Raw genomic sequence first — 1,153,433 nt, forward strand, 5'->3', positions numbered from 1 at the left:
GTGAGTGAAGCTGAGATGGCCGGCTGCCCACCTGATTCATATTCTATCCTTTTCCTTGCTAACAAGACCCCTGTCTTGTTCAGATTGTGATATGTCCAGCTAAAAAAGAACATTCCCAGACTCTTTTGCTAATGGGGCTGGCCAGTGATGTGTGAGCAGCAATGGAGGACAGGGGAGCTTCCAAGACAACCTTTTAGAGAAGGCCAATTCATCTGGCACAAACCCACCACCGGCCACCCAGGGTGTGTGTGTGTGTGTGTGTGTGTGTGTGTGTGTGTGTGTGTTGTACTCATTTTCATCTAAACTCAGGGCTGGTTGGTTAAGATTTGAAGTCCCTAATCAAGAATACACAACTCACAGGAAGCCTGGGTGGCTCAGCGGTTGAGCATGAGCTTTTGGCCCGGGGTGTGATCCTGGAGTCCCAGGATGGGGTCCCACCTCGGGCTCCCTGCATGGACCCTGCTTCTCCCTCTACCTGTGCCTCTGCCTCTCTCTGTGTGTCTCTCATGAATAAATAAATAAAATCTTAAAACACACACACACATACCTCAGGGCATGGTGGGTATGTTCGGAGGGTCCTAGTCAGCACTCTCCAAACATAGCCAAGACAACCACCCGCATCTTGGCTAGAGGGCCTGTTAATTAGCATAAGGATTTTTCCTGAATGAAAGGTGGATTGGCTGGAAATATCTTAAAGGCACCCATACCCTTGCGTTACTGTGGCATTAAGGCCAGCCCTCTAGTCTCACCTCCCTCGCACAGGGGCCAGGTGCTAACTCTGCCGTTGGAGTGCTGTCATTTCTACCTTCCTGGACTGAAGTCTCCACACAAGTGTCGTCAGTCATGTACACAGACTTCTGAATGAGACCTGCCCTCATTTTGGCACAGTGCCCAGGGAGGTGGCTGAGGAGGGGAACTGTAGTTCTCAAGTACTTCAGACCAGCGGGGATGGTGGTCACCATCGGCTGTAGACAAACAACCTGACCAGTGTGAACACCCAGATTGACTTAGGTCGGTTGTCAACACCCTGGCAGCCACGTTTGAATGGGTGACCCTCCCACTGGTAGTGGTTACCTGGAACAGAGCGAGACATTGGCCCAAGCCGTGCCAGTTGGGTCCTTTCTCTTGCACTTCTGCGATCAAGACTGAAAAATACTGTCGTCGGGCTCTACGTATTGCTAAAATTGAGGTAGTGTAAACGCAGACATGGTGGGGAGGCCATGTGGATGGGCAGGGAAGGGAGGAGATGGGCCAAGAGAAAAGGAGGGGCTGCATGTGAATGGAGACAGGGATTAGAGGCCATGTGGCCCCGCAGAGTGAGGATGGCAAGACTTTAGGAAGCTTCCTTGGTTCCCATCGGCTTGCTAGTTCTGGGTCTCGGTTCCTGGGGACTCTCTGACTGATCCTGCCCCAAGGTTTCTCTGAATCTTTATAGTAAATGACTCCTTATTATTGCTTAAGTGACTTTAAAGTGCTTTTTGTTGCTTTAACCAAAAGAACCTTGATGTAACTCAATATCATGCTGGAATGTATATAAATACCTTCTTAAAAGGTTTGTGTGTCTGTAGGCTCTATTAATATCCATTCCTCCCAACTCCATTAACATACATCATACATCTTGAACACACACACGCACTCTGCATTCATAAGCTCAGTCCAATTACCAGATTGAAATTCCCCCCATGCCTAGATGTCTTAGCAGCACATTTATTTCTCAGACTCCATAATACACCTGACTAGGTTTTAAGCAGATTGACTAGATCAATGAATAAAAATATATTGCTAAACTTCTCTTTGAGGTGAATCCTCCTCATCAGTAAATTAGGCTTCAAGGTGAGTGTACAGCAGACCTCACAGCACAGCTCTTGGGCTGATTCCCGTCCTTTCCCACACAAAGCATGAGAAAAGGAGTCACATGTGAAGAGCGGCTCCATTCGTTAGCCATTCCTTCATCTCACAGGCATTTCCTGAGCCTTCCATGTGCTCTGCTCTGCTCTAGTTGCCCTGAATCCAAAGGTGAGTGAGATTCAGACCTAGTGTGAACCATACCTGGGGCGATTTCTTGAAACTAAAACACTACTTTCATTTCTCAATTCTATTTTCTGGTTTTCCAGTTTTCCATTGCCACTCTCCTACCACTGCTACAAATTCTGTACCTCCAGGTTCTTCTTACTTTTTCATTCTTTCTTTCGTGAAGTTTAAATTTTTGGATCTGTCTGGAATTGGGGAATGGTAACCCTCCCTTACTTAGGATTCTTTCCCCAATATGTTACTCACCAGGAAGTGGTGTTACCTTGACTGACTACACACACATACTCCCCTTGGGAACTTCATCCTGGCTGTTCCCCCTCCTGGGAGAGCTCTTGCCCAGATATCTCCCTGGCTCATTCCATCCCCCTCTTCAAGTCTTCATGCAAACATTACCTTCTCCTGCCCACCTGCCTCAGCACTCCTGACCATCCATACCTTTAATTTTTCTTTTTCCATAGCATTTCTCACCTTCTAACAAGGGTAGAGGTCTTTGTTTTCTCATGCTATATCCCCAGAACAGTGTCTGGCATATAGTAGGCCTGCAGTGAACATTTGCTGAGTGTATGGCTGGTGATGTGGCAGCAAGTCTGTTTGGGCGAGACACAAAAGCAAACAATTGGAATATATTTGCAGTCAGGTGATCTGTACTTACTCAGGTGACCTTAACAAAGACAATGCTAAGATCAGAAAGCACAGAGATTAATTGGAGCTAGTTTTGTCAAGTTGAACAAAGTAGTCTGCAGGTACACAAAGCAGCTGGCACCCATGGGCAGAAAATATGCATATCTGTGACATGCTTTATGAGAACATGGATTGATGGAAATATTGATGGGAAGTAGTTTGGATTGTGTATTATATTAATCATGTAATATTTAAGGTTGTGGCTTTCCTCTTGATGTAATTAGTTGTTAGGTTTTTGTTAAACATTATTGAATTAAAAGAGTAGCATTTATAAAGGAAAGAGGAGTGCCGGGGTGGCTCAGTCAATTGAATGTCTGACTCTTGATTTCAGCCCAGGTCATAATCTCAGGGTCATGGGATGAAGTCCCACATCAGACTCCATGCTCAGGGAGTCTGCTTCTCCCTCTCCCTCTGCCGCTCTACCCTACTTGTGTTCTCTCTCGATCTCTCTTTCTCTATGTCAAATACAAATATATATTTTTATAATATATATAATATTTATTATTTATAATAATATTTATAAATATATTTATATAATATAATATATATAAATATAAATATATGTTTATATATATTTTGTCAATATTTATATATTGACAGCCTGATCTCTGTCAATGAAATTCACCAGCTGATAAGGCCTGCCCGCATACCTCAAAGCAAACCCACAAATCAGATTGTGTGAGTTTAGTCTTCAATATGAATGAACATCCAGGGGTTGTCTGATTCTGGAGGAAAGCCTTCAACATGAAACAGACCAAAATCATTCAAGTAGGAAAAAAGTTTAGGAGGAAACAGAAACAAAGCAGGGGAACAGAGTAAAAATTCTCACACACCAAACACATATTTAATATTCTTGGGGAGATAAGAGGCAAAAATGCTATGGGAAAACATTTCTGTTTCTTCAATGACTATTAACTTAAGAATGTATCATGAAGTATGAGACCATTTTAAGTTAAAAATGGAGACATTGGTCATCTAAGGAAAGAAAGATCATCTAAAATAAAGGGAAGGTAGAGACATGAAGAGAACTAGAATATCCCCTCCTGCAATGAACTGAATGTCGGTGTCTCCCCCTCCCAAAGTCCTATGTTGAAATCCTAAACCTTAATGTGATAATATATGGAAGTGGGGCCTTAATTCATGAGGGTGGGCCCTCATGAACTGGATCAGTACCCTTATAAGAGAAGCCCCAGAGAACTCTGTTGCCCCTTTCACCAAGAAAGGTGCAACCTGGAGAGAGCCATCACCAGAACCCAACCATGCTGGCATCCCAGTCTTAGATTTCTGGCCTCCAGAACTGAGAGAAATAAGTTTCTTTTGTTATGAGTCGCCTAATCCATGGTACTTTATTATAGCATCCTAAGTGGACTAAGATACCACCTCATGGTTATAAGCCTTAGTTTTCCTTCTATATTCCTAAAGATTATCACATAGAACTCTTTTGTTTCCCCCCCAAATCACCACATTTAACTTTTCAAGCTAAAAGAAAATGCCCCCCCTTTTTAAAAAAAGATTTTATTTACTTATTCATGAGAGACACAGAGAGAAACAGAGACATAGGCAGAGGGAGGAAAAGCAGGCTCCATCCATGCAGGGACCCCAATGTGGGACTTGATCCTAGGACCCTGGGATCATGCCCTGAGCCAAAGGCAGATGCTCAACCGCTGAGCCACCCAGGCATCCCCAAAAAGATGCCCTTTCAATGGAAAATATGGATTTCACATGGAAGATGAAACATAAGAAGAACTAAGTCACAAGGCACCAGCAAGTATTGCCCCTCATCTCCTACCAGGATCAAGGCTACTTTTTTGTAGAACTTACCTGAAAAAATGGAGATGCTGTATACCTACCCTACTTGGTTATTATGAATATGATCTTTAAGACAATGGGCAGTTTAGTTCTATGTTAATGATATTTTAACAATTAGCACCCCCCCAAAATTTTGTTAATACACAGAAGCCCTCCCCTATCCCTAATTTTTACAGGAGGAAATCAGGCGCAGGGAGGTGAATCACTTAACCCAAGAGCACACATCCAGTACCTCGTTGATCCAAGGTCAGAGTCTCTTACTTCAAGAAGCCCAGGGAGCTCTGCTGTGCTCTGTGGACTACAGGCAAGTAGGTTTCTGCAGAGCAAGTGTGAAATCTCAAGCATGAGAAAGCACTTTTGGTTAAGCATGGCAGATTGAAGACTTTCTCTTCCAAAATCCCAACTAAAGATTCCAGTAGAAGAATAAAAAAGGTATAAATGCATGAAAACAAATGCCCTGGAAGGGAACTATACAGACTTTGAAATGGCAAATGGAAAACAGTTTTGGCAGATGGAAAACAGATGGAGAGGTGGTGACCGGTTTAGCCAGCAGGGGGGCACTCCAAGAAATCCTGCAGAACCCCCAGAAAGGTGGGGGTTCTGTGACACCAGGTAAGCAGGAAGAAGGGAAGAGTTGAAGAATTGAATACAGAGGATCGTTGGGAAGTTTGGGTCTAGATCTCCAAGTATCCTCCTCTACCCAGGCAACCAGGCAATGCCTCCCTCCTACCTTCCCCTGCCACCTGCTCACATAGACTGAAAGGTTTTTTTTTTTTTTCCAGAAGTATGGAACCAAAAACACTCCAAATATAGCCACATTATGTACAGCACAGGACAGCAGTGAGGTTTGGGGCTGGTACTAGGGAAAGCGAAAATCAGTACTAAAGTCATCACTGAATTGGTATTTCTGCCTCCCAGACCCTTCTCCTGCTGGCAACCAGAATCTTCTTTTCCATCAGGACAGCAGGGGTTCTGTCCTGGGGGAACTGAGTGACAACAGAGAGAGAAAACCCCTGCAGAGAATGTCATTTGGGGTCCCACCCTGAAAAGGCGGGCTCACAGCCTGGTCTCTGTCAATGAAATTCACCAGCTGATAAGGCCTGCCCGCATACCTCAAAGCAAACCCACAAATCAGATGGTGTGAGTTTAGTCTTCAATATGAATGAACATCCAAGGGTTGTCTGATTCTGGAGGAAAGCCTTCAACATGAAACAGACCAAAATCATTCAAGTAGGAAAAAAGTTTAGGAGGAAGCGGAAACAAAGCAGGGGAGCAGAGTAAAACTTCTCAAACACACACCAAACGTATATTTAATATTCTTGGGGAGATAAGAGGCAGTGCTGCACCCATTAATCAGAAGCAGGATGCTTTAATTCAGGAATGATCAAAGAACAAGACAGAAGAGTTCTTAGAAATTAAAAATAGAAGAGCTAAAAAAAGAAGATTTGGCAGATGATAAAGTGGGAAAATCTCCCAGAAAGATGAACAAAAAACCAGAGATGGCCAAGAGGAAAGAAATGATAAGAGAATTAAAGGACTGGTCCAGGAGGACCAACGACATTCACCAAGTAGGAGTTTCAGAAAGAAGGAATAAAGAAAATGAAGTTGAAAGACTTGGGAAATCACACCAGAAAATTTCCTCGTGGATTTGAAAAGATCCCTACCAGGTGACACCACTCGGAGATTCCAGAAACTGTCAGTAAAGAGAAGACCCTCAACATGTCCTTAGAGGACTCATCTATACTGAGAGAATAGTGGGAGGCAACAGAGGGACGGGGGTGTAGTCATCTTCCGACATCATAGGAAGCCAATAAATGATGTCTCAAATGGATCAAATGATAGCTGATTAAGCTTATTATTTAGAAATCTGGGAGGAAAATATAAGAAATAGCTAAAAGGGGCATATGAAGGGGGACAGGAGACCTTTTTATATTATAGGGCTCACATTATTGGGCTTTCTCATCTACTTGTGTACTGATGATCAATTCCATGGGAGAATGTTGAAAAAAGATCCAATTTCCTTCTTCCCATTCCCGATCTCGGTGGCTTTGCCTTCTCGGAGGAGGCGGCCTGCCCCTGGCTATGTGATAACCCCTTCAACGTTAGGCGATCTGGGTTCCCCTTGCTTGGGTTTTGGGGGCTTGCCTTGTGGCACAGCGTTGTCCTGTCATGTGGACGGGGATGAAGTCTCCACTATGGCTTTGTGCCGAGCTCACAGGGGCAGATAAATACATGAACATTTTCCTTTGTTTTCATGGCGATATCTATGCAAAGTTCTTTTCCCTCTTGGTGTTTATCTTTTGGCCCGGGTTGCAAGGACGGGATGGACTCAGGTGGTGAGTAATGGCTGAGTCCCATTGTTCCCCCTCGTGGTGACCGCACCCTGTGCTGTCCAATGGGGGGACAGCCAGCCTCGCCTTTGATGTCCTCGGAGTTGAAAGGCCTTTTTGGCTTTGATATGAGCACGAACTTGGCTTTGCAAAAACCAACGCTGGGTAATTATGTCATGAAGAACCAAAGCTTAATAGTTACATGCAATGGAAATAAATCCTTGACAGGGTTGGTGTGAGAGGAGGAAGCTAGATTATGCAACAAACAACAGAGTCCCCCAGTTTAGATTTTTAACGGACAGACCCCTTGGAAGTGCTATAGCTCAGAGAAAACAAAGAATTAAAATATGTGCTGTGGAGCCTTATCTCTTTGGGGTTTCTGTTATCACATTGGGGGGAGTCTCCCTCTTACGAATCACAAATTCCTGGAGCGCCTTACCAAAGGGGCTGCTTCCCTGGCCCTTATATTTGGTGGGGAGGCTGTACTCAGTTGAGTGAGGCACTTGAGGGAGGGGAGGAGATGATGTCAGGAGGGGCTGCAGGAGATCAGTGCCCCTCGGGAACCAGCAGTGAGCCTGCAACCTCCCTGCAAGGGCAGTGAGAGGGGCCTTGGCCAGGACACAGTGCTTCCAGGCCTGTAGGGCTTCCTTCTCCCTTCAGGGCTTCAGGTCCATATTCACTCCACCAGGCCAGGGAGCCTGCACAAGAGAGTGTCCAGGCTACATCGCCTGCTCTGCGCTTCCGTTTCCATCCCCAGCCCTCTCTCCCTTCTCTCTCTTCTCTCCTTTTCTCATCCAAACTGATAAATTTTGGGGGTAAGTGTTGAACTCTTTGGACAAAATCTATAAGAGGGTGTGCCGTTGAGTTTGTTGGGACTGGGGGAGGTGAGGGGTTTATAGTGCCCGAATTGGTCTTAATTACAATCCTTCTGGTGACTTAAGAGAAAAGCACCAGGCCTGCCCTTGGATGAGATCCTCGCTGAGTGTAATCAAGTGCATGCCAGTGTAGCTCAGCCTCAAACCAGGGTATGTGAGCAGAAGTCATGGTGAAAGCCGCATTTATCTGATTAAGAATACTCATTAACATTTGAAAAGAAAACCCGTGCCTCTGCTCTGCTTCTACTTGTCTGATTTCAAGAAGCTTGTCCAGGCCCTGATTTTCTCTCCTAGAAGATTCCTCTCATGGCTTCTGTTTCACCTGTCAGTGAAATCAATCACCCTCATCTCTTGTACAACTGACAGTCTAGAAGATGCTAGTGTTTTTTGTAGTGTCTGCCACAGACAAAAGCCAATGCTTTCAGCAGTTGCCTAGCCAGAGGCCTTTGGAGGGAAGTTTCAACATGTCTACCCTAAATTGCTGACCACCCTCCCTGTCTGGGGCTTCCAGGGCTTCCCAGGAGTAGCCGCAGCCTCTGATATCAAAGAGGACCTTTCCTAACCTGTGTCCCAAAGTGAGTTTGCCTCCTTAAGAAAAAGGGAAGGATGTACCACTATCTTACTGAGGGGAAAAGAAACATTCAGTTTGCAGCGTGGGTAAATGGTGTGGTATTTAAAAGAAATCATACACAGTTTTATGTCACATTTCTATAGCATTGCCCACAGAATGCAAAAATTCCTTTGTTTTCTGTGCAAAGAAACCAAGAACAAGAGAAATTTGATTCCATTCAGTTCATAGAGTTTTCTTTTTTACAAAATTTATATTCAATTTAATGAACATAGAGTGTACCGTTAGTTTCAGAGGTAGAGGTCAGTGATTCATCAGTTGCATATAACACCCAGTGTCCGTCACATCACCTGCCCTCCTTAATGCCCATCACCCAGTTACCCCACCCGCTGACCCCCTCCCCTCCAGCAACCCTCAGTTTGTTTCCTAGAGTTAAGAGTCTCTTATGGTTTGTCTCTCTCTCTCTGTTTTCATCTTATTTTTCCTTCCCTCCCCCAACGTTCATCTGTTTTCTTTCTTAAATTTCACATATGAGTGAAATCATATGATATTTGTCTTTCTCCAACTTATTTCGCTTAGCGTAATACCCTCTAATTCTATCCATGTTCTTGCAAATGGCAAGATTTCATTCTTTTTGATGGCTGAGTAATATTCCATTTTATATATATCATGTCTTCTTTATTCATTCGTCTCACAGACAGTTTTCTTAAACATAACTGGCATCAGGATAACCTGGGGAACTGATAGAATGTATAGGTGGGACCACATTTTGAGAAATCCTAACCCTCAAAATTGTGACTTTGACGTGTCACAAAATTGGACAGGATCTTAAAGCTCCTAAGTTCCAACCCCTCATCTGACGGAGGGAAGACTGGTTCCAAGACCTGAAGAGACCCTGCCAGGCTCCTACAACTAGCTCATGTGGCTCCTCGGAGGCAGAAGTAGGGAGTGATCTTGGTCCTGGGCTCTCTGAGAACCCTGCCCTACCTGGAAGCCCCAACTATCCTGTGACCTCGTTTATCTTTCTCTGCCAGCCTCCCCAGTTCCTGCTTCCTCCCTTGTCTCTGTTCTCACTCAAACCAGAATCCTTAACTTTGGTCCTTTCTTTTCTCTGATTTTACCCTACCCCTGGCCCTGCCCTCCTTACCATCCTTCTTTACATTCTCCTACTGCAGTGATGGAGAGGACCTCTTTCCTCTACCTGACGAACTGCTACTCAGCCTTCAAGACCTGACTCAACTTTTATTTTCTGCCAACCTTTCTGAGGCCCCCATCAAGCTCAGGTAATTTCTCCTACCTCTTAAATTTCTGTATCATAATGGTATTTCTATAGACAGCACTCTTCCCCTTGTATTTTTTTAAAGATTTATTTTTACTTATTTATGATAGAGAGAGAGAGAGAGAGAGAGAGGCAGAGACACAGGCAGACGGAGAAACAGGCTCCATGCCGGGAGCCTGACATGGGACTCGATCCCGGGACTCCAGGATCAGGCCCTGGGCCAAAGGCAGGCGCGAAACCACTGAGCCACCCAGGGATCCCCTTCCCCTTGTATTTAATCTTTGTTGCTTATCTGCCTCTCCTATTGGAGCTTGAGCTCTTTGAAGGCAGGCACCCTAACTCATCTATCTGTGAATCCCCTGTACCTTGCCGTCTGGTTAACCCTTGTTGTGGAAAAAAAGTACCCCACAACATAGTGGCCTAAAACAGCAAACATGATTTAACTAGTTCATGAAGTATGAGCAGGGTTTAGCTGGTTTCCATTCCATGCACTGTCAGCTAACGTGGGTCCAGTTGACATTTGCAATACTGCTCACTCACATGGCTGGCAATTTGCAAACTGTCAGTTCCTCTCTACACAGGCTTCTTCACAGGGGAGCATCAGCTTTCTCACACAACAGTATCTAGGTTCCCAAAACAAATATCCCGGGAGAACCAAGTGGAAGAAGTTGTATTGCCTTTTTTGACCTGACCTTGGAGGCAAAATAATATCTATTGTGGTCAAAAGTTGGGGAGGGAGTGCTGATCCCACCCCTCCATGGGAGGAGTGCCAGAGTGACACTGAGAGAAGAGCTTGTGGGTGGGAAATGTTGGAAAATGCACCCATCACACTAGCACAGGGCCTAAGACCTGATAAAGGATCATTAGGTGATTAAAGAAATAAATGGCTAAATAAAACCGAAGTCCTAAGTCTTTGTAGCAACCAAAAGAGTGGTGGCTCTTGAGGGGTTCTAATAGGTATTAGGTCTCTTAGACTCTTTGGGGTACATAAAATTTTCTCAATTGTTTTGGATGTATGGAATTTTTATATAATTGGGAAAGAGAATGGGTTCAGAGAATCTCAAGATACATTTCTTTCTGAATTTTAAATTCTCATGCTGAGACATGGGGTGTCTAGGGCGTAGGGAAGGAAGGGAGATTAATTTTTAACTCCTATACCTTTTTGTTCACTTTGGATTTTGAGCCATGTTCAAATCATGTATAGATAGATAGATAGATAGATAGATAGATAGATAGATATCTTTGACTGTTAAATTCTAAAATAAAATTTTAAATTTATTGCAACGGACATCATCATCAATTTACTCTCAAATGATTCAGAAAAAAATATGTGTGTAAATATGGAGAGACAGAGAACAATAGAGCAAATGGGCAAAATGTTGACAACAGATACATCTGGGTAATGAATGTTCTTAACGTTACTATTCTTTTGTGCTCACAACTTTCCTGTAGATCTGATGTTTTCCAAATAAAAAGTTTTTGAAAATCCTCATGGGATGAACATGGCCCTAAACCGCTTCTTTTGGGGGAGGAAGAGTCTTCTCGGTTGTTTTGTTGTTTTTGTGGTTGCTTTCCTCAAGCAAATTTAGGTTTATATTCACAGAAGACCCTCTTTTAATAATTTTCCAGAATAAATCTTTTAGTGAGTCTAACAGCAACAAAAATTAGGAAATCATAGTTAATTGCAATAATGAATTCTTGAAAAATTGGTGGCATCAAGATTAGCAGGTGACATAACGGATGTCCTATAGGCTTCGTGTGTGTTGAACATGGTCTCCCTAATATTTAGATGGAGAATTTTGTACGAGAGAAAGAGGAAGGGAACCCGCACTTAGTACTGAGACAGTCACTGTGCAACGAGTTCTAAGTGTATTAGCTCATTAACTATCCTCAAAACCCTTCTAAGCAGATTTTACTATCCCTCTTCTGTAACTGAGGAAACAAGCTCAGCAGTGGTTGTGCTCATTCTTATGCCCTTGGCTTCAACTAAGAAAACTTGAACTTGACTGCCTCAAACAACAAGGACATTTATTCTCTCACATGCAAAGAGGCTGGGAGCAAGAAAAAAGGACTGATCGTATGCCAGGGATTGGGGCAGCCCTGACAATATGAAGACGAGAAAACCTAGCTCCTGCTTATGGGAACTTCGCAAGAGTCATAACACTGGAAAGGCAGGCCCAGGGGCTGTGGATTTGCTCGGTGTTTCTTGTCAGCCGGTGCTCTGTCTTTATGTTAATAGGCACATGTGATTATAATTAATGAGCATATGGCTTACTAAGTCATTGCTTTTTAAGAGAAATATTTGCATTTCAAACCAATGATGTATTTTCTCACCAAGACTAATATTATTTCTGTGTATCTACATATGATTTTATTGGCTTATATTTTGTGTAATCTTAGATCATTTTGCTTCTAATTTGCAAATAAAGCAGTTTTCTGGCCTGAAGAATCACTTTTATGTTAGGTCAAAAACAGTTGGAGGGGTGCCTGGGTGGCGCAGTTTGTCAAGTGTCCGACTCTAGATTTCAGCTCAGGTCATGATCCCAGGGTTGTGAGATCACGTCCTATGTCCAGCTCCATGTGGAGTCTGCTTGGGAGCCTCTCTCCCCCTCTGCCTCTGCCCCTCCCCCACTCGCACGCACTCTCTGTCTCTCTAAAATAAATAAATAAATCTTTAAAAACCCACCAGTGTGAGTAATCTTAACATTTTCATTATTAAAAATACAAAAAATAAGAATTCCACCAATTTTCTGGTAGATAATTCTTACCTTTGCATGAAAACTAGTATCAGTCCTATGGGAAAAAAAAGGTGTATTTAGAACCAGCACCACAACTCATCATTGGTATTCTTTATAAGTTCACAGCTGACATCTCATTTAAATCCTTTTTTTTTTCTTCCCCTCACGGTCTTCTACAAGCCTTTCTTTATTAAATTCTGGCTTTAGTCCCTTCCTACTCCAATTTTCTTGTTGTTGTTTTTTTTTAAGATTTATTTATGTATTTATTTATTCATGAGACACAGAGAGGCAGAGATACAGGCAGAAGGAGAAGCAGGCTCCCTGCAGGACACCCGATGCGGGACTCGATTCTAGGACCCCGGGATCACAGCCTGAACCAAAGGCAAATGCTCAACCACTGAGCCACCCAGGCACCTCCTACTCTAATTTTTTTAAACTTCTGTTGTGGAAAGCACATTGGGCTAGCAACCAGGAGACCTCAATACCAATTTTAAATTGCTCTAATTGGGCTGGCACTTGGGCCTCAGTTTTACTAAAAATTCAGCTGTTTGACCCGGGTCAGAGGTGCAAAGTAGATTGTATCTCAGGACCTCACTGTGATTGCTAGTGCTGCCTGGACCACTATGTGATTGACTGGCAATGTCCGCCACAGGCTGGGAGAATGCAGCGCTCCCACCATGTGTTCCTTTCACAGGCTGGAGAAGGTGTGTCTTCTTTGTCTTATTTTATTTTTATTTCATTTTTAACGATTTTATTTATTTATTCATGAGAGAAACAGAGAGAGAGAGAGAGAGAGAGAGGCAGAGACACAGGCAGAGGGAGAAGCAGGCCCCATGCAGGAGCCCAACATGGGACTCGATCCCAGGTCTCCAGGATCACACCCTGGGCTGAAGGCGGTGCTAAACTGCTGAGCCACCCGGGCTGCCCTATTTGTCTTCTTTTTAAAAAGAACAGCTTTATTGAAGTATAATTGACTTATAACAAACTACACATATTTAAAGTACAATTTGATAAGTTTTGACATCTGTATTGTGTTAGTCAGGGTTTTCCAGAGAAACAGAACCAATAATGTCTAACATATAAGTGCTAAACCAGGCATGCAGCCCTAGAATAAACCCCTATGTGGGCCATAATGTATTACCCTTCTTCTATATTATCAGATTCAATTTGCTAAAATTTTGTTAAGAATCCTTGCATTTTTGCATGAAGAATATAGGTCTATAGTTTTCATTTCTTGCAATATCTTTGTCCAGATTTTGGTGTCAGACCCATGGTAGCCTGATACTTTTCTTTAATTATCTGGGAGAGTTTGTATAAAATTGATATTATTTCTTTTCTAAACATTTGGTAAACTTACCAAGTGAAGGCATTTATGTCAGGAATTGTCTTCTGAGGAAGGGTTTTAACCTTTCTAATCTGGGGAAAGGTTTTAACCCTTTCTAATTTCTTTAATAGGACTATTCAGATGATCTATTCCTTCTTAATGGAACTTAGTGAGGTGGGACTGAGGCAGTAAGTGTAGAGTTCATTTCCCCTACTACTGAGTTGAGATCATTCTGAGGAGTCTACACTATTCCCTAGTCCTGGACAGTTGCCTCTCAGGCAGACCTAAACAATACTCAACTGAATTCTTTTTTTAAAAAAATATTTTATTTATTAATTTGACACACAGAGAGAGAAGACAAGCGGGGGGAGCTGCAGAAGGAAAAGAAGAAGCAGGCTCCCCACTGAGCAGGGAACCTGACATGGGGCTTGATCCCAGGACCCTGGGATCATGACTGGAGCTGAACACAGATGCTTAGCTGACTGAGCCACCAAGTGCCCCAACACTCAACTGAATTCTTTAGGAGGACCCTCTGCAGAACCCAGAGTCCTCTCTCTGTGCAGCTCTCCACTCCCACTTACCCCCCGCCCCGCCCCCTGCCACCACCATGTCTCCTGTGGATTCCAGTCACCTTGGCCTCTCCAGTTTTCTCTCCTTAAGGAGACAGCCAGACTCCATCTGGGTTCCCCCTCCTTGTGCAATGGCCTGGAAATTCTCTCTGTGCAAAAAGCTAGAGTGCTTTTAGGGCTCACCTGATCTGTTTCTCATCTTTCAGGGTTTATTGCCCTTCACTGCCTGATGTCCAATGTCTTGAGAGCTACTGTTTCATATATTTTGTCTGGTTTTCCTGTTGTTTTGGATAGAAGAATAAGTCTGGTTTTTGTTCCTCCAGCTTGGTCCACAGTGGAAGTCTCCAGGCTTGATAATTTTTGCAGGTTTATTTAACATCATGATTCCAGATCTCCAGTATCACTTTCTTGGGGTGATTTGGAACAGAGTTTGGTTGCTTTATCTTTTTTTATTTTATTTTATTTTTAGTTTTTTAGTTTGGTTGCTTAAACTCATGTTATGTTTGACAGTTTCTTCATTCTAGTATGCTCTCTCTGATAGACAAGTCTTGGCATTCTGCTTGGGCAGAATAAGTACACTTTTAAAGGACTACTAGAAAGTTCCCTTCCTCACTGATGCTTAAACTTTCTCCATTAGCCAGTCGTTTCTTTGGGTAACGAGTAACTCTTTGGGTAATCCTCTACTAAATTTCTCTTCCATAATCCAGATAACCTCCAGGAGAAAAAATATGTTAAGCCCTTAACATCTTAATGTTAATTAACTCATTACTTTTTCTCTTCTTAATTCTCTTAACTTTTTTCTTTTTATAATTATGAGAACCCTAATGTCAATAAATAAGGTCTAAAAGATGGAGAAAAGGATACAGAAATGGTGTGACTGGGAGGTCAGCTTTATTTTTAGACTGAATGCCAATAAGATTAAAATGTTCTTAATACTCAGAGACAACTTCATGTGGAATGAGTGTGGCTTGGTTTTCTAGCCCAAGGATCAAGTTATTTAATTAATTGCTAGAAGTCTGCTGTTACTTAAGTGCTCTACCTTGGACAAATACTCTTTTGGCCACAGAGGGATTCCTTATGAAATAGGGTGGATAACTGCCTTCCTACATGACAGAGGGCACACAGAAATAGGTAGAAGTGCTTTGAATTCTTCAGAGGCAAGACACTGACACGAAAGATGTGTAGGATGCATTGTCAACTTTGCGCATGGTTGGAACAAGGCTGAGGACCTAAGATGGATTCTTATCCTTCTGTCAACACATGGAGGGTCATTTTGGGCACAAAAATAAGATCTCATTTAGTTACCTTGGTATTTTGGCCAGCATTTGCCTTTTGAAGGGAGTAATGCCTTCTGTATTCCTGTGGACTTCTTTGTAAAAATTGAAATCCATTCTCAAAATCTTCACATTATCTCGTTTTCTAAACAGGTAAGATGGAGGTCAATGGGGGCAGAGACCTTGCTACACGAAAAGAAGTTCATAGATTTGTGCCCCCCGCCAAAATGGTCACTAAACTGTAAAATGGGTCTCATGGGATGGGAGAAGGGAGCTAAAAATTCTGTATAGAAATGGAGAGGGAAGGTGGTCCATGAGCTCCTGGTTTTTAGGTATCCTCCTTTGGCAATTATCCTACCTACTACTAGGACTTGATATGGTGAAGTCAGAGAGAAAGAAATGGACTCTTGCCTCCAAATATTAATAATTTAATCATGAAGTTGGCATTTGCAAAGTGTTTTTTTCTTTTCTTTTCTTTTCTTTTCTTTTCTTTTCTTTTCTTTTCTTTTCTTTTCTTTTTTACAGAAGTCTCATAAGAAGGGATCTGAAAAAAAAAAAAAAAAGAAAAGAAAAGATCTGGAGGTCCTAAGGGGCAAAACTACACCTTATTGCCAGATGTAATTGAGTCAGACCCACACTGGGTCTTACAACTTTAGTATACCTCACATTTACCTGGAGGGCCTCTTAACAAAACGGATTTCCAGGCTGTACTACTTTAAGAAATTCTAAATCAGAAAGCCTGGGATGGAGCCCTCTGCCTTTGTTTTTCACAAGCACCCATTTTATTTTATTTTATTTTATTTTATTTTATTTTATTTTATTTTTTTTTTTATTTATTTATTTAAGTAATCTCTATATTCAACATGGGGCTTAAACTCACGACCCTGAGATCAAAAGTCACATGCTTCTCCAACCCAGCGAGCCAGGCGCCCCAAGCACCTCATGTTTCTAGTATGGGCCTCAGTTTGGAAACATTGACCTAAATATTTTAAGCTATTCATTAATTTCTGCTGGACAGTTCAATTGTTTCCCAGGAAAGAAGCTTTTCAGGACATGGGCGAACTGTAATAATTAAAGCACAAAAGAAAAATTAAAGAGAGCCAACTGGCAGGAAATGCAGGAGGGTGATTCTTTTATGAATTTATGCATGTATGTATTTATTCGAGAGACAGCATGAGCGTGAGTGGGGGAAGGGGCAGAGGGAGAGGGAGAAGCAGCCTCCCCACTGAGTGCAGAGCCCCCCGAGGGGCTCCACCTGGGGCTTGATCCCAGGACCCTGAGATCATGGCTTGAGCCGAAATCGGATGGGTAACCGAATGAGTCACTCAGGGGCCCCCAGGAGGGTGATTCTTGAAGAGTACTGGTACTGGACACTGCAGCGTTGTCTTCTGAGCCCAGGTCTGAGTTCCCTTAGGCCCAGGTGTCAGAGTGTCAAGGTAGTGCAGGCTTGCAGAGAGTCAGGGCAGGAATGCTCGTGCCGTAGCAGTAGGATTTGGAACTTGACCGTGCTTATCAACCGAACAAAGGCAGGACCTGTGACTGAACGCGCCAGCAGCCAAGCTGGTACAGCTGTCCCACAAAGAGAGGTGGCAGCAGGGCCAGCCAGAAAGTCATGGGAGAACCCTGCCTGCAGATAATGAGCCAGGGTGGGGCCCGAGCTTGGCAACCTCTCTGCTGGACATTTGTGAGGGCTGTTGGCAAAACCTCATGTGCTAGGGCTGGAAGCCAGGCCAGGCTAGCCTGTCCTATTAGATTGGGAGACAAGGAATAGTCTAAGGTTAAGGAGGGGTGTCTTTGGACTAGGACCATTATTTGTAACTGCACCAAACCTTGGTTTCATCTGGAAATTGAGGGAATTACGTTGGAAGGGGGTTCCATGAAGTTCCCGCAAGCCTCCCTGTTTCATGAGCAAATGTCGCCACCTACAAAGTCCTTGTAACCTGGAAGCTGTTGCACATGTGCATATCTGTAAGATACCAGACATGATCCTTGGTTGCTGTGGGGTTTAGTAGGCGCACAAACTACTCAAGACGTTGGTGTTGGGTAGCAGTGAGGGGAACTCTGGGAACATGCCCTGGAACCTGGGGTACCGTGCACGTACCTGTGTGTCTGTGAGGGTGTGTGAGTGTGTATGAGAGAGTGTGAGTGTGTGTGCTAGGCTAATTTTACTCAAAGGGGACCTGCCAAGAGGAAAAGGAAAGGATTATTTTGCCCTGAGACCAGCTTGGGTTATACAAAGAAATTTATTCTAGTGTAATTGGTGGATTCTGTTTCCAGGAACACAGGCCCTACCCGGCCTTTGTAACTGCTGCTCCATTGTTCCCGCCACACCCACCCCCCTCCACCCCTCACCCCTGCTCAGCACACTCCTCCCCCAAAGGGGCATTCAAAGAGCTCTGAAGGAGACCTCTTCATGCTTGTCCCCTCCGCAGTTTTCATTCTGGGGGATCCTCAGTGTCCTTCCTACAGGGCTCTTCCATTAAATCTACTGAACCACTCTGGAAACCCTCGTTGGCTGGGAGGCAGCCACTCAAGTGGCCTTCTCTCACTTCTCCTTCGGGCATTATTTGTTTTATAAGTCATCAGAGATGTGGGGGTAAACTCGAAGAAGAATCTACTGGTCTCCTTACCTCTTCCATCGACTATTGTCCCAGGCTGACGTCTCTTTTGCTTGCTGCTATACCAGGAAAAGCCTTTTTAAAAATTACCTGTGTGTGGGGTGGGGAGATGTAGCACTCCAAACAGGACATAGTGGAGGTGGCTGTGGGCAGGCTGGGGAGTAAGGAGGGCGTGGGGGCCGTGTTTACATTTCCCACGAGGACCAGAGGGCAGAGGAGAACAGCCTCTGCCCGGACAAGGGAAGTGGACAGTCTTTGCCAGCCTTTTCCAATCAAGTTCCCATTGCTGTGGGCTTGTACTTTCATTCAAGGCATTATGAATTCCAGCAATCTAAGCATATTCATTTCACAATGTCCCCCAGAGCCAAAAATGCCTTTTGGATTATTAGCTTTTGGATTATCCATATCTTTTTTTTTTATAGGAGGAGGGGCATATTCATGCTCAAATCCTTGTCATGGCTGATGTGAGTGTAAGTTATGGCAAGCAGAGCCGATTCAAGGAGAGACAGGAGATTTCTCATAGGAAACAAGGATGTTTCAGGAAGACTAGAACGTCGCTGGGACCCCATGGGGGCCTGGAATCAGAAAGGGCAAAGCTGTTAGCAATTGGGGCAGCCATCCATCTTCTTTCCCAATCTCTGGAGATGAGGGCACACAGGGTCTGGGGGCTGCTGTTCTTGTTCTCTTTGGCCCCTTCTTCAGAGGATTGGCCACCTACGCCGAGTGTGGAGGTACTCTGGATCACGATTCCAAATTCCCAGGAGAGAGAATTTGGCTCAGCTTGGTCAGGTATCCTCTCCTGTTCCAAACAGCCGTGGTTGACATTGAAGGTGAGCGACGATGAGTAAACATGGCTGGGGTGCAGTATCTAAGGGAGGAGGCAGTTCTCAGAGAAAGCAGGTTATTGTGGGCTGGACAGATATCCCAGGTACATTTTCTGTAGCTGTTCTTATTTTCTGTGTAACCTATGGATCCCTTTTCCATTCTGTCTTAATATCTGTGTTAATCATTAGTGGAACTCGGTTCACCTCCAAGTTGAAAGTTCCTGGAGACCAGGAACATGGTCTACCCAGTTCTCTAAACCGGCGTTGCCTCATACCATGTCCTGTACCTTAAGAGGGTTACAGTAGAAAACATAAGTGGAATATGTAACATCTCAACTTGTGCTTCTCAAGATTAGACACACTTTGGTCTAAGACTTAGAATCAATAGACTTTTAAGAGATGCAATTAATAGAATGAGACTTGTTGTCCTTATTCCCAAGGTAAAATAATACTAAGGGGATTATTTTATTGATTTAATAAAATTAAAGAGTGTTTCTTTGACATTAACCTAAGGAAAAGGGGGCAGTTACTAGTAGAAAGGACTTTTTAAGATTTTAAGATTTCTCCGAGCGGCCAGTTTCACAGACCTCACATAAGAAGTTACACATGGAGGAATTAAACATTTATTTTTATTTTTTTTTATTTTATGATAGTCACAGAGAGAGAGAGAGAGAGAGAGAGAGGCAGAGACACAGGCAGAGGGAGAAGCAGGCTCCATGCACTGGGAGCCCAACGTGGGATTTGATCCCGGGTCTCCAGGATCGCTCCCTGGGCCAAAGGCAGGCGCCAAACCACTGCGCCACCCAGGGATCCCAACACATGGAGGAATTAAGTCATGGAGAAATTAAGAGATGTGCTTTTGGAGCAGTTGTTGGCAGAACTGAGACACAAGTGATCTCCTCTTCTCAGATCCCCTGCTCCCTGGGGATCCCTGGGTGGCTCAGCAGTTAGCGCCTGCCTTGGGCCCAGGGTGTGATCCTGGAGTCCCGGGATCGAGTCCCACATTGGGCTCCCTGCGTGGAGCCTGCTTCTCCCTCTGCCTGTGTCTCTGCCTCTCTCTCTCTCTCTCTCTTATGAATAAATAAATAAAATCTTCAAAAAAAAAAAAAAAAAAGATCCCCTGCTCCGGCTTTTGGTCTCTCCCTCATGAGCTGGTGGTACAGATGTCTGTGCTGTGTGGTGTTCTTGGTAGACACAATGCCCTCATAGGCAAGAAGACAGCCTTTGGGGTTGCTGATCATTGCAAAGTGTAGGGCTTTTCCAATTCCATGTAGCCAGCAAGCAACTGGAGCTCCATTTAAAAAAAAGAGACCAGATCATTACAGCTTTTCTTACTGGGTTGTTTTGTGTGTGGTGTTAGCAATATTGTATCACTAAATGATTTGACCTTAAAATATTCTTTTTCCTGGAACTGCTTAAAAGAGCAAGGTGCTGGAGGAATAAGCTAAGCTCCACATATCTGAGAATAAATTGGCAGAGTTGCTAAATGGCTATTTTTCTCTCATTGGTCATCTTGCAAGTTGCTTGTGCCTTTTAAAAAAAAAAGTGGTTTTGAATTCTAGCTTTTGAATTGTAGGCTGGGCATATGGACCCTATTGAAGAGAATGAGTACTTATTTCATGGGAGGTAGATTTAAATTCATTTAGATTCAGGTCTGACCACATCTCTTGAAACATAACTATTTATAGTGAAGGCTGACATCAAAGCCTTCACTGATAAGGCAGGTGTCTGTTCTGTCCCCGAACACCACTCCCGTGTCTGTGACCACCAAGCACACTGACCTCGGGAGATGATACTTCTCACTGCTTCCATTACCCCGCTCGCCTACATGACCCTCATGGTGCTTGCTGAGCAGTCGTAATGAAGATTCCTATCTCTTCTGTCCCCAGGGCACACTGGAAGGCCACGAATAGGCTTCAAAGCAGCAAGAGGCAGCAGAGGAGCATCACTGGAATGTTGTCATCAGCTTTTAGTGTCTTGGGTTGTCTCTATCCTTGGCCCCTTTGGCCTGGGCTTGGGTCCTTCACGTCAGTTCTTATGTTTGACCCCATTGATAGGAGCCAGAAGCATTGCTGTCTTTCTTCAGGCAATTTTAAAGCATGTTAAAGAGTGATTCAGACTGTTCTCGTTGACAGGAGAGAGGGAGAGCGATAGTGTAACAAGTGTGGGGGTGCTGACCTTGGGGGTATCCAGAACAGGAATGTCACCCAGCCTGTGGGCTCAGCAGCAGAATGGGAAGATGAAACAGAGAGGGCACAGTGCTCTTCCCTGCCTGGTCTCCATTTCTTTTACACCCTCTCATCTGTATCTTCAAGAGGTGGGGAAGGGCCTGAAACGTCATAGAGTCCACTACCGCGCCCCCCACCCCCAGCTGCGTCTCATCTATTTCATCCTTGTGGTGGAATACTTCCAAGAGTGGGACTCCCAAGGCAAAGCATTTTGTGTCTGGAGCTGATGGCTAGAAAGTTCTATTAACCTGGAAATAACATACATGTCCAAGAGTAGGGGGACAGTTGAATGTGAAACAGCATACAGGACGCTATGCAGTTACTAAAGATTCTATTTTGAAAGAATTTCAAAATGTTATGGAAAGATACTCAAAATATTAAGTCTGAAAAACAAGAAATAAAACTATTTTTACAATACATAAAAGTGAAAAGTTATATATGATCGTATGTGTTTATATATGAACATATGTAAAAAAGACTAAACCTATTCGTAGTCTATTATAGTGATTGTGTGTGTGTGTGTGTGTGTGTGTGGTAAATACTGTTGAGAGCTACTAAAATTCCATTTTCTTCTCCTTTTCCAGCCTCATACTATATAGGCTAGAAAACCTAGATATTCCTTTTCAGTCTCTCTTGTGGGTAGAATGGGCCATATGGCCTGGTATGGCCAATGAGATACTTGAGGTCATCTGAGAAATTATTAACTTTTCAACAAAAGGTGAGCACCAATAAGGAAAATGTCCTCTTTGTTTCATTCGCTACCCCTTTACCATCGCCCCACCCTCTTGCTTTGAATTCTGATTTGTGTTGTTAGAGCTTCAGCAGCCATCTTGTGACCACGAGGACACAGATAGGAGGGTGAGACCAACACTCTGAGGTTGGTGGAGAAGGTTGGTAAAAGCCTGGTATCTTAACTATGGGCTACTTCTAGGTTTTGACCTAAGTAATGGGAAAAAATTTTTTTGGTTAAGCTATTAGTAAGCAGGTTCTCTATTACTTCCAGTTAAATAAATCCTAATGGATACATTTGCTGTCTTTATTATATATTACTCTAGTTGCTCCCCAAAGCAGCCACCCACTGTTTTATTTCACTCCTCAGGGCTATATGTTACAAGCCCAATCCCTTTCACATGACACAATTTAGTTATTTTATTTTAGTTTATTAAAGATTTTATTTATTTATTCATGAGAGACACACAGAGAAAGGCAGAGACACAGGCAAAGGGAGAAGCAGGCTCCCTGTGGGGAGACCGATGCAGGACTCGATTCCAGGATCCTAGGATCCCAGGATCATTACCTGAGCCAAAGGCAGACACTCAACCACTGAGCCACCCAGGTGCCTCTCACATGGCACACTTTAGATACTTGTAAAGAATTCTTATTTTTCCCAGGATGCTTCATTTCTCCAGCAACAGCAGCACTGTTCCTATCTTATGTGGATTGGACTTCCCTGGTCCCATTGGTCATTCTTCCTCTGCAGTTTGCATCCTTCTCAATGTACAGTGGGCAGACCTGAAGTTGATATTACAGGGGTCTGACTAGGAAAAATGAACCTGATCGCTTACTCCTTCCTTCACATCCCATTTTTCTACTAGAATAGCTTCTGGTCCCTTCTGCTTTGGGGTGCCCCCCATGGGAGGCAAACCCCTGACCCTTTTCTATGTGCCTTATACAGATAGTTTGTTTTATTATTATTTTTTATCTCAAGTGCACGACATTCCCTTCGTCCTTATTAAGTTTCCTCTTATTAAATTCAGGCTGGCATTCTAGCTTGTTGAGACTTTTGTGGATTCTAATTATGTATTTGCTGTTCCTCTAAGCTTCCTGTCCTCTATAAATTTGATAAGCATGCCTCCTGTGTCTTCATTTCAACTCCTTGATAACAAGTATAACCCAGATGTCAGTTGACGTCACCCTGTCCCTTGAGATCTAAATAAAATTAGCTCAAGCCCCCTATCACACATCCTGTGGGAAGTCAGACGCCCTCCCAAAGATCTTTTGGAAACTCCCAGGGCTTTCGTGGTTACTTGTGGTTCCACATTCCTCCTCCTGCCGGCCTCTGGCTCACACACATCCCACTTCTGTGGCTGCTTTCTCCCTCAGGTTCGTGCGATCCAGGCCAATCCCTTGATTGCTTTAAAGAAACAGGGGTGTAGCAGATTCTGCTCAAGACTTACAGAGATGGTCTGTGTGTAGGGGTGGAGTCATGATAGCAGAACAGGTACTCAAATAGATTTAATAGGTCTCCTTGTTCTGTCCTTGAAAGTCCCTCAGTAACACTACCACTGGGACTTTCTCCCTGGCTTCCTTTCCCTACATGTTCCTCAAAACTAGCCAGAGAGCAAGGCCTTAGGTTTTCCTAGGAGCAGGCCTTGTTCTGGAGGGGAATAGGGGAGGGGGAGAAAGCCAACCCTGGGCAAATTTGTAAGGAGCCAAATTTTGTATTTCTAATACAACTCAATTCAGAGTAGCCAAGTGCATGCTGATTTACTTGGAAAATGATCCCAGACAGTTGGAGCGAGGGAAGGGATAGAGGAACAGGGAAGGGGGCCACGATGCCTTCTCAAGCCAGTCACCACTACAACCACCCTTCCTTTTGCATCTCACATTTGTATTTCCTGTGCCCATGATGGTCAGTACCTTCTGGTACAAGTTGACTCCCAGGGCTCCCACTGATGCTAGGATTCCCTTCCAGGACAGGGACTCTTTAATCCTCCTAGAAACTCTGAACGACCTGAGCAGCCTTTCTCAGGGTGCTGGTGCCCAAAGCTCAGCAGAATGTCTAGTACGCTGTGGAGCTTCTCTGTTGTGTTTGCATGTTACCCCTTCCCATCAGTAAGGAATCCACATCCATGCCTCCCCATAATTCTTTCCTTCTTTTTTTTTTAATTTTTATTTATTTATGATAGTCATACAGAGAGAGAGAGAGAGAGAGGCAGAGACACAGGCAGAGGGAGAAGCAGGCTCCATGCACCGGGAGCCCGATGTGGGATTCGATCCCGGGTCTCCAGGATCGTGCCCTGGGCCAAAGGCAGGCGCTAAACCGCTGCGCCACCCAGGGATCCCAATTCTTTCCTTCTTGTATGGTTTGCTAGGGCTTCCATAACAAAGTACCACAAACTGAGTGGCTTAAACATCAGAAATTTATTGTCTCCCAGTTCTGGAGTCTAGAATTCTGAAATCAAGATGTCAGCAGGGTTGCTTCCACCTGATGGCTATGAGGAGGACTCTGATCCAGGCTTCTCTCCTTGGCTTGTAGACGCCTGTCTTCTTCCCGTGTCTCTTCACATTGCCTTCCCTCTGGACACAGAGAGAAGATGTGCTTCTCTCTGTGTCCAAATTTCTCTTCTTTATAAGGACAGCATTCCTGTTGGATTAGGGTCCTATGTATGACCTCATGTTAACTTTTTTTTTTTTTAATTTTATTTATTTATTCATGAGACACACAGGGAGAGAGAGGCCGAGACACAGGCAGAGGGAGAAGCAGGCTCCACGCAGGGAGCCCAATGTGGGACTCGATCCCGGGTCTCCAGGATCACGCTCTGGGCCAAAGGCAGATGCTAAACTGCTGAGCCACCCAGACTGCCCGACCTCATGTTAGCTTGATGTCCTCTGGAAACAACTTATCTCTAAATAAGGTCATATTCCAAGGTATTGGGGGGGGGGTGAGGACTCCAACATATCTTTTGGCAGGAGGGTCACAACTGAAACCATAATAGATCCTTTCGAGTTTCACTTCATTAACTGGCCCAGTGTTCCTGGATATTATTTGACGTTTGTGGGTCACTGTATTTCTCTAAATCTAAGTTTGGTTTTCTCCTTTCTAACACATGAACAATAATATTTGTTTCAAACTATTACAAAGGGTAAATGTGATAAAAAATGGAACATGTCATACAATACGAGCTGGTGTTATTATTACCTCCCATCACCACCTCTGCCCTCCATATACCCTGGTCAAGCAGTGGAATGATGCCACTAAGTCCCTGGAATCTGTCACCAATGATAAAATAGCCCAGGATAGGCAATATGATATAAATCTAAGACAAATTTAGAAATGTTCAAAAGGAACTTTATTAAGGAACAAAATAAAACATAACAAAACACAAAATCATAGAAACAGATAAGTGTATAGAGCACCTATGATGAATTTAATATAACAAGAATGACCCTGGACTGGCTTGGCAGGATTATGGTTTATGACATGGCGCATGCCAGCTCTTTCCCCCTGCCTTGGTCCTATTGGCCTCATCACCCCCCACCCACCCACCACAGCAGGGGTCCTTCACTATGCTGATGGCTCAAGATAGATCCAGGTACCTAAACCCTTGAAGTGATTCCTGGCCTCCCCACTGAAGGGATTCACTTTAGTGTGGATTGGTGCTCCAACTTGGCTCATTTTTCACTTCCTTCCCTGGATCTGGGCAAGTTCCTTGGAAGCCTAATGGTCCAGCCCAGCGGAGTTTCAACACAGCCTGCTCTGTATGGACCTACTCTGTCTAGGATATTTTCTTGAGTGAATGGGAAAAATAAAATCTCAATTTCTTAGCCACTTGTAAGTTTTACTTCACCAGTTTCATTAGGAATATACTTTCATAAGCTCTCTGAAATGAGAGGATAAGAGACATGATTGAATATTAATAGATGTTTGTTGGACTATTTTCTAATGAAAGTAGTGGGCAGAGCTTACTGTCATGCTTTCGTGTTTTCATTTTTACTGAGATGAAATTCATAGCACATAAAACTCACCATTTTAAATTGAAAAATTCAGTGGCACTAGGACACACCCAATGTTGTACAGCTATCACCGCGGCCTTGTTTCAAAACATTTTCCACACCTCATTGAGAGGAGACCCTCTATTATTTAACAGTCACCCCCATTGTCTCCTCCCCCTGTCCCCCACCTGCCTCTGGTAGCCACCAATCTTCTTTCTGTCTCTATGGATCTTTCTACTCAAAATATTTCATATAAATGGTACCTTACGATATGTGACCATATGTATCTGGTTCCTTTCTCTTAGCATCATGTTTTCAAGAGTCATCCGCGTTGTAGCGGGTGTCAGCGTTTCATTCTTTTTTAAGGCTGGTAAGATTTCGTTGCATGGGTATGCCACCATGACCTTATTTTGCTAAGTGAGATAGGCAAACTGAGCACCAGAACGGACTTACCCTGGAGTTTCAGAAGCTGCGTAAGGAAAAGGAGGAAGGAAAGTGAAATGATGACCCACAGAGAAAAACGTTGAGAAAGATTATCGGAGGTTTTGTGTGGTATAAGATGAAAAATCTTTTTTTGCCTTCCTGTGAAATCTTCATTGAACTTGACATGACTAATGTTTTGTGACTTTAGATTTATTATTTTTGATATGATTTTAATATGACAAATTGCTAAGTATAACCTGAAGGTATAATCAAGGCAAAAATTGAAATTACTGATGTCAGTCCCAGATCATCTGCTTACATGGGTTCACAGCTTTGGGGTAGAACTGACTTTCTTCTGAAAGGTGACTGAAGGCTTAGCTTCCCAGCAGAGTGGGTACAGATGTTGATGCTGCCACAAGCTTCATTCAGCCTAAGTCCAATTTTGGCATATCAGGATATAATTTGGCTGCTAAATCAATAGACAAGCAAAATAGACCATGAAATAAGATTTAGATTTTTAGAGCTGAGCTCTAAATTGAATCTTCCTTTTAAAAAGAGAGAGAGAGCTGGGGGAGGGGCAGAGGGAGAGAGAGAGAATCTCAAGCAGACTCCACACTGAGCACAGAGCTGGAGGTGGGGCTCAATCTCATGATTCTGAGCTCATGACCTGAGCTGAAATCAAGAGTCAGATGCTTAACCAACTGAGCCACCCAGGCGCCTCGAATCTTCCTTTTAATCCTGTGTAATTAGGCCCATTCTCCTCATCCTCAGCCCCAATATAAATGACCAATGTGGTGTTGGGGGTATATCTGATAAAGCTTTTTTTTGAGGCGAGATCTCTGAAAGCGTTGAGTTGCTTTACTTTCTTCCCTGATATCGGTTAGAGAAGAAAGAACTGACTTTCCCATTCAGATTTGATCATGGGGAAATTCACTGTAGCACAAAAGCATAAACCTTTGGCTAACATGAAGGTTTTTGAAATCTGATTAGGTGCCTGGCATTCAGAATCATTTAGTGCCTATTGTACAAAATGAATAAAAATGTGCTGAACTTCAGCTGCTTAATAGAACAAATAAAATTAGAATTTACTAGGCAAATATATTATAAGAAACAAAGCTGTTTCCCCTTTGGGGAATCTAAAGACCTGTGATTCAGAGTGCTGAGCCTAGAGACTCATTCAAATTCTGAAGAACCCATAACAACAGACTACAAACAGGTCAGAATTCAGAAAACAGAGCACACCCTTTCCCAAATTCCTCCTCTGCTCCGGTGTTTACCACATCTGGAAAACACCAGTTTTGACAATATTTTTATAGGATTGGCTCAGAAGACAATAACCTTACAGCATTTGACTTTTGCCATTCAAACTATTCCATCTTGAATGTATAAAAAAGGCAGAGAAAGCTGCATTCAACTCCACCTTCCCATCTTTAATTTACTTCTTTTCTAGTCAGTTAATAGTCCCAAGAGGTTGCTTTAAGGCACCATGTTCAGAAGCTCCCAATTTTGTTGATTCTGCTTGAAATCTGTTCTCTGATTCGCAGTATCACCTTTCCACCAAACCCTCCCCCAAAAGAAACCTCCCCCCCACAACCACACACACATACACCTATTAATTAAAAAATGGCTATGGCTTTTCTTTAATAAGAAAGAGGAATGAAGTAGGAGCAAGGGTGGGCAGAGAAAGGCACATGGGCTTGGAACCTAAGTGAAGATCTGTGTGGCCGATAAGGATGAACACAGAGGCTGGGTAGGATCTACCCAATGCAATCCAGTGTCTCTGTCAGTGGCATCTGCCTCTGAGCAATAGTGAAGAGACGTGAATGCCTGAGAACTGTACGTAAAGGGCCATCTTGGACTTCATGTTGATTTTCCAGCATCACTCTTTAGAGAAGGAGTGTAGACAAATGAACCCAAGCATAGAAGTGGGTTTGAGCTCTAGTACCTGGCACACTACATTCATCAGTCACAAAGATACCGAGGCAAAGGTATACCATGTGCCACTCCAATAGTATGGATTTTGCAGCCTTACATCCATGGAAACCTGTTGTTTGGACATTTATTGACTAACCAGGCTGTAAGGACATCCATATGGTCAAACCTATTTGGCCATTTGATTTCTTCTTGGGTAGATACAAAATCAGAGGACATCTTCTACTACCCTCCCCTTGGGTGCTCTGCTCCAGCCACACTGGCATTCCCTGCTGTTCCTTGAACATACCAGGGAGGCTCCTACCCCAGGACCTTTATACTTAACTTTTTCTCCATCTACAAGCTCTCTCCCAGATAGCTATATATTTGCTCCATCACCTCCTTAGGTAGATCTTTGTTCAAATGTCATCCTCACATAGGGTTCCATCCCTCCCCATTCCTGGCACCTCGGCTTTATCTTTTACTCACTCATCTGTTTGTTATCTCTTTCTTTGTCTCTAAAAGGGCAGGGAGTTTTGTCTTTTTTGTTCATTACTGTATCCTCATTACCTAATTTGTACCTGATGTATAGTAAGCACTGAGAAAGAATGCGTGAATAAAGGTCCTCCTGAAGCCACTTTGCTTGGGAAGAACGGCATTTCTTTACATCATTAGCACCATTTGAAGGGGATTATCACCTAGGGCCTCGAATGTACTTTTGTTATTTCCATCACCACCCCAAGTAATGCTTTTTAAATATATTTATTTTCTGGATGAAAATCACAGACGTACAGGAAAGTCATCTAATCACTTCGCAAGTCTTCACTGAGCACTCACTTTATGATAGATCCTGTTCTAGGTGCTAGAAATTCCAAAATTAAGACACAGTTGTTGATTTAGAGATTCTTCTTCTTCTTCTTCTTCTTCTTCTTCTTCTTCTTCTTCTTCTTCTTCTTCTCTTCTCCTTCTTCTTCTTCTGTTGATTTCAAGAAACTTCTAATGGGGAAAGAAAAACAAGTAAACAGGGGCACCTGGGTGGCTCAATTGGTTAAGCACTTGCCTTCAGCTAAGGTCATGATCCCAGGGTCCTGGGATCAAGCCCTATGTCGGTCGCACTGCTCAGTGGGGAGCCTACTTCTCTCTCACCCTCTGCCTGCTGCTCCCCCTGCTTGTGCTTTCTCTCTGTCAAATAAATAAAGTCTTTAAAAAAGAAAGAAAAAAACAATAGAAGAAAAAAGCAGATACTACGGTACTATGTAAATGTTAAAATGGAGGATGTGCTATATTAGTCATGGTAAAAGGCTAAGCAGCTATAACAGACCCAACAATTCTGTGGCTTAAAGAAAAAAATGAATGGATCTATCTCACATGACAGTGGAAGTAGGCAGGCAAGATGCGCTGCTCTGCATTCTCTGAGAAATCCAGTTTCCTTTAGTATTGCTTCCCTTCCATCCTAGGACTTTATTCTGGTCTACATGGTTGAGTAGATTAGACTATTTCTCTCTAAACCTAAGTAGGAGGTGTGTTGTGCTCTCTTCCCCTTGAATTTGGACTCCATCATGTGACTCACTTTGGCTAAGTTTAGAAGGGTAGCAGGTGTGGCTCAAACAGAACTTTGAAATGTGTTTGTATGGGTAGGCTGGTTCCCGTGCACCTGTGCTGTAACAATGAGAGTAGCTGCTGCGCCTCCATCCTGGGCTGCAGAGTGAACTCTGTGGAGCAGATGGGACCTCAACCCCAGCAAGGAGTCAGGTCCTGCCAGACCTAACAGTTTAAAGTAGAATCACCTAGCCAACCCTTGGACAGATCAAATGATTATTGTTTTAAGTCTGAGCTTTGGGGTGATTTGTTATAGAGATAACCCACTGACACAACGGCCAAAGCTAGGTCATGGTGCATTCATAATCCAGCTCACATGAGAGGGATAGAGCATAGAGGAACAAAGCTTTAAAGCCTGGAAGGGGCATAAATCACATCAGCTCATGTTCTGTATGTCTGTCACACATAACTGAAAGCTAGGTGTGGGCTGGGAAAGTAAGTCCCTGGCTGGGTGGCCATATGTTACCACTCTGTGTTAAAGAAGGGAAGAATATGGGCACCTGGGTGGCTCCATCGGCTAAGTGTCTGCCTTCGGTTCAGTCATGATCTCAGGGTTCTGGGATCAAGCCCCACAGCAGGCTCTCTGCTCAACAAGGAGGGTGCTTGACCCCCTCCCTCTGCCCCTCCCCCTGCTCATGCTCTCTCTGCTTTGCACTGTCTCTAATAGACAAATAAAATATTTTTTTTAAAAAAAAGAAGGGAAGGGTGAATTTTAGGGGACAACTAGTAGTATCCACTATATGCAGACAATGAAAGAAATGCCTTACTCTGGAGAAGGGAGACAGATAAGTAGAAAAGATTCTCCAGAAAGGCAAAATACTGAGCTGAGGTTTTAGGGGATGAGTAGGAGTTTGCCAGACAGAAAAGGACTGGGAAAAGCATTCCAAGCAGGAAAACAAAAACAAAGCAGTGCAAACAAAAGGGAAAGATGTATGGGAAACCCTGGCTCGATCATGGGGCAGCAACAGGAGTGGTGTGATTTTAATGTCCTCAGTGCGGCCGGAAGAGGGACAAACATGGGCAGAGCATGACTGAGACACTTTAGAGCAGAAAGAGCACATCGTTTGTTTGATTTGACTTTCTATCTTGATAGATCTTTATGTTTCTTATATTGTTACAGAGAAAATGAGAATGGAGGTATAAGCTTTCCAATGGACAGGAGCTGTGCGCACTTTTTCCACTCTGATTCCCACCCCCGTGACCCCCTCCCCTGGCAAATGGGGAGCTGAGATGTGTCTCCCAAATGGGTGCCCCCAGGAAACCTTAACATGATCCTCACCCTGGGGCTTCAGGGAACCACAACACACCTTTTTCCAAACCTCTGCCTTCCCAGTTCAACCTTCCCCTCTTCCCTTCTCCAGATGCTGTCTGGGAAGCACACAGATTTCTCTTCCCACCTCTGTAGCTCCTGACTTCCATGCAGAAACTAAATGAAGCTGAAAGATTTTCCTTAAATCAAGAAACGGGGCTTGAAATTTTCAACACCTTAATCCCCGAATAGCACAAACACATTATAATACAGCGTGTTACGTGAGATTTGTTGTATGGGAACCAGGCCTCTAACAGCTGGAGGGACCAACACTATAGTCCATTTTCCAGATATTAGTCCTGTCTCCTGGTAAGTCCCTTAGAACGGGCTTCCTCTGTCTCGGGCTTTGTTTCTGCTTGCCCCCTCTCCCAGGCCTGGCTAACAGAAGCCGGAGCCCACATTTTATGTAGCTTCCTGATCTTTATTCCTTTTAAGTACTCTCCGGGGGAGGGCAGGGGGGAGAGCTTTATAGAGAGATGAAATTTATGTGGTGTCAGCAGAATCCAGCTCCAGATGCCCCAACGCTGAAAGAATTCTATCAGGCAGGTGCTGCTATGTGTCTGCTTCACTTAGGATCTGATAAACCACAGATGTCTTAACATCTGCAACCATCGCTACGAGGTCCGGGTACTACACTTACTCAGAATTCCTGTGCTCATCTTCCCAGCGACCTTATAAAACTGCCCGGCCTTTAGAACACTAAGCCAGCCAAATTAAGTAAATGGGGAAAATTAAGACTCCTTCTAGCCCATTATTTTCCACATGAAAGCTCATTCTGCTTGCGAATTTTTTGAAAAACTCCCCAGTGACATAAGAAGCCTGTGGCCCCCGCAGGAAGAGAAGGTAGGGAAACATTCTATGAGTTGTTCTGGAAGAAACTCTTGGAACCCGGCTTCCAGACAGCATTGTCAGCCAGCTGTCTTGACAATTCCGGGGCAGCTCCTGAGGAACCAGAACCAAGTCAATGGACTTTGGGAGCTGATGTTGCTGCAGTGAGGAGGCTAGACCTGTGTCCTGGAGATGTCCTTGATGGTCCTCCAGGGTGCTGGGTGGGGCAGCCCGCGGGGGTCCCCTGCTCCTCGCCGGCCACCTCGCAGCTGAGAGCTGGTCGCACGAGCAGAGGCCTCACCCCAACGGCTGCTGCTCTATAGGCTGGCCTGCCAACAGCGTGCGCCCAATGTGGACAATGATGGACACTAACTGGGCCAACCAGAGCCTTGTTCTACCAGGATTCCAATATAAAACACAGCCCAATCCTAGGGATCAGGCAAAGAAAAGAAACCTGAAGAGAAGAAGAGACCAGGTTGGGGGGGGGGGGGTGAACTTCATAACTGCTGGTGTCCTGGGGTAAGAACCAATTAACTTCCAGGTAAATCATCCGGTGTCCAGAGCTGCCTTACATTCTAGTCCACGGCTCTGTCCGCAAAATAAAAACCACAAATGCTTGCACAGCACTTGTGCCAGACCCTCTTCTGAGCCCTTTACATATATTTCCTCAGTCAGTCTTCACAAGAATCATGAGCTAGATGCTTCTATGGTTCTCTCCTTACAAGAGGGAACCCAAGGACACAGATTAGGCTTAGAAATTTTCCCAGGGGCACCAGGGTGGCTCAGTCAGTTGAGGGACCCACTCTTGATTTTTGGCTCAGGTCATGATCTCAGGGTTCTGGGATGAAGCCCCATGATGGGTTCCCTGCTGGGCAGGGAGTCTGCTTGTCTCCCTTTCCCTCTGCCCCTCCCCTCCTCCCCCCCTCTTAAATAAATAAATCTTAAAAAAGAAAGAAAGAAGGAAATTTGCCTAAAACTGCACAATTGGTAAGTGGTGGGAGGGAGATTTGAGGTTTGCCTTCTGGCTCTGGAGCCCATGCTTTTCACCATTCCACAGTTCTATCAGTCCCCATATGCTTTAGTCTAACAAGCAATGTCTTTTCTTATTGCAAATATACTACATACATGTTTCACAGACAACGTTCTTTGAATGCAAGCAAAGAAGCTGATTCTACCAACTTGAGTCAAAGGGAATGTTCTGAAGGGAATGAGGTAGCTCAGAGAATGTAAGGAAATTCTATTTGACCAAACCAAATAGACACTGCCACAGAGGGCGGAGGGAGCCCCGGCGCTCCTCTGTTCTTGCAAATCCCAGGGAGACAGCCCCGCTGCTCTGGCCTGAGTTCCGCATCCGTTCTTTGACTTCGGAGAGCAGGGTACTCAGTGGATGGTTCCTCCACGACCACACACCTTTGGGGAGCAGAAGTTTCCCAGAAGGGAACTGGGAAGGCTTTCCCTGGAAGGGGAAAGATGCTGAGTAGGCAAAACCAAACCATATTCACTACAAGATTCATTGTAGTGAAGAAGCTTGAAATTAAGGACATGAAAATCTCTTGAAATAGCACCATTCAGAGATAATCAGCTTGTCATGTTTGGGTCAGTACTTTCCAGTCTCCTAAGACCCGCATGAAATTGTATAAAATTAGTCATCACTCGTGCCCACCTTTCTCTCTTCCTCTCTTGTTCTCTCTGAGGTCAGGGCCTCACAAACACTGCTGACCTCTCCAGAGTCTTTCCTTATAGCTGCCCCTAGCTCTGTGTTTCTCTAAAATCTATGGTGAAGAGCCAGATGGATTTTTGAATTGTTTTTTTTTTTTTAATTTCCAATCTGTCCTAATACTTTTATAAAATACGATAAAATTAATTACCAGGGAAACTAAAATTTTAAAATCCGACAAATAAAGAATACTCCCCAATTTTTAAATTACTGGATCAACAGACATAAAATTACTTTGTTAAATTTATAAAATTTTCTAAATGTTTAATTCTCAATTTCCGTGCTTAACCAGGGAAGACTGTTCACAAAAGACTTAGCAGACACTTCTAAAAACTTTGCTTATTTCAAATATAATTAACATACAGTATCATATTAGTTTCAAGTGTATAATACAGTGATTCAACAATTGTATTCATTACTAAGTGTTCATCATAAGTGTACTCTTAACCCCCTTCACCTATTTCACCCATCTCTCTACCTATATCCACGCTGGTAATCATCTGTTTTTTTTTCTCCGTAGGTTAAGAGTCTATGTTTTGGTTTATCTCCTTTTTTTCTTTGTTCCTTTCTTTTGTTTCTTAAATTCCACATGAGTGAAATCATATGGTATTTGTCTTTCTCTGATTGACTTAATTCCCTTAGCATTATACCCTCCAGATCCATGCATGTTGTTGCAAATGACAAGATTTCTTTTTTTTTTCTTTCTTTTTTATAGCTAAGGATTATTCCATTGTATGGCTATACCACCTCTTCTTTAGCCATTCATCTCTTGATGGACGCTTGGCTTGTTTCCATATCATGGCTATTGTAAATAATGCTGCAATAAACATAGGAGTGCATATATCTTTTTGAATTAGCAATTTCGTTTTCTTTGGGTAAATATCAATAGTGAAACTACATATGGCAATTCTATTTTTAATCTTTCAAGGATTCTTCATACTGTTTTCCACAGTGACTGCACCAGGTTGCCCTCAGACCAACAGTGCACAAGGGTTCTTTTTTTCTCCACATCCTTTCCAACACTTCTTGTTTCTTATGTTTTTGATATTAGCTATTCTGACAAGTGTGAGGTGAGATCTCATTGTGGTTTTGATTTGCATTTCCCTGATGATGAGTGATGTTGAGCATCTTTTCAGGTGTCTGCTAACCATCTGTCTGTCTTTGGAGAAATGTCTATTCATATTTTCTGCCTATTTTTAATTGGATTACTTGGTTTTTCTGGTGTTGATTGTATAAATTCTTCATATATTTTGGATATCAACCCTTTATTGGATATATCATTTGCAAATGTATTCTTCCATTTGGTGGGTTGTCTTTTGTTTTGTTGATGATTTCTTTCACTGTTTAAAAGCTTTATAGCTTGATATAGTCCCAATAACTTAATTTTCCTTTTGTTTCCCTTGCCTGAGGAGACATATCTAGAAAAATGTCTCTACAGCTGATGTCAAAGAGATTACTGCTTATGCTCTCTTCTAGGAATTTTATGGTTTCAGGTCTTCCATTTAGATCTTGAATCCATTTTGAGTTTATCTTTGTGTATGTTATATGAAAGTGGTCCAGTTTCATTCTTCTGCATGTAGCTGTGCAGTTTTCCCAACACCATTTGTTGAAGAGACTATCATTTACCATTGCATATGCTTACCTTCTTTATCAAAGAATTAATTGACCATGTAATAGTGGGTTTATTTCTGAGATTTGTATTCTATTCCATTGATCTTTACGTCTATTTTTGTGCCAGTACCATACTGTTTTGATTACTACTGCCTTGTATTAGATCTTGAAACCTGGGATTGTGATACTTCCAGTTTTGTTCTTTTTCAAGATTGCTTTGGCTATTCGGGGTCTTTGTCTTTTGTGGTTCCATACAAAGTTTAGGATTATTTGTTCTGGTTCTGTGAAAAATGCTATTGGTATTCTGATAGAGATAGTATTATCGCTATAGATTGCTTTGGGGAGTATGGACATTTTAACAATATTTGTTCTCCCAGTCCATGAGCATGGAATATCTTTCCATGTGTTTGTGTCATCTTCAATTTCTTTCATCAGTGTCTATAGTTTTCAGAGTATAGGTCTTTCACCTCTTTGGTTAAGTTTATTCCTAGGTATTTTATTATTTTTGGTTCAGTCATAAATGGTATTGTTTTATTAATTCTCTTTCTGCTTCTTCATTATTAGTGTATAGAAATGTTACAGGTTTCTGTATATCAATTTGTATCCTGTGACTTTATTGAATTCATTTATCAGTTCTACTGCTTTTTTTTTTTTTTTTTTTTTTTGTGGAGTCTTTAAGGTTTTCTCTATGTAGGATCATGTCATCTGCAAATAGTGAAAGTTTTACTTCTTATTTACCAATTTGGATGCCTTAGTGGACACTTTGGGTAGAATCTTTCAATCCTAGATAACTTCAACCCTTTCTTTCAGTCTCAGCTTAGATATATCACTTCCTCCAGGAAGTCTTCCTCATGACCACCCCCCCCGCCCCTTCCAATCACATCTGGCTGGCTGGTCTCATAGAATTCTGTGAGTCCACCTGTCAGAGTACTCACTAATCAAGCTGTGTCTTAAATGAATTCGTCCTACTGGATTGAGTGTACTGCTGGTTACCTCTGAATGTAGCAATGCCTTGCAAAAGTTCAGGGCTCCAAAGCCAGCAGGGCACCACAATCCCTTCAGCAAGCCTACTGGTCGAAGGAGGTAAGTCTATGTAAACCTATTTGTTTAAAGGGAAAAAGAAACACCATCTATCGTTAGCTTTAGATGCCATAAATTGTAAGATACCTCCCTAGTTCAAAATTAAAATTTTAAGACACTTCCAGAATTCAGAAATGGTAAAATGCAGCAGTAAGAAGTGTCTTTGAACAAATGAAATGTGGTTGTTAAAATCTTAATTGTTTGTCTTTGGATAATAAAAGTCTCAATTGTCTCTGGAGAGAAGATTTCATAGGAATGAAGAGTATACATAGTAGAGCATATTTACGTTTCTGATTGTGAATATTCCTGCCCCAAAGAGGCTATTTGTGGCTACTTGTCATCCTTTGCAGATATTGTCACTAATCGCTATTCCATTCCTCCAAATTATGTCTGTATTGGGATTCTTATTTCCTCATCCTCATCCTATCCTTGGGTGGTTGGGTAAGTTACCCAAGACACTGCAGTGAATGACTCAGTGGGAAATGGAATTTCTGTTCTTCTCAGCCCCAGGTAACATTGCCTAGAGCTATGTATGCTTGGAAGATCACCCCGTAAGGCAATTCAGGAAATTTAATTAACCGGGCAGGTCTAATCCTGACTTCATTTTTTTCATCTCCATATGGATGACTGATGAGTAAGGGCTATGACAGAAGAATCTGTATTGCCTGTATGGCTCATAAATTGACCTATGACTATTAACAATGTTCCAGGACTAAACAAAAGCCACAGTGACAGACTCCAGTGATATATAAACATGACTCCATGTTAATTTGAATGTGAAAGTGCCCAGAAATGTCTTTGTGGCCAAATGTATATGTATTCTGTTTTGGCTCATCTGTGACAACTGATCTTACAGCTTCTTTTACCTCCAAGACATCATTAGTGTATTTCTGTAGATTAAAATGTCTGTTAACGGGATGTCTGGGTGGCTCAGTGGTTGAGCATCTGCTTTTGGCTCAGGGCGTGATCCCGGAGACCTGGGATCTAGTCCCACATCGGGCTCCCTGCATGGAGCCTGCTTCTCCCTCTGCCTGTCTCTGCCTCTCTCTGTGTGTCTTTCATGAATAAATAAATAAAATCTTTTTTAAAATAAATAAATAAAAATAACTATCTATGAACTAGAATGATTTGGAATTTACCCATCTTGATCCAAAATGTTTGACCAGAGCATGGGTAGCCCACACATACTAGGGATATCAGTATGTAACTAATTTATATTAATGTTTGAGAAATGTCAATGTCAGCAATGATGCCAAGTCTCCCAGGTCGAGTAGTGATACCAGAAGCGATGGAGGAGTTACAGCGGGGGAATATTTAGAAAATGGTGATCCAGAAAATGTACCAATTCCCTGGTACTAGAAAACAATATTGCCATAAAAACAACATTAGGGAGGAGATCCTTAGAGCTCCAGGCCTTCCCACAAACACCTGGGTAGTCAACAATGAAGCCACCCTCTTAATCTGGATAGTGCTAACCTGATTTCTGACAGCTGGGACACAGGGATAAAGAAGAAAGTGGAGAAACAAGACATTTGCCCCAGATCTTCCTTTATTCATGTCTTTCACTTCCTGGAGCCCCTCCTGGGTAGCAGTGCCCTTAGGCGACTTTATTGAGATCCACCCCAGACTTGCTTAATTTCCCCATGGGCTTCAAGCAGTTCGATTTACTTCCTTCTTTTTTGCTCAGGCAAGACTTTCATTCCCCTTTGGCAGCTGAAAACCAATCTGATTGAACTGACCAGCACCAGTCATCCCGATATTGGTCTCTTCTCCATGCCTGCATTACAAAAAAAATCTCCAAATTACATCCAGTGGGTGGACTTCAGGCACTGAAACAGACAGAAGTGAAAAATATTCAGTTGTGCAGAAGGACAATGTTTAACCACATACCCATAAATACAGCACGTAAATATATATTGACATTGTATATCAATTATGATTCTTAGGTGCCAAGCAAGAGAAAGAAATTCTGACTTACAAACGGGAAAGGCATTTACTTAATAGCTGTGGAGTAAGTCATAGAATCAAAAGGGAAGTTTGAGAAGTCAGCTTTGGACAGGCAGCAATTGTGAGGTTTAAGTGGAAGCACAAGGCACGTTCAAAGCAGCAGAATTGGTGGATGCTGTCCTATTAGGAGAAACTGAGTCCGACAGTCATGTTGTCACTTTGTTCAAAATTTCCGATTCCTGAGAGAGAGTATATAAGTAGTCTTGCTTGGATCTGGCTGGGTGTGGGCAAGGTGCCTTGACTGATGGTCCCAGCCAAGGAGAGAAGCTGGTCAGTAGGGTAAAATCAGAGTACTGCTTCTAGAAGAGTGGATGGACACTGGTGAGAAGAACCACTCTCTGCTAAGTGTTGTAGGTACCAGCCTCCTTCACTAACAATGCCTGGGAGTGCTTCTTTGGGTTCAGTTCCCTATTCTCTCATTTTCACAGCTTCTACCCTTTCTTATTTTAGAACTCACAGCTTCCTAAAAGATCCAAATCAGTTTACACAATAGCTCCTGCAATAATAGCAACTCAAATAAAGTGCCCAGTCAGCCCATCCTGCCTTGAGTTCCCAAGTTCTTAATACGTACAGGTCATTGGAAAGTCTGACACGTTCCTGTGAGCTTGGGCAGGAGGAGAGGGGGGTGGGCTAGTTTGGTTTCCAGGTGTAGCACTCTTCATGTTGCCCCCCTGGCCAGTGTTCCAGTTAAAATGAGAAAACTGGGAGTAAGTCCAGCGACATTCCCATAACCTGATACAACTACAGGGTCCTTTATCTGTGACTGCCAGGCATCTGGCCTTGGGATGTGAAGAAACCTTGCTTTGCTTAAGATAGTCTTCTTGGCAGGTGATTGTCGGAATTACTTATTTAAACAAACTCTAATTAATGCCCAAGGCAGGAACAGTGCCACGGATTAATATTTAACCAATTGGAGCGGGTAACTGAGTATATGGGGTTTAGTAACAGATTTGCAGCACAGGTTGACTTGGTCTCTGCCTCATCAGCACTCCTGGGGTCTCTGTTTCCTAGACTACATTCTTCCTTTGCCTTCTCACCCTCTTCCCTCATGAAGAACCCGGGAGGAAACATGGAGGGCAAAGCATCAAGCTGGTACTTGCTAACCAAAGGCGTAGGTGAATTTAAGTTTAATATTTACTCAGCCAGGAAATGCTCTAATTAAAACTAGCTCTTTCAATCTTAAAGCCCCACCCTGGAAGGACAGAAAAGAGCTCTCCCAAAGGGCTCTGCCCTCAGGGGTGAGTAATCCTTTTCTGCCCTACACCCAGATGTCTTAGAGATCTTCCTTCCAAACTCAAGTTAAGGGTGTAATGGGGCAAAAAAAAAAAAAAAAAAAGGTGTAATGGGGATTGTGGATTGAATTTTCATGGAATGTCCAATGGTTTCCAGGGTAGGAGCTGGCTGTCAATCTCTAATCCTAGATGGAAAAAAAGAAAGAAGAAAGAAAGAAAGAAAGAAAGAAAGAAAGAAAGAAAGAAAGAAAGAAAGAAAGAAAGAAAGAAAGAAAAGAAAAGAAAGAAAGAAAGAAATAGCTGAGTAACTGGGGCAAAAAGGAGATTTTCAATCTAGAATGCAGTTTCTTATAGGAGCGAGAGCAAGAGTCAGATGTCCTGGGTCAAATACTGGCTCTACCAGCATTTCCTGTGTGACCTTTGGGTGACTCAACTCTCTAAGCTTTGGTTTCCTCTTGGGTAAATTGCAGTAATAGTATCTACCTCATATGGTTCTGGGATGAATTAGACAAAATAATCCAGTCAAGTGCTTAATTCATAACAAGTGCATATAAATTTATGCTACCATTAATTTGATCATACGTGCAATCACTCATTCAAATAATATGCCAAATGTCCAAAATGTACCAAATAACGAGCCAGGTAATGGTAATGCAAGAAATTGTCCCTTTCCTGAAAGAGCTCACAGCTTAGTACGGAAATAAATGTATAAATTTTCCTCCTGTGTTGGCATAATTGCAATTGTGAAAGTATGAACTAAGGTGTTATTAATATGCAGGAAGGACATTCTTTCCATGGAGAATTTCAGGAAGGCTTCCTGGTGACATTTAAACTGGGTACTTAAGGAAGTTTAGGACTTTTTCAGGAAGAGAAAAGAGGAAAGGTTATCCTGGAAAGAAGGATATCACAATAGGAGCATGACGATGAGAAAAAGCCCGATGGGTTTGGGAAACAACAGAGAATTTGGCTGGAATGCTAGAGGACTGGGTATAAGGTGGGCATGGTGAGCAAGGAGGCTAGAAAGCCAGGATGTCATGGGCCTTACCAAAGCATTTAGACTTCATTTGCATGATCAGATCTCTATTTGGGAAGATAATTCACACAGTAATATAAAAACCAGACAGATAAAGAGATTAGAACCAACAAGAACAGAGAGGAGAGTATGGCCACAGTCTAGACAAGAGATAAAGAAGGCCCAAGTCAGGGCTGCGGCAAGAGGAAAGGTGGAGAAAGCGAATTAAGAGATATTTAGATGGGACACTTGTAATCCTATGAGCAAACCCCTTCCCCTTCTACTGCTCCTGGTTCCTTATATCCAAAACTTATGTTAAGAAAGAGTTTATTTTGGGATGTCTGAGTGGCTCAGTGGTTGAGTGCCTGCCTTTGGCTCCAGGTATGATCCCGAATTCCTGGGTTCGAGTCCCACATGGGGCTCCTTGCATGGAGCCTGCTTCTCCCTCTGCCTGTGTCTCTGCCTCTCTCTCTCTGTGTCTCATGAATAAATAAAATCTTTATTTAAAAAAAAAAAAAAAGAAAGAGTTTATATATGCATCATTCCCAATAAGAATTTCTTACCAAATATTTATCTACCTGCTTATTGGGGCAAGTAGATGAATATTACAAGACACCACAGTGCTTAGATTTCTCCTCAGTTCGCTTTAAGGAATTCCATAGTATGGGACACCTCACCCAAATGATTCCTCCACCTAATTTCTTAGACATGGCATTTTTTCCTCTAAGACCACATTTAAGAATACTGCTGGCACAAAACCACAAGTCTTTCCAACTTCCCAAGTACTTAAAAGAGTAATCACTCAGTAGCCAAGGGTAAATTTACATTGGAAGGCTCTTTTGGCTTTTCTCACTAACAGAAATACATTTATGAATTTAGTGGCTTCATTGTTGTATTATTTCCTTACTCTGTAAAATGAAGCCCAAGTGTAAGCTCACAATAGAAGCAGATCCTGAATAAATACTGTTTTAAGGTTGATGTAATTTTTTTTTCTTTTTTGCAAGCTGCAATTGAAAATAGGTATCTAACAGATCAGCCATATAGGAGGCCAGCCAATGCTTTCAACTTTTAATCGACTTAATGGATAAAGGTTAGGCATAATTAAATATCTTTGAGCTTGCATCTTTCAGTGCAATAAGCAAATGACTGAATTAAATCCATCCAGGGGATAAAATGAAAACATTCATCAAGCTAGCGATTTTGAAGGAATGACTCCTCCCGGTCCAGCTTAAAAGTGGCTTGGCATTTTGGCCAAATGCCTGAAAAGTACCTATCGATTTTAGCATGTTCACCAAAGGTGCTCATAAAGAGAGTGGATAGAAAGATGAATTCCCTCATCTCAGAGCCCCAGGATTTCCTCTCCCCGCCCTCTTTTTTTTTTTTTCTTTTGGTTTTTACATTGTCCTGTGAACTTTTTGGAAGAACGTTAGAGGCCCAGAAGCAGCAAATGTCTTGGAAGAGCAGACAATGTCTTGGAAGTCCAACATTCTAACTCCGACACACTGCAGATTTTCCTGGCTGATCACTAAAAGGCAGCACTGAGGACAGCAAGAGCCTGTTGCTAGAAGGAAGTAAGTGCTCAGCCCGTGAAATGGTGACGGATCCCCATGGTCAGCGAAGCAGAATTCCAGATGCTCCCAGGCATGACATCCTGCAGCCCTAGATTCTGTTTAGAACCACCGCCCCCAGATCTTGGTTCCAGCTGAGCATGGAACTCTGGGCCGGTGACACCTGACCTGTCATTCCTGTGTGCTACTTTGCCTGAGAAGATTGGTTGGAATGGGCACCTCCGCCAACATGGCTTTGCTTCCCAGCTCAACGCTGTGCTCTCCTGTTCTGTGGACCAGAAACTAACTCATCTATCTACCTGCTGTCCAACAGAACAAACCAGGCGGAGAGGATTCCCTGTGGATAATTCCCTACTAGGGGTGTAGTGTGTCTGCATAGAGACCTGCCCTGCTCTGGGCAATGATGTGAAGGCCGAGGAAGTGGGGGAGTGAGCTGAGGGGAAAAGAGGGGGCTGGGTGACCAGGGTCCCGTGTAAAGACAGGTCATGTGGTACCATGCGAATGTAAAATGATTTGCCATTAGCTGCACTGATGCCCTTGTCTCTAATGACCCAGGGGTCCCGTCTGACCTCAAGATTTAATCTCGAGGCCCATTTCTTGGCTGCTTAGAATTAGAGAATGGAGGAGGGGATGGTGGCCAGGAGATCTCTCCTCACTTCCACCTCCCTCTCTTCATCCATATGCACGTGTGTGTGTACATATGCACGTATACAAGTGCACATGCACACATAAACCTACCCTTGTGTGTCAATATATGTAAGTCCTGCTATCAGGGCTTGTTTCTGGCCATGTTTTGCATTTTAAGGTATTTTTCTGGATGTCTCCTTTAAGAACACTATTACACTTTTTTTCTTCTTTCTTTTTTTAAGATTTCATTTATTTATTTATGAGAGACAGAGAGAGAGAGAGAGAGAGAGAGAGAAGCAGAGACACAGGCAGAGGGAGAAGCAGGCTCCATGCAGGGAGCCGGATGTGGGACTTGATCCTGGGACTCCAGGATCCCGGGCCGAATGCAGGCGCCAAACCGCTGAGCCACTCAGGGATCCCCCACTTTTTTTTTTCTATTACACTTTCCAATTATGACCTATGCTTGGTGGCCTTTCACCGCCGTGTATTTTGAGCCACTGATCCTTGCCACTAAGTTTTTAATATTTTACATTTTGAATTCTGTCCGTGTGCTCTGTGTAATAGAACTTTTTGGGCCCAATACCCATGAAGAGAGTATGTGCTTAATAATCGAGGAGATCCTGTTTCCTGGTTGACTCACTTCAAGCCATAGAGAATGGAATGCCTGGGCCTCACAAGCTGCCTGATAAAGCCCAGAGTGGCCCTGTTTGACTAGGGGGAGGAGGAGTGGATGCAGGAAGACGCTGTGATGTGATGTGATGACCGGTCAAGCCCCTCCCTCAGCTCAAACTCTCCGCAGGGAAAATTGTCCCTGAGGAAATGCAAGGAGAGAAATTTTTCATGAGATCTAGAGGAAGAGGAGGCAGGTTCTTGACTGACAAATAAGAAGAGGGACAGAGAGACCTGCAGTTTGAGGGAACTGGGCCCAAGACCAGGGTTTGCTGGGTGAGGGCCAAAGATGCAACAGTTCCTTCTACCAGCTGGAGTGCCTAGGGCACTACTGTCTGCCCACTGCTGGATCGAGTACTTCCTGTGGCCAGCCCCCTGTGACAGCGCCATCTTTGAACCCCTAGAAGCCCTACTTCTGGGTTGTCTGCCCAGCTTTTTAAGGCTTTGAGCATGTCTTTTCCCGTGTTGAAGAGGTAACCAACCCAGTCACACTTTTCAGCAGTGTCTCTGAAGTCATGGAGATGAAAGTAGGACAAGGGTATGACCAACATGGTCCCAGAGGGTCTCTGCCCTATGGGTACCTTCGTCCAGACCGGTGGACACTGCTACTCCTCCCCTGAGGCCTGTGGTTCTCGGGAAGTCCTCACAGGTGGGACCTCTGAGAGATGGGCCTGGGGTCTGAGCTGCTGAGGGGAATTCAGGCGGTGACCCGCTGAGAACTTGGAGCTGGTTTGGAGCCTCTTTGCTACAGGCTGCTCATCCGCAGCTACGACTCTCACAGGGCCACCGTCCTTTAAAAAAATAGCAGAGGAAACTCCAGCAGCTGGGCTCTTTCACGCCAAACCTCTGAAACCTCGCCCTGCAGTTTTCCCCACCAGCAGGGCTCGGGCCTAAATAGGTGTCATCTCTGAGCTGGCCTCAGTGGCGATTTCTATTTAAAGGCAAATCCCAGACAGTGAAATATTTGCAGTAAATTATGACAGCAATGTGACACACGGCTTTTCTGCCATTAAGGTCACTCTGCCACAGGCCTCTCCCTTCCTCCTCAATTGCTGCTCGTTCCAGGAGGTTTCCTCGGCTTCAGTAACCAGAAGGGTTGTGATCACATCTCCGCACAATGATGGAGTTTGGGAAGGCTTCCTCAAGTCCCTGATCCCGGCCACCTGGGCCAGGGCCTCTCTTCCTTTCTCAGGGCAACAGATCGAGTTCAGATGCGGGGCTCCCCTGCTGCGTAGGAGCTGGTAGGTCACCGCGACGTCCAACGGGCTCATTAACATAGCAATCGAAGGGGAAAAAAGAAGGCCGGGTGATTGTAGTGAATGCCAAGCTTGTTCTAAATCCTCATATAGAATCTTGATAGGCCCACAGGCAGAGGATTTGAGGCACTGTTTTGCAAAAGAATTTCAGAGAGCCTGAAAGCTTGGGAATGGAGCCATGGGACGGAAAGCCAGGCCTTGCAAAGGCCTCCTGCAAACAAGCTCAGCTCTGGCGAGAGGTCTTACCTCAAGCAACTGCATGCAGTGGTCACCAGCTGCTCCGTTCCAGCAGGTGAAAGTATTCTTAAATGTTGCATGAAGGCAAGAATTCCTTTTCTCCCCATCAGTGGGTCCTGTTGCTTAATCGCTTAGGACACCATGCTGTCCTAAGAGACAGTCCTGTCTTTCAGAGCCAGAGGAGCTTCCTGCAACTTGCAGACACTTCCATAGTTTTTGCTGGGCCCACCCTGGCTTTGAGGGTGAGAGCAGGGTGTGGCAGTTAGATGCAAACTCCCAGGACACCCATTTCTTGAGGAAGTGGGCCTGAGTGTACCTACATCGATCCCAACTATTCCCCTTGGATTGCCTGTCTGTGAGCGGCCTTTTAGACAGGCAACCCTAGCTGGCTTGTGTGATGGCCTGTGAGGTTTTGCCTGTCAGGACCCAGGACTCTGGGGGTAATTCATAGCCAAGATAGAGCATCAGCCTGTAGGGTCTGAGCGATGAGGCATCTTGAACTCATAACTACATTTTGGGAACAAGAACTGTGCATGGAGATTTAAGGAATTCAGCATTCTGATAATAGAACAGTGCTGTGGGAAAGAAGGGGGCTGCGTTTTGCCCCACCTACTTTTCTTGGCCACAATTTCCAGAAAATTTTTGGAATTGCTTATAAAAATCTCAACTGGAAAAGAAGTTTGAAACATATCTCCAGTCGTATATATCTTCGCCAGCCACTTTCTCATACATGAACGTACTGTACAAGTAATAGACTTGGGCTTAAAGAATCCATAAACCCATCACCTTGCCTTACTTTGTGACTACTTCTAACCAAACACACTAATAAGTTGCAGTTTTGCTTTTGAAGCTGTCCTAGTTCTCTCCTTACACTTTATTTCAGTGATGAATGGCTGTAAAGGAATTTAGTGATTTTAGTGATAGACGTGCTTGCTCGGTGGGTCCTGGTCTTCCCTCCTTAGCAGCCCCGGCTTCTTTTCGTCACAGAGCAAACTGAATACCCCCATGGCTGCCCTGGTCCCTCGCGAGAGGATCCTGCATCCCATGCTCCTTACTCAGAAAGGGCAAGAGTTACCATTGGTCGGTGGCTAATAGTCACGGCTGCCTCAGGTCATTGTTCTGGGTCCCTCTTGTGTCACAGCAAAAGGGGCTGTCATGGGAGTGAAAAAGGAGGCAAGGAAAGATGACTTTGGTATTTGAAAATGATCAGGTTGGGGCCAGCTCTTGGAAGCCCAGCGAGATGGCACAGGTTGGAGGTAATGGGGTGTGGAGGGACAGGCTCAGAGGAGGACCATGCTCTCCTGCCCCTGGGCCTTCGAAAAGCTACCTGGCAGGGCTGCCTTGTACAACCCCAGGGCTCCCATTCACCCTGGAACTGTGTAATGCTGGCTCCGGAGTCTGTGGCTTCCCAAGCTTGTGCTGGAGGGGAAGGTGGGAAAGGAGTGGCCCACCGATGACTCCACACCCACTCCTCCTGCCTGTCCCAGCAGGCTTCCATTCAGACGCTGAGCCCATCTCTGAGGGCCAACATGGGCCCTGTGGGGGCGAGAGGCTCTTTTGGTCTTGCCACGGACTAAACACATGGCCAGTTATTCTATTCCCACTCCTGTTGTACAGATTCCCAGTTCTCCTCTGTACTAACTTCAACCAATTAGTTGAAATGTTTCCAGGGGTGCATACCAGTAGAGACCAATGACCAAAAGAAGACTCATGAACAAGTTTTTAGAACTTGTCCTTTTATTATTATCATTTTTTAAAATTCTATTTATTTATCTATTTGAGCAAGAGACAGAGAGAGAGAGAGAGAGCGAGCAGGGGAGGGGCAGGGGCAAAGAAAGGAGAAGAATCCCAAGCAGACTCTGCACTGAGCCCAACACAGGGCTCAATCTCACGACCCTGACATCATGACCTAAGGTGAAATCAAGAGCCCAATGCCCAACCGACTGAACCACCCAGTGCCCTTATCTTTTTTTTATGTTAAGGATTTCTGCGAGCCCCCAGCTCAGGGATATTCATGACTTCTGTTTACTTCTAACTTTGGTTCACTTGTGAACTCTCACTGCTCACTGCCAATCAGTGCTCTCATACCTTATATTCAAGCGTCTACAAGAGACAGAATGTGACTGGTCTGAGTTTGTCACCAACAATCAATCCTCTGGGCCACACACCAGTTTGTGGATTGCCTGCCTAGTCCTGTCTCCTAGCAGGAGGCTCAGACCAAATGTGAAAGGGAAGAAAACGAAATTTTCTATAATTGCACAGCAATCTGAGAGCACCCCTGATGTCAGGGCATCTTGGGCATCTGCTCTTTCTTAGTGAGGTCCCTATGAGGTACCTATTATATATAGGACATTTCTACCAAAGGCAGAGCCTGCAGGTTGCTGGCCTGAAAGCAAGAGCCAGCCATTATCTGCCTGCCATTTTGTAAAACAGCAACAACAAAAACCCCCAAACCTTTGCTCAAGGCTGTGAATACTAAAATTAGCCAAAGGAAGCGGTGGGAACTGCATTACTTAAATCCTTTCAAAATTGCCTGAATAAAGCACTTCACTCCGACATAAGGAGAATAGACTGGCGCTGACCCTGCAGGGCATCCATAAGATGACCTCAGAGTTTTTTTTTTTTTTTTTTTTTCTTGTGTCTGGTTTCTATGAAGGAGAAAGACTGGAGCTGAACCATGAAACAAAGAAGGAAGTTCATACCCTGCTCCCACCCCCATGCCCTTTAGTCTAGTTGGGTTCTGATTCCAGATCGTCTCCACCAAAGAAGTTTTAAAAGCATCCACACATACTGCCATTCTAAAATATTGTAAGATCATCCTTTCCACTTTAAAGAGAGAATTCATTTCAAAAAAACCTTTCGTGTTCCCATTTCTTCTTCCATAATTACTGCAGATGTCCTCATGAGTGGGCTCTGCATAATTCTCCCAGTTGGCTCCAGTGCCTCAACAGGCATCCACCTTCCAGCCACCAAAGAGAGTAAAATACCATTTTGCTCGGCCTTACCACATCTGTTATGAAGTAAGTGTTGTTTGCTCTTTGAGATCCAAATAATCACAGAACAGCATCTCAGACAGCAGCTGGAATCCAGAAAAGTGAAAGCAGAAGGATATGGACATCTTTTGCAGGAGATGTAGTTTTGCTTTCTCTTCTTTCATTCATTCTTTGGAAAGCAGATAAGGAGGCATTATTTATTGAGAAGGAACTGTGTGCATTAGCTACCATGGTAACTTATGTAACGATTGGCACTGTCCAGGCCAATTAAGGCCCTTTCATAAGGCTCATTTTTTTCTAGGGGCTGAGAAAGCCACTTAAGTAAGAGACAGATAAGTACTTTACAAGCTCTGAGCATCAGGCTTCAGATGTCCCTCTACTGACTTTCCTGGCAATCTGGGCACAATGCAGTTTCATTTAGTCCAAGCCTCTGGGAGGACCCTGGACCCTAAGAAGTGCCCACCTGTAGCTCTGAGCAGGAGTTAGTCTTGTCATGATACCCTTCCGCACCTGCTGCCAACTCACTCAACGGTTAGATTTCGAGCCTCACGTGGTTGGTGCTATGGAGATCCTCCTGCCTCAGCTCTTTGCCCAGGCCCTTGGTCCCTGCTGTCATGCCTCTTTGGTGCTCAAACTGTTGGTCTGCCATTATCTACACATCCATCCATCTATCCATTCACCCATCTATCCATTGATTACTTTCCTACTACGTAACAGGTTCTGCATTTGGTGCAGGGGATACTGAGATGAATAGGACATGGTTTCTGCCCTCAAGGAACTTAAAATTTAATGGACAAGGCAAAAAGACCAGAGATTTTATATATGAACTATAAAATTCACATCATATGAAAGATTTATAGTTGAAACATTTTATTCCCACTCCTGTTGTACAGATTCCCAGTTCTCCTCTGTACTAACTTCAACCAATTAGTTGAAGTGTTTCCAGGGGTGCATACGTAAGCACAGGCAGGTACCTGGCTGGGTGGCATACAGCAGATGCCTTCTGGACATGGGACCTCTGACTGAAGTGTACAGAGTCACTCTAGCGGTGTCCCCAGCCCTTGTACAGTGGCGAACATGCTTTCATTTTTTTCAACTCTCATTTGTGCAACTGTGGGTTAAACCTCCCAGGCTACTGTGATATCTGTGATATGTACTGATCCCTAATTGCCTACTGATCTTTATATGTAACTGTTTCCTTAGCCACTTGTTTACAGGTAGCATGAGTACCCTGAAATGTGTATTTCGAAATCCTACATTCCACATCACTTCCATTGCTTCTTGGGAGGCCCAACTCCATAATTTCACACCATATTGGCCATGATGGGTATTCACCATAATGTAAAATGATGGGCAGGGAGAAAGACCACATTGGGTTAAAAATACAGTTGTTAACTGAACAGAGTATTGCTGAGTGCTAGTGACTCATAGCCTAGAGAAAATACACACTAATAGAAGATTTCTAGTGGATGAATTTTGGATACTCAGTGGATATTCAGCTCTTACATTCATCTAGTATGCACTGGGGACAGCTACACTGGTTACTAATAACTGGTGTATTTTCTGATTAGTTGGTGTCATGCTATACAGATTGGAACTATTTTAGTGATTAATAGCATTAATATAAATAAATATTTCATGGGGCAGTTTTAAATGAAGAATGCCTGTATTTTATGTATAATCAATCACATATATTAGGCCTGGGATTTTAAAAGCATTTCTGAACCCCTTTCACCTTTCCTTGCATATTTCTCAAGGCAACCTCCTTGGGTAAGGAATGGGGCCAAGCAGGCAGGGTGGCATACAATCTCCCTCTTTCTCTTCCTTCCACATCCTCAGAGCACCTGCCCTTTTGCATTGAGTTCTGAGTAAGATTTCTCTTGAAGAGAATGCTCTGTTAATTAGACATAAGGTTGAAACCCTATTCTAATACTCAGGCAGTATTTCCATGGGGGCCATGGAGATACATGGGGAGGGACACTTAATCCCGTCTTGGAGGCCGGGCATGGATCAGGGAAAGCTTTCCATAAAAAGTAGTCCCTGAATGTGTGCGTAGGGTGGGGTGAGGAGATTGTATACCTTCTAGGCAGAGGTAGCAGTATGTGGAAAGTCCCAGAAGCAAGGCAAGGAAAGTTTAACTTCTTCAGGAAAGTTGTAAGGTGTTCAATATGGCTGGAGTGTTTGGTTTCAGATGAGACTGACGAGGTGAGCTGAGGTCAAACCTATGTTCCTGTCTATTCCACTTTGTCAGTTTCACATCTTTCAACCTATGCTGTGTCTAGATGATGTCTCTCAAACTCTTGACCTTCAAACCTAATGTGGGTACCATCTGTTCCTCCCTATCCTTTTGGCACTTTGACCCCAAACACATTCGCAGGCCACATGATCCAGCCTGAGAGACTGGTCATTGGATCCAGTCAGCTCACTCTTACATTTGCTTTTTTTGCAGTCTACACTAACCAATCAACTTTCCAGATTCCTAACATCAAGCCTAAGGCCTGATGTGTCTAAACCAAGTGCTGAACTTCCACTGGCCATGGCCTCACTTTCTGGCTCTCATTTGGTTTCTTAGTCAAGTCTTTGGACAAAAGTCTTGCAATGGGGTGACAGAATGACACCCCCCTCCCCCAAACACTCAACACCCTCAAGCAAGCAAGTGCAGTATCTTTTGGAAGCCAGTCTTTGGTTACCTACAGTTTCAGTCTGGCTAACCCTCAGGAATTACTGTGTTCTCCCTTACTAAGGGAGAAGCTTGCTAAGATATTTCTTGTACCAAATTGTAGTCCAGGCTATGACACTTTAGCTTAAAATCAAGTTTTTCATTTGTGGGAAATGTTCTATCCTTTTTTTTTTAAATCACACTGGACTTCTCTGAGCCAAAAGGGATCTCCAAGTTGTGAGAATTGAAAATGCCAGAAATTTCCTCCTGTTGAGCACTACCATGGCTGCCAGCAAGGGAACTTTGGGCTCATCAAAATCCAAGAGCTCAGCTGAAAGTCTTTAGGGAATGTCCTTTCTGGTGGAGAAACCATCAAGTTCTACACCACCTATTATGGTCTCCAAACTGTTGATTGTGACAAAGCAAGTTTTGTGTACAGGAAACAACCACTTCCCTTCTCCCTTTGGAGAACCTAAAAAAATTTGATCTTAGATAAGAAGCCATAAATAATTACATAAACAATTACTCAGCCTTTGCTTTTTTTCTTTTAATCCTATAATGGTACTTTAGCAATAACATCAAGCACTACTATTTTTCTTAAGTTTTCACAGTGAATAAAAATAGAAAGAAAATTTAAATATTATAAGTACATGGTTTTTAAGGCTTTCATTAGTTGTGAGAAGACACTGTTATTGATGCATTGCTGGCTCCTAATTTGCAAACCATGCATGACTATGAAACTGAATGTGGGTTTTTGTTTTCTGCAAGCAAGGTATAAGACCATTTTTACAGTATGTTATTGAGGACATAAAATTTCCAGATATATAAAGTGCTTAGATTAAAACTATGCTTTTAGATGTGAACCATAGCTCCAATATGCAGTTTTAACTATCAAAACTTTAGGTTCTTCCAAACCATAAAGAAGTTAAGAGCCAGGTCACTCTTTAAACAGAGGTTGGGCTTTCTAATATGCTGGTTTTTTTTTTTTTTTTTTTTTTTTTTTATGGGACAAAAAATGATGGCAATACTTCATAAATGTTAAGCTAGCTTATCCTACGTAGCATCTTATGGGAAGTTAGGAATAAAAATGTGACCCATCAGTGTGAGCAATAAATATTTGCCCTGTACTTAGTGATAGATTAGACATTTACTGTGTGGAGATGTTCTGGGAAAACGTTTTTAAAAAGGAAGGGCCATTTTCCATTTTACTATGGAGAATGTGACTCTCCATTAGCATGAGGAAGGGGTTTCCTGGACTTGAAGTGACATGCAAAAGTTGATTTAATGTTTAACATTAGTGTTATATACATTTTAAATATTTTATAACCACAAAAATACCTACTTATAATCAGAATGTTACAATGCTGGATAATACACCATGACTAGTAAAGCTTATTTCATAAAAATTGTCAAGGTGGAAGCTTCATTTAATGCTCTAAAGGAGTTGTGTAATTTTATCTTTTGTTCCCTTAAGCCTATTTACCTCATAGTAGCAAACTTAATCACATAAATACCCTTCTCCATGTCTCCCTATGTTCATTACCATTCACTTTACTTACTGCCTGTTGAGTATTTACAGGGGCCAACCCATTGTGTAAGGTAAGAGGATTCAGGATTCCAAGATGAGTAGGACCTGGTCTTTGCCCTCCAGGAGTAAAAAGCAAGTGGAATGGAGTGTTTGCTGTGCTCTGACATAAGGATGAAAAGAATGCAGAGGAACTATGGAGGAAGGGGCCTGGTCTACACAGACAGGGGCCTGGTCCACACAGTCCTTCTACAAGGTAGGATTTACTCACAACAGATGAGAAGGTGTCAGGAAAAGGGCCTTGCATTGGGGATTAAAAGGTTTGGGTTTGGCTCCTTGTTTAGCTACTTACTAGATTTGTGATCCTGGGTAATTTACTTCAACTCCCCAAGTTTTCTCATCTGCAAAATAGAAATAATAATAGTTGTTCCCTCATCTCACAGAATGTTGTTTCAAGGCTCAAATGAGCTAATGAAAATGAAAATCCTTTTTAAAGATTATATATATATACAGTTAGTTAGAACTAATAAATGAATTCAGTAAAGTAGCAGGATATAAAATTAATATGCAAAAATCTGTAGCATTTGTATACACATATAACAGAGAAATTAAGAAAGCAATCCCATTTGCAATCACATCAAAAAGAATAAAATACCTAGGAATAAATTTAACCAAGGCAGTGAAAGACTTGTACTCTGAAAACTATAAGACATGGTTAAAGCAATTGAAGAGGACATGTAAAAAAGGAAAGATATTCCATGTTCATAGTCTGGAAGAATCAATATTGTTAAAATGCCATACCACCCAAAGCAATCTACAGATTCAATGCAATCCCTCTCAAATACGAATGGCATTTTTCACAGAAATAAGGTAGTCCTAAAATCTGTATGGAACCACAAAAGACCCTGAATAGCCAAAACAATCTTGAGAAAAAAGAACAAATAAGGAGGCAGCAAGCTTCCTGATTTCCAACTATGTGATAAATCAGTAGTAGTCAGAACAGTGTGATATTGGCATAAAAACGGATACATAGATCAATAATATAGAATAGAGAACGCCCAAATAAATCCACGCATATATAGTCAATTCATTCATGATGGAGGAGGCAAGAATACACATTGGGTAAGGACAGTCTCTTCAATACATGGTGTTAGGAAAACCAAGCAGCCAGATGTAGAAGAAAGAAATTTGACCACTATCTTACACCATACACAAACCTTAACTCAAAATAGATTAGAGATATTAATGTAAGACCTGAAACCATAAATCTCCTAGAATAAAACAGGCAGTAAACACCTTGATGCCGATCTTGGTGATGATTTTTCGAATCTGACACCAACAGCAAAAATAAACAACTGGAATTGTATCATGCTCAGAAGCTTCTGCACAGCAAAAGAAACCATCAGTAGAATGAAAGTCAACTTACTGAATGTGAGAAAATATTTGCAAATCATATATTTGATAAGGAGCTAATATCCAAAATATGTAAAGAACTCATACAGCTCATCAGTAAAAAAACAATCTGATAAAAAACTGGACAAAAGATCTGAGTTGACATTTTTCCAAAGGAGACCTACAGATGGCCAGCAGGGACATGAAAAGATGGTCAAAATCAGGGGAAATAAAAAATCAAAGCCACAGTAAATTTCGCCTCGCACCTGTCACAATGACTATTATCAAAAAGACAAGAAAAAACAAGTGTTGGCAAGAATGTAAAGAAAAGGGAATCCTTGTACACTGTTGGTAGAAGCATAAATTGGTGTAGCCACTGGAAAAAATAGCATGGAGGTTCTTCAAAAAATTAAAAATAGAACTACCATGTTATCCAGCAACCCCCCTTTTAGGTATTTATCCAAAGAAAACAAAAACGCTAACTCAAAGAGATCTATTCACCTCCGTGTTCACTGCAGCATTATTCACAATAACTAAGATATGGAAACAACCTAAGTGTTCATCAATGGACACATGGATAAAGAAGATGTAGTGTATATATACACATGATGGAATATTAATCAGCTATAAAAAAGAATAAAATCTTGCCATTTGTGACAACATGGTTGGACCTCAAGGGCATTTTGCTAAGTGAAATAAGTCAAGGGAAGACAAATATTATATGATCTCTCTTACATGTGGAATCGAACCAAACAACAACAAACCAAGGAGATAGATACAGAAAACAGATTGCTGATTGCTAGTGGCTGATTGTGGGGGATGGAAGAAATGGATGAAGTGAGTTAAAAAAAATAAAAAACGATTATGTACATGCATATATACATATATAATTATTTTATCTGTTATTTACATCACATGAATTATGGACACTGGTGTCCAAATTCGGGTGTCGTGACCACTTCTGGAATTCCTACCAAGGATAGGAGATGAAGAATTTAGAGAGGACTAAGAAGAGATGGATAAGAAGACAGAAAAAGACTAAAATGGGAAGCCTGAGACAAAATGTACAACAGACACAGGAAGGGTGCCAGGTGTTTCCTATCTTTACCAAGACCCAAACAAGAGGAAATGGATTTACACAGCAGCATGAGGGATTCAGGTTAGGAATAAGGATGACTTTATTTTCTGTAAAGAGCTGTTAAAACACTATAAAGGCCAGTAAAGGGGGGGAGGGGGCTCTGGTTCTCCCCTGAAAGTCTTTAAAAATAGAAAGAATGGAGCCATCCTACAACAGTGGGTCACTGTTCGGTGCAGAGTTACATAAAGAGAGTTCAAGTGTAAGAAGTACACAGGTGATGCTTGGAACATGTTCAACCTTAAATTATTCCTTTGGCAGGGGGAGAATCAGTATTGGGAGAATTATATCAGAGACCCATTCACCTTCTGGACAAAGTGGGTGGAAAAGGTGTGCCTTCTCTTCTGCAGACCTCTGTAATTCTTGGTTTATTACTTGCAGTAACTTCAGGTGTTTTACGGCATACCTATATAGCCTAAGGTTCATAAGTCATTTGCTTAGGACCCATCAAATACACAACTACTTCCTCTTAAGCACTTGGGTTGATCCTCATTCTTGGTGGGTTCTACAAGTTCATCCCAGTGCCATAGAGAGTGTCGTACAGGCCTCGTGGACACTGGGCTAACTCAAGCCTCTGAGTCTCGGTGCCTAACCTCAGGGAGTGTATTTCAAGGATTCCTGGTATGCAGCTGGCAGGAAACCAGGTACATCAGGACCTAAAGACCTAACTTGCTTATTTTCCAGACTCTATAAAGTGAATAAAGTGAAACAATCTTTCAAGCAGCCAGGCACAGACCTAGTCTAGGCGGAAGGCAAAGGATAGTCCACAAAACCAGCCCAAACATACTTTGAAGAAACCGTTTGCACTGTTAGAATTGTTTTTGGAATATTCTTGAATCTACTGCATGGTTAAACCTGGCTTCCTTTACCCAAAGAGACGAGAGCCTGTAAATGAGCGGAGGCCTCTGGTGGGTTGGCCACTCTTACCGGGGCTTAGTCCTGCTGCTAGCCCTGCCTCGGCCCTTCTCCAGCTGTGGGAGGGAGAATTCGGGCCAGAGGATATGCCGATGGGTCCTCTACTGTCCAGGTGTGCTATTTAGGTCATACCTAGTCTTGCAACGACACTACTCTTCCTTATTTCCCATCTGATCACACCGTAGCTTGGAGCATGTGCTGCTCCCTCCAGCCTTCCCGGTTGGAATCCGCCTTCCTGGTTGGGTAGCCAACAAGGAAAATGGCAGAGGAAGGAGGGAGTTTCTGTTGTAACTGTCTATTTTTAGTGGCTCATAAACTTCTCCATATTCCTTTGGCCCCAAGCTGCATATGCTTGGTCGTAGCCCAAAGGGAAGTTATTTTGGAAAGTCTGAGCAAAATCCTCTCTACTGCTGCTTGGGTTGGCTAAAGGAGACAGAAAAAAATGGGCTTTTGGAAAATCAGGTCTGTAACTTGGGGCTGGTTGTGGAACTGGCCCTGGGAATCCTAGTTGGTCCATCTTCCACCAGCCCCCAGTGGAGGCGGCGCCACTGCGTGGCACATTTAGGGGCCCTCTCATAGGCTGTCTTCTAGTCACAGGATAGTGACAGCATGGTTGCCCCAAAGCTGAGGGCTGATAGCAGGGCCATCAGTAGGCTGCACCTAGATGTAAAAGGAGTAAGAACTGGATCCAAACTCGGGAAACCCGTCCTGGTTGTGTTGCCTTGGGCAGATCCAGTCCCTTCCTGGAGGCCAGTTACTCCTGTATGAGATGAAGCAGAGTCCCGAGGCCAGCTCTGGGTTCTAATCCTGCTCTGCAATGAGGCGGTAGAAATGTATCTTTTCTTGGGATGAAGACACTCAAATGATGGGGGTGAGGGGGGTGGGAATCATCCTCATCCCTATGGGCATGGCTGCTAAAAAGGCACTGAGACCAAAGGCAGGCTTCTCCTATAGCTCGAATGAGGAACAGTAAAAACTTGAGGGTCTCAAGCACAAATTCATAGAGGACTTCTCGTGTGTGGAGGATGGAGATGCAGGAGAGATATAAACAAAACAGAAGTGATGATTTTCATGTGGTTATTCTGGGTAGTTTCCCAGAACGGAAGCTATTTATCCATCAAAGCAGATGCGTTCACTTATTTATGTATTCATCTATTTATTTCTTCAACTAATGTTTATTGAGTGCCCCCTGATTTTCACCCTTGCCTCTGGCAACTGGGAAAGGAGATGGACCGGGAAAGGAAAAGGTAAGAGAAAAAATGGATTGACTGCCTGGACACAGAAGATGGGCTTGGAACTTCGGGAGCACACCCAAGGTGAAGATGATATCCCCCGGGGAGGACACAGAGCATCACTGAGCAAACAGAGTGACACCTCGATGATATGTTTGTGCTTCCCACGTGCTTCCAGGTTTTAGAGGCAAATCCCTCTTACTGATTAGCAGAGGTGCTGGGGCTCTGTACTCAGGACAACTGGCAGGGTGCCACCACACCTACATCAACCTTCTCATCCATTCCCATGGGAAGCTCAGAGTTCCCACACATCCTCAGCCAGGAAGGTCAGCATGGACACATCTGCGTGTATGATGGGGTGTGGCTGATAAGCACCAGCTGCTGGACCTCTTCCTCTTCCATATTGGCTTCTGCAGCAAACTACAGACCCCATCCCACAGGCCAGCAGAGCCAGCTTTTAAGAAGGGGAAAATGAAATAGCGCAAGGAACTCAGTTGGGTTTCTTGCCCACCGGGCAATACCCGGGGTTGGTACTGCTGCTGTCAGAAGCAGAGACGGGGGGAGTGGTGGCATCCTATTCCTGAGGCTTTGATGTGAAACCAAGAGAAAAGGATACCTATATTCTTGCTGACCTGAGAAATGATGCAGAGCGTAGAGTGGTCCTTCTCCGGCTTTTGTGTGCATGCAGATCACTTGGGGATCTCGCTGGAAGGCAGGTTCTGCATCAGCAGCTCTGGGATAGGTCTGAGAATTTTTATTTCTAACCGGTGCCTAGGTATTGCTTACACTGCTCGTCCATGGCCCTCCCTTTGAATAGCAAGGCTCTATTTTAGTTTCCTAGCACCCCTCCTCAGCGGTAGGAACTTGAACGTGAACCAGGGATAATATCTCAACACAAGTCTAGGGGTGCCACATGACCCCTGTGTGGCCAATCAGCGTTTTTGCTTTCTTTTAATTGGGGGTTTGGGAGGTTCAAAATGGAACTGGGAGAAGGAAACCCTGTCTTCTTTAGCTGCTAGAGTGTGAGTCAGAGCTGCTGCTAGTAGTGATTCCCATCTCACAGAGGAACTGGTCTGAGAAGATGCAGCAGATATGTGGGAGAATGAGCTGGGGAATAGAGAAGGTCTTCACAGTGCTCACTGTCCCGGTTCTGGTCATCCTGAAGGGCAGCGGCACCAGGCCTTTCCTCTGGTTTTCCTCTATGAGTCTGCAAATTACCCTCTCTTGCTTCAGTCGGTGGTTCTCGACCTGGCTGCCCATTAGAATCCGATGCTTGAACCCCTTTCCTGGGGACTCTGATTCAATCAGTCTGGGATAGGGCTTGGGCACAGGTAGTCTCTAAAGTTCCCTACATGATTCGAATGTGCTGCCAAGATGAAGGTCAACTGTTATGCTCTTTTGAATTGAATTGAATTATGCTCATTTGAATCCAGCAGCAACGGAGAGAGTCCTAAAATGGGTTCTTGGAAACCACCGAACTAGATGAGTTAGTTGAGTGAGAAGACAGGGACAGACACCTGAGAAGATGTTTCTAGAGAGGGCCTGAAGAAAGGGAGGCTGAGGACCACATCCAGCTCTCTTAGTGACCTGGCTGGTCCCTAAGCTCTATACGGGCCACAAGATACTACTATCTCTGAATTATGTGTAGAGCTCAGTCTTGTTTTGACCTTTTTGTCCAAGGGGTTAGCTCTCATTCCAGACTGTATGCTCCTTCAGGGCAGGGATGGTATCTGGTGCCTCTCCCATTTCTTTCAAGGCACTGGCCACCATACATGCACTTACTGGTGATTTCCCAAATATGATTAAGGGATATATGATATGGATATATAAAGTGTGTGCCATATGTGGTTGGTCTCATCTCTCAAAACCTAGTCTCCCCAACTTCCTCCAAGATTGTGAAGAATTCCTGAGGCTGTTTGCTATGTTCTCAGCATGTGCTTGGAGGTGGGAGAGAGAAGGTTCATCAAGGGCTTCTTTTATAGTCTTGACCCACATCTTAGTCTCAAGAGTGGATGGCACGTGCCAGAAGTGGGCGATTAAGGGGTTTGTGAACTCTCTTGTCACTTCAGATTCAACAACTTGTTCTCTTGAAATAGAAATAGCTGCTGGTTTTGTGGGGGTTTCCCCCCTCCCCTGCCCGGGTCAGGCCCTTTTCTCAGAAATGCAGTTGCCTATGGAAAACTGACACTCCCTAATGAGTCCTTACCAGCTGTCAGCCTCACAGCAATAGTCATTATTCTGCAGGCTTCTTGCTAAATTCCAATGATGGTCCCTGCCAGAGCCCAGGAACACAAGCACGCTGGAGGTGGCGGGAACTCCAGAGCTCTTTGGGTGGTATTCTCTCCCCTTCCCTCAGGAGGACTTGCCCTGGGAGGCTTCCAGGCAGCCCTTCCACAGCAGATGTGTGGAGACTGGGGAATGTGAATAGATGTCTTGGGCTGAGCTTTAGGGCTGTTCACCCAGATTCGAAGAACCTGAAGTGCAGTAAGGGACTGAGCTAATAGCTAGGAAGAGACACCAGCCTTGCCAAGAGAAAAAAAAGCACACAAAAGCTTGTTAATATGTAAAAAAAGCCTTCACAAATGTAAGCACTCCCATTCTTTCTTCTTCAGTATTATGATATGAGCGAGAGCCTTAACACACAAGACGCCTTCTGACCAAAGCCCTCAGCTGGGAGTCCAGAGCTCAGCTATGGTCTTCAACACTTTATTCTACTGCTAACATCCTGTGTGACACTTCAGTTCATTTGTCTGGGCCTCAGACTTCTCACAGCTGGATATTTACTTATGCTCACCACACTTCCACAGTTCAGCAAATTACTCCTTGTAGAACGTGTCAATAGTCAATAGCCTTCGAATAGCATGTATGGGAAACGAATTACAATTATTGGCAAGAGGAGAAGGGGCTATTTCCAAGTGACTTGAATCCACATGGATGTCAGTTCTTATTTTGTGGAAATGTGACCAAAATAAAAGGCCAACTGGGAAGAGATTATAACCCCCTCCCAGCCTCAGTCCATTTGGATCCTCTGGCATCACGAGATAGAGAATCCATTTTTCTAACTCATTTGAGAATTTTCCTTGTGCTCTGTTTCTCTCTCTCCTCCTTCTCCCAGACTCAATGACTTCAGGGGGTGGGGTTGACCAGGACACCTGGGAGATGCCTGGGGGTGTATGTGTATGTGTGTGGGGTGTCCTAGTACAGTCAGCTGCTGCCTACAGCTCAGGCCCAAAAGGGTTTAAGCAAATAGCATGAGATGCCTATCCCAGAGGGCTGCCCCTCCCAGGCCATTCCGTTGAGGTGGAATCTTGCCAGTTCTTCCCAGCTGGCTCCGAAATCCGATGCCTCAGTGATTGATTTCACCATCTGACTCCAAAAAACTTGCATACTGGGGTAAAACAGGCCAGCTCTCAAGAGTGTGATAATCCACACTTCCTGGTAAGGTTTCCAAATACCACTCTTCCTGGGTCTTTTTCTTACTTGGTTGTAGTAGATCTTTCTCTTGAGGCACCCTTCAGTGTTTGTTATGATGAAGTGGATTTTGTGCTTTTTCCCTTGGTGTGCCTGCAGCACCTCGTGCAGCACTTTGTCTGTTGTCACAAATCATGATGTATGATCATTCTTTGTGTACTTCTCCTTCATTTAACAATGATCTCCTGAAGGGTGGGAGTTGTGCCTCATTTTGTCCTGTATATTCACAGCGAACAACACAGAGTTCCTTAGCACATAGTAGGTGTTAACTAAATGTCATTCGGATGACTGCTTTGCATGAACTACATCAGGGCATTTGGGTGACTCTCCACGAAAAATGAGACCACCAAGAGTCAAATATATATATATATTTTTTTAGATTTTATTTTACTTATTAGAGACAGAGAGGGGCAGAGGGAGAAGCAGGCTCTATGCAGGGAGCCTCACACGGGACTCGATCCCTGGTCTTCAGGATCACACCCTGGGCTGAAGGCAGTGCTAAACCACTGGGCCACCAGGCCTGCCCGAGTCAAAATATTTTCAAAACTGTGTGGTCTCAAGGTAGCAGTAGAGGAAACACTATGAGTTCAGAGACCAAGTTAACTTTTGGTATTGGTATAATAAAATCGTTGGTTAAACTGGTTTCTTTCTTACAAATAAGACTCCAAACTCTCCTAAGATAACATGGAGTAATCCTTGGAGGCCTTAAGCATGTAGAAGGGAAAAACCTGTATGCTTATTTATCCATCCATAATTATTTGTCAAATGAGTAAATGAATGAAAAATGAATCTTTTAATAAACAGAAGATACATAAATTCCCTTTAACTTTCTTGGAGCTCCATTATTAAAAGAAATACCCTCCCTTTAAAGGCAATAATACATATAAACATAGTAGGGTGTATGGCACCTAAATGTTAGCTATTTTGATCATAGCAATGTAGATAACGAAGTGGCATGCTTCCTCATCCAGCGCAAATCACAGTTCATGCTAAGAACTCCCCTACCCTTTTGTCAAAAGCAAATAAAAAACAACTTGAAAAATTCTCTAGTTAAATACAGAGAGTGATTTGTTGTATCTGAAACCCATTTTGTTTTGTAGTCTTCATTCTTTGGGAACACCTCACACGGCAGGGTGAGAGACATTACCTTCAACTTAGAGATGAACAAATCGATGGTTTGGTAGAACTTGGCTCGATCTTAGGTCCCAGTCTCTTCAGACACCTAACCCTGAGTTGGCAGTCCATTAGTTTTTCCTTTTACGTCTGCCCCGTTCCCTTTGCTTTGCACGGAGCTTGATGAGGATGGTGCTACAACTGGCTTACTGAGCCCCAGGGTCTCCCAGAAGGTGGGGCTGGATGACGGGCTGGATGAGGGAGAAACGGGGGACATGGCCTGCTTTCATGATTCACTGTGCTCTTCAAAACTCCTCAGGCCATCTGGCTGGTCAGGGACCTGGAGAGGGTCCGACATTTCTCATGTTTTCAATAACCCTGGTGAGTCAGGCCAGTCCCCTTGCCCTTCTCTCAAGCAGTGAAGACAGAGGTCCATGATCTACACTAGTTTTCCTTCTCCTTCCAAGCCTAGATTGGGTACAGGGTGGGCCTCCCTGCCTGCCTCCCTAGGGAGGCATGGTTTCTAGGCAGTTTCTGGCTTCACATTATTTTGGTGGCCCCACGTGGGGGCACATGAGCCATGCCCACTTTAAGGATTGTTTTGCTACTTAGGGCAGGAAGACAGAGACAGACTGACAAACCTTACGGGGTGCAGAGAGCCACCATCTCCAGGGCAAGATGGGAACTGGAGTAAGGCAAGTGAGGACAAGCCACATCTGCACAGGGTCTGATCCCATCTTTATTTAAAATTTTGGTATTTCATTTATTTTTATTTTTTTGCATTAAAATCTTAATCATCTTGATTACTGACTTCTTTGGCAACCCCTTACATTTTGACCAGGGCAATCGTATTTGAGTGACCGTACCATAACATTAGTTAGCTGTTGAATTGTTGTTTAGATGCTCTCAGGACACGTCAAAGCCCTGGCATGTCTGTGTCACTGCAAACCATCTGTTTGGACTTAACGTAGATAAAGCAACTGTGCCCGGCACTGGCTACAGGCAATAAACCAGTCTAGGTGTCCTTTCTTCCACCTGAGCATGGAAATTTCTCCAAGCTTGAGGGATTCTTCTCCACCATGATGAGTACATTTAAAGTGAATGTGGTAGGTCAGCGAGTGGTGATCTCTTCTGCCCAAAGTGGAAGGGTTGATTTTCCTTCTGATGGAAGGAAGATGTTTGTATTCCCCTTTGGGCTCCCTCAGCACTTTGTCCCAGACTATAGCTCTTACTCTGCTTGTGTTCACACATCCAGCTTTCCAGACTGTAAGTTTCTCTATGCAAGGATGTCGTCTTACATTTCACATTTCACACTGTGCACCGTGCCTGGCCCCCCAACTTGCTCAGTAAGTGTTTAGGGAGTGAAGGTACAAATTAGGTAGGGTTTCTGACTTACTCAAAATGCTTTTTGTTGGCATGAACTTTTTGTACCAGAAATTCTTTTTTTTTTTTTTTCATGATCACAGAAAGCATTTATTTTAGGAATGAAAACAACTTCTCTCCTCTTTACTAAGGATCACACGGGTGGTGTTTCTCTATTTGCTTCTTCCCATCAGCTAACTTGCTGTGTAAGGCAATTCGTGGACGAGAGCAGGCCACGGGTGCCGGCGCCCATCCAGCCATGCAGTGGCTGGTTCCTAACAAAGCCGCCCACTTAACCTTTTTCTCATTTGATCGCATCCAAAGAATAAGTCAGAAGGATCAAGGTTACAAGGAGCCCCTGATCAAGGAACTGCTTTTACAGATCTCTCTGCAGTCCTGGTGCCGGTGACATGCTGCTGGACCAGGAACCCCTTCCCACCTGTGAGAGGTCTCTAGGGAACACGGGCTCCAAGGATCAGTTCAGGGTAGTGTAGATGCCCTAGCAGAGTGGGGCCAGACAGAGGGAAGTGCGGAGTACAAGAAAGAGCCAATAAATGAAATCCCGTAAGACATTCAGTTCACCAGAATATCATTCACATCAATCCCTTCCTATTCTACTTTCTGACGGGTTCCTGTCACTGCTTAGAAATTACAGTATTTTCATTCTCTTGCCTTCCCATTCCACAGTGTCCCTAATAGTCTGAAATCACTAGTCCCATGATCTCGGCCAGCATTTTCGAGTTCATCAAACAAAACCAGTGTCTGCTTAAGTTGGGCCTGCCTAATTTTTTGTTCCTCTAATTCTGCGAGAAGGGCCTGCTTAGCGCCTAATTCGGTCTTCTACTTCTCCTGTAACTGTTCAATTTCCTCCTGGAGGAGCCGGAACTCTTCCTCACTACAAGGATGCAGCTCCTGGGGTTTGTCTTCCGGAAGCAAAATGTTTGGGGGAATGCGCAGAATCAACTGCAAAAACAGCTGCTCCATTCTGTCAAAAAGGTTATGGAAACGTCCCTTCATGAAGCCGAGGAACTTCTCTGCGCATTTACAAACCTGGACGGGGCTGATCTCACAGCCTGGGAGGTCACCTAGCTTTTTCAGAATGACCTGTTCGACGGCCTGCATCCCTTCAAACAGGTAGTCTTGAGATGCAATGTAGATTCTCAGCATGCAGGTTTGCGGTGTGAAGCCGAAGAACTGGGCCTCGTAGGTCATCGGGTCCACAGACATCTTGGCTTATTTTGTTTGGTTAATTCTTTTTTTTTTTAATTTTTATTTATTTATGATAGTCACACACACAGAGAGAGAGAGAGAGAGAGGCAGAGACACAGGCAGAGGGAGAAGCAGGCTCCATGCACGGGGAGCCCGACGTGGGATTCGATCCCGGGTCTCCAGGATCGCGCCCTGGGCCAAAGGCAGGCGCTAACCGCTGCGCCACCCAGGGATCCCTGTTTGGTTTATTCTGACTATGAAAAATCCGAGCGGGCGCACCGGCTTCCCGCCACCGCCTTTAAACCAGCGCCTGCAGCTGCGGAGAGCCAGAAATTCTTTAATAAATCAGAACCAAGGGCTTGCTGTGAACCCTAGCTAACTCTTGTTTCCGATGCTTCCATTTGTGAGAGCTTGAGGTACATCAGGTCTCGCTGTTTAGGGGAGTCTCGGAATGCCTGTCACTTGCAAACATGATGTTAGTGACTAAGAGCCTTCGTGAATTAATCAGGACCTTTTGGCTTGTAAGCAACAGACTCCACTCAAATTAGCTCAAGCAAAAAAAGAGAACGAGCTCAAATAACAGAGAAACCCAGGGATGGACATCAGCTCCAGAGGCTGAAATGATGCCGTCAGGACCCCATCTCTCACTGCTGGTGGAGATGGTTTCCAGCATCCTGAGGCTCACCTGCAACCTGCTTTCTGCTCCCAGCGAAGAAGAGGTTCTTCATTAAACTCCACCAGAAAGGTCCTGGCAGAGACTGTCTGGTCAGGCTTTGGTCACTTGCATACTTGTGAACCCATCACTGGGGGCACAGCGAATGGGCCACAGACAGGCCTGGGTCACATTCCCACACGTGTGGTGGAGAAGGGGCTGGGAGGGTCTGCTTCCCTCGAGCCACGTGGCCCAGTGCCCTCACGGGAAGGGGAGGCTCCATGAGACACAGATGAGGGTGATTCCAAGCAGGCAGAAACAACAGATGCTCACTATACTTGTAACATTGGATTTATTCATTTTCCATTTAATTTTCATTTCTGCATTCATCTTGCCAACTTCTCTTTAAGTCTCAAATTAGGTTATTATTGGAGCAGTTTTTGGGTTGATCTTAACCTCTTTTTTCCCCCTTTGGGCAATTTTTTGTAGGCTTTTCTTGAGGTTTTCTTGTTTCCACCCTCCACCTGTAGTCTGCTTTGCTTTATTTACCAGTTTCTCCCTTTTTGTTCTTGGCTTAAGGGTTGGACTTCAACATCAGGGTGTATTTTGGGCTTATGGTTATTAATAGCGTGCACGTGTGTGTGTGTACTGTTGTTTCCGATCTTGACTATTGTCAAATGTCACCTCTGATGGCTTCTAGATGGTTCCTATAAGCAGGCTGCCTCACTTCATAGGGCTTACTCTGATAAGCCCCACTGGGTGGGTGCACATAGTCTGGGTGCTTATCAGGGGGTTTTGGTGAAGGCACACCGATTCTTCTGGATGCGCACTGTGCTCACCCCACCAAGCATTTGCATGTGCTGTTAGCTCTGTCTGAAGTGCTCTGGCCTGGTCAATTTCTACTTGTTCTTTGAGTGTCTAATCAGGCATTACTTCCTCCAGGAAACTTTCTGGCCATCCAGCCTGGGCTAGGGACAGGGATCTTTCATAATCAACTGGTTTAGCCATTTGTAAAGCCAATTGTTCACTTCTGGAGTCAGTTCTGGGTGTTCAGGTATCTACCTTGAGTACCTATGTTTAGCACCCCATCTCTGAGTTCCATTGTATCTCATGTTATCTCCCTAGTGTGCCCTGTGTCACATCGTTTAGTGTTCATCTGTTTACTTTGCTCTCTGCCATAGATAGTGAGCTTCTTGAAAACAGGAACTATGTTTTAACTCTATTCCTAGTTTCAGGAACACAGCAGGCCTTTGACAAAGGTTTGGAGAATGACCCATCCCTTCCAATCAGCGTGCTCAGTGCACACATCTATTAGAGCACCATTGCTCTTTGTGTGTCTTATTTCCCCTATTGCATTGCACAGTTCCTGTGGTAACTGACAATGTCTTTATTAATTCCTGTTATCTGTCACCTTGTCCAGTGGTATAGGAAGTAGGTGCTAAGTAAGCGTAAAAAAATATTTTAAACATAGATCTCTTAAATTAGGTTTCCAAGTGGCAGATTATTATGTACCCTTTTGTTTATATCTGCTGAAGTGCTTACTACTTTAATATGAACTAAACCATGTGACTTTGTCAATACTTGGTTTGGATATTCCTTAAATGTCCCCCGGTACCAGACTGTTAAGTAGCATGGCTAGACTTCTCTTACTCTTGATATTAGAATGAGAATGAGAACTCTGAGAGACAATGAATACAATCTGGGCAGTCTGTGTACCACACAGCCATAATGACTTATGTCCTGAGGTATGCCTTGCAGAAGGGGCCCAAGTCTCTTGGACTGAGCTGGGGTCTTAAGACCTCAGACCGGTGATGGAGGTATAGGGGGCTGGAGTCTGTGTCCAAAAATGAGTGTAGGGGTAAGGCTGGCATCAAGTCCACATGGAGAGCAAGAGCTGGATTCCAAGTAGAGAATCTAGAAGGGAGGGACACCTGGGTGGCTCAGCAGTTGGGCGCCTGCCTTTGGCCCAAGGTGTAATCCTGGAGTCCTGGGATTGAGTCCCACATCGGGCTTTCCTCAGGGAGCCTGCTTCTCCCTCTGCCTGTCTCCTTCATGAATAAATAAATAAAATCTTAAAAAAAAAAAAAGAGAGAGAGAGAATCTAGAAGGGAGAGGAAACGAGGGAGATGCCTGAAGGAGGGTACTGGAAAGACTCCCAGAAGCAACAGGATGCAGCAAGGACCTCATCACTGCAAACCTGCAATTGAGTCTGTGGGGGGAAAGGGATTATTTAGGGGGGTAACGAGTGAGCTCTGAAAGGGATGAGAAGGAGTTAGTCTGTTGGCTCCATACAGTGGCAAGCTGGAGGGCCACCACAAACCCAGCATGTGTGTCAGAGGACACTGTATAGACACATGTATCCTGGGCTAGTCGCCCCAATGCCTCCTTTTGGGCCTGAAGCAACCAGCAGTCACACTTGGGAAGACAAGCTATAGAATGGGATTATTGCTCTTCTGTAACTGTTCTGAGTAGCCCAGATTCGGACGGCAAAAGCTCCTCCCCATCCCAGAATGAGGCAGAATCAGCTGAAATAAATATGATGAATAATGGGCCCGAAGCAGTCCAGATAAAGGAGTGCAGATCCGGCCCGTTACGCAGCCCGTGGTTCATACTAGCTGAATGGTGGTGGATGCCCAGGGGTGGTGCTGGGTCAGTGATGGGAGGTGGAGACAAAATTCCAGGGAAGGGGGATCAGTAGCTCGATTCTACTTTTTTGTTTTTAACTGAGGTAAATTTGGTAGATAACATTATATTCGTTTCAAATGTACAACACAATGGTCTGATATTTGTATACACTACAGAGTGGTCAAACCAATCGAGTTTAGCAGGATAAGGTATGAAGAAAACAGACTTGATCCACTTTCCTCTTGGAAGGAGGCACTCTCTTTCCTAGCCAGCTTACGTCAGAGTAGAAGATGAGGATTTGATAAAACAATGTCTTTATTTCCTATGTATATTTCTTTGTTCCCAAAAGAACCCTGATGTTTTCATGTTGGGTTCAAAGAAGAGATTGTCCTGGAAAATCACGGCTCCTCTGGAAGGGCAACCAGGACGTGAAAACCTTCTGCTAAATCTTCATCCTGATAAGCTGAGAACTGAATTTCCTGGCTCAGGTGGTTTTTAATTAAAGCAATTTATATTCAAAGAATGTGCACACATGCAGGCTCACAGAAAATCAATGAAATCAAGAGGGTAAACAGAAAAAAGAGAACGAACGTGACCGACCAAGAAGCACTTACATGGAAGGGCAAAAAGACATCGTTTGTGTTTACTTTCTGTTGAAAATATTTGTATACATAGCCTCATTTCAGCCAAAATTCTAAATGTGTTCTGCACTGTTTCCTACCCTCTCCCCTCCCTGGCCGCCCTCCCCCTACGAAATAAGGCTGAGCTTCATCCCAGATTGAGCATGACTCCTTATTTTTCTTATACTTAAACAAGAACACAGTTTGAGGGCCTCTCGGGACACATGGAATCATTTGTGACCATATTCCCACAACCAACCCAGTGGGAATGCGGTATTAATGAGAATATCCCCTGAAACACGCTGCACAGTTTTGTCATTTCCATGAAGCTTGCTGGCGTATAAATATAACCCCACATTCTTTTATGAAACACATAAATGCAATAAAATAGTTGCTTTGGTTTTTTTCTGGAGGCAGGAGGAGAAAAATGTCAAACTCTCATTGTTCAGTGTTTCTAACAGACCCCTTTTTGTATGACTGCTATGACTTTCCAGCACAAAGTTCCAAACTGCAGATAATAACTTAAAAGGCTATCTGAACCCATTCTGTTATGTAGATGAAAGGAAGTCTTTAAAATTAATCTATGGCATCTCTGAATAAAAAAGGAGGGCACTCATCCAACTCATTTCCTTGGGCCAGAGCAGTGAGCAAGCAGAAGAAAAATGCCAAAATTCTGCTCGAAAACCAGAGTTTAACATGGCACAAGCACACAGCAGATTAGCAACCAGATTTTTGCTTCTGACCTGTCACTGTTTGGAAATATGAAACAGTGTGTTATTATCCAATGTTATCACTAAATTCGAAGTTAATGTAAGGCATCTGACTAGCGTGTAGTGTGAAGGTTGAGAACCTGTTACACTGCTGTTTTATGACAAACTATTTTATGAGAGATATATATTTAAAAGGAGGTAAAATCATCCTTTTTTTAAAAATTGAAAGGCTGTCTATTAGAAGACTGTCTAAACCAAGGGAAGAAACAGAAAAACAAATTATATTTGTCGCATTGGCGCAAATAGCCTGGGAACCATGTAGAACACATCATCCTCGAGAGTCAACTGTATTAATAAAATTGTATCACCAAACTTATCTCTATCACAACAAGCACTGTAGTGAGGAATCAGATGCAAATATGGGCAAAATACGAGACTGAAAGAAATGTTGAGTTAATAACATTAGTTAAAATGGCATCTGCCATTGGGGGAATTCAGGTAAAAAGACTTGAGAGTACTCAGTTATCGGAATGAATAAGCATTTAGGGGGATTAGTTATAAAATAATTATGTAGATCAAGACTGTTCCTTTGTGCAAGCAATAAATGGAAATATAATAAAAATACAGATATCTTTCACAGTAAGACATTGACACACACAAAACATAAACTATGTAGGGAGAGAAATGCACTAGACCTATCTGTAGAAATAACCAGTTTCCTTTGGAGACGTGTAAGAGAGGATTCGAATCCGTGAAGAAACATGTTCTATTTTCTACCAGTGTAGACATAATACCCTTTAATAAGTCAACCTCCTCCAATTAAGCTTCATTTTTAAACAAATTTGTAATGAGAATGCCAATGGGATTTTAGGGAGAACTTCACAAAAATGTTCTAATATTCATCTAACAAAGAAATCCATGTAAGAGTATCTAGGAAAATCCTGAAAAAGTAGAATAATGATGTAGGACTTGCCCAGGCTTAAAAATGTATCACAAAGTTATTTCGAGCAAAGCAGAATGGTATTATCACAGGTATAGATACCTAGGACAGGAATAAATAACATATTTGGTCACTCTACCAATTGAGTAGACATGCTCAAGAGTAAACATACATAGTTGGGGTTTTCCTCCCCAAAGGGGCTTCTCACCTCCCAGGCAAGTAGATTTCTACTGGGCATTTTTTTTTTTTCAGTTTATCAACCATGCTGTGGACCCTGAGGGTAAAAATACTATCATATTCTTCATTCTCATGCCTGCACAGTGCCTAGAGGTATTCAACGTTTGATGAGTGTATAAGTGACTATATGAATACATGTGCACTGGAAAGAAAACTTTGATTAATGTTAGGAAGATCCACCAGCTTTAAATCTCTGCCTGAGAGTTATTGACAAAACTCCTTTCTAAGAGTTGACATTAGAATGATACTTTTTAATTTAACAAACCAAATTGCAGTTAATGCCTTAGGCATTTTTCAAATTAAATTATAGACTGCTTTCATGGAAAAAAAATTCATATTAGCCCAAGTGAGTCTCAAATTATTTTTTTAATGTAAGATTACTGAACTGTAAGCACACACAAAACTAGGTATATACTTTTTTAGGTTTATGAACGTTAATTAAGCATGATACCAAAATGCATTTATCAATTAAGTATCCATACTTATAAAACCAGTAAAATCCAAATGAGCAATAGATGGTATTTTATGGAAACTAAATTGCTAATGTTGGGTTTAATCATAGATGTGTTTAGTTGTTTTACATTTCACCAGTTGACTCTTTTGATCTTGAAAATGAAGGACCATTATTTGAGGCTTCCTTATGGTCACTGCTGGTATTTTTAATTTTTACAGTTTCTGAAATTTTATCCATTGATCCATCATATTGGTTGTCCAATGAATTCAGTACATTTCCTTGTACACAATTCGTGCAGTGATGTATACAACACCGAAGTTCGGCACCAAGTCTGGAAGCACAAATGCAGGTGCTGAACTCAATATAGCGTTTGGTCACAGGTGGTCATCCCAATGGTTCAGAATGCTCTTGTATTACTTTTCTTAGATCATAATCTAAAAGAAAACGCCAAATTAAAAAATTCTTTTTTTTTTATTTATTTTTTATTTTTTTTTTAAATTAAAAAATTCTTTCAGGGCGCCTGGGTGACTCAGTCAGTTAAGTGTCCAACTCTTGATTTCAGCTCAGGTCGTGGTCTCAGGGTCATGAGATCGAGCTCGCATACTGGGCTCCACACTCAGCAGGGCATCTGCTAGAAACGCTGTCCCTCTCCCTTTGCCTCTCCTCCCGCTGGCACTCTCTCTCTCTAAAATAAATACATAGGGGATTCCTGGGTGGCTCAGAGGTTTAGTGCCCACCTTCGGCCCAGGGTGTGATCCTGGAGACCCGGGATCGAGTCCTGCATCGGGCTCCCTGCATGGAGCCTGCTTCTCCCTCTGCCTGTGTCTCTGCCTCTCTCTCTGTGTCTCTCATGAATAAATAAATAAATAAATAAATAAATAAATAAATAAATAAATAAAATCTTTTAAAAATTTAAAAAAATATATAAATCTTAAAAAAGAATTCTTTCAGAACTCTGAATCTTAGTTTGAGAAACATCACCCTCGCTTATTTCAAGTAGCAATTGATTTTTTTTTTTTTAAATTCCAGACTAACAGAGGCAACGGGGCAGCATTTTGCAATTGTTGTAAATACATTTTGTGACCATTGATCTATATTTTCAACACCCATCTCTGGCACAAACCAATCGATCCTCCTTTGGAGAGAGGCACTGCTCACCCTCCTCTGCAGAACAAGAAATTGAGGCAGCGATGGCACTCAGGAGCACAGAGAAAATTGTGGTGAAATTTAGATTAGAGGTCAGAGTTGTTTGTATCTCATTGAGAGGGAAAGCAAGTGGTAATCGCACAAATTGCTTAGCCTTTGGCTTGCTCTGACAATCACTTAGACTTTACGTTTTTTTCTGCTCTGGCTAAACAGGACTCCTTGGTATCACAGACCACAATGCATGGGCCTGGTCGAGCACTCGTGCTAAATACATGCTCCCTGCACCTTACCCCTGTGTGTCCTGTTGCAGCCAGAAAGGACTCAATGGAAGCTAATCGCTTGTCTGAGACCACGAGAGCCAGCAGTCAGCCTGAAAGGTGTTATCCACTAATTATAGCCCTGTGAGGGGTGAATGCTCACTATGGGGAGCGACTGTTCTTTCCCAAGTACAGGTGTCCCTTCTTTTTGAGCAGCTGCCAGGTGCTCGGCAGCCTGGGAGCCCTTCAGATAAACAATACCTCAGGTTACCTGGTCTCACCACTGCGTGTGCAGACACAGCCCTCAGGTACCTGGGCATAGACTTGCCTGAGTCACAGCGAGACTACAAGGAATGTGCCTTCAAATCAGACCAAGTCATAACCGCTTCCCCAAATATCAGGGGAACATCGCCTAGACATAGTGACTAGTGTAACCAAAAGAACTCACCAGAGAACATAGAATTCCAGAGAAACTGTGCCAAGAAGATTCCTAAATAATGTTAAATAAGCTACTGGTTAGTATTAAATAGAGTTTTCCTATGCTTGCAACCTTCCTGCCACTCAGCAGAAAAGCATTGGCAAATAACTTCGGTTCTGCAGTTCTTATGATTAACTTGAGTAAGAGCTGGAGTCCTATTTTTAAATGACCAGATTTGACTTATTTGCATGTTTGGAGAAACCTGCCTAAACTAGTCACAGCAAGCCAGGTTGCTCTCGTCCGTAACTTACATTATTATTATTGTTTTCAGGGTCCCCAAGGTAGGGCTTAATCCATTATTAAGAGGGAGTTTGACGTATGATCTTTAATAAGGAGTTCCTTAAATCATGCAAGGTTGGAAAGGCAAATATTTATAAACATGTTCCTACACGCATAAAAGGGAGGACGTAAACCCCACTGCTAACAATGATTATCTCAGGGGCGTGGCATTGGACGGGGTAGAAAATGTCACTTTCTGTTTTATACACTCCTATTGCCTAAGTTGCTTTCATACTGGGCATGTGAGTTGTAACTTCAGAAAAACATTGTTTTTATATAGAATAATTTCATTCCCTTATGAAAAAGGTTTTTTTTTTTAAGGGATTTTATTTATTTATTCAGAAGAGATGCAGAGAGAGAGGCAGAGACACAGGCAGAGGGAGAAGCAGGCTCCCTGCGGGGGGGTCTGATGTGGGACTCGATCCCAGGACCTCAGGGTCACAACCTGAGCCAAAGGCAGACGCTCAACCACTGAGCCACCCAGGTGTCCCCCTTATGAAAAATTAAACTGGATTCACACTCAGCCCAGAGCAAGTTTGATTTAAGGAACATTAGAATAAGTTGATTTGAATGGGGTGACTTTAGGAGGAACTCGTGGAGACAGACATGATCCGGGGTAGAGCCACTTCTACAAGGGGGAGGCATGTCTCCTCTTGGTTTCTTCTCAACAATTAGAAGTAGTATGAAACCAGGAAGATTACCAACCCTTGGGTGGAACCTGGGCAGTGGCAGACAAGATCCAACCTCTGTAGAATGTGATGCCGGGACACAGCCATGAAATCACCTCAGCCTCTGCCAAGTGTTTCTGTTTTATACTCATGCTCTATAACTTTAGCATTTGTGGGCAAATGGAACTTCCATGGTTACGTTCCACTGCAGAGCCCGATGAACTCTGTGTGTTGGGTTGTCATTGAGAAAAAGAACATGCCACCTCTGTGCTGACCTGGCCTGCTGGGGAAACTACTTGGTGAGATTAGACAGACTCATGGTCTAATCCTGATTCTGCCCCTAACCCTTTATGGGTCTCAGTTACCTCAACCCTGTACACATGAGAAGATTGAATGTTATATGACCCCTAAAGTCTCCTTTAGTACAAAACTTTATGACCTCTAGAATGGTCCATAAAGCAAGTATTTTGAGTAGTGAGTACCATAGTTTCTTTCTCATTTGTAAAAGCTCAACTTTCTTAAACAGCCCAACTTTAATTAAACCCAGCAACTCGGTCAGATATGTGTATGTCATAAGTAGCATGATATATTGTCAAAGAGAAGACAGCCTACCCTGTATTATAGGGATGGAAATGGAGTACTGCAAGAAGTGGCTTTTTCATGAAATAAACATGGATTTGGGATTAGGATTTAGTCCTCCATGCCTCAGTGGAGACAAAGCTGCCTTCACTTCTCTCTTCATCAGCAAGGTACCTTAGAAATGAGGGTCATGGCGCCCATTGTCCTTCAAATGACACCTTCGCCCAGAGGCAGAGCTGTGCACAGTGTGGACAGTGCAGAGTGGCACAATAGGTGATATTCCTGTCAAGGCATCCCTGCTCTCATGTGGGTTCCTGAAGGTAGCTGATGAGTCAGTCAGTCACAGGCTGTCAGGCATCTCCCTCAGGGAGGTCTTGGGGAGAGCGAGGCCGGGTGATTGCACACGAAGTGCCTAAACTCTTGGCCACTCTATATGTCGTGCTCGACTTGGGTCACTTCTAAACCCAATTATGGTTTGGTGATGGCCACCCTGTTACATACTATATTGTACAAAATAAGAGAGCAAAGTGATCTTAGGACATCATCTGAAAGGTGAATGCTAACTTGACCGCTTCCTCCGACATACGTTCCTATCTGCTTGTTTCTTCTTCTTCCTCTTTTTCTTCTATATTCTATTTCTTCCTTCTTATCTGACTCATGACTTCCCATGGCACTTCATGACAGCCATTGTGTATTTTTGTTGGCAGCTCAGACCCAGAGATGCTACTGAGTACTATTTGTCAACCATGCAAGACTTGCGTGTGTTTTCTAAATTTCTTCTTGAATATCTCTCCAGGACTAGGCGGTCCTTGGCCTTCTGTAGCCTATGTATGGACTCCTCATCCTGTCTGACAGAAGCACTTGTTCATTCCTACTTTTATGAATACAAGACATAATTGTGATTAAAAACCTTCCATATCTTTGAATAACCAGTCACTCCTTAACTTTATTCTCTCTAGACCAAAGAGCCCCCAGTTCCTTGCAGCTTCACTTATAAGTCATACAGTAGTAATTTTAATTATTCTTGGAACCCTTGCCAGGAGATCTGTATCTTTATATTTTCTTTGTTTTAAAGGGTGGCAAAAATAACACTGTGTGCCAAGTAAAATTTGGTTAAAAGAGAGAAGAAAGTTTTATTTTAAACCTCTCTTTTTAAAAAAAGATTTTATTTATTTATTCATGAGAGACACAGAGAGAGGCAGAGACATAGGCAGAGGGAGAAGCAGGCTCTCTATGAGGAGCCTGATGTGGGACTCAATCCCAGGACCCCGGGATCAGCCCTGAGCCAAAGGCAGATGCTCAACCACTGAGCCACCCAGGTGTCCCTAAAACCTACCTCTTAAAAAAAATCATTTTTTATATGATATATATGACCTGTTCATATAGGTCAGTGTTGTATTGTTTTTTTAAACCATGATTTCACTTAGGTAAATTATTCTTAATTTTAAGTCTTTTTTTTTTTTTTCTTTTTCTTTTTGTGTATCAGTAGTTCCCTAACCTATTTTGGAGTAGAGAGATTTTATCCAAAAGTGAATCGCTTTTCACTCATTTGACTTTCAGGTAAGATTTTTCTGTTTGCAAGGAACAAAGCCTGAGTTCTCAGGCCACCGGGGCTCCTAAGAGTGCCTGTGCACCACAGTGGAAACTGAGAACCTCCAGAATCTGCAGCAGCACCAGGCACAGCACACTCTGATTTCTCATGTTCATCTGTGTAGACACCCACCCTCTTCCTTTCTCTTCACTCTGTATTGCTTCATTCTCCTCTCTCAGTGGACCACCTTGTTCTGCTCCCCTCCTAGCTTTGGCTTGCCTGTGTGCACAAGGCCACAAGGGCCTCTCCTTTCCTCTCCCTACATCGTAGCTTTTCAGCTTAAGTTACTGTTGCCACTTGGTTCGCTCTGTTTTCCAGAGCAAACTCCCAAGAGTGAGGATCTGCTAGGCCCACTCCAGTCTCTGGATAGACTGTGACCCAAGGGCAGTCCAATACCTCCAGGTCAGGTGTTTGCCCCCATCCCATCACCTGTGCTGGGCACGTGAGGTGGTCAATCAGAGCACGTGCAGCATGGAGTGGCTGATTTGGCACTGTGATTAATAAACATCTCTGGGGCATCTAAAGTGATTGAATTATTTTCCCCATTTTCTGAGAGTTAGTTTGAATTTCTATTGTCTTCCAGGTTATTAACAATTTCACTAAAGTCATTAGCACATAAACATTGGGGAAATACATTCTCTTTTTGTCTACCAAATAAATACTGATATTGAATGAGATTTTTTTTTTTTTTACAAAGATTTATTTATTTGAGAGAGAGGGAGGGAGTGAGCAGAGGGAGAGAGAATCTCAAGCAGACTCCCTGCTGAGTGTGATGCAGGGCTCCATCTCACGACCTCACGATCACAACCTAAGCCGAAATCAAGAGTAGGGTGCTCAACTGACTGAGCCACCCAGGCGCCCCCTGAATGAGGTAGATTCTAAGAATAAACACAATCAGACTTTCTTCGGAACATCACAGGTGGACACTGTCGCAGTGATCACTACTGCCTTGTGATTTCAATCTGAAAGCCATGATCCCAACTGATACCAAAATAAAGTCAAAAGGTAATGCTTTTTCTTGATTGATAACTTCAAAAAGTCACATATTCTAGAAATTAGTTGGGGGTGGAGTCAGGCAGTCTAGAGCTGGCCTGCCTAGGATCAAAAGCTGGCTTGGACACCTCTGATCTGTATAACTTGGGGGACTTATGTGACCCTGCTACTCCTCAGTTTCCTCATGCATAAAATGGGATCGCTAAGAATATTTCTGATGCTCGTTATTGTGAAGATTAAATGAATGCATCAATGTAAAATGTTAGGAACTACCTATCACATGGTATAAATCCCATAAATTTTAGTTATTATTGTGATAATTCCCTAACCTTTGTTGAATACCAATTGTATAGCTTAAGCTAGTTTGAGGTGGGATTCTGTGATTTTTAAACCACTGTGGTCTTATTCAAGAAAATGCAAGTGGATCTCTAGACTGGTTTGTTATGCCAAGCGCTTTATAGAATCACATTGGCAATCTCCTGTCACCTTCATATATATAATTTCACAAGTCTTCTGTTGTTATGAATGTTTAAAACTGCCTGTGATCAAATTGAGGGCAGTTGCACAATTTTTATGGTCTTCCAGAATATTAGATATCTAATTTTCTTTATTCCAATTAAAGTTTCCTTAATTTAATATGACATATTTTTACAAAGCTAATTCTTTGAATCTTGTAGTGACATTTCATTGTTCTTGACATTTTTTCCTCTCTGCTACTTCTGGGTATGGTAACTTGAAACTCCCAATATGTTGGTGTGAGTCTGTAGTGAAAGAGACGCAGGAGGTACTCTTGAATTCAAGTTCATGAGCTGTGAAAGGCCTGATAAAGAAATGTGGTATTGCTAGTTGTCATCTGGACTAAGCTGCAAAAGTTCTGCTCCAAGGTTCTATCACACTAAATACACTTATCTTGCTAAGTATACATATCGGGTTCTATGCCTCCAAACAGGCAGCCTCTTCTAACCTAGTGGTAAACATTTTGATTAGTGAGAAGTGTTTTCACATCTGCTTATTTCAAGCTTAAGTGCTTTTCTCCTTCTCACAGAAAAATTGAGATAAAGCAAATATCATCATCTCCATTCATTTCCATTTGCAGTTTCAGCTCGTATGTAAATATGAGGCTCGGAGGACCAGAAAATGCCCTAAATTAGCACAGTATTATAACTGCATCGCCCAATGCTAGGGAGTGATGGGAAATTGGTATTCCTCATGGAGCTGTGGTGAATATTCATTTTTCCATCTGGAAACTAAGCATATGCTATTTAAGAGATTGAAAAGTGGTGTGACTTCAGCCTTGTGACTACTAAACTTTACAATCTTGAGGGTGTAATTCACATGAAAAACACGAATGTGTTGCCCTAGAAGTAGAGGAATGAGAAATAGAACTGAACTAGCTGCGGAGGCTGATTCAGTCTTTTTTTCCGGAGGTAACCTGGGGTACAAGCATGTTAAGAAGCAGTCTCGGGTGGGGACTCAGGACCACACTTTGATCACTTTTATGCGGGGCCGTGGGAACTTGGAGACATTCTCTGCTCATTTCTCCGCAGGATTCCAATTTCAACAAGAATTGCCGGGATTTCCTAAGAAATACGGAATATTGAGGAAATGGAAAGAAATTGAGTAACACGAAGACACACCTTATGCCTTAAATAAAATCTTGTAGTTAGAGTGTGGATTGAAAGCCTCCCGGGGACTGACAGCTCGTTTCTCTGCTCTCTGGAAATTAATGGGCTTGGCTTTGTATCTCCAACTGTTCTGCACAAATGAACCAAACTGGGAATCAGTTGGAGTCAGTGAAGCTTAACACAACTCCAGCTATTGTTTACATGGCTCCCATGAAACCCCTGTGCCAAACTGATTAGATTTACAGTTCATTCGATAAGCTTGTCTGCTCATGGCACATAAGGCAGTGAACCTTTTTACAAAATGAAACTGGAGCTGGAGAGGGGGGATAAGGCCTTTAATGAAGAGGGAGGCTGAGAGACATTGGTGGGAGATCTTCTAAGCTTTTAGACCGCCTCCCTTCTGCCGGGATTCTTATGCTCGTGTTGGAATGACACTTTGGGATTCACCCTCTGCAGTGCCATTTCAGAATATGTTCTAATAATGGATATATATATATAATCTATAATGGATATATATATATATATAACACTACTGGGAACTAGGGATGATAAAAGACTCTTGTAGGTAAAACTGGGTCAGGGAGCCCCATGTGGACCAGTGGAAGCTATTACCAACTGCACAATGCCAGACAGAGCTGCTTTTTGTTTTTCCCTATAGTCCATGCTAGACGCTGGGAGAAACTGTACAAAGCCTACCCTATTTGTACATGCTTTGGACCTATTATTGAGTGATTAAGAATTAGTCATGGAGCCATGAAATCATCACCCTCAAAACTCTATCTAGTTACCTTTCAGCAAGTATAAGTGATCTCATTTCTCTAAGAGCATCACCCAATAGTTTTGCCAACCATGGCCTACCACTGTGGACTTGCTCCCCCTGAGAAAGATTGGCAGAGGAGGAGTCAGCTGAATAGAAGTTGATGACCACCATCAGAGGAGTCCCACATGGGGACTTTATACTACATCTGTTTTGGCTAGCTATTGTTTGACATAAACTACCCTAAAACTTAGTGGCTTAAAACAATAGCCACTTTATTAATATCTTACAGTTCTGTGGGTCTGGAATCCAGGCAGAGATTGGCTGGGTGCTGCTTTTGCTCCACATGGTCTCAGCAGGGATTACTTGGTAGTATTCAGTTGGTGACTGGGCAGGTTTATAGGGTCTGAGATAGCTTTAGTCCCATACCTGGCACTTTGCCATGGACAGCTGAAGGCTGGACCATGTCCTCTCCACGTGGTCTCATGGTTGCTCCACTATAGAAGTCGAACTTCTTACCTGGCAGCTTAGAGTACAAGAAGGAGTGTTCCAAGAGTCCCAGGAATGGGCTATAAGGCTATTTATGCATCAGCCTGGAAAGTCCCAGAAGATCACATCTGCTAATTTTTATTAGTCAAGAAAATCTCTAAGGCCAGTTCAGATTCAAGGGTGAAGGAGTTAGACCCCACCTCTCAAGGAGAGGAAAATTAAAAAATCCATGGCCATCTTGAGTCTTCCTCAAACATTTTCTTGTGACCTTAGAACCCTAAAAAAGAATCCAATATTGTAACTCATTTCTCAAATCTCTTACCCAATGATATGAAAAAAATATGGAAGAAAACTCAAGAAACCCTTATGTATACACAGAGCATGCACTGAGTGTTTAGTACTATTTAGTAAACCCTGGTATGCACTGATTAATATTTAGTAACAATCGAGAGATCCATTAAATGGAATATATGATTGAGAGTAATTGCACAGGTTCCAAATAGGTAACTCTTGGCTGACAGTTTTACTATTAACCTTGAATAAATCCCAGGGAAAATGGATGTTTATATAAAACAATTTAGTCCGTAAGGATGAAACTCTGGGACTCACACATTGGATGCCTTTTCCCACTGTTTACCTCATGCTTTGTCTTTTTTTTTTTTCTTGCTATGACTATGCTGTCTCACCCACTGTGTCTCCAGATTTCCATCTAAACTATAGTTGTGGTTCTGAACCACAGCATATCATCCTTGCAGGTGCAAACAGAAGCCTATTTTCCCCAGTCTTTTGATTTTCATTGCAATAAAAACATCACATCAGTAGTATTGCTTCAAGCTCATGAGCCTCAGCTGGGTCTGCTTTGTATCCTCAATGCATGCTTTCTCCCAGAAATCTTTTCCTGAGAAGGCCTAGCTGGCATGGAGATTCCTCCCAGTTAGGCATATACAGCTGGAAGGGGGAGAGGGCAGGGTGTGTGCAGACTGCCTCAGGTATACACTGTTGGTTGGATTGGGTGGTGGAGCTGGGGGGAGGTTAGGGAAGCTTATCACCTGAACCCTCCCCACTTCATGGTGACTTCCCATTTGTCACCATGTCTTCTGTTTATTTGGTGACTAAAGGATGAGGCACAGTGATGCTGGCAGCATTGTGAGGACTTGGGGACAGCAGATCAAAGAGTGAAGCAAATATATTTTCCAATGTAGGAGATCTAGCCCTCCAAGGACCCTGCTGCTTTCTTAGTTCAAAGGACTTCTGGATTTTCAGCCTTCATGCTCCACTCTTCAAGCTCCGCCCAGCCTCCCCAGAATCCTTTGCTAAGAATTTCTACTCCAGATTCTGCAGTACACTTTCATTTATTTTCCTGCCTTTGAATTGTTGGTGGGATTAGAGCATCAGAGACCTTGAGTCCAGACCTTGTTAACTGGCTGACCTGACGCAGGGGTTTTACATTTCTATGAAAATTACTGATTTTTAGAGGAATCTGGGTAAGGAGGGGGGTATATGCCCTTTCAATAAAGTATACACTCTTGGGTATGCTCTATTTTAAGCATGTAATACAAGGGTGACATATTTTCTTTAAAAAACAAACAAACAAACAACAAAACCAAACACAAAACCCCTAAACTTCAAAGAAGAGTACTGGCATAAAAGTGAAAAACGTAGGTATTATAACCAGTCATTTTTTTAGTAGTTTCCATGAATAATTAGTTCCTAGTTATTGGTACCACGGATACAAGAATGAGTAAAGCTCGGCCTCCTCTTTGAAGGAACTAAGTTTAGTAGCACAGAGTTTTCTGTAAGCAGATGAATCGCAGTATCACTCAGTATGAAGTGGGAGAGAGGTGTATGCAGAGTGTTGAGGGAGTCTGAGAAGGGAGTGCGTGGGCCGACGGTCACGGTGTCTACTCAGTGCTCCTCTCCTCTTTGAATATTTATTGTAAGTGGTTAGTGGCTAGAATATATATATATATATATATATATATTTCCTTTTAATTAACACTTGAAAAGATTTCAACTTTGGGATATATTTTAAAAATACACATAACACTAAAACTATTCTTCCTGCAATTGAATTATTTAAAAAAATACAGATTGAAGTTATTTATAACCACGATAGCCATTGCTAGATGACTGGAGTCAGCACATGAAGAAAGTCTCAGAGGAATAAATGTATTTTGGTTATTTACAGAGTGTAAATTGGGAAATTCTAATAGCCCTTCAAAATCAAAGAGCTGACTGTCTCCTATACTCTGTTACCTTCTTTTCAACCAATGTGGCATTTACCCAAACTTTTCTGTAACCCATAGCAACTGGGGATGGGTTGGTTACTCCGGGAAAGTGAATTTCTGGAGCATTGGGGTGGAGCCTCTATTTGCTGGTAGGGTCCAAGGCTGAAAAAGTCCACCCTGGCAGGAATCCCCCTGGTTAGCTTTTGAGGCTTTCCACCCTTCTGTAGGCAGGAAGAACATGCAAATGTGTTTATGTCTGAACAGCCCAGCCTAGCTGATACAGTGTTCCTGGTGGTGTTTTCCTGCCAGAGAACCTTCCATCAAGCTCACTCTTGGTGAACTGCTACAGTTCCTGGTTTGGGGGGCAGGAAATTGGCGTTGGTGGGCCAAAGCTGAAGAAGCCTAAGAAGGTGTGGTCTTGGTTACCAAATCAGAAGTTGCGATATCCTGAGTCTTAATTTGATCAGAGACCCTGACATTCTCTCTTATAAAAGGTCTCCGCTTTGATGTCTCCGGATACAGAATTTGGACAATGTCTTTTGCCTTTTGAAAATGTACTTACGATGATTTTTTTTTGGATGTTTGATGATTTTTCAAAATGAAATGTGATATAAGTGTCACCAGGCCCATTTTTCTCCTTTTTCACCAGGAATGCCCAGAAATACGTTGTATAATGCAGAACTGTTCAACCCCTCACTTTTAATCCTGCGATCTGGAACAGCAAAGGCATTGTTTCAGGAACATTCTCAGCTATTAGGTGGTCCAAATTTCTGCATTCTTTTCCTGCTTTCTTTGTTTTTTGTTCTATATGGTGGTATGTTCACAGGGCAGAATTTATTACCTTGCCTTCAAGTGTCTTGTTAAATAGTGGGTACTGTTATTTGCATGCAAATGGCTTGCTTTCCACATTCAAAAATCTTGAAAAAAATTTGAAGTTCAGGGTCCAATTTTTCTAAGTTGCATGTTCCGCTAACTACCCTGCCAACTTATTTTCAGTGAGCAGGATGTAGTAGATGAGCTAAAGCTTCAAACACAGTAACAATGATTTGTAAGTTGGCCGTCATTTTGGATAACCCTTGCAGTAACTCTCCCGCTGGTTGAACAGATTGTGAAAAGAGGAAGATAAGAATGTGTTTGGGAACGTCCTTCAACTTTCATCTTATTCTCCCACCAGGCCTCCTAGCTGGCAAGTCCTCTGAGCTGTTTTTCTCTTTCCAGCTTATGGTGTCCAGTTTGCGGCCAGTTGTTGTCCCTGTGAACACTGCAAGAGATGCAAGCCACCTAGAGCCAGTGTCAAGTACCAACTTGCTTCCACCTCAATGTCAGGCACTGAGAAACTGCCATGACAGGGACTGTTTGCCGATCTCTAATGGGAAGGAATAGTTTATCCTGACCATTTACATGAAGTGAATGTGGGGTACAAATGACATCACATGTTCTCTCTCCCTGTATTTAAAGTCCATTACCTGAACCAGCTCTTGTATTATTTTCTAGTGTATTTTCTCCTCCTTCGTTTTCATCGCTACCATGTTGTTTGCTACATACTTAATAGAAGACACTGTGCTGTATACTTCATGTATATAATTCATTTAATCTGTATAATAACCTGGTGAGATCAGAATTCTGACCATTTTATGGATTGGAAAATTGAGTCCTAGAGAAGTAGAGGAACTTGTCCAGCCCCTCAGTTGGGAAGTGGGTGAGGCTAAGCTGCCTCCTTTGAGTCCTTACCTTGACCTGAATGGATGCACTCCAGAGATCACTGGTCTAACTCAGAATCAGCTTGTTTTTTTTTTTTTTTTTTTTCTTTTCTTTTCACTGACGCTTTTTACAGGAAGCAAGAAATTTTTTCCTTAAAGAAGTCAATTTAAAAAATATCTCCTCCAAGTGTGGCCTTTCAATATACAAAAAATTAAAATACAGAAATCCATTGCATTTCTATACACTACTAATGAAATAGCAGAAAGAGAAATTAAGAAAACAGTCCCATTTACGATTGCACCAAAAATAATAAAATACCTAGGAATAAACTTAACCAAAGAGGTGAAAGACCTATACTCTGAAAACCATATAAGACACTGATGAAAGAAATTGAAGATGACACAAACACATGGAAAGATATTCCATGCTCATGGACTGGAAGAACAAATATTGTTAAAAAGTCCATACTACCCAAAGCAATCTATAGAGGTAACAATCTCTATTAGAATACCAACAGCATTTTTCACAGAACCAGAACAAATAATCCTAAACTTTGTATGGAACGACAAAAGACCCTGAACAGTCAAAGCAATCTTGAAAAAGAACAAAACTGGAAGTATCACAATCCCAGATTTCAAGATCTACTCCAACCAGCAGTAATCAAAACGTATGGTACCGGCACAAAAATAGACCCAAAGATCAATGGAAAGAATATGAAGCTCAGAAATAAACCTACAAAAAAAAAAGAAATAAACCCACAGTTATATGGTCAATTAATTCTTTGATAAAGGAGGCAAGAATATGCAATGGTAAATGATAATCTCTTCAACAAGTGGTGTTGGGAAAACTGCACAGCTACAAAAGAATGAAACTGGACCACTTTCATATATCATACACAGAAAAAAACTCAAAATGGATTCAAGATCTAAATGGAAGACCTGAAACCATAAAATTCCTAGAAGAGAGCATAGGCAGTAATCTCTGACATTTTTCTCGATATGTCTCCTCAGGCAAGGGAAACAAAAGGAAAATTAAGTTATTGGGACTATATCAACACAAAAGCTTTTACACAGTGAAGGAAGCCATCAACAAAACAAAAGACAACCTACCAAATGTAAGAATACATTTGCAAATGATATATCCAATAAAGGGTTAATATTCAAACTATAGAAAGAACTTCTAAACTCAACACCAAAAAAGCCAAGTAATCCAGTTAAAAATGGACCAAAGGCATGAATAGACATTTCTCCAAAGAAGACATACAGATGGCCAACAGACATATGAAAAGATGCTCAACATCACTCATCATCAGGGTAATGCAAGTCAAATCCACAATATCACCTCACACCTGTCAGAATGGCTAATATCAAAAACACAAGAAACAACAAGTGTTGGAGAGGATGTGGGGAAAAAGGAACACTCTTGCACTGTTGGTGGGAATTCAAATTGGTGCAGCCACTGTGGAAAACAGTATGGAGCTTCCTCAAAAAATTAAATCATTAAAAAAATTTTAAATTAAAAATTATTTAAGAAATTATTATATTCTATTAAAAATAGAATTACCATATGTAATTCCACTACTGGGTATTTACCCAAGAAAATGAAATTGCTAATTCAAAAAGATATATACACTCCTATGTTTACTGCAGGATTGTTTCCGATAGTTAAGATATGGAAGCAAGCCAAGTGTCCATCAATAGATGAATGGCTATGGACATCCCTGGGTGGCTCAGTGGTTTAGCGCCCAGCTTCAGCCCAGCGCATGATCCCAGAGTCTCGGGATCGAGTTCCACATCAGGCTCCCTGCATGGAGCCTGCTTCTCTCTCTGCCTATCTCTCTGCCTCTCTCTGTGTGTCTCTCATGAATAAATAAAACAAAATCTTTTAAAAAAAATAGATGAATGGCTAAAGAAGATGTGGCATATACACACAATGGAATATTACTTAACTACAAAAAAGAATGAAATCTTGCCATTTACAACAACACGGATGGATCTAGAGGGTACAATGCCAAGTGAAAGAAGTCAGAGAAAGACAAATACCACGTAATTTCATCTCATGTGGAATTTACTATATATATGTATGTATCTAATCATTATATGCCTTAAATTTATACAATGCTATATGTCAATTATCTTTCAATGAAACCAGAAAAATAAATAAAATATATCTGGGTTTTAAACTAAGGTATAGCTGGCAATTTGAATTCTCCTGATTCTAGCCAACTTTATTGATCCTTAAGGTAAAGCAATTCTTTGGGGGTTGATGCTATCATTATCCCTACTTCCTAGCTAGGGAAACTGAGGCATAGAGAGATTACATGGTTTAAGGTCATCTGACCAGGCTAGAACAGAGAGAGAATTTGAAGCAAGGGTCTTGGGTTCCACGGACCATGTGCTCCAGGAAACATGCAAAACTGTCAGGATAATGCAACCACAAAATGAGAATAAGGAGAAATTTTCAATAGCTAGTTTCTATGCTGTCTCAAAAGCCACAAATAGGATATTCTCTGCTGTTGGTGATGATGAAGTCAGTACAACAGAGAACCTGATAGCAAAATGATTACAGTAGGTCCCAGGAAATGGAAAATATTTCAGGCATGACATGGGTTTCTCCGACTTCTCCACAGGTGACCAATAGTTTAAAATTACTTGAAAGCTCCCCTACCAAAGGCAGGATATAGAACAAATAATTTTTTTTGAAAAGTGTATTGGTAAAATATACTTCAAAAGCTCTCACCTGAGCAAATATCTATTCAGACTTCACTGACTTTTTATTTAAAATTTTGTTTGTAGGGGATCTCTGGGTGGCTCAGTGGTTTAGCGCCGCCTTCAGCCCAGGGCCTGATCCTGGAGTCCTGGGTTCAAGTCCCACGTCGGGCTCCCTGCATGAAGCCTGCTTCTCCCTCCTCCTGTGTCTCCGCCTCTCTCTCTCTCTCTATGTCTATCATAAGTAAATAAAAATCTTTAAAATTTTGTTTGTAGAAGTATCTACTGTGATTTTATATTCATATTCTTAGGCATTCCTGTCTGTCTTCTAATCAGCCTTTTTGGGAACATGACACGATTTTGTCATAACTGGATTTGTAGAGCCCTTCTTGCAATGTGCACACACATACACACACATGCCATGCCCTATGTGGTCAGCATGCCTTTATCATGAAGTTAACTCTCTCCATTTGCCTCCAGACAAGTGTCTTCTTATCTCAGATTTATTTTTTGCATTAAAACTATGCACCTCCCTCCCCAGGTCTCTACTTCATAATTTTTAGGTTTCTTGCTTCTTTCATTTCTTCTCCCCAGAAATGGACAATATCTTCAGCAGATCCCGAAAGACCTCTACATCTCCCGTCCGCAAGGTACTTCTCTCTTCTGTTAGCCTGACCTATTTCCATGGCAATGACAACTGATTCACAAAACGTGATTATTACAGTTAATCAGGAAAAGCTGACAGTCTTCAAAGAGATTCTTGTTAAGAGTCTGAGTTTTATTCCACTTCAAGTATGTTTGGCATCCTAGGCAGGAGATAGGTGAAAGGTAGGAGTGTGGTTGAAGGTTTTCCATCTGTGATGGGAACTCAAGACACTCCGGAACAAGTCTCTCATCCTTAGTTTTCTTTATCCTTTCCTTTTCCCAAACAAGCATCGTTGAATTCAGCAGCACTCTGTACTTAGTTGCTATTTTAAATTTAACATTATTTAAAATGTCAGTTTGAGCACAATCAATATTTGGGATCAAGGACGTAACTGGTTATTCAAATGTCATCTACTAAAGGGATCTGGGGAAGGGAGCAGCAAATGGTGCAGAGAATAACCCTTGGAGGAGAGGAGTGATATTCAGTATCATGAACAGCTGCTATGACACCCGCACACCCAACCTAGCAGCACAAAAGCTTAAACCTCTAGTTGCTGTATTGTGGGGAAGCTGGTGAGTCCTAGGAAAGTGGCCACGGTGGGGGAAGTTGAACCTGGGGAGCTCAGGACAGAGCTTTTATTAACCAGTTTAGAAGTATTTCAGTAACCATTACAGCCAGGTCAGTGGCTCCCACTGGGTACCAGCCTGCAGTGAGGGTCACTGTGATCTAACTGTAATAGCTTGGACCTGTTTCTCTGCCCATACTAGGTGTTCAACATGAAGAAAAAAGGCTATCTTGCTTGAAAAATCATAATACAGATGTTTCTTGGTTTACTCGATTAGTTTCACAATCTTATCAAGATTATTTTGCATTTGTTAAAAGACTGTGATCTCCAACATTGTCTACTGACTTTGAACTCACTGCACCCCACTTTTGACTATAGTTGAGTGGAGTTATTGACCGGCAGAGGAGTGGGACATGCCCCTCCTATGCTGAGGGACTTGCTCTGGCAGCTGTTCCACCCGAGGACCCTTGATGAGGCTTAGGCAGCAGTTTTGTGCAGTGTAGGCTGCTCCCTTGGTACAAATATTCCTTTAGGTGAAGGGCATCCCTATCCCTACACCACATGCACACACAGAACTCCAGGTCTTCCCTGGGACTGTACTCTGTTTCTGTTTTTTAAAAGATTTTATTTATTTGACAGAGAGAGAGAGAGCAAGCACAAACATGGAGAGCGGCAGGCTGGAGAGGGAGAAGCAGCCTTCCCCCTGGGACTCGATCCGGGGACCCTGAGACCATGACCTGAGCCAAAGGCAGATGCTCAACCAACTGAGCCACCCGGTGCCCTCTGCTTCTGTTTCCAATGCAGGGATATCAGATTGCAAGGCAGGCTCCTCAAGGCATTCCGGGAGCCTACAGACAGGCACTTCTTAAGCTTTTTTAATGCCATGGGACCCTTTTGTCAGGGTGCCAAAGACCATGAATCTCTTTTCAGAACAAGGTTTTTAAAAGCATAAAATACGTGGGATTACAAAGGAAACCAATTATCTTGAAATACAGTTAAAATGTAAAAAACAATTTGTATTGTAGCAGTATGTGTACTTTTTACTTTTTTATTTTTTATTTTTATTTATTTATTTTTAAATTTTTATTTATTTATGATAGTCACACAGAGAGAGAGGCAGAGACACAGGCAGAAGGAGAAGCAGGCTCCATGCACTGGGACCCCGACGTGGGACTCGATCCCGGGTCTCCAGGATCACGCCCTGGGCCAAAGGCAGGTGCCAAACCGCTGCGCCACCCAGGTATCCCTATTTTTTTTTTTTTTTTAAGATTTATTTATTCATGATAGACACACACAGAGGGAGAGAGAGAGGCAGAGACAGGCAGAGGGAGAAGTGGGTTCCATGCAGGGAGCCGGATGTGGGACACTCGATCCCAGGACTCCAGGATCACACCCTGGGCCCAAGGCAGGTGCTAAACTGCTGAGCCACCCAGGGATCCCCTATATATACTTTTTTTTTTTTTTACTTTTTAATTAACCTATTGCATAACAAGATCTAGCAGAGGGTCTACCTAATAACCACTGTAATCGAAGGTATTGTAACATCTATGATGTGATGTAAAAAAAACCCTGTGGTTTCTACTGGAGAAGAAGTCATAGGTCCTTACCCTACTGCCACTGTGTTGTGTTGCCTACATTCATAATGGAAGGAAATGCTAAATGTTAGAGGCTTAGTGAAATGAAAAATGTAAATTTTTTGTCACCGAAATCTCACAGTACCCCTGAATTCTCTCTCCCCTGCCCAAGAACTCTTGCCAATAGTTACCCCAGAGGTCAACACCTCACTGACCTCACTGGAGGCCACACCCCATGCTCTGGAGGCAGGAGGCTTTAGACCACCCACACAGAGCTCTGAGCTGCCTCCTGGCCAGGATCTAGTCCTGCGAATCTGGGGGCAGGAAAGAAGGGCCCCCGAGCCCATAGGTATCAACTTTTTTTTTTTAATATTTTATTTATTCATGAGAGACACAGAGAGGCAGAGACCCAGGCAGAGGGAGAAGCAGGCCCCATGCAGGGAGCCGACGCGGGACTCGATCCCAGGACCCCAGGATCACGCCCTGGGCTGACGGCAGATGCTCAACCGCTGAGCCACCAGGTGCCCGGAACCCTCTTAATCCCCCATATCCTTTACAGTCGAGGAGCTGCTCCTGAGCTTCGTTGCACCCAGAAACCAAGTTTTGAACTGCCGCGCCCCGTGTGACTCCCGCCCGGAGCTCTCCTCGCCGCCGGGCACATCCTGGGTGCTCGGGGTCAGGGCTGGGCTTGTTCTCTGACGTGCGAGGAGAAGAGCCCCCGCACCGGAGCGTTCCGCGGGCCGGGGTCACAGCCGCGCTCCGCTGCCTGCATCGTGCGCCCGGCGTCGGCGTGGACGGCTGCGGCCCGGGGGCTGGACCGCGCCTGCAGCCCCCCCGCCCCGGGGCCTCGTTGGCGGAGCCCTCCCCCCCCCCCCCCCCCCCCCCCCGGCCCGGGGCTCCCGCGGCCGCTGCGGGGCCAGGTGGGCGGCGGGGACGCGGCGGGCCGGGAAGGTGCGCGGCGGGCGGCGGCGGGAGGCGGGCGGCGGGCGGCGGCGGGGAGGGAGCGGAGGGCAGGGCCGGGGCGGGGCCGGCGGCCTCGTCACTTGATAAAACGCCGGCGAGTCTCCAGAGAACAACGGGCTCATTGAGCGGAGCGGCCGGGAGCTGCCCGCGAGGGGGAGCGGCCGGCGGCAGCGCGACTCGTCCCGGGGGTGGGGCCGGCGCGGTGGCCCGAGGAGCCCCAGGCGGAGGCGGCGGCGGCGGCGGCGGCGGCGGCCTCGAACCCGGCCCGAGCGCAGGGCGCCGCGGCTCCCGCCCGCTCCCCTCCGCTCCCCTCCGCTCCCCTCCGGGGCGCCGGCCCATGGCGGCCGCGGGGCGGCTGTGGCTGCTCTACCTGTCGGCGGGGCTCCTGCCCCGGCTCGGCGCCGCCTTCAACCTGGACACCCGCGAGGACCATGTGATCCGGAAAGCCGGGGAGCCCGGGAGCCTCTTCGGCTTCTCGCTCGCCATGCACCGGCAGCTGCAGCCCGAGGACCGGCGGCTGTAAGTTCCCGCCTCCCCCCCGGGCGCCGGCCCGCGCCGGCAGCGACCCGGGCGCGCCGCGTTCCCGCCCGGATCCCCGCCCCGCCCCGCCCCGCCCCGCCCGGATCCGCGCCCCGCGCCCCGCGCCCCGGGGAGCCCCGCCAGCAGCCCCGCCCGCCGCCGCGCCGCCCCCGATTCGGCCCTGGAAACCCGAGCCCCGCGGACCGCGGCCCCGCTGCCCGGCGGGACTGCCCTCGGCCCCGGGAGAGTTTACTTTTTTTTTCTTTTTGCTGCTTCTCTTTTAAACAAAGTGCTTCCCGGCGGTCCTTCCCCGCGGGCACGTTTGCCGGGACCCCGGCAGGTGGCACGCTCGGCTGAGCTTCCCGCGTGTGTCCGGGGCGGGGGCTGCCTGGGACCGCGGTGGAGAAGACCCGGGCCTGCCCCGGCCCCCGCGACACCGCGCGCCCCGCAGAAGTGGCACAGCCACTTTGCATCCTGCCCTGCGTGGGTTTCCGCGCACGGCGGGCGCTCCTGCGGGAGCTGCTCTTCATTCCTCCCCAACACCCCGTTTTCAAAAGATGGAATTGACCAAGCACCTGTTCGCACGACTAGATCAGCTGCAAAAACAAGACCCTCGGAGCGGGTCCCCGCCCCCCCCCCCCCGCCCCCCGTCAAGGCCCCGGAGCGCCCGGCGGTGCCCGAAGACCCTTCGGGCCTCTGCGTTTTGCAGGCCCGAGCCCAGGGGTTAAAGCAAAAAAATATCCGGTCTGGGCCCGGGCTTTGCAAACATAGTTTGGAAGACAACCCCCTCCCCCTCCCCTAGTGTAGCGGCGCTCCTCCCGGGAGAAAGTGGAGACTGGCATAGCTTAGCCTCTCTTTTTCTTTCTTTAGACAGTGTTTGGTTCCCACATGATCAAACTCTTTAGGCTGGAGAGGGGTTTGGGAGCTTAGTCCGCCTTGATCGCTGTGGGCCTTCATTCTTGATCTGTGCTACTGAAAAATAAACTCCGAGGAGTGCCCTCCTCCCCTGAGGCTTTGAGTTGAACCGAGGTCCTTCCAGGACCAACAGACCGGAGAAAGCAAAGTGCAGCCACCTAAAGAGAGGACTTTGTGTTTATGGGGGGCCAGTGGGACTTTAGAGCTGGGGGAAAGAAAAAAAAAAAAACCCTCTTGATTTCTGCAACTAAGAATTTTGAAATTGGTGAATCCTAAAGTCAGGTTTTTCTGATAACACCTGCTAGTGAAGCAAAGAAACGGGTGGGGGGTGGGGAGGCTGCGGGCTGGTGGTCTGCAGGGCTGGCCAGCTGCTTATCCTCTGCCTTCTCTCGGTAGAAATTGTTAAGCTATAAATCTGAAATGAAAGGTGGTTTCTGTTACCTCAGCTAATGGATGATGTTTAGTGTCTGAACACTTAGGAGTGTGTAAATGTGCATCCACCCATCTGGAGAGTTTGAACTGGTTAGTGCAGCGATGATGTGGGCCGGGAGAGGGAATACGTTCTGCTTGATGGTCCCTTGCCCCTGACGCCTACGGGGTGCGATGGCTTCCTTGGAATAGTTGTTCAAGCCAGCATTGTGAAGGGGATGTATTGGGGTAAGAAAATATCTTTGGGATGGAGACTTGCAAAATGTGATTTTAGCCAGGAACCTGTCACTAAGCAGCATACTTGCTAAAACCTGTTACTGCTCTTAGAGCTGCTGGAAGTCCTCCTGTGGGTAAGAATAAGCCTGTCAGCAGAGTCTGCCTCCTTCTAGAAATGCTCTGCTTAGGAGGCTGACAGAGGGGAGTGGCCGATCACACCCGGGAGTGTATCTTTCCCTAGAGCTTAGAGTGTGGCAGGAACCACCTTGTAGGAGGCTGTGGGGTATGTCAAATTCTGTCCCGTTCCCTTCTTTTGGTAAAGTTCCAGCTTCAGGAGCAGCCTTGGTCCTCCCAGGAGAGCCAGTGCATACAGGCCGCGATCACATCAGTTGTCACCGTTGTCTGTAACTAACGTGGGTGTAAGTAACAGTCAGTGAGGTTGAGAGTCTCACAACTTCTGGTCCAGTGTCCTCAACTCTGCACTCTATGGAAAAGTTCAGTAGGCCCTGCTGAGAGCAAGAGACCTGATCCTTCTGGTCCATGTAGCAGCTGTTAATTTATTTTAAGCCTTAGTTTCCTTATCTGTAAAATGGAGATATTACTGCTTAGTAAAGTTGTGAGGAGTTAAGAGACCGTATGCACAATGCTTACTTCCTGCCGAGCATGGGTATTTGCTGACTAAATGGTGGCTATTAATGGTGATGAATTGGGAAGCACTAATTGAATTCCTACTGTGTGCCAGCTACTGGACAGGTGTTATCCATTCCGATTCTGACTGCCAAAGAGCAAAGCCAAAGTTTGTTGTAGGTGGGGTAATTGATAATTTAAATTCTTAGTCACATTTATGAAACCCATGTTCAAAGCAATTTAACTTTAATTGGCCTTAATTGGACTGATAAAGTAAATTTGCTGAACAAGGGACTTTATTGAGGCAGGAGAAGTAAAGATGTGTGGGAATATCAGATGAGTGCACTATTATAGGAACTGCCATAGGTTTTCACCGGTTACGTTTTCTACAATGCTATTTAAGTATTTAAATACCATTTTGAACTCTAGTTAAGATTTTATGACAGAATAATATATCTGAGAGCCTTAGAACGAGTTGGGTGTTCCTAAAACTTTGGGGACTGTAAAACTGAACTAGAGACTGTAAAACTTCACTCAGGTTTTTAGACTGTGCATTAAGGAAGTTGAGACTCCAAATGATGATGAGATCATTTTCTGAGTTACAGAGGTCAGGGTCTGTGCCCCTTGGGATCTTTCATTTCATTTAGGTCAAGGTTGAGTTACCAGCCCTGCCAGGTAGACCGTGTGGAATGATGTCTGTGGGTATGTCCATTCTATGTATCATCACTCAGATGTTCTGGAAGGAGCTGAATCTGTGTTTGACTATTAGGCAGAACAGAACCTAGAAGGAAGAAATCTGTAAGATATTCTTAGAGAGCAATTCTGGGTTTTTTACCCTAGTCCGTTATCTTATTGGGGAACTTTCTGATCATCGTCTTCTAGAGGCTCTCCAGGCCCATTGTCCCTTCTTCTTTTTTAAGATTTATTTATTTGAGGGGGAGAGAGCGCGAGGGTGCACACGCAGGGAGAAGAGCAGAGGGAGAGGGACAAGCAGACTCCACGCTGAGCACAGAACCTGACAAGCTGGATCCCACAACCCTGAGATCATGAGAGGAAATGGAGTCAGACTCTAAACCGACTGAGACACCCAGGCGCCCTCCCCAACCATTGTCCCTTCTATTCTGACTCTGATATTTGCTTTTGACTTTTCTCAGACTTGTGATGCTCCTGCCTTTAAAATCATTAACTAGTTATCTAGTCATAAAAGTCATCTCTGTGGACTGGCTGCTTTTATAGTTGAGGAAACAAGCTGAAAGTTAGGAAATGCCTGAAGTCTCACAAGTGCTTCAGCAGAGTCTTAATAGAATCTGGATTTGAACTTGGTATTTCTGACTTGTGCTCATGCCATCTCCTAAAGGAAAAGTTAGAAATGTCCTTCAGTCTTGGAGAAATTGGCCAGCATCTGCATTTTGGAAATGTACTGTGTTATGTTGATTTATTAGACTGCTTCCCATGTAAATCAGGCCTGTTTAAATATCTCTGCCTGGACTCTCTTCCAGTTGACCCTTATTCCAGCTGGCCTTGGATTAGCTTCTGGGTCCTTCTTTCTTTGAGTCTTACTCCCTCCTCCCTCCCCTTCTGAAAAAGTCCAATGAGGGGTGAGTGGAGCCAGCCAGGGATCAGAGCCACATCCAAGATGTGTACCTAGGCACTTGCTTCCTTGCATTCATTCAGAGTGCCATGTGGCCCAGGGCCAGCATCCAGGGACTGGTGCTCGGTCACCTTGAGTCCTGAGAGTGGAGAAAGCACCAGAATGGGCAGGGAGATTTAAAGGAGATCTCAGGACTCCATGAGAAAGAGAAATAGACCAGCTTAATTTTAACACAGGCTGACGTGAGACCATCCAAGTACTGACTTAGGGTTTGAAGAAACGGATCAGAGTACTCAAACTTCTAATTTGTCAGGAAAGTCAGGTTAAATGCTCATGTAAGATTTTCCATCATTGTAAGGAAGCAATTCTCATGCTTTTCTTGGTTGTGTAGCACTTTTAACATAACAGTAATATTAAGATTTAGTTTAAGCTTTGGTAAGTAACCAAGTAGAACTCAAACTGTGGCACATGGTTATCCTAGGACCTTGGCTTATATTACCGAGGACAGGGTTGGCCAATGAATTATTTGGCACTGTCAAGAGGGAGAGTAGGGATATAGTAGAAAATACTATTGTATGCTTAGATGACCGGGTGTGTTTTGTGTGGAACACTGATTATGTTCGTTCTTAAGATGGGCTGACTGAGAACCAATCAGTTTCTCCAGAGCCAGTTTAAATTTCCCCATGAAAGCCTTTTGAACCCAGCCTACACTATAGCAATTTCTTCTTCCTTTGGATGTCTGTAGCACTTAGTATCACATGTTTGACAGTTCTGATGATTTCATGTTTAACTGTCATCTACCATTTTGAGAGGATGAGCCAATATCTTCCAACTGGGTTATATAGGTTACATGAGGGCAGGGGTTTTAGGTTCATTTCTTTGCCTGATAGCACCTAGCTTATGCCTTGCAAATACAACAGAGTCCTATCATACACTCAATTTAACTTGTAAAATCAACTCTTTCAGCTCAGGGTACAGGGAGAAAGAAATTCTTTGCCTTAAGCCTTTGCCATTCCCTGCTCATAGTAGCCCCTGGGCTCTGCTGCCCTGAGGGGAAGGGAAACTAAAGGCATAATCCAAATAGACACCCAAGATGTTAGTTCTTGGTTTTTGAGTTCTTGAGCACTCACCTCCCCAGCTAAGGGATTTTTCATGGGTGATTTTAAATTATGCTTGAGTTTTTGCTTAAAGGGGAACTTGAGAGCTTAACCTTAGGGATACAGGTTGCCCTGCCCTGCAGTGGGTGCTCAGGATTTGTTGGTAGTTAGAATGAGACTAGATGGAGAGGATAGCTGTAGAACAAGATCCTAAAAGCACTCGACAAGGGCGTGTAGGGGTTAAATGGGAGTAAGCATGTGAGTGTACTTGGGAATTGATTGCTAAAGCTTTAGTTCAAAGCTAGCAAGGGAATCCTGAATATGTGTAACTCTAGGGGAGTCTTGGGAAGCTGCTGGCCTCCTCCAGTGAGAGCTGTGGAATAGTGATCTGGTTGGGCCTTGTGTCAGAACCAGAGTTCTTGGGAAAGGGGTCAAGACCCAGCCCTGCTGTAATGGGCACCAGGGGCAGGGCCAGCCCCCCTGTTTCTTACCCTTCTGTGTTTGGATGCAACTTGAAAATCAAATAACTTTATATCTACAAGGAACCTTGGGGATTCTTCAACTTGCTTGGTTATCAGGGTAACTTGGGGAATTGCCTTATAAAAATATATATATATTTGTATATACTTCTAGGCTCAGCCCAGGTCTGCTGCACCAGTTTCCATAGATGAGATCCAAGAATCTGTTTCTTAAAGTTTTCTGGGTTTGAGCCAGATGAGTTCTCCTTTTTCACATGAAGGTAGCATAATGTAGTGGATAAGAGCAGACTCTAGAAGTAAAGTGTAGATCCCAGCTAGAGTTTAGAGTCCGCTCAATCAGATTCTGCTCTGCCACTTATTAGCCATGACATTGTGCAGAACATCTATTAATTCTACACCCAGTTCCAGTGTATAAGGGTTTTTCCCACATACCACCAGTTGCATACCTTCCAGTACCCAGTTGTGACGCTGTCTACCTGGAGATAGCATCAAACCTTATAGTCAGTCCTACAGGACTCTCTCTCACTTCAGATGCCAGTTGCAAGTCCAGGTTGTCCCTTGTGCTTGTGATGGATTGACTTTAGATTGGAGGTTTCTATGCATCCCCCCGCCCCCTCCCTTGGGTTCAATTAATTTGCTAGAGTGACTCACAGAACTCAGAGAAAGTTTTTGCTTGCTAGATTACTGGCTTGTTATAAAAAGGTACAACTCAGGAACAGCCAGATGGAAGGGGTGCACAGGGCGAGGATGGGGAGAGGACACTGAGCTTCTATGGCCTCTCCAGCTGTGCCACTTTTCCTAAATCTTTACATGTTCAACCCAGAAGTTCTCCAAACTCTATCCTTTCAGGTTTTTAAGGAGGCTTCATTACAGAGGCACGAACGATTGTCATTGGCCATTGGTGATTGACCTCAACCTCCAGCCTCTTTTCTTGCTGGGGGTGGGGTGAGGATGGGGGTGGGTGGGACTAGAAGTCCCCAATCTTCAATCAGCAGTGGGTTCTCTCTCGGCAGTCAGCCCCCATCATTAAAGTGTTGTCCTAACAGACCTCATTAGCATAACAAAAGGCACCTAAATTGTTTTCATCTCAATAAATTCCAAGGGTTTTAGGAGCTCTGTGCCAGAACAGTGGCACAAGACCAAATATATGTATTTCTTACTTCCAATCACAAAATCTAAACTTTCTAGGCTCTCTGCACAACTGTAAAGAGAGGATAAGTATATCTTAGACTAGTCCTGACCAAGAGTAAGCACTTTTTGTGTTTGTGAAATAAATGCCAAACCAATGCTGTAAGAGCTGATGTAGTCACGGTGTGTCTTTGGGCAAGTTGGTTCTCAGTCCACATCTTCCCTGCTTCCTGGACTGAACAGCATATAGTTTCTCTTTTTGGGTTTGATTCTGATCATGGTTAAGTGTACGTCTTCCCTTCCATTCTATAGTGACCATGGTTGGAAGGTACATCTCCAAGGAACCATGCCTTGTAGCCTACTGCTGCCAAGCAGTAGAGGAATACCAGTTGGGTTTCAGGGCAGGTGAGGTGCTGAGTGGGCAGTGACTTTGTACACAGGATACCCAGGAGGGTAGATTGTGAGGTTACAGGGTGGAGTTAATGAGGAATATCAATTTCCTGGTTTCCATTTCTTATCAGACCTTTATGACTTTGGAAGTATCCTCCTACCCTCATCCCTTGGAGACTGGGTAATTTGTGCTACACGCAGGGCAGGGTTGGTGATGATTTATTTTCCCGGTCCTTTGGCGTTAGTGTATGGTAGGTAGGTCTAGTTGTACAAAGCTGGGTCTGATTGTTCACAGCGAAGCTGCCTAAGGTTGAAGATGCACGGAGTGTGGAAGTAGTGTGGTCTAGCAGATTTTTGTTTGTTAAACCAGCACTTGGAATTGGAAACAGTGATCCCTTGGAACTAAATCAAGAGGCTAATTAATTGTTAATTAGCCCTGAACTGGGACAGGTAGATTGGCTCTTCACCAGTGTTGGTCCCTGGTAGCCTAATAACAGGGTGGAATGATCACCGTCTAATCTGCTGTTGTCTGGCATTTCTGTTTGGGTAAACAAAGCAAGACAGTTCCAAATCTGTTTATTCCACAGTTGGTGAGCTTGTAGAAAGACTGCTTGCTTTCGCAGGCCACAGTGTTGTCCCAGACCCTCCCCATATCTCTCTCTCTCTCTCTCTGACTCACATGCTGGATTCCAGTGTTGGATACTGCTATCACCTCACCTAATCCCAAATTGGCAGAAAGACTCTGGAAAACTTTTAAGACTCCTAAAACCAATGAAATAGCAAAGAAGGCTGTTCTGAAGTAGGGGGAATGGGGAAAGTATCACTAAAGCAACTGCAGAAGGCAAAGGCAAGTGACACGGAGCCATGTTTGCTTACATGTTTGCTAACCAGCTACGTGTATTTTGCATGTCACACAATCCAAAAATTACTTTACTTGAAGAGCCACCTCAGATACAGTATAAGAAAATGTTTTTTTATTTTTTATTTTTTTTTATTTTTATTTTTTTATTTATGATAGTCACAGAGAGAGAGAGAGGCAGAGACACAGGCAGAGGGAGAAGCAGGCTCCATGTACTGGGAGCCCGATGTGGGGCTCAATCCCGGGTCTCCAGGATCGCGCCCTGGGCCAAAGGCAGGTGCTAAACCGCTGCGCCACCCAGGGATCCCATAAGAAAATGTTTTAACAAGATATACTTCCTAAGCCTGGAAGTACAGAACTAAAAATAAACTTTGGAATCATGTGAAAGGGGCACATTGGTTAGTGATATGAAGAATAAACAGAGCACAGAGTAATGCCTATTTCTCCAAGGTCTATGTTTGCTTTGTTTGGTGATACCAGTGTCACTATAGTTTCTTCATTTTATAAAGGACATTGATTTGTACTGACGTTATGTTAAGTGTGGGTGTAGGGAGAAGTGTACAAAATGATGAACATTTCACACCCATAAGGGTTGGATGGCACTTAACTGTAGGTCTCCTGAGCCAAATAACCTCTTGCCTTTGCAGAGTTAGGGGCCTTTCTCTTCAGGACCTACTGCTGTTGATCAAGTGGTCACAGTGTTCTGTGGTCCTGCTGAAGCAACGTAATCCAAAATTAGAGGATCCTCATTGAGGTGAATCACAGCCAGAGGTGTGGGATGGTTCCTGGTGTGAACGGACCACTTGACAGCAGTAGGAGTTTGAAGTCCTATTTGCTAAGGAGAGTAAGCAGTGCTTCCTGGGTCCATTTCCCACTGAGACATCTATCAGATGATGACCTGACCCCCCCCCCACCCCACCCCCCAGCTGGCAGTGTAGAACTGTCCCTTGAGAACAAAGGTATTTTGAAGTGAAATGGAAATGTTTAGAATTGTGCAAGGCTTCGGTGAAATTGGAGATGGGTAGGAAAAGGTGTTTAAAATATGTGGGGCAAATGCAAGATGTTGAAAATCAGTTGTCTAGGGCTTAAGCAATCCTGCTTTGCTGTGACACAGATAAACCCAAGAGTTTTCAAACAAGGAAAAGCTTAAAGAGGTTCAGATGTGATTAGATGGGTAAGCAGAGACTTCATTCTAGGAGAATGACACTTGACCCCGAGGCCTCTGGCTGCTAATGAGACATGGCCCAGGTGCCAGCTTAGGATAATACTCAGAAAAAGTTGAGAGTTGGCTTTATGATCTGGGTGATGAAGCAGTCTCACATGAACCCACAAGTGCAAGAAGAGATGGGTTTGGACACTGTTGGGCTTTCTAGAGGCCCAAGGATAGAGGACCCAGAAAAGATGGTCCGAAGCTCAAGGGAGGACTTTGGGGGCCAGCTGGAAAGTGTTTTAATACTCAGCACATGGTAAAGCCGTATTAGACACCATATCCAAGCAGCCGGTTTAGAAAGAAAAGGATTTCCTAAATCTTATATTGTATTTAGAAAGGGTTCAGGACTGGTACAGAGATTAACTGAGGGTGTGGGTGTGTGTGGGGAGGCATCCTGGGGCCCCCACTCAGCACGATCCCAGGAGGTGAGGGCTGCAAGATGAGGATCCCTCAAGTTCAGCAGCACCACCAGCCAGAAGCCATCTGGGAAGCTTTGTCACTATCCTGGGGTAAGAAATTGATCTTTTGTAGGCTAATTTATTTCTATGTATGCACATTTATACATAGATGTGTATTTTATATTTCAGCCTAAAAGAAAGTAGGGATTTTTATCCTTACTCGAACATGAAGAATAGGTAAAAACTTGTTAAAAACAAAAAAAACATTCCCTTGAGGGGATGTTCTGGACCTCTAGAGAAACCATAACCAACTTTTTTAGGGGGTTTCCTATAGAAATAGGTTCAACAGATACTCACTGAGCATTTATTGCATATTAGGCACCCTTCTGGTGCTGAAGATAGGGCAGCAAACTAAACAGATAAAGTCCTCGTTTAGTTCTAATGGGGGAGACACAAAATAAATAGGGGGATTATGTTAGATGGTAGTAAGTGATACAGAGGTAAAGAAAGTGGAGAAAGAGACTGCAGAGTGGTTGGCAGTAGGTCAGCCAGGGAAGACATCACTGAAAAGGCGAAGCTCCAAGCCACATTAGTATTGGGAGGGGAATGAGTGTTTTTGGCAGCAATCACACGGAGCACAAAGGCCCTGGGGCAGAAGCATCCTAGCAAATTTAGAATAGCAAGGAAGCTATAGTCTCCTTGGAGGCAAATTTTGTAGAGCTTTATAAGTCATTGAAAGACTTTGGCTTTTACTCCTGATTGCCATGAGAAGCCTTGGAGAGTTCTGAGAAGAGTGATACGTTCTGATTTAGATCTTAGATAGTTCTCTCTAGCTGCTAGATTGAGCATAAACAAGGAGGAGGGCAAGGATAGATGTAGTAATATTAATTAGGAGGCTCCTATAATGATAGATAAGAGAGGATGGTAGTTTGGACCAAGGTAGTAGCAGTGAAGATATGTGTTTAGATTCTAGATATATTTTGAAAGTAGAGTCAGCAGGATGAGAGTAGAAAAGAATGTCTTTCAGGATTTTTGGCCTGAGCACCTGGAAGGATGAACTTATCCTATGATGGTTTAGGTCAGAGCATAAGAGGAATGGATTTTAAGGGATGAGTGGGAGTTTGATTTTAGACACGTTAGGTTTGAGACGCCTGGGCATCCCAGTGGAGGTGCTGAGTACGCAGTTGAGTGAGAGTCTGAAGGTCAGTGGGGAGGTCTGGGTGGGAGATACAAATAGTGGAGTCCTGAGCCTCTAGGACATATCTCCAGCAGGGGAGCCTGATGCTGAATGAGGTCACCGAGGGGGCAGGGGTAGAGACTAAGGGCAGAGCTGTAGGGCACTCCCATGCAGAGGTTAGAGAGATGAGGGGCCCTGCCAGTAAGTGGGGGAACTCTGTGTGCTAACCTGGAAGCCATGGGATGGAGGCAGTGATCCATGAGTTGTGTCCGTGACCCTGATAGCTGATCCCTGGGATAGCACCGTGGAGGCCACGAGCAGCCTGGTCAGAGCACTCGTAGAGCCATGCCTGGGAGCCATGCCTCGTGGATGGGTTAGTGAGAAGAGGAATTGGAGACAAAAAATAGGAACTTCGAGTTTTGTTGAAGGGAGCAGAGCAAGAGCTAGAGGAGAAAATGGGGTCAAAAGGGAATTTTATTTGTTTTTATGTGGAAGCAAGTGACAGTGAGCTGGGCTGTTGATGAGGGTGATTCAGTAGAGGAGGAAGCATGAATGCAGGCGAGGAGAGAGATGCTGGTGTGATGTGGGAGGGGTGTGCCAGCGGAGGGCTTAGCACCCTCACGGGAGCACAGGTGACTCCTCACCGTACAGAGTAAGGGGGCTCGGGTGTGGGCAGCTGGTGCTTGTCCTGGGGGGAGGCGGTGGGAAGTTTTTTCTGATTGCTTCTAATTTCTCATCAATAACCATTCTCCATAGCCCTCCTTACGTGTGTAGAAGTTTGCCTTGTGGGGGCAACTAGAACTCTATTCTAGAGATAGGGGGATGTGGGGTTTGAATCCCAGCTTCTTTACATTCCATGGATCGGACCTTGGGCAAGTTACTTCGCCAGGAAGGAGGAGGTGCTAACAGTACCTGCCCCCTGGGGCTGCGGGGAAGAATGGTGAGGATGAAGCACTTAGCCGAGCACCTCCAGAGAACCTCAGCCCCTTGAGGTGAATAGGTGTAGAATTTCCCCCCCTCCCGCGGAGCTTTTGTAGCTTTCCAGTCTGGAAGGTTGTGGACAGCAGGTGGTGCTCTTTGGGGGCAACAGGTGGAGCTGCCCCGTGGACTGGGTGGGGCCACAGCCGTACTGGGGACACATCAAAACCTTTAACCATCTCCAGTTCCTCCTGCCACGTTTGAGTTGCAGAGAGCTCAACATAAACAACATAAACAGCTTTTTATGTTGTTAAATTCTTACAAGGCTCATGTTAGGTGTTGAGAGAGCATTGCTCCCCCGGGAGTATATGCAGCTGCAGGATCGGGTACTGTCTAGGATGGCATAGTGTCTGTGTGTCCGTCATCGCCCGCCCCAGGTAGACCTCAGGACATTGACCGGTAGGTATGTGCTGTGCTGTGCAGGGTCCAGGAGCCCTGCGGCCTTGCTTCCTGCTCCTGGGGCCTGGTTGATTGTCTTGTAATCCCAGTCAACGTTATCTAGTGTGTCATGGTGTGTATTGAGTAAAAGTGATGCATGGCCCTGTTGAATTGTCAGGAATGTAGAAAACCAGGCCTTTGGGTTCCAAAATACTGCCAATTTTCAGTTTTTTTCTTTCAAGATAAGTGGTATAAGCTTGAGGTAAATCCGAATCTGAAAGGAAATAGAGTATCTCTGAAATTATGCAAGAGGATGACTCATTAGGACCTTAGCATCCATTGCCCTGGGGTGTGGCACAAATTAATTACAGCACATCTCCCTGAGGCAGCATGGTGGTGAGTGTTTTTTCTTTCTTTTCTTTCTTTCTTTTTTTTTTTTTTTTTTAGTTATCTCTTTGTAGTGCAGAATGGATATGTGTAAGTTTTTCATATAAAACCTGAGGCTTTAAAGACCATTCAAGCTTTTGGTGGGCATTTTGGGTTATGCCCCCCGTACACCTTTACCTTCCTCTGTCATTTAGTGCTTTTTGTGGAAATGGTTGAGAAACAACGACCAGCCCAAACTCTTCTCTAAAGAGGGACAGCTAGGATTTAGAACAGTCAAGTGACGCTTAGGTCATGGCAGCGTGGGCCCAGTCCACCCAATGCTGTACTTCTACATTTTGGTGAAGTAGCCTGCTCTTGGAATCAATCCTATGCCACACAATCTTGCCCTTAATAGAACAGTGTCTTACATTTTTAAAAGTCTCCCTGGAATAGTGATCGCAAATATATAGGTACTGTTGCCCTTGACCCGCGCTCATTGGGGACACTCCAAATGACCATAACACTTTTTTCATCCAAGTCTCAGAATTCTCCAGGTCAGCATAAGTTAGCCCCTGCTGCTGAATGGGTGTCTGCAGATAAGACAACACCTGTTTGCCTCCTTGGTCTGGCTAAATCCCCTGATATGGAAGACACTCACTCTATAAATGTCTTCCTGATGGATCTTATCCCCACTGGTCTGAGAGCTTCTCAAGAGCAAGGCTGACAGCTTGTCCATCTGGGGTTCAAATTTAATTGAAGTGGGTACCCAGCAGTACTGGTTGAGCTCTTTGAGTTGATTTAATTTCCCAGATACATTAAAGACTTCTAGAGAATAGGTGGTGGGATGATTTTTTTCTTTCTTTTTTAAAATTCTTTTTTCTTTTTTTAAGAATGATCTTTACACTTGGAGACTTTTTTTTTTTTTTAAGTTGTGGTAAAATACATAGAATGTAAAAATAGTTAAGATGGTGAATTTTAGGTGTGCAGTTAACAGTTCAGGAGTGTTCAATACGGTGTTCAACACGGTGGTGAACGCCTTGGCCCTTAAACATGTTTTGGGGTGTCCAGAAATCTGAATGTCCGTGTTAATGTGGCCATAAAATATTTATAAATTAGGGATGCCTGGGTGGCTCAGCAGTTGGATGCCTGCCTTGGGCCCAGGGCGTGGTCCTGGAGTCCTGGGATCAAGTCCCACATCGGGTTCCCTGCATGGAGCCTGCCTCTGTCTCTCTCTCCCTATCTTTCATGAATAAATAAAATCTTAAAAAATAAAATTAACAAAAGGATAGGAAATTCTTTGATTTATTAAAAAAATATTGATAAACTGAGCTTAAAATAAAATAACTAAATAGAGACTTGTGCTACGTCCTGTCCTCTGATAGGACATTCTAATGTCAGTTGGTTGCCACAGATTTAAACACGGAACACATTTAGGGTAGGCGTTAGAAGTCCCCTGTCCAGCTCACATGCGTTTCCCAGTTTGGGGAAGGACTGCTGCTGGCGGCTCCTCAGCACCTGTCCTTTGCAAAGCCAAAGTTCTTGCTGTCTTCAGCTTCTGACCCAGTGGAAGAGAAGATTGCAGCAGATACAAAATGCATTCGTTTGTTCCCCGCTTGGTCTTGCTGCTCTTGCTCCCTGACTCAGCAGCTTTAGAATGAAAGCTCTATCTCTGTGGCCACCGAGGTCCGGCTGGAGCTGAGGTTTGATCGGACCATGGCACGTTTCAGGTTGAAGTTTGAAAGGCAGTGGGTGTGTGCTCAGGGAACATCAGATTAGATTTAACAGCTGTCCCTAGTACTAAGGCCCTCTTTAGCTTGTCTTCCACATTCTTTCCCTGTTCGTGCCTCCTACCCCCCACCCCCCACCTCACCCCACCCCCAACATTCTTTCCTTGTTCCTGCACCCCATCCCCCCAAGCCTCCTTTGGAGCCACGTTCATCTGTTACCTGGGAGCAGCTTTATTTTCTTTCTCTGTTCCTCATCTCTTTGATTTCCTAATGACTAATTTCTCTATTGCCTGGATTCTATTTAGTTTATTAATAGACCTTTTATTCTTACTGATGTGTTTATTATGGAATTTCTTTTTATTTTATTTAGAGAGTAGGGAAAGGAGCAGAGGGAGGGAGGGAGAGAGAAGGAGAGCTAATTTCAAGCCATCCCGGGCGCTGAGCCCAGAACCCAACACGGAGCTCCACCTCACGGCCCTGAGATCATGACCTGAACCGAAAACAGGAGTTGGACACTTAACCCGACTGGGCCACCCAGGTGCCGCCTACCATGGAATTTCTAATAAGCTACTAGGGAACTGTCAGAAGCTCGCTGATGGTTCTGAATTGTGGGCCGCCTGAAGGCAGAGAGTTGGGTCTGATTTAGCTGTGCTGGCCTAGAGCTTTAATGTGGAGCCTGGCACATGGCAGTCCTCAAAAATAAAACAAAATGCTTTAAAAGAAATCTAGGCCCCTGCACCAGCCTTAGGTGTTTTCATCGCTACAGAGAGAGCAGATATACTCTAGTAATGTCATCCAGTAATGGTTTTGTGGATTTCTTCTGCATCGGAGCTATTCATCACCTACTGAAGTTGGGAAAGGAACCTAGTAGATGATCTAGAAAGATAGACTATCTTGCTCATTTTATAGATCAAGAGGTGGAGGCCTAGGATTTGTTGTAGGTCATGCAGCCAGCCGCTGAGAGAGCTGCTCCTACATCCCTCCTCCCTGCTCACTTCCTACACTTGAACCCCTGTCTTCTACCTCCACCCCCAGGTGCTTCTGTTTCTACAAAATGTCAGCAGAAGCTTAAGCAGATCTGTTCACATCCCACCAAGCTTCTCTGAAAAATCTTTTCTTATCAGAAAGAGCTGCCAACTCAGAAAGAGTTGCCGAGATAAGATTTCTTGATGAGGAACTGGGCCTGGATTTGCCTTTGACCACAAATTCAGGAGGAGTTGTGTGTTCCCTGCATGAATCCCTACCCCATCTAGTTGTTCCTGGACAAGGAGTCCTAGTTTGCTTCCCTCCTGTCATTCATGCTTTAGATTAGATGAAAGGTGAGGTGCCTGACTCAGGCCATGACTCACTCCCGCCCCGCCCTGTGGCCAGTGGCTCCTGCAGGGTGGATGGCCAGCGTCCATAGCACGGGAGCCAAGGCGTTGAAGCCCTGCGGCTGTTCATAAATCGTGCTGACCGCACTTTAGGTCTGTATGTTGGGATGCCCCTGAATGGGATGGATTCGATCCCTTCTAACGGAGGCCCTGAGGCGTGCGAATTTTGTGTCCATGTCCCCCCAGAGCTGAGCTGAGCTGTTGTCTGTGTCAGCAGGGCTGTGGGCTTCGAGGTGGATGCGCCTTCCTCTCTGGCGTCACTGCAGCTCACTCGGCAGCTCCCCGGACTGTAGGGTGGGAAGCTTGTCTACCCTCTCAGCTGCTTGGCTTTCTTCTCCTCCGTATCTTTCAACCTCTGCCCTCCGTGTGAACTTTGTTGTAATGCCCAGATGGCCAGCACAGGGCCTGGAGTGCCGGAGGTAGGGGTTATATGCTGCTTTATTGATGTGGCCTCATGCCTCTGGAATGGGCTGTAAAAATCAGCTTTGACTTTTGCCTGCCCGTAGCTGCAGACGTAAAGATAGCATGTGTGAGCTTGCCTTATGCAGTTACGAGGTTTGCTTTTTTCTTCATGACTTCTGGGCACGGATTTTAACCTCCCTGACTAACTCTGTCGTTTACTCTGCAAGACTTCCAACGACCCAGTGTCCCATTGACTGATGACGTTATTTAAATGATTACATTTAAGTTTCTTTTCAATAGGTAGTGTAGTCACATGGTACAAATATAAAAACTACAAAAAGATATGGAGTGGGGACGCCTGGGTGGCTCAACGGTTGGGCATCTGCCTTTAGCTCAGGTTGTGATCCTGGGATCTGGGATCGAGTCCCACATCGGGCTCCCCGCATGGAGCCTGCTTCTCCCTCTGCCTCTCTGTGCGTCTCATAAATAAATAAGTAAAATCTTAATAATAAAAAGATGTAGAGTGAAAATCCCCCTCCTACCCCTGGTCTTCAGTTGCCCTGTACTTGCTGACGTCAACAGTGGTTACCTAGTTTTTTGTCAACCCTTGCACAGGTACCTCTATGTTTATAAGCAAATATATACATTTTTTTTACACATATAATAGCACACCATATGTATTTTTTTGCACCTTGCTTCCCCCCCACACCCTTGGCATGTTCTAGAGTTTGTGTGAGGTTGTAAAATAAAGTGTCCTTAGTAGTAGTATTAATGTCTGCCTAGTATTCAGTTTTAATGATGAACCATGATTAATTTAACTAGTCTGGATTTCAGCAATTTCTAATTGTTTGCTGTTAAAAGCAATGCTGCAGTGAAGAACTTTGCAACCCTTTGCTTTAAGTCGAGGGCCCCTTCCTAGGGCAGTGGTTTGCCTAATGCTCTTAGAACGAACCAGGCTGATTCTCGAGGAATGACTGGCTGCTCTCCATGACTATCACAAACGATGTCCTACTGTCCGATACTGTCACAGGCTACTACTTTGGGGTTACTGGAATCTTCTCAACAACTATAATTGACAGTCTTACACTCAAGCTGTTAGATTCCTAATGGCTTCAGCGTGTGTGCCCCACTTGTACTGAGACTTGCTTAAAAAAAAAAAAACTTGAAAATTAGAGTGGCTCATTGGGATAAGTGTTAGCTGAACACCAGCAAGAGCACGTATGGTGCTTCATCACTACATCAAGGTTTATAGTGTTGTTTGATGTTCTTTCATTTGATCTTTGCAACACACTATGAGAAAATTTAGAACAGTTTTACAGATGACACCCGTAAGTGGTACAGCCAGGATTTGAACCCATCAGGTCTTCTAGTAACTCCCATGGTATTTCTAATGATGGTTTTGGCTTGCTAGTCTGTTATGGGGCAGATAAGGAGGCATGAGCTCTCTGGAGGTTGTAGCTGCTACAAGCACATACCATGTACCGTATTGTGCTGATAATGACAGATCCAAGCAGGACTGTCGTTCAGCCGGTGTATGCCAGTGAAGTAGTACTTGGTGTTAAGCTGTTGAAATACTTCTGTTTGAGAAGAAGTTTTGCCTCAGTCACCCTGAGTATCCATCAACACTGCACTGGCCATTCCTCCTATAGGACACCTGCTTTCCCCAATCCCATGTTGCCCCACAATCCAGCAACTAAAGGCGAAGTGTGTTAACACAAAGGGGCCTCTGGGATGCAGCTCCCGTGCTTTACCACCTTCTGTGATTAATTGGTTTCCAAGCCATACTGGTGCTAAATATTTTTCAAATATTTTTAAATGTAGGAGTGGAGTAGTAAACAGTATGAATACTTAGGAGTGTAGCTTCCATATATATATTTATATACATACACTTTTGAAAATTTTTTTTATTGTTCACAGTATCTGATTTCTAAATCTCTCTCTCTCTCTTTAAACCTGAACGGCTTCTTTTGGCTTAGCATTTAGTGTTTTTTGTTGTTTATTGGTTTGCTACTGTATATAAAAATCTGGGTAGCTGGTTTGAGGTGCCAGGGAACCAGAACTCCCTCTCCCTGTTGCTCCCCCCCCCCCCCCCATGTGTAGTCTCCACCTCCTAATCCAGGAGGGCAGCATCTCTGTTCTAGGTGGGATGAACAGTAGAGCCAAAGACACATGAGCAGCATGGTACTTTGTCATGTATTATCCCCTTTAGCTGGACCAAGTTCTAGGTCCTGTCCAGCTGGATAAGGAAGTTAGGATGAGCCATCTTTATTCAGGGTGGCCTTGTGCCTAGGTAATCCTTTCACTATGGAAAAAGGGGAGAACCAGTCCTGGGTCACAGCCAGCACTGTCTGGCACAGCTACTAAGCCTCTTGTTTCAGTTATCTCATTTAGAAAATAAACTCTGCGGTATTAATTTCCTTTTCCAAACATTGAAAAATTTGGATTTCCTAAGCTGTTGGAATAGTAAAATGGATATGGTGACTTACCAGGTGTGTGTTTTTTAAATATACTTTTTTATCTTCCTGGTTTTTAATAAAAATATGTTACTGAAGACTGATGGGAAATGAAAAGTCATTTTTTCCTTTGCAAATAAACTATTTGGTAACAGCTTTTAAGAAAGACTTTAAACATTTTTTTTTAAATTTAAGAATTAGCACTGATACTGAGGCTCAGCACACTTGGCATATAAAAGCCTGTTTGGTAATAACATATTCAAATTGAAAATTATTAAATATAATAAACTAATCATAAAATAAACTTCATTTAATTGTGTGCCCACTGTGTGCCAAGCAGTGTGTCAAGATTGAGGATGGGAGGCTGGGCTCAAGATCCAGCTCATATAGTTTCTTAGACTTGGTTTCTTGAAAGGTCAGGTCACTAGAAGGACAAATGTGATTCTGTTTGGCAGCTGGAAAGTCAGGTATCTGATAATTCAGAAACATGGGAAGTGATCAAATGGCACATTTGACAAGGTCAAGCAGCTGCCTTGTCAAACTGAAAGAACAGTTTTGCTTGGAGACCTTTCATTTTTCCTTTTCTTACTGCAGTAGATAACAGCATTTTTATTATAATTCTTTGAGTGGGGACTTACCAGTGATGAGTTGCTTGAGCAGTTGAAAAGTCCTTTCAGTTAATGATTTTATTTTTAAAACGAGCTGGTTATATATTGATAACCTATACTTCCTCAATTTTTGTTGAGGTGGAAATCTTGGACATTTTAAATATAGTCTTGTGATTTTTACCTTGTTGGACGCTAATTGTATTTTTCCTTGAGATTATTTAAATTCTTATTGTTGGGAGATTTGAAGCCAGCGTTGAACCCAAGTCACTCCAAAAAGTGATGGAACCAGAATTCCTTCTCCACACCCTCTCCCATTTGCTGGTCTGACCACTCTTGTACTCTTGTGAGCCATTTAAATAGTTGAAATTGGTGCCCTGTCTTCACTGTCCCCTGTCCCCATAGATGGTAGAAGTTTCTGAGCTGGAAGATGAGATGAATGTTGTGGATAATAAAAACACTTTCTGCTTTGAGTGTTTCTTTATTACATGAGCTCGCTTGTTCTTGGTCAGAGACACACCTATCATAAAATGTCCCCAGTCAGGTAAGTACGAGAACCTTCAGGTCCAAACGTCACAGGAGTTTCACAGTCCCTGGAAACTGGATTTAGTTCCAGCATGTTTCTTCAAGACAGGAAAAATGTCTTTTGTAAAATATTTGGATAGCCAGGATGAGATGACCGGTTTTGTGGCCCATGTAAATGTGGCAGGTACTCTTTGGCATGGAGCTCAACACACTTTATTGACCTTAATTGTAACTGGCCATGCTCTTGTAAAAATTTTTTTCTTTAGGGTCAATAAATGAAAGTGCTTTAGTGATGTTATGCAATCAAGCAGAAAGATTTGGGGTGTGGTGATTTAGAGCAAGATCAAGGAGTATGGGGCACAACTCCTCTTTGATCACTTACCAGCTCTGTGACACTAGATAAGTTACTTGTTCTCTCTGAACCTGCATCAACATTTGTAAAATAGGTGGTGATAATCATATCTGCTTCTTCATGAACTCAGTGCCTCCTATATAATAAGAGATGATAGCTGCCAGTGTATTCCTTAAAAAAAAAAAAATTAGCCGGAGAGAGCACAAGCAGGGGGAGGGCAGAAGGAGAAGGAGAAGCAGACTCCTTACTGAGCAGAAAGCCCCACGCAGGGCTTGATCCCAGGACCCCGGGATCATGACCTGAACTAAAGGCAGAGGCTTAACCTGCTGAGCCAGCCGGGCGCCCCACTACCAGTGTATTTTTAATAATAGCTGGTTTGCCTTAATTTGCAGGTCGGATATGTGTTTATGTGATTTCTTGGAAGGTTATTAGAAATTTAGTCTTTCGAAAGTGAGATTGTAGTTCAAAAGGAAACGCCAGCCTTTTAATCATCTTTCTGTGTAATCGTGAAAACCTGAGGCGAGGAGGTGAACAGATTTGTTCCACTGTGACTTTTAACTCGCACTTGACCAACTGGATCAGCCAGTTAGTGCAGTTTTAAGTAGAGTTTTAGTTTTTCTTGGCCAAACACTCTTAAGGTCACACACACACACACACAGAATTGGACCAAATTCCTGCCCTTGAGGAGTTTATAGCCTGATTAAAGCAGGGCTGGGAGATATCCTTGTCCAGGGAAGCTTACGATGGGGAGGGTGAAATATGAGTGCGGAGTCTTGAAGGAAAATTCATGTGTAAAGCCTGGAGCTGGAGTTTGGAAACTGTTGGTGAGGAGAGCTGTGGTGGAGCCGAGCAGGATGGCAGGAAGCTTGTGAGGGAGAGCACCCAGGCCTTTGTGCTGATGGCTAGGGGGTGGCTCCCAGTTGTGGCAGGCAGGGTATGGCGTGTAGGAAGGGTATTATCCTGCAGTGTCTTGAGCCTTGGTTTCTTCATCTCTAGGATGCAGACACCTGCCTGCCGATTACTGAAACATTTGAATAGAAGTATATGTGAGTAACTTCGTAATTATCGTGTCCTATCCATGCAAGCAGTCTCCCCCTACTCAGGTTCTGCTCGCTTGCTAAGAAAAGCATGTGAATGTGTGAGTAGTATCTACCTGGGGGTGGCAGTCCGTCTGTGTGTTGAATGCCAGGGGCCACCCCAGGTTCTGCTTCAGCTGTTGGATTCAGGGAGCAAGGAAGTCCTGAACCCATGGACCCGTAGCATTCTGGGGAAAAGATGGGGATTTGACAACAAAGAGTGGAATATCCGAATTGCAAGTACTATAAGGACTGCGGAGATGATGACCTAGGGCGAATGTAGGGAGTGGACCTAGGTAGAGTGCTGGCTGGGATGGTCAAGGTAGGGCCTCTCTGAGGTGGGGCCTGGTGTTGAGCACCAGGGATGCCTAAGATCTGGGGCAAGAATGTTCTGAGCCCAAGGAAGCAACTGCAGAGACCCTGAGATGGAAACCAGGTTGGTGTGTTCAAAGGACAGGAATCCGGCCAGTGCCGAGGGAGTGAGCTAGGGCAGGTGAAGGGCAGTTCTCAGAGAATCTTGTGGAGCACAGTGGTATTTGAATTTCTTGCCAGGGGCCATGGGAACTGATTGGAGGGTGGTCAGTAGAGGACTGATAGGCTGTGTCTTAAGGTGTAAAAAGAAGAGTGGTTGCTCTGTAGAAGATGGGCTGAGGTGGACAAGAGTGGAAAGAGGTAGACCAGTTGAAAGGATACTACACTTGTTCAGCTGTGACCAGATGGTGACCCCTAGAGCAGAGACAGGGGTCAGAGTGTGATGCGGAGGCAGAGCCAACCCATCCAAGGCTGGGGATGCCATGGATGTGGGATGGGAGGGAAAATGAGCCATCAGGGCTGGCTCCTAGGTGCCTGGCCTGAGCACCTGGGTAGAGAGTATACATTTCCCGAGATAGGGAAGGTTTTAGGGAGTGTGGTGGGAGTGAAGCTCTGCTTATTTTTATTTTTTTTATTTTTTTAAAGATTTTATTTATTTATTCATGAGAGACACAGAGAGGCAGAGACACAGGCAGAGGGAGAAGTAAGCTCTCTGGGAGGGGCCTGCTGAGGGACCCCCATCCCTGTATACCCCCCTGAGCTGAAGTCAAACGCTTAACCACTGAGCCACTCAGGTGTCCCTGGGGCTCTGTTTAGAACATAATGTGACGGGCAGCCTGGGTGGTCCAGTGGTTTAGCGCCGCCTTCAGCCCAGGGCCTGATCCTGGAGTCCTGGGTTCAAGTCCCACGTCGGGCTCCCTGCATGGAGCCTGCTTCTCCCTCTGCCTGTGTCTCTGCCTCTCTCTCTCTCTTTCTCCTTCTCTCTTTCTCTGTCTCTCATGAATAAATAAATAAAATCTTAAAAAAAAAAAAAACAATGTGAGATGCTAGTGGAGGTGTCCAGGAGGCAACTGGATATTAGAGTGTGGAGCTTAAGGGAGAAGTCTGAGCTGGAAAGAGCTGTTTTGAGGGTCCTCTGTTAATGGAAGGACTATCCAGCACTACACTGAGAGTATAGCTAGAGACTAGGGGAGGGTCAGAGATTTTATGGAGGAGGAGCAGCCAGTGAATGGAGTTAAGTCTGACAAATATTGACTGGCTGGTGCAGACTTGGCTGCCCTTTCTTCAGCCAGGCCAGTCTAGTTCGTATTTGGACAGGATTGAAGGGTCAAAATTGAACTAGACATGGGAAGTCACAGACTCTTATGTGTTTCCCCTCCTAAATAAGGGAAGTGAGCCCACAGCTCAAAGCTCTTGAGGAGCAAGATAGGATGGTTGTAGTGGACAACAGTTCCCAACTGTGAAGAATATGCAGGTAACAGACACTTTCCATTAAGCTGGGCAGAGAAGAGGTTAGAAGGGGCTCTGTCTACATGGTACCCTTCTAGAATTATCATTTAAAGCTCTAACAGTGAAGAGGAGTCCCTGGTGTTTAATCACACTGCCAAGATTGTGAAGGAATTTGACATTCTGGGGATTCCTCTCAAACAATGTAAAGAAATATGTTAGGGGTGCCTGGGTGGCTCAGTCCTTTGGATGTCCAACTCTTGGTTTTGGCTTAGATGGTCATCTCACGATTCCCGGGATCGAGCCCTGCATCTGGCTCTGCACTCAGTGGGGAGTCTGCTTGAGGGTTCTCGCCCTATGCCCCTCCCTCCACTTGTGCACTGGCATTCTCTCTCAAATAACTATATATTCACACACACAAAAAATGCAGTTTAGAATTTGATTCAGAAAGAGGCAGTCTGTTTCCTAGGCCTCCTTCCCTGGACACTCTAGTTTCTCTCTCCAGGTGGTTGATTGTTTTGACTCTTCAGGTCTTAAACGCAGGCTGTATAACTGACATTGGGACCTGGGCAGGTCCTCTGTTAACCTTTGTTCCTGTCTCCCTAAAGTTAGGGCATCCAGTGCGCTCAAGCTGGGCTCCTTGAGCTCCTCCCAGAAACCAAGGACTGGTGAGGGTCGGGTCGGCGGGCAGCGGCTTGGCCCAGGGAGAACCAGGGCTCAGTGAGCCTATGCATGGCAGCCAGCCCCGGAGGAGGCAGGAAGGGCTGGGCTTCTCTCATGAGGGGGACTCTTGAATGGAATGAAAATTTGTTGTGGGGAAGAGCTGGGGACAGGACAGACATTCTGCACGGAGTGGACAGCATCTGCAGAGCTTCTGCAGGGCATGGAAGTGCAGGCGAGGTGGTGGAAAGGGTGCATTCAGGGGGTTTGTCGGATTGGAATCTGGGTGTGGAGGGGCAGGTGACGAGGCTGCAGTGTCACAGGACCAGCTCAGGTGCTGACCTCATACACTGCAGTGCAGCTGCACTTCTTATTGGGGGGGACCCCCAGAGGCTGCCTGAAACTGCCGACAGTACCAAACCCTACATATGCTATGTGTTTTCCTATCCCTACCTCCCTGTGAGAAAGTTTCATTTATAAATCAGGCACTGTAGGAGATTCATACAATAATAAAATAGAACAATTAGAACAATATACTATAATGCAAGTTGTGAAGGTGTGCTCTCTCTTTCTCTCCAACTATCCTATTGTAGCATGCTCACCCTTTACGTGATGTGAGGTAACATGCCTGCATGATGAGGTGAAGCGAGGTGAGTGCTGCAGGCACTGGCATGCCCTTGACCTTTGACCCTCCGGCTGTTGTTGGAAGGAGGACAACCTGCTTGCGGACTGTGGCTGAGCGTGGCTAACTGGAGCTATGGGAAGAGAACCGTGGAGAAGGGGGGACTGTGGTTGGGAATAGGTGATTTCCCCTGTATGTTCTCCTCTGTCAGCGGCCCCATGGAGAAGCCAAAATCGGTTGACTCAGACCTTCAGAAACATTAGGGCTATGAATTCTGTAGGCTTAAAACCAGAAACAAAGCTCAAGCTTTGTTTGACAAGTCAAAGTTTTTAAAGCTCTCTCTCAAAACCCTCCAAGCGGGCTCATTTTGGTGTTTGCCTTGGAGTTGAGGGCATTTGCGTTACCTAAAGCTACCCTTGGATACCTTCTAGGCTTTCCAGATGCGGTGTGGGCCCTTGAGGCCAAGTGCGCTCTGGGTAAGGTTGTTGCTGTGTGTTCTGTTTTGAAAGACCAGTTTCCTCTGCAAATGCCTTAATCAGTAGGAATCGCTGGAGTTAGGACCAACTGACTCCTCTGATAGGTCCAGTTGAGGTGGGGAAGTGGGTCAGTCACAGCGTGGGACAGAGCACTCATGTACGAGGAGCTCAGGAAATACTTGCTGAATGAATGAAGGAGTGAACAGATGATCGAGAGGTTATGCTGTCAAACTGGCAGTCAGCATTTCCACGTTGTTTTACTCAGATTTATAGACAAAATGTTTTTGTTTAAGACTGTCGCGTTTTTATACTTTTATGTTTAAAAACTCACAGTGCAAACATTTTTTCAGAATAAGCTAGACCCCTCAGAGGAGTGTCTGGCTTGCTGGTGTTAGGATGAGCATCAGCAGGCAATGCTCCCCGTCGTCCTCTGCTTTTAGAAGGCTACTTGTAGAAATGGTTGAAGGTTAAAGCTTTCTCAGATTTTAGATCTGTGTTGAAATTGTTAAAAAATGAATTGTGTAAATTACTGTATGAACGTGGCTCATTTATTAGAAATACTTGGTGAGTGCCCTTTAAGTGCTAAGCGTTGAGCAGCAGGGAGCAGAACAGATGTGGCCTCCGCCCCCATGCACCTGGCCCCATGATAGGGAGATGTCACCTAATGAAGTCACCTAATGACTAACCATGGTTATTGCTATGAAGGAAAGTAAATGAGAACTTTTTATTTTTATTTTTTTAAGATTTTATTTATTAGAGACAGAGAGAGAGAGAGGCAGAGACACAGGCAGAGGGAGAAGCAGGCTCCATGCAGGGACCCCGATGGTGGGACTCGATCCCGGGTCTCCAGGATCACACCCTGGGCTGAAGGCTGCACTAAACCGCTAAGCCACCGGGCTGCCCAGTAAATGAGAACTTACAAGAAGTGACACCCGACCTAGGCTGGAAGTGTAGGAAGGTTTTTAAACAGACTTACGTCGAATAGGGTGATTCTAGGGAGAGTGGGACATGTACAAAGGTCCTGAGCCAGGAGAGAGCATGTGTGGTCGAGGGGTTTGAAAGCAGCCCAGTCTGGTTAAAGGGTCCAGAGTGAGGGAAAAGTTTAATTCAGACTGTGCTCTTCAGAAATAGCCTCAGCAAAAATATTTTAGGTTATCATCAAAATTGAAGCTCCTGGTGGCAGAGTACAATTTTTTTTTAATATTTATTTATTCATAGAAACACACACACACAGAGAGAGAGAGAGAGAGGCAGAGACACAGGCAGAGGGAGAAGCAGGCTCCATGCAGGGAGCCCGACGTGGGACTTGATCCCTGGTCTCCAGGATCACAACCCCAGGCTGCAGGTGGCTCTAAACCATTGCGCCACCGAAGCTGCCCGGTAAAGTACAATTTAATATGAATAAGGAAGAGACTGTTTAGACTTCTTGCCCTGGTAGAGAGCATATGCCTCTGAAGACGCCCATGACCTAACCCCCCAAACCTGTGAGTGTGTTAGGTGAAGTGGCACAGGGCACTCTAAGTTGCAGATTAAGGTTGCTCATCAGATGACTTTAAAATGAGGGAGATTATCCTGGATTACCCATGTGGGCCAGTGTAATTGGAGGGGTCCTCCTAATGTAGAAGAGGGAGGCAAAAGAGATTTGGAGCTGCATCAGCGTTGGCCTCGCAGAAGAAGAAGGGGCCCAGGGTCAAGGAATGCAGGCAGCCTTTGAAGCTAGCTAGGGTGAGGACACCGATTCTCCTGTAGATCCTTCAGAAAGCAACTGCCGACACCTGATTTTTTTTTTTTTTTTCACTTCTGAACTATGGAACTGTAAGATGCTAAGTAAGTGTGTATTGTTTTAAGCCATCAAGTTTGTGATAACTGTTACAGCAGCCATAGAAAACCACCAGTACACCTGCCCAGGTCAAGGTCTCATTGCAGAGATGGCTGTTGCCACCAAGTAACAGCTGTTGTCGTTTCTTGGTACAGTAACGACCTCTGAAAATTTGTGTGCTATTCACAGAGCAGTGGAGAGTGGCGCTTCTACATCCTATGTTGAAGCAGTTAGCTGTGATGATTCTTCAGTAAGTAGTGATTACCCACTGCGAAATGTCAGGCCTGCTCTCTAGGAGCTTGGGATGAGTCTGTGGGCTAAAGACCGAAAGATCTGTGCCCTCCTAGAGCTTCAGTCCATGTGCCTCACAGCTCTGACTTACACAGAGGGCTGGTGAGGGTAGAGATTTCTAGCTCAGTACTGCTGGATATAAATTTTTATGAGTGCAGGGTCCTCAGATGTATTTTTAAATCTCCAAATGACCAGTCACCAAAATAAGGAAAACAGTTTAAGGTTTCATAACTTTAATAACACACACACACACACACACACACACACACACACACACACAAGCACATCTTGACTGAAAGGCCTAACAGGAGATATTAGTCTGATGATTGATTTTTCTAATCAGGAGAGAGAAGCAGGTCCTTTCTCCCCTGAAGGAATCTGACTCAGGCAGAGTTGCAGGGCTTAGATAAAAGCACAACCATCTTTAATGCCTCCTTGCTTCTCTTTACCATGTAGAAGAGAGAGGGGAGGGAGGAGGATCTTTAAAGAGAGGGAAGAAAAAGACTCCTCAGCCATCTTGCCAGGCTACCTGGGATGCTGATGGTGACCAGGGCAGATGCAGGAGTATGGACCTGGTGACCACTAGTCCTTGGAAAGTGGAAGCACTCTCCTGCCTCTGGCGGGAGGGAAAAGTATCTATCAGCAGACACCTGGAGAGTCAGCCTGATTGGGGAAGAGGGGCTCTCCTAAGGCCAGTGGAGTTTTGGTGGCCAGATAAGGTGTCCTCAGGTAGCCTGGACATGTGAAGATTGACCGTAGGACCTCCCAGGCCAAAGCAACTCACCAGTGCTGTGAAACCATCGCCAGATCCAACCACATAGTTGGAATTTCAGGCACAGTGTGTTAAAATTCAAGCTGTTGCACCAGGCAAGTTCCATTGCTAGCTTTATATCTGAGGCTGGGGTGACTGTATAATTTGTCTTACCAAACTGGGATATTTGTGTGGGAGGAAGGAGGTCCAAGACAACAGGTGTGTACCAGGACTGTCCTGAGAAAACCTGGGTGTATGGTCAGCCAAGCTAGGTGCTGGGAGCTTTAACCACTCTGTGGATAGTCTGATGAGCAAAAATGACTCTGTACAAGGTGGCCTTTGTGTAGAAGGGGCTAGGCCTTCCAGGAGAGAAGGCGTGACCCAGGGGCCTTTCCTAAGATGCCTGTCCACAGCACGGGGTGCTCTCCGGCCAGGGCTCTTGAAGAGTTATTTTTTGTACACCCTTGAATATAATGCAAGATCTATTTTTTCACCCCCAAATTACTACACCTTATAACCCTCGTAAAGTTGTTCTCCTGTGAGAGTTGCCTTCTTTATTTTATTTTTAATTAAAAAAATTTTTTTGAGTTGCCTTCTTGATTATTTTGAACAACAGAGTTCTGTTTATTATAAACACATTAGCCTAAAAGGACCTCCATCAGTTATAATTGTGGATGCGGATAGAGGTTAACCTGGTTTTAAGATACTTTAAATAAAATAAATTGCTTTTAAAAAGGAGGCAAAGAAATATAGCTCCCATGTAGTAATAATTCCTCAGGATTTGACACCATAATTGCAAGTCTTGGATGTTGTTATAAACTTTAAACTGTCCTGGAAATGCTCCTGAAAACTGGTTTAGACCTGGGTTTCAGAAAGTAATGTCAAAGAAGCATATGGAGTTTGAATTAAATTGCTTCATGAAATATAAGTAAAACTACTTTTAAATACTTAATGTATTATTTAAGTGTTTGTATAAATAATCAGATGTCAGTTGACTATTTCATCTATATTCATAAAAGTTTATAATACAAATTGGCCAAAAAACCTGTTTTGGATTTCCCCCCCGCCCCAAGCAAGGAGTCTGATTGGTAGGCATACATAATATATGAGGGGTGGTATAATGATAAAAAGGTGTTATGGGAACAGTTGGGAGAAAGACCTCTTCAGACTGCAAGGTAACAAGGCTGGGATGAAGATTGAATTCCTTCAAGAAATGATTGGGTTTTGAATTAAGGTTGCAGATGGTGGACTAGGTGTACAGGTTTCCCTGAAGGCTCCATAATGGGGGAGATTGGGTTACTACAAGACAGGAGACAGATGGCTCTGGCTTATGACTGTTACAGGAGAGAGGCCACAGTCTGGAGCATGTCATATGGGGACTTGGGGCAAAGGTGAGAGAGGGTCTGCCCTGTGACACCTTGGGAACCGTCAGGTGAGGCGGGGGCTGGGGACTGAGGTATAGATCTGGAAGGGAGTTTGTGTGTGCAGGACCACAGATGCCAGATAACACAATTATTGCCCATGTCTGTACAGAGTGTAGGCTGCTGGCAGTAACATTCTGGCCAAAAACTAAACCAAACCCCAGAGCACTTTTTTGGGGGGGGGGAGGGGGATGGAAATGTCGAGGGGTTTTACAGAGCTAAAATTGATTACAGCTCAAAAATGATTCTTGTAGAAAAGGCAGTTATGTTATTTAAAAAACCCTAAAAGCTAGGGCTTCTAGTGTGAATGCTGGCACCCCAAGAATTTAAGGCTTCCTCTTCTAGGACTTAGTTGACGAGTGGTTTGCAGTCTGATGGCAGCTTCCTACCCATTCAGCCTAAAGTGAATCCTGCCATTGGCAGGTGCCACCCAGGGCCCCCTTCAGAATTCCCGCTCAGGGTGACACCCAGCCAAAAATGGACCTTTCTTAGACAACACCAACACAGGAGAACCAAGGATTGTGAGGCATGTGGTGAGAGCTTGCAGCATAGAAAGGGGATGGCAAAGTAAACCAAGAGAAACACTGGGAGAAGCAGATAATCCAGGAACAGAACTGAGGGGTGGGGGAGAAAACCTTTCAGGTAAAATGCTCAGAATAAGAACCTGTTGATCCACAAATGAAAAACAGAGTGTGCTATTATGTAAGAGGCATGATAGGAACCAAGACAGGACTTTTGGGGATTGCAAATATAACTGCTGAAATTTAAAATTTTCGGTAGAAATATTAGAAAATCAAGTTGGAAAACCTCAGAACCACAGAGAGGGGAGGCCAGAAGGCCCCATACCTGACTAGGTAAGGGGTTCCAGAAAAGGAGCACAAAATGGGGTGCGTGAAGTGATCAGTGTGCCTAAGTCCATAGATTGAAAGGGGCCATGCAGTCAGTGCACAGTAAGTGAATAAAGGTTCATGTGCAGAGACACGGTTGTGCTGTTCAGGATGCCTAGGGTAAGTGAAGAGCCTAACAGTTCAAAGAGATGAAAATTGGACTTTCAGTAGAATTTTTGTTGGGCTCACTGGATACTGGAATAAGAGCAGTAGCATCAAAGTTCTGAAGAAAATGTTTTTCAGCCTAGAGTCCTATATCCAAACTATCGATCAAGGGGAAGAGCAGAATAATGACATATATGGAAGGACTAAGTTGACCTGTCCTGTTACCTTAGGATGATTTCTAAGAAAATAATTAGAGTAAGAGGGAAACCTGCTTTCCAGAGCATATCAGCCCAGGAGGTCAGTGCTAGGATGACCCGACCCAGGACAACAGCCCTAGAACAGTTCGTGTAGTAACAGGAGGTCCAAAGCCTCTGAGGAGAAAACCCAGCAAGGAAGCAATCCTGATTTGATACAAAGCAGGGGGGCACCTGGGTGGCTCCGTGGTTGAGTGTCTGCCTTTGGCTCAGGTTGTGATTCCAGGGTCCTGGGATCAAGTCCTGCATCAGGCCCCCCACAGGAGCCTGCTTCTCCCTCTGCCTGTGTCTCTGCCTCTGTGTGTGTCTTATGAATAAATAAATAAAATCTTTAAAAATATATATATAAGGTATGATTGGGAGCTCAGAAATGATTGAGGCTAGGAAAAAAAATAGTGTAAGGAAAAAAGCAATGAGAAATGCCAAGAAAAGCCAAAGTCATGGTTCAAATGTGAAGTACACCAAGCAATTGATAGACTGTAAGAAATGTGTGTTTGACCTTGATGCTGGGAACAGTTTTCCGTTGAGGCCAAGGGCTCTGATACTGGTCCCAGATAGAGAGGATAAGTTCAATGTGGTTTGATTGAACACTGAACATTTACCTGGTTACATAAAAGAACAGGTGGCCAAATTGTGGTTACGCAAGACAAAATGTAAGTGGTAATATAGTCTGACTAATAGTGTAAAAGTTTAGCTAATGGATGATAGGAGTTGGAGGGAAACGTTTGGGAGAAAGGGTCAAAATGCTGACAGCCAGGTCTCACCAGTTAGGGAACGGAGAGATTTTGTTGCAAGTCGGTGAAGGGAAAACAGGCGGTTAAATATATTGTGTAAAACTTTAGGGGTAATAAATAGAAGAACTAAGGTAACATATACAGTTACTAAACACGAGAAAGTGAAGTAGCAAATAGAAGTTCTTCTGTTTTCAGGTTTGTGGGGCCAGCAGTTGCTGTCCAAAGCGGATAAATCAAGAAATAAAAGGATAAGCAGAGGTGATGGAGTTATGGAGAAGTAAATCCAGTATTTTCTTTCTTTTTTTTTTTTTAAAGAGGTTTTCCTAGAGTGGGGCTTGGGATGAGTTTGGAATCTGCTACCTTCCATTCGTAAGTTTTTTGTTTTTGGTTTCTTGTCATTGATTTGTATTTATTTAACAAAAGTTAAAAATTGAGTTTGAGGGCACCTGGTGGCTCAGCGGTTGAGCGTCTGCCTTGGGCTCAGGTCGTGATCCCAGAGTCCCGGGATCGAGTCCCACGTCAGGCTCCTTGCATGGAGCCTGCTTCTTCTCCCTCTGCCTGTGTCTCTGCCTCTCTCTCTTTGTCTCTCATGAATAAATAAATAAAATCTTTAATAAAAACTGAGTTTGAACATGGGTTAAATGTAGAGGTGACACAATGCCACGGTAATGCCATCTTCCAATTTTATAATGCATAATTTGGACAAACGAAGAAAGCTGTGTTTTATATTCAGCGATAATAGTGTCCTTGTTCTAATGAAGCAATAGTTCATGTTTCCTGGGACAAAGTTGCATGGCTGGAGGCAGAATCTTTAATCCTTGAGGAAATGAGTTATTGCCAAAAACAATGAAGCAAAGCTGCTATTGTCCTTAGAGTTTTAAAAGCGTTCCAGTGTGTAGATCTTTTTTGAAGTTTAGTTATACAAAAGTATACCCAGCTCTCTTTGGGGGAGAACTTGAGGATATGAGGTAGGAGTGTGGCTTACTTGAGGTTGAAATAACCTTGCCGTTAATAGCATGTGAGTGGGTCCTGAATCTTGGCCAGCAATTCTGATCTAGGCTCCAGAGACCTGAATTCATATCCTACCCTCAGTTTTATGTCTCGCTTATGTCATTATTAGCCTTTTATATTGTATTTTGTTATTTCATGTTGTTTCATCTTTAAAGATGATATGGTTTTGGGTTTTTTTAAGGTTTTAAGTAACCTTGACACCCAGTGTGTGGCCTGAACTCATGACCCTGAGATCAAGAGCTGCATACTCTCCCTACTGAGCCAGCCAGGTGCCCGGAATTTTGTATTTTATTTTATTTTTAAAGATTTTTGTTGGGCAGCCTGGGTGGCTCAGTGGTTTATTTATTTATTTTTTTTTTTGGCTTAGTGGTTTAGCACTGCCTCTGGTCCAGGGTGTGATCCTGGTGACCCAGGATCGGGTCCCGCGTCGGGCTCCCTGCATGGAGCCTGCTTCTCCCTCTGCCTGTGTGTCTGCCTCTCTCTCTCTCTCTATAAATAAATAAATAAATCTTTAAAAAATTTTTTTATTAATTCATTTTAAAGCGAGAGAGAGAGAGCACAATCTTAGGGAGGAGAAGAGGGAGTAGACCCTCCACTGAGCTGGGAGCCCGATGCAGGGATGAGGTACGAGATCCCAGGCCCCTGAGATCACAACCTGAGCCAAAGGCAGACACTTAACCCTCTGAGCCACCCAGGTACCCTGAGTTTTGTATTTTAAATGTGGCTTTTCAATATGTTGGAATCCCAGGGCAGTTTTTATGTCATTACAGCTCCAAAATCCCAGAGGTGATTGTTCACCTCCCCTGTGGAAAGCAATCTGGGAAGTCATTTTTCCCATTCCTTTTGGCGTCTAAAACAATCTTAGTTCAAACTTAGATTCTCACCTTTCCTTGACAGTTTTTCTTTTGCCCTGATAGGGGAATAGGCTTCTCAGATCCCGTTCTGTTAATTTCCATTATTTCCCTTTGAAGGCCATAACTTCTACCCCTGGTTCCTGTCACTCTGAATGTGAGTTGTTACTGAAATTTGAATTCCTCCATACATACTGGGTGGGTTAGTAATGACAGCAGCTGCTGTCACTGCTTAAGAGGAGATGAGTTGAGCAGCCTAGCAGCTGCTGCCCAAGTCCCAGGCGTTGCTGTGGGTATCCTGGCAGTGCCCAGAGAGTGGGTGCTGCTTGCACCGAGCCAGCATCAAAGGGCATTGGGGGGGGGGGGATCCCTGGGTGGCTCAGTGGTTTAGCGCCTGCCTTCGCCCAGGTGTGATCCTGGAGTACCGGGATCGAGTCCCACGTCGGGCTCCCTGCACAGAGCCTGCTTCTCCCTCTGCCTGTATCTCTGCCTCTCTGTGTGTGTCTCATGAATAAATAAAATCTTAAAACAAAGGGCATGAGGGGCAAAGTGGAGAAAGCTGGGATTTGAGCAGAAGCTGGAGTTCGGTGTGGCCTGTGCGTTCCTCTACGAGCAGACCCTCCCTTTTGGAGCTGTACTCAGGAGGCAGCTGTGTTTGAATGGCTTAGACCAGTGCCCATCCCGTAGGACTTTAGGTGGGTTACACTGGGGACGGTGCCATTGTTTGACTGGACACAGCTCTTTTTGATTACTTGTTCCCTCCAGACACAGCCTCTGCTCATGGGCTGTGATCTCCTGATTAAGGCTGGTTTCAAAGCTTAGTTTCCCCATCCAGAGAAAACTGCTTCTACCTTGAGGATTAAGACACCTGCCAATTGCTGAGCTTGGTTGGGGCTAGTTACTGGGTTCTTCCATCAAGGTGCTTCCTTCTGTTTTCTAGGATTCTGATTTTATCCAACTTAACTTCCACCTGCCCCTGGGTCATTGTTTTCCTGAACTTCCTATTCAGTGTGGTCCCCGGGAACCAGATGCAGCCAGGGCAGGGCAGGCCCCCTGGTGACTGCTGTGTGTCCTCCTCTGGCTGACTGGGGCCTGAGGCCCGAGACCAGGGCGGTCGGCCTCCATCTAGGGCACACTGTGCCCACTGTCCCGGGACCTGGGGGGAAGCACCGTCTGGAAACACAGCCGCAGAGCCCTCAGGAGGCACATTTCGCATGTTGGCTGGGTTCTCTTCTGGGTTTCCTGCCCCCCACCCCCACCCCCAAGCCTTCTTGCTGTTTCCATTCTTCTGTGCACTTGGCTTTCATCCGCGGTAGCTGCTACAAGTAAAATGTGTGGACTCCTCCTGTAAGAGCTGGGCATTTTTATTCTAAATAGCACCAGAGAGGCGTCTGGGTGGCTCAGTGGTTGAGAGTCCGCCTTTGGCTCAGGTCCTGGGATCGAGCCCCACGTCCGGTCCCCGCAGGGAGCCTCCCTCTCCCTCTGCCTGTGTCTCTGCTTCTCTGCGTGTCTCTCATGAATAAATAACTCTTAAAAAAAAAAAAAAACCAGATTAAATAGCACCATGATAAATTTTGTTAAACATAAAAGAAAAAAAAAAGTTTGGCATCTTCAGCGCAGGCAAAGACCCGCAGTTAGCCTCTCTGGAGGAGGAGGGCAGCGGAAGGTGGTGCGCGGAGGGGGGGCTGCTAGGCCGCGCCTGAGGGAGGGGGAGCCTGCCCCGAGGTGCCCTGGCCCCGGCTCCTCAGGTGTTGGAGCAGCAGGAGGCCCCTGTCGCCGCCTCAGCGCCGCGCCCCGACCCCTTCCTCACAGGCCGGGTCTGGCGCCCTCCTCGGGCCCAGCCTCGCCGCCTCGCCGCCCTCTGCCACCTGCGTGTGGGCCTGGCTCCCTCAGGGCCGAGCTGGGAGGGAGGGGCGGCCAACCCTTGCTCGTTCCAGAAGGCTCTGGAAGGTGTGTGGAAGGAAGACGTGAGCGAGGGAGACGGAGCAGGAAATAACAGGCCCAGCACCTGCCTCGGGTAGCTGGCCGGCCTCGGGCGTGGGTGAGGAGGAGAGGAAGCGCAGGGAAGACGCAGGAATAACCTTGGAACCCCGGGCGGCTCTTTATGGCCTTCCCGTTGGAGGTTGGAGCTGGTTCCCCGGGCAGGTCGCCTCCCCAGCCTCGCCCGCCGATTCCAGTAAGGCCTTCCCTCGCCCGCCCTCAGCCTCGTACGTAGCAGAGCAGCCGTTTGTCTCATTGGAGGTTCTGCCTCTCCAGCTAAGGTGATAGATGCCTTGAAATCTGGGGGTTTTATATTTTAGGAAGCATTTGACAGGAATGGGGGAAAAAAACATTGCTCCAAAGTAATTTTTTGTCCTGCCCCCCCCCTCCCCCCCCCCCGTATCTAGCTGGGAGAGCTCAGGGGCAGAGTAATTACCCTCCTTGCAATGCGAAGGCCTCTGTTTTCTTATCTGTAAAATTAGAGGGCTGGATGCTCTGCTGTTTCCAGGGCTCACATCCTGTGATTCAGTGCTCTGGCCCCCAGCACTTTGCTAATCCCGCCCGGTCCCGGGGTCAGGGTTGCATCCCCAGATCTGCCAGGTAATTGAGCTTTGCTCACTTACGGTCGAGGCCGGTTCTTGCTTCCCAGCTACTTGTCGGAGCTCCTGGGATCTGGGACCACATGGGTGGGATGTGTGTGTGGCGGTCCTGAGGAGACGCCCTGCGGCCTCGGCCTTGCCTGTACCCTCTGCCAAGAACTTCGAGGCACCCAGGGGCCCTGCCTTGTCCCTAAGTCTCCGTTCCACTTGTGTATCTTGGTGTGTGCGGCTCATCCCTTCAAATGTAGGAGGGATTTCGAGGTGGAAGCGGACCTGTGCCTGCCATCCAGGCATCTGGGAGGAAGGACAGTGCGAGGGACATGTGTTCCCCCAAGTGCTCCTTCTGTATCGCCTGCTTCACAGGCCTTCCCTGGAGAGAGTCGGGCCCCCTCCCTGTTTCTTGAGTGCATTTCCTTCTCTTGCACCTGCTGCATTGTATTGGCTTAAAAATAGTTTTGGTTAAATCCTTTATTGGGATCAGAGACAGGTAGTAGGGACAGTTTTGCTTGTAGGCAGGTTTTTTGTTTGTTTTTGCTTTAGCATCTGAGATTCGTGGGTTTCTTAAAGACCAGGAGTGGCTCATTTTCTGTTTGGGAAGTTGTTTGTTCACATTTGTGTGCCCTGCCCTTTCTCCCCCCAGCTCCGGTCTCCCTTCTCTCTGTCCAGTCAGGTGTGTTTCTTCTCTTTGTTTCTGTTCCCAGCTGATCCGTGAGTCAGCCAGGCCCAAAGATGGTGAGTACAGAAGGAACCCTGCAGAAAGATAGTGGATCTGTGAGGATGCCTCCTGGCTGTGAAACAGATTTTAAGGACTGTGGGTTGCGGTTAGGGCCCCTCTTAGTGGGATGGGAGGAAGAAGTACTGCTGTGATTCCCAGTACCCAGGTGGCACTGCCCGGACCTCCCTGCAGCCTCCGTGCCAGACTGCTAGGACGATCGTGGAGGAACCTGGCCGAGGCAAGAGTGCCCAAAGTAAGGCTGACACTGAAAGGCGGAGAAAGAAAGGGGCGGGGGGGGGGGGGGGGGGGGGAGGTGAGTAGAGGGAGAAAGATTCAGTTCACTTGTGTCTTGGGCAAGATTAGGTTCTAAATCAGTATTATTAAAAGATAAACTGAGGCATATTAAAAAGCTTTATGAATTTGAGCAAAAAATGGTTGGAATCTGGTAGCAGCAAGTTTGGAAGTGGTTAAGAGTGCTCTGCCAACAGGAACCAGGGAAAGCCTGGTAAGCAAAGAAAAATTATTTAATCAGCTGTAGCTTGACGCCTGGTTGGCTGTTGGTGATGTGTTGTCGCTAGGGTTTGATTTTATAACCTTGAGGCTTAGAGATTTTTGCTTACCTAGGCCGAATGGCCTCATTGTTTAATTAACAGTATGCGAACTGAAGATTCAGGGTATGGTCAAAATTACCTTTGAAAATTACCTCGGGAAGGCACAGAGTTAGACATTGACATATGATCGCTTGTTAAGTTTAATGGGGCCATTTCCCCTCCGGGGTGGGAGTGTCTGTGGAAGTCCATTTGTCCCGGGCCTAGGCTTAGGGGTCATGTTCTATGAAAAGTGTGTGTTTTAAAACACCAGGATCCTACCCCGAGAGGTGCTGATACCACGAGAGATGGCCTACTTTTTACCTTGTTTCAACAACCCCTCCACTCAGGCTTGACTCATCTAGTTGTGTGTGTGTGTGTGTGTGTGTGTGTGTGTGTGTGTGTGTGTAGCATGAGCCAGTCACAGGATTCCACCTTTACTGTCCCCAGCACCTGCGCTTGGGGGGTTTGGGGGTGGAATCTCTTGACCCAGGAGGAATAATCCTAATATCTCTCGGTTCTGATTTACTGAAATGTTAATTTTGTGTTAAACTCAAGTCTCCAAATTCTCTGTTTTGTCCACAGGTTGCTTGTGGGGGCCCCTCGGGCGGTGGCCCTTCCGCTGCAGAGGGCCAACAGAACTGGAGGCTTGTACAGCTGTGACATCACCTCCCCAGGGCCTTGCACACGGATTGAATTTGACAACGACGGTGTGTTCTTCTGTCTTCACTGTGTCCCCTTGGCCAGCTCGCCTGTACCCCAATTTGCCCTTTCCACGAGGAAGGAAAGGGGATCCAAGCGTTTGTTCTTGGAGGAGGCCTCTTTTAATGACATGTCTTGACTGTTTCTCTTTGCCCTGAAAACATCTACTTTTTCAGTGATGTTGGGATCCGCACAGAATTGCTGCCTTTCCTGATGTTGCTTTCTGAACGGATATGGTGTATTGATGTCGCCACCTAGTGATGGCTGAGGTCCTACAGGAGGTTGTTAAACTGAATTCAGAGCAGCGAAGAAGAAAATCTGCTTAGCTGCCAGAAGTTCTCACGTGCAAATATTTGCGAGAGAGACTCTTAAATATCCGATCTCTCAGAAGTGAGAGCTGACCATCATGGATAATTTTGCCCAACCGGCTCAACTAGAGGCTTGTGTTGGGAGGGATCTATGCTGAGCAGAGCAGTTAGTGTACTGAGAAGCTTCCAAGCAAGCCAGATTTGACATATCTGGTCTAAGTAGATTTGCAGATTCACGTTTATGTTCTTCTCTTGCTTTTTCATCTTTCAGAAATAACACTTGTGTGGTTTTTTTTCTCTTCACTGAATAGAAAATGATATGTTAATTGTGGGGAAACTTGTAAAAGATAACCAACCTATATAAGGGAAAAACCAAAAGCCCATGGGTAATCTAGACATAATCACTCTTCAACATTTTGGCTTCTCTCTATTTAAGGTTGTTTAGTTTTCACATTTTTGTAACGATTCAAGATTTTAAAAAAATCATGCCTGCCTTCTCATTGAGGAAGGCAAAAATTTGGATATAGGGTCATACAGTAGGTTCAGATTGATGCTGAAATGAACACATACATGATGATATTTATGGTTTCTCCCTTTTGGAGGGGAAGGGGGTAAAAACTAAATATATCGCTTTCCTTTTTCGGCATTGATAGAACAACTAAAGTGAGTCTGAGGCCTTGTCTTCCCATCTCCAAGAAACAAAAGAGTAATTCATGCTATTATGTAAATAACAAATTTGGGTCTGAGGAGAAATATCCACTTCTTGTGGATGGCAACTGGAGTTTGGAAACTGGATTTTTACATCTTTGCGTTAAGTCGCATTTGTGGGAAGGCTACTCCTGAGTCTTATAATTTTCAAATAGCTTTTTGTACTCAGGATCCTGGTTGTCAGTCAGAATGAGCATGGGGCCATCAAGTAAAGCTATATATTTTATGTAAAGAATTTTAAGAAGATTCTTACCAGTAAGCACTTACCCTATTTTCTTAAAAGGAGAAATAATTTTTCTGGATTGAGTAATTGAATTTGCTGAGGAGCAAGACTTGGAATCTAGACAGTTTAGAAACCATCTTGTATTTGTGTTCTCTTTTGCTTCATTGCCTGCTTCAGTCACTTTGAAGTCCTAACTATGTATATGTAACCTGTGCTGCTTTCCACAGCTGACCCTTCATCAGAAAGCAAAGAAGATCAATGGATGGGGGTCACCGTGCAGAGCCAAGGTCCAGGGGGCAAAGTTGTGGTAAGTGTGGAGAAGCAGGCTCATTCCACAATGTCGGAGTGCCTGTCATGTGCTAGCACCAGGCTGACAGCAGAGAACAAGACGGGCAGAGTCCTGCCCACACACAGGGGCATTCCAGAACACTCACTGCTTTAAAGCAGGAATTGATGTCAGGAAGAAATTGAGGCATTCTTTTTTTCTAAAGATTTTTATTTTTTTACTTTAGAGAGAGTGTGTGCAAGTAGAGGGAGGGGCAGAGGGAAAAGGAGAGAGAGAATCTCAAATAGACTCCATGCTGAGTGAGTGTGGAGCCCGACGTGGGCCTCAATCTCACGATCCTGAGATCATGACCTAAGCTGAAATCAAGAGTCGGATGAATAGCCAGCTGAGCCACCCAGGCGCCCCTCTGTGACTTCTGATACACTTTTTTTTGAAGACTTTATTTCTTCATGAGAGACACAGAAAGAGGCAGAGACATAGGCAGAGGGAGAAGCAGGCTCCCCGCAGAGAGCCCCTTGCGGGACTCAATCCCTGGACCCCAGGATCACGGCCTGAGCTGAAGGCAGATGTTCAACTGTTGAGCCACCAGACGTCTCTGATATATTTCTTTAGAATTTTCAGACTCAAGTTATTAATAAGCCTTCACTGAATACCCCTAAAGCACCAGATGGTCTTTAGAATGCAGAACACAACTAGATGATGGTTTGTGTCCCAGGTTTGTGTCCCCTTGTATGGCTTTTTGAGTTATAAAAAATATGGGAATGGTAATGGAAAGTAAGAGCAGGTAATTTAAAACTCTGGTTGGTTGTTCTCAACATCTTCAAATACAAGCAGTAGTGAAGGAAATACAAGCGGCAGTGAAGGAAAGGTTATCAGGTGGATTGCGGGAGGTGGCCTTCCAGGCTGGATTATGATGGTCTCTCTCTGTGTCTCTTTCAAAATCTGATTGCTCTTACAAATAGATATAGGATTTTGAAAAAAATGAGAATTTTACCGAACCCTGAATTTTGATAGTTAAGGGATTACAGGAAATCAACGTGGATATCATGAAGTCTGGTAGTCAGCCTATGGTACATGGAGGGTAACCATGAATACCTTGTAAATTATAGAGATTATTCCATCTTTTCTGGCAGTGTAATTCTCTCTGCCTTTTAAAATAAACTTAATCGGCATTTAGAGCATAAGTTAGTACTGGTTATAAGGAAATAGTGGTCTTTGTTTTAACTGTTGTTTGCCTGGTTCCTATGGAAATATGTCTGATTTCTCTCCTCTGGAATATAATTACATATTTTCATAAATATACTGATGTGAAAGCCTAATTAAGTTAAAATAAAATAAGTTAAGAAAATAAAATAAGATGTTTCCCATTGTTGATGTGACAAGTAAAATTACACATAAATTTCCTGTGGATTACAGATTGACATCCAGTATTTGGACCGGAGCATTATTCTTCGGGTGAGAATGAGACCAAAGTCCTAGTTCTTATATGCTAGCCAGTGGTCTCCATATGCCACTTTGGGGAGCAGTTGCTGGTTTTGGATCTGGTCCCATTTAGAATTAATCTCTTTATTACAAATTGATAAAATGGTCCAATAATAAACATGAGGTTTATAGAAATGAATAGGCTACTCTACTCCATCTGTTTGCAGACATGTGCTCACCGATATGAAAAAAGGCAACATGTCAATACAAAGCAGGAATCCCGAGATATCTTTGGAAGGTGTTACGTCCTGAGTCAGAATCTCAGGATTGAGGATGACATGGATGGAGGAGACTGGAGTTTTTGCGATGGCCGATTGAGAGGCCATGAAAAATTTGGTTCTTGCCAGCAAGGAGTAGCAGCTACTTTTACTAAAGACTTCCATTACATTGTGTTTGGAGCCCCGGGCACTTATAACTGGAAAGGTATGACATGTATTTGTAGCAATAGAGATTAGAATGACTACATAATTTCTCTTCTATGTACCATGATTGAGTATATTTTAGGTTAAACCAAAATGTATTATAAGGCACTTGTATATTATAGAAGTAAGGTAGGATATTCTCTCAATTACATGATTTCAAAAACAGTAGTGTGAATATATGTTTGAAGATAGTTTTCCCCTTTACCAGGAATTTATATTAATACAAGTAGTTAACTTTTTTCTCTAAGAATATAATAATTAACATTTGCAGTTTTTTCTGTTTCCGCATTTTCTTGAGGCTGAAAGTTTTTTCAGTTTTAATGTTAGTAAACATGTTAAGGTAGTGATCTGAAAACAAAATAATTGAGCGGTGTCATATACAAGTAACAGTGTTTTGATACAGACATTTCTTTCATTATATATTATCTTAAAAGGCAGTAGTTTGCTAATAAAGCAAAAAAGAAGGGTAGATGACAAATCAGGGAATTTTGAGATGATAGTTTTAGAAAATTTATAGGAAAGTTGTTTAATTAGGATTGTGATGTAGATAAAAGGAGACCCTGGGAGGGAGAAGGACTCTCAATTTGGGCAAATCTGGTCAGCTCCTGTAATAAAGTTTAACTTCTCTGAAGAAATGAGGCAGGCATAGAAAACCACTATGTTATCCAGGACAATTAATTTAACTCTAATGCATAATGAAGAGAAATGCATAGGATTTAGACATAAGACATTTTTTTGTGTGAAATTTATTAAAATAAATATTATAACATTTTTTCTCCTTAAGAAAAACTTAGGAATATTTTCCCTTCTGCATCAGAAAAATCTCTCAAGTTTGAATTCCTATTAGAAATCATCTTTGAGGACACCTTCCTCTTTCTGTCATCCATAGTAACCTTTGGGAGTAATTTCCTTTGGCCTCTGCACCCCCAACTTAACAGTATTTGTCAGGTTACATTGACCTAATCAAAATAACACATTGAATTTAGAAATAGTTTTATTGTAGCAAGAATAGATGCCATTTGGAGTAAAACAACAAAGACACCCACAGTTATGTATGTATATGTTTATGGGAAACCTGTCTTACCTGCTTTATAAACCCTGACTTAAAATATTACCATTTTTAAAAGTCCCATAGTGGGCTTATTCTAGGAAATCTTCTCTTTTTACCTGTTAATTGTGAAAATTTTAGAAGAAATCTTCGTTAAAGTGATTTGGAGAAAGGATCACAACATTTTTACATTATAGTAAAGTAGGTAAATTGATATAGGATCAGAAAATAGGATCTATATCTATTGATATAGATTACAGAAAATGTAAAACACACCAGGCTCATATAATTCTTAGAAAGTTACTTTCTAGAAGTAGATTTAACTAAGTAAACATTTCATTTTCCATCTGGTATTATGGCATTATAGAGAGAATTCCTAACAATGCATGGGGCATTGGCATTTTTTTTTAATTGCTAGAACAAATTTCTTTGTAAAAATTCACGTGAACTTGATTTTTTAACTTTAATAACCTCAAAAGTCTTCTCTTTCCTTTGTCCTTTTTCCCTTTGTCTAGACTTTTCTTCCTGTCCTTATGGTGATAACATGAGGCATGTTTATTAGGAAACATCTTTTATTTTATTCCATCTTCATGTGTTTTTTGTTTGTTTGTTTGTTTTTTTGCCATTTCATTTCTTTAGGCATTGTTCGTGTAGAGCAAAAGAATAACACTTTTTTTGACATGAACATCTTTGAAGATGGGCCTTATGAAGTTGGTGGAGAGACCGACCATGACGAAAGTCTAGTTCCTGTTCCCGCTAACAGTTACTTAGGTAGGATCGAGCGCAGCTGGCTTGCCCGCCTTTGCAGATGCCTCAGTGTGACACTGTCCTCCCAGGACCCTGGACTTGGAGGCTGAGAGTAGCCAGGCAAAGCCAGGGGCCTGTGGCTGCATTGGATTTAAGCTTTGGTGATCCTAAGGTCACCTGACTGATGCTTGGGACCCTTCCCTTCTGACCTGTGTTCCCCTGAAGCAGGTGGAAACCTACCCTCTCCTAAAATTGTCCCGCAGGGAAGTCTGTCTCTTGAGCTGGTGTCAGCCCCTGTAACCTGAAACAGGCTGTTCCTGCAGCCCAGGAGGGAAAATGATGGATCTCAGCAGAAAGCTGAGCTGCTGCGTCTCTCCAGTTAGTGCTTCCTTCTAGAGATACTCTTAAGAGCTACATTTATGAAGTTACTCTGAAGTGGCAGGTCAAGACCTCCAGGTCCTTCCCTTGTGACTTCTTCTCCAAGGGTCGGCCCTGCTTCTGGATTGGGGGCCCCATGTCACAGGGCCCCTGGCGGGTGGCACCATGGCTTTCCAGCTGAAGCTGAGTAAGACTGCTAGAGCAGCTTTGAGGACACCCAGATTGTGTCTAAGTGCCAATTCCCTAACTCCTAAGGCTCGTTTGCATTACTAATGGGTGTCCTAAATTATTCATGTGCATTATGGTAATTACACAAAGGCTTTTAAAAGCTTTAATTCTTGGTATGAGTTGACATAAAGAATAATTATTGTGCATTTCTTGGAAAAAAATGTAAAAAATCTCCTAATCCTAAATAATAACCTATTTTTTTTTTAAAGTATCCCTATGCTAGAGAGGTTACTGGAACAGTGGAAGGTGAAAGTAAAAACGTAAGAATAATTCTAAACAATGTGTTAGGAAGCATATTCTTAAACTGTTCTAATTATATAGATATGCATGAACGGTACTGTTAATTAAAAAAAAAAAAAAAAAAAGCCTTGCAGACACTCCCCCTTCCCTCCAAATTAAACATTTGGTTTGAAGGAATAGAAGAGGGCAAAGAAAAGTTAAACTTACCACTTATTAAGTGCCGACTATATGCTGTATTTGCCGCTATACAGGTGTTACTTGATTTTCCCATCAATATTATACAATAAATATGATTGTCCCTCTTTTGCTGATTGAAAAAAAAGTGTGACTTAGGGAGATTAATTTTGTAGTCCAAGGTCCCACATTTGCTGATCCCTCAGCCAGGGAAAGAAAGGCTGGTGACTAGGAGGCAGAGTGGGAAGCAGCTCGGTGTGTGAGTGCCAGCGAGGTCGGTGGCATTGCAGGACGGAGATGGGATACAGGCACCAGCAGTTTGCAGTCTCGGTTATTAAATATGATTTTTCAGGGTAAATATCATCAACAAACCTGGATCTTATTTGAATATGTTTTACTAGGCAGCCTCCCATCAAATGTGGTACTTAGGGATTATTTATGATCAGAAGTAATTTTAAATTACAATTTAACAGTCAAGAAACCTGGTCACGGTTTTCCAGTCAGGAAACCAGCACTTCCGTCTTTAAGATAGATGCCCTTGGATTTTTAGAAACATAGTTGCTCCTAGAGCATTCGAAAAGATTTTGCATAAAAAAAAAAAAAAAAGAAAAGATTTTGCATATTTTATTAAACACGTTTGCCACTTTGAAGAATGAATTCCCTCAAAAGTGGATGCCTGGAGGGGGACACAGTCAAGTTTGTATTGTTACGTTTTTGTTGTCCATGCTGTCTGTGCATCTGTCATTTCAAAAAATCAGTGGTTTGAGGAATAAAATGATCTGCTTGAGGTTTTGGAAGCTGGCAAAAAAGGGTGGCTTGCCAGATGTGGCGGCGGCCTCGTCGTCCAGCGGGAGCAGCAGTAGCTGCTGTGCCTCTTACGAAGCATAATTGCTTTCTCTTCAATCTCTTCCGTTCCATGCATGTGTCTAGGCCTGCTGTTTTTGACCAGCGTTTCCTATACAGATCCTGATCAGTTTGTTTATAAAACACAGCCTCCCAGGGAGAAGCCCAACACATCCCCTGATGTGATGATGAATAGCTACCTAGGTTTGTGACCTCTGAGATGACAAAAAAATTGTCTTGGTCATGGTCATTAAAAAAATTTTTTTTGATCCATACAGAGCATAAATCTTTTTATTTTCTATTTCATTTCAAGTGAAGCACACATGAAAAGCATGCCATGCTTGAGGCTCTGCTGCCCAGATGGTTTTCAGAGCTGGATTTGATTATATCACCCTGTTCTAAACTTGGAGCTCATCATATTTTTCAACTCACTTCAGTTTGAGAACCGTAACAGTAGTGGTGAAGCTTTTTTATAAATCACAATAAAAAGGGTGAGCCTGTATCTGCCTCACCTTAATATAGCAAGATTTGCTTAATTTGAGTGGTTTTGACGTAGACGTTTATATTCACTTGCTACCGGACCTCACTTAGTCTGTTATCTGACATCCTACCTGATGATTTGTGATTAGGAGTCTAGCATTTTCTACCCTCTGAACAAGTATGTAATTGTCACCAGTGACAACTAGCTCACCTCTATTGTTCATACTAGGTTCTCAAATACTTTATCTCACCAATCATGGTCTTGTTTGCATGTTTGTGTCTGAGAATTAAATTGGTCCACAATATTGAAATGCTGCCTTGTGGTATATGAATGATGCTAGCGTTTGTTCCTGCCTGATTACTAAGGAGATTGATGAATATGGAAGTTACTAACCATTACATTATAGCAGAACCCTATAGCATGCACCCAGGTATGTTGTGTCCTGTTGTATCCCTCTGTATACTTCCCCATGATAATTTAGTATCTAGCTTGATCTCCTTTTACCACAGTCCCAGTATTAAAATGGATTGCAAACAGCTTCTTAAGACGCACGAATGCTTTGTGATTCATTTTACACATATGCCAAATAGCATGGGTGCTTTCATTTAAAAGTCAATATATTTCCATAGGAAGCAATGAACTAGCCTACTACTTTGTACTTAGGTCAAACCTCTTAGCTCTTTAGCTCTTTCATGTTGTAAATCTGATCGCTGGGAGAGAGGCCCAGAAAGTAAGGGGTGGGAGGCCGGAGGAAAAGGCAGCGATGGGGTTACCAGTGTTAGATACCTCCTGAAATATAGGGTGATGTGAACTGTTATTTTGTTTTTTTCTAGGCTTTTCTTTGGACTCAGGAAAAGGTATTGTCTCTAAAGATGAGATCACTTTCGTGTCTGGTGCTCCAAGAGCCAATCACAGTGGAGCTGTGGTTTTGCTAAAAAGAGACATGAAGTCTGCACATCTTCTCCCTGAGTACATTTTTGACGGGGAAGGTCTGGCTTCATCATTTGGTTATGACGTGGCAGTGGCGGACCTTAACAAAGATGGGTAAGAGCGTCTTAGGTTATTTTATCTTTGCCAAGAAACCGTTGGTTCTTTGGCTTTTATAGGTCTTAAAAAAAGCCATCCTTTCAGGTTAGTTGATTCAAAGAATATTTTTGCTGCCAGATTTTTACCATCCTGCCACAACATCTTTATCACTTGTATTTTGGCAGCATTCATTACCCTCCCCAGGTAATTTAAAATTTCAGTTTTCAGTTTTTACTTATGTTTTGGGATCATGGGTCTGTGAGAATTAAAATTTTGGGGGAAAATCACTCAAAAAATGATACCCACGTGGTTCTTCTGTTCTGTGGCTTAGGGAGCTGTTGGAGCATCCAGAATGTCCTTTTGAAAATAGGGATGGGTGACAAAGTAATATTTATGTCTGGTGGTGCCAGCTTGGGTGGCGGGGGAGTGTAGAGTCTGTGCACTCTTGTTCTAACTTAAGGATTGTCTCTAGGTTCTTACCTTTGATGATGTTCTATGGGAATTTATTGCAGGCTCCTGTGCAAAATGTCTTACCTGAACATAACATAAACACTTACGTGCCTAAACATTACAGTATCTAAACATTACATAACCATACCTAAAAAAATGTTTTAATTGATGAGAAATCAATATCAGATTTGAGGTCCTTCCTACATCCTGTCTCTGTGTTCTTAGTACCTGGGATGGCGTTATTCTTTGTGAGCTCACTGGTATTTTAGCTGATGGTTCACTCATCTCTCATTATGTTTTTAGGTGGCAGGATATAGTTATTGGAGCCCCACAGTACTTTGATAGAGATGGAGAAGTTGGAGGTGCTGTGTATGTTTACATTAACCAGCAAGGGAGGTGGAATAATGTCAAGCCAATTCGTCTTAATGGAACCAAAGATTCCATGTTTGGCATTGCAGTAAAAAATATTGGTGATATTAATCAAGATGGCTACCCAGGTAGGTAATAGACTGTGAAATAGTTATGATGCTTCTAGATGGATTATTTGATCATCTAAAATAATTCTGTCGCATCTTATTTTGAATCATCATATTGGAACATTTTTAAAATGTAGTGTTTGTTGAAATGTGATGTTGTCAACAGATATTGCAGTTGGAGCTCCTTATGATGATATGGGGAAGGTTTTTATCTATCATGGATCCCCGAACGGCATAAATACCAAGCCAACACAGGTAACCAGACAGCCTGGATTTCTACGATAAGGGTCTCCGCTTTTTGCCTTCTAATAGGTTATTTGGGTTTGTGTGCATTTTCACACTACTCGTGTTTTATCTACGAATAGTATGAACTTTGTGGGGTTTTTAAAAATGTATTATTAGAAGATAGCTTGGAGAGAGATTTAAAATAAGCACATCATTGCATTTATTTGTCCAATTTCTTAGATAAACTAGGAATCAAAGTAATCCAAAGGAAAAGACAGTTTTACCCAGATAGCATAAATAGATGGAAATGTGAGCTCTTTCCTTTAGTAGCATACTACCTGGAGGTAAAATGGGGCAAATGAAATAGATGGTTGTGATTACATGGAGAATTGAGACTCCAAAAATTAAAAATTGCTCTTGAGAAAAATAAGACATTTGGAGGGCAGGTAAAGAAGCTCATCAAAAATTGGCTCTTTGATCCTTTGAGATATAATGTAAAGCAGATGACGTCTATGGAATAAAATGTATGAAGTGTTGGAGCACATATATACTTATAATTTATTTATCATTTAGTATAATATATTAGTGAACTTTTGACCTGCAGTTTACAAGGACACATGTGGCTTCTTCAAAGCATAGAAGAGCTCATTGTGGTATAGAAAAGTGCATTGTGGATCAGCCCACTGATCATTCTGATGCCCTGCTTATTTCAGATCCTTGAGGGTAAATCCCCTTATTTTGGATATTCAATTGCTGGAAATATGGACCTTGATAGAAATTCCTACCCTGATGTCGCTGTTGGCTCTCTCTCAGATTCAGTAACCGTGTTCAGGTATGTGATTGCCGACTTCAGTTTGCGTATGTTCAGTATTCAGATTCTCCTCAGATTTTGACCTTTTTAATTGAAAATCATAATACCTATATCTCAAGTCAAAGGCTTATGGATTTTGAAGATTTTTTTTCAACAGTGGCATAACCACGTGATAAAAACCTATTTTGTAATACCCTACTAATTTTGAATTGAGAAGAAAGTCACAACTGGTGAAAAATTTTTACTTCATAGGTACTTTTAAAACCTTATATTTTGATTAAAAGAAAACATAAAATTTGACAGTACAGAGAAAATAAGAAAGGAAATAAGAATCCCCTTTAACTATCTGTTATTAATAAACTCCAAAATTTTGGTTTCTAAGTCTTTTGTGTTCTGTGAATGTTCGTGTATATTTAACAAAACAGCTAGTAATGTACATATTGTTTTGCAATCTGCTTTTGTCAGTTTGTAATGCCCAGTGCATTTTCTCAATGTCAGTGAGTTTGTAGCGCATGGGGGGCTCTCCCCCTGCCCTTGAGCACTTTTCTGAGATGAAGTTAATGGCCACTTGTAAAGTGTCACAGGGTTAGGTCTAGTTTATTTAACAGTTGCCATGCTGTTGGATATTTATGCTGCTTTCTAGGTTTGTGGTTTTTCATGATACACAGGCTGGTAAACATCCTTGCTTTTGTAGCTTTTGTACATGTCCTGAATTATTTCCTCATGATAAATTCCTTAAAGGTAAATTTGCTGAGTGGGAGCTCATAGAGGTTTTCAGACTTTAGATTCAGATTCACCAAAATGACCTCCAGAAAGGCTGTATGGGTTTGCCTGTGAGCTTTGCTGGAGTCCTCTTTTTCCTAGTGGTCTCATCACTGCTGGGGACCACCATTAAAAGTCATTTATTTCATTTTTAATTTTAAAAGTAGCACATTCTTGTAAAAAAAAAAAAAGTTAATACATAACTTCAGAAATTGCAAGTTCCCCAATATTCCCATCTTCCACAAAATAACTTTGGATAATTTTGGGTATGTTTCTGCTTCTAGGGCATCATCTGAGGACCATTTTCAACTCCTGTTCTCTAATCTGGTTCTTAAAAACCTAATCTCTTTTGATTCTTAAAAATCTAATCTTGTCAGTATAGACACATCCATCTTTTTTTTTAACAAGTTAATATTATTTCATTCTATGCATTTAATTTTCAGTTGATGGAATTATTAGTCTCTGACCTGTAGCTAATATAAATAGTGTGCTACAGTATATTATACATCTCTATGTAATAGGGTGGTGGTTTTTTTCCTTAAGAAAAATTCCTGGAAATAGCATCTCTGGGATAAAAGTTAGCACATTTTTTGTATTAATACATATATCTGCAGAGAGATTGTGACAGTTTATGTTCGTGGTAGCAAGCTATGAGAAGCCTCGTTTCTCACACCTATAATAGGATTGAACATGATGAATCTATTTGATTTTTGCCCATGTGCTATGTAACCTCATCTTTTGGCTAAATTTGCATTTCTTGGATTGTTAGACCATTTGGGTTTTTCTTTCTTTTTTAACTATTTTACTTTATAGCTATTTTTCTTAAAGACATTTTATTTTTTAAAATATTTTATTTATTTGATAGCACAAGCAGGGGGAGTGGCAGAGAGAGAAGGAGAAGCAGCAGGCTCTTCACCGATCAGGGAGCCCAATGTGGGGCTTGCTCCCAGGACCCTGGGATCATGATCTGAGCCGAAGGCAGACTCTTAACCGACTAAGCCACCCAGGAACCCCTTTAAAGATGTTTCAAATGGGTGCTAATGTACAGTGAAACCCTAAAGGAAAAAAAAAACCTATCATTATCCTGTAGACTTCGAGAAAAGTGTCAGGTAGAGATGTAGTCTCATTATCTAAAATATAATCCTAAGCAAAACCTCTGGGGGTAAGAAACTGATGTCAAGAAGATGCTTCTGAAAAGACTATAAAAATATAGAATATAGTATATGTATATAGAATATCATAGAAAAATAGTTTTCTGATTAGATGGCAAGATCTGTGAAAGCCTTTCACGTGAAAACGAAGAACCACCACAGAAATTACAGATAGCAGGAGTAGGAGACCTGAAAAGAAGTGGAGAAGAATGTATCTGAGATGTTAGTGAGGACAAAGAAAGTTAAAAGGAAAAAAAGTTAACTAAATGAACGTGTGTACGTGATTGAGAAAAGCGAAGCCTTGGGGAAAACATCAATAGATCAGCAGTGGTTTGTGTTGTGGTGATACATATCTGTCCTAGGAACCCAGGGGGCCACCTAAGCTGTCACACTGGGGAGTGTGTGGTTCTGTGTGCCCTCTGAAGTTAAAGCATTTGGCCTCTGGTCTGTCCGCTGGTTCTCAAACACTGCCTTTATATTATGCCTGTTTCTCTTTGTTCATATAGGTATTAATCTTAAAATATTCAATGTTTTTTATTTTTTAACGATTTTTTTTTTTAGAGAGAGAGAGCGTGTACATAAGCAGGAGGGGCGCAGTGGGGAGGGCAAAGGAATCTCTAAGCAGACTCCATGCTTAGTGTGGAGCCTGACACAGGGCTTGATCCCACAACCCTGAGATCACGACTGGAGCCAAAACGAAGAGTCAGATGCTTGACAGATTGCGGCACCCAGGCACCCCTTAAAATATTCAATGTTTTTAAAAGGTAGAAGAGTATGTAACATGCAGCTAAGTGTGCATCAAAATGCAGTGTGCACTTCTAGTTGAGGTATAGCCCTCAGGTATCAAGACGCCTTGAGTTCCTATACCAAAATTTGGTTACCAAGTTTTCTCAGCACATAACCTATTTTTAGTTAAATATTTGCCGCTGAATATAGCTGGCATGTATTAAAGTATTCGTGTCCTAATAAGTAGGTTGACTATGAACCCTATGAACTTGTTCCTTCTTTGCTCAAACATAGCACAAAAGTAAATTTTAACATCTTTTCATATAAATAGGAGAACTTAATTCCCTTATTTTACAAATGGAGAACTGGAAGCCCAGAACTGCTTAATTTGAGGCTGGATCCTGGGAGCCTAGGATCACAACATCTATGCATTTTTCCCCCTGAAATCATAATAGTACTTCAAGGTAGTTCATAAATAAATGCCAAACAAACGAGAGGTAGCTGAACCAGAAAGATTTGCTTCATGTGTTAAGGCACAATTTTCCTGATTCATCATGTGTTGTGCATTCAAATTTTGTATATATTGTTGTGTTTAAAAAGGGGGGGGGGGCACCTGGCTAGCTCGGTCGGAAGAGCATGCAACACTGGATCTCAAGGTCTTGAGTTTGAATCCTAGGATGGGTATAGAGTTTACAAAAAAAAAAAAAAGTAAAAAGAATTTTAAATAGAAAACAGAAATAAAAATGTTTTAGGCAGAACTGTGTTAAAATATTTCCTTCTGATATTTATGTCACGTTAGGGCCTTAATCTATCATCTGTAAAACACTGTTGCTTCTGTAGCAATTGGATTTTCAATATTTGGATTTTTCCTTCTTAAAATATGCTTTCAAAACTTTAATTAGGAATATCTGGTTAGTATCTTAGAAAACTAACAGCTATCTAAAATAATAATAGAAAAGTCAACAGTTGAGGTAAAAGGAAATTTATAAACAGGAATGTGGGGACAGTATTTGTCCTTTTATAGACTCCCACTCTGCCCATGAATGTACTCGGGTCTTCTCTAGCCTACCGACAGATTGATTCCAGAAGTTTCAGCTCGCCATTTGGGATTTGGAATGCATTATCCTATCAAATATTCTTCCCCAGGATGGCTGGTTTACCAGAAGCCCAGGAAAGTCAGTCTAACTGGATCCATGTGGTAATGAGACCATGGATCCCATTCTGCGTTCTGGCTGGGGAGTGATGGAGATGAGCGGGGCCTACCTCCCCCATCCCACTTGCACCATATACTTGGATTTTGTGGCAGAGGTCAGAAATAGGCTGGTGGTGTTGACCCCTTTGGCTGTGGGAGGTAGGGGAGAAGATGTAAGGGACAGCAAGATGTTTTTATATGGTGAGAAGGGCCAAAGGTATGGGATTCCAGCTGCTTGAGTGTGTTTGTGAGGCTGGGGTTAGGCAGAGGAGAGATGGGAAAGGCTAAAGGCTTGAATTTTTGCTTATGGAGCTACTGTGGGGGTAGAAAAGTTGTAGCCCATTCTGGTGGCAGAAGGACAAAGACTTAAGGCTGGGGATGGGAAGGAAGCGCAAACGTTTGTAGGATGGAGACCTGTCAGCTTGGGATTGCCTGTATTACTACAATTCATGTGTATGTAGAAACCCTGATAGTGAGCATCTTGGGTACGAGGTGTATGTGGGTTTTGAGTTTTTTAAAGGGGGGGGGTATTTTGGCAAGATTGCTCATAAGTAATTAAACACGCACATACTCTTCAACTGAGGAATTCTGCTAGGAGTTCATCCTATAGCAGAATTCAAACATGTGCCTAGAAATATGTACAAGAAGGACGTTTGCCAGAGCTACAAGCCTAAAAGCAGCGTAAATGTCTACTCATATGAGGGGCTGGTTAAATCTCTGATGATGTGTGGGTGCAGAGCAGCACCACCAGCTTTGAGAAACCAGGAACTAGATCTGTGGATAGGCAGGAGAAGGCTGCTGAAATGTTAGAAAAGTAGCACTGATAGTGTCTGGAAGGACATACCAGGCCACTTGGAGGCTTGGGTGGCGGCAGAGCCATATGATTTGCCTGAAAGCTCTAGGACCTTTACAAATTTTACACGTGTTCCTTTCCATTGAAAAACTCTAATGTTAAAATTAGAAAACATTTTATAATTATAAATGAATGTTATATTTAAAAACCTTTGGTAAAAATGGTATAATCAAGTTTTAAATGATACCTGCTAACAATTTCTGTAGCAATAGGGGAACGATTTTCTCCCCCTGTGGTAAATTTTTAAGATGTAGTAGGCAGCTGATAGTATATGAATTCATTTTCCACTCAAGGTAGCCAAAGGCTGAGCCTGTGTTTTACTCCTTTGTTTTTAGGTCCCGGCCTGTGATCAATATTCAGAAAACGGTCACCATAACACCTGACACGATTGACCTCCGCCAGAAAACGTTATGTGGGGCGCCTAGCGGGATATGGTGAGAGCTTCCACCGTATGCATGTAACGCCCTCAGCTTCGTACTTCTGCTTTATGATGATCCTGTTGCTCTAAGGAGCCACAGACATCAGTAAGACAGAAATGGACAAGGGGACAGGGACTCGGTCAAGTGAACATAAAACCTTTTACTCATCCGTGGGCAGTGCAGGGACTTCAGAGCTGGGGACCATGGGGTGGTTTGTTTTGTTTTGTTTTGTTTTGTTTCCTACCGCAGTCATGCATCTTTAAAGAATATGTGTTTGATTTTATACAGCCTCAAGGTGAAGGCCTGTTTTGAATACACTGCCAAACCCACAGGTTACAATCCTTCGATATGTAAGTACCTTGTACATTTTAAAAATGATATATATGTTCTGTCTGCCATGTTGAAAGTTCTGCATATGTAACAGAAAAAAATAAAACTGCACTGGCCAAACTGGGTTCACAAAGTCTTGTTTAAGGAATTCCTTGCATCTGTCATTTTCTCTTTAATCAGGAGGGTGAAGCCCATGAGGGGATAACTCTCCATTTGGTCCTCATTTGAATTTTCCAGAGCGGATGGCTTAGGACAGCATGCCTTGGAAAAGTACTCATTTGCTACCACAACCATTTCCTCCATTTCTGCCTTTGAAGAGCAACGTGGAAAATTGGTTTTGTGGTTGTGAGGTGGTGGGTGGTGGTTGTAGAAGAGTGAGTGCCGGAGCCTAAGCATTACGCAGAATTGCTGGCTTAGTGTCTCTTCATTCCCTGGTCCCCTCTCGGAGGCCTCCCCGGCCTAGGACACCCACGGTGTGTCCCTTCATGCAGGCTCCTGGGGGACTGGAAGGCTGGTCTTGAGAAATCAGAGCCTTGGCCTCTGCTCTCGGTTGCAGCTCTGAGGCTGGTTGACCCTGTAGTGCTGAGCAAACCTCAACATTTGAGTTTTCATTTTCTTATCAGTAATAAAAATGCCTCTAATCGGAAATACTGCATAGGATTGTGGTGGAGAGCAAAGGAGATATTTTGGCTAAAGCCATCTGTCATTTATAAGGTATTATTCTGCTTCCTTTTCTTTATAGTCCAAACAGGATCTTATTTTTTTATTTTAAGATTTTTTTATTTTTTTAAGATTTTATTTATTCATAAGACACAGAGAGGCAGAGACATAGGCAGAAGGAGAAGCAGGCTCCCTGTGGGGAGCCCGATGTGGGACTCGATCCCAGGACCCCGGGATCACGACCTGAGTGAATGAGAAACACTCAGCCACTAAGCCACATACATGACCCCAAACAGGATTTTTTGCTCCACATTTAGACAAGGCTAACGACACCTTAGCAGTAGTGATCACCGCCAAAGCCTTCTGTGGTAGGTTTTAGTAATAGCCATATGTTTTCAGGTATAAGCTACTTGCTCTAGCTCCAGAGTGCAGATGGGGACAAGGGAATTTAAAGAAAAGCTTTCCCTCAAAGAGCAAGGTGATCTGCATCCTGGGTCAGGCGATCGTCCCAGCAGCCCGGTATGATGGCGTAGCATGCCACCAAGGGAAGCTTTCTAGAGGGAGAGGGTGGTTTGCTGTTTTTACTTTCCCTTGAGGTAATGAGTTTTCTTAAGTTTCCTTCTTGTTATGTAAAGTATTACTCTGTTTTCTTTATTAAAAAGATATCTCTTCTAATATCCCAGAATTTGGCAAATAAATCTGTCTTCCCCCAGTTCACATTGTCACAGGCCCACTTTCCCATTTCAGGCCTCCATCTTTCCATATTTGAAGCTGTCCTCAGGCAGCTGTCTCCTGCTTTAGCCTCTCTCCCAGGGATCTGCAGACCTCATGCGGAGCGTGCTTGGTGTTGCTGTATTGTGGTTTGTGCACAGGGTGGGGGTGGCCTTTCACTTGGCCTTTTGAGGTGGCCGGTATGTCACTGAGTATTGGAAACGATTCTTTGCATGACTTTCATGGAGAGGAAAGTGTCTCCTACAATTCCTCACACTCTGTCATCCTGTTAGTTATTGTTTGTGTTGTTCCCACCCAAACGCCAATACCTTATCTTGCCTGTTTGGTTAACAGGCGTGTTTGACCACTGTGTTTGGAGTAGCCTGGAGAGACAAGAAGTTGTGATTCTTTGAATAGATGAAGAGAGGAAATGGAGCAGTGTTTTTATTCTATTAGTCCTTTTCCCCACACCACTCTGACCATAGATGTGAGATCTCATCAGAGCACTCCTTGTCTTCCCCCATATCCATCAATCATTTCCCTAAAATTCCACACTTTGTTCTGGCTTTTAATGCAGCATTTGGTGTCCTGTGTATTAATCTCATATTCAATAACTACACCATTAACTAATTATTTATTAACAATTCTATTAGCCAAGTATTTTACTGATGGCGTATTACAGATAGAACTTTTTTTCTGTGAGGATGTTTAGAAGGGACTCTGCTTTTCGTTGCCTGTTCTTCCTCAGTATTGGGAAATTCTAAAATAAATAAAACTTCCAGGGATCCCTGGGTGGCTCAGCAGTTAAGCGTCTGCCTTCAGCTCAGGACCTGATCCTGGAGTCCCAGGATCGAGTCCCACATCGGGCTCCCTGCATTGAGCCTGCTTCTCCCTCTCCCTCTGCGTGTCTCTGCCTCTCTCTCTGTCTCCCATGAATAAATAAAATCTTTAAAAAACAAACAAACAAAAAAACAAATCAAACTTCCACAAGGCTGCATAAGTTAATACAGCTAAAACCTGTTCCCAGTGTCTGAGAATGTGAGCTTATTGTTTGATCCGGCTATTTTAACTGAGTAGGCCTCAGATGGGGTGTTCCATACATACAGATATTTATAATTGAGCCTTAATGAGTATTCTACTTGGCTTGCCCCTCAAAAGGTCAGCAAAGGTGGCCTGCAAGGATTTTAAGATGATGTGAACTGTCTGGCAGGTTAGAGAAGGTTAGAGTGGGCTTGGTAGATAAACGGTTTTAATGCACCCACACCCTCCCCTACTTTTGCTATGAGGGGCACTCAGCATGTGAGCCTTCATCTGGTTCATTGTGAAGTTAACAGGTCATTGATAAATGGATGATGTCAGGGCTACAAGGCTAAAATGGAAGCACATTCCATTTGGCAGAAATTACTATCGAAACTGTCAGTGTTTCTAAATTTTGGACTTCTCTTATCTCAATTGCTATTGTTCCGGCAGATGAATAACGTCCTGTTGTTTGCGTGCATGTCTGTATGTGCATTGGTGTGTATGCTGATGTGGTGCCAGTCACCCCCGCTTCCATTCATCTCTTCTAAAAATCCTATTTATACCGGGTGTTGTCCCGTTGCTGGAGACCGCAGCGGCCAGCAGACTGCTGTGGCCCCTGTCCACACTTCTGCCTGGGGAAGATGGCCAATCACAGCACAGTGGCTGATTGTAGAGACTGGGGAAACGGAATCCTGTCAGATCCCCCAGGAGAGGCCAGGAACGTCCTCCTGGAGGAAATGATGTCCACATTGAGATCTGAAGGAGGAGCAGAGTTAGCCAGGCAGTCAGGGGGAGGTGGAGTGAGCCGGGGCCAGCTGGCAGAGGACGATGGTGACTCAGGCAGAGGCCCGGGGGCAGTGGGAACCTGGACACCTAAGGGGCTTCATACAGCAGTTGTCTTGAGTGTTTGTGAGAGACTTCAAAGCTGACCCCGCCTCCGTCCCTCACTGTGTGATCCTGGGCCAGTCACCTAGGTCTGTGGGCCTCTGTTTCTTCATTTGCAAGAAGAGGGTGTTAAAGTATAAATGTTCTTTGAGGCCTCTTCTGAACTCCCAACATGAATATTAAGAACGTGGGTGGTTCATTTTCTGTGTTTTCTGGAAAAGATTTTTTTTCCTTGAGGCCGCCTTCTCTGGCCCTGTACACACTTTGGTTTGCTTCCCCTTCTGATGGGGAGTGAGTGACTGAGTGAGTAATGAATGAACGAAAATAATTTAAATATTGTCCCATAAAGAAACAGAGTAGCTACCTCCAGCAAACCAGCAAAGAATGCATTCTGAAGTTGAGAAATGAGATTTTGATCATCCAAATCCTGGCTTGCCTCTAAGCCCCGTTACTAGAGGTAATCAAGAACCGGATGTGCCTCCTAGGGCTTTGGAGGTTGGAAACTTTCATTGTGGGAGATACCACAGCGGACAAATGGGCCCTCTAGACTCCAGAGGAATAGGTTTTACCTTTTGTTTCTTTTTTTTTTTTTTAAGAATTTATTTATTCATGAGCGAGCAAGGGGAGGGGGGCGGGGGCAGAGACACAGGCAGAGGGAGAAGCAGGCTCCTTGCAGGGAGCCCGACCTGGGATCCATCCGAGGTCTCCAGGATCACACCCTGGGCTGAAGGTGGCGCTAAACCGCTGTGCCACCGGGGCTGCCCCCTTTCAGTTCTTTTAAGTGAAAAATCTCCTGTCGTCAAAAGACTTCTCTATCTCTAATATATATTATTCCCATTTTATATAACTGCTCTTTATCAGTGTTTTGTAAACTTTAATTTGTAAGAACCCCCTGATAATCCTGTTAAAATGCATGTTCTGCTTAAGTGGGTCTGGCTGGGGCTTGAGGTTCTGAACGCCCTGCAGACCCAAGGAGAAGCTGCTGTTGCTGAATATGCCTGTGAGGGGCCCTGCAAGGAACAGATGGGATGGGAGTCTGCGGGCCTTTACAGGGTGGGGGGTGGGGGGCATTATCTTTAGTTCTCCGAGTTCTTGAAGTTTAGCCAGAAATCCTCGGCTGCTGCTCAGAGGTTTTGACTTATTCTCGAGCTCCCCCAGGTGGCCCAGTGGAAATTTAACTTCAAAAACTGTTAACAGCGGGGGGGAGGACGGCTTGATTTGAAACACCATAAATCAGTCAAAATGTACATTCTCGGGGAATATGAAGAGCCACACATGCAGTGGGAAAAGTATTCTGAACGAGGAATTAAAATAATGTGACAGGGCACTCACTGTACTTCTAGCTCAACTGTACGTAGATACACTTTAAGTTCGTGTGATCTTTGTCCATTTTATCTAGCAATTTTGGGCACACTGGAGGCTGAAAAGGAGAGAAGAAAATCTGGGCTGTCATCAAGAGTTCAGTTTCGAAACCAAGGCTCTGAGCCCCGGTACACTCAGGAGCTGACTCTGAACAGACAGAAGCAGAAGGCCTGCATGGAGGAAACCCTGTGGCTCCAGGTGAGGCCCGCGGACGTCAAGGCAGTCGTTAGGACAGAAGTTGGGTGTTATGGTGGCACGTGTAGATTTCTGAAATTTATACCAGCAGCCTATTATTATCCCGGACAAAAGGAAGCATTGTCTGGAGTTCCCCAGTAGCATTGGTACCATGCTTGACTCTGCATACTTTTCAGGAAAACATCAGAGATAAACTGCGTCCCATTCCCATAACTGCTTCAGTAGAGATCCAAGAGCCAAACACGCGGAGGAGAGTGAATTCGCTTCCAGAAATTCTTCCAATTCTGAATTCAAACGAACCCAAGACAGTTCACAGAGATGTAAGTCTTCCTGACTTTGGTATTGCCAGAGCTTTTGCCATATTACTAGGCTACATCACACGTCTTTGAAGGCAGTGGGACTAGGGATTTGCTTTTTAAAGTCCATTCTCTTGTATTAAATAAGCTTTCTAATATATGCAGAGTTTGTTTGAGATCTGTTTCCCAAATTAACCATGAATATAGAAACATATGGAATACAATTTGGAGCCCAGAGAGTGTTCTTTTTGATCATTTTTGGCCACAGCAACTTACTACATACTCTCACATTAGGTTTCTCCTATGGCCATATATAGAAAGAAAAATAAATTGCATTTTACCATTGAGAACATTAATAGGTAGAAAATAAACTTGTTAGTCTGAACGCTAAAATCAAGGGAGATAAGGTTCAGCAAGGCAGAAAAGGATTAGCCATGAAATAGTCATTTAGTGGCTTTGTAGCCTATGTAATCTTAGGAAGACAATTTGTATTATATGGCTTGCTGTATGCCTCCTGGGACGTGGGGCCTATTGGCTAGGGTTCAGGGGGGCTGAGACACAAGAATAGGCTGGGGCGCGGTGGCATCCTGATTGGGCATTGTCCAGCTTCTGAATGTGGTGGCCCCCCGATGAAGCCTTTCAGAAGTGAGTCCTTGCTGCTTTAGGCTTAGGAGATGGTGGCTCAGTCCACACACTGTGTCTTCATTGTCAACCAAGTGTAGTTCCTGATGCTTTTATATTCCTTTTCCATAGAATTTGGATGTTTGTGATTATCACATGAATATTTATGCACGTTCCTAGCTCTGTAGTCCTGTTGAACATAACAAGCAACGAGACAGCTTTCCCGCTTGTCAGTGTGATTATTCAGCGCCCATTGGCACTGTGCCGTTTGTTTTCCTGACCTTAAACTCCGTTTCCTCGTGTGTACGATGGAGCCCACAATAGTGTCCTCATATGTCTGTTGTGAGCATTAAGGGAGTAAAGCTGTGGGGCTTTGGGCAAGTCACTTAACCTTTCAGAGTTTAAATGTTCTCATTGGTAATACGGAGATACCACAAGCCTACTTTATAGGGCTACTGTAAGAAGTACAGTAATAATAATGCTGCTACCCAAAGCCCATGGCCAAGTGGCAGAGCCAGGTTTGGAGTGTGGACCTGTGTGGCTGCCAGGTTCATGCTTTTTCCTACACCTCAGTGGCCTGGTCACTGTGTGTGTGTTTAAAGAGTCCTTTATTCCTGAGAGACACAGAGGGAGGCAGAGACACAGGCAGAGGGAGAAGCAGGCTCCCTGCAGGGAGCCCGATGTGGGACTCGATCCCGGGACCCCAGGATCACGCCCTGGGCCAAAGGCAGACACTGAACATACTGAGGGGCCCCCTCAGTGTGTGTTCTTAAAGCACCGCTCTGTTCAAGGACAGAGTTAGAAGACGGTTCAGTTAAAGGCCCTGGGTGCCAGGCAGGTACCCTGGAAGCTTTTGCCGTAGTAAATGTCGCAAAGGGAAAGGGCTGTACGAAACAGCCAGTCACTGTTGCTGGTCCCAAGTGGCATGCATTACGATAGTTTTGTTTCCCTACAGGTGCACTTCTTAAAAGAGGGATGCGGAGACGACAACATATGTAACAGCAACCTTAAACTGGAATATAAATTTTGTACCCGAGAAGGAAGTCAGGACAAATTTTCTTATTTACCAATGTAAGAATCGCCCTGCCATCCTAGTAAAAATGACCGGCTTTGCAGTGGGTCACTGGAAATGTACTGAGGATTTTGTCGCTTTTGTTTTATTTTTGTGTGTGTTATAGTCAAAAAGGTGTCCCAGAACTAGTTCTGAAAGACCAGAAGGACATTGCTTTAGAAATAACGGTGACAAACAGCCCTTCCAATCCAAGGGACCCCACGAAGGACGGAGATGACGCTCATGAAGCCAAACTCGTGGCAACCTTCCCGGACACTCTGACTTACTCGGCGTACAGAGAACTGAGGGCTTTCCCTGTAAGTGATTTTGGAGAGCAGCTAGGAGGGAAAACCCAGCACTGTGCGCAAGGGAACGCGTGGTGATTTCGTGTTTTTCTGTCACAGGAGAAGCAGCTGAGTTGTGTTGCCAACCAGAACGGCTCGCAAGTGGACTGTGAGCTTGGAAATCCTTTTAAAAGAAATTCCAGTGTAGGTGACGCCTTCACATACTGTGCTGTGCCCTGTGTCACGCCATCACTGGGTCGACCTGCTTGGTCTGGGCTAATGTCTATTTCTGTCTTTTTTTTTTTTTTTTTTTTTTTTAGGTGACTTTTTATTTGATTTTAAGTACAACTGAGGTCACCTTTGACACCACAGACCTGGATATTAATCTGAAGTTGGAAACGTAAGCGTTACTTCAACCTTTTCATTCAGAATTATTTCATGAAAACACAGCCAGTCCATGAATTGGCTCTGCTCTGACTCATAAAAGAAGCGTAATTGTAATGAGGAAACTGTTAAAATGAAACCCTATTGTTTCCTTTTCATTTTCAGAACAAGCAATCAAGATAATTTGGCTTCAATTACAGCTACGGCAAAAGTGGTTATCGAACTGCTTTTATCGGTCTCAGGGTAAGTGTTTGTGTTTAGCATAACAAATCAGTGTTTAAAAGAACCATTTATAGTCCTCGCTAAAACTGGTGTTTTTTAATTTAACAGAGTTGCTAAACCTTCCCAGGTGTACTTTGGAGGTACAGTTGTCGGTGAGCAAGCTATGAAATCTGAAGATGAGGTGGGAAGTTTGATAGAGTATGAGTTCAGGGTAAGTTGCAGCAGTTGGTCTTTCTATTACACCTACCAACAGCGAACATACACTGCATGTGGTAATATGTGTAATATGTACTGTGATTTTAATAAATGTAGATAGGCAACTTCAATATGCGATATCAACATTAATAAATACTACAAAATAAGCATGATAAATGCTTAGTTAGAAGTGAGTTCACCGATTTTTTTAAGCCACATGCTGGCTTACAGTAAAAGTTCTGTCCCCCGGAATGGAGAACACAGCTGTCATTCAACATAGGACTTTGTTCAAAATCCAGATCCATTTGATAATTTTCTTATTAGAGAGTTTTAATGTCTAAGTGGTGTAGGGACAAAGGAATACCCCGCCCCTCTCCAGAGTCTGTCTGTAAAACAAAGAAAAAAATCTCAAAGTAATTTATATCTGGCTTTAGAAAGTGTTGGGATTTATTTCCTCCTCCGTTGTAAGGTGATCTCTCTTACTGCGTGTGGTTAATGTGCCCTCACATTTTATAAGCCCCGTGCCAGGGAGGAACTCGAATGATTGCTCTGAAGCATTTCTAAGCAAGAATCACAGTGACTCTGTTTGAACCTAAGTAAGTGCTTGGTACAGAGGCGGCTCATAACTCATCTGTGGGTTTGGGTCTGCACGACTCCAAGCAGCCAAGAAAGCATAGTGACCGTGGTTGAGGTGAAAGTCTGAGATGGCAAGAACGTGCCCACCCCTGACCCCAGCAGGATGAAGGGCCTGAGTTCTGCTCTGTGTGTCTCAGCATTACAGACACAGCTGTGACAGGTGCTGGTGGCAGTGGTGCTGACACCTGCACAGGTGTGGCTGAAAGAGGCACCTCTGGGTTCCAGAGCAGTCCAGCACCCCCGCCCCCCACACCCACACACACAGCTCCTACATCGTTCGGCTTTTGCTGCAGGAAGCTGCCCTGTTCTGGGCTTGGACTCACGATCCATGGGTGTCCTAATGGTTTTACTCCGGCTCTCAGCTGCTACCCAAGCTCCCCACAGCCACCCTTGTAGTAGAAGACAGGCGGTGTCATTTTCACAGAAGGGGCTTCCCAGAGCAGGCTGTTGGTGCACCACCGTAGCAGAGGCTCTTGTCTGCCCTGCAGGGAGGTTCCAGAGCCACGCACGCACACTTGTGACCTCCCCGGAGCTGCGGATTCTGGTGCACACAGCAGTTCCTGGGCTGTATGAACAGTGGTTTCTCTTTTACCTTTTCTAGGCCTGAATCTCTATTTCGGGCACCCTTATTTATCTGTAGGCCATTTTTGGAGCCTATACTTTTCATTGTAGGATTATGCCAGGTATTTTGGCTTTTTTTCGTTGGCAACAGGAGCTGCTCCTTAATTTTGTGAAAGAATTACACTGAGATATAATACGTATTATTTTCTAACAGGTAATTAACTTGGGTAAACCTCTGAAAAACCTCGGCACAGCAACCTTGAATATCCAGTGGCCAAAAGAAATTAGCAATGGAAAATGGTTGCTCTATTTGGTGAAAGTCGAGTCCAAAGGATTGGAGAAGATAGCTTGTGAGCCACGGGGTGAGATAAACTTCCTGAAACTAAAGGTACGTTGCTTTACCCTGTGTCTCCATAGTGTAAATAAAGGAAGCTAACTTTTGTGAGAAAATCATTACTTTCCTTAGGAAGGCGACCGAGTGGCATGCCGGCTGCTGCTTTGGTGTCCGTTTCTCTTATAGTTGAATAAGGAGGTCAGGCTGAGGATTTCTGCTGATTCACTACCATTGGGGCACATTAGCCAGGGTGACTTGGTACTTGTGGAGGGAAATGACGTCTTCTGGAGCTTGAGGACCCAGTGTGACCTAGAAAGAGGACCGGGATGTGCTTCCGGGGTGATCCACTCAGTGTTAGCTCCCAGTAGAACCAAACTCATTGCAAAAGATACTGGCACCTCAGCTTTCATTCATGATTTTTTTTTTTTTTAAGATTTTATTTATTTATTCACGAGAGACACAGAGAGGCAGACACATAGGCAGAGGGAGAAGCAGGCTCCCTGCAGGGAGCCCTATGCGGTACTTGATCCCAGGACCCCAGGATCACGCCCTGAGCCGAAGGCAGACGCTCAACCCTGAGCCACCCAAGCGTCCCTCATTCCTAATTTCTAAAATAGTTATCCAGTATTGATGGTGTCTTGGGCACTGTGCCTTAAGCGTTTTATTTGCCTTTTCTCATTTCATTCTGAGGTCTTTTTCTTACCCCAACCATTTCACAGATGAGAACATTGAGATTTAGAGAGATTAACGTGCTAAGAATCACATGGCAGTCAAGACACAGATTTTGCATTCAGGCTCAGCCCTGCCTGTTTTCAAAGCCTCCATGCTTAACCGCTCTGTGCTGCTGCTGCACACTCCTATTACTGGTTTATCATTTAGGCTCCAGTTTGACCTGCTTTGTTATTGCATGTCTGTTTCTTTTTAGTTTTTTTAAACCCTTGTGTTAAGGGCTGATTATGAACAGATTGCAGTGAGGGGACTACTGTGTTTAGGTTCTGAGGTGACTGGGTATGATCAGCATTCACAGTTGGTAGCTTATAGAAGAATCCTCTGCTCATCAGCTTTGAGAAACAAGACAGTCCAGTATTAATTTTCCAAGGAAAATGCTATTGTACAACTTCTTATGCAGATTAGTTTTCAGTGCTCTACTTTGAATAAGTTACATACTAATCCTTTTGGCTTTTTTCTGTTCTTTAGTGTCATTTATTTATTCAAGATGTGCTGACTTTTTACCATGTGTCAGTTCTCGAGCTGGGTGCTAGGGATACAGGGATGAGATGTGATGCCTCGTCCCAGGATGCTCGGCTTAGTGAGGAGACAGAAGAACAAAGCAAGCCCCCTTTTTCTTCACCAGAGTTTTAAAGTCAGTGGAGGGCACTTGGGTGGCTCAGTGGTTTAGCGCTGCCTTCAGCCCAGGGCCTGATCCTGGAGTCCTGGGATCGAGTCCCACGTCGGGCTCCCTGCATGGAGCCTGCTTCTCCCTCTGCCTGTGTCTCTGCCTCTCTGTGTCTCTCATGAATAAATAAGGAAAGCCTTAAAAAAACATAAAGTCAGAGTAGTATTTTACACTTCACTTATTTATGTGCTTTGGGTGACAGGAGATAGGTGAATGTTAATTGCTGATTGTGTGAATTTGGCATCACTTGGGAGGGAGTTCTCAGGAGGTCTGTGCAATAGTGACAAAGAATTACATTAAGTAGAACTATTTTGGATATAATTTCTTTTCAGGAGTCTCACAACTCAAGAAGGAAACGGGAAATTGCTGAAAAACAGATAGAGGATAGCAGAAAGTTTTCCTTATTTGCTGAAAGAAAATATCAGACCCTTGTAAGTATTTTTCAATGGCTGTATTTGCCAGACGGCGGCAGGAAGGCCCTCCCCATACCGTTGGGTTTTGACTCTCACTGTCTTCTCCCCAGAACTGCAGCACGAATGTGCGCTGTGTGAACATCAGCTGCCCGCTGCGAGGGCTGGACAGCAAGGCCTCTGTTGTTCTGCGCTCGAGGTTATGGAACAGCACGTTTCTAGAGGTTTGGCCCTGCCCAAGGCTGTCCCCTGGAAGTCACTTGCTATTTCTGAGGACATTTCTCACTTCCTTAACCCACTTGCCAACTTTGTGTCCAAACAGGAATATTCCAAAATGAACTACTTGGACATTCTCGTGCGGGCTTCCATTGACGTAGCCGCCGCTGCCGAGAATATCAAGCTGCCGAATGCTGGCACTCAGGTGAGCGGTTCCTCAGCCTTCACGGAGTTCAGAGCACATCTCTCCTTTTCCACCCCATGCCCACAGCATGAGGACGTGCTATCTTGGTACTCTGTCCCCTCACAACACCATTACCCCCATCAAGGAGAAGTCAGATGATGCTTTAAGGCACTTGCACTCCAAACTGTATTTTAATAGAATCATTGGAAAAAGAACTACATCCAGGGTCCTTCCTCTAGTTCTGCAGTACTCACGGTAGATTTGAGGGCCACTGGCCCACTGAAAGAATGGGTGTGTCTCCCACCTTTATAGAAACCCCAGGTCTGGGCCTGGGTGGCTCAGCGGTTTAGCGCCGCCTTTTGCCCAGGGTATGATCCTGGAGACCCAGGATTGAGTCCCATGTCGGTCTCTCCCTGCTTGGAGCCTTCTTCTCCCTCTGCCTGTGTCTCTGCCCCTGTCTCTCTGTCTCTCTCATGAATAAATAAATAAATTCTTAAAAAAAGAAACCCCAGGTCTGATACTGTCCCCAGTGACGGCAACCACCATGTTATGGAGTAGCTCATGGCATGGGTGGCCAGCTGTAGTTATTAGAAAAAGATCTCTTTATATATGAATCCAGACTTGAGTCTTACAAAGTCAGTCCTTGGTTACGCCCCTTGGAACAAGCCCTTTGGAACATGTCTCTCTCTCTCTCTCTCTCTCTCAGCCACGTAGCAGTCTTTGGAATAACTGAAGGAAACTGGCATGCCCCTTGGACAGGTCTCTCACTGTTCAGAGCAAAGCCTCCAGCTCTTCAGTTACCTGTCATGCCAGGCCCTCTCCTTCGTGGGCTGGCCCTAGTCAGGCGGGGTGACTCCTGGATGGGTAGTGTGGGGGTGTGTCCTCTGCCTCGTTCGGCACACCCTGAGGCCCTGACTCCCAACACTGTGGCTACTATTGGTCGGTCTAAAACTTGGCTTTTCAGTGTACATAGAAGATTCTGTTTGCACTTCTAGCAGCTACTGTTTTTATTTATACTTATACTTTCTTAACAGAAACTTCTAGCAGTTTCTGTTCTGTTGAAACTTCCAGGTGTTTTCAACAGAACATGTTATCAAGCTGTAGCTCCCATATTCCATTCATGAGAAATTTTTAAAAATCTAAATGCCTGCTTTTATTTTTTATTTTTTTATTTTATCTTTTAAAGATTTTATTTACTTATTCATTCATGAGAGACAGAGAGAGGCAGAGGGAGAAGCAGGCTCCATGCAGGGAGCCCCACGTGGGACCCGATCCCAAGTCTCCAGGATCACACCCTGGGCTGAAGGTGGTGCTAAACCACTAAGCCACCCGGGCTGCCCCTAAATGCATGCTTTTAAATGTATGCTCACGTTTCGTGTGATTTTTCTTGAGGTCCATTGTTTCAGTTCACAAAGTATTTCTGAGTCTCCACCATTGCCCCCTCTTAGCTTTCCATCCCTGCATGCTTTGTCCTTTTCAAAGCTGAGGAGCATGCCTTCTGTGTCCTCCTCCGGGCAACTGAGAAAAGTACTGAACAGAACTGGCAGCAGTGGCAGTGGGGGCACACTGGGAAGGGCTCCCTGTGGGGTGGAGCCCATGGAGGCTTGTAGCGTGCTCTTGAGATAGAATGCATGTCATGGACCACAGTGTTTTGCAAAAAGAGACTGGATGGAGAAAGATTATGAGTACCTTGTCCCCAAGGTAGTCTTAGGAAGTGCTTTGGCTTCAGTCCTGTGAGTAAGCTCAAAGTGCAGTGAGCCGCCCTGGGCCCTGGTTTCTGAATACAGTGACCCTTAGCTGTCACAGCCTGGGTGGCTCAGTTGGTTAAGCGTCTGCCTTCAGCTTAGATCATGATCCCGGGGTCCTGGGATCGAGCCCGTCAGGCTCCGTGCTCAACAAGTCTGCTTCTCCCTCTCCCTCTGCCCACCCCCCAACTGCCACTCGTTTTCTCAATCTCTCTCTCTCAAATAAATAAAATCTAAAAAAAAAAAAAAATTCTGTCATCCAAACTAGAAGACATCTGTCTGAGGCATATGCTAAACTGGGCAGGATGCTGGGACAAGGGTTATAAATCAGGACTGTTCCGGGCTCACCAGGACATGGTCCCCGGCCGTAGATTATCTTTGCATGCCCACTGTAGCCCACCCTTCTGCCTCTTACCAGTAAGGCATCATAAGGGACTGTCAACTGAGCCAGAACCTCCGTGAGATCCCTTCTCTGCCCCTCTGACTGGAGGCAGCTGCTCTTGCTTTCTGTAACTTTAAATCAGTAACTGGGAGAATCATGGAGTTTTTAGAGCTGGAAAAAGAACACACACTTTAGAGGAAGGGGACAAACATTAATAATGCATTAATAAAATGTCCACAGTTTACTAGGCGTTTTATCTGTGTGTAGTCCCGTAAACCTCAGAAGGACAAGGTAGATGCTGTACTCCTAAAAAAGGAAGCAGGCACAGCAGGGGGATGCCAGTTGGGGTCCTGAATTGAAACCTGGAAGACTGGTTGGTTTCAGGGCTCCTGTTCATTTTGGTTCTGTAATACGTACTCCCTGTCAAGTCCCCAGATCTCAAATACAGATGAGAAAACAATCCAAGGGAGGTTGTCTCTCTCTCAGGGTCACAGGACCTGTAGACATGTGGAGGGGAGACCAGATGTTGGGCTCACACGCCCTCATCAAGTGCTCTTCTTTCCTGGAAGGTGATGGAACCAGGATGCTGGTACTCAGTCTTGTGGCTGGTCACACATGCAAGTCAAGTTCTCTTGGGCATTTCATGTGAGGGCGTGGAGAACTCGTGTATGCTGATGGAAATTGGAATCTCTGCTGTGATCCTATTGGCTTGTTTAATACTTGGTAGATATATGAACGGATTCCTAGCTTATGTCTAGAATGCATTTCTTTTGAAAACAGGGACATTTTCTTACCTCTAGTCTTCTGGTACCTCTTCTACTGACTTGTGTTTTTGAGCGACAACAGCTCCAATGTCCTATCTACAGATTTCTTTAGCAATTTAAGGCATACTTTTTCTGGGCCTAAAGATTTGAGCTTAATTCAAGTGTCAGGATGCTTTTCCTTTTTTTTTTTCTCTCCCATATTATGGGTTTCAGTTTCATCTTTATCTTGGTGCATCTGTCCTTCCCGGCCTGAAAATCCATTTTCTTTGGAAACAGAAGCCGAAGAGGTGGGGGTAATTCAGTCTTGTCTTTCCATCTTCATATTAAAAGTTCTCCTTGTAAGAAGAAAGAAAAAAAAAAAAAAAAAACCCTTTTAGTTTCCTTATAACCCAACCAATTTTAAGAGCTGTGTGTTTACTTCTCAATACAACACTTTTAACACATTGTTATAACAGAGCTGGTCACCTAATTGAGCCAGAAAAAAGGGTTACATTTTAGCATCAGTTAAATCCATCCAGTTTACAAGCACTTATTAAGGATACACAGCCTTCCCTGCACAAATTCTAAGGAAGCGAAAGTTCAATAAGACACTGTGAACTGTTAAGAATTTCATGGTCTAGGGAATGGTGAACCAAGAGATAATTGTTGAATTGAGCAGAGGAAGGAAGAGATTGTTTATTGGGTATATTTAGATAGCCCCCACTTCGTTCCTAAGGAAGTTGGAAAAGAGTATCTGCTTCCTGGCTGCCAGACATAAAAGAAAAGGCACATGATTTTTCAGGGGAAGGTGATTTTTCAGCTTCTTTCTTCTTTCAGAGAATTTGAGATGCGGATCCTTTTATAAGATGGGTTTCTGATAGGAGGAACACTCACTAAGGGAATGAGGTCTTTAATAGAGAGTTTTGTGAAAGATGGGAAAATACCTTCGTGGAGTGATTTCTTGCGCTGATGTTCAGTAAGAGTAGAGGGTATTTATTACGTTACAGAGTGATTCGGGGAAACCATTTTGGCTGTGAGTAAGTGAATGAGGTTTAAGCTCTGCTCATGTGTGATGGAATTTGATGTGTCAGCAGAGCTTAAGCCCCAGTTCCCCTTCAGGGACACATAATGGATGAGGTTCACAGGCATAGGTCATCCCCATGGAAATGCCTGAATTTTAAAGAACCCACCCACCCACCCCGAAATTGTTTTTGGAGTTGGAGTAATTTCTACTCACCTTAACCTGTCTCTGTCAATAACAGCTGCTGTGGCAAGATGTGACCAGAGCTCTAGGAAGCTGGTCACAGTTGGTCACCCCCCACCCCCTGCCCGATTCTGAGGCTAGCTTCCCCTTTATTCCCAGTCCCAGCTGGAGAACGACTATCCTACAGAAACAAAACTTTAGCTGACAATTTAAGGAAACAAAATCTTGGCGGATTGGCCTCATTCACCTTCCTGGACTGCAGTGTAGCCTTGCACACAGCCTGGATTTGCAGAGCACGTCAGCCCTTTAAAAGTGTGGCTCTGCCCCTGGCTTCAGCCCTGTCTTTGATGCCCAGTGAGTTGTTTTACAGTTTCTAAAAGACTCCAAAATCTGGCAGAAACGGTAGCCAGACTTGGGGCTAGACGTCTGTCTCAGCTGTATTTCTGTGTACACCCCACCCCCACCCAATCAAAAAAATGACCTTGTGCAGCTCTCATACTGTCAGGCTGCTGCCATTTATAGAAGGGGCTTCCCCTTTTTATCAGCCATTTAAAAGGCTCCAGTACGTGGTCTGTTGATGAGGCCAATTCCCCTGCCAGGGACCAGTCTTCACTGTCCACTTCCAGATTTATCAGAGCTTATATTCTTAAAAATAAGGATGGCCCTTCCAGGTTGTCCCCTTGCCCCTGGGGACGTACTGTATGCTCCCCATGCTAGATAGGGAAGCAGAGTGAAGTGACACAGCATAGGCTAATTACTTGTTTTGGTTCAGAGTAGGCAGGCCTACGGGTCACGGCACGTGCACTATTTTATCATGAGTCTCTCAACATTCCTTTAATTTTTGTTTTTATTTGAGAGAGCATGAGTGGGGTAAAGGACAGAGGAAGAAGCAGACACCCCGCTGAGCAGGGAGCCAGATGGATGCAGGGGACCCCCAGGATCGTGACCTGAGCCGAAGGCAGACGCATAAGGGGCTGAGCCACCCAGGCGCCCCAAAGATTGGTTGATTTTGAGAGAGAGAATGAGTGGGGGAGGGAAGGGAAGAGGCAGAGCGGAGCTTGGGGCTTGATGTGGGGCTTAATCCCAGGACCCTGAGATCATGACCTGAGCTGAAATCAAGAGTCAGACGCCTAACGGACTGGGCCCCCCAGGTGCCCTCTCCCCATGCTTGCTTCCCACCTTGTGGATACGCCCCTGTGCTAGACCCAGTAGTCTCAACCCTTTCTTGGGTTGGTTTAGCTTAAAGCTGGGGTGCCTGTCAGGGGAAGGCAGGCGAGGGGAAGTGAACCATGAGGCCCCCCTGGGGGCTGGCTGGCAGTTTGAGGGAAACCTCACTGAAAGCACAACAGGAAACACAGTAGCTGATAAAGGTGTTACAGGCCGTGCTGTGGAGAACACTGACTTCTTTCTTCTTAAGTGTTCAGAAAAAGGCAGTTCTCTTGCTTTTAAAATACATTCTAGAAGTCAAATGAGGTTGAGAAGCTGTTTTCTAGTAGAAGTAGAAAGGGAAGTATTTTAGTGCAGAGACCCTTTTTTTATTGAAGTAGAGCGACATGGAAGCATTTTTAGGCAGCATCCGGGCTTCAATACTAAGAGTACTTGACTGAAAACACTTCTCAGAACTTGAGCGCTCACACTTTTTGTTTACCTTTCACTTTACATTCTCTTACTTTAGAAATATCTGAAACTTCAAACTGGAAGCTCCCTAATCTGTTTACAAAATCATATTCAGAGCAATCATCAGGTCTTTACAAGCTTTGAAAAAGTCTCCTGGCATCACGGAAATCCACTTGAATTCTAAATGCACGTAACCAAGTTATTGCAAATTGCCATAAACAACTTTTTAGATTTCTGAGTAAACACTACTTCTGTTTAATTAGTATGTGCCAACTATCCAATATTTAGAGCTTAGGTTTTTCATTAGCTGCTGCTTTCAGCTCTGAGGCACCTCTGAACAAATTGAGCGTCTACTTTGTCTAAATACATTGTAGAACGTGCATCAGGCCATTTCAGGGAATTTTTTTATGCATGAGGGTCCTTAGACATCCTAGGGAAAAGTTAAAATGGTGTCAGCAATGCAGCTCTGTCTCTATTTTTATATTTGACAACATCTTTAAAATCCAAGTGAGGAATACAGGCTAATTGTACATAAAATGGCCCTTTTATTTCCATTACTGAAAACAAAAAAGGAACATGATCATCCTCAACAAGATACTGGTTATACAAATGAAACAAGACTGGCTGTGTCCTGACGACTGTTGAAACTCGGTGATGAAAAATGATGTTTTATTATATAATTCTCTCTACTTTGATTCAGCATGTTTCAAAAAGATGAGTTAGCCAAAACAAAAAAATACCAAAAAACAAAACACTTTGTCAAAACACAGTCCAGTATTTTCCAGGTTCTGCGAAAAGATCTCCCATCAAAAAGGCATCTCTTTCATCCATAGGCTGCATTGCTCAAAGTGTGTCTGGAAGCAGAATTAGGAGTATAAACTCCTGGTATTAATCCTCACTCCAACCCCCTTATAATGAATGGTGCTTTCTTTTATGCCCTTAGATTCGTGTGACTGTGTTTCCCTCAAAGACCGTAGCTCAGTATTCAGGAGTACCTTGGTGGATCATCCTAGTGGCTATACTTGCTGGGATTTTGATGCTTGCTCTCTTGGTGTTTATACTATGGAAGGTAAGTCCTATTTGGCATTTGAGTTCTAATGACTTAAACTTTATTTGACCTTTTTTAAGAGTGAATTTATTACACTGATAATCTGCACATTCCTTTGTAATGCTTCCCTTTTCCCAACATTATGAAACCAGGCCAACTATAACAAACTTGAGAATTTTACAGTGAACACCTGTATATCTAACTCTAGTACCTTATAGTTAAAAGTGTATTATTTGTACATTATAAGGAGTTTCTTAAATAGAAAAAATTTGGTGTTTTTCGCATAATCTAGCATGTTTGGCAAATAATTTTAAAATTTTTTACGACTTTAGTATTTATCTAAAATTCTGAATCTGAGCCAAATTGTTAAATAGCACTTTAATCTGAACCTGTATCTGTGTTAATTTCAATTTCTGTAAAGAAACACTCATGGTAGCCACTGGGGCTTGTGACAGTTGCAGCTAGATTAGGGATAGAAAACCATGAAATTAATAATTCCATTGCAAGGGGATCCTCATAGCCTCTCTCAAACATGAGGAAGACCCGGGTTTAATATGTTTTTCATTAGAATTTGGTCCTGCAAGTAAAATTAGTATCTTCTCCTTGATTTCTGCCAGTAAAGAGTCTACATTATAAAAATGTGTGTATGAGGTGGATCCATACTTTTGTTGCCAAAGATTATTGCCTGTAGAGTTTGGATTATTCCAAGTGAGTAATGGAGGTTCACAGTTCCTTCTCAGTTACAAATTGCAGAAAACTCTGAAAGTTTATAATGACTTACTTGGCAGCAAAGCTTGACATGTGAAGAGAAGCTATATTTTTTTTTATCCTTTATTTAATGGTTCTGTGAAACTAACAATGTTTTGATTAGAGTGGCATTATGTATGCAGCATATTACTTTTCTAAAATGCCAAAATTCTAGATTGATCCAGAGGATTTTGGATTAAATGATCATGAACCTCTACAATCAATCTCTAGGGTAACACTATCTTTATCCTTTCCCTTGGATCCAGTAGTACAGTTGACAAGGATTCAGGATATTGTCACTTTCAAATATTGGACATTTCTTTTTTGTTATTTTCCCAAGTAACTTCCTTTTGCCAGTCTGAGAAAATTTTCTGGTGTGTGATATGCAACTTGGTGACTGCTCATGCCCAGACTTCTCCCTGCATTGGGTATTAGCCAGTCCTACCTCTGATGTTCATTTCAGGCCCCAGGTTTCTCTGGCCAGCACAGGAAATGCTCTGAAAATTATTTTGGTATCAAAAACTGAATTTGAAGTTTGATATTTGAGGATGTGCTTTCTAGAGGAGGTCACAAGGACAGTCTTTTTCAGAGCAGGTCTTATTGGCAGTCCTTAATGAGAGCATAGCAATGGGTTGAGAATTAAGAAACCCAAGTTCTGTAATTTTAGGTGATTCATCTCCGTGGGCATGGTTTGCTTTAGCTCTTTAGGTAATGGATTGAACTGTATGATCTCCTGGGTTGTTTGTAGCTCTAAAGTGTCCAGAACTCACAAGGGAACTGCAAAGTATTAGACAACCTTAATAACCCCTACATGAAGACCATTTTCATTACTTTACTAATACTCTTCTTTCTGAAAGTGAACTATTTGTTTTCATGTTTTAAAATCATAGAACATAAGGGCCAGAAAGGACTCCAGTTCAGTGACCTTTAAACTGGGTTTTGCACATCCACTTAGGTGCCAAGATTAAGCTAGGTGGTGGAACTAGGGCCAATATCCTCACTTCAACCAGAGAAGTTCTAATGTTATCTGCTTTAAATACTAGGATATTGCATAGGGTTTTGTTTGGAGGTAGAAAAGTCCTTCGGGCTGGTTAAGTCACCTTCATTTTGCAAACAAGGATGCTCATGCCTATGGATATTAAGAATGTTGCCAAGCTGGAAGCATTCCTACACACTCAACTCTTATTTACTGCATGTGTTATTGAAAGTTGGCTGGGTGTGTTCAAAGAGTCACAAGTAGATATCAAGATAAAAGGTTTAAACCAATGCTGCCCAATAAAACTTTTTTGATAGTGGAGATGTTCTGAAGCTGCACTGTCCAGTGAGGCACAGGTGGCTACTGAGCATTTGGAATGTTGCAACCAAGGCATTTTTAATTTAAATTTGAATGCTAGCATGTACTTAGTAGTTAGCCATACTGTACAAAATAGATCTAGATTTTTACCTTAATGAGTTGCCAAACTAGGAAGCAGAATTTTCCAGGAGGGAAGATTTATTTGACCAAGTTATATTTCAAAGGGCAGTTCTGGAGCCTTATGGAAAGTAAATAGAAAAAGTTCTTCCTGGTTGAATGAAGGAAATTGTAGTAGAAAATGGAATTATATCTCTGTGTTCATTTAGAGTGAACTAACCCGAGGAGCGTAACTTGAGGTTACGTGGTGGTTCAGAATTTGGGAAAATGATAGCAATCATTCTTTCATAATGGCATATTTCGAATTAATATTGTGATTTACCCACAAATCCAAAGGCCCCAAGTAGATGGCATTTGTTTTATAAAATTTACTGTGAAAGGCAGAAAATTGCAGTATCTATTTTATTTGTATTTGTGTTAAATCTTGGCAAATTTCTTTGTTGCAATAAACTGCAGAAGTCAATCTTTTGCCTATTCTAGAGTTCATATACTCTTGCATGAAGAAGCCACCCAAAGCTACATTCAGATGGGTATATAATTTTCCTTTTAGGATAGTTTTTTTTTTGTCCTTAGGATTTCTGTTATAAGTTGAAAAGTCAATTAGGTAATGAATGTCCTCTATATAAGTTATTTCACCAGAGACCCATGGTAATCGAGTTGGTTTGGTTGCTGTCACAGTGTAACATAGTGTGGTGGCTGTTCACTTTTGGTTGATCCATAGTGGTCTCTTTGTAACAAGCTATACATAGAAAACAGGTTAAAATCTGAGATTTTCTTTTGTTTAGCTATTATACACAAAACTGTAAAACTGACTAAATACCTTGCTTCCTTATAGTGTGGTTTCTTCAAGAGAAATAAGAAAGATCATTATGATGCCACATATCACAAGGCTGAGATCCATGCTCAGCCGTCTGATAAAGAGAGGCTTACTTCCGATGCATAGTATTGATCTACTTCTGTAATTGGTAATTGATCAATGTTTTTTAATTGCTAGCTGTGGGACCTGCTATGGTTGTGGTGGCTAACTTTAAGAGCAACAGCTTGCTGTGTGTGTCCCATTAACAGATGTTTCCAAATGTCCACACTGGCTTGCCTTGCTTGGATTTATTTTACTTCACTTGAAAGCTCAGTTTTTGTTTCTAAACGCACAGAGTCTTTTGTTGCAGGTGAGTTACTTTTGTATTGTAAAACATCACCCACAGCAAAGAAGATGACTGGAATCTGTGTACACCCAAAGGGAGACATTACACCTCCCTAGTAGCCCAGTTTCCTTGTGTTGTCAATCCAGTACATAGCATCCCACTTGGAATTTCAAAGATGAATAAGAGATCATTGCAGATTTCTTGTCCGCTTTGGAATTTCCCACAGATAGAAGCTTGTGTTGACTGCCTAATTAACCTGTTGCATGTTGGAAACATTGTGTTTCTCTTGATGAGAAGGCTTTCTCACTGTCCTTTTTGATCTTGCTTTATTATAAAGTGATGGCTTGGAATGCTTTTATTGTTGCTCAGAAATTGTTTTTTGCTAGCTAAGCATGCAACTTCCTTTTCCTGCGTATCTACTACTAGTCAAAGACCATTACGACAAACTATGACTGTTGACATGGTGGACATGGTGGCCAATTTCAGAAAATGGTTCTTTGCCAAAGTGACCTTCATTATACAAAATTCTAATATAAAAATGCTGTAGTTACTGTTTCAATATGTTGTAATGGAGTTTGACCTTGTTTCATGTTTCTAGAGATCTTACTCAGCTTTGGGTCTCAGTTGATTTTAAGTTCGTGTTTTGCTTGTCTTGTTTATAAATCCATGGAAACAGGAATTGGTGATAATTCCTTTTTCCATCTCTGTGAGCATAAGAGGATGGAATTACTCCTGTGATCTCTTTCCATGGCACTGTCACAATGAATCCCAGCATTTCCATTTCAGTTCTATAAACCACCCTTGATTTTTCTCCTTTTTTTAAAAATTGAAGAGCCACATTTTATAATAGGTGTTTTTGGCTTTTTGCGCAAAATTAAAAAAGGAGTCCATGTGGAAATGGTCTTAGAACAAAAACTTCTTGATCCATTTTCCCTATTGATTTAGTGATGACTGAATCTAATTTTACTTTGTCCCATGACACTTTTATAACATCATTCAACATAAATGTTCTGCTCCTGTTACATGAGAACATTGACCATTCCAAGTATCTTCCTCATCCTCCTCCTAACTGCATTTCTAAATTAAAAACATCTTTTCCATGAAACATATTTTATTCATTTTAAAAATTCAATTTGATCAAAAAGTTTCCTGATATATCCTCAATAAAAGTCTACTTTGGATCAGATGGAATATTTTTAAAAAAATGAATAAAATATATATTAATAATTTAAGTGTAAACATCTTTTGCAAAAGAAAATATTAGGGATGCTCTGAAATGCAGTGTCATACTTCCCTATGCTCTTTGTGGCACATGATTAATTTGATTATAGGACATAGTACATGATTTATTAATGAAACAGCTTAATTTGGAAGTACAACAGGAACTCCAGGCAATATAAACTGCCTTGTAGCTAATGAGAGATGTGTACTTAGCCTTGGAGGAGAGAAGATTCTTAAATGGACTCACTTGAACACTGGCATATTCAAATAATCTGTAAAATATTTGTGATTTGATTCCATTTTGTTAGTAGGTGAGGGGTGTGAAATCTTTGATTTATGTCCTTTAAAAACTCATTCTTTAAATTGAAATGATGTTCTAAATAATCTGATCATTAGGTCTTTAACATATCATGTTGATTATAAAAAACGAAAGCACTGTTCCAGAACTCTGAAATTGTTGGTACAGAGGTGACTTACTACACGATTATTAAATATAAAGACAAGATGGAAAAACAGACTACACGGTTACTAAATATAAAGAGAAGATGGAAAAACAGACTTTTCTTCTAGTTTTACAGCTGTCTTCTGTTTATCCCCACTGGCTGTTAGGTCTTTTCAACCTACTAGTTCCTTCTTAAAAGAAACCTTTTTTTTTTTTTTTCCCCTACATGCAAAGGTAGGTGTAGCTGAACAGAAAGCTTAGACATTGCCAGTTTGTGCACTTGCTTCTCTTGCAATACTTACTTTGTTTCTACTTCTCTCTCCCCTCCGTCAGTGCGGATTCTTTAAACGCTCTAGGTACGATGATAGCGTTCCCCGATACCATGCTGTGAGGATCCGGAAGGAAGAGCGGGAGATCAAAGATGAAAAATACAATGATAACCTTGAAAAAAAACAGTGGATCACAAGTTGGAATGAAAATGAAAGCTACTCTTAAAAGGGGCCAAAAAAAAAAAAAAAAAAGCTTCACAGTACCCAACTGCTTTTCCCTCGCCAGCTCAGAAGTCTCAGTGGACCCAAGAGCCTGCTCTGTACCTGAATGTTCATTTCAGACAAGATGACGCACAGTACGAACTTAGCTTTCACTGTGGATCTTGTCCTGTAGCCCGAGGCTCCGGGTTTGCACAACCAAATTTAAGACTGTTGGAATGGAGTTTTCTTTACCTGCCTTAATTTGACTTTCTGGGGTTGCCTTTGTTCTCGGTGTAGCTGACCTCCCTGTGCGGGAAGGGCCTGCCCAGCGTAGCTGAAGTGAAGGAGGCACCCAGTCGCTGCCCGAGTGGTCCCCCCACCCCCCACCCAGGGCACGGTCTCCGCACCCATCCTTCCCGTAGGACTGGAGAGCCTGCAAGCTAACTGTCCCGCATCACCGGACACTGCCGTCGCCGTAGTTGTATTTCAGTTCGAAGTGCTATCTTAAGTTAAATGTGCAATAGGTGACGTTGCCATCCTGCCATCTTTCCCCATTTCCTAGATGTGTGAGTACTCATCACACCAGATAACATACAGGTTTCACTTCTCTGTTCACTGAAACACATAGGTGCAAAAGACTTGAATGCTAGTTATACTTACTTGTATATCGTATTTATTTTTTCTTTTTTACAAACCATTTTGTCACTGACAGGCCAAAGAGTCTCCCGTTTACCCTCCCAGTTGGATTAAACAATCAGAATTAGAACATGGGAGGTCATTGGTTTGAATTTAGTGCAAAAAAAAAAAAATAAAGCTAATCCTTTATAAGTTATTATATCTCCCTTCATGATAGCCGTCATCCCTTTCCTCCAGACCCAAACTTTGGGTTTAAGTGAAAGTCTATTAAGAAATAGGATTTAACCATAAGATGTTTAATTATATCAGACCGGATATTTCTGAGGGTAGAGCCCTGTGTGACCTCCTGCATTTTTGTGCTGTAACTTTCAAGAATGCTTGGAAACAATGGGTTTGTTGAACTTTGGTGCAGCGTAGGCCCTGCTGCAAATACTGTATCATCAGGACTTGAAAGAAAGGGTTGGTGCCTATGGTGGATCCAAACCGATCCAGTGTGAGACTACTGAGTATCTGATACCAAAGTCAGGACATCATGGCTTTTATGTTTTTAAATGTTATTGGAATCATTTAATCAGTGAGTCAATGTTGGGTTTTTTTTGCTTTGTTTCCTTCCTTATCTATATTCCCCAAAATTACTTTGGGACTGTGCTAACTGTATGGTTTTAATTATAAAAATGAAGTAGCAGAGGAGGAAAACATTTCTATACATTCAACAGAGATTGGGTAGGTAATCTGAATTTTAAAAAATGTTAAGTTATATGGGAAATAATAGCAAACAGGTGCTAATTTGGATCTAGTATAAGCAGCATCTCAAATCTTTCAGAAGAACAAAATACAACTGTATTTGTGTGTCACTGTTGCTTTGGAGCTTTTTTCTTTTCAGAAATCATATGCCCTTAAGATAGTAAGGACATTATTCTCCTTGAACTTTGGAATTTTCATTCACAAAGATATTTTTACAATTGATACTTTGTTTACAAAAATTTCTCCAAAACAGGTCATACTAGCCTTTGAAATCTTTGAAGCAAATCCTTTGAAGCAAATCCTTGCTTAGGTAACTTGTAACCAAATGCACTGGCTTTATAGGTTGCCAAGCAGCTGATATTTTGAAAGTGTCTATGGACCTTTGTTATAAAAAAAAAAAAAAAGAAAAAAGAATATCCTAAAAGGGAAGGAAGGGTGGTTCAACAACAAAGAATGTAGTGGTGTTTATTTTTAAAAGCGTCATCTCAAGTCAAGTCACTGGTCTGTTTGCATTTGATACATTTTAATACTAACTAGCACTGTAAAATTATTTCATGATTAGAAAATACCTGTGGATATTTGTATAAAAGTGTGAAATAAATTTTTTTATGAAAGTGTTTATTGCTTAGTAACACAAGCTCTCAAATTATAAATAACCTGAATTGCTTTCTTATTTCATGGAGCCAACCAAACTCAAGTTTTTTATATTTTTTATGTGATTGAAGGTTTTCTTTCTTCCTTTGGGCTCTACTGTTCAGTTGAGATCATAAAAAAAGAAAAATCTTACAAGATGGTTTTATTCAAGATACCTACAAATAATGATACCATGGTGTGAAGAGTAAGAGTTCTTATGGCAAAGTTGCTTTCTTCTTAGATGTTTTGGATGTGAGAGCAGTTCGGCTGTGCCATTACTCATCACCAAGGATTGCTTTGGCAGAGCTGACTGGCCTGAAAATATTTTCTTCATGAAAGCAATTTTATGAACCTTCTCGAGTTGGATTATCACAATCTAATAAATGAAAATAAGGCATCTATGTAGTGCTCAGATAATATAGCATGCCATGGCCTTGAATAAATTTCCAAGGCAAAAAATGCATTATCTGTCAAATAATAGTTTTCTACTGTACTTGGTATCACATAGTGAATTTTAGTCGTCTTCGTTCTTTGAAGACAAGACAGGTTTTACCACCCAAAGAAATCTGAGGGGTACTTTTAAATGACAGACCAGTGGCTATGAACCTTTATTCACAGTCCCATGGACCTACCCAGATTAATGATTGGTGTGGAATCGTCATTATAAGTGTCAGCAGCTGTGGTTTGGCTAGAGCATAAATGACCTGCGCTGGATATCATGGCACTGTTTTATAGGATTCTACTCCTTTCTCTTTAAAAAATCCTAGGAGTGACAGTAGTAGATAAACAGGAATACCCTTGGATCCACTGACAAACATTAACATTTTGTTGCTGGTTACGGGTCACTTGCCACAGTCTCACAATGGGTCATCCCCTTGGGGTTGAGGCTGTTCTGGAATATGGAACAGATGTAAGGGTAAGATCAAGTGTTCTACCCTAAATGAACACCACTTAATAAGAACTGATATCTGGTACACTAACTCATGAAAAGACAACGTGGGAAGATGGACTGGGATTTTGTTTTAAAGGAAGAAGAGTGAACTGCTCCAGGTGGCTGGGTTCCACGGAAGTACAACCTGATGGCCGAGAAACCAGGAATGTATGAAAATCGTAATCAGGAGGGGGAGCATAAAGTAAATGATTAAAAGCAGTTCCTTAAGACCAAAGGGTAGGGTCTAATGGTTCACCCACTGAGGAAAAGGCAAGGTCCAAAGAGATGAAGAAAATGAACTTCAGTAGGCCTCTGTTCTTTCAGTAAGTAGTTCCTACTTATGGTCAAATGGCAAGTTAGTGTTTTCTTTCTCTTATTCCTTTAAAAAAAAAACAGGTTCTGCCAACTTTGAAAGGCATCTGGCCCAGTGCTGAGGCCACATCCACAGAGGCGTTAACCAACAGACCCACCCAGAAGGAAGGTGATAGAGGATTTAACCATGGGATCCCTTTAAGAATAAGTGAATTTGAAGACAGAAACCAGAATGAGAAAAAACTGGCCTAGCACAGTGCAAAGGGGGAGGCAGGTGCAACCGAGTGCATAACCGACCAGGGAATGCTGAACTAGGACACTAGAGTGAGGCGTCCAAGTGCAATTTTTGTAGAGTCCGCAAAGCTTAAGGGCCTCGGTCCTCTCTTTGCCCTTCCCCAGAAGCCAGCTCTCAGACCGTTCCATGGAAATGGGCAAGGACAGACCCACATGAGCAGAGGTCAGATAAAACTTACTATTCATACTTCTAGAACATTCACAAAAAAAGTCTCAAACTACAAGGATGGCAAGTACGTCATCATCCAGAACTTAGCAGATAATATTACGTGAGTGCTCTGTTAAGATCCTGTCACTGTTAAGGGGTGCTGGGGTAGCTTAGACACTCTTGGCCGAGTGTCTGACTCATGGTTTTGGCTCAGGTCACAATCTCAGGGTCCTGGGATCCAGCCCAGTGTCGGGCTCCACACTCAGCAGGGAAGCCGCTTAAGATTCTCTCTCTCCCTCCCTCTGCCCCTACCCCATGCTCACTGGCGTGCTCTCTCAATGTTAAAACAAGATCTATCATTGTGAAATGGAGACAAATGCAGTTTAATAACTGATAGATGAATAAACATGTGGTACATGTGTTCTATGGTATATTACTCAGCCATAAAAAAATTTTTTTTCCATCTGAGACAACACAGATGGACCTAGAGGGCATTACGTTAAGTGAAATAAGTCAAAGACAAATACCGTGTGACTTCCTTTAGATGTAGAACATAAAAACCAAAGCAGAAAGAGACCCATAAATACAGAGAACAAACTGACGGTTGCCGGGGTGGGGGGTGTGGAGAGGAAACAAAATAGTGAAGGGGAGTGGGAGGTGCACGCTCTCAGTTTTGGAATGTATAAGTCTCAGAAATGAAAGATGTAGCCAATAATACTGTAATAGCATTTTATGGTGATAAATGGCAGCTACACTTGTGTTGAACACACATAATGTATGTATATAGTTGTCTAATTACTATGTTGTACACCTGTAACTAATGTAGCACCGTGTGTTAACTGCACCTTAATAAAGAAACAAGGGGCACCTGGCTGGCTCAGTCGGTAAGCGTCCGACTCTTGGTTTCAACTCTGGTCATGATCTCAAGATTGTGAGATCAATCTCCAAGTCGGTCTCCGCACTGGGTGTGGAGCCTGCTTAAGATTCCCTCTCCCTCTGCCCCTCACCCTCTAAAAATCAAAAGCAAAACAAAACAAAAAAACGAAAAAGCAATCCAAAACTCTCCATTATTACTACAGTCCTCCCCTCCCCAACACCTTTTATATGACCCCTAAGAATGAGAGAGGGTCTCAATGAAAGTGCTATTTGGGGGGGTGGGGCACAGTCATATTTGGTATAATAAATCCATTTACTTACACATTCAATAGTTGTAGAGCACCTCTTATAGCACCTATTACAGGCCAAAGTCTGGAGAAACAGGAGTAACACAGACATGATTCTTGCTCTTGTGGAACTTCTGTGATAACGGATATTTAATTAAAAAAATGGACATCACAATAGCTAATTTATACTCTTAAATATAGACTCCACTGCCATTTGTCTATGTAATGATATTACTTATCATATCTTGTGTAAAATGGACCAAATCACAATTTGCGAAAAAGTTCCCAAAGACTAAAATGATGTAATGGTTGCTTTCAGGAGGAATTAACCGGTGTTCTTTTCCTTCCTTTTAAGTCTAACAGGGTGTATAAAATACTGGAATACCTAAAAGACTCTAAGAAAAGTTTTATGTGAAACAACAGATGGTGCTGTCAAGCATAAATAATCCGCTTTATCTCAAGCAGCAAAATTTTAAATCTTGCATTAAGATACCAACGGCTGACAGATAAGGTCAGGGCCAGGGCCTGGGCCTGGGCCTGGGCCTGGGCGGGTGGAACTTGCCTCCAGAACCCACCCCGATCCCAGGAAATCTGGAGTCGTTTTCAACCTGGGCTGCAGATCTGAGGTTCTGAGGGAGCATTTGAGACAAAACGGCGATGCCCAGACACCCCGCAGACCGGCCCGTCCGGGCCTCGGGGACCGGGCTCCAGAGCGACTGCAAGTGCAGCCCAGGATGGCAACCTCTCGGGTCGTCGGGTGGCCTCAGTGTTACGGGAAGGGCTCTGCGTCCGCGTGCAAATGCCCCATTCCCTGCGGCCGCAGCTGAGGCGCCAGCGGCATCCTTGCCACGAGGGGGCGGGGCGGGGCGGGGCGGGGCGGGGCCCTGAGTGGGACGGGGTACTCCGACCGGTGCCTGGCAGGGCCGGGCCTCAGGTGCTTCACCGGTCGGACGGCAACTGGCAAGAGGAACCTCCTGGGTCTTGTAGGGGCGCAGGCGACTACTGGGAGGCAGCCGTGACCTACTGTCCTCGTTGCACCTGCCCTCGGAACCGCCCTCGGAACCGCCGGGACGTTCAGGCAGGAGGGAGGGGGGCAGAGAGATCTGGTTCCGCTGCCCCATTTCACAGATGGCGACACAGTTTCTTAAAATCGTCCCTGAACTTCCCTGCGCGCTCCGGGCCCATCACACCCCGCGACTCCCTCGCAGGCCGAAGGCTGCACCCACGAGCTCACGCCGCGCCCCCCGGCCCGGCCCGTGCAGTGCGGGCGCCGCTCCCGAGTCCCACCCGGTCCCCACCCGCGGGGCCGGCCCCTCCCCCTCCCCCTCCCCCCCACCCAGGGCCGCGCCCACTCCCGGACAGCTGTGGCGTCTGCAAACTGCTTGCACGGAGTCGGGGCTCTGTTCTTTGTTTTTCTTCGGACCTGGAGGAGCGTGGAGAGCGGATGCCGTGGCCCAGGCCTTCTCGGGGCGCCGGGCGGCGCGGGCGTGCGCCCCCCCCCCCGGGCTCCCCTTGGGCTCCCCCCCCCCCCCCCGCCCCGACAAGTAAATACAATTAAAGATAAATGGATGCTTCCTCGCGTCCTCCGACACACAGTCGAGCGTCGGGCCTGGCGGGAGGGCGCCCGCCCTCTGCACCTGCCGGCCGCACTGTCGGGGCAGCGCCGCTCGCTCCCGCCGGGACCCGGCGCCGCCTGCAGCCCGGGGCGTGACCTGGACCCGGGGTCGAGTCCCGCGACGGGCGCCCTGCGTGGAGCCTGCTGCTCCCTCGGCCTGTGTCTCTGCCTCCCTCCCTCCCTCTCTCTCTCTGTCTTGTGAATAAATGGGTAGAATCTCAAAAAAACAACCCAACGAACCTCAGAGCGCACTGTTGGAAGGAGGCGCCGTGGAACTTCCCGCCTCTCCCTCCCGTGTGCCCGTCGCTGACTGAAGGTCCACTAAAGGCAAAGTCAACAAGACCGAAGCACCCCTGGGCGGCGGCCCCGACCGCGCGTCCCCCCCGGCGCAGGCCGCCCCCTCGTGGCCCGTGGCCGGCGCCCGTGAGCCGCCCCGCACCTCTGGGGGCCTCCGCCCAGCCCCAGGTCGAGGCTTCCAGCGGGCTCCGGGGCCGCAACGCCGCGGGTCCCTGGGTTCCAGGTGCGAGGCCAGGGCCCCGGGCCGGCTCCCGCTCCCGCTCCCGCTCCGGCTCCGTCCAAGGCCCTTCCCTGTCACTTCCCACGTGGGGGACTCGGACAAATGTGCTGCCCCCGACCTGTGGGGAAGACGCAGAGTAGGAGCAGCGAGGCCTCGCCCTGTCCGGCAGGTGCGCCCTGACCCCCCCCCCCCCCCCCCCCCCCCCAGTGTAAGCCGCGAGACCCCCCCCAGCGCCGATCAGCCCCACTGGCAAATGCAGAGAAGAGGCCGCACGGAAGACGGGAGGGGGTCCCTGGGGGGCCCTGCAGGGCCGCTGGCTGGGGCCCGGTCACGGGGAAGGGCGACGCGCGCCAGGCCACAGCGCCCGCGGGTCACCACAAGCCGGGAACATTCGGCTCTGAAAGTGAGAGGGGCCGGGTTTGGGAGCCCTCACACCCAGCGGGACTTGAACCCTGGTGTTTTAAAAACCAGTGGTCTCGATCCTGGGAGACCCCAGAGGATTAAGGGAGCTGAGCTCCTGCTCTTAGCATGGCCGAAAGCCCGCGGAGAAATAGCAAGAGCGCCTGAAAGACTCGGGAGATAAGGGGAGTAACTTGCTCATCTCACAGCACGTCCCAGAGGAGCAGGTCCCGGAGGGGCTTCTCCAGGAACGAAGCAGCCGGCAGGCACCCCCTGTCTCCCTGACACCCCAGCACAAAGTCACGGCCATGGGCAGCGGGCAGTGCGGCGCCAACGCTCACCGCTTACCTTGCTTACAGCAAGCGCTGTGCTTGGCGGGTCCTCGGTCCGGCGGCGATGTGGGGGGCCCTGCAGAAGCGCCAGGCCTTATTGGAGGTGCATGCCCTGCCCGTGTGTGCTCTGCGGATCTTCCCAGGCCAGCCCTGCTCCTGGCCTCAGCAGGTCTTGTTTCATAAGCAGACTGGTGTGGACTTTGTTAAAACTGCATACCCCACCCCAGCTGGGGACAAAACACAGGCCACAACAAGCAAAGAGAGCCTCTGAACACCCAGACGGAAGGGAAAAGCACGCAGAACACATCAGCAGGGTGACTGCAATACACACAGGAGATACCCCCTTCCTGCTGGGTTTTGGTACACGGGAGAGGACTGCACCACAGGGCGACAGGAGGCCATAAGGCCTCCTGTTCTTCATAAGGCCATTACTTTCAAGGAGAGATGTAACTGACTTTCCTAATACAGAAACAGTGACACAAAATGAGGAGACAAAGAAGTATGTCCCAAATGAAAGAACAGGACCAAAGCATAAGAGACCTAAGCAAAATGAATGTAAGTAAATATGCCTGATAGAGAATTTAATGATTGCAAAGATACTCACTGGACTTGAGAAAAGAGTGGAGGACATCAGTGAGACCCTTAACACAGAGATTAAAGAAGAACCAATCAGAGAAGAGGAACTCAACACAAGAAATAAAATTAAAATTACACTTGATGTAATAAATAGCAGCACTGAAAAAGCAGAGGAATGAAGGAAAGTAATAAAGATGAGCAGATGAGAGAAAAAAATTTGCAAAATGAGACTTTATTTAGGAAACTCACTAACTCCATCAAGTGTAATAACATTCACATTATAGGGATTCCAGAAGAAGGAGAAGAGGGGCAGAAAATTTATTTGACGCAATAATCGCCAAAAACTTCTGCATTCTGGGGAAGGAAACAGATATCCAGATCCAGGAGGCACAGGGATGGCCCAACAAAATCAACCCAAGGAGGTCCACACCAAGACGCATAGTAGTTAAAATGGCAAATAGTAGTGATAGAGAATTTTAAAAACACCAAGAGAAAAGAAGGAAACCTTCAAAAGGCTATCAGTAGGTTTTTTAGCTGAAACATCGCAGGCCAGAAGGAAGTAACGAGACACAAAGTGCTAATAGGGAAAAAAGTCTGCAGCCAAGAATACTCTATCCAGCAAGGCTATCTATCATTCAGAATAGAAGGAGAGGTAAAGAGCTTCTCAGACAAACAAAAGCTAAAGGCTTTCATGACCAGTAAACCAGCCCTATAGAAATGTTGAAGGGGACTCTGAGTGAAAAGGAAAGACCATGAGTAAGAAAAGTAGGGAAAAAAAGATGTGGTGCACACATGCACACATGCACGCGCACACTGGAATATTACTCAGCCATAAAAAAGAATGCAATCTTGCTGTTTACAATGATGTGGATGGAGCTAGAGAATATTATGCTAAGTAAAATAAGCCAGAGAAAGACAAATACCCTTTGATTTCACTCACATGTGAAATTTAAAAATCAAAACATGAACATAGCAGGGGGTCGAAAAGAGAGACAAACCAGAAAATAGACTCTTAACCCTGGAGAACAAACTGAGGGTTACTGCAGGGGGCTGAGTTAAATGGGTGATGGGGATCAAGGAGGGCACTTGTTGTGATGAGCACTGGGTGTTGCATCTAAGTGATGAATCACTAAATTCTACACCTGAACCTAATATTATACTGTATGTCAATGAACTAGAATTTATATAAAAACTTTTTTTTAAAAAAAAAGGAAAAAAAGAAGGAAACACAGAAGCAGTAAAAATAAACATTATCTGTAAAATTAGGTCAACAGATTCACAGAATAAAAGGATGTAAGGTATGACACCATATACCTAAAACATGGCGGGGGGTGGGGTGGGGAGGACAGAATTGGTTCAAACTTAAGTGACCATCAATTATATATAAATTACTATATGCATGAGATGTTACTTGCAAATCTAAAGGTAACCACTAATCAAAAACCACTACTAAGTATGCAAAAAACAAAGAGGAAAGAATCCAAATGTATCACTAAAGAAAGCCAGCGAACTGTGAAAGAGAGCTACAAAAACAACAGAACTACAAAAACAATCACAAAACAACAAAATGGTAATAAATATTAATAATTATCCTGAATATAAATGGAATAAACACTCCAGTCAAAAGACATAGGTTGACAAAACGGGTAAAAACAAAACAAAACAACAAAACAACATTCATATGCTGCTTACAAGAGACTCATTTCAGACCTAAAGACACCTGCAAATTGCAAGTGAGGTAATGGAGAAACATTTATTATGCAAATTGATGTCAAGAGAAAGCTGGGCTAGTAATGCTTATATTGGACAAAATAGACTTAAAACAAAGACTGTAACAAGAGACAGAAATGGACGCTATATGAAGGGGTCAATCCAACAAGAAGATATAACAATTGTAAATATTTATGTACCAAAAATGGGAGCACTCAAATACATAAAACAGTAAATAACAAACATAAAGGAACTAATTGAGAGTAAAACAGTAACAGTAAGGGACTTTAAAACCCCACTTACAGCAATGGACAGATCATCTAAACAGAAAATCAACAGGGAAACAGTGGCTTTGAATGATACACTGGACCATAGGTATTTAACAGATATATTCAGAACATTCTATCCTAAGACAGCAGAGTACACATTCTTTTCAAGTGCACACAGAACATTCTCCAGAATAGATCACATATGAGGCCACAAAACAACTCTCAACAAATTCAAAAAGACTGAAGTCATACCATGTATCTTTTCTGACCACAAGGTTATGAAAATACAAATCAACAACAAGAGAAGATCTGAAAAGAGCACAAATACATGGAGGTTAAATAACACAATACTAAACAATGAATGAATCAACCAGAAATCAAAGAAGAAATAAAAAATTACATATAGAGAAATGCCAACACCACCACAATGGTCCAAAACCTTTGGGATGCAGAAAAAGCTGTTCTGAGGACATTTATAGCCATACAGCCCTACCTCAAGAAGCAAGAAAAAATCTCCAGTAAACAACCTAACCTTATTCAAAAAGGAACCAAAAAGAGAAGAACAAACAAACCCAAAGCCAGCAGAAGGAAGGAAACAATAAAGACTAGAGTAGAAATAAATGATACAGAAACTAAAAAAAAATAACAAAACAGATCAATGGAACCAGAAGCTGGTTCTTTGAAAACATCAACAAAACTGATAAACCTCTAGCCAGACTCATAGAGAGAGAGAGAGAGAAAGAGAGAGAGAGAGAGAGAATGAGAAGTCAAATAAACAAAAGCACAAATGAAAGAGTACAAATAACGACTGACACCACAGAAATACAAAGGATTATAAGAGAAGTATGGAAAACTATATGCCAATAAATTGGACAACCTAGAAGAAATGGGTAAATTCCTAGAAACATATAATCTACCAAAACTGAAGTAGGCAAAAATAGAAAATTTGAACAGACTATCAGCAATGAAACTGAATCAATAATCAAAATCCTCTCAACAACAATAGTCCAGGGACTAGATTCACAGGCAAATTCTACTACACATTTAAAGAAGAGCTAATACTTCTCAAGAGGAGGGTCTCATGGTATCTTCTGTGGTTCTACACAAAGTTTAGGATTGTTTGTCTTAACTGTGAAAAATGCTGTTAGTATTCTGATGGGGATTGCATTCTTCTCAAATCATTCCAAAACTAGAAGAGGAAGGGAAACTTCCAAATTTATTCTGTGATACTAAAAGCAAACAAAGACATCACAAAAACAAAAGAACTATGGGCCAAAATACCTAACGAACATAGTTGCAAAAATCCTCAACAAAATATTAGCAAACTGAATCCAACAATACATTAAAAAAAAATCATCCACCAGATCAAATGGGATTAAGTCACAGGATACGAGAGTAGTTCAATATTTGCAAATCAATCAGTGTGATACATCACATCAACCAGTAAAAGGATAAGAACCATATGATCATTTCAATAGATGCAGAAAAAGCATCTGACAAAGTACAACATCCATTCATGATAAAAAAAAAAAAAAAAAAAAAAAACCTCAACAAAGTAGGTTTAGAGGGAACATACCTCAACAGAATAAAGGTCTTATATGAAAATCCCACAGTGAACATCACATTCAATGGGGTAAATCTGAGAACTTTCCCTCTAAGGTCAGGAACAAGACAGGGATATCCACTCTCACCATTTTTATTCAACATAACACCAGAAGTCCTAGCAGCAATGGAACAACAAGAAGAAGCAAAAGGCATCCTAATTGATAAGAAATAAGAAAAACTTTCACTTTTTGCAGGTGACATGATACTATAAATAAAAAACCCAAAAGACTTCATCAAAAAACTACTAGAACTGATTAATGAATTCAGTAAAGTCATAGGATACAAACTCAATGTACACAGAACTCCATTGTATTTCTACACACTAATAATGAAGCAGCCGAAAGATAAATTAAGAAAACAACCACAACTACAACTGAACCCCAAATAGTAAAATGCCTAGGAATAAACTTAACTAGATAGGTGAAAGACTTGTACTCTGAAAACTATAGAATACTGATGAAAAAATTGAGGATGACCCAAAGAAGTGGAAATACATTCCATGTTCAGAGATTGGAAGATCAAATGGTTTTAGAGTGTCTATACAATCCAAAGCAATCTACAGATTTAAGGCAGTCTCTATCAGAATACTAAAAGTATTTTTCAAAGAGCTACAACAAACAATCCTAAACTTTGTATAGAACCACAAAAGACCCTGCATAGCCAAAGCAATCTTGAAAAAGAAGAACAAAACTGGAGGTATCCCAATCCCAGATTTCAAGATCTACTACAAAGCCATAGTAATCAAAACAGTATGGTACTGGCCAGGAAATAGACACACAGATCAATGGAACAGAATACAGACCCCAGATATAAATCCACGATTATATATAGTCAATTAATCTTCGACAAAGGAGGCAAGAATATGCAATGGGGAAAAGACAGTCTCTTCAACAAATGGTGTTGGAAAAACTGACAGCTACATGCAAAAGAATGAAACTGAACCACTCTTATACACCATACACAAAACTAAACTCAAAATGGATTAAGGACCTAAATGTGAGACCTGAAACCATAAAAATCCTAGAACAGAGCAAAGACAGTAATTTCTCTGATATTGGCTATAGCAACATCTTTTGTCTCCTGAGGCAAGAGAAACATAAGCCAAAATAAACTTTTGGGACTATATCAAAATTAAAAGATTCTGCAAAACAAAGGAAATCATCAACACAACTAAAAGGCAACCTACTGAATGGGAGAAGATATTTGCAAATGATATATCTGATAAAGGGTTAATATCCAAAATATATAAAGAACTTACATGACTCAGGGCACTTGGGTGTCTGACTCTTGATTTCAGCTCAGTTGTAATCTTGGGGTCATGGGATCAAGGCCCATGTTGGGCTCCATGCTTAGTGTGGCGCCTGCTTAAAATTCTCTCCCACCACGTGCATACACTCTAAAAAAAAAAAAAAAAAAAGGGGGAACTTACGCAACTCAACAGCAAACAATAATCCAATTAAAAAAGGAAAAACAGGCAGAAGACATGAACAGACACATCTCCAAAGAAGACATCCAGATGGCCTATAGACACATGAAAAAATGCTCAACATCCCTCATCATCAGGGAAATGCAAATCAAAACCCCAATGAGATATCACCTCACACTTGTCAAAATGGTTAAAATAAAAAACTTGAGCAACAACAAGTGTTGACAAGGATATGGAGAAAAAGGAACCTCTGAGCACTGCTGGGGGGAATGCAAACTGGTGCAACCACTGTGGAAAAGAGTATGGAGTTTCCTCAAAAAGTTAAAATAGAGCTACCCTATGATCCAGTAATCACATTACTGGGTATTTACCCAAAGATTATGAAAACACTAACTCAACAGGATATATAAAACCCTATGTTTATTGCAGCCTTATTTACAATAACCAAACTATGGAAGCAGCCTAAGTTTCCATCAATTGATGAATGGATAAAGAAGATGTGGAATACACACACACATACACACACACACATGCACGCACACACAACGGAATATTATTCAGCCATAAAAAATAATGAAATCTTGGGGATCCCTGGGTGGCACAGCGGTTTAGCGCCTGCCTTTGGCCCAGGGCGCGATCCTGGAGACCTGGGATCGAATCCCACGTCGGGCTCCCTGCATGGAGCCTGCTTCTCCCTCCTCCTGTGTCTCTGCCTCCCTCTCTCTCTCTCTCTCTCTCTCTCTCTCTGTCTATCATAAATAAATAAATCTTAAAAAAAATTAAAAAAAAAATCTTGCCATTCGCAACAGTATAGATGGATCTAAATATAATGCTAAGTGAAATAAACCTGTCAGAGAAAGACAAATACCTTGTGATTTCACTCATATGTGTAATTTAAAAAACAAATGAACAAATGAACAAAGGGAAAACAAAAGAGACAAACCAAAAAACAGACTCTTAACTACAGAGAACAGATGGTTATCAGAGGCAGGGGTGGAGGGGGAGACAAATGAAATAAGAGAAGGGGATTAAGAGTACACTAAGACATGGAATTGTTGAATCATTATATTGTATACCTGAAACTAATATGACATTGTATGTTAATTATACTGGAACTGAAATTTTTAAAAATATGCTAACCTCTAATCACTTCATTCCTTCATCTATAAAATGGTATATGGAATAACCAGGCCTCTGGGAAATAGTCTCCACCCTAGTCACCTCTATACAACTTCCAACCCCCTAACATCCTCAAACGTGTGGATAAAGAGCAACTGGGGCACATTTTAATATTTGTTATATCTGAGTATGTAGTGTTCACTCTCTTGAAAGGATAGGTGACAATGGTCTTAGGCCACTTTTGTGGCCCATGCCTTTAAGATACATGCCCTGCTAGATGCAAAATCCCATTACAGTGAACACTGTTAGAATTGAATGAAGAACAACATGCCAGTTCTTGTAGATGGCCCACAGAAACAGGGATGTGTTAGTCTGGTTGTGGTGACTTCTCTAAATCTGTAACAAAATAGAGTGAAACAAGGTTCAGGATCACTCTAAGAGTTAAGTTTTTGCACTTCAACATTTCCTTTTGCAAGCAGCAACTGTTTTTCAGTTTTCCTCTGCCTGTTCCATACACAGTCCAACTACTCTTGCCAGAAAACAAACAAAAATAAAGAACATGCCTAAACCACTGTGATAGATAACTGTGGATCGGCTTGCTCAACAAGCTCTATCCCGCCCTTCTAGTTGGAAGGGCTAGGAAGAAAAAAAAGACATCTCCAGACTCCCTGGCAGCTAGGGTTCTGCATGTGAGTTAGAGTCTATGAATATATACCTTCATTTGAGACCTGAAAGGTGAACTCACAGTGGGTATTTCCACTAACAAGCATGGTGGAGATTTAAGTTTCAGCATTTGGAGTCTTCTAGCTTTCTGAGTATCAGAGCAGGGTTCACTCTTCATTCCTTTTCCTCACCTTGGACAGCAGCTACAAAGTATATGTCTCACCTCAATTTCCAGTGACTGCCCCAGAACTTCCCAGGCGGGTCATTATTCTAGAAATTATCCTCAGAGGTCCAGTCTACAGCTCACCTTAGTCTGTTTTATATACATCTAATTTCCTGAATTAAATATCTTCATGCTAAAATACCTAGAGTGGTCTCTCTCTCTCTCTTTTTTAAGATTTTATTTATTTATTCATGAGCGAGAGAGAGAGGGGAGGGGCAGGCAGAGACACAGGCAGAGGGAGAAGCAGGCTCCATGCAGGGAGCCCGATGTAGGACTCGATCCCGGGTCTCCAGGATCACACCCTGGGCTGAAGGTGGTGCTACACCGCTGAGCCACCTGGGCTGCCCCTGCTAGAGTGGTTCCTATTTAATACACTGAACCCGGGATCCCTAGGTGGCGCAGCGGTTTGGCGCCTGCCTTTGGCCTAGGGCGCGATCCTGGAGACCCGGGATCGAGTCCCACATCGAGCTCCCGGTGCATGGAGCCTGCTTCTCCCTCTGCCTGTGTCTCTGCCTCTCTCTCTCTGTGACTATCATAAATAAATAAAAATTTAAAAAAAAAGTACACTGAACCCTGGGCAGACCCGGTGGCTCAGCAGTGTAGCGCCACCTTCAGCCCAGGGTGTGATCCTGAAGACCCGGGATCGAGTCCCATGTCAGGCTCCCAGCATGGAACCTGCTTCTCTCTCTCTCTCTGTATCTCTAGTAAATAAATTAAAAATCTTTTTAAAAAAATTACACTGAACCCTGACTGAAATGGCCACTCACCCAGGCCACTCACCCAAAGAAAATGCTAAAAGATCTAGGAAACAGAGAGAAAATAGGTAGAGGATGTGGCTGCCTTTTTCAAGCTAATTGCTGGATTCAGAATACTTTTCCTACTTTTAAGATCAACTTGATTCTCTAAGATTTATATCCAATCAACTCATCAAGGTGAATCTTATTTCCTCTTTTTTTCTAAATCTCCTTTAAGAGAGGGTGGAAATATATATGTGCATTACCTGACTTAAAAAAACATCAGGAAATGAGAAAATAAATAGAGAGAAGAGTGTAGAGAAGGGATTTAAAGAGAGTCTTTAAATTTCAGAATGTCACATTTCATGGACTAAATGCCAGCAATGAATTCTACTAAAAATGAGAAAGTCTTCAGTAAGAAATTTGTAAGTATAAATACAACATAAGAAAACATATTTCCAGTCTGCAGAACACAGATAAAGATGATCAACATGTGTTTTCACCTGCCCAACATCCTTTCTTTGAATGAAAGGATCTACTGTGCCTTATGGGAATCCTTCCCTTTCCTAAATTAGTCTTAGAGGTTGGCGTTGGGGTGTTGGGGTGTGTGTGTACGCGTATGCACATGTGTACCACATCTCCAAACCTATTCCCAATTTCCAGGGGTGGTAACACGGCTCATGCCTGGCTATTCAGAGTCAATCTTGATGCTTCCCTCGAGCAATTAAGGAGAGAGGTGCTCATTAGGAAGTTTTGCACATCTAGGCCTGCTGAAGGCTGGTGCTATCTTGCCCATCTCTGTCATAACAAGGACAGAGTCAGCCTTTTGAAGCCAACATTAAAAAACAAAAACAAAAACAAAAAAAAAACCGCAGAGCTGGGGGCACCTGGGTGGCTCAGTTCATTAAGCATCTGCCTTCGGCTCGGGTCATGATCCCAGGACCCTGGGATAGAGCCCCAGGTCAGGCTTCCTGCTCAGCAAGCAGTCTGCTTCTCCTTCTGCCCCTCTTCCCACTGTTCATGCTCCCTTCTCCCTCGCTCGCTCAAATTTAAAAAAAATTTTTTTTTTAATTGAAAAATATTTTTTAAATAGTAGAGCTGAAATATGGGGAGAAAGAAGAGAAGCAGGAAGGTAGGACACACTCCAGTGCTTTGGTTCCACCTCAAGAATTTTTTAGTGACTTGAGACAAAATAGTCTCTTTATTTAAGTAAGTTTGAAATTGGCTTTTCTGTACCGGAATCTGTAAGAGTCCTGCCTAATACAAAGTAAAACCTGTCAATTCCACGAAATCACTGAAAGGATTATCTAAAGTAGAAAAATATTTGGTTATTCTGAATTTCCTTTCCTTACATGGTTTACCCAATGGGCTTCCCCCAACTTTCCCCTTAGCTTCTGCTGTACTCTGTCTCCTGAACATAAAAAAAGGTCAATTATCATATAAGGGTTTTCTCAGTTTCTTGCTTAGATTTTGGCCTTGGTCTAACTTATTTTAACAAATATGTTCTCTCCACTAAGCTATACAGCCCTGGCATTCTCCTATGTAAAACAACAACAACCAAAACCAACCCTATCTCACTGGTTAGTGCCTGTACCATAGAGAGCGCTCAGTGAGAGAAACAGCCATATCTCTGGAGAGAGTGAGCAGCTTAGCCAGGGTTACATAGGTCGGAAGTGGAGATGTCTTGATTCCAATGCATGTCTGTCCACATCAATTCCACATATTTCTTAAACACCCTGATAATGTATTCCAATCAGAGACATGTTCCTCCTCCCATTGGAGGCAATCCTTCAGTCCCTGGAGGACCCTACTCAAGTACTTAACCTCTCTCCCCCTTCTTTATATACTGCTTGCTTTGGTCCTTCACCTCTAGCATTCAGACCAACTCAAAATTGTCCCTTTGTAAAATACACAAACCCATTCAATTTTTTCCCAATGACTGTGTTTATTTACAGTTATCTTTTGCTTCTCCACTACTGTTCTCATAAAACCACTCGTTCCAAAGTCATCAACAAGATTTTGGTTAAGTCTAAAGCATACTTCTCAGTTCTCATCTTACCTAACTGCTGGGGAATATCTAACAGTATTGAAGCCTCCCTCATTTTTGAAAACAGTCTTCCTTTGGCTCCTACAATTGGTCATCCCTTAAATGCTGTTGCTTTGGAGGACTGTCTCTGCCTCATACATTCTCCAAGTGATCTAAATAGCTCCAATTATCATTTTCATTAGAGAGAGTGAGTAGCCTCTGTAGGGGCCAACATCAGGCCTTTCCAAATTGGACCACTTTGGGATGCAGAATATGCCTAGCTGATAGCAATCAAAGTCCAAAAGATTCAGGAGAAACTCTGACTCCATGACCCCCAACAACTGCCTAAACTTAGGTGGAGGACCTGCTCCAAGAAGAGAGCTACCAACATAGATAACTATATTATAATATGAACTTGGTATGATAAATAGGGAAGAATCAGCAAGCTTATCTGAACAAGGTCCTCTCTATGTGCCATTGTTTCTGAATGGCTCAGAAAACATCTGTTTACCAAACATTTGCTCTTTCAACCTCCTACGAATTGCATTCCTTCCCTTTGAAGTCATAGACCCCTATCCTTAGTTCACGATGACATTTATACCTCATTTTGCCTGCCTTTCGAATCTCATGTCTATGTGAATTCCCTGTACATACAAAATTACATTTAATTTTCAGTTAATCTATTTCACATCAATTTAATTCTTAGTTCAATCAGAAGAATCCTGAAGAGCATAATAACATTTCTTTCTCCCCAACAGTTGGCATATCAACAGGATACTTTAACTTTCTGGGACAACTGTTTGCCCTACTATCACTACAGCTGAGATCCTTGGGCATCTGACATACAAGCAAGCAGAAGGTAAGTTTTCTTATCATGTCAGCCTCCCAGAATTTCCATCTACAGGGTCCAACTGAATAATAGTGGTAACAGTCCTTCTTCTCTTTCTAAAATTTAGATTAGTAGGAGAAAATATTTGTAGAACTAGTTCCTTGGACTTGGCAACTCTTAGTAAATTTGGGAGAGTACTCTTGGTTTTATTAATCCACTTCCTTGCAGAGATGGTCTTTGTTTTTGTCTTTGTCTGATGTGTTGTCATTAAGAGGAAAAATCATAGGGTAAAAATGCAGGCAGAGACCCTATTATAAGTCTGCTCAAGCTAGACTCACAGATAGGTAAGTTCATGGTTCTTACCTGACTGGCATCTATTTAGATAAGCTTTGCTGTGGGTTAATGTACACATGAGGTTAAGGCTGTTGCTAAGGGACATCTTGGAAACCAAAGCCACAAAATATGTGGGCATGGGTTACACACTTAGAAGCTGTTAGAGTGCTCACCACCTAACTCAAAGGCTCCTTTGTTAGGATATGTTGACCACAGAATGTATTAGATTGATACTAGGTTATACCTGTCAACCTCAAGTAAACTACCATGCAACAAGATATACTGTAAAACACCATATAAGCTCTAACTCCATGGCACATCCCTCCTAATAAGTTTGTCTCCAAGAGATCCAAGGCTTAGCTAAAGCTGTTAATGTACACATAAGAAAAACTGGATGAGGTTTCCTTTTATCTTGTAGGTCCTGAGAGCTCAGCATAGGCTCTGAAGGATTCATGCACCTGTGTGCATCTGGGGAAGGCTGCATAGCCTGTGGATCCAAACTTAGGAAACAAAAATGTGGGTGATTTTGGCTTGGTAAGTCATCCTATTGTGTTCAAAGCGAGGAAAAATATGTGATTCCCTGTGTTTTGACACAGCTGCTTAACAGAGTTCCTCGTGGTTCTTGTCTCATTATTTATGCCAGTTCTCAGGGAAGTTTGTCGTAAGACCATGTCCCAGACCATAAGGAACATTTGTTGGTCTCAACCTTCATTGCTTGTTAGTGCTGTCCAGTCCCATTCCAGTAGCACCTGCCTGTGGTACAGGCAAATCTGCGGCTGGAGGCAACTCACATTTTTGTGGAAGACCAAGGACACTGTTATCACTACATCATCCTTACTGCCTGTGCAATGAAGGCCTTTGCTTCCCTAGGAACTTTTGGATAATGGGGGCTGCATCACCTTTGCCCTCTCTAGGGATGCCTCTTGTATCTCTGGTTAAGCCACTAAAAGTCTTACTGGTTTGAATGACTATTAATAGATCCTACTTATCAACAGCCAAATGATGGATCCTTTAAATTGGCTATATTTGAGGGATCCCTGGGTGGCGCAGCGGTTTGGCGCCTGCCTTTGGCCCAGGGCGGGATCCTGGAGACCCGGGATCGAATCCCACATCGGGCTCCCGGCGCATGGAGCCTGCTTCTCCCTCTGCCTGTGTCTCTGCCTCTCTCTCTCTCTGTAACTATCATAAACAAATAAAAATTAAAAAAAAATAAATTGGCTATATTTGAAAGAAAAAAAATTATGGAGAGCTCTCGATCGTCTTATTAGTATAATGGCTAGCCTTAGGTGGCTGCCTTTCAAGATTAAAGAACAGAAATTACACTTAAGACAAAAAGTAATGGCCACAACTAAGAAAATTAGTAAAGGGAGACTTTCCTAAGATAGATCTAGGAGACTAGAAGGAGAGGCTGGAAGGGGGAGCAGTACTAGTCAATGTCGATTACAGGAAGACCTGTCAATTACAGACCGTGACAGAAGAACCATCAATAGAAAAGAATCATCCATGACAGATCCCGACAGGGAAAGACATACACTGCATTTCCTATAAGAAATCGACTACTTCAGCTATTCAGCCAATGAGAAACTGTTATCACCCTAAACCCTTTCTTCCCTCCGATGGACTTTCATTCAAAACAACCCTTTCCAACTTCCTCCCTCTTCTCTGTAAAATAACATTCCTTTCCCTTGTTTGTTAGACTTGCTTTTGCTTGTCCCATAGCTTGTGTGTTCCGAATTGCAATTCTCTGTTTATTCCCGACTAAACCCATTTTGCTGGTGAAATAACGGATGGTTTTGTTTTGAAGGTTAACATTACCTGGTGATCAGAAGTAGGATCCAGAGAAGATCCCCAATGACTTTAAAGTTGATCAGCAAACAGGAGCCGGTACTCATGGAGCCAACTGGGATCACTGCTTTCTTGCTGGCCCTGGAGTTTGGGGGTACTTTTCTCCTAGATTTCAAGCTCTACTCTCTGTGTTTGAGCTCTCCACACTTTATTTGAGATCTGTTTTTAGACTTTGTTCTTTCTGAGATACTCCTTTGGCCTTCAACCCAACCCCTTTTTAGAACCAGACTCTTCCTGTTGGAACTATGCCAGTTTTTGGTCTGGCTCCTCTTTTGGGACTGGACTGTTCTGGTTGGAACTGTGCCTGTCAGAACTACGATGGCCTTTAATCTGACTCCTTGTAGGAATCAGACTGTTCCCATTGGAAATGTGCCTGTTGGAACTGCACTAGCCTCTGATCCAATTTCTTTTCGGAACTGGACCGTTCCTTGTGAAAAATGTGGTAGCCTTGGTCCAACTCCTGTTTGGAACCAAACTGTTCCTGTTGCAACTGTGCTGGCCTTTGGTCCAGTTCCTTCTGGAATGAGGCTGTGACTGTTCAAACTGTACTGTTTAGGAACTTTTCTTCTTACCCTGGGGAAAAACCTCTAACAAATGGAATCCCTGCCATCAAAATGCTTTTTGGGTGCCCCCACCTCTCTGGACCCTGATTTTATGTGTATAGACTATAGTCCCTCCTTACATGCATTTCTCACTGAATGGATGGATTTAACCAAGAGTAATTTAGAACTTCAATGGCCATTACGGGGCACTTTAAACCTCTCCAAACTTGTTTTTCTCAAAATTAAGTTAGAAAGCTACAGCTCCTAACAACAAACAAAATGAAATGAGATGCATATTTTAATTGGTACATTAGACTTCCAAATGTTTTCAGGATTCTCCTTGCAAAATGCTGTTTTCTACAGGAAGAAGTCAAAATGGCTTCCGAGGCCTCTTTCTCACCTCCCTCATCTTCTTTGCAGATATGAGGCAGCCACTGCTCAGGCCCTGCTTCTACCATCATTTTCTTTCTGCTGAACTTCCTCTTTATCCTCTCCGGAGTCTTCCAAAACCTGTTCTTAACATTAAGTCTTCTGAGGTACTAAATAAGCTAAAAGCTTCTTATGTTCTCCGGACTAAGCTGAATTGGGAGCCATATTTAAAAATTTTCCTGACGTAACTTAATGGCCCCCCATAAGTTTGCTGAGGAATTTAACATAGTTAAATTCAAACTTACCAACCTGGTTTCTCAGACTTATGTCAATTAGTCCACATGCTTGGTGAGGGTAGGCCAAAAGCTGGATGAAACTAGTCCAACAGGAATCTCCTGAATGAAACTTAAAAGGTATAAACCCCTAACTTTTGGCAAGATGCTAAAACACTCGGGACACCTGGGTGGCTCAGTGGTTGAGCGTTTGCCTTTGGCTCAGGGTGTGATCCTGGAGTCCCGGGATTGAGTCCCCCATCGGGCTTCCTGCATGGAGCCTGTCACTGCCTCTGTCTCTGTGTCTCTCATGAATAAATAAATAAAATCTTAAAAAAAAAAAAAAAAAGATGCTAAAACACTCACTGGAAACCCCCCACCAAGCAATTATAGTAGCTTTTCCTAAGCCTGCTGATTGGAATAAAACTTAGGCTTATACACAAAAGCCTGAGGAACCTGTTCATGACTAGTATAATCAACTCCAAATTGCTTTTAAAGAAAATTCTGATCTTCCTTTGGATACGGAATCCACCTGGGTTTTAAATCTGTTTATTAATGGGCTGAATTGGTAGCTTTCTCTTTTAGTTAAGAGGACAAGGATGGAATGAGTAACTGCCCGCTCCAGATTTAGTTAATACAGCATACCAGCTCGCTCACATCCTAGATGAGTCATCATCTAAAAGAAAGATCACTAAAATTCTTAGTATTCAATTCTGACAAATAAAGGTCCCCGAACAAACTCCCCCACCCCCAATTTCTGCTATTAGTGTGGGTAATCAGGGCATTGGAAAAAAGACTGTTACAAACTTGAGCATTCCAGGCACCTTCAGCCCTCTTGTCATTCTTTCCAATGTCCTCCTAGTTCCCAATGATGGGGTTCCAAGGAACTACAGAGGCTCTTCCCAATTCTCCTTCCTAGTAGGCCTGAAGAAACCACTGTCCAGGTTGGGAATGAATAGCTCTGTGTACTGACATAGGAACTATACTGTCTATGCACAATCCCAGAGCTATAGGGCAGCCTCTGCCTCGGAGTAATAAAAACAGTTCATACTGTAGTGTCTCTAATAAACCTCAACAGGTTCCTGCCTCTGAACCTATTCTCTTCTAAGGCCCTTTGAGAGATATACATGCTTTTCTCCTTAGTTCTTCTGTCCCTACTCATTTAGTGACCCAAGATTTCTTAGGAAAGTATCATTCTGGAATTTCTGCCAAAATGGGGAAATAATTCTAAATTTGATAGTAGTAATCAAAACAGGCACTCAGGGGAATTAAATGACACTTTGACATTTTTTATTTGTTCTGTGACAGCATGATAGCTGGGACACTGATTATTCCTAATAGATCAGCTACCATCTCCTTTATTGGCAAAATCTTTAACTGACACAGAATCCACAGTGTACCTCCCATCAAGATTCAAATAGATCCCTCAAGCTATCTCCACAAAACTAATCAATACCCTATAAATAAAGAAACCCTTCAAAGCATCAAGCCCATAATAGAAGACAACAAGGCTCAATTTCTACATGCTTTACTAAAAAATGACAAACCTGATCCCATTATTTAGAAAGATGGGGAAGACATTAGCTTCTGAGAAAGAAGCCCAATACTAAAGCCCTCTGTCCTTGGACATCCTAATTATCAACTTCCCTTATTCCTCTTTGTATGTGAGAGGGAAGGAAATGCCTTTTTAGTACTCACCCTAAAATTCGACCATTTTTGCCCAAGGAGTGATTAAAACCAACAACTTGACCCCGTGGCATGGGGATAACCCCTCTGCTTCAGAGCCATTCCTACCACTGCCCTCTTAAAGTCACTGAAGAATTAATCATGGGATCCATCCCCTTTAACCATCCTTGTACTTTAGCCTAGGGCAAAACTGTAAACATTTATACTGATAGTCAATATGCCTTTGGGGTAGCTCACGACTTTGGAATATTATGGAAACAATGCTATGCCCTTACCTCCAATGGGGATAAAATTAAAAATAGCTCCTATGTTCAAAATGTATTAAATGTCATAGCTTTGCTGGCTGTTCTGGCTACTATTCAAGTCCCTGGGCATTCCAGACTCCACTCCCTGGAGACGAAAGGAAACCACCTCACTGATATTTCCACCAAAAATACTACTTTCAAGGAAATCAATAGCCAAATCTCTGTTATGGTCCAAAGGGATATTCCGCCAAATGAGAACTCAGAAAAACTGACAAGAGATATCCAACAATTGTTCCCGGAGAAGGAAAATAGTATTGAAAATCTAGTAACAGTTGGTTCAATAAAAAGAGAACTCTGATTTCTTTTCTTTTCTTTTTTTTTTTTTAGTCTTTAAATTACTTTAATATACATAATCTTATCTCTTCCCTCTCTCCTTCTTTTCTCCCTCCCCTCTCTTCTTTCCTGCATTTATTCAAAACCAATTTTGTGCATTTCCGAATACTTGGTGGGGGGTGGAGCTGCTCTTCTATCTTTTTTTTTTAATAATAAATTTATTTTTTATTGGTGTTCAATTTGCCAATATACAGAATAACACCCAGTGCTCATCCCGTCAAGTGCCCCCCTCAGTGCCCGTCACCCATTCACCCCCACCCCCTGCCCTCCTCCCCTTCCGCCACCCCTAGTTCGTTTCCCAGAGTTAGGAGTCTTTATGTTCTGTCTCCCTTTATACCTAGGAATAAACCTAACCAAAGAGGTAAAGGATCTATACCCTAACAACTATAGAACACTTCTGAAAGAAATTGAGGAAGACACAAAGAGATGGAAAAATATTCCATGCTCATGGATTGGCAGAATTAATATTGTGAAAATGTCAATGCTACCCAGGGCAATTTACACGTTTAATGCAATCCCTATCAAAATACCATGGACTTTCTTCAGAGAGTTAGAACAAATTATTTTAAGATTTGTGTGGAATCAGAAAAGACCCCGAATAGCCAGGGGAATTTTAAAAAAGAAAACCATATCTGGGGGCATCACAATGCCAGATTTCAGGTTGTACTACAAAGCTGTGGTCATCAAGACAGTGTGGTACTGGCACAAAAACAGACACATAGATCAATGGAACAGAATAGAGAACCCAGAAGTGGACCCTGAACTTTATGGTCAACTAATATTCGATAAAGGAGGAAAGACTATCCACTGGAAGAAAGACAGTCTCTTCAATAAATGGTGCTGGGAAAATTGGACATCCACATGCAGAAGAATGAAACTAGACCACTCTCTTTCACCATACACAAAGATAAACTCAAAATGGATGAAAGATCTAAATGTGAGACAAGATTCCATCAAAATCCTAGAGAACACTGGCAACACCCTTTTTGAACTCAGCCACAGTAACTTCTTGCAAGATACATCCACGAAGGCAAAAGAAACAAAAGCAAAAATGAACTATTGGGACTTCATCAAGATAAGAAGCATTTGCACAGCAAAGGATACAGTCAACAAAACTAAAAGATAACCTACAGAATGGGAGAATTCTGATTTCAACCACAATATCAATCTAACCCTACCAGAAATTCTAAAACTAAGCCATTGGTCTACTCACAAAACGACAGCATTCGCGAACCAATGTTAGTGGGGAAATATTAGTAAGGTCACAGAAGTGCCCTTTTCACTTATCCCACCTGTCCAAAGTATAATCCAGGGAAACTTATTTTAAAAAGTGGATTTCATACAACTTCTCTGTCTCAGGGATATAAATATGATTTAGTCATGGTTTGTGTTTCTCACTGAACCGAAGCTTTCTTTTATTGCCAGGCCAATGTCTCTTCCATGGCTAAAATTCTGTTAGAAAATATTATCTCTACCTGGGGAACCCTCTTGAACTTCATAATGATCAGGAAACCCATCTTACCAGTCGGATACTTCAACAATTCTTTGCTGTTTGGTTTAACAACATTTTGATTTGCACACCATCCTCAATCCCCAGGGTTAGTCAAATATACCAACTGCATTATTAAGACTCAACTGGCAAAATCTGTAGAGAGCCTCCAACTACCTTGGCCCAAAGCACTGCTATTGGTCCTTCTACATCTCAGATCCACCCCCTTTGGAACTCATAGGCTCTCACCCCTTAAGATGGTCATAGATATAACCAATGTACTTGGACTCTTTTGACCCACAATTGGTAAAGGAGATATACTTCAATATTGTAAAGGCCTAATTGCTTCTATTAAAATAATAATGCTTTGGTAGACCAATCTTTTCACAGCACACTCCTGGAAGACAAAAACCTAAAAGATCATACCTTGCAACCTGGAGAATTTTGTCTACTGGAAGACACCTCTAGAAAGACTCTCTTCGACCTCAAGTACTGCTAACCAAATTAGGTACTGCTAACCAAAATTTGTGCTGCCAAGTTTCAAGGAATAGACTCAGATTCGGGTAATATATCTAAACAAAGCATTGAACCCTGAGTGGACCTGCACACCATCTGGTGACCTGAAAGTAAAGATTTCCCAGAACTGAAGCAGAGGACATCTGATGAGACAGCTTTCCCAAGATGTCTGGGGTCAGGCTTCTATATCTTTTTCCTCATTGACTGTTTTTCCTGTCTTTTTTTGTGGAAACACAATGTCCTAGTCTGCATTTCCCAAGCCCCTGCATAAGGTGGAAACCTCTCCTTTTTACTGGAGCTTTTCAGCCTTTTGGAAACAGCCTCATCATGATCTCATGACAAACTAATCTTCTCACTTGCTTTGTCTGAAGGATCAGAAGGTTCAGGATTCACGAATGTCTTTTTTTTCATCTAGACTATTAACTAACTCTGGATTCTTATCCAAATTCATGGTTTCTGGATTTACAACTTTACAGATTGTGTTACTGATAACATATTTGGTTCCAAATGATGCTTTTGAGATAATCATATTGTTTTAATACATCCTTGATGTTCTGCTACTTTTGCAAAAAGTTCATTCACTATTGCTTCATGTCTATACCGGCACTGTATTTCCCCAAATGCACTGTTAATTCTTTCAGTGTTCCTGCAGTATTCAGTACTCTGCTTTCATGGCCCTTTAGGCAGAGACTTCCAGAAGACATATACAACTCTGGATTTGACTGAATAGAAAGAACCTTTCTCCCCTAAATCTGAATAAGTGCCAATAAATGTTCCAATTGGCTACTTTCTGATTTAGGGTCCAGTTGTAGACCTACCATACAATTTGGAATTGTTATGTCACTTCTGTATAATTATTTCATATTTTGTATTTTGTTGCCTCTGAAACTTTTGTAAAAATGGTGTAACCAATAAGGAGATGATCTCCAATGCTTATGACCTTGATAAATGTAAATTGATATAGGAAAGATGTTAGGGTACAAAGCTGACGGCCAAGAAAGAATTCTTGAGATGTCTTGGTACAAAAAGGTGGTTTTATTAAAGCACAGAGACAAGACCTATGGGCAGAAAGAGCTGTGCCACAGTCATGAGGAGTGGCCCATTGTATACTTACAAGCTGGGAGGGCGTGAGGGAGAGCGTAAGTCTCTAAGGGATTTGGGAAGCAAGTTTCCAGGACCTTGAGGGGGCTAGCTATTTTTGGGAAAAGGTCATTTACTACCGTCTAATAAAACCTGAGTCATGAGATCCTTCAGATGTATGTTTGGTGGGTCATGTGCTTGGGGGATGACTGTCAACATGTATCTTGGGGGATAGAGATAAAGGGACTTTCCAAAGGAATTTTGTATGTTCAAGATGACTTACAGAATCCAGGGAGTTGGGCCAAGATTGCCTTGTGCCCTTAGCAAAGAATCAACATGGAGGCAGCTGAGTTCCTAGAGGATCGCTCTGCCTGTTTCAAGGACTTGTCAATAGGCTGTAGGTAGTAAGAAAATTCAATATTTTTTCTTCTGCCTTTGTTTCCCATATCATGAATGACTGATGATAAATGCCTGAGGGTTCTCCCTCCTAACCCTCTTTGTTACTCAAATGTGGCCTTGTTTCTAACTGCTCTGCCCTTTCCCTCTGACACAAGGAAAGGTCTTTCCTGGCACAGAGGGAAAAAACCATTGAATATGAAAAAACCCGATTTGATCAGTGATACCTTCAGAGAAAGATCTTGATCAAAAGGAGGAAATGTGAAAATCAATAAAGGGAAACCACTAAAATGGACCTGGGATGCTAGAAGGGGAGGCAAGAAGGGAGAGCAGTACCACTCAATAGCGATCTCAGGAAGACTTGTCAGTTACAAACCCCAGCAAAAGAATCTTCAACAAGAAAGAAGCATTCATGACAGATCCCAACAGAGAAAGACTTACATTGCACTTCCTACAAGAAATCCAGTACCTCAGCAACTCAGCCAGTGAGAAGCCATCATCACTCTTGAACTCTTGCTTTTCTCCACTGGACTTTCATTTGGAACAACACCTGCCAACTTCCGCCCTCTTTTCCATAAAATACCATTCATACTTGCTTGTCCTGAATTGCAATTCACTGTTATCCTCAAATAAACCTATTTTGCTGGCAAAATAATGAAGTTTTATTTTTAAGGTTAACATTACCAATATAAATTCCCCTTCTTAGAATCCAGCCACATTTGACTGTTCTTTTGGTTTTTTTTTTCATTTGACTGTTTTAACTTCCCTCTTCCCTACAGAATATAGAAAGCACTCTGACCTAATCCCTAGGTCCAAAGTATATACAGGTTACTCACATGAATGCTGAAAGCCAAGAGGGCATTTAGTAAAAGCCCCCAGGACTGGCAGTAAGGCTCACTTGGCCCTTGCTTTCCAGGGCTCTGTAATCAGGCTTTGCCAGCTTCAGGCATTCCTCTTCAATGTCCTTTGCAGGTGTATCCTTGACCCCCCCCCCCCCCCACACACACACACACAAGGAATTCATATGCCCTGGACAGCAGCAGATATTTTAAATTATAAAGCCCTTTTACATCCAGTTTCAAAAGATCCTACCAAATTTAGAGAGGAATTAGAAAGACTCATGACCATTCACAAGCCCTCCCTCCCATTCCCACCTCACCCTGGGGGAACAGGTGACTTCACTCACCTACAAATGATCTCTAGAAGGCCAACATTCAGGGACTAACAGAAGCCAAAATTGAACTGTGTACTTAGGAAAAAAAAAAAAAAGCTTCATTAAAATGTTTTATATGGACTTTTACAAAGGCATAAATCTTTTCATTTCATTTTAGTTAAAAATCGTCCTGAACCACATTTAGTTAAAAAGGTGGATCAAACCCTTGATATTCAGGTAACAGGTCAGTTCTTGGGGGCAGGGGCGGGGGGCTGTTAAAAACAACCATCTTGGGATGCCTCACGACTGTCAAGGCCATCGAAAACAAAGAAGTCTGGGATGCCTGGGTGGCTCAGGGGTTGAGCGTTTGCCTTTGGCTCAGGGCATGATCCTGGAGTTTCAGGATCGAGTCCCACATCAGGCTCCCTTCAGGAAGCCTACTTCTCCCCCTGCCTGAGTCTCTCTCTCTCTCTCTCTCTCTCTCTCTCACTCTGTCTCATGAATAAATGAATAAAATCTTAAAAAAAAAATCTTTGGGATTCCTGGGTGGCTCAGCGGTTGAGCATCTGCCTTCAGCTCGGGGCATGATCCCAGAATCTGGGATCAAGTCCCACACTGGGCTCCCTGAGAGGAGCTCGCTTCTCTCTCTGCCTCTTTCTGTGTGTGTCGCTCATGAATAAATAAATAAAATCTTAAAAAAAAAAAATCTTTGTTGTGCAAATCTCTACAAAACCAGAAATACAAGTCTCTTTACCAATCCCCCAAACCTCACCTATTCCTCTCAAAATGCTTGTAGATATTATAAAAGATCAGGATATTGGAACAAAATTGTCCTGTACTTAAGAAAGGTACATTTTAAATAGCAATTACCCTGGAACTCCTAGGAAAAAGATTTTTTTTTGCATTCTGTCCCTTTAAATTATAAATTTTATCGTGTCTTTGAAAACATAACCTACATCACCTGAGATTAATAACAAAAAGGTGTGGAAAGGACTTTTAAAAGACAAACTATTGGGGCACCTGGCTGGCACACTCAGTAGAGCATGTGATTTAAAAAAAAATTTTTTTTAGAGTGCACATGTATATGTAGGGACAGAGAGAGCATTTTAAGCTGGCTCAACACCCACCACAGAGCCCGATGTGGGGGTAAATCTCAGGACCCTGAGACCATGACCTAAGTCAAAATCAAGAGTCCGATGCTTAACCAACTGAGCCACCCAGCGGTCCCCCAAAGCATGACTCTTGGTCTTGGGGTTAGGAGTTCAAACTCCACACTGAGGACAGTTTACTTAAAACAAACAAAAACAAACAACAAAAACTGCTAAAAGGACTTTAGCATCTCTGATAATAGGATGCCCCAAATCTCCACCTTGATAAACTCTTTGATACTTTGTGCCTCTGTGATACGGATTTTCTATCCCCATCTTCTCCAGGGCCTAAGAGTCATTTTTTGAAATGCAAACTTTAGGGAGAAATTTTTCATGAAGAATGAAAAAAACAAGAAGAGACAGAGGTAGATATTTGGAAACTGGGCCTATACCGTCTTCTCCAACTTCCCTTTTTCCTGAAGCCATGCAAACTGGATATGAACAACTTGATGTAAACTTCAGAGAAATCACCACAATAGCCCACATAGAGACAATCTTTGTGCCTGTTGCTCTGTGGGCCAATCAAAAAGGATCACCAGAGACATTCAAACTACAAACCAGGCAAATCTGATAGATTGCCACTGCCTGCTCTCACGCTGAAGATGCTTCATGCCTGACATCTAGAAATCTTCTCCACTGTCTACTCTCAGAACTCAGACACTGGTTCATAATTTGATCTAATCATTAATCATTGTTCTTCCTTTGTTTTCATAAAAATGCCTCTTATTTAATACCTGATTACTTGAACCATTGGCCTAACTTTGCCAACACACCTGCATTATCGCGTCCTGAAATGAGTTCAACTGAACTGACCTACTGTCAGGACCAAGAGACTAATTCAACAAGATGAAACAATCTACCAACTTTTTTTTTTTATTATTTTTTTCCAACTCAACTTTTTTTAAGATGTTAAAAATTTTATTAGAGAGAGAGAGAGAGAGAGCATGAGCTGGGGAAGGGGCAGAGGGAGAGGGAGAGGGAGAAGCAGGCACTGAGCAAGATGCCCAATGCAGGGCTCTATCCCAGGACCCTGGGATCATGACCGGAACTGAAGGCAGATGCTTAACCAACTGAGACACCCAGGCACTCCTCAATTCAACTTCTAATGTGTGAAACATCCAGGTAAATTTCAAAGGAAGGAACTGTAGGGGTTAAGGGCAGACTACCCAAGACAGACCACTTTGGCATGCAGATTATGACTAGCTGAAAATAATCAAGGCCCAAGACTCAGGAAGAAACTTTGACCCCTTTCCCCAACAACAACTGTGTAAAAAAATTTAGATAAAGGACTTACTCCGGGAAGAGAGCTAGCACCATACATAACTACATAATAATATGAACTAGATACGGTAGACACAGAACATAGCAAGGCCTGTTTGATCAAAGTCTTCTATGTGCAATTGTTCCTGAGTTGCCCAGAAAACATTTGTTTACCAAACATTTACTCTTTTTTAATCTTCCTGTCAATTGTATTACTTTTTCTTTGATGTCCTAGACTCCTACTCTCTTCTCCTTAGTTCGGGATGACAAATACACCTCATGTTGCCTGTCCTTTGGAATCTCATGTCTAGTGAGATTCCCTGTACATACAAAATTAAGTTTGATTTTCAGCTGTTAATCTGTCTCATGTCAATTTAATTATTAGTCCAGTTAGAACAATCTTCAAGGGCATAGAAAATATTTTCCTCTCCAACACCTCCCACTATCCAGTCTTTTTTTTTTTTTTTTTTACCATAATAATACAAATGTTAGGTAGACAGAAATACTACCCAGAATAAAACCCCATCTGGCAATATTTGGATAGAGGCAAAGAGAAGTCAGATGTTACAGGCTGGAATGCTGTGTTCCTTATTATGCTGTATGAAACATTTAGTAACAGCATCCACCATCTGTGATACCTTCAAAGGCAAACTATATCCCAGCCAAGGAGAAACTAGAAAAGATTCAGGGTTGACATATGTTGGCTGCTTCTTGCTGTTTTTAGCACAGTCCTATGAAAGCACTGAGCTCATGCAGGAGCTGGACAGTTTGAGGCAAAATGGGAGGGAATACAGCTCTGATTAGGGGGCTATTTTCTGCTTGCTGTCTAAAATTTGATCTTAGTGGAGAAAAAAAAAAAGCCATAGAACTTTTATAGTCCAAACAGAAACAGTTAAATCAAATTTCATCATACTTAGGACGCTATTGATTTTAAGACGTCATCATTTATGAACTAATTGAAAAAATAAAAGTTGCTAATAACATAATGCTTTCTTATCCATCTGAATTATATTTTATTAAGAGCTCATGACTACATTTAAACAGATCTTAATATTATTCCTTATGCATACATAAATAGAAAAATATAAATAAATTGGTTAACTCTCTCTCCTGGAACTTCTATACCTCTTTACGTTTGCAGCTTGAATCTTTGGAATTACCTTTAATGCTGAATAATAAATGTGTTTTCCCAAAAATAGAATTACGATGCAGCATTTTTTAAGAGAATGCTCCACTAGTATCTCCAGGATTTTCTTCCAGATAGCCAGCACCCATTCTGCAAGTTTTGATGATTGAGCATAGGCAATGATACGGATTAGGACCATACTGATTTGTGAAGTGTTAAAATGTGAAAGAAGAAAAAGCCTATGTATCAATAAAATACAGCAACTTTATCATTCTGAAGAAAACATGAGTGTGCACATGAGCACACAGTGGGGGAGGGGAAGCAAGAGACAGGGAGAGAGATCATCTTGAGCAGGCTCCATGCTCAGCTGGAAGCCCGACATGGGGCTTGATCTCATGACCCTGAGACCATGATCTGAGCTAAAATCAAGAGTCAGACACTTAACTGACTGAGCCACCCAGGTGCCTCTATAATTCCAAGATTTTTAAGGTATCTTCAGTTACAGTTTCCTGATAGACAGCATAGACAGCAGGGGCATCTCAGTGGGCAAAGGGCAAATGGGAAAGGGCCTTTCAACAAAGCCTTCGTTTTCGGTTGGTTTCCTGGAAGGAGAGCTAGGGGCTGAGCAGTATAGAGGCCAGTGAGTAAAATATTAGCTCTTTAGGCTAATGCCTAAAGGCTGTGCCTTGCCTGTGGTTATTTGCAAATGGACGTGACCATACGCCAGCTATACATTTTGAGCAAATTACAACAATTATAATCGAAAGTTTCACCTAATGACTTTTGTACTGAACTATGAATGAAGGAAGGCCAGCAAGCTTGGAGATTTTGTTTTGTTTTGTTTCTTGGAGTCAGTAGGGTTGGGTTTTTTTGAGGATCACAGTGGGAGGGGTAACAACACCTTTTTCCCTTAGGGCCTCTTAAGGCCTTAATTTCTCAGTGGCCTTTGCTGACTTCCTCTGTAAAGTAGCCTCCATACAACATACAATACATACACATAATTTACTACAGTATTTTCTCTTATTATCTTGATAGCCTTTAGCATTGAGGTAATCTTACATATTTATCTATTATCCATCTCTTTCTCTTAGAAGTCCCACTGTTAGAGTAGGCAGTTAGTTAGGTTCTAACAGGATACCTGGAGGCCAGCAAAGAGGAAGTCTTGGCTAGCCATTGGGAAAATCAGAGGTCTGTCCTGGCAGCACTCCACAAGGAGCAGGATAAAACCAGACAGGCCCAAGATGGCAGGTGCCATGACAGGAAACCCCTGTTCAAATAAGGAAGGCATGAGACCTTACTTCCAAGAAATCTCTGCCTTGAGTAACAAATATTCCACCCTCCAATTAACAACTCTCAATAAAAGATAGAAACCCAACCCCCAGGGTGCGCAGCTCTCTCACTTGAGCTCACCCACTCTCACATCTTGAGAGTGTATTTTCACTTTAATACACTTCTCCACTTGTGTTGCTCATACAACTGTGTGGGGTCTGTCCTTGAATTCTTTCTGGTGACAAGACTAAGAACCTTCAGTGACATCTTGGGATGGGCTGAATCAAGGCCCAAGGGATCCAGGTCTCCCCAGTTCACCCAGCAACATCTTCTTGGTGACCACAGAGGGACAGGTAACAGTGTACTGAGTGATCTTCATGAATGAGTGTGTCTCCAACTCTCACCTTTTTTGACTGGAGAGTTGTTCAGTCACTGCTCCTGCTTTGTTCTACTCTCTAAACTACCTGGAAGCCAAATGGTCTGGTAACGTCTATGAGAGACTGATTTTCAGCTTCAAAGAATAAAGGAACACTTGCTCCTTCCAGCCCAAAGGTACTCTAAGAGTTTTATGGAAGTGTCAGAGATTATTCCTCAGGACATACAACAGTCCCAGATGGCCTTCCACCTCACTAGTCATTAAAACCTTGGCTCATCTGGGGATGCACACATAAGGACTGATCTCCCAGTACTCTGAGCCCCTCTGGTTGTCTTAAACTTCCACTGGGAGAAACCAAGACATGTAAGAGAGTGCTTCGTGGCCACTCCTGGAAGTGACACGCACAGCCAGCACTCCAAGATCCATTACACGGATCCCTAGGTAACTGTCCCTCATCCCCAGGCTGTCTACCTCACCAGAAATCTTTCTTTTGGTCCTTCTCTTATGTGTTAGCATCTTGTACTTATTTCCCTTGTTTTTTTTCTGACCAACTACTGGCTCACTCTTCTCAGCCCATTTGTGTCTGCTCCTTTGGACAGCCACCAGAGGTGGGACGGCTCAGAGTAGACCCCGGGCAGATCTGATGCACCTGAGTTCACTCTGAAAGGTAATCCTGAGAGTGGCAGAGGCTCATCCCTGTGCTGTGCAGTATCTAAAAGGTCTGTTTCACATCTCCTGGGTTTGATCCCTCACTTAGCCTTGGTGAGCTCCTCTCACACCTACTTGCACATTCTCCTCCGTTGATGGTTGGGGAAAGACACCTGCAGGATGTTCTCTGTCACAGAGATTCTGTAACTCACACTCTTGTGTTTGAACAGGTCACCATAAAATAGGCTATAAGCCATTTTACTCCCTAGCAAGGGACCCTGCCCAACAACATGTTTCCCTTTGGGGTTACCTTTTTCACCATCTGACCCAAGCAATTCCTGGGTTCAGAAGAGAACTGGGAAACCGAGGTTAATTCCACCTGCACTGGCCACAAAGTAGAAGGGATCAAAAGATTTCTGTGGGTCAGACAAGAAACATTTAGACAATCAAAGGGGCTGCCATCCCTGGCAGCTACTGTTTGCCAACTGTTGAGCAGCCTCACAGAAGGAGGGGAATGAGATACTCCAAGATCTTAGAATAATGACAATGTCCACCCCAGGACATTAGGGTTATCACTTTAATCAACGCTGTCCTTACTGTTCCTGTTCCCCTGTGGGGGTCTTCAGGAAGTGTCACTCCTGTGACTGAAGGTGTTGGGATGAGGCCCACAATGCCAGGGCTGGGCAGGTCATCACGCAGCATGCTAGCCATTGCTGTGATGACAGGGGACGAATGGACCGCTAGATCCACTCGCCCTCAGAATTCTCCGGGAAAGTTCCTAAATAAGGTCCTGAGAGAGATTAGCTCTCCTTAGGATAAGAGGACTCTGGGCTTCTACCAAGGGTCCCAGGAGAGGGTCAGAGCCCATTCTTGGGAATAGCAGGGGCCCATGTGTAGTTGCTCCTCTTCTCATTACAGGAATCAACTCTCTCCCTGAGGACAATGGAAATTCCACCTCTGTCTCCAAAGATTCTCCCCTAAGATGTATCTTGATATACTGGGAACTGGGACCAGCTCCCATTAGAAAGCTTAAAAGGAAAAAGTACTTACCTTCTTTTGTAACACCGCTTGGCCCTACTATAAACTAGAGGATGGGGAAGTCTGACAAGAATAGGCTAGTCTTAACTATAGCTTGAGCTCTTCTGTAAAAAGCAGGGAAGTGGATGGAAAGTCCATACGGCTAGGCCTTTATGGCCCTATACCCAAACCCTGATCTGTCCCTACTCCTGTAAGGGGCCCAAAGTCACCCCTCAATCCACCATCAGCACAGCTGCCTAAGGCCCGCCTACTTTTGTTAATCCACCTCTCCTGTGTCCTGTCACATTCTCCATGTGCCCCCTTTTGCCTCTCTTATATACAGGTTGTGCCATGTTTTTCTCTCCCTCTATTTTTCCTGAGTCTCCTCTCCTCTTTGTTTACATCTTTTGTGTGTCAGATCTGAAATATACCTTGAGAGGACTGGAGGAATGTGACTCTTGTTGTATGGGGGGCTTCTCCCCCATTCATTTCCTGGTTTAATGGCTGTGATAAGTGGAGCCAACTGTCTGTGGTCAGTCTACTTTGGGTCTGGGACTTTGAGGAATATTCCCAAGCAGCTGCTGAAATTCTTTTTGTTTCAAGGAGGCTCCCAGTCTCTTCTTTGGCCCAATGTGGACTGCTAATTTTGGCTTTTAGTTGGTGGAAAGAAAACATGCATCTGTTCATCTATGTGAGCTGATGAGCTTTAGGACCAGCAGTCCTCGTTCTCTGCCCTCTGGGCTTTTATCCATCTCCAGCCTTGCTGGTGGCACATCGCCTCCTCTGCCATCACCTCCCCCTCCTCTTATTCTGCACCACCATGGGTGTGGCTTGCAAAACGGGCTCCTATACCATCCTGGGTGCCTCAAGAGCCAGGGGCTCCTGCTCCTCTTAAACTTACAAGAAGCAAACAGCACCCTGAGCTGTTGGGCCACTGCTTTCTGAGGTTCAAACTAGAGCACGTCCCACATCAGCATGAGGGGGCCCAGAGACTCCCCTGGACTTAAAATACCCACTTCAGATTTCCCCCACAGAAGCCCCAAGTACAATTGACAGTGGGGAACTAATTGGTTGATTTTTAGTGGACACAAGTACAACATATTCAGTATCTGTCGCAATTTGTCGGCAAAAGATGACTTATAATGATGGTTGACTTTGTGTCATAAAAGTTTTCATGGGTAATTGTTAAGAATGAGTAAGTTGAGGGATCCCTGGGTGGCTCAGCAGTTTAGCGCCTGCCTTCTGCCCAGGGTGTGATCCTGGAGTCCCAGGATCGAGTCCCGCGTCAGGCTCCCTGCATGGAGCCTGCTTCTCCCTCTGCCTGTGTCTCTGCCTCTCTCTCTCTCTCTCTGTGCCTTTCATGAATAAATAAAATCTTAAAAAAAAAAAAAAAGAAAAGAAAAGAAGTTAAATAGATAAAAGGTTTATAGGTAAACTTTTAAATAGCTTTCAAAATCTTCGGTAACCTAAAACTTCGAAGTTTTGCTAAGTTAAATGATAAACTGAGTTAAATTCATTTGATATTCAAGTCTTTTCCAAGTAAAATACTAAAACATTAATTACTGAATATAGGTTTGTCTGTTTTTGGCCTGTTATTACAGAGAAACTGAGGATTCTAAAAATTATAAAATGTACTCATAAATTCTAGATCAAAAGAATTCTAGTTTAAAAAAAATTCTACTTTAACAGACAATTCAACATCTCACAATTGCTTATTTCTTAATTTTCACTGGAGACTAAGGTCTCTAAGAGTCAAAATTCTGCTAAATGTAATTAAGATTGGTGGAAATGACAAAGAAAGCAACTCATATATAGGAAAGTAAGAGATATGGGAGAGAAAAAAAAAAAGAAAGGTATGAGGAATAGGAATACATTTTTGTTGCAGTAAAAGGAAGTAATTTTTTCCTAAAATGAGACTGGTTATTCAGAGAGAGAAGGCTTTTGATGAAATCTCAACGAAAAAAGAAAGTTGCAGAAGGTCTGTGAAGGGAAAGTTTTGGAAAAGAATTTTATGTGTGATCAGAATAAAGACTGAAATGAATGGATTTTAAAAAGTACATGGTATAAGATTCAGTTTTTCTCTCTGTTAAAGACAAAATCTTGGATTTTTGGCCTGCTCTTGATAAGAAATTATAAACAATGCTTTTTCTTTTTCCTTTATCTTCCCAGAAAACCAAAATTTCTATGTTTTATCTCTAACAGGTCTTCGATTACTTAAGAGAACTAAAACTTCTCAATATTTAAGGAGCTAAGTTTTCCTAGCCAACTATATAAATAAACTTCCATAGAATCTCTTATTGCCATCTTAGGTAAATAGATAATTAAATATTATGTTTTGTTAACCATCTGAAATCCTATTTAGGTACGTGCTTTAAAACTTTGATATTTTTAACAAATTTCCCAAGATTCAAAATCTAAATGAAGTCTTTTGACTAACTAGGCTTATTTCTTTGGTATAAGTTACAAGGAAAGCAAAATTAAACAAACAATGAAAAACCTGAGGTTATATTGTATGGGTAAAGGTTATCATTGTTTTACAAATTACACGAAATTCCTAACATTTTAATATGTTCTGGTTTAAGGTCATCATTTGACATTCTAATTATTGAAATGTTTTATTTCACAGAATCAAAATCCTATAGGAGAACACAGGCAACACCCTTTTTGAACTTGGCCACAGTAACTTCTTGCAAGATACATCCATGAAGGCAAGAGAAACAAAAGCAAAAATGAACTATTGGGACTTCATCAAGATAAGAAGCTTTTTGCACAGCAAAGGATACAGTCAACAAAACTCAAAGACAACCTACAGAATGGGAGAAGATATTTGCAAATGACGTCTCAGATAAAGGGCTAGTTTCCAAGATCTATAAAGAACTTATTAAACTCAACAGCAAAGAAACAAACAATCCAATCATGAAATGGGCAAAAGGCATGAAGAGAAATCTCACAGAGGAAGACATAGACATGGCCAACATGCACATGAGAAAATGCTCCGCATCACTTGCCATCAGGGAAATACAAATCAAAACCACAATGAGATACCACCTCACACCAGTGAGAATGGGGAGAATTAACAAGGCAGGAAACCACAAATGTTGGAGAGGATGTGGAGCAAGGGGAACCCTCTTGCACTGTTGGTGGGAATGGGAACTGGTGCAGCCACTCTGGAAAACTGTGGAGTTTCCTCAAAGAGTTAAAAAGAGAGCTGCCCTATGACCCAGCAATTGCACTGTTGGGGATTTACCCCAAAGATTCAGATGCAGTGAAACGCCAGGACACCTGCACCCCGATGTTTCTAGCAGCAATGTCCACAATAGCCAAACTGTGGAAGGAGCCTCGGTGTCCATCGACAGATGAATGGATAAAGGAGCTGTGGTCTATGTATACAATGGAATATTCCTCAGCCATTAGAAACGACAAATACCCACCATTTGCTTCGACGTGGATGGAACTGGAGGGTATTATGCTGAGTGAAATAAGTCAATTGGAGAAGGACAAACATTATATGGTCTCATTCATTTGGGGAATATAAAAAATAGTGAAAGGGAATAAAGGGGAAAGGAGAGAAAATGAATGGGAAATATCAGAGAGGGAGATAGAACATGAGAGACCCCTAACTCGGAAAACGAACAAGGGGTGGTGGAAGGGGAGGCAGGCGTGGGGTTGGGGTGATGGTGATGGGCACTGAGGGGGGCACTTGATGGGATGAGCACTGGGGGTTATTCTGTATGTTGGCAAATTGAACACCAATAAAAAATAAATTTATAAAAAAGAAATAATCGGATTTCCTTGTCAACTGCATGATAATGAACTCTCATCAGATCTCTAACCATAGCCATTTTTTATTTTGTTGTTCATAGTTATTGTCCTGACACTCTTGAGAAATGTGTTTTGTCTTCAAGGAGATTCATGAAAAGAACTTTCTAACAAACACAGGTTTCTGATATTTTTAAGATCATAAAACTAAACTGGCTAAGAATTTCTGAACTAATGGGAGAGCTGCATTCAAGCAGAACAAAATAAATAACATGGGACTAAGTGAACTGAAGAAGATGATCATTTTTTTATGACTTATTTCAAACATTGCTGGTTCTCTGTTTGTTCTTCCAGATTTAAGTTTCTCTTAAGTTATCTATAACTTACAGAAATCTAAAATATTCCTTTGTAAACAAATTGAAAAAAAAATGAAAAAAAAATTGAAACAGTTATTATTTCTTCCTCTCTGAGCCATCCAGGATTCAGCAACTCTTTGTGAGTATTCTTCTTTTTTTTTTTAAGATTTTATTTATTTATTTATTTAATTGATTAATTAAAAGATTTTATTTATTTGAGAGAGAGAGAGAGAGAGAGAGAGAGAGAGAGAGCGCCAGAAAGCACAAGCAGTGGGGAAGGGCAGAGGGAGAAGCAGACACCCCACTGAGCAGAAAGCCCGATGTGGGGCTTGATCGCAGGACCCCGGGATCACAACCTGAGCTGAAGGCAGACGCTTAACTGACTGAGCCACCCAGGTGCCCTGTGAGTTCTTTTATGGCAGTTTTAATTATTTGCATAAGTTTAATGAGAATCTGTTCTTAAAATACTGGTTATATTATGAAAGCTTTGACTGGAATGCCATATTTGAGAGAGACATGCATAGACTCAGATATGACCAGACAGCCAAAGAAACTCAGGTTGACTTTATGGAGCCAACAGAACCACTTGGAAATGTTAAATGTTAATTAAGCCCCTTGCTTACAGAGTTCCCAGGAGCCTTACCAGATAAGTAAAGAATGTCACTTCCTCACAGGTGCAGGAAACCTCAGGATATTTTGGGGACCTCCAGAAGAGGAATTCACCCAAATCTGCATGTATTGCAGGCAAATCTGATGGCAGGTATTTGGCTTGGCTTCTGGTCTTGAGAGGCTGTTAAAGGCTCAATCTGAAATTCCTTATAAAAGTTCCGGCAAAATAGATTAAAAGAAAACTTATATGGTCAATCACTATTCTTGTTGAGTTCATGTAAATAAGGGAAATGTGTTAATTGCACTTATTTTACAAGTGAATTTCATCTTTGATGAAAAAGTGGGTGATTTTAGGGAAAAATTAAGTTTCAATAACATAATTATGCATGTTAGATTCTGGTTCTCATTGTCTTTCAATGTTTGCTGTATGCCTATAAAACTGGGCTGGATCCTGAATTCTTCTGATTTCCTCAAATATCTGGCTAGGACTCTTCAAACTAAGATTTCCAATCTGCCCATTCTCTTGACTTAAAATCATTAAAAACTAAAATTGTTCTTTTTCCTGAAGCCCTGCAAACAGGGCTGGACAACTTGAGAGAAATTGCCACCGAGCTCACGTATGGACGATCTTAGGGCCTGTGGCTCTATGGGCCACTCAGAAGGATCACCAGAAACGTTGAAACTACAAACCAGAAGGACCCATCAGATTGCCACTGCCTGTTCCCACTGCATTGGAGGATGTTTTGAGCCTGACACCTAGAAAGCTTCTCACTGGCAGCACTCAGGACTCAGACATTGGGTTTAATCTGCTTTACTCATTAACTTGTTCTCCTTTTGTTTTCATAGAAATGCCTCTTATTAATTACCTGATTACTTGCTAAATAAGGCAGAGTCTATATGATGGCTAACACCGCCTGCTGCACCTGTATTACTCCTGGGAAGTAAGAATCCATATAGATAAAATCAGGCAAAATAAGCCACCTGACTACAAGATGCCGTTGACTACATTATAAATTTCCGGGAAGTCCACACGATGGCTAACATACCATGCTATGTATGCATCAATTCATCTGGAGAAGTTTAAAAAAGCCTCCAGATCACCAGGGCAGTAGCTAACTGGACCTTCATAAACCCGCCCTACCTCCTTCTGTTGATGGTACTTATTCTTCTAGTCTCCAGGCCTTTCATGGTTATACCCTCTTCTTGGACCCTAATAACCATACTCCTTATTCTGATGTTTAGACTTTGAATTCTAAAGTTACTATATACCCTCTTCTTGGACCCTAATAACGATACTCCTTATTCTGATGTTTAGACTTTGAATTCTAAAGTTACTAACAAAATTTATTTCCTCTTGCTCAGCCAGGTGAATCTCCAGATGTTGGTCTGCAACAGCCCTGAAAGAAACCCAGAAACAACACCCACTAGACCAAGCCACAACTTCCTTCTACTCCCTACTGTCCATCCAGTTTTCCTAAGACTTAGCACGGATTCCTGGAGCCCTCAGGCACAGTCAACATCCCACACCAGCATGAAGTAGTTATAGAAGATGTACCATCGCCCAATTTTTCCTTAAAAGGTTTTTAGGGCCCAGAGTCCTTGATGGGGGAATGTTAACATAGTTAGTTTGGTCCTAACAGGAAAGGAGAAGTCATGGTCAGCTATTGGGAAAGTTCGAGGCCTGTCCTGGCAGCGCTCCACAAGAAGCCGGATCAAATCAGACAGGCTCAAGATAACAGGGGTCATGACAGGAAACTCCTGATAAAAAAGGAAGAAAAGGGATGAAATCTTGCTTCCTAGAAATCCCTGGCCTGAGTAATGAATATTCCACCCCTAGCTAGCAACTGTCAACCAAAGATAGCAACCCAACCCTCAGGGTGCACAGCACTCTCTCTCTAGCTCCTGCCTCTCTCCCCCCTTTAATAAATTTCCCCACTTGTGTTGCTCACACAACTGTGTCATGTCTGTCCTTGAATTCTTGCCTGTGACAAGACCAAGAACCTTCAGCAACATCTCTAGGACAGGCTGGATCAAGGCCCCAGTTTACCCAAGAACACCATGAGAGCAGTATCCCCCCAGCCTCTGCCCACCTAAGCCCTAGTCATTCTACCAAAGCTCCAGCCATTCCACCAAGGTAGTCCCAGTGTGATGCACACTGAGACACCAAGGGACAGTGCCCACTATAGCTCCAGCTATGTCACCAAAGCAAGATAGGTGTAAAGCACACCAGGACACACCAGAGTGCATGCTTCAGCCCCAATGTGCCAGAGCACCTCTTGCACAGAACATCCAGGACCTTCCAGCCTGCATCCACTTTGGCTCCAGCTATCCTGCCACTGAAGGACCTTGAGGCCTCCCAAGCTACACTGTATCAGCTCCAGCCTTGCTGCTAGAGGCCCCCAGTGGAGAGTGGCCCAGGACTACCTGGCCTGCACCTGCTTCGGCTCCTGCTGTTTCATCAGGGAGTCCCCTGCAGGGAACATCCTGGGATCCTCTTGTACTGTCTACTTCAGTTGAAACTGTCCTTCCAGGGTGCCCCTGGTCCATATCCACTTCAGCTCCAGCCAGGAAACCAAAACTACCATGCACATTCTTAAACAATGCCATTCCTTTAAGACTAAAGGAAGTAGCTATTCTGTCTAATTCACTGAAACAAACACAGAAAGCAAAAACAAAACAAAAACACAAAGCAAAAAATGAATAATGAAGAAACAGAAGAATATACTCCAAATGAAAGAACAAGATAAAATTTCAGAAAAAGAACTGAACAAAACAGAGATAAGCAATCTACTTGATAAAGAATTCAAAATAATGATCATAAAGATGCTCACTGGAGAGAAGAGTGGATGAACTATGTCAGAACTTCAACAAAGACAGAAGATACAAAAATGAACCAGCACTGAAGAATACAACTGAAATGAAAATAAACTAGAGGGAATCAGCAACAGATTAGAGATTGCGGAAATATAAATCAGTTATCTGAAAAACAGGTTAATGGAAAGCACCCAAGCTGACCAGCAAAAAGAGAAAAGAATTTTTAAAATGAGGATAAGTTAAGGGATTTCTGGGACAAATCAAGTATACTAACATTTGCATTATAGGGTTCCAGAAGGAGAGAGAGAAAAAGGGCAGAAAACTTATTTGAAGAAATAATAGCTGAAAACTTCCCAAACGTTGGGAAGGAAACAGATATCCACGTGGAAGCAGACACAACCCAAACAAATGAATCCAAGGAGTTACACATGAAGACAAATAATTAAAACATCAAAGATTACAGATATAAAAAGAAACTTAAAAGCAGGAAGGGAAAAGCAACAAGCAGCGTACAAGGAAAATCCCATATAGTTATCAGCTCATTTTTCAGCAGAAGCTTTGTAGACCAGGAAGGAGTGGCATAATATATTCAAAATGCTGCAAGGGGGAAAAATACCTACAACCAGGAACACCCTATCCAGTAAGATTATCACTCAGAATTGAAGGAGAAATAAAGAGTTTCCCCAAACAAAAGTTAAAAGATCATCATCAACAAACTGGCATTAGAAAAAATATTAGGGACTTCTTTCAGTGGAAAAAAAGAGGTCATAATTAGAAAAAAGATATTAAAGGGAATTTTTTCATGAATTAAAAAGCAAACATATAATAAGAGTAGTAAATCAATAACTAATACAGCTAGTATAAAGGTTAAATCACAAAAGTAGTAACTGATTATATTAGTTACAGGAGTTACAAAATTAAAAAATGCAAAATAGGACATCATGCACATAAACAATGGAGAAGGTGAGAAAAATATAATGCTAGGATGGGTTCAAACTTAAGGAATCATCAACTTAATATAGACTGCTATTTATTTAGGATGTTATATATGAACCTCATGGTAACCATAAACCAAAAACCTATAATAGGCAATAAATAAATAAATAAATAAATAAATAAATAAATAGGAAGGAATCAAAGCATAACAAAAAAGAAATTCATTAATCACAAGAGAGCAAGAGAAGTAAACACACAATACAAAAACAACCAAAAAGCAATTAACCAAATGGCAGTAAGTACATGCCTATAATTACTTTAAGTTTAAATTATCTAAATGCTCCAATCAAAAGACAGGGGGCAACTGGATTAAAAAAAATGAGACCCATCTATTGCTGCCTACCAGAGACTCACTTCATACCTAAAGACACATACAGACTAAAAACGAAAGGACAAAGATATTTCATTCAAATGGAAGTGAAAAAGAAAACTGGGAGCAGCACTTACAACAGACAAAACAGACTTTAAAATGAAGACGGTAAGGAGAGACAAAGAAGGACATTACATAATGACAAAGGGATCCATCCAAAAAGAGAAGACAATTGTAAATATTTATGAACTCAAACAGGAACATCTAAATACCTTAAGCAAATTAACAATGAACATAAAGGAAGACACTGACAGTAATATAATAATAGTAGGGGACTTCAGCACCCCACTTACATCAATGGATAGATCATCCAGACAAAAAAAAAAAAAAAGAAAAGAAAAGAAAATAGTGGCTTTAAGAGATGCATTAGAACAAATGGGCTTAACAAATATAGAGCAATCCATCCAAAAACAGCATAATACACATTCTTTTCAAGTGCCTAAGGAACATTCTCCAGGAGAGATCACATGTTAGATCATGAAATAAATCTCAATAAATTTAGGAACACCAAAATCACATCAAACACCTTTTCTCACCATGATGGTATCAAATTAGAAATCAACTTTAAAAAATAAAACTGGAAAAAGCACAAACACATGGAGGCTAAGCAACATGCTACAAAATAATCAATGGGCCAATGAAGCAATCAAAGAAGAAATTAAAAATATACATGGTGACAAGTGAAAAATGGAAACAGAGTGGTCCAAAATCTTAGAGACATAGCAAAAGCAGTTTTAAGAGGGAGCTTTAAGCAATACAGGCCTACCTCAACAAACAAGAAAAAAATATCAAAACAAACAATACAACCTTCTGCCTGAAGGAACTAGAAAAAGAATAACAAAGCTCAAAATTAGTAGGAGGAAGAGCAGATATAAATGAAGTAGAGTTTGAAAAACAATAGGATATATCAATGAAACCAAGAGCTGGTTCTTTTAAAGATAAACAAAACTGATAAACCTTTAGCCAGGGTCATCAAGAAGAAAATATAAAGGATTCAAATAAATTAAATCAGAATGAAAGAAGAGAAATAACAACTGACACCACAGAAATACAAAGCATTCTAAGAGACTACTAAAAAATATATATATATGCTAACAAGTTGGACAACTTAAAAGAAATGGATAAATTCCTAGAAACATATAATCTCTTAATACTGAATCAGGAAGAAACAGAAAATTTGAGTAGACATAACTAGTACTAAAGTTGAATCAGTAATCAAAAATTCCCAATAAACAAAAGCCCAGGACCAGATGGCTTCACGGGTGAATTTTACCAACCTTTAAGGAAGAGTTAATACCTATTCTTCTCAACTTATTTCAAAAAACAGGAGAGGAAGGAAAGTTTGTAAATTTATTCAAAAAGGTCGGCATTACTCTGATATAGAACCAGACAAAGACATTACATAAAAACAAAACAAAACAAAACAAAACCTACAGGCCAATATCCCTAATGAACAAAGTTGCAAAAAAAAAAAAAAAAAAAAAATCCTCAAGGTATTAGCAAACCAAATTCAAAACACATTAAAAGGATCATTTACCACAATCAAGAGGGATTTATTCCAGGGATGTTTCAATATCTGTAAATCTATCGAGATAATATATCACATTCAAAAACTGAAGGATAGAAACCATATGATCACTTCAACAGATGCACAAAAAGCACTTGACAAAATGCAACATCCATGCATGAAAAAAAGCTCTCAACAAAGTGGGCACAGAGAAAACATACCTCAAAATGATAAAGGCCATAATGACAAAGCCAAAGTTAACACTATACTCAATGGTGAAAATTGAAAGCTTTCCCCCTAAGATCAGGAACAAGACAAGGATATTCACTCTCATCCTTTGATTCAACATAGTACTGGAAATTTTAGTCATAGCAATCAGACAAGAAAAAGAAATCAAAGGTATCCATATTGGTAAGGAAAAAGTAAAACTGTCACTATTTGCAGATGACATGATACTATATATCCCTAAAGACTCCACCAAAAAACTATTAAACCTAGTAAGTGAATTCAATAAAGTTTCAGGATACAAAATTAATATGCAGAAATCTGTTGCATTTCTAAACAGTAATAATGAAGTAGGAAAAAAGAAGTTAACAAAATAATTCCATTCACAACTGCACCAAAAAAAATAAAATAAAATACAACTGCACCAAAAAGAATAAAATATCTAGGGATAAATTTAACTAAGGAGGTGAAAGACCTATACTCTGGAAACTATAAGACACTGATAAAGAAAGACACTGATAATACAAACTGACGGAAGGCTATATCATGCTCATGGACTAGAAGAATTAATACTGTTAAAATGCCCATACTATCCAAAGCAATCTACTGATTTGGTACAAACCCTATCAAAATACCAATATTTTTCACAGAACTAGAACAAATTTGTATGGAGCCAAAAAAGACTCCAAATAACCAAAGTAATCTTGAGAAAGAACAAAGCTGGAAGTATCACAATCCCAAATTTCAAGCTATACTACAAAGTGATATTAATCAAAACACTAGAGTACTAACACAAAAACAGACACATAGATCAACAGAACAGGATGGGGACCCAAATATAAACCCATGCTTCTATGACCAATTCATCTATGACAAAGGTTGCAAACATATACAATGGGGGAAAAGACAGTCAGTTCAATAAAAGCTGTTGGGAGAACTGGACAGGTATGTGCAAAATACACCTGGGGGTGCCTGCATGGCTCAGTCGGTTAAGCATCAGACTCCTGGTTTTGGCTCAGGTCGTGAAGTCAGGGTCATGAGATAGAGCCCCTCAGTCAGACTCTATGCTCAGCATGGACTCTGCTTAAGACCCTCCCTCTCCCATTGCCCTTTCTCTCTCTCTCTCTCTCTCAAATAAATCTTTTTTTTTAAAAAAGAATAAAACTGGAACACTTGGGCAGCCTGGGTGGCTCAGCGGTTTAGTGCCTGCCTTCAGCCCAGGGCATGATCCTGGAGACCTGGGATCGAGTCCCACGTCAGGCTCCCTGCATGGAGCCTGCTTCTCCCTCTGCCTGTGTCTCTGCCTCTCTCTTTCTCTCTATGTCTCTCATGAATAAATAAATAAAATCTAAAACAAACAAACAAACAAAAAGAAACAAAAAAAAAACTGGAACACTTTCACGGAACACACATAAAAATAAATTCAAAATTAATTAAAGACCTAAATGTGAGACAGGAACCGCAAAGCTCCTAGGATGAAATAGGCAGTAATCTCCTGGACAATAGCCTTAGCAATATATTTATAAATATGTCTCCTCAGGCAAAAGAAACAAAAAGCAAAATTAAACTATTAGGTCTACAACAAAATAAAAAGCTTTTATAGTAAAGGAAACCATCAACAAAATAAAAAGGCAAACTACTGAATGGGATAAGATATTTGCAAATGACACATCTGATAAGGAGCCAATATCTAAAATATATAAAGAATTTACACTATTCAACACCAACAATACAGATAACCCAATTAAAAAAACGGGCAGAAGACCTGAAGACCAGACACAGATGGTCAGTAGATACATAAAAAGATGCTCAATAGGACTAATCATCAGGTAAATGCAAATCAAACCACAAGGTATCACATACCAGTCAGAATGGCGAGTAACAAAAAGACTAGCAATAACAAGTGTTGGTGAGGATGTGGAAAACAGAGAATGCTTTGTGCACTGTTAGTGGGTGTATTGGTGCCACTACTGGGAAAACACTATGGAGATTTGTCAAAAAATTTGAAATATAAATACCGTATAACCAAGTAATTCCACTACTAGGTATTAACCCAAAGAAAGCAAAAACACTAATTTGATTGTTTATTGTAGCATTATTTACAATAGCCAAGATATGGAAGCAACCCAAGTGTCCATCAACAGATGAATGGATAAAGATGTGGCTTATATCCAAAGGAATACCATCCAGCCATAAAGAGAATGAGATCTTGCCTTTGTGACAACATGGAATGGACCTAGAGGGCATTATGATGAGTGGAGTCAGACAGAGAAAGACACATACCATATACTCACAAATACAGAAAACAAACTTTTGCTTGCCAGATGAGACAGGGGTTGAAGGATGGGCAAAACAGGTAAAGGAGATTAAGAGGTATAAACTTCTGGTTATAAAATATATAAGTCACTAAGATGAAAGTACAGAATAGGGAATCTAGTCAACAAGATTGTACTAATGTTGTATGGTGATGAAGACTAACCATATTCACCGGGCTGAGCACTGCACAGTGTGTGGAGCTGCTGATTTGCGATGTTGTACACTGGAAACTAATATAAAATTGTATGTCAACTATAATCCAATAATAAAATGTTTTAAGAATTGTACTCAGTTGAATTTTCGTTCCCCTTAAGGAAAGAAGGCAAACGTAGGTAAGAAAAAAAAATCATGTTCCAGGGAAATACAAAGCACAGCTTTGGAGTGTGACTTTGTAAGGTGTCTGATTCGGATTCATCCCCTTTGAGCTATTTATAACTCTGTAAATTGTAGATAACTGATAATGCAAATAATCCTTGGCTATATCCATGAAAACAAACTGTTAGACGGAGGGTTTCTGATTCCTAAGGGGAAGAAAGCTAGTTTTGATGCCTTTTGCAAATTCACTTCTCTTAATTTTTGAGTTCTCCTTTGAACTGGCTGTTACACATCTTCTGGTTCCCTCAATTAATGTGTTAATTAAGTTTTTGGCATGTTCATTTTTTTCAGCCCTACTGAAGTAAAACGGACAAAATCATAAGGTATTTAAAGTATAAATGTGATAATGACATGTTCATTTTATAGCTACTTTCAAAGCCATGATTTTACCTTTTTCAAAAATTGCCTTTCTGATTTATTGGTCAGGGTTGTGGGGCAGGAAATGGTAGCACATTCAAAGGGGAGACTGAGAGTGCTCGGAGGGACTATTAACAGAGGTGTCAGCAGAATTAAGGAGCCAGGATGTGAGGCGCCCCAATTAACAACAGAGGGAAACTGGTACCACCTCTTGGGCCCACTGGACATTGGGGGTGGGGGGGAGCTGTGGCCACACTTAAGAGGGACACAAATCATGGCCTGGCAGGAAGGGACAGGAGAATAAATATGACTTTTCTCTCCTCTTGTCCTCTGAGCCCCACTGAAGCCAGAGAGTAATGGATACAGGCTGATACGGTCTAGCTTGTTCTTTGCTGTTTCCACTTTTTTCAAACAAACCAGCCAACATGAACCATAAATCCTCAGTGAACTGAGAGGATCTGGCCCAAGTCTGTGAGAAAGACTTTTTAAAGACTTAGAATATGATCATACTTTATATCTACATAAATAATACAGCCCTTTGATAAAGCTCATATAAAGGAGGGACTGTGTTTTGATCACCTTCTCTACATGTCATGGTGTTATGTTCATGCTGTACAGGGGCCCAGGGCAGGCCACCCCAAAATGTGCCACAACAGCATATTGGTTATTTTGAATTGAAGTTACTTGGGAAACACCCTGGGTACTCAGACCTCCTCCATCCCTGCTGAAGGCGGGATATAAATCTCCCAAACGAGAGGTACCTTCTCTGTACTAAGAAGTAAAAAAGACATCCTTATCAGCGGAGTGGAGACTTTAAAGTTGAGAAAGCTGCAGAAACAAACCTTGTTACTTTTTACTAATCTATGATCTCAACCCAAATTCTACTTAGACTTCCTAAGTAAAGCTCCCAAACAGTTGCTTTCCTTATCTTGTCAATTCCTCACAAATTTACTGTCTCCGTCTAAAATGCATAAAAACTGCCTGCATTGGTCATTTCTTGGGGTGTCAATTTCATTATTGGGCCCCTATGCACACATGATAAAACTTTGGGTTCTCTTTTTAATCTGTCTCATGTCAATTTAGTTCTTAAACCAGCTGGAGGAGTCTTGGAGAGAAAAAAGGAAATTTTTTCCTCCTGCACAGCTGGCATAGTCAGCAGGATACTCTAACTTGCTGGAGATTGCTCACCCTGCCTGGAGCTGAGAGACTGTGGGACATCTGACATACAGCCAGTGGGAGGAAAGAGTTCTTACCATGTCAGCCCACTGGGATCTCCAACTGCAGGGTCTTAGTGGTGTTAAGAGTAGCTTCCTTGCTTCTCAGAGCTGGAAAAATGCCATTCCAGTAACGCTTGCCTGGTTGTCACAGATTAGTGGGTCCGTGACTAGAAATGTCTCACATTTGTGGGAGACCAGAGACACCATATACACACAGTATTCTTACCATCTGTACAACAAAATGTTTGCCTTGGATTACTTTGGGGAGTAACTTTTGGGTCATAGGTGTTGCATCATCTATGCCCCCTCCAGGGCATCCATGCCCTCACCTCTTGCATCCATGGTAAAGATTTATTCTAAGCCTATAAAGTTGCCTCCTGATTCTTCTATATATTTACTATTGGAATAAATATGTTAATGGTGATCCTACATGTCAATGGCCAAATGACAGATCTTTTGAATTGGAAAAATTTCTACATTTGAATTTTTTTTTTTTTTTTTTTTCAGAAAGCTCTGGTTCCGAGCAGCTGCCTTACTGGTATTTATGGGAGTATCAAATTGAAAGGAAAACATGAAAAAGTATAGCAGAAAACCTTAGAGAATCCCTTAATAAAATTAAAGAACCAAAGTCAGCTTTATTTTTTTTTAAAGATTTTTATTTATTCATGAGAGACACAGACATAGGCAGAGGGAGAAGGAGACTTCCCATAGAGAACCCGATGTGGGATTTGATTCCAGGACCACGACCCAAGCCGAAGGCAGATGCTCAACCGCTGAGCCACCCAGGTGTCCCCCAAAGTCAGCTTTAAAACAAGAACTAGAAACCAAATCTGACATAAATTCTCCTTTTTATACCCCTCTTTTATCCCCCAATCCCTATCACTGATCTTCAAGAAGATCTTTGGGATCTCTGGGCCCATGGTCCAGACTCTTCCCCTCAAAACTCAGTGCCACCTCCTTAGTCAATTCCCTTAAGTCCTAGAATTCCAACAACCAGCTTTCTATCTTAACTTCCCTTTCTTTGCAAGATTTACAGAAAGCACGTTGCCTTAGCTCTAAGCCTGGGGAAAACAGGTTATTTGAATAACCTGCTGAACTTCAGGGAGTAAATCTAGTGGGGACACCTGAGAAGTCCCATAAAGCTCATTTCGCTGTCCCTTATAATTCCTCATATTTTCCAGGGCTTTGTAATCAAGCTCTGCCAGTTTGAAGCATTCCTATGCAACGTCTACGGATGTATCTTGGACGTCCACTGCAAAGAATGCATGTCCCCTGGACCGTGACAGATCTTTTAAATTGTAAACCTCCTTTACCTCTGTTCTTAGAGAATCCTACCAAATTTGGAGCGGAATTACAAAGACTAGGAACCATCCACAACCTCCCCTCACTCACAGAGATCTTGACTGGCTACTAAGGAGAGTTCTTCCCTCCTGTGATTACAAGGTGGTCATCAGGCAGGCCAGATGGCTCCCTGGAGAAAAGTCCTCTCACAAGGTCAACACATGGCCAGAGTGTCTCCCCAGCTCTGTATGAATGACCAGGGGATGTCTCAGCTAGAGGCTGGTATTCAAGGGTTAATAGGGCAATACTGGAGGACTTTTCTCCCCAAATAAATTGGCCTAAGGTTGAAATATGCACTCAGAAAGGAGGGGGACACCAAAAAGCCTTCGTTGAACATTTTATACAAACTTTTCAAAGGCACAATGCATTAATCCCAGAAGCTTTAGAACATAGAAATCTAACCTCTGCTTTAACAGGAAATTGCCTCCCAATATTAAAAAAGCAAATCCATGATAATGTGGTCAGTTGGACGCGGCAACTGTGAAGTGTAAGAACGGAGGCCCCCACTCAATTTGTTGAAAAGAGTTTGCAGGAAAGCAAGGAATCAAAAGCAATACTTCTTGCTTTGCAACTTGCATCTTTGGAAAGGCGAAGCGTAACGCTGAAAATAGCTCAAAGCCCACTCAGAAATCTCCCTATTTGCCTCTAAACGATTGCAGATATTGCAGGAAACAAAAGCACATATTGGAAGAGAAATTGACCTGCACTTAAAAAGGAGGGCTTAATAAGCAATTCTCCGAAACCCCACAACCCTCAGAAAATTCCTTTCTCCTGAGGGACAATCCCCCTTAACTGACAGGGTCAGCCGATCCTCAGTAGACCCCCCAGATCTACCATAAAACAGGAACTGCATCTCTTCATTGACACTGGTGTGACTTTCTCTACCATCTGCTCGGAAGATTTACCTCCATTTATCACTTCTGATGCTGTTCAGGCTGTCAGAGGCTCAGGGCAACCTATTTTATTGCCCATATCTCAGCCCACCCCAGAACCCCTTTAGGCCCTTTTCACACTCATCATGCCTTTCTGGTTTCCAGTTGTTCACCAGCAAACTTTCTTGGGAGAGGATTATATCACTTTAATGCCAGAAAGGCTTTTTTGTTTCTTTACCCTTAGACCAAATCCCATTTCCTCCTTTCTTTACTGGAAGCTCCTCTTAATCTAAATTCCTCGGAAGAGGATGAATCTTTAAAAGATGCCCAATTTGTCTTTGGGCTACACATGCAAATGAAGTTGAGCTATCAAGTGCAGAGCCTATGTTCATTTCTCAGAAAAGGAATAAACCGTTTCCATTAGTGGCTCAAAATCATCTCTCCAGAAACCAGGGCAAGGAATTAACCCTATAATAGGCCCTCACCTTTTTTTTTTTTTTTTTTTTTTAAGATTTATTTATTTGAGGGATCCCTGGGTGGCGCAGCGGTTTGGAGCCTGCCTTTGGCCCAGGGCGCGATCCTGGAGACCCGGGATCGAATCCCATGTCGGGCTCCCGGTGCATGGAGCCTGCTTCTCCCTCTGCCTGTGTCTCTGCCTCTCTCTCTCTCTGTGACTATCATAAATTTTTTTTAAAAAGATTTATTTATTTGAGAGTGTATGTGTGCATGTGCATGAGGTGGGGGGGGGGAAGGGCAGAGGGAGAGAGAATCTCAAGCAGAGTCCATGCTGAGCATGGAGACTGACATGGGATTTGATCCCATTACCTCCGAGACCATAAAATCAAAAACTTAAATGTTACCCAGGCATAATAGGCCCTCTCTTAAACAAGATGACCTTGTCTTTATTACCTCACCCTATAACACCTCAATCTTGTCAGTAAAGAAAGAAGGCAAACTTTGACTTAGAGGGAAACCAAATTTATTGATTTGTATAGGACTTAAGGGACAAACTCTTTTTTCTTTTTTTAAGATTTATTTATTTATTCAGGAGAGACACACAGAGAGAGAGGCAGAGACACAGGTAGAGGGAGAGGCAGTCTCCAAGCCACCCAGGGATCCCCAAGGGACATAAACTTTGTGATTCCTTGGCACCCTATAGTCAAATCCAGCTGTTATTCTTACCTGGAGTCCTGCTGATGCAGCCTGGTTTCAGTAATTGACCCTTTCTCAGCTTTCTTTTCAATCCCACCAGACTCCCAATTTCTTTATGCATTTCCTTAAAGGGAGACAATTGCCATGGACTCACACAGTTCACAAGGCTACTATGAGTAGCTTATCCAAGCTTCCACCCTAGTGTGATATGTTGATGACCTTTTACTCTGTAATCAAACCAAGTGGGGAGCTTTTATAACTCCCTCATTCTCTTAAAGGCCATAAAACCTCTAAATCTAAACATCAGCGGGTACATAACAACTTTATCTATTTAGAACATGAGATAGCTCAGGGTATTCAAAAGCTCACTCCAGGGATCCCTGGGTGGCTCCGCGGTTTAGTGCCCAGGGTGTGATCCTGGAGTCCAGGGATGGAGTTCCGCATCAGACTCCCTGCACGGAGCCTGCTTCTCCCTCTGCCTGTGTCTCTGCCTCTCTCTCTCTCTCTCTCTGTCTCTCATGAATAAATAAAATCTTAAAAAAAAGCTCACTCCAAAATGCTCTGAATCAATTTTGTCCAGCTCTCTTCCCAAAATAGTTAAGTCAATTTTTAGGGACAGCTGGTGACTGCCACCAATGGATTCCCAATTTTGCAGTTTTTGTTAGACCTTTGTATGCTCGTTTCTCAGATATCATCCCAGAGCCTATTTTCTGGTCTTCAGAGGCATTAACCTCTTTTGAAGTCTTAAAATGACCTCTGTCCACACTCCTGGCTTACCTAATTTTGCTAAGCTTTTCCATCCATAGTGCCATGAAAATAATGGCTTTGCTGCAGGCATTCTAGGACAACCTTTTGCCTCTCTTGTACGGCTGACCGCATATTTCTCACGCCAATTAGACCCTGTGGCATCAGGTGTGCCCCCATGCCTAGGTGCAGCTGCCACCTTGGTGGACAAAGCCAGTATCCTTACATTAGGCTCCTCTGTTCACTTGTGCGTTCCCCATGCTGTCTCTGCTCTCTTCCAAGTTCATAAGACACAACATCTCTCTACACAATGACAGACCACTCACACATAAGCTCTCGTGACTAACTCAACATCTTCCATCACTGAAAAATTTTAAATCCAGCTACCTTACTACCCCTCTGATAATGGAGAGCCCCACTCTATTCCCCCCAATTGCCTTATAACTGTAAGTATGATCTCAAAACCACAAGAGGCTTTTTCAGACATCCCTCTAGACAATCCAGACTTCATTCTATTTTGTGATTGCTCCTGTAAACAAAATTTCCAGGGAAACATAATAATGGGTTGTGCCATAATTTCCCCACACAAAACAATGGAGGCATATTCTCAGCTCACTGTAGAACAGCCCTAATGGCTGAACTCATAGCTCTTAAGCATACAGCTTACAAACTGGTGGAAGGAGAAAACTGCTATTTATTTACACAGATTCTGGAGTCCACCATGCTGTTGGCACAATTTGGAAATCTCTCAACAAGTTGGTCGTAGATCAAACATCCACTGATGCCAGTTTACCAAATATTTACTAATCAGCCTGACTGCTATGTCAACATCTAGATAATGCAAAAAACCACCCTGAACTGGTCTTTGTTCTTGCCGATGTAAACACCTGATGGACCGAGCCTGGGAGATAGGTAAAGGACAGGGTGTGATACCCATGATATCCAAGAAAGCCGCTCTGCCTTTTTCCCTGATGAGTTATGTGGGCCCCAGAAAATCTCTACGGCTGCTCAAGGATTATCTTGACAGAGCAAAAACGATAGCTGAAGATTTTTTCCTTTACACCAAAAACAGACATGCCACTGGACTTCTCCAGGGTGATGTACCGAGCTTGTATTATAGCCAAACTCTGGTTTGATGCAGAAAATGGCATTTTCAAACTTTGTAAGGAGATTAAAAAGGACTCTAACAAAACAGTTTGCCAAATCACCCAATGGTTTACATGTCAGCCTTGTACAGTAGATGGCAAGGTGCCCCTCTTATTAGGCTGCCCAATACCATAAACTATATTTGGGTAGATCGAAATTGCAGATTTCCTTGGGTGGGTGACAAAAGTAAGCCCTACAGCTGACAGAACCAAACTACAGACCTCCGTTAGCTATTTTACAACCTGTTCTGCCCTCATAGACTGATGAAAAATACAGATGTGCGGACGTTAACATTATCAACAACAAAGGTCATGGAATCTTCCAGTCTTTAAAAATTATAGGTTTCAGCCTAACCTTGTCTGTAAATCATACACACCTTTTTATGTGGCAACAAAGTGTATAAAGGATTCCCACCTAAATGTTCAGGACAATGTGGACTGGCTCCTGGCTCCTCCTGTCACTCAACATTCTACCCCAAATGCCAAATTACAAACTTGGGCTCCTTTGTTCATGAAATCATGCAGTGTAAATATGCCAGGTGAAAAAATCATAGAAATTCTGCTGGTACATCCTAAGTTCACCTTCATTTCAGCATTTAGGGTTTTTATTCCCAAATCCTGGAGATTATAAATTGGAAGAGGCAATCCTCAATCTCTATCTGTAGTGAACTAAGAGTTCGATGCCACTATGTGAACTCTGAAAATACACCAGTCAGAAGTTAACAGCTTAGCCTCTATGGGCTTCTGAATCGTCAGGTCCTATGTACAGTGTCAGTGCAGAGGAGGAGCTTACATAGTCACTGGTGAACAATGTTGCTTTCGCGTAAACCAAATGGGACAAGTAATGCCTAACTTAAACATGTTAAAATATTTAATATTTTCAGCAGATAAATAAAGCACGGACATCTTGTTGGACTGATCTGTTTCTGGGGCTAACTCATTTCTCTCTCCACAATCACCAGATCAGCTTTTCATACGTGAAGTTTCCAGGGAAGTTTCAGAGGGGACTGCAGGGCCCAGGGCAGGCCACCCTAAAATGAGCCACAAAGGCATTTTGTTTACTTTGAATTCAAGCTACTTAAGAAAGTGCTAGGGCTTCCTGTCTTGTTAATTGTCCCCATTCTCACTGGTGTGAGGTGGTATCTCATTGTGGTTTTGATTTGTTATCTCCCTGATGGCAAGTGCTGCGGAGCATTTTCTCATGTGCTTGTGGCCATGTCTATGTCTTCTTTGGTGAAACTTCTGTTCATGTCTTTTGCCCATTTATGATTGGACTGTTTCTTTCTTTGCTGTTGAGTTTAATAAGTTCTTTATAGATCTTGGATACCAGCCCTTTATCTGCTACGTCATTTGCAAATATCTTCTCCCATTCTGTAGGCTGTTTTGTTGACTGTTTCTTTTGCTGTACAGAAGCTTTTTATCTTGACTAAGTCCCAATAGTTCATTTTTGCTTTTGTTTCCCTTGCCTTCATAGATGTATCTTGCAAGAAGTTGCTGTGGCCAAGTTCAAAAAGGGTGTTGCCTGTGTTCTCCTCTAGGATTTTGATGGATTCTTGTCTCACATTTAGATCTTTCATCCATTTTGAGTTTCTCTTTGTGTATGGTGAAAGAGAGTGGTCTAGTTTCATTCTTCTGCACGTGGCTGTCCAATTTTCCCAGCACCCTTTATTGAAGAGACTGTCCTTTTTCCTGGAGAGGAAAAACCTGGAGCAAGGGGAACCCTCTTGAACTGTTGGTGGGAATGTGAACTGGTGCAGCCACTCTGGAAAACTGTGTGGATGTTCCTCAAAGAGTTAACAATAGATCTGTCCTACGACCCAGCAATTGCACTGCTGGGGATTTACCCCAAAGATACAGATGTAGTTAAATGCTGGAACACCTGCACCCCAATGTTCATAGCAGCAATGTCCACAATAGCCAAACTGTGGAAGGAGCCTCGGTGTCCATCGACAGACGAATGGATAAAGAAGATGTGGTCTATGCATACAATGGATAGTATTACTGAGCCATTAGAAACAAATACCCACCATTTGCTTCAACGTGGATGGAACTGGAGGGTATTATGCTGAGTGAAGTAAGTCAATCGGAGAAAGACAATCATCATATGGTCTCATTCATTTGGGGACTATAAAAAATAGTGAAAGGGAATAAAGGGGAAAGAAGAGAAAATGAGTGGAAAATATCAGAGGGAGATAAAACATGAGAGACCCCTAACTCTGGGAAACGAACAAGGGGTAGTGGAAGGGGAGGTGGGCGTGGGGTTCGGGTAACTGGTACTGAAGGGGGCACTTGACGGGATGAGCACTGGGGGTTATGCTATATGTTGGCAAACTGAACTCCAATTAAAAAAAAAAGAAGAAGAAGAAGAAACAGCTGGGGCGAGGACAGATCTTCCCTGTCCCCCCTGAAGGCAGGAAGCAAATCTTCCATATGAAAGGTACCTTCCCTATACTAAGAAGTAAAAAGACATCCCTATCACCAGAGATAGGGACTTTAAAACAGTAGAAACAAATCTTGTTTGTACTAATCTAAACCTCAGCCCAAATTCTTAGAATTCCTTACTAATTAAAGCTCTGGAACATGTTTTCTTTATCCTGTCAACTCCTCACAAATTTATTGTCTCTGTCTGAAATGTGTAAAACCTGCCTGCCTTGGTCATTTCTTGGGGTGTCAAGTTCATTATTGGGTCTCCATATGCTCATAATAAATCTTGGGTTTTTCTATTAATCTGTCTCCTGTCAAATTAATTCCTAAACCAGCTGGAAAAACCTGATAGGGAAGGGCATTTTTTTTTCCTTTCCCTACAACTGCTTCTTCTAAGATATCTTTACCATAATCTTAACAACCATCATGTTAAGAGACACCTGGGGGAAAAAAATCTAATGTTCTCTCCTGCTTCTGGACACTAAGCCTTTGACCAAAAAGCAAAATGTTGATACCATTTTTTAATGTATTTTCATATTATTCTCTGGATATTGGGTGGAAGTTTGGTGAATATACTTTGGAGAAAAGAAAAAACATTTTATTAAACAGCTGGACTGGGGGGCACCTATGTGACTCAGTCAGTTGGGCTGACTGACCAAACTGGCTCTTGGTTTCAGAGCAGGTCATGATCTCAGGGTCATGGGATCCAGCCCCCTGTGTGGCTCAGCGTGCAGTCAGCTTGTTCCTCTCCCTCTGCTCCATGATCACCTCCCACCCCGCCGCAACTCGTTTTTTTTTTTTTTTTTAATGAAAGACACAGAGAGAGAAGCAGGCTCCATGAAGGGAGCCTGATGTGGGACTGGATCCCAGGTCTCCAGGATCATGCCCTGAACTGAAAGCAGGAGCTTAACTGCTGAGCCACCCAGATGTCTCAATAAATAAAATCTTAAAAAATAAAAGCAACAGTTGGACTGATTTCTGGGAGAACGAAGTTGCTAAAATAAATCTCAAGGTGTTTGCTGGGCCTTTGTGCTTCCACAGAAGTTACTATTCAGCTGAGCACCTCCACATGCTCAAGTGGAAAGCAGCAGAGTTGCAAACAGGTGTTGCGAGAGCTGAATATATTATGATGATAGTTAAGATTTTGGAGCTCAGGAAGTAATCTAGAAGGAAGGAGGAGGAACGCAACCAAACAGGAGGTTGGAGCAGAGTTGTAGAAATGATTGAGAGACGATTTTAAGGATGGCTAATATTTCATTTTAAATTGTCTTTCCCCAAAACCTTTGGTAAAGTTGGCTTTAGGCCAAACATGTATGAGTGATTCTGATAAAGCCTCATCCTTATTAGGATAAGGAAATAATGTCAAAAACAGCAACGATGATGAAAAAAATAGATGCCGTTACTCGAGGGTCTAGAAGGTCCTGGGCATTATGCCCAGATAGCTATATCATGTATATCACAGTCACCCAGGGAGACAGTCCCCCTTTATAGATAAGGAGGCTGAAGCTCAGGTTAAGTAACTCCCTCAACACTACAGAGTGAGTACATGGCGAGTACATGGCACAGTCAGGATTTGAAACCAGGAGCGAGTCTCTGTTCATTACTGCTTTCCTACCATTCTCCCTGCAGCGTCATTAACTGTCCTCTACACGACTGACAAGGACCCTTTGGGACTCTAAGGCTGCCAGCTTGTAGTCAAATGACTATATAACCATCCAAAGTTTTTCCATGTGTGAGTCAGATCCGCTTTCCTATAGTTTCTGTCCCTAAGTCTTCCATCAGCTGTCTGAGCCACTCGGAACAAATCTAATCCGTTCATGGAGCAGGTGCTCTAATATTTTGAAGATATGGTGTAAAATTCTTCTCCCACGTCTGACCCTATAGTATATGCTTTCTAAGTGCAGACGTATCTGAATATGGGATCCTATCTGAATTGCATATGGCTTTATTTGGCTTTATTCCCAGCCACCCAGAACATTACCTGGTACCTACAGTCGGCATTTAGCAAACATTCACAGAAGGGATGAAGAAAAGCCAGATTTGGAGGGCACAGCATGCCTGGTGGAACAGCAAACATATAATACAGATACCACCCTTACTTTCTCTACACATCTCCTGGTCTTATGTTCATCCTGCTTCCTCTAAGATATTTTCACCAAAGTTGTAACAACAACCAAGGTAACAGATACCTGAAAAACCTGTTAGAGGCACCACTTTCAGAAACTATATTCAGGTGCTGTTGTCAACCCATCCCCTTAACTACCTACACCTGTTTCCAGGTGGGCACTCTTCTCCTTCAGGCTACACTTGTGGGACTAAGACACCCTAAAAAAAAGAGAGAGACTATCATCTCCTTTACATATATCATATCTTTATACAACCCAAGACCTGACCACCACGGAGAAATGAATTATTCTTGACCGGTAACTGCTGGTGATACACATGTATACATATTTTGCTGATAAACTACCCATGAAAAAGTAATCTTGTTGCATCTAAGACATGCCAAGGCACTGGGGATGGACAGATGGGGAAGTCTCTGTGGAAAGAAGAGACAGCAGTGGTGATTTTCAGCACAGATGGCTGCCTTTGCAGCTGCAGGGAATTTCACCATTACAAGAAATTGTTGGGGATCCCTGGGTGGCTCAGTGGTTTAGCGCCTGCCTTAGGCCCAGGGCCTGATCCTGGAGTCTCCGGATCAAGTCCCACGTTAGGCTCCCTGCATGGAGCCTGCTTCTCCCTCTGCCTGTCTCTGCTTCTCTCTCATGAATAAATAAATACAATCTTTAAAAAAAATTGTCTAGTCTTGCAATTCCCTCCTGACTTCCAATAGTTGAACTTAATGATTTTTTTCTACTTTACAACGGATCAAAAGCGATACCCGCTCAGTGTGAATCATACCTTGACTTCTGGTCTTTTCCTAAGCGAGCTGAAGCGCGGCACGCTACTCTTGTGGTCCTGCAGCAGCAGCTGCAACTCCAGCCGAGCCCTACAATCACCAGGGTAAACCACCCAGGTACCAGCACTCCGTGTTTCACCTTCAGTGCAGTACTTCCATGAAGCCCGTGCTACTATAAAATGGGCTTTGTGTTTGACGATTTTGCCCAACCGCAGGCGAATGGAAGGAAGCGCTCTGAGCACGCCTCGGGTTGGCCGGACTAAGTACGCGACGCCGCTGGACAGTTAAGTGCATTAAATGCATCTTCAACTTACCATATCCAGAGATGCCCCGTCCTAAATCGAGGAAAGTGGAGAAGAGGAAGGAGGGAACAGCCAGACCGTGGGGCTGCCAAGACAGTTAAAGAGAAAGTCGATCAAGGGGCGGGGCCCCGGGGCGTCCGCGCCGAGAGCCGCAGGTCTGGGTCTGCAGTCGCCGCGGGCCGTTGGGGCTACGCCCCCCGGTGCCGGTGCCGGTGCCCCCGCTCGGCAAGGGTCAGATCCGGCAGCCCTCCGGGTGCGGCGGCGTCCCCCGGGACCTCGGGGCTCCCTCGCCGCGGAGTTTCCGGAAGGCCCCGGCCCCGCAGCCGCACGGGCGCGGGAGGCTGGGGAGGCGCGGAGCGCGCGGGAGGGGGCGCACCTGCCGGCCCCGCCGCAGCCCCCGCCCCGCCCCCGCCGCAGCCCCCGCCCCCACCCCGCCCCCGCGCTCCCGCCCCGCCCGCCCCGGCCCGGCCCCCCCGCCCGCGCGCTCCCGCCCCTGCCCCGCCTCCCGCCCCGGGTCCCGCCCAGCGGCGCAGGGGGCCGGGCTCCGGCGAGGGGGGCGGCGGCCGCGGCGGTGACAGCCGCTCCCCGCCCCCGAGGGTCGCCACGTCCCTCACGTAGCGCCGGGCCGAGGCGCGGAGCGGCGACCTGGCGGCCCGGCCCGGCTCCTCCGGCGGGGCTCGGCATGCGGCGGGCGCGGCTGCTGCTGCGCGGGGCCGCCTGCGCCCGCTCGGGCTCCGGGCTCCGGACGGCCAGCCCCGGCGGCGGCCGCAGCCTCGCCTCGGACTCGGGCTCAGGGCCGGCGCCCGACAGCGGCGTTCCGGGCCAGGTGGACTTCTACGCGCGCTTCTCGCCGTCGCCGCTTTCCATGAAGCAGTTCCTCGACTTCGGTGAGTGCGGCCCGGGCCTCGGGCCTTTGTGCGCGGCCCTGCGCGGGCCACCGCGGCCCCGGCCCCGGCCCCGGCCCCGGCCCCGGCCCCGGCCCTGCGCGCGCCCGCCCCCCTCCCGCCCGCGCACCCGCGTCCCGAACCTCCCCCCTCCTACTCCCCCCCCCCGCACACCCCCTCCCTAACCTCCCCCCTCCCTAACCTTCCCCTCCCACCCGGCGCACCCCCTCCCCCCCGCGCACCCCCTCCCTAACGACCCCCCCTCCCTAACGTCCCCCTCCCCCCCCGCGCACCCCCCTCCCTAACCTCCCCCTCCCCCCCCGCGCACCCCCTCCCTAACGACCCCCCCCTCCCTAACGTCCCCCTCCCCCCCCGCGCACCCGCGTCCCGAACCTCCCCCCTCCTACTCCCCCCCCCGCGCACCCCCTCCCTAACCTCCCCCCTCCCTAACCTTCCCCTCCCACCCGGCGCACCCCCTCCCCCCCGCGCACCCCCCTCCCTAACCTCCCCCTCCCCCCCCGCGCACCCCCTCCCTAACGACCCCCCTGCCTAACCTTCCCCCTCCCTAACGTCTCCCCCCCCCACCCGGTGCTTCCTTCCTCCCCTGCGGGCAGATCCTCGCGCTCCGGGGCGGGCGGGGGCCCGAGGAGCCCCTGGGGGCGTGAGCCTCCTCACCTCGTACCGTCGCAAAGCCAACCCCGAGGGCCGCGGGCGCGGGGACCTCCCGCCCCCCAGCGCACGTGTGCGGGTCGCGCCCCCCGCCGGGCCCCTTCGGAAGCGCAGGGCTGCGGCCCGGGGCTGCCGAGTGGCACCTCCCGGAGTCGTGTTCCGACTCTCCAGACTGATGATAAACGATTGCGTAAAACCTCCGTGATGAGACGGGAGGCAGGTTATAACTGGCCCGAGCGTTTCACAGAATGTTTTCCTTGCCACTTGCTTAATAGTGTTTCCATCCGCGGCACATTCGTTTCATCATCAGCAAGTAAGTCTCCAGCACACGCAGAAAGTGCGTGAGCACAAGCGCTGTGGCGATTGCCACACTCCTTTCTGCAGAAGCGACTGTCCACTTTTCCTCTTCCTCGGCTGGACGCTTCCTGATTTTCTCTAGAAAGGATGCAACAGATTGCAGAGAAATGGCAAAGTTAGACTTTTGACTTCTCATGTGAGGGTGCTGAGCGGGGAAAGGGAAAACCAATAAGCCAGGAAGGTCATAAAACATCAGTAGCAAGACTTATCTTCTGCATTGCGAGTACTGTTAAGTCAGTAATGGGTCATTAGTGGGCTCAAAAGATACCAGCATAGCTGGCAGCTTTATCTTAAAATTATGGTGCACAGGGCCAAAAATTTTTTTGGCGCAAAGCCCTCTCGGTTTTTTTGTATTTACTTTAAAATGACTATAGTTTGATGAAGGGGTGAATTTGGCCTTGTTCACAGTATGCCCTTAAACTTTCACAAGAGAATGTTTTCCTCTCATTCCATCATTCCTGCTATGGACAGTCTGGTTTTCTCTAAGGTTGTCTCTTGTTAAAACAGCAAGATTAAATTCTCAGGTTTAAAATGCATTGCTGAAATAACATGACTTTTTTGTTCAACTTTAAATGGGACTGCTTGCCAAAGGCTATTCTACAACTGCTCTGTTTAGCGTCTTGATAGGAGTGAAAGAAGAGCAGGCTGCTTTCCAGGAATCAGACAATTGAATGGGGGGCGGGGGTGAGGGTGGGGGGCGGGGAGGGGAGGGAGGCGGAATGCAGGGCTTTGAAGCTTGAAGATGGTCGCTGCACAGGCCCTGGTATTTTTTGTTTTCTATTGCCTGAAAGCCCTCCTCTACACCGAGTCTTGCTTATTGTGGTTCCCATGCATATGACAAAATTTCTCTCTTTATCTTAGGTATTCATTTCTTTAAAAACCCAGAGTTAGGAAACAGATTTTCTAAATAGTAGCAGCAACTGGTTACATAGGATAGGCTTTGGCAGGTCCTACTGTTAATTAGACTCCACACCTTGCTCAGACTTGCTCAGGTTGCCTTGTGTCTAAGATGATCCCAGTAAGGGTGCAAGTGATGGAGACAGACGGGGAAAGTATCTTTATCACTCTACAAAGCAATTCCTTCAGGAATTAGAAGGCCATTTAGGACGCCTCACAACCCTCCAGAGGGTTATCTTGTCCCTTGCCTCCTCTTCCTTTCCCTGGCATCATGGTGATGCTGGCACTCTGACACTGCCCAGTAGCTCCCTCTGTTTCTCCCTGTCTCTGGCTTCTACTGCCTTATGGCCTCTACTTACTGCTGTTCGCACCGTGTTTGGTTTTAGGATCTATGAACGCTTGTGAAAAGACCTCATTTATGTTTCTGCGACAAGAGCTACCTGTTAGATTGGCAAATATAATGAAAGAAATAAGTCTTCTTCCAGATAATCTTCTCAGGACTCCATCAGTTCAATTGGTACAAAGCTGGTAAGATTCCTATCTCGTGTTTGCAATTTCAGTGGATTTATAGACTCTACTGAAGGTGAAAGCAAATATTTTTTTTTACTCTTCCATGGAATCTTATGGTAGTAAGAGCATTTCTTCTTCTTTTGGGTATGTCTGGGCCTGTTCCCTGAATCCTGGATTCTACCACTCCTTGGCTTAAAAAAAAAAAAATTCAGAACTGCACAGAAATAAACACACTAAATTTACGGTTTATGTTATTGAATCTGCAGGATGTTATGTTATAATAAATATCTACCATGTATTGATGGACCTTTAATCCCTTCAACAACTCTGCCCATTAGGCATTATCACCATTTTACAGATGAGGAAACTGAGGCACCTACAGGTGTCTTGCCAAAGGCAGTACCGGGGAGCTGGGATTCAAGCCCCGATTTGTTTCTTTCTGCTCTATCGTGCTATAGTCAGAATGATAAAATGTATTAAAGGGTGTGTATATGTATTTTTAACAAACCAAATTTATTTTATTTAACTATATTGATCAAACATGAAAGTTAAAATCTTTTTTCCATTTAAAAATAATTAGAAGTTAGTGGAATCATATAAGAAACTATGATCTCTGTTCTAAAAAATGACAGTGGCAGTGCATACATATGCGGTCGCTTAAATACAGCCTTTTTTGTTAATGTTACTAATTTATTTTATTTTTTTAATGTTACTAATTTCAAAGTATTATACTCTTAAGCATTATCCATTTCAAACAAAAGAGTTTACCAGAATTGAGTCTTAAGTAGAAAAAAAAATTAGCTGCAAGATTTTTCCCAGTTATGATTCATGGAGATCTTAGTGCTTTTTTGTGGTATCATAGCTTATAGGAGAAACTGATGAAACTTCAATTTTAAAAAACAAGCGAAAGCAGTATGACTGCTATAATATGTGATAATGAGATGCTATCTAGTTCAAATACGGGACAACTATAAATGTGGTTTAAAGAAGAAACATTTGTTTAGGAACTATGATGGAATATAAAATTAGAACATATAATTTTCTATGGAAGCTTATTCTTGTTTTTTAAATTCTTCATTAAAAATAGAATATGCTGCATTTTGAAATCTGATCTGTGCCTAAAATGTTGTAGGTGCTCAATTATCTCTTGAATAAAGAGCATAGTTTTTCTTGCCAGTGAAGAGAAACGTATGAGTTAAAGCAAATACCAGAATCTTTGGAATGTTTTGGACTGCGGAGAGGCACGCTGCTTGTCAAGAACAGCTTTTCAAACCAACATATGGATTTACAGAGTTTTAAAACATTTTCATTGCCCCTGAATGCCTACTAAAGACAGTTGTAGATAAAGTGCCAACAGAGCAGCCAAAGCAGACCCTATATTATCGAAGGTCACTGAATAGTGAAGTGTTTTCAGCTCTGGCCCTGTACTGCCATTGTGCTTGGCAGCATAACCTTGAGAAAGTCATTTGGCTTTCCTCATTTTGCTCCTTCCTTAACAGGCCATTTGCCACCTTGAATCGTTAGGTAGATCAAAAACCTACATTTTCATGACTTTCGTTTTGCTTCAGCTCTGTTTAAAAGAACCATGTGGTAAATTATAGGCTTTTAACAAATATTTGTTGACTGGACATAAGCTATTAACCTGGAGAGTATGTGCTTCTAAAGGATAACCACTTTCAGCTCCAGCTGGTCATTGCCAATGCAGAAACACTGTCCAGATCAGCTGATTTTTGTGTACTTAAAGAAAAGCCACAAGTCTAGAGTGAAAAAACAAAACAAACAAAAACCCAGTTTTACTTAGGGACACCTGGGTGGCTCAGTGGTTGAGCATCTGCCTTTGGCTTGGCTCGTGATCCCAGGGTTCTGGCATCAAGTCCCTATCAGGCTCCTCACAGGGAGCCTGCTTCTCCCTCTGCCTATGTCTCTGCCTCTCTCTGTCACCCATGAATAAATAAAATCTTTTTATTTTATTTTTTTGAGAGATTTTGTTTGAGAGAGACAGAGATAGTGCAGAGATAGCAAGAGAAAGCATGAGAGAGGAGAGAGAAGCAGGTTCCCTGCGAGGGCTTGATCTCAGGACCCAAAGCCAAAGGCAGATATATGTTTAAACAACTGAGCCACCCAGGTGCCTCATACAAGTCTAGATTTTTAATTTAAAAATCTCCCAATTTTGAAAGACGGCAACTAATTAAAGATTTTTTAAAACACTAAAGGCCTGTAAGGCGTATGAGATTTTAACAATCAGATTTTAAGTTAGACTGAGGTGGATGGGCCTCCACATTCTACTGAAACTAAAACAAGTTAAATCATTTGCCCCAGATCACGTAGTTAATGGTAACAGACTCAGTTCTCGTGACAGTCAGCATTTATACTGTATGGTGGTAAATTTAAGAAGCTGAAAAGCTATTTTAGAGTATAGAAGTATATAAAAGGAAGTAGGAAATCTTAAAATTCTTTTTTTGGAAAGAATTTATTTATTTGAGAGAGTGTGCACCAGCACAGGCATGAGCAGGGGGAGGGACAGAGGAAGAGGGAGAAGCAGATTCCTGGATAAGCAGAGAGCCTGATGTGGGGCTCCATCCCAGGACTCTGAGATCATGACCTGAGCTGAAGCAGCTGCTTAACAGACTGAGCCACCCAGGCGCCCCAAAATCTTAAAATTCTTAAATCAGATTTAACCTATGTTTTTAGGAGAAAATGAAACTTCTGCTACTTTGTGCCAGGCACTTTGCTTAAATGTAAATGGGTCTAAAAATCCTACTTCAACCATAATTTGTAGCACTATTCTATATTAAAAGATACTAAAAATACCTTTTTATATTTTCACAATATTGAACTTTCAAAATATAAAAGAACAAATTTACCCTACTGATTTGCATTTTAGGTATATCCAGAGTCTTCAGGAACTTCTTGAATTTAAAGACAAAAGTGCTGAAGAGGCTAAAACTATTTATGAGTGAGTACAATATTTGGACCCTATTCTGAATACAATTTTTATATTCTTTAAACGTCATATGAAAAATATAAATGTACTGAGCTTAAGCTTGCTATTGGGTTACTTTAGGGAAATTAACTGTCAGTTTCTCTCCACTTCAGAACATATTATAGTATACGTGTCTATAGCAGCTCATACAGGTAAGGCAAATACTGTAAATCAGTAAATATAAGACATGACACAGTTCAAGTGCGATGATCTAGATGTGGCCTCGGTGCCGTTTGGATAATAGGGGACCTGTGAGATCTTTCAACCTGGACAGCGCATTCCTCTTTGAGCTCCAGCCAATCCTTGCCAATGCAGAAACACCATCTAGATTGTCTGATTTTTGTGTGTGTTTAAAGAAAAGCAGTAAGTTTAGATTTTTAATTTTTTTTAAAGATTTTATTTAAATATTCATGAGAAACACAGAGAGAGAGAGGCAGAGACCTAGGCAGAGGGAGAAGCAGGCTCCTTGTGGGGAGCCTGATGCAGGACTCTATCCCTGGACCCCAGGATCACAATCTGAGCCAAAGGCAGATGCTCAACTACTGAGCCACCCAGGTGCCCCAAGTATAGACTTTTAATGTAAAATCTCCCAATTTTAAAGATTGCAGCAAATTAAATTTTTTTTTTTTTTTTAAAGAATGAAGGCTTATAAAAACATATCTGTGGGTCTCACTTTATGACCTCTGGTCTGTAAAATAATGGAAGTAATATGACCAATTTAATAACCACCATACCAGCATTAATAAACCCAGGTAATCTTCCCAGGCAGTTATCTGCTTATTCCCATGAACATTGCTCAGAACTTGAAGACCACTTCTTTTGTTGTCTGTCCTCAGAGTTTATTACACTTTTTTTGTTACTGTCTCTAAAGATGATGGCAACATTTCACTTTTTAAACATGTTTTGGTCTGAAAATAACATCAAGGATTTACTCTATGCCTAGGTATGAAGCACACTGTGTATTTAATCTTTAAAACAATGCTATTGAATTAATACTGTCTGTGCACAGAAAGTTAAGAAACTTAAGGTAGCATTAAAATCAAATAGCCAGCTAGTAGTAGGATCAGGATTTGAACCCATGCCCTCTTACTTAAAAATAAGCGTTATGCTACAGAACCTTCTGAAAATGGTTAGAGCTGAATCTAAAAAATAAGGAAAGCAGTCAAGCAGAATAACAGTTTTGGGGGTTTTAAAAAGAGAGAAGTGAAATAAAAGGCTGAGAGAAGTGAAATAAAAGGCTGACTAGAGGGATCCCTGGGTGGCGCAGCGGTTTGGCTCCTGCCTTTGGCCCAGGGCGCGATTCTGGAGACCTGGGATCGAATCCCACATCGGGCTCCCGGTGCATGGAGCCTGCTTCTCCCTCTGCCTATGTCTCTGCCTCTCTCTCTCTCTCTGTGACTATCATAAATAAATAAAAATTTAAAAAAAATTAAAAAAGAAAGGCTGACTAGAAATGATGAGTCGTTTGTTGTTTTTGAGTTTTGTTGTTTGTATTTTGGATTAAGAGTTTGGTTTTGAAGCAGATTACAAACTAGGAATTCCAAAAATATTTTGAGCCATGATAGTATCATTGGAATAAGTTAATAGTGCTCAAGATGATGACTATGAATGGGAAAGCACTCATTCAGAAGTGTACATTCCCATGGGTATGTTACAAGGTAGATTTTGTTATTTCATGATTAAGGCTTCTTTTCTCTTTTATTTAGTTCTTTAAATTAACCATGCAGTAATACCTTTTAAATGACAGAAGTGGGAAGGCTGGGTGCCTTGAAAATTTTTAAGACAACAGTCAGTTTTTCTTCTCTACCATTTTTGAACTTATAGGATCAATGGAATTAGAATTTCTTTCACTTTTCTGTTCTCAATGGTTCTTTCTCTTTTGGAACCATAGGGAATAGTTCTAAAACAGGCAGGCTTTATTGGCTTATTCATCTTTATTCCTTACAGAGCATGTGTTCCCTAGAAGCAAGCATTCTGTCTTCTTGTAATGCTGAAGGTCCCTGGAAGAGTGTCCTCATAAGGAGTGCTCAGATGATCTTAGTTGATAATGGTTAAAAAAAACAAAACAAAACAAAAAAAACCTTAACACTGTTAGGATCATGTTTTTGGCAGCCTCGCTTTTAGGAGTTCCAAGAAAATAATCACGTTTTAAAAGTTTTATTTTGAAAGTTTTTGTACTGTCATATGTTACACATATTTATGATCTGAAATATATTTAAATAAGTGATGCTCTTTTTACTGAAATGAGGATTTCTTGCCTAGTATAAGTTAGTTAAACCTAGATTTTAGTATTAAATTCACTTGTCAAAATATTTGGCTGTTTTGACAAGATAGTTTTTTTTTTTGTTTTTTTTTTTTTAAGCTTTACAGATACTGTGATTCGGATCAGGAATCGACACAACGATGTTATTCCCACGATGGCGCAGGGTGTGATTGAATACAAGGAGAGCTTCGGGGTGGATCCTGTCACCAGCCAGAATGTTCAGTACTTTTTGGATCGCTTCTACATGAGTCGCATTTCAATTAGAATGTTACTCAATCAGCACTGTAAGTCTCCAGAAGTCAAGAGAAGAAGCAAAATAAAGTGAATGTGTTGGCATATTTTAAATTTATTTAGGAAACTTCCTTTTAGTAAACATTTAATTTTACTTTTTTTGCTTATTGAGTACACAGACTGCCCTACAAAGGAGGTATTTTTATGGAATGTAAAATACTATGTTTATGTGTAAGGAAAATATCTGTTCTACTGTTTGGTACCATTTGGAGAAACCATATTCAAATCTGGTAAATGGCAATAGAGAGTTTAGCTTATTTTTTTGTTTGTTTTTTATTTTTATTTTTTTGATAGCTTTATTGTTTGGTGGAAAAGGCAAAGGAAGCCCAGCTCATCGAAAACACATTGGAAGCATAAATCCAAACTGCGATGTAGTTGAAGTTATTAAAGGTAAATAGTTATATTTCTCCTTTGAGGAAGGATACAAGAATCAATATAGCTGAGTGTTATTTCTTGCTATTAAAACAGTTATTTATATCCTGAGACAAAATGTTAGGAGCAAATATGTATGGATTTGAGACTGATCTTATAATGTTATTGTATATTATGTGTCGGATGAATATTTTGTTGATATAATGCTTTTTTAAGGCAAAGTATAGTGATATGAGGGTGTTGGTTACACTTCAAAAAGATTCAAGCTCCCCCCTCCCCCTTTCTAATACCCTACGCTAGGAGCCATAATTCATAATAGTTTGGTTTGCATCTTTCCATACTTTTTTCTGTTATACCACATATACTCATGAACATATGTAATCGCTGGTCTCACATGGTTTGTTTTTGGAAGATGGGGGTACTGTATGTATATTTTTCTACAAGTTTATAGCCATCATACCCACAAGTTTATAGCCATTCAGTACATATGGATAAACCTCAGGTTTTTGAATGGCTTAATGGGTATATCAGAATGTATTAATCCATTCTTCTGTTGTTGGGTATTTAGGTTGTTTTCATTTTTTTATTACGAACAAAACTTCAGTGAACATCTTTAGATAAGTGCTGACTTTGCTAGTATTTTAGAAAGTAAGATTCCTAAAATTTAAAACATTGAAAATGCATTTAAAATTTTGATACCTCCAAAAAGATACCAAACAATGAATGAAAGTGTCTGTATCCTAAACTTTCAAACTACATGTTTGTTATGTGTATTGTAAGTAGTTTCTTCACCCTGCTGTTTTTACTTTTTTATGGTGTCTTTTTCTATATGGATGTTTTTTTTTTTTCTTATAATCATATCTGTCGCTTTTCCTTTATGGCTATTAGGTTTTGTCATGTCGTACTTAAGAAGACCTTCCCCAAACTAGATTATTAAAGTGTATTTTCTTCTATAATAGTTAAAATTTCATTTATCAGTACTATTTCCATCTTAATGCATGATATAGAAGTAAATTTATTTTAATGCTTTTTTTTGTTTTGATTCACACCAGATGGCTATGAAAATGCTAGGCGTCTGTGTGATTTGTATTATATTAACTCTCCTGAACTAGAACTTGAAGAATTAAATGGTAAGCCCGATGATGTCTTTTCCTCAATGAACAGTGTTGTGATTATCTGAGAAGGAATGATAAGAAGAATTTAGATATGTCTTAATATAAAAGGGCATTTCATCAACTTCTTTATTGAATATCAAAGCTCAGGGAGAAAATCATGTTAAGAGAGTGTGTGTATGTGTGTGCGTGTGTGTAATTTAGTTGGATTCTGTCTGAAATGCATTTGACTTCTTCCCCATTTTGTTTATATCTAATTGATAATGTTGATTCTTTCCTTATTTTTGTTTCTGTTTTTGGTTAGTTACATTTGACTGTTACAGGCACTTCAATAATGTAGAGTTCACCCCTTAAGAATCGACTTCCTGAGTAATGAATCATTTTTTATTGTTAAGGAAGTAAAAAGACAGGAGGTGTGTAAGGAGGAAAGAAAGATGCTCATCTGCTGGAAAATCCATTTATCTCTGATGCTCTTTGCACCCTGACTAGGGCCTTTTGGACAAAAAAATTCAGATGTCTTGGAAGGAGATTGATAAGTCTCACTGTGTTTCAGAGGGGTGGGGTAGTTTGGTAGAGGGAAAAACAGTTACTAAGTTAAGGCGACCCTTTAAGAAGAATAAAATTAAACAGGCTTTTCCTAAGCTGTATTCTGGACCTTATAGTGAAAGCGCAATGGAAGAAGTTCCTCAGTTGAAAATAGAATTGCTTCGTGTTTTTCTAAAGCCATATTAACTCTTTTGTTTCATAACAATACCATTCAGTAGAGAATCACAATGCACAGATGATAGTTTAGGAACCTGAACTGTGAGCAGTTTCCAGGTGTCCCATCCATGTTTCCACGGGGCGGTTTATTCAGAGGAGAGTCCAATTTATTGGATCAATTAGAATTCTAAGGTATGGTGAGTCTTACTCCTTTGATCTACTAAAAATTCTGTTTTACATACTACCTGCCCCCCCCACCCCCCCGTCCCCGCCACTGCATCCCTAGCTGGGCTTCTAAATTTAATAAAATGTTTGAATGTAGAATTCATATCCCTTGATAAATTGATGCTAGCTTAATTTAATTCAGATCTGTATACATAGAAATGCCTGAAATAAAACAAAAACATTCCACAGGGGTGAACCATTTTAAGCATTTTAGTGCTTATTTAAAAATGACTTTTAAAAAAATAGTATATTTATGTGAGTTGGACCATGGAACATATAGACCTTAACACTTTCATTTTGGAAAGTAAAATTCTGACCTTAAGGCTGAGTGTCCTTTAAAAAGACTCACTGTCACAGAGAAAATGGGAAGCTCGGTTGGCTAGACGGTTATGCAGGGTCACAAAAATGACTGCAAACTCATGTTGTCACCATCAGTTATAAATCTATGTGACTATGGGGTCAAACCCTAATACAGTGAAGAACTGGGGTGACAGTTCTCCCCCAAATAATATTATCCTCCATAGTAAATGTTTTCATCACTACACAATATATTCTTAAAAATGCTTTAAGTACATCTCTCTGTACTTTTATATTTTTCTCTTCTGCTCTATAGCAAAATCACCAGGACAGCCAATACAAGTGGTTTATGTACCATCCCATCTCTATCACATGGTGTTTGAACTTTTCAAGGTTTGTAAAATAGTATTACATAACCTTTATCAGTCCTTTCCCGAGGTTAGGGATCTGCTCTGAAAGTGAAGTACTCTACGGGTTTTCCTCAGTTTCACTAAAAGATGTCATTTCATGCTCAGTGTCATGTCACATTGCTGGAGATCTGCCTTTTGTCCACACTGATGGGCACTTCAGTGCAGTGGTAAGCTGCACACCTGGAAGTCCGATTGGGTTTGAATACTAGTTCTGCCACTTAATCTGCATGTGACGTTGGGCAAATCAGCCAACCTTTTTGAGGCTACGTTTCTTTTTCTGTAAAATGAGTCTAATACTCTCCAGGTTATTATGAAGGTGTCCAGTACAATGGCAGCTCAGTGTAGGTGCTCAATAAAGTTACATTTTTACAAAACAATATTTAGGAGAATGATTCTGAATTTTCCACCTTTAAAAGAACAGAGTCCCACTATTATATGTTTGTGGGACTTTTTGAGAAAGTCATTTATATTGATTTACAGGGCTTTTGCTATTATATTTGCTCTTTACAAAGAAAATTTCGAAAACTAAAATTATGCTAGAAACATTGGGAGTACTTTCCCCCCCAATAACACACCTATGACACTTGCTGACAGAAAAGTGAGTGATGAGGAGTACAGGTCCCTGTGGCTGAAAATAACTACCCTAAATCAAGCCTGTGTAATCTCTCTTACTTTAGTTACCATGTCTTCAGCCAGCAGCAAACTAGTAAAGAGCAGAGGTGGCTTTCAACGTGCTTATGAAAAAGAAAAATACACTGAAACACAGAAAGTCTGACTGAATGTCTTAGAACAGAGAGAGTTCAAGAATGCTTTTTTCTAGGATAGCAAGAACATATCTAATGTCTGACAAAAATCTTTTTCAAAGTGATTCAATAAATAAGCAATTGGCACTTAAAGGATTAAAATTCATTTTTCCTTGAAACTTAAGTTACTAAGGATGTTATTCCCCATGATGCTTAATATAAGAAATATTACCATATTATATAATAGATTTTACATAATGTCATTAATAACGGCTTTCATCTGGAGCCTAATCTTAAATAGCCTTTGGTAGAGATGATAGCATCTTCTCCTTAGGGACACTCAATTTTGATAGTAATAAAGTAATAAATGCAAAGAGTATAAAATGTTACTAGGGCCACACACTCTTATTTCCAAATGCAGTCCCATTTTTGCCTTTTAACCATATCTAGTTTTATCAATTTCTACTCCAATGCTACATGTCATGTTATCTTTTAGTGCTTATAATATGTTGGCATTGTACACTGTGTATCCTTTAGGCATTGATCAAGAGTTTTAAGATGTAAATATCCTTAGTTTCAAATTAGTGGTGAATTAGATTAGTTTCTACATCATAATAAGACCATTGCTGTGAATACTAAATGAAAAAATTGTTTTCCCCTCAAAGTGATTTATGGCAATTAAAATGATTCTTAAAAATAAAGACAAAACTTTTTTCAAAAATGAGGTTTGCTTGTTATCTTCTAAATTATAAAAGTATTTGGATACAATTTCGGCTTCAATGTAAACCAGTTAAAGTGTTGAGATATCTGGTTTTGGAAAATAGAATTTAGTTGAAATCTTTAAATCAAAGTGTCTCACAAGTCCTCCAAAATGGACAATAATTTTTTAAGTAATTCTTTAAATATAATTATAAGAATTATGATACTTTGGCATATTTCCAACAAATTAAACATTTTTAAATTTCAAATTGTGCATATATATTGAAATTTATAATTTGTTTCTCTTTTTTAAAGTTGTATTTTGAGTGGAACCCTAATGTATTTCAGAATGCGATGAGAGCAACGATGGAACACCATGCTGACAAAGGCGTTTACCCTCCTATTCAAGTCCACATCACACTGGGTAATGAGGATTTGACTGTGAAGGTAAATGCTTTCTGGCTGTTTTGTTTTAATTGATGTACAGGCATGCACATAATTTTCTGAACACATAACTTACTCTTAGGAGGAAGAAATCTTACCTCTAATAACTAATAAGCACATTCCTTCATTTATCTGGCAGATTATGGAAATTCTCCCCTGAGTCTGTTTCTATTCCGTTCCTTAATCCAGATGATTCAAGTAAAAGTAAATCCTGAAGACAGATAAATTTAACAGTAATCATGAATAGCCACTTTGATAAGTATACTTTAAAATACTGGGTGTTTACAGTCTTATATAGATAGTACATACTTTTTCATTTTTAAACAATGTTTTTCAATCTACTTTTATGTTGTTTCATTTGCTTCTCATAAAACCTCTTAGGAGCACAGGTAATTTTACTGTTGATTTTTACAGATGTGGAAACAAAGACACAGTGATTAGCTCATAATTACACAGCAAATAAAGACCACAGAACATGAAATCAGGCTCCTTGACCCCAGGCCTTTTCCACTGCATTGTTCAGATAGTCCAATTTCTCGGAGTATGATGATTCTATTTTTTAATCATTTTAAATTTTGTTTTAAAGTAATAAATGCAAAGAGTATAAAGTCAAATACATTAGTTCCTGGCCTAATTTATGGGTCATTACTCAGTCTTTTAGCTATTTTTTCTGGGATTTATTGGTGTATATATATTTTTAAGATTTTTATTTTATTTATTTGACACAGATAGCCAGAGAGCACAAGTGGGGGGAACAGCAGAGGGAGAGGGAGAAGCAGGCTCCCCTTGGAATAGGGAGCCCAATGCGGGGCTCGATCCCAGGACGCTAAGATCATGGCCTGTGCCAAAGGCAGCCACTTAACTGACTCAACCACCCAGGCGTGCCCCTACTGGTATATTTTTAAGTAGCATTCTGATATCACTATTTCTGAAATATAAAAATTGTTAACAGCAAATATTAGCTTTCTGTTAGGGTAGCTGAGGAATTAGCTCTTTTAGAGCACTTTCCCTCCCCAATGCAGCCTCAATTGCTATTTTCCTAGTATTTAGGTTCATACATGAAATTCTAGATTGAAAATAATCATCTTGCAGAATTTTGAAGGCATCTATTGTTCCTTATTTTAAAAGTGTATAATTCAGTTACTCAGCCATCCAAAAAAAAAGAAAATTTTCTATTTCCAACGATGTGGATGGAGCTAGGGGGGATTATACTAAGCGAAATAAGTCAGAGAAAGACAAATACCATATGATTTCACTCATAAGTGGAATTTAAGAAACAAAACCAATAAACGTATGTGACCTTTTACAGCTATAAATTTCCTTCTAAATACTGCTTTCTATCCTGTAAGTTTTTTTATGGTGTGTTTTCATTTTCGTTTATCTCAAAGTATTTTATAATTTCTCTTGTGATTTCTCCTTTCACTCATTGGTTCTTTAGGCGTGTGTTAATTTGTATGTATTTGTTAATTCACACATTTTGTTCTGTTATTTCTAATTTCATTCCATTGTGGCCGGAAAATATTGTTTGTATAATTTTGGTCCTTTTACATTTTTTGAGACTTGTTTTGTGGTTAACATATGGTCTGTGGAGAATGTTACATATCCTGGAGAATGTTTCATGTGTATTTGAGAAAAATGTATATTTTGTTGTTGGATAGAGTGTTCTCTAGATAGTACTTAGCCCTGGTTGGTTTATAGTGTTGTTCAGATCTTGTTTTCTTGTTGATCTTTTATCTTGTTGTCCTATCTGTTTTTGAAAGTGGGATATTAAAGTCTCCAACTATTATTGTGACTTGTCTATTTCTCCCTTTAATTCTCTCTGGTTTTGCTTCATATATTTTGGAACTCTGTTGTTAAAGTGTATGTATGTTTATGATTTTATGTCTTATCATGCTATATTGGCCTTTTATGACAAAATGTCCTTCTTTGTCTTGGTTAATGGTTTTTGTCTTAAGGTTATTTTTTTCTGATATTTGTATAACCATCCCAGCTTTCTTTCGGTTTCTGTTTCTGTGTATCTTTTTCCAAGATTTTGCTTTCTTTTTTTTAAAAAAGATTTTATTATTTTTAAAGTAATCTCTACACCCAATGTGGGGCTTAAACTCACAACCCCAAGGTCAAGAGTTGCACACTCTTCCAACTGAGCCAGCTAGGTGCCCCCACCCATGATTTTACTTTCAGCCTGTTTGTGTCTTCATTTGTTGTTTTTTTAAAAAAAAAAAAAGATTTTATTTATTCATGAGAGAAACAGAGAGAGAGAGAGGCAGAGACATAGGCAGAGGGAGAAGCAGGCTCCCTATGGGGAGCCTGATGCAGGACTCGATCCCAGGACCCAAGGATGATGACCTGAGCTGAAGGCAGATACTCAACCACTGAGCCACCCAGGCATTCCCTGTTTGTGTCTTTGAATCTAAAGTGTGTCCCTAACATATGGTTAGAATATACTTTTTTTCCTTTTTTTTTTTTTTTTTTTTTTTTAAATTTTTTTATTTATTCATGATAGTCACAGAGAGAGAGAGAGAGAGAGAGAGAGAGGCAGAGACACAGGCAGAGGGAGAAGCAGGCTCCATGCACCGGGAGCCCGACGTGGGATTCGATCCCGGGTCTCCAGGATCGCGCCCTGGGCCAAAGGCAGGCGCCAAACCGCTGCGCCACCCAGGGATCCCGAATATACTTTTTTTCCTTAAATCCACCCGGCTAGTGTCCATCTTTTAATTTGAGTGTTCAAGTTGGTTGCATTTAACATAATTACCACTAATGTAGAATTTATATTTGCCATTTTATCACTTATTGTGTATGTCTCTTATGTCTCTTTTGATTCTTTATTTCTTTAATATGGATGCCTTTTTTGTTAAAATGATATTTTCTGGTGTACCATTTTCATTTCCTTCTTGTTCCTTTTATTATATTTTTTTGAGTTATTTTCTTAGTGCTTGTCCCAGAATTAAATTAACATTCTAATTTATGTATAACAACCTAGTTCAGATTAATATCAACTTAATTTCAATAGTATACACAGCTTTTGTTTCTGGATAGGTCCATTCCCATCCTTTGTACTGTTACTTTCTGAAACATACATTTTTATACATTGTATGTTCATCTACATTAAGTTTATAATTGTTATTCTCTGAATTTGTCTTTTAAAGAAGAGAGGAGAAAAAAATTACAAAAAATACACCTACACCATTCTTTGTATTCTTCAATGTGTATGGCCACTGAAGTTTACTTGGTTAGCTTAGTGGTCAAATGATGATTGGACTGAGAGTTTCTTCAATGCCTGCCATCTCACAGTCTTTGTAAAGGGACTCCATGTGCATATTGGGCCACACCTTCAACACTCAGCCAGGCAGGTGACAAGTCTGACTTAGGTCCTATGTGTACAGAACCTTAAGGTCAGTCAGAGATGAAAACTTTCCTGAACATGAACATAGCCCTGGGCATACACATGACCTTCTGGATTCTCAGGATATCCTTGAGCTTTTCTAAGCCCCTAAAGACATCTCATTCCCTAGCTTTTCCTATTACACTTTTTAGTTAGTCTCTTGTTTGCCTTAATTGTTGTACACTGCCCTAGGGAGCCTTCAAATTAGTCCATTATCTCTAATTGTTTTTGACAAATGCTTCTGAGGATGGGAAGTGGGCACATACAAGACTTTTTGCATTGGAGAGTGCAGAATCAAGTCAAAGAAAGATAGCCTACCCAGTGGCTGCTGGGCTATCAGTTCCATTCTGATTCCATGTTATTTATGGGAGTGGGGGTGAGGGTGGGAATAAGCCGAGTTAAAACACCACAGAGTCCCTTGTTTTTCTTGAGTAATTGCTCCTCAGATTGCTGTAAGCCTTTGGTTAATTTCTAGAGTTCTAAACAAAGTTAATTATTATTTGCCTTTTTCTTGGTGTTTTAATGAATGAGAGACTTCGTTTTTCCACTATTTTTGCTGACGTCATTCCCGCTATTCCTTTTAAGAAGACTTATGCTTATTCCAATTCCTGTTCCTTTGTATACGACCGGTTTTAAGTGTCAGGTTTTGTTGTTTTGTCTCTTTTAACTAAAGCTTTTCTTTAGCTGATCTTTTCTTCAGCTCTGTTCTGAAATTTCATAATGATGTGACTTTGTGTGGGTCTTTTCTTACTCATTGAGCTGGGCCCTTTAGAATTTCCACTGTGTCCTTGGTACTTTCTTCCCTACTGCTTCATTTTCTGATAGTCCTGTTTGGAGGATGTTGGACTTCATGAATTGATCCTCTGATTTTTCTTATCTTTTTTCTCCTGCTTTTTATCTTTTTAAACTTTTCATTCCACTCTGTGAGATGTCCTCAACTTTGAATTCCCAACTCTTCTATTGAATTTTCGTTTCTATTATCTTATAAATTTCCAGGAACTTTTTATTTTTTATTATTCCTTTTTATAGTATCCTGTTTAGTTTTATCTTCTTTTATCACTCTGAGGATAATAATAGCTGTTTTTTAAAAAAATTAATATGCCTTAACTCTCTATACTGTTTCTTCAGAATTTCTTTTTTCTGTTTCTCTCTCTTGGCTGTTCATTTAAAAAGAGTGACATACAAATAAATATATGGCAAATGCCATCTGTTTGCTAAAAATGTAATAGGAATGCATCACTTTTTTTTTCCAGCCCAGATGCTAATGTGTGTCTATTTTTTGGTTAGTTATGTGTCAGCTACTTGCTTGTTAAGGTTTACTTGATTCAAAATAAGTCCCACATGTCTTCTGCTTTGTGACCTCAGTTGTGCTACAGCAGGGTGTTTCTCATAACTTTTTTTTGTTTTGTCTTTCATGTGCTTGCCCGTATTGGTCTGTAGCTAAAAAGAAAACTTTTACTTGTGGTCATCCATTGCAGCATGGATGAAGATTCACTGAGTTCTTAGATACTTAGCAGAGACTTGTCCTGTGTTGGTGGACAGGCTTTGTTTGGGGATTCCATCTCTTTAATGTCAAGGAAGTTTCATAATGACCCAGCAATTCCATTCCTAGTTATGTACCCAAAAGGAATGTGATATTCAAAATTTATACATGAAGGTTCATAGCAGAATTATACATAATAGCCAAAAACTGGAAATGGCCCAAATGTCCATCAGCTGATGAACAGATCAATAAAATGTGGTATAGACATAGAATATAGTTGGGCCATAAAAGGAAGTGAAGTACGAGTACCTGCTACAACATGGCTGCTGCAACACTGAAAATATTACGCTAAGTAAAAGAAAACAATCACAAAAAGCCACATATCATGCAATTCTATTTATATGAAATGTCCAGAACTGGCAAGTGTATAGGGACGAGAAACAGTAGTGGTTGCTTAGGAGTGTGACCAATAAAGAATCCAGGGTTTCTTTTTGAAGTAATAAAAATATTCTAAAATTTATGGTGATGGGTGTACATATCTATGAATATATTAAGAACTATTGAGTTTCACACTTTAAATAGCTGAATTTTATGGTATGTGAATTACTTCAGTAAAGCTATTAAAAAAAAAAAAGATAAGAAAGGCTTATAAGGATCTTGAACAGACTGTTCCTGAAGCCCCGAGAAAAGCCCTACCTGTATTAGGCTCTGCCCCCACATATCGAAGGTCACATGACTACATCAGCTCCTGTTACCTCTTCTGTTAAATACTTGCTTTAATTTTCTTCAGTAGAGTTTACATCACCATCACTAGTACTAGATTTTTCAGGATCAAGGTCTGCTTTTAACATATGTCTTTGGATAGAGAACTAGTGCTGAATGACATGTATTAAAAAGTCAACAGGATGGCTTATAGTTGAGTTTTTATATGTCTTTATATAGTCTTTGTATTTTCTGGCTTATTCAAATTTGTGATATTTTTCACCTTCCCCCCCCCCTTCTAAGAATCCTGTGAGAGAATTGTTTTTTTCTGGCATACGACTCTAGTTGCTCTTTCAGGTTTGGTCTTTGTGTTATATTCTGGAAATAACATAAGTGTTATGGCCACATGTCTTTTAAATTAAAATGTAAATGTCTTGGTGATTTTACAAACTTGACATCGAGAAATCTCTTGAGAAAGAGACTTCAGGAGCTCTGGGTGATTTCAGGGTTAGTAAATCCGCCCTTAGAGCTGTCATCAAGTTAGTAGTGGTTCATTTCCCTTGGGCCTGAAATTCACATGAATTAGCCTGGGGAGGCCAGTGTTACAGGGAACAGGAAGTTATGGATGGCAACTCCTGGTTAGATGACATTGAGAAGTGGTGATTTCACATACTAAAGAAAAAACTTCAAAAATAATTGGCAAACTTCTCTTTCTTAGCCTTTCTGTTGACGTTTACTCCATTCAATCCATCTCTTTCATAATCTCTGCATTTCCTTGACATAGGCTTCTTCTCATGATTCTAGACTTTTTTCTTCAAATTGTCTTAATCAGAAATTTTTTGTTTAATTCTCACATGTCTTTCTCAATATATTTGTCATCAGACTGCCATTCTTCTTAAATCTGTACAGACCAACTCTCTGTTCCTCGCTCTGAATAATCGCACTTTCCTTTTTTTCCAAAGAACTCACATCCTCTGGCATAATATCCTCTGTTGCTATTCCCTTGGAAACTCTTTTGACCACTTTAAAAATCTACTGATTTCAGTTTATTGTATTTATGGCTGCAAAGGAAAGGAGATTACTTTTTCAGTTTTTAACTATATTCTTAGAGCCTATTTAGCCCCTTCACTTATAAGAGGACGCTTCTCAAAGTCACCTCCTGTCTTCTCTGCTTGATTTTGTTTTTCTAATACTGGCCTCTGGCTAGAAATCACTTCTTGTTTCATACAAGATTGCTATAATCTTTCTGGCCAAAGGTTAAGGGAAACCAGGAAATATTTATTGAAGTCTACTTTTTTATCTTAATATCTATTCTAATATATTGTTTACTTAATATTTACAGAGCACCCACACTTCTTACTCATGTTACCAGCAAATATGCAGGAGGGCATTACATTAAAGAATGAATAATCAACAAAGTGATGGATCTCAGAAAATACCCAAAGCTCTTTATTAATCTTACAAAAATAAATCTCTTCCCTGGACTTTGAATTCATAGCCAAGAACAATTTCAAGCACGCTACATTACAAGTTCTGATTAAAGTCTTTGTATATTTTTATACTGTAATTATCTAACTGTAGATGTATTAGAGGCAAGCCTTCAACTGGTACTTCAAAGCAGATTTTTATTTTAAAAATTAAAATACCTATGTCATTTTCATTATGAAAGTAGTATATATGCATACTGTAAAGATATTTAAAGATCATATAAAAGCTCAACAATAAGCCATCCAGCCAATTGACCTTTTTTTTTCTAAAGATATTATTTATTTATTCATGAGAGACAGAGAGAGAGAGAGAGAGAGGCAGAGACACAGGCAGAGGGAAAAGAGGCTCCACGCGGGGAGCCTGATGTGGGACTCGATCCCGGGTCTCCAGGATCATGCCCTGGGATGAAAGCAGGTGCTAAACCACTTGAGTCACCCAGGGATCCCTGACCGTTTTTTTTTGTTTTGTTTTGTTTTTTTTAAATAATGCTCTTTTAAACTAATTTGTGATGAAGTCTTTTGTTTTTATTTTATTTTTTTAAGTAGTCTCTACATGTGGGGCTCAAACTCATGACTCTGAGATTAAGAGTTGGATGCTCTGCCAATGAAGCCAGCCAGGCACCCATGGCCTATTGATTTTTTAGCCATTCAGCACCATCTATCTATCTACTGCACCATTCATTCATATATATGTATACCACACACACAGATTGAAGCAGATTTGTTTGTATATTAATGTTACAGATAGTAAAATCAATTTAGATTTTGTGACAAAGGAAAATAGCTGTAGTAGATGGGAAGGTGAACTGTACAATAACTAGGAAAATAAGGGCCTGTTAACTGTAAAGGAAAACAGAATGAATATAGTCTAAATAAATTAGTAAATTTAACCTACCATATGATTTGAGTTGAGTAATGACATTAGAACAATACAAAGGACAAGTGTACTTTGTAAACTCACCAGAAAATTGTCTGGGGGTCTGTGCTGTTGAACCATATTTTGTGGACCGCTCTCATGCTGCCACATATAGTTCTACATTATATTTAATTGCTCAGTGGTTTTCTGTTTTAGAATATGCATTAGTTTACTTAAATAGTCCCCTATTTAGGTTATAATCCAGTTTTTGCTATTCTACACAGTGCCGTGATGGATATTCTCATACATACTTTGCATACTTCTTTGATTATTTTTTTTAGTATAAACATTGTTGGGTCAAAGGGTTCATGTATTTTGAATCTGATTGCCAAACCGCCCACCAGAAAGGAATAACAAATTTATTGTTACATCCCAGATAGACTTAGTTTATGCCCCAATCTGTTTGCTGTACTGCTCGGCACAACCAGTAAATACGCAGAGCCACAGCCCTGACTCTGTAGTATGATGGAGTTTATTATGTATTAGAATTGTGCATATTGGAGGAGTTTTATAAAGTCTACCAGTGAGGAAAATGTTTACACTGACAACTTGGATTTCATGGTACTTGCTTTGAAAAGCAGTACTTTCCTCAGGCACTTGGGTGGCTCAGTCAATTAAGCGTCTGAATTTGGCTCAGGTCATGATCTCAGGGTTGCAAGACTGAACCCCAAGTGGGACTCTGCACTCAGTGGGGAGTTTGCTTGTCTCTCTCCCTTTGCTACTGCCCCTCTTGCTGCTTATGTTCCTGTGCTGTCTCTCAAATAGAGAAATAATCTTTAGAAAAGCAGTACTTTCTAGTCAGCCGTTAAACTGCGATACTATGAGTATGTATTGGTGTTTTGCTATTTATGGGACTTGGTTATAAGATATGATTCTCTCTCACCTTAGATGAGTGACCGAGGAGGTGGTGTTCCTTTGAGGAAAATTGACAGACTCTTCAACTACATGTACTCAACGGCACCCCGGCCTCGTGTTGAGACGTCCAGAGCTGTGCCCCTGGTATGTGATCAAGAGAGGACACTTGATGGGATGAGCACTGGGTATTATACTATATGTTGGCAAATTGGACTTAAATATTTTTTAAAAAAAGAAGCAATGTAAAAAAAGAAGAAAGAATTGAGTGTGTTTCTCTGAATTACCAAAAAGATAAATCAAATGGCTACCAAATAAATTACCAAATTAATCAGTTAAGCAATTGTGTAGAGTATCCATGAGGGAGAAGGGAAGCTATTAGAAAAAACTTTTCTCTGAATTTAACAGCGTTTGGCTCATTTCTTCTTTTGATTGAAAAGAGCACAAGATAAAGAATATTATTTACAGTTCTTATTGCCAAGGTGGATAGTGATATAGCCATAGTTTCATGTGGTTACCCACATTTTGATACACTGTGTCAAATGTGAAGACTAAGTTACTGGTTTTGCTAGCATTTGGTCAATGCTGATTTAATCTTCAATGTTGATTTTTTTTTCCCTCAAGTACTTATAATTAGAAATACCACATAGTCTAGACTTAGAAAAAAGACTAGAGTTCTGATCACTTAATTGCCAACCTGGAAAAGGCTCAAATTTTCATTGTTGGGTGGTATGTTTTATTGACCTCAGTCATTTATTTTCAGGTTTCATGTGATCAGCTTCTGAGTTGACTACATCCTTGCCCTCTAACCCCTAGAAAAACACTTTGCCAAATCTCTGACCTGTAACTCAGAACTGTTCTTCACGGCTTTGAAACTCTCTGGCATAGGTACTGGTGTTACGCTGTCACATGATTAAATGAAGTATCAGATGGATCTATTTTTAGATTCTTTCTAAGAAGTTACTAGAAGGACTTCATTCTAATAGTTTCACCTGTTACACAGCACAGATTCTGTAACTACAACTGTAATCTACTTCATGTCTTACCATACTTTTAAAATCATTACTCCAGTGCAACTGTGCTCCTCCAGTTCAGATGCATATGTATCCATGTGCCAGTGGGCAGACACCGTCAAATAATAAACATGAACATTGTCTTAGATTCTGACTTTACACTAAGAAGTAAGGGAGAGGTGGCATATACAAATTACAGAGCTATGGGCAGGGAGAGTACAGGGATCCAGGGCTGGTAGCAGTAGAGCTGTCACTCTCCTGAATCAAAGAGAGAAGGAGAAGTTAGCAGAACCTAGAAGAAGGGACAGTAACAGAGCAGCTGCATACGTTCAAGTGGTCTAATCCCAAGGGAAGCAAACCTCAGCGGGAAGGAAACAGGAATGAACACCCTGACTTAATTCCCTCTAAATTCCTACTGGGTTCCCCATTGGCTAGACCCACTGGAAGCTGAGGGCGGGGGTATCCATTGATAGCATCCTCCCAGGACAAGGAGTAATGTGGAAAAAGGATAGTTGATTTGGAGTGGTAAACAGAAACTCTGGTTAGAAAAGTAATTAATGGTAGAGGTAGATGAAGCCAGAGAGCCTGCATTTGTTGACAGCACTCTGATTCCTGAATTGACATAAGCTCTTAACTAAAGTGTTACATGGAGTATCATTGAACATCTGAGTTGGTGATAAAAATTGTTTTTACATTAGTCCAAGTGTTTTGCTTTGTATTAAAGAATTTGTAGGATTTATTCAGGTAAAGGCCATTTCAGATACTAGAAACAGGATGAGCAAAGACACAGAAGTGAAAAATAGCATTTGTTTGAGGAACTTAAGAGCTGGAGATTTGGTTCAGCTAGACCAGAAAGTGGGCGGAAGAGACCTACCTGATATGATCAGGTCTTGAAAGCTCTTTTTAGAAGCTTAAATTTTTATCTCAAGGCAGTGGGTTGGGGGATGGTGGGTGGGTAGGGCATGATGTGGGTGCTGCTGTGCTTGGTAGGTTTTTAAAGAGGGTAGTGATTTGCCAGTGAGTAACAGTGGACTTAACAGTGATCTAACCAGGTTCAGAATACAGGCTGGAAAGTCATGGTCTGAAGTCAAAAGATGTATCTCTGAGACTGCCAACAAGGCTTTTTCTATTCTTTTTTTTTTTTTTCTATTCTTGCTCCTATTGTCAAAAATAGTATTGGGATGCCCTAGAGCAAGGCAATGAAGAAAAGCAATGTGCTGTTCTAGATCTACAGGAATCATTTTATGGAAAAAAGAAAAATGAGGTTTAAATGACCAGAGGAGAGACATCTCAGGTAGTACCCCATCTAGGCTTCAGTTCGATCAATATTAGTGGTTAGGTATTAACAATCTCTTAGATGCAGGCTCTGATAGCTCTAGGATACTCAGAAGCATTTGTTTTAACTAGAAAAGTATTTTGCTATGTGGCTTTCTGAATAGAACTTCACTTTTCTCATCAAACAGGCTGGTTTTGGTTATGGATTGCCCATCTCACGTCTTTATGCCCAATACTTCCAAGGAGACCTAAAGCTATATTCTCTAGAGGGTTATGGGACAGATGCAGTCATCTACATTAAGGTAATAACTGTAGTCTTTTTGATTGAATGATACTTCTTGGTCATAAAACACCAATATTTAGCTGTAATGAAATTTTCTTTGACCACATCACTATTAAAATATCATAATATGGTTTTTACATAGGATCTCATCTATTTCTACAAATGATCTCCTTGACTATGGGAAAGAAACACTCACGCTAATCTGTAATGACCAGGACTATGGTTGTTAACAGAAAAAAAGTCAGGTTGAAGTAGGGAATCATAAAACGTTATATATCACACAAATTTAATTTTAATATAAAATACATGAATGGACATCGATCCACCAATCTTTTAACGTACTGCCTGAGTCTTTTCTTTGTATATGAGTCTGCAGATTCAGGTTTCAGCAGTCTTTCTTGCAGAAGCTTTACTTACAATGCATTGTTTTGATTTCTTTAAACAAAGAGACAAGCAACTGCATAATCTTTTTTGATACAGATGTAGTCCTTTACAGATGTCTTCTGACTCAGATTTGACAGCAGTCTTTCTGTGACTTTCCTTCATGACTCTTTCCAAAGCATTCATCTTAGTTTTCAAAGAACCTCCCTCTGGCCCCTTTTTTTGCATTTTGGTTAAGCTAATGCTTGATTAAATTATGTGATTACAATGACAGCTGTAAGTGCATAAGGAAATTTGGGAACAAGTACAGGGGACTCTTGGCAAGTCTTGCTCACCTGGTGGGAGCAGAAGCACTTAGCCTCCTGGCCTGTGATGTTTCCTGTGTTTATGGGAGATCAGCATGTTTCAAGGGTTGGAGAGCAGCTCAGCCCCATCAGCTCAGTTGGAGGGGTTAACCCACCCCACTGGATGGGTTAAGCAGCGGGTTGTTGGTACCTCATTCAGTTTCTTGTTCTGGCCACTAGATGGCACCTATTTTATAGGAAATGCTGAGGACTGTATAATGGAAAAAATAAATTTATCCGAAAAGGTTAAATTCTTTCAACATAATAATTCTTTTTCTTTTCTTTTAAACCATCTCAATTGTGAGTAATTTGAAAAGGGCAACATGAAGGTAACATTTTTTCCACCAAATGTAACACTTTTTATCTAGCCCATAGATGAAGGGGTTCTGGCAATTCTGAGGCATTTAAAGAGAATATGTAGGTGAAAGGATTTTAATTTCGCTTTGGAAAAAATAGAAGACAGGAATATTACAAAATCATTAAAATCAGGGGCACCTGGTTGGCTCAATCGGTTGAGCATCCAACTCTTGATATCAGTTCAGGTCTTGATCTTGAGGTCATGAGTTCAAGCCCCTGTCGGGCTCCATGCCGTGCACGGAGCCTACCTTAAAAAAAAAAAAAAAATTAAAATCAATGTCAAAGACTTTCCTTTCTATTCTCAGAATGAAATTTCCTGTTTAATATTTTCTATATCTTGGGAAATATCCATGGCTTAAGGTTGAAATCCTACTGAAAGAAGATAAGAAGGAACATGGTTTATCTCAAGTTCTGGTAATTTGCAGGAATCTGAGATAGAACAGTGAATTAATGGTAATGATATGTTGGAAACATGAAATTATGCACAATGTGGGTAACATATATGCTATAAGTGAAATTGGTGGCCTTAATGGCAGGAGGAGAAGGCACAGGGTCAGAGCCAAGGCTAAGAATTTTTCAATCAAAAGCCAAGATGCCTTAGATAAAGTTTTGTATTTATAGTTATTATATTTTGTTATGATGACTTTTTTAAAGTACAGTGACTCCGATGAAAAAAAAGTGTTTCTTCTAACAAATGGTTGAAACAGGGGGCTCCTGGGTAGCACACTGGCTTAGCCTCTGCCTTTAGCTCAGGTGGTGATTCTGGAATCCTGAGATCAAGTTCTACTCCGACTCTTGCATGGAAGCCTACTTCTCCCTCTGCCTATGTCTCTGCCTCTCTCTCTGTGTGTCTCATGAATAAATAAATAAAAAGTTTTAAAAAATAAATCTTAAAATAATTGAAATAGATTCCATTAAATGATTGTACAATTATATATTAAGGAACATATGTCAATTTTTCTGCTTTTACATGAATTTTTTTAAAGATTTTATTTGACAGAGAGCATGAGTAGTTGAAGTGGGGCAGAGGGAGAGAGAGAGAAGCAGGGTCCCTGTTGAGCAGGAAGCCTGATGTAGGGCTCAATCCTGGGACCTCAAGATCATGACCTGAGCCAAAAGTAGATGCTCAACTAACTGAGCCACCCAGGCACCCCTTAAATGACTTTTTCAATTAACCAACTTCTGTTATGGGTCATGTTTTTATAAGAAGCATCTCCTATACCTATATAAAATTTCAATTCAGCAGCTTCGAGGCTGCTGGACAATGACTGCAAACAAAAAAACTCAATATGCACAACAAGCAGTGCCATGGACTTACTAGTAAATAATGTGTTACATATATACACCATTTCAAAATGTATGTAGATGGTGTTAATGATTAGTGAAATACAAATCCAATAAAGCGCTGTTTAATTTGTAGTAACCTTATGCCACTGTATATTTTCTCAAATAGTGGATTTAAAAAAAAAAAAAGCCAGATTTAGATCCCACTTTTTCTTTCAGGCTCTGTCAACAGAATCAATAGAGAGACTGCCAGTGTATAACAAGGCTGCCTGGAAGCATTACAATACCAACCATGAGGCTGACGACTGGTGTGTCCCCAGCAGAGAACCAAAAGACATGACAACATTTCGCAGTGCCTAGATACACTTGGGACACCGTGAACATCCAAATGTGGCTTTTGTATTAAATTTGGAAGGGATGACGTTCAGAACTACATTATACCAAATACTTCACGTGTTATTTTCAAAATTAACTATTTGGGTAGAATAAATGGGAAGTGAATTCCATTTATGTCTGTTAAACCTCCTAAAGGATGAAATTGTACCTATTTTGCACTTATATTTTCACAGTTAATTGAACATATTTTTAAACAACTGTAGTTTTGGTCAACTTTCCTCTTTATGGTAGACTTCAGAAGCATGGAAGTCTTTGGGTTTCTAACAGAAAGCTGTGTGGTTTTTAAAGAACTTTTCATTTATGTGTGCTAGAAACATTTTCTTAATGATACTGATTAAGCTAGTTAGCCATCCGGTTTTTGGAGTTGTGACCTCCATTATTAATGCGTAATGACAATTGTAAAAAGATGGTCCTCAGATGTACCAGTGACTAACTATAAGTAAAGCAAAAGATAGTTGCTCTGCAAGTCTAGCACCAGCCACCTTTCAGCATCTACATGTATCATCTTCACTCTGAAGTTGACTTACCATTTTTTAATTTCATTGCAAAGGATTGCAATAGGTTCCCTATGTAGCTAAGCCAAGATGGTGGGCAATCTACTCTGAATATGCATGTGATTAAATGCAGGGAGAAATTTTTACACTAAAAACAAACTAGCAGCTGCTAAAATTCTAGAGAAGAAATTGAGGTCAAAGCAGTGAGTCCTCGAACTATCAATTATTGAGATTACCTGGGGGAGATTTTGAACAGAATTTTTCTGGGTCTTACTCCAGACATATATATAATCAGACTCTACAGCTGGAGCCCAGAAATCTCAATTTTTAGAATGCTTCCTAGATGAGTCTAATGCCTCACCTAGTTAGGGAACTACTCCTTTAAAGTGAGTAATGTTACCACATTTGCTAAGGTAACAGAGATCTTTAGATTTTGATTCTTAATATTGAAAGGTCAGACTTCTAGACTCCAGGAGAGACCAACACTCTCAGGCCTGGTGCAGTTAAAAGCAGGAGACACAGTGACTACATGCAGACAGTCTGGTAACTGAAGAATCAGAACCATAAATGCACAAGGATTGACGAAGTACATTTATTTTATGAGAAATACCTAGACTTGGTTATCAGGAAAAATTCACCTAGGACTTAGCAGCAGTTCTTTGCATTCATATGATAATTTGCATTTTACAAATACTTTGGTATAATATGATCACTCCCTTGGGCTTTAAAACAGGTACAGAGGGGGTGGTATCATCCTTGTTTTGAGACTCAGAGTGTGGCCAGAAGTTGCACAGCATTGGAGTCAGGGCCTGAACTCTCTCTGCGGATCACTGCCAGCCGCCAGCTCTGGGAGACCACGAGGACGTTAGGGGAGTATGGGGTTAGTCACAACTCAACTTTTAAAGTGACAGGGAAATATATCAAAAATAAATTTTAAAGTAAGATTTTGAATTTTTAAAGAACAACTTTACTACTTAAATGTGGGAACTTTATCTGGAAAATACATCTGGTGGCAACACCTCATTCTCAAAAGGATTCCATGAGTTTAACAATTCTATATAAATTTGTAAATCAGAAGGGTTGTAAAAGGGCAGTCCAGGACCCTCATTTGAGAGGTGACAGCCCTGAGACTCAGGGCTTCTTAGCTAATTTGACCAAATGTTGGAAAAAGATCCTTTACCCAATCGATTGTTCCTTAATTATGGATTTTGTGAAAAATAATAAGATATGCTAGTGGATGATTTATATTAGTTCAAGGTATTACCGTTTTTTAGCTTTAAATTACACTTTTTTTGTAATGATGAAATATTTTAGAATTCTTTGAATCAAAATACTTTTCTTTCCTAAATGAAACATTTGTACAACTGACATAAACTTGCTGTTTTACTTCTGAAACACTTCCCCTCCCCCCCAAATTAAAGCTTTTCTCTATTTATGAGCTAAGAAATGATGTTTTTAAAGCAAAAGTGAAATGTTTTCCTTTAGCTTCTTTTTAAGGTATAACAGCTTTTTTACTTTATTATGTGGTAATGGACAGAAGATTACATACAAAAATGTCTGGGGGCTAGCATTCTCCTCGGTGGTTTCAAATCATTGCGCTACCTGAAAAGTTTTTAAATTCTTAGGTTGTTTTGTCCACCAGCATTTAGTGTGATGCCATATAGATATAAAAATATACAGAAGGATAAGAAGTGGATACTAAGTGATTTTTATACCTGGGCATTGAATAAATGTGCCAACATTTTTTAGGAAGATTCGCAAAAATATTCTGACCTATACTTAAATTACTGGCTGGCTTTAGATGTCTTCATACTAAATAGTGATCACTTTCTTGCACTGTGAAGTTTTTACATGAAGATGTTAAAGTGGAAGTCTACCATATTATTTTATAAAATGTTTTGTGTGTGGCAATAAACTGAAAACATGGATCAACTCTTATTTTGAAAATTAATTGGATCGATTTAGGTTTTTTTAAATAATATATATTTTTTTCAATTAAAGTCTCTTCCATCAAGGGTCGGTGTTCTATAAACACTCAAATGGTTGTACCTAGATGGCTCACACTAAGTCTCCCCATCTTCAGTTGAGGAAATGTTTAGAACTTAGATTTCCGATGTGTATATTCTAATGGAAAAGGCAGGAGATAGAATTTGTATGGTTTGAGTTATCCCAGATTTTCATTATCCAAACATCCACTGATGGACCAACTCACCACACAAGTGAAGATCTTCTGTTGTGTGATTTTTGAAAGGTTATATTAATGTGCTCTTTGAGTAAGTTTTCATAATATAAGTAATTATAAGAAAGGTCCTTTTTTTTAAGATTGTATTTATTTATTCATGAGAGACAGACAGAAAGGCAGAGACACAGGCAGAGAGAGAAGCAGGCTCCATGCAGGGAGCCTGACGTGGGACTCAATCCTGGGTCTCCAGGATCATGCCCTGGACTGAAGGAGGCACTAAACCGCTGAGCCACCCAGGCTGCCCCTATAAGAAAGGTCTTAATTTAACTAGCAGTCCCCTCTGTACCAGTTGAAAAGTCAGAACTAAATCTAGTCAAAGATAGGTGCCTATCTCTATTCCTGAATAATGGGATATGACTACAACTTCCCATCATTGTTAATCCCAACAAGCTCCGTAACAAACTCCATAGGTGAAAAACTGGGCAAACAAACCATTATCATTACTGGACCTTGGTGGCCTGTGAATGGCTAATCAGAGGGGAAGCCAAAAATCAGTCAACCAACTTGAGTTTGTGTCTTCAATTGCTTTGTCATAAAGTTTTAGCAGATGGGTAATCAGAATTGAGCTAGCTGGTTAGCAAACGGCTTTTCCTGGAGGAACTTTTCATCATATGTGATTAACTTCTGGCCCCAATGATTCATCTTCTTACAGTCAAGCCCAGTGCTTGAAAAAAATAGTATAATGAGGTGTGAAGGATTTTACATATGTTAAAAAAGAACATGCTGGTTTGCTTAGTTCAGGCATTCTAGGACTACTGACCTTTTGTTCTACTTACATGTTTGGAAAGAATTAGACATACTGCTCACTTTTTCCTAGAGTCTTCATATTTCTTTAGCAATTGCTAACCATAGGATTTTGATAGGAAAAGACAAGATTGCCAGTTTTGTTTCTTTTAATTTATAACATGAAACTTAATCCATATTTATAAGAACAGTGGTAATAAACACAATATAGGTGTATGTTATTATCATTCTTACTCTTTCCTCACCAAGGCCAATATTGTACATAGTTATACACAGATCAACTGTAATTTAAAAATCTTTTTCATCAATCAGATTGCATTTTAGTGGTTTGGAATGTGTTTCTAGGTCCTTTCATTCCAGTTCAAGGTTGCCCATTTTTCCTGTAAAACTTTAGGCCTTTTTTCTTGCCTTTCAAAAGCTGTTATTTTCATTAGGGAATGGTGACAGCTATCTTTTACTCTATTGAATTAGATTTTTGAGCGAAAATGTGCAGTTTTAATTCCAGGAAGGTAAACCAAACTTCCATTTGAATGTTACATTCACTTGGGAGCTATTTTCTGAAAGTCTAGAAGTACACTTCCTGCAGTTGTCACATAGAATAAATACTGTCCGGAATTTTGTAGTTTTGAATGGAAATGTTGACATCTGTTTATAATAAATTTAAAATAGTGAAAATTTCCTATAGGAAACAGTTTATGAGGCCAGGACATTTTTAAAGTTTAACTCAAATATAAAAGGCCACAGTATTCTTGCCGTGGTTTTATACTTTGATGTCTTCCATTATAGAATTCAAAATATAACAGTTATAGAATTATAATATTGTATTAAAAATACCTAATTGTCCAAAAATTTGAAAAAATACATCTGATTAAGAGAAACTGAATGTCTCTTATTTTACTATATTACAGTATAAAAATCATCTAATTGGATATGAACTATTTCTTTTCATTATTTACTCTCAGTATTTCCCATAATGCCCAGGACATAGGAGGTGCTTACAACTGTCTATTCTGTAAATGCATAATGAATAATGAATTTAACATGTGCCCTTTCTCAAAAATGAATCAGTACAATAAAGAAAACTATAGGTAGTAACCAACACAAGGAACCTAGCAAGGAGATAAAATACAGAAGAAGGTAAAGAAGTAGCAAAACTGCATTACTAAAGCTATGGATTTATTTCAAAGCATAAAGAAGTAAATGAGCAAATACCGTTAGGGTAGGTGACGGCTACCTATTTGTGGCAGCAAATAGCTGGAGATGGTACCTCAAGGGAGCCTTTGTAGGCTGCACTGAAGGGGATACTTACAGAGAAACCAGGAGCAAAGACTAATCAAGAAAAAAAAGGCACAGATGAACAGTATTTAGATAAAAACAAAAAGATACAACTACAAATACAGACTGAAAATAATTGTAAGAATACCATTAACTTCATGATAAAAAATTTTGAAACTGTAAAAGAAAGAAATGGATTCATCTAAGAGGTTTTGGCAATTTAAATCAACCAATAACTACTAAGAAAATGGAATTAGTAATCATAACTGGACCTCATGAAAAGATAGTTTAAAGGTGAATTTTATCAAAATATCAAGCTGATAATTCCTATCTTAAACTTTCAGAGAGCAGAATAGAAAGAAAGCCACCAAATCCATTTCATAAAGTTTATAAAATCTCAAAGCCAAATCTGATCATGCACAGTATGGAAAACTAACTTACACACTAACCTTATGAACATAGAGGAAAAATTTTCTAGTAAAACAGGCAACCTTATATAATAGTGTCTAAAAAATAATACATCACAAACCAAATGGGGCACTTCCCAGGAATCCAAAGATGTTTCAACATCTGAAAAATTTATGTAATTTATCCTCCTACAAGTTAAAATTCGATAATCAGATGGAAAATTCAGTATTATTTTATTTTGAACTATATTTTAGTCATAATTACAATTGCTTAACTCATGAATCAGGCCACTGTTGGATGTTACCATAAACCATGGATAGTAGTAGTCAAATGTAAGACATACCCTGGAATTGGGTTGGGTTGAGTCCATGTTAGCATTGCCACGAGAGATGTAATTAGTGCAATACCCAGAGCTTCACCATTTGCCAGGTAGAAGCTCTAGCCTGGGAATTGCTCCTCCTCACTCTGGTCCAATACTTCGAAATATGGAAGAAAGAAACACAATGTCTTTGCGTTTGGGGAAACAAAGTTTATAAAAGGGCCTAGTATTTATGACAAGCACATTTGTTTGATAAAGCCTAGGCTTTCTCAGTGTAGAGTAGCAAATCCTCTTCATTTTGGAGGAAAAGTCTCCCTTTCATCTCAAAAATCAACCTTCAACAACCAACAAAAGCAACCAACAGGAACAATCACCATTTAGGAACCACAGGCAATCGTTCTTTGTCCGTGGTGCCCAGCTGACCTTGATATTTGCTCTCAGGTCAGGGTATATTTTCACAAAGAGTTAACAAGTGAAAGGTATAGTTAAGTCCTTGTAAGCAATGCTTCTCAAACACCAGTGTGCACAAGAAGCACCTAGGGATCTTGATCAAGCACAGATTCTGATTTAGCAAGTCTGGGGGTTGAGATTTGGCAGGGTTTTTTTTGTTTTTTTTTGTTTTTTTTTTTTTAGATTTTTATGTATTTATTTGAGAGAGAGAGCACGAGAACAGGGAGTGAGGGGTAGGGGGAGCTGAGGGAGAAGCAGACTCTCTGCTGAGCAGGGAGCCTGACTCGGGGTTTGATCCCCGACTCCAGGATAATGGCTTAAGCCAAAGGCAGACGCTAACCTGCCTGAGCCACCCAGGCATCCCGAGATTCTGCATTTCTAACAAGTCTCCAGATGATACTGATGCTGCTGGTCATGGACCACACTTTGAATAGCAAGGGTTGGGCAGCCCCGGTGGCCCAGCAGTTTAGCGCAGCCTTCAGCCCAGGGCGTGATCCTGGAGACCCAAGATCGAGTCCCACGTCAAGCTCCCGGCATGGAGCCTGCTTCTCCCTCTGCCTGTGTCTCTGCCTCTCTCGCTGTGTCTCTCATGAATGGATGAATGAAATCTTAAAAAAAAAAAATGAATAGCAAGGGTTTAGAGACTGTGGGATAAACTATCAGTATCCCAAAAGACTAACTGAAGAGATTAAACCAGTTGAAGTGTGAGTGAGGAGCCAGCTAGGTCTGGTAATCTGATTCTAAGAGTACTAGGAAGGACAAGGATAGGTCCATTCCTGATATTCAGAGTAAACTTGGCAGGCACACCCACGACCTTGAGATCCAAATCTCATTAGTTAACTCTGGTAAAATCTGGGTTTTAAGGATCTTATCAAGTGGAGCATGAAACTAGTGGAAGTCCTGGTTAATGCAAGGAATTGGTGCATGTTTTTGTCATGTTCGTTTTCATATTCATTTCATGGGAGGTTATGGGTGATGACAGCAAACTTTGGTGGATAATGATAGTTTCATTAACCTCCTTATTGTCTGCGCCAGGCAATAAGCAAAGTCTACTGGTAGTGGGAAGCATGGATCCAAGACTGTCAGCAGGGTGAGATGGACAGGACTTGGTATGGCCCCTTACAGCAAGGGCCAAGTGACTGTTTCTCTGATGAACTGACATGTGGATCTAGTCTCCAGGGTACTGTTCTTGACAGGGCACATCAAAGATAGTCTTACAAAGTAAGACCTCTTGTACCTGTGAGGGTAATGTTTTGCAATAATTTAGCAGATGATGCAGTGATTTAGCATAATCTGATACAGGACTATCTTGTGAGTGGGTAACTGCTGAAGGCATAGGGAAGGAGAGTTAGTTTATAACCTGACTGGTACAATGGATGTCCTTGTCACTATTAATGGGTAAAAACATTCAAATCAATATGTAGAAGAATCCTGCTGAGATTTTGATTGTGGTATGTTAAATCTGCAGATCAATTTGAGAATTTACATCCTGACAACACTTAGTCTTTCAATCTATATATCTCTATTTAGATCATCTTTGAGTCCTTTCATCAGTGTCTTGTAGCATGGAGCATATAGATCCGGCACATATTTTGTTAGATTGAAATCTAAGTATTTCATTTCTCAGAGCTAATATAAATATCCTTTAAAAACCTTTTTGTTCTCTAATTGTTCATTGCTAGTATATGTCACCCTTAAAATCTCCAGCACATCACCTCAGAATAAATCATGGCTTTGGAAGTTTTACTGAGGACTAGAGAGATGAATAAGATAGTTTTACATGTATTATTCCTTTGGCCTTTGACGTGGTCTTCATTATTGAGTAAATGGCAGCATGTCTAATCAACGTCATGCTGCCATGAACTTGACCATGCCTGACTTTCTAGATCCCTCCATCTTGACTATCATTTGTTTGACTTCACTTGGGAGGGTCAGCAGTATAATTTCACTGTCCTGCCTTAGGGCTGTTGAAATTTTCTTGTGTTGTGCTACAATATGGGGTAGTCAAACCATTTCTCTAGTTCTATCTTTAACTGAGATTATCTCTTAGAGCTTTAAATGGGTTATTTCTTTATCCAAGCATCATCAGGGGCATTGAACTCTGATGACTTTCTGTCACTCATTTCTATAAGGACAGACAGGAGATGGCTTAAGCAAGTATAAGGTTCAAGGTCTCAGCCCCACAGCTATTTGTAGATGTCATGCTTAACATTCTTGAGACTTTTAGAGAAAAATTTTGCCTCTATGTTCCTCTCTCTTTAAGAAGGAAGCATGGGCTGGGGCTCCTGGGTAGCTCAATGGGTTAACCATCCGATTCTTCATTTTGGCTCAGGTAATGATCTCAGGGCTGTGAGATCAAGACCTGCATTGGGCTCCATTACTGGGCATGGAGCCTGCTTAAGATTCTCTCTCTCCCTCTCCCTCTGCCCTCCCTGCCACCTTTTAAACAATAAAGAAAACAAACAAACAAACAAACATGGGATTGGTTGGCCCATTTAGTTACTACTTTCACCAGCAACTTACTCGAGTCCATTCATTTGGTCCTGTGTCTTCTACCTATAAGTAAAGGCCCAGTCAGTGGGAGGCACAAGACAGAAGTGAATACCATAATGCATCCCTCTATTCTACTCTGAGCAGTCAAGGACACCAAGGGCCTTTGTGTAGGATACATATGCCTCCAGGAGTCTCTGAGCTTAAAGATATGCATATGGACCTATATGGGCTGCCCACTGGTCCATCCTCTCCATCTGAGTCAGTGCACTATGTTCATTAAAGCTATGCCTATTCATCTTTGTCTCATTAATGCTAGTATTAATTGTTACAAAATAAAATCACCCACTTGGCTTCTCTCTGGCCACCACAGGGATGGGATCAGTGCAATGATATTTACCACCTGTTTGAAAAGAAGTAGGTGAATATTAGCATATAGACATTCACTAACCACCACTCCCCTCAAGAACAGGGTAGGTACCATTACTTGTACAATGCAGATCACCATTCTTCCCAAACTCTATGTGCCACATTATACACACACACACACACACACACACACACACACTTTCTGTGACCATAAAAGTCTACTATTAGAGATATAAATCATTGAATTCTGGGGATACTCCAAAGGTGGCATCTCTGGTGTTCCTCCTTAGTCCTATGTCTAAATAGGTCAATGGTTAATCTCATATCATGGGGATGCCTGAGAGAAGAATCCAGGCCAGTTTAACAATAAATGACAGATTTCAGTATATAGTCTAATTTGGAGTACATACTCTGAATATTGATTTGCCCTGAACAGAAATTGAGTACTAGTGCAAAACCAAGCTTTTGCCTGCATCATCTGGGATGTAAAAGATACAAGTCCTTCTCTCCCTTAGAACTTAATCAAATTCTTGGTCACCACAGCATCCACATGGCAAGGATGATGTAACAAATACTTGCTAATTTTGTGGTGGCCCACCATCTGTTGAATGGTTTTTCTGTATATTAGTAAACCTCCATGTTATAAGTATTGCTCCCTCAAGCTTCCTTTGCTACTAGAATACAGATAGTAACTTGGATGTTGACAGTAAGAAACGTCTGCAACATAAAACAAGCTGTCTGCAGGTTCCCATATTGCTGGCATGAGCTGTGGCACATCTATCTTGCTTTCAGAAGAGGGCATCATGGTTGCAAGGTCAAGTGTCTGAACCAGAAATGGCAACAGGGCTGGTGTTGGTAGATGCTGAAGTAAAGTTGAGTTCCCAGATTTCTCAGGGGTGACAGAAAGAATAGTAGTGGTTTTTTTTCTCCCCTCCCCTCTCCTCTTTTTTTTTTTTTTTTTTTTTTTGAACTTTTTTTCTTGGTGAAATTCACAAAACCTAAAACTAACCATTTTCAGTACAGTTCAGTGGCACTCAGTACATTCACAAGCTTGTGCAATCACCACCTCTATCTTGCTCCAAAACATTTTCATCACGCCAAAGGAAACCATGCATCCATTAAACAGTGGTAGTTTCTTTCCCATGTTAGCTTTGTGGCATGGTTTGCGATATTATTCTTGGGAACTTACCCGGGAATTTTTTTCTACAGTGGTATAATTATCCAAGAGCAAAAATAGAAAAGGGTAAGCCTATAGAAACAGTTTGTGCCTAAATTAACTCTTGGACATATTGTCTTCAAAGGAATGTTTCAAACCAGCCAAAGACCAACATCAACATGCTTATATTTTGAGTCTATTTTAAATTAAAAATCCAAAATAGTAAGTGCATTGGGTTTTTTAGGAGTTTGGAAATAGATTCAAACAATTGTGAAAATGTAATTGGGTTAAGTCGTGTCTATAGTTCTTTCAAAAACCACCATGGGTCACACTTCTCTCTAAGATATAATTTGAACTGGTCAAGGATTATGACTTCAACATGGCTCCAGTTGTCTTGCCATGCCTCAGCCTGCTGCATACCAAAATGAGGTGCTCTGTTGCCCCAGGGCAAGGCAGCTCTCACTGCCTGGGCAGTGCCATCACCAAAGCTGCAGGCTGTCAGCCAGGGCCATGTTCCCTGTTCGTTCTGACTACTGGGATGGAGTGAGATGGAAGCGCAGGCACGTGAGAGCAAACCCAAAACAATGGCGCTAGGAATGAGATTGGCCAAACTCCAAGTAAAGGCTGGTCCTGTGTCTGGCATAACAGGGCCAGCCCTAGGGAGGCGGTTTCAGCAGCAGCCAACCTCAAGGACCAGTGGAAGGAAGCAGTGGGTGCAAGAGGAACAGTGAGTGAGGGAACTCCTGTGTGGGGAGGGGGATAATAGTTGGCAACTGACATTTGGAATCTGCAGCTTCCAATTTAGGACAGTCCACCGTATCCGTGTATACTTACTTTCCAACGTGTTTCTTGGGCAATTCCCTAGAAAATAATATTTTCAAAAAAAGCTGTGTTCAGTGTCAGACTATAGTTGTTCAGTATCATGTAGTTTGCAGTTTTTGTAGTATGAAGCTAAAGTCAGAATTAAGGATCATTAATAATAGCCTATTTAATACTTGACTCATTTGAGGGTGAGACTTCTAATAGAAAATGGTAAAATAAAAGGTAAATTTACAAGTCCCATCATGCTACATCGTGCAGGTATTTATGGTTATTTGTGCTTTTTAGTCTGTCCATGTAAAACCAAATCCATAGATTTATCAATGGCTGTTTTACCACCCCCAAACTTATTTTTTATTCTTTCAAGTTTTATCTTTTCACTTATTCAATTTTCTTCTGTTTGATTAAAATCTCTGTTCTTCTCTATTTTATATTAATTTATTTTTGTGTGAGGCATTTAGACCCTTTTAAAAAATTAAGTCTATTTAATTTATGATTGTTTATCGATTAAAATATATTTTTGAGTGCCCCCTGTATACTAGGCATTATAAAAAGCACTGGGACAAAAGAATAGCTTTTCTAGGTTACATAATTAAATTTATCTTTCTCCAAATCATTTAACAGTCACTCAGTTGATTGGGTTTCATTTTTAGTTAGAAAATTTGGAGGCTCAAAGCACCTGGGTGGCTCAAGGGGTTAAGTATCCAACTCGTGATTTTTAGCTCAGCATGACCTCGGAGTCCTGGGATGGAGTCCCATGCCTAGCTCTGTGCTCAGTGTGGAATCTGCTTGTCCCTCTCCTTTGCTCCTTCTCCAATGTGCTCTCTCTCTCTCTCCAAATAAATAAATAAATAAATAAATAAATAAATAAATAAATAAAATCCTTAAAAAAAAACAAGAGAAAGAAAAAAAAGAAAATTTGGAGGTTCATAGATAATTGAGTATTTTCTTTTTTAAATAATATTTTATTTATTTTATTTTTAAAGATTTATTTATTTTAGAGAGAGAGAGAGAGTGCACATGCCGGTGTCGAGGGAGAGGCAAAGGGAGAGAGAGAATCCCAGGAGACTCCCTTCTGAATGAGGAGCACCACACCGGGCTTCATCCCAGGACACCAAGATCACACCCTGAGCTGATCAAGAGTCAGAGGTTCAGCAGACTGAGCTACCCAGGTGCCCCTGGATATTTTCCTAAATCACATTCAATTGTATAATTTTGAATTTGTGTAATGAGAAATCACATAAATCCCAAATCATGGAAGGTTATTGTGACTTATTAGTAGGCAAAACTAAAAATATCCTTGCCTTAGACTCTATGTTTTCTACAGGGAAAGAGTTAAGAATGGGTGTTTTTGAGATACACTAAATGTACTTTTAATTTCCAATCAGCAGATAGCAGCACCAATTCAAGAGAAACTTACAGTGGTGTTCTGTGTAATGTTGTGACAAATACACTGAGAGCTTCCAGAAAATGATTCTTTAAGTATAAACTGAACATGTTCAAGTAGAAGATACTTTGTTTTGTCTTAGAAGGGAAAACACTGTGGTACTTTGGTCAAGTACCTTTAATTTAACAAGGTAAAAGAGATCTTTACTCTTCAATGTAAACAACTGATCTTTTTCCTATTAAGTAGCGTATAAAGCACAATCTGAAATTTTATTTACTATAGTAATTATAATGGAAAGAAAATTTTATGTTTTTCTTTGATTAAAATTTCTCAGGAGCATTCTAAGTGACATGAATTTGATTTATTGCAATTTGCTGTATTACTGCTGCAGGCACTAAATTATCCATAGCACTCTTCAAAATAAAGACTACACAGAAGAGGTATTTCCCAAACAACCCAAAGAAGTAAAAGGAAACATTCCTGGGCACTAGGTTTATAAAACAAGTATATGCATTTTCTTAAATGTTTGTTATCATTTAAAGGCATGGCTATCCTGCTGTTCATGTTTGTGATATTGGCCCCAAACGAAACTAAATTATTCATTCAACAAATGTGCTAGGCCCTGTGCTAAATTCATAGCTTCCTTACATTGAGTACAAGTTGCCATAGACATTCACTTTCAATTTCTGGCTGAATAATCTCTTGTCCAGCTGTACCTTTATTATGATTTCTGTAATATACTATTTCAGGCTTAGATCCATTCAATAGTGGCTCTTTTTAAAAAATATTATATTAATTATATTATATTATATTTTATTTTATTTTATATTATATTTTTATTTTTATTTTTAAAGTAGTCTCCATGGCAAGTATGGTGCCTAATGCAAGGCTCAATCTCATGACCCTGAGATGAAGACATGAGCTGAGATCAGAAGTTGGACACTTAACCCACTGAGCCTCTCCGAGGTGCCCCAAGAGTGGCTCTTCTTGATTTGTCTTCCTTCATGAAATGGGTCCTACTATGTCACTGATTAGTTGCCCCTCTTCTTCCATAGTTATCACTTGACAGACAAATAAGTGTCCAGTGAGTTCAGGCATCCCAGCCCCAGTCCCTGAAGGCCCCCTCTCAGAGCCCTGAGCACCAGCCACATGATACCCCCTTGGGGGTCCCAGCACCAGCAGCCACATGTACTCCTTGTAGCACCAAGAGTTTTGTAGGCTCATGTCTTCCCTTTTGTTTTCCACCATAGATGGGACTGCAAAATTATTTTCTCGCAGGTATTAATCTTTGGGCTACCTCACAATGACCTTGTTGTTCTTCCAGTTTTCTATCATCTGTGCAATCAATTCCCCACATTAAATCTCCTCTATTTGAAATACTTCATTTCTATCTTCATTATTCTCCCTGACTAAAACAGCTATAAAAATAACAAACATGTATCTGAAGCATTATTTCAACAACAGAGGAAGGTTTTTATTTCCTAGGCTCCATGTGTGATTTCAAGTGAAATACTTGATAAGATCTTGGGGCAAAGAACTGAATCATTTACTTTCAATAATTTAAAAATAGGGCCAATAAAATCCGAGATTTAGGGTGGAAGAAGGAAAAGCAAACAAATCCCTCAATATTGATTTCAGCAGTTGTTCGGATTCATGATTGACAAATCCATTTGGCAAGTTAAATCCTGAGTACCAAATACTTTATATTTTATAAATGTAAATGTAAAATCAAATTACTAGTCAGATCTTCATATGATATGTGGCCTTCTCGTTGTTTTCCTTTCTCCCTTCAAAAGAGCCAAAAAGGGGAATGGAAGATACAAGCTTCCAGTTATGGAATGAATAAACCATGGGAATAACAGACACAGCATAAAGACAATGGTCAATGATACTGTAATAGTGATGTAATGGGACAGATGGTAGCTACACTTGTGAATATAGCATAATCTATAAACTTGTCAAATTACTAAGTTGTATACCTGAAACTAATGTAATATTGTGGGTCAACTGTACTAAAAAAAAAAAAAGTCAAAAAGAGAATCACAAGATACCAAAACTTAACCATGATGAACTAGATAATCTGCATTATCCTTTAACCATTACGGAAATGGAATATGTAATTTGAAAGTTTTAAAAAAAGAATCTTCAGGCCCAGATGGTTTCGATGGAGAATTCTACTGGACATTAAAAAAAGTCAACATCAGTTTTACACAATCTCTTCCAAAAAACAGAAGAGCAGCGAACACTTCCCAACTCCTAAGGCCAGTATGACTCTGATACAAAAACCAGACAAACACAGTACAAAAAAAAAAAAGAAAAATAAAGACCGTTACCTCTCATGAACTCAGATACAAAAGTTCAACACAATATTAACAAATCTAATCCAACAACAATGTATATAAAGAAGTACATAAGTATAGTACATACCATATCCGGTGGGATTTATTCCGATATGTAAGACTGGCTCAACATTTTAAAAATCAACATGATCTACCAGATAAGCAGGCTAAAGAAAAAAAACCACATGATAATATCAACTGATGCAGAAAAAGCATTTGATGAAATACAATCACATTCAAAATAGCCAGGGTCTGGGATCCCTTGGTGGCTCAGCGGTTTGGCACCTGCCTTTGGCCCAGGGCACAATCCTGGACTCCCGGGATCGAGTCCTGCGTCGGGCTCCCAGCATGGAGCCTGCTTCTCCCTCTGCCTGTGCCTCTGCCTCTCTCTCTCTCTCTCTCTCTCATAAATAAATAAGTAAATCTTAAAAAAAAAATAGCCAGGGTCCCTAGTTGGGATCTTACACAACTTTACCCATCCTCGATACTCCCCTATGTAAACACAATGCTTTCATGCCTTATTTTGTGAAGAGGTCAGATTTTGAAAGAAATACACGGATGAAAATGGTATAAATCAAACATAGATTTACTGTATCATAATTTTCCAACCTGTAATTTAAAAATATCTTGAGAAAATAGTACTTCTCTAAATAAATAATGTAGTTGGAAAGTTCATAATTACTCCTATGGTATACACTTTACTGGGTTAAACTAATAAGCACCATAATATTTCTGTTCCCAAGATCTGTTATTATACATTAAGATTTGAGTGAATACATTATTATATAGCCAGGATAGCAATTTCCAGTTCCAGTATTAATGTACTTTCTGGCTAAAGTTGAAACTTTTAAGAGTAATTAGCTAATTCATGAATTAATATTATTTAGACATCAGCCTCTAGAACTAAATGAGATGAATATGTAAAATGCTTAGCACATTTCCTGCCATATAGTAAGTACATAATAAATGACGGCCATTAGTATTAATACTGTAAACTAATGATGTCATGGGGTTTTCTACATTGATTATGGCCACAGGTAAATTTTGTATTTGAAAAATGTAAAGCATAAAAAAAAACGTAAAGCATTTTTAAGCTATGAGTAAGTTTCTCAAATGCAAGGTCCTATGTTCTGGGAAGACTTTTATGTTTTTGTAAATCCAATTAACTGTCAATCAAAAGTTTGATTAGAAAATTTACCAGTAAATTTTCTCCTTAGTGAATGGACTTCAACCATATACATGCTGCATATGCATGTCAATAAAAACAAATACTGCCAGCTAGTGTTTTAATTGAAGCCTTTCCTACAGAAAAGTTGTGTCATTTGGGTACTGTGCGACACTGATGTGCAACCCAGAGACAGAGTTAGGAGGGCAAGAGTTTAGGGAGGGTTAACTAGAACACAATTTAGGGGAGGAAACGGTATGGGGCAGGAAGAGCCTCAGATCATGATGCAGGCCTGACAGTCTTGGCTGAAATAATGGGCTGGCTAGGAGCAAAGACTGACCATGAGGACCCCGACTTAGAGTAGAAATGGCTGGTACCCTCTCCACACTCAGTCATTCACTGGGGAGCTACCTTAGAAGGGAGACCTTAAGAAGTGAAGCAGAGCCTGAAGTTACCAACAGATGAAGCATTTGACTAATTGCATCCTTTACAGCCCACTGTGAAGTCTTGGGGGGTGGTGTGCGGAGGGATCTGGGCAGTATATCTCCATGCCTTCCTCAGAAGACATGCTGGAAAAACACTTGATCTTAGCCAAAAGGCCGAGAAGCGATGGAAAAACATATAGAAGTAAAATTCCTATTTGGCCTTTTTTGCTGCCTTTCTACTACTCATTAATTTCTGTGTTAAGCCTCCATGTTAGCATGACTTTCACCACTTCCACACTGCTCTCGGGCTCAGGGGAATCATTCTGCTATTCCCCAGGTTGTACTGGGGAGAGTAGGGATTTGTGAGGCTGTCCTGGGTTGCCTGGAAATGTCACTTAAGACATTTCACTTATTCCTCTCCTTCCAAGCACAAGAAAACACTCACGCCTTGCCTCTTTCCCCGCGGGTGCCCACATTCTCCTCTTTTCTTGGATTTCCAAAGATATTGTTTCTTCTCTTTCTCCAGTCTGAATAAATTTATGTAGTTCAATAAATCACAGGTGAAGAGGAAGGAAAAGCAGGGGGTGTGACAGGGTCGAGAAAAGCAGACCCTGACTGTAGATAACACAATCCCCCCCCCCCCCCCCCCCCCCCGCCCCGTCTAATTTTTATGGTCTGAGTTCCCTCTGGGCCTAGAATTTTTTTTTTTATGTCCAAAGGCACAAGCTTTAGAAATGTAAAAAGCCTTTTCTTTGCTTTTCTCCTGTAATAACCTTTCCCTGAGGCAATGAATGCATTGACTAAAATGCATTAAAAGCAAAGAGTAAAAGAAACTAAGAAAGGAAAATCTTAGGTAACATCTCAAAATATTATCCTGTCACAATTACATCCAAGAATCCTAATAGGACCTGTGGATGAGATCAATAAAACTTTGTTATAGTCTTTGATAGTTTAGGGAGAAGGGAAAAAGACCAGATGATCAAAAAAGACCAGTGGAAAAAAAAATCTCCACATTTTTTTAAGTAAAAAAAAAGATGCTGCAAATCATAGATTGGTAACCACATGTTCCCATTTGTCTGGGAAAATTCCAGACAAAACTCATCTCATTTACTTTTTTTTTTTTTTTTTTGGTAGTTGTCCTAGTCAACCAAAGGCCTTAAAATAAGGTATCTGGATTGCAGGAAATAGTTTGACAGTCTCTGGAGATACTGCTATGAAGAAGATGCAAAAATGAGGACCAGACAACAGAGGGGCTAGTAGGATGAACCATTATTCCCAATAAGAGCTGGAACATGGTCAAAGTCAAGTGATCAAGATAGAGGTGGCTGTGGAAACTATGACACATAAAGAAAGTTGAACAGAACTGAGAATATGAAGCCTGAAGAAGTCCAGGGAACCTGTGGTAACCTAACAATGGGAAATTAAGCGCCTGCTATTTTTAGGCTAGCTCTGTGGGGCTGAAAGGAAAAAAACAAACTGGGAAATTTCTGATAATTAGAATTTGTCTCAAAAACAAACAGTGAAAATAACCCTTAGGACATTGTAAGGTGATCAGCAGCATGACATTATGAAAGAGATTCATTCATTCATTCTACTAAATGTACAGATTGCCTATATTCCAGTCATAGGGAAATACAGAGTGAGATTAGGAGACTTCCAAGAGCTCACACAATTCTAAGCAGCTATGATTCTATTCTTAAAAAAAAAGGAGAGTGCTAAACCACAACCAAGAGAATTGCCACATTAAAAAAAATGTTTTATATGATTTACAGAAAAACTAGTGATTCAGAAAGAGTTTTATAAAAGTCTGTGGATATACCCAGAGTCAATTTTATGGCTCATGACTGGCAATATTAATGGAAGCACTAATAAAAGTTATGATATATAGTAATAAAACACTTAAGCATGGACTCATAAATCATATTCCAACAGGATACGGAAGGTCGTTTTTCCTTTGTGATTTAATACAACTTTCCACAGGAGACCTATAAACCCCCAGTGTAGACTGAAGACTGAGGTTAAACCATGCCACTTCAAAGATAAAATAACAATGAATATGTAGATATGAAAAAAGTGACATTCTAGATTTATGAAGTGGAATTGTTTAGTCACCCCACTTGAAAGCATAAGAACATAGGAGGTTGCTCATTGGGTTCTCCTAACTTAAGATTTAATAAGTTGACTTTCTCCCATTCAACTCTACCAAAATTCTAGACTGATGTTTGAGGAGGCATTAAAACATACTAGCTTTAGGGGCACCTGGGTGGCTCAGTGACTGAGCATCTGCCTTTGGCTCAGGTCGTGATCCCGGGGTTCTTGGATTGAGTCCCGCATCAGGCTCCCCACAAGGAGCCTACTTCTCTCTCTACCTATATCTCTGCCTCTCTCTGTGTGTCTCTCATGAATAAATGAATAAAATCTTAAAAAAAAATACTAGCTTTAGTCACAGATGTTGTTTTTGCATCTCAGCTACTTACCCCTGCCATCTGGTATCACAGCTACAGTACTGACTCAGGAGCTATTCCTCTGACACCTGATCGGGCTGTCAATCATAAGACCTCCCCACCTGTGCCTCTGGAGTATGACTCTGGCTGTCCAAATTTTCCCATCCACCTCATGATGGTTAATTTTTGTGACAATTTGACTAGACTATAGAGGATAAGGGATGTCCATGCAGCTGGCAAAACATTATTTCTGGGTGTGTCTGTGAGAGTGTCTCTGGAAGGGATTAGCATTTAAATTGGAAGGCCAAGTAAAGATCATTCTCACCAATCTGCATCAGCTAACCCATCAAGGGGCCAAATCAAAGGGGCAAAAGAAGGGCAAATTCTTTCTCTCTCCACTTGAGCTGAGACATCCATCTTCTTCTGCTCATGGACATCAGTTCTCCTGGTTCTTGGGTTTTTAGACTCAGACAGGGACTTACATCATCAGCCCTCCATTTTTCAGGACTTTGGACTTAAAACTGAATTATACCATTAGCTTTCCTGGCTCTCCAACTCTCCCGTGCTGTAGCACATGGGACTTCTTTGCCTCCATACCTGTTGGTTCTGTTTCTCTTGAGAATCTTGACAATGACTTGTCCAGTGGGTATCCCCACCTGACCCTAATCCTAATCCTTTTTCAGGGATTATTAGGGATGCCAAGAAAAGGCTTAGAGGAAGCTTATCTCCTATTATCACAAGCACTAGAGACTGTGTGAGTCTGGACATATTGAGGAACCATCTTTGTCACAACAAGAAAAGAGCTTCTCTGGGAGTAAACCAGTACAGAGAAAAGAAGAATCAAGAAATGGGAAGAAACAGAGGCCTGATAACATCTTTTGAGTTCCTGGTGAATCCAGTTAGGCCCAGCTATGATTGAATCCATATGAAGGCCTGGACTTTTCAGATTCATGAGACAATGAATTCTTGTCTACTTAAACTAGTTTGAGTTCATTTCTGTCACTTGCAACCCAATGAGTCCTAATTGATTATCTATGACAGTTTCTTTTATGCTACTGGTTTATCTCTATTACATTTTCTGATAATTATCTTGAAAGAGCTAGTAACCTTGAGTAAGAGATCTTTTCACTGGCAACTTAGAGAGGACTCATTTCATTTACTTATTTTTGAAGAGTGACTCATGCAGGTGCACTAGCTAGAAAGGAATAATATTGAGCACAAAGCCATCCTGGGATTTGAGCTTCCTTTCCAAGTTAAAATGAGTTGGTTGTTGTGATGTGATAATAAAATATATTTATCCCACCTCTCGTGTTCTTTTTAGAAATGTAGCTAACACCCCTCCCCACAAGATATGGGATCTGGATACTCTTTCCTTGAGTCCAGATGGGCTTGCACAGCCCTGATCAGTGGGAAATAATGGGAGAGATGCCATGTGGCTTCTGAAGCTCGACCATGAAAAAGATGCAGCTTCTGCCTGGCTCTCTCAGGACACTTGCCCTTGGAACTCAGCTTCTATGCTATGTGGAAACTCAAACCAGCCCACATGGAGAGGCTCATGAAAGGGGAACCGAGAGTTTCAGCTGACAGTCAACATCGACTTTCAGACAAGTAAGCAAACAAGCCTTTAGATGACTCCACTCTGAAGACTTGTAGTCTTACAGATGAGGCCCCAGATACAGCCATCACGCTTCCCACTGTGGCCTGTCTGAAATCCTGACTGTTCGAAACCATGAGATACAACAAAAGATTATCTTTATGTTAAGCCACTAAGTTTTGGAGCAATTATTAAATAGTATTAGATAATTAATGTGGTCATCTTAGTTGAGATGATAGATACCCAGAGGCATACTTATTTTGCAGAAAAGGAAAGCTTTATAAGGATTGAAATGAAGCAACTACTTTTCTGGCTATCATCTGGAAATTCATATAGACATTAATTTCCATCATTTTAATTATATACTTTTTTAAAAAAATTTTTATTTATTTATGATAGTCACAGAGAGAGAGAGAGAGAGAGAGAGAGAGAGGGGCAGAGACACAGGCAGAGGGAGAAGCAGGCTCCATGCACCGGGAGCCTGACGTGGGATTCGATCCAGGGTCTCCAGGATCGTGCCCTGGGCCAAAGGCAGGTGCCAAACCACTGCGCCACCCAGGGATCCCTTAATTATATACTTTTGAAATTGAAGAGTCACATGTAATTTGGGAGGAGTCATTAATTTATTTAGGAAATCAGGTAAACAAAAACAAGAAGGTAAACTAATTTACAAGGAGGTAGGTCATGGTAATACCTCAGGGAAGGTGCTGTAAAATACAGGTGTCCAATCACTTTCTTTGCAGCTCTCAACACTTTTTAATTTGGGAAAGATTTACAAGATCAGCTTCTACATTAAAAAAAAAAAAAAAACACCCCACAGATCCATTCCTGAAAAATTTTAGAGAGAAAAAGAGAGAAAGGAAAGAGAGAATCTGAAAAAGCTTGAGTTGCCCTAGGAATCAAATCCCAGGCCCAGCCATATGATTATGCAAATCATTTCAGGTTCAGGGGATTAACTAATACACTCGACTGAGAACCTTGTCTGAAAGAATAGTATCTAACCTGCACCTAGAGCAGCTAACGTGAGCATCCGTGAATTGTCACCTGCTCTGTTCCTCTGGGCCCTTTTGCTCTTCAGTTCTTATAGTTTCAATTCAGTATTCACATATTTTCTGCAATAGAGGTTTCACAAAGCATTATGTTCTTTGGGGAAATACTGGAGTGGAACATAAAATATTCTCTTGTACAAAAGCAATAGCAGCTAGTGGAGTTCATAGAAACCAGGAAAGCACAATATAATGAATTATAAGCATGCTTGTGTTTAAAGCAAGCACTGACATAAAAGAAGCAACAGGACACAAAATATGCTTCTATTTAGCTCATAAAAAATATGCACCATATCAAGAAAACCATAGATAATGATTAGATTATCCGGGGAATTCAGGTACCAGGTCATATTTTGCTCCCTCATCCTTTGAACATCAAGTGCAAAGAAGTTAATCATATTCTTTCATTTATGCCATACTATATCAGTCTTTTTGCAGCAGTTCTCTCTCTTTTTACTCCTTCATTCCTGCTCTCTGCTATCCCTCCACCCTCCCCCTTCACAGTTATGCTTGGTATTTGTCCTTAGGTATCTATCTTGAAAAATGTAGTACTGTTTCTGTGACGATTAATTTTGAAAACATACATTAGTAGGATTATGCTACACATCTCGATCTTTTTCTTGCCTTTTCCACCAAACACTAGATTTTTAAGCTCTGTGTCTATATGTAGTTCTAGTTCATTATTTCTGACTGTAGCAGAGTATTCCATAGTATGCTTCCACTGCACTGTAATTCTCTATTTCCACCATGATGAACCTATACAGCTTCCAAATCTCTACCATCATCAACAGCATCATGATGAACATCTTTGATCATGCACCTTTTTCATGACATATGTGTGAGCTGTTCTACACAAAGTGAGGTAGATTGCTTGATTATTTGGTATATGCATCCATAAATTCACTAGACTGCTTTCCAAGATGGCCATTGGTCTACCCCCAACCTTCAGTAGTAGGTGAGGGTTGCTTTTCCTCACATCCTCACCAACACTTGGTATTTTATGACTTTCTACTTTTTTTTGGAATACTATGTTATTATGTTAGTTTGCATTTTTCCAGTTACTTGTATTATGTTAGTTTGCATTTTTCCAGCTACTTGTGATTTTGGATCTTTCATGTAATTCCTGGCTGTTTGGACTTCCCATTCTATCAACCTATTTATATTTTTCTATTGGACAACCTTATATTTCTCTTGTTGATTTGCTAGAGTTCTTTGAATATTCTAGGCCTAGCGCTGTCCAATAAGGTAGACACTAGCCACATGTTCCTATTTAAAGTAATTAAAATTTAAAAATTAAAAACTCAGTTCTCATTACATTATCCCCATTTCAAGCGTCCAGGAGCCCAATGTGGATTGTGGAACCATAGAGAGCACAGACACAGAATATTTCCTTCATCACAGAAAGTTCTAAGGGATAGCACTGTTAAATATTCATTCCTTGTCAATTTTTAACATGGTAAATATATTCTCCCGAATGATCAAACAACTATAAATCTTATATATTGTGTCCTTCATTAAACAAAAATCTGTAATATTCATGTAGTTATATCTATCTATTTATATCTATCTATTTTCATGGGATCTTTCATTTTAAATATTTATTTTACTTGGGAGAGAGAGAGCGCGAGTGGCTCCCTTTTTATCAGGGGGCCCTGATGTAAGGCTCCATCCCAGGACCCTAAAACCATGACCTGAGCCAAAGGCAGATGCTTAACCACCCAAGCCACTGAGGCACCCCAACAGTCTCATGGGATCTTAAGAAATCCTTCCCCACTCCTACATATGTTGCTATTCCCTTTATAGCTTTACCTTTTACCTGTAGGTCTTTCATCTATTTGGAAGTCATCTTTACATATGGAGGGACATAAAGTTCCAACTTTATTTTTCTCTATATAATGGACTTGTTTTCCAAATAGCATCTGTTAAACAATTTATCCTTTTCCTGCTGATTTGTGGGGCCACCTCTGTCAAATAATAAGTTCCTATATATACATGGGTCTATTTTGAGCATTGTATTGTAATATACTGTATTGTAGTCTGTTCTATTCTATTCTATCCCCATCTTTCCCATCCTATCCCATTCCATTTCATACAATCCTATCTTATCCTGTTCTATCTCATGGTCAGTTTGTTTGACTTGCTGCTCCAGAAGTACACTGATACCCTGTTTAGTTGTTTGTTTATTACCAGAAGAATATGTCATCCCTTAAAGCAGACTCTCTTAATTACCTATCCAATATCCATTCCCCATTTCTTTTTTACAAACAGAACTTATTTTGTTTGGAATAGCAGTATCCCTAGCCAAAAATATTTGTTTTCTCAGCTTCCTGTGGAGCAGAGTTTGCCCATGTGGTACAGTTACGAATAATGAGATGGAAGCAAAATTCCCTAAGGACAGTATCTTTTTCCAAGTAAAAAGAATTATCATGATAAAGCCATTCATCTCATCTCCCCCTTTTCTTGCCTAGAATGTAGATATGAGGTCTAGAGGTACAGTGGTCTGAGGTAACAAGCATGCGGACAAAGCTCTACACATTAAGAATGGCAGGACAGAAAAACTGAAAGAGCCTGGTCCCTCACAACTTTGTTTAGCTGTCAGTATCAATCCTAGACTGCCTCTGAGCTTGACACATAAATCAAATCATCTCATCTGTGTAAGCTTCAATAATAGTACAGTTTTCTGATATTTGTGTCTGAATGTATTTTTTGTTGATACAGCCTTCTTATCCCTTCTTTCCTATATTTGCCTTACTTAGACTTTCATTTTTCCATACAACCTTTAGAATAAGTTTTTCAAGCTCCTTGAAAACCTCCTTGCAATTTTGATTGGAATTGCATTAAACCTATAAATTAATATGAGTAGAAGTAGAATCTTACAATATTGTCATTCCAAATCACAAAAATTGCATATCTCTACATTTATTTAAGTCTGATTTCATTAAAGACTTTTTTTTTAAAGATTTATTTTTATTTATTTATGATAGACATAGAGAGAGAGAGGCAGAGACACAGGCAGAGGGAGAAGCAGGCTCCATGCCAGGAGCCTGACACAGGACTCGATCCCGGGAGTCCAGGATCGCACCCTGGGTCAAAGGCAGGCGCGAAACTGCTGAGCCACCCAGGGATCCCCCATTAAAGACTTTTTATTAAAAAGATTTTATTTATTTATTTGAGAGAGAGAGAGAGAGAGAGAGAGAGTGTGTGTGTGTGTGTGTGTGTGTGTGTGTGTACTAATGGGGGGGAGGGGCAGATGGGGTGGGAGAGGAGGAGGGAGAGAGAACTGAGCAGACTCTGCACTGATCTCAACTTGAGCCAAAACCAAGAATCTGATGCTTAACTGACCGAGCCACCCAGACACACCTCATTAAAGATTTTTATCAAGTTTAAAATTTTTTTTCCAACAAAAACAAAAGTTCCATGCATTCTTTGTTGGGTTAACTTGAGATGGAAGATCTAGAACACCAGCTTATTAAATTTTACCAGTTCTAAGATGTAGTATTTTGTTTTGCTTTAAATCTGAACATCTTTGGAATCAGGATTCATCTTTAGATGGATGACATCTAGCAGCCATATTGGCAATATTCACCTCCATCCTGCCCCCTAGAATAATGGTACATTGAACCATAGATGGTTTCTCATTTAAAAAAATAAAGTATGTTTTTTTATTTGGTATTTTTTACTTGTTGCTTTTCTTTCCCTTTGGTTTCTTTTGTTTACTCCCTTGAAATCACCAACTGATCAAAATCAAAACGGACCATTGTTTAGAAATACTCATTCACTTTCCAAATTATTACATGCATTACTTATTCTAATAATTGATAATACTAAAGGGGCATTTTTATACTTTTTGTAGATAGAATAAATCTGTTTTCTTGCTTTCTTTGTAGTGTTTTTAATGAAAAGTTTTTGAAAAGTACAATAGATACTGTAACAAATTCTCATAAGCCGAGCTCCCAAGTGAACAAATGCTGACATTTTATATTTTGTTCCATTCTATTTCTTAACAATAAAAGATCAATAATAGTTTCTATTTATCAATTTAATTTATTTTTATTTAATACCAAATTATTATTGCAAAGTTAAAGTTCCCTGTTTTTCCCTTTCTATACTCACATCTTAACCTCCTCTGAAGCAACTACTCTCTTGAATTTGAAGTGTCACCAATCCACATTTTGCCCACTTTTATTACATACCACTGGATTCATAAGTAACATAAAATACTGTGTGGTGGGTTTTAAATTTTTACCTGTATGACATTACTGCAGTGAACTTTGAACATGCTTCCTTGTTCATGTTCAGGTATAAAAATTCCTGAACCACATTTATTTCTTCAATAAAGGCAATCCGTTCTTAAAAAGAAAAAAGAATAGATAAGTTCTCTTATTCTTTTCAAAAAGAAAATGTAATTGACAAAAGCTCTAAGAACATCTTATCTCCCCTTTGTATGAAATAACTACAGCGTGCTAGTGCAATATAATGAAGATGGTCATTGTAACTGCATTCCATGAAAAAGCTCCTATCCAAATGTCAACTTTATTCAATTGGAAATGATTTTTTTTTAGAAAACTTCCTGTGTCCATTTTTCCCCCCACCAAAAGCAAGCACAGCCTAGTCATTTTCCATACAATTCCTTTGGCAACTACAGATTTACATAACTGTTACATCAAAAATACTGAAATTTCTGTTATATGTGCTTAAGTCTACAATATCACTGCATTGTTCAATATGTAAATCTAGTATGCATCTGAGCATTTATATTACATCAATTTCTATAGCAACAGGGTAGATTTAATAAACTGTACATTTATTTCACAGTAATATTTAATTGTATAGAAATTATTACATTTCTATCATCTACAGAAATTATACTGCAATGTCCTCCAAATATATTCTTCCTTTTTTTAAAAAAATTTAAGGATAAAAATGCAGTAAGATAAAAGTCAAAGTATGTCAAGGGGCAAACAGTAAAAAATAAGTCTCCTTCCTACTCCAGACTTTAAGTTCCCCAGAATTTCTGTCTCAATTTATAATATATTAGCTGTTTATATGATAGTATATGGTATTCAATAATGAGATTAAGTAACAGTTATGAGAAAGGACAGCCTAAGACAGTTGAATGAATCTGAAAATAGACCTGACTCTAGACTTCTATCCAAGGCAGCCTTGTAGATGACTTCAAGGAATGGTTGTTACTTACAAATATTTTTTGATCCCCACGTGGACCAGTTCTGAATAGCTTATCATCAGCAGTTTGGCAACTGTTTTGGAGCACAGTATCTAGTTAAAGGGTTCCTCACCATCATACTGTAACATACCACACACTCACCCCTGAACCTCCAGACAGATCATTTACTACTATTTATTCTGCCAAACTTCACTTCATTGAATGTTCTTTCAATGTCTACCAAACACTCTCAGGTGACACCATGCTGGATACAACATAACTCCCTTCAAATGTATTGTATTCTCAAAAAAATGAATAAACAGGTACGCCTGGGTGGCTCAGCGGTTGAGCATCTGCCTTCAGCCTAGGCGTGATCCTGGAGTCCCAGGATCGAGTCCCATATCCAGCTCCCTGCATGGAGCCTGTTTCTCTCTCTGCCTATGTCTCTGCCTCTCTATGTGTCACTCATGAATAAATAAATAAAAATTTTTAAAAATGAATAAACATTGGTACTATTTGGTCTAAGAAACATTGCATTATTCTTAGGAAACTTTGAAATAGTATCAATCGATATTTTTTGGTTTCCACCCATTTTAATCCACTTTAATTTTTTATACTCAAGTTTAATTAGTTTAATTAATTAATTAATTTCAGAGATAAAGGTCAGTGATTCATTAGTCTTATATAATACCCAGGGCTCATTATTACATCATGTGCCCTTTTATTTATTTTTTTAAATTTTTATTTATTTATGATAGTCACAGAGAGAGAGAGAGAGAGAGAGGCAGAGGCAGAGACACAGGCAGAGGGAGAAGCAGGCTCCATGCACCGGGAGCCCGATGTGGGATTCGATCCCGGGTCTCCAGGATCGCACCCTGGGCCAAAGGCAGGCGCCAAACCACTGTGCCACCCAGGGATCCCCTCATGTGCCCTTTTAAATGTCCATCATCCAGTTACTCCAGCTCCCCTCCTCTCCAGCAACAGTTTGTTTCCTCTGATTAAGAGTCTCTTATGGTTTGTCTCCCTCCCTGATTTTGTCTTGTTTTATTTTTTCCTCTCTTCCCCTATAATCCACTGTTTTGTTTCTTAAATTCCACATATGAGTGAGATCATATGATAATTGTCTTTTCTGATTGACTTATTTTGCTTGGCATAATACCCTCTAGTTCTATCCATGTTATTGCAAATAGCAAGATTTCATTTTCTTGATGGCTGAGTAATATTCCATTTTATATATACACCACATCTTCTTTATCCATTCATCTACTCATGGACCTCTAGGCTCTTTCCATAGTCTGGCTATTGTGGACATCACTGCTATAAACATTGGAGTGTAGGTGCCCTTTCAGATCACTACATTTGTATCTTTGGGATAAATACCAATTGCAATTGCTGGGTTGTAGGGTAGATCTATTTTCAGCCTTTTGAGAAGCTTCCTTTTTTTTTTTTTTTTTTTTTTTTTTTTTCCTTTTGAGAAGCTTCCATACTGTTTTCCACAGTGGCTGCACCAGCCTGTATTCCCACCAACAGTGTAAGAGGGTTCCCCTTTCTCTGTATCCTCACCAACGTCTGTCATTTCCTGACTTGTTAACTTTAGCCATTCTGACTGGTGTGAGGTGGTATCTCATTGTGGCTTTGATTTGTATTTCCCTGATGCCAAGTGACGTTGAACATTTTTTCATGTGTCTGTTGGCCATTTGTATGGCTTCTTTGGAGAAATGTCTGTTCATGTCTTCTGCCCATTTCTTGATTAGATTATTTATTCTTTGGGTGTTGTGATTTAATTAATTTTAGTTAAGTAAATACATAAATTGGTATTCCCATTCTGATCTGTTCCATTTTCTATTTTGACGCCAGCAGCCTGCATTTATTTTTTTTTTAAATGGGGTGGAGAAGGCAGATAACATCAACATTATGATGAAGACAAGAATTCCATAGTATTTGGTTTATTTGCATGACTGTTAATTGGGTAGAAATAGTCATGCAAGGAACTGATGGTCAACCAACATTCTCAAGTATGATCCCAAGAAACACCATTGCCTTCTGCCATGGTCAGACATGGCATTTTCATTAAAAAATGAATTCACAAAGAAAATGGCATTTCATAATCTTGCATGGATTGCCTTGGGTGATATTATCCATTACTGCATGCCACAAATAAAAATAAATGAATAATAAAACCAAAGTTTATTTTTTTAAAGATTTTATTTATTTATTCATGAGAGAGACACAGAGACACAGGCAGAGGGAGAAGCAGGTTCCATGCAGGGAGCCCGATGTGGGACCCAATCCCGGGACTCCAGGATCACGCCCTGGGCTGCAGGCAGCGCTTAACCACTGAGCCACCCAGGGATCCCCAAAACCAAAGTTTAATAGCCACTTTGTGTTTTTGCTCCCACACATTTCCAGAGACAGAAATTTTCCCTTCTATGAAGTCAGTGAAAAGAAAAAAAAAACCTCTCTTTTTAAAAATTAATTGAATCCCACAGAAATATTAACATGCAGATAATATTATTTCTTTAGTAAAATTAATCATATGGGCAAAATTTGTATAATAGTTTTTATCCACAAAAGAGCTCATGGTATGATTTGTAGCGTGAAACTAGAAAATATTCATGTTTAAATCTCTTTAATAAATCTTTGAGCAACCATTTGATTTTTAGCTGTAACGTGTCTATAAAAATGTATTTCTCTTTTCAATTACCCATTGTCATTTCAGTTATTTTTCCGTAGTCGTTCACTTACAGATTGAAAAGTCATTATCTAAGGGCAAAGGAAATAATTTCAAGTTCCTGAATTCAATTCATGTGCCTTCAATTCTCTTTTCTTCTCCCCCCTCCTACCGCTCCCACCTTGGCCACTCAGCCCCATCCAAGGGGTGGCCTGGCATGAAACCCAGAAAAAGACCTTCTGAGTCTCTCTCTTGCAGTAGTTTAGGTGGCAATGTAAAGAGAATGGGTCAGTTGGTGTCAGAAGAAGTTAGAAGAAATATAGAAAAAAGGCCATGAAAGCCCATGAATAAACTGAAATTAGGACAGTGTGAAAAACAGAGAAAATGAGGTAGTCAGTGGCAGCAGCAAGAGCAGTAGAAACAGACACAGCTGGGCTAGTGAGGGGACCAGAGGCAGCTTCATGAACATGTGACCACAAACACAGCCCAGCACTTGATTTAATGTTCTGCTGTCTTTGTCTTGAAATTTATATTAATTTTATCTTTGAGATAGCCACAATAAGCATGTCTGCCACTCCTTACGTACTCATTTATGTATAATGTTTACAGTGTCCCAGGAGCACAGAATGTGATGGATCCATGATGCATGAGAGTGTGAAGGCTCAGAGCAAGTACAAGGTAAGGCAGTCTGTTTAAGTATGAGTAAGCAGGGCCCTGACACCATCAAAGACCACACTTTGCATCAGAACAAGAACTGTTTTTGAAAACACAAAGAATGTAATGTGTGTGGTTTTTAAAAATTGATTAATTAATTAATTAATTATTAAAAGGAAAGCGGGAGGAGCAGAGGGAGAGGGACAAACAGACTCCTTGCTGAGCACGGAGCCCTATGCGGGGCTCAATCCCACAACCCTGAGATCATGACCTGAGCCAAAAGAGACCTGTGCACTCAACTGACTGAACACCCAGGCGTTTCAGAATGCAATATGTTTTAAGAAACACAAATGACTGGGGAACCCTCTCATATTCCTTCTTACTCATTTTGCTTCTCCATGTTGGTCTACCACTTCCACTGAAAATGATGACATGGAAGGAAACAAAAGTTAATCCTTTCTCTTTCAGTCCTTCCCTGATCATTGGGAAACTGGAGGTAGAGGCTGTTGGTAGGATGTGCACAAATAAAGAAGTGAAATAAAAACAACTGAATTAGTTTTGTGCAGCATGTTCGCTGCTCTGATAAGAATGTAACATATATGTCCACAGGAACTACAAGATAGGAATTGTGCAATTTTGATGATTCCACTATGAATCTCTTAATGCTCTTATATTTACATTGAAAACTGACATGACATCATATAAAGATGAATGGTAAAAAAAAAAAAAAAAACACGCTGATAATCTAAAATGTTCACTTTGGGATCCATGGGTGGTGCAGCGGTTTGGCGCCTGCCTTTGGCCCAGGGCGCGATCCTGGAGACCCGGGATCGAATCCCACGTCGGGCTCCCGGTGCATGGAGCCTGCTTCTCCCTCTGCCTATGTCTCTGCCTCTCTCTCTCTCCCTCTCTCTCTCTCCCTCTCTCTCTGTGTGTGACTATCATAAATAAATAAATAAAAAATTAAAAAATTAAAAAAAAATAAAATAAAATGTTCACTTTACTTAGAATGATATTAAATAACAAATTTTAAAAATCATGACACGTTGAGAGAGAGACAGCAAAAGAAAGGAAAAAGTTTTGTATCTTAGAACCTATAATGGCACTTTTTACCTGCTTTTTGATCTAAAGACTCCACATTTTCAGTCTGCACCTGCATATTATGTAACCAGCCATGGAGAGGGCTATGCAATTCCACGGATACAGGAGCCACCTGTATCCTGAATGGCCTGCATGTCCAGTCCCCCATCAGGGCTGGCTCATACCTTTTTCTCCTGTGAGATTTCAGAATTTGACTTTTCTGGGTGCTCGGGTGTCCTAGCTGTGTTTCTGAGATCCCTGCTTTCTTATTTGGGTAAGAAGATTTACAATAGACTTCCCTAATCTGAGACAGCCAGAGTTCTCTATTCTTTGCAATTAAAAGCATCTAACACAAAAAGCACAAAATATGGTATGATTTTTAGTTAGTAAATCATATATAAATATTTTCATTCACAAAGTAAGTGATGCTAACTTAAACATGCTGCACTGGAAAAAAATAGATTTTTGTTTAAAATAAAAATAATTTAGCTTGAAAAGTCTGCATGAAAAGCTGTGCAAGTGAAATATTGCTAGAACGGAATCCTCTAAAAAATGGGCAAGATGAATGAGGACTCTGGCCCTTCCATCAGGCTTGTGCCCTGAGGGACTCCAACTTGTATGTGTGTTTTAGGGAAGACACATCAGGTGTTACATGATTGCTCTGGCTTTGGTCTGTGTCAATAGGGGATGGCCATCAAAGCAAGCTGAGTCAGTGCAGACATTTGCCTCAGCACAATCTCTAAGTAGAAGGAGAACAGACGTGTGGGATATGATCAAGGAGGTCAGCAGGGCATTGCAGAAACCAGTGAGCACACCAGAAAGCTTGAGAAACATTGCAAAATGTACAATGTGATAGAGACCATGAGCCACTACCAGAAAATTTGTTTTATCTTTAAAATTTATCATTTTGGGTTACCCCACCCTTGAAGAGAGGCAGAAAAGTACTTACTGGAAAATTTAAACATTTTAATAAAGTTATAGATATGGATGGTATCTAACTAGTGTATGGTGTACAGAAATTGAGTAGTTGGAAAGGACATCTTAAATTTATTTTTAAGTGTATATTTAGGGTTGAGGTGATGCTATGTCTCATTTTGAACCTTGCCTCCCTGTCCTGAAGAGACACCCCAACCAAACTGCCTGAGAAAGTCAGGCTGCCCACTGGCAGATGTGGTCAAGAAGGCAAAGAGCTGGGGCACCTGGGTGGCTCAGTGGGTTAAGCATTTGCCTTTGGTTCAGGTTATGATCCCCGGGTTCCTGGATTCAGCCCCGAGCTGGGGTCCCTGATCAGCTGGCAATCTGCCTCTTCCTCTCCCTTTGCCTCTCCCCACTGCTTATGCTCTCTCTCACTCTCTCGCTCTCAAATAAATAAATTTTAAAAAAATCTTTTAAAAAGAAGGAAAAGGGCTACAAAGAAGAAACACAGACATAGGCTAGAGGTAGAAAAAAAGTATGGTTTGGGTGATAGAGTGTCTCTAAACCTTAACAGTTCTTTAGAAATTAAACAGGTGGCAGCTTTTAGCTTCCCTCAGTTTGCTTACAGTACTTTGCTTAAATACCATGGGTCTGTGCTTATAACATGTGCCTTTCTGCTCACAGCCAATAACATAGGTGCTGGTCTTTTACACGGAGAGAGAACTGTTTTTGTTAGAGGTTATAATGTGCTGAAAATAGAAACAGCAAGGGTTTAGGTAACATCACAAGGAACAAATCTGGAAGAAAGTTAGAGGTGTTTGGGTTATTAAGGCTAATTATGAAAGTCAGTACTTTTGGACTTAGATCCCATAAACCATCTTCTGGAGGTGCTGCTGTCTAGGAAGAGTACAGGGCTGAACAGAATCAATCACCCTGAAATAAATTCAGGGGTTTGTTTATAGCAAAAAAGGACAGGAAGATATAATTATCTTTTATATTACTTTTAAAATTGGCCATTAACTTGGAAAACTGTACGTGATTGTAACTTTTTTGGGTATGCAAATTGCTTACATAGTTTATTTTAATCTCCTATATGGTTACTTGGTATGAAGATGGGTTATCAATTATGTAACTAAGTAGGTGGGAGGAGGAGCAGTGATAGACTGAAGTCCTGCTGTGACTACAGTACATGACTATCTGTAAAAAAACCTAGAGCAGTGGTTCTCAACATGGGGTGTCCAGACAAGCAGCATCAGCACTCCCTTGGAAACTTGTTAGAAATGCAGACTCTGAGCCTCCACCCCACACCTATTGAATCAGAAGTTCTCACAGTGGGGCCCAACATTCTGCTGCATTTTTGACAAGCCCTCCTGGTGAGTCTGACTCATAAAAAAAGTTGGGGAATTTCCGTGCTAAAGAGCAGTGTGAGCTGAACCTGGTTGCTTCATTGAGACCCCCCAAGACAGGAGCCAGTCCCAGCCTTAGGTGTGTCTATGCTCTGAGCCCCCAACCATGGGCACTCCTTGTCTGTGTCAAGGTACTTAGTAGCCTTATTCAGTTGTTTTGCTGCTAAGGTTTAGAAAATTTAGGTATCAAATCTTTAATCTTAGGAGATGATTTGCTTTTACACTCAAGTGAACTAAAATAAAATTATTCAAATAATTTACATATTCAAGAGAGGAGCTTTGGAAGGAGGCAGCGCTAAATAAGTCAGATTGTATGTAAGAAAGTGTTGAGGAGCCTTCCATTCATTTAAAATGAAGTTCTTTTTGGATTGCCATAATGTTTATTATAAGCAATTAGCCAAATTGGATTAAACTGCATTAATGTTGGACTTGACATCAGGGGCTGGAAAGGTGAATTTTAGCTCATAATGATGGCAATTTTGATAAATATTAGATTGCTACCTTATCTTGCTTCATCTTTTTGTCAAATACTGGAATCATTCAAAATTAATTTTCAGGGGCACCTGGGTGTCTCAGGTCGGTTAAATGTCTGCCTTTGGCTCAGGTCATGATCCCGGGGTCCTGGGTTCAGGCACCCACATCCCGGCTCCCTGCTCAGCGGGGTAGCCTGCTTCTTCCTCTCCCTCTGCCCACTGCTCCCCCTGCTTGTGTGTGTACTCACATGTGCACTCTCTTTCTCTCTGTCAAATAAGTAAATAAAATTAAAAAAAAAAAAAAGATCATTCAGAAGGTCAAAGTTGGGCCCCAGGAAGAGCACAATCAAGTACTGAGCTCCTACCCTCAGTACTAACTAGATCTGTGCAAGAGGCAATGTGACCCTGAGCCTTGTGCTGTGCAGGGCTGTGCTCAGGCTCCTCTCCAGATGCAGGCCTCCCTTGGTGCCTGAGTTCTGGAATTACTTGCCCAACAGCCCTGAACTCATGCCTAAGGCCAACACAGGCCTCCTTCTTTGAACTGCCTTCCTGAGGTGGGCCCCAGCTCCAGCATTGTGTACCCGTAGAGCTAAGGAGTGACTATGGGACCTTTTGCTGGAGAAGGGGATCAAGCTTGGATGTATTGGCTGGGAAGGGTCCACAACCATGTGTGTAAGGAGAGAGCTGGGGGAGTTGGGGTGGGGGGATAAGCAGCCCTTTGGTTAGGGACCAGTACTCCCTGCTCTATTATGAGAAAGTTGGAGGAATTCAGTAATTCTAATATTAAAAACTGATTTCCTAAGACACTATAAAGACAGAGTATATATTCCTGTTTAACAGCTTAGTGGTTTGAATTATAATTCTAAATATTTAGATGAATATTATGTGGATTTTCATTAACATTGTTGCTCTATGCTCCTCAAATGTTAAAGGTGGGCTAGTCACCCACAGTGACTTGTGTTCCACCTGCTTATATGAAATTTGAAACTTCAATTAACATTACTGCATTCTATGAGTGCCGTCTACAAACCATGATTAATAGCATGGGAGGTTTATAGGTGAACTTGGAAAGGAGTCCTGGGGTAATGAGGAGACATCTCAACTCTTCTGTTCATAGTGAACACCTGCTTTAGGTAAGACAAAGGGAGCATACCATGGGTAGGTGGGAAAAGATGACCAAGTGGGATTTATTCCTGGACTGCAAGGGTGGTTCAATATCAGCAAATCAATGTGATACATCACATTAATAAAAGGACAAGAACCATATGATCCTCTCAATAGATGCAGAAAAAGCATTTGACAAAATATGCATCCTTTCTTGATAAAAACTCTCTGCAGTATAGGGATAGAAGGAACATACCTTAATATCATAAAAGCCACATAGGAAAAGCCCACAGCAAATGTTGTCCTCAGTGGGGAAAAGCTGAGAACTTTCTCCCTAAGGTCAGGAACTTGACAGGGATGTCCACTCTCACCAGTATTGTTCAACGTAGTACTGGAAGTCCTAGCCTCAGCAATCAGGCAACAAAAAGAATTAAAACGCATCTGAATTGGCAAAGAAGAAGTCAAACTCACTCTTCACTGATGACAAAATCAATGCAAGCAGTTGCATTGCTATACACTAACAGTGAGGCAGAAGAAAGAGAAATCAAGGAACTGAGTCCATTTACAACTGCATCAAAAACCATAAGATATGTAGTAATAAACCTAACCAAAGAAGTAAAGGATCTGTACTCTGAAAACTCTAGACACCTATGAAAGAAATTGAGTAAGACACAAATAAGTGGAAAAACATTCCATGCCCGTGGATTGGAAGAACAAATATTATTAAAATGTCTGTGTTAGGGCAGCCCTGGTGGCTCAGTGGTTTAGTGCTGCCTTTGGCCCGGGATGGGATCCTGGAGACCCAGGATTGAGTCCCATGTTGGGCTCCCTGCATGGAGCCTGCTTCTCCCTCTGCCTGTGTCTCTGCCTCTCTCTCTCTCTCTCTCTGTCTCTGCATAAATAAATAAAATCTTTTTAAAAAATGTAAAAAAAAAATGTCTATGTTACCCGAAGCAATCTACCCATTCAATGCAATTTCTATCAAAATGCCATTCGCATTTTTCACAGAACTGGAACAAACAATCCTAAAATTTGTGTGGAACCAGAAAGGACCCCGAACAGCCAAAAGAATGTTGAAAAAAGAACCAAACCTAGTAGCATCACTATCCTGGACTTCAAACTCTACTTTAAACCTGCAATCATCAAGATGGTATGGTACTGGCACAAAAACAGATACATAGATCAATGGAACAGAATAGAGAACCCAGAAATGGGCCCTCAACTCTATGGTCAACTAATCTTCCACAAAGCAGGAAAGAATATTCAATGGAAAGAAGACATGGTGTTGGGAAAATTGGACAACCATTTGCAGAAGAATGAAATGAAACTGAACCATTTTCTTATACCATACACAAAAATAAACTCAAAGTGGATGAAAGATCTAAATATGAGACAAGAATCCATCGACATCCTAGAGGAGAATGCACACAACAACCTCTTGGAATTGCCACAGCAGCTTCCTGTTAGGCATGACTCCAAAGGCAAGAGAAACAAAAGCAAAAATGAACTATTGGAACTTCATCAAGATAAAAAGCTCCTGCACAGCAAAGGAAACAGTCAATAAACCTAAAAGGCAACCTGTGGAATGGGAGAAGATATTTGCAAATGTCTTATCAGATAAAGGGCTAGTATCCAAGATCTATAAAGAACTTATCAAACTCAACACCCCAAAAACAAATAATCCAGTCAAGAAATGGGCAGAAGAGATGAACAGATATTTCTCCAAAGAAGATATACAAATGGCCAACAGACACATGAAAAAGTGCTCAACGTCACTTAGGACCAAGGAAATACAAATCAAAACCACAATGAGACATCATCTCACACTGGTCAGAATGGTTAAAATTAGTGACTCAGGAAACAACAGAGGTTGGTGAGGATGTAGAGAAGGGGAAACCCTCTCACACTGTTGGTGGGAATGCAAACTGGTGTAGTCTCTCTAGAAAACAGTATGGTAGTTCCTCAAAAAGTTAAAAAGAGTGACCCAGCAATAGCACTACTAGATATTTATTCAAAGGATACAAACAGCGATTTGAAGGGGCGCATGCATCCCAGTTTTTATAGCAATGTCCACAATAGCCAAACTATGGAAAAAGCCTAGATGTCCATTGACAGATGCATGGATAAAGGAGATGTGGTGTATATACACAATGGACTATTATTCAGCTATCAAGAAGAATGCAATCTTGCCATTTGCAATGACATGGATGGAACTAGAGGGTATTATGCTAAGCGAAATAAATCAGTCAGAAAAAGACAAATACCATATGATCTCACCCATATGTGGAATTTAAGAAACAAAACAGATGAACATAGGGGAAGGGAGGGAAAAATAAAATAATATGAAAACTGGGAGTGAGGCAAACCATAAGAGACATTGAATTCCAGGAAACAAGCTGAGGGTTTCTGGAGGGGAGGTGGGTGGGGGATGATGTAACTAGGTGGTGGCATTAAGGAGGGCGCTTGATGTAACGAGCACTGGGTGTTATATGCAACTGATGAATCACTAAATTCTACCTCTAAACTAATTAAAAATATTTTAAAAAGCAAACTCTTCAATGAAGGAATTCAGCTGTAAGCTACAGGATAAACACATCCTGAACCTAAGAAGGAAAACACTTTTGGTCACATAGCCAGGGAGCAATGGTTTCATGTTCCAATGGGAAAGAAGTCAAAATCCAAAATGCTTTTGATTCATCTGTGAAGATTCACATGGGAATTTTAATAACTCTTCACTTTACTCCACAGTTGCTAATGAAATTTGCCATCAGTCAGTTTAATGCAATGCTAGCTTTAACCTTCCAGGGCCCCTGGTTTGCATCCTAGCTTTACCATTTATTCTCTGACCCTAAGCAAGTTATTTGACTTCCTTGTGCCCTTGGTTTTCTTATCTGCAAAATGGACATACTAATAATAAAACAACAGTTCTAATACTAGTACATAGTCTTGCTGTGAAGATTGCACGCAGTGGTGTACTGGAGTCAGCTCTTCTTGATGGGCTGTTAAATTTTCAGGATTTTTCCAGATCACTTGTTAAAATATTGGGTAGCTTGAAATGAGCCATTATCAGAGTATTTCTGCCATGGAGATCTGCAAATGCTGTAAATCAGGCCCTTTTCCTCCCCGAGAGGCATAGCACTGATTACATGCAATAAATATTTAAAAGGCTTAGCACTGTACACATCACAAAATAAGGCCTAAAATAAGTTAAAGATCTTTAATTGTTTACTGAATTCTTAGTATGTCTGTACATCTATTGTAGGTGCTATATAATGTACTACTAGAAGAAGCTAGGCTGTGCACAGATGCTAAGAGACAGCAGTTTCTACTATGTCAGAGGACAGAGTGAGGAGAGCATTTGTCATTGTAGTCATCAAGACTGGAGTGGTGGTTCCTACAACCACCACATTCTTTCGGACCCTTTATTAATCTTTATTTCTCCCAGATTTTGCACAATACCTGGCAGAAGGATGTTTATTGCCTAAGTGACTGAATAAATCAGTTTGGTTATACAGTCATAAAATAATGTGTATAATTAATCACATTTTAAAAAGATCTTTAAAGGATTTAACTGACTCGTTGATGAATCAGGCTATTGTGGGTAAACTTGGCCAAAATACCCAGTATTATCCTTTCCTTTTTCTCTAAATGTGTATTTTTTAATAATGAAGCAAAGAAAGCTTATTTTAAAATACAAAATAAAACAGCATAATTGCACAGTGTCTACTGCCTCAACTGGATTTTTATAATTTATTGCAGGGTTTGCCATAGATACATAATAATGTACACAGTTGATAAATTAAAACATAACAGGAATGTTATATGTCTTATATATGTCTGTCTGAAAGTGATTCTCATTGTACAAAAAGTTTAAATGAGAACTTAATTCTCACATACACTACGTTTTTGTTTTTTTCAGCATTGTTTCTTCTGTGAGAAGGATACTGAAAATCAAGAGAAAAAAGGAAGTGGTGTTCTGTGTTGGAATGTGTGTATCCCTCTTTGCAAACAAGAATCCACTTTTTCCTCTCTAATTTGACAACTTTAGGAGCTAGTCATAAGTTTGGAACAATTTGGATGACACCCAAGAAAAATATAGCACTGGATTACGAGAATCTTTGTGGTAAACACATTCCAGGAAAAAAAATACAAAAAAAAAAAAAAAAAAAAAAGTCAGCTGAGAGTAGTTGCTTCAGGTAAGGGTTAGACCAAAAGGATGAACTGTGTTTGCCTGTCTGTGATTTTTTTTTAAATATTTTATTTATTAATTCATGGTGGGGGGGGGGGGGCGCTCTGTGCAGGGAGCCTGACATGGGACCTGATCCCAGGTCTCTAGGATCATACCCTGGGCTGAAAGCAGCGCTAAACCGCTGGGCCACCAAGGCTGCCCCCATCTGTGATTTTTACCAACTATAACATAGTATATTTTCAGGGCTTCTCATATTTCAGTGTACATAAGAATTTCTTGAAGAGCTCACTAAAATGCTGATGCCTAGGCTCCACTCCCAGATATTCTGCTTCCTTAAGTCTGGGAGGGACCTAAGAACTTTTTTAAAGATTTATTTATTTGAGAGAGAAAGAGAGAGTATGTAAGTTGGGGGAGGGGCCGCAGGGGAGAGGGAGAGAGAGAATCTTCAAGCAGACTCCCTGCTGAGCATGGAGCCCATGTAGGGCTTGATCCCAGGACCCTGACATCATGACCTGAGCCAAAATCAAGACTTTGGACACTTAACTGACTGAGCTACTCAGGCATCCCCAAGAACTTTGATTTTTAACATGCTCCCAGGTGATGCCAAGGCTGCTGGCCTTCTAAACTTTGAGTAGTGTGGCTAGAGGCCAATAAGAAATATACTCCTATAATCTATGGAATAGGGCAGTGGCTTCCAAATACAGTTAGCTTTGTAATCATCACTTGATGAAATTTTTACAAAATCCAGGCAGAATCCAAACATGAGACCTGCCAAATCAGAATCTCAAGAGGTGGGCCCAAACAATATGATGAATCTGAGATACTGTGATAGTGAGGGTCTCCTGTGCACCTCCTCTTGGGAGGCCAGTTTGTTGGTCAGGACAGATGACACTTAATAACTACCACATTTTGAAGCACATGCTGAAAAGAGACAGACCACATAATTCAAGTTAGAAACTGCTTGGGACACTTGGATGGCTCAGTGGTTGAGCATCTGCCTTCGGCTTAGGGCATGATCCCAGGGTCCTGGGATCGAGTCCAGCATCGGGCTCTCTGCAACAAGCCTGCTTCTCCCTCTACCTGTCTCTCTCTCTGTATCTCTCATGAATAAATAAATAAAATCTTAAATAAAAAAACAAACACAAGGGGGATCCCTGGGTGGCTCAGCGGTTTAGTGCCTGCCTTCGGTCCAGGGTGTGATCCTGGAGTTTCGGGATTGAGTCCCACATCGGGCTCCCTGCATGGAGCCTGCTTCTCCCTCTGCCTGTGTCTCTGCCTCTCTCTCTCAGTTTGTGTCTCTCATGAATAAATAAATAAAATATAAAAAAAAAACACAAATTGCTCAAAATGGAAGCATGTCAGAAGGGCACAGAAGCAAATCAATGGCAAAAGGAGTACTAATTTGAGCAAGAAGATGAGTTACAGTATTTCATTATAACCCTTAGAAAAAAGTTAAATATCTATGAGCCCATATATACATAAATTATTGAATGAATAAATAAGAGATACTTTAAAGAAAAATCCTAATTAATAAATGTAAAAGAAATGAAGGAAATAGAAAATCATGTTGTCTATGTTGTAATGTTATAAAACACTACAGTGACAATTGTTGCAAGCAAGATTCTCTGATGGATGTTAAAATTGGTGGATGAAAATTTGATGAGAAACAAGATATTTGCATAGCCTCAAGTATTTCTCCACAGATATTTATTAGTTTCCAAGGAAATACAGTAAGTTTATAGTGGAGAAACCCATCAGACACTTCCCTAACCAAGTATCAAGGTGAATATCACCAGTAATAGGATATCATCACATACCCCCTGATTTTATGCACTGAGGACAAAATACTTCTCTAGTATTTGTGCCAAAAATGATTTACTTCAATCTAATTATAAGAAAATATCAGACAGACCCAAAATGAGGTCAGCTATAAAATAACTGACCAGGACCTCAAAAGTTTCAAGGTCATTGGGCATCTGAGTGGCTCAGTCACTTGAGTGTCATGATTCTTGATTTCGGTTTAGGTCACTACCTCAGGGTCATGGGATCGAGCCCTGGATCAGCTCCATGCTCAGTGGGGAGTCTGTTGGAGATTCCTCCCCTCTGTCCCTCTCACCACTCATGCTTTCTCTCTCTTTCTCTTTCTCAAAGTAAACAAATCTTTAAAAAAAAAAGTGTCAAAGTCATGAAAGACAAGTAAAGATTGAGGAACTATCACAGATTGGAGAAGACTAGAAAGAAATGAAAACCACATGCAATATGGGATGCTGGATTGGATCCTGGACCAGAAAAAGGACATTATGAGGACCTACCAAAATTCAAGTAATAGTCTCTAGTTAAGTTCATAGTACTGTAACAATGTTAATCTTCTGGTATTGATCACTGTACCATATAAGACGTTAACATTAAGGCAAGGTTGGTTAAGGTATATATGGTAACTCTCTGCACTACTTTTGTTACTTTTATTTCAGTGTAAAATTATTTTGAAATAAAATTTTAAAACTTCAATGTGCTCTTCCTTGTGAAAATCCATCACTTAATCAACTCTGCTGCTTGCCTCCCCGATCTATGGATAAACTATAGGAATAGTTTCACTTGGGTAGTAATCTAACAAGGAGCAGAGAAGGCTTTACAAACAAGAGTCCAGTGCCCTTCCAGAGATAGGGGTTTTGTCACTACAGTCAGTCAGCCCCTCACTATGAGTTGCTACCCCATAGACTAAACAAGTGTGGGAGCCTCCAAGGGCTCCTGTCAGAATTTCCGGGACTTTGGACCATATGTTGAATTCTTTAGCCCCTTGACCATACTCTGGGGCACCACTGCCACCCAGCCTACAACCCCCCACCCCGCCCCAGCAGATATCCACTGCCTGGGCCTCTCTGCTTTAAGGAGATAACCTGTCCTCAGTAGCAGCTTTAATATTCTATTTCTTTAGATGGTGTTTTATTAAATGCAAAGCTCCTTAGGCAGCAGTGTTCACATTTTTCCCATGTCAATCTTTTGTCATACATCCAATCATTAAAAGCCAAGCTGATTCAATTCCAGTGGTTTCCTTTTGGTTGCTCTTTGCTATTCTCACTCATAGGAAAAACTCATTTCACTCCATTGTATTTCTCATTTGCACAGAGAAGTTTATATTTTGTTTTACTTAACTTGTTTTTCATATAAGAAGGTGAAAAGATGCTCATCTGTGTTTTCCAAGATAGGGGATCATTTCCTGATCTTTCTGGGAAGTGGTATAATGGGGAAATTAGTGGAGGTTGTGGAGATAGATTTTGATTTCTGGGTATGACATTTACTAATAGGCTGATCTTACACAGGTCTCTTCATTTCTGAGTCTAAATGTCCTCAATGACAGAAAAAGACAAGTAATACATGTAAACTTTTTGAATTATTATGAGAATTACATGAAATAATGTATGTGTAGAATTAAAAATTAGTCTCTTATTTAGTAGATATAAAAACAATCTAAGCTTCTTTTTTTGGCTGGACTTAGGGAATAAGGGAGCATCTAAAGATAAGGAATCTCAGTGAGAATGAAAGCTGTCTCTGGACCAATTGTGTTTTATTTGTACAAACAATCTGCTGTCAGTGGCCTTACTCTGAGCCAAAAAGGAAACAAAAAAAACAAAAAAAAGAAACAAGAGCCAGGTTTCAATCAGGATGAATTTAATTATGCTTTGTTTTATATTCCAAATGACTAACTTCCTCTTGGTGTTAATTTGCTTTACTAAGACTATCTTTAAATTTCTGTTGAGGAACCTTTAACTTCTACCTTGAGAGGATTGCTGAAAATCACTAAATACATCTTTGGTAGGAAATAGTGGAGCTCCTGAGATTTATGTCTGATTCTTCCCTTTAGTTGTAAATTTCATCACAAAATTAAAATTACGGGGTGGGTTTTGTTTGTACATTTTTGTTTGTACTCCTTGTATGTTGAAAAGCTATGAGTGGGAAAAAATTGAATCTGTCTTCCTTCCAGTAGCTATAGAGTTTGGAGTAAAGAAGTAACTCTAGCTTGCTTTTGACACAAATTCAGTGTGAAGCTTGGTGTCTTTATGATATACAAACACTTTAAACATAGTAGGTATTCAATAAATGAATAAATGTTAGTTTTCTTTCTCTGTACCTTTATAGTTTGTGCCTAAACATCACCTTGCTTTTATTAGGAATTTTAATCCACTTCAGATTGTTTTTATCCTTCTCTTTTTGGGGCTTGACATTGTCCTTTGGTACAATTAGGCAGCTTTATTTTAGAACAGTGGCTTTCAGAATTTCTAAGTTTTTTTTTAACTAAAAAAATTTTTTTAACTAAAACCCTTTGTTGAGCCTCCATCTGATAGAGGTAGAATTATATACTTTTAAAAAACCTAACAAGCACTTCCTATAGTGCCTAGACTATTCAAAATACCTGCATAATTAATCACTTTGGTGTAAGTTACTGAAAACTTTTTTTAAAGAGCAACACTTTTTCAGGAAAGGGGATATATTCAAACTATCATCAATCATAAACTCCTTAGTAGAATTAGCCAGCTACATTATTCGTGAGTCTAATAACTTCCTCCATCTAGCAGGAATATGAAGGAATGAGATACAGGGATGTGGACATTTTGATCCTACATACAATTTCTACTTATTGTGGAATCTGGTAACCATTCCAGGCAACTGGAGAAAATAATGGAACCTAGAAGTGAGGGAAGAGGTCCCGTGGGTTTGAGAGAGGCCAGAATTGCTTAGTAGTGCTTTATCAGATTGATAGGAATTAATAGGAGTGATTTTTGATTGACATGTCAATGTACTCATCAAATTCATAACAGTTGAGTAGATGGCCATACAGGCTGGTGATGGGTTAGGGCCAAAATGGATAGATGTTTTTATTTATTTATTTTTTAAGATTTTATTTTTTTGTTTGAGAGAGAGAAGGCAAGCTTGAGAAGGGGGAGGGGGGTAGATGGAGAGAATCTCAAGTAGGCTCTGCACTGAGCCCCAAGCCCGATGCAGGCCTCCATCTCACAACACTGAGATCATGACTTGAGCCAAAATCAAGAGTCAGATGCTTAACTGACTGAGCCACCTAGGTGCCGCTGGATGGATGGTTTTTGACACTAAAGTAATAGATCATTAAAGAAAGGTGATGATGATAGGTTGGTGAGAGTGGGAGTTGGAGCAGAAAGAGAATAGGTATACTTTTTTCTGAGTGGAGAATTAATCCTTAAGTCATACCTAGGGTATGGTTTAATTAAAATTTAATTAGTTGAGAAAACAATACTAACAAGAAACACAGTGTCATGCTTTTAAGGTCTAGGTTTGACCCTGGCTCTACTGTTAATTTTTAGGGCAAGCAAAGTGCTTTTACTTTCACATAAGTTTTCTTCAACTCCAGAATAGAAATTGTAATGCCTACCCCATTTCCTTCATAGGGTGTAAGTCACAATGAAATAATTAATGTGAAAGTGCTTTATAAAATGCCATGAGGCTTCACAATTCTATAGATTTTGATAATTTCTATACTTATCCCTAACATGAGTCTTTTTTCTTTAAAAGCAAAAGCTAAATAAACAAAAACAACATCCATGCAATATAGAATTATCCCTGCTAAGAGAAAGGGCCTTACTATGGTTCTTAAAAAAAAAAAAAAAAAAAGACAATATACCATTAACACCCATTTTATGCATTTTTTCTTGATTCTATATTTATAGAAATAAACCTAATAATTTCAATCATGTTAGTTATACATACTTAAATGGTTTATAACTGGAATGGTGTTTTGTACCTTAAGTAATGGGAAAAGAGCTATCTGTATTGAGAAGATTATAAACCAAGAGTTCTGCTGCTCCTAAGGTAGTGATTTAAAATTTCTTTAGAGTTCTGCTGGAAATACAAATAATATTAGCCTGACTGGTTGCCAATCAATGAAACAATCTTCACTGGGGTTGGTTGACATCTGCCTGCACCCTGCAGAGCAACCATCCAATGACGCCACAATTTCCTATGAGATAGGAGTAAGATGAGAAACTAAAATAATTATTAAAGCAACATCTTAGATACACTAATACCCATGTTTTTGTCTGCAGCTAAGCAGCAAGAGTAGGCTACTTGAGTTCAATTAAGTTGTGAGCTCATTAAATTGTGAAGGTGTATACATTTTATTTAGTTAGAGAAAAATAATAATCACAGAACTGAATCACAAGGTTGATGACTCAGATAATTATTGTTTTGATGTTCTAGGAAGTACAGATATAAGGGGCATATCTGGAGCCTAATAAAGGTATGACCTTGAAGATTTCTTTGAGTCTCTTAAATGTATTTGTTGCCAAAAATGTGGAGAGACCAATAGCTCAGGGTGTTGGGATTTTCCTAATTGCTCTAGCGGCAGTTGGATTGAAGTTATTATTGATGCTTAGGAGACTCCGTCTAGAGTCAATCATGCTAGCCATGATTCATCTTTGGGAAGTAATTCAATAGGACGCTGCAAATCCAAAAGGCAGAAGTAGAGAAAATTCTGCCTGGAATGTCCCTTGAACTTCCCAGAGTCAGTTCTCTTGAATAGGCTCCTGATTTCTGAACACAAGTAAGATGATTTTTACCTAAAGTTTATGATTCAGATACTCTCAAGAGCAGCTGCATAGATTTTTTTTACTCTGGTCAAAGCATGATTTTATTGGATAACACAATGCAGGAAGCAAAAAGCCTAGGGTCAATTCCTAGTTTTGCCACTGGTTAACTGGATGGTCATTGGTTGCATCTAATATTTTATTGAAAGACTCTATCACATTCATTAAACCTTATTTACTGAGGGCTCACAAGGCAGACAGCCTAATACCAGAAACTATATTATTACCTGAAGGTATGTAGATTTTAGTTTAGATACTTGATAGAGAGCACTACAGAATATAAAGTTACAACATGAATGAGCTCACATCTACCAATAAAAAGAAACTGCAGTAACTGCAAAAATGCATATAATATACATAATGTATATAATAACAATGTTTTCTCATGTCTGTTTTTCAATCTTTACATCTGGGGCCTTGCTGATCCTGAACATAGCAAACAGCTCCTCTTTCATGTGCCACCATCCAGAGCAGAGCCCTCCAGTCCTTTTTAAGCTCTTTCACTGCAGGCCACTATTTCCCTAATCACTCTTGCCCTAATCACTCTAAGGCCAGCAATCAGACAACTTGGGACAGTCTCCATGCCCTAGAGCCTACTGAAATTATTCAAGCTAGCAGATCTTAAACCCGCTTACCCTGATCTCTTCCATTTCTTCCTACAGAAACCACAATAAAGGCCCATGCTATATTTTCCCCGTTTTCTCTGCCTCCTGACCAATCTTGGTCCTTCCTCATGTGGCCCTGCACGGTGTACTGTGCCTCCAGTTTATATGTGGGTATAAAAATATGAGTCTTTTCTGCATCTATATGTCTTACCATATGTGATGAAAACAAAACCTGGGTAAACTTTTACAACAATGTATTACTCAAAAATGGAGAAAGAAGGTATAAAATACTTAGATAGTTCAAGATGATATAGTCCATTTGAAAACTATTCCCTACTTCAAAGCTTATTGATTAAATCCTTCATTCAAAAATAATGATTGAGGGACACCTGGGTGGCTCGGCGGTTGAGCATCTGCCTTTGGCTCAGGTTATGATCCCAGGGTCCTGAGATCGAGTTCTGCATCGGTGTCCCTGCAGAGAGCCTGCTTCTCCCTTTGCCTGTGTCTCTGCCTCTTTCTCCGTGTCTTATGAATAAATAAATAAAAATCTTAAAAAAATAATGATTGAGCACTCCCTATGGATAAGGAGTTGTTTTAGGAAATGTAAATCTACTTCGTTATAACAGAAATAAAAGAGAGAAACTATTATATATCACAAGCATTTTTCTATTTGATTTTCAATTTTGATTTGACATTTTCTCTAGGTTTTCCTATTTGAAGCCCTCTCTACCTGCTTTTTCTTTCTGCTCCCCTACTTCCTGTTTTCCCATGTTAGCACTTCCCTGCTTATCTTCCTCCTCCCCCTAGCAAGTGTATATCACACCATGGTGCACCTACTCCCACACCTGGCATGCTCACGCCACACTCACACACCTCTCATTGGTACGTTACAACCCACCCAACACCTGGTTAAGCAAGTTTTGTATTTCAGGTCATGAACTATGAATAAATAAGTTAATAAGAAACTTGGTTAGTTACTTGTTTTTATGGGCGTTTAACCCTTGCTTATTTATAACCGATCGGTGGGATTGTTGTCAAAGGGGAGTATAAAACAAAGTTCACAGGTGAGACTGAAGAAACATACCTGTGGGAATGTTTATTATCTTTTCTAAACTCTTCGGAGAGTGTAAATCTTTAGTCTCTTAACATATAACTGATGCACAAAGGAAGCATATGCAGCAGGTTATTGTGGTCCTTGGCATGGTGAGCTATGAAAGTGATCATGTCTGCATCCCTCCTGAAAAAGAAGAAACGCCTTAATAAATTGAGGTATCAGCCAAGGTATATAGCTCTGAACAGAGACTTGACAAAATAGTGCCTTAATTGAGAAAGGAGCTTAAATTTCTTACATAACCAGAAATCTGGGGATAGGCAATCCAGGGCTCATGTAGCTCCTCAAATACTCAGGCTTCCTCTATTTTTCTGTTCCATTACCCTTAGCTTTTGGCTTTTATCTTTATGGTCTTAAGATAGCTGCTGCTACTCCAGACAAAAAGGGAAAAGGTCAGAAGGCATTTCAGCTGAGTCTAACCATTTCTATCAAGGTGCAGAATTTCCTGCAAAACCCATTCAGTAGATTTCTGCTTTTGTCTCTTTGACTACATTGTCACCTGGCCACAGGGGCCTAAAAATTAAATAAAACACACAAATACCCAACAACAACAACACAATTATGTTGTTGCCTAAAAATTAAATAAAACACACAAATATCCAACAACAACAACAACACAATTATGTCTTTACTCCCTCCATTGCAAATCAAGTTTTTGGTAGCAGAGAAGAACAAGAGAAAATGGAAACCGGTAGGCCACTCTCAGTGTCTGCTGCATTTTTTTAACAAAATGAAGTTGATGGACCTCTTGGTAGGTTCAGACAATGCTAGCAGCATCACCATCCCCCTCATATATCCTCCTCAAACAGTACAAACAGGAGAAAGGAAAAGTAAATTTATATGCAATCACATTTCAGCACAACCTGGAGATAGAGAATATCCAAACTTCAAATAAGTGTAATTAAAAAAAGAATAATCAAACCCCAGAATGCAGCTTCCCACACTCCCACCACAACCTTACGGCTACAAGGCTCTTGAGTGAGCAAGAGCAGACCCAGAACTGCAGGGAAGACAAAATAGGGGAGCTAGTAAAGGATCCTAAGTTTGAAATTATTTTACCACCAGAAAGACAAAGTCCATTCTAAGCCTGAAAATACTAAAAAAGCATCCAGGCATGAGCATGGTACAAAAAACTTCTTCCTTCATGACAGCCATTTCTGCTTCTGTGTGTCTTGCTAAACCTAATTAAAACAAATGCCTGGTGCCCTTCTGTAACAATACACAATTCAAAAATGGAGAAATTGGGGAAGGAAGTTTGAACTTTGGTTATTTAAAGGGACAGGCAGGATTTTGAATGGCAACCTTTGAAACTCATAGCTCTGGGAGGAAAAAAAGAAATATGAAAAGGGAAGGGAGAAATACTCTTTGACAAGTAGAAAAGGGAATAGAGACAAAAAGGGAGGGGATAAGAAAAAAAGGAAATCTTATGTTTCTACAAGATAAAGAAGCAGCATAAAAGCAAAGGACTCATGGCCCTCCTTACTCCATAAAAACACACCCCCAAAAAACTGCCAAAGTACCTGAACTTTGTTATACCAATATGAAATGCTGCCATAAACCAAGAATCTCAAAAACATCCCAATACCATAAATATGAACAACTGGAAAGTAAAATCCATATAGAGATACAGTGAAAACAAGGAAATGAAATGTCATGCCTATCAACTGAGGTAAATTCTCCTCTGATAAAACAATCAAAAATGAGAAGGAAACTGTAAAGAAGAAAACTGTAAGTTCACACATCAAGCAGACTTATGTATTCTCATAAATTAGAAGTAAAATTAGAAGTACAAAAATTAAAAATAAAATAGACAACATAGAGATAAATGAAAAGGGTTGATTGCACTCAGAAAAAAAAAAAAAAAAAAAAAAACAGAAGAAAAAGGCAAAATTGTCTCACAAGTAAAGAAAAACTTACAAGTTGCCCAAGGGAAAATAAACTCAGAAATTTAATAAGGAATATTGAGAGAAGGTGAGAAAACATTAGAGAGAATGAAAATGGCCTAAATAAAGTAGTAAAAAGGACTAGAGGGAGAGTGGCCGACTTGGAAGACAGGCAAAAGGGAATGGTCTTCATGTTAACAGAGCCCCTGAAGACAAAAACAATAAAGCAGAGCTAATATTTTAATTTTTTTTTGAGAGAGAGAGCACACAAGCAAGGGAGCGGAGAATGGGGTAGAGGGAGAGGGAGAAAGACAATCCCAAGCAGACTCCCCATGGAGCACATGAGGCTCAATCTCATGACCCTGAGGTCATGGCTTGAGCTGAAATCAAGAGTTGGACGATTAACTGACTGAGACATCCAAGTGCCCCAACAGAACTAATATTTTAAACTATAATCCAAGATAACTTTACAGAATAAAAAAAGACATATCTATACATTCAGAGTTCACTGGGTACCAAGAAAATCTAATCCAAAATAATTAAACTCTTAAGACATATTTTTAAGCATTTAAAATCTTAAGAATCCAAAACTCATTAGATTTCAAAAACAAGTATAAATCCTCAAGGTCTCCAGGCAGAAATATCAAATTACTTACAGTGACAGAAGAATTAGACTGGGCATCAGACCTTTTAAAACCGACATATAAAGCTAGGCAACAACAGAGCAATATTTTTAAAAAGCTTAGTGAAAGGAATTGTGAAGCAAGTATTTTATATCCAGCCAACCTGTCCTTCAAATATCAAGCATATAGAAAAATCAATTTACAGAATTTAGGAAATGATGTGTCCTTTTTTTAAGCCTTTTTTTGGGGGGGAATTTACTAGAGGATAAATTTCATGAAATCAAATCATGACTAGAAAAATTTCAGCCAAAGGACTGATGGTGAACATTTAAAAATATATAAATGCTCATGTAAGACTCAAACAACAGTGGGGAAGAGAGTAGACAGCAAATATGCAAAAGTTACACACTGTCACAAAATAGTAAAATTGTTTCAAAATGAAAAAGTTAGGAACTAAAATTCATGACTCCTTTAAATCTGACATTAGTGAAAATTAAATTAACTTTATGGGACGCTGGCAATAGTAATATTTCAGAATGTAATGGTGTATGGCTCTGGAAATGAAAAACCAAAAAGAGAATCATGGGGAGTATAACCAGAAGAACTGCTCTAAAGAGGAATCTAATAACAATGACACAAAGTGGAAATAGAGGCCATAGGAGCTGGCTCTGAATGCAATCTCCTAGAGTGACTCTAGCCACGTGGTTTATCTGCCACATGTCAGCCATCGGAGCCTCATCAATGCTGGCCCTAGGCCAAAGACGGTCATCAAAGAAGACCATCTTTGACACCATCTAAATATGGTGTATATCTTCATTTCTCCACTACCTGTTCCAACCTGCCCACCTACTCACCCCTCCCCCTGACATCATATTTCTCCAGGAGACTTCACCTTAAGATATAGATCAAGAACATAGCCTAAAGAAATAGCCAAAATTTAGTGTGGTGCTTGAGAGATTGGTATTACATTTTTACTTTGTCTTTACTTTCTAGGTATATATATGAACCCTAGGGTATGTGTGTACATTTTTTGTTTGTCTGAATGTGCTGAAGACACTTCCACTGGCCTTATTTCCTAGGTGAGTCACAGTGAGTGAGTCACAGATTGTGGGCATCCACTATTAACTATTCCAGCAATGACTACAAGTACCATCAGCAAAATTTCAGGTTTTATATTCAGAAAAAAAAATCACTGTTCTTAAATATGGAGGATGGCAATTTTGCAATTTTGCACTGATATGGTCTATTTGCTAATATTATATACTATGTTATTAGCCACTTGGAACTTACGGGTAATCTATTATTTCTTATTCTGTTTTTAGACATAATTTTTAAGTTCCTCATTTTTTCACTCTTGCTTATATTCCAAAACTATTGGCACAAACTCTATTTTTCTAATTTTTATGGTTCAAATTCATGGGGCAGTGTTTCCTTCAGTTTCTCTCATCAAGCAAAGTATAAAAAGCAAAAAGTATCCCAAAGGCCACAGGATTCTTCACATTCGGTTCACCCTTTGAGCTTTGCACTATTATTTTTCTAGATCAACTGCTTTAAAGCCTAAAGATAGACTTAGATTTTTAAAAATTAATTTGTAATTTTAAACACAAATTGCCATGTCCTAAAATTTTCATGTTGATAGGCAAAAACTATACTCAATACAGTATAATCAAAGACCAGTATAATCTAGGATTGCTCAATCCTAATAGGGACTACCTACAAAATTAATGGCAATTGTGATTTAGAATTTCAAAACTCTCACTTTCCACTTCAATGTAATGATTCAATGTGGATACATTATTCTCCCTTGGGACATTGATTTTTAGATGTTGTACATATAGATATCTGCACATTTTAGTGATTGGAGTACCTTAAGTATTTTGGCTAGGGAGCCATGAAATAGGGAGATGTGGAAAATAGTTTTGGTTTTCTCACTTTGCAGCTTTTTATCACTGTCAACAACTTCTTTAATGCCCAAAGGACTCCTGTGTGAGGAAAGGAATGCTCACCATTTGTACTTTGTCTAAAGTCCAATTTATAAATATTTAGGCAATATAGCTCCAAATATTCACACATTACTAAAAAACTTATAAATTAAAATTTCATATATTTAACAAACTAAATTTCTATATGTACATATTGATGCTAAACTTAAAATTTTTTTCCTAACTGAAGCCACAAATCTAATATATTAGATGTTCTTAAATGTTCTAAACCCATTGAAAAACAGAGAAACAGAAATAATATTACAATAATTACAACACTGATCAGTACACTTTGTTACAAAAGTATTTGTATAGTGTATTTAGATTTAATTGTCTTTATTTATATTCTCATTCTTTTACAAGTTTACCTCTCAAAATCTCTAATGTTATGGAAAAGGTTAATAATCTATGATTCAGAGCTTGAGATAAAAGACAATGTGTGCATGCCAGGGTGACTTATTTGAGTTCACCATCCAATTGGATAAGCTTTTTTAAACAGTTAGACTTTATTTATTGCTTCAGGAGCTACAAATTGCTGAAATTACTGACTTTGATCCATTAAATGTGTTTGGAATTTTTTATGATCTAATCTTTTTCCCTAAGTGGCTCATCTTCACAGTATAGATAATAAAAAACTACTTTCCCACTCTGTTTCAGTGTCTTTTTAAAAAAATACAGCTTTATATATCTTTTTTGCAATTGTTATTCTGAGTTTCCTTTCTTTATCATATAACGTAAGAGAAGTTTACTTTGCAACTACTCACTTTTTTAAAAGATTTTATTTATTCATGACAGAGAGAAAGAGAGAGAAGCAGAGACGCAGGCAGAGGGAGAAGCAGGTTCCATGTAGGGAGCCCGATGTGGGACTCGATCCCCGGTCTCCAGGATCAGGCCCTGGGCTGAAGGCAGCGCTAAACCACTGAGCCACCCGGGCTGCCCTACAACTACTCATTTTGAGTCATCTTGATCTTCCTCAGTTAAATCATTAGCCTTTGGGTAACTTTGTTTTCTTTCTCACCAACTGTTGAGACACTGAATATTTTTTCATCTTCACATTTATATTTATATAAATATATAAATATATGTATATGTGTACATAAAATATGTTTATATAATATGTATATACAAATATTAGAAATAATTATAATCACAAATAATTGATATTTGAATGATATAAATATATAGTTGTTAAATAATTGTCATGATAAAGTTTCTGCTCTTTAGGAATTTTCAAACTAAAACAACTAAAATAGATTGGAATATACCTATAAGAAAATGCCTTTGATTTTTTCAAACTCTAAACATTTTAGGCCCCAGTTGCTTTCCTCAGAGAATAATAATACTCGTTTCAACTATTTTGGGGGCTCATCATAAAAATAACTTGAATTCATGACTGTTAAGATCCTTTTTTAGACTACTGTCTACATTATTATATTTGATATAAAGGCTATTCTTGATATAGTGCATACTGATAATGTAATTAAACCACACATCGGGACACAATGAATAGTAAGAGGGTATGTACATCCCTATTTGTCTACATGTCTAACATGACTACAGATGGAAAAGAGAAGAGTTATAGAAGAAAATTCTACTGTCACCCTTAGGATATCCCCAGATATCCCCAGATAAGATATAAGGAAAGTGAAGACAAGTAACATAGTAAAAACTTAAATACATTTAAGAGAAGGGAAAAAAGTTAAATGTAAACCTTGAGAAATGTGGATTCTCAATGAATGATTATTTTATGAATGAACAAATTGACTGGATAGGGTAGCAGAGTTAATAGCTTTTTTTTTTTGTAAATTTATTTTTTATTGGTGTTCAATTTGCCAACATAAAGAATAACACACCCAATAGTTTTTTTTTTCTTTTACCATTTCTATAGAAAACTTTAAGGAATAGGATGACCACAATGAGTTGGTTGAGATAGGAGTATTGATAAAAAGAGCTTACTTGCTTTTGATAGAGATGAAAAATATTCTTGGAATGCAAGTAGGTCTGCAGAGAGGAAGACTAATGTGGCTTGTTCCCAGAAGTACTGATTTTATATTCTTTATCTCTGAATCAGTTGAGATTTTCATTTCAGACATTCATCTCCCTTTTCAAGCTGTTTAAAGTTTAAAATTAGCATCATTACATCAGAACAAAATCTCTTGCTAAGTCATAGCTCAACTTTATGTGTTCAGTGGATTTTTTTTTTTTAGTCCATGAATCACCAAATAGTGTTGGTAGATGACATACCTACTTTCCTAAACTCCTTGCCAAGTAAATTTGATTTTGATTTAAATGTTTGTTCTTGTCAGTTTTAATTTCAAGCATATTTCCACAACTATCAGGATTTATAGTTTTGTTTTATTTATTTTTGGATATGTAGTTTTAGATCATGATAAAAAAGATGAATCTCCCTATCTTTTTCTTTTGTCCCAATGTGTTAAATTGTGCCATTTTTGGAAAGTGTAGCAAGTAGCATATATACTTCCTTGGGAAGAAACAAAAAATTCTGAGATTTTATTACTTAGGGTACTAGTAGGCTATGCTCCTTCATGTATTTCACTTAAAAAAAAAAGATTTTATTTATTTATTTGTGAGACACACAGAGAGAGAGAGAGAGAGAGAGGCAGAGACACAGGCAGAGGGAGAAGCAGGCTCCATGCAGGGAGCCCAACGTGGGTGGGACTTGATCCCCGGTCTCCAGGATCACACCCTGGCTGAAGTCGGTGCTAAACCACTGAGCCACCAGGGCTGCCCATATATTTCACTTCTGAAGTCATTCCTCCAGTAACTGGCTAGAGCATATTTGTTGATTCCTTGAATGTATTTATTCTGCTTTTACACTTTGGTTGTTTGGCTGGATTGAATTTGAAGGAAAAAATATATTTTTTAGAATTTGAAGAGAAGTCCCAGGATAACAGCTGTTCAATAGGTCCAGAGAGCAAATGGGTCTGGTTTGGAGCAAGACAGAGAGCCCTAGAAACAATGATGCCAAGGGAAAAATGATCTAAAGTGTTTGAGCATCTAGAAGAATTGTTGCCTATGCATTTCACAGCGTTTTAAAAGCATCTGGGAAAAAATAATAGTGTACAAAAATTAAGTCTTAAAAAGAGGCAATTATTTTTATTTATTTTATTTTTTTAAAATTTATTTTATTTTTAAATTCAATTTGCCAACATATAGTATAACACCCAGTGCTCATCTTATCATATGCCCTCCTTAATAAAAGAGGCAATTATTAACTCCAAAAAAACCCCAAAAAGTTATACAAGAAGGTAAACATCACAGTGAAGTATTTGGCTTATAGTAAATAATACTTATCCAAAATAGGATAAATATTGATTATGGGATTTGACCCAAAATTATATAGCTCAATTGGGAGGATGAATTCAAGGGAAAGTGGAGGGTATAAGAGGGCTTACACCATCAGGAAGGTTTATAGATCCTAATCCTATCTTTTAGCAATAAACCACAATGATTCATAGTAGGTATGGCAGCTGTAATTTATCACATTGAGACACTTTTGATAGTGAAGAAGACGATAGTGATAATTATGCCAAGACAATGGGTATAAACTGGAACTGATAAGCAAATTTGGTATATGGTCACCCTAATTATAGGCATATTATTTTAAATGTAGAGGTAAATGCTATTGAAATAGCTAATTAAGTTGAAAGTATCTCTAGAAAGTGGCATTGATGGGGAGAGAGTAAAACAGGAGACTGCTGATTTTTAAAATAAATCTTAATGCTATTTGATTTAAATAATTATGCATTGTATTTACCAACTTAAAAATTAAAATGTAGACATTAGATTAATCTTGCCTAATTGTTTTTGGTATGAGCCAGAATATTCCTTACTGTCAGCAAGAGGCAACATCTGAATTCTCCTATAAGGCTTATTTATACTCTTCATTTGATGCTTCTTCCTCTAAGAAAGGTACAATTGAATGGTACTCTATCCTGTTAGTGTCTCATATAGGGCCTTGGCAAAAAGTAGATGCTTATTAAATATTTGTTAATGAATAAAATAAAGATTCAGTAATATTTTCAAAGGCAGAAAAACCTTCTAGAAGCCAGGTTTATGGGACAATATTTTCTAGTACAGGTGTAATGGTGAGCCAGGCTTATCCCGGGGATTCTGTAGGCAACTTGGAAGGAGACTTCTTTACAAAATTTAACTTTAGGGGGAAGAATTTTGACACTAGTGTAGAGATCCCTTTATGACACAGTGGTACCTAAAATGATAATAACTAAACTTTTAGAAATCATAGCCTGTAATGTGTACCTTTAGGGATGAAAGTTTTTTGCTGCCAAACTGATACCTGTTAGTTTGTAACTTTCCCAAATTTTCATATCCAAAGTCTTTTCTTTCTTTGTTTGAATAATAAGATTAAATACTGAGGAAGGGGAACTGAACATATTTTCTTTGGGGAAGCACTTTCACAACCTAGTGTCCTATATATGCTTGGATCGGTGATGAACATCAGAGTGTAAACACCCAGTTCAGAGTCATTGTAGTAGAAATGAGACCAATAGGTCATGAAATTGTAGCTCATTGTTTCTCAGTGTATTTGTCTTCTAAATTGAAATTATCATAGAAAAAAATGGGGAGAGAGAAAAAAATTGGAACTGGAAGCAAAACAGAAACAAGAAAGAAATGAGGGTAGTAACACGGATATATCTATTGGAAGTCACATTGAACTCAGCATAACTAATCTAATTAGTTTGTTTAAGGATAATTCTCTGTCAAAAGCAAACACAGAAACCAAAAAAATTTAAAAACCACTCTTCTTATTCTGAAACCATGTTTTCTCAGTGCTTAAGTAAATATTTATACTGGGTCTATTCTTCATAGTAGGGTTATTTGGTGACACGTTTCCTTGATATCCAAAGTCTATCTCTGATATAACACATTCCAGCTAAGTGTTTCTCTTATGCATAGCACTGCTGGTCACAGCCTTTATTACTCATATGTGGTTGTCTGTTTACTTGTCAGTATCTTTCACTAAATTGCAAGCTCTGGGGAGCTGCTATTCTATTTTGCTCATCATTGAATGCCCCACACTCACTGCTTGGCACATAGTGAATGCTCAATCAGTATTTGCTGAATAAATGAATAAATGAATTATGTTATTCTTTTTTACTTTATATCTACAGGAGCCAGTCTCTGAAAACAACATGTGCTCACTGAAGACTTGACTCAGACAATAAATTTGTGAATTTGGCAACTGTCAAAGCTCTCCAGCCAGAAAGAACAAGACAGTGGGTATTGTGACAGCTTGTAGGCATTTCTCCCAGCTTTGGGGAGCTTAAGGCAGGTCTCAGGAGCAACTACAGAGGGCCCAGGCCAATTAGACAAAGGAAAAACCTAGGATTAACTTTAGGCATTGACACATCTCTTTCTTTTCAGTGACTGTTAGTTCATTGCCTAAGCTATGAAGCAACTCAGGGGAAATATAAATTATAGCAAGAAAGTGCACTATATCCTTCACCTGGCAACAGGCTTAGTAAATCTGGCTTATTTCTGAGCTAGTATGTGCTGACTGGATATTGTGATCTGTATTGTTTCAGACTGTAATAACTATGAGGATTTTTCATTCTTTTTGGTAAGAATTGAGTAGCAATCATTTAGATTAGTCACAGTATTTAATTTATTGAGAGAGGAGGTAGTGGCCACAGGGGATAGGAATCGAAAGAAGGGTAAGTGATGCTCTGAACCAGGGACAATGTCCCTATTTATTACATCATGTGCCCCAATCCCAATGAAGTTGACACTCCTGGTACTAGTAGCAGACATGTACATTATTTAATTTTGATTATTGTTATTACAATGGGGAGAGAATTGTACCAGTCTATTAGTGCTCCCTTTCCTTATTCCCTTTGTGAGATTTGACACACATCTGAGAGGTAGTAGTTCCTAATCAGGGGATGGAATTTGAGTTATCACCACCTATAAGGATTGGGCCTCACTCTTGGTTCTGTCATTCAACAAATATTTATTGAACACCAATTATGGGGCCAAGCAATATTCTAAGTGCAGGGAAAATAATAATAAATAAAGGAGAGGGCAGCCCAGGTGGCTCAGCAGTTTAGCGCTGCCTTCAGCCCAGGGCATAATCCTGGAGACCCAGGGATCAAGTCCCACATCGGGCTCTCTGCATGGAGCCTGCTTCTCCCTCTGCCTGTGTCTTTGCCTCTCTCTCTCTCTCTCTCTCTCTCTCTCTCTGTCTCTCATGAATAAATAAATAAAATCTTTAAAAAATAATTTTAAAAAAATAAAGGAGAAATTATATTCATCAAGCAAGATAGATAATAAATATTAAATAAGTAAATCAATTAGAATATTTAAAAGTGATAAATAATAGAAAAGAAAAATCAGGGAAAAGGGTACAAGAGTGTGAGTAGGCAGGGTGGGGAGTCACAATTTTAAATGGAAAGTAAATATAGGCCTTATTGAAAGATGGCATTTGAGCAAAGACTTGAAGGTGGTGAGGGAGTGAGTTTGGAAGACATGTGGAAGGAGAGGCCCTGCAATGGGCAGTTGGCTAGCATGGTTGAGGAACAGCAAGGTATTATAGTTCAAGGGGAGAGAGTGAGGAAGAATGTAGAAGAGATGAGATATGGGGAGTCCCTAGAAGACTGTAAACCTAAGAGTGACTTATTTGAGTTCTGTTCGAAGGTCTGCCTACTATGTGAAAATGATGTCTAAGGAATATGGCAGAGATGACTGGCGGGTGACCCAAATCCATCCTCCCTTTTCCACAGTGTAGAGTGGTCAGTGGAAGCAGCTGGCCAGCCAGGGACCATATTTCCTACCTGTCTTGGCATGTAGGTATGGTCATCTGACTAGTAGAGAACAGAGCTGCCATTGGCCAGAGAACTGAATGAGCACTGGAGAGATGTTTGGAAGACCTGAACTTGGCCCTTGACTATTGTATAAGAAAGAAATAAAGGTATTGTTCTTTAAGTCACCAAGATTTGGGGGTCCATTTGTTATGACAACCCAGCCTACTCTAACTTAGACCAAGGTCAAGGACAAAACCAGGAAGATCTTTTAGGATGCTATGGCACTAATCTGCACTAGGTGAGAGATTATGGTGGCTTGGACCAAGGTAGTAGGAGTAGAGGTAGCACAAAATGAAATCCTAAATATAGTTTGAATTTAGAGCCCACAAAATTTCATGACAGATTGGATGTGGTATATAAGAGAAAAAAGGGAGGCAAGTCTGATGTTATGGTTTTGGGGTTGATACATTGTAAGGTTAGGAAGACAGCAGATGAAACAGATTTGAAGGGGTAAATTTGAAGGGGTAAATTGAGTTATGGATCTATATATTTGAGATGATTTTTAGTCTCCCAGTGAAAATGTTGAGTAGATACGCAGACATGTAAGTTTGAATTTCAGGGAAAATGTCTGGCCAGAGATAGTGATTTGGAGTCATCAGTGTGTAGATTGGTGAGGTCACCATGGGAGTGAGGACAATCACAAGAAGAGATCAAAGGACTGGGCCCCTTCATCTTTACGAGGTTGGGCAAATGGGGAGAAATCAGCAAAATGACTGAGTAGGAGAAACTAGCGAGAAAGAAGGAATGTGATGCACTGGAAAAACACTGACCCACCATGCTTAGATGTGCAAAGCTCCATGCTAAAGATCAGGACGTACAAAATTGCCTCTTAGGAGCAAGAGAAAGACGTGTCAACCAGTGAGACTGTGATAAGAACAATCCTGGGCCCAACAGGAAAGAGCTGAGAGGGAGGCAGCTGGGAAATTTTTGGATTCTGTTCCCTGAAAGGGAAGAGGGAGATAAAAATATTTTTTGAGCAACAGTGACAATCAGTTCTATGTTTTAGAGACAGAACTGGTGGCAGGGAGAAGGGTGTATTTTGGAGAAGATGAAAATTTAGTAGGTATTTTTTTAAAGATTTTATTTATTTATTCATGAGATACACAGGAACAGAGGCAGAGACACAGGCAGAGGGAGGAGAAGCAGACTCCATGCAAGTAGCCCAATGTGGGGACTGGATCCCAGGAATCCAGGATCATGCCCTGAGCCAAAGGCAGATGCTCAACTGCTGAGCCACCCAGGGGTCCCTTAGTAGGCATTTCTGAGATCAATATACTGAGCTGGAGACGAGTCAGTCATCTTGAATGACCTTGAGATCAATACCTCAGTGACTTTAATCAAGCTGAGATTAACGGGTTAACTGAGTTCAATCTTCCCGTCCACTTCTAGTCCTTCACCTGTGCCCTTGATCTCAACAAGTGACATCATTCTCTACTCAGTTGCCCATGGCAAAATCTGTTAATTATTTTTTTTAATTTACTTATGATAGTCACACAGAGAGAGAGAGAGAGAGAGGCAGAGACACAGGCAGAGAGAGAAGCAGGCTCCATGTACCGGGAGCCCGACGTGGGATTCGATCCAGGGTCTCCAGGATCGCGCCCCGGGTCAAAGGCAGGCACCAAACCGCTGCGCCACCCAGGTATCCCTGTTAATTATTTTTAATAACCCTGTCTCCTCACCCTGAGTCCAGTGAGTCACTAACTGCTGAAGCTTTCAGTCTCCTAAACGCTAAATACCTTTCAGGTTTGTCCAGTCCCCTCCATCCACTATGCCATCCTCTCACTTGAACCACACAACAGTTCCTGGCTGGTCTCTTCAAAGTAGATCCCTCCCACCCCTCCTAGTGCTCCTTTTGTTCATTGACCACACTGGAGCCAGTGGGGGGCTTTTATTATTTTTTTTAAAGATTTTATTTATTTATTCGAAAGAGAGAGAAGAGAAGAGAAGAGAAGAGAAGAGAAGAGAAGAGAAGAGAAGAGAAGAGAAGAGAAGAGAAGAGAAGAGACAGAGGGAGAAGCAGGCTCCATTAGGGAGCCTGACGCGGGACTCGATCCCAGGTCTCCAGGATCACGCCCTGGGCCGAAGGTGGCGCTAAACCGCTGAGCCACCTGGGCTGCCCCAGTGGGGGCTTTTAAAAACAAATCTTATCATATCACTTCCCTTTTTCTCTTCCTCCTAGATTAAAATCCTGGCTCTCTATGGTCTGATTTCTGCCCCCCTTCACCAGCTCTGCACACAAAAAAACATTTTGCTGAATGAATGAATAAATGAAGGCTAAGATACAGCCTCACGCTGGGTATGTTATTTACATATTATAGTTCCGTTTTTCATTTATAAAATGAGAATCATAATATTTCCCTCACTGGAATGTTGCTAACTAAGTTAAACACTAGGATAGCACGTTAATAAAATGTAAGCATTTAGCGTTGCATGATAGTTTTGATTGTTGTAAATGAACCAAATTGGCACTTAGCACAGAACCTGATGCATACACTCAGTACGTACTTGTTGTTCATGATAAATCAGCACTTTGGGATTGTAATTATCTTGGTAACTATTTCTATAAAATTGCCTATAAAACCCCATACCATCTCATTTGATACTGAACAGAAAGCTATACATGGCTACTTGCAGCATCATGCTGCTGCTCAAAAACTCCTCATTGTCTCCAAAGACTGAAATCAAGTTCAAATTCCTCAGCTTGGCATTCATATTTCCAATTTCTTTAATATATATCCTATGCTCCTGAGAAGTTCATCTTAAACAAAATTTATTGGATTTCTACAGTATCCAGGACCTGTGTTAGGTGCTAGATATTTAAATTTAACAATTGAAGCCTTGTATGATGTACTTTCAGTACCCCACGTGTTGCTGGATTTAAAGGAGCAAAATCCAAACTGGCCAAAATGTCATTAAAAAGGAATATAATTCAGGGTGCCTGGGTGGCTCAGTTGGCTAAGTGTCTACCTTCAGCTCGGGTCATGATTCCAGGGTCCTGGGATCAAGCCCCGCATTGGGCTTCCTGCCTGGCGGGAAGCCTGCTTCTCCCTCTCTCTCTGCCTGCCACTCTCCCTGCTTGTGCGCTCTTTCTCTTTCTCTCTGTCAAATAAATTAAATAAATAAAATATTTTTTGGAAAAAGGAATTTAATTCTTTACACAAGTCTCTGAAAGGATGTAACAGGAATCATAACCCCAGAAACACATCCCATTATCTATTGTAGCCATGGAGGTGCACTGTTCCCAATGCCCTTCAAGACAACATGTTACAGGGAGCACAGCTGACTACCACAGCTTTGGATTCTACACCGTGTTCATGCTGAGGCCATACTTTTGCCAGGCTGTACTTGGCCTGTGAATGACAAGGAAGGGGACTAGAGCTGTGCACTGAGGGCTAAGGCTCTTTCCCTCCATTTTCCTTCCTTTTATAGGTGTCAGACCTGCATCATGGTCTGAAGGTGCCTTCTTCCTCCTATGCACTCCTCTTTTATCCTTACCAGGTGTTTCCCACAATCATTCTTTTACATATCTAACCCCATCTTAGCATCTGCTACTTAGCAAACCCAAACACAGGTGCTATCAAGAGCAGTCCAAGATAATTGGTAAGATGGGGCTTTTAAATCAGGGAACTATATGCCACTGTGTCCTCCAAAGGAAAAATGTGTGGATCTGGGACCGAAAAGCAAAAGCAAAAGCAAAAGTAGCCCCACTTAGCATTGTTCTTAATGACTCACTGGGGGCAGGGGGGTTGTGCTTTTCATCCCCACAATCCTAGACTCTGCAGGGTCTGCTGTCAGTGAAATTTGAACTCTGATTTCAGGGGCCCCCTAAGCACAATAAAAGCCAAAGCCAGTCTCCCCTCCTTGATCTCAAGCCATTTTCAGTTTTACGTGAGACGCTGCCCTGTTCTCCCTGGAAAGACTCCTCATGTGAGAAACTTCTTCATGCCTTCCTGGTGCACTGCATGTGTGTCATCACTAGTCCGGACACCCGAACCAATTTTGAGTGGGAAGGTCTTTCATATCTGGGAGGGTGACCACAGCAGAAAGATAGGAGGGCAGGAGACAAGGGAGGGCAGAGGGACAAGCAGCTGCTCTATACCCTCAATTATAGGAAATGAATTCCCTGGTCTCCAGAGTAAAACTGTTCTTGATCCATAACACTGAATTAAGGAAATTATATACTATACTACCTTTAAGTAAGTATCCTTTGCTAACCTAAGGCAATATTCTCAAAGATGTAAGACTAGAAGAGACCCTGAAGGAATTTAAGAATTCAGTATCCTGAATTTCTTCTTCTTCTTCTTCTTTTTTTTTTTTTTTTTTTTTTTTTTTTACGAAGCCATTAGGATCCTGTTTTTTCAAGGAATTAAAAAAAAGGAATGGAAAGATAGGAAATAAAAGAAATACTGTATCACACTGTAAGAGAAAGGGAGGGAAGAGAGGAGTTGATCGTTAGGTACTGAGGGCCTATTATTTTCCAAGCCCTGTTTTCTCTTCACTTAAATGCACACAACAGTCTCTTCAACAAATGTTTTTTTTGAAAACTGGACATGCAAAAGAATGACACTGTACTACTTTCTTGCACCATACAGAAAAATAAACTCAAAGTGCATTAAGGATCTAAATGTGAGACCTGAAACCATAAAAATCATAGAAGAGAGCACAGGCAGTAATGTCTCTGACATCAGCCATAGCAACATTTTTCTAGATATGTCTCCTGAGGCAAGGGAAACATAAGCAAAATAAACTATTGGAACTACGTAAAATAAAAAACTTCTGCACAGCAAAGGAAACAACCAACAAAACTAAGAGATAACCCTAAGGAATGCAAGAAGATATGTGCAAATGACATATGTGATAAAGGGAATGTATTCAAAATATATAAAGAAATTCTACAACTCAACATCAAAAAAACAAATAATCCAATTAAAAATGAGCAGAAGATGTGAACAGACATTCCTGCAAAGAAGACAATGCAAATGGCCAACAGACACATGAAGAGATGTTCCACATAACTCATCATCAGGAAAATGCATATCAAAACCACAGTGAGATATAACTTCAGATGTGTCAGAATAGCTAAAATCAAAAACAGAGGAAAAAACAAGTGTCAACAAGGATGTGAAGAAATATGCACTACTGGTGGGAATGCAAACTGGTGTAGTCAAGGTGGAAACCAGTATGGAGTTTCCTCAAAAAGTCAAAAATATAACTACCCTACAATCCAGTAATGACAGTACTGGGTACTTACCCCCAAAATACAAAAACACTAATTCAAAGTGATATATGTACCCCTATATTTACAGCAGTATTATTTATAATAGCCAAATTATGGAAGCAGCCCAAGTATCCACTGATGGGCAAATGGACAAAAAATAAGTGGTACACACACACACACACACACACACACACACAGTGGAATATTATTCAGTCATCAAGAAGGATGAAATCTTGCCATTTGTGACACCAGGATAGAGAGAGTATAATGTTAAGTGAAATAAGTCGGAGAAAGAAAAATACCATGATTTCACTCATATGTGGAATTTGAGAAACAAAACACACAGAAAAAAAGAGACAAACCAAAAACCAGAGGGGAGGTGGATGGGGGATGAGTGAAATAGGTAAAGGGGATTAAGAGTACACTTATCTTGAGAACTGAGTTATATATAGAATTGTTGAATCACTATATTGTACACCTGAAACTAATTAACTAATGCTAATTACACTGGAATTAAAATTTAAAAAATAAATGCACACAACAGCCCATGGGCCAGAGATTATAATTTCTCCTGCACAGATGGGGAAAATAAATGCATTCAGGTTAAATAAATTATCTGTAGTGAATTGACTCTAAGGTTCCTCTCACCACCACCGCCGCCGCCACACCACCAACCACGATCCTGCTTCATGGTGTTCATGCTTTTGAATAATCCTCTCTTCTTGAGTGTGGACAGATCTGGGGCTTCCTTTTTTTTTAAGATTTATTTATTTATGATAAATAGATGATAGATAAAAAAGGTGATAGATAGATAGATAGATAGATAGATAGATAGATAGATAGATAGATAGATAGATAATAGATAGATGGATAGATGATAGATGGATAGCACAAGCCTCAGGAAGGGAAGGGGGAGAAGGAGAGAAATCCTCAAGAAGATTTCCCACAGAGCATAGAGCCTAACTCAGGGCTTGATCCCAGGATGCTGAGAGCATGACCTGAACTAAAATCAAGGGTCAGATGCTCACCTGATTGAGCCACAGGCATGCCCAGGACTTGCTTCTGACCAACAGGATATCATAGAAGTGATGAGTGCCACGTCTATAATTGTGTTGTATTATATAAATAAGACTCCATCTTGATAGCTGATTGATCTAGAGATTCTCCTTGCTGGCTCAATACAGTAAGCAGACATTTTGGAAAAGTCCAGGTGACAAGGAATTGTAGGCAATGTCCAGGGACTACAGGTGACTTCTAGGAAATCTGGGCAGCCTATAGTTGCTGAGGACACCTGATAGTAAGAAGCTGGGACCCTTAGTCTTACAGCTGCAAGGACCTGAATTCTGTCAATAACTTTAGTAAGATTAGAAGAATATTCTTCTCCAGTTGAGCCTCCAAATGAGAGCAAAACTTGGCTGACACCTTGAATGCACACTTGTGAGGCCCTGAACGAGGACTCAGCTAAACTGTACCTGGATTCTTAATCCAAGGAACTATGAGATAGTAATTTGTCTTGTTTTAGGCCACTAGCCTTATGGTGATATTTTATACAACAATAGAAAATAATACATTGTTCAACTACCAAATAGATTTTTAGTGACTTCTAATTTTCATTATTTAGTGATCTCCAATTCCACATAACAACTTACAAAGTGTTAATACAAGGCATTACTATAGAGTATCTTGACTGTGGTCCATTTTGGTTTAGTTGCTCTAACAATCTACTTGAAAGGTTGATTGTTGAGGAAAGTGCATAACAGTCATAATCTGCTTTAGTCTGATCACATAGGGATCACTGATGTCTGAGGTTTTAAAAATATCCTTATTGACTTATTTTCTTCCCATTCATACACTCCATCTACCTGTAATATTTCTCTTATTTCTACAGAGACTAAATTTAATTTCATTGTTTCATTTTTTGTATTACTAAAATTCTTCCAACCGACATCTTTCGTAAGGAGGTCTCTGAATTTTCTCAATATCCTCCACAAGACTATTCATCACATTTAAATACTTTTGTATGCACAAAATTATTCTAGAGCATTATATACTATAGGTAATGTATAAATATATATTATGTATAAAAGAGAGGAAGAGTGGTGACGTTTGTACTAACCAACCAAAAATTCACAAGTTATATATTGCAACTTATTTCTATACCTCACACAGTATTTTTCTAAGTTTGTTTCTTGCTTTGTTAATATAAATTCATTTATCCTATGGTTGTATAATTGGCAAGTTATTATAAAAGATGTTTAAGAGCATTTTTCCCAATTTATCCTTTTAATGACATTACTCTGAGTAGAGAAGGTTTCTTTGCATGAGTGCTACTCATCTTCTGCCCTAAGAAAATCTAGTTTTCTCATTTGTCAACTTTAGCTGGGAAAATCCACTGGGCCAAAATCATTAATTCAACAGATAATTCTGATAATTCTGTGACCAGTGCCTCAAGATCTGTGATTGGCCTTATCTGTATAGTGTCAGAGAAACACCAAAGAAGTAATGATTAAATACTGCATTTAGTCTTAAATCTGCTGGCAAATTATCCAGGCAGATTCCTGACATTATTTTCTCCTGCAGAAATCCAGCTTTAACAACCTTTGACATTTCAAGAAGAGTATTTATTCCGTAGATTTTGATTATACTGAGTACAGCACTCATCATATTCATATTAATCATGACAGATTGAGAGACTGCCCTCCTAATCTTTAGGATATGCTGAGCACTGATGCTTTAGATTCCAAACTCAATTCCAAATGTCTCTGCTAAATAAAATAGTCTTCTGAGATAGTTTGAGATGTTAATTAACCACAACAATTAAATAGATTCTCTCCAAGATTGGGGGTCCATTTAAAAACAATTAGTATCATCTTAATCATTCAATAAATATAGGTGGTCTTTGTCTTGAGACCACATAGTGGAAGAAATTCCCCATTTCCAAGGTACTCATTCCACTCAACAGGAGTTGAACTGCCTGTATATCACTCATATTGTAGGTTGTCATAGTTATTATGTTAGCAAAAACTGCGCAGTGGAAACTCACCATTTGCTACTTGCTAATAAGGAGAATTTAAAATACTGTCCAAAGGGACATGGCAACTATCAGGATGCCACATTGGAAATCCCACAAAATGATCAGCATTTGAGCATTTGTTCATTCTGAAGTATAGTCCAAGTACGAGATGAATGATCCTATAGTTAGTTGCCTCAAGGGACTCCACATCTACTGTGTAACTCTTATAAGGAAAAGAGTCATCATGTCCTTCCTTAGAGAGCTAGATGAAATTATCTCCTAAAACCAGCAATTTAATTTTTCATTCTGTTTATGTGCATCTAACATGCAGGTGTGCCTCAGTGCTCCTCCACTTGCTTCTACCAAACATTTAGAGTTCCTAATTTTCATGCTTACTAGACTTACAATCATTTCCCTTCTTCCTGTTTTATCCAAAGAATCTAGCTCATTTCATACAAAAATATATAAGGTAAGTTTGAGCTAGTTTGCTGGTATGACTCACTTCACCAAAGTATGATGAATCTTGGGTAAAATTATATAAAAAGAATCTTCATCAGCAAGGCCTGCTCTTGCACCCAGAGTATTATAGAGCTTCCTACACCCCAGGAAGACAGCCCATCTGGCTCCATTCTCCCTGATTCCTTAATGCCATTCTCCTGACAATTCGTTTTTTCTTTACATTCTTTTAAGTCAAAAATGGTTTGAACTTTAGTGAGCATCAGAATCACCTGGAGGGCTTATTAAACTATAGGTTACCAGGCTCCTCCCCTAGAATTTGGGATTTACTGGGGTGGGTTAGGCCTGAGGTCTGCAAAGGCAACAAATTCTCAGGTGATGCTGATGCTGCTAGTCCAAGGACCACACTTTGAGAACCACTGTTTTAGGTGATAGTTCTCAACTCTGACTGCACATTAAAACATCTGTGGACATTTCCCCCCCTTTACTATATTTATTTGTTTCAGGTTTTTACTTAAATCCAGTTAATTAATGTACAGTACGATATTAGTTTCAGGAGAGAATTTAATGATTCATCACTTATGTATAATATCCAGTGCTCATTACAAGTGATCTCCTTAATACCCATCACCCATTTAACCCAACCCCTTGCCCACCACCCCTCTGGCAACCCTCAGTTTATTCTCTACAGTTAATAGTCTGTTTTATGATTTGCCTCCCTCTGCCGCCCTGCCCCCACCCTGGACATATTAGACATCTCCCGTGACCCAGGAAATCAGAATTTCTTAGGAGTGGGCCCTAGGGACTGTTTTTTGTCTGCCTTTTTTTTTCTTTTAGCAGCTCCCAGGGGATTCTAATATGTGACCAGGACAAGAACTGCTACAATAGGAAGAGTTGGTGCTAAAAAGAGATGCAACTGGGGGTGAGATTTAAAAAGAATGCCTTGACTCAAAACCTTTTCTAGAGATTTTATCTTTTAAGTAAGGAATGCATACCTTAATATTTTAGGAACATTAAAAATATTTCAAAAGCCATTATGTATTAGTATATGTCTCATGTCCCTGGAACTTATTGGTACTCAACAAACAATAAAGAATTATAGTAGTCATAATAACAAATCTTTCATTTCTGGTTGCTGCAATTGGGTGGCTAGAAATTTAATTATGCAATTTCTTATGGCAAGATAAATGTATCATTTTCTAGGAGAGAATAAAAATTTGCAAGGTATGAGCATACCAAGGACTTAATAAATGGTATGGAAAACTTACTATCAAGAGAGTAATTATCAGGAGACCTCAAGTGAGTAAAACCAGAGCTTCTCAGTGAATCTGAGCTGTGAATACATGTGGGCTTGGGAATAACCCTTAATTCCTGCAAATGGACAATGGAATCTTTCCTATTTTTTTTCTAAGATACGTGATTTCAAATACAGACCTTGTCTGAAATTTTTAATACTCTGTCAAAGTTAAAAGCAATGCACTGGATTCACACTCCACAAGACCATGGGGATTCTCTGGGTGGAATTCAGGTGACTGTGACCTGTTTGCAGGCAGGTCAGGTTTGTTTTCCTATGGCCTAGCACAGTACTGAGCTTGCAATAGGTGTTCCACAAACATTCACCAAATTTAACTGAAAATTGTTGCTCTATTTCAGAGGAAATAAATGTGCTTTTAAAGAATTTCCCTTTTTAATTTAATTTTTCTTTGTAACAATGTAATGGGTACACATAGCTTAAAAAGTCATAATTTAGAACAAAAATGAACAGTTATTTTTCTCATTCTTCCTCACTGCCCCCCCCCCCCAATTTCTGCTCCCCAGACACAACCATTTTCTGGTCTGCCAGCCATTTCCTCTGAGGTTTCTATCCATATTTGTACATCAAAGTCCCTAAAAAATTATCTTGACAGAAAACTGATTATATATTTTGATTAAAAAAATTTTTAAAGCAGAGTTAGATGGAAACTCTTTGGGCAGGTGGCAACTGCCCAAATGAATTCAGTCAAATGCGTTTCTTAAGGGCTTGAGTACTTGGGTTGTACAAGAACAAGGTCAGTTGCAGAGAAGTTAGTCATGAGGTGGTTTAGATAGAAGTTAGCCGGGGGTCTAGGCAGGGACTGGGGGAGATTTATAAACTCACGCATATCTGGGGTCACAATTTGGTACCCGAGGCAAGGCTAGTTGTTGAAACAGTGTGTGATGTATCTTTCCAGAGCACATGAGTCCCCATGAGCTGCTGTTAAAAGAACTCTTGAAGATGTTGACATTGAAAGTGCAAACGATAAGACGTTAGAAACAGATCCAAATTTAGAAATTAGCCAAGGCACAGAAAAGATGCTTGTTTCCTACTGTAAGTTCTACAACAGTAAGGCAAGCACTGTTCAAAGTACTCTTGATAACAAAGGAAATAAACCAGAAAATGTTTTCAATTTATAATTCCATATTTATAATGTTGGCCACAACATTATGATTATTTCTTGTCTGTGCTTTAGTATTTTTCACTCTTTGTAAAGAAACATTAAAATAAGTTAAATGGTTTAAAAAAATTGCTTTGAAGTTTCAGCTTGCATGGCCATTTTTATGGTGCTACACTATTGTGCAAAGCAAGGACTATCTGTAAATGAAATTGAGAAATGTGTTTCCTCTCTTTTCCCTATACCTGCCTGCCCTCTGCTGGAGGTGCCAAAAATTAGTGACATTGTCCAAAGACAAACTACACACAGTTGTTCTCCAACTTTTATTCTCCCCTGATCTACTCTTGGCTGCCACTCTTGAGGGATGCAGAGCATTCCCATCAGAAGCAAGTCCAACTTGTTCTACTTCTTTGTTGGATTAGTTGTTACATCCAAATTATGGAGAAGACTGGTGCCATTAAGCAATCACAATCATGTAACTAAATTCTCTTAATTTAATTCTGGGCTTGGAGTGTAACCTGATAAAGTCTATTGTTGGAAGAGATGTTGGAAGTCAACTATTTTTACTTATGCTTCTACTGCATAACTAAAAATTTTTCCTACATTGTAAAGGTAAGCTCAGAGATGATCACCTTTAAGCTTAGACTGGATTTTTGACTTATGCCAAATTTTGCTTGACCTTTTCTTCTCTCATTCAATTTCTGTAATTGTCCTCTCAGCCTCGACAATTACTCCCAGAAATATTAATAATATTAAGAGTGACTTAAAAATATCTCCTGTGACTGAGATTAAGAACTATATAACCTTTCGGTTTCTTTTCAGAACTTCCAGATCCACTTCCAGACTCTGAGTTCCAAGATACTACATTAATCTCCTCTTTTACCCCCAATCATACCTATACCCCATGCTCCACAGTTCATGCTCCCACCGAAGATTATGTCACTTCTCTGCCTAATGATTCAGCACAGGCTAGGTCCACAGGGAAAGCTAAATGTGCAAATAAAATAATATATTTCATATCCTTAATGGAGAAACTGTAGTTAGTGCCACTCGGTAATGAGAACAGGAATTGAGGTCCAGGCAATCTATGTATCTATAAACTTCTAGAATTCTGTTAAGAGCTCTTGGCTTAAAAGGAGGGGAAGAGATTACAGAAGATTTAGACAGATGAAATTTTAAAATTCTTCATCTGCCTATCTCATATTTTGTTGTTGTCAGTAGTTTACATATAACTCAGTATACAATGTGGCTTACTATTCCATAGTTGTTTTTTTTTCTTGTAAGAATTCCACTCACATCTCTGATCACAAGGAAAGTTATTATCATGCCCATTTTATATTTGGCAAAATGAAGACAAATGGAGAAATGAAAAGAATGTCTGATTTTACAATAGATCCGGGCACAGAATACTAGAGCCACTGATTTGTTTCACTTCATTAGAGTAATGATTTTCTCTCTCTTTCTTTCTCTTCCATCCTTCCTTTTCTCTTTCTTTTCTTTCTTCCTCTCTTTCTTTTTTCTTCTCTCCCTCTTTCGTTTGTATACTCCTTAAAATAATTTTTAAAAATGATGTGACATCTCACACACTCCCATGTTAATGTCTGAAATTGTTATAAATTTAAATAATAGCAAAGAATATAATCTTGTAAATATCGATATTTTAACAAAAACCTATTACATTACTCTTTGGTGTATATAATATAATTACCAGAGTGATTTTATATGAACTGTACTACTTTTAAAAACATATGAACATGTCATTTGTGATAACATGGATAGATCTTGCGGGCATTATGCTAAGCAAACTAAATCAGAGAAAAACAAATAGTGTGTGATGTCATAGATACAGAACACAGATTGGATGCCCAGGTGGGGGGTAGGAGTTAGGGGATGGGGAATAGGGGCAGTGGCAAAATGAGTGAAAGTGGTCAAAAGGAACACATTTCTAGTTCTAAAATAAATAAGTCATGGGAATGTAATGTACAGCTGTACAACATAATGAGATTATATTGCATAAAAGTTCCTAAAAGAGTAGATCTTAAAAGTGCTAATCACAAGAACAAAAATTTATAACAATATGTGGTGACAGATGTTAACTAGATTTATTATAGTGATCATTATTGCAATATATACATATATCAAATCATTACGTTGTACAACTGAAACTAATGTTATTTGTCAATTTTATGTCAATATAAAAAAACCATGAGCAATCTTTTTTCTAACTTTAGGAAATTTACTTTGTTCTTTTCTACTTGAACTTGAATTTTCACTTTACCTACAGAAGTCTGCTGTTTATATTTGAAAGTTTAAAAAAATTAATCATCATGTTTTTCTGCAACAATATGTATATGTTGAAACTTAAAATATGCTTCCTGTATTGATAAAGCTGAGTGTTAAATTTTTATTCTAGATTTAAGTTATCATCACAGTTATTAGATACAACTGAACATAACATAAATGCATTATTAAATTTAATAATTACTAAACATATTAAATAAAGTGTTACTAGTATTATGTCTCTTAATGATGTGGATCTCCTTTTTCCTCTTTCAATTAGTGCATGTATCAATAGATATTTATTACTTGTATTGCTAGAATGTGACTGGATTCTGTGGAACTTGACAGCAAAAATATTTTGTTAGCTATTTTTATGTATAGGGCTTTCAAAAGTTGTATTAATGACTATTTACTGTAAAATCCACAAACCATTCTTGTTAAGCTAATATACATCTAAGAAGTACATCACAGAATAAACTGGTAGAAAATGGTTGACCAATGAAAACAAGCAGGAAATTAAATGCAGCCAAATAAAAAATGAATATAAATTTTCCTTAAGTAATTATCTTTATGAGTTAATTATAAATTTTCTCTTACGCATCCTAATGAATGTATAAGAAAATATAAAATACTAACTCAGTTGTAGTACACATCTCTTAATTCTTGAAAATGTAATATTGATCAGCATAAATACTTGGGGGAATTTTTATCTCCTCTTTCTTGAAATTACACAGCTAAGACACAGAACACTGCTTTGATCAAGGTAGCTTCCCTAGAAGCACTTGTACCCTGGGAATTCCAAATGAATGAGGGATTTGCCTTTATTAAGTAGGGTAAAGGTGACTGGGAATGAGAAGCTGGGAAAAAGCCTGGGCACAGTGCCTTGATCAAGCACATGTTCTCAGGCAGGTCAGATTTAATATGGAATTTGAGGACCTGGAAAACAATTAAACAAGTAGGTTGGCCTAATCTTCTAATTTAATAAACTATTTTCTTGTTTACTAGAATTAATATAAATATAAACCCACACAGCTGCCCTATCAACCCCAATTTGAAGAGACCTCTGAGACCCACAATATACTTTATCTAAACTTATTTAGAAAGCCCAGGGACACAAAGCCTTGCTGGGCTGTTCTGTGAGAGACCTTCACATAAGCTTGAAACGTTATGTGGCAACTGTTTTCCTAATGGAACTACAACCTTTCTGACTGGATACTGAATCAGTAGGGTAGTATACCGGGCAAACAAAACATGGTGGAAGACTATTCAGTGCTTTTAATACCTTCCCATCTTTGAGTGAAAGTCTATTTCCATAAGGAAAGAAACGAAAGTTGTTATATGTGAACTGGCTGCCCAACAAGTGGTATAATAAAAACCAGAATGTAATGAAACAACTAGACAAGATCACAATCATCTCAAAAATGTATCTGTTTTAAGAAGTTTCAAAGGGCTGGATTTCACTGGTTAAAAATGGATTCTTTTTAGTAATCTAGAGATGAAATAAAATCATCATGCTATTTTTCTAAGGCATTTAATAAATGCGTACATTACAATCTAAAGTATCATAATTATGATTGAAAATTTTTAAGGGACTAGAAAATATTTCATTATATTTTAATGATTTATTTATTTTTAAAGATTTTATTTTAGAGAGACAGAGAGAGTGTGTGTGTGTATAGGTGGTGGGGGAGGAACAGCGAAAGAGGGACAAGTAGACTCCGTGCTGAGAACAGAGCTCAATATGGGACTTAATCCGAGGACCCTGAGATCAAGACCTGAGCCAAAATCAAGGGTTGGACACTTAACTGACTGAACCACCCACATGCCCCTGACTTTATCCTCTATTTTAAAATTGCCACAAATTTATAAAGCATTTATAATAAAAAAATTCAATCCAATAGCAAAAGTGAATAAAATTGAAAACCTGCCTTTGAGATTTAGGTAACATAGTTATATAGATGGCATGCTTGTTAATAAAAAGATGGTGGGACTATGTAAGAAATAAGGCTTTGATTTTTTAAAATGTTTCCTTGGCCTACACATTCACATTCATTTTTGTCAGTCTACCCATTTCAGCATGTGTGGTTAAAATATACACTGATTATTAAACTATCTAATTAGGTTGGCCTAGTCTTCTAACTTAATAAACTATTTTCTTATTACTAGGATCAATATATATGTGTATGAGTTCAAAGAGTGTTTTTCAATTTACTCATACCTGTGACAATGTTAAAAGGGCTTTTATTTGCATTTAGCAGCTGAATAAATATAAAATACAGAGGTAGAAATAGACATCAAATAAACTGTGTTCTGAGTCTAGATAGCTAAACTGGTATTTTCATGTTGCTAAGGAGTTTCCCCTTAGTTGGAACAACACTTTATCAATGTTTTCTGTTCCTCTAAATTCTATGAAATAATTCTTTATAATTCAATAAAGTTACAACCTGAGTTAGAGTTGGCACACTTGTATTTATTTATAAATGTCGATATGCAGAGATCCCTGCCTCTGACAGCCAGCCTCCAAGATGGCATCAATAGTCCCTACCTCCTGAAATTCACAACTTGTGGAGTTACCTCCTACCTTGTACCAGGGTTGGCCAACAGAATATGGTAAAAATTATAGTATGTTATTTCTGAGACTATGTTATAAAAGACGCGGCTTGAGCACCCTCTCATCACTCAATCTAGGGGAAGCTCTGTTGTGAGGGGCCCATGTATTGTTGAATTAATTAATGCTGTGCTCCTGTGAGTTTGGAAGTGGATCCTCAAGCTCAAGTAGGGTCTTGAGATGGCTGCAGTCTAGCTGGACTGCATTCTTATGGGTAACCTTGAGCCAGAAACACCTGGTGTTTTTTTAAGAGTATACTAGAGGATTGAAAAGAAATTGTATCACAGAGTCCCTGTCTCATTTATCGTATCCTGCAGTTGCTTATTATATTTTAGTGTAACAGTTTGATGTTTTTTAGTGTACAGTTCTATGAATTTGGACAAAAGCATAAAGCGGTACAACTACCACTACATTCAAGATACAGAATGAGTCTATCCCCCAAACAGTTTCTTTTGTACTCAAGACCTCCATGTACCCCCAGCCTAGCACCCACTGATTTGTTTTCTGTCTTTATACTTTGGCCTTTTCCAGAATGTCCTATAAAGAGAATATAGAGAGCTGTAGACAGCTCTTTTGGTTTTCTCCTTTTACTTATCATAATGCATTTGATATTAATCCAGCTTGCTGGGTGTATCAGTAGCTTTTTCTTTTACTGCTGAGTAGTATTCCACTGTATGAATATGCCACACTACGTTTATCCATTCAACAATTGAAAGACGGGATCCCTGGGTGGCGCAGCGGTTTGGCGCCTGCCTTTGGCCCAGGGCGAGATCCTGGAGACCCGGGATCAAATCCCACATCGGGCTCCCGGTGCATGGAGCCTGCTTCTCCCTCTGCCTGTGTCTCTGCCTCTCTCTCTCTCTCTATCATAAATAAATAAATAAAAATTAAAAAAAAAATAAAAAAAAACAATTGAAAGACAATGGGTTGTTTCCAGCTTTTGGTAGTCATGAATAAAGTCACTATAAATATTCACATATAGGTTTGGCGGTTAATATTGCAAGTATGTATTTATTTTTTAAAACCCATCAGCTGTATTCTAAAGTGGCTGTATCATTTTCTATTACCATCAGCAATGTCTGAAAGTTCCATTTGTTCTACATTCTGACCAGCATGTGGTAGAGTTGGGTCTTTTTTTTTTTTTTTTAAGATTTTATTTATTTATTCATGAGAGACACAGAGAGAGGCAGAGACACAGGCAGAGGGAGAAGCAGGCTCCATGCAGGGAGCCTGACGTGGGACTCGATCCCAGGTCTCCAGGATCACGCCCTGGGCTGAAGGCGGCACTAAACTGCTGAGCCACCCGGGCTGCCAGAGTTGGGTCTTTTTAATTTTAAACATTCTGATAAGTATGTAATAGCATCTCAGTGGGTTTTAATTTGGTGTCAGATTTAAGAAATCCTTATTTATCTCTGTTTCCCTCTTATTTCCTGAATTCCCATTAGATGTTTTCTTACTGTTTCCATCTTTCCTCTGAAATTCCATACCGGTTCATGCATATTGTCTACCTTCTATAAGAACATTTTGCACATAAATAATAGTTTAAATTACCTATCTGATAGTTGTCTGAGTCATCTCTGGGTCTAGTTCTATTGATTGCTTTCTCATGACAGTGGGCTGTTTTCCCTTGTTTTCTTATTTGTCTCATCATTTTTTATTGAACCTCAGACATTATATGTAGGATACTAGTGACTCAGATAAATGGCATTTTTTGCCCAGAAATGGACATACCTCTTCTTATGTTAGGCTTTGTGTGAGTTTGAGCTGTTTGAGTTTGGGTTTTGTCGCTATGGTTAGCTTCTGTGGACAACTGGCTTCAAAGTCATATAATAATAGCTGTACTTAGATTGGGCCTTGGGTACCAGGGGGGTTTTCTCTATGTTGCTGTTCTACCCTCAGCTTTTAGCTCTCCCTTGTGTACCGGCACTACAAAGGTGACTTTCTCTACATTCTTGCCTATTCCCAAGGAGCAGACTGCTGTTGCTTGCTACTTGGTGTTGCTGCGTCAACCTCAGTCTTCTTGTATTTCTGAGAAATATACGGTTTAAGTGATCCTGCCTTTCTTTTCCATGGCAGCCAAACTATCTTGTATCTTTGGCAAGCCTTGTGTGGAACTTTCATGCATCTTTCCAAGTGGTAGGACACTTCTGATGGTATTGGTGTAGGATGCTGAGCCCAGAACCGTTCTCTGCCTCTCTAACAATAAAAAGTTCTTTTTTTTTTTATAAATTAATTTTTATTGGTGTTCAATTTACCAACATACAGAATAATACCCAGTGCTCATCCCGTCAAGTGCCCCCCTCAGTGCCCGTCACCCATTCACCCCCACCCCCCATCCTCCTCCCCTTCTACCACCACTAGTTCATTTCCCAGAGTTAGGAGTCTTTATGTTCTGTCTCCCTTTCTGATATTTCCCACACATTTCTTCTCCCTTCCCTTATATTCCCTTTCACTATTATTTATATTCCCCAAATGAATGAGAACATATAATGTTTGTCCTTCTCCGACTGACTTACTTCACTCAGCATAATACCCTCCAGTTCCATCCACGTTTAACTCTTACTCTAGTTGCAGTGAGTCTTCATCTTGCCCTGAGGGTACAGAATTTCTGCCCCTTCCCCAGTGACTCAAGGCATTTTCTCTTCAGAAAAGCATTTAAGTGGGACTTTGTGACTTTCCCACAGCAACTGTACTCCCCTCCTCCAGTCCTGTACCACCGAGGAAGACTCACTCTGATTCTCTGCCCTGACTTTAGTCTTTCTCACAAGCACCAGTGTAGAAAAGCTTTTAAGTGTGAACTCCCCTTGTGTCTATGGCTCCCAGAGGATCCATACTGTTCATTAAATCAAAGTCAGCTTGCCACAATTTGTTAGGAATTTTAGCTTAATTCTTATGTATTTGTATGGCAATCAGCATCTCTTCTTCCTATTCTCTGACAAAGGGGAGCCAGAATTTGTATCCTATATTCTTAGAGAGGCCTTGGATTCTAGGCTACCTGGTTGTGCTATGGCTTCAGCTTTCTGATGGATTCAAGAAAAATATTATTTTTATATTTTATCTGTAGTTTTTCTTATTTCTAGAATGGGAATAATATTTTTGTTTGTTTTCTATATACTAGGTAGAAATGAAATTCTTACTGTATTTATCTTGAAGATAAATACAGTAAGAATTTCAGAGACTAAAATTCATTGAAATTTTCACTAATGCATTGAAGCTAATAACTTTCACATTTCATCTTCAATTTCATCTTCACATTTGGCTGAGCCATATAGACTAGAAATATTAAAAGGCTCAGACAAATACTATGACTGGCATACTGCTAGGTATACTCTAGCACTATTACTGTTCCTCTGTCCTATAAGAATCCGTGGAGCTTCAAGGAAAAGTTCCTCTTTGTGGGCAGAGATGGCTGGCTGGCCACCAAGCATTTATGCCCCCTTCTATAGTGCAGTGCCATTGGGAAGCATTTGCCCTGTCATGAGCTATATTTTCCTTCCCAACTTAGTTAAATACAGCCATGTAACTATATTTTAGCCAATAGAATATTGCAGAATTGCTGTAAGCCACTTTCAGGCTTGACTAATCAAAGCTCCTCCATGCTCTTTTTTCCTATACCAGCTAGACACAAATGCCCACAGTGATTTGGGAAGTCAGATGTTTTAGATGGCAGAGGCTCCATCAGCCTCTGTCCCTAATAACTGTGTAGAATGGAGCTCACATCCTTCCATCCCCACAACCTGGAACCAACTGGATTATTTCATAAGCAAGAAATGAACTTCTACTTTGTTTCAGCTGTTATATACATTGAGTTCCAACTTATCACAGCAACTAGCTAACCCTAACTAACACATTCTCCTTTCCGTTCCTTGTCCGATTACCTGGTCAAATGCTCTGAATATGAGATTTTTTTAAACTAGGTTTACAAGTTAACTGTAGGTCATTCATAAGAAGCATTTTTCTAGGTCCTTATCATTCATGTGCAAGTGAAGGTGAGAAGTTAAAACCTGGATGAGATTTAGAAAAATACTTTTATTTCTATTCAGTGTTATAAATATTTTATGTGATGTAGTGATCCAAATTATTATCAGCAGTTGCCTATAAGGAAGGCTGTGTTGGAAAATTTTCTGAGGCAGTGTCCAGGCTAATAGAAAAGAACACTGTGATTAATTGGCAATAACTGTCATGGACAAATAAGGTAAGAGTGATGGCCCAGGTTCAAAAAACTTCGTCATCCCTGGGGTTAAGCCAATATCCATGGATGCATTCAGTAGGCTGTTCCTAGAAATATAACCCAGATTTTTAAGCCTCAAGTTAAGAGGCACTTACCATTCAGGCAACATCGTTGCCATAGCTTTTGTTTATATGAATTGTGTGGTTTTCTGGCAGCCTGGTTAGGCAAAGTTATAAATGAAATTTAGATTTCCCTCTGCCTAGATTCTGCTTGTTTAGTTTAGAAATTAGGTATTTTCAGGACTCAGAATTTCTAGTAAGACAATTTTGAAGGCATACTGCTCCCAGCTGAGAAGTGGCAAAGCAAATGGTTTTATTTTCTAAAATTGCAACCCAGTATCTTTAATTCTATGACCAAGCATCTCTCAGTTTGGCTTATAGACTGGCCTAAAATAGAAGGAAACAAAGAATAGGAAACATTCCCTAGTCAAGCTGTAAATAGTTAAAAAGCAGACAGATCCCTAATTTCTGCTGTGGGAATTAGAAATTACTAATGGGGCTATCAAGTACTTGGATCTTCTAAGCTATCTGCTCTTACTTAGTTTTCTAGATGACAAAATACACATATCTGAGTCCAACTAATGCTGCCTACCCCCAAAATACCAGCTTAATCTGTTAAAAAAAAACACATTAAAGATTTTCTATTTTCATAGGCTTTGAAAATTTTGGCAGTATGGGAAAGAGTAATCTTTCAACAGAATAAGATTGATGTTAGCCAAGAAATTCAGGCAATTTCTAATTATGAGGAAACATCAGACACACCTAAATTGAAGGATATTCAGCAAAATAACTGGCCTAGAGTTTTTTAAAAATGTCAGTGTCATGAAGGAATTGGAAGAAAAAACACTGTTAAGAGGTTAAGATCAAAAGAGACTATAAAGGTATAACAGCTAAATGCAATGTGTGATCTTTGAATCTTGGATAAAGCAGAACAAAGACATAAAAGATTTTTTTTTGGTCTATTGGAGAAATTTGAACATAAACTTTATATTAGATAATAGAATTGTATCAATGTTATAACTTTACTGTAGGTTTGAAAATTTCAAACTAAAAAGTTAAGGAAAATAAATGGACTAGATAATTTATATTTAACTTCTATTTTTATCAAATTTAGTGTCTGATGGCAATGGATAATTTTAGATGTTTTAAGTTATAAAAACATAGAAAATTTGGGGATTAGGGACAGAATTTACCCATTACCCTATCATTTCTAATGCAGATATTATACTTTTTTCTTCCTTCATGTTTTCCTATGTACATACATAAATGATATCACACTGCAACAATTTTCATTTAGTTTTCTACCTAATATTATACCCTAAGCATTTCCTATAATATATGTTAAGCACTCACAAACAACCACTTTTAATAATTTCTTCGTATTCTTTTGAGGAAATTCATATTTTAACAATTCTACAATTTAGCTTTCTAATAAGTAATCTTCAGAGAGTGTTTTTTCATGTAGCTTTTTCCAGATAGTGGATTCTAATCTTGGCATAGATTTTCACATATGTGATTGCCAGATCAAATGACCATTTTGGAGGACTAGAAACACTCTGCCATGATTCGTTCTTTTAAGCTCCTAGTGAGATAGTGAGAACTTAATGAAAGTGACCCATTTCAAACAGTTACATTTCTTTGGGTCTGAATATTTTTAGATTCTTAACACCTCTTCCTTGCTTTGTCCCTGTCAACTACTTGGGGGACCTTGGGTCTCTTTTGGCCACCATCTATTTGTTTAGATGAATTCTTTTCTTTTCTTTTCTTTTCTTTTCTTTCTTTCTTTCTTGCTTTCTTTTTCTTTCTTTCTTTCTTTCTTTTTCTTTCTTTCTTTCTTTCTTTCTTTCTTTCTTTCTTTCTTTCTTTCTTTCTTTCTTTTTCTTTCTTTTTATTTCTTTCTTTCTTCATTCTTTCCTTTCTAAGATTTTATTTATTTATTCATGAGAGACAGAGAGAGAGAGAGAGAGACAGAGAGAGGCAGAGACACAGGCAGAGGGAGAAGGAGGCTTCATGCAGAGAGCCCAATACAGGACTTGATCCCAGGACTCCAGGATCACGCCCTGGGCCGAAGGCAGAGGCTCAACCACTGAGTCACTCACGTGTCCCTCTTTCTATTTGAGAGAGAGAGAGAGAGAGAGTGAGCATGAGTGGGAGGGAGGAGCAGAGGGAGAAGTGGGAAAAGCAGATTCCTTGCTGAGCAGGGAGCCTGATGTGGGCCTTGATTCCTGGACCCTGAGATCATGACCTGAGCCAAAGGTAGATGCTTGACCAATTGAGCCTCCTAGGTACCCCTAGATGAGTTCTTTCAAACTGAGATCCTGGGCACCAACAGGTCAGTGAGAGTGGTGGGGGGTCCTTACTCTTTTCAACATTTCACCAACCTAACAGAAATCATACATTTATTCACAATGTGGCACATGTGAGTGAGCTTACAAGTATAGTCTGTCCCCAGTCCAGCCTTTCTATGACCAAAACCCTGGCTAAGGGCTCAACTGCAAGCTGAGTGCCTGAGCCAGAACCCAACCATGCTGTTCTCAGGTTCCTGACCCTCAGAGATTTTGTGAGATAATAATGATTTGTTGTTTTTAGCTGTCAAGGTATAGAGTAAGTTGTCACATAGTAATAGATTAACTAATACAGATTTTGGAAATGGGATGTGGCCTTAACAAAAACAAGGAATGTGGACAAAAGACCTGAACAAGCACTTCATAAAAGAAAATGTCTAAGTGATTAATGAGCATGTGAAAAGGAGCTCGTTATTAGTCATCAGAAAAATGCATATTAAAACCACAGTGAAATACCACTACACACACACACACACACACACACACACGCCAGAAAGGCTAAAATTAAACAAACTGACAATTCCAAGTGTTGATGAGGATGTAAAGTAAGTGGGATTCTCATACATCGTTGGCAGGAGTATAAAATGGTGCAACCACTTCAAAAAACTAATAAAATTAAAATAAACTTACCCCTATTGATCCAGGAAGTACAGTCCTAGATTTACACCAAAAGAAATGTCCAAGAAGAGTACATAGATGTTCTTAGCAGCTTCATTAATTATATGCCTAACCTGCAAATAACCAGGAAAATAGGTAAACAAATTGTCATCTAGGCAATGGAATATTATACAGTAACAAAAACAGGTGAAGCATCTCTATACCAACTTGGATGAATCTCAAAAGCATCATTTTAAGCAAAAGCAGTCTATACTGCATGATTCCATTTACATGATTTCAAAATCAGGTAAAACCAATTTGTAGTGATAAAAGGGGGTACTGGTTACCCCAGGATTATTAAATTGCATTGGAAGATAGGAGAGGACTCTTGGGGGTGATAGAAACGTTCCTTATTTTGACCTCAGCCCTAAGAGCAGCCCCATGAAGGTGGAGGGTGGGGTTGGGGCTGGGGCCTGGCCCCTCCTGCCGACAGCCATGGGAAGGAACCGTCCTGAAAGTGGGTCTTCTACCCCACACCCGCTTTCAGTTAAGTTACCTGAAGCTTTGGCTCTCGTCCTGCCTGAAACATCCAGAGGCTCTGAGACAGCACTGCCCAGGTGTGGACCGGGATGCCGCTGCCTCACAGCACCCAATTGGATGTGTAAATGGTGCCTCCTGGTGGTAGAGGTGTGTATTTTGGGGATCACAGGTGTGATGGCTGGAGTTCCAACAGCCCTATTGGATCACAACTTATGGACTGAAGAGGACAGCAATAATATGAAAGGAGACTGAGTCCCCCTGATGATGAAGCACCACATTAGCCCTGGGTACCCTGTCTCTAGATCCCATTTTTGTAAAAGCAAATTAAACTTCTATCTTGTTTAAGGTTAAAAAAAAACGGTGGGGTCACACTGGGCAATACATATATGTTTTAGCAAATGAGGGTTGCTATGACAAAATACCAGAGACTGGGTGGCTTATAAACAATGGAAACTTATTTCTCACAGTTCTGGAGGCTGAAAGTCTGAGATCAGTGTGCCAGCATGGTGATGGCCCTCTAGCAAATGGCAGACGTCCTGTGTCTTCACATGGCAGAAAGAGGCAAGGGAGCTCTTGGGTGTCTTTTATAATATATTTACCTTCATGTGTTAATCGCCTCCCAAAGACCCCACTTCTCTCTGTCTTTTTTTTTTAAGATTTTATTTATCTATCCGAGAGAGGGGAAAGGAGAGAGAGAGAGAGAGAGAGAGAGAGAGAGAGAGGCAGACACAGGCAGAGGGAGAAGCAGGCTCCATGCCGGGAGCCCAACGTGGGACTCGATTCCGGGTCTCCAGGATCACACCCTGGGCCGAAGTCGGCACTAAACCGCTAAGCCACCAGGGCTGCCCAAGACCCCACCTCTCAATACCATCACCTTGGGGAATAGGTTTTAACAAATGAATTTGGGGGGATATATTCAAAACAGAGCAATGTATAAAAAATTCACAAAACCATACCCATAAGATTTGTTCACTTTACCACTATGTATAAATTACATTTCAATAATACATTGCTAAAAAAAAAATTCAGTCCTTTCTGTGGTCCATAAGGGCCTAAGAATAATGTCTTTGGCTCCCTCTTTGACTTCATCTCTTGGCACTCCTCCCTCCCCTTATTCATTCTCCACACACACTAGCTTTTTTCCTGGTCCTCTAACACATCAAGCATACTGCCACCTTTGCATTGACTTTTCCCTGAATAATCTCTGCCCTCAAATATCATCCTTCATTTTATTCAGGTCTTTGGTTGTCACAGTCACAGTTCTTTGAAAAACAGCCTCAGGCATGGACTGTTAGTGCTTTATTTGGGAGGTAAATCCAACACAGCTGGTCACTCAGTGTATTTTTCTTAGGGCTGCTGTAACAAAGTACCACTAATGAGGTCACCTAAAACAATAGGTATGTATTGTCTCACAGTTCTGGAGGCTAGATATCCGAAGTCAAGATGTTGGCAGGGCCATGGGTCCTACTGTAAGGGAGATCCTTCGTTGTCTCTTCTAGCTTCTGCTGTTTGCTGGCAGTCCTTGGTGTTCATTGCCTGGTAGACACATCATTCCAACCTCTGTCTCTGTCATCACATGGCTGTCTTCTCCCTCTGTGTCTCTGCCTATTCTTCTTATAGGGACATCAACTGTATTGAGCTAGGGCCCACCCCAATGATCTCATTCATCTTAACTCGATTACATCTGCAAAGACCCTCTTTCCAAATAATGTACTAGGGTTAAGACTTCAAGACTTTAGGGGAACACAATATAAATTATAATACTCAGTAAGCATATAGGCTTGGTCACACAGGTTGACCTCAAACAGGCTGCATGGAGAAATCATGTACTGGAACAGTCCATCAGAGGGGAAAAGGGAGATGAAGTTTATCTGCCCAGTGTCCTCCAGTCTCCCATCCCCCTCTAGTCAAAGTTCATTCAGGGGGAATTAAATCCTCTGCATTTCTGCATTTTATCCTTTAGTCCCATTGACAGTTGCTCAGGAGACAAGGCCCTGTGGTTTGGCATTTCAGCTGAGTTTGAAGAGGAATGGAAGAGGAGTCAATATATTCTAGACCTATGGCTGGTGATCCTCAGACAGGGAAACCACAGGGGTCTGCATGGAGTCTTCCAGCTGCTATGGCAGCCAAGGAAGAGCAAGTGGCTGAGGATGAGACAGGTGGTGTGTAGATGGCCCTATGCTCTGCTCAGATGTTACCTTATCAAGGAGGTTTTTTCTGACTACTTCGTATTAAGTAGAAGCCCCCTTTCCATCTCTGTATTCACTGGTTTTAATTGTCCCTCACAGAGTGTCCTCACTGGACATAGGATATATTTATATGTGTATCTGCTTATATCTTATTTTACCCACTACAATATTCCATCCAAGTAGGGCATTTGTCTGTTCTCTGCTCCTCCATCAGTGTCTAGCATAGTGCCTGGAACATTTGTAGGAGCTCAATAAGTATTTACTGACTTGAATAACTAGATAAATTAATGAATAAAGAAATGAAAAGGGCCCCACATTTGCAGTTTGTTGGGAGGTAGCTGAGGGGGTGGCAGTGGGGTTATCTTAGACACAAACATGCCTATCATAAACAGATCCAGACCTAGGTTCACCTGAAGGGAAGGTTCCATTTCCAGAGTTTAAATTGTGCAACTTGCGGAGTTGGTAAGGAGTTAGCCAGCATCAGGGCTATGATGTCTCTGGGCCATCAGGCAGAGGAAAGAGCTGACAGATTTAGAACCTGCCTCTTGAGAACCTAGGAGAGCTGAAAGCAAGTGGTCCTCCTTGCCCTGCAGAGTCACAGTGGGCAAAGAATCCTGTTTTTGCTTCTTGACCTCTTCCTGAGCCTCCTGAGTTCTTTTCTGCCTCTAGAACTGAACAAGTATTTCTAATCCAAAAATGCCAGTAGACGTATCTTTCTCAGTAGCATGGCACTACCATATTTTTCATGTGGAAAAATGGTGCACCTAAGCAAAAGAGTTCAACTCATTACTTTCTTGCCCAGTCAGAATTTTGTGTCTTGCTTTAAACGACATCTCTCTCTTTTGCCTCAAGTTCTGCATGCTCTTGGTTTAATATAATCAATAAGATTTTTAGTCACAAACTCTCTTTTCTGTGCTTATTTTCCCAATGGAATCCACTATATAAAGTAATCTACTTTTGAAATATGTTGGAGGCCATATTGGATTGCAGATGAAAAAGAGGTTGTAACAAATGTGAGGTGGCTGTGATTCACTTGAAATTGTTTTCATGGTAATTTTCTCCATTAATGTGAAAAATGTGTATAGTAACAAAGGTAGAGATTTTCTGAGTTGGATAATATACTATGCTTCTCTTGCATACTATCAAAAAGCAACGGTAGCTTGTTATTTTTACCAAAATAGATATACTCCACTAGATATAAATAGGCCTAAGACTAATGCCATGACATGGTGACATTTTCCTCACCCCAAACTATTTACCCAAGCTAGTTACTGCCACTTTACCAACCCAACTTGAAGAAGTGGCATACAGAACACTTCCACACATAGGGTGGCATTTGTTAAGGTAAGGCAGGCTTTGGCTCTGGTGGTGTTGAACCTGGTTAGTCCTTGCACCTAGTTAGACCAGAGTTACTTGGCTATCAATGATTTTCACAGTTCTTGGTTGCAGAGGAACTGTCCCTTCTGAAAACATGGCCAGGTGGAGCATTCAAGCTCTTTTACAGCCAATTCCCCCCTAAGCAAAGAGTTCATATGTTAAATGAACTAATACAAATAACTCCTAGTTTTCTTTATAAAGGTCAGTATGCTTTTCTAGAATATAATTTTACTTCTAGGAGCAAGAGATTCTTCTTCTCTTTTAGGACTTGCTTCCATAACTAAGTCATAAATTTTAACTCTCAATATTTTTTTCAAGAAGATTCATTTTAACTTTGTCTTTTGACTATATAATTTACCTTTCTGTAAAACAGAAGACTATTACTACACATAGCCTCTTTGTAGGGGGCATAAAAACTGACAACTTAAAATTTTACATTAGTTCATTATGAATCTGGAAATTGGAAGGCAGTCACTAGACAATCCCAAGCCTGGTTTTTGGTAATATTTTGTTGTTTACTTTAATTCCAGTGCCCCAAACTGGATATATCTAAAGTGCAATTAAAACAACCTAGCTAATTCCTCACTAATTGGCTCTTACATTCCCTAGTGATATGAATACCAAAAAAACAAACAATTCTGCTTCTAAAACTCACAGAGAAGCCTAATATCAAAGGTTTTAAATATAGGTCATTTGTGATTTTGCCTTATCAATAAAATTTTTATGTTATCATAACCAAAATATTAGTCACTTTTCTATCCTCTCCTATTGTTCAAGATTTTAATCCAAATACACTACCTCAAATTGACAAGTCTTCAAAGTTTTAAATCAAGACCACAAAGTTTATTATTACCCACAAATTGGGCCTCTCCTAATCAGCTATTTTTAATTATGCATTTCTTCTTCAGAAAGCCTAAGAGACCATGTGAGCTACACTTTCCTAATGACTGTGGTATTCCTTACAACTCCCAGGTGAATAGCTCTGCCTGTAAAAGGCAATTGTGTTGGTTGAGTAGGCACTAATTTTGAAAGTATGGAAAAGGAAGTTGGCTTGATTCAATTTTCACTAGCCTGTCACAGATGCTAACTTCAAGTTTCCTCTGAGGCACCAAAATAAGATAGATATGAAATTTCAGAGTCATGTTTTACGAGTCTACAACTTCTCATTGCATGAGGAAATAAAAGTGTCTAAAAAGTGAAAACTGAAGGAATATTTCATAAGTATTTTCTTGGTGAGACCTGTGCTAGGTTTCCTACCACCAAGGGTAGGGAAAGGAAGGACTTCAATGGGCCACTCAGATAACAGTTCTCTGAAGTCAAGGGCATGGAGGATTCATTTTTTGACTCTAGCCCTGGAATCTACAGACCAGGGGGAAAGGATTTGTGAACTTCTTGTCAATGGGGGCTAAGTGCTTTAGATAGGATTGGTCTGTGCTGTCAGAGTTTACTGTGGTAAAACAGGCACAGCTGTTTCTATGGACCAGATGTGAGACACACAAGAGAATCATCCTGTAGCTCCTATAAGTCCTGTTCAAGAAGACAGCTGAGGTATGAGTGGAGGATAAATTGGGACTCTTACAGAAAGAGGCAGTTTGGGGGTGACCACAGGAAAGTCAGGTTTGGATGTGGAGAAGATGGGCAAAAGGGTGGCACTTGCCTATGTTGAAGACCCAGCAAGAAGGCTACCCAGGAATATATGAAAACACCCATGAGAAAAAGAGCTGGCTTGATACACTCGGCAAGCCTGGAAAATGTGATGCCAACTATCCCAGCCAAGAAAGAACTTTCCTGCCCTCCTTTTCTCTCCTCCCTTCCCCACTCCTTTGATTCTAAAAGGGTAAAATCCAGCAGGTATTAAGTAGGGGCACAATGAACAAGGAAATAAGAAGCTGTCCATATCCTCTTTCCTAAAGGCTGGAAGCTGCCTGAAACCAACTCTAGATGGGGAGGGAGAGGGAATTCTCTTTGAATAAAGATAGAAGTATTTAGTAATATATTGGTTTGGACATTCTAATAGAAAAACTGTGGTACTTTCTATGATCTATAAGTGACCAAAAAGCTATCACCAGTGGCAGGGATAGAATTACAGTAACAGATACCTAGGCCCTTTAGTATAACAGATCTCAATTGGTTGTCACCAGATTCCCATGAAATGCAGAGGGCAGATGCTTTTTATCTGCATCGTACAGAAATTAATAATCACACCAATAGCTAAGAGTCACTGAGCTTGCACTATGTGCCTGGAACTTACGCTAAATTTCCTGTAACTATCATATGCGTGTGTAACTATCAATGTATCCTCTTTACAGATGATGAAACAGGGCCTTAGACTAGGTAATTCATGTAAGGTCAAAGAGTAGAGAATGGAGCTGCAACTTAATCTTGACCGTCTCTCAAATTCCTAACTTTGAACCTCTGCTGAGATGAACAAAATGGAACTTGGACATTAAGTAACTCACTCAAAATTCTACAAGTAGTAGTAATTGGCATTAACAGACTTGGGTTTTATAACTTACCCTCATCTCATTGGAGATCTTCTGTGAAGATCTCAACTGTCTCATAGAGAAGACATTCACTAACCTATGGAAGGCGATTAAAAAAATATTTTTGGCCAATGTAAAACAAGCTTCAAAGGAAGATACTTTAAGTAAAATTATATCTATACATTATTTTGTAGCTATTAAATGTTTTAATGAGGATATTTTTAAACATGTAAAGCACTTTTCTCTTCCAAGTAGAAAAAAATAGTCTATAAAATATTAACGCTTTCAAGGTTTGTAGGAATGCATGTATCTATATCTATACATATATTGACACTTGAAAAACAGGAGTTTGAACTGCAGGCAGTCAGTCCACTTATATGAGGATTTATTTTGATAAGTATGGGCAATACAGTAAATGTACCTTCTCTTCCTTATGATCTTTATTTTTAAAGATATTTTATTTGAGAGTGTCTGCATGTGCAGTGGGGAGGGGCAGAGGGAGAGAGAGAGAGGGGATCATAAGCAGATCCTACACTGAGTGTGAAGCCGGAAGCAGGGCTTATATCAAGACCCCCAAGATTAGGACCCTGGCTGAAACCAAAAGTCAGATACCAAACTGCGCCCCACAGGCCTCCATTCCTTATGATCTTTTTTTTTTTTTTTTTTTTTTTTTTATTTATTTATGATTCTCACACACACACACAGAGAGAAGCAGAGACATAGGCAGAGGGAGAAGCAGGCTCCATGCACCGGGAGCCCGACGTGGGATTCGATTCCGGGTCTCCAGGATCGCGCCCTGGGCCAAAGGCAGGTGCTAAACTGCTGCGCCACCCAGGGATCCCCCTTATGATCTTAATAACTTTTTCTTTCCTCTAACTTACTTTACTGTAAGAATATAGCGCACAATACGTATACACAGTGTGGGTTAGCTATTATTGATAAGGTTTATGGTTAACAGTAGATTACTAGTTATATGTAAATTTAACTGCAAAGAGGTGGAGGTGGGGGGAGGCAGGGATGCGACGGTGGAGGTGTGTGTGGTGTGTATGTCTGTGCCCCTAAGACCGGTGAGGTTCAAGGGTCAACTGTATTCATAATTGAATGTAAGTAGCTAGTTACATGCACGTTTTAATGAGTATGTATATTATTGTATCTTTTTAAAATTAGAAGATTTAGAATAAATTGCTCTAAAGTATTAGAGATAAATTATTACTTCTAGGTGGTGGAATTATGGGTAACTTTTACTTTGTCTCCTGTAGTTTTATTTTTCTCCAAAAGATCAATACATGTTCTTTTTATTTCTCCTGTCAGATAGGTTTATTATTTTTTGATTACTATTTACTTTTTCCGTTTTATTTGAGATATAATCTGCATATCACAAAATTCACTCATTTTAAATATACTATTCAATAAATGGCGTTAAATTTACAGAGTTGTGCATCCATCACCAGGAGCCGTTTTAGCACATTTCCAACCTTCCAAAAAAGATTTCTTGGGCCCATTTGTAGTCACTCCCCATTCCCACCCTCCAGACATAGGAAAAGCCTCATCTACTTTCTGTCTCTATAGACTTATGTTTTCTAGACATTTTACCTAAATGGAATCACACAATATGTGATCTTTTTTTAGTCTGGCTTGATTTACATTCTTTTAAAGAAAGGAAGAGAATAAATATTCTCTGGTTCTTTGCCTTTCCCATCAAAACCAAAGACAATTTCTTATTTTCTTTCTCTTCTAATAGGATAATCATGCAACAGCCTCTTTATTTCTGTAATTCTTGACCAGTAATCAAATCCCTTTTAGACCACAAGAGTAATTTGTAGAACAGTGAACTTACTTCTGACATTTCAAGGGTCTCTTCTATCCTTCTTCCTCACAACAATTATAATCATTTTGTTCTTATCACCTGGGCAGTCATTTTTAAAAGATTCTTTTTATTCATTTGACAGAGACACAGAGAGAGAGAGAGAGAGGGAGCACAAGCAGGTGGAAGCAGCAGAGGGAGTAGTCAGCTCCCCGATGAGCAAGGAGCACCCTGGGATCATGACCTGAGCCAAAGGCAGACGCTTAACTGACTGAGCCACCCAGGTGCCCCTGGGCAGTCACTTTTGACTTCTACTCTCATTCTTTTGACCAAACCAGTGACTCCATCTCTGAATTGCAAGGGCTTTAGAACCAGACAAATCCAAATCTGGTCAGGAATCCCCAGTCCAGTAGCTGGGCTCTTCAGAACAAACTTATCAACTTTTCCTGAGGCTTAGTGTCCTTGTGCTAGTGATATACTGGAGTTCCTGGTACCTACCACTACAGCTGAATGGGGACATGTGAGAGTTTGAGGCAAGTTAATGATCACTGTTGCTCCACTGAAAGGATATTCTTTAAATAATTCTTCAACTTCTATTTTGGGGAAGGGCAAAGTCTCCATAGAGCAAAACAGATTCCTTGTGGTTCATTGGGCCTATCCTCCCTAGAACACACATTAGACTCCTTGAGCTCTCACTCTCACTCCCACTTCAGTAGCTCATCAATGTTTTCCTTGCAGCTCAATCAACACTCTCCCTGAAAGTACTGATAAATATAATTTTCTCTGTTTCACTACATTTTCAAAGACATTTGTCCCTTTTTGTGGAGTAGTGCCCTGGGCAGCTGACCTTCTGGCTTGGCTTCATAGAATGTTCTAAAGATTAAACGAGATTACACATGTAGAGCACTCTGCATAGCATCTAACACTCGGTGGATATTCAATAAATGGTGACTATTTTTAGTATTATGGCCAAAAACTATGTCAACTTAGAGCCTCTGGTAATGACACGTCATATGAAGTCATTTTCCCCTTTAGCTCCCTATCTATAAGTATTCTCTGAGTAAAGGCATTTTAAGAAAGCATTTGGTAACCTTGAAATGTTCTCAAGAGCTCTTTATAAATGAATCTTCATAAATACAGGAAACCCATTTCCTCCTTCATACTTCTGTCATTAAAAAAGCAACAACAGAAATACCTTTGGTACTCTGTGTTTAGTATAACATTTTAAATGTCACTTACCTAAAACGTGATAGAAATGAACAGGATGGAGGTCAACTGGGGACAAGTCTGGAGCACAGGGAGGTGTTGCTGAGGCAATACGCTGGCAGGTCTGAAACCAGATCCTGGCTATAGAACAGAGGGGAAAACGGCAAATTCTTTGGAGGAGTTTTATTAGGATAAAAGCATTCCAGAATGCACCTGCTGTTTCATTTTCCAGCCTCCTTGCACCTCCTCTGAGTGAGGGTAGGGCAGGGGAGAGAGAGAAGCCAGATTGAGGTTAGCAGGGCCACCTCTCTTTGCCCCATTGTCTCTCCCTATCTGCACACCATAAATATAAACAGTGTTTGGCAGTGGTCCAAAAGATTTAACTTGTGCCCAAATTCCTAAAATAATGGAGCTTAATTTGATTTTTGGCAGAACAGAACGAGATGACTTCTAGGCATAACATTGGTTGTGCATTCCGACCAGAGACAGGCCAAAGTGACCTGCGGGGTCAACCATCCACCTTCGCCCACACGCCTTGGGAGCTTGCCCCCCCCCTGCCGTCCCCCAGGCCCCAACCCCCACTTCTGCAGGTAGCTCCACTGCTCCCCATTCTGAACTGTCCCGCGGTCCCGCCCGCTGCGGGGAGGGGACGGGAGGGGGGGGCGACCCTGCGTGGCCGCCCACCTGCGACAGGTGGCCCCCTTGCCTCGGGGCGACCTGGATCGCCCCCCTGGCCCCCGGGCCTCAGAAGCATGGACAGGGACGGAGGGCAGGCGCCGCGGGGTGGCTGTGGGAGGGGGCGGGGGTGGCCGTCCTCGTGCTTGTTGAGACATTGAATGAGATTACACAGGTAGAGCACGCTGCGTGGCGTCTAACGCGCGGTGGATGTTCAATAAATGGTGGCTCTTATTGGCATTAGGGCCAAAACCGTGTCAACGTAGAGCCCCTGGTAACGACACGTCATAGGAAGTCCTTTTCCCTTTAGGTCCCACCCAGAAGCATCCTCTGGGTAAAGGCACGCGTGTGTCCCGGCGTCGCGCAGGTGAAGGACGCCCAAGCAGGTGCTGGGTTCAAGGCCCGAGCCCGGCCTCCCCCCGCCGCTGCGCTCGCCCCTGCCCGTGCCCCTGCCCGTGCCCCTGCCCCTGCCTCTGCCCCTGCCCGTGCCCCTGCCGCCCCGAGCCGCAGGCCGCCGCCTCCCCCGGCCCCGTCTCGGGGCTCCCGCCCGGGCCTCGGCACCCCCGCCCCGCTCCTCCAGCGGGGACGCCCCGGCGAGCGCAGCAAGAAGCCGCAAGTTTTGACAACCGCTGAGGAAGACTAGCGGTCTCTAAGGAAACCGGGAGGCAGCAGCCATTTTAGGGGCATTCGCCGCAGGAAGACTCTGCACCGACAGCCCCGTCCACGCTGCCGGGGCCCGCAGGCCGGGGCGGCCACCTGTCGCAGGTGCGCGGCCACGCAGGGCCCTCCCGCAGCCCCCGGGAGCGCAGGGCGGGGCGGGCGGGGCGGGCGGCTCCGGGTCCCCGCGTCCCCGCGCCCCGCCCCCGGGTCCCCCACCCCCCCGCCGAGGCCCGGGAAGCGCCGGGAGGGCGGGCCCGTCGCCGCAGCCGCGCGGAGCGAGGCGGCCCGGGAGGAGCGGGTCGGCGCGGCGGGCGCAGGAGGCGGCGGAGGAGGAGGCGGAGGCGGAGGCGGAGCGAGCGCGGAGGTCGCCGCAGCCGGGGACGCCGCTGCCCAACATGGTCGCTGCGCACGCTGCCCATTCTTCCTCGTCCGCCGAGTGGATCGCCTGCCTGGATAAAAGGTAGCTCGGCCGGGCCCCCCGCGCCCCGCCCCGCCCCGCCCCGGCCCCCGCCCCGGCCCCGCCGCCGCCCCTCGCCTGCGCAGCCCGCCGGGTCCGCGCGGGGACGGCGGCGGCTGGGGGCCGGGGGCTGGGGCCTGGGGGCAGCCGGCCGCGCCGCCCGGGGGCGCCCCCCGCACCGACTCCTCCACGTGGTGGGGAAACGGCAGCGCGCCCGGGTGTGCACGCAGCGCCCCGCGCCCCGGCCCCGCGCCCCCCGCAGCCCCGGCCCCGCAACGCCCCCCGCAGCCCCGCGCCCCCCCAGCTCCGACCGCCCCGGCGCCCCCGCAAGCGCTCCGGCCCCGCTCCCCCCCGCGGCGCTCCCCCCACCCACTGGCGCCCCGGCCCCCGCCCCCCGGGACCCCCCCCCCCCGCCCCGCTCCGGCCTCCTCCCGCTTCCCCGCTCGGGGCTGCGCTCCGGGATGCGCTCGGCCCACGGGCTAGCTGGGCACCTTCCGGGGCCGTGCGACCTGGGGCTAGCTGTCCTCCGAGTTCCCGGCGCGGGCGCGGGCGCGGGGCGCGGGCGACTCGGTCCCTGGGCCTGACCCCGCGGAGCTGCGGGGCGCCTGGCGGAGACCCCGCGCCGGCCGGCAGCCGCCTCCCGAGGGCCGCGCTAGGAGGGTCACGCGGGACCCCGCCTTCCCCCGGTACCTGTCCTCCGGGGGAGAGACCCTTATGTATTTAAAAAAAAAAAAAAAAAAAAGAAAAAAAAAAGAAAGAAAGAAAAAGGGGGCCCTGACGCCGTGTAGCTCCGAGGACAGCGCGGTGGGAGGAGGGTGGCCCCGAGGGACTGCGGGCCGCGGGCGTCTGCGGCTCCGACACCCTAACGCTCTGTTGGTCCCGACGGTGGGGTTTGGCGGCAAACACCGCGCGGCGCGTTAGCAGTTACGCGTTATTACCCCGGTTAAAAGGCGATGATGCGCCTGAACTTTTAAGAACCGAGCGAGGGGTGCTGCAGAGCGAACTGCCTCTGGGTTTCCGAGTTTGATGCGGCAGGGCGGTGATGCACGTCTTGCAGCGATCTGCATGACATCTCTGTTTTGCATTTGGGTGAAATATTTTGGGCCCTGCCATATTGAAATTTTTACAATTAAGCAGATTCGTAACCAGATCAAACTTGAAAATCTTCAGGGTGACATACTGGGAATATTTTACTATTAGAGGCCTTTGTGGGGAAAAAATTAAGTAATTTGAGGAGAGCTAAATGTGGCTCATTTGAGAAATTAATATATCTGAGAAATAATCTTTACTTTCAATTACCACACAGTGGCAAGATTTTTTTTTTTTTTTTTTTGGCAGGCAGTGCCCTATTTACTCGAAAATGATATGTGCTAATATTAGAAGAATTGCTTGCAATAAATAGGAAAAGAATTGAAGTGATGGTTAAATCATACAGAATTATGTGGAGGAACTAAGAGCATATTGAAGTGAAGAGTCTGCTAATGTGATAAGTAATCTAAATTTAATAGTTTAGGAAAGATGAATTATAAAAGAAGAGAAAAATCAGGCTCTTGTACTTGACCTAAAAATAGTAGTGCTTCCGCATGAGTGAATTTTTTTTAGATAATAGATTACATATTTCTATTTTCAGAAATGCATGGCATGCCATTTTTTGAACAGTCAGTAATTCACTGGAAATCTTTTAGTCAATAAGTACTTATGGCAAAATCGTAGAGCAATACTAACACAAGTGGGGTATATTTGACTCGGTCTTTTCATAATGTGTATCTGCCCAAATGATTTTGTTTGAAATGTATTTTTTGAACATAAAGCCACAATCTAATGCCACCATTCATAATTGGGGAAAAAAAATCTACCAGAGGTGGGACTAAAAAGGCCTTCACAAATACTGAGCGTAGCATTCATGGAGTACTGGAAAGTGGATAGGTCAAGAAGTCAAGGGTCTTAGGACCAGAGCTGTCACCAGCTCCCATCTCGGAGGTGACTTTTATTTCCTTGAGGTCTGAGAAAGGAGGATAGAACTACCTGTCTTACCAAGATTTAGTGAACCAAACAACAACAAATGGTGAAAGTACTTTGAAAACTGTGAAGTACCATGTAAATACTTTATTTCGTGGTGTTACGATAACATGGCCTTTTCTGCAGTGTTGACCCTAGAATTCCTTTGAAGAACAGTTTAGTAGTGGCAATCTCATTGTAAGAGGGCCATGGGGGACTTGTTTTGAAGTTGCATTTTTACTTAAATTGTCTTTTAATTTTGTGGGGGAGGAGGAAAGAAAATTAAGGGTGCTGATGGAAGTTAGGACACTGCTCTCAGGATTTCTGACAAATGCAATCTTGATACCTGGTTCCAGGTACTGTGTTGGGCACTGGGGATGCATGAGGTGAGGGAGGGCAAAAAAAAAAAAAAAAAAAAAGGATGAGTTGCTTTTAACTTGGAGGATGGGTGGTGAAGGTGGGACAGCTACATGAACAACTAACCACAATGCAAATGATAAGTGCTTTAATGGAGATGTATGAAATCTTTGGGAATGCAAAAGAGAGAGTCATCAGCTGTGTTTGGCTGAGATGCTTCCCACAGGTTCTTGCCTGGACCTTGAAGGTTGAAGGAGATTTTATCAGGCAAAGAATTTGGGGAGGGCGTGCCAAGCAAAGGGAGCAATGTGAAAAACAGACACACAGGTGTGGCATATAAATATGCTAATTTCTTCCCAACCACAGATGCCTCTTGTGACCAAATCTAGAGCATAGGAATGTATGCTCTATTTTTCTAAAACTTTCAATTACAGACATTTTGAAGCCTAAAACATACAAAAAAAAAAAAAAAAAAAGAGTGGCATAGTGAACTCATATGTACTACTTGGGGATATGGTGTTGGGACCTTTTCCGTAGCTGCAAAATGTAGTTTAGGTATATGCATCATGCAAGTGGCACCTGTTGTAGACAGCTAGAAAAAGAGGGACCCCGGGGGTTAGAAATAAAATGACAGGTTAAAGTAGAAAGTCCATGAGTAAAGAAGTACACAAGTTGAAACAAACAAAACAAGGATAATAAAGCCTTTGAAGTGTTCTATAGACATGCCTAGAAAGTTGTCATAGACAGGAAATGCTATATAAACTTGCATGTGGGGAGGGGATTGAAAAATATATAGAAATATAGATTAGGTTAAAGAAAGAAAATTCAAAGTTTTTCATGTATCAGGTGTCCAAGTTCTTGGACTGCAGTAGTACTGAGGAGATGAGATTGTACAAATACTAATCTTAGAATCAGAAAGATATTGAACATTTAGATAAAAAGACATTGAAGGCCAGCCGCGGTGGCCCAACGGTTTAGCGCCACCTTCAGCCTAGGGCGTGATCCTGAAGACCCGGGATGGAGTCCCACATCAGGCTCCCTGCATGGAGCCTGCTTCTCCCTCTGCCTGTGTCTCTCCCTCCCTCCCCCCGCCCCTCCAAATCTTAAAAAAAAAAAAAGACATTGAAAAAAGTCTCAGCCGACATTGTTAAAGCAAAACAAACTTACCACTATTTCATCAATCTCACAATTTTTTTCTAAGCAGGGGCAGTAATTAAAAATGTATTACATGGTACCCACTACTTGGGATTTAGGATATGTAAAATATATTTGTGTGTGTGTGTGCATGTGTGTCTTTGTGTGTGTGCTGATCGTTGTTTAATTTTTGTGAAAATACCATTCATGTAAGAATTTAAGTTTGCCACCTATGAATTTAAAACCCATTTATAGGTCATAATTCTCATGGTTGGTGAGGCAGTATTTTGAAGATACCACACACATTCACATATGTATGGTGAATCACTGCCGGTATTCATCACTGTGGAGCAGGGGCCAGATCCACCAGCTGCTAGTGTGTCTCCTGAGCTAAGAATGGTTTTTACTTTTCTGAATGGTTGGAAATAAACCAAAAAAAGAGTACTGTTTTGTGACCCATTACATTTATATAATTCAAATTTCAGTGTCCATAAACAAAGTTTTATTGGATCACAGCCACACTCGTTTGGTTATTATATGTTGTCCACAGCTGCTTTCACACTGCACTGGCAGAAATGAGGTAATGGAGATGGTGTGGCCTACAGAGTTTAAGTATTACTGTGTGGATCTTTGAAGAAAACGTTTGCCATGCCCCATTACAGATGAAAGAATCTGGCTGATTGACAGAGAAACCACTGGAGATGAGGGAAATTGTCTTCATCTGGGAAGGAGTTCAAAATATTTGGTTTCTCATTCTTGAGTTAGAAGTGTAGCTTGGAGGGACATCCTCAGTTGATGGGCTTATTTGAGGATCACTGGTGATCACAGGCTAAGGCAGAAAATGAAGTTAATACAATATGGATGTGTAAAAAAAGATTGTCATCTTTCAAAGCAGCTGAGGAATTTTTCTTTTTTTTTTTTTAAATTTTTATTTATTTGTGATAGTCACAGAGAGAGAGAGAGAGAGAGGCAGAGACACAGGCAGAGGGAGAAGCAGGCTCCATGCACCGGGAGCCCGACGTGGGATTCGATCCCAGGTCTCCAGGATCACGCCCTGGGCCAAAGGCAGGCGCCAAACCGCTGCGCCACCCAGGGATCCCGCAGCTGAGGAATTTTTAAAGTTATTGATGTTTCATTAAAAAAATGCTTCTTATACAGTGTCATTGCATCTGGCTTAATCCTCAAATAGATGTTGAGTTAACTATATTGATGTGATTGAATGAAAGTGAAAGAAATCAAGGAAGAAATTTGTTAAAAACCAAAATGCTTTGAGGCAGACATGGTGAAGAGGATGACTCAGAATCAAAGAAGCCTCAGACACGGCCCCACCCTACAGGAATACTGAAGATCAAAGAAGCATTCAGAGCAGAAGGCTGTCACTGGGGAAGGCCGGTGTGGACCCAGACCCAGGCATGTCCCAGGGGGATATTACCCTGGTGAATTCTCAGGGTTCAGGGCTGGTCTTACAACCTCAGATTCTTGGTTTGTCAGCCCATCAAGAATTAATACATTTTTTTAGGGGCATATACAAAAGCACCAAACTCTCAGAGACTGTAAAACCAGAGAGACAGTTCATTAATTTAAAAATAAGATCAGAGGAGCGGACACTCACATCCTTTGGCTGATGTACTCCTTCTCTAGGCAAGCTGTGTGGGAGACTTATTGCCATTTATTACCAGAAACCCATGTTTTACATTTATAGTGAGAAGCAAAGCTGCCAGGATATCAGGACACTTAAAACTTCTGGCCAGTTCGCTCTCTTCCTAGAATGACAGAGCCTGGGAATTGAATTATAATCAGAAGATAGTTCTGGGAATCCTTCAGGACAGCTTGACTGTCACCTCCCCGTTAGATGACCATTACATGTGCTCCCAACAGCACACTTTGTCCAACACTGTAATATCACAATCAGATTCCATCACAATTTCCTATTTACTTCTTTTGCATCCCTTGACGCCAGATTTTTTATTTTATTCATCATTTTATCTTCAGTTTCACTGCAGCACCCTGACTGTAGAAGGTGCTTATGAGATGAAGGTGAGATGGCCAGATGCATCCTCCTCCTCAGGAATGGAGTGGTCTCTGCAGCCTTGCAAGGAAGTCCTTGGGGGACCTTTGTCTTCTAAAAGCCTTGAATGGGCACCATAAAATCTCTCTTTGCTGCTCTTTTGTGTTTCCTTGGCTGATGTGACTACTTTTTTTTTTTTTTAATGACATTGCATAACTCTATTCTGATCTATTATAGAAAAAGGTTATTATGGAAAATTTCAAATTAGACAAAAAAAGAAGAGACAACAGTATGTTTCTCTTATACAGACCACCCCCTAAAAATTATGAACTGACAGTCAATCTTGTTTTATTAATCCCTTCATTCATACCCCACTACCCCCAGGATTATTTTGGTGCAAGTCCCAGAACATAATATTATTTCATCTATACATATTTTAGTATATATCTAAAAGGTAAGGACTCTTTATAAAGAAAACAATACCATTATCACACATTAAAAAATATGACATTATTTCCCTAATATAATCAAATATCTAGTCAGTGTTCAAATTTCCCCATAACTTTTTCTTTCCTGCAATTTGTTTCTATTAGGGTCCAGGTCGGTTCTATTTAGTTGATCATGTCTCTAAGTCTTTTTTAATCTCTGGGATCTTTCTGTTTCTTCCATATGATAACTTTGCTGTAGAAACTGATTTTTTTTTAAAGTCTGAATTTTAATTATGCCCCCATGCTGTCTTCTAATAAGTCCCTTTGTTCCCTGTATACTGTATAAATTGGCATTTGGATCTAGAGCTTGGTTGGATTTAGATACGATTTTCTGGCAACAGTACTTCACAGAAGTATTACATAGTTGCATCATGAGGCACATAATGTCAAGTGATTACTTTTTGTGATGTTAGTGATATATTGTCTTTAAAGTTTAATGCTTGGTGACTATCTTATTTGCAACTTATTGAGAACATGACATACATATGTGAAGCAATGGGAGGACAACACAACCTATTATGTAATCATGGTTAAATTCTGTGATACTGATTCTATCTGCCGTAGGATTTTCAGAAAGGAAAGGGTCAGCCAGAGCTGGACTCAGACTGGAGGCATGAGATGCATGGGGTGCCCATGGAGTAGTGGGCCTGGAGAAGGATGCCTAGGGTCTATCACACCCTTGGCCCTGCAGCCTGGTCTCCTGAACAGAGCCTGGGAGCACAAAAGAGTCTTCAGAGGAAGAGTGGTGCTCAGCAAAGCAAATTCTGCCTCCTTGTCTTAGTTTGTATTTCCCCAGATAGACTCTGGCTATTCTGATGAGGGCAGGAATGGCAGATTCCTTTTAATTCAAATTTTCTATTAATTTTCTACAAATTTTTAAGATTGAATAGCCTTTTCATAGTAGCTGCTTATTTTCCTGGACCACCTTTCCAACCTAAGGCAGCTAGTTTTCCTTTAGTCAGACTTAAATCCATCTTTATGCATCTTGAACAGTGGCAGTGAAGAGTGAATTTTCCCTCCAGTACTTCCAGTTCACAGATGAGGGAAAGAGAAAGGGAGAGGAGAGACCTCCTTAAGAGTAGAGAGACTGTGGAAAGAGAAAGAGGTCGGAAGTAACTAGGTGGGGAGGATGACAGAGAAAGACCCAAACAGAAAAGCAAACAATCTGACTGGAATGGAGGCACCTAGCTACCATGTTTACTCAGCTGTATCCATGTAATCCATTTACTTCCCCTACACAAAAAGAGAAACAAAGTGCTTTTACTACCCTCTTTTCTCTTTATACATGCTCTTTCCTGGAATACCTTTCCATTTCCTGTGCTTTGAATATGTAGATTACTTAAACTCTGTATCCTTGGTTTATCTTCCAGACCAGAGGCTTTTTTTTTTTTTTTTTTTTTTTTGGTCTCTTCATTGGATAGTTTTTCTTCACCTACCTCTACTATAGGGTTGGTAAAACAAAATTCTTACCTTCTAGGCCACCTTAGAGGCTATGTGACTGTGTGATGCAGTTCTAGCCAATGAGACATAGCAGAGTTCTACTGGTGGCTCTTAGGAAAGATTTTGCATTACTGATGAAAGACGAATGTATTTGCCCCCCATTCTTCTTTCTGTCTGGAAGTACGACCTGAGGCCTGGGACTTTGGCTACATACTGTAATCCCAGAAGAAAGAACCAGGAGAAACACAATTCTGACTTTGTTCAGCTACTAAGTTTAGAGTAATCATTGCCTACCTTTAGATTTTTGGTTTTGTGAGGAAACAAAATCCTATTTTTAGAAACTACATTTTGTTAGGTTTGCTATTATTGCTGTCAAAACTATGCCTAACCTAACATGTTGGTATTCAGCTTGTCTAAAACTGACTTCATCTTCCTTAACCTTCCTCTCCATTAGTTTCTCCTCCATACTCCTATTTTATTGAAACTACTCTAATTCTCAAAACTTTGACCTTTCCTATGTCCCTTTTTACTACTAACCAGTTGCCAATTTTTTTCTTGGCCTTTATATTCTACTGCATTATTTCAAGGCCTTACCATCTGGATCTGGTTCCTCTCACTGTTTCCTTCTTCCAGTTTGGAACATGTGATATATTCAAATAAGTTTTGTTTTAGAGTCAGCCAGACCTGGATTCAAATTCTGTCACTTTCATCCTTAGCCATATCATCTTGGCAGTTATTAATCTTTTTGAACCTCTATTTCCAAATCATCAAATGAGACTACAAAGACCAAGTATATGGTTATGTTGAGGTTTGTGGGCTAATGCAAGTGTAGCTGCGTGGTCCTCTCTAAGTAGAGAGCATAGTGTAGGGGTTAAGAGTTTGCGAACCAGGCTGTATTGCTTCACATTCTGGTTTTGATTTTATTACTGGTGTAACCTTGGGCAAATTATTCAATCTAGTAGTTGTTTTGTAGATTCCTCAGGATTTTCTATGTAGACCATCTTGTTGTCTGTGAATACTGGCAGTTCTACGTATTCTTTCTGATCTTTATGTCTTTTATTATTTACATTTCTTGCCTTATTACATTGGCTAGGATTTCCAGGGCAAAGTGGAACAGAGGTGTGAGACTGAACTTGCTTGAATGAGAAAATACTTCTTTTTCTTTTCTTTTTCCTTTCCTCTATTTTAAAAAGAAATTGTACAATATTGATGTTATTTCTTTTTTTTAAGATTTTATTTATTTATTCATGAGAGACACACGGAGAAAGAGAGAGAGGCAGAGACACAGGCAGAGGAAGAAGCAGGCTCCATGCAGGGAGCCTGATGTGGCACTCGATCCTAGGACTCAATCCTAGGACTCCAGGATCATGCCCTGGGCCGAAGGCAGGTGCTAAACTGCTGAGCCAGCCAGGGATCCCCTGATGTTATTTCTTTTTTAAATGTTTTATAGATATCATTTGGCCAGGAGTTTTCTTTGTGGAAAGCTTTTTGATGACAAATTCTGTCTTTAATAGAGAGGGCTACTCAGATTTTCTATTTCAACCTGTATTAGTTTTGATAAGTTGTTTCAAGGAGTTTATCCATTTTATCTAAGTTATCAAATGTATTAGCATAGAGTTGTTCATACTATTCTGTTATTATTCTATCAGTGATAGAATATGTAGTTCATAGAATATGTGGTGATGTTCTCCGTCATTTCTCGTATTATTAATTTGTGTCTGCTCTTTTTTCTTAATCAGTTTTGCGAGGAGCTTCTCAATTTTGTTAACCTTTTAAAAAATCCTTTTAGTTGATTTTCTCTATTTTTTGAGAAATTCATTAATTTATGCTGCCTTCCCTTTTCATCTACTTACTTTGTGTTTAGCTTGTTCTTTTTCTGGCTTCTTAAAGATGGAAATTTTTTTTTAAGATTTTATTTATTCGTGAGAGACACACAGAGAGAGAGGGGGGTGGGTGGTAGAGACACAGGCAGAGGGAAAAGCAGGCTCCATGCCGGGAGCCTGAAGTGGGACTTGATCCTGAGTCTCTCCGGGACCATGCCCTGAGCCAATTCAGATGTCCAGCCACTGAGCCACCCAGGCATCCCTTAAAGATGGAAATTTATATAATTATTTAAAATTTTTCTTTTCTAATATAGCACTAGAGCTATGATTTTTCAAGGTCAGCACAAAGAAGAAAGCACAGTTATTTCATTATTTAGTACTTACCAATGAAAACTATTTTCATAGTTTTATGAAACTATTTCATTGATAAATAGTCATACTTCCAATACCAAGTATTGGTACCAATCTTCTTGAGGTTGAAAGGGTCAGCATTTTCCAGGATCAGCTTGATTTACTGTTCTTCTCCAGAAGAAATAGTTTTCATCCAATACTTCCAAGTCATTGCTGCTCAATTACTTATCAATAGCTCATATGTGAAAAATGATGTTTATGCAGGATTTCCTGGAAAAGAAGTAATCCATCCATTTCTAAAATATCCTAAAATCTATCCTGGGATTAAATCAGTCTGTATTATTATATTGAAGTAATACTCTCTTTTAATGTCTCTTTGGCATTATTCTATCACGATATACTAAGAGCTTTATGAAGCCCATTGCTGAATTCACTGTTAGGATACTGTTCATCATATTGCACAGTATCTTCTTAATGAGGTTGAAAGGGTCAGCATTTTCCAGGATCAGCTTGATTTACTGTTCTTCTCCAGAAGAAATAGTTTTCATTGGCAAATGGTGGTTGAAAACTCATGGGTTATGCCACAGAGAATGTTACATATTCTTTAGCTATTACCATGGAAACCAAGGACCATGTATTCATTGTAGTGAAAAAATTTTTTTTTAGAGAGAGAGGGTAGGGTGAGGCAGAGGGAGAAGGAGAGATCTTAAGCAGGCTCCGTGCCCAGTGCAGAGCCTAATGTGGGACATGATCTCACGATTCTGACATCATGACTTGAGCTGAAATCAAGAGTTGGATGCTTAACCAACTGAGCCAGGCTGCCCTGCAGTGAAACAATCTTAAAACGAGCAATATAATTTTCCAAAAATCCTTTCATGGAGTAAAATTGTGAAATTTAAGCATATTAAATAGGATGAATTGCTCTGTAGGATTATTACCTATAAATTGGTTAAAAGTTCAAGAACTTCCCTTTTATCTAATTAAATGTGGAAATAAGTTTTAAAGGCCCTTAGAAAAGACTTAACTATTGGAGATATTGAAAACAAATAGATGTTGATGGAAAGTAGCTATTACTTGGAACTTAATAATTTTATTTTTTTTTTAAAAAAGATTTTATTTATTTGAGAGAGAGAGCAAAAGAGAGCACAAGTCAGGGGAGGGGAAGAGGAGCAGAGGGATAGGGATAAGCAGACTTCCCACTGAGTGAGGAGCCTGATGTGAAGATTGATTCCAGGACCCTGGGATCACAACCTGAGCTGAAGGCAGATGCTTAACCGACTGAGCCATTCAGACATCCCAAAATTTTGATTATTGATATTATGCATGACATTTCAATTCTGTTTAAATCCCAAATGAAGGCATGAATGTCTTGCCTTCAGATATTCAGGTATGGAGGCTCTGACAAACTTATTCTTCTAGTCATTGACTGGTTATTTATTGAGCACATATAAAAGAGTTGAGTTCTTGAATCTTACACATTTTCTTTGTCAACTCTTTAAACAAACTTGGAATATAAGAAAGTTCTAACTTTAGCATCCCTTGTCACTCCTTTTGCCACTCCTCTACCTGTCTCCTCCTTGCCTCCTCACCTCTTCCTCTTTCCTCAACCCAAATGTGCTGTTGGCAAAAGATGATCTTAGTTTTCTACTTTCCTGCTGTTCATTCATTCAAAGATTTTACTTTCTGCTTTCCAAGTGTCATACATTCTTACTAGTGATAGATTAGTAATAAAAACTAACAATGCCTGTGACCTCATGAACTTAAATACTAAGAAGACATTAAATAATTCACTTAGTTTTTAAAAATGAGTATCTACCATGTGCTTGTGCATGGTAGGGATGGAGTAGCTACTATGTGCTACTGTTCCAGACAATAAGGAATACAGTGATGAAGAAAATGGGAAAAAGTAGGTGTTAATAAATGCTATGAGGCCAAAGGTAAGAGGATATGGAGTGATGGATTAAGAGGAAACAAACAAATCGTATGACAACGTCAGATTGTAATAAGAGCAGCAAAGGAAAACAAAACAGAGGATAGGGGAAGAAACTCAGGCATGGTGTTATTTTACAGAGAGTGGTGAGTTCTTTCTGCAAAAGCAACATCTCATCAAAGACCTTGATTGGGGGCACCTGGGTGGCTCAGTGGTTGAGCATCTGCCTTTGGCTCAGGTCTTAATCCCAGGCCGGGATCAAGTCCCTCATTGGGCCCCCCTGCAGGAAGCCTGCTTCTCCCTCTGCCTCTCTCACTCTCTCTCATTCTGTATCTCTCATGAATAAATAAATAAAATCTTAAAAAAAAAAAGACCTTGAATGAACTGAGAAGCCACTTAGTATGAATTTAAATTAGTGTAATCCACGCTTTATTAAATGGGCAAATGAAGTATTTTAGCGCTCATGTTAAGAACACAAGCTGAATAAATACAATGCTACCCTTTTGCTTAGTAACAAGGGCTTATTTTGAGAAAGTGCCTTATATATAGTGTATTAGTGCCTATAGTAATATTACAGTATATTATACAGAAGCAAAATCTACTACGGACAAAGATAATTTCAGAACTTGGTGAAAGGGATAAATATTGAAATTTTGGTTTATCTTTTAAATATTATTATGTAAAACTATTTGAAATACTACCCACTTTAGTTGTTTGTTTTTAAATAATTTTTGAGGAAAAAGAAAACTACCTCTAGGGAACTAATGAATGTAATACAGATCAGGAAAAGTGTGATTATTTAAATAAGGTTGAAAAGATATTGTGTGTGTGCTTTTGACTGGATGTTGACAGCTGGTTGGATAGTGGAATCAATATCCCCATCCTACCAATGGAGTTTTGGGTTTCATAGTTAGCCAGTTTAATCAGTGATGAATTTGTCTAATACCTCTGGGGGGTCAGTGTTCTCTAAAACAGGCCTCACAGATATATATACCAGAGCAAGAAAATGGCCTTGGATCCTTAGAAATCCCAACAATTCCTCATTTTGTGGATTTGTTCTCTATCTTAAACAACTTTTCTGTCATTATTGCATCATCTGCCTTTTGATAATTTTTTAAATTGAATTCTTATGATATTTTCCTTATCAACTAATGAAACGATATGGTAGTATGTTTGTAAGTTTTTTCATCTCAAAAAAATTTTTTTAAGATTTATTTATTCATGAGACACAGAGAGTCAGAGACAGAAGCAGGCTCCCTGCAGAGAGCCTAATGCAGGACTCGATCCCAGGACCCCAGGATCGTGACCTGAGCCAACCACTGAGCCACCCAGGTGCCCCTCATGTCAAAAATTGAAGACAATTTGAGAATAGTCTCTGTGGTGATGCAGCACTCATTGTAAATATTCCCTGGTGGTATATAAAGATCTGATTTGTAGAGTTAGAGCTATCTAGTCCGTAACCAGGTTTTACATTTTATTTACTGAAAACAATTCAGATACTCAAAACTGGAGTCCCTGTTTAATTATCCAGATCATCAGAGCATAAAAGGGGAGCCCTCTATTGAGACAAAAAGATGGAATTACAAAAAATAGCGAGGGGATCATATAACAAGGTGGCTTCATCTATAAGGCAGACCTCTGAAGCATGGACAACCCTGGATGCCAGTGGGTTGAATGGGAGTACAATTCTATTGTGCTTTTTCATCTCCTTGTGCTGTAACTGTACATTATCAGCTTGTGAATGCACCTTATCTTTGCCTGAATTGAATTTTACATTATCTCTGTTGCTTTATTTCCTACCTTTTCAGTACTTCATTGGATAGTTATCTTAATGGCTTTAGAGGTTCATTTTAGAACTTACCATTCAACAGATTATGGATATCAAAGTGAAACTCATTTAATAAAAGAAACTCTTTGTGTTTAGATGACTAATGCTTTTCTGTCTCTATCATTAAAAGTCCTAACCTTAAATATCCACAGGTAAAATGAGCAACAGCGCTGCTCCTCCAAGGAGCTTACAGAAATCAAATGTGGACACTGCTGAAATCTGTTATTGTTTTGTTTGGATTATCTGAAAGAGAATCGAAGGTAGTCAAATTGTAAATTGAAGTAATTTAAAAATATGTATATTTTATTCATCGCTTTTAGGGAAAGAGTGTAAGTAGTAGGGAGAAGGGAGAATAAGTAATAATAAAATAAGAATAGGATGGAATGATTTTTAAAATGCTGGAAAGTATTTGAATAAGTAGAATTGCATTTGAATCTATTTCTTTTGAATTGGGACAAGCAACCCAGGCATAAAATTGATGTTGTTGTATGCTGAATTCTACTTATTTCTATAATTATATAGCAGAAATGTCATTGATGGGAGTTTTATCTCATAGGATTTATATTGAAGGAATTAAAAGGAATTTAAAACAATGAAAAATGAGCAAGGAAGGAAATTATAGGGGAAAAGGAAAACATTAAGAAAATAAATAAAAGCCCACTAATGTTTACATGCTACAATGGCTATGTAAGACAGCAGCATGGCTTCTTGGTGTGACATGTGACATGGTTGCTACTACCCCCACTCCTTTTTCCCCTTGGTTTGTGAGAGCTGTTGCTGGCTTGCAGCTGAGAGCCGACAATACACAAATCCCCGGCTTCTTTTTGAATGTTCCCAGTTGACATGTATTGACAAGTATTTCCCCTTCCCAGAAGAAAATGACAGGAGCTCATGAGAGATAATGGACTATGATTTAAACTATATTTTAATTGGGGCCAAGCCAAAGGATTTCTGCCTTATAATTATTAATTTACTTTAACAAACCCTATCACCAGGAATTAAATGATCATAAAATTTTAGTGTGTTTTTTCTGAGTATTTTAACTTGTTTGAGCTCATTCTTTAATACTTCATGCCTTTTAAAATTAACATTATTGGATGATCATTTTCCTAGGTTGTTAAAATTCTTTCTAAATATAATTTTTATTGGCTGAAATGATGTGGATTATACAGCTTAAGTTTTTCTTTTTGTTGGACAGTTAAGATATTTAAAAATGATTGTTGCTGTTACCAACAATGCTGTAATGTTTTATATTAAGTTTTTCCTGTGTTTTAGATTATTTCCTTAGGTTAGAGATACCTATAGAACTAAATAGATTATTAATATGTGTGAAGAGATTTAAGATTTTTATATGTATTTTCAAATTAGTTTTCATAAAATAAAATAGCTGCTACTATCCATATTTTACAAATAAGGAAACTAAGGTTAGGAAAGTTAAATTGTCCAGAATCACCCAGCAAGTAAGTGCCAGGGACCAACATGGGATGAAACCCCATTCCCTTTTGACTATTTTGGTGTTTCAAGTATGTTCCTTGTAATATTGGTAGGTAGTGTGAAGGAAAAAAAGGCTCAAGATAAAAATTTGGGAAATGTCAAGTTAAAATTAAGAGCTTTTAATTTTTATTTTTATTTATTTATATTTTTTTATTTATTTATGATAGTCACACAGAGAGAGAGAGAGAGAGGGAGGCAGAGACATAGGCAGAGGGAGAAGCAGGCTCCATGCACTGGGAGCCCGACGTGGGATTCGATCCCGGGTCTCCAGGATCGTGCCCTGGGCCAAAGGCAGGCACTAAACCGCTGCACCACCCAGGGATCCCAAGAGCTTTTAATTTTTAAAAAAAATTTTAAAAGATTTTGTCTATTTATTTAGTGTAAGCAAGTGTGTTGGGGGGTGCAGAGGCAGAGGGAGAGAGAATATTGAGCAGACTCCACACTTAGTGCCGACTCCCATGCGGGGCTCAATCTTGCGACCCTGAGATCATAACCTAAGCTGAAATCAAGAGTCGGATGCTTAACCGACTGAGCCACATAGGCACCCTCAGTAAGATCTTTTTGAAAGGCCTCACAGTCCTGGACATCACTATATATTTTTTTATAATAAATTTATTTTTTATTGGTGTTCAATTTACCAACATACAGAATAACACCCAGTGCTCATCCCGTCAAGTGCCCCCCTCAGTGCCCATCACCCATTCACCCCCACCCCCCGCCCTCCTCTCCTTCCACCACCCCTAGTTCGTTTCCCAGAGTTAGGAGTCTTTATGTTCTGTCTCCCTTTCTGATATTTCCCACACATTTCTTCTCCCTTCCCTTATATTCCCTTTCACTATTATTTATATTCCCCAAATGAATGAGAACATACAATGTTTGTTCTTCTCCGATTGACTTACTTCACTCAGCATAATACCCTCCAGTTCTATCCATGTTGAAGCAAATGGTGGTTATTTGTCGTTTCTAATGGCTGAGTAATATTCCATTGTATACATCACTATAAAGATGATCTGTGGCTGTAGAACACTGAGGAACTCTATATTCCAATCTTTCTTCCTTAGTCCTCTGCTTTCTCATTGTACTCTGTCTGACCTCCTTGAATCTGCTTTGAGTGTCTCAAGTCCTCTGGGGTTGCCAGGGTGAACAGTCTTCTCTAACTCTTACCCTAACACTGCTCTTCCTACTCTGAGTGAGCTTCCAGGGCCATATAAGGAGCCATTGTCAACCCACTAGATTTGCTCAGGTAATTCCTAATGGGTTGTTTCTTGTCTACCTCTCTGTTTAGTCTTTTTGGGTTGACGTGTCTCCCCTGGCTCCTGTCTTATACCACTCTTGAAGGCCAATCTCTTAAATAGGACAAGTAGGACAGACACACTGGCTCATACCTGGAGGTGGACACAGAATGGTAGGGCAGTGCCCTACATTTCTCTTCTTTATCTTGCATCTGTTTCTTTAGAGTCTTACATTCACAAACTCCCTAACAATTGATAAAATAATTTGAGCTAATGTGTTAAAGAGTTTAACATTTAAAGGATACCAAGAGATGTCAAAACTTTAACCTAAAGGAAATTGGGATGAAACTCACACAACGAGAATGTTTGGCTGGTGGCTCTTTGAGTCACATCATCCAGATTTGCATCTTCTAATGTAGCCCTAATCTTAGCATATCTACCCAAGATGTACTATTTCTCAAGTGTTTTGTCCTATTAAAGATTTTCTGTACATGGTTTCTAAATTACAAGAACTTCAGATTACTCAGAGTGCTTAAAATCTGATAAAATCTTAAAGTTGATGAGGTTGATCTGTTTTAGAACACAAGATTCATTTCTAGATGTACAACAATAAACAACTGAAAGCCAAACAGTTTAGTTGTCAACAGTGAGTCTTTAGTTATCCAGCATTATAAATTTTATACAAATTTATTTTCATTAATCCTTCAAACTTGGTGTAATTGAATAATCCTGGTAGAAATGATATTTAATTGTATTCCCAAGAGGTATTTAATATGATTGCTTTTCTAAAGTATACTGAATATAATTCTTCTTTTACTTTGTGATTGAGGTTCAGTGTACTGAGCATAAATTGGTATCACATATAATGTGATTTTGACGTATATAGATAATTTGTTTCAGCACCAAATATACCCCAGTGTTACTTCCCCACCTCCCTTTTTAAGGCTTCTTGTTTCCTTTGGCCAACTCTTCCCTATCGTCCGTAACCAGAAGCTGTCACTCCTTGCTTGCTGCCCTCTAAGTGTCTCTTCTTGCACAAACATGATATCCTGCTTCTAAGCCTTTGAACTTAGAATCCAGATTAACCAAGTTTTTTGGAACTGTATGTATAGTACAATTATATCTATTTTGGCCTTGAGGATTTCTCTTCTGAGTAAAGTACATGAATTTCAGAGGTTTGGTATTTTAAAGCTATCATTTTGGTTATACAAAGCCTTTTAAACTTATTTACTATATGATCTGACTTCTGTGGTTTTTTCTTAATAACTGATATTTCCAGATAAATGTCTTTTGAATAGTTGAAGCATTTCTTTATTCAGCAAATATTTATTGAATGCTTAGGAAACACCCTTCTAGGTGCTTAGGATTCTTTAGTTAAGCAAAACAGTGGATCCCTCTTCTCCTAGATCTTACATTCTAACAGAGGAAATAGATTTTAAAAAAAGACAAAATAAACAAATAAGTTACATGTTATGTTTGAAAGTAATATGTGTTATGGGAAAAACAATTAAAATAAGAGATCAGGAGTGCTAGTGGGTTGGTGAAGATTGTAATATTAAAGCAGTTGGACAGAATATGGTTCATTGAGAAAGTATGATGTAAGCAAAGAGGCAAGGGAGTTAATAAAGCATATGTTTAGGATAATAATATCCTGGCAATGGGAATAGCCAGTGTAAAGACCTGAGTTGGTCATGTATGGATTGCTCAAGGAACAGTAAGGAGGCTTTTGTGGCTAGACTATAGTGAGCAAGAGAAAGATTAGGAGAGAAAATGAGCAGAGACTCAATGATAGGGACTTGAGAGCTATTATAAAAGCCTCAGACTTTACTCTGAGTGAAACAGGGAACCACTGAAGGGTTTTGAGCAGAGGAATGGTATAACCTGACTTTCATTTTTACAAGATCACTATGATCACAATGTTGAGAAGATGCTGTGGAGAAGGGAGCAATAGTGGGAAAGGGGAGACTATCAGGAAGTTATTGCAGTAATCCAGGAGAAGGATGATGGTGGTTTGGATCAGAGTGACAGTAGTGGAGATGGCGAGAAGAAGTAGGAGGGATTTGGGAAGTAGAACCACTAGGACATGAAATGAGTGTGGGAATGTCAGAAAAGGAGTCAAGGATACTTTGAAGATTTTTGGCATGGGAAATTAGAAAGATTGAAGAACCATCTGTTATGATGGAGAAGTCTAGAGATAGGGTATATTCAAAGAGAATGAGGAGTTCAATTTTGGACATGTTGAGTTTGAGATGTCTGTTAGACATTCAACTGGTGATGTTGAGTAGAAAATTTGATATGTGACTCTGTAGTATAGAGGAGCAGTCTGAGTTGGAGATGTAAATTTGGGAATCATTAATACATAGATGATATATAAAGCCATGAGATTGGGGAACATCAAGGAAATGAGTGTTAGAAGAGGACTAGGGATTAAGCACTAGTATCTTCCAACAAGAATTCAGGGGCAGTGGAAATGACCAACAAAAGAAGCTGTAGAGTGACCAATGAGGTAGGAGGAAAACAAGAAAATGGGGAATATTGGGGCCCCTGGCTGGCTCAGTCAATGGAGCATGTGACTCTTGATCTCAGGGTCATGAGTAAAAGGCTCATGTTGGCTGTGGAACCTATTTAAAAAAAAAAAAAAAAAGGAAAATGTGGAATATGTCTTGAAAGGCTAGTAAAGATGTTTTCAAATGTTCATATCTTCAAATGTCAGATAATCATGTTAACAAACATATGGAAGAAGAAAGACTACAACCTGGGTTTGCATTTGAAGTTTTATATCTTACAGATGACATAGCTAATAGGTCTACTTTTCCAGCCTGGTTGACAGTTGGGAGGGTTGCAGACTCTGTGCCAGGCCTTAGAATGTTGTTGTGAGGAAGACAGCAGGACTGAAAACAAAAATAAAATACCTCTCACACAAGGTGCAGGACAAATGCAAATCCTGTGGTCTAAACTAGAAGGAGATCATTTGCCTAAAATGTGGGTATATGGGAAAGTCCAAGTTAAGGAAAGATGAAACATCAAGGTATAGAGGACAAGAGGTCGAATAACATGAATGCAGTTATGAAAACATAGGGTGTTATTTCTCTCTAACAGATGGAGAAAAGAACAGGGAGTCAACATCACCGTGATAAATACTGAACAGCAAGGAAGCAAACTATCACAGCTGAGGCATGCGGGCTGCTGTGACACTCAGAAGTGATATTATCAATAAAGCCAGAGTTGGCAAGTATTTAACAAATAAACAACATATGGCTCATTGGTTGCCATGTCCCTGGAAACATCTCTTCTCAGGAGAAAGTATGCCTCTATAAATGAGTTTCTGGTTAGTGCACATTGCTTTTGATGCATATGGCAGTTGTGAAATTGTAACTGCCCAGTTTACCTGGGCAAAATGCTGCTAAAAAGACAGCGATACCATTTTGAACAAAAGGACTCAATTCTCCCTATTTCTTCCATTAAATACAACTATAAACCTTGGACATTATATATAAAACAATCAGAAAAAGACTGAAAGGTAGAGAGAAGAAGGTAAACTGGGTTGGGACTTCTCTATCTGAAGAAAACATAGTAGTAAGTTCCTTGAGTTTTCTTTCTGTCTTAAATATTCCAGACTGGCTGCTGGAATAGATGACAATCCAGAAATGCCAATGGACACAGGCCAAAAAAAAAAAGCTTTCAGAAAAGCCTGCTCTCTGTGGATAAGCAAAGGGGCAGCCTAGCAAGACAGAAAAAAATTTAGATAAAAGCTGCTCTAAACAAACAAACAAACAAACAAACAAATGCTCTACTTTAACCAAACACCACAGAAAACACTGCAGGCTCACTTCAACCTCCATCAATGAAGACAGTGTGGATCCTCAACTTTGATCCTTGCCTAACTGTAGTGAAGCAGTCCTTCCCACCTGGATTTTAAAGCAGCCATCATAAAAATGCTTTGGTGAGCAATTATGAATATACTTAAAACAAGTGAAAAACAATGTATAAGCAAAAACAACTTAGCAAATAAACACAATAAATAAGAACCAAATGGACATTTGAGAACTGAAAAATCCAACAACTGAAATTAAAATTTCAGTGAATGGCTCAACACTAGAATTGATAAGACAGGGGGCAGAATCAGCAAACTTGAAGATACCCACTTAGCAATAGAAATTACCCACTTGGAACAACAGAGAGAAAGTAAATTGAAGAAAAGAAAGAGACTAGGGTCTTGTGGAACTATAACAAAAGATCTAACATTCATGTCGTGTGGCATCCTGGAAGGTAAGGGAGAGAGTGGTGCTGAAAAAATACTGGAAGAAACAATGGCTAACAATTTACCAAATTTGGCACAAGTAATGGAACTACAGATTCGGGTAGCTGAGTGAATCCCCAAAGAGGATAAACCCAAAGAAATCCATGCTGAGGTAATCAAACTTCTGAAAATTAAAGACAAGTAAAAAGTATTTTAAAACAGCAAGAAAGAGGTGATACCTTATTTAGGGGAAAAACAACTAGAATTACAGTGGATTTCTCATCAGATATCATGGAGCCCAGAATGAAGCGGTACATTTTTCCAGTATTTAAAGAAAAAGTACTGTCAACCCAGAATTCTATACCCAGTGAAAATGGCCTTCAGGAATGAAGAGGAAATCAAGACATTCTCAGATAAAAGAAAACGAAGAGGATTTGTCATTAACAGATCTGCTCTAAGTGAATGACTAAGAAAGCTGAGAAAGGAAGAAATCTTGGAATATGGAAGGAGGAAGGAACAATGGAAAGAGTCAAAATATGGGGCACAGGAAAGGAGATTGAATTAAAGCTGAATGACCTGAAAAACAAATGAACTTGGATATCAGTGGATATTAGGATGATAACTCTTAATACAAGTGCCCTCCTGTTTGTGCTGTCTATAGAACACACTGCTTTCTTCCAATGCATCAGAAACCCATCTTTTAAAGAAACTACTCAGAAATGTTCTTGCACCACCTACTTGGGGTACAAGAATGATGTTAAGTGATGAGTGTGTGCAGCCTCTTCTGTATCCTGTCCTATATCCAGCAATTCTCCCTCTTTAGCAATCCAGCCACCGTGCATCTAAGTTTCCCTACTCAGTTATAGATTACCCTCACCTCGGCTCTGCTGTTTCTTCTACCACACTTTAATAAAGGTCACACTTTTATCACTAAGATCTCTTTATGGAGTCTCAAAAGTGATTAAAAATAAATTCTTTGGTCAAGGGCTGTCTCTTCCATTCAGCCTTTATTTTCACATGCCCTCTTCAGCTAATAATTATTAATTTTGGGGACACCTGGGTGGCTCAGCGGTTGAGCGTCTGCCTTCGGCTCAGGGCATGATCCTGGAGTCCTGGGACCGAGTCCCACACTGGGCTCCCTGCAAGGAGCCTGCTTCTCTCTCTGCCTATGTCTTTGCCTCTCTCTCTCTCTCTCTCTCTCTGTGTGTGTGTGTGTGTCTCATGAATAAATAAATAAAAATCTTTAAAAAATTATTAATTATTTTCAGTTATTAAATATCTGGGATTTTTGGAATCCCAGAGGCTGAATTTCTCTGTATAGTAGAGTAGGACCTTCTGTCTGGGACTGGGGCTCCACCTTTGCCCCATCAGAGACAGAAAACAGAAAAAGAGATGGCCAACAGTGGACTCTCCCAGCTGGTAGATGATAATTCCATTTCCCCCTAGCTTTAGGCTTCCCATATCTCTACTTTGCATTTGGACCCTGCCACTGTCTAACTCATGATCATGGATAGGAATCAGATGGTATAAATTGGGGAGTGGACATCTTTGCATGTACATGGATCCACTGTCTTAGTTGATGTGTAGATAGAGAAGGGAGGAGTGAGCCAATGACAAAACATTGGCTCTCAACCTAGGAGCTTTTGCCATGAGTGACTGTAGGATCCACAGTGAGGTAACAATATGCCTGTGGGACCAGGGAGGCCAGTGTGCTGTTATGAGAGTCGAGTGGTAAATTCAGCCTTGTTACTAAGAAGACAAGGCTTTAACTTTTCTTTTTTTTTTTTAAGCCAAGATCTCCAAAGACAAGTTACTAAAGAAGACAAGGCTTTAACTTATCTAGTTACTGAAGAAAACAAGGCTTTAACTTCTCTTTTTTTTTTTAAGCCAAGATCTCCAAAATGAGAATCTAGCATGAGTGTGTAGATCACAAAGTAAACCTTGTTCTAACTGGAGGAGCCAGTCAGTTGGAGAGATCCTGGAAGAAGATCAAGGCCTCAAATCCCAAAACGTCACTTTGCCCTCATGCCTTCCTCAGCAGTGTATACTTTCTTCTGCATCCTCATTGCACTGAACAAGCCATTTTCCTTCTCTTTACTCACACAGAAAGAAGTAAATAAGTTTTTAAAATATCCTTTACAAGACCTTTGTGCAATGCATATTAATACATTGACCTTACATCAAGCAATGTTATGTGTGACTCTGGTGCTGGGGCTCATGCCTGAGAAGAGAACAGAGAATATACCATTATGGAAGTTACCTGGAATGCAGACACTAAATGAGTAGTCAGAGGAGTGTTTAATATAATGTTCATATTGCTATGAAGGACCACATCAGGCTATGAGAATGTACACAGGGTGGACCTGAGTCTGAGAGATCAGATCAGATTTCCTCAGAGTAGGTGGCATCAGAGCAGTAAACTCCGTTTATCTGGGAATGCATAAAATATGAATTGATTTTTTTTTGACTCAGTGCTATATGGATTAGGAAGAATGGACCTGCAAATTTCTATGGCTACATAATATAGGCAGATTGTTTAAAATAATTTGTTATAATTAATATTGGGTCACCTGGATGGCTTAGTCGGTTAAATGTCTGCCTACAGCTTAGGTTATGATCTCAAAGTCCTGGAATCGAGCCCCACATCAGGTTCCCTGATAATTGGGGAGTCTGCTGCTCTCTCTTTCTCTCTCTGCCCCTCCTCCCAACTTCTGCTCTCTCTCACTCTCTCAAATAAATATTTTTAAAAAAGAATTAGGGATCCCTGGGTGGCGCAGCAGTTTAGGGCCTACCTTTGGCCCAGGGCACGATTCTGGAGACCCGGGATCGAATCCCACATCGGGCTACTGGTGCATGGAGCCTGCTTCTCCCTCTGCCTATGTCTCTGCCTCTCTCTCTCTGTGTGTGACTATCATAAATAAATAAAAATTAAAAAAAAAAGAATTAATGTTACTTTTCTGATTTTATATAATGAAACTATTGTTCAGTTTGTCCTTTTTTTAAACCTTTGTATGTTGGTATATGTTATAAAGTTTTGAATGTATACATATTCATATTTGTTGGTATTTTTTGATCATACTAATAAGCTTTGTATACAAATTAGTGGAAATACTATAACTTGTAAAAACTAATACTACCATTTCATGACCATTACCATTTAAGACTTCCTTGTTCACCAGTAAACACACTTTATTTCCTTGCATAAGACAAAGTAGATACATTTTTTCCAAAGATTTCATTTATTTGAGAGAGAGAGTGAGTATGAGCAGGGGGAGAGGCAGAGGGAGAGAGAAAGGGAGAAGCAGATTCTCTGCCGAGTAGGGAGCCCAGTGCAGGGCTTGATCCTAGAACCCTGGGATCATGACCTGAGCCAAAGGCAGACACCCAGGTGCCTCAAAGTAGATACCTTTTTATTTGATGGTTGAATAAACATGGAACCTGGAGAAGTACCGTTTCCCAAATCCTACAGCCCTGCATAGATCAGTGAATTCCTTGCCTTTACTGTATTTGGCTTTCCAATGGAAATTCATTCAAATGATGGTAGATAAGATGGGTGTGGCAGGATATGTGTGGAAGATGTGATCTCACCTGTCCAGGGCAGCAGTTAGTCTAGATCCTGTTAGATACAGCTGAGAGTCTTCACATCATATGCCTATGGAGATTACCTTAATTTAAGCTGACTTTAAATTAAAAGCATAGCTGAACTCCAGAAAACATTGACCTGTCCCTTTTTCAAGGACTACTTTGTGGAGCTGTACTCTATGATGTGTAGATATGTATCTGTCTAAGGTGCCATCGTTTTTGGTCATGGAGACTGATGTAAACTTCAATCTATCCAGGGTGCTTTCTATTTTGTGGAAGAAGCAAACCCTTGAAAACCTGGCATTGTACAGTTTGGTCAGCTTCATGAAAGTTGGGAGTCAGCAATGAACAAAGGTCTGAGCATTTGCCCTGGAATGGTGAATTTCTATGTGACCATGTATTCATTTGTACAGCTCTGCAACAAATTAACACAAAGTGTGTGCTTTAAAACAGCAGTATTGTCTCTCAATTCTTGAAGTTAATAGTTTTTTAGACTATTCGTTTTTTAGACTTTTTAGTTTTTTAGTTAATAGTTTTTTTAGTTAATAGAGAATCTGCTTCTCCCTTACTCTCTCCCTCTGCCTCTCCCCCTGCTCATGCTCACTCTCTCTCGATCTCAAATAAATACAATCTTTGAAAAAAAAATCAAGGTGTCTACAGGGCTATGCTTCCTCTAAAGATTCTACAAGAGGATCCTTTCTTGCTTCTTTCTAGCTTCCATGAGTGCTGGCAATCCTTGGCATTCCTTGGCTTGTACTGCACGACTCGTTCCTGCCCTCACTGTAACATGGCCTTCTTTCCTCTGTGTCTGTTTTAGTGTGTCTTCTCCTCCTCTTATAAGGACATCATATTGGATTTAGAATCCACCGTAGTCTAGTATGACCTTCCCTTAACTAATTACATCTGCAAAGACACTGTTTCTAAATAGGATCACATTCTGAGTTCCAGATGGGCATAAATTTTTGAAGGACACTATTCAATATAGTACAGTGATTTTAAAACTCAGAAGAGAATTGACCTGCTCCATTTCCCCAAACTATTCTGAAGACTTCTGTTTACTATTCTGCAAACCCAACTTCTGCTTCACTTGTGTCAGGAGAGAGGCGGGCCAGGATGGTCTTTTTGTCTGCAGTGCCTTATCATTGCCGTCTCATATCCATTGTCAGTGCCGTCTCCTATCCAGAGGATAGAGGATCCAGATCAACATGGCCCTGGGGAGGGTGATAGCTGAGATGAAAGTGATTATGGCCATGCTGAGTATGTACTGCTGAATGCTGAAGTTCTATGTGTATGTGAGTCTGGGTCCAGCCATGGCAATGACTTCCTTGTATTTTCCACTGACCTGAGGAGCATCAGATATGGGTTATTTCTAGAAAAGTCAACCAGAGAACCTAGAGATATTCATGTCTACTGCTTGCATATTGGGTTCCTTTCTCCTATGTTCTGGCTCCACTGTGAGCAGGTGGAAATGGGAGACATAGCTGAGTGGCTGTTGATATTTGCAGGGAATCTTCATATTGTTAAGAAAATTTCTATAATCTTTAGACCTTGGGTTCTGGGTTGTGAATGTCAGGGGAGGACATGAAGTAGCTGTCACTTCTGAACCCTGTGCATAGCCAGATTTTCAGAAGGTCAAGATTTTCCTGAACTGTGATCTGAAGACCGTTTTGTATTTTAGTGGTGTATGTGAGTTAGAGTCCTTTTTTTCTTTCAACTATTCCCTTTTGTGCTTCAACCTTCTTGTCGTCGATTGTTGCTTTCTTCTTCTTTTTCCCAGTTTGTGTTTGATATTCGTTGATAGCTGCTTTGAGATAAAAATTGAAAAATTCTTGCACCTTCCATGTTGATCAACCCTTATTTCTAAGGTGTTGAAATTTTTTTTTAAAAAAGCAGGCTGGCAACATGACCACTGTTATCTTTGCTTTCTGAGAAAGGAAGAAAAATAGTGTTCTCTGGGGTTTCATTTTTCAGCTTGTTTTTCTTATTAGGCAACTTTCTGGGAACCATTTCATCTTCCTCGTGGATTTAACTGATGTGTCTGCTGGAACTCCCAAGTTTGAATCTGCAGCCCAGCTCGGCCGAGCCTCAGGCCTCCTGATAGTTCTGTTGTTATCTGTCGTTAAGATGTCTGTTGTTAAAATTCATAACCAAGTATTGTTTGTTCATGTGCTTTTTAACCCTTAGTCACTGTTTATGTCAGTATGTGTTTAATCTACCCCATTTTAACTATTTGTGGGAAATGATTTCTCTTCCTGTTTTTATCCAACTGCTTGATTAAAAAAAAAAAAAAATCCTGTTAACCTCTGTCTTTTAGCCAGTTCAGCCATGCCGTTTGAATATAGGTCAGTTTGCTGTTTGATGGACTTATCTGATAGGAGTATCTTTCCAGTGTGTCTGCCTCCTTTTTGGCAAAGAAAAGATTTGGAGATAGCTATTGGGTAATATATTTTACCCACTATTTCCTGTCATATGGGTTTTACCTTTCAAGACCATTACCTTTCAAGACGATTTAAGAGTGTGTTTTACCCACTCTTTCCTATCATTTGGGTTTTACCTTTTAAGACGATTTCATCCTTGAGGAAAGCTACATGCAATTTCTGCATTTTCTTGTTTGGTTTTGGTTTGGATTGTTTTGTTTCTAGCCAAGTCGGCTGCCTTTAGCTGCAAAACTTCTGGCAACTTTTCTTCAAAATGTGCATAATTGGATGTTGTTGTAAGAGTCACATTTCTGTATAGTTATAACTCAGGATTTTCCCAGCAAGATATAAAAAGGTTTGGGCTCATTTGTGTCTCTGCAAAGATAAAACGTCTATCTGAAATAGACATATAAACACATCTTATGCTTCTTAGACCTACTTTTGTACATGCCACCAAGTAACTGTCTGTGGCCTGTGTGTGCCAATATCTTCACTGTCAGGTTCATTGTGGAAAGCTTAAAGGGTGATATTAGGTGCCACAGTGTTCAGTGATTCCTGTTGTTTTGATGCATGAATTTTTTATTGACTGGGACAAAGTGTATGCACTGCTTGTGCACAGATAGGTCTGAATTTCTACCAGGAGAAATCTTGGGAGCTATTTCAGACTGGGAGTTCAAGGTCATTGAAAGAATGAATGCACCAACAGATATTCATACAAGAAATGTATTGCCATTTTATTTTATTTTATTTTATTTTATTTTATTTTATTTTATTTTGTATTGCCATTTTAAAATTAACAAGGAAAAATACATCCATCTTTTAAAGAAAAAAAAACCTCTTAATTTTGATTGGTTTTGTCATAGGGACACTTAATAAAACAGAAAATGGAGCTCTTTATACACTGGTATTTGTAAACAAAACATTTGATTTATCACATTTTAAACAATTCCAGTAGAAAGTTGCACTGTTTTGTGGAAGCCAGTAGATTTTTTGCAGCCAAAATGGAAATAAAAGCTTCTATGGATTCATCAAGAAATCACACTTCCTGGCGTGAACACTCGGGCGGAAGAGTGCCAGCTGTACGCGCTGGTGACGATAGCATAATCAGTTCTCGCCAAAGACATTGCTCACTGTTTCTGCACTGCAGGGTTGATTCTGGGGATTCCCATATAACTCCAAAGTACGAAATGTGCAGTATTTTTAATGCACATTAAAATATTTATGGCCTAGTGGTTTTCATGAAGAAACTTGAAATTAGCCAAGACGGAAAACCAGAAACTACTACATATTCATGTGAGAAGTTCTTTTTAAAAATCAAATCTCAAAATTTTAAGTGAATTTTAAAAATATCAAAAATCTTTTAATAAAATTCATGCTCTGGATAGAAGCCTCCTCTGTCCCACGGCTGTCCTTTCATTCTCAGGCAGTACTGAATACCACTGGGATGATAACCATGTTCCCTGAGAAGCACAAACAGCAGTGGGGGAACACAGGCTTTCTATCTCTATCTCCATTTGCTGTATGTGAGACCAAGGCAGTTGTCTTGGGGCACCAATCTAGGAGAGATTCTAAAGCATCCAGAAATACGAGTTGGAGAAAATTGACCTTACCTAGGTTTCCCAGATAAAATGTAAGATACTCAGTTAAATTTGAATCTCAGATAAATGACAAATAATTTTAACATATATGTTCTGGTTGTTGCAGTGGGACATAATTATAATAAAAATTATTTATCCTTTATCTGAAATCCAAATTTAAGTGGGTGTCCTGTTTTGTATTTGCAAAATTTGGCAACCCTAGGCTTATGACACTTACTACAAAGAATGCTGTTTTGGGATGGCAGATCCACTTTAATGAGGTGCTGAGAGTGGATTAATAAGATGCTCATGACTAACAGTTTAACTCCCTTCTAAAGAAGGTGGCACTAAATAAATGCAGGCTTAGTTTTTGTTGGCATTGTTGGTGGTGTGTGTTATGTATAGTCACTTCATTCGGATGTTCGTTCGTATGTTCACTGAGTAGGATATGCAGATCCAGGCCATGGCTGAGTTACTTGAGGGAACACAGGAGTAGCTAAGGGCTGCCACCAGCTGGTTTTCCTCCCATGTCTTTCCCTATCCTGTGCTCAGTCTTTCTGCTAAGTAAACAGTGAATTAAGAGCCAGAGAATGTCTGAAGTGGCCCCCAGTTATCAGCCTGCCTGAGACAAGTCACTCATCTCTGGTGGACCTGATTAGAAATATGGTTGGGTAAGAGTGCAGTCAGTGGCCCAGGTTCCAGCTCTGGCTCCTCCACTGACAGAGAGATTGGGGGAACTCCATACTTCCAGGCTCAGTGTTCCCATCTGCAGGATAGTAAGACCTACCTGAAAAAGGTATTGGAAGGATTACATGAGTTAATTTATGTAAAGCAAGTGCTGGCCCCTGATAAGAATATAATAAATGGCAGCTGCTATTTTTACTCTTATTTCCAAAATAATTCATGCCAGATTGTATTGAATTGTTTACCAAGGGAGTGACCTATCTTATTTGAATGTACCCACCTGGAGGAGAATGTCATGGTGCCATACAGTAGGCACTAGGTAGATGCTAAAGTGAAGAATGTTGCCACTTATTGTAACCCCCCCTGATTGGTTCCTGAACAATCACACTTAACAGAACTGGTTCTTTAGAACAGAACTTCCCAGCTGAAGTGCAGGTACTTAGACCTGAGGGATTGATTCCCTCAGCCTTCGAGGTTGCCTGAATGTGAGCAGGTGGCTTGCGAAAATGGATCTGTTTATCACAGCCATTTTCTATGAGCACCATGACTTTTAAAAAGGTTGGAAGTCTCTGTTAAGCTGTAGCATAAAATGTTCAGTGGTTACGGAATTATATATGTAGTTTGGTACAATTTGTGAAAAATGAAACAGGTTTTAGATTTTAGCCAGCTAGCCTGCTAGATAACAATTGGAAAGATGTGCAGTAAATTGAGGTTGTTTTAGGAGGTTATAATTGCGGGTGATTTTTTTCCCATAATATTTTCCCCAAATGCATTTCGGTAATTAAGAGAGGATAAATAAGTGTTACTTTTAAAACTTTATTTTTAGTGTTATTTTTTAAATGTTAATTTACATGCATGCACTTGCAAGCAAGTAAACTAACAATGAGGTAAAAATACAGTTATTATATCATGAACAATAGAGCAGCCTTTAGGGGAGGGTTAAAGTGTACATTTAATCTATGAAGAAAAATGTGTTTCTCAAGGAAAAATAAAAAAATTTCTCCATCCATCCAGGAGAAAGTAATAACTGTTGAAATTTAGACAGATACAAAGAGAAGTTTTGAATTCAGAGAATAAAAAATCAACGTATTTAAAATAGACTAAAGTGTTATTTTAAAATTCATTATAAAATGAATTTAATGAATTATGGATTCACTAAATATTACTGTGTTTGTTGAATGAATATGTGAATAACCAAGCACCTACTGTATGCCAGGACTCTGCTAAGCAGCCAGAGTGTCAGATGTGTGGTCCCTGTGCTAAAGTTGCCCATAGTCTGGGAGAAGACTCAAGTTTATTTTCTTACCAAAACACTTTGTGTTTTTTATTTACTTGTGCTAGTTGGGTCATAAAGCCAGGATTACTAATTTGTCTGAACACTTGCTTCCTGAATTTGCTCAGTACCTAGCTCTTCTAGGAAATGTCAATAACCACTTTTTGATCTCTTTCTTGAATTAAACTCATTAAGTTGACTTCCATCTGAATGACTAGAGGGTTCTTCTCATTTAGTAATCTTGCCCCACCCAGAAACGTAGTGCCACTTTTTGTACATTTACATTGCTTATCAAAGATCATTCCTATTGGCTTGACCTTTTTCCCCCCGTAAAAGTTTATAGGTATCTGAAGAATTCACATCTTTTTACTGTGCAAGATGATGTATTAATATGAGAAGGAATCAGTATTGTAAACAAGTGGTCATGCCACATGAGTAACAAACCATAATTACAAACACATACAGAAAGATTACTATTATAATCAAATAAAACCACAATAAAAATGATCTGGCACCTTTTATGATTTACATATTTGTTCTTGGACAGCAGTGTAATTAGGGACAAATGGTTCATATGATGTTCAAGTAAATGACTATAATTAATGCAGTTAAGCCACATTTTTAGTTTTCCTCATTCCATGTACCCTTTCATCATCCTCACACACCCACTGATACTTGCAGATGGGAAAAGACAAAGGTCTGGAATCTTACTCATCAACAGCTGGAGGGCCCTACCATCCATCTCTCCCTGCCCTACCCCTAGGAGTCCCTGTGTCCTCTTGCTGTGCCTCCTCTGCCATCCCAACCCCCCTTCTCGCAACACCAGTGCCTTTTCACCTGGAGCTGCATCCTGCTCTGCCCCACCATCCTGGAGTGGTGGAACAAGGCAGCAGAAGCTTGAAAGCCAGAAGAATGAAGATTGCCTAGTTACATGGGGAGGGAGACAAACTGACCACATAATTACTGTTTGGTGAGTGAGGAAGGGAAAGGACTACGAATTATATAGATGTTTCTGCTTCCCTGATATCCAGGAGAGCACCTGCAGAGAGGCAGAATGAGAGAGATTATCTAAGTAAGGTGCGTGTATAATTTATTGTCCAAACTAGGATACCTTTGAGAGTGAATGGGAGAGTATTAATAATTTCACTGGGACTATAGGTATGAGCCATGATTGTCTCAAGGAAAACTGGACTTAGTGTCACACTATTTCTAAGTGGGCATTGGAGAGAGAAAGAGAAGAGTTCCTGTCATACCCGAATGAACATGACATATGGAGCCCTAGGGTTCTGTCCTAATTAGTCTCTATACCTTTTGTCCCTTTCTCTTCCAGTTCATTCCCTGTGAGAAGATGAATTTTCTAAATTATGGCTCTAGTTTTTTTCAGTGTCCTTAAAATCTCCACTGGCTCCCCATGGTTAGCAGAATAAAGTCTGTACCCTCACCAGCTGGCACTCCAGCCCTGCCCCCATAGGATTCCAACCTTATTTCTCAGTTTTCCTCTTTGAGAAACCATTGGAACATCAAACCATTGGAACTACTGAGTACTTTTGGCCTGTAATTTCTTACTTCCATGTCTTTATTCATGCTTTATCATCTTGTTGCCTGGAAACCTACCTTCTATTTGTGCTTATACAATTTTTGCCCACCTCCCATGACCCAGTTCAATTTTCAGCTAAGATGCTGTGAGAAGCTGCGAATTGGAAGAAAAAAATTAGCTGTGAAGCCTTCTCTACTCATGTCTTGTCTAGCTCTCAATCCCCAGGTGTTTTTATATAGATGTCTGTATACCTTTATATGGACCCCCAAGACTGCTTTCATCCTTGCATTATCATCATTTAGGTAGAGGTCTTAGATCCCCTTATAGATCAGAGGTTGCTTTAGGGCATAATCAAAATGTCATTCTTCCTGTAATTCTCAAAAGCTTTGCACTTGGTCCATACACAGCAAACTTGTTGAATGAAAGAGATTAGAGACTGAAATTCAGAATTCTGATGCTCTTTATCTCTGCTTGGGTGAAGAAAAGCTGTGGGACAAAGATACTTCCTGTTTTGCTTGCTCAGAGACTTGGGACTGTAGGGTATGAGCATCTAATTCTTGAGGGCCCTGAGGAGTGGTTCCCTGTTCCTTACAAGAGGACTGGAAGAGGTGGACCAGTTTCTGGCATTTAGGAAGGCTGTTAATGATCTTTCAAATTAGAGCTATGTGTTAGGTGTAGACAGAGAGTCACAATATCCTATTACTAAAGCAATCATTCGTGACTGTAACAAAGCCTCTCTCTGATATAGACATTGGCCAGCCACTGGCACTTTAGGAACTCTGTCTCTAGGCATCTTATTCCCTGGGTAGTCATAATTGCTGGATGCAATCATTCAAATTTTGCCTGAAATTATATGCAAGGGTGGCTTTCTTTTTATTAAACCAGAATTCTAGATACCAGCCTACCTGATTTGGACTATTAATTCTGATCACTTTGATAACCAAAATGACTGATAGTGCAAAGAAAGACTGTCAAATTGAATCTTCACCCCTGACTAATCATAATCCCTGCCATATGTCCTTGGCACAAATCGTGTTGCTGCCTGGGGCATTTCATCCTCTGCAGTGAGGCATGCTGGAAAATTGTGTTGGTGAGGACTGCTCTTGCCATTTTACACTTTGAAAGGGTACTGGAAGCTGTTTCCAAAAAGAGTGAAATTCAAGGCAACTATTTTCTCTGGTATTTGTAGGGTTGGAACTATAGAAATAAGGTGTCTTAGATTTGGTAGGTATGACAAGGTTTTAGTCTAACAAAAAATTCATCAAAAAATCATATTCAGTGTTTTCTCTACTAGCCAACTCTATCTAGATTTATTTACTAGTCTATTCACTATTAAAGGTTGAGCACTGTGAAAGAAAAGAGAATATGACTGTGTCTATAGGAAATGCACCCTACTGTGTGCTAAGTAATCTTTAGTTTACTAAAACTAGCTGACAGTACCCTATGCTACATAATCTCTAGTTTATAGCCTATAGCTGGCTCTACCATATAGAAAGCATTATTCCAACCAAATTCCTGAGTGCATTTTGACTTAGCAATAGATCTGGGAGCCCCCATCCTGTTTGGTCAAAGTATTTAGGTATTTATTTGATTGAGGTATTTAGATGCTAAGATGCAAAGTAATTATAGAGCATAGCACCTGATTCATTTTTATTTATTTGTTGGCTCTCTACATAATTTCTCAGACTTTTCTAATGATGGACAAAAATCAGAGAGATAATTTAACCTCTCTTTTGGATATGAGGAAGCCAAAAGTAGAGAGGTTAAGTAACTGCTTGAGGTAGTACAGCTTGTTAGTGGTATGCTAAGTGGTGATATGGTATTGCTTCTACCACATTCTTTTGGTCACAGAGTTGGCCCAGATGCATGAGGAGGGGAAATAAGTCCCAATTCCTGATCGAGATAATGGCAAAGCATTTGGGGCCATCTTTAGCATGCCATACTTAAAAAGCAGAAATGTTGCTTCATAACTTAACTTTAGACTCTTTAGGGGTGTTTACTGCCTTCTTAATTGAAAAAATTTCAGCCATTCTTTCTTCAAATTCTTCTTTTCTATTTTCTCTTTTCTTTCTGAAACTTCAGTTACATTTAGGTTAAACTCTTGATATTATTTCATAAGTCAATAAATATTCATTGTTTTTTAACCTTTTTTTTCTCTTCATGCTTTGTTGGGATTGTTTCTACTGCCTACCTTAAGATTCACTGTTTTGTTTTTCCGCAGTGCCCAATCTACTCTTAAGCCCATCCAGTGAATTTTCCCCTCTTTTCGTATTTATAATGGCTGTTTTAAAGTCCTTGTTTGGTATTTCCACCGTGTCTGGGTCATCTCTGGGTCTGTTTCTCTTGATATTTTCTGCTTATGAGCCCCCTTTTTTTTGTTTCCATGCATATGTAGGGATTTCTGATTGTACGCTGGAGATTATGAGCTCTGATACTGAAAGTCTTGGATTTGTTACTTTCTTTAAAGACTCTCAGCTTCTAAAAAAAAAAAAAAAAAAAAAAAAAAAAAAAAAGACTCTCAGCTTCTGTTTTCATAGGTAGTTAACTTACCAATCATTTGCTTTTATTGAAGCTTATTTTTGAGCCTTGTTAGGGTAGTTAGTTTTAGGTCTTGGGGTAGAATGGCCTTTTTAGAAGTCTCAGTTGAATGTCCGGGTTGATCAATGAGATCTGTCTACTTTAGCTGGTCAGAGCTGCTATATTGCTTAGCACTGTGTAACCTCCAGAATCTCCATTCAGCTTCTACTCCTTACGAACTATTGTCTACCAGGCCTTTCCTTGAGTATTGACCTGCCCATTTGCAGTTAATGACTCAAGAAGACCCCTATGCTGAATTCTGGAGCTCCTTCTATGAATAGCTCCCTTCTCTTTCGCTTACTTCACTGCAGATTCCAGCCATATCAGCATCCATTGATTCTACTTGCTGCCCCACCAGCCCCATGAGACTGCCATGCTCTACTTAGGCTCTTTTTCCTTGCCTGTGTTCCAAAAAATGACCCAGGCAAAGCCTCAGAGCTACTGTGTGAATTACCACGTGTATTCCTCTTCTTTCTGGGATCATAGTCATATATTACCTGTTAGCCCAATGTCTGTAAGCAGTTGCTTCATGTCTTTTTTTTCAACTTTTACATTGTTTACTGTGGGAGGGTTAATCTGGCATCTGTTATTCCATTGTAACAGAAATAGAAGTTCTCTTTCAAATCTATTGAAACAATAGATTTTTTTTAACAAATAGAAAATTTCTTATATTTAAAAAAACAAACTGCCATTCTACATCATGTTCAATAAATGACTTATCTGCAGTATCAGATACAGAGATGATTTTGTTAATGAACTAAAGACACCTATAGGGCTTTAACTATTGTCTTAAAAAACCCTTGATTTTAGGTCAAAATGGTACTTACCTTGACATGATAAGTTCTTTTTTCTGTGTTTGAGTTCTTTGCTAAAAGCCCTAGAATCCTGTTATCTAGTCTTCCTTATGAGAACTGACCACTTAAACCTCCATAATCTCATCACTGATATATAGACCTGTCTTCACCTAATGGGTCTGCATACCAGTTTTTCTAATCCTGTTGTTTTATCAATTAAGGTGTATTTTAGGCCCATCTCCCCCTAATTTAAATATACTTATATCCATTACAAGTATTGTTGGGCAGGAAAGATTAGTTACCACAACAGTCTGAGTATCTCCATGCAAGAATAATAAACTCCCTTGTAGTTGTTGGTGCTATATTGTATATTCTAGTTTAGAACCATTTTGAATTTGGGCCTGGTTTAATGGACTTCTCTGAGTGTATCTCTTTAGAAAATGGTATCTGTTCTCTTTGTTTCTGGGACATAGTTTTAGAACTGCAATATTTCCATTTTCCATATGGTTTTACCTTCAGAAAAGGCTGAGTAGTATCACATTTTTTAATATTTAGGTTTCCTTAGTGAGTCATGAAAATTAGCACGGGCTCACATGAGGAAAAAAATATAAATGGATCCTCTAAGAAACCTTGGTATATACATAAGCTGTTATTGAAATGATTGTGCATTCATTCAGAGAAGACTAGTGGTCTGAGGATTCATTATTACTCTGATTTGGTAAGTGTGATAGAGAACAGCAAAATATTTTATAGATAGATACTTTCTTATTCAAAAAGTAATCTAATTTTCTTTAAAACATGAACTTTTAATAATAATAATACTCACATGTACAAATACAAGCACAAAAGTATACTTACTCTTCAGCAATGTTCATTGAGCATATGTTAGACCCTGTTCAAGGTACTGGAGCTAAAGCAGTAATCCAACCAAAAAAAAAAAAAAAAAAAATCCCTGCTTTCCTGGAGCTTACTTTTTAGTGGAGGCAATTGACAAAATAAATAATTATTGTTATTATAAATATTATGTTAGGAAGTGTTCAGTGCTGTAGAAAAAATATGAATGTTGGGTAAAAGTGAGTCAGGTACAGCTGAGAGAGCTGAGTTAAGCAGGGTGGGCAGGGGAGGCTCACTGAGAATTTGTGCTCAGACTTTCTTTCGGTAAGTGTGGGGTGAGTCACACCGGATCTGGGGACAGAGCATCTCTGGCAGAAGGAATAATGATTGTAAAAGCTCTGAGGTGGCTCAAGGCCTTCAAAGTACAGCAGACACTTGTGTGTCTGGAGAAGAGGGCGTAGGAGGGGGAGTAATCGAAGAGGAGGTTCTCAAGGAAATAGGTATTGGGCTTGGGGGCTATTATAGTACCATACCCACTTCTCTCTCTCTCTCTGTCTCTGTCTCTGTCTCTGTCTCTCTCTCTTTTTCCACTTCTCTCTTAAAGCCAAAAAGTTCTAGCTCCTGATCCAGTAAGATGAGGTGTTTTCAAAACTCTCTTCTAAAAAATGTGCTTCCCTTTGCTGCTTCTCATGTGTATCCTGTGCCTCGAGCAGGTTGGGAGGGATAAAAGATCGAGAATCACTCTTCTTAGGTAAAGTAGTGTCCTCCCCACCCCTCCCCCCATCCTCCATATTCCTATTCTTTCTTTCTTTCTTTCTTTCTCCTTCAGGGATGTCCTTCTGAGTTGCCCAGAAATAGAGAGCTAAGAAAAAAAGATTATCAGAGGGCTCTGATTCAAGAGATTCCTCTTCTCTAATCCTCATGACCTAAGGCCCTGAGGGCTCTCCAATACTTAATTATAGTAGTGGCAGTGTTCTGAATAGAGCCGTCTCAAATTTGAGTATAGCACTAGGTACTGTGGAATGATTTTCGAGAGCCCCTGCTTATTATGGTGACAATTAGGAAGAAGAAAAAAAGCCATCAGTTTTATCTAGAAAGCATTTTAAGGAAGCATCAGTTATCTGAGTCATACCAGAAGCCATTTTAAAAATTTAAGTAGCCAAAAGAAATTATTTTTAACTTAATGCTGATAGAACAGATGTATTGCCTAGGGGAAATTATGAAAACTTTATGTGCTCTTTGGGGTCCCGTAAGCAATTTGGTTGGGGTCCTGGACCTCTAGCTGAGGGTGTGTTGTAAAGAGATTTATGGCCAGCATGAAGATCCTGTACTGAGTTTAGTTGCTCATCTGCCATCAGAGAAAGATTTTTTAAAGGGTCTGTTAAAATTGGACAAGATTGTACTTTGATTTTATATTTTCATTTTAATGGTAATAAGACAAATGACAACACACTGAGCCTGGTCAAAAGGTTTTTCTCTTTCTTTTCTCACTAACAACAGTGGGCATTATTTAGATATTAGCAGGGCTGTTTCTGCCCTCTGCCTGAAGGCAGGCTCTTTCAACTGTCTGAATAGTCCTGGGCCCCAGACCTGGCATCTCTCACTGTGGGATAGAAAACAGAGTGGTTGTCCGTGAAAGGGAAGTGGAGGTATTCTGACCCCTAGTATTGCTCTGCTAGGGCCAAAATTGTAGTCCAGAGTGACCTGCAGGCACAACTCTCTTATTTGGGACACCAAGGGGGCAGTTTTCACTTTCTTCTTTCATAAAGACATAAAAGCAAGCAGGCATGATTTCTAGACAGGGAGGCACGAAGCCCAGGAATTTGCAGACTTTACATGCTCTGCTCCCTGATGGCAGATGTACAGGCCATATTTTGGAAGTGTCACAGAGGTCTTGGTGTGCCTTGTGACAGTCAGTCTTAGCTGTGAGGATAAAAAGCTGCAGTTGCTCCTGAGTCTCAGGATCCATCAAGGGGAGTTTTTTGAGAGTCACCCTGAACATGGGCAGAATCAGGAGCCTAGAGAGAATTTTGGTAGCAATTGAGTCGAGGGATGTGTGTGTGTGTGTGTGTATGTATGTGTTTAAAGAAAAAAAATTCACTGGTACTTGTTAAAGATGGTAAGCAGACTTTGTGTAGGACCATTGTGATAGACATCAGACCACTGCAATAGGATTTTACAGTTAGGGTGGGGGATTGGGCTCAACTCTGAGTACAGCTTGGGCAAGTGGGAATTTATAGCCAAGGAGCAGGGTCAGGGGAGTCACTCTGTGGGTAGGAAATTACCAAGAATAAACATGAGGGGTAAGGAGGAATTTGGCTAAACTGACCTAACAGGCTTCTTGCTGAAGACAAGGCTGATCAGATATTACCTGGGCAATGTTGGAACATCAGGAACTAGATCAGATCAAAGTGATCAGATATGGAGGGTGGGAGGTTCTGGTTACATGGACTTAAGAGGGTTCTTGCTAGAACTGCATTTTACAAGGAGGTGCACAGATGGGCCTAAAAGAAGGTTCAGAAGTCTACATAAATTTGGTCAACTAATAATCTTTGTCAGCATGCATGTGTATGTTTATTTGTACATTTGTGTGTGTGTGTATCTGTGTGTGTCGGGGGGGGAGGGGGCTGATGGGTAAGAAACTCATACAGAGAAGAGTCATTCAGAAGATCTCCAGAAGGGGGGAGCTATAACGATACTCTATATTTTTAGAATTAAATGACCAAACAGTGGTGGGTCTGTAGTCATAAAACAGAAATTCAAGGAAGAACTGATTTTAGGAAGATCTTGCCTTCATGAAGCCTTTGTAGAACTTTCATCCTTCAATGATGTCTTCTTAAGCGATCATTTCTTAAGTGATTTTCCTCTTCTGAATTCCTATTCCCTTCTTTCCTTTTTATTTATTTTCATTTATTTATTTTTCCTTCTTTCCTTTTGAATTGTGTTTCTTGCCACGTTTCACCTTGGTAATTGATGTATGTGTACAAATCTTTCTAATTCAATTTTAACTTCCTTGGTGCAGGAGCTGTGCCTGGAGTGCCTTACTCTCATATACTTGGTAAATATTTGCAGGTTGAATGAATGCATTTCCAACAACTTCTTTCTGAATTTTGTTGATATTGTTGGTAAAAATTGTTATTAGTAAAGAGTAAACCTTTCAGTATTCTAAGTGGTTAATAATCATAGAATTAAAATGATAACATGATAAGTAGTAAACATCTTGAGTTTAAAAGACTTTTGATATATCTGTGTCATCATTGGCATTATAAATATACATGATTTTAGTATACTAATACTCATCTAACCTCAGTATCAAATGTTTTTGCTAGTAAAATAGGGTTCATAATACCTGCTTCATGTAACAGGGCTGTGATGATCAAAATTTTCAAAGCTCTTTGGAAAGTTAATTAGGTTACAAAAGGGCTGAGATTGTCAAGTACATAGTTAGTGTCTGAGATCTTACTGTTGTTATAATAGAAAAAGAGAAAAACATGCATGCACATCTATCTATAAAAGCTTCAGAAAGCACATGAGAATGATCGTACATGCTTTTAAGTACTTTATTCCTTGTTTTCATTAAATACTTTTTGTAAAAGGTCTTTTTTTTTATTTTTTTTTTAATTTTTATTTATTTATGATAGTCACACAGAGAGAAAGAAAGAGAGGCAGAGACACAGGCAGAGGGAGAAGCAGGCTCCATGCACCGGGAGCCCGATGTGGGATTCGATTCCGGGTCTCCAGGATCGCGCCCTGGGCCAAAGGCAGGCGCCAAACTGCTGCGCCACCCAGGGATCCCTGTAAAAGGTCTTTGTGGCTAATGATAATGATGAAGATGATGATACTAGTAATAATAATAGCTTTTGTAGCCTTACATAATTTATAAAATTACTGTATTATCTTGGATTTAACAGTTTATTAGGGGAGGGGACTAGCTCTTCTAACCCTAAGTTACTGCTAAAACAAAATGAGTCAAAACCAACCTCGAAATCATTTTAATGCAAATGTATTTAGTTAACATTATACCCAGTGTTCTGAAATACATTTACTGATTTTCACAAGACATTTGGAAATTAAAAAAAATATACAAGTGAAGTATTTGAGGAAATAAAGCATTCCATACATTCCCACAAGATGACAGTACCACTATAGTATGTTAGTGTTGTCCTTTTCTTGGCTGAGCCTTCTGTTTATGATTGTAGGAAGGCAGCTGGGCAGAGAGCAGTTCTGCCTCCTGCCTCTCCCATTCCCTCCCCTCTTCCCACACTTTGCACCCCCACAGTTCTGACTCTGAATTCTGGAATCCACTCTCCCAGGTGGTCCCCCAAAGCACCCGCAGGTGTTAGCACTGAGATTGTTAGATTGACAAGAGGGTGGCCTTCCGCATGGCAGGGGGTTTGCAAATATTGATTATCATATATCCAAACAACAGAAGTCATCCAAGGAGAGATTTTTTTGCTAATTTTATGGTTATTGTACATTTTTCCTCACAAATGTCTGCGTTATTATTTTGTGTTCTGATGATTCCAGAGACTAATTAGATAATCCTGAATTGACTGAATTAACATTCAAGAGCCTATAAAACTATCACATTACATCATGAATGCAGGTAACACTCGGAACCCAGAATCTTTGCTATCCCTTGCACCCCTAACGTTGGTAGTTTCCATGTGTACCTTCTCTTACAGTAAATAAAGTGCAGACTAGTATATGATGGATACCCTCATTGCAGTACTTACCATACTGTATTCTGATTTTGGTTACATGACTCCCTTCACCAATGGATTGTGGGCGTCTTGTGGAGAGGGTTATCATCTTGTTCACCCTTGTTCTTCCAGGGAAGGGTATCTACTGTACAATAGGAAAGCAATAAAGGAATGTGCATTCATGAAAAGTATGTGTTTGGTGGAGAGCCATTTAAAATTCCATAGATTTTGATAATTTATACTGCAAAGTAAAGTCTTATTTATTTGAGTGCCATTAATTTGAAAGCTAGATGTGATAAAAAGTTTTGTTAAAACCACTCCTCTCAAGATCATACATGCATCCTAGGAAAATGATATTTTTGATACTTCCAAATAGACCTTATTTACCATTACAATTGATACAGTACTAAAATAATGGCATTTTATCAGAAATATTTTTAGTGCTTTTTACTAACTTAGAAGGGTTAACAGCTGTCTCACCTTGCTATCTGATTTCGAAAATTTTCAGTGACAGACTGAAATTCATCCTGGAAGAGCCAAAGAACCACAGGAGAAAAATACCAAAACAAAGTAGGAGACCGGTGAATCAGTGGTTTATAAAATAGTATTTACCAAACGAATGAATAAATGAATAAATCAATGTCTCCAAGGAGACAAAATTTACATGCATAAAATGTGAAATATTAACATAATGAGATAAGAGGCCAAAAAGGAATGTTACCAATTGGATTTCAGGGAAGAGAGGCAACATTGTAAAGGAAGAGCTCCATGAAGGAAGTGAACCCTAAGCTGATTATAAGGAAATGAGTCAATGTGAGAAAATAACAGTATCTGTATTTTTTTTTTTTTTTTATTGCTTTGGAACACATTACCACAAACTTAGTGGCCCAGAACAGCAGACATTTATTATCTGGCCATTTCCATGGGGCAGGATTCAGGACATGCTTGTTTGAATCCTCTGTTCAGGATCCTAAAGGCTGAAATCAAGGTGCTAACTGGGTGATGTTCTTTTCAGGGGCTTGGGGACATCTTTCAAGGCACAAAGTTATTGGTAGAGTTAATTCCTCACAGCTGTAGGACTGAGATCCCGGTTTTCTTGCTGACTGCCAGACAGGGTCCTCACTTATTCCTTTCTATGCCACTCTCTTGCAATATGGCAGCTTCCTTCTTCAAGGCCAGCAAAAGAAGCTCCCACTTCTTCTACCCTCTTTGAAATGATTCACTTGTTTATGTCAAGCCCACTTGGGAAAAACCTCCCTTTTGATTAACTTGAAGTCAACTGATTAGAGACCTTAATTATATCTGCAAAATCTCTTTGCCTTTGCCATGTATCATAACATAATCGTGGGAGTGATAGCTTTACACTTTTGCCATGCTCTGTTGACCAAAAGCAAATTACAATCCTGCCCACACTCAGGGTAATTGTACAAGGATGTGGGTCATTGAGGGTCACCCTACAGTTCTGCCTACTACAGTGTCTTCTTTCGTAAATGATTCTGTTATTTGAACATGTTTTAAGAGTGAGGTGTTTTTTTGTTTGTTTGTTTATTTAAGGTTTTAGAAAATGGGCCCTGGGTGTCACATGCCAGGCTAAGAAAAATGGACTCTGAACTTGGAGCTTTTACTGACGTCTATGAGGGGGACCAGCTGTACACAATTATTAAGGGGATGGAAAAGATTCTAGAGTGAGTTATAATTAGAGAAGCCTACCTCATCATTTTGAAACATTGCAAGAGCTTCCTAACTGGTCTCTTACCTGCTGGTCTTTACTCCCTCACATCTGCCTTGACTTGCCAAGGTGATCTTTTCAAATGCACATCCAACCATACCACTACCCTTAAAATACTTGTGCTGGCTACTAGATGGAACCAAGCTCTTCAGCCTCCTAGGAAGGGGGCTTCATGTCTGGACACCGCCTTCATCGGTCCTTCCTTCACGCTCAACTGAGGCAGTGGCAGGAAGGGCTGAGAGGAAGGGATGGATTTGAAAGACAATGAGTTCGTAGAATTACCTGATTGTGATGAGTGTGAGGATGAGGCTGCTACATGCCTGCAAATAGGACTGCAGGCGCAGTAGCAAATGTAGGAGAGAAGAAGAGTGAGTTTGAGGTCGCCACAGAACATCCTCACACCCCTAGGACTTGTTGCAGGTGTGGCTCTCTACTGGTACTGTGGGATCTGTAAAAGAAGGGCCAGGCATGACCTCTACAGAGATGAGAATCCACGCGGCATTAGGAAATTATGGATTCACAAGAGGAGAGGGACAATAGGAGGCCTCTCACCAGTGGTAGATTATAGGAGGTGAGCTAGTAAAGATGTTAGTTAACAGCTAAATGCAGTTTTCTGCATTCCAGGAAGTACCTGGTAAAAGCCACAACAGATAAACCATTGCTTTTCATTGTTTCTGTGGCTTTAACGTTTAAACAGTGGGAGGACTAATTTGGGAATGCCTAAAGAAATATCAGGGGTCGCCTGGGTGGCTCAGCGATTGAGCATTTGCCTTTGGCTCAGGTCATGATCCTGAGGTCCAGGATCGAGTCCTATGTTAGGCTCCCTGCATGGAGCCTGCTTCTGCTCTGCCTGTGTCTCTGCCTCTCTCTCTCTCTCTGTGTCTCTCATGAATAAATAAATAAAATCTTTCAAAAAAAAGAAAAAAATATCAGCAGGAGGGTTTTTGTTTTTGTGTTTTGTTTTTTGTTTTGTTTTGTTTTGTTTTTTTTGCAAGAGAGGTTTTAAAGTTGTCCTGGTTATCTCAAATTAAGTTTGTCTTTTCAGATGTCTTTGGTCACTTGGCCTTACACGATCTGGTTGCAAATCTTGAAGTTCTTTCTTTTGTGCTCGTTTTGAACTATGTGGAAGCACATGAGTTTTTCTTCTGCTGCTTTCTATTTCTTCTGGAGGATGTGGGGCCAAAAATGTGTTTAAGCTGTTCTGGTCTGCCTTCCTGAAATGGGACACACTCTAGGGAGGATGCACAAAATGGGATGCTATTTTCCTTCTTAACGGAAGATGGATTCTAGCCTCCACTCATCTTTTTTCCTATATAACTAAGTAGAATCCACTGTATCAGTGCCCAATTTCTAGCTCACCTGGTTCTTGTGATTCCTTCCGTGGTCGTTTAAATACTGCCATTGCTTTGGGCCTGCAGGCTAGTGCCTGCGCTGCTGTGGCAGCAGCCCGTGGAGTTCACACGGCTGCTTGCTGTGGCTGGGTATGGCTCCCTGCTGGTGCCAACACTGCTCCCCATGAAGTGTGCCCCTGCTGGCATGACTCCTTACCAGGGGGCGCCTCTGCTGCTTGCTGGTACCCTCACTGCCTGTGAAATGCATTCTCACTGGGCACACAAAGACACTCGCTGAAAGTCCTTTGTACCCCTTGATTAACTGCTGAAGTTCAAGCCGCTGTTTCAAAGCCCCTTTACTTTGGGAACATACCTTCTGATAGGGAATTGATAAAGCCATAACAGAGGGCTAATAGGTAGAAAGAGGCACTGGTCCTGATGTGCTATTTCTTCCCTGGTAAAGCCTGCAAACTCATAAACTAGACACTGATGCATCAGGATTTTCCCTCCTCCTTTCGAGAAACAGGGTCCAAGCCCTTTCAGTTGAGGTTATTGGGAGGCTAGCCAAAGTTATGGGCATACTCTTTGAGTCTAGTTTTCTTGGGCCTGAAAGTGTGATGGGGGCAGGTGAAAAGCCTCTGTAGTAAGCTTTGATGAATTTGAGTCTTCCCTTTAGTGACAGGTCATCTGTTCATGTTCTCCAGAAATGGTCTTCTCTCATGGTGGGATCTCTCCTCCTCCTACAATGTCCCAAGTTCCTTGGGACTCTGACACATCCAGTCCTGACCTCTCTGGATCTCTTAGCCTAGGTGATGCTAAGTGATGCTGTGATAACAATCCTCCACCCTATCACACACACATACAAACACACACACACACACACCCCAAATCTCAGTGGCTTCATGCAGTGGAGTTTTGTCACTTGCACAGTCTCCATCCTATGGCATTAGCATCTGAAATACATGCCTTCTGTATTAGTTTCCTAGGACTCTCAAACAAGGTACCATAAGCTGGGTGTGTTTAAAAATCAGAAATGTATTCTCTCACCATTTTGGAGACTGGAAATCCAAAATCAATGTGTCAGCAAGGCTATGTTCTAAAGGCTCTAGAGGAAGACCCTTCCTTCCTTGCTTCCTTCTGAATTCTGGTAGTTGCCATCAGTCCTTGGGGTTCCTTGACTTATAGATGCATCCCTTTAATCTCTGCCTCTACCTTTACACAGCCATCTTCCCTGTGTCTCTGTGTCTCAATTTCCTTCTTTTTGTAAGAATACCAGTCCTTACTTAGTATTCACCCTAATCAGTGTGACCTCATATTAAATTGATTATATCTGTAAAGATCTTCTTTCCAGAGAAAAAAATGAGTGGGAAATATCAGAAAGGGAGACAGGACATGAGAGACTCCTAACTCTGGGAAACGAACTAGGGGTGGTGGAAGGGGAGGTAGGCAGGGGGTGGGGGTGACTGGGTGATGGGCACTGAGGGGGGCACTTGATGGAATGAGCACTGGGTGTTACTCTATATGTTGGCAAATTGAACACCAATAAAAAATAAATTTATATTAAAAAATAGGGAAAGCAAAAAAAAAAAAAAGATCTTCTTTGAGACACAATTCAACCCATAGCACTGCAAAGTTGTAGCTGAGGAAAAGAGAGACAGAAGACATCCCATAGCTCTTAACAGTCTCATCTTAGAAGTGATATATGCTGGTTTTGTTTACAGTCCACTAGCCACAGCATGGTTCCAACATAACTGCAAGGGAAGATGGTAAATTCAGGGAAGCACACGGGTATTTAGTGAGAATTACTGGTCTCAGTCACATCCTTGACTAGCTCATTTCTTCTGATTCCCAGAAGGTTCCTGAGCACACATGAGGCTGGATAGTCTCTGTGTCCTGTAAAATATCTATGAAGGAATATCATATGATCCTGCAAAGCATATTAAAGGAATAGACTTGGACACTGAGCAAAGGAAAGAAAAGAAACGGTTTATATTATCTGCAAAACTATCCCATATTTGTTTGGTTCTTTGGATCATCTTAATCCAGAGAATCCAAAACGGTGGGTAACAGGTTGGATCTAGACTGTAGATGTCATTTGTGTGAACAACACGATGTTTAAGGAATGTGAATAAAGATCTAGATATTTTTCCTTGAACAACTGGAAGATATGATAACATCTGGGCCCATGTTTGCACAGAAAATCAGTAATAGGAAAACACCCAAAGAAGGTCTGTTCCTTGTATAGTCCCATCTTTACAGTTCTCTCTACTTCCCACCATTCCCTATAGTATCGCCTACATTGAGGCTCAGTATCAGTTCTTATTTATCTTTGTGCTTTCGCCATTATTTTCATATCTCTTATCACATTCTAGTGCTTGTAAAGGATTAAGCAATACCCAAAAGCTTGAGCTGTGCATGAACTCACGACTTGGAGGCTGATTCCTGCTTTAGCCATCTGCAAAGGGAAAACTCCTCCTGTGTTTCCTTCATTCTCTCCATTCCTGTGGAAACCCAACACTTCTGACAGTGACCTGTGGGATTTCCGCAGCAAGCAATTCTGAGGCACTGGCTGGGTCTCCTACACTTCAACTCAATTCAATTCAATTTTGACACTATGTACCTAGAGATAGGATTGGACCCCACAAGTTATGGGCTCATTCCCACAAAACTCTCCATCATACACTCTTCAGGTGCCAGTCACAAATTCAGGATATCACCTGAGCTTTTGACCAGTATATATCGGGCTGTAAATCGGAAAGGTTCGTACCACTTCCTCCTCAGGTTTGATTAATTTGCTAGAGAAGCTCACAGAACCTAAGAAAACTGTTTACTTACTAGATTTTTTTTTTAAATAAAAAGACATAATTTACAAACAGCCAAACAGAAGAGATGCATATTGTAAGGTATGGGAAGGAGCACAGAGCTTCCATGCTCTTTCTGAGCATGCCATGCTTCCCCTATCTTCACATGTTCACCAACCTGGAAGTTCTCTGAGTCTCATAGTTGAGGGATTTTTATGGAGGCTTCATAATGTAGGCATGGTTGATTAGATCATGAGCCTTCAGTGATTTTTTTTAAAGATTTATTTATTTATGATAGACACAGATAGAGAGAGGCAGAGACACAGGCAAAGGGAGAAGCAGGCTCCATGCCGGGAGCCCGATGCGGGACTCAATTCCGGGTCTCCAGGATCACGCCCTGGGCCAAAGGCAGGTGCCAAACCGCTGAGCCACCCAGGGATCCCCAGCCTTCAGTGATTGACTCAATCTCCAGACTCCTCCCCAGAGGTTAGGAAGTGGGGCTGAAAGTTCCAACCATCTAATCACATTGATGGTTCCCTTGGCAACCAGCCTCCATCCTTAGGTTACCTAGGGGTTTTCCAAAAGTTACCTTAGTAACATAAATGCAGTTGTAAAGAGAAGGTCTTGTTATGAATAGCAAGACACCCATTTTACCTTTATGTCTCTGAAACACTTTAGGAACTAAGGACAAAAGATCAACTATTATAATAAAAGATGCTCCTATGGCCTTTATATAGGAAATCACGAGTTTTAAGAGTTGTGTGTCAGGAATAGTGGATAGGGACTAAATATGCATTCCTTACTATAAATCAGAGTATCACTCCATCTGCAATAGTTGTGACTTAAGGTAACTGGTTGACAAAAACCTGGAAATACCTGTGATGGGGATAGGTGTATAAATGTTTGCAGTGAAATACTTGCAATTGGGGTAGTTGCATAAATTTGAATATGATTAACAATGCATGTTGACTGAAGTAAATCCTTATTGATACAGCTTTTTTTATGCCTTTTCTCCCCTTTTTAGACCATTGGAACGATCCAGTGAAGATGTGGATATAATCTTTACGAGGCTGAAAGAAGTTAAAGCTTTTGAGAAATTTCACCCAAATCTCCTTCATCAGATTTGTTTATGTGGTTATTATGAGAGTCTGGAAAAAGGAATAACATGTAAGAAATGCAACTTCAGTGGTGTATTTTCATGTATGGTTTGTGATCATTTGTAGTTATCCAATGGGGATAGATAGTACATGGAGTATTTATTTGCCAAATATTTGAGCTTCAACCAAAGGCATTAGGTTATGGGCTAATAACCTGATTTTTACTCTCTTTACTTTGTTTACTTGGTTCCACGTAAGCATTTCCTTAACTTTGTTCACAGCATATAAATGTTCTTCCAGGGTAGCCTGCAAGATGGAGCTGGAAGGATTCAGCTAAATCCTTAGAAACATAGTTATTTTCTTTACCCCAAGAAATATGTGAGTCAGTAAGAATTTAAATAAAGATAAAAGGACTCTTAATGAATGTTAATAGTAATGTTTGAATCAACCTAGTGGTATCAATCTATTTCAGGTGTGAATAAGGGGCAGGGAAAGAAAACAAGAAGATGACAGCTGCATTAAAAAAAAAAGTATTTTCTCATTAAAAATTAATGCTTTTCCATCTGTTGGGACACTTTTATGATGCAGTAACAGGAAGTTCCATCCAGTGGGGTTAAATATCAATTATTCCTACAAGGAGGGAAAAATCAATTACACATATTCAAGAAGTCTTGAGATAGGATGGGTTCAGAGTTAGTTAGTTAAATGACTTGAAGACATTACTAAGGTCACATCTCTCTCCCATTTTGTTTTTGTTTTTGTATATGTTTTGCTTTGAATCCTCAGGTGTTGACTTTTATTCTCAGACTTGACCCAAGTGATTCAAAGACAGCTATAGCAATTAGAGGCATCACATGTGTTGGGAGGGGAAAAATCCTCCCTACCCCTTGTGGTTCTTTTGGCTGGGCTAATAAATTGACATAAAACACTTTAATGGGATCAAAAATTATATTAAATTTCATAGATATGGTGGCCTCGTAGATATGGGATCTAAGATGTGACCAAAGCAAGCTGTTTAGATGCTTTTTAGATAAAGAAACAGTAAGTTTGTGGAAAAACAACAACACAAAGAAACTTATACTTGGATACTAATTAGTGAAGAAACTAAGCAGAGTTTATTTATATAGCCTTCTTGGCCCTGAATTCTGTATGTTTGGTAATAATGTGTAACTCCTGATATACGAAGGGTTCCTTTCACATGGGAGACTTATTTCCTACTTTCCAGGGGACAGAGAGGAGAGTCAGAGTGTCCTTGCACTGACTGTTTCCCAAATAACTTTGATTCAAAATAATCAACATGCCTCTTTGGCATATTTTGCCCATCACATGACAATACAAAGATATCCTGCTGTAGGACTATTTCTTTTTGTGTCTGTTTTCAGAAGACCTCCAGTAGACTTCTGTTTCATTGGCCAGAATTACATCATATACCCACATTAAAACCAGTCACTGTCAAAGATAATGGGATGACTGAAATTGGTTTGGACCAATCATGATTGCTTTACTGGATCTCACATCAAGCAAGAAACTCGATGCTCTGAGCTCTTAGTCCTGTGGAGGAGGATGGAAACTTGTATAAAATCTGTGTAAACTTAGATAAGAGGAGAGAAGGGCATGATTCTGAGTGGGAGACCAACACTGTCAAACATTATTGTAGAAAATTTGGAAGACAAGCAAAAGTAAAAATCACAATCCCCAAACTCAGAAATTGCTATTAACATTTTGTATCCTTCAAGATGTCTTCCCACATGTCTACACACAAACTTGGTCATGCTTATATTTAAAAAATTATTGATACATATTGTTTTCAAAGTGGCATTTATTTTTTACTGATAATCAGAAACTTTATTATTATTATTATTATTATTATTATTATTATTTTTAATCAGAAACTTTATTATTTGGGGATGAGACTCTATTTTCTGTTTCCTAAGGCCATTTTCAAAATGAATCTTCCATGATTCATTTTGTAATGTAAAATTGATTGGCAAGTGGTAATGTCTTTTGGGGCCAAGCAGTTCATGATAACGCCAAACTAAATCACTTACAAAGGCTAGGAATAGCAGAGTTACTGGAAAGGCCGGCTATGAACTCATCAGTCTCTCATCTTAAGCTTATTACTGCACTTGTCTAGGATGCCATTGTTGTTCTTATCTTTCCACAGCATGTCTTGGGAGTTTAGAACAGCTTGTCATCATTATCATGGCTCCTAGGAGCTTACTCTTATGCAAGGAGCACTGGCCCTGCCAGAATTCAGCTGTCCCACTGAGTTGTCATGTGATTTAAATTGAGTCACTTGATCTCTGACTCTAATTGTGAAAAGAATTTTAAAATAACAGATCATTCAATCTAGTTATTCAGCCAGAATATTTAAAAGGATAGTTGGATTTGTATGAGATTTTTGAAACAGTGTTTCAGAATGATTTTCGAAATTACTGGTCTTAATGTGAGGATATGAGAACTAAAGTTCTATCTAAATATCTAAATGTTTTCTCTCTGAGTACAAAAGTAAAGCAAAATCAGGTTCAGAAATTTCTAATGAGAGTCATTTCCAAAGAGTAGATAATGCCTAATGCCTAAAAGCAGTGAATTTACAAAACATATAAGAAAACAAGCAGTGATAGTGGTAGTTAAAATTTTGAAGGCAGATTTTATTTTTCTTACTCATTTGCTGTTTAGCTTAAAGGAGACATATTCTAAAAATACATTGCTTTTAATATAAGTAGATTTAGGAAACTGGGGTTGTAGACTAGTATTTTGTTGAATCAACTAACCTTGTTAATATGTGCCCCATCTAGAGTAATAATTTTCCAAGAATCACAGTACCATGAAATGTATTTAAGATAAATTACATAAAACATCAATGAATTCTTCTTAAATTCAAAGGATCTTATAGCATTTAGGATTATCATCCCTTAATACTACTCTTTAAATATAAGAGTTTCCTTTATTTACTTATTTATTTTTAAAAATTTACTTATTTGAGAGAGGGAGTGAGCGCGCATGAGAGAACACAAACAGGGAGGAGCAGAGGGAGAAGTAGAAGCAGACTCCCTGCTGAACAGGAAGCCTGACATGGGACTTGATCCCAATACTCCAGGATCATGATCTGAGCCAAAGGCAGACACTCAACTGACTGAGCCACTCAGGTGCCCCAAGAGTTCCTTTTAGTAGAGTTCCACTTCAAAGAATAAATAGGATACAGCTCTGTGGACAGATGAGGAGAAGAGAAATATGTCATGCTTTTATGAGAACAGATAGAGGAAGGGTGATGAGCTTTGCTAGATCCAGGTCATGCTTATAATGATCAGTGGTCATACGGTAAAACCAACTTACATTTGGTACATTTACCTTACTGTTTCTTTTGCAGTATTTCGCCAGGGTGATATTGGAACAAACTGGTATGCTGTCCTGGCAGGGTCTTTGGATGTTAAAGTGTCTGAGACCAGCAGTCACCAGGTGAGATACTTTATTCTTTTTTTTCTTTAAGTAGGATTTATTATTATTATTTTTAAAGACACATGAGGCCTATATCTTTTATGCCATCAAAGTTACATTTTCAAACTCCTTCCCTCTTTTCCATAGGAAGGAGTTTGACAAGGGTTTGTTGAATTCTTCTGTTAAGTCACCCAACAAACATACATACTGCATATCTTCCATGGTTTGAGTATGGTGACAGGTGTTGGAACATGAGGTGCAGGAACCCAATGCTTGTCTTCTGGGAGCTTGGTATCTATTGGAAATGCAAATGATTCAATTGCAATATGATAAATTGCTGTCATATAAATTGAAATGTAAGCAAAGGGGACAATCAAGTTTTTCTAGGTTTTTCCTCAGATTCTTCTTCCGTCTGGTATCCTTACTTTCCTTTGTCCTGGAAGTGATATCCTTATCAGCCTTGGAGGCACTGCAGTGATGCAGGGGAAATGAGGTTGATGCAGTCTCCCTATAAATCTCTCACTGTTTCTCTGCCTTATCTTCTCAAATGTGGAAGAACCAATAAGATATTTTTTTTCCAAAGTGTGGAACTTGCTTGCTTGATCTTCATTAATGACCTCTGAGAAGCTTAGCATCCTAGTAGATAACACTGATTTTGTCTCCTTCCTCCTACCCCCACAGTGTTTATGAATATTTAAAATTGAACTCAGACAATCCTTTCACATCTGCAGTGACCTTTGCTCATCCTTTTTCCATGGGGCCCAAATGTACAGAACTTTCACTTCGGAGCCAAGAACCTTAAATCTCTAAATGCCACCTTCAAGCCTCAGTTGAAAATGGCCCAAGTTTTCTATCTGCGTATTCAGCATTCATATAAAAACTACGGGAAGGGAATTGGATAATTATAAAATAAAAATAATTATAAAAAATAAATTTATAAATCAGTTAAAGGGACAAATAGCCTGCAGCCAAATACCATGTTTAAGACAGTGCTTCTGAGCCATTTTCATATGTAACACACTTCAAATGTGAGAAACATTTATGATGCACTAAATTTGGGATTTAAATTTTGTAGGAACATGTGTGTATATTGGAGTTATGGGCAGTTAACCATCTAAAAATGGAAAAGTATCCCAAAGATAATGTTGGTAAATGGGCATTTGGAGTTTAGAATATGGTTGCCAGTGTTATTCCCATTGTTATGGATGGTTAGAGTCTCAGGCCAGTGCCCAAGTCCTGCTTAACCCTTAGATACTTTTTCTGTGCATCACTGCATAGAAAGTTCCATTGAAAACGGCCTGGAACTTGTGCCTTTCAACTTGTTGGGACTATCCCTCTTCCCCTCTCTCACAGAGCCAGTTTTCTCCAGAGTTCAGAAGGCCAATGTGAGAGGTGATTTTTATTCTTGTAAGATGCCTCAGTTACTCAATGGAACTGAGAACAGCTAGTGTTCTTGGATATCTGTCATGTGCAGGGCAGTGTTCTAAGCACCTAATAGGTATTTATTTACTCCTTTATCCCTCACAACAACCCTACAGAGTAGGTCATATTACTGTTCTTGTTTTACAGAGGAGGAAGTGAGGCCCTGACTCGTTAAATAATTTGCCCCAAGTAACATATCTAGAAATTAGGGGAAACAGGACTCAAACCCAAGAAGTCAGTCACCTGAACATAGGCTCTGAGGCCCGGCTCTGTGCTTTTGACTGAAAAGAAATGTGATGACTCCTGCAACTTCCCTCTCTCTGCTATTTGTCATCTTTTCCCATTTCCCCATGTCTCTTATCTCTGCACACCTTCCACCGCAGACTGCTTGCTGTCCCGGTGGGAACCCTCAGGCTCCTTGCTCAGAACTATTCCTGATGCTTACCGTGACCAGGTCACCTGTGTGGAGGTGTAGAGGAGACAGGGCCTAGTAGAGGATGATTCTCCTCAATCCTCTGGGTGGTCCTGGATGGGTGATGATAGAGAGAAGAGAGGAACTGAAAAGAGAAGGTGAGGAAAGAGAGAAAAGGGGAGGAAATGAGAATTAAGGAGGAGAAAGGTGAGAAGGGAAAGAGAGCACGGGGAGGAAGAAAAGAAGAAAGGCAGAGCAGATGTACCTAAGGGATGAGAAATAACATCAACATAGATGCGCCGACACATCAAATGTTCAAAGCTGACATGAGATTTTGATGGTATTAAAATAGGATTTGTCCAGGTGCTCCTGGAATATTGCCCTGGACTAATTCTCTCTCACCATGGGGTCCTAGCAAAGAACAGCTGAGTAATACTCTGTTGTTAGCTGTGGGATTTTTAAAATCTTAACAAGCTTTTAATGTCAGCTGTGGTTTTGACCTCAGACCTATGCTGAGAACTTTCCTAAGCTGGGCTTGGTCTTGGTCTTCTCTTAAGTTATTGGGAATTCTAGCTTTATACCAAAGCTGGCTTACTGCCTTCTCTGTGTACTTCCCCCTGTATTGTCTAGCCAGGGTTTTCTGGATATATCATTTATATCATTGAGATGCATGCAAGAGAAAGCTCATTGACTTCTATATCCTCCAGCCTTCCAGAGAGAAGTCAGAGCTGGTCACTTGAAGGATATGGTTGCAGCAACATGGGAGGAGGAAGCTAAAAAGAATGACCAAGATGGCTGGATCTCCTCCCATGGCAAGTTGCTTGACAGGGAGAAATAAAAAAGCCATTTCTACCTGTGCTGGCCTTGTAATGGGCTCTGGATCTCTGCCCACTGGGGATGTGGCCAAATCAGGGTGATGAGTTAGCCAATCAGAATACTATTGTCTATGAGTCAGAATTCTCCAGAGAAATAGAACAAATAGAAGATGGGCAGATAGCTAGCTAGCTAGCTAGATAGGTATTTATTTTAAGGAATTGGCTCATGTGACTGTGGAGGTTGGTAAGTTTGAAATCTGTATGGCAAGCCAGATGGCTGGAGATCAGGGAAAAGTTGATGCTGCAGTCTTGAATCTAAAAGCTGGAAATGCCGGCAGATTTCCCATATTGCAGTCTGGAAGCAGAATTCTGTCTTCTTTGGGAAACCTCAAGGGAAACATGCTTACTTTTAAGTAAATCCTTCAAGTGATTGAATGAAACTGACCCACATTATGGAGGACAATCTGCTTCAGTTGAAGTCTACCAATTGTGCATGTTAAACACATCTGAAGATATTGTTTACAGCAAAATGTAGACTAATGTTTGACTAAGCAACTAGTTACCATAGTTAAGCCAAGCTGACACATAAAATTAACCATCAGGTACCCCAGTGGGTAGTGAAATGGGCTTGGGTAATGGGCCATGGGAGGAAAGCAAGGAAATACCTACAATTGCTAACTAAGAATTCAGAGACCAGCAACAACTTTGCTAAGTGCCTTCCATGTATCTTACATGTTAGGGGTTCTGTGTGTATCATTTCTAGGCATTCATGTCCTATTTTACAACTGGGCTTGAAAACAAGGCTCAGAGACATGAGGTGTCACTTTGCCCGGGCCACACAAATGTGCATGGCCAAATGAAGATCTGAATTCAGGTCTGACATACTCCAAATTTCATGTTCTTCCTGTTGTTCACACAGAAAGAAAAGGGAAGTAGGGCAGTAGTAGAAGAAACAGAAGAAAAGTTAAAAGAGACTAAAAGCAAATTAAGGAAAGAGAAAAGAAGTAACCGCACAGAAGTGTGAAATCTTTCAAAGTGAGTAGGGCTGTTTGTTGCTAGCCTGCCCCTCCATTTTCATTCAAGTCTCTCCCTGACCTGTGTGCCTTTCTTCTCATCTGAGAGTCAGAAGTCAAAGATGGTAGTGATAAATTCCCAAACCTGTCTCTGAGTTTCAGAAATACCCTCTGATATTCTCAGTAGGGTATTAGCTGAGCCAGAATGGTGGACATAGACCATGGTAATGGAGCACCCACTACAGGTAGTTGTGTGAAAAGCACTTCTCAAGCATTATTTTGTTGGCTACTCAACTACAATTGGCCCTTCCTGGTTTGGTGCTATTATTAGTGTCATCTTACAGGTAGACGCTAAATAAAGGTCACACAGCCATTAGGTATCTGAGCCAGTTCTCCATGATTCTGGGGCTCAAGTTCTTGACCATTATGGTTGTACAGGTGCTAACCAGAAGTAATAATGAATGTGGGGAGAAGCTTTCCCCCTGTAGCTCCTGCAACCACTGGCCTGATTCCAGCTCAGAGCTCCACATCTCTCACCTCCAGGCCCATCTTACAGGTGTTTGCTCCACATGAGACATGCTGTTGGGGAAGGTCCACTTCTCACACTCTGTTGGGCTGCTGCTGGGATGCGGAGGCCTCCTTCCACCTTTTAGATCATGAGTTAAATGAGCATGGCCCATCCGTTCAAAAGGTTTCTGCGTTAGAGGGTGGGATAGATACATACGGATGATAAGGCGGGGTGGGGGGGAGATTAAGGCACTGTGTACAAAGTGGAGGTGACAGGATTAGCATTTGTGTTGATGGAATGTATGAGGGCTGAAGGAAAGTGAGGATCCTGATTTGAATGAAGAGGTAGATGGTGATGCCACTAATTGAAGTAAGGAGCACACAAGAAAAAAAAAACGCTTCATAGATTCTGATATAGTATTTTTATGTCATACACTTATTAGGCATTCTTGATTTGATGGAATTTTTTTCTGAGCAAAATCACTCTATTTCTTTTATATGGAGATAGGAAGATATAACTTCACATAAATTTGAAGAATACAAAAGGCATAAATATTTTGGCTCGTAAATTCATATTCTCTTTCTGCCTGTTTTAATATAATACTACTTTTTCTCTGTTTTCATCATTCCCCTATACCTTTTTGCTTACTAGGTTAAGAAAACAGAGCTTGCCTTCTTTATGATAGCTTGGTCAGATTATTCTTGAATTCTTTGAATTCTAGGTTGAGGGTCACACTTACATCTCATTGGTGGCATGCTACGAGCATAGTAGTAATAACTCTCATCATTTAGAAAGCATTTCACTTACATTGTTTTGTTTGAGCCACCCTAGTAGACAGACCCAACTGTGTTGTATCTTGCTCAAGTCCCAGGTGAATGAGTGGTCTGCTGAAGACGACACAGTGGGAACCCGTAGAGCTGGAAATCAGCAAGACTTCCTTACCCAGTCTAGTGCCCTGCTCTTGACATCCTTCCCTTTAGCCAGCATGTTTGGCCATTTGCCTGGGTGTCTGTAAAGGGTCTTTAAACGGCCCCTGCTCCCCAGTGCCTCTAGTGTCTGTGGGTGGTAGTGGTGTCTAGATCCTTCTTTGCTCCCTTGGATCATGCCTACCTAACTAACTAAGATTCGGACCAAGAAAGCTGTGGATTCCACATTTGGGAAAAATATTAAAATATAAACACTCCACTGAGTGGTAACATAAACTTCAGACCCTTTCCTGAGAGGAGAGGATAGAGATAGAAAGCCGTTGAACTGCGGGGAGCAAGGGTGGCTCACCTCCAAGTTTTGCCTGGAGCAGGCCCACCCAGTCACTTTAGAAACCACAAGTCTGCCAGCTGGGGAGGCATGATTCTGTCTCACCCTGCAGGTCTGTGCCTGACTCAGGACATATCCGACAGTGGTATAAAATCCTACTGAGTGCTGATTAGAAGCGACTTCTCTCCTCACACAGGCCTTTCCATCAGAGCCCCAAGGCAACACTGTCCTGCTTCCCTATTTTCCCTTCGGGTGAGTCCCCCCAGTCGGAGGAGGCTTCAAGCGTGGACTGGAGGGGAGAGACAAAAGTCTCTGCATGAAGACAGAGATAACGGGCCCTACCTCTCAGAGGCCTTCCCTGAGTAGCTGGTGCTACATTGCTTTCATTTCCTTTGCTTTGAAAGGAAACTTCAAAAACTATGTTGAAACTATGTTTGTACTGAAAATTCTGGGAAATATATAGACTATTCTGTTCCTGTTATTTTGATGAACTTTTAGAGACTGCTATCCTTGGAAAGATCTTCCTATAAATTATATTGCTTACTACTCTACAAACAAAACCTACTCCCCAAACACTTGTACCGTATGCCCCTATGTAATTGTCAGAGGCACCTCTTCCACTTTCCAGGTGTTTTTCCTGCCTTGGCCATTCTTTGTCTGACCCCTTGAAACTCAGAATTCTTGGCAAAGGGACCTACCCCAGAACCCACCACTAACCTACAGTATCCCAACTGGTCACATGCTCATGTAGATTTCCACTTGGCAGCACAAATCGTATCAAGGATTAATCCTCCCAGTTCCCACTGATACCTGTCCCCACACACAGTCTTACCTAAGTCTAACCGGGACACAAACGCCTTCAGACACCCACAGCTGAACTCTTGTGCTCAAGAGTGTGCCTATCTTGGGTACCTATTTAACTTAATGGCCTAAAAGAGAGTTTATGTTCCCACTAGAATGAATAATGCTATGGGTGTGCTCTTTTCTCGTTGGTATTTGAATGGATTTAGAGTGAGAAGTGAACATTGGAACAAGTTTTACACAAGTAGTAAACTTAAAAACAATGAATAGGCAATCATCTGTGTGTATGTGTGTTTCAGAAAGAAAAGGAGAGACAAGGTCCTGTTTTTCTCTGCAGATTTTATAAATGAATGGCTTTTTTTTTTTTTGGCATGGTGGCAAATATTTAAATCCTAGAAATATATAAGGTTTAATAATTAATCTTTGTACCCAAAAAGTGTATTTTTCTAGTCATGTGAAAGAATTTCTCATGGCTACTTAGTGACTCAAAGTTCATGCTACAAAACAGAGAATAAGATGGTGTATCAGTTCATTAAAACTTCTACATCTCTGACACAGATGCTTATTTAAAGTGTGTTTACCTAATGCAACAGTGATTAAAAAATTAAACCTCTTTTGAAATCCTCTCTGCTATTTCTTAGCTGTGTGACCTCAGGCAAGTTAGATTACCTATAAGCGGGAAATAATTATTCCTACCTTAAATAAATTAATGTCTATAAGCCACTTAATGCAAAGCTTGCAATATAGCAGGGGTTCTGGTACTTTATCTTACTAATTCCAGAAGGAAACATTTGTTGCCCCAAGAGTGGAGTGCTGCTGGTTGTGATGCCTGCAGTGTTCCCATTTTATCACAAGAGGGCAATGCTAGCATAGAGAAAGCAGGAAATGTTCGCAGTATTGGAATGGCAAGACTTCAACAATCAATATTGTTCAACCATTCCGTGGGATCAGAGAATCCTGGCTGCTGTTGGCACTTGCATGTTATCCACCCTCTAATCTGCCTCTGTGATATTCTCTGGCAATTTTTGGTCCAGTTTTGGAAAACAGTCTCTTACTGGTACTTCCCCCCCAAATAAAATGTGCTTTTATTTACCCTCTCTTTGTCTCTACAAAAATGTTTTTAAGTGTTGTTGCATTTTTGGTTATGAAATTTGAAGGACAAGTATGTCTATCATGTGGCTCTCTCTATCTCTCTCTGTCATTCTGTCTTAGCCTGTCTGGGTGCTCTCATTTACTCTGATTTCACCCCATTGTTTTCAGACAGAGAACATAACTGCCATTAGGGAACATTTTCTGAACACATTTAATGAGCCCGTGAAACGTGAAAGCTGCCAACTCTGTCGTCGTTGTTTGTAATCTCTTACAACTTGTCTGCTCAGGTCATGCTATTGGTTAGGAACCGATCAGAAGTTTATTTAGCATCCTACATGAGGCATCCATGTACTGTAGTTAGTTTTGTTGCCATGTAATTCTTTGGGTGGATGCAAGATTGAGCCACAGTGCAGGACAAACTGGCTCTCTCTGCTCAAATGAAGCTGGCCTCTGATTCAGTTATCAGAAGGCTAATAATGCTAGTCCATTCTCATCAAAACTTCCTGCAGCCAGCTTGTCTGATCTTGTTAAGCTGTGTCTAATACTCTGATTCCAGGCAAGTGCTATGAAAGGAACAAACCTGTCTTTGCTGTCTGTTAGCAAAAAAACATTTGACTTAGGAGTATTTTGCCTTCGCGCTTGGCAATAAATTCTTTAGACAGCACATACAATTGAGAAATTTAGAGATTAAGTAACATTAAATTTTAATTTTTTAAAACGACTTGGAGCACTCAATAAATTCCAGTACTAAATTCAAACTCATGAAATAAACCCAAGCACTACCAAACCTAATGGCAAGTATTTCCTATAATCCTAAAATAAAAATTGTCAAAATATTTACTTTGTAAGAATTTATGTTTCAGGATCTACACACTTAAAAGACCAATTTGTTCCTTGATGTTAAACCCAGCATGTGGCCAAAACAATAAATATGCTATGAGACAGCTAACTTTTCTTGAGCTGTTAATATAGAAATGATTTAAATATGCTTACTAAAAAAATCTGATATCCCTAGAAGTTACAGGAGTGTTAAAAAATCTTGATGTATTTATCACAGAGAATTCGTATGCCTATTTTGTTGATTGTTAGTTATTTCAAATTTTGCCAGATTGTAACTTGGATAAGTTGAATTTCAGCAGATGTGTATAGACATTTGTAAGGCACTTATTTATTAACTCAGATATCAGTGATACATAGCCATTGGCTTTCTTAACACCATTCCTATTTTCATAGAGTAGCAATGTTTATAATGCAACAGACAAATAAAATGCTTCATATGAGAATGCCTGCTTTAAGAACACCTAGTATATCATAATTCAGATGTACAAAGCAGACAAATTAAGGGGTGATTAGTAGCAGCACAAAAGGATTCTTTGATTTACAGCAGGATTCAGTCAGAAGAGTTCCTTTGAATACAAGCTCCCCTAGAGAGCTGAAGTGTTTTGCAGATCATTCAAACCACTTGACATCCAGACTGGGAGACAGAGAAACTTGGAATTTAAGTGTTGAAGAACCACTGTTAATTGAAGATTAACACAAAATGAATCTAGAGATTCTCTGTTCTTTAGATAATAGAAAAATATAATTTGCTTTTTAAAAATGTAGTTAACCTATACATGTATATAAATATGACTAAGTCAGAAATAATCTTTTCCATTATTTATGGGGCATCTACTGTGTGCCAGCAACCTGTCTATATATTATTTTATTTATATTGAGTCCTACTGATAATCTTGTAAGAAAAATTGTGCCCATTTCATAAATGAGGATATTGAAATTTCTGGGATCATTCTATCCAAAGCCATAAGATCAGTAATTAGCAGAGAAGAATTTTGAATCTAGGTCTACAGGCTATGCTTTTCTCACTCACTGCCTCCAGGGGATTTCCCCCACCAAGGCTGGAGTGTTCTGACTCAGGTTGCCTCTGGGTGTATATCCTTTGCTGAATATCCCCTGCCTTCCATCAGGGTGGCTTTGTTGGCATGTTTGTAAACTTACTTGACACCTACTTGTATGAATGGAGATAATGAGACGCTGCCTATCCCACTGAAACACATCCTTTACCCAGATAATGTTCGTGATTTCAATTGGTGCTTAGCTGGGTAGAGGAGGAGAGCTGGGAACTGGAGACCACTCATGGTGGAGGGAGGCAGAGCTGTCTAGAGGGCATGAACATGGGAGGAAGCTAAACGTTGTTGCTGCGTGGGCCCCAGATTGGTAGGGTGAAGGGTTGAGTAGGTCTAACTAGTGGTAACGTGACGGGCAGAGAGTCAGGAAGCAGGCCCAGCAATGGACATGGGCAACTGGGTGTGCTGAGAAACAGGCCTGGCCACAGGAGGGTGCTGGAGAGGCACTGGGGCCCAGGGAGGGTTGTCAGAACCAGGCGGTTGGCCATTTTGAAAAGAATTAAGATACCTGGCAGGTTACCAAGGAAGAGATGCAGACAGAAACTCAGTTTCCCCAGCTGAGGCAGAAGCTCTGTTAGAGCTCCTGTTCTGTTAGAACTGGGTCACAGGATCAGAGTGGGAAAAATCGATGATAGTTTACATTTCTTCTAATGAGAAGGAGGTTTGGTGTCCCAGTCTGGCATGGATTTGATCTACTAGGTGAGGGTCAAGTGGACCCCAGTATTGGAATTGGAAGGCCAGAGGGGGAGCAGTGCTGTTTTCTCTTTTCCTGGAGACTTGGACTTAATATATGGAGATAAATAAATATAAATAATTATATATATTGACTGGAGAAAACGAAAATCTGTGTGGGCTTAAATATTACTTTGATCGATTTTCCTACTGAGTCTTAGCAAGCAGTACTTAAATTTTATATGATAATTGAAGAGGTATACGAAGAAGTAGTTAAACTGACTAGTTCTAGTCTTAACTCTTCCACTTTGAAGCCACGCTCCTGGACAAATTCCTGAACATCTCTGGGGCCTGATTTTCCTCAGCCTATGAAATAGCAATGATGTTGTAGGATTGTTTTAATATTATCATCAATAAGAATATCCACAATTTATTATGCATTCCTTTGGAGTCAAGCTGTATGTGAGACAATTGAAATGCATTATCTCATTTAACTGTTGTGAGGAATAAATAAGGCATCGCAGTCAAGACACCTGGCCCAGTGCAGGGCACATGGTACTCTACTCACACACATGGAGATCCACATGCATGCTGACTTGCCATAGGATATATAGTGTTAAGAGTAAGTGGGTAATTGTTTTAGAGGATAGGAGAAGGAGGATCGGGTTGGCTGATAGGCAAGGGAGAGTTGTGTCAGATGGGAGGAAGAAAGCAGATGACAAGTCAGTGACATGCCATAGTCACTCTTTTTAAGTGTCCATCACCCTCTTATATAATAGAACTGGCCACAGAGACCCAGCATGCTTTACTAACACAAGGAAGTCCTTCCATGGGTAACCCAATGGATATCACACTTACTGTGTGTCCGCTGCAAAGCAATTAAGTGATAATCTGATGTCTGTCCCTATGACAGAAGTCCCTTTGAGAATGCAAGTTCAGCCTAGCACCTCCCCAAAGGTCTCAGTGCAATTTAGGATTCACACAGCCGTGTCTGGCTAGCCCACTCTCTTGTTTTGGGTTTCCCTAGAAGCTGACTTAGAGATAGGATTTAGTTGCAAGTGGTTTTCTTGAAGATGACCCCAGGAGGCCTTGTAAGGGAGTGGGCAAGTGAGACAAGGAAGGAAGGACAGCCAATAAAGCACGTTAATTGGATTTCAACTGGGCTCACTCTTTTCAGGCAACCATCTAAGAAACCATGTAGGGTTAGGAAGCTGGGGTATTTATCTTCCTACTCTCATGCCTCTTTCATGGAAGTTGGCCCTTACAGGCATTGACTGCGCAGTACTCTGTTCTCAGGTGGGGCAATGCCAATACCCGAGGAAGGAAGCCACATGTGTATATGGCAACTGTCCATAAAGCTACCATGACTTTGGGGGTGGGGTGAGGTCTAAAGTGGGAGGAAGGAGTCTGGTAGGACTCCAGCAGCATCTGTTAAATTTACCTTCCTGTGTTGAAGACATTCAAGGTTTTACTTTTTAATTTTTTAAAAGATTTTATTTACTTGAGAATGAGAGAGCACAAGCAGAGGGAGCAGCAGAGGGAGAGGGAGAAGCAGACTCTCCTGAGGAGCGAGGAGCCTGACACTGGGCTTGATCCCAGGACCCTGGGATCATGACCCGAACCGAAGGCAGACACTTAATTGACTGAGCCACCCAGGTACTCCAAGGTTTTAAATCTACATTTCATATTTGAAAAATCCTAAATTGCCATCTTATCACAAAGTGAAACATTTCTTTGCTGTTGTTAATGTTTTATATTCCCTGAGTAGGTGCTGACCAGTTTCTTCTGCTTCTGTGTCACTGTAAATATTTTCCTGAGGTGGCCTTTCTGCACATTCATCTGCGAATGAGCAGAAAATAAAACAGTTTGAATAGTCTCTATTAAATAAGTATGGAGACATGAGCAGATCTCCAGAGTATGTGTAAACCTTAAAGAAACAGTAATACTACATTTAGAAATGGACACTTTGGCCCCAGGCAAAGGCGTATGTTACACCTACGTGCATGGGTCCAGACTTGGAATTCTGACCATAGGGACCTGGTTAGATGTTAGGTGGATCAAAGTAAGAGTGCTTCCACCACAATAACTCAAATTTATCCTGCTTTCCAGTGTACATACTGAGCAACCTATCTTGGTTCTGCTAAAAGAGAGAACACTGGAATGCAAATTTCTCTTTTTGGTAATTCTCTTCTTAGCATATCACAACGCCCTGCCTGGGATTCAAAAAAATAGCACTGATGGACCATAAAGGTAGTGATAAATCTTTAGATTAGTACATTTGTCCTAAAAATACTGAGTCTGTAGAAAGTTAAGTTTGAACCTAGAAGTAATACTCCTTTCAGGCGAGGGTTTCCAGTCCTAATTTCAAGATCCTATCTTGTGTTTGTGATTCCTCCTCCTTCATCTTAAGAGGATCACCTGGGTGCTGGGTGGCTCAGTGGGTTGAATGTCTGCCTTCAGCTCAGGTCATGATCTCAGGGTCCTGGGATCAAGTCCCACATCAGGTTCCCTGCTCAGGAGGGAGCCTGCTTCTTCCTCTCCCTTGGTTCCTCCCCCTGTCTGTGCTCTCTCTCTCTGGCTCAAATAAATAAAGAAAATCTTAAAAAAACAAGCAAACAAAAACTTAAGAGGATCACGTATGAAGGAGGAAATGTGGGAAGGACAGCTCCCACACTCAGTTCTGGTGGGAAAGCAAGGGATACTGGAAATGAGCCGAGACACTCCATCAAAGGGCCGAGGCTGGGCGTGTCTCCTTGCAAAGGTCCTGACGTGTGACCTGCACTGGCAGCTATGTAGATGTGTAATGCACAGGTAATGTTAAACTCTCCAGGGGAGAGCCAAGAATACTTTCAATCTTTTGTCCATCACAAGAGCTGTCACTAGCAAAAAGCCAGGCTCATATGATTTTCACAGCCTACATCTTTCTTTGTATACCTTTCAGGGACAAACTACATAGTCAGAGATAAGAGGGGAGAGAGGACAGAGTTTAATCCACAAAAAAATCTACCACTAGATCACAAATAACAGATCATCTTAGTTCTTTTGCATTATACTTTGCAGATAACATTAGATATTTAAACTCTGTGGACGGTGGCAGGACTAACATTAATGGGCCATCCTTGTCAAGTTTTAAAATAGAATTTTACACTAGAAAGTACAAATTAGGTAAAAGAATCCTTTCTGAAGGATCCAGATAAGAAAGTAGGCAAGTGGGATTTTCAAAGGAACCTGATATTCTAGAGAATTTATGGAAGTATGTGATTTATCATAATCCCTTCTGTGCTTTTACTAGAATTTGAAAATTACTCAGAGGTACCGGACTCGCTGAATATTGATAGTACAGTTCTGGGGAAATATCTGACTTCTCTGACTGAATTTGTTTACAGCTGCCTCTCTGGAAAATTTATTAGCAAGCTCTCCTTACATTTCCTCCCAATCTTTCATTCTTTTCTGAGATAGTATTGATTTTATTTTCCTGAACACAATTTTATATGGTAATATCTGGGCAGAAGCAATTTGCTATGGTTCAAGGAACTGGATTCTTATGGGCATTTGTCTTAGTAATGTGATTACGGAGTCACTAACTTGATCTTAATAACATTTGCCTATTATCGTGTATTAGATGCATGAAAGGAAAACTGTGCTTTCTAACTCAGGACTACCCTTGTGTATCTCCTTTAGTTGATAATGCCCTGCAAAATTAATGTCCAGGTGACTTGGAGGGGTTATTTGTATTATTTGAAACTAGTTAGGATTAAATGTGAATATCATCACCAATGTTGCATGCAGATTGGAAATTACCTTTCTTAGTATACCATAAGAAACTTTTAAATCATTGATTCATGGCATTTTATGAACAAGCCACACTGTACTTTATCTGAAGATGTTTTTACTCTGTTGTGGCTGCAGGAGGCAGCACAATACAAAAAGCTTGGAATTGACAGTCCAAGAGCCCTGATTAGAGTCTGACTGCATTACTTACTGTTTGTGTGAACTAGGGCCATGTTAATCAGGTGCCTCGACCCTCAGGTTTCCTCATCTCTTCAAAGCAGGCTGACAGCACAGCATCCCAATTTCCCGTTACCTATTGAAATATTGTAACTGCATCCTCTCACTAAAACCTCTTTGTTTTCAAAAGATTCCCCCCTTTTCTCTTAAAACAGTGAATTATCCTCTAAAAAGATAATCCTGTCCACAAAAAGACTTGAACAAGGTTACTGCTAGCAGCTTTATTCATAATATCTCTAAACTGGGATCAGCCCAAATGTTCACCAACAGGACAACAGATAAGCAAATTGTAGCATATCAACACAATGGAAAATTACTTGTCAGTAAAAGGAGAAAAAAATTACTGATCCATGCAACAATGTGGATGAATCTTACAGATGTGTTGAGCAAAAGAAGCCAGACACCAAAGAGGGCGTACTGTCTGACTCCTTTTACATGAAGTTTTGAAACCAGCCAAACCCTTTATGGTGAAAGAAACCAGAATACTCATTACCTCAGAAGGAAGGGTCTTGACTGGGAAATACCGAGGGGAATTTTGGGGTGATAGGAAATGCTGTATGTCTTGATTTTGTTGGTGATGAGACAGATGTATAGATTATCAAAACTGGTTGAACTGTGCAATTAAATCAACTGCTTTATTTAGTATAAAGTATACTTAAATTCAAAGAAAAGACAACTCACCCATATCGGTTAAATGTTTAATTTTCTAATGACCAAGTTTTGGGATTCTCAGGATGCAGTGACCATCTGTACTCTGGGAATTGGGACGGCCTTTGGAGAGTCCATTCTGGACAACACACCCCGCCATGCGACCATCGTTACCAGAGAGAGCAGTGAACTGCTCCGCATCGAGCAGAAGGACTTCAAGGCTCTATGGGAGGTGAGCCCCAAGGCTTCTTTGTCAATTAATGTAGTTGCAGAAAAGAAAGGGAACTGCCACATGGATAATGGCATTACAGTCAAGCCTTAATGTGTTCTGTTCTGAGCCAGTAGATGGAATTTAATTTTCAAAACTTGTTTTTGAAATGAGTGAGTGAAAAAGCCATTTTGACACAAGACATCCCCCCCCCTTTGTTTTTAATTTAGTGCTTGCTCAATTTTCTGTAGTTTGACATACCTTATAATTATTTCTTGAATGACCATAGAGTGTTTTATGTATTTCCTCCCTCCTATTCCACAGATGTATTCTTAACCAGAGAACAAAATACTTTGACATTTTCTTTTGCATTTTAAAAATCATCGTTGACATGTTCCCTGGTAAAGTGGAATGAATGGGGTTAACATCTGCTTCATTTAAATGCTTTAAAAATGATGGGCCTAGTAATAAGGTATGGGAAATGAGGGACATAAAGATGTCTGGTTACTTGCCAACTTCAAAATGCATAGGTGGCACAGCAGTGGATGGATGCAACCAGTGCTGGTGGCTTTTGCATTTACCACTGCTTACCAGTACCCCTTAGGGTAATGTACTCATTTACAAGAAGTAGGGGGAATAAATCATCTTATATGCAGTAATGGCAAGTGGAGCACTTAGAAAGGCCCGGCTAAGCCTTGCATCTTTTACGCTCATTCCTTTTCAGTTCTGCAAGCTTCTGATTTTAACCTGTGGTTGTTCCTTATCTTTGTCCTTGGCTCAGTATGTCCAAGTGTCAACCCATCGAGCTGGCAGGCTTTGCAACTTGTCCCGGTGTGGCTAAGATTTTAAACTTGATCTAAAAAGAATTTTGTGTAATCAAATAGTTTCCTCCAGAGCCAAACAAATGACAGATGCATTAAGAGAGCAAACCTGCAGGTGAATGAGTGATGCTTTGCCTTAAAAGTCCTGCAAAGCCTTGGAAGGCCTTGGTGGTGAAACCTGTTACTTTTATTCTTGGCAGTAGTGAATAAATTGCGGGGTTGCTTGTTTGAAATGTTCCTCTTAGAAAATATTAAAGAGCTCCAACTGCTCTGTAAAGTTCAGAGACAAAAGCTAGTTTTAGGGAGGCAAAGCTAACGTAGGTTTGCATGAGGTATGTGTGGAAAGGTTTCCTGTCAATTAAAAGGGACCAAGCTTGAGGCAAATAAGTCTTTTTTTCCCCCCCAGATCTTTCATGTTTAAAAGGTAAACTGAAAAAGTCTTTTCCAAAAAAGAAAATTTGGAAAACTGGTTTAAGAACAGAAATGATTTCCACCTGTGATGTATGTCATTATCACTGCTTTTGTCTGTTCTGACTTTTTCAAGTTGCCTGTGGAGGATATTTAAGATTTTATTTTAATTAAGAGCCCACAGTACTGTGAGGGAAGTTCCTGAGAAGTTGCTACCTGTGAGCATTTTAAAAACATTTATCATTAGAAAAATTGTCAAACATACAGGAAATCCAAAAGGATAATACATTGAACACCCAAACATCCCCATTTAGTTTGGCAGTTGCTAGCAGTTGGCCATGTTGCTTCATCTTTTTTTTTTTTTTTTTTTTTTTTTGCTGAACCACTTTAATGTAAATGACATACATTATGACATTTTATCATTAGTATTCAGCATAATCTCCAAAAAATGATAATACCCTGCTACATACCCCCATAATACCATTATTTCATTACAAAACTAAAGATAATATCCTAATATCTAGGGCAGCCCCAGTGGCTCAGAGGTTTAGCGCCGCCTATCAGCCCAGGGCCTGAACCTGGAGACCCGGAATCAAGTCCCACTTCAGGCTCCCTGTGTGGATCCTGAACTCTGCCTGTGTCTCCAGCTCTCTCTCTATCTCTGTGTCTCTCATGAATAAATAAATAAAATCTTTAAAAAAAATATCCTAATATCTAATACCCAGTCCACAGTTCAAATTTCCCCATAAATACCAATAAATAAATAAATATTTATTCAATAAATCTTTTGTTTTTGTTTTACTTCAAACCGGTTCAAATAAAGAACACATACTACATTTAGTTGTTATATCTCTGTCTGTCTCTCTCTCCCTTTCCCTTCCTCTCTCCCTCCTTTCCTCTCTTCTGTCTCTCTTTTTCTCCATGGCATTGACTTGTTAAAAAGGCCAGGTCAGTTTCTCCCAAATTCAAGATTCGTTTTGATTGTTTCTCCATGGTATCCCTACCCCCAGGGTTTCCTATAAATGGAACTTAGTGCTAAAAGCTTGATGAGATCAAATCAAACACTTTTGGCAAGAAAACGTCAAAGGTGATGCTGAGTACATTGGGAGGCTTGTCATGTCTGGATGCTTTACTACGGGTGATGCATTAGTTTATTTTGATCCGGTAGTTAGATTGCGTTTGAGGACATTTTAGGGCTGTTTTCCACAGATATTTCCCTTAAAGGGAAATTACTAAATGGGGATACTGATATTCAGGGTGGTCTTTGGTATCCCAAATTTGTCATGTGATTCTGCAGCTCAGTGGGTCCAGCCCTTCATCTGTAACCTCAGAGCAGGTTTCTGATCTCCTCTGCCAGTGACTTAAGTGAGCTGAGAAGAATGGATGGAGTTTTTGTCTGCTTTCTTATTTTATAGGTGGGGGACTGGAACCTCACAGTGAGTAGGAGATTAGTCAGATACTTATTTTGTTTGCTTGTTCGTGTAACTAAGTAGAGAATGCAAACTACATGCTCAGTCAACATTTTAACAGTTGGCTAAAATGAAAATGCAAGAAACTCCATTATCTAGCAATCTGTGTTAGTCAGAACTTGATTAATGGGAGCAATTGTACATATATACACTGTGTGATAATGCTAAGAAGTTGTAAGATTCTAAATTACCTTCTAAATTAAAAAGATTGACTTAGGTTTATTCTCCTATTCGTTTTTCAACAAATATTCAGTGAGTGTCTCCTCTGTGTCACGTATGGACGTAGCAGCAAACAAGATTGGCTGAGCTCCTGCTGTCCAGGAAGGGCTTCTGTTCTACTCGGAGAATACAGGAAAAAAAACTACCAAGTCATAATATTATTTCAGAGTATATATAACTATAATGAAATAGATTTTATTTCTATTTGAATGAGTGGTCCATTGATGACATCTATAGGACTGATGTGCTATGAAGTATCTGATGTTCAGAATACCTATTCCTTGATTATATCAGATAATAGAGTTTATAACTCAGCTGTTTATTACACTAGTAAATAATACTCATTGGCAAAATTAAAATTCAAGCTTGCACTGTCAGCTGAAATCTAAGTTAGACCTGCCAGCCAAACATTAAAAGGAAAGGATTATGTAGGGAAGGATTCAGGTAGGAGCCTCCCTGAACAGTCAGGTAGTAGAAAGAAGGCAACGGAAAGGTAAGCTGGATAATGCCTCTCTTGTTGGCGAGGTAAGGAGCTCAGTGTTGGGCTATAAGTTAGGAATAGTAAAAATTAGATACCCTGAGTCTAGGGTCTCAATTTGCATGTTCATCTCATTTGACTGCTTACTTTTGAAGAATGTCACAGTAGGTCCATTTTATGTCAAGCACCCTCTTGCTTAGCTTTGTCTCCTTATTTATGCCCTGTTGTCACTTAAGGGGGCCAAAAGATAAAACACGAGGACCAGCCACCAGCATTCTGAGTTACTTCTTCTAACTCTTAAGAATTATGATCTGTCGCCACTACCAGGTAGCACAGTCTAAAAGTAGCTCTTTAATAGGCTGAGCAAATAGTCTATTTTAAATCTTACACTTGGGACTTTAATGGCAACACAAAACTAGGGAATCCTGCTTCCTTTCCTGACCTAAGGGAAATTTCATCGGCTCGCTACAGGAAGAGAACACACTCAGGGAACTACATGTGAGATTTTAAAAACCCTATTCAATTTCATCCCAGATACCTCTTGCTTTATATTGTCTATTATGTTGTAAGTTAAATTGGTAGCACCCTGTGTATTTTAAAAAGTTATTCCCATCAATGTAATCAGAAGCATTATTCGATAGCCTCTACAAATACAGCAAATAAAGTATTCCCCAAGATGTAAATGAGGAAGCAGCTTGATGTTTTTCTTTGTATCCTTTGTCTTTCCTAATGAAAACTGCTTTCTTTCCTCCTCTTCTTCCGTGTTTCAGTTGCTAATTTATGGTCAGATTTGAGAGCATTGTGTTGCTTCACCTAAAAACAAAGCCATGTTTTCTCAAGTGAGTTATGATAAATTTATTCAGAGTTGGTCAATAATACATCCCTCTTCTCACACCTCTGTGGTCTTAGAACTTAATAAAATACATGAATCAGAGTATAAAACATCTCATTTTTCAGTAAATATGGGGGATGAAGAGAGAAAGGAAGAGGAGACACGAGATAGTTCTGTTTCTGAATTTTATTCAGAAGAAAATTAATTGAAAAGTTTTGGAATGCCATGTTTAGGTTTTTTTAAAATTCTTTTTTTAAAAAAGATTTTATTTATTTGATACGGGGGCAGGGAGAGAGAAGGAGAGAAAACAAGCAGGGGGAAACACAAAGGCAGGGGGAGAAGCGGACTCCCCGCTGAGCAGGGAGCTGGATGCAGGGCTTGATCCCAGTATCTGGGATCATGACCTGAGCCAAAGGCAGATGCTTAACCAACTGAACCACCCAGGTGCGCCTACCATGTTTAGTTCTTGAGACAACCATAATTTAAACTCTTTGGCACTAGTGGCATTGCATACCCTCAGTGAAAAAGTTAAATGGCAGAGTAGTTAAGGGTAGGCTTGTGAGTTTTATGTCAGTTATTAATATTTGATCCAAGACTGTGAGCATTTATGACTGCTAGTGGCTCTTGGACTAAATAAAGAACTGATTTACTGTCCAATTTCATGAATCTTTTTTCACAGCACATATAAGATAAGGTTTCCAGTGGTTATAAATGACCACAACAAAGTTTTTTTTTTTGCTTTTCTTGTTGACTTTCTATCTAACATCATGTCTGTATGAAGATATTTTCAGCTTTACAGCATGTTTTGACATCTTTACATAGAATATTCCAAATACATGAAATTGAATGATGAGGTGAGTCTAGTGTATTCACAGAAGTAGATTCAAGAAGCACTCTCAATCAAATTCATAAAAGACACTACTGAGAGAGAGGTCATTGAACTAGTGGTCTACCACCTGTTTAGCTGTGTTTCAGTTGCATGGACATCATTTGGCCAGAAGCTTTCCTTCATTGTGAGCCATGTTTGAGCATGTTCAAAATAATAATACGTATTTATGAATAAATCATTTGAAACTTAAAGACAGCAATAAAACTACAAAGTCTAAAAATAAAAGCAATATTTTAAATTTATAGTCTGACCTATGCTGTAATAAAAGTGATTTCTTAGCTGTAATTGTTGCCCAGAAACTCTGGTATATATTGTGATTTTATTCTAACCAGGGGATCCCATGTCAGAGAACCATTGTCAGACGTAATGATTGATACAGGAGACTTTATTCCCCAAATGTATCTGTGGCCTCAGTAAATATTTTTAAGTGACCAAAAATCTATTTCATGCTTTATGAGATATAAAATTGAATGGTAAAATGAGGAAATAAGTGAATGCTGCTGTTTTAGCAAAAGAATGCAATTTGTAAGCAGGAATATTTCTAAGAGAATGAATACTTTGAAGAAATATTTTTACGACTGTCTCTATTCCCTGATTTCCAGAGAGTTTTATTTCTTGATGCTACCAGATATGTTGGCAGTTGTGGGACTGAAAAGCTTTTTAGTTATTTCCATTCACTGCCTCTTCTTGGACTATGCAGGGAGAAAAAGTCCTTTTCCATTAATAATCTTTCAAGTCACTATGAGAATAGGAAGTATTGAAATAACAGCAGCTTAGTCTTTGCTGATGCGCTTTAAAAACCTTATTAGAATAATATACTTCTCAGAGGCATCTGCTCCTGCTTGAATAGACTTGATGTTCCTGTCTGTCTTGGGCTGTCAGAAAAATTAAAGCCGAACACTTAAAGCAGAAGAACATCAGAACATAAAAATCTCAGCAGTCCCTTGGCTGGTTTTATTACTTTATTTAGTGTGCACACAATCTCAGGTTGTTTCACTTTTACTTCAATGATAGGCTTCCAAGGTGGGCTGGTATTTCAAGTAACAAGTTTAGTGGCCGTGGCCCATGAGGCAGGACTGTGTGACCCATCCTCAGACCCACACCCTCATCGCAGGACTAGCTGAAACCCAAAAGCCAAGGGACCTACTTTGTCCCAAGTCAGAAGTCTGTGCTTACTTTTGGCCACTTTGGAGCTTGTACTGTAGGGTTGCTTCCCAGGCCAGAAATTTGCATCAAAGGGCTAAGAAAAATACATCCAAAAATAAACATGAAAGTCAAGATTTCATGCCAGGAACTCCAGCCACACACATCCTGTTGGCTGGTTCTCTTGACTTTCCTCACAGTTGTGATTCTTTTAAACCAAGCGGAAGCCTGCTCTGATGACTTGGACCTTATGTCTGCGCCAGGGTCTCACTCCTCTGTCTTCGAGCTTTTCCATGGAGTGGCGAAATGATTCAAACTCAGAAAGGAAGGGAGTGAAGTTATTAGGAGGTAACTAAAATTAAATACATGTATATGTATATAGGAAGTCTTTTCCTATTGCCTTTGGTTGCCTGAGCTTTTCTGGAGAACTACCAGCATTGGTTTTCTCTGTGGACTGAGATCCTTTTAACATTAATAGATACAAATAAAGAATTATCGGCCATGAAGGTGTATTTTGCTATCCAAATAAAGGACAGATATTCCCTGGATGTCTGGGAACTTTGAGAGACAGAAAAAGAAGGACATATGCCCTATAAGGTCAGAATGGATCTTTTTTTATTCTTTAGTGGGGAAATATTATATGTCACAGTTTGTATTTGGTTTGAGGAATTATACTGTGAAACATCTCTGGCTTTTCTAATTATGTTCCACCAGACCTAAATATGTACAATAAGACTGACATAATTTGATTTCATCTTTATTTGTGGGGTGTGTGTGTGTGTGGAGGGGGGAGTGGTGACTCGTCTTTTTCTGATTGTGAAGGATATGTTTGTTTAACCTGATGATCTTAAATACGTTTCTAGATAAACATAGATAGTTGTTCATAACTAGCCAGTTACATTTATCACATTAATATTAAATATAGGTATTTATCTGGTGACATATTTGAATGGCATATATTAAAAATGAATTTTGGGCAAGGAAACAGATTGAGAGTGATGGTATTTCATCCTCTGGCCGCTCAGTGGGTATCTTGCCTGCAGCTCTCAGACTACGAATTCCTTAGTGTTTATGGGAACTCTGTTACATTATTGATGACTTGAAGTCATACCCTCTCTGTAAGCTATGATTTCAGTATTTCTCAGAAGATGATCAGGGGGTCTGAACAGATCAAGGATTGGCTGGCAGGTGCCAAGAATGCCCAGATGCTGTGGGTAGGCCTGCTGGCAGGTTGCTGTAAGCAGTAGTCATTGCTTCTTGACCGGTGCTCTTCTGGGTGTTTGTTTCAGGAGTGTGCACTGGATACTAGGATCTTGTAGAAGTTGTTGTTTCTGTTGTAGCAGAGGTTTTGAAGTGCCACCCACGCCATGCATTTGCCAGCTCACTTTTGACCCCTCACTGCCCCCCACCCCTTGTACTTTGATCTTGCAGTGGCCCTCATTACTCTCCCAGCAATCCTACCACTCTGCATGCCTGCTGAGGAGCTTCTCAACTCCATGTTAATTGATGCCCCTTTGAAAATTTCATCTTTAAGAAACTGTCACAGTCAACAAATATATACTTGGTTCCCACCAAGCAGAAATGCCAGATGTATCACATTGTCCTTCTGGTTTACAATCTAGTGGAGAAGACAGACAAGCATAAACACAAATCACCCTGATGTAAGACAAATTGGAAGGTATATCAGAAAGATACGGTGTGCTGGAGGACATTATAGGGAGAGCAGAGAGACAGTCGTTTCCATCCAGGGTATCATTTCGAGCAAAGACAAAGGAATCTGGTTCTGAATTCTTATGCGGCTAACAAGGCTGTCTTTCAACATCCCGAAAGGATTGGGGTCAGTTAACCAAATTATAGCATTTGAAGCAGACTTGTCCTGATGGACTGACCACGCAGAAGGGGCAGGGCGTCTGCACTCCTGCTCTCCCATGGTCTGCCTCCTCCTGTGTGGGGCCCCTGGGCAGCCTGCCCTCTGAGGTGTCATGTGTTGCATTTCCAAATGCCTAGCTTTGTGTTTTGTTTGTTGTTCAGTCATCATCTGGAGAAATCCGCTCTGAGGTTTAATGGGTCCCGCCGGCAAAGGCAGTTCCAGTTGGGAAAACTTTAAGAACTTGAGACTCAGAAGGAACTCGTGGTATGGACTGGGGGATATTGTTAAGCTCTTTATGTGTAGGAAGCCCTGTGGTCATGGGACTTTTCTGTTCTGTTTGGGCCAAATTCCACTCCTGTGCAGTCTCCCGGCTGCTGCGGAGAGGTTAGAGCACAGTCACTGGGGCAGGGTGTCTGACACCGAGGAAGGAGCAGCAGGAAATCCTGTCACAAAGTCAGCCTCTCCGAATTCCTGCAGGCTTGCCCATGGTTGATCTTACTAACCTCAGTGTTTTGAGCTGTCTGGCCCAAACCAATAAATGCAAGACAGACTTTCTAAAGGCTGTTGATGCGGTCAAATGGTCTGCCCTGAAATTCTGATCTATTCCTGGTTTAACCCAACTCTTCTAGGTAACTTTTTGGAAGGCTCTCTAGCTCCTGGGCCCTTATTTGTAAACATAAAGATAGCTTCACTTAGATCCTGCCTTTCCATCAGGTGTGCTCCAAGTTAAATGTTGGTTGATTATTTAACATGCCCTGTGAATTAGAAAATTTAGTCTCCCCCCCACCCCCACCTTCCTTTTTGGTTCGCAAATTCAAGAAGGCAAAGCCACAAATTATGTGAATGGAAAGTATAAAGGATAGGCAACAGTTCATACTGTATCAAATTATATCATTTGAAAGGCAAGAACTTTTTGGTATCTTTCATCATTTACAGTTGCAGTTCTTAAAACTAGTTCCACATTAGAATTACCTGGAAAGCTAGTTAGAAATTCCCATGTGTGGGCCCTCCCTAGAACAGTGAGACCAGAGTCTCTAGAAGAGGGGCCCAGAGCATCAGTGGCTTCTTCAAGCTCCCCAGATGGGCCTACTGGGCAGCCAGGGCTAAGAACCTTTGTCTTCCAGCAGTGGGCTTTGGTAAGTGGGCACTGTGCCCCTTTGCATCTGCTTCTGCATTTACCTGCCCAGCATTTTCGTTCTGTGCTAAGGCTCTATGATTGAACAATATGTTTATTCCTTGTTAAAATCTCCTAGTGTGATTTTTCCTTCTCTTAGATAGACATTCTACTTCCAAATTGGGGTTCCTGCCAGATTTAAGTAATAATGGCAATCGGTACTTTAGAAATAGATACAGTGAGTAGGGTTTTTTATTTGAGGGTTTGTGATTAGAGGTTGCCTGTGTGGTCTGGTTAATGAAAGTGTGAGAATCAGGTGCCAGTCCCCCTCACCCCCACCCAATTCCACCATCCTATAAGCACATATTCTCTTATCTGTCAGAACAACCTTGTCGTTACACATCACGTAGCTCCTGGAAGATTCTACACTGTACCTTTGTAAGAGAATGAGAGTGAAAAAGGCAAGTAATATCATTGCACTATTAAGAGAGTTTTGAGCTCATAGGCCTCCTGAGAATGTTGAGATCCGTGACCTGTCCCTGGACTATACTTTGAGAATCACTTCTCTAAGATAAATTCCCAGAAAAAGAATAGTAAGTTGAAGGGTATGAAAACATTTATGTCTCTTGATAAGTATGATCACATTTATTTTCAATAGCTTTTATCCCGCCACCAGGAGTATTTGAGCATGCCTATTACATCCAGCCTTGGCCAGCATGACCATTACATATTTTCCTCCATTATAAGAGGCACTATTATTGTCATTGTATTTCTTTGATTATTGCTGGGATGGTTGAGGTTTTCTTATGTATTTCTTTCCTGATTATATTTCCTCTTTCAGGACCAAGTTACTCACCCATACATTGGCATTTATTTATCAGTTTATATGAAAGCTTCATTTGATCAAGATATTAACCCTTTGTTGTAATTCCTGCAAATATTTTATCTTGATCTGTTGACTTTTCACTTTTCATGAATTCAAAGTATATAAATTTTAAATCCATTAGATCCGTAACAAAAAGCCTATTTTGTGGTTTAAGATTTTTTTAGTTTGTTTTATAAAGATATTTTTTGTTTGTAGCTGATTTGAAAAATCACATGTAAGCAATAATGTGTTTTAGTCAGTGGTGCTGCCTGCATGAATTGAAGGAGTTTTAAAAACTTTTTGTGTTGCTTCTCTCTTCTTCAAAACATTTTCAAATGCTCTCATAAATTCATGTATTGGCTCCAATTATTTCTTATAACATCTATATTATAATGTATCTCTTATAACCCTATTTTAGCAACTATGAAAAAATTTTCTTAAAATTTCGTTTCTGGGGTAGCCCGGGTGGTTCAGCGGTTTAGCGCAGCCTTCAGCCCAGGGTGCGATCCTGGAGACCCAGGATCGAATCCCACGTCTGGCTCCCTTCATGGAGCCTGCTTCTCCCTCTGCCTCTGTCTGTGACTCTCTCTCTGTGTCTCTCATGAATAAATAAATAAAAATCTTTAAAAAAAAATTTCGTTTCTGGATATCTGTACCATAACCTGTGTCCCTTCCACTGCTCTTCTGCTTGGTTTTGGTGAAGATCCCAGTGATTTGATGGTGGAACCCTCCAGCCTTTAGTTCCCACTGCCCCATGTCCCCACCTGCAAACACTGCTCTAAGTAACCTTTGAGAGAGACATGAGTGTTACTGGGGTATCTTCTGAAGTTAGTGAATTGAATCCTTTTCTTAAATTTTATTCTATTTATTTATTTGAGGGGCAGGTACCCCAAATGAGTCCTCTTTTTTGAGCATCTGTAACTGTTTTCTTCACTGTCCAGAATTGTGTCTACCTCTTTAATAGTTCTAGGGGAAAAAAAAGTAGTTCTAGGGAAAGCACAGCTTTTAGCAATAAGTGTTGATGAAAATGGCTTTTTATTTTTAGGTCTTTGCTATTTGTTGTGGGCTTTATTTGTTTGGAGGGCATTTTTGGTCTATGCTTTACTTTGTCTAAAATTCATGGAATTGCCTAGTGCAAATACACTGAAAAAGGAAAAAAAAACCTCTCTGTAACAACTTATATCTAATCCCTGTTAAAAGCATAATAGAACTTGGAAAAGGGGAAATATGTAGTAAAATGATCAGAAATGGCATTTAATAAAAGATCTGCCTACTTAGGATGTCTGGGTGGCTCAGTGGGTTAAGCATCTGACTCTTGATTTTGGCTCAGGGGATGATCTCAGGGTCATGAGATCAAGCCCCGCATTGGGCTTTGCCCCCTCATAAATAAATGAATCTTTAAAGAGAGAAAAGATCCGCCTACTCAGGAACATAAACAATTTTGTGAACAACACTGTAAAAAGTATTTACTTATCAAAAAGTTACAAATTTTTTAAATAGCTTTAAGCCCAGAGAAGTCTTCTACTTCTCTGAAAATTGCATTGTGGATCACACTACCTCTATTGACATTTTCTTTCCGTAATTACCAAAGATTTTGTCATACATAGCAGATGGCTATACTTAGTGAATGGCTATACTGAATTCAAGAATTAATACATGAAATTTAATAAATTAAAATCATCACATGACTTCCTGATAATAATCATTACAAGCATGTGCATAATAGTCAAAACTAGTATGAGTCCTGACATGGTTAAGAAATTTTTAGAGAAGTTTTAGCAGAGTTGGTATTCCATCTTCCTGAAATTATTTTTCTTGCTTTCTGCCTGTGGCTTTATACTTTCTTCTCCTTCATCCTAGCCCTTTCTCCTGGCTTCATTTAGGTCTGAAATATAGGACTTATCTTTTTGCCCTCCAAATTTTTATTCAAACTTTTAAACATTTCACAAACTGAAAAAGGACTTGTAGGAAACACCAAGTTTACTTGGGTATTTTAGATTCATTTTTTTCCCTTCCTGCTTCTCTGTGTCCTACCCAGCCTCCTTTTATCATCAGTTGTGGTTTATCTCTTCCTCTTCAATTCCATCCCATCATCACTTTTCCCTCCCTTGTCTCTCCTCACATCTAGCCAGTGCTAAGGGAGGCAGCTTGGTTTTTAAAGACCAGGGCCTGGAATCAGCCAGATCAGGATGGCATTCTGGCCCAGCTCTGTATCCTTAGGCAAGGACTTTACTGCCTAAACCTCTTTCCTCATTTGTAAAAGGCGGTTAACAATAATCCTGTTGCAAATGGTTGGGAGGAAGAAATGATATAATGCCATCAATCCCTTAGCCCCAAGGAAGCACCCAGTAAAGGTGCGGAAGGTAGAGATGGATAGATACAGATGGAGGAGTTCATTTTTTTTTTAAGATTTTATTTATTCATGACAGACTGACACAGAAAGAGGCAGAGACATAGGCAGGAGAAGCAGGCTCCCTCTGGGGAGCCTGATGTGGGACTTGATCCCAAGACCTCGGGATCACAACCTGAACCAAAAGCAGATGCTCAACCACTGAGCCACCCAGGTGCCCTGATGGAGTTCAGATCCACACATGTCTGCCCAGATGCCTAGTACTACTTTCTCTGATACCCAGGGACGTACATCCTTTCCAGCCATATTACCTCTATTAATTCATGCAAATATTTCTCTCAACCTAAATCATATCAGCAAGCACTAGTTGGGCATTCGTGAAAGGCCAAGTGCTGTATTTGGCACTGAGCACACAGATGTGAATAGCGTGTGGCCCTCAAGGAGCTCACAGTCTAATGAAGATAAACATATGAAACTAAATTTTAAAATATGATGATATGAGCTATAGCAGAGGTGCACACAGGGGCTGTGAGTGGGAGGAGGAGATAGTAACTGCCAGGGAGAGTCAGAATGGTTTCCAGAGAAAGTCCCCTTGTGTGTGTTGTCCTTCTAGAGCTGACAGAGAAGTGGCAGACAGAAAAATACCACCAGACACAAGCAGAGGATACAAGTGCTACTGCAGGAACACGTCTGTTTTGGTGGGACACAGAGGCATGTTCATAACGACCCTCCCAGTTCCAGGACGAGCTTGTCTCCTCAAGTTCTTCACAGAAAGAAGAACTGTTGGAGCCACCTAGCCTTTCCTGAGAACAGCACAGGATTTTAAGCTCCTTCTTTTCCGTCCCCAAAGTCCTCCTCCACGCTCTTCTGCTCCCTAGAGCAAAAACATGTAGCAAGCCCAAAAGTGTTAAGCCAGAGAATGGAAGGTCAGATCCTTCATGAAACATCCCCAAGCAGACTCCATCTTTGGGCCTGCTCGTTCCTGCTCCTGCCTGTGCCTTCCCCATCTCTGTTATGTGTTCCCTTTACCTCCTATCACCTCTTTTCTCTTTTCTCCACCTGTCCCAAGATGCAGCCCAATTGCTGTCTCCCCTAACATCTCTCCGTCTCCACCCCTCCTCCCCCTGAATAACACCAGGAATGAACGACGACAGCCCCTTCACGTAGGTGTTACCTCTTGTAATTGTTGGTTTTGTAAACCAGATCTGTCTGTGAATGAAAGGCCAAGAGGAGGCTGGGTTGCCTCCAGAGGAGATGAGGGTCCAGATGATGAAAGAGATCATGACCATAAGACAGGTTGAGATCAGGTGAGGGGCTGGGAATAGAAGTCTAGCACCTGGGATTGCTAAGGTTCAGGGAAAATGGAGGCCCAGAGCTCTGCTATTCCTCCAAAAGACTGAGAAACCTTGAAGCTGAGAGGTTCTGGGGCTGAGAGAGCCCTGAGCAAGAGGCCGAATGTAGCTTCAAACCTGACCCAGAGGGAACTAAGGACCATTAATACACACACTCTGGGATCTATTTGGTTACTCCCAGATTTGCAGGTCTTTATGAATTGGGGGTCTTAGTGGAGACTGCTGATTCTGGTGCAGCCAGAGTTCCTAGTAGCCATTGGCCTGGATCCTAGGGGTCACAGAAGGCACAGAACACTCTGCATCCCCCTTTTTTATCTCTTTGTTCCTGTGGGACTTGGCAGGTTCTTCTCAATCTGATGGAGAAGGAAGGTGAGCCCCCTAGAGCATCCGATTTGTGGTAATCCGTGACGTGATCTGAGACCAGTCTGGTTAAAAATCGTTGTGGTCATTTGGATTTTACATTCACATGGTGGATCTCTGCATGTGAATAAAAACTAACAATAAAAGATGAATTTTATTGACCACCAAATAAGTGCCAGAAGTCACTCTTATCTTTTCATTAGTTCTTTAGTCATAAGTTATTATCAGTTTAGTCTCAAGAATATAGTTTAAGTATCCAGAATTCAGTTTTGGAAACTTTTGAAATAAAGAGCCCTTTTTTCCCTTTACTTAGGAAGAATTCAAAATTAGACCCAAATGTTAGCATTTTGCCCACTAGTAATAGGATAACTTTTTTGGTCCATTATCAGATAGGTTTATGTGTGGTGTCAGAAAAGAGCACTGGTCTACAACAGGTGACCCTAATCCAGATTTCATGGGATATGGGGAGTTCACAGATGAGCTACTGAGAAACCTGCAAACCTCTGATAATTTTTATGTGTGTGCATTTTCTGAAAAGAGGGTCTATAGCTTTCATCCTAATCTGAAAGGGCTCTGTTGCCCCTCTCGCCCCTCCCCCACAATGATTAAGGACCACCTTCTACAAAATCAGGATATAGATCAGACCATAGAGTCTGTTCCCCATTTATGTAGGAGAATACTGAACATTTACTCTCAAAGAATCTTTACAGAATTTGTAATGTGAGAATGGAGATGATGGATAAATTTTCATTGTGGCTTTCAGCCTGAGACATGGGTATCCAGAAACTCTTCTTGTAGTGAAAAGAAATCATTAGGAAAAATGCCAAGTTCCAGCCTCAAAACAAATGCTTTGCAGTAAGAGGTTCTACCAAAGCCTGTTTTAAAATAAAAATTTCTAATTTATGGATCCATCGCCTCTCTAAAAGAGCACATTTGAGTGTTTTGTGTCCAGTTCCAAAATGATTGAACTTTAATAGTAAGTTTTCATGAAGTGTGGTTTTGTATTTTCAGTTCCATACCTCTCCCCCAACACCACCCACGCATAATAATGCCCACAATGCTAATTGGACGCCTTCAGACAATGGTACTTCTAAAAGTTAGCTATAGCATGGCCCATCATGCAAAACAATAATTGTCTTTGTTTTTTATTTAAAGAAATTTATTTTATTGAGACTAGGTAATGCATACCCATGGTAACTGAACTCAAAAAGTACAGTAGAATACATATAATGAAAAAAATATATATATAATGAAAAACATGCTTTTCTCTCACTCCTGTGCTAACCACTAGCTCCTTTGCCAGAAGCAACCCACTGTTACTGGCTTCTTCCGTAGAATATTTCATGCCGAATATTCTCTTTGGTTGGTTATTGGGTAAGACTTCCAAAGCTTACATTTTATTCTTTTTTCCTCAACCTCTTGAGAAAGAAAAAAAAGTTTAAAAATTTGTAGAAATATCAAGACATTTTAAATCAGTCTTCACACAAATTGACTCTAACATACCTACCAGGGATTCAGGTTACTTTTTCCTTTTCCTTTACTATTTATTTAAATTCCAACAACTTGACTCTTCTATCGACGTGGTGTGATGTTGTAAATCTGAGAACATTATTGCAAAATGTGACTGTGTTTCTTTTTTTTTAATAATTTATTTATTATTTATTTATTCATGAGAGACACAGAGAGAGAGAGAGAGAGTGGGAGAGGGAGAAGCAGGCCTCCCCGAAGGGGAGGGATGTGGGCCTCGATCCCAGGACTCCAGGATCATGCCCTGGGCCAAAGGCTTGCGCCCAACCGCTGAGCCACCCAGGCTTCCCTAACCAGGCTTATAGGAGTCTTTGTAGTATATACAAATTCATTTTAATTTTTAGTTATTACAAACTAATAAGTTTGTTGAAAATTCAGGGTAATATACATGATTAGCAATATTGAAAGTATAAGAGGTAAATAAAGAAATACCTCCTTCAATTTGAATAAAGGTATTTAATCATTATAGCTATGGGATATCACATTGATACCATGCTAGTAAATAAAACATGGGAAATTCTTTTGGCATTAATTTTCCAAGAAGTTCTCCCTGTAAATAATCTCTACGTATCTTTTACATTTTCTGAGTTGATGTATATGTACCAATCAAGACAAGCATCCCTTGTGGCGTAGATGACCTTGCATCCATGGCCCTTGAGAGAATATATATTTATGTTGACAGTGCAGCTGTCATGAATTGAGTTCATAAAATTGGATTTGTTTTTTTTTTTAATCTGACATATTATTCTTGCCTAATTTCATTGTGCTGACCATGGTTTCAGTGCTATAAATCACAGAGAATGTTGGCCCACAAAAGAAAAAGAGCAGCAATAACAATATGAAATATTGCCTTTGTTTAATGAAAATGTTTCTTGGGTACCTGTCTTCTTTCAGCTGTGTTCCCTGGGTCTTATTATTTTTTATAATTTTTTTAAAACAAACTGTCAATTTGAGGTAAGGGGTAATGTAAAGCTCATAAAACTTAAATGTCAAATGAAAGAGTGGATGGGGTATGGTAGAAAGAAACCTATTTTTTAATGCAGAAAAGCAAGACAGGTATATACAAATTCAAGTGCACAAAGTCTACTACAAATTTGTGGAGCCCAGCGCAAAATAAAAATGAACATCCCTTATTCTCCTCAGAGGAAGAAAGTATCACTAGCAGTGCTAAAATATAAAGTCTTTTTCCTTTCTTTTGCATTTTCTAGATCAACTCACCATAGATTTATTATTTGCTATTTAATATTATAAGTAAAGAAAAAATTAAATTATTAGTGCAAATTTTGTTTGCCTATGGTGCAATGACAATTTTAAATGCACATATAAGGACATTTAACTTGTATGTGGACTCATCAAAATGATATAATTTATATTTCCTGGCTTGTATATGCATGTGTATTATATTCTTACCGGGACAGTAGAAACCATGCACAAAACTAATTCAACTGTTTTTATTTCGGTTCATGATACACATAGTTCTACCCATACTCTCTATCTGTAGCTGACAGATCACTAAGGCAGGATTCAGGAAAAGGAACTCTAGGTTGCCCTAGCTTTCTTTTCCCTTTATGTCATTATTTTCCATGTAAGTGGTTGGGTCACACAGGGAAGTAGCATGAATAAGAAAGGATATGATAGAGTTCCTTTGTCAGTACCATCACACTTTTTCTGTGTTCAAAGGAAATTCTGATTAGAATGGAAAATGCGGCCTTGGAGCTGTCAGTACCTGGACTTGCTCATTGAAAGGTGTAGCATGCTTACTGTGTACTTGCATTGAGTTGTGTTGAACTCCCATGCCACACGAGTGCACTGGAATTCTGTTCTCACCAGGCATTGTGAACACTCAGTGTGAAAAGGGTGTCAAGGAAAAGTGGACACGCACATTGCACTGTCTCTGCTCACATACATGCTCCACTGTTCTATTGCACCTCACTTATAAAACATGAGTTCAAAGATAAAATCACTAAGAATTTCAAGATGGTAATAGAGCATTACACCGAGGGCTCAGAGCCCTTGGGCATGAGGCCCTATGTACCTGCACAGATATGCCTATGAAGGCAGCGCTGAAATGCATTAACTGAAAATAAGTTTCTTACTTTTCCTTTGCCGCTTTGCTCCTTTCCTGAGAGTAATTATTTCTGTAGCTTCTTCAATAACATTTCAGAAGGATGTAGCTATAGATAGGTAGATATGTACATATTTAGAGTGGCAGGTAAAATATGGCCATAAATTGGCCAAATTTGTTTTTCCAGCCAAGAGGTGGAGTCTGCTTTCCTCTTCTTGAATCCAGACTGGCCCTGAGACATGCTTACACCAAGAGAATGCTATGGAAATGACTGTGTTTGACTGTGTGTTAGCCTACAGAGGTCCTACAGTTTTAATCTTGCCCAAGGAACTTCCTCTATCATGTGAAGACACCTGAGAAGAAGAACCATGTGGTCCATTCCAGTCGTTTCAGCCATACCAGTTGAGGACCCAGAGAAGTGAGTCCATTCAGTCCCAACCAACTCCCAGTGGGCTGCAGCCTCCTGAGTAAACCCAGGTGATGCCAACAGAAGAATTGCTCAGGAAACTCACAGAATCATGAGAAATAATACATAGCCATGTCTTACGCCACTAAGTTTTGGGGTGTTTTATTATGAGCAATAACTTTATAATGGTATTACATTAAACTTATATACTTCCACAAATGATATTACATCATTCATATTATCTATATCTTGCTTTTTTTCCATTTAGTGGGTCTTAGAGATCCTTCTGTCTCAGTGCACTCTGATTAGTCACATTATGCTAAGAGTTTTTCATTGGCTGGATTACCACAATTTATTTATATCCTTGTTCATGGGCAGTTACATTGGCTTTTGTTCCTGTAAACAGTGCTGCAGTGGACATTCTTCTACACGTATCTTAATGTATGTTTATGGAGTAAGTCCTTACCTGTGGAATTATATGGACATGTGTGAAATTTACAAGTTGATGAATATTTTCTAACTAGACTTTAAAAAGTTGGCACCAATTCATACTTTATTGTATGTTTTAACAATGTGTAATTTCAAACTTTGAAAATTTTTCCAGGAAAAAAATTGCTATCTTATAATTATTATTTTGTTTACCTAGTTATGAGTGAGGTGAAGTATCTTTAAAAATATTTCCTGGCAGTTGCGGTGTTGGATTTTTTTGTTTGTTTGTTTGTTTTATTTATTTTTAATTTTTTTATTTTTAAAGATTTTATTTATTTATTCATGAGATACACAGAGAGAGGGAGAGAGAGGCAGAGACACAGGCAGAGGGAGAAGCAGGCTCCATGCAGGGAGCCTGATACGGGACTCGATCTCGGGTCTCCAGGGTCACGCCCTGGGCTGAAGGCAGGCACTAAACCACTGAGCCACACAGGCATCCCCTTATTTGTTTGTTTTATAGTTTGTTTTTTGTCTGTGAATGAATGGCCAATTTATATCCTTTGTCTGGTAGTCTACTGTGTTGTATCTACAATTTATTAGATTATAACAGCTCTCTGTAAATTAAACAGGCCCTCCTTTTAATGTATGTATTAAAATATCTTCCAAGTTTTGTGTCATATTTTGTGAATAGGCACTTAAAACTAGAGAGACATTTTCTGACTTGCTTTTTGATTTTTTTCCCTCAAGACATTTTGTTGTCAATCACTTCCCTTGGAAATTATTTCAATTTACCCATTTAATGTTTTTATCCTTTCACTATTGGGAAGATGCTACTTCAGGAGGTTGAGTTAGTTGGTTGCGAGGTCTGTTGACTGCGAAATGCAGTTTCTAGTAATGATTCATCCTTATCTGTTTGAGGGAAACTAAAGGGAAGAATGCCTTTTAAAATCAGGGCAGCCCGGGTGGCTCAGCAGTTTAGTGCCACCTTTTGCCCAGGGTGTGATCCTGGGGACCTGGGATCAAGTCCCACATCGGGTGCCCTGCATGGGGCCTGCTTCTCCCTCTGCCTCTCTCTCTCTCGGTGTCTCTCATGAATAAATAAATAAAATCTTTAAAAAATTAAAATAAAAAAATAAAATTATATCAAATGCTGGCCATATCAATGGCTTAGCTATTTCAGTACATGGTACTCATTCTCTTTAGAGATCAGATACTTTTAATGGGACTGTCTTCAGGGTTGGAGCTAAAGAACCCCGGATGCAAGAGATGAAGTAATTCCACTTTCGTGCCTGGATCTGATTATTCCCAGATACCTAATGCACTGCTTGTTAGTGGTTCTAGAAAAATGGGATATAATATGTGTGGAAAATAGTAGAGGCAGCTCCAAAAACCTTGGGGGAGGAGACTGATAGGAATGTCTGTTTGAATGCATATTATGAAGGTAGAGGAAGAGAACTACTCTTCATTAAAAACTTGATTTGGAGATGCAAGCTAAAATGGTGGTAAAAAGTGCCAGTAAACAGTAAAGCAGAGCTAGTGAGCTCCTCTTCCGGAAAAGCTTGGAGACTTTTTTTAATACACAGCAATCCCCTTGGAAATAGATAAGATGTTTACTTGTCAAAAACAAACTGCTTTCAGCCTCTTCGAGAAATGAGGAGCCTGTCAAAAGATTGGTTTTCAGTAAAGGGAAATATTCTTCCTTTAAGCATAAAAATTTGGAGGGACACTTGGGTGGCTCAGTCAGTTAAGCGACCCACTCTTGATTTCAGCTCAGGTCATGATCTCAGGGTTGTGAGATCGAGCCCCGCACCAGGCCCTGCACTGGGCGTGGAGTCTGCTTAAGATAACTCTTTCTCTCTCTTCCTCTGGCCCTTCCCCCCCTTTCTCTTCAAAAATACGTATTTTTGGAAGAAATTTTTATAGATTATTTTATATTTTCCTTCTCCCATTTTGTCTTATGTAAAATACTACATTTTATTTTCCTCTATTATAATGACTGTGTCATCCTGAAAAGTTGATGATCTTATACTGTACTTCAGTTGGCTGGTAGAAGCCCTTAGGGGCTTCTAAGCTGTGCAGTTTTTGCCCTCCCACTAGATGGCACCCCTTTGTAACAGAATTCTATAGTTTTTCTGTTTTCCCCTTTGCTCCAAATTCTTGGCTCTCACTTTTCATAGCAATCCATATTCTTATCTGTAGAAACCCCCTCTTATCGCCTGTCCCTGGTGATTTTTTGCTAGCAAGTGTTGGGAAACAACATAGCTACTCTTTCAGCACAGTATCTAAAGCAAGAGTAAATAGACCTTGAAGAAGTGAGCTCTTCACACTTGTAGCAGTGTCATCTTCCAGCTCTGATGTGTAAAATAAATGTCACATTTGGTTTGGTGGATTGGGTGACTTATTTGCAGCTCTTAATTGTGTTTAGATTCATTAGGAGCTCTGTACAAGGTACCTCTGGATTAGGGATGTATGGCTGAAGGGATTTAAATCTTTATAAGACATTATTTCTAAATTATGTGTCAACCTGTAAACATTATCCTATAGTATGCAAGTTCATTAATACATAGAGGGGGCAATTTCTAGCCTGAACATGCACAGCCTGGCTGTCCTATAGACTTGAGTCAAAATGAGTGTCTGAGTGCCTAGCACATAGGTGTCTGAGTGCCTAGCACATAGGTGTCTAGCACATAGGTGTCTAGCACATAGGTGTCTGAGTGCCTAGCACATAGGTGAACATTAAGTGAAAGAATTTCATTAAGTGATAAAAATTTTATATATGTATATGTAACTTCATATTCATTCAAATATGTTTTACAAATGTAAATCATTAGGCTACATTCTCAATATTTATGATAAACTAGTCTCTTATCCTTATTGATATCCAATTATAAATCATAGAACAAAACTACACACAATTGTATAACAATAATAAACTCTCTTAACAATTATCCATTTCTAATTCAGAAGTCAAATTATTAGTAGCCATGAAAGACTGGAGTCATGAAAGAACTCAGGCTAACCAGTTTTTCAGTCCTCTAAAGTATCCATTTCCAGGTTGGAATATGAGTTTAGGGTGAAAAAAGGATAAGATTGAGTACCACTCTTCCAAACTCTCCCTGACCTTGAATGAAGATGGTGTTTCTGGCAACTCCAGATCTTCTGAATAAAAGTGGGAGGCAAGATAACTCCTGACCTATTTGTAATGAAAATACACTCTCCATGCAGTTAAATATGTCACATCTCAGTGTGGACGCAGGCTTATTTTGAAAAATGTGAATAGATAAATAGCAAACAATCTTGGCAACAAAAAATTTCATAGTAGCTTCCTTTGGTGCCAAAACTTTCTCATGTATAGAAATGTAGTCTTGCATATATATGAGCAAAACACACCCACTTCTGTCTACCTACATTTAGTTCTGCTCTCTGCCAGTGAGTTTCATTTCCAAGAGATTATGCTAGAATAAGTTGAAGAAGGCTTTGGTTTCTGTGCTTTGAGGTTAGATGTTTGGTGCTTTGGAACCACCAGAACTCAGCTGGGTAGGGGATCAGTGGAACAGCCTCTTGGTTGTAGCTATTGGTGACATGATGTCTCAGATGTGAGACACTAGTGTAAACTCACAGCCCTGATCTTCCTTGCTGTTGGTGTGATTAAACGTGCTCTGTTTGGGTGTTGCCTGGTCGATGAGAATAATACACTGTTTGAGCAAGAATGGTGTTGTCCTGAGGTGTGGCGTCCTTTTGACTTCCTCCCCCAAATGGAGCATTTCCTGCTTTCCAGCTGAATGATGAGTCATGTGAAGAGACTTGAGGATGTGACACAGGAGATGGGTCAGGCCATAATTATTCGAATGGTATGAATGACAAATCTGCGCATATTCCATCCAGGTAAAGCCGGGATATGCAAGAAGGGCTGGAAATAGCTCATGGCCATACGGCAGCATCTCCCAAGGCTAGTTGTTTAGTGCTTTCAACATCCAAAAGTACCACATCAAAGTAGTAATGTTTACCAGCATTCTCATTGCAAATCTGAACACCCTGATGCTTATTTCTATTTCTTATGACTTCTGGTCACTGGAAAGTGTTTTTTGAGTTAATTTAGAGTGAAAGATTTGTGAAGTGTTGGTATACCTGAGCTAGACTTATGTATGTACTCTAATAGCAGCGTGCGTCCAGAAGAACCATCATGCAAGAACACTCCCTGAGGTGTGTAAGGAAGATGGCTCATACTGCCTATTAAAGTATGTTCTTCTAGAACATTAGCATTAGCATTTGTTGTCTTTCAAGAGGTACTTATATATATTATTTTGTTTTACCCTAATTATGACTTAATGAGGTAATAATAGTAAAATTAATGATATGCTTAATGCTTACTGTGTGCTTGTCATTATGCTAAGTAGCCATTTGTCTCATCAAATCCGCCTGACAACCCTGGCCAGTAGGGATTACTGTCCCATTTTATAAGCTAGAAAACTGAGACTTAGATTGAGGAACTTGTCCAAGGTTAAATGGCTAATAAAGTAAAGGAGTTAGGACTTAAACTAGTCTTGTCTGATTTCAAATGTTGTAACTTGTACCATGTTGTTTCTCTCTCCTACTGTCCTAAGATCAAGACTATTAGCCACAAGCCAGCCAGCCAACCAACCAAACAAGCCAATGACCAAATAAGCAAGCAAAACCAAACAAGAACAACAACAACAACAACAAAAACCCAGTTTCAACCTCCTTTAATGGAATATATGTGAGAAAAATGCTTATATTCAATTGGAGAGCAGTAGCCCAAATATAGTGTACTATTCTCACTGACAGTGAGAAGAAAATGGAATCTGTAACATTGAGTTAAATTCAACAAACATAAAGCGCCTACTGTGTTGGCCGTGTTTCTTATGAGACCCTGAGATGAAAAATCAAGAGATGCTTAAGAAGAGAACATCCTCTTAAATAAGAAAGCTACTGTTCTTATTTTATCCCCTCCTGCTATTACATATCATTTCCTACAAGAAATGGCCTGTTGGAGGATATTCCCTCTAGTTTCCTGAGAGCTGAGACATGATTTTTATTCTGTATATGTCACGATGTGAAAGAACATCCTCCTAAAAAATGACTTCGCCATTTCAGTCTAAGCGCACTTAAGAGAGAGAGTCATGTTAATGGCCCACCATACTAAGATGATCATATAGTCCAGCCTCTAAATGTGCTGGGAATCTGGGTGAAGGGTAATCTACCATTTCTCACCTTTGTTTTCCCTGCAACTTGTTTTCTGCTGTGATTGACTTAGAGAAAATGAAGTACAGTGTATTATATGAGCTTTCAGATGTTTGATTTATGACCAAAAGTAAAGAAGAATCCAGAGACAGTTTTGTCTAAGGAACTCTCATGTGGAGTATAAAGTGCATATGTTAAATAAATGTAAGATCTTTCTAAGCATACCAGTGATGAAAAGTTTAACTCCTTTTACCACGTAAGTATAATTTTTATTGTAGGAGCTCTCTTGGTCTAGAGGTGATTCCGGGGGACTTTGTATATACATTTTTGATAAAATTTGAAGATATTGTGCACACCAAACACTTTTGCTGCCCTATACATTTTGTTTATGCATGTGCAAATTTTTTTAAAAAGACTTATTTATTTATTCATGAGAGAGAGGGAGAGAGAGAGAGGCAGAGACATAGGCAGAGGGAGAAGCAGGCTCTTTGCAGGAGCCCAATATGGGACTCGATCCTGGATCCCAGAATCACGATCTGAGCCAAAGGCAGACACTCAGCCACTGAGCCACCCAGGCGTCCCCACATGTACAAATTTATCTAAAGTCCAGAATGGTATGGCACATACACAGTACACCAAACAGTCATGGGAGAGGTCAGGAGTAAGAATTACATGAACCATGTATTGGAGAAAATCAAACTTCATTTACTTGTACCATATGTTGTTCTTTACTACTTATATATTTTTTTCTTAAGAGCCACAAATTATGCCATTTTCCAAATATGGACAATAAATAAGATTGTCTCCTTATCCTTCCCCTTTTCCCCAAATAGAAAACAGCCCCCTCCTAATGTAGATTTTCATGTCCCCAACTCCAAATTATTAGCAACAAACTGAGGATCCCCATTTATACTTCTATTGTTCATGAAAGAAATATATTGTGGAAATAATTATGGTGAGTTAAAAAGAAATTCAGTTTTCTTATAAAGCCAGTCTTTTCCACCGTCTTAAGCCTTAAGAAGAAACTTCCACTTATTCATCCATAGAATATTTACTGAGTAGTTAGTAGGGACACATCATCATTCAAATGACATCCAAAAACTATAATATATGTGCCTTGGGCCCAAGGAGATGACTAATTCAAGAGATATGTCACATACGTATGAAAATTATAATTACTATAAAAATTAAAAGTGCTCAGATTAGGGGGGAAATTGTTCACAGAATGATGAAATGATCTATGTCTTACTTCCCATCCTCATAAGTGCTGAATAACTGTTTTCTTTCTAGTACTTTGTCTTGTGTTTCATCTGTAATTTAAAGCCTAAGTAAAATCTTACTTCCTCCATTGAAAACTTTGAGCATGAGGAGAATTATGGTCAGATTATCCTTGGGTCTAAATTACTCATTATGTGTCTTCCTTTCCATTAAGCATTTGTGTTTGCTTGCTTTTTGGTTGTCATAAACTTTATTCATGTGAGAACTGGTTTAGAGATTCTGAGCACGAATGTAGCTACTTACACATCTTTAAAGAAAGATTTTCCTCTAGAGGAAAAAAGCTATTCTCTTAACTGAGCATGCAATTCTGGAAGGAAAAGGAGCAAGTGTACATCCAGCGGGCAGGACAGATCAGCCAAATCAACCTGGTTCTCCTACACATTCATTCTACCCACTTGGCGGTCACTTGTTCTTTGGTCCTCTGGGCCTTTCTCATTTTTGATACTTTTACTATCACTTTACTTCCTAGCATTATGTGCAGGATTGGGGTGGACTACTCAGTAGTGGTCAAGTCTTAAAGGACTGAGTAGAATGTCCGTAGCCAATGATTGTCACATTGTGGGCACTCAATTTATGTTTACAAAATAAACATTTATAAATACTTAGATGTAGATTTTAACCAAGTTTAATATTATAGTTCTTTTATAGGGAGGAAAATCCAATGGAAAACCACCAAGTGAAGTAGCCCTTTTCTTCCTCTTGAGGCCATTTCTCAGGAAAACTATCTTGAGATGCCTTGGTAGCTCTTTTGCATCCTCCTGTTTTCATAGTTAAGAGGTCTAGAAGCAGCTCCAGAGAACTTAGAAGGATTTCCTAAGGCCATCATGTAAGGCAGTGGCACAGCCAGACCAGCCTTGATATTTCCTCACTGCTGGCCCACCTCCCATCCCTTTAGCAGAATCTCTGAATAGGAGTTAAAAGCACAGGCGTTAAGGTAAAGCTTTGGATTAACTGTGTTTCCAAAACTATTTTGAGAATCTGATGAGAGTCATAGACCCTCCCTCTCCTTAGATAAATGAAAACATATAAAACTTTGTATATAATTTCAGGCATGAACTTCATGAATCTCATCCAGTGACAACCATCTAAGTAGGCTTCATGATCCCCATTTTAAGAACCCCTGATACAGATGGCATTTGACAGGAAACATTCTATTTCTAAATTCTCCTATACTCTAATTACACTTGAGTAATTACAAGACCATGCAGTGTAGATAGTACCACTTCTCAAAATGCCCATTTAGAATTTAATTATTAACAAGGGAACAATTCCCAAAGCAGACATCCAAATCTACATGTTGGCTGAAAACACACACACACACACACACACACACACTCCTAAACATAAACTATTAATTTAAAAAGCATCTACTTTACTCAAATAAAGGCAGTTTAATGACTTGAATTTTTGGATTTCCTATAACTACCTAATTCTCCATTTAAAAATTTTTATTGTCCCTCTCTTTCTGTTATTTTTTTATATTCATCACCTGTCATAATATGTGTCATTTGTTAGGTACCTACTCTGGGGGCTAGAGTATTAGTTATGAAGCAAGTATAGATAGACCATCTGTGATGTGTAAGATATTCTGAGAGATGATGAAAATAGGTTCCTCAGAAGATTACAGGCATGGTCTTTTTTCTCAATAAGATGATGATAGGTCTTAGGTTTTTACTGAATGCTATTCAAACTTCAAGTGAGAGAGACATAGACAAAAATCACTTTTAGGTGAGGTTAACAACATGAAGGAGGTGAGGGATCTATACTGGGCTTTGGATGTAAATGGGACTTGAGAAGGGCAAAAAGAAGGGGATGGTATTTTAGTGGATTCCAGTAATCTATTGCTACATAACAAACTACCCTAAAATTAGTCACTTAAAACAACCACACTCTTTTTTTTATTATTTAAATTCAGTTTAGTTAACATATAGTGTATTATTAGTTTCAGGGGTAGAATTTAGTGGATTTATCAGTTACATAGAACACCCAGTGCTCATTACATCAAGTGCCCTCCTTAATGCGCACCAACCAATTATCCCATCTCCCTGTCCACCTCCCCTCCAGCAACCCTCAGTATGTTTTCTAGAATTAAGAGTCTCTTATGGTTTGCCTCCCTCTCTGTTTTTTATCCTATTTTTTTCCTTCCCTTCCCTTATGTTCATCTGTTTTGTTTCTTAAATTCCACATACGAGTGAGATCATATGGTATTTGTCTTTCTCTGACTGGCTTATTTTACTTTGCATAATACCCTCTCATTCCATCCACATCATTGTAAATGGCAAGATTTCATTCTTTTTGATGGCTGATGCAGAGAAAGGGGAACCCTCTTACACTGTTGGTGGGAATGCAAACTGGTGCAGCCACTGTGGAAAACATGGAGTTTCCTCAAAAAGTTGAAAATAGAACTACGCAGGAACCCTGGGTGGCGCAGCCGTTTAGCGCCTGCCTTTGGCCCAGGGCGCAATCCTGGAGACCCGGGATCGAATCCCACGTCGGGCTCCCGGTGCATGGAGCCTGCTTCTCCCTCTGCCTGTGTCTCTGCCTCTCTCTCTCTCTGTGTGACTATCATAAATAAATAAAAATAAAAATAAAATAGAACTATGCTAGGACCCAGCAATTGCACTACTAGGCATTTATACAAAAATAGTGATTCAAAGGGCCACATGCACCCCAAGGTTTATAGCAGCAATGTCCACAATAGCCAAAATATGAAGAGAGGCCAGATGCCTATTGGCAGATGAATGGATAAAAAGATGTGATATATAAAACAACCACACTCTTTTGTTTTGCTCACAAATGTGCAATATGGATAGGGCAATGCAGTGGGTAGGAATGGGAGAGAGCAGCTTATCTCTGTTCCACTTGGCATCTTTTGGGGACAACCTAGAGTATAGCTAGGGGCTGAAATCAGCTGAAGGCTCACTGCTGGCAAGTCTATCAGTTGATGGTGGCTGTCAGCTGGGACCAGCTAGAGCTAGTGGCCAGAACACCTACATGTGGCCTTTACACATGGCTGCTTGACTTCCTCCCAACAAGGAGACTGGGTAACAGGAGCCAATGTCCTGAGAGAAACAGGCAGAAGGTCCTTCAGTTTTATGATCTACCTTGTAAGTCATCCATTGCCACTTTGATCATCTTCACAGGTACATTTGGGTTCAAGGAGAGGGAACATGGTCCTAACCTTTAACTCCTTAAAGTCAAATAGTAAGAACATATGGGGTGGGAGATATGGTTGTGGTTCTTCTGCCAAACACAGTCTGGAAAACACACAGGCCATGGAGTTACATCAGTGAGGTTATAGAGGTGGTGAAGTTAAAGGTGCTAGGGAATCAGTTTGGGTGGAGCAGAGATTTTGTGGGTAGGAGCCTGGGAAAACATAGGAATCTAAGCCAAAGAATCTGGACTTGGATTTTTGCCACCAATGAGTCTTTGGAGTTTTTGCTAAAGTTTTTGTGATCATAGTGACAATTAATGAAAATGATATGGCTATAGAATGCTCCATAGTATGAAGGGGAGGTTGAAAGTAGCACAGTAACTGGACATTTATCACCATAGTCTAGATATGCTGTGATAAGGCCATGCCTAGGGTGAGTATAGTCTAGAAAAATGGGACAGGTAAAAGAGATGTTGCCAGGGAATACAGGATGCTAAAAATAATTGGAAAAGAGTAGTAAAGAAAAAGGGATAATGTCACTCTTTAGAGCTAAGTAGAAATATAGACTCTATTCTTTTTTTTTTTTTTAAGATTTTATTTATTTGTTCATGAGAGACACAGAGAGAGAGACAGAGACATAGGCAGAGGGAGAAGCAGGCTCTCTGCAGGGAGCCTGGTGTAGGACTCTATCCTAGGACTCCGGGATCACACCCTGAGCTGAAGGCAGACGTTCAACCACTGAGCCACCCAGGCGTCCCTGTAGACTGTATTCTTGAGGACATGAGGATATTTATAATCCCTATCCCATTTGTGAATATTCATATTCATATATTTCATTGCACTCATTTTGATTTTGAATTTGTGGTTGATTTTGAGACCATGGCCTTGAATTCCCATTTATAGAAGAGAAAATTAACTCATTACCCAAATGTCCTGTACTAGAATCTCGTCTCAGAAAGGGCCAATCTGTGAAGGCCTTCTCTGTGACCACCAACTAAATCTTAAAATCTATGCACATTTAATATTTACAGAAATAGATCTTGTTCGGACACCAGGTGGCTGGCTAGCTTATATCCAACAGCTGCTGGTACTTTTGCCATTAAATTGTTAATTGTTGGGATCCCTGGGTGGCGCAGCGGTTTAGCGCCTGCCTTTGGCCCAGGGCGCGATCCTGGATGGAGCCTGCTTTTCCCTCTGCCTATGTCTCTGCCTCTCTCTCTCTCTCTCTCTGGGACTATCATAAATAAAAAATAAAAATTAAAAAAAAATTGTTAATTGTTTTAAGGATGGGTTTGTGTAGTATTTGTGTTATTTGCCTTACACATAGAAGAAGCTTGATCTTTGAGGTTGAATGCAATTGATACATATGTAAGGCATAAACCCTTCTTGTACATACAAGTCAGGCTGTATTTTGGTTGGTCAGTACACTGCCCCGTTAAGTCTACATGCTCCATCTTGTCCAGCATTTGGGGAGACTTGGGGCAGGCACAGTCTCCCAAGAGCAGAGGAGCTATAGCCTCACCCTGTCCTCTCTTGAAATCTCATCTCAACATCCTAAACAGAGGTGATGAGACCTGGGGCAGAGGCCGGGGTTCAGTCTCTAATGCCTGTTGGTAGTTTTCCGATGCCACACCGAAGAAAGGCCTGGAAAATAAGGACGTACTTCCATCTCAGGTTTTTCTACTGTGAAGGCAGTCTCTGCTTTTCACGGAGCGAAAATTACTTCTGGACTTCTCACCTCCTCTTATTTGCCTCCTTCCTCTCCTACACCCTGTGGTGAATCAGCTGTATGCTCTCAAGCATGAGATTCAATTACTTTTATTGTTAGGCTTGGCTATGATTGTCTTTAATAGTCAGAAAATTATCCAGCATCTAAAAAGCACAATTAAAAAATTCAGCCACAGTGTGTCCCTGTGAGTTTTGGCTGGCAGCGAAGAAGTAATTCTTCTGAGGAGTTCTTATAGACATTTGGCATTTAGTACTTGCTCTCCAAATTTTATTTCACGAATGGAAGCCTGAGGTGTTTTTTTTTTCACTCCATTCAATTGCAGACATATTTTAACCAATCTCAAAATGAAAATATCAGTTTAATGTCATCTTTGAGGTAGAAAATATTTTGTAGCTGATAATCCTTACTTTCTATGTACACCACCGATCATATGAATACTACTAAACATGTTCAGACCCTGTTTCGAGCCCTAAATAAATTGGCATCCTTGGGAAACTTACTTAATTCATAAGGAACTTCTCTTCTTATTGGGAAGAAAGAAAGACCATTTTAACCAGCCTTATAGGTAGTCTGATAGGAATACTAGTGCAAATGATACTGGTGAACAAAGTACTCTAAAAATCATTGTGGATGCTAATGGCTTAGGGCATTTGCAGTAGGGATCATGTGGAAGTCATTCTAGGCCAGGCTGGAGCTGCTTTGGATTATATGGGAACAGGGAGTCTTAGAGCTTTATGGACCTAAAGAATTTCTGATGAACAGCCAGTGTTTCATAATATGCCATGGCTAAATCTATGACAGGAGAAATCATTGCCTCCTACACTTTCAGGGAGCAGGAAGCCATGGTAGCAACATTTAATGAATGGCCTGAAAGCTCAGGAACATCCCTGTGTGTTGTTTTGAATGATGCCAACCAGTTTCAAGTGGGCAGGATTAACACGCAAGCCAAGCACAGATTTTTTTAAATTAATATCTGATGTTTGCCAATCAGAGTAAAGGTAATAGAATACAGCAAACAAATTTCTTAGAGCTATGTTGTCACCTGAACTAAGATATCCTGCCATGAGATGGCTAGGGACAGCTGCTGGCCCCTCCGTAGCTACCAGGGATTTGGCAGATGAAAGGGAAATGTGAAATGTGAAAACATTCCTCAGACATGGCCACAACTTTTGGTAAAATGCATAAATATAAAACTGACCATTTTAGCTATTAAAAGTGTATGATTCAGTGGCATTGAGTAAATTCATAATGTTTTGTAACCATTACCACTGTCTCATTTCAGAACTTTTTCATCACCCCATAAGGAAATCATATACCCATTTAGCAGTTACTCCCCATTCCCCACCGCCTTCCAGCCCTGGCAACAACTGAGGAGGTTTTTTTAGGAAGGGCCCAGAGGTTGGGAATTAGGAGGTGGGGGTTATTTTCAACTCTGAGTTCTTGTCTTTGTGTTCTCCAACAATTGTGTTAGCAGTCGCCTCATAGTAGTATGATGGCAAACCTATAATTTATGACTCCCTTTGCAAAACTTTTAAATCAACTGTAGTGAGATGTATTTATATATCATAAAATTCACCATTTCAAGTGTATAATTCAAAGAGAATCTTTACAAGGTGGTACAACTATCACCACAGTCTAGTTTTAGAACAGTTTCATCCTCCTGCTTAGATCCCTCATGGTTGTTTATAGTTAATCATATCCCACCCCATTCCCGGGCAATCACTGATCTACTTTCTCTGTAAATTTCCCTTTCCTGGACATTTCTTATCAATGTCAATCATGTGATATGTGGTCTCCATTTCTGGCTCCTTTCACTGAATATCATGTTTCTGAAATCCATCCATGGTGCAGTATATGTCAGTTCTTTTTTTTTTTTTTTCCATTGCAGTATTCCATTGATTATATGTACCACATTTTATCTACCCATTCACTTGCAAACATTTTATGGATCCAGCATACTTCCTTTGCACAATTCTGCTACTCTGTGCAAACATTTTAGAGGAGGTTTCTTGTCTGCAAATTCTACAGGGTTATATTGTTGAATGTCCTCTAATGTGTTCACTCACTTAGGTTCTGTCCAGCAAAAGTCCCTGGGGGCAGATCCAAATTCTTAGATCATTCATTTATTCAGCAAATATATGTTGAGACCTCACAGCATCCCATGCTCTGTGTTAGACATAAGGGTATGTTCCAGCACTCTTGGAATTTCTGCTCTAAGTCAAGAGACAAAGCTCTTGCCACACCATCCACAGCCCCTCTTCTGGTGGGTCAAAGGAGTAGGTACATTCTATTGGGACCAATGTTTGGTCACAGGGAGCTTTCTCTGTTTCCTCCCTTGAACTTCTCACTCCTCAAATACATCGGAGCATCCTCTATGGTGCTTCCATTTCATTCTGACTTTCCAGCACATTTTGTTTGATGTGTCTTCTATCTCTGGAACATAAACAACCTGAGGATAGAATGGGGGTCTCTGTATATGCCTTGTGCGTATAAATGAATGATGACTGAATGACTCTTACTGATGAATGCATGAAGGAATGAAGGAGCAAATAGAAGAATTAGGGACACACTGGCCTCTTCAGATCTCCTGACTTCTAGACATACTTACTCCCTCTCTAGTTAGAATCAGCAGTTCATGGTTGCTTCTCCAGAGTGAAGGCATGAGTGCATAAGAGAAAGTACAATAATCTGAAATTCTCTCCACTCTTTAGCATACAGGCTTGACATAAACTTCTAATCACTGTCATTGATACTTTAATAGTATCCCGAGCATCATTCTCCAGGCAGATTATTTAGGGAAACAATATGAAAATGGTCTTGCACGGCAGGGTGACTGGGCCCAGATGCCAAAGGTAGTGACTTAGAATGGCTTCTCCAGCCTGTCTTCAGGCCCCTCCCTGCTCTGTTCTGCCACCACCCGGCTCACGCTCTTAGCTTCCGCCTTGACTCCTGCCCTGGGTCATCCTGCCTGACCAGAAAGCCAAGAGCGAAGGGGACAGGACACTCCTGTGTATTCCTGTGGGACACTGGGCTGAAGGTGGAAGAGGGAAGATCCAGGAGCTGCACCAGGCAACGTGTTTCATGTGGAGAAGAAAACAGGTGGTTCTGAGAGGGTTATACTGCTTGCCAGTTCTGGTGGCTGGGTCTGATCAGAGTCCTATTAAAATTACTGGGATAACACATTAAAAAGGGAAGAGACATGGAAATGCCTAGTCTTGGAGATTACTTAAGGTTACTTGAAGCTTTCAAAATAGACTATACTTATTTTTAAGATTGTGTTATTTTGTAGAACAAATACATTATCTACTCTTACTACTTTAATAGGACTGTGTTTTAGCCTTATCCATTTCGGGATAACTATGGAGATGTTCCTTTATTTCCATGGTCATTGGTTTGGTCCATCATACAAATGTACTTCATGGCTGGAGGCTATCAAACTACTGGTGAGGGTCTGCTGTGAGCTACCATGTCCCTCCACCTATTACAGAAGGACTCTTTATCCCTGGATGGATCATAGCCTGCTGGGTCCCATTTTTTTATTGGCAAGGAAAGATTGAGATACTGATTGGAGAGAAATTACCTTGGGTTTAGGTTGATTCTATTTTTGCTTAGCATCTCTACCTTCTAAAATGTGCTCATGCTCGAGGCACCTCAAATACATTTTGTCAATTCTAAATTCATATACAGAGATACTTCTCTCTGAGCCAGCTCCAATGAAAATGTAGTGACACCTGGTACTAATCTTGTGAATCAAAAGTCAGAGTGTACATTCTTTTTTTTTTTTTTTTTTTTTTTTACCTTCTTGACACTTTGCTTTTAATTCACACTGGATCCTTTCTGTTCAGTTAGTAATTTCATTTTAAGTATAGAAATCAAGTTTAATTAAAGCTTTCTTGCCATTTAAAATAATAATTTGTTTATTTAGCATTCTTAATTACCTTGAGTAAATTGCCTATAGAGGCTCACCTAATTCATTTGTTTGTTCAAATTATTACTGTCATTTGCATATTTTGAAAGACACCACTTTAATGAAACACTGGGGTGAAGTCAGGGCAGATGATACTTTCTGTGGCAAATGCTAAGGCAGTGGTCTTTCTGCTCTAGTCTGTTTGTTCAGCTGGAAGGTTTGTATCATCCTACTGAGTTTTCACAAAAGATCAAGGTTTTAAAAAGCTTCAGTATTGGAAAATCATTAATGATGAAATGTCTGGGGTCGGGGGTGGCGATATAATAAATGTGAGCAGCATTCAAGTCCAGCCAGGAACTGCCACTTATGCATCCCCCTTTTGCTTCCTATAATGAATGCAAGGATGCCTCTCCTTAACCCCAAGGTATGTTCTTGCAGACTTGAGAGTATATATAACATCTCTTAAGATAATTTGTTGAAAGGGTTTCTGTTGACGGTGAAAAAAATGTGATGTCGAATAAAGGCAACAATTTTATTCTGAGATTATTATAACCATTTATCAGCATTAATAAACAACCACCTATAGAAGAGGAGTTTTGAAAACTTCTGATAAATAGATAAGGATGATTTTTTTATTTGCTTATCAATTACATTAAGTTTTAATTAAGTATGAGTCTTCGCTTATAACCTTTGGAGTGCTATTTTGACTATTCTTTGGGAGCTTTACTTTTTTTTAGCATGGAGGAATGAGAGATTTCTTCATAGTTCTGGACAAGTTTGCAGCATAATCTGATTGAATCAGTTTCTGATTTATAGATTTTAAGTAAATCCCAAGCCTCCTAAACTTTAGAAAGTGATTCATAGTTCCCACTGTTAAAAAAAACAACAACAACAAAACAATTTGATAGAGTATAATACAACACATTGCATTAATTTAAGTATCTCCAGGTTTCCTATTGCCTATAACCAAAATGTGGAAAACATTCTAACAAGAGCCTTTCATTAGTGTTAGTTATATACTAAAAGCATCTCTGAATGATGTGGCCAGAAGGCATATCTCAAATAGGAAACATTCTCTCTTTTGTACTAATGGATTATTTGTAGAGAAAGCGCATATGCATCTTATGGAACACTAGTAATGAAAGTAAATGAATAACAGAGCCAGTTTTTGATGTTTGCACTCCAATTCAAAGGTCTATGATAAAGGCAGGAAGATTGCTCTTTCTGAGCCTGGTTGAGCCTGCATCCTTCTTTTCTCTCTTTGTTCATGAAGGCACAGCCCCTGGTCTGGCATTAATAAGACATGCACTTTTAGACCCACCCTCTGTTGTAACAGAAAGGATGCTATCCTGATGCTCAAGAGTCCTGCTGTGGTGACTTAGTAACCCTATGACCTTGGGCAAGTTACTTCCCTGGACTTGTTTCCTCACACAGAAAGTGGATGCCTGTAGATGAATTAGACATTTTTTTAAGGTCATTCTAATTAAAATTCTGTGTTTTCAGTGGTAATGGATTATCTCTGATCCATATTCCTACCCAGGTCTCCTTGCATCCAGGTATGGGAGGTGGGGAAGCCAATTCCTGGAATCCAGGTGGAGTGAGAAGGTATGAATTAGAATGAAGAGAGGTTGGCTCATAGGGGCCTCAAGCCCACTGCCTTATCATGCTCTCCATTCTGATGAGCCCACCTGTACCCACATACTGACCCTTTGACCTCACCTGGGTTTGTAACTCTCCTCATTCCCCATATGGGTTAGAGGGAGATGGGGATGCTAGGAAGGATCTTAGAGATACAAATATCTGGAATATGCTCTTGATGTCTAAAATAAAACTCTACCTCTGTTTAAAGAACACAAAAGAAGAGTTCTTTTCCTCTTGTTTGACATAGAAAACAAAAGGACTCTAAACATTGTGACTTGTAAAAGTTGGTGTGTTTTTTGCATTAGTAAAGGATTTTATTGTATTTTTTAAGTTGCAAAGTAAAAATATCAATAATACTATTAAAAATCCAAACCATATACAAAAGATATGAGGTAAAAAGAAATGAAAGTCCTTTCTACTTCCACTATGGAGGGCTATTCACTATTAACACTTCTATTTGGATATTTCCCAGACATTCTCCTATGCACATATTAATGCATTTAACATATATGCCTATCATTTTGCCTTAAAAATGGAATTATACTGTAAATACAATTATGCCAACTACTTTTTTTGTACTTAAATGTCTTTCGTAGATATTCTGCTGCGAGAATACTTATAGATCACAACAAGGTATGTGTTCATTAAAAACAGCTGGACTTGTTTGTATAATTATGTAGACATAATAAATCACATATAAAAGCAGTAACTCTGTAGGCAGTGTCAAACTATAACATACTTCATCTTTCTATTTCAGGGATGTTAGTGAGACTTAGCCATTCCCTAGGCAGTGTGGTGTTACTTGCCCTGAACTTCTTCATAACCTGGTTCCCAGAATGAAGATAACCTTAAAGTAACTCTCTATTAGCTATTCTGATAAATAAATAAATATATACTCAGTGTCAATAAGCTAATATGTAACACTTCCAGATTTTATATTTAGATATATGCATTTTTAAATTTTGCTTAATGCTTACGCAGTGCTCATCATGTGTCAGGCACAATTCTAAACACATTTCAAATTTAAACTCATTTGATTCTTATAACGACTGTATGAAATAGGTACCATTATCCCATTTTAGTGTCTTTGTGATTTTTCTATCTAAACAATTATGTTATCTGCAGAAAATGGGAGTCTTATTTCTTTCTCTCTAACCTTTATGCCTGTTATTGGTCTTTCCTGCTTTGTTGTACCGGTTAGGACCTCCAGCACCAGGTGAATAGAATTGGTGAGAGTAGACATCCTTTTCTTGTTACTGGTCTTGGAGAAAAGCATTCAATATAGCACCATTAAATAAGATTATAACAGCAGATTGAGGAAATAACCCTTCCCATTTTTTAATTTTCTGAGAGTTTTGATCATGAATTGGTATTGAATTTTGTCAGATGCTTTTCTGAGCATATTGAAATTCTATATGGTTTTTCTCTTTTATTCTGGTAATACATCTATTATAATAATTGATTTTTAAATGTTAAAACTGAGCTACATTCCTAAGATAAACCCTCCTTGGTCATGATGTAAAACAGGATGATTATCTTAAAAAAAAAAAAGATTTTATTTATTTGACACAGAGAGAGAAAGCACAAACAGGGGGAGTGGCAGGGAGAGGGAGCCTGAAGGAGGACTTGATCCCAGGACCCTAGGATCATAACCTGAGATGAAGGCAAATGCTTAACTGACTGAGCCACCCAGGCGCCCCAGAATGATTATCTTTGTATATTATGAGATTTTATTTGGTAATATTTGTTAAGGAATTTTTCTATCTATATTCACAGATACTGAGCTGTAATTTCCTTTTCTCATAGTATCTTTGTCAGATTTGGTGTCAGAATTATGCTGGCCTCATAAAATGGGTTGAGGAAGCTTCCATCATGCTCCATTTTTTGAAAAAAAGTTTACATAAGATTAATATTATATTTTCCTTAAATGTTTGAAATGATTTGTCTTGGAGTTTTTTTATGGGGAGGATTTTGATAATGCATTCAGTTATTTTAAGAGAGATTGAGCTATTAAAACTTATAAATAATAGTGAAAGGGAATAGAAGGGAAGGGAGAAGAAATGGGTAGGAAATATCAGAAAGGGAGACAGAACATAAAGACTCCTAACTCTGGGAAATGAACTAGAGGTGGTGGAAGGGGAGGAGGGCGGGGAGTGGGGGTGAATGGGTGACGGGCACTGAGGGGGGCACTTGACGGGATGAGCACTGGGTGTTATTCTGTATGTTGGCAAATTGAACACCAATAAAAAATAAATTTATTAAAAAATATTGTTGACAACAATAACAATAAAGTCTTAGTTCTATACTGAAAAAAATAAAATAAAATAAAAACTTATAATTTTATCTTGTGTTGATTTTTGTAAATTCTGTTTTTCAAGAAATTTGTCCATTTTGTGACACCTGGGTGGCTCAGCGGTTGAGCATCCACCTTTGGCTCAGGCCGTGATCCCAGGGTCCTGGGAGTGAGTCCCACATCGGGCTCCCTGCAAGAGGAGGCTGCTTCTCCCTCTGCCTATGCCTCTGCCTCTCTCTCTCTGTCTCTCATGAAATAAATAAAATCTTTAAAAAAAAATGTTTTTCCATTTTATCTAAGTTTCCAGGTTTGTTGACACAAAGTTGTTTATTAGAGTTATTTATTATCCCCTTCAATATATTCAGATTTCTAAAGATTTCTTTTTCGTTCTTGATACTGGTAATTTTTATTCATTCATTTTAATTTTTCTTGATCAGTCTATCTAGGAATTTGTGAAATTTGTTGATCTTGTAAAGAACGAACTTTTGGTTTTCTTTTTTTCCCTCTATTGTTTCTGTTTTCTTTTTCATTGATCTATGTTCTTTTTTAAAAGGTTTTATTTATTTATTCATGAGAGACACACAGAGAAAGGCAGAAACATAGGCGGAGGGAGAAGCAGGCTCCCTCTGGGGAGCCTGATGCAGGACTTGATCCTGGGACCCCAGGATCACGACCTGAGCCAAAGGCAGCTGCTCAACCACTGAGCCAGCCAGGTGTCCCAAAGCTATGCTCTTTTTAAAGAATCATTATTTCCTTCCATTTCCTTCGGATTTAATTTGCTCTTTTGTCTATCTTCTCAGGTAGAAGGAAGCTTGAGTCACTGCTTTTATACCTTTATCCTTTTCTACTATAAACATTTATATCTATAAATTTCCTTCTAATTACTTGACTATGGCACACAAATTTTCATATATTGCATTTTCATTACTCTTTACTTTGAAGTACTTTCCCTTGATTTCTCCTTTGGTTCACAAGTTTTTTAGAAGTGTGTTCTCAATTTCCAAGTATTTGGGGTTTTCTAGTTATTAATTGTTACTATTTTTAGTTTAATTGAATTATGGTCAGAAAACATTTCATAAAATTTCAGTCATTTGTAATTTATTGAGACTGTTTATAGCACACTAAATTGTCTGTATTGGTGAATGTACCATGTACACTTGAAAAGATTGTGTGTTCTGCAGTTGTTGGGTGCAGTGTTCTATAAATGTCAATTAGGTTAGTATGGTTGATAGTAATATTCAGGTCTTCAATGTTCTCACTGGTTATTTTTGTTTTATTCTATTGGTTACTGAGCAAACAGTCTTAAAAATCTCCAGCTATGATTTTGGATTTGTCTATTCAGTAATTCTGTCAATTTTGTTTCAAAATGTTGTATTATTAGATGCATATCCATTTATTATTTTTTACTTCTTTCAGGTGAATTGCCCTTTTATCATTATTAAGTGTCTCTCTTTATGTCTAGTAATACTCTTTGCCTTAAAATCTAGTTCATATAATATTCATATGGTCATTCCAGCTTTCTTATGCTTTCTCTTTTTCCATGCTTTTATTTTCATACTATTTGTTCCATTTATTTAAGGCATATAGAGAACACAAAGTTGAGTTTTAATTTTTTATGCATTCTGGCAATTTCCATTTTTAATTGGAATGTTTAGTCTGTTTACATTTAATATAATTATTTATAAGTTTGGATTTAATTTACCAGATTGCTCTTTCTTTCCCCTTCATCCCATCTACTGCTTTGTTCCTCTCTCTTCCTTTCCTGCCTTATTTTGGATTAATTGAATATTTTTTAGAACTCTGCATTAGTTTGGTCCTTCAGGAAGCAGGTACCAAGATGAAGTTATAAGTGCAAGATAAAGAGGAGAGAGAGCAGGCATCTGACATCTGTGAAAGGAGGGAGCAAGAAAAGAGGAAAGGTTTTTTAAAAAGCCTTCCAACTGCACTATGATTTTGGGAAAGTCTCTGCAAGCCTGATGGAAGATTTTAGTCAAAGATTGCTGATAGTTGAGTGTTGCAATGGGCAAAATCAGCCAAGTGCACATATCCCTGTTGTGTTTACTCATCGGCTAATTGTGAAGAATATAGCTTTGATTCACTCACAGTGGATCCCAAAGGTACTGCCTTTGGATGTTGTCAGCTAGCTAACTGCACTCCTCACAGCTGATTGGCAAGTTTCTTCTAGAAGAGAGATCCAAGTGAGGCACCTTCATGGCTGCCATAAATTCTGTTTTCATTTTTCTATTGGCTTTTTAATTGGCTCTCTTTGCATTAGTTTTTAGTGGTTGCTGTAGAGATTACCATACATATTTTTAGCTTTTCACATTCTACTTAGAGGTTATATTGTACTGCTTCATGTCAAGCATTGGAACATTGCGACAGCATAGTTTCATTTACCGGCCGGCCTGTCCATCCTTTGCGCTGTTGTTGTCATGTATTTATGTTACGTCTATTTAAGTTATAAGCTCTACAATATAGTGTTGTAATTAAAAAATAATAATTGTATTTTAAAGAGTTTCAAAGGAGTGTGTGTGTTTCATACTTACTCACATGTTTACCATTTACCATTTTCAGTGATCTTCGTTCCTTTCTGTAGACACAAATAACCATTTGTGGAATTTATTTTTGTCCCATAGAATTTTCTTCAACCTTTCAAGTAGTGTAGATCTGCTGGCAATTAACTCTTTTGGGTTTTGTTTCTCTGAAAATGTCTTCATTTAGCATTCATTGCCTAAGAATATGTTTGCCAGATATAGAATTCTAGCTTGACCGTTATTGCTTCTTTTGGCATTATAAAGATGTCATTCTTCTGTGGCCTAGCCTACATTACTTTTGATGAAAAATTAGTATAGTTTTATCCTGTATATAATATGCCACTTTCCCCTGGTTGCTTTTAAGATTTTCTCTTTGTCTTTGAATTTTAGCTGTCTGAATATGTGCCCTGGCATGGATTTATATTTTGTTTTGTTTTTATTTATCCTGTTTGGGGTTTGCAGAGATTTAAAATTTTTTAAATTTATATCTCTGTTTTTACCAAATTTTGGCAAATTTGGATTATTATTTTTTCAATTTTTTTTCTTGCTCATTCTCTCTTCATTTATTGGTCTACGATTTCAATTACACATGTGTTAGATATACTATTATATCCCACTGGACCCTGAGGCTTTGTTCATTCTTAAAGTTCTTTTCTCTCTTATGCAAATTGGATAATTTATATTGTTCTATCTAAAAGTTCACCAATAGCTTTTTATTATTATTTTCTAATCTACCATTACATCCAGTGAATTTTCTTTTTAGATTTTTTGTTTAGCTTTAGAATTTCCAATTGGCTCTTTTTTAAAATAATTTCTCCTTCTCTGCTGAAATTGCTTTTATATCCTTTAGCATAGTTATAATAATTGCTTTAAAAATCTGTGTCTGCTGAATCCAGTATCTGCATCATGTCAAAGTGGGTCTCTATGGATTATCTTTTCATTCATTCATTCATTCATTTATTTATTTATTTATTTATTTATTTATTTATTTATTTATTTATTTATTTATTTATGATAGTCACACAGAGAGAGAGAGAGAGGCAGAGACACAGGCAGAGGGAGAAGCAGGCTCCATGCACGGGGAGCCCCACGTGGGATTCGATCCCGGGTCTCCAGGATCGCGCCCTGGGCCAAAGGCAGGCGCCAAACCGCTGCGCCACCCAAAGATCCCGGATTATCTTTTCTTTTGAGGGTCAGTTTTCCTGTTTCTTTGCATATCTAGTAATTTTGGAATGTACTTTGGATATTGTGAGTGGCTTGTTATAGAGATTCCAAATTGATTTCTGTTTTAGTAGGCAGTTAATTTAACAGAAGTCAAATTCCAACTTTGTCTTCCCTGTGATGGACAGTAGTAGAAATCTGTTTAGTTCTTGTCATCTTAGCTGGACTAGTCGAAGTCTTCTCTATATATGTATAGTATTGGGAGCAGTCAGTGATTTGCTCAGATTATATGTACTGAATCTGAGGCTTCCTCTCTGTGGCTATCTTCTTTCTGGGGTTTCCTCCCAAAATTTATAGCTGTTGTCATCTCTAATTTCTCAGCTAGTAAGATGGCAGAGATCTAGCCACCATGTGGAACTGACTGATTGGGTCTCCTCTTAGATAAGAAGCTATAAAACATGACTAATTTATCAAGAGCTGTTCTTCCAAGTGGTCCTCTCTGTCCATCCCCCACCACCACCCCGTTAGCTCTTGCCTGCTCTTGGCCACTCTCTAGGGTCTTCACTTAGCTATTGTTTTAAATATTTTATCCAGAGTTCATGATTATTATCTGTGAGAAGGTTGGTCTAATATGAATCACTTTTATGACCAAAAGCAGAAGTCTTGGGACGTCTGGGTGGTTCAGTGATTGAGCGTCCACCTTTGGCTCAGGGTGCGATCCTGCTCCCAGGATCGAATCCCCCATTGGGCTCCCTGCGAGGAGCCTGCTTCTCCCTCTTCCTGTGTCTCTGCCTCTCTCTGTGTGTCTCTCATGAATAAGTAAATAAAATCTTAGGAAGAGCAAAAGCAGAAGTCTATTATCCCACTTTATGGATGAGTTTGGAAGACACATTACACTAAGTTAGAGTATCATACCCAAGGTTATATAGTTAGTAAGTGATAGGACTGTGATTTGAATACAGGCAGTTTGGTTCCAGAGTCTTAGGATTTCTTGCAAGGGTAGACTTTAATGGTAGGGATTTTCAGGACAATGGCAGGAAGTATAGGAAATACTCTTGGACTTGTGGGGCCTTAATGATGTTAATTCCTCATGTACTAGGCCATTCTCAAGATCTCATTACTCACTGGATACTTCTCATGTCTTTGAGTATTTACATTATTTTATGTACAAGTTTACATGTTATATTAAAGGATTATGTTGTTCTTGGTTGATTGCAAAGTAGATCTTTAGTTATGAGAAATCTCTTATTTTCAGAGTCTTGTGATATGCTCCTTGGGCCATCTTACTTAGAAACTGGTGAAGTTTATCATGTGGTTCTTTTAGTGATTAAAATAAAGAGAATTTTTGGAGGAAAGTATATCAACAGTAATATAATGAATGTATGGAAATTATTTATTGAAACTCAGGACCACAATTATGAGGTAGTTGGCCTTTAAAAATGTAAATACTATATGTTGGCAAATCAAATTCCAATAAAAGAATATACAAAAAAATGTAAATCTAAGATTAATTTAGCTGATGCAAACCATAGACCTTGGAAGCATAACAGTAGGACCAAGCTTGAGTATAATTGTTTTAGAGTTTCTGCTCCTTCCTGATTGTTTGCCTTTTCCTCCTCTGGCCTAAGTCAGTTTCAGTTAGCATTCATGAAATGATTCATTTCATCTTATTTCCCTAACCCTTGATTTTATCTTCACTTTGCACTTTTGAGTCTGGCTTGCTTCGTGTTGATTTCACTGCAGTTTGTAAACTGATTTGTGGTGAAATCTTATTCATGAATGTTCCTTTCAAATGAAAGGAAAAGGCCTATGTATTTGCTTTTGAAATTCTCTCCCATCCCACACCAGTGCTCGGATACCATACTCAAGCTGACTGGCCGTAAAGAGCAGAGGTTCAATACTTGATTGATTGATGGTTCTGAGTCCCAGCCAGTCAGTTCTGGGAAGGTGGGCTTATCTTCTGAGTTTAATAAAAGTAAGTCCTTGAAGGCCATGATAAAGATTTTGGCTTTTATCCTAAGAATAACCGGAAGCGATGCACAGTTTTAAGCAGTGGAATGACAGGCCCAGATTTAAATTTTTAAAGTAATTACTCTGGATGTTTGTGGAGCAGTTCAGTATAACCGAGTTCTAGAGTGTAGAAATTAATATAAGTGATTAAAGTTTCACCCAGGGATATAATTTAGAGGAACTGATACCCCAGATAGTCTTCAAGCAGAACTCCCAAGTTTATTTTTCTCAACCGCAATTTTGAAGAATGTTGAGTAGCAGAAAGTTAGAGATTGATTTTTTTTCTTTTTTGGACCAAGGGCCTGAAATGTATTTTGCATTTCTGAAAAGAGACATTTTATTTTTATAATGAAAAATTAAAGCAATGCAAATATCAAGGAATTAGGGAATTGAATATCAAAAAGCTACTAAAAATGGCAAGTCTATATTTTATGCCTTTGTGGAAATGGGTGTTATAATTTATTAACTTTAAAAAGCGAAATTAAAGATGTAACATACGTGTTTATAATTATGAAAACAACCATGTTTTCTTGTAACAAAAACACAAAAATAAAGATGAAACTTGTTATACATTATTATCCACCAAATTCTGTTGCTTAACAGCTGTGAAAAAGTTATGCCGCTTAAAATGAGAAAACAAACCTAATATTATTTCAGGAAGCATTAAAATCTGGGCTAAAAGCGTTGAGATGCTAAGAGAGCAAAATTTTCGAAATTAAAAACTTTCATATGAAAATGTACTCTGACGTGTTTCTTCTTCCCAAACATTTGTGGAGATTGAGAAAATTCTAAATGTGTCTTAAAGCAAGGAATTGAAAACTCCTGAATTAAATAGTCTTTGGCTCCTGCTTCAGCTGCTATTTATTGACAAGTTATAACAAGGTTAATGATGATTGTATGTAACTTGCTAAATTATAGCACTCATACTCCTCCTTAAAATTAACATTAAATGATACATATGTAAAACAAACATGGGTGGAAAAAGAAAGAGATTTCTCAGAAAAAAAAAGTCAGCAAAAGGTGTACTGTACCACAGGCAATAAAGTGGGGTATCAAGTTATTCTGGTTTTTTTGTAAACAGTGTCAATTCTGTATTCTGGGCTAAAAAAACTGGAAAATGACAGCTCTCCCTCATATTTCCTGAGGTCATTTGTACCATTTGAAAGATAAATCATAAATAGACCTTTGAACTAAGACAGTCTCCCTGGACCTATCCTTTTGCGACTGACTTCTAGTCTCAATGGGATATTGAAGGGGAGGCTCAATAGAATAAACAGTGGAATCCTTGTCCGGGAATGACTGCCTGGCAATTGTTTCATGGAAAACAGGGAGGGGTGGGGGACAACAACCCTGCTCTGTTCACTGGCTCTTTAATTTAGATTACCAATGATAAAGCCGGGGCTACGGCTAAAGAAAGGTAGGATGCATACGCAGAAACATTAGTGCTAATATGCAGCAGAAAGACAAGATAAATCAGCCCAGCTCTCATACATCACTGAGGGAGAAGCCGATTGCAACTTGACCATGTGCCTGAGTAGTCCCATCAGTGAGAAGAACAGAACATGGATTAAAAAAAACTAGAATGTACCCTTAGGGCTCCTGCCGTGCTGGACCTGGGAGAAGTGTCTGGTGTAAGTTTCAGCTTGTTTTATCCACGTATTTACCAGTGTGTTCCCACGCAGGGAGCTTGTTTCTCTTTCTGTGTATTCATGAAAGCTTCAAGCATGTTTATTTACAGTCGTAGACTTCATTTTGTACGGATGTAATATCAACCTAATAAAGTTCTTAACAGAAGGACAGTTTAGCCCAGTGTTTATCCAGGAGAAAGAAAAACATGAAAAAGTGATGGTTATCCTTACTGTCTATAGGAAGGAAGCCTGTGGGTGAGTTTTGTTTTGTTTTGTTTTGTTTTTTGTTTTGTGGGGAGATGAAGGTTAGAGAGGTGGATTTTAAAGTAAAAGCTCAGTTCTTTTGCCATTCACCTAAAAAAAAAAAAAAAAAAAAATGTATTGGTTACCCAGCATTTCGTTCCTCCTGTGGTCTTTTGTTTTGAAAAACTGTGTTTGAATATGTAAGCCAGACTGCTCGAAACGCATTATATTTTATGACTGGGATGTTTGTATTGTTTCATATCTGTTATTAGACAAAATAATCATAAAGGGTGTTTTCTATGGACCTTTTTATATTCCAAAATTAAATACAGATGGTAATTTCCAGCAGTTTTAAAAATTTGTCAATTATTTAATTTAGCATCACTTAAGCATCTGCACAGGGAGAAAGCTGAGATGGTACAGAAGCTGAATAAGCATTGATTGCTCGTCTGAATTGCATCTTTAAAGTTTTTGCCTCAAATCTCTGATTTCACAGTTTATTTTTACCAAATTAGATTATCATATTTCATTATCAAGACTGCAAATGGGTGGAACTCTCTCCGATATCCTACATTTCCCGTTAAAACGGCACATAAGGCGCCTGCTGATTGTTACTCTGAGGGAAAGTCTCACGCCGGCTCCCCGAGAAGATGGCTTAAATAATGCATGGGTAAGAGTGAAGCAAGATGGGATTTATGGCCCAGACACCGAGTTCGGGCTTTTGTTCAGAGGAAAGACTACAGAAGTGTGAGCGTATAACATACACTCTGAGGCTCCAGGGGAAGGGCGTAGCTGAATGAAATGAGTGGCCACATGGTGCTGTCCACATGTTACTCAAAACAAGCCTTCAAACCGTCCACTGAGCCTGAAGTGTGGTTTGAGGAGGGGAGGTCAGGGCAACTTGAAGTGTCCGTTGCGAACAGAATCCCCTGACTGAAAATTCCGTGGGATAGACACAGGAAGTGAGTGTTCTGTAGGGGGCAGGGTGGCCCCAGGGAGAATGGATGTGTGACTGAGGAAAAGCAGCATGACAGTCTTGTCAGGGAAGAATAAACCTGGACCAAACTGCAGCATTCTATATATTATGTCTTCCATCTTGTCCTAATTAGAGGAATATGTCTGCTGAATCCTAATCGCTTTAATTGTTGATAGAGCAGGCATGCGATTTGCTATAAATACACATGAGCATTCATTTCTGAAATAATGGCTGTTGCCAAATATATTAGACCGACAGGAGTGCTGGACTAGGGAAGGCTGTGCTGAATAGTTGAGTTTTGGAGGTAATGGACCAGTTGAGAATCATTGCACAGCTGGGCCAGCAGCTGCACCCAGTGCTCTGTCAAGTTTGGCCTCCAATTTCCTTGAACTTGTCCTTGTTTGCCAAAATGATGAACATAGCAAGAGCTTGTTTCAAATGAGCCGGCTGCAAGGAAAAAAGACCCTTTCCAATGAGTCTTTGTCAAGGTATGTAGTCAACAGCAGTGGCCAAATGAGGTATTGATTAGGGAATGGGAAGTTTGAATAGTCATAAAGATAAAAACCAAAGGCAAAGTGCTAGAAGGAAGTGAGCTGGCACAAGACCAGAGACATTAAAAGGCTGTGTTGGGTCATCACTGTCCTAACTAAAGGACATATGGAAAAATCCCATAATAATATCCAGCAATAATTATCTTGTAGTTAGGAAAAAATAAATCGGCCCATGGGTTGGAAGGCAGCCCAGTAATCTCAATGTCTTTTTTTTTCCCTAACATTGTATTGTTCTGATATTCCTTGGGACCAGGTCAAGAGGAAGTGTTGTAGAGAGCGTTTTATAATAAGAAGCATCCAGTGACTAAACAATGCGATTAGTGGCAAGCCAAAATAAGAGTAGCAAGGACTCTCCTTCTATGTCTTGGTCCTGGCTTGAGCAAATATTTATTTAGCACACACTGTATATCCAGCATGTTCTAGATACATACGCTAACCAAGTAGATTATAAACTCTTTGAGAGTAGACGAGTGGATTATACTTCTCTTGTATGAATCCCATTTCTTGAAAACCGTTGCCTTGATATGGTAATAATTGCAAGTCCGACTACTTCCTTAACTTTGAAGAGATTAAATATCAAATCTTTGCTATGCAAATGCTTTATTTTCCTGTTTCAACAAAGATGGCTCTCTTCTCTTCAGATATGAGAGCTAGTGACTTGAGCATTTACAAGATAGGTGATTTGGGACAAAATGCTTAACCTCTGGGAGAGTGTTTCATCGTGTGTGAAATGAAGAAAGCAATACTCATCCTGCAGGGCTGTGCCTAGTGCAGAGGCGGTGCTTTCCTCCTTCACAAGCTATAAGCAGGAAAAGTCACCGTATGGAATGAATGCGTGCTGGGCATGGAGGTGGGCTTGGGGAGAGAATAGGAGTGAAGCAGGAAAGCTGGCGAGGATTCTGTAACAGAACCTTTGGTGAGAATATGACCCAAAGCAGGATGGTACGAGCAGAAACAAAGAAAAAGGATGATCTGAAATATGTTTTAAAGGGAAAATTGACAGAATGTGGCAGCTGATTATATTAAAGTAGAGTGAAGAAGAATATTATAAAGAAGAAATAACCATGGTGCTGAGGGGAAGGATTATGGGTTTGTGACAATGACAAGGTCGGGGTATGTGTGTGTGCATGTGTGTGTGTGATATTTGTTTGTTCTTCAAATCCCAAAAAGCTGAAACAATACGGTTCTTCAGGGACTTAGAAACCAAGAGAACATAAGAAGAGAGAAGAGGAAATTGGAGTGCCTAGTTAACTTATGTAAAGGGAAAGAAAAAAATCAATAATAAACCAATAATATAGGACTGTTGCTGACAATAGAGTGAGAATTCAAAGGAATTGCTTAAAATGGCAAATCTATGTTTGGAGTTTTTCCCAGACAAGACCCACAATCATCAAATAATAAGGCTCTTCTGCAATCTTGGAACTTATTTAAGTTTTCCTGAGTTAAAAAAAAAATGCCACCAAGAGGATACAAATAGTGTCAGGGTTGGGAAGAAAAAGAGCATGAGGAATGGAAATTCTCAAAATAGCTTGGTTCTAAAGAGGAGATGGAAGCCAAAAGATAGCTGGTTGACCTTTCAGAACTTAACCATTCATTATGACTTGTCAGAAAGTTGACAACTGTTATTCCTTAAATAATTTGTTGTGATTTTTCAGGAAACTCAAGCAAGAATCAAAACTATGCCAAAGCACTGACTGGCAAATAGGTGGTGGTCCAAATGTTCATTTGCAAATCCGTTATCAGAACAATGTTGTAAACATCTTTCAGTTACTTTTCAAAAGTCTATGTGACTCATCCTATAGTAGAAGTCACGTACATTTGCAATGAAAAATTGATAGCAAAAAAGACTTTATGTTAATAATTAAAACACAAGCAATACCATAAGAATGGAAAATGTTTTGAATGCCAGTACTTGGAGAAGTGCAGCTTAATTACAAGATGATATGGGATGTGGCTACTTTAAAATTTATGTCCACTTTCACTGGCTTTAAGAGACTTTGATTTCTTTAATTTTGAAATGTAGGGATTTCCTTGTCCTCGTTTCATGAACTTTACCTTCAATAATACGGTGCCATGACCAGGATTGTTTTCACTCTTTGAAAAAGGAAAGGGAATGAGAAGGAGATAAAAAGGAGGAGAAGGAAAGCAGGATGTACCTAAGGTAGCTGGGACAAAAGTTAAAGAAAGAGGAGAAAGAGCAGGTTTGAAGAATGAGTGAGAAAGATATGGCATGAATGGCATGAAGGGAAGTTAAGGGAGTTCTCACATGGAAAAGAGGAGTGTGTGTGATGCGCTTGTTGCTCTTAAGGAGTAAAAAATAGGGGAGACCACTGAGCCTACTGGCTTGCTGGATCAGCCACCAGAGAGTGCTTAAGACTCAGGTTCTTTTTTGAGTAGGCGATGCCGTTCATGTGACTGGTACAACTGAGGAGAGGAACTTTGATCCCCTTAAACTTCCCCTTTTAACCCCCTCTTCTTGTCACTGCTTTCTTTATTCGTGGGGGTACCATGGCCTATCATGTCAGCCACCCTCTTGCCAATATTGTCAGTTCTCCCATTCATCCATTCAATAGAGAATATTGAGTGATTTCTGTTTGTCAGGCATTGTATTAGATACTTAGAAATGAACAAAACACATCTGTGCCAGCCCTTGGTGCCTACCAGGTGAAGTAAATACTATCCCTTCATCAGTACAGTTGTGTGCTTTCTCCTGCCTACAATCAGACTGCTAAGCCCTGCTTAAGAAAAATCATACCACTGTCCAGATTGATGCTGTGACAAATTTATGACCTCCAATCTCAATTGGACCCCTCAGTATATCTCAGTGATCCTTATATGTTTTCCTAATACATTCCTGACATTCTTCCCAACACCTTTTTTGAAGATTTTTCAACTTTTCTCCTGTTTTTTGACCAAACCACGTCAGGAGATAGCCTTGCATCTCAGCATGTAGGATTTCAGCTTCCTGCCACCAGATCAATTACCTGCATATCCCAAATGCAGCCAATTGCCTTGAGGATAGTTCAGCATGGTGAAAGTCAAAATCTGACACCAGGGCAGCCTGGGTGGCTCAGCGATTTAGTGCTGCCTTCAGCCAGGGGCATGATCCTGGAGAGCCGGGGGCATGATCCTGGAGACCCGGGATCAAGTCCCACGTCGGGCTCCCTGCATGGAGCCTGCTTCTCCCTCTGCCTGTGTCTCTGCCTCTCTCTCTCTTTCTCTCTCTCTCAGGAATAAATAAATAAAATCTTTAAAAAAAAAAAATCTGACACCAGAAAGCCTTGGAAGATGATGGAGGTCTCTACTTAAAAGTTTCTTGAGGAGTCAGCCAAGACCAAAAGGAGGACTAATCCCGGAACACATAGCTAGATTTCCTAAAAATTGTTTTTATATATCTTTCTTTCCGAAGTCTGGCTTTTCATGGCAGCTGTCAATTTATAGATGCTCCCTGACTTAAGGTGGTTCAACTTAACAGTTTTGTGACTTTATAATGATGTGACAACAATATGCATTTGGTAGAAACCAGACCTTGAATTTTGAATTTTGAATTGTTTCCTAGGCTAGGGATATGTGGCACCATACTCTTTTTTGATGCTGGGCTCCCAATTGCCATGTGGTCACAAGGGTAAATAACCAATACACTTAGAACCATTCTGTGTTTCACTTTCAGCATAGTAGTCAATAAACTATATGAGATATTCAACACCTTATTACAAGATAGGGTTTGTATTTGATGATTTTGCCGAACTGTAGGCTAATGTAGTGTTCTGAGCATGGTTAGGATAGGCTAGGCTAAGCTATGATGTTCAGCAGTAGGTTAGGTGTATTAAATGCATTTTTGACTTACAATATTTTTGACTTCCAGTGGGTTTATTAAGGTGTAACCCCATCATAAGCCAAGAAAGATATATATCCTCTCTCTCTGTCCTCCTCTGCTGCCTCCTACGCTTCTCCCACATTAATTCCCCTCATCTTACTCCTGACTGTCTGATTTCATTCCTTCATAGGTAGAACAGACTAGTCTATCTTCGTTTCCTCCCACCCCTAACCTCAGTCAGCACAAGTCCTAGATAGTTCAGCAAACAAATGATCCTTTTTCTGAGTGAGAGCAAGGCATTGCAAATATTGGTGATTTAATACATACATATTTTTAAATTGTCCATTTGTGTTCATGCACTTCACCTTTCCCCAGGTTAAAATAAGAGGTTTTCCCTCTTCTGATTTCTCCACCTGTATTCTGTACCTCATTCACCTCCATCTTTTGGGGGTGTTTGTTTTATGTACACTTTGCTCTATTTCCTATACCTTTCACCTTTTTATCTCTACTAGCTCCTTCTCATCAGAGTGCCTAGAGATGCTAGTTCTTCCCATCTTAAAAAAAAAATAAGGCACATCAAAATCTTCATCTTTCCTCTGTACTCTTTCATCTGTTCTCCTTTTTCTCCCCTTTTATAACTACACTTCTCAAAGGGCTTGTCTACATTCGTTGGGTCCTTCCTTCCCACTCCTCAACCCACCATGGTTTAAGTCCTACCCCAGCCAATTCTATCCCCTCTAGCTAAAGGCATCCAACTGCCTATTTGTTCTGAATGTGAAGAGGATTCTTAGTCCTTAATCTTTCTATAGCATTTGACTTTGTAAATCACCATTTTCTCTGAAATATAGTTTTCCTGTGTCTTCTTTGTGCTCTCCTATGTCTTGGTCTCTGTGGGTTGATCTTTCTTTACATACTAGTAAAATATAGATAATATTCAGGGGTTCTGTTCATTTCTGACTTTGGGAGGAGTAGGGTGGGAGTTCCATCCATTCCCAAGCCTTCTGTTAATATTTACATGCTATGGACTTCTATGCTTGTATCACACCAGCTCTCACCTCAGGAAGCAAGATGCAGGTTCCTGCTTGGAGATCTCCTCCAAACTAAGGATTTAACCCAGAATGGGGCATTTGGGAGATAGGCCTCTTTCTCTGACCCACAGCAATAATTTGCTAAATGATTCTTCTCTCCCAAAACACTTCCCTCAAAGATATCCCACCACCATCTATTCTGTTATATTGATCTCCTCTGGGGCTGAAACACTAACTCTGAAATCTTCTTATGTTCTTTCTTACTCTTTAGTTTACAAATAAACTTGATCTAATCTGTCCCTTTAATTAAACCAAAGTGTTGGAACTCAAAAGCCTTTTTTGTCCCCAGACTGGTTGTTAAAATAAAAAGTGCTTTAACTTTCTGTGCTTTGGATTTTAAAAAAATTTACTTAGGCACTCAGTTGGCTTCTTTGTTTCCTTCAGGTCTTTTTGTGTCCTTGAAGTAATTGAGTGATCCTGAAGCAATGCATGGGGTCAGCAGGGCAAAATGAGACATAAACTCTTTAATATTTTAACCTACACTGGAAAATAGAAGATAAATGAGTTGGATTTACTTATAATCCGAGTTCTTATCCAAGAGAAAAGACTTTTGAGCCTAAACATGAAGGTCCATGAAAGTACTCTTTTATTAAATAGATTCCTCATTCTCTGAAATTGTACCTGTATCACTTTATAACCAGAAATGATTGGAAGATTCTAATTTTCAGCACTTTGTGAGTAAATGGATTTACAAGCAAGGACATGGCTATGTGTTGGGTCTTTATAATAAACGATGGTGAAAGAGAGAACTAAATCTATTGGCCTAGTCCAGTTTCACCCTGATCAAATGGGCACAGACTAATGTTCATCCAGGCCAATCTATAAAGGCAAAAGGGTAAACATTTAAGAAATTGTTTTGAACCTTTGATCTTTACATTTTGGAAAAGTTTCATGTGACTTGGAAGAAGTCCAGTGACTTAGAACAGAAAAATTACTTTTTACATTGCTTATTTAACATTTAAAGCTATTTTGTTGAAGAATATAGGATATATTCGAAATTTCATGAAAAAAGAAAGTGGAATACCTTTCATAAATTCACATCATGTCGCACCTAAGTTAATCCAAATTTCAATTGTTAATCAGTGACCAAGAAACTGGGGAAGGTGGGACATGCTTCAGTTGTTGGGCTTTTATCATCCAGGCATGCAATTGCATTTTGAACAGATTGGAATCAAATGAACAGATTACTGGACCACCTAACAAAACGAGCATCCCAGTAATCAATGTCTGAAATAATAAAAGCATGAATTAAATGTTTTTTAATCAATATTATTCAATGATAATGCTTAACTGAAAGAAAGACCTTTGCTTCAAGGTTCATTTGCAATCCTCACAGAACTCTAAATTTGTTTTGACATTCCAGTGCTTCTGGAAAATATGAGTCCTGTATTTCATTTTGTGGAATTAGAGCAGACTACATAATAACATGCTCTTACATAACACAGACCATCTCTACATTTTCATTCTAAGTTTTAAAAAGAGAACTGTGGAGGGGCGCCTAGGTGGCTCAGTCGGTTAAGTCTCTGACTTGGTTCTCGGCTCAGGTCGTGATCCCCTGGGTGGTGAGATCAAGCCCCGCCTCAGGTTCTGTGCTCAACAGGGAATCTGCTTGAGGATCCTCTCTCTCTGCCCTTCCCCTCTATCTCTGTTTCTAAAATAAATAAATAAATCTTTAAAACTGGAAAGCAAACAAAAAGAAAAATGCAGAGGGTCAGGTAGAAGGGGAAGGAACCTTTGGGTGCAGGGGAGGAGAGAGCCAGGTGTCGAATTCTCTTTGGTTCATTGTGCTCTAAATGTATGCCTCTTGCACAGAGATCCAAACATTGCATTGCAGGCAGCTATTTGTCTGAAGCTGACCCTCCCTGTTAATTTAGAGGACAGAATCATACATAGTTCAGCTTCACTATAACAAAGTATAAGTTCTATAGTTTTTCCTAATCTAAAAGGAGAATATAGAAAGGTCTTTGGACTCTTAAAAAAAAAAAACTAGCTAAATTCTTAAATTCAGTGTTGGAGCAAATACACATTTCTATTAAGTCACATTTGGAGCACTGCAGAAGAAAAGGTCTGTGGATGTGGTCTTCCCAAAAATACTAGTGTCAGGGCAGATTTGTCAGCATCCTCAGCTCATTCTGCAGTGGAGTGACATGTGGAGCAACTTGTCTCCACCACTTATTTCCAGCAAAATTTAGCAAGGTTGCAAAGTGAGTCCTGTGGTAATCAGGCCATTCTAGGCCTCTGGTAAGGCCGACAGTTCTTCCAGAGAGCTGAACAATGCTGTAATCATTCACGTGTGTCATTTTGCCGTTAGAATTAACTGTGATCTTCCAAAGGAGTTTCTGATATTCGTTCAGATATTGGAGGGTAGGTGGCTGGAAACCAATTTTGACAAATCCATACAACAGTTGAGAGCTGGTCTGAAGTTGGAATAAGACAGGGGCTACCTTACACTGTCCCCGATCAACTATAGTTCACAGCATCAAACTAAGCTTTTTTAAAATTTTTAATTTTTTTAAAGATTTTATTTCTTTGAGAGAGAGCATGTGAGAGTGCATAGGCAGGGGGATGTGGGGAGAGAGGGAGAAGCAACTCCCTGCCGAGCTGGGATCTGGGACCCCAATGTGGGGCTTGATCCCAGGACCCCCGGGATCATGACCTGAGCCCAAAGCAGACACCTAACCAAATGAGCCACCCAGGTGCCCCCAAATTAAGATTTTTAATTTATTTTGTCACTTTTGAGACATAACAAACATTGCAGGGATCCCTGGGTGGCGCAGCAGTTTGGCGCCTGCCTTTGGCCCGGGGCGTGATCCTGGAGAGCTGGGATCGAGTCCCACGTCGGGCTCCCGCTGCATGGAGCCTGCTTCTCCCTCTGCCTGTGTCTCTGCCTCTCTCTCTCTCCCTCTCTCTCTCTCTCTCTCTGTGTGACTATCATAAATAAATAAAATTAAAAAAAAAAAACATTGCATTCCCCAGCTAATAGTATTAGCCAACTAATTTCTTTCAGAGGTGAGAAGTTATAGAAGAATAATTTGTTCTTTGAGATGTTCCTCAGTCCTAGAGGAACTGGCTTAGAGGGACTGACACTTTACCCCACGTCCCTTTAAGTTATTCATGTGCTTGTTTCCATGCGTGCAGTCAGTTCCATTGACTCCTATTGTGTACCAGGCATTATTCTAGGCACAATCTTTAGAGCAGTGAGCAAGACAGATTTATGATGATGGCAAAGTGTTTACCCAAGAAAGCCTCCTCAAAGGGCACTTTTATTAGCACAAGAGATCAGTATCATCACTTTATATTGTCCATGGCTTATGTGGAAAAGGAAAATTTTCTTTGCCTAAGTCACAGGAGGTTTTAGATCCTTTGTTTATAAAATCCCAGGAATGCCTCTTAACCTTAGCCTACACAAGGACATTTAAGTGACACAACCCAGGTCTCATCTTTGAACTCTTTAACATGAATGACTCTTGAAAGAGCTTAAAGTAGGCTACATGACGGAAGGAGAGCTCCTCAGATAATTTTTTCTAAAAGCAGAGGCATCTACTTTTGAGCCAACTGAATGTCATGACTCCTAAGTTTTTGCACACTTTAGGAAGGCTTGACTTCCTGCAAAGTGTTAGCCAAAAGAGGAAACACAAAGAAAAACACCCGGTCAAGGGCCTGGCATCTTGTAGGTGCTTAGAAAGCGTTTGTGGTACAGAATTTAAAGCCAGCCAAAATCTTAATCAGAAGCCAAAGGCGGGGTTAAAAAACAAAACTGGCTTTCTTCCCCACTAAGTGAATCTCTAGAATGATTCATTTCCTTTTCTGTAAAGTGTAAATACTAATTTTCACCTCATGGGATTTTTAGGGGGCAAATAAGATAACTCGGGAAAGCTCTTCATAAACAGATTCTATTCATATAGAAAGTTTATGATGGAAAAAAGAACAAGCTTGAGGCCTTGATAAATTCTTCTGTATTGTATTCTTGTTGAATAGCAACAAATTAAAAAACAAACAGCTAATATGTATTATTTTGAGCCCCTCCAATGAAAATATTAGAAATCAATCTTTTTGTTAAAAGTTCTTTCCCTTTGGGTAATTCTAAACCTATATGTTTTGAGGAAAATAGTAGAAAACAAAGGAAGCCAACACCTTGAATAGAGTTAATGCAAGATTTTGTCTATTGAAAATCACGCAAATTTGGTTTCTGATACTTAGATATCTTCACCCATGTTGCTGTGTGGGGCATATAGAATGGGCAGTGTATTCAAAACAACTTGATTCAATATTCAGGTTGTTAGTTCAGTTGCTAGGCCATTTGGTCCCTCATTGTGCTTGGTGATTTTTATTAAGTTGAACCATATAAAATTCCACATATTCAACACTTTGAGCCTACAAAAATGACAATTACATATATTAAAAAAATTTACTTAGACACTCAGTTGGCTTCTTTGTTTCCTTTTTAAGCCAACCAGCTTTTTAAGCCAACTGGATGGCCTATATGGTTCAGAAATGAACACTATATTTCTGTTACTGAATGGGGGATTCTTTTGTTTTTATGTATTCAGTCAGATACACACACACACATCAAGAGGGCAGGGATTGTGTCTGATGTCTAAACGGAACTCGGGAATTTTGAGCTCAGACAATGTAAAATATGAAAAGAATGCATAAAATGTCTTTTCACGTGAGCTGCAGGTACCATTTCTGACACCCTTCATGGAGACAATGCAATGCAAATGATAGGTGCTTAGTAGTTGGGTAGTTTAGGGAAAGGTGAACTCCTCACTCCCAGGGAATGTTCAGCTCAAAATAGGAGCCATCCTGGCAACTGTGGTACCATGAGTATGCTGCAGCACCCCAGAGTCACCTCCTCATTCCTGTTCCCACTTCCTTCCTCCTAACCCCACTGTGATGTCTCTGCTGCTTTTGCCTACAGCTTACCCAATTAAAGGGATTTAAGGTAACTGCTGCACTGCTTCTTAAGCCTTTTTTATGGTATCCCATAGAAAGGCAGCCCATAGCAGAAATGCATTTCACATGTGACCCTGTATACAATGCTGTGTTACAAATGTATGTAGCTGATATATCTCTATCTATATCCTGTACACGTTACCAAGCCGGTTTCCAGTTTTGAGAAGCTATCCATCATGTCTCTTTTGAAATGAGAGTCCAATTAAACTTTTGGAGACTTAAAGCTTCATGGGAGAAAGAAAAAAAAAATGCCAGCTCAATATTTAAGCTTTTTATCCCTCTTAAGCAGCTGTGGCCTGTATCGGTTTATGTCAGGATTTGTTTTCCTAGTCCTGTTTTTGAGAGGCCACAACCTTGCAGATGAGCCCCAAGATGGGGCTGTGGCTTCAGTAACAAAGTTCTGAAACCCATATAATTAATTCTAGATGGCAATGGCTCATTTCATTTGCTGTGGAATGTTTTAGAATGACCAGGAATATCTCCAGCAACCTGCTTCTGTATGCATGGATATAGCCAGGTGAGGTTATTTACCTTTATGCCTGTTTCTTACTCCTGAAATGAATTTATGATTTTATCCTATCTATAAATTGAGATTTAAGTTTATAAAAATCCTATGTAAAGCTATCTAACTGAATGTGTGCTATACTAAAGATTAAGCTATTCTATTCAGATGAGCAGTTTGGGAAAATTCAGAACTTTTGAAATGTTTTGAAAAGAGCTATAGCACCATTAGCTCAACTTAAAATTTGGTATAGAACTTGTTCATTTATTTCTATTAGAATTAAAGAAGATAAACAACACTTGCCTAACTCAGGGTTCAGATAACTTACTTAAATGTGGCTTGACCAGTGGCCCACTGCTTTAATTTTTTTTTATTTTTTTTTATTTTTTTTCATCTCACTGCTTTGAATTCACAGAAAGTCACATATTTTCTAAGAGGAGGAAGAAAAGAGACAGTTACTTCTTTCCATATGGCTCTGTCATTATCAAACTAGGCTTTCATATCTGAAACCCTGCTAATTTGCAGGAATGAGAGACATGAATAAGACTTTTCTTATTTGGGTGACTTTAGAATGGATTCAGAATGTTGCTTAAAAGGGGAACTTGTGAATTCACTTGCCTTCCATTTGCCCTGGTTTTTGAGGTGTAGAGGCTCTTGCCAGAATGTTTTGATGGGTATTGGCATGCTGTCTGCTGGTAAGAGAGCTGACTCAAGTGAAATGTGGCAATCATAGGAAATTTCTTTTCATGAACTCAGAGAAATACCTCACAGAGTTCAGGGTTAGATGGAGTGTAGTGGAGGGCAAGGCACAAAATCTAGATGATTTATCTCAGCTTCTGACCCATTTTATATCCTTGAGCAAATCACTTAACTCTTCTGTGCCTGGGCTGGGCTTTCATGTGTAAAATAGAAATAAGATCTCCATTTCCTAGATCTCATTTGAAGGGATATTATATACCTTTTGACAAAAGGAGGAAATGAATTACTTTTGGCACTGAAGGAAATTCTAAAGGAGAGTTGCCACAATATTTTGAGGTGATACCATTATTGAGATAAGCAAATGACCATCCAAGGCAAATATATATTAAAACTAGGATAAGCCCTTCGGATTAAAAAAAAAAACATTCATTGAGAAATTACTATATTGCACACACTTTCCCATGTACTCTTCTATGGTTGTTTAATCCTCCCAGTAGTGCTGGGTGGCAGTTGGCTACTGTTCTATTTGTGGTTTTATGAATAAAGACACTGAGGCTTAGAGAAGTTAACCAACCTGTTTGAGCCACATAGCAAGGCAGTAGCAGAGCCCAGGAGCAAGCCTTCTGGATCCTTCTCCTGGTACACTACCTGCCTTTGAAGTGATATTAAAAGACAACAGAACCAAAATAAAATAAGTCTAAAATGCAATTTCTGAGAAAACTGGGTAATTAAAATACCTGTATTTAGTTTTTAAATTGTATCTCAGTTTCCACATTTTTTGTCTTTCTCTCCTAGAGTCAACTATTTCTCTTTAAAAAGAAGTGTAGATAATCAAATTGTTTCATCTTTCTTATTTCTACCAAATACATTTGTTGATTATTGATAGTTTTTACTGGTACTTTTGGTCCCTGTTAATAAAACTCTTCAGAGACATATATGTGCAATACTTTCATTATTTTTTTTTTTTTAAGTATATGGTTGGACTGGCTTCTGGTGAGTAATCTTAGCATCGTTATGCCTGTCTTTATAATTTACAACTTTTAGGTTAAGGAACTTTTTAAGCCAACTGGATGGCCTACCAGTTTCCAAACCCTGGTTTATATTTTTATGATGTTTGGGCCACCCGGGTGACTCAGTGGTTTAGTGCCGCCATCAGCCCAGGGACTGATCCTGGAGACCCAGGATTAAGTCCCATGTCGGGCTCCCTGCATGGAGCCTGCTTCTCCCTCTGCTTGTATCTCTGCCTCTCTCTCTCTCTCCTTCTCTCTGTGTGTGTGTGTCTCTCATGAATAAATAAATAAAATCTTTAAAAAATATTTTTATGATGTTTGACTTAATACTTATGTATGTTCTGTTGAAATCATACTGTGCTGCACAAGCATATAAAAGCTGTTGTTCACCAAATGTGCCCTCCCTTTACCATGAGTTAGATATGTTTTTGAAATCTTGTCCAAGACAGTGAAAAGCTGAGCAAATCCTTGCTTTTCTTTCCAGCTTCCCAAGCAGCAGTGGTGTTGCAAACCCCATCTCACTTAGGCTCTCTTTGTCTATGAACAGTTCAGACTGACTGGAACACATTTATTGAATGCCCATTACTTGGGTGCATTAGTCAAATGCAATTGATTGTTATAATACACCACCAGCTCAGGGGAAGTAATGGGGCTCTTTAATTGAAGATGCTACTTTAGAGGACAGAGTGTAAATCATTGAGTACAAAATCCAATGATTTTTTTCACAGTAAATACAATGTGTCTATGATTGCATCCTCAATATAGCCAGACAAAAGAGGGATGGCTGATATCAAGACTAGGCCTTAGGAGATCCCTAAGAACCCTCTCTAAGATTCATCCTATTTTCATCTTGTCTTGAAATACTCTCGTTTCCTACTGAAACCTTGGTTCAGAGGGGCGCTACTATGTATGTATATACATGCACATTTAAGACTCAATTAAAATATAAGAGAATTTATTAGAGAATACTTGGGAAGCCAAGGCATCTCATTCATCTTCCATTCATTACAATCTTGGCACAGTCTTGGGACTGTATTTTGTAGAAAATATCAAAGCAGCTCCAAGTCTTTCCTCCTTGACCCTTCAGTTGCTACCTTTCCTTCTTAATCCAACAATTGCACAGAATCAATTAGCACAAACTAAAGATATATACAAATGCAGCAATTTAAATAAAGATTTTCATGCTGCCGTTGAGTTTAAAGAAAAGAGTTTAGTGGCCCATAGGTGGCTTAGTCAGTTAGGTGTGTGTCTTCCAGCTCAGGTCATGATCTCTGGGGATCCACAGATTGAGCGCCGCATTGGTCTCCTTCTCAGTGGCAAGTCTGCTTCTCCTTCTCCTCTTCCCCACTGCTTGTGCTCTCTCTTTCTCTGCCTCTCTCTTGAAATAAATAAATAAAATCTGAAGGAAGGAAGGAAGGAAGGAAGGAAGGAAGGAAGGAAGGAAGGAAGGACGAAGAAGAAATAGAAAGAAAAAATATCAGAAAGACAAGACACAAAATATAACGAACACATACCATGAACCAACACACCACACATCCCACTGAACCCACGACCACCGCCACTCCCCGCCCCTCACCTAACCGACCGCCCCGCCAGACCCGACCTTAAGTCAGCAAGCTAGTTTAAGTCCAGTCCAAGATATGGAAAAGAAGCCACTCCCTACTCCAGCCAAACCTTGTTCTTCCAGGCTTCTTTTAATATCTTGTGGAGCTGTGGCACCAACTCACCCAACCCCCTTGCACACTCGGATCTGACCTCTCAGAGTAAAGACCTCTCCCTTCTGCCATTGCTGTCTGCACCCTGGAAAACACCCAGCCAAGGACTGGTCTGAAGCTCTTCCTTAACTGTTCTTAAGACCCAGGAGAGCAGTAGGCATGAAGGACCTTCTGTCTTGGGAGAGCAGTGAATCTCCTAATTACTGAAAAGATAGTGCTGTGTGATCTCAAACATACTCAAAGCCTGCAATGTGAATAGATCCTCTTTATTTTTTGTTTTCTTGCTTTAAGGTAATTCCTAAGAATAGAGGCAAATAGATTAAGAAACCTCATCTATGACCCCTCCATGATTCAGCCAGCATTACAAACTGGCTGTGGGAGTTGGGTTTTGAATCTATTAGAAAAAATTACTGAAGTTCATGCTCTTTGCATTAGAATGTGCACTTCCCATGAATTAATTCTGCACTCACCTTGTGTGAAAAACAAAGCATAAAGTTAAAGAGGCAGCGACACATAGCTAGAGATGGAGAGGTGGTACTGGGACTCATTTTCCTCCATCACTTTTGTCTACGTCCCTCCTTCCCAGGCTCCCCCATTCGTTTTCTTTTCTCTTTGTCCTGCTTACCCACAAAGTGATGATGAATGGTTGCTGATGTGCCCAATTCACATTCTCATCTTTCCCGTCCCTCCAGACATTCTCATGCCCATGTGAGGTTTAGATACAGAAGGATTCTGTGTGTGCAAGCTGCAGGACACCTATTTCTACTTTGTTCCATTTCCAGGAAGGACTAAAACCACAGCTGGGGTACATGGCAACTTGCTTTCTTTTAACTTTTTTACAACAAGAATGTATTATTTGTGAAATTCATCAAACCTATATAAAAATAGGAAAGTTGCAACTTAGTTTTCTGGGAAGAGCACACTGAATTGCTTCCCAAAGAGACTGTTCAGGAAACCAAAGGTGGGCGTAATGGAAGTTTTTCCTTTTTTATTTTGGTAGTGGTTGGTCTATTTATATGATGAATCAGGAGAGGTTTTTTTCCATACTTTTTGGGAAACATACCTGCTTAGCCTGCAGATGAGGCAAGGCATTGTACATAGCTGGTCAAAGCAGCCACTTACCTACAGATTAAAGAGAGTAGGGAAATCTCCTGCCCGCTTGCTGGCTGGAATCAGGGAGTCCGTCACATGTTACTTGGGTCCTACTGTCCACATCCCTCCCCTGCTGCTTCCAGAGCTTTGGTGGACTTAGAGCTCAGAGTAGCTTAGGGAGGCTCGGGGGTTAGGGCTATTCTTAGTTTCACGAGAGCTTGTGCTCTATAAAAAGCGCTTCTCTAGGCTACTAACCACCAGGCATGGCACTGCATCTTCCTTGACACCAGCGTTACTTTCCATACATGCCCGTTTTACAGTTAATTAATTGTTTATGTGTCAGTCTTCCTTTTATCCTGTTAGCTCATTCAGGGTGGGAGTTGTGTTTCATTCATCTCTGTGTCTCCAGCACCAATACAATCCCTGACAGTCGATGCTCAAGAAATGACTACTGAATGAATGATGTAATGTCTGAACTTGAAACAATTGATTTATCAATGAACTTTTGAGAACTGGGGTATCCCTGTGGTTATATAAATAAGGGAAAGGCCTAGAAACACAACAGTTAAAAACTGGCACAGTTCAATATAGATAACTAATTAGTTCGGTGTTTTGGCTTTTGGAGTGAACAGCCAATGTTCAAATCCTGGCACCTCTATTTACTAGCTGATGACTGGAGCAAATTCCTTAACCTCCCTCTTCCTCAGTTCCCTCATCTATGAAATCCAAATACAAAATTATCTACCTCCTGGGCTGGTGATTAGGATTCAGTGAGACAATTAATGCAAAGCTTTAACAGCAGGGCACGCAGACAAGTTCATTCATTGTTCATTCTTAGCAATTGTTATTATCTAGAAACTAAGGTATGAGTCATTCTAGTTGGTCAAGTTTTCTGACCAACTTTAACTTTCACCCCTTTAAACACCAAAGTGTTTCTTATTTAGCTAATTTTGAGATAGAGCTTTTACAAATGGCTTCTGTTTCCTGAAACAGTATAATGAACAATTTAATCTTCAACTCAGGAGCATTCTCATAATCGATCGTCCTTGTCCTGCACGTGACAGAGAAATACTGCCCCAGTGTGTAGGCATGTGTATGGTTGACAGGCTTTCCAGCTTCTCTGCCTCTTGAATTTTTCTGTCTGACCTTCCTAAATGGTCAACTGTCAGTTCTTACTACTCTCAATGGCTTGCTTTTAGTACCTTCTCTCAGTCTAGAATTCTCTTTTCTGATATGCTGTACTCTTAGGAATCAGGCAACCAAGCGTGTTTTAATTGTATATAAATAAGAGTGACTTGATGAGGCTCTCAGTGAGCTCTCTAATGAATAAAATGAGTGATTTTTTTCAGTTTCCATACTGGTTATCTCCTATTTGCCATCAGTATTCCACATATTTGTGACACATGAAGTCCTACCATACATGAAAGGTTTTGTTTTATTTCCTGTCTACAGTTGTTTTTTAAAGATTTCATTTATTTTAGAGAGAGGGAGACTGCATGCGAGTGGGGGAAGGGGCAGAGGGAGAGGGAGAGAAAAAATCTCAAGCAGACTCCATGCTGAGCACAGAGCCTGATACATGACTGAATCTCACATCCCTGAAATCATGATCTGAGCTGAAATCAGAGTTGAATGCCTAACTGACTGAGCCACCCAGGTGCCCCAATTTTCTGTTCTATAGTCTTAGCTGGAATTCAACATAATGCCCTTGGACTGGGCTAGAGCTTTTAGCACATCTTCTAAATAGAAAGAAACAGCCCGTGCTACTGGGTTTCAGTCCTAGATTATTAGCTACTTGATTTCTTGAAGATTGACTCTCAGTTGTCAGTAGGGCTTAAATGAGATAGCACTTTCACTTATATTAACATGTACTTTGTTACTATAAAGTGCTAAAATTATATTACTAGCATTAGTGGTACTCCAGCATGTTTGCAGTTTTGTTTATCATAGTTCCATGGATCTGGAATGAGAAAGAATTCTATACATGCCTTATCAGAGAAATTCATCAGCAGCCTTTAAATGAAGTACCCTCATTTAAAACATTTTATAAAACCATTGTGAAGCTCCTGTCTGATGAACAATGGGGGAAGGTGGGAGAATAGGTAATGAAAACGCCACCCTGTGGTGTTCAGTAATCCAAGAAGAGGAGAAATCCCTTTTTCTAATAGATTTTGCCCATAAGCTCTTTTGTACATACAGATGGGAAAGTGTTAAAATACATATGTGGTGTGTTTATGGATTTTAATCAGGAGCTGTTGATAATTAAGTGGATCTAATAATTTTGTCTAAATTTATATTAAACTTCTCAAATTAAATTTATTAAGTTTATTTCTGGACTAACCTTCTGTCCTGGTGTGCACAGCATGAAATGCTTAGAGATTATATAGCTAATGTTCTCTTTCTCAATTTTGAATTTGTTTTTACTGACACTTCTCTCTCTCTCATATTCACTTCCTAATCTCTAAACCTCTATGGGTATCCACCTGAAATGAATTCCTCTTTGCAGTCCTGCATCCTCTGGGGCTAGCTAACCCTGTGGTTGCCTTCAGTATGGACCCACTTTTGCCTTTATTATGCAGTTAATGGGCCCCATTCAGGGCCTTTTTTATTATGTGTTTAATAGGGTGCAGGAACTTTAAAGAGCTGTTTAGGACTAAAATTCATGTATCTGAAAGACAAGGAGGCTTAATTTAAACCACAGAGAATTTCAAAATGTACTATGAGATGCTACTGGTAGAGGAGGGGGGAGGCTGTATGCCATGAGGAAAGCATATGGAATTCAGAATCTCAAGGTCTGTACTTATATCTTGGTCCTGCAATTTATAGCTGTGTGAGTCACTTCAGCCTGGATATTCAGTTTCTTCCTTGGTGAATGTGAGGATAATATCTGTTCTATCTATATTGTAAGGTTGAGTAAAGTTTAAGTGAGATGCAACACCATTGTTAGGAAGACATGCTAGATCCAAGAGTTCTGAAGTGCTGGCTACTTGGAACATCAGGCCATTTTCCTGCTTTTAATGGCTTCAAGTCAAATGATTGCACCTACCCATGTTATATCATTAAATTTTAAGCCTAACTTCTGATAGTCCATTTTTTTGGAAGGATAGAGGTCAGGGAAGCAAATGATCAGGCATGTGGTGAGACATCAGGACTAGGCTTGTTTTAAATCAGTGAGTTTTATATATATAAAAAAGAAGCTACCCCAGCTTCAAGGACTTTAAGGCCACACCTTTCTTCTAAGAGATCAAAACAATTCAAATCAGAGATGGAGGAAGACTCTTAAAAGAAAGATGAGCTCGTTGGCCAGACACGTGATAGAAGAAGGAAAATAGGGCCTGCCATTAAGAAAAAGTCTGCTGAGTAAATACCTGGTTAGGTTTTTACCCAGAAGATGTTCTTACTCTCCCAGAAGATGTCTTTGGAAAAGGTGGGTTTGGTTGGAAGAGTACTCCAGTTGCAATATCTAAGGTTGGACTTTAGCCATAGAAGCAATGCATGCATAGTTCTTAGGACCACAGAAAGCCCAACCCAAATCTAACTTCAGGCAGTGTAAAAATGAGATGCAAAATATGGTATGGAAGAAGGCAGAGCATCCATTTCTTCCTTAACTTGTATTTAGGGTAGTGAAAAGAACAAGCCATGTATAAGAGTCAGTTCTGAGTAGAGAAAGGGGAGTGATATATATAGTCAGTGAAATAATTGGACACATGGTGTTGGGACAACAGCTGGTACCAGACCAATTTTTGTCTTCATCGATTAGGCTTCTTCTAGTAACTAAACTGCTACCACAGCAATTTTGTTGCAACAGTGACCTGTGATCACAGTGTTTAAATTCTACTCTACCCATGTAACTCCACCCCAGGACCAGGGAGCCAGCAGTGAGCTGTTAAAATGTATAAAGCCGTTCCTTGCTGGGAGGCCACTACAATCACAGCGTCTCCAAGTTGGAAGCCATGAAAATGGTTTGAAATATTTTACCTTCAGATACAAGACCTTAATCTCATGTTGACCTTGGACTGTAATTTGGATAACTAGCACTTTTATTCCCCATTTGCAGCAGGGAGGCAGATTGGTTAGAAAACCTGTGTTTGCAGTCAGTAGATGGTGTTCACGTATTGGAACCTACATTCCTGTCTTGGATTAATGTTTGTCATGTCAATGCTGAGTTTGCCCAGAAGATATGCTTTTTCTTGAAGGAGCTCATCCAAGATCCCTCTGACTTCCTTGTGACACTGTGTCAGGCAGCACTTTCTTATTTAAGCTCTACATTTGCATTTGAACCTTCTCTGTTCCATTCCTATCATACTCCAGGAGCACTTTTAAAAAATATGGCAGAGCTAGTGTTCAGCTGGTCCACACCTGTAGGCTCTGAAAGACTTTTTAAGGTCAAGGCCCATTTGGAATGGTCAGTGCCTTTGCTGTGTCATCGGTTAAATATTTTGAATATGGCCCCTGTGATACAGCATTACTTTTATCAGATAAAATATATGCAACATACTTCAGCTTAGCAGACTTCAGTTTTTGTTAAAAAGGGGGACATTTCTTTAGGAAATTTTTTGGAATTTGAAAATCCCTTGTATTTTTCTTGCTTTATCAACTTTCTAGTGAAACTGAACAGTAATTTATAGCAAACCCTGTTGTTGCCCAATTCCATGTACTTTGTCCTATTTCTGAATTCATCTGTAGTGGCAGTGGCCTGTCCCTCTGCCCTTAGGCATCTTCCTACCTTGAGCATCTCTGTTTCTCTACTTCTGTCTGATAGTTTTCTTTGGTGCTGAAGTATTGTCACAGCCAACGAGCCAACCAGAAATTGTCAGAGACTGATGCCTGTATGGCAACATTCAACAGATGAGGAGTGAGGGTTGGTGGATAAATGCCCCAGCTTCCTTAACCCTCCCCAAGACAATGTTAAGGTGTGTCCTACTCTCTTCCTCAGTGGGTTCCCAGTGGGCGGAGCCCCAGTTACCTGCAGCAGTAATCCATTCATTAATATATCCATTATCCCCATTATTGGCTTTTCTCTCTTCCCTGCCTCACTTTCTCCACTTTCATACATGTGCTTCCAGAGATCACCTCCCAAATATACTCTGAACCCAAGGCCTTGTCTCAGGGTGTGTTCTCAATGGAAGCCAACCTAAGATAGAATTTTCCCCTGCTATACCATTCTGGGTTCCAGCTTCGAACCCAGAAACCTCGAAATCTCTTAGAAATGCAGATTGATCAAGTCCTGCCTGAGCTCCACACCTTAAATGGTTTTCTTTTGTCTCAAAATAGAATCCAAGATCGGTGCTGCAGCTTAGTGTCCTTAAATGGCCTAGCTGCTCCTGCACTCCAGCTGCATCGGAGATGTACTATGTAAAGTGTTTTCCAGATGCCTCCACTAGGGATTTCTCTTCATTTTTCATTCCCCACCCCGCAGCTCCTAGTCTCTGCTTCCCTGCCCTGCTCTTCCTCTGTCTGGGCTATTCTTTCTCACTATCTGGCTTACCCACTCCTTCACATTCTCAGCTTCACAGGAACCTTCTTGGACCTTTCCAGCCTAGTTCAGTCCCTCTAACACGTGTCCCTAGCATGTGCCTCTCCTTTAAGAGCTTTGCATATTTACAATGATATGACTTATTTTTTATGATATATTTAATGTCTTTCTCTAGACTAGGGATCTGCAAATGATTACAGCTTTATTGAACACAGCCACACCCATTTGTTTTCATATTATCTATGGGTGGTTTGGGGCTACAATCAGAGAATTGAGTATTTGCAGCAGAGACCATACGGATCGCCCAAATTCTCAAATATTTGCTATCTAGACCTTTATAAAAATGTTTGCTGAGCCCTCCTCTAGACTATCAATTCTGAAGATGAAGTCTCTTGCTCATTTTTGTGACCTGGCACCCAACACAGCCCCTGACAAAAAACAGCCATAAATCAATATTTATTACTATGTGACTCGAAACAAAGTTTCTGAGAATGTTACCCATTTTCCTTATTATTTTCCCCTTCTTTTGTGTATTTTGTATGTGCATGTGGCAGTGCTATTCGTAGTAAGTAACACACTTCCAGACCTGTAGATAATTATGTAGTTCCACCTTACAGCTCTTTATCAGACAGAAGTCAGATTCCTATCTCCATGGTAATGTTTACTAGTTTTATATCAATGCTCTTACTATAGAGTAAAGATTTTACTATCCTTTTTTTTGGCCAGGTGTTTCAGACCAAGTGGAATGTGATGTGTACTATATAAAGTGTTTTCCAGATGCTTACTTAGTTAAAAAGAATCCCACTTCTATATTTTTGGGGGAAAGCATGCCCTAGCTAGATTTACTTTTAGAATATCAGTGTATAATGAAGTAAAAATAACAGCTTTTATTTTAATGATATGGGGTGCAAAAAATGTATATACTCCCTGTTTCTGTCATTTTTTTACATACAAATTTTATCACTTTTACTAAAAAAAAAAAAAAAAAAAGTAATAATTCCTCAAGCATCTCTGTAATGCCCAGAGGAATTTCTTGGATCTGATTTTAACTTGCCTTTATAACATTATCTCCTGTGATGCTCTAGGATGGGGGATATAAAACGAAGGCCTGTGGGCCCAATCAACATGCTGCCTAGTTTTATAAACAAATTTTATTGGAACACAGCCACACACATTTATTCAAGTATTATCCGTGGCTGCTTTTAGGTTAATGGCAGAGGTGAGTGTGACAGACTGTATGGCTTGCATGTATTTACTCTCTGTCACTTCACAGAAGAAAATTTGCTGGTCTTGCTCTAGGAAACTCCTTATATTAACCATGATCATCTGTTCTCACCATTTCCTCTTCCGGTCAAACTTTTTCATGTCTCTGAGCCTTTGCACATATTGTGCCCTCTGCCTAGAAAAGTACTCCCCCCTTTCTTGCTTAGAAAACTCATGCAAGCTATCAACGCCCTGCTTGGTTTTTCTTTCTTTTTTTTTTTTTTTCCTGCTTGGTTTTTCATCTCCCTTGTAAAACTTCTGAATTTCCACAAATGCATTTTTTTTCCTTTTCTGAGTTTCCATAGCACTGTGTATAGATGTGTGTTAAAGCACTTATATTGCTTTTTGTGTCATAACTCCTAGTTTTTTCTTTATCTCCTACTAGAGTATAAGCTGTAGGGGATACCGTTCTATATCTCTATTCAGTGTATCTCCCAGGTGCTTAGCACCTAGTAGGTACCAAGAAGGCTGATTAATGTCAGAGGGTTGCATGTTATTAGCCAGTGCACAGGAAAGGCATGGTGTTAAAACAGGGACACATAGAGCAGTTGGAGGAATTACAGAATTTTTAATTGTAAAGTGTTTAAGAATTATTCTCACTCTACTTTTCCCCTGTCCTGCCCTTCCAGATGGGAAAAAAAGAGAGGACTTACCCAAGCTGACTCGTAAGCGCCACCTCACAGGGACCGTTGGTGGGGATTCTCTAGACACAGTGTGTTAATTGGAGAGTGAACTGCTTAGTAAAATTGTTAATACTTATTTCCGTAGTCAAAGAAGCAGGGAATATGTTGGCGGGCAGGAAGCAGATCAGAGAATTTTAGTATTAGCTCCATCTTTCATTTGCGGACAAATAAGTTGATTTTCTATCTCCCTCAGCTTTTATTTATGGTAAATAAGGATGATTCTCATTCCTTGATACCATTTCTACCTTTGTCTGTAAATGTTGAATGTTTAAACTTGCTTTGACTCCATCACGGCCTTTGCAATAGCAGTTTTAATGACCTGGCTTGCTACGACCAACTTAATATTTTTCTTCTCTTCTGTGAAAGATCGAATTCAAGATGGAAAGCATCTTTTTTCAAGAGTTTCCCACATTTGTCTGAGTGATGGTGATTTCATGTTGCTAGAGCCAGTTACCTGCTGGATGTTTCATACTCTCCACTCCCTAATGGGGGAAATTTGATCTGGCGAAGAGCCCAGTTGTCCATCTTCCTGGGGCTGGTAACCGCTTATGGGGTGATAAGGATAAACTTTAATCGACATCCTAGACACCCCTTCACTAAGGGAAAGAAGAAGAAAAGACAAAAGGAAAGAGTGAGTGCTGACAAGCAATTTCAGAGATTGATAGTCAGTTTGGACCTAATTTTAAATACCAGTAAAATCATATTTGTCATGTCAGACATCTATTTGAGTGAGAACTCACAAACTAAAATCTCTTTTTTAATATTTATAAAGTTACATTTTAAGAGTCATGGCACTCAACTTTTTTTTCCTTACTACTTTGCGGAAGAGGTCACATGACACTGTCCGCTTTCAAGTTAATGGGCTTTTAACATCTTTTGGGCATGTTCTATAATGAAAGAAATCCATTTTTGCTGGATTTTCATTGTTAAAGCTTTGGCAATGATACTTATGCATGGTAATAATGTCAGTAAAGAGGTCTTGTTTGCTTACAAACAGATTTCAATTGTTGAGAGACCAAATTATGTCCTGTTGCTATAAACATGGGCAGTATTTGGTCTCTGTTCATCAAGCTACTTTGTAATTAGGATTGCATCCAAATAACAAGTGCCTCTTCTCCCATGGAGGTCATTTCAACTTGCAGTTTTCACTGACGGAACAAGGTTTCCTAAGAGGACATGTCTATGCACAAGGATGTGCTTAAATAAAAAAAATTATATATATACATACATTCAGGCTAACCAGTACATCTCTGATTGTGTCTGGCTTAATACTGTTTAGTGTCAGTCAGCAAGAAAGTTTTTAAAATATGGATAGACATTTTGTAAAATTCAGGTCAAAGCCAATATTTAAACTTCTAGATAATAAACGAATTCTCTTAGAAGATTTTGTCAAGGAAAACTTACTATAGCTTGCAAAACTATTTAAGATTGTTCTATACATCTGGAGTTTTGTCCACTAGGTTTTTGGGAGAATGCCCTTGGGTGTACTGGCTATTTTTCTCTGGCCCTAAAAGAAAGAATAATATATGCTTTCATAGTTTTCAGCTGTCAAGCTAAAAAGCCACCAGAGCCAACTCCTGCAGGATTGAAAGCAAGACTTGATCAACCATCACAACGGTAAACAGTGAACAGAGAACATGTAAGGCAGGAACGGAAAGTGATTTAGAGGGTTTTTATTTTGCCAGCTGAGGTTCTGACGCCAAATTCCTGATTTTGTCCTAGGAAAGCTGGTGGTGACATTTGCAGTGGCTCTATTTAAGGAGAGGAAGTTTGATGACTGATAAGAGCCAAGGCTCAGAGTCAGGAGTTGGATGACTGGCGACAGCCATTTCCACAGCTGTCCTTGGGGACCACTGGGAGACTTTTGTTGCTTCTTCTGCCCTGTTTTAGGAAAGTAGATTTCTAGTCAGGCTGTTACTACAGGAGACCCTCCAAGCATTTTCTAACAATGAAGTTAGGCTTTACACAAGTGAATCTTACTTTGAAGCTTGACATTGGCTGTTTTTTGAGGTATTATTCCCCCACTTTGCAAATGAGGAAAAAGCAGTGAAGGGGGTTTAGAATACCATGCACTTAGAACTTCATCCATAAGACTTCCTATTCTCAGGGCTACTCTACCAGGATACTTGTTCCCTCCTCTGTCCTCCTCACCCCACATGCCAGTTCACTGGATACATGTGACAAGGCACGTGGAAATCTGAAATTCTGAGCATCTTTAAACCAAAAGAGACCACTTACCATGAGTCAGTGAGAAGCAGGGAGTGAGTGCTCTGAGAATATCCCTGCAAATACTTCCTTGCTATGCTTTAGCCTACAAGGGAATGATCTTGTCTCACATTTCCTATTCTTTTACTCAGGACCGGATACATAATTTGTCCAACATGAAATGAAAATATGGGGCCTTTGTTTAAAAATTATTAAGAATTCTGAGCTGATAACAGCAAGCATTAAACTAAGCACAGGGCCCTTTTGAATGTAGGACTTGGCGTGGCTGCATGGGTCCCACATCCCTGAAGGCAGCCTGGATTTTATAGCTTTTCGTACCTTTTTTATTTAAGACCTTACCTGAACTTTAAAAATGTTGCTCTTGCTGCCTGCCATACATCACAAGAATTTGGACAAATGTATTCACCATTGTGGAATCATACGGAGTATTTCCACCACCCTAAATATGCTCTGTGCTCCTCCATAAAAGACATTTCTTTAGAAGCCAGCTTTGATTTCTGATTCTGTGTCCCTTTTCTTCGTCTCATTGCCTTGACATCTGTGTATCTCAAAATTCCGGGCCAGTATGAAGCTAAAAGGCTCATGTTGGAAAAGTGGGACTGATTGCAAGAAACAAAGGGCCAAATTTATTGACAGTTGTTCTGCGTGGTGGGAGCAGAGCAGATGGGGTGCATCAATGGAGGGTGCACGCACACAGAAGAGCAGCGGGTGGGTGCCTGACGTCATCCTTACCCAATAAAGAAACTGTAGTACAGAGGTTCAGGTAAAAAAATAGCAAAAACTGCAGTTGGTCTGCCCTTTTTCCCACTAGCATAGAAAATTCTGGTGACAACGAATGCAAGAAGCTTTATCAGATATACTTGGAGAAAGCTAAGTAGTATCAGTTTGCTGTCATTGGTTATAGATCCCCCCAACATGGAAGGTGGATAGGAATTCCTCCTAACCAATTATCAGAGCCAGAGGGAGAGAGAGAGAGAGAGGAGATGGGAAGCTATCTTTAAATGTTTGAACTTATTCAGAGCAGCAGGGCCCTCCTTTCCTCTGCTGCTTCCCCTCACTCATTTTTATGAAGTGACCAAGACCGATTTACATGGTAAAAAGAAATCATAGTGAGTGAGAAAGGATGCATATCAGTTCTCTGCCCTTTGCCCTATGAATGATGGGGGATGGAAGGGAAGGTAGAGGGTGAGAATCAGGGCTGGTTGGTGATGGTGGGGGGTGCTGTTACTGAGTATAAGCTGGCAAAGCTACCTGGTCTCCTGGGAACTCCATCCTGAAGGTCTAGCTAGGACGTCCACATCATCCATGAAGCACTTTCTTTTTATGGATTAATGGATTGTGTTTTGGAATCAAGTTATTTATTTAGCTACATAATCCTGGAAAAGATGATGTAAGGCCTGATTTAGTGACTTTAGTTAAATGTGTTCGTGGCCTACCTTCCATTTCAGCTGCAGCTGGGGTGGACAGCTCCTGCGCCCGTCAATGCCCCACATAAGCTATTCCCAGCCTCACACCTCAGGACTTCTTCCTAACCCACAAGAGCTTGCACAGCCTAACCTCGGGACAGTTGGGAAGTTTGGGGGAAGTTAGTGCTCTGGAGGTACCCTTCAAATAATGGAGGGTGAAAGTCTGTAGATAAATCTCCAGACTCCTGTGCTTTGGAGACAGAACTCTGGGATGCATTCTCCAAGAGTCCCCAGTAAGAAAACCAGCTCAGTAACACAGCCATACTGTCTTTCCCTCCTTCCTTGCCTCAGTGTTCCTGCCCTTCACTCCTGCTTCCTGGGTTCACTTCCCAAAAAAGATGCATGTAAGTCCCAGTTTCAAGCTCTTCTTTCAGGGGAATACAAATTAAAAGATGCCCAGAGAATGAATAGGATGCAGTGTAGGCCAGGCTAGCATGCACGTGTGCCAGCCTTCTGGGTGTCTGAGTTCAGGCATGGCATTCTTTTGTGTACAGATCTTCAAACTTTGAGCTGATAACCAAACGTGAAAATCAGAAGGGTAAAGTGTGCTTCCTGCCTAATGGGAGCATATGGTCCACCAGAAAGACTTGATGCTAGAAGTCTACACAGAGTATAATGAGAGCACAATGGCAGTGGTCAGTTATGCATCCATGATTAGGGGCTGGGAAGGATGAGTGGTGAAAGCCAGCTGGGCAAAGCGAGGAAGGGTGTGACAAGACAGGGGGAAGCTGGCTAAGACACACTCACCTGCACGGGCTGGGGCACAGTTTGAGATTCACTCAGAACCAAGAGATGAAAGCCACCACCTGACGTCTCATGTGAAAGACAGTGGAAGTTGGTGAGGGGCTTAGGAGCATTCCTTTTTTTTTTAATATTTTATTTATTTATTCATTAGAGATACACAGAGAGAGAGACAGAGACACAGGCAGAGGGAGAAGCAGGCTCCATGCAGGGAGCCCGATGTGGGACTCGATCCCCAGACACTGGGATCAGGCCCTGAGCCAAAGGTAGACGCTCAACCACTGAGCCACCCAGGCATCCCAGGAGCATTCCTGAAATATCGTGAAACAATAGCACTTTGCAGAGCAACTCCACAGATGACTGCCCCTAACCATGGGAGTAGAGCACAAGGCTTTGACTCAGGATTCTAAACTCTTTTTTTTTTTAGTTGTTATTCTCTTTAATGTTATGACAACTGTATTTCTATTTTTCCAAAATAAACTTCTTGATTTAGTTAGGGCCTCAGGGGTACAGGGTATTAACTGCTGTCCTGTTCTATATGATACATGTGTTCAAAGCAGATCTTAACTTTCTATGTCTTCTTCAGAAGAAAGGGCTCCATGATTGCCTGAAAGGCTTGAAGAAATGTGTATGCAGCTAAAGCACCTTTGCTGAAACTTGAGTCCTTTCAGACACAGTTGTCAAATTCCATCAGCTTTTTGCCTCAAAATGCACTTCTAGTTTCAGCCCTGCTCATCTGAATATTGACATTTACAGTGCTTCGGTCTGATTGTTTAGGTCCCAGCCAGCAGAAGATTCTGCCCAAATCCTTGGCAAAGATGCTACTTGAAAAGCCTTGCTTTACTTCAGTACTGCAAGGATCTCTTTTTACACCCTTGAATGTAAAGACATGAAGAATCAGAGAAAACCTCTCTTTGCACCCAAAGGATGTGTTGTAGGCTGGACCTGTCACAGTTGTCCATTCTATGTAATTTCCAGAGTAATCCCTAGCCTTACCCATAAACTACTATGCCATCCACCTTTTTTTTTTTTTTTTCACTTCTTCCTCTGTTTTAAGGAACCTGCTCACTGCCTATTTGATGTGGAGTAGTCTATGGAGAATGTTAGAGTCGGAAGGGTGCCTATACAGATCTGTAGAAAGGCCTTTTTAAGTTCATTTACAACTTCATTATGGATGCTTTCAAATAAAAACAGACACTTCACAGTTGTATATATCTGGCAAGGGATTCCAGATTCTTTGCACTTTACAGTGTTGCTTTCTTCCAAATTTTAAGCTCCCTTTTACTGCAAGGCTTACAGTAGACAGAGCTAAGCTTTACAAAATTCCAGTTCTAGGTCTTACACTTTTCCTTCTTTCTCTTTTTATTCCAGGGAAAAGGATTTATTGAGAGAGAGTAGAAAAGTTATTTCGTAAAAGGTGAAAGAAAAAAACCTGGAAGGTTTATTTTGGAAGCACATATAAATGACTCTGTCCGGAGAAGTAGGAAAAAAATGATACATTCATTTAAATCTGAATGGAAATTTAGTTTGCCATAAGCTATTAGACTGACTGCAAGAATGAGGATTTAATGAGAAGAGAAAACTCATCTGTGACTTTGTGATAAGCAGGTGCTGAAATCTGTCATTGCTTTGAGGGGGCATTTCAGAGAAATCCAAAATAATGGTATCAATGTCTTGCCATCTGTTTTCTTATTCCAGTTTGTACCAACCTTTTAAAAAACACTCATTCTTACACAGGCATCTGCACACACTATTTTGGCCTTTGAAGTGGGCAATGAGCATTGCATAACAATTATCATAAAATTGGACTTGAACTGTCTTGAACTTTCTGCGTGTTCATTGGCTGATTGATGCTTTGTACATTGAGTCGTCTTCAAAGAATACCAAACAGAAGAACTGTGTTTTGAATTTTCTCTAGAGAGCTCCTATAGCTTCTGGTATGTGAGGGAAGGTGGGAGAGAGGAGTGATTTGTTGTTACTTTGTGGGTCTGTTTTAAATGCTCTGTGGTAGCATCCCTGCAGCCCTGTTGCTTTCATGTTTTCTGTTCTTTGTTTTTAATCTTTTTGAGACAACAGCTGGATTCTGCTTTTAGCACTTACTCTTGATTCCTGTCCTGTTGTGAGTCATTCTGGTGGGGGCTTTTTTGTTTGGTTGGTTGGGGGGTTTGGGGGGCTTTTTTGTGTGTGTTTTAGCATGTGGCATACTACTTTTCCATAGCTTTTAATTAAAAGTTTGGCTTTTTCAAACTTGCCATTGGCAAACTGCTAGAAAATAGAGCCAGTGGATATTTGCAAGGAGTCTGAGATCCTGTTTTACCCTAGTAGCCTTCCCATCTAAGGGTTGAGTGCTTTCTACCAACTCTGTTTTTGGTGAAAGTCCACAGTGCATGCTTCACTTGAGATAAACCACATGTGTTGATTTGTAACTCACATGAACAGGCCAAAAAAGACGTATTTCCTGAGGTTTTGTTCACAACTTTCTGCGATTTTAGTTACTACTAAAATGGTTTAATTTTAAACACAGCAAATCTACTTCTAACTTGGTTCTCCGAGACTGCCAATTTTGAATTTTATGCTGACATAATTTGCCCCCAAAATATATATGCTTGGGTCACCAAGGGCATTCAGAGATGATTATCTCGTTTTTGTATATGGGAAGGAAGTGGTTGGGGAGAGGAGGAATAAAACTAACACTCACCCCACCCAGAGAAAAAAAGCCAACAAGAATTTGCCCCAAAGTCATTCAGAATGATTGTCTTGTCCAGATTATGAATTTATAGAATAAGCTATATAGTTATAACAACTTAAAAAATTAACCCACTTTTGATCAGATTTCTCACATTTCCAATTGCCTTAATATCCTTTTCTATCAGATTTATTTTGGAAAATCATAGTGAAAATGGAGTCTTTTCTGGGAAATAACCCAGCAATGAGAGAGAGACACCATTAAGAGATTTTATGAGAAATCAAAGTTTTAAACTTTTTTTTTTAATCTTCCATTTTTATGCCAGATTATGTGAACTGCTGAACTTCATACAGAATTTAACATACAATAAGAAAACAGAACCTGCGGAAGCTGTCAAGATTTATTAACCTCCTTTTGAGGTCTTTGATTCGCTATGTCCTTCATAAGATAGGACAGAAGGAAATTACCCAGTGAATGAAGCATTTTTGGATTTGTGAGAAAAGTTATCTTAATCAGTTTTTAATGTTTTTTTTTTGAGATAGCATGTTTTCAGGATAAATCGTTATAGCACACTGAATTATAATCTACAAATTAGAATATAATTGTGCAATTTGTGTTTAATTCTCTTGCTCACATTTTATATTAGGCTTATTTCTTTGCAGACTTACAGTATTGTGAGTTTTTCATAAACAGCTATTTAAAGCCATTCACATAATCAAAATAATATTTATAGATATTCAGAAAATGATTAATCTTAGGATTGTGGCAAAGCAGAAAACCTTACTATGTGGTTTGCCACCTCCCCCTCCAAAAAAATTCAAGTTCTGGTTAAGTTCCCTGAATGAGCATAGTGAAAATTAGTTTCCTTTGGAAAGATCATACAATTGCAAGACTAATTTAAATTAGGAGGGCACACTGGGCTTGGCAGAGGGCATTGTGAGAAAGCAAAGCATAATTTTCCTCCAAACAAAGACAAGCTTGTTGGAGAGCATGCTTTATTGCCTGGAAATTCTATATATATGCAAAGTTGCTCATCAATTCACTGTTGGGTTTTATGTGCTTGGTTTCTCCTTTTGTTTGGAAAAATCCAATGCTGAAAAAAGTAGGCGTAGCTCTGCGTGCTATAGGCGCAAAGAAACCTACACATGCCAGTTCTCCCGGTGTGCAGTGTTCCTGTGTGGGGAGCTGCCTGCGGGAGGGATGGTCAGACTTGACTTCATGCAGGTGGAATCAGGCTGTGTGCTTCAGCAGGGTCCACCCAGGATTTCCAGAAAATGACTTGCCCACATCTTTTTCTGATCCCTCCCTCTAGCAGCCAGGTGGATATATTTGGTAGGTTAGGTTCACATCCTAAAGTCCTTATAGTGTTTTCTTTAAAAAAAAAAACAAAAAAAAAAAACAGGTTTATCGAGGCATAATTCACATACCATACAATTTGCCCACTCAAGTGTACAATTCAATAGCGGTCAGTAGGCTGCATAACCATCACCACAATCAATTTCAGAACATTTTGTTATCACCCCCAAAAGACCAACCATACCTGGGTTAGTCTCTTGAGAACCAGATTGGGATAAATTAATTCACTGAAACAAAGGTGAACATTCATTTCAATGGGAGGCTTTTAAATGAAAGTTATCTTTGGAATTGCCTTCTTCACTCTGTGTCTTAACTTCCTGGTGTAGCAACTACATTCGATACTTATAAATAGCATGTGTACCAAACTCTACAGTGTGCAAAGTGATGTCTGTCAAATTGCAGGTGAGAGGCTTGACTGGCAGCAGGACAGGGTTGCGGCGGGGGGGGGGGGGGGGGGGGGGGGGGAGGCGGGGAGGGGCTCCCTGGCGACTGGCCTCGGGGAGAGGAGCTGTGTTATTTGGCAACATCGGAGGGCCAGCCTACAGGCTGGAACCTGGGCACCTGAGTGACCTGCAAATAAGCATATGGAGTCTAGTCTGGGGAAGCAGATCCAAACTGAGAAGAGGAATGTGGGTACCAGGATGATTCCCATGCAGGCATTGTGAGTTTGAGGGTTAAACATCAAGATGGAAAAGGGGACAGAGATCTGGAAGGGAGGTGGAGAGCATGTAAACAGTCAACACCCAGGAAGAAATGCCAGGTGGCTGTTGAATCCTGCACCCTGTGAATGAATCCCACTGGCCACCATTGCATGCACCTTACATTCTGTATCCCCAGACCACTGCCTCTTTGCTCTCTTGATGCAGCACTAGTTACTCCTTTCTTTTCTCCAACCTCTCCACCACCTCCATCCCTTCCTCAGGGCTGCGTCATTTGGTTGGCTCATTTGGACGGGCTCTGGTCAATATACTCTCTTAGACTCAAATCTGTCCCTTTGGCCAGCTCCCTACACCCATAGATGAGACAGAGGCACTTAACTAGGCATTTCAGCTCCCTGGGATGCAGAGAGGCTGGAGCAGCCCACTTCCACTTGAAGGAGAGAGCAGAGAATAAACCAGAATGTTATCACCTGAAGGGGTTGGGGGTGGTTGGAGGAGGTTCAGATAAGATTCCTCTGGGAGCTGGGGTCCAGACTAGAGTCCCTCACCTGGCTGCCCTCATCCTGAGCTGTCCCCATGTCTGTCCTTAAAGGTGTCGTTTTCAGCTTGACATTTTCACTGAAGGAAGGAGAATCCTTTTTGTCTGGGTTAGCTGCATACCATGCAGGAAAGTGGTTGGCAATATTTCCTTTTCCAGTGAGGCTGCTAAGGAATTTTTAACAATGCACTCCTCTGTTCCCTAAAATTCTCTCTTCTCAAGATTGTTCTGTCTGATGCAATATGCTATAATTTCCCCCCAAAGTTTAAATACACATCATTGTATTCAATAGATGTTACTTATAAGCTATAGATATATTGATCTGGGGAGAAATGTAATGTTATTTTACAAACATCAGGAATTATATTTAAACTGGCAATAAAATCAAGAATATCTGTGCATTGCAAATATTGGAAAACACACATTCATGTTTTATACTTTGGATTTTCATAAGCATTACACACTTGTGTCATCTTGCTTAGATTTTTGTGTTGACTGGTCGAAAAGTTGTTTCTCCCCTTCTAGCACTATAGAGATCATTTATAGGAAAGTCCAGTGTAGGCATATTCTGAATGGAGAATTGACATTTGAAGTTGAGTTTCTAGATTGCAGCAGAAATTTGTTTTTGTGTGTGATCAAAGGTTAATCTGTGTGGGACAGTTAGACTCTTTGGCTCTATTAACATTGGAGATGGGACATCTGGTGTCCTTGGGCGTCATGGAAGCCAGAATGCACTTCCCAGAAAACCTAGTTACAAAAGCTGTAAGGGCAGTGGCCAACAAGCAGCATGCCTGCTAAAAGAACCTAGAAAATTCCAGCTTGATAGAGAATGACACTGAGACTAAGGGGATCCTCTGGTCTGGTGAGTAGGGTTTGCCAACAGTGAAAGAACAAAAAATTAAACTAGGAGAGTGCATTATAGCTTTGGGTCATCTGTAAAGTGTAGGCAGTATTTAAGGCTAGAGTTAGCAGGACAAGAAATAGCCCTTTGAGAAGAGAGGTAGACAAGGGCAAGGCAGGCTGTGGACCACATTGAGGGCCAGAAAAAAAAAAAAAGAAGAAGAATATATACTCATCAAGGAGTAAAGGCAACGGAAGTTCAGGCATGGGGGCCATGTGAGGAGGGATTTGGGGAAGTCTGTGGCTTTGTAGTCCTAGGGTGCTGTCTTTCCACCTGCTACACCCGTCTCCCCACATGCCAGATACATGGGCACATGGTACTCAGGGGCAGCTCTGGGCCTTCCCAGCCAGTGGGTATAGAGCTTCCATTCCAGTAAGGAAGTGTGGAGAGGCAGAGGCAGTTGGACCTATGAAATGCAGGCAGAGCCTGTGACAGGGTCGAGTCGGGGAAGGCAGATGTTGACAGAATAAATGCATTAAGAGTAATCCTTTTAAGTTTTAAGTCCCAACTCCCTTTCCTTTTTTGGTAACTTATAATTTTGATATAATTTTAAGTATACCTAGAAAAGTTGGAAGAAGAGTACAAAGAACTCTCCTAGACTCTACTCCACTTCTGCTGTTTGCATTTTGCCCCATTTACTTTTGCCCCATTTACTTCTTTCTTCCCCTCCCTTTCTCTCTATTCTTTTTCTGAATCATTTGTAAGGTGAGACATTATACTCCTTTACCCCTAAATAATAAATACTTCAGGGCATGTTTCCTTAGAATAATCATATTTTCTTATATAACCACAATTATCAAAAGCTATAAATCTGTTTTTTAACACTAATAATATTCAAACACCACCTATAATGTTCTACAACTTCTATTCTTCTTAAACTTACAGAGATTAAAATTTAATTACATTTCTTTTTTCATCTGACAGTGTTAAAGGAGAGAATACACACAATATTTTTTTCTTCATCTGTATTACATGGGAAGCCTTTGCCAAGGTTACAGATAATACAGTTGGCAGTCAGAGGAGTTACAACATAATAACACCAATTAGATAAAGCCATCAGAGAGATCAAAGAAATTTTCTGAGTGATATGCTTGCATATTTGTTTGTCTTGGAATTAAATTTTTACAGTGCTATCTCATTTTCATGAATATAACTGAAATCATCACTTGATAAGACCTGTGTATATGATCTTTATTTTTTTGCTTTACATAAAGGAAGATATTTTGATAATGCAAATTCAATATATTCCAGATTTCCCCCAATTGGGTTAAATGGGGAAATGGCCCCAAAATGAGGTATCTAACAAAAAAAGCAATGGGGAAATATGTTCTGATCAGAAAAGCCATCCAAAATACATTATTAGAGACAGAGACAGAGAGAGAGAGAGGGGGGGGGGGGACAAAACATCATGTACCAAATGATCTCATTTGTTTAAAGCCAGTAGATGATAGATAGATAGATAGATAGATAGATAGATAGATAGATAGATAGATAGATAGATAGATAAAGAAAGAAAGAAAGAAAGAAAGAAAGAAAGAAAGAAAGAAAGAAAGAGAAAGAAAGAAAGAAGAAAGAAATATTTGGACATTGCAGAAGAAATGAATATCAACAGTGATTAACTTGACAGTGGGACTGGGTAGGTCAGTAGTAAGTGGAGGGTAACTAAGGGAGATAATTATTTTTTTTCCATTTATACTCCTTGTAGTTAAATTTTTATCATGTGCTCTTATTTATTTTATAGAAGTAAAAATTTATTTTTATAAATGTGTATAAAGGGAAGGAGGATGGGATATAAAGATAGGGAGAAGAAGAGAAAGAAGAGAACAGGAGTTGGAAATAAAGCCAAACAGCAAACTTATTAAAAAATGATGTGTCTTAGAAAGGAACAGCAATAAGCAGAATTATTAAAAGAAATAAGTTGGATAGGGACTCCTGGGTGGCTCAGCGGTTGAGCATCTGCCTTTGCTCAGGGCGTGATCTCAGGATCCTGGGTTCGAGTCCTACATTGACTCCCTGTGAGGAGCCTGCTTCTCCCTCTACCTATCTCTCTGCCTCTCTCTCTGTGTGTCTCTTGTGAATAAATAAATAAAATCTTAAAGAAAGAAAGGAAGGAAGGAAGGAAGGAAGGAAGGAAGGAAGGAAGGAAGGAAGGAAGGAAGGAATAAGAAAAAAGAATAAGACCCAGAACGACCGAACGAAAAGAAAGAACTAAACAAAGAACAGACAGACCTCCATGACCGCCCCCCGCCCGCCCTCCTGCCCTCCCCCGCCTCCCCCCTCCGCCCGGCCCTAAGAAGTCCTCAGCCGTCGGCTCCGGCCGGCCGCAGAGTTGGATATGTAAAATTAATCATTTTCTACCTTCAGCTATTTATATACAGTTGCCAGTTTTTTCAGCAAGATTCACACATAGGTCTCTTAAAACTAAATTTTCAATAATGAGTGTGTTTTGGTGCTAATTCTGGTGGAGCAGACTGGCCACTCTATCCCCAAGTACTTCCTTTTAAATTACAAAATTGATTAGTATCATAGATTTTGATGAGTTAGATTTAGGTTTTGTTTTTATCAACATCAACTGATCTCCATGCTCCCACTATCGGTTCTCTGAAAGCAAGAAGCCTATTCATGAAAAGCAAACAAATATCACAGAGATATTTGAACATGTGTATCATATGATCTCAAGTAACTTCTTTCATCATATCTACAAGTCATTAGATTTGCTTTTGTAGATCTTCATGCATTAGATGTGTTTTTCTTTCAAGCCTTTTGTTTTGTTTTGTTTTGTTTTTTGTTTTTTGTTTTTTGTTTTTTTGTTTTGTTTTGTTTTGTTTTGTTTTGTTTTGTTTTAGATGGGAATGTTCCCCTTAGCAGAATCGGTGGCAAGAAAAAAATCATGACGTAGAGGGACTGGGAACCAATATTTATTGTGTGCTCAGGCTGGGAGGAGCTTTGTGTAGGTTACCTCATTCAGTCCTTCCATCAATTGTAAGGGGTATGTGGTAATATTTCTGGTTTTTACTATTGAGGAACCTGAACCTCAGAGTGGTTAACAAATTCTCTCAGTAATTCCTTCACTCAAGGAAATAGTAGCAGGCTATGTGCTCTGGGGTTCTAAACATGCTCTGGGGTTCTAAGCATGCAGCGGGAGACATAGTTGTGGCCTCTGGCCTCTATTAGCCTGTAGTGGAACAGAGGAGAAAGGCATCAAGCCAGGACACACATATGGGGCATAACTGCACATTCCCTGGACAAACCGACACCAATGATTCGAGGCCAAGAGAGCAAATGACAAGAGACTCACATAAACTGGGGACTTAGCCTCCCCAGTTTCAGGATGGAAAAAAAAGCTGAAAAAGCTGTGTGGAAGCGCAGGGGAGCAGATGTCAGCAAAGCCAGTGAGGGGAAGCACTTTCCAGCCAGCAGGAAGGTGCAGGAGGCCTAAGGGGAAAGCTCATTGTGCTGGAACATCTCAAAGGGGCCAGTATGACTGGGGAACTGAGGCATGGGAACTGAGGTGGGAGGGACAGGTGGAGGCCAGTTTTGTGTGGTGCCTTGCACGTCTTGTTCACTCCGGCGGAGGTTTACAGAACTAGGATGAGGTACCACACCTGCCTGGATCTGAAAGCTTGTGTCCCCCGCAACTCTTTCAGGCCTGCCCACTCTCATACCCCCTCAGACACGTGACCCTATACTGTTCTCTTCTACTTTGTTTTCCAGAATGGCTAAAGCACTGCCTCCATTAGTGACACCTCCTAGCGTTCCTGCTAGGAGACGAGGTGGGGGGCTAATCTGTTGTTTGAGGATATAGAAAGGAATCAGAAAGTGTGGGGCTTGGGTGAGGCCCCAGCAAACACACTCTGCAGGGGAAACAGAGTTCAGTTTATCTAAAGCGGAGAGACAATAGGAACCAGGGAACCACTCCAGGGATTCAAGGCGTGCAATATTGGATACTGATCAGAAGCTTCCAAAACCACACAACTCTCCTACCATGATTCCCAAATATATGCAGTAGGGATCTATTAGATTGGATTGACAAGGGTGCTCCAAGGTGGTATATGGCAGCTTGAAGCAGAAATCTTAGAAACAATGATAATGAAGGGCGATAAAGAAAGTACGTGCAAAAATGTGTATGTGGGCAGAAAAGCTGCAGGAGTTGGGAGTGAATCAATGTAGACAGTCTCCAAAAGTCAAGAAGAGTTGAAACTGAGAAGTAGCCTACTCCAGGCTATTGAGCTCCATCAGTTTACAATAGATAAAAATCACTGTCCTTGTGTAGTTTCTATTCTAGTGAGCAATGTGCATGTGTAGGGCAAAAGCTAGGATACTGTATGCCCACTAGGGGCCACAGGATAGGATTGGATTTAAGGAGATAGGATAGGTGAGTTACATATGGATGCTTCTAGAAAAACTTACTCAAAAAATACCTGGAGAAATGCATAGTGCCTATGCGTATGTTCCAATGGTTTCAGGTTTTGAGAGATGAAGCCAGAAACTAAAGACATTTCTCTGAAGTGGGAAGTTCTGATATCTACTTAGGCCAGAAAGTCTTCCTCTCTTTCTTTGTCCATATGGGCTGCTATTACAAAACCCGTGTGGCTTCTAAATACCAGAAATTTATTTCTCACAGTTCTGGAGGTTGGAAGTTTGAGGTCAGGGTGCCAGCATGGCACTTTCATTGTGTCCTCACTTGGTAGGAGGGGTGGGGAAACTGTGGGACCTCTTATAAGACCCCATTTGTGAGGGTTCCACCCTCATGACTTAAGAAAGTCTCCATCATCACATCAGGTGTTAGGATTTCAACTTAACAGATTTGGGACAATACATCCAGACCATAGCACCCCCTGAGTCACTACTCACCATCTCCCTGCTGCTCTGCTACTACCCCTTGTGCAGTATATTGTAGAGCCAAAAAACAAAAGCAAAATGTTGGTGGTTTGCTCTAATGGGATGACAGTCATGGGCTATTACTTACTGTGAAATGATCCTTTATTTTAGGTTTTTAAATTATCAATGCATCCTAATTCTGTATGATCAAATGCTTAAATAGCACGTTCTTAGAATTTGTATGTTTCCATGATATGTATTACTGATAGTCCTGTTAGTTTCATAAGTGCTGGGCTCAATCATTCTAATTCAGGATAACTATATTAATATCCATCACCCTTAAAGATTGTTATGGTTAAATAAAATGTCAGTCAACTGTTTTTTCTATAAACAAGGAAGTAGAGGCTATTTTTTTCCAACGTGCATAGTCATATTTATACATCAGATGGACTATAGTAGGTGAAGCCTTAGTGAAAGGAGAGCCATGAGGATTGCCTATGCAATACCAGCTCTTGAGCAAATTAGTGTATGACTCAATTAAGTAGCATTGACCCACTGTGTCTGTATATGTCTTAGCATTGACCCACTGTGTATGTCTTAGCACTAACCTACTGTGTGTGTGTCTTAGCATTGACCTACTATGTGTGTGTCTTAACATTGACCCCCTGTGAGTGTCTTAGCATTGACCTACTGTGTGTGTGTGTGTGTGTGTGTGTGTGTGTGTGTGTGTGTCTTGCTTTCAATTTGAATTTCCCTAAGAGAAGCTCATGGCTAACTTAATTACTCAAAGATCCAGAGTATGTACTTACTGAAATCATAATCATTCCAGCAAGCTCCCAGAAGTGTCTAAACTTTTTAGTCATATTAAAAGTATAGATGTGTTGAGTGTGCTTCAGCAAGAAATCTGAGCCTATAATATTGTCCACTGTATGTAGCTGGACATTGTTTCACCTCTAGGAATCAAGTACTTTAACCTCCTATTTCGCATCCCCCTCTCCCACCTCTCCTCCTAGTTCAGGCCTGTCTCTCCCTTCAGGACCCACTACCTTCCTTGTTTTCCCATCAAAACCATTCTCCAGGCCGCAGCCAGAATGATCTTTTAAAGATGCTTATCTGTTCTTATCACTTCTCTACTTATACCGCTCCCTGTTGCTCCAGGATGAAGTGCAGAATCCTTACTGTGACCCACGGGCCTTACCTGTCCAGGTAGGTAAGGCCTCGCCGCCTTCCCCTCCCCCCAGCACCCTTGTCCTGACTCTCCTGCCAGACTGGCCTAGTCTTTAACAGCACACCTGTTCCCTGTCTACCTGGAAGGCTCTTCTCCCTGCCCCCTGCCCCTTACCCCCAAGGCTCCCCAGCCTCAGATTCTGTGTTCTCACCCTCTCTCAAATCTGAATTTGCCCCACCCTCCACCGCCCTCCAGTAGGAGAGAGAATTTCAAATAGGTGCTTTTTGAGTGAGACTTTATTTGCTTACCTGCAGGGTCATCTTGCTTGGGCTTTAGCCCAGGGCTCTTAAACAACTTGGGTTGGAAAACTTCCTCAGATTAGAGCTATTGTTGTGATTATCATGCTCCAAACTACTGCTCTTGGCAGGTTAGTCATGAATTAAAAATGGCCAGGAGTTGGCAAGCAGAATTTTGTCTCCATTTAGAAATATCTATCTTCGGACCAAAGGATGTAATTAAATATCATTGAAGACGCGGCAATGGAAGTTCTTTGAGCCCTATTATGCGGATGCTATAGAAATCGAGAAACAAGGAAACAGAATAACTTGGCATAAGAGGTAAACCCAGGCCAGCCAGGGATTTGCTGTGGGAGAAGCTGTACATATGACTTTAAGAGGGTAAACAGAAAAGTTCTGCTTGAAGGTTTCCATTTACAACTGCTTTACTTTCCCCCCTTCTTTCCTACTTTTCACATGTTTGAGAATTCTCTGGCTCTCTGAGATTTTAGAGCAATGTGCCATGTCCATTTTCACTTTACACATTACACATCATATGGAAGTCATGAAAAAGCTCTTGCCGAGAAACAGAAAAAAGGGGGGCCTAAACGTTAGATCCTTTTTCTAAGCTCTTCTCCCCCAAAATTCTAATGCTTTCAGAGAAAGTATAGATGACTTGTTTGCCATTACATTTTATGAACTCGGCCTTAATAGGTTGGGAGAACCTAGTACAGATACAATGAGTGGGACATTATGATAAGACATAGTCTCAGACACTGCCCCCCCCACCCCACTAGCAGCCCTTTTCTAGTCTGCCCCAATCCTGGCCACTCCCTGCCACGAGCTCTTATTAGCACGTCCCTGTTCTGAGCACATCCCCTCTCCCCCGAGTGTTCACAGCAATGCCTATCAGTCCTCCTTGTGGCTTCCTGTTTTTAATACTTTTCTAGCACTGATATTCCAGGCTAAGGATGCTACTTATGCTTTCCCTGAAGCCTATTGATCTCCTAGGCAAGAGGGGTGAGGAGCAGAGGTGATGTTTCTGGGAAGGAATATGCCCAGAGCCCACATCTTAGCCTGGCTGCTTCTGACCAGGCAGGAATGTAGTGACAGCCGTGTCCTGCCCTGGCTCCCCTGTGGAGGCTCCTGCTAGCAGCCTGTGGATAGGTCTTGGCAGCAGGCTGCAGCTTGAAGAACACTCAGAGAAGGCCATACAGTGTGTCAGGAAGACCTTCACCTGCAGAATAGGGCATCTTGCTCCATCACGACCTTATTTTCTCTTGTCATAAGGGTCCAGCTAGGGTTCAAGCTGCCAGCCTTCCTTTATTCTGTTAGTCCTGCTTTGTAAACCCAGACTGACCTTTCAGAATGTTACTTATCATGGCTATGCCTCCTCCCCCAGCAGATGCCACCCAGCTCTGGTATTCTGGCTCCTGGACTACAGCTGTTCATATGGAGACTTGGTGCAAATTAGAGAAAAGCAGCCCTAGCTCTGGGTGGGAGCAGCCCCAGGCTGGGGCTGAAGGCTTGTGGAGCAGAGCTGGATTTATCCCCCTGGCACCCCTTTTACCACATGGTTGCTCTTCCAGCCTGAGATTGTCATCTTTTGTCCCTTCTTCAAAAATATTAGTATAGCCAGTAGCACATCTCCACCTGGATTTAAGGACAGGCTTTTGGCGTCACCAGCCCAAGGATGCTGTCCCTCCCCTCTACTGCATGCCACACCCCTCATTCTGCTTTCCCTCTTCCCTCTGTTCCAAGCCACAGACACTGACTTGGCTTTACAAACTGGCCAATTATAACTCACAGGTTCATTTTTTAAAAAATATTCTTTGAATATAAAATGGTTCTGATGACTGAAAGGCTCTACTTACTTTTGTGAAATTATTTTTGGGCTTGCTCTCTCGTGCCCTTCCTTTCTCTTTGGACAGTGTTACCTTGTAGGTATAAAAGTCGGCAGTACCCTATAAAATTATTACTTATCCTATAAATTTATTACTTAAATTCCTGTTCCTCCACAACCTTGTTTAACAAGCCAATAGATGTATTAAGTCTTTACATTGCATATATCTGCAGCCTTAGGAATGTCATGCCAAGAATGTTCTTTCCTAAAGCTGAAGGCTCTCTGCTTGGAAAACTCAAATACAGTGTGATTATCTTGATGAATCCTTGGTTGTTTATTTTTATTATTATCGGCAACTATTTATTAAGTGCCTAAACATGTGCTGTGTACTTTTATAGATTTTATTACTCATTTTCCCAGTGGCCTTGAAAGATGGGACTCTTTATTCCAAGAAACTGAGGTGACCAACTTACTCAAGTTCATACAGATCGCATGTGGTAGGATCAGAATTAAGACCCGGTTCTTGTGCGGTTCGGATGTCTGCACGCTTTTCATAACATCAGAGGTTCTGGTTTTTTCCACTGAAGTTCCCTGAATGCAGAGGAAATCAATACATACTGCCCGGGGTCCAGACCCTTTGTAGCTAGAAGTAGCCAGCAGCAAGCTCAAAATTTCTTTGAAGTCTCATGCTTTAATCTTTAAAATTTATGCAAATTTAGCTTTCTACTCCGTAATATAAAAGTATAAAAGTAATCCTTTAAACTACTTGACGTAGAATAAAATTTAAGCTCCAGGAAGAGCTTCTGTTAACCCCTGTCACATCTCCTCTGCCCTGCTGCGTGCCGCTCTAGGGCCCTGCACGCCTCAGCTGGAGAAGGTCAGCCTTGCACTGTGGTGTGTCTCAGTTCAATTCCCAGCGCCAGTTTTGTTGATAAACCTCTCAGGTGCAAAGCAACCTGTAATTTGGCCAATTCTCCACCATAGAAGTCTTTCCAACGGAGTAGGCTCCTTAATACTTGGTAGACAAATCCTAGATTGGTCCTTGTTGATTCTTCACGGAAATCTTTGAGTGACATCGGTCTGGCTTAGAAGTTCAGGAGTTTGTCTTGTGATTTTGAACTTTTAATTTTAAGAAGCAAAAGTCATCTTTCAGATGAAATTGGTCTTGGAACTCCAATTTTTAAAATAGTTAAAAGGAAGACACTCTAGTTGCCATCGGGGCTGAGGTTCTGCTGGCCCTCCTTGCCTGAGGGTCGTCCAAGCAACCCAGAGTTCAGTCCAAGGAGCCATGGGTCTAATTCAGAGCACCCACTTGAGGTGAAGTGAAGTTGGAATGCTCAGGAGACTTGTCTGAGTTGACCCCGCTGACTAGAGGCAAAGCCAGGAGTAGATCCTAAGAATGAAGCGTACCAGATTCTCCTTAGACCCTCGAAGGCCCTTGTGGTTTTCTTGTCATATGAACTGAAGTCCTAACTGCTCTCAGAGGTCATGGAGGGCTAGGGAATGGAAATGTTGAAGAGTCCTCCTGCCAGGGGCCTTCCACATTGAAGACAAGTGTCTGTGGCAGTTAAAGGCATAGCCTTTCCCAGGTGCATGTGGTGATTTTAAAATGATTGAGTGAGGCCATTTAAACTATTGATGTGTTAGGATGTGTTGGGATCCAGACAAAGGGCTTTGCACAGAGAGGCCCCTCCAGGGCCCCAAGGAGGACATTGTCAGGGGCCTCAGCCAGGCCACTGCACACCCCAGCAGCCAAGGTATGGAAGGCATGTGGGAGAGACATTGAGTAGCCACCGTGAAAAGGTGGCTGAGTCACCTCAGAAAAACTGTCAACTCAAGATTAAAGCTGGCCTTGTGCTGGAAGCCTTGGTGACTTCCCTTTAGTTTTATTCTGTTTCTCAGAAAGCTTGAAGTGGCTTTTAAACTTCAATGAAGATATGAATGGCTCCACCATCTAGGTTTACTAATACAGTCATCTCTCATTTTTTCAATTCACTACTTTAGTGCCAATAAACGCTATTACAAGGTAGCCCAGTATCTAATCCCCCAAGTCCCCCCTCTGGAGGATTGTATGATCAAAGGGAATTACTCCCGGGACACCTGGGTGGCTCAGCGGTTGAGCCCCTGTCTTCGACTCAGGGCATGATCCCACAGTCCTGGGATCGAGTCCCACATCAGGCTCCCTGCATGGAGCCTGCTTCTCCCTCTGCCTGTGTCTCTGCCTCTCTCTCTGTGTCTCTCATGAATAAATAAATAAAATCTTTAAAAAAAAACACACACATAAAGGGAATTACTCCCACCTCCACATGTGTAAGAGAGAAGAGCTGTCCAGTGCACTGCCATCATTATCCCGTGCTGCCAGGCCCCATACACACTCTGATGGTTGATGCTGAATTGCCACTGCAAGCCAGCACCACCAGTCCATGCCAGCAGCCACAGTGGGTGATGAACAGAGACAACTAAGTCTCTCTCCCATGTGACCCTTAGCCACCCAGATCTCTTTCCCAGAGGCAGTCTTTGTTATAACTTTCTTGTTGTATATGTCCAGAGATAGTCTATGCATTTACAAATCTTTAGAATTGTAAATCTTTATGAATATTCACATACGCACATCTATTCTTTTATCCCCACCAAATGGTGGCATACTCTGCACACAGTGCTATGGTTTGCCTTTTTTTAATTTCACATTATATTGTGGAGATCATCCTATGTCAGCGGGTGGTGCTGCTTCACTCATGGCTACATAAAATTTCCAGCATCATCTCTTCATCAGGAAGCGCCCAGGTGCCATCTGCTTGTGGACATTTGAGTTATTTCCTGTTTGACGTTGCTGTAGTTTTGTTTGCTGTTACAGACAGATACACGTGTTTGCATGTGTATTCAGGTATTTCGGGAGCTCTAGGGGAGGTTCTATGCTCAAAGGAAACAGACATATAATGTGATGGATACTTCCAAATTACCTTCCGCTGAGATTGTCTCATTTTATACTCCCGGAAGCAATGTATGAGATAACTAATTGTGTGTTAGTAAATTTTTTGAAACTTTATCAAATCGGACAAGTGAAAAATGACATCGCACTATGGTTTTAAGTGCCTTTCTGTTATGAATGAGGCTCTACGTCTTTTCGTATGATATATTCTTTTACAGACTGCTTTTTAACTGGTGCTTGGAAAATGACGTGCTGCCCAAAGATCAAGCAGTAGGCAATTTATTTAGGAATCCCAATTTTCTGATCTATTTTCTGATTTAGATTTTATTTTAGTTAGCTGTTTTTATCCTAATTAATATAGGGTGTACCGCACGATGGTACATAAGAAATCAACTTTCCTGCTGTAGTGAATGTTTTCTAAAAAATGCCCCATCAATTTTAAAAGGTTGGCTTTTTATTTATAGACACTAAAAATTTTTTAAGATTTATTTATTTATTTGAGAGAGAGTGTGTGTGCATGTACACTCATGGTAGGTAAGGGGCAAAGGGAGAGGGAGAGAATCTCAAGCAGACTCCCTGCTGTGCATGGAGCCCAACATGGGCCTGGATCCCTCGACCCCAAGATCATGACCTAAGCTGAAATAGAGTCTGATGCTTCACTGACCGAGCCACCCAGGCACCCCTAGGATACATATTAAAATTTCATCCCGGGGTCACCTGGATGGCTCAGTGGTTGAGCATCTGCCTTTGCTCAGGGGGTGATCCCTGAGTCCCGGGATCGAGTCCCACATTGGGCTCCCTGTGAGGAGCCTGCTTCTCCCTCTGCCTGTGTCTCTGCCTCTCTCTCTCTCTCTCTCTGTATCTCTTATGAATAAATAAATAAAAATCTATAAATAAATAAATAAACAAACAAACAAACATTTCAGCCCTGTTTTTGCATTCCCTGTATACCAGAATTTATTCTACTGAAACCAATGTCTTATTAAATAAAGTACTTTATGAGTTAAATTCACAATCACATTTATGAAACAGAAATTTGAACATCAAATGGATATTATGGAAATGTTACATTTCTTAGTTGTGATAGTGGTATTGTAGTTTTGTTTGGGGAAAAAAAAAAGAGCTCTTGCCTTTCAGAGATAGCTACTGAAATATTTATGAATCAAAAAGCATGATATATGGTATTTGTTTCAAAATAATTCCAGAGGTAGCAGGTGGATAGGAGTGTAGAGGAAACAACATTGGTCATAAGTTAATAATTATTGAGGTGGACATTAGGTATGTGTTATTCTATTTTTATACATGTTTGAAATTCTCCATAAAAATTCTAAAATTCAACAGGTATGTTGCAGAGATAGACACTTCACAAGAGCAAAGGGCCTGTCTGCTTGTTCTCTGCAATGAGCCCTGTGCTTAGGACATTGCCTGCACACAGTAGGTGTTCAGTACATACACATCCTAAATCTGGTCCACCTTCTGATTGCTCAAGGGCTGCCCTATTTTCTGTTCCTGGAGCAGCAGCCCTGTTCCTGTGCTCTATGAATGAACAACAGACCAAGTGCTGTGCAGCTAAAGGAAGGCAAAGGCCCATTCATTGAGGGGTCAGGGAGGTCCTTCCATGGAGCTCATGGGAACTGACATTGAGGTACCTGAGACAAAGAACATCCACCACATCCAAAACATTTCCAAGCAAAGCAAAATTGCTCCTTTAATTTAACATAGAATTATTTCTTTTAAAGAGCCTGGTAAGGAATTGCTAACAGTAAGAAGAATAATTCAAAAGGCTGTAGGGGATCACAAAACCTTTTTAGAGCACATCCCCATCTGCTCTCTATAAGCCTGTTTTGTTCAGAGTCCAGCATAATATTGTGCCCAGAAACGTGCTTAATCAATGCTCTCTCGTGAGGAAGAAGAGTAGATGGTGGCATAAGAAAGAAGAGAATCAGAACTGGGAAGCTGTCAAAGGAAATGTCAGGAATTCAGGGTGATAGATTAGTCCTGTGGGTATGTTTGAGTGATTAGTTAACTCAAAGGCAGAGAAAATCGTGATTTTTAATGTTTGCATGCAGGTGTTAGTATAGTTGCCTCAGAATGAGGCAAAAAAGGGATTAAAAAAAAAAAAGCTAGTCACATCTTGACTAGAAGAAGGTTCTTTTGAGAAATTGTCAATGTTACATTACAAACACCATTCAAATCTACCAAATGGGCCAGATGTTTGCTCAAACACTGCATATCACCAGCTGCCCATTGCTACAGATGAAGGCTTTTCTGCTGACGCCTGTGTAACCCACAAGCACATTACAGAGTGTTGATTCTTTTGACGCTGTTTAACATTTATGTGTCATCATAATTATAAACCATAAATATACATGACACCATGCAATAAATAAAATTGCCTGGCTTTCATTCTAAGAGGGGAGGAGGCTGTATTTATTACCTGAGAAGACACAATGTCTAATATCCATTTGCCTTCTTTGTAAACGTCACCCTTTTCTTGGTGGATGCTCTCTGGTGGCTTTTTGCTCACCAAACCTTATCCCTTCAAAACAGCACAGACTTTGGAGGCTAATGGATATCTCTGAGCCCCAGGTTTTAAGGCATGCCTGGACCAAGGATCAGGGGAATACAATTCAGAGGAATCCAAATCATTCTAAATGAAGCCAAACCATTCTATTTGACAACATACCAAAAGTTCTTTAGGGGTCACGTAACGGGCAGGTGTACAGTGTAAAAGGAAGTAGGTAAATGGAAGCGAATCAGCTTCTTTCAAAACAGACGTTTTCCAGAGATGCATTTCTTTTTACTCTGAAAGAAAGCTGATTCGGTGCTATTCACCTATTAAGAAGGGAGCACAATTATTTGTATCTGCATCTATAAAATCCAAGTGTCTCTGCCTCCAACAAAAACCTGAGCATGTGTTTGCCGGAGTGAAAAGCAGGGCAAGAGGTGGAGGGGGAGGGTAAAGACCCACGCAATTGGGTTAGTCAGTCACAGGTACTTAAAAGAACTGGCTGGGGTATTAGCCCCTCCCTGGGCAGGGACACGGGGTGCTTTCAGCCTTATCCAGGAAGACCTTTTACAGCACAGCATCTTTATTTAGAGCACAGATCCCAGACAGCACATTTCATGGCTTTGTAAATACTAGAGTCAGATGCCTACTGACACCCAACATTTCTGCTTTTTAGTGTGTAAATAAATGAATGCTCCGAGTGAGTAAATATCTGTGCATTGAGTTTACAATCTTGTCTTTCAGAAATATCGACAGTACATGGCAGGACTTCTGGCTCCTCCTTATGGTGTTATGGAAACGGGCTCTAACAATGACAGTAAGTGGAAAATGTGAACATTTTGTATCTAAAAATTTGTCGTGCGGTATGTGTTTTCATATGACAAAAAAATATGTCCTACACCAGCTTGACAGAGTAAGTCTCCAGACTCTTTTGTGGATAAACAGACCTGCCAGCCCACACTTGAGTTATTTTTAAAAGTTGTTAATATACTATTATTTTGTGGTCTTAGCTGATGGAGGTATGCTCTGGTACCAGTTGGAACTTCATACTTAAAGTGCTCTCTCAAAATCTCTCCATTTTATGGTGAAACCTAGTATTTCTATGCTCTTTTAAAAATAGGATTTCTGAATTGTATTTGTCTCAGTCACATCTAGACACCTGAGAGCCCCACCTCTTGCTATTTTGATGCTATTGGTGTAGGAGAGAAGCAGTGTGAGTCATTATTTATTCTTTGTAAATCATGGCTCCTTCAAATTCCAGGCCTCTTATGCAACCAGTCTCTGGCTTTTCATAAAAGACGGGACGTCTTTCTCTGCGATACTCTTTTTCTCATGGGTACCCACTAGATTCAAAGAAATCCTGCCTCCTGAATCTGTCTGTTCACCGGTATCAAGAGCATCTTTTTAATGCTCATTACTGGCCCTGGGAGTGGCTTGTGCTGAGTCCTCTTATTTGGCTCTTGAACGTGTATGGGTGGCAAGGTGCCCAGTGCTGGGTTTTTGGAGCTGTCGCACTTCAGCAACTAAACAGCATGATGAACCACGTGGTGCCTTCACGCCAGGGTCTTCTGAGCAAGACTCACCCTTCAAATCCTCTCTCTAGCTTCTGCAGTTCCCACTTACTGCCAGACTTGTCACTCTACGGTGATCGTCCTCCTTGCTTGACCAAGATCACATTCCCTGCCCTCCGCCTCATAGCCTCTGCTTGCTCGCTCTCTCTTTCTCTCTCTCTCTCTCTCTGTTTTTCTTCTGTCCTTGGGGTGGGGGTCTGGCAGGGGCGGGGCTGGGGTGGTGGTGGTGGTTCAAAGATAGGTCTTTCTTTTCCTGTTCTTCCTTCCCGTGTTCTTGTGTTTTCTTTCCTGGCTGATGAAGGGATGACCAGCTCACGAGGAGTCCTTTAGTTGAAATCCCAGCTGTGCTGTCTCCTCTCTGTGTGACCTCAGACAACACACTTCATCTCTCTCTGTGCCTTGGTTTCCTCACAAGACCATTGTGAGGATTAAATGAAGCAAAACATGTCAAGTGCTTAGAGGCCCCAGGCATAGAGTGAGCACCCCAGTGACATTAGCTATTATTTCCTCCCCACTGGTCACTCTTAAGCCCTCTAAGTCTGACTTCTGCCCCATACCTCTTGACTCAAACCATCTAAAGTCTCCAGTGACGAACCAACACCAGCCTCCATCATCATTGTTCACCATCTCTCTGCCTTTGAGTAAGACTTTCCATGTTCAGACTCCCTTCTCCCTTAGTTCCTAGGCTCCACTGCATGATCCTGGCTGTCTGGTATCTCTCTGGCTACTTGGTCATTTGGTCTCTTCCACAGGTACCTCTTCCTCTCAGCCAGAAGTTTAGGTTGTACCCAAGAGTCCAGTCTTGGCAGGTTTCCTCTTCTGTTCTTTATACTCTCCCCATGACCATCCTTTCTTACAATGGATACAAACGTCCTGAACCAATACCTCCGATTCTTCCCATGGTGGCCTAACTTTCCAAAGGACTGCTGGTTCTCTTTCCACCTGGATGTTTTGCTGGTCTCTTAAACTCACAGTGTCAGTAACAGAATACATCCTGATTCCCACAAAACCCATCCCTCCTCCCACATCTGCATTCCTCCCTGCCCTGTTCTTCTCCTGTACCAGGCTCTGAACCTCAACCACTCTAGAGCCCTCACTTCTGTCGCCTTCATGCACTGAACTTAATCACCCATCCGGTCCTTTGCTCCTTCCTTTGCAAGGTTCATGTTTTTTTTCCTTTCTGTTCCTCTGCAGCCACTAGGCCAAGGGCCTCGTCGCTCTTGACCTGAGGGCAAGAATGACTCAATTGGCTGTGAACCTTCAGTATCTCTCCCTTGGTCTACCCTACATCTGACTTACACTTGACTTATATAGAATTTTTTAAATTTACTTTTTATTGTGAAAAAATTCAAACATACAGAATGATATGGTTAACATCCATGTCTTCATCCTTTTAATTACCATTAATATTCTAATGCTTAAATAGGATTTATTAATAACAATATGCATCTTAATACTTTAAATATTGGCCTTATTTCCTTCTTCTATTCACATACAGACATTTCACCCCAAAGACTTCAGCAGATAGTTTTGAAATAAAGATTTTTCCATGCATAGCTACAACATCATTATCACACCTAATAACTGGTGTGATTTTCCTTAATCACATCAACTACTGAGTCCATACTCAGATTTTCCAAATGGAATGTCTTTATAGCTCTTTGCTCAAACTGGACTTCAAGGACCATGCTCATGCATCTGATTTTTATGTTTTAAGTCTCTTTTCATTTGAACAGACCCTCCTTTTCTCCTGAACAGACCCTCCTTATCCTCTGTTGCTCAAAACATTTTAATGATTGTCCATTGCCTGCCATGGAAGATGAAATTCCAAGATTACTAATGCCTTAGTCCAACTTTAGGTTCCTGCATGGCTCCAAATCATCTTTTTAGTGTTATTTCTCTACAGAGACCCTAATCTCCAGCCACTCAGATATGGTGATTTGTGCTGCTATGTATTTATCTTATTGAAACTCCTAGAAAGGAAGCTTCTGTTACACCCCCCACCCCACCCCCATATCTCTTAACACAATCAACTCCATTCTTTTCAAATGGTTGTTGAACAAATGAATGGAATAGTGAATGGATGGCTGGGATTCAAAGTTTCAGAGTGCTGATATTAGGCCACCTTTCCCCTTCTGATAGATTTGGGAAATAATGGCAAACATGTCTTGTTCCCCTGCTTCCTGCCTAGGCTTTTTATGTCCTAGTACTATCTCAGTTTGAGGGTCAACGTTTAATTAGAGAATGTTTTCAGATAGTTTCTTCCATTCCTACCCTTTCTATGTACTATACTACTGCCTATTAAAATGGGCACTCAGTTTTTTTAAAGCCGATAGTATAAATCCTTCGTACTCTGTTATTAAACACAGAATGTTCTGTTCCCTTGGAATTTGGATGTACTGTATTTTTACACTGCAAACTACCTCAAACTGCCCCATGGGGAAACCACGCATACAAACTACCTGTGGTTCCATCTCTCAATCTAAGGCCATTTGGGCACACTGTACTTGAGACATTAAGCTCTGCTGGGGCTGTGGACCTTCTAGTCTGGCCACCATTATCATATCAGACAGTTAACAGCTCCAAAGGAAGTGCAAGGGACCAGGGCTGCCTGTAGCTCACGAAATGTTTGTAAATGAATGAACAAATGCATTAATGGATGAATGATTACTTTTTCACTGAGAAAACTGGGACGCCCCCTGGAAACAGATACTACCATACTCAGACCTGACTCGGGAGGCAGCTTTGCCCCAAATGGAAGTTGTGTTCTGGTGGTTTTTATGGGGGACTTGAAGCTAGATTCAAATCCCTGGAGCATTATGAGGTGATTTGAAATGTAAAAAATACAGTATGCACAACTTAAAAGTTGGCATGTCTATCCCAAATTCTGAGTGTTCTATACCCAGCATAGAGGAATTAGTTGTTTTTATGGTATAAATGAATCAGAGATGGATTTTTACCTCTGGCAAAGCAAAGCATATGGTAGAAAAGCAAAATAAGCGTGAGATTTGTTGTCTGGCACACAGCCCTGATCCTGATTCATAGATTTATTTATATTACAGATTTTGGTGGGTGCTGCTATTTTTCTAAGCAGCATTATGTAAGTTTTAATGAAAACACCAACATTTTACTTTATTTGATTCAGCAAAGGATTTCAGTTCCATTTTACAGATTCGTCTTAGAATTCATGCTCTCCCTCTCTCTCTCTCTCTCTCTCTCTCTGTTTTTCTTCTTCTAGGGATTCCTGACAAGGAGAACGTGAGTAGCACTCTCTCTGCCTAGCTTCTAAAAACTGTCATAAGGTAAAAAATAATCATAGTAACCCTACCAGCCAGGAGAGCTCTTCATCCACATTCAACAGAGCAATAAATATTTTTCTAATCTTATTCTGGCATCTTTGGTGAGTCACTTTGAAATATGAGGGGGGAGAAGGTTGATTGCTCTGACATAGTCATCACATGTCCTTGATGTTAACTAGTCTGAAGAAAGGTTATTCTAGGGGCAAACAGTATGATTGCTAAGGGTTTTTCTTTTTCCCATGATGTATACAGACAAGTGAACAAATCATTACTTTAACAACACACAGAAAATTAGTCGTTTTTCCTTAGTAGGAATATAAAATATGAAATACAGGGTCGGTAGATTTTATAATTGTATCCAAGCTGCATTAAAGTCAATATTTCTCTTTGGAATCTGAAAATAAGTAATTGCTCTACTTGTTTAGGGCAGCAAGATAAGAGACTAAGTAGGTTTAGGACAAACTTTTGACCAAGAACCAGTACCAAGTGCACATTCCAAGGATGGTAGTGGTGTTGTGACATTGGCTTTACATGCAAATAATAATAACATTAATCATATATTAACTGACATCTAAATTTATTCAACAACATGGAAGGGTTAATGATGGAAATATATAGTGATTAATTTGAAGTGTTGCTTGGTGGCTCTCAGTTGTGTTACCTTCCATTATGTTCCCCAATTGCTGTACCCAAGTGGCAATGTTACAGAGTCATTACAGAGCATTCTCCTTTCCTTTCCCCGCTTTTGATTCTGTGTCTGTGGACAGAGATGTCATCTTCATCCAATTCAGATTATTTCTGTATCCCTTTTCAGAGATCTAACTAGCTTTTGATAGGTCTTCTTTTCATAATGTTGGTTTCAAGGGCCGATTTGGAATTCTGGCCTTCTGTTGTACCACTACAGATTTGTGTTCCAGACACAGCGATGTCACTTCGAATGTCACACCAAAATTTCACTTGGCTTGGTTTGGTAGAGGATTTCAGTTCTTGGCTGTGGGCCTTCACAAGCTACTTGACTTCTCAAAATATCCTTGCCTTATCTTTAAATGTGGCTATTAGTCATGACCACTTTAAGAGGCCATTATGAATATTGAATGGGATAATCTGTGGAAAGCATAGAGACTAGTCCAATAAAGTTCAGTAAATGTTAAGATTATTACTGTAATTATTAATTTGTTGAGACTTGTATAATTTCCTTGAGATCTTTTCTCCTTTGAAAAATGCCCTATCCTTTTATGAAGTAACTATCCTTTTGCCATTCATGGTTTTCCTCAAAATATTTTTCTTCAATGAACCTTTCCATTGATCTTTGCTATTAAAAAATACCTTTGTATGTTGAGCATAGCTCTTGATAATCAGGTTCATGGAAAACCAAAGCTTTAGAGTCTACAGGAACAGATTCATCCTGTCACACGATTTTGGATACAGATGTCCCAAAGCACTCCAAAACAAATAAGACACAGATCACTAGCCAAGTAAAGAGGATAAAAGAGCCTGGTGCTTCCTCATCAAGGAACCATCAGTGATGTGGAGGGCACACACAGAATGGCCAAACCGTAGGAGGTCTAAAATGTTCTAAGCTTCAAAAGGAAGCTCTGTCTCTCCTAGGTCCCTCATGACCTTTAGGTTGGACCTCCCTGCAGTGGGACAACAGACACAACGTTCTAAGCAGAGGCTTACCAGCTGTCATCCTGTAACTCACTTTGTGACAAAGTAGGAATTTGAAGTTTCCAGAAAGTTAGATACATTGAGTTGTTACCCACATATTGCCCTGAAAATTTAGGGGGTGGGCCAGGCTGTCTCCCTGATAATAGTCATAGGGTATGTTCATGTATTTGTTTGGGTCATTCGTTCTATATCAAATTCTCTAGCAAACAGAAAAACACCCTTTTTCTCTATCAGCAAATAGAGTGGATATAATGTCACCATGTGCTATTAAGAAAGCTCTCCAATGCCATCAGTCAAAGTAAAGCAAATGAGATGAAAGACATTCGTGAATAGAGTTGAATCTCTAGAAAGATAAAAAGAAGCCTAAGAGCCTTAAAGTGGTGTTAATTGGAGTTTCTCCTTTATAAGAGACAAGTTCTGTTATGATGATTTCTTTTATCCTTTACCTTCTTTAACTACATGCTGGGCAATCTTATATTCCCTTTATGTTTCTAAATAGCAATAATATGCCTGTGGACTGAAATAAAAGCACTTAGACCATTGTTTCAGTGTCCAAACAGCTTCTTTGTGGAGAGAATATATTCTCCTATCCAGCTCCTACTCTTGATTTTGTTAATCACCATGTTTAACTTTTAACCAAATATGCAGGCGCCAGTAAGTGGTGTTTTTAGCTGCCTTGCCAGCTCTACTTTATTTCCAGATGCAGCCTCACCTTGATAAAAAGAACTTCCTTTTCATAAATTGCACTTTCATAGAAATAAATGGGCTGGCAAATAACTTGCTAGATTATTTTGTTTACTACTTACAGTAATTGATAGAGACATCATTTAACTTGAGATGACACAGGATACTGAAACCTATAAAATAGTTGATAAGATATTAGAGAAATGGCCATTGAGCCAATAAAGCAAGTAGACTCTTTGGATAGGGTTATGATTGTTTGGGACCGTTGGTTGTACAAATAAATCATTCTCTTTGATCTGTGCAAGTTATATATTTTCTGTCTTCTGTATGTGCCCTATTGAATGACCATGTTTAACACAGAAGCTAAAAATCACAATTGCAAGAAAACTTTAGAGTTGAAAGTTACAGATGCCTTTTGGAGGAATGAGCTTGTCTATCATGTTCTGCTACTTAGGTAGATTCTGTTCCTTATGTTCCATCCTTTGACAGACAATTGCTATGGAATTACGTAGTTTTAGAAGTTTATCCTTTGCCTCCTCAATGTAGATGGAGCCAGAAAATAGGCTCATGAAGAATATTACAGAATAATCCCATTTCCTTATTTATAAATATCTAGTTTCCAAAAGGAACATATGAAGGCCCCATTTTTTAGAGCAGTTATAGTATTGACAGTGTGATTAGCGAAATTCCTACTAATTATGGAAGAGTACCTTCTTAATCTGAAACACTAATCAATCCAATAATTCAGTCAGTTATGGAAACAGCCCAAGTGTCCACTGACTGATGAGTACATCAAGAAGATGTGGGGTGTGTGTACACATACACATGCTGGAGTATTACTCAGCCATAAAAAAGAATGAAATCTTGCCATTTGCAACATGGTTGGAGCTAGAAGGTATTATGCTAAGTGAAATAACAGAGAAAAACAAACACCATATGACTTCATTCATATGTAGAATTTAAGAAACAAACAAATAAATGGGTGGAAGAGAGAGACAAACCAAGAAACAGACTTTTAACTTATACATAAAAACTGATGGTGACCAGAGGGGAGGTGGGAGGGGAGGGAGGGATGAAACAGATGATGGGGATTAAGGAGTACACTTGTTATTGTGAGCACTGTGTGTTATATGGAAGTGTTGAATCACTATATTGTATACCTGAAGCTAATATTACCCTATATATTAGCTAACTAGAATTTAAATGAAAACTTGAAATCAATTCAGAGCTCAAAGGTTTTCTAAGTACTAAGAAGAACTGGATGCTACCAATTAGTAGTGAGCAAGCTTGGGAATCTTATAAAACTATTTGGTAGGTCTTGTTTTAAGAAGATGACTTAAATCAGCAGTTTGTCAAACTTTTAAAAGCCATAAATGATATATATAAAGAATAATTTTTAGAAATTAGTATAAAGACAAATTTTAAATGGCAAATGGGGAGGAAATAATTTATACAGCTTGAAAATCCTCATTAAGGAGAATAGGATCTGAGGAAGAAAATAATTGTTAGTTATTTAGTCAAAAGGTTAGGGATGTTAGACATTTTTAGGGAATATAATAACATTTATTGCTGCTCTTTTTTGAGGTTAAAGAAAACAAATTAGGGGTACCTGGGTGGCTCAGTGGTTGAGTGCCTTCAGCTCAGGTCATGATCCTGGGGTCCTGGGATCTAGTCCCACATCAGGTTCCTTGCAGGGAGCCTGCTTCTCCCTCTGCCTGTGTCTCTGCCTCTCTTTGTGTGTCTCTCATAAATAAATAAATAATAGAAAAGAAAAAGAAAACAAAATATTTTCCACCTATTAAATAACAACATCTTATTTTTCCCATCAGACATTGGCTATGATTCTGGGCCAGAAAAAGAAAAAGGAAATTGTGTGTCCTCAAACAAACTTAAAATATAAAAAACTTGTATAAACCCATAAAAACCCTGTAAAACCTTTTAACTCCAGTTTTAGAACACCTACTGAATTCAAACCAACAGTTTCTGTGAAACGGTTTTTACAGTCCTGCTTTAAAACATGACTGATACACGTCCAGAGCTTATCAAGACATCTTGGCCCAAGTTCACAGGTTTATGCCTGGCAGCCGATCTCGTCTGTTCTAGGGTGAGAAAGGTTAGCTAGCACTGTCACCGCTGTCACCGCCAAGCAACAACACCTATGTAACCAGCCCAAGGCGCAAAGCTCTACGGAGGAGGGCAAATGAACCAAATGCGAAGGACAGAAAATCCTAAGCCTGCTCATTTTGATTTTAAAGGACAAACTGCTTATCGCCCAGGTGAAGATTATATTTGGCAGTGTTGCTGGCTCCATCCCTGCTGTTGTGTAGAGTGTAAACACTCATTTCTTTAACTGTCCTATGGGAACAGGGAGCTCAGTGAGCCAACACTTACCATGCCCCACCTCCTAAAAAACACCAGTGACTTAATGTCGAAGGGGCCAAGAACAACATCAGGTCTCAGTCTCTGAAGAAATGTTTGTTGTTGTGTTTGTGAGTTATGTATTTTATGGGGAAGAACGCCCTTGATGAATTTTTATTCCATCTGTTCCTCTGCTCTTTTATAAAACCTGATGGTGCCCTCTCTCTCCCTCCCTCTCTCTCCTTCCCTCTCTCTCCCTCCTTTTCTCTCTCTCCCTCTCTCTCTGTCTCTCTCCTGCAGTGATATATTGATTGAATTTTTAGGATGATGTATAGTTGCCCTTAATCTAAATGTTGAATAGTAAATGTGGGTAATAGTCTAAAAACCTGATCCCTCTGTTGTCACTTAAGCCATGTGTTGGTTTCTTCTGAATATTCTCGGCAATATTCACAAGACCTGCTTTCCGTGAGTTTGCTGGGTGAAATGGCACATATTGGAGTATATTGGGGGTGGTGGTTCATTAATATATTTTAGAATTATTTTTATAAAATTGTGATTCACCCTTAGTGATTATTTCAGTGCTCTCTTGGTTTCTCTACAGTTTTTAGATTTTTTAATGGAGTAGAACTTTCTAATGTTGTTGTGATCCCGATGGGTTTCTAGGGTTGCCACTGAGCTTTACCACACTTTACCCAGCTTGGCAAATGTACATCCTCTCAGGCCTTTGTGTAACCAGAATTTGACTTGGGCAAGCTATCACAGAGAACATGAGAGTGTTTAATTGTTAAAAAATAGTGATAATAGAAGAAATGAAATTTCCCCAGTCTCTCTAGCCAGCAGCTTCTCCCCTGCTCTCACTTGAAAAAAATGACACGGCCTTGAGGTGAGGCTGCTCTATACCGGCCCTGCTGCTGAGAATTAGTTCCACCAGCAGCAGGGGTGAGGAACACGATGTCACATTAATGATAATGTACTATAGCGCTGATTTCAAAGTCATGAGAGACTGTATGGCTGTCTCCAGAAATATTTTATACTGTGCTGTAGGCAATTATGTTCATCACCAGTAACTTTGGGCTGCTAGCACGTTATCTCAATTGATGGTGAGAATAAATTAGATAGTATCGTTTAAATTTGATGTATCTGAATTTTTATTGTTCTTGTTTTGAGAAATTGGAACCCAATTATTTGCAAAATATGTCTAATGTTTAGGAGAGAAATCTGTAGTGTTCTCAGTTTGGATAAATTAATATAGTGATTACATGTCATTTAGGATTTGGATTCTTTTCTAACAACAATTCTGTGTCAGCCTCCTCTGAGTCCATAGATAGTATAATATTCTGTAGTCATTCTCTTTACCTTTAGGTAAAATTACCTTGAAGATAGATGATTGTGATGGATATATATATATATATATATACACACACACACACACACACACATACAGATATATGTGTATACATATATATTTAACTATTTTCATTCTTTAAAATTTCCAGAAAATGAAATTATAAAGCCACCTTTACTAATATGATCTGGCATTGTTCAGAATTCTTATGGCCAGCTTTTAGAAATGTTTAAATTCTCTTCACTTGAACTTAGTTTTATTTTTATATATATTTATATCCTACAAAGGATGACTCAGAAATGCCCACAGAATATGCCATCTGTTTGGTTGAAAATCTTTAATTTAATAAACATGTAGTGATCCATCTAAAGCCCCATGTGGGACCATGAAAATAAATAAAGCATGGTGCCTTCCTTCAGAGAGTTAGAGCCAATGGACAGAGGCAGACATGTGAACACAAGTGCTTAGGTTGAGTCACGGGCATATGTGGTTGAGAGAATGTGGCATGATGAGGTGAGCTTAGGAGTTCTTCACACTTGAGCTCCAGCCCAACTCTGTCACTTACTAACCACGTGGAGGTAGACAAGTTAGTTAACGTTACTCCTCCATTTCCATCTACAGAGCAGAAGTAATAGTAGTGTCTTACCCCAGGAAGCTTCCAGAAGGATTAATGAAATGATTTATTTCAAGTGCTTAGGCACCTGGTATGTACTCTCAAGAGACACATGGTGGGGAGAGGTCTGTGTAGTTCTTGGAGAGAGGGGCAGGGGCTCAGAGCAGGCCCCCCAGAAGAAGAAATGCTTGTGTGCGCTCCAGATGGAAAGGAGATGTTACCCAGACAGAAGGGAAAGAACATTCCAGGCCAAGAGCATTGCATAAATCAAGGAACAGAGAGTACCAGAATTTTCTCTTTCAAGGCTAATTTCATCAGATCTAAAGTAAAATCTTTTCATTGCATTGCATTCTACATAAAAATGTATATGAGGAATTAGTTTGAATTCCCCCCTATTTGTACCTCCCAATATTGTGCCTTCTTTTTTAAAAATGACAGATCTAGATTGCTAATGTCTTTAGAGCCTCTTGTTCACTCTGATCTCCAGCTCCTTTTCTGTTGTAATTGCCCAGGGAATGCTCTGGCATTTCTGTGGTTCTCCTTTGTTTCCCCTCCTCGTATACACACACACACACACACACACACACACACACACACACCCTTCTCTTGAATGAATCACTCTGCAAGGCTTTCTGTTGAATTTTGTCCTTTGACCTTTTTCATTTGTCAAGGTCATTTTAAATTTTATCGCACTTCTCCTAAGGGCCAGCCATCACCACCCAGTTGGATATCATTGTCAAATGTATTAAGAATGCTTTTGAGTCCATATTCAAGGCATTCCTAAGCATGTTAAATCTAGCAACCTTCAGCAGAGGACCTAACCTTGTGGAATTTAATTTGTGTGTGCTGATTTATTTGCATACATCATCTGGACATGAAAAAAATAAGTTAGATACCATGAAACTATTGAGTAAAACAATTGCTAAGTCACTAAGTTAATGTCTCTGATGCTTTTCACTCAGTTGTAACGTGAGGGAAAAGGAAGGTGATAATTTTCTATCTCAGAAGACATTCGTATGACTGAATTAGTACTTGGTCATTGTTATAGTCTGTGTCCCCAGACACGCATCAGTTTCTGTACCTGACACTTGGTAGCCGAGGCACTACACACGTACATCACCTACCTCCGTGACCTGGTTTCCTCATCAGGAACATAGTGATCTCTGACCTACTACAGTAAAAGGATTGTTGGGAGATCAAATAAGATAAGGCACAGGGAAAATTCTAAAATTCCATAGTGCTCAAACCTAAAACAGATTGTCATAGAGTTTGATTCTAAACAAGACCACATCCTTGTCTGTAGTCTCAGCTCCAGGACATCTCTCCAGCCTGGATGGGGGATCCCTAAGGTTGGCCAGTGTGTTCTGATTTGGTTTTTTTGTTTTTGTTTTTTTAATTGTATTTAATTATTTATTTAGAGAGTGCAAGAGAGAAGGGACAGAGGGAGAGGGAGAGAGAGAATCTTAAGCAAACTCCACCCTGAGCACAGAGCTCCAAGCGGGGCTCAGTCTCATGACTCTGAGATCATTACCCAAGCCAAAATCATGAGTGGGACGCCCAACCGACTGAGCCACTCTGGCGCCCCCAGTCTGCTCTGGTTTAAGTGGAACTTGGTTCCGGGGAAGCATTATAGAGGGCCTCCTGACTCCTGGCAGGACTTGGTCTAGTCCTCAATTCTAGGAAGGCTTCAGGATGCCAAATGGAAAGTCATTCATCTTAATGTTCCTATAATTTGGCTCAGCCAGGAGAATGAAAAATTCTCATGTCACACCAAGTGCTCACTCAGTGCTGTAATTTGATAGCCTGGTTCCAAACAAAGTGAGGAAACCACACCCAGAGTTGACTGCAAAGATGGACCAGGATAGAGTAAGAACAGGAACATGAAGATAAGCTGGAGAAGAGGCCTGGCCTGTTTAGGGGCACAGCGGAGCATCATGGATGTTTTCACGACTGCCTCCCCTGGACCTTCTAGTTTTAGGGTATGTGAGACTTTTAAATATTTCACCAATTCTCCTCCTAAAAGTGTCAAAGCATTGCAGTGTACAACGGCCTGGTAAAGGAATTTGTAACATAAATGCAAAAATAGCTCTGTCATTCAACAAGAAATTCTTTTAAACGACAGATCCAGGTAATGGTGGGCCTTCTTGCCGCCCCTACCCCCCCACTTTGTGTTTTGTGTTTTCTTTCTGTGCTGTCTGCTTTATTCAGAAAAACACTTGGGCTCCCTCTGGTGGCCATCCCAGTGTTTCTGCATGTCTAACTTGAAAGCTGAAGTTTCAGTTGCAGGGCTTGAAATCTTTGGTGGAAAGTGGAAGTGGAAATATTAATAGTAAATGTTATTTCCACTTGCAAAATGACTAGCATTTGGAAACCTCCAAATTAGTTGGGATATCCAATTCATTTATTCATCCACTTATGTCTTCTAATTTAATGTGTTGTTGATACTTGAGTTGCTTGAAAGAAGAGATTTCTGGTCTGCAAGTCCATAGAAAGATACTGAGTTCCAATCCTGTCCGTAAGTCAAACAGATCTTCCCAAGAAGTGATTCTATTAGTCAGCAACTTTGATAGAATGCTTACTGTGTATTAGACCAGAATTAGGCTTTGTGGGAGACAATTTGCTACTCACTATTTTTAAAAACTGTGAACACAGTCCTCTTTAAACTGTTAGCAATACTGTATTTCTTTTCCTCCTTTAAATCACATTCCCATTCTATTTCCCCCACAGATTTTATCCTATTGTAATGTATTTTTTTTTCCAAACCAGGTTACCTTTTAATTGTCTCAATATGTTAGTTAATATACAGATTCAACCACAGTAACAAAGGCTCTCATTTAACAGGGTCTTAAAATAAGATCATTTTTCTTCATGTTAACTGTCCCAGTGTAAGCTACGTAGGGTTAAATGGCACGTCCATGTTGTAATGTATTTTTATGATTGAAAGTCTCTTATTGATTACCCTTTTATACTTTCATGTATCAAAATGAAATATATGAATTTAAATTTTAGTGTTTTAAAATTTCTTATAACTGTCCTTTAAAATTTTTTCTTCTGGCTTCAGTTATGACCGTGGTAGTATACAACTGTCCAAACTAAATATTTTATAGATTTTTTTATAAACAATTTTTAAATATTGAAGTAAATTATTATTGGAAATGCTTTATTGAAAGACTTTCATGCTTTTTAAAAGTGAATTCATTATCTGCAATGGGTTTGACGTCAATTCTGATCTCCTTGGATATTATATATGTAAGCGCTGAGAAAGCTCATTCACATAAATCAGCAAATGAAAAGGAAGAAGTTTTACATAGCAAAGTCACTGAATTCTTTGACTCCTAGGCAGCTAGTGTGGTACCACATGTTGAGAGATGATGATATAGTGACAGGAGGGGTGTGGGAAGTGCTCTGTTCTGGATGGATTTTGACAATAAGAGTGATGGATTAAATGTGAGGTGAGAGAGGAGGAGTTAAAGATGACTTCAGGGTTTGGGGCCTGACCATGTGGAAATATGCAATCTCCCAACAACTCCAAAAGAGAAAGCTGAAGATAAAGGGAGCTTGGAGACCTAGTTTGAAAGTCACTGTATTAGAGAGCATCCAGGAACATAGTTAGGCGTTTGTACTGTCCCTCTGTCTAGTCAATAGTTAATGATAATAAACATCAGAGAGGGAAAATGAGATTAGATGTTGGGTATTTATATTGAGTAGCATGTGCCTGGGGCATGAATAAAATTAGAATGTGTCTAAAAAAATAAAAATAATGAGACAGAAATCAGCAGGGATTTTATTAAGTTCACCTTCCCTCCTCTGTTATATTTTGTAGATTTTAAGAGAATTTATGTTTGTAAGTAAACTCTGTGTACAACTGCAGATATCACCTTTCAAATTAATAAAAGCTTGATTTATGGGCTATATCAAGTACAAATAGTAAATGAATCAAGCTAACAAAGCATCACTTAATAGACATCCTCAGGGACCTAATTTAATGAATAGGTAGAGGGATGTTATTTTAACTGAGCCCACAAATTATTTCTATATGAATCAGTGATTTTAAATGGCTATGGTCTGCTCGAAACAATTTGTTTTCTTAATTAGTTTAATCATTCTCTTTTTTATAGTTTCTTATACTACTAAATGGGTTAATAACCCCCTTTTCCTTAAATAATTTAATTTTTCCAGCCTAGCCACAAATTTCCGATTAATAAAGCCTGAAGGATTGAAATAATACCATAATAAGAGGAAAATGATCTTATTTTAAAAGTAATCCTGTTAAAATCAACTCATTTATTTTAAGTGCCTACTATGTGCCATCCAGGCACATGCTTTGGCTCTAGAGATGTGAAGTCCAATAAAACGAATTTTTGACTTCAGAGAGCAAACAGTCTAAAAGCCTAAACAGCTTAGGAGAGAAATAGGTAAATGGATAGAAAATTCTATCAGAATGTGGTGCTGAGAGAGATGCGAGTTAAGTGCTAAAATTCTCTGTGCATTGTAAGAGCCATGTCACTTGAACACAGAGGATTTCTGAGAAAATGTTTTCATTATTCACCCCCTAACATTCTTCTCTCTCTTCACAAGAATGCAGTTACTGTATAACTCCAGACTATATAAATTACAGGTGACAAAAATCCATATCAAACCACCTCAAAAGCAAACAGGAGGCCAAAAGCAAACAAGAGGTGAAGTTGAGGACTCACATCCTCAGTCCACAGGAAGAGCAGGTGTGGAGCTGGCTCTCTGCTAATGAAGCCAAAGGCTCTACTTACTACTGCTTCTTCCCAAGCCTGGAAACACGCCTGCCACTGGTCCCTAGTTCTTCCCCTTCCTTACATTTAGAAAATCCTGGGAAAAGACACTGGCTGATCCAGTGGGGGTAAAGGAGCCCCTCCACCCCAACTCTGAACTAGTGTGTGTGAGATGCCACTGTGTGCTCAGGTCTGAAAATGAGAAGATCTGTGCCCAGAAGAAGGGGGAACAGGAAATAGTAGCTGTTCCTCCTCAGAGAGGAACATTCAGCTGACTGCTAAAAAATCAGTCCCCCTTCCTCTAGTGTACTCAGATAACAACATAATGCAATCAATATCTCATTTGGGGTTAGTCTTCATCCCTTGTTTATGAAGAAATAGGACAGAAGCACTTATGAGAATAATGTTGACATCACATTTTGCAATAGCTTTGATTGCAACGAGCATTGTGCTTTAGAAATTCCATGCATTCCATTCAGTCGGAATCATAATTTCTTTTTCAATGTCTTCTTAACATGTATGATGTGGAAATTAACAAGATTTGATCTTGTTAAGTCTTTTGAGCTACTTAGATGTGGGTTCTGAACCAGTAGATGACATAAGCAATCCCATTTGTCCTAGAATATTACAGAGATTCTTCTTTTTTTTATCTATTTGATTTTAAGTCTTTAAACCCTATGAGCCAAATTTACATTCAGATGAGTCATTGAAGCTTACATTATGTGCCTAAAAGGAAATGTTTATGCCAAGAGTCTCAAATGAAGTCTAGTGAGACAGTGAATTTTTTAAATAATAGTTATGTTTTACTGATCATAAGTGTAATAATGCTTATGTTGAATATTTGGAAACATAAAGGTATTTTTAAAACTCTTCCATAGACACCACCAGCTAGAGCTCTGTGTGTTTCTGTATTTAACATATACAAACAAATATACATATAGAAACAAAATTCAGTTCATACTGCATAGTTTCATGTTCTACTTTTTTTATCAGATTTTTTAACAGACTTTTTATTATCTAATATTGTCTCAACCGTATTGGAAATGAATTTCCTCTGCAATGATTTTTTTTTTCAATTATCTATATCTTGTCAAGGCTAGGTTTCACACCATCCCCTTCCCGTTTCTGGAATGATTTTTAGTTACCTGGCTGTTTTTCTTCTTTCATTTTTAATGTTCTAAGATTCCCTCTGGTATTTTTTTCCCTTCTGTCTGAAGGACTTCTTTTCAAAATTCTTGTAGAACAAGTCTGCTGGATATGAGTTCTCCTAAATTTTCCCTTATCTGAGATGTCTTTATTTTACCTTAATTTCTAAAGGATATTTTCACTGGATAGAGAATTATGGGTTGATAGTTTTTAATCTTTTAGCATTTTTTAATGAACCAATATTGTTACATTATCATTAACTGAAGTCCATTGTTTACATATCTCCTTTGTTTTTATGTGGTGTCCTCTTTCTGTTCCAGGATCCCATCCCAGATGTCACTTTACATTTAGTGATCAGGTCTTCTTAGGCTCTTTTTTGGCTGCTACCATTTCTTAGACTTTTCTTGCTGTTGATGACTTTGACAGATTTGAGGGATAATGATCAGGCATTTTAGAGAATGTCTCTCAGTTAGGAATTGTCTGATATTTTTTTTCAAGATTAGACTCGGAATATAGATTTTGGGGGACAGACCACAGAGGTATAGTCCATTTTCATCACATCATATTAAGAATACATACTATCAATTTGATTTACCATCGACTTTGATGCCTGGTTAAAGTGGTATTTTCCAACTTTCTCCACTGTAAAGTCACTCTCCCTACACCCCCCTTTCCACACTGAACTCTTTGGATGGAAGACACCATGCACAGCCCACAGTCTAGTATAATGAGTTAGGCCCTACCTCCTTGATAGTGAATACCTACATAAATTATTTGGAATTGTTCTGCATGGAAGATTTGTTTCTCCTCTCACATTAATTAAGTCAGTCAATCAATCATTTATATCAGTGTGGACTCATGAATATCTGTTTTATACTTTGGGTTATAATCCATTACTACCATATTTATTTCATTTCTCAAATTGTTTCAGTTTTGGCCATTAAGAGATTTTTTTGGTTGGCTCCTGAGTTTCTTTGACATACTCCCATGATGGAATTTTATTTTGTTTTATGCTTTTTAGACCCTTACTTTCTGACATAACTAGATGCTTGTGTATTTCCTTCCTCATCATAGTAATCGCCATCACCAAAGATTCTTGATTCCTTTCATTGAAGAATGGTATTAGAAACCAAGATCTGGGTGGTGGGTGTGCTTGTTGCTACTGAGATATCATTGCTCTTTCAGCTGAGACAGTAAGGAAATAGATGTGGTATATTAACCTGTGCATAAAGACATATTTATAAATATTTGTGTATATATCTATATCTAATTACTTATGAATTCACACTCACTTCTCTAATTCCAATCCATTAGCACATGGGGCAGTCCAGCCTTTTCTCCTTGCTTATCTTTAATTTCCCACTCCAAGAGAGAAATCTGACTCATACTATCTACCATCCATTTGTCTAATTCCACTATACATGTATTGTGGTTTCAGCCTGATTACTACCTTTACCCCATGAGAAACATTCTGTATCAGCTAGAATAGAGTGCTCACGTACAGGGTGTTTTGCCTTTAGTCTTACATAATCCACTCTTTTTTTAATTATTTAAGTCAGGACCTTCCCCACCTCCCTTGCCCCGCTCCCTTCAGTGAGGTTATTTCATACTTTTGTAGGATAATCAAATTCTTTTTGGCACAGTCTGCATTCTATCCTGGGATTCCTAACTTCCTAATGATTTTTTTTTTTACTCTCTATATATGGTTTTACTCCTTGTGCTATAAAGTCCTATGGGCTTTCACAAATGCATAGTGTCATGTACCCACCTTTGCAGTATCATACAGAATAGTTTCACTGCCCTAAAAAATTTCCTGTGCTTCACTTGTCCATCTGTCCATACCTGAAGCCCTAGCTATCATTAATTTGTTTATTCTCTCTATAATTTTACCCTGTTCAGAAAGTCAAATAAATGGCATGATATAGTAAGCAGCCTTTTCAGACTGGCATCTTTCACTTAGCAATATACATTTAAGATTCCATATTTTTGCATGGTTTGAGCATTTCTTTGATCACTGAATAGCATTTGTTTATTTTTCTTGTCTTATTGCACTATCTAGGACATCCAGTATGATATTGAATAGGAGTGGTGAGAAAGGGCATTTCTGCTGTTAGGTTTTTAGTGTAATTATTTTTACCATATATTTTAACTCTTCCATGACATTATTTGGTGGTAAGTATAATATATATAGAATGGCTGCAAAATATCCCCTAATTCTGATGTATCATCACTTATTTTTAACCATTTATATAGTGTGGGATATTTTGGTTGTTTCTAATTTCTCTATTCTTTAGTTTTATTATTTTTGAAAGAGAAAAGAAAAATACCCTCCTCATGAAAATTATTGAGAAAAGTAAATAAAGTAAGCCATGGAAAGTTCTTATTGCCATGTCTGACAGAAAACTAACACTTGATAAAATGCTTTTTCAGTTATAATAATTATTAAGACTTGTGAAAAGTAAATGTTTAAGGGAGTTAAGGTAGAGCATGTGTTTAGGGGCAGAGATTCTCCTTATATTTGTATGGAAGCTGGGCTTTTGGCTCTATACCGCAGGAGTAAACCAACAAGGAGTCCGGAGCCAGACTGCTTTGGGTTCAGATGCTGGCTCTGCCACTTCCTAATTATGTGGCCTTGAGCAAATTACTTCCGCTCTCTACGACTCAGGCTCATCATCTAAAGAATGGGTTGATAACAACAGGACCTCTCTCCTAAGCTTTCATGAGGATTAAATGAAAACATGCATATAAAATTCACACAGCACAATACCTGGCACATAGCATACACTCAACAAATATTACATTCTTTTGATTATAAACAAGATAAAGTTGATTTGCCTCCTTTATATTTCTGGTAATATATTTTTAAATTTTCTTAGCCCAAATTCATCAGTACTATCTCCTTTCTTCCTTTCTAATATCAAGATTCAAGGGCCACATTCACATATCATATTCTAAAGGAGATAATATTTTTTCTGCTCTCCTTTTCCCCACGGATCCCTACTTTTTATTAGCCTGCCTTATGTCAGCAGTTCAATTTCAGCATGCTTTGCCAGTTTCTATTTTCAGCACTGGAGAATAAAACAGAGATGGCCCTCCCTCTGGTAAAAAAAGAATCAGAAAGTAAACAAGTTACTACAACTAAAAGGAAATGCAAAATACCCTAAAGCAGCACTGTCCAATAGAAGTATAATGCTAGTCACATAGGTAATTTAAAACTTTTCTGGGGGATCCCTGGGTGGCTCAGCGGTTTAGCACCTGCCTTTGGCCCAGGGCATGATCGAGTCCCGCATCGGGCTCCCTACATGGAGCCTGCTTCTCCCTCCTCCTGTGTCTCTGCCTCTCTCTCTCTCTCTCTGTCTATCATAAATAAATAAATCTTTAAAAAAAATAAAACTTTTCTGGCAGCCACATTTTAAAAAGTAAAAATAAACAGATGAAATTAGTTTTGATAATATATTTTCTTTAACCCAAGATATCTGAAATAATTCATTTTCAATATGCAACCAATATAAAATAGTATTAGTAATATATTTTACAATTTTTTTGTACCTAGTCTTCAGACTTCAAGTGTTTCACACTCATATCCGAAGTCAGACGAGTCGCATTTCAAGGACTCAATGGTCACCTGTAGGACTAGCTAAAAGTTCTAGAAGCACCTAATAGAAGACCTGGCATATATTGCTGAGATTGAAGGGTGAGGAAGTCAGGAAAAAGGAAGAATGCATGTTAAAGGCAGAGGGGACAGATTGAGCAAAACCTCCAAAATAGAAGAGTTTGGTGTTTTTAAGGGATTGGAAAACATTCTGAGCAATTGGAGCAAGGGGGAAAATGGTGGAGAGGAGGCTGGAAAGGTAGGCAAGAGGCAAAAGTATGATGAGGCTCTTAAATAGCATTAAGAAGTCTAGATTTGTTAGAAAAAGTAGGGAGCCACTGAAGTGTTTTATTTATTTATTTTTAAAAGATTTTATTTATTTATTCATGAGAGACATAGAGAGAGAGAGAGAGAGAGAGAGAGACAGGCAGAGGGAGAAGCAGGCTCCATGCAGGGAGCCTGACGTGGGACTCGATCCCAAGTTTCCAGGATCAGGCCCCGGGCTGAAAGCGGCACTAAACCACTGCCACCAGGACTGCCCCAATTGAAGTGTTTTAAATGGGAAAGTGACATGATCAAGACTGGCTCTTTTTAAAAATCACCATACTTCACAGGGAAGATGGGCAAGGGCATTTTCCGCAGAAGACAGTATAGGGTAATGGCTTAACAGAGGGATCATGTGCCAGAGTTGCCAGCTGCCAGGCATATGATCCTTAGCCTCAGCTTCACTATCTGTGAAATGGTAATGGTAAGAGTACCTTCTTCAGAGGGTCATTGTGAATATCCCATAAGATAATTCATGTGACTGACTTATTTTACTTAGCATAATATACTCTGTAGCTCCATCCATGTTTTCGCAATTGGCAAGATTTTCATAAGCCAGTCAGAGAAAGACAACACGACATGATTTCACTCATATGTGGAATTTAAGAAACAAAACAAATGAGCAAAGAGAGGGAAAGAAGCAGGGGGCAAACCAAGAAACAGACTCTTAACTATAGAGAACAACCTGATGGTTACCAGAGGGGAGGCTAGTGGGGAGATAGGTAAAAACTTTAAAAAGAAATAAACTTACTATTACCATATGACCTTGCCCCCCCCCAAAAAAAGGATAATTCATGTGAAGCATTTAGCACATAGCATTAAATTCATATTTATTCTTATCTTCCCCTGTGATTGGAATAGTCTCTTATAGGATGAATCCCCAAACTTTCCTTCTTTCTCTTCTTTTCTATACTCCTATTCTGGAGGGTCCTAAACAGATAAGAAAAAAAAAAAAAAGAAATGGAACAGCTTCCCTTACCCTACAACCCCAAATCAGAGGAGAAAATCACTTTCACTATGTTGCCTTTCACCCCAGTTTGTGATTACATTTATATCCTGACAACAGCTTTCATATGAACTGTCTCAGAGTTTTCTCTGCTCTATACCTTCATAAAGATTCCCATGGGCTCCAGCTTTAAAAATACTGTAAGAGGGCACCTGGGTGGCTTGGTGTTTGAGTGTCAGCATTCAGCTCAGGGCATGATCCCAGGGTCTTAGAATCAAGTCCCACATGAGGCTCTCCGTAGGGAGCCTGCTTCTCCCTCTGCCTATGTCTCTGCCTCTCTGTGTATGTCTGTCATGAATAAATAAAATCTTTTTAAAAAAATTACTGTAAGATCACAGAGGTTTAAACTCCTAATGATAATTAGAAGTAATTCTCAAAGTGGCTATCCAAGTAAGGAAAAGCAATGATATTACCGACTAATAACAGATCAGTTACTTACAGTGAACCATCTAGGGCATTTGACTTAATGAAGTTTTAAAATAAGATAACTTAGTACAAGATTAAGTCGCATGGAGAGTGTTTCCATCCCTTCTAGCCAAAACATGTGAACAGCTGAGGCTGTCCCCTTCCTTCCTTCCTTCCCTTTCCTGGTGCTACACCCTCCTCTGCATTCTGGAGGGAACCCCACTGTGTAAAAAGAATCAAACTTTCAGTCTCAAAAGTTCTTTTAGATTTAAGTGGTAAGACACATTAAAAGCTCAGTCTTTGCTCGGAAAAGAGATTTACTTTAAAATGCAGCCTACTGGGGTGCCTGGGCGGCTCAGTCAGTTAAGCATCAGACTCTGGATTTCCGCTCAAGTCATGATCTCAGGGTTGTGAGATTGAGACCCCATCGGCTCCATGTGCTTCGGGGAGCTTGCTTGAGATTCTCTCTCTCCCCCTCCCTCGGCCCCTCCCAACTCCTCTCTCTCTTTCTCTCTCTCTCTAAAATAAATAAATCTCTACAATGCAGCCTACCATTTCTTTCATTTTAAGCTGCACCAAGCAGAAATTTGTAGTGTTTCCAATGCCAGGTAGAGGTTGAGACAAGAATACAGGTAAGCAGTGGAGTCCTCTCTTACTGTCTCAGGTGGGCTCCCAGAGCAGGCCTGCCACCCCCCTACAGCAAGTCGTGACTGCATTCCTACATTTGGGCTGTTGTGTTGCATGACTGCAGACAACCCTTCCAGAATCCAGAGCCTCATGTACTAGAAGCAGATGAGAATGAGATACGTGGTGTTTTCTCGAAAAACAGCCCATTAATCACAAAATCGTTTATAATAATTAACCACAGTCTGGCCGAAAGCTTTAATCGTGGGCTATAGTAGCTTTGCTATGTGCACCCGAACATTGCACCTTCCAGGAGATGCTGTGAAAATATGTCCAGAGGGGGAGCTATAATCTTCCTCTTACTTCCAAAAAAATAAAAAATGTGTCCACAGTTTAAGTTTCTAGTCAATAAAAGAACACAATAACATTTGATTCCTTCTCATTGTACTTGCAGATGTTTCAAGTATTTCTAAAGCCTTTCAAATTACTTTGACTAAAAAGCTGCCGACCCTGAGGTAGAAATGCCAGGTTTCTAAAGTATGATTAAGCCTCCGTAAGCTTATTATTTCTCCAGTAATAGTAAGGCTTTAAAATTTGGGTTTCTTCTTCTTATGCACACTCCAGAAAATTAGAAAAATACAGAAAGGGAAAAGAAGAAAAATATGAGAGTAATGAAATGTTAAAAGTTTCATATATTGCACTACTTATTTCTTTGGCCTTTTAAGATACACAGTTGGCATGTCTTATTGACACCATCATCCACACTAGTGCAACTTGATGATTAAAAGAGAAAAAGAAAGAAGACTGTGTTTAGGAACCTGGTTTATAAGTCAGCTGTGAAATGAACTGGTACCTTAGTGTAGTATGTATGCTTTCCTGCCTTGTTTTCATATTTATGTTACATGCTTTTTAGAACTTTGATGAATTTTTGTTTTGATGAGCTTTCTAGAAGGTTCAAAAGGTTTCCTGAAAACGTTAACAGGTATTTGCTCTTCCAGGAATTTTGCATGACATAAATCACATGGACTGCTCCTATCAGGTTGCTGTGCCTTCAAAGGTTATCAAAATCATTTCTATGTTCCTGTCCTGTATGGGTACTAACATTGTGCTTATTATAGCTTTAGCCTACTGGATTGCTTGAGACAGAAAAAGAAATCTTAAAATTTCCAATCAATACAGACAGATACACCTACATGCACAAGACTATAAAAAGTCAATTCAGAACATGATTTTCAATTGAAAGTATAGGACAAAGAACTCTTTTTTTTATGGTAATTTTTTTTCCTTTCCCAACTGGGAGTAACTAATGCTATTAAAATAGTGCCTTGGGGCATTTTTGCAAAGCATGCATTTAAAAACCAGGAGAACATATTTGTGTTTTCCTGTTAGACATTTTTGTCTTAATTGATTAATTTGTCCCATATTAATATTTATTAGTTTTAATACAGACAACAATGCCTATCTTCCTATTTCTAGGACAAACTGCTTTCTAGAACTTCCTTGATCTAAAGGGCAACTTGAAATTAATGTTTGTCCCTTCCAACCTGAAACACCTTACGTTAGATTTTGAACCGAAGAGAAATGTTATTCCCAGGAGGGAAGAAGCAAAAGGAAAATGATCCATAAATTGATTGCCAGCAGCCAATAAATTTAGTCTTTCCTTGTCTAAAACTAACCTTGAAGCACAAAACTGGAATTTGAGAAATGAAAAGAAGAAAAACTATTTCCATTCTTTTCATACCACAGCCAGGTGAAAGCTCTGCAGAGATTTCTCCACATATTAATCAAATAAATATGTAATGAATAATCTCTATGAACAAAGCACCAGAGGGATTCCAAGATAACAAGGACACAATTTTTTACTTTAAGGAACTCATATTGTACTTTCAGAAACAGCTATGTACATAACTGTGGCATAAGCAGTGAGATATTTCCAGTAATGGAGAGTCAGGAAATGCAAAGGGGCCCAGAGGTCAACTCAGGACACAATTGATGTCTGTAGGAAACGGATTCCATAGATTTCCTCAAAATCAAGAAATTCAGGAACACTTTTACCCAATTCCTAATCTCCCTAGATTTTAAAATTGTTTCATCTAATACATTGATTATAAATCTTCACAAAGAAAGAAAAATCACCTGTAGTGGGCTGATTTTTTTTAAGTGCTTTCTGTACCTTCTCAGATTGTATCAGAGGGTGTCTCTAATTGGGCCAATCCCTTTTCTTTTAAAACATTTTGTAATCTAAACCTAGCATTATAACCAAACTTAGCATAATTTACCAGAATAATTCCATTTGGATTCTAATGAATCACCTTAGCACAGTACAGAGGACATTTTCAAATATCCATGGAATAAATGGATATTTACATGTTTTTATTCAGAATGGAATTACATAACATGGTAATTCATTATATGTTATTTTAAGCTTGTTATTGTGTTACATAATTTTAAGGATTAATTTATACTTAATGGGTTTGTGAAAGTTATTGTTTGAAAATACTTCCAAGTTTTTAAGAGATGGGAATTTTGCCTTTTTTTCAGGATAGATAGGCAGATGTAATTTTGTTTATATATTGTATAAATACACATTTATACGTATAAATCTCTTCTCTACATTTGGGTTTTAACAACCCAGATGAGTGGATATTTCTCCCTGGGTTTTTTGTTTGTTTTTGTTTCTGTTTTCGTTGGAGAGGGAATGCAAACTTTGGGGTTTATCAGAGTTCAGTTTTTAGAAGTTCGGTACCACAAATTAAAGTTCAAGCATGTGACCCAAACTCTGCCAGTCTTTACAGAATCCATTTCTTTTGATGAGGGTAGAGGGAAAGTCTGGGTCTTAGGGTGAACAGTAGCAGAGTTTCTGGGATCCAACATGTACAGGTGGTGAGTCTCAGTGATGCCCCATGACAGAGGCCATGAGACTGGGCCAGGGGAACCTGCAGTGTGATTTGGGCCTGGTTCCTGGCTGGGTCATCTCAGCTTGTCTCTTGGCTCTTCCAGAGATACTATGAATTTTTTATTATCTTATAATAAATTCCTTTTCTTCCTCAACCATCCAGAATAAGGACAGAGACTGACATACACAGCAAATTGCCATTGATATTTAGATTCACATTGTAAACACTCCTTCATTTTCAAATACTAATTTCATAAATATTGAATGCGATTACTTTTCACCTTACTCCCTGAGGAGGATGATATAAGGATTATGTTGTGTTACACCTATGCTTGGAAACCTTATTAAGTGTTTATGTAATGAATTTGGTTGAGATGAGTTATTTGTAATTTAGAAATTTTAAAGTGTGTTATTTGTGAATCTTAAGTATATTATTCAAACACCCCTAGAGACCAAACGCATTTTCCTTAATAAATTGTAAGCATTTAATTTTCCTGAAAGGCCCTTGAGTATTTAAAAAAAATAAATAAAAGTGGTTTGGAAATTATTCCTTTAACTAGAAAACATAGTGATTTACTTGGATAATATAAATGTTGTTAGGGTAACGATCTTATGATTTCATCAACTAGACCCAATCTTCAGGAAACACTCACATTTTGTAAGGGATTATGACATAATGATTCAAAGGGTGCTACTGGTAGTCATCTAATGCTCTAAGTATGGTTCGCAGTCCAGCAGCATCAACATCATTTGGCAGAAATGGAGAATTTCAGGTCACACCCCAGACCAATGGAATTAAAGTCTGTATTTTACTGAGACCCACACCCCAGACCAATGGAGTTTGTCTATATTTTAATAAGACCCCTATGTGATTCATACAGATACTAAAATTTGAGAAGCACTGATTTATTCATTTTATCAGACACAAAACCCAGCTCATTGAAAAAACTAAAGGCAGGGGAAGAGAGACATAACTTAATAGTCCTCTCTATCAGGAAGTTTCTACTAGTTGCAAGTCATTGAACCCACTTCTTCACGCCACAGTGGCAAAGGAAGCAACCAGTCATTTTCTCCTCAAAACTCCTTCGTATACCTGAATACATAAGTTACCCCTTACCAACTCCTCACAAACTCCACACCTGAACATAAATTACCCCTTACCGTCTCTCACAGTTTTCTCTTCACTCGCCTACAAACGAAATCTGCTAGAAAGAATGAATCAATGAAGAAATTCTTCCATTCATTCAATAAATATTTGTTGTGTAGCTGCCAAGAGCTGGGGGATAGAACAGTGAACAAAACCAAGTTCTTGTCCTTATGAAGCTAACGTTTCAGTGGAGAAGACAGATAAGAAACAAGTATATAAAATGTCAAGTGTGGTAAGTGCTATAGGAAGAGGGATAAAGAGTTCCAGATATGGGGGGGGGGGGGGGGTAGATAGCCGTATACTATAGGATGGGCAAAGGATGACAAGATATGCCAGGCTCATCTTATACATTCCTTGTCCCTGGAATCAGCCATTTCTTCCAAGAAGACTTGATTTCAAAACCCAAGATGTTCATTGTTATTGGTTTGGTCATTGTTTTGAAGCCTAATATATCTCTTTTCTTCCACAGTGAGAATTCTGAGTTTTCAAGGACACAGGGATGATAAATTTCGATATCGCATAATTTCTTGTGTGCTTTATCCTTCATTATGTATACAGTAGATTCAGGTTAATACTGCTATGTGTCTACCAATAAACGATTATTAAATAAATTATCTATCATATACATGCATTGGCATACCCAAAAATGCATGCAGGAACACCAAAACAAGGATGAAGTAAGCTTTTTTATGTTCTGATATGAAAAGATCTTGAAGACACATTTAAGTGAAAAAAAGCAGTGTCAGGCCAATGTACACACCATTTGTGTAGAAAAGGAGTAGGGGGCAGAATATATATTTATATTGGCTTGTATGCATTAATTAATTGAGCATCTTCAACACGAGATTTTTCTAAAATGTGTTATGCAAACTTTTATCCTGCTTTTGAATTGTACCCAGCAAGATTCTGACCCCCTGGCTTCAGGGAAAGTAGAGTTTTAATCATAGTGTTTCTATATTCATTCTATTTTTATTAAGAGGAGGAGGGGGAGAGGGAGAGGGAAAAAGAAAATCTCAAGGGGATTCAACACAGAACTCGAACTCACAACCCTGAGGTCATGCATGACCTGAACCAAAATAGAAAGTTGGACACTTAATCAACTGAGTTATGCAGGCACCCCTACATTCATTCTATTTTAAACTGTTAAATATGGGATGCCTGGGTGACTCAGTGGTTGACCTCCTCCTTTCGGCCCAGCACGTGATCCTGGAGTCCTGGGATCAGGTTCCACATTGGGCTCCTTGCATGGAGCCTGCTTCTCTCTCTGCCTGTGTCCCTCTGCGTCTCTCTGTGTCTCTCATGAATAAATAAATAAAATCTTTTTTAAAAAAGAAATAAAAAATAAACTGTTAAATAAATGTTAACTTCCATGCCCAGATTTAAATTTGAGGATGTAAAAGGAAATGTCAGGGTGTTCAAGATCTTTTATTAATGAGCATTAATCCCATAAATTTTCGAGAATTAAACCATGCCCCTAAATCTTAACATTCATTTGGTTTCCCAAAAGTGCTCAACATTCTATTCCCAAATTTGGAATAGGTAGATAGGCAGTGCCTAATTCTCACTTTATTGACAGAATTTCTTGTAAGAGAGGGCAAACAATAAACAAGGCTTAAATTTGTAGAAAGAGGAGGAAAAGGAAGTATAATAATCCATAGGTTTATATTGTCATGAAAATCACAGTTGTGAGGGTAAACATGCCACAATGGACAGTGACCTCTGTGGAATATTATGGTTGACTTATTTTGCATCTCTTAGCTCCTATTACTCCTATTACTCTAAGTAAATGAAGATTTACTAGTAATATGGTATATTATCACTATAAGAAAATCTGGGCCTAATCAGGTCAATTCATAAGGAAAAAATGAACCACTTTCTGTATGATCTCAAAGACAACAATTTTAACTAATAAATATGGATTCCTCTTCAGAAAGTTAGCATTTCATTTTTTGCCTTCAAATACCTGGCTTAAGGGTATCTAATAGACTTGTAGACACACCTCGTAGAAAGCAAACACTCTGAACATCCTATATGTGAAAAGAAAGATTAGTAGCTAATTGAGGTTCTCTCCCACTACTAGAAGAAATTAGAAACAATCTTTATTGTAGATTAAGGCTTGACAGAATCATTCTAAAAACATGTAATCTCGCCGCATTGCATTAGGATATGCTGGAGAGAAACTCGAACCATTTGCTAGTACCTGCTAGAGCACAGTACTCCCAGACCAGTTAACACAAACATCTGGGCAACCTTTTCCTAGAGGCTCTTCTTCGTTCCAGTTTCATGAACTCACCAAGCAGCCTTCAGTACACTTGATGTCTCTTCTGATCTTTAAACTACAACCAGAGGCTAAACTATAGACTTCACTTCTATAATTGAAAAGCCACTTTAAAAACATGAATATGCATGTTGATTTGGTTGGACTGAGGAGTCTCAACTCAGTGAAATACACACATGAATTAATCTCCTCTCTCCAATAAGCACTCTTTTCTTTTTTTTTTTTAAGATTTTATCTATTTATTTTAGACAGTGAAAGAGCACAAGCAAGGTGAGCAGCCAAGGGAGAGGGAGAAGCAGGCACTCCAAGCCCAATCCGGGGCTCAATCCCAGGACCCCGGGATCATGACCCGAGCTGAAGGCAGACGCTTAACCACAGATCCACCCAGACATCCCCTAATAACCACTCTTAACTACTGAGTGGAATATTTTCTTTCTTACTGGTACTTGGCAACCATAAAAAATCTCATTCTTAATCCATAAATTCTTTTGTTTATTTGACCACCAAAAATTTTATTTTAGTTATGGATTAGTCATGTCCATTTTTTATATTAAGAACTCATTTTTTAGAGCAGTTTAAAGTTCACAGAAAAATTGAGGAAAAGGCACAGAGATTTACCATATACCCTCTGCCTCTATACATACATAACTTCCCCCACTATCAGTGTTCCCCACCAGAGTGATACATTTGTTATAACTGATGAACCAGCATTGATACATCATAATCACCCAAACTCCATAGCATATATTATGGTTCCCTCTTGGTGTTGTACATTCTAATGGGTTTGAACCCATATGTATATAGACATATATCCATCATCATGGTATCATAAAAGTATTTTCACTGCCCTGAAAATCCTCCATGCTTGCCTATCATCCCTCCTCCTAATCCCTGACAACTACTGATTTTTTAAAATTAATCTTTATGCCCATTGTGGGGCTTGAACTTAAAACCCTGAGATCAAAGTTGCATGCTCTATCAACTGGGAGAGTCAGAATCCCCTGATATTTTTAATATAGTCTCCAAGGTTTTGCCTTTTCCAGGATGTTGTATAGTTGGAGTAATATGTCATACAGCTTTTTCATATGGCTTATTTCACCTTTTTTATGTGTGGACATAAGCTTTCAATTCCTTTGGGTAATTACCACAGAGCATGATTGCTAGATCACATCAGAGTATGTTTAGTTTTGTAAGAAAATGCCAAACTTTCGAAGTGTCTTTCAAAGTGGCTATACCATTTTGCATTCCCACCAGCAGAGAATGAGAGTTCTGGTTGCTCCACATCCTTGCTGTCATTTGGTGTTGTCAGTGTTCTGGATTTTGTCCATTCTGATAGATATGTAGTGGTATCTCACTGTTGTTTTAATTTGCATTTCCCTGATGACATATTATGAGGAACATCTTTTCTGAATCCTATTTGCTATCTGTGTATCTTCTTTGGTGAGGTTTCTGTTAAAGTCTTCAGTACATGTTTAAATCAGGTTGTTTATTTTCTTACTGTTCAGTTTTAAGAGTTTTTTTGTATATTTTAGATTATAGTCCTTTATCAGATATGTCTTTTGCAAATATTTTCTCCCAGCCTGTGGCTTGTCTTCTCATTCTCAACATTGTCTTTCATAGGGTGGAAATTTTTAATTTTAATGAAATCTGGCTTACCAATTATTTTTTTTATTATTGTGCCTTTGGTGTTGTATCCAACAAGTCATCACCATACCCAAGGTTGCCTAGATATTTCCCGTGTTATCTTCTGGGAAGTTTGTAGTTTTGCATTTTTCATTTAGACCTGTAATATATTTTAAGTTACTTTTTGTGCAGGAGGTAAAGTCTGTATCCACATTTTTGTTTGTTTGTTTGTTTGTTTGTTTGTTTGTTTTGCATGTGGATGTCCAGTTGTTCCGGCACCATTTCTTGAAAAGATTGTCTTGCCTCCATTGTATCAAAGATCCCAGGAACCCAGGATCATGACCTGAGCCAAAGACGCTCAACCACTGAGCCACCTAGGCACCTCTACCAGATTCATCTTTAAAACTTCTAGCTTTTGAGAAGCCTGGGTGGCTCAGCGGTTGAGTGTCTGCCTTCAGCTCAGGACGTGATCCCAGAGTCCAGGATCAAGTCCCACATCAGGCTCCCTGAGGGGAGCTTGCTTCTCTCTCTGCCTGTATCTCTCTCCGCCTCTCTCTGTCTCTGCATCTCTCATGAATAAATAAATAAATAAAATCTTTAAAAAGAGAACCTTCTAGCTTTTGTCAACATCTAGTCTCTGAAGAAATGTGACTGGTGGGTAGAGATGTGTGGTCTGCTTTCTTCCACATCTTCCCCTTTCTCCTCTGCCTTCTCTGTGCTGGTCAATGAGGGAAAGAAGGAAGACATTTCTTTCATAGAGTTTCTATCTTTCTGTTTACATTACCCAATCTATTATCACATATTGTCTACTTTTTATTAGTATTATTAATGAAATACAGTTTCATTGTTAATGGATTAATCATAGTTAATTTAAATTTTCCCTTTGACAATTCTAAAACCTCAGTCATATTTGAGTCTGGCTCTGATGCTTACCTTGTCTCTTCAGACTCTTTTTCCTTGCGTTTAGTATGCCTTGTAAGGTTTGGTTGAAAGCCAGATGTGATATACTGGGTAATAGGAACTGGGATCAATAGGTCGTTAACGTGAGGTTTTAAGGTTTTATGTTAATCTAGCTAGAAGCTGGACATTGTTTAATGTTTGTTGTAGCTATAGATGCCAAGTCTTCAAATTCCTCTAGTGTCCCGTTTTCATCTCTGTTGTGTTGGGCTTCCCCAAGAACACCCTCCTTAGATAGAGTCTGCACGTTTTAACTCTTTTGGCTGTGATCCACTGTTTTTATACTGGTATGTTGGGGGCCTGTGGGGGAAGGGGAATGCCCTGTAATGTCTTCATTAAGCCTCAGTCATTTAGTGGGTCTGTGTCCCTGCACTGTGCCCCTCAGAGCTGTTTCATAGCTTCTTTTTCCTCCTTAGGTGAGAGAGGAAGACTAGAAGGGGCTAGAGTCAGAAAAATGTCCTTCCCCCAGGTGAGGTAAGACTCTAGGAAAGTCTTCTCCCTGGAGAGTATGCCTTTGTCATGGAGAATGCTCTGGGTATATTTCACAGTGCACTCTCTTTCCTTCTGCCAGAACCACTAGATCTTTCTTGGCTCTTCATCACGAGAACCTGGTTGAGTGCCAGAAGGTAAAACCCATAAAAGTGTAGGGGCCCACCTAAGATTGCCTCCCCCAGGAGTTTCTCACTCTTAAGGCACCCCAGCAATTCATCAAAATTACCACTCTGAAAACAAACTGAGAAATATTAAAGAAATTTTTTGAGCAAAAATTGATTTGAATCTGGCAGTACCAAACTAAAAGTGGTCAAGAGCAGTCCACTGACAGGATCTCAGGGAGATACTTTTATATAAAATGGTAAAAGCAAAGTAGGGAGATTATGGACTCACTCTAGTTTCAGACCTAGTTGGCAGTTTGATTGCTTGTGCTTAGGTTTCAATCTTGTAACCTTGAAACATGTATAGGCTTAGATTTTGGTTTGCTTACGTAAGCAGGCTGCCATGGCCTTCAAGCCACATCAGCCTAAGCCTTTCTCCTTTCACTGAACATCATTTGAAGATTCCTACCAGTCTGTGGCTTCTGTTCCAGGTGGGCTGATCGCAAATGTGATCCTGGGTTGCCTTGTCTCTCTGGACTTGGGGGCAGCAGTTTGCCCTGTGATCTCCATTCTCTGGTGGGCCCAACAAAAGTCATTTTCACTTTGTTTAGCTTTTTCTTGTTGTAGGGACAGGAGTAGCAACTTTCAATCTTTTTACATGTAGAAGCTGAAATTGGAAATCTATAACCCAATTTTGAACTAAGAACTTTAAGAAAGACTTTTTTTTTTAATGGCCTACATATGGAAGCCAAAGAGGTCAATAGATGGTTCTTTCATTATTTAACAAGTGGAAAAACTTACATAGTTATTTCAGAGTGGTGAAATCTGTTTATAAGTCTGACTTCCCCTTTCTTTAATTTCGTCTAGTCAGCCAAAGAGTGCTGACATAGATGATAATTATTATAAGAATGAGACATACGTTTGCAAGAGGCCTTAGTTGTATTATTCCAAAATGCCAAGGAATGTAACTCCTAAGAGTATATCATTTTCACTAAAAAATTGAATATTATTTCCCCCAGCTCCTAGAGATTTCCTCACTAGAAATTGAAAAGGGGAATTTAAAATCCAGAATATTGTTGTTTTGATTCATTGACTCATATTGCCTCCCTCATTTTTTATAACCCACAGAAGTTTTGCTTCCCATTAAGATCGAGAGCTCATTCAGACCAGGTACTTTATGAGCCACTACTTTAGCCTAGCATGTTGCTTTGCACACAACACACCCGTAAATACTTGCATTAAATTGGATGTAGACTTACGTGACTTTTTATTGCACTCAGTTGCCAGAGTTCTGCTGTCAGCTTTGTGTCCCAATCTAGCTTGTTATGCTTATCTCTTGGCTTAAAATGTTGTGCCTTGCAAAAGGCTTCTGTGAGCAAACACTCGAGTAAAATGAATTACCCCCTTTCAAAAGGGCCTGAATATGGTTTTTCTCAAGACCTATTACTGTGCCTTATACCTCATTATAATCTACTGGGGAGTTATTGTGCATTTTGTAATGGAGGCTAAATTCCTATTTTTCATCACCTGATTAGTATTTCTGAATTGGCTCTGGTGCCAAAAGGAATATTTTCCCTTACTGTTTCTCCTTTTCAGTAGTAATATAAATATAATAAAAAGCAGTAGAATGCATCCCCTCTCCAGAAACAAACAAAAACCAATTACGGTCAATCCTGAGGGAAGTCTTTGGTGGAGAAAGCCAAGAAAAGCAGAGAGAAAGCTGAATACCTCTGCCTTTATCTGTTCTCTCTGCCTAGCTTTTTAGGATCATATTTTCACAGACCAATTTGGATTCTTTCATGCCCAGGTGGGGAAGAAAAATTTTTATCCTCAACACATGATTGATGTGTTGAAATATATGCAATTTCATCAGAGAGGGGTCCGTTCCTTGGAGCTTGTTTGTGATGTGTGTTTTCTGGCTATAGGACAAAACTTCGGGCAGCCCTAGAAAACAGACCAAGGAGGCATTAATGAAGGCTCACCCTGCTAGCTCACTGTCCACCTTCCTTCCTTGTGGTCCAACAGGAAGAGAGCCTGGGAGATGCGGCAGCCCTGTCACCGATCCGTGGTCACCACTACTACCCTGCCGTGCAGGTCCTGGGTCTGCTTGTCCTTCAAGCATTTCTCACCCGTCCTGCACTCAGCTGTGCATCACAAGGAGGACAACTTTTGCAGACAGCATTTCCCAGGCTCCTCTGGCCACAGTTTTGCTTTTAGGGCTGGTTTTCCCTCTTTGATCATCTCACTAATACCACCATGCTTCTCTTCTCTCCCTCTTCTGTGTAACCTAATCATTTATAAATGAAATTCTTTGCCTCATTTCTCTGGGTTCTGGCTAGACGGAGATTGAAGGCAGGAGGGTTCTTGCCCCACTCTTGGCACCGGGGCTCTACTGCTAGGATATAGAGGCCTCCACAGTTCCAGCTTCCACCAGGATGCCCAACTCAGGCTCTGGTCCCTCTAGCCTTCCACTGAGGGCTTCCTTCTTTGCTGACATCTGGTTTTGGTTTCTCAGACACCTGTTTGCCTTCACAGCTCCTCCACCATCCATAAAGCCAATTCCCAGCATTAAATTCCCTTTGTGGTAAATCCTGAGTGGTTTCATTGTCCTGCTTACCCTTTGGCTGCTACCTGTGTCCTTGATACATTTGTCTTAGCCTTAGTAGGATAGCTCCTTAATACCAAATGTTTTATTGTCACAAACATGCTTTTTTAAAAAGTTAATTCAAACTAAGCATGATGCATTAATTCACAGTGGATCACTGTGAATACTTATTGCTGAAAACTCATAAGGTCAAGTCTGATACCTAATAACTTAGAAGGCCTTAGATGCACTTTTTTTTTTGATGGATTTGAATCAAGCAGAACATTATCTTTCCCAAAGGGTGAGCAAAGATGTCTTTCAGAGAGAAGTGCAGGTGGGAGGGGGTCATTGTACCTCCCATATAGACACTGGACTGGGATAGACTTGGATTCAACCCTGAGCTCTTCCAGATATTAGCTGAGTGAGTTCGATCCCTATGTGTGTCTGGCCCTAATGTTCTCCATAAAAAATGAGATAGCATAGATAACAGTTCACGTGTGGACAAACGTGTAAAAGGCCTGACATAGGAAATGCTTGGTCTTGCCTTCAGGGCTTCTTTTCTTGTTTTGATTCTCAGTAATATCACCATGCTGCTTCTTTCCCTCTTTTATTTAACCTAATCGTTTGTAAAATGAAACTCCTTTCCTCGTTTCTCTAAAGCACAGCTAAGGTGAAATTCTTAAAAAGGAACTTTACGTGAAAGCCAAGGGAAACCAAAAAAGGAAATAAGCAGATCCAAAAGCAATAAAGCCATGCTCATAATGGAGGGATCCCTGAACAGGCAGTGGCCACTGACTTATTTTGTTTCTCAGGGACCTGGACTGCCTGTCGTGGATACCCTCTGTCTCACCACCTCTGGCTGCTAGGCATAGAGCATGGATTCTCGCCTAACTGGACATAGTGTTCCTTTCAAAGACAAATTTTTATTCCCCCAAAATAAAACTTTCCCTGTTTTCACCCTGCATGGGTTCCTTGGAGGTTTTATTTAAATAAAAGGACTGTCCCATTCTCAAAGCATCCATTCATTGTGTTACCCCTAAACCTACAATCTTTGAGCCAGGAAAAGGTTCTGAAAACGCTGCCTTTCAACAGATTAAACAGTCTCTGGGTCCTGGAACCAGTACTAGGATTATCAGGCTGAATGGCAACCTTGCGTACATTTTACCTCTTTAGAAGTTGCAAATCAAAGGAACAATTCTTTTGAAGTCTGATGCTTCCCTTGCTTTCGTAATACTTTCTTTTGAGGACTCCAAGGAACCAAAAAGGGAACTATCCAAATTAACAGACCTAAGGACCACTTTTGGCATTTTGTTCAAATACAGCCATCTCTGTAGAAACAAATGAAAAGATTCAGTCTTCAAATAATGTTTGATTGTACCTACCAAAGAATAAATATTCACCAGTAATTCTCAAGCCTGGGCATCTTCTTGACCTCTCGCCCAGCCAGGATCTCAAATACTACTGCAAAAGAAGGTGAACTTTTTCCTAGGAAAGCAAAGGTTGCCTCAGAAGCTAATCCCACATCCATCTACTGTAGACCACATACACCGGCACCTCTTTCTTTGAAGACAGGAAGAAGAAATGTGTTTCTATTATCTTCAAGAATAACCAGAAGCTTCTACAATTTACATGCATAACCAGGAGTAGTCCTAGACATATAAACCAAGCTGTGTAACATAAGGAAGTGGGATACAGGACTACTGGGAACTCACAACTCAGAAATAATCAGCATGTTTTAACTGCACACATTTCCAGGGCCCTGGTGCATGCTGGTCTGGAGCTTTTGAACATTTTTTTTCAGGTGACTTGGGATCACACAACTCTATCTTCTTTGAGGAAGTAGTACAAACACAGGGCACGCCTGCTCTCCCATCTGAAGGTCTGCCCTAAGGGAATGTGGGCTATTTCTGGGCAAAGACAGTCTCTGTTTAAAGCTCCTACTGTATTGGCCCAGACTGACATTCCTTGGTCTATGGTGGTTGTAAACAGTATGCTGCTAAAATACTGTAATATTGCTTGACACCTGTGCTCTAGTGATTTCAAGAGGAGAAAATAAAAGTCTCCTTGATGTCAGGGAGGTGATGGAAATGTTTAAGTAAGCCAGTGGGATTTCAGTCATTCAAAGTAAATCTGCATCTCGTCTGTCCTTCTCTTACAACTTGTATTCTATACCATTTCCTTAATTCTATAATCATATAAAAGTCGTAACTCATCTGAAATTTGCCGTCAATAAAAAGAAAGGCATATATTTATACATGTATATTTGTTTTTTGGTACGTAAATTATTTTAAATTAATATTGACTTTTACTTCCTCCATTGATTCTATTTTTTAATTAGGATGAGAGGGAAAATCTACCAATTCATTTTGAGTGTAATGGCTTGAATTTGCAAAAAGTAGGATTTTTAGTATTAAGTGTAATAATGTCTACATTAGGTCTTGTTTTGTTTTGTTTTGTTTTACTGCTGTAACAAATTACCACAAGCTTAGTGGCTTAAAACAACACAAGTTAATTAATTCTACAGTGCGTAGGTTAGAAGTCTGAAATGGATCCCACTCGGTTAAAAATAAAGGTGTTGGCAGCCATTTGCTTCTGAAGGTCCATATATTGCTTCATCTTTTCCATCTTCTAGAGGCTACCTTCCTTCCTTAGCTCTTGGCCCCTTATATCAGCAAACCCATCAAAATCAGGCCAAGTCTGACTCATGCTGCTGTCTCTCTGGTTAGAATGCTTTTGCCTCTCCCTTCTATCTTTTAAGAGCCCATATGAGCGCACTAGACCTACTAGGAAACACCAAGATAACCTCCCTAATTTGAGTCTTAACTTAACATCTACAGAGTCCCTTTTGTTGTGTAATCTAATATAGCCACAGGTTCTGGAGATAAGGATATGGACATCTGGGTGGGGGGGGGGGGCATGATTCTGCCTATACAATCTCATAATTAAATGCATCGTCATCTCCTACCTTCTGGAAGTGGCATAAACCATGTTGTATTGATGGTTTTACCACCATGTTTGACCACTCATATCTTTCTCGTCCATTTGGAAATGCCATTGACAGATCTTACAGAGAACTAGAGGGAGGGGGCGTTGCTAGGACCAATGGACCTACCTGTGTAGCTGTGTACCAAGGCATTTTCCTGGGATCCCAATTCAGCAGCTTCATCTAAAGAACGTGGATAATGGAGGGGGCCTCATACAGATCCTAGAGCTGCACTGACAGTCACGGAATCCCCAAAGCTATACACCACTTTGCAAATGAAAGAGATAGTACACTAGCTGTCCCAGTGGGTTCTAGGAACTTGAGTACATAAAACCACCAAGAAGTTATCATTTAGCAATTAAAGCTTTTTTCCAAAAATACAGATTGCAGAAAAAGAATCTTAACTACACGACAGAGGATGAAATCGCTCATTTTCATTCTAAATCAATGCTTTATCCCTATCCCCTGAGATGGGTCATTTTAATCTCCATACATGTTTATCTTGTTTTGCTCTTTCTTCTGCTCTGATGTTTGTTATGCTTTGAGTAGATATTGATTCCCTTTTCATTAAGCCTGCAAACATCTAATCATTCCTGTTTTTTTTTTCATTTTTAATAATTTATATTTAAATTTTGGCAAATTGAAGGTCTAATTTTGCCCTTTGAATGCCTCTGCATTCAAGTTCTTCAGGCAGATTTTATCCCTTCTTTTTTTAATTCTATTTTGAGTTTTATAAAAATGGATGTTTCTTATTATCCCCCCAACCCATAATTTTCTTTAGCGAACTTTTAGTTTAATTTTCTTTTGCCTTAACATTTTATTTTTCAGACACCTCTCATTGAACCTCACGTTCCTCTTCGTCCTGCTAACACCATTACCAAGGTAATGGGATGTAGGTGGGTTGATGAGCCATCAGAGCTAGCTTCTTAAGTAACCATTGGAGGTGGTCAGTATGTCAGAGCATCACGTCAAGAAACTTCGGATACATTTTCTAGACACAATAAATATTCAGTGTGTTTCAGTTCTTAAATGAAACAGTGACATTTCAGACAAGTGAACAATGTAAATGCGTGAATGAGTTGTATTTTTCAAGCCAGAGTCAGAAAGTGATTTAAGTATTCATCTGATTTGTTTTCCTTCTATAAAATCTCCTTCTTCTTCCTCTTCTTTCACCTCATTAAAATCCAGGTCCCTTCAGAGAAGATCCTCAGGGCTGGAAAAATTTTACGAAATGCCATTCTTTCTCGAGCTCCTCACATGATAAGAGATAGAAAATACCACCTAAAGACATACAGGTACGTGCAATCATCCTAAAGGCTATGGCCGCCTCAGATTCATGTCTAGTGAAATTGGAACAACCTTATGTTTTCTTGTGTTTGTATCCATGGGCAGCTTGTTTTGTAATCCTCAAGGTTCTGGAAGATCTAAGCTTGTCTTTGATCCCTGCTTAACTTTAAGTATCATTAATATTCTGAGAAATTATTCCTAAACTAATTTGCATGGACATTGGTTTAATTATGGTAGAAGAAATTTTTTTTTATTTCTGTTTGCTAGTGGTTTTTTTAGGGAAACTATTAGATTTAAATGAGACTCAGCTAACATTTACTGAGCATATATTTGTGCTTGAAGCCCTCTACCAGACCATTTTTCATGTTATCCTATTGCCCTCTCACAATCCTGCTAGGTAGGTGTTAGGCCACTTTTCAGATGATAAACCTGATGCTTAGAGAGATTAAATAATTTTCCTTGTCCAAGTCACAAGTCTAGTGAGTGGTAGAGCCAGGATTTAAACCAACCAACCTTGGTTGATTTCCATGTGCAGTGATCTTTTCATTCATTCTATCATTCATTCATTTCACAGATGCTGGTGCCCAGTATTAAGTACCTACTGGGCACCAGATACTATTGTGGTCTAAGCCCTAAGGATATAAGAGTGAACAAAATTATGCAATGTCCTTTACAGAGTTTACTTTCCACTGTAGGATTTCATTCTAGTATACATATAGTGAGATATACAACTCTGTATCACATCTGTAATCATTTAGAATAAGGACTCATTATAGCTGTCACTGGAGTTAAGAAATTATTTAGTTGAATCTTCTGGGATGACTGAACAGTGATAGGTCAACTAAAGATTCATGACTGATCTTTGGCTTTTGATTTTTTTCAATTCAACAAGGATTTAGGAACTGGAATGGCCTATGTATGGCACACAAGCCTTCACCCTCTCTTTCCACCCATGGAGCACCCTCATAACCCTCTTTCAGCAATCACTCAACTCTTGCATTTAGCCTAGACATGATTTCAGAACCCATCAGACCTGGCATGAGTCAAAAGCCATTTGATGCACATGAACCAAATTCATAAGAGACAGTGAAAAGCTTAGAATACAAATTTTAAAGTTATCATAAAAGATATGTATCTTTCTAGTGACTGTCAACTATGACAGAACCTATAAAATTAGACCTGATTAACCTATAGTAAACTTTCCAGTACATGTGCCTCAAGATCTGTTTCTTTCCCAAGGAAAGAGATGGAAAAACGTGGCTTCTTCCTCTTTGGATCACTTTTTCTGCATTCCATGAAAACAAACACTCTTCTGTTTGTGCTTGTCATGAATATGTTTACAAGACCAAAACTGACAATATATTTGTTACATTAATTGGCCTTTTCTTGAATAGAAACTTGGAAATGAGATGGGATTTGAGAAACACTTTGGTCTTATCAAACAGGATACATTCCATTTCTTAAGACATATGCCATTTCTTAAGACACCTAGCCCTTTTAATGTTGATATTTACTAGCTAACATTTTGGATGACTGCATTGGGAACTCTCCAACCCTGGAAATTCATTCTTTTGGGAGACTGTAGTCTCTACACACTGCTATAATTTTAAGAGAAGTAAGGTTTAAAAAAAAATCATGTGTCACATGTTTCCACAGAGAGTTAGAACAGTTTAACTTATTAAGTGAATCTCAAAATCTCATATGAAAAAGAAAAATGACCTTTTTCTTTTTCAGTCTTTATTATTTTTTCCCCTGACTTAGGATGTGACTATGCTTTTCCAAGTGTTGACTTGCATTAGGGAAATTCCATTAAAATATGTCATCTTTTAGACAAAATGGAAACTAGAAGTCAGAAACCATAAACTCTTTCTTGCTCCATAGTACTAACATTTTAAACCCCTGAAATATAGGTGTCATGTCTATTCCACACCCTATGACACAAATTAATGATCTGTTGGTAATAGCCCATGGACTCAACTGGAAGCCGAAGGGATGATTTTTTTTCTGCACCAGAGTTTGGGTTCCTTGCCCCAAATCTTGTACTTCCAGTTCCATCTCTCTCCTTCCTACTCTCTACCCACTTTTGTCATTGCTGCAGTATTAGAGCATTGAAGTCTCCTCAGATGCAGTGTCACCTCCAATGATCACATGCTAAGGTACACCATCGATTCTAAAGTGGCTAGAGGCAGCCCAGTGATTCCATCAGCTGCAAGTGGCCCAGCTATGTATCTTTGTTCTGTATTCTGACTACAGGGTTCTCATACCCTGTACAAAGGCCCAGGTGCTCTGAGATCATCTCAGTTCCTTTTAGTAAAGATAATTAATCGAATTAAAAGCCACATGGAATTAATTTTTTATTCTTTTATATGACTTTTCCCATTAATAAATTCTCAAATTGGAAGAGGCATGTTTTGACAGGTCATATGTTCAGAATGAACAGTACATAGATGCCTCCTTTGCTCATTGAAGTTCTTTATATGAGTATAGAACTGTTTTCAGAGCAGCCCTAGAAATCTGATGGCCTTCTCAGTACATCTTCCTTGTGAAATATTCAATAGTAGGATCTGAATCAGGGCACCCCAGGAGCTTGGACAGATCTCAGACTTCCTAGAATATTAGAACCGGAAGTGGCCTTAGAGGCCATCTTTTCCTCCTTGTTTTTTTTACAGATGCGAAAACAGAACCAGAGAGCTTAAACGATATGGCCATAGTCACATAGCTACTAGCTAGTAGACCGAGTGCTGTATCTCATGACCCCTCCCAGGCTAAGCCTCTTCCTAGCATGGCACAGCACCAGGAAACTTCTCCAGTTTAAACTAGAGAGGAGCTCCTGAGCTCCACCCCAGAGATGGTGCTGTCCTTAGCACAAAGGGGAGGCCACCAATGACATAGCAACATAGACCCAGCTGCTCTGTGACTTCCTATGTTATCCCTGGGATTCATTCCTAGGGCTTCAAGATTTCATTTCCACCTTTGAACCATCATGCCACAAACCCCACCCTTCTCTCACACCCCACCTCAGTGTTCCCTCGTGTGTGTGTGTCTGTGTGTATAGTTATATGTTTCCTAACTAACACATGTAGTTTGCCCATCCCAACAAACTTACCACAGAGGGGCAACTTACATACAGGTGAATGTGTGACTATTACAGAAAGCATGTGGAGCTCCTCAGATGACAGGCTCTGTGGAAGTGCTGATGCTCATTACATAGGACTTTTTTCAAAGAGATTTGCATCACTAATTGCTTGTTTCTCCCAACACCCCTCTGAGGAAGATCAGTAGTATTACTTGAAAATATAAAGTGCTATATAATTTTGCACTTATACAGCGCCTTTCATGGAGCACCTCCAAGTGCCTCACAAACATTAACTCATTCCTCACAAGGCTCAGGTGAAGGAATTCAGAATTTTGCTTTGCCTTCATTTTACACTGAGATTTTCTGGGACCGACTCAAGGCAAGAGAGTTTCTGGCCCTGGGATTAGCTTGCTAGATAATGCTCCCCAACTCGTGGCCATTCTGTTTCCCCTGGATCTGCAGTTTGTAACGCTTTTTCATTGGCTGGAAGGTTCCCTCATGAGCTGAGTGGTTTTACTGGTTTGTACAAGTTTGAGAACCTGAGGCCACACCAGGATGTGCTTTGTTTGCAGTGAGACCTCTTAGGGTGGAAGAGCACAAGCATTTCGGGAAGGTCTTTCAAAAGCCATCTCCCAGCCTTCATCTGCAAGGGGGTGACTTCCCACTCTTTTGTGTCCCCCCCTCTCCTTAGGCAATGCTGTGTGGGCACTGAGCTGGTGGACTGGATGCTGCAGCAGACTTCATGCGTTCACTCCCGAACTCAAGCTGTTGGCATGTGGCAGGTGCTGGTGGAGGACAGTGTTCTCAATCACGGTAAGATGAGCCACAGTCCCTGGAAAACCCTCTGGAAATGCTAAGTGCATTTCCCTAGTAAGTCATCACTAAACTCCCACATGGGCAAAAAAAGAATTATGATCCCTTTAGGGGCCCACAGAGCCAGCATCTCCATTTAGCAATACAAATGCGGCGAGTGGAGGCTATTGATTGCTATGTTCCGCCATTGTGCCTTCCTAACTTGGGAGAATGTATGAAGGGAAAATGAAATTACAACCCAAGTGCATCAGTTCCAATTATGTTTATTAGTTTGCATTCATGGTTCATTGATAGTGTGATTATACTCTGAGCATAGCAATCCTGGTGCGGGGGCCGAATGAAGAGCAATGAAATGTGTGGCTGGGTTGATAGCATGAAAGACAGTAATGAATTCAGAAGCTGCCTTTTAACTATGGTGTTATCTGGGGGAGCCGATTTGTATACACATGGGATGACCGTATTGCAGATCAGAAATGTGCTCGACAGTTGAAGCCCCTGATTCCCGCAGGGACTGTCATTGGGCAGGGTGGCTGGTCAGTCCTGGAGTGGAACTGTAGTTGAACTGCTTATGCCATTTGCTTTAAGACCATTTCTCCAAACTGACAAACTATTAAAATCATTCATTTAACTTAACAATACCTGAGAATCTAATGATGCCTTCATCAGTGTTTCTTAGACTTTAATGTGCATACGAACCCTATGGGACTATGGTTAAAATGCAGATTCTGGGGGTGTCTGGGTGACTCAGTTGGTTAAGCTCTGCCTTCAGCTCAGGGCATGATCCCAGGGCCCTGGGATTGAGCCCTGTGTCAGGCTCCCTGCTCAGTGAGGAATCTGCTTCTCCCTGTCTCTCTACCCCTCTCCACACAGCCCCCTGCTTGTGCGCACTCAGGGTTTCTCTTTCTCTCCCTCTCTCTCTCTGTCTCTCTCTCCCCCGCTCTGTCTCTCTTTCAAATAAATTAACAAATCTTTCTTAAAAATGCAGATTCTGACTCAGCAGGTTTGGGATGGGGCCTGAGGGTCCATGTTTCCAATGAGCTTCCAGATGCTGCTGATGCTGCTGTTGGGGATCATATTTTGAGCACCAGGAATCTACCATTTCTCTTCATCTTTTGGCCATGCTGATGCTCCATCCTGAAAGGGGGCTTAGAAATGAGAGATTCTGAGCCGAGTTCACTGACTGTCCTACCAAGATCTAATTCTTTTTCTTTAAAGATTTATTTATTTATTCATTTTTATGATAGACATAGAGAAAGAGAGAGGGGCAGAGACACAGGCAGAGGGAGAAGCAGGCTCCATGCACCGGGAGACCGACGCGGGACTCAATCCCAGAACTCCAGGATCGTGCCCTGAGCCAGAGGCAGGTGCCAAACTGCTGAGCCACCCAGGGATCCCCCTAATTCTTTTTCTTTAAAAGGAACAAGAGGAAAAAAAAAAACTTTTAAAATCAGAACTGGATGGAAATTACCTTAAGTTCTTTCTAGGATTATAGGACCTAGAAGCTTGGTCCCATCAGTTTCATTCAAACAATTAATTTTACTCTGTTTTTTCCTTTTTCTTTTTTCAGTGTAGACACATTTACAAACAATACATACAGAAAAAAAGACATGAATTCCGATCCCTATAAAGTATGGTCGTTTTAAGTCTGCCCTCAAATCCCATTATAAGGCACGGTCTGGCAGTTGGTTATTTTCCTGTTTGGGATACATGTCCCACATGCTAGAAAATGTCACCAAGGCAATTTTTGCTGGTCAGAGTGCTCATCTCAGAAGAGTTGGCAGGCTCTCATAAGAAAGTGGTAGGGCGAGCCCGAGCCGGGGAGCGGAGCCGGGCGGGTCAGAGAGAGCTGCGAGGTGCATGACCACAGCTGGGAAGTCAGGTCTCCCTGCTGCACGGCCCAGGCGAAGTGCCGTGAGAGGGGCGAGGAGTCTCACCACTTGGCTGTCACTCGGCTCTCTTGCCCGACACCATCCGCTTGCTTCTGGTGACCGGGGCTGTGAGGCAGACGCACAACAGCTGACGCTTGCCTTCATGTTTCACGTAGTGGACCAGGAGCACCATTTCCAAGACAAATATTTATTTTATCGATTTCTGGATGACGAGCACGAGGATGCCCCTTTGCCTACTGAGGAGGAGAAGAAGGAGTGTGATGAGGAGCTGCAGGACACCATGCTGCTGCTGTCGCAGATGGGCCCTGACGCCCACATGAGGATGATCCTCCGTAAACCGTGAGTGAGGGCACCGGGCTCGCCCTCGGTGGTCCCCAGGGTGCAGGGGTGTGCAGGCACGCTCGCCTGGGCCACAGGGAAGTAGGCTGATTTCAAAAGTCCTGGCCTTTCCCCAGGGCCAGAGGGGTGACACAGCAGTGTTCGTCTCCCTTCTGTTTTATTTTTGAGCCAGATAATTCCATTTCCCTTTTGTAGGAGTTTAAACTGTACAGATTTTCAGTGGTTGGTTCAGGATGTCAAAATTGAGTCCACACATTAAACGACCTTTGGGCAATGACAAACAGAAACTGCTCTGTTTCTATGCCAGGCTGCGGCAGCCCCTTTCTTTCTAATGCAATAGGACGGAGGTCGTCAGAACCACAGACATCATGCCTGTGCTTGTGCTCATTCATTCATTCAACGCATCCTTTCGAGCCATGCTGAACCTTCTGCTCTTCAGCTGAAAGACCCATGCTTGAGAGAATACCACTGCTCTGTTAGTGCTTCCAAGCCTCCTTTCCACCAGTGAGATGCTCTCCCCCTTCCATCTCAGCTGAAACCCCTCCTTACCCTCAGTAACAGCCCATCAGCTAAACTGAAGGATTCTGAAGTGTTTAATCAGCAGGAGTGTACTGAGCCCCTGCTTTACTCCTCATGGTTCTAGGCCATGCAAAGAAGCATATGCCACGGCCCCCATCTCAGGGAATCCTTTTCAATAAAGGATGAGTTGGCACTTGGTTCTGAGGCCACTATACACAGGCTTATGTTTTTTTCTGGGAATAAAATGGCCCTCCACCCTGCAACCAGTGCGAGCAGCCGTGGATGTGGGCTCTGAGTCACAGGCTTGGCAACTCCACACATTAGTGGGTCTTGACAAGAGCATTACACTTTACATGTCTTGTATGGCCATGAGGCACTTTGCAAAAGTGTAATGTCCCTCAGAGCAGCTTCCCCAAACATCTGCCCCTGAGACCAACATAGAGGACTTCTCAGTGCTTCTATTTCCTCACTTCAACATATTTCATTTCTTTGTCGTGTTATGTCCCTTTTGCCAAAACTTTCTCTTGGGTCTTAATGTCCACCACCATGTGTTTCAAAGGCCTTCCCTTCCCTGATCCAGTTAGTGCTATCATTTTTAACTCTAGAACATTGGTTCTAGTTCAGCCCCTTGAACCCCAAAACCCTTCCTTCAAACACAAATTTGTTGGAAAAATCCAAACTATCAAACATAAAAGCCAGCCCTCACTGACCTAATTATGGGTAGCATCCAAGAACCTTGCCCAGCCAATTTATGCTCTCTCTGAAGGATCACAGGGGTGAGTGGCTGAGGGGACACAAGAGTACCATCAGGGCAGAGAGAACTCAAATGAACACCATTCTAAACCATGCTTTCTTTCATGTCAGCCTGCTTCGCCTCTACCTTCCCCACATACCTTTGTCCTGTTGTCTGGATCCATCCCCTTCCGGCTGCCACTTTCATTCAAGTTGACACCAAACAGTGATTGGTTCTGAATGAGAAGCGGGACAGCCTCCTAAAGGGCATTTGGAAAGGTCGGGGGATATTTTGAGTCCATGCATGAGGGGCGCACCTCTGCCATTCATTGGGCAGTGGCAAGGGCCAAGGGATGCTAAGCACACCCAACAATACCTAGAACCCTACAAAATAAGGAGCTGTCTGAAAAATAATGCTCCTGTTGAGAAACATTGCTTCAAGCTGTGAATTTCTGAAAGGCAAAAACAGATCTCATTTTACTTCATTCATTCATTTATTCATTCATTTCTCCAATATTTGATAAACACCTGTTTTGCTCTAGATACTATGTTAGTTGCTAAGGCTGAAACATTGAACAAGAGCATTGCACCTCCTTCCTAGAGCTTTCTGCCTCATCCAAGAGACAGATCTTAAAAAATTAGTTATTCAAGGAATCATTTTATAAGAGCTGTAGTGCATGCTACAAAGGAAAATGTAGTGTATATTAATAGAGTATGATATGGAAATGGGGATTGAATCTGGCATAGAAGTTAAGAAAAGCCATATTCCTAGCTCTGTGCATTCCACCCAATAGACCATCAGTAAATATTTGCTGAGTGAATGAATGATCCAGCAACTATATAATCCTGGCTAATGTACTTTCAGCTGTTTAGCTGCTTCAAGGGAAGCAGAAATGCCATTCAATTCAAGATATTTGAGCATCTGCTAAAGAGGTTTTTTTTTTTAAAAAAGTAATAAAATGGTTCCTACCTTTGGAGAATTTATAATCCAGTAGGTGAAGCACTCCCAAATTAGATTCTGATGCAAGAAACATTTATTGAGTGCCTGCTGTGGGCCAGAAACATTCATGCTAATTGCTTGATTCACCCTCACAAGAGCCTGAGAGCTAGTTTCATTAGTGACCCTTAAAAATAGAAGCCTGTGCTTGTGCTTTTTTCCCTCCATACAGCACTGAATTGCATGATCCTTGGCAGCCCAAGGATTCTTCAGAAAAAACTACATTCCAAAGATTGGATTTTTCTAGTCTGTCACTGGAAAGTACAGGTTTCACCAGTATTCCAAGACACATCATTTGGGTGCCCTTGGGATGTTCCCATCTTTCCAGGTTTAATGATACTACAAAAGTGGAATCAACTTGTGATTCAGTTCTTCTGACTTAGTACTCTTTTTCTTTCTGTTGGAATGACAGTCCCTAAGAGATGGGAAAGTGAAAAAGAAGAAATCTAATTTGGGGGACAGACTTTCAAACTCTACACACACATACAAACACACATTTTGGGGGCCGTGGGGGAGCAGCCTGATAATGACATTTGGAGCTTCTATTAATTTTATTTAAGTGGGAAAAAAATATGCTTAATTGATCAAGAATTGCCAGTATCACCACTATCCTTAAAGAGACCGGCTGAGCACTTTGCTCCTGGAAACTTAAGGGCATGTTTAAAGGGCCGGGAAATGTTGACTTTTTACTGCCCAGAAAGTCAAGTCATTAGGAAATGTGGAGGCATGAGATGCATTGGCTCCATAACGACCGGGGCAGGACCCCTCAATTTTTTTAACGCAGCACAGCTGCATTTTATAATAGTCACCACTGCCAGAGAGGCTGCAGAACTCTGATAATTACTGGGAAAGAAATAACACAATATTCTTTGATGAGAAGATTACTTTGAGAATTTGATTGTATAATGAAGATGTTGCTTTGAAAGGTACTTCCCATTGTTCTGAATCTGAGACTCGCTAGCAAAAAAAAAAAAAAGTGTCACTTGTTTTGACAGGCTACTTAGAAAAATTCTCTGTTTATTACATTAACTGCAGCATTTTAACTGTCAAACTATGAAAGAATGTTCTGTAGTTTAAAAAACAGAATAGAGCTTCAGGGGAAATTTTTTGGCATACTCTTGTTGCTATTGGTATTGAAAAAAAAACATACATTCTGAATGTGAAATTAGCTTTTTATGTGGTGGCAGGCAGAGTGACTCACAATGCCCATCCTGGTTTCACAGGTGCAGACCTGGATGGCACTGGGGGGCAAGTACTACAGAACAGTGACAGTTTGACAGTGTTGTTGTTGCAGCTCAAAGACAGGGATATCAAACCTAAAATGAGCTCTTGGAGCTAATTGTTTTGATTTTGCTTTGTTTATAAGCCTAAAAACAAGAGGTTACCCTACAGCAAGTAGATATGGTGGGGACCCTTGCCAGTAGAAATGTTCATTCTGCTTACCTTTGAGCAGGTACTTTTGGATAGAGGACCATGGGCAAAAAAAAAAGGTAGAGGACCAGATAAGCAGAATGTTATAAACTTGGGGCTAGGTGGATAAAAAGAGGCTTCAAGGAGACAAAGAAGGCTCTTGACATACATTCCTCTCAGCCTCTTCTTCCAAGAAAAGTGAGACACGATGTCCCACCATTTAGAAAGATCTATAAGAAACCAGCCTAAAGATGGGAGGGAAAGGAAGTAATGCCATTTGTCAAATCTAGTTCTAAGTAGGTCTGCAAATCTGAAATTCCCTAAAAGTCTAGAAGCTTAACTAGTTGAGAAAGGGATAGGTGGTTATTTGGCCTGAGCAGAAGGGGATGGAATGTGTGTGTGTGTGTGTGTGTGTGTGTGTGTATTAAATGTAAGAAATAATACATAAACATAAAATATATGTAACAAAGATATGAACAAGAGAATTCTTGGCACATTCTGGCATCTTCCAAATGGGCCCAAAACTTGAGTTTGTTTATTTTATGTGATAAGTTAATATTTTCTAACATATACTATAGGGCATAAGTTTAAAAGAAAACAATTTAGATGATTAAGTGATATGAGAAAATACACCTTGGTCAGTTGGCTGCATTAAGACAGCCCCCACCTGCTGTTCCACACACTTGCTCTAGAGGGCAATTGAGAGCCTGTGTATTTTCTCCAAATTAGTAGAGCCTCTTTTAAGAGGTTCTTTATCTGTCCAAGCTGTTTTTGAGGGTGTGAAATTTGAAATCCTGATAATTACAGGGAAATTTGCTTCCTCGAGGGATCCCAGATTAGCAAGCCTAAAATCAGTGGTGCCTAGGGTTTTGATTTCTGTTGGGATATGCCAAGAAATGTTCAAAGTTATGAAATTCATCCTCAAATGCAAATCAGATGAAAAAAGAAACGACTTAAAGATCCTGATCTTTACGAAATAAGAAATTCACTATGAATCTTTTCTTCCACTGCATGACAAACTTTGCCTTTGTTTTTTTCTGGAAAGATTGCTGTGCTCTAAGTGAAAGCTTGTAGAATTTACCAGAAGAAATGATTGCATTAAGTAGGCCATTTCTTGGGTTTGGATTTGTTGCCTCTCCCCTAGTAAAGGCAATTTACTACTTAACCTTCATGTTTATGTGCCCATGAAGCCAACCACTGGATTACTGCCATTGAAATTCAAATTTGGGAGAGGGGAACATGGATGTAGCTGCCCATTTACAGTGTAGGGTTCATTATAAGATTACCTCAAGGTTTTAATGACTTTCTATTGTAAAAATCAATGTGTCCATTGTAGAAAATTTGGAAACTACTAAAAGGAGTTAAAGAAAAATAACACCTGCAATCACATCTCCCAGAGATAATTATCAACATTTTAGTGCATGTCCCTTGGTTATTTTTTTCAATTCCTAACTTTTTGCCATTAATAATATATTGTGATATTCTCCCTTAACTTTAAATATTTTCCAAGGACAAGATTTTTAATAGGTGCATAGTGGTCTACCTTCCAATGTCCCTGCTACATTTGGTTAGGCCTTGTTGGATGTCACGTTCATTCTCAAGCCCTTTCTTTTTAAAAAAAAATATTTTATTTATTCAGGAGAGACACAGGGAGAGGCACAGACATAGAATGAGGGAGAAGCAGGCTCTCTACAGGGATCCTGATGCGGGACTTGATCCCAGGACCCCAGGATCATGACCTGAGCCGAAGGCAGATATGCAACCACTGAACCACCCAGGTGCCCCTCAAACCCTTTCTTAACAGCAACAAAAAATAATATTCTATTGCACTTCTTCCCAGAACAAAGAAAGAACTCCTAGCCTGACAGGAGTACAGGGGTGGGACTGGGGCCAGAAAGATGTCAGGAAGTTCCAGCCAGGAACAATAAGCTGTTTCACGCTGAATGAATGCCCAGATCACGAGTGCTAGTAAATGTGCCTGAAGGTTTAGGCCCAGGTCAGATTGCACTCTGTGCGCACTGGATCTATTTTATAGCCATTGGGAGCCCCATCGCAGAACCTCAAAGTGGGGTGTGGATGATCAGCTTCCCAGTAGGTAGCTTTCTCTGCTCGCTGTGGAGAATGTTAAGACTAAAGACACAATACCAGATATTAAGTTCTTTGAGGTTAAAATTAATTGTATTTGAAGAATTGAATGACAGCATTTGAGATACATGCATTGGACCCAAGAGACTGCTATTAAATAAAGTGAAGGTGAGACTGAGCTGCAGAGCCCCGGATTCTAGTCTTACCAAATCTACTAGTTAGTACCCAATAGCTCTAGATTACAAATCTCTTAAACTATAAAGTGCGTTTACCCTCGTCCAACTTCACAAGGAGATTGTAAACAGGAAAAAAAATGCCATTATATTTCATTATAGCCAACATTTATTGAGCATACATATGCTAACCACTGTGATCTAGTTCAGTTTTTTCAACAGAACTATGAGGTAGTTATTAATATCACCCCCATTTTATGGATTCGGAAATAGACACAGGTTAAATCACCTGCTTGTGTTGGACTCAGGATTGGTTTGGCTCCAGAATCTGTATTATTTACCGTGGTCTACCACCTTTCTCAGGCCAAAAAGGATTCAAAACGGCCTCCTGGGTTTATTCTTAGAGCAATGATGAGGAAAGATGTCTTGGGTATTTGATCTAAAAATAATTACTTCAGACTAATCTCATTTTACTCCATTATTACCTTATAGACCTGAATGGAATACAAGCATTATCATCTACTTAGAAAAATATTCACATCAACCCACTAGCCATAATTACAAACAAAACCTAATAATATATGAATCACACTGTAGTTCATATAGTGACCTTATATATTGGTCCTCACATCATTGAATCTCAAAACAACTCTATGAAATGAGCAGGACTTATGTCATTATCTACCATTTGCATGAAAAGAAATTGAGCTTAATAGATGTCAAGTGCCTTCCTTGATATCACACGGAAGTATATGTGGCTGAACCAGGTACCGAGTCCATATGTCTGCTTACTCCACATCCAATTTCATTTCCATTTTTTTTTCATGGAGAATATTTTTTCCTCTCTTAGTTTGCCTCAACTTCATCCCCTCTAGTGTATTTACTGAATGAGAAGTAAAATCCAAAGAAATATGGATAATCCAACTGTCCCTGATTAAGAATTAATTTTTGCAAGGAAAAAGTAGTAACGCATCTACATAGCACCCCTCAAAAAACGTTTGAACTTTCTATCTGATACATATATATGTCATACACAAAGACAAACAAGTAACTATCCTATCTGGTGCTATCCAAATTTGTTTTTCTCAACTTACTGCTTAGGTATTTTAAAGGAAAATATTTATACTTGCCCCTTTTCAAAGGTTTAATATTAAGTTTCTAGCATGTCCCCGTAGTAACCAGTTTTTCTGGAAGAATGTTGGGCATATTCAGTTTCTAAATATGAAAAACCTTAAATTACATTGTCCTAAAAACACTTAGCATTCAGGGGCTTTAATTATGGAAACTTACCCCATATCCTGATGGGGATGACTTCATTTCTCACAAATATTCCTAAAGCATCTGCCCTTCACTACAGTGGTAGACTGTATTCATTTCTAACCTCACAAAGAAGGAAAGAATCCCACGGACACAGGCATTGCTATCAGAACTAAAAAATGCCTAATTTCATCTGAAGTAAACTGAACATGTTCTTTCCTGGGTTAAAGATGAGGCAAAGGGAGGGTGGTATGACAGGGCAGTGAGCAGAGCCAAACAGGACACTTTAAGTGTCCAGGCACCAGGTTCCTGGAATGTCTGTAACCCTGAAGATCTATCGAAGATGAAGCGAGGGTTCTGGGAGGTGAGGAAAAAGAAGCACGTTTTGCTGGTTTATTAGACAAAAGGGTGGGAAATGACACCAAACCTCCTTTAGGGGAAGTAGGAGAGGTGAGATCTCAAGATCTTCAGAGTGTTGGAAAAGGATCCAAGTTAGAGAAATGACTTACAAACTGAACAGTCAGGTGGGATGAGGGGGAGTGTTGCAAGAAAAATAAAGCATTCCCGCCCCACCCCTCAGAAAAAAATTAAATAAAGCATTTCCTTTACTTTGAAGCATGACCATGGCTTCCTACATATTTACAACATTGACTTTTCTGGGTATTTTCGCCATGCATCAGGGAATAGGTCTACCAGACAAGAGGTCCAGAAGAACTAGGTTATTTACTTTCTTACCTGCATATTCTACCCCTGGCCACGCCAACGTGCTGCTGGGTGTGTTGACGAATCCCTCATTTCATCCACGTTCCAATAACTGAGGAGCTCCATCTCTGACCTTGATAAATTCCTTGATAAAACTGTATTTACCAGCAGCTTCCAATATCACCTGAGCCCTCCCATCCTTTAATGTATAAACTGCTCCTCCATCCATCCCCGTTTATTATCTTGTCTGTAACTAGACATTGCCGCCAGAATGCATCCCCTGCAGAAACTAGGCCTTTCCACAGCAGGATCCGACAAATCCACATCAATGTGGCACCACGCAGATTTGTAAAGAAGCAGGGCTGCCTAATATCTCTCCCTGTGACATCTGGAGAAGGACAAGTAAAGACCAGGTACATTCAGCGGCTGCCACTCAGAGCAGCCAGAGAGTCAATTCACTTCCCCAGCCTCATAGGTTACTCTGTGAAGGTGCATGGGAGTTCCCTCCTCCGGCTTGGGGCACAGTGTTCCCTTGACTCTTGAAAGCCAAATTGCCTTCAGTCCTTGGGACCCTTTCATTACCGTTTGAACAGGCTGGGGTCTGATTTGCAGGATCTCTTCTCCATTTTTTTTTCCCTGTCACCCCCGTAAAGACCAAAGCATGAGAGGTGCTTAATGCCACTGTTTGCCATGAGAAACCCGCTTTTAAAATGTGACTTTGTTCAGCGATTGTGGTGGGGAAGGCTCAGGTGCCCTTTGGCGGAGGGGGGGTTGGGGGGGTTGCGGATCAAGATCAAGAGTAGAGAGGTGAGTCTTTTCTGAGACACTAGATGGCACAGCAGCTCTGAGCTGGCGGCCTTGGGAGAGGCTGGCCTGTCATTGATGTCCCGCAAACTCCAAGATCCACCTGGTGCGGGGAGAGGGGCTCATAGTGTGATTCACTTTGGTGGGCATGGGTTGGCCACTTGGGCTCCACCTGACCTGCTCCCTACGACTTCCCTCAACGTCAAGTCCTAACGGTAGGTTGAGGCCCCAGGAACATCAGTGAGTTTGCTCGCGGCCCACCTCTCCCAAATGCTTCCGTGGCTTTGCTAACTGGGAAAATACTCGGCTTTTTTTTAGAGTAAGTCCACTCACACCTCGCAGTCCTGACTTCCGTCATCACATTAAAACATGTGCTGTAGGGCAGCCCGGGTGACTCAGCGGTTTAGCGCTGCCTTCAGCCCAGGACCTGGTCCTGGAGACCCGGGATCGAGTCCTGCGTTGGGCTCCCTGCGTGGAGCCTGCTTCTCCCTCTGCCTGTGTCTCTGCTGCTCTCCCTCTCTCCCTCTCTATGTCTCAAACAAATAAATAAATAAAATCTTTAAAAAAAAAAAAAAAACATGTGCTGTAAACAGGACCAAAAAAGTTCACTGCTACCTGGGTGGACTGCCAAGCGACGGTGGCTGGCCTGGTGATTACACTGCCCACGGGAGACCACACGGTTGTGTCTGTCTGTCTTGCTTGCTTGCTTTTTTTTTTCTTTTTTCTTTTTTTTCCTTCCATGTTGAATGTTATTTATGACTCAGAGACTAAACTGGTTTTACACTTTGTTCCATTACGTTTCCAAATAGCTGCCATGGGTTTCGCCACAGCATCCAGCAAGTTCTCGTGCAAGTGTTTGCTTCTCTGTAGTGGTTATTGATGGATGGAGGTCCGGGGGGTAGGAGAGGCCGCCACACGGATTTCTGTGCAGGTGTGGTCCGCGTCCCCAACAGGGTCGCCCCTGAAGGCAGCGGAGGCCACGTTTCCTGGCAATCTCTGCTGTATGAGAGGCAGGTGGGGAGCAGACAGGCTGAAGTCCCACCCCGCCCCTTCCTCCCGTTAGCTGCCAAACTGAGGAGGATTTCTCAGGAATGGAGCCTTTCTGGGTATTTCCCTCCTTTTCTTCCTCTGTGCCTGGCAGGAGAGCCCAGGGCTTCTCTGGCAGACTTCTCCCTGGGCATTTGTCTTAGAGAGCAGGTCTCCAGTTTTTAGCCTGGGAAACTGCTGCTGCCCACTGCTCAGTGTGGGGCATGGGAAAGAGGGCCGACTGCCCACTGACCTGGGAGAAGCAGTCTGACCCTCTCCTGCCCTTATCTTACCTGCCTTGCCTTCTCTGTTGTCTTCCTCCTGTGGTGGTTATCTGTGAGGATGGAGCTGTTGGCTGCTTCCGGCCTTTTCCCAGACATTTTATTCTATCACCCCAAGATTCCCACAACCCTCTGGTCTGCCCATTGTACTATTTTGTGGTTTGTGGTGATGGTGATGCATGTTTGTTTTCAGTGCTGCTTTGGATTTTAAAATACCTTTCCCATCAGACCTTTAGCATGGCAGATAAAAATACAGCCAACAAAGGGCTGAGCCCCGCAAGTGCTGCTTGGTCTTCGATGGTCACCTCTCCCCGGGCTGCCACTGATCTTGATTTAGTTAGACTGAGTGACTTCAGCTGGTCTAACGTGGTAACTTCCTCCTCACAGCTGGATGAATAAAATCCATAATCCTATAGAAAATATGTCTTCTCTATCATTTTATGGGATTTGAAGAGGCGAGGTTCAGTATTATCCCGTCCACTTCCTCTGTTATTATTTGCCATGACACAAGCATGTGCCATATCAAAAATGAGTTGTGTCACAGGCACCTCCTCTTACTTGATCTTCATGAGGAAGGACAGCAGAGCACAAGCCCCCATATCCCTCAGACCAAGAGTTGGTCCACAGTACTGCTGCCTTCTCCCTTGGGCAGACTCTCAATTCAGCATGAATTGTAAGAGCATGTGTGTTCGGGCATCTGATGAGCTATATTGAGCATGCACCCTGGTAACAATGCCATCCTGCACTTGGGCTATATTCCCGATGTATCAATACTTTGCATATATTAACTCGTTTGATCTTTATGACAATCCTTTGTTATTCCCACTTTACAGATGCAGACACAAGGCATTACACCGATCACATACCTAGGAAGTTCCCGATTTAGATCTCCAATGGAGTTTCTGCTTCCAAGTCAGTGCCCTTTGCACTTCCAGGTGCTGCTTCTCTTGAGAATAGACTAGAGTTATGAATATTTAAGCATTCTTCCCAGTGTGTTGTGGTTACCACAGTGGCAGGACTATGTGCCATGGGAGAATAAGGGTTGGAGAATGAATTTTAGCCAGAAGAGATGAGATCTGAGTTGGACTTGCAGCAGAACAAAATCTAGCAAAGAGAAGGGCACGTGGAAAGTCTCAGAGGCACGGAAAAGCCTTGCATGTTGCAGGGATGCAGAGGTGTCTGGTATGGCTGGAGCAGAGCAGAGCCATGAGGTAAGGTGTGGAGAGAGGGGAGACAGACGAGTCTGGAAAAGGAGATGGAGATCTGCCTTCACAAAGCCTTGTGTGATGATGAGGGAGCCTTTCTGGACCCACTGAGCTCGTGGAACCTACGGGTTATCAGAGAGGAGATGGCCAGGAAGCCCTCAGAGCTCAGGAACATTTGTTTGGAGATAAACACTTAGGTCTCAGCATTACATAGATGAAAGTTGGGGGGGGTCCCCCCCAGAGAGAGAGAGAAGGTAGAGAACACTGAACTCAGGGCTGACAGCAGAGCCTTGGGATACAGCACAGCTCCAAAAATGAACAAAAAAACAACAGACCAAAGAAGACGAGGAGAAGCACATAGGAAGGCAGGAGAGAGCCAGGAGCGTGGCAGCGTGGGGAGAAGGAGGTCCAGGCAGCGCTCGGCGGTTTGGGACAGCAGGGTGTTGAAGAGATTTCCATAATTCCTTCAATTCTTTACCAGCCTCAGCTCTCTTCTCCCACACTCCGGTGCTGGTCCTAAGATGACCTAGAGTGGCTCCAAGGACGGCCTTGAACCACTGTGTCAAATGCTGTGTCGAGCAGCTGACAGCGCGCTTCATCATAGGTTTTTAACTCTTGGACAAAATATAACCATTTTCATTTGATTTTCTCTTGGAGTCTGGTTGGCATACATAATTAGTTCTAACATAATGGGATCTATAGATCCTAAGGACAGCACTTTTTTTTTTTTAATCTGTAAGAGTTGGTCAGTATGGAGTTCACACTGATTAATATTGTAAATGCTCCTCCTAAACTCAGAGATCGGTTCCCAACTTTGACTCTGTCAAGATTTTAGTGCTAAATTCTAACCTCTTTTCCCAACTGAGTTTTCTTCCTCCCCACGGAGGTGAGAATGAGACTCGGCAACTGTTTTCCCTTTTAGTCATGCTTCTAGAAGGGTCCATGCTATTTGCAGCTGATGTCAAGTAGCAGAAACAGCAGGGCTGCTCCTCGTGCTGAAGAGCCGTAATCCTATTATGCCTACCTGAGACGTTCACATTAGCTGCTGCTATCTCAGGAGATGGACTGAGGTGACTCAATTGACTTTTAAATCCCCAAGGGTCCCAGTTTCAAAATGCCCATGTCTAAGTCAAGTGCTAGATTAGGCCCCTTCCTAAGAAGGCCTGGTTCCTTTAGAGCCCCCATGGCCATAGCTTTTTCTTCGGGGTCTCTGGGTCCTCTTCTTTCTGAGTTCCGTTCTTAAGCACCGATTGATGCACAGTGGTGTCCTTCAGTGGCGATTCTTCACAGGAGGGGAAGCTGCCTGGCATCGCTCTGGGTCATGGACTTAGCACCCGTCCCTTTGAATAGTCAGGATTAGGAAACAGAGGAGGTAATATGCATGGTATGCAAAGAGCTTTCTTCCTCCAGTTAGCCCCACTTGATCTGTCAAGTCCCTGATATTATGTATAATATGGTTGCAAAATTAATTTTTTAAATTATTCAATCCAGTCAACTATTTTAGAATATTTACAATTCAGTTTTGATTACTCAGACTACTTACCCAATAACTCGCTAAGTTTCAGATGTAATTTGCTGGCCCAAACATCATACTTTATCTGTAAGTTTGTTTAATTTTTGAAGTGAGGGTTTGAACTTTGAATATGTTTGCTGGGGTAGGTTTTTTTTTTTTCCACTTAAATAAATATGCAGGTACCTTTACATCCAGTACTTCCTTAGCTCCCACATCTCTCTCAGGAAGATATTGTCCCCATTTTACAAATGAGACTGACACTAATGTCACATGCCTGTTGAGTGGTCGCACTGTTAAAACTTGATCTTTGGACTCAAAATCCAGTGCTCGGTTTAGTACACCAAGACTCCCCAAACTGATTTGACCAAGGAACACTTTTTAAAATGTAATGTAATTAAGGATGGAACACCATCAGTACCTCATGAAGGTTTAAATGTTTAGCATACAGTAACACTGAGGAATACCATAAATTGTTGGAATTTTAGGACAAGATACATAAAATAGACTGACAGTAATTAAGAGGTGACATACATGACTGTATCAATTAGCTGCATCAATTAGTAAATGTTGCCTGTCCATCCACATAGCACTTTGAGGATTAATAACCCTTGTGTTTGTCTTTATTTTGTGTGTGTGTGTGTGTATGTTTGTCTTTAAATTTCAAAAACCTATTCGCCAGGATTCCTTTTATTGTAGAGAGCAGTAGAAAACCCAAATTATTGACCAGTCATGTCAATTATCTTTGGTGTATAATTAAACACTATTAGTGATTCCAGAACAATCACCAGCATGAAAGACAATTAGGAATCCACTCAGTCCTCCCATGCCAAAGTGTCCATAACACCTGCATATTCTATCCTTGGAGGCAGGTTATTAGACTAGTTTTATAATAATTTATAGGAAAAATAAACTTTAGATACAACAGTGATTGACATCTCATGAAAGACTGGTCATCCATGGAACAAATTTTGGGAAATGAGAGTGTATACCTTCCTTCTCTTCCTTTCTGACTAATCCCAGACATGACTATTTGCCTTCTGCTCATCTCATGCCCTGACTTTGTCAGGGATAGGTCAGAAATTTTGAGTCTCTATTAACCCTTTATTTGAGTTCCATGCTAGAAGCATATTATATTCCCCAAAACAATAGTGACAGCAGCATTATTCTGTTAGGCTAAAACATCACACAAGATCCCAAGGAATTTGGATCAGTCATCCAGTTGATGAAATCAATTGTTCCTATATGTGTTAAAAGACAAGTTTTGTAGTTATTGATTCAGATAGTAATGAAAACAGTTTTTTTAATTTTTTTTAAATTTATTTATGATAGTCACAGAGAGAGAGAGAGGCAGAGACACAGGCAGAGGGAGAAGCAGGCTCCATGCACCGGGAGCCCGATGTGGGATTCGATCCCGGGTCTCCAGGATCGCGCCCTGGGCCAAAGGCAGGCGCCAAACCGCTGCGCCACCCAGGGATCCCTGAAAACAGTTTTTTTAGAGCAATCATCTACAAAGTGAGAGAAAGTTAGCCAACCACAATGTTCTTCCCTGAGAGTGGAAGGGAAGGATACTGCGTGCACATCCTTCCATCGAGGAGCACATTCATTTCAAAAATCCCTTTAGGAATTATAATGATGTGATCTTACCCTCTGTCAATATCTTTTTACAGAGATTTCTCCTAAGAAGTCCCCTCAACACATTACTGATCCCCGAATCCATTTCTTTATTTCAAGCTTTTACGATGAGTTTTTTGTCATTGTTTTCTTTTTACTTTTTTCTTTGTAGACCTGGCCAGAGGACCGTGGATGACCTAGAGATTATCTATGAAGAGCTCATTCACATTAAGGCCTTATCCCATCTTTCTACCACAGTAGGTTTTCTCTTAGTTGAGCATGGTTGAAGAGGTGGGGGTGTTAAATGTCCTGTTAGCAGTGGAGGAGAGTATTATGGTTTGGGGGTGGTGGTGAAGGAGTGCCTGAATTCTACCTCATAAATCACCCCTACTCTCTCTCATGAGATGGTAAAGAAGTTATACCCAAGAACAATCCCAAAATGGGATCAGGTATTATCACGTTGTTAATAGTTGGCCATGTGCCCTAAACCCTGAAGCAGTAGGAGTGAGTAGGACTGAAAAATGTACTTGACTCTTCCAAACCTGAATCTTGGTATCTGTACACTTAGACAAGAGAACTAGGCCTTAAGAAGAGCTCTGAGACCCTTCCGTGAATATAGAACCAAAAGGAGGAAAGAGAGAAATCAAGATGACCTGTCTTGGCCCACAGGGCCAGCTTTGCCCACGTTTGCTCCCTACTAAGAAGGAAGCAGAAGGTTCAGGAGAAAATTGCTTCAGATGTATCAGAGCACAATAGTAGTACCCACTGGTGAAAAATAGCCCAATCGCTATATCTGATTCTGACTTTTACACAATCAGGGTTATTTAGGAAGGCAGTGGACAGAGATTTGGCCTCTGAATAGGGACAGAAAACACCTCCTCCAGTAGAAGGAATACAGGAATGTGATTTCCAGGTAACACAAGTCTTCTCTATGCTAATAGTTCAATAATAATAGTATCTAGAAGTTATTTCAGTATTCAAAAATCATATTCTAAGGCCCCTTAGCAATATCTACATGTCTGATTTTCCTTTCATTCCCAGCTCACTAGATGGCATTATGCTATCACATGGTTGCAATGCCTGCAGTCCTTTCTCTGGAGGGTGGGGGGGTTAGGTCTCCTGAGAGCAGTGAGGAACTTGCCACAGCTCCAAGGAAAGGGCTCCAAACCCTTCCCCCTTCCAACTCAGATGGAACTGCCCTCCCATCCCTGCCCTGTTGCACTACTTGGAGTCTAGAAGCTTGCTTGCCTACCTGAGTAGGATATTCAGGGGTGTGGTCTAGCCCAGCTCCCTTTCCTGCACACCACTACCTTTGTCATCCTCATTGTGTCCATTGGAGTAGGGACAGCTGGTGTTCCCCTGCATGTGTAGGCATCATGAGTTCATGCTGTAGACAGAAGTGAGAGGAGACTCCTTTTCCTTACCTATGTTCCACATTCCCAGCATGCTCCTGCTGTCACTTGCCTAGCTTGATGGAATTGAGAGGACTGTGGGGGAGTCTCCTCTTCTAGCTCAAATCCTGGGCAACCAGGCACTGTGGGAAGTTCTCAGGTCACTTTGTTCTTAGGAAGATAGAGCCAAAATTTGGGACGATAATTTAGAATTTTAAAATAATTAGCTATGTAGGAATATAAATCTGCTCACACATCTAGGCTTAACTATTCACCTCTGAGACATTGACTCTTCCAACACGTGTGTAGTGATGCATTACCTGTGATGTAAGGAAGAGCCTCTCATGGCAACAGAGTCCTCTGATATCGTAGGTGCTCTCGCCTTCATACCTAAGACAGATGACTGGCAGAGAAATTGGCTAGTTCATACCTGTGAAGCCACATTTTAAATGGTTTCTGGGGGAGATTGTCTTGTATAAATTAACTTGTAAAATAGCTTTTGTCAGAGCCTTAAGAATCCAGTGGCAAATTTAGTGAAAGTGGTTCTAGATTAGAGTGCAAAGTGGAGGGTGGCTGTGTGGGCAGAAGGGAACAGTCAGCACTGCTTAGAAGGAAAACAAGTCCCCACCCCACCCCCAAAATCTGGCCTTTTGGAATTCTCTCTCTCTCTTTTTCTTCTAGGTGAAACGGGAGTTAGCAGGTGTTCTCATTTTTGAGTCTCATGCCAAAGGAGGAACTGTGTGTAAGTAAACGTAATGGAACATTGTGCCTGGCGAGCCTCTCACGAGCATATGCCCCGGGAACCTGACTGCAAATGCTTTCCTTTTTTGGGCGCAGGTCATGTGGCAGTTTGGTTTCTCGGGACCTGCATTTATTCTCAGCGTGTGCCCAATCCACAAAGTGGTTTTCTGGTACCAGCTTGATAGCTATTGCCAGCCTGAGTCCCCGCTTGCTCCCTGCTGACCCACGGCAGTGTCTAAAGAGGGTGGGATGAAGTCGTTGCTCTTCAGAAAGGACCCTACGTGGGACCTTTTCACAATGACTTTACTTCAGTTTGGTTTTCGGAGAGCAAGTCTTTCTCCCCAGAGCCCTAGTCAGCAATAAACTACCCTGCTTGCTTTTTCTTCTCATTTCCACGTATCAGCTCCAAGCCTGAGAAAATTTCTTTGCCCCAAATACTAGAGCAGTGCTGAGTATATCAATAACTCTCCAGAATGCAAGTTGTTTAGTTCTGTGCTGGAAGCAAGACATTGAAATTTGATATTAACAAATGAAAGCAAAATTGTTTAAGCCATCATTTTTCCCAAGTTCTACAAAATGCTTCTTGGCAAACATGGTGTGTGGTCTCTTCAAGCCAGGAAATGCTTCCTTCTTTAACCTCCCATGGAGGATCAGGAGACACACCAGCGCACCAAGATTCTCGGAAGTTCTGCAATAAAGAAAAATGTTCGCTCCATTTAAACTGACATTTTTTAAATTTAGTGAAACATAGGACACTTTTTTAAATGGACACCTGTTAACTTTTCAAGAGATGTTTTTTGGAAAATCTTGTTCTTTTTTCAGACTGTGTTAGCCAAATAAGCAGGAACATGAATTGTAAAACCAAAAACTTATAAAAATTACATTTCACAATATTTTACTTTCAGTCATCATAAGTGGTATTCCTAACATGGGTATCTATTTTAGTAAGAATGTTTTTTCTTCACATTTTAAAGGTTCACTTTAATATATTTTATTTTTATCATCAGTGATGACTTACAACTTCTCATCTATTTTTTTTTCATTCAAACTTAACTGATTGCTTTCATTTTATTAAAAATATTTAAATATGGTGTCTGGATGGCTCAGTTGGTCAAGTTTCCAACTCTTGATTTTGGCTCAGGTCATGATCTCAGGGTCGAGAGATGGAGTCCTGCATTGGACTCTGCACTCGGCATAGAGTCTGCTTGAGATTCTCTGTCTCTCCCTCTACCCCTTCCCCTGTTTGCTCTCTCTCTCAAATAAATAAAATATTTTTTTAAATAGAGATAATTACAAGCACTTCATTTTCATCAAACACTAACATTATGCCATTTTTTCATATTTTCTAAAGAATGAAATTATAGATATAGATACAGTTGAAGGCCTTTTGTTCCTTCCTTTATCTTATTCTTTTCTTCCCTCACCAAGATAACTCCTACCCTATATGTAGTGGCTGTCATTCCAACCCATTTTTAAATAATATCCATAGGTATCCATAAACATTAGGTAGTGCTGATTTTCATGTTTTCAAACTTCACACTGGTGGTCAGGTTACTTTTAAAAACTATTTTCTATAACGTAATAAGTTGTGATGAATTGTGGGGGAAAGTGTATGTGTTGCTTTAAGAAATGGATTGCTGGTACATTGGTCTCTAGTAAATTCATATCTTTTAGAGCATAGCAAATAACACAGTATTTCTGTTCCTTTCATGTTCTATAGAAAACGAGACAGTATTCCACCTGAATAAGTTAGTATTTGCCAGTAATTTTTTTTCCTTCTGGAATAAATGCATAATTCTGGGGACTTAAAAATGATGATTTGATAAGCTGTAATTTATATTGATGTGCTTCTATTCTTGTCATAAGTCTTTTCATCTTTTTGTATCTAGTGTTTAACCAGGGGGAAGAAGGCACCTCCTGGTACATTATTCTGAAAGGATCGGTGAATGTAGTCATTTATGGCAAGGTATATATATCCTTCTCTTTTTGAAACTTTATTATGCTCCATTTACTAGTGTGGCTCTAAGTATTAACAATGCAATGCTACAATTAGACTTGCAACAACATTGTTACTCAACATAGAAAAGACATTATAGCATCTCTAATCATAAATTATCTCAATTACCATACTCAGTAGATTGAACTTTCTGGGGCTCATCTCCTTATAGATACATAGATTTAAAATAAATATATAAAATTGTACATTTAAGTTAGGCCATAATCCATATTACTCAATGAAAAAAATAAAACATTATAATCTAATTATAGAACTCTCCCTTGGCATCCCTGGGTGCAGCCCGTTTATATATACAGTGTTTTGGGGGAAAGGGGGTCTTGTGGCGTGAGGTGAGTGGGTGTTTGCTCAGATTCAGGGACCGTCTTCATCTGAATGTTCTGCTCCTCCAGGGCGTGGTGTGTACCCTGCACGAAGGGGATGACTTTGGCAAGTTAGCATTAGTGAATGATGCCCCAAGAGCTGCTTCTATCGTCTTGAGAGAAGATAATTGCCACTTCTTAAGAGTAGACAAAGAGGATTTCAACCGGATCCTAAGGGTGAGTCCAAGGCAAAGTGTGGCTGAGGCACATCTCATTTTTCCTTTTGCTAGACAAGCAAAGATTAGAGTGTGGTGTTAATTGACTAGTCCTGTAACTACTGAACACTCTATGAACAAAGAGCCTTGGTTACAAACCTGGTATGCCGGTGTGCGTTCCAGGATCCAAAGCGGTTATTCCAATAAAGCTGCAAATGTGGCATGTATGCTGGACCAGATAAGTGCACACACCCCTCCTGGCCCATGAGAATTAAAGAAAAACAGGGAGCGCCTTGGCCAGATGTCAGTCTGAGACCTTTCTCTTTGGCAATTCTAGGTTGGCCAGTTTGTGTCCTTCCCCCCTCACTCTCCAGCTTTTTCTCCATCGTAGACCTTCTAAGTACCCACCTCCCGTCTCTTCCCAAGACTGAGCCTTTCTCATATCATCATGCCTTCTCCTGATTTATTGAGTGATTACATTTTAGTGGGAATTAACGTCAGTCATGGTTACTCCAACCAAGCATTTTCATTTCAAGTGCTTTATGTCAAATTGATTCACACTAAAGGAATTTCAAACTTTAGCAAGTAGGTGAAGAACAATTGGGGTGATAGAGAAATGAGATTGCACTTTGCAGTTGGCTCTGCAAATGCGCCTAATGTAAGCTTATTAAAGTATTTGTGAGCGTGGGTGATGTTGAGAAGAGATGGTCCCTGATCTTCCCCACTCCCCACTATACACACACATACACACACACACACACACACAACCCCTGGAACTCCTGGGGATGATGACAGTGTCCCATCACCCTTGGCCTCTCAGATGGCCTGCAGTCCACCCTGCCCCAGCTTGAGTTCACCCTGAGAGATGGTTCCCTCAAGGATCACTTTGCTCTTTCCCTCCTTGCTGGCTCACAGAGCAGACTCCCTTCTCTGCCTCTCCCAGCCTTAGTACCTTTTCTGTCCTACCCTGAAGTCCTAAATGCAGTTTCTGTGCTTTCTGATATGCTTGGCATTACTTCATGATGATTTACAATGTCTTTCTCCATTCCTAATATATGAACACCTGTTCACACACAGCCTTAAGCATTTGCCTTTGGTGGCAAAATTTCTGACAACACAGTTTGTCTTAGGAATGCAATCTCTTAATGCAAGGAGAGTTAAATTGGAATTATACCATTGAAGAATATAGAGAAAAATGCCTCATGGAATTTGACTTGGCTCTTAACTGATCTCTTTTAAAGTGGGGACCAAATGATGAGAAAAAAGCACATTAAGATTTTTAATTTAATTGTTTAAATGACATTGAAATTTAGAGGTAAACTTTAGTCGCTCTTTGAAGTTGATACACACAAAATTTCCAACTCAGCCAAAAATAATTCGCTGAAAGAATCAGATTAGGATCATTATTGATACAATTTATAAAATTGTCCAAAATAACTGAAAAATGTTTTTAATACATTTCAAACAGATCTTTAAAAAAAATAAACAGAGCCTTTTGATGAGAGAGAAAAGGTACACACCTATGAAAATGACACACCCTCAGAAGAAAATCAAAATGAAGAAACCTGCCACATATTTTTGTCAGGATAAGGCACTTGCTCCCTGTCTTCCCGCTATGCCCCCTCTTTTAAAGGTTTCTCAGAGCACAACCACACTCCTCTCTACTTGGCTGTTTTTCTGAATCTGGGGTAAAAGAGTTTTAAAACCACATGCCTCAAACCTCATCTGGTCCTCTCTCTGACCATTCCAGCCCTGACTTTGAAAATGACTTAATTTGTAGATGCAACAATTAGCATCACAAGCACCAAATGAGTTTCTGAAGCATTTGAAATTTTTTTCATTGTCTGAGAAAACAGCAGCATCTGTATGTGGTGTAATTTGTATTTGCAGGACGTTGAGGCGAATACAGTCAGACTTAAAGAACATGACCAAGATGTCTTGGTGCTGGAGAAGGTCCCAGCAGGGAACAGGGCTTCTAATCAAGGAAACTCACAGCCTCAGCAAAAGTAGGTTTGCATCCAACACTGCAATTGCCAGACTATGATTAACCTTTTCACATGGTATCATCATTTCTACAATAGCATGCTCTCCTTTTTTGTGGAAGACGGCAGTGTGTGTGACTTTTTTTTCTCTCTATTGACTAATCACACATCTTGTGGAGGATAATGTATCCATTTCTGGCACTGCGTTGAGCTTGGTGCTGCCTGGAGTTAATTCAGAGGAGACTGTTCTCCTTCTCTACAGACGCTCTCTATATACGGTATTCAACTGTAATAGCTTTGGAACACTAAGACGGGAAGAACAATGGAAATAGGAATGCCAGGCAGCGCAAAGGATAGGTAGGCCCCGAGGTGATGAGAACCTCTGGTATTTGAATTTCCTGTGTAGGATTTCCCGAGAAGTGTTTTCATCTTATCAGAATGAGCATCTTTGCCGGAAACGCAGACTTCAAATATAAGACAGTCTGTTGATTGTAGCCCAGAAGCATCCATTTGGCCTTATCCATACTCAATCCTGCTAACATCAAAAGGATATTTGCTTCCCATCTCTCAGGTTCCCTGTCGAACTTGATCCCTTTTTCAGATGTCTGTGTTCAGTCCCATCTTTTGTTGCAACTTCTCACATGAGGCTTTTTTCCCCATCAAATGTACCAACACTTGAATAGTAAGACAGGAGAACAAGGAAATGTAGCTTTAAGAAATTGTAGAAGATTGCGGAATCTTGTTTTTAAAGTAAAGATTAATCTTCAATCTTGGAATAATAGAAACACCAATTCTGTAGCTAAAGACAGTGTCACCAAATAACATGCTGAAAAAGAATGCCTCCTAAGTAATTTTCTTTTGTTTGCCACAAAAATGGGGTGTTCCCTTTAATCAGGCTACTCACAGTAACTGATGAATTTTTACTGTTTACTATTTTTTTTTAATTTTTATTTATTTATGATAGTCACACAGAGAGAGAGAGGCAGAGACACAGGCAGAGGGAGAAGCAGGCTCCATGCACCGGGAGCCTGACGTGGGATTCGATCCTGGGTCTCCAGGATCGCGCCCTGGGCCAAAGGCAGGCGCCAAACCGCTGCGCCACCCAGGGATCCCAATTTTTACTGTTTAGACTAAAAGCCCAACGCTCAGGCATTTTCATCTGGATGAATCAACATATTTTCAAAGAAGGTGGGAAAAAATACAATATTATTGAATAGCCATAATATATTTTGCATGTTTTATTTAATCCTTACAACAAACCCCTTTTAACGGATGGGAAAAGCTTAGTCTCAGAGAAGCAAGTTACTTGCCCAAGGTTACAGGGCTTGTAGTGGTAGAGCTGGCATCAGGTCTGGCTTGACAACTTCAGTGCTTTTGTGCTTTCGGCCATGAAGCTTACAATAGCAAAGTACATGATGTAAATACTGTATCCTCAACACTCTCACGTAACCATTGCAGACCAATATATTTCAAAAGGGCTGACATAAAACAGATAATATGAAAAACTATCTTTTTCACTTATAGACCTATAAATTGCCATCCAGAACTCATTCTTTTTTTTTTTTCCACTACCATCCATTCTTAAAAATGTTCTTACACAAATGTTTTCAACAGTCATCCTTTCAGCCCACAGAAGATAAAAATGAAAACATTTTTTTATGTGAAGGTTAGGCCCCTCCCCATTGATTTTCTTCAGTGTGCTTAAATACATCCAGACCATCTTTTGGTGGTGATCTGCATTCTTTAATAATGCCTCAGATGTCTCAGGAAAATTTTGCTACCAGAAAAAGTGAGCCTTAAAAATTCTCCATACCCTTGAAACATTTGACCAAGAAGTCCCCTGGAGGCCCGCTTCCTTCACCTTCTCATACCATGGGGGAATGATCAAAAGCATTTGCTTGTTACAACATAGTCCATTCAGAGCGCCTTCCAAATATAGATTTTTTTTTTTTATGAACTCAAACTAAAGGGAACAGAAGAGGAGAAGCCCATGTATTCAATTTATTTTAGGCCTGGATCTGATTTCCGTTATATCTCCTTTTTTGTGTTCTGTAGACCAGTCCAGATTTCTTATATAATTCAAAAACGTGTGCATGTTCACAGCAAACCATTTAAGAAATATCAGTCAGCACAAAATAATGCACTAGGCAAGATCAGCACCCTAAAGAGGAAAAAGCCATTCTCTCAAGGGGTTGTTTCCCATGTTAAGTTTTCTGAAGCCACACCAGAGTTTAAAGGGGGCTCCATGTAAATGAATTTTGACCTGATGTTCTGGATAACTTTGATAATATGCCAACAATGATGTCTAAGGGTGGACTTAAAATTTGGGAACTTCAAGGGCCTCTGTCTTTTCAGAAATCATCCTTTTTGAGCTCAAAGAAGGTCACCACATTGGTGCTCCTAATAATGTTTCATTTTTCTGATTCACTTTTCCCCTGAGAAATCCAGAACAGTTCTTTATGTATATATTTTAAAACTTTCAAAACTGCCTGACTGCCCAAGCCACTCATCTCGCAGTGTGATATTAAAATATCAATAACAGGACATGTTTCTTGTGATGAATAAAGGCTCTCACGATGAGGCTTTCAAACATTTACCATTTTGGATATCTTCTGCCCTGTGGCTATGTGATTTTAGTAGGACAGAAAGATTTTCTTAAATATTTTACTTATTTATTCATGAGAGACACACAGAGAGGCAGAAATATAGGCAGAGGGAGAAGCAGGCCCCCGACAGGGAGCTTGATGTGGGACTCAATCCCAGGACCCCGGGATCACGACCTGAGCCAAAGGCAGACACTCAACCACTGAGCCATCCAAGTGCCCAGAAAGAGATTTTTGAAGTGACTATTCCTGTTTTAGTTACTGTGTTGCTTTTTCTTTAGACTGTCAACCACCTAACTGCTCAGCTCCATCCTGTTTGCAGGAAGATAGTCTCTTTTGGGCTCTCCTCCCTCCCCATCTTATATTGTTGTCCGAGGTGCAGAAAGAAGTGTCCTCATTTCCAGACTTGGCGTTGGGAAAAGATTTTTCTGTCACGAGCTTAAGAGCCCACAGCTTGGATAATGTAACCGATTGGGGTTCTCTTTAACTTGGACCGGAGTAGATCCTTCATGCAATAAACTGAAAGAGCCATGCTGTCTGGTGTTCAAGTCCCTCTTTTAAAGAGAGGTCAGGCAGAGGGCGTCTGGCAGTGTCCAGCCTGAAACAAAGCAATAACGTGATGTTTCAGCCAAGTCCCGAGCTGCAGGATCACAGATGGTTACGTCTGGCCAGAAGCTCCCGGGCCCTCCCTGGTGAGGGATCCCTGCCCCAAGAGAGTTCAGCACCTGCTCTGCCCTCTGCGGTGCTGGGCCGGAGGGGATGGGCTAAGGCACTTGCAGCAGCTGTACCACTAGGGGGAGCCTCTGGTAGCAAAACCGAGATCCCCTTGGTGTGGGAGACTAACCAGGTGGGCAGAGTTAGAGATGTCGCTTCTCCCTAAAGAGGTGATAGTTTCCTACCTTGGCTTGTCCTCCAGTCTTCATTCATTTTGGCCAGACATTACACTCTAGCCAAGGGATGCCCAAACCAAGAACAGCAGAATGTTAGGCAGAATTAAACTTTTGAGGAGGGAACAGATTTCAAACTGGTGTATCCATTATATAGCCAGTGGTAGAGCTTGCAGCCTCCTAGCAACAGCCACCCAGCGCCCTGCGAAATAGAAGCAACGGGTGTTTTATGCAATGTCTTTTTACTCTTACTTAAATAAAACTTGTTTTCAGAAGCAGACAAGTTCCCGTTCAGAATGAGCTGCACGCATGCAGGTACCTAGACATAGCCTCCACCCCGAGCGTCCTGGTACTCAGCACCACGACACACACACCTGTGCTCCAAAGCCAGACCAGGCTCAGCAGAGACCTGGCACTTAGGAACTCTGTGACCATGGGTCTCCAGCCTCCCCTTGCCGAGCAGTTTCTCTCTCTGCAGAATGAAGATAATATTTAAGTGGCAGGAATAAGCAGGACATCGTTCAGTGCCCACCTGGCTGTTGGGGGCGTAGTAAACACTCAACAGATGCCAATGCCCTCTCCAACCCGCTTCCTTATTAATGTAGTCAGCTGCTTCTCATCTTCAGCTCGTCTGGAGAGCACTACTCAAGAATCATGAATTTCAGAAATTATTGAATGACCTCAGCCACTTTCTTCATTTATGTGTTCAAGGTCATTATAGATATACCCGCTGCTTTCCTCAAATAGCCATTGCCTACCAGAGGAAAAAATCCTGTCTTTCACCTCATTTATTTTGAGAAAGGAGTGATATTTTTTTAGATTAAAATAGATTATTTATTTTTCTATTCCCCTTTCCTCCTCTAGGCTCCAGAGCCAGGTTTCCTCAAAGATGTAACGCTTCAGCTTCTTTCTGGTCCTGAGTGCACACACACACACTCCCAAGCACACAGAGAATCCAGATAATCATTGTAATGATCACCCTACCTTCCAGGGAGCCTGCATTTGCTACTTTGTTCAGTCCCAGGCTTGTTCCACTCAGCCTGTGTTTGCTTGTGCACATGGCTATATGTTGGATTGCCTCTTCTATACTCCTTTGGGCAGGAGGTAAAGACCCTGAGAATTACTACGTTGCAGATATTCCTGGAATCTCAACACATTTCCTGCAAGGTCTCAAGCACGCAGGGAGAGGGTGTTGATGAGGAGGCAAAGAAATCTGGGTTCTCCTGGAGCCAAATTATACCACTGCTCTCTGAACATAAGGGAGTTTTATTTTCATTGTTGTTTTTCTTCCTGTCATTTTCCTTTAAGTGAAATTCCGAGCAGAAACACAAAGTCTGAGTTTTAGAATAGGATCAATCAGATCATCTTAATGGATTTTGCCTGTTGTTTTCATTCACTGTTTTGTTGCCATCTTTAATAGGACTTTGAAATAACCCACATTCAGTTTAAAAAAATAAATTCTGTCCTGCGGACTTATGAAACCCATGGATGGATCTTCTGAAATAATGATTGACACTCCCACCCCCAAATTACAGTATTTGACGTTAAAATAAATTCTATGGATTTTTCTACCATTGATTTATTTCCTAGTCAGATGCTACTGGAGCTTGTTTGCTCATCAGTGTTTGGGGTTTTGTTTTCTCTTCTCTTGTTTTATTCTTAGCTGTATTTCCAAAGCACATACCAGTGTACAGTTGGGAAAGACAGAGCATTCCAGAAATAGGCAGGGGAATCCAATGTGAGACTGAGACTTTGCTACGAATAACCCATATATGGATAACCCAGTTTACTGTCACTTCCCCTTACCGTCTCCCCCTGCCTGACCTGAAGTGCCCTGTGATTTACATGTTCCTTTCCATTCCCTTCGGAGCAAAGCTGAAGTTTCTCAGTTCCCAGCCTACGAGAGTCACTTTCCAAGTTTTGTTTAGTTCCATGTAGGGAAAAAAGAATAATGTTTTAGGAACTACTTCAATTTGTGGTTTTTTTTATTTTTCACTGCCTTCCCGTGTGGCTTTGGCAAGGTACATGATGTCTCTTACCATGAGGAGAATACGGGCCATAAGTTAAGTCATTACGGTTCTCTGAGACTCAATACATGAATAAATACATGAAAACCAAATAAAATAGAAAACACAAAACCCTTACCTTAGATATGTAAAAAGCTATTCATTTATGATTTGCCCACTTTTGAAAAACTAATGATATTTTTATTTCTTATCCAGGTATACTGTGATGTCAGGAACACCTGAAAAAATTTTAGAGCATTTTCTAGAAACAATACGTCTTGAACCGGCTTTAAATGAAGCAACAGGTAAACACCAAGAAAGTTTCATCTGCCCATTAAATCTATGCAGGGCACTGTTTAAAAAAAAAAAAAAAAAAAAAAAAAAACCCTGAATTTATTCTCAGTGTGTAGCCAGTTTCAGAGGGGGGTTATATGTATTAACAGTAGAAGAGCATTCCTGTGTGGCCAAGTCAGGAAGCAATCCTTCCGACCCTCCTCTGCCCACTCCAGTTCTGGCTTTCCTTTGTAGATGGTGCAGTCTTGTTCATACATAATAGGAAGAGCCAGCCTTCCATGGACGTCCATTCAGTCATAATTTAAATCCTACCTATTTCTATGAAGGATTTGAAGCTGTCTGCATAAAAAGCACAACCTTGTTCCAGCTGAGAGTAATATGGTTCTGTCTGCCTTGTAGCTCCTTCGGCTGTGGAATGTAGGCTGCCCCCCGGGGTAAACTGAGCACCACCACGTGTGCCTTGGGCTGCCATAACAAACTGGATGGTTTAAACAATAGCAGTTTATCGTCTGGCAGTGCCCGAGGCTAAAAGGCCAGGATCAAGGTGACAGAAGAATTGGCTCCTTCTGAGGGCTGTGAGGAACAATCTGCTCCATGCCACTTTCCTAGCTTCTGGTGGTTTGCCAGCAATCTTTGGCAGTCCTTGTTCTGTAGATGCAATCCCTTTGATCTCTGCCTTCATATTCACATGGCGTTTCCTGCCTCTTCCCATCGTCTCCCCTCTGTACATCTGCCTCTGTGTCCAAATGTCCCCTTTTTAGAAAGGATACCAGTCATATTGAATTAGGCCTACAGTAATGACCTCTTCTTAGCTTACATCTGCAAAGACCCTATTTCCAAGTAAGATCACATTCTTAGGTATTGCAGGTTACAATTTCAACATAGCTTTTTGGGGGCGGGGGAAATTCAACTCATAATAATGCCTTACGGTGAACCAGTCCTTTAGACTAAGACACAGAGATCTGAGGATGAATGAGATGAATTTCACCACTAAACTACATATTCAGAGTTATGACATTGTTCTCCATTTCAGTTACTATCTCACACATGATTTTGGAGAGCATTATTCAACTTAAAAAAAAATCCTATGTTACTGGATGTCTCAGAATGATAGGTTAATATTTTAAGCACACTGAGCCCATAGATAAACATTTTATCACTAAAAGAAGCTCAAAGATTTATCTCAAATATTTAGTGATAGTTCAAAGCCCAGTTCCATCACCTTTGTGATATACTTAAGGTAAAGCCATCATTATTATTATATACCACTGAAAAGTATCTTGCTGCTGATTTACTTCTTATTTTATCTCTTCATTCTAGCCTCTCATTTTATAGATTATCTGAGATTTGTTTTCATGTAGCAAATTAATTGGGGAGTGGTACATATAAAAGCCAGAATCTGTGAGGCCAGGGCAGTCATTTTTGGTTCAATATTTGTTTAGTATCCTGTTGGGCAGACACAAAGCTGGATACTCTGGATTAGACAAGGTGGAACCAAAAAGCTACTCTCCTGTCCTCAGGAAGTTTATTACCTGCTAAAGGACATACAGGGATGTGCAAATAACTTGAACGTAAGGCAGAATGTGGTCAGTACTTCAGGAAGGGACTAGCTGAGGGGACCAGGCAAAGTGTCATGGAAAATATAGCCTTTAAAGTGACCCTGCAGGAAGGCTGGGGCTAGTAACTAAAGACTGGGGACAAAGCCTTCCATACTGAAAGACAAGATGAGTATTGACCTAGAAATGGGTAAGGAAGACCATTTAGTCTGGTTCTGCCAGACAATCATATATATAAGTGGGAGGAAAGGTAAGGTCTAAGGATTTGACTACAGGTCTTACAGGGTCTTAAGTGCAAAGCTAAGTAAGCATTGGGGAATGGTTGAAGATGTCTGAGCAAAAGAATGTGCTAAAAAAAAAAAAAAAAAAAAAACTCGAGAAAGAAAACCCTCAATGGACCCATTAGAAGGGGAGTCCTTGCTTCTAGGAGGCATACATCACCCCAAATAAACCAAATTTCTAGAACCTGGGTTCAGAAAAATATAACAGATCTTTCCCCTCTGATTAATATTTGCCCAGAATGTGTGATTGCCTAGCACAAGAAACAGCATATTCTGTAAAGTGAATATTGCCTGAAAAGGAAGATTCTGGTACACGAGAGACTATGGCATCTAAGGAAAGATCTGTAAGAGCTTTACTACCAATGAAGGACAAATATATCCTTCCTTTTAAAGTCGCCTCTGAAAGAGGTGGAGACTAGATTATTGCTTCTTCAAAAATCGAAGCCTAGAAATCAGTGCATTCTGTGGCTGGCATGTGGAATATGATTCCAAATCCTTCCATTTTTACTGTTAGAACTAGGTTTGCATCATAATTTAATATTGAACTTCATTCTCTGCAATTTTTCTGATTCTGTTTTTCTCACAAGTAATGTTCATGTGTTGGAGATAAAGAATCTATCAGTGTCTGTCTCATAATAAAAAATATGAATTTTCTACACAATTCATCCTGGGCACTAAAAGTAACTAGTACAGGTACATGAAACATGGATAAAGAAGTAGAGAGGGAGACCTTGGCATTTCTGGGTTTATAATACAGTGAGAAATGTCAGAGTTGACAGCGAAACTGGTTTTTGTCATAGAAATAAACACCCCTGGGTCTGACAGTGCATTCTCTTAATTTACCAAAACATCGGTTTTCTGCCTCAGATCTATCAATTTCCTAAACTTTTTACTTCTGTGATCAGCATTAGTCATTGAGTGACTTGAGAAAATTATTTTCTAGTAGGAAGTGATTTTCTAAGTCAGTTCTCAAGAGGTAACTGCCTATGAGTAGAGAACAAGAAAGCCACATTGAAATGTGGTGCTAGGTGGTTACTATGCTAGTCCCCACTCAAATCCCTGCTTTAGCAAAATTTAAACTACTATATAGCATAGTTCTTTTGGGATTCTTATAAGCAAGAATTACCCCCATCTCCAGAATATATAAAGTTTATAAAAGTGACCCCTGGGTTAAACTTAGAGCCAAAATCCTTTTGTACTTCAGGGGAAAAGTTCCATACAGCTTGTCTAACACCTTCTCTGCTTCTTCCCTGGGACTGAATAATGGGACTCAATGAACTGATAATACCAAGTGATGACCGTGTAGGTTTCTACTCATCACTTATCTGTAAATAAGTATAATGGCATCATGTGACTTGATAGAGGTGTTAGCAAATGCTAGCATGGCCATCGTACTGTCATATATAAATATATCACACCAACACATTGTACACCTTAAACGTACACAATGTTACATATCAGTTATATCTCAATTTTTTAAATAGAAGTTAATTTAAAACATAGATGTTGGAAATCTAATAGATTCAATTAAAACGTTCACATTTCTTACCATTTTCTATTTGAAAAGGTCCATGCGTTTCACAAACCTCAGCCACCATCTTCATGTACCAGAGAGCTTTTGTTTTGTTTTGTATTGTTTTGCTTCAGTCACTGCCCGTAGCCTTTATCTTGTCCTTTATCTTGTCCTTTTTATCTTGTCCTGCTTTTGTGTCTCTCACCAACTTTCTGGTCTTATCACCTCCTTCTTCTAGAATTCCATCTCCTCTCATCTTTCATTGCTCCCTCTGGAAATAAAGGGTGGAAACGACATAAAGGAAAACAGATGTTGACAAAAGTCATAGGGTGTAATGCAGACAAAGAAATGACCATGTGTTAATTCTGCACACGTGGAGCTGCCCATGGGTAGCTCTTTAATTCTGTGTATTTTTTAATATACATTGTGGCTGAGGTGACCAGTGCTATTTGTAAAACCAGGCTCTTTCAAAAATACTATTTGTTCACTGCCTTAAGAAATTGAGTTTTGATCTCAAGCTCTGTGAACATTATTATTTTCATATGCAGTGCCTCTCTGTACAGTAAAACCACAATCTCCCAAGCCAATGGATAAGATCCATTGACCAAGAACAAATGAATAAGATACTCTTGCTCAAGATTTCTGCAAAAACCTAATTTCTTTTTCCGCTTTGCTTTTTTCCCCCCTGCAGATTCCGTTTTAAACGACTTTGTTATGATGCACTGTGTTTTTATGCCAAATACCCAGCTTTGCCCAGCCCTGGTGGCCCAATATCCTTTTGTTGTTTGAAGTCTCTATTCCCTTGAAGACACCCCACATGACTAGATAGTCATTATCTCATTTCATTTTCTGAAGGTAAGTCATGGCCCAGCCAAGGTCATGCCCTCCACCTTTGTTAAACTGAAACTCCCACAGTTGGTGTAGACTCCAGCCCTCTCTAACAGTTCTTGTCATACCACATTTAAGGATCTCCTCCCCATTACCTGTGTAGAGAAATGAGAGCCAAGTTACCTCAGGAAGGTGATACATACTTGGGAGGTAGACTAAAGAAAGTTATGGAGAAGAGTATTATTAGAGAGTATTAGTAGGGCCAGTTAGTTCCCTAACCTTCGAGACAGACTTTGTGGCTCTGCAGGATATCCAGCAGCATGGCCTGTGGCCCACTTGGGTTCTTCCTCCGAGCCCCAGTATTAATCCCTTTGTGCATAAATATAGGTTATCCTCATGGAGTAGCTTTTCTTTCACATTTGTCCTAGTCCATCCTCTCCTCTAGATACAAAATGTATTCCTTCACTGCTAGTTTTATTATTATCAAATTGACTAAAGTCACACAAAACTTGGAACTCTAATAGCAGTTCCCCTGGGCAGCCTAAGCACTGAGCTTTGGGGGCACAGCTTTCCAATAATCTGTTGAATTGACCAGTTGGTACAGGGTATCTGGTAGAGAGAGAGCATTCAGAAAATTAAGTTGAATAAAAATGGTGAATGTTATCAAGTTACACCCTCAACTTTGGGGGTCGTGTGAAAGTATGTTTCCCAATTCTGCTTTATTTTTAAAGCAACAAAAATTCAGACCCCCGAACACTTTGGCTTTTTGAGTAGTTAAATATATTGAAGGAGAATGGCTTTCTTTTTCTCTGAGCAACCCAATCAATGTTGCATGTTTTTCTTTTTCAGAATTATAATTGCCCTACCTGATTCTCATTTTCTTGTTCACTCATAATTCTCTTTGAAGTCAACAGAATGTGTGAGGATGGGAGATTTGAGTTGAATGTGTTATTCAGAAGGAACTGCAAGAGTGAGATTTGGGTGTTTATTTGCCTAGAAACTATCTTTCCAAGTAATGACAGCTTAATGAGACTCACATACATTATATATTCTTTCTGGCTTATGTTCAGCTTTTCTCAAGTAAAGTTAACACCTTCTGGATCTCTCTCTGCTCTTTTAACTCCATGGATGGGAATCGTTAATAGTAGACCTTTGAGACCTGTTAAGAAGGAAAAAATCAAAACCACCACTGACTTACTTTTTTTTTTCCCAACAGTTAACATGTTGATAAGGTTAAGGCAAACAAAATACAAAGAAGAATGAGGGAGTATAGCGGGCCACATCATACCATCTGTACAACTAGAAACCCCAAGTTCAGGCTTCTATTTTTATTTTATTTTATTTTTTTGCAAATTCTGATTTCTTCATTTTTTAGCTTATTCTTTAGAGGTGATTGAGAACATTTATGTCATTGATCTCTGTTTTTATTTTTATTTTTTTAAGATTTATTTATTTAAGATAGAGGGAGAGAGAGACAGAGAGAGACAGAGACACAGGAAGAGGGAGAAGCAGGCTCCATGCCAGGAGCCCGACGTGGAACTCGATCCCGGGGCTCCAGGATCGTGCCCTGGGCCAAAGGCAGGTGCTAAACTGCTGAGCCACCCAAGGATCCCCAGATCTCTGGTTTTTTTTGTTTGTTTGTTTTTTGTTTTTTTAATTTTTATTTATTTATGATAGTCACACAGAGAGAGAGAGGCAGAGACACAGGCAGAGGGAGAAGCAGGCTCCATGCACCGGGAGCCGGACGTGGGATTCGATCCCGGGTCTCCAGGATCGCGCCCTGGGCCAAAGGCAGGCGCCACCCAGGGATCCCCGATCTCTGTTTTTAAAATAGAGGCTCTTACAGGGAAAATCCATGCTGTGTCCAGATGGGGAGGTATAGGGAAAAATGGTAGTGGGAGGAGGAGAAGAAGCCGGGAAAGTGAACAGTGGAATGGGTGGAGGCCTGTGATATCCGATCCTGATTGTTTCCTCAGTAGATAGAGGGAATCCAGGATGGCTGGGTGTCATTGAAACCACCTAGTGCCCTCAGATCACTTCCTTCATACTTTGTCCTGTGAGAAGTTAGATCCTGTTTGTTGCTGTATTTTGAATCAACTCTCTATGTGTCAGGCACCTTGCTAACAGCATTGACCCATATTATACCACTTTATCCTCACAGGTGTCTATTGGGTTAGTATTAGCTCTGTTTTACCAATGAGGATTCTGGGACTCAAAACACAGCTCAAGGCAAGTGGTAGAGTCAGGACTGGTCCAGGTTGTAGGATTTCAAGCCTGGAGTGTCACTTTTTTTCTTCACAAATTATTTATGAGTTTATCCTTTAGGATATAAGAACATTTCTTGACAATGTATTGCATGATAAATGTGTATCTGTGTCTCAGTTGATTAAAAGCAAAGTAGGCCTAACTTACTGAAACCAAATAAATGAAGCATTCAGTAGAATTTTTTACGATCATAGAAATATTCTGTTTCTGTACAACACTAGTATCCACTAGCTTTGAAATTTGCTACTGTGACTGAGGTACTGATTTTGTCATTTTACTTAATTTTCATTGATTTAAATTTAAATAGCCACATGTGGCTTGTGGCTACCATATTGGACAAACATAGTTTGGTTCTTAGATACTGGGAATGAGAGCCTCAAACAAGAATTGCTGTCCTGAAAAAAAAAAAAAAAAAGAAGAATTGCTGTCCTGTAATGCCTAGGGAGGGCATCCCAGGGATGCCACGGGTTCACCCTGTTGCAGGCATGCAAGCAGAAAGGACTCAATCCCTGAAGATCATGTAAGTGCCTCTATATTTTGCTGAGGACTCAATTTTTAGTTTCCCTTTCTCTCTAGAAACACATTATATGGGCTTCTTATATAGGCTATTTTTTTTTGTTTTTTTTTTTTTGGTCATTAGCAATATAAACCAACTGTGACTATGTTAAGGAGTATTGGAATTCATCAGAGAGATGTGGAGTCACACAAAGAATTGAAGGAGTCCTAGAAGAGCCCAGACTTTCAAAAGGGGCTTCTGGGGCAACAAGTAAAGACCATGCTTTTGGGGGGCAAATCTGCTCCAAGCACCATAGGCCCTCACCTGATTCCTACATCCTAGGAAGGAGGGTCTAGTTGGCCCTTTGGTCACTGTTGACATCTTGTCAAAGGAAGGAAAAGCACTTTACCAGACAGTCCCCCAGAGACTGCCTGTGAAGAAAAATAGAAAATAGAGAAATAGGTAACGAGCAGACAAAACAAGAAATACACATAAACTGCTTAACACCTCATACACAAGCGACATGGAGAAATAATGTAAAGCTGAGTGAGTGGGTTAACCCCCATATTATTATCAAGAGATAAGGGATAGTAAAATACTTAACCCCATTCCATTAAAGCACTCACATTTAAAGTGAGTTGCTTTGGCTGAGTGTTTTCAAAGTACTTAATATCTATGACTGTGCCTAGCAGCCCTATGAAGAAGTCGGTACTTTCACTGCTCTTTTTCCAAATCAATAAACGAGGATAATGAAAAATTATGATTTGCTCAGAGAAAGGTAATTACTAGCACAGAAAAGATTTGAGCCCTGAGCCACTGACACCTATTTCTGTCCTTAATCCACATTGTATGTCACCTCCAATTTTGCTTTTAGCACAGAGGAAGATGGTAGGACTCTGTTTAACATTAATATTTCAGGCCTTTTATGTGCTAATGAGAGAAGATCTCTATTCATTAGATATGCTTGGAACATGATTTCACCTGATGAATACAAGTGCTTTCTAATGAGTTTTTTAAATTATATTTGTTCAATTTCTGTACTTTTCATCTACAGTTTCTTTAATCTTTTAAGATTTGCACTTAAAATTTAGTTCAGTTTTCCACTGGTCTTTAAGAAGAAAAGTAAAGCCACCTATAACCCTATCAGGTATTACCTTTATTAACATTTTGGTATGTATCCTTCCAGTCTTTTTTCTTTACATGTAGATGTATATTTTTAAATATAACAACAGAGTTATATGTAAGTAATTTTGTATTCTTTGTCACTAAAAAATATTTTATGAATATCTTTCTCCACGATTAAAAACTTTTCCACACTTTTTTTCTAAATATAGGTATCTTATATAACTGAGATCATGTTATATATGCTTTTTTGTAGTATGTTCTTTTTCACTTAATAGTATGTTGTGGATATCTTTTCAGATGTATATATGTATGTTTATATATATAAGTGAAACTACATCCTTTATTTCAGTTAATTCCATAAACACTTATCAAACACAATGTGTCATATAGTGCTAGGCAACAAAGTCACACCGATGCATGAGAAAAATATGCTTTTATTTTCATTAACTCACAATACTATATGGTAGATATGTCGTAATTTACTTTCTTAGCCTCTTCCTATTGGATATTTACATTTTTTTCCAAAACTTTTTCCTATAACAAACAAGATGGAATAAATCAACATTCTCTCACCTAAATCTTTGCCCACATAGGGGCACCTGGGTGGCTCAGTGGTTGAGCATCTGCCTTTGGCTCAGGTTGTGATCCTGAAGTCCTAGGATCAAGTTCCGTGTCAGGCTCCCTGTGGGGAGCCTGTTTCTCCCTCTGCCTATGTCTCTGCCTCTCTCTATGTCTCTCATGAATAAATAAATAAAATCTTTAAAAAAAATCTTTGCCCACATATACAGTCACTTCCTTACTTTGAAAGTAGGTGAGGAATGCTTCTGATGTTTACTACAACATTGCTCCCTTATTGTCTTAATTTTGTATTTTATGATTAAACTCTGTCATATTTTTATTGTACAAATACATGCAGGCATTTCAGTTCAGTAAGTGATCACAACTAAATTAATGTTATTTTGAATTTTAATAACTACATCCTTGATTTGGAGCATTTTCACATCATTTACTTTATCTTTCCAGCACCCAGCCCCCCACATATAAGGCATTAAAAGGACCGTTATGATATTTATTTCATTTTACATGTGGGAGAAATCAAGGTACATGGAGCTAAAACTGCACATATCCAGGCAAATGTTTGGAAAAACTCCACGTGACACTAAATAATTCTAGTTGCAATGGGCATTGTTGTTATCATCAGTGCCATCTCAGTGGGTCAGTCTGGCTACTCAGTAATTGGCTGCCCTCGGCCATGGTTTGTTCTCGTATCACATGCCCAAAATAGGCTGAGATTCAGAGGCTTCCTGGGTTTTTTGGGTAAAAAGCTTTCTCGACCTTTAAGAAAAAGAGCAGGAAGCTTATAGCCACAATTGCCAGTGTTGACCTTCCTGTAGTGACCAAGGGAATAAGTCCTATGATAAAGCTGAAATACATGAGAATCAGAAAGAAAAATGGGTCTAATATGGCATCGTTGCACTTGTACCAATCCTGATGCTTACCTTGTCAAGGATTCTTTGTTATGTCAACAGATAGAAGTCTTTGTCATTCAGGACATTGTCACTACAGCTGAATGAATCTTAAGTGATCAGTGGCTTATATTTAAATTTATAACAATGTAAATACAGCAATACTCTTGGCCAAATATTTTTCCTTAGTATCTTCATTTCTTATGGCTTAGTATTCAACATAAATTCTATGCTTTTGGAATGCAAAGAGTTCATTTCTTAAAGAGGAAAAAATAGATACAGATTTGCCACTAAATTTTAGCTAAAACTACCTTTACATATATTGTATCCCTTATACAGAGACAAAGCAAACACAATAGCTTCCTCTACTGAAAAGGCATAGCCTCCATCATTTATTCTCTGTAAAACTGACCTGGGATGTTCTCTTTATAAGTTGACTTGGGTTTCCGAGGAGGAACTTCTATCAAAATTTGTTCTTCTTGTTGATGATTTACGAAACAGTATCAGGTTCTTATTCTCTGGATTAAGCTAAGTGTTTAGGGAAGATTATTTAAATGTCTAAGGAAAGTTGTTATCTTAAATTTTTTTGAAGCCAAATTTTAGCATTGTAGTCCCCCATTTGGTTCTGTAAGTGTTTAATCCATATGTTGCTGTGAGAGCAATTTACTTCTGCAGATGTGCAACATGAGACTATTTCCAATAAGGAAAACTTGGTTTGATGATGGTATGTTGTGACCATGGTGTCTTCTTCCTCAGAAAATGACCATATTATCAGATATTCCACAAAGTATTTTATTTACATTTTCTCAGCCTCATATCAACACCGTGGGATGTGTACTCTTTTTACATGAAGGGAGGAGACTGAACACATAGGCGATTTTCCCCTAGTTACATAGCTAGTAAGTGTTAGAACAGTAGTGGGCTGAACCCAGCAGTGGGTTGTTAGTCCATATCCTAGTTAATTGTCTACTGTGAATACTAGCCCCTGAATTAAGACTAAAAAGAATAGCTAAGAACTAGAGGCTTCTAAAAATGCAAAGAACTCTGAAAATCAGTGAGAAACAAATTTTTCTGAGCAAGAAAATGGGAGGCACATAAAGAGAAATGACAGCACAGAAAGCGGTCCTGTGAGCTCCAAGTTTGTAGGCTCATACAAACAGGAGCAGCTGTGTGGTGGGAATAACATCACAGTTAAACCCAGAAAGGCCAGGTCTTATGAAAAGTTCCCAAACCGCCCATTTTAAAGATTTAACATTATTTCTCCAGGGGCGGCTCGATAATAATGATGGTGACTAACTCCTGCAGAGCACGTAATATGTCTCAGATACTGTTCTACATGGTTTACCAATATTGCCTCATCTCATCCTTAACAGCCATCCTATGACGTTTACTGATGAAGAGACTGAGGCTCTAAATAGTCAACTAACCAACCAAAGGTCTCACGGTTTGTAAGTAGGGAAGCCTGGTTGTGAACCGCCGTGGTCTAATTTCGAGAACTTGCCTTCCAGGCACCTGCTGCATGAAGGAAGGGATAGATTCAGTTCTCAGGTTGTGGGGATGCTCCACAAAGGGCAGCGGAGTGGTAAAGACGCCCCATAACACATTGGGAAAAACACAAGCTCTGAAGTCAGGAGGCCTGTGTTTAAGACCTGCATCTTAAAAAGTGTATTACTCGGCAATTATCCTTAACCTTTCTGAACCCCGTCTGTATAATAGGAGTAATTATACCTGTCTTGCCCAGTTCATTAGGCTGTTGTGAGGATCAATTGAGGCTCTATGTGTGAAAGTACATTGTAAACCTTAAAGCCCCATATAAATAGTGCCCCATATAAATACATTATTGCACCCATCATGAAAGGAATACAGCATAATATAAAGAATATACCAAAGCTTTGTCTCATCAGTGGGCAGATGACCCCCAAAGTTTGTTTTCAGCTGCAAGCAGAGATCTTGTATGCAAAGCAGGGCTTAAAAAACAACAACATTGAAGAGTATCAGTTTGAATGTTGATAAGTGTTTTATAAATAGCTGCATAATTAGCATGTACTTACTGCAAAAAGTATACATAATATTTTATTCCCTGTTGTAGGCTGTAATGAATCTGCTGCCTCTCCGTCCTAGGAGGTTTTCACTTACTTTCCCCATGATAATTTTAATACATGGAACCATTATTAGCTGAATTAAGAATAAGTAAATGAGCAGTAAAAAAAAAAAAAAATAGAGAGAAATTACAGGTGCCTGTGGTGAGTAAGATAATAACTAGGTAAAAATATATGAAATAATTACAGTGTTTGAACGGCAGAGCCGGCATGAGGAAAATGACTCAATGGAATATTAAGCCTGCTGTTGGCAGGATAGAAAGACTGTAGCCTTCACTGTGGCCTTCACTGCTTCTGATCCTCAGACCTGATTCACTGAAAACAGATCCAGTTTGTCCTCAGCCATGTTTGTGTGACGCCAAAGGAACTGGTCCAATTTAAAATAGATTTAGTCATTCTGAAAGTCCGTGCTCCTAGAAGTTAAATACCCAGTAACTAAAAGATTCTGTTTCAAAGATGCACCTGATGTTTGGTACTTGTGTGGACTCTGTCCACTCGATGTCATTGAATATGAAGTTACTTAGAATGTATCCATGGTCTGTATTGGACATCTCGACAAAACAGAATTTCACATAATTTAGACAAAGGTTTTAAAGAGCTGTGATGTTTGTTTGTTTAGAAAATTGTGTTACATATAGCACTCCAAACAGTGTAATTAAATTAAGGTAACCAGTCAATCAACAAACATTTGAGGCCTTTTCTGTTTCTAGTTCCTTCTGTTAAAGGTTTCTGATTTAATGCTCCCAGATGGTGAAAAATCTTATTACCATAACAAGAGAAACCTCAAGTGAGGATTTGAATCCTCTCAAATGTTTGGTTAATAGCGATGAATCACTGCCTTTTTTTTTTTTTTAAGTAAGCTCTATGCGTAATATGGGCCTTGAACTCACTACCCTGAGATCAAGAGTCAGATGCTCCACCTACTGAGCAAGCCAGTCACCCCCAGGCCACTGCTTTCTAAATCAGCAGGCAATGAACAAAAGCACTGGTTGAAACAATAGCAGAGAGGATCTAATTTGGACATTAGAAATGCTATGCCTTCTGACTATCAGATTGTCAGCAAGCTGCAGCAATTAATGCTTAATTTTCTGTACGTGCTTTGTCTTCTTTTGAGGATTTTTTTGCGATCAATTTCTGCATCTCAGACTGATTTTCCCCTTATCCAGTAAACATCAAGTCACCTAATTCTGCTGCATAATACATTTAGCATAATAAGATTTTATCTATTTATTCATGATACAGAGAGAGAGAGGCAGAGACACAGGCAGAGGGAGAAGCAGGCTCCACACAGGGACCCCGATGCGGGACTCAATCCCGGGACTCCAGGATCACACCCTGGGCAGAAGGCAGCACTGAGCCACCTGGGCTGCCCCATAAAGAAATATTAATATCAGACAAAATGTGACAACATAAACAGGTAAACAAAGTAGTGGTGAAAGAGTTCTAATCCTAAGAATTCCATTGACAGATTTGGAAAAATCTCTTAAACTCTTCCTCAGTTTCCTTACCTCTGAAATGGTAGAGTTAGAAATACAATCAAAAGGCTTTTGCAACTCACAGATTCTGTGAATCATCTGAAATCCACTCAATGTGTCAATGATGACTTTGGCCATTTTGACCATTAAGGCCTCTTCTTAATTGTATTTAAAATAAAAATTCAGTGGATAATTCTAGATTCTCTTAAGGACTTTTATCTAGCACTTTATGAGACCATGTTATCTTTCTGTGTCTTTTTTGCCATGAGTTCAAGGAGCCATATTGCTTCTTACCTGAACTCAACTGTCATGGCCTGACTAAAACAAGTATTTCCTTGTCATTTGACAAAAATTACTGGATTATGATGTATTTTATATTCTCTGCTAACTGCACTTAAGCAGTTAGCCAAATAGTGTTGTTAAAAGTATCTAATGGGGGGGGGGGGGGGGAATGTATCTTATGTGTGTGGTATCCATTGACAATCCTTTCTAAATTATGACTTGTCCTCAAGAAGAGATGAGGTTATATTCCATTTAAGACTTTCTCCATCAAATGGTTAATGCATTGTTCTGGTTCTAGCCAAAGAAGGTGATGGTTTCTGCAACCTTCCTGATGTGTTTGAATTTATGAACAAACTATATTTGAAATGTTACTCTTTTTCGGTTGCATTGTTTTACATCGTATTGAGACAAGGGCCCTGGTGGGATGTTGTCCTTCACACACACACACAGCTTTGGCTGCTGTCCAAAGGGAATATAGTTTTTTCCCTCTCTCCACTGTTTTGTAAGAGGTATATAAAATCTAAAAATAAATCACATAAATCTCTTAAAATCCTAGGGAAAGTGTTATGAAAATCAATAGATGCCCCAACACCTCATCTATAACCATTTCAGGTAGAATCAATTACAAAAAGTCTTCTCTGTGTTCCTTGAGAATCTGATTCAACCGACTGTTCAGATATGGAACAATATGTTGCCTATGGAGGAACAGAATCCTTGAGCATATGCATGGATTCAGCTTATAAAAGTACTATTACCCCCACCTCCAGTAACATCGGTAAGGGGAAAAGGAGATTTTGTGAAACAAATCAGTGCTTCCTTTTATTTTTCCAGAGGTAAAAATACTTAACTTTCATGAGAAAAGAAAGCAAGCCTTATTCTAGTCCCTCTGGATTTGGTCATTGCTGGCTCCTGGGAGCCTGTAGAGCTACCCATTAAAGCAGAGGATGCTCAGGCAGAGGACTCTCAGCTCTGACTTAGGTACTCGTCAACTCTGGGAAACTTAGAACTCAGGGGGGGAAAAAAAGGAAAAAAAAAAAAAAAGAAAAAGAAGAAATCTCTTTCTCATCATGATTTTTGTTTCCCAGATGTAATCATTCTCAATAATTTCATGAACCCAAGCACTAACATCTAGTCACTATAGTCACTGTCGGGGGCTGGGGGGGAAGGGGTGTGAATGACTATGGAAAGAGCCATGTCTGGATTTATAAGCCCTACCATTTATTCACTGAACAACCTCGGGCAGATCTCTTCTCTCTGGTCTGTAAATATTTATAGAGAGCATTATATGATCATATGAGCACATTGAGCATATTTATTATAAACCATAAAGCTCCACACACATTTATAGCGTTCTTATGTTAATCCTTCCAATCATGTGTTCTATCTTTCATTGTAGAAAAAAAAGCAGATTTCCTCCATAGAAGTCGGGAAAAATCTTTGTCCTGACCCACAGAGATAATGTAAATTAAGTATCCTCCCCTAAGGCCTTGTAGAATAGCCACAGGTGTGCAACTGATATCATTGTATCCAAGTCACAAGAGTTTGCATTGCTTCCTGAATCCAAGTCAAGATAACCTGGAGGGGTGCCGGGTGGCTCAGTCGGTTAAGCCTCTGACTCTTGGTTTTGTCTCAGGTCATGATCTCAGAATCTTGAGATCAAGCCCTGTGTCAGGCTCTGTGCTCAGCATGGAGTTGGCTTGAGATTCTTTCCCCTCCCTCCACACCCCCTCTGCTCCTCCCCCCACTTGCTCATTCTCTCTCTCTAAAAATAAATAAGTGAAATATTTTTTAAAAAAGACAACCTGGAAAGTTAGCACTTGATAGCAAATTTGATAGTTCCAACCAACTTAGTCTATGCAAGTAAAAGACTCAATCTCTCTCTCTCCCTCTCTCTACTGCCTCTTAGGTAAACCAGTACATGTTTTTCAATCAGTCAAGAATAACTCACTTGGTGCCTGTGTTGCTTGGTACCATAAAAATAGTGATAAAATGTAGTGCCCACATTGCAGTTCTTTGGAAAGAAAAATCATGTGTGCATATAAGCAAGAGGCCTAAGGGTTAATCAGAAAAGAAATAATTTTCACATAAAGTGATCTTTCTCCCCCACCCCCTTTTTTTTTTTTATTGTAAGTTCAGAGAGAATTGTAGCAATACAAGTTGAGCAATTTTCTTTTTTATGAATCCCGTGCTCAATTTATGAAAGCCATTTTGCAACCCATTTACATGCAGTAAACCTTTGCTTTAAGGTTCTGTCATTTACCTTGATCATGATTATTTATAGTCCCTTTAGAAAAGGCCCTTTACTGGTTTGGCTCTCAAGCACATCACTGGCACAAGGATTTTCTACCGAGCCTTTTAAGTCATGGTCGTAAGCTAAGGCACAGCTGGTCTTATAGCTGACTATGAGGCACAGGAGTGTTGTGGGAACACACTGGGAAAGAAAACTAGCTGGAATGAGGAGTCTTGGTCAAAACCAGCTACATACTCTCTCTCACCATGTGATCCTGGCCATTTGTGCTCCTTTACAGTCAGTTTGCTCACTGGTAGAAAGGGAAGGATGCTTTCACCACAAGACGATAAAGTAGAACTTCACTAAGGTACTCTGGGGTTAAGCATAAGTGACAAAGAGGAAATTCCATGAACTAATTGTCTGCAGCATGAACCACTATAAATCAATGAAAAGGAATGGTGTGTCTCCTCGAAAATCTTTCTCAATCACATAATATATTCTCTCTACTGTAATACACACATGACTGTAAACAGAGCAGAAGCCTTTACCTGACCCACAGTAAGGCACTCAATTAAGTATTTATTGTATCAGTGGATAAATACAATCGGTAGCTGAAAGTCACAGTGCTAGGCATGGTACAGAAGACAGGGCAAATAATAAATCATCCCAGTTGCTCCAGAAGCTTATAGTTTTGTTAAGATGACTAGCCATAAATGCACAAAAAGCCAGTATGAGTTAAATTGTGGTTCTAGACAGGAGAAGAAGTTATGATATAGTGTATTTAAGTACCTCACCAGATCCATAGAGCAGGAACCTTTGCTCTTCCTAACTCTAGGTGAGCCTGTCTTCCTCCATCCTTACTTTTCCCCATGCACTCTTGGTATTGGTCACGGCTCCAGTGGAACTTTGGATGCCCACAAAGAAGGGTTTAGCTGAAATGTAGACAATGAAGTGAGTGGCTTTATAGAAATGTGTGCAGAATTGTGGGAACCAAAAAGGGATGGCAAGGCACCGAGAGACAAGCAACAGTCGGAAGCATTGCCTCCCCTACAAGTGAAAGTCCAGGCGGAGGGCAGGCAGGGAGTGTGACGAGAGCTAGAGCTAGATGCTGTAGGAACCCTTGTCAACACCCAAGTCCCAGTGGAGCCGTGCAAGTTTTATTCCTTGGACAACAATCCTATCCAAGTCAGCAGACATGAACCAGGGTTTCTGTGCACTTGGTCCAGAATCTTTATGTATGTAGGGCTTTCTTAAGGGGCCAAGGAAGGGATCCTATCAGTCCAAAAGGCTGTCTTTCTGAAACTGGGATCTATCATCCTCTGCTTTTGCAAGTAGCTCAGTGAAATGACCACATGTCTTCCTTAACTCCGCGGCACTTACCACGCGCAGCCTTCACAAGGAACAGAACAAGAAAAAATGGATTACGCTCTCAACAATAAGAGGCGAGTCATCCGCCTGGTGTTGCAGTGGGCCGCCGTGTACGGAGACGTCCTCCAAGAGGATGACGTGGCTGTGGCTTTCCTAGAGGTATGGGGAGTCATCCCTTCCAAGAATATATCTCTGCCCTGCAGTTACCAGGACTACCCAAAAGCACGGCAGCTTCCCCAGAAAGACTATGATTGCAAATTCTAGTCTTTGTTAACATGTTCATCAGGAAGGTACTATGAGAGAAGTAAAGAACAAGATCATCCACTCTCCAGCCTTTCTCATTCAATAACTGGTAGCGTTTTAATGTATTTTCATTTGCTCTGTTTTTCTTTGCATATTTTCTGTGGTCGTAATCACATGGTACCCATCATTTTGTGGGCTGCTTCTTCCACTTTATATTAGGATTTTTCTGTGTCAGTACAGTCATTCTAATAAAAGTTCCTAATGACTTTTGAGTGGCTCTGCCAGAGATACACTTATTTTCAATAGTGTTGGACATTTGCATCACTTCCAGTATTTGCATTCCTCAAATAATAGTACAGTGAATATTTTTGCATAAGCAGGTCTGTCCTTGGTTACATTCTTAGAAGTGGGATTACTAGATCCATTAGTACCTCTTTTAGGGTGGAGTGAAACAACATTTGATTGAGGACTTTCTAGGACCATGAGGTAGTTCCAAAGGGACATGATTTATGTCATAAACACTGCTTTAAGCTGAACTTCCCTTTTTCTTCCCAGCCCCACATTGGAGCATTGGCCTTGGCATTAAGTCCTTGATGACTCACTCTGTCCTCCGAAACTTCAATGAGGATCTTCTATGTAGGCAAAAGGCTTCTCTTTCAAACGTTATCAGCCTATATGTTCAAGAATGAATTACCCAAAAGAAAAGTACCCCTTCTCTCTCTTTTAATCATATAATTTGGCCGGCAGAGAGGTGGGAAAGGGAGGGAAGGGAACCATGAGTGTCTCTCAAGGCTATGGAGTGAAGTATTTTGAAAATATTAAGGAATAATAGTAGCTCGTGTCGTACATTGACTCCTGGCTTCTACCAGTTGAATAAGGACTGTTTTGCAGATAAACCAGAGCGGTGGTTAAGCTGACATTGCCACAGCTGTCACCTTCTGCTGTGGAGGCCACTGGTTCCAAGCTGCTGCTGCCTGGTGGTCAGGATCATTCCAAGGACGTCAGTAAAGAGTCCTGAGTTGATACAGACTCAGAATAATGTCAGCACAGTACTGAAGACCATGCCTGCATTTTACCACCAATAATCAACCACAACTAATGGGAAACATTAAATAAGCAACAAATGCTAAAATAATTTTCAAAATAAATGTCAAAAATGCCCTGAAAAAATATTGAGGTGAAAAAATGTTCTTAAAGTATGAGCTCCTTTCTAAAACACTGCATTACATTGCCTTTCATATAAATATCATATGAACAATTCATCTGCGATTTAAAAAAATGTTTTTGAGTTTTTTCATCGTGGTAAAATATTATAAAGTTTGCCATTTTAACTATCTTCAGGTATACAGTTCAGTGGTATTAATTAAATCACAATGTTAGGCAACCATCACTACAATCTATTTCCAAAACCTTTTCTCACTTGCAATTTTGAATTTAGACCTATTGTAACATTTTCTTTCTCCTGTTTGTCTCCAGTCATGAAACCATGGTCTGGTGATGCTAGTAAGGCGGACGACGTAGGGACCCATCTTTGTTGCTCTTTACAGAATTGTGTGCCTTTGCAATTCTTATTAAAAGCCTGTGCCCTTTGCCAATTACAGGAGTTTTATGTGTCTGTATCAGATGATGCCCGGATGATCACTGCCCTCAAAGAGCAACTGCCCGAGTTAGAGAAGATTGTCAAACAAATGTAAGGAAGGGCTTGGCTTTGGGGTGTGTTTTCATCAAGTAAGTGCATGCCTCTCAGTCAAAACATTTTCCAAAAATTCCTTCACCCCTAAAAGGTGAAACCTGGTTTGTCAGCAGCCACACAGTGTTCTGGTTTGAGTGGATGGGGCCTCGGGCCTGGGTGGTGGGATAAGGCCAGGTAAAGAGGGGACATTCTGCTCAGTTGCCGTCTGTGCTGGACGGCTACCAGCAGAAAGATCCTCCTGTAGGGTGTCCAACTCAGTAAACTCAGGTCCCTTTGGTTTGAAGCAGTGAATCCAGTAATAAAAAAGTCAGTAGTATTTAAAGAAAGTTTAAGAGGAATTACTTCTATGGAAAATGTGCTTTCTGCCACCAAAGCTGTTGCTGGTGAATGTTTGCATCACCTCAGTGAAAACATGGAAGGTTTCACACACTATGCTCTGAGCTTACCGTAAAGAATATATGCTTCTAGAAAGGCCTTGACAGCTAGACATCTTGGATTTCAACATCTGTTCTGGCAGGGGTCTGCCTTGGATGAGAGCCGATCTCTTTGTGTGTCCTCTTGGTATTAAAATGACGAGGCTCATACTGCTCCTCAAGAATTGCTGTCATTTCATTTTGTAATTTAAAATTAAGTTATACACCAATGAAGTAATTCAGAATAACAGTACCAACGGTATTAAATAATGTGCTTTCTCTGTTTCTCGTAGTTCAGAAGATGCAAAGGCTCCTCAAAAGAAGGTAAGTGACAGTGGATTGGGATTCTCTAATTGTAGTTCTCCAGAAATATTACAGTGCAGTTTATAAAAGTGATGTGTTTGTGAATACAAAATACATACATGTTCCTCATTTCTTGCCTGTGACTGCTTCTCGAGTGTGTTTCCTCTGAGTTGCAAATGTGCATCAGTCATTCTCCCTTTAATGGTGGTTGCTGTGGTTATTTTTACAGCACAAAGTTCTTTTGCAACAGTTCAACACAAGCGATGAGAGAGCCCAGAAGCGCCAGCCCATCCGCGGCTCTGATGAAGGTAAGAATTCTCTTCCAACCCATGGTTGTGTAGAGTACTCAAAGTCAATAAAATCCCCTCCCCCACCCCCGGGAACACATGGACCCACAGAATAGCTTCTCTTGGACTATCTCTTTGCACTCCAGATGGTTTGCTTGAAGATGCCCTTTTACTTTCCAATTATTTATCCTCGAACTCTGGGCCTGGAGTGGAGAGGCTTGTCCACACTTCCCTGACTCTCCCTCTCCCTCACTACCTACCACCTTCCTCCGAAGGAAGGAAAGATTATCTCAGGAAGTAGTTGTCAAGGTTGCCCACCTCTGGGAAGAGCTGGCAAGCAGATGGCTGGCACTTTGCAATGCCATGCAGAGGGGAGGTGCCAGGGCCATCTGCAGAGCAGGACTCCTGCCCAAAGAAAGGGCTCTGGCCTGACCACAAGTGTTCACAGCCACAAAGAAGGTGCACATGCTGACAACCACCATTTCATTGTTCAAGTTTAGTCTAAAGACTCACAACCAAAATAAAATTAATGATAAAAATTTCATTTTAAGCCACAACTGGATCTTGTCATTTAGGAGCACCTCTAAACCCAAGAGTTACAGTAGCTGGAATTGCTTCCAGGATTTGTGTTCAGAGATGAGCATATACATACCATATATGGGTTTGCTGAGCTCACTACTGCCCAAGTTCTGTGGCCTAGCCCCAAAGTACACAAACCTGTGAACAGTGAGCAGGAATGTCAGCGTGTGTTCATGCCCCAGGCAGCAGCACTCCGGTTTGCCGAGGTATTACTGTTGGCTCCCCACCACCACCCCAGACAGCAGCAGTCTAGCAATCAGCCTACCTCACAGCACTTCCTGGATTATGAAAAAGAAACTCACAGGCAAGGGCAGACCCAGCAAACAGGCCTGAACATACTTCATTTGCTCCCCATCACTTATGTATGGGTTTTTTACAAATATCTGCTGTGGTTCTTGAATTGGAGATGGCAGCCATGTGTGTACCTATTAGACCAATGCGAACGTCAGGAGTTTTGGAAGTGGGCAGGCATAGGCATAAATGACTACAAATAGGTACAATAGTAAGAATGAGAAGATGGCACAAATTTGGGAGGATATCTAAACTTTTCTCATTGTTGATTTTTTTTAAGAACTCCCAAGACTAATTTACCATATTGTTACTGCCTTCCCAATAGTTCTGTTTAAAGTCTATTGCATGGACCACACCTACACAACCATTCGGGTGCCAGTGGCCGCCTCGGTGAAGGAAGTCATCAGTGCAGTTGCTGACAAACTGGGCTCTGGGGAAGGCCTGATCATCGTCAAGATGAGCTCCGGAGGAGGTAACAGCCTTAATTAGCCCTTTGTAGCTCCTGCAAAATGGAATATCCCATCCAAACAGAAACCCTGCCAGGAGTTAGCATGGCACTTCCAAGAGGATCCAAAGGGACAAATCGGTGCTGTGTGTGCTCCCACAAATAACAAAATAATATGGTTAGAAGTGGGCTGGGTAAGTGTCTAATATGCCCTATTTTATTTTATACCCACTATAAAGCAGAAGGAGGTGAAGCGATCTATCTGAGGCAGCCAGAGCTGAGGACTCTAGTGTGGATGTCAGCTTGGAGTTCTTTCTATATATAAACCCTAAACAAAAAAGTTTAAGGACTTGGGCCTCTGAAATGTGGACCCTATAGGCAATGGGTTTCCAAAAGTCTGAAGCTGGAGGTGATTGTAGACTAGATCTTTCCATCTAATGATGGTTCTGTTCCTTACCCCTTAGAGAGGGCAGGAGCCCAACTCATCGAATAAAATGAGGAATAGTTTCCCCATGGGATTACTCAATTGCTGTATGCTTTCTTGAAATGTCATTTGTTCATTTTCTCTATATATTCACTGGCTACTTAGTATAACTGGGACGGGAGGGATGTGTTGGGTGTAGCCATATCCCCAAGCTGTTGCTAGGCCGGCAAGGAGGTGGAGTAAATGAACAGTTACAAATCCATGCTGGCAAGAGTTTTGGGAGGGTCAGCATGGATTGCAGCGAGAGCCCAGAAGAAGGAGCAGTAAGGCTAATTTACCAGGAAATGATTTCATACCCACGAGGGTACGGGATCAGGTTTGAAGTCAAGTGGTTCTACTGATGCAGGATTTTTAATTGCATCATGGATTCCCAAGATACCCCCTCCCACTTCTGTCCTAGTCACACGGATCCAGGATGCTTGCCCTCACCCATCCCTGTGGCACATTCTCTCCACAGCTGTCCCAGATCCCTCCTTCTCCTCCTTCAGGTTTTCAGCCAAATGTCCATGTCCAGCCGAGGCCCCCTCCTTCCTTTCTTTGATCCCCTTCCTAAAATTGTATCCTCTCCTGCTTACGTACACTTCCTAGCCTCCTTTCCTGCCAGTTTCTCTCCTCATGGCTGCTCATTCTCTGATATAATTGTCTTGTTCACTGTCTGCATCCCTCACAGTGATAGAAGCTCTTTTGGGACTGGGATATTTTTTCCTCCCATGTTGTTCCCTTCTATATCCTCAATGCCTAGAGTAGTGTCCAGCACATAGTAAATGCTAAATAAATATTTGTTGAATGAGTTAATTTTTAAAATATAGGAGGCTTAATCTAAGTCATGCAACTGCCCTCCAAATTAGGGAATCAGAAAAAAAAATAAGAATAATGAATTTTGCATCTTAAGTCACTTGGGATGTCAGAACCCCCCTAAGTTTTCTAAAAGTGATCTTTCCATCTCAAAGTGCTGGGCATTGTTGCCATCTGGAAAGATAATTTGTTATATAAATAGCAAGTGTGGTTCTTGTATATAATTACAGTTGCAGCGCAGAACTGGGTGAATTGACCCTCGGGTATTTCCATTCCTGTTTTGTGGTCATTTTCCGACGGCATCCTGAGTGTCATGTGGCTGCGTGAATGCTGTGTCTTTTTTATTCAGTGGGTCCCTCCAGTCCTGTATTTTATGCAGTCGCTCTGCGTGTTCCAGTAATTCACTGAGCTGACAATTTGTTGGTGTGATTAGGGCAGTGCAGCAAATCTCAGATGCATTTAATAGGCAATCTCATGCTTTTTATGTTCACAGAAAAGGTGGTGCTCAAACCTAATGATGTTTCAGTATTTACGACGCTCACCATTAATGGACGCCTATTTGCTTGCCCGCGAGAGCAATTCGATTCACTGGTAGGTGTGGATGGCCTCCTCAGAGCAGTGTCTGCAATCAGAAAAACTTGTCTGGAGCTTAATTTTGCAGTTACGTTGAACCTAGTTGCTAAAAACTCTTGAATGCTACTTGGCTTTTTCTTTTTCTGTGCTCTATTAGGTAAGCCTCAGGTGTTCATTTGATATGCTCTGAGCTTTAGATTTTCTTTTGTGGAAATTAGCCAAGTAGCGCCACTATTGGGGCATAATTCAGCTTTTAGAACTGTGTAGTAAATCGCCTCCTTGAAATCCCCCCAATTTAGATACTAATATTAAAAATCTGAATGCTTAGACCAGGAGAGAAAAAAACTATTTAAGACCAGACATTGCGATTTATCATGCTCCATTGTGGGATGTAAAGAGGCATTAGGGCAAAGCTACTCTCCCATCTAAGAAAAATGCAGTTCCCTGAAAGTGCTCTCACTTGTGTAGGAAATACCAGAGGCCAGCAAGTTTCTTCCCTACATCCCTAAAACTCTTGTTCCCAGCCCACACACAGCTCTCTTGGAGTAAAGGACTAATCAGCCCATGCTAACAATTGAGTAGTCTACTGTCTTTTATGCAGGTGGTAGGGTTCATTTCTATTTATCCTATAAAAATTAGACATGTTGGTGAGTAGCTCTCAAGCTGTCTCGGAAAGCCTGTGGGGCCAGTTCAGAGGATAGGGAACCAGCTTTTTCCATCTTGGGACACACAAGGGCTGATTTTACTAAGAAAAGTGCAACACAAGAGCCAGAGGTGAACAGCATCACATTTCAGGGGGACAGTTTAACCACGTAAGTGCTGTATAAATGCACTCAAGTGTCATCAAATCAGACATTAGAAGTAAATTAAGATTCCTTTCCTCTCAAGAACGTTTGGCCTCTGGTAATTCTTTGTTCTAGTTTGGGGAGAGCCATTTTGTTCACTCCAGTGCAGCGAAGTGGATTTTTGCCATATCCTGAGTCTGGCTGGAGGGGAACTTGGCAAATATGGCATTTGTTCTGTGACTGTCCCTCAGCCGTCTCGGCCCATGAGCACTCTCACTTGCCTCAACCACTGGTGCTAGAAGTTCAGTCTGTACCCGGTCCTTTCATTTGTACCTTTAGTCCTCTACATGCAGCGCTCTCTAAAAGAGCAAGAGTTCCCAACACTGAGGGGCTGGGGTGGGGTGAAGGGGGGGGGGGGGATGTCGTAAACGAGTCGTGCTGCCCTCTCCTGGAAATGAACACCATCAAAAGCCAGTTTAGCTGTAGCCCTAGTACAGGTGCCGCGCCGTCTGTTTGCCACACGGCCTTCAGCTTCTCTTGCCACCTGGTCCTTGGCCGCAGCAAGAAATGAATGACATGGTGTGTGGAGGGAGAGTGTGGACTGTTTCCAGCTCCCTGTAGGGGAGACACTAACCTTTTAAGCCTCTGTTTATGTGCACGTCACCCTGCAGCCTTCCGAATTCTTCATCCTTGTTAGTCTTCCATTTTAAGGCCCAAGCAATTGAAAGGCTACTTTGCAGCAAGTGCTGGGGGGTGTGAGCTTGTTAGCTTCCTCCATTTCGGTGCTGTGCCGCCCACGGGGCCACGGTTACACCATCACACCGAGGAATGGTGGAGCCTTACCTGCCTCACAAAACTGGACACATGGAACCTCTTCCAGCTTCCCAAAGATTTCTCTGAGGACAGTCTTTCTAGGAAGAATCACACACAGGATGACTCTGCAGTGCAGAATGTTGGCCAAACCCTTTGATCTATCAACACATACTTAGGAAGTGTCTGCTTTGTACTCAGTGCTACGCTGGCTTCTGTGTGACACTAGACCAGTCGTCCCAGGGATTCTGTCCTTATGATGGTTACGGTCATGTTAGGGAGACGAGACTAACACAGATGGCCTGGAACAAAACAAATTATAGGGCTAAACTGTGTTGCCTGGAAATAGCAGAGGGCCAGCCATTTATCCTAGTTGTTTGGTCTCTGGAGCTTTACTCTTGTGACATTTTATTTGAGCAGAAATGTCAGTACAGAGCAAATTATAATAAAATCCCGTTGTACTATGATTTGGTTCTACTCTTATCCATTCCCTAGTTTCTTGGACTTTTATTTAGGGCTTACTATATCATTCCAGGTGTTGTGGATGGTTCTGGCTCTGGGATGGTCTTGAAGATGAATCCTTCATGTGCCGCAGGGAAGTCACAGTGTAAGGAGGGACTCCAGAGAATAAAGAGAATACAGGGGACGAATGCCACTGCAGACCCAGGCACAGAGAGGGAAAGAGGGATGCTGGGGCGGCAGCTTCCATTAGCCAGTGTATCCTTTTATGTCTTGGGCTCTTCAGTTGGAAATCGGGAGAGTAATAATGCCGTTCTCCCAGAGGGAGAGTATATGGGAGTTCTGTGCCTCTGGATAAGCAGTGTTCAGACCTGCCTGGGCACTGCAGACCCTACAAGCACCTCATGTGACAGGAAATCTCCACAGGACTATATGAGGAAGTGGAGCAAGAGGATGCTTCCTGTGGAGGCCCGGGGTCAGCATGTCAAAGAGGGAGAGGACTTTGGTGAGCCCTGCCCACTCTAAATAATTACTATTCTATTACTCTCTCAAAAGGGATGCAAGAATGATAGACCAGCATCTGTGACTTAAAATTTTTATATATTTCTTAGTATTGGCATCTTCCCTGTAGTTGCTGCGTTTATCCCCTCTACGGAAAGCCATAAGGCCTCAACGGAAAGAGATGGGATCTTGGTAGGCTGGGAAGGAAGAAGAACAAGAAGGCAGTTGCACGGAACAGAGGGCTGTGCACACAGCAGCAGCAGCAAGAGGGAGGAGAGAGAATGTGGGGGGCCTGTGTGAGCCTGACAGGGAGTCCTCAGACCCAGACTTTAAGTGTCCGCAACTTCAGGGGCGCCTGGGTGGCTCAGTCAGTTGAGTGTCCATCTCTTGATTTTGGCTCAGGTCATGGTCTCGGGGTCGTGGGTTGGAGCTCTGCCTTGGGTTCCCACACTCAGCACGGAGTCTGCTTGTCCCTCTACCTCTGCTCCTCACTCCCCCACCCCTGCCCCCTGCAGGCGCTCTCACTGGCGCTCTCTCTCTCTCTCTCTCTCTCTCTCTCTCTCAAGTAAATTAATTAAGTAAATCTTTTTTAAAAAGTGTCCCCAACTTTCTACCTAAGACCTACCCTGCTTGAAGCCATTCTCCTTACTTGTTTCCCTAAGCTACTTGCCCATAGCTTCAGGTCAGTTCCCCAAGCTTCAAAGCATTGGAATAAATGTTTTTCTTCCCTACTCTGTATGCCCTGTGTAGAGCCAGTCAGGAACAACAGTGCTTAGCTCTTACGTCCAGGCATTGCACAGATCGTACTTTCCTGTCCATTTGTGTTGCCACAGCACCTCTTGGGAGGGGACTTTTTATGGAAGGAGGGGGTGGGAATAGGGACCTCCTCCGTGCCGGGGACTGTGCTTACCTGATAACACTGACATTATTCCCAGTCAGTCATGTTAAGAAGCCTGCATACCAGGGTGCCTGGGTGGCTTAGTGGCTGAGCTTCTGCCTTTGGCTCAGGTCATGATCCTGGGGTCCTGGGATCGAGTCCCATATCGGGCTCCTGCCGGGAACCTGCTTCTCCCTCTGCCTGTGTCTCTGCCTCTCTTTCTGTGTGTGTCTTTCATGAATAAATAAATAAAATCTTAAAAAAAAAAAAAAGCCTGCATACCCACTACTGCGACACCAAGTTCCCAGAACTGGAAACAGACAGTCAAGAGACAAGGGAAAGCATCCAAGTCTGTGTTGTTAGAGTGAGATTTGCATTTAAAGTCTGTTGCCCTCTAAAGCTGGTCTGTTGCAAAACCCAGCTTTTTGTCTGGCACTCGCAGATTTTCTAAAGCTGTTTGAGCTGTCTGTTTGGTTCCCCTAGACTCTCTGTTCCTGACGAACAGGTCTCCCGACAGCTTTCCAGCCTCCCTACCTCTCTTGCCATCTTTCTACAGACCGTCCTGGGTGCTCAGGGAAAACCTTGCCCTTCTAACCCACCCAAGTTTGTCTGTTTAATCTTTTACAGCCCGGCTTCTTTCTCCAAGAACCTCTTCAGGTTGCACTTTCCTTTGAATTGCCCATTAACTCTCAAAAAAGCCTACTCCTGTTCTCCCACATGTTTATCCGTGTACCTGGGCATCAGGTGTGTGTTGATGCTTTTGTCTGTCTTTTATACTCACAAATTAATGCCAGCAGCTGACTGTTTATTGAATATAGAGGGACTCCGTGGTCAGGGCTGAGCCTCCCTTAGACTGTAAACTTGCAGGGACCACTTACATCCTGGATGTGTCATTTCTTTAGCACCCAGAAAGCAGGGAACATTTCTGGAATAAAGTGGTTATGGATGATGCTGATAATAACAATGCTATTACTTGCACAACATTAGTATTTCCAACATAAATATTGAATATTTTAATATGGTGATCATGACATTAGGGAAATTCTCTTTCAATTCATGTGCCTTTTGTAGCTTTGGACATGTATTACAGATCCATAAATGTTCATATATTACACATAAGTTTCCAATGTATATAAATCATTCCTTTTACTAAGGAAAAGCACTCTCGGTCACTTCTCACAATATACAAATGAGATAAGTAAATCAGAAAGTTTTGAATGAGGGTCTTCCAGAAAGTAGCAGAATTTGGTTTCCTGAAGCCCTAAGCCCAAAACACCATGACCATGTGATATCATTTGCTGCTCAGCCTCTCTCCGAGAGTGGAGGGATGGGCCAGCGTATGCAATGTCAGTATGCAGAGCCCTCTGCCACCCAGTAAGCTCAGGCCATGTGTTATAAGAGCTGGACATGCAGCAGCGTCACCACGTCACCAGCCCCTACAACAGTAAGTGGTGCTGTGGCTAAATGTCCAAAACTACCCATGCCAGTACCTGCTCCGGAACAGCTCCAGTGAAAAATAGGAGGAAAACACTTCCAAGGACTTATATCTCTACCAGAGAAAAGGAATTGTTTTCAGGGATCTCCCAGCCCCAAGCACAGGGGAACCTCCATAGGTCACTCCTCCCCTAATCTTATTTGCTATGGTCCACATTTTTCAGTCAGTGGAATTGATGATAATGATGATATGACTCTAAGGATGGCACTGAAGCAAGTGAGCATTAAGAACAAAGGCGTCTTTCCCCTCTGGATAAAATCAAAGTTTCAAGATATTCCTGAAAGCATCTCCAGAATCCTTTCCCCTTAAAGCATTCAGCATGAAGTACTTATCTGTTCTGAGATTCTGATATATTTTTCCATTATTATTCATAGACTCCCTTGCCAGAGCAAGAAGGCCCAACTGTTGGAACAGTAGGAACTTTTGAACTGATGAGCTCCAAAGATTTGGCATACCAGATGACAATTTATGATTGGGAACTCTTCAACTGTGTGCATGAGGTAAGGTGCTCGGTTGAGAGCATTAGAGATACCTTGGCAGTTCTGGATGGGGCTTGCCAGATGGCTCACCTGCAAATGTTGGTATGTGCTGCAATGTGGAAACCACATGACCGTCCTTGTAAATATTGAGTTTATTAATAAAGCCTGTTACAAAGTCTTTGGGTATTAAAGAAAAATCTTCATGAGTGACAGTAAGCTATGTCTTCCCGAGTATGTTAAGCCAATGGCACCTCGTGATTAGTTCTATATTTAAGAAGCCCCGCCGAAGCCCTCTCACTCTGTAGTACAAGTTGAATCCTGGCCAGTGATTGTATTCACATTTGCTGACCAGCGTCAACTTGTCTTGACAAATAGAGAAGGCTCGTTGGTGTTTTGATTGAAAAACAAAGGAATAAAATTGTTTTCTTTTCTTTTCTAGCTGGAGCTAATTTATCACACATTTGGAAGGCATAATTTTAAAAAGACCACAGCAAACTTGGATTTGTTCCTGAGGAGATTTAATGAAATTCAGTTTTGGGTTGTCACTGAGATTTGCCTTTGTTCCCAGCCCAGCAAGCGTGTTCAGCTCTTAAAAAAATTTATTAAGATAGCAGCCCAGTAAGTATCATTAGCTTGGGAAGAGAAGAATGTTTGAACTGCATTTTCATTTTGTTCCATTAGGCTACATTTAAAAAAAAAAAAAAAAAGGCAAGATACAGGATCTCCTTATGCACACGGAACAATGACAGGGGCTTAAGAACTGAACTTGTAAAAGATTCGTTTCATTTGGCTTTTGAAATACTGGACATCAGTATATAATCAATCAACGTCTTAGAGCACTGATGCCGGAGTCAAAATCGTGACCTCTTTTTGCTCTGTACTACCTGGCCTTGTGCCTTCTCCAATTTAAAGAGTCCTTCGGCAAACAAAGTTGTGTTGTAGCAAAGTTGTATGGAGAAGGCTCAAGTCAATGTCCAACATGACACCCTCTTGCCAGTAGAGGGCAGTGGAAACATGCACGTACATCTGCACACCCAACTCAGCCAGAATAAAATCAGTAAAATGCATAAAGGCGAGCTAACCTGGTATGAAAATCATCTCCATCAACATCAGAAAAAGCGAGCAACTTATAAATATTCCATTTAATAGCACTTCATGGGAAACAATTTATTTACTGCAGGGGCCAGTTAGATTTCTCCCTGACATGAATTTAATCTTCTCCTGCTACTTAGATATGCCTGACAACCTCCTGTTTACTTCCATGTTTTTGGTATCACCACAATGCTAAAAATAAAATGCTAAATGTGGCCCATGGCTGGGAGACTTCTTTCTAAATGCAGGGAGCTCTAGCATAGGAAGGTGGGGAGCCCAAGTGACCCCAGCTAGCAATTTTCTTGAGCCAAATAGTTTAGATCCCATACAGAGTCTGATTTCCAGAGCTAAACAAAGAGGTAAATGCTGCTTGACATTTCATACATATCCACTTGCCAAATGCTTCGAATCATTTTGCCAAAAATTTGAGGGTTCAACTGGATATCCAAATCTGCAGATTCAAATGCTGGTATCTCTTCATTTGGAAAAGCTGCCTTTTTGAAGAAAGATTTGGTAAAATGATGCTTATGAATTTCTGGTTCAAAGGATAGCCACTTTTTTCTAGGAGACTGAGCACCCTGGTTGCAAGGGACAGGTGTCTTTGCATATTCGGAAGGAGAGGATTACAGAAACTGTGACCATACATGCTTTCCTGTTGTAAAGAGCACATTCTCTCTTCACCTTAGCCTGGCAGTGCTAAATGGCACAAGGAGAAGAGAAAGGCAATCTGCACACCAATGCTGGGGAATCAGAAAGCCTTTCGGGGCCTAATCCTATTATTTTACAGTGGCAACAAAAGGGAGCCTTTCAAAAACTCAGGAATTGTTTGTAATGCTTTTGCCTTTTTTATCTTTCTTCTGATTATGAGAATGAGTAGGTGGCTTTGGCCTTTGGTATAAATTGGCTTGTATTATTTAACCTTTACTAAGCCGTGTGGTCCTGCAGTGGAGCTGTTTACACAGCCCCGTTGGAGAAGATTGTAGACTCTCATAAACCAAGATCTACAAGGACGAGATCAAAACCCAGTGGCAATAGCATTTTTTACATGGTGTTTTTAGAGAACTTCAACAAATTCCATGTAAGCTCTTCGACCTGCCCAGAGCTTTATGAAGTTGGGGGATTCAAGTGCTATCATCTCCTTTTGCAGATGAGGAGACTGAGGCATGGGGATAATTCATGACTTACCTAGGGTGATGAAGTTAGTTGGTAACAGTGACCAGAGCAGTGACCAGAAAGGCAGGCCTGTGTTCCTGCAAGTCCAAGATCACGTGGATAGGACAAAGGCAAACACAGGAACGTGATCCCCCTTGCCTTTAGCCCTGGCCGGGGGTGGGTGGGGGGGGGGTCTCTGAATCTGCTTTCAGTCCTTGACCTGAGAGCCACTGCCCCAGCACAGCAAAGGCCTTGCTTGCTTTTTCACCAGTGGATAAGACACACGATAGCTTCTCTGAAATCTATTTTCCTCTTTGCGCACAGACCATTTAAGAATCGCTCATTGCTTCCTCTGCAAAGAGAACCCAGGCAGCAAAAGCAACAATTTAGCCTTTTGCAAAAATGTTCATCCAAACAGGATTTAATTATGATGCAGTTGACTTAGATTACTATACTGATTTGGGGTAAAGGATTTGCACTTGTTGCAAAATAATTCTTTCCCTTTTCAAGGAAATGGCATGAAGAAGTTGGGCGTTCCTTCTTTTTTTTTTTTTTTTTTTCTTTTTTCTTTTTTTAAGTGAAATCAAGTACCTGGGCTAAATATTGCCATTCTAGTAAGAATCTTTTACCTTGTTCCACAATATTCTTATTCCCAAATAAACATTCATTAAGGTTAATAGTTGCATAAGTACAGATTCAAAATGACCAGCCTCATCCACATCAGTAAAACACAGAGAAGATAAGGTCACTTTTTTTTTTTTTTTTAAGATTTTATTTATTTATTCATGAGAGACAGAGAGAGAGAGAGAGGCAGAGACACAGGCAGAGGGAGAAGCAGGCTCCACGCAGGGAGCCCGACGTGGAACTCGATCTCGTGTCTCCAGGATCACGCCCTGGGCCGAAGGCAGCACTAAACCGCTGAGCCACCGGGGCTGCCCTAAGGTTACTTTTTTTGGTCAGTTGTTTAGGTTCTTTGTCAGCTTTATAGGGATCATGACTTGTAAGTTGCTATTTCTCAACAAATCAGAAGCCATGGCGGTTGCAGCAATATGACTTCCCGGTGCCCTCTCAGGCTGCCAGGAGGTGACCAGTCTCAGGCTCAATGTCCCAAAGTCTTCAAGGACATTTTGCTTACTTGTCTTATCCTATGGGATGTCTCCGTCCAGGTCTTTTAGGAAGCTTTTAGGCTTTTAGGAAGGCTTTTAGGAAGCTCTTTTAGGAAGTTTTTAGGCTTTTATGAAGGCTTTTAAGGAAGCTCTGAGGTCATCATCACAATCCCTAGGGTAGGGGTCTTTAAATTCCTTCTCAAAACCTGAACCTAGATGGCCAGAACCATCACCTTTCTAAAATTACAGTGGGAAGTCAGATAGCCAAACGTGGTCACCCAAGTGGAACTTATACAGTGCATTAAATCTATCATTGCCTGCTCTCATAAAGAGTCCTGACGAATATTAATGACTATCAGAAAATAGAACTCTAATTTTTTTTTTTAAATCTCACTCAAAGGTGGCATTTTACTCAGCCATGTGCCTCTTGTATTTCAGCTGTAAGGAGTACAAAAATCTGAATTCCTTTTTTGCCATCGTCATGGGACTAAGTAATGTTGCTGTGAGCCGCTTGGCACTCACGTGGGAGGTAAGCTTCAGCTGAGATCCAGCTGTGACTTTTACCTTAAGAATAAAAACACAGGCTCACCAGTGAGCTTTTTTAATAGAAATATCACTCACACTGGTATAACAATGGAAAAGGTGGGACACTTTGAGGGAAGTGACCTGTCTCCTCTTTCCAGTTGCCTGAGAGTATGAATTTAAAAAGGTATTGTCCTTTCGTGTTGGGGGGAACGGGTGAGGGTCTTGGCTTCTTGGTCTGTACAAGGTAAATAATAATACATCTAGTTCCTAGGTAGAACATGAGCCAACAACATGGCTTGCATGGTTTCATAGGTTTTGCTCATAGATGCTGTTGTTCTTTGGAATGTCTGCTTATTGCCTTATCTATAATTAAAAGAGGACAGAAGATCCATTTTTATCCAAGTAGTCATTTTGCTCTGGGGAAAATTAGCCAAAAGGCCAACTGTTTGGCCCAGCTGAGTACTAAGTATCTCTTAACCGCCTGGCCGACCTCTCTGTGTATGGAGGAACAACAGTTGGCTATATTCAGGTTGCGGCAAAAGTCGTGCAGGTGTGTTGTGAATTTCTGGAACAAATATGATTAAGTGGTTTGTTGACAGTTTGTTATTTGTGCTAAACATCTTCATTTTTCATCAGCTAAGTACTCAAAATGTGCCCGACCCCTTACATGTGGTATATAGCTGAAGAAATACTAATCTCTAATAGAACATACACACAAAAATAGACTCTTACTAAAAATAAAAAAGTATGTGTAAGTGGGACACAAAAAGAGGTCAAGGAGTAGATAACAGAGACTTAATTTGCGAGGGTGCTTTAAAAAGGCACCAAAGGCAGCTGTTTGCATTTCTAAATATTTTTCCTTAAAACATTTCCTTCCCCACTTCCCTCTTGAAACTGTTTTCTTTCTCTGCCCCTCCTAAATGTTTCCATTGTTTATAGGACAGGTCCGCACAAGTTCTTCTGTCTTGGGTTTCTCTTAAAATTCCAGGCAGATGCAGCACACAGCAGCTCATCCCCTGAATATAGGAATGAGGGAATTGGTGAGGCCTGCGTGCCACGCAGCTGTATCATCTTCCAGCTGGTAAACGGACAGAGTTAGGGCTGCCACAAAAAAGAGGCGATGAAGCCATAGTTCAGGCTCCCCTGTCTTGGAGCCCAAGGCTCCTAGAATCTCTGGAAACCTAGGGTTTCCCCTCAGAGAGTCTGCCTTCCCCGGCCTGTTTCCAACTACTGATGCCCAGATGGAGACCAAATGATTTGGTGCGGATGATCAAAGAGGGTGTAACACCTTCCAGGGGTCCCAGGAGGCCAGGTGCAAGGATCAGAACAGCAGCCAGACATGAGGCCATAGCATGCCAGGGAACACTATCAGAGTGTCCTTTCTTGGTCTAAAGAGAAAAATCAGGCTGCTTGGGGGCAGGAGGGTGCAGTCAGCAGAAAGAGTTAACTGGTCAGTCCCTCATTTTCACGGAACGTGAAGAGGCCCAGCCTTCGGCCTGCTATGGTTCCCAGCCTTGCGTGATGCTGAAAGAGAAGGTTAACCCCTCCTGGTGTAGAAGCTTCTGCTCTGCCAGGCAAAATGTAATTATACCGTCCTGTAGGAAGAACTTTCATTCGTAAGCATCTTTGATTCGGGTTTCTCTACCTGAACTTGCCAAGAACCTCCACGGGCTTCCCATCCAGCTTGGGCCAAGAGCACCATGGCCCCGACGTGAGCAGGGCGAGACTCAGGGCCTGAAGTCCCAGGAATGATGGAACACGAGTGAAACTGTCCATGAGTGAAACAGGGAAAGAAACCTCCAGCACGTGGCAAAGGGAACCATTCAACCTGGAAGCGAAAGACCCATCTGATCGCAAGCAAATGGGAATAAGATCCCAGAGCAGCTTCTCAGCCTTGGCAGTACTAACACCGCGGGCAGGATAATTCCTCATTGCGGGCTGTCCTGTGTAACATGGGATGCTTAGCAGCATCCCTGGCCTCAACCTCCTATCTACCAGTAGCACCCCTCGCTCTGCTCCACCCCAGTTGTGACAATTAAAAAAATGTCTGCAGATGTCACCAAACGTCCCCTGGTGGATGTGGGATGAGGGGTGCAAAACTGACCCCAGTTGAGAACCACTGCTCTGGAAGCACAGAATGTATGTAGATAATAGTGTTAAGACCTACAAAGATCTGTATTACCATATGCCGTCCTGCCTTTGACCCAAAAGCTAGCTACATAAAGAGAAGTCAAGCAATAGACCTAACCTAAATTATAATTCACGTCTAATTTTTAAAGTGGTCCGTGTCCATGGCAAGATCTCCCCTACCATGGTGATTTGGATACTACATGGGGAATGAGATCCTCACATCCCTTGGTGCCCATCCTGGTTCTCATCCCTTTGGACGTCCCCCCTGAGCAGGGATATCAGATTTCCCCAAAACTGAACCGGAAAAGAGGTACTAGGAGAATGAGCTTGGAGGATATGTAGGAGACTGGTCCAAAAAACAAAATAAGATTTTTTACAGGTGTTTAAATGAGAATATGACAAACCAATTCAGACATGATAAAGAAGGGAGAGGAGCTTTTCTGTGATTGCAGAGGCCTAATTGGTCAATGCGTCGTAGCCGGTAGACTTTGTGCGGGAAGCAGAGCTGAGCTGGGAATCTCTGAGGCCTGGGACTCAGTCAAAACTTAGTGTCGGGAGTGGAGACACATCATGCTGCTCTAGAGGTCTTGGTGTGGCCCTATCAGAAGAGAACAGTTGAGGGTTACGAAGATCTCAGGACCCAAGCAAAGTGAGAACCAGTAGATGGAAAGAGGACTCCATAATGGCCTAGTAGTGTCGGAATGTGGGTACAGCCGGCGGGCGGCCCTAAATCGGGCACTGCATCAGGAGAACCAGCAGTGTTTGTAGGACAGCAGGGCGGAGAGATCACATGGGGAAATGCTAGTGTGGAAAAGCCTAGAGCATGTGAGAATGGCCGTAGAAAGGAGGCAGGTGACGTGAATCCCAGAGGCTTTGACTGTCATCAGCTGTGCGACTTTGCGTATGTCATTTAAACAGTGAGACCTAATTTCTTCCATAGGAGATGTTTAATCTATTCAAATACATATTTATTGAGCACTGACTACGTACCTAACACTATTCAGGCACTGGGGATATAGCAATAAGCAAAACCGATGAAAATTTCCGTGCTCGTGTAATTTACATTGTAAGGGAAGAGGAGGATTGAAATAGGTAGTTTCTAAAACTTTTAATCCTAATATTCTTTGGTCTAATGTGCTAATTGTGGGAATCTGAGAGTTTAAAAGGTGTGGGAGGAGGTAATTCCAAACCACTTGTGGTCTGAGAACGCAGTCCTCTGTATGAATTTCTAGAAAACATTATGAAAACAGTAAGACCAAAGCATCTGTAATTACTTTTGTTTCACAGAGTCTTAAAAGGTAAATTCTCTATATTCCAGATTATGCTCAAATGGAAGACAGATTACAGTCTGGCCTTTTTTTTTTTAGAGAGATGTTTGATTAAAAGCCAAAGAAATACATTTTTCCCCCTAGATATGGTAACACAGGATACATATCTCAATGTTGAACCTGACATATGAGTGTGGCATTTTTGTTTCATTAACAGAAACTGCCAAGCAAGTTCAAGAAGTTCTATGCAGAGTTTGAAAGTTTAATGGTAAGTGACAGTGGCTCCTTTATTCTGTTCACTGTCTGCATTAATCCAATTTCTGATTAGCTGAATTGAAGTTCTCATTTCAGAAATTTTACCTGTCCTTGTATGACTTTAAGAAGTTTATGATCCCATTTTAGTGCTGCTAAAACAAGCATGTCTGACTAATGAAAGGCACCCTCAGGAGCTAACTTAAAGAGGACTTATGTCCCACATAAGGTCAATTTGTGTAACTAAGAAAAGCTGTGTAATAGGATCCTTTCCGCCTAGCCCAGGTTGGCTATGGGTTGGAAGCTGCATTTTCCTTGCCTTGCCAAAATTATTGTTCCCCATTGGCTGGGAGGTGTTCACAGTCAGAAAAGGAGTGAATGGGACCTGGTAGGAGTGATGAGGTGGTTTCGGAGAGGGTGCAAGGGGCTGGCAAGGCAATGGCAGGGAGAGGGGAGTTGGAACTCCCAGGAAGGAGACCGTGCTTCAGGAGAGGGGGATCTCGTGGTTGGGGTTTGTTTTACTCCGGTTGTATTTGCTCTCAGAGGGAATCTCTCCCCTCAATCCCCGCAGGCAAGTCTGCCCCTGGAGCAAAAACGGAAACAAAGCAAATCATTTTCATGTCAGACGGGAAGTTGTTTTAAGATAAAAATTCAGCTAAGTCTGCCTTTCTTGTATAGCTACGCTTCGTTGAAAACTATCTGATTGTGGGGATAACAAGTCTAGGTGTGTTGGGAGGTAGAGGGGGTGGGATATGTGTCATTAGTCATTAACCAGCCAAATCTCTGTTTCTCTAAAGGATCCTTCCAGAAACCACAGGGCCTACAGGCTGACAGTGGCTAAGCTGGAGCCTCCTCTCATCCCCTTCATGCCTTTGCTCATTAAAGGTAATTCTAAGAAAACACACAGGTCAAGCCAGGGATGAGTATGTGGGGAAGAAAACGAACAAGAGCCTAACTAGACTGATCTCTTTGGAAAGAATGGCCCCATCCCCGCACCTTCTCCATCACCTCCTCTCCCCCTTGACTTTTCAGAAAGGGTTGGGAAGATTATTGGAGGAGGAGGGATCTATGATTTGGAAGACTTGATAGTGAAACAGAGGGTTAGTTTGGAAATTTTACCAATCTCGGGTAAAGCGCTTTCAAAAGTTAAACACCCAACATAAAAGAAACTATTATCAGCTTTTTTCAACTGCAGTGTTATGCAAATCCTCCAGCATAATCTAATGGTGCTATTGTGGTTTCTTTGTATGACATATTTCTGTTAGTGATTAGAATGTGACTTTTATTTCTGTGCAGATATGACATTTACTCATGAGGGGAACAAGACGTTCATTGACAATCTAGTAAACTTTGAAAAAATGGTACGTACAGTATTATAACCTTAACCACAATGTTTTTTTAAAATAAAATCTGCATTTGCACTAATAAAGGAAATAATTTCCATATATGCTGCCGTGTTAAAAAAACTAGTTACACATAAAGGAGTTTTGAAATATTTGGTTCAAATCGGCTACCTATTTTAGGCTGTCAGTTCTCTTTTGTAAAATTGAATGGTATTTGTGCTGCAGTTCACAGCAGCAGCTAGCTTTTATGCTGTGTGCCTCGTCCTTGGCTGCCTGTTGCTAAAATGCACGAATGTTCCAGAGTGACTTCCATGTTGTTGTTTTGCTGTAAGGTTCATAGAGCTAGACTTCCCCAGGATGCCTTTGAGTTGTTTATCTGCTGAGCCTGACTTTAGTGCATGTAGGTAAAAGGCAACTCCATAGCAGACCTTTCTTATGGAGCATTCATCTAAATGCATAAATAAATAAGTTCGCCCAAGTTCAGAGAAGGGACTTGAAAATCTTTGTAACCAAAAACAAAATTTTTAAAAAACAACAGATGTGGAACTGGCACACATTTGGTATTTTGCAGCTCCCCTCATCAAGAAAAAGCTGTTATCTGGCATTAGTTACTTTGCAGTTTATTTTCTTATCTTCCGTGAAGCAATAAAGCAGGTCATGCCAAAACCTATCTTTAGCTACATAGTGCATGTTAATGGAATGCTCCATTGTCTTCTAAATCCTTTGGCTGCAGCCTGGATGGATAGGATGTTACAGTGTTATCTCCGTGTGGGTAAGCATCTGCCTGGGGTTATGGTTTGCAGTGGTGAATATGGCACTGCAGGAAAAGCTCAGGACGTGGGAGTTCAGGAGACCTGAGGTTCAGTTCTCAGCTTTGTCCCTTGGTAGCCATCCCTTAACTTCTCTGTGGGTCAGTTTCCCCAGCAGAAATGGGGATCACGCCTACTCCATGTATGTCTGGAGATTCTGGTTGTGTCCAAAGTCCATAAGTATTCCCTTAAGCCATATATATATAGTGCTATAGAATTCTCAGAAAACTGTTCTTCCAAATGTTTCTTGAAGTTCAGCTGGCATACACAACTCCAGGAGAGCTGGAAACATCCTGTGGTGGTTCTGGAAGGATCACACCATCCAGCTCTGGGAATGAGCTTAATGCAAGCCCAGCCTGGTAAAGAAGTATAGCAAGTGCTGGGGAAAAGGTTTCCATGCCCTAAGCTCGTTAGAAAATAACCCATGGGTCCACACTCCTCAAAGACACGCTGTGCTAGAGGGCAAAGATTCCCTCAGCAGTGTTCCCCTCTGACGGCAGAGTACGAGCATCTCTAATACTGTCAGTTTAATAATTCTTTGATCAAAGGGGGAAAAAAAACATTCTTTGCTCACTTATTAGTATGGAGAATTAAACACATTTCCCTGATTTCTTAAAACCTGTTTTCCAGAAATGAAAGATTTAGCAAATAGGTAAAGAACCTTCCAGATCACTTATGCAGAAATGCAAACTAAGGGATAGCTAAGCCAACTATTTGACTCTAAAATATACATGTGCACAGAGGCGTAGAAGACAGAGTCTCCAAAGACTTGAGTGAGCTTTAGAACTTTTGATCATTAAAGTGAACTCAACAGGACAAACAAGAATAACAAAAACATTTGTCAAGGAGAATGAGAGTTGTTTCCTCTGGGCTTTTAGATCTTGGTGTCATACCCATAACCTTCAAAGGAAGAGTCGTATCCAATGGCTGTTAGAGTTCCCCTTCGCCATTGGTCCACTCTGTGTCCACAGCAGTGTGCGCTCACACACCTGGCCATGATAGCAGAAACCTGAATTAACAATGGCTTACACACGCTAAGTGGATTTCTTTCTCATGTGAATGTCCAAGCGAGCGTGATGGCTCACGAGGCAGTCAAGGTGCCAGGCTTCTCCTCTCCTGCCATTCCTTCATCCACATGGTCCAAGATGGCACACCACCACCACGCCACGTCAGGTGGAGGGAAGGGGAGAGGGACAAGATGAAGACATGCTCCTTCCCTGTAAGGACATGACCTGGAGTGGCACTCACCATTGGGTTCACCTTCGACTGACTGGAAACTTAGTTACATGCAAGGAAAATTAGAAGATTAGAAATTAGAAGATGTGGGATACATGGATACCCTTATTGGGGTATCCATGTATCCCACTAAAAATTAAGGGGTTCTACTCCTATGAAAGAAAAGGAAGAAAGGATACTGAAAGAGAACTATTGGTCCTCCACTCTAGCAACCGTAAATTTTATTTCACTCCTTTTATTCATTCATACACCATGAGAAAGTTTAGTCTTAAAATTGCCTTTTTTGTGAGTTCGATGTTACTAGAAAATGAAACAGAATTTCGAGAAGATTTGATTATATTTTTTAAACCTGGCTTTGGCCAACCTGGCATTTGTCGTCAGCTTTCCTACCTTCTCTCCCCGTAAACGAGCCCACCCTACACTACCACTGCCACTTACAACTCCCACTAGTGGCTGCTGCTGCCCCTGTGTGTCTTAGGGAAGGAGACATCTCTCTTTTCAGGTTGATGTCCACGCCATTTCCCAATCATTCATCACAAGGCCGAGGTGGTGAGCACAGCTGGCAGCCTTTGTGGGGCTGTTCGGCGGTCTCCCTAGAGGGAGCCCCTGCCAGGGGCAGAAGTCACCAGGGTAGCCAGGAACACAGATGCCTGTTCTTGGTGGCAGCATTGCAGACACAGCAAACTACTGACTACTGTGCCAGCCCTAAGTATTTTTATTTTGAACCTTTTTACCCTTGAGGTATGAAATGAGGATTAGAGAATTTGTTGCATATTGGTTTTCAGGATTTATGAGTATGAACAAAAGAGAATTCACACTCTGATCCTTATGCAAAAAAAAAAAAAAAGCAGACATTCTTTCATTTGGGGGAAACATAAAGGAGTATTCAAAAAAATGTTTGAATAAAGCCCTTTGTAGCTTTCTATGGCATACATGAATATTTATAACATTTAGGAGGTAGACTAGCAATGGATTAGAGGATAATATGCTGGCTGGCTGCCACTATATCCCAGGCTGCATAAAGCATGCTGATAGCCACGGTTGCTACTGTATTAGGAGGTTGGTTCTATTTCAGACATACCCATATTTAGGTGTATTTATTTATGAACATTATTTTAAGATAGTCATTTTATTTGGAATGAGAAGCATGGGGCCAGCTTCTTCACTTCTGGAAACATTAACAGAAGCTAATTCATTGAGGAAAGAGAAAAGCTTTGAATCCTTTTATTTCTGTGTCACTAATTATGGCATTACATAATTAGTAACGATATGTTTTCTATCACCGATAATATTATTACAACATCCATGGAGAAAGCACTAGGCTTATATCAAGCGTGGATAAAAGAATCTCCAAGTGAAAATTGAAATGTTCAAATACATCCAACTCTCAGAACTTTCCAACACAACAGAAATCTACACGAGGACCTTGAAAGTTTATTTCTTTATATAGAACTCACACACTGGGCTAAATGCAGATTCTCCAAAAGATATGTTTCAAAGCAATGCAATCTGTGTTGACTGTTCAGGCAAACGCTTTTGCTTGGAAATATAAAGAAATCCAATACATAATCCTTGGCCTTTAGGAGATTGTATACAGTTAAGAAGGTGAAAGCATAAACGCATGAAATATTGATAGTAATCGCAACACAGGAGATAACCGAAAGCAAAATGCAGAGAGAGGTAACTTCATGCAGCTATATCAAGAGGAAAACAAAACCATGTTAAATACAACATAATATGATCAAATCCAGACTTGTTACCCTGAGCACCATCCAGCCTCACCTCACACTTCATCTCCTCTGTAGTCAGTCCAAGTTGGCAAGACCAGCGTTTTCTCTTTTTTTTTCTGGCCTCAGGGCCTTTGCACTAGCTGTTACCTTTGCCTGAAACTGTCTCCCTGCTAGTCCTCACCTGTCTGACTCTCTCGCATCAGCTCATGTGTCCCCTCCTCCGAGTGGCCTACCCTTCAAACATTCTCCTATTTTCCACACCCAGCATTCTCAGACAGATCACTTTGCCCTGACAGCTGGGTTCATAATCTGAAACAACCTCTACTTGCCTCTTCATTGTCTATCTTCCCCACTAGAATGTAAGTGTCCTAGACCAGGTATTTGATCTGTTTTATTCACTGATATTTCTCCAGGACCCAAAAAGGTGTCTGGCACATCATAAGTATGCAAGAAATATTTGTTGAATAAAAGAATAACTCAGTCATATTCCAGTGTTGGACCTAGTGAGTGACAATACACTGAAGCATTTTTAACGGATTTTATATATCAAAGCTTTGATCCAAGAATGTTTTCTTTTTTTTTTTAAGACTTTATTTACTTATTCATAAGAGAGAGAGAGAGAGAGAGAGAGGCAGAGACACAGGCAGAGGGAGAAGCAGGCTCCATGCAGGGAGCCCGATGTGGGACTCAATCCCGGGTCTCCAGGATCACGCCCTGGGCTGAAGGCAGCCCTAAAACGCTGAGCCACCCTGGCTGCCCCCAAGAATCTTTTCTATTTTATTAGAAAATTTGATTAAGCAGCATTTTGCATTACTGATAGTCTATGACTCCCTTAGCCTTCTGTTCTGGGCTGGACATTTTTCTGTCTCCCTCCTCTCCGTGGTGCTGTGTCTGCCCTTCACTGTCCTTTCCTGAATGCAGAGATAACAATACGCAGCCTGTGCTTAGACATGTGCCTGGACACCTGAGCTCCGGTGTCCCATGACCGTGATCTGTACAATATACCACAAGCATCATGCACATTACCTGTGTATATCTGTATGTCACATTCTTCTTGAATATTAAAGATCCAGGGCCAGGGGCCAGGGCTCAGGGTTCTTCCCCAATGATGTGTATAGTGGAGGCTGGCTGAGCTCCTGGGCCTTCTTGTCTTATGTCTGGTGCACTTAATTTACCGTGCACTTAATTCTACTTGATTGCTATTGTGGGCATGATCTCTGCACGTGAGAGACTATATTTCTAGGTCTTATGGACAAAAATTCCTGTCCTAAATATACGAGGATCTGAGTAAAATAATCAGGTGATGTAGGTGTGGTTTTGCACATGTTCCACAAGGAAAAAGCGACTGTGATTCTTTGATAGGCCTATGGATGGGGGCAGAGTCAAATCAGTAGGGGCAGAAATATGAAAAGAAAAGGCAATGTGGGAAACATTAAGAACAAGGTTGGCAAAGATCTCAAGGGGCAAGAGAAGTTTCAAAAGACAAAAACTGTTCAGGGGCGGCACGTCGAAGGGGCCTGACATCTCACAGGACTCAGAGCAGAGAGGCAGCACGGCCCAAGAGGGAGGCTGTCCTGGCAGCTGTGGGTGGGAGGGAGGGTGGTCGAGAAAGTGGGACCGTGCGAGGTGGCACTGCCTGCGGGGCCCGCTGGTCTGAACTGGAAAAACAGGCTCGGGAGTCTGCTCCTCTTCAGGGACAGGAGAGCTGAGGCAAGGCTTGGCCAGGGGCCAGAATCCGTACAGAGATCACGGAGGAGCTGGAGCCAGCTGCAAGGGCATGCTGGGCTGTCGACCTGCCTGGATAGGCGTGAAGGCATGAGTTGGCCAACCCAGGCCTGCGGGCAGGGGCCACAGAAGGCCACCAGGGAGGCCCAGACTGCAGGGCTGGTCTGAGAAGCCCCTCCGACCCTTCCCGGGCTCCAAGGCGAATTCCTCACCATCGGAGCTGGAGGGACACTTGCGCTTGGGACCGTGGCCTCAGGGCTGTGGCCTGTGCCAGGCTGGGTGCGCACAGCCCCGTCCTGCGGGCAGCATCTTTGTCCTGCGCATTCTGGAAGCCAGGCCCAGGAAGGACATCTGCTTCTGCGTCGCCCTGTTCTCAGCTCAGGGACCAAAACCACGAGGGCAGTTACAGAGTCCCTGGCTTGCTAGCTCCTCTCTTCCTCCTGAGCCTCCCTCCCTGGGTCGCAGCCTGCAGGGGGGCGCCCTGGGAACGCACTCGCTTGTGCAGAGGAACGCGGAAGACCTGGGCCTGCAGGTGGTTCCCGGAAAACCGGCGGCTGCGTGCGGCTGCAGACACTCCCCCAGGTCCTGCCTTCTAAGCGCCCTGCTTTCCTGGGGGGGGCCGTGCCGGGGAAGTCAGGGCAGGAGGGGGGTGGGCGCCCCACGCTGGTCCAGGGCGCCTCCTGTAGGAACGCTCCCCGCTCTCTGCACCCCCACATCACAGGGGCTGTTCGCATGAGCCACTCGCTAAAGGGAGCTTGTCGTGAACTCAGGTCCGCTGAGATGGGAAAAAGGACGAGCAGCTTTGCCTTGGAGTAACCTGGTCTTTTCCCACCGGCCCCGCGTCACAGCACAGCTGCCCGGCGGCTCCGGCAGGCCAACTGCTCGGCGGGATCGGCGGGATCGGGCAGGCTGGGCGCCCTGGTGGCTCCGTCCCGGCCCCGGGCCGCTGGACAGCAAAGCCCGTGGCTCCTCAACCCTAACTGCCAACACCGGCGAATAACTGGCCGTCCGCCGTCCAAAACAACACGTAAGGCTCAAGTCTGCGGAAGGCCTGGAGGACTCTAGAGAAATGCAGAACCTTCCACTTCGGGTCAAGAGAGCGACGCGCATCTACGGAGCGGGAGGCCGTGCGGCAGGCTCAGGGCCTCAGCTCGCGGCAGCTCCCCACGCGGGCTCAGCTGCGTAGCATCCTCAGACCAAGGAAGGCAATAATCATTCTTCTGCATCCTGATTGGCTTCATCTCGGGCACCATGCTCGCGGCTGCCCTGAGGAGACCCGAAACTGCTACATGGTTAGACTGAGAAATTGCTAAAGAAATTGGCAATATTTATTTTTTTTTTAAGATTTTATTTATTTATTCATGAGAGACACAGCTAGAGAGAGAGAGAGGCAGAGACCCAGGCAGAGGGAGAAGCAGGCTCCTTGCAGGGAGCCCGATGTGGGACTCGATCCCGGGTCTCCAGGGTCACGCCCCGGGCTGAAGGTGGCGCTAACTGCTGAGCCACCCAGGGATCCCCGATGAAGAAATTTCTGAACAGTCAGAGATGTCTAAAATGAAAGGGACTGTTCTCGGTGGGGATGAGTAGCTCTGACCGGTGTCCCCAACGGGCGGGAGGCTGCCGGGGATGGCAGGCTGTAAAAGGCACGTGCCCCTTGCAGACCCGTGAGGAAGGGGACGTCCGAAGCCTCTGGCCCCCGGGTGCTTGTCGCCGGGCGCGGTTCTGGCAGCATGCCGCAGGTGCCCCTGGTGCGCGGGAGGGCAGCCCGGGACCGAGCGTCCCCTGGCCGGGCGGCGGGGTCGCACACACTGCGGCACCGTGGCCAGGGTCCCCACGTGGCAGCTGCACCGTGGCCCCCTCACAAGGCAAACAGTGGGCCTCGTTGGCAAAGCCAGATTTGGATCTCAAAGTTAAACCGAAGTTACCTTGGAGTGCAATTAAAAAGGATACGTCAAAATTAAAACCATTGTTGAAATTAATCAAAGATTTAGAAAGGCAGAATGAACTCCAGAGCTGGAAATTACTGATTTAAACAATTGTTCTCACATTTTAAACCACATAATGAGCTAAAAATTACGAAGCCTCCGAGTATAGCTGTAAAGAGTAGTCCTCCACCAAAGTCAGAATGAAATGTTTTAGCTTTCAAAACTCAAACGCAGAACAATTGCTCCCTACAAAATGGTATAGGAAGAGGTTTCTGACCCCTGCTAATTGTTTTATTATTCTTCAGAGGGGCACACTGGCAGCATTCCCCAGGGTTTTCAGTAATTACACTCCATTCAATATCTGAAGAATTACAATAATTCTACATAAAATATACTTGTGCCCTTCGGATGCAAAGCCCAGAGAAGTGAAAAAACAACTTAAAGTAAATTAGCAGGAAAATTATCATAGTTCCTGTTTATTTCAGGGCTCCGTATACCAGAGGCTAATTATACATTGTATGTTACGTCTTCTTGGAGGTATTTATAACATATTTCTCATGCTGATCAACGGACATGGATCTTTTATGAAAACAAAGTTCATAACTTTTCCGATTGCCTCTTTGTGTATGAGAAATTATCCAGTGCAGACACGTGTCACTTAATGCTTGCCGGAGTCCTCAAAGCCATAGTATCCAGCAGGGTGTTATCAGTGTTCACATGTACATACCTGTGAAGCTTCGGCTCCTCTATGAATTTTTTTTCCTGCCAAAGGGCTGGGGCTTTTTGTTTGCTTGTTTTTTGTTGTTTTAACACTACAGACGCTTTCTCGAAGTCATTTTCTATACTTTGGCAGCCAAGGGTCCATGAGAGAGGAAAGCAAGGACTGGCATTACATAGCTACTCGGAGATAAGAAAATCTCTTTTCCTGGCTGGAGCCTTATCAATTTTCTGCTAGTGTTAGAATTAATCCCCGTCTCTGCGGGACCCCCTTTAGAGTCTGAGCAGCCACGGTGTCCCGAGACAGTACACAGAGCCTGGGGGTCCCAGCTACCCTTAAAATACCCTGAGCAAGAAATGGACATCCTGGCTGGGAAACGGTGCCTGGGTCTTACTGATGTTTTTCCTCATGCTTCTGCCCTTTTTTTTTTTTCCTCCTTTCTTCTTTTGTCTTAAGCTAAATTGAACACAATATATATAAAAAAAAAAAAATTCCCTTCTAAATCTTTATGGCAACCAAAACATTACAAAGAAACTAAGAGGATCACTTGATGACAAAAGTAATAAAGGTCAAATAAATTTCAATCTGCCCGAAAGACTGAATACCTACTCATCTTTTAAATGTCTTAAAATGCAAGTGGCATGAAAAACAGTCACAAGGCCATGTGAAAAAATTTATATCAAAACAGAAATACGTATGTAAACTATGACTTCAGTTGTTTGAAAAAGATGCTTTTGCACATTTTTTCTTAAGGCATTAGAAGGAAATGCACCAAAACATTAATGAAGTGACCCTGTGAAGTGATATCCTAAGTGATTTGTACTTTGCTCTTAACATTTTCTGCATCATCCCATTTTCTACAATGTGCACGCATTAGTGTTACAATCAGAAAGGAAGAAAAACAGAGGAGGGAGGAAATAAAATAATTAAGATTAACGTTAAAACGCACACTTTTGCTGGAAGGTTGGAAGGGTCAGTAATGCACAGGGTTTACAAAAACACATAAGTGGGATATTTTGGTTGTATTCAGGCCTCCTCTTCCTTCCAAAATGGGAATAGGCTTGTGCATCGTCATCTCATTCCTCATCACCGAGTCCTGTTGCCTGCGAGGAAGGTGACAAGCTAACCCTTCTCCGAATCTCCGATCGTCACGGATTCTCTTACACGTTCACAGTGACCTCCAGAAGGGATGGTGAAAACCAGTCCCGAGGAGTAACGCACAGTCTCAGAAACAACAGACTGATTTTCATGTCGGAGGCACAAGCAGAACAGTAGGACTAGAGTTCTCCCATTGGTACCCCTCCTCTGAGAGGCACCTTGTGTGGGTGACTGTAGGTGCCTCTTCCATGTGAGTAAACCGGTTAGACATCCACGTTGCCTCCAGATGGTCGGTGTCTCAGCACAGGCTGTTTTTCACGGGCCCAATTATTACTGAAATAAATAATGGTTTGTTCTCCTGTATGGATTACATGCTAAGCTTACCTGCATTTCATTCTTTCTATTTTCTTTATTCTTTCTAGCGCATGATTGCAAATACTGCCAGAACAGTGCGATTCTGCAGGAGCCAGCCCTTCAGTAAGTCAAACGCTGCTGCGTGCTATATCCTCGAGAGCTGGGTGATTGAGTCCTTTATAACGAGGCTACTGAGACGTTCTAGAAGTCTGGACAATATCTGATCGTGTCGGGGACAGTTTGAACCCTGATTTCCCATGGGATAGAGGCCTTGAGTGGAAGGATTTTCTTGTCGTAAAACTAGAAAGTAACCATAAGAATATTATTTTATGAATGAACTTAAAGAGAATACATGTGCTCTTTCTAGTGTGGCTAGAGACAGCGAAGGCATGATTGCCAGCAAATCCCGCCTCAAACCAACTCTCTTTATGACTCACTGCTTGATGTTGAGAAACTCACATCAACCCCTGATGACTCGGTTCTCTCGTTTACAAACCAGGAAAGATAATATTTGTTTTCTCTCGAGGTGTTGCAAGAATGCATTGATGTGTATAACACATTTGCAAAAGGCCCCATAGCAGGAATTCATATTATATTCCTAGTATTCCCAAGCAAATTTAAGATGTTCTTCCTAAATCTGGGCGTAGCACAATAACTAGTACTAAACAATGCTTTAATATAAAACTATTACTGCTAATAAATAGCAATTGTAAACTGGTTGGGATTGAGTTGCATCACAGCACCAGATCATCGTGCCAGACCAGTGCGACTGTCTCCTGGGCTGGGACTTTCAGTGGGGGTGGAGCTTTGGCTACCTCCAGCAGGGTTGGGAGTCAGAAGGTGGCCCCTATGAAGTTCTTTGCTAAATTCATTGTATGAGTCACTTGAAGTCATTTGGCTTATTAAGCCAATGTGATAATTTGAGATGGACATGACTGTGGGGCTCCCAGTACCATCCCCTCCCGTAAACCTTGTGCTAAGAGACTAAAAGCTTCTCAGTTTACTGATCAGAGCTATCTTTACCCTTCCCAGCCCAAGACTTACCCAAAGTGAGAGTTTGCTAACACAGCCTGCCAGAACTGCTAAATGTTCCTTTTTTTTAATATACAAGGGGAAAAAACTAGGAAAAATAATCTTTACTTGGGGAGGAAGTAGACCTTTAAACTTTTTATTCAAATGATTGTGCCTCCTCGTCCTTCCAAAATGAGAATAGTCTTGTGCATCGTCAACCATTCCTGTGAGGATTCTAGAAGAATTAAAGTGTCTCACATCTCTTCAGCTAGTCATTTACTGTACGTGTAAAGACATGGTCTTAAAGCAGTTATACACGTGAATTTGAGAATATGTAAGTGATGTTGGTCTACAACAAGGCCCATGAATCCATGGCCCTCCATGGGGTCCAAGAAATTCCTGAAATGAAACCCAAATTCTGTCTGCCTGAGAGGGATCATAGCCTTGAGAAGGTTCTCAATGAGATCTAAGAACAGAGGAACTGTCATATGTTTTGTTCCATAAGCATAAATCCTACATTCTCCTCCATCTTCTCCTAGAGAAGTGGGGGGGGGGGGGGGCGGGCGGTGAATTATATATCTATACATAAAATATCCACTGCATTTGTGGAAGTTATCAATAACTACTGGTAAACAGCAGCTGCTCAGCGCTGAAGTCAACAGTCTATAGATAAAGCTATAGGAATAGATTCGTAAACACTGTGGGAATATGTACAATGTAATTACAGTATATTGTACATGTAGAGTACACTGCCAGGGAAAAGCGAGGAATTAAGCGCTGTGGTATTATTTATATGTGATAATTACACTGATGAGTTTCTTCTGGGAGTGCGTAGGGGCCTTTGTATCTTCTCTCTGCTTTTCTGCGTTCAGACCTGCAAGGCTCCTCTCCACCCCATATGCAGATGGCAGCCCAACTGTCTTTGGGAGGGATGCATGGATCTAGGAAGAGCGGATGGCCTGCAGGAGGCAGGGTGTTATGAGGGAAAGGACGCTGGCCGGGAGTCTAGACCCGGGCTCGGCCCTCCCCGTGCCCGCTAGATAAGAGTCCTCCGCTGGTGACCCACGGGAGACCCAGCAGCAGAGGTGCTGTGTCTAAACAGACCATTTCCCCCTCTTGCTTGGAAATGACGTCTCCATGAAGAAATGGCGAGAATTCCCAGGAAAGAAATCCAGACTTCTCGTTTCTCTAGAACAGTGGGAAGATCTGGCAACTCGGGGTGCACATTGGCCCGTGGCAGCAACGTGCAGGAGCTGGGAAGTCACCTCCCGGGGGACCCATGTCTCCAGTTTATCACCCTCACATTTGGTTTTCCTCATTCACACACATGTGGAGGGCTGTGGGCACTTGACGGCCTTTCAGCCTGGTTTCAGAGAAATCTGTTACCTTCAGATTTCCGGCACTCACGTGCGTGGGGGAGCAGGTGAGGAAAGAGCAGTAGCTGGCATTTCAGAACAGGCCCCATCAGCCAGGGAATCCCTGGAAGGCCTAGCAGCAGCTGTGACGTCAGCGAGGCCTGGGAAGGGGCTCAGGGCTGCAGCGGTGCCCGACCCCGCGTCTGGAGGGCCGGACCTGCTGATGGCCCTGCCTTGTTTCAGTTCAGCCCAGGTGTTAAGCCCTTTTGTTGGGACCTAACGAAAACTGTGTCTTTTGCCATCAGTCCTCATCAGTCCTCACCTATCCAAGGGGGGCGGAGAGCTGAGTGTCAGACGCGAGTGGGAGGGACAGAGAAAGTGACTTTAATGTACAACCAGGAGCTATCAAGTGATGCTTTCACTTTTATTTGCTGCCTTTTTTTTTTTTTTTTTTTTTTTTACAACATATAATACAAAGGAAAGTGATCAAAAAGGTGATCCCAGGGAAGAAAAGGGTGGGAGAGAGGGAACAAGTGGAAACATTTCGATGAATATGGTATGTGGAAAGGTTTCAATGAGACCTTGGGATCCACGATAGATGTAATAAGTAATTGGATAGAATAAATAATTGGAGAAAATAAAGCTGTATCGTATATGCATATATTGGGCAACACCAATGTGCGCTTTTTCTCTTTCCGCAGATCCTGATGCAGCTCAAGCTAATAAGAACCATCAGGACGTCCGGAGTTATGTACGGCAATTAAATGTGATTGACAACCAGAGAACTTTATCACAGATGTCACACAGATTAGAGCCTCGCCGACCATAGACATTTAAAGTGCCCAGAACAATGGTTGCCTCCAGTCCACAATCTTTCAGAAATGCCATGTACTCTACCACTGACTGTATTGTCACTAGAAAATTCTGCAAAACAAGCAGAAAGGCCCCCCGAGACATGTCAGGGCTGCAGCTTACCAGCGTCATGACAAGAGAAGAAATTCTTTGACTTACATAAAGCGTTCACACTCTAGCTTAGGAATCTCCAATTTGTAGTCACACTTTTATTTCCCAATCGTGCCATCCTCTTTGCTGAAATGTAAATTAAATCCCACCTGGAAGGTTTGGTAGAAATACCTTTGTCAAGAGCGGTAAGAAGCCCCTGACAGTTTTTCTCAGAGAGTTCACAAGGTGAGATGTGCTACAAATAGGGTTTATTTGGCTACATCTGTGGTGACATAGTTTCAGTTTTTACCTCAACACCTTGATTTGGAGCATGGGGTTTTTGGAAAGTGTTGAGGAATCATGTAAATCCAAAGCATAAGCTGTGTTCTAGCATCTTCTAAATCTTACCTCTGAAGGAATTAAACCCGACCACATTACTGTAAAACATGATGACTACTTATGTAATTTAGGGAGGACTGGTCTGTAATTTCTGAATGATATATAGAATAATATTTATGTTTACAATGTAACTTTTTTAAACTTACAAATCAGGATTACATACATAAGAATTCCACTAAGAAACTCCAAGGTTCTAAAAATTGCCAGCGTTCAGATTAAAAAACAAAACAAAACATTTCAAAAGAGCACAATATGCACAAAACATTTTTCAAAATTAAAGTATTTTCCTGGGCATTAAAAACCTTTACTATTGGCTAATTATTGTTACAGATTAAAAATAAAACACACGCGTATTTTCTGGACATAATTGTTATTACAAATATCTTGATTTTCAGCAATTGTTTTGCACTTTCAAATAGATTGTAAATAGTTCACTCAATCAATGGTATAGAGTTATTTATTTGCTATATAATAGATATTGTGCCAAATGATTAGTTTTTATTTATTTTATTTAGTATGTAATTTTGGAGTACATTTTTTTCCTCTTTTCACAATTAGGCTACCTTTCATGTGTAGGAATTGTATGTATGTATATCTTCTGTAAATAACAGCTAGTATCTTCATTAAATATAACTGTTGACCAGAAAAGGTGGTGGCGTTCTCAATTCCTAAAATATGGGAGGGGTAACCTTTTTGATATGGTGGGATTCCATCTTTTTTTAATCGAAATAAAATTCACAGACTATAAAAATCACCCTTTTAAAGTGTAAAATGCAGTGGTTTTTAGTATATGCACAAGGGAGTTCAGCCATCATCACTAATGCCAGAACATTCTCCCCTTACCCCAGGCTCTGGAAACCACTATCCACTCTCCACTTTCCATCTCTATGGATTTAGCATTTATTCTGGACATTTTGTATAAATGGAATTATATAATATGTAGCCTTATCTGTTTGATTTCTTTCACTCGGCATAACACTTTCAAGCTTTGTCCATGTAATGGCATGTGTCAGTACTTCATTTCTCTTTATGGCTGAATGGTGTTTGATCATGGGGCTATCACACCTCTTGTTTGTCAGTTGATGGCCACTTGGGTTCTTCCATTTTTTGGTTATTAGCAGCTATGAAAAAGCACAGTTTTAGAACTGCCTGGTATGATGGGGCCTCATACCATTTCTCGGTCATTGAAGCACTTAGTAAATATTTGATGAAGAGATTTCTAAAATTCTTTAAAGTCCAAATATGTCTCTATTTTTTCATGTTAGCATTTTCCAGAGTGTGTTCCAGGCTATACTAGTCTGCAAGGTCACAAACTGTTCCTCCAAAAACAGACACACAACTGCGAAGCGAAAAACAAAACCAAGATGGTATCTTCAGATAAATTTGGGAGCCACTGCATAATATACCCCATTCTTAGAAACGATTCCCAGTGTTTACTAACATATTGAAGGCTCTGAGAAGTCCTACTGTAATCCCTCCAAACATTACACAGTAGAAGCTCACTTTGAGAAATGCTAAAGCAGGCAGATGCCTTTCTGTGTTCATTCATCTCCTAGTTCAAGGTCCCCAGGGATGTCTCATGTGTTATGCCTCCCACTTAGTGGATCAGAATGCCTGGAATTCACTAGAGATAGAGATTTAAAAAAAAAAAAAAAGTCACTGAATAAATTTTTTTGAAGTCTTTATTTTTCAGGATTTCACCATGAGGTCTATGAGATATAGACCTCAATATTGACTGCAATTTTTTACCATTTTATAGTTTTCCTTTTCTTGATAATTTTGAAAGCTGAGAAATGAAGCTGATAGCCTATCCCTTGGGCATTCTTGCTCTTGTTTACTCTTCTTTATCCCTACCTTACTTAAAAGCTGGAATCCTATGTCTGACAGCCTCTTTCTCCCAATTTCATGGTGAATGACATCTTTTGGCCTTTTAATTTAGGCTCAACGTTATTCAAAATTAATACACATGCCCTTCCATGCATTCCTCTTAGTCTTCCAAATGAGAATAAGGTAGTAATGGCAAAATACAAGAATTCTCACTCTAAAAGTGGGGAGCAGTAGCCAGGCAACCTTTCCTGAAGCAGGAGATGCAGTTAATATTTTTCAACTTGCAAACGAGCCAAAAGAAAATAAGAGGCCCAAAGGGTCACAAGAAGGATAATGAGGTTTGCTGGAAGACGTGAAGAAAGAATGTTTTTACCCAAAGTGCCTGTAGAAAATTATACATTTAAGTGTTTAACATACCTGCTTAGCAAGGACACTGGCGCAGTGTACAAGAGCTAAGCCTTTCCAGCAATTGTTGAATACCATGCTGGTTAAATAGATTTCTCCTGAATTCAGTGGCATTTCCTCTTAAATATGAATGTGGATCAATGACCACCAGTGTCAATGACCACCATTGAGGAAATTAAAAGAAATATATTCTGGTTTCAAAACATGCTTCTAATTAAAAAAAAAAAAATCAGCATAGACTACTACACAGCGTGGTAAAAAGAAAAGAAAAAGAAAGAGAAGAAAAGAAAAGAAAAAAGAAAAGAAAAGAAAAAAGAAAAAGGGCCCCATCCTTGAATAGCTTTCCTTACACTGTCAATCTAAAAAGTATTCCACTTCTTGCTTTGGAATGATCCTGATTTCCTCTATTTGTTTTATGTTGGGGCAGAAGAATTCCTCTGTGCTTCAGGGTCCTTCTTTCTAGCTGGATTGAGAATCAAATTGACGTGAGACGGATTAAAAGGAGAAAATTAAATTTAGCAGCATACTTATGGGGAATACCCACACGGACGTGGACATTTGAAAGACAGTCAGGCAAAATGAGGTCCAGATGTCATCTTGAACTAAGGCACAGGGAATAGGGGGCCGGGTCTTCAAAGGGAAGGGATGTGATCTTTAGGAAGAATGAAAAAAAATGAATGTTTGGTAAACAAACGTTTGCGTGGCCCCTCGGAACCGTGGGACCGAGAGAGGACTTTGATCCAACAGGTCTTGCTAGGGGCCTTCTCCCCGTCTCCACCACCCAGGTGGTAGGTATCACGCTGTACTCAGGCGCCGTGCTAGGCCTCGTCCTGGGGCAGGTCCTCCATCTATATTCTTTGAGGCAGTTGAGGGGGAAGGTAAAGAGCTTTTTCCCCATCTGCTGGGATTTGATTGCTTTTAGCTCAAAAATCCTCTTCATGCTGAAGTTGCCCATCTTGGATGGGCAGCCTGCCCTGGGGCCCTCCACCTCCATGGAGACCAGCGTGGTGGTGGATGGACGGGTTACTTCTAAACAGACTTCTAATCCTTCAACTTAATCTAAGGAAACTTTAACTTAGACATTGTTAGTGAACTTTCTATTCACTCATTCATTAGCAAATAATGCCAGGCCGGCTATGAGCTCGGGATTCCACGGTGAGCACTAGAGGGCCCCTGTCCTCCTGGAGCTTGTCACCTTAGAGACCGAAGATTAATCAAATAATCAGACATAATATGCAAACCGGTCCAGAGAGGGATATGGTGTCGGTGGACAAGTGATAAGGGGATTAAAGCCTAGGTGAGGAGATGCTTCCTGTGGGAGTGACAGTTGACCGTACCCTGGAGGATGCAGACCTAACTAAGCAGAGGGGGAAGACTATGTCCTGTGGCTGAGGGAGGAGGGCTCCCCGGGGAGCTGGGGACCCAAGGAGACTCGGGCTGCAAGGCCAAGGCCATACCGGCCTTTCCAGGGGCTTCACCTTCTACCAAGAGCAGCGGGAGCCACCGAAGCGCTTGGGGCAGGGGCTGGCGTTGCTGAGGGAAGCCCTTGGGGGGCAGGGTCATCGCCTTAGGTCACCCGTCGCAGGGACGCGAGGTGTCACCCCCAATTCCTTACTGGCTGTGGTTCGCAGGCCCAAAGGTAAGGCGGGGGGAAAGGTGGGCAAGGCCGCAGCCTGAAAGCGGTGGTGCCCCGGACACTCGCAGTCAGCCCCGCTCCTGGCCTGGTCCCTCCGCTCCACTGTTGAACGTTTTGTTCCAAGAGACAAAAAATTCACCGTTTGTAACCCTTTCCGAGCCCAGGCCTCCTGGATGTAAGGGCCTTCCCGCAAGCCTTCACCCCCAGACCCGGGCCACGCGCCCCACGGCCGCCCGCCCCCAGCAGGGGTCGCGTCCTGGGCGGGCAGTCGGCGCCCGCGTCCCTGGTCCCTGCCTGCGCTCCCCGGCGGGCGGCGGCGGGTGTGCACCGCGGGGGGACTGCAGCCTCCTCCCCCACCCTGTCGCCGACCCTCGCCGGGGTCGGGGGGTCGGGGGGTCGGGGCCCGGGGTCCGGGGGCCCAGGGGTCGGGGCCCCGGAGGGTCACTGCGGCGAGGGAGGGCCGACTCCGGGGCGGGGCAGCGTCCGAGCGGGAAGCCGCGGGGACCGGCGGGGGCGCAGCGCGGAGGCCGGTGCCCGAGCCCTGACCTCCCCGGGCGCACAGGCCACTGGCTCAGCGCGGGTGACGAGGGGCGCTCGGCCCTGGGCCTGGGGGGCTGCACCAGCCGGCCGGAGCCGCGGCGGGAGGGGGACGGGGCTGCACGCGCGGGCTGTAGAGATGCCCCGGGCGGGCGAGTGTGCACCGGGCGGGCGAGTGTGCACCAGGTGGGCGAGTGTGCCCCGGGCGGCCGAGTGTGCCCCGGGAGGCCGAGTGTGCACCGGGAGGCCGAGTCTGCTCCAGGTGGGCGAGTGCCCCGGGCGGGCGAGGGTGGCAGCTGCTGGGGCTTCCACGGCAGCTCCAGAGACCGCACTGCGGCCTCTATGCGGGGTGGGGAGGGGGGGCGGTGATTTTGAGGAGCCGGTCACGCACCTGTGGTGGTGGGAAAGGGAAACCTGCGGAGTGCGCGGGCGGGGGGTCCGGGGGGGCCCTGGAGCCCCCGGGGGAGACCCCCTCATGCTTGAGGGGGCCAGGCCGGGTCGCCTCAGATCTTCAGCCAAACTGGACGAGGCCCGAGGCCCGCTCGATGACCGAGGGCTTTCTTTTTCTCTTTGTTTTAAAGATATTTATTCAGGGGATCCCCGGGTGGCTCAGCGGTTAGCGCCGCCTGCAGCCTGGGGCGTGATCCTGGAGACCCGGGATCGAGTCCCACGTCGGGCTCCCTGCACGGAGCCCGCTTCTCCCTCGGCCTAGGTCTCTGCCTCTCTCTCTCTGTCTCTCTGTGTGTGTCTCTCATGAATAAATACATAAAATCTTTAATAAATAAAATCTTTTTTTAAGAAACAACTTACGTGCAGCGAGCTGGAATGCATTTCAAATTACGGATGGAAGAGGGCCGAGGTGAAGCTAGACTAGGACTCGGGCTTTTTACCAACACATCCAATGTTCGCGGACGAAGGAGCGGATCAGAAGCCAGCCCAAGGGCGACGCGAGTCCAGATCACGGCAGGAGCTAGATTTTAACCTCACCTGGGTGTTCATTTACATGTTGGGGCCCCATCGCCTGCAAACAGTCGGCCGCTGCGAGGAGCTTCCTCCCGAGGTCGGAGTTCCTGCTAGTGGCTCCGACCTCCTCTCACCCGAGGCTCACAGGCCAGCGTCCACTGGGCTTGTATCCCCGGATTCTGGATTTAGAGATTAGTGCTTGGGGCACTCTAGGTGAGCCAGGTGATGCTCGGTCCTTTTAATTAAGAATTTGCTTTCACTAACAACACAAGCAAATGAATAACATTAAGTCAACATTGAAAGCCTTGCACGGGGCAGGGCTGTGGGAATCACCGAGACAATGCAGTTGTGTTATAGGCCCGATGTGCCGAGTTCACTTGCGCATTAGAAAAAGCATCTTTGGAGCAACTGAATAAAGTGTGTAACACGGGGCAGGGGAATCTTTTGGGCACCAAGAGCAGGTGATTGCTGGGGTGGGAAAAGAGGAAATCCTGTACTTCCACTTAAAATTAGAAGAGAAGCAAGATCAGTAAGGAATATTGGGTTTTAAATACAAGATTCTCTGCTGACTTTAGGAGAGAATTTTCTGGATATGTTGGTTCAGTAATCAGTGCCTTTCACCTGTCGCTTCACTTACCATTTATTGAATACCTACTGTCTGCAGCTACATCACGCAGTATTTTATTCTAAACACCTATGAGATGAATAGTCTTACTGTCTACTGCTGAAGAAACACTGAGAGGAATTACCTTGCTCGAGGTCACAGGCTTAAATTATTCCAGAGCATATGTTGTTAACTATGAGGCCATACTGTCTGCCTCTCTTTTTGCCCCCAGGAGAACGGGTTATTCAGGCTTTTGATGCCATAAACTAAAAATCACAGAAAAGAGTTTGGGGAACCAAAGCATGACATTATTTTTACCAAAATATTGTAAGTGGAGTTTAGACAAGAAATTTGGGTGTATTTCTCTCTAAAGTTTGTCTTCAAAATAGAACTCTGTTCATGTGTATGTGGGCGGGGCCCTTTATAAATATCTTATGTATCATACATGTGCCATGGGAAATCTTTAATTTCACAAGAGGATATAACATTTAACTGCATTAACCATAAAGAATCCACTCGATTTCAGGAAGGGGCTCCTATTGTCTTTGAAACAATCTCTTAGGCTGAATGTTTTCTTTTTTTTTTTTTTTTTAAGATTTTATTTATTTATTCATTAGAGACACCCAGAGAGAGGTAGAGACACAGGCAGAGGGAGAAGCAGGCTCCATGCAGGGAGCCCGATGCGGACTCGATCCCGGGACTCCAGGATCTCACCCTGGGCTGAAGGCAGGCGCTAAACAGCTGAGCCACCCGGGCGTCCCATGAATGTTTTCATATTATTCTTGGTGCCTTATTTCATTGACTCTGCTGAAATTGAAGCTTTTTTAAAGGATGTAGATTTACTGAGACTTTTATAGAAAAGATGGAGAAGGGGGTTATATTACAGAAACCCATAGTGTTTCATTAAAAAAAATCCTCACAGGACATATCTTGTCTTCCAAATCTTTCTTTTTTTTTTCAATTATATTCTCCACCCCTCTAGTTTGCAGATCATCCTCAGAGACCCAAAGTCATGTTTTCTTTTTTATGCAAATCAGCTTGATTCCCAGACCCCACCCCTCCCACCCCGGAAGCCCTAGATCCAAACGTGAAAATCTCCACTCCAACTGAGGATGAAGATATTGTTTGTCCTTGGCAAACAGAAGACCCTCCTGTTACCAGGGTCATTCTCTTTAGAAAGGTAGAATAAAAGATTTAATTTTTTTTATCATTATAATATCAATAAAATAGTCTCATTTAGAACCCAAGCTAGCTAAGCTCCTTGTGCCTCCTAAAGGTTAATGTCCTAATTCGTACAGGACAGTAAATCTCTCTCCTCTTACACTCCACTTCAGAAACCAGTGGGAAAGGAAAGAAGGAAAGAGGGAAATGCCAAAGTCTTCTGTAATTCTGCTGTGCCCTACCTCACGTTCAACATGGACATACATCCATGGCAACAGGAGCCTAAGAAAATAATTACCTTTCCGTGTGGAGATAATTTTCCAAGATGCACATTGACATCACTCTTCCTTTCTCTTAAAGTCCCCCAAGTCATAATAAGCTTAGGGGATAGTTTTCTCCTTGCTATTTTGGATACGTCCTCAGAGGCTGCAATGATATTTTTGATGCCCTTCAGAATATCCAAGGACTTCTACCAATTCCTAATTTTTTCCTGATCTTAAACCATCTGGATAACTGGCCTCTCAAGTTGTAGCAAACTTTTCATCAATTGAGTTACTCTTCCTAGATATTCTTCCTGGGTACACTTCCAGCACAGTCTCTCATATTTTTTCATTAGCTATCATGGGTTATAACTTCACAAAATGAGAAGGAAAAAATCCAAGGCATGATAGCACCAATTCTACTGTACTGGCTGAGTCAACTACGAAAATATCCTAAAGCATGCCTGCCGTCAACTTGTCCCTCTATGTACTAGAGGTTCCATTGAACCTTCCATTCAGGGAAGTGTCCTAAAGGAGAAAAATCTACTTTACAACAGCAGAGAAAATCCATGCCAGCTAATCGTCAATATTATTTTTCCTTATTTTAAAAAATTTATTTTATTTATTTATTTATTTATTAGATTTTATTCATTTATTCATGAGAGAGACACAGAGAAAGAGACAGAGACACAGGCAGAGGGAGAAGCAGGCTCCCCTCAGAGGGCCCAATGTGGCACTCGATCTGAGAACTCTGGGATCACGCCCTGAGCTGAAGGCAGAGCTTAACAGCTGAGCCATCCAGGCGTCCCTCCTTATTTTTTTTTTTAAGATTTTATTTATTCATTTGACAGAAAGAGAGAGCACAAGCAGGAGTAGTGGCAAGAAGAGGGTAAAGGAGAAGCAGACTCCCCGCTGAGCAAGGAGTCTGATGTGGGGCTTAATCCAGGACCTTGGGATCATGACCCAAGCTGAAGGCAGACATTTACCTGACTGAGCCACCCAGGGGCCCCTAATTTTTCATTCTTAAACAATAACTAATGATCACATGCTATCCGAGGAAATTAGTACCATAAAAGAGAAAAATAAAGGGAAATAAAGAGAAAAACTGACTCTAGAGGAAACAGAAATAATTCCGGTAACTGAATAATAATGATAATGGTAATAATAACAGCAATAATCATAACAAATGTTTAGCATGTGGAACAGGACCAATAATAATGGTAATAATATATAGCATTAATGAACACCAACTCTGAGCCAGGTACTGTTTTAAACACTGGGCATATATTTACTTATTCAATCCAAACAAAAAACCTATTATAGTCCCCATCTTATAGATGAAGAAACTAAGACCAAGAGAAGCTAAATAAAATACCCAAGGTCACACAATTCATAAACAGCAAACCTCAGTCCAGGTCTATTTAATTCCCAAGCCCATGTTCTTAGTCCCTATGCTATGGTGCATTGAGAGCCTTCATCTTTGAGTTTTAGATAGTTCAAAGTTCTCACTAACATCTGTCTTGAGGGATCCATCAAGTCCTCAAGTTCTCATGTATTAAGACCACGCAAGTTTCAACCTGACTAAGAGTCTGGGAAACGGTGAGAGCTTGAAGTCAATCCCCACCTACATACATATTGGAGCTAAGACTACTGAAGTAAGAATACCTAAGAGCATCATTCACAGGATGTCAGCACAGAAACTTGTTGCATCCCGATCTGTCAGGACCGGAAATAATCTGAATCATCTGGAGATACGATACAGCTGACATTACTTCCTCCAGAGGCTGGGGATGTTGGTCATAGACAACAAGCTGTGTAATCTAACCCACTGAAACTCATTAGAGGGCTTTATGCAACTAATTTGCATGGCAAAATGATCCAGATAAACTGGTTTCATAGACAGGCCATGGTTGGGTAAGTGAGGTTGAATTTTGATTACTCAACTGAAATAGTTCAGTTGGATTTTGCAAATGTGACATAATTATTTTGAAATGCTTGCCATAACAACTGGGTATGATTTGCTCTGTATTAATGAAGTAAAACACTAACACAATTATCCAGCTATTTCAACTATTTTACTTTTACCTGATACCCAGTGATGAGGAGAATTGTGATATGTAGGAAAACAAAGACTAACCTCATGCATAATGACTTAAAATTGCAATATGTGGACAAAAGCAATGAAGCACATAGGAGGCCTCATCTCATCGAAAATGAACGCTGGCACTACAGAAGGCCTAATAAGTCAGATGATATGACATAAAGTGAAGCAAAGGCTTGATGAACCTCATTCACTGATCTGAAGGTAATAGGTCTAAGCTAAGCCCATCATAAAAAAACAAAGTCACCTCAGATTCTCTAGGAGTCAAGAAGTCAGTGAGTATATTTATAAGAAAACACACACCCACACTCTCCAATACACATATTATCTTTTCCTATATATAATATATAAATACTATATACATACATATTACATTTGCTTTCTTAAAACAATATCTAGAACCTACCTCTTTTTAGAACATTGAAACTATAGGAATATGCAGTACTATGGTTATAATTTTTAAATGTAGAATATTTCTTATATCAGTGGGAGAATATCTACTAAGAAAAAAGACTTCATTTCCTTTTATAAATAGCTGTGGATTAGAGTACAACAATAGTCGTAACTCTGCTATTGCTGTGCATTTAAAGTCAAGATGATGACTGTATTGAAAAAGAACGAAGAGAAAATCAATAGATTATTGCTTCAATGGAGCTCACAACAGTGCTGATTAGAGAACACAAATGGATTGCATAATAGTAAAATAACTATAAACTGGGGATGGATTTAAGCCTATGTTAAGACCATTCTTAACTGCATTGTATCTTTAGGAAACATGCATTGAAATTACAACAGCAAATTAAATCTATTCGACCGCAAAATTTAATACATAAGAAATAGCATTTATTAATGATCTGGAAGAGGGAGTAAATAGCATGTTAATGAAATTTGCAGATGATACTAAATTGGAAGGTGTTACAAACAACAGTGTGGACAGGAGTTTAATACAAATGGACTTTAAAAAGTTAGGGAAAGCCAATAGTGGCAAAAAAGGGGGGGCATATAGAACTTATAAAAATATTCATTGAGGGATCCCTGGGTGGCGCAGCGGTTTAGCGCCTGCCTTTGGCCCAGGGCGTGATCCTGGAGATCCGGGATCGAGTCCCACGTCAGGCTCCCGGTGCATGGAGCCTGCTTCTCTCTCTGCCTGTGTCTCTGCCTCTCTCTCTCTCACTGTGTGCCTATCATAAATAAATAAAAATTAAAAAAAAAATATTCATTGAAAAATTTTCAACTTGAGAAACAATAATAAAAAAGTGTGGATGGAAAAGTGACTTTGAAATTTGATCAGGATTTCCAGTGTGATAAACTGGTTTATCCACTCTTGAGAGGTCCTAGGCCTGCTACTGGGAAGGAGGCATTCATTCCTTGACTCATCTAGCCCCTCTATAGGCAGACCTGAAGAACTATATTGCTTATTGCAGACTTTTGGAGGCAAGCAAAACAAAACAACCAGAGCAGGTAAAATCATTTTTAAAAAATTGCTTATTGAGTGAACCCCTGGTGGCTCAGTGGTTTAGCGCTGCCTTTAGTCCAGGGCCTGATCCTGGAGACCCAGGATCAAGTCCCGCATTGGACTCCCAGCATGGAGCCTGCTTCTCCCTCTGCCTGTGTCTCTGCCTCTCTCTCTCTGTCTGTCATGAATAAATAAATAAAATCTCTAAAAAAATTGCTTATTGAAGAGAAAGGAATGACGAGTGAATAGGGAAGACACACACGATTACATATCGGTATCATCATCCAATAGTGTTTACAATGAAGAGGAGCTATGAAAAATCTAAAGGTACCTGAAATGTGTATATAAAAGGTGGTTGATGTCACTTGGTTATTTAGGAGCGTTTATTCATTGGAACTAATAATTCCCTTATGAAGTATGGTTCTTGCTTTTCCAGAGATCAACAGATAGAAGGAGTTTCCTTCTTACTCACAGGTGCCCAACTCTACTAAATTTGTGATATTCTGAACGCCATATGAGCTACTATCATTGGTCTTCTTAGAATGTCTGAAATTCCGGCCTGCATTTGTTGCATCCAGAAGAACAGCAAGCTGTGTCACCTAGAAGCTCTGGAGACGCTAAGAAACCAAATAATGTATCTCCAATGTCCTACCAGCTCACCTGGGGCTCAGAGAGTTACCTGAAAGCTCGGGTCTTTTCATTGGATCCGTTAAAGCGGAACCATCAATTTCAGAAACATGACTATTTTCATGACATTTTCCATTTCCCTTAAGATTTCATGCTCCCTTTGAGTAGAATCTGCCCCTGCCACATGTGTGATGGACAGAGGATAGACTACTCCCAGTGGCCAGGTGTGACACTGAGGATGAGAACTGATAGAGGAAAATCCAGGGAAGGAGGTGGAGGTGCTAGGAGGAGGACAGAATCAGGCTGGTGAAGATGGGGATTAATGCTGGTGAGGAAAATCTGGATTAGATCATGGCCCTAAGGATCTTGGAGTTTATTCAGCAGGCAGCGACGTGTCAGTTAAAGTGTTTGAGTGAAGGTTTTTGAGTTTTGATACGATTTTTCTATGTTCTGTGTTAGATACTCCTTCCAAATACATGCTATTCGCTAATTAGATAGACATGCCACCTAGGTCTTCATCCAAATTGCAGAAACGTTGAACAGGGCAGGATAGAGAACAGAGAGCCCAGCAAGATACCATTAGAAACCCTTTGTAAGGGAACACTGCACCCCGAGCGACACCAGCACTTTGGGGGTGCACCTTTGAACGTGTTTTCAGTCTAATAGCAATTTACCGTATTGTACTGTCATTCGTTAAAATCCCCTTCTGATTTATAAAGTCATCATGAGAAACTTTGTCATGTTTCACTGAGGAAGTCCTCATTGTCCTCGAAGATTCCAGCAGAGAAAACCAGGTTTGTCTCGTGCGTCTTAATTTCAATGAATCCATGCTGGTTCCCGGTGTTTGCAGTCAAAGCAATTACCAGCTTTCCATTCAGTTGTGGCACTTAGTAATTACTCTAGGATCTTGCCAGAATATCATACCAACTGTTATATATTTGGGGAAGAAGCATATGAGTTTCTTGCAACAAAGCAGGGTTAAGGGCAAATAGGACAGATGGCAAGGCTCTGCTGAAAGGGTATGACAAGCTCAATGATGATTCAGTCATGTCTTTTTTTTTTTTTTTTAAGATTTTATTTATTTATTCATGAGAGACACGGAGAGGCAGAGACACAGGCAGAGGGAGAAGCAGGCTCCATGCAGGGAGCCCGATGTGGGACTCGATCCCAGGACCCTGGGATCACGCCCTGAGCTAAAGGCAGACGCTCAGCTACTGAGCCACCCAGGTGTCCCTCAGTCACATCTTAGATCTGGGACATTAAAGAATAGCCTGGCAAACAATAGCAAAGAGTAAGGAGTGCATAGGACTCCGGAGTTGGGCGAGTAGGCCTTTATCATTGCACAGGACCATCGAGCAGTATGGTCCCAACTACGGGAGAGCCGCTTAGGGCCAGGGCTGGCACCACATCCCAGATTAGCTGAGGTCTAGCAAAGTGCTCTCTTTCCTGTTCTGGGCAGCTGCCCTGTGACGCTGCATCTTGAGGCAAGAAGGACACAAGGCAATTGGTTCTCTTCAGCTCAAGGAGCACCTCAGACTCTTTAGCAGTTCTCCAAATGCACTCTGGGAGCCCCTTCAGCAAGTCTGTGAGGTCAAAACTCATCTCAGAAAGATACTAAGGTGTTATTTTCACTGTTCTCTCTTATGAGTGAACAGTCCACTCTCCCAAACGTGTGGTGTCCTACTGGAATGCTTCGAATGCAGAAGCAGATTTGAGAATCCAATTGTCTTCTCTTAGGCCAGACGTAGAGATTTGCAAGAATATAAAACAATGACATTCTTTCTTCTCACTACTTTTAGTTTGCACAGTATTTGTTTTTCATTAAATCGCATTATTTTGGCTGGCGTAAGTGAGTTTTAAAAAAAGAGATTTCTGTTTTGATTTCTACTGTGATAAATATTGAGAGGTATAACTTACCTGGCCAAAAACTATTTGGCACCCTCAAGCACTCTAGAGCGTAAAGGAATCCTGAGACCAAAAAGTTGGAAAATTGCTTGATCTAAAAGAACAAGCCCTAAAGTCCACCTCTTGCTCCCTGAGGGAAACAAGTTGCTAAAGCTTTCCAGGACTTTTTCCTGCCCTACAGCGTGGGATGATGATTCCAATTCCCTGCTGGGGTCATGGTGAAGGTCAGATGAAGAGTGGGTATAAAACTCTTAGTTCAGTGCATAACATGTGAGCACCCAGTAAATAGAAGCCATCACTATTATTATTGCCATGATCATTATTCTTCTTGTAGTAGGCTACTATTACTACCATCATGAGGACAATTACTCCCTCCCGGCAATGCCTTTACTCAGATATCTGAAGGATTTATTCCTTGAACTTGTTAAATGTTCTTGTGCCTTTGTACTTCTTGTTCCCTTTGCCTATAATACCTTTCCCACATTTCTATCCAGCAAATTCACTTCATTCTTCTCCTGTGGACATAGAGGTTCTTTGTCTGACCTCTCAAAACTGTGTTCCATGCCCTGCTGTAACCCCACATCCTTGCCTTCTTAAAAGCACACCACAGAATAATCACTTGTGTCTTTTCTGGCCTTTCTATTTTATTTTATTTTATTTTATTTTATTTTATTTTATTTTATTTTATTTTATTTATTTTAAAAATATTTTATTTATTCATGAGAGATACAGAGAGAGAGGCAGAGACACAGGCAGAGAGAGAAAACAGGCTCCATGAAGGGAGCCCGATGCGGGACTCGATCCCTGAACTCCAGGATCACGCCCTGGGCCAAAGGGCGTGCACCAAACCGCTGAGCCACCCAGACGTCCCTATTTTATTTTTTATTTTATTTATTTTATTTATTTTATTATTTTAATTTTATTTCAATTTGCCAACATATAGTATAACCCCCAGTGCTCATACCATCACATGCCCTCATTAATGCTGTCACCCGTTAAAGCCATCCCCTACCCACCTCCCCTTTCAGAACCCTTTGTTTCCCAGAGTTAGGAGTCTCTCATGGTTTGTCTTCCTCTCTAATTTTTCTCCAGTTTCCCCTCCTTCCCTTATGGTCCCTTTCATTATTTCTTATATTCCACATATGAGTGAAACCATATGATAATGGTCTTTCTCCGATTGACTTATTTCACTCAGCATAATACCCTCCATTGCACTCAGCAAACTGTGAGAACAGAGACCACGTCTTGGTCACTGTCATAATTACAGTTCAGCGCAGTGCCTGTCATTCAGTAAATGCTTTTTGAACAAATTTAATAAAAGTCCCCAATTTTTCTTCTTGCCCTATTCCTCCTTTCATGCCCTGGAACATCCAAGCAAGTTTGGCACCTGAAATATTCTCATAAAGTCTTCCATCCTTAAGTTAGATGTGAAAGCTAAGTTCAAACAATGACCCGGGCTTTATTCATCATTTTAAGGTCATGGTTGCTTATCTTAAAGGATGTGTGACTGTGTGCCTTCATTTCTCAGGGATCCAGCGTGGTGCAGGAGGGAGAACACCAACCTTTGTGTAAAAGCTGGTAATTCTTAGCTATGATCTAGACACAGGCCACTCACAGTCTGCCATGGGGGACGGAGATGGCTAGAGAAAATACTCCTGGGTACCAGCGTGCCTCAGAGCTCTCATCACCACAAAGGGAGGGAAGGATAATCAGAATGCTTTCTTCCTTGTAAATTGCCTTTCCTTCTATCCTTAATAGAATTTATGTCTGCACTTCTCTGATCCACCGATAGCCGGTGGCAGTTCCAGAATTTCTGTTCGAGAGGAGCTTAGGGACAGCAATCGGAATGGGGGACCAGGAGACTTTTTTAAAGCTCTATTTGCATAGCAAATACACTGTTTTTACTGACATTGCATATTTATTTTGGAGGGTGTTCTTGGATATAAGAGGGTGCTAAGGACTCCCAATCCACCCCACTGCTGAGAGTACATCTATTTTTAGTGTGGAGACATTTGAAGTAAAGGAATAGAAAGGCTTGATAAGAGAGGTTTGGCTAGGTCTTTTTGGCTATTGCTATTCACATCGGTAAACCTATGCAGGTGAGAATTAACCAACGGGCCCTCCGAAAAAGATTGGGAAGTTTGAAAAACCAGAGTCAGCCATGGGAATAAGCACTAGACTATATTTATTAGGTCTGGGGTTTAAAGAGATCAGTATAGTCATAAGGAAATGGGCCATTTGACCAGAGAGTCAGACTTGAGGCAACCAGTTTATCACATAATTATGCATTTATTTCAGCTGTGGGCAGATAAGACACACTATAAGATTATGACTTCAAGGAACTTGCAACCTATTTGGGAAGATAAGAGAATGCCTACCAGTTTATCATTTAAGCACATTTGTGAAACTGCTCTTCAGTGTTCTCCATCCCTGCTGGTTATTCTCTTTGCCTAATTATGTAGGGGAAATAGAATGAAGGAAAAAAAAAAAAAACGGATGGGAAGGAAGGGGGGGGAGTGCTGAAAATATGAAGACTCTTAAGGCTTGTGTTCCAAATTTAAAGTAATACATTCACACTTTTAAAGCTGGAGCCTGTGGCTGACATCCGATTGGGCCCACCTATTTGCAAAGGAGGAAGCCGAGGCTGGTCTAGCAAAGTACCCCAGCTGGTCGGAGGCAGAAGACAGACCAGAAGCCGGGTTCTCTGATTCCTAGCCTAGCGTCTGTGCCTTGTGAGGTAGCATGACTGGAGTCACGTTTTACGTGGGTGTATCCTGGAGTCTTACTTTACTGTTTCTTGTTTAGGTGATTTTGAGAATTATTTGATCAGGAATTTTGTTAGTATGACAGTTTCCATCAATCCTAGTTCTTCAGTTACTGATACAGAATCGATCAGTACTCAAGTTGCTAGTTCTCACCACCGGGAACGTTCAATAATTTTTTTAAAGAGTTTATTTATTTATTCTTGAGAGACACATACAGAGAGAGAGAGAGAGAGAGAGAGAGAGAGGCAGAGACACAGGCAGAGGGGGAAGCAGGCTCCATGCAGGGAGCCCGATGCGGGACTCGATCCTGGGACTCCAGGAACAGGCCTGGGCCGAAGGCGGGCGCCAAACCACTGGGCAACCCAGGGATCCCTGATAATTTAAATAACAGACTAGAGAGTGGTGTTTCTAGCTTATATTCACCCATCCCTCTGCTTTCATGTTTTCAACCGACGATTTACGATGCTCTTTCTCCCATGACCTCTTTTCTGAGTCTCCGTTTCATATTTCCACGGCTGCATCTCTACCTGTTTTTCCTCCCATGACCTCGGACTCAGCAGGAAGCCAGCTTCTCCCCGACATATCCCTATTTCTGTCAATGACACCATCGCTCTTCCAGTCACCCAGGTCTGAAACCTTGGCATCACCTCTGACTCTTTCCTCCTTCTCTTCCACACCCCCAGCTTCTGTGGCCTCCTCCTGAGACAGGTCTCTCAATTCCATCCCCCCTTTCCCAGCTCCATTTCCTGCGCTGCTCAGGCCCGCACGACCCCTTGACCGGGTGGTGACAGTATTTACCTCCCTCGCTGCTTCCCAGTTTCGTCCTAGCAACGCATCCTGCAACCACGTGGCCTGCTCGCTCTCCCCCCCCCCCCCCCACCACTGGGCAAACACAAACACCTATTTTAACCCTTTGACTCTAACTTCCCGCAGTGCCCGTAGATGACCCAATTGCAAACTCAAACCCTTGGATGACGCCGTCAGCCCCTCGGCGACCCTCGCCCCACTCTTCCTCCGCAGGACCATCCCGCCCAGTCAACACTTTTCTTCCCCAGACTCGGTGCCACATTTTGCTCACGCCCGGAACGATGCTAGCGTCCTCGTCCGACCTCCGTTTAGGTAAGGTCAGCAACCAGGGAGGCGGGCCAGGACCCCTCCTCAACTTCCCCAGGTGTTTGCGGGCGGTCCCGCCGGGGCAGGTGCGGCCCTAAGCGCAGCGACGCCCCCGGGTCCGCGTGGGCCCACCTGGGGCCCGAGGCCGCGGGGCCCGACGCCGCCTGGGCCCGGCTCCCCCGCGCGGCGGCCCAGGGCGAGGTGTGCGGCCGAGGCCCGGGGCGCGGGGGCGCCTCGCGAGCCCGAGGGGCGGCTGCCGGGGGCGCAGGGCACCCCGGGGCGGGGCCTGGGGCGCGCGGGCAGGTGCTCGGCCGCCGGGGGCGGGGCGGGGCGGCGCGGGGCGGCGCGGGGCGGCGCGGGGCGGCCGGGCCGGGGGAGCCGCCGGGAGCCCGCCCGCGCTCCGAGGTAGGTGGTGCTGCGGCCGCGGCGGCTCGCTCATTGGCGCGGGCGGAGAGGCGGAATGTTCAACTCCTGACTCGGGCGGAAGCGTGGGAGCCGCGCGGGCCGCCGTCCCCCCCCCGCCCCTGCCCTCGCCGCGCGGGGCCTCGGCGCCCCGGCTGCTGCTGCCGCTCCTGCCGCCGCCGCGCCCCGCCCGGGAGCCAGGTAAGGAGCGCGCGGGGCCGCGGAGGCGACGGGGGGCGCTCGCCCGCACCCGCACCCGGCCCAGGCCCCGCCGGCCCCGCCGGCCGCCCCCGCCCCGCCCCGGGCCCGCGCTCCCGGCGGCCGCCCGAGGGCCCCGCGAGCTTGGCCTCCGGAAGGGCGGGCGCAGCCGTCGGCCGCCGCCGCGGCCCCTGGCCCGGCCCGCGCCCCCGGGGCCGAGCGCCCGCCTGGCCGCCGCCCACCCGGCCCCGGAGGCGCAGCGCGGGGCTCCGAGGGGCGCGGGGCTGCGAGGGGCGCAGGCGCGGGCGGCCCCGGGCCGAGGGCTGCGGGGAGGGGGGAGCCGCCCGGGCGCCTTCTGCCTCCGCGAGCCGCCGCCGGGCCTCCGCGGGACACCGAGCAGCCCCCCGGCCCGCACCCGTCCGCCGCCCCGGCCCCGGCCCCCCGCCCCCCGCCCTCGGCCCCGCGGAGGCCCCGCGGAGGCCCGGACAGCTCGCAGACCAACTTCAGCACGCCCGGCCGGCGACCCGGCTCCGAACTGCCGCACACGCACACGCACACGCACACACACGTACACACATATGCACGCACACGCGCACACATGCATGCACACGCACACACGTGCACACACAGGTGCACACGCAAGGCACTCACACGCACACATGCACGCACACACAGGTACACATGCATGCACACGCACAGGCACGCGCACACACGCACACACACGCACGCGCACACACACGCGCAGGACGCAGACCGCGCCGTCCGTGCCAGATGGCTGCATGCGTGTGTTCCCGCCGCGCCCCGAGAGGCCCGCAGAAGCCCGGGTGGGGAGGACTTCGTGCGGAGGTAGTTGTGTTAGTTTCTTCAGTAACGAAAGCGCCGGCGTCCGGGCCCGGGCCAGGGATCCGCCGCAGGCCGCTCTCGGCTGGGAATGTAGCGGGATCCACGTCCAGGAGCGTGCGAGGTGGTTGCTACCGTGGGTGCTGCTTTCAGCTCCGAGGCTGCGTGAGGTCAGAGCCCTTCTTGCTTCGCTGACCTCGGCTGAAGTGAACAGTCGGGATCCAGGGGATCCAAACCTACAGACGTGTTGAAAGACAAAAGCAAGTGATTCCAGAGAGTCCATGACTTTTGCTTGCAGTACAGGCCCATCTCCACAGTGAAATTTCACGTCGTTTTTTTGATTTTTCAAAAAAAAAAAAAGTCTGACGGATGCATTTTAATTATGGTTTTGGTCGTTTGCAGAGCCTTTGTTTAAAGTTCCTGCTACGGCCAGTGGGAGAGATTTGGGAGATTGCAAATGAACATGAATCCGGTTTGTTTGGAAAGAGCAAATTAAGAAAAAGGCCTCATAAAGCAATGTGTACAGTTTAGTCTCTCACAACAGAATTCCTACTATAACTTTTCTGGGAGGCTTTTTTTTTTTTTTTTTTTTTTTTTGACCTAGAAAATACTGTTTGAATCAAAAGTTACAGTGGTGATAATTCTAGAGTCAATGACCACAGTGCAATGGGAAGGATCCTTTTCTTGTCTAGGAAAGCAAAGAGATGACTGATCTCTTCGTCTTACTCTTTTACGGAACACATAAGACACATTAAAAAGAGAAAAGGAGAGAGAAATATCCAGATATTAAGCAGGAGGATTTGGATCTAAAAATGGATGGTCAAAGATCTTGGGAACTAAGGGACCTTCTTGCCAAATAAGGAAACTTGGCAAGCTGCACTGTGTATTTTAAGTTAGCACAAGAGTGAGTGTTATTGGCAATATATTGGCTGAGAGCCTATCTGGAATGAGCAGTGAAACTGACTTTGACAGGGCTACAAAACTATAAACAGGAGTTATGAGGAGCCTGGAGGATTAATCTAGTCAGAGAAAACACTGGAGAAATTACAATGATGTTTCATGAAAGGAGGTCAGACATACAGTGAAGCTATTTGTGTGGAGTAAAAGAGAAAAATGGACAGTTTTTAGAAGTTGTTAGATTCAGAGAAAAGAGAGGAGAGAATCAATGATTTAAAAAAAAAAAAAAAACCCAGAAAAAGATGTTTGTGGTGACACAGTACTTCTTGGAATAAGATAGCCTTGTGTCTGTATCCAGAGATATTGAAAATAAAAATCAATTTGGATCATTTGTTTTTCCATTTTATTCTACCCAGGACAGATTGACAGGGAGGGTGTCTTGTCTATCTAAATGTAATGGGAATAGCTAAGGCACCTTTTGGTCCTACTGCAGGGAAGATTTAGGCTACTTCTTTTGTGGCTATTAACCTTGCCCCACTACACACAAATAAGCAGAGTTCCAGCTGTGACCAGAAAACTGTACCTGTTAAGGGAAGAGAACTGTAAATGCTAGAGCTTAGATTGGTTTGCCTGATACATGGGTGCTTTTGTGTCAGACCCTCCTACAGACAGCTGAAGCATCGATTATGCCCTAATAGCAGTTAAATAATCCCAGCACAGTAGAAGATTCTGTGAGAACAAAGCAGCCTTGCATTGACACCCTAACCTCGCATCACAAATGCTAATAGGAAATTAAAGCCTCAAATTGAACTTTGGGTGGATAATAAGCAATCTAGTGATTACTGTATTAAGGAAACGGTTTGTTTAAGGCCAAAAAAAAAAAAAAAACAAAAAAAACCAACAGATTTTAAGGAAAGAGCAGAATGATAGAGTGGAAAAAAAAGACGTGGTGAAAAAAATGATATGACTTTGAAGTCAGACCCGAGTTTGAATCCTGGTCATGTTACTTGTAAGTTAGGTAGTTGGCTTGGGCAACTTTCATCCCCTTCATCCTCCGTTTTCTCATGTGTAAACTGGGCACTGTAATACCTGCTTGCTGCATAAGCATGTGATGCAGCACATGGAAATGCCTGAAGAACCAGCCCCTGAAACTACAGCCACCATGACTGAGCGGTAGGAAGAGTATTTTTCCACATTCTCTAATTAGACACAGAGCAAGCTGCCTGTCTCACCTGTACTCAGGTAAGGCTTGCCCTTGGTAGCTGGCCCCATTCCCAAAACGTACTTCGTGTGTGTTTACAGGCCTGGGAGGTTTTCCTAGCTACTCTCCTGCTTTGAGTATCCTTATTCTTTGTAAAACAGCTTTGTGCACAGCTTTATGATATTTTGGTCAAAGAATCTGAAAGTTATTGCATTTAAATATCTATACGCGGATTTTAAAGAACTCTATGAGTTCTATGAGTAGGGGAAGGCTATGATCTAGAAGACCAAAACCAAAATTACTTGGATCCATTCAAGGCTTCAAGCACAGCTTATCTTCAGGGGCTAACATCTTTCTGGACCTTCTATAGGAAAACCAAGAGAAGGCAAGGATCGTTATCTAAAGATTGTGGAGTGAATCTTTTCTTATGAAGCTTTTCTACCAAAGTACCCTATTGTGGAGAAGAATGTATTTCTTTTTCTTTTTTTTTTTAAGTTACTTATTTATTCATGAGAGACGCGGAGAGAGGCAGAGACATAGGCAGAGGGAGAAGCAGGCTCCCTGCAGGACTCGATCCCAGGGTCCTGGGATCACCACCTGAGCCAAAGGCAGATGCTCAACGACTGAGCCACCCAGGTACCCCAGAAGAATGTATTTCTCCAGGGATCTGTAAACCTAGCCACAGATACTCCCCCATCTAAGCAAGCACTTTCTTTAAGCACTTTTATTTAATCTTAAAAATCAAGTGAATTTTGCATTCTCTGCCGTGCTGTTTCATTTTATTGAACCAACCGGTACAAACAGATGACGTGTTTATTCCCCTGGATGTTCAGGTAAAATGGACTTGTAGGACGTGGGTTTATTTATACACCTTCCTCACAGTGCCAGATACCCCCCGTGTGGAGGGGCATGAGCCTGGTTCTGATAAAGGGACGTGCACCATTAGGCTTTGCCACTCCGCCCATCGCAAGGCGGTCATGCAGTTCCATTTTGCTGAGAAAAGCATAGCAGTAGATCATCATCCAAAGAGTTTTTATTTTCTGTGGTTATCCTGTGGCTTTCAGCGTAAATAAAGTGTTTGGAAATGGAGGAGAGGGGAGAGGGGAAAGAATGGTTATAGGAGAGGAATCTGGAATAGAACTCACACCTTCCCAGCCAGTTTGGGAGGAGAAATTGAGGAGTATGGCCCAGTCATCTCCATCATCCCCATCGCTGATTGTGATCACTGCTCCTCCACCTTGCCAGGGACTCTTAGGTCAGGTTCATGATTGTATCCCTCAGAAGGGAGACCATCCATACTTTATTGTAGGTTGATTAGTCATAGAATACTCTTAGGGTTGCTGTTCTGGCTATTGCAAGAACCTCCTGTCCCACATACCCACCTCCCAGGGAATCCTCTCAGTGATAGGCAGCTCACTACTAGACAGACTGGCATATTCTCGCAGGCAACTCTAATAACCAGGAATTCTCTCTGGGATTTTTACATCGGCAGCGCATACTATGGGGTCTTCCCTGGTTTTAACAATCCCCATTTGCTTTCATCTTACATCAGGGTTGCTAGGTTTTAACTGTCCTATTGACCCTTTTCAGGGAACGTTTGTTCTAGGTAATTAGTCTAAGACGGTACCTGTTTGTCAGATACTTTCTGTTTGACAGAAAATGGCTCAAGGGTAGAAACAAGAGCCAAGTAGCAGCACCATTAGGGATGGGTAGGTCTGCTGAGTGAAGTAAGCCTTGTTTACTCTTGTTTTCTCCCGCCTCCACCACTCCCACCCGCAAACATCTGTGGATTCCTCTTCCAGGGGGCCCATGGAAATGTGCCCTTGCAGTGCTCCTTGACTCATAGACTCTGGTCCAGCTCTCTTCCCATGCCTCTAGTCCTTGGACACCAGGCCCTCTGCAGTGACCTCATGTCACGGAATTGTACCTACTTCATGTTGCCTCGTTGGGCTTCTGTTTGAGCACAGACGTATTTCCACACAGTCTTTCTGTGGCATAAGTGCCCTTGCCTCCTACATTCCTATTTTGCCTCCAGTGACAACATTTCTGGCATGGACATGTGTGTTGCAGAAGTCTGTCTCCATTAATTAAAATATTACAGTACAAATAAGAATGTTGCATTTAGCTAACTCATTTTTACTTTAACCTTAGCTATAATTAGAGGGATTTGTTGCATGGTGAAGCGTGCGTGCGTGCACACACACACACACACACAATAAAACAGTAGCTGTTCTATTTCTTAGAGTCTTAAAGTCTACTTCTCTCTGCTGTCCATCATCACTAAAGATCCTGTCCACTGAGCCCAACCTGTTCTCTACAGGCTGCTTTTCAGTGGCAGCATTGGAGGAAGGAAGGAAGGAATATCTATGCTAGACACAATATGAGTTGGTTCTATTTGCATACCTAATCTCCTTTGGCTAGACTTACAGATATTTTTTAAGTGGTATGTATGTATGTATTTATTTATTTATAAAAGATTTTATGTATTTATTCATGAGGGACAGAGAGACTGAGACAGAGACATAGGCAGAGAGAGAAGCAGGCTCCCTGCAGGGAGCCCCATGCGGGACTCTATCCCGGGTCTCCAGGATCATGCCCTGAGTCAAAGGCAGATGCTCAACCGCTGAGCCACCCAGGCTTCCCTTTTGAGTGGTTTAAAAACAAAAACAGTGGAAGAGCAGTCCTTTTCTAGAATAGAATCTTAGAATCTTTGCGCTTGCTGTTGTGAACAAATATGCCAAACTCAAGCTTTCCCCATGTTTTAAAGCTAAGACCTGTAGAAAAAAAAAGAATTCATATTATTAATAGTTAGCACCATATTAATAATTAGACCAAGTCAATAATTAGAACCATAATCCAAGTGGTATTGTTTCAATACACGTGATAAAGCATATTTTTGTTTTATTCAGTAATCTATGTTAAGGAGGCTGAAAAACAATATGAGCATAAATAAATATTAGAGCAGCAAGTTTGGCAAAAGAATTTGTTGAGGGCTGTTTTCTAAAAGGCTTTTTTGGTCCTATTCAGGTCATTCTAAAATAATTTTGTTTTTTTCCCATATTGCATCAAAAATAAACTTGTAACTTTTGTGAAGAAGGGAAAAAGGAAAATGTAAATTAGGGATAGAAAAAGAGGAAGAATCTGCATTCAGAAATTATAAGCCCATATAAATCTAAAAGAAAAATTAAAAAAAGCCCAAAGACCTATTTTCTAGTAAAGTTAGTTCTTTTATATGGTGGATTTAATTAAGAAAAAAAAGTTATGATTTGCAGGTATTTAATGAAAGTGGTTGCAGTTTCTTAGATCATTTAATAAAGGAAGACAGTGGCCAGCATGGAAAGTAGGTAAACTCTAGGAACCTACCAAAGTGAATACTATAATTGAATAAATAGGCCTAGAAACTATTATTTAAAAAGTGCAAAAAAAAAAAAAGTATTGTCTTTTAGTAACTTATTCTTGTGAAAAGGTTTGAAAGAAAATTATAATTACTCACTAATAAGATCTTGCAAAAATGGCCAGAAGCAAAAGCAGCAAACAGAAGAGCGAGAAAAAATGAAAACATTCATAGATAAGAGGGATTTGGGAACAAATAGTACATTTATCTATATATCATTGCTCTGCAAAACTACTGGAGGTGTAAAATGATCTGAAAACAGAGGGAAGAAAACTATTGAGGAAAACATACCTGACGATGAAAGCCAAAGAGGTAAATGGCTAAATATGAAAACAAGAAATATTAAGATACCTTGACAATCATCATTTCCATTTATTGAGTATTGTGTACTGGGTGCTGGTACTACCCAAGGTACTTTCACAGCATCTCCCACTTTCCAGCACCAGGCAGGATGGGTATTATTGCCAGTGAGAAAACTGAGGTCAGGGATCCCTGGGTGGCGCAGCGGTTTAGCACCTGCCTTTGGCTTGGGGTGTGATCCTGGAGACCCGGGATTGAATCCCACATCGGGCTCCCGATGCATGGAGCCTGCTTCTCCCTCTGCCTGTGTCTCTGCCTCTCTCTCTCTCTCTCTGTGACTATCATAAATAAATAAAAATTAAAAATATATATATTAAAAAAAAAAAAAGAAAACTGAGGTCAGAGAGGCACAGTGCCGGGGCCAAGGTCTAACAGCTAGTAAATTCAGGTTTGCTACTGGCTCTAGCTGGGTCTTTCCCCTGGACCGTGCTGCTTTTATGTTGAGATAGCTGTTATTTGGAAATAAAACTCATTAAACAAGTCAGATAATATTCTGCAAACTTTTGAGCTAGCAACTGTGAGTCATTTAGTAAAATAATAGATTTCAGATTTTTTATTTATTGGGCCTTTTAGACATTTGCAATGTCAAGGTCAGAAAATGTGTTTGGTTTAAGGTTACCAAGAGGTAGAGGCAGAGTTAAAACCCATTATCTATCTAATTCTAAATCTTGTTTGTTTTTTATAGAATGTTAGCAAGGTCTTTTTTGTTTTATTTTGTTGTTTTAAATTCAGGACAAAAGTCCATTTTTCTTTTTTTGGATTAGAAAGCTGAAAACTTTAAAGTCAAATAATACTCCACTTAAGGTTTCCTGCCTCCACACGTTTTCACTTTTGATAGTTCCTGCTGATGGTGGTATATATACGCTTTCAGTAATTTAGTTAATAGTTAAAAATCATTTTTAAATTTCAATTTTAACATTTTTAAAAATTGAAAAAGTCTGTCTTACTATTCAAGTACTCAAATAATTGGACTCCACCACATTAGTGATTTTCAGCATTTTCAGTGCTGTGACACCCTGTTAGCTTTGATTTTTGTAGTATTTCTGCTTTAACTTACCTTTCTGCGCTGTGTGGTAGATCCTTATTAATACTTAAAATAGCTGTGAGAGTTTATGAAACAAAAGTTAAAATGCTACAAAATTAGACTGGGAAATGTTACATGGAGAAAAATTGCCTTTCTTGGGTAAAAGCTATTATTTTAATATGGTGGGATGTAAACATAATTTGATGGGCATATTAGGTTAAATACATTTATATAGATTACTCATTGTTAAATTCGGCTTTATTCACTGGAGAATGCGTCTGAAAAATGAGAATATAATTTCATTAGCTGGTAGTCTTCCCCAAGATGCTCTAAGTACAAGTAATCAGCAACTCAGATTTTCCATTCTTCTGATCATAAGTTGATCCTCTTAGAATAATGATTTTAAATTAGAGGGGGATAGCTCAAGGGGAAAAATAAATATACAGGTATCTTCCACTTTTTGAAAATTTGCATCACACCACTTTGCTTTTATGAAAGACCTACCTCGGTGCCTGTTTTTACTAACTGAAAGAAATCCGAAGAGGATTTTCACATTTAGGGAAAAAAGGTGTGAAGGGAAATTGCCTTCAGTGTTTGTTTTGCAGTGAGCTGATATAGAGGCCGTAGGCACCCCAAACTTCTCTCCCCTCCCTCCCCTACCACACTCAGCATCTCAGCATGCAGCTGCTGTAGCTTTAAACCGTGTCTGAGAGCATCTGTACTTTATTTATCTTGACTTATTTTGTGCATCTGTTAGCAAGGTATGTCTAAAATACCAGAAAAGTCTAAAATTGTCAATTTAGGCATCTGGAAATACTCAAACTTTTTTCCATGTAAATTAATGGCAGTTGCTTTTATGCTTAATACCATTTTGGGTAACAAAAGGTCTCATAGGAAGACTCTCCTTTCGGATGGTGGGGGGAACCTGTATGTGGTCTGACACCCATACGGATGGCAATGGGAATCTCGATCAGGTTTTTCAGCTAAGTCCATGATGGTTTGCCAAGCTCACTGGAATTAAAACCTGTACTCACATACCCCGGAATTGTTAGTCTCTTCAGTAATAAGATGGGACTAAATTTTTTATGGTCTTAATAAAACATTCAAGTAATTACAGAGTTCCATTCACACATAGCCATTTTCCAAATGGCAGGATGTATCACAAAGTGAGTAACAGTGATTCTGGGAAGGACATGAATAGAACATGATTAGTTGCCTCACCTCAAGGAGGGAAGGTCCTGGAGAACTATACTTCTCAGTGGTCAGCCTTCCTCTGGTGTTCTTAGGTCCCTTTCAACTGTAGCTGATCCTGCCTCCATTCATCCATGTTCCCTGGATTTGCTCTGTACCAAACGTTTAGATTTATTGATCTCATCCTGGTTCAGATCTCTAGGTTTGTTTTGAAAAGAACTTCCTTTTTTCCCCTCTTGCTGTTCTTCCTCTTTTTCTTTATTCTCCTTTAGACTCATAGACGCCCAATTCTGGAGTCCCAAATATACTCTCCTCAGTTTCCCAAAAGGCCTAGACAGCAGTTTTCAAATCAGAATTTTCTTCACAGTCCTCTGGGGAGAACTTGTAAACACTACAGAGCTCAGAGTTTCCTTAGCCTGTTTGAAATCTTTCTAGCTACAAAAGGTATGATGGAAGGACAGCCAGAAACTATTTATTCATTCATTTATTCATTCATTCAGCAATTTTTGAATGGAAAATGTGCGACGTGCCTGGCTGTGTACTTAAGTGCTGAAGATCCAGATGTAAATAGAAAAAAAGTTTTGCCTTTAAGGGATTTATAGTCTGGTGGGAAGTAAGTGGGAAAGATGAATGAATAAAGAAAGGCACTAAGGCACAGAGGAGAATCTATTTCTGTTTATGAGACTTGAAGTAGAGAGTTGAGGACAGGAGTTTCCCAGGCAGAGAAAGACATTCAAAGTAGAACTAGCTTGTGCAAAGGTATGGGGATAGATGTGAGAGAGGTTAGCATGAACTGAGAACTGCAAGTAGTTCCTCATGTATGTATGGGGAATGAGAAAACAAGAAGTAAAAGCTATAAGTGGTAAAAGAGTAACACAAACTTTCCCAGAATTAAAAGACATGAATTCACTGAGAGTACGGGCTGAGAGGATTCACTGAATGTCCTACCAACGAATGGTAGGAAGGACTTCTAAACACTCTTCAACATGTCCTATTAATTTCAGGTTTCTGGAAAGGAACACAGGGTTCTCAAAGCTTTCAGAGAAGTAACAGTATAAAAAGAATTAGTTACCAGAGCAGCATCAGGCTGCTTTATAGCCACATTAGAAACTTAGAAGACTATGAATAATACTTTTGAAATTATAAGGAAAATTATTTCCTCCATAGAATTGCAAACCCAGCCAGGCTACCGGTGAATGAAGACGTTTTAAGACAGAGTCTCGAATAAACCAGGAAAGAGAAACCAGGGGATTCGAGGACAGGGCTTCTCACAAAGGAGAAGGTGAAGGAAATTTTAGGATGATGGTGAATAGAAGTCCCAGTCCAAGTCAGGCCTAGATAGCAACCATCCAGCCAGAGAGAATCAAGATGAAGAGTACAGGGAGAATGTCTCTAAGAAAACAATAGAACACTTTCCCCCAAATTACCTGATGTTTTTATTTCATTAGAGGAGTTTTTGCAGTTCTTGGGAGAGTTTGATGAGGTATGTAAGTGCTAAGAATATAAAAAGCTAAGCCGGGGGGTGCCCGGGTGGCTTAGTCTGTTAAGCATCTGTCTTTGGCTTAGGTCATGGTCCCAGGGTCCTGGAATTGAGCCCCATGTGTTGGTGTCTCTGCTCAGTGGGGGGTCTGCTTTCCCCTCTGCCCCTACCCCTGCTCGTGCTCTCTCAAATAAATGAAATCTTTCAGGGGGGTGGGGTGGAGTGGGAAGCTAAGCCAACAACAAAAACAGAGAAACTAATAACTCTAGGAGAAACAAAAAGTTATCTAAGAAAGGAAAAATCATTGAATTCTACACAGTACTCCTGGGATTATTTACTTTGTCTACAATAGTTAGACTACTGAATTGATTTAACTAAATGTTACAGTATAGTTGGAAGCTGGGAGGACTGGGCAAATGTGACATATTTTTATGCAAGGAGTAATGGGAGTATATGGAAACTAAATCCTTTTCTTCCACAGGGAGAAATGAATAGATAATATCTGTAATGGAACATCAAGAAATAGCAATATGAGCACATTTTTTTAGAAATATGGAAGTAAATAGAAAAAATGCTAAAGGAGTTGAAATTAGTTTCCTCTGGAGAGAGATGTGGATGTGGGGAGGGGTAGAGCAAGAGAGTTCTATTTTTTTTTATTATAAGCTTTGTAGTCCTATTTTATTTTTATACTTTGATAAAAATAAAAATGATTGATTAGCAGTATAGACTTAGCATTGGTAACACTGAGGGAATCTTGCAAGTGGTGTTTTGCATTTTGTTGAACAAACTTTTTAGCTTGCATATTCTATGTTCCTACCTTTGGCACATTCCTAAATATTATTCAAACTTTTATTTCTTCTTTTTAAAGGTTTTATATATTTATTTGACAGAGAGAATGCGCAAGTAGGAGCGAGCACTAGCAGAGGGAGTGGCAGGCAGAGAGAGAGGGAGAAGCAGGCTCCTTGCTGAGCAGAGTCTGATGTGGGCCTCTCTCCCAGGATCCTGGGATCATGACCTGAGCTGAAGGCAGATACTTAACTGAGCCACCCAAGTGCCCCCAAACTTTCTTCTTTTCTGTAATTAACTGAATATGAATTGAAGCAAAAGTTAGTAAGGTAAATTGTTGACTCACATATGTGTATAGCTTTAAAGTTTTTTTCCTCTGTGGTTTTATGGAGACAGTGAGCTAACTTTTAAACTTTATATGACAAACAAACAATTCTCTCTCTTGCCTTCTCCCCAGAGTAGAGCAGAGTTTGACTTTGTGTAAGAAATCATCATTCTCGGGGCGTCTGGCTGGCCCAGTAGGTAGAACATGTGACTCCTGATCTCAGAGTTGTGAGTTCAAGCCCCACACTAGGCATAGAGCTTACTTTAAAAGAAAAAAAAAGAAGAAGAAGAAATTGGCATTCCTCAGTGACATGGTGTTCCTAAAATGGGATTGCTCGTCAGCTGCACATTAAGATCTCTGAGCCAACTGTGTACATCACTCAGCAGACCTTCCAGTTGTTTATGAAGAAATTTTGTCAATTTATATAGATACAAACTGCCTCCTTCACCTTTTTATTTTGAAAATAATCAAACCTCAAGAGAAATGGAAAGACTAGTGAAACACTCATACAACCTTTACCTAGATTCACCAGTTCTGAACATTTTTGCCACATTCGCTTCCTTTCCCTCTAGACCCATGAACTATTTTTGGAGGTGGAAGGGGGTGGTCAAACCATTTTAAATTAAGTTGTAGGCATAATGCTTAAGTGTGTCCCCCAGTAGATCTCCCAAGAATAAGGACATCCTCTTATCAAAGCAAAATACCATTAATATCCACGGATAAAATAATAGTACCTAATAGATAGTTGGTATTCAAATTTCCCCAAAATCCCAGTAATACCTTCTATAGATTTTGTTTTTTGACTCCAGTACCCAGTTTGTGGTCATGCCTTGCATTTAGTCATCACATTTATTTCTGTCTCCTTATGCTAGAAGTTTTCCTGCTTTTTAAAATAAACTCTCATGACATTGACAGTTAGGAGGACCCCACCCCAGGTGTTTTGTATACATACGGATTTATCTTTTTGCTCCCTCATTGTGAGATTCTGGTTTACAGTTTGGCAAGACTATGCACACACACTTTTGTTATCCGCCTGCTTTTTTATGCAGGTTCAAAATTTTAGTCCTTTGTTTTCTTGTTTGTATGTTTTTATTTTGTTTTTCCTGCTGGTTGTGGTTCGGCACGGTGTGTAAGGAATGACCACTTCCCCAGATAATAGTAAAACTCCTTAGACCGCAGAAGACTATCACTGTAATAATCTCTGGGAGGGGTAATCTGTTCCTCTGGAGACAAACATAATATTTTTTTTTAAACATTCTTGGCAGAGTTCTTTGGATGACTTAATATATTGTAATCAGGGGCAAATTTTCTACTCTTTAATTAAATTCTGCTACGGTGTACAGTCCAGGGAGCCACTTGTAGAAAACACTTGGCCGGCTTCTCTATCATCCCTAAATGGAACCTTGGCTTTTGGGATATAAACCCCGAAATTGGCGTTCAGTCTGCAGCATCGTGGCCCTGCTCGTGCCAGGATGCCCAGCTGGTTAGGTTATGATGTATATTTTGTGTGCAGTGCGCACAGCGTGGAGAGCGGGCATGCCTCGGATGCCGGAAGAGCTATGCAAGGCTGCTGTTGAAAGCATGCCTCCGGTTTGTCAGGCTTCGTGATAGACCTGGTGACACAGTAGCCTTTAGGCAGAGCTGCTCTCGATGTGCAGGAAGCACCGCTACAGGTTTTGTCAGGGGGGAAATCCGAGCCATTTCTCTGTGAACAGCTGTGTTTCAAAGTCTGGACAAGTTGCTGTTGACTTTTGCATGGGCTGCCAGGGTACGTGTTTTCCTTCTGATTTGTTTACAGCCTTGCTTTCCTTTCTCCTAAGTCATCCAGGTTCTTTCTGGAAGTTTCACAGCACTGGCTACACATTCCCTAACGTGGGATTCGGAGGATTTGTTCTAGTATTTTTATAATCCAACTTTTCTTTTTCTTTCTCTCTGCAGATTTTGTGGGAGTCTAATACTTTGTCATTATGAGATGTCGTCTCTCGGTACCTCCTTTGTGCAAATTAAATTTGATGACTTGCAGTTTTTTGAAAACTGCGGTGGAGGAAGTTTTGGGAGCGTATATCGAGCCAGATGGATATCACAGGACAAGGAGGTGGCTGTAAAGAAGCTGCTCAAAATAGAGAAAGAGGTAAGGTCTTTTTCTGCTCTCAGAAATGGTCGTGATTGCACTTATGTAAGCTTTTCAACCGAGTCAGAGGTCACAGGCTGTCAGGGACCTAGCAAGAGAGGCCTTTGGGGCTGATCCATGAGGCTGTTTCCCAATTTCCATTCTGGGAGCCCCATAAATAGAAATCACTGCCACGTGTGTGTTAGGGTTGAGTTCTCCTAGGGGTCATCTGAACTGAGAGGATTTCTTTCCATGGCATGAAAGACCGAATGTTCTCTGAGCTCTCATCGAGGGGGAAGGTGAGGCTTCAGCCCTTCTTAGGCTTCAGGCTTTTCTTTTCCCTAGGTCAGCCGAGAGGGGTCAGTAAAGAGTAACGTGTGAAAATTTTATTCCCTTTCTATTTTGGGTTTCGTGATTTTGTGGCCATCAGGAATTGTCTTTTAAAAAATACAAAGCATTATTTTTCTACTGAAATATACACAATAATAGTTTCTTGGATTTCACCTCGAAGCCAAAAGTGGTGAACTTTGTTTAATAAAGAATTAACAGATGCTAGACAAAGAGCTGCCCTATTCATAAAATCAGAAAAGAGTCTTGGCTTCCAGAGTATGGGACTTGTGCTGGTCCTTCATCTTCGGTACATATGCCCTTCATCTTCCTTAGAAATATGACACAGCTTGGTCACCACGTTCAGTTTGGTACCTGGAGAGTAAAGCTAATTGTGGAGCTGACCTGCAGGGGCTCAGTGGCAGTGATAGCTTTTAACAGCTACCCTCTGTAGCTTGCTTTGGTCATTTCTATTTATGTCCTGTTTTGGCTAATTATTCTTTTTTTTTTCCCCATGTCTTTTTAAAGTGAACTTTCCATAAATATCTTTTAATCTCCCCTGGATGATTTCTTTCTTTCTTTCTTTTTTTCCTCTTAATTGTTGTCAGTGAACCATAGCAATTGATTAGAGAAGGAAACCCAAATGGCAGCACTTTGTGGCATTTCCTCCCAGCAGTGCTGTGTGACTGTGTGATCACCAGCTGGGTTTCCAGTTGTTGAAGCCAGATGAGAAGGTCTAAGATATTTCTGCCTTGGGGTACCAGGAGGTTGTGGAAAGCATTATGGAGCGATAGCTTTTAGTGCCAGTGTGCGCACTATACAGAAGGGTGCTAGGTAGAAAAATAGTAGCCAATTAGTAAAACCATTTCTTACTCTGGATGGACCTAGCTTCTTTTATCTAGTGAACTTTTAAGCCCTTTACAGGCAAGCATTATTGTACCCATTTTATGGATGGGAAAATAGAGATTTGAAAAATATATTAAGGTGCCTCAGGAGGGGCAGTTCAAATCCAGGAGATCAGAACCCCTGTTCTGTGGTTCTTAACTCTGAAATCTATAGTTGACCAGATTGGGGAGAAAATAAACCAATTCTATCCCATTTATATTCAAAATATTTAAGCATGCTAATATTTATAAGCATTAGGTCTTGCAGCTTCAGTACAACACACATGCTCTAATATGGTTATTGAATGTGAGAAAGACTTTTTGAGTCATGGAACAAATTTTGACAGGAAAACAGTAATTGCAACCTATTTGTCCCCTCTCCATTAATACTTTTTTTTTTTTTTTAAACTATCTTTGAGAAGCTAGGAAAATGACATAGGAAAGCACAGGGGTGAAAACAGGAATTGGAAACTACAAAGTCCTGCTCTTGTGTAGGATTTTAACCTAAATGTGTATCATTCAGAAATTAGTTGATTTTAACCTAAATGTGTATCATTCAGAAATTAGGTGTCCAAAAAAGGACTTTTTATGGCAGTTTTTTCCAACCCAGGATCCAATCAGGATCACATATTGCATTAATTGCTATATCTGTTTAGTTTGCTTTAACTGAACGTTTTCTCCATTTTTGTCTTTTAAACTTGGACATTTTCGAAGAGTGCAGGACTGTTTTGTAGAATGTCCCTCTTTTTGGGTTTATCTGATTTCCTCTTCCTCTTGCCTAGTTTAAGGTTATGCAGTTTTGAAGTAGGAATACTTCACCGGTCATATGCCTTTGGCGTATCTTAATGGGAAACTACAATGTCCATTTGTCTTGTTACTGGTAATACTAATTTTGACCCTCGACTAAGAGGGGTTCACCCAGTTTCTCCATAGTAAAAATACCTCTTTTCCATCTGTAATTAATAATTAAGCTGCTGGAAGATACTCTGAGGCTATGTAAATATCTTCTCTCAACAAAAGTTACCCAATGTTTTAAGCATCTGTTGGCAATTCTTGTTTGAATGAGATACTATTATAAAGCAAAAAGGTCTAGCATAAGTGAGAGCCTCCCTTTCTTCACTTATTTATTCACCTATTCATTCATTGTTTCATTGTAGACTTTTAGATTCTTTTTAAAATTCAAAATGTTACATTATATTACTGTCGTTATTCCCTTTCATGCTGAAAATGTCCCAATGCAAGGGTCCCTTCCAGTTAGTTCCTGTGTCCTTTTGATGTCTCCATCACTTTTTAGCATTTCCTTATTTCCTGGCACAAGAAGATGTTCCAGGCTGATCTCGTTCCTGCAATCAGCCATTTCTTCAAGAAGCCCAGGTTCAGGGTACCTGATTTGAAACCATGATATTTAGAAACCAAGATTTGGATACTCGTTTGGCTTCATGTAGACTTGCTTTAAAAAAAAAAAAAAAAGCCTTTGGGGACCCCTGGGTGGGCACAGTTGGTTTAGCATCTGACTCTTGGTTTCTGCTCAGGTCATAATCTTGAGGTTGTGGGATTGAGTGACGTGCAAAGTCTGTTTGAGATTCTCTTCTTCCCCTGCCCTTCCCTATCCTATACTAACTCTTCCTCAGATATGCAAATCTTAAAAAAAAAAAAAATTAAAAGAGCCTTTGTTCTTTGGGAGGAAGAATGATTACAGATAAATTATACTTATACAAGCATTTAATTGAAGCATTAATATGGCTAGCTATGATTTGTGATCATGTGTTAGGGATGTAAATTGGTAAACTACTTGGAAAGAGATTAGCAAAATGTATCAAAAGTCTTAAAATATTTACTCTCTTTAAGCCAGCAATTTTACTTCTATGACTTCATCCTAAGGAAATAATCAGAGATATGCAGAAAGATGGATAGAATAGGCTGCTCATCTCAGATGGAAAATGGTGAAGAACTGGAAACAACCCAAGTATTCTGTAACAAATTATCTTTTAAATTATGCTACTTCTCTTTTTTTTTTTTTTTTTTTTTTTTTAAATTATGCTACTTCTCAAACACACACACACACACACACACACACACACAGGCAAATATGGGAGGTGATAGATATGAAAGGATTCACACAGTGGAAGTAACACAGTACATATGTGTAGTAAAATTATGTTTTATACTTTTAAAATATTACAATTTTATCTGTTGATTATGCCTCAGTAAAGCTGCAAAAAATTATTCTACACCTGTACGATGGAATTCTGTTGCATTTGGAAGAATATTTAGAGAACTAAGGAAATGCACGTTATTATGTCGCTAAGTGGTAAAGCAAGCTACAAAGCATTGTACATACATAGTAAGGTCTTGGGTGTCTGCTTGGTGTCTGTTTGGTGTTTTTATGTTTTTCTTATACTTCTGTTGTTTTCCATATTCTTCTATAATCTCATATTTCCCCTCAACAGTTTATTGTGAAAATTTCAAACATAAAGAAGAGTTGAAGGAGTTTTCTAGTGAACATCTATATGTCTACCATCTAGGGTCTGTCATTAACATAAATACTTGCTTCATCACATATATATTCAGCTATGTGTCCTTCTATCCATCAATCCATTTTGATGCAATTCAGAATAAGTTGCATGCATCAGTACCTTTCCCCTTAAATACTTCAGCATGCATATTATTACCAGAGTTTCGTAGGTGTTTACTGTTTTGTTTCCTTTTGAGGTAAAATTTACATACAATGAAGTGCACAGATCACTCAGTTTTGACAAATATGAACACTGCGTGAGCCTTATATTTACTTTTATAATTGGAAAAAAATAAAAAAAATTATAGCTCTGACAGTCTATGTCACTTTCTCAGGATGTTCAAGTGAATGGAGTTTTATAAAATTCTTCAATATGTCACAGATTACTAATTTTCCTGTCTCAATATGTGCGCCTAAAATGTTTAATGTTTACTTTTCTATCGATTTTTTTCAAAGAATTCTTCAGTGATAATTTAGCTTATGTTAGTTGCAGATTTACTTACGGTGCACTATTTATTTTTGTTAAGAATTTCAACAGGAAAAAAATAATATCTGAAGGATATTATTATAAAGGTAAGGAAAGAAGTCATTATCGTATCTTTTTGGTAAATCTCAGATGAGTTGAGATCGAACAGTATTGTTTAGGCAGAAATTGAAGCAGGAAGTGGAGAAGGCAGGGAAAGACATTGCAGGTCAAGGTCCTCTTTCCAAGCACTGACCTCACACAGCACAGTGAATTAGTTCATCAGCTTCACGACCCTTTTAGAAAGGCTAATCACAACAGCTTCATTTTGCTCTTGCAGTATATTTAATGATATGTTAAACCAGACATGTCTGCACATGATATGTTTTTCCAAGAGATGGAGACCTGCGAGCATTTATGTTACCTTGACATCCGTGGGTATCCTACTGATAGTAGGAAACCAGACTTAAGTATGAGATACGAAAATGATTCCTTTTGTTTCCCCAAAAGAACTGAAAGGAAACAGAGTGTTCAAGAGGTGAAATATGAGGATTTTTTGCCTTGCCTTTTGCAAAGCACCACTCCCTTTATTTAAAAACACACACACAACAAACTTACCAAATTTGTTGTAGAAATGTTGAAATCCAGATAAATTCAGGTTTTGAAACTGTCCCATGCTGTATCTATAATTAAAGAGAGAACATCAAAATGTCAAAACAGGGCATAAGAAGAGGAACTACCAAGCAGCTTTTGTATAAAGGGGGAAATGCCTGTGAGAAACAGAAAATACACTCTTGAAATCGACACAGAGAACTAAAAGGAAAAGCTTCTCTTACACGGACTTCACCAACGCCACGGCATTTAGTGGCTCACCGAAGGCTGGCAAATGTTTTTATCACTGTCTCAGCCCCGGGGAGACCCGTCTTCCTTTGCTCTGCAGCTCTGGGGCTGACCTTTTACTAAAGAGTCGTTTGCGTGGACGTCTGCTGTGGGACGTCTGCTGTGGGAACGCTATTTTATTTTCCCCTGACTCTGAACACAGCAAGGAAGCATGAAACGGCATCGTGTCTCCTTGGTAAATCCTCTCCGTGTTTAAGTACATTGATAGGACGGAGGCAAGCGGAGATATTGTGGCTGCCCGCAGCCGCCGCGGAGTTCTGGCAGGTGTGGCATTGATCCGGGATGGTGCGTCTGCAGGCCGCGGGGCACCTGCCGCTAGCACGAGGCCGACTTCACCGTGGCAGAGCTGGCAGCCGGGCCGTCGCGGCTGCGCCCTCCAGTGCCCGCCCCCGGGTGCCAGCCTGGGCGCCTCCCCTGCGCTCGGGAGGCCTGCGCTGGGCGCTCCGCCGAGGCAGCCCCCGCACAGCTGTTCCGTCCCCAGGCAGGATTCGCCCCTTCTGGACTTTTCCCATTTAGGTCAGTGGTCCTCCAAAGTGTGCCCTTTGGCCCCGAAGCATCAGGCTGCCCCTGGGAGCTTGTTAGAAGCCGCCTTCCGGGGCCTCCCATCTGCGGGGTCACAAGCTCCGCGGGGGCCTGGCAGGGCGGCCGAGCCTTCCAGAGCTGCCCGACGCCCACTGGAGGGCACGTGCGGGTGCTCAGGGTGTCAGCGGTGGTTTGGAATTTCAGGTGACCCTGTCAAACCGGCAGTGGCCTAGAGGCTGTCGGATCCCCGCGGTCGCCCCCGGCCGCGGGCACAGGTCCCGCCGGGCCGTGTCCCTGAGCACGAGAGCGAGGCCTTCCCGTCCCGGGCCCTCACCCGCCTCTCAGCACCCACGCCCTGGGCTCGGCAGGAGGGTGACGTGCGATAACACACGGAGAAGGGGCTCGAAGAGCCGCTGACTCGTCGCAAGCGCGGGACGACGGTCCGCTGGCAGGTGCACGGCACAGCCGTCCTCTGCGGTCAGGCTGGCCGATCGGGTCACGTTTGGTGAAAGCTCCAGTTCGTGGTTTGCTAGAACCTTCCCTGGGGGGAAAGGTGCCGGAGGCTGCGTTTACAGGCCACGGTGCCTCCCCAGCCCTGGGGCGAGCCCCCGAGGGCCGGGGCGGGCTCTGCCTTCCCCGATGCTGTCGCCGTCCCGACCATCTTCATCTTCACTGTCCCAGGTAGCCCTGCTGCGGTCCCTGGGCCCCGTCCTTCCGGGTGGCAGCCCGCCCGAGACCCGCAGCCTCCCGCCCTGCCCGCCTCGCCTCGGCCAGCCCGGGCCTGCCCCTTGACCTCTGCTCCGTCCTCGTCCTCGGGAAGGGTCCTGGGTGGGCACACCCGCAGCCCCGCCTCTGTCCCTGAGCTCCCGAGGGGGGGGGGTGGCTTCCTTCAGCTGCGTGGTGCCGGAGCTCCCGGCTCTTGCCTTCTCTGTAAGGTCTCTGCTGTGTGATTTTTACAAATGCTCCAGCTTTTCTACCCTTTAGGCTGCCCTGCCACTCCTGCTTAGGAAATTTTAAACATTTCAGAGTGCCATATACTTCTACTTTGGTGCACCATGTGTAAATCATCACTTAGAGAATAAGCACTGTTAAATAAATCATCTTATTTCATATTTTTTTAAAAGATTTTATTTATTTATTCATGAGAGACAGAGAGAGAGAGAGACGCAGAGACATAGGCAGAGGGAGAAGCAGGCTCCATGCAGGGAGCCCAGCATGGGACTCGATCTTATGGGACTCCAGGATCATGCCCTGGGCCGAAGGTGGTGCTAAGCCGCTCAGCCACCCAGGGATCCCTCATCTTATTTCATAATTAACGTAGTCCTCATCCTGAGATTGAACCCCGGGCTCCAAGCTCAGTGGGGAGTCTGCTTGTCCCTCTGCCCCTCCCCCTGTTCATGTTCTCTTTCAAATAAATAAAATCTTTAAAAATAAATAAATAAATAGGTATCTAGAATTTTCTTCTTTGTTTTCTAGTGAAGACAGGAAGTCACACAAAGGGTATACTGAGCAGCTATCCATCACTCAGCCTGTCTCTGCGTGGCAGTTTCCTTACTAGGTGCTGATAATTTAAGACCTTCCCTCCCCGCCCCCCCCCCCGCCCCAGGTGAACTACTCAAAAGAGATTTAAGAAATTAGACACATATTGAACAAATGTATATGTTAAACGAGTAAGCACGTATTGCTGATGTTTCTGAGGGCTGCACAAACCTCGGAGGAGAGGTAATCAATCATAGGTGGGGAAAAGCCATAGGAAGGGCTTCTCCTAGAACCAGGGGGGTTTAGAACTGAATTTGATTAGAAAGTCACCTGAATTACAAATAATGTTCTTATCATGATCTGTGAATTGCAGTTACATGCAGACGAGCATCACTTTTGGCTTTTCTTCAGATTAATGATGTGACCATAAAAATCTTTAATCTGCAAAAACCCCTATTCCTCCTTATCTTTGCTGCTCAGTTGTTTTACATTTTTACAGTCCTTTCAAAACTTTGTTAGATTACATGTTTACTTGCATGTGGAAGTTATTTTTGATTGGCCATGTGAGGAACATTAATTGCAAACTGTTATTTCAACTCTTCATTAAAGTATTATTGATCTCGGTATATTAAGCAATAAGCATTTCGGTTAGTTAATATTATCCAGTTAATTAATATCCAGCCGTGCTCTAAATATTGTGCTGAAATCAAACCAATGAATGTATTCCAATAAAAATGTTGTATCCTGACTGGTGTAATACAAAGGTAGGTTCTTTCTTTATAAAAATAGTATGAAGCACAAATTGAATTTCTGAGAAATTCAGAGCCAGATACAGAGAGAACAACTGAAAAATTGGAGAAGAGCCATCCGTGAGTATTTCAGACAGTTTCAAAATAGATATGATTGGCTGTTAGTCTTCACAATAGGATTATGTCACTTGGGTATCAAAAAGGTATCTAGGGGTGCCAGGGTGGCTCAGTTGGTTAAGTGTCTGACTTTAGCTTGGGTCATGATCTTGTCTTGGGATTGAGCTCTGGGCTCCAAGCTCAGTGGGGAGTCTCCTTGTCGCTCTGCCCCTCCCCCTGCTCATTCTCTCTCTCTCAAATAAAATCTTTAAAAATAAATAAATAGGTATCTAGAATTTTCTTCTCTGTTTTCTAGTGAAGACAGGAAGTCACACGAAATTACCCAAGATAGAGACCATCTTGTTAATTTTTTTTTATTCATGCCTAATTCCTGCTCCTGGTTAGGACACCCAGTTCCTGTCTGAATATTGCCTTTGAAGACATGTGAGATGCAGGCTGTTTAGTTTTGGAACAGTTTAATTCTTAGAAAGTTCTTTATATTGTAACTTCTAGGCATTGATAATGGGCTCTGGCTCTGGGGCCACATAGAACAAATCTTACCCTCTTCTGTATGTCAGCTGCTTGAGCACAGGATCTAGATCTTACTGATCTTTGTATTTCCTGAGCTCACTGTAAACAATCTGTACATCTATAGGGCATAAGTAAACAAAATAATAAACCTGGTGTTCACACCTCAGCTTTTTTCACTTGTGAGATTTACAGAAAGGTCTTGTATTCCTGACTCTAGAAAAAATACAATTTGCCATTCCTAGTCTGCTTTGTAGCTTTTCCTTCTTCATGTTTGGCTGAGTTTTTGAGTTCTTAATGAATTCATTTGTCTTTGAATGAAAGCTTCTATAGCAGCTAGGGAGGATTTTCCTGGCCATGGTTCTTACTTTTTTTTTTTAAAGATTTATTTGTTTGTTTGTTTGTTTATGATAGAGAGGCAGAGACACAGGAAGAGGGAGAAGCAGGCTCCATGCAGGGAGCCCGATGCAGGACTCGATCCCGGGACTCCAGGATCGCGCCCTGGGCCAAAGACAGGCACCAAACCACTGAGCCACACAGGGATCCCCATTTTTTTTTATGTGTTTCCAAAAAAGAAATCCAAGATGCTTTTTCTTAGCTCTGTTAATATCAGATGTTCATTGATCGATGACCTGAGAAAAATTAAGGTGTCCTAAATGAAATGAGACTGCCGGAATCTTAATGACTTGAGAATGTGACTTTTATCCCTGTTGCTGGTTGTCAGAAAATAGTGCTTGGTAAAATCAGCTACACTGATAAGGATGGAAATGTCTGGTGAGTGTGTGTGCAGGCTCTGTGAAAAGAGGAGGGGACTATAAGGCTGCTCTGCTTTTAAAGAGAGATTATATTAAGCAATTAATGAACAGAATCAGTTTAACTCATTAAATTTTTAAAACATGTAGAACAGCACTTCCTTCAGTGGGAAACTAAATTGCTTCTGTTATTAGAACTGTAGTTGTAGGGATCCTCTGCCTGTGTCTCTGCCTCTCTCTCTCATGAATAAATAAATAAAATCTTAAAAAAAAAGACATACATTAAAAAAAAACTGTAGTTGTACAGTTGATCATAAGCAACAGGTATTCGTTTTTATGTCATCGGATGGGTATTTTTAAATACAGTACACAGGTTTGTTGGCATCTAAACTGACTTTTCCTAAACCAGTTCAACTGTGGGCGAATCTTTAAAGTCATGAAACTGGGACAACGTTTTCCCCTTAAAATCTCAGGACAGGTTCTTAACCACAAACTAAGGCCCTAAGTGTAATCTGCATTCTTCCTTGGGAAAGAGTTTATACTCCAAAGAGCCTGGGAATTGTGGCTAGGGCCAGGGTACATGTCTCGGAACAATGAGGATATGTGGGAAACTCTGCTTCTAGGTAGACTTACCTCATCTGCTGAACAGACCAGGAACAGACTTTTAGTAAGAGATTCAGAGATTAATATTAACTGGATTCAGGAATGTGGAATGTTAAAAATTTATACTCTGCCTTATTTCAAAAATAATTTAAAATTGTTGGCAGGTAGAACAAGTATATATTTGAGGTTCCAGGGAAGACCCTCTGAGCCCCCAGAATCTCTCTCTCCTAAATGTAGGGCAAAGAAATAGAAGAAAGTGGGCATTTCTTGAGTTCCCATTATTTGCAGCCACTATTTTAGGCAGTAGACCTATATTCTCTATTTAATCCTATTACTAATGCCTAAAATTTTGGTATTGATAATTCCACTCTTTAAGATAGTTTCTCGGGGATCCCTGGGTGGCGCAGTGGTTTGGCGCCTGCCTTTGGCCCAGGGCGCGATCCTGGAGACGCGGGATCGGGTCCCGCGTCGGGCTCCCGGTGCATGGAGCCTGCTTCTCCCTCTGCCTGTGTCTCTGCCTCTCTCTCTCTCTCTCTCTGTGTGACTATCATTAAAAAAAAAAAAAAAAAGTTTCTCCTGATAAAACTGCACATACCACTGAGAAAGGTAACTCAACATGTTAGTAAGACCTTACAGTGAATGACATATGTGATTTTTTCCCCTAAGCATGTACTTTTCTAGGTGGGGGGCATATAATTGTTGTTGTAAGAAGCTATGACCTGAACAGATTACTAGGAAATCTCCTTTTTGGTATTCTCTTGTCCAACAAATATTATTACATGCAAGGTACCGTTTTAGATACTGGAGCCATACCGGTGATAAAATAGACAATAATTCATGTCCTTTTAGAGCTTACCTTCAAATGTGGGAATAAAACATTAATTAAATTGTATGTTAAAGCATAAGATGCTTACCCCTTCTTAAATATGGGCTGAACTTAGTGACTCAGTTGCAAAGACTGGAGTATAGAAAAGGAAAAACTGAGAACTTTAGGCTCCGTAACTTTATACAGTGGACAAACTTGGCAGGTGCCAAGTGATCTGGGTTAGCATCACTAGGGATAAGCCGCATCAATGTGATGTGACGAGACACACCTCATCTCTGTGGTCTTCTTCCCCAAAACCTGTAATGCCAGTCTAGTCATGAGGAAAATACCAGATAAACTCAAATTGATGGACATTCTACAAAACGCCTGGGCACTGCCTCTCGGGGTTGTTGGCAGAAACTGTCAGAATCCAGAAGAGGTTAAGGAGGCAAGGAGAGCAAACATTTGGTATCCTGAATTGGATTCTAGAATAGGAGGGGAGAAAAAAAAAAGGCATTGGTGGAGAAAATGGTGAAATGGTGAAAGCCAAATAAAGTCTAGAGTTTAGTTATTAGTAATGTACCAGTGGTGGTTTTTCAGCTTTAACAAGTCTGAGTGGTGCAACATGTTAAACTTAGGGGAAACAAGGTGAGCGGGACTGTCTGCCTTATCTTTTCAACTTTTCTGTAGATCTGAAATTATTCCCAAATTAAAAGTTTATATTAAAAATGTTTATATAAAAAATATAAGGAAAAAACAGCAGAGTAAGGGAAACCAGGAGGGCCAGCGTGGGGTCAGAGTTGCAAATTAAGGTGTGTTGGGCAGAGGATATTGGGTACAAACTTGAAGGAGGTGAGAGAGAGAGACAGAGAGAGAACCCTGTGCTTATATGTAGGTAAAACTCCCCAAAGGGACAGGCAAATGCCAGGTGGGGGCATAGCTGTTGGATTGGAGAAATAGCAAGGAGGCCATTGTTGTGGAGTGGATGCGGGGAGGAGGAACAGGAAGTGAGGCCGGAGACGGAGCAAGGCTGAATGGCATAGAGCCTGGTAGGCAACTGTAAGACCTTCTGATTTCAACTTGGGTGGGAAATAGTGAGCAACTGAATGCTTTGGGTTAGAGCAGTGAAATTATTTGACTTGTGTTTTTAATATGGCTACTCTGGATAAACTGTTGAGAAAAGACCATATGGGGCAGAGGCAGGGGCAGTAGGGCCAGTTAGGATTATCATCCTGGTGAGAGGTATTTGTGTCTGGGACCAGGAAGGTTGCCATGGAGGCAGTTCAGATGTGGTTGCATTTGGGGTTTGTTTTAAAGATAGAGCTAGGGATCCCTGGGTGGCGCAGCGGTTTGGCGCCTGCCTTTGGCCCAGGGCGCGATCCTGGAGACCCGGGATCGAATCCCACATCGGGCTCCCGGTGCATGGAGCCTGCTTCTCCCTCGGCCTGTGTCTCTGCCTCTCTCTCTCTCTCTCTCTGTGACTATCATAAATAAATAAAAGTTGAAAAAAAAATATTTAAAAAAAAAAAAAAATAAAGATAGAGCTAACCAGATTTGCTCACTGATTGGACATGCTGTGTGAGCATAAAGTCGCAGAAGGCCCAAAGGCTTTGCTCTGAGGGCATGGAGGATGTATTTGCCGTCTTGTGAAATAGGGAAGATTGTGGGTGGAACAGATTTGTGAGAGAAGACGAGGAGTTCATTTTTGATACAAGCGGTGAAAAATTTGATTCAGCACCCTAAAGAAATACCATTTATAATACAATAAAACTATGAAATAGTTGGAAACATCCCAAATATCCATCAACAGAGGAAAGGATAAGCAAAATATTGTATATGGAGGTAGTGCAATAGTATTCATCCCTTAAAAAATAAATGAAATTGGGGTACACCCTAGAACATGGATGAATCTTTTATTTATTTATTTATTTACTTACTTACTTACTTATTTATTTAATTTATGATAGTCACACACAGAGAGAGAGAGAGAGAGAGAGAGGCAGAGACACAGGCAGAGGGAGAAGCAGGCTCCATGCACCGGGAACCCGACGTGGGATTCGATCCCGGGTCTCCAGGATCCCGCCCTGGGCCAAAGGCAGGCGCCAAACCGCTGCGCCACCCAGGGATCCCCGAACATGAATGAATCTTGAAAATGGCATGCTAAGCAAAAGCCAAACACAAAAAGGACAATTACTGCATGATTTTACTTATACAAGGTGCCTAGGGTAGGCAAATACAGACGCGGAAGGCAGACAGTGGTACCCAGCGGCCAGTGGGAATAGGGAGCATCAATAAGTTGATACAGAATTTCCGTTTGGGATGATGAACAAATTCTGGGAGAGGATCGTGGGGACGTTTGTGCCACAATGTGAACAACGTCCTTAATGCGTCATGCGTTGTACACTTACAGACAGCGGTTGAAATGGTAAATTTTATATTATGTACCACAACTAAAATATAAAGTTCTATTTCTAAAAAGAAATATGAAATACTAAAGGATAAATGTAACCAGAGAACTATGCGAGATCTTTATACCGCAAACTGTCAAGTGCTGCTGAGAGAACTGAGAGAAGACGTCGGTAAGCGGGGAGGTACACGACGTTCATGGTCAGAACGTGCTGTTAAGGTGCCGGTTCTCCTGAGATGGATTTGCTATTTGGTTCGGTACAAGCCCAGTTGTCACACCAGTCACTTTTTGGTAGAAATTGACAAGCAGGTTGTAAGACCTGTGTGATAACGTAAAGGACGTGGCACAAACAAAACAGTTTTGAAAAAGAACCATGTTGGAGGCCTTCCACGATGTCCTACCTCGTTTCGTTACTTATTGTAAAGCCCCAACACCAAGCCTCGTTGGTGTTCACGTTGCAGATCGACCGTGGAACAGAACAGGGTCCAGAAATAATAGATCCATATTTGGTCAGTAGATTTTTGACCAAGGCACCAAGGTACCAAGGCAAGGCAGCGAAGGCAAGGGTCACGTTTTCAACAAAAGGGGCTGAAACAATCAGCATCTGTGTGCAAGACCCCGAGAACCACGGGACTGAGGAAGCCTAGGACGGCTGCCGAGCAGCGATAGCTGCACATTCAGCTCAGCAGGTGCAGGGGTGGAATAGACCGAGACCTGGGGTTTTGGGGGGTTGTGGTCTTCCTGAGTACAGGGCAGTTAAAAGCACAAGGAGGGAGGTGAGGATGCACCCAAAGGAAGGGTAAGGAATTTAAGCTAGGTAAGGAAGGAAGGGAAGACAGCTGGGAAGGAAGTGCGGGTGGTCATAGGCCGTGGGGCCACTGGATCCCAGGTGCTAACAGGAGGAGCCGGGAGTAGAAGCGGGGTGGGGGTGTGTGTGCAGTGATTGAAACTACTGGGTCTAGGGTGTGAGCAAAGGAATGCGTGACTAAGGTGTGGGGAAGCACTGGATCCTTGCAGCCGAGTTCAAGGGCTTGAGGGGACAAGTGCCAGAGCCTCGTTTACGTGCATGTGAACATTCCCACACTGTGAGACAAGAATAGTAGTTGGGGAAGATGTCAGTGAGCCAGGAGCGAAAACCCTCAAGAAATGAAGAGTCCTCTTGGGAGTTGTTGGTGTGTGTTGGCAACAGTGAAGGATGAGGGATGGTGCGGCCTGATGAGGACGCAAGAGTCAGCCTCTAGGGAGGGGGCGAGCGGTCAGGAGGAGGTAATGAGCGGCGAGGAGGACCCCTGCGCACCGCCAGGCCCCACGGAGCAAGTGCTGAGGGGGACCCGCTCCTGCCCTGGAGAGAGGGCGGCCTGTGGAGCGGAGCCCGGCCTCCGTCGGGGAAGGCGATGCGCAGGTTAGGGAAGACGTTCAGGGGCAGGGTGTCCAGCTGCTGGCCTGAGGGCCCAGGGCAAGGGTTTCAGGAAGTGGGGGACCTGGGGATGGGGTCCGGCTGGACTGTGCGCGGTCACACAGGGGTGAGCAGGTGGGAGAGGGGCCCGGCGACCCGGGGCGGCTTGTCTCGTGGTGAAGACCCGAACAGGGGGCCTAGGCCCGGGGCGCTCCAGTAGGCAGGGAGGGCTGGGGGTGAGGGCTCCCCGGGCCTGGCCGCCAGAGACAACAGAAGGGATTTTCCTGGACTCCAGGGTGCGTGACACGTGTCGTCTGGAAATTGTCTGTGACTCTGAGGAGATAACTATCTGAGATCAAGGCCATTCGAGAGAAACCAGGAAAAACTTCTTTCTGGCAGCATGTCCTTAACGGGGAATCCGTCCGCTGGCTGAGATGGCAGTCGAAATACTTATGAAGACCCTAGAATGAATTTTCATTTGCCGGTTCTAAACCAAGTCGTCTGTCTTTTGCTGAAGATGGAGGCTTTAGTCCCTAGGAAGCTGTAGAGCCAAGTGCTTTCAGAGCCTGCGCTCCGGACTCGGGCAGTGGACGCTCGCCTCCAGGCTGCGCTGGTCATTACTTAACCGGATCTTAGTTTCCTCTCCTGTGAAATGTAGATAATAAGAGGGCCTGCTTCGTGGGGTGATCATGAGGGCCAGGTGGGGTAGTCCCCTGAGGACACTCAGCACGCTTCCCGGCACCCAGTCCACTTTCAGCATTTGTGACTGTTGTGATAGTGGTTAGTTCAGCAACTTACAGTGTGAACACACCCAGTATTTATACTCTCCTCTGTGGCTTGTTGAGCACATTTCAGCAGAGCTTTCTTTTTTAAGAGCTGTCGAGAGGCACCGAGGTGGCTCAGGGGTTGAGCGTCTGCCTTTGGCTCAGGGGGTGATCCCAGGGTCCTGGGATCAAGTCCCACATCAGGCTCCCCACAGGGAGCCTGCTTCTCCCTCTGCCCGTGTCTCTGCCTCTCTCTCTTTGTGTCTTGTGAGTTAATAAATAAAATCTTAAAAAAAAAAAAAGCTGCCAGTAACTAGCTACATACCTATAGTATAGTGTTTCCCAAACTTTTAAAATCCACGTTTTCTATGATACTATATACCTGTTCCTTCCCCTTTCCCTATCTGCCAGAAGTTGGTATCTTCCCCCCAGTGGAGAATCCTTATCATATAGGATCCTTATGGTGGCATCATAGAACAATATGGAGATATCCTCCCCGCCCCCCCCCCCCCCCCCCGCCCCGCACCAACCCCATACAAGATTGGTGGAGGTGGGAAGGAATGATGTCACTTACAGTGGTGAAGGGGTAGGTAATTGGCACACTCATCTCTTGGTGTCAGTTGGCAGCAGTGAGGGATTATGGATGATGCAGTCGAATGACATAGCATTCAGCTTCTAGGGAGGAGGCGAGGAGGGCTGTCTGGAAGTGGTAATGAGCGAGGAGGGCCCCCTACTTACCTCCAGGCCCTGATGGAAAAAGGGCTGCAAGAGACCTGCTAGCTGCCATTGAGAGAGAGGCCTGCAGAGGAGAGCCGGGCAGGGTTCAGAGAAGTGTAGACTTCCAGTGGAAGTCTAAAATGGCAGGCATGACCTTCCAGAGGGCGGTTTGGGAGATTCACAGAGGTCTGGAAATGAAATGTCATTTGACCCATCAACCCTCACTTTTGAGAATTTGTTCTAAGGGAATAATTGGAAAAAATGCACAGGCGAATGTATCCAGAGTTGTGTATGGCCATGAAAAATGGGAAACAGTGAGCATGTGCTATTTTTATAATAATAATAAAAGAAAGCGGAGCCGACCAATTGCATGGAATCTTACTTTTAGCATGGAGACAGGGAAAATATCTTTATAATTGGCCTGTTCTGTACACCTCGGCAATTCACCTCCTGTTTTGTTTTGAATCATGCAAAGTGCTTTGAAGTTTCCTTATATGTTTTTTGATATTTTCTGCTTCACCTCTCCCACAGTATTGTTGATGACCCAGAATTTTAATCTCCTTGTTTATCTTTCTTTTTCCCTCCAATTTCTTTGCTGTCATGAGGCTCTGCATACATATGGTATAAAGTAAACATGAATTCTACTTAAGAGTTTCTCCAGGCCTTAGTTGATAGCTGGAGAAACACTACAGACATTTTAAGTTAAGTGTAATTTGCATTTATCTGGGCACTTGGCACCTTCTTTGTAGTATTCTTTGGGAATACAAATAGAACATTTGTTTGTTAACCAATAAGGCTGTAGAACTCTGTGTTTCTGGCTTGCTCCAGATTTGGTAATTATAAGGGGAAGAAATCTGTATTTGCTCTGTAGGTGAAAATGTATAAAGAACTTCTAACTCACTACTTGGGTGGTATTCGAAATACGGCTTTTCCTTTATCATTGTGGATTTTTTTCCTGTTTTAGCAAACTCATAAAGGATCTGGAATGTTTACCCACAGCCGTTTGTCAGGATGAGTTAGGAAGAAATTGTCCTTTTTAAGAACTGTATATAAACAGAGAAAAACATTTCACACCTGTTTATCTTAGCAGGGCCTGCAGAAAGGGGTGGGGGGAGGTAGATCCTCCATTAACTCTTCCACCCAGAGAGCAATTTAGAAAAGAGGCAGAGTGTCCTGCGACCATGTCAGCTTTGGATAAGAGCACCCAGAGCCAGACAGGGACCCACCATTTGTGTCTACACACAAAAACCTTTCCGAAATTTCTTATTTCTCTCTTTGAGTCCATCTTTCAGCTCATCTAGCTGAATTATCTATCTATGTTTATAAGATATTTCTATAATACATTTTCAGAAATACACTTTTTGCTTTAAGATTTTATTTATTTGAGAAAGAGCATGAGCACAAGCGGTAGGGGAGGGGCAAAGGCAGAGAGAGAAGCAGCCTCTGCGCTGAGCAGGGAGCCAATGTGGGGCTCAATCCCAGGACCCTGGGATCATGACCTGAGCCAAAGGCAGATGCCTAACCGACTGAGCCACCCAGTTTTGGTCCCCAATTGATATAGCAAATATCTTTCTCATCCTAGTATTTTAGGAAATCTTGTTGGAGGTGTGGTGTGATCTATGTGTTTCCTCTAAAGGAATGTTTGATGATCCTCTTTTAAGATATTATTAATTCAGGGGCACCTGGGTGGCTCAGTGGTTGAGCGTCTGCCTTCAGCTCAGGGCGTGATCTCTGGGTCCTGAGATGGAGTCCTGCATTGGACTCCCCACAGGGAGCCTGCTTCTCCCTCTGCCTATATCTCTGCCTCTCTCTATGTCTCTCATGAATAAATAAATAAAATCTTTAAAAAAAGATATTATTAATTCAATTCTGTAATAAGTAAGATATAATAAGTTAATACCTTTTTAACTTTAAGAAAAAACCCAGAGTCTTTTTTAATACAACTTCTAAATCAAAATAAGTGATGTCCTCTTTGACTAAATCAGTTCATAAGCTATATAAGAAAATTAGTCTATTTTTCCATTTGCTACCATGTCTCATCCCTGAATCTCTCTCCATATAACCACTTGAACCACTTCATCTTGCAGATGTTCCCACTGTACTGGGCTTCAGTGCCTGCCTCAGTTAACATCTCTGTGCTGTCTTTGACCATCATCCTGAGTCAATTTGGTACCCACCCTACGGCCCTCTGAGCCCGACTGCAGACTTCTATCACCACCACTTCTTTGTCCTGCAGCCACTTAGGGGTAAACCCCTCAGCATCTCACAGCTTCTCACAGCTTAGAACTGCTACTTCACCTTGAAAAGAACAAGCCTGAGCTTCCCTTCTCTGCCCATAATTTATCTTATCCAGTCTTCCAACATTTCTGCTTTTCTTTACCCTTATCATGACATCTGGCCCGGGTTCTTCAAACTCAGCACTCCCCTTTTTAAATATCTTTTTAAAATTGAAGTAGAGTCAACATACAGTATTACATTAGTTTCAGGTCCTCAGCATGGTCATTCAACTGTTATGTATGTTCCAAAATGCTCGCCACAGTAAGTGTAGTCACCATCTGTCACCATACAAAGTTTCTACCGTATTATTGCCTAGATTCCCCCGTTTGGATTCACTTGCCTCCACGCCTGCAGGTTTCCCACCACGTACTTATTTCAGTGCTTACCTCTTAATCCTGTTAAATCCCCCTCTCCTCATCTCCTTGACCTTCTACTCTTTGAAGACAAAGGCAGTGGCTTAGTGCATCTGTGCATCACCTTGAACAGTGTGAATTTCTTTTCTTAATGCACAGGTGAATGTTAACATATGTGTTCACAGATTGAGTTTCAGTAACTTTTGGCTGTGTCAGAATTTAATAAACCTACCATCAGAGGACAAATATTTACGCCACCAAGGACCCTAACTAACAGAACTGCAAGGTCTGTACTTTGAGGGCTGCACACTCTAGAATCTACACACAGTAACCTGCGGGAGTGAAGTTGGCCTGGCATCACACAGTGGGAGGCATCACACAGCCTCTGCGCTGTGTAGCTAGCTGTGTGCCAGTCCTCCCGGGTTGTCATTCAGAACGTGGTCCAAATTGGTAGCTCATGGGGGTGTCTGTCCTGCAGATATGTCCCACAGTAGTCTAATGTTTAAAAATTCATGGTCAACATTTAAAAGTTTGATGATTTTAGATAAAAATCCGGATTCCTAACTTCCTTTAAAGCAAACTGGATCTGTGTTGTTGAGTGGTGACACTGGTGACTTCATTGGTCATTTGGAAGCATCAGGTCTTTGGGTTTTTTTTTAAGATTTATTTATTTATTAGCATGTGCATTTCAAGGGAGGGGCGGAGGGAGAGAATCTTAAGCAGACTCCCCGCTGACCACGGAGCCCAACACGGGGCTCGATCTCATAATCCTAAGATCACAACCTGAGCTGAAACCAGGAGTCAGACTCAACTGACTGAGCCACCAGGCACCCTGGAACTATCAGTTCTAAAGGATTAGTGAAGTTCGGTTCTATAATTTTATAATTAAGTCTCCTATAATAAGATGCAATTTTCATTAGCGTTTAACAATGCAATCAATAAAATAAAAATAAAAGAATTGGCCTTTTAAAAATATTTATCTATGAAGTATATCTGAAAGACTAGGGAGTGTTAAGCTGAGTCCCTTAAGAATGCCCCAAAGAGTTTCTTTTATGAAGTAGGAATATGTTCTTGTAAACTTCTAAACTTCCTCATTATTTTTTTTCCTAATAAAACATACTGAAATTTATTCTTGGAATTCATGGTAGCACAAAAAGTGTAAGTGCCACTACAAAAAATGCAACGTGTAAAAAACAAAAGCTGGAATGTGCGTTTAAGCAAGCAGCAGCTTTTTGAGAACTGCAAATACCATGTCCACATTTGCTGAATTATTTCTGATTTGATAACAGTATATTCTTTACCTTTGTTCATTTTCCCGAACTACAGTCATGGCAATTATTTTTAATAATAAGTAAAGTGTTAATGCAATGATTCTTTTGTTCCAGTCCTTGAGTGGCAATAAAGGAATGAGACAAAAACCAAGACCAGTGATAAGAAAAGATCGTTGTCTCTTTTCCGTTTTCTTCTTCTACATGAAGCTCTCTCTTCTGTCCTCCATTGTTATCTCTGTGAGGAAAGCTACTCCAAAAAAAATCTTTCTTTGAAAATTCTAGAATGATCAGATTGTGTATATTCATTCCTCTTGTTTTTATTGCTTCTATGACAGCGAAAGAAAAAATAACGTTTTCTATATAGTAGAATATTAAATTAGCAGACATTTCTATTCCGTTGAAAGGCTTCTCCCACCCACAGCTCTTTTTAGGAGTTTTTTTTTCAAAAATATAAGGAATGTTGAATGCATTGGCATATTTAATTTTTGGTTAATTGAAGAGTTTTTTAATGATGAAGTTTGTAACAATAAAAAGATAAGATTTTATATGAATTGGCTTTACATGAAATTATTTACATGAAATTTACTTGAATTATTTACATGAAAGTAATACCAAGGCACTCACACACATCATCTATTTTGCTATTTATTTTCTTAATAAAATTTCACTGCTTAGATTGTAACCTAAATATTCCTTAATTGTACAGAAAAAATGATTAATACTTTCCAAGCTTATACAGTACAGAACAAATATTAGGATAGTATAGAGGATTGCTTATCTAGAAAATGTATCTGAATGAGGCAAACCGACATAAATCATTTTTGGCTACAGAAATTTTTATTAATCTCTTTTGGCACCTGATAATGAGACATTGTCCTCTTTCCCCCTAAGGTATATTAGAAAAACACCTTCTCTGTTTAGTTTGAGCAATATACCTGCCTTTAGTCAAGGTAAGGAGGGGGGACGGAATGGCAGGTGCTTGGGAGAGTGATAAATGGAGAGAGAAGTGACAAGAATACAGATCTAAGTCTATGGTATGTCAGGGGATTTGCCTCAGGGGATTTTCTGTTCTTTATACAATTTTAATCAGAAAATTTTGGACCTGAAAGCATATTATCTGAGGCCAGCTATTTTTGCTCCATTTTACAAATGGAAAGATCTAGCCACGTAGCACACCTTAAGATTAATTATGTCCTGTTTCTTTTCCCTTTGTAATGCCATTTTCCTTGAAGTCAGAATATTTCTTAGTTTATCGTCCTGTTTACATTTAAGGGGATAATAGCCTTTCTTTAACTAGATGGGCCTGAAAGAATAAGATCTGAAGTTAGTAACGTAAATGAGTCTAGTTGGGGGAGCAAGAACTAACCACAGAGTTCTATGGCCCTCTTAATTTTTCGGAATTACTTCCAGATTCTTGTCCCTGCGTGATGGGTTTATGGTGGTAGAGCAATTTAGACAAGCAGCAAGTAAAAAATGTAACCTATAAAGTACTTCATGTGTTGGTTACTTGGGTTGCCTGAGCATCTCAGTTTGATCCTTGTGGCCGTGAACACTCAGGAGCCACAGGCATACGTATAGATGCACAAGCACACCCACACACTTTCCCCCTAAGCTTTTTACAAGACTCTGTTCTGCATGCAGTGATTTTGGAGTGTAAAGTATGAAACAGAGAATATATTCGACAAAGAGACTTACTGGATTCTTTGAAGGTGAGAGAGTCCTTAATGGCAGGGCTTGTTTTAGACGTTGGTAGTAATTATGCCACTTCACCCTCATTGTTTGCATCTGCATCATCATGGCATATTAGACTTGATTTTAAACTATCTTCTTTCATTCAAGAAATTACAACTTCTGGGGCGCCTGGGTGGCTCAGTCATCTAGGCGTCTGCCTTCAGCTCAGGTCATGATCTCAGGGTCCTGGGAACGAGCCCCTCATTGGGTTCCCTGCTCAGTGGAGAGTCTGCTTCTCCCTCTGCCCCAGCCCCCACTCATGCTCTCTTTCTCTCTGTCTCTCAAATACATAAAATCTTTTAAAAAATGTACAACTTCCTGTCATTCACATAAAATATTATCAAAATGATGGTTTGTTTAAAGTAGTTGTAAGTAAGTTTTGAAAGTGTGCAGTTTGTACAGTTAGTAAATCCAGTCCAGGGGTATATCAGTTCTCCCCAATATGGGAGATGCTTCAGTACAAAAGAGTAGATTATATCAGCGAGGATCCAGTCAAGATGTAGAAACCACAATTTAAACAGTGAAAATTTAATATTAAAATTACTAACTAAAAAAATAAAATTATTAACTAGCAAAAGGTCAACTACTATTAACTCTTAACAGTCTCTAAAGAATATAGGAATAGCAAATGTAGGGGGCGACCAGCACCTCTAGAGCTGAGGGAGAACAGACTCAGGGAAGGCCCCACAAGGCTGAAGGGTAGACCTCCCTGGAGAGGATCCGGCTGTAGCCTACTGGATGTTGGAGGGCTTTGTCATGTGTCACAGGCTGGAGCTGGCTGACAAATAGCCATCTGCTGGGATTCTCGTGAAGTTCTCAGGGATGCCATAGGCCAGTGCTGATGTGTAGGAGGCCACCTGGTGGGGTGTGGTAGGCTGACGCTGGTCCGCAAGAATCCTCCCTTGGGGGTGCAAATAAAACACTTGAGGGTGAGGAACATTGGATCTCGTGCATGCTGCTGGCTACCACGGCCACTGGAGAAAAAATCCCACAGGAATCAGGAAGAGAAGTCTCCTCCTCTGCTGTGCCTTGCAGTGTCCCTCCAGTGCCCTTTACTGACAGCCTGACATTGTGCCAGCTGGCAAAGAAAAAAACGCTTGTAGGGTTGTCTAGCTCCTATATCACAAGGCAGAACAAAAAAACAGTAGCTACAGTGCTGAGAGGCAGCAAATTATTGACGGGGACAGTTCATGCCTTTGGCTACTTAGCGTCTATGGATGCCCTTCACACACATTTGAACTTCCATATCATAATGAAGCAACTCTGTGCTTTTACCAGGAAACATCAGCTGTCCTTTGTACGAATGAAGTTCTTACCATTTTCCCCAATGACACAATCCCAATAGTCATTGTATCCATTGCTGACTTTATTAATTTCTCTTCAAATTCCATCAGAGTCCCACTGAATATTCTGTTACCCAAAATCTAAATCATAAAATTAACCTCTAACAACTTGTACACAAATTATGGTGGAAATAGACGTTCTTCCAAAGAAGACCTACAACTAGCCAATAGGTATATGAGAAGATGCTCAACATCACTAATCATCAGGGAAATACAAATCAAAACCGTAGTGAGGTATCACCTTACACATGCTGGTACAGCTGTTATCAAAAAGTCAAAAGACAACAGGTGTTGGCAAGGATGTGGATAAAGAGGAACCTTTATATACTGTTGGTGGGACTGTAAATTAGTACAGCCTTCATGGAAACCAGTATATGGGGTTCCTCAAAAAAATTAAAAATAGAGCCAGCATGTAATCCAGCAATCCCACCTCTGGGTATATATCCAAAGGAAATGAAATCACTATCTTGAAAAGAAATCTGTGCTTCCCTGTTCATTGTAGCATTATTCACAGTAGCTAAGATATGGAAACAACCTAAGAAGTGGAGTTGATGGATGAACGGATAAAGAAAATGTGGTACGTAAGGTACAACTTTCAGTTACGAGATAAATAAGGCCTGGAGACCTAATATACACCATGGTGACTATAATTGATGCCGGCGTGAAATTTACTAAGAGGTCCCATCACGCACATGCAAAAGGCAAGTATGCGAGGTGACAGTTATGTGTTAATTAGCATGGCTGTGGTTATTTCACAGTGCCTGTGTATATCAGACCAGTATGCTGTGTATTTTATTTTATTTTATTTTATTTTATTTTATTTTGCTGTGTATTTTAAATATGTACCGTTTTTATTCGTCAGTCTCAGTAAAACTAGGAAAAAAATTAAAGGGAAGAAAAAGAAGAAATAGTTGATGTACCCAAATAAGTGTACATTTTTAGATATGGATATGCAGATATCAAACAAAGGGGAAAATACACCAAGCTGCTATCATCCTTATTTACAGTCCTCATTTCTGTAATTAGTCATGATCTCCGGCTTCCTCCTTCTGCTCATTTTCTATTTCATTTTCCCCGCAGCTAAAACCTCAGCTGGCCGGGAGTCTTTACCTGCTGGGATGACCTGAATTTCATTCCTGAAGGTTCCGAGTCCTCAGTAGCCCTGCTTATTATTGGTTGCCATAGTGTTTCATTAAGTTTTATTCTTGGGCATAGAAGTACTGGGAGTCATGGCATAGAATCTCCTGGGTTTCAGACATAGACTTCCTTGCACCCACTGTTTGGCAACAACCCAACTTTCCTTCGGTAATTGGGATCCATCACTTTGGTCAGTAGAGGAACCTCTTTTTTTGTTTGTTGGCTCAGTGGCATAAAAAGGCTAAAATAGCCAAGTGGCGGTATCATATTTCAATTCACTGGAATCATTATTGTGTCCCCTGGTAGAAAACTTCCATCACTGGGGACTAAGACCTCCAAACCAGCAGAGCTCAAAGTTGTTGGGATAATAATAATAATAATCTGCAAATAGATTATTAGATACAGTAGTGAGGGGAACCATTCCCACTTTTTTTTAAAGATTTAATTATTTGAGAGAGAGAGTGTACACCTGTGCTTGTGTGTATGCAAGTGGGATGGGGGAGGGGCAGAAGGAGAGGGAGAGAGAGAATCTCCGGCAGACTCCCCACTGAGCATGAAGCCCAACTCTGGGCTCCGTTTCATGACCTTGAGACCATGATCTGAGCCAAAACCAAGAGTTGGACGCTTAACCTACTGAACCCCCCTCCAGACACCTCTCTGTCCCCCCCCCTTTTTTTTTTAAGATTTTATTTATTTGCTGATGAGGGACACAGAGAGAGAGGAGAAACATAGGCAGAGGGAGAAGCAGGCTCCCCGTGGGGAGCCCAATGCAGGACTCGATCCTAGGACCCCAGGATCACAACCTGAGCCAAAGGCAGATGCTCAACCACTGAGCCACCCAGGCGCCTCTCTCTTGCCCTTTTTTGATTCCCAGATCCAGTGGCCTCTGTTCAAAGCATAAGCTATAAGCTTCATCATGTAAGTCAGAAGTGCTTTCAGGATGTGTCTCCCAGCCTGATGATATAACAGAGACCTCCTAAGCCATTCCACCTTTTGGTTAGGCTGGCTTCTGAATGAATGGGTATGTGGTGAGACCAGTTCATCCCAGGGGTTCGAGCCCATTGCTGCACTTCTGTGTGCTCTGGAATGGTTTCTTCCTCGGAAGCCGTGCAGCGTGGAATGCTGTAATGGTGAAGAAGGCGTGCCATGGGTAACTGATGGAGATGCTGTCAGTTACAAGCATTACTGCTGCTCACCTTTGAGGAGGGGAAAGTCCATGTTGTTGGGCCCACATACAGTCTCCATCACTGTCACCATGGCCACTTGAGCCAGCATTTTGGGGGCCAAGAAAGAGTCTGATACCTACAGAGAGGATGATTTTGTTCATCTGATTATCGAGCATCTCCTCTGCAGTAGATGCCCGATGATGAGCTTGCTTATGGGACTGTCTGTGCCCGATCTGAGAGGTCCATCCACATGTTTGTTTCCCAAAATTCTTATCAGTCTTGCCATCTTGTTCTTTTCAAGTCCCTGATCATCTAGCCAAACCATATGTGATCATCCATGGATTAGTGTAAATCCACACTTCTGGACAGCTCTCATTCCAGATAGAGTGGGTCACTAAATGTACTGCCCAAGTGCTGCCTCCTGAGAGGATTTTCCTGAGAAGTTGTTCTTCGGGGATTACCCCTGACTGGGGCTACAGACATCTAGTTTGTACCAATATAGTACACAGAACCATTTATAAATTGAGCTCAAGTGGTTTCTTTCTCAGTCAACTGGTGGGGAACTTAGCATCAATTCAGAGCGAGTGTTTAGTCATCTGAAACCACTAGGTATTTCCTTTTCCCCAATGTACTTTCCATCTAGTAAATGGCAGCAGGTACCTTTGATGTGCTCTTAGAGGAAGACTTTCTAGACCTGTAGCAGAACTGCAGGTTTTCCTCAAGGAAACCTGGCACGTCATCAAAGGGCCCAGGATCTATAAGACCAGGCCAGGCCTAGAGACTGGGTATGAAGCTGTGACTCTCTCTGGTGTTACTTAGTGGCCACCAGATCTAGAATTTCTTCAGTTTTATAGATCACGTAATATTCAGTAGGCTCCACGCTGATTTCATTCTTAGAGACGCCAAGATAAATTATCTACCACTGGAGATTTCTGTGGGCAAAAAAAGCATTTTGAGTATCAGTAATGTCCCTGTTGCCTTTTATGATAAATGCACCAGCCTTGTCTTTGGCATTAAGTGCTGCTACTTGGCCTCCGCCGCTCCTGTAATCCCTTCATCCCCAAGGAATTCTAGAAGCCTTTCTCAGTAGTAGCATCTCCTGTGATCATACCTGGTCTACAAATGAGAATGGCCACAGAGTTTTTTGGAGATGCCGTATTCCTTTCTAATGTATTTTTAGATGTCTTTGTGAAGGGAGAGTCTCTGGTCCTTCTTGGGAGATGTTGGTGGGGTAGGTGGGTGGATGTGCAGTTTGCACAGGATAAATCCACTCCAACTTTGTTTTCTTGCTAAGCCTTAGATTCCTCCCTCCGTGCCATGCCGGGAAAGTTCTGGCATCTCAGACTTATTACATGTAGGCTGCCATTGGGCTCAAGTTTCAGTGAACCAAGTAAGCTCTTAAGACACTCCTGGCTTCATAAGCCAGGAGCTAATACATTAATCTGGAATCTCTAGGAAATCCATCCATATCCATGAGATCAGTGTGATCTGTTTATTCCCATCATCCTCCAACACCTTTTGATGTTTACTCCCCTACATATTCCCTGAGTTTTTCCAATACATATAAATCAAAATCTTGCAGGTTTTTTGGCTGTAAATTACTCCCTTCTGGGGGTAGTATACTATGTACCTGATCCTCTGGAGCATGTTAAGATTTGAGGGGGGCACTTGACGGGATGAGCACTGGGTGTTATTCTGTATGTTGGCAAATTGAACACCAATAAAAAATAAATTTATTAAAAAAAAAAAGATTTGAGAACAATGAGTGGTTATGGCAGGTCTTGAGGACAACAAGCATACCTTTGCAAAGTGGCCACTCCACGTGAGGCTATCCAGCAAAAGTGTTCCAACAAGAGAAAGCTAGTCTCTTGAGACACAGGAGGACAAACTATTTCCATAGGTAAGGGAGCCTCAGGATGACTTTTAGGTTTGAAATTGTTAGTTCTGTCTTGCATCCATGCAGAGGTACCCCTTTCCAGGTGTCAGGTCCCATTCTTCCCCAGTCAGTACGCTAATTTTCATACAAGGAACTTGGTGAGGTTGTAAATTCAACTGATGTTGTCATTCAGCAACGCACAAGATCAATTTTGTTTTTGATTTCTGGAAACCCCAGCCCTGTGGCTATAGGTAAAAAAGATTCTTTTAGATCTGCCATGGAAGCTTTGAGATTCTTAGACTATGACTTGGCCTGGGGCTTAAGGGACCTAAACTTGTCATTTTCTTTGGTAAATATGTCCTTGCTCTCAAAAGAATCCGTCCCTCCCTACAATCCTTCTCTTCACCGTTACTGCCATAACGGTCGAGGACAGCAGACACTTTGACCTTCCAGCCTTGCTTCAGTTGGAACTTCCATGCACTTAATCACAGGTGATAGCATGATTGATTTTGATGCCACTTTAGGCTGTGGGTTATTAATAGCCCATTTCCCATCGACAGGAAACTGAGCCCTGCATTCCAGCCCAAGATCATGACCACACCCTAACATCCTACTTTTTGGGGGTCTGTAGCCTGGGTCCACACCCACTACCAATTCTGTATTAGGAAAATTAATACCATCATTAACTATTAAAAGGTGGCCAACTGCTAAGTGGGGTGAGAGAGACTCAGGAATATGGGAATAACAAATGCTCCGGCTCCCTGGAGGTGAGGGAGGATAGCCAGGGATGGAACAGGCTTGGCGAGTGCCCACCCCCCAGGCTGTGATCCCGACTCATTGGGGAGGCTGTAGCTGTGAACGGGTGACAGCAGCGTTTACTGTGGCTCCCTGGGCCAAAGCTGGGCCACAAGCCTGCCGGGGTGCTGGGTTAAGTTTGTTGTAGTGCCATCGGTTCCAGTTTTTCCACAAGCAGCCACCCTCTGGTTACCTGTGGGCCAGAGCTGGTGGACACAGAGCCACCTACCAGGGTGCCAGCGGCCAGAGTCGGCAAGCGGGGAGCTGCCCATCACGGTGCCAGAGCTCGTTCTCAAGAATCCAGCTGCCAGGGTGCTGGGGGCGGGGCTTGCTGGTGGCTGAGCACCCCTGGGTCTCCCGCACACCGCCGTCAGCTGTGCCGTAAGAGTGCGAAAAGCTGGGGAGCAGAAAAGAGAAGCCCCTTCCCCTGATTGGCCTTGCAGTGACCCTCCAGGGCCTGTACTAACCGAGCCTAAAAGTACACCCACTGACTGAGGGGAAACGTTTATGGGGTCCAGCTCAAGCATTACAAAGGAGGGCAAAATGTAGGTGCAGAACTGAGAGGCAGATAATTCATACTTGGCGCGTGTTTATATATAAAGTACTTGGGCATTTTGAGAAGAAACGGATGTATTGTTTTTTTCTTCCTACATTAAAAATCAACTGCCCAGTCATTTGTTTATCTTGTGGAAGATGTGCGTGTTTCATTTACCTTTAAATAGATCCTTGTAGAATCTCCTGCATCTTACCACCTAAAAGAAAGCAGCCTCTCAGTGTAATAAGTTCTCATCCATGTATTTCAGTCTCAAGTCACTAATATCCCCACACGGTCTGGGACTATAACTAAAGAATGTATATTGTCTGTGGCTTTTTAGCTGGGTGGGAGCTCTCATCACAGCAAAACAAAGATCTCAGATTATCTTGATAGAAGCCTCAGTTACTCGTGCTTTTCTGCCTAGAATCCTCTGCCTCATAGTTTGAAAATAGAAAGCAAAATCAGATTTCAGATATAGAAATAGAACCTTATGGTATTGAATGTACTAGCGTGTCAGACCAAAACACTAAAAATACCAGTATGCTGGAGAAGAGAAGAGAAGATGCATTTCATTCCAGAGAGTTTTCTCAAAAGGTTTTCTCTTCCTTTAATTTTCTAAATTGAGGGATGTATGCTTTCACTTCAGTTTTACAGTGCATTATACAGTTCAGTGTGCATTATGCAGTACAGTGTACATTATAAGTGAGCCGAAAATTATACCACTAGCATGATTAAAAACAAATGCCTTGAAACAATATAATTAAATTTCTTTATGGAACTTTAATACGTTTAATCCAAAGAATGAGACATCGTCTCTAAATATGTATGTTCTAAAAGGGCTTTTTTGTGTGATGTTTTTACCCGTGGCACTTCCGTAAGATTTATATAAATTAGAGTATAGAGTCTTGAATTTCATGCTGTATAGCAGGGGAAAGAATGAGTGACATAGGACAGGAAAGAGATAATGCTATGGTATTCCAGTGTGGTATGGAGGGGAGGGTGGTGCCCAAAGTAACAAAGCATGCTTCTTTACAAAGAGCACATTCATTTCCTATTTCTTTTGCCAATCCAAAAGGAGAGTGAGAACTCCAGTTGCAGAATGCTTTTGCATTTGCACTGTTTTGGACAGTGAGGCTTGCTTGGAAGAGCAGGATAAATATTCAGATAGGCAGTAACTCTGACATTAGCCACTACAACGAGTAGGAGTTTGTGTTTTCTGGATTTGGGAAAGTGAAATGGAGCCTGCAAGTGTTGTTCACTTACATGACAGCTATGTGGTTTTGAAAGGGACGTTTATTTTCTTGCGAAACCACAATCCTATCTGGGTTGGTTTTGTGGGTTTTTTTTTTTGGGGGGGGGGGACAGCAAGAGGAAGTAGGGATTAACATTTTGACCACTCAGTAAACACCAGGATTTTGATCACAAAACAAATAAAACAAGGAGTAAGAAAGCAAATTTCCATGGCAGAGGATCACCTAGTGGTCATTTCCTTCTGATTACCTCAGTGAGCCTAAGAAAAAATGAAAAGGTGGATGTATGGACATACACTGATTATAAACTCCCATTTCTGCATTTCATTTCCTACTCATTTCCTACCTCATTTAAACATTCTGTTCATAGTTAAATAATTTAACAATTTACTACACTTTCACTCTTTCTTTTAAGACTTGTTTAGCTGTTCCAAATAGGGGAAAGAGAATACTTTTGTAAGTAGTTTGCTTAGAAGCAGAATTTTGCTCTTCTGAGGATGCCATTAAAAAGATGACCTTTAGAAATTAGCATCTTTCAAATTTAGGACCCCAGCTGAAAATAAGCATGTTGATATTTTTAAGAGTTTCTGATAGGGAAGAAAAATGATGAAAGTTGGTATGAATAGGAAAAAAGCTAAAATGTATATTTTAGTAAATAAACCAGACCCTCTTTCTTGGGCAGCTTTTTTAAAAATAGCCTAATTTCTAAACGAGATGAAGATGGGGAGGAAGGTTCTAGCCAGAAATATTTATATGATTTGGAATACAATGTTAATAAAATTTATCTTAAGTTAGGGCAAAAGAAGTAAGAGATGAACTTAGAAGCCCCATAATTTGCACATAACAACTAGTGATAATACTCAAAATCCTTTATTAAACTTTTTCCATATGCCAGCACTCTTTGTGCATAGGTAACAGCTTAGCGACTTAGGTATTGTTACCAATACACAGGTGAAGAAATGCAGAGAAGTGAACTTACTGCCCAAAGACACATAGTGTGTCTTGAACTTGAATCTAGACCGTCTTGGCTCCCATGTTCAACTGTACCTCTGTTAGCTGAAGCACGCTCCTGGAAGCCTTCCCACACCTGGTTATACGTTTCTTTTGGACTCCAATGAGAGATACAATGAGTTCATTTTGTGGCAAAAAAATTCAAGAAAATTATTGAAAGAACAATGGAAAGCTTTCCCTCTAACCCTAGTTTTGTCTCACATTCCTGCTTGAGGCCCTCCCTAGTATTTCTCATGGTACCCCTCTGCTTGTAAGCCCAAAAAGCAGTGTTGTGTGAGGCGGTGCATCTGCAGAAAGACACTGTGACAGAGCAGCAGGTGGAAAACATTATGGTTACACTGACTTTAATTGAAGTTTCCATACTGTTCTTTGCATTATTTTTCCCATAGTTATTTAGTGACTGTGTGAGAGCACAATTCTAAGATATTATTGAGCTGATTCTTTCCTAAATATGCAAAATAATAGATCACTTCCTGCCCAAATAGAATTTCCTTTAATTTGCATTACACTAGCACCTGCTTGTAATAATTTTAAAATGAAAAAATGTTTAATTGTTTTACAATAAAATATGATTCAAGGAACTAAAAAACATTCTTTAACTCAATTTTAGAAGTCTTTCTTTTTTTAAAGATTTTATTTATTTATTCATGAGAGACACAGAGAGAGGCAGAGACACAGGCAGAGGGAGAAGCAGGCCGCCTGCAAGGAGCCCCATGTGGGACTCAATCCCGAGTCCCAGGATCATGCCCTGAGCTGAAGGCAGAAGCTCAACTGCTGAGCCACCCAGGTGTCCCTCAATTTTAGAAGTCTTAAGCATTAAAAGCAATTATAGAACTATCTAATACTGTATCAATAATTAGTAACATTCCTCCAGTGTTTATTATGCTAAGCTCATAGGCACCTCATTTCATTTCATTCTGAGTACAAGCCTTTAAGATTGGTACTACCATGTCTCACCAAATCTAAGAAGCTTTTCATTTATTTATTTTTATTTTTTATTTTTTTTAAAGATTTTATTTATTCATGAGAAACACACAGAGAGAGAGGCAGAGACACAGGCAGAGAGAGGAGCAGGCTCCATGTAGGGAGCCTGATGTGGGACTCGATCCCGGGTCTCCAGGATCAGGCCCTGGGCCAAAGGTGGTGCTAAACCACTGAGCCAGCCACCTGGGCTGCCCAAAGCTTTTCATTTAAAGTGAGCCATTACTATATGCGCCACTACAAAAGAAGGAAGGCTGCTGTTGAAAGCTGTAAGGGGACACCCACTGAAATACAACCTTAAGGCTAGTGATACCTGGAGAAATAAGCGCATATCTTAGAATCCATGGAATACAACATTAGTGCCAGTTTTACATATGGTAAAACTGAGACACAGAGAAAGAAATGACTTGTCTCTGATCCCTAGGTGATTGGGTAGCAGACCTGGGATTGGAGCCCAGGTGTCTGATGATGGGTGTTATGTTCATAACCGTTACATCTGTGCTTTCCCAAATGGTTTCTTTAAGGAATTTGGGAGTATTTTGAAGTGAAACTTTATTGCATGATTTATCTATATTTGACTTATTAAAATTCATTTGAAATTGCTTTTTGAAAATTTATCCATAACCAGAAATTAGAGTCGAAACACGCTTTAAGTGGAGTCAAGAACTTAGGGCCAAACACACTAATGTAAAAAGTACATGAAAAGACATTTCACAAAGTAATAGACCATTCACTGTTGATAAAAACTAATGCAAATTCTCACTACTGTTCAGGACTGGGCAAATGGATACTCTCTCAAATTGTCGGTAGAAAATAAGTTGATATAATTTTAAAGTGCATCTTTGCATTATGTATCAACTGTGCATACTTTTTGAGTAGGCATTTCACAACTAAGAATATATTCAGACGTTATTGGTAAACAAATGCCTCTGATAAAAGTACAGTGATGTTTTTAGAGCCATGGAAAATTAGATATAAGTGAGATGTTCAGCAGCAGAGGACCAGGGAATAAGTTCTGGTATTCCCATGTAATGAAAATTAAGCTGGTAAGGAAAACAACAATCTGGATCCATATTTATTGACATGGAAAAATGTCCATAGTCTATCACTGTTTTTTTTTTTCTAAGAAAGCATCTTTTTTTTTTTTAAATGTTTACTTATTTATGATAGTCACAGAGAGAGAAAGAGAGAGAGGCAGAGACACAGGCAGAGGGAGAAGCAGGCTCCATGCACCAGAAGCCCGATGTGGGACTCGATCCCGGGTCTCCAGGATCGCGCCCTGGGCCAAAGGCAGGCGCCAAACCCCTGCGCCACCCAGGGATCCCGCTAAGAAAACATCTTATGGACAATATATATTTGTTTAATGAAGAACTCTTTTTTTTTTTTTAAGATTTATTTATCTTAGGAAGAAAGAGAGAGCAGGAGTGGGAGGAGGGGCAGAGGGAGAGGGAGGAACTCTTTTTTTTAGGGAGGGGGGAGGAACTCTTAAGCAGACTCCTTCCTCACTGAGCATGGAGCCTACATGGGGCTCGATCCTAGAACCCCGAGATCATGACCTGAGCCAAAATCAAGAGCTGGATGCCCAACTGATGAGCCAGCCAGGTGCCCCAGTGAAGAACTGTTTTGAGATGATATCCACTTAATTTCTGTTACTATTAAAAAAAAAAAAAAAAACAAAACCACCATACGAAAAGCACCATGAGACTAGTATTTCTATGCTGTCAAGGAGAAAGTAGCATTTATATTTTATCCTAGATTCCAGAGGGAGTCCCTTTACCACTCTACTTCGCTTCTCTGTAAAATGAGAGGGTTAAAAAACAGAATGGTGGGCAGCCTGGGTGGCTCAGCAGTTTAGCGTCGCCTTCAGCTCAGGGCGTGATCCTGGAGACCCGGGATCGAGTCCCACATCGGGCTCCCTGCATGGAGCCTGCTTCTCCCTCTGCCTGTGTCTCTGCCCCTCTCTCTCTCTCTCTCTCTCTCTCTCTCTCTCTCTCTGCATCTCTCATGAAGAAATAAATAAAAATCCTAAAAAAAATAGAATGGTAAAAATGATGAGCATCTTTCCAGTTCTGAAATTAAAATACACCTTCACTAAAGAGCAGAACTGCATATGACAGGAGAATGTGTTGCATCCCATCCAAACACATCCAGAGTGTGCTAGTTAGCTGTGGTGCCCAGCTAAGGTGTGATGGGGCCGATTCCTAGCTGAACATCTAGCTAGGAAAGTGCTCTGCATGGGGTGGGCTTTCCATTTCTGTCCTGGACTGTCTAGTAGATAAAATGAGATGAGCAGTGAGAGAGCGGGATAGTCAGGCTGATGATTGTCACCGGTACTGGCGTATCTGTTGTATCAGTGTAAAACAAAAACTTCAACTGTACCAGAATTCAGAGTTTGACAAGATTTTAGAATCTACCAAAATTCTGTTGAAATGTGGCAATGGCTAAAACAAGACTTGTCTCTCAGCACCTTTGAAAACAATGTGCATACAATTTTAGGGATATAATTACTTCACATGGTAGTGGCATTTGTGCAGAGTTTTTGTCTGCCTGGATAAAACCCTTAGTTGCGTCTTCTAACTTGGTGAAAATAGCAGAGCCAGCAGCAGTCCAAAGATCTTAAATCATCCTTGTGCATACGCTCATTTTGGTTTTCTGCTCCAGCTTTTACCTGCTAGAGGGGATAATGCACCATCTCCCGTGAATCCAGAGGCTATCCTATGCGCCTTATAGAATATAAAGGAGATTAAGTAACACACACATATAAAGTTCCATGTATAGTAATTGACATTAGGTGCTCCATTAAACAACGAAATGCCACCTTGTACCAGGTCTTCAGGACATGTTGCCATGGATACCCAGTGTGATGGAGATGGGGAAAGAGTTGCTTAGGAATTCGACAATTTCATTTTGAGGTGGATTGAAAACTAAAGCATCCAGAGAGGAGAACCATTAAAGCAGCCACAAATATAAATTGTTGTTTTCGAAATTATCAGTGAAAAGAAAAACGCGTTTCAAAATGAGTATCAATTAACAACTGTAACTGGGGCAGAATTTGTCATTTCAGCTAGGAAGTGATGCGGCATTTAGATGTTCTTAAGAGAAGATATTTTAATCACAGATAAATAAAACTCAAAAACTCAAGCGTAGAAGTACAGAAGGGTGGCAGTAGGACAGTAGGAGGCAAGTCCTCGGAGCATCTGTTCGGGTGCAGTCCGCATCGTGGACCCTCCGTGGCCTGGGGGCTTATTGCAAAGCAATCATTTGGGAAAGGAGCAAGTTTTCAGACCAAATACGACACTGTAGAAGCAGTGGTAAGGATGGCAGCTAACTGGCTTGATGATTTCACGTCCTCCCCTGTGGCTGAGAATAGTTTCCACCCATATGATTCCGGTTCCTCCATCTCCGAGCCCTGATCTCACGCCCCTCCCCCGTGGCCTGTGGAATTCTCATCTCTAATCAGATGGATTCCAAAACAAAGTCCCTGGAATGGAAGGACGGAGCTTGTGAGGAAATGGGTGTTTGTCTAGCTGTATTCTCAGCCATGTAAATTGTGTTGACAAAGGAAAGATTTTTTTTTTTTTTTTGAATCAGTCCTCCCTTCTCTCCATCTCTGCTTCTCTTAATTCAAGTCCTTATTATGTCTCCTTCCGGCATCTGGCTATTTTCTCCCTTTCTGATCAATCTGCCATATAGATACCAAATTAAAAAACAACAAAGAAAATGAAAAACAAGTCAGATCATGTCATTTCTGCAACAGAAACTTTTGATAGTTCTCCATTATCCATAAATTCTAACTCCATAATGTGACATTAGGCCCTCTAACAAAATTACAACTGTCTCTGGCTGCCTTCTCCTCCTCCTGCAGGCTGTGTATCAGCTTCATAAGAGGACAGAACGTTCTCCAAATGGGCAGTGCGCTTTCCTGCCTCCAGCGTTTCTACTGGCTCCCAGGCTGTGCGGAGCCTGATGTCCTTAAAATACCCGTCCTTAAGAGCTCTTCCGGCCCTCCTCCCCTCCCCGCAGCAGAGTTCAGTTTTCCCTCTGTGTTTTCATAGAACTCTCTTTACACCTCTGTGGGGCACTGGTCTTAGGCTGCTCTTGTAAGACGTTCTTTCCCCTTCCCTCCTCAGGATGTGGATGGAGTGGTTACAAGTAGGGTTGGCCTAGTGCAGTGGCTGGAAATACGGGCTCCAAAGTGGTCGTCCTGGGGTAGAGTCTCTCTTGGCTATTCCACTTACCAGCTTAGTGACCCAGGGCAAGTTCCTTAACCACCAGGTCTCACCTTCTTCCTTTGCCAGCTGGAGAAAACCTTGCTAGTTCTCATAGGCTTGTTAGAGGAATTAAAACAGAATGCACAGGAAGTATCTAGCACAGTGCCTAGCACATGGTAAGCATTAAACCAATCTTAGGTAAAGGCACTATGGATAACTTTTTGATCTTTTCCATTTCCCACCTCCCAGTAGAACTTTACATATAGTAGACCCTCAAAAATATTTATTGATTAAAAACTGCTCTTTTCTATAGAGTCCTCAGTAAGTTTTTGGTACGTAGGTGATGGAGTTATGTAAAATTTAGGGAATATTGTTATTATTTTAAAGATATATTTATTTGAGAGACAGACAACAGGGGGAGGGGGAGATGGAAGAGGAAGACTCTGCTAAGTGCAGAGCCCTGCGCCGGCCCATCTCCCAACCCCGAGATCCTGACCTGAGCCAAAGAAATGAGGGCTCCAACGCTTAACCAGCTGAGCCACCCAGGCACCCCGGGAACATTATTTTTGAATGCTTTCCCTAAATGTATACTCTAAGAGGGGGAAGTATGGTGAACAATACATATTTTATATGTGACTTCTAAATTTCAGAGGACAGCAGCGAAGCAATGTAAACTTCTAAGAGTCCCTCACCCATAAGGCTGATGTCACTGTTCTTGTGCTTGGTCAGAAACGTGGGTGTGATCTGAAAACAGATTGGGTAACGTGTAGAAAGATGACAGGCAATTGGGAAACTCCAAATGGACACTGACTTCCTGGCAGCAGCTCTCTCGGGACAACTGGAACAGAAAGGACAAAGTGAAAGGAGAGGTGTGCCTAGAGTTTGATGTTGAGAGTGACAGTCAGCCGGGGACCTGTGATGCCTGCAGTACCTCAGAAGTTCAAATCCAGTGATAATAAGGTGAAGAGACAAACGAAAGCACATCTCCGTAAAATTATGGAAGCTTGAAGTTGGAAAGAACCTCACGAGTCTGGTCTTCAGGATGACCTGGTGGGCCTGTTAACATACACATAGCCTGGTCCTCCTTGGGACGATTCTGCTTTAGCAGTTTCATCACAGAGCTTAGGCAGGCGTGTGTGTGTGTGTGTGTGTGTGTGTGTGTGTGTGTGTGTGTGTGTCTGTGTGAAGAAACCGGTATCCCTGATGTAGCAGGTCAGTGGACTGGCATCTAGGAACCACTGGTCTTCCTTAACCTAAGGTTCTCAGTATGGGATTATTCTCTCCATCATCTGGCCATCTAGACACTTTAAAAACCACTGATAATAGGAACCTTCTGGTAAGAAAACCATATAGTTTTCTTTTGTGTTGCTCTCTTTTAAAGGCCTTAGTTGGTTTCAGTGAGAATTTGCTACCCTTTACCTCAGCCCATCGATTCCAGTACTGTCCACTGGTGCCACATAAATTGGGTCTGGAACATCCTCCGTCTGGCAGCCCTCAGATATCTGGAGACAGCTATGATGCCTTTTTTTTTTTTTTTAAATATTTTATTTATTTATTCATGAGAGACACACAGAGAGAGGCAGAGACACAGGCAGAGGGAGAAGCAGGCTCCCTGCAGGGAGCCCGATGTGGGACTCGATCCCGGGTCTTCAGGATCACGCCCTGAGCCGAAGGCAGATGCTCAACCACTGAGCCTCCCAGGTGGCCCATGTGATGCCCTTTTAAAACTTTCTTTTGTGTAGGCCATAGTGCTCTCTCCATCCTTCTTGTGCTGTGATTTCACCTTATTTTACAAGCCTCTTATTAAGGACTGAATATATACCAGAGTTGCGCTGGCCCTTGGAGACCCACAGGCATCTTATGGTAGCACCGGGAGAGAGAAACTTGTAGATGGATACCTTCCATGCGGAGGCAGCAGATTGAAGTGGGGCTCCGGAGTCAGACCTGGGTTGGAATCCCTGCAGGCGAGCTCCTTGGTGCCCTGTTTCCTCGTGTCTCAAGTAAGGACACTAACAGGACCTACCTCAGAGGACCTTCGGGGGGGTTATAGGTTTTCAGTGCAATGCAAGTGCTCAGTGCATTGCAATGAGCTAAAAATCATGCTAAGGATTATGATAGTGACAGGAACAAAGAGGACGGATTACTATGCGGAAAGCAAAATTTATGTGCTGCTGAAAGAAAAATATTGAAATAAAGTTTCCATGTGCAAATTGGGTTGAATTTGTACATGACTCTTAAAAGTATGTAAAGAACACCTAATCCTTGGGCGGTTAAATGATTTTACTCATGCCTGTTCGACACTTACGTTCATAATTTAGGTAGCACCTGACTCAGTTAGTATGATAGTAGGAAGAGTAGTTGACATTGTATAAGGCACAATAAGATCAAGAATCTGAAGGGAATTCAACAGGTGACAGCCGTGAGCCAGTAGAAGGGAATGCAGCATCGTAGACATAGACGCTGGAAAAGCCAAGTGTAAGTAGATGGTGAGGAAGCTGTGGCTCAATGGAAGGGCTCTCTCTGTTTGGCTTACTATGAGTTCAAGGGTGATGAGCTGGAGAAGCTCATGTGATCTTCAGACTGTGACAAGAGAATGTTAGGATCCTGAACAATGGAGACCATGCCCTGTTCTTCTCTGTTTAAACTTCTAGAACTTCTACTTTGCTCTTATTGACCATGGTGTAAGGCAAGTCAGCTAACTGGAATTTAATTTCTTCACCTATAAAACGGGGGTAATTCCTGGCTTTGTTATATTTCCCTTGAATTGTAAAGATCAAATACAATGAACGCAAGCAGTATTATTGCCGCTTTAGAGAATTCTGTCAAATTTTACTCATATGGTTCAAAACCCTTGTCCCTTGACGTGACTGACCTCACTAGTTTTTATTAACCATCTAGAGTTTTAATTAACTGAAATTTAAGTTAACTGAAATCCTAGAGATTGTAGTACATACGTTATTGTGCATCTTGCTTTACATTCAGTAGAAATAGGAGCATCAAAGTGGTTGGTAAATGATGAATTATTTTTTACCTTTTAGTTTGTATGTTCACTGACGAACCTAACTGTGCCAAAGTGACCAAGATATTTTAGAATAAGTTGAACTGAATACCTTAACAGCATCTGTGCTAAGATTAGCTATAGCAGAAGCAGCATGAACCACCTCACTGAATAAGCCTGTGTTCCACTTTTGGGGAAAAAGGATACTCTAGGAATATAGGAAGAGAACAGGGTGGTAGTTTCTTTAACACTCTGCTGCAGGTGACTTGTGCTTTTTATGGGGGAGGGAGGCGGGAGTGGGCCAAGAAAGGGTCCTTTTTCCAGTTCTCTCTTTCTCCCTCTGTCTTTTTCTCTTATTCTACTATTATAACAACAAAAATTCATAACATGGAGATCAAGATCCTGTAGACTACAATTCTAATTATGTTTAAAACCCAAACATGAAAATTAGAATCCTTCTACACACAATATGACCATTTCCCATCAGCCTTAAATAGGCATTTTGGATTGTGTTCTCTGTAACTACTGAAGAGCCTCGGTAGAGAAGGAAAGAGACGGTGAGAAAGAAAGATTCTAAATGACGGTCTTTTGAATAGTGTAAGTTCAATCCCTAAAACAAAAAGCAGATCTTTCTTTCCCCTAAATAATGTGCTCTCCAGCTTCACCTCTCATCCTGAGAAACATGAAAGAGAAAGTAAAAGAGGTGACCCAAATCACAGAGTGCCTTTGATAGGAGAAATTCAGCTGTTTTGAACACTTACAATCAAAGGAAGTGGTTTCCCTAATTACATGAACTATGTGAAATCTCTCAGAATAGCTCTTCCACCCCAGGATTCCTTGCACTTTAGAAGTTTGCATAAAAGCTCACATGGAGAATCAGATGCAAAGTGTTTGATTCAGATTTTATTAGGCAGAAGAGTGCCCACATCCGTCCTGCGGCCTGCCAGCTGCTTAGGTTAGGACCACTATACCTGGTTTTGATGTGGATATCTTTCAGACCTGCAACATTAAGATCTTTGTTCTATCCTTTTCTTGCAAGAGGCACCACTTTTCAGGAGCAGTAGCTATGAAAATATTCAGATTGGTCTTCCCAGTTTCTCTCTCAACCCGAAAAGGATCATGGCTGTGTTTGTGCACTTTGCATGGGAAAGCATGATTTCTTGTGTTTGTTGCTAGGGAGTGTTAAACTGTTGGATTTTATTAAGCTCTTCATTACATTTTTTAAAATATTTTAAGTATAATCATGATTCGCCATAAAATTTATATGCAGAATTCTCCATTTACTATCAGAATCCAGAGTTGGAATCTGCCAAAACACTTGGCCTAAAGAATAAAGTGATTATGACTGTATTAAATCTTTTGTATTTTGATAGTCACCTTGTCATTGAGGCATACAGTGTGGTGCAGGTATGTAAAGAAGAGAATTATAAATATCCCAAGTTCTCTGTTTGGGGAGGCAGGCTCAAGAAGACAGAAGCATCCATTTTAATTAAAATGTCAGCTTGAGAAGATCTTTTTCTGGGCGAGTAATTTTATGTGTAAGGGAGATTGTCTAGTAATCATATATAGCAGTAAAAAACTGTGTGTGGATTTTTTTTTTGCTCTCTTCCTTTCAGTGAATAGATATGTTGCTCTTATTCATTTTATATTCTTAAAAATCTGTGGGTCTGAAGAAACAAATGAGAGTCTATGAGCAGAAACAAGGAAATTTGATTTTGTCTAGTGTCTAAAGTACAGTAGTGACTTAAATTGTAACCCACATAAAATTTTCTAATAGTAGGACTGTTGGCTTTTGGGCAGCAAGGATTCAGTAAAAGAGAATAACAAACAAACAGTTACTCAGCAATTTCTTTCTACTTTAACAGTTTTTATTTATTCTAGGTACATTAATGAAATTAATGAATATTTGTAATTTTAGAATATTTAAAATCCAAAAGTGTTCATTATGGAACTGTGAGACTTTTTCTTCTCTGTGTGTTGTGAACTCCTAATTATGGATGGGTTAAGATTTGACTATTTTGTATGTAGTCACATCAATATAATAAGAGAAAGGAGATTGGAAAGATGATGGAGGATTGATATTGTGGTAGGTGTTTTGCTTAATGGGTAGGTTTTCACATAATTGTGAAAAGGTCTATTCAAACTGTTTTAGTCCAACAATCCCAAACCTCCATTTTAAAAACCAGTTATTTGAAGTGCAGCATATTATGTTGGGTAGCAATAAATTCAGTTGTAGGGCCCAGTCCTTGGCTTGCCAGTTTGGAGCTCTTGTCAAGAGCACACTGCCAAGTTCCTATTGTGTGTGTTATATTTTAAATGACATTCAGCTGCCTACCCTATGCTTGTTATAAGAAAGAAGGTTAAATATGCTTGATCGATAGGCATTGATAACACTTGAACGTTAAACAGTGAAAGGTCATTTTGCTTTTTCTTCTTCACAGTGTTTCTAGCAGCCAGGGAAGTAGTGCCACATAAATCACAGTTGAGCTTCTTATTCTAGATCAAGATTATATTTAAGTCATCGAAGGTACTGAAAATTATGTATCTCTTGTTAAAATTCGACAGCCCCTCTGGAGAATCTTACCATTCAGAACTCTGCTTAATGACTGGCTTAAATAACTTCTGTTGGGGTTTTAATACAGTATCCCTTGCATTATCCTCAAATGATAATATTAATCAGCTGGTGCTTTTACCATTTATAGAGGACTGTTACTTATATCATTTCCTTTATAAGTGATGGAACAGGCTTAGTATAATTCCCAAAATTATACTGGAGAAAACAGAACTTAACCTTGGGTTTTCTGGCTCTGGATCCAGTGCTGTTTACCCTTGATGGAACTTCAGCTTTGGCAAGGACCTTAATTGACCATATTTCTGATGGCCGAATCTCCTTTGCAACATTCCTGTTACAAATAAGCATCTTGCTTCTGTTTGATTTCTGATTACTAATGATGGAGAACTCATTAACCTCCTGGGACAATCCATTTCATCTTTGGAAAACTGACCATCAGAAAGCTCTTCTCTAAATTATTCTGAGTCTCTACCACATGCTAACAGTACATGTTTGGCCCAGCATTAAAGGAATAATGTAATACTTTAATGTGATTTTTTAAAAAGAACATTAAAATTATACTCAGGAAACTCTTACCAAGTGATATTTATTAAGTGCCTAATTGTCCCCTAATTCTTATTAATAAGTACTATAGCTCCATTTACTGTGGCATTTTAGTTTTCTGTGAAATTCTTAAAGTTTTTTTTTTCTTTTTGAAATCTCTTCCTAGTATTAAAAGTGACCAGTTCTTAACATAAGTAAAGGAACATAATTTGGGTATAGTATACTAACAATAGAAATATAGATTTCTGAATAAATATCTTATTTGATACACTTCAGTATCATGCTTCTTTTTTAAACTTCTACTTTTATCCATTTGTTCACTATGCTGTACTTACAACCAGATATTTCCATGTTGTATTTATTTCCCAGATTTTATTTTTCTTATAAAAAAATGATGCGTTTTTTCTAAAAAAAAAAAAATCAAACATTAGAGCAGTCCATATCCTCCCTGTAATCTTATACTCTAAAACTTACCTGTTTATGAGTAACTTTTCAGATTGATTTTCTTTCTGCATGTATGAACTGTACTAATATTTTTCCCTCCATAAAAATGGATCATATGGATAGGGTAATATGAGGGAAATTTGTGATGTAACTGTCTGGATCTTGACTGTGGTGGTGATCGCTTGAATATATGCATGATAACATTCTCTAAAACTAAATACACACACATATGTGCATGTAAAACTGGTAAAATCTGAATAAGATCTGTGGATTATATCAATGTCAATTTCCTGATTATGATGTTGTGCTGTAGTTATATGCAGGATATAAACTGGGTAAAGAGCATATGGGATTTTACAGCTGCATAATTATTTCAAAATAAAAAGTTAAAAACTTGGATCATGCCATCATATGTATATACTATCTTAAAACTTGGGTTTTTAACTTAGTATATTGAGGCACTGTGTGATTTTATAGAGAGCCCCTTAATTTCTTTTAGTAACTTTTGTATTTTGTGTTTAAATAGTATTTGTTTACCTTTACTTATTATAGCAAATTATATTCTTGGCCAACATACAATAAAAAATTACTAGACATGTGGAGAAACATGAAAATGTTTCACTGGAAACTGTGAGATGACCCAGGTGTTATAATTAGCAGACAATGTAAAGGAGCTTTTATTAGCAAGTTCAAGAACTTAAAGGAAAACACGGCCATAATGAAAGAACAGAATGGGAAATTCAGCAGAAAGATGGGAACTAAGAATTCTAGTCATGAAAAATTGCACTCTTTGAAATGTATACTTTATTAAATGGGGCTTAATAGCAATTAGGGGAGACAAAAGGAAGAGTCAATATATATGAAGACAGATTAATAGAATTTATCAAATCTGAAGAACTTGTGGGGAAAAAAGACTTAAAAATTGAAAAGTCAGTAATATGAGACCATATCAATCAGTCTAAAACATAAAATTGGAGTTCCTGAAGGAAAAGAGAGAGAGGGTGGGCAGAAAAAGAATTGAAGAAATGATAACTTAAAATTCCCCAACTTTGGTAAAAAACATTTAAGTCCAAAAAAATTCAGCAAACCCCAAGCAGGATAAGTCATTTTACCTACTTTCACCATTTGAGTTCAGTGTTGTACTGGAAGTCCTCACCAGAGCAGTAAGATAAGAAAAAGAAGCAAAAGGCTAAACATTGAAAAGGAAGTAAATCTGCCTTCATTTGCAGATGAGATAATTATTTACATAGAAAATATCAAGTGTTCAAAGTTACAGGAAATAAGTTGATTATATTGCTATATACTAGGAGCAAACAATTAAAAAGAATTTAGAAAACAGTTTTATTTACAATAGCATCAAACAAAAAATACTGAGAAATAAATTTAATGGAAGATATGAAAAAATGTCCACACTGAAAACTACAAAATATTGCTGAGAAAAATTAAGGATGATCTAAATAAGACAGAGATCATGTCCATGGATTCTAAAAGACACTGTTGTTCAAAAGTCATTTTCCCCTAAAAAGTGATTTTGTGTAAGAACATAGTTGGAGGATTCACACTTCTTCATTTCAAGACTTAATGCAAAGGTCCAGTAATTCAGACTGTGTGGTATTGGGGTAAAGACAGAAACATAGATCAATGCAACAGAATTTCAGATTTAGCCCCCTGATATTAAAGTCAGTTTAATTTTAATAAACATGTCAATACATTTAAATGCAGAAAGGAAAATATTTTTAGTACATATTTCTGAAACAGTAGGTATACATATTTTAAAAACTTAACACTCCTACTTTACACTATACACAAAAATTATTTCAAGATCCATTATAAACCGAAATGTAAAAGTTAAAACCATAAAGTTTCTATAAGAAAACAAAAGGAATATTTTACAATCTGATGGTAGCCAAATATTTCTTAGACAAATCACAAAAAATGCTAATAAAATTAAAAATTGATCACTAGAGTTTCATCAAATTTAAAATTTCTGCTCATGAATAGAAATGGTTTAAAAAATAAAGAAGCAGGCCATAGACTGGGGAAAAAAGATTTATAATAGATGTATCTGTCAAAGGACCTATATCCAGGATATTTAAAAACTCCTACAACTCAATATTAAAAAGATAAATAAAATTTTAAAGTAGAAGATTTGAATAGTCATTCCACAAAAGATACACAGTTGCCTCTTAATAACAGGAGTGTGAACTGTGCAGGTCCCCTTATATGTGGATTTTTTTTATATATATAAATACAGTACTCTAAAGTATTTTTTAATGATTTTCTCAACATTTTTTCTAGCTTTATTATAAAAATACAGTATATAGTACATATACAAAATATGCATTAATCGACTGTCTATGTTACCAATAAGGCCTCTGGTCAACAATAGACTATTAGTAGTTAAGTTTTTGGGGGAGTCAAACAAGGGCTACCAACCCCTGTGTTGTTCAAGGGTCAACTGTATATGGATAATCAGTAAACATATGTGAAAGTGCTCAAACATATTAGTCATTAGGGAAAGGCAAATTATTTTTTTAAAGATTTTATTTATTTATTCATGAGGAGACAGAGAGGCAGAGACGAAGGCAGAGGGAGAAGCAGCCTCCCTGTAGGGAGCCCAATGTGGGACTTGATACTGGACCCTGGGATCATAACTTGAGCCAAAGTCAGATGCTTAACCACTGAGCCACCCAGGCCTCCAGGGAAATGCAAGTTAAAACCACAGAGAGATTTATTTCACACTCATTAGAATGGCTAAAATTTTTAAAACCAGCAACACCAAATATTGGTGAGAATGTGGATTAACACCTCATAACCTCATATTATTTAGGGGAGTATGAAATGGTATGACTAGTTTGGGGTGTTTTTTTGCCTGTTTCTTCAAAAATTAAACACCTACCCTACCGTATGATCTTGTGATTCAACTTATAGGTATTTACCCAAGTGAAATGAAAACGTATGTTCAAAAAAGACTGGGTGTAAGAATATTTATAGCATCTTTATAATAGCTCAAAATTGGGAATAACTCAAACACTCATTAATAGGAAAATTGATAAACAATATTATATTGATAAAATGTAATTTTAATTAGCAATAAAATGAACTACTGATAAATGCAACAACGTAGATAAATCTCAAAAACATACTATTTAGTAAAAAATCGAACATGTTGGGGATCCCTGGGTGGCGCAGCGGTTTGGCGCCTGCCTTTGGCCCAGGGCGCGATCCTGGAGACCCAGGATCGAGTCCCACATCGGGCTCCCAGTGCATGGAGCCTGCTTTTCTCCCTCTGCCTGTGTCTCTGCCTCTCTCTCTCTCTCTCTGTGACTATCATAAATTAAAAAAAAAAAATTAAAAAAAAATTGAACATGTGGTATGATTCCATTAGTGTGTATTTCAAAAAAGGGCAAAACTAATCAGAGGTGCTAGAAAGCAGAACAATTCTGAGGTGCCTGGGTGGGTCGGTTGGTTAAGTGTTCCACTCTTGATTTTGGCTCAGGTCATGATCTCAGGGTCATGAAATTGAGCCCCTTATGCAACTCTGGGCTCAGCAGGGAGTCTGCTTGAGATCCTTTCCCTGTCCCTCTGCCCCACCACCTGCTTGTGAGTGAGCTCATTCGCTCACTCTCTCCACCTCTCAAATAAATAAATAAATATCTGTTATTTTTAAAAATCTTGTTTTTTTACAAAAGGCAGAACAACGCTGATGAGTAATATTGACAAAAAGGCACATGGAGAGATAGAAAGTCTATATTCTGATTGGGATGAAACAAATGCTTGCATGTATCAAAGTTTTTTACCTTATTTATTTAAGATCTGTTTATTTTATGATATATAAATTTTACCTGAGTTAAAAAACAAAGTTCAGGTTTTTTAAAAAAGACAAAGGAGTAAGCCAAGTCTGTTGCCTTTTAAAGGGCTTTTTCCAAAGCACCAATCAATACTTTCATATGTATAAATATATGCATGTGTATTCACATATGTAAAACTGAATATGAAATTAAATATAATCCACATGCCATATAACCCGTGCATTTAAAGTGTACAGTTAAATGGATTTTAGTACTTTCACACTTATGCAGTTATCACCACAATCACTTTTAGAGTCTTTCACCTCCAAAAGAAATACATATCCATTTGCAGTAATTTTCCATATTCTCTCAACTCCCCCACAATCTAGCCCTAAGCAACGACTAATATAATTTCCTTTTTTATAGATTTGCATTTTCTGGATATTTCATATAAATAGAATTATATAATATGTGGCTTTTTGTGACTGGCTTCTTTGACTTAGCATGTTTTCAGGGCTCATCCATATAGGGTGTATCTATTTAAATAGGCTCCTGGACCTAATTCCAGTGTGGGGAGGGGTTCCTTCCACACATACTGCAGGCAGTTCTTGGACACCAGTAGGGTGTCCTACAGTTTAACTCAATTCTGACACAGTCTACCTGGAGATAGCATCAGATAACGCAGGCTAAGCCCAGGTTGTTATCTGTACTTCTGACTGACTGATTGTAAGTCAGAGGTTTCCATGACCCCCTTCTTGGATTCAGTTAATTTGCTAGAGTGGCTAATAGAACTCAGAAAAACATTTTTTTTTAAAGATTTTATTTATTTATGTAACAGGAAGATAGAGCCAGAGAGCACAAGATGAGGAATGGCAGAGGGAGAGGGAGAAGTAGACTCCCCCACTGAGCATGGAGCCTGATGTGGGTCTCGATCCCAGGACCCCATGATCATGACCTGAGACGAAGGCAGACGCTTAACCGACTGAGCCACCCAGGTGCCCCTGAAATTATGTTTTTAATTTTATTTTCTGAGCCCGAAGCAACTGTGGAAGACACATAGAATTGATCCCAGTGTAGAATAGGTCTAAATATTTATAATGATAATGTTCATAACCCATATTTGGAGCTTCATACGTTCCAGGCAGTTTTCTTGGTGCTTCACATGCATGGACTCATTTACTACATAACGACAGTAAATTATATTCTAATGCTCCTTTTTTTTTTATAAAGGGTTTTCATATTTATTTGATTCTTAGCAAAATCCCGTGACATGCAGCCAGAGGAGACGAGGGAGATGTGACAGCTACATGTGACGTGGCGCCTTGGAGCAGGTCCCCAAACACACAGAGGACCTTAGCAGAGACCCTGGTGAAATCCAAAGTGCTAGGTTCCTGGTAACGAGCTGCGGCGACCTAGCTGTTCCCTGAGCCAGGGCTATCCACGTGTCTCTACTTCTTTTAATCTGAACTCAGTCTGGGGCGCCCAGGTGGCTCAGTGGTTGAGCAGCTGCCTTTGGCTCAGGGCGTGATCCTGGGGTCCTGGGATCGAGTCCCGCATCAGGTTCCCTGCAGGGAGCCTGCTTCTCCCTCTGCCTGTGTCTCTGCCTCTCTGTGCCTCTCATGAATAAATAAATTTATAGTTAAAATCTTAAAAACAAAAACAACCCAGTCTAAAACCCAGCTTTTCTCTGAATCTAAAAATTGCTCCAGAATACTAAGTTTATTTTTGAAAATTCTAAATCCTATTTAGAAGTTTTTCCTGTTCCCTACTCCACAGAGTTCTAAAGGTTGAAAGGCTGGGTTGCTGTCCAGCACCCCGGGGAGTGGCGAAGCCGGACCCTGGAACCCCGGGCCACACGTTCCCAGCTCAGTTGATTCATTGCCACCTCAGTAAAAAAAAGCACACTGCTTCCCACCTCAGCCTCCCCAGTGGATAAGCTCTTCACTTTACAGCTGATAGGTCATTATGACCTGTGTTCACTACTGGAAAAATAACTCAAAAAATATATTTGCCATTGACTTTGAGCCAGTGGCCCTTCCATATTTGAATGAAGAATACAGTACATATTTGGGGGCCTATTTGATTAAACCAATACAATAGAAGCTTCACTATGATGAGTGATGACAGGTGGCTTGAAAAAGCCTGGGCAAAGACAAGTAATGTTCAGTTTCTTTCAGCTTGGCACTTTATTTGTTTTAAATAGTAGGAGACTTTAAGAGATTTATTGTGAGGCTTAAAGAATCGGGCCTAACACCTTTGGTCATCTTGCTGTATTTTTGGTCTTTGGATTAGAGGTTCTTCTGCTGGGTACGATTATTACCTGAATATGCTGGATGACATAGGCCTTCACTCTGTACGGATGCTGTATTCATTGGACCCTGGTCTGTGCTCAGTGTCCTGCCCAGACCTACATTTTGGCCTCTTTCCTTTTTTTTTCTTTTTTTCCCTCCCTCGTGGCCTCTTTCCTTTATGAGTTTCACAGTGCTGTTGCTGTCAGTCTTTGGATCTATTTTCAGCGATGCATAGTTCTAGCTGATGTTCTATATAGCTGAGTCCAGGGCCATGTATCTTAAACATTTTTTCTTTGACTCATTCTAGGTACAATTCCTAGCAGCTAACATTTATTGAGGAGAAACCGTGTGCCTGGCGTGTACTTTCCATTTAAATTTGGTCCTCATAGTTCTTTTAAGTAGATATCAGTTTTCTTAATTTTACAGATAAAGACCAAGCTCAGCAATATTAAGCGACTCACAGGTCCACACAGCTCATACATGATAGAGCTAATATTTAACCCCAGGGTTTTCTGACTCCAGAGTGACTGGACTACCATTCGCCTGGCCCCAGAACTACCCTCTGGGCCAGTAGGTCTAAATCCTGGCTTCATGTTAGACTCACCTGAGAGGCTTCCAAGAAGCACTCCGGCCTGAACTTCACCCCATACTAATTAAATCAGATTTAAGACAGAATGTTAGAGTTAAAGAGACTTTAAATCATTCATTCTATCCTTTATAACCTCCATATTTTGACATTTTATCAGTAGGTAAGCTGGCCCCGAATCACATAGCTGTCAAGTGTCAGAAGCAAAACTAGAATAATGAGGATCTCTTGATTTCTGATTCTAGAGTTCTTTCCATACTTGGGGCCAAATAAATACGTTAGAGTATTTACTATGTACAAAGTCCTAAGCACAAGTATAGTCATAGGTGAGTTTATTTATCCATATGTAATATCTAGAAAAATGTGTGCCTGTACATCTGTGTACATGTATATACACGTACATCTATGTGATTTTGGAAATTGATACTCATTGTGAGAGAAGCAATATTGCATCATGGTTGAAATCGTAGGCTTTCCGGCCAGACTGCCTGGTTTGAATTCTGCTTTAACTGCTTCCTAGCAATGTGACCATGGGCAGGCTACTTAATCTCTCTGTTCTTTGGTTTCTTAGAGGTAGACTGGGGATAGTAGTAGTGCTTACTTTGTGGATTAAATGAGCAAATGGATGTAAAGTGATGAGACAGTGTTGATACACAGGAAGCTTTCCGTAAGCATTGGGGAGTGTAATGTATGAGTAAGGATGTACTCAGCTTATAGCTTCTGGAACTCCATGGTTATTGCATTCACTGACTACAAAAGAATTATAATAATGATAGTATTTCTGTGATGTGGTTCATTTGCATGAAATCCCTTTCTCTCAGCCTTAAAGACATTTGTGTAGCTTTCTAGGGGGCTCTTAATAGGGTCTGTACACCCATGCTTTATAGTTCACAGTATTTTATCTGTCTTCTAAAACATGGTCGTGTTATAATAAATATATTTTCTTCTTTATCTCAGGGCCCACTATTACATCTCAGCCATTTTCAGCCATGACTTTCTGTGTGTTTTGTTAAATGCCTTGAGCTGCCAAAAGGTTGCTCTGATGCAGGTTGGTATATGGTATCAGTCCTCTCCTATGGTATATGGTATCCTCTAAATGGTTTCTATTTATTTACATGCAAAACAATTCCTGTCTCTTAAGAGTCATATGTAGTTGATAAATAGTATTATACAGAAAATCTTGATTTATTTTCTCTGGGATATTGAGTGATGAAGTCTTTTACATGAGAAAAGTTCTACCTGGAGAACTCCAAATATCAGCTAAGGCCTGTCCCTGATCTCTCCAGGGTTCTGTGCAACACTGGAAGAAATAAAAGGAATCTGTTACACAAACACTGCTTTAGTCAACCGGCATGGAAGAATGGATCCATTTACAGTACCATTAAGTACCATTTACCAAATGCCTTTAAAGGCGCTCTTTCTCTTCCTTTCTGTTCAGAGGTATTAAGGTATTAAGTAGAGTCACAGTCAGATTAAGGACACCAACTGACTCTTCCAGCAAAGAGAAAAATCGAAATTTGGGGTGAGGCAGTGTTTGGAAATGAGATAAAAATCTGAACTGAAATGGATATAGCAAGCAAGTTCAATTCAAGAACACAGGAAGTTACATGAGTCAGCTCTAGTAATTTGAAACGATTAGAATAGGCTATCATGAAAAGTAGTTTCCTGCTATAGGAGATCTTAAGGCTCCCAAGGATATAGTAAAGGTACCTCCTAGGCAAAGCTGTTAGCTATCCAAATAGCTCCCAAGTAAGGTAGCATTTGCTTTATGTGTTCAGAAATTTCATCTTCAGTGTTCGGTGGACCTAGGATGGATGCTAAATCACACTAACATATTTGACTCTGACTGAAGAATAAAACCAACTTGCCAATTTTAAAATTTTCTATTTGTAGGTGAGTTATATGGGAAACAGACTTACAAAGACATTGCTTTACGAGTGTGGATTCAGAGCATGGAGGCGTTAGTAACAGGATGTGAATATATTGTGATACTACATTCTCTGTATTAGTCTTTTCACTTTTTAGGAGTTACTCCTAGTGAAATGCAACATGAAGGTCAGCATGGCATGTGTTGTCATGTTGCTGTGTCTTAGCAATTCCAATACCTATTTCTGTTTTCCCACGTAAACTTCATGTTCACAACCAAATGGAGGTGCTACTGCTCCTCATACTTGCTGCCCCATGCTGCCTCTCCACCAAAGCTCGTGCTATTTCTTCTGCTTGAAATGGCAGACCTTTCCCAGCTATTAATCAAAATCTAAATCATTCTTCATGGTCCAGTTGAAGCTTTCCATTAGCCCACACCTTCATCAAATCTGCACATGGATCCTCCACAGCACTTTGTTCTTCTGGTGGTTATTTTGCATCTTGTTAGTGGTTTATTTATTTTTGTTTGACTTACAATGCCTGTCTCATCCTTGTTTTCATTCATATCAGGATATAACACAAATATAGAAGCTAAAGACAAGATCAGAATGTTAAGGGGAAGAAGCATGGTTATATTTAACTAGAAAACTCAGAATAGAAACTATGTAGAATATTTAAAAGAAAAGGCCAGAATTCAGTTATTAGGGAAATTTTAAGAAGGGAAAAACCCAGCCAAGTATTATGGGATTAAAGGGTGAGTAGGAAGTGAGGAAATAGAATTTAGGGTGAAGAATTATTTCAAGAAGTCTTGATGTTTAGGAAAGTAGCTTGAGAAGGAGATGAGAGTCAAGGAAAGTTGTTTGTTTCTTAGAGAGATGAAACTCAAGCATTTTTTAAACCTAAAGGAAAGACTTAAAGATTAAAGATTCCAGAATGGATAAAATTGACGGTGTATCATATCCTGAGGGAAGAGAGGGAGATATAAAGAGCACATGTGTTAGGTTAAGGTCTGGGGGAAGGAAGGTATCTTTTTCTCTGAGGCAGAAAGGAAGACCATAAGCATAAGGTAGGATAGCTGGAGGCAGTTATGCCTGTTTATTTCCCCAGTGAAGGACACTCATAGTAATCTGAGGATGACAGGGGTTAGACTAGCCAAAGGACAGAAGACTTGAGGTTTATTGTAGTCGACTCATGAAAATTATCTTGTTTATTTCCTGATATCCTCATTGTCTGTCTTCCCCCATAAGAAGATCTCCCCTTGTGGAGATCATAAGCTCCACAAGGCAAGGGTTTTGCTATCTGGTTGATCACTATCCCCAGCAGCAAAAATTGTGCCTGATACATAGACAGTATTTGTTGGGCGAATGGAGGATGAAAGGGGGAGCCAGTTGGAGATACTTGAAATGATCGTGATTCATCTTTTAGTTTTCGATAAATGTACAGACTATAGGTATACCATGTTAATTGTCTCAGGACATTTCTTTCATAAAAGCTTGTTTAAAAGCACTGAGAAACACAGAAAGGTAATTATTGGATTTTTCCATACTTAGAAATTGGTAGGATGAGAACTAGAGCTTTAGAATTTGGGCAATATTTGGCCAAAGAGTGTAAAGTTATGTGTAGTGTCCTGAAGACCCTTTTATTAGATGAACTTGATCACCAATAGCTTGGTCAATATGGCAGTAACTATTAGTTGTCTACCCAATATATATTCTCCTTGTCTTCCTTAGGATTCATGTAATGTCAGATGTGCTACTGTAGCTTAAAGCTACATTTCCCAGCCTTCTCCAAAAATAAGATGAGATTTCTGAGAAAGCTCTTTAAAGGATGCTGACCTAGGAGGAAACTGTTCCGTCCTTTCCTCCCTCCTGTTTCCTGGAATGTGAATATAATGGCTGTGACCATTAGGTAACCTTGAGGATGCAAACCAGTGCTAAAGATGGTGGGAAGGAGTATAGTTGTGGAGTGGCCATATTAGGCTTCCTGCAGCCTTCTTATTTGAGACAATATAAACTGTTTTGTTTAAACTGCTGTTATTTTGGATCTGCTTCTTTCAGGAGAACAGTGGATTAGAAAGGAAAAATTGAAAAGAATTAAGATATAAGAGACATCAATGGGTCAACTAAGAGGAGTATTAATGGGAGTAGGGATAAGAGGTTGAGATGAGAACAGGGCTTCTACGTTTGAGATGGGTGGACAATGAAACAGTCTGAGGTATTGTCATAGGTTGACAAGAGAATGCTGTTGAAGTCTCCTGGAGAAGAGAAAGTCAAGGAAATAGTATTTTTATACACAGAGAGGTAACCCTTCAATTAGACCAGTGTATCTTTGAATTTTGGTTTCGTGGGTCACCAAGGATCTGTCTGTAGATCAGGAACCAAGAAGTCTAATTTGAGATGCTTACTTGTCGAAATGATTTAAAGCAACTAATAAAAATACAAATTGTGAGGTTAAAAAAATTAAAAATAGGGAAATGGGAGAGAGAGAGCCAACATGGTGAAAAAACAAAACGGAAGCAGGAATGAAGTTAATATGATAAAAACACACCCATGAGGTTCTCTGTGTTTTTAGATGTAGGCAACAAATTTCGTATAAGCTTTCCAGCAGTCAGCTTGAAAAAATGTAACACGATAGGTTGTTAAAATAATCACAGGAGCAGTGGTAAAAACAAGTCAGTTCAGAAAAATTAGAAATATTTCTTTTACTAAGATTATTTTACTTGAATTATAACTATATGATTGAATTACATAATCAAAACACGAGAAATCAAACTTTTTCTTTAGGTGGAGGGAGAATATCAAGATAGCTTTTAGGAGAAACACAATAAACAAGTTTACACCATACCCCAACATCAGGGTAAAAAGTGAATACGGTTGGGCGGCTCTACCTAAAGCCAGTAATCTGTGTTTGCGTAATGACTGTTGTCTTTGTCTTTGCATAGATGTAGGTAAATAACCAAAAGACTGAAAAATAAAATGTGTCAAGAAAATTGGTAAGAATTAGAATTGTGAGGCTTGGGAGAAACTATCATGTAAAGTAGACTGTAGCCTTCAGGGGTTCTCTTCACTGTCTCCTACTGAGCACAAATACAGACTTAGATTTCAGCATGAAGGTTAGAAAAAGAAAGGTTATCGTGGTTGCTACTGATGGTTATTAGGTATTTGAGGCTCTTTTCATTAAACCTTTAGGGGAGGATGATCTTTTGCCTTTAAAAGTGGAATTGCTTTAAGGTGGGGCTTGTGGTTGGGGGCAGTGAGAGAAAAGACTAGAAGACTTCAAACTCCTTCCATTCATCGGCGTCTGTGACTCCAGTTTATTTTTACCGCATGTTTGTTAGGGTTTAATATTTAAAAAAAAAGATCAGTAGTCTAGCAGGTGTCACATACATGCCTTTGTTATTAGTTGTTGTGTGAGTATGCTGACACAACCCACAAATAGTGAGATCATTAATTTAGCTGAAGGATCCAGGTATTCAAGATACTGTCTAAGTGGAGTCTACAAGATATTAAAGGACTTTTCAGACTATTTTAAAATTAAATTTGCCTGAATTCTTCTAAATTATTTTGCAGATTTCCATAATAAATGTGGCAAACATTTCTCTTATGGGATGTAAATAATCAAACTCTGTTGCACTGTAGAGTAATATTATAAAGCACTTAGCTAATCAGATTGTGAGAGTCGCTCAAAATTCCTAACCGTGTAATTTTTGCATAGAGAGAGGGTACTTCATGCTGTGCAATTAACTGGTTTTATTAGCTATAAATTTGGTTGTTGCTCGCTGGCCTGACAGGCTGGTGCCTGTGGAGAACTGGATCTTGGTTTTTGACTTGCTTCTGCACAGTCGAGTGTCAGGAAGGTGTGCGGGGATTTGTAGCAGGAGCAGCAGCCGGGGCCCTGAGAGGGAGTCGATGAGGAATTGTTTCTCACACTTGTGTCACTAACTAAAGAGAACGTTGGAATTTTCTAGGCCTTTCATAATTTCTGGATGTTCTATAAACTAACATTCCATTCCATATTCATATCAGGTTTATGAAATAACATGAGATGGTTTAGGGATTTTAAGCAGGACGTCAGACCACCTTGTAGTCTGGCTTTGCCATTTATGGTACCCCTTGGGCAAGTTTTAAAAATTTCTCTGTGCCTAGATTTCTTCCCCTGAGTGAGAGTGATCATAGTGTAGGCCCTGGGCTCTGGGGATGCGGTGGGGAATGGAAGGTTCAATCTGCACCAGTGACTTGGCCTGGCTCATAGTAGGCACTCAGTAAATGGTAGCTATTATTGTGGAGGAGTCTGCAAATTGGAATGTCTTTGAGCAAGGGCAGCTTCTAATAAAAAATGTTTAGTTGAAAGGACTCATATTTTTATTAAATTTTTTTTTTGAGAGAGAGAGAGAGAGAGAGAGGGAGGAAAGATATAAAAAGAAGCAGAGGTAGGAGATCTAGACTCAAATTATATTAGACTTCAACTCACCTTATGGAAAGTGAACTTAAATCAAAGACCCAGTTTTCTTCACTCTCAAACACAATAAAGTAGCTAACTTACTTGTGAGGGTTAGATAAGACAAGTGTTTTAGGGATTAGGGAAAAGCATGGAAATATTTTTATTTGAACATGGAAAATCACACATCGTAAAATAAATGAAGCTAATTAAAACAAGCACATTATGACAGTAGAATCCACTGCTGGGAAGGATCTGAATTTGCTCAGAAGCTTGACTTGAGTCTGAAGGATAAATTGATTATGAAGGGGAAAGCTGTCAGAGAAAGGAATTAGCGTTGAACACCTGGCATTTGCAGGGCACGGGAGTGGGATTACTGTCCCCATCTTACAGATGATGAGACTGAGGCCCAGAATGGTTTAACAACTCCGTCAGAGCCTCCACGTTTTAAGTGGCATAGCCACCACTCATGCTCGAGCCTGTTTGACTGTAGAGGCTGTCCTAACACACCAGGGCTAATTACCTCAGTGCAGTTGATCAAATGTTTACTGAGAACCCACTCTGTATAAAGTAGTTAATAAGACATCAACTTAAAAAAAAAATGGATAGAAATTTAAAGCAGGAAGGAATCTGAAAAATAATTCTGTCCGACAAAGTCATTTTCTACGAAGAGAACAAGGTCCACAGTGACCAGGCAGCTTTGGGGCCATCCCCATTTTGGAATTAGAATGTAAATTCCACTCACTTGGCCCAGTATTTGATTAAATTATATTGCTGTTCAATCTTTTGAAAGCCTAATCCTTCATTAGTTCATACTTCAAGGCCTATTCAAGGGCTTTCTTTGGGGAGGAGGAGGGGAGGTTCTGTATAATTTTAGCACCACGTGGTCTCAGTGACCAAGTTACAGGAGTTGTTTTATGAAAAGCAGGGTGCTTCGGGCCCTCAAATTGGGTAGGACTGTGCGTAGACAGGATGAAGAAATGGACCACATGCAACTTTTGCCACCCAAACTGAATGCAGATTGTTTACAACATTTCCCTGACCTTTTCATGCCATCACAGCGACACTCTCTTGTGAGCATTAAGAATGTGAAATCTCATAGCCTTTTGATGATTTGGAAAGCGCTCTTAAATCCCTGTTCGTAAATCTTCACTATTTGTCTGGTTCAGTTCTAGCTACCCTCCTAGCCTGCCAGGTTAGCCCGCCCTTAGTGGGGTATGTCCTTAACCAGAGAGCACCCTGACCTCTGGATAGGAGCCCAGGCTGCTGTCTCAACGGCCGCATGTCGAGTCTGCTGCAACCCACCAGGAAAACCATTGAGCAACAGGCTTCCCAGCACTGCTGATGTTTGTAATAAATCCCACATGGCTTCATCTTGGGTTGGTTCACCATGAGTGAGCAAAATGATTGGCTTATTTTTTCTTCTTAGTGCTTCTAGCCATTTTCCTTCCAAAGGAAAGTCTTCATGGTGTCAAACACTGTCAGGAAGATAGGCTGTATGATATTATAGAACCTGAATTCAGTGCATTCATCCTGCATTATTTCCCTGAACACTTACTCTAAAGGACAGCATTTAAAAGAGAACCTACAGAACGGTGAGAGTTGCTCCTTGTCACATGACTGGGACTGAATGGGTCTGATTAAACCTAAGGTGACTCAGAGAGCATGACCCGTGCATGACCGTCTGGCAGTTAAATAAATACGGGATTTAATATTGAATATGAAAATCATCCAGGCCTGCTTTATAAGTTATTCTTGTGGCAAAGCATTTTAAGGAGCAGAAGGGCTGGTTTTCCATCTTGCCATACATATAAGAAACAAAGCTTTTATTTGAGGAAAATGCTCCCAACTATGATACTCTTGGGGTAAAAATGCAGTTAATTAAGCAGTATTTTTGGGACACCCTGGTGGCTCAGAAGCATCTGACTCACTAGAATTCAGCTCAGGTCATGATCTCGGGGTTGTGAGATCAAGCCCTGCACTGGGCTCTGTGCTGAACATGGAGTCTGCTTGAAATTCTCTCTCCCCCTCTCCCTCTGTCCCCTTCCCCTGCTATCTCTCTCTGTGTCTCTCAGTAAATAAGTCCTACCTGTGCCTTGCCTGGAAGAGCTAGGTGTTGTGACCTTATAGATTTGTAAATACTGTTTTAGGACTTTTCAAATCAAGAGTTTCCCCTCATCCCTTACCTGCTGCCCAGTGCAGTAGTTCTGGGGTCTGTGGTGATAAAGAGAAGAGATCTGCACTGAAGAGAAGAGGTATTCTCTACTGCGAAGACCAGTGGCTGCATCTTTTTGTCCTGTTCATAAGAGACCCAGTTGAAGCGCTGCAGACTTCTAGGACTCTAGCTCAAGCTGGCTCCCCTAACAGAACGTTAAAGACAGGGTGACTTATAATTGTCAGAGTTGTGGTGGCTGGGAAGTCTGAGATCAAGGTATTAGCAGGGCCTGGGCCTGTGAAGCCTGCTTCCCCATTCAGAGGTGGCCATCTTCTCAATGAGTCCTTACCTGGTAAGAGGGGCAAGGGGGCTCTCTGGGGTCCCTTTTGTAAGGGCTCAGTCCCGTTCCCGTTCCCGAGGGCTCTGCTCTCACAACCAGATCATCTCCCAAAGGCCCCACCTTCACCTGCCGTGACACTGGGGGTTAGATTTCAGCATATGAATTTTGGGAGGATACAAACAGTCTAGAGGGGGGAGCACCTAGCACAGTGTTCGGGTAGAAAAGTGGGTGCGGAAAGTGTGTGGGCTTGGCAAAAGGCTGGCTTACCCTCGGTGATTTTGGAACTAGAGTTGGTCCTTGAACAGTGTGGGGGTTTGCGGAGCCAATCACCTTCTGCCCCAAGGCCAGTCAGAACTCTGTAACTTTTGACTCCCCCAGAACTTAGGTACTGATAGCCTGCTGTTAACTGAAAACCCTACCGATCATGTGAACAGTTGATTAATACACATTTTGAATGTGTTGTGTTGTATACTGTATTTCTACAATAAAGCAAGCTGGAGAGGAGAAAATGTTATTAAAATCATTAAGAAGGGAAAACACATTTAAGGTACTATACCGTATTTATATTTTAAAAAATCCACCTTGGGACACCTCGGTGACTCAGCGGTTGGGTGTCTGCCTTTAGCTCAGGGCGTGATGTCCCGGGATCGAGTCCCACATCGGGCTCCCTGCATGGAGCCTGCTTCTCCCTCTGCCTGTGTCTCTGCCTCTCTCTGTGTGTCTCTCATGAATAAATAAATAAAATCCTAAAAAAAAAAATCCAACTATAAGTGGACCCACGCAGCTCAAATCCGGACGGCTGTATATGGTCAAATATATTGGGTAGAAAATTGGAAATGGAAGGTACAGGACCAAGCAAGGTTCTACATTCCGAATCTGAAAAGGAGTACAATGTCAAACAAGGGCGTGCTGAGAGAATGGCAGAGCAGGAAAGGACTCTCAAGAAATTGTGCTCATGTGATAGCTTTGGACGGCAGAGGCTGCAGAGGTAAAGTACAGATCTTCACTCCGGAAGTTTAAATCAGCAGTGAGCTGGTGAGCATGAATCTCGGAGGGGACTTCTGCTGCGGCCGGGTAGGCTGCGTAATCGATCCACTGTCATTCTTAGGAAATCACAGCCTTAGTAACGACCCTTCTGCACGTGAAAGAACGGAATGCAAAAGGAAGCAGGTCTACACCCGCTGGCATCTTACTCTTCTCACTTTGCTCTTCAGAGTCAACATTTACTAACGCGGACTCTCTATAGCAGTTATTTAAACACACTAACTATCATTATCGTCAAAAACTGTGTGTTCAATCTGCAGAAAAGCTGGAGTGCTTCCTACGTGTAAAGCATTTGACCTCCTGCGGTGCTGTCCTAGACCATTTTGGGAGATGAGCGATGTAGAAAAGGCTTCCCTGAAGGGCAGCAGGCCACAGAGCAAATGTAAGAAGGGAGAGGAGATCATTTAATAAAAGTGCCAGATACCTAGTAGGTTGAAATCAGTCTAGATATCAGTTTCCTGTACCCGCATCTGTGGTCTCAAGGCCTCTCAGGACCTGTGGCCTGCTTCAAGAATGGCCCAGATGAATATTAGTTTGTTCCAGACCCAGGTCAGGCGAAACTCCCAGCTCAGAGGTTAACTGAACTAGTTTTTATAGGTCTAGGGTAGTTCTGGGAAGGTAAGGAAAGAATTTTACCCTTTCCTGATTCAATCCTGGAGAAAATCAAAATTTCCATGCAAATATATATTTTTCAGTTTATATCTGTGTTTCCTGGTCATATATATTATGTATGTGTACTACTTTTTGTTATTGAAAACTTTTATAGGCCGAGGGCTGCCTGGGGGGCTCAGTAGGTTGAGTGTCTGCCCTCTGCTCAGGTCATGATCTCAGGGTCCTGGGACTGAGCAGGGAGCCCAAAGTGGGGCTACTCCCTTCCCCTCTGCTCTTCCCCCCTGCTTGGGTGCTCTCTCTCAAATAAATAAATAAATAATCTTATAAAAAATTTAAAAATTGGGGCACCTGGTGACTCAGCAGTTGAGCATCTGCCTCCGGCTCAGGTCATGATCCCGGAGTCCTGGGATCGGGCTCCTGCAGGCAGCCTGCTTCTCCCTCTGCTTCTCCCTCTGCCTGTGTCTCTGCCTCTTTCTATGTGTGTGTGTCTTTCATGAATAAATAAATAAAATTTTTTTTAGAAATTTAATTATATAGGTTTATTGTAAAGAATTTTATTTTTTATTTATTTATTTGAGAGATTTTATTTATTCATGAGAGACACAGAGAGGCAGAGACACAGGCAGAGGGAGAAGCAGGCTCCATGCAGGGAGCCCGATGTGGGACTCGATCCCAGGTCTCCAGGATCACACCCTGAGCCAAAGGCAGACGCTCAACCGCTGAGCCACCCGGGCTGCCCAGGTTTATTGTAAAGAATTTTAGAAATGCATACAAATTTAAAATCATTTATGATTCTGCTACCTAGAGATGACCATAATTAATATTTTCTCTCTTCTCAGTCTCTCTTACATAATTTGCTTTTTAAAAGTGTGGGATGGTCTCCTATCTTCTTAAGTTTTGAGGGAATATCCTGAAGTTGGATCATATTGGTAATTTGGAAAAAGCCTTTGACCTTGAATGCACAGTGGGAAGGACACTACTTCCTTTGAAGCGTCGAATGAGCCAACTCTTTTTTTTTTTTTTTTTTACTATCATATTCTGAGGGAATCAGAGAATCTTAGGATTGGTGAGGACCTCAGAGAGCCAGGTCCCTGGAATGTTTTAAATGTCACATGCACCAGAGGACAAGAAGGAGCAGCTGACATTCGTGGACAGCAGATGTGAACCTTGGATTTTATACATCTACTATCTTTGTTGTCATATCACGTCATAGGCAGAAGGATACAATCCTGCTGTCATGTGGAGGGTAATGGTTGTTGACAACCAGGGAGGAAAGCCTGTTCCTAAGATAATATGTAGAGACTGCCAGCTTAATGATGTGGGTCTTCATAAACGATTTGATTTCTTTCATTAGTGTTGTCTATAGATCAATAGAGTGCTGTCGGTAGTTTTATTTCTTTCAAAAAGAAAGTCAACTCAATTTTATTAATATATTTATGACAGAAGCACTTAGTGGCTCAGTCCATTAAGTGTCCAACTCTTGATCTAAGCTGAGGTCTTGACCTCAGGGTCATGAGTTCAAGTCCCACATTGGACCCCATGCGGGCTTGGAGCCTGCTTAATATATATATACATATATATATATATATATATATGTATATATATATATTTGTCACACAAATACATATAGCCTGTATCAGTGGAACGTGAAACTGTAAAACAAGCTTTAAAAACAATCTTTAAGGATTTTATGGCAGCTCTCCAATATTAAACAAATTTAAACTTGGGATTAGGTTGAAAAACTTTTAGTTATAAAATAAATCATGGGGATATAATATATATACAGCATGTGACTACAGTTAATAATGCTGTATTGTATATTTGAAAGTTGCTAAGGCAGTAGGTCTTAAAAGTTCTCATCACAAGAAAAAAGAACTTGTCACTGTGTGTGGTGATGGGTGTTAATGACTTATTGTAGGGATTAGTTTTCAGTATATATAAATATTGAGTTATCATGTTTTACATCTGAAACTAATACAATGTTATGTGTCAAATATATCTCAGGGTTTTTTGTTTTTTTTTTCAAAAAGGCAGTTTTGCCAAAATAGAAAATAAGTTTTGAATTGAGGGAAAGGGACTGCTCTAAAGATGAAAATACTAATCGATTTAAAATCTTCTTTTAAGACTATTGGAAGTACTTTAAAGGAAGAGGATTAAAACTCAAATTCCCTTAAATTTATTTAAATTATAATATTTACTTAAATTTAGTTTAAATTATAATATTTAACTTCTCTTAATCTCTCTGAATCGGGCATTTGGAACTGGTATGTTGGTCGACTCCTAAACGTGGCAAACTGAATTAATGGCTCCTCTGTCCATATAAACATACAGAAATGCCAGATAAAATAAAGCTAACAAAATACCTGCTCCCCCTGGATCTGTTAACTAAAACTCCTGTATTCCTTCCCAAAAATAAAGAAGAAAAGAAGTAGGGAGGGAGGGAAGGGGGAGAGAATGGGGAAGAAAACAGGCCGGCTGGAAACAGTGGGAGCAGCTGCACATCTTACTGTAAACACAGCATCTGTATAGACATTTTTGTACTGTGATGAGGTCATTTTTATGGATATACTGTGGTTACCTCCTTTCTATATCAGATTGGGACCCTTAAGGAGAGTCTTTGAGCTGAGTTAAAACTGTTGTATTCTGTCACAGACTTCCCTTACTTCGTTAAATCTTAATCTGGAAAACTACTTATTTACCCAAGGATATTTAGACCTTGAGTTCTGTAACTTTGAGATGACTGTCATGTGTGTATGTATGCACATGTACACATACATATATATAAATATATATAACAGTCGAATAGAATTTTTTAAGAGCTCTCCTATTTTATTTATTAAATTTAATTTTATTTAAATTCAATTAATTAACATATAGTGTATTATTAGTTTTAGAGGTAGAGTTCAGTGCTTCGTCAGTTGCATATAACACCCAGTGCTCATTTCATTACGTGCCCTCTTTAATGCTCATCACCCAGTTACCCATCCGTCACCCTTCTCCCCTCCAGCAACCCTCAGTTTGTTTCCTATGGTTAAGTCTTCTGGTTTGTCTCCTTCCCTGATTTCGTCTTGTTTTATTTTTCCCTCCCTTCCCCTATGCTCCTGTTTTGTTTCTTAAATTCCACATGAGTGAAATCATATAATTGTCTTTCTCTGATTGACTTATTTCACTTAACATAATACCCACTAGTTCCATCCATGTTGTTGTAAATGGCAAGATTTCTTTTCCTTTTTTTTCTTTTAATGGTTGAGTAGTATTCCATTGTGTATATATACCACATCTTTATCCATTCATCTGTTGACGGACATCCAGGTTCTTTCCATAGTTTGGTATTGTGGACATCGTTGCTAGAAACATTGCAGTGCAGGTACCTCTTCAGATCACTACATTTGTATCTTTGGGGTTAAATCCCTAAGTAGTGCGGTTGCTGGGTCATAGGGCAGCTTTATTTTCATCCTTTTGAGGAACCTCCTCCATACTGTTTTCCAGAGTGGCTGCACCAGCTTGCCTTCCTACTGCAGTGTAAGAGGGTTCCCCTTTCTCTGCATCCTTGCCAACACCTGTCGTTTCCTGACTTTTTAATTTTAGCCATTCTGACTGGATTTTTTAAAACATTGTTTATTGTGGTAAAATATATATAGAATGAAATTTGCCATTTTAACCATATTTAAGTGTATACTTTGGTGGCATTAATTGCATTCACAGTGTTGTACAGCCATCACTACAATCTATTTCCAAATTTTTCTCATCACACCAACAGAAACTTTACACATTAAGCAGCATCTCCCCAATTCCCTCCTCCCCCAGTACTGGTGTAACCTTTAGTCTGTTTTCTTTATTTCTGAATTTGCCAATTCAAGATATGTCATAAAAGAAGGGTCATACAAAATTTGTCATTTTGTGTCTGGCTTATTCACTTAGCATGTTTTCAAGGTTCATCTGTGTTGTAACATGTATCAGAACTTAATCCCTTTTTGTAGCTAAATTAATATTCTATTGTATTTATATATCGCATTTTGTTGATTTGTCCATCAGTTGATAACACTTGTCCATCAGTTGATAACCAACACAGTTGGTTGCTTCTACCTTTTGGTTATTATGAATAATGCTGCAGTAAACACTGGCACACACTTATCTGAGAAATACACAGATTTTTTTATGTAGAATATTAAGTCATCTGCATTTCCTATGTTGATCAAAATTATTTCAGTATAACTTAAGTATACACAATATAAAACTAAGAACTACTGCTTTTTTTTAAGATTTTATTTTTAAGTAATCTCTATACCCAACATGGGGCACAGACTCACAACCCCAAGATCAAGAGTCACATGCTTTACTGACAGAGCCAGCCAAGCACCCCAGAACTCTTCATGCTTATAGCTCTTGTAAAATCAAAACCAATTTTTCAATTAAGTAAAAATAAAGCTATAAAGTCAGTATAACTAAAATGAACAATTTTCATCAAATTACATTTACTGAAAATAAATGACTTTTGTTGACATTGATAATGTAAAAAGATATTTTTTTGTCACCATGGACCATTATATTTAGCCTTTATCATTATTATGGTTCTTTAGGGATCCCTGGGTGGCTCAGCGGTTCAGCACGCCTGCCTTTGGTCTAGGGTGTGATCCTGGACTCCCAGGATCGAGTCCCACATCAGGCTCCCTGCATGGAGCCTGCTTCTCCCTCTGCCTGTGTCTCTACTTCTCTCTCTCTCTCTCTGTCTATCATGAATAAATAAATAAAATCTTTAAAAAAGATTGTTATTATGGTTCTTTATAACTGTGAACTTTTTTAGACCACTAATCTGTTATTTTGATGGCCAGTCTATTTGCTAGAGTATTCCAAAATAATAAATCTGGAAACAACAATTTAAAGAAAAGCTTTCTGTTACTACAACTGTTGCATTAATGAACTGTTGGCAAGTCAGTGTCTATAAGGGCAAACCTACAGAAGACATCCACCTGCTGTCAGATACTGACTGCTACAGCACAGACTTTAGTCATTTGGTTAATCCCACAGTTATTTCTGTTGGAGCCAGCTTGAGTTGGTAACATCATAATATCACTTGATCTTCCCTTATTGCAAATGCCACTTATTTATTTAGTCTATCTCTGCTTATTATACCATCATTTCCATGGAACTAGTGCAGCACTCTAAAGTAGTATGTTGTTTTGGGATGTTAAATCAAATTCTTAGTTTGTTAAATTAGAACCTAAAGTTTTACTTACTCTGTGAAAATCTCTTTTACTTAGAAATTATATCTCAAGAATTTAGTTTTTCCTAACGCTAAAAAATTTTTAAATGAGCATAACAGTGGGACATAAAATAATGGTTGTTATTTTAACATCAGCAAATGTTTACCAGCACTTGAAAGATAAATTCTGTCTCTCCAAGGCATCACTTGGCAATATCTTAAATGTAAACATGAAAATTAGCTGGAACATTGAAAATCCCCTGTGGTGCTGAATTATAAAATGGTCATCCAAAGATTTAGAATATTCCTTTTTTTTTTTTTTTTTAAGTTCTGTGCCCAACATGGGATCAAGAGTTGAAAACTCTACTTACTGGCTGAGCCAGCCATGCATCCCTTAGAATATTCTTGTATTCATTCTTTCTTGATACAAATATCTTTTTAAGATTTTATTTTTTTAAGTAATCCTGCACCCAACATGGAGCTCAAATTTACAATGCTGAGATTGAGTTACATGCTCTACTGACCGAGCCAGCCAGGCACCCCTTGATACAAACATTTTTAATGTTCACAGAATTTAGATACCCCAAAGAATATACCCAAACATACCAAAGGATAACACTCCCTTATTTTGACAAATATTGGTTCAAACCCTAATGCTTTACTTGCAATAAATTCTAATGCTTTACTCAGAAAGAGTTCATCTGCTTTAAAAATAGGGGGTACTTAGGTTTTCCAAACCTCACATGAACTTTTTTAAAAGATTTTTTTTCATTTATTTGAGAGAGAGAAAGAGAGCAAGCATGGGAGAGGGGTGAGGGAGAGGGAGAAGCAGACTCCCTGCTGAGCAGGGAGTCCAAGTTGGGGCTCAGTCCTAGGACCTCAGGATCATGACCTGAGCCAAAGTTAGACGCTTAACTGACTGAGCCATCCAGGCGCCCTCATTTATTGTTTCTAATAGAATTGCCATATGGATGAATAATTGTCTTGCTTAGTTAATGCATTTTCTTTCTACTTGGAAAAGTATGAGAAGTTCATTTGATGAACATAGAACCTCTGCACACAGTAGGCACTCAGTGAGTGTGAGAGAAGTGTTTTGATTGCCTCCTTCAACAGTTGTATTAGTAAAAGAGAAACACTGTCAAAGAAACCTTGATAAATGTCTCATCCAGTTGATGACAATTTTCCTTTCTCTTGATTCCATATTGACCCTATGCAAACCCTTAAGCTTCCATTTGTACCTAGCTATACCACCTTAAAAACAATGTTTTTCATGAAATCCCAATTCCTATCCTGTGACAAAAAATTTGTAACAAATAATACTAATTTAAATTGTGCTGGTTCCCAAAGAGAAGTCCCCTTTCTCCCCAGGTCTTTTTTTTTTTTTTTTTTTTTTTTTATTTATTTATTTTTTATGATAGTCACACAGAGAGAGAAAGAGAGGCAGAGACACAGGCAGAGGGAGAAGCAGGCTCCATGCACCGGGAGCCCGATGTGGGATTCGATCCCGGGTCTCCAGGATCGCGCCCTGGGCCAAAGGCAGGCGCTAAACCGCTGCGCCACCCAGGGATCCCTCTCCCCATGTCTTATTTATTTTTCTTTAATTACTTACCATCTTGATGAATACCCTTTATGAAATGGGGAATTATGAAACTCCTATTTGCATACTGACAATAACATCCTTTTCATTTAAAAATATTAAATGTTTTTTTGTACCTAAGTGATTTTGTAACTAACTGTATTTATAATTCCTGGTGAGCCATGTTTTAGCTCCACAAAAGTAATAAGTACATGTGATTTAGTTAATTTAGAAAATGTCCTTCTGTAGACATTAGCAGATATACACTGTGGTATCTCTGTTTTTTCATTTAAAAAACTAAGTTTAATAAATATTTTTTTATGATGTCACTCTGCAGTACAGTTTTCTGGTATTTAATACATTTCACATGTAAAGTATGGCTTTCTACTTCCCAAATCACTACTGAAGGTCAGGAATCTACTTATAGCCTTCCCAGTACCTTGCTGCATACAGTACAAGAGCAAGAATATATTTTGAATGATTAGATAAATCATATAAATGAGTATGACCTGAACCTATTTCAGTAAGAGTTAAATCATCTGTTGATTTTGTCACGACTGTTCATCCAACCAATAGAAGTCCATCCAGTCTTGAGTCTCCTACAAGGAGTATGATACAGAAAAAAAAAAACATATTCAACTCTTAGGAAGAAGGCTCTTCTATAAACACATACGGCCTCTCCCCACGTCGTCACCCTCCTCCTCTACCTGTCGTGCTGGCTTGCCATGAAGCACCCTCTCTTGCAGCCACTTCAACCCCATTTCCTTTGTAAATGGTCAGAAGGCTTCAATAGAAATTCTTAAACTTTCCAGAATGCTGCTAAGGATAGCGTTCCATCAGCATCACGTACTTGTTGAGCACACATGTATCTCTGCAAATGTATGTAAAAGGAAATTGAATGGGATGCCTATTTTAGGAGACTCATAAACATGAAATTTTATGTAACTCTGTATTTGATTTTCGTACAGGCAGAAATACTCAGTGTCCTCAGTCACAGAAACATCATCCAGTTTTATGGAGTAATTCTCGAACCTCCCAACTATGGGATCGTCACAGGTAGGCACGCATTATTTGACTTCTTTCTTTCCCCAATTACGTAGCTTTAGATTCCTTAATATGCTAAAAGGCTTAATATTAGGTTCAGTCATGAATTGTGTGCTACTGTCAGATGTCACTTTTGTTGCTATAAAGCATTAATAAAACTGATTATATCAATATAATTAAGAATGGTGTTTCCACTTCTACCCATGTTTAATTGTGCTAATTATATCTGTGTAAATGCTATTTAAATGCACTCGCAGCTGCAATACCAATATTTAAAGGTGCCGTTTAACTAAAATTTCGTTTAATTAGCTGAAATGAGCGATGTTTTTTGTAACTCTGTGACCTTTTACAAATTAAGATTTCTTGAGCTGTTCGTGGTGTAATTCTTTGCAAGGTATTTTAATCCCATTAGAGCATTCTTTCTTCAAGGTCTCTGACGTGAGGACAGTATTTTTCAGGTTTGGTCATCTGGGTTGGTAATGACCTTGATCTAAATTATCACATGTGGAGCAGCAGTTTATAACTGATGGGAATACCCTTTCCAAAGAGGAGCACACAGAAAATTTTGCCATATAACAACAAAGAAAGACACATATTTTTAATACTTTGTGCTTGTAATTGTACAATCCAATGAGTAGCTTTAGGTCCATAATAAGTGTAACGTTCAATTTATAAGAAGTAACTTTGTCAGGTTCTTTGTCATGACAGTTCTTTGATTAAAACAAAACCAACAAGAAAACCTTAAAAGATTAACTCCATCTTTTTCTGCTGCAGCGTTAACAGCCTGGACTATACAGAGAGAAACAACAAAACACCCTCAGTAAGGAGCCTTGGCTTAGGTACCCTTTAGAAATGATCTCATCTAATATTTATAAGGACCCCACGAGATAGGTAAAATAATTTCTATAAATTTTTTAAAAAAGATACTAAAACCCTAACTTTTAAGTACCTTTCCCAAGGTCATCCAGCTAGTGGTAGAAGCACTAGTATAAATTTCTCAGGTTGATCTTCCACAGAAGCTCCTCTTCCTAGGCACAGGCTAGAGTCCAGAAAGCTGAGTGCCTTAGTTCTTACCCTCACGGGGACATGGTTGCTGTTATTTTCCATTTTCAGGTAGCAAGCAGTTTACCATGCTTTTATTCTGGTAAATAGCATTTGTACCTAAGTTCTTACGTGGAGGGAATTTTATCCCCATTCAGCTCTGTTTAGATCTGTGCCTAAAACGGGGTAAGGTGGTAGCTTTCGTTCTGGAGCTTGTACATTTCCTATTAACCTGAACACCTAAGAATCAGTTATATTGTGGGGGTATAAACCACGATTCATCTTTTAAGTCCTATTCCTGATTTAAAGTTAAATCCTGTCTCTGACTCACTTACCATTTCCTAGTCCATCATACTTACTTTTACTAGTTAGTTTTACCTTAAAAATTTGAATCCAGGGATGCCTGGGTGGCTCAGTGGTTGAGCATCTGCCTTTGGCTCAGGGCGTGATCCTGGAGTCCCAGCATCGAGTCCCTTATCGGGCTCCCTGCATGGAGCCTGCCTCTCTCTCTGCCCGTCTCTGCCTCTCTCTGTGTGTGTCTTTCATGAATAAATAAAATTTTAAAAAACTTTGAATCCAGTTTTCTTTTCTTTTTTTTAAAATATATTATTTATTTATTTCAGAGAAGACTCAGAGAGAGAGAGTGAGCAAGCATACACATGAGCCAGGAGGAGGGGTAGAGGGAGAAGGAGAAGCAGGCTCCCTGCTGAGCAGAGAGCCCACCATGCGGCTCGATCCCAGGACCCTGAGATGATGACCTGAGCTGAAGGCAGATGCTTAACTGACTGAGCTACCCAGGCGCCCCTAAATCTAGTTGTCTGATTCTTGTTTGTGGCTTAAGTTACTCTTATCTAGCAGATGAAAGTGTGGTACTCCAAAGAGATTAGAAACTATGCTTCTTGTCTAGTAACCCTGGCCTTTAACGCTTTTGAGTGGAAGTCATTTTAGTTTTAACGAACTCAATGGACTATTCATGAAGTTTTCTAGTTTCTTGAGGTGAGAATGAGAAATAGAAAAAGGGATTTAAGTCATGGTGTGCATTCCTTTTTTCCAAGAATTTATTCTGAGTTCCAGGAGGAGGTGAAACACATTCATTCACTTTTAGCCAGCATACGTAACCCAGGTCTTATTCAAAAGAGAAAGAAAGGATCCAAGGAGAGTTGGATGACTAAGTTTGATTTTACTTATTTATGGCCTAGCCAGTCCTTTGTTTCATGCACCCCTTTGGCATTCCCTGCTCATACCTATACCTACCCCAGATCTTTGTTTATAATTGATTAGTTCTTTTTAGATCTATAGCTGTTTCCCTGTAGAGCCAGTAATAAGCAACTGTTAACATTAAACATTTCTTTAAAATACCAGTTTCACAACTGTCAGGTAATAGTAAACTGTGTATTTGTAACTCTTTTATTGACTTGTAAGGCTGATTATTAAAGACACTTCTTAGCCAAGTTTTGGTGTTTATTAATTTGATAAGATTATTTTTTCCCCTGGAGAAACTTGTTTTAATTATTTACAAGTATCTCTCAAAGAAATATCTGTACTCTTCAAACAACTTTCTGCAGCTTAAAGGTCAAGCCGAGTTCTGTGCATGGGTAGCAGCAGTCTCTTTACCAACAGAGCCTAGTTTGGGAGATCAGATGGGTTGGGGATGATAGCACTCATTCTGCCTCTTGAAATGAACACAAATAAGTCTTAATATGGGGAGCTTCGGAGAGAAAGGAGGGCCAAAGAGGCACGAAAGGCCTTGATCACCCAGCTCAGCTGGCTCCCCTTCTTTTGAACTCTGTCATCTTCCTCAGATGTTGGGGTTCTGAGAGGGGAAACTTGCATGGCTTGAATTCATTCCACTTGAGTTCCTTAATAGAAAAGGTTGTTGCGGCAAGCAGCTGTTGTCACTCAGACGGAGCACTTGAAAGAATGATTTATCGGCATGTTGGAATGGAATGCACGCTGGTATGGGAATTGGGAGATGTGAGTCTTGTCATGATTCTGCCAAAGCTGCATAGATGGGTCTCTGATGATCTGTGTCTCGGTTTTCTCCCATGTGAATGAAGGGATTGGAATAGATGGTTTCTGGGCTGGGCGTGTGTATGTGTGGGACTGTGTGTGCGTGTGCATTGAAATTTTCATCACAGACTTAGAAAACCTGCTTATAGGGGGACCCGGGGAAGAGTCCAAGAGGCAGCCACCACTTGATTTCCCTTGAAGGGGAGGTGAGCATCTTTCCCCCAGATCTACGAAGAAATAGAGTGACTAGAACCTCAGATTCCAAAGTCAAGAGAAACAATACAATAACAGGAATGGATCAGATTTTCTCTGATCTTTGGAAACCTCTTAATTCTGTACTACTCCCATTCTTTTTTATCTTTTTTTTTCTTTCCTTTACAAGTATTTACACAAATACTTGATGGCTAGGAGTGTAATGGTGAGATAATGCCTGGGGAGTCTGTGGCTGTTAGAGTCTGGGTTATGTAGTTCTTTGTAGCCAGATTGACCAGGAACAGCTGCACAAAGGACCCAGAGGAAGACTGAGTCCCAGGACTCCAGAGGAGGGCAGCTGAGGGTCTCTGAGCCCTGGGGAATTACGTATTTGTGTTCTAGGGCTGCTGTCACCTCTTAAATTTGCTGCTGATGGTACATGACCTCTTATCACTACTCTAATAAGAGAGGATACTAGTTCTATATGATTCTTCGATAGGCCCAAATTCTCATTTAACTCAACCATGGAAAACATTAATTTTTAAGTGCCTGATCTCATTTCCTTGAACTCAGACTTGATTTACTTTAGGCACAGATGAATCCAATTTGCATGTTTTGGTATTGTGTTGGTCTTCTCTTATTAGCCAATTAGAAACAAATGTCATGTCTTGTTAGAACAAATTCCAGATATTTACCTAAATTCATTTGTACTATTAGTTATAATCCAAACTAAGATTGCTTGGTGTAATATTTTATTATAAAGAAATTTGGTTGATAATGTTACTTATTTCGACAAGACTGATTATATGTTTACGTTTTTCAAAGCCAGCTATGGTTGCCATAAAACTAAAAGGGAAAAAAAAAAACAAAACAAAACTAAAAGGGAAAAACTACCTTAGTAATGAAAAGGAAAAGAAAAAGAAATGAAAAGGAAATGTTTGCTTAATATGGTTCCTAATGACCCCTTTTTAAAAGAATTAAAACAAATACTTTATACCAAAGTCCAACAAACTGTGTTCTATGGAGAAGTGAAGTGGTTTGTCAAACATGTAATCATGTGTGTATATGATGAGTCCTTAATTTCCAATGAGAAGACCAAAAGGATGAAATAATTATATGCCTTTTTAAAATGGTTTACCCACTGACATATTTAAAGATCATATTTTATATGAAATAATGTAACAGTGCTGCTTTTCTTGCAGCCTCACATTCATGAAGCCATTTCATTTCATAATGTATCTTCTACATCGATGTTTTTTTTTCATTATCTGAATCCATTTTTAATTTAACTCACTTCTAACAGGATCTACCTGGAGACAGCGTCAGATATCACAGGCTAGGGTTCAGTCTCAGAACAGATGCCAGTTTCAAGTTCAGGTTGTCACCTATTTACTCACATCAAGTAAATAGAATTTAAAAAAATATAGGACCCCATGGAATTTCTGGAGTTGAAAAGAAAATAATTACAATGAAAAATTCTCTAGAGTGACTTATCAGCAGATTTGAGATAGCAGAGGAAAAAAAGTCAGTGAACTTAAAACTGGGTCAATAGAAATTGCCTACTCTGAAGCGGAGAAAAAATTTGAATACATATGAACAGAGCCTTTGGACAACATCAAGTGTATGAATCAATGATTAATAGTAGAGGAGTAGAAAAGTAGAAAATGGAAAAAATAGATAACTATTTGAAGAAATAACAGCCAAAAAAATTTCCTGAATTTGATAAAATGCATTCATCTACATAGTGAAGAAGCTCAATGAACTCTAAGTAGCATAGATGCAAAAGAACCCACACCTAGACACATCATAGTCAAACTGTGTTGTTAAAGACAAAGTGAAAATCTTAGAAGTAGTAAATAAAAACAACTTCCCTCCTGTAAGGGAACAATATAGTATGATTAATGGCTAACTTTTCATCTACAATAATAAAGCCCAAAAGCAGTTGACATTTAAAATCCTGAAAGAAAAAAATATATCCAGCAAAAATTATCCTTTAAAAATTACAACAAAGCAAAGATGTGCCTGGATAAATGATGAGAGAATTTGTTGCTATTAGTTCTGCCTTACAAGAAATACTAGAAGCAGTTGATTCTTCAGGCTGAAAGAAGACGACAACAGATAGTAATTCAAGGAGAAATAAAGGGTACTGGAAATGATAAATATAAAAGACTCTATAGATATATTTGTTCTTATTTCTTCTCCTGACATCTTTAAAAACGTAAGATTGTATAAACCAATAATTAGAACGCTATTTTGCTTACTTAAAAAAATGTAGATAGGGGTGCCTGGATGGGTGGCTTAGTCAGTTAAGTGTCCGACCCTTGGTTTTGTCTCAGGTCATGATCTCAGGTTCATGAGACAGTCAGGCTCTGCACTCAGCATGAATCTGCTTGTTCCTCTCTCCCTCCCACTCCCCCCCCACTATCTCTCTCAAATAAAAATTTTAAATGTAGATATATTTTACAGTAATAGTATAAAAATGAAGGAGGGATGGAGCTGTATCAGAGAAAAATTTCTGTATTTTACTAGAATTAAGTTAGTGTTAAGCTGAAGTAGATTGTGCTAAATTAAAATGCATTTTATATTCCCTTTAGCCACCACTAAGAAAGTCCACTAAAGAAATACAGGAAAAGGGGCACCTGGGTGGCTCTGTGTTTGACTGTCTGCCTTTGGCTCAGGTTGTAATCCTGGGGTCCTAGAATTGAGTCCCATATCAGGACCCCCGCAGGGAGCCTGTTTTTCCCTCTGCCTATGTCTCTGCCTCTCATAAAAAAATAAATAAAATCTTAAAAAATACAGGAAAAATCAACTGAGGAATTAAAATGATAAATAAAAATAATTAACACAGAGGGCAATAAAGGAGGACGAGATGACTGAGAAGGACAGGAGACACGTAAAACACAATATGGCAAAATCAAATCCAACCATATCTATACTTACATTAAATGCGAAAGGTCTAAACTTTCAAGTTAAAAAACAGAGATAATCAGACTAGCTAAAAAAAGCAAGATCCAACTATGTGCTATCTCTAAGAGACACACTTAAGATTCAAAGACACAGGTTGAAAGTAAGGGGATGGAAAAAGACATATCATGCAAAAATTAACAATGAGAAAATTGAAGTAACTATATTAATTTCAGACAAAATAGACTTAAGAGAAAAATATTATTAGAGATGAATAGGGTCATTTCATAAATGATAAAAGGACTAATAAATTAGGAAGATATAGCAATTGTAAAGGTAATACCTAATACCTAATAACAGGTACTCAAAGTACATAAAGCAAAAACTGACAGAATTTAAAGGATAAATAGGCAATTCAACAGTACTTGATTTTAGTTCTCTCTTCTCAGTAATTGATAGGGCAGCTAGACAGAAAATCAGCAAGTATATAGAAGACTTGACAAAAAAATCAAGTCTACCTAACTCACCAGACATAGAATATACCACCCAATAAAAAATACATATTCTTTTCAAGTACACATCCAATATTCCCCAGAATAGAGTATAAGTTAGGCTATGAAATAAATCTTGATGCATCTGAAATGTTTGTTCTCCATCTACAGTAAAATTAAGTTAGAAGTCAACACTAGAAAGAAATCTGAACCCCCCCCCCCAAATATTTGGAAATTAAAGCATACACTTCTAAATACTCAGTGAGTCAAAGAAGAAATCACAATAGACTTTAAAATATTTTGGACAGGGAAATGAAAAATGCAAAATAAAATTATAGGAGACAGGTAAATACTTAGAAGGAAATTTATGACTTTAAACATCAGTGTCAAAAAAAGAAATCTAGGGGCGCCTGGGTGGCTCAGTGGTTGAGCATCTGCATGGCTCAGGTCTGATCCCGTGTTCCTGGGATCAAGTACTGCATCAGGCTCCAAGCACAGAGCCTGCTTCTCCCTTTGCTTATGTCTCTGCCTCCTCTCTCTTTGTATCTCATGAATAAATAAATCAAATATTTTTAAAAATTTTTTTAATAAATAAAATATTTAAAAAAGAGAAAGAAATCTAGGTTTCAACCTTAAGAAACTATAAAAAACAACTGAATAAACACAAAGCAAGCCAAAGAAAGGAAATAATAAAGATGAGAGCAGAATATGATAAAATAGAAAACAAAAATAATAGAGAAAAATCAGTGAAACTAAAAATTTGGTCTTTGAAAAGATCAGTAAAACTTACAAACCTTTAGCTAGATTGACCAAGAGAAAAGAGAGAAGATACATATTAGCAAACTCAGAAATGAAGGAGAGGGCAGCACTATGGCCTCAACAGAATTTTAAAGGGATTATAAGGAAATGGTGTCATCAATTTTATGCCACCAAATTAGGCAATTTAGATGCAATAAACAAATTCCTTTAAAGATACAAAGTATCAAAAGTGACTCGAAGAAACAGAAAATCTGAACAGACCTATAGAAAATAAAGAAATTTGAATTAGTAATTTAAAATATTTCCATAATGAAAAATCCAGACCCCAGATGATTGCACTGGTGAATTCTATCAAATGCTTATAGAAAACACCAATCCTTCCTGTATTCTTCAGAAAATAAAGGAGGGAGGAACACTTACTAATACATTCTATAAGGTCAGTATCATCCCAATACCAAAGCCAGGCAAAAACATAGTAAGAAAAGAAAACCATAGATCAATATCCCTCATGAACATAGATGTAAAAATTCTAAATTACATACAGAAGGTCTCCAAATTACAATGGTGCAATTTACAATTTTTTGACTGTATGTTAGTGCGAAAGCAATATGCATTCAGTTGAAACATATTCTTCAGATTTTGAGTTTTGATCTTTTCTGGGGCTAATAGTAATGTGGTACTGTTTTCTCTTGTGATGTTGGGCAGCAGCAGCAACGAACCACAGCTCTCAGTTTTGCCCAACTATAAGCTCATCTAAGTGTTCTGAGCACTTAGTTTAAGGTAGGCTAGGCCAAGGTATGATGTTTGATAGGTTAGGTGTACTAAATGCATTTTCTTTTTTTTTTTTTAAGATTTTATTTATTTGAGGGGGAGGGGCAGAGAGAGAAAGAGAAAATCCTCAAGCAGACTCCTCACTGAATACAGAGCCCAATGCAAGGCTATCCCAGAACCCTAAGACCATGACCTAAGCTGAAACCAAGAGTCAGATCCCCAACCAACTGCACCATCCAGGTGTCTCTAAATGCATTTTTCAACTTAACCATATCTTCAACTTATGTTGGGCTTACTGAAATGTAACCCCATTGTAAGTCAAGGAAGATCTGTATTAGCAAACTGAATCCAGCCACCTGTACAAAGGATTATATACCATTACCAAACGGACTTTATACTAAAAATGCAAGGTTGGCCTAACATCTGAAATCAATTAATGTAAGGTATTATACTAGGTAACAGAATGAAAAGACAAAATTTTTTTGCATAGTACAGTACCCATTTATCATAAGAAATTTCAGTAGACTAGGAACAGAAGGGAATTTTCTCAACCTGATAAATAGCATCTACAAAAACCCATAGCTAATGTCATATGTAATGGTGAAATTGAATGTTCTTTTCCTAAGAGTTTCCTAAGAAACTCCTGAGAGTTTCTGCTCTTGCTACCTCTATTGAACATTATACTGGAGGTTCTAGTCAGTACAATTAGACAAAAAAATTAGACAAAATAATAAATAAAAGGAGTTCATGCTGGAAAGGAAGAAATAAAACTGTCTAATATGACATGATCCTGTATGTAGAAAATCCACAAAAGACTATTAAAGCTATATTTAGCAAGGTCACAAGGATCTAAGACCAACAGTCAAAAATCTATTGTATTTCTATATACTGAGAATGAACAGTCTAAAAATGAAATCAAGAAACACTTTCATTCGAGGCATGTGGCTGGCTCAGTTGGTAGAACATGTGACTCTTGATCTTGGGGTTGTGAGTTTGAGCCCCATGTTGGACAGAGAAGTTACTTAGAAATAAAACCTTTTAAAAAAATTCACTCACAGTAGTTTCAAAAAGAATAAAATAGTTGAGTATAAATTTAATAAAGAAGTGTAAGACTTTTATCATGAAAAGTATAAAACATGGCTGAGAGAAACTATAGATCTAAATAATATGGAGAAACCTTACATGTTCATGGTTTGGAAGATTCATTATGGTCAAGATGGCAGTTCTCCCCAAATTGATTTATAATTCAAAACAATTTCTATCTAAACCCCAGCAGGTTTTTTTAAAATAAGAAACTATGAGGTGATCCTAAAATTCACAAAGAAATGCAAAAGAGTTAGAATTTTAAAAGGACTGAGGTTGAAGACTTAGACTGTCTCATCTCAATCCTTATTATAAATCTGTAGTAATCAGCAATATTGTGCCTAAGGACAGGCATGTGGCCAGTGGAACAAAAGTAAGAATGTAGTAGAAAAAAAATCTTACACTGATACTGATAATTGATTTTCAGCAAAAGTGCCAAGAAAATTCAATGGGATAGTCTTTTGAACAAATTGTGCTGGGACAATTAGAAATCCACATGCAAAAAAATTATCTTAAATCCTCACCTTAAATCACACACAAAAAATAGGTTATAGACCCAACAGGAGTCATAGACCTAAGTGTGAAAGCTAAAACTGTAGAACTCGCAGAATAAAAATAGGAGAAAATCTTCATACTTTTGAGTAAGGCAGAGAGTTCTTAGATACGACACCAAAAGCACAATCTGTAAAGGAGAAAATGAGGAATTTGACTTCATCAAAATTAAGAATTTCTGGTCTTTGAAAGATACTGTTTAGAGAATGAAAAGACAAGTTCCAGAGGGCAGCCCAGGTGGGTGGCTCAGCAGTTTAGCGCTGCTGCCTTCAGCTCAGGGCCTGATCCTGGAGACCCGGGATCAAGTCCCACGTCAGGCTCCCTGCAATGGAGCCTGCTTCTCCCTCTGCCTGTGTCTCTGCCTCTCTCTCTCTCTCTCTCTCTCTCGCTCTGTGTGTGTGTGTGTGTGTCTCATGAATAAATAAAATCTAAAAAAAAAAAAAAAAGACAAGTTCCAGACTGGGAGAAAATGCTTACAAGTCATAAATCTGATAAGGACCAGCTTCCAGAATAAACCAAGAACTCCTACAATTCAGTATTAATAAAACAACCAAATTTTAAAGCGGGCAAACTATTTAAATAAACATTTTGCCTAAGAGTGTGTGTGTATATATATATACTTGGAGCTCATAGGCACGTGAACAGATGTTCAGTTTCATTGGTCACTAGGAAAGCGCGGTTAACAATGAGAGATGCTGCTAGAACTATGCTCACTGAAACGGCTGTGACTAAGAACACGTTGGCAACCACGTGTTGGCAAGGATGGGAAGAAACCGAAACCCTCCCAGAGTGCTAGTGGGAGTATACAATGGGATGGCCTCTTTGAAAAGCAGTTTGACAGTTTCTTAGAAAGTTAAACATGAACTTACCATATGTCCCAGCAGTTCCACGTCTAGGAATCTACCCAAGAGAAATGAAAACCTATTTCTACACAAAGGAGTGTCACCAGTGTTCATAGGACATACTCAGGAACAGCCCAAATGTCTATTGACTGGTGAATGAATGAAATAACTGTGGTAAATCCACACAATGGACTATTATTCCGCAATAAAAAGGATGGAAGTAGTGATACGTGCTACGGCACGAATGAGCCTGGGAATCATCATGTGAAGAGAAAGAGGTCAGACACAAAAGGCCACATGTTGTATGATTCCATTTCTATGAAATATCCAGAAAAGGTACATTTGTAGAGTCAGAAATCAGATTGCAGGGCTGGGGTTGAGAGTGGGGCTTCACTGCACATGGGCACAAGGGAACCGTTAGGAATGGTGGAAAGGTTCTAAAATTGGATTGTCGTGGTGGTTGCCCAGCCCTGTCTCCTGACAATCATCCAATCATACACTGATGGGAGGTGAATTTTTTGGTATGTAATTTACATCTCAAAGCCATTTTTAAAGGTTTCTTCACACTTTCTTGTGGGTTTTCTGTGTGTGTGCTTAAGTTTTGAGGGCTCTTCTAAAAGTCCTGATGCATAAGGATTGATTTACCTTCTCACATAAGTGCTCTGACCTGTGTATTTAATCTTCTCTACCTCATTAGAATGACAGTTTTGAACGAAATACCTATGTACCTGCCTGCCTTCGTTTCGGATGCATTCTTCAGCTCCTCACTGTGTGTGTCAGTTCCATCCAGGTGGCCTTTGAACTCAACCTCAGTTGAAGTTTTACCTTTCATTTCTTATTGTGTTTTTTGTTTGGTTTTTCATTTGGGTATAGTTGACATATATTAGTTTCAGGTGTACACAGAGTCTTATTTCTGAAATGCATGTTGGTTTTAATTGTATGCTTATCTTTTCCTTTGAAACTAGAATATGCTTCTCTGGGATCACTCTATGATTACATTAATAGTAACAGAAGTGAAGAGATGGACATGGATCACATTATGACCTGGGCCACTGATGTAGCCAAAGGTAATAAAGCTTCTTGTATTCTTACAGAATTGGTGGGGCATGTCTTCCCATGGTGACACTGTGACTTAAGGTATAAGATTTGTTAGGTGTTCCTTTTTCAGATTACGGACAGCAAGAATTCTGCAACTGTCCAGATGTTTTATTTTTATTTTATTTCCAGTATAGTTATGTAACATATGGTGTTACTTTCCTTTCAGGTGTACAATATAGTGATTTAACAATTCTGCATATTAGTCCTCATTACGACAAGTGCACTCCTCAATCCCCGTCACCTATTTCACCCATGTCACCCATCCCCACACACCTCACTCTGGTAGCCATCTGTTCGCTTTAGTATTTAGAGTCTGATTTTTGGTTCGTCTTTCTTTGGTTTTGGTTTTTGTATAGATATTCTAAGTCACTATCTTTCCACTCCTGTATTCCTTTCTCTCTTTACTTTATTTCTTTCCCTAAAACTAAGTTCTAACAAAATCAGTAACTCCAGAGCAGCCGTTTTTTGGCACATTTCGTGACTTTGTAATTGACCAGCTTACTTGACACAGTAAATGGAAAGCTCCTAACTCTGTAGTTCCACAAGTCTCCACTTAGACTCAGTATCCAGAAAACGTGATTTATTGTAGGATTAGTTCTACTCATTTTGTGTACATAATAATATGCTAAAAATAGTAACCACGTTCAAAAAAAAGTCTTATTTGTCCTGCCATGTGAAAGCAATTCAGATTTTATTTTATATTTAATGTAAACTTGGAAATCACCCTTGGAAATGAAAGATCTTTAATATGCAAAACCCCTAAACAAGGTGCCCAGTTCTTTTTCCCTCATAAATTCCTAATGCTTTCTAAAGCAATTTAAATTCCATTTATTTTTATCTCTTTTTTTTTCCATTTTCCTAACTGAAGGTTTCTGAGTTTTATTTATAACTGTCAAAGTTGCTTTGGAAACAACTTAATCTAAATAATGAACACTGATAGTTACATTTGTATTCTAGCAACCCCTAGAAAGTGTGTCCAAATTTTACCAGGGAGATTCACTCCTTTGCATTTTGCTACTCCAATCTCTACAAGCATCTCTTTACAAAGAAATCAAAAGATACTGAGCACTTAGTATGGAGAGTAACTCATGCTTGGCTTTCACTGGGAAGTCATACAGTGATATCCAAAAGTAACAGTCTTTCCTTTGGGGAATTTTCTTGTCAGTTTTAAGTTTCATCAACACCTGCCAAATCCTTCAAATAGGGAAAGTGAAAAAAAAAATTTTTTTTTTTAAATTTCATGCAAAATGCTGCTGCTGAACGATACTTCATTACCTTATAAGAATAATAAGCTCTATGTTTGGGATGGTGTACTTAAGGCTTTGGCTGTGTTAATTAACTTAATTGTGTATTCATGCATCAGGCATTTCAAATCAGCCTTGAATTTTCACATTCTTCAAGACGTTTTCATGTAACATCATAGTCACTTCTGCATATGTCAATAGTACACAGGAACCACCTGTTTGCAAGCTGGGTGATGTGTTATTACTGGGAGCCACCTGAAGCATTGTGGAAATACGCTCCCATAAATATAAATGTATATCCAAACAGCCTGTGCCTTAAAACACTTCACCTTATAGACATTTGCATTTAGGGTGCTCAGCCAATTACACCCATGTTATTATCTAATGACACTTAGGATGGATAGACAGCAAACAAATCAAGTGACATCCGTCACTCAGCCTCCTGCTGTGCTGATGCTCCTGAACCTTCTGTGTCCCCCCCCCCACGCCCCCACGCCGCCCCAACCCTGCAAACTTGTCCCTCCAGGCCCTTCCCCAGCACAGTCACTGTCTGTTGGCTCCAGATCAGCCCAGTTATTCCCGGGGTTTCTCAAAACCGCTGGCACTGCGTATCAGGACAAAGGAGAGACAGGACGGGGCTAATTAAGTGGCAGGCTGGTAGGCGAGGTAGGGTAGGGCTGGAGGGAATGAGAGTGGACTGGGGGCTGGGGGCCAAACTGCAGCCCAATCAGATCACCTTTTTGTGGCTGGTGAGTTGCTCCTAAAGGCGGGTTCGCATGTGTTTGGCCTCAGGTGAGAAGAGTGATGCAGAGAAGAGACTTACTTATTTATAATCACAAATCCTACTTAATATTTAAAATGGCCAGTAAAAGGGGGAAGAAATCAGTGCTTGCAGATCGACTTCAACTCTCTCTGGTTAAAAGCCACGCACAGGACTTGGAGATTAAATAGGGAGCTTCATCGGTGTCGATTCTGTTTCAGATTCAGCGCCGTACCTTTCATGTGACCATGATCGAAGACACTGAAGCAACAAGATGTTGAGAAATCAAAGAATGAATAATTCATTTCAAATAAGAGTTGATTCATGCATTTTGAAGTAGGCATTGCTTAACATCACTGCTGAGAGAAGCCCTCCTCAAAGCCTCTCTTCTTTCTGGGTAGGAAGGGACGCGGAAGGCAGCCAGGAGGGCAGCCAGCGAGTTCATCTGCAAGCCCCTCCCTGGTGTGTAAGGAAGGCAGTTAAAGCGGGTCAAAGTGATCCAGTCGCAGAGTGGTCCTCACTCATTCCAGATCTCCCCTGAAGGACACCAGTCAGATCTTTTTTTAAGAACCCTGAATCTTAAAACTGATGATTTTTTTTTTAGGTCTCTTCATTATTTGCAATAAAATTAATTCAGAATTATGGATGGCTCTATAAAAACAAATAGGTGTTTCTGTGATTGTGCTTACCACTGTGCTTATGCACACTAAATATTTTAGAAATTACACTAAAAATGTCAAATATCCTATAAATTATAACAAAATGTCTAAAAAACATTATGCACGACTAATTTACAGTGTTTTTTCTCATAATATCTGTCTTAAGGAAGAAAATACCTATACTTAAAGCTTTTTGTACCTGAGTGGTGTTTTTGGAAATCTTTACATGTCGGCCAGTGTAGATACTATCTAGCCCTGCCTCTAGTGGTAATTAAACAGATTTTACCTGAATTTGGTTCTTAAAGCAAGAAAGGGGTAACTATGAAATTCAGTCCTAAAATCATGAAAAGTTATCCAAGTGGTAGCTATTGAATTTTCAGTGTGTAGAATGCAGAACTTCACGTTAGAAGAATGCTCTTCTGTCTTCTAGTTATATCTTGTTTAAGCGCTTAAATTACTGATAACTTTTCTCAACTTGACTCTTCTCAGTAATATCTTTGTATCACAGGAGTTTAAATTTTTAAATTTTCTTTGTTCTTGCATGACCTTCAATATCTAATCAGAATGGTAGAAAAATAATTATTTTAAAAATTCACCTTTATAAAATTGAAATTTTCTGTACTTAAAGAACCAAAGCCTACTTATTACATGTAATGGACATTCATTAACAAAAGGAGCTTATTTGGTTGTGGCTCTTATTTCAAAAAAGAGCTTGAGAAGGGAAGGGAAATACTATATTTCAGTAGAAAATGTTCTTTTTCTGTATTCTAAGGGGGTAGACAATACATAAATACAGAAAAAGAGTCAAATACTAAGAGGATCACTGTGAAATGTGTGTCTTTTAAAGTATAATTTTTAAAAAGTATAATATTTTATTCAAAATAATGAAATTGTACTTTCTATATATTCAATTTACTGAAGTAACATGATTTACATTCTGAGTATGTTGGAGAGAATTTTAGAGTGTACTTAAATATAGACTATCCCAAAGATTCATCCTTGTAAAAGGAGTATTTTGTAACTATTGTAAATTTTTCTGAGGGTCATAGAATCCTTCACCAACTACAACTAATGAATCCAACCAGATTTCCCCACCCATCCCCCAGCCCCACTCCCAGGGTCTTACTGGAATGAGTGCAGAGAAAATAAACCAGGCTGCAGCTGGGTAGCTGCAGACATCCAAATGAAAGCTGAAAGCCTCGGTCGGAACTCTGGCTGAACTAGAAGGCAACTGGTAGTGGAATACCTCAGTCATTGGAGCACTTCTTCCAGTTGTAACTGTGCTATTTTTGTGCAGACTCCAGAAAATCAAGGTGTCCTTATTAGGTATTGTAATAGCTTTACCCACAATCAAATTCCAACGTTAAGAGATTAAAGCACATAAATTTTCCTTAGCATATAAATTTTCCTAATGCAGACAGATCCTATCTCTATCTCATCCATCATGTAAGAACAGAACACATGAATTTAGTTCCTGCTATTGAATCCTCTGCAAAAATATGAAAGGTAATACTGATGTTTTAAAATAGAAAGTTAGTACTAATGCAGTGTTGGAAAATGATATTAAAGCTTTTCTTCCTTCTTGTATGAAAAGGAATGCACTATTTACATATGGAGGCTCCTGTCAAGGTGATTCACAGAGATCTCAAGTCAAGAAATGGTAATGTAGTCCTGTGTTTTTATTTTAACTATTTTACTATGAAATATATACGCCTTGTTATAGAAATAGTTTTTCTAGATCTTTTCATGTTTTTCGTATCTTTTGTACCCTGATGTTTTGACTCATCACTGGTACCAGGAAAATCTTTCCAGTGTTAATAAACATCAGAATTATTTATGTTATTTCAAGAAGCTGCACAATATTCCATTGTATCAATAGCATGGAGTGTGGACATTGGGGCCATTTACATTTTTTTTCTATGATAGAAAATATTGAGCTCAATACTTCTCAGCAAAAATTTTTAACATATCCTTAATTGTTTCTCTAGAATTGTTTTCTGAAAGAGGTATCACTAGACCAAAGCATATACTTCTGGTCTTCTATTTTTAGATAGTTCTCTGTACTGGCAGTTTTGAGTTTTGTTCTTGTTACTTCTGAATTATCTGGTGTAAACTTTTTTCATGTCCATCATATTACCTGGAGTAGTGCCCAAAAATGATCAACACATTTCAGAGTTTGGAAAGCAAAGGCTTTCTTTTTGTTCCTTCTCTTCTTCTGTACTCTCTAAAGTTTACTTATGATCCTACATTTTATAATTTGGGACGTGTGCATTTTAAAATGTCTCACAGGATTAGACGTTATTACCTTGCAGTAAGAAGGTAACAATGCGTCTTCTATTATGTCGCTTGAAAGTTAATGGACTAAGGCAGTGACTGGGATTAGTTAGCCGGCCCACACTAAAGTAAATGTTAGAGCTTGCTAACTTAAAAAAAAAAATCTTGCTATCAGTTCATTTACATGCTTTACTTACGGATATGCTTTCTAAGTAAAGAGGAGGAAAACTACTTATTTTTTAAAAATCTTTAGCTCACTGCAGTTAAAATGGGTGTGTCCTAAAAGTGTGATCCTTGCATTGGATGGTCAGGTAAGTGGAGGAAGAGAAGCAGGGGATCGGCCAGCTGCCCTTGCTGGGACTCCAGGACTGTGAGATCTGTGAGGACGGACAAACGGAAGTCCCTGGCCACTGCCACTCATCAATAGTCCCAGTTGGACCACCAGCTCGGCCCTGCCAGTCAGCTGTGGCAGGCTGTTCTCTCCACTGTCTAGGTCATCACTTACTTAGCCTTTGACTCCCCACAGACTTAAACTTCCTGGAGCTAAATACTTTTAAGAAGGGTCGGCTAACAGGAAATTGTTAGGAAATAATCTAGAATCTAGTAGGAAATATTAGTCTTAGGACTGTAGATTTTTAGTTCATGCTCAGAATTTCAGTCTAGAAAGTTAGTCATGCTCAGAATTTCAGTCTAGAAAGTTTAGTTCATGCTCAGAATTTCAGTCTAGAAAGTTAGTAAAAAAAAAAGAGTTTCTCTTTTTTTGACTTCTCTTTTTAAAAGCAGTATTTTATCAGTGTATTCTGAATATCTCATGAGATGAGAATGATTAAGTTACGGATTTATCTATGCTCATTATGAAAACTAATAACGATGGAGACTATCTGGATTTTCACAAGTTACTTGATGGGAAAACACACATTGAAAAAATAATGACCTTTTAGCAGTTTTTTTTTCTGAAACGGAATAACAAGACTCTATTTTCCATGTTCTACATTTTTATGTTAGTTTTTTTTTTAATGGAACACTTGTTTAATCATATTTTTTAAAATTTATTTAAATTCAATTTGCCAACATATAGTATAACACCCATTGCTCATCCCATCAAGTCACTTGTCAATCTTTTAATGAGAAAAAAGAAGTAGAGGTATTTTAAAAGGCAACTGATTATCCTATTAACAGTTTATATTTTCATTTGAAAAAATTTATAGTTCATGTATAAATCACATTTACCCTTAGGCTATTTCATGCAAAGAGTTATCTTTTCCCTATTTAGCAAGGTCATTAATAACAGCTTAGTAAGAAATGATCAGCTACTGTGTTCAGGATGCTGTGTGCTTACATAAGAAATGCCAGGGGTACCTGGGCCGCTCAGTCAGTTGCTTCCGACTCTTGATTTTTGCTCAGGTCATGATCTCAGGGTTGTGAGATGGAGCCCTGTGTCGGGCTCCACGCTCAGTGCAGAGTCTGCTGGAGATTCTCACTTTCCCTCTGACCCTCCCCCCTGCTCCCTCCCTCTCCCTCCCTCTCTCTAAAATAAATGAATAAAATATTTAATTTTAATAAAAAATGGAAGAAATGCCAAAACAGTTCTTCAAGGTCTATCTTGGACCTCCTCGCCTCTTCTGCTCTTATTCACCCACTCCCATAAAAGCCCCATCTGCATATTAATACTCCCAAACAGACCTCTGCTTCGGAACCCCTTGTCTAGTCTGTTGATTGGGAGAGGCCACATAGATATTTGTATGACCCTAAGGTTATCATGTTCACATTGATCTTTTCATTTCCTCTCTGCCCCTAAAAAATGAGTTCTGTATTCCTTTTCTCCGTGAGTGGTAATACCAGTTGCCTAAGCCAGAGATGAGATCAAAAGGAACAATTTGATTGCAGAGCTCTTGTTCTAACCGTTGTGCTGTATTACCCCTTTATTTGATTTCATCCTTGAGAAATTCTTCATCCTCCCCCCCACCCTCTGCTCATTATTCAAACCTAGTTGATTTGGCCTCCTAAGTGTTTCTTTTTCTTTCTTTTTTAAAAAGGTTTTAGTCATTTATTTGAGAGAGAGAATGAGAGAGAGTGAGTACAAGCAGGGGAGCAGCAGAGGGAGAGGGAGACAGAGAGGGAGAAGCAGACTCCCCAGCAAGCTAGGAGCCCGATGTGGGGCTCGATCTCAGGACCCTGAGATCATGACCTGAGCTGAAGGCAGACACATAAGTGATTAAGCCACCCAGGGGCCCCCTCCCTGCCTATTTTTAAGGTTTTATTTATTTTAGAGAGAGAGTGTGTGAGCAGGAGGAGGAGCAGAAGAAGAGGGGAAACAGAGTCCCCACTGAGAGTGGAGCCTGACACAGGGCTTGATCCCATGACCCATGAGATCACAACCCATGCAGTCACAGCTGAGCTGAAACCAAGAATCTAGTGCTCAACCAACTGAGCCACCCAGGTGCCCCTGATTTGGCCTCCTAAGTGTTTCTTGATTCGGTCCACTTCTCTCCTGTGCCACAGCCTTCATGTGGGCATCGTCATGTCTCTCTTGGGCTACAGCCACTTGGGTGCATGGTGACCTCCTTGCCTCCAGTTCTGCTCTTCTCTCATATGCTCTCCCCTCTGCACATCTGACCATTTCATTTCTCTGCTTAAAGTTGTTCATTGGACGTCCATTTCTCACAGAGGCTCTTCGGGACCAGGCCCCTGCCTTCCAAAATTGTACATGTTTCCCTCTGCTCCTGACCTTCTGCAGGGCACTTTTTTTCTGCCTAAAAAATGCTTTCCTCCTCCAGTGGTCCTGTTGGGTTCGTTCCAGCTTGTTCTTCGGGTCTTAGTGTGATCACCATTTCTTCCAGAAAACTCCTGATTCCAAGGCAATCTCTGCAACTCTCATCATAGAATTTATCCCATTTAATTATATATTTTTTTAAAAAATTAATGTTAATTCCAGTGTATTCACATACAGTATTATATTAGGTTCAGGTGTTATCCCACTTGGTTAATAGACCTTGGTTTCATTAGACTGTAAGCTCCACAGGAGCGTTGATAAGCCAGTGTTGCTCACCTTCCTCTCCCAGAACATAGTACATGGCCTTACCCATAGAGGTGCTCGGCAGATATTTGTTAAGTAAGTGAATATATGAATAAGTGAGTGAGTGAATGTTGTCTCTGCCTATTGGAAGATTACTCTTCGATTGGGAGGAAAAAACATATACCACGAAGTAACAATGCTAGTGACCTCCTCAATATCATGCTGGCAGTCTAGTGGCAGACCCAAGGACAAATTTTGGTTCTCAGGGGTGCCTGGGTGGGTGGCTTAGTCAGTTAAGCGTCTGCCTTCAGCTCAGGTCATAATCTCAGGGTCCTGGGATCAAGTTCCACATCAGGCTCCCAGCTCAGGGGGAGTCTGCTTCTCCCTCTCCTGCCCTTCTCCTCTGCTTGTGCTCTTTTTCTCTCTCTTTTAAATAACTCAATAAAATCTTTTTTAAAAATTTGGGGGTTTTTTACTACTAACATACGCCATTTTTATTGGACAGTATTACATTTATTTAAACAAATATTTCGAAAGCCTTTGAGTCAGCACTTCATGGAATTTCTTATTGCAAAATCTTCAATGCAGTAAATACTTCAGTTTTACCTTTCATATGTCATATGAAAGATAGAAGCTTATAGGGTCTTTTCAATCTGAGATGACTCAAATAAATTAGATGATTGTCATAATTTTTCTTCTTTTTTTTTTTTTAGTTGTTATAGCTGCTGATGGGGTATTGAAGGTAGGACTGCTTCTTTTAATTTTTTTCAAAAGTGGTTGTTAACTTCGGATATACATTTTTGTGACTGATAATTCTATTATAAATCAGTAAGTAGAAGGTTGATCACTTGTTTTTTCCCTTTTCTCAGATATGTGATTTTGGTGCCTCTCGGTTCCATAACCATACAACACACATGTCCTTGGTTGGGACTTTCCCATGGATGGCTCCAGAAGTTATCCAAAGTCTCCCTGTGTCTGAAACTTGTGACACATATTCCTATGGTGTGGTGAGTTCATTTCTCTCTCTCTCTCTCTCTCTCTCTCTCTCTTTTTTTTCTTTTTTTTTGGTTGTTACTCAAGGAGATCTAAAAAAGCAAACACCCCCAGCAGTGGGACAGCAATTTAACACAGTTTTAAGACAACAGTGGTGGTTCTGGTGGAATGCCTAGAGCAGTGACCACACAGAGAACACTTCCTAATTGCTAGAGTGTTTACTCTGGTCACCTTTATGCATCTGAATTATTTTGTCTTATGTTGAGAAGAAACCAACACTACTTCCAAAGAGCAATTAGATGGAACCTAAAGTAATGCCAGGCCAGATGCACTCTTGTGACAAGTGCTTTCCTGGGCTGGATGCAGGACTGTGGTGTATCTGTGTAACTCAGTGGAAATGTGGGTCATCTGGAATGGGACTTCACTGTAGTAAGTTGCTCAAAACACACCAGTCGGTCTGCCGCAGGATTTAATTAACTATAGGAGAATTTTGAATGTTAACTATTAAAATGACTAGAGGGAAACATACTTGGTCTTTAGCCCCTAGCCTTGCCCAAGCCCACAGTAAGTCTTATACAGTAGTGTGATTCGGAAGCATGAATGTAAGGTATCATGTAAAAATCACAGTGGAAAAGCACAGATAAGAACAGGATCTTTAGTGAGGGGGCAGACAGCCAAGCCTTTTCCAAATTATAATACATCTTATGTACATCAAATTAATATAATAGAGATGAATTTTGTTGGCTACTGAAAAAAGTCATTACAAGAATGAAATACGTGTTTTTGGCAAAAGGCTAGAATTTTAAAGGTTGAAAGACAACAATAGCTTCAGGCTACATATCTCATTTCCTTAATTCTGGGTATTTCGAAGAATGAAGGCTATAAACTGTAGACAGTGATCAAATAAAACCCCATCGAAAGATGGAGAAAAACCCAAGTTCCTGAAGAGACTCGATTCTAAAACTCCTTCCCTAGGTCATAAGTTCTTACTTTCTGACCATTCCCACAAATCACCTGCTGGGGAGGTCTGAAAATGGGGGAATGTGTTGCAATTTCAGACTTTCTGTGAGATCCTTTTCTCTTAGGAAGTTATGTTGCTTCATGTTTAAGCAGGAATGCATTTACTGTGGCAGGCACTGTACTTGACACCGGCGTGGGGAGAGTTAAATTGTCCTTTGCCTGCTCATCGGGACCAGTGCCGCCTTCTGTCCTGTGGAACAGGAGCCAGCAAACTCTTTCTGTAAAGGACCAGACAGTGAATCTCTTCTACCCTGAGGCTCACTGATAATCCCCACTGCGTGCTCTTCTGTTTTGTACAACTCTTCACAGACGTGAAAACCACTGTGCGTTCTGCAGCAGGCCACGGTTCACAGAGGAAGTTCTGTGGAGCAAGAGGAAGGGGAAGGGAAGCATCAGGGCTGGAGTCGTTCATGGCGAGCCAGCAAGAGCCCACACTTCTCACTCTCACTAGCCTGTGCATGTAGCTGCACACACATAGATGCGGGCAGTTAGAGTTTCTAAATTATTTTTGCATATGAACTAGAAGACTCTCGAGGCTCACCTTAGCACTGCCCCCCAACCTCTCGTATAGTGCTTTTACTTTGAAAATTCTCCCCAAGCCTTGGACTCTCCCTGTCCCAGAAATGTTTGATCTGAAAGACAACTATGACTTCCAAATAGAGTGAACTTTTGGTTTCAGTATTATCTCATTTATGAAAACAGACCTCACACTGCCTCCTTCCAAAACCTTACAGTTAGCAGGGGGTTTTGGGTGCAGTGCACCCATGGGGTTTCCTGAGCTGAAGTAGAATCTCGGTCTGGTAACCAAGGACCGATGTCTTTTCACATGCAAACTGTCCAAGAGATTAGGGACTTCCCTGTGCGGCACCTAGGATTTTTTCCTCTATCTTTTTAAATCCCTTTTGCTCATTCCTCATCAACCCCCTCATGATCAACATACCTTGAATCAGCTTTTCCGAGGCTGCAAATGGTGTTTACCTTGTTAAAAAGCTCTTCCTTTGAGTGATGGTGCACTGCTCCTTAGTAGATGGGCTCGAACATCTCTCTTGGTGAACGAGGTTTCCTGTCTACTTGTTTGCCGAGCTAACCCTTCCCTTGTTCTGGTCCAAGGGATTTAACAAATGCTTAAATCATTCTAGCAAGTAGTTTCACTTACTGTAGCAAACTTGATAGCCAATCGCTGAACATTTCCAGCGTCATTCTATATTGACACACCAGATGCTGCAGCTCAGAACCTGTCCGCCCCAGCCACAGGCTTCTGAATATCAACTCTGTGTTCATGTTAGAGTCTTCTTTTGATGGGCAGAAACAAAGAATGCCATTACAGTGACTCTATTTCTCTGAAAACAGTATCTTAGGTTTACTTGGAATTCTGGTTAGGCTCCACCCGTAGCTAGATCAACAGAGTTCCATACCGAAGGTTGTACATAAACTAATTTAATTACAAGTGAGAATTCAAGATTTTATTGAATTCTGACCTCTTCCCATTATGTTCTAGATAAACACCATTTAATCAAAGAAATGGTACCAGGCATGCTTTCCAGAGCTTTTTGTTTAAACAAACATACATTTTTTAAAAATGAAGAAGGCATCACATGGTCAGAGTAGGTATTACCTAAAAGAGCAGGAGAGAATGGTTACTAAGGTAGGGGCATGTTAGTTTTAGAACTTTGTAGTCCATAGGCTGAAAATGATAGCTATCTAGGAAAGTGATGTGGTTATTTAGGATTTTTGATGTCCTTTCAGAAATAGATAAGTAGCCAGGACCATTTGTCTGTAAAGTGTCTCTGCACAAAACATCCTATAGTTCACTGAAAGTCTGTCCTATTCACTGAGCCTCCACACACGTACACACTTAATAGTTGCATACAGATGAATAAGACTGTAAGGGAGAGTTGTCCTTTTTTGAAACCCACCTCAAAAAAAATAAAAACTAACATATTTTTGCTTTTCATTTTTGCTTTCATTTTTCTGTTTTTTTCAGACTTGCTCTAATATTACTTAAGTCCCTAGTAACCCATAGCTTGATAAATCTGTATCGCTTCTTAACACATAGCAAGACTATCCAGCCTGGGACAGCCTTAAAATAAATGTGCTGCAAATGCCAGAAGTGGATCTTGTGATCCTTGCTTCTAAGCTGATAAACTTTGCCAGACAGGCAATTGTTTCTCTCCCCATATTACAAGAAAGGAGCTTGTGCTACCCCCTTATGATGATCTCCCTTGAAGGACAGAACCAGAGGAGTGTTTAGTATGTTATCCACATAAAAGGAAAGCAAAAATCATTGAAAGAATAAGCCTTCTGAGAACACGAGGCCTAGCCACTCTTTAAAAACAAAGCTATCCTAATGACAATGCAGAAAGGATTACCTTCTCAGAAGCTTCTGAGCCAGAACCACTATTTGAAAGTAGAGTGGCTTAAGAGCGAGCATCACTGCGTCACTTGTCTGTGAGCCCTGTTCCAGAACAAGCCCAGCTCAGGTAATGGCCTGCCATTGTTTGTAAAAGAAAGGGGAGGAAAAGTACACAGCCTTGTCCAAGTTTCTCTGCAAACTGAAAATAGAAATTGTTCCTTGTGAGCACAGTTGAAACGTGAACACGTCTCAAGATAGAATGAGTTGGAAAGTATTTTTAAGGGGAAAGATCACAATAATGTTTGGCCTGCATCCCCATCACTGATATTTTCAGGCATAGTTTGATATATTTTTAGACCTCCAAATGACTTCCTCCACAAAGGACTTTTTTGTGCCGAACGTCACCGGGTTTAGTGCAGAAGCAGCTGCTGTCCAGTCTCACCCCATCTACTCTTTGATACGTGCCTCCACCTGGCGAATCAGTAATAGGGAACGTGGGCATGTGCCGCCGCTGCTGGACGTGAGCTGAAGAGTCACTTGGGGCCCGCAGCGCAGCAGCCTCGGGGCCGTGTCCACACCCGCAGATGGCCCCGTGGCTATAGTAGCTCTTCCGGGACACACTGGGGGACTGGAATGAAACTATTTTTCCAGGGTCAGAACTCTTGGAGAAATAGAACTTGGACTTGAGTTGATGTTGGATGTCTTCCAACTGAATATTTTGGAACAAAGAATGACATAAATCTTCTTTGTGTGTCACTTCCCAAGCTCTTGGTTTTGCATTTGGCCTTGACAAACCCAGTCAGCCTCCTTGTGTGCGCCTGTGCAGGCCGGGTCAGAAGGCAGGGGGCACGAGGCCGCTTACCTGGACACCTTGGGGTCTGGAGCTTTCCATCTATTTGAGGCTGATTCACTGTGCCCTTTCTCCTCAGGAGGGCCAAAGCCACCAGTTTGCTTGCTCTATGTGTCCTTTCCCTCCCCAGCCTCGGCACCAGGGGAGTGGGAATTGCACGTTTCCTGCCCAGGCCTCGGGCTGCTCCATCTCCCCATCTCCCCATCTCCCCATTTCCCCGTCTCCCCATCTCCAGGTGCAAGTGGGGCCTGGGGGACGCATACCTGTCTGGCCCTCACGCTGCCTTTACTGACAGTGCCTGCTACAGGCGGCCCCTTCTGGGTTGCCCCTTACCTTTTCCTAATCACTTCTGGGACTCAGATAGAATTATTCAGTAGCTCTTCTAAAGAAGTACCTTACACACTTGATTAAAAGCCCAAAGAGGCTTCAGTGAATTTTTTTTTTCCTCCTGCTTGAGCAGCATCTGCCAATTTCCCTGATTTTCCTGCTAATTATCTTCCTATTAGCCAGAGTTCATTTCACATGTTGAGTCAAATATGACTGAGCACTGGCTGAGGAAACAGCGGATACAGTTAAAGGTTTGTAGGACCTGCCTGAAGAGAGTGCATGTTCTCAATCTACATTCTTCTTTAGAAACAGTTGTTTTTTGTTTTTAGAATAAGAGCAATCGAAATCAAAACCGTTGCATTCATTTGCTTTTCATCTCTGCCCTGGCTCCCCGCCCTGAAATGTGGCATGTCACATTCTCTCTCACAAGGCAGCCTCCCTTTTCTCGAGTTACATCTGGTTAAGAGCTTGACTGTTAGGGAAGGTAGCAACTCATATTCTAGCTCTGCCACTTGATAATGGAGTGTCTTTGGGCAAGTTTATTTCACTTTCTTAGGCCTTAGTTTCCTCATCTATAAAGTGAGGGTAATATCTGTTGGGGGGGGTTGATATTAATCATGGTAACATGTGTAAAGAGTTTAATAAGGCATCTGGAACATAATCACTCGGCGAATGAGTGGTTATTATGATTATTGACAAAATTGTAATTGTTGTCACACTTCACAAAATATTGATAGACTCCGATTTTGATGCCCATTTGTATAAATAGAGAAAATTAACTGAATGTAAAAAAGTCACCATTACTTAGTATTTTAAATAAAACCCAAATCCTTGGCTGTTTTCAGCATTGCTAGAATCAGTTTGCATTCTTTGGGCATTTCAGTGCAGATTTAAAATCCTCTCAAGGATCGCAGGGAGATGAGCACACTCGTAAGTTTCACATGCGCACGCACACACACCCGTAGCTTATGTACATGACATTAAGTATTTATTACATTTTAGGATATATATTAAATTATATTATAGGTGGAAGAAATGACTCCCTTAGACCAACTCATTTTGAGAGACTTTCTCCAAAACACAAAATTTAAATGTTACAGTTTTGCAAGTACCTACCATTATGAGGTGAATGGTTTAGACAGTGATTTGGATTTAGGGCTCAATATTTTTTATCAGACCATTACTGAACCTTTAAAAATACGGTTGAATTCCCAGTTATTATCTTACAGAGAAATTTATTGGTGATTCAAGGTAGAAAGAGTTTGACTAAGAAAATATAAAACCTAATTTGTAGGAATCTGTGAGAATTCTAGTAACTTACAAGATAAATTATGTAGGCCCATTGGTTTCATAAGTCTGGCTCTAAATGTCCTGATTTCTAAACTTTGTAAAAATGAGCAAAAAAAATGTATGTATGCGTGTGTGTGTGTGTGTTGTATACATATATAAAATGTGTGTGTGTGATTTAATATTTGGAAGAAGTCCTGTGCATGAATATATATGTTTTGTCCAAGTTTCTACAGGTGGGGTTGGTTTCGTCTGGTAATTGGATACAGTTAAATGTTAGATAAAGTTTCAGTAATATACCAAAAATATAAAGTACAAGAATAAAAATTCCATTTTCTTTTTGTTCCAGGTTCTCTGGGAGATGCTAACAAGGGAGGTCCCCTTTAAAGGTTTGGAAGGATTACAAGTAGCTTGGCTTGTAGTGGAAAAAAACGAGGTAAGACTACGATTCTCCATTCAGGTACATAGATCAGAAAACAGTATTGGGGTTTTGCAAAAGACTTTTTCATCTTCTTCAAATTGAAAGTAAGTTCACGCTTATGGAAAGATTAGCAGTAGGAGCTAACACAAAGGGTCAAAGTGATGTTATTCCTCATGAATGGACCCTTTACATCTAATTGTTGCAGCTTCACGTCGTGATGCTGTAGATCAAAAATTGTACAAGTACTGTACTAGTTTCTCAGTCTCAATTGTAAAACCTAGGGGTTTGTTCTTAGTGATGAAAGAAGCCATTGCGTCCAAGGTAGGGGAACAGTTTAACTCCATCTCCTGCGTTTAGGACATCTTTTTTACTGGCCGGGAGTTGATATATCTGTAAGAGACCTTCAGCTACTTCAACTTACCTCTCCCAGCAGGAGTCACTATAGTACAAGAAACTGTCGCTTAGATGAGAATTTCAAAAATAAAAGAAGAAAAAATAGTTTCAAAAAAGGGAAAAATTACAGTTTTGCCACCTACGTTGAACACTACATTGAAGATGAGCTCCTCACTGGAATTGGCGAGGCAGTGGCATAACTGTTCCCTTCTTCATGCAGAGCCTTTCCATTTCAAAAGAACTTCAGTGGCGTAAACACCGTTTGTGCTGTGTCCCCAGCCTCGCTTTTCTTCTTCCCACAAATTGAGGCTTTCAGTTAGTTGGACCTATGAGCCTACATCAGAGAACGTGGTACATTCATATCAAAGAGAGCAACTACATTTTGAAAGGTTTAAAATTGTGACTGAAATGCACAGGCATGGAAATCCTCAGCATAAGGCTGAAGCATCCAGTATCAAGGTACTATGAGAACTTAGATCCAGTAATGGAAGCATGCGGTTGTCTTTGCAATGCAAAACAACCTTAGTTCACAAAGCTTCATTTCCAGATCTTATCTGTGCCCTCCTCAAAAGGTAAGAGTGCAACCTCGGAATGAAATAATTTGCAAAAAGGTGAATACATGGAGATATGCCCTTTTTAAGGCTATAAAAGAATTAGATTGATCTGCTCCCCATGAGAGTGCAGGAACAGACTAGATTAACCAAACAGCTGCTATTGACAAGGAGAAACCAAGTTTCCATAGTTTAGATCATATAACCCAGCTACCTTATTAATTTGTCCTCCTGAGCTCTTGAGAACAGATGAAATGTTCATGATAGCTGAACTTGATGGGAGAGAGCTGCCAATTTAAGAAAAAGGAAAAGGAGTTATATTCAAGAATGTGTCCTGCTCAGTGTTTCACAGGAGCTGTTCTGTTTTAATTAAATGTCCTGGTTATTCCTGGTGTGCTATTAAATCAGACCCTCATACACAGGATAACTGATAGGTTCATGATATGAGAACTCACTTGCTTCTGTTCTGTTTCTTTTGCAAGTGAGATGATTAGATGTTTGGTCCTGGGTTTACAAATGAGAGTGAAGAAAATTATTGACCTCGTGTTGACTTTGGAGCGGAACACTCAATGTTACTTTTTCCCCTCTACGTTGTTCCAAGGTGAACTAGAAAAAGTTTTTTAAAAGCTAACTGGACCCTCCAGATATGTGTAACAGGAAACAGTATTTTACAGTATTTCATTTAAAGGATGGCAGAAGAGGTGTGCATCTAAAGCACTTTCAAAACATTGGAATATCCATCAAGGATGATTAAAGCTGATAAAAAAAATGAATTTAGACGCTGTCTTTGGATAGCTGGCTTGAGGGCTACGAATCACCCATAAATAACCTTTAGAACCTCAACATATACAGGAGGAGGGTGTCAGTCACCCCCCTTTCCCTCAGGGATTCCCTAGGGTAGAATTCATCCATGAATGAATTCATGGGGTGAAACATCCATGTTTCATCCATGGGGTGACCTGATGATCGGCTAATAACTGATGGAGACCACTCAGATACCTCCCATTCTGTACAGAGAATAGCAAGTTCAGAGAACACCCCCCCACAAGGTGAAGCAAGTTTTCTCAGCTTTCTACTAAACTTAAGGAAAATTGGGTATTGCGAGGCTACTCACTTATCTACTCTCACTCTGCATATCTGTCAAAAATATGGAAATGAAGTTTAAGTGTACTTTTCACTGTCATCATTCAAAAAGGAGTCTTCATTTCATCTTATGAATGTAGACACTTATTCCCAAAACAAGTTCTGTTGACATAACATTAAAATAATTGCCACGTCTCAACTATACAGAACAAACTTGAGGGGGTTGCTGGAGGGGAGGTGGGCGGGGGATGGGTTAAATGGGTGATGGGTATTAAGGAGGGTACTTGTGATGAGCACTGGGTGTTGCACTTAAGTGGTGAATCACTAAATTCTACACCTGAAACTAATATTATCCTGTATGTTAACTGGAATTTAAAAACCTGAAAACATTGCCAAGGATTTATTTCATTTCATGATAAAATTGAGACTTTGACTTAAAATAATTTACAAAATCCTTTCAACTTCTAATTATTTCATTTATTTCTACTTTGGAATAATTTAGGTTCTTGAGTTGAAAAGAGCAACCTGTATTTTTTTTTAACAGGCCTCATTTAAATAAAGAATGATGTGTTTAACTTAGGGAGACATTTTAAATGTAAGCCAGTCACCCTAGAATGGACTTAAAGCCAAATATTAGAGTTACCTTTTCTTTTTAACTTTTTGTTTTGAAATACTTATAGACTCATAGGAAGTTTCAAAAATATTAGAAGAGATTCTGTGTATCCTTCATCCAGCTTCCCCCATTGATGAGATACAGGTATAGGCCAATTCCAAAATCAGAAAGTTGACATTGATACATTACTCTTAACTAGACTCTAGACCTTATTCGGTTTCACCATTTAGGACTGTTTTTTGGGTCTGTAGGGAAATGAGTACTTTCTAAAAATATCTGAAAGTGTTTGCTTCTAAATGCCTAATAATGAAGTAAGACCTTCAGACAATATTTTTTTAATATTAAATTCTTTTAAATCTAGATGCATAAAGCACAGTTAAAACAAAGACTAGCCCTTACAGAAGTCATGAAATTAGGAGAGTATTACTAATAAATTTTGTAATTTCTATAAAACTCAGTGGTCATTCAAAATATTCTAAAACAGAATTTCTATCTTTACAAGTATTTAGATTCTCATATAAAATGTTTTGTTCTCTATGTAGCAAAAGAAAAACCTTTTTTTTTTTTTTAAGAGAGAATGCACATGTACACAGGTGTGCAAGTAGGGGGAGGGCCAGAGGCGGGGAGAGAATCCTAAGCAGCATGGAGCCTGACATGGGGCTGTATCTCACGACCCTGAGATCATGACCTGAGCTGAAATCAATAGTCGGTCACCTAACAACTGAGCCACCCAGGCATCCAAAATTTTTCTTAATAGAAATCTTCAAAAAACTTAATCCATTGTTGACTATGCTTTGGAAAAATAATCGACAAAATATAATTTCTTGCATCTTATGTAGAAGATGGAAGGTGCAGAAAAAGAATATGATCTTTAAAAAAATGTCATGCCTAATTTAATAGTTGGGAAACATTTTCATTTTAAATTTGAAACTTTTAAAATATTTGAGTTTTAAGTAGTGTGGCTAATCTGTTGTTAAAATCTAGTTATTTTAAGATGTTTTCATGCATTAGAAATGCCCACGGTTCTGTAATCAGGACTTAAATACTTTGGATTCTCTTTTAAGGTACTTTTTTAATGTACTGAAATAAATCCTTACATTAGTGTCTGAGTCTAGATTTAACTTATATTTGAGTATATCAGATAATTTAAGATCATTATGTCATCTTTCATAATGTCTCAGATGCAGTAAGCTAAGTTTTTCAATAAGAAAAAAGATTAACACCCATATTCATCTAGGTCACATTTCAGTTCTCAGAAAAATGTGAAAAAGTTATATCGAAAATGTTATCTTTTATGAGAAATTACTTTGCCACGGAGTGCATTCAGCTGAATAATTGCAATCACTTTGTTTTTCTTAGTTACCACTCCCAACCAACCATCTTACATAAATATTTTTAAAAAGTAAACACCTGATTTTCCTTTTGATCTTCATCAAAAGGCTTCCAGTTCACATTACAGTAAAATGAGTACAGCTTACCCAATCTCCTCTATTTTATGTAATCAGCATAGCCTTCAACTTGGTGAGGGTTGTTCTGTTTAAAACTTTCAGGTTTTATTTATTTTGGTTTATTTTGATTTTAAGGTTATCTGTAATTCTAAACATAGATCATCTGTTTTCTTGCCAGGGCAACTCTTTTTTCTGGTTTTATACGTAGCCTACCCCAAATCCAATTAAGTTCAGTTTAAGTTTTTTATTTGCCAAACTTGTTTGCTAAACAAAACTGCAGAATAAATCTTGGTACAGTGCAGTGATTTTCAGCTCTGTCACATGCAGGCCTCTTGCCATAACGGCTCTGTTCGTGCTCCCTCTCCTCCCCTAAAATGAAATTCAGATGTAGGACCACAGACCCACACACATTGTATTTTAAAGGCAACATAATGCTCTAACTGTAATATAAGGAAGATATGGATGAAATCTGTATTACGGCATATAAATGCGCAGGCATGACCACAGTAGAGGGGGGGAATGGAAGTTTTAGGGCCTTGTCCCCATGGATAAATAGGATTCAACAGCTACAAATGCAGGCTAGAGCTGAACTGTGTCAAAGATTGAAGCAGCAGCATGAACAATGCTGTTGTAGGCGACATTTTCCAAAAATCTTGGTAAGGTTATGAATAATACAAAGATCAATCTGCCCTTGATTTATTTTATTTGGTAGTTGCATTCTCAGTTCATTGCATTTTAAGTGTGCTCAAAATATACATTATTATAAATCAGAGAGTCTAGGGCCAGAAAATTATACACCTCGTTGTTTGATTGCACATGGGGCATTAAGTTTGGTGGAGTGCAAGGGAGTACTTGGGGATTTACAACATAGTAAAAGGTGTCTAGCATTCTTCACTTGCTCCAGGTGCAACTCTCCAGCCTTTAAAACAAACAAAAATGCCTCCATAGATCTCTAAAGAGCCTCCAGTGGCATGACAAGTTCTAGAGAACCACTTCTGTAAAATGCTGGAATGGAACTGATGCTCACAGTATAATCTTTGTTGTATCCAGCCCTTGCGCTTCGCCATGAGTCATCCATTCAGAATATCTTACTGGCCATTGAGAAAAGGCCCACTTCTCTCAAATGATCTCTGTGATGGTCTGTCCTGAAGATGTTTTCAGAGGTGTACACCTACTGCCAAAGCTGAACTGGTTGCCTACTTGCCTCGCCTGCTTGCGTATTTCATAGCCGCATATGCAAGAACAGTGATAGATTTGTGGGTTTAGAGTTCCTATTTCTGTTCCACCGGCCCTTCTCCTACTATAGTTTTTTTTTTTTTTTTTCAAAAAAAAATTTTAATGTAGTTTCTCTTAGACTTGAGTCTGTGTTTCGTTGGATTTGTTGTGCTGAACCCGACTTCTCCATACAGTGGGATGCTTTTTTGGAAATACAGTATTAAAAGTGTCTTTAGAGATTAGATAGGATGAATCTAAACATAAATTCTCACCTGCCATATATCAATTGATGGAAGTTTTAAATTTAATGACATGATTGTGCCCTTAAAGTAACTCTTTTATGAACTTGCAGTGAATATCTACTTACCTTAATGAGTAAATCCTTCTGTTTTTCCTTTCTCTGTGGTAGAGATTAACCATTCCAAGCAGCTGCCCCAGAAGTTTTGCTGAGCTGTTACGTCAGTGTTGGGAAGCTGATGCCAAGGTATATAAGTAAAAATATATTTTTTTTCTTTGGTTGTTCAGAATTCTGAAATTTCACTTGTTTGTTTGGCTTTGAATTTTTAAAACTTGGAGTAATAAGAATCGTTACAAAGCAAAGCCAGATTGCTGTTCCCCTGAGTCCCAGATGGACTCCTAAGGCTTTCTGTTGATAGCTGCTTATCCTGATCCTTAGAAATTCATTACTGGCTGTTCTTACAGCACTCTGGCATTCTTGATTCAATAGAAAGAATTACATTCCTTTGTTTTTAATCTTTAATAAGAACTACTGCACAAAATGGCCCACACACAGTGCTTATTATATGCCAGGAACTGGGATCCCTGGGTGGCGCAGCGGTTTGGCGCCTGCCTTTGGCCCAGGGCGCGATCCTGGAGACCCGGGATCGAATCCCACATCGGGCTCCCGGTGCATGGAGCCTGCTTCTCCCTCTGCCTGTGTCTCTGCCTCTCTCTCTCTCTCTGTGACTATCATAAATAAATAAAAAAAAAAAAATTAAAAAAAAAAAAAAGATTATATGCCAGGAACTGTCCCAAGCACTTTATGTTAGTTCATAACATAACATTAGCTTATTTATTCCTCAGAAGATCTCCATGACATAGGTTGTATTATTACACTGATTTTACAGGTGAAGAGTCAAGGCACACAGAAGTTAAGAAATGCTCAAGGCCACAGCTAGTTCATGGTGAGACTGGAGAATAAACTCAAGCAGTCTGAACCCAACTCCAGGCAAAAGTAGCACTTCTAGAGAAACTTGATATGTACTCCTTGTCCAGATTCATGTTTTTAAGCTATCACAATAGAGTTGGAGACATTCCAAAATTTAGACTTTTCATGTGGTTATCACATTGGAGCATGACGGCCCATTTCCTTTCCCTGCAAAGATCATTTTAAAAGACTCACATACATACGGAAATATTTATAGATAAAATGATAGGCGAGTCTTGGATTTGCTTCAAAATAAAATGAAAGGAAATAGATGGTGGTATAGATTAAACAAGATTGGCCATGATAATTTTTGAAGCGGTGATAGGTATATGGAGGATCATTACATTGTTCTCTCTACATTAGTGTATATTTGAAATTTTTCATGATAATAAGTTAGAAAGTAAAAAAGGTTCGTCCACAGATTAAATGCTGAAAGGAGACAGACTCAAGAAAGGAACTGTAATTTTATAGTTCAAACTTGTTCATGTTTTCATGGAAATAGATATATTGCAAACTGGTTTTTAAAATAGAGATCTAAAAACAAAGACTTAAGAATGGAATTTCTTCCTTAATTTAAATCCAGTTCCAATCTGGCCTCCAGAAAGGATGCATAAGCCACCGGTGAGTTCTGAGTCCTCACCATGCAGGATCACACATGTTACCTAGCCCGTGGTTCCGCACCACTAAGTGAGAACAGCTAAACACCAAGTACAGTAGTTTGTACAGTAGTGCAGCAAAGAAGAGCAGCAAGAGCCACAGATCTGTGAGGCCTCTCCGCCCCAGTGCCTTGTCTCGGAGGCGTGTTGTGGGGGCCTCCCAGACTTGTACCTTGCACCTTTGCCCTGAGAGCCAGCAGCCTTCCATCTTTGCTTTCACTCTTGTTCATAAACTACTTTTACCCTTTTGTAAAAGGAGAGTCTTCTATTTACTTAGCATTATTTTTTTATTAAAGAATTTAACATTTTTTAATTGTTCGTATTTTTGTTTAGAATTACTGTTTTTATTAGCATTCCATGACAAAGCTGCATAGGTTTGGCATGGTCTGTCCTGCTTCTGTTAGGTCCTTTTATTTTAGTGTGTGATTTGCAGAATATGGGGGTTTTATGCATTAAGAGAAATGCCTGCACTTTGCAGCTAATCCAGCAGAAAATATACGCAGCTATTTGCAGGCTTCCTCTGAAGTATTTATGTTTTTAAAATGCTATTGTACTACCTTTTCCTCACTCTTTCTACCAGTTCTATGTCCACTGTGCCATCTGTAGTCATTTTGGCAGTGTTTTTCTGCTCTTTAAATAAAAATTTCACCTGAAATTATTTGCACTGAATTAGATTAATGCAACTAGATCTCTATAATTGCAATTCTATTTCAGTATGCAAAGCAGGTTTTGAATTTCTTAATCAGAAACTCTGTATTTCATTAATTAAAATACTAAGGATATATATTTATGGTGCATTAATTAAATAACAGTGTAAACACCTAACACAGGAAGGACATTAGTCCTGGTGCTGATGCTATGAAGTTGGCATGTCTTTAACATAAAGTAGTAAGCTTACCCTTCTTCAGGATGAGTGGAATCTTGTGTTCTCTACCCTGGGGAAGTATAAAGAAAGTCTAAGATTGATTTTTATTTCCTAAATTCAAGGTAATTTATTCTGATACAATTAATACATCCCCTCAGTATTTAATTATACACCCCAAACTGCAGCCCACACTTCCTGCTCTCTGGCAGCTGTTCTCCAGACGTGCCTTACACACTTTCCTTCCCTAGGCATGCCCTCTTCTCTTCTTTCCTCTCCTGATCACTTTGTTGTCACACCTTCGCTGGCTATTCTGTTTACGCCAGCCCATACTTAGTCCCTCATTTTCCTAAACCACAGTCCAGGCCACTACTTTACCTTGTGCAGTTGTATTTTTTAATTATCTCTTCTTCCTAAATGGACCGCAGTCTCTGAGGAACAGAGCTGCCTTTAGCACCTCACATACACTTAGTAAGTAGAGACCCATGTGTGGACTAAAATAGCCAGACCAAGGCACATTTTAGTTCTCCAGCTTTAAGTATGTAGCAGTTCAGCCACAAATGGATGCCACTCCTGTGCATACAGAGAGCTATAATGGGCTAAAAATTTATTTCTCTTTTCCAGCCCTTCTGCTTTAAAGACAGATTAAAATACTCAGCTCACCTGAGGAAAAATGTTCTTTTGCAATGAGGAGGAGGAAGGGAATACAAGAGAAAGCTGGTGTTGGGTAAATGTCAAATCATGCCAGTAGCTTACATCAGGTGCTCAAAGTATTTTATCAAAGAGAAGAAGGAAGTAAAAGTGGGAATTATTTCCAGTTCTAAAATGGTATTTCTAAATAGGAAAAAAAAAATAAAGCCCTGAGTTTGATAGGAAGTAACATCTTACCCTCATGTGATAAAACAGATTGAAGGGTTTAAGAGCCTTGCCCCTGATTCAGAAATTTGCTTCCTGTGTGATACTGGGAAATCCATACTTTTCTGAGATGGATTTTCCTTATCTATAAATTGAAGATGGCAAATAATGTATGTAGATGCTTAATAAATGGTCCTAGTTAAAAATTTTTTTTAATGTGAGCAAAACATATAATACTAAAAGGATCCTAAGCCCAGACCAGACAATGTTGGATTCTGCAACCAGAGTATTCATAAAATACCATCACCTGGGACACCCGGGTGGCTCAGTGGTTGAGCATCTGTCCTTGCTCAGGTCATGATCCCGGGGTCCTGGGATCGAGTCCCGCATCCAGCACCCCATGGGGAGCCAGCTTCTCCCTCTGCCTATCTCTCTGCCTCTCTTCTCTGTGTCTCTCATGAATAAATAAATAAAATCTTTTAAAAAAAATACCATCACCACAAAATGCTCCATTGTTGTTTTTTAAATGTTTGCTTTGATCATTTACATCTGAGAGTGTATTCTATGTATAAAACTAAGGTTTTCCTGGGAATACTTGTCACCTAATTTCAAGAGTTTTACTTTATTTCAAGAATGATTAAATGTAGGGAAAACTATTCTTTAAAAATTCAATACCCTCTCCTGCTGCTTTTCCATGCAAAATGGAAATCCTATATTTATTATATAATTAATTCCTGTGCAAACAATTAAAACATTTTTCCTTTTACACCTTGACACAAAGTAGGAGGAATTAAAATAGGAATAAAGTTAAAAGAAGACAAAATATTTTTCAAATTTCGTACTTCAGGCATTTTCTTCTTTGCTGATTAGAAGGCTTAATGTAGATCGGTGACATTTAGCTACTTATACCCTCTTCTTAAAACACACACACACAGGCACACATTTCCTTAAAAGTGTACAATAAAGGCACAACTCAGAATAAATATCCCAGTTTTATATTCCTGAGAAATGGAAAAATTGTCCCTCTTAATGTAGGAAGCACTCAAGTCTTGAGAGCAAGCCACCTCAACATTGTTCCTTCTTGTTTTGTGCTCCTAAATTAAAATGCATGTTTTAATTGCTGCAACTGTAATTTGCTCAGAAATGGTATAATTATGAGGCATGATGAAGAGAGAATGTGCATCATCCTTTTATTCTCTTTCTTCCATTTTTGTTTTAACCTTTTGTTTCAGTCTTGGCTAGAGTCTAAAGAAACAGACAAGTACAGCTACTGGTAGCCAAAGAAATCCACCTAACCACTGCTTTTTCAATTTCTAGTAAACAGTACCTTAGTTTCCTAGCCCCAAAACTAGTTATGATGTGGAATAAACACTGAGGACAATGAGTCATAATGGCTTGAAAATTGGGGGATTTTTCTCTGAGCAAGTGGTTGAGGAAATTTTATTCTAACAGATTAACTAGGGTTTCCCCCAACATTTTAATATAAGAATTTGAAACATACAGAAAAGTTGAATTTTACAGTGAACACCGGTGTACCTACCACCCACATTCTACCATTAACTTTCACTAAACTTGCTGTATCCCCTAGATTTTTAAAGCACCTGCCTTTTCCCTCTTAGGAATCCTTAATCATACCCAAAAGAGAATTAGTATTTTCCTTACCTGGAGAAAACCTGTAATTATTCTAACCTTAGGCCACACGATAGAAAAATGACATCTGCGTCTATTCTTTTTTTTTATTTTTTAAGATTTTTATTTATTTATTCAGAGAGAGAGAGAGGCAGAGACACAGGCAGAGGGAGAAGCAGGCTCCATGCAGGGAGCCTGACGCAGGACTTGATCCCGGGTCTCCAGGATCACGCCCTGGGCTGCAGGTGGTGCTAAACCTCTGTGCCACTGGGGCTGCCCATCTGTGTCTATTCTTATAATTTATTGAAAATAAGGAATATGGTCCACTTCCCCCTGAGTGGTCTGACAGTTGTAAAGGAACTCAGTCAGGATGTGCATGATAGTTATTTTGTTGTGGTGCATCAAGCTTATTACTGTGCTTGTGAATTTTCTCTTAAAGACCTACTTTGTTAAATCCCAACAAGTGATTATTTTCTCTTCTTCAGAAACGGCCATCTTTTAAGCAAATCATTTCAATTCTGGAGTCCATGTCAAATGACACTAACCTTCCCGACCAGTGTAACTCATTCCTGCACAACAAGGCAGAGTGGAGGTAGGTAAGCCTTGTACCAAGTCATGGCCTCTGGCTTTAAAAGACGGTGACCAGTGTCACTGAAGAAGACAATCAGGAAACTAGAGGACAGTCCTGACTTCTAAGCATAACTTAAGAGGGTTTTGGTTTTTTTTTCTTAATGTTAAATTCTTTTTGGAGATCTAATAAGTCCTCCATTTCACATGTAAGCAAAAAAAAAAAAAAAAAAGAAGCATTCCTCTAAGCTTGTTGCCTTAGCATATGTCTTAAGTATTTGGTAAGAATATTGAAATCATCTCTGGAGACAAAAGACGGTTACCAGACATTTCTCAGTACCATACACACTGTGTTAGGAAGCGTTGGCGTCTGTCCAGTGAGAAATAAAAATCCTGTTTGCCTAGGGATTTGCAGAGTACTCTGTCTGTTGATGGAGGGGGTAGGGAGACTATAAAAACACTTTTAAAAGAAAACTTTTGATGTTATAAATCCTATTAAATTTTGTCAAGTGTAAAACAAACTTAGTAATGAGAGAATTGTATTGTGTGAGGGGAAGAAGCAAGCCTGGGATGAGACAGTTGGGCCAGGTCACGTGCTGCAAGAATATAAATAGCATGTTTGGGAGCTGACATTATTCCTCCCTGACTCAGCAGAGATTTAAGTAACTTATCTCGGCTCCTGAGAGCCAAGGCGGTAATGCGACGCCTTACGCCACCTGCTGATGCCCAGTGCCTACTGCAGGCACTCTGGAAATGATGGACTTGTTTACTCCTGTTACCTAGACATTTCCTTGCCTTTCTTTTTGATTGGGCTTTACAATAACCTTCTTTATTTGTATTCTTTTGAAATCTCTCTCCAGGGCCAGTGAGTTAAATGAATTTTTATTTAGGGAAACCAAAGTCACAGTGTCTGCCTGAGTGTAGGTATGAGGGGTTTTGTTCTGGACTTCAATAATTAACAAAACATGTAATAATGTTGTTTCCTACTGTAAGAGATTGGGTGCAAATCTAATCAGATGAGTCCTCTTTTGAATCCATGTAAGGGACTGCTCTAGTACAAAGGCTGTAGCACTTCACGAGACGCATGAGACCCTTTGGCTCTGACCTCGGTGGCCTTACCTTAAGAGCATAGTTCTCCCTCTTAATGTCTGGCTTCTGGTTCCTCAACAGATGCATATTTCTTCCTCGTTCAGAGTCCCTGCAAATGCAGTTTCTTCTGTAAAAAATTCACCCCTTTCAGCGGCATACCTCCCCTGACACCCTCATCCAGCTTGACTCCTAGTCATCATTCAGACAGCAACTGAAATAACATGTCTTTAAGGACGTGTTTCTGACCCTAGATAGATGAGGTTCCACTTTATGTGCCCTGAGAGCATCTCCTTCATAGCCTCTACTGCCATTGGAATTAATTAATTCTGTAGCTTGTTGTTTGATCTGTGTTTCCCTGGCTGAAATGTAAAAAGGTCAGATGATTTCTTTTGTTCATTACTATACATACCTTCAGCATCTAGAGTGTGCCTTGAACACAGCAGTTGCTTGATAAAACTAGGGGAAGGAGACACCACGGTAGTAGTAATATTAAAAGGTATTACAATATTACACAAGAGAATAGAAATATGTAAACTAATTTGTTGACTATGACAAGTGTGCTTTTTACGTTCACTCACTCACTCATTCATTCATTCATTCATTCAGATATTTCCTGAACCTCTGCTGGGGCAATGTGTTCTTGTATTGTGCTATGGTATTAAGCAGAACAGCCCTAACGCACATGGAGTACCTAATGTTGAACTACTAAATATAAATATACAAGTAACTGTTTATTATTATTTTGATAAGTATTATGACAGAAATACTGGGCATCTGAGAGTATACAACCAGGAAATCTCATCTAGTCAGACAAAGTAATAAAAGGATTTCCTAAGGAGATGCTGTTTGATCTGTTCTCCAAAAGATTAGCGGGATTTTAACATTACTATTGTTACTCTTGAGATACAGTATTAAAAGTATGTCAACAATGTCAGAATATAGGGGAGTTGGTAAGTTTTCTATATAGAAATGTAAAACCTCCATATAGCCCAAAGCAATACCCATGATAAACTTCCAGGACAAATGCCATACTGCTACAGCTTTTTTCCCCCCTATGTAATAGCTCAACAGTTCTAAAAGTTTTTGGTCTCAGGACTCCCTTACATTATAAAAAATTCTTGAGGACTACAAAGAGCTTTTGTTTAAATGAATTACATCTGTCAATATTTACCACATTCAAAATGAGAACGGAGAAAAAATTTAAATATGTAGTTATTGATTCATTTAAGAAAATAAATCCTGCCTCTACATTCAGCCTGTGGCATTGGCACATATCATGAAGTCTCTGAAAAAGTCTTCACACTTCCCTCACACTTATGAGGGAATGAGAGTAGAAAAGGCAAATCAAGTCTTAATGTTATTCTGAAAACCAGTTTAAAGCTCTGGAATCCTTTGAAAAGCTCTCATGGGTCCCCAGAGCACACTTTGAAAAATCTGAAAACCACTAATAGTAGACAGAATTACTGTCCTTAAGATAACATTTTAATTATAATCTCATTCTGAAGGACATGAAAGGCATTTCACAAAAGGAGAAATCAAATGGCCAATAAACACACTAAAAACAGCCTCATTTACCAATCAAGTAACTGTAAGGGAATAGAATTCATTTATCAGATTGGCAAAAGTTTACATTATGAAAATATCCAGCATTATAAATTTTCTAATATGTTGCTAGTGAAAATACCACCTTTTGGGAGGACACTTTGGCAATACAGATCAGACCCCTCCACCACTCCCGCTTTATTCCTAAGAAAACAGATGGAAAAGTTGTCCAAGAATGTACACCTGCTTATTAGCACAGCATTACTGAGAATTGTACACTAGAAATGGCATAAAGTGCAATTAAGGTTTTTGGTTTTTGGTGCTTGTCAGGTTTTTAAAACTGATGATGTCTCCATATACAGAACAGATGGAGCCATTCTTGATAACACAGATCCGATGGATGATTTAAAAAAATAGAGGCTAGGGTCCCTGTGTCAGGTATGTGAACCTACAGAAAAGTATCAAAAGGCCAGTGTTACCATTAGATAATGAAATTATGAGAGAGTGGTTTCTCTCTGGATAGCTTTATTTCCTACAAACCTGGATAGTTGAAAAATACATTTTAAAGTACTTCATGATGAAAAGATGGGGGAAATAACATTGGTAATTCATTAATGTATTTTAGTAAAAAGCAAACAGTTGCCTTCCTGGCTTCCTTCTTGGCTCTCTTTCAGGAACTAGTTAATCCTGAGAGCCGGTGGGAAAATACCTATTTTACCTGAACCACTAACCCAGTCTGAGAAGTAGAGCTGTTTTAACTGAACTTGGTGATTGGCTAAAAGCATAGGGGATAAAAATAATAATATTAATCAGAGTAACAATGAACACAGCTATCAGTCATTATATTCTTACCAGATGCTTGTACTTTGTCTGCATCATCTCTTTTAATCCACATGGCAATCCGGTCTTATATCCCAGATACAGAATCTGAGGCCTGGACAGGTTTGGGTCACCTGTCCAAGATCACACGGAGTAAGACAGAGCCAGTACTAGAACCCACGTGGTCTGGTCCCAGAGTCTACGCAGCGCTGTTCCTGGACCTGTGGGCAGTGCCATGCCTTCCACTCGTTAGCATGCAGAGTACACTTGATTCCTTTGAGAATATTAGGAGAAATATTACACAACATGATTGTTTTAGTTATGATCAAGGCAAAACATCCATCCTACTCTGTGCCACACACCAAAAAGAATTAAATGTTTTGTCAGACTGTCTGGATATTTCTAAGAACAACACATTCAGACTCTTCTCTTTCCCCTGACTTTTGTCTGGGGTCTGAAACCATGTGGCTGTGGGGTTGGAAAGCATGTGTAGGAAATCTGTGGTGTTTCTGGTAAACGCTTGTTTTCTGGTAGAGCTTCCTTAAACATAGACCAGATGAAACACCCTGTTTTAGAGAATTAAATGGTTATTCTTAAAATTCTTTATAAAACTAGGTTATTAAAAACCACAGAAACTACGCTTTTCCCTTTGACCTAATAGATGAAAGGAAAGAAATCTGTCAGGGCATATTCTTACCCATCTCTTTAGCTTGTTTCTCCTTTTATTGACTTATTAGCAATAACAGCAGTGAGCATTACAGAATAGGAAGTGTGTCACCCTGTTGGTGGTGTCGGCAATTTTCATTCTGCCACGTGACTGTCTACAGACCTGAGCAAGCTGCGTGGTGCGCTGTGACGGCGTGTTCGGATCTGGGCTTCTTGGCCGAATACTTTGCTGGTTGTGTTCCCCCTTAGTGATCAGAATACTCTTGCTGTGGCACGCCTTGTTAAAAACAAAACAAAACAAAAAAACAGGTAAAAAAATGTAATCTCTGCAATTTGGATATTAGCACAGATCATTTAACACATAACACTAATATACACGTTACCTGTTTATCGTCCTATATATAATAGGGCTATTTTTACAAACTGACCTTGAAAAGATGATTCCAGTTCACTGCCTGTTTCTGGCATATGGGAAGTTGATACTAGGAGAAGTCAGCCTTAGTTGGATTTGGATTAAGAGACAAACCCTAGTTTTCATCAACTAAAACAGTTTTTAAAACACTTTTATTTATAGAACGGGAAGGTTATATAGGTACATCAACAGATGCATGTGATGCAAAACAAGGCATCAGCAGCATGGGGGACAGCGAGGGGACAGTGAGGGTGGCCGTTGTCATCGGGCCACCCTGGGGCTTGCGGGGCATCCCTCCTGGCACAGAACCTCCCATGGTCCGGCCAATGTGGGGCGCCTGGGGGTGAGCCTGAGGAGCTGGGTCCAGGAGGCCTGTTTTACTCAGTGTTTGGTTTTCCGTGTCACAGCTTTCAGCCTCCTTGACTGTTTATGTGCTTTCCCGAAGGGCTCAAAATCACAGTCGGCTCCCAGAACTGAAACGTGGTTTAAATTACAAGTGGAAAAAATAAAAATAAAAATAAATAAATAAATTACAAGTGAACTGGAAGGTGCTGGCCGGGTACCCTGGCCACATAAGAGCGGCCATGGGCTCAGTGTCCCTGGCAGGGGTGCGGTGTGGCCTGGCGGGAGCCCCTCCCATCACCGTCCTGTCACCCTCCGTTGCCGGGATGGCTCATCCTGCCTGCCTTTGTTACAAAAGTTTAACCTCTAAGCATCTCCACGGTGATTTCCCGCCACTCAATCCTCCACTTGGAAAACAAATGCAAACTTATCTATGAATGGGCAGGATATACCTTTGTCAGAAACACCCAGAAGCATAAAATCTGGATTTTTTTATGATAGTCGTAATTCTGAAAGATTGCTGATTTAGTGCCTTTCTTTAGGGTCTGTAGTGTGAGTCTACTTATATGGTTCTCTTACTTTCAGATGGCGCCTGTAAAGGGGCTGGAGGCTTGACAGCAGATGCTGCTACTTCCCTGGCCCCGAGGCATCTTTCAGACAACCAGGGAGGGAAAGTGTGGGGCCCAAACCCAGACCCACCTCAGTAGCTGTTCCCTGTCTTGGATGTTGCAGTTAATGCCCGCAGCTCTTTGGTTTTCATTTAGTCCTCGTCCACAAGGGCATTGGAATAAGCTGTCCTTTTTTTCTTTTTTTCCTTTTTTTTTTTTTTTTTTTTTCCTAATTTTCCCTGGTGATAGAAAGGGAGATGCTGGTTACATATACCCAGTGACTTGGGTCTGGGGCCCCGGCCAGCCTCATGCAGTGTGTGTACCCCGCCTCCGTCCCTGTGGCACCTGGAAGCAGCCGTGGAAGCAGCCCTCAGAGCCAACCTCCAGCAGTCCCCTGTTTCTGGGCCTCTCAGAAGCCCAAGGAAGGGACTTCGAGCTCTGAGAGCGTAACTGAGACTTACACACTGTCGCAGCCCTGAAGGAAGAAAACAAGCTTATGTTGAACCATGTCCACAGTTCACTTTCTACAAAGGACAGGTTCCTAGAACTGGACAGATTTCAAGTTGGCCAAAGGGACTAAGGAAGGAACTTCCAAAAAAAAAATTATTAGACTCTGAAAGTATCTTAGAGTTCATCTGGCCCACACTTGTCTGATTATAAGTCACCTGGGTCTGTTATTAAATAATGGAAATTCCTAGACCCCACCCAGCCCTACTAAATCATGAGCTCTGAGGAAGGGTCCGAGGAATCTGTGTTGTATTATCTGTTGGTTAACAAGCTGCCCGGTAGTTATTAGGATCAGGCAAGTTGTGGAACCCGATGTAAGATAATCATCACCCCTTACAGCTGAGGAAATGGGATCAGATTGATGAGCTGAGTGGGGGCACCCAGCGAGGGAAGAAGCCAACGTGAATTTACTGGCAGTGAGATGTGGATCACCTGACGGGAGTATCATTTTCCCCATCTCTATATATGGGATTAGTACCTGTTTCTTGGGGTTGTCATGAGGATAAGATGAGATCTTATGTAACAGTGCTTTTTAGACTATAAAGGGCTACTGGAACATCAGCATTCACTAAATAGCTGAACCAGGACACAGCCCCACAGCTCAGGCTCTACCCCACTGGGCCCTCAATGTTGCAGTAAGGAAATATTATGAGCTGCTTTTCCTAAACCTGTTGCTCTTGCAGGCTCCGACAGATTTCTTATTCTCTGATAATTGACTGTTTTGGTTAGAAGCACAAGTTTTCCCAACCTCACAGAAAAAAAGGATCAGATTTATGGTTACCAGAGGTGGTGGCGGCAGTGGGACAAATAGGAGGAAGGCGGCTAAAAGACATAAACTTCTAGTTACAAGATACATAAGACCAAGGAATGTAACAGACGGCATGAGAACTATAGTTTAATGTATTATATATGTGAAAGCTATTTAGAGAGTCAATCTGGAGAGTTCTCATCACAAATTTTTTTTTTTTTTTGGCTTGCTCTGCATGAGATGATGGGCGCTGATGGAATTTATAGGGGTCACCATGCCATGCTATGTGGAAGTCTAGCGTGCCGTACACCTTACACTTACACAGTGATCTATGTCAACCATAGCTCGGTAAAACTGGTGAAAAATAAAAGCGCGGATTTTGGCCTTTTACAAGGTGTAAGCATCCTGATGAGCCACAATGTGTTTGCTAAGTGTTTGCTAACTCCTGAGCAAAGCTGAGACCTAAACCAGTCATCCCCGGGCAGGTGCGAAATTGAAGCAACTCTCGAGAGGCTGAAGAAACTAGAACGGGACCTCAGCTGTAAAGAGCAGGAGCTCAAAGAGCGGGAAAGACGTCTGAAGATGTGGGAGCAAAAGCTGACGGAGCAGTCCAACACCCCGGTGAGTGCTCCCCACAGGGTGACTCGGCCCCCCACTTAGAAGGTGCAGCCCCACCTCCTCCCATCCTGCCTCCTGCCCCTGTGGGGAAGGGCCCATGTGCACACTCAGGGAGCACGCAGCTCTCATTTCAATGAACAAAATGCCAGAAATTTAAAAGAAAGGCTTATTTAGCCTATTTCTGGCTCTTCCTCTAAGAAAGAACGGTTTGTCAGTGTTTGTGTATTAGAATCACAAAAATAAAATGCAGTGTATTTGCACACCATCTGTTAGATCCCCAGAACACTGGGGCTCTAACATCGTCTAAAGGCCGATTAACTCCACGGAGTCCATCCGTGATGAATAAGCGTAACACGGAGGCAGCTAGCTGTCTAAGAGTCTTCGTGTAGCAGAACTTAACCAAGTTTTCCTTCTAAAAGAAAGCGAACTTAGTGACATATAAACGACAAGCATTAATATTCCTCGCTCAATTTAGTGTTAGAATCATTGCAGCGAAAGAATGCAAAAAGGCTTCCCTTGGGACCAGCCTCCGATAGTTAACTACATCTAGGAAATACCTTGGTTTTCTTCCAAGTCTTCTATTTAGGAGAAAATAAAAATTCTTTTTAAGGATTTCACTATTTATGTTCTTAGCTTGTGTCTATATGTTGCCATGATATAGTAAAATCTAATCAGAAGTTCAGGAGCCTTCCCTCTTTTGAAATGATTTTTCATTTCAGGAATTAAGTAGAAGTTTATCATTGGCTTTTTCAGGGTTTTTAATGGGTAATTTTTGTCCACTCTAAAATCACAAGTAATGATAAGATTACAAGTAAACTTGTTATGTATTTTAAATTCATTTTTAATAGTTGCTATAGCAGTTATGCAAAAACAAAAAACTTAAATGCCCTTCTCTTTGTGATCTTCAAAAACCTTTCCTATTTTTATAAGCCTTTATCTTCCTTAAGCAGCCAGTGCCCAGTTGCAAAGTATTTTCCAGTGTCTAAAGAATAGAAGACTTTGCCTCCTTTTCTACTTTATGTGGAGAAGCAACCTGATATCCAAAAAAGGAAAATAGAGTGAAGTTAAATGTTTATTATCAGATTTAGCTTTTTCCAAAATGACTTTGGCTGTGCAGGAACTTCCAAAGTCAGAACTGAACTGCTATACATAAGACCGCCGTAGGACATTAAAAGGTACCACATTTTACAAAAAATAAATAAATAAAAGGTACCACGTTTTAGAAGTTCAGTGAATTTAACTTGGCTCTCAGGCCGGAAGTCAAGGGAAGTCTCCTGTTCTGGCTGAATTGGTACCAACAGGCAGACTCAAAAAACATTACCCTGAGGGGCTACAAGGAGAACTGCTTCTCCCAGAGCTGAGAAGAGGCAGAAATACGGCTGTCTTCTGAAGGCTGCGAGGTGGTTTTTTTTTTTTTTTTTTTTTTTTTTTTTTAAGTACACTGAAATCTTAAGCTATAAAGCACTGCATGGCTTGACTCTTTCTAAATGTAGCATTGTAAGAAAAAACTTTAAACTACTTATTACAGTATGCCTTAGAATCTTTCTTTGGTTTTTTGGCATTCGTTTTGCTAAGAAATCATGGGCTGCCTTGCACACATTATTGCTATTAGTAAGACACTTGTATAATAAATAATGAAACAGTAGGAGTGCTCAGTAGGTTGTATGCTTGCGTTTTAACTCCAGAAAACTTTCTGTAAAGGAACTGCTCTGAAGGCTACCATCTAACAATGGACAGCATGAAGCATGATCTCAGAGATTTTCTTCCCTTTTTTTTTTTTTTTTTCCTCTATGAAGGCTAAGTTTTCTTTCTTAACAGTACTTGCTTTTAATGTCTCTTCTGCTTAGAGCTGGTGTTTCTGAGGAAAGAAAGTTTGTGCTCAGGTATTTTCTTTTATCCTCACATCAGTTTCTAGTTGACTTTAAATGAAGTTTCTGAGCGAAAGATAAAATGAACCTTTTTAAAGGAAGTAGCTGGAAGCTTAGGCTTTCCGTATGTATGTAGCCTCATCTTAATTATAAAAGTTTAACATTTATGGAACTTCATAAAAGATAGTATTATTGGGTTTATTTCAAGGAAGGACACTATTTTCTTTCCTGAAACTAAAACATTATTGAAGGTATTTGGGAAGATGAATTCTCCACACCTAAGTTATAATGTTTATTATTTTTATTGCTGTAACTTGATATAAGAATTCAATTTCTTTGCAACATATAAACTTTTTTGAGAGGCTTCTGTTGAGAACTTAACATAATTGTGAGGAAGGACCCATGAAATACTAAATCAGCAACAAAGTGCTAAGAGAATCTAACAATTGGAAACAAATCTGAAAAGCTGGGAGGTTGGACTGCAAGGAAAGTAAAATCCTGTTTCCAGTGATAAAGGATCTAAGCGATTTTTTTCTTCCATATAACTGGTACTAATTTTTAGCTGAAGCATATGAGGTTCTTACTGAACTAACAGCTCTGGGTATCTCTATTCCTAATAGAGTAAGATATTTAAAAAAAAAAAAAAAAAAACTCGACTCCAGGGGGCGCCTGGCAAGCTCAGTTGGAGAAGCACGCGACTCTTTATCTTGGGGTCATGAGTTCAAGGCCCACATCGGGTGTAGAGATTACTTTAAAAAACCAAAACTTAAAAACACACACAAGTCCCCCAACCTCAATTTAAAAATTAGGAAATTGGCCCTAAAAAATATCTTTTCACCGAGGATGTAAAGGTCATCCCATATGTTACCTGTACATTGTTTATCATAAACTTATCAATATTTAATCAATACCAAAAATATAAACCTCAGTTTGCTAATTAGTCCTCAAAAGAAGAGGCAGTAACACTTTTTAAGATCCTGACAGTTCTACCTCTGAAATGAATGTGACTGACATTTATGGGAATAGCTTAGCTGTTCAAAATAATTACATAAGGTAGGAAATTGATATCTGTATCCACTGTGAAGGGGAATTCCTAAAAAAAAAAAAAAAAAAAAAAAAAAAAAACAACTGCTAAAAGAAGGACACTTAGAGAATAGAGTGAAAAGGCAACAGTCTAAACAATTAATACTAATTTGCCCTCCCACTTTTCATCTGTAGTTACATACTTGTTTATAACTTAAGTATTAGAGACAGATCTAGAATTTGTTTACATGTAAATTATAAGTTGAATAATTAGTATTATATCTGGCTGTAATAAATAATAAATGGAAACTAGTGAATTCCAGACTCGTTTTTAGTTTAGAGTCAAATAGTAATCTAGGTAAAAAGGAGATTAATGGCTTAGATTTCCTTAGAAGGATATTGACTACTGAACTGGTTTCAAACTTCCTCTAAGCTTTATTCTTTGGTACAAGGTTTCTCAATTTTTACTTGAAATTTAATCTCTATTTAATTTCTTTTTTAAATTTAATAGTTAGCTAAACGTTTCTGTGAAAGAGAAATGGGGAAAAATTAAATGCAACCCTCAAAACTATTTTAAGTGAAATGAGGGCTTAAAACTTGCAACTTCCTTCCCATTTGAAATTTGTCCCGCTATGGTGCTTTGCAAACTTTTGGTTGTGATTTACTCTGTCATTTATAAATTATGGCAAATATGCTGATGCCAAACCTGCCATTAAATAAATTCTCACATAATTCCCTACATTCATTTATTTCACTAATCATTTACCTTCTGCGCAGCACCCACTAATTTTGTGGTATCTGTTTCCTTTATTTAAATTGGTCCTAATTTCTCTTTTTACTTCTGTCCTTTCTTCCCTCCTGATAGCTTCTCTTGCCTCTTGCTGCAAGAATGTCTGAGGAGTCTTACTTTGAATCTAAGACAGAGGAGTCAAACAGTGCAGAGATGTCATGTCAGATCACAGCAGCAAGTAACGGGGAGGGCCATGGCATGAACCAAAGTCTGCAGGCCATGATGCTGATGGGCTTTGGGGATATCTTCTCAATGAACAAAGCAGGAGCTGTGCTGCATTCTGGGATGCAGATAAACATGCAAGCCAAGCAGAATTCTTCCAAAACCACATCTAAGAGAAGGGGCAAGAAGGTCAACATGGCCCTGGGGTTCAGTGATTTTGACTTGTCAGAAGGTGACGATGATGATGATGACGGTGATGAGGAGGATAATGACATGGATAATAATAGTGAATGAAAGCAGAAAGCAAAGTGATAAAATTGAAAATGTTTGGAAAAGCGAAAGAAACTTGCTATCTCAGTCTGTACAAAAACCAGTAAGGAGTTAGAAAACTGAGCACTGAATTTTTAGGCCAATCACATTTCGATGACAGTCATTTCTTTGATGATTTTACTTCTTTTTTTCCTGCTTACAAAAAAGTGGGGGGTGGGGGGATTAAGCCAGAAAGGTATATTTAATGAGTCAGCAAATGTGGTGCCTGATTTTAGAAATATGTGATTCTATTATAGTAGTTTTAACTAATTACATTCTGGCTTTTTTTTTTAATGAATACTTTATAGTTTGTATTTGATTTATTTAATTGCTTAAGAAAAATACATTTTGAAAAAGCACTCTTCCCCCTAATTCTTCTTTGACACTGATTCTCTTGTAACACACTACATTTTTTTTTCTTATGGTTATACACTGTACTTTCAGAAATAACAGTGACTACAAAATCTACCAATAAAAAAATGGAGATGAAAGAAGGCTGTAACAAATGCTTCTTCAGAAATACCTAAATGCCAAGGATCTTCTTTTTTCTTTCTTTTTTTAAAGATTTTATTTATTCATGAGAGACAGAGAGAGAGAGAGAGTGAGAGGCAGAGACCCAGGCCGAGGGAGAAGCAGGCTCCATGCAGGGAGCCTGACATGGGACTCGATCCTGGGACTCTAGATCACAACCTGGGCCGAAGGCGGCGCTAAACCGCTGAGCCACCCGGGCTGCCCACCAAGGACCTTCAATACTTATGGCACAACTACTCACAGTAAAACCTGAGAGATGTTCTCAGTAGTACACTGGAAGAAGAAATACTCTAATTTGAAACCAGCAGCAGATGTTGCAGGCTTTCATATCAGTGCTAGCCCTGGAAGCTTCTGCACAACACACCAGCATCTAAGGCTTAGTTTATAAAAGGAGAAGGACGTGGTCTTAAAGGGATACTTCCAGGCAGCACAAGTGCTACTCAGACCTGCTCTGCACTTCCAGTAAGGCGTATACGTGTTTGTTTTCCAGAGGGGTGTGATAAACCTAGATTCAAAATACACGTACTAAAAAAATAAAAAAAAATAAAAAAAAACAAAAAACAAAAACAAAATACACGTACTGATGTTTTAAAGAGCGAACTAAATATTATAAAAGGGATAGCAAAGATAAGTTATACTCACTGAGACAGAAGTACAGGATGAAGGGTCTTTCTTATCAAATCCAGCCTTCTAGAGTTTTTTTTTTTTAATTTTTATTTTAACCCTGACTCAGCCATGCTGGTGTTAAATGGAAGTAAATGTAGGTGCTGCTCTAAAAACCTAGTCAGCCAGAGAAATATTCTCAGAATGTTATCACCTTTGTCAAAGCTGGTTTAAACTATAAAACATTGATATAAAAAAAAATCAAAATATACACACAGACACACACACACACATACAGAAAGGCAAAAGAATAAAACCTTTTTTTTTAGCCTGTATTGGAAAGAGGTGCCATTCATTTGACTATTAAACTAAAATACTTTTGGTGGCTCTTTTTATGGGAAATTTAAGAAAGGATATCATCATAGATATTATCTAATACTATTTCCAAGTATATTCAATCATAAAAAGCCTCTTGAAATTTGAAGCATGACATGCTTCTGATCCCTATTAACAGCTGAAAAATATCACAAAATGATCAGTATGCTGGGCCAGCTTTATTTGGAGAAAAATAACTATTAAAATGTTCTGGGTGTGAAATGTAGAACGATCTATATACTACAGTGATAAAAAGAAGAATCTGGAGTCAAATTATGATTCAAAACTGCTGTGCAATCTGTTAAAAATTATTTAACTTCTGTGTGTCTGTCTGTTCATTTCTGACATGGGGATAATAAGAGTACCCACTTCAAAGGAGTGTTGTAAGGATTAAATGAAATAATACATGTAAAGCACTTAACACAATACCAGGCCCATGGTGAGTGGTCAGTTAATCTTAGCTACTATTATTTATGCCAGTGAAAAGACACTAAAAAATAAGTGGTTACAGTAACCTGAGAAACTAAATTGTCAATTTCCAATAATGTTTGTTGAGTAGTATGGGACGGAAGTTAAAGTGAATAGCTTTTAGGAAAGATTCAGAGGACATTCTTAGAATACAAACAAATTTAATCTGTTGCTCTCTGAAGACTGTATCTGGGGTGTCTGCAGGCCCTGCTGCCGCCCGTTTCTAGGTAAACCTTCCCCCTAGAAGATGGGTTCCCTACATATCCAATCTGGTACAGCTGCTGTCCATGCCAACGTATGTAGGTACGTGCACACCACTGCCTAGTGCTAGCCCGGGCACAAACACCGACGGGGAGGTCTCTGTGACTCCAGTTGAGCCCCTGAAGCAGAACATCTTGGAGCAGAGCAGAGGGAGGGTTTTCAGCCCTTGCCTATGCAGCATGTCCTGGGGACACTGTGAAAGGCAGAGCCAAAGGGGAAGCACATCTTTCTGGGTAAAGATAAAGTCATTCATTCCACAGATGCTCACGGAGCCCCCTTGTCTCTGTGCCGGGTGCTGTTCCAGGGACCAGCCACAGGGAAACCCTTGTGCTCCTGGAGCACACGTGCTAGCGAGCAGAGGTCCCGACAATAAGCAAATGCGTTCTAGGGTATGTAAACGTTTGCTAAGTGCACGCTGAGAAAGGGAGTAGGGAAGGAGGCCGACACGTGTAGAGGAGTGCTGTGGATTTTATAGTGTGGCCAGAGAAGGTCTCACCGATAAGGGGATCTCTGTGGGCTCATTTTGGGATCTGTGCACTTTACGTCAGGATGTAAACCCTTGTCTCTCATTTAAGAATCATCATCAAATTTAGAACATATAAACAGGATGAAACTGACATTTTTTTCTTCATTTACATATAAATCTATTGTAATTGCAATAAAGGTTTGGCACGTTAATAAAAGTAGCCAATTAGGGCCAAAAGAGATAGGTCATAGGACTTTATGCTCAGAGCTAGGTTTACTGTGAATTAGGCAACATTTCCCTCATCTCTCAACTGCTACCATTTTCTTCACCAGTATTCCAGAGATGGTTGTAGCTCAGAACTCTACCAAGAAAAAATGTCAGGGATTTAGGATACAGCAGAATTGAAAGCTTCAGTGATAAGCTTGAAACTGTTCTCCACCGGGATCTGTATTGTAGTTACCGCACGGTATCATTTTACTCTGTTCCAAATCAGTGTCTTTCTAGGGTTTTGAACATCCCTAAAATCTGAATCGTATAAACAAAATTTTAAAGTGGTCTCACTCTATCTGTGACGATTTAGAAGACTTTAGACTCCATTATTCTATTATTTTTTCAAAGAACTGTTTAATACACAGAATTTCTAAAGCTGATGTGAATCGTGCAGCTTCTAATTCACTTTTCAGATCAGTTTTTGAAATGGCAATATACTGATGTTGGGTCTATTGCCAATTACTTGACTTACAAAAATGTACATTTATAAAGAGGATAACTAAAGTAACACTAATAAATTTAAAGATTCAAAATGATCATTGAAACTCTAAATTGTGGTAGTAATTGTCAGAGCCATACAACTGAAAATACAACTACTCTTTTTTTTTTCTGTATTCATAAAGTCCATCATATAGAATTCGATGACACTACCAGAAACTCTCATCCAGGGCCCTAATGGTGTTTGAGAGTGCTGGGGCACAGTTTTGGTTGTCAGGGTGCCTGGGGGTGTGTTTAGTGCCCAGCGCCAAAAATGGTAACAGCCTACACGCCTGAGGCAGTCCCTCCCAGTAAAGAACTCCATCCAAAAAGCCCACAGCCTGGTCCCTCCCCTCACTGGGAAACTTGCTAAGCCTGGCGGTTAGAGTTCTACATCTCATTTTTTTTTCTCCTTAAACAAACTTTCTCAAGTCAAAAGATGCATTTTCAAAAATCACAACCTAATACAATCTGAATTTTATAGGTTTGTGACATTTATCTTGAATCTCCACTTGTGGAAATGGTTTCTTTCCCTTTAAGAATGCTGGTAGAAACTTTATAAAATAGCAAAGTTTACCTGGGGGAGGGGGTCACTCTTATTACACCAATTCCAAAATAAATAAAAAAGAAAAACATCACTGAGGGAGCCACAGTTCTGCAGGGCAGGCAGGTTAAAAGGACTCTTTGTTTAAGAAAAATCACATTTTAATATTTTACATTAATAACCAAGGGGAAAGGGTTGGAGACACGTAGCACACTTGTTTTGGATGCTCTGAAAATGTTGAGGGCCAGTTTTTAGCCAGTGATTTTTTTTTTTTTAACATGCAGCAAATCTGTTAGACTTTAACAACAGCTGAGGTATTCACAACTGATCCCTATTAAAATCAAGGAATGGGAGGTAAGATTTGGGAGAGATCCCGAATGACTTCTCATAGCATTATGATGTACATAACTTTATTTTTCAGTTTTCCCTGGAGTAGTGAGCGTTTCATAAAAGAACATCTTAAAAGCTATTCTGAGTTAAATAACATTGATACTTTTTTTGGTTTTTGATAACACTAGACTTGTTGCGGCCTTTTACAAACTAGCAGTGTCTCACCATACCACATTTATAATAGAGCATAATTTTTCTATAATCAGGCACCTTTTGCTGCTTTTTGAGTAAGACTTTTATCCTGTTCCGACTCTAAGCATTGCCAGAGAGAAGAATCTGTTCTGTTCTTTTGATTGTGGCATAGCCTGCAAGCTGTAGCATTTCTGTGATGAAAAATGAGTGTGTAGCAGGGAATCTGGAGGGCTAGCAGTGTTCCTTCAGGCTTCAACCTACTTGCATTCTATTGCCTGTGAGGAGCTTTCTGGCATGTGATTACTGACTTTAAAACTAGAGTTTTAAGCACCTACATTATTTTATAGAATGTGCAGAATAGTTTATCTTTTAACGTCAGCTACAAGACACTGCACATACTGCTTTTGCACTCTTCAAAAATTTTGTACTAAATACTAGAAAATATTTATATTCTTTGAGTGTGAGCTTTGAATAGATGATGGCATTATCACTTTATTTTTTTTTTAATGGAACCTTTTTCTCAACTATTCTATTACAATGTTATTCTGAGCAAATCCTATGCCAAATATCTTGTACAATGTTTGTATGGAAGATTACATTTCACTCGTGTGTGGTAAGACTACTCGGTTACTGATTTCATAGTTGGAATCTGATACTCCAGCACAAAGTCCACGATGTATTCAGAAATCCAAGTTGGTGTCATACATTTCATTTTGATGTGAACTTTTCTTTGCTTTTCTTTGTTTTAAGACTCCATTTTGCAATAAACGTTTTGACAGTAAATCCCTTTGTTATGTGTTGCTGTGTATATCAGATCTTTGTTAGACTGGATTCCGACGTCCTTGGAAGGACACTGCCACACGCGTGCACACGAATGTGAGCTTTTCTCTCCCGAAATCAGTTGAGTGTAAATAATGAAGTTGTAACGTGATGGGCCAGTCATGAGGTGAATTTTTTTTAATCCCCAAAGAACGAAATGCTTAGAACTCACCCTACAGCAGATACACTGACGTGCTAAGGAAATGGTAAACCACGATGTGGCTGGAGATCATTACCTCTTACCCCCGTCTTGCCAAATTCAAACCGTCTTGAAGCGGTGCCTGGCTCCAGCCTTCCTCTCACTGATCTCTGCAAGCCTGATGCAAGAATCCTGCTGGAGTGATTATCCAAGTGAATCTGTGCCTTTCCCTTGGCGTCATCTTGATGAGCACCCTCGGAGGGCTACAGAACTCTTCCCTCCTCCTTTTGACCCTAAAACCAAATATGTCAGTTTTGATTAGTTGTTTCGTTTACAACTTTTATACAAGAAATACTTATTTATCCATTATGTTTAGTGCAACATTTGGGAATTGTATACAAATCAAAACACCATACATCCCCCACTCTCTATAGAGGCTTAGCCTTGATGCAGGGAAATATTTCTGTAACTCAGTCTGCCGTTCTTTGAACTCTTCAAAAAAAGTTCCTTATTTCACATTTGTTTGCGTGATGGGAAAAGGAAATGGCATGCTTCTGCAGCTGTGTTCGGCTGCCCTGTGAAGACAAAAACTTGTCGTGTGTTTCCTTTGATCAAATTCAGTTTTAGATTTTCTTCAAGTCATTTTCCTTTCTGCATTACTGAAGCAGGTGAGTGCGTGTGGCGAGTCCTACATGTATCAAGTATTTCAGAGGAGGAGAGGGGCGATCCTGAGGGAACCAGGGCACAGGGGGATGCAGGTAGCACAGTAGTGATTCATACCTTTGCAACTTAGCAATAATATTCACACTCTACTCATTCAAACATACTGTAACTTGTGGGTTTTTTTAATCTGCTTGGCTCCCCAGAGGTGTTAACCATTGCCAGAGAATTTGAGCATTTTAAGCAAAGATGTTAAGCATTTCCCCTTTATTCTCGGACATGCACACACTGCATCCAGTGAGGCCAACATGCCCTCCCTCTTCCTCTCCCTCACACTACTGCCAGTGTTTGGCCTACTTGCTTTTCCTCATCTGGAATTACCTCTCTGTTCCTTGCCCTACAGTACCCACCTCCAGCCACCACGCCTTCTGTTCCCCATCTTAGTCTATGAAACCCGCCTCTTTCCCCGGAATGCCTCACAGATATTGAATTCTATACCAGAGAATTGAGCATTTTAGTAAATGTACCTTGCAGTTGTATTCATCCAACAACACAGTTCAACAAAAGTTAACCCGGGATTATAGGCCAGGCATTCTCTGCCAGGCACCGAGTAAACCAACGTGAAGGTAGCCTTGAGCTCTTGCATCTAAAATCCACATCTATTTCAACCCCAGTACTTCTACTGGGGTTTTGAGCATGTGAGTTCAAAATACTTGCAGATTAGAAGGATTAACTCTCCCACCCTCTCATTTTTAGAGTAATAGTAAAAGCAACCAAATTCAACTTTTTTTCAACTCATGCACAAAAAAAATGTTACTTATAACAAAGGTTGAAAGACACTTGGCCATGATTCTCTTATGAGCAATCCAACCATTCTAGCAAGATAAGTTTGTTAAAGCTAATGGCTATGGCAAACTAATTCAAGACACAGGACACATCAATGTTTTTCAGATTATGTAGGCATTTATCACTTAGCCTATGGCCATGGGCATATATTGAGGCTAGTAGCCCTTTGGCTTTGAAAATGATGCAGGCCAAAGTTCTTTTGCAAAGTCACCTTTCCTGTCTCCACCTGATAGGGAGGTTAGTTGAGTTTCCATTAGAAGAAACTCTACAACCTGAGTTTCTTGCGACGAAGTCCAGTTTCACTTGTCCTTCTTCATCCGTGGGTCCTAATATTTGGTTAATGCAAGTGAGTCATTTGGCTGAACACTGAGAAGCATGTAAGTCATCTGATTACCAAAGGGTTGCTTTGGGATTTTCATTCATAATCATATGATTCTCCTGTTGATGGAGAATTCCAAGGGAGGCTCTGGTATCTGGCAAAACGTCAGAAACTTCTTGACTGCCAAGCCCTGTTGCGGGAGGTAAGACTCCTCTCGGTGGGCCACATACCAAGAGAGGACGATCTCAGGACCTACAGGCCTGCTGCAACAGCTCGCCGAGTGCAGTGAATTGTTAAAGAGAAGCGGGTGCCCCGTGCTTCTGTGGGCACAGTGCTTGGAGCACTGAGAAATTCCCCATAAGGTCAGGAAAGGTGCTTTCCATTCAACGTAACCTGTAGGAGGAACCGAGCCAGAGCAGCGGCCGAGAGCTAAAATGGGAAGACAAGGGATAAACCAAAAAGGCAATGACAATCTTGCTTTTGTGTTTCACCGCATTCGTATTTCCCATGCAGCTGCTGCCCTCCTTTGAGATTGGCTCGTGGACTGAAGACGACGTGGTAAGCCCGCTTCTGCTAACGCCTCACTTGGCCCCGGGCAGGTGGTTCAGACATTTGTCCACAAGTTAAAAACGCAGCCAGAGGGGTCTGGGCCTTAGGAAAGTCGAACTAGGAGAAGTTGACAAATTCCTTGTTTTTCTATTTTTAATGCAGTAATGATTTTAAATAAGGCCTCAAGAGCAAAGCAAGTATCTCTTCAAATCTTACAAGAGGATTCCACCTCCCTATTTGCTCTGAAAGGTATTCCAGAATACTATCATGAATACCAATGACAACGTTAAAGGAGTGATCCAGGATACCAAATGAACATACATGAAAAAAAATTTGATCTTAAATTTTCCTAAAATACCAGGGATGGACTTGAACCACAGCGGAGAAAGATCTGGTAAAGGCAGTGCTAGCTGAGAATCTGCTGAACAAGGTTTCCTTCCTGCCTTAGGACTGTTTGGAAGTGACAGGTTCATCCTTATCCTGGCCTTCCCAAGGGGGAATGGCTATGGGCTCCCTGACATTCTCTGCAGCTGGAGCCAGAGGGGTGGGGACAGATTCCTTAAGCCCAAAGGAAGTTCTACTATACCTTACACTTGGGTAGAGACCCTAAGGAACAATCCTTCTTAGCTTGTTGTATCTCTCTGTCTTTAGTGAAAGGTCCAGAGAATTCCTGATCAGAGACCTCGGGGGCTTATGCCTTTCCATGTCCATCTTATACGCTCAAGGTTTCTTTGAATGAAAGCCAGCTGTCATGCCAGCTTTAGCAAGCCCCCATCCCAGGGAACAGACCAGATGCCCAGTATACAAACTCACTACTTGAAACTCTTGGGAGGGTCTGTGTACCCACCTCAACTTGGTTTCTGGACACGGGCATTATCCCTCTCCGCCTACTGTCTTCTGGTGAAGACTGCTTTCAACGTTAGCTAGATTCTTTGGCTTCTATAGGGTGAGAACTACCCTATAGAACTTGGTACCTCTTGCCTCCACTTCTTCCCATCCATTGGGCCTCCTTGACTATAAGGTTCCCACCATCCTGCTTCACAAGGAAAAAGAACTTAGGATCTCCTTTGTTTACGGGCCTGGATAGAATCCCTTTATCCCCTGCTGCAAAGTTGGCTCATCCTATTTGTGAGGAAATGTTTTAAAAAGTCCTGAGCTCTAACAGTTATTTTTAGTCTTTGAGGTTGAGTGGTTTTTTTTAAGCCATGTAAGTAAATCTCAGGGTCAAGGGCTCCCCAGAGAATTCCTGGGACTGGGTCTGGCCCCCCCTTCTATCTGTGTGAGAGGCTACCAGTAAACACGTGCCAAGTGAAATTCAAGGACCGAGGGTCACTGGGTCCAACTTCACTCTATACAGGAAACTCCGTGCTTTAACGTGTCTCGGGTCACAGAGCTACTTCCCGACCAGGCCTAGAACACAGGGCACATTCTCTACCCTCTCCTCTGTCTACCGCTGTGTGGTTCCTGTTCCTCATACAATTCCTGGGTATATCAGTGAGCCTCAGCAACCCCGGGGACAACCAGCACGTAAAGAAAAATCATAAGTAAGAGCCTTCTTGAAGGACTTTGAAAAATCTCACAAATGAGGAGGAAAACCAACATTCCCTAAAGTGTCCCAAGACTTCCTCAGGGAGGGATATCTCCAACTGGAAAGCTTGAAGTTTTAAAACAATAAAGAGAATGTCTTTCATTTCACCTTTGTGGTTGAGTCAAAAAGTTAAAGTGCAGAATTACAGACATTTTCATCTGTTGAAAATGTGTTTTACTGTGAAGTCTGGCCACTGAGCAGCTGTGAATCTTCAAAACCATGTATGTCCTCTCTTTCACAGTATTTTTGGGTTCAGCAGCTCGTCAGAAAAGGCAAGTAGTGGAATCACTTACCTTCTTAATTCATGCAGTTAACTTTGCTCTGGACACGATTTCATCTAATTTTGTTCTGCCTTCCCATCCCTTCCTTCAGGGGACTCTTCAACCGAGATGAGCATATACGCGAGCTTGTTTAAGGAAAACAACATTACGGGAAAGCGACTGCTTCTTTTGGAGGAAGAAGACTTTAAAGACATGGGCATTGTCTCCAAGGGGCACATCATTCACCTGAAGGTACCTCACAGAGGGAGGACGTGTGGTCCGCAATCTCTCCTGAGCCCCTGCTCTATAGCAGAGCTGGTGTTAGAGCCTGAGGACACACACACAAATTCCAGTACTGAAGCACTTTCATACCAGCAGACCTTTAGCTGCCATCCCCATGGGACCATGACTCCCTCCTCATAGTCCAACAGCAAAAGGGTTAACAGCCGGCACAGCAGAAGTCACCTCGCTACACCTGAATACCACTCTATGCCCCCAGGAAGTCTCCAAACTAGTGGAGAAGACAGGTGTTAATCATGCAATGAGGGTAAAATGACAGCTTGTAGGAAATGCCACAAAGGAGAAGGGAGGTTGGGGTGAGAAAAGTCTTCTGCAAAGAAGTTAAGGAGAGCTGAAGGACAAGCAGGCATGAGTCAGGTGAAGGGGGCACAGGGGAAGAGATGCTGGGGGGTGGGTAAGGCACTGCCAGCGACAAGGCTGTGGTGTGGGAGAAAGCTTAGTGCACAGAGGACCTGGAAACATGGCTGTGTGGTGCCCGCAGGACTGCCATCCACCAGGAGGAAAGGAGGCGACTTCGTTTAAGGCCAGAGGGGCTAGGTATCCACCGGGAATCCCTGCGGATGCTGCACCTGTCCACGGGCTGAGCAAAAGCAGAGCCATGGAGCATCTAACATCATGAGGACATGAGTTTAGTTCGCAGTGTCTGTAATTCTGACCTGGAACTGACACCACCACATGGGGGTTTAATCCTTCGTTTTCTCAGAAAAACCTGACACGTGCCCCTCAAACTGAAGTCTTGAACAGTTGCAAAGCTAAATCTGTTTTTGTTGCTGGTTTTCTTTCTTTCTTTTTTTTTCCCGTAGTTTAGCAACCAGATCTGTTTGTTTTGTCTTGTTCTTTAGTTATTCAAGGCAAATAATTGCTGGCATCTGTGTGGACATTGTTATTAGGCAGAGCGAGATCTTAGGATAAAATCAGTTTGTCCCCCAAACCTCGTCCACCCCAGTGTGTGTAGATGGAGGAGTGGGCATGGGTTAGAAAGAAATCAAAGGAAATGTTGGAAAAGCAGCTTCTTAGCCAAATCCACATCTTCAGTTAGAGCCACTGATGTGGACTTTCTAAAGAAATCCCCTCTGAGGTCCAAAGAGAACCCATCTACTCTCTGTTTCCTGAGCCCATGCAAGGAATATCCTTACAGCCCCATCAGCACCTGCTGGATGATTAGCCTTAACCTCACCATATATTTTCTCTCTTAGGATACAGGTAGGAAACCTCATGCATAAACATACTTCTCAAAGGCTGGCAAGTAATTTAATCTTGAGCTCTGGGTGTGGGCACATCCATCCTGAAAAGCTCTGAGAGGGGCCGTGATAGGAAAAATTATGTTCTTCAGCGCAGAGAAGTTTCAGGGTTCCAGCAGAGCAGCATGATAAATCTTGTCCTATTTGGCAGATGACAAATAAGATGCTCCCACGTCCCCTTCCCCTCTGCTGTCCTTCAATAAGGACCCAACATTCCTTAAGGAGCTGTTGGGAAGAAAGGGGGGGGGGGGTTGGTGGTGGCAAGCTTTAATCACAAAACCGTAGTGACTTAGATATCCCGAGTGGGCCTGGGACAAAGTGCCACCTCTGTGCTGGTTGGTATCATTAGGGCAAGGAATGTCCATACTTCTTATTGTTCAACAAAATCAGTGTATGCCCACTAACTGCAAGACTGGGCCTGTGCGCATACAGAGAAGAACCCTGCCCTTGAGGCGTGTACGTCCTGGAGAAGAGAGAAAACATGTCCATACAGCTGCTCATCAGAGCCTTGGCAGTTGGGAGGAAAGGGGCTATTCACTACCTCTGGGAGGGGCCGTGGGGGGGGGGGGGATCGAGAGGGAAAGCTTTATGGAGTGGGGTGCCCCCTGGAGCTGGATCTTGGAAAAGTGCAGGATATGGAATGTAGACAGGAGCGGGAGAGGCAAGAGCATGAATCCAGACAGAATAAGGAGCAAAGAGAGAAGGAAACAGAAGAGAGTGTGAAGGAACAGAACAAGGTGGTTCAATGCAAGGAGCAACAGGTGGCTCTGTCTGAAGGAAGCCGAAGTGGGGCGTAGGCCTCAAGCCCTCAGAAAGTGGAGGGAAGACGAGACCAGACCCTGGGCAGCTCGGGGCTTCGGGCCAGGGGTCTGGAGTTTGGCCAGCTGTGGAGGGTGTTGGAAGTTTTGAGACTTGACATGTTTAAAACCTTGCTTCTGGAAGTTGTGAAACGGATTAGAAAGGAGAGGCTGGGTTTTGAAAGACCAGTTCGGAGATTATGATACAAAGTGATAAGGCCCAGCCATAGTGTCCTGAAAATGTGGAGAGAGAAAGGAAGGATTCCACAGATCAGGGACCGGTTTGCAGGTTCAAGAAGGAAAGCATAGTGAACGCACGCCCCGACACAGAATAACCTCCAAACCATCTTGCGATGTGAAAGAAGCCAGACACAAAAGGTCAAACGTTGTATGACTGCATTTACATGAAATATCCAGGAAATAGGTAAATCCACAGAGATAGAAAACAGATGGGTGGTTGCCAGGGACTGGGTGGAGGAGGGAATGGACAGTGACTACTAATGGGCACAGGGTCCTCGAATGTTTTCCAACGAGACCGAGGTGGTAGTTGCCCAGCACCGTGAAGATGCTAAATGGTGTTCTTTTAACACACTTTATTTTTTTTAAAGATTTTATTTACTTTTTTATTCATGAAAGACACACAGAGAGAGAGGCAGAGACACAGGCCGAGGGAGAAGCAGGCTCCCTGCAGGGAGCCCGATGTGGGACTCGATCCTGGGTCTCCAGGATCCCTGGGCCAAAGGCAGACGCTTAACCGCTGAGCCACCCAGGCGTCCCTCAACACACTTTAGAATGGCTAATTTCATGGTAGTGAATTTCACCTCAATAAATAAATAAAAAGAAGGAAAGTGCAGCCGTGTACACGCCTGACCACGAACGGTCTTCCAGCTGGGAAGCTTTCTCCATTTGATGGACAGAGTAGAGTGCCTTCAAGGATGGATGTGGCAAGGAGAGGTCGTGGAAGCCTGGGCAGGACGAAAGGAGGAATGCCCACCCAGGAAGTAGGAAAAGGGGGAGAAAATGGTGTCACAGAAGCCAAATGTTGAAAAGCTTTATAAAAACAGAGTCTAATGCCACGGAGAAGCCAAGAAACACATGCATAGAGGAAAGCTTCCTCATTGGAAGCTACTAGTTGGGATGGGGTCAGTGCAAGGGCCTCTGCTCAGGAAGCAGTGTCTGCCCTGAGCTCCAAAAGAAAGAGCAGGCCAGTACCTGGGGGGGGGGGGGGGGTACCCAAGACTCCCCTGAAACTAATGGATGAGAATGCATATGCGCATGAAGACATCCCCAAAGAGGGGAGTCTCCAAAGTCAGGGATCTGGATGGTCCACCTAACTGTCTAAGGCATGGCTATGTTACTGGCCACTCCTGGGGGTGGGTCACCACTCAGCTAACATGCACTATTCCATTAAACTCAGGTGGGCCATAGGTATTTCCAACCAATAAGCTCATAAGACAGAGAAAGATTGAGGGAAGGGGATGATGGAAGCCTGCTCTGTGAGATCCTGTACACACTCATGGGGCTATGAGGATGACGCTTTGTGCTGGGCCTCTGGGGCTGGGGCACCAGGTGCATACCTCCAGACTGGGCGGCCCAGGTGGCTCCGTGGTTTGGCACCTGCCTTGGGCCCAGGGCCTGCTCCAGGAGACCAGGGATTGAGTCCCACGTCAGGCTCCCTGCATGGAGCCTGCTTCTCCCTCTGCCTGTGTCTCTGCCTCTCTCTCTCTCTCTCTCTCTGTCTCTCATGAATAAATAAATAACATCTTAAAAAAAAAAAAAAAAGAATACCTCCAGACTAAAGGAGCCCTCCTGGTACCTGTCAGATGTGTCATACACACACCGATGGTGAGAATGTGCCCCCCATTCTCTGCTCTCTCACCAGGAAAGCACAGTCATTTCCGTGTGCTTTCTCAAGAGACTCTCAGCCCATTTCGGGAGGTCATGAAAGTGAACAGTCCTTCTGTCTACCCCTTTTGCCACCCGGCTGTCCCTTTCAGCCTGTCTCAGCATCCTCCTCCCTGCGCCCGGAAGCCTGCATGTGGAGGGGCCGCGTGGAAGGAATAGAGCTGAATATCCCTAAGTGTTCATTACATTGTCAAGTGTCAACAGCTTTCATTTCACTTTGAAAAATGCATCTAATTTTTCTCACATTGGCACTTTTTTACTCTCTACGTGAGATGTTCAGTTCACAGAAAAGCTGGATTATACCTGATGAGTATTAAAAAAAAAAATCATGATTTAAATCATTCTCCTTTCCTCTCTGGGTTCTTTGTGCTTCCCTGGGCGAGGGAGTGTTGGACACATACCCGGAGAAGAGCCCTTACAATGCAGGGAAACCCTTTAGCGAGGTCCCAGCCTTGAGGAAAGTCCCTCGTGATATATTCATGTTCCTTGTTTTTTTCCCCAGTTGCTGAGGCCGACAACTGCACCCTGTACCCTAGAACATTAACTTGTCACTAGGACACTCAACCAGGGTTTGAAGAATGGCTCTATTTATTGTGTGGTCTGAGATTTAACATCTTTAAAATATCTTCCTGTTCCAGTAAATAATTACAAACTACCTATAATATTTTGAACAATCAGTTTCATTCTCCATAGATGCTGGATAGTAACATCCCCAAGATATTTTATGGGCTACATAAATAAAGAATGCCTTTATATGTGCACAATAATTTTAACCTCTCATGGCACTATCGGATCATTAATAAAATCACGTGTTGGCTTTTTTTTTTCTTTACAGTCAGCCATTGAGAAATTAACCCATGATTACCTAAACTTGTTTCACTTCCCACCACTAATTAAGGTAAGTAAGGTGTTTTGTTTTGTTTTTTTGTCTTACCGAGAATGTGCTATTTTATTGATGTACGCACCTGCCACATCCACACCTAAATTTGCCAATGTCGGGAACTGTTGTTTGAAGTGACATTTAATCATCATCTGTCTCACAAAAGGCCCTTTGAGTGAAGCTTCAGATGTACATAAATTGAACATGCTTCATTCCTGCAAGTTGAAATATTAACAATATATATGTGATAAGAACAACACATGTTACCTTAGTGGCTAGGGGGTGTAGGTACGAACATTGTAGCTTAGTACGGTGGCCTCCCACCTGGCTCTGGAGACCTTTGTCCCACACATAAGTCATTAAAGGGATTCCCACGCTAGGGCTCTGGATTATCTATCACTAGCATGGGGGGGGGGGGGTGGGAGGCATACCGTGTGAGTAATATGTTAGTATATTTGACATATTATTTTGAATATAGTCTAAAGGTATATGGCATATTGTTATGAGTAGATATTTGCAATTAATGCACAGAACTCTTCTTGTTCACTAACTTTAGTTTTCCATCTTAAGCTCCTGAAGTTTCATTTTGTTTCTCTGCTTGGCCCTTCCTCCTCGTCTGCTATAGCAAGCACAGAGCTGCTCTCCGGGAATAGCTCATAAATATGTGTTAGGAGACTCTCAGAGTGCAGTTTCAGTGCATCTCCAGGTGCTAAGTGCATTTCTAGGGTAAAACTGCACCATGCAAGATGCACTGTGGAACACGTAAGATGGTGACATTCGGTTGGTAGCACGTGAGGTCAAGCACGCAGAGATGTTCTCAAAGGCCTACGATATCATTTCTCTTGCTTTGAGTAATTGTGATTTGGAGCTTAATCCAAAATAACCAAAAGTGAATCAGTAGGTAAGAATGGAAACACTAGTGCTGAGAAATCACGTCTCTTATAGGAGAAGTAAAAGTAAAAACACAACGTACCATTGAGGATAAATGGAGCTTGGTTTTTCTGTTCTAGGACTCAGTAGATGAACCTAAAGAAAATGAGGAAAAAATAGTGAACCTTGAACTTGTTTTTGGTTTTCACTTGAAACCAGGAACCGGCCCACACGTAAGTCGCATTTTAAATCCTTTGGAGAAATTTCAAGCTCATTTACCCTTTTTTTTCCTCTCTCAGAACTCTAGGATTTCATACACTTCCCTCCTGCCCCTGGCCAGCCAGCGAAAACTCAATTCTGAGTAAATTTATGGGCTTTATAAAATAGAATTTGGTTGAAAGGTTTCCGGCTCCCTATGTAATCCAGTCTTTGAATCTTACTCCTGAAGAGTCCTGTGTGAGGCCGCCCAAACCATCAAGGAAACTCCCAGCAAAGCACAGGGGGCGGGGGAGCACCAGCATGCTGTTCATGCTGCTGGGCTTTGAGCATCCCATCTTCCTGCTCCTGTTTCACAATGCTGAGAGTAAAATGACACTGAGAGTAGACATGTAGGCAATATGGAAAGCCTGATTGTCAGCTCTAAACAGGACAGCAGGTGGCCAGCCCGGGTTGCTCAGTGGTTAGCGCTGCCTTCAGCTCAGTACCTGATCCTGGGGACCCGGGATCGAGTCCCACGTCAGGCTCCCTGCATGGAGCCTGCTTCTCCCTCTGCCTGTGTGTCTGCCTCTCTCTCTCTGTGTCTCTCATGAATAGATAAATAAAATCTTTAAAAATAAAATAAACAGGACAGCAGGGCATTTGACTGACACTCATTCCATCAGGCTTTCACTTTATGTTAATTTTAGAGTATGGCAAAATTATTTGACCTAGGTGGCATATGAACTAGAATCACAATAAGTTTATGTTACTTTGGACCACCGTAAATAGGTAGTCATAATGATAACTTCTATTAATTTTTTAAAAGATTATTTATTTCAGAGAGAGAGAAAGAGAGAGCATGAACAGGGGGTTGGGTAGAGGGAGAAGCAGATTCCCCGCTGAGCAGGGAGCCGAACATGGAGCTTGATCCCAGGACCCTGGGGTCATGACCTGAGGTGAAGGCAGATGCCTAACTGACTGAGCTACCCAGGCGCCCAATAACTTCTGTTAAGTGACCGCTTATTGCATTCCAGGTATACAGTTTTGAGGTGTAGATGCTACTTCCCCCTATGTAACAAATGAGGGAGCTGAGGCTCTGTAGGGTAAATGCCTTACCCAAGGATTACCAGGCCAGCAAGTAGCAGAATAAGGATTTGAACGCAGGCCTCTCTGACCCCAGAACCAAGCTCTAACCTTCTGTACCACTTGTACCCTTCCCCTGAGGCAGACAAGAGATCTTGTGAGTACAACTCCTTACAACCCCCAGCCGGTTGCTCTTGTAGGGCTAGTGTAGGCTCAGCGGGCCCACTGGCCTGTCACGGATCACACCACACTTACCCCAGGCCATTCCTGGAACCAGGGTTTGGGAGTGACTGGAAATTGTTATGAGGGGTTGATTTTCACCCAGGGCTTCAAAAGATAGGCTTTCTAGACACTGACAGAGCATCCTGCGTGCACCTGCAGGTACACTGGTGCTTTTGCTGAGTGGTATCTTTACCTGCCTTGTTTTGCCAAAGAAACTGGTTGACTGAAAACTCTGACTCCACATTTCTTGTATACGAACACTTTCCTTTCTTTCTGGGAGCGGGTCACTGTCTACTCATTCCTGTTGTTAGAAGCAGCTACAGAAAGTGGGGCAGGAGAGTAAGATCCTCTCCCTCCAACAACCCGGTGCCCTTCTAACCCTGAGATTCTGTAGCTGTGGGCACTCCCAAGTCCATCTGATGGTAAACACGTTATATATTTTAATTTGCTTCTTTGATATCCTCAACTCCATGGCACTTAGTACTCTTTGTTTAAACCATTTTATGACTTGTAGGTAGTAAAAGAAGAGGGAAGGATTTTCTTGAGAGGGACTTATTGAAAGCAGTCTCAACCAAGAAAATAATTTTCCATTAACAAAGAAATGACTTGTTAACGTGGAAAACTAAAAAATACATCTTTTTGTAAAAATCTGGGTAGTATAAGTGATATTTGAGACTGAATACAGCGGTCTGTTTTGGGCCACAATTGTGTAAATTTCTTGAGCCGTAAGTTTTCACAAGACCTATAGTCATTGCAATTTTTGACAGTCTGCTGATCCTTGGTCATGCCTACAGGGGAATAATTTCAACCATGCATTCAGCAGCACATCATTCCATGGAAGCACAGTGGATGTGCATTGAAAGCAGATGCAGAAAGGGGTCAGAGAGGATCATAAGGTCTTTTTGGTAGAAGTGATGCTTCGGCTAAAATTTTAAAACCATTAGAAATTATTCTGAAGGGAGAAGACATGGAAGGCAAAAGGAACAGCATGCGCAAAGCCTCAGAAGCATGGAGCCAAAATGAACACACAGGGAACCCTTCTTATGGGATCTCACAACTCACCTCAAACAGCACTGCCTCTGGAACTTAGCGTGAAGCGAGTGGACTAGTGTGGTGAGAGTTAAGGCCAGAGCAGTGGCTGGCAATCAGTAAAAGAGCTATCTTAGGTGCTAAAGAGTTTGAAGAGTTTTCAGCAGGGAGTAGATAGGATCAGATTTGTTTTTAAAAGGTCTCTAGGCAGCCCGGGTGGCTCAGTGGTTTAGCACCGCCTTCAGCCCAAGGCCTGATCCTGGAGACCCGGGATCGAGTCCCATGTCCGGCTCCTTGCATGGAGCCTGCTTCTCCCTCTGCCTGTGTCTCTGCCTCTCTCTCTCTCTCTCTCTCTCTCTCTCTCTGTGTGACTATCATGAATAAATAAATTAAAAATCTTTAAATAAATAAATAAATATCTCTCAGATGCACAGGCTAAAGTGAGAAGGATTGGGAGCAGGCAATGCAGACAAGTAGGTTAAAGGGGACAAGGAGAGGAGGCTATGGCAGTGCCATGGAAGTGCCACAAGTCCAAGGACTCGGAGATGGAGCTGATCAGATTGCGTCACCAGCTGGAAATGGGGTGGTGGGGTGGGGCAGAGGAGCCAAGATAGAGATTTCTAGTGTGGGCAGCTGGATAGATGATGTTACGATATAACAGATCAAGAGTGCAATGTGCAAAGTGGATATAATGCCATGGTGCTAACAGTATGAAGAAGGGACTGGAATGGATAAGGTTAACCAGGAAAACCTTTTTTTGGAAGGGTTGAGTTTTGAAACGATGCTTGAAGAGGTTCATGGTCATTTGCAGATAACTTCCTGAATATAGTATTTAAAGCTTATGCTTAGAGAATACTTCTCTCTAAAGAGTTCAGGTTATTTCATAAATGTCATCTCATTTATCCCCCTGGCATTTCTGTGAGATGCATAAGGTAGAGTATTGTCATCACTGATCAGGAAACAGAGCAAGAGGAAGTGTGTGAGCAGCCTTGGGCAAGGGGAGGACAGAGCTCGGACTGGAAATTACATCTTTATCATTACCTTCTTCTTAAACATGTGCTAGATCTCATACCTGACCCAAGATATTTAAGCCGTCCATAAATTTTCATAAAATAATCCTAGAATAAATTACCGTCCAGTTCTAAACTACCCCATTATGCCAGCCTATACCCCAGCATTACGAAACATTTTCCAAAAAAACGTGCTCTGAATTGCAATCCCAATGCCCCTCATGAAAATCTTGTTACCTTGACCTTTAAAGGTACAACCCAAGAAAAAAAGACATCCTCAAAATCCCAACTAACTGAGTTCTCATAAACCCATCTTCACAGAAAAGGTGAAGCCTCTCCGTGACTAGAACATGTTATAAGAGGACATCGGTGCTTTGCAAGTTCTCTCCAAACCTGGGTTTGCATAGCAGGGAGATCTGCTTGACCATTCCGCCTTTTCTTTTACAAAGAAAATGAAAGACAGGTTCTAATTACAGCCACTGGGAATAACAGACGACAGGGACTGTATCATGAAAATAGTAGCTACATTTTCCCATTGCATCTGAGAAGGCCCACCAGCTCCACGACCACTTCAAATTGGTATGTTGGTTCAGTTAACTGGCCTACTAAGAGGAAAGAAAGAAAATATGATCTTATACACAAATAAACCAATACACGTAGAGGAAAAGGCCTTTTGTTGTAAGACCTGTCACGTCAGCCTTTTATTCTAAGAATTCAGATACCATTCTATGTTTTAGCCTCATTTTACAACCAGATGCATTCTGACACAAAAGGGAGGTTGCTTTGCTCAACTGAGGAAAGCCATTCACATCTGAGGGCCTACATGCTGGCTTGAGTGGCCAGGTGCCGCGTGTGGCCCTGCTGTGGTCCGTCTCTACTGCCACATCCTCCGGAGGGCCAGGACCTCAGCCAGCTGAAGCCCCATACATACCTTAAGAATTCTTGCACAGATGGAAGAATTTTTTTTCCTTTGTGAGACAAACTGGCAGGGCAAATACGATTGGGCCAGAGGTTTCACTGACCACTTAAATTAACAATAAATGAGAATGGGTTTTACTCATGTAGTTGACGTACTTCTAAAAAGTAAGTTACTAAAAATAAATAAATAAATAAATTAATTAATTAATTAATTAGAAAAAAGTAAGTTACTAAGTTAAATAATGCTACGCGAAGAGGCAACCCTGAACTTGTGACAATGGAACTGTTTGAAATTGGGTCTTCCTCAGCTCAAAATTCTCCCGTGCTCAGGCCCGAGATGCTTATGATAATTATTATTATTTCATACCTCTGCCAGACACTGTGATAAGTACTTCACCTTTTTCTCATGTAACTGTTACAATCACCATCACAGGGAGCGTTATCCCTCTCTCATGTCCAAGAGGAACTGAGGAAGAGAGAGGTAAAATTCCTTACCCAGAGGCCCCACCTAGTTAGGGGCAGATCCAATCCAATGACTCAACCACTGTGTCTTACTCTCCTTTCTGGAAAGTATCATCATCCCCTCAAAATAGGCATATTGGTAAAAAAAAAAAAAAGAAAAGATAATTTGGTGTGTGTGGGGTCATCTAATACTAAACTACCACTTTCTATTTTGTGTGGAGAATGCCTTGTGTTTTGTAATCTGAGGCCTTCAATCTGGCACAAAAGGAGAAAGGCTTCCAGAATCTCAGATAGCTCCACACACCGCCACCCTAGGGTGGCAACCACCCTTTTTCACAGACATACTCAGTTCCATAGACTTTATTATTATATCTTGTATAAACTTGCCAGTCGAGAATACTGATTCTCCAATTGCCAAGGAATAAACTCTCCAGTCACCTGGCAGTTTTCTCACCAAGAAACTTTCTGAGACTGTGTCATAAAAATTCAAAAGCGGGATTATGAAGAAACTATCTGAGGCACTGTGCCTTCCATGTGCGTACGGGACGGTCAGACTCCCCCTCACCCCCCAAGTCCTTAATCCCTCCTCCCTCCAATGAGGCACAGAAAACCTGTGGGTCTGAGTTGATACCCACGACGGTCAGGGGAGAAGCCTGGGAACCAACACACCCTGGCTACACAGACCCCAAGACAGAGACAGGCTTTGGACTGCGGTACTTCCTACCAGAGGATGGTCACTTCTGATTTTCTTTTGAGTGGAATTCTGAAGGAGCAAGTGAATGGGGAAGAGAAACTAAGAGGAGCACTTTGAAGGTGCGGAAGCAGAATGATGGCCCCTATCAGAGCAGAAGGAGTTTTCCATCCACCCTGTCCCCTTGGCCCCTTCCACACAGGTCACAGGCAGCACTTGGCCCCCTTCTCCTACACCTCACGAGAAGCGATGCAGTCAGTAAGTAGTTCATTCTCAGGTTGTTTCATCTAGAGGTTAGAAGCACTTTTTTTTTTTTTTTTTTTACAAATACTTCCCACCTACTATTGTGCTTTTAGGTCTTTATTAGTGGATCACTTATAAAATGTTGCATTTAATAAACTTAATTGAATCTCCAGGCCCTTTTTCAGAGTACTGTAAATATCAAAAACTGTCAAATAGGGCCTTTTTTCCCACTCTTGTGTAATTTTTATAAATGGATAGATAAACATGAATAAAATAACAGGGCATAAAGAAGAGGATTTTGTAAGGAAGTAAAAAGCCAACACTTTTTGTAAATTTTGGAATACACACGGAGCTTTACTTTGATATATCTTGCATTTATTAAAAATGCAGTGTAAGGAAGTTTATTCCCCATGATCAACTATTTTTCAGAGGAAAAACCTATGTACACATACATGTTGGTGTGCCTGAGTATATGAGCTTGCAGTGGCAAGGTTTTATATGAAATACAACTTCTTACTGACTGTGAAGGAACAAATGCAGCTCAGAATATGACTGCATGACTTGCTGCACATTTCTAATCACAATGGGGCTATACTTTCTCAAACAGGTCAAGCAGTTGCCTACAGAGCAAGAGCAGAACTGCTCAGCACATACTTCCTGATAGATTGATGGCCACATGTAGGAATGGCACACCAGAAAATGTCTAATGATGGGAGAAAACAGCCCTGAACTCGTAGTGTCTGCAGACCTCCATAGCACAGATATTTTCACCACGGGCAATTTCAAGTTACCAATCGGATGTCACTGATCTTAAAGCTGAGGAGAGGTGTGAGCAACCAGTTCATGAGGGGAGCTCCAACACACCACTGGATCACTCATGGTCTTCTTAATCAAGACCCTGAATTTCTTTTAAAATAGTGAACAGCAAGGAAGTACACATGATAAAGCATAGGTCTGACCACAAGACAAACATTATTGTTGGTTTCCAGTTATAAAATATGTGTCATTAGCTCAGAGAGCTCCAGTTGCCTAGTGAATCCATAGTTGGCTCAGATTTCCTTGGGTTGCCGTTGATTGGCTCATACAAATACACTGACCATATTGTATGAATCAAAGATTAGGATTTGAGTTTGTAAAGAGTTAAGAATATACTTATGGAGGCAGAGAAACAAAATTTAAATTTGTGATTGTCTTTTTAAAATGTTCCAACAGTCATAGTTGTTGGCTCCATGATGACAGGCGCAATTGATCATAATAGAGGACATCTTTGCTTTTAGAAGCAGATTTTCCAAAGCCATTGAGGATCACTGCAGAGAGAAGACCTTGATAAGTCACAATAAGTTGTGTTTTCTGACCCAAAAATTAGGTCTTGAAAATAACCAACTATAGTTGGGACTGATTATTTGAAATGAAATTAAAAGCACCGCATCGGAAAAGCAAAGATGTCGGACAACCATATCAATCCTGGACATCAGGATTTGGACTGAGAACAGCTCATCTTGTAAATAATGCCTACTAACTAGGCCAGTGTGTGGGGGTTTTTTCCCCCAAAAGTCATAATTTTTTGCATCACCTCTGAAATCATGGGAAGGGAGGAGAATTTAATAGTCAGAAGAACTGTTTTTATATTTGGAGTGTCCTGGGTAAAAGTCAATTTGCAGCCCTTTTACCAGCATTTAAAAAAGCTTAAGCACTAATTAGGTAAGCTAGAACACCGTCTATATTGGTTAAGAAAACTGGTCTTGAGAATAGATTCTTAATTATTCAAAAATCAATAGCAAGACTTACTCCCCCCACCCCACCAAGATGAATACCTAGTACCTTCCAATTTTAAATGGCGTTTAAAAAAAAAAAAAAAACTAAACCTTAAAACTAAAAAGCCCTTTCCAAACATGTCAGCTAACATCTGAACCATTTCAGGTAGTCAAGTGTGTAATGCATCATATGAAAGTATGTCTCACTCGATTTCTCTCATTTTATTTTAACATCATCCCTAAAGTCCCTTTTTCCTACGTAACTCCAATAGCAACCCCCCAAAAGGCAATATAACAACCTTATCTCTACTGGTGTCTAGTTGGCACCAATCTGCCCTGGCCTTAGACACAAGCCATTGTTAAGGGTATAACGCATTTACATATTTTGCAATAAAACATCAGTTATTTGCATTACTGTGTCAAGTTTTATTTGATTCTTTCACCTAAAAATGACTCATTTTCCTTTCTTGTATTTTAAAAACCAACTACTCTAAGCTTGTTTGAGAATAATCAAAAATTGCCCATTTAGCTAGAAGTCATTTTCTTTTCAAAAGGCAAATGTTATTTAATCTTTCAGCTGTTCATTGTGCCATCATAAATACTTTCTTTTCAGCACAGTTGTGGGGACTGAAATGAGCCCGCTAATTGCCTCCCATTCCGACTGACATGTGGTGGTTTAGTGGAAAGAGAACACAGCGGGGAGAAGGAAATAGAAGGCTGAGAAAATGAGAGCTAATTATTTTCACTGCCTCATGTCAGGCTCTGTGTCAGCCTTGTTTTTACAAACTGGAAGGTTGAGCACTAAATAAAACAAACCGGCGTCATGTTTTTATATACTGGCAGTGTCATGGAAGCAGCTGCACATCTCAAAGACAATATAATGCCTGCGTTCGCATGGACACCATCTGACAGACACTGTGAGCCACAGCTAATGAGGACATCACAGTGGTGCCAAGTGAAAGGTGCTGAATTATGTATGATTCTTCATCAGTACAGCAATAGTCCTGTACATCATTATGAGACATTGTTTTGCTGAAGAGATTAAAACATTCTTAGTTCCAGACCCTGCAACCTATACGCGCTGAAAGAGGTTATTAATGGAATTTTTAGGGAGAGCTTCTTGTGGGTTTCTTTTTGGTTGAAAAACAAATCTCGTGGGACAAAGCCGTGATGGGTCATGACACCGTATAGATAAAGAAGAGAAGCAAATTAACCGTACTTGCATTATCTTCTTTTTAAAGCCAGCATAATAAAATAGAGAGTAGCGGGGTTATCCATAATGATAAATAACCCAGGTGCTATCACGGGATGTTCCACTCTCCTGCCTTTAAAACAGCAGGTTTCAGCAGCTGAGCTACATAATAGCAACGCCTGTAAAGGAGCCTTCGGAAGCCTAAATCATCAACATCTTACTACTTTTAATGCCAGCATGACCAACATTTCTACCGCATTTTTATTTCATCTTATGTTACTTCTTATATTTTCCAACAGTCACCTGCTAGGAGACAGTTTTCCCTTCTTCCCCCCTCTTGAATCTTAAAAAGTTTATTCCGACCTCTGTTTCATACTTGAAAATGTTTCCTCTGTACAGGCCTTTCTGAGGTGGAGGGGCCTCTTTGCTAGAATCTTGAGCAATCCCTGGTGATTTCGCTTTTTCTCTCCATCCATGGGAGGGGGTGGGAGGAGATGGAGATAGGATTTTGAAACTCAGATGTCTTTACCATTAGACCAGGCATGCCCAGGACCTAAATGTAGTAAACTTGCTGCAAATCTCTGCATTTTTCTGAGTCTCCATCTACTCGTCTGTAAAATAGAGATAGGGCTATCGACAACAGGGTCAGGATGGAAGGATTAAGTAACACGGACAATTCTCAAAAACATCATGCCAAGTGAAGAAGCCAAACAAATGCAAATGCATACTGTAAAGTCCCAGTTTTGTCAGGTTCTAGAGCAGGAAAAATAACCTATGGTGATAGAAACAGAAGAGTGTCCACTTCCACTTGTGCGGGGAGGATCCGCTGGGAAGGGACATGAGGAAACTTTCTAGGGTAGTGGGGATATTTAGTTTGTTTGAGTGGTTACACTGGTACATACATTTGTCAAAATTCATTGAACGTGCACTTAAAAATCTGTGCATCTTATTGCTTGCAAAGTATACACCTCAATAAAAAACACATCAAAAATTTTTTTGCCTGTAATCTTCAGGTAGAAGTAAGCTGTGGGAGCCTAACAGCCTAATGTGGGATATGTTTCCCTCTGAAATGTCCTGAATAATCTTGGCCTTAGATTCTTTATATTTGCAATAAAACTGGTAGGAAAAGAGAGAGTGAGAGCAAGACAGAGTGTGAGCAATCGATTGATTGTTGTCTCTGAACTGCCCAGAACTTGAAACAACATTTAAGTTAATGCTAATCTTCAATCCCTTTTACTATTTGTAAAATTTACCTCTATATGGATCATTTCTTTGTACTCCCTCCCTTCCCTTTTTTTTTTTTTTTTTTTTTTTTAGTGGGAGGGAGAAGGGGTGTCTATGTTTGGCATCACTTGTACTAGCTTGGAACTCCAAAGAATTTTAAACAGCTTGCAAAGAATGTAATAGTGATTTCTCACAAAGAGATACTTAATCTAGCATTAACTGAGTGTTGTTTAGGATTTTATCTTCACAGTGTTAAGAGTTTCTGTTTTACTTGGCCAGTAATCTTAATTCAGAAAATTTTTTAACATAATTGGCAATGCAGAAGCGGTGCAAATGGAATGCTTTCTCCTCCTCCATTAACCACACACTTGCTTCTAAAATTATCCAGGTATTTCAGCAGCTGCCCAGATAAATAGTACATATCCTGGGCACCCAACAGAACTGTCATTCTTTTCATCAGTTGCAAATGCAAAAACTCCCCTCTTCCCAACAAAATTCCATTCATGTCTTGTAGATCTGCATTGAGAGGCAGATGATCCAGTGAGTGGAAAGGTGTGGATAATCATTTGTTGCTATTGAAAGCAAAGAACATCCCAGGGCCCAGCACTACTCCTGTGCTAGTGTCTTTTTCCTACTCCTTAGTAGTAGCATTCCCTTGAAATGTTCATCAAGATACAAATTTGAATACTGAGAATGTCCTCTTGGGTGGGTATCTAGCTATGAAAAAAAAAATCCACAGTACTCAGACCTGTCCCCATGATTGGCTTGTGCAACCAGATGGAAGTGGAAGCAGAAGTCATGCCTAGCCACGCGGCCTGAGCCAGGACTGGAGGGAAATGTGTGTGACTCCAAATACTGGCCAGATAAACCAAGAAAAGAAGCATACAGACGGTGGAATGGCACCATCTGCACTTTTAACAAGGACCTTTGTCAATAAGGGAGGGAAAATAGGCTATGTTGGACTCATCAGAGATTCCGTATTTCAGTCCCTGCCATGGGGACTTACAAAGGAATTCACCACGACAGTCTGGACTGTTGTCTGTTGACACTAGAAGATGGGACTCCTCTGTACTGTAATTCTTACTCTTGTGAACCCGTACCAAGGAAAAGTTCAGGATTCAGAGAAGACTGAGGGTTTGGAAACCTGCTCATTACAGCAGCAAGAGACCACCTAGGATCAATTCTGAACTCCACGTCTTGCTGTCTGTGTCATCCTGCTCCAATTACCTCATCTCTCTATGCTTCGGTTTCCTTGGCAAGACAGGGCACTCAGGCTGTCAATCACATCTCATAGCCACTGTCCTCCAGACATCCAGTGGTTCCCACTGGTGGGGCTCCATTAGGATCTGCTGAAACGAGAAAGAGCAGAACTGGTGTGATATAATCCATCTCTGTAAGAACATACTAGTTTCTTCCTTCTATTTATCTCTTAAGACCAGTCCTTATGTTGCCACTGGCCACACCTTCTTCCTTTTTGCAACACTGATAATTCCCTGGCACCAGACTTACTCAGTACCCTCTGGATCCCTAAACTCCTGCCCAAGAAGGATGCTCTGATCCAGCCTTTCTGCTCTGGCCAGATCCCTTTTCTAAACACGCTGGACCATCCTGCCTACGAAAGCTCACTCAACTTCTGGCCCATTTCCAACCTTAGATTGCTGCTAGACGGTGGGCCCGCTAGTCTGATACTCATTGGAGCTGTGTTGGTAACTAATATTAGTAACAGTAATTATAATTGCTCATTTGGCTCTGGCACTGTGCTGAGTACTTTATTTATATTATTTCATCCTCACACAACAACCCACTCGTGAATTAAAAACATTGAGATTTAAACAGGTTGTATATTGGCTAAGGTTGGGAAGAAGAGAAGGGACAAAACTGGGATTCAAACTCAGGGAGTTGGACTTCCAACTGTCCGCTTTCACCTCACTCCATGCTATCCCCCCGACTCCTCCAGTAATGGCTTAATGCATACCTCTTTTCTGTATATCTCTTTTCTGTATTATTTCTATCTTAATAGTCATCAACACTTTAAACCAAATGAGAAAGTAATGGAGCCATTGCAGACTGCCAGGGTGAAATAGTTTGGAAAGGGAGTCCATGGAGGGCCCCTACAGGCTCTCAGATACAAAGTTGTCTGCTTTTGACTTCTGTCTTTCAGGACTGAGAGCTGTTCACGAGACGTCCAAAGTGACTCTTGAATGTTTCCGATTCAGAAATCAATACCCACATTTCTGTCACTCACATCAAGCCAAAATCAATACTCCACCCTGGCAAAAGTGAATTTTTTTTATTTTTTATTTTTATTTTTAGTGAATTTTTTTTTAATCTGAGCCCACATATCCATGACCCAGTCCCAACTGCTACCAAGAAATGGAAAGGGTAGCAATTTTCCATTTAAGATTCTATATTAGGCCCCTAAATACGTGGACTTGTTGCTTTTAGTGATGTGCTTGATGATTTAATTCACCTTACTGTTGCGAAAAGGTTTTCAATGATCGATTGGTCAAGAACTCATTACATGGCATCCCGTCTCAGTTGGGTCCTGTGGAACTCAATACCTTGTTTAATTCCTGGTAGTTGTGAGCAATGCTCATTGACAACTTAATGACTCAATGTGCAGCAAAAATGCCAGGAATACCTGAGGGTAATAAGAAATTGAGCAGAATTTAAAGAACTCCATGACTTTATTTGTGGGTTACTTTTCTTAACTAGGCAACCAGGAAATCATAGATGCCCTGAAAAACACCTAGCAATGATGGCAAGGCACTGACAGATTAAGTTAATAATTTAGGTGAACGCTGCATATTCTTTTCCTTTCCCACACAGCTTCCTAATTTAATGAAATGGATAAGGCCCCCCTTGTCTTATAATGCCTTTGAGTATCATTTTATTGCTTCTGTGCTATCTTTTATGGTTTAGGTAAAAGCCTTTCTTCCAGATAAGAAATTTGACAAGGAAAAGCTCTGTAACCCTATTACAGGGATCCTTGTTTTGCCAAGTTGGACTCTGGGGAACAGGGAAGCAGTTCCTACAGGGAAAGAGCTGTTGCCATTAGCTTTTTTGGTTGTATTAGCAAAAGCTTCTCTGGTCCTTCTCTCCACTTGCCTGTTGTGGATAGCTGGCCTCGTTGTGGAGCTCTGAAAACCATCCAGTGAGGACATCAGCCCTTCCCTAAGGGTGGCCCCTTCAACTTTGGAGCTAGACAGCCTTGCACTATTATAATCCCACCTCCACCACTTACTGACCAGGAAAGCCTAGGAAAGTTCCTTATTTATCCGACCCTCATGTTTCTCACCTAAGGGGGAAAATAAACCTAACTTGCAGGGTTTACTGTGGACATCAAACAAAACAGCACAATGTAAGTAACCCAGCAGCATGCCTGGAGCAGATTAAGCACTCCACAAATGTGAGTTCCCACCAGCCAGCCCCTTCTCCACAGAGATCTGCTCTGAACGTGTGCACAGGAGGGTGTGATCTCAGGCGTGTGAGGTCAAGGCAAGTTCTGGGGCTGTGAGGTAACAGTGGAGCAGAGGGAACCAGGCATTTACACACAACCTGAGGTCTTTCACCTGTGATTTGACTAACTTAATTCCAAAAACCAGACAGGCAAAAGATAGAAATAAATTCCTCTTCTCTAAGGCTTTTCATTCTAGCCACTGCTTGAGGAGGCTCTTGCCATTTCAAGAGAAGAGCGATCATGACTCCAGTCATTATCCTGTCCAGTTATCTCTGGGCCCACGTTGCCGGGCAGCAGTGGCTCCCAAACAAAAAAATACTGAGAGATTTGTCCATTCTTAGCGACTCGTTTGACTTCTGTTAGCCAAGAGCCCAGTTTTCACATTATTGAATAGACCTTTTCCTTCACTAATTGGCTCTCCATCTTGTGACTGTGGCTGGCCAGAGGGTCACTCCCCTCAGGCCTGGGCCCTGCTTGGTTCTGCAGTTTGTCTAGAAGCTTTCCTAAAACACTGAGCTCCCCTGCTTTCTGTTGAAGCCAACCAATTTTCAACAGCTTCTTTGTTAGTGCTTTTCCATAAGAATTTTGTCTGAGCTTGCTCAGGAGACATTCCAGGTCTACTCCACTAAGAGTCTTTTCTAGTTTCAGCATGTAAGGTGTTCGGCACATTATCGTTAACCTCTCAGAATCTTTCATTCTTCAAATAAGAGGAGGCGAATTTATGGTCCAAGAGTCCAATTTGGTCCAAAGACATAGCTTCTTTCTTTTAATTGTACACACCATGTTTGTCCCTCAATAATTTTAATATTAAATTATTCATACAGCCAAGTTAAAAAATATTTACAATATTTACAATATTTCCTATACCCACATCCTAGATTCAGCCATTAACATTTTATTTTACTTGCCTTATCACCTATCCGTCCACCTATCACTCTAGCCATATATCAGTCCTTGCTTTTTGATGCATTTCAAAGTAATCTGCAGACATCAGTACACTTCCTCCTAAATACCTCAATATGTTACAGTTCAGTAAGAAATACACACATCTTAAGTATACATTTGCTGAGTTTTGACAAGTGCATATGCCTGTGTAACCCAAACCCCGATGAACAGAGTATTAGCACTGCCAGAAAGTCTCACCATGCCCCTTTCCATTCAATCCCCATCTGCAGAGGCAACCACTTTTCTCAATGTTTTCCATAGGTTGGTTTTCCAAACCACAGATTGGTCTTCTCTGTTCTAGAATGTCATATAAATGGAATCCTTAATATGTTCTTTTTTTGTATAAGACTTCTTTCACTCACTATGATGTTTCTGAGATTTATCCATGTTGTTGCATGCATCAGTGACTCGTTCCTTTGCATTGCTGAGTAACATTCCATTCTACAAATGTATCACCGTTCCTCCATCCTCCTAAAGATGAACACTCAGCCCGTTTCTAGGGTTTTGTTTTGTTTTGGGGGGAGGGGTTGGCTATTATGATAAAGCTGCTCAGAACAACACTGTACAAGTTATTTTTCATCCCTCTTGAGTAAAACCTATGAGTTGAATTTCGGGGCCATTAAATAGATGTTATGTGTATACAATACAGATATAGGTTTACAATAAATTGCCACAACTTTCCCCAAAGTGATTGTACCATTTACACTTCCACCAGCAATCCAGTAGTTCCAAATCCTGGCCAACATTTGATGTTATCAATCTTAGCCATTTGGTGGGCATATAGTAGTATCTCATTGTGGTGACATTTTAATTTACATTCCCCTGGTGACTAATGATGTAGCATACTTTTTCACTACATGGTAGTTTTACTGAAAATTTAATTAACATCACTGAAAAAATCTAGAGGTTTCCCATAAAAATCCAGATATCCAGCTTTTCATGAAATATCAAGGACCTAGCAAGACTGAGTTCATAATCCCACATGGGGACAATCAACAGAGGCTGAGCGGCAGCTGTCCCTTTAGGGCGCATGCCCTTTAGATCCCCAGAATCCTAACTCTCCCAATGCGGGGAGTTCCTCAACACATGGGCCAGTTATCAGTCACCATATCTCACATTTGCGGTTTTCCTTCCTGTTAAGAGGAAAGGGAGCTATTTCTTGAGCCCGTATTATTATCAATACTGAATAAGTGAAAGTTAGATCAAGAGGGCCTTATATTTCAAAGTGGCAAGTCCACATTTCTTTGTGTGAATGAAAAAATATTCCGACAATGTTTAATATGTAAATTAAATGGGTCTACTTTGAAAGATTACAATTTAGGGCTCTATAATGAAACTGCCTGGCTTTACTCATTTTTATTATCCACCTGGCTCCATTAGGATTTTGAGTTTGCAACTCCTATGATAGAACATTTATACTGATGAGTTATGTCTCAAGACTGCACTAACTGGGGGTTATTTAGATATATAAAGAGATCTAATTTCATGTCCTTTTTTTGAAAATGGGAAAAAATGCTTCAATAATAGTTCATTCAGAAAACTTCATGTGTTATAAAACATTGAGACTAAAACAAACTGTTTTACTTTTTGAAATTTTATAATTTTGCTTTTAATTCCAGGATTGTAAGTGGAAAATGTATATGGAGATGGATGGGGATGAAATTGCAATAACCTACATCAAAGATGTGACATTCAACACTAACCTACCCGATGCAGAGATTTTAAAGATGACAAAGGTAGGGTTCTATTTACGGCTTAAAAGCTTTTTTGAATTCACAGATATCAAACAAAGACATTAAAATCCCCCAGCAGTGTGCTTTTGTGCTTGTCGATGTTCACATCAGCTCGGCCTCAAGCTGGCTGTTGAAAGGCACATTTTATTTAGCAGATTGAGATCATAATAGTTTTTTGTTAAAATTCCACGTATGCTGTGTGAACTAAAAAGTACTACAAAAAGTGTCCTTTTTTTTTTTTTTTTTAATTTTCTTCTTTATTTCTTTACACTTACTCCATCACTTACTAAAGGAAAGAAAATGGCAATAATGAAAATATTTACCTCAGACTTGGGGTCATTTTAAACTTTGAAAAACTTGTAAGGAGGAAAGCTTTCTTGGTTGTCTTCACTTTCTTGATGGACTGAGGCGGGGTTATATACTGAGGCACGTATTGACATCTTCCTGGCTTTCTTGAGTTCACACCTCTGGCCAGAGAACATCTCACTACTTTAGGGTCAGTGGGAGAAGCATGCCTATTAAAATGCAAAAGACAGACTCAGAGAAATGCTTAGCTTCTCCTCAAAAAGGAAAAAAAAACTTCAGTTCTGCCCTAATAATACTGAAAAAAATACGTAGGTGACTTCAGTAGTAGGTCAACAACTCAGGTAACTAGCCATGATATCCACTGGACAGTCACTCGCAACTTCACATAAGCCATTCTTGAGTACACTGGGAACTGTGTGTTTGGTTCAAGTAAAGAAAATGGGGTGGCAGCAAAGAAGAACCTGGGTATAAACACAAGTGGGGAAGTGAAGAGTCTTCAAAGCCACGGCATTAGACTTGCAAATGTGTTCCTTCCGAGGCACAAGATTGCTAAGCATCCAAGTCCTTTTAATTTACAAGTGTATTCATCAAGTCAATTGATTTGATATTCATTGTTGGAATCTTCTGAGTAACCGAGAGTTATTTCAATGGTATTATCTATCTGTAAAGGTTATGCTCTGGTTTTAACTTTCCTTTCATTTGTTGGGACTATGTTTTGATGTCTTGAAGACTGGACGGATACTTGCTCCTTCCCCCCAACCTCTGTCATTTAGAAGCAAGATCCTAGTCTTTGCCTGCTAACAAAGGGAAGCTGCTCACAGCAAAAATGAGGGGGTAGAGTTGTAAAGCCAAATACAGGTGTTTCTGGTATAATGCCACATGTGCACTCCCTAAGAACCACATCTTCCGCAAAATCACACCCCAACATTAACTGCGCTCATAGGAAAAATAGGATTGGGGCAGACCATTTAAAATCTGCAGACTTTTTAACATCGACTAACATTCTAACATTGTTAGAATGTTAACAATCCTAATTAAAAAAAAAAGAGGAAAAAAAAAAACCCAGCTAAATCTCTATCACACGTGCTTTGTACCCATCTCAAGGCCAGTCAGTCATTTTCAACCTTAAAACTAGAATGAAGGAAAAAAAAAAACAAAACTAGAATGAAGGGGTGGAGGGTGGTTAAGAGAGTGGAGATTCACTTATAATTATAATAAAGACCATTTTCATCAAGACTAAAATAGGATCCAAGGTGTCAGAGTGAAAAAGTTTCCTTCTAAGTTCTTTTGCTGGTCTAATAATTAAATTGATGTAGATAGATTAATAGAAGAATTTAATTTCGTACAGACAGGAGCCCCAAAGATATGAGACTCAAGGGCAAGTAGGGCAGTTGAGGCTTCTATGCCATCCTGAGCTGAAGAATGAGCCAGGGGCCTGGACCTTCAAAAGGGAGGAAGGCAATTCACAGGAAGATAAGAAGAGCAGATGTTTGGTAATTAGAAGCTTGCCTTGCCTTGCAGATAGGTCTTTCAGATAAAAAGTTATCTCTGATAATAGCTCTCTTTCGGGGCCAGGTGCCCCATCTAAATTCTTTTAGGCAGTTACAGAAGAGGTAAAAGTTTTTCTTGAGTCTGTTGGGTTTTGATGACCTTCAGCTGAAAATACAATTCGCATGCCAAAGTGACGTGTTTTGGAGTGACATCTTCTCCCCTTGAAAGGCTTCTTCATTAATCCTTTGTTTTAATACAGTGGGGAAATGTCACTACAGTTTCATCTGCACACACAGCCTGATGGCCCCGCATACAGGTTAGTTGTAGAAGCCACTAACCCAGCCACTTGCACCCAAGGAAGGCATGTCTGGGTCTATATTTTGTTAAGGCTTTCTCTTATACATGAGAAAGCTTTCTACTGATGCTTTAAAACATTAGCATGAATAATGACCTAATGATAGGATTGGGTGGTGTATCAGAGAAGAGAAAATTGTGGGACTAAGAGTAGCTGTTTATAATAATAGAAAAAGATGTCTTGTGAAAACCAGCATCCAAAACATTAGCATGCTGTGAGTAATCACATGTGAACCAACAACCTGATTCTCATGATACTCTGACATAATGGCCTATATGCCAATTGCATATGGCACAGCTGGCCTCAAAGATACATGCTATAGCAGGGCAGGCTCTACACCATCCTCACTTTTTGTTTTTCAGCCCCCATTCGTAATGGAGAAGTGGACTGTAGGGATAATAGAAAATCAGACCGTAGAATGCACCGTCACCTATGAGGTAAGCTTGGTGTTGGGGAGGGGTGGGCGCTAGTGGCTTTACCATCAGTTTCTCAGTGGGAATTTATTTGCTCCCTCATAGGGCTTAAAATTAGAAGAGAAACTATTTAACCAACATGAATATGGGAAGATTAACATAATTACTCTAACAAAATGTTGGTAAGGAAAGAGAACAGGATATTCTCACCTGGATAAAGACTGAAGTAGTCATTCATCCATTCATCAGTTAATACTGAACATCTTCCACATGCCATACCACATGTTAGGTACTGGGGGAGACCAATCATGACCAAAACAGAGCTTTGCCTTCTTGGTGCTTAGTGTAGGGGTGAGGATACATCAGTGATTCTTCACAAGGATAGAGCACAACTTCTACTATTACCTGGTAGGCAGAGAGGTCTGCTATTCCAAGCAGATTCTATATATTTTATATATAGAAAAATAGAAAAGCTGATACTTTAAGAAAATATGCTATTAAAATTAAAATTCATATATTTAGCAAATACCTACTGACAGTTACTGTTGTATAGTTAGGATATACTAAATCTGTCGTCTCTTTTGAGGTTTATAGTCCAGTGAGAGAAGACTGATAATAAATAGGAAATAAGTAAAGAGTGGTAAGTGAAAATAGTGAGACTTGGGACATGAGACTGGGTGGTTAGGGAAAGACTCCTCTGAGGAGGAGGCAGCAAGAAACAGCAGAGGAAAGGCAACCCAAGCTCCTGAGGCACGGAGGACAATGACAAGGATATTGGGCCGTGGACAGGCCAGATCACAGAGCTTCACAGGGTCACAGCAATGCATCTGGATTTACTAAAAACACAGCACAAAGCCAACACGAAGCAGTAGACTGCTTAAAATAACGTAATTAGGGCAGCCCGGGTGGCTCAGTGGTTTAGTGCCACCTTCAGCCCAGGGCGTGATCCTGGAGACCCGGGATCGAGTCCCACATCGGGCTCCCTGCATGGAGCCTGCTTCTCCCTCTGCCTGTGTCTCTGCCTCTCCCTCTCCCCCCACCCCGCCCCCCGCCCCGTGTCTGTCATGAATAAGTAAATAAAACCTTTAAAAAAAACATAAATATGTTTTTTACATCAGCAATATCTTCATGGCTCGTGGGACATATGCTCTACAAGGTAGAGAAATCCTGCAGAAACAGGGTGGAGGGGAACACACAGAGCACAGTCTTGTTACACATGGAGATATCAGTGTGCATCTGCCATCAAAAGGACATGCATTTCATTCATTCATTCAATTATTCATTCAGGAAGCATTTAGTAAGAATCCACCATGATCTAGGCACTGTAATAAAAACCTACACCTGTTTTATCTCATTAACTTTGTATACATACTGAAAGACAGATAGCATCAGCTTCATTTGGCAGCTGGAAGAAGGAAGGAAGCCCTGAGGTTTGGGGTAGTCAGTGACAGTCAGTGTAGTCACACCCGGATTCTCTGACTATAAATCCAGTTTCCACTCTTGATCAGCTGTCCTACTCATTCCCTTCCCAGCAGTAAGATGAAGGAACTCGGGGATCCCTGGGTGGCTCAGCAGTTTAGCACCTGCCTTCGGCATGGGGCATGATCCTGGAGTCCTGGGATCGAGTCCCACATCAGGCTTCCTGCATGGAGCCTGCTTCTCCCTCTGCCTGTGTCTCTGCCTCTATCTCTCTGTCTCTCATGAATGAATGAATGAATGAATGAATGAATAAATAAATAAATAAATAATCCTTAAGAAAAAATAAAAGATGAAGGAACTCAGCCTCAAACTGGACTCCATGCACTGTGGCATTGTGACGATCTTCTGAGCTGCCAGATTAGCTTTTATTTGGCATTAGAAATCCAGACCCTGGCCACCTCACTTATCCAGGATGACCTGATGCTGGAAGCCAATGAGTATTAGAGCAGTTACTTATCCTCACCAGCCAGGGAGCATAGGTTATCAGGGAGAAGGTGTCTGAAAAACAGCATTAATTGTAAAAGTGTTGCCTGTAGGACATAAAACCTAACTAAGAACAGTTGACTGGTCCTAAGGAACTTGGTATCTAGACTATTCTGGAATCTGTTGACCAGTCTCCACTTTGCAGGATAAGCCTTCTTTTTAGTAACTGGACAGTTCTAACAGCCAGATTTCATCTCTGCCTGCCTCAGTTGTGGAGACATACCACACCAAATTCTTTTCTTCTCCTTGCTTTTTTTTTCCTCCTCCTTCTTCTCATGGTCTGTGATGATGTGCTACTTGTGTCTATAATGGTCACTTCAGAATTTTTAAAACATATTTTCATAACTATATTGAAGCCTGAGAAGCTTTTGAACCTGATTTGTAACACCTGGTGATGAAGGGCTTTAGGACGAGAAGGTGTCCTCTCCTTTTTCTAGTCCTTATTTTTAACTCCTTATCCTGTCTCACGTTGCATCTGTTACTGTGCACCCTCCATAGGGATAATTAGTCCACCAAGCTGCCCACAGTCCCCCAATTCCCCAGGTGATCCAAAGCAGTCGTGGGCAAAATAGTGGTGAGGTATTTATGTATTCAAATCTGTTTTCAAGTGCTTTAAGCAGAAGAAACAACTGTTTTTCATTGCTCAGTAAACAGAAAGGTAAGTAGAGATTTGCCAAATAGAATACATTCTGAGAGAAGACAACCACATTTTGAACTACTATAATCCGCTAAGGAATAAACTAGTTAAAACTTTCCTTTTAATCAAATTACCATATTTAGGCAAACTGTACAAACATTTCACCTAATGCATTATGATAATAGTGTTCTAAGGAGTTAAACTGAAGTGGCGTGATAATTTGATTCTATTTCCTTCCTATCTTATAAACATGAGCTGTTGGTCGTGAGTTTCTTTCTTTCTTTCTTTCTTTTTTTTAACAGAGTGATGTTAGAGCTCCAAAAAGTACGAAGCACATCCACTCTATTCAGTGGAGTACAATGAAACCTCAGGATGAAGTGAAAGCTGTCCAACTTGCCATTCAGACATTACTTCCCAACTCAGAGGGCAACTCTAGAAGCAGGTCTGACTCAAGTAAGTTTGATATATGCCAGACTCCAAAAACTTAAATATTAAATTCTCATACCAGGGATAAGTGCCAGTCTGTAAATAGACATAGATTTCTAATATTATAAGACTTCCTTCTTTTATCTTTAGAAACTGGTTTATAAACAGACTGTATGGACAGCAGTATTTATGGCCTTATAAGTAGGAATATAGTACAGTAAATTTCAGTATTTGGATAACTATGATAGAAGATGAAAATTAATGATTATATTATATGGGTAAGTAAGAACATATTCGTACATTTATACACATATATATTTAGTTTCCAAAATTGGTCCAGCAAACATTCCTATGAAGCCAGTGGTATGACTGGGGCAATTTCTTGAGTCCTGAACACCATGGATACATCAAAGTATAAGAATGATGGGGGAAGTGAGATTCCCGAGGAAGAGAGGGGAAGAGGAGAGGGGAGAAATAAAGATGAGGAAGGATAGAGAAAGAGAAAACATGAAATGCGTATGATGGACAGTGGTGACAGTAATTACAGATGCTACACTGAACCAAATTAGAAATTACATAGGGGAAAGCCAGCTGACTTGCTGTTAAATTGGTCATTATTTGGTAGACTCAGGGAAGAGGTCCTGACCTTCACCTTGGCAGGTCCAGAAAGTCAGTACAGCCCAGAGATAGGCTCTGCAGGACTACAACGAGCTAACAGGCACGTGAGAGTTGGATGCATAAACCCCCATGCAATTTTACCCAGAGAATTACACCTGCCAAATGAACCAGAAGTACATGTTTTCTGATCAGTGCATTGTTTTTCCCAATAAGAAAATACACCTGAAAAGCCATATCAGAAGGTTCTTTGGTAGCATGGAAACAAAATAGCCCTATGGCTAGTATCACTGAGTTATGCAACCCTACCTAATATGTCCTCTACTGTAGGACTGGCTTGCCAAGCAGAATAGGATTTTTTTCTATGTCCACCAACCAGGGGGCTGAGAATCCTGGGCAGTACTCAGAACTCAAAATTTTTGACAGCATGCTGGACCTGCTTGCCTTTGTCAACACAGTTGATTAAGTTGTTTTCTTTCACACTCATTATGAGAAGGTATTCTTGGCCACCATGACTGAACCGGGGTTTTTACCAAGCCTTCTCAGCCACGAAATGCATCTTCAGACACCCCTTACATCGTGCTGTTTCTATACGTGACTAACCCAGGTCTTGATTCTCACTAGCTGCCCTCTCAGAACACTGCATTTCTAAGTTCTTCTATTTGCTAATTCAACCATCTTGTCTTGCATGCGTCTTCCTATCATGCCTTAAAAGAACTTCTTACTGTACTAATTTCCCCCTCCCAGTAAATTAATATTTATAGGGCATATTTTACTTCTGTAGGGCTTTCATAGCCATGATCCTATTTGATCCCTACAACACTCTTGTGAAATCTGTGGGGGTCTTCTCTCTCAACTTCTGCTGTGTATTTCTCTTTGACTAGAAGCTAGTTTTCTGTTTTCCAACCCACATGACACAAAATAGGTGCCAGCTGCCTTGAAGTTGACATGGTTCAAATCCCACCACTTTGGGCAGCCCCAGTGGCACAGCGGTTTAGTGCCACCTGCAGCCCGGGGTGTGATCCTGGAGACCTGGAATCGAGTCCCACGTCGGGCTACCTGCATGGAGCCTGCTTCTCCCTCTGCCTGTGTCTCTGCCTCTCTCTCTCTCTCTGTGTGTCTCTATGAATAAATAAATAAAATCTTAAAAAAAAAAAAAACAAATCCCACCACTTTGAGAATCACCAAATACTTTATCAGTCCCAACTCCAGATTCCCTGGAGTACGACTTATTTGTGCTGTTTTTTTCCAAGCATTCTCCTCTGGATCAGTTAACACTGCCAGCAGGAAGAGGTGGTGGTAGGTGGCAGTACCTAGTGGGGGATGCAGGCAGTAAGGACACAGTGTGCAGTGAACTGTAGCCATGTGAGTGGAGACAGACTAGACATTCCCCAAAGAAGACAATGGGCAGATGTCTAACAGGTGTTCTGTACCTCTCTGAAATCTAAATTTTAGGCGAGAAAGCAAATCATTTCTCTAAGAGAGTTAGGAATGGTCAATAGCCTTCAATCTCCCAGTGGAATGGCTTTAGACAAACCTTTCCCTCTGATTATTATGAACAGGAGAGGTTGTAGGATAGAAGGAGGGAGTGACCTCCCTTCGGCTTACCCCAGTTTTACCTGGTTTGCCTCCCCTCTTCCTTCCTCCTCGTATTTTTATTTCCCTTTTGATGTAAAAACTCAAAGGATACCACCTGCATCAGTTAGGATATATGTTTTAGCTGCAAGTAACAGGAAATCCAACCTCCACCAGCTTTCTCCCAAATGGACCAAAGTGTAGTCCCAGGAATGGCAGCCTCAGAACCAATAGGAACTTGTTAGAAATGCAAATTCTCAAGTCCAACCCCAGACCAGAAGAGTCAGAAACTGGGGGGAGGGACCAGCGATGTAGGCACTCGAAAGTTCTGAACCACGGGTTTTAACTATAATCAAATGTGCTATCTCCTGGAGAAGACGCCCCGAAGACGGCTGGGCTCGAGTGCAGGGAGAGAAGCTGGCTCACCCGCATGAAGGGCGAGGAGCAAACCTTTCCTTGCCTCCACTCTGCCGTCCTCACTATGTCGCCTTACCTGGGCCTCGCTCCTCCACAGTCATAGCCATCGTATAAAGAAATGGCAATGAGCAGAGGACAGGAGGGGCCCATGCCTTTCCTGCTCTGGTGTGGAGGGGTGAGAGAGACTTACCCCCCCCCCCCACCCCGCAGACGACCCCTCAGATTGCTCTGGCCAGAAACTGAGCAACTTGTCCATACCTCACCACGACACCTCTGCATCTGAGCAGGCCAAAGTCGGCCATGAGGGCCAGAATATGGGCAGCTTCCCCCCCCACCCCCCCACCCCCTGTGCCCTCGGCCCCCATGAGGGGGCGGACCACCAACAAAGCCAAGGCTCCAGTAGAAGCTAAAATTTCAGGGGCGCCTGGGTGGTTCAGCGGTTGAGCATCGCCGTTGGCTCAGGTCATGATCCCTGGATCCAGGATCGAGTCCCCACGGGGAGCCTGCTTCTCCCTCTGCCTGTGTCTCTCATGAATAAATAAATAAAATCTTAAGAAAAAAAAAAGTAGCTAAAATTCTAGAGAAGTCAAGGGGAAGGCAAGAAGGCACTGTGGCTTGGTTGAAGCTGTGAGGAGGGTCTGGACACAAGAGGTCACCTGTGTTGGGACAAGTCACTCACCTCCAAGATGCGGTCCCCTGTGCGGAGCAGTGAGGCAGGGGCTTCTTGCTGGAGACAGGAGTGAGCATGCTCTGTTCCTCTCTAGAACCTCCTGGCAAGCGTGCGAGGACAGCTCAGGGAGGACTAGGAGGGAACTCAAAAGATGTGACTCAGGCCCTGGGGAAGACAGTAAAGATCCAAGGTGTGACTTGCTTATCCACTGAAACAGAGCTTCCTAAATGGTTCTTGTTTATTTACCATTTTCTTTTACCTTCTCTTCCTGTCTGCCATGAGGCTTCATTTTTCATGGAAAAAAAAACCCATATCTTATTCCTGAACCTCACAATCTCTCTTCTAGAGACATGAGCTGTCTTTCTCCCAGACAATCCCCAGCTGTCTCAACCCCTGGAATCCAATTTCTTTTATCTGCATTTAGGGTTCTTGAGGATTTAAAAGTTCCCGTTAGCAAAAAGCCTTTCGTTTACTAAACATGCCCCTACCATCCAAACACACGCAAGCAGCAATTTCTAGAAGTGAGGATGTGGCTAAGTGGGAAGAAGATGGGATTGTAAATGCAGAAGGACCTGGAATTATTAGCTGAGTGACCTTGGGCAAGCGACCAGACCTCCCCAAGCCTCAGTCTCCTAGTTTACAGAGTAAAATTATTAGCACTTACCTGAGACTACTGAGAGGAGTGAATGAGATCATGTCAGTAAAGCCTCTGGAACGATGCCAAGCATAGACTCAGTACAAATGCCCTTATTTTTAAGGAAGAATTTATAATAATGAAGGATATGTCCTTATCCCTCGCCTAGGATTTCTATGAATGGGAAAGCACGGAGCATCCCAAGCAGGCTTGAATTCTCTTGAGACAGGCTTATGAATTAGGCATGCAGCTTTACTGTGGCTTAAAAGATGCTCATTTCCATTTCCTCTGCAGGTGCTGATCGCCAGTGGCTGGATACTCTGAGGATGCGGCAGATTGCTTCCAATACTTCTCTACAGTGTTCCCAGAGCAACCCCATTCTGGGGTCACAATTCTTCCCATATTTCAATGATCAGGATTCCTACGCTGCTGCTGTCAGGCGGACCCAGGTGCCCATTAAGTATCAACAGATTACACCCATCAACCAATCCAGAAGCTCCTCTCCTACTCAGTACGGACTAACCAAAAACTTCTCTTCTCTACATCTCAACTCCAGGGACAGTAGCTTTTCCAGTCTTCCAACTGACAGCTCTTTAGAGAGAGGTCGATACTCAGGTAGGAGCAAGAACAAATATGATCGTGGCAGCGTATCACTCAATTCTTCTCCTAGGGGAAGGTATAGCGGGAAGAGTCAGCATTCCACTCCTTCACGAGAAAGATATTCTGGAAAATTCTACAGGGTTTCTCAGTCAGCACTCAACACGCAGCAGTCACCTGACCTCAAGAGAAGCCCAAATGACTGCCACCAACCCAGGACCATACCAGGGATGCCTTTACACACGGAGACCGACTCAAGAGCCAATGAAGAGGAGAGCAAAGTCAGCGAAGGAGGATGGACAAAAGTGGAATACCGTAAGAAACCTCACAGGCCCTCTCCTGCCAAGACTAACAGGGAAAGAGCCAGAGGAAACTACCGTGGAAGGAGAAACTTTTGATGACTTGAACTAGAGGAGTTTTCCTAAACAGGCTGCTCTTTTCTTTCTTTCTTTCTTTCTTTCTTTCTTTCTTTCTTTCTTTCTTTCTTTCTTTCTTTCTTTCTTTCTTTCTTTCTTTCTCTTTCTTTCTTTCTTTCTTTCTTTCTTTCTTTCTTTCTTTCTTTCTTTCTTTCTTCTTTCTTCATTGCCTTCTTCTTCTTTCTTCTTCTTTCTTCTTCTTCTTCTTCTTCTTCTTCTTCTTCTTCTTCTTCTTCTTCTTCTTCTTCTTCTTTCTTCTTCTTCTTTTTAAGATGTAATGGATTTTGATAATATGATACCTTCAGACAGAATTAACAAAAAGACAACTTTTCCATTTTTGGATTTAGGAAATGCTTTCTAATGGAGACTACCATTTTTGGCCAAACCAGGGCCAAAATTACGGATGTGGTTCCCCAAAGATGATAACTAGACTTTAAACATAACTATACATATCCCCCCACCCCTGAATTGACATTTTGAGAGGAGGGGCTACGCCACTTTATTTCCCTAACACTGCCATTCTGGTTAACAGGGTCTGAACTAGGGTGATGTTAAGTGGGGCCCTTGTCTTGAGTGCAAAATTTAAGGGAACACCAGAAAGCTCAGTAATCAAGAGACATAATATCCTAATGCAATATTTAAATAAATGAAAATTGATGCAAAAAAATTCTAATAAACAAAAAATCAAAATTTTACATAAATATAGGATTGGTATTACTGATTTTTCCCCTTGTCTAAGGCTCCAATATGGCTTGGCAAAGCACTATTACTGATCCTATTTAAAATTTTGATATTTTGTTCATCGTGAATTTGTGCATTAATTTTAAAAATGTTGCATTAAAATATAATTTATCTTGATTACTGAGGTGTTGGGGGTTTCTTGATGTTTTTCTTGAGGCCTCCTGAAATTCTGTGCCCGAGGCAAGTGCCTCTCCTTACCCAAGTCTAGTCCTGACACTGTTGGTTAGTATTTATTTTAGAAATGCATTTGGATTTTTATCATGGTCAGAGCTGAAGTGATTTGGCTTATCATTTTTAGGCAATAAAAAAAGTTATTGAACTTAATGTTGATTATGACGCATATCTCTTTCATTAAGGCTCATCAGAAACCAAAGATCTAAAATTGCCTAGGAGATGTGTGGTTACTGCTTTCCCAAAGCTCTCCAGGGACTGCTTTTGAATATTCTCTTCTACATTTTACCAAAGGAGGAGCAAAGAGGGAAAAACAACAGTCCATAAAGACCTCTTGGAATGTCAGAAATCTAAAATCTGAAAGAAAGCAGACACAGGGCAGGGTGATAACGTCACAAGCCATAAGCCAAAGAAATGTGAAAATCACCAACATCCTCTTTAGCACAAGACAGTAAATACCATCCTTGCAGCAAGAAAGCTCTAAGCAGCTGGGGGCAAAGGGCTGGTGCAGGTGGGAGGAAACTGCCTGCAGTAGGGGACAGGAACTGTGAGATCCAACTTGATGAAATGCTTCATATTTTACAAATCAAAAAGTCCAGAGGTAACAGCCTTATATGTCAAATAAATAAACTTGACTTTCAATATATTCTGAGATTCTGTTCAATATTCACTAACCCTGAATAGCAAGTGTCCTTTGCCCTGCCCAGGCTTCTCAATGCTCTGTAGAAATTCAAGTGCCACACTGGTAATTCCATGGGGTTGAGTTCTCTTTGATAGAAACCGGTCATCAAGTTGGAGTGTATACTCCCAGAGCAGCTGCCCTGCTCAAATACAGTGCCTGGGGCCTGGTGGGGGAAACTATTTGGGAAGCATTAAAGCCAAGGTTATAGGAAATGACCTTTGTTTTATGAGGGAAGTTGTAACCTAAACGGTGATTCTTGATTCGACAACTTGGTTTTTTAAGTCGTATCGTTTGCCATCTGCATTTATAAGCAAGAGCAATGGGGAGTGGTAAAATCAGAGGGTGAAGTACTCTTTTCCATCCGCATAACCAATGTCTCTAGGGTGGTAAGCTCCACAGTGATCCTTTCTCACAAAGCTTATGGCAACTACAGTCTGTTTTCAATTATTATTTTCCTCTTGTCCTTTGAGTTCAAATTTAAAGAAAAATAGACTAATAGAAAGTATGCTATCTTAATAGCATGGTGCTTCCAAATAAGCAATAAAATATTTTCTTTGATTAGAACTTTTGGTTAAGTGCCCGAACACAGAACAGAGGCTTAGCTAAGTCACTCTGAAAGGAACAGAGTATGGCTTTAATTATTAAACAAAAAAGGCATTCTGGAGAATGACTTAAGACTCATTTAAAAAGTGTTACGCAAATGATTGCTCATTACAGGCTGTTTTCTTCACTTCTAGCTTTCTTGGGCTTTGGGTTAGAGAATCCAGGCTGGTAGTGAAATCACTTCATGAGCTCAGTCCTAGTTAGCGACCACACAGTGGTTATTCCAACAGCCCACAAATCTGACCACTTTGGAAGGTCTCTTGGAAAAATACTTGTCAGCATCAATGCTCCCAGTCAAAACCAAAATCAGGAATCTGTTTCTCGGTTGTAAAGCAAAAATAAGAGTTGGATGTTCTTTTTTTTTTTTCCCTCTAATAAACATCATTAGGAGTTGCTGGCCAGGTTGAAAGATGAATATAAGAATACAACTAGGATTAATAGGATTTTTTTTCCCCATCCAACTAAGTTGCCAACTATATAATTTCCAAGAGACTAAAGTTAAAAAAAAAAAAAAAAACAACGGATATTTGAAAAGAAAAAAATTACAGTAGAAAAAATTAAAGTCTCTCTTAAGTTGGGCATCTCTAGATGTGGGGGTTTAGTGGTCCTTAAGTAGGCTTCTGATAGAATCTGAAACCACCAAATCAATGTTGGTTGCTACCACAGAGGTAGTCATTATTCCAAGCATAGCCCAAAGTAAGATATTTTGCTCCTTACAAAGTCACTGAATTAGCAATTCTATAGAAGTAACCTGAGTCTTTTTTTTTTAAGTAGGCTCTATGCTGTGCCTGGAACCCAATGAGGGGCTTGGGTTCCTGAACTCTGACCCTGATCAAGACCTGAGACCTGAGCTGAGATCAAGAGTCACGTGCTTAACCAACTGAGCCACTCAGGTGCCCCCTCTAAAGAATAGTCCGAAAATCCCAAAATCTGTAAAGGAAAACTGGAGGTTATCGAGGACTACCTTAGAAATAAATATAGGGATCCCTGGGTGGCGCAGTGGTTTGGCGCCTGCCTTTGGCCCGGGGCGCGATCCTGGAGACCCGGGATCGAATCCCACGTCGGGCTCCCGGTGCATGGAGCCTGCTTCTCCCTCTGCCTGTGTCTCTGCCTCTCTCTCTCTCTCTGTGACTATCATAAATAAATGAAAATTTAAAAAAAAAAAAATTAAAAAAAATTTAAAAAAAATTAAGAAATAAATATAAACTAGTAATTGTTTTCATACAATTAATAATGAATATAGTTCATAAAAACAATAAAAATTAAATTGCAGGGACGTCTGGGTGGCTCAGTGGTTGGGCACCTGCCTTTGGCTCAGGTTGTGATCCTGGGATCCGGATCGAGTCCCACATCGGGCTCCCTGCATGGAGCCTGCCTCTCCCTCTGCCTCTCTATATGTGTCTCTAATGAATAAATAAATAAATCTTTAAAAAATAAAAATTAAATTGCAGTATTTAAGACTATTCATGATAAAACTGAGAAGAGTAAGATCTGACCTGGGAAAATTAGATTAAAAAACAATGGCCACAAAAGAATACTCACGGTGGCACAAGCGATGACTGGTAAAAAGTTGGCATGAACAAAACAACTTTTGATTTATAAAACCTTCACCGTAAAATTTCAATTGAAAAGAACTGATCCCGTGGGGGGAGGGGAATCAATATGGTAAAAAAGTAAATATAAAATGAGAAACAATTTTACTATGTCAGAAAAATCAGGAAATTGATTTTTTTTCAGGAAATTAATTTGACAATGACATTCACTTCTAAGATTCTTTCTTGAAAAAAAAATTCTCAATAGTTACATGGAGTTCTGATAAAAATATTTTTTTCCATATAGAGTCACATGTCGGTTAAACAGCAAAATCAAGAAGTCCAGCAGTTCAAAATGCCAGAGTCAAAACATCGCGGACACAGGTCCAGGCATTCTGACTTAATAGAAACTTTTCCATTTCATAAGTACCAAGTATTTTATAAGTCTTCTAAGTACACTCTCCATGATTTGTCATTTCACCTCAACAAGTTGGTACAGATACGGTATGCCTCTGAATTTCTGGCTGTCATGATCTGCTCCATTACAGGATGCCACGGTTTGGTTGTGCCAACTTGTTCAGGATGTAGCCTCATGGAAATTTTAAATTATAGACACTGTATAGAGGCTTGTAAAATCTCTTGCCACCACTGGATTTGAGAAGCTCCAGGTAGGCCAGGATGCCCTCCCTGGGAAAGTCAGAACATAAGACCTGGGCTTACTTCTGTCTATCTGCTGGTGTTAAAACTGATTTATAAGATTGCAGAGGTGGAGGGAATGCCAGATCCATGGTCAAACTTGTCAAGACTTCAGTGTAGCAGGCACCAGTGACTTCTTGCTCAATTGCCTTTCCCTTTGACTGATGAGCTGGCCAAATAATGACTGCATGGCCAAAGCAAGAGGGTTCACAGAATGAAGACGACTTGTGGCCTCCTAGCTCATTTATTCAAAACCAAAATCAAGATTTATCTCCAGAACCAATGATCCCTTATCCTCAACAGTTCTGCCAAAATGCTTTCCTTACCACCTATAGGAATCCCACTCAGGCCTCAAGATCCAGGGGGACAGCTTGCTTCTCCCTCCACTTCTCCCGTCCCGTACCCCTTTGATGACTCACTCCTTTGTGACAATACTTAACCCGTCAAACCCACTCCCATGAAGGTGGTCCTCTGTGAGAACAGGGCAGTCCTGCCCAAGAATGTGTTGACAGGGAAGCAAGACTTAACCTCTGAGATTTAAGCAATGGAACGGCCACAAATGCTGCAACGCCTCTCAGGCCCGAAAAACATGTTTGCCAATCAGACTGGAAGTACGAAGTAATCCAAGGAGAGGAGTCTTTCAGAGGTGGTGGGAGGGTTAGGGGATGGGTGTGGAGACAGCCAGAGGGGGGCAGTCGTGGAGGCCCCGAATAAGGTGACCCACAAAGGAAATGGAGAGCCTTACTATCCACGCCAGGCCTTCTTGCAGGCTGCAATCTGTCCAGCCATTCGTGGAGACCCTTTAAGCAGGACAATATTATCCAGCAGAGACCCTTCCAAACTGACATGAGAATCCACTCAGCTGGGGAAATACGAACTTGTCACAGAGACGGTCCTATGGGCCCCACTCCTGCTCACTTCAGCATCACCTTTTGCCTCTCCCGCAGCAATCAAATACTAGGCTACAGCCACGCTGAACTGCTGGCGTGTTCCCTCCTGGCTTCAAGACTTTTAATCCCTCCATCTAGCTTCCCCTGCACCATGTGGCTGGGTCATCCGTTAGCTCTCTAAGACATCACTGCCTCAGAGAAACCTTCCTGGGTCCCCAGGTCTGGGTAAGGCCCTTCCTCATGAGAAACTTTTGGTTACTCAATCATATATACCCCCCAGTGATATAATGGTCCCCCAGTTTGGTTATCTGTGTTCCTTACTAGGCTATCAGCTCTATGAAGGCAGGGACCGTGCCTATCTTGATTACCAGTGTGTCTCCAACATATAGTTGGTACTAAGTCTTTTTGCTGAATTAATGCATTAACTGATGAATTTATGAATCAGGCTAACACACCATTAAGTCATCTCAATTCTTATTCTAATCCTCTGCTCATTAAGTGACTCCTGCAGTGGTGTAGGAGTCTCCAACCCACTTTAGAGTTATATTTCTGGTGTTAAAATAATTGCCATTCTGACTTTATACATCAGTCTTCTGTGAGCTTTGCCAATGTGAGTTGGCCCCTGAGACCGAGACACTGATTACATTTGGGGCTTATCACTGACAGCAGATTGTGGATATGCCAAGTCCCTCCCCCCCCAAAAAAAACAGGTCAGCCTATTCTTCTCAAGAAGCAGCTCTTTGTATCAGAGTGAACTTTACCTCCTTTCCATTTTGAATTTCTAGAGTATAGCGCTATAAACACAGGCTCTCAATAAATGCCTGTCATGGGAATAAAAAAAAAAAAAAAAAAAAAAAACAGAAATATTTTGTATGTGAAAGAAATCCAAACACATTGTCCTTTTAGACGTTTATAGAGTCTCACTACAAGGCTTTCCTTTCCAGAGGCCCAAAGTCCTGTCTTTTTAGCGACTAGCAATGGTTCCTAATCCTAGCGCGCTCTCCACTGTAGCTTCGAAAAGTACATAAAGCTTTACTGAAAGTCTGACCTGGCAGTTTTCCTTTCTCATACCCAAAGGTACCAGGCGCTTTCCTGATGCCAGATGACGCCTGTTCTGGCTGAGACTAGGGGGAGGCTTGACGTTGGTACAGGGACAATTCAAGATCTGTCAGCTGGTTGCGGCTGATTATCAAGATGTCCAAACTGGCTCCTTTGCTATGTGTAAGCAATTTAATTTTGTGCCTAATTTTAATCTGCAGCGTACTGTATGTCTACATCTGCTGTGTTAAAGCATTCATTAGCATTTAAAGGGGGAGCTGATGGTATTGATCACTCTTATTAAAACCAAAAACAGTCATTCGGCAGTAACTGATGAGCATTCTCTTCAACTACTGAAGTCACAGCCAAAGTTTATGGACTCAAAACACCGGCAGAAATGGAAAACGCAATATTAAAGCAGGGATATTAAAGTGGCATCTGTTAGAAGCATTTACCGTTTGCTACCGCCTACCCAGCCCCCAGCGTCGCCGATTGTGAACTTCTCCATCACAGGAAATTTCATTTTTTTCCCCTGAATTTTACCACCAGGCAGAGTGCCTGGCACAGAGTAGGTTCTCAGTAAAGTTTTTGATGAGGGAATAAATTAAGGAAGGAAGGTGAACTAACCAGTGCCTGTTTTATAAATCCTCTACGTGGACTATATTTTTCTTACAGGCATCGTACCAGGCATCTATTGCTGTGTAATAAATCACCCCAGAACTTTTAGTGGCTTAAAGGAAGAAGAGACATTTGTCATCTGACATAGTTTCTGTGGGTCAGGAGTTCAGGCATGGCTTAGCTGGCTGATTCTGGCTCAGGTTTCTGATGAAGTGCTGGTCAAGGTGTTCACCCGAGCTACCTTCATCTGAAGACTTGACTGGGGCGGAGGGTCTGCCGCCAGGACGGTTCTCTCACATGGTGTTGGTTGCTGGCAGGAGGCCTCTGGTCCTCTTCATGTAGGTATTTGCACATACTTGTGACGTGCTGGTTGCATTCCCCCAGGGGCAGTGAGCCAGGAAAGTAAGGTGGAAGCCACATGTATTTTATGACTTAGCCTCAGAAGTCACACAGAGTCACTTCCCATAATGTCCTACCGTTCACACAGGTCAGCCCTATCGCACAGGAGGGGACTACCTAAGGGTGCAGGTCCCAGAATTGAGAGTCACCGAGTCACCTTGCAGGCTGGCTTATCACAGGCACCTTAAGATCTCTGGTGGGGGCAGCTCTGGTGGCTCAGTGGTTTAGCACCACGTTCAGCCCAGGGTGCAAACCTGGAGACCCGGGATCGAGTTCCATGTCGGGCTCCCTGCATGGGGCCTGCTCCTCCCTCTGCCTGTGTCTCTCCTTCTCTCTCTCTGTGTGTGTCTCATGAATAAATAAATAAAATCTTAAAAAAAAAAAAAAAAAAGATCTCTGGTAGTACCTGAGTGGCTCAGTGGTTGAGCATCTGCCTTGGGCTCAGGTCATGATCCTGGGGTCCTGGGATCGAGTCCCGCATCGGGCTCCCTGCATGGAGCCTGCTTCTCCCTCTGCCTATGTCTCTGCCTCTCTCTGCATCTTTTATGAATAAATAAGATCTTAAAAAAAACAGATCTCTGTACCCCCTAACTGCAGTTAGAGGTCTTTCTCTGAACTTTGCCTTTTCTGCTTCGTTTACAGTTTCCCACAATCTAAAATTTGAACCTGAGCGTGCCTCAACTGAGTGTTAGAGCAGGAAGGCATCGTGGAGACCGTTGGAAGTTCAGTACCCTCTCTTTACAGAGGAAGAAACCAAAGCCTGTTGGAGCAACATAGCAACCATCCAGCAACTTAGCCAGTGACAGGCAAGGGCAGAGCTCAAGGCCACCCCTTGGGGCTCTCCTCTACACTCTTCTCATGGAAGCTCGTGCTTCCCAAAACGTTGTTTAATCACATGTTAAAATTAATGTTATTGAGGTCTGGCAGCTATCAGTTAACGCTTTATTTTAGGACAGTTGGATCTTAAGTCTCCATAAAAACTGGGGTAGTCTTGGTGGATTAGTAGGTATGAGAATGCTTCTAAAAAATATCAGGACAATTCATTTCCTCTGTCTTTCATCAGGCCTTTGTTGGCTTCCTCTGGATTTCTGGTGCTTTAGAGACAGCATCTGTTTTATGGAATACGTGCTCCTAATAAAGTTGTCTGCAGAGTACATTTTTATGCACAATTCAGTCAAGTAAACATTGGCTGCGGCCCTACTGTGTGTTTGACACTGGCCCTGCATGCTTTGTGATCTCCATTGTAAATTCAGAAACAAATCTCAGAGGTAGGGGGAATTATTTTCCTGTAGACTAAACTAGAAACATAAAATGGAGAAAAGAAATCATTTATTTTGTGGGCCAGGAATAATTCCTTCCCCACTTCTTTGCGGATCTTTGGCTCTTTCTGCATAGCAGCCCCCTGCTTCCCCTTCCTCTCACTGCATTTCATCCTAGCCTGGGGCACCTGTGTCTCTGAACTTCCAAGTTTCCAGGACTTCACTTACCCAATTACTCTTTGTTTTTAAAAAATGCCTAAAAATCACTAGTTCCTGTGTTTAGTATAAAACACTCAATAAGGATCTATCCTTAAATGTGAACCATTAGAGCAAATCACCGTCTTGTTTTATTGAAGAATCAAAATGACTTTACTGAGAATGAGCGATCCAATGCTAGGTGGTCAATTTTCAGAAATCCCATACTTCTTACCAACTTACAGATGAAGTTCCAGGCAAACTCAAAGGAAAACAACACCATTTGCTTGTTTAATGGAGGTTTCCTGATAAGAAAGTCTCATCCTAGCTAGTTCAAACATAATTAAGCTTACTTTGATGTAATATAAAATATATTGTGGAAGAAATAATTATGATGAGAGTTAACATTTAGTAACTGATTACTATGGGCCCAGTCATGTGCTAAGCCCTTTGCTCATTAATCTCCCTAATCAACCCTATGAGGTAGACTCTATCATTATGTCCATTTTTCTTCCTCAGGAAGAAACTGAGGAATAGAGAGGTTAGCTATTTGCCCGAGGTGATTCAAGAAGTGCACTGCAACAGGGTAAGACCCCAGAAAGACTGGTGTTGGAAGGCTGCTCAGAATTCCAAGTGGCTCTCAGTGCCTGGGCCGGGTCCCTGGATCCTTACTCCCATGCTCCACCATTAAAGTGACTCAGCTACGCCCACGTGGCTGCTGCCTTCCAGGCCACCGACACCTGATGTTTGGTGCTCTCCCATATTTCAGTCTGCGCCAGTACTGCTTCCCATCGTGGTGCCTCTTCATTAACTCTCAGCGACAGCCCCTACCTTTATTTATTTATTTATTTATTTATTTATTTATTTATTTATTTATTTATTTATTTAAAGATTCTATTTATTTATTTATTCATAGAGACACAGAGAGAGAGAGAGAGGCAGAGACACAGGCAGAGGGAGAAGCAGGCTCCATGCAGGGAGCCCGACGTGGGACTTGATCCAGGGTCTCCAGGATCACACCCTGGGCTGCAGGCGGCGCTAAACTGCTGCGCCACCAGGGCTGTCCCAGCCCCTACCTCTAACTCCTAATAATTGCTTCTATATTCCTTGTTTCAAAGTCACCCAGAGAGTCAGATTCAGTGTGGCCCAGCTAATGTTTTTAAGACAGACCTGAGAAGTCACAGGTTGTTCAGCACACCCTAGGTTGGCCAGGTGTCCTCCCTAGTCCTGTGGCCTATGAAGAGGAGTGTGAGGATGGCAAAGGATAGAAAGTATGGCCATCTAGGCTGTAAGGTCTTGCAGCTGCAATGATTTCTCTTAGAAGAGGGTACAGGCATACTTTCCCAGCCAACTTTTATCCTCTATTATCTAATCTACACCATTTACCAGAAGGGCATATTCCAAGTAATAGGCTGAATTTACTAAGTTTTTTTTTTTTTGGTGGCAATCATAAACTCTACCAAGAAAATTATGCAGATAAAAATTTTTGCTTTGTAAACAAGACTGGATTGTGAGTAGGAAACCTACACTCCTCCTGTGTACACCACCACACTCATAACACTTCTCATGCCAGATGTGTGGGGCTTTCTGCCCACTCTGAGCAATTCTGCAAATCCAGTGGGGTGTCCTACAATTTGATTCCATTTTGATGCTGTCTTCCTAGAGATCCCATGGGTTAAGGGCTTAGCACACAAGACTGCTCCCCGCACTTCAGATGCCAATCACAAGTCCAGGTTGTCACCTGTGCTTCTGACCAGCTATAAATTATGAGGTTCTCAGGTGGCATCCTTGGGTTCAATAAGTTGCTAGAGCAGCTCACTGAACATAGGAAAACAGTTTACTTATTATTTTTTAATAGATTTTATTTATTTATTCATGAGAGACACACAGAGAGAGGCAGAGACACAGGCAGAGGGAGAAGCAGGCTCCATGCACGAAGCCCAATGTGGGACTGGATCCTGGAACCCTGGGATCTTGCCCTGAGCTGAAGGCAGACGCCCAACCACTGAGCACCCAGGCATCCCTACTTATTATTATTTACCAGTGTATCATAAAAGGATATGATAAAGAATACAGATGAACATCCAAATAAAAGAGATGCAAAGGACAGGTATGTGGGAAGGGGCGCAGAGCTTCCGTGTCTCTCTGGGTGGTGCATCACCCTTCCAGCACCACTATTGTGTTCACCAACCCACCAAGTTCCCCAAACCCATACTATTGGGGATTTTTATGGAGGCTTAATTATGTAAGCGTGATCAATGATTAACTCCACTTTCAGCCCCTCTCTCCCCTCTGAAGAATAGATGATGGGGCTGAAAATTCCAAGCTTCTAATCAAGACTAGGTCTTTCTTGTGACAAGCCCCCACCTAGGAGCCTAGGTATTCCTATCACCCAGGAACCTAGGTATTCCTATCACCCAGTAAATTGCAAGGGATTGAGGAGCTTGGTGTCAGGAGCCAGAGGCAAAACAAAATATTAGAACAAAAGATGCTCCCAAGTGCTCTTCTTATTTAGGAAATTACAAGGGTTTTAGAAGCTCTGTGCCAGCAACCAGGGGCAAAGACCAATATACAATTTTTTGCCTATTATTTCACAGACTGGATAACTTTATATACCAAGGTATAATCACTTCAACCAATATTTAATTGAACCCCTACTACAAGCAACAGCAAGGATACACTTCCTAAGAGGTGGAATAGAGTTTGTAGGATCTGAGAGCTAGGAAGGACTTACTATTCCCAAGTGTCCCCCAAACTGGGCAGATGTATTCAAAAGGTCACTGTTCTTTAAGAAATCTTAAAGATTTGTTTGTACTCTTTTTTTTTTTAAAGATTTTATTTATTTATTCATGAGAGACCCACAGAGAAAGAGAGAGAGAGAGAGAGGCAAAGATACAGGGAGAAGGAGAAGCAGGCTCCATGAAGGAAGTCCGATATGGGACTCGATCCCAGGACTCCGGGATCGCACCCTGGGCTGAAGGCAGGCGCCCAACCGCTGAGCCACCCAGGCATCCCTTGTGTTTGTATTCTAATAATCATCTGAAGAATATATGAGCACATTTTGGATCATCTGCACAAACACTTTAAATCTATGCACTGCCCTGCAATTTTTGTATTTGAGTTTATTTTTGTTGATGCTAAATGGCATCAACATTCATTTTGGGGGGCAAATGATAAAAGGAAAACTTACCCACCTACACGAACTATTTTTATGCCAAAACTCACAGCACGCAGTGGTCTGGTTTCCTGGTGGTTTGAACAGAGAAAAACGGCGACAGAATTAAGTGAAGGCACTACATTCATGATGGGAACAGCAACTCAAAAACTTCAAAACTCAACTTCAAAAAACACTATTCTTCATATCCAGTTACTGTGCTCAAGCTTGATTTTCAGCTTAGAAGTTAGTTTGGGTTGTACAGCTGAATGACAATTACTGCAGAAGGCAATGAGTATATGCTTTCTTGGGTAGTAGTGTTTATTTTTAAGTAACATTATAACTAAAATAATTTATTGAATTTAATAATTCTTAATTCTTTTCCTTTTAATTTAATAATCTAATACTAATTTAGTTGTTGGGATTTCACAATTCTCTCTTATGTTTTTATTTATTTATTCATTTAAGTAATCTCTACACCTAATGTGGGGCTGAACTCACAACTCTGAAATTGGGTCACATGCTTCTCTGATTGAGTAGCCAGGCACCCCAGTTCTTTTCTTTTCTTTTTTTTTTTTTTAAAGATTTTATTTATTTATTCATGAGAGACACACAGAGAGAGAGAGAGGCAGAGACACAGGCAGAGGGAGAAGCAGGCTCCATGCAGGGAGGTTCCCATGGGGAACCTGATGCAGGACACAATCCTGGCACCCCGGGATCACGACCTGAGCCAAAGGCAGGTGCTCAACCACTGAGCAACCCAGGTGCCCCAGGACTAGCTTTTTATACCTATCTTCTTTCCTAGACCCCAACTCTGGGAGGCCTGTCAGTCCTTGCCTAGCTGGATCATCTGTGATTTTCTATTTTTTTTAATTTAAATATATTTGACATATAACATTGTAAATTTAAGGCATACAACATGTTGGTTTGATACATTTATGTATTATGATTGCCACTGTAATGATAATTAGCACCTTCATCACATCACGAAATTATTTCTTTTTAGTGGTTGGAATAATCAAGATCTAGTCTCTTGGCAAGTGTGAGGATTACAATACTGTTGTCTATATTCACTATAATGTGCCTTTGATCTATAGAACTTATTTCCTACTGAATGCAAGTTTGGGCCCTTAAACAACATCTTTCCTATCTCTACTCCTCACCACCACCCAAGCTCCTAGTAACCCTTATTTTATTCTCTATTTCTATAAGTTTGGATTATTAATTTGTTTATTTATTAAATTTATTTTAAAGATTTATTTGATAGAGAGGGTGCATGCCCACGAATGAGGAGGGGGCAGAGGAGAAGGGAGAGGGAATCCTTGAGCAGAGTCCCTGCTGAGCGTGGAGCCCCTGCCCAGGGGAGGATCTCAGGACCCTGAGATCATGACCCGAGCCAAAACCAAGAGTCAGATGTTTTACCAACTGAGCCACCCAGGCACCCTGAGTTTGGCTTTTTTAGATTCAACATATACATGGTATCACACGGTATTTGTCTTTCTCTGACCTGTTTCACTTAGCACAATTTCCATCCATGTCCTTCCAGTGGCAGGATTTCCTTCCTTCCTGCGGCTGAATAATATTCTATTGTACATACACCACATCTTTATCTACTCACCCACTGACCCGCACTTAGGTTGCCTCCATCTCTTTGCTACTATGCATAAGGCTGCCACGAACACAGGAGTGCAGCTACCTCTTCAATATCAATACTGGATATATACCCAGAATTAGGATTGTTGGATCGTAAGATGTACCTATTTTTAATTTCTTGAGAAAGTGCATACTGTTTTCCATTAGTTTTCTAACATCCTTTTCCTGCCTTTTTTCTCTCTCCCATCCTCAGTAGTAGCAGTAATTGTAACTACAGTTTAACTATAGCTTAATACGTGCCTGGTCCTTGGTAAGCATTACCCTGTTTAATGTCGAATTGGATTTCTCCAATTTTAAACTGTCTTCAGTTTTGTTTTGTTTACCATTTTGTTTTTCCTAGGTCTTTGTCTCTTAGAAATTTTTTTCTTTTTTTCTTTTCTTTCTTTCTTTCTCTCTCTCTCTTTCTTTCTTTCTTTCTTTCGTTAAGCTCAGTAGCTTTTCCAGGTCTTTGTCTCTTAGAAATTTTCTCTTTTTTTCTTTTCTTTCTCTTTCTTTCTTTCTTTCTTTCTTTCTTTCTTTCTTTCTTTCTTTCTTTCTTTCTTCTTTCTTTCTTCTTTTTCTTTCCTTTCTTTCTTTTTTCTTTCAGCTCAGTAGCTTTTCCAGATGAATAGCTGAGTGTTCCCAAAAGCTGGCACTTTCAACCTAAATCACACTGCCCTGTCTACTAAATTAATGATACTTGTCTACTGACTTCTTTTTTTTTTTTTTTTTGTCTACTGATTTAATGATACTTGTCTAGTCATTACCTTAAGAACTTTCTGTTGTCTTTAAAAAGAGACAGTTCAGGGGATCCCTGGGTGGCTCAGCGGTTTGGCGCCTGCCTTTGGTCCAGGGCGCGATCCTGGAGACCCGGGATCGAATCCCACGTCGGGCTCCCGGTGCATGGAGCCTGCTTCTCCCTCTGCCTGTGTCTCTGCCTCTCTCTCTCTCTCTCTCTCTCTCTCTCTCTGTGTGTGTGTGTGTGTGTGTGACTATCATAAATAAATAAAAATTTACAAAAAAAAAAAAAAAGAGAGACAGTTCGGGCAGCCCAGGGGGCTCAGTGGTTTAGCACCGCCTTGGGTCCAGGGCCTGAACCTGGAGACCCGGGATCGAGTCCCTCGTTAGGCTCCCTGCATGGAGCCTGCTTCTCCCTCTGCCTGTGTCTCTGCCTCTCTCTCTCTCTCTCTCATGAATAAATAAATAAAATCTTTAAAAATAAAAAGAGACAGTTCATTTTGTTTGGGGTGGAGCTGTGGTCATTTGGTGCCCGATAAAATCCAGTTTACATGCTGGAAGAAACCTCTTTTTTTAGATTGTTCTGCTATGAGCTGCTTTCCGTAGTTAGATTCCTTGAAAGAAAACACTCCTCTTCTCTCAATCCATCATTTTTCATAGACAGGTTCCTCAAACACAGATAGAATACCAAACGAAACAATGTTCTTCCTTTCTGCAGTGCTTTATGGCCATGCCACAAATGCTGGGCCCCATAAGCAGGGCCACCACTGTGTTGAAAATCCTTATCTCTGTTCTACAGGGGTGAAAAGACTTCCCTGTGGTATCAGAAACTAGATATCTAGAGTGTTGTCTAAATTGGAATATGGGAGAATTTAAGTTTAGTCTTTAACTCAAATAAATCATTGTGGTCTCATTCACAACACTGTCATTACGAGACTGATTCCAGTGATGGCTACAGAAAAAAAAAAAAAAACAGAATGAACGCTGTAGGGGAGGGAAAAGTTTTTCTCATCCCTCTTATGGTCTCTGGCTGAGTCTGAAAATTGAACTGACAAAAACCGATTAACAGGAGGAAAGCATACAATTTATAATAGAAAAATTTTCCTCTTTAATTTTATGTATATCTTAAAACAGAATTTTGCAGAAGATACCTATTCCCCCATCCCCACTGTGACGTGTTACATGGGATGGGTATCTTGAACTTCGTTCACAAGTTATTTGGGAGGGATCCCCAGATGGCTCAATGGTTTGGCGCCTGCCTTGGGCCCAGGGCGTGATCCTGGAGTCCTGGGATCGAGTCCTGCATCGGGCTCCCTGCATGGAGCCTGCTTCTCCCTCTGCCTGTGTCTCTCTGCCCCCCACCCCCGTCTCATGAATAAATAAATAAAATCTTTAAAAAAAAACCAACTTATTTTTGTTAACAAATTATACTAAAGTCTAGGCATATCTAAAAGTTGTATTTCTTTCTGCAGTTCCTGTAGGGGAGAAACACTTTTCCTTTCTTCCCTTCTAGTTTCTTTGACTGGTCTAATAATTACATTCACACTGGACAGGTTGACAGAAGAAAAATGTAATTTCATATGCACGAGAATCCCAAAGATAAGGGTCTCCCAGACAGGCAACTGAGGTTTACATCCCATTCTCCGCTAAGAAGAAAGGGGCAGAGGTCTAGGAGTTCAAAGGGAAGAAAGCAATTCACAGGAAGGTGGGAAGACCAGAGTTGGGTAAACAAATGTCTGCTGCGCAGATCAGACTTTCTAATGTAAAAAGTTATCTCCGGTAATACCCTTTTGCTGCTCAGTCCCCCACCTGAATTCTCATAGGCAGTTAAGGAAGAGGTAAAAAAAGAAAACTCTTCCTGAGTCCCTTAGGTCTTGACTGCCTTCAGCTCCAAATAATCCAGATGCCAAAGTGTCGCATTTTGAGGTCCCATATTCTGCTCCCTGTCACTCAGTAGCGTTGACGTTATATCAAGATGGAAAAGAAGGGCCTAACGCTGATTCTAGTTTAGAAACAATTTATTAAGAACACAAAAACCTATAAAATAAGGCAATGGTTACCAATACACACTCTAGAGTTAGCTGATTACAGCATTTGAAAAACAACACTATGCAAGGGAAGGAAAAGGAATCCCATCACTTCTGCACTGATAGGGTTTGACCTTTAACACCAGGCAGATTTGGAAATGTGCCAAAGTCAACCAGGGTTGAGGGTAAGGAGCCCACCCTAGCTCAGCTGGCTGTTGGACCCACCCCGGAAAGCACTGGCTCATTTACCCAAGTAACTAGGCCAGAAAAGGCCAAAACCTAAATAAAATAAAGATCTCTGGCTTTTTTTTTTAAGGTCATCCTAGAGAGATTATTACTTTTTTTTCTCCTTCCTGAAGGGGAGCCAAATGTATCACCCCAAAACAAGCCTCTGTGTATAGGGATTCTTTTGAGGTAATCAGTTTTAAGAAACAGCAGATGCAGGAGAAGCTCTGAAGAGTAGAGGTTACCCTTTTGTAAGGAAAATCTACATTTATAAGGGAAATTTACATTAGAAAGGAGGCCTGCACCAGGAAGAGAGCTACTGCCAGTAACTTTTTCACCTGAAGGGCTTACCTGTAGGACCATCTTTGTTTACCAAACATCCTTCTTCCCACTTTCCCCTCATTTGCTTTTCCCTTTGAAGCCCCAGCTGGTTTCCTGGTGCTTAGCTCAGGATGGTATATACTTCGCAATGGTCTTTCTAGTCATCTTGAGAAACTCCTATTTCTGAGATGTTAGTATGAATATATGTAATTAAGCTGGTTTTATTTTTCTCCTGTTAAACTATCTTCTATTGTGGAAGCTGAGGGGCTGGGGGATCTTGGCCAAGAACTCAGAAGGATAAAGAGAAAATTATTTTCCTCCTCTGTATCACCTAGAAAGCAAAGCTCTTATTTCCCTAAGATTACTACGAAATAAGAATAAAATAAGCATTTTTTTTTAAGAGAGGGAGAAGGGCGGGGGGTGAGTAGGGACAGAGGGAGAGGAAGAAAGAAAACCTTCTGTAGGAGCCACATCCAGTGTGGAGCCAAGGCGAGGCTCCCAGGGGCTAGATCCCAGGACCCTAAGATCATGACCTGAGCCGAAATCAAGAGTCTGATGATGCTTAAGCAACTGAGCCACCCAAGTGTCCCTTTAATAAGTATCTTTAAAAGATAAAAGGATATATTTGTAAGTGTTCAGTTCATACCTGGTTTCCACCATGGGCTCAATAAATTATAGCTATAATCATTATTGTTGGGGATCCCTGGGTGGCTCAGTGGTTTGGCACCCACCTTCAGCCCAGGGCGTGATCCTGGAGCCCTAGGATTGAGTCTGACGTCGGACTCCCTGCATGGAGCCTGCTTCTCCCTCTGCCTGTGTCTCTGCCTCTCATTCTCTCTTTCTGTGTCTCTCGTGAATAAATAAATTTCAAAAATCTTTTTAAAAATTGTTATTATTAGTTTTTTATTATATCTTAAAACTCAAATTAAAATGGCCAGGCCAGAGATGAAAACAGTAATGCCCCACTCTAGCTATCACCCAGGTGAGCGCGTACACACCTGTTTTGGTCTGTTTATTCATCTTTGCTTATACCATTGTCCCTGGCCCTTTTCTTTGTTTTGTTTTTATATTGCTTTAAGGATGCTATAGTAGTGGTGGATCAAATTTTACATTCCTTAAGATATTACAATCCAGTTGACTTTCCCATCAGAAGAAATACACTTGTTGCCTCCAAGCCTTGGCTATTTTAAGGGCTGTACATCAGTGACTAGATTGTACAAGTTTTACATTCCTAAACACTAAATACCATGGTGGCTTGGTAAATTGCAAAATCCTGTAAATTTTTAACGGGATCCAAGGTTCTAATCTGGTATTATTGCACTAAAAAGTTTATTTATTTTTTAAAAAGAATTATTTATTTATTTATTCTTGAGAGACAGACAGAGAGAGAGAGAGAGAGGCAGAGACACAGACAGAGGGAGAAGCAGGCTCCATGCAGGGAGACCGATGTGGGACTCGATCCTGGGACTCCAGGATCATGCCCTAGGCTGAAGGCAGGTGCTAAACCACTGAGCCACCCGGGCTGCCCCTTGCACTAAAAAGTTTAAAGGGGGATCCCTGGGTGGCGCAGCGGTTTAGTGCCTGCCTTTGGCCCAGGGTGCAATCCTGGAGACCCGGGATCAAATCCCACGTCGGGCTCCCGGTGCATGGAGCCTGCTTCTCCCTCTGCCTATGTCTCTGCCTCTCTCTCTCCTCTCTGTGTGACTATCATAAATAAATAAAAATTAAAAATAAATAAATAAATAAATAAATAAATAAATAAATAAAAAGTTTAAAGGTGTGTATGTGATGGGGTACCTGGATGGCACAGTGTGACTCTTTGTTTCAGCTCAGGTCCTGATCTCAGGGTTGTGAGGTCAGGCTCCAAGCTCAGTGCAGAGTCTACTTGAGATTTTCTGTCCCTCTTGAGATTTTTCTGTCCCTCTTGCTTGTGCATGCACTCTCTAAAATAAATCTTTAAAAAAATAAATGAATAAAGAGGTGTGTGTGTGTGTGTGTGTGTAAAAACAAAGTCTGAAAAGATATACAATAAAATATTTATCTCTGGGTGGTAGTATAACAGGAGCTTTGTATTTTCTCCTTGTGTCCATTTAATACCTCCAAAGTGAGCGTGAATTACTTGCATTATTTTTTAGTTAGAAATGTACTAATGTAAACATTATAATCAAATATCTTTAGATAAACCTACTAGGGAGGGCTTTCTGTCTCCTCGGCCTGGTGAGTCCTCTTTGTATCTCACCAGGCCCTGAAGGAATCATACCAGTTATCTATGATGTGCCCACTTTGCTGTCTGCACCCTTAATTCCAGCCAGACATTTTCAAAAGGCAACCAACAAACCTGAGTACAAATTGATGCCATTGCTACTGAAAAGATCTCTGAGTTTTTACTCTATTAGATGTGAGCTGACAGTTTCATCTTTGAGACTGAGACAGACCTAAATTTTAATCTGTCACTTAGGAACTATATCATGTTGGACACACGTTCCCAATCTATAAAAATGGGTACAAGACTCCTGACTTCACAGGAGAGTTATGACTATTAGGGATGAGTGTAGAACTCCAAGGTGCCTGGCAAGAGCCAGCATTCAACAGGCAGTAGCTATGTGTATGGTTCTTCTCTGTAGGTATCGCAGCAAGTGGTCCTTTTTCTTTCCACCACCCCCTAAGTATGAACCTCTCTGAACAGCAGGCTCTCCTACGCAGCCTTGCCAGTAAAAGAGAACCAGCTCGCACTCTTTGCTGTTGAAATGATAAGACGTATACACCCCTTAAGAGAGTACTAGTTATATATCTATTTTTAGATTTTTTGCTATTGTATATGTGAAACATATACGATCTGTACTTAAGTCAGTTGTTTATACTGATCTAGCAGCTGATTAAATGAGTAACAAATCATAAATGTTCCTGCTAATCCCAGAATAACAAAGCTTTTGTCCTGCTTTCCCCACCAGTACTCTTAAAGACCTTCTTCTCTAAATAATCAAGTTGATAAAATGCTTTATGGGCAGGGTTCACTTTTAGATTCAATATCTCTGAATCTTTTTTTTTTTTCCTATCTGTTTGACAATTATCTCCTAATCTATATTTCTAAATTTGCCAAGGCTACAGCCAGAGGTCTCTCAAATCAGACTGCCTTGGCTCAGATTCCAATTCACCATTTTCAAACCATGTGATAAGTTACTTAACACCACTGTGTTTCAAATTCCTCCACAGTATAATAAGTAGCTATCCTATCTCATTAAGTAAAGTGCTTAGAACAGTGAGAGCCCTGTATAGAGTAAGTAGCCATTATTTTATGTGATCAATATTATAAAAGTGAAATATAGGGGCATCTGGGTGGCTCAGTAGGTTAAGCGTCTGCCTTCATCTTAGGTCATGGTTCCAGGTCCTGGGATCACCCCATGTTGGGAATACTTCTCCCTCTCCCTCTGCTCCTCCCTGTCCCGCTCATACTCTCTCTTTGTCATGAATAAATAAATTAAATAAATAAATAAAATCTTTAAAAATAAAATAAAAGTGAAATATACTCCAAGAACACTTGTAACTCCATCAGAATGGCAAACCGTCTACCTGCAGGATTCTCTTTCAAATGATAACCATTGTCAGAAAACCATTCAATGTGCATATAATTGTCATAGCAAAGACAACAGGACATACGCAGACATGCTCTAAAGTAATTTCTGCGTGACAGATGTTACTGGAAGTTGAGTGGCAGACCATTATTCACTCCTGTGGAGAAACCTGGTTTGGGGGTTTCCCATAAACTACAGTAATAACTAGTTGGCTCTGCTACCAGTCACGTTCAGTCATTTCAGATGTGTCTGAATGCGGAGTTCCTTAGTATTTGTTTAATCCCCGGTTTCCTCTCCTTTATTCCAGCCTCCCCCAGCAGATGTCCCCACACATGTGGGAGTACTTGAGGAAGTCCAGCAGAAGCATACCCCTCAAGGGGACACATCAAAACTATACGCTGACCATTATCTAGAAACTAGCTGAGCTGATGGCAGGGCACGAAGTTTCTCATTCTTTGTTGCTCCCTCCCCACTGTGTGCAATCACTCAAAACACGGATCTCTGTACGTGCCAGCACCAGTGATGATCCTGTAACCAGGTGAAGCAGTACCGTGGAGGATCAAACCTCTGCCTTGTAAGCCCATGTTTTCCACAAACCCAACTCCCAGAGATATTGAAGATGTGCTTCAAAGACACTCATTTGAATTTTTACTTCCACAGTGCAATGCCCTCTGACCTAATTACTATTATCACTCAAACCCAGAAAAGACAGGTTACATTATTTGGCAATTGAGAGGGAAAAACCTGAACCAGAAAGATCTCCTGATATTTCATATCAACAAATTAGAAGAAAATAACACATCCCCCTGAAAAAGATGGATATCAGCAAAAATATCTTGTGATAGGCTACATGTGACGTGGAAGCAGTTTCATCTAATTTTTTATTCTAATAAAGTCCCAGAGCTCTCTAAGAATCACACTGTTGGTTGAGACAGGTTGGAGGTCATGGAGCAGTTTTATATGTCTAAAGTTGTAACAGTCTGTGGAAATTATATTTAACCATGTGTAAACATCTGGTGTGGAAAAACTGGATTGGCCCAATGGTAGGCCCAGCTGGAAAGCACCAGAGTGGTTAAGCTAAAGACTGCTGGAGCAATATCCCAGCTCTCTGCTATAGGAGATTACCAGGCAGAGAATACCTCCCAGGAGATTTTCTGGCCTCCCCTGAGGATCCAGGCTCACAAAGAGTTTGATTTTCCTTTCTCAAAATTTCTATACTACTTATAGTCTCATGTTTATATTCTATTACTGGATTTTAATGAGACTATGTAATAAAAGGTTAGATTAGTCTAATTGTTTCTTTTTTTTTTTTAAGATTTTACTTATTTATTCATGAGAGACACAGACTGAGAGAGAGAGAGGCAGAGACACAGGCAGAGGGAGAGGCAGGCTCCATGCAGGGAGCCCGATGTGGGGCTCAATCCCGGGACCCCAGGATCACGCCCTGGGCCAAAGGCAGGCACTAAACCGCTGAGCCACCCGGGGATCCCCCAGTCTAACTGTTTCTGTAGATTGGTCTTTCCTCACTATGTAGCTCTCTCCTTATTAGGATCATTGGTAATATCTTTTGAACATCCAGTAACTGCACAAAAGCAATAAGCACAGAGCAGGTGATACTCTCAACTCGACTGGATAAAAACACCAGTGTTCAAATGCCACACCAGCTTAGCGTGCTCCTTTTTTCCACATGTCAACAGGCAAACAAAACATGTGACTCATAGGGGCACCTGGGTGGCTCAGTGATTGAGCATCTGCCTTTGGCTTAGGTCATGATCCCGGGGTCCTGGGATCGAGTCCCACATCAGGGACTCCCCGCAGGGAGCCTCCTTCTCCCTTTGCCTTATCTCTGTGTCTCTCATGAATAAATAAATAAATAGCTTAAAAAACAAAACAAAACATGTGCTTCATAAAATAGATTAAAACAATTTTTTTTTAATTTCTTAGTAATCTCTGCAGCCAACATGGTGCTTGAACTCATGACCCCAAGAACAAGAGTCACACACTCTACTGACTGAGCCAGCCAGGTGCCCCAAAATAAAATACACTTAAATACTTAGGTAGCTATTGCATGTTTCTGGTATGGTAGAAAGATTTAGGGGATCCCTGGGTGGCTCAGTGGTTTAGCGCCTGCCTTTGGCTCAGGGCGCGATCCTGAAGTCCTGGGATCGAGTCCCGCGTCGGGCTCCCGGCATGGAGACTGCTTCTCCCTCTGCCTGTGTCTCTGCCTCTCTCTCTCTCTCTCTCTCTCTCTCTCTCTCTCTCTCTGTCTATCATAAATAAATAAATAAATAAATAAATCTTTAAAAAAAAAAAAGAAAGATTTATTAGCCAGGTGATCTGATTTATAATACTAGCACTACAAACTACCTGTGTGACCTGGGGCAAATCACTTAACCTAGTCCATTTGGTCATGTAACAGATCTTTAATTATCATTTGATTTATTCAGAATGTGCTGCTGGATAAGGAATACAAAGGTGAATAAAGCTTCCTCAACTATCTTCCAACACCTATATTAAGGTTTTCATTTCTGGAATTTCATTATTTTGAAAGTTCTCCTTTTGTTGTTCTCGGAGTGTTCCCTCTTTAGAGCACTCTGTTGTTTAATATGTTCTCATCCCTTTGAGAATATTAATGTAGTCTCTTCCTGTTACTGTTTATTTCTCCATGTAAAGTCTCTGTTTTGGCCAAGTTTCCCCTTTCATATTACATGCTTTCCTCCAACGCCAGCTTTCAGAGTGAGGAAGAAAAGCTGATAGGAAGCTTGGAAAGCCCGAGTGTAGCTTGTCAAGTACGTTCTCACTACAGAGCAGTGGCTTTCAAAATGATCTGACCACAGATTGCTGGGAAGATGACAGAGTAGGAGGACCTTAACTTCACCTCGACCCACAGACACTACTAGATAACACTCGCATCAGTGTAAATGACCCAGAAAATGACCCGAAGGCTGGCAGAAAAATGCCACAAGTAAATGTAAAGAAGAGGCCACACGAATAAGGTAGGAAGAGTGGAGACCTGCTAGGGAGCTGAATGGACCCTCAGGGCTGTCCACGGGAGGGAGGAACTGCAGGTATGGAATGGGGAGAGAAACAGACATCATACCAGGGAAGATGAACCCCCAAAACATTTGGCTTTGAAAACCAGAGGAACCAAGTTTCATGAGTTCTTACAACCAGTGGGATGGAAAATCTGGAATGCTAACAATCAATGAGCTCAGCTCTGGGAGAGGCAGGAGTGCAAGAGGAAATGGCATCCCCACCCTTAAAGAGAACACAACCACCTACAGAGATACACCATAGAAGCAGCAATTTGAAAAATGTCTCTGGGATATACGGTAGGGAGAGGTATTGAGTAATCTCAGAGCTTGTCCTAGAGGGACAAAGATCAATGGGGGACTCCTCCAGAACACAGGAACTGGGAGGCACCATTTCCCACCGCAACACCCCGGCAAAACACAGCTACCTGTGGGAACCAGCTTGTGCCTACATGTAGTACCTGACTTCTTGACACCAAGCCCTGCCCTGGGCTTCATGGATCACCCTTTCTGGTCAGGTTAGCCTCAGTCCCCATGCTAAAAGTCCCCTGTCCCAAGAAGATAGTTGCAAACCTTGCTAATACATTGTCTCCTGACCCACACACCTTGTGGGGCCTTGATCCTGGCAGCAGCAGGCCCCCTCTCGCAAAGGACTGGTGTACAAAACTTACTAAAACTGCCTGCCCTAACCCCACACACTTTTCATATCCACCCCCTCCAATACATTCTCGGATGCAGCTCATTCTAAACAGGGCCAAAAGCCTGGCAGTGTGCAAGCGGCCCAGACAGGGACCAGAACCACTCCAAATGACTCCTGACCCAGAAAGAGGAGGAGATAACCACACACACCACTCAGACTGCAGCCTCAGCACTGGGCTGGAGGCAGACATCTAGTCTGATTGCAGCTCCTGCCCACCAAAGAAAGCCTCTCGGGGGCAACATAGGGAAAGCACCCTGCAGTTTGGGGCTACTGCACCTCTGGCAAACACCTGGACTGACTCAGCTCAAGCCCAAGGTAGTTCAGACTGGTCCAGTAACACCACCACACAGACCAAACCCTGTCTACCAAAGGCAAAGAGTCCTTGTATACAACTGGACTGAAGGAAAAAGGAGCTCAACCACAACAGCAGGGTATATGCAACACAAAGACACTCCTGGAGCACCAGGTGTGGGTCAACAGGGGACACTGCACTGGAGAGCACTACACAACCTCTTCACACAGGGGACATAGCTGACCTTTCTAACACATAGAACAGACAAAATGAGGAGACAGAAGAATACGTTCCAAATGAAAGAAGAGGAAAAAAAACACACCAAGAGATCTAAGTGAATCAGAAATAAGTAATATGCACAATAGAGAATTTAAAGTAATGAATGTAAAGATATTCACTGGACTTAAAAGAGTAGGGAACATCAGTGAGACTCTTAAAAAAGAGATAAGAAAAGAACCAATCAGAGATTAAGAACACAATAAATGAAATTAAAAATACACTAGATGGAATAAACAGCAGACTAGAGGAAACAGAAGAACAAATCTGCAATCTGGATGATGCAATATGGGAAGTAATCAAGCAGAGTAGTGAGAGAAAAAAATTATGCAAAATGAGAATAGACTTAGGGAACTCAGTGACACTATCAAGTGTAATTACATTCACATTATAGGGATCCCAGATGGAAAAGACAGGGGAAAGGGGGCAAAAATTTATTTGAAGAAATAATAACTGAAAACATGCCAAATCTGGAGAAAGAAGGAGAAATTCATATCCAGGAGGCACAGAGATCCCCCCAAAAAATCAACCAAAGGGGTTCCATACCAAGACACATAGCAATTAAAATCGTAAGAAATAGTGAGAAGAAAGTGTTAAAAGCAACAGAAGAAAACAGTTATATACAAAGGAAACCCCAGAAGGCTATCAGCTGATATTGCAGCAGAAACTTTGCAGGCCATAAGAGAGGGACAGGATATATTCAAAATGCTTAAAGGAAAAAAATCTACATCCAAGGAGACTATCATCCTGTTCAGAATAGAAGGAGAGATGAGAAGTTTCCTAAAGAAAAGTTAAAAGGAATTCATGACCACTAAACTAGTCCTACAAGAAAAGCTGAGGGGACTCTTTGAATAGAAAGGAAATACCATTAATAAGAGTAATAAAAGTAGGAAGCACAAAAGCAGTAAAAATTAGTGCACCCCTAAAAATTAGTCAATAGTCTCACAAAATCAAAGGATGTAAACTATGCCACCAAATCCCTAAAAAGGGGAAGGGAGGTTGCAAAGAATGGGTTCAAGCTTAAGCAACTGCCAACTTAATATGGACTGCTACATGCAGAAGATGTTATATAACCAAAAGCCAGTAATAGATATGTAAAAAATATAGAGAAAGGAATACAATTATATCACCGAAGAAAGCCAAGTTATGAGAGAAGAGAGCAAGGGAAGAAAGAAACAGAACTACAAATGCAACCATTTGCAAAACAAGTAACAAAATGGCAATAAACATATAAACATAGACCTCTCAATAATTACATTGAATGCAAATGTACTAAATGCTCCAATTAAAAGGCATACTGTGATGGAATGGATAAAAAAACAAAACCCATTTATTTGCTACCAACAAGAGACTCCTTTCAGACCTAAAGATACGGAGATTCAAAGTGAGGGGAGGGAGAAACAGTTATCTTGCAAATGAGTTTGGAAAGAAAGCTAGGGTAGCAATGTTTCTATTGGACAAAATAGACTTTATTTATTTTTATTTTTTTCAAAATAGACTTTAAAACAAACTGTAAAACAAGAGACAAAGAAGGACACTATATAATCATAAAAGAGCAATCCAACAAAAAGACATAACAATTGTAAATATTTATGTATCCCACACACAGGAGCACCCAAATACATAATGCAGTTAATAATAAGTATAAAGGAAGTAATTGATGGTAATATAACAATAGTAGGGGACATTAACACCCCACTTATGTCAATGGACATATATATATATCATCCAAACAGAAAATCCAAAAGGAAACACTGACTTTGAATCATACATTGGAATAGATGGACTTAACAGATATATTCAGAACATTCCATCCTAAAACAACAGAAGATACATTCTTTGCAAGTACATATGGAATATTCTTCAGAATATATCACATATTAGGCCAGAAAACAACTCTCAACAAATTCGAAAAGACTGAAGTCATACCATGCATCTTTTCTGACCACAATGCTATGAAACTAGAAATGATCAACAAGAAAAAATATAGAAAGAGCAGAAACACATGGAGGATAAAAAACATGCTACTAAATTATAAATGGTACAACCAAGAAATCAAAGAGAAAATCAAATAATATATGGAGACAAATGAAAATGAAAACATACCGGTCCAGAATCTTTGGCATGCAGCAAAACCGGTTCTAAGAAAGCAATTTATAACAACACATACCTAGCTCAAGAACTAAGACAAATCTCAAATAAACAACCTAATCTTACAAAAGAGTTAGGAAAAGAACAAACAAAACCTCTAAAAAGCAGAAGAAAGGAAATAACAAAGATTAGAACAGAAATAAACAATATAGAAACTAAAAAAGCAATAGAACAGATCAGTGAGGGATGCCTAGGTGGCTCAGTGGTTAAGCATCTGCCTTTGGGCTCAGGGAGTGATCCTGGGGTCCCGGGATGGAGTCCCCACATCAGGCTCCCTGCATGGAGCCTGCTTCTCCCTCTGCCTATGTCTCTGCCTCACTGTCTAAATAAATAAAACCTTAAAAAAATAAAAAGAACAGACCAGTGAAACCAAAATCTTATTTTTGGAAAAGACAACCAAAATTGATAAACCTCTAGCTAGATTCATAAAGAGAGAGAGAGAGAGAAAGAGAGCACACATGAGGTTTAAATAAACAAAATCACCACTGAAAAAGGAGAAATAACTGACACCACAGAAATACAGACGATTGTAAGAGAATATTATGAAAAATTATATGTCAACAAATTAGACAACCTAGAAGAAATGGATAAATTTCTAGAAACATCTGTCTTCCTAAAACTGAAGCAGGAAGAAATAGAAAATTTGAACAGATTGCTTACCAGCAATGAAACTGAATCAGTAGTCAAAAAATTCCCAACAAACAAAAGTCCAGAACCAGATGGTTTCACAGGTGCATTCTATCAAACACTTAGAGAAGAGTTAATACCTATTCTTCTCAAACTATTCCAAACAATAGAAGAGGAAGGAAAGCTTCCAAGTTCATTCTATGAGGCCAGCAGTATTACCCTAATACCAAAGCCACATGGAGAGACTACATAAGAGAGCTATGTAAGAGAACTACAGGGGTGCCTGGGTAGCTCAGTAGTTAAGTGACTCTTGGTTTTGGCCCAGGTTATGATCTCATGGGTTGTAGGATTGATCCCTATGTCTGGTTCCCTGCTCAGTGGAAGTCAGCTTGAAGATTCTCTCCCCCTGCCCCTCGTCCCACTTTCTCCTCCCTCATATAAATGAATAAATCTTTAAATAGAAAGTACAGGCTAATATCTTGGATGAACATAGATGCAAAGTCCTCAACAAAATATTAGCAAAGTGAATCCAATAATACATTATAAAAATCATTCATCACAATCAAGTAGGATTTATTTTCAGGATGCCAGGGTGGTTCCATATTTGTGAACCAATTAACGTGACACGTCACATCAATAAAAGAAATGGTAAAGACCATATGACCATTTCAACAGATGCATTAAAAGCATTTGACAAAGTACAACATCGATTCATGATAAAAATTCTCAAACAAAGTAGGTTTAGAGGAAACATACCTCAACAGGATAAAGGCCACATATGAAAAACCCACAGCTAACATCATACTCAATGGGGGAAAAACTGAGAGCTTTCCCCCTAAGACACACACAATCAATGATACAAAATTCATTAAGGTCCCAGGATACAAAATCAATGTACAGAGAAATTAAGAAAGCAATCCCATTTACAATTGCAACCAAAAATTTAAAAACGCCAAGGAATAAACTCAACTAAGGAGATGAAAGACCTGTCCTCTGAAAACTTTACAGCCTTGATGAAAGGAACTGAAGGTGACAAAAACACATGGAAAGACATTCCGTGCTCATAGACTGAAAGAACAAATATTGTTAAAAGGTCCATACTACCCAAAGCAATCTACAGATCTCATGCAATCCCTATCCAAATACCAAGAGCATTTTTCACAGAACTAGAACAAACAACCCTAAACTTTTTATGGAATCACAAAGGACCCAAATAGCCAAAGCAATTTTAGAAAAGGAAAACAAATCCGGAGGTATCCCAATTCCAGATTTCAAAATACACTACAAAGCTGTACCAATCCAAACAGTACGGTACTGGCACAAAAACAGACACATTGATCCTGAGATCAACAGGACAGAATAGAAAGCCTAGAAATAAACCCACAATAATATGGTCAATTACTCTTTAACAAAGGAGGCAAGAATGTGCAATGGGAAAAAGTCTCTTCGACAAACGGTGTTGGGAAAACTGGACAGCTACATGCAAAAGAATGCAACTGGACCACTTTCATACACTATACACAAAAATAAACTCCAAGTGGATTAAAGATCTAAATGGAGACCCGAAACCATAAAAATACTGGAAGAGAGTGCAGGCAGTGACTTCTCTGACATGGGCTGTAGTAACATCTTTCTAGATATGTCTCCTGAAGCAAGGGAAATCAAAGCAAAAATAAACTATTGGGACTACATAAAAAAAAAAAAAAAAGTTTCTGAACAGTCAAGCAAACAACCACCGAAACTAAAAGCTACTGAATCGGAGAAGAGATTTGCAAATGACAAATCTGATAAAGGGTTAATATCCAAAATATATAAAGAACTTATACAACTGAACAGCCAAAAAACAAAACAAAACAAAAATCCAATTTAAGAATGGGCAGACATTTCTCCAAAGACAACATACAAATGGGCAAGATACACATGAAAAGATGCTCAACATCACTCATCATCAGGGAAATGCAGAGCAAAACCACAATAAGATACCACCTCATACCTATTAGAATGGCTGACATGAAAAACACAAGAAACGAGTGTTGATGAGGACGTGGAGAGAAAGGAACCCTTGTGCACTGTTTGTGGGAATGCAAACTGGTGCAGTTACTGTGGAAAAAAGTATAATGTTCCCTATGATGCTACCCCAAAGTATTAAAAACAGAAGTACTAGGGCGGGGATGCCTGGGTGGCTCAGTGGTTGACCATCTGGCTTCAGCTCAGGGCGTGATCCCGGAGTCCCAGGATTGAGTCCCGTGTGGGACTCCCTGGGGGGAGCCTGCTTCTCCCTTTTCCTATACCTCTGCCTCTGTGTGTCTCTCATGAATAAATGAATATAATCTTAAGAAAAAAAAAAAAAGGTACCTGGGTGGCTCAATCAGTTAAGGGTCTGCCTTAGGCTCAGGTCATGATCCTGGGGTCGGGGGATTAACCCCTATATTGGGTTCCCAACTCAGCAGGGAGCCTGCTTCTTCCACTCCCTCTGCCACTCTATCTGCTTGTGCTCCTCCTCTTTCTCTCAAATAAATAAAATCTTTAAAAAATAAAATGAGAATGTATTTTATATACAAAGATATTCACTATAGTATTATTTATAATTGGGAAATACTAGAAACAAGCTCAATGCCCATGATGGGGAAATTATTAAGAAAGGACAAAGTATATTAAAATGATGTTGATTAAGTTTATAATCATAGGGAGATGATTGCAACATTTTTAAAATTTTTAAGGAAATATGATGTAATAAAGGCTGGCTTAAATTACTGGTTTTAGGGATCCCTGGGTGGCGCAGCGGTTTAGCGCCTGCCTTTGGCCCAGGGGGGCGATCCTGGAGACCCGGGATCGAATCCCACGTCGGGCTCCCGGTGCATGGAGCCTGCTTCTCCCTCTGCCTGTGTCTCTGCCTCTCTCTCTCTCTCCCTCTGTGACTATCATAAATAAATAAAAATTTTTAAAAAATTACTGGTTTTAGGGATCCCTAGGCGGCTTAGCAGATGCCCTCAGCCTTTAGCCCAGCACATGATCCTAGAGTCCCCGGATCAAGTCTCATGTCAGGCTCCTGCACAGAGCCTGCTTCTCCCTCTGCCTGTGTCTCTACCTCTCTCTGTGTGCTTCTCATGAATAAATAAATAAAATCTTAAAAAAATATATTGGTTTTAATACCAACAATCAGCTGTGCTTCTTTGCCAAACCCCATTACACCCACAGTAACCGGGGTGTCCTTTGTTGGTTGCTTTTATTTTATTTTTTGTTTGTTTGTTTTGTTGTTGTTGGTTGCTTTTAAAACAGAAAAATCACAAGGTCAAAGAGGTTAGGAGAGGAGACCAAAGTAGCAACATTTTAGAAGCTGGAAAACAGAGGGTAAAATGGTAACCAACTTGAGAAAATGGATTCATTTGCAGTGAAGAATGCCAAGAAATTTGAGCGCCATTTATAGGATAGAATTCCAAGGACTCAAGAATTGGCAAGATTATATACATTTCTAAATAGGGGTACAGGTAAACCCACAAAGGGGAGGAATGACTAAAATTCATGGCCCAGGCACCTCCCTCAAGACCAGAGGTTTGTTATCTGCAGAGGGTAACATAAAGGGTCTCTGTGAGGTCAGGGACTCCACGTGTGATAACAGGTGATTAGTGACCGTTCACATCTCAAAGGTGGAGGCCCCCAACTTCTACTCCTACTCCCAGACCTCTGGCCACCTCTGAACTTCTCATGAAAGTTCCCTTTCCCCAGGAAAAAGGAAAAGTATCTTCTAGGTAGGTCTAAGACAGAAGGTCTGACCAAAGACAGCCCAGTGAGATCACCTTTACTTGTGATCAGTTTGGGAACACATTACTGCATCATGAAATCAATTTAGCTGGCTGTGTCCATAAAATAGAAAATATGAGAATATACCACATGCAAAATGGAAAGTATTGATAAAGTATTGTGGAAAAGGTTTGTGAAAATTTTATTTAAGACACACACATGCAATGCATAGGGTTATGTAAAATGTATTTCTTACTGTTTACTTGGTCAAGACATTTTTTAAAAATTTATTTCTTTTAATTCTAGTATCTTTATTATACAGTGTTGTACTAGTTTTAGTGATACAATATAGTGATTCAACAATTCCACATATTACTTAGTGCTCATCAAGATAAGTGTACTCTTGGGATCCCTGGGTGGCTCAGCGGTTTAGTGCCTGCCTTTGGCCCAGGGCATGATCCTGGAGTCCCGGGATCGGGTCCCACATCGGGCTCCCGGCATGGAGCCTGCTCCCTCTGCCTGTATTTCTGCACCCCGCCCCCCCATCTCTCATGAATAAATAAATAAAATCTTTAAAAAAAAAAAAAGATAAGTGTACTCTTAATCCCCTTCTCCTATTTTACCCATCATTCCACCTACTTCCCCTCTGGTAACCATCTCTTTGTGTTTCTCTTTTCTTTTTTCTTCCTTTATTCATTTATTTTGTTTCTTAAATTCCACATGAGTGAAATATATGGCATTTGTCTTTCTCTCACTGACTTATTTCAGTTAGCATTATATCCTCTAGATCCATCCATGTTGCTGCAAATGGCAAGCTTTTTAAAAAAAAAAAAAGATTTTATTTATGTATTCATGAGAGACAGAGAGAGAGAGAGAGAGGCAGAGAGAGAAGCAGGCTCCATGCAGGGATCCCGATACGGGACTTAATCCTGGGACTCCAGGATCACATCCTGGGGCAAAGGCACGTGCCCAATTGCTGAGCCACCCAGGCATCCCAATTTCTTTCTTTTTTATGGCTAATATTCCTCTGTGTGTGTGTGTATATACACATATATAGCACATCTTCTTTATCCATTCATCTATTGAGGGACACTTGGGCTGCCTCCATAATTTGGCTATTATAAATAATGCTGCAATAAACACAGGGGGGCATATAATCCTTCAAATTATTGGTTTTGTGGTCTTTGGGTGAATATTCAGTAGTATGATTACTGGATCATATGATACTTCTATTTTTTTAAAAATATTTTATTTATTTATTCTTGAGACAGAGAGAGAGAGACACACACAGAGAGAGAGAGAGGGGCAGAGACACAGGCAGAGGGAGAAGCAGGCTCCATGCAGGGAGCCTGATGTGGGACTCCATCCCAGGTCTCCAGGATCATGCCCTGGGCTGAAGGTGGTGCTAAACTGCTCAGTCACCAGGGCTGCCCTTTTTTTTCTTTTTTTTTTGTTAAAGATTTTTATTTATTTATTCATGAGAAACAGAAGAGAAGGAGACAGAGGCAGGGAGAAGCAGGATCCCTGCGGAGCTAGGAGCCTGATGCAGGGCTTGAACCCAGGGGCCTGGGATCACAACCTGAGGTTTAGACAGACCCTTAGCAGACTGAGCCACCCAGGCTCTCTGGTACCTTTTTTTTTTTTTTTTTTTTTTAAGATTATATTCATTTATTCATGAGAGACACACACAGAGAGGCAGAGATATAGGAAGAGGAAGAAGAACCCCACCCCCCAGCAGGGGGGATTAATGGGATTTAATGAAGAAACTGAAGTGGAACCCTATAAAGCATTCACCAGTAGCACTAAGAATCCATCTTTTTTTTTTTTTTAAAGATTTTATTTATTTATTCACGAGAGACACACAGAGAGAGGCAGAGACACAGGCAGAGGGAGAAGCAGACTCCCTGCAAGGAGCCGGATGCAGGACTCGATCCCAGGATGCCGGGATCACACCCTGAGCCAAAGGCAGATGTTCAACCACTGAGCTGCCCAAGCATCCCAAGAATCCATCTTAAACTAACATCTAAACTGAATTATAAATTCAGAACGGTACTAGTCCTCACTATCACATGAGGTCTTTGTTTTTTCATCGTAGGAGGTTTTACAACCATGCTCAGCGGCCAGAGAAGGCCTACAGGGCAGCAGCGCAAGCAGGGAAGGGGCTAAGGCTAGTGGTGAGTGAGAGATTGAAGCAATGGACTGTGAGGTCTGGGCTAGAGAGGAAGGGTCTAAGCATGCTGATCACCGTGCGCAAGGGCAAGAAAAGGAAGAGCTGTCAGAAGGACAGCAGCTTTTGGTAAAATGTAAAGAAAGCCATGTGCAAGTAAGCACGTGAACAAACAAGAGACAGAACAGGAGACGATTCTTGAGTCACACTCTTTTTTTTTTTTTTTTTTTTTGAGTCACATTCTTGGGCTGACCATTCTGCAAATGGAACTGTTCTCAGATGTGAGAAGAATTTGGCAATCATTAGAATCATATCGAGGGAGTCTGGAGGTGAACTGTTTGATGGCTCATTTGCATAGCACTAAAATTCCTGAAGGTAATGACAAATACTGGGTCACCTGGAGGATGGTAAATGAGAGCCTGGAAACAGATAGTAGAACTGAAGGCAGGGGTGGTAGGAACCTCAAGAGGCTTTGGCATCAAAGCTGGAGACTAATGAACTGAAATCAGCCCTGGAGAGCTAGGAGAATTTGGATGCTGCTTTCTTGTTTACAGTAGACGAAGAGTAGGAAGCCGTGGGGTGTCATCTGAAGCCCTGGTATTGGCCAGGTGGCCGTAATGAGGGGCCAGGCCTGTCAGAAGTTACTAAGTGCTGCAGTAAGATTCATTTCTCTAAAGAGCTGCAGGCAACAAGAGTTCCCACAGAAAAACCTGAGGTCCACAGTGTTGTTTTTGGTACCCAAGAAATCTAAACATCTCACAGAGGGGATGAAGGCTCATAAAGAACATGCTGATGCATTAGTGTGATCATTTATTCATTATTTCTTTCCTTTATATCAAGCCAGAGTTGAGGGGCTACTGTTCTCCCCTACTTCCCCAGGATCATGGTCATCGTCAATGTTCCAGGCAAATCACTACCAATCCATCACTTCGTACTAACAAAGGAAGCTCCCTTCCCATTCTTGTGGTAGGCATTGGGAATACTAAGTCTCTATTCTCAAGTGAGAACAGTCTAAGATATGAAATAGTCTTTGATGGGAGGTCAGAAAAGGAAAACCTCACTAGATCTGGAAAGATAGAAAATGACTCCTCAGAGGTCATTCTTCTATGAGGCAAAAGCTCTTGGAGACAGGTATTTCCTAGGAAGGAAGTCTGCAAAATGCAAATAAACCACTTAAGATAAAGTAAACCTACTTTTCATTGGCTGCTATTTCTGGCCTACTTTCTGAGAAAAGGAGTTCGCCTGAGACTAAGTGAAAAGAGAAGGAGGCCAAGGGGAGGTATTCCATGCTGGGCTGTAGTCTGTGAGGTGCACGGCAAACACTGGGGCCTTAGCAAATTCCAGGGCAGCCCAGCTCATAGGGAGAAAGGGCATAAACAAATATACTGTTCTTGCATTTCATTCACCCTCACTCTGCCTCTGGAATTATTAGCTTTTCTTTTAAAGAGAAAGATACCCTACTTCTAAAGACTTGGCCCAAAAAGGGCTGAGTAGAGAAAGAACAAGAAAGGAGAGAGGAATGTTGTAGGTGACTGAACACCAGTGTGTGTAGATAGAGGAGAACACGCAGATCAAAACCTCCAAGAATGGGACACCTGATTGGCTCAGTGGTTGAACGTCTGCTTTGGCTCAGGGTGTGATCCTGGAGTCCCCGGATGGAGTCCTGCATCGGCTCCCTGCATGGAGCCTGCTTCTCTCTCTGCCTGTGTCTTTGCCTCTCTCTGCCTTTCATGAATAAATAAATAAAATCTTTTTTTTTAAAGATTTATTTACTTATTTATTCATGAGAGACACAGAGAGAGGTAGAGACACAGGCAGAGGAAGAAGCAGGCACCATGCAGAGAGCCTGACATGGGACTCGATCCAGGGTCTCCGGGATCACGCCCTAGGCTGCAGGTGGTGCTAAACCGCTGCACCACCAGGGCTGCCCAATAAATAAAATCTTTAAAAAAAAAAAAAAAAAAACTAACACCTACAAGAACATTTTTAGGGTGGAAACAGGAAGACTGCCTATAAAGATAGGCTTGCATGGGTTCCTGGGGAAATGTGACCCATTCCATAGTCAGTGCTGGGAAAGGGATAAAAAGAATACCAAGTGATAGAACAGATGATGGATGGTGGAGTTTTAGGAAGAAATGAGAAACACCAGAGCCACTGGAAAGGCCAAAGAAATAAAGACCAATAAGTAACAGGGCAGGATTGAAATTACTGAATGTTCAGGAGAGTCACTGAGGAATTGTAAATACAGCAACTATATGGTCATGTGTATATTAAAAACATAGCTGGCCAGGAAGAAGGTGGGTGGGTGGTGGGAGGAGAGATAGGAGACAGGGAGAGGATTCAGTCCCTCCACATAGCTCCTTCATTCTTTGTCCATCATTTTTTCTCTTCCTCTCTCTATAGGAGCCTAGGAAGGCTGAAGCCAGAGACTTATTTTTCTTCCCAGGCCATGAGGGTTAATTCCTCCTTTTTACAGTTCTGAGAAATCAAAGAAATCAAAGCTTGGCCTCATTCTCACCAAAAGAAAAGAACCCTTGCTAGGTTTTGACAAAAAGGAGACTATTACAACAGGAATGGAATAAGTACTATAATCAAGAAACTCTCCATAGGCTTCCCTGGCATGCACAGGTATTCTTTATCTTAATTCATTCAGCATTTACTATAGGCCAGTGCAGGGGGCAGGAAATTTTCCTCTACCTTTCTGGGTTCTTGGCTGAAATGGCCCTGTAATGAAAAGACAGATTAACTGGGGAAAAAACCTAATTTAGTTACAATTCATACCTATGGGAGCCCCACAAAAACATGAGACAGGAAGAAGTGACCAGATTTGTGAAGAATTGACTAGACAAGGGGGCTTGGGACAAGGGTAGTAATATGGTGAAGAAATAACAAGGTTTGTTTATACAGCCTCTTGGCCCTAAATTCCTAGAGAATGTCTTCTACTTTCTTAGCACAGGGAGGGTACCTTTCACATGGTACCTGGTTTCCTGCTTTCAAGGGGCCAAAGAATGTTCAGAGTGTCCTTCCACACCAGCCGTTTCTTCAGTACCTTTCATTCAAAATAATATGTCAAAATGGCATACTTGGGGGTAACATATACTAAATCTCTATACCAGCTATGATACTAAGATGAGGGCTATGAACAAGACAGAGAGGGTCTTTGCTCTCCTACAGTTTATGTTCTAGGTAGGGTGTGTGTGTTGGGAATAGGGGTAAAACAGATTTTAATCAAAAAACCATGAAAATGTCAGATTCTGAGAGGAGCTGTAAGGAAATAAATAGGGAGAGAATGTTACCATAGAATATAGTAGGGCTTAGGGGAGGCCTCTCTGAATGTCACATAAGGCCTAGGTAGGAAGGTGACATCTAAAAAAGCTTGAAAAGGAATCAGGATACAAAAATCATTCCACAGACAGAACAGCATGTGCAAAGGCCCTGAGGTGGTTTTGAGTCTGAGGTTCTTGTGGCGGAATCCCACTGAATGAGGAGGAGCTGGAGGAGTTAGCAGAGGCTAGAGCATATAGGCCCCGGAGCAGCAGAAAGCTCATGAAGGACTTCTTCAACAGAAGAATGACACAATCTAAGTCATTTGGCTAGAAACAACAAACTCCTCTGGCTCTTGTGGAGATATAATTTAGGAAATCACAGGAGAATCCAGAGAGATGATGGTGGTTTAGGCTAGAATGATGGCAGCAGAGATGGAGAGAGCTGCATAGATAGATGGGTGACAGACTTGTTGAAGTAGAATCTACAGTATTTGGTAAGATTTGATGAGAGAAATAAGGGGTGGGGAGGAGTCAAGAATAACACTTGGGGTTTAGCTAGCAGGTAGGTAGATGATGCATTTACTGAGGTGGAAAGATCTGGAGATGAATGGATTTTGAGGAGGAAATCAAAAGATCTATTACTGATATGTGTGTTGTATTCAAAATGACATCAAATCTCTATTTTAATATAGGAATATGGAGTTCAGATACAAAGTCTTTGCTGGAGATACAATATCAGGAGTATATCCTATATAATGACTCCCTCACCCATGGGTTGAAATAATTTGTTCCTTAAAAACATTCTGATAGGGATGCCTGGGTGGCTCAGCACTTGAGCATCTGCCTTTGCCTCTGGAGTCGCTGGATTGAATCCTACATCGGGCTCCTGCGTGGAGCCTGCTTCTCCTCCCTCTGCCTGTGTCTCTGCCTCTGTGTCTCTCATGAATAAGTAAATAAATAAAATCTTTAAAAAAAATCTGACAGAGTCACGTCTTTGCTAATTCAAGGGCATGCCATCCCTCATGCCATCTTTCAGGTAATGCTCACATTCCAAAGGTAATCACTGTTCTGATTTCTACTGCTGGTTTCATTTTGCCTGTTCTAATATTCTACACTCATTATTATTATTTTTAAAAGATTTTATTTATTTATTAATGATAGACAGAGAGAGAGAGAGAGAGGGGGAGGCAGAGACACAGGCAGAGGGAGAAGCAGGCTCCATGCAAGGAGCCCAACGCGGGACTCGATCCCAGGTCTCCAGGATCAGGCCCTGGGCTGAAGGCGGCGCTAAACTGCTGAGCCACCCAGGCCGCCCACTACTTTCATTATGATATAATTCAATGTTTTTCCCTTGTGATTTCTTTTCTGACTCATGGATACTATTTAGATGTGTGCTATTTAATTTCCAAGTATTTGAGGTTTTTCTAGATAATGTTATTGATTTCTAATTTAATCCTCTTGTGGTCAGTAAAGATACTACGCATAACAGCAATTTCTTTTAAAATTTTTAAAAACTATTTTCACAATCTAGAATAAGATTTATCTTGATGAAGATAAATTTGCACTGGGAAAGAACATGTATTCTGTTACTCTATAGTTTCTGGATATTTTATAAACGTCAATTTTAAATTTAAAATATAGAATATTTTATAAATGTCAATTAAGTAATTAAGCTGCTTAATAGGGTTTTTAAAATTCTTCATATCCTGGTTTTGGGGGCATGTGTGTGTGTGTGTGTGTGTATTGGTCTACTTGTCAGTTTTTTAGATAAGGGTGTTAAAAATCACCAAATGTGATTATGGATTTCTTTAGTTTTCTCTTTAGTTTTGTCAAAGTTTCCTTAAATTTTTTTTTAAAGTTGGTATACATTTAGTATTCATAGGTATTCCCAGCAAGATAATCCCTTTATCATTACAAAATATTCTTCCTTATTCTGGTAATATATTTTGTATTGAAGTCTAATTTGCCCACTCTCAAGTGGGTCTCTTTTAGATAGCACACAGTTAGGTCTCCCTTTTTAAAATTCAGTCTGCCAATCCCAGCCTTTTAATTGGTGAGTTAGGTTCATTTACATTTGATGTAATTATTGGTATGTTGCATTCAGTTCTATTTTGCTGTTTCCTTCCTGTCTCAACTATTTTTTGTTCCTCTATTTTTTCTTTCCATCCTTGTTTGATAAGTCAATTTTCTTTATTTCTTTCTTTTTTTCTTTTTCTTTCTTTCTTTCTTTCTTTCTTTCTTTCTTTCTTTCTTTCTTTCTTTCTCTCTCTCTCTCTCTCTCTTTCTTTCTTTCTTTCTTTCTTTTTTATTCAATCTCTTAGTTCCTCTATTAGGTTTTTAGTTCTGACACCTCAAGCCAGTAAGACTGCAGATTTCTGCTTGAGTTCTGGTGGCCCCATGCTGCCTAGATATGGTAGTATCTGTAACATCTGTATAAATATGGATCTCATCCATTGTATGTATTTCCCTTCTTTCAAGGCTTGAAGGCCTCCCTCTAGTAACTGCCTGCTTTTGTCCCCTCTCCAGCGTCTTCAAATAGATGTTTAGCTATACTTTGTCTAGAGTTTATCATTGTAATCTCTGGAACAGTTATTACCATACTGGCTACTCTGCCATTATCAATACCAGAACTCTAAGGTCTCTTTCAATTCTTTAAAAAAATCTTTATTATGTAAGGAGATAGCCTTTGGTTTTATCCAAAAGAGAACAGGTCTCAGGCTTTGGAAGAAAATAACATCTAATTAGAATTTAATAATCATGTGCTGTATTTGATCAATCTATCATTAGTGATGGCTAACGATACTGCTTTTCCAACTGTAGCCATGATTTCAAGTTTTATACAGGCAAAACTGCGAGTCAATGTACAGAAAATGAGTAAAAACTAATAGTACCAGGGTTATACAGTTATAGTGAAACATGAGACAACAGTGCTGGAATGACTGAAGTTAGGAAAATACTGTTCAGTAACATACTTCCTCTAACCATGAGACAGTGATGAATGGCAGTCTACAGTTAGGAAGAGAAGTCAGGACCGGAAATAGAGATTAGAGAATTCAAAGGCTTAAGACCTTCAATCCAGTGCCATTGTTAAAATCAGGTTTTATAGCTTTACTGTAAAAGGTTGTTGAGAATACAGCCATTCTATGAGGTTCTATCTTTGGTTCCCTGAGATGTTTTTATCCTTACAGGTTGTTAAATTTTGTAAGAATCAGTATAACAGGTTCAATTCCACTTCTGATTTATGTTTTTTTTTTATTTGATTTTGCTTTCTATTTCTAACCATTGTGAAGATGGCTTTAAAATACCTCTATAAGTTAAAAACATTTGTTTGAATGTCTCTGATGAAACTTCAATTTCAGAAATATCTATTGTTGCTTTTCTTTTTTTCTACATTGATCTTGATCCTGAGGAGAGTTATAAAATTTTCTTTTAAGTCATCTGATTCTAGTCCTGGATCAGGTCAATATCACCTGAAAAGTAACACTTTTGTTATCTAAAGAATATAAAGAAAATAAACCCCTAGGGAGATAGCATTGACTAGAGATTAGAAGAGGCTGACAGGATGATAATCCAATTTAATCAGCTATCCTGTTTCTAAACTGCTACTGGTCCTTTCTACTCTGGCTTTTCAGGGGTTGGTATGACAAGTTGGTGCTAATATTTATATAATGAAAGTACAATTTTATTTTCTTAAGTAAGTAGGTTTTTAACAGTCCACTATGTAGTAGCTGGTTCTTTGATCTATTTTGAACAATAAGATTAAGAAAAAATTTCCAATAAATCTGTCAAGGGTCTGGTATCATGAACATGTGTCCTACTGTTTCTTCTGGCTGGTAGTATGCTAAAGTTGAATTACACTAAAACATAGATTTTTTTGAATACTTAAATACTTTTGATGAAAAACCAGTGGTCATTTGTATTGTATCCTCCTGTATATAATGTATTTTTAAAATTTGTTTTTAAGGTTTTTCTCTTCATCTTTGGTCTTCAGAAAATTTACTAAGGATAGCATAGATGTGGCTTTCTTTGTATTTATCCTATTGGGATTCACTGAGTTTCTTGAATCTATAAATTTGGAAATTTTTCAGCTATTATTATTCCTTTAAATATTTTCTATTCCGTTCTCTCTCTGCTTCCTTCCTAGGACACCAATTATTCATATATTACACAATTACAATATTGTCCCATGTCACTAAGTCCCTGTTCTATGCTTTTCCTTTTTTCTCTCCTTTTTTCTTTCCTATTCTTCAGACCAAATAATTACTAATCATCTATCTTCATGTTCACTTTTTCTTACATCTTCTCCAACCTTCTGTTAAGTCCACCCATTAGACATTTTATTTAGGTTATTTTCTAGGTGTAGAATTTCCATTTGGGTTCTTTTTAAAATACTTTTGATTTTTCTGCTGATATTTCTTGTTTATTAGTTACAAAATATTTTCCTATACATCCCTGAGCATAGTTACAACAGCTATTTTACAATCTTTGTTAACTTCAACATCTAGGGAATCTTGAGGTCAGTCTGCACTGTATACCTGAGTTGTTTTCTTTCTATTTTCCCCTATATCTGGTAATTTTGGATTTTACTCAAGATATTATTAATAATCATTGTAGAAACTCTGGATTCTATTCTTCCAAGGAATCTTGGTTGTTTAACAGAAAGTTAATTAGGCTTAGCTTCAAACTCCAAGCTCAAACTCCCCTGCAGTTGGCAGCAGCTGAAATCTGTTTAGTTCTTTTAGTCATGGATAAACTTGTATCTGTCTCACACATGTCAAGCAAAGATCTAGGCAGAATTTATGCGCAGATTTTGAGATTATCCCTTTAGGACTCTCTTCTTTCTGAAATTCTCAGTTTCTAGCTGCTATTGCCACTTCTGACTCTGGTTCTTCAAGCCAGTAAGAGTGAAGGTTTCAATTTGAGTTTTAGCTAACCTGTCTGGTGTCAACTAGAGGCTGCCTTCAGGTAAAAGTCATAAAAATGGGAAACTCACACAGAGCTATTCTCTTCTTCCAACCCTGCAGTTTCAGATTGCTTTTGGTCACTCATACCTTCAGGCAACTGATTTCTCACCTTGGTCTTTATATAAAAAAATAATAATAATAGTTGGATTGTCTTAGGGATATTATCTTTACTTCAGACTTTCACTTTATAGATAACTGTCCAGTATATTTTATGCCTAACAGATTTTTTTTAAAGATTTTATTTAGAGAGAGAATGCATGCAAGAGGGGCATGGGCAAAGGGAGAGAGAGACTCTCAAGCAGAGTCAGCACTGAGCAAGAGCCAAAAGTGGGACTCAGTCTCGACCCTGAGCTAATGCTTAACAAACTGAGCCCTGAGGCACCCCAGCTTTATTTTTTAATGAAACTTTTGATTTTTGAGATAATTGTAGATTCACATGCAGTTGTAAAAAATAACAGAGACCCATGTACCCAATATCCAGTTTCCCCCCAATGGTAACTTCTTGCAAAACTATAGTATAACTTGAGGCTAAAGTCAAGATTCAGAACATTTCTATCACCACAAGGAGTCCTCCTGTTGCCTTTTTATAGCCATGCTTCCTTCCCTCAGCCATCATCCTCTCAATCTCTGGCAAGCACTTATCTGGTCTCCATTTTTTAAAAAAAAGATTTTATTTATTCATTCATGAGAGACACACAGAGAGAGAGAGAGAGGCAGAGACATAGGCAGAGGGAGAAGCAGGCTCCCTGTGGGGAGCCTGATGACAGACTTGATCCCAGGATCCAAGGATCACGCCCTGAGTCAAAGGCAGACACTCAACCACTGAGCCACCCAGGCGTCCCCTGTTCTCCATTTCTACAGTTTTGTCGCTTCAAGAATGTATGTAAATCAAGGTGCCTGGCTAGCTCACTTAGAGCATGCAACTCTTGATCTCAGGGTCAGGAGTTTGAGCTTCATGTTGAGGGTAGAGATTGGTTTAAAAAAAAATGTATATAAATGAAATAATTCAGCAGGTAATCTTTTGGGATTGGCTTTTTTCACTCATTGTAGTTCTCATAATTCATGCAGGATGTATATATCAGTAATTTGTCTCTTTTTATTGATAAGTAATATTCCAAAGTGTGGATATGCTATAGTTTAACCATTCAGCCATTGAAAAACATGTAAATGTTTTTTTCCAGTTTTTCACTATTATGAACAAGTCACTATGAAAATTTATGTAGGTTTTTATGTGAACATAAGTTTTCATTTCTCTGGAATACACTCCCAGGAGTGCAAATTCTGGAACATATGGTATTTGCATGTTTTGTTTCTTAAGAAACTGCCAGGTTGTTTTCCAGACTGGTTGTGTCACATTATAACCCCTCTGGCAACGTATGAGATCCAAGTTTCTCTCTATCCTCCTCACCATCATTTGGTTAATATTTAAAAAAAAAAAATTTTTTTTAAACTAGTGATACCACCATTCTGATAGGTGTATAGTGATAATCTCAATGTGGTTTAATTTGCATTTCCCTAATAATTAATGATATCAAACATCATTTCATGTGCTTATTTAGCATATTTTTTTCTGTGAAATGTCTCTTTCATGTGTTTTGTATACATTCAAGTTGGATTTTTTTTTTTACAGTTGAGAATTCCATGTTTTAGATACTAGTCCTTTCTCAAATATGCAGTTTGTAATTATTTTCTTCCTAATTTTTTAAAAAAATTATTTATTTATTCATGAAAGACACAGAGAGAGAGGCAGAGACACAGGCAGAAGGAGAAGCAGGTTCCCTGTGGGGGCAAATGCTCAACCACTGAGCCACCTGAGCGCCCCCTAATTTTCTTAATTAAGCTTAACTGTCTTAATTCTCTAAATGTTTGATAGAATCTCATTTCGGTTTGGATAGGTCTTTTTGTAGGGAGTTTTAAAATTACACATTCCAGAGATGCCTGGGTGGCTCAGTGGTTGAGTGTCTGCCTTTGGCTCAGGGCATGATCCCAGGGTCATGGGTTTGAGTCCCGTATCGGGCTCCCGTAGAGACACTGCTTCTCCCTCAGCCTATGTCTCTGCCCTTTTTGTGTCTCTCATGAATAAATAAAATCTTTTTTAAAAAATAAATAAAAGTATGCATTCCATTTCATTAATAGTTACAGGGTATTCAAATGATTTACTTCATATTGGGTGAGTAATAGTTTATTTAGCCTTAAATGGAATGACATTCTGATATATACTATATGGATGTTAAGTGAAATAAGCCAGACACAAAAGGACAAATGTGATAAGATTCCACTTGTATGAAGTACTTACAATAGGCTAATTCATAGAGACGGAAAGTAGAAGAGAGGTTGCTGGGGCTAGAGCGGGAGTAGAGGATGGGGAATTATTTAATGGGTACAGGGTTTATGTTTGGAATGATGAAAAGTTCTGAAAAAGGACAGTGGTGACAGCTGTACAACACTGTAAATGTACTTAATGCCACTGAATTATAATTACACTTAAAAATAGCTCAAATGATATATTTTGTGTATGTCTTACCACAATAAACAATAAAACAAGAACACACACACAAAAAAACAGTACACCAGAAGTCTTGATTCTGTGAAGCCTCTGGGGTTCAGGTAAAAGGTGGTAGGAATGAAGAGAACCATATTTCCACCCCACTCTCTCCGAGATTTCCAAAGAGAAGAAATTACTGTTGTAAATATGACAGAATTATAACTAGTCCATAATGTCATCATAATTCACAGCTCCCTTTTGCTTTAAAAGTATTTAGAAATTATAGGTTTTTTAAAAAATAAAAATAAATTTTACTATCAATGGCACATAATCCCTATACCCACCAACTTATACTCATTTCCTGAGCCATCAAAAAGAAATGAAAAGAAAACATCCAGAACTGTCAATCTGGCCTAAGTATACAGAGATACATCAATAGGAGAAATGGCATCCCCTTCTTTTAGGTGAGGGTCATCCAGTGTGAAAGGGAATTAACTCTAATCAAACACTCAGGCTAAGTCAGATATCTTCTGGAACACTTATGGAGTTTTGGTACAAACAGATGTTTTGGAACGGGACACAAAGATTCCACTTTAATGATCTCCAAATGGTCCTTGTGAAACCTGTTTCTCCTGGGTTGTAACACAGAAGGACCTACTCCCTTTGGAATTTCATTGTAAAATTGTAAAAATTGGAAGAAGCCTTTTGCTGTCTCAGAAGGACCAACATCAGCAGCTACAAGTGTCACCAAACATTTGCAGCAGTGATTGAGGGGATGATGGGATGATATGAGTTGCAACAACAAGGACCTTGCTGGTTAGGACCACCAGGCAACAGAGTACAAAAGAAGCAATGACAGGTGTAACAGGGGTCATTTAATGGCAACCAAGATTATCACAGGAACCTCTTAGGCTAGGATTTGATGAAAGGCCTAAGTTTTGAGCAAAGGAACAATATTATAAAATTTGCATTTCAGAAAAAGCACTCTGGCAGTAGGATGAAAAATGTATAGAAGGGGAGCAAATAAGCTGGATGCTGGAAAAAAAGGAATCTATTCCAGCCATCTAGACAAGAAATCATGAGGGGCTAAATTAATATTGTTCAGTTGGGATTAGAGGGAGGGGTGAGCATAAAACTGGATATAAAAATTTTAAGAGGTCAGAGAAAGCAAGAATAAGAAAGTTGTGGGAGAAGACTGTAAAATAATAGAGTGAATAAAGATTTAGAGTGCTGTCATTAAAGAAAGAATATCATTAGTGTCCTCAAAAATAAGCCAATGAACTACATTCGTAATAGTATGCAAGTTTGTAGATACATTTTAAAAACTGAAAACTAAAAACTAAAACTAAAAACCCATGATTCCAAGAATTAAACAGATATCAGAAATAAAAGTACAACATTGGTTTCCTGTCAGAATTATGTAATTATAGGGTGATAAAATTTGAGGAAGACCTCACATACAAAAACCACCATAAAACAAGTAACATAATGGCATACCTATCAATAAGTACTCTTACTGTAAATAGACTAAATGCTTCAATCCAAAGACACAGGGTGATAGAATGGATAAAAAACAAGACTCATCTATATGCAGCCTATAACAGACTCATTTCAGACCTAAAGACACATGCAAATAGAAAGTGAAGGGATGCAGAAGCATTAATCATTAATTGTGCAAATGGATAAGAGAAAAAAGCTAGAGTAGCAATACTTACATTAGACAAGATAGATTTTATTTTATTTTCATTTTTTATTTTTTTAAAGATTTTATTTATTTACTCATGAGAGACACAGAGGGAGAGAGGTAGAGACGCAGGCAGAGGGAGAAGCAGGCTTCATGCAGGGAGCCCGACATGGGACTCGATCCCAGGTCCCCAGGATCAGGTCCTGGGCTGAAGGCGGCGCTAAACCACTGAGCCATCCGGGCTGCCCTATTTTTATTTTTATTTTTTTAAGATTTTATTTATTCATAGACACAGAGAGGGAGGCAGAGACACAGGCAGAGGGAGAAGCAGGCCCCATGCAGGGAGCCCGACGTGGGACTCGACCCCGGGTCTCCAGGATCAGGTGCTGGGCTGAAAGCGGCGCTAAACCGCTGAGCCACCTGGGCTGCCCATAGACAAGATAGATTTTAAAACAAAGACTATAATGAGACAAAGGAACTATATAATCATAAAGGGAACAATAATATGTAACAATTGTAAATATTTATGCACTCAACACAGGACCACCCAAATACACAAAGCAATCAATAGTAATACAATAATAGTAGGGGACTTTAATACCCTACTAACATCAATGGACACATAATCCAAACAGAAAATGAACAGGGAAATAATGGTTTTGAATGACACATTGAACCAAATGTATTTAACAGCTATATCCAAAATATCCCATACTAAAACAGCAGAATATGCATTCTTTTCCAGTATACCTGAAACATTATCCAGAAGAGAGTACATATTAGGTCAGAGAACAAGTCTCACGAAATTAAAAAAAGTCATACCATGCACCTTTTCTGACCACAATGCTATGAAACTAGAAATCAACCACAAAGGGATCTCTGGGTGGCTAAGCGGTTTAGGGCTGCCTTCAGCCCAGGGCGTGATCCTTGAGTCCCAGGATCGAGTCCCACATCGGGTTCCCTGCATGGAGCCTGCTTCTCCCTCTGCCTGTGTCTCTGCCTCTCTCTCTCATTAATAAATAAATAAAATCTTAAAAAAAAAAAAAGAAAAAAGAAATCAACCACAAAGAAAAGTCTGGAAAGAGCACAAATAAATGGAGGTTAAGTAACATGCAACTAAACAATGAATGGCTGGGATCCCTGGGTGGCGCAGCGGTTTGGCGCCTGCCTTTGGCCCAGGGCGCGATCCTGGAGACCCGGGATCGAATCCCACGTCGGGCTCCCGGTGCATGGAGCCTGCTTCTCCCTCTGCCTGTGTCTCTGCCTCTCTCTCTCTCTCTGTGACTATCATAAATAAATAAAAATTAAAAAAAAAAAAATAAACAATGAATGGCTAACCAAGAAATCAAAGAGGAACTCAAAAAATATATGGAGGCATACAGTGCCTGGCTGGCTCAGTTAGTAAAGCATACAACTGCTGATCTCAGGGTTGGGAGTTCAAACACTATGATGGCATTGAACTTACTAAAAAAAAAAAAAAAAAAATTATATTTTTGGGAAGGAGGGAGAGAAATAGAAATAAGAACACAACAGTCCAAAATCTTTGAGATGCAGCAAAAGCTATCCTATGAGGGAAGTTTATAGCAATTCAGACTTATCAATAAAAGGAAAGATAAAAAACATATGATCATTTCAATAGATGCAGAAAAAGCACTTGACAAAGTACAACATCCATCCTGATTAAAAACTCTCAAACGAGGTAGGTTTAGAGGAAACATACCAACAAGATAAAGGCCATGTATTAAAACCCCACAGCTAACATCATACTCAGTGGGGAAAAACTGAGAGCTTTTCCCCTAAGATCAGGAATGAGACACTGTAATCTTGCCATTTGCAACAACACAGATGGATCTAGAGGATATAATGCTAATAAATTAAATCAGTGAGAGAAAGACAAATACCATATGATTTCACTCATAATGAGGAATTTAAGAAACAAAACAAATGAACAAAGAAAAAAGAGACACAAACCAAAAACCCCTTACCTATAGAAATCAAAGAGATTGTTACCAGGCTGTAGGCAGTGGGGGATGGGTAAAACAGGGGAAGGAGATTAAGAGTACATTTATCATGTTGAGCACTGAGTAATGTATATAATTACTGAATCACTGTATTGTACACCTGAAACTAATGTAACACTTTATGCTAAATATACTGGAATTAAAATAAACAAGTAATTAGTCTGTGAATGATCTGAAAGTACCCAGTGGTGTAGTTGTCTGTTGGTTTGATAGGATTTCAAATCCACTTGTTTGTCAAAAAAGTTGTTTTTATTTTCATATTTATTTATTTATTTTTCAAAGATTTTATTCATGTATTCATGAGAGACACACACACACACAGAGAGAGAGAGAGGCAGAGACACAGGCCAAGGGAGAAGCAGGCTCCGTGCAGGGAGCCTGATGTGGGACTCGATCCCGGGACTCCAGGATCAAACCCTGGGCCGAAGGCAGGCACTAAACTGCTGAGCCACCCAGGGATCCCCAGAAAAGTTTTCAATAGTAAAGTTGTTTTGCTACAGGAATGGGAAAAAAAAAAAAAAAAGATAAAGACCTCAGATTAGTGTACTTGCTCTATCTAGACAGCCACCGTGTGTTCTGCGGTTTACTGACATATACACATACACACATATATGTACATACACACTAACATAAGGCAGGAATACAGGGGATCTGGCCTTCTTGCAGCAAGGCTCATAATAAACCGAGCTCGTCCCTGTAATACTTTAATTTTAGAAATTTGTATTTTAAATCTCTGCATTTAATAGATACTTATATCTGTAAAATATACTTCAATACTTTCACATACTTTAGTATGTTCAAATATTGTAATAAATATTTAAATACTGTATCAGCAATGTTGATGGTGATTAAAGCTACCACTTATTCCATAGGTTGTAAAATAGCAAAAAGAGATTGTAGTAGAACTGGAGATGAGATGGATAGTACCAGGAGGTCGTAAAATTTAAGACTGAGAACACCTTTAATATTGCCCCATGATATCACCTCTAGATGTAGTAGCTGGATATGATTTTAGGAGTCATTTATTGTTGTCCAAGAGGAGAAACAGAAATGTGAGCTTATGATTAGAAAAGTGATATATGAATCATGTTAATTGAGTGCCTCTTTGGAATCACAGAATGGGGAAAAGTCTGCTTATCAGGCTCAATAATAATAGTTCGAACTTCTGAAATGGAAACCCTTGTAGCCTGTGATAAGTATGTCAATGTAATCCCTGGAGCCAACCTTAATAATGATAAAGAGATACACTAAAAGTTATAAATAAATTAAAATGAATTTTTTTTTAAAGAGGGAGAAGCAGGCGTCCTGTGGGGAACTGATGCAGGACTTAATGCCAGGACCCCAGAATCACGACCTGAGCCAAAGGCAGATGCTCAACCACTGAGCCACCCAGGTGCCTCTCAAAATGGAATTTTTTAAAATGTTCAAATAATCAGAAAGCAGAAAAAAATAAAATAAAAAAAAAACAAAATAAAAAATTAAATGGTAAGTTTAAGCCCTAATAAAAGTTAAAATATGCATTGAGCACCAACAACATGCTAGATATATACTCGTTTACTCTTCATGCCAACCCTATGAGGTAGACTTGGAGTATTATCTCCATTTTATAGATAATACAACTGAGATGGAGATGAACTTGCCCAGGATCATAAAACATGTGGGTGGCAAAGCTACATTGCAAACCCAGGCAGAGCCGACCCCCTACCATCATCCTGTGCCAGACAGCATCTGAATACCCAGCCCCAGCTGCTTAAGCACCACATTTGATACCACGTGATAATGCTCCCCTGCTCCCAGATAGCAGATTGGACACCTGACATAGGGCCACTGATCCATCATACCTTAGTGGCCCCAAATACACGTGCACATATACAAGATGAACCTAAGCCAATTAGTTTCTTTACTAATTGCTTTAGTTAATCTCTTGTTAATACCAAGAGATAATGCTGGCCAATGGTAAGATTGGAGGCAAAATGATGCTTTGAGTCCATGGCAGACCAAAGCTTGCTGTTAAGTCGGTGTTATGAAGGAACAAAAGACAACAAATAGCCAGTAAGACAGCTGGTTTGATTAGGACAGTATTAAGGAGAATTACCTAAAACTTGAAAAATTAGGAACTGTAAAAACTGGCTGTTCAGGCTACTCTAATACACCACAGGCTGCAATGGCTTGAACAACAGACATTCATTTCTCACGGTTCTAGAGGTTGGGAAGTACATGATCAAGGTGCCAGCAGATCCAGTATCTGGTGAGGACCCTCTTCCTGGTTTGCAGATGGCAGTGTTCTTTGGATCCTCACGTAGTGGAGAGCCAGGAGAGAAGAAGCAAACTTTCTCTCATGTCTCTATCAGGGCACTAATCCCACTCATAAGGGCTCCACCCACATGACCTGGTTACCTCCAAAGGCCCCACCTCCAAATACCAGCTCATTAGAGATTAGATGTCCACATGTGAATGGGGTGAGTGGAGCGGAGGGCGGGCATACAAACATTCAGTCCATACCCCTGACTCCCGAAGTCATGAACACTAGCTGGAAATTGGAAAAGCCTGGTTATTCTAGTGGTCTTTCAGAGTAAAAGTTCAAAAGAGCTAATCTAGTTCATCACCAGAGTTGTAATGGTAATTCCATCTCTAGCATGAAAGCCTGGCCAAGGGACCTCTGTTTGGATTCATTTTTTTCCAGCTTAGAGACTGGAAGCCAATGGGTTGTTATTAATTTCCTGGGGCTGCCATAAAAATTAAGCCACAGAGTTGGTGGCTTAGAACAATAGAAATGTATTCTCTGGCAGTTCCAGAGACCAGAAGTCTGAAATCAAGGTGTGGACAGGACTGTTTTCCCTCTAGAAGCTCAATGAGAGATTCTGTTACTTGCCTCTTCTAGTTTCTAGAAGCTATACTTGTACCTTGGCTTGTGGCTGCTCGTTCCAATCTCGGCCTCCATCTTGAAATGATCTTATCTATGTCTGTGACTTCTTTTTTTTTTTTTTTTTTTTTAAGATTTTATTTATTTATTTATTTATGAGAGACACGGGGCGGGGGGGGGGGGCGGCAGAGACACAGGCAGAGGGAGAAGTAGGCTCCATGCAGGGAGCTCGACGTGAGACTCGATCCCGGGGTCTCCAGGATCAGGCCCTGGGCTGAAGGCGGTGCTAAACCACTGAGCCACCTGGGCTGCCCTTCTTTCTCTTATAAAGACAGTTGTCACTGGGTTTAGGGCCTACTTGGGTAATCCAAGATGGTCTCCTATCAAGGTCCTTAACTACATCTGCAAAGACCTTTTTTCTAAATGAGGTAACATTTACAGAGTTTGGGTATTAGAACAAGGATATGGATTTTGAGGGGTCACAATTCAGCCACTACAGGTGCCCTGAGCGCGGTACCAGCTGTTTTTCTGATAAGCCTAAGGAAAGGTAAGGTACAAGAAATTCTCAGGTTTCTGTCAAGTGTTCCTTTTGCTTAAAGGGGCACTGGGTGGCTCAGTGGTTGAGCATCTGCCTTGGGCTCAGGTCGTGATCCCAGGGTCCCAGGATCGAGTCCCACATCAGGCTCCCCATAGGGAGCCTGCTTCTCCTTCTGCCTGTGTCTCTGCCTCTCTCTGTGTGTCTCTTATGAATAAATAAAATCTTTAAAAAAGAATTCTGTGGGTTGGGTTACATGAAATTCCAGAGCAACTGGTAGAGAAAGTATCAGTCCATAGCAGTGTGTATGCTTTAAGTTTGAAGCCTGAGGGAAGCTGCTTTGAAAAACAGTTGAGATAAGCCATACCATTCACAAGGTTCCTTTGGGGACTCCAAAAAAAGAGAAAAAGCCGAAATTCCGCCATTTGACCAGTGGAGTTGATGGATCAGATGGCTTCTATGTTTAATGTTTTAAGGACTGCTGGTAGACTAGTTTTGAATTCTATACATCAATGTACAGATTAGACTTTATCCCTGGGTCCCTGACCATCCTGAATTTGGTTCACTCCAGAAATAAACCAATCTCTAGACAATCCCTAAGTTTCCTTTTACCTAATTTTTAAACTTCCTCTCTCCGCAACAATTCTCTCAAAGAGCTGCTTAAAAGGAAGAGATCTGAAGAATTCTATGACCTGGAAAATTCACAACTATAATAGTTTAGAGGAAGCTGCCTATGCAATGAATGGAGACTTCTCACACGTAAAAAACAGAGATTTTTTTTTTTTTTTTTTTGCACACCGGTGTTTCCAGAAGGGGAAATGATCAAATTAAAAACAAAAAGTGGGCAGCCCTGGTGGCCCAGCAGTTTAGCGCTGCCTTCAGCCCAGGGCCTGATCCTGGAGACCTGGGATGGAGTCCCACATCAGGCTCCCTGCATGGAGCCTGCTTCTCCCTCTGCCTGTGTCTCTGCCTCTCTCTCTCTCTCTCTCTCTCTGTGTGTGTCTCCCATGAATAAATAAATAAAATTAAAAAAAAAATAAAAACAAAAAGTTCTTGAGTAGAACCAAAAATCTTGCTAGGTTCTTATGGGCCACAAGCTTCCCAGCAGGGCTTTGCTACCATATCCGAGAAGTCTGAGCTGGTGCCAGTCAGACCCTGGGATAACTGAAAAGCCCTTCAGAGCTGGCTGCCCCGCCAACAGGCCCTCAGGCTCCCCGACTCCATCTTCCCTTCACACGCCCACTCCCCCCATCTTTCATCCTCTCCAAATCACCCTCACTGCCTCAGCCTCTCTTCCTCTGCATGGTTTGTTTCTGTTATTTTAAGGACAGGGAGCCACTCTTGTTTTTCTTCCTGTCGTTTTCAAAATCATCTGAGCTCATTCCAGATAATGTGGAAAGAACAAAAAACAAACAAAAAAAAAGCACCAAAGGAAAAATCACCATTAGCTCCCCTATCCCAAAAGAAATCTCGGCTAACATTCTGTCATAGATCTCTCTGGCCTTCCCCCCCTCCCTCGCTTGTGTTTTCTAAAGTTATTATTGCATCAAAAAGAGGTAACAAGTGTTGGCTAGGATGTGGAAAGAAAGGAAACCCTCGCACACTGTGGTGGAAAACAAACTGGCACAGCCAGTATGGAAAACAGTATGGAGGGGCCTCAAAAAACAAAAAATAGAAATACCATATGATCCAGTAATTCCACTTCTGGGTCTATATCCAAGGGAAATGAAATCACTACCTCCAAGAAATATTTGCACCCCTATATAAAACACTTTACCAGGGGCATATTTAATAAGTTACAGAAGGAGAACAAGTTAGAGGGGAGTTGTAGCTGGTAAAATGTAGACAGTTGGGTTATAGTTATGGTTCGGCTTCCCATAATGTTGGGACTGACTGATTCAGTAATTAAAACATGACTTTCTCTTATCCAGTGTTTGATGATGCTTTAACACTTTATACAGTTAAATATTTCATGGGTAACAATGGTTACCCATGAAAAAACAAATTATTTCTTCTTGCCAAACATGACCAGATATGCACTCACGTTCCCATATTCCTTTCTCTAACCAGGTATCAGAGGTCTGCAAACTGACTTGCTTAACAGCGCAGACATATAATCAAAAGCAAACATACCCATAGGGTTTGGAGAGGTAGGACTTGTGGACTAAACTGAACCAGGGTGGTAATGGGCTGGGCCCGCCCACAGAGTGGCTTCTGGCAACAGAAGGGTAACTTTAGGCATTTTAGGTTTCTTGCTTTTGTACATTCTGAAAGCAGACACTGGGGAGGGAAACCTATAATTAGGGGCTTATTTAGAATAGAGATTTGTGACCTGACCGACTGCAACCTGTCTGTATCCACAAACTCCGGGAAATCCCTTAGCAGCCCTTTGTCTCTGGGTGTGCATGGTCTATTGAAGGTTTCTCACTGACTGAGCCACTCGGGTTCACATTACATTTCCTGAGAGAAGGAAGGGTGTATGGGACTGAGAACAGTACATCCGTGTATCTAAAAAGGACATATCTTATTAATTCTTACATTCTTTGTCCTGAAATCAAATCATCTTGAGTTCAAGTTTGACTTCAGCTCACCTCATTATGTAAGTGCTGAGTGCTCAGAACCTCAGGGTCAAGTTTTAAACCCAATAGTAGGAAATGGGATTCTTTGTGCAAGGTGAATAAAAGCTACAGGACAACACATACGAATCCTTAAAGTTAAAGCTCTTCAATAGGAGACCGTATTTTAGAAGGTTTCAGATTTAAAGGTCCATCTACAAACCCTGTAGTTGGTAATAAGTATTTTCTGAGTACCTGTTGTATTTACAGCCCTCATACCAGATACTGTCTGCAGAGGTCAGGTATGTGCTTATGAAAGAAAGGTCACTCTCTGTTACCCGTTGCTGTGGCCTGGGCCCTCATGACTTTGTGCACACTGAATTTCCATTCTTACTCATTTTGTGTCTTTCATTTAAGATGAACACATTTACCAGTATATTATTAACATAGTGATTTAAGACCTTTAGGAGGTACCTAAAATTATAAGATGAACTTGCAGTCCCATTTACAGGACTCTGTAACCCTCAGGACCCCTGTAAACCGGACTGCATATTTAACACTACAAACCTATAGATCTTGATGGACAAGTGTCACAAAGTTTAAAAAAATTTTATTATAGGGGATGCGTGGGTGGCTCAGTCAGTTAAGCATCTGCCTTCGGCTTGGGTCATGATCCCCAGGGTCCTGGAATGGAGCCCCACATCAGGCTCATTGTTGGAGGGCTGGGGTGGGGGTAATCTGCTTCCCCAGCTCCTTCTGCCCTTCTCCCTGCTGGTGCTCTTTTGTGCATGAATAAATAAAATCTTAAAATTCATTAAAAAAATGTTTTAGATCCAAAAAAAAAAAAAACAGGGAAAGCAAAAATATAAAAGACGTCACATACCCACCACTTGCATTGAACAGTTTGCCATATTGCTTCATGCTATTTATTCTTTTTCTTTTTAAGATTTTATTTATTTATTTGAGAGAGAGAGGGAGAAAGAGAACACGAGCAGGAGAGAGGGACAGATGGAGAGAGAGAAGCAGACTCCCCGCTGAGCAGGGAGCCCCATGTGGGGCTTGATGCCAGGGTCCTGAGTTCACGACCTGAGCTGAAGGCTGACGCTTAACCGACTGAGCCACCCAGGCGCCCCTATTTATTCTTAAAGAAAGCATCCGTGAGAGTGGAAGGCCACACCCCCTCTCTTTCTTTCCATCTTTCCCTCCTCAGAGTTTACCTCTATTCTATTTTGTGTAGGTTCTATTTAATACTTTTACAACATATTTTTAAAATATTTTATTTATTTAATAAGAGGCACAGAGAGAGAGAGGCAGAGACACAGGCAGAGGGAGAAGCAGGCTCCATGCAGGGAGCCCGACGCAGGACTCGATCCCAGAACCCCGGGATCAAGCCCCTAGCCAAAGGCAGACATGCAACCGCTGAGCCACCCAAGCATCCCAATACTTTCACAACCTAAGTAGGTTTTATTGATGGGGGAACAGAGGATTAGCTGAGAACAAAGCACATTGACAAGTCCTTGAAACAGGGAGAGTGACATTCCTCTAGGGACTCAACTACCTCCATGTTCATACTTTGCTAAGGGCAGAAGGCAATCTTAGCCTAACCAGCCCCAGGAGCCTGTAAGTCTACTTTAACATATAAAAATTCCTTTAGAAATTTCCTTAATCGCTACACCCCTAACATACATGTTGGCAACCATCCCCCAAGCACATGGCCCACCGACACACAACTGAAGGGTCTCATGACTCAGGTTTTATTAGACGGTAAGAAGTGACCTTTTCCCAACAACAGCTCGCCCCCTCAAGGTCCTGGAAACCCTGCTTCCAAAATTCCTTAGAGAGTAGGTTATCCTCAAACCCCTCCCAACTCCCAGGTATATAATCAACCACCCCTCACAGGCCCAGGACAGCAGCTCTTCCTGCCCACGGGTCCTGTCCCTGTGCTTTAATAAAACCACCATTTTGCACCAAAGACGTCACAAGAATTCTTTCTGGGTTGTGGGCTCTGGACCTCACCTATATTCCAAAACTTCATCATTAGGTTTCTTTTGTTTGGTTTTGTTTTAGGTTTCCAAAATTTGCATAAGGGCTACAGTCTGCAGAAATGTTTGCAATTTGCTCTTTCGTTCAACTTTAAGATTTATCTACATTGATGCAAATAAGCCATGCCATTCATTTGAAGTACTGTTCAAATTCCATTCTATGAATATTCCACCGTTTGTGCATCCGTTTCCCTTCTGAGGGGGCATTTCGTTTATTTGCAATATTTTACTATGATACATAATGCTGTAAGGAATGAACCACCCATCCCTTCAGTTCCATTAGTTTTATCTTCAAAATAATATAACTTAAACCTGAGCAGTTCTTCGTACCCCAAAACTACCCTAGTCCACGCCATCATTTTCTTCTTCAGGGGCCTTGAGCTTTCAATCCTGTTCCCCTTCAACCTACAGTTCACACAGTCCATAGGGTCAGATTGGGTTGGTCCTTCATCAAAATCCTCCACAAGCTCTTTCCAGGGTCACGAAGAAGCACCACCCCCACTCCCAGCACCTGGCTGTGATCTGGCCTCTCTCCCTTTCCTTCCCTAGCTAGAGTCCAGCATATTTAGCTGCTTCTGTTGGGTCTTATGGAGCCTTTGAACTAGCTGTTCATTTTGCTGGAAACCAGCACTTCCCTTATCTTCCTAGGACTTCTTCCCTTGCTTTACTCAGGCTCCTGATCAGATAACACCTGAGAACCCTTTCCCGTTTTTCTTATCTGAATTAATACCTCTTTCATTTCCTATCTCCTTATCCTGCCTTTTTTTTTTTTTTTTTTTCGTTTCAGAAGTTATCACACCTGAAATTATCTTGTTTACTTTTGCTCCTCCACCAGGATATGCACTCCCTGGCCTTTGTGTCCCCAGTTCTCAGAATAGTGCCTGGTGTACTAGCACTGTCAGTACTTAGCCTGAATGAATGAGAGAACATCAGTACAAGACTCATCAGGCGCATTCTCCAGGACATTATCTTGAAAATTCTGTCCACGGCAAAGCACAATATGAAATACACGTTTATACGAAACACACACCCAAAGGTGACACCAAGTTTCAAAAAACAAGAGTCACCCTTACTACTCCTATTTTTTACTCAATTTCAAAAGAAAGATAAAAGAAGGGGGATCCCTGGGTGGCTCAGCGGTTTAGTGCCTGCCTTTGGGTCAGGGCGTGATCCTGGAGACCCGGCATCGAGTCCCAGGTCCAGCTAGCTCCCTGCATGGAGCCTGCTTCTCCCTCTGCCTGTGTCTCTGCCTCTCTCTCTCTCTCTCTCTCTCTCTGAGTGTCTCTCATGAATAAATAAATAAAAATCTTTAAAAAAAAAAAGGAAGAAGAAGAAGAAAATGTGCTGGTTGTAACCTAAGTTGATTATTTCACAATCCCCCAATGGGTTCTAACCTGCAGTGTGAAAAACTTTGATGGTACACATCTGGAAGTGGTTTTGCTGGGTTTTACGAAATATCCCTAAACTGCCCTCTGATGTTTTTTTTTTTTTAAATTACACTACTAACATTGAGGCAATTTCCTTGCATCCTTACCAACACCTGGTCTTCTCAGGCTTTTCAATTTTTTGCCAGAGTGAAAGTGTATCCTTTGTTTTCACTTGCTTCTTCCCCTTTACTCAAAGGACGGACAGACCAGACCTCTTAATCTGAAAAAAAAAAAAAAAAAAGAAAAAAGAAAAGGACACCTGAGTGGCTCAGCGGTTGAGCGTCTGCCTTTGGCTCAAGGCATGATCCTGGTCCCGGGATCAAGTCCCACATCGGGCTCCCTGCATGGAGCCTGCTTCTCCCTCTGCGTATGTCTCTTTCTCTCTCTGTGTGTCTCTTATGAATAAATAAATAACATCTTTTATTTAAAAAAGGTAAGCTAAATTATTTTGTAGTCCCCTAAAGAAATCAAGAATTTTCCTATCATAACTTTTCTGTGATGTACCCTTCCCTTAGTGTATGTCACAATTCCAAATTCTCACTTATTTCGGTGGCAAAAAAAAAAAAAAAAAAACCGCCACTATTTCCCAAGGACCCAGCACTAACGAAGATTCTAGGGCTTTCACCATCTACATAGTTGTTTATTTACCCAACAGACACTTAGGAGCCCCGCCCCCGCCCCGCCCATCCCCGCGGCTGCCAGGGACCTCGCCGAGCCCCCCGCCTCCCGCGGCGCCTACCTTCCAGGCCGCGGGTCCTTTGTCCCTTGCAGTGACCGTGACCCCGGGCAGGCGGCTTTGGGGGAGGCTCTCGAGGACCCGCTCCCAGACCCTCCCGATTCCTCCAACCCATTGTTCTCCTGCAGGACTCGCTCCCAAGTTTCTGGATCCAGGCGCTCACGCATGCTCTCTCACTGCCGAGGACTTCTCGGCGAGAGAAAAGTTTTTTAAGGAGCAAATTCGATGGTTTCCATCCCAAGCCCTCGTCTTACATGCGAGGTGACAGTCAGCGTCTTTTAAAGCCACCCAACTCCTTTTTACCTTTTCTTCTTAAAGCCCTTTTTCTTGTTCCTGCTACCCCCCCCAAAAAAAAGTCAAAAAAAAAAAAAAAAGAAAGAAAGAAAAATGCAAAAAAAGAAAAATGCAAAATGCAAAACCTCACACTTTATTGCGTCGGAAATGTCACGTTTGACTGGAAGGGCAAATGAAAAATATCTCGCGGTCATCCCGATTTCGGTAATTACAAGTTCGGACAAAAAAAGAGAAGATTCCCCCAAACCACATAAAGGGGCTCCAGCTTCTACCCCCCAACAGAGGCCCTGGCAAGACCGTACGATCCCGCAGGTTAAGTCTTAAGTTACAAAGCACAAGTCTGGCATGAATCCCGCTGCGCGGCTCCCTGCGCGTTCTGCAAAGAAACCTCAGGCTTTGCCTCATCTTATTGCTGCGGGTGGTGATGGGGTCGCCAGGTAGGAGGTGCCACACTCAGGGACAGGGGCTGCACTAGTGAGGGGGAGAGTCCGTGCTCAGGTCCCGGGTTATCTTTCACAGCGTGAGCCGCACCCCGCAGGCCCCGGGACCTCATGCAAATCAGCCTGCCTGCCCCGGGGCAATACGAACCTCTTTCGCGCCACTCGCTCAGGTCTGTGCAGCAGCGTAAAGAGAGGGGTCCTAGCGCCCGTAAAAGGCGCCGCTTTTCCAGGCGCTCTTTAGGGGATTCCAAGGCTGTGCCTTGAGTTCGCAATATCTGGGGGCGCCGCGTTTTTCCCCGGCGGCGGGAGGGTGCCCGTGGCCCCGCCGGCGGTCTCCGCAGCTGGCAGGACCTGCGCCCCGGCGCGGGAAAGCCGGCCGAGCCCCGCCCCCCGGGGCCCGGGTCTGCGCGCCCCGCCCGCCGCCGCGCCGCTCCCTCCGGCTCAGTGGGACCGCGGCGCTCGCCGTGCTCGGCTCTCCGGCTCCGCGCCCGCCGCCGGCATGGACGCTCGCCGCGTGCGGGTGAGCGCTGGGCGGACGAGCTCGAGGGGTGGACGCGGTGGGCGCTGGGCGCGGGCCGATCCCCCGAGCCCCGCGGACCGGGGGCCATCCTGGGCGGTTCCCGTATGGGCAGCCCCCCCCCCCAGACTGTGTGCATTTCGGGGGAGCCGGAGCCGGGGCCGACCCCGCGGGGCGTGCGCACCCGGCGCGCGCGGGCGGCGAGCTGAGCGGTTTGCAGGTTGGTCGGCGGCGCCGCGCGAGCCCGGAGCCACGTGCGCCCGCAGTGCACGTGCGCCCCGGGGCCGGACAGCGGCCGGAGCCGGCGGGGGCCCCATTGTGCCTGCAGGCCCGAGCCCGGGTCGGGGGGGGGCGCCCCTCCCCGCCCCCCGGGGGTTTGCCCCGCAGCTCCGGGCGGGTGGGTGGCTCCCGGCGGCGGGGACCCGCGCGCCCCGGGGGGCCCCCTGGACGTGCTCCCCGCCGCTCCCGCACCCGCTCTCCAGCCGCTGACGGGGGTGGGTGGGCTTGAAGTTTCAAGGTCTTGCAAAACGGTCTCTTTCGGACTTGGGGTGCGCACAGGCGGGGGGGGTGTGGGGCGCCCCAGGTCCGGGCGGCGATTGCACCCGGACGAGCTGGTGTCCCGCCTGGCCGCCTGCCGTTTGCGGGTTCTGCACCCCTTCACCCACCCACCGGCCTTGCAGCTGCAGGACGCTGCCCCGGGTGGGACGTTACTTTTTTTGCTCTAACGGAAACCGGAACGTAGGGTCTGCCCCCCGGAGATGTTAAGAAGATGGGGGCTGGGTGGAGGAAGGGAGTGACAGGCTTTATAAATAAGAGTGACACGCGTGAGGAGGCTGTGCTTCTAGGGGGATGGGGTGGGGGCGTGGCCTCGGGCACCTCTGGGTGAGCCCGGCCTTGGCTTTTAGGTTGGAGAAAGCCGCGTCCAACAGGGCTCGAGTCTGACATCCCTGCGTTCAAATTTGGGCCATCCTGTGATTTGAGTAATCCACTTCACCCCTCGGGCCTCAGCTTCCACATTTGTGTGTGTGTGTGTGTGTGTGTATGTGTGTGTGTTTAAGATTTTACCTATTTATTCATGAAAGACACAGGCAGAGGGAGAAGCAGTCTCCATGCAGGGATCCGGATGGGGACTCGATCCCAGGACCTGGGCCAAAGGCTGACGCTCATCCCCTGAGCCGCCCAGGCATTCCCTGCTTCCTTCCCCATTTGTTAAGTGGGAATAATGATAACACTTGGTTGCAAGGGAGTAAACGTTATGTGAAAACACGCTCCGTGCCTGGCACAGAAAAAACACCTCCTGCACAGTGTTGGTTATTATATTCCCTGCCTGCCAGAAAAGTTCATCTCAACCGTGACCATTTGCCTTTTTCTATGTCTTTACCTCCAAACATGCATTTGCCTGCTACCTAATTCTTGGCCTGTGCTGACGCGTTAAAGCCCAGCGTGTGTTTCCTTGTCAGCTTCCAGTAAAATGCCTCCCCTGAGGCGGTCTTGGACCTCTGCTCACAGGTAGATTGATGAGTAAATTGCAGCGGAATGCTAGGAGCGGTGCTGGCCGAGGTGACTGCAGAATTGGGTTCTTCTTCCAGCTGTGTCATCTCCCGCACTCGATTTCACCCTCCCTGGGGCCTTGAATTTCCTCACCTGGAATATGGGGTGTTTGTGAGAGCCTTCCTTATTTTTTTGTTCTTTTTTAAATTTTTATTTATATTATTTATGATAGTCACAGAGAGAGAGAGGCAGAGACACAGGCAGAGGGAGAAGCAGGCTCCATGCATCGGGAGCCTGCCGTGGGATTCGATCCCGGGTCTCCAGGATCGCCCCCCTGGGCCAAAGGCAGGCGCTAAACCGCTGCGCCACCCAGGGATCCCTGTGAGAGCCTTTCTAATAGATGGTAGCTCTGTTCTCACGTTTTCCTGCCTTTCTAAAGGACAAAAGACATGATAATTTTATTTGCAAGAGATTGAAATGAAATGCAGAATGTTAGGTGTACAAGGAAGGTCTAGAATGTTCCTGACACCTCACATCTTGGCTTTATTTTGTGAGACCCATAGCAGAACTTGCCTTTCAGAGTTTTCAATGTGAGGAGTCCTTTCTATCTTGTGGCTATATACTTAAGAAGATTTAAATATAGGAACTAAAAACACTTAAGAAATCTCATTAAATATTAAGAAATGCCAGAAACTGCTGTCTTTAACATGAGATAGATGCCAGTTGCATTTTCTGAGGTGCAAAGCCAGGCTGTTCCGTGTTTATGAACAAGTAACCTACAAGTAGGAAGAACTTCTAAAAACTTAAGATTTGTGTAGCAAGGGGACTGCAGGAAGAGCTGAATGTCAGGCCAGGCTACTAGAACGCTGAAGTGGAATCAGGCATTCTTCCTGGGTTTGGAGGGCTGTTTGACCTTTAACTTGCCTCCTTGTGGGTTTGTTCATTCTGTGGATGTACGCGATTTGTAAGGACTTTGTGCTGAAATCCCTATACCCCTCCTGGTAGAGCAGGGCCTGCTTGAAAGCCTGCCATCTTGAAGTAGAGGTGCTGCCCAGTTTTTGTAGTTTGGATAATTAGCATCACAGTACAGAGCCCAAAGCTTATATAAAAAGACCTCATTAGCTTGATTTTGGCCGACAGAGAGAAATCACCCTACCGTTTTGTACTTTTGAAATTTCCTTTTAGAAGTGCAATCCAGTGTTTTTAACAGGCAGGTTTTAGGAGGTCAGCACTAAACCCCTTGGGAACTGTATAATGCTCGGCTTGGTGGGAAGAGAGGTGAGCAGTGAGGTAGTTCCACAGATGTTTGATTAAACTGATAAGTGTCCTTAACAATATTCCTTTAAATCCCCTTTTAAGATTTTACCAGGTTTAAAATTTTTTTTTTGTAGCATTTGCAAATCCTCCTTTTTCTATATAAGGTGTTAAGAAATGGACATATCTACCCTGTGCTGTTTGAACTACTAAACTCAAAATGATGTCTTCGGTTAGAGGGTGTAGTAAGCGTCCCACTTAATAGTATTGCCATTTTCATTTGCAGCAAAAGGATCACGGAGTAAAGAAGAACGTAAAGAAATTTAGATATGTGAAGTTGATTTCCATGGAAACGTCGTCATCCTCTGATGACAGTTGTGACAGCTTTGCTTCTGATAATTTTGCAAACACAGTAAGTGCTGCCTGAGAATAAACAGAATTGAGTCTGCGGTGCCCACAATGCCCCAAATGCTTTGTGCGTGATTAAAACTGCTTGCTTTTTGCCCGCATTTCTATACAGCCGCTGGAAAATACAGTATGCATTGTAATTTCATTTCACTTTTTTGCTGTGGTTCTAGGTAGTAATTGTTGGAGGTAGATTAGCTACTTATTCTATCTTTTTGAAATGTCGCCTAACCTAACATGCCTGATGATTTGCCATAACAACTCAGAAATCATTTGTAAACCTCTGAACCATTTTTCTTTGTAACAAAAGCTGTTCTCTTGTAGTGCACTTGTAAATGTGATTTGCTCTCTGCACGGTTTATGGAAAATTGGTTCTTGAAAAAAGAGGGAAAAAATGCACAACCACATTTATTTATTTATTTTACAGAAACCTAAATTCAGGTCAGATATCAGTGAAGAACTGGCAAATGTTTTTTATGAGGACTCTGATAATGAATCTTTCTGCGGCTTTTCAGAAAGTGAGGTGCAAGATGTGTTAGACCATTGTGGATTTTTACAGAAACCAAGGCCAGATGTCACTAAAGAACTGGCCAGTATTTTTCATGCCGACTCTGACGATGAATCATTTTGCGGTTTCTCAGAGAGTGAGATACAAGATGGAATGGTGAGTTTGAGAACCCATGTCAAGAAGCAAGGTACATATACAGGCATGGCATACTTGCTTAAAAAATATTTTTCTCGTAATTTTCATTTTAGTCATGCCATTAGATTTTGTTGAGCTTTTTAAAATTTTAAGAGTTATTTTCTTCTTCAAGTCTTACAACAGTTTTGACTAACATAGTTCCTAAAAAGCTTGAACGTTTTATAGGCTGTAAAAATCTTGGAAACTGGTAAGATAAAATTGGCCAACCTCCAGCTAGCCTGATGATCAGAAGCCCACATGTCCTCAAGATTAGAATTATTCCTATTTAAGTTCAAGTGCCCAGCCCCAGTACCGGCCCAGCATAGAGCAGGCCTTTGGTAAATGTTGGTTCTCATGGTGGCTCTATACCTTCATCCGAAAAACCTGTGATGACTCATGTGCAGGAGTTCAAGTGCAGAAAATGACAATTAGGGCCCTTCCTGCTTTCACTTTTGCTCCGTGGCTGGCTTTTCTTGTGCATGCTGCCTTAGCTTTAACCTCTCGTGCTGCTGAGGCCACTGCTGCTGCTGCTGCACCTCAGTCCCAGTCTCCCTGAGCATATTGTTTAGTTCTGCAGACTCTTGTTAGCAGGACTGTCTCAACAAAGGAAGCAGCGTGTTGGTTTACAGTTAGGTGCATGCTCTTCAGCTCATTGCAGTCTGATACGGAGCCACTCCCAGGGACCACACTCACACTGACATAAGTGAGAGCATCTGGCCAAGGAGATAGTTTATCACTATCTGACTTTATGGTAATGTCTCTAAGAAGTGGCGGTGGTTCAAATCAGTGCAGATTGGAGTTAATGCAGGGGCTGGTCTGTAAATCTGCACGTGACCTAAACATTGCGTAGCCTGAGTCATTTCTGGGCAGTGTTTCCATTCTTAGTAGATGCTGTTAGTTTCAATGAATAAAATGCCAATTGAGTAAAAGCCTTAAAAACCCATAAAAGTTTGTCATTTTCTCATAATCAGGCACATTAAAAGTACACAAAGAATACTAGAAGCTGTGTGGATTTAAGAAGTGCTTGAATTTTTTTTTAAAAAAAAATGGGTTTTCCATTTCTGGAACTTCATGGGTGATACATTTTCTTTTCTCAAATTTTTTCAGCCATCACCACCATCAGTTTAGGATATGTTCATCACCTCCCCAAAAAACCGTGTCCCCATTAACCGTTACTTCTCATCCTTTCCCAGTACCCTCAATTTTCCATTGGCAACCACCTGTCTGTCTGCTGCAATTATACGTTTCCTATTCTGGACACTTCATACAAATGAAACCATATACTATCTGGTCTTTTGTGACTGGCTCCTTTCACTTCGTGTAAGGTTTTCAAGGCTCTTCCATGATGTGGCAGGTGCCAGTACTTAGTACCTTTTTATCACTGAATAATATTTTGTGAATATACAACATTTTATTTATCCTCTTTACCAGTTGATGGATTTGAGGGTTATTTGCACCTTTTGGCTGTTGTGAATAGCGCTGCCTCGAACATTCACATACAAGTTTTTGTGTGGACGTATACTGTCGGGGTGTATATACAAATGAGTCCTATGGTAGCTCTGGCCTTTTAACGAAATGACAGGTTGTCTTTGGCTGGACCATTGTTAGATTCCTACCAGCAGTGTATGTGGGTTCCAGGTGCTCTACATTCATGCCATACTTGATACTGGTTCAGCTCCACTAGTGTGGGTAATGAAGCAGTATCATGATTCTGATTTGCTTTTCCCTAATGGCTAATTTTAATATATATATATATATTTTAATTTTTTTTTAAAGATTTTATTTATTCGTGAGAGACAGAGAGAGGCAGAGAGGAGAGAGAAGCAGGCTCCATGCAGGGAGCCTGACGTGGGACTCAATCTCCGGTCTCCAGGATCAGGCCCTGGGCTGAAGGCGGCACTAAACCACTAAGCCACCCCGGCTGCCCTAATTTTAATATATTTTTAATGATGGGAACCCACTTTACGTTTGGAATCTCAATTTTTTTTTTTATTTACAAGAAGTAGATTACAGAGATACCCCGAGTAGTGAAATTCAGAGAGACAGAAAGTAGAATTGTGGTTGCCAGAGGACCGCCGGGAGTGGGGAGTTAGTGTTGAATGGGTACAGAGTTTCAGTTTAGGAAGATGAAAAAGTTCTAGAGACGGATGGTGGTGATGGTTACACAACAGTGTGTATGTACTTAATGCCACTGAACTGTACACTTAAAAGTTAAGGTGGTACATTTTATGTAATGCATATTTACCACACATTTTTTAAAAAGTAGATTAGAGCACTAAGACACCTATATGGTTTAATGCCATAAGCATTGAAACCGTGTTTGTGAGAGGACACATATTTGTTTTTATAGGAGTTCTTTTAAAAAATAAAAGATCTATTTCTAAATTAAAAAGGGAACTGGGATTTTCACATTTAATTAAAAAAATTACTCCAAACCTCTGGCCTAATAAAGGCTATGAAGATGGCTTATAACAACATGTCTCAAATAGGCTACGGGAGTTAAATTAAACTGATTATTGTACTTATTTGTAATTCCTGATTTTGTTTCTCAGGGCTGTCAATTAAAATTGATGATTAAAGTGTTCAATTAAAATTTATTCCATGTCAGTGTCTTTTGTTCAAAAGAGATTTGTAGTCCTACTGGTGCAGCTTGTAGGACAATCAACAAGTCATTAATGACTCCATTGTTCCTGATTAACTAGAGACTGCAGTCAGACCACACTGGCTGTAAGACCCGCAGCCAGTGCAGACGGTCCGGACCCCTCCGAGTGGCCATGAAGTTTCCAACTCAGAACACCAGGGGAGCCGCCAGCAAAAGAGCAGTGCCCCCCGAACCCTCTGAGAATTCTGTGACTGATTCTAATTCCGATTCAGAAGATGAAAATGGAATGAACTTTTTGGAGAAAAGAGCTTTAAATATAAAGCAAAACAAAGCAATGGTAGGTATCTGACTTTGTTCTAACACTAACCCATCCTGTCCTTTCTCTAAGCTGCTCGCTGTTTATATCTGTCCTAAGAATTTTTTTTTTTTAATTTTTATTTATTTATGATAGTCACACAGAGAGAGAGAGAGAGAGAGAGAGAGGCAGAGACATAGGCAGAGGGAGAAGCAGGCTCCATGCACCGGGAGCCTGACGTGGGATTCGATCCCGGATCTCCAGGATCGCGCCCTGGGCCAAAGGCAGGCGCCAAACCGCTGTGCCACCAAGGGATCCCTGTCCTAAGAATTATTTTCAGTGTGCTGTGAAGTCTTCACAATGTATGCCTCAAAATATGCTTTTTTTTTTAAGGTATATTTATTTATTCCTGAGAGACACAGGCTGAGAGAGAGGCAGAGACACAGGCAGAGGGAGAAGCAGGCTCCTCTCAGGGGGAGCCCGATGAGGGATTCGATCCCCAATCCCAGGATCATGACCTGAGCCAAAGGCAGGCGCCCAACCACTGAGCCACCCGGGCGTCCCTTCAATATATGCTTCTCCTCCTAAATTAATTTCTTTTTTTTAATCCATTAGTCTTGGTAAATATATGAGTGAACCTGGAAACTTGAGATGTGCTACTATATTTTCTAAAAGTTGCTTTATTCCCTACATTTATTCTAAACTAATAATTTCTGTTGAATTTCCTCCCTTTTTAGCTTGCAAAACTAATGTCGGAATTAGAAAGCTTCCCTGGCTCATTCCCTGGAAGGCGTTCCCTACCAGGCCCCAGTTCAGTAAGTGCAAATCCTTGTTTGTCTTATAGTATTTTGGACAGGTCTAAGATAAATTTGTTATTTTAAAATCCAATTTCCTTATTTTGTGTAGTCCTACAGACAAAGAACTAGAGGAAAAACCTCTCTAACATAACTCTGGGACCTCTTCTGTGCATCCTAGGTCAGGTGTGGCCTCCTCTCTAAGCCATGCTTCTGCAGTGCTTAAACCCATTTTGATTGGCTGTTTCTCTCCTTCCCAACTAAACTAAGCCCCTCAAGAGCAGGGAGTAAAGATTGAAAACTTTTTTTCCTATATCCCCAGCATTAGGATATTCCTCCTGCATGATAGATGAGTAATAATACAGATTTTTAGTAACTGAGAATGAGAAAAAAGGAAAAAACAATTTCTTTTTTTTTTTTTAAGATTTTATTTATTTATTCTTGAGAGGCAGAGACACGGGCAGAGGGAGAAGCAGGCTCCATGCAGGGAACCCGACGTGGGACTCGATCCCGGGTCCCCAGGATCACACCCTGGGCTGAAGGCGGTGCTAAACCGCTGAGCCACCCGGGCTGCCCAGAAAAAACAATTTCTTAACCAAGTCATGGCCTAATATATGTGATTCTATTCTGAGGAACTAGGCTGGTGCAACTAAAGGGAATTTGATGTGTCTGCTGTGGTACAAAAGGAAAGATGTCCTTTCCCCACCTCTCCCTGAGGAGAAAGGGAAGGGGCAGGCAAGGAACAGAAGAAGGAAAACCATAAATACATACATTTCTGTCTTGTGCCACATAGAAATAGTGAGTATGTTTCAGGGCTCAAGAGATGTTGTAGAAAAGGTTTTGTTTTGTTTTTTGGAAAACAAGATCTGTTCTTTTTTTTTTTTTCTTTTTAAAGATTTTATTTATTCATGAGAGACACAGAGAGGCAGAGACAGGAGGAGCAGGCTCCATGCAAGGAGCCCAATATGGAACTCAATCTGGGAACTCGGATCACGCCCTGAGCCAAAGGCAGACGCTCAACCACTGAGCCACCCAGGGCTCCCAAATGAGATCTGTTCTCCAGCGGAGGAATAAATGGATCATCTCTCAGTTTGAGAGAAACGGCTTGGTGTTAGAAAAGCAGAATTACAGTAGCTGTACCATTTTGGGGCTCACTGTGATTGTGTCATGGAAAGGACAAAGGATTAGGAAATGGAGCTCTCCTTTTACTTAAAAACATGCTTAAGCCCCCCCCCCCACTCCGGGCGGTGGCCCCGCAGCTCAGCTAATAAAGCAAGTGCTGCCAAAAAAAAAAAAAAAAAAAAAAAAAAAACATGCTTAAGGAGAAGGTACATTTCTCTTCATTCTGGAATAAATGGGTTCCATCATGTTTTGTTTAGCAGTCAAAGACACCCCGAAGGCGTACATTCCCGGGTGTTGCTTCCAGGAGAAACCCTGAACGAAGAGCTCGTCCTCTTACCAGGTCAAGGTCCCGGATCCTTGGGTCTCTTAGTGCTCTACCCACAGAAGAGGAGGAGGAGGAGGAGGAGGATAAGTATATGTTGGTGAGAAAGAGGAAGACCGTGGACAACTACATGAATGTGAGTTCTCGGCGTTTGTGCTTGCTCTTCCCTTTGTCGTCTTCCTGTAGGCGCAGTATCCAGTACACTACACACTATGCGGCCTCAACATCATAGATGACCCACAGTAAACCTTCTTCTCATCATTAAGAATTGTTAATGTCGTATAGACTTACTTGCTGTTTTTGTAAACAAAACAGAAAAGGTTTAGCAGGTTTGTTAGCTGGTGAAAAGGTCAAAGCTTGCTTTCTTCCTTTCTTTCTCTTTTATTTTTTTTTGTTTGTTTTCGAGATTTTATTTCTAAGTGCCCCAAGCTTTCTGCAGCTTTTCGTAATGTAGGTATCATTTCCGTGATGTTGTCCCGTTATCTTTAGTAAACTTAGAACTTGTCCCTTCTCCATAAGCTCTAAGGAAAGGTTTCTAGGTTGAATTCTTTGTGAGGAAATTACAAATCATGTGCCTGGGATTCAAAGCTGGGGAGAGCCAGTAGAAACACCAGTCCATGATTTTTGTCACGCAGGAAGATGACATGCCCAGAAGTCGTCGCGCTGGATCCATGACCCTTCCACATATAATTCGCCCGGTGGAAGAAATTACAGAGGAAGAGCTGGAGAACATCTGCAACAATTCTCGAGAGAAGATCTATAACCGTACATTGGTATAAACCTCTAAATTCTATCTGTGAACATGAACATCTGTGAGAGAAAGGAGAGCTTCTATCCTTAGATTTTTGCTAACTTTAAAGCCTTAGTACAAGGGATATGTGCTTGTGTTTTTTTTTTTTTTCATAAAAGGAAAGAGTTTTGTAGCATCCTTGCTCTTAGTGAGTCTGCAGCAGTAGTATTTGCTTAGTAAAGCCTTTGGTAGCATTTGATCTTTTAATTTTAGAAATTGATTCAACATATATTGACTGTATGTCTCACAGAAAACTACTTTTTTATTTTGTTTTTGTTTTGTGGGTGCTTTTTTTTTTTTTAAAGATTTATTTATTCATGAGAGACCCAGAGAGAGAGAGGCAGAGACATAGGCAGAGGGAGAAGCAGGCTCCATGCAGGGAGCCTGAAGTGGGACTCGATCCCGGGATCACGCCCTGAGCCGCTCAACTACTGAGTGACCCAGGCGGCCCTCGCAGAAAACGAGTTTTGATAATATTAACTGTTGGGTCTGCCAGTTGAATGAAATCACCATGCTTGATTTATTTTTCATGCCCTCGGCATACCCATGTATATGTAGATTTGAAATAGGATCCAAAGACAAATTGTCAGACTCCATCCACAAAGAAGCACATTCTTTATGCCATTTTTCTATATTTTTCTATACAAAAAGCAGTATTTTGTTCTTTTTTTCCTTCTTATCTCCCTATTTGTAGGGATCTACTTGCCATCAATGCCGCCAGAAAACTATTGATACCAAAACAAACTGCAGGAACCCGGAGTGCTGGGGCGTTCGAGGCCAGTTCTGTGGTCCCTGCCTTCGAAACCGTTATGGTGAAGAGGTCAAGGATGCTCTCCTAGATCCAGTAGGTGCCTTGAAGGGGTGGTCCTGTGGGCTCGAAGGTCAGCCATCGAGTTGAAAGGGCCAGAAAGAGGGCATCAGGGACAGGATCAAGCCCTTACTGTTTTGTAGTGCACATCTCAGGGGGCGCTGATGAGTTCAGAGTGTTGGTGCTGGGTGAATGTGAGCCCCCCTCCAGAGTGCTTGGGACCAGGCCATTCCAGGGGGGTTGACTCTACCTTTACCCCTGCAAACTGCTGTGTGACTTCCTCTGCTGCATTTCCTAAGAAAACGTCAGGAGGACAAATGGAAGTTAATCATGTTACGGTTTTGCTATTACTGAAAAAAAGATTTACATCCAATTGATGATACCTATCTTAGAGGTTAAATAGGAATAGATAAGTAAAAGGGAGGAAAGTAAGATTTGACTTAACTGTGCTTTTTCACAATTCTCCTTCAGAACTGGCATTGCCCACCTTGCCGCAGGATCTGCAACTGCAGTTTCTGCCGACAGCGAGATGGGAGGTGTGCAACTGGGGTCCTTGTGTATTTAGCCAAATACCATGGCTTTGGGAATGTGCATGCTTACTTGAAAAGGTAAATTGCTGGTCTTTCTCTCTCGCACACCCAAATCTTGCATTCATGTATGTGTCTGAATAAGAAATGATACAAGTCTTGGGGATCCCTGGGTGGCTCAGCGGTTTAGAGCCTGCCTTCGGCCCAGGGGGTGATCCTGGAGTCCCGGGATCAAGTGCCACATCAGGCTCCCTGCATGGGGCCTGCTTCTCCCTTGGCCTGTGTCTCTGCCTCTCTCTCTCTCTCTCTTTCTCTCTCTCTGTCTCTTTGACTAAATAAATAAAATCTTAAAAAAATGATAGAAGTCAAAATAGCGGTTGTCTCTGGGTGGTGAGGACTGCAGGTTTGGACTGGAAAAGGGGCACATTGGGAGTCTTTTCGGATGTTGGAAATATTATGTAACTTTATCTGGGTGGTGGTGATGTGTGTGTGAGTGCGTAAAAATTAAAGTTGTATGCCTCAGATAGATGCACTTGACTATATATACTATAACTCGATGAAAACATTTTCAAAACTGTGAGTTAGGTTTTTCAAAGAAAATTCTTAGGTTGAAAACCATATCCTAACATGTTCCCTTCTCTCTTTCAGCCTGAAACAGGAATTCGAAATGCAAGCATAGCATTTTGAAGATCCACTGTCCGTCCCTCCACTGTGCAAATCTTCCTGAAGTTTTCCATTTTGTCATGTGCTTGAAACCCGAGTTAAGAATTTGGATGATCAGTCAGTTTTATAGGAAACGCAAATCACGTTAATTTCGTTAGACATGTGTTTCTGAGCATCACAGAGGTATATAGCCAGCTATACTTTGCCCTCCTGCCGTTTCTCCTCTGCTTTTTTTTCCTCCCTACCCCATACCATCCCCCTCTGCTTCCAGTGGTTCTCTCCCACCGTTCTATTCCTGAATTCTTCTTAAATGGCAATTTTACGAAAGCATGTTTGATTTAATTGGCGTTGAAATAGCCCCGGAATCTACCCATAAAACCAAGCACTTAGAAACACAGTAGTAATGTTTACTAACTACATCTATTGAATTCCAGAGAACAGCCTTCTAGCTTGTTTACAAGAAAGCAGTATAATTTAAGATGTAGCGTTCATACTAGTTGATGTTTTTTAACAGAATCAAGGCACACAAGTCTTAAAACCATGTGGAGAAATTGGAGTAATTGTCGGAAAGTGGAGTATATTACTTTGGATGCCTCTTGTGAGAGTATTCCGTGTATCGTGCTGCTTTTACACGGTGTCCCAGTTGAGACTTAGTTGCTGATGCTTTCTTCCGCTAGGAGGTTAAGTGGTACATCTGGCTCTCCCAGTCCCTGCGCCGTGGTCTGTGGGCATTGCTATGCTCAAAATCATCGTAGAAAAGACCCCCCAGGGAATTAGGATGCTGAGGCTTCAGGAAAAGGCCAGCTTGGATTCATGCTCTAACACTTCATTGTAATTTTAGTTGGCCAGGTTTATTTCCATTTGTTTGTGAGGTGTTTCAAATTAATTCCTGATCATTTTGTATGGAAAATTGATAGTACTACTACCAGTCTTTGCAGTATTCGCTTTCTTGAAGTTATAAACCAGGCACAGGGTTCACATTCCGGTTTTAAGCACTTTTATAACAATGAGAAGTGCCTTTTTGGAATTGGGTGACTTTCAACAGTTTGTTAACTGGACATCTCTGCCCTTTTAGTTTTCTGGGCAGATTCCACGTGTCCTGCCCCCTCCCCTTTTGCATTAATCAAATCATTTTATAGAGGTGGAATCTAAGTGTTTGTGTGTCCATTTTCTTTGCATGTGCAGCCTGTTGCTGTGCATGTTCAGTGTTTGATGCCTAATTGGACATTGAATCAATAAGTGTAAATAGAGCTTTTGATCTGTAATGCTTTTATACAAAGTTTTTTATTTTAATAATAAAACATTTTATCCTAAGCTTGTCTGCTTTTTAAAAATTCTTTAATACTCAATCTTACTGGACTGAATCCTAATATTTTTCCTCCTATTTAAACAAAAGACCAGGGCAGCCTGGGTGGCTCAGCGGTTTAGTGCCACCTTTCGCCCAGGGTGTGAGCCTGGAGACCTGGGATCGAGTCCCATATCCGGCTCCCTGCATGGAGCCTGCTTCTCAGCCTGTGTCTCTGCCTCTGTCTCTCTCTGTCTCTCGTGAATAAATAAAATCTTTTAAAAAATAAATAAATAAACAAAAGACCATTTCTATCTTTTGGGTTTAGTTTCTGAAGGTCATGGGCCAGCTCTTTTGAGCAGGAACTAGCTCAGTGACATAACCGCTAGCTGTGATTGGAAAATCAGCTGAGACAGCTACATCCCAAGATAGAAAATAATGTGGGCTCATGAAGTTTTACGATGTTGTTTTCCTTCACCATTTGCCAACCCAAGAACTAACTGATTTCACAATACCTGGCTTGATTTTATCAACCATTTGAATACTTAAGGCATGCAGTCCCTTGAGGCCTGCTCCAGGACTCAGAGAAGCAAAAGATAAGTCATGGTCTAGAAGCTCTCATAACCCAATTTAGACTAGAATTGGCGAACTGCAGCCTGTGGACCAGATCCTACTGTAGCCTATGTTCATACAGCACTTGCACTAAGTATGTTCTTTACATTTTTAGAAGACTGTAAAAAAAAAAAAAAACACATGGCACTATGGTCCACAAAGCCTAAAATGTTTACAATATGGCACTTAACTGTAGATTTGCTTATGTTCTAGACTTACCTTGGAAATCATGTTACCCCCACATATTCATCCAGGGAAAAGATCAAGCTATATGAAGTTATACAATTGGAATTCTAGATAGATGCAAAAGAAATGGGAATTTATTTTAATAAACGGAATCTTGACCCAAATTGTAATCTGACCCTTTTATAGGTAGGTAATGGGGAAGGTTAAAATTTTGGGAGTTTGCAATATTGGCTGTTGGGAACATTTTTGGTGTTACCATGTTTTAATACAAACTGGACCTAATGTGGTTTTTCATTCAAAAATAGTGACTAGGGACACCTGAGTGGCTCAATGATTGAGCATCCGCCTTTGACTTGATTTGATTGTGATCCCAGGGTCCTGGGATCGAGTCCTGCATCGAGTTCCCCACGGGGAGCCTGGTTCTTCCTCTGCCTGTGTCTCTGCCTCTCTCTGTATGTCTTTCCTGAATAAGTAAAATCTTTTAAGAAAAATAGTGACTAGCAACAGCTGATTTTGAGACTTACCCTTAAAGGATTTAAAGTCTAGTAGAAAACTAAAAGTTCTGAATAGGAATGGAGAGGAAAGGGCATTTTCTCAGTATCAGGTGTTTGATAGCACTGATGGGCCCGTGGGTCTTGTAATGGCTCCTGTCTTACAAAAAGGACCCATCAGTTGCTCAGTCTGAGCTTTGCCTGGAGGCCCCAAACTTTCTCCCACACGGTCCACCTGCAAAGCTCCACGTACCATCCTTACAGTTGAAAGAACTTGTGTTTTGTTTTTTAAAGATTTTATTTATTTATTCATGAGAGAGAGAGAGAGGCAGAGACAGGCAGAGGGAGAAGCAGGCCCCATGCAGTGAGCCCAGTGTGGGACTCAATCATGGATCTCCAGGATCACACCCCGGGCCCAAGGCAGGCACTAAACTGCTGAGCCACCTGGGCTGCCCAGAACTTGTGTTTTTAAGAGAAGTCTGCCTTTACTGGCCAAGTGGGCCACTTACAGAGGGATGAAGTAAAAGCGGGGTAGCCCCAGTGCCAGGCTGCCCAAGTGTTACCAGCTGGCAGGTGACAGAGAACTCCTCCAGGTAATGGCTAATCATCTCCGGCTTGAGGTCTTGACGTTGTAGACCCCCACCCCGCTGCCCACCATCTCCTGCGGGAGGTCCCTGCCCAACAGGTGCACCCCGTCTCTGCCCCCCCAGCCGCCCGGCCCTGAGCAGGTGCAAGTGCTGCTCTGAGGGACAAGTCCAACAGCTGGCCCAGGCCCCCGTGGCAGCAGGTGAACTTGAGGGAGGTCCGGGGCTGCTTCTGCTCCCCTTTGCCATCTTGCTGGCTCTTTAGAAAAAGTGAGAGAATTCAAGTTTTGACGATTTAGGTGTGAAGAGTAGTTTACAGCCTTTATGCACCAGGAATTGTCTTTACTTTGTCTCCAGCCTGGGTTCCCCAGGTAGGGAGGCTGCCCACCTTTATCTCCACCAACTTCAGGGTTTGAGGAAAGAAACAGAGACTGTTAATAGCCTTCCCCGGTTTAACAATGAAGAGGGGCAAAGGCAGTAGGGGGTGCTGCAGGAGGGGCATATTTGTGTTTTATTTTGCTTTTCAAAGAAGTGGGAGGGAGCTCCTGATGGCTCAAGGTCAGGTGGAAAATTGGGTTATTTGCATACCAGGGGAAGGGACTATGAGTTCAGTGCTTTGAAGCGTGGCTGCAAAGTATTAGGTTCTGAGAGCAAAGTGATACCAAGTCCTAAGAGGAGTAAAAGGTGAGCAAATGTTATTTTATCTTAATCTTAACCACACATTTGTGGGGTAGTAGGAGGAAGTAAATCCAGAGACGTTGACAAAAATGCCCCCTGCCATCTAGCCGAAATGGCAGAGCTAGAGGGTTGTTTCGGGTAGGAGGACTTTATCTTGAGAGAAAAAAATCCAAAAACAAAAACAAAAAAACCTAAGCTGTGGTTGCCTGGCTTGGAAAAGCAGAAGAAGGAGGTTTGTTGGTGAGAACAAGGGCACAGTGAGTGCTAGGCAAGCCTGGCTGAGGTGGCTTTTGCAGAAACTGTTGAATAGGGGAACAGGAGGGTGGGGGGCTGCTGAGAGCTTCTGTGGTCAGGAATAGTGGGAAACCCCAGTACTGGATCAGCTAGCAGGGATGTTGGCAACCCCTGAGGCTTTTAACTACTGGGCATTAAAGTCCTGTGGGTAGAAGATGACCTTTTAAGTAATTACAAGGTCGAGAGAGGCTGAAGATAAGAGGGGACAAGACCTTCCGAAGGAGGTGTTGCTGAGACCGTAGAGGGTGGACTAAAGCTTAGAGTGGTAGTAGGAAGCTGGGGAATGGAATCTGCTTAGGGATGGTGTGAGAAATGGACTCTTGGCTGCAGAGAAATTGGCATGTTCCAGAAACAGGGCTCCATCCATTATAAATAATATCCAGACTTGTTTGAAAGAACAAAAAACAAAGGAGACACCATTTAAGGCTAAAAGTCACCAACATTTTGCTTTTTTCAATCTCCCTTGCATTTTGTTTTATAGGGTAGTATTTATATACTATATGTACAACTTTTTTAGCATTAAAGTTGTCAAAACATTTTAAATGGCTATCCGGTATTTGTTTATATGGGTGGTCCATATTTTACTTAAACAGTTTCCAATCTTGGGGTGTCTGAATTATTAATAATCTTTTGCTATTATGAGTAGTGCTGTAGGTAGTATTGTTATGGCTAATTCTTGAGTTAAAGTAGAGTTTTAAAAAAGTAAAGTAACCCTTCAATTACAGAGATGAAAGAAGGTAGTAGATTAGGAATTTTGGAGAGTGTGGGGCTGTTCTGTAGACCTAAGCTGCCCAGAGTTCTAGGAAAACTTGAGTGCAGCCCACGGATGGGAGGAGAGGAGGTGAGCTATTTGACTAGGCACCAAAATAAGAGGCTCAGGTCACTATAGGTGAACTCAACCAGAAATGCATAGTTGGCCAAATAATAAACAATGCTTTATATAATCCTGTGCCTTGAATTGAAGGAAGTTTATTGGGGATCCCCACGTGGCTCAGCAGTTTAGCGTCTGCCTTTGGCCCGGGGCGTGATCCTGGATTCCTGGGATCAAATCCCACATCAGACTCCCTGCATGGAGCCTGTTTCTCCCTCTGCCTGTGTCTCTGCTTTTCTCTCTCTCTTTCTCTCTCTGTCTCTCATGAATAAATAAATAAAATCTTTAAAAAATAAAAAAATTAAAATTAAAAAAAATGTTAATTGAAGGAAGTTTATTGGAAGTGTCCACTGTCAGATGGTAATGTATGATTGCAGCAGTGCTCAATGCAACCTTATAAATATTTGCCAAAGGAAGAAAACTAGAATTGGTTGAGCACCTCCTAGGTGCGAGGCACAGTGCTCAATGTAGTAGGTACGCTAGCTTTTCATTGCAGGTATTTTAGAGATGAGGAGACCCAGCGAGGTTAAGTAACTTCTGAAGACTCAGGAGCCCGTGCCTGTTCCCCTAGCCTGAGAAAGGAGATATTAGACCAAACACTGTTCTGAGGACTTCTGACAGACCTGCCTACTACTTTAATTATAATACATAATACTTGCCACCCATAGTTATGTGTTTTAGTTTTTTCTGTTGTAAGACCATGAAGTTTGTGATAGCAAGACCATCTTTGATCCATGTAGTAGGTACTCAACGTTTTTTTAAATATTTATCAAAGGATAAGTTGAGTGTCCCAGGCAAGATATCTCCTTAAATTTGGATAGAGAGAACTAAAGTTATGGTGGAGGAGCAGTAGTGAGTAGATTCCCAACATTGAAAGCATTAACTCCTATGAGGCATAACCTCTTCTATGATATAACACTTAGCTTGCTATGTAGCTGCCAGGATCAGTTCATTTAAATTTATGTATTTCTAATATTGTATTTTTTCTATGGGAAAGATAATTTTACTTCATCAAACTAACTTTGAACAAATACCTCTATTCTACTGAGTAAAGTATTTGTATTATTGAGCTACAGATAAGCTACAAATTGAGCTACAAAAAGATAATTTCATTTTTAAGTAATCTCTACATCCAACATAAGGGTTTGAACCCAGAGATCAAGAGTCACCTGCTCTACCAACTGCACAGACACCCCTAAAGAGATAATTTTAGATACAGTAGCTCTAAGTGTTACCATGTGTTGGGGGAAAGCTTTTGGTGGCAAAAATTGAGTGTATGACTTTTTTTTTTTTTTTTTTTTTTTAAGAGAAGAGAGAGAGGCCTGTTCCATGTGCCCATCATTAACTTCAACAGTGATAAATTCATGGTCTATCCTGTTTCATCTACATTTCTTTACTCCTTCCAATCCACTGAATCATTTTCTTTTTATTTTTTTTGAATTATTTTCTTTTTAAAAAATATTTACTAATTTATTTTAGAGAGAGAAAGGATGAAAATGGGAGGGGTAGAAGGAGAGGGAGAGAATCTCAAGCAGATTCCCCACTGAGCACAGAGACCAGCACAAGGCTTGATCCCAGGACCCTGAGATCATGACCTAAACCAAAATCAAGAGTCTGATGCTCAACCAACTCTAGGAGTTCCCTTGAAGTATATTCAAGGAAACACCAGATATTGTGGTGTTTGGCTGGCTCAGCATGAGATGCTTGACCTCAGAGTCGTGAATTTGAGCCCCACATTGGGTGTAGAGATTACTTAAATAAAAATAAAACTTAAAAAAAAAATACCAGACATTATATGTCATTCATACAGACTTCAGTATTTCTAAAAGATAATGATTCTTTTTTAAAAAAAAAAACATAATCAAAATATCATTATTATACTTGCATAAAATATACTTGCAGAAGAGTTTCTAAATATAAAAAAATGTAGGAGGGCCTGGGTGGCTTAGTCAGTTAAGCTTCCAACACTTAATCTCAGGTCTTGATCTCAGGGTTGTGAGTTCAAGTCCCTTGTTGGGAGACTAGGGGCATCTAGCATGGAGCCTACTAAAAAAAAAAAGTATTTTGGGGCACCTAGATGGTTCAGTTAGTTAAGCATCCAACTTTTGATCTCAACTCAAATAAATAAATAAGTAAATATCAAATATGGGTAGTTCAAATTTTTCACTATCCTACTCTCCCTCATCCTTTTTATATAGTTGTTTTTAACTTGAATTCAGGAGTTTAACTCTTATTTATTTATCTACTTAAAGTCTCTTTTAATTAATGAATTTCTTCTCCCTTTAGCCTCCTTGCAGCTTACTTCTTTAAAAAAACAGTTAATTTTCCTGTAGAATTTTCCATTCCACATTTTACTAATTGACCCCATGGTCTCATTTAACATGTTCCTCTGTCTTCTGTTAGATCCAGAAACTTGATCTGATTCTGATGCAACAATTCTTTATAGTTAATGTTGTGTATTGACTTCAGAAGACTTAGCATTCTGTTGTCTCCCTCTTTGTATTGTTAATAGCCACTGATGAACATTTCCTGTAAATTCTCTTTCCTTCTTCATTAATCAACTGGAAATATTCCCTCGTGGATGATTTAATTATCTGAGGTAGAGTTTGTACAGAAAAAGCATATTAAGGGCTTCATTTTTTTTTTTTTAACCAGTTTTTCAGAATCAAAAATTAGGTTGCTAGTATCCTTCAGTGGTGCCTGCCAAGGTTTTTAGGGGTTTTGTTGTGTTTGTTTGTTTTTAAGTATTATATGATTTCCTGAATTTTTCAAATATTTTATATGTTTCAATCCATTGCAGTTACTATTCCTACTGATTGATGCCCAATTTTGGTTCAGGGAGGCCTCTTCAGGTAGACTGCTGAATCCTTCTGATATGACTCCAATGGTTCTTATTTTTTCTTTTGTTTTCCGGTAAGACAAATGTTCCATGCTTAAACATTTTCTGCCCCAAAAGTAGAATCAACCATTTCTCCAAAGTATTTTGATTTCAAAACACATTTCTTTCATGTGTATCTACTATTTATCTGTATATTATACACACACACACATATATATACACTATTATATAAATGTGCTTGTATATAAGTAATTATATACTCTATTATCTGTATATTTATTAGTAATATATTAGTAATATCACTATATATACACATATATGGTTTCAGGATAATAATACCAATATTATTACTAAAATATAAATAATATTACTGAGAAGTTTAATTTTTTTTTGATTTGGTCCTCAGTGTAGGTCTTTTGGTACAAATTACTGTTTTTAGAATAATTTTGAACACTTCCTCCTTATGTGGGTAAGCCACAAACTTGATACATTGTTAGATCCATTTGTTTCATTTTGCTTTTGATTTTAAAGACTTGCTTTTTAAAAAATTAGGATTTAATTTTGTTTTATAATGATGTAAAACAGTTACATATTTTCAAGGTTAAGCTTACTGAATAAGATGTTCTTAGAGAATATAGATGATTTTTCTATCCTTTCACCCTGAGCCTCTCTCCTTCTATAGGTAAATATTTATTAAATTTTATGACTTTGACTTTCAAAAATGTAAGCAAATATGTATAAATATTTGTAACCTCCTCTTGCCATCTCAGATAAATGGCAGCATATTATTCACTAAATACTTTTTTCTATCTTGCCTCTTTTATTTATATGTATGGGAGAGAGAAACATTAATTTAATTATACATAGAATATTATACAAAGAATTCTGAAATATACACACATATATGAACATTGAACTAAGCTTTAAAGTTTCAGACAAAAAGATGTGGTAGAGAGTGGTTTTCTCTCCTACTCAGACACCCAAGGACAAACTGTTCTGTAAGCTTATGCTAGGGAAGTCAATTTCTTTTTTCTTGCATACTTAGAAGGCAAGCCATTTCAGCAGGAGCTAGTGTTTCAGTTTTCCCTTATTTTAATTTGATTACATGTCCTTTAATAGACCGATCCTCAAGTTTGTCTTTTAAATTGAATAGCTGGAAATGTTTCTCACTTCTTGAAGACCACACAGTATGGCTTTTAAAAAGGTAATAATCACTGCCGGAGCTTGCCTGAATTTCCAAGATGTGACCATTTTGAGTATCCTAGTGCTTAAGGAGGAAAAATATGTAAATAAAATTCCTTTATGCAAATGTTTCCTGCAATTCTCATTGCCATCCAAATTCTTGTAAATCATGATAAACAGATGCTACTGAACTAAATGACTAAGTAAAATTATGGAGATAGATTCTATTTATCTTATTTTTCAGTGTTGGGGAGGGAGAGAAGGATATTAACTAAATTTTATCTGTCTGCATGATGATTAGGGCAGACACCAAGAACTCTATTAATTGAGTTCAGCAAGGCGAGATGTGGGACTCTTCAGAATTGGAGAGCTGCCCTTGGTAAGGGAGAGGTTCTATTGCAACTTAGTTTGCTTTATCAGAGAATTGTGTTTTGGAAATGATTCAATATCAAGCTTGCTGGGTCTTTGCCTACTGCTTAAATTTATGTTACTTTTTTATCTTAAAAAATTGAAGTAAAATTCACTTAACATAAAATTTATCATAACTATTTAAAAATGTGCAATTTGGCAGCTTCCAGTACATTCACAATGTCATACAACCATTGCCACTATGTAACTCCAGAGCATTTTCCTCGTTCCCAGAAGAAACTGGGTACTCATTAAGTGGTCACTCCCTTTCTTCTCTCCTCCACCACCACCCCCCAACCCATGGCACCCATCTGCTCTCTGTGTTTATGGATTTGCCAATTCTGGACATCTGGGAACATGGAATATGTGGCTTTTTGTGTCTGGCTTCTCTCACTTAGCATAATGTTTGCAATATTCATCTTATAGTAGGTATCAGTACTTCAATCCTTTTTATGGCCAAATATGTTCATTGTATGAACATATCACAATTTATTCATTCATCAGTTGATGGATATTTTGGTTGTTTTCATCTTTTGGCTATTATGAACAGTGCTGTTATGAACATTTGTTTACAAGATTTTGTTTGAGCACCTGATTCTCTTGGGTATATATCTAAGTGGAATTACTGGGTCATATAATAATTATTTTTAATTGTCTGAGTAAGTGCAGGCTGTCTTTTCAAATGCTTGATTGTGTTCTTTGATGGACAGAATAGAGTCCAATTTATCTAGTACTTTTTCGTTGTTTGTGCTTTTGGTATTATATATCTAAGAATCCATTGCCAAATCGAACACCATGAAGATTTACATCTATGTTTCCTTCTAAGAGTTTTATAGTTTCAATTCTTACATTTAGGTCTATGATCCATTTTGAGTTCATTTTATATATAGTATGAGGTAAGGATTCAACTTTATTCTTTTGCATATGGGTATCCCATTATCTCAGCATCATTTGTTGAAAAGACTCTTTCTTTTCCCCATTGAATGATCTTGCTACCCTTGTTGAAAATCAATTAACCATAGATATATGGGTTTATTTTGGACTTCTAATCCTATCCCATTGATCTTTATCCCTATCCATATGCCAATACCACAGTGTTTTGATGCTGCAATTTTGCGCTAAGTTGTGAAATTGAGAAGTGTGAGCCTTCCATCTTTTTTCTTCTTCAAGATTGTTTTGACTATTCAGGTTGCTTTGCAATTTCATATTAATTTTAAGATCAGCTTATCTATTTCTGCAAAACTGGCAGTTGGAGTTTTGATAAGGATTTCCTTCAATCCACAGTTGAATTTAAGGAATATTGCCATATTAACAATACTAAGTCTTCCAATCCACACACAGGGTATGTCTTTCCATTTATTTAGGTTTTCCTTAATTTCTTTCAATAGTATTTGGTAGTTTCCAGTGTACAAGTCTTGTATGTCCCTGGTTAAATTTATTCTCAAGGATTCTATTCCTTGTGATGATATCATAACTGAAATTACTTAATTTATTTTTCAGATCATTTATTGCTTATATATAGAAATGGAATTCATTTGTGTATGTTGAAGTTACAATAATTATTAAGGGAACTGTTTTCCCACCCATGCATCCTTGGAGAATTTTGCTAGTTCTTTGGGGTTATTTTTCTTTTTTTCATTTTTAAGAGATTTTATTTATTTATTCATGAGAGAGACACACACACACACAGAGAGCGAGGCAGAGACACAGGCAGAGGGAGAAGCAGGCTCCATGCAGGGAGCCCAAAGTGAGACTCGATCCCGGTCTCCAAGATCACACCCTGGGCTGAAGGCGGCACTAAACCACTGAGCCACCGGGGCTGCCCAGTTCTTTGGGTTTAATGGTCACTCTCTGACACTCGGTTTTTCTAAATGCTAAAGGATATTGCCACCCTTCTTAGTCTCACCTATCTTGATATGAGCATTTCAACACTATTTTATTAAAAAGAAGTTAATCCTCTTAAATTAGCCATAGATAATACTTTATTTGAACATGCTGACTGAAATGTTAGGGAGGGGGGAAAAGAGAGATCTGGGAAATAAGCTTATATTCATCTTATTTTTAAATGTATTCTTATTTATTTTATTTTTTGTTCAGTATATTTGCATGGTTATAAAAATGTCTTTTGATTACTTATTATATAAAATTAGAGTTCCATGATTAAAATCACCCATAATTCTAGCACTCACAGATAACTGCAGTTAATATTTGGGTTACTTGTGGATGCTGAACATGAGTATTGTTAACATTGCTAAGATTATGCTCTGCGTGTAATTTTTAGCCTTCCCTTTTTTTTTTTTTTTACATCTAAGTTGTGTAATAAACCTCACTGTTAGGAAACATCAATTTAAACACACTATCCATATAAGTAATTGCAATTTTTCAACATTTATTTGGGACAGCCACTTAATCTAATAATATTTCTCAAATAATCTCAAATAATATTTCTCTTCTGAAATTTCTTCATTTGTCAACTTTAGACGTTATATGCTGACCTCCTGACCTCTTTTCCCTACTTTCTCATCACCTCTCAAGGTGTGACCAGATATCAAGGGACATTAAGCCCTCAATATTAAGAGCTCTTAGAATTTCCTAAGCACTTTTTTTTTTTAAGATTTTATTTATTTATTCATGAGAGACACAGATAGAGAGGCAGAGACACAGGCAGAGGGAGAAACAGGCTCCATGCAGAGAGCCTGACATGGGACTTGATCCGGGGTCTCCAGGATCACGCCTTGGGCTGAAGGCAGCGCTAAACTGCTGAGCCACAGGGGCTGCCCTCCTAAGCACTTTTTATGTGTGAGACACTCTGCTCTAAAGCTGCCATTTTAATCCTTACAACAATCCCATGAGTCTGTTTACATTATTCTGGTATAAGGATGAGGAAACAGAGGTTCAGAGACATACAGAAACTAGTCTAAGGGTGACAGATGACATTTTCCAAAAAAATGGCCACGATAATATTTCTTGTCCCACCTGCTTTTCCAGAACACTACCCTTCCCTCTTGCCTTGGCGTCTATTTCCTCTCTTTTTGAACCTGAGCAAGACTTTTAATTGCCTTGATGAATAGAACACTCTGGAAATACTGCTGTTTCATTCCTTATGAGACTGGGTTTAAAAGGGTGGAAAAGCTTCTTCTTCTTCTTTTTTTTTTTTTTTAAAGGGTGGAAAAGCTTCTTACTGTCTCTCTCCCTGAGAGGACTCTTGCTCTTGGAATCCAAGTGCCATGTTGTGAGGAAGCCGAGGCTCCATGAAGAGGTACATGTGGATTTTCTGGTTCATGGTGCCAGTGTAGGTCCCAGCCAACAGCTGGCATCAGTCACCAGATACATGAGAAAACAGGCCTGGGGTCATTCTCATCTTCCCAGTCTTGGAGCTGAGGCCCTGGATATTATAGAACAGAAACAAATTGCCCCCATCATGCCTTGTCCAAATTCCTGGCCAATGGAATCTGTGAGTGTGACAGAGAGGTGTTTTATGCTACTAAGTTTTGAGGTCATTTGATACAGGTCAATAGGTAACCAGCAAATCAAGGCACAGACATCTGGTGAGTGACAGCCCTTGGATTTACACCTGGCTCTAACTCCAGAACCAACTCTTAGCCAGTGGCTCCGAGAATGGGAAGCCTATTGTATTGGTATATTAGGGCTGCCATAACAAAGCACCACAGGTTGCATGGTTTAAGTGTATTTTCTCATAATTCTACAGACTAGATGTCTGAGATCAAGGTGTTGGCAGGGTTGGTTTCTTCTAAAGCCTGTCTCCTTGGCTTGCAGATGGCCCATCTTTTCCTGGTACCTTCACACGGTCTTCGTTTTATGCTTGTCTATGTCCTCATCTCCTCTTCTTGTAAGGACACCAGTCATATGGGATTATGACCCACTCACGTGACCTCATTTTACTTTAATTACCTCTTGAAAGGCCCTATCTCCAAATACAGTCATATTCTGAGGTACTGGAGGTTAGAACTTTAACATATGGACTTGGGGAGGATAGAATTCAGCCTATTAAAATCTATCCACAGGACATTCTGGTGGTCTTGGGCCTGGAGCTCTGGCTCGTGTCTCATTTATCTTCCTCCTACCTTCATCTACTGGCCTCTCAGGGCAGTGGTTTCTGGACCCTGGTCACCCATCAGTATCATCTGGTGAGTTCCAAACAGAAGGGGTATAGCTGGGTCCTACTTGGACCAATTAAATCACAAGCCTGTGGGACAGGCCTGGGTATCAGCATGTTTAAAAATGTGCAGCCAGGGTTGAGGATGACCTCTCTGGGGTGGAGAAGGAGTCTGACGAGAGCAGTCAGAGAGCCAGCCAGGAGAAGTGAAGGTCACTTGGGGTAGCAAGTTGTTGGCTTTGGTTAGAGGGAGAGACATAAAAATCACAGAGCCTCCCTTCATGTTTCACAGTAGCTTAGGAGTGAGGAGGATGGGGTAGTAAGTGGAATAAAAAGCAGAAGATGCAGGAAAACAGCCATTCCACTAATTAAGATGTAAAATTTTATTATGGGACATTGGAGACCAAAAAAGGGAAAACAGGCAAGTGCAAGATATTTAATGAAAGTGAAGAAATGCCCATGAAGAACTAGGGTTTGATAGGAGTCTTCTCTGTTGTATTAGAGCCTGGCCTCCGTGGCTTGGAAATTTGTCACTGAGCAGAATTTATTGACTCTATTTTATGAAATGCAAAAATCAACTGCCGGCGTGATCGTTCAGCGTGGGAGCTCATTACCCACATGCCAGGAATCACAAGTTTCCATCTCCGCTCACAATCGGAAGTCGGAGCAGCCCCAGCCGGTGCCCGCCTCGCCTTGCCTGGCCAGACGCTCGGCAGCCTCTACGCGGGCCAGGTTTTCCCTTCCTCCTGGCTCCCCCTTCCCCTTGGGCTCTTGCTGGGCCTGTGTGTCGCCCGCAAATCGACCTGGGGGATGTCGCCTATTGCTGAAGTCATTTATATTGGTATTACTACAGTAAATTCTTTATGAAATAAAAATCAATAGTCACCAACATCCTGAGTAGTGAGGAAAATAATTGTTTATGGCACTCAGCTTAAGCTGTTCTGGTAATCACGTTGAAAAATACAATATTTATTCATTAGATCAAATTTAATGAGGCCTCCTGGCAGTAATTATAAAAATTACTGTAGCAGTAAATTACTAATGAGTTGTGATGTGCTTCCTACCTGTGAAGAAGGACTGGGGGTTGAGAAAGCCTGCTACCCAGATGAGGATGTGAGGGAGGGAGCCCCACAGGCCCGGCGCTGTGCTCTCACCCAGGCAGGAAAGCATCCGTGTCCCCAGCCCACAAAAGCAAACAAGAAAAAAGACCAAGGACACGCAACCAGGGAGGGGGATGGTTCTTGCAGCTTCGAACAGGATCAAGATTAGAGCATTCTTTGCCCCAAAGGTGAGCGTCATCTCAGCGACTTGGAGGTGCCGGCGTGCTGGGGTCACAGAGGAGCACTAATCTGATGCCTGGGAAGGACAGAGCTTCCTATTAGGGCTGGGAAAGGATTCCAGACATACGCTGTCCTTCAGGCCTTCAAGTCCCAGGGCTCCACTCTGCCCGCCGAGGGGGAGGTTGGGCTCAGCGTTTGCAAACCTGGCGCCTGCTCTAATGCAAGGTGGTTTTTACAAGCTCCTGGGGGTTTCTTCCTCTTCGGAAGGCTCAGAACTTGCCAGAATCTTTGCCCTTCTATTTATAGCACGGAGCTCAGTTGTGTACCTGTGTGTTCTTAAGGGATGCGAGTAATCCATTTGATTCAGAACCTATATGCATAACCCCCCTCGCCCCCAAATACATTGATCTGAGAGCAGGCCCCGTTTTTAAAAATATACACTCACAGAGCTAAATGGAAGCATTAAATCCTACAAGGTGTGGTTCAACATAGCTTCCTGCTGTAGTTTTCTGGATTAACGTAGACAGTGGATAAGCAGGCTTACCCCGTAACAGGGCTACTTACTGGGTCAGTTCCCAATGGTGGCCTCTGTGTGCGGCCCACGGAGCCTTGGCCTGCCTGGGAGGGGCCCCCCCACACCAGGTGAGGGCCTCCCCCCACCAGCAGCTGCGGTCTGGGAACCAGTAGAAACGCCCACCGAAGCCTGGGGTAGCGTCCCCCTCCAAAGCACCGTCTCTGAATAGCAGGCAGGCTGTCGTCCTGAGTGACAGCCATCTATTCAGGTAGTGGCTGCTATTGTCTTCGTACTTGCAACACCAAGAGGATTTTTGTTTGACTTTAAGAATTCTGACAGCATCTCAGGATGTCGCACTCCGAGCGGGCTCAGCCCCTCCTCTCCCGGGGAGGGTGCGATGACATTAGAGTGTACATTTTTTTCTTTAAATTGCAGATGCCTTAAAACGAGATTGTCAGGTTTGTTGGCTTGTCAGACTAAAGTATCAAGATTGTCACAGTGTATTATATCACTATAATATGATCATTGTACACGGAACTCATGAGTAATATTGTACTTAGTGGTGGGACTGAGTCACAGTAACGCTAGGAATGGTGGAAGCCTTGCTTTCTTAGCCTTGAGGGCCTCGAACCTGGGAAAGATGGCTGGTTGGTGGGACATGAGGTGGGAATGTCATCCTCTGGGGAAGGTCAGGAAGCCCTCTGGAGAGGGAGGTGTCGCAGCGGTGGCAAGCCGAGGGCTGTGCCGGGAGGCCAGAGCAGAAGGGACAGGGGGTGCTCCTCGGGGAGGTGATAGAAGCACCAGAGAGGTGCTCAGGAAAATGGCTTTCCAAGGAAGGAGTAAATGTCAATGCTGGGTTTTCTTCACGATTAAAATCATCGGTGGCTAAACTGGAAGTAATTTGGAGAGGACTGTTATTTTAGTATTTGCCTTGGCCATTTATTCACTGACCCATCCATCCATCCATCCATCCATTCATCCATCCTTCCCGTGTGGATAAGCCCTACCATGTGCCAGGCATGAGCACCCAAGGTGTAGGTAAAAGGCCCAGGCCTGCCTGGTGGGCTCACAGTGTCACGGTGTAGGTGTTGGACAAGTACAAGTACAAATAAACACCTAGTGTCCACATGGAGGAAGCGCTGGGGTGGCCTAACTTATTTTAAGGAACTGATGGTGAAGCTGAGAACTCAGAGGCAGAGGAGGAAGGGTGAGGACAGGGAAAGGTCAGGGAGGAGGGCTTTGGAGGCAAGGGCAGCTGCATTCCTGGGCTGGAGAGTGCTTAATACCTACCGAAACTGGTAGAAGGTCAGAGGAACTGGAGAGAAGCACTGACCTCTGGGGCCAGACAGACTGGAGTTTGGTTGGGGGCCAGTCGACCTCTTTCAGTTGTAAGGGACCATAAGTAGCCATCTGTGAGGGCCTCAGCATGGGGGCTGTGGCACACAGTAGAAATTCAGTGCGTGGAAACAGCCAGTCTTGTTATGTACTGCTAAGGGGCTGTGTGAAGACACCCAACAATCCTGTTCTGTGCTAGATGGACTTTGGGGGCAGGGGTTGGACAGACAAAGGGAAAGGCATGTGCAAGCACGACACCGCTGCTATACCCGAATCAGGACGCAGAAGAGAACAGAAGAGCAAGTGCTTAACATTAATTCAGGATAACAGGGACACCTGGGTGGCTCAGAGGTTGAGCGTCGGCCTTTGGCTCAGGGTGTGATCTCAGTTGGGAGATCGAGTCCCACATCGGGCTCCCTTCGAGGAGCCTGCTTCTCTCTGTGCCAATGTCTCTGCCTCTCTCTCTCTCTGTGTCTCTCATGAATAAATACATACAATCTTAAAAAAAAAAAAAAAAGAATTCGGGATAACAGTATCCCAAACCAAACATTCATTTTCTTTGTTGGGGTTAAGCAACACCATCGTGTATGGTAGATGAACTCGTACATCATGGTTTATTTGAGTGGTACCCCCTGGATTTGTTCAGTATACAAACTACACAACCATACTCAAAATCCCGGAATCCAATACCCTGTTCTTGAAGTGCCCACAAAGTGGTCAACCTCAAAGTCTGTTCTTTCTTTCCAAGGCCGACTAGTCTCATGCCTACTGCTACTGAATGTTCCCTAAAACCGGTAGGATTTACAGGGCTTGTCTTTCCCAAAAGAAGCATGTGGATTCCTCTCACTAAGGTTATGGCAAGCTGCATTCAGATTTGGAGAAGATGTTCCTTTAAGAACTGCTAAAGAAGCTAACTAACAAGGTTTACCCCAAACCCTTCCAGAAGTCAAAGACCTCAGTGTTTAGAGTCCATGCAGTTGGTTCTTTGATGTCCCTGAACTCCATTTCCCCATACTCAAGACGTGTGTGGGAGGATGAAGTGCCAAGGAGCGTCCCTGTCCTTCCCACCCCACCAGCACCCCAACATCAAAGCATGGTTCAGATGATCTTGCTTGGGCGGGTTGTGAGCATCTCTATAAAGGACTGGACCAGGCCTGGGATTCCAGGAAACCGGGTTGGTTAAACCAAGGTTTATTCCACTTGTCTTCTCCATTGCTATCCCCATCCCCCACCCCCACCATCCTTGATCGTCATCATCCTCCTTGTTGAGGCTATAATGTACCTCATTAGGATTCCTGCGAGGTGAGACATCGCTTTTTCCAGCCTGCACTTCCAGGAGATGATAAGGCTCTTACTTGCTCCGCATTTTTGTCTGGAGGAAAAGCATTCGCCGATGTCCCCAAATGGCTGCACAAATGAGAGGTGGGGAGTCTACACTGGCTTCTCACTTCAGAATGCAGTTCCGGAGAGGGGAGAAGGGGGAAGAAGCAGGAAGAGAGCAGAAACAGGCTGGAGACTCCCCAGTCCCGCCAGGCGCGGCTTTGTGTGGCCCGGGCTGTCGGTGGTAGGCGAGGGCACACGCGTGTTCTCACGCGGCTGCACGCTCCCTTGCCTGCAAGCCCGCTGCCCCCGACTCTTTTTAGAGTGCCAGGTCCGAGTGTGGCTGAAAGCGCCGGCTGCAGAGCCTGCCACGTGCACATGGTCAGCTTTTTGTGGAAGCTGCTTATTGGGGGTACTTTAGAACTCAGCCTCTTTGTCCCACAAACAGCATACTTCTGTTGGTTTTTTTTTCCCCCTAAATTGAACCACTCCTGTCCCTAATTGTGTCACTCCTGCTGTCACCTCCTAGCCATCAGAGCCCGTGGCATGGTTCTGATTGTGTTGCAATGCGTCCTTGAAGCATTCTTTTTGTTGTGTTCAATGGCTCTCCTTCAGCTCATAACACAGTGGTCGCAATGGTTTCCTAGGGTCACCCATTCTCTGCTGAGGACCAGCCCAGAAAAGCTCAGTCGTAATGAACGGGGCTTCAGACGGACAGACGCACACACGGGCTTGAGAGCCCTCCTGGCTTCGGCCACTCTAACAAGATTTTGTCATTTGTGGCTTTTGCACATTGGAAAAACTTTCATCTCTGAGTTTCTATGGGCTATAAATACTTGGTAGGTTAAAAAGGAATCATTCAGAACATGAAATAAACATAACCTGGCACGTACACAGCAACACACCTCAACAGAGCCCTTCAACTTGTAGGCCAGAGCGGCGGGAATCCGAGACAGGGCTTCCTTCATCTCCTCTCTCATTCACTTCCCTCCCGGGCTGGACACTGCTCTGCTTGATGACCTCTTTTGGTTGGATATTTTCCTAATGAGGCAGGAGGATTAGGTCTCCATGTTCCTTACACCTTTTAACCATGAAGTGAAAACTGTTGATTTAGTTGGGATTGGGGACAATTTTTACAATGTATAGGGAAAAAAGTGATATGGATCATCTCCATCTACCACCGATCCAGAAATGAGTCTGGCAGTGGGACTCTCTGTCTTGATTCTGAAAAATTGCTGCAATCCCGGTCTCTCTGGCTTTATTTGTTTTCTAAGTAATTCCTTTATCGTTTTTTTTTTTTCAGATGATAAAAGAAATATGTGGTTCTGGTAAAAGAAAAAAAATCTAATAGAGAAAAAAAGACCATGAAAAATAAAAACCCAGGCAGCCCGGGTGGCTCAGCGGTTTAGCGCCGCCTTCAGCCCAGGGCGTGACCCTGGAGACCCGGGATCGAGTCCCATGTTGGGGTCCCTGCATGGAGCCTGCTTCTCCCTCTGCCTGTGTCTCTCATGAATAAATAAATAAAATCTTAGAAAAAGAAAAACCCCATTTTCCAAACAAAATGTCATTAATATCTTGGTCCTATGCTTTTTTTTTTTTTTTACATTGAGATATAAAATACATGTAGAAAAGTGCACAAATCATGATTATACATCTGAGTATTTAAAAGATCTTTAGGGGACACCTGGGTGGCTCAGCGGTTGGGCATCTGCCTTCAGCTCACGTCATGATCCCAGGTCCAGGGATCCAGTCCCATATCGGGCTCCCTGCCCTCTGCCTGTGTCTCTGCTTCCCTCTCTGTGTCTCTCATGAATAAATAAAATCTTTAAAAAATGATTCAAAAAAGGTCTTTAAAAATAGTGTACATCCATGTCACTACCATCTAGGTTAAAACATTTCTTGGGATCCCTGGGTGGCGCAGCTGTTTGGCGCCTGCCTTTGGCCCAGGGCGCGATCCTGGAGACCCGGGATCGGATCCCAAGTCGGGCTCCCGGTGCATGGAGCCTGCTTCTCCCTCTGCCTGTGTCTCTGCCTCTCTCTCTCTCTCTGTGTGACTATCATAAATAAATAAAAATTAAAAAAAAAAACATTTCTTACACCATAACAAAGTCTATCATGCCCTCTCCTAGTCCGGACCCTCCCCGTGGTCTCTCTTCCAACATGTATAATATACATATCACACATCTTTATATTCTGTTCTCTCTCTACTACACTGTTTACGCCTTGTTTTATGTAGCTCAGACACTTTTACAAAAATAGATCAGATTCTTTGGGGAATATTGCAATCAGATCTTCTCACTTTATATAACATAATAAAATGTAAATGTTACATCATATAGTACTTATATGATAAAATATGTAATGTTACCTTATAAGATATCAATAAAACCTCACATTTACATTATGTACAAATATGTAATTTATATAATTGCTGCTTTGTATAGTGTCTTTCTGTGTCAGTAAACATAAAACATCATTTGTAATGGCTGCATCCCATTATTAGATGTACCATAATTTGTAAACTACTTCCCTCCAGATAGACATTTAGCATTGTTCTCTTGTGATTATATTTAAAGATTACCATTAGGGCAGCATTTATGATCAAACTTACTCCGAAGGCTTTGTCGTCCTATTTTACCGTTATTAAGTACGAATATTCTTAAATACTTCCACATTTTTGTATTGTCCATCTCTTTTGTTCTTTTTCTAGCTTGCAGGCATCTTACAGCATGGCTAGAAGGACAGTGCGTGCGTGTGTGCGCTTTCTCTGTTTCTGTTGTGTAGCAGCCTCAATCCAGGCCAGTCTTGGAGCAGGAGATAGAAAGTGTGTTTGGGTCCACACATCATGTCAGGAGGTCTTAAAAATCATTTAAAAATTCTCATCAGGTTGCAATCCCTTTCTTCACAGATCAATCTAGTCTTTCAATTCACAGAAGCGAAAAAGTAAAGTATGTGGCTCAAGTCCTCTGATGCAGTCAAGTTGTTGTAATGTTACCTCTGCCACTGGACTGAAAAGCACCTCCATGAATATGCACGGTGCATTTTTTTTCCTACTCTAATCCATGAATATCACTGCCCTTGTTTCTCGGCCCCAGCCCTCCAGGCTTTCGGTATAATACTTCTTGATTCTTATTAGGAATTAGAGTCTCTCGTACAAAACTCCAGTGCTGTGGGGTGGCACATTTGCTGAATTTTCAAATCAGGGGTTCATTTAAAAAAATTTATTTTTATTTTTAAAAAGATTTTATTTATTTATTCATGAGAGACGCACAGAGAGAGAGAGAGAGAGAGAGAGAGAGAGAGGCAGAGACACAGGCAGAGGGAGAAGCAGGCTCCATGCAGGGAGCCCGACCTGGGACTCGATCCCTGGTCTCCAGGGTCACACCCTGGGCTGAAGGCGGCGGTAAACCGCTGAGCCACCCGGGCTGCCCAAATTTTTAATTTTTTAAAGACATCTTTTATTTTCAGTCAAAAAGACAAGTAAAAATAATTCTCAAAGATACGTGTTTAAAGTAAAAGGGGTTTTTATTAGGCTGTTTGTTTATATTGACTCTACAGAATTCTTTTTAGTCTAGAAGCCACAGGGATTGTTATTTCTTTGTCATGGAATCCCTAGATCTTTGTGGGAGGCCTAGACGAACCAGTTTCTCTTCCATTTAAACAAATTCAATTCACTTGCATTGGCAGAGCACAGCAAAATCTTAATTTTCTTAGCCAAGGAGAGCAAAAACTGCCTGGGAGTTCTTTAAACATGCAAGAATTTTTTCTTCCCCCAGAGATATAGATAGACAGACAGACAAACAGACCCTCTTCTCCAAAGCAACAAGGACATTTGCATTTTCTCTCCTAAAACCCTTCCTGTCCCAGGAAATTATGTATGAATGAAAGAAAGTACAATTTTCTTACTGGCTTAAAAGAAATAGCCAAGCAAATAGATACTTGTCTTTAAAAAAATTCAAACAAACATCTGAAAAGTAAAAAATAAAATTTGGTCTCTCATGATCCCATTACCTGGAGGTTAATCATTGTTAAGAGTTGGTGTTTGTATCATGCTGTAGAAATAAAATATGGGATTGCACTATCCATATCATAATGCAGAAGGCTGTCCTCACTCCACACTCTGTTGGATACTGCTCTGTGGCAGTGAGGGGAGCAGAATATGTCACTCCCCAAAAAACCATTTTTGCATGTGGATTATATTGAGCCTAAACACCATCAAGACCCAGTAGATTCAGAAACAACTTTTACCCCTCCTGTAATTACCTATAAGAATTTAGATAGGGGGTCTAGCCCAGAAAGAGAGCTGTTACCAGAGATAACTTTTTATCTGAAAGACCTATCTGCAAGGCAAGGCAAGCTTCTAATTACCAAACATCTGCTCTTCTTATCTTCCTGTGAATTGCCTTCCTCCCTTTTGAAGGCCCAGGCCCCTGGCTCATTCCTCAGCTCAGGATGGCATAGAAGCCTCAACTGCCCTACTTGCCCTTGAGTCTCATATCTTTGGGGCTCCTGTCTGTACGAAATTAAATTCTTTTCCTGTTAATCTGTCTTACGTCAATTTAATTATTAGACTCGCCAAAGAACCTACAAGGGAAGAAGGGGAAGATGTTTCCGCCCCTATAGCAGAGCCCCAAGATCTACCTCATTCTTGAATGGCGTCAGAAAATTCCATAGTCTGAATCCCTATAATTGTTTAACCATTTTCTATCAATGGACATCTAGGCTTTCTACAGATTTTTCTATTTAAAAGCTTATATATTGATTCTTAATGTCTCACATGGCCAGTGAGTAATTCTAGCCACGGATCTTAGCCAGGCTCACACTAGGTGGTTAGTGGTTTTTTTATTTGCTTGTTTGTTCTGTTTTGTTTTGTTTTTATCCATTTCTGTTCCTGGAAAGAAAGGAATGGGGCAATCCACAGCCAGCGCTTGGCCTGCTTACCCAGTACAAAAATGTAAATACAGAATCTTCTTCCCTTCTCCATCTCAGCCTCCCTAACTTCTTCCTCCCACATGCCTTTTTCTTTCCTCCTACCCATCAGATGGGAAGAAAAGGTTCCAAGAGAAAGTTTGGGGCTTGAACTAGCTGATGATATATGCAACATTTGGAGAAATGACCACGTTATATTTTCCTGGCTCCATATTCCTGGTTTTCTCCTAGAATTCTCAGAAATCTATGGATTGCTCTCCATTCCGGACAGTGGTGACCATTGTCTACGAGAGGATTGCCAGTGGCTGGAAGGTGATGGCTGATGATGTAACTTCGTAGCCATTTCACACCAAACCCAAACATTTCTTAACCCAACAAGGTGCCCTTCAGCCAAACACATGGCATTCCAAGTCTCTGTGGTTGTGTTCCCCTTCCTTCGTCATGGGTAAGCTAGCTGGCAACTACATAGAGGTCAGCTTTCAGACTTGCATGTGAAAATGGCAGAGTTCTGTGTGTTGTGTTTATACTGTCAGCCCGTGAAAAACAGACAAGATTTAGGAAAAAGGAAGGCTATTTACTAGAATAAAATACACGATAGTTCACATCACATATTTTCTTGATGGACACAAAGTGACATCCATCCTGATTGACTGTCGGCATGTGCCTCTCCTCTGAGCCAGGCTCTCTGTGATGGATCAGCCGGGCTCAGGCAAGTGTCAGAAAGATGATCAAAAGAAAGAGCTGTCTGTAGTTGTTCCATTTCTGAAGAGATTGACAACTCACCCTAACAAAAGGAAACATTAGTGTGCTATTTGCGTCTCCAAAAGAGACTGTGATAAGATGACGTGATAAATGGTGGGGTGGGGTGGGGTGGGAGGGAGGTTGCCATAAAAACACATAAGGTAGCTAAATGGTGAAGAGCAAAGAAAACCTCAGCTCACACAATTGATGAGGCTTGTTTATTTTAAGAAGGCGAGGGGATCTGAACCGCAGGAGAGCCTGCAGATGTCTCCAAAGACAGCCCAGTTCTCTCACCAATGTTGCTCCCAGCTTCAAGAGAAGTCGGAAATTCTCCACGCCTTCCCCCCTTGCCGACTGTCCCCCTGAGATGCTTTATTATGACCATTGAGAGCTTGCCCAAGAAGGTACCGTGCACCATGGCACAGACCCTACTCCCTCCGAGAAACCCTGAGTGGGGTCTGGGGCTGCCACAGCCCCAGGAGCAGAGGTTGGTGTGTTGGATTCAAAGAGGGTGTTCATTATGATTCTGAAACAAACCGGATGAACTTGAGTGTATCCAAATAGGAAATTGTCCCCCCAGAGAGGCTTTTCCTACAACTGCAGCCACCGTCCCCCCTCGTTAATTGTAGGGATGGCACCAATTTCCAGCATTTTCGGGTCATCTTGGCAGGCTCGCTTCCACAACGTGTGGGAGGAGATGTGCGGTGAACAGTTTGCATTTGGAGGTGAGAATGCTTTGACAGATGGCTCAAGCCCACCCAGCACCTGGTTCCCCCTGTTTTTCTCCTTGCTGTCCTTGTGTTTTCATGGCATCCCCAGCCTCCATGGTGCTGCTCCAGGTTCTCCTAGCCATCGCAACCTGGACCCTGTCTAGCAGGTGTCAGGGCTCCTTCGGCCCAGGTGGTGGTGGTTCTGGATCTCAACATCCTGCTGTAGGAGCCCACCCTTGGGTCAGGCTGTTTCCACTCTGGGTCCTCAGGGTCTGGGCTTGAAGTGGGTCCTCCAGAAATGCTTGCTGAACATGACTGATTCAGAGGAGCTGAGGACACTAGAGTGCTTGCTTTAGCATGGATCTCAAGACAGGATTCTGAGTCTGGGCCTCTTGTCCTATGCCCCAGAGATCCAAGGATCTCTGCCACTCTTTCCCATTTGCACAAACTAACTTTGGCTTTTGGAGTTTAACCTGGAGGCTACCAGTGAATCAAGCCGGATTCTTATATATGCAGCCGAAAGGCCAGCTACCAGCCGAGTGGAGAGGAACGTCTTCTGAGCTTTGTATTCTGTCTGTCGGTCATGGAAGCACCCACTAGGTGGGGAATAACATTCTGTGCACAATTTCTTGGTAGAAAGCATGGTCACTATCAAATGCCAACAACGGAGAAGAGTGGTTTTCTGATTTCTTAGAAACTATTTCTTCCTTTTCTGTGGATGCTGGCCTCTACTATGAATCCTATTTGATGACCTACTTCACTCTTTTTTAAATGCCATACTTTCTCCTGAGACTTAAGGCAGTTTTGTCTTGGTGTGATTAATCTTTAATCCCTGGGTAGTGAGATGAGCACTGGGTGTTATATGTTGGCAAATTGAATTTAAATTAAAAAAAAAAAATCCCTGGGTGGTTTACGTTTCATTTCAAGCTGTTCTGTTAAAGATGACTGGATGGGGAGGAGACTCCTCACAGTGGTGGGAGGGCTATCGCCAACAGTAGGTTGAGCTCCATCAGTGTGTCTTTGCTGACGGAATGACACGATCAGGTTTTGCCAATCACTGGTTTGGTGCCTTCAAAGACATTGGGAAGCCCTCATCTTGCTCACAGAAGGGGCCTGACACACGTCTGGGTCTTCCCACATTTAGGTGCCCTCCGGGAGAGAAATGGACTCCCTTTTCCCTGAAGCCACTCTCTATATATTTACTCTTTATATTTTGAAGGCTTCTTGCAAAAAAACCCAAAGCACCCCAATATTTTGAAGCCTTCTTGGACCTGTCTGAACCCCTAGAGAACCCGTATCACAATGATAACTGCCTTGTCTTCTCTTGATCTTTGTCTTCATGATCTTGAAAAACCACATTCTGTAAATAAACCCAACTCTACCTTTTCTGGGCGGCCTCCTGACTCCGTGACTGGTTATGAGACCCTCTAACCCGCGGAGTACTGAGACAAACCAGCAAGTTTTCAGGGGGGCCAAAATCTAAAGTGATTTAGAAACAAGTGGTTGAGAGAAATGGTGAATAAGCAAAAAGTCTGAGAAGGAAGCTCTTGCAAGGTTAGGGAGAAGAAAGGAGGCAGATAAGCAGGCTTCAAAGAGGAATCAGGGATACTGGAAAGGCGGGGGCCGGGGGGCGGGGGAGGCAGAGAGAGAACAATAAGAAGGCCAGATAAAGAAATCAAATTGCTTGAGTGAAAAACAAAACCAAACAAAAATGGTAACCACAAAACCCAAACAACATTAAACCTCAGAATCCTCCCCACATTTCTTGAGGTCAGCAACACCCACCAGGTGATCTGACAGTGACACCAGGTGGCTGAAGAGGCCACACAGAGGTGTCAGCCTAAATTATTTTAACCCTAGTGAGTCAAACTTTGTTTTATAGACCAACCTTCCAAATGAAGCAGAATTGTAAGAAATCTAGGAATCATGTAATTGGGTTCAACTTCCTCATTTTACACTGGGTCCTCAGATTAGCAAACCAACCAACCAACCCACCAACACAAACAACAGATACAAACCAGGAACACAGACATCACACTTCATTTTAACCAACTCCGTGACTTCAGCTTTTGTTGCTATTAATCTTTGAAATATAAAAGCTACCTTATGGACAATAGCGGGCAACTTATATAATAACACAAATTGTAATGATCTGGGTATTATATTTGATCAATTTAGATGCACACAAGAGGTTACCGCATAATGTTAATCATGAGGAAAATCATCACAAACATATGAACCGTAACCTATTAAGATAAAACAGATTATTGAAGACAAAGCAAAATTTGACTAGTATTGTTTTAAATTCTGGGAAGTTACGGAGAGCTATCTGCTATTCTGGGAGTAATGTGAGAGATAGACCATGTGCTTCTGGTAGTTTTTAAAGAATATTATGCAGAAGAATCATCAAATGTAAGAGAAAACAGGAATTCTAAATATTTTTGGTGTTTTATACAGTAAATTAGAATGCAGGGGTCTGTTCATCCTAGTTATGTATGAAGATGGTTTCATTTAAATTATATACCAAATGAAGCATTTGGATGAAAAAAAAAAAAGCCATGTTCAGTATTAATTAGAATGAGAATCAGCAAATCTGAGCATGTGGAATATCACCCTGGACTTTTATAAAGCAGTTTGACTCTTGAAAAAAAAAATCTTTAAGGGAGGAAAATGAAGAAATGAAAATATTTGGGGAGGTTATACTGATTTGGCATATTGAGAACTGGTTCTCTACCTTAAACAAAATTTCTTACATGCCCACGTCTTACAAATTACTGAAAATAAAGGAAAAATCTATGATTTCAGAGTGGCTTATTGAGGTTGACTTGTTTTATTGGTTATTTTTTTTAAAAGCCGTAAAGCTATTTCTTTCTTTGCTTTGGTCAAATTAAAGGAAAAAGAAAAATCAAACAAGAAAATAGCCGCGTTAAACGAAATCAACGACTATACTGAAGAACACACACACTTTGCCACTTTTTGCCAACTATTTCCCATCCCTGTGTGTTTACAGATCTTTCTCTCTGAGCATCTCTATTCACTAACTGCCAGTGATGCCCTCTCACTAATGATGAGGCTATAGAACAGGTTACCCAATGTCACTGTGAGGAGGTATGGGACACATAGGCCAGGCCTTCCTGAGGGCCCGAGGCACTCTTTCATTTGTACACTTAGTTCTGCTCTGGAAATCCTTTGGAGAAGCCACCACAAAGTGGGGTTAGGGAAGGCAAGCACCCGATGCCTTGCCCAGCTCGCCCAGCGAAACCCCAGGTTATTTTCATCATTGCTCACAGTAGTAGCCCTGGTCAGATGCACAAGCCAGTGATTCTGTTGGAGCAGTCATGCTGATAATGACCCAACATTTATAATGTGTCTGTGCATGCCTAAATGAGTCCATATCATTAAAACAACGTGCACAGAACGCAATTATGGACTTTTCATTGACAAACATTCTTACTTGGGCTGCTGGTTCTCTGAACTATCCTTTAGCTGAAATACAAACATGTCCCCTCCCTTTTTTTTAGAGGGGGCACATGTTCCCTCTCTCATTTTTGAAGCACTATCTTATTGCAAAACATTATTATTCCATTTGTCCCAAATTAAACAATTTAATATTTTCGAAAAATACTTTCCCTTATTTAAATGAAAACAAGCAATGTAGTTTGCAAAGTAAAAGGCAGGGTTTCATCTTTTAGACAAAAAAAAAATTAAAACAGAGAGAGAAAGAAAGACATGTATTGTCTATTTGACAATCAAAACACTCCAATAAAATAAAATAAAATCGTGGTATCATAATAATGAGTTCTCTTTCAAATGGTTCGCTCTGAACTAAATTGTGTTCTTTATGTAATAGAATGACAAATGGTTTAATTCAGTATCAAATATTCATGAGCTGTAAATGTGCTGCATCACCAGAACGGGTGCAAAATCATAAACAAATACTGTAGCGTGAAGGGAGATGGGAGAGAGCAGAAGTGGACATCTGCGTTGGTTTTGAACAGCATTGTGGTTTTAAGTCTAAGAGAGAGAAGAGAGAAAGAGTCCTGCCGTGGGGAGAAAAAAGGGTGAGAGGAGAACCCAGATATAGATTTTCATAGCTCCTTTTCAAAGCAGAAAGCTACAAGCAGATCACGGATTAGACCACAATGTGACCGAGATTTTTAGACATTTCAGAAAGGATCAGGGTAGTATTTCTTTATTAGAAAAGACAGTGTGTATACTGAGTTTTGGGTTTTTTCCTTTAAGGTTAGAATGGCTGATTACCATTACCAAATTACTTATCAAATTACCATTTGAATCTGAATTTAAGATGAAGTGGATTCAAAAAAAAAAAAAAAAAAAGGAGAAGAGGAAGAAGTGGATTCTGACCATTCAAGGAGCTAGAAGAGAGATCATCCTACATATCATCTACTTGGCCATACTGTTTGCCCTTTATGTGGCAGGACTTTGTGGGAAGACATGTCTGTGGAAAGAAAGGAAATTGCAACTAGAAAAACCGGCTCTTTTCTGCAAGCTCTGAGAGTCTTCTTAGACCTCTCTGGAACAAATTGATTAATTTGGAATAGCAGAATAACTTCTTTTAGCCTCAGCCATACTGTCTCAATGCCACACAGGTCTGTCTGTCTGTCTGTCTCTCATCTGACAGTGTTTGCCTCACAGCAGTGGAGGGGCAACAGTTCAGAAGGAGAGGGCAGTACGTCGGTTGTGAAGGACAGCGAGCAGATTCCCTTTGCCTTGCATGGGGTCATATTCCACTATTTCCCAGCTGCTGCGTTCACACTTTTCTAGAACCTTTCTCAAGATCAGAAAAGGTTGACCACCCAGTACATAAAGCAATCCATTGGACGAATTCTGTTCCCATCCCTGGGAGCAGTCCTTTGGAGTTGCCTAAGAAATCTCTACAAACTCTACAAAATTGAAATCAACTCTCCCAAAATGGCATGAAGAGTTTTTGGTTATTAACTCTACCATTTCCTGTTAGCTAAGCTCATTTGTTTTCCCTCCAGAGAGAAGAGCTCTTGCATCTAATCATACCTAATCTTTCTGCAAAGATGTTTTCCTTAAAAAAAAAAAAAGTGTAAATCAAGTTTTTCTAAATCTAATCATATGTTTTATGCATCAGGGGAATTTGGAATGTAAAGGAATCCCATGGTGCATCCTTCTGTAAAATGAAGATTTGCTCCCTTATTATTCATTTTTGTAAATCTGAATAATTATTCATTGGGTTGAAGGAGGTATGCCTTTATTTAGGCTTTTGCATTTGGTGTCTTTCCATTTCTTATTTTCAATGAGCTCCCAAATGGGCACACATTCCATCCTTAGAGGAAGGAAACACAGCAAACGGACTCTCTGATTCTAAGCTCTTAAGGAGCCTCCAAACTCTGTCAGTGGATCATCATCTGAACGAAAAAAACCAAGAGAAAACCTTGCTTCTATCTTGCTCCATAACGCCAGATATCCATTTCGGACAGTCTTGGTTCTATTCCTTCCGTCTTTCCCTCATCTTCCCTTTTGGAAATTAAAAAGATACACGAGGCTCTCAATTTAAAATAGGATGGTGTCTATTAAAGCTTTATCTAGCAGGAATTCCCCAAATCAAGGGTCATGAAATTATTCAACCACCAGGGATTCTGGAAAGTCTGGGCACTGAAGATGAAGTTAGAAATGAGGGAAGGTTTTATTGTTCAAGTCGGCAGAAACCACAGGGTCCCACAGCAAGGGAAGGCTTAGCAAAATCAGGGCAGAGTGAAACCAGATTCCCAACGTTTGTGCTATAGACCTCACTCCAAAGGGGAACTGTTTGAGGTGTTTTTCCACCCTTCATCTACAGGATCCCAATGAAAGGAAACCGTTTTTCTAAGACGTGTCTTTTTCCCATGATGGAAAAGCAGAGCTTTTTCTTTCTTTTTCCTTTTTCTTTCTCCCTTTCTTCTTTTTTTTCCCCATCCAGATGGGCAACGAAAAGCATCTGGTATTTGAGAAATGTAATTTTATAATTAGAAACCTGTCCTGCAAGGGCCTCCAGCCTTTAATTTGGGAAATTTCCCAAACCCAAATCCCCAGCCTAGAGGAGTCCAGTTCTAGATGGGCCTGGCAAACTGGACAGTCTTTCAGCAAAGGAGAAATGGCCAAGGGGAAGTAAGACGCACAAATGGCTGAACACTGATTTCAGCTCAGGTCCTTGGTAAAAGCCACGATATGAGAATAAAGTGGCTGACTGAAAACTTACTCCTTCTGGGCTTCTCACACTCTTGCGGGAAGAAAAGAATTCCAGGCAGGGTTACCAAATGCCTTGGATGCCAGCAGGGGGAGCTCTAACTCTGGAAACCTGTCAGTGGTCACAGAAAGCTATTTACCGGGTCTAGACCTTTCTATGTACCCGTTTGTTCAGGGCTCCTGTGACTCCGGTCACAGAGGTCAGACCCACAGGTGATGTCACTGAACCAGAAACAGAAGTCTCCCTTTCCATGGTCCCTGGATGAGGAAACTAGTTAATACCTTTGTAGAAACAGACCTGACCCCCTGGCAGGGTGAAGAGAGGCATTTTAGGAGCTGGTGACCAAAGTCTTCCAAAGACAGCAAAGAAGAAGCCCCTCCTTCCTTCTCGTGTCCCTCCCCCTGCCCCTGGGCACAACTCTTTCTCTGTGGGATCTTGGGCCTGGTCCTACAGGTGTAAGATCCATTTAGCAGGAGGGAGCCATCCCAGCTTGTGCAAGCTGCCTGTGGTTGGGATGAGCCAGATTATTCCGCGCCATCCATCAGCTCTGGGTCACTGTAGGGCCTGCTGCTCTCACTTTGGGTTCCTAGGAAGGAGAAACAAAACCCTTATGCTGTATCAGGACTCCACCTCTTATGTCTTCTATGCTGGGTGCAGAAGTTTCTACAGAGGGAGGAAGAAAGCCTCACAAAACTCAGACGTGTAATATAAAAACCACTCCAGCCCATGAAATATCGGAGAAGCTGCAGGGCTCAGAGCAGCATTCCCCCCGCCCCCCCCCCCCCCACCCCAAAGCTTTTACAGGTCCTGGGAATTCTATAGCTCAAGTGAGTAAATGAGAAAACCCACCGAATTTCCTTTAATCCCGCCTTTCCATGATTTATCTGACCATGAAATATCTTTTCCTCTTCAGAGAGTAGCTACACCCCAGGCATTTGTGTTCTCTGGAGCACACTTGGAGAAATGCTGAGAACAGATTGAAAAGCAAAATCCTAGGAGTGAAGAAACATGTGCATTCTGTAGGTTGGCTCTAAGTCTAACTGTTGCTATGATTTTTGACGAGTCACCTGTCCCTCTGGTCCTTAGTTTTCCCGTCTGTAGGGTGACCATTCCTCCAGTTGTACAAAACTATGTAGCCCTCCGCTGGATGGGGAATGCCAGGTATTCAAATGCATTCAGAGTCCCTAAAACTTGTGCTTCTGAACCTGGAAATTAATGGCACATTTGTGTTGAAAGTAAGTTGTGGACTTTTGTCTATGAACAGACAAAATCATACAAGAGGAGGCAATACTCCTCTTTCCTTGTACTTGACCTACAAACCATGCCACTCCCCTGGCTACTTCTGTGCCTTTATCTGCCCACTTTGTTTCACCTGTGGAACAGTTGTACACATCATTCTCTTCACATGAATAAGACTGCAAGGGCTTTGTTGTGTTTTAATTCATGTAATAAGTGGATTTCACTCTTTGAGGACATTTATCCAGAATTTTAACAGGAATTCCACAAATTGCAAGGATTTATAGGCTCCTCTGGCCGTGTTCCAGAGCACCCGCCCCCCTGGTAGTTAGGGACCGACACTAACGAAATGGTGCAGGTTGGAAGGTGTCCACGTGAAAGTTTATTTCTCAGTGGTTGTAAGGGATGGTGGTTGGAGTGATGGGGTCCTTTGTGTTAAAGGGACCTTTCTGCTCATTCCCCAAACTCTTGCCTCTCCTTCACTTGGGAGTGGAAATGATATTACCTTGAGTGCCTTCCCTTGGGGATGTTGATCCAGGTGTGTCAGAGGGAAGAAGGGAAATGGAGTTTTGCCCCATGACAGTACTAGGCATCTATCTTGCTCATGCCCATCTGCATGTGCCTGTTCAACAGTGTCGAACAAATCCAACAAATATTGACTAAGCACCTACTATGTGCCAGATGGTTCATAGATGGTTCATAGATGGCCATTTTCTTGCTGTGTCCTCAGTTGGTGGGAAGGGCAAGGGAGCTCTCTGGGGTCTCTTTGCTTAGTCCCATTAAGTGAAAAGTCGTCTCTTCCAAGCTCTGGCTCAAATTCTGGCTCCCCTCCGGAGGCGTCCCTCATATTTCCAGCTTTCACTGATATCTGCCAAATGCTACTGTGTTATAGTCGGGGGTCACACAATTTAGCACTCATCATATGCTGCCTTGTTGCTGTGGTTTCATAGGAATCCTTAACTAGGCAGTAAGCTTCATGAGAGGGGGGGGCCACATCCCAACACTCCTTTCCTTCCTTGAATACAATTCACCAAATCATAGCAAATCACAACAGAATCTGGGGAATCCTTCTGACAACAGTTGTCTGCACCTCAGACTAATAAAATGTGTTTTTAAGCCAGTGGTGTGCGTTGTGCGGTATGTGCTCATAACGGTCTGTTATGTCTACTGTCTGTTTCAGTTGGTTTCTGTTTCAGAATAAGAGGGTCTGATTCGGAGTTTACTTCTATTTGTTATTGATAATGTTGTGCACTAAGATTTGCTAAACTCCACAGAATTAAGTGCCTCTCTGGGTGGTCTAAATTCATCTCCAAAGGCAACTTCCACTGATGTGGTCTTTTCCCTAGCTTTCTGTTTTACTAGTTTGTGGCTAATTATGAGGGTTTCCGTCAGTTCATTGTAGCCACAGATGGCACCAACACCCCAGGTGGCCCAGAAGAGGATTTGTGGGGCTGCGGCGTCTGGGCTCCTTCAGAGAGACCCACAGGGAAATTAGTGATGTGGTTGTGGTTTTGTCTCTGTCCCTCTCCCGCCTCTCCTCCTGGCATCCTTGCGTCCCTTCCTGAAGCCTCTACCTCTGCCCGGCCTGGAGCCCAACTTAGGTGTTTTCTGCTACAAGGCCACTGCCTACGTAAGGTGGGGGCTGGCAAGTGTTCCCAGTGGGATGCCTCCCAAGCATGTACTTGCATGAAAAATTGATCTCAGATATCCGAAAGTCCTTCACAAAGCTTAACGCAACTGGTCTTTCCCAGTTCTCTCAAACTGTAACCTTTGCAATTTTTAACAGTCAACAAAATGCTTTCGTGCACAGTGCCAGTTGAGCTGCAAAATAACCAGGTGAAGTGGGGGACGTGATGGGGAAGCCGAGGACAGGTGACCTAGGAGGAGTGTAGAAGAGGTGGCGGGGCTACAACCAGGTTTTTCTGACCCTCTCTGCCTGTGCCTTGTATCATGGTTCTTGACAGACCCATCCCTCATCCTCATAGCCTATAAGGGGGTGTAGTGGACAAGTGCTCGGTCTGAAGAGCTGGGACTCAAAGTAGGTCTTCCCCTCACAAGCAAGTGGACAATGGGGACAACGATGGTAACAGGTCCCCTGTGTTCAGTTCTTTCTAGATATGAGGAATTGCACACCCATTGTCTCATTGCCTTAATCCGTTTGGGTTGCTAGTTCCAGAGACAAAGTGGTTTACGAATAGTAGGCATTTATTTCTCACAGTTCTGGAGGCTGGGAAGTCTGAGATCGAGGTATTAGCAGATTTGATTTCTGCTGAGAGCCTGCTTCCCGGTTCATAGATGGCCATTTTCTTGCTGTGTCCTCAGTTGGTGGGAAGGGCAAGGGAGCTCTCTGGGGTCTCTTTCAAAGGGGCACAATCCCTCTCAGGAGAGCTCCTAATCACCTCCCAAAGGCCCCACCTCCAAATACCATCACATTGGGGATTAGATTTTAAAGATTTTATTTATTTATTCATGAGAGAGAGAGAGAGAGAGACAGAGACACAGGCAGAGGGAGAAGCAGGCTCCATGCAGGGAGCCCGACGTGGGACTCGATCCTGGGTCTCCAGGATCACACCCTGGACTGAAGGTGGCGCTAAACCGCTGAGCCACCTAGGCTGCCCCTGGGATTAGATTTTAATGGATGAATTTTGGGGGGCACCAGCATTCAGTCTAGCACTCGTGTAATACTCATGACAGCCCCAGAGGCATGTATTGTTACCCTGTCCTACAGTGGAGCTTAGAGCTGCTTGGAAGAGCCATGTTTTGTCTGCTTTTCGCTTATGATTATCCACAGTTTCTTCATTGGTTGTTGAGAGCTTTAAACAAGATAAAGTAGTGGCTAGCATGGTGCCAGACTGACCCATGGGGAGCCCACAATAAACCCTGGGTCTCTCCCCTTTCCCCTGAGCCCAGCAGCTTAATCATGCCCCCACCCTCACCCCCGCCATGTAGATATTCCCTACAGTCTATATGCTTTGCATAAGTTTGTTCTCCCTAAATGTTCATTGAGTTAATTGGAAATCAAAGCTGAGAGTGAGGAAATCAGGTTGCTTTCCTAAGCAGGTGGAGGAAATAAATGAAGCAGCCATACTAGGGAGGCTGATGCTATCTACGTTGGAGCACAGTGACCTCAGAATTGTGGCTTTGGTCCCCAACCACTGTTTCCTGGTTCTATGCCCATCGCTCTGGCTGTCCCTTCTTACTCTCCTTTGGAGGCCTTCTCATCTTCTGTCCACGCTGATAACTCGCAAATCCCTTTCACAGCACCAACCTCCTTCCCGCAAACGCATTTATATCAACACCTACTTAACTCGGAGCCCCATACCTCATACACAGCATATCCTGTATTGAATTCATTATTCCCTCAGCCTGCTTAGCTGCTTTTCATTTTTAGCTCATTTGAATCATTTCAAGTAATGATAGTTTTATTGTCAGGATACACATGTGAGAGAGCTGAAAAAACAAAAAACAAAACCATGCCTCGGGCAGGGGTGGGGGTGGGGGGCGAAGAGAAACCAGAGTGGATCAGGAAAAGTGGGACCCCAGAGCAGCTTGTGGAACATTAACGGCAGGACCCAGCATGCTTTTAGTCTAACCTTACTCAGCTATCCTCCAGACTCTGCACTACTTTGTACTTGCTACTGCATGGCTGGTCCACCCTATAGGCTGTGCGGGGGGTTTTTTTGTTTTGTTTTTTAACATCATAGCTTCTGTTAACTTTCCTCTTCCTCATCTTGCCCATAACGTCTGCTTCTGTATAATCCTGGCTTGCCTTGACCCCTCCTCACTCCAGCACATGGAGTCTCCGTGTGTTCTGGAGCTTTAGCCCCCACTGAATGCTACCACTGAATCCCATGGAGTCATTCTCCAGTATTTTTGCAGTTCAAACTTGAGAGAATCTGATTGCCGGGCCACCTTACTAGCTGTTGACCAGCATATGGATTGCCTTTCATTGGGGCAGATCCAATCCAGTGAGCTGTGGACAAGGGTGGGACCCCTGGGCTATCTTCAAGTGTGTTTCCACAACCCAAAAGTCCTATGCTAAGTGAAAAAGTCAGTCGTAAAGGATTACGTATTGTGTGATTCCACTTTTGTGAAATGTCCAGAAGAGGCAAATCTGTAGAAACATACGGGAGATTAGTAGTTGCCTAGGGCTGGGGGTAGGGACAGGGAATTGGAGGATGACAGTTCAGGGGTGTGGTGTTTCTTTTGGGGTGATGATCGATTGTGGTGACGGTTGCAAAATTCCAGGAACATGCTAAAAGACATTGAAATGTACAGTTGAAATGGATGAATTGTATGGTAAGTAATTATAACTGAATAAAGCTGTTTTAAAATAAGAGTGCTTGGTAGGGCAGTTTTCCATAGAAAGGACTGAGGATGAGGCCGATACCATAGCCTCCTTGTTTATCTTAATAAGTACCTCCACTTTTTTCGCACTTTGCCAAACCTAAACTCTGACATTCATCTTGACATCCCCACCTCTTTCCGTTTAATAGTTACCTACTTCCCTGATACCAGCAATGATGAGCGTGGTGGTTGGAACTGTCTGGGTCAGGTGCCCACCTTCCGTGCTCCAAAAGCATCTCGTGCATGAGCATCCCATTTATTATTCCATATTATAATTGGGACCCTACTAGCAAGTCTCGGAGGGCCTTTCATCTCCATTCCTAGCATTCCACTTGATGCTCTAGGTACCCACGAAGTTTTCTTAGGTGGATGGGATCAGTGGATCAGTGGATGGGATGGAATGAGGGGATGGATGAAAGGAAAGGGTCATTGTCTCTACCCATGACTCCTGCCTGCTCTTAGAGATCTCACCAATTCCCTAAAACATGCGTGCCACTGGGGGAATGAATGAGGAATGGGTAGGCCAGTACAGCTCCACCATTGTGACCTACTGAAGAATCCAAAGCACAAGTGATGTTAATGTGGTTTAGCCTGTTATTGCTGGAGTAGTTATCTGGGGCAACCAACAGACTTCCAAGGACTCAGTTTCCACTCACTGTGATTTGAGTTGAGTTTCCGACGTGCCCCGTGGTGCGACAGGCATCCTGGGGTAAGGGCAGACGCAATGCTAACCACACATTATAGACCCGACGCTTCCAGTCATTTCTGTGCCAGGCCCTTTGGCTGAAAGATCTGGAGTGTGGTGGAAAGGCTAGAGGGTGGGAGGAGGAGAGGGGAGAGAGGAATGGACTTCTCAGAGAACAATGATTGATTTGAAATACGAAGCATCTTATTGATAAAAGCAAGGCCTAGACGGAAGGAAGCAGTTTGATATAGCACACTATCTGAAAAAAATCATGTGCATCTGTTTAGCACAATATACAACATAATGACAGCAATCTTCCCTGTTTGTATCTATTCATCTGATTATACGGAGTAACAATTCTTTTAGTTACACATTTATTTACCCAGGGATTTTTTTAATGGATAATAAGTTAGTAAATCAGATAGCATGTGTTCTGGATAATACTTTAGTAAACTGTCTACCACACAAGACAGTCGCAATTCACATTTTATATAACATCCAGTGTTCCATTAATACACATAGCACAATGTGAAGCTATGAGCAGCTCTTCAAGAAGAACAAAGCAGATTTTAATGATTATTTAATATTGTTTGATCTAGACACATATTATGTTGAAAAGCTACAGATTTCAGTCCTGCGATGCACCACAGATGTGACGAGAAATGTGGACGTATTTGAAGTAGAATCCAGTGGCCTCCTTTTGATGCAGTTGCCATGGTTGTTGGTACTCAAATTCCCTGTCTTTAACTCAACGATTACATTATGAGCTTTTTCGAACTGGTGAAAAAATGCAAACTTGAACCTCCAAATGCACCTATTGCCTCATGGCGAAATAATGAATGCTGAGGAAGAGAGGATCGTGTTTAACTTAGGTCGTTGAAATATGATAACAAGAATATAAATAATTCTCTCTTTCTGAAGTGAACACAGAAGTCAACATAATTTCTGGTCCTTTCTAGAATGGTGAGTGGAGCGGGAAGTCTTACTGTTTAAGACTTCAATTTAAGATGGAAAAAGGGCCCTTTTAAGGAAAGGGCTCGCTGCTTCCCCACACCCCCCACTGGGGGTCAGGCTGCCAAGAAAACGCAGCTGCTGTCCCTGCAAGGCCCACATGTAAGGATGACCTCTGACTTCTCCAACAATATCTACTTCCTCTGGGCCTCGTCACAAAGCTCATGGGGCTTCTCAAGGTTATTAAGATGAGATCTGTTGTGGTCTTAATGCCACATTGTAGATCTTATTTTAAAGAAAATCCCTTGGGTCAGATTCCCATTGTACCCCATGTTTGTAGGGTATTACTGGAAAGGGATACCAGAACCCTTATTATTCAGTAAGAGAGCATTTGCAGGCACCCTCTGGGCTGCTTCAAGTCATTTCCTAAAGGGAGAGGAATCTGCATGTTAGATCTGATCTGATATAGACAGCAGCAAGACCTTTCTGTTCCTCCCATGGTAAGGCATGTGACAGGATTATTGGATTTGGACTCATTGCTCCAGACTATGGCATTCACACTTGGCTTGTTCTTGCATAATCCCACCAGAGAAGTGCCTTAGCCAGGGACTCCACAGCTTTGAGAAGGCAATTCCTTAGGACAGAATGAAAAGACATTGAATATTTGAGCTACTTTCTTGATTTCTACAAAATCACATTTGTTTTAGAGTATTAAACAAATTAAAAGGTACGTAGGGAGGGAACTTGGCATTAATAGATATCTGCTTTTTACCAAACATTTCCCACATATTTTCTCATCTAATAGTCACAGTGGTCTTTGGAAGTAGGTATTTTAACCTCCCTTTTCCAGACAAGGAAACAAGATTCAGATCTGCATAATTAGTCAGAGGCAGTGCCAATCTCTGAACCCAGCACTAGCTGGCTCCTAAGCCTGTGTGGTTTCTCTGTGCTTCAAGCCTCACTGCATAATAGTATTCTCTGTGAGTTAAAAAAAAATACCATTGTTCCTATTCCACACCTAGAGATTCTGAAGAAATTGGTCTGGGTTGGGCATCAGCACTTTTAAGAAACTCACCCAGTGGGCGCAGCGGTTTAGCGCCTGCCTTTGGCCCAGGGCAGGATCCTGGAGACCCGGGATCGAATCCCACGTCGGGCTCCCGGTGCATGGGGCCTGCTTCTCCCTCTGCCTGTGTCTCTGCCCCTCTCTCTCTCTCTCTCTCTCTGTGACTATCATAAATAAATAAAAAAAAAATTAAAAAAAAAAAAAAAAGAAACTCACCCAGTGATTCTACTAAGCAGCTAGGGTTAAGAATACCTGGTTTGCACCATTCCCACCATAAGTTACATATATTCACCTGAACTACTTAAGGCTGAAGTTGACTAATATCATGCCATCTGTACTGGGGGACAGATAAGAAAAAGTGGGTGCCCTTGAACGCGATTATCAATCCTTTCTATAAACTCCTAATGCATTAGGCATTCCACAGGGAGATTTTGGATTATATGGCCTCTTTTTTTTTTTCTCATTCCAATTCAGCAATCATCTTAATATGTTTTAAATAAGCTCATTGAGCTATGTTCTAGTAGTGGTTGTATTGTTCCAAGCCCATTCAAGGAACTCAAAAAAGGAAATGATCAAATTAAACTGTATTTTTGACCACAGGGTCAAAAACTGGGTTAAAGTTTAAAAGGCAGACATTTTAAGATCCTTGCTTTCTTTTATTCATTTTCTTGATCTCGAAACCCTTATTTGATTGGATCTTTGTTTTAATAACTAGAATCTAGCTGTTCACTTGGCAAGTTGTTTTGGTGCTGCAGAAGTCCATTCTGTGGAAGAAATGATAAAACTTAAATGATATTAAATATGGATTTGCATTTGAATCAAAACGAACTTCTTTTTGTTTTTTTTTTCAGTGCCATGAGTACTTTCTTTTAATACATTAATGCCATTACTTTCCCCAAGGTCATGAGGGCTATTTTTAAGGCACAAAAATCCTTCAAAAAAAACCCAAACCAAAAAACAACCCACTCATAATCTAACAGTTAAACTGTAAGCAAAATGGTTTTGGTTAGAAATATTAATGCTTATTGGAGGAAATGCTCCAAAATGTGAATAATGGCCATCTTTGTTGATTAGAGGTACATCTTAAAAAATATCCAAACTAAACCCAAATACTTTTTTTAGATTTTTAAAATTGTTTATACCTGTAGTCCTATTGATAAATTGTTTTCTTGAAAGCAATGGCTCTGGGTCATTTTCAGGGGTCTTTTTCTTTCTTTCTTTCTTTCTTTGTTTCTTTCTTTCTTTCTTTCTTTCTTTCTTCTTCTTTTTTTTCTTTCTTTTAATGTTGCATCTTAGTTCAATGACTTGCTCTAATAAAAGCCTTTTATTTTAAACATATGGGAGTAGAGATTAAAAACACTGGCATTTTTTCTGAAAATCTTCTAAAATGAACAAATATGCTTCTAAAGCTTTCTCAGACTTGAATTTCTTTGAACTGCTCTGTTTCAATATACATACATATATATGTGTATTTTTTATATGATTCTGATTCCAGATTTCATTGAGGAAATAAAAGGAACCATGATGTATGGTTTAACAAGGAAGAAGATAAGCAAAAATAAGAAGACTTAATTCCCACAAAAAGCTTTTAACATCACACTGTCTCAGGATTAAGAAAATAGCCAGAATGCCAGTAGATGATCCTGGTCACATGACCTGAACAAGCCATTTTATCTCATTTGCCTCAACTTCTTCATCTGCCAGATGGGACTAATATTTGGCAACTTACCAATGGGGTTGCTGTGAGGCCTAAAGAAGTTAATATGCGAAAAGTGCCCAGAACACTACATAGCACATGGTAAGTGCTCAATATATGATAGATATTTTTCTTATTATTATTTTATTTTATTTTATTTTTTTTTAAAGTTTAAACATATGGTTGTTTTTTTTTTATTTTTATTTATTTATGATAGTCACAGAGAGAGAGAGAGAGAGAGGAGCAGAGACACAGGCAGAGGGAGAAGCAGGCTCCATGCACCGGGAGCCCGATGTGGGATTCGATCCCGGGTCTCCAGGATCGCGCCCTGGGCCAAAGGCAGGCGCCAAACCGCTGCGCCACCCAGGGATCCCTCTTATTATTATTTTAGATGGAAGAGATACTTAGATAATGGCAGAGCTCATTAAATTATACAAAGTCTAATGTGGATAAGCCTATGTTTTAAAAAAGATTTTCACTCTTAATTGAATGTTCCTAAGCAAAGAGAGGGCTCACAGATGGCTGGTAGTAGGAAGTGAAGAACACCTGACAGTTTCCTCTCCTTGTTTTAGGGCCCTGCAAAAAGTTTAGTTGTTTTGTTTTTGTCCCTGGATGCTGCCCTGGGAACTACAATAGATACTGGAGACAAGTTCAGAGTTATATCCTGCTGGCCAGCAGTCTATATTCTTGGCCAGGACTATACGTTAGGATTTTAGCAAGAAACCATATTCTGAGCCTAGACTTGGACAACACAAAGATCTTTTACTTGGAGTAAAGAAGGGTTGTAGCACATTTTCTTCCCTTCCTCCCTCACCTTTTCTTTCCTCCCCTCTTTCCTTCCTTCTCCTTTCTTTCATTTTTTAATTCTTTTTTTTTAGCATTTCAGTTAATTTTAGTTAAAGAAAAAGCCTTTTCCAGGGTGACAAAATGAATTGAAAGTCAGAAGGAAGCAGGGTGGGGGCTGCTTAAAGCTCTTGTTCCAAAACATGGAGGTGAAGAGAGAAGGCCCTCCCAAGAACTCAAGGGTGATTGGCCAGCCGAGGGATAACTTTGATGATGTTGGTCATTGGATTGGTCTAAGTAGGCTCTAAGGTGATTTCTACCTGCCCGTTGGTTGACATGATTATTATTCTTGGGGGTATTAAATAAAGGAATGATGGAGGGCGCTAAGAGAGTAGATTCAGTTAGATTCTGAATCATGGTCAGGAAATAGTCTTTATCTGGTGCAACCATAATTTCATTTCTCTTGGAGTGAATTTGAAGGAAGTTGAGGTCATTCCGGGGGTTAATTTCACACGTGGCACTCTAGGTCTTCAAGATCAGGCTGTGCGTGCTGCATGGTGGTGGAATTGTCCACGGTGCTCCTGATGGGAATGCCTTCGTGTTTACCATCCTGATTCCCTGTACTCTCTTCTGTCTCCCAAGTGGCTTCAGTGTCTCCTCCACCTCACCATCTATGACTGATTGGGTAGCTCTGTCACCAGCGCTCAGTCTCCATTCTCTTTCTTTTAAAAAATTATCAATTCTGAAAAAAAATCCCTTTATATCACTGTTTAATCAACAAAAACAGTGAAAAAATTGGAATAAGTTAACTACAAAGATAATTCTATTGCTAATGTAGCAAATACCATACACTGCTTGCTCAGTGTTGGTATTCCGTTGCATGTATGCTAGTATTATGGGGTCTCTCTGGGGGATGAACTCCCCCAAACATGCATAGACATAGAATTCATCTCCCTTTCCTTTTCCTCCTCCTTATCCTCAGGTGCCCTCCTCCAGCCTGCTAGGGGGAAGGAATGCTGAGGGAGAAGTTACTAGGTCTTTTGCCTAGGATTTCTCACCTTGCTCCAGCTTGGAGGGCCCCTTAGAGCCCCTGGGGTCTGATGGAATGCATTTCTTAAATCTCTATCAGCTTTTACTTAAATACTGCATTAGATTACAGCATTCTTTCCAGCAACATTAAATATTAGAATAAAAATGATTTTCAAAAATAACCCTTCATGTCTTCTTTTATAACTTGGACCACATTTTGAGTACATGCAGCAAACTACAAGGCATTCTTTCCTTGCCTGTAAGTTCAGATGTCTTGTCTTCATTATGGAACAGTCCCACACAAGCCCCAAATTGCTCATATTTCACTTTTATGTCTTTCGATTCAGTTAGTATATTATTCTTAAATCGTCTATTAAAATTCTTGACTAAGTTTCCTTTAATTTTTGCCTCTACACTTTGATATGCCCTCTGCCCTAAAGCTTATACTCATTTTCTCCTTAAAGAAACACAGTAGGCCTAAATGATCTTGTTTTTGCATATTTTCCCCCCATGATAGGTTGTTCTTTTAGTGATTACCAATCCTGGGCTTGCCACCTACCTTAGGATAAAGAAATATAAATGTCCTTGCCCATGTTTGGTTGAGAACCGATAAACCTGATTAGTCACAATTAAGTCATCAGACCAGGAACCAAGAACAAGGGCTTAAAAATGATGCATGAAGGCATCTTTTATTAGAATATAGGTTTTTGGGATCTGGATGGAACTCAGAAATAAATGAGGCGTGTCAGACATTTTCTAGATGAAGAAACCAAAGACCTAGAAGGTCACTTTTCTTGATCAAGTGCCTCACAAATAATGGTAAAGTTAGAACTAAAATCTAAGCTTCCCGCTACCTCCTAGCATAGCACTCTCATTCATTTGTTCTTTCTTTCATTCATTTATCTTCTTTCCTTCAATATTTATTCATGCCTACTGTGTACATGTTTCATAATAAACGAGAGACCAGTAATGATTTATTTATTTAGAATTAAAAACCTGGACAAACATATAATCTGACAAGTAGGAGAGTCCTAAATAGATATAGAGAAATAAGAACAACTCTGGAAAATCTGATTAGTGTGATCACTGTCAGCATAATGTAATGTTACGTTGTAACACATACCACAACACTTTTACTGTAATACTCCAAAACCTTGATCCAGGACAGGGCAAGAAGAACCAAAGGACAATAAGAAAGTGCACATACATTTTCAAACCCATACACAGAGATGGAGCTGCATCAAATGTAATTCAGCAGACAATTAGTACGCTGACATTTTGGCAAAATTTCCAGGCATTTCCATAAATCCTTTTTAGATTCTTTTTCCCTCCAGCTCAGCAAGACGGTCACATTTTCCTGGGCCTCAAACAAACAATAGCGTCCAAATGATATTTAAGAACAACCCCCTAGCATGACAACAGAGGCTCAACCCATCTCGGAAAAAGGAAGGTCACCATATGCCCTGTGCTGTTTGTGCATGGCCTCGCTGCCATTTTACAGCTGCCTTCGCCTTTTTATTTTACTTTGGGAGACAAGGGCTCAACTAAAATACATAAAGGGGATTTAGGATTAAGCATCATCTTCTATCTCTCTAACCTGTAACATCTTTCAATCTAACAAAGGTGGGAGGAGCTGAAGAGAGAGCTGGGGCTACCAGGAGGAGGGTGAGGAGGAAACCAGCAGACAATGAGGGGGGCAGGGGAGAAAGCCATCTTTTCTAAACTTGCTGTCCCTCTCACGCTCATTTTTTCTTCCTCATACAGAAGCACCATCTGTTCGCAGACTTGATGCGTTTGCATTTGTTTTCCATTCAGTAACAGCTTATATAGGAAGCAGATTATGAAGAGAGCAAATATGCCACCGACTGGATCAGTGACTGTATATTGTTCATGCCCCTTAAAACTTTGCAAAAACACTGCAGCGAGCTCTGTGTGGGCCCTGACCGGTGCCTAGCTCCGGTGTACTGGCCTTGATTAACACCACCTGACTTTGATTAGCCCCTTTATGCCAAAGCCTCTCAGTGCTTATGCACTTCATTTATACTATATTTTAAAATAGGCTTAAATGATGTTTTCAAGAATTTTTCTAGTGTGCTAGCTTAACAAAAGCATAAACAACTTGAGAACGGGGATTTATAATCTATTTCTTGCTGTATGCCCTTTTCTCCGGCCAACGAGAGAGTCAACTCTGTAAGACGTTGACATTTGGCAAATTTTCCAGGTATTCTTTTAAATATGTAGACTTATTTGATCTTGCCTTCAGAACTAACCCATGAGAATAAGTTACAGGAGAGAGAAGTGGTTGTAGATACCAAAATATCACTTTTTGCTATCTCAAAATAGAGAAGATATACTGTACTGTCTTTGACATTTTTAGGCATCCCTGAAGAAACGATCCAGTTATAGTGATCTTCACACTGGGTCAGAGTATGTCCCAGTTTATGTGACTCTGATATGTAAAAAGGCCCACATATAATTCCATGGAGCTGATACACTCAAGATTACATTCTAAAATATTACTGGACATTTTAATTATTTAAAAATTTTTAATTATAAATAATGCTGTGTCAAATCTTTGAGTGTAGAGCTTTTTCTAGTTAAAACTAGAATTGGTTTCTTAGACTGTATTGCAAGACATGGAATTATAAAATCAAATGAGTGCTATTTAAAATTTAATCTTCAAACTCTACTGTCTAAGAAAAGTTTACTGTTTTGAGTAGGGTTATGGAAGTCAGGACCACTAATTTATCATTGCATTTATACATCTTCACCCAGACTTTGTTGAATACTCTTGATACATCATTTAACTAGAGTTTTCAGCTGTCAAACAAAATTTAATCTTTGTTTACCTGAAATACCTCTTTTTTTAAAAAAAGATTTACTTATTTATTTGAGATTGAGAGAGAGAGCATGAGCCGGGGAAGGGCCAGAAGGAGAGGGAGAGAGAATCTTAAATAGATTTAATACCCAACATGGAGCCTGACATGGGGCTTGATCCCAGGACCCTGAGATCATGACCTGAGTGGAAATCAAGAGTTGGCCATTTAACTGACTAAGCCACCCAAGTGTCCCTATTTACCTGAAGTACCCTTAAGATCTAGGAATATAAATTGCTATTAAGATTATTCTTTAGGAGATGCTGCTGGCTCCGTGGGTTAAGCATCTAACTCTTAATTTCAGCCCAGGTCGTGATCTCAGGGACCTGAGATCAAGCCCCACATGGGCTCTGTGCTTGATGTGGAGTCTGCTCAAGATTCCCTCTCTTTCTCCTCTGTCCCCCCAACTCCTGAGTGCACACACTCTCTCTCTGCACCCCCCAAAATTATTTTTTATTTTTCTTAGAAATTCTGTGAACATTTAAACACTGCTAGAGAATATGAGTGAGTAGGTTAGATACTTACTTAAGACTTGAAGGTACTATTCCGGTATTATAATACATTTTGTACATACCGTAAGTTGCCTAGACATCAGATTACAAAAGTGCAATAAAGAATTGTCAAATTATTTTTAAATTTTTTTTTAATGATTTTATTTATTTCAAATAAATAGAGAGAGACAGAGAGAGAAGCAGGCTCCATGCAGGGAGCCCGACGTGGGACTCGATCCCGGGTCTCCAGGATCATGCCCTGGGCTGAAGGCGGCGCTAAACCGCTGAGCCACCCAGGCTGCCCAAGAATTGTCAAATTTTAAACTCTAAATGTCATAGATTAATAATTATACCCTGATTTTTTTTAAAGAGCCAAATTTAACTCTGATATAATTTTTGATCCTATTTCGTATTTCCTTGGGGATTTTTTTTTTTTTTTACTGTGTTTGAACAATTTAAATTAGATTAGTGGAACAGAAAAATCTCAGATGTCCATTTTAAATTGAAATTGCCATGTAGATTTCAAGAGTTATTTTATGTTGGAACTACTTGTGGATTCAAACTTTTTTTTTTTTTTTTTGGTTAATGTACCTAATTGCCTTATATTGATAGTGTACACTTCTCGGTTAATGATTTCTCTTTTATCACATTTGCAGTTAAACATTCTTTTGTTTATTTGTTTTTCGTTATTTTTCACTCAAAATTATCTGCGTATGAAATACGTGCACAGGACAACTTTAGTGACATATCACAGTGGCCAGGCTTACCCACAAATATGCTGCTATATGACTAGATCTCATTCCTATGTGTGCTACTGGCACAAGTACATGCTCTGACACTCTACTGATAAGCATAAAAAATCCCTTAACTTCTCACAGATTGGCCTTGGCCCTTCTAGTGTAAAGCTTATAAGAATTAATGTAACAGTTCCCAACTATCAGACAGAAGATAGTCCTCGGGCAAGATTGTGAATTTTCATTAAATCTTGTGTTTTCTTGTATCGACTCTAATTTCCTTTGAATTCTGAGTCCATGCTAGTGTGCACAACTGAGATGGGGTTATGTAGAGCTAGGTGCGTTGGGAGGACAACACCTGGCACAGTTTCCCTACTGAGCAAGGAAATGCAGACATTTTCCAACCATTCCTGCCAAGGAGTTCGAGTGATTAAACCCAGGAGGGGATCAGATGTGTCCCTTTAGAGTCTTTTGTCTGTGTCAGCTCACAGTGTACGTACAGTGATAGAGGCAGGCCCAGGGTTATGGGAGCCCAGAATCCCCTCTTCGGGTGACTCACAAACTTGCAGATTTCCTTCACTTTTCCAGAAGTTTGGAAAACCAGGACCTGCTATTCACTACTTCCATCCTGGCCTGGAGAGCATTGCAAGTGAGACTATGAATTCCTGCCGCTTATCTCCACAAACACAGCATCTTCTCTTTGGATGATGCCTCGCAGAAGATATTCCAGATTCCTCTATTTTCCTGGAGCCCTAATCTCTCCAGCGAGCATTCCTCTTGACCTACTTGAATTTGAGTGCATGTGACGTCACTTGGATGTTGTCTTCTCCGTTACTCACTCCCCTTTCCAGGCCTAACCTCAAAACATTCCCTTACCAACCTCACTCCTTCTTCTGCCTTACAGCTCATTTGCTACAGGGGGATGGTGTGTGGACTGACGCTGTGGTGCTCACACAGATTCTCCTTCAAGGACCTAGACTGTGCTGCTGCTGACCCTCCGCCAGTCTTTCCCAGGGACTTGCCCTTGGCCAACGTCATGCATGCCCAGTGCCTGAGGCTGCCTGCCTGCAGTGACTGGCCAAGGAGACAAAGAGGGAAATAGGGCGAGCAGCCCTGGCCAGCTTGATGTTACTTCATCACAGTGCGACCTCCCCTCCTGCCAGTCCCTCTCCTCTCACTCCCTCACAGGTGGTTGCAGCTGAGAGCCATCCCCCCAAAACCTCTTGCATGCAAATGTCAGAGTCCTGAGGTCTGTTTCCAGGGAAGCTGACCTGTGACAGGGCGTAATTCAGGTGGTGCCATATGCTGCTTTGTAACAAGATCATTTTTACTGATTATGCCATTTTAAGGTCATGCTAGAACTCAACAGGGACCAATAAAGAGTTTGGAACTAATAGAGAAATAAGGCAGACAAGTTAGGCACAAGTATGGGATCAAAACATCACCTTGACTCTTGAGAAAGCTGATCCCAGGACTAGAACCTGTGTGTGCAGAAATCAGGCGGAAGTGCCTCTGCTCTCAGCAGCCGCAGCAGGTGTAGGTGCGGAGCAGAAGGTGCGCTTCCTGCAGGCAGACCCTTCCTGCCGATGACTCAGACCTTGTTCTTTGTCTCGAACCCACCCCTGAGTGCATCACTCCACCTTCCCAAGGGGCTAAGGAGTTGAGAGGTGAGCCCAGGAACGCTATGCTAGGTAGCTTCCTACCCGTGGAAGGTAAGGAGTGGAGAAACAATCCTCTCCTCAATAGGGGGCAATCTCCGTTTTGGATTATTGGGAATTTGGTCCTTTAACGGTTTTCAAATATCATTAATACCTATCAGGTAACAGGCACTGTTTCAGGGAACTCAGGCTAAAAGCCCTGTCCTCACAGAGGTTACCATCTCCTGGGGGACACAGAAATAAACAAGGGAAATAAGGAAAATGGGGTAGTTTTGAGATTGAGGAGGGTAGTTATGAGTGAGCAAGAGAAACCATGAAGTGGGGAAGGGCAGATGAGGGATTGTGAGAAATGGTGCCAGAAGGGACATGGAGAAAGCTTCCCTTCTGCGTGAGTATAGTGGGACCAGGGAGTTAACATCTGCCGCTGGGATTGTGCTGCCCATTGCCCTTCCCACTCCCTGTCTCACAGCCCCCCCTTCACCTCCAGCCCCAAGGTTCTTCCCTGCTCTGTGAACACCAGTGCCCACTGCAACCTTGTCACCGCTAGCCCGTCTTCAGGGGTGGCAGCGAGTCGGTGGCCTTGACTGGGCCTTGAAGATATGGGCATCCTGGGTGTCTACCTCTGGCAGAGGCTCAGCATTCCTTCTCCGTCTGCAGTTTTGCTCCTTGCCAGACCCAGTGCTAGTCTCGCTGGCTGTGATTCAAGCAGCCCTGAAGGGACTTGTACCACCTAAATCCAGTTAGAAGTCGCCTCACGCAGCGACGCTTGTACTTGCAACTTTGCTGCTGTAATAGGAACCCTGGAACAAGAGGCGCTGTCAGCATTTGGGAGCTAGAATGGCCTGGGGGGGTCCTGGCACGGTGGATTTTCCTTTTTTTGTGTTCCTCCTGCCTTCTCGGACTAACACCCCTTTCCTTGGGGAGCTGTTTCTCTACCCTCTATCGATCAGAGGGGGAATTCATCTCCTACATGGGCCCGCTTGCCTATGCGTAGTGTTTGGTCAAAACACAAAACTTGGCCAAGCTGGGCTAATCATGGAAGTCACTGGCATGGCCACAGTGACATGTCCCCAGTGGACGACTCAAGAAATCAATCAGAAACTCCCTTAGGGTTTCAGTAACTAAACCTGGATGGTAGAGAACTCTTTTTCTTTTGAGGAAAAGCTGGGAGATGTGAGCACGCAACAGCCATTGTCTGTTCTGTGAGGAAAACTGGGCTGTGGCAGGAGAGACAGAAGCAGGTCTACAGAGAGAGGAAGACATGAGAGTCTGACCAGCCGGCATCCTTGGCATCTCCTGCCACACTCCTGCCCTTCAGGTCCTTGAGCTAGGACCTTCTCATTTTTCTCCTTAGCTTGGTCAGGTTGGGTCTCAGTCACTTGGAATCAGTAGAATCATGATTGCCATACTGGGGAGAACCCTTTGGGTTCAGGGTAGCGTCTCTACACCTCCTGCCTACCCTTCTTTGGAGGATTACTTCTTCCATGAAGCTTTTTCTATCTGTTCCAAAGAGAATCAACTCTTCCTCCTTCCTTTGTGTCCACACAGCTCTCCATTTCTTCGTTCTCATCTCTTCTTCTCTCTCTGGGGTTTGTAATCCATAGTGTACTTCACTGGTTTACCTATTTATCCCCATGTAGAGGGCAGAGATTGGTCTTCCTCTTATTTGTATTCCCAGAGTTTGCACATAAGCACTTAGTGTATATATACATATAGATATGTATATATATATATACACATACATACATACTAGTATATATATATTTTTTTAAAGGAAGAGGTTTTTTTTAAGATTTTATTTATTTATTTATTTATTTGCAAGATTTTATTTATTTATTCACAAGAGACACACACAGAGAGGCAGAGACACAGGCAGAGGGAGAAGCAGGCTTCAAGCTGGAAGCCTGACGCGGAACTCGATCCCGGGACTCCAGGATCACTCCCTGGGGCGAAGGCAGGCGCTAAACCACTGAGCCACCCGGGGATCCCAGTATATGTTTGTTGATTGAATGAATACGTGGATGGGCAGATAAGTACCACCACCATTCAATGGGTACCTCTTTATGACAGTCTTTTAATTAAGATTTCAAAATCCAGAGATTCTCTGTGGGTATTGAATTAATTCTGGGATTTTGTTAAGGTTTTGAGGTCTCTCTCTCTCCCTCCTCCCTCTCCCTCTCTCTGTGTCTCTCTCTCCCTTCCTCTCTCCCACTCCATCTGCTTACTCTCTCCCTTTTCCCTTGCCTCCCTCTCCCTCTCTCTCTCTCACACACATTTCATTTATGGCATTTGCTTCTTTGTACCTGATTTTTTTTTTTGTCTTTTGCATAGAGACCAAGAGCTTTTTTAAGAGCAAGAGTCTTATTTTATCCATCTTTGCACCCTCTAGGGCACCCAGCACAATGCCTGGAGAAAATGGAGTTAAATGTCTTCTAGATAAACTCTCTGTTTCCATATTTGGGTTTCTCTAGTTTCCTCAATTAAGGTAATTTACACAGGTTTCTCCAAAGGGATCTGTATGGGAAGTCATTGACTTCCTCACTTCCAGATAAATTTTATATGTAGTAGCATTAATGAAAATTGTGAAAAGAAGAAGGTATCTATGCACACTACCACAGTATTGTGTCCCATGTATGTATTACTACTATATGGCGAGGTACTTATGAAGAAACATCCATTGGTGGGATATTTCTTCCTTGTGTGGACTGTCCGGCATATCAACTCATCCTTTTAAGTGTCAGCAGGTCCCTCCATCATTGTGGCAAATAAAAAATGTCAGTATAGAAATTTTTCAAAATATTAACCACAAGTGCATCCTCTAGACTTAAAAAAAAGTTCATTAGGTGCTTATGTGTTTATTTTTGCAATTTAAAAATAGTTTTTAAAGAATATATAAAATTAAATTCATATTTTAAATATAAAAATTTAAATATAAAACTTATTTTATATTTAAAATAAATGAAAATTGATTTTTGCGCCTAGTTATTGTGAAAGTAATACATGCCCATTATGGAAAAGTCTGAAAAGACAAATAGAAATGAAAAGTAGCCATTCTTCCACCCTTTTAAGATTAGTCACTTTACCACCTTGATGCATATAATTCCACTTTTCAATCCATGGATGTATAAATAAAAAGAACATTGTGCTATATGTTTTGTTGTGTAGCCTGCATTTTCTCTTGACAATATATTATAAATAGCTCTTTATTGTTGATAAAGATGTCTATCTAACATTATCTTTAATGACTGGCAGATTATTTTATTGTCTGAATGTACTCTAATGCATTTTCTCAATGCCCTATTGCTGGACTTTTGGCTGCCCCTAATATTTATAATTATTAACAGTGGTGCACCGAGCCTTCTTGTTACATCTTTTTGTAACTCGACATTGTTTACTTATGATGATAAGCTCCTACAGTGGACTGTACAATTTAAAATCTTTTGAGACATACTGACAAATGCCCTTCCGTCGCCCTTAGTTTGGGCTGCTTTTATAGCTTTCTTTGTGGCCATTGAACCAACTTCTTGTCACCCTGTGGTGACTCCAAAGGGCCAAGAGAATCCTATTTTCCCCAGACGTCCTCAAAACTTCTCCCAAATCCTAAAATTAATTCTAGTTTTGTACCACCTTTTTTTTTTTTTCTTACAGTGACCTGTTTTGTTGTTAAGGACCCCCCTGAAGTAATTGAGGTACAAAGGCACATGAAATATTTTAGGTCAGGAAAAGTAGAAAAACCTGTAGAGAGCCTTACAGGCATGACACAGAATCAGTGTAAGTTGGTCATTTTGTCTCTTAAATACTATTTTGAATATATTCATTATGCATCTTTAAAATGCTATTTTGAAATGCTACTTATTACTACTTAAGATGTAAATAACTCATTGTAGGTTAGAAACCGTATGGTTAGAAGGCTTCAAGAATAATGCCCTAGCTACAGTTTTTGAAATAAGGAACACTACTGCTATTTGCCTAGTCCCTTGCTGGCAAGCCTGAGGCAGCCAGTGTGCGAAGCTGACACACATGTGTCTTTCATGGAAGCTTCTAGAGCACAACCGTGTAAGGCAAGGCTTGGACCCAAAGTCCTATGCTCAGGTGACTCACAGCCCCTACTTATCTCTATGTGAGGTCAAACTACAAATGCCAAAACTCCACTTTCCCCAATTTTCTATTTTTGCTAATTGCATTTACCTTGCTCTTTTCCTTTATATCCTACACACGTTTGACATTTTAAAAAGGTATTTTAGCCTCTGTACTTAACCAAATTGGTCCACAGAACTCCCCAGTGAGTAGTGAACTCAGAGTTAATATTCATGGTGTCCTAAATGTTAAAACTACCGTCAAAGTAGCTTGGTCAGCCTTGGCTCCAGCTAAGCTTAAATTGTATTTATGGGGTTACTTGCCTTTTTTTTTTTTTTTTTTTTTAATCAGTGGGAATATCCAGTTAAATTTGGTCAATTATTTCACTACTCTTCTTTACACAAGACAGGTAAATTAGAGTGTTACTTTTAAAAACAGAGAATCCATAGTAGGTTTGTGTTTGGACAAGAGAATGCTTTTCTTTCAGAGGCAAGGATCTTCTGGGCCTTATATTCTAGAATGCCTTCTTTAGTAAAGAAGAACAAAAATCTTGGGCATTACTGGAGAATGTCCTTCATTTTCGTTTTTAAAAAATGTTTGCTTATTTAATACTCTGTTAATGAGGGTAGCCCGGGTGGCTCAGCGGTTTAGCATTACCTTCAGCCCAGGGCATGATCCTGGAGACCCAGGATCGAGTCCCACATCGGGCTCCCTGCATGGAGCCTGCTTCTCCCTCTGCCTCTCTCTCTCTCTCTCTCTCTCTCTGTCTCTCATGAATAAATAAATAAAATCTTTAAAAAGACATGTGTCTCTCATGAATAAATAAGTTAAATCTTAAAAAAAATACTCTGTTAATGAGAAAGCATAGAGGACACCAAAGTTGAGAGGATTGGTCACAAAGTATATAACATACTATTGACTTAAATCACTGTGAAAAACAATATCAACATGAAATAACAAATGAAGTTATCTCTAGGTATATATGGGGCTAAAATACTGTCATATTACATATTCATATTTTTTCTTGCCATTAATCCATTCTTTGGAATTCCTGAAGCATATTTAGAAATACCTACTACCATTTGTATTGCCATCTTTGCTATGAGGAAAAATACTAGACATTTCTATCAAAGTGGTATTTTCTTTAGAACCATTGCTGTTTCCTTATTCTTCAGAGAAATATATGAGTGATGTCTTGTATTGAATGTACATCCCAAATGTTTCCAGTTCATCACTCTAGGGTTGCCATCACAAATCATCTGAGGCCCCATTCTGTTGAACAGTCTTATAATTTCCACATATCCCTTCTGGCTGTCTGTTGTCTAATTTATCTGGCTCCCGAACACTGCTCTCCGCTCCCCACACTTTGTGACTAGTTCTCTGCTCTGTTGTTTTCTCTATCCTGCTTTATCCAGAGAGTGGATACAGACCCTTCCTGCAATCCCCCAGTGGAAGCTGACACCAGGCTGTAACTTTTGAGGGCTTAGGAGTATGGGAAATGAATTAAATCCCAGAGTCCAGGGCTGCAGACAGGACTGCTTTCAATATCTATCACCCCATCCATCACAGGGAGACACACCTGGACACCTTTCTTCCCAGACTCTGTCAACAGGACCTACTTATCTTTCTTAAAACGGAGATAGTATCCCCTTGCCCCACATAGCATGTTTATGTTTCCCTCACTGGAGTCCAGAGCCAAGCTTGCACAGATTAAGAAAAAGGAAAAAGTTCTTCTTTAACTAGACCTTCCTCCTCTTTCTTTGTGTAAGGATTGTTGCTTTCAACGTTATGGTTATTTGACTATGTCTACTTCTTTTAGGGGCAACTGCACTCCTGTGACCTTGCCCTTTGACATTTACTGATGGATGTCATATTTACTGATTTGGTATCATATATGTCCCAGACTTTGGGTTAGTGGCTCAGGTTAGATACTTGTGCAGAGGGGTCAAGGTTGAGCTTAGGCAATGCCAGTCTTCCAACACGAGGGCACTTCCTGGAGCCTACCTGGAGCCTATGAGTCTATGTTGCCTAAATCCATATTTACTAAGAAAATATTTTCCCTGAAGGAAACCTAACTTCAGAAGCATAGGTCCTATTAAAAACTACATTCAACTGACATTACTGAAGGTCACACTGAACTTCCCAGTCAGAATATGTGCATTCTGGTCTTTCCCAAGAACAGCAAGAGTATTTGTTTTACATTTGCACACATCTGAGTGATGGGTCTGGAAGCATGTGGAAGCAGTACTAGAAAAGAGGTTTTATTGTCCACCACTCTACAGCAATTTTTTCGCAAATGCAAACAAAAAAAGTTTCTGTAAATCAAGCAAGTATGAGAAATACTAGCTAAAGCAAGATTCTTTTCAAATTGGATGTGTCTCAAGACTTTGAATTTACTCTGTCCATTATGTACCCTCCAGGGATGGTATAACACATTTCTCAAACTTTTGACCCTTCAATTTCTCCCCCTGTAAAGAGCTACATTTCTAGAGTTCTAATCAAGATTGGATGGATAAAGATGAGACCCTCTGTCTTCCTTGGTTAAGGACACACAGTTTATATCCCACTACTAGATTATGTGTAGAATTAAATTTCTAGGCTGCCCCAGGGAACAGAGAGAAATCCCAGCAATCCTGGCAGCTTTAACATCATAAAACAATCTGTGCTACTCCAGATGGCTTTTGTCCAGGGAGCCCATATGGCACCACAGACCCAAGCATCCAGGATCTCTGGTTTCCTACCTTGTTCTCTTGTTCTCTCCTTTCTTTCCTCTTCCTGAGAGGTTCAGGCACATACGTGTGAGATTCCCCCCCCCCCTCACTTATCACTTCAGAACCCTTCCCAATGGCTCATCGTATTTAAAAAAATCTCTTATTTTTGAGGAAGAACTCTGCCACTACTTACCAGACTTGAGAAGATTTTAATTTTTTGGTGAGGCAATGATCATGGAAGGTCTGGTTTCTGGCAATAATCACACACAGTAATTTATCAGTAGTCAATAATTCATTCATGCCAAGTATAAAAATGTAAACATTGTCATAGTATAAATGCTAATGTATAATACTCGCTTCAGGATTTCCTCTACCATCCTTCATATTTAGATGATGAATCTTGTGTAGTGACCACAAATGCTTCCACAGTAAAATGTAAACATTTTATCATATAGGCCAAGTTAATTCCACGTCAAGAAGGCATGTGATACTAAAGTGCAATTTGTAATCATAGCTGCTTTACTGTAATCTCTTGGAGACCTGTAAAATGACCTGCCTCAAGAAATATATGAAAGAGTAATGTGAGAGAACCTATTTGTGCTAATAAAAAAAGTGAAGAATAGCATCACAGTTTAATTCATGTGGTCCCAGTATGTACATACATTTAACAAGATGTATTTTATCTAAAGTGGGAAAACAAGATACCTACTGAGTGGATGTAGTTTCAGTAGACCACAATGGATGAAAATGAAAGTGAAATGGAGACTTATCAATGAAGTTATTGGTCTGTCACAATGTTGTAAAGTCCCATCTACAATCTTGTTTTGTGGTGAGATTAAGGAGGGAGAGGTGTTGTGGGGAAGAAAGAGAGAAAAGTTGTAGGAAAGTCAGTGAATGAATTTCCTTTAAGACTAAATGAGCTGTTCACACAAACAGATCTGCTCTTGAAGAGTCAACTGGAATATATATATATATATATATATATAGGTCCTGAATATATATATATATATATTAGGTCCTGAATTAATAAAGGTCACCTATGAGGAAATAGAACAATGAAGACTTTATTTCACTTATTTGTTATTTCCCCAGTGATATTACTTCTAAAATTTGCCAGTAACAGAGACCTAGTGAAAACAAAAGAGTTTATTCTCCACTATCAGAAGGAAACAGAAAGTGGCAAGAGATCAAAGGGGTGGGGATTTCCCTGTTGCTGAAAACAGAGAGTGCAAGACATCTGAGATTGCTCAGTATTAGTAGTAATCAGTTGTATGTGTGTGTGTGTGTGTGTGTGTGTTGCTCTCAGAACAGTTTATCAAAACCTCCAGGATAGACATAACACTTTGCATTAAAATCTTTTATTTGCAGTCCTCAGGTAGATTTGTGAACAACTAGGTCATATTGAAGGATTTAATGTGGAAATTCGTAGACTTAGAAAACCTCGAGCTTTCTCCTCCAGGGGACTGTGAAGTCTCTCAATGCTATGGAGACACACTCAGGAGAGGTGTGGCTGAGCATAGTAGGTGGTAAGGAGGCAACAATGAAAAGGAGATGATCCCTCTATTGGTTAGGTTGTTTTTGGCTGCAGGTAACAAAACCTGACCAGTGGTGACTTAAACCAATAGGGGTTTGCTTTTCTCACATAGCAAAAGGTCTGGGGATGGACAGAGACTGGACATCAGTTCAGCAGCCCAGTATACATCTAGAATGCTCAGCCTTTCCTTCATGGTGGCAAGATGGCTCCTACAGCACCAGCCTCCACATCCACACTCAAGGTAGTGCCTGGACCAGGTAGTGCAACTGTTGCTTCTAGTATTCATTCATTCATTCATTCATCACAAAATTACCGAGAACCTGCCATGTGCCAATACTAAAGTAGGTACTGGGACTAGAAAGACAATACATAGAAAGGAGAACATTACAGGTTTTTATCCTCTCTGTCAGGAAATCAGGTGCCTTCCTAGGAGCCTTCCAGAGGCTTCTCTTATGTTTCATGGACAGGAGATAGATACATGCCTGTTCCTTGTTCAATCACTGGGAAAGACTAGTTGGAAGATTACAGCCTTACACCGGTCATAATTAGTCTTCTGAGGCCAAGGGAGTGACTATTCTTCCCTGAGAAGAATATGTGACAATCATAATTCCTGGATTTTATCTGCAATTGCTGCTCCTAGTACTCATTCATTCATTTACTCAACAAATAATTACTGAGCATGTGCTATGTAGCAGAAACAAGCTAGGTACTGGGAATAGAGAGATGCATAAGACAAGGAGTTCCCAATCTCCTAGAAATGAAAACAGAGCAAACAATTCATTGTAATGCAATGTGATAAGATGAATTAACTTGATGTTGGGAGTGGAGAAAAGCCCAGAAAGAGTTATGAATTTTCAAGCAGAGAGGAGAGGGATGGATTAAAATAAATGAAGACTTCCTAGAAGAGGGGATATTATAGCAGGCTGTTAGGGGATAAAAGGGATAGAAGGTTTGAAGATGGAAGAGAGGTGGTGAGGGACTCAGGAGTCTCAGACCTACTTGCAGTGATCATGGGGTGCTTAGAGTCTTTATTTCTCCATGGAAGTCAGTTTTTGCCCAGGCTGTGTATTGGCTGACTGTGCCACTGGTTCAAGGAGAGTGAAGCGAGAGTAGCGAGCTCAGGAGAAGGTTGCATCTACTTTGGAGTCTCCTCGTTGGGCAAAAATCTCTTCTGTAAAAGTCGTAATCTCTTTAACTTTTCCCTCGTCCTGCCAAACTAAAAGACAGGAGAGTTAAAGTTCTCCATTTGGCACAGAAAGATCAAACCTTTCAAAGAATCAGAAGGGAGGGGACCCCGTTCCCTTCATTGTTCCTCATACATTTCTAACCTGTCACCCTCACTTCAGTAACTTTATTGGCATGACAAGGCACACAAAGAGCTTTCCAGCTGCAAGCTCTACTGCTCACAAGAAAGGGGAAGGCCTGAGGTTCCCCATTATATTTACGAGGGAGCTTCAGAGTAGGAAGGGGCCCAGTGTCTGTCTGCATTTTAGGCAAGTCCAAACAGTGTCAGACAAGGAAGACTTCCAAGTTCCCCCAAGTGCTAATCCATAAAAGACCTGGTTGGTCTTCTTTATAAACCTAATCCTCTGTCAATAGTGGTTAAGAGTCTGAGTACACACTGCTTCAGAAGCGCTGGGTTGTGCCCGTCCTTTTCTGAATTTGTTGCTGAGCAAGTACACCACAAGCCCTTTAGAAAGCATGGGGTTATGACATCTGACCTTAGAGAAACCAAGTGACATAATCCAACTCTACACAACTCTATTTTGGGTCTGACTAATGAAAATCCCCTACTGAGGAAGAAGAAGGATCTCTAGCTTTAGGATATATCTGAGGACCTAGGAAGAGATGAACTCTGACAGTTTTATTTTGAACTAAAGATATTGTAGCTTAAAAAATATTCTTGATCCCTTTGAAAGGGTTAAATTAAATGTGATTTTGGGAGGAGTGTCTTGAATTGGAGTAAACATTGGATGCTGTAGGATGATGCCAAAGCTCAGACTCCCCGGATGCTTTCTCTGAGCTAAAAGAAGCCATGCCAGACTCACTAGTAATGGCCCTTAGATTCAGAGGCTATAGGTGCCTTGCAACCTGGTGGGCAGATTATGTGGAGACCAGAGGCACCAACTTTTCCCTCCACTACATGTTTGCAAGGGGCATGTTTTTCTTCAGTGTGCCTAGTTACCATCTAGGAAATTCAGCTGATAAGAGAGGCAGAAAGAAGACTGAACAAACTAACTGTCTGAAAATAGTTCTTTCTTAAGAGAGTGAATAATATTTGAAGGGATTTTTAGTTAAAAATAAAACTACCCTGTAAACCGGCAATCACTCTACTAGGTATTTACCCAAAGAAAAAAAAAAATACTATTCCTAAGGGATGAAAGCACCCTGCTGTTTATAGCAGCAATGTCCACAATACCCAAATTACAGAAACAGCCCAAATGGCTATTGATTAATGAATGGATAGAGAAGATGTGATATATATATATATATATCACATCTTCTCTATCTATACAACAGAATATTACTCAGTCACAAAAAAAGAATGAAATCTTGCCATTTGCAATGATGTCAATGGGACTAGAAAGTATGATGCTAAGTGAAATAAAGAAAGACAAAATCCATATGATTTCACTCATATGTGGAATTTAGGAAACAAAACAAATGAGCAAAGGGGAAACAATTGGCAAACCAAGAAAGAGACTCTTAACTATAGAGAACAAAGTGATGGTTACCAGAGGGGAAGTGGGTAGGGGTTGGGTTAAATAGGTGTTGAGGATTAAGGAGCACACTTGTGAGGAGCACCGGGTGATGAATGGAGTGTTGAATCACTATATTATACACCTGAAACTAATGTAACACTGTAGTTAGCTAACTGGAATTTAAATAAAAACTTAAAAAAATAAATGATGAACACACTAGAAAAAATATAAAGGAATTTTTAAATGATAGGAATAGATGAAGTTCTGAATGACATAAAATGAGAAGTTATTTTTCCCACCAGAAAGTGAGAAGTCAAAAGGAAGATTAGCAAGAGCCAAAAGGACAGAACTGTACTCCTTTTGAACATTTGAGTTACATTTGCAAACATGATAGAAAAAGGTGAACAATAGTCTATACAATTCCAAATTCTACAAATCTGTTTTTAAGCTTTTAAATAAGAAAACTTAGAATAACAATGAATGAACCTTTCTAGCAATCCAACTTTCTAAATCACAAACAGTGAAGAACAGTATTATAGGAGTTATTATATTATTGTATAAGTTAAGCTATTTCTTACCCTAAATATTTATTTCCATTGTTTATGTGTATCTAGTATATTATGAGGAATATTTTTAAAATAAATTTTTAATTTGAGAATAGTTTTAGATTGCAAAATAGTTGCAAATCTAGTACAGAGGTTTCCCATAAACACCAATTTCCTCTGTTTTTAACATCGTACATTAATATGGTACATTTGTCACAATTAATGAATGAATACCGATACATTATTATTAACTACAGTCCATATTCTCTGCAGATTTCCTTTTTTACTTAATGTCCTTCTTCTCTTTCAGTAAGCCATCCAGGACACTACATCACACTTAGTCATCTCCTTAAGTTCCTCTAGATCATGATAATTTCTCAGACCTCTTTGTTTTTGATGGCCTTGACAGTCGTGAGGTGTACTGGTCAGTTATTTTGTAGAATGCCTCCCAGTTTGGGTTTGTTTGATATCTTTCTCATGACTAGACTGGGATCATGTTTGTTTGTTTTTTGCTGAAGCCACAAAGAAAAAGTGTCATTCTTTCTCATCATACCATATCAGGGGCAGATAGTATCAACATGACTTCTCACCTTGATCACCTAGCTGAGGAAGTGTTTGTCAGATTTCTTCATAGAAGGGGTATTCTTGCCTCCTCTTTGCATACTTCACTCTTTGGGAAGGAGTGCTCTTTTGATACTCATTCTCCTAGATTTTGTTTTACTCTTGTAATTTTACATGTCCTTTCCCTTCTTCCCAGTAGGAGCCTGGTACTCTGTGCACAAATAAGAGAAATCTGCTTTCTATGCTCTTCTACTTAGAAGTTATGAAAAAAGAAAGCAAAATCTTTTGGTACTTTGTAAAAGAGAAGAGAAGTAATTAGGTTTTATTTAGAGACATTCCTTTTTAGAGAAATATCTAAAGCATCTCTGTGCAGATGAAATAGGACACATGGAATTACTATAAGCCTGGAAACTGGATCACCATGAGGATAGTTATTAATAGAAGTGGCAGTGGACCAGACAGTGAGGTCATTACCTCTTCCTTCAAGAGTGTGGACCTTGAGGACAGTGCTGAGGTGATATTTCATTTTGCTTTCCCAGTATTTGAGCATTTCTGTAAACTAATGATTGGTTCCCACTTTTCCAAGAACCAGCTGTAAGATAGTGGGTCAAATAATTTCTTATTTATTTATTTATTTGGGGGGGCAGGCAAAGGGAGAGAGAGAGAATCCCAAATAGACTCTGTGTTGAGTGGGGAGCCCAATTCGGGGCTGGATCTCATGACCCTGAGATCATGACCGAGTCAAAGTCCAGAGTCAGATGCTTAACTGAGTGAACTACCCAGGTGCCCCTCATTTAATCTTTAAACTTTTAGTTCCACATTGTCATGTGGGGATGCTATTACCTATTTTACCAACTTTAATGCATCTTTGATAGATCCTCATGAAATTTGTGAGTGATGCTGCATTGAAAAGGATAATTTAGGTGTTACAAGCTCTTAGCCAAAACTCTAAAATATAAAAATCATTTTAAAAATTGGATGCTGGGATGCCTGGGTGGCTCAGTGGTTGAGCATCTACCTTTGGCCAGGGTGTGATCCCCGAGTTCCAGGATCGAGTCCCACATCGGGCTCCCTGCAGGGAGACTGTTCTCTTCCCTCTGCCTAGGTCTCTGCCTCTCTCTCTGTCTCTCATGAATAAATAAATTAAATCTTTTAATAAAAAAAATAAAAACTGGATGTTATTTTATAACTCCTTCAGCTGTAAAACATGGCATGACCTGACATGAGGCTATTGGTAATTTTTATTTATTTCATTTAGTACAAACATACATTTAGTTGCAGAAAAATGAGTGTGTTTAATCATGGAATACTACCTGTAACACATGGAGATATTATATAATTTATGACATGTATTCAATTATAGTTCTAAATTCCTAACATTTCTGAACTCTGAAACATATCTGGTGCAAAGGAGTTCAGATAAGAGATTGTAAATCTCAATGTGTCAAGGTATCATTATTGCCCTGTCATTAAGTGAGATTTCTCTCAACCTTTCTAAAACCAAAGCCACTTACTTTTTTTTTCTTTGTGGAGAGTCACAGTAAATTTCTCTATTTATATTTTCAGTCATGATATAGTATCAAAATTCTTCAATATGAAAGCTGAATGTTATTGTTCTAGATTGTTAGATGGGAGCTTTCCCACTATTGGTGAACCCCACTCTGGTGCCCAGAGCATATACACAGGTCACCTCACAGCAAAGAGGTATCCAATTAAGTCAAAGAGTCATCTGACCCCCCACTCCCACATTCTACCTCCTAGGCAGCACAGCCTCCATTCCTAGTTGGTAATCTCTTCTCTGTGATTAAGTCCATTTGATGTTACATTTTAAATCAGCTTTAATTGGATACTTGCTGTGTGTTTTAAAAATACTACTCTACCTGGGGCGCCTGGGTAGCTCAGTTGGTTAAGTGTCGGACTCTTGATTTTGCCTCAGGTTATGATCTCATGGTCATGGGAATGAGTCGGGCTCTGTGCTCAGCGTGGTCTGCTTGAGATTCTCTTTCCCTCCGTCCTTCCCCCATCTGTCCCCCCCCCCCACCGCCACTGCTTGCTTCTGCCCTCTCTCTCAAAGTGAATAAATAAAATCTTTTTAGAAATACTACTCTCCTTTATCTGTGTAATTTTTCTATTTACCCTATCACTTTTTTTTTAAGCAGAAGAATTTATGTGTTTGTGCACGAAAACTATGTAAATTTGGGGCTGGTTCATTATTATGTGGAGGCAAATTTTTTCCCCCACTTATTTGGTTAACTTCACCTGTTGATAGTCTGGGAAGCCTTATAAATGTTTTTAAACCCTATGTAAAGAACTATCTTAATTAAATGCAGTGCATCCCTTAGAACGTCAATGAGCTGTAAAATCAGCTCTTCACCTTCAAATGCCTGATAGCTAATTTCATATGATATGCTAGCAACAGGCAGTCATAAAGTTTGAACCAGAACAGGGTCCTAGAAGTGGATAGAGAAAAGTTTTACGTTGCTTTTTTTTTAAAAAAAATTTCCATCTTAACTCTTAATTTTATATGGCAAACTGGATATGATTTGACCTCTGAATTTTATTCCTCTTATTTTGCATTCCAGATGGCTTTGGGTACAAATAACAGAAGCATGAAAGAGACTACTCTGATTAATAATTTGTGCTTTCTAGTGAACGGATGCATCAAATGTGGATGGAAATGTAAAGGCCACAGTAGATCTATTAGCCCCATGTATTCACAGGAGGAGAATTGATTGGAACTAGCTCTATGAATCATGTGTAGATTATGTTATCCTTGAGTGGAGTTATATGTGGGTCCTAAATATAATGCTTTGTTACAGTTTATTGGCCCTGATCCTACTTTTGAGACCAGAGTAAATTGTTCTCTTTTAGGGGAGCATTAACTATTTCAATCTGCCTTGATGAATCATAAAGCAAGGGAAAACACAGCACTATATTTTTCTGGATTTTCATATACATTTATACCTACAGCTTGAGTCTTTGCAGGGGCCTTTGTATATTCAGAAATTCCTAAATGATAAGGTGAAATCACACATAGGTGAGAATAGCTAATCTGTTCCAGACAAATTCTTTAATCAACCACATCCAGCTGGTAAGAAAATTCCTAGTGAAAAAAATTTAACCAAGATTTGAGTCAAGAGGAGAGCATTACATTTTGCGAGATTGCTCTCATTTCCCACAGATCACATTGTGTGTGTGTGAGTGTGTGTGTGTGTGTGAGAGAGAGAGAGAGAGAGAGAGAGAGAGACAAATGCAGGTATTCTGGCCAGAGATTGTTGAGATAGTTGTGAAATTATAATGTATTGTCTGTCGTCTGAAAAAATGATGCTTATGACCCTCTACCAGAAGGGTATGCTCTTTGAGTTGGTTTTGCTACAATGGAGAAAGGTGTTTCTCTGATGTGTCCATATGTTCTCTTTATGTTGTCCTTGAACCTTAGGGTGATCCTGTTGAATGAAGTTTCGTGGTGGTTTCTCCCTAAGCTTTGCTGCAAGCATCTTTGCCACATACCTAGCTGGCATAAGGCAGTTGTGCAGTAAGACAATGAAAAGAGCTGATTGACAGTTGGTTTGACAGTTTGTTGGTTCCATCAAGGGGCTGACAGTTTGGTTTCATTTCTCCATTGATGCAGTCACACCCATTTCTGTCTTATATAAATCTTAGCCTTCGTAACGGTCTATACAGGGGCGCAGAGGTTTTAACCCACATTTCCCACAGAACTTTGGGAAGTATATCAACAGACACATGACAATAGACCAAGAACAAGCAACAGAAGGCTTTTGCAGTGCAATACAAAGCTCAGTTGCAAATATACACCTCTCTTAACAAAGGAAGAAATTTTAGTAAGAAAAGAAAAAGTATGCTAAACAAGGAGATGCATCAACAAGAAAAAAAAAGTGTGTGTATATAAAACACTAGGGAAGAAAGATGTGCTTAGGTACAATCCACATTTGCACAGTATTGCCATGAATTGACACCCTTTTTAAATGTACCCGACTATTTTGTATTTCACAATAAAGTCTTTTAAACTTTGTTTTTCATGTTTTAATATGTCCTTTTCAATGAATGTCTCTTTTATTGTTTGTGATTTTTTTTCTTTTATGGCAAAATTGCCTTACAGCCAATTAGTTATGTGGTGAACATGCTTCCGGAAAAGATCCTTACTGTGAAAATACTCGACATGCCTGAGGAAAACCAGGGGACACAGATTGGGACTCCTTGGAGAGGTTCCCGGGGTGGAAAGTTTAGGTGGCTCTTGAGAAATAGCAGAATGTACAAGGAAGAACAATCCAGAAGAAACTGGGGCTGGCAAAAAGCTGCCAAATCGCGTTTTTAAAAATAAATCTTTGACTTCTCTCCTACTAAGTATCAGAGGTTATGACACATGTTGAACCTACCTCCTCCTTATTAAATTAGAGTTTTATCTTTTGTCACTATGGAGAGTCCCTCTTGCATTTTGATAAATGTACTTTGTTTTACTCCCATGTTTGTTACTCCTTCATACAGGAAACTGGAGGATAAGGTGAAATAAATTCAGGCATGATGGTCTGAGACCCTCTCCCTCCCTGAGCCGTCCACTCTTCCCTTTGCAGGTTTGTGGTACAGCAAGTGGTATGAGCAAAGCTAAGGGCAGAATGATAACCCACGCTGAGCTGTATTCATCTTTAGATCTGATGCGTGTGTTTTTAAAGATTTTATTTATTTTTTCATGAGAGACACAGAGAGAGGCAGAGGCCTAGGCAGAGGGAGAAGCAGGCTCCCTATGGGGAGCCTGATGCAAGACTCGATCCTACGACCCCGGGATCATGACCTGAGCCAAAGGCAGATGCTCAACCACTGAGCCACCCAGGTATCCCGGTAAATCTGATGTTAAAGATGAGGAGGAAAGTTAGATCAGAAGCATCTCTTGGGCTCAGTCCTCACAGTGAAAGGCTGGTGCTGAGGGATGTCATGAGGACTCATTTCTGGACCGTGCAGAGGTCTATTTGAGCAGTTTCCAGAGACCTCTGGTTTGCTCTTAGGTCAAAGGCCTCATGCAGCCTTGCTCATTCCTCCTGTTCAAGTGTCTTGCAATTTTGGGAGTGGATTTACGGGCAATGATGGTGTGTTTTTTGCCAAGGGCACTAAAAAGCGAGGAGGAGAGAATCACTGTCTTCTTTGTATTAGTTTCCTAGAACTGTCATAACAACGTACCATAAACTGGGTGTGTCTGAACACAGATTTTATTGTCTCACAGTTCTGGAGGCCGAAATTCCAAACCAAGGTGTCAGCAGGCCCACACACCTTCCGAAGGTGCTAGGGTAGGGTCTGTTCCAGGCCATTCTCCCAGCTGCTGAGAGTCCCTTGGCTGGTGATAGCATAACCTTTAATCTTCATGTGGCTCTTTCTATATATGTGTCCCTGTGCCCAAATTTTCCTTTAGTACTGGTCATAGTGATTAGGGGCCTACCTTATTCCATTTGATTTCATCTTCATTTATCTAATTATATCTGCAATGACCCTATTTCCAAAGAAGATCACCTTCTGAGGTCCTGGGGGTTAGGACTTCCACATCAGCGTTTTGGAGGGACATCATTCAGCCTATAACACTCATCCAGTAGATTTCCTGTATGTGTAACTTCTATTATGACCTCTGCTGCTGCACTGGGGTTGTTTCTAGCTTCTGCAATGGGGAAGTGTCCCCAAGGAAGTTACCCTGTGCAGAGGGAAAGCAGGTGAGGGACTCCTCTTGCTGGATTTTCAACTGGATTTTGAAATCATCTTCCTTCTTGGAGAGTGCAGCCTGAAATAGCAATAAAGACTTTTCAAGCCTATAATGTCAGTCTTGTCAACAGAAGAAACATGCATCACTGCCCTTCCAACTTGATCATCTCAAGGGCTTTTGCTGTGATTTTATGACTTCTGTCATTCAATTCCCAGTTGACTTCAAAAGGGAAATAAAGCGTTGTTTTGCCCTGTTCTTGAAATAGCCGTGGGAGACCAGAGAAATAATCATTTGCAGAGGGAGCATTGAGAATTAGTGGACCAGGATTAATATCTATCAGGAAACTGGGATAAAAACAAACTCGCTTGGAGGGCAGAGGAAGTCCTGGGGATGGATGGAGGGGCCCTCCTGTCCAGGGGTGGCAATTTCTTCACTCTGGCGACATCATCTAAGTTTAAGATGACACAGAAAAACCCATTCTTTTTAGGACTTTCCAGATTCATTCTTCTCTGGGAAGAGCTTAGCTTCTCCTTCTTTGATAACTGGCAGAAATTACTTAAAGCGATCTGGAACCAGATTTCAAATTTTCACCTAGGATCCGAAAAGCAAAAATCACTTAAAGTTGCTGGTAAAATGTTTACTTCTTATTTCTTACCCTGTGCAAGAGTGGAAGCTGAATGGAAGAAGCAGAGTGGAAAAAACCAGCTATACTAAAAACAAAAGCACAAAGTCACCGAATTAGAGAGATTATGTTAGGATAGTAAGAGCAAGGGGGACTGTGAGTAAGGGAGAGGGTTAATAGAAGGAGTAAGTGTTAGAACAGAAAGCTATTATTGAGTAAGATGTTATTTGATTGCAAAATTGTAACCAGAAGATAAAAAAGTAGTGGTTATTTCCCAAGTCTTTGCCTCCGGTCAAGTCACTCTTTATAATCAAAACCTCAAGGAGTGTGAATAAGGAAAGGCAGTCCCAGTGCATCCAATAACGAGTGGATTTGTGGACTCCGGAATCCAGAACTTGAGTCCTTAATCCAGACACTCTGGGTGTGTTGGTAGAGCCAGAGTGCCTTTTCCCAGGGACAGCCACATGGAGGCCAGAGGATTAAAGGCTCACATTTCCAAGAAATCTGTAGCTCCCTTCACCAGGCCCCAGGAGTTTTAAATTGGTGTCTGTAGTGGAATCCTTGAGGAGTGGCTAGAGCAATCCAATCTGTCTGCCTTCTAGTTGTTCTCTGTTCTCGTTTGGAAGCTCTTGGGAAGAACGTGCTCCCAGGAGTGTTCATGTCGGCAGAATTCAGTTCCTGTGGCTGTAGAGCTGAGCTCCCTTTTCCCTTCCTGGCTCTAGGGGTAGGATCTGCTTTCAGCTCCTGGAGACTGCTCATATTCCTTGACACACACTTGGCCTCTTCATTTGCAGATAGCAGTGAAGAATTTTCCATGTTGAATCCCTGTTGTGCTTCTGATCTTGGAGTTTTCTCCTTTCCTGCAACCAGAGAAAACCCTCTACTTTTTTTTTTTTTTTTTGAAAACCCTCTACTTTTAAAGAGCTCATAGGACTAAGTCAGTCCTAATATATTAGAATTGGAGATAATCTCCCTATCTTAAGATGTGCCGGTTTGGAAGCTTAGGGACATCGGCACAATCCTCTCATTGCAATGTTTGATTGAATAACTAGGAGAAGGAGTTTGCACCTTAAGGGCTGTGAATTGAAGGGCCATCTTAGAATTTAGCCTACCTCAAGGTCCTTCTTGCATTAGTGGTACTTCTGCTGAAATGGTGACAAGTCAATTTACTACATGTGTAGACACATACCTCAGTAGCAGAAGACTGCAATAAAATTGCCTGATAAATTTTTCAAGATTGCTGCAGTATTTTTTTAAAATTATTTTTTATTTATAACAACAGTCTTAATAGCTTTGCATCAACGGGGTGATTTTAAAACCGAAGTTGTAGGGTATCTCCAGTGCTGGGGTAGGAGATTGTGGTCAGTGTAGAGAGGCCAGTTTTTTGGAACAACTGTAGGACTTTGTGTGACCCCACTATCAGGGCAGCCCCATCCAATCTGCTGATTAAATTAGGCGCCTAATATGACCATTCTGCTTTTGAATCTGAATTTTATAGGAAGAACATAAACTCATATCAAGGCTAACTTTTGCATAATAATGAATCTTAGAAATAGAAGTGAAGGGGAGCCTGACTGGCTCAGTTGGAAGGGCATGTGACTCCTGATTTTTGGGGCATGAATTCAAGCCCGGCATTGAGTGTAGAGATGACTTAAAAATAAAATTTTTAGAAAAAAAAAGAAGTAGAAATGAAAATAAATAAATAAACTTCTCACAAAATATTTTGGAAAAGATTGTGGTTCACAAAAACGAAATGAAAAAGACCTGTTATCACACCACCCAGAGTCAACTCCTGTTAAGTTTTTGCCTTTTTGTCTCAGTGTTTTTTTCTCTCTTCCTATATATATAAACATGTGTGTTAGTCAGGGTCCAATCATAAGACAGAAATCACATGCTAATTTGGACAAGGAATATTTATTATGAAGAATTATTAACTAAAACATAAGTGTAATTAGGAAGATGAAAAGAAAACTCTGAAGAATACCCTAGGGCTGAGAAAGAGCATCGAAGAGAGGAATAACATTAAAGTGGGGAACCCTCTTCTCAAAGTGGATGCAGGCCTTCCTGGAGAAGGTGACAGCCCTTCTGGATGGTGACATTCTTTGGGTTGCCTGAGCCAGCACTGGTCTACAGTACCTGGCCAAGAAGGGAACGTACTCAGGGTTAGGAGAAGGGCAGGTGCTCAGAGGCAGTTGGGTTGCCAAGAGTCAGCTCACTGGCAAGACAAATGGAGGCCTGGGGTGATGGTGTCCCTGCTGGGAAGGCTGCTGCAAGGTGGTTGCTGTCTGGAGTGGGGCTGAGTATCTGCTGAGGGACCATATGCTCTAGGTGTGTGGCTGGGGCTGAAGCCTCCGGCAGTGGTGTAGGAGCAAGAAGAAAAATGAAAGAAAAGTCTTGGAATCAGGAAAGGAAGCTTCTTCTTCCTGCATTGTCTCTACCCTCTACTGACAAACCTGACATCATGCTTGCTGCAAAGGAGAAATGAGTAAAGGGCCTGGCCTATTAAGGCCGAAGAGGCAATCGAGTAGATCCGGAGTTGAGAGGCAATATTTTGCCCAACTGAGATGACAGCACAGAGATCATTTTGTAACTTACTTTGTTTACTTCAAAATATACTAAGAACATTTCCCCGTGTGATAAAAATATTTTTCTACCACATAATTTTTACTGGGTAGTGATATTCCATACTATGAATGACCTGTAAGTTATTTAGCCAGTTGCCAGTTTGGGGACATTGACCCTATTTCTAACCTATAGCTACTATAAGCAGCACTGCATTAAACATTATAGTAGTGAATCCTTGCCATATTCTTCTTTCCTTAGGGTAAAGTCCTAGCAGTGAGATTCCTGGGTCAAAGTATATGCCCTCAAAGCTCTGAAATTTTCCTTCAGAAAGATAACAGTATGTTTTAAAGCAGCAAGGCTTAGTAAAATTTCTGTACTTCATTTTTTAATGTGTTCTAATTTAAAAAAACATGCTAATTAAATGAATTTTATGATGGTAGTGAAATAGTCTTGGAGAAAACAATTCTTATAACAACATTTAATAATGAGTGATACCAAAGAATTATTTTAAATGATAATGAAGTGGCTATTAGTACAGTACCAAAGAGGGAGAAATGCTCAGAACTTACAAATGAAGACCCTGATTATTCCAAACATGAATTTCAAACTGTAAACACAGAACTTATTGTAATGAACCATCTTTGTGTTTTACAAAGGAAGAGACAAAAATGTAATAGTCTGCACCAAAGGGGTTGCCTTTATTTTTATTTTTTTTACATTTTTTAAAATTTAAATTCAATTTGCCAAAATATAGTATAACACCCAGTGTTAACCCCAACAAGGGCCCTCCTCAGTGCCCATCACCCAGTTACCCCCCACCCCCCTTCTTCAACCCTTTGTTTGTTTCCCAGAGTTAGGAGTCTCTCATGATTTGTCTCCCTCTTGAATTTTTCCCACTCAGTTCCGCTCCTTTTCCTTATGATCTCTCACTATTTCTATATTCCACATATGAGTGAAACCATATGATGATTGTCCCTCAAAAGAGTTGCCTTTAAAAAAAATCAGTGATAATTAGATATCTACTTTTCACACAGAAAGATGCAGTGGAAGAAAATACCTTGGAAGAAAAAAGACATGAATGAAGAAGGAGAGAAGGAAGGAACAAAGAAAAGGAGGGAAGAAAGAGAACAGGAAGTCAGAAAGTCAGAAAGGTTAAAAAAACCAGGGAGGGTACAGCTACTGTGGAAAACAGTATGGAGGTTCCGCTATTGAAAAAATTCAATAGAACTACCATGTGACCCAGCAATTCCACTTCTGGGGATTCACCCACAGAAAATGAAAACAGAATTTTGAAGAGATATCCATACATGTGTGCTCACTGCAGCATTATTTGCAATAGCCAAGGCATGAAAACAGTCTAGGTGTTTGTCAATAGATAAGTCAGTAAAGAAGACATGAGATACATGACACACTTATATGTACATATATACACATATATAGGCATGTTTGTGTGTGTATATATCTGTGTATCTATCTACAATGGAATAGCATTCAGCCATGAGAAAGAAAGGAATCCTGCTGGTGGTTGTGACAACATGGATGGACCTTGAGGGCATCGTGCTAAGTGACACAAGCCAGACAGACAAAGACAGATACTGCATGATATCACTTTTATGTGGAGTCTAAGAAAAAAAGATAAATTCCTAGAAATGCAAAGTAGGAAAGTGCTCTTAGGACCTGGGGTCGGGAGGGAGAATAGGGAGAGGTTGGTAAAAGGGTACAGGCTTCCAGACATAGGCAAGTAAGGCCCGAGGATACAGTGCAAAACATGGTGATTGTAGTTGATAATTCCCATATCGTATAATTGAAATTTGTCAAGAGAATAGAAATTTAAATGTTCTCCCCCACAACCCTGACAGGTAAGTATGTGAGGTGATGGGTGTGTCAGTTAATTCAATGCGGGGCGGGGTGGGGGGTACTTTCACGGTGTATACATATATCAAATCACCATGTTGTTCACTTTAAATATCTTGTCATTTTATTTGCCAGTTATACCTCTATGAAACTGAAATAAAAATAAAAAGGAGGCAGGAGGGAGAGAGTAATGAAGAAAAGGAAAACTAGAAAGGAAGAAAATACGAAAAAGCGCCCAAGTAGAACACAGGCCAAAAAGAGAAAAGACATTTTTAAGCAAACTCCATCTCTGGGATGGTAATATTTAATGGGCTAAATAGCAAAACATCTTTTAGTATTAGGAATATGTAGCTTAAGAAAGACATGCTTGCAGGAAACGAGCCTTAATTGCCCAAACTGCCAAAGCCATAGAGATGGCAATGGTTTTGTGACCCTTGTGTGGTTGGGCCCTGTCCTCATGGATGTCCAACGTACAGACATGCACACAGTCCCCAATGCTCTCCTTTGTTATAAAGTGCCTCAAAATAAATGGCACAAGTATTTCAACAAAGAAGATTTTGAGGGTAGACGCACCACGCATCTCTACCATGGGGCGGTGGAATTTATTTGCTGATGGGTTAGTCATGGTGACCTGGATTCTCAATAAGCCGAATGGGAGCCTGGCTGACAAAGGAGCCAGCACAGAGTCACAGCTGCTGAGGAAAGGCAAGTCTTCCTGCAGATGTCCTGTGTTCACAGTCCCAGTAGAACCTTCTTTGGAGGCCACAGATGCATTATGTTAGAAAGGATAGAACAAGAGACATGGAAAACATTGGAAGAGGTCCAACACTCTCTGGGCTTAGAGTGTGGTTCTGCTCTGAGTTTGTTCCAACAGGTATTTTCCCCTTCTTCTTCTTCTTCTTCTTCTTCTTCTTCTTCTTCTTCTTCTTCTTCTTCTTCTTCTTCTTCTTCTTCTTCTTCTTCTTCACAAAGAAGCGTCATCAAGTGAAGCTAAGTCAGTGAACTTTGGGTATGGAAGTTCTTTCAGGATATGGGGATTCAGGCTTTTTTCTTTGGAAAAAAAGAAATCCGTTGCTACTCCTCTACTATTTCCCCTGATCTATTTGGGAACTGGCAAATTGATTTGATAAAACAGTGATAGATTTGTCAGATTAAGATAGTAATTTACTTCCATTAATTTGAGAGACATCAGTGTCTCCCAGTGAGAAGAAATATGGCTACCCTGGTGGGATACATTTAAATTCATTAGATTTTCCAGCTTTCATTTGAGACACCGAGACTTTTTCTTCTCAGCCGATAAATCCTTTCAATTTTTACTTCAAATGGCACTAAACAAGCACTCATCAATTTATATTTTAAATTCTCCTAATAATATCCAGTTGGATAAATCTGTTTAATTAGCAGTGGGTTGATGCTTTCTTGGCCCACTGCAAGTCCAGTTACCAGAATAAAAGAAAGGCATGGAGAGCCGCTGGTTGGAAAAACATGCCTCCTACAATGGCGGGGAACAAGAAGAGACATTCTCCCAACAAATGTTAACCCAGGGAAAAAAATTTGAATATATACAAAAGATTAAATTAACAATAGATGAATGGCAAATGAGAGAGCTGCCAGTGACCAGACTTTCTCAGGAGCCAACCTTTAACAATATGGATTATTTCGGATAATTCACGGTTTGCCACTCTTTATTCTTTGTCTCCTCTGTAATATCCAGGGCACATCTTAGACAGATAATTAGGGCATTATCATATTCCTTAACTAAGTCGGACAAATTGCATTGTGCTTCGTGGTAAACCAACCTAGGGCTCTATCACTAGCCTTGTCTAATTGTTCCAAATAAAGTCTTTGCCTTTTTTTTTTTTTATTGCATCAACTTTATTTGTCAATACTCAAGAAAGAATGACTTTTTCCTTTCCTGTAGGGCTTTGTGAATATGCTAGTCACTAGGTACTCTTACAGTTAACACAGGCCGCAGCATGGCAAAATGTAAGAAAATGTAAAGGTCAAAAACATGTTTCTATTATGAAAAAAATGAATGCTAATGACATAATTTTTTCAGCTCATCAGGCTCTTTGCTAAGTGCTGCTGTTATTGCCAGATCAGTAGTGTATAACAAAGAAGTGCTTTCTGCAGCCTGCTTCATTAGTCTGCCCTGTAGGACCTCACCTCCAGACCTTTCACTAATCTGTTGGCCAGCTCAATAGTCTTGTTAGTTCTATTCACTTCTTCCTGACGGCGGATTTTCTCAGCTGTAGCCCTCCCAGAGGCCGTGGCTAAGGCAGCCAGGTTTGTGTCTAGTTCCTTTAAATAAAAACAGTGAGAGACAACTTTGGACGTTGTCAGAACAAGTAAAAATATCTCCACTGACTTATTTTATATTGCAGAAAGTTAAATTATACAGTGTGCCCCAGAAGTAAACACAACCGCGTTCAGGAGACTGTGCCAATTCGCACAATGAGAAGGTGCAGTAGGGGAAATGGAAGAAAAGGATATTCGGCAGTTTATGTAATTTTTGTTGTTTGTTCAGAACAGCACCGAGGGAAGAAAAGAACATACACACAAATTCAAAATCCTAGTGGGAAATGGAGAATGCCATTTTCCCAGACAAATTACCTGAAGTCATGAAGATTTAATACAATTGATTTGTGTGTACCATTAGTGCCAATAACACACTTAATACACAGTGTCCCCAAACATTTTGCATTGAGTGCTGACGGCAAGATAAAACCCAGGGGAAGCTTTTAAGGTGAGATTTGAAGAGCTGTGATGAATCAACAGCTCAGAGGGAGGGAGCCAGGCCGGGAGCTGGGGCGGTGCCAGCGAGAGCACGACTTCCAGCTGGGGATGTAATGGAGAAAGGGAGCCGAGGAGATTGGGGGGCCCATTGAGCAGGCTGTGATGACAATGGAGCTCACCGAGGATAAGTGGAAAGAATGGGTAGGAAAATGAAGGTTTCCGTGTATGTGTGTTCGAGAGCCTTGGCTGTTTCTTTGGGGGAGAGGGATGGTGAGAAGAGGGAGATTTGGAAAAGAAAAGGCAGGAGTCAAGAAGAATCATTGTCCAAGTCGTGTTCAAGTAGCAAAAGAGCCATTTGTGTGTGTGTGTGTGTGTGTGTGTGTGTGTGTTTCTGATTGGCTGCTCTCTTTCAACAAATCATCTGCTCCTCTCATGTTTATAAAGTACGCCCATGAAGACAGGGAAACTGTTTATGCTCTTGCAGTAAGTGGGGAAGGCATTTGTAGATAAGGCATTGTGCAGAGTTTTGCTCATGACATTTTTATGAAGACACGTTAACACTGGAAATAATTAATAAGAATCAGAAAAACTCTTCGGGTATGTAACATATGAGAATCTCAAAGTTCCTTTGGTGTGACTGCCTGTTTACCCAAGAGCTGCAGAGCTATTATCAGTCTGTTTTATTATTAGGGAAACTGAGGCCAAGAGCCTGCCTGGAAGAGGGAAAGGATTGTTTACAGAACATTAGGGAAGAAACTTGGTCAGTGTTTCCTGGGCCTGTGGAATTATTAGGCCACTACTTAAAATTCCTCATCCAGTTAAACAACCCCGCCCCCCGCCCCCTGCGATTTCTGAAGTTCTTACATCCCTCTCTTCTTTCCAAGCAGCTGGATCATGGTTACATACTTACAAAACCAGTGTAGACCATAAACTGAATTAGGAGGAAAGCCTAGACCCCGCAAAGTCTATTCCATATCTTACATCGTCAGCTTGCATCAATGATAACACAGATGGCCAAGTGGCCAACCTTTCGTCAAGTAGAACAGTGATCCCTTACTTTCTAGAACCCTCTGATTCTATTAGAAGAATGGCTACTGTCTTAGTTTGCTAGGGCTGCCTTAACAAAGTTCCACAAACTGGAACACTGGACAACAAGCAGATGTTTGCTGTCTCCAAGTTCTCGAGGCTAGAAGTCCAAGATCAAGGTGTTGGCAGGGTTGGTTTCTTCTGAGGGCTGTGATGGGGACTAGTTCCCTGTCTCTTCCCCGTGGTCCGCTGGCAATCTTTGGTGTTCCTCATTCACCCGGATCTCTTCCTTCACCTTCACGTGGCATTTCCCTGTGTGAATGGCTTCAAATCTCTCTCTCTCTCTCTCTTTTTTTTAAAGATTTTATTTATTTATTCATAAGAGACAGAGAGAGAGAGAGAGAGAGAGAGAGAGGCAGAGACACAGGCAGAGACAGAAGCAGGCTCCATGCAGGGAGCCCGACGTGGGACTCGATCCCAGGTCTCCAGGATCAGGCCCTGAGCTGAAGGCGGCGCTAAATTGCTGAGCCACCTGGGCTGCCCAAATCTCTCGTTTTTTTTTTTTTTTTTGTTTTTTTTTTTTAATTTATTTGTGATAGTCACAGAGAGAGAGAGAGAATGAGGCAGAGACACAGGCAGAGAGAAGCAGGCTCCATGCACCGGGAGCCCGACGTGGGATTCGATCCCGGGTCTCCAGGATCGCGCCCTGGGCCAAAGGCAGGCGCTAAACCGCTGCGCCACCCAGGGATCCCCAAATCTCTCGTTTTTATAAGGACACCAGTAACCAGTGGATCAGAGCCCGCTCTAATGACCTCATTTTAACTTGATTAACTCCGTAAGGACCATATCTTTGAATACAGTCACACTCTGAGGTGCTGAGGGTTAGCACCTCAACATAAGAATTTTGGGGGTGCACAGTTCAACTCATAACAGCTGCCAGGTGCAGGACTATGAACTTAAAGGGGAAGGATGGTACAGAGATGAATAAGGTATGGCTCCTGAACTCATCATATACTCACCATTTAGTAAAAGAGGTGGGTTGATGCCCTAATGAGGGCAAATAAAAGAAAGGAATTTATGGCCAATAGCAGCTACTCTGAGGCTGAGGGGCTGAGAAGCCCTGGTCACTTGTCTCTAGGGGGTGGGAGAAGGAAGAGGCCTTTGTTTAAAATTCCCCCTTTACTCATGCTCCTGAGAGGAGTATGTCCCCATCCTCCCTGGAAGTTGTTGCTGTGTGTGTCCTGCCCACGGTGAGCCTATCAGGAGCACAGATTTTCACCACCTCACTGTCAGGTGGCAGGTGGTCCTCTGGTTCTGTGCCTGAGGTGGGCCAGAGGGCAGAGCACTTGATGTTTGGGGTCAAGAGGGAACACCGAGGTCAGGCACCTATAGGATTGGAATTTTGTCTTCAGTCCAGTTGCCTTAGGAACCCATGGGGACCCGATGCTGGGTGGAGGAGAGGAGTCCCCTCAGCTCTCCTCAGCTTCTCAGCCCCTGGGAAAAAGTAGGCCCAGGAGGTCTCTTCAGATGTCTTCCCATTCTCCCACCTGAGTTCTTCTTGCTGGAGGACATTTGCTGCCTTCCTCTCCCTCCTCTTCAGTGAAAATGGAGAAGACCAGTGAAACTCCTATGGAAACAGCCCTACAACCTTGAGACTTGGCCCCTTTATGGGCTGTTACCAAATTTCAAAAATTTATGGTTCAACAATTCTTTAGAAGATCATTTGAGTTCATTCTGGAGGGAAAGCAGGAAGGTAGGAACCGGAAAGCAGAGAAAGAACAGAAAAGAAACTCGGTGGGAGTGCAGGAGACCCCATGGAGAAGGGGAGAGGGAGGATAAGGGACTTCTGTGAGAGCAACAGAGGCCAGACCCTGAGTTTTAATCCTTTTCTTGCTCAAATCCATGCCTCACACCACTTGTCATAGTTAATATCCCCAGAGCACAGACTGACCCCCCACTGAGAAAAAATGTCTTCCTGTTCCCCATCATCTCTTGAATCAACTCCAGAATCCTTGGCATGTCACACAGGAGCCTCTAGAGCCTGGCTCCTGCCTGCCTCTCAGACTTCCCCTCTGCCTCCACCTCCATCCCTTCCTCCCAGAATCTCTTTCCATTCCTAGAAGAAGTCATGCTATTTCACACTCTAGAACCCTGTAAATGCTGTTTTCTCTGCAGAATCTTGCAGGCTTCCACACTTGCTCCTCATTCGAATATGTCACCTCCTTCGCAAAAGCTTTCTCTGCACCCCAGGCAAGAGTAGTCACACCTCCACCCTCCTCTTAGTTCCCACAGCCTTGTTGCTCATCATAGTACAATACAAATAACATTATATTATAATTATATATGTCTCATCTGTCTCCCCCTCCAGACTGGGAACTACCGCAGGAGAGCTTTGTCTTACTCACTTGGGAGGTGCCAGCCTTCGGCACATGGCCTGGCATGTAGCTGAAGCATGGTATGCCTCTGCCAAATGAATCCATATTTGTAAGGCTTAGGGAAGAGAAGGGAAGACAGGAAACAGCAAGAGAGAAAAGCAGAAAGACAAGGTGAGGGGAAAGGTAGAGACGGGAGAGGAAAAACAGAAGCACTGTGACTCTTCATGACTCGAAGACCTCCCCCCCGACACGTCTGTGCACTAGTTCATTCAATAATGATGGTGTTTCGGGGCTAGCCACCAGGCACTACTCCAGGAACTGCGGATATGGAAACGAAGAACGTAGGGTCTGTCCTGGGGAAGCCCCCGGTTTAGGTGGCGGTGGTGGGGAGCAGTGCAAGGAGGAGGTAACCAGCGAAAGGACAAGCAATGAGCAGATCAGTGTTCACCACACAGTAACATGGAGGGGGGCGGTTGGGGGGTGCAGAGGGCACGACTCACCACCAAGCCTGCGGGAGTGGAGGGATTCTAATAACCGAGTTGGTGTCCTGAGCCAGGACAATGAGTGCCGGGCAAAGAAACCATAGCAAGGGAACTACTGACGTTTAATTTGTAGAGGAAAAGTCTTTAAAATTTAGTGCTTTCCATTTTTATTTTTATATCTTGAAAGCAGCAGGACTGGCAGTGTTTCTGGAGGATGCTCTGGGTCTGTCTGGCGTGTTGACAAAACTGGTTGAGGTATTTGAGGTTGGCCAAGGACTGTAGGAGTCAGCCACCCGAGCAGTGGCTTGAGGTGTGTCATTGATCGCTCCATCAGGAGGAAAAGGTTTCAAATTTTATGGTGGGAACTTCCCTGCTTTCTTTCCTGGATTCCTTTGGGTTCCTGTGAGTGGAGCAACACGACAGTCCCCCAGACCCAGGTCCGTATGTGTCCAGTGTGTGTTGGCCCCTGGAGATGGGACGTGAGGCACCCATGCTCCCCATATAGGTAGCAGCACCAGGAGCTGATACCATGCTGCCTTCCCTTTAGAAGGATCAGAGGCGTCAGGCTCTCGTGGCTTTTCTTCTAGGTTCTCTTTTTTGAGTCTGTTTTGTGTGACTACAGTTTTTTTTTTTTTTTTTCTCTGACATTCTGAAAAGAGGTGCTAAACAGATAGAGGACAGTGTCATTATTCCCCCATCCTTCCGTGCGCTGGCTAACAAGGCCTACCTGCCCGTTCTCTCACAGTGCCTATCAACGGGATTAATATGAGAAAACCCAAGTGTCCAAATCCCTTTCTTTTTCAGCATCCCTCTCTTTTTTTTTTGTCTTTGCTTCCTTCCTTCTTTTCTTCCTTCCTTCTTTCTTTCTTTTTTTTTTTTTTTAAGCACTGCCCTTTTCAAAACAAGGGGAGATTCAGCATAGTGCCCGTGCCCCAGTGATCCAGTGGTGTCACATCACTATGGCAATTGCTGCCCAGGGCAGGAATGCAGAGCAGCTGTAATTGTGCAACGCCTTATTGCTGGTGCATGTCAATCAGAACCTATGAATTGAGAAAAATTTGCTCTGTTCATTCTGTTAAATGATGTATCCAATTAAACCTGTTAGAATTCATGATCTTCAGTCAAGGTTAAATGAAAGTAGTTACTCCTGTCAGCTAGGTGATTAAATGCTGCCTACATCAGGCACATTTATGTGCAAAATTAAAATTTTGGTATAAAGCATGAATCTTTATGCATGCCAGTTAATTATCTTGCGGTTCCTCCACTTATTAAATGCCCACTGCATTTCTTCTTAATCATCAGCTTCCTTTCAAAACTTATTTCATACTTCACATTACACCACATTTCAACGTTTAAATGAAATGCCTTACCAATGAAAACTTTCTCTTTTTGAGGGCTTGGCTGTCCTATGCTACTGAAAATAATCATTATTAACATTCTCTCATTATTACGTACAAGTATTTCTAGAAGCCAGGTTGACTAATGCCAACGCATTCTGGAAGTGATCCCCATTCAGGCTGCCCAAGGCTTGTGTCTAACCTGGGGCTCGGCTTCCTGCACACCCCCTTCCCTCAACCACGGCAGGCTGCCAGTGTGCAAAGCCTCTTGCTGATTGTGGGGTACTATTTCTTTTTGCTTTCTGATCTACTTTGAGTAGATACAAAATGAGCACAAAGGTGATGATGAAATGATTTACTACTCTACATCAAAAGTACATTAGAAATAGATGGGGCCAGGGGGAAATCCCGGTTCCTCCTTTGTAAAGAAATTAAAACAAAGACTTAACCACTTCAGGGCTCAACCATACACAAATGTTGCCTCTTCTGTTGGGGTTTTAAATGAACGGAAAGTACAAAGTGGTAATGGCACAATCCGACAGTACCTGCGGTTCCTAGATACAGCGCTACGGAAGCAGTGGGATGCCACAAAAGCACACCATCAAATACTTCTCTTAGATGTGTTTCATACTATAGAATCTACCTTTTTGGACCTTTATTTATTTTTACTAAGAAAAATGCACCGATGTTTGCATAGCATTAAACATTTTGCAGCAAGCTTTCCCCCTACTTATGTTATTTATTTCAGACACTTCTCTTATGAAGCAGCTGCTACCTTGACAAATGTCTAAGCTTAAAAATAAATTCCCACCGTTTAATTGATTTACAACAAATAATACCAACAAAGCCAATGTTATTGAAATCGGTTTCCATCTTATTTAATTCTCTGTGTCATGTTTCCTAGTTTTACAGTCTTTTCTAACCACAAAGCATCCCAGAACCCCAAGGAAAATAGGTTTAAAGATGAAAAAGTATAAGTTCTCAATTTAGTTGTTGCAAGTGTTTAAATGAAAACACCTCCCATCTTCGAAAGTTATGAAATATTCCTCTTAACTGAACTTGAAAGAGGCTGATTTCCATGAGAATGAAAATAGACTTATTAACAAATGAAATGGAAGAAATGCTTTTCACTGAATAATATTAATGAATTAACCAGTGGTTGGTGACGCTGAGCAGCAGCCTACGTGGGAACGTGTTGGAAACTCATTTTCACTGCAAATAGGCCCTCAGACACACCTCGTGTCAGTAACAAAGCTCTGTTATCCTAGATTCTACAGCCTCAATAATACACACCCATATCCGATGTTAAGTTTTTTTTTGTTTTTTTTTTTTAATGGAGCTCCAGCACCAGTCTATTGAAGAAATGATGCAACTTAAACTCCAGCAAATGCAGGTCCCTCCATTTGCTGCAAAGCCTAGCCTCGTATGGTTACATCGGTGAGTCCACCTCGGGGATGGGGACTGGGCCTCCAAGTGCTGGGTCACCTTAGGCCCCTCCAGTGACTGCAAGGCTGATTCCAGCCTTCAGAGAATGAAGACAGGGTAGATGGTGGCTCCTCACCCTGTTAATCCCCTTGCTCCAGATCCTAGTGGATTCTTCATCTGTTCTCCAGTAGCTGCTTAGGTCCCTTGGTCCTTCACCATTATGGGATCCACTGCTTGGGTCAGAGCTCGGTCCTACGTGGAAATATGGCAGGAAAGATCATGAGGGTTGAAGTCAACTTGAGCCAGGCAGGGGGTCCTGGAGGCACCAGCTTGCAAGGGTTTTGTAAACATAATCGAAATGTAAGGGGCTGGAGAATCTTGCATTTAGAAAACATTTCAGAGAGCATCAGGCACATGGTTGGAAGAAATCTCTTGCTCTTCCGCTCAAGATGTGGGAAAGGTTTGGAGAGACCCCCTGTGCCAGGAGCATGCTGGAGTAGGTGGTAACTGAAGTGCCACCTGAGAAGGGGCCACCTTTGGGACCACCAAAGCTGAATCTGGGGCTTTGGTTTTATTCGGGGAGCCGGCACCTGTGTCCTCTTCCCTCTTCACCTGTGCGGCACCGGCCTTGTTTCCACGAGATGAACGCTGAAGATTCTTTAAAGGATGTTGATGTAAGGTGGCCCCAAATGATTGCCCAGGGCACCCACAACTCTCATTCTGCCTCTGAGGAGGCTGCTAGGAGGGATTCCAGTACAGAAAGGGGTAAGCTGGAGCTCTCCTAAGTTCTGTCTCGGGGCTTAGAGGCTGGGAGAGAACACACAGCGCTGTTGGAGACATAGCATGAGGCCCAAGCAGGCAGCAGGTGAGCAGCAGAGTAAGCAAATCTCTGTTTGAGTTAATTCTTACAAACTGGTCTCTTTTTGTATGACCATGTGTGTGTTTTATGGGTTAGATGTCAGCAAAGCAGCATCTTTCCTGGGACCTTTTTCTTTTCTTTCTTTCTCTCTTTTTTTAGAAAATCATTTAGAAACAGGAACAATTTTCTGTTCAAACGGTCGCGGTCCCTAAGTGGCTTAAAAACTCCCAGTGGGAAGGACAACAGCCCTCTCAGAGGCAGAGTGGCCTCTGTCTGTGAGAAATATTCACCTACGGGGTTGCTTTTCTGGCTTGCTTTATCGCTAGCTTTGCAACTTGGAGATGTAACGTAGCTTGAAATCAACCGTGTGTTTAGCCCCGCTTTGTCAGCCCACCTAGTGACAAATCGGGCTGTTTTGTAGCCCTGCTGCTTTCCCAGGTCACACAATGCGGTGGCAAGTAGAAGGACTGGGTCCGATTTAATCAAAGGCTTTTGATTGTACAAAGCTTAGAGCTTCGTTCCGACAGGGAAGCCTCTTCTGGGACAGGGCAAGACGGGGTTCAGTATGTAGCAGACACACACAGGTCTGACGCTCCATGCAGAGAGATTGATTCGCCTAAATCTGCCTTGGCAGCAGCTTGGCCAGGCCACCACCACTGCACATGGCTCACACTGGGCAGGCCGGGAGCCAGGGGGAGGACCGGAGCTTCCTTTCGGGGAACCCCTGTCCAGAGGCCGTGGCCTGTTGGACGCGAGGTCTCCTGCTGCAGTCATCAGTCTAGTCAACCACCAGGTGGGGGTGGATTGAGTACGGATAGTAAGGCACCTTGGGCTGGTTGACAGATTGGCAGAGAGAGGCTGTCTGAAGGGGCATAACTCCAAAGGCATGCTCTGCTCCTGGGGAGATGCTTGGTTTTTACATTGACGGTGTCCTGACCTGAGGTTGGAAAGGCGATTTAACTACTAAAGGCCTCCCCTTTTTCTCTAACTTAAAAAAGAGATGGGCATTTTCCTAGTCTCCAAGTCTCTCGGGTGTGAAGAGGATGGTGTCTCCAAAATGAAAGCACTGAGACTCCTATTGCCTTTACTGATTTGCTGTGAGTGGTTTTCCAGCGAGCATGATGTTTCCTTGGAATGTAATCGGAGAGAAGAAAGCAGAGTCTACACAAAAGTAACAGCTGGCAACTTTCTCTGGTGGCCTTTGACTCATCTCATGAGCCCATGGTAACCTGCGATGATATTCAGGGGAGGGGGTGTAAGCCGTGTGGCTTTGTGGGCCAAAAAGATAAGACATGCCCCATCTTCATTTCTGTGTGAGAGGACTCTTGTGCTCTTGAGTTTGCCATGTTCGGAGGTGCTAGGGGTGGGGGGACATAGAGAACATGCGAGAACTGAGTGGGAAAAACAAGAGAGGAAGACAAACCATGAGAGACTCCTGACTCTGGGAAACAAAGGGCTGTCGAAGGGGAGGTGGGCGGGGGGATGGGGTAACTGGGTGTCGGGCACTAAGGGGGGCACTTGATGAGATGAGCACTGGGTGTTGTACTGCGTGTTGACAAATTGAATTTAAATAAAAAAATTTAAAAAAAGAGAACAAGCGAAACAGGAGTTTGGTTTGAAATACTTTACATCATAAAGACATTTACCAAAATAATTCCCTTCACTCGAAATGCAGACAGTAGGGCAGTGGCTACAGTGGGATCTGCATTAAAAGTAGCCTAAGTTACCCCTTGGTTTTCTTGGTTTCTGAGCCAGCTTGGGCGGGCGTGCCTTCGTATAAGGGAGAACTGGTGTTTTAATCCAGCTCATCCTGTTTCTGTATGTTCAAACAAATTCGGCATTGGACAGCTGTTCGGAAAATTAATTGAGAAAAGAAGGAAAGGTGGAAAGGTGTCTTAAAGAAACGGATGAATTCCGGTACATTGCTGCAGCAGCTAATAAACAGCAGAGAAGACTAAGACTCAATGTGAAGGCTGTCCATTAGATAGGTGTTTAAAAGAGATAGATGGCATAGTCAACCGATGGTGCAGATAGCTTTTTTTTCTCCAGAATACCCTGACAGGGATAACAGAATTAAAGCATTTCCCCCTTCCTGCGCCTCTGCACACTCCCTCAGGCCATAAGGTAGGAGAGTTTCTGGGACCCAGGGTGTGGGTTGGTGTGGATCAAAATCTTTAGCCTTGCAGCCCTACTTCAAGGTCTGAGTATGAAACAGGAAATATTTGGAAGAAAACAAGGTCTGGGGGAAGCACCCTGTGTCCCCACCTCCAGGTCCCCAAAAGAAAGAGGTCCCGATCTGAGAGAAGAAGGGAAGAAAGTTTAGAGAAGAACAAAGTAGTTAGTGAGGGTACCTCCCAAAGGGGTTTCTCCGCCAGGCCTCTGCTGATCGTGTGCCCTCATGTGCGCACCTGTATGTGCATGTGTGTGCCTTGCGTGTGCCCGCTTGTGACAGTCCCCCAGAGTTCCGAGAGGAGAGGAGCTCTGCAGCTTCCTACACCTTGGGCCTTGGGGCGGGGGGCAGCAAGGAGCCACCTGGGGAGCACAGAGGACTGTGGTTATGCTTTTACTACTGAGAACATGTGGGCAGCTTGCCTCAGGGAGTCTCCCAAAGCCTTCAGGTCCTGGCAGGATGCAGGAGCAGTGACATGCTTTCCTGCGCACCCCCCCATGTAAGGCATGGAGCCAAGAGCTAGCCATGACCTAAGGGCGCCCTGTGGCTAGTGTGAGGAAAGGTAGCCACAGCATGGAGTGGGCTGGAGGCCAGGTGAGAACTGGGCCACCCTGGTAGGTACCTGCACACAGAGCTGAGGACAGCTGGGAGGCAGGCAAGATGCATGCATTTCTGAGGATGCCAAGGGGGCAGACTGAGGACCAGATGCCTCCCCTCGCTGCTGTGATGCTATGCACTTCAGGGAAAATAGATGGCATGCTTCCTCTGGGAGAAAGGAAGACCTTAAATTGATCAGTTTACCCTGAATCAGTTAGGCTGACCCTCATTTGATTAGGAATTGGGAAACATCTTCTGGTAGAGGGCTGGATGAAGGCTTCAGTTTCCACTGAAACTTAGTTCGACTACAGAAAAGTAAAGGGAGTTGCAGTTTTTGAAAACCTGGCTAGTGGATTGAGAAATCTATTTCAATTCCTGAGAAACCCAAACGCCTGACCTAATCTTAAACTTCAATATTGGGAGCAGAGGAGACACGGCTAAATGCCTGAATCTCATCTGAAAACCTTGGAAATACCTATTAGTATAGCCTTCAAACTGTAATCTGTATAAGGCCTGAATTTCTCTCTCATTGTTCTTTGAATCCTAAATTTTAAAAAGTCATTTGTATGTTAAAATATTTATCGAACACTTGCTGTGTGCAGATGTTTGTCCAGATATGGGTAGGATAAAGTCATTTAACACGCCTTCCCTGACCTCACAGAGCTTTGAATTTGTTGTTTTACAAATAATACGTAGATATTTCACTCAAGACATTTGTGTCACTAGAGTAATATTAAAGCAAAATGATGAAAAAATAATCTTTAAAGATAATGAAACTCAGAACCCAGTTTAGGCTTCATGTACCTGTAATGTGTTAGTTGGCCAAGTTCATTAGGAATTATGAAGAGGAGAAGCAGCATAGCCGGATTACATGCAGAAACTCAAAGGTCGGGCAGTCTGGGCTTGGATCCCTGCTCCACCACTCACTAGCTGTGGGGTTTTGAGCAAGTTACTCAACCTTTCTGTCTTTCCATTTCCTCAGGTGTGAAACAGGAATAATAATAACCTACCTCAATAACACATCCACAGGGATTGTTAGGAGAGCTCAGTGGGTTGTCATATACATAGCACATTTTATGGGACCTCGTAGAGAGAATGCTGGGTAGACGTGTATTTACGCGTTTGTGTAATACATAATACGCAAGTGTTTCTTTTTTTTTATGCATGAGTTTCTTAAATGCTTTTTTGCTGAAACCTAACCGTTCAGTTGATGCTGTAGTGCAGAATATAAAAATATAAAAATATCTCTCCTTAAGTTTTAAAACTCCATCTAGCAAATGAATTACATTAATCTTATACACTAAAAAATAAAACGAACCAAACCGTCCCCTTGATGTTGTTTTAGCAGTTACTACATCCAACATGAAGTTTCAGAGTATGAGAACTGCCGCGAACATTAAGGAACATACGTGTATAAAATACCTGAAAAATGAAGGCCCAGGTTTAGTTAAATCTATGACTTTTTGAATTGACTGTGTGATAAGAGGGAGTCAGTCGATAAAGGACAAGAGAAATGCTAAATATGCATCGTGACAAACAGTGAAAAATTAAGGATTGTAACTAACATTAATTACATCCTAGTAAGATGAATAGGCTGCTCATCATTAATGAGAACATACACCTTTGTCTAAGTTCCACATCCACCTGTGATGAATGTGCTAATGGGGATAAAATACATCATAGTAACATTTGAATTAACAGCACACTAATAGATTGACATATGAGTATGAATAAAGCATTTAATCATATAAATTCCACCACACCCAAGAGCAAATTTTGCTATATTTCCCACCTCACATCCAAGCGAGTGCAGAAAACATCATAGAGCCTTATTTTAAAAATATATTTAGGATAGTGTTCATAGTGTACAATGTTCTAGAAAAAAGGGTTGACTCATTATGTTCCAGTGAACTTAACTAAGGTGAATAAAAAAAGATTCTTCAACCGAATTCTGATGAGGTAAAGGGAATTCACCCGCTGTATGTACTTCTCAAGTTAAATCTTTTAACTTTGACTCTTAGTGTATATGCTGCTGATGAAATATCAATCTAATACCAAAAGTAACACGTTCCAAGGCAAAGCCACCCTCCTGTTTTGAGGAGTGTCCTATGAAAAGTCAAATACACTCTTTTGGTTGATACCTGGTATCATTTCTATAGCAGTAGCATAGGACCTCATAAATAAGGCAGTGCCATGTTATTTTGATGGATGTTAGATTTCTCATATATTAAGTAATATTATTTAAAGCCTTACCTGCTGTGATTAAGTATTCTTGGAGGACAGCAATTACGCATATATCACAACAATGAGGATAACAAGTGTATGTCTATAATCTAAATCCATTGCTGTTAGAGAGAAGATATATGCTGTGTGATATTTTCAAGGAATCTCAAGCTCACATATGGACCACTCTAGTTGCTATACTTACTTAGAGTCAGAAATTAAAAAGAATTTGATTGTATAATAATAATAATAGCTAAAGACTTTTTAGAAAGACATTGTAAATCATCAGTCACTCATTCAGTCACCGAGCTCCTGATGGCAGTGCTTAGACAGATCTGTGGACACCAAAGACAAGGTTTTGGCTCTCAGGGACTAGCTGTGCAGAGACAGAAATACCAGTAAGCATGCTAAAGACCTCAACTATTGACATAAGCTGCATAGATTTTAGCATTGAGGAACTGTGTAGGAGGCTGGTGGATGGGAATTGCTTTGCGGTAGGGTAATTACTTGTGAGGCAACAGAAAAAACTCTGGCAAAAAACCCCAAAAATACGTTGTGGAAGAAAAGCTAGGGGGTAGGATTTGAGCCTGTCGCTCCGTTTTTCCTTCTTGCTAACTCCCGCAGACATAGGTCCAAGGGGCTGAGAAAAAGACCAATATCAAAAGTGGTTCTCTAAAATATCTTGACCTGTAGGAGCCCAGCAGTGTAGCCTGTGAAACAGAGTGCATCCATAGTGCTCCATCACTAGGGGTTTCAGGAGGAGCTTGCTTGATGGAGTATGGAGTGGACAGAGTGGAAAATTGAATGTGATAATCAAGTTTACACAAATAATTACAAGAACATGTTTTAGTAACAGAGGTGAATATAAAATGCTTCTAAGAGAGAAAAGAAAACAAAAAGGATCCTGTCCCTAACATTTGTAAACATTTTCACAAAGGTGGTAATGTGAGTTGCAGCTTAAAAAAGGAATATGAATTTTTCAAATGGGGGGGGAGAGAGGATAATTCCTAGAAATGGAGGGAAAGGCACAGGGCAAGGTATGGGGTGGTCAGAGAAGGGCATACAGTGTGATATTTGATAAGGCTGGAGTATAGGTCCTGACAGTGAAGAGAGAAATAAGGCTGTGTGTAGAATTTAGGCTTTATCTTTTAAAATGTATGCTCTCTCTTTTTAAAATTTGAGTACAGTTGACACACAATGTCACATTAGTTTCAGGTGTACAACACAGGAATTCAACAGGCTTCTATGTTATGCTATGCTCATCACAAAGTAGCTACCAACTGTCCCCATCAATGCTACCATTGACTGTATTCCCAAGGCTGCACCTTTTCTTCTCATGACTTATTCATTCATAACCGCAAGCCTGTAGGAACCAGTCCCCTTCACCCATTTTGCCCATTCTTCCAATCTCTTACCTCTGGCAACCCTCAGTTTGTTCTCTGTATTTATAGGTCTGATTCTGTTTATTTATTTATTTATTTATTTATTTATTTATTTATTTATTTATTTATTCATTTGTATTGTGTGTGTGTTTTTTTTTTAGATTGCATGTAAGAGAGAAATCATATGATATTTGTCTTTTTAGTTTGACTTATCTTACTTAGCATAATACCCCCTAGGTCCATCCATGTTGTCACTAATGGCAAAAATATCATCTTTTTTATGGCTGTCTAATAGTCTATTGTATATATAACATATATAATTTGTATGTTTAACATATTTATATATTTACATACCCACACCCACATCTTTCTTATCTATTCATCTATCAGTGGACATTTGGGTTGCTTCCATATCTTGGCTATTATAAATAATGCTGCAATAAACATACACATATCTTTTCACATTTGTGTTTTCATTTTCTATGGATAAATGCCCAGGAGTGGAATTATTGGATACATCAAAATAACTTTAATCTTTTAACGATGAGATTTCTGAGACCATAGCAATCACTTTTTCAAAAGTTGCCTGACAGTGACTTAAGTGTACCCACCATGTTAACTACTTGGACCAGCATTTCCTAGAGTCTGTTAGATAGAAAAGTCTCATGGAGAAATGTTAAAAAAAATACAGTGTATGAAATGCTACATCCATTTACTCCTGTATCAGCTATCCATTGCTGTGTAACAAACTACTCCTAAAACCAGTGGCTCAAAATAGCAAATATTTCTCTGTTAATGCCTCTATGGGTCAGGAATTTAGGCAGGGCTCAGCAGTGATGGCTCATCTCTGCTCCATGTGGTGCCAACTGGGGGGGGGGGGGCAACCTGGGATCTCTGATGGACTCAAACTCATGGTTTTTAATTTTTATTTTAGCTTATCTTCTCTTCAGAGCTCCTTTACAGCCTTGTTTGGAATCAGTATTCCAAAAACTACAAAAATGGCACTTATTTAAATCCTGCTTCATCTGCATTTGTCAAAGCATTGGAGGCAACAAATCACTGCGCCAGAGTCAGCTCTATAATATCAATCAAAGCTGAAACAATTGTCCTGTTTCTTGTTTGAGCTGAGATCTGCATGAACTATGTATGGCACACTCTGTGGAATATACATGCTCTGATCACATACTTGTACACATGTGTATGCACGGGGGCGTGTCCCAGTACTCACGAGATTTTGTTAGAATGACATGCTTTCCCCCATTCCTGATGTTCTGTTCCTGTAAAAGGAACTAGTGGGTGAAATTCCTGGCCTCTCTGTGTCCCTTTGTCTTTTCTGTTCCTGGAGGCGTGGGATGACTTATTTGATTGGTAAATTTGGGAAAAGTAACTGGGCCTGCTAGGTTTGGTAATACTTTCTGGCTTTGGGGAGTTACCCTGCCTTCTGAAGACATCAGTCTTGCTCTGCTCCTTTGTTGCTACGAGTTCATATGGAATCCTCCATATTGCTGCCTAGGGCTAAGAGTGTAGGCCTGCCAAATCTGGGGTTCAATTATAACAGGTCTCTTTCCCTAAAAGGCCTAATGCCATGTCCTCCAATTCAGCTTTTATCAGTAGTAGAGAGAGTATTTTGGTCTCCATTTTTGTACTTTTGTTTTATTTCTCAAACTGTTTAGAACTGGGCTGGGAAGAGGGTTAATATTTATTGAAAGGATCACCTTATAGATTGAGCATGATGTCTGGGTTCAAATTCTATGATTTGGGGAGAGTTACTTCATTTCTCTGAGGCTCAGTTTTCTCATCTGTAAAATTAGAATTGTAATAGTACCTACTTATTAGGGTACTTTGAGGATTAAACGAAAATCACTTGTAATACTGTAAAAGAGTCAATCAATTTGGCTATGATGTATTCATTTATTCTCCAAACATTAGATAATATTGTGTATGGTTTTCTCTGGGTGTTGTGGAAAATAAGACAGAGTTTATTAATAGAGACAGTCAATGACTAAGTAAATACATACACATACAAGGTAATTTCAAAGAGTGATAGATGTTATGAAATAGTAAGTAAATTAGAGGATAGGGTGTGGAGAAAGGGCACTTAGCTGGAATGGTCTTTTGGTGGTTGGCATGGCAAGAACCCGTGTAGCAGGTTGTTGATGGCAGAGGATATCGGCAGAGGGAACCTCAAGTGAAAAAGTTCCTGAAACAAGAATACATTGTTAGCAAAAAGTACAATCATATAAGCAAAAGCAATCTGCAAAGCCCATGTCCTCAAATATAACCTCTTTAATTTTCTTCATGAAATTAAATGCTGTTACTAATCTCAAACACTCTCATGAGTGGTTTGGGGTGCAAAAATTGTGAATCTACCTCTGGATTTCTCAGATAGTTTCCTTTGTGGGATAAAGAATGATTTTAGAGGTATGGAGGATAATTCTTTATCAAGATTAACAAGTGTTGGGGGCCATTATCCGCAGAGAAAAAGGAAGGGAGGGAGTTTATAAAACTTTCAGAGCTTTTGCAAGGGCTGTGACTAGTTACTTAGTACTCTGGGAGTCTGACCTTGAGAGTGTGGCATCACACTCACTTAGGCCAGCATTCAAGTTAAGGAGTTAAAGCTCAGTCTCGCTGGAGGAAGGGTCTGGGACCACCTCCCTACACATGAAGGAGGGATAACTAATGGCCTGCTGAGGTTTTATTTGCCTGCTGGGAGTCCATAGCAAACACCATTGCTTGGCTAATGAATCTGATTACTTCTTTGACTCTGGGTAAGGGGGTTGTTGGGGACACACACAAATTCTTAATATAGTAGCATCCTTCACTCCTCCAAGTACAAGAAAGACCATCATTTTGCCTATTTATCAATCACACTGGCAGTTGCTTCTTTAAAGATCATGTTAGGAGTATATGGTGAAATCAAAATCTGCTAACTGAATGTAAGTCTTTTAGAAAGAGGTCCGAGGAAGGGTATCTGACCCAAAAATATCTAAATGAGATAAATAACAAGTAATAGAGGGTGTGTATTAGAAAGGCCACAAATCTGGGTATAAATACTGTACTTCCTGCTTCGCCACCTGTTATCTAAGCAAGTAAGGGGGGATAAACTAACTTTGTTGAGCATCTACTATATGGAAGATTTTGTGCTATTTGCTTTATATAAAATATTGCATTTAATCTTTATAACACATTATAAGGTTAATATTAATCCTTCCGTTTTTTACAGATGAGAAAACTGAGGCTCAGTGACATGAACTGTTCACATGGTTAATAATGGAGCCCTGATTGAAACCTAGAGTTGTCTGGCATCTACAATTGGACTCTTGCTACGATGCTATGATGCTATGATCCCTGTCTGTCTGTCCGCCTATCTATCTATCCTACACATATACAGATATATGTATGTGTATATATGCACAGATCTCAAAACTGAGCCACTTTTCACTACACCCACCTCTGTTGCCTTCATCCTGGTCAAAGCCAGATCATCTCTCATCTGGATTACCATAAAATAGATACCGTAATTACTGGATTACTTACTTTATAGATTACGTCCAACTAGTTTCCTTGCTTGTACCCTTGCTGACTGCAATCTGCTTTCAACACTACAGCAGAATGATCTTGTTAAATGAAGTCAGATCCTGTCATCCTTGGTTCAGAACTCTTCAGGGGCTTTCTGCCTTACTCAAAGTGAAAGCCAAAGTCCTTATTATGGTCCACAAGGATCTCCATGTTTTGACTGCTGGGCCATCCGCTACCCTTACCCCTGTGTCCACTCTGACCTCGATTTCTTTCTTTATTTCTCTGTCCCAGTCATGACTGTCTCTTCATTGTTCCTTGAACTCTTTAGGCACACTCCCATTTCAAAATCTGAGACCTTCAATGGCTACCCTACCTAAAATTTTAAGCCCTTCAATTCAACCCTATATATCCCTCTTCCTTGTTCTATTTTTTTCCTCCTTAGCTGTTATCATTATGAAGCATGCTATGTATTCAACTCATTTTTGTTATTGTTGTTGCCTTTAGTGGTCCAAGGAAGAGAAGATGATGGCTTGGGATAGGGTAGGAGCAGTGGAATAATGAGAAGTAGAAGGATTCAAGATACATTTTGGAGGTCATGATTACAGGACTGTGGGGTCGAATGTTGAATTGAGAGAAAGAGAGAATGGGTTTTGATCTGAGCAACTGAGTGAATGGTGGTGAAATTTTCTGGGATACAGATATTTTGGGGAATGATTTTTTTTTTTTTGATGGGGAAATCAATAGTTCAGTTTTAGCTATGTTAGTTTCAGAGGCATATTAAGCATCCATATCAACATCCAGTTATGTGTTCACAAGTCTAAGCCTTATGGAAGAAGTCTGGACTGGAAAAATAAATTTGAGCATCACCAACATATGGATGATATTTGAAGACATGGGACTTTTTTTTTAAAGATTTTATTTATTTATTCTAGAGAGAGAGAGAGAGAGAGGCAGAGACATAGGCAGAGGGAGAAGCAGGCTCCCTGCCGGAAGCCTGATGTGGGACTCGATACCGGGGTCTCCAGAATCGCCCTGGGCCGAAGGCAGGCGCCAAACTACTGAGCCACCCAGGGATCCCCGTGAGACATGGAACTTTTTAAAATGACTCGGAGAGAAAGTGTAGCTAGAGAGAAGATTTACAAAAGATTCCTGGAGATGGGGCTCCTGGGTGGCTAAGGAGCGGTTAAGCGGCCAACTTTTGATTTTTGGCTTAGATCATGATCTTGGGGCCCTGGGACAGAGCCCTCTGTCAGGCTCTGCGCTCAGTGGGGAGTCTGTTTGAGGATTCTCTTTCTCTCCCTCTCTCTCTGTCCTTCCTCACTGCTCACTTGTGCACACTCTCTAAAATAAATAAATAAATCTTAAAACAAAAACAAAAGATTCTTGGAGCAACCAGCACTTAGAGATTTAGTTTAGAAATCTATTTAGGAAAAAAAAAATCTATTTAGGAATGGATGAAGCAGCAAAAAGGAAATTCTTCTGGGAACCAAGTCCAGGAGAAAGAGTGTAAGATGGGCATGTGACTATAGACATAAGTACATTTGTGGAATGAAAGGTGGGAAGTTGAAATGGTTTTCATCTGATTGCATCTATATTTCTCTATGAAATATATGACAAGATCTTCACCTGAGAGTTGGGTGGGAGGAGATGTTGGAGATTTGAGGACTGAGGAGAAAGTGCATAATAGTCATCTTGGGAATAGGTTAATGAATTTACTAGGGAAGTTTCGTTGTCAGATAGTGTTGAATGCTTACTGAAGATTTTGATCATAAATTTGAAATGGATCCTGGTAGCATGGTTGTGTGGTTTTCTCCAGCAATATTCAGCTGCTTGGGTATGGATATATAGTAAGCAGTTAGTTGGGTTTAAGAGGATTTGGGATGGTTGAAAATGTTCGAGAATGAGATGGATCATGGAGTGCAGGGTGGGTAGTGAGAGCTGTGAGGACTTGAGGAAGTGAAAGAGGGTGAACACATGGCTGGGTCAGTGGGTTGGCGGTCTCAAAGAGGGGTGCTGGAATAACAGAATGTGATGACCTGGCTTCATTGGAGACTGGGCTTTCAGAGGTGTTTATATTCTAGTATACATCTGGCTCTCTTATAGGCACAGGAGATGTCACAATGAATGAAACAGATATCCATGACACTTATAATCTATTGCATAAAACTAACAATAAACACACTATACAATATATCAGATGATGATAAATGCTATGGACAAAAAACAGAGAAGGAGAATGAGCAGTACTAAGGAAGTCATTGCAGTGTAAAATAGGATGGTTGTAGAAGGCTTTTCTGTGAAAGTGATTTTTTTTTTATAAAGGATGGAAGGAAAGTAAGGAACTGACACTCAGATATTTCAGGTAAATGCAGTCCGAGTAAAATAATAACAGATGCAAGGACTCTGAAGTAGGAACATGCCTGTAATTGAGAGGGGCAGCAAGGAGGCCAAGTGGCTGGGAAAAGTGGCCAGGGGAGAGTAATGGGAGAGGACGTCAGAGAGATAATGGTAGCAGTGGTGGAGGAGGGGTGGGGGGTCAGATCACATGGAACCCTGTACCAGATTGTGGAGGTTTTGAAGGTCATGGCTTACTCCCATTGAGTAAGATGGGATGCCTTTGGAAGGTTTGAAATAGAGACAAGACTTATTCTTAAAGGGATCACTATGCCTGCTGTGTTGAGAGGAGACTGAAGGGGGATAAAGGCAGAGGGAGGGAGAACAGCTGGGAAACTCCTGCAGTAAGCCAGGTGAAAGATGGTAGTGGTTTTGACCTGGGCGGTAGCACTGGAGATGGTGAAGAGTGGTCAGAATCTGCATATGTTGTAAAAATAGAACAAAGAGGGTTTGCTGGGCCGGATGTGGGATATGACACTGAGGGAGGAGTCAAGGAAGACTCTTAAGAATTTTGGCCCAGGCAAATGGAAGGTTGGAACGGGTATTTACTTGAGTAGAGGAAACGGAGGGAGAATTAGATTTGGTTGAAGAACAGATGTTGCTTTTGGCCCTGTCAGGGTTGAGATTCTTCTTAGACTTGTGATCAGAGATGTAGAATAAGCAGTAAGTACACAGGACTAGAGTTCAGAGTCCTGGACTGTAGGTCAGCTCTGTTTTATTCTGAAGATAAAAGTTGGGAAGCCATCCCAAGCCATGAAACTGTATGAGACCTCTGAGGGAGTATGCATGGATATAGGAAAGAAGAAGTTGAGTATCTGAGGAACATTCCAATGTTTAGGGTTCAGGGGGATGAGGAACAAACAGCAAAGGTTACTGAGAAGTGTCCAGCAACATATGAGGAAAATAAGAGGAGTGGGGTGTCTGGGAGCCAAGGCTTGTAATTACTGGCAAGGACAAGGCATAATGTATGATGATATGAGTAGATGGTTGAGGTGAGGTGGAGGAAGAGATCACTGGAGCTATGAAGGGTAAAGAGCTGAGTGTCAGGAAGTTGGACGACTCCAACATTGATGATAGGAAGTGTAGCGGAGATGTAGACAGGGAGCCATTTGTTGATATCAGCTGTGACTCTGCTCACCAGGATGCAAGGAGATGACTTAAGAGGTGGCAAAATTTGATGATTTGCTTCTAGAAAGCTAGGGTTTTTGAATGATGGGAGACAGACATCTGAGAGGTGGTGCAGGAGTGCCAAGTGAATATTTACCCTCCACCCCCACTCCAGCTTGAGGTGCTTGGGGACAGGAAAGACAAACTTTTCAATTGAGAGGGCTGCTGGAAGTGCTTCCCTCGGGGGGACAACCTGGCTTCCCTTAGCAGGAAGTTACATTAAAAGAAGAAGAAAAATGTAAGTGAGTTTGTTGATGATGGGGAGTCCCAGAGAGCACATTGGAAGGATTTGGGGTTAGATTAGGTAATACCTGTATGGTTAAGGTGCATGTTGTGGGGGAGAGTGCTGGTGGCCTGGTGGTGGCTGTATTGGTATTTGGTATTTGGAACAGAGTATATGGTATTTGGGTTTGGAACAGAGCAGCACAGGGCAAGATCTCCAGCCTGAGGTTGGACAGCTTATGGCAGCTGGAAGAAGGATGATTGAAGACACCTGAGGCTGGTCACACCAGAATAGGTAGGGTGCGGGGGGGGTAGAGTGAATCTCTCTATGATAGCTAATTATAATAATGCCATAGTCATCACAGCTGAGGAAAATTTATCAGCAACTGGGCCAAAGACTCAGGGAAGTTTATCTGCAATGAGGCCGAAAGTGATGAATTACTTTTCACCCAACCCACTGATCATCTTAATAAATGTTGACAAACAAACACCAAACTTCTGCTGATAAGAAGAAGAGATATTGGAGAAATCTGGAAAAGAAAGTCGTGATCCTTCTATATGAACTTCGGGACACGGCGAGAGCATTCTTCTATTTGGGAATGTGAAAACTAGAGTGTGTGGAATAAAGAGTGCACAAGGAATCACTACCATAAACCCAGCTTGGGAAAGTCTTGTCGGCCCCAGATCCACCCCTTTATGGAATATGTGGATCTAAATGATATTCCTGTGTTCGTTTATTTATTATAATATTTTAAAAGAATGAAAATCACTGTAATTCATACTGAAGCATAGAAATCCACACTATAATCTGCCCAAATAACCAACTGCACAACCCTCATTTGATAGGTGTGGGGGAAAAAATAATCCAAAGATCTTACCGTCTTGTAGAGAGCCCCAAACAGATAGAGTCAATTGGTGTAAATACAGCCTTTATGACCTCAAATTCATGGGGCTTATTTCATGTAGAACTATATCTTTTGCAAGAAAGTAGTGTACAGAGTAGCTGTCAAGATTCTGGGCTCTGAGGTCTCTGTGCTGGCGTGATATTGGGCAAATTATCCAACCTTTGTAACCAGATATCTAACTGGGTATTAATAATTACATGGGAGAGTTGTTTTGAGGATGGAATGAGGTAATGCATTATCTCAAGGCTTACCCCTGGGTAAGATTATTATGAACATGTTTTCATATTATTTTCTTACATCTTTCAATAAAACAAATGACTTAATGCCTCGGAGTGAGTCAATTTAAGAAATTAGCGTTATTCCCACTAACGATGGATTTCTCAGGGACAAGTGTTCATCTTTGTATCTTCAATGCCTAGAATGGTGTCTGGTGGCACACAGTAGGCATTCAGTGAATGTTTCTTGAAATGAAGTGGAGTCCTGCCCCCTGAGCATCGCCACAACTATTTCCCACATTTGCTTTCCAGATAACAAGGGCTCTTATGGCAAATGAAGTATTTCACCAATTCCATTTATAAAAGGAAGTCATCTTAGACCCATGTCTTCAATGAATTAGTATTTAATTATCCAACACTTGAGCCAAAGTGTGGACAATAACTTAAGACTATACATAGTAATCGAAACTAAGTATGACAGTATTTTGTCGTGCTGATCTCTGTGTTGTTAGGAACATAAATACGTATGATGTGGCTCATTTGCTATAGGGAGAGCAGTAGTTAAAGGGTAATGCTCTTGGCTGCCCTGACAAGAGGGGTGATGGGGAAGGGCTTATTGCATGAAAGGTAAAAGACTTCTGTAGAGCGTCACAGGACATCCATTTCAGTTCACATCTCATTCTGGAAGTTCTTCCAGTCAAAGTGTAGAACTCACACACTGTAAGAGAGAATGGTTAGAGAGAGGAAAACTCCAAAGCCCATAGTAGTTGGAAAGGAAGTCCTTCCCAGGGCAATAACTGACAGCAGTGACTGACAGAGAGCATGTTATAGACTGAAGGTTTGCATGTCCCCAAAATGCCTATGTTGAAACCTAATCTACAAAGTGATGGTAATTGGAAGTGGGACCTTTGAGAGGTGATTAGGTTATGAGAGTGGAGCCCTCATGAATGGAGTTAGTGCCCTCATAAAGGAGGTCTCAGAAAACTCCCTTGCTCCTTCTGCCATCTGAGGACACGGAGAAGAGATAACTACCTATGAACCAAGAGGCATACCCTCATCAGGCCCCAAATCTGCTGGTACCTTGATCTTGGATATCACAGTCTCTGAACTTGTGAGAAATAAATCTTGATCGTTTCTAAGCCACTCCCTCTACAGTATTCTGTTAATGTAGCCCAAATGGACTAAGAGCAGTAGAACAAATCTTAAACTCTAAGTACAGCTGATACCTGGACTTAAAGCTATTGCTGTCTGAGACTGAGAAATTCCTGAAAATCTTAATAAGGGCTGTGGTACGAGGAAACCTTGGGGACTGAGAGCAGCACAGAATGCATAAGAGCACTCCAACCGGACCTGATTCACTAGGGGCCCAGAAAAGGCCCCAATCACAGATGCTAAGGATTTCCATTTGCCTCTGGTGAGGAGAAACTGTGCACAATGACCACAATCCCTCCGCTGAATCTTGCTGTATGCACTTGGGCTCAAAAGTTAAGTATTTCTAGTTCTTATTTAACAATCATGTCTGTTATTCCCCAATATCCTGGGTTTAAAATTTTTTTTTCCATAAAAATTTCACTTAAAAATTTTTGTGAGATCATGTAGGAGGACATCCTTGTGCTCAGGAATTGGATGCTGAAATATTAAGAGCTGAAACGTCAAGATATCTGCATATTACTTTTACATCATACACACACACATAGAGAAAGCAACTATAATCACTGTCTTTGAACTATAGAACAGTTTCAAAAATTTTTATAGATTAAAAAAATCTGATAGTAAAAAGTTGGAGGAATAAACCACACTCGATATTGATACAGACAGATATCTGGACTAAGTATACCTTGTTTGTCAATTTTAATCAAGATGTGGCTGCCCCCAGGGATCAGGCCAAATTGGCAACAACCCATATAGAACATTACCCCACAAATGCTTATTTCTGTTTGTTCTATTCATTCATTCAACAGATATATGTTCAATGTTTACTCTATGAGGGGCACAGTTCTAGGTTCTGGCTAGATAGCTGGGTGTCAGAGGGGAGGTAGAGCCCCTTTCTCCTATGTACATATGTTAACTACTATTTAACAAGAATAACTTCTAGAGAAAATAAATCTTTTGGAATGTTTAGATTTATTTTTTCAGAATGTCTGTTTTTGAAAAAAAAAAGTTTCTTTAAATGATCTTAAGCTTCACTAAAAGAGCATTTGTAAAACATACTCTATTACTCTCATTGTGGTTTTCTGACTCCTATAATTTAGGATTTTGCCCTGGGGAGACTGAAAGACCAAACATTACAGTCCTGTAGGTATCAGAGGCAGGAAAATAGGAAGAGTCTTTAGTAAACGAGAAAGTGCACAGATGTAGACCTGGTAATTATTTTAACCAGAATAATGGGATAAGTAATCTGAGAGTAAGTAGGAACCTATTCAGACTTCCTGTTAAACTTACAAAAACCAACCCTGTGCCCTCTGTGCTAGTGTTTATAGCCACATTTGTGGCATCCCTGGCAGGCTCTTCTGGACTAGGTCATCTTCAGATACTTGTGGCTGTTTTATCACTTACTTCTAAAGAGCAGCAACCCAGAAAACTTTACCCCTGCCCGTTTTTAGCCTGCTGTAATGTCACCATCAAAGGACAAAGAGTGCCCTTCCAAATGATGTCTTTAATTTGCCAGATTTCATATCCCAAAGAACCTTCTAAAGGTGCATCCTATCCTCCACACTGCCATTTATACACTATTCCTGTAGTGGGCCAGAAGCAGACTACCCCCTACCATGAACTAGAGAGTTTTTTATAGAAGAAATGGGAATCCATGATTGCTATGTTGGGTTTGCATATTTTGTTTGCAAAATAATGGGTTTTAGGTTAAATTGAGGCAGGTGTGCAAATATTCTGGTGAAGTCCATGCCACCTCCCTCCCTTACAGCAAACTGTAAAAGAGTTTGATGATAGTTGTCACCAGCATCAATAATTGTAACAAGGGTCTTGAATATCAATCAAAGGAAAGACAAGCCTTTTGATAGCATTAATCAGAGCTGGCTTCCTCCTGCAAATCATGCCAAAGCTCTTGGATTGCTGCCTGTTCCCATTGTTTTCTGTCTGGTAGTTTGGATGCAGATCCTTTTCCCCTTCCCCAGTGTGGCCATAATGAAATTGGGGAATTAACTCAGAGCAGAGTTGTTCTAGTTTGGATGTGAAGGTAAACACAAATGGAGAAAGTTCAAATTATTAAGAAGAACAAACAGCCCTTGTTACTAAACATTAGCTGGCAAATGCAATAGACATGTACAATGGGCAGATATCTCGGATGATTTCCCATACTGGCCAAAAGGGAAGATGATCACAGGCTGCAAATGCCTGTGTATTGTATCTCCAGAAAGAGATTTTAGGTGTTTCCATTTTCAGCAGCCACACCGATATACTTAGTCTCAAGATTTTGAATAATACTCTGCTATCACTAATACAAAGAGATTAGAGGAAACCCATGTGCTTGGATTTCTTCAATTATCATCCTGAATTGAGCAATTCTATGCAACTTTAGAGACGCTGTGGGGACTGATCCGATCTTTTTGCTTTGCTTTATTGTTGGATAGGCTTTCTTTCAGATATACAATCTCTACAGGTCTATTTATTTATTTTAGATTCCATTTGGACCAATTACAAATGACAGCGAAGACCATGGCTCAGAAATTTAAACACTTCAAGAGTAGAGTTTTCCAAAACAATAAATGGCTTGAAATCATGCTTGAATTCGGGTAATGACAGAATTTTATGTGATGAGGAGAAAATGGAACAATAGGGATAACTTTTCAAAAGATAACACATCAGTGAAAGAAGACGCGTTAGAATAGAAAAATCTGCCCACTCAGTTGGAACTTTCATTCCAACTCCCTCTGTCAATGTGCTGCTTCTCCTGGATCCATTCAAAGGGGGGTTGTAAAAAGAATCCATGAGCCCAAGAAGCAAGAGCAAAGTCTTTTACCCCCTCACACACACACATTAAGTATATTTTATAGAAAATGTTCCAGCATTATGTACCTTTCATTGGGATTCAAGCCACTGAAACAGAAATAAAATCCATATACTATAAGCATATGTATGCACATTTCCATATCTATACAAAGCCAAAATAAATGGTTGAGAAATGAAAGATTCAGCCAATTGGCTGATTTGTCTAAATGCTGTCAAACAATCATTTTGATTAATATTTTTTTCCACTGAATTGACTGATTTTTTTAGTGGCTAGAATGAATTGCGACATTGCATAGACATCTCATATATGGAATTGCTATAGCTCCTTGGAAAATTAATTGGTCAGCTTCTGCCGTAATGGATAACAACCTATGTTAGAGATATCTCACATAAACAAATTATTATCCTTTATAACATAAGCAGACTAATTAATTTTCCAGGGAGCTGTAAGTCCTAGGAACTATTATTAACTAGTGGTAAAATGAAAATGTGCTTGAATTTTAAGTGTTTGAGCTTCTTTTGCCTTTTATTTCATAATAAAGGGTCCATTTTGTCTAAGTACTAATAAATACTTGCCTTTAAGACAGGTTATAAATTGGAACCTTCCTCATGACTTTGCTTATTTTTTTCTGCACTAACATAAGCCAGTCTTTAGATAACACACATATACGCACACACACATACACACACTGGATAGATTTTGGAAAGGATAATCATATCATTATGAGAAAAATGCTCCCAAACTATATTTTCCTTAATTTGAAAAAGACAAGAAAAATTTAGCAGAAAACTTAAGAGATAGAAATGGTTCATTGGGTTTAAATCCATAATGATCAAAATATGTAATCTTTCCAAGAAATTGTAGGTTAAAAAACTAATGTGGCTCACATATTAATATTCATGCTTTCTCTTGGTGGGCCTTCTTGTCTAGGGCCCACATGGCTCCAGCCTGACAGAGTTTCTTCTATTGTCCTATTTGGGCAATCAGTGACTCAATGTCTTTGTTTCTCTGATGAGGTTTTATTTTCTGAATGGCAAGTTTAGACTTTAAATCTTCCACCTGAATTATTACAAGAGAGATTTGGTAATTAAGTTCTAACAAGATTTAAATGATATTAAAAACAGTCAGTTAAAAGGAAACACAGCCTTGGGCTTTGTTGTAAATTTGTATAATTATTTTTAGTCCTCTAGAGGATGCATAATTATGTTTCTGTATTTATAAAAATACTGCCTCTGAGGCACCAAAATGAATTTTACAGTATGCTGATTTGCATATTAATGTTACTCTTTGTATGTCAAAATTTCTTTGGTTGAAAAAAAAAAAAAAAACGATTTTCTAGGAAATTTTCAAAGTAACCACAAGGAGTATACAGTCTTTTGATCTGTAAGTCTGGCAAAACCAATGCTCAGCAAGAAAGTTTGATAGTCCAAGAAAAAAAAAGACACCTTATAAAGCAGACCTAGAAGACTAAACCTGAAGTTTACTTTGCTCTTCACTTAGAAAGAGGTAGAGGAGCATAGCCAGGAAGATTACCCAAAAACGTTTATCGCATACTTATTATTTGCTAAGTGAGATCTAGTCACTTCACATGCTTCATGCAATGATCATATGAGATAGAGACTTTTCTTTGGTTTTCCCATTTCAAAGATAAGGTAACTAAAGCCGAGAGATTAAGTTAATGGCTCAGGGACACACACCTGACATTTTATTTAATTATTTTCTAAGATTTTATTTATTCATTCATGAGAGACATGGAGACAGAGGCAGAGACATAGGCAGAGGGAGAAGCAGGCTTCTCTCAGGGAGCCCGATGCTGGTGGATCCCAGACCCCGGGATCACGCCCTGAGCCAAAGGCAGAAGCTCAACCACTGAGCCACCCAGGTGCCCCACAAACTTGACATTTTAAACAAGGCAATGTGATGCTAGGGCCTTAACTATTAGTACTGTATTATTTTCTGTCCAGAAACATAAGGAAGCACTAAGGGCCTCTTTATGTTGTGAAGGATAAAACATTTTCCTGTGAGGCTCACAAGACAACCTCTGCCTCCTGGGTTAGTGTGCAGTGTTGGAAACGCCACACAACGCAGGGGTATGTGCCCCCTTTTCCCTGCAAGTGTTTTCCTATCTGTTTTACAAGCAAGTGCTCTCCCTGCACTGGATTTTAAGCTCCTCCAGAGTAGGAATGGTGTCCTTTGTTTATTCTCTACTTTTTCCTGCACTTAGCATTCAGGGTTACAGTCATTACAATGAAACCAGGAAGTGAGTCTGTCTTAGTCCATTTGGGCTGCTGTAATAAAAAAAAGCATTGTCTGGGAGGCTTACATGGCAAACATTTATTTGTCACAGTTCTGGAGGCTGGAAGCCCAAGATCAAGGGGCCAGCAGATTCTGTGTCTGGTGAGAGCCAGCTTCTCAGTTCTGAGATGGCCATCTTCTCGGTAAGTCTTCATGAGGTAGAAGGGACCAGGGAGCTCTCTGGCATCTCTTTTTCTTTCTTTCTTTTATTTTTTTTTTTTAAGATTTTTAAAATTTATTCATGAGAGACACACACAGAGAGAAGCACAGACACAGGCAGAGGGAGGAGCAGGCCCCATGCAGGGAGCCTGACATGGGACTTGATCCTGGGTTTCCAGGATCACTCCCTGGGCTGAAAGCAGCGCTAAACCACTGAGCCACCTGGGCTGCCCTGGGATCTCTTTTAAAAGGATGTGGATCTCATTCATGAGGCCTCGATGTGTATATCCTAATCACCTCCCAAAGCACCCCACCCCTCACCCGTCCAAATATCATCACACTGGGGATTAAGCTTCAACATCCAGATTTGGGGAGGACACAAACTTTGGTGTGAGCAGAGTCTCCCTTCTATGATAGTTTTTTTTTTTTTTTATTGTGGCAAGATATTCATAACATATAATTTACTGTTTTAGCCGTATTTAAGCATACTAGTCAGTGTCGTGAAGTACTTTCACATTGTGCTACCATCGCTACCATCCATCTCCACAACTTTTTCATCTTCCCAAACTAAACCTCCATATCCATTAACATAACAACTCCTCATGTCCCCTCCTTCAGCCTCTATTAACCACGATTTGCTTTTCACTCTTTCTGACTGACTACTCTAGCGACCTCACAGAAGTGAATGGTTAGTTTTATTTATTTATTTTTATTTTTATTTTTTAATGGTTAGTTTTAAATTGAAGGTAATTTTCCCGAGATAAAACCTGGACAATTTTAATGTGGAAGACATAAGCTGCTGGTCTCTTAAACTGTGCTCAGACCATGAACAACAGATGGCTAGAGGTAGGAAAGGTCAGAAGGGTCTGAGGGGTACTGATGAGACATGGCCTACATTGTAGGAAAGAACCCCACTATTTGGTCTTGGTTGAGGAGCAGACCCCACAGCATGTGGGGGTCATGGGTGAGCTCTGAGGCTCTTCTAAAGGATTCTTTGTGGGAGAGATGATCAGTGCTTCAGGGCTCCATGACTATAATATTCTCTAGAATTGACATGCCTGAAGAGAGACATGTTTTAGCAAAGGGTAAAGGGAAGGGTTATGTTCACCTAACATAGACCTTGGGTCGTGGTTTATATGTGCACTAAGATAATTCTGGGTGAAATTTTATCTAACAATTCAAAAAATTATTTGAAGACAAAAATAAAAAAGAAATGGGAATAAGCATGATGATATTCCATAGTCACTAGGCTATAGAGTGTTTTCTAGAACCCATTAACTTGGACTTTGGGAAAGATGGAGAAATCAGACGTAGTCAATAAGAAAAATATTAGCCTATATATAATACTCTCAATCCCTTCGAGTTCCCTTTATAGGAACTTTTGCCTTTTAGTTGGAGGCTATTAACATTTTCTGGATGCAAGAAAATATATTTTATAATGAAAGAATTACAAGCAGTAGAGCAGTCTATTTTGGGCAGAGGTTTCTTCTATAATTGTACTCATCTATCTACTTCTAAGGTTGTGTTAAGAAGTAGGAAGGCTTTTGCTCAGATCCTTAATTTGCCACTTACTCATTACCTATATGACCTTAGGAAAGTTACTCCTTCTCTCAGTCTCAGTAATGTGCTCTATAAAAGTATTTATAACATTTACTTCAGGGTAGTGAGGATTATATGAATGTCTTAGGTAAAGCACCTAAAATAGCTGCTTAATGAATGTTACATCCCTTTCTCTTCTTTCCTAGAACCCTTTGTGAAGAGCTGTGCCTATTGCAAGCCCATTTCTCAACCTAGTTTTCATTGTAATTTTCATGGCACAACATTTGCACAGGAGGAAACAGAATTCTGGGGTTAGATAGAATGGCCTGGTTTGGCTTAATTACACTCTCCCCAAGTGTGAATTCCTGAGGACCTACTGCTAGGGTCACCAGCTGTCCCAGTTTGCATAGCACTGAGGGGTCTTCCAGAATGAGAGACTGCAGTGCTAAACTTGGGAGAGTCTCAGGCAAACTGGGGCCAACCGGTCACCCCACCAACTCTATCCATGTTAGAGACATAGTCTTCATTGCTTTTCTAAAGAAAAATAACCCTGGACTCCCATGCTTCTTTTCTTGGTGGGGAGGTAAAAAGTGATGATTCTGTGCCTGAATAAACAAGGGAGACCGAGTCCAACTGGCAGGGACAGAGAAAATGAACCTCAAACAAATCATTGCCTGAACATTCCATTGAGGTGCCAAACATGTTATCTTGTGGTGTTTTATTTATGGAAGTCATCGTCCTCATTAGTTTTTGGTCATATGGGGGTAGCAGAGAACGAAAGATTTCTTAATCTAACTTTTTTTTTCAAAGTTTTTATTTATTTATTCATGAAAGACACAGAGAGAGAGAGAGGCAGAGACACAGGCAGAGGGAGAAGCAGGCTCCATGCAGGGAGCCCGACGTGGGACTCGATCCTGGGTCTCCAGGATCACACCCTGGGCTGAAGGCAGCGCTAAACCGCTGAGCCACCCGGGCTGCTCTTAATCTAACTTTTCTACACAACTTGGGTAACTTTCCTCTTGATATAAAATGAAAATTTTCTCGTTAAAATGGATAGGAGTTGAATCATTAGGGAAATGGAAAGCAATACTACAATGAGATACCCTTTAGGATGGCTACTATCAAAAACTCATAAAAGAGCAAGTCTGGGCAAGGAGGTGGAGAAATTGGAAGCCTTGTGCATCGTTGGTGAGAATATAAGATGGTTTAACCACTGTGGGAAACAGAAAAGCAGTCCCTCAAAAAATTAATAATAGAATTACCATATAGCCCAGCAATTCCACTTCTGAGTATATGCTCCCAAAGAATTCGAAGCAGGGTCGCAAAGAGATACTTGCACACCTACGTTCCTAGCAGCATTTATCACATTAGTTAGAACGTGGAAGTGACCAGGAGTCCATCGACAGATGAACGGAGAGGCAAAATGTAATATATACATACAGTGGAGTGTTATTTAGCCTTAGAAAGGAAGGACATTCTGACATATGCTACAGAATAGGTGAATCTTGAAGACATTGTGCTAAGTGAAATATGTCAGTCACAAGAAAGGCAAATACTATATGATTCCACTTATATGAGGTACTTGGAGTAATCTAGATCACAGAGAAAGAAAGTAGTACGGTGGTTGCCAGGCGCTGGGGAGAGGGAAGAAGGGGAATGGGGAGTTAGTGTGTAATGGGTATAGAGTTTCTGTTTTACCAGATGAAAAGAGCTGTGGTGGTAGCTGCACAACATTATGAGCGTATTTAATGCCACCGAACTGTATACTTAAGAATGGTTTGAATGACAAATTTTATGTTAGTATATTTTGCCACAATAAAGAAAGGAGCAAAGTAGAGAGGACCGTTGTATTACTAAGAAGATTCTATTGCTTGTGCTGCCTCCTCCAGTTCTAGGCAGTGACCTCCTTCTGTTCACTATCGTTTCTCATATTCCAAAGGAGGACATTTGGGTACAAAAGGGTCCATTTTGTGCCATTGGAGTCATAGCCAGGGAAATAATTTCATTAGATTGGTGGCTTCTTAAAGATGCTGGAGGAAGTGAGGAATTGTTTAGAAACACTAAATATAAATAATTAGAAAACTTTATAAATAATTATAAAACTCTCTGAGAGCCAACAGTGAAGAATTTTGATGGCCCATCTTTAAATATTTCCATTTTCTGGGTTCGTTTCCTCTTCAACCAGGCCAGGACTGGTAAGGCTGGATAAAGGAGAGAGCGTGGATGAGGGGCAGCTATAATTTCCTAAGTATTTCATGCCAGTGAATCAGGGAACTGCACTTGTGCTCTTGTGCACCAAGGCAGTGCAGATGCTAGTGCACGTGTTCACTTGAAGAACAAAAAGCAAACCGGAAGTACATGATCTCAGCAAATTCTCAGCAGTCAATATTTAAACAGTTCCTCTTTATATATACCCAACCGGGGGCCCCGATGTTGAACCAGCAGCCTATATCATTTGCTGACTTGAAAGATTTGTGTAGACAATTCAAATCATCAACAGTACAGATTAAGATACATAAAATGCTGTCGGGATGGCTTTGATTTTTCAGAAATACATTACTAAGAAATTGATGTCCTGAGTTTGATCAATAACAGCAATCCATGTGAATGCTTCTGTACCCCCTTATTAAAACCGCTGAACTGGTCCGGAAAACCAATCTATTTCAAACCACTGGGTGTTAGGAAAGCCTTTCTCAGCCCCAAGTAGGTCTCTGTCAAGCCAGCGTGATGCTCCGTATGCCCCAGGACTATCTCTATTCCGGACAGTGCCACCTTGGAGCAATAGATCATCGGTGTCCTAGGTTTGGGTGATGCATCGCTCTGATGTGTCAGAACAACAGCTGGCTCAGTTTCTCTATGCTGGGAGCCCAGCAACAGCTGACTGCTATGATGGATTGCATGCATGGCGCAGCCTATCGCTGTAATACATCAAGACACTGCACTGATTTGAAGGTGAATTAGTCAAAAGATGGAGTTCTGCAAGCTCCAAACCCGGGAAAAGGAATCCTGTTTAATTATAGAATGAAAGACAAAGTAGCTGGCATGGGGCTTAGTGAATGTCAAATGCAGGGCTATTTCTAAGATATAATTCACATTAAGTATGCAGCATTACCAGACGAGGTCTGATCATTGCTCTGCTTTCTTGAGGTGTGATTCACATCTTGCATCAGCACACCACCCCCGCCGGAGCAGCTGGACCGCAGTTGGGACATACTTTTTCCATGTGCCTCTGTAGGGGCTTTCTAAATCTAGCTCCACTATAAACAACCAGACTCCTTCTGTCCCAAGTTCAAGTAATCTTTCCATGCCTTTCTCTTCCCTTAGTATGCCTTCGGTCCAAATCCACACACAACAGAATGAAACTATAAAATGATAGTCTGCACCACTCTGCCTCACGTGAGGTGCTTGAGCCCTTTGACATTTACTCTACTCACTCAGTTATTCCTTTAGCAAGCATTGATTAAGTATTGAACCTATTAAGATGTTTCAATTGCATATTATTAAAAAAACCTGTAATGGTTAAAAAGTGAAGAGACTAATTAGTTCAGATAATGAGACATCCAGAGGAGGCAGTTCTAGGGTGGAATAAGGCAGTGGCTCAGTGATACCATTGAAGATCCAGGTTCTTTCCATCTTTTTTTTTTTTAATTTTTATTTATTTACAATAGTCACACAGAGAGAGGAGAGAGGCAGAGACACAGGCAGAGGGAGAAGCAGGCTCCATGCACCAGGAGCCCGACGTGGGACTCGATCCCCGGTCTCCAGGATCGCGCCCTGGGCCAAAGGCAGGCGCCAAACCGCTGCGCCACCCAGGGATCCCTTGGTTCTTTCCATCTTTATGTTCTACTGTCTGGCTTTCGTTTTTAGGCCTTTACCTTCATGGTTGCAGTTGCAGCCGTCACACATAGATACAGTAACATTGATCTGAGCAAGACACAAAAGAAGGGACATTCTCCCTCATTTTTAACACTGAGAAAAGCTTTTTTTCAGAAGTTTATATCAGCCTTCCCTTCAAGGAAGTGTCTGCCATGTGCAAACCAGCGCTGATGAGACCACCGTGAGTGACAGTTTGGAGCCTGTCTTCCCTGAAGGACATGCCTACTTGGCAGAAAGTGAATAAAATTGAGGTTTTAGGAACAAAGAAGAGTGGTAGGCACTTACTGTTTGGAGGGCAATCCTAGCTCTGAAGGCCAGGTGAAGTCTTTCTTAAGATCCTTGGGAGCCTCCAGAGGGCAAATTGTGGTAGACAGAGTGACACACCACCCAGAGCTCCCTTCAGGAATAAAAATCTATTCTACTGGCTTCTGGACAGTCCCAAATGTCAGCTCTCTGCAGAGGAAAATTGTCTTTCTCAAGGTCATGCTCTTTCCAGGGTCAGCCTGCATCCAAGGACAGGCCCCTTAGTTCCACTTGGGGCAAGGGCCATCCCAGGTTCAGGGCTCCCAGAGTAAGAACTTCCTTGAGCCTGTGTCTCGGCTCAGTGTCTGCTGGCCAGTCCTGCCTCCTCCCATCCACGTGTGTTGGTCCCAAGAACATCTTGCCTGCTAATCTCTGTCTCAGAGTCTACTTCGTGGGAAACCTGCAACACAGGGTTTCTGACTTGAAAGGTCCTTTCAGACTCTGTGATACGGAACCACCGAGAGAGGTGGCCATTCTTCCTTGCCAGATCGTAATTTGGAATCTTGTAAATAGGTAGCCAAGTCCTGGACCCAATGAAGATTCTAATCTGCTAAGAGGACTCTCTGTAGCCCCCAATAATAACAGTTTATTACTCACTTTAGCTTCCTGAGGAAGTATAAAATGTGAGAACTCATTAAAGCTTAGAGGTTGGTCAGAATGATAGCTGTATTTGTGTTGTTGTCATGAGCAGAAATGAATCAACAAGTAGGTTATTCCCATGCGACATGTCATGAGAGTATTGATTGAACATTGACCTCCAGGCAGGGCCCATGGAACTGCAGCACTGACATCACTGGGGGCTTTGTCAGAAATGCAGAATCCAGGCTACACTCTGGGATCCACTAAATCAGAGTCTGGTTTTTATTTTTATTTATTTATTTATTGACAATTTTTTAAGATTTTATTTATCTATTCATGAGAGACAGAGAGAAAGAGAGAGAGAGGCAGAGGGAGAAGCAGGCTCCATGCAGGGAGCCCGAAGTGGGACTCAATTCTGGGTCTCCAGGATCACGACCTGGGCTTAAGGCGGCGCTAAACCGCTGAGCCACCCGGGCTGCCCCAGAGGTTTGTTTTTAACAGGTGAGCCACATGTACTACTCTCCTATCTTCCATCCTGTGCTTCAACCAAAATACTTCCCCTACTTAGCTACCAGATGGCCCCAATCTTTATTATTATGGTTATTAGCCTTTAGTTTGGATACTTGAAACATATTACAGATGCTCTCAAGGGCTAACATATGCATTTATTACACTTTAATTAGAATTAGTTTATGTTATTTACAAGTAACTTAAGGTTCCTGTACACCAACTCTGTGCAAGGCCCTGCATTTTGTCAGACTTTTCTCTACGTCAGGAGCATCAAAAGCCAGTTGACCATCTGCTGGATAAGGAAGGAGCTAGACAAGAGGCCAGAGCACAGAAAAGCGATATGGGAGGCTCCAAAATCAAACCACACAGTTTCTCTCAAGGACAGGAAAAGCATTTGATGCTTCTCATTGGTTAAATCTGGAAGTGTGAACTCCTAACCACAAGCACCTCTTGTTTCACAAGGGCATTCAGCTTTCTGCTTGTTTGACAGAGAGCAGATCTTGGGCCGGTGACACATTGTTTCAGGGAAGGCATCCAAGGGTATTGGGCATGGGAAAAAGGTAAAGTAACTGTAGTTAAGCTCTGTAAGGGATAGTAAAGAATCAGCACAGAAGCAGAACAATTTTTTTTTTAAGATTTTATTTATTCATGAGAGACACAGAGAGGGAGGCAGAGATATAAGCAGAGGGAGAAGCAGGTTCCCTGTGGAGAGTCCGATGAGGGACTCCTTCCCGGGACCCTGGGATCACGTCCTGAGCCAAAGGCAGACGCTCCACCACTGAGCCACCCAGGTACCCCAAAGCAGAACGATCCTGTTGCTGCTGGCTGCTTCTCAGGATGACAATGCTGGCCACTGCTGTGTGTCACTGCTCCACCCCACAGGAGGACTGCCAATGCAGGGAGGTGGCACTGAAAAGTTGCCAGATGGAAGTGGATGCTGGAGGGCTCTGGGGACAGTCTCTAGGAATTCAGCTGCGGTCAGTGAGGAAGAGGCCAGTCACAGGTACCACTAGTACATATGGCACTGTGAAGAGCCAGTGCATTTCTGGGGCCCTTCACTTCTTGAGATCCTTGGATCTTGAGGGTCTTGATCCTTGGATCTTTTCTGCACCTTCCAGTGAATGGTAATATCAATGCAGAGAATAAGTCACTTTGTTGTAGTTTCCTCATCACACTTCACTCTAAGGTAAGGTTCTCTGTGGCTCAGTCGGTTAAGCGTCTGCCTTTGGTTCAGATGGTGATCCCAGGGTCCTGGAATCGAACCCCGCATTGGGCTTCCTGCTCAGTGGGAAGCCGGCTTCTCCCTCTACCTGCCATTGCCCCTGCTTGTGCTCTCTCTCTCTCTCTCTGTCAAATAAATGAATAATAAGAAAATCTTTAAAGTAAGGTTCTCTGGAGGTAAGATGTTAGGAAGGAATTAAAAAAATTATCACGTAAGGTCTTATTTTTCCATTAGTAGTAAGGAAGTTAGCAGGAGGGACAGCAAGAAAGAGGGTTATTTTTGGTAAGCTAGGAAGTGATAACCTTGGTCCTTAATAGAGGGACCTCATATACTGTGGCATCTGAAGAACATTAGTGATAAGCAGGAGGCCAGACACCTTCCATCTTACTGTTGTATCGTTCATAATGTATCATCTTCACTGGCAGGTCCAAGATGGTCTATTTCCACATTAGGCCAAGGGGAAGAGAGAGAGAAAGAGGCTCCTTCTTTTTAAGGGCTTAGCCTGTTCATTGCATTCTTCAGTTCCATCATCTCACTGGCTAGAACTTACTGTCATGGCCATCTTTACCTGCAAGAGTCGATGGGAAATGTAGTCTTTTTTCTTCTGTTATGTTGAGGGAGAAAGGGAAAGATGAAAAATTCTATTATGTGAAGAGCAAAAGGAAAATGATTTGGGGGGATAGAGAGCAGCTGCTCCCACACCCGGTACAATTCAAAATAATGAGACCTTATGAGAAACAACCCCACGGAGAAGAAAAGCACATCCTCCTCCACATTCCTGTCTTTCAACAGCTCCTAACTAGGACCCAAATCTCGGTGACAGGCCTCTCTTTCGTTTTGAGTCCACATAAACTCCTTGGCAGAAGTCATTCCTTTCTGTATTTGGAATGATGGAAAACCCTACTCTTCTAACACAACCTTAACATCAAATTAAGATGGTGTCTAAGTGGTAAGAGTAAGAAATTCCCGAGGGACAAAGCAAGATGCTCTTGGAAGTGAATTGATAGTAAGGGACTGTGGTTGAGGATCAGAAAGCAGTTCTAACCCTTCTTCTAACTGCAATCAGGAGGAGAAAAAAATGGAAATAAGTAGTCCTTCAAGATCATCTGTAGGCAGGAAGCTCGCGGCAAGGCCAACAGGCCCCATTCTTGAGTTATGATACTTAAGGCTTTTTTTTTAAAAAAAAGATTTTATTTATTTATTCATGAGAGACACACTCAGGGAGAGAGAGAGAGAGAGATAGAGAGAGAGAGAGAGAGGCAGAGACACAGGCAGAGGGAGAAGCAGGCTCCATGCAGGGAGCCCGATGGGGGACTCGATCCTGGGCCTCCAGGATCATGACCTGAGTCAAAGGCAGATGCTCAGCCACTGAGCCACCGATACTTAAGGTCTGAGACTGGCTTGTGGTCCATACAAGAGCTCAAAGTCCTGCTCAGAGCCCCTCTCGGGAGTGGGACTCTGGGGAATCGGCCACCTGGCCGTGAGCAAGGGAGGCCGCAGGATTAACGCAGAGGTCCTAACGAAGATATTGACAGTTAGCTTTGGGACAGATGTCGCTTCCCTGGCCGTGCACAACGGGAAGAATGATACAAAACAAGATGATTAATCACCAGTGGGGTCGGAATCACTAGGGGCCCTCACACACTTCACACAGATGAACAAAAGCTAGCGCCGTAAGTAATGCAGGCTCAGTCGTGAGCGTTCCCCGGCGTGTTCTTAGCGGCGGCCGCACTGGGCTTTGTTGTCGGAGGTTGTACAGGGGGAGCTGAAGCAGCGGGAGAAACAAAGGAGAGACGGAATGAGGCAGATGAATATTTTCATTTCTATGTTTGGTTCATAAAGACCCGGCACCTGTGGGTCAAGCAGGGCAGTCTGCAGAGCAAGGATAGAGACGCGGGGCCGCTGGCCGGGAGGGCGAGGGGACGGGCAGTTACTGAAGCGGTTTGGCCTCTCTATCTTTTAGGGCACCGTGATGAACACTAACTGGGTTTCCATAACTACCCACAGCGTTTCCCCCCTTCTCATGGGCTTCTATTTTGTAAGCCGGGGGACTCCTGAAGAATAAATATTACATGGAGGCAAAAAACAACCACAGCAATTGTTGTGGAAACAGAAAACTGTAGGTCATCTGATGAACTTCCAGGGGAATGGCCCAGGCCCCCTGTGGGAATCACCCCTCGTGTTGTATTTCTCATCACTGAGCGGCGCCGAGCCCTGCATCAGTCCCGCCTATATGATGATTCAGGGATTCAGTCTCAGGCCTTCCGAGCTCTCCCAGGTCCAAGGCACATACAGAATTCAGCGTAAACAGAAAGATTCTTGGAAGATGGAGTGGGGCGCTGCTACCCTTGCTTCCACGGAGGGGAGAGGCTGATCAAGTAGATGTAAATGTCCCCAGGCTTCTCCCTCTCTCTTTACCTGTTTCCCTCCTCCTGTATTTTTTTTTAAAGATTTTATTTATTTATTCATAAGAGACACACACAGAGAGAGAGAGAGGCAGAGACACAGGCAGAGGGAGAAGCAGGCTCCATGCAGGGAGCCCGATGGGGGACTCGATCCCAGGACCCCAGGATCATGCCCTGCACCAAAGGCAGATGCTCAACCGCTGAGCCACCCAGGTGCCCTCCCTCCTCCCGTATTAAGGGCACTGACTGGTGTCAGACACTTGGGAGCGGGACCTCAGAAAGCTGTCATGCATGTCCTCAGCGTGCCCAGCCACAGGGCAAAGAGAGACCTGGAAACAGATTGCCCCATATTGGGTGATGGGTAGAAGGAAACATGTGAAGAATGTTCTGAAGGCACAAAGGATGGACAGGATGGCTGAACCCACTGTCTCTGTGAGTGACATTTGGCAGAATTTTAAGGCACAAGTGGAATTTTCTGGGAAGCTGGAGAATTAAAGGCCCCTTCTGGGAAGAAGGAAAAAAATGAAAAGGTTTAGAGGCTTGAAATAGCAAGATGTATTTAGGGAGCGTCAAATGGATCGGTGTGAATCCACGGAGGACATGACTGGAGGAGAGGTAGGAAATGGGCCTGGAAAGGGACCGTGATGCTTTACTAAGGAGTCTGAGGTTTGTTTGGGGTTTTCCCCCCATCTTATAGGTGCTAGGACTGTGGTGGAGGGAGAAGATGGGGCTGAGGAGTCCCTGAGCAGTGGCAGGAAGAGGCTGCTGCCCATTAGTCACCCCTTCCCACCAGAGGTCTGAGCAAACTTTAGAAGGAGCGTGTTGAGGACAGAGAAGTGTGACAGTGGCAAACAGTTTGGAGTGCTAGAGAAAGAAGTCCAAACTGGGTACTGGTAGGTGGCCACTGGCCTGATGGCCCAGAGGACAGTTGCCGTGTACATCATTCAGCATCCAGCAGGAAGTGGAAATCATTCCGGTTGGTTTGGCTACTCAGACACTAGCCATCGTGGGAACTAGTCCTTGGGCTGACAAGGCAAAGGAAGATGCCTTTGCCAGAGCCCAGTGAGGCGACTCAGAGAGCTGGACTCACGAAGGGACATAGTGTCTGCCATAGACACAAGCCAGAGGTGTGATGCCCAGGACAGAAGTGAGGGAGGAAAACCCCACCTCTCTCTTCTCCAGGCCTGGGATTTCCCACTGGTGCCTCTGCTGGTTAACCCAACCAGAGCCAGCTGATAAGACAATCCAGGTGATGGAGTTCTTAGGGTCCTCCTCCCAGGGCCAGAGAAAGGCACAGAGGGTGAGGAATGAAGCTGGCTAGGGACTGGAGGCAAAGGGGGGACAGTCAGTTCTTGCTTTATCTACTCTTTTCCCAAAGACCCTCACGGATGGGGAATTGGATCCCATGGTCAATAGGGCTCTCTTCTTTTGTTGTCAATTAATCCCATACAATATCTGTTTTAAATCTTTTTGTTTGACAGACCCCCTTGAGAATCTGATGAAAACAATAGGACCTCTCCCTAGGAAAGAAAAATCACATATGGATGAAATTTCCATTCAATTTATATATCCTATAGAACCTTAATGCTCAAAGGGGGATCTGCACATAGACCAGCAGACTCAGCCTCACCTGGGAGCTTGAAATGCAGGCTCTTGGGCCCCATCTCAAGCTTGAATCAGAATCTGCATTTTAACAGCATTCTCAAGGAGTTATATGTTCCTTAAAGTTATGAAAACACTGCTTTGGAAGTCAGTGGAACACAGCTTCAACGTGGCTGGTTGAGTAGATGTGGGTATATGAGTTAGGATGTAGGCTCAGTTGCAAATGAAAGAAAAGCCAGGAAAACAGTAGTTTAAAAAAAAAAAAGAAGGGTTTTATTTTTCTCACATAATATGAAATCTGGAGATAAATCAGTTCAGGGCTGGTTTCATGATTGCCTCACTGTCCATTCATGTTCTTCCTCTGCCATCTTTAGTGTGTGACTGTTGCTCTTATGGCTGCCAGGTGGGTCCTGGACCTCAAGGCATCGTCTTTGCATTCTGGCAAAGGGCAAAAAAGTCATGTGAGAGCAAACCACTGAGCCCCTTGTAAAGAGCATTCAAAAGAACTTCTCCCCAGAAGCTTCTGCTGGCCATGGTTTGATATGGCTGCTTCTAGCTGCGAGAGAGGCTGCAAGGTAGAGTTCTTTTCTAACCCTCAGCTAAAGTAGGAAATAGAAATTATGTTAATAGGAAAGGAGAACATGGCTATTGAGGAGAAAATTATCCAAATCTCTCCTTGGATGTATTAATGAAAATTACTGGCTCTGAAATATCGCCCTCATTCCATCTCTTGTCACTGCTGAGAACCTAGTCTATGTCTTCTGCTCTTTGGAATGTCTTTGCAAATAAGGTGAATTCAGAACTTCTTAGCAGAGGGCAAAATAGAATGATAGAAAAGAGAAGTGGGAGATAAAATTAGAAACTGATCAATCTGGGCTCTAGTTACTCAGAAGCAGTGTAATTTCTTTAGGTTCCAGAACCAAAATGTACTTTTGCACGATATTAAAGAAATAACTGCCTAAATACACCTAAGAAGACACAGAATATCACAGATTTCTTAAAGAAATTGTGCCCAAATTTCATTTGTTTGGACATTTTGTGTATTTTTCTGGAAAGAAAGGGCTACAGCTTTCACTATACTTCCTTTGGTTCAAAACCACTAATTTAGAATTATTATTTGTACATGTGTTCAGTATTTTTGTCTTCATTCCCTCTGATAATACTCAAGGATGTTTTTCCTTTTGTTTGTTAACATTTAAAAAATCTGTATGGCATGATAAGAGCTACTTAACAGGAATAAAAGATTTCTATTTCTGTGTGTGATTGATATGTAGGAACTAAAAGCCCAGCTAAAAGTTCCACATTGGCTTATTTTAACAGGACAAGGTGACATTTGTTGCAAAATGTATGTAACTAAATGTTAACTGTGCAGACTGAAGTGTTCAGCAATGGAGTGGATTCCTTAGTAAAACCAATTTTTTTTCTTAGTGAAATGTTCTGAGCTGTACTCTGATGTTTAAAAGAAAAATAAATATTGGTTAAAAGAACTTTTACCTTCTAGGATCTACTTTCTAAATCTTTCATCCCCTGCCGTTACCAACCGCATGTACCAGGCCTCTAGGAACTCATACATTAAACTGAACCAACTTGATGGGAGTAACCGTCCCTAGGGCATGCTTTCCAAAGAGCATTGTTTAGAGTGACAAAATTATAAGCTTACCTAGACGTGTCATAAAGCTGTTAAAAACGTAACTCAGCAAGCTTTTTTTTTTTAAGATTTTATTTATTTATCTATTCATGAGAGAGAGAGAGAGAGAGAGAGAGGCAGAGACACAGGCAGAGGGAGAAGCAGGATCCATGCAGGGAGCCTGACCCGGGACTCGATCCCGGGTCTTTAGGATCACACCCTGGGCTGAAGGCGGGGCTAAACCACTGAGTTACCCGGGCTGCCCATAACTCAGCAAGTTTTGAGTGGCAATGTAGTGTTCAAGTCACATTCTACTAAAAGGTTGTAACAAATACAAATGAATTAAAATGATTATTTACCGGCAAATAACATAATAATTCCATATCTGAATTCTCCATGCAGATACTTGCAGAGTTCTCCTAGCCCATTCAAGCTAGGCCATACTTCTTAAAAGGAATAAAACACTTGTTTAAAAAAGTTTGTTTATAGGAATGCCTGGGTGGCTCAGCAGTTGAGTGTCTGCCTTTGGCCCAGGGTGTGATCCTGGAGTCCCGGGATCGAGTCCCACGTCGAGCTCCCTGCAGGGAGCCTGCTTCTCTCTCTGCCTGTGTCTCGGCCTTTCTCTCTGTGTTTCTCATGAATAAATAAAAAAAATCTAAAAAAAAATCTGTTTATAATATTCTTCACTAATTCAGACAGAGTTTTCTCAATTAATCTAAATTAGTGATTTTTACTAGATTCAAGTAACCAACTTCCCTGTGATCTATGAACTGTCTGCTCTGGCAACAGTGTCTTAAATATTTGGCTAAAGAGAACTGAATTCTAAGGAGACATGAGACTTGGATTAATGTTCTGGATTCTGAAAAATAATTTTAATTACTGCATGTCAAAATACTTTCAGTCTTTTATGGGTTTCTCTGTAGGGACATCTGAGAGTGGATAGGGTCTCAGTTGGAAGGTTTTCCCTCTCTGTGGAGTCGGAGCTCTTGGTAGAACACAAGGTGATTTTTGAGCTCAAGCTCAGCTGATGGATGCTGTCAGAACAGGACTCTGCATCCATTAGTTAAACAGGCAACAGATCCTTGGAGCTGAGAAGGCCAGCCATGATCATACCCTGAGACTTTGAGCCACAGATGCATTCTAAGATTGGTGTGGATTGTTGCCATTCTGTTGTTCTTTATAGAGAAATGCTTGATTGGGTGACTGCACCTTGGTTAGTAGGTTCTGTCCATTTACCCAGTCAAGATTCACTCGACACCAGTTATATCGTTTTCCCCCTGCTGGAGACTGGTATGAGGAAGAGAAGATATATAGAGGGATAAAGAATGGTTCCTGAGAAAGGGAAACCCTCTTACGCTGTAGTGGGAATGCAAACTGGTGCAGCCACTCTGGAAAACAGTGTGGAGATAGAGCTACCCTATGACCCAGCAACTGCACTACTGGGTATTTATCCAAAGGAGACAAACAGTGATTTGAAGGGGCACTGCACCCCAATGTTTATAGCAGCAATGTCCACAATAGCCAAAATATGGAAAGAGCCCAGATGTCTATCGACCGATGAATGGGTAAAGATGTGCATGTGTGCGTGTATATCTACATATATATGATGAAATATTACTCAACCATCAAAAAGAGTGAGATCTTGCCATTTGCAACAACGTGGCTAGAACTAGGGGGGTATTATGCTAAGCGAAATAAATCAGTCAGTCAGAGAAAGACAAATATATTATTTCATTCATATGTAAAATTTAAGAAACAAAACAGATGAACATAGCCAAAGGGAAGGAAAAATAAAATAAGATGAAAACAGAGAAGAAGGCAAACCATTAAATACTCTTAACTAGGGTAGCCCAAGTGGCTCAGTGGTTTAGCACCACCTTCAGCCCAGGGCCTGATCCTGGAGACCCGGGATCGAGTCCCACGTCGGGCTCCCTGCATCGAGCCTGCTTCTCCCTCTGCCTGTGTCTCTGCCTCTCTCTCTCTCTCTGTGTGTGTGTGTGTGTGTCTCATGAATAAATAAACAAAATCTTTAAAAAATACTCTTAACTGTAGGAAACAAACTGAGAGTTGCTGGAGGGGAGTGAGTGTAGGGCAATGGAGTGATGAGCATTAAGGAGGGCACTTGATGTAATGAACACTGGATGTTCTATGCAACTGATGAGTCACTAAATTCTACCTCTGGAACTAATAACACACTCTATGTCAGTTAAATTGAATTTTAAGTAAAAAAAAATTTTATAAAGAATGCTTCCTGCCCTCAAGATTATCTATTATCATCTATCTATCTATCTATCTATCTATCTATCTATCTATCTATCTATCATCTATCTATCATCTATCATCTATCTATCTATCATCTATCTATCTATGTAATTGGTCATAAATAGGAGGTGTACACGAAGTGCTAAAGATTTTGCAGATCTGCAAATCATTTCTCTGCTCCCCTGCAGAGCAATTCCAGTGTTGGCTACATAAATGCAAAACTGTAAGATTTTGATTCAGCTCTCTAGTTGGTAGATAGGTTGCAAAGAAAGATAGAGCCAATATCTAACCCTCCTTAGTAACAGCTAATTCTAAAGAACTATACCAAATATTTACCAAGGTATCTTTTCAGATCTAAGTGAGTTGTCAACACCAAGTTGGTGCAGCCCATGTATGTCTACAGTATCGACGCTTATTTCAACTGTGTTTGGACAGCTGGATTACAATTTATGAGAACTATACTATTTTGCTTCTACAAACGTCACTTCTTGTATTGGCTAAACATGCTCACTTCCACTTCATTTCCACAAGTATGTGCTCATCAGGATTATTAATACTCGTGTGATGTTACGTTCTTCCCCTCACTTTTGGGAAGCAGCCCTTCTCACAACAGGGGCTGCCATGTTATGTGCTATTCAGACTTTCAGGCTTGATCCTTGCTGTTTCCAAGGCGTCTGTGGTGTTATTGGCATGTTAATTATTACAGCAAATGATAAAATGCGCAAAATGGTACCCCCCTTCTTAATGACATAAATAAATGGAGCAATTAATTTTACACAATAAAAACAAGCAATACAATAACTTACAAATTTGGAGTTTCTTCATTATTACATCAAATTGCAAAATGGAAACATGTAATTTCAAAAGGCTCATAAGTAAAAATGGAAACACAGCTGATGCCGCGTCAGCTTGTGGGCTGCAAAATAATGTGGGGCTTGCACAGTGCGGAACAGTCAACATCTTTTAGATACATCAGGCCACATATTCAGAAACTGCAGATCTTCCCAGAACTGAGCCATCCCAAGGATGCAAGCCATTTGTGCACTCTAACGACGGGCCAAACCAAAAAACTTTTCCCTGTTTTCCTTTATAACATTCGTTTGGAATTCCAGCAGCTTCTTTGCTCAGGACCCTTATCTCCATTTATCTGCAGTTGCAGAAGCCAGAAGCCTGTGATTGATCTTGTAACTTCAATATCTAGAGAGAGATAAGTAGGGAAGCAAATTTCCCGGGAGAGCTGACAACAGTTTTTAAAATGAAATGTGTATACACCAAACCTGACATCCTATATTGCCCACCATCTCTGAAACCGTCAGTTTCCGGGCTGACATTTGGTTCTGTGTGTTTGTTTTGGTGAGTGAGAAAGTAACACATATTTTCCTTGACATCCTGTGCAATTTTACAAGTATTCAGGGCACACTCCCTCCTTTGCATGGAGAATGTATTTGCACAGTTGTCAGAATGACGGACAGCGGAGTGAGTGACAGGATGGAGCGTTGATCTTTGCTTGTTATTACATACAATAGCCTGGTAGGAATCGTGATGTGTTGGTGAGACAAACTGTGTCCCATTCTGGAACATATTAAGTTTGTCTCCAGGACACACATGACTTCGCTAGGGTGTCGAACCTCATTCATAATAGATGCTAATCTTTTCAGGGCTGACTGATGACAGCACTTCCTGCCCTTCACGGAATTAGAGCGAGGTTTTATCAAAGGACTCAAACTGCCTGCTAATTAGACTAATTCCCTTCATCATGAATTATTTATTTCCATTGGTAACCGATCACTGTGACATTAATGGGTTCTGCTCAACTTGGTTTCAAACTCATACACACTAGGAGTTAAATGTTTAAAAATTCCTGATACTTCACTCCAGGTCAAGTGTATCTTTGGCTAGTATTTGACAGATTTGATGAAGTCTCCTCGGTTGTGTTTTAGTGACAAATAAAATGGGACAAGGTCCCACATTGGGTTTGGAGAGGAAAACAAATCCATTTCTTTCTCTGAGCAGGTGTCTCCTGACTGCGTGCGAGCGGCTCATGGTATCGTAGGTCCTGCTATCTGCGGAGCAGAGCATCTCATCAAGGTCAAATCGCCACATGGAAGTGCCAGTGATCCTCTTTGGGATAATAATATTTCAAAGTTGAACTGGACAGAATGTCAGCCTGGGAAGTTGAAGTGATGTTTAATTCAGCTACTGATATCTGTTGATAAAAATCAGAGCGCACTATCTTGTTTACCTCTCCGTAAAACTCAGAACACACTTAAAAAAAAAAAAAAAAAAGAATGTATAGCTCTAGCCCAGTGGTGCAGGTATTTAACCTCTGAGGTTGTACAGGTCAGTGTGTCTCGAAGTCCAATCAGGACACCATCTGAAAGTGTTGCTGAACTGCTAAAATGGGCCACGCACAAGGCCTGTTAGGTAGAATCTCTGAGAATGGGATCCTGGAATTTGTATTATTAACAAGCACCACACGTGATCTTTAAGCAGTGGGAGGATTATTGACATCAGTATCCCAAACACCCTATGAATGACTGATACTCTTAGAGATACCGAATCACCTCACCAAAGAGAGACAAGACACTGCCCTACAAGGTTAGGATCAGTCTCTGGATTTCGCTTCTGCGATGATTTCATTGCACATAAGCTGTGCATCATTTCTACTTACCGATAAGCCAGATGATAAGTTCCGTCTGTGAATGATAGAGGTAAATATTGAGACATCACAATTTCACTCAAAGGACACACAGGAAGAAGGTGTCAAGTGGAGGGATAAACAGGCACTATTTGCCAAGGTAATGGGTATCAGGTGAGAAGGTGCGCCGTGTGCATACCTCGGGGCCCGTATTTGTGCTGGTAGGTTAGCTATTAAATACTGAATTTTGGAAAGCGGTCAAAGAAAAAGTGAAAAGGCAGTATAATGAGTCGTAACTAGAGGTGAGGCGACAAACACTGAACAAAGGCATTTTGTAGACTGCAATGCAGTGAGACAAAACCACAAATAACAGCTTCTGTTAAAAACAACTGCAGTTCCAAACCGAAGGTTGGTTTGCACATGAGTCCCACTCATCAAAGGCGAGTGGTCTCAAATCACATGTACCTGGGGGAGCAAAAAACGAAGCTTTCCGCAGTCAGGGTAAGTATAAGGAACAATATATTATGCACACTCACTGACCTATAGTAAGTTATCACACTTTTAATTTGAAGCATAAGTAATCTATTCTTTCTCTTAAAGATTTTGTTTATTTATTTATTTATAGAGACACAGAGAGAGAATGAGAGGCAGAGACACAGGCAGAGGGAGAAGCAGGCTCCATGCAGGGAACCCGATGTGGGACTCGATCCAGGGTCTCCAGGATCGCGCCCCAGGCTGCAGGCGGCGCCAAACCGCTGCGTCACCGGGACTGCCCTATTCTTTGAGATTTCTTAAGGAAAGTGATACTGTGGCATACTAGGAGGGATTTCATCCTCAAAGACATATGAGATCTGAAACGAGGCTTGCAAAAATATACACAGAAAGATCATGGATTCATGAAGAGTTTATAGATGTTTTCTGAACTACTTATGTGTGCAAGTGGCTCATTCTACCTAAAACCACAGATAATATTTTTCTACTTAAAAAAAATTTGGAAACATAGGGGTGCCTGGGTGGCTCAGCCGGTTAAGCATCTGACAATTGGCTCAGGTCGTGGTCTCAGGGGCGTGACGTTGGGCCCCCGAGTCAGCTTGAGATTTTCTCCCTCTTCCTCTCCCACCACTCTCTCTCTTTCTCTCTTCCTCTTAAGTAAATAAATCTTTAAAAAATATATAGAAAGACATAAGGCTATCGGTGAAATGGAAAAATGCATTTTTTCTTATGGAAGTACTCAGATGGCTTCAGCTTTGTATTTTCACACACACACACACACACACGTTTAAATGAACTGTCTCACATCCCTCCTTAAGTCACTATGGGTTTTTATTCATTTCATTTATCTGAACTTGTTAGCTTACGGAATTGTTTTCCTCTTTGCTTCCCTTTTTATCTCTTACAAGTCACGTTGCAGCTGGAGTAATTTTAGCTTGAAGAGTTCATTCATGTGTTAATATTTGGTATTTTGAACCAGATCCCACCCTCACATCTTCTACAAGGCGCAATATCATTTTAAAAATCCCAGAAATAAAGATTTTCCTCAAACAACAACAAAAACGGATGTCAGAAGTTCTGGCTAGGGATGGCCAAAGTAGCTTATGCTAGCCTGACTGCATTCTGTTGGTTCTAACATGATTGGAAAAGATTGGCTATTGAGAAGACGTGTTAAAGGTATTTTATCTTGGGGCACCTGGGTGGCTCAGAGGCTGAGTGCCCGCCTTTGGCTCAGGGCATGATCCTGAGGTTCTGGGATCGAGTCCTGCATCGGGCACCCTGCAGGGAGCCTGCTTCTCCCTCTGCCTGTGTCTCTGCCTCTCTTTGTGTCTCTCATGCATAAATAGATAAATCTTTAAAAAATATTTTATCTTGTGCATACTTCGTAAATACTTATTAAATTGAACCAAAGTTTTCGGTGGCTTCAGGAAATCACGTTCCAGCTTCTCCTTGTCTATATCTGGAGATCATTTCTGACCCTCAAACAATTCTTGAATTATATTTTCTTGCTTCAAAATTGTTGTTAACACAGTGTGAAGAATAGTCACCAAAGACAGGCAGTGGGACAGGATCTGAGGTCTGAAAGAAAAACCAGTTTGTGGCCCACCAAGGAACTCAGGCTGTCAGGGAGGCTTCAGACCCCTAGAGCTGCAGGTAGTAATTGATCACATATGACACAATCTTTCACATTTCCGCCCCGAGAGAAAATAATGTGACCTGTCAATTAGTGCATTTGGGGACATTTGAGTCACTTATGCGGCATCCCTGAGTATTCTTTAACATATTTGCGGAGAAGGATTACAAGCTTTTTCTGGTCATGTTGCTGGAGATTTAGACTATTGAATAAGAAAACAGATTACTTATATTAATTTGGGTTTTGAACTTTGCAGTGTCATTTCCCCTGGTAACTAAATTATTCAATCTATAGGGCATACTTAACAGTAAGTAGTAACAGAGCATAATTTAAAAAAAAATCACCATAAATCCAATGAATAGACCCAAACTAACTTACTGAAAGAGGAGCCATTTGGAGAAAAATAACTATATCAGAAATATGCTAGACCCATGTAATCATCCTTCCTGACATTCCTACACGCTCTTATATCTACTCTAAAGAATATGTTCCCTTAAAGCAAAGTTTTCCAAAAGGTATTCCAAGGAAGACTAACTCCCAAAGATGTTAATAGCTGCTCTATAAGAGGTGGTGCATGGTCAGATAAATTGGGAAATGTTATGAGAACTTTGAAGCTTCAAAAAATTTCTTGAATTTCTGTTTATTTCCAGAGAAGAGGCATTGGGACCAAATTTATCTTTCTACCATAAACAAGTAGGAAACTGGACAAAGTCTCTAAAACAGCTATTTCCAAACACCAGACAGAGGTAGCTCAGGGCTGAGGTTCCTGAGAGACAGGAGCAAATGAGATGAGCCCCATTCTCACCCTGGTTTCCACTTGGAGGCAACTTCCAACCACAGTGCAGGGATGAGAATCCCAAGCAGAGCTCAGTAGGCTTGCTGAACTAAGGAAAAGGAGATAAAGGGAGGCTGAGCACCTTGGGAGTTGCAGATCATAACTGTAAAGAAGACGGTACTATGCAGAAATGGAGCTGCATGAATCTTCCTGCAGGGCTCCCTTGCATTTTGCCAATTATTACATTGTGTGTGCATGGGGTAAAAGTCCATGAGGCAGGGGGAAATATAATCAGAGACTTGTAAATTCACAAGGGCAAGGAGATGTTTAAGCTCCAGGCACCCACGGTAGAGAGTCCTCACTGGTCACGAGGGCATTCAGTGGAGACTACAAGGGGTCATGTGTTAATAGTAAGGCTGAACAACCCCTGGAATAAAACTACACAAGGTGTGTGATAGAAAACCTAAAAAAACAAAACAAACAAACAAAAAAACCAAACAGGTCTAGAAGGGGTGAAGCTGGAAAGCAAGTCATTGCTTGCTGAAACAAAGCCCACTATTCTTTAAAGGAAAACAGAAAAACAAAAATCCACACATTCAGTAGCATAACATTCATAATTTCCATAATCCATTTTTAAAAAATCATCAAACATGCTACAAAGCAAGAAAATGTAACCCACACCAGGAGAAAATCAATCAATAGAGACACTCTAGCTCTATAGATGGAATTAGCAAAGAAGGACGTTAGACCAGCTATAATAAATATGTTCAAGTAAAGCAAAGCATGAATGGAATGAGAAAATGGAAGGTAAAAAGAACCAGATGAAACTTCTGGAGATTGAAATACAACATTTGAAAAGAAAAATTTAGTGTATAGAATTAACAGAAGATTAGGCACTAAAGATGGAAAAAAAAATCAGTGAACTTGAAGATCCAGGAATAAAATCTATACAGAATGAAATATAGAGTTAAAAAATCACGGAACCAAAAAGCCAAACAGAGCAGCAGTGACTTGTAGGATGATATTAAGCAGTTTACATATATGTTACTAGGGTCTCAGAAGAAGGGGCGAGACTAGAAGGGAACAATAATTTATTTGAATAAATAATGGCTAAAAAATGTTCCAATTTTGATTAAAATTGTAAACTTGTAAGTAAAAGAAGCCCAATAACTCCAAGCAGGAGAGACTCTTTGTCTCGGTCTCTCTCTCACGCAGCATACGGTGATCAAATTCTTGCTGACCACAGAGTAGATCTCAGGTAGAAAAGAAAGCCTGGAAGTTGGATAGAACCTGACGTGCAGTGGTCTTCAGGCCCACACTGGCTGCCTCGCACTCCCTGCATTCCTTCCCTCAAGGAGTTCTCATAAACAGCAAAGTCCTGGGGCGCCTGCGTGACTCAACAGGTTAAGCAATCGACTCTTAGTTTTGTTTCAGATCATGATCTCAGGAATCTGAGAGTCTGAGAGATTCAGTGGGGAGTCTGCTTGAGGTCTCTTCCTCTTCCTCTTCCTCTTTTTCTCCCTCTACCCTTCCACTGCTTGCACTCTCTTTCTCTCAAATAAATACATAAATCTTTAAAAAAAAAAAAAAAAAGCACACTCCAGGAAAAACTCCTCCAGCAAGGTCCCGAGGTCTTTTTTCTAGCAGCAGTGGGCAAGAGTGCAGGCATGGAATAAACACATCTTCCAAAGCATCCGGGCCCAGTGAATCAGGATGAGCCTACTGGAAATCAGGCAATGGGCACACCAGGGTCTCATGTCATCTGCTCTTCTTCTTGTCCTTTTCACTTGTCCTTTAACTTTCACAGAATTCAGTTTTATTTTCTCAGAGAACTCGGGACACCTCCTGAAAGCAGTCGTTATGTTTCAGCCCATTACCATGTGTAACTATAGATGGAAGGCAAGAGGGGCTTGGAGATCCAGGAGGAGAAAGATGTGAATTAATGTGAGAGGGTAAATAATACAATGGATGGTTTGATTGTTCGGGGGGCAGCTGTGGTGTGGTGTTAGGCCTGGCCTCAGAAGTAGCCAGAGCCAGCTCTATCCCTTACTTTCTATGAGATATTCGGTAAATTTCTTATGTCTCTGAATATTGATTTCTTTATTTATGAACCAGGGATATATACACAAATATATACCTTATACATATATCCTAACCACAATAAGCACACACACATACATCTATATAATTTCATATCATTTACTTAACGAAATAACGTATGCACAATGCCTATTTATTCCTCAGACATGGTAAGTGCACAAGAAACAGGAGCTGCCATCATAGTTTTCAAAGTTACCATAATGGTTTAAAATAATGAATCTCTGGTCTGTGAGCGCAGAGTATCTTCTTATAGAAGGAGAGATTCTGAAATAATCCAAGGGTGAGTCTCTTAAAACTTCTGCGAAGGCTAGAGGCACGGGAGAGAAATAATTTCAAACCACAGAACTCTCTTTAAGAAAAACTACAAGTTATTCTACATTGTTTTTGTGACCTGATCCCCTGATCCTGGATATTCTGGGAGGCAAAGGGAACTTTACACTGTGGTGTTCTTTTTGTTCTATGGTTCCAATAGAAAGCCCATTTTCTTATAAAAGCAGATGTTACTCTGCACCTATCTAATGGTGTCCCCTGAAGATAAATGCATCATTTAGAGCTTTCTATATGTTCTATAGCCTGCACATGCTTTCTAAATATAGTAGCCAGATGATTACTTAATTTTGCTAGAAATGGCAGATTGTTGACAAAGAATCCCCGCTGAGTTCCAATGCCTTGAAATGCAGCTTTTATAGAGCAAATCATATCTGAAGAAATGACTTACAATGCCATTTGCTGCATATAGTGACATAATATTTAACTCTGTCACCGGAGTATAATTGCCTTATTTTTACAATGTTAGTGCTCTATTGATAAATATAGATTACCTGAACAAGTCAGTCCTACAGCAGGGGGCAAAGCAGTTGCAGAGAGCAGAGCTTTGCGACAAGGAAACTATCTCATGCTCCGATATACCATCTGTGCTCCGACAGTTGGTTCCTCAGATGATGTGTATTCATTCAGTTCATATGTGGAATCAATTCACAGAGCATCTTTCCTTAACTCATGATTTAATAGATGGTAGATAAAGAAATGAAGCAATTGGTTTCATACAACAGCCAGAGATGTGAAGGGACCCGCACACATAAATCTTGTTGTCATTTTGCTACCTGGTCATCGTGTGTGGAGGGAGTGGTAGGTTTTAGAATTAACAAAGCCCCACTTTCTCTTACCTCTGGGATGAGTATGGGTGCCCCTGTATCTCCTTCCTCCTCGATTTAGCCCTGTTTTTTTTTTTAAAGATTTTTATTTATTCATTTGATGAGAGAAAGAGAGAGAGAGCTCACAAGCAGAAGTGGCAGACAGAGAGAGAGGGAGAAGCCGACTCCCCACCGAGCAGGGAACATGATGCGGGGCCTGATCCCAGGGCCCTGGGACCATTGCCCAAGCCGAAGGCAGACACTTAACCAACCAAGCCACCCAGGTGCCCCTAGACCGTTTTTGAACGCAGTGGGAGTCATCTGTCAAGAGTATGGAAATAGAGTACAGTGGACAGAACTCAACTCCAATCGTTTAAGCACAAAGGGAATTTATTGGCTGATGGACCTGAGCAGTCCAGGTGTTCAGACAATCAAATTCATCTGTGTGTGTCTCTTTGTCTCTCAGGTCTCCTTTCCTTGTTGGTGGTTTCTCTGCATGGATATAAGACACCCCTGGGTGGCATCCTTACGGCTTGAGGTCCTGACATTTAAATAGATGTTGTAAATTGCCTCATTGGACCAAGGCAGATAGTGAAAAAGCTATGTGCTCCAACCAGAGAGTAATTTGTTCCCTAGAACTGCTTTTGCTGAACAGTACTTTGAGGTTATCCCATCAGCTAAGCTGATGTGATTTCCACAGTTTGTTCTTTGAGACTCTCAGTAACACAATGTCCCCTTCGCTGCAGGAGAAAGTTTTCACAGGAAAACTATTCTTTCTCATGCAACTACCTTTTTGTTTGCTTCTCTTCTCTAGGAGGGGAAGGAGGACGTGACGTGCAGCGTATACCCGAAGGCAAGGAACGCGTCAGGAATCCGGCCCTGATTTCTTCTTTCTTTCGGGTTTCTTCTTTTTTTCATTCTTTCGTTAGTGATTTCTTTCTGTCTTTCTTTTCTTCTTCTTTCTTTCTTTCTTTCTTTCTTTTCTTTTTCTTATCTTTCTTCTTGGCTTTCTTTTCTTTCTTCTTAAATCTACCAGACTTTGGGAATCTATTAGAGGTGTGTTTTCCTTTTTGCCACATCTAATTCAAAAAGTCAGAAACAAATTTGCTGTCTATCTATAGTAACTATGTAGGATATTATGAAACCATTTTGTATACTAACCTTACCCTGTCTTTGATTTTCCTATTTTTACTTTTATGTTGTTTGATTTCATTTATTAATCTTTTTTCCTACATAGTTTTAAAGCGACCTCAAATAGTTTTCAGAGATAAAGTATAAGTAAATATATTCACTATTAAAACAATATACCCAACACCTATTTAAAAGATTTTAAAATATCTTGTGTTCACAGACTGACCCTGTGGGAGTGTTTTCTGGAATCCTTCTGTGGCTCTTCTCACAGAAGCTGTAGTGGTAAAATTAAGGAACTCTGGATTGTGAATTGCTTTAACTAGCTCATCTGTAAATACTCATTCAGTGCCTCTAGCTAGCAAAAGGGCAAAGGCAAGTAGGTGAGTGGTGGTATAGGAAGGTGTCCTGATTCTGGCCAAACCCTGGTGTGACCAAGACCCTTTCTTGGCAGTGACCAGAATTCATCCATAGGTCCAATGATCCTAGGGAAGCTGGGGGTATTCCTGGGGTAGCTCCTTCCCTCTAGATGGTTGTGGGATTGTTTGTAAATACCCAGAAATCTTGGAGTTCACAGATTCATCTAGAACTCAAATCTCGACCTTGAATTCTGTACACAGGTTCCAGGAAGTATTTTGAGGTCCCTAATTATAAGGACCATTTAGGGGTGGCCCCAACATTTCAGTCTTACTGTTGGAAATGAAATCTAAGGATTTGCATGGAAAGTAGCTGAATGTCTATGAAACAGCACTTAATTTTGTGTTGATCACTGTATCAGTTAGGTTTTACTTGTATATAAGGTTTAAGTTGTATAAAATTGGCTTAAACAATTAAAAGGAGTTTATTGGCAGAAGAATCCAGAGGAAAGGAGAGCTTTATGCTAGAATTGATCCAGAAGCCCAACAATGGCTACTGGTGTCCTCTGGTCTTCTTCTCTCTGCTTTGCCTTGTACTATGGCAGCTTTTTTAAAGGCTGGTTCTCCTCTTTATTGTGGAATGGAGGGAAGTAACAATTGGAATTAGATGGGTCTTAATTCTCCTTCACTAGGAGAAAGCATCAGCTTTTTCTCCCCAGTAGATCTTTTATCTACTTAAACCAACTTGTGTCATCAACTCTGAACCAATCAAAGGAGACAGGTAAGTAAGGCCAGTGTGTCCTTGTTGGGGAAGGTCAGGGACACTCAAATTATATAGCTAGAAATTTCAGGGTCCTAGTAGGAGGAAAGGGAGAAATGAATGCTCATAGAGTGGGAGATGAGGGAAAACAGACAAAAAAGCTCACTATCATCATTACAGTCTTAGGAAAACATTTTATTCATGGATCCGTGAAGACCCTCGGTGTCTGCCTGTAGAACATTGTAATGGCTCTTACTGGAGGAATTAACAGTATCATTGCTATCTTTTTAAACTTCCTGCGTGATATTATGCAGGAAGGAAATCTATAGTTAGAATCTGTACAATGTATTTTAGGGGAGTTCTAAGCAGATTATGCTAAGGCAGAAGGAAAACAGGTCTGTCTCACTTACACTAAGTATATTCAGCTCCTCAGTGAATAGCCACAGTTGGATTAGAGAGACTCTGGTAACCAGCTAGGAAGCCAGGCTAAGATCGAGAAGTAGAGGGAAACCATCGCTTTTACTGAGTGTAGACCAGTGGAGGAGATGCATAAAAGATCCTAAAAACCAGCAACAAGCATGCTACCTGGCAGGACCCACTGAACAACTGCGTTTAAGGCAAAAGAACTCAACCCTCCAACAGTGTATGATCACTAGGTCTAGTAGACTTGGGTTTGAGCTGCAGGTATCCCATAGCCTGGAAGTTTCTATTGGTACAACTAACACAACCAACTATAAGAGAGCGCTGATCACAAAGATCCGGACCAGGCTCACCTTTGCTCCAGGTATAGAACCTGGCTTTTTAACCTAAGGATTAAGAAATCCTTAGATTTTACAAAATCATTTCCTTTGTATCTCTCTCTCTGGGGTCTTTCTGGCTCAAAAAATGGTTTTTGCAGTGTATATCACAGCCTCTGTATTTGACTAATAGTTTGCATGAATAATAAAATCTTCCAGAAGTAAACAAGCTCATATTTTTGCCATTTGTAAACTTTATTGCTATTATAAAATCAATGTTTTGCAACCAGAACCCTTGACAGATCTCACTGACGGCAGTGGGGGCTGTTAACAAGGTGCCATGGACTTTTCTCCTTTTCAGTATGATTTCCTTTTCATATAAAACATTAGTGTGATTTTATATATGTGATACTCCTCACCATAAACACCTCAGGAGGTAGGCAAGCAGTGGCGTAAATAATGATATGCAAAGCAGTGTCCGTATTCGTGAATGAATGGTCCTCCCAGCCGAGAAGAGAGACCTGGCTAAAATATGGCTGTTTCTGGGATGGTAGAGGCTTCACATGTGATGAAACTTAGAAACAGATAACCTCTGGTTACTCAGATCTTTGACCTTTCTTTCTTGACCTTCAGAATCATCTAGATTGGAAACTCCCAGAACCACCTCATGTGTTTCCGAATTTTGCCTTGGGCTGACTCTCTTGTGCCTCTTTTAGCTGGTCCCTAATGCAGGCATTCTCGAACATGTCTGTTATCAGAACTACGTGGTGTTTTATTTTTTTTCTTAGGGATTTAAAAAATAGGTTATGCGTGGGGAAAATAAAACTCCAAACAGTGTAGAAGAGAACAAAATGCAAAAATAGGTCTTTCTTCCCACCTGGGCTCATTTCCTAATCATTAACAAAACCATTTCTGTTTTATATTGTTCTTCAATGTTTACCTGCACGAGGCTCAATCATACGCTTACACTTTTTTTCAGGGTGTTCTTCAAAGTATTTCACAACTGGCATTGCTCTCTTTTTAAACTTCCTGCATGATGTTATGCAGGAAGAACCCATCAGAACTGCTAACCCATCAGAACTGCTGCTTGTCCACGATACTAGAACAGTTTCCTGGAAGCCCCTTCTGTACCAAGCATTAACTTTCATTTGCAGGGTTATGAGGACACGTGCAGGGTGTACTAGTTTCTTGGGGCTGCCGTTAACAATTGCCACAAACCTGATGGCTTAAAACAAACAGAAATCTGTTGTTTCACAGTTCCAAAGCCTAAAACCAAAGTGTAGACCAGGGAGGGCGTCCATCCCTCCAAAGGCTCTAGAGGAGACTCCTTCCTTGCTCCCTCTGCCTTCTAGTGGCTCCAGTCATTGCTCGTCATGTGACCATGTAATTCTAGTCCCTGCTGCTCTCCTTGCCAGGGCCTTCTCCTCTATGTCTGACCACTTGTCATGGGGTTTTGGGTGCAATTAAAAAATCTTGCCAGATAATTCAGATGAGGCTGTCTTGCCACACCGCCTTAGGAATGATTGCTGTAGAGCTCTGATTCGCAATCCTGGAGAAGAAGGATCAGAATCTCCGTGGTGTGAGAGACAGGGTACTAAAACTGCAAACCTTCTTGGGAAGGGGTGTTTACCATTCGGGTTGTTTAACTGATCTTGTTAATAACACTAAGATTATTTGCCTCTTTCAATACTGTTAGGAAAAGGTTGATTTTTCCAGTTTCCAAAAGAGATTGAATTTAGAAGACATTTTTGGAAGAGCCACTGGTCTTAGTAGACCCCAGGGACTACAAAGATAGGGTTTTACCCAGAGGTGGGTGGGTAAGTCTCAAGCACCTTTTCCATTTATTTATTCAATCTCTACTATCGCTTTTCCTTCAGGAACAATTTCTTAAATACATGAATGAGGCAGAAAGTGAGAACAACATAAAGTTTGCCAGTGTAATAAGATCAGGCTTGCTGGGGGGGTTGGGGGGCGGTCTGTTAGCTCATCTTCGGGTGTGAGGCAGCCGCCCCACCCACAGCTCCTCCAGCCTCCACAGAACTCTTCCTTGAGCCTCCTTGACTCCAGGGCAGGTGCATGAGGGCTTTCTGGTGACATGTGCCAGTTCTCTGCTGGAGCTGGACACTTGAAGGTGCTGAGAGGCTGAAGTGGGTTCCAGTGAGAAAGGGAAGCAGATTCCAGCTCCTTCTCCCAGACTCCTGTCTGCTCTCACCTGCCCCCACTTCCCAACCATTGGCTTGTTCTCACTGCTGGCTCTGCTGACCTCATGTCCACCAGCCCGCACAGGAACAGCAGACGTACACAACTGCTTGCCATGCTCCAGTGATCCGGCAAGACGAGGTCTAATCCCTAAAAATAAATAAATAAATAAATAAATAAATAAATAAATAAATAAATAAAGTAAATCCCCTCTGCCACTCACAGCACTCCACTTCTCTGATCGACCCTACTACTGCAGAATTTGGATAATGTATTATTCTGTTTTGGTTGTTGAGGAGGGAATTTATTTTGAGAACTGAATTTCCCTGCTATATTTTCAACTAGGAGTAGAAGCATGTAAGGGGAAATAGGGGTTATCGTCCTGTCTGGCAAGCGTGGCCTGTTGGAGACCCTAAATATTGAGGTGTCATCATGACTTCTCCAGCCCGGCTTCTCTTGGCTCTTCCTGTCCATCTTGACCTCCAGACCCTTAACTCCTTTTCACTCTATGTCCATTTCCAGCTTTACCCATCTCCCCATCCAGTCCAATGCCCAGCTCTTGGCATCCCAGGCTGTCTGCTTCTCTCCACTCCCCCTTTCCTCACTACCGAACCTCTTGACAGGGCAGCCTGCCCACACTGTCTCCATTTTCTTGCATTCTGGAAGGTCAGCGATCTCCCAAGCCTAACACCCAGTAGATCTTTGCTTCAGAGCTTATCCTCCCTGATGTATTCACAGAATACCCATGGCTGCCCCACCTCTACTCAGAAAGCTTGTTTCCCTTCTCTTTTGTGGTGCTAAATTACCTCCTCCCATGTCTCTGTTTCTGCTCTGAATCTGCTCTGAATCATTCACAAGCCGTTCCTGTCACTCTAGACTCTCAACACAGCCAGCCTGAGGGAAGGAGCTCTGTGGTGTGCTTAGTTGTGGACTCCCAAACTACTTTGCATACATCTGAAAACCGAGGTTTTTGCCTTAACTTTGTAATTTCTCACAGTTCTTGAATCATATTCTTATTACATTAAAAACATTTTTAAACCTTTTATTGTATCATCAGTTTCCATCCTCCCACCCCTCTATCCCTTCCAACCCTAACGTGCATTTCTGCTCTCAATCCATAAGCCACTGGGGAAAAGTAGCATTGAATGTGCTGGGCAAAAATTTGCTTCACAGCTAGATTTTTCAGGAACTTCTCTATTCTTTATAGCACTGCTGGAGGAAAAACTAGCATCAATCAGTTTAAAACAGACACTAACGCCTAGTTCTTCTGCATTCGACTGCTATTCTTTATTTCCTAAACCAACAAACTGTCCCGTCAACTCCGCACTTATGCTTGACATCTTACCCAATCTTCCAGGGTCAGCCCCAAAGAAGTCCCACTGTATCATCGATCCTTTTCTAAATGCCCCTTCGTTAAAAACTCACATGTCTACTTCAGAATTCATCTAAGTGTTCATTCCTTTCTGTTTGATGACACTATTACATCATAGTTATTTTCATCCTTATTTTCTATCTTATATTTGGCAGGTTCCTTGATGTCAAGGTCACAAGGTTACAAGTTCACCATCACTCCCTTTTCTTTATGGTCCCCCAGCTTCCCTTAGCGAGCTCTATACTTTGCATGTCTTAGGTCTCTGCTAAGTGTTTCACAATTTAAATCAAATGGGCAGCTTTTGAAAGACACACTTGTGATTGAGTCATCCGGTGAGTTGAGGGAGCAACAGACAAAGCCACCTCCTGGAGATGGAGTGAAAAAGACCATTTCTGGGTGAAATCTGTGGCATCTCTTTTCCTGCTTGAGCTCAAAGCCCAAGTACAAAGCTTCCGAGGATCTATAAGGATGAGCAACCTTGAGGAAAGCTTTAATTTCACTGTGGGAGTCTAATTTGAGTGTCTAGATGAAATCTCAGCTATTTCTTGATGTCTCTGTATTTCTTGAGCCTAGAAGAACAAGCAGAAAATAATCTGGTGAGAAATTTTCAAAAAAGATGTTTAGAAGTTCTGTGTACAGCCCTAGTTTGAGACCCGGGATGCTACTGCTACTGATCTTCTCTTCCCCTAGCCAGTTCTTTACTGAATTTGGGACACAAACGTAATTAAAGGAAAGAAGGATAACCTATTCACAGGTTTTCAAAGACTTCTTGAAACAAAACAGAACCAAATTCCTCCATTGCTTCCATTCTGATCAAAAGATTTTCCTTCTTGTTTAAAACAGAGAGGATCATCCATCTTTCCTTAAAACATGGACATTTTTTTTAAGACTCCTAGGCTGAAGGTCAGTTTGAAGTATCAGATGGAGACAGCAAACCAGCCCAGATAAGAGTTTCCAAAGCTATCCATCACTTGAATAAAAGCCAAGCAGCAGGTATTGATCCTAATCCTGAAGACAGGTTGAAAGGAAGAGGTAAGGTCACAGCATGGCAGGGACTCGGGGATATGAAAGAGGTGAGATTGTGACAAAGAGGCAGACACACAGCCAACCAGAACTGTCATGGACCAAGTGGAGAGGCACTTAGGAGACAAGTGAGCAGTGACCTAGAAAGCCCTGGGGGTGCCTTTATGTCACACAGACCGGGGAACTCAAAATGGAAATCAGTGGGCTTGGATTTCCAGGCAGAGAGCACAGGGCTGGACTTTAACCAGGTGAGTCAGAGAAGAGGATTACAGTCTAAGGCCAGGAAAGTGATAGCACGTTGATGACTTTGGCACCACCAGATTATCAAGACCTCTCGATGAAGTGCAGGGCCTTGTTTTCCAGGTCATTCCTCTCTCCTGCCTTTCTGGGTCTATATTTCCTTTGTAGATGTTTCTACTTCTTGGTCACTAAGTCATAAAGAGTTTCCGCCAACCCCACTAACCTTCTCACTTGATGTGCTTTCCTGGACCATTTTCTTGTTTTCCTGGGCTCCCCAAAACTATGTAGTAAGTGCCAATCTTAGTATACAAACTGGCTTGTGGAAAAAAACATAGCTTTCTTGATCTTTCCTTCTCTTTCTTTTCTTTCTTTCTTCTTTCTTTCTTTCTTTCTTTCTTTCTTTCTTTCTTTCTTTCTTTCTTTCTTTCTTCTTTCTTTCTTTCTTTCTTTCTTTCTTTTTTCTTTCTTTCTTTCTTTCTCTTTCTTTCTTTCTTTCTTTCTTTCTTTCTTTCTTTCTTTCTTTCTTTCTTTCTTTTTCTATTTACTTTTTTGAGATAGAGTGAACAAGAGGGCATGAGCAGGGGGTAAAGGGAGAGGGAGAAGCAGGCTCCCCACTGAGCAGGAGCCTAATGCTGGGCTCTATCCAAAGACCCTGAGATCATGACCTGAGCCAAAGGCAGACAGATGCTTAACCGCTTAACCAAGTGAACCACCCAGATGCCCCTTTCTTGATTTTTCTATAACTTAGGTCTGTTTTACATCACTATTCTACCAAAGTGGCAGAAATTTAACCTTGGGTGTCTATTCTCAGTGTAGGGGTTTCTCCTACCCACCCCCACAAAACTAGAAAATCATCAGAGAGCCTGTTTGCCCTAAACCCACCATGCCGTCCCTGGCTCAGGGCTGCTATGAACTCCCCTCTCATCTGTGGTCCCTTCCCAACACTTCCCTACCTTACCACCTTTGCTCCCTCAACACAGCCTGGGCAAAGCCTTTCTGGTTTCCATGTGGTTTGGGTAGGAGGTGGGGGAGGGTGACCCCTCATCTTAAACTTTTAAATATTGTGGCAAAAACCTTCATTTGTGTGTGCGTGTGTGTGCGTGTGTGTGCGTGTTCCCTTCAGTATTGAGGTTATTGAAATACAAAAAGTCAAGAAGAATCTCCTAGAATCTTCTTTTCTGTACTATCAGTGGCAATGAGGGAGGGGAAGGACTCTAACGGGGGAAGTGCCAGTGGGCAAAAAGGACACGGATGGGTGGTGCAGAGTGAGGTGTGCAGGAATGCGTTATTTGCAGGCCCAAAGTGGTATACAATGGAAACAAGTGCAAGAGCCAGCAGTATTTAGACCCACCCCGTGATCATTTTTGTTTCCTGTCCTACTGTAGTTCACATCTTTTGTTATGGTTAAGGACACTTTTGCCTTCTTTTATCTTCTTTCTTTCTTTCTTTTTTCACCTTTCCTGAGATGAGCCACCCCCTGTCCTTGCTTCCAGTTCCAGTGTGTGCTTTCTCTCTCTCCTGCCACAGACACAAGGACTGTATTAATTTTTATACTGACCACGTGTTTAAATTACAGCAATAGAGGATGTCAATTTTTGACATCTCACGATATGTTCATAACAAACCTTACATCTCGTGTATCGTTCCTACCAGAGACTAAGATGTTTCATATAAGGTACGATTTGGGAGATCTGGAGCTCACACACTGTAAGTCGCACATTTTGAATAGAGTTACCCAGTTTTAGATTCGTATGCTTATAAAGCACTTTTTGTTGTGGTAAAATATACATAACATGATATGTACCATTTTAATAATTTTTAGGTGTGCAATTCAGTGTATATTCACCATGTTGTATGACTATCATGACTTTCCATCTCCAGAACTTTTCATCATTTTAAACCAAAACTCTAGACCCAGTTACTGTTTAAGAATTCCCTTCCCATTCCTGCCCACCCCCCAGGCCCTGGAAATCCTTATTCTACTTCCTGTCTCTATGGATTTAACTATTCTGTGGCGGTGGAATCATAGAATATTTGTCTTGCTATGTCTGTCTTCTTCCGCTTGGCATGTTTTCAAGGCTTATCCATGGTATAGCATGTCTCAGAATTTCATTCCTTTTTAAAAGGCTGAATGATGTTCCCTTGTACACATGTACCACATTTTCCTTATCCATTCATCTGTCTATGGACATTTGGGCTGTTTTTACCTTTTGACTATTATGAATAATATTGCTATGGTTATGGGTGTATGAATATTTATTTGGGTCCTTGCTTCCAGTATTTTTGATTCTATACCTAGAAGTGGAATTGCTGGATCATATAGTAATTCTATGCTAATTTTTTGAGAAACTGCCATGCTGCTTTTCTTAGTGGCTGTACCATTTTACATTCTCACCAATAATGCACAAGGGTTCCAATTTCTCTACATCCTTGCCAATACTTGTTATTTCCTAGTTTTTTGATAATAGCCATTCTATGGGCATAAAATGGTGTATCATTGTGGTTTTGATTTGCGTTCCTCTAGTGATTAGTGATGTAGTGATGTTGAGCATCTTTTCCAGTGCTTATTGGATGTTTGTGTATTTTCTTTGGAAAAATGCCTGTTCAAGTTCTTTGCCCATTTTTAAATTGAGTTGTTTATATTTGTTGTTGTGAGTTGTAGGCATTTAGTATATATTTGGGGTATTAATCCCTTACCAGATCTATGGTTTACAAATATTTTCTTTCATCCATGGGTTGCCTGTTCACTTTCTTCATGGTGTCCTTTGATGCACAAATGTTTTTAATTTTGTTGAAGACCGATGTATCTTTTAAATTTTTTTTACTGTTGTTGCCTGTGTTTTTGGTATTATATCCAAGATGTCATGCATCTTTCCTCCTATGTTTTCTTCTGAGAGTTTTATAGTTTTAGTTCTTATGTTTAGGTCTTTGAACCATCTTGAGTCAATTTGTTAATGCACTCTGTAAGCTAAGGTTCCAAATTAACTCTTCTACATGTTCATATCCAGTTTCTTCAGCCCCATTTGTTGAAATGCATTTTTAGATATTTAAAATGCATATTACACACTATTCTATTTTCTTCAACAGTGTATGGAAAACAGCAAACCTTTTCTTGAAGGTTCTTTGTTACATCCAAGATTGTTAACTCTTAATCTATGCTGTATTACAGTGACTCTTAAAGTGGCTCTCCTATCCTAATGACCTCCCACTATTAGACTTTATTCATTCTTATGTTTTCATTGTTTTTATTTGTCCTCCTTTGCTATTATACTGTTTGCTGCCAAGATCTTAGCTGTCATGTCTCCCTCATAGCAATGTGCCTATCTCATTTATTTTATAGACTAACAAACCTGGTAGCCAAACTAACAAGAATTGTATGTAAACTTAAGGTCAGTATATCCTCTAAGGAAGGAATGGATTCATAATAGAGTAAATGAAATGATCTTTAGTTAAAGGGCTTTATGAGAGCTCTTGACTTTGCTGAGAGGTCATTGTCATTTATGTTGAGGTCTTCATCTGTGTCTGATGTCTACATAATTGGACATTACACACTGACGTGCTAGTGAATGTTTAAAAACCAGCTTTTGGGGGCAGTGGGGAGAAGGTTTCTTTTATAATGGTTGCTGATTTCCATGGTGTAAATACTCCCAGCGTGGCCAGTTTCAAGCTCCCAATGTGACATCACTGAATACAGAGTTGGGAAAAGATGTGTAGTCCTCCATTGTCTAGTATTTTTACTATATAGATACAACAGTCATAAAGAGTATAGATAATAGTAAAATGTAGCAAGATAATTGGGAAGTGATGCATTTTGAGTATTTATTACCTTTATTACTATTGCTTTTAATATAATTTTTTTCGGTTGTAAGTTTATATAGTCTAGTTTTTAATAAAATCCATATTTAACAACTGGTTCACAAAATTCCTGAAAATTTAACAGTTAGCTCTTCTGGGCTGGGACAGACCAGCTCCAGCACACCTCTGGCATTACTTGACTACTCTGCACTTAGGGTAATAAAGTCATAAAATTTATTATCCCCAAGAACTTGCACAGACTGAACATTTTAAGTTTTTAAAGGTTTCAATTAATTAATAAATGACTTGCATGACTAGTTACTAATGAAAATAGAATATTTGGATGGGGTTCTGCAGAATATTAGATAGCAAAAAAATTAAGGGTTCTTACTTTATGCCAGACAGTATGATAAGTTCTTTATTGTCCTTATCTTGTTGAATCCTGATAAGAACCCATAAGTAGGTGCTATTTTTGTCTCTACACTGTAGATAAGGAAACAGGTTTAGGGAGGTTTCTGTGTTCAAAAACATACTAGGTTTTGAGCCCACATCTGTATGATATCATACATTCAAGATTTCTTTACTGAAAGCACACTGTTCACTAGATGATGAATAGTAAAAGGGACTGAGAGGTGGACAATGTAGCTGGGCAGAGACTGAAGGGGCCACAGTACAGGATGAAGCTAGAGATACCTGAATGGCTAGACCATGTAAAATTTTCTAAGCCATGTTAAAAATTTAGTCTTTATTCAGGAGCACTGAAAGCCACTGGAAGATTTTAAATGTGAATGTGAAATGTGTTCAATTATGCCTGTGAAGAAACTATTTGTATGGAGTGTGGCTCAGTGTCCATAGAAGACCAGTTAAAAGGTCATTGCGATGATCCTGGAAAGAGATGATGAACTTGGTCTAGGGTGGTGCTGGTTTCTTGTGTCTGCAGCTGGGTTCATGGTGGTGTCATTCACGGAAACAGGAAATAGTACAAGAGAAACACCCTAGTGGGGACATCAGGAGTTGAATTTTGGACATACTGACTTTGTGCTTTCTGTAAGAGTTCAAAGAAGAGAAGTTGAGTGAGAAGTTAGACACCTGTGTTGGGGAGTATAAGTTATGCTCTTTGTCTCTGTACTGCTCTAATTGCATTTTGAGTTGGAACAGATGAATTTTGAGATCCTTTGAAACCTTGGCATTTCATGATATTATGTTCCCTGACATTTGAGGTAGACATGAAAGAGAGCCTCTACATCTTTCCATTTATGTCTCTCTGTGCTAATGGAAATGGGATCTTTCTTTGGATGGACTTTAAGACTTACCTTCTGTAGCACTGTCCAGTTTTTATGCTCACCATTACAGAAAGAACTCAGATGAGCTGGCCAAAGTAAACCTGGACTGGCTCTCCAACCTGACAGAGCTTCTTGAGAAATTTACCTGGACTGCACAACATGAGGGTGTCCTAAATTCCATGTAAAGGAAGGTAAAAATACAAAGACAAATGTTTATTGAGGACCTGCTATGGGTCTGACACTGTTCTAGGATCCAGGGCACAATATAAACAAAAGAGCCTTTGGCCTTGAGAGCCTCACAGTAATTGGGGGAGATGTAAACAATTTCATTATAATTAGGGTTCAGAGAGGTGTGAAACCCAGAGTAAATGGCCAATGCTGCAGTCCAGTTGGGCCTTTGGGCAAACTGTTATGCTTATCAGAGAATTTCAGATCAAGAGGAATGCAAGAGATAGGACACAGAGGGCCAGAACAGCAGGAGGTGTGCAGGGAATTATCAATATTTTAACATAATTAGAGTATAGACTCTGACACAGGGCATGGGTAAGACAAGGCTGGAGAAGCAGGAAGGCTCATGCAGAGCCAGGAGCTCAGACTCCATCTGGTCAAGTTATAGTAGGATTCAGGAACAATTATGGTTGTGGGGAGAAGGGATGAAGAAGAGGCAATGGTAAAAAAAGCTGGTATTTTTCTTTTCTTTCTCTTTTCTTTTTTTAAAAAATAACATTATTCTTTTAAAAATACATGCAAATAGTTTTTTAAAAGCAAATAGTTTGTTGTTGTATTTAGAGACAGAAAGAGAGAAAGAGCAAGGTAGGGATGGGTAGAGGGAGGAGAAAGAGAGAATCTTAAGCAGGCTCCATATCCAGAGTGGAGCTGAATGTGGGGCTCAATCTCACAACCCTGATATCATGACTTGAGCCAAAATCAAGAGTCAGATGCTTACTGACCCAGTCACCCAGGGCACCCCAAAAATCAAAGTTTTAAAAAATCTTATAATAAAAACTCTGATCCCTTGCCCAACCTATCCCTACTTCTAGTCTTATTTCTCAGAGCCGAACACATTCAACTCTTAACTATTTCTTCCAGAATTTACCTCCATATTTCTAAATGAAATGCTTATACTGCTATGTCTTCATTTATCCATTTTACTATGCTAAGAGCACAGCACTCTTGAACCAGACTGCCTGTTTTAGAATCCTAACTCTGAACAAACTAGCTACATGATCTTGAGTGAACTACTTAACCTCTCTGTGTCTGTTTCTTATTCTATAAAATAAGGATAACAATAGTGCTGATCTCGTATGAACTAAGCCTTAGAAAAGTGCCTGATACTGACATATAAGTATTTGTGAAATAAATTGATTTAGAAGAGACGTTCTCTTTTGACTTCCTATGATGGTGATTGAGGACCTGGCTTTATTACACCACTGTGGCCATCCACACACAGCACCCTCCCCACCTCCCCTCACTCCGCTGCAAATATACAGTTGTATCACAATTTTTGCTTAAATCAAGAGTCAATATTTCCATTATTATGACTATATGCAGAATATCATTGCTGAACCAAATGATACACTACATTTATCTTACCTTTTAATTAAACTTTTTGTTAATAATGTAGTTCATAGAGATAATAGAGGTTCCTAGTTTTCTTACGGTTTTCCTTCCAGCTCCAAAGTGGACTGGTGTTCTTTAACTTGGTACACATCAGTTATCCTGGAACATCTCCAGTCCCATGTCCCTGTTTTCTGGATTCCAAGCCAAAGGGATATGTCCCTTAGCAGCTCCCTAAGGCAGGAGTATCATGGATTAAGCATTTAAGTCTGCACATTTGAAATAGTCTCTAGGCTATCTTTGATGGACTAAATGTGTGTGTCCTCCCACCAGATTCATATATTGAAGCCCCAACCCCTAGTATACCTGTATGTGGGTAAGAAAGCAATTAAAGTTGAGTTCATTGAAGTCATAGAGGTTGGGCCCTAATCCAATAGGATTAGTGTCCCTAGAAGTGAGACAGAAGAAAACTCACCTGCCCCTGCTTCCTCTGCGCACAGAGAGTACACAGAGAGATGGCAGGCATCTGCAACCAAGGAGAGGGCTCACACCGGACACCAGTATTGCTGACATCTTGATCTTGGACTTCTGGTCTTCAGAACTATGAGAAAATACATTTTTGTTGCTTAAGCCATCAGTTTACGGTATTTTATTATATCAGCTCAAATAAACCACTACACTATTCTTTCTTGTTTGATTGGTATTTTGGCAAATAAACAGCTGTTTAGCTTTGTTAAGAGAAGAGTCCTCCAGTCTCCTGCTTCAGAGACTTGGCTGCTGGCTTTTGGGGAACAGGGACTGTGTCCCACAATTCATCTCTCTGTGTGAAGGATGGCCTCACTCCTACCTGCCACTGATCCTTGGGAGCCCATTCTGAAGCTCTATTGTTCAGCTTCTGCGAGACGAACCTGAACTGTCCTGTGAGCTTGGTGGAACCTGGGCAGGCTTGGGGTGTCTAGACCTCACTCTGCAGCACTCCCACCTGCTACTTCCTCAGCTCTGCAAAGTTGGCTCCTGTCTCTCCCACATAGGTTTCATCTTTCAAATAACCTCCTGAAGTCTCTGTTCCTCTTTGGTCTCCTCTTCTCTCCTCTCTGTCCTCATATATTAATACTTTATTGTCATTCTGGGGACTTTTGGGGAGGAAGAGGAGACAAATGCAAGTTAAAACTGTTACAATTCGCCATGTTTCACTGGAAGCCTCTCCACCCCGCCCCCGCCCTTTTTTTTCTTCTTGCTTTACAATTCGGAATTGTTTTTTTTTTTTTTAAGGTTACAGCCTGTATACCAATGATTAATTATTAGAATGGGATAACTTCTCATTCATGTGAATCACAGTTACCTAAAACAAACCAAAAAAAGAAATTCAGGATTTTCCACCTTCCAACCCTCTAATTATACCACCATAAAAGTGTTTTATTAATTAACCAGACACTGTTATCATGTATATTTGTAGATGAAGTGTCAACAGTATATAGATTCTAAGGCACAAATCCACCTTTAAAATTTTCTTTAAAAAAAAAAGAAAGTAAAAACAAAAATTTCTTTTAAATTCTCCAAAGAAGAGTTCTTCGTTATGTAATGTGGCAAATTCCCATGATCACTTAGGCTATTGTGAGTTTATCTGAGACAAGTAAAGTCATTTTGATCAGTGTGATGGATCCTAATCATATACATTTCCTCTGAATGAGACATGGTGGTGTGCTTTCCATCTAATTAGGGGGTTGAGCAGCATTTTTGTTGGCATTTGAAAGAGGTACTCATCTGGGGACCCCTGAAAGTCGTAAAGGAGTTGGGAGTTGCAGTAAAAAGCACCAGGTTCCTATGGTGCAGTTCTGGATAAAAGCAAGAAATTAGCTGTCACCCACGCCAAAGGAGTAGAGCAAGGCAGAGTAAGCACGCCCATCATTCTGATTGAAGTGGAAGAGAAGAAGGTAAAAGAGCTTCTATTTCGTATCTGAGTACCGGGAAGTAAAATAGAAAGGAAAAAGCTTTCAGTGCCTCAAGAGCAGTTAACAAATCCTGAAAGGGAAGAAGTGGGTAAAACTGCAGTGCCTGAAAGTTTTATTGAGAAAAAAAGAGCAAAGTGCTTTATCTACAAGGTAAAGAAATGATGCTCTTGGTTTTTAGAAAAGATAATGTGAGTTACAGGTAAGAAAACAGTACTTAACACTTCACAAATTTTTATAGAAAGTTACGCATAGCATTCGGTACCTTAATGAAATGCAATGAATTTTTAAGCGAAGCACTTTTAAAATATAGCCAACGTAGGAAAGAAATTCGTTGTAACATTCATAAGAGAATATTACAGTCTTGGGGAGAAATATTAGCATGTTTAGTGATAATGAAGTGGATAAGCTGATACTGTCTAAAGACTTGGCCAAGTCAGTTCCAGAAAGAACTACTGACAGGTTTTAATTGACAAAATTTACCAAGAGCCAAAGATGAAGAGAAAGATGTGAAGAAAGAAAACTCCCCCCACCCCTTCAATCAACAAATAAATCCTCCAGCAGTGAATTCTCATAATGACAGTGTTTTTGGCAAGTTGCTTTCTTTCTTTCCTTTTTTTTTTAAAGATTTTTCTTTTTCAAAGTAATCTCTACACCCACCGTAGGGCTTGTTGAGATCAAGAGTCTCATTCTCTACTGACTGAGCCATCCAGGCACTCCGGTAAATTGCTTTCTTTAGTAAAAGGGAAAAATTCATTTACTGATTTTTTCCATCGGCGATATCTAGTTATCAGGGGCCTCAAAAACTCATCTTAGTCTAGTGACATTGTGAATATCTCGATGAGGATGAGAAAATTCTACAAAACCAAGTGGTTTAATGATATTTTTATCATATGGTTACTGAAACAAAAAAATATAGAGAGCTTTTAAGAAGCAGACTAAAAGCCTTGATTTTCCATTCAAACATCCCTCCCTAAAGTTTGAATTAATTGATAATTCTCTGTGTCAGGAAAGCAATGCTAATTGGGACTTATAAAAGGTACAGTGATCTCCCAAGTCACTCCCAAAAGGGTTAATGAGTTACGTATAGTGTCAGAATTAGGAATATTCTATAGTTGAAAGTCCTTGTATTTCTGTTCCTGGAAAATGGTACTATGAGTTGAAATGATGTGAGTCATCTCTGACTTGACTTATAAATAGTGGTGTAACATTCCCATTCAAAGACCCTATGTCCAGGCTTTCCAAAAATGACTTCAACTATGATATTCAATAAGCCATATATATGATATGGCTAGATACCGAGAAGCTTTCTAAAATTTATGCAGGGGCTTGGGGCCCCTGGGTGTCTCAGTCGGTATAGTGTCTGCCTTTGGCTCAGGGCATGATCTCAGGGTCCTGGGATCGAGCCCCATGTTGGGCTTCCTGCTCAGTGGGGAGTGTTTCTCCCTTTCCCTCTCCTTTAGCCCCTCCCTCTGTTTGTGCATGTGTGCTCTCTCTCTCAAATAAATAAATAAATAAATAAATAAATAAATAAATAAATAAAAACTTTAGATAATAAATAAATAATATATGCAGTGGTTCAATTAACAAAATCATACAGTAGCCAGTCACCGGATATTATCACAGAGCTCAGAACACACTACCAAATGTCTACCTTCATAATTCCTGTTTGTTTTTCCAGTAGCAAAGCAGAAAACAAAAGAAGAGCTCCATCAAGGCAATTAATATGGAAAGGATTCTTTAGGGGGAGAGCCCTTTCTTCTATTCTTCTAATTGTCTTTAAAGGGATTGATGGGAGATGGGAGGACCTTTGGGGGTCCTTTTTGTAAAACACATATAGGTGTTTATTATAATCATCTTTTTCATGTCCCTCCTTCTTTCCTTTTTCTCTCCCTCTGTCTTTTTTTTTTTTTTAAAGAATTGCCCTCAATGAGTGTGTTCCAGTAATCTAATGCTGAGTGACAAATTATCCCAAAACTTAGTGACCTAAAGTACCAGCAGAGAGACAGCTGAAATGAGGTAGGTAGGGCACTGGATGGGAAGCCTGAGGTCTTGGGTTCAGATGCTGGCCATGGCTTGCAATAAATTAATGCTCATGTATAAATCTGTTCACCTCTCTGAGGAGTTGCCTCTGTAAATCAGGGACCCCTGCATTAAAGTGGCTTTAATCTATAGCTACCTCCCACCCGCAAGCCTTTTGATAATTAAGTTGTTGACCACTCTGATTCTTATTCCTCCACCTGAAGGCTGATCAGGGAATATAAGACAACTTGACTGTATATGACCTAATCCAAATGTTCACTGGATATTTTATCCTTTGATCTATTACCACATTTTCACAAAGGAAAGATGGCTTGAATGATGGCCATATACAGAACTGTAGAACCTTACAGCTGGAAGGGAATATAAAGACCTACAATGCCAAGTTTGATTCTAAACCCACAGAGTTAAAAGTCATAAGTTGTATACCTTTTCTTAAGATCAAAGACTACAACTATCCTTTAAGCACTGATTTTTTCCCCCTTTAACAGCTTTATCTAAAAATCGAATAAAATGTATGGGTATAAAAGCTGAACACTTATTCAGAGGTTGTTTTACTTATTCAAGACAGTTGTAAGACTTTACCTTTTGAATTGCTTTCAGAACTTTTCACCAAACCAGCTCTTACTTGATATTTTTGGTTGATTGTCCGTTTGCTGTTTCCTCTCCCTCTCTTTGGGCAGCACCTAGTTAGTGTCCTTATCCCTGCCCTACCACTTTGGCTCTGCCACTTAAACCTACAGCTTCGTCATGTTAGCAAAGATCTAAGAGACTCAGGAACAGTTTTAGAGGGCCTTGGAAGGTAAGAACTTGACTAAGAATAGAAACCAAGAGAAGAATTTCATGATGCAAATAAAAAATACATAGTCTGGGAAAATTACATTTCCAAAAGTTGATTTCCCCTTTAGTATTGTAAAGAAGCGGGTGCAACTGACTTCTAGAAATGAGAAGCATTTAATAAAGTGTTGATTCGTCAGTATGGTTTTAGGTGTTGGGTTTATATCCGGGAATAAGACAGAGGGAGTCTGTGCTCTTATTGAGAGAAGAAAGACTATAAATAAATGAAAAGGAAAATATCAAGTAGAGTTAAATGGTAAGGAAAGAATTAAAAGTGAGATATTGTGATGGGGGCAACTGAATGGTAACTTTGGATTAGGGTCAGAGAGAACCTCTCTGCCTCTCTGAGGATGAGAAAAGTGAGCTGAGATCGGAATTGTGAAGAAGTGGCCCATGTGGATAATCAAAGGAACAACATCCCAGTGGAGGAAGCAGTGGTACAAAGGTGCTAAGGCAGGAATAGAAAGAATGACAAAGTGAAGCAGCACAGTGAGGAGGAGAAGCTAAGAAGGGCAAGCAAGGGCCAAATTACTAGGGCATTAAAAGTCAGAGTCAGGGTAGTTGGATAGTGTGATATGTTCTGGCTTCTATGTTAAAAAGCCACTGGAATGTGGATGCAACAAAGATGTCCTTCAACAGGTGAATAGATAAATCAACCGTGGTACAATGGAATAATATTTGGTAATAAAAAGGAATGAACTATCAAGTCACAAAAACACATGAAGGATGGGATCCCTGGGTGGCGCAGCGGTTTAGCGCCTGCCTTTGGCCCAGGGCGTGATCCTGGAGACCCGGGATCGAATCCCACGTCGGGCTCCCGGTGCATGGAGCCTGCTTCTCCCTCTGCCTGTGTCTCTGCCTCTCTCTCTCTCTCTCTCTCTCTCTCTGTGACTATCATAAATAAATTAAAAATTAAAAAAAAAACACATGGAGGAAACTTAGATGCATATAACTAAGTAAAGGAAGCCAATCTGAAAAGACTACCTACTGTATGATTCCACCTATATGACATTCTGGAAGAGGCAAAACTATAGAGACAGGAAAAAGATCAGTGGCTGCCAGGGATTTCGGAGAGCCAGGGAGGAATGGGATTGGAGTACAGAGATTTTCAGGGCAGTGAAATTATTCTGTATGATACTGTCATGATCTACTGATTACTTTTTTTTTAAGTCATTGGAGCTAATTTTGGAGGGAAGAGTGGTTTGGAGACACTGCTGCAGTCCACATGAGGCATATGTGGCCTGTATTTTGGGGTGGAGGGGAGGGAAGGAAGTGGGGAAGATGGAGAGATCTAGAAATTGGTTTAACAGGACTTCTCAATGGCCCGGATATGAGATGAAAGAAAGCCAGTGTTTGGGGTTAAGCCAGTGGGTGAACGGTCCTACAGTTTACCTGTTTATCTCTGAGATGGAGAAAGGTGAAGAATGCTACTAGACATGCGCATGCAGAGTTCTGGGTTAGATCAGGACTGAAGATAGAGATTTGGTGGCCATCAGAATCTGGAAGATGTTTCAACTCACAGGACTGGATAAAACCAACTAGGAAATGAGTGTAGATAAAGAGAAGCAAAAAAAAAAAAAAAAAAAAAAAAAAAGAGAAGCAAGCACTGACAGCTGATCAGCTTAGTATCAGAAGGGGGAACAGACAGGAATTGGCAAAGGGAGCAAGAAAGGGCATCCAGCAGGTAGGAGGAATCCACAAAAGTGTCATGGCAAAAAGCCAAGAGGAAATTTGCTCCTGGGCTGAAGAGCTGTATCTAGAATTGTTCACAAACTGAAGGGTTGTGTCTGGCTTCAGCTCTGAGAGATACAAACACCAATTCAGATGCAACACCCCTTTGAACAGGAGACTCTCCACATTTCCCCGGGTCAGTTCTGGTCCATCAGCAAGGGGACTACCATGCTCCTCCGCTGTGCACCAACACCTTGCCCTTGGGTCCTCACATTTAGTTTTCCTCTTCAGGAAGTAACACAAGCCTGTTGATTTATTTATTTATTTATTTATTTATTTATTTATTTATTTATTTATTTATTTATTTATTTAAAGATTTTATTTATTTATTCATGAGAGACACAGAGAAAGAGAGGCAGAGACACAGGCAGAGGGAGAAGCAGGCTCCATGCAAGGGAGCCCGACGTGGGACTCGATCCATAGTCTCCAGGATCATACCCTGGGTTGAAGGCAGCGCTAAACCGCTGAGCCACTGGGGCTGCCCAAGCCTACTGGTTTAGAACAAGGTTGGCAGACTGTAGCCTGAGGGCCAAATTGGCCTCCTGCCTGCTTTTTAATAGCCTACAAGCCAAGAATGGTTCCTACTAATTTTAATGGTTGAAAAAAAATCAGAGGAAGAATATTTTGTGGCACATAAAACATTATAAGAAATTCGAATTCAGTGTCTACAAAGTTTGATTAAAACATAGCCGTGCACATTTGATTGCTTATTTTCTTTGGCTGCTTTTTCATGATAATGGTGGAGTTAAGTAGTTGCTCTGGACTCTATGTTGTGCAAAGCGTAAGATATTTACTGCCTGTCCTTTCCCAGAAAAAGTTTTCTGACCCTTGGTGTAGAGCACAAAATTTATATTACCATGTGTAAGGAGTGGTAGGCTACAAGCTTTATCTCTTCATCTTGCATTTTGTTGGGCACAGCTTAACTTGAAGCCTTTTTTTCTTTTCACCATAGTTCATGATAGAGAGTATTTCATCCAAACAATGATTTCTGAATTTCTGCCTCCAGTTGTGACTGACCTCCTTCCTGAGTTTCTCCTAAGTGCCTGCTAGGCTTAAGCTTCACTCAAGTAATCCTTAAGCTCATCGTGGTAAAATGGAACTAGCTATGTTCCTTAGCAAACTTAATTTATTATTTCTTAGTGTGATACAATAAAAAAATTTATATTTGGTCTTTGCCCCAGTTCCTGGCACAGAGCTTCCAAAATCCTTGGAATTTTCCTTGCAAATCAAAACCACAATGAGCTATCATGTCACACACATCAGAATGACTAAAATCAACAGCACAGATATTGGCAAGGATGCAGAGACCTTCTTACACCGTTGGTAGGAACGCAAACTGGTACAGCCACTGTGGAAAACAGTATGGAGTTTCCACAAAAAGTTAAAAATAGAACTACCCTACGATAGCAATTGTATTACTGCAGATTTACCCAAAGGATACAAAAATACTGAATCAAAGGGGCACATGCATGTTTATGGCAGTGTTATCGACAATAGCAAAATTATGGAAAGAAACCCAATGTCCATCAATAGATATATGGATACATACACATATAATACATAGTGGATATCCATATCCATATATATATATGGATCTACTATACACACACACACACACACACACTCACACGTGTGTGTGTGTGTGTAGTGGAATATTACCCAGCCATCAAAGAGAATGAAATCCTGCCATTTGCAAGAACATGGATGCAGCTAGAGGGTATAATGCTAAGCAAAATAAGTCAGTCAGAGAAAGACAAATACCATATGATTTCATTCATATGTGGAATCTAAGAAACAAAACAAATGAGCAAAGGGGAAAAAAAGAGAGACAAACCAAGAAACAGACTCTTAACTATAGAGAACAAACAGATGGTTAACAGCACTGCGGGGGAAGGTGAAATAGGTGATGGGGATTAAGGATGCACTTGTGATGGGCATTGGGTGATGTATGGAAGTGTTGAATTAGTATATCATACACCTGAAATTAATATTACAGTATATGTTAACTAACTGGAATTTAAACAAAAACCTAAAAAGAAAACCTCTGAAATTTCTTGAGTGATAGGAGCATCTTTGTCCCTCATAACAAGCCTCTTTCAACTGTTCCTGAGTTTGTGCTAACAGGGTGAGTCATGGGGGCCCTTGGATAATTTCAAGAAATGGGCTGGCTGTACCAGAAAGACTACGCAACGGATTAGAGGACTGGGATTTCAGTACTCTCCATCTCTAGAGAGGAGTGGGGCTGGAGATTGAGTGGCCAGTCATTTAACCAACATGCCTGCAGGGAAATCCCAGACACCCAGAAAAACTCTGAAATGAGGAAGCCAAGGAAGTTCCTGGTTGGTGAACATATCGACTTATCAGGAAGGTGTTGTAACCCACTCTAGAGAGACGGAGGCTCCTATACTCAGACCCTTCCAGATACCCCATGCATCTCTTCATCTGGTCATTTATTTGCATCCTTACAATAAAATGGTCATGGTTAAGTATAATGAGTTTCAGTGAGTTCTGTGAGTCATTTTAGCACCCTACTGAACATAAAGTCAGGTTGTGGGAACCCCTGAATTTGTAGCCAAGCCCAACAGAAGTGTGGGTCACCTGGGGGCTGAGCGAAGCAGTCTTTTGGGACTGAGCCTTTAAGTTGTGGGGTCTGCTTTAATTCTGAATTGTGCTGGAATTGAATCGAACTATAGAATACCCACTGGTGTCAGAGAGTTGCTGTTAAAATGTATTTAGATAAAAGCTTCACCAATGCAACCAGTCACTCAGCGTACAAATCTGAGTTATTTTAGACTTCTTTGCTAGTCTACCCTCCACATTCAATCACAGAGTAGGGCTGATTTTGCCTTCTAAATACGTATTGAGTCAGCCTCCCTACTCCTAAGCTCTGTCTCCCTTTCCAGCTTCCACCGCCCTGGTTCAGAACCCATCACCTGTCCCATGGATGATTACAGTGGTATCCCAACAGCCCTCCCTAACACCAGTCTTGCTTCACCTCAAATTGATCCACTATGTAGTAACCAGTGATCTGTTGAAAAAATACGGATCCCACAAGCCCTTAAACCATTAAAGACTGCCCCCTACCTACAGCAATGGTTCTCAAGCCTGATGATGTACATCACAATCACCCATGAAGTACTTGAAAAATATAGATGTCTGAGCTGCATCCATATTGCTTGAGATCTAGCTAGGTCCTACCTGAAGGACAACAGGAGAGCTTTTTCCTGGAGTTTTTGGATCAGACGCTTCAAGTATTGGTTCTCAACAATTTGGAATTCATGCTGATGAAAAATTAAATCACAGAAGTTTTTAGTTAGTCCCGACAAGAAAAAGTGAAATCTTTCACCTCACCACTTAAATAACACTTTCTGGAATTTCATCATTCAGAAACATTCCAAGTACAGGTGTCGTGCAAATCTTCCGCACCCAGTCTTTTTTTGATTCAGGCTGCAATTTGATGACTGGTCAAAGCTCACAAAACTAAGAGTTCAAATTTCTGGGCCTCGCTGCATCTTACCTATTACAAGGTAAATTCTTAAACTGCCGGGAGGCATTTCTTAAGTAGTGAGAGGAGCCCTTTTCGACCAAAGAGGGAACTCATGCATTGGAATGTATTCCCCGGGGTCTCTGACTACTGCAGATGTGGTGGGATTCCGTGCCATTCTTTATCAGAGATGTTGTACAAAATGGGGATAATTCCGCAGTATCTCACTCCCATGGATTACCCATTCCTATAACATCCTGGGCAATTTAAGTGCTACTTCCACTATTTTAGAAGAAATCATTCATTTTATCAGCAATACACAGGTGATTTGACCTTAAACTTGGGTAATTACAGCAATTAAAGAGCTAATACCACATTCACAAGCATGTGCAGACCCTCTCTCAATGCCTATTGTCTAGAAACCATTATGCTGCGTGTAGCTCTCTTTCTGTTCCCTGTTTCTTTGGAGTGCTTCCAAGATTCAGTCTGTTATTATTTAAACTCTCTCTGAATGTTGGTATGTTGGTATTTTTGTGCTCTGCCTTGTATGACTTATGGATTTTTTTTTTCCTTCTTGGTGAGATATTTTCCATATCCATTCACAACCATTATTCATCCCACATGCTCCAAATATAATGCCCACCTAATCAATCACCACTTCTGTATTTGAAAATCAAACCATCCTTTCTTTATTATATTGGGCAAATTAGTCAAATGAGTGTTTTCTAAAACTTGCTGCCTTTTTAGGGCCCTTGGCTCTCCGCCTGCCTTTCTCTATTGCCGCCTCCTCCCTTTTCTCCTCCTCCTGTTTGCAAACAGTATCCGTTTCCTTTCACTGGTGTTCGGGGTGGATTGTGATCCTCCCGACTTTGTCGTTTGCTTCCCTGATCACACATCCTTCCTGGGGAGCACTGCCTTCCCAGGGAGGCCTGGCGGCTGGTGCGGATGGCTTATGCCCTGCCCGCTCCCCCCTCCCCCGCGCCCCAGCAGCTCAGCAGCCCCTGGAAATTCAGCAGGGGAAGCTCTCCCATCTGACAGTTTTCCTTCCAGAAAGCAGCAACGGTACAATCAATATTCATCACTGAACATGACAAAATGCTATTGTTGATGGTTTGCTTGAGACAAGGTGGTGAAAAGAGAAAAAAGAAAGAGGAAGCTTGATACCTCCTTTTTTCCATACCTGTTCTCCCCCCAGCCAACATTTCCTTTAATTTCCCTATTTTAGGTTAATTTTAAGAAGGATTCCTTTGTTTTAAGAAACCAAGGTCCTTTTGTGCCACTACTGATGTTTTCTTTTTTTTTTTTTCAATTAAGCCTCTTTGAGAGAGAGAGAGCAAAGCATCTGCTGCCACAAAAAGTCTTGAGGCCAAAGCCTGTTATAGAGAACTCTAACTATTGTCCTAGCAAAGCAAATGGTTCTTAGAATCCTGATTCTTTCTAACGTATGTGTTTATAAGCAATTAAACTCCAGTTTTAGGGAAGACTCACTAACAGCATACATTATTTTAATAGACATACTGTACTACTTTAAACCGTCTTCGCCATCTGCTCATCATGATTATAAATGCAAAAAGAACATATTTTACATTAGCATCAGAAACTAGTGTGATATTAGGGATTGAAATGCCCATATATGCTCTTTGTACAATACCGAATGCATCTGTGCTATTTTCCTTTTCTTTCCACAATGCAAATCAGAGAAAGAAGATGCTTGTTCCTTGTGGTATCTTTCCTGACATGGAAGATAATTTTTAGGACAGAAATTCATTAGAAGGGGATTTCGACTTACTGTTCAGCCAAAATGCTTTTAAAATTGTATGAGCTGATGTGGCTGGCTCTTGCTGGCCCTATTTGGCTATCTGAGCTCCTAGCCAATGAGGGAGAAAAAAAAATACACCAAGGGCAGTAAATCTACTATAATCTTCTTTACTGTCCATCAGAGATACAATGCATAATGTATAATGGTGTAAGTGTTTCTTCTCTATAAATGAAATTTAAAAGAAGCATGGGATGCACGTGTATTGGTGAACACTTAATACAGAGTTGAAAGGCATCTAGATTGGCACTGCTCTTTTTCATTTGCATCTTCACGGCTGGATGATCTTTTTAGATAGACACAATACCATTCTAATGTTGGAGGAAGCAGGGATGAAGCACTCTGTTCTATTTTCTTAGCTGGGCTATCAAAACATACTCCTCTCATAAGAAATGGTGGAGATGAGTACATTAGGCTCTCTACTAAGTATGATTTTTAGCCAGTGTCTAGAAATGGAGGCCAAAGGAAAGGTTATTCAGGATGAGTCAAAAGAAGTTCAACAGTAGGGGCTCCTGGGTGGCTCAATCAGTTAAGCGTCTGCCTTCAGCCCAGGTCATGATCCCAAGGTCCTGAGATTGAGCTCTACGTTGGGCAATCTGCTCAGCAGGGAGCCTGCTTCTCCCTCTCCCTCTGCCTCTCCCCCTGTTCATTCTCTCTCAAATAAATACAATCTTATTTTTTTTAATTTTTATTTATTTATGATAGTCACTCACACAGGGAGAGAGAGAGAGAGAGGCAGAGACACAGGCAGAGGGAGAAGCAGGCTCCATGCACGGGGAGCCTGACGTGGGATTTGATCCCAGGTCTCCAGGATCGCGCCCTGGGCCAAAGGCAGGCGCCAAACCGCTGCGCCACCCAGGGATCCCAATAAATACAATCTTAAAAAAAAAAAAGTTCAACAATAGAGTCTACTCGAATTTGTTCTCAGCAGCAAACTGGATTTATTATTTACTTGAAGAATTCAGTTCACACTGTATTTCCAGTTCAACAAATTTAAGAACAAAGAACAATAACCAGCTCCCCTGGGTTTATTAACTGTAATTTCTGGCTTTTGTTTTGCATTCTGGCCATACTGGATGGTACCGAATGTTAAAGACGTGGGGAGCTTTATCATTTCAGGATGAGAAATGTTATTAGTTATGAGTAGCCGTGGACTCTGAGCAACCCCGCAGAGCCAGGTGATCATCACCAAAGGTGACTGACCCCCAGGTGGGCAGGGTGGAGACCTGCCGTGGTCACGGAACAGCTTCCGGATGCAGAAAGCCATTGCTGTTCTCTCTCCTCAAATCCAGGTGAAAACCAATATACAAACAAAAGCACTTAAAATACAGTTCCCTACAAGAAATTTCTGGTTTCCCTTGGAGCAGCACCATTTTGCCATTCCGTTAAAGATGACCTTCTGGCCGTGGGTGCTGTTGTTTTATGTAAACACTCAGCTTTTTGAGTCCTTGCTTCCTAAGCTAACCCAGCTATGAAACCAAAGTACCACACTCGCCATGTTCCTCCCTGCCGGGAACTGTTCAGTGGCATCTTCAGCCAAAAGTTGTGAGGTTGCCGCTGAAGCCTCTGTCGGCAAGGTCTGCCAGCTTTTCTTTTTAACTCCGGGATCTCTCTGATCCTTCCAGTATCTCTGGCCTCCCATGCTCCCCAAGAGCTCCCGGGGGGACTTCTGAATCTCCACATGCAGCCTGTGAGGATCTCCCACTCAGACCCTCTCTAGCGAAGTGCATCTACTGGCCATGTTCTCCCACAGCGGTGCTTGTTGGCTTAGGGACCCACAAGATGCCTCCTCCCTAGACTTCAACAGAAAGCCCCAAGCCCCCTACAGTGACCTCGGGTTCTATCATTTGGCGCTCTCTCAAGCCGAGGGCTCGAAGACACAGGTGCTTTCTCACATGTGTAATTAGTGCTTTAACCCCAGGCCTGTATCTCCTAAACGCTTCTTTCATCCCCACAGCCGACACCCCCTGTCCTTGGAGCAGCTTTTCTCCTCCCAGGGTTTCAAGAACTGCCCCCCCCCCATTCCCTATGGCTAATTGTCAAAACTCTACTCCTCTAACTTTGGGTCCCTGAAGTCCACTGACTCTTCCTTACTTCAGCAAAGCTTGGCTCTCACAGACAAAAGCCTCACGACTCTGGGATCTGAAATAGGAAGAAATACTGTCTTTTCTACAAGGGCTAGGTTCTGCCCTTCTTTAAGAGACAGATTGCTTCGGCTCCAAGGGATGGAAGATGGCAAAGCAGCAAGAAACTGGGGGCTGAAAATCACCCCTTACAATAATATTAAGACCCCATTCAAATTCCATCTTTGCTAATCGCACAGATTACATATGGTCTCTACCACCTCTGAACTCCTGTAGCAGACAGTCCTCAAACAGAGCCTTGGGAGGCTTGCCTGTGGAAGTTTCTCTTATCTCTCCAAAGTACACGGGGATCCCTTTCTCCTTCATCTTCTTCATTGTGCCTGATGCCATGCCTCTTCACATCGGTGTCATTGGGAGCTCCAGAACGAGAAGCATTGTCTCCTTCCCAATAGACAGCCTTCTGGTGTCTCCCTGGGCCTGATTGTGGGTGTCACCTGGAGGGAAGCAAGGCATGCAGGTGGTGCTAAGAAACCGATGAAAGACCCTAGAGGTGAGTCCGTGACTAGTCCAGGTCTTGCTTTTCACATTTGTCCAGCTTTTTGGATCTTTCAGATTCCGTGAAGTCCAGGGCCACAGCAGCGCCTTCATGTCAGCCACCAATGAGCTTGATTTCTGGACTCTAAGTACAGTTGCTAAGAAGAAAAGCTTTGATATAGAGGAAGTGGACCCTTAGTCACTGCAGTCTTCCAGTGCCACCAAATTTGAAATTTGGAAGAGTGGTTGAATGAATATGGTACACTGGTTGCAAAGAAATGCTGTCCTTTTTCCAAAGTCTCTTGGGCTTTGGACTTACAGGACTATTAAATCCTGTAATTTAAACAGTGTAAGTAAAATATTGTTCAGAACACTTTAAACTGTTATTTTGACTTAAAAAATAATAATTCCTGCACCTAGCCAAAAGAAATTGAGTGATACTAAAGATTACATGTCCCTCTCGTTCCAAATTCCCTTCTGGTTTCTCCTCCAGAGGCAAATGCTATTAATAGCTTCTTTCTTATCCTTCCAGAAAATTCCTGTGCACACAGAGGGTACATTTATGTAGATACATAATATGTATAGAACTTTTTTTTTTTAAGAGAGAGAGAGCATGTGCATGCACATGCACAGGAGCCTGGGGAGGTGGGGCAGAGGGAGGGTGAGAGAACCTCAAGCAGGCTCCATGCCCGGTGGAGCTCTGAGATCATGACCTGAGCCAAAATCAAGAGTCGGATGCCTAACCAACTTAGCCACCCAGGTGCCCCTATAACCCTCTTTTTTTAACCACAAAAGTGAGCATACTTTTTACACTGTTACAAACCTTGCTTTCTCCACTTAGAAATGAATCTTGAGTGTTTTTATAGGTCAATATGTACAGCTCTCACTTGTTCTTTTTAATGAGTGCTTGCTATTGCATTATTTGAATGTCTCATAATTTATTTGACCAATTCTCTACTGAAGAACATTTAGGTCAATTATATTAGCAAGAATTTCTATAAATAAATTTCCTAAGTCAAGGCCTCAGGTTATGCTAAATTTAGATTGGCTCAAACCACTGCACACTTCAACTTTTACAATCCCTTGGGGATTGGAAGTGTTACTGGCCCTTTTCTGTGTATAAGGAAAACTCCGTGGAGGGGTAGCTTTTCCTGGGCTAATGAGGGACATAGAAGCCCTCAAGGTGTGCATGTAGCTTTGTTTTTTTCCTTCTTCCAGCGTTGGCTTAGTTGGCCTGTTGGAGCAATGTGATCTGCTACCCTGTCCTCAGACTATCCTGATTCTGCTCTGCTCACTGCCGGAGCCTGTGTTCTCAATCCACTTCATGTGTTTCGCATTTTTGTATCCACACTGTCTTACTTGACCTCCAGAAACTGTTGATGCCAGCCTTTTGGAGGTAGTTTTTCTCCACTTCTGGGACCATGTGTCCCCACCCTCCCACGAACCCCCACCTCCACCCCCACCCTTACCCCATGGTTGATCTCTAACTCTAAGGCTGCTCCTCCCCTCGGCCTCTGTTGTTGGCTCCCTCTACTCTTCTCTGCCTGTAGCGGTGGACTATTCCAAGGCTCTGCAATTAGTAATACCTGCTTCTCTAGCCACACTCTCCTCTCTAGGGGATTGTCAATCCCACCATCTGACATGGTTGAGCAAAGAAAACACCCAGGAATCATCCTTGGCTCCTCTCTTTTTCTTATATCTGGTGTCAATAAGCCCATCAACTCTACCGTTGCTACTCTAGTCCAAACCATACTTGTCATCAGCAGCTAGATTGGGCTGAAAACAAGGAAAAGCAGCAAGGGAACAATTAGCCTAAGGAATACAAATGTGGTCAGTATGGACAATAGAAAGGCTGGTGCGTCTCATGAGCTTTTTGTTCTAATCTGAACAAGATCCCATTTCTAGCCATGGCTTCCAATGGGGAGAAAGGACAAGTCAAGTCATGAAGTGACCACTCATGGCACATCCAGTCATTGCCTGTTGCTGCCCCCTGCAGCCCACCTGGAAATGTATCAGTGCCAGGAAGGCACAGGTCAAAAGGGCTGTGAGACAGGTCTGGAGCTGCACCATCTAATGGGGTAGCTGCTACCACACGTGGCTGTGAGCCTTTGCATTGTGTGTTTTACACGTCCAGTACATCTCCGCTCCCTTTGCTGGTGGGAGCGGAGATGTACTGGACGTGTAAAACACACACCAAATTTTAAAGACTTAAGGCAACAAGGAAAAAAAGAATGTGAAGTGCCTCACTAACGATTTTTAAGTTGATTATATGTTGAAATAATAAAATTTCAGATGTATCGAGTGAAATAAAATATTAATATTGAATTGAAAGTAATTTCACCCGTTTCATCTTTTTTAATGTGGCTCTTAGAAAATTTGTATTTCATTAAGTGGATTGCCATTATATTTCCATTGGACATCACTAGTCTAGAAGGTCTGGTGACTGGGGGTTTTAAGAATCCTAATAGAGCTTTTACATTTTAATGACACACTGTCCCCATAATTCCTGAGAAGTTTACATGGTTCAAGAAATGTTCAAGGAAAGAAAACTGTAATAGAATAATCTTCAGAGTCCAGACCTCTCATGGAAGTGCATCTTTGTCCTCTAGGAAGGAGTTTAATTTCCAGACACCATTCACTGGGTTATTGAGCAAACATGCTTTGAGCACTTACTGTGTGCCTGACACAGTGAGACGGTGATGCATGGTCAGGTGGAAATGAAAATTTCCTAACCTTCAGGAGTTCATTACCCCTGAGAAACATCCATAAATACACATCCATAAGAATTATTTTAGAGCACCTGGGTGGCTCGGTGGTTGAGGTCTGCCTTTGGCTCTGGTTGTGATCCCAGTGTGATCCCAGGATCCTGGGATCAAGTCCCTCATTGGGCTTGCTTCTCCTTCTGCCTGTGTCTCTGCCTCTCTCTCTGTGTCTCTCATGAATAAATAAATAAAATCTTTTTTTTTTAAAGGAATTATTTTAACAGGAGGTTGTACAAAGTCTGAGGAATGTCCATTAATTTGGAGCCAGGCCTGGCGAATAAAATAGATGATTAAGGTGAGGTTCAAAAGGGAAGTTGAGTGCAAAGCCATGAAACTGCTTGCTTGGGGTGGCGGATAAACAAGATGGCAAACAAGATAGCCCGAAAAAGTGAGCAATAGCAGCATCATTGTTTGTTTGAATAAGTGTTATTTAGCCTGCTGAAGTGACTGCTTGGTAAGCGACAGTTTTTACCTAATCTTTTATGTATTTATTAGCATGTTTGTAAAAATGAAATCCTATCCCCATGTCCTGTTCCCACTGCCGCCTCTCAGTCCAGCAGGCCCAGGACCAGGAGTGGAGCCTTAGGAGGCTCAGCTTCCAGGGGTGGGGGCATCTTGTAGGAGATCCCTAGGGGGCTGGAATGGGTGGGGACCAGCAGTGCCTGTCTCCATCCCTCCTCCTCCTCCTCCTCCTCCTTAGGGAAGTGCTGGCGTCATCTCCAGATGCCCTCCGATCTAGGCCACTGCAGCCTATGCAATAGGACAGCTAGGACATTGCTCCCATCCCAACACCTACTGTGTGAAATCCAAGGGAATGCTACAAGGCCCACTCTCATACGCCTCATACACAGTGCTGTTTAAAGGAAAAGATTTTGGAAAAGGAATTACTTTGGTGATTCAGACAGACTAGTAAATACACAGGAGACCCACCTATCATGCAAGGCTCTGACCACATGGGCGAGAGTGAGCAGAACCAAGCTTCAGCGCCCCAAATTAGAGACTTGACTGATTGATGCGCGGTCACACAAACATTTTCTCGTGCCGGTACACGGTGGTGACAACATCGCACCGAGAGTGGCTGGTCAACTCCGGTGCAAACCATTAACCACATTAGAGAAAATAGCTCTGGAGAGGTATCGCTCAACGGTTTTTAACTTCGAAAGATGTCACGAGAAGAGCCACAAATTATTATTGCTGACAATTTGTACAATTTGTCCCTGGTGAAATGTGTGTGTCCCTACACTGCACCATTTTACATAACAATATGAAATATTAAAAGGGAAAAACGTTTTGTAATAAACAGCAGTTTTGCTGATTGCGGCTGATTATGTTAAGCAGCTTGTACTGTGGGTGTCAGAGGAGACTTAATAGCTCCTATAACTAATCTCCGCGGCTGACCTCTCCCCTCCGCTGATGAAGCCTATTCAAAAACCTGCTGCCCTTTCTCATTTTCAGATCTTATATTTCTGAACTGTTTTGATCATGCATATATTTGCTAAAGTTGTGTACAGGATTTGTGTGCGCGTGTGTGCCTATGTGTTGAAAAATATATAATGCAGAAAGAAAGATTCCTGCCAAGTCTGTCCTCTGCGTTATTAAAAGCAAAACTACGTAAAGACTCAAAACATGCATGTTTACAACATTCTTATCAGATGCCAAAATGCCCTTAATTTTGGCCAAAGGCTGTTCCCGGGAACGAGGGGGCCAGTTTGAAGGAATACAGCGCCGAATTTTTTTACTCCACCTTTAAAATAAAGGGCAAGGATGTCTTTCTGGGGAAGAATGTCATCGTGGTCATTTCATCAAGCCTCGATGGCTGGTACTTAGAAGCAAAGTGCTATTCAATCATAAAGCAATTTCATTTTTCTGATAAAAGTTTTTGATTTAAATGGGATTTCATAGAGAACATTCTGGAGTGTAGAGAACTCCTCCATCGATAAGTACAGATAAATATGTAAGTGCATATGTGTAAGTGTCTCTAATTCACAGTTTGCTCTTCCTCTTTTCCCCAGATCCGGAGATGTTTACAAAACGGCAGGGGGGTAAATGTGGGGGGGATGCAGTAAGCAAAGCTGTGAAAAGAGCGGAGGCGAGGTCTACCCCCACATTATGCAAATGTAGCCATCCTGGGGACATAAAGACAAAAGAGGGAGGGGGAGAAAAAAATCAATAATCCAAAAAGTAAAGTGCCTGCATGCGACTTGCTAGGGAAAAGGGTGGACTCAGTACAACAAGGTCACCAAAAGGTACCGCTTTCTATGAGACCAAATCCTGGCTGAAGCCAGCTGATAAATATTTCCTGTAGGATTTGAAGCAGGTTGCCACCAGCAAAGCGAAAATCCCTAGGGGGCAGTACATAATTAACAATTTGAAGATGTGTCATTGTCTCAAAGGGAGCCAGGGAAGCCTACCCCAAAAGCACAAAACCCGAGTTCCCATATTAATCTCACGGTTCCCACATAGACAAACGTCAGTGTCTCCCCAGAGGCCGGGAAGGTTCCTTTGCTCTTGGCTGGCAAACGTTTCCTGGTTAATGGTGTCATTTCCCTGTAATTTTCTATCAGCACCACCAAACCTGTTCCTCTAGTCTGAGTTTAGGAAAGCCAAAGAATCTTTTTCTTTTTTTTTTCTTTCCTTTTTTTTTTAAACAAAGAAACAAAATCAGGACTGAAAGGAGAAAGCTGTTTAGACAGTGCCTGTCCCAGTGTTCAGAAACTTTTGCAACAGTGACTTCCTCTTAAAACTTTCTTAAACCTGCCCTTTGGTTAAATCGGCCCCAGAATGAAAACCAAAGCTCAGGAGGCATGAACAGAGACAGGAAAGAAAAGAAGTGCTGAAGAGACTTGGGTGTGGTTTTTACATTTCTTTCATTTGTTTCAAGACAGGTTGGGGTTTGTAGGGAAGAAGAGGTTGGTTATTAGCTCCCAGAGAGGAAGGATCAACAAAGAAACAGTAAACCTTGTATCTTGGGGTGACCCTGGAGTTTATTGAAGAGAAGTCAGCAATGTTTCCCAAGAGGGTGCCCACTGGGCAGCACGGTTCTGGGTTGTGGCCGGGGCTGCACCTGAGAAGGGATGCTTGCTACTACTCAGGGCCCCAGATTTGGGGAAAGGGAGACCTGGCTGACATTCCCAGCTCTGCCCCAAAACCATGTGCTCCCTGGGAGGTTTCTGGGCTTCAACTGCCAACTGAGTTCAGATCACTTGCCACCTGCCTACCTAATCAGAATATTGTGAGGGTTAATGAGATTTTGCTTGCAAAGTGATTGCCTCATCATATAACTCCAAAGTATTATTATTCATCATAAAGACACAGCTGCAATAGTGTATATTGTTACATACCAGACGCCATGCTTCTATTTTTAGCAACTTTGAAATGAGAGTGTCTTAGAATTATACAGTGGAAGGGACCGCCCCACCTTACCTGCCCCAGGCTCTGTTCCGGGCCAGGTGAAAGTCTAACCACCCAAGACAGGCTGGCTTTTCGTCTCAATTTTACATCTAAGACCCAAAGTCTTCAGTTCTCTCTCCAGAGGAAATTCCAATGTTATCATCCTGATGTTTAGGAGTTATTGCTTGGGTCTGAAATGCTCCCCTCCTGTTTTAACTACAATCAAACTCTTTCTTTTATGAATATGTTCGTTGGTCTCTTTCAGTGATCTTGGGGAGGGGCGGGGGGCAGAAACCATGTCCTCTGCATTCTCGTAATTTCAAAATCATTTCCTGGCGAGGCAGCACGTAGTAAACACTCAAGAGGTGAGCGCTGGATTTAATTCAATTGTTTGCATTTCCCCCACATAAAAGGACCACTGCTCAAGTATATTTTACACCAAGAGCATGGGCTCTGCAGCCCCAGACCCCTGGAGGCTAGGGCTGGAGGATGACATAAATCCAGGAGTCCTGGGTTAAGGGGCAGTGTGACCATGGTGTGTGTCCCAAATTTGGAAAGAAAGTTGCCCTTAAACCTTCTGTCCCTTAGGCATTTCAAAAAAAAAAAAAAAAACCCATTGGCTGCTTCCTGGTGTTTTATGCTCTTTGATGCATAGATTAATGAGTGATTTAATCAAATTTTTCTAGTTATCCGTGCTATGTGGTCTGTAATTACTCTATTAATTCATCTTCACCTCCCAGCCCCCATCTTTTAAAAAATGAGTATAACATTTGCTCACATTTCTACTCAAAAGGAACTTCTGTCCTCTCTAGTCTTAAAAGAAAAAAAAGAATCTTAGGCGCTAGAAGGTTCTATCTGCATATCATTAGAACTGGCTCACTTGCGTGCATCCAGCTTTCAGATTCTCTGTAAACCTATTTGGCCTCTGGTCTCATCTGGTTTCAATTTTTTCCAAAACAACTGAGTCTTGATTGGTTTAGAGTTTGCACTTTATATTTAAAAAACAACAACAAACCAACCTGAAAGACAAATGACCGCTTCTGCCTTTTATTGTCCTCTCCAGCATTCCTTCCTGTAGCGGAGACTGCTTAGGCCTCCCCTCCACCAGCACTTGGTCCTGCTTGGACTCAGCTGCTGCTGAAGCAGCTTCTGAAATACTTGTCGGCCTCCCTTCTCGTTGTGTTACCTGGTGGTGGACTGTGGAATTCCTTAGTTCTTGTCTTCTCAAAGGAAAGAATTCTGTCGAGAGACCCCCCAAAGAGAGTTAAAGCAACAAAAGCTTTTATTTAGCAAGGCGAAGGTGCACTCGAAGCTTGGAGGAGAGCCTGACCTGAGGGTGGGGAGCAGCCTGATGACTTCTGCTTTGCGTTTTCTTATGTGGGTCTATTTGGTCTCCTCTGTCCCATCTTGTCACCATCACACCACCTCTTAGATCCCTCCCCCTGGTTTCTTCCCCTCCAACCTTTTGCAGGTGTTCAAGTTGGCCATCTTCTGACGAGCTCCTAAGTGAAACCCATGGGGTGGGGGTGGAGGTGGGGGTGAGGGTGGGGCAAAGTCTCAGTGCAAATGATATCATAATGATATTATAACAGCCTTGAGAATATTAGGGACAAGGTTTTTCTTACGTGCGCATGCTCCAAAGTTGGACGGTCCCAGTGGCCCATGTCTTCTGTTTATCAGACTGTGCTAAACCATAAAAGGGGTTGGTCTTTGGGCGGAGATTGGGTGGTCTCTGCAATTTCCCATCTCCATCCTCCCTTCTCCCTTCCTGCTCATGCCTATCTTACTGACGGCTCTAGCGATAGTACTTGTTTCCTTCCTACCCACCCTTAGCACCATCTTCAGCAATCTGGCCCAATGTCTTCTATCTTTAATGCTTTTCCATTTGCCCTTCAGCATCCAGTGAAGTCCTGAGATTACTCAGCTGGTCCCCATGTTATTTGTTTGGTCTCCACCCTGCTAGGGTCTTTGAGAACCTGCAAAACTACCCTGAGTGGCAGTGCTGGATTACTTGCCGTGGTGGTTAATTTTATGTGTCAACCTGGCTAGGACATGGTATCGAGACATTTAGTCAAATGCCAGTTTAGATGCTGCTGTAACGGGTTTTTAAAGATAGGATTGACATTTGTATCCGAAGACTTCAAGTAAAGTAGATTATCTTTGTAATGTGTGTGGGGCTCATCCAATCAGTTGAAGGCCTTAAAAGAAAAGACAGGAGCTCTGAAGAACAGGGAATTGAACTAGAGCTGCAGCATTAACTCTTCCCTGGGTCACCAGGCTGCTGCAGACTTTCCAGCTTCCAAAATCACCTGAGCCAAGGCCTTAAACAAATCTCTCTCTTTCTAACCCTGTCACCATCTGTGTCTCAATCTTTAAACTTTTTGTAAGGGTAGCATATAGATATATATCCTTTGGTTTTGTTTCTCTGAAGCATCCTGATTAATATACTTGGTCTCTGAAACTCCCTCTACAATGAACCCTTCCTAGCCTGAGTCTGCTAATTTTTTAAAAAATATATATATATTATCAGAAGTCACTTATTTTTTTAAGTATTTTTGTTTATTCCTCTTCTTCTAAGGACCTTGAAAATAATCGATCACCTTGTCATTGTTTCTTCTGAAGCCCCAGAATTATGGTGAAAGTAATCATCACTCATATTGGTGTAGTGCTTTACAGTTACAAACTGCACTTAATCTCACAAAACATGGGGTTGGTTAGACAGGTATTATTACTGGGGAAGGAAATAGGGCTTGGGCATCATAAGTAACTCACCCAGGTTCACACTGGTAATAAGCAGCAGAATTAAAAGGGAAACTCAGGATCTGGTTCTCTTTCAATACGATTTAATCTTTTAGTTAATAATCAAGTTCTAAGACCCCCGCTCTTCCACGGACCTTCTCCTGGAGCAGCCTGCAGTGCCTACACACTGAGCACCCCGGGGTCATGCTTGAGCCTCCCCCAGCGCCCACCCTTCTCCTTGGGCGACAGCTTCTTCACGCCCGAGTTTTGCTTGAAAACTTGAATCCAAATCTATGAATACTGGAAGGTCTCTTAGTCACCATCCAGCCTCTGTCCAAGGCTGGAGAGGCGGCAGGTGGCACTTGATGGAACATTCTGTGCATCGTGCAGAGGGGCTTGGACTCTACCTTTGGGGGTGCCTGGCTGTCACGGAGGCTTTGCAGCACAGACTCTTCACTCTCGGGTTTAGAACTCGGGGGATCCCAGCTGAAGGTCTACAAATACCCTTGATACATTCTTCACATTTTCATTCCAATATTTCAGTAAGGAATACAGTTATTAGCTGTTTTCCTTCTCTACAATCCTTCCAAATGTTTAAAGAATTTAGCTTGGAATTGCCAAATCTGGGTCAGAGACGGGCTTATTTCCTGATTTCCTGGAGCTGTCGTCTGTGAATGTGTCCTCCCGCCCACCAGGGGGGCAGAGCAGAGGCCATGCGGGCATGCGGAGGGAGTCCTGTGGCACTGGCACTGGCCGGAGGAGCACAGAAAAGCCGGTCTTGGCAAATTCTGGGGCTGCATGTAGGAGGAAAGAGGGCGAACCCATGCTATCACTGCCTCCATTCACAAGCCCCCATTCTTGGAAAACCTGAGTTCTGCAAACAACCGTGTGCTGGCTCAACAAACCTCATTTACTCTACAGCGAAGAAAAAGTAAACAGATTTGTTCCTCACCTCTCCCTTCTTTTCTATGCAGAGGCAGCCCGGAGAGGAAACCTTTTCTTCCAAGCCCAGAACATTCTGACGTCACACCACTGGAGCGGCCACCACTTCCTAAGGTTCAGGCTTCCCCGCAGAGCCTTCTCCAGCGACCCCTGGCATCGGTGCCAAGGGGGCATAGAACATGTGGGGACGGGTCAGACTGTTTTAGTAAATAATACTAAAATAACAGTATTTATTATACTTTTTCACAGTATTACTGTGAAAAATGGGTAACAAGAAGAACGGTGACCACTGATTGAGGGCTTGCCCCAAACTAGGCACGTTGCTAAACCTTTTGCAAAATGCATTATTTCATCGGGGAGCTATCATTTCCATTTTCCAGATGAAACACATCAAGGTTAAGTAACTGCCCCAAGATCTACAGCTGGTACATGGTTGGAGAGATGGTTCTCGGCCTAGCTAAAGGCCCCTGACCTCCGGCAGGAGCCGCCAAATGATGAGAGACACCGGGGTGAATCCAGAGAAAGAAGTCATTGCACCTACGGGCTGGTTCTAGTTAGGTCTCTTCTAGAGTAGTGGTGGTCCTGGGTCAGCAGTTCTAGACCCTCGATGTGTCCAAGGCTATCCCAGAGTGGGACAAAACATCCTGAGCCTCCGGTATCCTTGCCTGGTCTTGGGCCTTCCGAGCCACAGAATGTGGAGCTCCACGAATGAGCTCCACTCCTCTCCTGCGCTTGCCTCAGCAGTGCTCATCAGACCCGGCATCCTCATCCCATCCTCTTCTCTCTGGAAGTCTAAACCTAGGGCTGATTAGGGGTAAGGAGATGTGGAGGGAGAGAAAGAGCCAGGCCAGGTAAGAACGGCTTCTTTTCTGCTGACCTCTCTCATTGTCCTTAACTCTGATCCAACAAGATGCCTGGGGATCCAGCACCCTAGACCTCTTGAGGAGCCTGTTCTGCCCCGACTGACTAGGACAGAGCCATTCAGGACTGCAGGTCAAGTAAACAGAGCCCATGCATCAGTGCACTGCCAGCAAATGGGCAATCTGCGTTCTTGTGACAAGAAGTGGGAAGATGTACAATTAGGTGAGGTCTGCTCCCACGGCCTTAGTGCTACTGTTTCGGTGACACTTGGCGGGGGAAAATGCAACTCTAATTAATCTCAGAACAAAAGCAGACCTTAGCCAGCCCCTGAACCTGGCTCACTCCCCACCGAGCCCTCGATTCAAAGTTCTCGCTTGCTGGGGCTTTATACATGAACCCCTGCCTGAAGGCACAGGTAAAAAGGGACAGGAGGATCCGAGACCTACAGCCGTGGGGATCCAAGGAAAACCAGAGGCTCGCTCAGGAACCAGATGATTCATTGCTGGAACATCGTCCCTTTGCTCTGCTCCCGGGAGTCCTGTGGGCGCTAATGGAGATACTTGGTGCGTGGATCAAATGAAGGACACAATGAAAAAGAAATGTGCGCAGGACGGACGTGGCTCTCTGCTCTTTCAGCTCTTTGTGCTTCAGATCGAGTGTCTACGCATCCTTTCAGAGCCCTCCACTCTGGCAGGAGGCGCGCCAGGCCTCCCGTCTAGGGCAGGGGGGTGTGGAGAGCACATTTTATCTCCTCCTGCAGATAGGACGATTGTGAGAGAGGACCTTTTTGTCTGTGGTCGTTAGGCTTAAAATCCAAGTGAATCGTAATATTTATTAGATCTTTAGATTATGTTGGCTTTGGGAGAGGCCCACTTTTATTTCAAGATGAGTATTGGAGTGCTTTGGTGTACAGCTATGCTCTTTCGCCCATGTGGTAAGGTATGAACATTTTCTACTTTCAGAACTTATGTTCCGAACTCAGTGTGAAAAACCAGCCAACACTCCCCCTCTCGCCCCCCACCCCACATACACGCCCCTCAGTGAATTTTCCCATGGAATAACAAACTGCCCAAAGCCAAGCTGGAAGCACTGTGATGCTAGGAAATCTGGGAAATCAGAAATCACCACTAGACTCAAAGTTTGAGGCATCAGTGTGATTTGGTTTCCATGATAGCAGCATGGTTGCGAAATCACCATAGGATTCTTACTCAAAAACCACAAACTTTTTGGGGGTTGTTTGGAAAACTTCCAACAAACTGTAGCCCTCTTTGACTTCCAGCAGGGCATTCCCATAAGAAGGTGAAGAATTTAGCTGGTAAAACAGCTCAAGAAAATAAATTAAGTGAAGTCATTTTTTGTATTCGTTTGTAAACGTCCAATTCAAAGTCAAAGTTTCCCAAAATGTGGTCTGTGGGTCACCTGGGGTTCTTCTGGGCTTCATTCTAGTGCGGAATCAGTTAGTAATAGCTCCCTCAAGTGATGCTGGTACATCTGAAATTTGAGAACCTGCTGGAGTGGGTGATCACTTCACAGCCTAAACATTCGTGCCTTACAAGAACTGTCACTGGGTAGACATCATTTTCTTCCTGGGTCAAAATTTATAAAGTTAGAGCTACTTAATCTTGGTTAATTCAATTGATCAAGCATTTAATGAACAACAGTGTCTTGCTGTCAGGGACACAGGGCTGAGCAGGACCTAGTTCTTGTCCTCACAAATCTTAGAATTGAGTAAGAAGTATCAGACAAATGCACAAATAAATATAATGCAAGGCAGAAAATGGTGAGATCTTCCCAAGAAAGAGCTCTACCGAGTACCCAAAGTTCAGAGAAGAAAGTGGCCATGATCTGCATGGAGAACTAGGAAGCCATGGTTTTTGAGATGAGCTTTGAATGATGGGGAAAATTTCACAGGCGGAGATGTTTGCTGAGTGTGTTGGGATTCTGGGAAGAAGGAACAAAGTGAGAAAACTGTAGAGCCTAAGGTGTTTGGGAACTACCAGTTAGTGGGTTTGAGCCAGAAAGTTAGTTTAGAACCATCTCATGACTGTCTGGAATGCTGGGTAGATGAAGATTTGTTAATTGGGGTATAATTCACATGTCATGAAATTCATTCTTTTTAAACCGTGTGATTCATGGTTTTAGTACATTCCCAGGGTTGTGCCACCATAAAAATTATCTAATCTCAGAAATTTTTATCACCCCAAAAAACAACCCCCCACCTATTAGCAGCCACTTCCCATTCTCCCCTCCCCCAGCCCCTGGCAACCATTAATCTACTTTCTGTCCGTATGGATGCGGCCCATGAATTTGTATAGAACTAACTAGAGAGTTGGGAGCTACCAATTATCTAAATTGAGGTAGAATTTGCACATATGAAATACATAGATCTTAAGTGTAAGATTCAGTGAATTTTAAGCAATATATACACATATCTTACTAATTCCCCCAAATACAGAACATTTTCATCACCCCAGAAAGTTCTCCCATAGACTATTTTAGCTGATCCTACTCCATGAGCAACCATCGTACTGATTACTATCACCATAAATTAGCTTTGTTTTTTTTTCTTAAACTTCACGTAAATGGAAGCACACATTATGTACTCTTGTGTCTGGCTTCTTTTGCCCCAAATAACACTATTTTGAGATTCATTCCTGCTGTTACATGTGTTGGTAGTTCATTCTTTTTTATTCCTAAATAGAATAAATGTACCATATTTGGTTTATTCGAGCTTCTGTCCGTGGCCATTTGAGTTGTTTCCAGTTTATGGCCAATTGTGAACAAAGCAGTTGTGAAGTTTCTCTTTTGGGGGATGTATGCTCACCTGGGGATGATGGGGGTGGGAAGATAAATACCTAGGAGTAGGATTCTTGGCTGGGGAGCTAATGCTTTTTCTAGATCAAGAATGTCATCCCACCAGGACTGAACTGTAAGAAAATGGAAGCAGCAGCAGGTCGCAGGGAGAATCAGGGGTGGAATTTCAGAAAATCAACATGCGAGATGTCCTTCATGATGGGGACTCAGAATATACAGAACTTGGAAGACGAGTGGATGTGGGTGGGCCGGGAAAACAGACGTTTTAACAACTCTTTACCAAGTATTTACTCGGCAAGGCCGCCTTGGGTTGCAGGCGGTGTGACAGACGGAACAACACGCTCATCCTTGTTTGTAGGAAGGATAAAGGTTTTGGTTTGGGATAAGATAGATCCCTGTCCCCAGAAGGCTGTTTCCCTGACACTCCACGAGCCTGGGTGGGAGTATCAGCTCAATGAATGAACTGCTGACAATCAGCTGATACTCAGGAAGAAGGAAAGGGCATCTGGGAGAGTGGGTGGGCTGAGGGAGACGTACACACGCCAGAAATTAGCCCACTTGCTGGCCTGGCTGATTAGATTAGTTACTTGTGTAATGAGGTGGAGAATTTTATTCATCAGAAATTCTTCTCCAGAATTGCTCCCAAGAAAATCAGCCAGAGCATGCCCCCTGATTCTCCCTCTCTCCCCCCCCCCAACTCCCCAGGGACTCTCCTGGAGCTCCTGGATGTGTTTATTCAAAGAGGATATTTATGGGCACTAGAAGCACCAGAAGGTTGTTGAATTCGAATTTAGGAAATTGGGGGGGGTGTGTGAAATTTTTTTTCAGTTATTGTGCTGATCATGAACAACTTTGTTCATCAGTTTTTAAATTTCTTTATCTGTAAAATGGGAATCATGACATTTTGTATTTCTCTTCTAAATAGAGAGGTGATAAAAATCAAATCAGATCGTAAGCGCTAAAATACTTTGTAAAAGGTAGGCTCCCAGGTGCCTACCAAAGAATGAAATAACCTTCTATATCCCAACGGTCCAAACTGCCTTCTAGTTTATTCTCCCGCTACTCTGGCTGTGGCTGGCACATGTCCCACACTTGTCCACAGCTGGCCTCAGCCTTTACCTCTGCCCGGATTGTCTTCTTTCTCTTCCTGGTCCCATGAAATCCTTCCCAAGATCTGTTCACTCACACCAGCTGTTTCATAGAGTCTCTCCTTACAACAACCTCCTGTTCTGCTTGGGGGCCCAGATTACAGAAGAAATCACCTGTCCTTGAGATGTCAAACCAATCCTACGGGAAAGGCAATGTCTATTCCTCTGTCCAGAAAGTTCTGGAGAATTACAGACTCATGGGCTCTTTTGGCTCCAAGTTCCTGCTCTCACTGAAATTTTAAACTCCGTGTCTTACCTTCTGTGGCTCTTTCCTCTCTTAGCTGATGTGGCGCTCAGCCCCACCTCCCTTTTTCATAATTTCCAACACACAGAGCAGTCAGAGAAGGACGCGCTGTGTGTCAAGTTTACTAGAGAGCTGAAGCAATGAGTGGAGGTTTATATTCCTAAATGCCACAATATTAAATCTTATACAGCCTTACTCTTAAAAGCTACTTTTCACCATGGCGAAGCCGCAGCCATCTGGCCTGCCTGTCTCTCTTCCTCTTCCCCCCTTGCCTTGCCACTCGATTCCTTTACCCCTGTAATAGCTTGGGGCTCGTTCCCAGCATCCCAGGATCCTGACCTGAGTCAAAGATGGGCACTTAACTGACTGAGCCACCCAGGCCCCCCTATTTGCCACCATTTAACATACTTTTTGGTCTCTGTTACACTGACTAAAGTTATTTATGATTATGTCTTCCAGCTCCTACTGGGCTATTTGCTCCTTCATAGCACTGTTTATTTCTGATAATGTTTTTAAAAATGTTCCCAGGGTTTAAACCCAGCACTTTGCATGGAGTAGACCCTCAGTGCTGAGTGAGTGAGTAAGTGAATGAATGAAAGGTGGTACCTTCTGTATGGCGTTGGAGAAAATGGAATGGAGGGGATAGAAGCATTAGGCCTCCACGATAGGGTACTCACATGTAGCAGTCACCAGGAGAAGAGGTCACTGGGGGGCACAGAGAACCGCCCGAGAGCTCATCATCACCCTAGTGAGCAGGTGGGTGCTGGGGCAGGGTCCATGCAGGCTTGTGTGTCCCTGGGAAATGAGTGTGCAGCACTGATTCTTTTTAGAGAGACTGCTGATGTCCAGTTGAATGGTAATGATTTATGAGCATGACCAATGAGAACCAGAACCACTCCTGTGACCCATCGGACTTGTCCTCTCCATCCCACTCGTAACCCTGCAGGTCAGATCTCCTTCAGTGAAATCAGGGTTGCCACAGGGAGCACAGATTCAGGGTAAAGTCACCCAAACCCTCAGACCTACGGATTGGAAACTCAAAACATGTATTTTATGATAAAGACTCTGCCATTCATCTTATAAAAAAATGGGGAAAGAGAAAGAAGACGATGGCTTGAGCACCAATGAAAGATTCTGTACCATAGAGAGTAGGCTCTTGAAATGGTCCTTGAATGCTACAGTAGATCCTCAAAGTAAAGATGGTAATGTTTGTGGGGCTTTATAATTCACTAGAGAATTCATTTAAGAGGTCCGAGATCTTACTAAATCTTCACCCTAAACCTATAAAGGAAGAATCAATCACTTGTTCCCGTCTACAGATGAGGGACCTGAGATCCATAGAGGCCGACTTTCCCAGGGTCACACACCTAGGAAGTGTTGGAGCTGCAACCAGGAGCCTGTCTTCTGGCCCCAAATCTTACCTGCTTTCCATCGTGTCGAGCCACTTTACCTGGTAAGATAGCTGTCGAGACCTGTTCATACACCGTCCATCATAGGGCTGGGACCTGAAAGCCTACCAAAAAAAGAAAAAAAAAAATCATACTATCTTCAGAAAATGTAGAAAATGATTGGTCTAATGAGTGATGAGGTGGGGTTAGTTGCCGATGGTAAAGTTATAGTTTGAAGGGTAATTAAGTCAATAAATACATCATTTTGGGAACCCTGGGTGGCTCGGTGGTTTAGCACCTGCCTTTGGCCCAGGGAGTGATCCTGGAGTCCGGGATCGAGTCCCGTGCCAGGCTCCTAGCATGGAGCCTGCTTCTCCCTCTGCCTGTGTCTCTGCCTCTCTCTCTATCATGAATATATAAATTTAAAAAAATCTTTAAAAAAAATAAATAAGTACATCATTTTGCTCTGCTGTATCTGTTTTGACCCATAGTAATGGGTCCCTGATCCAAGAGAAACATGCGGAGTTTCAGAAAGCTGGAGAGGCAATAGGTGTGGCTTTTGGTCCTGCTCCAGGAACTTCTTCCCTGGCTCACCTTGCTGTAATAGTCAGCAGAACATAAGAGGTAAGATCCTATGTTTGGGAGTCTGGCTGGCACAGGTTTGTGTCCTGGCTCTCCCAGCTGCTTTGGGCAAGTTACTTAACTCTCTGCGCTTCAGTTCCTTTAACCCACCTGCAAAATGGGAACACATCAGTTCAGTTCTTTGGTTACAAGCCACAGAAACAGACTCACTTATGCCAGAAAGGGATATGTATGGAAATGATCTTTATTCTCTCACAGAATCGCAGGGAAAGCTGAACAATAGGGCCTTGTATAGACTAGAACCCTGGCAACAGCAGAACAAACAGCCATTTGGACAACATTCTTTTTTTTTTTTTTTTTTTTTTTTTTTTAAATTTTTATTTATTTATGATAGTTACAGAGAGAGAGAGAGGCAGAGACACAGGCAGAGGGAGAAGCAGGCTCCATACACCGGGAGCCCGATGTGGGATTCGATCCTGGGTCTCCAGGATCGCGCCCTGGGCCAAAGGCAGGCGCCACACCGCTGCGCCACCCAGGGATCCCAACAACATTCTTATATTAAAATGACTCCACCCTGTTTTCCATCCTGGTGTCACTTACGGCAGGCTTGAGTCATCTGTCTACACCTGGGCAGGGAGAAAGGGAAGGGATGGGTTTTTTCAGAGCCATATGGAAAGGGTCAGGGGAAGTCACTCAAAGAAAAATTGTAGTGCCGTTTTGAAAAAAGGAGAAAGCAAAGACAGGTTTACTACAGAACTAAAAATCAGGACTTGATAGGGTTTTATTTAGGATTAAAAGATGTAATACATTAAAAATGCTTAGCATGATGTCTGACACATAGGCATTTGATAAATATTTGTTGCTGTTAAAATGGGACAGAAGTGATCTGAGAAGGAATATGTATAATCCAAGGAGAATAATAATAAATCAAAAGAGAAAAGGATTCAACAGGTAGCTTGGCAGGGCAAAACAGGGACCTCCTTCTCCCCCTGACACATGATCACTCCTAAAATACCATGAAATCTGTAATGCCTGCCTTTAATGATTTGAACATTGTATCATGTAGAAGGAATGCTAAGTGTAGGAGCACCAATAAATTGACACAACCAGAGACTATTTCACTGACTAAACTGAATAACAGATACATAGACACATCTATAGAGAAAGCAAATGGCAATAAAGGTGAAGTATAAATGCTTCATTTTCAGAAAATGCAGTTTTAACAATCTAAGGAATGGAGTGAATATTTTATAATTATTACGATGGAATCGTTTAAAAATTACAGTAAAATGGTTTTCACTTATTCCTCTGTAACATGAATGAAATGTATTGGCAATTAACAATTATACTCTGATATTTCTGCATACCACACTAACTGCAATGAACATTAATATTTATGTGTTACCCACACTGTTACTGACTGGGCCAGATTTGCTCCCCAGATCCTCATTTCTCTCTTCCCAGAGACATAAATGGGAGCTGCAAGTGAGTGGCTGAAGGCACATTTTCAACTGCTGTAGTTTATCATTCTTATAGTTTATATCTTGAAAGCTTCATAACCGTGGCAAATCAGTCCTCACTCTGGGAATGATCTTAAACAAGTTGGAAGCCATAACCCTACAGACAGTGCCAAATGTGTCTGAAGAATCACTCACCTTACGGGTGAAAACTCGGTTCTCTTATTTCTAAAATCACAAAGCATTTAAATTACAATTTTGAACAAAATGATATCTATCTATCATCTATCATCTATCATCTGTCTATCTAATCCAATGGACATAGCCTCAGAAATTTATACAGTGACGACTCTGTGTGATGCTGGAGGATGTACATCTCCTTCAGTTCTCAAATCTGCATGTAATCCTACACATTTGTCAGAATCTTTGCCCAGAAGAGGCCTAACATGTCCCTTTTGTGGAACTTCTTCCTCAAAGCACCCCATCCTGTTGCTATTAGAACTCGCCTTTTGGGTCCTAGGCAATGCCTACAACAGTTAAAACAATTTCAAACTTCAGAAATGTATCTGGCTTCAATTCTTTATTTATAAGGAAAATGAAGTAGGAAAGTTGTAAAACCTCTAGTTGTTTTTTTTTGTTGTTGTTGTTGTTGTTTTGACAATTCTTGAACGTTCACAATAGTGAAGAACCTCTTTTTATTTGTTTATTTTTAATTTTTTTAAAAGATTATATATTTGGGAGAGAGAGGGAGAGAGCATGCACACAAGCAGGAGGGGCAGAGGCAGATGGAGAGGGAGAGGGAGAGAGAATACCAAGCAGATTCCACATTGAGCTCAGATCCTGACAGGGGGCTCGATCCCACAACCCTGAGATCATCACTATCTAAGCTGAAACCAAGAGCCCACCACCTAACTGGCTGCGCCACCCAGGAGCCCCCTCTTTTTATTTTTTAAGATAGGTATTGTTAACTTGAAATGCTTTTCATTCGTGATATCATATGACATCCCTTTAAATTAGTAAATTGCATCATTATATTTGGGGGTATGCAGGACCCAGGTGTGTGGGGTTAAGAGAGATAAAAACAAGGGAAAGATATGGTTGTTGTTTGAACTGGAATGTATACCCTTGGCACTCATATTTCTAAAGTGGTGAGGAGTTTTAAAATATCATCGTCAGCATTTGAATGAATTTGTACTTGAATGATTATCTTTGTTGGCGTCCACAACACACTGCTTCATGGGATGCCGACACATTGGTAGCATCCTTAGAGAGAATGAAGTTCCCACAGCATCAAACCCATTGCACTGCTCCATTGCATCTCTTAAAATTCTGGTCAGCCTCTCCCAATCAGATACTGAGAAGTAATGAGGCATCATGGGCAAAGTAGTAGCAAATTAGTGGTTTATAGATAAATACATGCTCATCATTACTTGAAGGTAATAATATATGAGGTAAACAAACAGTAAATCAAATTCTTTAACCCTTCAATTACTTAAGATTTTGCAGGAATAGTTAATCTTTTCTTTTGAACCAACTTTTTTCTCTTGTCTATGGAGACTACATAAATTATCTCAAATAAATATGTAAAATTTCCACTCTTTTTCAAATAAGAAAGTACCTGAGGGGCTACAATATTCCCTCTGAAGAATCGTGTGTTTTTTTCTTTAAGGGGGCCTGCACCGTACCATTTTCTTTCTTTCTTTCTTTCTTTCTTTCTTTCTTTCTTTCTTTCTTTCTTTCTTTCTTTCTTTCTTTCTTTCTTTTTAAGATTTTATTTATTTATTCATTCATGAGACAAAGAGAGAGAAGCAGAGATGGGAGAAGCTGGCTCCTTGCAAGGAGGCTTATGCAGAACTTGATTCCAGAACCCTGGGATCATGACCTGAGCCAAAGGCAGATGCTCAACCGCTGAGCCACCCAGGCGTCCCCTGCACCCTACCATTTTCAATGACTGATGCCATAGTACCATATGACCCAGTTCATAGGAAGTAAATATGCTTCCTTGTCTTCTGCAATTTTAACATTTGATTGCATCTTTAACAAATCGTAGCACTGAATATGTGCTCTACTCTACTGTTAGGTGGTGATTGGTTACTCTAAGAAAAGTTTATACTAGAACAATATAAAATAGAGTGAGAGAGGAGAATTTAGGAACTTCAGCTGTTGTCTCCCAAACTTGAGCCATGCTCAGACTGTCACAAAATAATTTTTTAGATGATTACCAAAATGAAAATATAAAATTTTAAAGATCTTCTAGAACTAGGCCTGATAGACTTCAGCTTGATAAATACTGCGTTAAACTGTCGCAGGTAGATAGATCGATCTCTATCCTTATCCTTATGTTTCCTCCTAGAAGCATCACAAGAATATCTGGGTGACCCATTCCAGAATTAAAATACTCTCAAGGTCTGGAAACTGTTTCTGAAATTCCCATATTGCAATGTCTCTCCTTTTATTTTATGTTATTTATTTATTTTTTATGTGTCTCCTTTTAAGGTGTTTAGTTACCTCCCCCCCCAGTTTGTCAATTACCCATATATCCTAAGATAATAATTATGTTTCTCCGAGTTGCAGGTGATATATATCAAGTCCCATAATCTTATTTAGGGTTCTTCTCTTTAAAATAAAAAAATTTCTTGGGGCAGCCCAGGTGGCTCAGCGGTTTAGCGCTGCCTTAAGCCCAGGGCCTGATCCTGGACACCCGGGATCGATTCCCACATCAGGCTCCCTGCGTGGGGCCTGCTTCTCCTTCTGCTTGTGTCTCTGCCTCTCTCTGTCTCTCATGAATAAATAAATAAAATCTTTAAAAAAAAATTCTCTACCCATTTCATTGAAACTGTCTCCCTGGCTTCCACTTCTCAGCCTCCCAGTTGAAAAGCCCTAACCTGGCAAGAGTCCGACCTGAGCAGGCCACGATGCAGAGGCTGTGATGCAGTCCGTGTGTGCACTCTTCAAATGCTCTTTATTACTATTCTTCTAATGGGAGCAGAGTGATCCCACAAAACAGTGTTGTGAAGAATCAATAAGTTCTACATCAACATGATCACATTGCTCTTTTTTGTAAGGTCCAGGGGTCTGGGGTGCTGTCGGGCCGGGCCCCCCAGAGCCAGGCTGCACACATTCCCTGCCAGCCCATTTTCATCCTCTGTTTGTGTGACTGTCCTCATCTCAACAGCTTACTCCCATAGTCTGGTTATGAAAAGCCGCTTCATAGAAGCTGATGATTGCTTGATTCATAAAAATGTGTTTTTCGCCTTCCTCACTTGTATATTTAATGACTTGCAGAGCAGAAAACTTGATATAATGAGCCAGTGTTATTGCCTTGGAAACATTGATCGCTCTCCTTCCTGACTCGTTGTGTAGCTCTTTCATGTTGGCTGGAGTGTCATTTCCTGTGTCTTATATCGAATATGCTCCCCTGGTTCTCTTCAGCTGGGCATCCGCCGTCCTGCCCGTCCTCACTGTGCCTGCTAATGGGTGCAAGCATGTACCCCCTTCCACGAGCTGGGTTGTTGATGGTGTCCAGGCTGCATTTCTAAGTGCGGTGAGGCCCATCACTACGCTTCTCACCTGGTTGACCTCTCTGATAACAGCCTGGGAGCTTCCACAAAATCTCCTCCTGCAGGAGGCAGCATCCGAGATGAGAACTCCAGACACTGAGGACACATTCCCAGCCTGAGAAGCTTTCTTTTTTTCTTTTCCTTTCCTTTCCTTTCCTTTACTTTTTCTTTTTCTTTCTTTTTTTTTTCAAAGATTTTATGTATTTATTCACGAGAGAGAGAGAGAGCGAGAGAGAGAGGCAGAGACACAGGCAGAGGGAGAAGCAGGCTCCACGCAGGGAGCCCGACGTGGGACTCTATCCTGGGTTTCCAGGAACACGCCCTGGGCTGAAGGCCACACTAGACCACTGAGCCATCCAGGCTGCCCCTGAGAAGCTTTCTTAACCCTTTGGGCCAGCAGGGCTTCAACTTTGTCACATTCTCCGCTTTTAACACAGGTGTCAGCTTCTGGCCAGGGTCCCTAACAGCCAAAGTGAGCACTGCCGAAGCTCCCGTGTTCTTCTCCTACTGCTGTAAGCCTTGATGGTGCTGGTTATGCTCCGTGTTGAGGGCACTCTGTGTGGGCTTGCGTGGGTGTGCGATTAAAACACGTTCCAATACACCTAACACAGTACCATCTCGGTGTTCAAGTGCCAGTTCAAGGTTTCCTTGGAAAAATACCCAACTTTGAAATACCTGGCCTGAATCATGGACTTGGTAGCCAGAGTCTCTGGGTTTGAGTGGTGGCCCCACCGTGTGGTAGCTCTGTGGCCTTGGTCAAGCTTCTCGTGTGCCTTCTCTGCCAGCTGGGTAGCCAGCTCACAGGGCAGTTGGGAGGATTAAATGAGATAATCATGTCAACCTCCTATAGTAGCAATTGTCAGGGAGTAAGCACTCGGTTGATGTGGGTTATTACCAGCCATTGTATTTCTGTCTTCTTAGGAAATGTTGATTTCTGTATTGGATGAGCGACCTATACAGGCTTACATAGAAAAAAATTCTTCTCATCAGAGAAATAGGCTTGGAAAATGCCCGACACCCAGAGGTTTTCTTTGGGGGATCTTCTTGCTTGCTGGGGGCCACTGTGGATTCAGAGCCCTGAAGCCTGGCTTCCAGCTCACCCTGCATCTGATCAGGACAAAATGAACCAGACAGCTGTCCAGAGGTGAAATCTGTGTCAGATTCCTTTGCAAACATATATATATATATTTTTAATACAGCAGTGGTTTTTGAAAGACATGGCAAGTCTTGCTCCTCACTCTGGGCAGGGTTTCCACTTAACTTTAAACCGAATTTTTCTCTCTCAATAGCATGCTTTGCAGCTGCCATTTTCTGGCTCCCCTTGGGTCCACATCCCATCCAGAAGTAAAACCACTGGGCCGGTTTCTGGCCTGGGAGGGCTGTTCCAATATGTGAGGGTACTGTTCTTTTAAGGGCGGCTGCCACTTGAATGCAAGTTCATTGTTTGAAACCCCAGCTGCACTTCATTAGCGTAATGACCGCAGACCAAGAGGAAGGCTGCCTGCCAAAGGTGACTCAGTAGAGGGTGAGATGCTGCTCCAAGAGAATGCAACTTCACAACGGGGCTGCTTAACCTGGACCCTGGCTTTCATAGGCCCAGGAGGAGAAGACTAGTTTCAAGTGCTGTGGTTGTTTTCACAGGCCCATAAAGGGGATCTTTGTCAGAACCTAATCATTATCATAACATTTGAGTGGCCATGTAATTCCATTCAGTTCTGCAAATAACCGGTGGCGTCAATTATGCATGGAACATGGAGCTGGTCTCCAGGGAATTCCCAGAAAGAAGGCATGGTTCAAGCCCTCTAGTAGCTTACAATTTAGTAAGAAGATAAGACAAGTCTAATCACCAGTTATTCAAACAAGTAGTCATTGGGTTTTCTCTTCTGTACCTGGAAATGGGCCAGACTAGGGAAAGCAGGTGCATACAGCAGCCTTTGCCCTGGAAGAATGAATGTAAAATGAATTGTAGTGATTACTTTGATCATTTTTAACTTTCTACTTCAAAATAATTCTAAACTTAGAGAAAAGATGGAAGAAGAGCACATCTTATGTATACCGTTATCCAGGTTTCCAGTTGTTAAGATCATTACCACGGTTGCTTCTTATCATTCTTGTCCTAATAAATATATTTTTCTCCTTCTCCTTCTTTCTCTTCTTCACAAGATGTTCTCCACCTTCTTCTTCTTTTTTTTACTCTCTGATCAAATGAAGGTAAATTGAAAACTCCTAAATATTTTATGTATTTCCTAAAAGACAAGGACATTCTCCTACCTAATCAAAGAACAGCCAACAAAATCAGGAAATTAATATTGATATAAGATTACTAGCTACTTCCAGGATCTCATTTCAATTTCACCAGTTGTTTCCAATAATTGTCTGTATAGCACAAAGAAATTTTTCTTTGTGGTTCATTATCTAATCCAGGATAACATATTGCAGTTAGGTGCCACATCTTTTCACATATCTCTCTAGTCTCCTAGTTCTGGAACGTTTCCTTAGTCTTTTCTTGTCCTTTGTGACCGGGATATTCTTATAACATTCAGTTATTTTGTAGAATGTCCCTCAATTTGAGCTTGAGATTGTCTGTTACTTCTTCTTGATTAGATTTAGGTTATGCATGTTTGGTAGGAATGTCATCAAAGTGACATTATGCCCTTCTCAGTATATCATGGTAGGAAGAAAATGACATCATTATGTCCCACCATTGGCTATGTTAACTATAATCTCTGGCTAAGGTGGTGTTTTCCAGGTTTCTTCCCTGTAAGTTATTATTAATTTTTATTTGTAATGAACAAGTGTCTCATGGGGCACTACCTTAAAATCATGTTAATATTCTATTCCTCAACAGTCAGCTTATTTTATCATCCTTGGTTGACTCTTGCCTGAATAAAATATATTACAACAGCTGCCAAATTTTGATTTTTCCAATTTCATCATTACTTCTGCATTTGCTAGTTGTCTTTCTACTGAAAGGCAGTGCTTTCCTTTTCCCCTCATGTATGTGCTTATTTATTCTTACCAGTAAGATCCGTGGATTTCCATTTTACCAGATAGGTCCTAATCTCTAACATCCATTACAATCATTATTTATTTTGATGCTTAAATTACCCCGTATTTGGCAAGTGGTAACCCCTTCAAGCTGATTTCTTTGTGATTTTTGACAGGTCCCCTTAACTTTGGGAGAATTCCTTACTTCCTGGAACAGCAAGATGTTCCAGGTTCATCTGGTATTTGCCCACCTCAGCCATTTCTCCAAAGAGCCCTGACTACTGTGAGTGGAGAATGGTATTTAGAAACCAAGATCTGGACCTTGGGTGTGCTCTTTGCATCTAAGCCCTCTCAGTGGACAGAGCTAAGAAATGGATATATGTTTATACACACACACACACACACACACACACACACACACACATACAATCTGTACCTATTTCTAGAACTATGTAAATATATTAAAAGTTATGAATTCATACCAATAATATCTATTCCAATATAGGGCCCATTTAGTCCTTACCCTTTCCTTATTTTTAGCAGCTTTTTAAACTGTGAAAAAGCTGGCTCCTGTTACCTGTTTATATCTTTATTTATCTGCTTACTTTCCTTGTATGACTGCAACCTCCTGACTACCTTTCCCCTCTGGCCCTGCAGACCCCTTGAGTCTCATTAGCCTCCCATAGGCCCTGATGCTTCCTTGGCTCCAGCCTTATTGGCAGTGCCCCCCACAATATAACAGTGGGTGCCACCCATTAACAAATATTTTTTAAAGTAAAGGAAAGAAAAGAAGAGGAAGACAAATAACAGCTGCTACAGTTTGAATGTTCGTGTTCCCCTAAATTCACATGTCGAAGTCCTAATGTTAAACGTGGTATTATGAGGTGGGGCCTTTGGGAGGTGATAAGGTCATGAGGGCTCCACACTTGTGAAAGAGATTAATGTTCTTGTAAAAGAGATTCCCTGCCCTCTACCCCCTTCTACTATTTGAGGACATAAAGAGAAGACACTATCTGTGAAACAGGCTGTGTGCCTTCACAGACACCAGATCTGTTGGCACCATGATCTTGGACTTTAAGCCTCCAGATCTGTGAGAAATTAATGTTTGTTGTTTATAAGCCACCCAGTCTATGGTATCTTTGTTATAGAAGCCCAAACAGGCTAAGAACAACAGTCTTAAAAAGAATAATAACAGTAAGTTGTCCAAAGTTCATTCTATACCCCACCATTTCCTCTTGTATTATTAATAGATTCACTGATTAGATTTCATTGTTTGAAGACTTAATGTTTAATACTTTTAAACCCAACAAATCATTGTACTATTTTAATAGCACTGTATAATGTTTTTGAATTCAGATTCAAAGCAAATAACTCATATAACATCTTAAAATAACCTGTATTTTTCTCATAAAATGAAACAACGAAATATTGACTGTAAGGAATTCCACATCTTTTCCTCTTTCTCATCCTTTTTTGTTTTCCTGGTTCTCCCCTAAGGATTGGTGCCAAGACCCGTATCCCATGTTTTATATAAAAGAAACGATGATGAGTATTACAGGAGAAAGTTTCCCCCACTCCTGAGTTGAGAGGTGTGTGTGTGTGTGTGTGTATGTGTGCTTGCATGCGTGGGTGCACACTAGTGTTGGTCAAGGGATAATATGGTAGAGTGATGGTTTATCCACCTACCATCACAAAACAATAGACACTCTGTTCCCCCTCTCCTTTCTTTCTCTAGTAGATCCCCAAGGGGTTGGCTTTATGTAGGAAATATCAGAGAAAATTGCTCATGAGCAAAAGATTTCATGTGATGAAAACAAAGTTCTACAAAAAGTTCATGAAGAGGTTAAGACTGTAAAAATAAAAATTATTTTGTTTACCATAAACAAGAGTGTGTGCTGGGCATGTTGGTGACTGATTCATTTTAACAGGATATCAATGGGCATTTCCTCTTGTTTATCCTGAGGATGGGCACTGCTCCTGTGTGGGGCTTGTCACCTCCCACAGGGCTTACAAAGAATGAGTCACACCATCTGGAGAGAGAAATGTTTGGGGCTTTCATTGCTTATACGGCAGTGGGAGAAGAAGAGCTACTTCCTTCCCTGGCTCACTAAAAAGCCTTAGTAAAATCTTGTAAAGATTGGAGGTATCTACAAGAACGAGATGGCATTTCATTCTTTGGTTGACTGACTACTCGGGTGGCAGGTTTGTTGATCTGTCCCTATAATACCAGAGCAGAGGGGAAAAAGAATTTGTGACTGTTGGCCATGTTCCCAGATGAGTATAGAAAATGGGTCCCTCACTTGCCCAGGGGCCTGAGAATTTGCCACAAATTGTAGTTATACTTTTGTCGGCACCACTGCTTCATGGGGGACGTGGAGATGCACACAACAGAAAAATGCAGCTTGAGTCTCCCCAGCCCAGAGTCAGCTGGTAGATGCAGCTAAATACGGTGAGGGGCGGTCACGCTAGTTCGCTCCATGAGAATGGGTCCCTTGCCAGTGGGCCATCTGGAAGCTACCACCTATCCACCCGAGCCCCAGGACGATGGGTGGGCACAGCAGTTGAGGCCTTCCAGGTAGAAGACTAGGGACTGACTTGAAGGAGGAGACTTCTCTCTTTTGCACATTCGCCTCCCCTCCCACCTGCAAGCACACCTGAGGAACTAGCATCTCAGAGGGGGAGAAAGAGGAAACTGAGTCTGGCACTCCCCCTGCCCCATACAATTTTTGTGCTAGGAAAGGAAGGAGATAATTTTAAATCATATTTGCGTTTGAAGTTTTACGAGAACGGTTCTGGAAGAATATTGTTTTAATAAGCTAAAATGGCTAAGAATCTACGCAACCTAGCCAAGCAGTCATTAGGGGAACCATTACCCAACAGCACAGGGAGGTGGGTGTTGAACAGAGTATAGTGTGTGTCGATTCTTAGAAAATAAATTCTCTAACATTCCTATGCCAAAGAGCTGAGTTTTCTGAATAAACTATTTACATGGACATCGGTTAAAAATATTTCTGAATGCTGTTCTGGCTTGCAGAATGCTGGGAGAGAGTTTTCAGAGTGCATCAGATAGCTGCTCTGAGATGCAAAAACGCGTTCCTAACCTGGTGTCACAGCAACGGAGAGGAGGGGAGGGAGAGATGACCTCCACACGCAGCCTCCCCTGGGCCCTCCCGACAATAGGAAAGTTAGATGGAGCCCAGATGAACTACTACCTTCCTCTCACTTTGAGCATTAGAGAAGGAATTTCCTCAATTTCCTCCCCCAAGGTCAACCCACTTTTGTACTTACTCTTTCTCTTACCCCTAAAAGGAACTCCCTGCACCGAAGACTAAGACCTGACATTTACTGGCCTTAATTTGTTAATTAGAACAGAAGCCTGCAGAGGCTGGCTCTCTGCGGCTTTGTTGTTATAATGCTGCTCACTGTAGTCAACTAGAGCTATGAGGTGTATATTTTCATGTGCATACCCTTGAACACCCTTTTAAATAAGTTTTTGGAAGGAGCTTGGGATGTAGAGTTTGACAAATTTGAGATAAAATTCTAACTCTGCCTCTCCCTCGAGAGCTTGGTTTGGTTTCCTTGAGCTTCAGTGTCTTTACCCGAGAAATAAGTGTCCTCACCCATGGGAAATAAGACCAATGTCCTATGGTTAGTGGGGAGCGTAAGTGAGGTGACATATTGAAACGCCCAGCAGTGCACACCACCTCAAGAACCTCAATGAGTGGAAGTACTTCCAGTCCTTCCTTACACCCAGCATCTGACCCAGTGATGGGCACAACAGAAGATACTCAGTAATAATTTTCCAGCATGAGTTCTAGCACTCAGAGTTGCCAGGCACAATAACCTCTTCCGGGTAGCTTCAGTGAGAAAGGGATGTAGTGTAAGGACACAAGAGAATCTCATGGACTGACTTTCCACATTCGGGGGTGGGGCTCTTAGTGTGCATTGCCCCATAATGGATGTTGGTACGTGACTTTGTCTTGTCTTGTGAGGATGTTCACTCCTCTTGGGTTCTACATAACTTTGCACTTCAGCTCCAGAAAGTTAGCCCAGTCCATGTTTTGGTTCTCCCATTTCAAATTTCTTGGAGGGAGAATCCTTTTGCTCAGATTTAGTTAAGATTTTATCTCTGGTGAGCCCTGGTCGGAGCTGTAAACATGGCTCCCTGGGCCTACCTGGTCAGCCACGCTGTGGATGAAGAAGAGGGTGTGCTGGGCCAGGGTACAACTCCCATCTCCACTACAATCTCTGTGACTGAATGGGATTCATTCTGTGCCCTCTAAGGAGACTTCTCAGAGGATGAGTTTCCACAGTTCCTGTTGACTATAAAGACAAGACCATGTATACATTTCATAATCAATTAAAATTTTTTTTACCTGAAAAACACTGATTATTTAGTATGTGCTAGGCACTGTCTCAAGAGTTCAACAAATATGAACTCATTCAGTCTTATAACTTGCTGAAAAAAAGTACAGTGAATGACTCTGCTTTTACAAGCTCTACCGAGAGCACAGAGAGGCGGAGTGATTGGCCCAAGGACACAGAGCTAGCTGGCAGTAAGGCCAAGATTTGAACTCAGGCAGTTTGGTGTGCAGAGTCCATGCTCCAGACCACTATATGATGCTGCATTTCACACTAAGACAGCCAGTGGCCAGAACCATCAACCTAGGTACTTACGACCTGATGGAGTGAGAGTCTTACAACGTGCGACCGCCCCAGCTAAGCACTTTCAGAGATGACCCTGGAGCCTGACACTCACTTCCCACTTGTCTTTTATCCTTGCTGGGGTCAGCAGGTGTTGTAGGAGCATTGCTGCGCGCTTCATAATACCTCGAAAGGGTTACATGTGCTAATGGTTTGGTTTTGCATTCATGTTTTTAAAACCTTTTCACCTCGGTAACATTTCCCATCTTCTAACAACACTTTAAATTCCATTTCTATTACTTGAACATCAGGCACAATTATGCCATTTTGAGTTTCTTCTTTGCAATTAATGCAATCATATGACACATCACTAATGCCAACCAGGAGTCTTATCAAAAAATAGTATAAATTATCATATTTCTATATACATTTGCAAATGTCTTATCAACATTCCAATCCTGTATACATTTTTATTAAAAAAAAAACACTCTCTGGGTTGGATTTCTGGAACTGTTACTATCAGCTAAACTAGATCGGTTTATGTGACTGTCTCTGTCACAGAGGAAAACTGATTGAAATTGGCAACTTAAATCAGGTTACATGAGATTTCTTATCCAATCATAGAAGCTCTTTGAACTCTCAAAATTGCTTATGATACTATAAGACCATTTTCTTATATAGCTATATATAGATAAATATAGATCATCTACATATATAGATATCTAGATGTATAATATATAAGGCCATTTTCTCATATAAATAATATTACATATCAATGTATAGATATGTACAACGAGCATTTTTCATATCTAAATTCTGGTACTCAGTAATGAGAATATTGAATTAATTCTTTAGAGAATGATCTGGAAAAGGCGTTGGTCAAAAGTTGCCCAAGGACCTCAGATCACTGCTTTTGCTTTGGGTTGATTTATATAAAAATGGGTATATAATCATAGAATTTGTTCCAGAGAATCAGTGCGATTTTAATTTTAGTAAGTCACAATTCCTCTGCTTCAAATCTTCTGTCTGTTAAATAAGTTAAGGACAAAAATATCTCCCCATATACAAGATGCCATTTTGCAGAAAGTACCTCCCGCTCAGCCTTTGGAGTAGAAATTCATGGGGAGGAATGGAAGGTATTTCCCACTGTCTTCTCCTCCCCTCAACCAACTAAGGAAGATGAACAGGTTTCTAATTTTAAAGCCTTGCCTGCAGGCCCCTGAGCTCTATTCAATTATTGTAGAAAGGGACAGCAGAATGTGGGCTTTGTTGAGAAAACGAGAAGAGGGAAAAGGAAGAGGAGGAAGGTGGTCTCCTGGCTGTTTAAGTCATGTCAGAATCATTTCTAGGGTTGTCGTTACGTGGTCTACGATGTGCTGGGGCTCATGGACCAGGAGAGAATTTCTGAGGGAGCACTGAGCAAGTGTCCTGGAGCATCGGGCAGGTGAGTGGACCCACCCAGGACGGAAGCCTAGGGACACTCACCAGGAATTCTGTCTCACTGTGTAGGTAGGTGCCTTGCTGTCCCTGTATATTTGGTCTTTGTCTACTACCATTCTTTTCATAGTAGTGTGAGTCCCTACATTTCGGGATACCACTGCATCCTTTCCTAGTTGCACAAGAGCAGGTACCCCAGGCAGGGTCAGCTTAATGAATGTACCACCTGTGCAGCTGACCAGGACCCACAACTCAGAAAGATCCTCTGCTTGGTTTGATGCTCTGCTGTTGTCATCTCGAGTTTCTTCATAGTTTTGTCTTTAAACTTTGTATTTTGTAAATGCAGTCTAGTGGGATAATGAAGCATGTATGTGAGCAGAGGAGATAGCTCCATTTGTATGCCCACTGTTCCTTGATGGTCCATTCACACATAGGATTCACGAAGATCCATGAGCATAGAATTCCTGGGGACACGTGATGCACGGAAGTTCCACAAGACTCAAATGAGAGTACAAGGTAAGAGAGCATGACATCTATGACTGGAGTAAATGGGGGTGCTGACATCCCTGAGAAGCCAGTCTTTCCTATTTGAACCACAACTTGCTTCCAACATAGAAAGAAAGAAATGGTGTGCTAGGAAATCCCAAGGAACTTTATAGTATCCGTTCTTGACCATGCTACTTATTAGCCAACCACTTATGCTGGAAAAGATGACACTGAAGGAAAGAAAAAGCTAGGCCAACCCATAATTCTCTTTCATTTTCTTTTCAGTCCTTCCATACTCATCAGCTAAAGGCAAAATGTATTGGTAGAATGTGCATGTATTAAACAAGGAGTAAAATAAAGAATTGAGGAAGTTTCGTGTAGCATCTTCGCTGTTCTGGTAAGAATGGAATACATATGCATGTATGAGTTAGGAAATCTAAATTGTGTCATTTCAGAGAGTCCACATACAAGCTAAATGTTCTTATATTTGTATTTAAAAGCAGAATTGCACAATACAAAGATGAGCAGTAAAATCCATGGCAATAATTTAAATTTATAATTTTTCTTTCCTTAGAATGATATTAAATAACAAATTAAAAAACCCATCATAACAAGTCAAGAGAACAAGGCCATAGAAAAGAAAAAGCTTTATATTTTAGTATCTTCAACAACATTTTCATTTTGAACTGGGACCCACAAATGATGTAGCCATCCTTGACCCCAAGGTCCCTCCAAGGCACTCAATGGGATGGGACGGACATGAGTAGTAATATTTAGGGTACGGGCTAGCATTTCAGGGCACTCTGAGCTTGGGTCAGAAGGAAGTAGCCACGAACTCCAGCCCAAAGGCCAAAGCTTCTTGACCTTTATTTCCTGACCTAGACTCACTGTCAATACCTTGTTGTCTTTATTCTTGGATGTGTACACAAATTCTCTTTCTCTCGTTAACCTCTGCTCTGTATTGATTTCCTGTCTTCTACAGAACAGACCTGAGGTTTTTCCATGACTGCTCCTAAGTCCATTTTTTACTTTGAAGACCAAGTTTTAGCATTGAAACCTCCTTTCCACCAGCCTCCAAGACTGGCCTGTGACTAGTTTGGGCTTCCTCACTCCCTGCCTGTCCTATGACATTCTAGTTGCTAGGCCTGGAGAGAGCCTCCCTTTCTCTCTCTACCCATAGCTTTTTTCTTCTGAAATCATGGATGGTAGCGGTAGTGGTTACTGGAGGAAAACACTATGCTTGGTTTTGCGGAGTCATTCTCCTTGGAACGATCTCCTCCGATGAGCTCTATCTGCTGGGAGAATTGTTCTTTTGACCCCATGAATATCTCCTAAGTCTGCTATCCTTAGGTTTAATTTACACATGAGTGTTCGTTGGTTCTTTCTATTGTGAAATGAGCAAAGTTTAGAGGCAAATCAAGTCAAAGAATTCAAAAGAAATAATAAACCAACGAGAAAATACTTTACAGTGAGCATAGACATGTTATACTATTAAAGCTACAGTTAAGTTAAATATATAAATGGTATTGTGGGTCTATTGCACCAAATTATTAATCAAAAGCATAATTAAATCTAATGAGTATTGGCAGGGAATTCTCCTTTTATGCAAATAAATTGCTGTTTGTGTAAGTATGAAAATAGATCAGTATCTCCCAGATTGGAAAATATATATATTTATGGTCCATTATAGTACTTAAGAGCGTGGTGTCAGGACTTGAAATCCTGGGTCTTGAACCTGCCTCTGCTGCTTATTAGCTGAAGACCTTGGGCAAATCGTCTCATCTGGGAAATGGAAATAATAGCAGTGCTGACCTCATAGGGCTATTGTAAGTTTTAAACGAATGAGTATGTAAAGTGCTTAGTTCCATGAGCTGCATATAGTAATTACTTGATAAATACCATCTATCCTCCTCATTATTATTACATATAGGATGAACAGGAAAATAGGACCGAACTCTGAGAAAGATTGTTTTAAAGTAATCTCTGTGTCCACCATGGGGCTCAGACTCATGACCCCGAAGATCAGGAGTGACCTGCTCCACCCACTGAGCCAGCCAGGGGCCCCTGAAAAAGTTGTGTGTTTTGTTTTTTTTTTTTTAAGTAATGGGAAGGCTTTGGAAGATTAAGAAGAGAACCACAACAAAGTAAAAGGGAAGAAATAGATGTATTTTTCTTTACTTTTTTTTGAAATTCACAAATAATTTCAAGGGTTGAAATTATTTAGAGTAGTTTTCCTTGGCCGTGCATAGAGTGCTATCACATTCATGGAGCATCTCTCTGTCTGGAGATTATTATTATTATCAACTTAGTATTAAACCAAACAAATGAGCCTGACCCAGTAGCTATACATGGCTTTTCAATGTCTTCTTGTTCTAAAAAAATACAAAAAAACAAAAAAGGAAAGAAAGAGAAAAAAAGCTCCCTAATTTATGGTAATCTAATATGTGCACAGTTTCAGATATTCTCCTAAATCAGTACACAGTCCAAACCCTAAAATTTCAAGCATTCTCAGACATAAGTTGCATCAGCCAGACTAGGGCTTGGTTGAAAGGTGGAGGAAGGAGGGAAAGAAAAAGACGAGAATGCTTTATAATAGGGCACTATTATTCCTTTTGTCATATTTTGGTTTCTTTAAAATAGTTCGGTTGCATTTAAGTCCCCAAGAGCCACAAAAATTATGTCGAACAATAGCAGGGATTTGTGAAAAGATTCCTTAGATAACATTTGAAAAACACAAGCAGCCCTTGAACCTTTTTGCATCCAGTACATCTGACAAGCTTTGTGAGCTGCAGCCACCTGCAAGAGTTCTAAAATAGATGCTTTCATAAAACAGAGAATTCTCAGAATTGATGTGTTAATATCATTCTCTTAATTACTTGACATCTGACCTAAGTAGCGGTAACAAGATGATTTCAGCCAAAGTGAAAGCAAGAGTTGAAGCCGTCATTCACATATTTTTGGTCACAAAAAAAGAGGAAAAAAAAAAAAAAAGACAGCTAGTGAGAAAAAAAAAAAAACCTCTTATGGTATCAGGCAGATTGTCTACCCAGCTGAAGTTCACTAAATAATTGCTTAATCCACCATTTCACTTTCCCTGTGTATACCAGCTTAGATTTTCAACAATACAAAGAGTTTACTTACCATTTGAGGGTGGCAGGAGAGGATGGCTTGAGTAGGGGGTGTGGAATCTTCAAAGGAAAATGTATATTATAGTGATTTTGTTTATGGAGATTTTTCAAAGCATGAAACAAAACATATAGAAATAAATATTGGTTTTTAAAAAAAAAAAAACACTTAGAAGCCCTGGAGGGTGGAAGAAAAACTCCAAATAATGGAAACTTCATTAAAAGATAGAAATTATAGGTCTGAAATTCAAGTTAAATCAGTAACTTCTACTAATCAAACCATGGCTCCCTGTGTGGGTCCCAATCCAGCCCATCTGCTTATTTCCCAGCCCAAGACAAGGTTTTATTTCCTATTTGTCTTCCTCTTTTTTTTTTTTTCAAACTGTCAACACTGCAAAGCCATACAGCTGTGAGTAAAACAGCTGTGTGATATTCTTTCTGCCTCCCACATCGTCAACCAAATTGTCTGCTGAGTCTTTCTTTATTACTGGTACTGATGGATAGAACGCCAAGGGCTGAGGGCTGATTTGAGTCAACGAACCCTGGCTTATCAGGTATCTCTCACTTTAGCACCTCTTTTTGCTAATCCTTCCTTCAGTCTTCTTCCAGCCTTTTTCTCCCCCTCTCTCTTTCCTTCACTATAGAAGGATCATGTTCGTGATATCATGTGAATTCCTGATTATTTCCTCAATAAGTAGCCATAAGCATAACCGTGCACTTAAAAGTTCCCCTTCCCTTTTTGGATAGTTATATAGTACCGCTGTGGAAGACTCATGCTTCATTTAGCTATTTTCATACTTAACCATAAACAACTGCATGATGAAAATCTATACATAAATCTCTATGTTCATTTCTGATTCTTTTCATCCGGATGCCCAGAAGGCTGCGTTGCTGGATAAAAGGCTATGAGCTTTTTAAAGGTTTTTGATGCATAATGCCAAATTGCTTTCCTTTCTGGATCTATGCGTGTAGGAGAGTCTAAAGCCATTTTTAGTGCATCCCACATGGGAGAGAAATGTGTTCTCTTTTTCTCCCCAGTGTAATGCGGAGGCCGTGTCAGACCCGAGAGCAGTGTTTGCCAACGGCACCTGGCCTGAGCATCCGCCCGGGGTGCTGGTGACCAATACGGATGTTGGGTGCCCTCACCTAGGGACTGTGAGGCAGCAGCTGTGGGCCGGTCTCCGGACGCAGACTTGGCACACTAGCAGGCTCCCCAGGGGCACACCTAGGGCCGAGAAGTGGGAGAGGCTTTCCCCCAGGGTTGGGTGTGCTTCGCAGGAGGAGCAAGTGGTATAGGATGCTCGTGCTTGGGCCTCCTAGGCAGAAACTCAAAACGAAGTGTTGGGATGGTGTCTGCTTCAGGGATCTGTAGAATTGCCCCCAGAGAGACACAAGGGAGGGAGAAGTGATGTGGTGAGGACAGCGGTGGTGTTGAAGGTAGGCATTCAAGACAAGCAAGGTGAGTGTGAGCACCGCACTTAAGGAAGGCTTCCTGGAGGAGTTGAGCTGAGCTTGCCCACAGCTCGCCTAAGGATCATTCTCCAGTTGTTGAGTGTTTATACGTTGGAAATTTCTTCAATTATACTGCAAATTCTTGTTTGGGGCAAAGCTGTGTGTGTGCACATGCACATATATGCGTGTGCATATTTGTGTATGTTCACATATATACATACACCTCGCCTCATAGGCATAAATCGTGTGATTTTGTTAGTGGAAATGCATGAATACATCCCACCAGTTAAAACCTTAAAGCGTTGCAGGTGAGCCTAAAATTATCTTTAACTCTCACTAACCTGATGCACACCTCCCACCCCCTGGGGTAACCATGGCCATCCGCTTGGTGTGTGTACTTCCATAACTTTTTCTGTACACTTAGGTCCATATATATGCCTGTATAAAATATATAAAATATACAGAATGGTTGTAAATGGGAGCACATTGTTCTGCAGCTTGCGGGGGGGTGGGAGGTGGCGGGGCGGGAAGCATTTTCATCCACTCTAACTTTATTTTAGAGTTTGCTGGATTTCAAGTCAATTTTTAGCTGCACAATTAACATGAGTGCTGTCTTCTTGTAAATAAATAAGAAAGAAAGAAATTGTAGATAAAGCTAAAATTTCCTTTGTCTGCCTCCTCGGTCCTACTCCCTCTTCTTTCCAGAGGCAAATCCTGCCATCGTTTTGGATGGCATCCCTGGCAACGGCTCTATTTTATACCTTCTCTGTGTCTCCATTAATTTCTCAGCATCTAACTGCAGCTGGTGCACTTGTGGGGCCTTAGAACCGCAGGAAATTTTATGGATTATCTAGTCCAGCCTCTCATGTACTGATACAGAACTGGGTCAAATGCCTGGTCGGGTCACACTCATCACCCGGGCCATGGTTTTTGTGACCCATGGCTAGTGTGCTCTTCACTTAATCGATCCGTGTTACTTCTAGTAACTTCTGTGCATATGGTTGAAACTGAAAGCATCCTCAGTTGCAACTTCCTTCTTGAAGAATCTGTGCAATTCTCTCTTTTACCGAGGTGTAGGCTTTGGGGAGGAAAGGCTATGGGGACAGGGCAGGGGGAGGCCCAGTCTGTAAGGAACTGCGCTTACTGTTCTTTGAAGCAACCGAGAGGGCCAGGAAGAGTGTGGTCCTTTGGTTCGGCCCCTGCTACCATGGGCGAGAGGGGCCGTGTGGCCCCCATCCCCCTGATTCCCTCAGGGGGGCAAGATTGTCGTTTCGAGGCCAACCCTTTGGACACCAACCCCCACCTTTCGGGGTTTTCTAATGATGCCAGAGGCAGAAAGAGCACAGCTTGACTCTTGAATTCCAGGGTCAGCCCATTTCGGGGATGAGCAGAAAGGAAAAAAAAAAAGAAGAAGAAGAAGAAGAAGAGAGAGAGAGAAAAGAAAGAAAGAAAAGAAAAAGCCCCTTCGGCTCGCAAAGTAAGAATCTTTGAAATGAAAGTTGTGCGGATTGTAAATACGAAGCCCCACAATGCCATCTCTCGAGCCTCGGTTCAGAGCACAAGGGCACTTCCACTCTGTAGCGGAAAGTCGAGAGATTTCATGTTCTTTAATTAAAACCCATCTCGGGAGTCAGTGGGAGGCACCTGCACAGCCCCTACCTGAAGACACCGATGCACAGAAAAACTTCCAGCCGTGGGATTCATACAAGGGACGCGCTGGCAATTGTGCGTGTCTTTTCAAATCGGCCTGTCATACCTATGTAGTTACGAGATCAAAAGGGATAATAAAGTTCAATTGTATATTCACAGTTTGATATTTCTATTGACAGGTCTCACACACACAAAACACCGTTTCAGGCAACTCGGATTCTGTGTCCCTCTCTGAAAGGCGCTGAAAGGCTCTCCCGGGTCGCCCAGCCCCACCCCACAATCCCTCTAAATCTGAACCTCTAACGTGGCCCCGTCAAGGTTCAAAGGTGTCAAATTGGGCCTCCTCTCCCCAGGTTCTGTTTGTGATTTTAAAATATCCCTCTGATGGTGAGGGAAAAAGGAAACCACCCAGACCAAACCACAACTGAGTTAAAATCCCAGCTCCTCAGCAGAGGAGAGCAGTTAACCCAGGCGTCGCCACATCGCAGAGGGGGCCTGGTGGCCTGTCCACACTGGGGGCCTTGGGCCCACCGGCCCGACCCCTGCAGCTGCCCAGCTGCCCTCTCCTCACCCCCGAGAGTCCGTATCAACTCCAGATAGTTCTCATGTTTGAAAAACGTCGAAATCCTTACTACCCTGGAAATATCCTTCAAGGCCCACTAGAAAACCAACATGCAGGTGCCTGTAATTTTTCGAGAAGATTTTTTCTTGGAAAATGGGGGTGGGGGTGTGTTTGGCTAGATTCAAAACCAGCAAGTCTGTTCTTGTAATAGTGTATGGGACCAGGCTTATGCAAGAGCAGAGCACATCTGAATGCAAAAATTAAATGGAGGAATGGGAGGGGGGAACAGGTGCTCTTTTATAAAGGCTAAATTCCATATTTACCAAACTGATTTGCATGAGGCATATTTTCAATGAAAATATTGCTACTCATTTTGCTGCATTTGTGCAACAGAAACATAAGGATGGAGCAGAAGAGGGGTGGGTTCTCAAGCTGTCTTCTTGTACCTACCCTTTAGCCGACAGTTAAGTGGCACATTTGGGAGATTAGCTCTTACAACCTCTGGCTTCCCACTGCCAAGTTAGCAGGACTTTGGGTTTCTTCTAATCCATAATACGGCCTCTGAGTCAAGAGTTAGATGAGAATCTAGAAGGAATGATGAGAGGTCATTCACTCCATTAGCTATCACCAAGTGAGAACACCTGAATTATCTCAAGAGAAGGATTCTATTTTGTCAAGTTAATTCCATGCCTCCTTTTACTAATCCAAGCCTATGTTAGTCTTAAAACCAAGAATTTCATCCTCCTGTTTCAAACATTTTACTTCCTCTTCATGCAAACCCAAAATGGGTAAGTGCCATCAGCTACATAGATTATCTCATTTGTCTTCTTTAAAAAAAAAATGTTATTTTTAAGTAATCTCTATACCCAATGTGGGGCTTGAACTCATGACCCCGAGATCAAGAGTCACATGTTTCTCCGACTGAGCCAGCCAGGCACCCTCCCATTTATACTCTTAAATCTTAAATCTATGACATACATACTATTACATCCTCATTTTACAGATACAGAAAGTGAGGCAGAGAGCAGTGAAGAAACTGGCCGTAGGTCACTCAGCTGATATGCCATAGACCCAAGATTTAAATCCAGGCATCTGACTCCAGAGTCTATTTTCACATCACCACCACAAGATGCTACCTGGCAGTTTCAGATATGGTCAGTTGCAAATGGAGTTACTAACAATGCAGTAAGGACACCCCAGGGAAATTGAACCCAGGCCAGAAATGAGAGGTAGAAATTGGAATAAGGTTAGGTGAGCAATTGACTGATGGAAGATGTTGAGCAATGGTTGGTTGATTGCTCCTGCAAATATACAAAGATTCACTCGCAGGTGGGCAGGTGGTAGACAGATTCCAATGGTCAAGGCCAGTCTCTTGGGTGTTTATAGTCCATGTTCTCCAGAGGGTTCCAACAGGACAAATCCAGTGGATCTATGTCTTTAGGGGACTCTCCAAGGGATTGATAAGTTCCAGAGTCACAGTGAAGTTTCCACTTATCTATGAGAGTTATCTGAAAAGGGCTTGTAGAGCATCTTGTAGAGAAGTGAAGCTCCCAGAATGCTTTACTCTCTCTTTGTTGGAATGAAACTTAGAGCCAGTCCAAGTCTCCTGTGGGTCTTCTGGATTTCTTTTCCCTAGGGACCTAGAGACTAAACACAGAGCCTTGAGTTGTAGGGTGAAGGGAGGGCCTTCCTCTGTTGGTGGTGGTATCTGCCCTATGGGGAGAGCACCTGAAGCCATGCTTCTTCCCAGTTTGCAGCTAAAGTGAAAACACTCCAGAGGCCCATGCGCACCCTTGAGGAAGCTGAAAGTTTCAGAATTGGTGTCTGAGGCCAAAGAGAGCTTTCATTCCTCACTACTCAACTAGTTTGAAATAAGCAGCTCTTCTTTTGACTGTTGAATCTAGTTTACCCTACAACTTCTTTGAAGAACCGTACAAACTCTGTACAGGGTTGTGTTTGCTTAGATAAATGGCTAGTTTCATCTGACATCTTGGCTGTCTAGCATTTCTGTTTATACAAGTACCAAAGCTTAAAATTGGCGAAACAGACATTGGACAGAAACCACTCCATACTGGCTACTCGCACTCCCATAAATGTCCTTGGACTTGCAGTAGATCACCCTTTGGGCTTTCCACACTGACTCTGGGCTCCATGAGAGGAAGACTATTGGGAAAATGTTCTATACATGGAAATTAAAAGTTTCAGGGAAGATTTTCATCACAGGGGAAAGAAAAGCAGATAAAATCTGAGTCCTCAAATTGTCCATGCTCTGTGGGAAACACAATTTTAATTCTTTCTATAAAATTCCTTACTTCAAAGAAGGACTTCAAGTGTGTGGATACCCAATTCTCCAGTCCCTGAAGAGTCCCTTGTTTGCTCCAGCCTGCCTCAGAGGGGCTCTGACTTCCATGACCTACAAGGCACAAGTTGTGATCTGTTTTTCCTGTTGCTCTGTGTTCATTTGTAGGTTTGTTTCTTAGCGGAGGTCTGGTGGGTGGAAGAAGTTCATATATATGCAACTAAAAAATTTAACGAGTGAAATGCCATTCAAATGTCTCCAGACCAGTGACCCTAGACACTAGTTCATTACTGCAAAGGCAACTCCAGTTATTGTCACACTCATCATTTGAGAGAGAGTCTCTGCTTATATAAGCATAGGATGTGTGGGCATGAATAGAGATAATGGCAGCATACTGTACACACTTCAAAATAATGGTTAATAGCATGAACTCTTGACTCAGGAGTTCAAATTAGAATCCTGACTCTGCTGTATGACAGTTGTGTAACTGCAGGCAAGTTACTTAACCTCTCTGCGCTTTAATTTCCCCATCACTGAAACTGGGACATCAATGGTACTTACTTCATATAATTTAATGATTAATTAATAGATGTGGAGAATCTAGAACAGTGCCTGCAACAGAAATGGTAAATTTTTTTGGTTTATCACTTAACAGTAGATCTTGCAGCTTCTCTATAAGTTTGTGTAGGTGTCGCTCTTTGTTTCTAGTGACTGGAAAAGTTCTATAGTATGGAAATATAAAAAGTGTATTTAACCATTATTTAGCTATTTAACTGTTAACTACTTAAGTATTTAGTAATATTTAACTATTGGTGCTTATTTAGGTTGTTTCTAGTCATGTGCTACTGTAAACATGCTATAATGATCATGCATCTAAAAGTGAAAAGAATTCCTAAAATTGCTGAGCGCATTTAAATTTTTGACAGACATTACCAAACTTCCCTTCAAAAAAGGGGTTTTTAACTTATTTTCTCAGTAACAATATACAGGATTCTTGTCTATCACACTTTTTCATCTTTATCAATCGAAGAGGTGAAACATGGTATCTTGGAGTTTACATGCCTTTTGTTATGAATGAAGCTGAGCATTTTTTCAAGTGCTATATCCATTTTTCTATTGGGTTGCTGGTCTTTTTCTCTCTGAGCAGTCTGTTTTTTAAACCAGAGAGCCCTTATGTGAGTGATTCGATCTGCCTCCTGGTTGATCTCACTTAAAGTCTCATTAGCCTGCGCAAAAAGGTTTTCACTGTGGTAATTTTATTCGAAATGTTGAACAATGCAAATCTGATCACTGCAAGGATCTGTTAGCACTCATGCAACCTCATCTGCCGTGCTGTAGAATCAGAGTTTATTGCATCATAAAAATGTTACCCTCCACTTGCATTGGGCAAGTATTGAAATTTTTATGAGCTCTTCCTAACTAAAGTTATCAATAAATAACACACGATTCTTGACTGGGCTCATCCTAGATTGATGTGACTTATTTGATAAATCAACACCATAAAGAAACTCTTGGCTCAATGGCCTGATTGTTCAAAAAGAAAAGGAAGATTTCAATTCTGAGTTACTAAGATTTCAACAGTGAAAAATATACAGGTGTTTTAGCCTTCCAAGAGTTGATCCCCACTGGTCAAGGGCATGGAGGAATCACAGTAATCACTCGGCCCCCAGATGGTTACAGCACAATGAATCCCTCATAACCCGGTTGCCTCTTTGATCTGCCCCAGAAGAGGCCAAGCTGGCAGAGGTCTTTTCCAGTGGTTTTTCATGCTTTAATGTCTATCAGGATTATCCAGGAAGATACACGTTTAAACGAGCCCACAGGTGATCCTGAAGCAGGTGGTCAGAAGGCACACTGGGAAGCTCAGCTCGCAAAAGCCATGCTAGATTACTCAACCAAAATTTCAAGCTACGTGGCCCAGGAATCCCCATTTTCACAGGCACACCTGCTCACTCTCGTGCACCCCAAAAGGGAAGAACCGCAGGTGCCGCATCATAGCCGTGGAGAGGCTGACAGTGTTGGAAGGGTTTTTTGGAAAGTGCCCTCCAACAAACTCAGAATTGTCGGTTTGATTGGAAGAGACTTTTGAGTTTTCTTCTTCCCCACAGCTACGTTTTAGGGGCTCAGCATCTGTTTTACCTACACTTACCTCATAAAATCACAAAACGAGTGAGGGGCAAGAAATCCACCCATGAGAAACTGGCCACAATGGGAAGAGGAGAGCCCTGAAATGTCCTGTAAGACATCTTGCCCCTTTTGGGAACACAGAGCCGGACACCTGGTTGAAGTAAGTATTCACTGACACTCCATTTCCACATGTAGAGTTCCTATTTTTGTCTATGCTGTTCAGCAGCTAAACAGGAGATTCCCTTTTGAGGAGCATCTGGTAAGGATAACAGCTAACATTGAATTATGCCAGACACAGTGCGAAGTACCTTTTACACGTGTTATTATAACCACCCTAAGAGGTGGTATTGTTATTATTCCCATTTTATAGATGAGAAAACTGAGACTCAGGGAGGTGGAGCTGCATGGCACAAGTCACACAGCATGAAAGTGGAAAACAGATTCAAACCTGGTAGTCTGATTAGAATCCCTACTCTTCATTACTCAGGATGTGTTGCCCTCTAGCAGTTTCTGATCCTCACCAGGTATATTTTAGAACTCCTACTCATACTGATCTGGCAGTGTGATCTAATAGCACAAGAAGAGTTCAAAAATCAAAAACTCTGGAATGCTTCTGACACTGAAATCCCGTGCAAATCAATTTACTTTTACTGCTTCCTTCTAATTATATGTAAGGAGTGGTGATGGTCTTATTAAGATATTTGTAAAACTATTTGGCTTGTAGAACTGCATGTACATGTGCAAACATGATGCTACTCAACAGTTTACAACGTGCCTGGCAGAGGGATCAGCCCCAAATGTACTAGAGATCTCTTTAAACCAGCTGAGAACGCCACCAGGTCATCGGCATAGGCCTGCGGGTAGAATGCAGGACACTGGCTTCTTATCCCATCTCTGCAAATATATGTGACTTGGATAATTAGGCTATCTCTAGCTCTGCAACTCATTTTGTCAACTATAAAATGAGAAGAAATAATTAACTATCTTCTTCCGCTTGGTGTAGGTTTTATTTGCTGTTCTTTCTCCAGTTCCTTTAGGTGCGAGGTTAACTTGTGTATTTGAGTTTTTTCCAATTTTTTTGAGGGCTGCTTGTATTGCAATGTATTTCCCTCTTAGGACTGCTTTTGCTTTATCACAAAGATTTCAAACAGTTGTATCTTCATTTTCATTAGTTTCCGTGAATCTTTTTAATTCTTCTCTAATTTCTTTGTTAACCCATTCATCCTTTAGCAGGATGCTCTTTAACCTCCACGTGTTTGAGTTTCTTCCAAATTTCTTCTTGTGATTGAGTTCAAGTTTCAAAGCAGTATGGTCTGAAAATATACCAATCTTTTGGTATCGATTGAGACTTGATTTGTGACCCGTCTGTGGTCTATTCTGGAGAAAGTTCATGTGCACTTGAGAAGAATGTGTATTCAGTTGCGTTCAGATGCAAAGTTCCGTATATAGCTGTGAAATCCATCTGGTCCAGTATATCATTTGAAGCTCTTGTTGAGAAGAAACAAATCAATAGTTTAAAAGTTTCCAAACTTAACAGATTATGCCTAGTATATTCCCATTATTTAAAAAATCCAAACAACATGGACAAGTGAAAGGCCTCTTTGACTCCCACCCAATCCCACGGAGCCCTCAAATGGTGAGTACCATAAACAGCATGGTGCAGTGGATCACTCCACTCACTGTCATCAAACACACATGTTCCTTTACCAATGTATAAATTCTTATAATTTACATAAGTAATATCAGATCAGTACTTTTTAGTTCTTCTTCTTCTTTTTTTTTTTTTAATTCTCAGAACCCAGTAAAAGCTAAGTATCTCCTCCCTCCTGGAGAACGTACATATACGCAATATTTTTTAAAAGACTTTATTTATTCATGAGAGACACAAAGAGAGAGAGGCAGAGACATAGGCAGAGGGAGAAGCAGGCTTCATGCAGGGAGCCCGATGTGGGACTCAATCTTGGGAACCCAGGATCACGCCGAGCCAAAGGCAGACGTTCAACCGCTGAGCCACCCAGGCATCCCCAATATTTTGAATAGAAAATATTCAAGGATATTCATGGACCCCTTGAACCTCATCCATGCATTCCAGATTAAGAAACCTGGACTAGATGATTCCAAGGGCTATGTAATTAAAAATTTATGTCCTATAATCATAAGGACAGGGCCATTTCATGTTTCTAGGTTTTCCATGTCCCCTTCTCCCCCATCCTTTCCACACAAGAATTTTTGCTTTCAATAAAAATTTTAAACAAAATTTTGTTAAGATTAAATTACATTAGATTTCATTTTTATCAAAGTCTCATATATATAGTTTTTTAAATATTGTATGAGCAAAACTCATAATGGAAAAAAATATTTTCTCCAACTTCAAATCATGTTCACTAGAGGCAACCTTTTATCTTTCAGCTGTTTCTCCTGGGACTTTCCTCCATGTTTCTGTATAATCCACTTATAAGTGGTTTATTGAAAAAGCCCAACTAGATGACATACAAACAGAAGATGATTTTATTTTTCTCCAACCACAGCCTTCATTCTTTCCCGACCTTAATGTCATCTCAAGCAAATCCTCTAGGTTTTAATTATATTTTAGACATAATAATTTTCAAGAATAAGTTAGTCTAGACCTGTTTGTATACTTCCATCAAATCTATTTTAAAACTTCCCCCGTCTCTCAGCTTGGGACTGGCCTGGCCTGTGGCTGAGGGGTACACGGGGACAGAGGTGAGGCTGATGTATCCGTCAGGGGCAAACACTCCCTCCAACACAGTAGTTCCTTTCTTTGCTTACTGTTCTATTGGCCTGAGGAGCCCAATGTAACCCAGAGGGAGTCACAGCTTTAAGTTTCCTGGAACCTTCCTGTGCTCCCTGGCACTGAAGTGGTTGAGAACAGACCTGGCTGGTGTTCATGGAAAGAGTCATACTGTCCACCTGTTTGTTGAGATCCTCCTCCATCCTGAGGGAGCACAAAGATCCCACAGATATATAAACATGCTCTTTCCCCAATACTCCCTGCCTCCAATGTCATAGTCTTCTTGTTCATGGTCAGCCCGTGGCCACCCAGCCCAGTCATTCGCCACTGACTGGGAGTCCCTTTACAAGCTTCCCTCCTAAGACATGAACAGCCAAGTGCGTTGCTCAGAGCTCTGCACACTGGAAGGATATCCCTTCACCACTGTCCCTCAGAACCATCTGAATGAGGCCGCAGCACAGCAGAAGTCCACTGTCAGGTGGCACACACATTTAATGCCAACTCATCAGTGAGTCTGGCCTAAGTTCTTTCCTCTTCCTCTATTTGGCCAAAGTGGATTCCAAAGAGCCTATGGGTGTGAATCAAGAGCAACACTTTGATGCAACAAAGCATGTGGGATGAGAGTCTAGACCACCTCCCCATGTAATCCACTTGTGCATCCCAGACCTGCCTGGGCTGGCTCCTGAGAGGATCATTTCTGCTTTAGAATGGATTACCACTGTGCTCCATTTTCCACCCCAGCTTTTATGAATTCCTTCAATTATTAACTTTATGAAATACCACCACACGGGACAAATACTCTTGCAGAAAATTTATGCAGAAAGTTTATGCAAGAGAAAACACCTGGACTAAACACTCCATGTGAGAACTGTAATATAGGAACTGGCAAAATCTGGGCAATTTTAGCCTGCAAGGTGCATTCTCTTCTCCCTCAACCACAGATGCTTTTCCTCTTTCCCTAAATGGATGGGGAACCTTGGTGTGCACAAGCTCCCACTTTCTTCCCCAGCATTTCCTAGACTTTCATTCATACACTAGGTTGCACGATCCATCAAGAATTTGTCCTCTGATTATGTCAAACCCTCCATGTCAGTGAAAGCTCTCTCCCAAAGGCAGAAATGCAGTAAGAGTGAGAGTCCCAGGCCACCTCCTCACTGTTGCTCAAGAAAAAAGAACCCAGCCTTTCAAAGGAGGCCCCATGCTTGTTTCTCTGTTCTACTCCATTGTTAATTCTCTCTTGGCCAGAGAGACACTTTCCATCTCCAAATGGGTCCTCCACAGCGCCCCTTAACTGTTCAGTCTTCTGGCACTTCTCCTGGGACACCTTTCTAGTACAGGCACATTTGCCACAGTGATCACAGCAGTACAAAGAGATGGTGCTTTCTAGTTCTTATAAAGCAGAAACCCAGCATGTAAGATATTTCTGGTACTTCTTGCTCTTAATACTTCTTTTCTCCTGCTCTGACTTGGGACACTGAGTGGTGATTATGATTATTTTATAACACAGTGGAATGGATTATTATAGCAGGAGAAAATGTTCCAAAGGAGTGCTTAAATCCATCAAAGAATCTCTTATCCAAGTTTGCTAACTTAAATGGTGAATTGTTAACAATATATTCTCTTTCATTTGTCAAATGTCCTTCCTGACCTTTTCTTGTTTCACATTTTGAAAGGAAATTATGGTTAAATTGTCTGAGCTACCCTCCTCTGGATCGAAAGGCTACTTAGTTCTGGACCCTGGGCTTGCCCTGGGCCGGAGCTGTCTACACAACCCAGGCCCTCTTTTCACGAGGGGGCCGCCAAAGCACTTCCAGGGCAGTAGGTGAGATAAGCCCCCCCCACATGAATCAATTCACATTCGTGTTGAAGCCATGATGGTCTCTGATGTGAACTTGCTCTCTTCAGAATCCATGCCATTCTGAGGACCCGAAGCTACGTGCCTTTCCTGCCATGTTCATGGACCCTCTGTTAGATTTTTAACACATAAATATAATAAAACTTATTTGAATAAGAAAAGAGAAAACAAGATGGTAAGAGAGGCAGATATGAGTCCTATGAGACAGTGTCTATGGAATATAGGATTTGTTCTGGAGAAAGAGTAAAAATCTGAATGACTGTGTTATCCTAAGAACCACCCTTTTTCTCTGGGATGAGATTTTTCAGAGCAGCTTCCCAGAGAAACAGGGCTTTGGGAGGGTCTTTAAATGGTGGATAGGAATCAGAAATGGAGGTAAGTTTGGCCTTCTAGGTAAGGGAAACAGTGGGAGCAAGAGCACGGGGCTGGAGAGTGGTTTTGGGGGCAGCGGGCAGACCCACGGCACTGGAGTTGGGAGTTGACAGAGGAAGAAGTGGGAGAGGAGGTTGAACAGGTGGGCAGATTTGGGCAGTGTGAGGATGCCACGCATGGTGGGTGTGATTGTACCCCAGACACTGGGGCCTCTTGGAAGGTTTTTGAGAAGGGGAATGGCATGGCGAATAGAAGTTCTGAGGACATGAATCTGCTGATGGGGTATAGTGTTGTAGAATTAAAAGAGGTCAGAGGCAGAAAGACCAGCCCGCTGTCAAGGCCATAGCACCTGGAACAGAGAGAGGTGATGAGAGCGTCATTGTGGTGGGCATGTCAAATTCCCTGCAGCCATGCACTCCTCCCTTTACACATGGTCCCATCCCCTTTCCAGTGGTCATGGGGTCTGGCTCCAGGGTGATTGGCATAGGATACAAATAGAGCTAGTCAAAATGCTAGTTTAAAATGGGAGAGATGGAGGCCACAGGGCTGGACGTTGGCCACCATCTTCCATCCTTGGGAGCTCTATGTGACAGGTGGGAATGAGGCCCACCCACAGGCAGAGGTAGAATCAAGAGGTGAGGGAGTGGGGAGAGAACTGACAACCTCGGCTCATCTGGGTTTCTGAGTCTAGCTGTGTCACTCCAGCTTTCCAAGCGACATGAGTCAAAAACATTCTGGCACTGGCCGTTGAGAGGCCAAATTAATACAAATACTATCTTTAAAGTCTCAGTGGGAGTTGTGGAGTGTAGAGAAAATCAACAGTCAACAACTCTAACCCTTTTATCTTGGGGATGTGTCAGCACGTAGATATATCTTTGATGAATAAATAAATGAGTATGTGATGCGGGACCAAGGGAAAGTGTTAAAGTACTGACACTCAGTGTTCCCAAATATAGCATATTTTAAAAATACAGCTTCTTATGAGTACATCTCTGTCTCATCAATGCCATGCAATGGCATCTGCCCATGGCCATGAAATTGGTGTCAATATTCATGGGGGAAAAAGACACTGCTAATTGCGAAGGTAAGTAGCGCAAGAGAGGAGGTGGGCTAGGTGACACGTTTGTGGCAAAAACACAACTGTTCCTTCTCTGTAGCCCTCAAAGATAACCAGAAATGGGTTTCGATCCCATTAAAAAGTGGTGGGACATCAGGTACTGCGTCATGGCTTCCATGTGCACAGAGGTCTCGGGTGGCCCTTGCTGAAGGCTTGCGTGAGGGCTTCTTGTTCAAAGTTTGCTTTCAAGTTTGGAGGTGTTCAAACTTCAGCTGGGCTGGAGCAGCCAGAGCCAAGGGACGGGAGTCCACGAGAAGACCCTGCCGAGGGCTTCACGGGCTTAGCAGAGTGATTACCCTGCGTGTCAGGGCACGCAGGCCGCATCCTCTCCCCTCTGGGGAAGTTTGATTTCTGTCCCCTCTCCTTGAACTGGAGCAGACTTTTGATTTGGTCGTGTGATTTGCAACTGTGTGATTTCTGAAGCTAAGTTGTAAAAGGCAGGCAGTGGCAGCCTCATTCCAGGAACACCCACACCAGAGCCCCGGGTGGCCCCAAGGCCATCATGCTGTGAGGAAGCCCAACTAGTCCAGAGGAAGAGAGCCCACGAGGAAACCGGAGACCACAAGAATAGAAAGGGAAGTGTCTGGCCAGCCCCTGGCTGTTCCAGACACCCCATGGGAGTGGGTGAGTCCAGCCAGTGATGACAACCACGGAAGAGAACAGCCTGATCAAGCCCTTCCTGAATTCCTGCCCTCCAGAAATCATGCTGGGGGTTTAATTTGTTGCTCAGCAATGATAGCCAGAATAGTTACGTGGCTGTTGGAAGGGGTTTTCAGCTATAATTAGATCTTCTGATATCCTGGAAAATTTGTCAGACCGCAGAGCTACTTTGCCAACTCCAGATAGACGCCCTCTTGGTGTAATTGACTTTGTCCGCTCCATAGAGCAAATACTTAGAGTATCTCACATAGACAGTTTGAGCTGCTATCCGACGCACTCTGCGTCTGAGAAGAGTAATAAAAACATAGGTTAAGTCTCTATTGAAAAATACAGGTCTACACAATTAGCACAGCTCAGATACTAATTTAAATTTCCTAGATTTGTTTTGCAATCATTCCTCTAACAAAGATGGAAAAAAAAACCCCAAATTATTTATGGTTAGCTTTAACTACTGGAAATGTAAAATTATTACATATATACCAAAAGCAATTATTTATGGTTAGCTTTAACTACTGGAAATGTAAAATTATTACATATATACCAAAAACAATTATTTATGGTTAGCTTTAACTACTGGAAATGTAAAATTATTACATATATACCTTATATATAAGGCTTGTTATAGTCTTAATTTTCCAATAACAATGAAAAATCTCTGACAGTGCACAGATTAGGCACTGAATAAATGTTCCAGTAAGATTACATTATGTAGCTTTTGTAACTCAATGTGGTGGAATATTGCATTTTCTTGCCACCGAAAATAGAGTGAAATGCACTTATTAGAATTATTGCAATATCTATATGCTCATTTTCAAATATGAATGGCATACTATAAACATAAATCATTTAACTCTAGTGTGATTATGTTGAAATAATACAACACAGACGTAAATGAAGAGCGATGACGTCGAACTGCCTTCCCAGCTCCACGATTTAAGATTCCACCCTGAAGATCAGAGTCATAATTGAGAAACTGAGTAAATACCGTGGCAGTAGTTTTAACCTGAGAAAAGCACCAATTTCTCTGAAACTGAAATTGTAGATACGCATTCCTATTTATCTCACCAGGCACTTCCTTTGCTCTGCACAAAATAGTCATATCACTGGCCGAAATGAGGTAGGATGTTAGCGTAAATCGGAGATAAAATTTAAATCTGGCGAGGTGGTTAAAACTAAAAAAGAAGCAATGGCTTTGTTCGAGAGGCTCCAAATAAGAGGCAAAATATAGAGGTCCCGCAGTGTACCATCATATCAGCCCTCAGGAAATCTGGAGGAGCTGGTCGCTTACAAGTCAAATATATAGATTTTCTACATTTTTCGAAATGAGTGAACTTTGTACCCTCAGCTACACACCAGCTACTGCCCTTGCCCGGACCCCAGAGCACAAGGGGGTGGAATACAGACTAGAAAAGCGTGAAAATTATTTCTTGCTGTGAGGGACCGAGGCAGGAAATCACCGGGGCCTATCCATTGATTCCCACAAGACCATTTATGGAGTCACCAAAGCTTTGGTCCCAGTTTGCAAGAGTGGGCAGTGATGAAAATTTCGGGTGGGTGGGGGGTGGTGAGGGGGAAGGAGTGAGGAGAGATAGGAAGAGCAAGAAAAAATGGTAAAAGCAGTCTTGTAATCCTCTTGTTCTTACTGATAATGCAACTCATTGACAGCTGTCAAGAACCTTTGTGAGTCCTCTGGAGCTTCTAGACCAGTCCACCTCAAGAGAAGGAAACCAAAGCCACTGACCCTTCTTTTTTCTTTTTTCTTTTTTTTTTTTTTTTAGATTTTATTTATTTATTTATGAGAGAGACAGAGAGAGAGGCAGAGACACAGGCAGAGGGAGAAGCAGGCTCCAGCCAGGGAGGCCGACGTGGGACTTGATCTTGGGACTCCGGGATCACGACCTGAGCCAAAGGCAGATGCCTAACTGCCGAGCCACCCGGGTGTCCCAGCCACTGACCCTTCTTACAATGAACCTCTGATAAGGCCTCCTTTATAATCTGGAAATAAAATGCAACCTACCTAGACACCGATTTTTTTTAAAGCCCTTCAAATGCCCTAACTATAACGTAAAGGCATAATGAAAGGCCGTAAAGTGGGACACTGCGAGGTGCACCTCGGTGAGGGATGCTCAGGTCTGAAGACGGCTACCAACAATATGCAGAGCCACTGAGCGTGCAAGCGACCAATGCACACCCAGAGTGGTGAGCGTCTGTTGGCACGTATGTGGTTGGGGGTGCGATTTTCCAAAACGAGCAGCAACTTTTGCTCAAGTTCCCCGTGAAACAAAAAGCAGCCTCCCCTTGATTTACAGGATAGTCCAGAAAAATTAAGCAGCATCAAAACTGTGCAAAGTACTTCATGTTTACACATTAAAAAAGTATTTTTTTAAACCCAGTATACATTCTAGTCTCAGCGCATCATAAATAGGTTTTTTGTTTGTTTGTTTTTGTTTTTTGTCTGTGTGAATGTCCAAGGGGGGATATTTGAAAGCCAGGCACGAGGTAGAGCAATTTTGCATGGTGTTGGGCCAAACACCCTGACCTCCCCTCTCATTAAATGTCAGTGGTGTCCCCCTCACTCTTCAGCCTCACGATTGTTTCAAAGATTGATTTGTCCCCATGAATTTTCAAAACAGCACTGGCTTAGATGAAGCTAAGGCCCCAGCCCCTTAGCTAGGTGGGAGCACCCTTGTCCGGCTGGTGAGAGTCTATCTTTTGCTAATTTTTTTAATAATAAATTTATTTTTTATTGGTGTTCAATTTGCCAACATACAGAATAACACCCAGTGCTCATCCCATCAAGTGCCCCCCTCAGTGCCCGTCACCCAGTCACCCCCACCCCCCGCCCTCCTCCCCTTCCATCACCCCTAGTTCATTTCCCAGAGTTAGGAGTCTTCATGTTCTGTCTCCCTTTCTGACTTTTCCCACCCATTTCTTCTCCCTTCCCTTCTATTCCCTTTCACTATTATTTATATTCCCCGAATGAATGAGAACATATAATGTTTGTCCTTCTCCGATTGACTTATTTCACTCAGCTATCTTTTGCTAATTTTGGAGAAAGGAGAACCGGAGGCCGATGGAAACTAAGTCAGAAGTGGGAGCCAGACACCGGGGACTTTGGGGCTGGGGGAGGGAGGGCCCGGGGACTTTGCTGGGCTTGGGATGACAGTCCCCTCTCTGCAAAACGCTGAGTACGAAGGCAGACCGTGGAAGTCTCCAGCATGCCTGAGTGTCCGGCCTTCCTCTAACAGAGCTAAGAATGTTCAGGAAAAGCGGGCCGAGATTGCCCTTCCTGAACCAGCCGGGCTGCCTGTGGCGGTGTGGCCGCAGCAAGACCTGCCCCTAGGACCGGACATACTATTCATAAGAATCTGACAGCGTGTCGTCGCCCCCCAGGCTGTCTCCCATCGCTGACTCCGTCCTGGCTGGGAGGACAGCAGATGCCAGGGCCTGCGCTGGCCAAGGGCCAAGAGAGCAAGGTCCCTAATCGGGCCTCCTTTTTCAGGGAGTCCGGCTGATTCCCCTCTGGCCCTGTTCTCACTTCTTCATCCTTTCAGGCAAATCTTGGCTCTTTCATGAACAGTGTTAGAGTCTCAGCAAGGATGCCATCCGCCAAGGAAAGTGTCTTTCTTATACACAAGGGACAAAAGGGTGGAGATTCTGTGTCACTGAGTCCCCATAACCATTTCCCTTCCAGAGCTGGGCAGGCCCCTGTCCAGAGTAGGAGGCGGGCCCGGCCACCTGAGGGCAAGCTCAGAGCCTCTCCCAGCGGGAGGTGAGGACTGTCCGGCTGGTGGTCCCACACCTGAAGCAAAGGAGTGAGCAGAGTGGCTAACCGAGTGCCTGCGCAGGTGGTGGTGGGGAGTGGGACCCGCCTGACCAGACCTTCTGGCATGTAGGGCAGACCCACACCATCTCGGTCTTCCCATGTCCGTTCTGGAGTATTCCATGAGAGTAGGTACTGCTTCCTTCTCCCCAGTGGTCCTTCCTTCCTTTTCTGCATTAACCATCCCATCCGTGGGCATGTGGTGCTCCCCCATGAATCCCACACAGGCCAGGTCTCTCAAGCATAATTTCCTTCCTAAAAAACCTGGGAATCCCTTACTAACTGAGTGTTCTTTCCCCTGTTCAGTGTCAGTTTTCTGTTCCTCTTTCCAGTAATCTTTCTGATCTTGCCACCCTTCTAGTAAGTACCACTTGCTCCTTCCTGATGGGGCACTGTCAAAAGTTGGACGCTTGACTAAGAACCCATCTTAGTTTTTTTTTTTTTTTTAGATATTTATTTATTTATTCATGAGAGAAAGAGAGAGAGAGAGACAGAGACCCAGGCAGAGGGAGAAGCAGGCTCCCTGCAGCGAGCCTGATGTAGGACTTGATCCTGGGACCGTGGGATCACATCCTGAGCTGAAGGCAGGCGCCCAGCCGCTGAGCCCCAGGCATCCCCCATCTTAGTTTTGTTATGTGGTTGGTCCCAGACCCACGGTGCTTGAGACCATGTACAGTCTCTAATGCAAAGATCCACGGACTCTCTCAGTCTCCCTCACTCTTTCTCCTTTGGGTGCCCTCTCATACAACAATATTTCCATGGCCCTGGCTACCATTTCCTGAGAGAACACCAGTTTCTAGAGGCTTGTGGCCTCCACCAAAAGCTCCAGTGTTTGACTAATTGCGGGTGCTAGAAGGAGCATAGTCGTTAGGAGATTCTTTCTGGGCAAATGGAACAGAGATGAGGAACTTTGATTAGACTGAACATATATGCTAACATTCTCTATTTCCCTTCCAGAAAATCTCCAATATTGAAATGAATTTTCTGTATAAGGATGGCGGCTTGCCCACCGACCTTGCGGTGCATTTTTGCCTGGTTTTCTTCTGGATTTTTATCTGAAATCTTCCGTCTCAAATATCCCTCAATTACAGAGAAGCTGGTTTCAAAGAGGTTTTCAAGACTTCTTTCTCACTTTAGATGGAATTCCCACGTCCATGCCAGCCTGTGCTGGGTCTGTTTGTGGCTCCCTATATCACGCACCTATGGTCTGGCGCTCGTTGGGATCATGAGCACCCTGGCTCAGGTCTAAGGTGAGTAGTTTATGCTGAGATGCACCTGTATGCTGCCCCTGAGTCCAGACTCTCCTAAGAGGGACATCGGGCTTAACCTCAGTGTCAACTGAGGTCACTCTTCCCCTTACAATGTAAAGCTTAGTCCAAACCCCATGTAGAAAGGGCAAGGACTTTTAGAAATTTCTGAAAATCCTAGAGGGCTTTAAATTCTCATACTCAGGTCTGTGTGTGAGCTCAGACTACCACTGAATTAATTCAGTTTGTGGCTTGCTTTATCATTTCAGGGGTACTGTCTCCCTGGAGTATGAAACCCAGCTCCTTTCCTTGACACACATAGCAGGCACATATTCATTCACTGATTCATTTGTTCACAAAAATGGCCATGTCCTCACGGAGCTGACGTCGTAGTGAGGGAAGCTGTGCAATAACATAGAAAACAAGTAAATACATGGTCTGCCAGAGAGTGATTAGTGCTACAGAGACAGAGCATCACATGAAAATGGTAGCTACATAAGGGCAGGGGATTTTGTTTGTTTTGTTTTGTTCATTGACCTGTTTGCAACACCTAGAATAAGGCCTAGCACAAGGTGTTGAATGAGTATGTATTGGTTGCATGAAAAGGTAAAGGGCATCCGGCAGCGGCGTACTGGTAAATGTGTAACGACTGGCTCTCTATGACACACGCATATGCATGTGTATGTGCATATTCTAAATTTCACATTGTACCTAAATATGTATTATATAATGTATGATGATTATATAATATATATTTTGTACTTACTATACATTTTACTACATAAAGGACCTGTAGCAAACAATTTATAAATAATAATAAAATATATAATTCTTTTCATTATAAATTCTGTATAACCTACCAGTTCTCTGATTTTTGCCAGATTCTTGCCTCCAGAGCTACCCTCTGGTTGCACTGCCATTTGTCTGTATTCAAGTGAATACAGTGCCAACATAAATGCTGAGATAACTTGGAAAATATCATCAAGAAAGATATAAAAGTGAAATAATTCAGATGTACCTTAAAACTTCACTCGTTCATCAATGATGGGACTTCTTTGCTGAATTGGAAAATAGTTTTTGAGGAGTGCCTGAGTGGCTCAGGGGTTGAGCGTCTGCCTTTGGCTCATGGTGTGATCCCAGGGTCCTGGGATCGAGTCCTGCATCGGGTTCTCTGCAGGGAGCCTGCTTCTCCCTCTGCCTGTGTCTCTGCCTCTCTCTGTGTGTCTCTCATGAATAAATAAATAAAATCTTTAAAAAAGAAAATAGTTTTTGGGGATCCCTGGGTGGCTCAGCGGTTTAGTGCCTGCCTTTGGCCCAGGGCGCGATCGTGGGGTCCCGGGATCGAGTCACGCGTCGGGCTCCTGGCATGGAGCCTGCTTCTCCCTCCTCCTGTGTGTCTGCCTCTCTTTCTCTACGTCTATCATGAATAAATAAATAAATAAATCTTTTAAAAAAAAAAGAAAAAGAAAATAGTTTTTGAACATGGGAAGAATGTTTTTTCAACTTTCTGCACTTTCCACAGGGTAATAGCTATAGACATGACACACTTTTAAGTTTAAATTGTGCTATTAATATTAAATCTAGGCTGTTAAACTCCTCTTTACACTTGTAGATTTCTGCCATGTAAATACTTCAACCGTGGCCAATTTCAAGCCACCAAGGTGATGCTTATTAACCACAGAATTGGAACAGGGCACAACAGCACACCGTTATACACTGTTAGCACTGTATGGGTTAGTGATATTCAGCAGGGGACAATTTTGGTCCCTAGGGGACATTTGGCAATGTCTGGAGACCTTTTCAGTTACCACAACTAGGGAGAGGGGATACTACTGGTATCCAGTGGATAGAGGCCAGGGATGCTACTCAACATCCTACAACAAAGAATTATTTGGCCCCAAATGTCAATAGTGCCAAGTACATCAAAAGCATAGATAAATATAACAAAATATTAATATAATATAACATAACATCAATATAATATAAATATAACAAAATATTAGGAAGTGATACATTTTGAGAATTACCACCTTTGCTTGTAGTATAATTTATTTAATATATTTAATTTAATTAGTATAATTAAACTAACTAATTAATTATGTAATTTAATTTGTAATAGTCCTGCATTTAATAACCAGTTTGCAAAATTCCTGAAACTTCAAAACCAGTCCTTACACACTCACAAGGACCAGCTCCGAGGCACCACTGGGATAACGTAGAGTAGGGAGGTAGTCACTATTTTATACAGAGCAGTCAAAGAAGTTCTTAGAAAGTGACTTGAACTTAGTCCTGAAGCAAGTGAGGAGGGAGCTCTGTGGACATCCAGACAGGTGCAGCAGCACCTGCGGAGGGCTGCCGTCAGGGAGCTTGCTTGCCATGTTCCAGGAACACACAGGAAGAGTCGAGTGGGTGGGGACAGAGTGGAGATGGGGTCAGATGGGAGTCCATGGAACGGTTTGAGCTGGGATGTGTCACAGACCAGTGCGTAGGGCAGGATTTCCTGCAAGGTGTTGGGTGATGGAGGAGCCACACAACAACTTCACATGGAATATCAGGTACCTCCATTCTTGAGACACCTTTTGGCCACTTGCCACATGGAATTACCACAGGCTGCCCCACCACACAAAGGGCAGAGCCAGGCACCCTGTGCTGACTCCCCTTTTCTCCCTTCCCTTCCCCTTTTCACCACCCTCCCTCCCCGACCAGGGCACTTCACCCTTTATCATCCAGAGGACTTCATCTCTCTCTAGTGCTACCCTTGACTCAACTCCAGACCCATCACGAGGCTCAGTTAGACAAAAGGGCCTTCCTGTCCATCAGTAGTAAGGACCACGAGGAGCATTCACACTCCCAGAGCACAGCTGAAGCTTACACCACACTTTCCCCTCTCTGATATTAAAATATGTGAGATGACCCACCAATAATTCTGTTAGAGGTCTCCCCCAAAATAAATTACTCCCATTACTAAAAAGGAGGCATAATGCCAATGCATCAATTTTGTCACCTGACTTATAGAGCATTTTAACAAGGTCTTGCTCTGTGCCTAATGGTAAGTGCTCATGGATTCCAGTGTGACCATAATCTTGGGCAAATGACATCATCAAGGACATCTCCAATCCACAAATAAATAACATCTATGTTTCTGTCCTTTATAGGTGTCCTGCGTTAGCTCTCTCACCCCTCACAACAACCTGTGATGGGAACATTACCCCTGTTACAGATAAAGAAACTGAGGTTTAAACAGGTGACGCAACTGGTACCAGGTTGCACAGCTCTACAGGTAGAGCTAGGATTCAGAACGACGTGTGTTTGACTCCACTGGCAAGTTTTGCCTGCCCTCCATGACTCCCAGCCCACTCCATGCTGCAGCCCCACTCACTGCATCCTGTACCGACTGTTCCAGAATCTCATACCCTCAGAAAGTACACATGCCTTGCAATTAAGATTAAGGAAGACACATTGTTTTTCCTCCAATTGTCATAGAAGTAAACAAAATAAGGACCCACTAAATCAGTTTAAAATCTTACAAAATATCTCCTATAAGTACAGAATATTTTTGTAATTTTTTTTTAAAAAAAGCATCAATTAGCCTTGTCTGGCCACCTTGTCATTTGCTTGTGTTCTTCAAAATTCAGTTTCGATCAGAATTGCCTCTGAGTGAGGCCCCATGATCAACCCTTTGTTCTCGGGCCACGTTTCTTCCCTTGGTGACTCTTGATCTCCTCTTTTTGTAACATGTAACAGCTGCTAAGAATTCCATCTTTCCCCCAGCTGGGAGGGAGGTGTGACCCTCTTGCAGGTTTCTCTGTCTCGCTCAGAGAGTTCTAATACGAAGTTTAGTCATAGCACATTTTAGAGACAGGAAGTAGTCACAGAAAAAAAACCCATCACTCCAAACCATTCTGCTTCTGAGGCACCAAATACAGTCTCTGTCCTGTTCCAGTGTCTTGCTTACTCTAGAAATATCTGGTCACCCTGCGGTTTTCCCATCGCGGTGACACTTTTCATTAGCCGAGCCATAAAGCTTGAACTTGGAAAAGAGAACCGTGGGAGAGTAGACACCAGTGAGCAAACACCAGCTGGGGACAGCAGGATCTTGAAGCAAGTTAGCTACAGTTCTGCAGGTCTTGAAAGCAGGCTGAATAAAGTTATATTTTCAATCTACATGGCTTTTCCTTCCTTGACTGAAAAAACATAAATTGTAGGATTTTTGTAAGAAAATGCCATGAACAACAAAAAATCAAGGAGAAGACTAAGTGAAAGAAAAGAGAAGAAAACTAGATATATTAACAAATGAGCAAGGGAATGAGTAAAACAAACAAAAATGTACAAACCTTCTTGAGGGCAGTTTGACAAAATATACAAAATCCATCAAAGATGTGTATAACTTTGACCCATGATATCCACTTCTAGGAATTTCTCTTAAGTATTAGGGAAGTCTATAAATATGTAGCTTCAGAAATGTTTATCTTAATGTTGTTTGTAATGACAGAAAAACTAAAAACAGTGTAAACGTTTGATAGCAGAAGACTGGTTTAGAAAGTTCTGGTCTGTCCAACTGGTGGAATACTATGCAGCCATTTAAAATAATACTGTGAAAGTTATTTATTGATGTTAAAATAAATCCTTTAAATATTGTAAAGTGAAAAAAATCAAATTATGAAATTAATATGAGGGGAATTCTGCTTCTGGCCAAAAAGGAATAATAGGAATCAGATTTATCCTTCTGCCAGAAACAACCAAAAAAATGAAAAAAATATATGAATAGTGAACTTTAAGACTGTATATCAGTCGACAAAGGACAGTGATTTCCTATAAATGGAAAAGAAATGAGGTGGTCCCTACTACCATTTTAGCTTACTGCCTTGAATTTTTGGACCACAACTTAAGCAGGAAAAACTCAGGTGGAGGTCAATGGATTCCTTAGTTGTAGAGATGGAAGAGATGGAAGAGTCCAGGGACGCTATGGTGGCTAGAGCCTGCAGGAAAGAGCACCTGGATGGAAAGAGCTTTGTAGAAGGAGAGCTCTGGGACTATGCAGAGGGTCACTCTTGAGTACTCACCTAGTACTGATCAGTGCTTGCATGTGGGGAAGCCACTTGGGACCAGGGAGACAATGAGTCAAAAGAGAGTGACTAGAGACAACAGTGTCTGGTACACAAACAGGGTCAGGAGTGTTCCTGTTCCCACTACACAGACTGGAAAACTTCGTGGATTATAGGGCCTTGGGTGAGGTATACAAAATGGCCTTCTTGCAATAATGGGAAATAATTACCTGTAAACTAAGCACTGCTCTAATCCTGTCTGATAGACCTTAAAAGCAAGACCTGACAGGATCAAACTGTTCCAAGTAAGGTGACTATGTCACAAAGCTCAATAAAATTGATAGGAATACAACCATATCCAGTACACAGTGTCCAAGTGTCTGACATCCAATCAAAATTATCAGGCTTGCAAATAAGAAGGAAAATACAACTCATAATGAGGCGAAAAATCAGCCAACTAAAAGTGATCCAGAACTGACACAAATGTTGGATTTGGTGGACAAAGACACTAAAAGAGTTGTTATACTTGTGTTCCATATGTTCAAAAAGTTAATAGAGATATGCAAGATATAAAAAAAGCCCTCAATCAAGCTTTGGGTGATTAAATATACAATGTCTAAGATTTTCAAAAAATACATTGTAAGAGGTCAATGGCAGATTACACATTACAGAAAAAAAGGAAAAGTGGCCCTGAAAACAGTAGAAACTTTCCACAATAAACCCAGAGTGTGTCAACTATACTTCAATTACAATAAAACACTGAATAAAAGGGAATTTGAAAAATCTGAACAGAGCATTGGTGAGCAATGGGACAATTTCAAGTAGCCCAATGTACTTGTAAGTGGAATCCCTAAAGGAGAGGAGAGACACATAGGTACAAAAACGTTTAAGGAAATAATTGTTTAAGGAAAAAACATTTAAGGCCAAAAACTGTTCAAGTTTGCTGAAAACTATACACCTAGAGATACAAGAAACTCAACAAACCCCAAGCACTCCAGGAAATAAGAAAAAAACTACATTAAGTCACATCATAATCAAGTTGCTCAAGATGAGTAGTAAAAATAAAATCTTAAAAGAATCTAAAAAAAAAAAATCATGTTAGATGCAGAGGAAGAAAGATAGAGATGATAGCCAATTTCCTGCAGAAGCCATACAAGCAAGGAGATAGAGTGCAGGATCTGTGAAGTGCTGGAAGAAAAAAAGACTGTCAATTTATACCGTATATACAGTGATAATATCTTTCAAAAATGAAACAAAATAAAGACGCTTTTCAGACATACAAAAGTTGAAACAATTCATTGCTAGCTAGTAGACTCACATTATAATAAATGTTTAAAAATGGAAAAAACTTCTTCAGGTAAAAGGACAATGATTCCAAGTGGTAATATGCATCTACAGAAAGCAATGAAGAGCCCCAGAAATGGTAACTAGAACACATAAGTTTCTTAAGGTATTTTTATTAATATTTAAATTTCTTTAAAAGAGCTTTGTTTAAACAAAAATAATAACAATGTAGATAATATTTAAATTTCTTTAAAAGAACTTTGTTTATTTTTTTTTTTTTTTTTTTTAAAAGAACTTTGTTTAAACAAAAATAATAACAATGTAGTCAGAATAATAACAACGTAAAAGTAAAATGTGTACCAATAATAGTTCAAAGGTCAGGAAGGGAGAAATAAAAGTACACAATTGTTAAGGTATTTATACTGTGTGAGAAATGATTTAATATGATTTGAAGGAAGACTATTATAAGTTAAATATGTATACTAAAAATACTAATGCAAACACTAAAATTAAAAAGCAAAAAATTACAGATAATAAACCACCAATGGTGATAAAATGTAATCATGAAAAACATAAATTAATCCACAAGGCAGAAAAAGAGGAAATGGGGAACAAAGAACACATGAACTAACTTGAATACAAATAGCAAGATAATGATAGTTTTGAACCTAATTTTATCAACAATCACATTAAATGCAAATGGTCTCAATTCTCCAATTAAAAGGCAGAGATTGTCAGAATGTACTGAAAGAGCAAGCAAGACTCAACTATATGCTATCTACAGGAAATGCATTTTAAATATAAATGTACAAATGAGGGACGTCTGGGTGGCTTAGTGGTTTAGCGCCTGCCTTTGGCCCAGGGTGTGATCCTGGAGTCCCACATCGAGCTCCCTGCATGGAGCCTGCTTCTCCCTCTGCCTGTGTCTCTGCCTCTCTCTCTTTATGTGTCTCTCATGAATAAATATATAAATAACATCTTTTTTTAAAAAAGATTTAAGAAAATAAAATAATAAAAGTACAAATGCTTCAAAAGTTAGGGATGGAAAAAATATATCTTGCTAACACCCATTCAAATTAAAGCTGAAGTGGCTATATTTAAAATATCAAATATTGTAGATTTCAGAGCAAGAAATATTACCAGGGATAAACAGAGCATTTCATAATGATGAAGGATTCATTAAAAGGATCTAATAATTCTAAATGTTTATGCCCTTAATCACATATCTGCAAAATACACGAAGCATAAACTGACAGAACTTTAAGGAGAAACAGACAAATCTGCAATTATAGAGACTTCAACTACTTTCTTTCAACAATTGATAGAACAAGTAGACAGGAAATAAGTAAGGATACAGAATATCTGAACATTATCAGCCAACTTGACCTAAGTGACATTTGGAGAACATTCCACCCAACAGCATCAGAATAAATGTTCTTTTCAAGTATATATGGAACATTTATAAAGATCTATAAAGGAAGACCTAAATGATTATTTTAGAAAAGAAAAGAGACGGGACACCTGGGTGGCTCAGTGGTTGGGCACCTGCCTTCAGCTCAGGGCGTGATCCCAAGCCTGCTTCTCCCTCTGCCTGTGTCTCTGCCTCTCTCTATGTGTTTCTAATGAATAAATGAATAAAATCTTTTAAAGAAAGAAAAGTAAAGTGACATTAAATTAATGACTTAGCTTTGGCTTAAAAAACTATGAAAGGATACACAGCTATAAAAAAGGATGAGACCTTACCATTTACAACAGCATGGATGGATCTAATGGGTATTATGCTAAATGAAATAAGTCAGACTGAGAAAGACAAATACTATAAGATTTCATTCATATGTGGAATCTAAAAAAATGAATAAATAAACAAAAAGGAAAATCAGAAGTATAAATACAGAGAACAAACTGATGGTTGACAAAAGAAAATGGGGTGAAGGAACCAGCAAAATAGGTGGAGGGGAGTAGGAGATAGAGGCTTCCAGTTATGGAATGAATAAGTCATGGGAATAAAAGGTACAATGATATTATAATAGTGTTGTATGATAACATATGGTAACTACACTTGTGGTGAGCATAGCAGAGTATGTAGACTTGTAGAATCACAACGTTGTACATCTGAAACTAATGTAACATCATATGTCAACTATACTTCAATAAAAAAATTAAAATAAAAAAGTTACTTAAATGTAAACAGCAACTGCAAACGAAGAGCAGAATAAGCCCAAAGAAGAAGAAAATAAATAATAATGATCAAAGCAGAAAAAAAAAAAAAACCTGAAAAGAGAAAAACAATAAGAAAAAACAATGAAAACAAAAGCTGTTTTTTTTTTAAGAAATCAATATAATTGGTAACCCTTAGCCAAACTTATCCGGGAAAAAAAAAAAAAAAGTAAAGACATAAGTTACCAGAATCAGGAATGAGAGAGGTGACTTTATGACAAATCCTATTAAAAAGATAATAAATGAATATTGTGAATGATCTCATGTAAATAAATTCAACTACACATAAGTGAACAGATCCCTTGGAAGACACAAATAACCAAAGCCCACTCAAGAAGAAATATATAACCTGATGAGTCCTATATCTATTAAAGACATTGAATTTGGAGTTTAAAATCTTCTAACAAAGAAGACCTTCTAGGTCCAAATTGCTTTACAGCTTTTGCCAATTCTGCACAAACTTCCAGATAACTGAAAAAAGAGGATAAAACTTCCAAACACATCCCATGAGACCAGCATTACTCTGATACCAAAGTCCGGCTAAAATATTACAAGAAAACTGTAGACAAATAGTTCATTAACATAGATATAAAAATTCTAAACAGAATTTGAACATGTCGAATTCAACAATATATTAATATGATAATCTATTATGACTCAGGCATGAAAATCAATGCAATTCACGATATAAACAAACTATAGAAGAAAAATCTTAGGATCATCTCAATAATGTAGACAAAGCATATGACAAAATCTAATATCCAATACTGAGAAACACTTTCGGCAAACTAGGAACAAAAGTGAACTTCCTCAATCTGGTTAAGCGCATCCATGAAGAATCTACATCTAATATCATATTTATTGGTAAAAGATTGAATGCTTTCCTCCCAAGATTAGAAAACAAGACAAGGATATCCACCCTTAGTACTCAGTGTTGGAGGTTCTATCCAGTGCAAGAGAAAGAAACAAAAGGCATCCAGATTAGAAAGATGGAAGTAAAGCTGTTTTTGTTTATAAAGAAATTAAATCTACAAGAAAACTAGTAGAATTAAAAAGTGAGTTTAGTGTGGTTCAAAATACAAGATCAGTATATATCAAAATCAGTACTTCTAGATATTAGCAAAAAACAATTAGAAATCGAATTTTTTAAAACACGCCATTTATAGTTCCCTAGAAGTAAATTTGGTCAAAAATATAAAACATCTGTGCACTACAAAATGCAAAACTGTTGAAGGATATTTTAAAAGACCTAAATAAATTGAGTCAGATACCATGTTCGTGGGTCAGACGACTCAATATTATTAAGATGTTAGTTCTCAAATTCATCTAAAGATACAAAGTAATCCCAGTCAAAATCCCAGCAGGCATTTTAATAGAATTTGACATGCTGATTATAAAGTTCATACGGAATGAAATGCAAAGGACCTAGAATAGTCAAAACAACTCTGAAAAAGAAGAACAAAGTTGGATGGATAACATTGCCTGATTTCAAAATTTATTATAAAGAAAGTAATAAAGACAGTGTGGTATTGGTATAAAGACAGACAAATAGAATAGAAATTACAATAATAAACCCATGCATGTACAGACAACTGATTTTTTACAAATATGTAAAATAGAGAAAAGAGCATTTTCAATAAGTGATGCTGGAAAAATTTAATATCTATATGCAAAAATAAATAAATGAATGAATGTATAAGAGAGAAGAACTTTGATGCATGCCACATACCATATAAAAAACTGAATCATAGACCTAAAAGGTAAACGTTTAAGCTATAAAACTTCTAGAAAAAAATCATAGGAAGACCTTTATAACTTTGGGTTAAGCAAAGATTTCTTTTGTATGACACCAAAAGCATTTAAAAATGTTAACAAATAAAAAAATAAAATAAAAATATTAAATAAATAAATAAATAAATAAATGTCAATAAATAAACTACACCATTCAAATGAAAAATTTCTGCGCTACAGAAGACACTTAAGAGAATGAAAAGGTCTCCATGGACTTGGAGAAAATATTGCAAATCATGTATCAGGTAAAGTACTTGCATTTGGAAAATATTGAGAACTCCCAAAACTCAAAAGGAAATGAATTCAGTTTTAAAAAATGAGCAGAGAGGATGTATGGTGGCAAATAAGCACCTAAGATGCTCAACATCATTAATCATTAGGAAATACAAATTAAAACTACAATAAGATACTGTTATATACCCATTAGAATAGCTAAAATGTTAAAAACTGACCGTACCAAGTGTTGACAAAGGTAGGGAGAAACCAGAACTCTCACACACTGCTGGTGGAAAATGAAAATGATATAATCGCTGGGAAACAATTTGGCAGTTTCTTAAAAAGTTAAACCTATAGCTGCCATAGAATTGAGTCATCTCACTCATAGGTGGAATATTTATTTACAGGAGCCAAAAGAAGAGAAACAAACCAAATAGCCTTCAGTGGGAGGATGACCACACCGTAGGAGAACCATATGCTGGAATTCTATTCAGCCATGAAAAGGAGTAAACTATTGACCATGCTACAACATGGAAGATTCTCAAGAGAGCTGTGCTGGGTGCAAGAAACCAGATAAGAAAGAGTGCATAATGGGGGGCTGGGGGGTGCCTGGGTGGCTCAGTCAGTGAAGCATCTGCTTTGGGCTCAGGTCACGATCTCAGGGTTCTGGGATTGAGCCCCGAGTCAGGCTCCCTGCTCATGGGGGCCTGCTTCTCCATCACTCTCTGTGCTCTCTCTCAAGTAAATAAATAAAATCTTTTTTTTTTTTTTTATTTATGATAGTCACACAGAGAGAGAGAGAGGCAGAGACATAGGCAGAGGGAGAAGCAGGCTCCATGCACCGGGAGCCTGATGTGGGATTCGATCCTGGGTCTCCAGGATCGCGCCCTGGGCCAAAGGCAGGCGCCAAACCGCTGCGCCACCCAGGGATCCCAAAATCTTTTTTTTTTAAAGGTGCATAATGTATGGTACCATTCATATAAGATTCTAGAAAATATAAAGTACTCCATAAGAACATAAAACAGATCTGTAGTTGCTCAGAAATGGAATGGCAGGTCAGCCCCGGTGGCGCAGTGCTTTAGCCCCGCCTGCAGCCTGGGGTGTAATCCTGGAGACCCAGGATCGAGTCCCGCATCGGGCTCCCTGCATGGAGCCTGCTTCTCCCTCTGCCTGCGTCTCTGCCTCTCTCTCTCTGTGTGTGTCTCATGAATAAATAAATAAAATCTTTAAAAAAAAAAAAGAAAGAAAGAAATGGAATGGAATGGCAGGAGAGGCAGGATGGAGGCTTCCAATGAAGCATGAGGAGACTTTGCAGGTGGCGGATATGTTCACTATCTTAACTGTGATCGTTTCACAGACGTATACACATGTTACAAAATTGTACAATTTTGTATTGTGCAATGTATTGTATGTTAATCATTCCAACAAAGCTATTAAAAATATTGTGGCCTTATTTGGGTCAAAATATCTCTGTGCACTTACATGGTCAGGAGACAACATATGCCCTAAAAGACTAAAACAACTAATTTTTCTTTCCTCTCCTTTTTTTTCCCTTCTACTCATCTTCCTCTTCTTCTTTTCCTTAGTTACAATCTCTGAGTTCCCCAAAAGTCATGTATTATCTGTGTAACAAAACAAAAAATAAGAATACTGTGGAGTAGAGGAACCAGAAATACCAAAAAAGAAAGCTAGTGATTTTGCTAACCAAGTCAGAAGGAAAAACAGGAAACAGAGTTTGGAGGAATTATAAAGAAATAAAGAATAGCTCTTGCTCTAAAACAAAGATTATTATAAAAATTCATCAGGAACAAAAATTGTAAGGATCCAATCGGTCAACTTCCGTGCAAGCCCAAGTTGTTAGAAATTTCCAAGGCAGTCTGACTTGACCATTACAGCTTCAGAAACATGCACATAAGCAAATAATTACGGCTTATTTTTTTTCTCCCAAGCACCAACTTCAGCACAACCTGCCGAAGTAGAAGACGAGCCCAACTGGTGGCTGAAAGTTTACAAAGAACCAAATCATTTTCTACGTAATGATGAGTTTCCAACTCCGAGAGGATGGATGCTCTAGGTCAGATTTACTGCCAGTGGCAATTCCGATAAACAGATTTCTGTTTTTGGTAGAATTAGCTACTGCATTATTACAGCTGACATACTTAGTGACCTAGATAATTTTCTGGAATCAAAAGCATTGTGCAAATGCCATTTTTGTGTTAGAGCTGATGGCTGGTGAAAGATACTAGAAGATCAAATGTTTTACAAAGTCCCAAAGCCCTAAGATAGAGCTGCACTCCAAGACAGGATATTTCAACTGTCTGCTGTTTTGCAAAATATGTAATGCCACGGATGACCAGGGGGCGGGGGGTGGGGAGGCGGGGGTAGGGGAGTGCAATATAGCTCAGTGGTCGTGCCCACAGCTTTGGGAGTCAGACAACGCAAACTGAGATCCCAGCTCCACCATTTTTTATGTGACCACAGGCACTTTATTTTTCTCATCAGCCTGCTAAGAATTCCAACAGTTCCTTGTGGGTTGGTATGGAGACAAAATAGTACATGAAAGTCACTATGTTTGAAATGTCATACTTAACGATAACATCCTTGATAAATTTTAGAATGTTGTGGTTCATTCATAAATGAAAACTAAGATAAGAAATCAGAATAATAGAGTGCTAGAGAGGAAGGGCCCTTAGACACCGTGGTCAGTTCCCCAAGCGGGGGTCTGGGGAGTTGCACCGAGGTAGAGCCAGAGCCAGTTGTCCCTGTGTCAATGTGTCCCATTACACTCCACCCTTGCTTGGCCCTGCTCCTCTGGGTTCACTGTAAGTTCTTCATCAGCTCAAAAGCTTCTACTGAGCAATGATTAGGATGTTTTAAGTAAGTACAAAATGGCCAGCAGAGCTGCGCTCACCAGGGTGCTCAGTAAGTATTACCTGGTGATGGCAATTACATGGTGGCGTAGAGACTAGGCAAGAGACTGGTTCCAGAAGCTCCCTAGTGTGAAAATGAATCCTGTCCTCCTTCGCTTTTCTCACTCTTTCATACACACACACACACACACACACGGTCCTTGTCTACTTTGCTTGGCTCAATAAGCATTTTTGCAGCAAACCCTTCTCGTTCTCAAAGCAGAATGTCCTGCAGTATAATTTATCCTTAAAATACACTTCCATGTAAGGTTGTCCAACTGTTCATCTGTACTACCAACAAGTAAGCAAAACGATGTGAAGGGAGGGGGCAAATTCTACCTCTGTGTTCTAGAGCAACATCAGAAGAGAGTATTTGAAACCTAAATATTGGGGCACCTGGTGGCTCAGTCAGTTAAGCATCTGCCTTTGGCTCAGGTCATGATCCCAGGGTCCTGGGATGGAGCCCCACATTGGGCTCCATATTCACTGGGGAGCCTGCTTCTCCCTTTCCTTCCTGCTCATGCTCTCTCCTTCTTGCTATCTCTCTCTCTCTCTCAAATAAATAAATAAAATCTTAAAAAAAAAAAAAAAAGAAACCTAAATATTTGTATGGGTAATGCCTGGCAAAGAGTGTGACATGGCATGGCTTCCTCTGTATTTCCTTTACTGGGCTTCATAAGCCTGTATCTATTTTCTAAAAGGCTTAATCATAGTATCCTGACTCTTCAGCACATACGTCAGTCGTTATGGATTTCTGTACATCCATCTGCCAAGTGAGAATGTGACGGTGGGACCTAGTTTAATTCAGAATATACCTGCAATCAGCTCTGCCTCAACTGGGGTGGGGGTGGGGGGTTGACACCAGACATATTATTTCAGATTTACAGACTGTCCACTTATTCTCAAATACTTGCTCACCATGTTGTTTACAAAACAGAAGAGAAAATCAAGTCCTTAACTACCCCTCCCATATTTCATGGCTGCTTGGTTGAAATTCCTATTCTGCTTGGATCTAAGATTCCACCAACTAAATCCCAACCTGCAATGGAAGATAGGGAGGAGGGAAGCCAGAATGGTGGGAAATGGCGCTCTTCTAGCTTCTCCTGGGTGCAGTCCTACAGTGTAGCTTCATTATTATTTTTAAAGCAAATCTCACTCAATTTAAAACCATGCACCAAAATGTGTTCCAAATGTAACTATACATTATTTTGAGACTCTCAACTATTTGAGACCATCCATACATCTGCTCCTCTCTCCACGACTTAGAAATGATCAAGACTTGACTCTCTGTGATTCTACAAAATTCTCTCTTCTGTTCCCAATTCGGCCTCCTCTTCCTGCTGTACTTTCACGGGATAATGGAAAACAAAGCGACAGTGATGTGAGGAGGGTCTGGTTCTACGTGTGAAGCTAATCGAATCCTCCCAAGGCGGTTGCCAACAGCATCCTGACCCTTGCTGGGAATCTTCAATATTGCGATGAAAAGTGCAAATTGTAGTTCAAATATGTCTTCAGTCTAAGTGCATTGGGTCATTTACCTTAACAAGTGAATGTGCTCTCATTATCATGTTCAACTTGATTAGTGTATGGTCTAACATTTAAAAGTGCACTTCAGATAAAAGAATGTATAAATGCATGATTGGTTCCTAATAAATTGAGCAACCCCTTAATGAACTGTGGTGAGCCATCTCGAAAGGAACTATTACATACCAGTCACAGAAATGGCAACCCAGACAAAAATAGATGATGTGTGTGTGTTTGTATAGGGAGACATCTTCCGTGACACACCGATTGCTAACTTTGTTGGAAAAATAACTAACAGAATTCAACACAACCAGGGAAATTAGATGCTGAAACTAATTCAGAAGCCAAACATAAATGAGCGCTATCTTTTGGCAAATGGTCGGCATGACCGAACTAGCACACCTGAACAGGAAAGTTCAGAGGGACACATGGAAAAATCTCCTGCAGGAGCTTTCTCATTGTTTTCTTCAAGGTCAAAAAGAGCCAACTTAGGATGTAAGATTTTCTTAGTCACTCAAGACATATTTTGTCCCACCCTCTTGATTCCCATTCCCCTCTCTCTTTTTTCTTTTTCTTTTTTCCCCTTTTGCTTTTACTTGCTAAACATATAGTTTATGAAGTGTTAGAATAGGCAAGGGCACTGGCCGAACAGTCTGTTCACACAGTTTGTAAGTAGCAGTTTGGTATCTCATTTATAAAATACATCCTACGTTTACTTCTGATTGGAATCTAAACATTTCCAGAGGACTAAGGCGACGTGTCTTTCTACTTTATTTCTTACTCAAATCAGAGAAATCCAGGTGGATTTTAGGTACTTGAAGAGTTTATATACTTACTTGGCAACAGACTCACCCATAAGAAATTTAAGAATTATGCAGAGCAGCATATGCCACACATGTTTACTGGGTACTGAGTAGGTGCAAGAGGAAGGCAATACACAGAAGAAAGGAAAGTTCAGGAGAAGCAGGATGGTGGGGAAGGGCTCATAAAGGAGATAAAACTTGAGCTTGGCCTTAAAAGATGTGACTGGGCAGAAATAAACCCAGACAAGGACAGAGGACATTGGGGTGGGAGCTCCCAACTTGAGAGGACACCATGTGCCTGGGGTCTTTGGGGGAGCCCAGGTGAGCCTGCAGGGAAAGTGCATGTGGGGGACCACGATGACATGAGAGGCTGAGGGCCAGGAAGCTGACTACGAGTGGGAAAGTATCAAAGGCTTCAGAGGAAGCAGTGACTGCTGCAGAGAAAGATGAATTTGGCTACTACGTTATAAGGGGGGAGTGCCTTCAGGCAGAGTGTCTGGGGTGGATGTCCCAGGTAGGGCAGGTATGCATGGGGAAGAAAGGAAAGACAGTGATGAGACCTAATAGTCCAAAGGCAGGATTCTTTGCGCAAAGGATCTTACCTGCTGTGGCAGATTTTCCAAAGATGGGGATCTACATGGACGTGTAACTCCCAAATGCTCTTCTTAACATCAGGCATTGCTGCTCCTGCATGGAGGAGTGGGGTCTATGCAGTCTCCTCTTGGCCTGGGGAGAAGGTTGTAACTGCTACAACCAGCAGGATGCTGAGGAAGTGATGCTATGTGGTGTACACAGCTGACACTGGGACACAGAAGGAAATAAGGTGCCATGCATCTCATCTCCAAGCCCCCCACATCTCTCTCTGACACACACACACACACACACACACACACACACACACACACACAACCTGAAAGCTCTGATCCAGCAGGCACCAGTGCTGGAGAGGTCACATAAAGAGAGCAGCCCAAGGAGCCCCAGCCTTTCAGCCCATAGCTGTTTGAGTCTTCCAGCTGAGACCCCACACATCATGAAGTAAAGTCCTACCCTCTAGAATCCAAAAGCATAAGAAATGGTCATCTTATGCCACTCACTAAGTTATAAGGAAATTTGTTGTAAAGTCATAATATCTGTCACACCCATCTCTTGACTATAAACCCACTAAACATGCATAGTCTTTCTACAGCCCCCTTTTGCAGAGGTCAGTAGATTTTTTTCTCTAAAAAACCAGAGAATGGGCAGCCCTGGTGGCCCAGCAGTTTAGCGCCGCCTTCAGCCCAGGACATGATCCTGGAGACCCAGGATCGAGTCCCACGTCGGGCTCCCTGCAGGGAGCCTGCTTCTCCCTCTGCCTGTGTCTCTGCCTCTCTCTGTGTGTCTGTCATGAATAAATAAATAAAATCTTAAAAAAAAAAAAGAACCAGAGAATAAATAGCTTCAGCTTTGCATATACTCTGCCACTAGTGTATGAAAGCAGCCTTAGACATTACATAAATGAATGAACCTGTGGGCTGTGTCCCAATAAAGCTTTATTTATAAAAACAGACATCAGGCTGAATTTGGCCTGGGGCCTAGTTTGATGACAACCCCCTCCCCGTTCTATACTTATGAGTCATCAGCAGCAGCCTCATTATCATAGTAGTACAAGGTCAGTCCTCTAGGTTGCACCAGAAGGAAGGGATGGTACACTGGGCCCATGTCCCAGACCACATCACAGGAGCCAGAGCAAATAGAAGGTCTGGGGTGACATAGCTTCCCACCCTCTGCCCCGACCCACTGAACAAGCCCAAACATTTCCACCACCACTTAGGGCCTCAGAACTATCCTAAACTGGAATCCTTCGTCCCCCATCCTCCTATCTTACTTTATTCTTAATTGCCGCAACATTGAGTGTTCAATGCTGAAATCCTGAGGGTTTTCCTACTGGCTCAAAGCATAACTGATTTATAAAACCCAGTTCTGTTGCTAAGCGCTCAGAATTCATTTCAGAAAGCACAAGGGTGCTCTTCACCCATGATACATGGAACTCAAGGATGGGTAAGAATGCATCCCATAGTCCAATTCCTATTCCTTGAAATGCCATCAACTGTGAGCCACAGAAAGTGACAAGTAGGAGAGTACAATGGAGCTGCCCTTCTGTTCCTGCCTCCTGAGAGCGGAGTTGCTGTTGGGTCCTTGATATCTTTAAGTGCTGATTTTGCAATGATGGCGAAGTAAGCAGTACTGAGTTCACAAGTTCACATCACAGAATACACCGAGAGAGGCCTTAATGAGAGACAGAAGGACTATAAGCTAGCCAGAAAATTCGCCTCTCCTTCCTCCTGGTTTTACAGGATTCTCTAATAAGGGGATAACTTGGAGCAAAAGGAAAGAAACTCTACTAAGTGTAACAGCAGGAGTCCTTCCAGCAATCTTCCAAGCTGCTTCCTGAGAAGGCCTCCAGCCATTCAGCAGAGCCCTGGAAGGCTTAATGAGAGCAGCCCCACATGACGACCTGGATGGGGCAGCCCGGGCGCTGGTTTCCCATGGCCTCGGCCTGCCCAGCCTCAGCTGGCCGCCCAGAAACAACTGGACAGGAGGGATTGTTGGTGCGTGCGCTCAGCGCTGCCCAGCTGCTATTTTACCCCACATCTGTATCTACCTATAGCCGTATCTCTATCTCTATAACTTTATCTCTAACATGTAACCTAACATGTAACATGTGTCTCTATCTCCATCGATGGTGTGTCTTATATAATGGGGCCACTGACAGGTAGGTAGCAAAGCGTCCTAAGATAAACAGAGAGTGAGGATGGAATTAGGTATAATGTTTCTACGTCATCAGTCCAAAAAGCCATGGAAATGACAGGCACCCTTGGGTCGGAGGGAAGTTATGTCATCCTCAGAAGGTAAACAAAGACCCATAGGACCAACCTGATGGGCTCGTGCGCCCTGCAGCCGGTGAGAAATCTGGCAAGCTTAAGCCACCCAAGTAGCAATGGTCTGAGAATCTCTGAATGGGGGACATCCTTTCTTCCTCCCTCCACCTGTCCCCTAATTCATGATAGCTTTTCTGAGGAAGCAGGACAAGCGATCACGGTGCACTTTCACCTCGGGCCTCAGAGGAATGGACATATTCTTTCAGAAAGCATTTGATAAAATAGCTGTTTGTATGAGAGCTAGCTCAAACCTTCTGGGGAAAACTGTTTAAAAGAATCGCTTTGATTTATAAAAGGCAGCAGAGCTCAGTTCTGTTCTGACATGCCGCAGAATGGCCTTCCGCAGAAGTGGATTGTCCTTTCCAGCTCAGAGCGCAGAATTTGTGCCAGGTGCTGAGCACGAAGGGATGGTCTGGAGAGCCTCGCCGGGGGCCAGCCACTGACCACCCCTCGGTCTTCTCACCTGCAAAATGGATCTAATGAACCAGTGTGGCTCCTTCAGCTGTTAGGAGTAAGGTCCAAATGGGATCACATGTGGGGAAAGCGCTTCAGAAACTGCCGCGCTTGGCAGAGTTATTATTTTTGTGACACTCGGTACAACTATAAGCAAAACTCAATAGGGAGAGACAGAGGGAAAATGGAGATGATCTGGCGACCAAGGTGTTTTTTTTATTAAGCATTTATATAGCACTTTATATTTTCAGAGAGCATAGCAATCTTTTTTCCTGAGTTACTTTGACAGGTTAACTTTTTGCTTACTGACCTTGGGCCAATTACCATGTCAAAACATGGCAGAAAGGGCAAAAGTTCAGAAAAGCAATAGTGCAGCTATTTCCCTTCTGGATGCACTGGGACATTAGCCGTTGAGAAACTGCTCCCCTGTCACCTCCCACAGATCTAAACCAGAAGCAACATCACAGAAAGCCCAAGACCAAATTTTCACAGCAATATTTCTCTCTCTCTCTCTTTCTGTTTTTTAAAATCACAAAATCAGGCTGGGATCTGAAAACTCAAGACCTCTTTTGAAACATACCCGCCACAGTCTTGCTTTTCCTAAGCAGCACAGAAAAAGCCAGATTCTTGAGTTTTTCTCCGGAAAAGCCAGTTAGGCCTCACTCGGGGGCCCCACCCTGTGTCCTGATGGGAGCCCTGTCCTGGTCAAAGGGCTGCTGGTCTCATACTGATTCTCTCATCTCCGATCCCTTGCAATTGCTGCTATCTTCAAAACAAACGAAGTTTTGGTGGTTCTTTCCATTGCCAGAGATGGACGCTTGAATTGAGGACACACTTATTTGAAGGCAGCAAAACACAAACAAAAGATAACATTTCAATGGGCCAAATATCAAGACAGAATCCTGTTCTGAAATGGAGACACTGGGAGCCCCGTGTTCTAAGTTTGACTTGGGCTCAGGTTGAGTCGTAGCAAGACTGGTTTGGGTTGGCTCTTTCACCCTTCCTGGGGCTGGGCCCAGAGAGGAAAGCAAGCGCCTGGTCCTAGGCTGGGGGGACATGGACAAAGTCTTCCACGATGGTGGCAGGCGGGGTGCAGAGGATGAAGGTGCCCGGGAATAAGAGCGGCCACCGAGCCTCCTCGGGGAGAGCCATCAAAGGTGCGCTCAGGGAAACAGTCCCAGCTAACGGTGGGTTTTCAGTTTTCTTTTCTCATTGAAAGTCCCATCTGTCAACTCCAGTCCATTTTAAGAGGTATTAGGTATCACGGCAGGTCAGAGTACAATCAAGTGTCAGCACTGCTTTGGGAACTCAAGGGGAAAACCCTAGAGGAAGATAACTGGACCCCCTTGCATGGCAGGCTGGGCGTCGGGATCCAGAAAGAGGGTTGGAAACAGACGAAGCACAGAGCTGAGGATGCAGAGATTTAAGAGACTTCAGGGAACATAGTTCTCCCCCCCCACACACACACCCATTACTACACATAAGAAAACAGGCCCAGAGAGGTTCATCTACTTCCAAGAGTTTGATGAAAAAGTTCCCATGCGTTGTTCGTGTACTTGAGCTAGAGTTTTCCTGCCAATCCCCACTGCTTCCTTCTCCGAGAAAAAAAAAAAAAAAAAAAAGATTGGGATTTCTCATTCTATTTTCTCCCAGAGACTAAGATATATCAACTGAAAGCCAAGTCGAAGCTGCACACCTCTGAACTTGAGTGCAACGGCCACTGAGAGTAGGTTGACCCTTATTCAAGATCAAGCTGGGAGGATGCCTGGGTGGCTCAGTGGTTGAACGCCTGCCTTAGGCCCAGGTTGTGATCCTGGGGTCCCGGGATCAAGACCCACATCGGGCTCCCTGCATGGAGCCTGCTTCTCCCTCTGCCTGTGTCTCTGTCTCTCTCTGTGTCTCTCATGAATCGATAAATAAAAATCTTAAAAAAAAAAAAAAAAAAAGATCATGCCGGGTTTTTTTCTCCTATTTTCCCCAGGTTTTCTCTGTCCTAACAGGTTTATTATTATTATTATTATTATTATTATTATTATTATTACTACAGATTTCTGTGCTGTCCCTTGACATGTTCTTAGTTGCTTAGTCTGCCTACAGCCTTCAGAAAGATGTGGCCTCACCCCCATTCAGCGAACATTTATTGAGGACTTGCTGTAGGTGCCAGGCATCATTCTAGATGCTGGCTGCATGGTGGTGCCCATGTCAGAGAAGACCCTCCCCTCTGAGGGTACACACTGGGGCTTCGCTGCCTCTCTCAACTTCAGGAACAGTCCTCAATGGAATACTATAGTCTTTGTTTTCAACCAAAGCCTCAATAGGTGTTAGCACCCAGAAATCCAGCCAGACAGAGGTAAACGCTCCTACTCCGCTCAAGCTCTGTTCATTTTTCGTACTCTCTCCTTTATTTGGTCATTTTTAATCAGTACCTTCTTTGTCTGCATCCTCCAGCTCCTACACCCCTAAGGAACTCAGGGAACACCTTTGAAATGCATACAATATTGTAAACCTTTGAGAAATCTGAGCGCAGCCTTCTTTCCCATTTAGCATCCAGAAGCCAACTTAAAAGGAAATTCACTCAACTGATAAATGCCAAGAGCAGATAACTTGGAAGTATTTTCGGAAGTTAGGTCTCTCCCACACCAAGATGCATCATCATTTTGAAAATATGGGGCTAGTTTAGGATCTATTAAGAGGACTAAGGAAATCTGGGAAGCCAGGTGAATTGATACCTGAAAGTTGAGAACTCCCAGGAAGGGCCCCTTCTAGTACCGGCCCCCCCCCCCCCACTCCCGCCAACCCACCGGTGACAGGAAGCTAACTGTCATTGTGGCGCAAATCAAAAACCAAGAGGCCTACCCCCATGTCTCCTTTTCCCTTTCAAGGTTGAATGAGGGTAAAACAAACCCTCTACTACATCAAACCTTTCCAGGTTCTAGTGGAATCCATCTGAATCCTGGAAACGTCCTAGAAAGCCTTGCCCGCCCCAGGGCTGGGTGTAAATCTGCAATTGCAAATAGTATTGGGATCTGAGCACCCATAAGTCAGTTACAGCTATCAAGTCCTTAAGATTAACTAGGTCACTTGCTTGTGACTTTGAGCATTTAAAAAAAGATGACAAAGATGAAATGGACACAAGAAATGAAGCAAGCAGAGGTACCTTCGGAAGACACATACCTCTCTCCGAGCCTGGCCGAAGGTGTTCTTTAATTGACGGTAATCAATTCCAGTGATTGATACTGAAACAAAAGCAGCAGGTTTACAATCGTGATGAGTAAATTCCCAAACTGGCAAGAATTTCTGTGCATGTGCCAAGGCAGCTTTTCCCAGCCCAACTGACTCACCAAGGCCCTGGAGGCATTACCTAGACTTGCTTCATTCTTTCCCATCATCATGAGACTGCTGTTCCCGGTCTGTGTTTGCTCTTGTTTGAATCATAGCATGGACTGACAATAGAAGCATGTCAAGCAAAATCCCAAAATTAAAACAAAGTTGTTGAAAGGGCGTGCCTGTGCCCACTCAGGCCCTTGCCAGGGAGATGCATGCATATCCACCACATGTTTAAAAAGAAGAAGAAGAAGAAGAAGAAGAAGAAGAAGAAGAAGAAGAAGAAGAAGAAGAAGAGAAGGAGAAGGAGAAGGAGAAGGAGAAGGAGAAGGAGAAGGAGAAGGAGAAGGAGAAGGAGAAGGAGAAGGAGAAGGAGAAGGAGAAGGAGAAGGAGAAGGAGAAGGAGAAGACTATCCACTTTCCTTGTTTTTTAGCAAATCTGTGAATAGAAGGGTCATTTTCTGCCATGATTTCTTTAAACTTCATGTTTAAGAAGGATAAAAGGCACATTTTGGAGGATGGTGAAGCACAGCCACCACAATATTCCAGCTCTGTGGGTCCTATTCAACTCTTTTTTTTTTTCCTCTTCAGTGAGCTTTGCATAAAGCTTACCCAAACCCACATGGATTTCTATAATATCCAAAAAGAATGACAATGAGTGATGTGATGTAGGTGGAAAGTGCCTGAAGAAACCTAAATTGTAACAGGAAAAAAAATTGACATTTTAGATTTTAAATGTTACACAGTTTTTATAAAGCTTCAGTCAATTTATTTTATTTATTCTAATGAAGAGCATTACAACTGCTTTACTGCACTGAAGCAAGCATCGATCACACCATTAATCACACCTTGTGAATAGCCACAAATCAAGTTCTAACAGCAAGCACTGAATCAGGAGCAATGAAGCATAAACTCCTTCACAATTTATGATCTCTCCAATTGCATCTTTTCAACCATTAAATTGCAAGATACCATAAATTTTTATCTTCTTCACTTCAGTCACATTATTGATTCTGCCGTGTGAAATATAGAAGCGCCGTAAATCTCGGCTATTGAATTAAATTTAAAGTCCCGACTTCAGAAAAGAAACCCAACACACTGCCATGGCTGTTAATTTACACTGAGGAACAAATGATAGAAACATTAAAATTTAAATGGACAACAGGGATTTCTAAAAGCCATAGTACTGTCAATCCTAGTCCTTGTCAACCTTGAAGGCTTTTTTTTTTATTATTATTAATTCAAATTTTAAAATGTAAAAAAAAAAAGAAAAGGAATTAAAAAATTTAAAAGTGGAAGGAAGGTAGATCATTCACAAGAACAGATCATAGAAAGCTTTCCTCCATGGGAATGGCTGCCAATACTGCTGGAGATTTTAAAAGGCAAGATGATGATGGCATCTCCTTTCACCCCATCCCAGGGGAAGATCCAAATGAACCCAGGTGCCCCATGTCCCACTCAGGACACCTCTGTGTCCTAGGTGATGATCCTACAGGGGGCGCTGAAAGTCCCTAGGCAGGTGGGCTGTCGTCTCCATTAGCCATCCTGACCCCAGATGCACTTGCTGCCCCGCTGTCCCTGCCTGGGCCCTAGCAGGTGCCTCATAAGACCCCCTGCAGTCTGGCTTTCTGATGGGTTTAGCCACCGAAGGAGCAGCCCGGTAGCAAGGGGCAAGTGTGAGAAAGGTTGGAATGTTAGTTCCCCACTCCCTCCCTGCTTTGAGGCCAGAATCTGGGAGGGTGGGACGCCTCCCTAACTACAGCTCCCGTGGGGGGCGGGGGAGGACAGAAGGGACTCCTCCTTGGCAAGAGCCCTCCCAGAATTCCACTGACACCCCTTCCCCACTTTGCCTCTGCAGGCCTGGGTTAAGAAAGGCTTCTCCCAGCTGTTCTTCTCCAGGCGCCTCAGCACCCCTTCACAGTGCCCTTAACCCTGCCTACAACTCTGTAAATAGCCCCTTCATTAAAGTCTCCTCATTTTAACATCTAGAGGGGAATCTGCTTCCTGCTGGAACCGTGATTGAGACAGTCAGAGCATAAGGAGGACTTGAAAGCTCCAGAAAACAGGTGACAGCAGCCCAGCTCTGCAGTAAAAACTAGAGATATCACACCCCCCAAATGGTGAAAGTCCTAAGTAGGCCCAAACCACATACACATCAAAAAATGACAATTACGTTTTGGCAGAGAGTAGACGCCAGCTCTTCTGATGCACATGCATTGCACCCGGAGGTGAGACAAATGAGAACACGACAAGTGGCCGTACTCATCAGCCACCAGGGAAGTTGAGCTCTTCTAGCAGCAGAGAATAAACGGGAGGTTGCGGAGCAGACGCCGGGCTAGAGGAGGAAGCAGGGCCTTGCCTTCATGCACACACCTTTCAGACACACGTAGAGGTTATCCAGGGTCCACTGTGATGTCCAGGGCTGGCTGGACTTAGCAGATGGAAGCAGCCCACCCGCCTGTTCTCATAGGATCCAAAATAGCCTTGTGGTGTGTGACCTGTGATGTGAGGAAGCCTGAAGTAGCTTATCTACTTCCCAAGATGCATGAATTTTCTATCTTCCAAGCCACTGCCAAATCTCAGACCCAGCTGTTTCCCTCCAGGAGGGTGAGACAGCTAAGAAGGTCACGCTAGAATAGCAGTTATTCAAGACACGACTACGGACACGTCTCATGATCTAACAAACCCTCCCCTTCCCAACAAAAAGGCCAGGGACTCCTTAGAATTGAATATGCTCATTTCTCCAACCAAATAATAAGCTTATGAGATAAAGGGGTGGAGTGTGTTTCCCAGTCCAAGACTGTGCCAGCAGCAGTCAGGACACCCCCGAGAGCCAGCAAAGCCATTCTGGGACCAACTGAGGATCCAGCATACTCCAACAGAGTCCAGGCAGGTTCAGACTGAACAAGACTTCTGGGGTCGGTCTTGATTTGACTGAAACCTGTATGAGAAGTAGAAGCGCGAGAATCTACACCTGCATCGTCTGTTGCGTGTTTGCTCAGGATTTGGAGAATCGCACTCCCTGCCCTCTATCATAGTAATGCCACAAACCCAATGGGTGATGTCAGATAGCCAGAGGAAATGCTAAGGCTCTAGAAGAGATGGTGAACTGATGATTCTCAGACCCTTCACCAAGCATCTGTTTGGTAAAATAATAATATATTCACATGGCTCCAAATTCAAAACATGCAAGGGGGTCAGGTAAAAGGTCTCCCTCCCACCCCATCACTTAGCCATCCGATTTCCTTTTCCAGAAGCAATCATTACTACTAGTCTATCTACATGCCTGTGTATTCATGTATGCATGTATCTATCATCTATTGATCTGTCTAGACAGAGATAGATGTACGCATGTGGGTGTATGTACATACACTTTCAGAATATATTCTATTCATATACAGGCACATGCGTACATATGCATGTATATTTTCTCTCCTCACCTTTACACAAATGGTGGGATATCATATACACTGCAGTACACCTAACTTTTTTTCATGTAATAATATGTCATGAAGCACAAAATGAACTTGCTTGCTGCTTTCATGGCTGCAGAGCAGTTATATAAGATAGACCATAATTTATTGTGTTGGTCTACTGTCAAGGACCATTTAGGTTGTTTCAAATTTCTTGCTATTACAAACAACACTAAAGTAATGAGTTTATGCTTATCATTTCACAAATAGTGCATTGTAGTTTTAAAAACCAATTGAATATTTTTAAATCGAATTTCTATCTATCTATTTATTTTTAGAGACACACAGAGAGAGAGAGAGAGAGAGAGAGCATGAGGAAGAGAAGAGGGAGAGGGGCAAGCAGACTCTGAGCTGGCGCAGAGCCCAATGTGGGGCTCAATCTCTGGACCCTGAAATCATGATCTGAGCTGAAACCAAGAGTTAAATGCTTAACTGATTGAGCCATCCAAGAACCCTAAAGATCTAATTTCATGTAAAAACTGGGTTGAAGGCATCTCTTTAAAAATTAAAGTTCTGGGGGCACCTGGGTGGCTCAGTCAGTTAAGCATCTGACTCTTGATTTCTGCTCAGGTCATGATCTTAGGGTTGTGAGATCTTAGTGTTGGGTTCCTGTACTGGACACGTAGCCTGCTTAAGATTCTCTCTCCCTCTCCCTCTGTCCCTACCCTCTCCCCATCTCTAAAAAATAAAATTAAAATAAAAAATGATAGTTTTGGCAGTAGGGAACTCCTACTCCCACATGGCAACAGCCAGCTAGAGCTGAGCAGTAGGTGCCCCTCGGGAAGAGTTATGTGCTCTCCAGTTTGCCATATCCTCTGTGAACTTTTACATGACTGGCCCAGACCTTGTGGACATTTGAAATCCTGTCTACCTCCGAACATGGTAGAGAAGGCTGAGATAATGCAGTAAGGCACCCAGCATGGTGCTTGGCACCCTGTGAGTGGTGGTAACCTCTCAAGGAAATAAGGTGCTTATTAATGGAGCTTTCCTTTCCCTTCTTCTTCTCCCTTGGATCTATGACTTCCTGGTGCTTCAACATTTTCTGACCTCACTAGAAAATAAACACCATGAAGACATAGACTTCCTTTTGTTCAATGCCCCAACCCTGGCACCAGGAAGAGCACAGGGCTCTTGAGTAAGTGAGTGGATGAATGAATAAAAGAAAGCAAAAGAGCATCAGTAAATAAACTTTGCTGGAATCTACAGACCTCAACTCTATACCTGTTCCTGGATGCTTTCCTGCTTTCATTCATTTCTCATAGTTCTCTATCGACTTTTCCAATCTTCTCCATATTTTCAGTTACATAAACATTTTTCCAAATTCTTTAGTATTTACTTTTTATTCCTTATCTTTTGGTTTATCTTTTCCATTCTGTCCACTAACTCTTTCTGTTGCTTTCAACTGTTTCAACCTCATCGTTTCAAACCAGAAGAAAGCAGATTAATTTTTTTATGTGTTTCCCCAAAGCCATAAATCTAATTTTAAATTCCAAAACAGCCCTAACATCTTCAAAATGTTAATAACCCTATAAAAATATTCACATTAGTCCAAATTATATGATTAATGTGGCATCCTCCCCATGAACACTTAAAAGACTTTAAACGTCCGACTTTGTGACATTTGCTATGTGATACAAGTTCCACCTTAGAAAATATAGAAGATGAAAAATGTCATCTGGTAAATGCAATTTTGAGATAGACTCCAAAGACTTCAACTGTCCACAGGTACAGTCCAGCTTGTTTTGTTGTATAACCAATGGCAGGTCACAGGGGTAGGAAGCTTTAAAGTTTAGGAAGTGCTGGCCCAACATCACACCAGCTCCTTTGCTCTTCACTGCAACTTCTGGTGAGGGAGGTAGGGTGTTGGAGGCGGTTTGACTGAATCTAGAAACTCATTCAAACTATCTTAAACTCAAAGGGGCGGTTGTTGCTGGAGAGATGCAAGGATCTCACAATGTGAGGACAGACAGTGCAGCTCCATTCCAACAGGAAACGGAAATGAAACTTCAAAATCATCAGCCACCAAGACATCTCCTCCATTGGTTGCTCAGTGGGGCCATGGTCTCTCATCTCAGCTTCTCCCTGCATCTGTCCACCCTCTTCTTCTCTGCCTGCCGTGCAGCTGTCTTTGCTTTTCCCTCCACACAGAAGATGGCCCTATGGGTTTCCGAGTTAGTTTCTCACCTTCCCTCTTCAGACAGGAAGATTAACCAGATTCTCACAGTCCCCGAACTGTGGGAGACATTCTCATTGGTTCATGTGGGGCCAGATGCCTATCTCAGCCCAACATGAGCTAGGAGAATAACACCACTAACCACATTTTATTCTTTCACATTCCAACCACATCAACCAAGGGCAGCTTGCTGGAGTTTTTATTGTGAGTTGCAGAAATCATCCAGATATGCTTGAGCAAAAAGACGGGATCACTGAAGAGAGGGGTATCTTTTAGCTCAAGCAAAGGAAGTGCAGTTCGCTCTTTGCTCATTCCACAGCTCGGGCACCCTCACATGTGGAGAAGAGCCAGTCACATAATGCATGGGGCCCAGTGCTAAGCGAAAATTCACGGTCTTTTGTTCAACGATTATTAAGAATTTCACTATGGTCAAAGCAGATCTGTCCAAGAGTAGGGCCCTTCTAAGCCCAGGGCCCTGTGGAACCAAAGAGACTGCACATCCATGAAGCCAGCCCCATGAATGGTGGGTCTTTGAAAAGTGATGACATGGGTAAGCAAGAGCTATCATAAAACGATAATAATAATAATGGTAATAAGCCCCTTTTACGGGCTTATTGTGACTAACTGACTTGCCCAGGGCTGTATAGTTTCCAGTAGACTTCTGACCTACATCTGCTACACCCCAAACATATTCTTTTAATTCCACCACATTCCTTTTTCCACAGCTTGGCACATAATAGGCACTCAGGACACAGAAATTTCCAAAGCAGAAAAAAAACGATAAAACATTTATGGATAGGCTCCTAAATTCTACATTCTCTAATATGATGCTCATCCATTTAGAAAGCACTAAATTTCAGTGGTAATTGAATTACAAGGCTTTTGGGTCCTTCCAAATACAAGCATATTCTCACCATCACTGTAATTTTTACATAACTACCCTTATTCCTGGAATACTTTCTGAACCCCAGACAGAGTGCCAAATTGACATTCACTTTCTAGGAATCATCACATTTTCAGGCATTGAATATTACTCTCAGTTTCTCTCCCATCAAGGCATGTGATAATTCTCCAAAAATGTGCTCCCCCTACCTTTTTTACTTTTACTTTTAATAAATGTAATTGAATCAGCCCTGGGCAGGAGCATCTGGCCTTAGGATGCCATGTGGAGGTTTTTTTTTTTTTTTTTTTTTTTTGGTCTGGAGGGCACATTTCTTGTTCTAGGGTCAATGAAATAATCAAAACCCAGTCCCTGGGGAGGAAATTTTATGGCTCTCATTTATTTGATCCACAATCTACTAAACTCCATGCCATAGTCAATCAGCTGCAAAATAAAGAAGGCGAGCACAGCTAGTTTGCTCTAGAAAAGGTAAAATCCATTGGATCCGGGGCTGGTTAAGTAAGAAATAGATTGATTAAACCTAGGTTGGGGGCCCACAGGGCTGCAGGGAAATGCCCAGTAGTTGGGAGCTCACTCATTTATTTGGCTCACAAACAGAAACTGCCTTTTGAAATGACAAGATGAATCCTAGTTAACCGGGTTTCCAACCCAGGCAATGGTCGAGATTGGCAGGCTCAGATTGTCAGAAAAGAACAGCAGGAAGGTAATGAAGGGACAGCAGTTTAGAAGCCACGGGCCGAGGTTCACAGGGAGAAAGTGTCTGTTCAGAGGCGCCCACCACTGCCCCGCGGCCACCCAGAGCCATCTCCTCGGTGACCCGCCCCTCACAGCCCTCACTTCACTGGGCTGGCCCATCAATTGATCTCTAATGCCTGCCTTGGTTAATGTAATTGGAATGTCAAAGAATAAAATGTGGTTAGTTATGCGTTATTCTCTTTCTCATAAAACTCACCCTTGGACAGAGGGAACCAGCCTTTGATGAGGACTGTCGCTGGGCTTCTAGAGAGCACTTATTTCTACACGTTCTCTAGGAGCCATTTGAAGCATTGGAGACTCCAAGTTGAGCATGAATTTCAATGAGTGGTACAAGGGTCAGCAGGTTCTCAGACAATTGTGTGATCAGGAGCTCTAAGAACTTTTCGCCAGCTCATAGAAATAGTTACCCCCCAAGGAATCCGTACACCCTTGCTGTCGCACCAGTACTCACCACTTGCATGGAGATGGCTACGGGGAAGGAAGGCTTTCTGTCCAGGGTTTACCTGGGGACATAACACTCTTTACCCCAGTGTCGCTGTGATTCAAAGCCACGTGGTATGCTCCAGTTGGCTCTTTAATCTGTGGCTTCTAGGAGGGCAGAGATCATGTCCATTACTTACTGCCCCTGGACTAGGGCCCAATTCAGTGACTGGCACACAGTAGGTACTAAGAAATTTTCGTTGAGTCGTTAAAAGGATCCAAAGACTATCAAGGGGGAAAACACTCTGCGAAGAGCGATCTCAGCTAGGATGACAGGTGTGAAATGGATATTATGAACACTGTCCTCGAGGTGGGGAGATTGGGGAAAAGGCGCATTAGCTTTGCTGGATTTTCTTTTTTATTTATGATCATATAGTCACTGTGTTGGGCAGAGACGTGAAGCAGTAGCTGAAGCAGGTGCAGCCTGGGGATGAGTCTGAGGTAGGGTGTGAGAATGGAAAAAAAGAATGAAGAGAGTTTAGAAATGGCTAACATATGGGTCAAGGAGACATTGGTTCCCCCCTGAGCAATATGAGCCAGCCCCTGCCTTCAGGCTACCTCTAAAGCACACCATGGAGATGAGAGGCTTTGTCTGAAGGAAGAGCTAGAGAGGACACCCTAAATGTCACAAACTACTGTGTGGCTCTTGTAGGACCTTCAGGCTCAAGTATAATTAGACACAGAAAGTGTCTGTGGAGGAGCACCCCCTCGGCCATTGAGAGGGGTGGATCCCAAATTCAAGAGCAGGAGGCCTGCCCCACTTCAAACCTGTGATGGCTGTGTGTGTGTGTGTGTGTGTGTGTGTGTGTGTGTGTGTGTGCATTTAGAGCTATTTGCTATTAGAAAATCCAGGGAGATCCTCTAAATTCATCTTTCTTCAAAAGTAGATGTGGCCTCTTGCTAAGAATAATTTGAGCATGAAATGGTTTTTCTGTCTAGTTTAAGCTGTTTCTGTGAATCACCAAAGTTGGAGTGGGTTGCAAGCATGTCAAAGGAATCCTCCCACCCATAATGAACAGGCCTAGAAAAATGCCCTGAGAGACAGCAATCGCCTATTAAAACATGATAGAGAGGTGCTTTGTCCTGTGGAAAATGGACAGGGATGAGAGGAATGGGAACTCCCATCAGCAAACAACGAGTGTTTGCGGAACGGAAGCTGCCCTCGATGCACACCCACCGGGGGAACACTTTGGAAAGCAAGCAATAAATTTCTCAAACTCACATCATTTCCTGTATTTTTAGATGAATACATAAGGACTATTGATGCCTGCGAAGTGCAATTATTTTTAACATTTTTTTTACCCTGGAATTAAGCCAAATCTACCCCTTTAGGGCTTTTTGTACCCAAAAAAATGAAGTGTGTGGGAGCTCGGAAGACCAAGTGGAGAGAGTTTCACGTTAAGAGATTGTACCCCCAAATTTTAAATTATTTCCTAATTCAGTCACTTACCTGATCGTGGAAGGCCCAGACACTTGCAAATGCAAAATAGATTTCACACAGTTCAGGAGGAGAGTCTGGGGGAGTATTCTGGGCTGTCAGGAGACAATCCGGTAATGAGCACAAAGTCTTCAATAAAGACAAACAGAATAAAAGGGCTGTGTTAAAATTACTGCAGCCTTGCATAATAGCTGAGCTGCAAAGATGCTACAGAAATGGTAATGAGTACAATAATGCCCTGAACTTGGAGTGTTTTTATTTAAAGGATTTTAATTAACCAGAAAATGAGCATTAATCCCGGCAACTTGGAAAATAACAACACGCCATCTATTGCCACAAGCAAAAAGGTAAGAGAAAGAACAAGAAAATGTTATCTGGAGAAACAAGCCCTTTGAAAAATTGACAATTCAAAGCACCAGCTAGAGTCTACAGTGCATCCACGTCTATATGGTCCACTCACAAGGGCTTGTTCTATCCGGAAACTTCTATCCTTACATTCCCGGGCATCCTGTCATCTGCAGGGCTCTGGTTTCAGAACTTAAATGCATTGAATGAAATTCTCAGTCATCCAGAACTTATATTCTGGAAAAAAAAAAAATCACTCCCTATTTCAATGATCTTCAACACGGGGGAAATCCAATGAGCCAGAAGGCCTCTGGGGCCGGCTGCCTCTCCTGAAACATCCAAGCGGTGGACACACAAGATGCCAAGGGGGACTTGTTTACCTACGAAGGCCTTGGCAGAAGAGACGCTGCCACAACCATGCTCCTGACTGCTGCTCTAAAAAAATAGTTGTTCTTATCCACTGCTCAAACTATTTTTTCCAGTGGAAGAGGGCCTGGGTTTTTTTTTACAGGAATGACAGAAGCAGACCTCAAAATACCGAAGTGTCCTAAAGCTCCCCATTAGCAAACAAGCGCCTACAAAATGCAGGCATTGAAAAAGCAAACTTCTTTCCCAAGAAATTCTTTGAGGGGCGCCTGGATGGCTCAGTCGGTTAAGCGTCTGCCTTCGGCTCAGATCGTGATCCTGGGGTCTTGGGATCGAGTCCTGCATCAGGCTCCCTGCTCAGCGGGGTGGGGGGAGTCTGCTTCTGCCTCTCCCTCTGCTGCTCCCCATGCTAGGGCTCCCTTCCTCCCTCTCACTCTCTTTCAAAATAATAAATCAATAAAATCTTTTAAAAAATTAAAAGAAATTCTTCGAAATGCTCCCACACCATTTTTCCCTGGATTTCTTAGGATGCAGGTTTCAAAGCTCTATGGCTGTAGTATTTCATTATCATTGAGTCACAGGATAGCTAGAGTTAAAATCACAGAGCCTCATACTGAACACGTCTGACACTTGACTTCACAACCTGCACCCTGCCTTAAATTTCCATGACCTTCCAAACTGGAAATATCAAAGTTATCTTAGACTGTCATACAAAATCTTGTCAACTGTGCTCCATGAACATCTCTTGAATCTGAGGTCTTTCCCCTCCATCCCATGCAAGTGAGTTCAGCCATCCAGCCTTCTCTCACTTGCAAGCAATTCCAATGAGCCTTTTCTCCCCTCCCCCCAACCCGTTTTTTTAGTGTGTGGACCTCGGCTCAGGGCTTGTACTCACAACCCTGAGATCAAGACCTGAGCTGAGATCAAGAGTTGCACACTTAACTGACTGAGCCACCAAGGTGCCCCAACAAGTTCCAAAACCCTTAAAAGGTCTTCCTACTGCCCTGATTCCAGTACTGTCTCCGGTATTTTCTTCGTAAGAAATAAATAACAGAATTCTCATGTTTAAAAATCCCCATTGCCCACCAAACAAAATCCATACTGGTCACCGTATCCTTCGTAATCTTGCCCTATCTTTATCTCCCACCCCTTGTACAAATAGCCCAGGTTCTGGACACACTGATTTCTGGTTTAACATTTCTCATGCACACGTGCTCTTTCACAACTTCAACCATTGTACAAGAAATTTGGCAAAATCATCCATTAACTGGGCAAGAGGGCCACATGCCCCGGTCCCTATGCTTTAAGGGGCTCCTGCTCTGACCTTCCTCCGGCCACCCTTCCCCACCAGGCAGCAGCCTGTGGAACCAAGGTCACACGCCTTCCTGGAGGCTGCACATCCCCTTCTGGACCACACTCCTGGCGCCCAGGGCTCCAGAGCTCCCTGTCAAGCCTGCTTCTATGGCCTGCATAGGCCTCTTTCCATGTGCATCCTCCAGAGGGCAGCCCACACCACCAGCCTGACCATTTCTAGGCCTCAGGGTGGCCGTAAGGCAGCTGTTTGCAGTGGGGCTGGGGTAAAAACAGAGTCCACATGTGGCACATGAAGCCCCTTATAACACAGGCTATGGCTGGGGTGGGAAAAGAAAGAAAGAGGCTCCTGGGAAGGAGCACTGGGAACTGGGACCAGCTCACTTTGTGCCATGACATCCCATCATGGAACTCCTAAGAGCGCTAGAACTTAGAATTGAATTTGTTTTTCCAGGTCATTGTGAAAGTAAAGCTATCAAGATAATGGAGTGGATTACATTTTAATTATCAGTTTATAGCTTGATTTGTAACTTTTAAATATTTAGATATGCAGCATTTAGGCCTTTTTTTATACTCCAGCTTGGGCCCGACAATAAACATCAGGGGCAGGCCTGCTTTCCTGTTCAGCTGTTATGCTCTTCCTCCTTATGGCTGCCTGGTGAACTCCTATTCAGCCTACAAAACCCATGGCAAACATCCCCTCCTCAAAGAAGCCTTTTCTTTTCTGTCTCAGGCAGAGTTAATCACTCTGATCGAATAGGGATTTTTAAAATTATTATTACAAATAACAAGTAACGTTACTTAGAGTTACAGGTGCAAAAAAGTAATTTTTCTTCTCTTTTTCATCTTCTTCCTCTTTCTCCTCCTCCTTTTTCATCTTCTTCAATGAAGTTCTCCTCTTCCTTCAATAAAGCTGGGCTACAGGCATGCACCTGTGGGGCGCAGCCTGGTCTCCAGGGGGTGTGCTCAGCCACCTTCTGCCAGCTGGGTCTGCTACTCATCCACATAGTGGGAAATGGTCGTGCCACACGTTAGGTTGACTAGATGACCTATTTGTCCTTTCAAAGATGCACATTTAAAAGATTTGCGAGTTTTCTCTTCCTGGAAGTCTTATATCTCTTCCAGCCAAAAGGGCAGCCCCAGTCGGAGCCAATTCCTTAATGCCAATTCCAAATTCCCAAAGAAGGGACTCTGATATAAAGGCAGGAGCAACAAATACCATAGCCTTCCAGGGTGGGATATTAACCCCCTCTTGTACACTTGTCTTTGCTTTCTTTGATTGGAGGCATTTGTTGCCTTGGAGACTAGGGAGTAGGGAGAGAAAAGGTTATTGATTTTCAAAAGCCTTGGCTTTCACTTCATACAGCCTAGTTCATGTGGAGACTCTGGACTTGGCGTGTGTGTGAGCTGAACACCAGGGCCTCATCTCATGCATTTCTGGATACACACACACCCAGGAGACTTAGATCTGGCTGTCCCTGGAGGCGGGAGGATCTGGGTCCCATTCCAACATGGAGACTTTAACAGTGATGAGACCCAGAGTTGCTTTCCCCCCAGAGTGTCATGATGCAGAAGAATGAGAGTAGAAATGGTTAAGGAGTGTGTCTGGGCAGGTGGGCCTTGGGAGGCTGTGCTGAGCATCATGGGAGCAGTGGATAACTTCCTGTGTGCAGCAGACAGGTTCCCTGAAGAAGTCTAAAAGCCTCCTAGGCCTGAAGACGTCATGTGGTCACATACAATGGTGGCCCAGAGACAGCCAGCAAGAACTGATAAACAGTCATGGGTGGTGATGGGGAAGGGACCAGCCAAGGACCATCTGCTTATGTAAGACTCTCTGAATTTATCTTTAAGGGAAGGGGAGGACCCTGACATGACTGCCACGTGGTCAAGTGGATGTTTGGAAGACAGATCTGGAACTGATGTTCTAAGATAATCTTTTAAAAATAAAAGATTGATTACGGCATGTTCCCTAGTCAAGCAGTCTTGGGAAATTAAAATGATGCATGCCTTGGAATTTGCATTTTCCCCACAAATTTAAACAAGCCTGTAATCTGCAGACAAGGTTTCAAATAATGAGGAGCAGCCTTTAGCCAAGGATGTTAAACCTTCCAACTCCCTAGGTAGCACATTGCAGGTCATGAGAGCTAAGCAGGTGCCTGGCAGGGAGGCCTCTGGGCTCTGAGGGTGGCAGGGAAGAGCCAAACAGGGAACCAGGACTGGTCTGTGGAACTGGCAGCTGTCCTTTAACATCAAATTCTGGAAAGAGTCAGCTTAAGATCTCTCGGGGGCATCTTACGTGCTTGCGACATGGCACCAAACATGAACATTCATGACATGGGTGACCTGTGTTCAGTTTTTAAAGATTATATTTAGGGACACCTGGGTGGCTCAGCATCTGCCTTTGGCTCAGGGCATGACCCCGGTCCTGGGATCAAGTCCCACATCGGGCTCCCTGCAAGGAACCTGCTTCTCCCTCTGCCTGTGTCTCTGCTTCTTTCTGCGTCTCTCAAGAATAAATTTTAAAAAATCTTAAAAAAATAAATAAATAAAATTCTATTTAAACACAACATCCAAAGAATTTTTTTTCCTTTCTGGCTATTTTCCATTTGCAGCAGCTACTTTATCTGAATCAGTGCTTAAAAAAAAAAAAATTAGGCAAAGTACCTGCTATGAAAGTCTCTCTGCTCATAAACTTTGTCATTGCCATACTTTTCTCAAAGAACATGTGAAGTCACTATTTCATTAAATGAATTATATTACCCGAGGAGTTATCTAAGTCACCGAAGACTTCCAGCACTGCCTGCTGTGATTTCTGTGGCCTGGGCTGGAAGTGGCCAACCAGGCCTTCTCTGCTCCAAGCACCACCGGCCAGGGGCTTCCAGCTCCAGCACAGCAGACTTTTGTTTTGTTTTGTTTTTTTTAGTTCATTGAGAACTTAATAATCTATTTTTTCCCCCTTTCCTTTGAAGACGTCAGGAAAGAAAGGGTCATTGCTCAACGTGAGGGACAAATTGGTACCGTCAGAAGAAAGGGCAGATTCGAATTGTACTGTTCTCGAATGATCTGACAGGTTGGGACGTGAAGGTAAAAGCACACTCACCTCTCCCGCGTGCCACTCTCCAGGCTTCCTGCAAGGGCAACCTGCTGTCACTTCACACAACAGCAGTGAGCATCCGCAGAACAATAGATTTTGATTAGAAAAACACTAATGCCATATCTATTTGTTAATTGTAGACTGTTAACAATTCCTGTCAAATGTAGGATTATTTTTTAAATTTCAGAGAAGTAATCACAGCCTCAGGGGAAATTCGGTGTGAGCCCTATCCATTCAGGCTTTTGTTTGCATGGGGTGCCAAGGGCGGGGGGGGGGGGGGGGGGGGGGGGGGGGGGGGGGGCTGGTGCAAGACAGAGTCATGGAGCAGTTCTCTTTCCAAGGGCACTTGAGAGAGCAAGTGTGGAGCTTCCCGTTTTAATCACGAAGGACTAAAGATAACCAAGTGAAAAGTTTTGGATCGAGATGTTTACATTCCCAATTTAAGCACTGCAATGGGGAGAGCGCATTGCAAAACAAATGCAAAAGCCACGATATTTTTTTATTCTTTCGTGTGGAGCCTGAATGTTCCCTTGGTGGCTCTGAATTTTCACATATTTACTGGGTGCTGCTGGAGTGAAGAAAGGATAAGGAAAGGATCCCAATGAAGAGAACCTGAGGGGAATGAAAGTCCCAGGAAGAAAGGGAGAGGCTTTGGGGAGGGGGAGGTTGTTTGGGGTGGGCTGCTAGGAGAAAATAAGAGAATCAAAGCTCTATTTAAAAACCTATCATAAAACAAGAATGTTTAACAGCTACTGAACGGGGCTGAGTGCAATAGGGTGCGGTAAAACACCTCGGATTTATCACCATTTCGGGTGGGTGTTATCTCAGCTTAATCTATGGTTAAGAACCCGCTGAGCCCAACATGCCTGGGCAGAGCTGACCAACAGCTGGGATAGGAGACTCCTAACTCTGGGAAACGAACTAGGGGTGGTAGAAAGGGAGGTGGGCAGGGTGGGAGGTGACTGGGTGACAGGCACTGAGGGGGGCACTTGATGGGATGAGCACTGGGTGTTATTCTATATGTTGGCAAATTGAACACCAATAAAACATAAATTTATATATATATAAAAGAGGGCCTGTGAGTTCTTCACAGAGGGAGTGAGTGCTTGAGGTGCGGGGGTGCATTTGGGGTAACATGTCATCCTCAGGGAAGAACGACCCAGTGACAGAGAGAGGGATGGTGAAAATAAACAGGGCTCCATGGCTGTTAGTTGGATCTGTATCCGAATCTAATCTCAACTTTGACTCGTGGCTGGGTCCTAATAGGACGCGGAATAGAAGGAAGGATGAGTTGCTTGCAAAGAACCTCTTCAGGAAAATTGATGTAAGCACATGTGGCTCAAGGAACTCCGCCTTGGGAGGCTTCCTAGAGCAGTCTCCTCCCACCTTGCCACCTGAACAGCAAGCACCTTTGGTACTCTAGGGACACCTAGTTGTTGCCACGGGGGTGGAGACCCATTGACCGGAGATGACCAGCAGAGGGATAACCCATCACCTGCCTAGTCTTGTTCAGAGCACTTGTGAAGACACCCCCTGGGGAGTCACAAAAATGCGTGGTGGCAAACAAATATCATCTGCAGGAGACTGAAGACCAGATGGAGAGAAGGGGATCAAAAGCTAGTGAAACAGTCATCACACACTCAAGGCTTCCTGTTTTATTGAGTATGATGTGTAGGTGAATTAATTGATGTCATCCTTCTAACATCTTGCTAAGTCTCAAAGCTTTCAGTGACTCATTGCTGATTAAGTTCTATATGGATATAAACTGGGATTATAAACATTCTTTAACAGTATTTTGCAGTATTTGAATTTTAGGCACAGCACTTTCTTCTACTACTTCTATTTCTTTCTTCTTCTTCTACTCTTTCTTCTTCTACTATGTATTCTAATGTTTCTAACTATGAAAGAGCCTTAACATATATAGCTCTTAATAGACTCATAAATGATTTATGCTTATATTCAATTTATATCATTTCATGCCAGTTAGCTATTACCGCATAACAAAGCACTCCAAAGCTCCATGGCTTACACTATATAAATATTGAAATGTCCAAAATGAAAAAGACGGACTATACCAAGTATTAGTGAGGAATTGGAGCAACTGGAACTCTCATCCTCTGCTAGTGGGGATATAAAATGATGCAATCATTTTGAAAAACTGTGGAAAACAGTTGGCAGTTTCTTAAAATATTAAACACACACTACTGTGTGATCCAGCCATTCTACTCCTACGTATTTACCCAAGAGAAATAAAAGCATAGAGCTGTGCAAAGAACTATGAATGTTCCTAACAGCTTTATTTTTTATTGGCAAAAGCTGAAAGCAAAGGAAATATCTGACCACAAGTGAATGAATAAATAGATTGGGGTATATCCTTAGTAGATATCCATTCAGTGGTAACTCAAGTAATAAAAATTAAAGGAAATGAACTACAAATACACCCAACAACATGAATAAATCTCAAAATAATAGCACTGAGTAAAAGAAACCAAACAAAAAATAACAACATACTGTATGAGTGCATTTATAAAATCTAGAATATGTCAACTAGTCTAATATGATAGGGAGCAGATCAGTAGCTGCTTGGTTGAGAGGAGAGGGCAGAGGGAGAGATTATGAAAGGGCACAAGGAAACTTTTAGAGATAGTATCTATTATACGCTCATTATCTTGATTGCAGTGATGGTTTTACAAGTATGCACATATGTCAAAACTCGTCAGACTAGATACTTTAAATATGTGCAGTTTAACACATATCAATTCTGCCTCCATAAAAAAATAAAATTGCAAAAAGCAATGCTAGAAGGAAATTTGGTGATTAAATAAGGCTAAATAAAATTTAATTGGCTCATGGGTTTGCAAGTTGGGCAGGGCTTGATGAGGGAAGGCTCATCTCTGCTCCATAGAGCACCAGCTATGACAACTCAGTTGCAGATCAGAGAATTGGATCCCAAGCTGGTTCACTCACAGGGTGACAAGTTGGTGCTGACTATAACCTGGGAGCACGATCTAAGTTCAGTACTGGAGGCCCCTGTTCCTCTCCACCTGAACCATCACAGTGACCTGAGCTTCCCATCTAGTGATTCAGTTCAAAAGGCAAGAAGCTGAATCACTTTTGATTGCTTGATTTTGGAAACCACATAGCGTCACTGCTATCAAAGTCTACTAACTAAGACAGTCACAAAGTCACCCCCCAGTTTCAAGGGAAGGGGAAATAGACATTATGTTATCTCTTGTTGAGCATCAAATTCTGGAAAATGTGTGGAATGGGAATTATTGTTGAAGCCATGTTTTTGAAAAATATGATCTACCACAACCCACCCTTTGGCCCAATAATTTACATTTCTCCTACAGGCAAAATACACTCTCTCCTTCTCAGAAACCCCCCAAAGTCTTTTTTTTTTTTTTTCCCAAAGTCTTATTCCATGATGATAGTGGGCTCAAGCTTGAATTTCAGGATCCCATCATCTGAGGCAAATCCAGTGAAAAGCTGTTTCTTAAGAGGTGAACTTTTATAAGAAGTTTCTTAAGAAAGTTAACTTTCTTCCAAAGTTAAATATATACGTACTGTGTCATCCAGCCATTCGGCTCTTAGATAATTACGTAAGAGAAATGAAAGCACGTGGCCATACAAAGAGGTGAGGCTCCTTGGATGAAGTTCTTCAGGTACATCTCCCCATGTGAAATTTCTCTTGATTGTAAAACCCGTGAATTACAGAGAAAGTTATTTACCCCATACCAACACACAGCGGTAGGACAGCCGCATAACTTGTATAAACAGTCTTTCTCAAAAAGAGAGAAAATGGATGCACACAGAAATCATGGCTCCATAGCAATTCTGAAATCCAGTTGGGCACATTTTGTCAGTCCCTTGATCAGGGTTCAATTCCACTGCCTCTGTAAAGTCTACGATAGCTCTTAAGTCTGCTTTTGGGCTCTTGATTCTACACTTTGAATTATCCCTACTTTTCAATAAAATATAGCCCACATTTGTAGCTGAGTAATTTTTTCAGTTTACTTCCCGTTCAGGGCCCAAAGGCCTATTTTTATTTTGAAGTCTTTAGTTCTAGTTGGCTTAGAACAATATAATTCTCTGGAAAACTTGTAAATTTCCTATGACTCTCATTGAAGTGCCATTAGATAAAAGTAACTCCACAGATCCCATCCAGATAAGTCTCTTTCTTGAGCTGTTGGTGAGCACGCTGAGGGATAGTGTCCTTCAGATTCTCCTAACCTCTGTAGTTTCACAGAATCTGTGAGTCACATTCTTTAGATATCTAGAAAGTCTTTGATCTGTCTGAAAGATTCCATGAGCATTGACTTAGAGCTTTGTGAGGTCTTAACAAATTATTTTCAAGTACTCCTTTGGAATAGATCTCTGGCCCAAAGTCATTTCTTAATTTAAGAATTTTGTGCCATCTCTGGAGAGGCTAAGAATGAAAAATAGTTTTATTTTCAAATCCAGGAAGTCCTGGGCCCTTTATATTTCCTTTAAATTTGCTTGAAAACCAAACAGTTCCCTATTTGTTCATCCTCTCTATCCTTATTGGACCATACATAGATCCATTTGGCACTTTCATAATTCAGCTTGGGGATGTTCTTAGCCATATTTGCCAATCCATTATGTATCCTTTCTATTTTATCATGTTGCCCCAGACAAAATCCTGCCTCTGCCAGATTTCAATAACTTTTTCTTCCCTTTCCTTTAAATCCTCATTCACAACCTCCTCAAGGGCCATGGGGTCCCAGATGATGGTCTCTCCAAGGCCCTACCAACTTCTGCCCACCTCCCAGGTCCCAAGCCACTGTCACGTGTTTTAAGTTTTGTTCTAGATACCAAAATCTGTTCCAGGTATATACTGATGCATAATAAATGACACTAAAGCCTAAGGGTTTACACAACCATAGTCATTTATTATTGCTTCAGAAACTTCTATCTAGGCAAGGCTTACTGGGAAACACTTAGTGGGAAACATCTCAGCTCCAGTCAGCATTAGCTAAGGCAGCTCAGCTGAGGGCCAGAGGACCTGCTTCCATGTTGGCCCCTTCACATGGCTGGCAAGTTGGTGCTGGCTATCGGCTGGGAGTTTAGACTGAGTTGAGGGTCAGGAACTATAATATTCCTCCAAGAAGACCTCTCCATGTGGCCTGGGTTTCCTCATTATATGGCAACTAAAGGTCAAGAATAAGATTCACAGTGATAAAGAGAGTCGTTTTTTGATCTGTGGATTCTATGATCCTCAAAAGTCAGAGAACATCACTTCAGCTACACTCGATTAGTTAAGATGGTTACAAAAGCCTGGCCAGGCTTAATGGTAAGGGACATAAACTTCTTATCCTGGAGTGGGTGTGCTAAGGTTCTGGAAGAACATGTGGAATGAGAACTATTGTGGTGGCCATTTTTTAAAAATACTATCTGCCACACATTTTTTTATTTTGTTATTTTTTTAATGTTTAAAATGTTTATATGGTTCAGAAGTCAATATTATATGAAAACATATTCTCATATCTACCCCTATAAATAATGTTTTAGGTTTTGGTTTATCCTTTCCATTTCTGTTTTAAATTGTGCCCACACATACCACATACACAATGCACACGCACATGCACACACACACACATGTGCAAATAGCACATACTATTTTAATCTGTTCTAGGTGAGATATTGTTTTTTTTTAAAGATTTTATTTATTTATTCATGAGAGACACACAGAGACAGAGAGAGAGGGGGGCAGAGACACAGGCAGAAGGAGAAACAGGCTCCATGCAGGGAGCCTGACGTGGGACTCGACCCCGGGTCTCCAGGATCAGGCCCTGGGCTGAAGGCGGTGCTAAACTGTTGAGCCACCTGGGCTGCCCTGAGATATTGGTTTTATAAATAAAAGACCTCAAATATGTTCCCCCTACAAATGATATTTGCTTTATGGTTTATGCAAACTTTTCTTAAAGGACGGGAGAGAGGATATATTGCTGCTTTGCCCTCTTCTCTTAGGGTGTTCTGTGGTCCAGAACAAGGTCTGCCAGTTTATCAAGACCTCAACAGCACCTGATTCACCAGAAGTAGGAGAACACCTGTAGGGAGCTGGATCTCAGGAGAAAATTCTGGGCTAGAGATTAAGATATGAGAGTCGCCAGTGTTTGCCGGAATGGTTTATATGTAGAAGGATGAGAGAGAAAACCCAAGACAAAATTGAGAAGTCGTATCTTAAAACTGAAGGAACAAGTAGACAAATACACCAAGAAATAGTCTCAGAGATTGGAAGAGAATCAGAGAGAAGTTGTCATCAAAACCAAGGAAGGCGGGGATCCCTGGGTGGCGCAGCGGTTTGGCGCCTGCCTTTGGCCCAGGGCGCGATCCTGGAGGCCCAGGATCGAATCCCACGTCGGGCTCCCGGTGCATGGAGCCTGCTTCTCCCTCTGCCTATGTCTCTGCCTCTCTTTCTCTCTGTGTGTGTGTGACTATCATAAGTAAATTAAAAAAAAAATTTTTTTAAAAAAAACAAGGAAGGTAACTGACTCAGAGAAAGAGGTGCATACACCAACAGAGGAAAGGTCATATGACCTTTCAAAATTTGCATGTGGTGGTGTGGTTTCAAGAGTGAAAACCTGATTTCAGAGGGTTGAGGAGTAAATGGCAGCTAAGGAGACAGTACTGACTACTCTTTCAGAAAGATTTTCTGGGAAAAGAAACAGAAGAAATGGCAATTAGGTGAGAACATGGGACAAGATAATTTTTAAGATGGGAGAAACCAACATGTAAAGGTAAGAGGGAAGGGGGAACCTGGGTGGCACAGTCGATCGAGCACCCAACTCTTAATTTCAGCTCACATGGCAGTCAGGGTCGAGAGATTGAACCCTTCATCAGGCTCTGCACTCAGCGCCGAGCCTGCTTAAGTTTCTCTCTCCCTCTGCTCACCCTGCCCCTGCTCTCTTTCATTTACTCTCTCTCTCTCTCTCACCAAAATAAATAACTAAATCTTTTTTTCAAAGGAAAGAAATCATTAGAGAGAAAGGGAGAGTTTAAAACATGGTGAAACAAGATAATGGCAGGGGAGAGCCATGAGCTGTGGCCAGTGGGAGGGACATCTCTTCCCTGAGACCAGAGGGAAGGAGAGGGGGATCAATGTGGTCTTGGAAGAAAGAAAGACAGTGGCAAATTCAACAAATCCCCTGTGACTGCCTCTTTTCTCTCTGACAGAGGAGGTAGGTTATCACCAAACTCAAGCTGCCCATTAGCCTCGCTCCCACCCGAGGGAGTGGGCTTCACGTCTTCCCAGGGTGATTAAAAGATCCCTGACTCCTCAGAGGAAAGCCCCACCTATTCACAGAAATGAAGGGAGCCAAGATGAGTTTGGGTTCTGCACCAGACTCATCTCTGGTCTTAACCTGCCTGGCTCTTGAGAAGAGCACAGAGACAAAAGATAATTAAAACTCCAAGCAGGGACAATGCAGATGACACATGACTTGAGGAAAGGGAGCAAAGGAAGAGCTGCAGGTATGAGGAATGCTTGGAAAGGCTTCTGAAGAGGACCTCAAAGGAGCTGAAGGATTTTGATGTGTCCCGCTGGGCAGAAGGTATTGACGGACAGAGGGGGCCAGGGCATATTTGAGCCAGCAGGTCTGATAGAGCAAAGCTAAGCATGCTGAGGTGGTTCAGACCCAGTGAGCTACCTGCACACAAGATCCTCAGGCTGAAAGCACACCTGGTGTAGATGGTAAGCCTTTGGAGTTAGACCGTCCAGGGGAATTCTTGGTTCCATCACTTGACAGCCAGCATAACAGCTAGAAAATAAGTTAGTAACAGTAACCCCCAATCTTGTTATGAGTCTTTTATCTGTCGGATAATGCATTAAAGCATCAGGCACTAAACAACAGGAAACTCTTACTAAGTGTCCCCTATTATTCACTGCAGGTGGGCATTGTATGCTGGGCTTCAGAATTTGCACTTAGTAATCTGGGCAATGAGAATCCCCAAAGGTTTCTGTGTGTAAGAAATACATGCACAGTGCTGTGTCCAGGAAGACTTGCGAGGCCGGAGGCGTGCAAAATGTGTGGTAGCGGGGCCACTGTGCAAGTGGTGGGGAGTTCAACTGCCCTTCCAATGTGACTAGCCAGGAGGTGAGACTCTGCTCTGTGCCTACTGCTTTAGGTACAACACCGATTGAGCTGTCTTTGGTCATAAATTTGGGTTTATGAGGTTGAAATGAAGAAGGATGTATGTTCATGCTGGTCAAAACCATCATAGGACAGTACAATGCAGACAACAATGACTGGTTGTATGAACACAGAGGGAAGCTTCAGTAAAGCAGAACTTAGTAAGAGAGAAAACGTGCAAAAGTGGTAAAATTATTAATATTTGGGGAATCTGGGTAAAGGAATTCTTTACATTATTCTTGCAACTTTTCTGTAAGTCTTAAATTATGTCAGAATTTAAAAAGAACAGGGGCACTTGGGTGGCTCAGTCAGTGAAGTGTCTGCCTGAATTCAGCTCAGGTCATGATCTCAGGGTCCTGGGATCAAGCTCCACATGGGGACCCCTGCTTAGCAGGAAGCTTGCTTCTCCTTCTCCCTCTGCCTCTCCCCCTGCTCATGCTCTCTTTCACTATCTCTCTCTCTCTCTATCTCAAATAAATAAGTAAAATCTTTTTAAAATTTTAAAAGAATAAAAAGAACAAAGAACAAAGTATCAAAGCCAAAATCCAAATTCAGACCCTCTTTTTTTTTTTTTAATTTATTTATTTACCATACTCACAGAGAGAGAGAGAGAGGCAGAGACACAGGCAGAGGGAGAAGCAGGCTCCATGCACCGGGAGCCCGACGTGGGATTCGATCCCGGGTCTCCAGGATCGCGCCCTGGGCCAAAGGCAGGTGCCAAACCGCTGCGCCACCCAGGGATCCCTCAGACCCTCTTTGTCTGAGGACTCATTCTGCCACAAGTGACAGAAATGCCAACTCAAACTGATGCAAGCAAAGGAAATAAACCCAAATCTTACGGTCCACATAGCAGACAAGTCCCAAGGAAGGGCAGCCAATGGTACGGTTGGTGCCAAACTGAAACAACGTCACTTGGCATCTCTCCACCTCTCAGCTCAGCCTTCTGCTTTGTTTACTTCATCCTCAGCCTGTACCTGATGTCTCTGGCAGTTCCAGGCTCGTGTCTTCTTGGGTTTTGAGCCAGTTGAAAAGAAAGAGAAGTCATTGTATCTCATTGTTTGGGTCATTCACCTGGTTCCAGAATGAGCGGAACTCAGTGGTCACTTCCTCTGATTTGGCCAGGCTGCATCATGAGCTCATCCGTGGAGCTAAGGATGGAGTCGACTCCATTCAAAGCATATATACTGAGAGTGGGAATGGGATTGGTTCCTCTCAAGAAAATAAAAGTATCCTTACCATATAAAGAGCACATGGACTCTGGGAACACAGACACAGAACCCCACAGATACTACATTAGCTGTGGCTATGTGACAAGCCCCTTGAGATTTAGGGGCATAGAATGACAACAATAATTATTTGCTTACAGCTATGCAATTTAAGCAAGGGTCAGCCGGAATGGCTCATCTCCACTCCACAGTGTACAATTGAGGAGGATTGATGGTACCAGAGGATCCATTTTCAAGACGGCTCCTTCACATGGACAGCAAGTCAGTGCTGGATGTGGTGGAGGCCACTACTCTCCTCCATGGTGGCCCCCCTGCATGGCTGCCTGGGCTTCCTCACAGTATGGAGGCTGGGCTTCAAGAGGAAGAAACAGAAGTTGCCAGTTATCTGAAAGGTTAGCATCACTTCCCCTATATCCTATTGATTAAAGCAGTCATAGGCCTAGAATAGACTTAAGGGGGTGGATAAATAGAAAGCACCTCTCCTTGAGCAAATGATTGAGGATTTGCAGCCGTCTTTAATGCACCACAGACATGCTCTGTCTCATTCCATCATCATCCCACAACTACCAGAGTGAAAATTAGAGTTTCAGTGTCTTGAAGCTTTGCTCTCACAACTGCATGTCCTGGGTCTCCGCTAAACTCTGTAGAGCCTCTGCTAAGCATCTAAGAGCAACTTTACCCACTTGTCACCAAAGCAAGAGATACAACTCACACATCTACACAGGTCAGGCAGGTAACTCATACCAGTGACGTGGGCAAGGGCACTAACATTTTGAACATGTAAGAATATTCTTTCTTCTACCCTACATACAAAAAAAAAAAAAAATACATTCTTTCACTTTTGGAAACATGCAGCCTCTCTGTCTTTTTGGTTTGTTTTCTCACTTTTAATAAAGATTAGGTATAGGGTATAGATGTGTATTTCTCTACCATAAGAAAAAAACCTCATGCAGGCCCCTAGAAAAACAACATTTTACTCTAGGGATTGATGCAGAATTGATGCCTTCTATGGAGACAGCTGCTACTCAGCGCTGACCAAGCACTGCCAAGTGAGATTTAGGCCCTGGGTGACCCAAATTTTCCATTTTTCAAGAGAAGCTGAAAATTTAGAGATGTATGTGAAATCCTTTTATTTTATAATGTCGGCTCCTCTGAAGGTCAAACAAAACATCTGAAAGCGAGTGCAGCCAGTAGAGCAGCACTTTGGGACTAAAAATATAAAAAGAAATGAGTATTTAGTGTCAAGTATTTACATACTTAAAAAGAAACTCATAAAGTCATTTTATTTTCCTAACTAATGCTTGAGAACATGACTAAGCTGAGTAATTCATTAAATATGAAATAGTATGGCTTCTTTCGTATGTTAAACATAGTTCCAGAACCACCTATGATAGATTAAAGATAGCCTTAAATTCTTTGATACTCCTCCCATCTATAGGTGGGGTCTAATTCTCTTCCTCTTAATTATGGGCTGGCAGTGATGATTCGCTTGTAACCAATGGAATGTGGCAGAAGCAACGCTGCATGATTTCTGCATGCACAACGCTGCATGTGCAGTGAAGCCTTGTCATTTCTGCCTTGGCCTCTTGGATATCCTCTCTCTGGATGGTCCTTCTTGGAATCCAGCTGCCATGCTGGGAAAAGCCCACAGCACATAGAGAAACCCCCTCACGGACACTCTGGTCAGCAGCCTGGCTGAGCTCCCAGCCAACAGCCCGCAAGAACTGCTGCCACAAGAGTGGCCTCCATGGACATCCTTCCCAATCGTGCTGTTAGATGATTGTGGCTGCGGATGACATCTGACTGCAATTGAAGGAGAGACCCTGCAAGGGAACCACCCAGACAAGTTCCTTGGGAATTTCTTTTTTTTCTTTTCTTTTCTTTTTTTTTTTTTTTTAAGTAATCTCTACACCCAACATAGGGCCTGAATTCACAATCCCAAGATCCAGAGTCATAGGATGCCTCCTGATCCTAGGCACCGAGTCAGCCAGGTGCCGCTGGAGATTTCTGATCTAGCAAAGTTATGAATGTGGGGCACATGAATGTGGGTGGCTCAGTCGGTTAAGCACCTGCATTCTGCTCAAGTCATGATCTCAGGGGTCCCAGGATCCAGTCCCACACTGGGCTCTCTGCTCAGCGGGGAGTCTGCTTCTCCCTCTGCCCCTTCCCCCTGCTCATGTTCGCTCTCTGTCTCTCTGTCTCTCTCTCTCTGACTCTCTCACACAAATGAGTAAATAAAATCTTAAAAAAAAAAAAAGAAAGATATGAACATGATAAGATGGTTGTGTTAAGGTACTAATTTCTGGGGTAATTTATTCCACAGCAACATATAACAGGAACACTATCTTAATGTGGTTGCTCAGAAAAGTCAAACTTCTCAGGTCTAAGAAAATGTTATCTGTTGTTGGATAACATTTCATGTTATCTTATTGACAGTTATGAAGGTTTATGGGTTAATTTTTAAAGAATAAAATGTCTGAAATAAAAAAGGAATAAAATGTGTGAAGCTTTTTTCTTTTTGCCTTCTTTTCCTGTTGTGATGCTGAAAACATAACCAATAGCTATAAGAAAAGTATTACCAAAGATGTTCTCTTGTTTCCTTGTGGCAAATACCATGGATTTCCAAACAACATACTTGATGGAGGGTAAGCAGACTTTCAAGATGAAAGAGGATAAGTAAACCTCTTCTAGAAAGATTTAGAGATTGTAATCAAAAGTACTCAAAATAATAGGATGGCTAATTATCTCATTAGTAAACTTATGAACTAAAGATGCAATTTAAAAATAAAATAAGTAAACGCTTCCAGTTAGGCATCAAAATGTAGGAGAAAGAAAAGCTTCATGTCTGCCTGGAAGGCTACATAAAGGAGCCTACATTTTCACATGTGGTACCCAGAAGTAGTAAATTTTATACTATATGTTTTTAGAAGAATGATGTATACCCATTTGCTATTTTGCAATGCCCTACCCCTAGCTTGGCACTTCAAGTAATACGAGGCTGGAGAAATGAATCATTTAGGAAGAGAAAAAGAAGTACTGACAAATGATACTGGATCCTTCTTCCACTTCTATTTTTAAAGGAACAAAATATGAGACACTATTTCTACTCTTGTACTGAGGGAGAAAGATAACATTCCAG

General features: G+C 41.3%; 6 protein-coding genes and 10 long non-coding RNA genes across 81 annotated transcripts in view; 7 read left to right on the forward strand and 9 right to left on the reverse strand.

Moving 5' to 3' along the window:
- Positions 1–37,870: 37,870 nt before the first annotated feature.
- On the reverse strand, positions 37,871–90,031 carry LOC119867830. The gene is made up of 4 exons (XR_005384731.1): positions 89,812–90,031; positions 52,480–52,528; positions 47,956–48,112; positions 37,871–38,171 (listed from the first exon to the last, which is right to left on the reverse strand). It is a non-coding gene; the product is annotated as an uncharacterized LOC119867830 (long non-coding RNA).
- On the reverse strand, positions 60,797–63,989 carry LOC119867829 (protein MIS12 homolog). The gene has a single exon (XM_038584865.1). It carries the CDS (start codon positions 63,972–63,974, stop codon positions 63,588–63,590), a length of 387 nt encoding a protein of 128 aa, XP_038440793.1. The 5' UTR covers positions 63,975–63,989; the 3' UTR covers positions 60,797–63,587.
- LOC119867832 lies at positions 75,953–82,462 on the reverse strand. Its single transcript, XR_005384734.1, has 3 exons — positions 81,847–82,462; positions 78,997–79,333; positions 75,953–77,765 (listed from the first exon to the last, which is right to left on the reverse strand). It is a non-coding gene; the product is annotated as an uncharacterized LOC119867832 (long non-coding RNA).
- ITGA6 (integrin subunit alpha 6) lies at positions 89,760–171,288 on the forward strand. Of its 2 annotated transcripts, XM_038584849.1 has the most exons (26): positions 89,760–89,960; positions 126,818–126,942; positions 128,401–128,480; positions 130,109–130,364; positions 132,051–132,182; positions 135,336–135,546; positions 136,282–136,475; positions 136,621–136,709; positions 137,393–137,511; positions 142,510–142,608; positions 142,882–142,943; positions 147,599–147,759; positions 147,933–148,076; positions 149,629–149,744; positions 149,852–150,041; positions 150,129–150,212; positions 150,329–150,408; positions 150,558–150,635; positions 150,723–150,825; positions 152,221–152,394; positions 154,069–154,167; positions 154,260–154,370; positions 154,469–154,567; positions 161,181–161,306; positions 164,279–164,408; positions 166,582–171,288. In XM_038584849.1, exons 1-25 carry the CDS (start codon positions 89,779–89,781, stop codon positions 164,384–164,386), a joined length of 3,222 nt encoding a protein of 1,073 aa, XP_038440777.1. In that variant the 5' UTR covers positions 89,760–89,778; the 3' UTR covers positions 164,387–164,408; positions 166,582–171,288. The 2 variants fall into 2 exon arrangements, with proteins under 2 accessions (XP_038440777.1, XP_038440776.1); XM_038584848.1 differs by lacking the exon at positions 164,279–164,408.
- LOC102153619 lies at positions 151,119–365,419 on the reverse strand. Of its 38 annotated transcripts, XR_005384695.1 has the most exons (25): positions 365,360–365,419; positions 359,242–359,478; positions 347,851–347,958; positions 344,841–344,904; positions 338,252–338,352; positions 310,175–310,328; positions 303,704–303,856; positions 281,991–282,093; positions 271,159–271,237; positions 267,360–267,386; positions 265,350–265,403; positions 265,034–265,066; positions 261,271–261,387; positions 260,091–260,156; positions 259,764–259,978; positions 254,533–255,146; positions 242,522–242,634; positions 230,125–230,553; positions 228,578–228,650; positions 207,544–207,715; positions 202,079–202,184; positions 195,975–196,037; positions 171,614–171,713; positions 166,551–166,689; positions 156,892–157,772 (listed from the first exon to the last, which is right to left on the reverse strand). It is a non-coding gene; the product is annotated as an uncharacterized LOC102153619 (long non-coding RNA). The 38 variants fall into 38 exon arrangements; XR_005384697.1 differs by lacking the exons at positions 202,079–202,184; positions 207,544–207,715 and adding an exon at positions 151,119–152,649 and having other exon boundaries at positions 156,707–157,772; XR_005384694.1 differs by lacking the exon at positions 202,079–202,184.
- Positions 215,688–218,259, forward strand: LOC111094204. The gene is made up of 3 exons (XR_005384733.1): positions 215,688–215,777; positions 216,404–216,435; positions 218,194–218,259. It is a non-coding gene; the product is annotated as an uncharacterized LOC111094204 (long non-coding RNA).
- PDK1 (pyruvate dehydrogenase kinase 1) lies at positions 229,248–259,010 on the forward strand. 3 transcript variants are annotated; one of them, XM_038584862.1, is made up of 11 exons: positions 229,248–229,452; positions 231,759–231,900; positions 234,767–234,838; positions 237,228–237,412; positions 237,714–237,809; positions 238,844–238,921; positions 240,444–240,520; positions 242,328–242,426; positions 251,282–251,392; positions 253,722–253,835; positions 256,402–259,010. In XM_038584862.1, the coding sequence occupies exons 1-11, from the start codon at positions 229,248–229,250 to the stop codon at positions 256,540–256,542; spliced, it is 1,320 nt and encodes a 439-aa protein (XP_038440790.1). In that variant the 3' UTR covers positions 256,543–259,010. The 3 variants fall into 3 exon arrangements, with proteins under 3 accessions (XP_038440790.1, XP_038440792.1, XP_038440791.1); XM_038584863.1 differs by lacking the exon at positions 229,248–229,452 and adding an exon at positions 230,237–230,431 and having other exon boundaries at positions 256,402–256,688; XM_038584864.1 differs by lacking the exon at positions 253,722–253,835.
- On the forward strand, positions 349,462–632,295 carry RAPGEF4 (Rap guanine nucleotide exchange factor 4). 12 transcript variants are annotated; one of them, XM_038584850.1, is made up of 31 exons: positions 349,462–349,612; positions 396,796–396,938; positions 400,239–400,327; positions 414,944–415,090; positions 509,131–509,203; positions 513,196–513,215; positions 547,656–547,709; positions 548,016–548,122; positions 551,882–552,003; positions 554,048–554,231; positions 568,719–568,803; positions 570,619–570,679; positions 572,568–572,644; positions 573,085–573,231; positions 575,100–575,215; positions 580,904–580,992; positions 585,023–585,101; positions 597,974–598,124; positions 599,810–599,898; positions 600,608–600,638; positions 600,847–600,925; positions 602,100–602,246; positions 603,992–604,089; positions 609,373–609,498; positions 609,917–610,095; positions 613,266–613,356; positions 616,968–617,018; positions 617,800–617,887; positions 618,299–618,363; positions 628,009–628,063; positions 631,008–632,295. In XM_038584850.1, exons 1-31 carry the CDS (start codon positions 349,548–349,550, stop codon positions 631,133–631,135), a joined length of 3,036 nt encoding a protein of 1,011 aa, XP_038440778.1. In that variant the 5' UTR covers positions 349,462–349,547; the 3' UTR covers positions 631,136–632,295. The 12 variants fall into 12 exon arrangements, with proteins under 12 accessions (XP_038440778.1, XP_038440779.1, XP_038440780.1 ...); XM_038584851.1 differs by lacking the exon at positions 547,656–547,709; XM_038584852.1 differs by lacking the exon at positions 513,196–513,215 and having other exon boundaries at positions 349,557–349,612.
- LOC102153088 lies at positions 574,480–601,758 on the reverse strand. Its single transcript, XR_005384732.1, has 4 exons — positions 601,622–601,758; positions 584,368–584,602; positions 578,694–578,883; positions 574,480–578,392 (listed from the first exon to the last, which is right to left on the reverse strand). It is a non-coding gene; the product is annotated as an uncharacterized LOC102153088 (long non-coding RNA).
- A 16,205-nt stretch (positions 632,296–648,500) lies between the features above and the next one.
- Positions 648,501–824,016, forward strand: MAP3K20 (mitogen-activated protein kinase kinase kinase 20). 7 transcript variants are annotated; one of them, XM_038584869.1, is made up of 21 exons: positions 648,501–648,602; positions 648,828–649,013; positions 663,044–663,236; positions 730,486–730,573; positions 742,172–742,273; positions 746,562–746,627; positions 750,971–750,999; positions 751,127–751,264; positions 757,437–757,523; positions 763,221–763,295; positions 768,506–768,612; positions 775,806–775,941; positions 787,904–787,948; positions 789,769–789,799; positions 789,900–790,039; positions 794,866–794,928; positions 795,921–796,013; positions 811,831–811,947; positions 814,459–814,533; positions 817,411–817,561; positions 821,740–822,573. In XM_038584869.1, exons 3-21 carry the CDS (start codon positions 663,078–663,080, stop codon positions 822,438–822,440), a joined length of 2,403 nt encoding a protein of 800 aa, XP_038440797.1. In that variant the 5' UTR covers positions 648,501–648,602; positions 648,828–649,013; positions 663,044–663,077; the 3' UTR covers positions 822,441–822,573. The 7 variants fall into 7 exon arrangements, with proteins under 7 accessions (XP_038440797.1, XP_038440798.1, XP_038440799.1 ...); XM_038584867.1 differs by lacking the exons at positions 648,501–648,602; positions 648,828–649,013 and adding exons at positions 649,455–649,610; positions 823,556–824,016 and having other exon boundaries at positions 821,740–822,357; XM_038584870.1 differs by lacking the exon at positions 648,501–648,602 and having other exon boundaries at positions 648,745–649,013.
- LOC102154031 lies at positions 750,906–774,282 on the reverse strand. Of its 2 annotated transcripts, XR_005384736.1 has the most exons (9): positions 774,157–774,282; positions 772,867–772,980; positions 772,071–772,311; positions 769,707–769,785; positions 765,573–765,609; positions 758,667–758,739; positions 754,640–758,235; positions 753,211–753,885; positions 750,906–752,631 (listed from the first exon to the last, which is right to left on the reverse strand). It is a non-coding gene; the product is annotated as an uncharacterized LOC102154031 (long non-coding RNA). The 2 variants fall into 2 exon arrangements; XR_005384735.1 differs by having other exon boundaries at positions 753,211–758,235.
- On the reverse strand, positions 794,722–821,273 carry LOC111094212. Its single transcript, XR_005384738.1, has 5 exons — positions 820,821–821,273; positions 812,268–812,459; positions 807,034–807,155; positions 795,884–795,936; positions 794,722–795,125 (listed from the first exon to the last, which is right to left on the reverse strand). It is a non-coding gene; the product is annotated as an uncharacterized LOC111094212 (long non-coding RNA).
- Positions 824,017–853,645: 29,629 nt separating the features above from the next.
- Positions 853,646–860,071, forward strand: LOC111094211. Of its 3 annotated transcripts, none has more exons than XR_005384497.1 (5): positions 853,646–853,778; positions 856,173–856,312; positions 856,778–856,903; positions 858,341–858,565; positions 860,014–860,071. It is a non-coding gene; the product is annotated as an uncharacterized LOC111094211 (long non-coding RNA). The 3 variants fall into 3 exon arrangements; XR_005384496.1 differs by having other exon boundaries at positions 859,896–860,061; XR_005384498.1 differs by having other exon boundaries at positions 856,782–856,903; positions 859,896–860,061.
- A 21,596-nt stretch (positions 860,072–881,667) lies between these two features.
- On the forward strand, positions 881,668–894,835 carry CDCA7 (cell division cycle associated 7). Of its 4 annotated transcripts, none has more exons than XM_038584873.1 (10): positions 881,668–881,769; positions 884,798–884,923; positions 885,344–885,580; positions 888,301–888,537; positions 889,233–889,310; positions 890,669–890,869; positions 891,369–891,506; positions 892,218–892,367; positions 892,803–892,939; positions 893,507–894,835. In XM_038584873.1, the coding sequence occupies exons 1-10, from the start codon at positions 881,749–881,751 to the stop codon at positions 893,535–893,537; spliced, it is 1,356 nt and encodes a 451-aa protein (XP_038440801.1). In that variant the 5' UTR covers positions 881,668–881,748; the 3' UTR covers positions 893,538–894,835. The 4 variants fall into 4 exon arrangements, with proteins under 4 accessions (XP_038440801.1, XP_038440802.1, XP_038440803.1 ...); XM_038584874.1 differs by having other exon boundaries at positions 890,672–890,869; XM_038584875.1 differs by having other exon boundaries at positions 885,476–885,580.
- A 129,096-nt stretch (positions 894,836–1,023,931) lies between these two features.
- LOC111094248 lies at positions 1,023,932–1,061,201 on the reverse strand. 3 transcript variants are annotated; one of them, XR_005384741.1, is made up of 8 exons: positions 1,057,094–1,061,201; positions 1,056,783–1,057,002; positions 1,044,892–1,044,974; positions 1,035,612–1,035,737; positions 1,035,173–1,035,370; positions 1,033,610–1,033,749; positions 1,027,716–1,027,807; positions 1,023,932–1,026,016 (listed from the first exon to the last, which is right to left on the reverse strand). It is a non-coding gene; the product is annotated as an uncharacterized LOC111094248 (long non-coding RNA). The 3 variants fall into 3 exon arrangements; XR_005384739.1 differs by having other exon boundaries at positions 1,027,553–1,027,807; XR_005384740.1 differs by lacking the exon at positions 1,033,610–1,033,749 and having other exon boundaries at positions 1,027,553–1,027,807.
- An 88,602-nt stretch (positions 1,061,202–1,149,803) lies between these two features.
- Positions 1,149,804–1,153,433, reverse strand: part of LOC119867795 — an 8,445-nt gene continuing 4,815 nt past the window's right edge. Inside the window, exon 3 of the long non-coding RNA XR_005384499.1 lies at positions 1,149,804–1,150,646. This is a non-coding gene — a long non-coding RNA (uncharacterized LOC119867795). The remainder of the gene's footprint in view (positions 1,150,647–1,153,433) is intronic.

This window comes from Canis lupus, chromosome 36 (assembly GCF_011100685.1).
Source record: "Canis lupus familiaris isolate Mischka breed German Shepherd chromosome 36, alternate assembly UU_Cfam_GSD_1.0, whole genome shotgun sequence".
Classification (NCBI taxonomy): domain Eukaryota; kingdom Metazoa; phylum Chordata; class Mammalia; order Carnivora; family Canidae; genus Canis; species Canis lupus.

Excerpts from the sequence above, each read along its gene's own strand:
- LOC119867829 (XM_038584865.1), bottom strand. The coding sequence starts at position 63,974 with ATGTCTGTGGACCCGATGACCTACGAGGCCCAGTTCTTCGGCTTCACA.
- ITGA6 (XM_038584848.1), top strand. The coding sequence starts at position 89,779 with ATGGCGGCCGCGGGGCGGCTGTGGCTGCTCTACCTGTCGGCGGGGCTC. Across the intron at positions 128,481-130,108 it reads GTCCAGGGGGCAAAGTTGTG|ACATGTGCTCACCGATATGA; the intron begins GTAAGTGTGGAG and ends ATCTGTTTGCAG. Across the intron at positions 152,395-154,068 it reads TAAACTTCCTGAAACTAAAG|GAGTCTCACAACTCAAGAAG; the intron begins GTACGTTGCTTT and ends ATTTCTTTTCAG.
- PDK1 (XM_038584862.1), top strand. The coding sequence starts at position 229,248 with ATGCGGCGGGCGCGGCTGCTGCTGCGCGGGGCCGCCTGCGCCCGCTCG. Across the intron at positions 237,810-238,843 it reads TGTAGTTGAAGTTATTAAAG|ATGGCTATGAAAATGCTAGG; the intron begins GTAAATAGTTAT and ends GATTCACACCAG. Across the intron at positions 238,922-240,443 it reads AGAACTTGAAGAATTAAATG|CAAAATCACCAGGACAGCCA; the intron begins GTAAGCCCGATG and ends TCTGCTCTATAG.
- RAPGEF4 (XM_038584850.1), top strand. The coding sequence starts at position 349,548 with ATGGTCGCTGCGCACGCTGCCCATTCTTCCTCGTCCGCCGAGTGGATC. Across the intron at positions 548,123-551,881 it reads TACCACCTAAAGACATACAG|GCAATGCTGTGTGGGCACTG; the intron begins GTACGTGCAATC and ends CCCTCTCCTTAG. Across the intron at positions 570,680-572,567 it reads TGCCAAAGGAGGAACTGTGT|TGTTTAACCAGGGGGAAGAA; the intron begins GTAAGTAAACGT and ends TTTTGTATCTAG.
- MAP3K20 (XM_038584869.1), top strand. The coding sequence starts at position 663,078 with ATGTCGTCTCTCGGTACCTCCTTTGTGCAAATTAAATTTGATGACTTG. Across the intron at positions 751,000-751,126 it reads CTGCTGATGGGGTATTGAAG|ATATGTGATTTTGGTGCCTC; the intron begins GTAGGACTGCTT and ends CCCTTTTCTCAG. Across the intron at positions 814,534-817,410 it reads AATGCACCGTCACCTATGAG|AGTGATGTTAGAGCTCCAAA; the intron begins GTAAGCTTGGTG and ends TTTTTTTAACAG.
- CDCA7 (XM_038584873.1), top strand. The coding sequence starts at position 881,749 with ATGGACGCTCGCCGCGTGCGG. Across the intron at positions 881,770-884,797 it reads TGGACGCTCGCCGCGTGCGG|CAAAAGGATCACGGAGTAAA; the intron begins GTGAGCGCTGGG and ends TTTCATTTGCAG. Across the intron at positions 890,870-891,368 it reads CCGTGGACAACTACATGAAT|GAAGATGACATGCCCAGAAG; the intron begins GTGAGTTCTCGG and ends TTTGTCACGCAG.